Source organism: Manis pentadactyla, chromosome X, assembly GCF_030020395.1.
Source record: "Manis pentadactyla isolate mManPen7 chromosome X, mManPen7.hap1, whole genome shotgun sequence".
NCBI classification, from domain to species: Eukaryota; Metazoa; Chordata; class Mammalia; order Pholidota; family Manidae; genus Manis; species Manis pentadactyla.
The window spans coordinates 100,390,270-101,543,702 of NC_080038.1; the positions used below are offsets into that span (position 1 = coordinate 100,390,270).

The 1,153,433-nt window shown below is 37.6% G+C and overlaps 2 protein-coding genes across 3 annotated transcripts; both read right to left on the bottom strand.

The window, feature by feature from the left end:
- Positions 1-535: 535 nt before the first annotated feature.
- NRK (Nik related kinase) lies at positions 536-124,817 on the bottom strand. The gene is made up of 29 exons (XM_057495600.1): positions 124,349-124,817; positions 117,338-117,403; positions 65,574-65,630; positions 64,181-64,252; positions 57,001-57,126; positions 53,963-54,073; positions 52,399-52,489; positions 49,679-49,809; positions 47,953-48,007; positions 43,755-43,833; positions 42,469-42,644; positions 40,854-40,914; positions 39,307-40,456; positions 37,104-37,211; positions 34,449-34,516; positions 32,563-32,657; positions 30,017-30,111; positions 28,679-29,037; positions 26,778-27,114; positions 23,976-24,162; positions 23,366-23,521; positions 21,446-21,589; positions 18,747-18,905; positions 15,101-15,205; positions 13,344-13,486; positions 12,907-13,056; positions 9,954-10,089; positions 5,989-6,128; positions 536-4,317 (listed from the first exon to the last, which is right to left on the bottom strand). Exons 1-29 carry the CDS (start codon positions 124,403-124,405, stop codon positions 4,222-4,224), a joined length of 4,710 nt encoding a protein of 1,569 aa, XP_057351583.1. The 5' UTR covers positions 124,406-124,817; the 3' UTR covers positions 536-4,221.
- Positions 124,818-175,391: 50,574 nt separating this feature from the next.
- On the bottom strand, positions 175,392-741,385 carry IL1RAPL2 (interleukin 1 receptor accessory protein like 2). 2 transcript variants are annotated; one of them, XM_036924997.2, is made up of 9 exons: positions 741,120-741,385; positions 661,522-661,708; positions 643,146-643,299; positions 454,380-454,454; positions 229,277-229,406; positions 213,784-213,929; positions 201,428-201,571; positions 189,760-189,930; positions 175,392-177,592 (listed from the first exon to the last, which is right to left on the bottom strand). In XM_036924997.2, exons 1-9 carry the CDS (start codon positions 741,350-741,352, stop codon positions 176,895-176,897), a joined length of 1,938 nt encoding a protein of 645 aa, XP_036780892.2. In that variant the 5' UTR covers positions 741,353-741,385; the 3' UTR covers positions 175,392-176,894. The 2 variants fall into 2 exon arrangements, with proteins under 2 accessions (XP_036780892.2, XP_057351421.1); XM_057495438.1 differs by lacking the exon at positions 175,392-177,592 and adding an exon at positions 178,520-179,296.
- Positions 741,386-1,153,433: the final 412,048 nt, after the last annotated feature.

Consider the following 1,153,433-nt stretch of genomic DNA (forward strand, 5'->3'; position numbering starts at 1 on the left):
GTCTAATGCTTCTGTGACCTGCTGAGAGAAGTGCTATTCCTTTTCTTCAATTCCTCCCAAATGAAGGCCTCACCTTCCTTCACAACCTGCTCTGTTTATTCCATTTTCCACCATCAACCGGCACTAACCCCTTTCTTGAATGTTAAGAAATGATACATCTTTAGTCCTCCTTTGGATAAGCCTCCTCCTCTTTCTTCACTGGACTTGAAGATACTGGGGTGGGATCAGAAGGAAGTCAGCATTTAAACTTTCTTGGCTTATACCCATACCGTGTGAGTCTGTGTGTCTGTGTAAAGTCCCACAAATTTAGGGGAAAATTAATCAGTTTCAAACTCCAGCATTGTACCCAGAAATATTCTAATCAGATCGATATACCCCTCCTTAGCTGGAATTCCTAATGGAACAACAAATAGGCAGAACTCCTAACACCTTTCAATCAGGGCATCAACTACATACCTTAAAGAAATGGGTATTTCCTGAATGAGTCCTAATTCTAACATCAGACAAGTAGATCTCAAATAATGACATCAGCCAATAATTTTAAAATATTTATTTTTAGAGGTTGAACAATAGTTCATTGCAGACTTTCTGATGAAATAATCAGGAGTCTCAAAGATTACTTCAGTAATTTTTAAAGTTAGAGCACAGATTGAGTACAAATTGATTTAAACAGGCACATTTTTTTTGAGAGGGCATCTCTCATATTTATTGATCAAATGGTTGTTAACAACAATAAAATTCTATGTAGGGGACTCAATGCACAATCATTAATCAACCCCAAGCCTAATTCTCAACAGTCTCCAATCTTCTGAAGCACAACGAACAAGTTCTTACATGGTGAACAAATTCTTACACAGTGAATAAGTTCTTACATGGTGAACAAATTCTTACATAGTGAATAAGTTCTTACATGGTGAACAGTGCTAGGGCAGTCATCACAGAAACTTTCAGTTTTGATCATGCATTATGAACTAAAAACAATCAGGTCAAATATGATTATTCATTTGATTTTTATACTTGATTTATATGTGAATCCCACATTTCTCCCTTATTACTATTATTATTATTATTATTATTATTACTTTTAATAAAATGCTGAAGTGGTAGGTAGATGCAAGATAAAGCTAGAAAACATAGTTTAGTGCTGTAAGAGGGCAAATGTAGATGATCAGGTGTGTGCCTGTAGACTAAGTATTAATCCAAGCTAGACAAGGGCAACAAAACATCCACGGATGCAGAAGCTTTCTCTCAAAACGGGGGGGGGGTGAGGTTCTAAGCCTCACCTCTGTTGATCCCCAGTTTCTCACCTGATGGCCCCCTTGCGACTGTGCCTAAACAGGCACATTTTTTAAAAGAATTGAAGAGTACTTAAAAGACCCCATTGAATACATGTGGCATTATTCCCAGTTTTATGTATACTGTATCAATTAAATGAGTCCTGGCAGAAAACAGTTGGTGATTAATTTATCTAGAAACTGGTAGAACTGAAAATGTTAAAATTCATGCATTCTAATGGTGTGTGTTCATGTGCGATTTCTGCTTTGCTTATTTTACCATCTTAATGCTGATTCTTTCTTACTGTTTCCACTGAGGATCTTCAACAGACCTACTCACTCAGAGCTTTTCTTGTCAGCCTTTTTCATACCTTGTTTTCTAGTTTTCAAATATTTCCAACAATGTGTTTTATTTTGGAAAAGGGCTTTGGTGAAAAAACTAAAGTACACTGACGTCAAACTGTACTCTATCCCAAAGCTACTCACAACCTGCCAGAACTTCATGCTTCAAATCACCAGGCTAGGGAAATTGGCTAGTCAGGAGTCCTCCTCTACACTTCAGTGACAGGCCAGGTGCTGCTGCTACAAGGTGATGTGTAGAGAAAATATCTTTTGTCTATTACTGTGCACTAACTGAAATTTAATTGGCTGTTCACTTTTTTCTTTCAGCTAGAAAAGTGTGTAAAAATTCCATATGGAATGACATCTAAATCCAAAATATTCATTACCTCCAAACCACTTTAAATATTTTTAGTTCTTTCAGTCCTTTAGCTACCCAACACTTCAATCTCCCTTCTTAATATGGGCCCAGCTTCCCTTCTTCAATAACACCTTACCCTTTCAAGCTCAGTTACACATTGGCAATGTCTCTTGCTTGTTTACTTTGGAACATCCCTATAGATTCAGTTCACTACTATCTATATTTACTAGAACAACAGCCACAGGGCACAATGGGAGTTGGCTTCCTAAAATAGTTTACTGTCTTACTGCCTTAAAAATATGATTTTAAGATAAAACTTATTTTGAACCTTAACTCTGAGTAAATATTATGAAGAAAAAAATGAATTATTAAAAGACTTGCTTCTACTACACTATTAAGTGAGAAATTTTTCTGAAATTGAAACATAGCAAACTCCATTTGCTCAGCAATGAGGTACTTGCACAGAGTTCCCCATGGTCTTTTTGGTGTACAACTTTATAATAATGAAGACTACTTCTAAGGAAATAATTTGACATAAAAAGTTTGTTTTCTCTTTAAACTACTACATTTAAAAAGTCATTTGAGTTGTAAACTCTCAGGATAAGCCAGCTTTAGGATCACATTATTTTGTCACAGTAAAAGAAATGTGAATCACATTTACTTCTTCAGTTCATGGATTCAGGTTCTCCTAAGTTCTCATTACTGAGCTACTACGCTCTTGATATAAATTGTTAGGAAAATTCAAATCGCCATTCCTGGCACCAGGGTGCTAAGAAATACTGTGCTATCATGAAATCACACATAATCAGCTGCTTTTTTATTCTGGTTAACCAGGTAGTTTGAAAACTATTATCCCACCAGCACTGTCTTCAGATTTTTAGAAGCAGAGCTAGAGGATTATACTGAGGTATACCTTGTGGTAGTTCTGTTGCTTCTCTGTTGCCCCAGAACTAACCATGGTATTGAGGATGGATTTGCAGAAATTAGGCTTTTCACCAGGTAACAGTTACCACTGGTGACCAAACACCACCTATCCATGGCGTCTATAATACACTGGGGCGGTGGACTAGCATGATGTTCACTACTCTAAATTTGTAGACTTGGGTGTTTGATGAAAGTTGCATTTTTTTCAAAATCTTTTCCTTTTTTTTTTTTTTTACCTATACAGTTAAGTCTCTATAAGTGGACTTATCACTTTTACATTCTGATTTTACAGAAATAGAAATATGAAAATCACAAGTATTAACAGCTGAAGGATTTTTGTTGTTACATTTTGTTGTTTTTGCTTAATAACTAGAGGAAAAAATTTTATATAGTTTAATCTGGGATTGAGAAAATATTTAATGCCATCTGATGGTCACATTGCTGGCCAGATAAGAATTTTGATAAGTCAACTAATCTGTCCTTAAGAGTAGACTTTGACACCTATTTTAAAGTATTTAAAAAAACAAAAAATGAAAAAACTCATTCTACAGTACATGTGTATAGGAGTTCAGTCTTGTATTTAGGCTTGCAGGTATATTATTTGGTGGTTTTTAAAAACAGCTATTGCACATCTTTGGGGGTTCTGAGGAAAATCAAGCATCTGAGGCTTTTTTATTTCTTCTTCTCAGGAGAAAACCAGCTTAACATGGGATGAAAATAACAAAACTGGTCTCTGACTGTGAGCTTAACTGTCATGGAGCAGTGAGGAAATGGGTGGCCTTTTCCCCTTTATCACTGTAGTTTTTTCCAAGCATGCAGGTTGTTCAGCCTTAGTCTAGCTTATAGCATAGATTATTATTTTCATTCCATAATCTAACCTTTGGTTCTTTATATGAGTGCGAATTCACATGTGATTTGTTGTTATTTTTATTTTTTCTGAAAAGCTTCATTCAGGGCAAATTCTTTTGAAAGCTTCTTGGAATCTAACTCATTGCGGGTTTCTTTACTCCATGTTGTAAAATCTGAATATAGATACTGTCCAAACTGTCCAAAGAGTAACATTTCAATTCACAGTGACAAAAGTTACGAAGTTTGTGCAAAAGACGTTGTACACCATTGGAGTACATAGAGCTTGCTATAGTTAATTTTATATATAAAGGTGCATTTATCATTAAAACTATTGTGTGCTACATTAAAAGTAAAGAATATGATTTAATTTTTCCCTAACAATAAAACTGAATGCTCATTTAATCTCAGAAAGTTTAAGATGCAAATTGTGTGCTTATGAAGTTTGTAAATGTTGTAATAAATCATTGGAACCTTTTAAACACCATAATTGCTCTGGAGCTCTTCAAGTTTTCCAAGGGTCATAAAATAAACCCGGCTGTGGCGATTGCGCAGGGTAGAGGTAAAGAACAGCTTTAAAAAGACAGAAAGAGAAACCATCAGTAAGCATTCAATAAACTGTAGCCTGATATTTGATAGATATAATTTCAATGAATACTCATCAATCAATTAAAAATCTGGACACACTGTTTTTCAGAACAGGGTTTTCTCAAATGAAAGAATAAGAGTTTTAATTAATATGGAGTCTAAATTATGTAATAAAAAAATAAACTTTTACCATGTTCTATATAGTTGTTCTTCATATAGTTTAAGTAAAATTAGGCTTTTGTTGGTGGCATTCATTTGCTGAACTTCTTCACTGGCTTTGGTTAACAAATCCTCTTTGCTTTTTAAAAATATTTAATCTACTTCTACTCAAGTTGGTTTTCCCTTTTCTTTTAGTATAAAGAAGTGATTGGATTATTTGGCATCGTTCATCATTGTTGCTAGTGTTTAAGTGATCACTGAAATTTTCTACTTGGTGCAGTTTTCTATTTCAGTATAATGGACTGACATCAGTAGATTGATATGAGTTAAACCAACTGGCTTAAAGAGGAACATGTCGTGTAAGTAGTGTCTGTACCATAAAGAAATTTAGAACAGAACATGAACATAAATTGGGAACAGAGGCCTCTTGTTAGGACTAATGCTTTTAGCATCCACAGTAGATACTTAGGAGGCTTTGTGACATAATGATGATGATGATGATAACACTAGCTATCCTCAACTTAACACATGTATGTGCCAGGCCATCTGTGTCATTATTAATTTTCAGAATTGTTCCTGGAGCCATTATTAATATTCTCATTTTGGAGATGAAGGAACTAAGGCTCAGAAAAATTAATCAAACTTCCAGGTTCTTACACCTAGTTAGGTGTTAGAGACAGAACTGCATCTTACGTCTTCCTGACCTCAAACACAGGTTCTTGCCAATTTATCCCTTTATATTACAAACATGTACCTTTCCTTGAAGAACAGTGCTTTACTCTGGGTGTTCTGATATTAATTTGGATCCTCTGCAGTCCCTTCTAAATGTGAATGTTTCCTACTCCTATTAAGATTATTACTTCATGTTATTATTTCTCCCAATATGTAGGGGCTTTAGTGATTTTATGCAATGCATTTTTTCATCTAAACTATCTGAATTAGTTGTTAAAATTGATCACATTATGCATATAATCACCAAATCTTGATTTTATTTTTCTCTCCTGTAAAATGGACATAATAATAGCCACTTCTAAGGATAAAATATGATAGCTTTTGAAGTATTTAGCACAAACTCTACCACATAATTAGGTGTGCAGAAGATATAAATACTTTTTCCTTCTATTATTGGATTATGTTGAAACTATAAAAGGTAGATGTACTCAATAGTGTTGTTTCAAAATACCATATTAATATGAACATGAAAAGAAATATGCATCAAATAATGGATTTTGTAGCAGACAAAATAGTGGCTAAATTTTGCTTAGGATATAATTAGAATTTTTACTTTTCTGAAAACGGCTTATTTTTAAAATCAAACTTCATTTGCCAAATCAATATTTCTACTGCAAAATGCAAAATTGTTTTTAGCAATAGTATGCCAATTTGGGAAATACAGCATAAGTACATTTATTGCCCAAAGGAAAAGGATATACATTTCCTTAATTTTCATTGCTTGCTTAGTTTTTTTTTGCTCTAACTGGGGGATGTAAGCTATACCTTGTCACCTCGGGCACACAGGAATCTCAGCTTCTTAATTGACCTGCGCTTCAGTTCACTTTCCAGAACCCTTGATTGCAAAGAGCGGACTTCAATGGCCTTTTGGCCCCATCCTGTGGTTCGCTGTGTACACTCATAAGCTACAATAAAAATTAAAACTCAGAAAAATACAAAATCTATAAGTGATAAAACATTTATAACCACAATCAGTATTTGATTATTAAAAGGTTCATTATTCCAGCTCAGGTAAGCACAGTGGGTTTTCTTCCTTCTACAGTCAGTCATTTTGCTACTGCGTTGCTTAGTAGTGGTGTTCAAACCAGCTATCTATTGTCACCACTGTGACCAATACTGAATAATCAGATATCAATTAATTTTTATATTCATATTCTTTAATACCACAGGAAAAGCTAAGGGTTAATTTGCCCCTATTGTAGGAAGTCAGATCTACCCACAGTCAGTCTTTATTTTACAGTCTCGTTGAGGTATGGCATTCCATAAGGGTTTATATGTGTGCTCAAGTGACATACATGGAAACCTGACTAACTCTTGAAAATTAAAACTGTTAAAAAAAGACTTGCTCAAATAATGACTTTAGCAATTCTAATGCAATTCCATGATGTTACAAGCTCTTCTGATACAGTTAAAAGTCCCTCGTGCTCAGGGAATTTTTGCGAAGATTTTAACTTTTGGACCCTGTGTTACAACTTGGTGACAGTAAAGATTATGACAATTGCCTTATAGCAGAAAACCTAATTATGTAAATATCCATATAGTCAGCTAGTGCTGTAAGGTATTTTCTGATGCAGGGAGCAGTATTATTATTTTTAATTATTTTTTGCATTAAAATATTGTTGATATACAACATTGTATTGGTTTCAAGTATACAACACAGTGATTCAACAGTTAACACATGTTATTAAATCCTTACCCCAACTAGTGCAGTTATTATCTATTGGCATAGAAAGATGTTGCAGAACCATTGACTATATTCTCCATGCTGTACTTCCATCCCCATGACCAGCTTATATTATGGCTGAGAATTTTTGTGCCCCTTCATTCCCCTCACCTTCCCCATCCACCCCCTCCCCCTCCCCCACAGTAACCACTAGTCACTTCTCAGTGTCTGTGAGGCTAGCATCACTCAAACAACAAACCAAAGACATCACAAAAGAGAAAATTATAGACCAATATCCCTCATGAACATAGATGCAAAAATCCTCAACAAAATATTAGCAAACTGAAATTAAAAATAAATCAAAAGGATCGTCCATTACTACCAAGTGGGATTTATTCCACGGATGCAAGAATGGTATAATATTTGTAAATTAATCAATGTGAGCAACATTATTTTTAAATGTTTAACTTTAAAATTGATATTCTTTATGTACTTTATAGGGAAGCAAATTTCCATAAGTAAATGCAATCCTGAGTTTCAAAGAATATCAAGATTTTGAATCAAGCTAAAATAGTCTGGAAAACACTAAAACAAGGTAATTTTGTTTCCATATTAACATGACTAAAATCAGAACCCCATTCATTAGACTTTCCATCTTCTTATAAAGACAATAAACTGAGCTGATACAATTACAATATAGTTTTTTAAACAGTCTTTATCTTTATCAAAAGTTCTAGGATGCCTTTGTTTAAACCAAAATTTACCTGGCTTACATATGTATATATTAAATATACATAAAAGGACCCATGAAGGAATTATTGAATTTTTATAAAAGTAGCTTTTCATAGGCATAGTGTGAGCCATTTTAAATCCCTTAACTAGAACTTGCCAAGCATACATTATCATTTGCTTCCTTTTGCATTACAATTCAAAATGTGTATGAAATTGATATCAAAATTGTAATTAAATTACAATCATATTGTAATTCAGAAAAATGGCTGTCCTGGAAGAAAACTTTATAAGTCCAATTTCAGACTAAAATTAAAATCACTCCAGATATAAAGGAAGTGAAAGGAATTCATGGCCTGAGTGATGGGAATAAGTAATAGATTTAGTCTATCCAATTCTGAATTTTTTCACATATGTGAATACTCTATTTAAAATGGTATTTTTGTCAGCAACCACACAGAGCAAAACTTTCTAAACTCGGTGCACAGGCTACCTGCTAATTCCGAGTACACAGTTCATATGGCATTACATAATTTCCACCTTAATTAACCTGTCAATTAATCTAGCTACTGAGCTAGCTTGCTTATGAGATGGAATCCAAAGATTTGGAGTTGGACTGCTTCATGGTAACTTTCTGTAATTGTTAAGCCTCTATATATTTGTTTGAAAATCCACAGCAAAAATCTTATCATTGAAACCATTTATTATATCTCAAGGAACTGTGAAATTTAGACTGTAAAATCCAATTCTGTACAATCTATGTCTGGCTTAGTTTTAAATAATAAGGCAGTTGGTTTTAGAAAAAGAGAGTCACTAATTTCCTTATTGTCAGTGTTATACTGTAGTTTTTAGTATAATCTCAAAATACCATTAATACACAAACCAAAATATCATGTTCTTATAGTGCTGTAATTATTTTGTATAGAGAGAGATGGTTTTCAAATTCTAGTAACTTAAAATAGCTTTAAGTTTTAGGTCAGTAGTTGTCCTCCTAAGGACAAGAGCTGTACCAGATGACTTTCTAAGAACCCTTTGATTCCTATGATTATCTAGTGGCATAAATATAGGAGTTTGTTTTCTTTACCATTTGAGATGAATTTCCTTACTCTAGTTTCTGATTAACATACTGATCACAAAAGCACTGTAACAGTTAGAACAAGATTCATTATTTTTCAGTTTCTTTTGCCCCAGATCTGTCAATTATATTGTAAGCATTTACCTTCTGTGGCTTAAAGTGGTTTAAAATCCTCTGTGAATTCTTACTTATATGAGGAAATTGGAGGAGGTTTTCAGGAAAATCCTTAACATTATGTACGCACAAGAAAGGATATTGCAGATGCAATGCGAAGTGCCATCAACCCATAATGAAAACCATGTCCGTTAATAAGCAGTTCTTTCAAATGGTCCTTAAAGCCACATGAGGATCGCATTTAGCCATCCTATACATGTTTCAGAAGCTTCTGGCCTCTTTATTAACAAACTACCTTTTTCTTTCTTTGTCTCCCCTTTCCCTCTCTTTTTCTCTCTCCCTTTCTTTTCTCCTTTATTTGCTTCATTAAACTCCTCCTCCTTTCAGGAACATTTACCCTCCATAAAATCATTCTACTCTCTCTAGTATTTTTATTGTTCATACATTCTTTTCTCTATCTAGAATCACCTCTGTAGTCACGAAGCCTCAGAGACATACACAAGAGTCTCAAATTATTCAGTTTCCCAGATCAGCAGTCCTGCATTGCTCAGGAAGAAAAAAGTGTCCTGGTTTGATTAAGTTGAAAAGGCACTTTTCTTTGTTGTCATCTAGGTGGTACCTAATAGGCATTCCAGTCTATCATATTTATCTCTTTTGTAAATGAAAGCTTAGTGAAAACCAGTATGTCACATATTCAGTTTGCATTTGATTCTTCACAGAAATATCACTTACTAAACAGAATACTATTTACTGTATGAAAAAGAAACATTTTGTTCCTTTTATGATTATTTGGCAGTCTCCTAAGATAAAAGTAAATCCCCAAAATCAATGTGATGGAATGAAGCATTTTCGACATCTATAAAACTTGCAATCACAGGGAGTTAAAATAAAATTATACATTATTGTGGAAAGGGGTTCTTTTCCTATTTTAGTTATATGATCATTGCAAATGGAGACAGAGGCAGCGAAAATCAGTCTTTTTGTGGCAGACTTGCAAATTTATTAAGCATAAGACAAACACACACATCACCTTACGAAGGAAATAAGTATGCAGTATGCCAAATTAACCCTATATGCCTTGAGAAAATATGATACTTCAGGAAACAGAAGCTTCTCTGGGGTCATCTGAAAGAAGAATTTTGTACATACCCATTGAAGATGGTATGTCTTTCCACACTGCAAGGATCTTCTTGAAGAGTTGTTCATTTGCTTCCACAGAAAGGGCTTCAGCATTGAAAGTGAGCATCACGCCAATTCCCAAGGAATCAGGAAAAATGATGATATTCTGTGGTATAATGATTTTCAGGGGCTTGAATTATGTTTCATAAAGATTTATATGTCCAACATTTTATCACTACTACTTTAATTGAAGCAGCTTGGCTGAATAATAAAGACCAAAAAGGGGTTGAAAGTGCAGGTAGGAAGAGAAACTTCAATTTCAATATTGAAGAGCATGCTAACACTTAAAAAGAGCCTTCCCTTTGTCATAAAGACATCACTATTCAATATTCTCCTTTATATTTAGGAGAAAACTTTAAAAGAGCAGAGATATATTGCCAACACAGAGAAATTCATTGAGAATTAGCAGAGTATTATGTATAATGATTGAAGAAACATGACTTGTTTCAGAGTTAGATTTAAGATTCATTTCAGGATGTCAGTGAATAAAGTGACAAATGTGTGAACCAAGTAACAAGTACACAATCACTGGTTATCAGCCAATTCATTCAAATCAGAAATAGAATATGAACTGAAACATAGCTTGAGCTCAAAATGTTTGCAAGGGAAAGCTTTATAATACTCTTTGCTCCTTGAACTATAAGTCATCCTCCCTTCACAAAAAGTTGCAGGTTTTCTTATTCAATTCGTATCATCTCAAAATACCTTCAATGAACAAATTCAGAGATGTAGTACATGGCATACTATGAAACACTAAGAAGTAGCTAAGAATTTTTAAATGTCATGATGTATAAAACAAAATGACAAATTTCCTTAAACTACAGATACTGTCACACTATTCGAATTTCCCTGAGAAATGAACAATGGCATTTCTCTATCATTTCTCCACATTAGCAAGTTACAGGAAAAAAGGTCAGAAACTATACTTGCCAAACCCAGTGTACTCAGACCCAGTGCTTGAGGCCATGTCTCAGCAACAACAATCCTTATAACTAAAATGGGGATCCAGAGGCAAAAAGCAATTTTAATGCGTTCCCTGGGTACTTGCATGAGCAATTGAATCAGAAGAGATGAAGGAAGAGAGAAAAATAAATTACAGGAAATAAGCTTGTCTAAAAATTTTGTTGTTTACAAAAAAGCTAGAATGCTGTAAACCCAAAAAGCCTCAGAGGTAATTTTCTTGCTTCTCCAACGATTCCTGAAGTAACCAGATATTCTTTAGCACACACGGCTCCCTTTTGCATTAGTTTTTGTAACCTAGCATTCTTAGAAAAATACTATTTTTAGTACATTTTGTTTTGGAAGACATGTTCCCCTCCCTTATATTAGAGTCCTTTCTCTTTTAATGGGTCAAGACACTAGGGCACTTAACTAAAAATACTCTTTTTGAATATACTTGTGGTATCTTAATTAGGTCAGAAAATGTTTTTTTAAAAACTCATCTCTCATTCTTGCTTCCACTCTAATTAACTGACTCCTTCAAAAGGAAATAATTCTCCTTGCTTAGGAGTCAAGTGGAAAACAGGCTTTAATCTTCTTGACTAACTTTACAAATAAGTGTAACCTTAGACCAGTACCTCAATGTTCAATACTGCAGTAGCTTCAAAATAAATGCTATCTAACATGACATGAAAAATAAAATTCAGGAGGCTATGGAAGACACTCTAACTGAAGAGTACAATAATATTTATATCAAAATTAACCTGAACTCATAACTAAGTGGCTTTGGCAGAGCTTGGTTAAGTATTTTCTACACTATAAGCCATGTGATTTCTATATAATCATAGGTGACAACTGGGTGATTAACTAATTAGATTGTTAATATGGCCAAAATGCTTTTTTTAATGTCCCCACTAACGATTTGACAATTGCTCTATGTAATTTGTTAGAGATGTAAGACAATTCTGAAAGCTATGCAAGATATCGCATTACTACAGTGATTTAAAAGTACATAAAAGTATACTCCTGGACTTCCATATAATGTCAAATTGCTAAAATTTTAGTTGTCAACAAACTGGGGAATTAAAAAGGAGTGAAGCACAGATTTATAGGTCAAACTGCTCCTTTTAAGTAAAATTTTCAATAGGACAAACATCATTGCCACCGTCAAATTTGAGACACAGTAGAATTATATTTTGTATGGTGTGTTGTGGGAAGGGTATTCTATTATGTTCAAGTTCTTTATATAAATGATGTGTATGGTATTTTTACAACTATCCATATTTTAGATGTGTGCCATACTTTCATTATTTATAATTATTCAAGAGTTGAGTTGAAGTGTAGAAACATTAGTTTTTAAAATGCTGAATCCTTTCATCAGGAATTCTAAATATAATCAATACTGTAAGAAAATACTTCATAATAATTTGCTATAGTCTGGATAAAGAAGATGGTACATGTGGTAATGTTGCAATAAAGGTCTGTATTTTTAAAGAATCTGTTAACTCATTAGGGGGCACAGAAGGAGTAAAGCAAGGACTGCAAACTCATATACCTACTAGGACCAGTTACCAGGAATACATGGCGGTGGATGGCTAGAAGAATGTATCACATGTATTCCATTTACAAGGGGGTAGGCATGAATGGTTCCAGTTGAGACAGTAATGTGGGCCGGCTGTTGTCAGGTATTTTGGTTTATCAACAGAAGTCCAGGTTTTAAAGTGTAAACCCTATTTATTTAAAAACAAACAGGAAACACTGTTCCAGACAAACTATCTGCAGAAAAAGACTACCTGTAAAAAAGCTATCTAGACTGAGAAACCATCAGTGATGTTTGTTTATCTATTACTACCTTCTGGCACTCTATACTTACCTTAGGTCTCAGTTTCAGTACAGATATTGATAATCATATTTTATGTCTTTAAGAGTTTTGACATTTGGAAAAACTCAAATTCTGCTATACAATAATTTCTAAGGATCTTACATTATTTGGCAGGGTCACATCAGACATAACCTCAGTTTCTGCATCAATGATGTGATATCCATCTGCTGAGCTGAAGAAAATCTTTAGTCTTTTTTCAGAACCAATAGCCAGGTCAACTGTCACTGGCTTATGACCAAGTGTTGGAAATACCTGTAGATATAAATCAAATGTGACCAAAAGGCCAAAAATGATACTCTAAGGCAAAAATTTCCTTGCCCTTTTGCTTAACAGGTTTATAAAACCCAGACTGATGTTTTAAAATTACATAATGTACTTAGAGACCTAGGTATTATAACTCTGTTAGGTCTGTTACCATTACAAGAACATGATTACATCCAAGTTCTAAATACTGAGCTTCCCTTTGAAGGTCAAATCTCCAATGGTCATAAGAGCCTTGTATGGCTCTGCACTCTGTTTGCTGCCTTTAAATTCCTTGCCTTGAGCTTCAGAAAATGAAGGAGCTCATCTGGTCTCTTAAACCGATTCGCTGGATCAGCTGCCTGTATTTTTGCCAGTATTCGTATATAGGCTTCATAGGACATGTAGTCTCCTTCAGAGTCTGCTGATTGATCAGTGCATACTTGGTAGGGAATGAAAAAGGCCAGACATGTTAACCTGCCACAGATTGGATGTACTATAGGCTCCTATGGTTCCTAGTCCAAGGAAACAAAAAGCCAAACAGGATTCATTGCCAAGTTCAGGTCACAGTAGAGGACTGGGCATCACAGGATTCACCATACTGTAGTCATGAGGTAAGATTCAAGAACTGGAGTGAGGGCTTGGGCCAGGAACTGTGCATCAGGCTAGACAGACTGTTGCTTCTTATCTTCTTTGCTTTCCAGTTCCATACCAGGCAGCTGTGACGAATCAGCAGACACCCAAGAACAAACCCATATCTAAATACAGCTGACAGCTGACCCAAGGCCCAATTTAGGGAGATCAGATCAGAGATGTGATTTGTGTTAGGGCAGACCCAGTCTGTCTATATAGTAGTCTATGCTGTGTATAAAAGGACATATTTACTATACAAATAGACATCGAGGGGCAATTGTAAAAATTAACCCATCCTTCTTATACACATGTGATGTTTTGTCCTACAAAATATACCATGTAAGCAGATACCAAAAATACAAAAGCATTTCATGAATGCCTTGCTGGAGTCTATCATGATATGTCCCCAATCAGTGCTTTGTAAAAAACTTGTCCATGGACCAATGAATGCAAAATCATCTGGAACATTTACTAAAAATATAGATTCCCAGGCCCCTCTCCAGATGTACTAATTTGGCCTGGTGTTGGGTCTGAGACATAAACTTTTAACAAATGCTCCAGATGACTCTGATGTACATTCCAGATTAGAAGCTACTGGACTTTACATAATGCTGCCAGTTCCCTAATTAGCCCTATTAATATGTAACAAATACAAAATAATCCTATTTACATGGTATTCTGGAGGATTATAAAAAGAAAGTAAAAATATAAAGAGCCCCCAGTTAATGAGGTGTAATTTTAAAAATCAGCATCAGCTTAATTGCTTGGGACTTAAATTATTACCTTAAGAGGTTGATGTATGGAAGTTCAGTTAAAACATAATAAAGATGGAAATAGTACTGGTAATCCAAATAAACCTAACCACCATTCCTTGCAATGGGTCTCCAGAAAAATGTGTTTAGAGTTCCAGCTTGGAAGGAATATAGACCTGCCCTTTCCTCCCCACTCCCATCTACTGTAGTCCTGGTAATTAGAGCAAAGGCTTTTTCCATTCCCTCATTCCTCTTCCACTGGGGTTCCCCCTCTACCACTGGCACATCTTCCCTTACCTTTCCTCTGCTCTCTACCCCCCACTAAGAGAGAACAGGGACTTTCTCAGCTTTAAGTCATTGGGGTGGCACCCAAAACCTGTGTTTGGGGCTTTAGAAGAGAAGGTCTTCATGTTGACTACAGGAATCGGGAGTGAGGAGCTGGTAGGGAGGTCCTCTAGGGGGAAGGGTCAGGGATTTCCCTCACACTCTCCCTTGCTGTGGTGCCCATGACTTGTCTAAAAAAGGGTTAAATGATAATTATTGACATGGTATATTCAAATTACATTAACTGTAGAAGAATGGTATATATTTCTGCTACTATGTTCCAAATATTATTCTGTTTGCAATTTTTCAAAAGAAAAATCATATGATCCACAAGAAAAAGAGACCACTCACTTTAATAGCAGTGCTCTCATCGAAGGACTTTGGTGCCCATGCATAAAGGTGAATTGACGATTTCAAAGCAATTGCAATATATGTTGTTTCTTCATGTTGGACTACAATGATAAAAATATAAAGAAGTAACAATGCTACAGAATTAACAAGAACACGCAAGTATTTGTATTTGTCATTGAAAATGTCATAACTAAATGTAAGAACACAGACAACATATTTTTAGAAAAGCTATTTGGTTACAATTTGATGCCCCCAAAAAGTAACAAAATTACTACCTAGTTTTATGGCGTGTTCCCATTAGCATTCAAGAGCACTCTAAACTGTAGACTGAAAACTACAGAGCATTGCTGAAAGAAATTAAAGAAGACCTAAATTTACTTAAATGGACAGATTGCCTTTGTTTATGGCTGGGTAGACTTAATATTGTTAAGAGGGCAATACCATCCAAAGTGATCTAGAGATTCAGTGCAATCTTTATTAAAATCCCAATGGCTGCTTGTGCAGAAATGAAAACTGTTCTGAAAAGTCACATGGAGCTGGAAGAGGCCCCCAAATAGCCATAATGATCTTGAAAAAGAAAAACAAAGTTGCAAAAGTCACACTTACCAGTTTCAAAACAGTACAATCTACAGTAATCAAAACAGTATAGTACTGACATAAGGATAGGCATATAGACCAACGGGGTAGAATTGGGAGTCCACAGATTAACCCAAACATCTATGGTCAATGATGCCAAGGCCATTCAATAGGGAAAGAGTGGTGTCTTCAACAAATGGTACTGGGACAACTGAATATCCACATACAAAAGAATGCAGTTAGACTCTTTACCTCACAACATACATAAAAATTAACTCAAAATGGATCAAAGACTTAAATGTAAGAGCTGAAACTATAAAACTCTTAGAAGTAGATATAGGAATTCATGGCAATGGATTTTTATATGTGACACCAAAAGCATAGGCAACAAAGGAAAAAATATAGCTCAATTGGGCTTCACCAAAATTAAAACTACTGTGCATCAAAGGACACTATCAAGAAAGTGAAAAGACAATCTATGGAATGGAAGAAAATATTTTCAACTCATATATCTGATTAGGGTCTAGTATCCAAAATATGTAAAGAATGCTCACAACTCAACAACAAAAAGATAAATAATCCAAGGATGGCCAGTAAACACTTGAAAAGGTGTTCAACAACACTAGTCATCAGAAAAATGCAAATCAATATGACAGACAGTGAGGTGCCACTTTACACCCACTTGGATAGCTCGAATCAAAAGACAGATATCTACAAGTGTTGGACAGGATGAAGAGAAAGTGGAGCCTTCATACTTATGGCAATATAAAATGGTGCAGCCACTTTGAAAAGCAGCCTGGCAGTACTATCGAAAAGGAAAGAAAACATGCATTGCTACGTACAAAGACATTTATGAGAATGTTCACTGCAGCATTATTCCTAATAACCAAACAGTGGAAAGAGTAAAAATAAATAAGCAATGTATGTATAAAATATTGGATAAACAAAAAACTGATACATCTACACAACTGCGATACTATTCAGCAATTTAAAAAAAGTCATGTTGTACAGGCTATGCATGGATGTACTTGAAAACATTATACTAAGTGACAAAAGCCTGTCACAAAAGACCATATAATGTAGGATTCCATTTAAATAATTTGTTCAGAACAGACAAACCTATAGCAAAATAAAATAGATCAGTGGTTACCTAGGACTGTGAGGGAAATAAGGTGAATGTAAGTGTGGTGGAATATGGAGTGATTACTAATAGTTATGGGGTTTCTTTTTGGGATGATGAAAGTTAGATCATGGTGATGGTTATGCAACTCTATAAACATACTAAAAAGTATTAAATCGTGCACTTTAAATGGGGACATCGTATGGTATGTTGTTTCAAGAGTTTTTTTTAAAAAAGAGAAAAAATGTATAAATGAATATGTTTGCTCTCAGCTATACCTTGTGGCTCTTATGGAATATGTTGTCCTACCTGCTAGATTTATACTTTGTGCTAAAGCCCCTCTTCCTTGGCAGGGACACTGTTGCTGTTCTTTTTAGCCAGAATTCATTTTAAACCAATATATACAACTTCTCTCTCTCTCTCTCTCTCTCTCTCTCTCTCTCTCTCTCTCTCTCTCTCTCTCTCTCTCTGTCTCTCTGTCTAGATTACCCTCTTTTTCTTTTGTACTATTCCCAAGTAGGTCAAAGAAGCATGATTAATATACCCCCAATAAGCAAAACAATCTCTGATAAGTTGACACTTCCTATGATTTTTTTATATGGCATTAATTGGTGTCCGTTATTTTATGGATCTTGAAAATACCATGCAAGTGTAAGTATACTGCTGTCCTCCTGTGTGAAGATGCTACTGTTTCACTTGTCAGTAGGACAAATGTTTTTGATTGTGGGAGCTGATGTGGGTTGGACTGGGGTCATCCGAGAAAATTAGACTTAACTAGTCTATTCACTTACCAAGAGTACAGATTTGTAAGATAACTATCTCTGTGAACTCTCCCTTGTTGAACTAAAAAATTTACTAGTAGGGGGCAGTTCTGCTATATAAACTCCTAGGTTAATATCTGGGGCTATCATTCACCTTTGCCTACCAAAATACTATATATGATTTGTAGGAAAGTACTGATATATAAAACTAGAAGAAAGTAGTGTATTTATTTAATTCCTAATTTGTCTGGGTACTTACTTCTCCTTTTAATGGTGGATGTGTACATACATACACACATATGGAAACCTATCCTGGGAAAGCCTCTTTATATGTAGAACACAAATGGTCAGTCAGGATAGAAATATCCTACTGAAACTTATGTGATTCCAAGTCTTTCTTACATATGCCACTACTTCTGCCTGAAGGGACAATTATTGAAGAAGAAAGATGAAAATGAACTCTGAGAGTAGAGGGGATTTATGTCAGAAGTAGAATAGAATGAGACAGCATTACTTCCTAGTTGTTGATAGATGAGAGTAGGATTCTGAGACCCTGGAGTTGTTACTCCATTTCACAGTGGATGCTTGTGAAGAGACAGGGGGTATGAACACACTCCAATTAGACGGAAACTATTTAGCAATTATACTCATGAACATTGACTATGGGAGTGAGAACCAGCAGACCATAAGAATTTCTTTTTGACTCATTGTAGTTTCATTGTTAGTATTAAGAAAGATTTTTTAATTTTTTAAAATTATCATGTGGTTCTATTTTATTGCTTCTGCAAGGAACAATATCATATGTATCTCCAGGTTATTGAAGATACATCAAGAACATTTGTGTAGTCAAATATATACAGAGGAAGGAAAAAAATATTGATTCATCTGGACTAAAGAGTGACTGAGAAGGGAAGAGAGGTGAAAAAGTAAACAAAACTTAACTTCAATAGCTAATTCAGTCAATACATATTTTCTCAATAACAGCCATTTGTGGCATAAAAGACCTAGAAGTTGTCTGATTGAAATTCACTCACTTTTGTAATATGAAGTTGCAAGTTCTCTCCTTTTTCTACAATGTAATATGAAGTTGCAATTTCTCTCCTTTTTCACAACAATGCACTTCATCAAATGAAGGAAGCAAAATAGTATAGCAAATACATATAGTAAATATGAAATGTGACTTACGGACACTGAAGTGTTCACAGCCTGTCAACTTATCAATAGCTTTGCAGGCTTCTTCTGTCTTTAGCATTTCCTCTTGTCTTCTTTTACTTTCTGGATCATCTTTCAAAATCTTGTTCCTCAGCCAGGTCAAATGATACACCCGAAGTCTGTTCTTACGGCCTGATAGATAAAGACACAGTGTTTCAATTCAGTCTATTTTTACATATATATTAGAAGAACAGAAAAGTATAGGTATTTTGCCTTTTTGACCAAATGTTTTCATTGAAGTAAAAAAACACGTTTAAAAAACTATACTACACCTGGGTCTTTTCTCCAGAATTTGGAAATGTGATAGCAGAGTCTCTCTTATTCTCTCACTTCCAAGGGATAGTCAAACTATCTACCAGCTACCGACGTGCCTGTCTGAAGTGAACGCGGAATACTTCTTGGGGAAAGGTTAAGACTGCTACTGTGCAGGCAACAGAATTACTATCCATTCACTTGTCCTTTGGCTTTTATCTAAGTCATGACCCTTCCTGATATATGAGACGGATGTCTGATACATTGTCTGTTAGGCATTCAGGGCCAGTAGGGTGGGTTTCTTTTTGCTCTTTCATTCCAATATATTTTCAAAATAACTGAACAGTTTTATTATTTTTCTCTCAACCCAATATATATTTAATATTAATTTTCTAATTATAAATCCCATCAAATTTTTACAATTCTTTTAGGAAAAACAGGCCATTAAAATTACACATTTCACTTGTAGAAATTTACCTGAAGAAAACAAAATCTCTGATTCAAAAAGATATGTGAACCCCCATGTTTATTGCTGCATTATTTCCAGTAGCCAAGATATGGAAGCAACCAAAGTATCTGCCAATGGATGAATGGATAAAGAAGAGCTGGTACATATGTACAATGGAATATTATTCAGTCATTAAAAAAAGAAAGAAATCCTGCCATTTATAACAACATGGATAGACTTAGAGGGCATTATGTTTAGTGAAATGATCAGATGGAGAAAGACAAATACCACATAATTTCATTTATATGTGGAATCTAAAAACAAAAAGAACAAAACAGCAATAGACTCAGACACTGAGAAGTGACCGGTGGTTACCATGGGGGAGAGGCTAGAGTGGGTGGGTGAAAGAGGTGAAAAGGATAGCAAGGCACAAATCTTAATCATAATATGAATTAGTCACAGTGATGAAAGTACAGCATAGAGAATATAGTCAACAGTTCTGCAACATCTTTCTATGTTGACAGATAGTAACTACACTAGTTGAGGTGAGGGTTAATAATGTATATAGCTATCAAATCACTATGGTGTATACTTGAAACTGATATAAACTTGTATATCAACTATACTTCAATAAAAATAATCACATTTCTTTTCAAAATAGAGACTTTGTATTCATTTTTAAACTTTATTACAAGATTTCTAGGCCCAACAATAGGATTTTTGTTTACGTGATTAATCTTAAATACAGTTTTACATGACATTTTTGAAGCAGTTAGAATTCAGACATCTATGTCTATTGCCTTTCTATTCTTAATTGGTAAAATAAATTTGTGCTCTAAAATATTAGGTATATTCTACACTAATGTTCTCAGTAATATTCAGTGGAAAAAAATCCACATTTTGAGAGAAACTTGAGTACGAAAAAAGGCACATTTGAGTTAGGGAAGCCTGTAAAAAAGGTAAAGAATCTGTTACCCAGATGTGCAGTCTTTAAGCCACCCGGATGTTTTCAAAAACTATATGTTGCTTCTGTGTAATTATAAATGAATTATAAATAAATGACCATGAAATGTTAAGAGCAATTAAAAATAAAAAAACATAAACATGATTCAAAAATCATGAAGTTCTCGCATATTTGTAGAAGATTTTTTCCTCTAACCAAAACTTAAAGTACCATATTTGAGAATATACATAATCATTAATTAATGTGATGTATGGCTGTTAGGTATAGACAGGAAGTATATAAACACATAAATAACTATGATTAACATCATTTTATTCAACAGTCAAACCATTTTTATTTTTCTTATCCTTTTGTCAGTCATCTTTTGCCTGTAGTCAGCTCTGATGATAGTGCTTTTCTGATACTAAGTACTCTTTGGTAATCACAAATTATTAACATCCACTTACTTGCTCTTTTACACTCAAAGGTTTGAGCTCTGAATGACTAACACTAAGAAGTTCAACTACTATGTGGGAAGAATGTAGAGTTAGGGGATGCATTCTTGTTACTAACTCTATCTCTAGGCCCTTCTGGTAAGTTTGTGCCAGAGAAAATAGTCTCATTTATATCCAGTTTTGTCCACTGTGTTCTTTGTTGCTTCTAATACATCACAAGAAAGGTATCTGATGGAAATTAGTGTGGTCGTGTGTGCATGGGTAAGTGAAATTGTGAGCTATAAAATTGTAGGTGGTTACTCAGAAAAGACATGAAAGGATGTAAATAGCATGGATTTTCTTATCATTGACCTAGGTTTGGTGCATTATAATCAAATATCCATATACCAGAGGAGAGTCACAAGTTAAATTGTAAATACATAAGAAAATACAGGTAGGAAAGTTTGGTGTCCCAAATAAAGGTTATATTTTAAATGCTTTCCTATGAACACTTTCACCTGAGAAAGTCTTTAGCCTAGTTTGCAACCTAATTAATCTGCATAATTACTCAGCTAATTTTAGTTCTTAAACAAACCGGAAATGGTAATCAGCAAATTGAGAGGCTCTACAACTTGAATCTGATGGAATGGTCTTCGCTTTATAAGCTTAGTAATGTCTGCCTTTCCGCTTCTGTCCATCAGATACAGATTGGATCGGGTTCCCAACAGCAAATTCACTCCTGTTCATATATAAAAAGAAAAATGCTATATTAGCTCTGATCATGTTTTTGTAATTGAATTTATATTAGTATTTTTGCTACTCCAGCGTGCTGATCTATGTGATGGTGACTTTTATCATTTTAGGCTAATGTTAAGCTCATTCTGTTTAACAATGCACTCTACCAACAGAAAAAATTTCATTGGAATACATTAAAATATACACGATAACACCCCCTGACAATATTCTACTGGCTAGTGTCTGGAGTACCATCTCACAAATAGAACTTTATGTATCTCAGCGCCCTTCAGTAATGTCCCAAACTTTATAAAAATCAATCATCCTTTTCAAAGTTACCACTAAACATTAAGGATGTCTAGTGCATACAAAGACATCAATTCAGTTGATTTTTCATTCCTAACTATAACTAAGGGTTATAATGCTTTTTAAACATTTACATGTAAATTGTTTTTAAGTTGAGTGATTCTGTGGTCATGCATATAGTAATAAAATTTGCATTGCTAAATGCCTATGAAATTACTTTGTACTTTCATGACTCTAAATTTTTACACTCAGTTATTTATCTGCTGGCTCTATTCATTGAACTATATGTACTGTTTAAAGACCAAATGAGACGACTAAACTAAAAGATTGAACTCAAGTTAGAATACACTTCAAACCACTGTGGGAGTTTTTCCCATTACCTGAGACACAGGAGAAATAAGCAAAGTAATGTAAGGGACAACACCTTCAGTGTCTTCCTTCTACATGTAGAATATTTGTGCTCTGAGGGTATAAGGAGAAAAGACAAGTGTCTCTCTGCCTTCATTTTCCCACTCTGTCCTTTACCAGTTCTCTAACTAATGGCCTCTGGCAGGTTTAGGAACTGCATTTCCTCCCGCAGGGGAATCAGAAGAGAGAAAGTACAGTCAATTTTGACTGTAATCTTATTTTTCAAAATGTAAAACCACAAGTTATAAAAATAAATTACTAGACATTAACTACATCTTTGAGTAGTTGCTTGACTGAAGTGATAATGAAGTAAACTTTGCTTTCTTGTTATCTGACACTTTACTATTAGCAAAACTTCGAGGATGACATTTTTTTCTCCAAAGGTGTTCAATCCATGTAACTATAATGTTTGCTACACTGCTGTATTTTTTATTTAAAATTCTGTCCCTGTTCAATCATAAAAAGCAAAACCTATGAAATTTCAAGTCAGTGGTTGGCATTTACTTTGGGTATCTGCCCTCCTTGCATTCATTTATTCTATTTCATTTATGGTACAGACTAGTTTGAGGCAAAACATTGTCTGAGCACTACTGATGTGGTTATAATTCTTCAGTAACAAAGGATTGAAAAAGTCTGGCAAAGTTAAGATGATATAGAAGGAACTTTATGTATCCTAAAGATTATTTAAACAAGAAACAGCAGGAATCTTTCCTATAATATCTCATTAGGTGTGATATGCTGCACATTACTCTAAATTAAAAACACTGAACTCAAATTTCCAAATAATCATAACCTAGTCCAATTTTATTTTTTAGCCAAGCTAATTCAGGTTAAAAACAATAAAAAGGGGAGAGAGCACCAATTCAAACAGCACACTATACTGAGTGAAAGTAAATGAGAAAATAAATAAGCAAATAAACTGCTTAAATATGTATATATTTTATTTGCTTGGAAATGGCTTGGCAATCGCAAGCAAATGTTTCACATCTATGATTTTTCACAAGTTTGCTACATAGGTGTAAATATGTTCTTTAAAAATAACTCAGTTTTAAGAAACCAAACTCACCCCACAAAGAACCACAGCAGATCTCAGAAGTGAATTCCTTTTCATACATGTGGATTAGTGGTTTTTTACATTCAGCAGAGACATATAGTGGGTTAACATTGACTTCAGGGGTTCGCTTAGGTGATTTTTTAAGTACTTTCACTAACCCAGCATATACTGTGAAGAAGTAAGGGGGAGATATTGAGAAATAACTAGTGTATACACCATATCTGCTTGAGTGTTTCTACAAGTAAGACACAGCCTAGTAAAGCTCATTTTCCTTTATTGTAATTTATTTTTTACTGGAAGTATCATTTTCCTAAATCATCAGATAACACAAATTATGATGGCTAGAATACATTTCTGGATACGAATGTATTTTAAGTTACTGTGATTTGATTAAAGAAAAAAAAAAACCCGGATGAGGGGATTCAGTTTCTCAACTGTAGTTCAAACATAGGTGTCATAAACTCAGTGAAGAATGTATTTTTAAAGCAAATATCCATCTGAATTTATGTCAACAGAATATCAGAATGATTTGGTTCTTTTTAGATCACAAACCAGTGGTCAAACACTTTATTTAACATATGAACAGATTGCTGCAATTGGAGATTATATTAAACACACTCACAGATGGCACTGGCAAAGTCAACAGTTGCAGTCCTCCCACAACCATAGGAAGGAGATGAGTGGCTGGCAGAAAAATCTGATTCTGTTGATGCTTCTGATATGTCCATACTGTCACCCTCATCATCATGTACTGCGGGTACACTACCTGAGACAATGGCATTTGAGGCCTCACTTCTACCATCTTGCTCCTAAAAGAAGATTGAAAATGGATTTTGCCTTTATTAGGAGGTTAACAGTGAGAGAAATATAATATGCTTTGGGGTAATTTGACAAACAGAATGCAAAATTTGTAACATCTACAATTCTGTACTCTTATAAAATACGCATTTACCAGAAGAACTTAACAATGTTATGAGGAAATAGCACTAATGTGTATTGAAACAGTTGATATCAGAGGAGAAATTCAAGGAGGTTGAAGTCCCTAGCTGTCAATTTGGGGAACTAATATATATGGAACTTTTACTGTGTACAAGGTACCCTGTTAGGCATCTTATTTACATCTTTATGAATCGTTACAACAGCCCAGAAAGTAAGCATAATTATCTCCATTTTATTTATAAGGAAACTAAGCTTAGTGAAGTTAAATAATTTATTCAAAGTCATAGAGCTAAGTAGGGGGACTATAGTTTAAAGCTGAGGTCTGTTTGATTGCAAAGCTTACATTCACCTATGCTCTGCCAAAATGCCACTTGAAAAAATTTTAAAAGAGCACCAGGGTGGGGATATTACTTTTACTTTGTCAAATGACAAAGCTAATGATGGAAAATCAACCAACACAAATTCAAGTGTGAATGTTTTCACTGAAAGTGTAGCCAGTTTCCATTAACTTACAAGGAAAAAACTCAAGGATAAAAAAACACAAAATGTGACAGAATTTACGTGGGATGCCATATGCTGTGGAAAACATACAAACTTTTTGGTAAGCCTATCTGTTGATAAGCATTTCTTTGTGTCTAAACAGTGATTGTTGGCACTGAGAGTTGCTCTGCCCTGTCAACGGCTTGTTTTTATGACATTTCCAACCACAAAAGTGTATGTATGGCAACATGTCCTTTTTCATTAAAATGAAAGGAAGATCCATTCACTCTATAAACATCAAAAACATTTCTTGGGATTACTGGAGCTATCCAGCAGTGCTATGAAAACTATGTTGGTGTATCCTATTTTAATGTCTTTAATTAGACAGGTAGGTAGATGGACAGATAAAACAGACAGACTTATTTTTCCACTGATACTGCTTTCCCATTAGAAACCATTTGGGGACTTTCCTTCCTCCATTTTTTTCTTTGTTTCTCTCCTTCATTGATTTCTTCCATAATTATTGTGTGCCTATCATAGACAAGCCCTAGGATGGACTCTGGGATTGGGTAAGTGGGTAGAGAAAAGTAATCAAGGATGGATTAAACATAGTTCCTGCCTTTTAGGAGTTCACAATCTAGTGTGACATAAAAGCAAATAAATAACTAAATTATATCATAAGTACTAAAATGAAACTATGAGCAAAAATGCTTGCAAGCATAGAGGAAGGGGTATATGATTCTGCCTTGGAAAGTCAAAGATCATATGAGTAGGACCATGAAGCATCCTATGACTAGTTCATCAGACAGAGAAGAAGTGAGGGGGCAACCTAATGGACAGAGGAACAGCTTACACAAAGGCACTAATTCATGAGAGAGCATGGCATCTTCTAAGCCAGTTTGTGTGATAGGCAAATAGTCTGGGGAAGTAAATTGGCATGATATTTCCTCTGTCTGGAATCTCACCTGTGTTTTCAGATATCCAAATACTCCCCATTTGTCAATAATTAATTCAAATACCATGTGTGCCAGGAAATCTTTCCTGTGATAATTCCTATTGGTCTAGCATCTTTAAAGCTACTTGAATATTTTTAAACCTATTCACAAAGTCAATAAATGTTTTGCAAATGACAAAATCATTGTCTAAAGCCAGTGGATTACTTCTGTTTAAATTGTATGTGCTAACAGTTTCTCAAAAAGTTAAAATAGAATCTAGCAATTCCACTGCAGCAGTTCTATTCCTAAGTATGTAGCCCAAATAATTGAAAACTACTTCAACAACAGATACTTGTATACCAATGTTCACAAGCAGAATTATTCATGATAATCAAAAGGTGAAAACAATCCAAGTGTTCATCAATAGATGAATGGATAAGCAAAATGTGATATAATAATGCTATGCAATACCATTCATTCAGCCTTAAAAAGGAAGAAAATTCTGGAACATGGGTGAACCTTGAAAATATTACACTAAGTGAAATAAGTCAGACACCAGAGGACAAATATTGTATGATTCTACTGTATGGTACCTAGGCAGAAGGTAAAATGGAGGTTAGCAAGGACTGGTAGGAGAGAGAGTGGGGAGTTAATTGTTTAATTGTTTGGGATGTTGATAAAGTTCTAGAAATTAATAGTAGTAATGGTTGTACAACAATATGAATGTACTTAATGCCACTGAATTTTAGACTTAAAATGATTAAAATGGAAAATTTTATGTTATGTGTATTTTACCACAATGAAACTTCCCAGAAAAAATTTTTGTATGTGTTCAGACACTACCACAAACATGTTCTTCATAACAGGTAAACAAAGAAGCTGCTTTTGTTCCTATAAGTAAAGAGGAGCCACCCAAATTAGTAAAGATCTATCTACAGTTGTGATTAAAGATGTTTAAAGGCTGTGGGGGAGAAATTGAAAATATATTAATGGCTAGAAATGTGACCTATCACGTGAGGAAACACATTCACAGGAGAGGAATTTCTTCTCCTTTTTAATTGGTACATTACCTTCTGTTGATGTTCAAAGTCCTGGGATGTTGGTCTCTCCAATCCTGGACCATCTGTCTCTGAGCAAGTTTCTCCTCCATTGAATTCAAGGGCTCCACTCTCTTCAGTGGTTCCATTGACTCCCTTACCTTCGTTACCCTCCTTGCCACTGTTTCCAGTGCATATATTGGCTCTGTGCTCTTCATGGTCTCCAATGGTTGCATGACTCCCACTGGCTGCACTTCTTCCATTGCTACTACTGGCTCTCTGGCGTCCATAGCTGCTGCAGGTTCCTTCTTCTCTATCAGTTCCATCTCTACCATCTTGTTTGCAGCTCCTACTTCTGTCATAACTTGGCCTGATAACAAGGTCCAATTAATGATAGAAAACAACCCAACAAAAAGACATTTGAAAGTCAGCAAATGAAACAATATTAGGATGTGTCTTATACATATATACCATAAGACCAGGCACATTTTTGCTCTATGTGAATCATATTGGTATGACACAGACAAGAAAAATGTCCCTACATTCTATCAATCTTAAATATTGAATTAATACAACAGCCACTGCCAATTGCCTGGCTGCATTTGGGTGGCAGATGGAAGACAACTTGCATCTGGAAGAGAAATTACATCCTTTATTAAGAACATGTGTTAGGTTAGTAGCAAGAATATGTTTTTTTCATATATAATAGACTACTTCATGCATTTGCAACTTCACAGCCACATGAATGATCAAGCCCATGTTTTTTTCTCAACCACAACATATTTCAGTAATTCTTCTTGCAATATATCTAATTTATGTTAATTTTAACATGTGCCTTGCTTTTCTAACATGTGTATTGACTGCTTGGCTACAGAATTCCATTGATTGTTCTACTACTGCCACCAGGAAGTTCAGTAATACAGATAGCATTAAGCTAAGATAGTTATTTTATTAGTTACAAAGGACATCACATGTAAGAAAACATCCCAATGATCCTTTGCATAAATGAGAACATAAACATGTATCTATGATAATTCTATAAGCAAATTTATTTGAAAATGGAATTCCTGGTATATGTTTTTGGTTGGCAAAAGAGAAAAAAGGTTGAATGCTGTCTTTTCTATCATGTATATTCATCCTCTCAAAAACATTTGAAATAACCAAAACAATATATGAATTTCAATATTATAAGGCAAACAATTCTCACACTGTTATTTTTCAAAAAATGTAAACATACTATATTAAATGTCTTTGATAGCAGTTTAAATACAAACCAGGAGTATATGCAAATAAGATCACACTGTGACTGTTTAGAGTGGGTGCAAAGAACTATATATATAGCAAACAACTGGTGGTATGCCAAAAACACTACTTCACTAAATATTATCACTTTGAGCAGCTATTTCATAAGAGGATCAAATTGAATGAGTACTGAATTTAGTTACAGAAGTTTTCAGAATTTCAAGCATGATGCTATGTTAGTAAGTTTCAGCATAACAATATCAAGTGAGAATCAAGTTTGCAATCCATTTTTCTCAGCATATTTAGAGATTTTGTCCACAAATATCAGGGCTTTATTTTGTAGATATTAAGTAGCACATGACTTCATTTTTCACCCCATTTCTCACAGTCATTGTGGTTTTAGGGTAGGGTGATCCAGTGGCATTAATTTTAACAGTAACACCCCAACAATTCCAGTTTTGAAGAACCTAATAAATACTTGAATGCTAATAAACTATAATATAAAAAAATGCAAAATTGTTTTTCATTCAAGTGTAAATCTGTTTCTTTAAAATCTGTTGTTGAAAACCAGTCATTTGCCAATGTGCAATTGCGATTCATTCCCCCTCTTTGTAATAATTTTTGAAAATTAAAGATGCAAATAGTTCTGAAATTACAAAACATGGATAGTGCAAGTAATTCCAGAAACCAACCTTGGCCAACTAGGATCATCATCACAATTATTGCCTTTGCCATCAACAGCCTCATCCTTGCCATCATCATCATGGTCTTCACCGACATCAACAGCCTGATCGACCTGGTTATCCAAGACATTGCTGTTGTTATGGTCACTGGTATCTTCATAAACATCATTAGAATCATCACCACCATCAATACCAGCACCAGATTCATAAAGTTCAACATAATCACCACCCTCTTCAGGTGGCTGAATGACAGGTGCAGGAGTTAACCAATCATTCCGGAAGATTTCAGAGAGTGCATTATAGCCCACCCATTCATTTGTCAAGTAAAGGGGGGGTGATATTTTTCCTACTTTAAATCCATCTGGAACCTGTGTGCACAAGAAAGGTTAATGTAGTCTCTAGTAGCCTTTCTTTTTCTTCCAGATTGAAAAGTTTCCAAGATGACAATATTTTAAAAATATTTTCCATTGAAGTGAAGATGTTCACACACTAGACAGAGCCAACATTTCTGTGAGGATGAGATGCCAAAACCCAAACCTTTGGCTATGATCATTAATAGCCTTTCTGGATTACATAGGGCAACATTTAATTAGTTTTTTTATTGCCCCTGCTTGTCTGCTGAGGAATAGACATTGTTTGTGGTACTGGAGAGTAGAGCAAATGATTTGATGCTCTATGGAAGATATAGTCACTTTTTCCTTTTATTTTATCCTCTGATATTGGGATAACACATAACTCTTAAAATTGATATGTTAATTTGCCAGGTTTAGATTTTATATAACATATGTTGTCTTAAAATAACTCAAACAATTATAAGAAACAAATTAATATAAATCCACCTTTAAGTATGGTATGTGGAATATAAGCAGCCTTTGGGCAGTCTGAAAGGGATATATATGGTAATGTAGGGATAATTACAGAAATAAAACAATGATCTGTAAGCACACTGTGAAAAGAACTGGAAGACTTTTTAGTTATGCGGAGAGCATTTTATTTTTTGCTAAATGTTTTATTTTTATGTATTGCCTCATCATCCAAGAAATGATAATAGACAATAATTGAACATTCTCAATTTTCTATTCCTTAATTTGAAATTAGCTTCTACAAATAGCCTTTTATCACTCCTTTTTTGAAGTGTGTTCCAACATAAGAATGCAAAAATAAAATATTTTATGATCAATTAAATGTTTTTCCATTTCAAATTCAATTTCATATTCTGCATACTCACTAACAATGGAAATCTATATTTAAAGAGTAATTTAAAAGCTAAACACCCTTTAACCTTTCCCTTAAGTGAAGATGAAAATATATAAGTCAAAATAAATGGAAAATTAAAAGGAAACCTACATGGACATCAACCAGTAACTTCTGATCAATAGTAGAATAAGGCGGTGATGACTGGGACCTCCTCCAGGTCATGGGACTCTCTTCCTCAGAAGATTCTGTGGAATGCCAAAAAGGCATTAATAACAGTAGTGATCACAGCCATTCTCTTCATCTTTATAATGTACCAGTTCAGTCCTTTGGTGTTTTTCTTATAGCCTCTTTCCATTCAAAAAATATCACCTGATAAATTCTCATGGGGTCAGGATCCTAGGTTCTGTTTTCAGGAATAGTGATAGGCTCAACGTTTGTTCTGTCTATAGATCTACTTGGCTTATCTCTTGGTAATATTAAGTGTGCACTTGCTAAATATCCCTCTCAGTGTACAAAGGTACACAGTAATACTGGTAGATAAAAAGTTCCATTTTTAAAAGTAGTATATCAAGAATAGAAAGGGCTGTGTGACACCACTGGCCTCCCATACTAATCACCAGAAAAGAGCCTAACAGTGTATTAAAGATGATAGATTAGACAAAACTCTCAAGAGAGTCGACCTGCAATCTCAATCCCCCAGTATCTTCTCAATGATATACCCTCAAATATTTAATACACTTAGAAGTGAACAATTGAAAAGAGACAAAACCTTAACCTATTTATAAAGCTGGGAACATATCTATAGTGATGCTGTGCAACAGAACTTTCTGCAGTAATAAGAAATGTTCTATATCTGCACTGTCCAATATATTAGCCACTAGCCACACATAGCTATTGAACATTTCAAATATGACCAGTGTGTTTGAGGGGTTGAGTTTTTAATTTTATTTCATTTTCAACTTAGTTTTAATTTTAATAGCCACATTTGGCTAGTTGCTATCAATGCAGAGCTCAGTTCTATAGTGTAAATGCTTTCACCACTTAGGATGTAAATTTATCTGGATTGGAAGTCTGGATTTTTGAATTAGGGTTTGTAGTATAATAATAACACTTATTGTTAAAATCCAGTAAGAATATTTAGGCTCAAAAATCAGTAGAAGTCAGTGAATGTACTTAGAAAAAGATTCACTAGGGGGGCACTAAGGTCCCTGTTTATTGCTTTTGTGTGTTTGAATTTTAAATATAAACAGTACTGTCCTTTTTTATTTGCAGCCCTGCTAAATATAGCCAAAGTATAGACACTAGAACTCCAAAAAACATGTATCTACAAACACTGCTATCTTTTCTGAATATTATACTGAACATGTCCTACAATTTATGTCTGCATCTTATAGCACTGTTATACTTCTGCAGTTCATTGTTCTGTAGAAAACCATTTCTATTGTTAGACTAAATTGAAAGTTTGAGTGTTTGAGATTTGAGGCAAACCTGGAGTAAGGTGCTCTGATTGAAGTGTGCAATCTCATGGGAACTTCAATGGGCTATGTAGCACATATGACAAAATAATAGAATTTTATTTAGAGTTGAAAAGAACTTCAGCAATTATCTACACAGATGTTATCCACAGCAGTGTTCATGACTGCTTTGGAATGTAATGCAGAATTTCCTTATTTCAAAAAATGCAGTATGAATGAACCTTAAATGTTTAGTTGTTTGCCTGATACTGGCAAAATTAGTCCTAGCCAAACCAGAAGGATACTGTGGGAAAAATTCCTAAAGTTATCCTTCATGCAGGCTTATCTTATTTCTCACAAGATAGTATTTCTACACTAGGCGACACTACTATTTAAAATAATTCTGCCATTACCTGAATTTCCTAAGAAGAGTGGGGCTTTTAAGCTCAGGTCTTCAAAGATACGATTTTTATACAGGATACTTATATATCTTTTTTATTAACAGTTCAATAAAATTGTATGTTACATTTTTACAGATGGCTTGGGACTTGACCAGGTATTTTTCCCATGCTTAGTTTACTTGGATTGCTTAAAAGTAGCTAATGCCAGATTTTAAGATCTAAGGCACAATTTTGGCTTTGTTTATCCTAGTATTTTACAAATCTATAATTCATTTAAACTCTCAAAAGCACATCATAAAATAAAACACTTTTTTGAAATTTGTATCACAATTTGTGAAGTTATTTTCTATGATTTTATTAATTTTTTCATGTATTTTGAGTAAAAACACCAATTTGTAACATTCAGTTTTGAGATACTGTAGACATCTTACTTCGGGGAGGTGAACCAACAAACTGATAAATAAAACACATGAACAGCTATTCTTTCTAATAGTTCAATATTCTAAAGATTGACCATAAATTTTAGTGTGTTAAAAGGCTTCTCCCAAGTTCCTGTCTCATATTTTTCACACATGGCATAGAAAGTACAGTTGACATCCCCCACCTCCCTAGGCACATACCTAACTGCGACCCAACTGAATGAAGAAACTTCAGAAAATCACTTTCCTTTTCTCAAAGGTCACTACTCAACAACACAATTGTCAAATCTGATGGCTTCCTGATCTTAATCCTACTTGGCCTCCCTCAGATTTTTGATTCATTCCTTCTTGACTTCTGCAATATAAACTGTTAAAACATTGGATCCATGTTTTGGCTATTTAAACTTTGTGCTTTTAATCACCTGATGTTGCTGGGCAATTCTGAGGATTTTGCAAACTCCTTTGTCTGATGTCAACTGGCTTCTGAGCTTGTTCCAAAAGAGATCGCCGAGGAACACTAATTGAAGACAGAAAAGCATGTGCCAAGTCCTAACATTCATCAAGGGGATATACAACTCAATATGAAGACTAAAGTTTTAAGCATATGGCTATATATCAAACAGAAAATAAATAGATCTTAAGTAATATTTTCTAATTTTCATTTCCCCCCAAAACTGCTAATTTATCTAGGACAGGGAAACAATTTCTGAAGTATGAAAAGGTATTTCCATATAGTATATGGTTCCTTCACATATTTTTTAATAAAAATTCTTATAAACTTTCTTTGAGCTAATATTGACATTATTATTACCCTGGTAACACAGCAATAAACATAATAGTTTATGTGAGGATTTTAACATGACAAAAAAGCTAAGTTATAGTTATATCAAATAGTCCACTATTATCATCCTAATTTGAAATGTTTGGCATTTGTATTTTTTAATGCCCTGTTCCTGATTTACATAGATGGATGGACACATAAACAAGAGACTTTAGTTTCTACTATTCAAATTCAGGAACTATTTAGAACATTTCTTTGGACCAGTACTGCAAAATTCTGTACTTTCTTTGGAATGTTTATATAAGAAGGAATTTGGTTAGTGATTTAGGCCTGGAATGGACAAGAGTCTTTTCTATGACCCCCAAATGTTGGAAGAGTCAACTTTCATTTAATTCTATAAATTTAACCATATTTAAATGTAACATATACACTATTCATAAATTCAAAAATCCTTTTGCACATGAACAACCAACTCCAGTGTAAACAATAGCAATATTGAGTTTTATATATTGAATTTTATTGAAGTCATACCTCATGATACCAAAAACGTATACACAAAACTAAACTGATTTAGTCCTTATAATCAGAAGGACCAGGAAAAATCATTCACTGAATGCAAAGAAAGAGAAAGATATCCCAATCTTGCTGTTCAGTTTTCTAAGATTTCTGCATACCAGTTAAATATAAGAGCATAAATATATGGGGTTTCAATAAATCATGAAATAGGAGTATACATACTACATACTACCTACTCTATGCCATGTGACCATACTGTTCAATATTTTGAATATAGTAAGTGCTCAATAAATATTAACAAAATGCCCAAGTGAATGAATATAGGCTAAGTTCTGCCCACTATGAGTTGGAGTTGGAAGGGATATGATTCTCAAGGAAAATCTACATTAAAATTTTGCTTTCATATATCACACATTGCACACATCTACAACATTAAATACGATGTTTGAAAATTACTGAAGATCATTGATATTACAGAGTTAAAAAAATAGAGTGACTAGTGTAAAATATCGTTGATATCATATTGAGATTTAGATTTCTATTTTCCTCTGAACCATTTCAGGCTTGCCCATTCTGTGGCATTAGCTTCTGAGATTAGGGATTGTTTGTACATTTTATCATGTAGTACATGATATCTATGGTGTACTATATGACAAAATGTGTAATTTAAGTAAATGATACACATGAAATTTCATGATTTTTTATGGTAAATTACTAATTGAAAGCTGTCAAAATATGCACTGTTGATAATTGTATTAAATTGTGGATTTTACAAGCTAATTATTAAACTAAATGGCACTGAGATTGCAGTATGTCCAAATATGAAAGAGCTAGTTAGTGGATCTTTGCAGATAAGGTTTTAAATATGGGTCAATAATAGCATTGATGATGATGTTGACATTAATATTTCAGCTTTGACTTCACACAGAACTTAGTGTTAAATAAGTAAGCTTTAATTTTACATGATAGTAAATTGTGAGTAATTTGAATATAGAAATCAGAGACACATACCTTGAAGAGAACTTGACATGGTGTGCATAATCCTGATTGTAAGGCATTGAAGCAGATCTCTCTTGGACCTTAAGGCCACAATGAAACACATCAGAATTCTCAATCATAAATTCCTTTGAGCTATTAGTTTATGGGAAATGCCTTTCTTCATATAAAGATATTTTTCTAAAAATCCAACTTATAAAATCTGATTTTCATAAATAATCATGTTTTCATAATTTCTTATAACATTAGATCTGCTTAATCATAATTTCTGATGGTATCCTTGAATTTTAGTATAATAACACATTCTGGAAATCATATATTCAAACACACCCTCATTTTATTATTGGGGAATCTATAACCCAGGGAGGGAAAATCACTTTTCTAAAAATTTTTCATCAAGTCAAAAAGCATCTATAATCAGAATATATATCTCCCAATTGCTAATTTAATGTTCTTTCTGTTTTCATATTACTTCTTATATGAAGTCCAAACTTCTCACTTAGAATTTAAGTTCAAACTCATTCACTCATCCTTTTAAATTAACCCTAAATTTTCAAAAGATTTTGTAACACATGTACTGATACATCATTAAACTTTCTCAAATCAAAAGTGTCTCATCTTTTAAAAAGTATGTTTTTCATTTTATAATTTGACTGTAATATCATAGTGTTCCAAATACTTTTTCAATTCTAAATGAATTAATTTTGATTCTATTGTTCATATATCTAATACAGCAAAGCACTCAAGAAAGAGTACATATAATAAGCCAGTTGCCATTAGTGGGGCAGATTTACTTTCTGTCAACATTAGTAGATGGCGCCATGGAGGAGATAGGATAGGGCCTTGCCTCATTTAATTTTATATGTCTAGTTTTCTACTCAAAATAGTTTTTAGCTACCCAATAAATAGGTCATTCTGACATAGAGCAAAGCAGTCACACTGATTCTTTAGAGAGGAAAATTTGTGGTACATTTTTAAATAATGCTGATAAAATCATGCTATAATTTCTAGAAACTATGCTAACTTTACTACACTATTTTTTTCTATGTAATGACTTCCCAAGGTTGTCTTTACACTCCAAAAGACAGATAGGTAAGAAATGAAAAATGTTATTAATCATTCATCTGTTTTGCTAGTGAGTTTTCTAAGTGTAACTAGCTTTTTGGCAGTATGCAGGACAAGCATCTGACCGACTTTTTCCACTTAAGATTCAGATAGCTGGCGTCACATTGACCCAGTCTAGGCCTCTTGGTTCATGAAGCTGATCTCAAAAAGTTTATTGACACTAGTAAACCAGAGGCTAAAATTACTCATAAGAGATAAAAGCTAAAAAATAAGAAAGGTAAATGCCTAATATGAATTGGCTGTATTTGGTCTGAAAAATGGGGAGAAGAAAAGGATTAGAAGTAATAGCGTATACTAAGGCAAATGATGTATTCCAAGCCAGTCAGATGCAGTTCCTTATGTATACCCTGATTAAGGTGTCATGCTTAAGGTAATAATTATTGTCTGAGAGTAAGAGTAAAACCATCATTTAATAAGGAGAAAGGGAGACATATTGCCTCTTGTAATTAAATAACACAAATCCAGCTTAAGTTCCTTCTGCCAGTGGTTAGTATTTATAAAGCAATACTCTGTTATTCATGCCAGAGGATTGTTAGTATCAGAAAAGAACTTATTTCAAAAGAACAATTGTTCATGAAAGACATAGTAAACTACTGTGAAGCACCTTGAAGGATTAAATATCATGATGTGGAGCCCTTCTGCTGACTAAGAACAATGAGACAACATTTTTACTTAAAAGAAACTGACAAGACAAATTATGATTATTCAACTTAGGTATTTGGCAGGCATTTTATTTAAAATCAGTGTAGTAAGCCTGTCAAATCAAGGGGTAAACAACTAATGCTATTTGTTAGCCATGAAAAATTTGAGCTTTCAAGTGAAAATAAAAATTTTAAACTCTTATCTGTCACCTTGCACTTCAGAGCTTACTGATACTCAATAACTTTTTTGATGGAATTGATGGTGGTATTAACAAATATTGTTTTTTTGATGCTGTATAATGCAATGTGTGAACACTTGGAAAGATCTACATACATATAGTGAACCAAAATTTTCTGACCAATTCATGATGATACAAAACCAGGTATGAGCAAAACATCTATTCATTGCACACTATAGACCAGTGGATTTTAATATTACTGAATATACAAAATTTCACTGATATGGTTTTAGATTCAACTTCTCTAGTTTTGGTGCATTGAAATTATCTGAAAAAGCTATGAAAACTCTCCCTTTCCAACTACCTATATGTGAGAAACCAGCTTTCACTCATATACTTCAACCTAAACAACATATGGCAACATTGAATGCAGGAGCAGATATGAGAGTCCAGCTGTTTTCCATTAGGCAAGATGGAAAAAGGTTCTGTTCTTAAATTTTATATGTTAACATGTAATACCTTCATTACTTTTTAAATGAATTAATAGTTTAATTCTTTTGTTTTAATTTCTAATACATTAAATATTGAATTACACAATCCACATAAACAAGTTTTTGGGGGTCTTTAATGTTTAAGAGTATGAAGAGATTCTGAAACAAAAACGTTTAAGAACCACTGTTCTAGGCACATATTAATGTCACAGCAACTCATATTGAGAAACCTACTTCATTTCCTTTAGGATTAGGAACGTATGGTTGCAATGGTTCTATTTGTACTTCAGCCTGAATTGAATGAAATACTTCATCATTGTCTGATGATTCATCTTTTTTGTCCTTTGAAACAAAAAGAAAAATTAATATTTTAACTGTTGTTAAAATGCAAGTGATAGGAGCAACATCATTATCTTAATGTACAATTTAAAAGAATAATTTTCAAATATTATAATTGATGTAAACCAGTATATTCTAATAGTATTTGATTCTGGACCCCTTTCAGAATCTGAGGAATGCTATAGATTCTCTGTAGAAAACTACATATAGACACATATGTCCTCATTTCTTTTCAGGGGAATCACTGACCACCTACAGTTCATCTATTAAGCCCAAGTTAAGAATCTCCAGTCTAAAACTTAACTTATAAGCCCAAACTGTCATATTTAGTAAGTGGCTGTAACTACAAAGTTTGGTCTTCCTGTGAAGTGGAAAATCTATAATACAGCAGTGCAAATATTTGCCCCTAATTGAGCCATAGGAATTTAGGAGCATTTTCTGTTTTCCCATTTAAGACAATCAATAGTATTTCTTCAGTTCAAGAGTAATGAAAATGTGTTTTCCTTCCTTCTGGTGAGTTGAAGCACTCACGTATGGCTCTAAACTCTAATAAATTTTCAGGTATTTCAAAAGACCTATGACTTTGACAATAGTACTATTAATTTTCTTCTATGTTTTCTTTAAGAGTCACACTTAAAGTTATGAATGTCTGTGCAAGATCTTAGGGTCATAGGATTAGTAACTATTATTTTTTGACTTTTTCTTCCATTTTAGAATAGCTTCTCACATATATATTTAAAACACTGAATGACAATAAGTATGTGCCATGCTACTAATACTATGAGTCTTTCAGGGATACTTAAACGTCTTTTTCACAAATGCAAAATTTGCTAGATCTAACTGTTATTAGGGCTCATTAAGAATAGTCATTAGCATTTTAGATGCCTTAATTTCAGGCAAATACCACCATTCTAGACTCATACCTCCCCCTCTCTATCTGGTTTCTTTCTCTTCCTTTCTCCCACGTTTTTGGAGACTAGACATCCATTTCCCCTTTTGGGGCCTTTCTTCTCTTGTTGCTTTTACATTTCTCATGTTAAACATGTCAGGGCAATAGCATTTGTTCAATTGGCTCAATGGATACAACCCAAAAGACTGTTATTCAGACATTTAGAAAACGTTTATTTTTAATTAGTATATTAATTATATTAGATAAATGGATATTGGTACCAAGGTTTAATTTAGTATCCTTACAATGATTCCTCTTATGTAAATGGATGCTGTGCAGTATTAGAAAGCAATTGTTGTCCTAAACATGTTGACCTCGTTAATTTGCTTATGAAGCTCACAAACCCTTGACTGTTAGGTTAGATATGTCAGATTAAATTAATCAGTTCCAGCCAAATTATATCCACGCACATTAGGGAATTTTGAAAGAATGATATTTTATTGACTAATCCAGAATAAGGTAAAGAAATAAACATACTGCATCTGACATTTCAAGAGCGCAGGGACGAATTTGTAACTTGTGTCATGTTCCATGAAGCCACTTCATTCATTAATTATGTAAAACAGGTGGAATATTAGTGAGACAAGTCATACATCTGGTAACTATACACAAACTGTTTTGGAATACTTTTCCTTCTCAGTTTAACCTTGTTTTAAACATATTGAAATGTAAAAATTAGTGCAATTCATTTAAATAGCACAATTCAGTGTTCTATGGAAAGAGTAAATTAACTTAGAGATTAGAGGACCAAAATTAAATTCATTTTTGTGTTTAGTTTTAATGACTTATGTTTGAAATTTTGTACTATGAAGGTAATTTTAAAAATCCAAAATAGTAATTTTGGAAGTGCATATGGTGTTCCTTTACTGGTTAAGAGAATATAGGTAGAAAACTAATAATTAAAGCTCTATCTCTATGGAGATACTAAGCAATTACCTGGATCAGTCAAGCAAGTTTTTCTTTCTCAAATTTAGTAACAATTATCTGGAAATTTCAGGATAATTTATTTGAAGAACAAATTATTAAGTTAATATTCTCTGAGACACAAGAGATATTTATTTCATTTGGTTTCACAGAAGGAAAACATAAGTATGAAGTAGCATATTTTCTCTGCATATATGACTCAGTAAAAATATCAGAAACTCTTACATGTGCAACTTGTCTCAGTTCTTCCTCATGCCTCATGCTGCGTTGGCGCCTTTGCCTGTGGGCTTCTAAATCTGAGAGCTCAGATTCTTCAGGTCTTCGTGATAACTTTATCCGGAATTTCTTCGGTGAGAGTATTTTGGCCAATGCCTGCCTTAGACTAGAAACCATTGATTTTTTCTTCCGTGCCTGTTCTGGTTGACGGTAAAACATGTTTGATGACAGGTTTTCCATTAAGGTTTGCAGTGGACCAAGTGGCTTTGAATTATGCGAGTTTGGTGCTCGAAGTAAGTCTCTTGATAGTCCCTCTACCAGTGCTTGAACTGAGCCAGCTGCCTGCAGGGGCTCAAGGGCCCGGGCCTGTGCCTGAGGTGAGCCTTCAGTTTGCCCCTCTACTGGAATGAGCACCTGAGTATCCAAATGTAGTGGCAACAGCACATGGTGGTTCTGTGACAGTAGGGGCAGCAACACTTGGGCATGTACTTGTAATGACTCAGGCTCCTCTGCCTCAGTCTCTGCCTGTGTGGGATCAGCAGCCTGCTCCTGGACCTCAGGCTGTTCAGGTGACTGGTTCTGCTCCGGTTGCTGTTCAGGTACCTGGTTCTGTCTTTGCTGCTGTTCCGGGACCTGGCCCTGCCTTTGTTGTTCAGGTACCTGATCTTGTCCCTGAAATTCCTCTGGTACCTGGTCCAGATCTTGCAGTTCTTCTGATGCCTGATGTTGGGCATCAGCCTGCTGCTCTTTGGGTACCTGGGACTGTACTTGTAGAGGCCTAGGTGCCTTAACCTGAGGCTGTAGTGGCATGAGCATCCAGGCTGCCCTCCGTAGTCGTGGAGGTGCCTTAATTTGCATCTGTAGAGGCCTAGATGCCTTAACCTTACCCTGAGCCTGTAGTGGCATGAACACCCGAGCTGCCCCTTGTAGTCGCTGAGGTGCCTGAGCTTGCCCCTGTAGAGGCCTAGGTGCATTGTCCTGAGCCTGTAGTGGCATGAACACCCTGGCTGCTCCCTGTAGATGCTGAAGTGCCTGGACCTGTGGCTCTTCTCGATCAGGTAACCACCTCGGCTGAGAGGGTTCTCCGTGTAGGACTCCAAGTGGTCTGCATCTACTGCTGGTTGGCAGTCTCAGAAGCTCATGAGTACAAGAAGGTCCTCTAAAAATAAACATACAAATGATTGCCATACAATTAGGATTGTCAGCGGAGTGAAGCCATTCAGAGAAAATGTTTTTATTTTAAAAGATGGGCATTTTCTACAATAAAGATATTTTCAGTAAATCTTCCTTGAATCATTCTTATGATGTTGAAATATTATTTGTCTTACTAATATACTCACTATTAATTGTCTGATCATTCTGTTGCCAGAAATTAAGGAATCTTAGTAGTAATAAAATAGTCTTCAACATTTCCACTCAAATATCTCTTGAAAACAGAAATCTATTACTTGTTGTATCAGAAAGGATTATGTTTTCCTGAGTTAAATGCAACAGTATGCAATCAGCTGTCTTACACAAATTGCTAACATAAAACATACGTAATTTGTCTAATGTACCTGAATCTTCTCATGGTGTACTGCTCCTTAATAGCTTCTCTTTCAAAGATCAGAGGTACTCCTTTGGATGAAATAAAAAAATTAACGCATAACAATCAGCAGAGATTAATGTAATCTACCTTAGTCAATTTGTACCCATTATGCTCAGGATGTCAAGTGAATTTACAAGGACAAGAAGGTAACCCTTCAAATCACACCTGGTTGGTGATACAGATATGTTCGTGCTCCTAGGCACACTTCTGTAACACAGTGCAGCTATTCTATACAGACTAATTAGTCTTGGCATAAGAAAGAGAATTTAGCAATTTGGTACAATTGTGAAGAGAAGAATTGAAAAAGGCAAAGGGAGAAGGGACAAGAGAAACTCTAGGTGGTTGGTGAGCATCGCTTATACTTGTGTAATGTAGATGTAAGGACCTTATGGCTTGGGCCCACACCTAGTTTTGGCCTTTCATTGAAGATCTTTGAAAATGAGGATCAGGATCTTTGGTCCTTCAGTGAGAAGGTAAAGATCTAAATTCTGGGTTTTACACTTAACGTATTAAAAATGTTTGGCTTCTTTCCTGTCAGCTGTGCTGTACTGCAATATAGAAGCTTACAAACAGAGTTTTCTTTTGAATTTCCTATATTGAAGTGTTTAGGACAACTATATTGACATCTTCCATGTAATCTCTGTATAAATGCCACTTTTCCTGTACATAATATTCTGGAAATCATGCAGTTCTGGAAATTAGTAAATTCTCAAGTAGATGTGGGGTCTTTCTGGACCCATCTGAAACTGGCTGGCTTCTGTGATGCTGGTCCAATGAATTCTCCACCATGGTTCGGTATATTAACTCCTGCTGCTTCTCACCCCAAAATAGAATACCTATAGTTATGCAGATGGAAGAAGCTCTACTGCAATCAACTCTGTAGCTCATCTGAGAAAGCCTGATATCTTTTTCAGGTTCTCCCTTTTCCATTCCATTACCACTCTTGACACTACAGATCTCCAAATTAAATGTGGAATATGCCACACAACCTATAAAGTTAGAACTTCCTAAGTAGTTTTCTCTGGATTTGATGAAAATCCACCCTGCTGTTTCGGTATTAATATGTAAAAGCTTATTTTTACTTGCATAAATTAGTTCCTTTAATCATATCTTTAAGTAGGAGTTTATTATATAAAATAAACTTTGTACGGTGCACAGATGCTACTTCAAAATTAACAGTTAATAAATGGTTAATTACAAATCTGCTTATCTCATTGGGATGAATTAAAATATAAGTCCAAATAGAACACTAAGATATAGATTTTGCTATGTTTTTACTTATTTTATTTCTTTAGTTAGGGATTTTCTTAAAACTTGTACATCACAAAATTCTTCTTGAGGCTTTCAAAGTCCTTGTGAATATGAACACTTGCCAGTTGTAACTGGCAACAATTTATAATCTTATACAGCTAGCTGATCAAGCAAGAGATAATGAATTAAGTGCATATGGTATATTAGTGGAAAAACTAAATATTGAAGGGCTCAGAATTTTTATTTTCAATCTAATTGTTAAATAAATATGATTTTTCCTGAAAAAAATAAATTCTGCTCTCATCCAGTAAATAAAAGCTCACATATTTTACCTTTTTTCTGTCTCTTTTTAATGATTCCAGTAAGATGTTTCTTTAATGACTCAACAACATGTCCTTCATTTTTTATATTCTGAACAAATGGGTGATGAAGCATGTTTGCAGAAGTAGGACGAAACAGGAAATTTTTTATCATGCACTTTTCCATGAAATTGTGGAACTTGCGGGACCTAAAAGAAATGAGTCAAAGAGACAGAACAGCATTCTCAGGCCTGTTACAACTCCTCCTACCCCCACCCACATGTCACCCTGAAGGTCATATTTTTGGAGAGAGTTGCCTCTAGCCATAATTGTCTATTCAATTGCCAGATATCCTGCAGCTTGGCAATATACATTATACAGCAACGCTATTCAAACCTCAGAAAAGGCCAGAGTCAATGGCATTTCTGACCCAAATAATAGTAGAAACTTCAATGAGTTCAGAAGTATGTACATGGTAAAAAGTCAAGTTGTAGAATAGCAATTAAGTGGTTCCTGTGATATATGTAGACCATGAAACTAGATTGGCTAGCCCGCAGCCCACATTGACTTTCAACAGCTGTCATACTTTGAAGCCTGAATGTTTCACTTGACTATATGCATTTCGAGCTAGAGAGGTGTAGACGTAATGATCCAAAAAAGGGTGTTAATAGCACCAGGACTAACTAATCTCATAAGCTGGGCCATGAAAACAGATATAGCCGGAAAACCTGAATCTGTGAGAAAGGTTAAATTGAATCACAAGGAAGAATGTCAACGATCAAATCATGATCACCACTTCTACCAGGGCAAGCAATAAATACTAAGAATAAACAAGAGCTTCAGGTACTAGGTCAAAAGCTTCAATGAGAAGGATCCCTAAATTTAGTTGGCCTGTAGCACCCTGTGAGAACAAGTCTTCTTCTCTAGGTCTGTGGATGTGTAGTTTAATGGGCAAAACGACTGTGCTATATATATCATAATCACTGGATAGGTACATTGACCAACTTCACAAATGGTTTCCATTGGTCCATCCCCTTACTGGAGAAACAACTGAAAGTGCCACTAATGCCAGGACAGTAATGTCATCATAATATACTGTGGAGGGTATTACTTCTTTCTAATTTCCTAGCTAGTTTAATGAAAACCTAGTCATTTAGATCCTCCACTTAAGGTATTGGGGTTTAGGAAATACTGTCCAACAAGGACAGAAATTCAACAAGGATGTAGAAGCAGGACAGACCAAATGAATTAAAACTTCCCTGCTACATAAAAATGTCAAGCTAATGAGTTTAGGAGATTAATTCATCATTCATCTTTACCATCCGCTGGATTTGACTTTAGGAGCAGATTCCCGCAAAATAACAAAGAGAGCTTCCAAGGGCTGAAGGTTACACAGGGCTGCAAAGGAAAATAGGTAAGTTTAGAATTAATGAGAGAGGTAACTACAAAGCATACTCTTCATTCAAGAGGGGATTCTCAGTGTTCTTTCACACATTATGTTGGATAGACACTAAGGAATAAATAAATTTTAAAAAGTGTAGTTAGAGGAAAAAGCTCATTTTAACACAAATGGCCCATTAAATAAGATCCTAAAGCTTTGCTTTCTCTAGGTGTGACAAGTCAATAATAAATTATACTTTTTAAATAGATAAGGCTTTTTAAATGTGTGATTAGTGATTTATATCTGTAGAAGTAAACTAAAAGTAGAGATAGGCACTCTTCTGTGCTTTTGTATCACAGGTATCTACGGTTAAAAATGAGAATATGTAATCTTAGGCTACAGGAGTCAACCAGACTAGTAGCTAAGCACAGTAATATATAAAGAATGATTCAGTAGTCTAAAAAAGTTGGATGAATCTGTTTTGGAAGCTGAAAATCCTAGGAAAAGAGGTAGACATATTGTAATCAGCTGTTAAGAGCACACCCTCTAGAGTAAGACCACCTGGGTTCAAAGCCTAGTTCTGTCTTTGTGGTCTCAGGACAATTATTTCACCTACCTGTGCCTTAGTTTCCTTACCTGAAAAATAGGAAATATAGCAAGAAGTCCTGCAAAGAAGGACTGTGAAGATTAAAGGGTGACCTATGTGTAAAAGTGTCTGACAGAGGAGGCACTTAATACATATTAGCTTCTGATATCATTAAAAAGATTTTAACTATCTGGCACCTCAAGTCTGTGCTGAATTACTGGATTTTCATTCTGTTTCAGACACATAGCCATACAAAGAAAAACCTTGCCAATATGTGCTATATAAATTCATTACCTTATTGGTTGGGAAATTCTGGGATTTTTCTCTTAAGTGTTAAATATGTGTCTCAATTCACTTATTGCCTCTTGTGTTTTGATTAAAGAAAACTGGTAGCACAAAAATGTCCCCAATGGACAGCCATAGTGTAAATTTCATCTAATGCTACAACTGTGTCATTCATGTGAGGACAGTTTGATATGAATGACTCTTTAGAGTCATCATCCTTCCTTCCCCAAAATACATCTCCAGAAAAATAAGGCCAAACTGTCCTCTTACAGTAGTAGGAAAAAACTCCCCAGGGTAATTTCATTAGAGTGATATAAAGATAATTGTTCCAAGGTCAAGTTTTTGTTTCAATTACATGGGTATAAATTGATAAAGGCCCAGGTTTGTACTTGAGGGCAGGATTAGCCCCAAGCTCAAAAGATCAAGATCATATTTGACTTTTTTCATTCCTCTATTGTGTCCAATCAGTCACCAGACTCTGTCCTTTAAACATATTGTGAGTTTGTACAATACCAAGCAGTTGTCATTTATTAACATCTGAGCATCATTCAGTCAAATAACAACATCTTCAGGGGTCTAAAATTAGGGCATATACTAGGTAAGTTTTTGTAAAGGGAAAGAAATCCACAAAGGAATAGTGTATAGGGTGGAGACAAGAACTACGTCAACCAACAATTATGGAGGTTTCCTATATAGTCTAATTTTAGGAATGCCAGTAAATGCCCCCTTCACCTCATATCTCCTAATATTGCCTGAATTTTCACCATTATAGGCTCATTCCTTTGAAATAACAAACCTCCTTTAAAAATACATCTCTTGATGGGTTGGAAACATCATTAAACTAGGGGTAGTTTGGATTAGTTTAAATAATGTGGTTTACTGCTACAGTATGTTGAGCTCTGAAAGGAATCTTCTGAATACTGAAGGAATGGGTCTTCTCATGGGACAGGGGTAAACCTGAGTTGCAAGACACTCAGGTAAAGATTGATCTGGGGTGTAAGAGAGAGACACTACAAGGAATAGAAGCAGGACTATAAATAAACATGGCCAACAATACTAAAAATAATCTGTACAACACCAAGGAAAATGCTAAAATCAGGAAAGATATGGTTCAGATTAAGGCAAATTGGCTGGTATAGATCTTTGACAAGGAAGGAGAGTTGGAGTGAACTGTCAGCCCTAACCTGCTTCATCAGGCAATGATTCACTTCCTATAAAGAGTAGAGAAAATAAAAACTGCACCTATTCTTTATTAATTGGCCTATGATATCTGATGTTTGAATAACTACTAGCAATGTTCTGGCCTTGGTTTAAAGGTCTCCATATTAAGTTTGAATTCCTGCTCAGAACCCAAGATGTTAAGAAGGTCCTGGAATACAATGAGTCAGATCTTCTCTCCTCTGAGAGCCCCTACAGTACCCTTTCAGTGAGAAGTTATTCTCCCTCTCATTTTACTTTTCTGGGAGAGACTAACCAAAGAAAGAAAGGAATTTTGTTTTCTGGACCTCAGAGGTAATTATCACATAGCTGTTGCTTTGGAAGGCCATCCCCTCTTAGATGATAATTATCATAACCTGGAGGATTTCTGCAGTTAAATGCATGACAATCATTTCCATCCAAAGTTAATACTCCAGGCCGTAAAGAAGGCTGGTGAAAGACAGATTTGTAGCAGTGTGGCTTTTTCAAGTTGTTCATGACCAAAGTTATGCCATTCCAATTACTTTTCCAGGCATGCTGGCCCTATTTTCTCTTGCCATGAGTTAAAAATCTCCTGTTTCTCACTGGTCTTTTGCAAGCAGTTTGCCATTTGCGTCCTCTGTGCAAAACTCCTTCTCTGTACTCTTTCTGTGACTTTGCTCATTACTCCTCTTTTCTCCCATGATTTAATATTTTAGAATGAAAAGGTGAAAAATAACAACAAAAAAGTGAACCAAGAAGGACAAATCTATAAAGTGTAGAAAGCTAGGTTTTTGAAAAGATACAGTAAGGAATACTCAAAAACAATAGAAAACATATACTATTTGATACAATCATGCATCCTGACCAAACAACACATCAATATTCATATGAATACTGCATCATATTTTAAAAAGAGCGAGAGAGAGAGAGTAAAAGAGCAAGAAAGAGAAGGAAAAGAAAAGGAAGCAGTAGCTGCTGCTCAATCTAACATAATCTAAGCATGTTTCACAAAGAGAAATAATCAAGAGATGATGAGGAAAAATATGCATCTTCCCAGTCTCACTATAATTTTGTGTATGTGGCATACATAATTTTTCCATCATTTACTTTTTACTCACCCAACATAGGTACTTTGTAGTTTTTTGGGCCAGAGAGGAGCAGTAACCTGATCACATCTCTTCCAGCTTTCTCCAAGCCCCTTCTTGATATTCCAAGGGACACCAGGAATTTTTAATAATTATGTTGCCACTATACCTTGAAATTGCTCCCAAGGGCCTTGAAACACAGTGCTAAAATTTTCCAGGCTTATGAAGCTTGGTGGGTGGACATTGTGCAGATGGAGCATGTAAGGACATGGGAACCTATTGGATCTGCTTGAAGAGGGGGAATCAAAGCAATGCCCCCTTCACACATATACTCCAGGCATTTCTCTCACTTCTTATCCAAAAAAAGACCAGGGAAGTGTTTATCATTTATGTCTTTGGATTTATGTATGAGAAATGGCACATGTGCTCTGCTTATGGGGTCATACATTAGATGGTTATGAACCATTTATATCCAAGTTCACATCCCATTTTCCTGTTCCTATCAGAAAGCAGTGTCCTGAGAGAACAGGATGCCAACAGGATATTTAAATGATGAGAAGGATATGTATACAAGAAGGAATGGAGTCTTCTGTCTAAACAATTAAGGAAGCACTGGAAGATTTTCTCAACTCTCACAATCTGAAGTAGTAGCAGTGTGTGACTGTAAATGTTCTGGAACCTAAATATTCCACCAGTCAATATGCACTGGAATGCTTGTAGATTCTGTTTGGTCAGAGCCGTCAGGACCAAATACTATTGAAGCTAAACTGAAACAGCAGTCAGCCTAAAATAAGATATCATAAGAGAGAAAAGCATATACTCCTTCTATAGATGTATTTGGCCATTCTGACTAGAGAATTTGGTAGTCCCTGAAAAGGCCCCCATTTAGTTTGGAACATCATGTGGCACCTATGCAACCAGTACAAGTTGAGTGGTACGAGTGGCAGACTTGTACAACATATCACCCTAACTTTGGACAAATACAAAACACTTTTACTCACGAGGAGACCCTTCAGCCATTTCAATAGCAGTGATTCCCACAGACCATACATCACTCTGCAAAGGAAAAGATGACAAGAAGAATGTCACTTAAAAATGGGAAACTGATTGTATTTAGAATCTTAAAATGATGTTTGGCTGCCTGAAGGGGGTATCAGTACTAAAGCTATTTTATGGGGATTTTTAATAATGAAGTTTCAGTATAGACTGATGTTATAGGAAGACAGTATCTGAGCTTGTGACCAGCCAGTACTGCACTACACAACAGGCTGGTATGGAGTTCAATGTAAGGAAATTCATCTTGGGTGTATTGCTACTGTTGCCTTACCTGAAATACAAAAGGAACTTGCTATAAGGAAGTCCTATCACATAGACCTACTTGCTGTGTGAACTTAGGTAAATGATATAACTCCCTGTACTTCAATTTCACCCTATGTAAAATGGACACAATTCTAGTATCCACCTCATAGACTGGTGGGAGTACTAAGTGAAATAATATATATGTAAAAGCACTTTCAGAAGTCCCTTGAATATAGTAAATTGAGGATAGAATTATAATTCTAGGAAATTATATTACAGAATGCTCTAGGAAATCATCCTTACTATACTAATTGTACTTTGCTTTATAGAATGTGATAAGGGCACAGGGCTAGAGAGACTGTTTGTCTGGATGACTCCTAAGTAAGTTAACTGAACTCTTAGGACCCCAGTCTATAGATCTCTTAGCATGAAAGGGTTGTTGTGATGGTCTAAGTTTAAGTTTTCTTTCAGTTACATGGGGCTAAAAGTTAAAAAATAAATAATTAATATAGGTGAAAATCCTTAGAAGACTGCAAAGTGTTATACAGCTTTACACAATGTTGCAAAGCATTATTTTTATAGCAAGCCACTTAATGAGTATTAGGATTCCATAGTCCCCATAGCTCCTAATAGCACTGGTTTATAATAAGCTCTCAATAGATCTGCTTGCAGATCAAGCAGAGGGTATTTAAAGGAAAGGGAAAAGGGATGTAACTTGAATTAATCAACTTCAAGTATTGAGTCCTAGGCTCCACACAACAAAACCACAATGAATTGTTTGCATGACTTATGATGTGGAGAGTGACTGTGGTTTTTCCATCCTATAGCAGATGGGAGAGTTTTCTTTCCACATCAGCTTTTTGGAATGTGTGCATAGATGTATATTGTCCAAATTTCAGCTTCAGTGGAAATTTTAATAAATAGCATGAACTGTTACTTAATTTGTCTATTCCACTAATTTTTTGTGGTTTGGAGGTTGAACCATGCCAAGGATTTTCTCCATTACTCTGAGTAATCAAATTATTATTTATTTCTTTTTTGAGGTAAATTACTGTGGGGATTAATAATTGGCTTTACATTTATTCATTTTAAGTTTACAAAGCCCTGTGCCCCTGGAAGTTAAATTTTCATATAAAGCCACACAATATAATATTTTCACCAAGTAATTGCAGGCAACATGAACTAGATATTCTTTCTCAAATATGGATAACTATCAATGGTCTACTTTGCCTACATTCTTGGAAAATATTATTTTTATGAATATAATCAAACCACATGTAGGAATAGTGACTAGTATTTCCTATTAGACTTTAATGTGAAAGGAAGAACTGCCTGCTTTTTATTATTTTATTTTATCACTTAACAAGAACCATTAGTCAAAAATCCTTTCCAAATTTTGACCTCCACTATCTGAACCCTTACACTTACTCTGTAATCATAGGAGCATCTTGGGTCCTCGTCACAGTCAATCACCTCAGGTGCCATCCAGTATGGTGTCCCAATGAAGCTATTTCTCCTCCCATTAGTTCTACTCACCTGGGCACTCACTCCAAAATCCACTGCAAAATTCAGCATATGTCAAAACAATTAAACAGTAATGAAAAGCTCAATAACTTAGAGCTTTAACTGAGAAAGTCAAGACAAAAACCACAATGGATAACACATTTTCATTCTAGCCCAGCAAACTTTACCATGAGGTCTACTCCAGGAACACTAGGAAGTAGGCATTTGCTGCTATTTATGTTGGAAAGAGACTGAGCAGTATTATTATAAATCTACAGTAGGTTTGGCTGAAAGTCTACAATGAATATTAAAAGTAAAGCTCTATCAGTACACCCTGAACCTCTGAAACGATAACATATGTAGTGTTTGGACTTGCCACCAAGCTGAAGGGAGACTGGCACTAATAAGCAGCATCTAAGAAATCTAAAGCCTATTAGTGGTCTATTAGGAAACCTCACTCTTAACATTAGAAAGTCCTATTATATTGATAAATAAAAATGAGCTTTCTGTTAGAATTTAGTTTAAGTTCGCCAGATCTTCTGAATCAGATGCAAATATTTACTGTGGTATCTATATCTTAGCTTGGACTATAAAAGTTCAGTCTTTTATTCATCTGTGGGATATATTATATGAAAATATTTAGCATGGTATCATCAGAAACAGACAGAAAAAAGCTAAAATAGACTGGGGTTATTTAGTCCAGAAAAAATAAGATGAAAAATGAAAATAGATAAAATTTTCCAGAGATGAAAAATGAAGTAGACTTTCTAATTTAAAATGGCTTCCAGGAATCTAGAGGATGGAGAACAACACTGACTGAGAAGTATTTTGAAGAATTTAGGAGAAGAAAATAAAAATTAAAAGGGAAGAGTTTAAGGCAGCCTTTATGGAAAGATCTAACAAGAACAAAATAATATCCCTAAAATATGAAAATCATCATTGGGCATTGCGCAATCATATTATCTAGATTTTTTTTTGGAGAATAGGTTAAATCAGAGCTCAGCATTTTCACTATCCCTGAGGGACGACTCTAAAGGCCAAGAAATACCTATGAAGGTCGTAAGAGTGACTCAAGGAAGAAAAAAGACTAGAAGAAAGCATGATGAACACAGAAGAAAATGAAAAAAAGAAAAGCTGAAATTAGGATAAAAATAGAGATGAGACCTCAGAAATGCCATAATTTAACCTTTTCTTTAATGATCTAGGGACCAAAATATGAGGATGATTGATCAATTGCTATTGAAATACAATCATTTTCCTGTTTCTTTCTTCTTCTCTGTCATTCTCTTTGGCAGTCATTGGGTTTGCCTTCTGCAACTTTCCCCTTATAATACATAGCTTAAAAAATATGTTGGGATCTGAGAAACTTAAAACCAAACATATAAGGGTTATATGTAAAATACGCCTGATTAAATTCTAATCCAATGCTAAAAGTTCTCTCTTATAAATTATATAAGCTTTAGTGCATGGGCTTTGCGACAGACTTTTCAGTGGCTATTCACTTAATTGCAATTTTTCTTCCGTGTTGCAAATAGTAGGGTTGGCCAGCAACTGGACCCAAATGAGAATGAGGCCACATGTGAATATAGTGTGTAGCACTGTGACAAACTATCTACCTTGCTCATTTGAATGTGAGCTCAAATTCCCATCAAGTATTTTAACACAGTGTTTTAAACTTGTGTTTCTAGCTTTGTAGCTTTTAAACACAAAAGACATAATACATTTTCTTGAAATTACTTTTCATTTATTTCAAGAACAATTATTACCTCTTGTTTCTTCCACAAAGCATTCTCAATGAATGAACAAAATATTTACTCTGTATTTGTTTAGCAGGAAAATGAAAACTATCTTAAGGTCATTCTAGAGACATGGTAGGCAGAAATTGACATAATTAAAAAATGATACAGGATTTGATACCAGTGATTTATGTTCTGTATCAATGATGTTATCTGCCATTAAATAGCACTGGGGATTATTCATATGATTTTATTTAAAAATCAACCAACAACATTTATTTTAAACATTAAAGGATGCAATATATTGTTCCCTGTGCGTCTGAAATAATATGTGTGGTTATTTTTAAATAAATTTTGCCATTCTAAACCCTGGAATAGAAAACCAGGCACTTTCTGGTCATTTGATTTCTAATTCTGAATGTGATTTAGATAATACTGGAATGTCAGTTCTTTAGATATTTAAGGGAAATTTTCGAAGAAGCAACTTGTGCTTAAGTAACTTAAAAATTCTTTGATATTCTTTAGAAAATGTGGTTCTGTGATATGGAAGAATTGTCTTTTTGTTTAATCCCTGTCAATGGCACAGAAACTTGAACATGGTAAACACTCGATTCAACTGTTGAAATAAATGATAGCTATATCTAAGAGAGGGTAAAGCAATGAACAAAATGACCATAAAATTTAGTTGTTTTTATCTACATGCTTTCAGAGTAGTTAGGTACACCTTTCTCTTGTCCTACCTCCCTTTCCAAATAAAATCAAATTTTGACTCGTACAGGCAGGGAAGACACAGCTTAAATAAGTAGAAGATATTGTTGGTGATATGATAGAAAACACAGTCATCTTAAAGGATTTTTCTCCATTAAGAAATTTTGGACCTCACTTCAAGTATTGCAAGAACAAACTTACCTAGTTTTACTTCAGCATTGTGAGTCAGTAGCACATTCTGACCTTTGATGTCCCGATGAATTACACGGTGTGAATGAAGATGAGCTAAGCCCTGCATATATATACACATATGGATTTATTTTTTAAAAAAGCCACATCAGTATGTAGTTTTTCTCTTTTTCAGGTACTGTTATTAGTATTTGGGGGAAAGCTTTGGTAAGAAAAATGGCCCAGATTTGCATTTTTCAGACAAAGTTCTTTCTTTAGGCTGGAATTACTACAACCAGCTCCCAGAAATACTACTCTTGGCTATAAGGAAAAGAAAATAAACCAGGACACCCATGAAAGAAAAAGAACATCAAAAAGTAATGTTTGTGTACATTGATCCATTTACCTTCCTTTCTTGCCTCCATATTTCCAACTAATCATAAGAGTGAAGACCTGGAAATCTTAAATACCATAGTTCAGCCATTGTTTTGCTCTGTTCCTCATCCAACCATTCTTTAGTCCAAAATATTTTCTAGTCAACTTTATAGGCTGAGAATTTGGGGGAATATAGACATCCATTTTGAAGCATTTGCAATTTGTACTGGCTTGTTGTGCTGGCTCCAGCCCATTCACCACTAAAACTAACCTGTTTGACCTGGCTAATGTGTGACCTGGCATCAGTGAGACTGTTCCAGATACTGATGTGGAATTAATAATAGAAGTTACAATAAAAACAGCTAATATTTATTGAGTCCTTATTCTTTGCCAAGCACTACAATTGCTTTACATGAAGTACAGTATTAAATCCTTAGAGCAACCCTTTGAGGAAGGTGTTACTATCACCCCATATTACAGATGAGGAAAGTGAGATTTGGAGAGAGTAAGTAACTGACTCAAGGACACACAGCTAATACATGATGAACCAGAATTCAGACTCAGTCTAGAGTTTGCACTGTAGCTATTTGTATTTTTACCACAAGTTCACCTAATTAAGATGGGAAGAAAGACATTCTAACATTGTTAGTGATCATTGTTCAGTTCTGTGAATAACCTCCTTGGGTGATGCTAAAAACTTAAGCCACAAATTAAAAATTAAGATTGGTAGATCAAGAAGGTTGTCTCTCTCATCCAATTTGGTGTTCAAAATAAAGTTTTAAAATTAGGATATTATTCAAGGAGGATATCTGTCTGCAAAATGATTTGGAGCCATTCTGTAAAACACTGAGTGCTGTCTCACTTTCACCTTAATCTCCAATGACAGTACTATGCTTTAAAAAAAATCTAAATATCAAAAAAACATAATACTCCAAGTGGTTATTCCTATGAAATACTGAGCACAATAGTTTGCCTTTGACAGAGCCATTGAAGATGATGATTTAGAAGGACCCGATTACCCATCTTGTGGTCTACCTTAAAGTTTAAGGATATCATCTAAAAATTTGCTTTCTCTAAAGCCTTTTGGTCTTTTTCAGTATCCCAATCCTGAGATTATGGTTAGAGTTCTTAAATTATCCTATATGGCCAGGTACAAGGAACACTGTATGTATTACTCCAGGTTTTTTCAAGGCCAGAGGAGAATGACTTTATGAAAACTCACCTGAAGGATTTCTCGGCAGATGTAAGCAATCCAATCTTCTTTCAGACTCTGATTTCTGGTCATTCTCACTGTATCAGTGACTGAGCCTGCTGCACATAGCTCCATCACCATCTGCAGGGAAGCCAGCAAAGTATCAAGAATTAGAAAGTAATTCTTTGAAAATCTCTGGAGAGTTTTATTACTTACGGCTTTTATTTATATGTAGTGTTTAGACTGGCTCAATTGTCTGGTGGAAGACTCCAAAGGCTAGTGGAATTAAAATGAGTTGGGAAAAATCCAAAGAGCTGTGGAGGGAGGGAAGGCAGGCACTACACCGGGGATATTTAACCAGGAGGTGGGATTTGAGCTAAGGCTTGAATGATAGGTAGTGTTTGGACATGCCAAGAAGGAAGAACATTCCGTTTGTTGAAAACAGAATGAGTACACGCCTTTAGAAAGAAGTTTGTACAGGGGACAAGCCTGAGCGATGGATGGAAACAGTTGAGGGAACAGCAGGTTGAACACTGTAGGTAGAGAAGCAGGATATGGAGGATCTCAAAAGAAGTTACACTTTAACATTTAGACTAGATTTTTTTTTATTGTTGTTTTGTTTTTATTTTCAAATTCTAGATTATTTTTCCCCAAGATACTGGCAAACTACAACTCCAAGGGGGAAACTGTCAATTGCACTCCTGTAGGGAATCTTCTTTTTCCAAGTGGTTTTATTGCTAAGGAAAGCCCATTTTAAGGCTACATCTTTGACAGTGTCTCATTCAGATTTTATTTTATTAATAAACTCAATTTCTCAGAGAATTTATTTTTGCCATAAAGGAATCATGTACTCAGCTACTAAATTTTCTTCCATATATTAGCTAACTAGAGGACTGGTGAATGTGAAGGAGAATGTATCTATTACAATCAACCTAGCAACCTTTTCTTTAAATACAACAGGCTTATGCATTAAGTGCCCATGTCCAAGTTGCCTTATAAATAGAACAAAACATGTCTTTTAAAAAAACTGTAGGCAAGTTAATTATTGCTAAAGATGAAGGGAAGCAGAAGGATAAACTCAAAACCATGAATATTCAAAAAGTCTACTTTATTTCCTTTTGGAACACTAAGATTTTATTTTCAGAAAATTACTCCCTTAATTTATATTTGTTCACAACTGATATTATTGCATATCTTTCACCTGAGTTCATTCTTATGTAAAAGAACAGAAGGAACAGCCTGATAAAACCAATAATATAGATAGACCATAAAAGGTTAATTTTCATGATAACTATATTGAATGGGCACCACTTGTAGACTGTGGTAATGGAAGAAAGGGGGTTCATGTTGAACTATGACAAACTTGAATTACAGCCTTCATTAAGATGCACCCTGGAAAATCTTTATTACCTAAGTCAGAACAGTTCTACTGTGAAAAGAATGTAAGGCATTCTCAATCATTTTTCCAGCTTTGTAAGCCCAGTGCCTGGCACATATACTTTCTAAATGGTAATTATTTAGTCATTTACTTCTTCCTATGTTGATTTAAATGGGCAAGAAAGTGTGAAGGGTCTCATGAAAACTCTTACCTCCACAAATAATTTATGCATGCAGTGCCTATTCATCCTTCAAATCTCAGTTCAGGGAAAACTTTCTCAAGGAAGTTTCTCACTCCCCAACTTAATTTAGATTCCTTTGTTATTTGCCCACATAGAAGCGTACTTCCCTTCTGACCAATTATATATTTATTTGTGTGATTATTTTACTTGATTGATATTAGTCATTTCAAATATACCATAAGCTCTAATGTGTTAGGGAACATACCTACTTAGCTTATCATTGTATCCCCAGCATCTAGCAGAAGGCCTGGCAAATAGATGGTTTTGAATGAATATATGCTGAATGGCTGAATGAATTGAGTATTACTAAATACATCTAATAAGGAGAATGCCATACTGTTAAGAGGAAAAAAATTACAAGTAAAAATATATTAAAACACAAATGTTGTATGCCAAAAAATAAACTAACAAAAAAGGAGCCATTAAAGCTATGCAGGAATATTTAATAAAATCTCAACTAGAATTATCAGAGAACAGAGAATTATAGTTAACCAGACATTGGGAGAAAATAGGGTTAAACAGAAGAGATTCTAACACATGCTAAAGTTTGAGAACCACAGTTTTATTCAATCCCTTGTTGAAAATCTTTCTATAATGTCCACTGTCCTACTTCCTAAGTCCATTACATAATATGTAACAGAATCTTTCCTTGATGCTTGAAGATTCTGAGAATTTTCAATCATCATTTTGGAAAAAAAATACTATTCTTGACTTGGACTGGAAATGGAAATGTAGCAAGTGCAAATTTGCCCCAGTTTATCTTCTAAATATTCCTTTTTAAATAAAGATATCCTTGACTAAAATTCATTTTCTTGTTATTTGACTGTTTCTCTTAGAGCAGAAGGCAGCAACAATTCTGGTAACTGTAGTGTGGGTTTCAGTTAGTCTCTAAAATTTATATATCATTGACCTGTAATTTGTGATACTATAGGCATGAAGAATAAGAAAAGGATAAGTCAACTACCACTTAGAGAAGAGTTTCTAGGAGTTATGTTTAAACATAAGTGAATATACTTAGCAAACACTTAAAGTGCACCAATATTGCTTAGGGCAAATGCAAATTAGAATTGATACTTATCCAGTCATCATCTGGAAGTCCATCCAGTAGTCTCTTTAGCCATACCTCTAATTTACCAGCAAATGTAGTAATTACATAACATGAAAAGTAGCAAAACTGTATTTGGAAGGAAAAATGTTAGCTATCACCAGTGTTCATTTGAGTCCTCCCACATTCTACCGCCAGGCCCCTTACCAGGCACTTAAGTTATTTTTCCATGTTTTATCACTACCATCTCCAGGAATTAGAACACATTTTGTCATATGTCTTTGAGCACCTGAGTGCTTAAGTTTCCCTGTAGGGCACAAAATGATATCTCAGCTTATGAAAGTGTTATGTCCTCAGATGAGACTTAGCCTTATGGAGTAAGATCAGGGTAATTAAATACATACCCAAAGTTGGTGCCTCTGGCCAGGGGGGCTCAGTTTGAAAAATGCACCATAGAAGGACACAATGTTTTTGTGGAAAGAATACTTCCTCAAAAGGTTGAGTTCAGTCCTGATATCTTCTTCCTCATCCTGCAGAATAAGAATAGACCATAAAGCTCCTAAGCAATGCCTATTCAATGACTACCGGACCCTAAACTACAGTAGATCAAAGGAGAACCCTATGACAATACACTATACCTCACAGCAATTTATAATCAAATCCCAACTAGACTGTCAGAGAATGGAAATGTCTGGTTAACTGGGAATTTGGGCAAAAATAAAGATTAATTGAAGATCTTTAAATCCAATGGTTCTTTAAGTGTGATCCCTGGACCAGCAACAATGACCACTGTATAAATTTTCACTAAATAGAATCATTACATTTTTGGTTTGTTGGCTTTGTAATAGTTTTGAGATATAATTTATATACCATAAAATTCACCCATTTAAAATGTGAAATTCAATGGTTTTCAGTATATTTACAGAATTATGCAACTATCACCAAATCAATTTTAGAACATTTTTATCACCCTGAAAAGAAACCTCATGCCTTTCGCTATCACCTCCAAATTCTGCCACACTCACATCCCACCTTTAGGTAACCACTAATATATTTTTTCTATATATAGATTTATCTATCCTGGACATTTTATATAAATGAAAATCATGTAGTATGTTGACTTCTGTGACTAGCTCTTTCTCAAGATTTATCCATGTTGTAGCACATACCAGTATTTTATTCCTTTTCATTTACCATTCATCAATTGGTAGACATTTGGGTTATTTCCACCCTTTGGCTGTTATGAGTAATGCTGCTATGAGCATTCATATATGTGAATAAGTGTTTTCATTTCTCTTTGGTATCTACCAAGGAGTGATATTGTTAAGTCAAATGATAACTCTATGTTTAACATTTTAATGAAATGACAAACTGCTCTCCACAGTGGCTGCCACATTTTACATTCCCAACAGCAATGCTGGTTCCAATTTCTCCAGACCCTGATCAACACATTATTTTCTGTTTTACTGTTATAAACCATCCAAAGTGCTATTTCACTGTGGTTTTGATTTGCAATTCCCTGATGACTAATGATGTTAAGGATATTTTCATGTGCTAATTGGCCACTTGTATTTGATCTTCAGAAGAGTGTCTAATAAAAAATCTTTACCCCTGTTTTTTAATTGGGTTGTCTTTTTAATACTGAATTGTAAGACTTATTTATATATTCTAGATACAAGTACTTTATAAAGTCTATGATTTTCAAATATTTTCTCCCATATTGTAGGTTGTCTTTTCACTACCTTGATAATGTCCTCTGAGGAACACAATTTTTAATTCTGATGAAGTCCAATTATTGATTTCTTGTTTTGCTGTCTGTACTTTTGGTGTCATATCTAAGGATCCATTGCCAAATCCAACATCACAAAGATTTACTCCAATGTTTTTTTTTAACCATTTTATAGTTTCAGCTCTTACATTTAGGTCTTTGGTCCATTTTGAGTTAATTTTCATTTAAAGAAGAGGTCCAATTTCATTCTTCTATATGTGGATACCCAGTTGTCTCAGCATTATTTGTTGAAAAGACAATTCTTTCTCCATGAATTGACTTTGCATCCTTGTCAAAAATTAGCTGGCCATATTTATATGGAAATAGTTCTATTCCATGGATCTATATGTCAACCTTATGCCTTTACGACACCGCTCTGATTAGTCTGTGATTAATTGCATTTTAAAGGTACTGATTTCATCTGTGCTGATCTTTTTAAAAGATATGCATAAAGTAGTTTATTTTCCTAAACACTACAGTGGTACATATGTATAAAATGCATATATAAAAGTAAAATAGGTAAGTGGTCTACTCTCATTGAACATTTCCTCCTAGCAATGGTAACAGCTGAGTATATATTCCTCTCTCCTCTTTCCTCTCTCTCTCTCTCTCTCTCTCTCTCTCTCATAACATTTATTTTTTTAATCTAAACAAGCTCATTTTCTCACTCTTCTGCAACTTGCCTGTCTCATTCAATCATAAAAAACATATTTCTATATTAATAAATATAAATGCATTTCCTTTTTATGGATTCATAGAATTGCATAGAATGGAAATACAGGTCTGCCACTCAGAGGACAAGTCAGGAATAGAAGTATTGGTTTTGACGGTTATCTATATAGTGAAAACTGAAGCCATCATTTTGGATAGGATCACCAAGATGGAGTACACTATTTCAAGAGCTATTTCCAGGAGAAGACAGGATGATGTCATCAGAAAAGAGCATCTACACTGGTTATTAGGACACTTTGTTTCTGGCACTGATGGCCAGGGTTAAAAATTCACTTAATCTTCCCAAGGTTCAATTTATCCTCAGAAATTTAATAGAAGATAGCAGCTATTACCAGTCTCAATGGAACATTACTGGAACCAAATAGGATATTATACTTAAAGTTATTTGAAATCCTTGGAAGAAGAATGCTATAAATGCAAAGTATTAGCATACAGTATTGAGACAGGGACGGTGGGTGTAGTCAGAGTAGGGCGGGGGCCTCAGGGAAAAGCAGGGCAGAATATTTACAGTCAGAGCAATGTAACAATGGGCAAAGAAGTCCCCATTGAAACTCTGTTATGCATTATCCAAAGTCAAGGTCACACTAATTCTCTAGGGAAAGATACCTAAGAATATAGACATCTTCAGTGAGATCGGTTAAAGGTCAAAAGGCCAGGAGCAACTTGGCCTGGAATGTTTGAGTGTTCAGCAAGGGTATCAGCATAACCCGAGACTCCACTGTCAGCCCTGGCAATCAGACTACGACCCAGCCCACCTTGAGGACAGGGCAGGTGATGCAAGTCCAGACCCCTAAGTTTTTTTCATGTTCTTGAAAAATCCTCAACTGCCTATAAAATCCCCTAGACAACACACCACTATGGGCTCTCTTGTCCCCTCCTGGCATGAACCAGGAACTCTTCCCTCTCACTTTATTTCTAAATAAAAGCCTGTACCTTGCTCTCCTACCCTGACTGTTTGTGAAGCTCATTCTTTGGCTTCGTGAACAAGAACCCCGGCATCAGTATCTTTATTACTTGACCTTCTCATTTGAATTACAGTGTTATCAAAATTATACACCTCTCTCTACTTTTTACCCTAATCTGTAAACATCAGCAATATTCATTTCCAGCACATTTGTTATAGTGGAGTGAAATGAGGAGTCATTGTTTCTCCCTAAGATTCAGCTATGTCTGCTTGTGCCATGACAACCAAGTAGTTTCCATAATCCTTCTGTAACTCTTCTTAGTCAATCTAAAGAAAACTCTTCACTTCTTTTTTTTTAATTAAAGCATCATTGATATACAATCTTATGAAGGTTTCACATGAACAACATTGTGGTTTCAACATTCACCTATATTATCAAGTTCCTCTCCCCATAAAAGCTCTTCACTTCTTAATAATTTGAAAATCATCACACTGTGTATACAGGTGCAAAATACACTGGAGAAAAATACCTTAAAATATTAACCTACAAAAAGGTGACTTATATTGTCTGGGATTTCCAATGACCATATCATTGGTTTGGCATTTAGGAGTCATAACTTAAAGAGACCTACATGCAGGGAAATAAGATTCACATATATGAATGTATAACCATTGATGAACACAAGGTAGTGCCTAATGAAGTTGAGGGTGATGTGAAATGACGCAGGAAGTGATCTGGTGCTTGACAAATGGATTCACTACCAAGGTCCTCTGAATTCCCACTAGGTTTAAATTCAAATGTAAATTTGAAAAGCTCTCATATTGCATCTATAAAAGTTCGATTTATACAACCTTTTCAGGAAGACTCTTACTGTACAAAGTGAATATATATTTGTAGTATGTAAAGGAAATAAGGCTTTTTATTAAAGATACAGTTAAGTTTCTGTTCTGAAATTCTGTGAAAAATGTTATCTTTGACTTTTGGGGGGGCAATGAATTAGAAAAGGGCCAATTGACATGAAAAGCAACAAAGGGGTTAGCACCTATCTTTAGTTCCTCCCAGCATTTCCTTTAATTATCTTGATTTGATGAATTGGTGTAGAGGAAAATGCGTCATTTAGCTGAAATGAATAGGTAACTGAATGTATTTAGTCAGTTACCATTTTCCTTCTTAGTTTATTCTCTAAGACTCAACTTACTCTCTAAGAAAGATGGGAAATTACTTTTTATATTTAGCTATATTGCTGCTGGGCTTTAAGAATAGTTATGACATACATATAAGGCAATATACTAGTTCCTGTAGTATCCCCAGGTATTCATAATATATCTTGTAAAGTAAGTTTCAAATCTTGGAGATGTGGTTGGCCACTGCAGAACATTCTTTAACATTTCCCTGGGATTTTCCTATGGATTTACCCATAAACATTCAACTACTAGAAAATAAATCTAGACACCTATTTGTCTTTGGGAGAAAGGGAAGGAGTCTGATTTCTCCAGTTGGAAACCCAATAAAGAGTTCTCTTTTTGTATTTTTTTGCACCATAAAGGCATGAACAAATAAAACAGTCAACTTGTAGCATGTGGATTATATGGAAGTTCAGGTTCTAGTCTCATTCCAGCCTCCCAAGGAAGCTCAATTAATAAGTTCCCTTTGAGTTCCTTTATCCCGTTTTCTACAAAGCTAAAAATTAATCCTTGTGGCTTTCATTCTTGCCATGTAGGACTGTTATACTCTCTGCTTCCTCTGTGATATGGCTCTGCTTCGATGATGACAGTATTTGCCATCATATAGAAATAAACCTCAGTAACTAGCAATTCTGTATCTAAGTGGGTATTCTCAGTTTCTAGTAAGACACCAAAGTTGTCCTGAGATGAACTTGTGAAGAGTGCAATAAATACAAATGAGATAATGGTGTGAGGATAAGAACACAAAAAACAAGTTAAAGAGAAGCAGGGGCCAGACTGAGGCCTTTAACTTATTTGGTAGTTTGATATCAAGGAGCTTCCTTTTCTTTCTGGGTTACAAAGCTAATGTCCCCAAGCAAGAATAGAACAACTTGACTCTCAGAGTTACATAGTTGCATTTGGCCATACTTTTAACCCTGTTTATAGGAAGGCCAAATATTCTGGTGCCATTTTATCTATGAGGAACCTGAAGCCTAGAGCAGTAAGACCACTTTTCCAAGTACTTCTTGGCTATTTAGTGATAGAAGTGGGATTATGTTTCTGGACTTGTACATTATCACTATTTCCATTAACCCCTGACTCAAACAGATGTGTTTGCAAATCACAAACTTCTTATCCAAAAAGATTAAAGATGATTTAGAGATGCTAACTGGTTGATCAGCTAGCAGTTATTTTTCTTACTAAAACATATCATGAGGGAATTTAAAGTTCCCAACTAGAAAAACTTTTAAGAGTGTTTCCCACATAAATGTAAACTCCCCCAAAGCCAATAAACCAAGATCAGATATGTTTGGAAAGCATTAGTGTGTTTGCCATTCTCAATTAACAGGAAGTTGAGCTTGTGAGAAACACATAAGGACATTACATCCACTAGGCCAAGTGGGTAATTTAAAACTCTCACACATATCCCCCATAATATGATGCTATAGCATTTCCTGGCTGAGGGCCAGCTTATCCCAGAGTGGCCTGAATATCCTAATCTTTGTCAAGAAGGGAGCAGGGGGAATGGATGAAATAAGTGAAGGGGATAAAGGGGTACAAATTTCAAATTATAAAATAATTTAGTCACGGGGGTGGAAGTACAGCATAAGGAATATAGCACATAATATCAAAATATCTTTGGTGAAACATGGTAACTACACTTATGGTGAGCATTTAGGAATGTATATAACTGATGAATTGCTAAGTAGTTCAGCTGACCAACATAATATTGCATATAAGCTATGTTTCAATTAAAAAAAATAATCTAAAAAAGAAGAGGCAGCTCAAGGATGCCAAAACTTCCTTTGTAATTTCACCCAATTTTAGAATAAAAATCTTTGTCCTTATTGAAAGAACACCAGAGAGGATTTGGGGAAGATCTTTAAAGGGGTTTTATTAAACCAAATGTTTGATGAAACCAGATTTGGTCAAAGAATTATATATTTCATACCTTACCTTTTGCAGCTTCTTAATCTAGCAAAGCATGTTATTAATCAGTACGACCTGTTTCATTTGGATATGCTTTGTCTCCTGAGGTACATTGTAATAAAATAGGAGGCTGGTACTTACTAGATGAATCATGAAGCTGTTTCCCAATACCTTTATAATATAACTAGAAAGTTTTGCTGAATGTGACTGCGTTAATGGAAAGTGGTTATTTTTAATGTGTCTGAGAGCATATTTATTAATACACAAAAGTTTGAAAATATTTGAATACTGGATAGTTGACTGCAGAGCAGAGAAGTTAGGAAAAAAGATACCAGTGAATTACATCGATAAGAGCAGGAATTCTGCTTTCAGGCCCACAGCATACTCTGATAGATAAGCAACACTGAGATCACCATCTACTGAAAAAGAATTTTCTTTACCTGATCTTATTCTAGAGCCAGTAAATTATTGGAGTCATAGAGACTGCTTTGCAAGGAATTGAAAAGCTTTAAGTAGAAAGTATCTTCACACTCCTTTCATGTATTAGAGTACTGTGCCAGATGTCTGAAGACTTGTAGGCTGGGTAGCCTATTGGTTTTCTGTCTGCTATGGTTCTTACAATAAAAAAATGTAGTCCTCATTTGACTCATATACAATGGCAATGTTTCTTAGAATCGTAATGACAGAAAAGCCAGTCAGTTTGGAATACCATGTAACAGGTAAGAAAAGGACCTTGCCAAGGCCAGTTTTAGGCAAAATTTACTCCTGATCCCATCGTTTCTTTTGTTGCTACTCATCTAGAGGGCTGATGCTCTGTTGATTTACTCAGTCTATCAACTGCAGTCACCACTTACCTGTTCAAGGCACCATTTCTTCCAGGCCCTGTTTTCTGACAAATGCTAGTGTTCAAATATGATGATTGAATCTATGTAAATATGTTTAAAATATATAAATATGTTATCACTCACAGGCAAGAAAATTTCAGTGGAAGCTTTCTAAAAATGATACTACACAAAAGGATTAGTTTAGAGTTGAAATTAAAGGAAAGATGACTTGGAGGCTAATGAGGCCTTTTCATACTCACGCTGTATCTCCACCCGACAGACTTTTGATATTTATTCACTCTCACTCGTCTTCCTATTTCAGGTAAAGGGGTCTACAAAACCAAGAACAAAATATTATTAGACCCACTGGTATACTTTGAAAATTATTTATTCTTAAGGACTTTGTGCTGTTTTAGCACTAAATGGAGGAGTAACATAATATTCCTCTTTCAATTTTCACTAAAATTTTAATATAAAAATCAAATTCTTATATCGAGACACTTGGCACAAAATTCACAGTAACAAATTGAACTGCCATATTAATGGGAAAGTTACAGTTTGACGTTAGTAAAGTGCTATTTCCCCTTACAAAACAAGGTAATTGGCACTATCTACGGCCTGAATATGATTTTCAAATATTTCAAAAGTTGCAGTTTTTAAAATGCCGATTAAATATGGATCAAGGTCTCTCAAGTTAAAACAAGGAAATAAGTATTTTAGAGAGTCTCACTCAAAAAAGTACTAGGCTGATTATTTGGAAGCTATGATTGTAAGGCAAAATAAATCCACAAAACCTCAAAATCCCTTGAAACTCACACTGGTTTGCAACATTTGACATTTACTGGCAAAACAAAAAGCATGCAACTCTCAATAGTTTCAGCAATTTACTCCCTACACAAATTAGAAAAGAACAGTTCATGGTATTGACAACAGTTCAGTGAATATGTATAGCTTCTCAAACACAGTATTTGAAGATTTTACTTTAGGGTATAGTGAAGTGAACATGTTTAACCTTTGCCATGTTCATGCTAATATTGTCGTGAGAAAGTGAGGCATTCATGCTAAAGAAAGAAGACAAATCAGTGCTTAGCAAATTCTATGACAATATATTATGAACTGTGGCACAACTTTACGAATGTGAGCAGGAACAGTGCCAATTAAACTGTCTCTCTTGCTCATCTGTCAGAAATACATGAAAAATGTGCGTCTCTGACAAGTTCTTTCCTTCTACCTGTCATTGAGGATATAATGCTCTCGATTTTCAGGAGAACTGGGTGGAGAGGGAAAAGAATATGATGGAACATAGAGGATTAATATAATATTAAAGGAAATCTCTTTGCTATCCCTGGAGCAGATAATCATCTAGAATTAGAGAGGAATACAGATATTTTCTTCATTCTTATAGAATGCCAAAATATGTGGAACTTTAGCTGTGAGTGAGGCATTTTTATCTGTAAATATAATAAATCAATAATAAAAGATAAAAATAATAATGGATAGAAATATTAAATGATAAATATAATAAATTCAGGTTAACATAATTGATATTATATATGATAGCAATTTAAAAAACAAATACAATATTTTATGAGCTGCTTATCCCAAGACCATAGTCCATTAAGGGAACAGAATACAGGCAAGGTGTATTATTACCTTACGGGCATTCATCACCTTTACAGCTGTAAATGCACCAGTCTTTTCATGAAGTCCCTGAAACACAGTATAGAACAAACATCAAATGCTGACTATATAATTCAGCTATCAAGAAGTAAGCAAAGTCAACGCAATTTAAATTAAATGAGGTCAAATATTGTAGCCTATTATAAAATATAAAATATATATATATGAAATATAAAGTATTACATAGAGAACAGAAATATTAAATTATGACTATTTTAAAGAACCTGCAACCATTTCACCTGAAAAATCAAGCAAGTTTATGGAGTAGTTTTGTTTTTAATGTTTATATTAAATAGTGGACATAATTGGCCATTTGAAAGCACTGCTTTCTTAGTATCTTATTCTAGGTTTACATGGCATCAAAGTATCCGAATTAAAAGTAGAAATTTCAGATTGGAAATGGGGAAAAAAGAGATGCTTTACAGACCATTTTCAACTGATTTATGCTTTGCTATGTAGATGTATCTTTTCACTGGACTCCTCTGTATACACTAAACAAGTTTTTCTAAAAGATAACAGGGAAGAATGATACATAATTAATTCAATGGCTTCTAACCTATTTAGTATGCCTTTAATCATATGAACCAATGTTTATGAAAGGAAGAAGTTCTGAAAGATTCTTAGTTACTGAAAACACACACATATGAGTCCTAAGAATAAGTTCTAAATGCGAGCACAAGTTACAGATTTATAATTTTCCAAAGCAAACATACAGTCTTGGAATCAGAGTTATTTTAAGATATTTCAAGCTATAGTCATAGAAAAAAATTCAATTTAGTATTGATACGAGTAAGGCTTCAACTTAAAACACAATGTCTTATCTGATAATTCTCTAGCAGATTTGGTTCTTGGGATGTACTGGATTAGACAATATCTCCCCGAAAATTATGTTCATCCAAAACCTCAGAATGTTTCTTACTTTGAAAATAGGATCTTTGTAGATGTAATCAATTTAAGTGAGGTCATACTGGATTATAGTAGCCAATTACTGGTGTCTTTCTAAGAGAAAGGGGAGGAAGATTTGGACACAGAGACACAGACATGCACATAAGGGAAGATGGCCAAGTGAAGACAGGAAGAAATTAGTGATGCACCTACAAGCCAAGGAATGCCAAGGATTCAAGGATTGCTGGCAACCACTACAAGCTAGGAAGAGGGAAGGAATGATTCTTCCCTACAGCCTTCAAAGGGTGTTCAAACCAAAGTACTGTTAGTCTCAGTTTTTATGTGAAAAACAGCAATTTTTTTTTACTTGCAGAATGATCAAATGAAGGGTGCTATGTCTGGATAATATTGTTAATCTCTTGGTTAACCTGTCAAGTGAGTAAAGGTGCAAAAGACCAAGATTCCTTGATTTCAGGAATGTGACCCTTAAATGTATTGTCTGTTGTTACATTTCCCTTATAAAGCAAATACTTTGAAGTATATGAGTACTATTTTTAGATAATTCCTACAAGTTTTCTTATCAAAATAAAGTCAACTGATCAAAGAATCTTAAGAGGAAAAGAATCCCACTCTACCATTTCCACTAATGTTATGTGCTGTATATGAGTGCCCACACTTCTGCATTTTTCGCCACTGATAAGACTGATAGGTTTTAATGTCATACAATTAAGATTAGTTCAATCCTATTGCACAAGCTTCTGTGTAAATGGGGCCATGTGTCAGAAATGGATCAAAAGAGTTTCCAGGAAATACAGATGCTTTTTGTGTTGATTTGTGTCCTTCAAAAAGATATGTTGAAGTTCTCACCACTGGTACCTGTGCAGATGACCTTTTATGGAAAAAGGGTCTTTAGAGATGTAATCAAGTTAGGATGAGGTCATATGAGTAGAGCACACCCCAAAATCAATGACTAGTGTCCTTAAATGAAGAGGGAAATTGGGACACAGATACACAGGGAGAATGCCATGTGATGACAGAGGCAGACAATGGACTGATGTGTCTACAAATCAAGGAACACAAGGATTGCCAGCAATCACTCAAAGTTAAAAGAGGTAAGAAAGGCTTCCTTCCTAGAACTTGCAGAGGGAGAAAAATCCCTGCAGACACTTTGATTTTGGAATTCTAGCCTCCAGAACTGTGAAGAAATAATTTCTTTTCTCTTAAGCCATCTAGGTCGTGGTAATTTGTTACAGCAGCTCTAGGAAACTAGTACCTAAGGATAGAAAGTAAGCAAGGGAATGGGCTGGACTTGGAACAGGGTTCAAAAACTACTGATCAAGGTACAAGGAAATGTCTAGAACAAGGTGAACAATTTTGGATGGAGCATGACAGCTGCCAAAGACTAGAATTTATAAAGAAAGAAAAAAGTTGTAGCTATTGACTGATCAGAGAAAAGTAGTTAATACTTTGGATATTGATCTCTTATTAGATAGATGACATGCAAATATTTTCTCCCATTCCATAGGTTGCCTTTTCATTTTGTTAATGGTTTCTTTTGCTGTGCAGAAGCTTTGTAGTATGATGTAGTCCCACTTATTATTTTTTGCTTTTTTTTGTTTTGTTTTGTTGTCACATCCAAAAAGTCATTGACAAGACCTAGGTTTTTCCCCTATGTTCTCTTCAAGTAATTTTACAATTTTAGGTTTTCTAATTCTTTAAATCATTTTGAGTTAAATTTTGTAAGTGAGGTAAGAGAGGGGTCCAATTTCGTTCTTCTGCATGTGGATATGTGAATATGTTGGAGACTCCCACATTCATTTACATCTCTGGAAGTTAATATGTATTAATATTTTTATTTAGCCCTTATCATGACTTAGAAATTGTTGTTTCCTTATTACTCACATAAACACTTTCTAACCAAAATTTTATCACTTCTGTATGCACAAATACAGCATGTTGGAAACTGGTTTTCATCCACCCTTTACCGGGAGTTAAAATGTTTGTTTCCTTGATTTTAAGAGGTTATGGATGGGCCAAACCGCTATTCTGTGCAAATAAATATTTGGCATAGTAGCAAAGATATTAGCCATATGTTATCTTATTTGACCAATGATTAGTAAGCCATAAAAGTTTCAGAGTCTGGAATACACAGACATTATACTCACAACACATACTAGTAAGAAAATGGAATGTCTTTAAAAGGTGCCACCAATGGCCATAGAACAGAAAAGAATCATTGTTTCTAACCTCATTATCTGTGATTTATTTTCTCATTTGAAAATTGCAAAAGACGATTTTGTCAGACAAGATATCGTAATGTTGGGTTTGGAAAACATGCTCACTGTGTCTCTAGAGGAATTAAACCCCAAATCTTGGAACCATATACTGGGTTAATATGACTAACCATTATGCAGGCTTTTGGTATAGAAGTCTGCTATATCCAGATAATAGATAAATGGAAAATTGCTGCCATGTAACCTAGTATTTCAGAGAGTTCCCTTTGTATCTTGACTTCTTAAAATTTTATTTTGAAATAATTTTAGACTTAGAGAATAGTTTCAAAGGCAGTACACAATGCTCCTGTGTATCTTTCATCCAGCTTCTTCTGATGTTAGCATCCTACATGACCATGTTACAATTGTCAAAACGAAGAAATTAATATTGGTACAATGTTTTTAACCGCATTATAGTCTTTATGTGGATTTCCCCAGTTTTTCCACTAATATTACTTTTGTGGGACCCAAATTGGGGCTCCATATTTCATTTAGCTGTCACGTCTCTCTAGGCTCTCCTAATCTCTAACAGTTCCTCAGCCCTTTTCCCTGGTTTTCATGACCTTAGCACTTCTCAAGAGTACTGGTCAAGTATTTTGCAGAATGTCCTTCACTTTGGGTTTGTCCCACAGTTTCTCATGATTAGACTGAGGTTATGGATTTGTAGAAGAACACCACAGAGATGAAGTGCCCTTGTCATCACATGATGGCAGGGGCACATAGTATGACCATTACTGATCACTTGTGATGTTAACCTTGATCACTTGTGATGTTAACCTTGATCACTTGGTTGAAGTGATATCTGCCAGGTTTCTTCACTGTAAAGCTACTATTTTTCCCTTTCATACTCTATTCAATAGAAGTTATTGATTCTGGTTTTGAAGAGGGTAACACTACTTTTGAGCATTGATCTAAGAGCCTAGAAGTCATCTTAAGATAAACTAATTGTTCAGTGGTGCCATCTTGTGTTCACTGACTATATAGAAGCTGGTTTTGTTTTTTTTTTCATCACAGCTGAAGGCCATGTTGTCATAAACAGATTTTCTCCCTAAATGCTAAGAAAAGAGTTTGATTTTGGATTCTATATTGTGTTAAATAACCTCACAGTTTGCACTAGTTTTAGTGAATATTATATAGGAAAGTTACAAGGAAAGCCTTAAACTATAAATGTGGGTTTTTTGTGGTTTTCCTACCATCAGTAATACCACTAGTATTATACAGGAGCCACTAGCTGCACTGAATTAATAATGCTCCCTGACATAGAGTTTACATGATAAGAATGACCTTTTAATTCTCACACACCACAGAGCAAGACAAAGAATATTCTCCTAGCTCTCATTCCTATCGTAAGAAAAGAAACTGCTACTTGAATCTTCTGTATAATTTCATAGGTCTTCTCATCTTTCTGTAACAGAAGATGATATGTGGTAACAATACTACATGACTCTAGGCTCAAGCCTATTGACATTTGGGATCAAGTAATCTGTGTCTTCACCTCAGGCAACTCTTTGTCTTGTCATCCAGCTCATTTAACTTATTCAACTTTAGTAACTAATAGATTCAGCTCATATGATTTTAAGGGCAAAAAGATCAACTACTCAGAAAATATCCCCATCCACTCCAAAGCTTACTACAAAGTATCAGAATCATTCATTATGTCCTCACTTTTGTTAAAGTAATGAAATTCCTTCATTATTCAAATGTTAGCTGAGAGGAAGACACATTAGGTCTTATTTGTCATTAACAATAAGCATGAGTTAAATGATCAGAATAGGTAACTACAAGAATGAAATGAAAAGTTAAGTGTTGATGGAAGCAGAAGGTGGAAGAAGGAAAGGGCTAGACTCCGAGGAGTTCCAGGAAAAGGTTATTCCTTGGCTGCAATAAATGTAGCAGGTGCCTGGAATGGGGAGCAAAGTAAAGGTGAGTGAGAAGGAATTCTCAAAGTATGAAGGGAGTTTTTTTAAAAAAGGGTGGCGGGTGAAGAAGAGAAAAGCCAAAATGTGCCAAGTCATAATTTTATTGGAGGAATTTACAGTTTTTTAGATGTATACACATGAAACAATTAGAGAATAGAACCAAATGCAAAGACTACTTAACATGAATTCTTGGGTTGCAAATATCATCCAAACACAGTTTCAAGGGTTCAAGAGAATGAGTATATGATACCATGTGAAGGTCTTTAAAAAAGCCCTAAAAAACTCCCCTAGTTTATGTGCTCACAACTGTTTTCTAGCATACTCTAAAATATGGTAATTAGGATGAATGTTTATTCTTTTTCCAGCACCACTTGGAATTACCAGGGAGAGAACATAAATCCCTCAGGGCATTAATTTCAATTTATCAAAGATTTCTGTTCTTAATTAATTTATTTATATAATCAAATTAGCAGCATCATTTAGTCTTCTTTCCCCAGGAAAAATAGAGTTTATTACTGTGCTGTAGCTCTTCAATGGCTCCAAGCTGAATATTAACATTCTGAATCAATCCTATGAATAGAAAATGTGGCATGTCTCTGAATTTAGGATACTGGTCACATAAAAGAAAAACATTGTTGAAAGGTATATGTGCCTTCATTAAGCAAAATTCAATGTGGGATAATCTTGATATACAAAATAAAAAAATGAAGGGATGTTCATAAGAGAGCTCTCTAGTTTACAAGTGAACTTGTAATATTTTTTCATTAAACACCAAAACCTTCAACTTTATTTTTGGAAAGTCGAATGACCACATTTCGGATTATTTCCAATTTGGGGGACTCTCTTAAAAGTAATAAAACAAGGTGAACTTGTACATTAGAGATCTACAATCAAACTATAGTTTACCCAATTTGCAGAAGAAAATTACAAATTGTCAGTATCCTGGCCACTTGAGACTCAGCCTTGTTGACTTCTGACTGACCAACCAATCCACCGTACTTCTTTTAAACACACAGCATCTCAAGATTTCCACCTTTGTTTTATAGGTCTGTCCTCTGCCTTTGGGACTGTTCAGTGGAGATCAATGGATATTCCAGTGATTCATTATGATTTTTATTAGCAAATCTAGGAGATAGATGCAGATGTGGAATACAAAGTTGGGGCAGGGGTAGTGGTAAAGCAGGGAGAAGGTTATGGCACTAAGTGGGGCCCAGTCTTATCAAACCCTTTATAAATACAGAACCTACATTGCCAATGACAAGCAAGGTACATGGGTAAATTAACTAAATACAGACAACTAAAATGAAAATACATTAAAGGCAATAAAGTCTAATTATCAAGTGCATTGTTATATCAAGGATTTAGTCACTCCATCAATACAATCGGGTGAAACATAAAAGTTCTTGAAGTCTGGGAATATATTTTTTTCATTTTGCTATCTCTAGTGTATAGCACAAAGGCTGACACATAAGACCACTTTAATGAATACTAATTGAGTGAATGAAAAGAGTAACTGGGAAGGCTTCTTGGAAGAGGGAGATTACCAGTTGGATCATAAAGAGCATAGCACTTGAACAGATTCTGAAGGGCAGGGTGGACCCACTGAGTGACATACCCTGAACAAGGGCTATGAGATGATGCCAAGTATGAAGTCACAGCCACTGAAGAATGAAAGGAAAACTGAGAGTGGCCATAAAGAGAAGAGAGATGAAAAGGAGAGAGTATGAAGCTGTGCCTGTTTTCATCATACCAGAAATTTTAGCGTACACATTTTAAAAATCTTTTCTAAAAAAGACAGAAGTGATCATTAAGAAATTAGCCATTAGTAGTTCAATACTTTATGACTGGCTTTTGTTAGTTAATGGTCTGATGCAAAGCTCATGATGATTAAGGAACTGAAAAACCAGCACTGAATTGCAGTAATGATCAATTTCTTGGGGATTACATATTTTAAACCATAACAAATGATTTAAAATAGCAGTTGTGACAGCTGTGTTGGAAAAATCCATCATTCTGAAGTGGTTAATTACCATGTTTTCCCCCAGAAAGAGTACAAGACAGTCCTTGATGGCCTTGTAATTTTGATTAGGCTAAAACTTTATTTTTAGTCATACAGTTAAGGAAACTGTTGTGGAAACACTGACGAATACTCAGCAGTTCCTACATAGTCCTTCTAGTTATTTGCTTTGCCTTCTGTTGGCAAATCTAAACCTCCTAATCCCCAGGCATTCCTTTTTTCTTTTCAATTGGTTTTGTGGTGGTGGAAGGCCACAAGGCACTCCCTACTCATGTCCATTAACTTTGTTTTTCATTCACACAGTTTGTCCTTCTAATCATTTGTCTAGGTGCCAGTTTTCTTCTAACAAACAAAGTGATGCTTCAAGGCCACCACGAGTACAGCTGTAAAACACAGCATCCAGGAGCACTTTGTACTGTGATTGGGGGGGGGATGAGATAAAGTATTTGACAGGATAGTCTTTGTCAGCATCATGTCTATGCAGAAAAACAAAGACAAGCTGCTAAAGAGAACTTTCAAGGTTAGCAAGTCCATTTCCTTGCCTCCAAGCAGGGCGTTTCCTTAACCAATGTTGAGATGGGAAGTCATGGTTGTTTGGTTCTTACTTGGAAGTCTTCTCATTTTGTTTCCCTTTTTGGTCTTCACAACTGACAAGCTCAACAGCCCCAAAGGGACAGATGGATTCAGAACAGTCTGAATGTTTTGTAGGTATGGCCAAGATTGGAGAGGATCTAGCACAGACTGGTAGTAGTGGTGGGTAGGTAGGGTTGGGGACATATAAGGGAATATGTCACTCATGCTCCATCTCACACTTTATCCATCAAGATTTACTTATTCCTAAAGATTGCCAAAAGAAGAGGTGCAGCCTGTTTGGGGAACTCCTTAAGGGCATTCTATAGACTTTAACTTTAGATTTGTTTTAAAAGTTTTAAGGAACTTACAGATGTGTAGATTTTTGATAAGTGCTATTTGATAGTTGTCAAGATTATTAAGACTCCATTATTTTATAACTCCTACAAAGCCTAGTATAATGTTAGATCACAAAAACTGTGCTCATTACATTTGATTGAGGAGCAATAGTCATTTAGCTGCGTAAGAGCACTAAAGAGAGTCTCTGATTTGATTTTCGCATGAGCACCCTATCATTAAAGTTTTTCATACAGTCAAGTATATCAAAGTTAGAAAATTCTTTTTGGGTGTGACTTTCTCCTTCTGGAGATAATGCAGAACAAGCAGGAGCAGCTATTCCTGGCTCTGAGCAGATATAGACTAGAGTTGAATAAATACTATTATAACTCTGACACCTTAGGATTGAAGGCATCTATAATGAAGCTGCTACAACTTTCAGTGCAAACATTGCAATTTGTGGGGGAACAGGAGAAATTCTTCCTTAAGAATAGTAACAAAGAGGTTGTTGCTGGACTTTAAATATTGTTTGTGACACAGGTGTCACATTTAGGTCACTATGAAGAAGTGTCATATCTTTGTAAATATATAATGAGAATAAATTTGCATTCAAGTTATACTAGCAACATAAGTGAAACCTCATAAGTTGGTGTTCTATATTCCTGAGATCTCGTAAGTTCCTCTTACCATATTAGCTTATTTACCTATCTATCACTGCTATTAGACTGGAAGCTCTCTGAGGACAAATTTCCTGTCTATATATTTTTAGAGTCCAGTATAATGGCTGGCTTATCACTAGCACTCAGCAAATATGTGTTGAACTAAACCGAGTCAATTTCCACATGGAGCTCTAAATAGGGAGGGAGCTGCATGGGCAAAGGTGTATATGCATATGTGTGTGTGATGGTGGGGAGCATAAAGATCATTTTTATGCCAAGTTATATTTGGAGAAGAGTTAGAGGGGGCCCAAAGTCCAATATGGCCCATGATACAGTGGGGTCACATGACAAAGACTGAGAAACGCCGCACTGCAGCAGAGTACTCCAGGAACTCCAAGGCCGTTATTTGTCCATTTGTTCAATTTCATTTCTTTTGACCCTATAATCACCTTTGGGCTTCCACTGTGAATTCTCTCAAGGTTCCTTCAACTCTTCAGTCAGAGAACCTCAAGGGAAATGATCTGAGCTAGTCAAGGTCAGAGAGTATGAACCTACAAAAGTAATAGAAGTGCCAAGGATCTTGCAAAATTGGTGCCAACTTGGTTTACCAGGTGACACTACCTAATTCTTGTCCATGCTTCCCCTATTCCATGGCTACTATTCCCAAAGCTTCTTCACCAAAGATGTGCTGTTTATATCCTTTGTGGTTGTATCAACTATGAGTACATGAAATGGCGAGAGCTCCAAGTTCCTCACCTTTTTTTTTTCCTAGCAAACCTCCAAATTACCCAAATCCTGGCTAAATGGAGCCAAAGAATATGTACTGAAACAGAAATTTTGTAGCTAAAAAGCTAGTGAACCACCAGCATAATCCAACAGGATAATGTTTTTCCTCATCCAGAAATTTGGGACAGTCATGGTCATGCTTATTAGAACTGTGAAACGAGTCAGAAGAAGGCCTTCATGGTTTCAGTGGCTTTGTAGCTTAGAAGCTGCCCTGTAATTTGAGGTAGTTATGTGTGCTTATACAGCAGCTTCAACTGAGTTTTATTACCCTTCTTATTACTCCTGCAGGGAAAAGTAGGTCAAAATATGTAGTAACATCATTTGCAAATGGAGCTGCTCTCTATTGCGCTACGGTGTTCAAACAGCAAATTGCACAAAATGGACAATAACGTTCAATATTCTTGGCTGCTGGACACATATAACATTTACTGGAAATAAATGAATAGCTACTACTACGCAAATAAGGGGGACCTCAGTGCACTGCTAGGTGACAAGCACATCACCAGCTACAGGGGACAAAAGTACAAAGCCATTGAGGGCTGGTGATACAAGTGGGTGACATCACAAAACCTTCAATTCTGTTCACAAATGCACGTTTAAAGTCATAGTCTGTAAGTGTGCTCATGCCGAGGAAACTGTATAGTAACTGTGAGACTAGAGCCCACACTACACCAAATGCTCTGAAAATACTTCCAAGCAGCTTTATCTAAAAGGTACAGTGAAATCGTGATGAAGTGAAAATCGATGATTTAGTTCTTTATGCATGAGGTTTCCCTGCAATGTTCTTTTTTTTCCTTCTAAAGGATCTATACACTACAAAAATAAAAGTAAACTCAGCTACCAGAAGTCACTTTTGTATCCAGATTTTTTCACTCTCAGTTCCCATTTTCTCCCATTTTCACAGATAGTATACTTCTTTCTTTAATGTTTGTCTGGGCTTGACCATAGGGTAGTGGGTGAGGGCATGGGCAAGAGCAGAGAATCAAACCCTTTATAAAGCAAACAGGTTTCAGCACACAACAGATAATGCTTCATTGCAATGTCACAATGTTTCAACACAGGCTGCTTTCTTCATGCGATGCATGAATCAGTTAGCACTCATGCAAAATGCATTCCATCTGCTCAGACAGATGTAAGCTGCTATATTTCCAATTCTATCAAACAACACAACTAGTTGAAAGAAAAGCACTGAGACAGATGGTGATGGGTAAAGAGATGGACTCAACCAAAAGCAGCAGCTTTGCCTCAAAATCTACCCTGCCAGGACAGGATTCTCAACTCTCCCAGGTCTGCCCTTTGAGGTGCAAACCCTATAGCCTTTAGCATAAAACTGAAGTGGAGAGAATATTGATGCCTTAAAGCAAAAAGTCCTTATAAACTGAATTGTCTCTACAATCTGTAGCAGGGATTAGCAGTTCTCAAAGGCACCTAAGGAAGACCTGAATTTGACTGGGATGGATACTAAGATTTCAGGAAATTCCAGGTAGGAGGGAAAACGGAAAAAGAAAGAGTAGTGAAGAAAGTGAGAGAATAAGAAGGGAGAGACTGAGAAAAAGACTGAGAAAGGAGATGAGAAGGAAAAAAATGGCTTGCATTGAAGATAGACCACGCAACAACAGCCTTCAAGGTCTAGTCAATGTTCTAAAGCCAAGATGTAAAGAAAGTAAAGGACATCTTCTATCAATATCAACTTGGTAGTTTACTACTAATTCCCAGGCCCTGCCAGCCTCAAAAACTTTGGGAGAGCCCATTCTAGGCCCCAAACTGACATAAAGCTACTTCTCCCTAAATTGATCTTAAATTGACCTTTGTGGGTAATTCTTCTTGTCCCAGATGTTTTCTCCTTTAACATTCCACTCTGCTGTCCCATTCCTTCAGGACCCAGCTCTGGCCTTTTCAAAATCAAAGCTTTAGCTAACCTTCCATTGCTGAAGTATTGGGAAGGTCTTATCTAATGACTTCCCTTCTCACCAAGGAACTATATGTACCTTTTAACTGGAGTTGTCTGCTTTTTAGGGGGCCTTTTTAACTGTAAGGAATTATCTAGGTAGTGGGAATTTCTGCACATTTTGGCTGTTGTAGTGCTGGATTTTCCAATAACAGGCTGTTCACATCAAGCCTACAGAAATGAAATCTGAAGAGGGTGAAATCAACTAAAAAGCTCAAAGTTAAACCCCTCAGTGTATCCCTCACAGTGGTGTGGCAGACAGAGGTGGGGTAGGGGGAAAGGATAGTGGGATACAGCCACCCAGAGAATGCTGAGCTGAAAACTGTAGCATGATAAGAGGATAATGATGCTAGTGCCCAGGAAAATAAAATCCAAGGACAGGAAGATCTTAGTTAAAGCTACCCAAAAGAGTAAAGTCACTGAGGAAAGTCAAATCTAGCAAGGCAATATGGAAGACTAAGAAACTGAGATAATAATAAAGCTGAAAAGACACATTTACATACATTATCTGACTATTTTAATAAAATTTGTGTGTGTGCACACATATGGGGGATGAATGTTAATGGTGAGCAGCATGTGTGTGTAGGAATGACAGTTCCCAGATTTGAAGGAAAGGAACAAAAGAGATCGAAAGGATCATGGGAGTACGTAGAAACCAACTTTGCCTTCACACAAAGTTGACTTTTTTTTTTCTCCTTCAAATAGCTTTGTTATTTTCTTTCCTGCTGTGTTCTCCATTACTAGTTCCCCAAATTAGTAACACAGCCAAAATTAAGCCCAAGACTCTCTTCCCACTCTTTTACACAATTCCTATTTAGGAAGTATTTATTAAATCCTACCTATATGCTGTATATCAGGCAAGACATTATAAAAATTAGAGTTTCTAATTTTAAGGAATTTTTAATATAGCAATAAAGATACACAAACTGCCATGATACAGGAGACAATGTAGTGATTTTCATAATAAGGATGCAAATGCAAAGTTACAAGGTCCTTGAAAGTATAAGAATTATACTTAAGACTTTCCTGTTGAAAATATTTCAGACCAGGATTCCCTTGAATCAGTGAGATTCTATATATTTGACTATTTTCAAATTCCCAGAACATAACAGTTACATTTTGTTAGGTCATAGTTTCCATATGGTCTCATATTGATGGCAGTGCCACATATTACTATTATAATCATAAGCCTCAGGATGGATCTGAGACAGGGACCGTGGATGTAGTCAGAGTAGGGTGAGGGCCTCCGGAAAAGGAAGATAGGACATTTGCAGTCAGAGCAATGTAACTACATGCAAGGAAACCCCCTACTAAAACTCTGTGTTAAACATTCAGCTCTAGAGTCATTCTTCAGTGAGATCAGTTGGTGTACGCCAGTGAAGAGTAGCACATGTTTATTTTATGCTAATCATTTATAATCATGTGTAAGGTTCACTTTAACATTCTAAAAGGCCCAGGCCTATGTGCTGTCTTTCCTCCTTCAGATCTGATGAAGTGATTTTGCAAACTGGGCAAACTAATTTAGCATGCAAGCCCAGCCATAACACAGTAAAAGGCAAGAAGGATTCCACCTTAAAGATAAGATTGCACTTAACTTACTCTTCAGCAAACAATGCCTCAGCCCACCTTGTGGTCAGGCTGAGCAGGTGGCCTTGTTTCATATGCCCCCAGACCAAGATGCTGGTATCTCCGGGAGAAATCAACAGAGAAGGAGGTTACTTGCATCAAGTTAATTGTAAATATCCTGGGATCACTTAATAAGTCCACACCCCTAAGCTTTTTTTTCATGTTCTCTAAAAATCCTCATCTGCCTATAAAACCCCCTAGACAACGCACCATTACGGACTGTTTGTTTCCTCCTGGCGTGAGCCGGGAGCTCTGTCTGTCTTCTCACTGTATCTCACAATAAAAGTCTCCCTGGCTCTACCTTGACTGTTTGCTAAGTTCATTCTTTAACTCTGCAAACAAGAACCCTGGCATCAGATCCATGATTAAATCCAATGAAGCAAACTGCTAATATTTAGAGGACAGAAGGAAAACAACGTGTACAAGAGGTTGATTGAATTTTTTGTTTTATTTTCTATTTATAATGGAAGGGAGAATTTCATCTATAAAGATCTCTGTGAATTCAAATGCAGGCACAAATGCAGTTTAAATATTACCTTAACCAGTAAAGTATTTCTCTGATAATGCTGGGACTTACTAAGTAATAGAAATACATTTAATGAGATATATTTTCAGGATTGACTTGTATAAGCCAGGGACTGGAGCCTAGTTAGGGGACTGGAATTAAGCCACTATGATTAAGTAAATTATCTATAACCTTAGCAAGCTTAGCCTGGTTTATCACCAGACCTTTCAAAAACAATATAACCATACTAGCTTAGGATGAGAGTAAGGAGTCCAAAGAAGACATTTGACCCATACCTGACTTGGGCAAGAAAGCGTATGCAAGATGTAGCCTTGAGTGTCATTTTGGTTTTTTGAAAAGATTAAATTACATTATGTTTCATTAATTTGCCAGAATTTTCAGGAAGGCCATTCTGAATTATTTCAAAATCAAATTTGAAGTAACTTCAATACATTGATTCCAGTTGCCTAATAGACAACAATAGGGAATCTACTTTAATGATTGGGTAAGAATGATCTTTAACTCCTGAACACTGTACCAAGGCAGTTTTTCACATTTTTCTACTATATACAGTCCAACAAAAATTGAATACCTGTTTGCAAAACACTGTGCTAGAAAGAGTGTGATAGAAACTCTAGTGCTGCCAAAGGACTTGAAAAAAATTGCTATCCTAAAGAGATTTAGTAATCTTCTTAAGATTTTTTTTATATCAATTTATTTTATAACACTTTTTCTCCAACAAGCATTTATTTCAACCAACAAGTATTTATGAATTATTAAGCTATGGCTCTGGGTTTACTACTATTATTATTTGATATACATGGGAGGTTCAAAATACTCTTTTGCAATTTAATCAAAAGTATTATTGGATTAGATAAATTGTGATTGAATAGTTTTGAGTTTTATATTAAAACATTCATTTCTCTATGAATTATTTAATACATGTGCATTCACTTTCTAAATACATGAAGGTTTTTGTTAACATTTTGCTGATTTCTAAATTGTATTGAATTTTGGTCAGAGGGTATGTTCTATAGGGTATAGGTTCTTTAATATTTAAGATTTTCTTTATAACCAATCATATAATCAATTTTTCAAAATGTCTCTTAATTTCTGGGAAAGAATACTTATTCTTCAAAAGTTTATTGTAGAATTTTACATGTTTCTAAGAAATCAAACTTACTAATTATATTTTTATTAATTTTTTTGTCAAATTGACCTGTTAAATTCTAAGACAGGTGTCATAGTCTTCCATTATGATTGTGGATGCAAGATTATTTCCTTGTAATTCTATCAGCTTAGTTTCTCTTACTTTTAGGATATATTTTTAGGTGCATATACACAGAAGTGCTGATATTTTAATTTTTTACATTAATCATCATGCAGTAAATGTATTTTATCACTAATAAAAATATATTTAAGCAGAGAAAAAATATTCATTTGGGACTTCATAACACAAATTAAAACCTATCATGAAAAAATTCACTGACTTGTTAATTATTTTTTGTTTTATTTTAAGCACCTGACTTACATTTTTTGAGAGCTATGCCACCTAGAGTACTCCCCAGGCTAAGCAGTGTTCCTTGGGCCAAACTCTGACAACAAAATAACTGACTGAACTGTTTTTTCCCTGAACTGACCGCCAATTTTATTAATGCAAAAAATCCAATTCCTTGCCACCCCAAATTACAGTATTTACATAAATAATAGCTCAGCAGCCTTAACTACTTGTGTGGGTTTAAATGTTTGTTGCTCTCCTTAAAGGCTGGTGAAACATATTATGGAGCTTCCACTTCAGCATGACAATTATAAAAAAATAAGATCCCACTACCTCTTTAAGCCCCCACACCTGGGATTTCACAAAACCAAAGTACTCTGGTTCCAAGAGTTTTAGCTGATGTTATGGTCCTGAGCCACTGTCAGTAGGAAATTTAGAAGTTGCTCTTATTTATCATACACTATACCTTTATTCTGCTGTGAACTATGAGAAGGCATAAAATTCCTATAGCTTGATGGGGCAGTACCTGAATGAGTGTGAGCCCAGGGGCCTCCTTAGGGAGCATATACTGTACCTGCGAAAATTAAGCCTCCCCTCCAAGGAATACACTGCTACCCTCCACTACCGCTCCTCCCACTCTCCGCAGTTTACCACTCCAGGTGTGGGCTTAGAGAGATAGTAAGATTGTTTTATAATTATCTTAATGAAATAGAACCCCTGCAGTATGTTTCATCAGCTGTTAAGGAATGCAATAACCATTTAAATACAGAGATTCAAGATTAAAAATAAACATCAAAGGCAAACTTGGAGGGAAAAAAGGTTTCCCAAGAGGAGCCTGAAGGGGAACTGTGTAGAAGAACGGAAGGGTAGAACCACCCACTTTGGGTGACAGTGGGGGGGAGTGCTGATGCCATGGTTAACAGAAGGTTGTCTTCCCCCCAAAACTGAGGGAGAGAGGGAGAAGAAGGAAGAGCAGGAGGAAGGGGAGGAAGAAGAGGAGAAGGAAAAGAGGAGGGGAGGGAAGGGGAGGGGAGGAGAAAGACTGGCTCTCCATGGAGAGTGGGCAAAGTATGTAACCAAAGCAATTCATCTTACTTGTCCTTTTAATCTGGCATCTGTGAAGTTTACTAGTATCTCAGCAAAATTCAGACACCCCAAATGACCTAGTTTTATTCTCCTGAATTAATTCTGGCCTGGCCCTCGTGCCTTACAGAAAGTCAAATGGAAACAAGTTTTTCTACCCCAAGAAGTTCAGCTACCAAATTGCATTAGTAACATTATTCCAGTATAGAGAACCATATATGTGTGTGCATGTGCATGTGTGTCTTTCACTTAATAGGTATATATTCATTAAACTTTGGGTGGCCTTTTTTTGGTCTTTCCACTGCCTAAAATAAGTGGTGATTTTCTATAAAGATCTGATTTCTTACTCTACTTGGTATATTTGATGGTTTCAGAAATTTCCCACTAATAAATATTTTATTCCTTTTAATTTTAAAGGACTTAGAAATGTCCAGCCTAACTAAGAGGAGATTTTTCTAATAAACAGGGTGAATAAACTTGCAGAATTAGGCAGTTCTAACTGGGTAGTGGCCCACAGATGTTTTAAGATCTCCCCTATGTTTGAGGTAACTAAATGTATTACACAGCATTACAGACTAAATATCTATTTTATCTGTGTCCCATTTATATTTTTTCAATTAAGCAGTATTGAGAACTGTGGGATCCTTTCTATAGGGATTTGTGAGTCTATGCTCTGCCTCTTCAGATATATATATATATATCTCAGCATATTGCTGCAGTATACATTTTAAATAAAGGTATAGCGATAGAGAAAATACCTTGTCAATCCAATTTTTAAGGTCATCCTCTTGCAAAACGTGACTCACTTTTGGTTAAACAAATTGTTCTCCTGGGTTAATGACAAAATTGCATCCACTGGCAAAACCCTTTGAGAAATGCTTTGGCATGAGCTTTGTTTATATAGTTTTCAGATATGACCAATTATGGTAAGAAAAACAGTCTGAAAAATGTCAAGGTGAAAAATGGAGTCTTCTAGATGGAATCCTGAGATTGTTAGGCTCCCTCTTTCATATGAAAAAGTACAAAAAGCACAGACTCTCCTGAAGAGACTCCACTTAAGCCAATTTGAGCATCATTATCTTTTAAAGAAAAGAATACTCTTTTACAAAGAATAACGGAAATGACTGAAGTGATGGCAAGTGAATCTTTTCAGGTAAGTTTAAAGTTATTACGGTTGTTAAGCTGAAAGAAGAGAAGGTTCAATGGTAAACTGGAAGGTTGTCTTGAAATACCTTCAAAGAAGGTCATGATATTGCTGTGACTACAAAAAAATGAAAAAAATGGAAATAGACTTTATTAAAGGCAGAGAGATTTTGACTAAACATCAGAAATAGCTATTTGACAATTAGAATGCTAACACGTAAAAATGGGTGATTTTCTTTTCACGGAGACTTTTAAAAACTTTATGTTTCTGTGTGTGTGTATGTATGAGTGTGTGACTATCTAACCTGGAAGTCTGAAGTTTGGCCAGTCTAAATAGACAGTGTTGGAACAAAACTCTCTATTCCCTGATATTAATAGTATTCAATAATACAACTGCCTTCTTACCTTTTGCAACTTAAGCAGTCTTAGAATCATTCCTAGTGTTTTCATAGTGACTTTCCTTCTTGCCTTTCAAGAAATGTAATCAACATGGTATGAAAGCCTGGACTAAGGTTTCATAAAAATAATATATCATAACATCCCACAGCTTAACTACTATTCCTTGACCACTATTTATACAATATTGGTTGTTTTTCCCAGGCCTATCTTGCAGAATGAACAGAATATAATCTCTCCTGCTACTTTCTGGTTTTTTAATGACTAAAATCCTAATTCTCAAACCAGCCACTCCCCATTTGGAAGAATTAAGGGCAGTTAAAGCGTGAATTTGTTAAGTACTACTGCACAGGGCCTCTCTGACACAAACGTATTGTCCACTGGAAAGAGATTTAATCAGCTTCCTGAGATGCATTAAGAGCACAAAAAGCACAAGCCCCTTCACCCTGGTATTAACATCTGCCACTAATTGTATCCATTGTAAATGTTGACTTAGGAAAGTTAAAGTTACAAACACACCCATTTTAAAACCAACTTTTTGTCAGTGTAGTTTGTTTGTACATCAAATGATCCGTATCTTAGTACCAAAATGTATTCTTTGAAATACATCTCTGAATATTCTTAGCCAAAGGAAAATAATGCAGTTTTAAGAAAGCACTTCAGCGACTAGAAAATGTGTATCTTCTTCATTTTGGAGATGAGTGACAACTTTCCTTTTATTCTTATTTGTTTTTAAATTTTCTTATGATTATATTTAACTTGTATAGGATAATTATCTGACTGGTTTTTCTTTTCCCTTTTATAATTTTAGTGGTTAACCAGTAAGAAACGGTTTTTACATTTAATAGAAGGCAGTTAATGATGACATTTATATATATTACCTTATTCAAAACTAGCTCCTGGTTAATCCAATTCACAGTTAAGGTTAAACTATAGTAGAAAATCATTTACTATAACAAAGACACAAGTGTACTTACTTTCAAAGTTAGAAACCACTCACTTTTGCTTCTTTGATGACAAAATTCTTTCAATAATTATCTTACAGCCAGTAAGCACAGTTTGTATCTTATCACTGTCTCATTTTGTGTGAAGCTCAAATAACTAAATCAAATTCATGGTAGGAATCATGAAAAATCTTTGATAATTAGATGAAAATAAGTTAAATAAACCTTTACATTTGTATTTATGGTCAAATAATTGTGGACAATACTGTCAAGGAAATTATGGAGAACAAATAAATCTTTTTAGCAAACAGTGTGGGACAACCTGCAAAAGAATGAAGTTGTAACCCTCCCTCATACCAAAGATAAAAATTAACTCAAAATTGATCAGCTACTTAAACATAAGAGCAAAAACTATAAAACTCTTAGAAAACATAGGAGTAAATCTTTGTGACATTGAATTAGGTAATGTTTTCTCAGAACAACTAAAGAAAATAAACGTACAATGGACTTCATAAAAATTAAATGAAAGGAAAACCCACAGAGTAAGAGAGACTATTTGCAAATCATGAATCCGATCAGTAACTCACATTAGGAAAGGATTTGAATAGATATTTATCCAATAAAGAACACAAGTTGTGGTCAATAAGCACATGAGAATATACTTAGCACCATTAGTCGTTAGGGAAATGCAAATCAAAACCACAAGGAGATACCACTCCATATCCATAATGATGGCTATAATAATTTTTTAATGGAAAAGAGTGTTGATGACAATGGAAAGAAATCAGAACTTTTATACACTGTTAATGACAATGTAAAAGGTTGCAGCCACTATGGAAAATGGTATTGTAGTTCCTCAAAAAGTCACATATATTTACTATATGACCCAGCAATTCCATCCCTAGGTATATCCCTAGGTATATGATTGAAGACATATCCTTGCAAAAACATGTACATGAATTATCATAGCAACATTATTCATTATAGCCAAAAGAGTTGAAAGAACTCAAATATTCATCAAAACTGAAGAATGGATGAACAACACATGGTATATCCAGACAATGGGATGTTATTTGTCCATAAAAACATTGACATACTGATTCATACTACAACACGATGAACCTTGAAAATAGAATGCCAAGTGAAAGTAGCTAGTCACAAAAGGTCACATATTGTATGATTCCATTTATGTGAAATTTTCCAAAATATGAAAATATTCTGAGACAGTGCATTAGGGGTTTCCAATGGCTGGGGAAAAGGGGAATGGGGAATGATTGCTAATGGGTAGAGGGTTTCTTTTGTAGGCAATGAAAATGTTCTGGAATTAGAGAGTGGTCATGGTTGCAACAATTTATGAATATACTAAAAACCCCTGAAGTATACACTTTTAAAGTATGAATGTTGTGTGAATTTTACCTCAATAAGGCTGTTATTTTAATAATGAAAATAAGTTAAATAACTGTGGAAACATTATGAATTTAGTCTTACCATAACAATTTAGTAAAAGAAACAGCTTAATATAAGAATTGCTAATATATTAAAGAGACACATTAACATAAGGCTAATCCCTTCAGACAGTGAAGAAAGCTCCAATATGGTTGAAAGAGTATGTTGGTCTTTGAATTTCAGCTGTTTACCATTACCTATATGACCAACTATGGAGAAAGTGCCTATGGCCAGGATTCTTACCTGGCCTTGGTTGGCTGGCTCACTACACACGTGTGGGCAATATATTGTTATTGACTTATATAAAAAGCTCCACCCAATGCTCAGGGCTGCAAGTTTGCAGGAGAGCAGAGACTGGAGTGGTGGCAGCGCCGAGGACAGAGACTGAGACAGCTGCGGGGACAGACAGGCCCAGAGGCAAACACCGGCTTGCTGCATGCAGACTTACTCTGAGTGGACAGGATTTTAATGATTGACCTGCCACTGTGGAAATATAGTTGGGTATAAACCCTTTCACCCCAAGAATGTTCTATTGTCATTATTATTATTATTTTTGGTCTCATTGAATCCATAGTGAACTTGGCCAGGACTGAAACCCATGGGCAAGACATCAACTATTAAGCAAGTGACTTGACCTCTTTGGGTCTCAGTTTCTCCATCTGTAAAATAGGAATGATGATACCTTCCTCACAGAAACGTTTTAAAGATTAAATGAAATAATGTACATGAAGGAAGTAGTAGTACAGTGCCTGACACACAGTAAACAATACAAATAAATAAATAAAACCAGAACTAATTAATTCAATGCAAAGGTACTGGAATTGAGCTTCAAAAACAAATTAAGTCAAGGACTTCACCTTCAAGTGGTTCAAGTAGGCTATTCAAAATTACCATCAACTAGTTTTATTATTCTTTCCAAGCTTTCTGTGCGGCAAGGGATCCCTAACTACACATTTGTCTCTTCAGAAGCTTTCTGTAGCCTCCCGTTGCTCACTGTTACACATATGATTATGGAAACATCAAATAGGTAGCACAAAGAATTCTACTTATGCATATTGCTGTTAAAGTGAACACTATAAAGCAGCTGTCTCTCACTGGGGAAATCTGTAATATATTTTTCAAAAGTATTTTACAATAGAAGCCTGGCTTCCATACACTCTCGAGGAACACCTTCCAGTGTGCTTCTGAGACATATGCAGACTTCTCAGTTGCTGCCATTCTCTAGGTTCAAGCCACATTTCTCTTAACCACTTATTTATTTTAACCACCTTATTAGGTTATGCATCACTAAAATCATGCTGATAGCATCCATATATAATTATTTGACAAGTTATTGACATAAAAGCACTCCAATTTATCACTGGAGAGTCTTACCTGGTAGGTTTCATTTATAGACGCTCTCTATAGGTTTAAGAAAACCAAGTTCAACCAGAGAATATGGTTTGTCTTGGCTCCTACTATGTCTCTGAAAATCATCATGTTATCAAATTTACTCTTTTATGTAGGTCTGTTTGTACTTGAAAATGGAAATCCAGGTCTCCCAGACATAATCAGGTTACTATATAGTACATATCAATATTGCTCAATGAATTACTCTCATTCTATACTGATGTAACCAGTGACCCAGGTTTTTCTCATTTTTTCCAAATGAAAGTGATCGATTTGAGCAAGCAATTACAGGAAAGCAAGACAGGAAAATATTCATGAAATCACACTTACTCAGCTTAAAGGCAATCTTTGCTCTTCTAAAGATGAGCATAATCCTCTTAAACTGAGAAAAACTGTTCATTAGCTCATTTTCCCTCATCTCCCACTAGCTCCTAAAAAACATCTCCCAGAAATTAAAGAAAGTGAAAATAATCCTAAAAACTATAAAACTGATAATAGTTCCTTTTTTTACACTGGCCACAATTTCTTGGGTCAACTAGAGTCTGATTTCGGCAACCTGATACATCACTTCAACCCAGGTGGCTCCATCTTGACCCAGACACTGCTATAGGCGAACAGATGTTTCTCAAATTTCACATGACATTATCCATTCCACCTGTTTTGTGACAGATGATTTACTTTCTGACACTTAAATCTCCCTAACTGCTCCTCCTACCCTTCCCCCAAATCAGGTCACTTCAACAGAGAACTGCCTGAGTTTAATGAGATTCTAGTCCAACTGCGTAAGTTTATAGAGACAGAAACTTCCTGAAAGAGAAAGTAAACTTACTGGTGTCACTTCGAGGAGGGGTGTAGCCAGTGGTGTGGATGAAATTATGCCTCTGGGGTTCTAGTCTCAGTGCTTTTATATAACTACACAATTATATCTCTATAGCATTTTGGATATCTATCCATTCATCCATCCACATATCTTTCAAATCCTTTCCTTTCTAATACCAAGAAGAAAAAAGTGAAGATGACACATGCTGGTGGTGATAGTGGGGGAAGGGAGTGTCAGGTTTATTGAAGTATAATTTATATTAGTAAAATTTACCTGATTTAGAGTATATATTTCTATGAGTTTTGACAAGCACATGCATTCGTGTTAATCACCACCACAATCAAGATACAGAATAGTTTCAGTATCCCAGAAAACGTCACAAAGGTGGCACTTTATTCTTACTATATTGACAGTGCTGGTAAAGAACTTAGCAGTTAATGGAAAGTTCCATTTGACTAAATGTTCAGCTTAACTATTAGGTAACCAAAAAATACTTTTTGTCCCATTTTTGCTGAAAAGCTTTCTAAAATACCACAGTCCATTTGATGTCTTATTAAACAAAGAGAAAGGCAAGAGATATAGGACAATTTACTTGATCAGGTAGGGTTCCTCAGGTGACAAGCATAGGAGGGATTTTACCAAATCGAAGGAAGGAGCAGCAATAGAGGGAGGGGAGATGGTTAAGAAAATTTTGCTTATTCATATACTTTGAAGAGTGTCAATCTTGATATACACAGATTTGTGAAACCCTGCTGAATGGGTGCCCACCTGCCAGCAAATTCCTGGAAATACATTTTTAGCTTGTGGTTTTCCTCATTGTCCTAAAACTTATTTATGTAACAAAACCCTGAAGTAAATTAAGGCTACTTTTGGTTAGATTTAACCAATCAGTATATGACTGCAAAAAAAATGTACTTTACTTTCTTTTAAAAAATATAGTTCTCTACTGATTGACATAAACGCCATCACAGTTTTTAGAGTATTTTTTCTTTTGGCCTTGGATGCCAGGAAATTGAGATCTTTATTATTTAACTCTTTTTTTCCCCAGATAGTGATTTCATTTTCTTTTAATATATACCAAGAAGTGGAATTGTTGGATCACATGTGTGGATAAAATGAGAGTTCCTGTGGCCAGGATTCTTACCTGGCTGTGGTTGACTAGCTCTTTGCACACCTGTGGGCACTGCATGGCTGTTGACTCTATAAAAAGAGCTCCACCCAGTGCTCTGTGCATGCCATGGTGGCAGGGCTGCAAGGCTGCAGAAGAGCAGAGCAGAGGCTGGAGTGGTGGCAGCGTGGAGGACAGAGGCCTGGAGGATGGCTGTGCAGGGCGGCTGTGAGGACAGAGGGGCCCAGAGGCAGAGGCCAGCTTGCTGCATGCAGACTCGCTCTGAGTGAACAGGATTTTAGTAACTGACCTGCCTGCCACCTGGAAATAAAGTTGGGTATAACCCTTTCACCCCAAGAACATTTTGCTGTCATTTTCTTTGGTCACACTGAATCCATAGCAAACTTGCCCGGGGCTGAAACCCATTGGCAAGACAATATGGTAGTTCTATTTTATAAGTGTATTTTTAAAATGAAGTACAGTTGATACACAATGTTATATTGATTTCAAGTATACAACACAGTGATTCAACAGTTGCACACATTATTAAATACTCACCCCAACTACTGCAGTTCCTATGTGTCAACATAGAAAGATGTTACAGACACATTGGCTATATTCTCCATGCTGCACTTCCATCCCCGTGACCAACTTATATTATGATTGAGAATTTTTGTGCCCCTTTATTCCCCTCACCCTCTCCACCTCAACCCCTCCCCTATGGTAATCACCAGTCACTTCTCAGGGTCTCTGAGTCTACTGCTGTTTTGTTCATTTAACTTTGTTTTGTTTTTTGATTCCACATGTAAGTGAAATCATTTTCTTAGATTATTAGCATAATTATCTTTATTCTTCTCCTAATTGGTTTCTGACCTCTCATCTTGATCTTAGCAATGCATACTAACATTTTAAATTAACACAAATCCTCTGACAAAAGGAGAGGTTTAATTTATAAACTATTTACATGTGATTGTTTGGTAGCTGGCTAAAAAGAGTAATGCAAACCATAGATTTGTACCAACCTTTTGCTTCTTAACTGGTAGCCTGTATTTTAAGAGCAGTGTGATTCTAATCAAAGATTATAGAGTAGTACTATTTTCTTAATAGCAGATTATAGGAATAAAAAATAACGACTGCTTTAAAAAAGGAAGTGAATTGATCCCAATAACCTGGTTATTATTTCACTTTTACTCCAGAACAAAGAGCCATTAGTGTCAAATAACTAATAACAATGATAAAAATATATAATTTTAGATGGTTTTCTATGTGCCAGACTGTTCTAAGAATTGTTACATGTATAAACTCAGTTAATCCTCACTACTACCCTACGTGGTGAGTAGTAGTAGTATTATACCCACGGTACAGATGAGAAAATTGAGAGTTAATGTGCCCAAGATCACAGATACATAACTGGCAGAGCCAGGATAGAAATCCAGAATAATATCCAGATCTCATGTTTTTAATGATTATACCATATTGTCTTTCATTATTTGTAGAGTCAAATAATTTTCTTATTTGAACCCCAAGAACAAACTGACTGATCAAACCTGCTTGACTTAGCATCTATTTGGAACAGCCTCATATACATGGATAGTTTAAATACTGTTGTACCTAAGAAAATCAGGCCCTTTTATCTCTCTAAGTGGTCCTGAAGTCCCTATTCTCATTCCTTAATTGTTAGTGGTTATGTGGCACTGGTGTCCCTAGCCTGGTATGTTATTTTTTTTTCCATTTTACTGAAATTAGAATGGCCTACAAGCATAATAAATACTGATGTTTTCTACTGCTGTTGTACTGTAGGGAGAATGGAGGTTCTCACCTGACCCTTGTCTGCTTGCTCACAGTACACATGCAATGCTTGCAGGCATGTGCTTTCACATGTGTTGGCAATGAACTTTATTAACTCTATATGAAGTGCTGTGTCCGGTACTCTGGGGCTGCAGCAGTGGAAAGGCCCAGAGGCAGAGATAGACTAACTGCATGCAGACTGCTCTGGACACAGATGGGATTCTAGCACTCAACCTGCCATCACAAGAATAAAGCTTGGTATAAGACCTTTTACCCCCAAAGTTCTATTGTTGTTATTTGGTCTCACCAAATCCAGAGCCAACTTGCCTGGGACTGAAACCCTCAGGTAAGACATCTGGCACATTCAAGAGGATTTGCTACAGACCAAAAAATGGAAAAGGCTGCCCTCATGGGTGGGGTACTTCAGTGGGCTGCCCCTCTGGATGGGGAGACACCTGGGTATCCCTCAATAGGCATATGAGCTGAGGTGGCTTGCCTCCTAGAGGAGTGGTTCCCTCCTCAGGACTGGAGGGAGGTGGAGGTGACACCTGAGGCAGTAGAGGAGACCCTCTGTAAAATAGGGAATTCCTTAAAGAAATAGAGTGCCCACAAGATGGAGGGAACCATAGGGTGGCTATTTCTCATAGTGTTAAGAAAGGCCATGAAAGAGAAAGACATAATCCTGCAAGAAGCACAAGAAGCAGCAGCAGGAGAACACAGGCTGCGAGGTGCTGTGGGAGCGGTAAAGGATGCAGCAGAGGAGGCACTTGGGCGAGCATTGAGGAAGTTGCTGTCACCTCCAGAAGTGGAAGAGGGTACATCAGAGAAGGACGAGGGGTTGGGGGTGGTGCCATAGGCACCCCCTTCTCTCTCTGAAAACTCATCCTGCCCTGCAGCAGCATTTACAAAATGCATAGCAGACTCCAGGGGACCACTCACTCAATTGGCTGATGGCTGTACTTCATACTGTATGGCCCAATCAGGGTGATTTACCATCTTTCCCTGCTAGATGGCAGATATATGCCAAGCTCCAACAGGTGTTATGGGAGCTGGGCATGGAATATGCCATTTATAACACAGGAAATCATGGCCCAGACAAGGAGCTGTTTACCTTCAGGAATGAGGGGTATGGTACTTCAAATGGCTCCCCCATATCTCTTTGGGGCCCTGGTGGCAATTCTTGCCCCTCATACAGGGCATTCTCAGAAATGAGATTACCTGTACTTTGGCAGATTTGGGAGAGGCTGAAACAATCTTAGCATGGAAGGGAGTGTGGTCTGCTACTCAGGGAAAGAGTTTAAAGGGCCCCGTGAAGGTCATAAGGACCCAGATATGGGTTGATTTGATAAATGCAGGAGTAGACAGAGAGAAATTGGATAGAAAGTGAAATAAAATCTTACTGGAGCTGTGGCAACCATCAAAACTGGAGCAGCCATTTTTGGCCACTGAGGACAATGAAATGGGAGCTAGAGACAAAGCCACAAGTCTGTACCATGTTGCCTGCAGGACTTTATGCTGTAGAGTAAGTTGACCCCACCTGGATACTCACAGGAAGATGTTTGGGTGATACAGTTCAAATGAGGGGAGGGTCAGAGCACCTGCCTTGGAGAACTGGGTGGGGACTGGAGGTCACATGTTGAAATATCAATTCATTGGTCCCCAGTGAATGTGCAATATGTCCTGGCTTTGCTGGACACAGGAGCTGAATGCTCACTGATTTTTGGCAACCCTGAGTGGTTTCCTAGGAACCCTGCTGTTGTAGATGGATATGGGGGTAAGGTTATCAGAGTGAAACAAGCCTGAATCCCGTTGGGAATAGGATATCTAATACTGTGATGTTATGCTTATTTCTGATTCATTTACAGAGAAATGTAGCATTACTGCAAGAGGTTTGGGGTCTTTTAGGCTACTGGAGGATATTTATCCCACACCTGGCACAAATTATGCTGTTGGGTACAAAAGGGTGTCAGGTGGGACTGGGATGAAACATGTGCAGTTGCCTCTGTCACTGCAAGAAGGCAATCAAGGCTGTTCAGGTCTTGAGTGTGATAGACCCATCAAGGCCCTGCGAATTGGATGTCCATGTGACTGAAGACAGTTATGGCTAGGGCCTCTGGCAGCAGCTTGAATAAACTTGCCAACTTATTGGATTCTGGTCACAACTCTGGAAAGGAGCACAGGCTATTTGCCACTGGCATATCCAGGAAATAATAAAGAAGAAAAACTGGCCTAGGTATGTTGGCTAGAAGGAAAGCCTGCCTCAGATATGGACCAATGGTTGCATCAACATTTGTTACATGTGGGGCAGAAAACAATGTGAGCTATAGCCTGTCAGTGGGGCCTGCCTTTGACCTTTGAAGAAGTTAGCAGTGCCCAGCAAAAGTGAATTGTATACTCTAAAAGGGACTTAGACTGAGTCCCTCAGCAAACTGGGATGATAGCTAAGGGCCGATACCCTTCATTAGGTGGCAGATAGACTATATTGGGCCTCTGCCTATGTCAGAAGGGTATTGATATGCCATGACTGGTATGGACACAGCTACTGGACTTCTGGTTACTTTTTCTGAGCACTGCACAGATCAGCAAATGACCAAGAGAGACCTAGAGCATCTCTTTGCAGCCTATGGCTGACTGCAGGTAACTGAGGGGGATCAAGGCTCACATTTTACTAGACATGCACTACAAGAATGGGTGCAACAATTAGGGGTAAAGTGGAAGTTTCATGTCCCATAAAATCCTACTGTGGCAAACATGATAGAGAGATACAAGAGTTTGTTAAAATCTGGCCTGAAGTCAGACACTAATTGTCTACAGGGACGGTAGTCCACATATGGCCAATGCTACAGCATTTGAGTGAAAAGCCCTAGAAAGGGGCATTGAGCCCTGTAGACATGGTATCACACATTGCTGCCTCCCCTATATAACTATCAGTAAAAGCCAATGAGAAATTGTTAAAGCTGAGGTTTGGCCACCAGAATAACATCTGCTGCCAGCACCAACTGCAATAAATCTTGGAGACTCCATTCAGTGGATATGGCCTTGGACATTTCAGTGGACCAGCAATGGCTGGCCCTCCTGGCACCTTGGAGACAACGCCTGGAGGCTGGCCTCCTGCGTATTCCTGGAGTAACAGCAGAGTGGCTCCTGAAGATCACAGTAGTGTACCCTAAACAGTCAGAAGGTAAGAGCTTCTTACCAGGGAGTTTTGTTTAATCTTTATGGCCAGTGCATGCACCTCCAGTAGCACTATACATAGAGGCCTCACTAACCCCCACAGAGAGAGGGGTAAAGGTATGGTATACTAGACCTAGACGGGACCCCCTTACTACCACAGTCCTATCACAGGACTCTCTTGCATGCATCCTGCCTGATGTACAAGATCTGCCTATGTTCATGTCATTACAATACGCGTCTTATTGCCTTTAAGGTTAATCTCCCCTAATGTCTTTGTGGATTGGGTGCACACCCTAGCAAAAGCTGCTGCTTACTGAGTGTTCATGAAGCTTCCTAGCAGTTCCACTATCGGCTTCCTATGAAAAGTATGAGTCATGAACTCATCTGAGTAGAATTGGTTTGAATACAGCTGAAATGACCATTTGGTGGCACTCGATCTCCTCAGACTTGAGGATGACTAATATTATCATAATTTTTGTTGTTATCAGTCCTCAGGCTTGCAAACGACTATAATCATAATTTCTGTTGTTGTGTGCATATTGTTGTAGCCTCTGTTGTTCTTCCCCAAGAATTTGGTTACAATGTTCCAACTTTCTCACACAGGGATCATCATGGAAGATTGAGGGCACATAGATTGTGAGGTGAAAATCCTGGAAGGGTGGAGTGTAGGGAGAATGGAAGTTACCTTGGCCCTGATCTGTTTGCCCACTGTGTACACGCAATACTTGCAGGCACCTGATTGCACATGGTTTGGCAATGAGCTATTATTGATTCTACATAAAGAGCTCTGCCTGGTGCTCAGGGACTGTAGTGGTGGAAAGGCCCAGAAGCAGAGTCGCAGATGGGTTGTGAACATACCCCAGAGACAGATGTTATTCCAGCACTCCATCTGTCACCATGAGAATAAAGCTTTGTATAAGCCCTTTTACCCCTAACATTCCATTGCTGTTATTCGGTCTTACTGAATCCAGAGTGAACTTTCCTGGGGGCAATCCCCCTCAGAAATACATGTATCCATGAAGATTCTTAAATAATGGAGCATGCATATTGGCAATATAATGTGATGCTGTAACATTCGAATGTTTTCAAATATCCAGATGTTTAGCATCCTGTGTACATGAGCAATAACCCTATGACATAATGGACTAAAATGAGATTTTTTTCATGGCATTCCAGGAAAATTGGTGTTACTTTATTACAGAATGTTTACATACCATTAAAGATCAAGTGGCAAAAGTGAAGAATAAACACAGTCCCAGAATTTGGACCTCCTTTAAGTATAAGAATTCTAGTGAGCGTTGTTAAGTACCTAGACACTTTGTCAGCAGAGGTTTCTTATAAATTTCTTGGCTTTCAAATTTGTTGCAAGCAATTATTAATGTATCTAAATAACACACTTAGATGTATTTTCATAAGGTACCAGTTCAAGGCTTTGACAAACTATCCACAAAGGTTTTTTTTAAATTAAAATAGGAATGATTACAGCAAATAGAACAATTTACTATCACAAATTTTCCTTTTGAGTGTGGTCAATAAACATAAAACTTGAAAAAATGGTACAAATTAGGTAAAAATTATTTTCATGGGTCAAATGGCTCACAGGAAATCTGTAGATTGACTAATAGCTATAGAACGACTATTCATCTTAATGAGCCTTAGTTCATTAAATTTTTTGTTCCCTCAAAGTTAGGTATACTAGAATGGTGTTATAAAGTGAGGCATAAAAAAGTGGGACATGAGTTAATACCTTAATTACGTATTTTATATTCCACCAAAATGTAGTATCTACATTGGCAACTTCATGTTACCTTCTTTCTGTCAGGGTACAATTGAGAGACATATTGTCTGAAGAAAAAGTGAGGTATGAATATCTATAGGTCCCTACTGCCAATAATTTTCCTTCATTGTTTTTGTTTTATAAGTTAGTTAAAGATCTTCAGGGGCCAGTCACCTGAGGAGATAATCAAGTATATATGCTGCAAATGCAAACTTGTCTCCCAGCTAGAGGAGGTAAGAGGGTGTAAGGAGAAAGTCTCCAGAAACTTCCCAACCCCCAATCTTCTAAATCAAAATAATTTCAATATGTCTCTCCCCCCTCGTCTACCATAAACCTTCACTGTTATTTGTATTCTCTTTATTAGTATTCATTACAATGTGCACTGTAATATGATTATTTTTGAATTCTCCCATAGTTCAATTATGAAGATATGCTTCCTCTCCTCTTCCCAACTCTAGGTTTTACTTTCCTTTACAATTCTGTACTTCCGTTTTACCATTTGGTATTATTTCCTTCATTGAATCAAAACTCTGTTTCATCCTTGTTATTAAATCAGAGTACAGAGATGCCAACCTCAGACCCTTTCCCCTTCTCTTCCCTCTGTTCACAGCTTATATATTACCATATGCACAATTCATGAAATATTCTTCCAGGAAGACAAACAGTATACTCCCCCCAGTTCACTTGGACAACTAACTGTTTATGCCTCTTAATTGTTAAGATTAGTTTCTCAAGAGCTGATTCCTTTGTCCTGAAAGGAGGTAACTAACATTTACTGAGCACTTAAGTATCCTGGCACTGTATCCTGTGAGGTAAGTATTATCATCCTTAATTTTACAGTCGAGGAAACCTAAGGCTCAAATGGGTTAAATATTTGCCTAAGGTCACACAGAAAGTGGAAACATTACGGTTTAAAACCCAGGTCTGAGTATTTCCAAAAGTGATGCTTTTTGCAATATTCTATGCAGCTCCTCAAGGCAAGCCAGGATTCATTTATTTAAAATAAGAATAAAGAGAGCTAGTAAAACTGAGGATTCCCTGTTAATACTGAAACTCAGCCCCAGAGAGAGTAGAACATTTATCAACTGACATGTGTATTTATAACGTTATGTACCAGGCCAAGTGAACCTGGGTTTAGTCAACTTCAGTGCCGGTTAAAAGAAAATAGGTGAAATGTACTAGGCTGTAAAAGGTTTGGTGCTTTCTATGACTCCAGTAATTAAGTTTCATCTGAAGTCCATAAACCAAATATAAAATTATATTCATATGGCTTACAGATGTTAATGTTTCCTCAGTTTCTTACTAGGAATATATCAAATTTAGACTATGAATCTTGAATGAAATAACCAGCCATATAGTTAATTAAGAGTTAATTCAGTCAAATAACTGGTTTGACAAAATTTATTTTTTTATTATTAATTTGATTGACTGAAATAGACCAATCTTTTAGGCAGTAAGACAATGAAAGTCTTCAAATCATTTGTAAAGCATCTCACTCTGTAAATCCTGCAAAGAGAGGGGATCAAACAGCTTTCTCCATTACTATCCTAAACTTCTGCCCTTTCTGAGATATCTTGCCCAGGTTTCCAGATCTGAATGTTCTGCAGAAATGTTTAGTGAATTCTAGGCCATCATCGTGGGGAAATTTACAGCAGAAGCTGTTATAAAACTCCAAACCATGGCACTAATCTGCCACCACTAAGTTGCCAAGAAAGAATTTTGTGAAGACAGCCCCCAAAATGCTATTCAATTGTGTATTAAGATGTAAGGAACAAATTGCTTAAGTTTCCAATTCACTAACAGCATACATATGCAAAGCAAGGAAAAGTAACTAATTCTATAATCAAAACCAGGGCTACATGTATTTCTAAAATTTTAGGGATTTGTGGCATGGGAGTAGGGGAGTTAGGAGATTTGCTTTTATCAATGCTCAAGGACATGCCTTCATACATAGTTTATAGTTTATTTTTATTGTGAAAGAGAGTCTTAAAAACCTTCCTCAAGTCTATATCCTCTAAGAACTTAATCTGGAGGATGATGTATATAAATGCTTATGCCTGACATGGGACCATGTAGTATGTGCAATGAAAGGACAAAAGAGCACCTTCAGGGGTGGGATATAATTAAGGAATGTACTAAGGCAGTGACTCTCCAACTTGGTGCATGCATCAGAATCACCTAATCTGTTAAAACACATATCGTCTTCCCCACAATGGATACCCCTTTTCCAGAGTTTGATATTTCTCACTTAGTAGTTCTGGGATGACAACCAAAAATTTGCACCTCTGACAAGTTCCTGAGTGATACTGATGCTCCTGGTCCAGAGGCAAACTTTGAGAACCACTGTACTAAGGATATTAACATGTGAAAGTAGATTCTGTGAATCGACGACTCCAAAAGGTCATAAAATAAAGATTAAAGAGTTGTTCCAAGGACGACTGAGACACAGCACAGAACTTTACAGGAAGAAACTGGTAAGCCAGAGAAGGAAAAGCAAAAATGAATTTCATTTTGGTTGATAAATTTGACATTGACAAAAGTGTAATAGGGCATTCAAAAACAACTTCTTGAAATCACTATATGCTACTTTACTTTGCCACCAAGACTGTTAAGGCAGGCAGTGGGGGAGCGCAGTTGGGGAAGTTTGAGCATATTTCCAGTAAATCCATATTGACTAGGTTTTAATCCCTCTTTATTATCTGCCAGGACTTCCATCCAGGCTCCTGGGCTTCCCTTAAGAAAGTGGTCCCCACTCATGCCACCTCAGCTGGCTTCCTTAAATGAAAACACTGAGGTTACTTTAGGGAATAGATGCTAACTTGGGTGGGGTACACTAAGAAAGAGAGTTCATGCACTGGACTTGGTTTAAATTCTGCTGCTTAAATTTAATATGTGCTTTAATCTCCCTTTTACATGACCAAATATAAAAAAGAAAAAAAAGTTATAAAAAGTCCAAGACTCAAGTCATCTTCCCAAAGAGCAATGGATGATCCAAGAGCAGATGAATCAAAACTACATTTTTAAGGGAACATAGTCTCTTAACTATATCCTGCTCAGGACATCTATCTGGACAATGGGCTTTATCAATAACTGGAAAGAAACATAAAAGTCACAATAGAATTCATGATTACCAAGGTCCCAAAACTTTTTTACAACCAAGACCAAAATTTTCACCATTTCACTATTTTTCAATTAACGGTAAACAGTCAAATCTACATGACCATTTCCCTCATCACCTTTATCAGCCTTTAGCCTAGTTCCCTGGGCTTGTATTTTTAGACTTATTAGGACTTGCAATTCTGCCTGAGGGTCAGGTGAGCAAACAGAAAATGGCATTTGCAAAAAAATTGAGGAAGTTGTTTCTCCATTGGTCTAACACAGTTTAACTGTTTTCCCTGAATTGACAGAAAAACTGTTGCTTTGAATATATGTGTATGTGTTTTCTCTTCACTGAATAGGCTAAATCAGTCAGGTCTTTAATACTGTGTGATCTAAATGGCAGGATTAAGTCCCTCTAGCCCTTCTCCTCTTGTTGCTTTGCATTTAAATGAACAAGGGTCAGTGGAGGGTCATTCCACGCAAGAGAGACTTGAGTCTGTAAGAGCAAGAGAAGCAGGCTCCCTCCATCAAGGGCAATTGGATAACCTTCCCTAAAGTATATTTTGCCTTCATTCCCTTCCCTCCTTTCACTGGCCCCTCCCATGTTGCCCTCAAGGCTCTTTCCTCTTACAGAGGCGCTACATCTGGCTTTGCTTTTCATGGGAACAACTGTGTTACCATATTCTCTCTCCCCTCCTCAAGGCCATGAAGAATCATTTAACTGCCTTGTGCCTCATTTCCCATGGGATTAAAGTGAGACCGAATCTCATCTGTGCTAAAGTGTTAATTAGCGGTTTAATGCATTACTTAATTTATAATATGTATGTAACAGGTGATTTTTGGTAAGAAACCAAAAGGAATGACTCTCTCATTGTGGGAATTTCAAGGAATGCGGCAGGTTTGTCTGTGGGACATATTTTTGGTCTGGGTTATCTTTCCTGAAAATCACAACCATATTGAGTCAAATCTCTCCACTCTCAGCACTTTTTTTCCCACTTCCGAAAAAGGTAATAAACCCTCTCTAAGATTTCTGGTTTATACCTAGTATGTCAAGTTCACCTAGGCAGTGGTTCCCAATCAGAATCCCTTAGAGTGGATCTTGAGCATTTGCCTTTTCAAATAATTCCTCCAGAGGATTTTGATATGCACTCCTGCTTGAGAAGCACAGAAATACAAAAATAAGGGCATTCTGATCCATCAGAAGGCAACAAGTCCAGGCCTGATACTGCCTCTGCTCAGAATGCTGCTTAAACACTTTTAATTCATGTCAAATAATGCTTTGCTCTGGAGAGAATGCAACACTGAGATCCACAGGTATATATTCTTTCATTCATTCTCTCTTCCTACTGCCTCTTGCCCCCTGCATATCTATTATCAACGATTATTTGACCTGTTGATGCCAGGGTTCTTGTTTGCAGAGTTGAAGAATGAACTTAGCAAACACCAAAGGTAGGAGAGCCAGGGCAGAGGCTTTTATTTAGGAATAAAATGAGAAGAAAGAGTTCCTGGCTCACACCAGGAAGAGACAAGACAGCTTGGGGTGGTGTGTTGTCTAGGGGATTTATAGGCAGTTAAGGACTTTTGGGAACTGAGGGCTTAGGGTGTGGACTTGTACCACCTGCCCTGCCCTCAAGGTGGGCTGGGTTGTTGTCTGTTTGCTAGGGCTGTTTACAAAAGTCATGGGTTATGCTGAGATACCCTTGCAGAACACTCAAACATTCCAGGCCAAGTTGCTCCTGGCCTTTTGACCTTTAACTGATCTCAATGAAGATGTCTATATTCCTAGTCTGATATCTTTACCCTAGAGAATTAGTGTGACCTTGACTTTGCATAATGCTGAACACAGAGTTTTGATAGGGACTTTACATTGTTACATTGCCTTGACTGTAAATATCTTGTCTTGCTTTTTCTGGAGGCCCCCACCCTACTCTGTCTAAGCCCATGGTCCCTGTCTCACAGTTACAGGGCCATATAAGGAACAATACAGAGAGACATATTAAGGTGCATCAGGCCAGACCTTCACCTGATTTCAGTGCTTTCAAAGGCTCATTCTCATTTAATGTACCTGGAACAAATTACTCAAAATTTTACATAATAATACAAAGCATATGAATATAAGGCAGAAAGTGACTCAAAAGTCAACTAAGTATCTTATACATGTCTCCAGATTCTGTACAAAAAATTAAAGAGACATATCTGTTATGGTTGCTTACCACACTTGGAATCATTAGTATCTAAAGGAAAAAAAAATAAGGAGAGGGGATATAAAACAAAAATAAATAAACTTGCCAAGGGAAAGAGATATGAAGTGGGGTTGATGTGAGTTAAAGACAGAGGATGCATTTTTCAGAGGATGGAGTCAATAAAGCCTGATGTGTGAAATATTTTTCTCCTTTCATTTTGATGAACACCAATAAGCCTCCTTAATATAATGTCCTTTACTCATAGCTGTCACTTATAAGAGCCTAGAGGTACCTTTACGTTGTCATTTTTTATTTCAAAAACATAATTTCAGTGGTATAATAAGATAATAGTTATTACTATAAACTTGAATTATTACCATTTTAACTATTCACAGTATGGTAAGAGAGGGAAAATGAGACATTTCATCTTCAGCTCCCCAGAAGGAAGTAGGATACTTAGGGGATGACTACTTGGAAACAAGAGTATTAGTTAATATCTGGGAAGCCTTTAATGATTAAGTATGAGTTAGCAAGTGATAGGAATATGGTACTTCTATAACAAAGTAAGGCTTTCCACCTTTATTTATTTGACCTTAAGTAAGTCACTTTCCCTCTCAGGGCTTGAATTTTATTGTCTGTAAAGAATATGACTTGAAGCTTCCAGCTCTGTCTTTCAGTAGAGTTTCTTCTTCCTCATTTGCCTCAGTCAGCAAATATTAGAATAAAATTTGTTAAAGAAAGGCCATTCCCCCACCTTCAGTGGTAATAACATTTTGATAACATTTTCAGTATTGATGATAGGCTTTTGCATGTTCTCTCATGGGGATCATAATAGCTATACTACACAGTGGATTTTATTGTCCCTATTATTTTCATGACACTGAAGTTTAGAGATGGAAAGTGACCCACCTCCCGGTCATTCACCTCATGGAGTTAAATGCAGATCTGTGTTGCACCAAAACCCTTGCTCCCGCTGTGGCAGGGCAGGGCATTCGGCAGACTCGATGACACAAGGATGGAAGCTGCGGACTTCAAACTCCTGTCAAAGTAGTCCCTAAATGAATTTTCAGCTTACTACTTAGAATCTATTCCATGAAACTAAATTGATGCCTTCCTGGCCAGGGCTCAAGTCAAAGAGATTACTTTTGTAACTAGTATGTGTCTACTGTCTAGTTTTTTGAGAGAAGAGCTTTCCCTCTTGAAATCGTATAGCACAGTATCAATAGCATGTCTAATTTATTTCTGCCCTGGTTGGTTCTAAAACATATACTGTGTACCAGACACTTTGCTGTTGAAAAGTTTTTACATAAAATTTATTCTTAAAAATAAAAGCTAGCTCTCAGTGGGAAAATTTTATTGAATCCTTCTTAAATATTTACTATTCAGAACAGGAACTTCATGAATGGGTAATTATTTCTCATATAGTTTCTAATGTTCCCCCATAAAACGTACCATGTAATTTGGCTTTGTCAATTGACTGAAAAGATATTTCTCTAATTCTCCCTGTCTTCATCAGAAAGGCTGTCTGAAGACTGACTAGAGGAAAACAATAATGCTACTGAAACCAGGAGCGTTGTATACACTGGAGCCTCATCATAAACACTCCTTGGGGGCTTGGTAGAACCACCTTCTAGGTTCTCAGTGATCCAACTATATCATGTATAAAGCAGTCTTCTTGTAGTTTTATATAGCCTAGTTAAAAGTGAGAGCTTTGCAGGCCAGAGAAATCTGGTTTCCAACCTGGCTTAGCCACTTACTGCATGACTTTGGGCAAGTTAATCAACTTCTCTGCGAGGCATCTTCATACACAAAATGAGAATAACTTTTCTAAAAGCTATCTCATGGGATTTCTATGAGGATCAAATGAGTTAATGCCTATAAAGTATATAGAATACTGTCTAGTATATAGGAAGCCCTTACTGGTAACTTGAATTGTTATTGGCTAGAATTCAAGATTTATTTATTTTGTATATATACATTACAATGCATAGCCTTACCCACTTCTTATTTAGAAACTAGTTTTTCCTGAAGCACTAGAAAGAGTTGATGATGGTAGAAGGCCCAGCAAACGAAGTCCCTGAAAGAGTTTGGAGATGGTGACACAGTTTCAGGCTCTATTTTTCTCTCTACTGGAACTCTTGGAAAATCCAGAGAGGGCATAACTAATAGTGCAACATCAACTGGAGACCTCCAGTACACTGCTAGAGGAATCTTCTTAAAATCTACAGAAGCGCTCTTCCTTTGCAGATTATCAGTTGTCCTTGAGGAAACATTTATTTACCAAAGGAAAAGAATATTTACCAAAGGAAAAGGGCCATCCTAAGGGAATTAGGAGCAGCAGCATGATATGATGACTGGATTTAAATAGTTCTGCTGGCAGTCTGCCTCTATTTTGCACTGTAGATCACTCATGCCCTTTGTATCTTTCCTTAAGGTAAACCTTCCAGTACCGCATGCAAAATGAATGATTTAATTCACAACTCACAAAGGAAATGAACCACACGCAACAGGACTCTAGACAACACAAACGGTCTTTCCATGAGCAATCTGTAGATTGAAGCCAGTGACAGCCTGGCCTGTGAAACCTAAAAACATAAGGTCTTTTACTAAAATAAACAAACATCATGCTGATTACAATCCCGTCAGGTGCTTGGAGCCATATAAGGCACAATAAAAACTGAAGAGTAAATTAATCAAGTCAGCAGCCCAGAGCCCTTCTACTTTTCGAGTAAGAAAAAAAGATGTGATCTTAATTATTTTCTTCAGCCAGGGGACTGAGCAGGCAAAATTCTCTTCTACTCAGCTCCTCAGTGCAGAGAGAATTACTCACTTGGAATCAGTGTCCCCTGCAACTACCAGCAAAGCTTTGCTATGGAGATCTGAAAGCAGCACGAAATAACCTTTGGCAGAATAAGCCTGTAGTACTAGCAGTTCTAGAACCAGAAGACCGCGTCCTCCCTCCCCTTTGGCAGCTTCTGCGATAGGCTGAACTGGCCATGTCTGCCATACCACAGCAGGTGGAGAGACAGTCTCCCTCTTACTTCTTAAAACAGGATTGGCAGGTGGCAAATCTGTGACCTAGGTAAATTTGGTTCTAGATAAGGTTGGCAGATAAAGTCGAGGACAAGCCCAGTAAAATCTGAACTGCAAATAAATAACTTTTTTAGTATTAAGTATATACTATTGGGGCACACTGACAATAGAAAAAGTTGTTCTTTATCAAAAGTCAAATTTAACTAGGCATCCTATATTTTTATTTGTCAAATCTGGTAGCCATAGTTCTGACGTCTCTCTCACCTTTCTATTTCTCTCCTTTTGTTCTCTTTATTTCCCTCACTCCCATACTTGGAATATGTTTTGAATAAAGAAACCACAAAATATATAATTAACCAACAAAATTTGATTCAACATAGTGCTTCTACAGGGGATATTGAAGAAGCAATGTATATTATCTAGTTCTTGTCCTTACAGCATTTTTAGAATGAAAAGCATGACTGCGGCCAAGTGAAGTTGTTTGAGTCCACATCTCATTCTGCAGGTTTTAATGCAAATAGATGACAAACTGTATCCTTAAAGACTCAAGTGGCTTTCGCTTCTATATAAACCTGAGACGCATCCTCAGGCACTAAATCTCTGTTACTGTAACTCATTCAAACTGTATTGTAATTCTTTACCAAGTACATAATGATATATAAAATGTGAGCAAATGGCAAGATAATTTACAGCATCAATAGAATTCAAAAGAAATAAGCATTTTAAAGGAGTTGAGACCACATTACTTTATTTACCAGTTGCTGTAGAGAGGGAGATCCTTTGCCTATTTTTAAAAAATACTAATCCTCCTGATTTGTAGAGAGTGAGGATGGTTTACAGCTCAGCCTCAAAGGAATCACACAAAGAGTTACTTTGCTATTTGTTTCTTTAAATGAATTATCTTGTATAAATTAACTGGCCACATTATAAGTGATTTCTGTAAACCCTCTCCCAATGCAACCCACCTATCACTCATGCCACTGCCATAAATAAAAAAGGTGGAAGGAAGGGGGGAAGGTTAGTCTGGAAAGGTTTGGACTCATACCAGAACATCCCATCTGAAGGGCCTCAGCAAAGTAGGTTGACAGTGAGTCATACTTTTTTAATCTCCCTCCCTTGAAGTCCAAGCATTAAGATTTTCCTGAGAAGTCTCTTTTAAAAAGTCTTTTGGATGCAATATAAAACATCCATTTTCCATTTTAGTAAGGCTATGGGTACTAGTTGTCAACAAATATCTTGGTAATTTCCATCAAATAACCAGTTAATTAATTCTGTCTGTGTATTTTTGGAGGGGGTAGTAGTGGTGGTGGTGAATGAATCAGTCAAGCCACTTTTCACATTGTACTGGCTGGGATAAACACACACTGCTCCCTACAAATATCACCAGTCTGTTTTCTACTTCTATTAAACTAGCTTGCACCTTTCAACTCACATGTGTTAGTTCTGCTCTCAGTGCAGTTGAGGGGAGAATACAACTATCTCTTACTCAGTACAGCACGTTACTCAAGTTCGAAAAGACATAAATCAAACATAAATATATGATGTCGCAGACCAATGAAAGTTTCCCAGGACATGGAACTAGAAAAGTACCCCCAAAACCAAGGCAAGTTGGTCAACATGTATTTGACAGTGAAGGACCTGCAAAATCCACATTACTAAAACTTTTTAGAGCTTAACATTTTTGGGCACTTAATTTTTTTTGAAACTCACTAATATTTAAGATAGTTTAAAAACCCATTACAGCAACTGGCAAGCACTGGTAGAAGGCTAAGAGAAGCAAAGACATTTGTAGGCTCTTATTTATGTGTTTTTCTTTCTAACAGCCGCCAATATTACAAGTCAGAAAATATTTGCACATGTTCTAGACATCTTCCTGAAGGTATGAGGCTCTCTTGAAACCATCCTTACACTTGGTCATGCCGACAGCACTACAGCAAACTACAGCAACCTGAGAAAAAATAGACTCTTTCAAGCTTCCTGAATGACTCATTCAGCAGAAAGTAATAAAAAAAAAAGTAAGACTAATATTTCCATATTTATATCTACACAGTGACACCTTTTTTTTAATAGTCAGAATAGAAAGTTACTTAGGTGGTATAATTTTGAAAGGACAACGTGTCTCTAACATTGGCTTAACAGGGTCAATCTTTCCCATCAAGGCACATCTGCAGAGAGCCCCTGTTGACATGTGTCATTTGGGAGGGAGTCACTTTTGCATACATGTTTTTAGTCCCATAAGAAATTGTGCCAAGCACCTATTATATAAGGTATTCTGCTACTCCCAAAGAAATTACAAAGGTGATTAGATAGATTTTCTGGACACACCTAATTTTTTCATAATACCAATTTATAGAAGACTTTATAAAGGATAATTTATATGTCATTTACATTATTATCAGTATAATAAAAGGATAATTATTACACTGATAATAAAAGAAGAAAAAGAGCAATAAAAACCATACTAAGATATCTACATTGAAGTTTTTGCTTGTCATAGGTCCCTGATGCCCTTGTGCCTACTGTGTGCAAGGCACTTCACTAGCGGACGTATAGCCAAAATGAGAAAGTATTAATACTTGCCCCTGAAGAAATTTGCAAACTAATGAATTCTTAATCCATTCCAAGCCTTGTAGCTAGCTTTCTACTGTCACTGCAACACTTTATTTTCTGACATGGTGGGAGGAACTTGACTACTTGCAAAATTCTTGCGGAGGTTAACCACCAGGAAACCCTCAAGCTATAAGTTCTGTTGAAACATGCATCCCTATCTGATGGGACAGTCTAATGAGAATTTTACTTAAGCAGCACACCTGGTATAAACCTCCTCATCTCAATGCCAAACCTGCCTCCATCCACCTGTTCAATTCTCTTCCTCTGCCAGCCTATAGCTTTCTAATTTAATGACCCCTACATGTAACTTATCTCTGCATGTAATTTTTTCCTCCATGGACTGTGGGAGAATTCCTATTCTTAGGTAGGGAACAAACAATGGTACCTAAATTGAATGTGCACACACATACAATTTTTGCCCATATTCCTAGTAATGCATCTATTAGAAAATACACAGTTTTTTTTTAAAGAACATTGTTAATTTTCAAATTCCCCACCAATCAGAAAACAGTCATCCACAAAGGAGATGAAGAGGTTCTGTTTCATCTTTGAGAGGCACCAACTTTCAAGATCCTTTGCTGCTTTCCTCTTCCCTAGGGATCCCAGAAGGAGCAGCAACTGAGGCAAAATGTCTTGGGCCCTGGAGACAGGCCCCTGCTTACTAGAAGAGAGTAAAGGAATGACAGCAAGCACTTCTCTGCCTACCTAGGGCTTCCAGGAGTCTGAGTAGAAATTTACTCATGAGCTTCAAGTGTCCTATTAAAACCCATCTGCTTATCTGAAATTGTACTAAGTCCCAGAAAAAGTACCTTAAACTGTGTGTGTCTTAGTGCCCATCATGAAGTAAACAAATATGCTGGAGGGACACTTCATAAATGATCTTCATCACTGATCTCACCTCATCAGTTTCCTGTAAACTTTTGTACTTGGGCAGGTATTTTTTTCCCCACTGGCTGATCTGGTTGGATGCTTTTTGATCTAGTAAAGAGCACAGACTGAGGGACCAGGCAAATTTTGGTTTGACTCCTGACTTTATAACTTAGTAGCTTTACAAACTTGTTCAGTAAGTCAAGTTTTTGGATCCTCAGTTTCATCATTCATGAGATGATGAGATACCCACCTCATAACTCCCTTATACACTATAAATGCCATTAGGCAAATTAAGCACTAGACACATTGTAAGCCTTTGGTAGATGTTACTCATTTTTAGGACACTGAGTTCATGATCTCTAGAGTAACTAGTATTTCATTCTCCGTCTTTTTTGTCTCTCACCCAATTTGTATACCAAATCATTTTATTTAATTTCAATTTTTTCTCAGAGTCAAGGAAAGTGGTCCTTCTCTAAGGACCCTTAGACTTATCCTTTTTGATTGTGGTGATGTTTTTGTTTTGTTTTGCTTCTTTTTAGAGTTAATGATTTATATAAAATGTTACTGGAAGTGCTTAGAATATAATGAATCTTCTTTTCCCTCAGGGGACCCTGAATAATCCAACCTTTTTATCCTAGTCATAAAGGGACTTGCCTACAAATGACAAACCTAAAAGGAGCTTTCTTATTTTTCCAACACAAATTAAACACAAACCACCTCCCTATTATTATTGCTCCAATTAAAATGACACACAATTTACACCTCACTGCTCCTCTCTTTCTCCATGTTCTGGTAGAGGAAAAATTTGTTATAACTTAGGTGTAGCCAAGCAGGGAAAAACCAGACTGCACATTCCAAACAGCTTATATATTCTGATATTGTTTGATATTCTAGCATATCTTTACTCGTAGACTCTTTGTAAGAGCCTGCCTTTGGGGTAGCCCCAGCAATATAAAGAAGTAAGAGCTTTCACTTGTCCTTTGACACCTCCATAGAGTTACAGCAGCACATTAATTTTTATATGCAATTTTGGCATCACCCACAAAATTACCTTCAAAACAGATACACAAATATGGTAGAATGTAGGAAAGTCCTGAAATCAAATTAGGACTCATTCTTATTGCAAGAGTTAGAACTGCCTAAATACTGTTTTCCAAAGTGGTTCATGAAGTGTGGTGAGGACCTAGGTAACTGGTTATTAGTGGTTAACTACTAGTGGATTAAGAAAACCATGAACTCTTGATATTTCAACCACCTTCACTGAATTTACTGAGAATCTGATCATGAGCCCGTGTGTGTGTGTGTGTATACATATAAATTTATATTCTATATAATTATATATTATATATCCATATATGTGTATTATATATATATATGTATATGCATATATAGTATATATAAATAAATATGTATGCAAAATAAAACAAAACTTGATTTTCAATATATTAGACAAAGAGTATATTAGTGTTTTTAGCACTACCCATACGCACTCCCACCACTCTTTAAAATGGATTATAAAAGCTTGTCCACATAAATTTTCCTAGAACTGATATGTTATTAAAAACAGCTTTAAGGGTTTAAGCTAAGCATCAATTATGCAATTTTGAATATCTGTCTTTAAGTATCTGTGTTATTCTTCCACACAGAGATTTATACATTATTTAAAACATTTTATATAAGGATGCTTTTTTCTGATTGACCAAAGCTACCATACTGTAGTTTATAGTCTTGACTTTTGTTTAGAAATTTATATTTGTCTTCATACATTTAAATTTGTCTATTGTACCCTTAGAACAACTTCAGACAGTCAATTTATTAAGTATCTGAAAATATGAGACCATGGTGTTTGTTTTACCCCAACAAACCAAATATAGAATTTGAAGTTCTCTCCATGTATATCTGTAAACTTATTAAAAAGACTAGAGTAGTAATGAAAAAAATTTAATTGTGGCCTCTTGAGAGCACAAATACCACATTTGATTTTGACTTTCACCTTTCACTCCTATCATGCTATTGCTTCTTCCTCCCTCAACATTTGTCACAAGTAAATTGTGGTATGACACAAAAAGAAAAAGACAAGCCTACAACTCAGAGCCTGGATTATATTCCACAGTTGGAGAGATGTCATGGCCAAGATAGAAATATTCCATTTTCTTCAAGGCTTTTAAGCTTCAGCACTTTCCACTAATTTGGTCCCCTGAGACTCAATTTATTTAACCTATTTTGGTTCTTTTCAACCCCACTGCAAATACTCAACCTCAGTTCTCTTATTGAGGAAAAACTTGTTCCTAGAGTCTCAGCTAGAAGTTTAATTAGATTTTTGATATCCAGGGGGGAAAAAAGACACCCTTATTTCCTCCCTCTTTTTGCCCCATCTCATCCTAGCTCTCCTTTTCCTTCCTGTTACCCATCACTCCCTCCCCAAATGTAGAGGTCATAATCATGAGGCAAATAACCTCCTTCCTTATGGCTACTAAAACTAAATCAATAAAAATGACCACCCCCAAAAAATTGTTTTCTGATCATTCTAACTAACACCTATTGCCTAACACAATGTTTGCAACTTAATGTTCATTTCATAAATATTTTTTAAAAAAATTATTATGGAAAGTTTTAAACATTCAAAGTAGTGTTTTTATTTAATGGATAAATTTAATGTTTCCTATGCTAATGGAGCCTGAGGGTCTACTTAAGAAAGACCAACCCCTACATTTGAGGTATATTATCACAAGGGGGCCATGTCACAGAAAAAAGGTGGAGCCAAGAGAAGGCTCTGGACTTAATGGTACTGCACTAGGAAGGCACAACCGCCCAGGAAGCCTGTGGCCTCAACTCAGCTTCAGCATTAACTCCTGCTTCTGAGGTTTGCAATGTATAATGAAATGCACAGTGTTATGCACTTTATGGGCACTCAAGCAATATTTGTTGGCTGACTTAATTGAGCTATATTTGCAAAATGGCAAGGATGTGAGGAAACTTTCCTACCTAAAAAGAAAGCATTCACAGTGCTAGACATTTGGTAGGCAAATAAACACTATAATTTCAGCCTAAAAGGAAAAATACTCAAACCCCTATCCAATAGGCCTAGTGGCTAGGCAACCCAAATGTCAGCACCATGTTTCTGAAGCTTAATTTACAATATCATAAATTGTATGTCATCAACTTTGAGGACGTTTCTTTTCTGCTTTTCTGTTCCCATTCCCTGCCCAACTTCAAACTCAGAAAGTGTAACTAATAAACCTAAATCTCTCCAAGTAAAGGATATGTGTCAAGCAGTGATTTTAAAAATCATATTTAAGAATAATACATTGGATAGTTACAAAAATAAATTTCCATATTTAGTGGTGCACTTCCAGAATGCAAACAATTCAGGAATTTGCTCTTGACTGAAATGCTGTAATGCCACACCTTCATATAGCTGACTTAATCTGCTGACTACCAAGGGGCAGATGACTGCTCCAATACCTCACAAGGATAGTTGCTTACTTATGCCCAGAGTATGTTTTTAAGTTTTAGAATAATAAGATATCTGTGACAGTCCCTTCCTTCCACCAGTATTGAGTTCCAACTAGATATCAGGCACATGTGACAATTAAGCTCTAAATCCAATTGTAGAGGTTTACCCTATTTCAGGTGAATTTTTCCTTTGCTTTAATTAGTTCCTTGAACCTTTCCCTACTCATTTTTCTGCCCTCACCACATGCAACTGGCAATGTGGGAATAGCTGATTGAGGTTAGAAATGCAGGAAAGACTTTATGAAAGTCAAGGTAAACTGGATCATTCTGGAGATTCATTTCATTGTCTTACCTCACTATTATTCTGCTAACAAAATGGTGTTAGATACCGGTAACATATAATCTAGCATCCTGCCTTCCCAATATATGTGCTATCCAGGTTTACTTTTGCACTGGGTAACATTGTAGTTTCTGGGCAAAATATCAGGTGGAAAATAGAGGAAAGGGTAGAAACACATGATGAAATAATTTGGTGAAATGAGGAATTACTCAAATAACAGCCAATAATCAACTTCTATTTTGCAAGGTGGTAAGGGACTGTACAACAGTTGTTATTATGTTGATGACAGTAAAAATAAGAACAGCTTAAATTTCTTTGAGTTCCATGAACTGTGCTACATTATTGTCAAAAAGCTAGACAAAACCCTGGAGATTATGTATTTGTTTTACAGTTGAGGAAATGGGCTCAGAAAAGTCAGTTATATGTGTAGTGTCAGACAGTGGGAGAGGCAGGTTGCCACCCACTATGCCACACTAAAGGGTCTTGCTCTCTTTCTTAATATTTTGTAAAATAACTGAGGTGTCACTGTGTACACTGCTCTTTGGGAAATTGTTTATTTTTAAATAGTACCATTAAAAACAAGTTCCAACCTAATTTCTTTTTGTTAATATGGTCTCACATGGGCAAATTCTAAATACTCCTCCAATTCAAATGACAACTCTTAAGTGATGAGACTAATGGCTAAAAGTAAAGAGGAAACTATGTTTTATAGCTCTACTAGGTGAGGGGGAAGGAGGAGGAACCCTTTGTTCTAAAAAGAGAGAGAAAAATAAAACCCACAATATAAAGTGAGGTTTGTACTGGCAGGAGGTGGGAAAAGGTAGAAAGATAGGTACCTAATTAGAAGAAAAAGCAGAAAAGGAAAAGGATTACAATGTGGAGTGTGCAACTCGGCCTTCATTTCAACATGCACAGACCTCAGCAGACAGCTGGAAACCTGCCAGTGAAAGAGGCCTTAGAACAAGCTGGAAGACATTGGAGAGACCTTAACCAAAACAAACACCAGCAGGGGATGTGGTTGGCATCACTGAAAAAGCAAAGGACTCTATGAGTCACTCTGACATTAAATTTGAACGGTATCAGGCTTCCATTTTGCTGTACAGGGTATTTATATAGCATCTGGTACTGTCTCATACATGCACATATATGTGTGTGTATATATATATTTTTATATATGTGTGTGTATATATATATTTATATATATGTGCATTTATCTTCTACCTAAATAATGTATTACAAACATTAGAAACTGAATAGAAATAATATAGAATAGAACATTATATCAAATATCTCACTATTCTAACCATTTAATTTACCATTTTCATGTACATGTGGTAACATAGGTGTAGAGTGTATATACAATATGGAATACTTTATTTAACATCATAAACATAGTTCTATTATGCTAAATATCTTCATAAACATTGCTTTTCAGAGCAATGGTATATTAAGTGAATATAAAGTAATTTATCTCATCTTATTTTTTATATTTAGGATTCTGCTGAATTTGTCTTTATGAATAATAGTAACAGTAATAATGATATTAATAGCTACCTTTAAAAGATCTCTACCATGTGCCAAGTATTTAATATGCATTGTTTCTAAATTTTATCAATTCTTGCAAGGTAGGTATTACTAGCTCCATTTTATAAATGAGGAAATTTTAATACCCAGAGGTTAAATGGCTTGCTCAAGGTCATAGCTAATTCATGGTTAAATGAGCACTGAATCAGGTCAGCCTAATTCTAAAACAGGCCCTCTTTTCACCATAATATGCTTCCTTTCTGCTAAAATGAATATCTTTATGATTTTTCTATACTTTCATATTTATAGATTTTCAAAAGTGGGATTATTGTTATAAGGAGTATGAACATTTTAAAAGCATTTTCTGTATATTCAATATTGTTTTCCATGAAGGTATTGACATACGTGCCACCATCCCAAAACTTTTTACAGAAGGAAATTAATTTCAAGTAGAAAAAAGGAGGTCACATGAAAGTGGCAAAGGAAAATCTGTGTAATATAAATAAAGCACCTGTACTCATATAACTTCTATAACACAGAGGTTTCTACCTTGGAGATCTCATGGTAGAAAGTGTTTTTTATTTCTTGATCTGAGTAGGTATATATAAAATTCATAGGAATTATAAATTTATACAGGACCTATGGTAGATGCTTCATGAAAACTCAGTTAAAAGGAATTGGCATGGACTTTTGGCTCCTGATGAGGATGTGGAAAGCTGGAAATAATGCCCTACCTTCAACCTAACAAGAAAAAGCTTAATAATAATCATAACTTTTCTTGAACCCAGAGAGGTCTCAAGGCAACCCACCAGCAGCAAGTCATAAGAAAGACAAACACCTGCAAGGAGAGGTGGGGTGTGAGCACTGGCTCGCCTGTGCCTACAAGGGAAGACAGGGTCATCATAGAAGCTGGTATAAAGAACTCAGATAAATTTATAATGAACTGCTATAGACCAAGTATAGACTAGCATGAGAGTACTCTTGGGAGCCACAGATATGAGAGGAATTATTCACAGGTTTTTCTTCATGGATTTATGCTACTGAGTTGGTGGAGAGGAGAAGCCACTGCAGTAGGAAGAGCATGAAACCATGTCTAATTCCTTTCCCCCTAAGGAATAAAAGCCTGAAACTCTAGGGGAAGGGCAGAAAAGCCTCTTCCCTCCAGGGTACAATGAAGACCTACTGCAGCTGGAGGAAATGTAAAAATTAACTCCTCTACTTCTGGGGAGGGGCAGGAATTAATCCTGGGCCCAGACCATTTAGAAGTGACCCACCATCAGCAGAGGGGAAGAACAACTAAGAATGTCCTACTCCCATGACCCAGAGGCACAGGATCTTCCAAAGACTGAGGTTGAATCAGGAAAACAGAGAACTCCTCCCTGCCCTACACTACCAGAGTAGCAAGCGCTTAGTAAGGGGCAATAACAGTATACCACTGTATACTGTGACAGGCACGAGATCATGGACAGAGAATCTCTCTGAGGCACAGATGCACAGGGAAGGTCTAAAGCTGAGGGTAGGATGGGAATATTGAGAAAAAACCTTTAGCAAACCAACCCCCATGGAAAAGGTAAAAAAGGAATTTGGAGCTAGTAGTGAACTGAGGGTAACCATAGCAACAACATAACTCAAACATAGCTCATCTTATTAGATTGACTCAACCTCCCATATTGACAACCTAGCAGAACAAGTATGCCCACTTCAAGATATAAATTGTATTTCCGTTAACCTGTACTGTTCTATATACTATGTCTGACATTCAAACAAAAATATTGAGAAACAGAAAAACAAGAAAAAAAAAACTTACTCTTGAGAGACAAAGCGCTTTAAGCAGCCCCAGAGATGACTTGGATATTCAAATAGTGAGAGAGAAAATTTAACATAACTACAATGAATACGTGAAAGGCTTTAGTGAAACATGGAAAACATACATGAGCAAATGGAGATTTCAGCAAAGACGTCAACTATAAAAAAAGTCAAGCGGAACTGCTAGAAATAAAAACAATAAAGAGCTAAAGTATGCCTTTGACAGTCTCATCAGTAGACTCAGAAGAGATGAGAAAGGAATCAGTAAAACTGAATATAGCCAAAAACTCAAACCAAACCAAAACACAAAGAGAAAAGAGGATAAAAACAAATAAACATGCACACACCTACACAAAACAAAACAGAGCATCCAAGAGCTGTGGGTTAACATCAAGTGGTCTAACACTTATGAAACTGGATTTCCACAAGGAAAAGAGAAAAAGGAAGAAGAAATATTTGAGGGGATAAAGACCAATAATCTCTCCCAAATAATATAATGTCAAATCACATATCCAAGAATCTCAAAGAACCCCAAGGATGATAAATATCCTACAAAACACACACACACCAGAAATCCTAGACATTTCATATTTAAACTGCTGAAAAACAAACATAAACAGAAAAATCTAAATGTCTCTATCATACTCAGAGAGAAACTTGAATTTACCCAAAGTAGTGAAGTTTCCAGAAATGACTCAAATTAATATATAAAAATAAAAATACTTTCTTCTTTTTAATTGCTCTGAAAGATAATTAGCTAAATAAAAAGTAGTAGTATTAAATATAGGGAACGAAGTATTGTGGGTTTATATCCTGATTCTGGTGGTAGTTACATGACTAAATGTGTTTGCGTAACCTTATAAAATTGTACACTTAAAAGGGTAAATTTTACTGAGTATAAACTATACCTCAATAAACCTTAGTTTAAAAAGTGAATTATCATGTGCAACTCACCTTTTTACCCTCTTGACTTTTCTTCTTTTTGTGACGTCACAGTTCTGATGCTTGATGATGAAAAACCTTTTTGTGTTATCTAACCTTAGCTTTGCTTTTTGAACTTATATGGCTGAAGTTTTTATTCCTATGATCTGGTCATAGAGAAAACTCTATAACATCAAATCAAAACAAGTATACACAAACACACACACACACACACACCCCTTAAACACACACCCTTCAGGACTTAAAATGTGTATAGAGCCACGGAGATTGTAAATGTACCACAAAGAAGAGGAACTTTTATATATAAGGTGGCAAAATTCACCTGGATCACACAAATGTTAACTAATCAGTGGGATGCAACTGAAGTAACATAATATATTTGTGTATCACATCACTGTCTATAGCTTATTGGTTCTATTAATAGGTATGGTCAAGACAGTTTTAAAAGTTTTGTCATGAATAAGGGCATTCTCTCTACTCTCTGTACTCACCAAAGTTCTTTCTGATTTTAAGACCCTTCCACAATGCCGTTCCTACTGCTCACCTTCTATGTTATAGGCACTTTTGTACAAAATTTTAAGATCTCCCCGACCTCAATCTAAGTAGATGAATTCTAAAAGAAGCCCCTTTTGGGCAGATGTAGCCCTAAAATTACAAAGTTTGGCAAGCAGAGGGCTTAGTAGAGGGCTTGTCTATAGTAAGGATCAGCCTAGGGACAGTGTGGTAGTTTTTGAGAGACAGGCTGGGGGAAGAGGAACACTGCATTTGTACAGAAACTTATACAAGATTGATAAAATGTATATTCCCAAATAATGGTGGAGGAAGGGCTTCTGATCAAAGTGATAAGGCCACTAAAGCACCCCCATAGCCAAGCCAGCCCTTAACACTGCCCATGTTTCTACCTAGAATGCATCAACATCATCCTGCACAACCATAACTGTGCTTGGTTTTCAGTTTGCTGATTACCTCCTGTTATCAGTTTACTAGTCACTTCCCCAGGGAGGCCAATGCTGGATCATTAAATCTAAATTAAGCCCCCTGTTCTATCCTTTTATATCACTAGGAATTTTCTTACAAAGAATATATTACAGTTACAATTATACAGTTATTTGTGTGCTTACTTATATATGTGCCTCGCTCAATGCCTCCCCCACCTCCACATACACACATTTAATCAATTACACATTTCTAAAACATAAGCCCCAGAGGAGCCAGGGAGGTCTGGGGCTTATGTTTTAGAAAAGCTTTATTCATCACTTTATCTCCAGACACTATGACTATGCCTGGCATATACTTTGTGCTTAATAAATAATCACTAAATAAATACAGAGTTTTCTTGTTAGATTCTTTGGCAAACTCTGTCACACACATGTGCACACTCACATACACAGTATGATAAAGAATACTATGGAAACTTTCCTTCGTGTAATATTTAGTTTAAAAGTTGAATGTGAGTAATTAGAGTGGTATGGATATATATTATAAAACAATTAATATTTTTATTTTGGTACATCTTATTTGTATTTTTTCTTTTCCATTGGTGATCTTATCAATTTTCTGCTAATAATTCTTAGATCTTCAGTGTGGTTGGTTTACTATGGGTATCTAATCAATTCTTTTGGTAATAATTCTCATAGATGTTACTGAGTTGTCTTACTTTGTATCATCCCTCAAAGTGAAATGTTGTATTTTGGCATTATTTGATTTGCAGTGAAGGGTTTTGACTTGCAGTCATTGCTCTTATTAGGGAATGAAAAATGAATACATAATCTATCTCCACTTACCAGATAGATTCTGCCATAAGTACCAAGGCCAATGGTTTTATCCAGTGAGAATATTCCAGTTGGATCCTGGAAAAATGTAGGAGAAAAACTGTCAGTCTTCTTGGAAAAATAGGCAAACATTCAACTACCTAGAATGATATTTCAATCTGCCTTACTCCCTTAGAATGTCCACGGGAAAAACATAAGTGTCATTAACCAAAAGAATACTCATGTCACAATCTCCCTAGATTGAGCACAGTTATTTATAAAAAAGAAATGATTGTATTGACATTAAATAATGGTATAATTATCATAACACTGTAAAATGCATATTATCATGTCTAGTTGAGGTATATTCATAATATAAATGGAAAGATTATTAAAATAGAAACAAATTCATGTACTTGCAATTGAAATACTTTTAATATCCATCTTTTGAGTGCTAACCAGACAGGCAGAAAGTTTAGCATACAGCCATGAGTATATTTTGAATACAAAATCTAGATAGCTTATTCATATAATAGTAATTATTTCTTTATTTTTTACATATATTTTTTAAATATACTCAAGTATACAACACAGTGATTCATCAGTTATATACATTATTTAATCTTCATCCCAACTAGTGTAGTTACTATCTGTCAACACAGAAAGATGTTAAATAGTGATTCTTAAGAATATCACCTCCGAACATGAGTAACAAAGCAAGATTGTGGCATTAAAAGAGCATCATTTTTAAAAAACAGACTGGACAGATTTGTTTTTACTTGTAAGTGAATCTTTGCATTAGATGAATACCTTTTCATGGTACAAATTCACAGATGGTATTTTCTGTATCTTATGCCTAAATGCGGCACCTTAGGAGACAAATATAATATGCTTATGGACAGATTCTTAAGGCTTCCATATTCATCCTTAAACATTGTTTCCTTACCTTAAAATATAGATATTTACTTCTTGTTCATTACAAAACATGGTTTCTTGAATTTTATCATGACTTAAACTTTTATTCTAGCTGCATATTTTGCTATTTTAGCAAAGCTATGAGTAGATGCCAATTTACACAAAGTAGTAGGAACACTGGCAAATTCACGTGCCTTATAGAAAGCACATTTTATATACACAAACTTTCTTTAATCTTGTTTGAAAACACTGTTATCTTTGTGATAAATATAAGCTAAATAGAAAAACTATTGAGTGTATGCAATGTATACGATTGAAATTATGGACTCCTTAAAATTGACTTGATACTTGTATAATTTAGCAAAACAGTCACACAGCTTTGAAATTACTTCAGCCAATAAGTATTCAACTGGACAGAGTCAGGAGACTGGAGTTTTAGCCCCAGTTCTGCCATTAATTAACTATATGACCCTCAGTAAGTTATTTACTTTTTCTGGGACTCAGTTTTCATATACATAAAATGAAGGTTCGGTGTTAGGTGATTTCCTAGCTCTAAAATTTTATAGAAAAAATCATATTTCAACATTCTAAAATCCAGATGTTTCCACTGAATTGAGACAACCATTGTTAGAGACAACAGCAGTCTATTTTCTTAAAATCATCATCAAAATCAATGTCACAATATGCACAGTATCATTAAAAGCAAATAGTTCAGGGAACATACTCCCAATGAAAATACAAAAGTTATTTAAAATGATAATTTTAAGGATTCAAGAGGTAAAACAGACTGTTACAGTGGCCTTAATATTACTCATTGAAAAATTTATGGGAAAAATTTAGCCAACAAAGAAGTTGGTACGGTTTGACCTGAAGACTTTACCACTTTAGCATATTTGTTTCAAGGACTATTAAACAGATACCATATACTAGACAATAACGGTATTATCTGAACAACTTTATTTCTGAATCTTTGAGCATGCAGTCTTAAATTTCTTTAATCCTTTTTCTAGCACTCAATAGCCATACTCATATTTGAACTCAGGTCTCTCATGACTCAAAAAAGACACCAAGGAAAAGGACAGGGACAATAAAATACCCGTGGAATTCTTGGTGGCCTTATTGTGTCTGTATTCATGTTGTTCAGAAATTTTTTCCTGCTTATCGATGACCAAAAAATCTTAATTCTCCTCATGCTCACATTTCATAAAAGGTTTTAAAAACTTTTCCTTTGTTCTTCAAGGCAACTCAACTTAGTATTCACCTATTCTAAGAGTATATTTTCATTAGTTTTGTGCAATATTTTTCATTCCCTGTTTCTGCACTAGTATCTTTCAAGACTAAATGACTGTCAAACTGAGGAAAAAGAGGAGCGGAACTATGCTAATTACTAGGGTAATATTATTCAATTTCTTACATCAGGTTTTCCACTGAATTATAGTCAGAAAAGGTTTATTTTTGGGTTCCCAAAAAAAGGAACATTGAAAAGGAACATCTACTTTTTTTGGTCATTGTGAATTAAAGGATCTGTGTTAGACGGGTCTCCATAGTTTTTGGTCCTTTCCTCCGCCCAACCTTTCCTCCGCCCGGTCACAAAGACAGAGGAGAATCCTTATGTCTTTGACTGCTGTACCAATTTGAAGATTTTTTTGGTGGTTCAGTATGCTTTGCTGTTCCGTTTGGTTAAAACAAAAGGGTCGGTAAACAAGGGACACTAACTTGTAAAAGTTTATCTTGAAAGAAATTATTAAAATTCTAAGTCTTAAAATGTTTTCTGAACCATAAAATAATGAGCAAGTACTTTATATTATGTTATATTTTTCTATGTACTTAAATTATCTCCTGCGATTTAAAAGTGCTAGTCTAGTTGCCCTCTGAAACCCAGAAATTTGGGGAGTTGTTTCTGTCTTTTGAATTCAAGAAGAGGGGGAAAAAATGAGCACTCTGATGGATAATTTTATTAAGGGCAGGGGGTGGGGGTAACAGGAAGAAAAAGAACCACTAGAAGGCAGTATTTACTGGTCATGGAAAAGACTCAAAAGCAGAAGCTGATCAACAGAAACAAATACAGCAGAAATTAAAAGAACAAAAGGAAATCAATAAATGGCCAAAATGGGTAGCAATAAATTTTAGATTTAGGGAAGTAAAGAAGGAGAATTAGGGAACACATTCCAGCTAAAGGAAGGAAAGAGATTCTATAGTACCTAGAAGGAATAGCAGAGGCTTTTCTTCTTCTGTTTTAAATATTAGAAATAGCAATTTTAGGAAAAGAGTTTATGGAGAGAGAATCTGAAAGCGATGGATGTAACGTGATGAGTGCCAGAGTGAGTTTCAGAAATAGTTCAATGATGGGCTTCACAATTCAAGTGGAAACTTAGAAAGGAAAATCTCATCCTGTAGACCAGTGTTTCTCAAACTATGGACTGCATAGATTCTCCCTACATGAGAATCATCTGGGAAATCTTGGTTAAAAACAAGGGACAGATTCCTTGTCCCCTACCTTAGAATTATGAAATCAGAATTTCTGGGGATGGGTTCTAAGATCCCCCAAATGATTGTCATGCACTATTTTGTGCACTAAAATAACACCCACTGCTCTAGAAACTAGAAAATAAGAAGACTGAGAATATAGATCAAAACACAGTGTCATGCTGAGGTGATGCTCTAGAATATGTAAAGGAGGATATGCCGAATGTTTCAATCATTGTGGAGTAGAAGGTAAAACTTCAAAACAGAAGGCTAAGTAAGGGTCTTGGTAAGGTGGGACGGTTTTCATGACTGAGTATAGAAGCCAGCTTGGTCTGAGTGGTAGAAGACTGAGAGAGCTGGCAGTTATATTTAAATATAAACCTAATGTAATTCAAATATAGTTTTCGGATCATGTGCTATTTCAGATCACCTCTGCCACTACTGTCCTGCAAGCCTGTCTAATCCTGACCCCAATATAGATTAGGACTACACATGGCAGTGTCAAATACCAAGGCCACAGCCATGAGGAATGTCATTACCATACTGGGCACAGAAGGCAAAGGGGACTATCATAGTGAAAGACAAGCCAGATTTGGAGATGAAGAAATAGTTTCCAGTCCCAAGGATTCAGTGACATAGGCATACTACGAGGAGGGGGGAATATATACATATATAGACAGCCCCCAGGTATTGCTCACAGGCAAGGTAAAAAAATATATAGATAGACACACACATATACGGATATATATAGACATAAAGCTTTGTAGTTGTCTTTTCAAAAAGGAAGCACAAACCACAAATCTCTGTATTTTCTTTTATGTTCTGTCACCTATAAAAATATGTACTCAATATAAATCAGTAAACATTATAGAAGCTCATTAATTAGCAAACAAAATGTACTTGACCCATCATTCTCTGATTATTATATTGGATGCTTTATGTCTCTAACTTTAGGGCTTCCCCAGCTTCCAATCTTGCTTATTTTAGGTTTAAAAAAATTTCTAATAGCAAATACACCAAATAACATTACACCACTTTCTTTAAATCCCAGTTTGCACAGCAAGCCAGACCTCTCTCAAGGGTCTTTGTGTTGTGGTCTTTTCGCCGGCCAGCCCTACAAATGACATAATACAGCAATGTATACTAGACCCATATTTAGTTATTCTACATGCAGCAAGATTTTTTTTTTTTGCTTCATATGAAACTCCAAAGCCTGAACCTCCCCTCATTGTCTGGCTGTTGCCCAATTAGTATACTTGGTGTTAACAGATGCCAACTTTTTGTATGTATTCTATTGGGGACAATTATCATGCGGTCTCCCACCATAAGCAGGTTTTTTTTTTCACTTGCATCATCATCTTTGCTTTGCATCAAAATGCAAACTTCCAAACAGCTCACTTAGATGTCTTTTGACCTTTTCATTTACTTTTACTTCTTCAGAGAATCAGGAACTAAGTCACAGGCAAAGAAACACCAAATTACTGCAATACACCTCAGTGACCAAAGGAACAATGAACTTTTTTGCATCTCTAAAAATTCGACATAAAGGACACTCTAAACAGGGTGCTACTGTTCTGCTGGATTTCTTAAAGTTTAGACCAGGATGTTTGGGAAAGGGGAGAATTATGCATAATGTGCCCAGATGGTGAAGCCCTCCCAGATGAGATAAAATGGCTCTTATATAATAGAAATTTAGAAATTGTCAGAAGCTGAAGACTTTGAAACTTTCATGAAATCTGTAAAATGAGGCCAAGCATCAATGCACTGAGGTTGTGTGTCTTCTCCTACTTCTACATTAAAAACCAACCTCATCTTCTTCCCCTCTACTTCCCCACCAACTCCCAGAAAACTAATATTCTACTGAACTGCAATGTAAAGATTGCAGCCCTTTCCCCTTATCCCCTTGGCTCTTACCAAGTTCTTATGTCCCAGGAGCATGACCGGGTCAGTTAGTCTGGACCATTTCCCCCCATTTTTTTAAGGCAATGAAACCTTTTCTTCCTTTTTTCCTTGGGTTTGGAGCTCCCTCTTCTATAATTTCTATAAGGTCTTTCCCATTCCTCACTTTAGTCAATTTTAGAAAAGAGTTTATTTCATTTGCCCATGTGTGGTTTCACATATTTGCCCTAGTTTGCTTTCTTTCCCCCTCTACACTCAGAGAGTGTAAGAGGACGGTAACATTTCATTTGTTTGCTTTACACTTTTACTGGGGGAGCAAATCTAGTCAGACTATGAAAGTTCTGTTCAAAAAGGAAACCTCCAGTTGAGGCTTCCATAATCCAGAAATCTCATACCTGCATCAGATGTATGAGGAGTACAAAACAGATTTAACTTTTCAAAATTCTGTGACTTTATTTTATGAAGCTGCATCAATAATTACAGTGCTAATATTTATAATTCCGTGTATTTATATTGAGGTTCTTTTTTTTAAGCCGAAAACAATTTGCTGAAATGTTACCCACCCACCCATGTGCATCACCCTCTCCTCCATACCATTATAGTGTAAATTCACATAGGTGATGCTTGGGAAATGCCCCCTTTTTTTAGGGAGACTGGCTTCTGCCATCATCAAGAAGACACTCTTTAAATGCCATATATGTATAGAATTAAGGCACTGTGACTTTGAATAGTCCTATAACTTCAAGGTTAATATTTAGCTTTTCCTAAAACAAGCAGGCCACTGCCCTGAACTACAGTTGCCTGGTGATCATTCTAGCATAGTGCATGCTTATTCCCTTTCAGAGAGTCCAGGGGACCTTTGCACACAAGAAAGAGTGCGAGTGAAATGCCAATCTAAAAAGGGAACTTGAAAAATGGATTTGGGTGAGATCCAATATCTGCCAGAAACCAGATGCCAATGAAATAAACGGTGCTGCTAAAATAATAAGTCTACTAATAAGAACGGCGATAATAGCTCACCATCAATTACAACTCTGGAGGAAAGCTGGGCATTAGGAAAAAGGGGAATCCCACAAACGAAAACCACTATTGAAAGCTAAATCTGGTTAGCTAGTGATTGCAATTTTTTAAATTGGGGTGTGCAGAATTCACTTCTTCCCCAAGCAGCGTCAAGTTCTTTTGCTCCCGCAATACTAAATTGGGAGCGGTGCCGTGGCAGAATAAAGTTTTCGAGAGTGCTATTAGAAAGTGGGAGAAGTGAGACTCCAAAGCTTTAATTTTCTAGCCCCTTGTCACTTAGAAGTAAAGGTCACTCCACGACTGGGCATCTCCCCTGGCAAAAGAAACAAACGACGGGGCGGTGGGGTGATCAGGAGAAGTGCTCTCCGGAAACCACGCGTCGCCGCGCTCTTCGACCTCTCCTCCAGCCCCACTAGAACAGGTACCTGAACTTCGCAGACAAAACGGGCCACATTTAGAAAACATCCCCCTGTTTAGGGCGCGCACCACCGCACTGCCACTTTTTATCCCTTCTCCCGCAACCCCTCAACCCCCCAGCCCGGGCCCTTTGCTTTTTCGTGAATTTGGCCAGGCCCGGGTGCCCAGGGGGCGCATTTCCCGCAAGGCTGTTCTCAGTGGCCCCTACAGCTCCCGCGGTCCCGTTGATGCCCTGGCCTAACTAGGCTTGCGGACGTCCATCCTTCCCATAGTGCTCAGAACCTGCGGAAGAGAGCACATCGGGGGCGATGGGCCTCCTCTACTCACCGGCAAGTGGCCCAGATCCGTGACCTCCTTGTCCCTCCAACCGCCAGGTCCCGCCATGGCTTTGAGCCTAATGGGAGCAGGCGACTGAGGCACGCTCGGGGAGTCTGAGGTGGAATCGAACAAGTCGAAGGAAAGGAGAAGGAGGAGGGAAGGAATGGGGGACCTGGGTTTGTGGCGTGGGTGATAGAGAAGGGGAAAGTGGAGGGAAAAGAGTTAGGAGTGGAGGGAAGCCGGAGTTGGAGAGGCGGGAAAGCAAGTTTGGCTACGGCGAGAGCAGAGCCTGAGCGTCCGTCCTGGAGACCAAGAAGCTAGAGGGGTGGGTGCTCCGAGGGCGAGAGCGCAGTGTCTGCCCGAGCAGGGTGCGCCTCTTTCAGGGTCGGGAGGAGGGCGGTGCAAGCAGCGGGGGCCTAGGAGCAGCTCGAAGGGGATTGGTGCAGCGTCACGTCGCCAGGTGGGCAGCCGGGCGGCGGGGAGGGGGGTTAGGGGGCCACTGGCCGAGGGAGGTGCTGAAGGACTATAACGGTTTGCGAGCCTGCCCCTCGCGGCCTCGCCCCGCACTCCCGCCCCCTCCCACGTCTACCGCTGCGTCTGCCGCCCCCGCCCCTGGTGGCGAGTGTTCCACAGGAAACTTTTTTGAGGCAGCTGCCAGCCCCGGAAAACCGGTCCCGCTCCGCGCCGCTCCCAGTCTGGGCCTCACAGCTCTGCCACAGTCCGAACAGCCCGCACCCTCATCTCTCCACAAAACACTTGTGACTTTTCTAGTTGTATATTTTCTCTTTCTGCTTCTCTGATTTAATTGCTTCATTTACTACAAAGACCCATCAAGTTAGGTAAGGAAATGACTTGCCACCGGGTTAGGGATCAGACCTAGGCGAGCCCCTGTGCGGACGGGGAGAGAGCGCCCAGTGCGCCACAGGCTACAAGGCTCGGTCATCGAAGCCACTAGCTGAGGGAGGTGCAGCGTGGACAGGTCTGCTGCTGAGGAGTTCCCTCGAGGGGAGCTGCATCTCTTCTGGCCCAGGGTTAGTTGGTTCCAGGCCTGGGCCGCTCAGTCGGAGCCGCACCTGTTCGCAGGTGCTGGGAGTTAGGAGAGGCTGCCTAAGTCTCTGAAGTCTGGCTACACCCGGTTCTAAGTTTTCAGCTCTCCGCGTTGGCGATGCACAAAGTTCCTGCGCCTTTCCCAGTCTCCAGCTCCTGGGCCAGGTGTCATTCATTCGCTCATTCGTTGCAAAATGTTTCCGGGCGCGCAGTCAGTTTGCCTACTTTTCCCCACACACGCCTTCAAAGAATCTGACAAACGCGATGTAGCCTCGAGAAGAAGGCGCTTCCTGAACAGTTTACGGGAAAGAAAGTCGGTGTGTAAAACTAACCGTATTCTAAGCTCTTGCACTGCAAAGAGCTCTTTAGAACATGTCCCGAAGCTGCTTACTTTCCCTGGAACTCACAGACTGCGTTCTCGCACCCGTACTTCGGGGTCGCAACGCGATGTGTGTGTGTGGGGGGGAGGAGGGAGTTGTTTCCTGTTTCTTTCTTTTTTAATTAAGAAATTTCTACCTTCTCTGGGAAGCTTTACACGAATAATTCTTCCCACCGACCAGGATCTCACCATTTCTGACTCACGATTCTAGCTTCTGTAATTATTCTCTTTGTTTATGGGTGGATTTTGTTTATATCGTGTGTTTCAATTTCCGAGTTTGACCTCTTTACATTCATAACCTCCGAGCCTCAGTGAAGCTCCGTAACCGCAACAGCCTGTCTGAGGAACGTGGTCTCGCTAAAGAAAATTCTCTGTTAAACGGGTGCGGAGAAAATCAACCACCACCTTCCCCAGAAAAGAAACTCGGGTGTTCTGAATCGAATTTTCTTGTAAATTCAAATATAATGTAAACCATACAGAAATGACATTTTCCAAGAATTCAAATCTTGACAACTCCACCGCACAAAATCTTGCCATTTTAAAACACAGTTTAAGAATTTCTGGATGATCAGTAAAACTCTTCTGGGTCTTGCTAAATACAAATCTGAAAATAACATTTAATAACTAAAGATGGACAGGTGAGTTAACTAATAGAAAGTTACACTTTTATATACATATCTAGTTACTAGAAATCAAGACACGAAGTGAAGAAATACAACATTTAAAAAAACTCTGAAGAGAATCTTTGCTGAAGGGAAGAAGTGTTCATAAGTTACGATTTTTTTTTTCTGACAATGTGGTTTGTTGAAGGTAGGGTGTGGGGAAATGCCCCATGGCCCCCGACGGCAGAGACTGTTTTAGCCAGTCGAAGGGGACAAGTCCAGACCAGGCAAAAGAATCCAGGCTAGATCATTGGGCTCTCTAGTTGCAAGGCTCTGTGGGAGGCTAACGGCTTCATGGCTCCATAGGGATTAGCCACTTCACTGGGTGGGACCCCCCGTGACAGGCAGGAGGCGAGGGGAAGCTAGATGTTTGACCAGAACTTGACAGAGAAACTAGACGTCTTTAAAGTTACTATTTTCAAGGAAAAAGGAGGCATGGAAGAGCATGGAAACTTTGCCTTGTAAACTGGCATTATGGGGATTTTTGTGGCTGGCTTGGGGAAGGTCAGCAGGGCTAGCAGACCAGAAGGCAAATAGATTGCCCCCAAACATGAGGCTCAACCCTGAGAGAAACCTTGAAATAGGGCACTTCTTTTCCAACTTCAGGATTTCTTTCCCTCTCACCCTACAACCATCACTTCCCTCTCACCCCTTCCGAAGTGTTTTTTCTCTTTCTTTCCTGACCTCAAACTGCGTAAAAATAAGACTAGTCCATACAGGGTCTAGGAACTTGTCACACTGTGTTTTACCCAGAAAAACTTTCCCTGCCAACACTGTGTCTCATGTTTATTCTATCCCTTTCTCCTCCAATCCATTCTGTTATTATAAAGCTCTGGACAATTTGTAACTTTTGATTGTTGCTATTTTTTAATAGCTAAATTTTTAGTGCTAACTATATGTTCTGGACTAAGGGTATTATTGTATATATTATCTCATTTAATTTGTCAAAATCTCTTCCAGGGTTTTAATTATCCCCATTTCATAAGCAAGGAAATTGAGGCACAGAGAGATGAAGTAAATTTCCTAAAGCCTCACAGCTAGTAATTAGAGAGCCTACTTCCAATTCAGGCAGTCTGACTCCAGAACCTGCTTGTCAATGACTGTTGACGGGTTGGTGCATATTTTGAGACTGTGTGAAGAGGAGCCAAATTCAAAAAAGCTTCAGTGTAAGTGAGATCAGATTACATTAGCTAGACCCATGAGCTATCCAGTTCCCCTTTCCCCCTTTCAGCTTTCAAGCCCTCCTAACAGAAATAACAAGGGCTTTATAAAAAGAAATGGAACCCAGTTATAGCCCCAGAGTAGCCAGTGACCTGCCTGACAAGAGATTACCAAGTGGATCACCTCACAGGGAGAACTCATGGATTTCAAGCTTAAGAAACTTGCAGAGAAAAAATACTCAGCAATTTTCAATGCTTAAAAAACAGTAAAATCCATTACTATTTCTTCCAGAGAGGTTTTGGCAGGGAAAAATCCTTATTCAGTGAAGATAACTTGAAGGAGGCTGTGTTTGTGAACGATTGTGCTTAGCAGACCTGAGATGCTAAATGGCAAGGTTACTGTCAAATCAGCTGGTAGGAGTACTGTGGACATGGTACCAAGGGCATAGGTTTGATCTCCCAGAGGTCAGTGTGCATCTATCCATTCTTTGGCCCTTGCAGCACCTCTTCTTTAGCTGGCCAGTGATGCTTTTTTGGAAAAACAACTCCCAAATCAGTAATTCATCCTTGTATACAAAAAATGCATATTCATTTTCTCATAAATTGCCAACCATCATAATCTGGAGAAATTACACTGCTAGAGCATGTGTGTGTTATGAAAAGTATAGATTCAAAAGATGCTAGGCTGCTTTTCCTTCTTCTTTATTTACACATTTATGATTGGCAATATATATCTTGATAGACACTTGTAAAAATGAATCTTATAAAATGCTTTATTAAGCATTTAAACCCACAAAAAGTTCTGCCTTTCATTGTTTTTCCTCTACTCAAACACCTCATATATAAAAATGAGTATCTTGCAAAGTTCTGTTAGGAGAAATGTGCTGTCTACAATTAGTGGTCCTGAGTGGGAATAGTGAAATAAGATTATATAACAGTCGTGTTGCAAAGATATTTTCACGCTTTTGTAATTGCAGACACTCCAGATCCAGTATCTCCTCACATAACTGTGAGGGGTTGGAGCATCGTATTGAGTCTCAGGAAGTCCCTGTTGAAGGAGGAACCTCTTTGGAAACTATTGGGCTAAAGGACCTTCCTAAGGTTCTTTCTTCTTTATGGAGATACTTTTGCAAATGTAGGGTTTCTGCCATGGTCTTGAACACTCTCGTCACTGCTCCTTTTGTTTTTTCCTATGTGCTACTCCTCTGGGACAAAACAACAAGCCACCTGATGTTTCTCAGGCTAAAGGTCATGAAATGTGCCTTCTGACCATAGTTTGCAAAGCTTCTGTCACTTGTCATGGAATGCTCTTAAGCTCGGCATGATTTGAGCTATGCTTGTTTCTAAAATGAGGCCCTGGAAATCTGATCCTAGCTGAATATGGGTCTCATCACTATTGAAAACCGGAATGCTACTATAAAAAACACAATTGTTTTTAAAGAGAACTAAAACAAGGAAATTAAACCTAAAAGTCAGATACATTTTTTAAGTTGTTTATGGGGCTTCCCTTTTTTCTCAGCCTTTTCCCTGTTTGAAGGCCATACCGTCCTAGTCCTGGAATTCCCAACCTAGCAACTTTAATGCTAGCCATCCTCCTTCACCCACCACAAATGCACACAGGAACACCTTTACCTGAATGCTAATGAAGCTTATGTTTTAAAACACCTCATTTGCACTTCCAAGGGCTTAGGAGTGGCCCTAGTAATGTTACATCGACAATTTTATATCCCATTTTTGAAGGGGGCTCCCCAAATTATAAAAGCTTAAGACCCAACAACACTTGGATTGGCCCCAAATACACAATGTATAGAGAACACAGTAAAGTTAAAATACATGTATGAGTGTGTGTGCATAATCTCCATAATATCACTGAGGCTTGCTCGACAAAATAAGAATTGCAACTAGCAATACACAACTAGAGAGTGTGTATTTTGGAAACAGAGACAACTTAAAGAATGAAAAGAGGAATAGCACTGAACTTTAAGAAATTATCTATGTAGAAAGGAACATATCCCATAAACAGAATGGATATCCTTTTGATTGAGGGTAGAAAGGAAAGAAAAGAGTGGTATCATTATGGGAGTATGCAACAGAGCAGTGGCAGTAACTATATGAACAATACTTCCCTAAATCTAGTTCACAACACTGCCACTGGAGGAGGAAGTAATAATGATAGCATATTTTTAATGTCTTATTATATCAGAAAAATTTACAAAATTAGTATGTACTCATTATAATAAGCTAAAAAATCCAAAGGTGAGTGTGGTAAAAAGTAACAGTCTCTAACTTGTCCATCCAATCACAAACCACCGCCACCATTTCCTCCCCCAAGGTATTAACAGTTTAGTGTATAGGTTTTACATAATTCTCCATGACAACAAACTGTATGGAAATACACACATATGCACACACAGTTCTCTCTCCTTATTCTTTCATTCTCATTCATTTTTTTAAACAAAAATGGAACCATTCTTTACATACTTCCTTGGTATATATAGTTATTATATACTGAAAACATGTATTAGTGATATCTTTCCAGGTGATATATATAAATTTAACTCAGTGAAAAATTATTCCCTTAGATTTTTCTTAAAGGAAAAACAAAATCTGATAAATTGATGAACTTCCATGCTGATGATTTTATTTATTAGAAGCTAAAAGAAACATTAAGAAAAGCTGCTCCTCTTGATTTAATTCTGAACAATGAGGAAAAGTTGGTGATCTGGAAATTATGGGAAATACATATTTGTAGATATATCATATTGTATATGTAAATACATATTTATCTCCAAAGAAGTATGATTCTTGTTCATGGTCCTGTTTTGTAGAAAAAAATGCATATTCACACACATACAGAATCAAGAATGTTCTGAGAGAATCTCAGTTCATCAAAAAATTATTGTGATACACTACACAAAGTTTGGAGAGGAGAGGTAATTGGTAGAGTACACACCTGTTGCACTTAGGGACCAATCTCCAGGCTCAGAAATATGACAGACTTAGAATTAAAAAAGAAAAACTGCAGATGTGATTGTGGTGATCTTCAGAACATAGAAGTGCCACAAAAAATGAAAACAGGCAAAATTTCAATTTTCAAAATAGAACAAAAAGATAGATTCCAGAAACTATGGAACAGTAAACTTGATGCTGGTTCTAGACAATTCTCACAGAATATTATACAGATGGCTCCTAGGAGATGCTTCCAAGGAGTAAACAGGGGTACACTAATAATGGGCCATAATGAATCAGCTCATTTTCTGTCTTGAATGGTGTGATATCAAGCCCTCAGGGTACTTTGTACCCAATGAACTAGGCATCTTGTTATTCATGACATGATTTTGTGTGATCTCCTCCCACAGTCAGGGCTAACCCTGTATGGCCAATAAAATATAGAGGAAGTGATAATGTATGACTTAAGCTAGGTCATCAAAGACATTGAAGCTTCTAGCTACGTCTCTCAGATTGCTTGGTCTGGGGAAGCCATTTGCCAAGCTTTGAAAACATTGTAGAGAACTTGTAATATTGATATAAAGTTATGCTGAGCATAAAAGTGTTATATAGCTCACTGTCCACTATGACAGCCACTAGCAACATGTGGCTGAGTACTTGAAACATGGTTATTACAACTCAGGAACTAAGTTTTTAATTTTATTTAAATTTATATTTACACATATGGCTAGTGGCCACTGTATTGACAGTGCAATTCTGTATGATTTAATAAATCATGCTTGTGAAAATTTAGAGGAAAATACATGAAATATCAAGGACAGAAACTCCAATGGAATGTGGTACAGATTTTTTGTCCTTGGCCTGGTGTTCAACTTACCAGTTTTTAGGTAAGAACAGGAAAGACATGTATATAACTTTTGTTGATGAACCCAAACTGGGAAGAACTAAAATATATATAGGTTGACAGCATTTTTTCCTGGGTATGGCACTCAAGGTCAGAGCAAGAAGGGAGTAGAGCTAGGGAAGTAATTGGGCTGAGACGTAAGGTAGTCTTTAGGGTTAGTTCAAAGGAAAGAGTCCCAAGGCCAGAACAGGGTAGAGGAGACAAGTAATAAATTGGATGTAGGTTTGGGAGGCAGTGAAGCAGACAAGCTGAGAAGATAAAACTAGAGATGAGATTGGAGCTGACAGGAAGCTAGAATGATGAATGAGCAGGGGGTTAGGAAAGAGAGGCAGGGGGCAAACTGAAATGGAGCAAAGAAAAAGCACAAATGAAGGCCAAGTCTTGCTGGCTTTTGGCTGCCTTCTTCCTCCCATTGTTTTTGCTTATGGCATTTTACATTTCCTCTGGGCATAGCCTGGAACATTAAAATAGCAGGGCCATTTTGTAGAGAATCCTACTGTGCAAGAGCCTGGAGTTATTGGCCTAAACAAACCAAATGATATTTGGCAGATTTAGTTGTGTGAAAATTTGCACCTAAGTTTAAAAAGCAATCCATTCAGTAAGTACAAGAAATGAGAAACTTGAAAAGGTAATGTTAATCTAGTATCTCAGTCATACCAGACAAACCAGTAAAAATTCCAAATTAAGGACAATTTTCTTAATTGTGCCCTACATCAGATAAGGACATCTGACTAGGTAGGATTTTTTCAGAGTATTACATTTTAAACAAATTAAATTAAATAGTCTCCAAACTAGGGAAAGTAGAATGGTAATTTAGACATCATGACATTTGGAAAGGTTGAAGGACTGGTGATGTAGATAGCCTTTTGAGGAGAAGGTTTAGAAGACTGAGTAGCTGTCTTCACATATTTTTAACAGGAAGTCATAAGTAAGAAAGATCAGTGGATAGAGGTTCTGGAAAGGCAAGACTCATACTATTTTAATGAAGAACATTCTAATAATTATCACTGTAAATAATTAGCTGCTTTATAGGAGAGAGCTTTCTCTAACTGGAAATATTTCAAACAGGGACTAGATGATCATCTGCCCTGGATTTATACAAAGAACTCGTGGATTAGAAGACAGAGTCAACTAAAGCAACTCTAAATCCTTTCCAATTCTGAGAAACTGTGCAACTACTATTCTTTTCCTCTATTGTGGTCCCTGGCTATTTACCCAGAAGACATTGCTATTTTGTTTCCAATTTAAGGCCATGAACTGTCCCTAAGTCACACCCATGAAACTACATTTTATGTAGTCACAGAACAAATGCTACAGTTGGTTAGAATGCAAAAACATAACTAGCTATTTTTACATGTGGAGCAAGTGCCAAGCAATGCAAACATTGCCACCAATCCTTCCCTTTCCCTTAACCCTTTTCTGATCCTAGACATTACCATGCAAAGTGCACTCCCATCAAAAACTGCATATACCTACTTATATCTCTTCTGTGTTTCTTTTTGTGGTGTTGAATAATAAAGAGGGACTTTAAGATCAGGTAGTATGTGTGTGCTGCAGGGGTAGTGTGTCACCTCTAGGAATGTGTCTGAGTGACTGATACACAACCTTAAGTTATGAAACAAACCCGATCAAATATTCCTCTTACAGTGCTTCCAAGGGGAATCTGTGAAAGAGAGTGGTTCTTGCCCTACATGACATACATTTTCCTCAAAGGATGATGTTGAAAGCACAGTGAAGATATTCTTTAAGATTTTTTCCCTTTATTGGATGTTTAACAATTAAAATAATCAGACATATTTGCTGTAAGAAATTAAATCATATAGGGATATGTAAAAAGAGTTAGTAATTGCCTTTTCCCCTCCTTACACCATTGAGATAATCAATGTTAACAGTCTATGTTTTATCCTTCCATACCTTTATCTTTGCTCATACAAGTGTATACAAATATACACAAACATATTTTCCTCTATTTAAAAGAATAAAAACATAGGATCCTACTGTACATATTACTCAACTTGCTTTATTTCACTTAATATGTTGTAGGCATCAAAATATATAGGTCTAACTTACTGTTTTAAGAACTGAAGGGAAAGACTGATAGGTTTGATCACATAAAAACTAAAAAAAAAAAATTCAATGGACCTAGAAAAATAGTTGCAACACATATGCCCAACGAATGATTAATATCACTAAAAGAAAGGAGCTCCTACAAAGTGACAGAAAAAAAGAAATTCTCAATGGAAAATGGGCAAAAGCTTTGAGTAGGCAATTACAGAAGATCTACAAGTAGGCAATAAATATATGAAATCTTGCTCAAATTTAGGAAATGCAAATCCAAAGAAAGAGTATATTTAAAATTAAAATCATGAAAATAATAAAACCTCATTCTAAAAGCAAGGTAACAGTAAAACTCTATGGAAGTGTATAAAGAGAAATATAATTGTCCTACATTCACCTTTGCAGTCTTTACTCCTATGAGTTAACCTTAGTTACTATTTACCACACAATTCTTCATTCTCTTACAAACATAAACAAGCTCATAGCAAAGCCTATCTTAAATAAAACTGAGGTACCCTAAATACATTACTTTGTAACCTGCTTTTTTTATTTAATAATTTTCATGGCCATCTTCCTGGTTAATGTGCAAGGATCCATCTGACTGTTTTAAATAGCTACATGATATTCCACAAGATCAGTCAGAATTTATTCAAGTAGTTTCCATAGTTAAGAAAATCCTCTGTGCTCCACCTATTCCTCCCTTCCTCCCAACCTCTGGCAACCACTGGTCTTTTTACTGTATACAAAAGTTTACTTTTTCCAGTATGTCATATAGTTGGAATAATACAGTATGTAGCCTTTCCAGATTGGCTTTTTTTCACATAGTAATAAGCATTTAAGGTTCTTCTTTGTCTTTTCATAACTTGATAGCTCATTTACTTTTAGTGCTGAATAATATTCCTTGTCTGCATAAACCACAGTTTATGTATCTATTCACATATTGTAGGCAATCTTGGTTGCTTCCAAGTTTTATCAATTATTAATCAAATTACTATAAACATCTGTGTTCAGGTTTTTGTGTGGACATAAGATTTCAATTCCTTTGGGTAAATTCCAAGGCACAGGATTGCTCTATCATTTGGTAAGAGTATATTTAGCTTTGTAGGAATCTACCAAACTCTTCTAAAATGCCTGTCCATTTTGCATTCCCATCAGCAACGAATGACAGTTCCTATTATTGACATTTGTGTTGTCAGTGTTCTGGATTTTGGTCATTCTAGTAGGTGTGTGGTGCTATCTCACTGCTGTTTTACTTTACATTTCCCTAATGACATATGATATACAGAATCTTTCATAAGCTTATTTGCCATCAGTGTATCTTCTTTGGTGAGATGTGCACTAAGTCTTTGGTCCATTTCCTGATTGGGTGTTTACTTTCTTATTGTTGCATTTTAAGAGTTATTTGTATGTTTTGGATAACAGTCCATTATCAGATGTGTCTTTTGTAAATATTTTTTCCCATGCAGTGACTTGTCTTCTTATTCTCTTGATATTATCTCTCACAGAGCAGAAGTTTTAACTTTAATGGAAGTCCAGTTTATCAATTATTTCTTTCATAGATTGTGCCTTTGTTGTTGTATCTAAAAAGTCATCACCATACCCAATGTTATCTGTGTTATCATCTAGGGATTCTCCTATGTTATCATCCAGTAGTTTTATAGTTTTGGATTTAACATTTAGGTCTGACCTATTTTTTTTTCTTTTTGTTCTTTTTTATTTTTTATTTTTTATTTTATTTTATTTTTTTTTGATAATTATTTTTATTGAAGGGTAGTTGACACACAGTATTACATTACATTAGTTTCAAGTGTACAACACAGTGATAAAACATTTATATACATAATTCTAGGTTCCAGCTATCACCCTACCAAGCTGTTACAATATCTTGACTATATTCCTTATGCTATACATTACATCCTGGTTACTTATTTATTTTATCATTGGAAGTCTGTCCTTTTTTTTTTTTTTTTTGTGAGGGCATCTCTCATGTTTATTGATCAAATGGTTGTTAATGACAATAAAATTCTGTATAGGGGAGTCAATGCTCAATGCACAATCATTAATCCACCCCAAGCCTAATTTTCGTCAGTCTCCAATCTTCTGAGGCATAACAAACAAGTTCTTACATGGAGAACAAATTCTTACATAATGAATAAGTTACATAGTGAACAGTACAAGGGCAGTCATCAGAGAAACTTTCGGTTTTGCTCATGCATTATAAACTATAAACAATCAGTTCAAATATGAATACTCATTTGGTTTTTATACTTGATTTATATGTGGATACCACATTTCTCTCTTTATTATTATTATTTTTAATAAAATGCTGAAGTGGTAGGTAGATACAAGATAAAGGTAGAAAACATAGTTTAGTGTTGTAAGAGAGCAAATGTAGATGATCAGGTGTGTGCCTGTAGACTATGTGTTAATCCAAGCTAGACAAGGGCAATAAAACATCCACGTATGCAGAAGATTTCTCTCAGAACGGGGGGGTGAGGTTCTAAGCCTCACCTCTGTTGATCCCCAATTTCTCACCTGATGACCCCCCTGCAACTGTGCCTGTCTTAGGTTGTTCCTCCCTTGAGGAATCTTACCCGTCTCTGGCTAACCAGCCATCTTCCGGGGCCATACAGGGAAATGTAAAGTTGGTAAGTGAGAGAGAAGCCTTTTGTTTGAAATGGTTAGCTTTTTATTTCTTTGCATATTTATGCCCTGTAGCTTCTATGCCCAGCATTTGTCTTGAGGTATCTTTACCACTTGGAAGAATTATGATACTCGGTAAATTTGATATGAGGCACGAATTCTATTTAAGGTTTGTAATTAGGAAGGAAGAAGAAAAGCTATAGAAGTAGCAGGCGGAAGAAAACATGGGAAGATTGATTATTCCTTTGACATATCTTCTTGTAGAGTAACTTCAGCATGTATAGGTTTTAAGCTACTACTTAAATTGCGCACACACATTAACATAATAGGAGTATAGTTACATAACCAAAGCATACCTGTAATTACCAGCCATCTCCAGTGAAACCAAGAAAACCAGTTAGGCACCTTAGGCATTTGTGAAAACTTATCTATGATATGGTGGATATTGTCCAACTGAACTTGAACAGTCTGAGAGAAATCAGACAAATTAAAACAACCCATTCCTGGGGAATGTTCACATCCCTTATGTTCTTTTAACAGTAAATAGCCTGTAGTTGTAAGATTTTGGAGCGCTACAGTTTGCACTTCTCCTAATTCTTGGTTGAGTTCCAACAGTATAGATCCAGTCAAATTTGTTGTTTTACTGTATGCACAGGCCAGCTTAGATATCTCCTTCATTCCCATGGCAAGTCCAGGAGCTGGTGGGATGAGTGCATCTACAGCTGTAGCAGTGCGTGGATCTTTGTTGGGGTTTTTTGATGATCATCTTCTGGCATGAGTCCTCCAGAGAGTGCTGATGTTGGAAGTTCTCTTTCATATCGTATCTTAGTTCATTTTCTGGGTAGCCCAATTAGGCTTTGATCTTCTGTATAAACACAAAAAGACCCTTTGCCTACACTTTTATATGCCCTTTATGCCCTTGTGTAGAACTCATTGGAGGTTACCACACAGGAACTGCCCTTTTTTGTTTTGTTTTGTTTTGTTTTTGGTATCACTAATCTACACTTACATGACGAATACTATGTTTACTAGGCTCTCCCCTATGCCAGGTCTCCCCTATAAACCCCTTTACAGTCACTGTCCATCAGCAGAGCAAAATGTTGTAGAATCACTACTTGCCTTCTCTGTGTTGTACAGCCCTCCCTTTTCTCCTACCCCCCCATGCATGCTAATCTTAATACCCCCCTACTTCTCCCCCCCCTTATCCCTCCCTACCCACCCATCCTCCCCAGTCCCTTTCCCTTTGGTACCTGTTAGTCCATTCTTGAGTTCTGTGATTCTGGTGCTGTTTTGTTCCTTCAGTTTTTCCTTTGTTCTTATATGCCACAGATAAGTGAAATCGTTTGGTATTTCTCTTTCTCCGCTTGGCTTGTTTCACTGAGCATAATACCCTCCAGCTCCATCCATGTTGCTGCAAATGGTTGGATTTGCCCTTTTCTTATGGCTGAGTAGTATTCCATTGTGTATATGTACCACTTCTTCTTTATCCATTCATCTATCGATGGACATTTAGGTTGCTTCCAATTCTTGGCTATTGTAAATAGTGCTGCGATAAACATAGGGGTGCACTGATCTTTCTCATACTTGATTGCTGCATTCTTAGGGTAAATTCCTAGGAGTGCAATTCCTGGGTCAAATGGTAAGTCTGTTTTGAGCATTTTGATGTACCTCCATACTGCTTTCCACAATGGTTGAACTAACTTACATTCCCACCAGCAGTGTAGGAGGGTTCCCCTTTCTCCACAGCCTCGCCAACATTTGTTGTTGTTTGTCTTTTGGATGGCAGCCATCCTTACTGGTGTGAGGTGATACCTCATTGTAGTTTTAATTTGCATTTCTCTGATAATTAGCGATGTGGAGCATCTTTTCATGTGTCTGTTGGCCATCTGTATTTCTTTTTTGGAGAACTGTCTGTTCAGTTCCTCTGCCCATTTTTTAATTGGGTCATTTGTTGTTTGTTTGTTGAGGCGTGTGAGCTCTTTATATATTCTGGACGTCAAGCCTTTATCGGATGTGTCATTCTCAAATATATTCTCCCATACTGTAGGGATCCTTTTTGTTCTATTGATGGTGTCTTTTGCTGTACAGAAGCTTTTCAGCTTAATATAGTCCCACTTACTCATTTTTGCTGTTGTTTTCCTTGCCCGGGGAGATATGTTCAAGAAGAGGTCACTCATGTTTATGTCTAAGAGGTTTTTGCCTATGTTTTCTTCCAAGAGTTTAATGGTTTCATGAATTACATTCAGGTCTTTGATCCATTTTGAGTTTACTTTTGTATATGGGGTTAGACAATGGTCCAGTTTCATTCTCCTACATGTAGCTGTCCAGTTTTGCCAGCACCATCTGTTGAAGAGACTGTCATTTCGCCATTGTATGTCCATGGCTCCTTTATCAAATATTAATTGACCATATATGTCTGGGTTAATGTCTGGATTCTCTAGTCTGTTCCATTGGTCTGTGGCTCTGCTCTTGTGCCAGTACCAAATTGTCTTGATTACTATGGCTTTATAGTAGAGCTTGAAGTTGGGGAGTGAGATCCCCCCTACTTTATTCTTCTTTCTCAGGATTGCTTTGGCTATTCGGGGTCTTTGGTGTTTCCATATGAATTTTTGAATTATTTGTTCCAGTTCATTGAAGAATGTTGCTGGTAGTTTCATAGGGATTGCATCAAATCTGTATATTGCTTTGGGCAGGATGGCCATTTTGACGATATTAATTCTTCCTAGCCACGAGCATGGGATGAGTTTCCATCTGTTAGTGTCCCCTTTAATTTCTCTTAAGAGTGACTTGTAGTTTTCAGAGTATAAGTCTTTCACTTCTTTGGTTAGGTTTATTCCTAGGTATTTTATTTTTTTTGATGCAATTGTGAATGGAGTTGTTTTCCTGATTTCTCTTTCTGTTGGTTCATTGTTAGTATATAGGAAAGCCACAGATTTCTGTGTGTTGATTTTGCATCCTGCAACTTTGCTGTATTCCGATATCAGTTCTAGTAGTTTTGGGGTGGAGTCTTTAGGGTTTTTTATGTACAGTATCATGTCATCTGCAAATAGTGACAGTTTAACTTCTTCTTTACCAATCTGGATTCCTTGTATTTCTTTATTTTGTCTGATTGCCGTGGCTAGGACCTCCAGTACTATGTTAAATAACAGTGGAGAGAGTGGGCATCCCTGTCTAGTTCCCGATCTCAGAGGAAATGCTTTCAGCTTCTCGCTGTTCAATATAATGTTGGCTGTGGGTTTATCATAGATGGCCTTTATTACATTGAGGTACTTGCCCTCTATTCCCATTTTGCTGAGAGTTTTTAACATGAATGGATGTTGAACTTTGTCAAATGCTTTTTCAGCATCTATGGAGATGATCATGTGGTTTTTGTCTTTCTTTTTGTTGATGTGGTGGATGATGTTGATGGACTTTCGAATGTTGTACCATCCTTGCATCCCTGGGATGAATCCCACTTGGTCATGGTGTATGATCCTTTTGATGTATTTTTGAATTCGGTTTGCTAATATTTTGTTGAGTATTTTTGCATCTACATTCATCAGGGATATTGGTCTGTAGTTTTCTTTTTTGGTGGGGTCTTTGCCTGGTTTTGGTATTAGGGTGATGTTAGCTTCATATAATGAGTTTGGGAGTATCCCCTCCTCCTCTATTTTCTGGAAAACTTTAATGAGAATGGGTATTATGTCTTCCCTGTATGTCTGATAAAATTCCGAGGTAAATCCATCTGGCCCGGGGGTTTTGTTCTTTGGTAGTTTTTTGATTACCGCTTCAATTTCGTTGCTGGTAATTGGTCTGTTTAGATTTTCTGTTTCTTTCTGGGTCAATCTTGGAAGGTTGTATTTTTCTAGGAAGTTGTCCATTTCTCCTAGGTTTTCCAGCTTGTTAGCATATAGGTTTTCATAGTATTCTCTAATAATTCTTTGTATTTCTGTGGGGTCCGTCGTGATTTTGCCTTTCTCGTTTCTGATACTGTTGATTTGTGTTGACTCTCTTTTCTTCTTAATAAGTCTGGCTAGAGGCTTATCTGTTTTGTTTATTTTTTTGAAGAACCAGCTCTTGGTTTCATTGATTTTTGCTATTGTTTTATACTTTTCAATTTTATTTATTTCTTCTCTGATCTTTATTATGTCCCTCCTTCTGCTGTCCTTAGGCCTCATCTGTTCTTCTTTTTCCAATTTCGATAATTGTGACATTAGACCATTCATTTGGGATTGCTCTTCCTTTTTTAAATATGCTTGGATTGCTATATACTTTCCTCTTAAGACTGCTTTTGCTGTGTCCCACAGAAGTTGGGGCTTAGTGTTGTTGTTGTCATTTGTTTCCATATATTGCTGGATCTCCATTTTGATTTGGTCATTGATCCATTGATTATTTATTAGCGTGTTGTTAAGCCTCCATGTGTTTGTGAGCCTCTTTGCTTTCTTTGTACAGTTTATTTCTAGTTTTATGCCTTTGTGGTCTGAAAAGTTGGTTGGTAGGATTTCAATCTTTTGGAATTTTCTGAGGCTCTTTTTGTGGCCTAGTATGTGGTCTATTCTGGAGAATGTTCCATGTGCACTTGAGAAGAATGTATATCCCGCTGCTTTTGGATGTAGAGTTCTATAGATGTCTATTAGGTCCATCTGCTCTACTGTGTTGTTCAGTGCTTCCGTGTCCTTACTTATTTTCTGCCCAGTGGATCTATCCTTTGGGGTGAGTGGTGTGTTGAAGTCTCCTAGAATGAATGCATTGCATGTATATCCCCCTTTATTTCTGTTAGTATTTGTTTCACATATGCTGGTGCTCCTGTGTTGGGTGCATATATATTTAGAAGGGTTATATCCTCTTGTTTGTCCTTCTTTATCTCTTGTTACTTTCTTTGTTTTGAAGTCTATTTTGTCTGATATTAGTACTGCAACCCCTGCTTTCTTCTCGCTGTTGTTTGCTTGAAATATGTTTTTCCATCCCTTGACTTTTAGTCTGTACATGTCTTTGGGTTTGAGGTGAGTTTTTGTAAGCAGCATATAGATGGGTCTTGCTTTTTTATCCATTCTGTTTCTCTGTGTCTTTCGATTGGTGCATTCAACCCATTAACATTTAGGGTGACTATTGAAAGATATGTACTTATTGCCATTGCAGGCTTTACATTCGTGGTTACCAAAGGTTCAAGGTTAGCCTCTTTAGTATCTTACTGCCTAACTTAGCTCGCTTATTGAGCTGTTATATACACTGTCTGGAGATTCTTTTCTTCTCTCCCTTCTTGTTCCTCCTCCTCGATTCTTCATATGTTGGGTGTTTTGTGCTGTGCTCTTTCTAGGAGTGCTCCCATCTAGAGCAGTCCCTGTAAGATGTTCTGTAGAGGTGGTTTGTGGAAAGCAAATTCCCTCAGCTTTTGTTTGTCTGGGAATTGTTTAATCCCACCGTCATATTTGAATGATAGTCGTGCTGGATACAGTATCCTTGGTTCAAGGCCCTTCTGTTTCATTGTATTAAATATATAATTTCATTCTCTTCTGGCTTGTAGGGTTTCTGTTGAGAAATCTGATGTTAGCCTGATGGGTTTCCCTTTATAGGTGACCTTTTTCTCTCTAGCTGCCTTTAAAACTCTTTCCTTGTCCTTGATCTTTGCCTTTTTAATTATTATGTGTCTTGTTGTTGTCCTCCTTGGATCCTTTCTGTTGGGGGTTCTGTGTATTTCCGAGGTCTGTTCGATTATTTCCTCCCCCAGTTTGGGGAAGTTTTCAGCAATTATTTCTTCTAAGATACTTTCCATCTCTTTTCCTCTCTCTTCTTCTTCTGGGACCCCTATAATACGGATATTGTTCCTTTTGGATTGGTCACACAGTTCTCTTAATATTGTTTCATTCCTGGAGATCCTTTTGTCTCTCTCTATGTCAGCTTCTATGCGTTCCTGTTCTCTGATTTCAATTCCATCAATGGCCTCTTGCATTCTATCCATTCTGCTTATAAACCCCTCCAGAGTTTGTTTCATTTCTGCGATCTCCTTTCTGGCATCTGTGATCTCCCTCCGGACTTCATCCCATTTCTCTTGCGTATTTCTCTGCATCTCTGTCAGCATGTTTATGATTCTTATTTTGAATTCTTTGTCAGGAAGACTGGTTAGGTCTGTCTCCTTCTCTGGTGTTGTCTCTGTGATCTTTGTCGGCCTGTAGCTTTGCCTTTTCATGGTGATAGGAATAGTTTGCAGAGCTGGGACGAGTGACGGCTGGAAGAACTTCCTTTCTTGTTGGTTTGTGGCCCTCCTCTCCTGGGAGAACAGCGACCTCTAGTGGCTTGTGCTGGGCAGCTGCGGGCAGACAGGGTTTCTGCTTCCTGTCCGGCTGTTCTGGAGTTTATCTCCGCTGTTGCTGTGGGCGTGGCCTGGCTCGGGCAGCTGCTCCAAAGTGGTGGAGTCGCGTTGGAGCAGGAGCGGCTGGGAGGCTATTTATCTCCGTAAGGGGCTTCCCTGCTCCCTGCAGCCCAGGGGTTAGGGTACCCAGAGATCCCTGGATTCTCTACCTCTGGATTAAGTGTCCCGCCCTGCCCCTTTAAAACTTCCAAAAAGCACCCGCCAAAACAAAACAACGACCACCAAAAAAAAGAAAAAAGTTTTTAAATTAAAAAAAAAAAAAATTTTTTTTAATTAAAAAAAAAGGTGGTCACTCGTTTTTCTTTATTCTCCGGTGCCAGCCTCAGGCCTCTGCTCACCAGTCTTGCTGCCCTGTTTCCCTAGTATTGGGGTCTCTATCCCTTTAAGACTACCAAAAAGTGCTTGCCAAAACAAAACAGCAAAAAAAAAAAAAAAAACTAAAAAAAATGGGTGCTTGCTTTTCTGGTGTCCTCCTGCGCCAGGCCACCGGTGCCCGCTCACTGTTCTTGCTGCCCTGTTTCCCTAGCATCCAGGGCCCCCTGGGCATGTACTGTGTCTGCACTCTGGCCCGGATGGCTGGGGCTGGGTGTTCGGCAGTCCTGGGCTCCGTCTCCCTCCCGCTCTGCCTGCTCTTCTCCCGCCGGGAGCTGGGGGGAGGGGCGCTCGGCTCCCGCGGGGCCGGGGCTTGTATCTTACCCCCTTCGCGAGGCGCTGGGTTCTCTCAGGTGCGGATGTGGTCTGGATATTGTCCTGTGTCCTCTGGTCTTTATTCTAGGAAGGGTTGTCTTTGTTTTATTTTCATAGATATATGTTGTTTTGGGAGGAGATTTCCGCTGCTCTACTCACGCCGCCATCTTCTGCCCCCCAGGTCTGACCTATTTTGAGTTAATTTTTGTACTGGGTATAAAAAAGTTTATATCTAGAACTGTTTTGGGGGGTTTTTTGCATATGGAAGTCCAGTTATTCCAGTGACATTTGTTGAAATGACTATATTGCCTTTGCTTCTTTGTCAAAGATTATTTAACTATATTTATGTGGGCCTGTTTTTCAGCTTTGTATTCTGTTCCTTTGGTTTATTTGTCTGTTCTTTCACTACTATCACACTGTCTTTTTATTAAGTCTTGTAGTCTGATACTGTCAGTCCTCCAACTTTGCTTTTCTCTTTCAATATTGTGTTGGTTATTCTGGGTCTTTTGCCTCTCCATATAAACTTTAGAATTACTTTGAACATGTCACAAAAAAACTTGCTGGGATTTTTATTGGTATTGCATTCAATTTATAGATCAAATTGAGAAGAACTGACTGACATCTTGACAATATTGAGTCTTCCTACCCATGAACATGGGATCTCTCTCCATTTATTTAGCCCTTAAGTTTTATTTATTAGATTTATGAAGTTTTCCTCATATAAATAATGTCCATATTTTGTTAGATTTATGCCTAAGTATTTCATTTTGGGGGGATCCTAATGAAAATAATATTGTGTTTTAAATTTCAGATTCTACTTGTTCATTGCTGGTATATAGGAAAGCAATTGACTTTTGTATATTTACCTTTTATCCTGCATCCTGGGTATAATCATGTACTAGTTATAGGAGTTTTTCTGTTGTTTCTTCTGAATTTTCAACTGAGACAATCATGTCATATGCAAACAAATTTTTTTTCCCTTTCAATCTTCATACATTTTATTTCTTTTTCTTGTCTCTTTGCGTTACCTAGGACTTCTAGTATGATGTTTAAAAATGAGTGCTAAGAGAGGACATCCTTGCCATGTTCTTGATCTTAGTGGGAAACCTCCTAGTTTCTCACCATTAAATATGATGTTAGCTGCAGGTTTTTTGGTAGTTATTCTTTATCAGACTGAGGGAGTTCCCATCAATTTCTACTTTACTGAGAGTTTTTATCATGAACAGGTGTTATATTTTGTTAATTGTTTTTTCAACTATAGAGATAATTTTAGATATAATGCTTTATCTGCATCTAGTGATATTTTCATTTTTTTCCTTTTTCTCTATTTTTTCTCCTTCCTTAGTTGGGACAGGATGGTTAGAGTGGGCTGAAGTTGAATATTTCATTTTCCTCATGTCACTCAAGCTCTGATTATATCCTGGCAGGCTAGGCTCTGGCTAACTAGTTTCCCACAAGAGTAGGCCTTGTTAAGAAGAATAAAGTATTCTGATGTATTTCCAAATAGCTCCTTTACCCTTCCGTCTGCTGGAGACACAAGGGGATTTTTCTCCCATACATGCTGTGAGAACTTGTTCAAGCTCCTGGAAGTAAATTTCATAAAATCATTGGGTCCCTCTATGACTGAGTCCCCCTTCAGTTTTTAATACTCAGACTTGTCCTCATGGACCCTCCAGCAATTTCTCATTGCAGTTCAGGTTTTCCTATCTTTGCACTGATTCCCCTGTCAGTTTCTGCTCATGAGTCTTTGTTCCAATAAGCTGCAACTCTTTGTATTCACCTGTCTCTTCAACCTTAGCAGCAACATTTTGCTCTGTGTCATCCCCTCCCTTATGGATACAAAAGAGTTGTTGATATTTAGGTCTGTTCAGCTTTTCACTTATTGTTAGGATAGAGTGATGACTTCCAAGCTCGTTACATATGGAACTCGGTCTTGAATCTATTGATTTTTATATTTTTCTGTGGTTTTGTGGAAGGGGGTAATAATGGTGGGGAAAATGTTTAAATGTTGCAAAGTATTATTATACTGAGGTGTAACACTCATTTCATCTAACTGTAGAATTCTCGGTTTCAGCTCTTTCCTTGGTGTCTGACAACCTTATACCACCTGATAGACCAATGAGAAGACTGTCAACTAACACTATCAATGTGCCAACTGAAATTTAGAGTCAATATTTTTACACATCATCTGGCCAGACTAGCATGATGATTATCATTTCACTGAGGAATCAAGTTATCATTCTAGTAGTATGCTTTTATGGAGATCATTGGGAGGTTAGCAATCTTCTAAAAACAAGGTCCTTGTGTGTAATTTGGGGTAAGAGAAAGAATAGCAAATACTGAATGGTTTTCCTGATTTTAGCTTAGAGTTTCTTAGTCAGATATCTTAGTAAAAACATCAGAACTACCACCTAGGCTTCTTTCATGGCTCATAGAGCCCAACACTGTCTCAGAGCCAGTAAAGATTGCTTGTAATAGCTTTGATTTATTGAGTGCTTAAAATATGACAAGCAAGGTGTTAGTGTCTTAGATTTATTTTCTTTTATGAATTCTGTGAGGTTACTATTCATATCCCCACTTTTTGCATAAGAAAATTGAGGCTCATAGAGGTCAAATAATTTGCTCAAGGTAGAGTGAGGACTTGAACCCAATTTTATGAAACTTTAAAGCAATTATGGTCTATGGCAAGGGTTGGCAAACTTTTCCTATAAACAGTTATATAGTAACTATTTTTGGCTTTGTAGATCATATGGTCTCTGTTGCAACTACTTCATGCCACCATTGTAGCATGATAGGAGCCGCAGGTGATATATAAACAAATGAGCATGACTGTGTTCCACTGAAACTTCATTTGCAGGCACTGAAATTTGAATGCCACATGATTTTCATTTATCATGAAATATTGTTTTCCTTTTGATTTTTTCCCAACCATTAAAAAATGTAAAAAACATTCTTAGCTCATAGGTCATACAAAAACTGGTGGTGGGCCAAACTTGGCTTGTGGAGCCATAGTTTGCTGACCTTGAATCTATGGCATCTCAAAGGTTGAAGAGCCTATCACCCCCATAATTTAAGGACTTCATCAACTACCTTCCCTTCCCTTAATAGTTCAATATAGGATATAGGTCAGTCATGCATGCACACATCTAAGCCTGTTTTGGAGATATTCATCTATTTAGTACCATGTATGTACTGATTTTTTGTGGTACAAAGTAATCCTTTTCTAAGGATCTATTCAAATACTCTAGCATTCACTGAACAAGCCTTTATTTATTGGATTCTTTTATTTTTTTTTAACCCTAACTCTTCTTTATTTCACATACCATGCCAGAGGTTTGCCCACAGTGCCAACATTTGTTCTATAACATATTTGTCCTCCAACAGCTTGGGGGCATCTTCTACACAATTAATGACTCTCGTAAAATAACAAATATGTAACTTTTTAGGTATTAAGAATGATTGAAGTATTATACTATTGTCAATGATTTCAACAATAGACAACCTTACTAAAAAGCTCTTAAACAATTGCTGTACATTCCAAAAAATGTCCTTTTATATTTCCGGATCACTTTAAACCTTACTCTTTTACACTGTATTCCTCAATACAGCAAATGTCTTGCTCATCAGCGTCTATCACATAGTAGGTATTTACTTATTAAATGATGAATCATTGTTTCCCATGTTAGCTGGAAGGTGTGCATACTTATCAGATCATGGACCCTGATGATTTTCGTGAGTCACAGCATAAGGTAGTTACTGTCTTTAGATTAAAAAATAAATTTAAAAAAGTATTTGCAAGCCCCTAAAACACTATAATATCAGAGCTTTTCTGATGCTTTGGGAGGGAGGAAAATAAGAGATGTTGTCAAGGCTTTTTCTTTGTCACAGGAATCTCTGGTAGGCCAGAAAAAAACTACTTAAGTGTGGAATCATCTCATCTTCTACAACTTCCAGTCACTGATGGGGTATGGGATCCCCCAAGCTATTCTGTACCTTGAAGATCAGCATTTGGGCCAGAGTTGCTATCTGGAAAGAGGAATTGAACGTTATTTTGTAGTGCCTGTGGGCTTGGCTTTATGCTTTGTATTTTCTGTTACATGAATAACTGTGGGGCAAAAAGATTAATAAGATCAGAATTGTGGGTGTAATTTCCATATGGGCTTTTTAACTTTTGCTGTATTCCAGAACTGCAGACCCCAGCACTAACCCTTGTCAACATTATGGTGAAACTATGCCTTTGATCATATGATGGGCAGAGAGACAGTGTATGTAAATAGCTCAATACAACCCTCTCTTCACTACCTTAAAATATATTCAAAGCCTATGTCTTACTAGTGCTGGTGGGTCAGAAATGACTATTACCCTGGAAAAGATTTCTAAAGGGAAATAAAATAAGTGGGCAGCGACAGAAGATTATTATTTCAGTGGGCAAAATAAGGAAGCTATCTTCCATATCTCTAGGCACTCATGAACCAAGCAAGGCAAATAAGAAAAGGTTATGGAATGATACTTGACTTTCTTGGGAAGGAGTGGGATTCATTCATTTAAAGAATATCTATGGAGTTCCTTTTATATGGTGAATAAACAAACAAAATAACTATGTCTTTTCACAAGTGCTAGGTAAATAATAAATACGATAGAAGAAAAAGAATGATAAGGCAGCTGTTCTTATATAAGATAGTCAGATAAAACCTCAATGATGAAAAGACATTTAGCTGAGAATGGTACCTCCTCATTATGCTTTTTTTGCCCCAAGTCCAATTGTTTTACTGGGATGGGGAAAAATCTTCCTAAATGAGATTTTTTTCCCAACAAAGGTACAACCTTCTCTAGAAATTTAAAGAACAATTTTTTAAGGTCTGTGCAGAAAGGAAGGAAACTGACATTTATTGAGCACTTGCCTTAAACTAGATACTTTACATATATTATTTCAGTTTACATATTTCCCGTAATTGCTCTAGGTGGTCCGTTATTATTTCCATTTTGTGGATGAATAGACCAAGACTTAAGAAGGTTAAATAAATTTCCCAAGGTAACATAAGAGTCTGGGATTCAGAATTAAGATGTTTTGCATCTGAAATCCATTTTCCTGTGATTATACTATGAGGCTACCCAGCAGTGTGAATTAATTCACCAAGAATATTAATTGCTACCATCTTTGAGGAAGCACTGTATTAACAGCTTTAAGAATATTTCACTTATTCTGTATTTAATTCCTGTAGGAACTACTAACTCATTCTATATATGAAGAAATCAAGGCCTAGGAGGCTTGAGCAACTTGCTCAAGTTATAAGGCTAGTCAATTATGAATACCTACATTCAACACATAATAATTTTCAGAAGTTGATCTGCTTTTCAAGCTTTAGACTAATGACTGGACTGGTTTCATGTTCCCAAAGTGGCTATGCCTTAAAGTCAGGTTGACGGAAATGCTAATCATTCAGTTGGGGCCTCACATTTCTTCAGTCTAGGTCCAGTGTCTCTGGGACCAAAGTGAGGCAGTAAAACAAGTTCACTCCTCAAATGCCATACAAACGGAATAAGACAGGGTACTGCTTAGACTTCCCTTGGCAAAAGACAATGCCATTTTCCCTAGGAAATACAGCAAGCCAGAAGTCACATGGGAATCTTAGCAGGAGTGTGAATTCCACCTACTGCCAGAAGTGAAATGCTCATCTATGAGCTTCCCTTCCTTTTAAATTAAGCTTTCAATACATTACGTCTCTTTCCAGTTGTGTGTTTGAATACTTTTGTCATGAGGACAGATGTTTTGCAGTCCCACACAAAAAACCTGTTCTTACAAACCTGAATTGCCCAAGCCTCTGGAGGATACCCGAAATACAAGGGGGAAGGACTGACCCTGGAAAACTTGTGAGGCTGAGGGGGTTTCTTAGGCTCTGACTTGCTATTCATCATTCCTTCCCCTTACCTAGAGTGGTGGTGCTCTCCCCATCACACACAGCCTCCTCCATAACCTGGTGTCCTCTCTGCATTTTTACCTCTTCACGACCTGCTCTGAGGAAGGGAGCTCCTAAATTCATCAGAAAATAATGAATAAAGCAAAATATGATGTTTTCTCTCTCTAGAGGGGTTGAATTTTAATAATATTAATAGCTAACGTGTATTGCAAACACTGTATTCTTGGCACTGTGCTAAATATGTTACTTATTTAACCTGTGTGATAATCCAATAAGGTAAATATTATTATTATTAGCATCACCTTCATTTTATAAATTTGGGAAAATAGGCTCAAACAGATTGAATAATTTTTCTAAGGTCACCCAGCTAGTAAGTGGTACAGATGTGACTGGAATATATGTCTGACTGAATCTCAAGCCTGTGTTCTTGACCATACCTTAAACCAAAAGGTTAAAGTAATAACTGAAATTTAGATATCAGCAAGGTAGCTGAGGGAGGTATTTGTAGGGTAATAAGGAAGAGGGAGACAGAGTGTCTTCATGATATCCACATACTCACACCATGAATTAAGTTATCTATTGAACTCACTACTCATAATGATGAACAGCTCTTCCAAGCACAGTGTATCTTGGTTTATATCATTACAGAATGGGTGAAAGTATGATTTTTTTAATCCTATTTGTGAACAGTTCAAGCTATATTCAAATGAACATTTCAGGTTCTATTGCTAAGTCATGCTTTTTTGGAGAAAGAGAAGAAAAATTACTTTTTCTCTACAGAATTGCTAGCATAAATATGCCCTAATGTGTTCAAATCCATTCACTACTTGATACTAATCTTTGATTTGTTAGCACCCTTTGAAAGTGATAAACATTGTTCAGTGGTGCAACAGAATTGTGTACTAAAGTTTGTTTAAAAGTACCAAAGTGTAATAAAAAGTGTACTAAAGTCACTTTTCTTGATTTGTGGGTTCTACTTACTTTAACCATTGTGTCATCATCATTTTGTATGTGAATGAAATAGTTCCAATTCCCAGAAGAATATATTAAATTCTAAATTATGTGGTACAGCCATGAATTTTGGGATTTTAAATCATATTTGTCTTGCATCAGTAGGGGGAAAAGACATTAGCTTTTTCTCCTCCTGGATCTACTGACAGAAATAATGTTGCTAATTAATATACTTGCCATTTAATACCCTTACTTTAGCAAATAGTTTCAACAACTCTTATTTCTTTCCAACTTCTGAGTTTATTTCACTGGATTCCTCCAAAAGGAAATTTCACAACGAGATCTCTGTTACTCCTTTTCTCCAGATATTCCCTATCAGATGAGGTAAAATGCAAGATAAGAACCTTAATATGTTAATCGTATTATACCCTTTGTTGTCTGAATTCCCTTAGACAAACTTAAGCTCCAAGTCTCACTCATGCCATTTGTTAGTCACTCAGAAGAGACTCCTTGATACTTTATTAAAAAATATCACCCCCTTTTAATTTGTGCAATGTAGCATTTCTCAGCAGTGTTTCCAGTTTCTCAGGATGGCCATATATATTTTTTTTCCTCAGTAGATTAGCCTGTCTATCCCACAGGTTAATCTGTCCCACAACAACATGACATTAAGACAGAGACCAGGGGCTTAGAGTAGACTGAGGGCCTCCAGAAAAAAGAAAGCAAGATAATCCATTGTGGGATTTGCGTTGGCCTGCTGGGGGGCCCAGCTTGTTTTTCTCACTTTACCCAGGTGCTGCTTTTCTTCCTCCAGCCCTAAACAAATGATTTGCAACCTGGGCAATGTAGCAAGCAAGCCCAAAACAGCATAGAAAGAACAGGAAGGATTTCATCTTGAAAATAAGATTGCATTTTGAAACCCAATTAGTTAAAAAGTAAGTTTCTTAACACACTCTTTAACAGACAACTCAGTCCACCTTGGGAGCAAAGTAGGCAGTCTTGAGTGATATGCTCCCAGACCAGGAAGCTGCTATCCTGGGAGGAAATCAGAGTAATAAATTTCTTGTAAATAAATAGGAAGACTAGTAAGAAGCTTACAAGATAAACATTTTGGGACCACTTAGCAGGTGTACATCCCTAGTCCTTTGTCTCTCAACCGCCTATAAAAACCCCAAGACAATGCACCACTCCGGGACTCTCTTGTCCCCTCCTGGCCTGAGCCAGGAGCTCTGTCCTCTCACTTTCTCTCTAAATAAAAGCCTCTGCCCTGGCTCTCCTACCTTGAGTGTTTGCTAAGTTCATTCTTCGACTCTGCAAACAAGAACCCTGGCATCAACATTATTTCTCAAGTAACACTGGTCGTTAGAGGTTTTCTATTTACTTTTACACATATTCATGTGGTGGATTTTCCTTCAGGAAAGTTTTCAAATATTTTCACAGGCCTTTCTGGCTACCAAGTTCCTTTTTTCACTTTTTTGCTTCTCGGCTAGGATTTGGCTTCCTTTGGTCTATGCCCTTAACTTAGATGCAATTTCACCTATGCAAATGAGGACTCTAGCTCATGAGGGCTTTTTGTTTTGGGTGAATAATCTTAAAATATTAAGTATTTTAAATTTATAAATTAAACCAAAATTTTAAGTAATATTTAAAATTTTTTTAATGTCTTTTAAAACAAACTATTTTGCCATAAGAAGAAATCCTCAAGATCATCAACACAAATACTATATTTTGTTGATTTCTAAGGGACAAAAAAGTATTTTCAGATTCATTTAAAGCAGGTTCACTCTGACATGTAACTTTGTTTTCTATCATCCATGTTATGAACTTTCATTGTTTATTGAAGAGCCAAATATATTATTATAATGTATGTATTGTTATAGGATCAGGATACACTAAATTACAGCGATAGGAAAATGTTCCTAATTACATGTCTTTTTTTCTAAACATATATTTGGAATATATCACCCTGGTGTCTAAATGTTTTCTACAGAAATTATGATGGGAAAAAAAATGCCATTCTACTTTGTATTTTCAACTTGAATTGAGAGTCCTTTAACATTGTTTCCATTTCATTTCTCTGCTTTTGTTTTGCTGCCATTGTCACTTTTCTATATGAACTGTTTGGCCACTTGGCTGTTAGCAGTGTAATGGCAGCAAATTTATGAGAAAATGAGGGTCTTACTAACCCCTATCTGGGTACCTATGTGCAGTTAGCCAGCTGGCCTTGAAGGTGAAATGAAAGTCTTATCTCTAGAGTAAATGTCACTGAAGATACCCATTTAAGGATGAGTTGCTTTATGTAAATGGATATTAAGGGTTTGCTACATTCTGGTTAACATTGCTCCTCATAGGCAAAGGAGTTGCCTTAATTCTCATGGCTCCCTGATTGATTCAGCATTGATTCAATTTCTTGCCCCTTTCTGAAAAAAACATAATTAGTATTTATGTATTTTTTTAAACTAGAAACTCGTGTCATATTTTTTCAGTTAGCTAGGTCCAGTGATAGGGAGTTCATCTACTTGACCAAAGTAGAGTGGGAAGAACACTGCTTTTGTGTTTGGTGACATTAGGTCTGGTCTCTGACTTAGAAGCTGCTCACTCATGGTTCCTTCTTCCCAGACACTCCTTTTGTTCTCTCTCTGCAAGTGACACAAAGTATTGCTTGTATGTGGTGTTGGGGACAAGAGGTGGGAAATATGTATTATTGGGAGGTATATTCATTTCGTCTCTCTCTCACTCTTTCTCAAGCCCTGATTAGTATTAAACTTGTATGTTCTTGCCTATTGCAATGCTTTTAACCTTATTATATTAATGTATTTGTTTTATACCGTAGTTTACCCAATTTTAAATGGTTCTGTTTCTCTGCAATTTTTACATTCACTGTATGTAAGCCACCTCCATGGTATGAGTTGAAAGATGCTGAAATCCTTCCCTGTTCCCCAATGGCTCTCTAGTCTGTCTGTTCCAGTGCCTGAAATTCCCACCATAAAGTATCCTGGATTAAGTCTTTGCTGGAGTCTGCTGCTTAAATGTGTATACTTGGTGGCTTATAAATCATCCTGAACCTTTAATTCCTTTTCTTAAGTGAATTTATCAGATTATATCTATTAGAAAACAGGCTAGTAAAGGAATAAGACACAGGATAAGGAAGTTTACATTGGAAGAAATGTGGGAGGAAATATCCTGAATATTTCTGGAGATTGGGTAGCAAATTGGTAAGCCATATGGATAAACCCAACAGTTTTGCCTGTTGATCTCAACTAAAAGCACACCCAAGTGGCCTATGGCCTAACCCTACTTGCATGGCAACGTATTGCATTAAATATTACCTATTTCAATGGTTTCCACATTGTTGTTGCTGTTATTTGTTCTTATTTTACCTTGTTTTCTTTTCCTTTTTCCCAATTTGCAAACCATGTTGGAGGTCTTTCTTTGTTTTTTAGTCTTTTCTTTTTTAAAGACTCATTTGGATTCTCTTTTGGAGTGGAGTCTTTAGGGTTTTTTTTATGTACAATATCATGTCATCTGCAAACAGGGACAGTTAAACTTCTTCCTTGCCAGTCTGCATGCCTTTAATTTCTTTGTGTTGTCTGATTGCCGTGGCTAGGGCCTCCAGTACTATGTTGAATAGAAGTGGGGAGAGTGGGCATGGATTCTGTTTTGAAAGCCATTAAAATCTGTTAAATTCCTCTCCTTCCCAATCGTTGCTAACTTTGAATAGACAGAGAAGGATGGAATATATTTGCTGAGATAAAAACCAATAAAATTACTTCTGTTTTAAAAAGCTACCTTTTGTAATTTTTAAGGCATTCCAGATCTTACAGTGAATTTTCTTAATTTTCTCTTTTCCTCCAAATGAAGAAAATTCTGTGCACTCTCCTTTTAATTCATTGAAGTGAAAAGCTACAGGAGGTTACCTTATTTCTGGTCAAAGGTCAACATCTTTCCTTCAATCAGTAGAATTTAAAATAATCAGGCTTACATTGTAGTTTCCAATTTCTCACCTTTCAGTTCATGATGGTCTCCATCTCAAGCTTCTAGGGTGGTACTTTTCATGATAGCTAAGGAATGAGAGTAAGTGGTCAAAAAGGGAAAAGAAGAAGCAAGTTTAAACAATGAGTGTTAACTGGGAGATGTACATTTCACAAGGCATAGAAGGCAGTATAACAGGAACAGGCATGGGTATGGGCATTACAGAAATATCTTTTCGAGGATTTTACATTTAGATTTTAGTTTATTGTTGGTGAATACTAACTGCTGCCTCATGGGATTATTGTGAGATTTAGAAAAAGTAGTGTATGTTAAAGCATTTTATAATAGAATCACACAAATGTTGTTCTGAAAGTCAATCTGCCACACCAGACTCCACATCCTCCTCTACCCCAAAAGGAGCCAGAAAAAAACCTTTATAGGTCTTTATTCTTTGGCTGATAATTTCTTAGAGTGAGCATTGGTCCTTGGAGTCAGGCTACCTTGGGTTTGATTCTATATTTTGTTACTTTTTAGCTGTGTATTATCATTGGATCAGTCACTTAACTTCTATGGGTCTTGATTTCTTCTTCCAAAAGATAAAGATAATAATATATACCTAACACAAGTATTGAGAAGATTAAATAAGATGATATATGGAAAGTATATGCACAGTGTTTGTAACAGTAGATACTTATTAAATTGTAGGTCCTTCCCCACTGGTCCCATAATAGGTGACCATTAAAAGCATGAAGAAAAATGTCCAAGTAGAACCTCTATTTTGTCTTATCTTACTTATTGAATCCCACTTTTTCAAAATGGCAAGATCTCCTAAGTACCTTCTTCTGGATTTGGTAGTTTGGTTACGATGATTAAAAGGGCATACACATTTACACTGGAATCTGGAATGATCAGTCTGCAGTATTGCTCAGTCTTCCTCATTGCTCTGTCATGAACTCACACTTGCTGGAAGAAACTGATCTTCATAGAGGCCCAAATTCTTTGTTTAAGGCTTCCAAGAACAGCTGTGTTCTCCTGTGGAAAGCCTTCAGATAAATACATTTGCACTTCTGATAACCTTTCCTCAATGTATTGACATTTCTGTTGGTTTTGAGTAACATTTCATAGTTTCATACGTCTAGAGAAAGTTGACAGGCCATTTCTTAGCAAAGCAAGACTTAACTGCAACAGAGCCTGGTGGTTTCCATATGCTGACCTTAATATATTAATTATCTTCCAAGGTTTGCTTTCAAAATGCTTGACAGGCACATAAATTTACTGTTATCAATGTCATCTGTCATTATAACTCACAAATGAGGTTTTCATGTCTCAGTGATATGTTTGCCTTTCAAACTAGGCATTATCTTCCAAGTTTCCCATATGTTCTAGATTTCTTTTGTCATTTAGGACACTCATGGAAGCTCAGCCAGAATTGAGAGGCCATCAAAGTTATATTACAAGAATGATTTTATTACTGATGTCGTGCAAAGGGCAAAAAACATACCATGTAAGTCATGGCCAAAGCTGAGCCTTCCGACATTGTAGCCCCAGTTATAAACATTTTCTGTCATACTTATAAACATTAGTGACTTACATGTCCACCCAGGTTTTAAACATAAATTTGAGAGGGCAAAGCAAATAGGTGGAGGTGGTGAACTTAACCTGCAGAAGTATATAGACAGATTGATTATAGGAGTTTTTGAATGTTTCCCCTTTAAAATATCCCAAGGAATTTACAGAGACCTTTATTCCCTAAAAAGGATCCTGCCAAGTTAAACCAGATTCAAGGAATAATCTGGGCTTCAGCTTATGCTAAGTAGGCACAAGAATGGGCATACTTCAGGTTGATACTGAATTTTATACAGGTGTAAAAGAAACATGAATAATTTTGTCCATTTTCCTTTCATTCTATCACACAGACGTGATCTGTTTCCTACTCTCGTAAGAAGGTCACACAGAGGAAAAAGGAGTGGGAAAGAGATAAAGCAAGGGAAGGGTGGGGAAAAAAGAAGGTAGATAATAGAGAAAATATCAAGATAAAAGTATGCAGAGTGTCACAGTGGGATCTGGGCAGAAAAATGAAATGAAAGTTGGAACCAGAAACTTCAAGAGACCAGAATGGTCTTCACAGAGTCTAGGTGGCAAGGCGTTAGTTAGCTTAGGTAAGGTTCTAAGGGAATGGAGCTCACTAGAGAACTAGAATTTTACCTTCTTTGTGCAAACCAGTATTAAGTCATAGTTTTGGGTCTTTGGTTATGAAATTATGTACGTCTATACAGAACAGGAATCATCTTTTAAAATGATTTTATTTTCTCATTCCAGGTATCTACTCAGCTGAGTTTATTGAAGCAGCCATGGGATAATCAAGGTCACAGTTATTTCACTTAGACATTTATTTCCTTCTGTATTGCATTTATCTGTGCAAATTATCAGTGTGTCAATTGAAATATGTTGATCACCTTACAGGGGAGAAACCCCATCCAAGCCCAAGAAAAGTGGGTTGGTTGCTATCACTGTACCTTTGGAAATAAAAAACAGAGTCATGTATGCTACACTCAAGGTATTTACAATCCAGCTGGTTTTCTCACAGTATTTTAGCACGTTGTAGACTCTCCTTGGTTTCTCAGTTCTTATTGGCTAGGTTATACCACAATAACATGCCCAAATCACCATGCTTAAAAATGGCTGACATTTGATCAAGATCACACACTCATCTGCATGGAAACTTGATTCCTATTGACTAAGAGGGCATGGAAAAGATAAAAAACTGGAGGTGCTTGCCTTATACAGATTGGAATATTGACACTATTTGAGAAAGATTGTTCTATCCATAATCTCCTTTCTTTTCTCTATCAACCTAATTGGTTTTGTAACTCTGGAAAAGTTACTTTTACAGAGACTGAGACTTAAAGTGGTCATGCATATAATGGGGGTAATATTATTTGCCCTACAGGGTAATTATGAGAATCAATGGGATAAAATATATAAAAATGTTTGTGGTAGAACCCATGAGTTGTTCCTTAATAGCAGAATGATTAATTTTATTTTGTCACATGGCCACCTAGAATAAGGACTTCCTCTCTCAGGTTATTTTGGATCTGGGTATGACCATGTGATTAGTTTCTGATAAAAGGGATCAAGTTGGAAAAGAATGAACTGGTAAAGAACAGGGGTCAACCTCCAGCTAACTACCAGCAAAGAAATGAATCCTGTCAACTGTGAGTAAGCTTGGAAGCAGATCTGTCCCTAGTCAAGCCTTCACATGAAACACAGCCTTGACTGCAGACTTGTGAGAAATTGTGAGACAGAGGATACAGCTAAGCCATGATCAGATTCCTAACCCACAGAACTGAGTTGTTTTAAGCTGCTGTATGTTGGAATAATTTGTTATGCAGTAATAGCTAATTCATACAGGAACAAGTGTGGGAGTGGAACATGTGAATTCCAGAAAGTATCCTTAAAGAGAGAGAATGTACCCTTCTCCTGCTTCTCCTCTTGATAGCTGGAATAAAGATATAATGGCTGGAATTCCAGCAGCTATTTTGAACCTTGAAGTGACAATACAACAGAGCAGCAAGTAAAAATGAATATGGAGTCTTGAGATTATTATGTGTAATTTTACTCTGGATCACCTACACCTACCTATGCAACAGAAGGAGCAGGACCAACTTCTTTATTTTTTTCTTGTTGTTGTTTACTTTGTGTTTATTTTGATTTTTCTTTTACTTAAAGGCAAGTCTAGTCTGAACTAATAAAGTCTGTCACCACTGTGACCACCTGACAAATATTTAAGTATTTGTTTTTTTTCTGTGTATGAAAAAGAATAAAGTAACTTGAAATACATTTAACCAAGAAGTGAGATACTTGTACACTGAATACAATAAAATAATAATGAAGTAAATTCAAAAAGACACAATAAATAGCTTCTAGAATTAATATTGTTAAAATGACCATACTACTCAAAGCAATCTACAGATTCAATACAATCTTTATAAAAATTCCAAAGATGTTTTTCACAGAAATAGAACAAATCATAAAATTTCTATGGGACCTCAAAAGACCCCGAATTACCAAAGCAACCTTGAGAAAGAAGAACAAAGCTGGAGGGATCACACTCTCTGACTTCAATCTATACTACAAAGTTACAGTAATCAAAGCACTATGGTACTGGCATAAAAACAGACACATATATCAATAGTCCAGAATAGAGAGCCCAGAAATAAACCCCCACATATGTTGTCAATTAATTTATCACAAGGAGCCAAGAATACTAAGTGGGGAAAGGACAGTCTCTTCAGTCAATGGTGTTGGGAAAACTGGACAGCCACATGCAAAAGAATAAAACTAGACCACTATCTTACACCATACACAAAATATAACTCAAAATGGATAAAAGACTTGAATGTGTCTTTATACCACAAATCTCCTAGAAGAAAACATAGGAAGTAAGCTCTTTGATAAGCTCCTTGGTGATATTTTTTGTACCTTATTCTAGCAGCAAAGGCAACAAAAAGAAAAATAAACAAGTGAACCATCAACAAAATGAAAAGCAACCTATTAAATGGGGGAAAATATTTGCAAATCATATGTCTTATTAGTGATTAATATCCAAAATATATAAGAAACTCATATAGCTCAGAAGCAAAAAAAATATGATTTATAAAGTGGGCAGATCTGAATAGACATTTTACTAAAGAAGACTTTCAGATGGCAAACAGGTACATGTAAAGATGCTAACATCACTAATCATCAGGGAAATGCAGATCAAACCACAAGAAGATGTCACCTCTCACTTGTTTGAAAGGTTATTATCAAAAAGAAATGTGTTGGCAAGGATGTGGAGTAAAGGGAACCACTGTGTACTGATAGTGGGGATGTAAAACGGTGCAACCACTATGGAAAACAGTATGGATGTTCCTCAAAAAACTACAATAGAACTTCCATATAATTCAGTAATTCCACCTCTGGATATTTATTTGAAGAAAACGAAACCATGAAGGCAAAAAGATATTACTATTGTGACTGTAGCATTATTTACAATATGCAAGACATAGAAGCAACCTAAGTGTCCATTGATAGATGACTGGATAAAGAAGTGTAATAGATATACATAATGTGTGTGTGTGTGTGTGTGTGTGTGTGTGTGTGTTATTTAGCCATAAAAATGAAATCTTGCCATTTGCAACAATATGTATGGAACTTGAGGGTATTATGCTAATGAAATAAGTCAGAGAAAGAAAAAAGAAGGAAAAAATGTATGATCTCACTTACATGTGGAATCTAAGGAAAAAAACTCACAGATTGAATGTATTGGTAGTTGTCAGAGTAGAGGTTAGGGAGTGGGAAAAATAAGGGGGTGAAAAGGTACACACTTCCAGTTATAAAGTAAATAAATCGTAGGGATGTGCAGCATGGTGATAAAGTTAATAATACTGTATTGCCTATTTAAAAGTTGCTAAGAGAGTAGATCCTAGAAGTTCTCATTATAAGAAAAATTGTTTTATAACTATGTATGATGATAGATGTTAACTAGACTTATTGCAGTGATGTGAGTTAATGATGTATCATTTAGCAATATATAAAAATATTGATCATTATGTTGTACACCTGTGCTATATGTTAATTATACCTCAATAGAAAAGTTTCTCTTTCTACCCCGTGTCATGGAAGAATGAATACGAAATATCTTGTGGCAAAGGTTTTGTGCTTCAGGAATATATAGTCTATTTTCAAAATGGTTTTAATGGTTTAGCTAAATTTTTCTCACTAAAGTCCATCCCCAGCAGCCTCTCCCTCTCAACATTTAAATATACCAGATTCTCTAAAGATTGCTGAATCCTTTTTTGGAAAAATTTATTTTGTAATGGCAATGTTCATCCCAACTTCTACCCACTGGTTGAATAATATGGAGCTTTATACATTCTTTCTTCTTAAATAACAATCTTTACATACATAATGGCAATTTGTATGAACTTGCCCAAATCTCTTACAGCTAGAGCCTCAGCCTCCTCATTGGCAAGTCAAGAATGATAATATTACCTACCTCATAATGTGTATTAAATGAAAAAATACACCTAAAACATTTAGCACAGTACTCCACAAAAGTAAACCCTATATAAATTCAAGTCCATGCTGTTAGGCATGTTGTTATTAATACATTTCTCTAGAGTGATAATTCTGTGTTCATTCTGGCCTTCTTCGCTAATATGTTGGCTCTCAAGTCTGCTAGAGATAATGCCTAAATCTCAAAGAATGAGTCTAATGTTGAAATTCTCTGGTACTAAAGCAGACTAATAGGGTAGATTTTGTCATTGTTGTTGTTCAGGGGGTGAACTCATCCAAAGCATCTGTCAGATTTCTCTCCATGGAGGAAAGCACCACCTATTCTTACGCCTATGGCAGACCCCAAAACAGCAAATGATTACCTCTTGAAGAACTTTGCAGGTGAAATCTTTCTCCACCATACCTTACTTTTCTTCAGTCTCCCGTTTTGGTTTCTCATCTATCTAAACTCATGGAAAGACCTAGATACCTAGAAGTTTATTCACTAGCTGACCATTGGTATAATTTACAGTTTATTCAATGAATATATTTAAGGACAAAATGGTGCTCAAATTTTGGTCTCTCCTGTGGGCTTTATGCTGCTTTTCACTATGGGGCTGATCTGTGGGATAATTAATTTTGGCAGATGTTTGCTGGCCTAATTTTCTGGAAGTAAGAGATTGTCATATAATCTGGTCTCAGGGTCACATGAATTTCTCTATACTGTTCATCCAGCTGCTTTAGCTTGCCAGAGACCGCTCAATACTAGAATTTTCATACAAAGCTCCTCGCTCTCCACCCCACCCAAGCAGCTTAGTTCTCTCAAGGGTGTGATCAGAATTGAAATCACTGGAAAATTATTGTAGCTCTAATTGATGATAAAGAAATCCTGAGCTGGCCCAGAGCTTAGCAGGCTCAGATATTTTATAAAAATGACTTTTGACAAAGCAAACACTATCTATGGGCTTTAATGTTAATAAATATATTTTTCATAGAGGATAAAGATGTCCTTATTTGTCATCATGAGATCTGAGTGTGCTTTTCTTTCTTTTGGTAGTTGTGCGGCTAGATTTAGTTATGTACTTTACTCCCCTTTTGAATATTTGGGATATATACTTCTATCCCATATATATGGATATAAGGATATGTACTTCTATTTATCTATTTATCTATCATCTATATCTATCTATCATCTATATTTATCATCCAACTATGTATCATCTGTCATCTAATATATCTATTTATCTATCATCTATCTATCATCTATCTATATCTATCTATCTATATCTATCTATCTATCATCTATCTATATCATCTATCTATATCTATCTATTATCTATATCTATCATCTATTTATCTATATCTATCTATCATCTATCATCTATCTATCTATCATCTATCTATTATCATCTATCATCATCTATATTTATATATCCAGAATAAAGTTGACAGACTTTATGAAAGGGCATATTTTTTACTATAGGTCATCATGGTTTTAATCAAAGTTGCTGTCTGTAGGTTTTAATGTTCTAGGCAGAGACCATCCAATTTCCACTGACTGATGTGATAACCCACCAAAGAGGACTTCAAGTAGATTTTTCTTTTCTTGTGGTAAATTCTTATTAATACTCCCAAGAATGACCATAATTTTAAAAATCAGAACATAAGAAATGTTTGTGAGGATGTGGAGAAATTGAAACCCTCATACATTGCTGGTAACAATGTAAAATGGTGCAGCTACTGTGAAAAAGTTTAACAGCACCTCAAAAAGTTAAAATCAAAGAATTGCCAACTAACCCAGCAATTCCACTCTCCGGTATATGCCCCCAATTAATTGAAAACAGGTGTTCAAAGAAAAAGCCTGTACATGAATGTGCATAGCAGCATTATTCACAGTAACCAAAAGGTAGAAACAACCCCAAAATCCATCAGCTGATGAGTGGATAAACAAAATGTGGTACTCCATATAATGACATATTATTCAGCCATAAAAAGAAGTGAATTATTGATACGTGCTACAGCATTGATGAACTTAGAAAATATGATGCTAAGTGAAATATTCCAGACACAAAGTTCCCATAACTGAGTGATTCCATTTACATGAAATATCCAGAATAGGCAAATAGAGAAAGGAAGCAGATTCGTGGTTGGTCACACAATGTTCAAAATGTATTAAATTCCACTAGATTGTACATTTTAAGAGATTAATTTCATGCTACATGAATTTTACCTTAAAAATGTTTTAAAATGTTCTATCTTACTGGTTTAGCAAGGAGCTTTACTACCTTCTTTAGAAAAGCAGTAGGCAGTCACCATTCACGTTGCTTTTGTGGAAATGTGCTTTTCACATTTTGCATTCTGAAATGAATTGTGTTTAGGGAACAAAAGATACAGAAAAAAAGACCTCCTTGACATAGAGATACTCACTTTTAAAAAGCAGCATTAGCCATTTGACAGCCCTTAAAGTTAAAGGTTAAAAGCCTTTTTATGGTCCTCTGGAACAACCTAATCCCTAATTATAACTCTCTTCGATGTCATAGGTCATGGCCATTGAAAATCAATGAGTCCAACTGAAATACTATCTTTCTTCTGTTTAACTTGTCACATCCTATGCTCAGTAACAATATCCTGTTTGTACTTCCCCAGCAATACATATTATTTCATTCCTTGATCTCTTGGTATTTTCTGTCCTTTTTGCTTGAAATGCCCTTCTTTCCTGTGATCGCTTGGCAAACTTCTACTGTTATTTCAAGACTGAAGTCAAAGTGTCACCTCCTCAAGAAGACAGTTTCTCCTTCCTAATATCTTGTACATATTTCTATTAATGCACTTAGGACACTTAATTCTAACCACATGCGTGTGTTCCTATTTTCTCCACTAAACTCTGAGTTCCTTAAGAATAGGAGCCTTATCCATTATGCTCTCTACTGTGTTCTTTCTGCACAGAAAAGTGCAGGGCCTATAAGGGGACTCATAAAAAATATGTCGAAACAATTATACAAGAGACAATATGATGTTTTTGGAGGTAGGAAAATAATGAAAAGACCCTTAGAAATCTGGTGCTATCTGAGGGTGATTTCAGCTTCCATCGAATTCTTTTTTGAGAATTTTAGCACCAAAGAATACTGTTTCAAAGCTTCAATCACCTATCTCCTCCCAAGATAGAATATCTCTGCCGTTCTGTTCCCAGCTTTTCCAATTGAGAAAAGTTCCTGATTATTTGTGCTGGCAAGAGTATTTCCTGTAGATGCTCTTAATGTAAAATACAGCATTTTGAGATCATGGGATCTACAATGAAGAACTTTTTTCTACTTGTGTCTGCTGCCATGGCTCAATTGTTCTGGAGACTTGGACACTTTTTTGTGACCTGATTTTTCTCTAAAAAAGACAACTCTCCCATTCCTAGAGCCCTTAAAGGTCTCTAGAAACTTTAGCTAGGCAGATGAGTCTGCCAACCTCAGCATTCTGCCCGTTTCCAACTTGTACGTGTTTTTAACCCTCAGGCTGGAGTGAATGCCTGGAGGTATTCTTTCATAACATTTGTTGGCAAGAAAAATAAAAAGAAATGATAGCAGCCAAGGGTCACAGTTTCTACATTCCCCAAGAATATCTTTAAGCATACTCTGCTTTTATTTTTGCAAAGGAAAAAGCTCATAGATTTATGACAACTCTTCTCATTATCTTTTTGTTTTGTTTTGTTTTGCTTTGATCCTGGGATAGAGCTAGCACAGCTATAATTTTAGATCACTTACGTTCTTTTTATTTTTGTCTTACTTGAAAGTGTTAAGTTATATTTATTATCTTTTCTCTTCCTATACATCCTTCTTCCTGCATTCAGTTTTCAACTTTAAGAGGAGGCACTCTTAATTTGGGGACCCCTGTCCATTAATGGCATTCATAGGTGGGCTTCTGGAAATATATGAACATTCAGAGATTGTGAACTGAGCAAAATTATGTATATTTGCATTTGTGTGCATTTTTTTCCCTGAAGAATAGGATCCATACATTTCACCAGATTCTCAGCATGGTCTATGAGCCATACATTTGTTCAGAACCATCATTGTATATAAACCTAGACAAATCAGCTTTGCAAGACCTCTTCAGAGAATAAAGTTAGGGTCTCTGGCCCCCATAGTAGCTTCTTGTTAAGAGGATCTTTTCCTTTGGGGAGTTTTCATGAAATGAGATTAGAACTTTTTGGATTGTAAAAACTGGTTTTGAGATTGCACTCTCACACCTTGAGATTAAGTCTCTTTATTCAAGCTGCTGGAATTTACAGACTACTAGCTGAGCTGTTAGAAGTCACATAAAAATCATCAGTTGTAGCTTCTAAAGTAGAAACAGCAAAGGAACTGTTGCTGGACTTATAAATCTTTTTCAAATATTTGAGGTCCAGTTGTTATTTGTAGGTTGCTGGAGAAAATGTTCCAGCATATTAATATCAGTGAATTTATATGTGTAAACCTGTGTACATTTCTTTATCAATCTGCATTTATTCAGCACTCTAAGATGATTTACACCCTCCCAGTCCCTGAAAACCCTGAGGACAGAGCGTTACACATACTCCCAATTATTTATGCATAAAAATATGAGGTTTGGCCATTGGACCCACTGACATAGCTAAACATTTTTGGCCTCCTCACAAGGTAAAGAGTGGAGATGTGGTGGTTTGTGGACTTACATTCCATAGTCTGCATTGGTCTGTGGGGGAAGTGAAGAGTGGGGAGAAAAAGAACTCCTTCAACTTCTTAGGCTAGTCTCTCAGAAACAGGGTTTCATCCATTGAGGCCCAATATCAGAATTGGAACATAGTCAGGTTTTGTCAACTTGGAGCTTTTGTTTCTGTCCTTAAGTCTTCCCCTTCTTCAATACTCTTCCTAAAACATATGCTTGGTTTTGGTGAGATGAGGGGGGTTACATATGAAGGGTTTATATTTCACACTTGGTATAGTTTATTCCTTGTCTAGCATCATGAAAGCAGGGACAGTGACTTATAGTTTATATATACAATGCTCAGTGTATAATAGAGGCTCAATATCTACTGATTTATTTCAATTTCATATTGAACAGCAATTTATGACCTTTGGTGACTTAAAATAATATCTCTAACTCCTAGAGATGGGGTGTTTGGATTTTCATTTAAAGATATAAAGCCAAAGAACAAAGCTCATTGGACAAATGTGGCTTTTGCCAGCCAAACTCAGTCATTCTGTTCTTAGTGGTGGTCAACTTGGCCTGGATCTGGTTGGACTGAGCATAACTAGTTAGAATGGACAACACTGGAAGCCTCTAGGACTTACATTCATTCACACAGACTTGGCAGATAACCCTTCTAATAGGTACATTAAAACACAAGAAATGAATCCAGTTTCCAAAATTGTTCCACATAGTAATATCAGTGTTGTTTAGTTCAAATCAGTTTGGTTGTGTTCAAGGAAGTTTTATCAACAAATCAGATAAAGTACTCTTTCAAGAACTCCTTCTTTTCTAGTTTATTGATCAACTTTGTGGGGGATTTCAGGCAGAAATACAGGACATAAAAAGGCCTGGAGTAAAATATGAGTTTGACATACCTAGGATGTCTTCAATAGTGGAGAATATATTTTGGAGAGAGGGAGAAATCGAGTCACCAAGAGGGAGGAGTTCAGGTAGTAGGAGGTATAAAGTATCAGAAAGAGAACTAAACCCAATTTAGGAGATAAGAAGAAGTCATATATAGTGTGTATTTGTGTGTATGTATATATAGTGCTTAGAACACTGTCTGACGAAGAGTGAACTCCATATATGTCTCAGCAATTGTGTGTGGTGGGGGGGAAGAAGAGAAGAAAAGGGAGGGGAAGGGAAAGAAAAGTGTGTATGAGAGAAAGAGAAGTGGCAAATACAAATTGAAAGATTAATAAAAGTAAATTAAAGAAAGATTAATCTGACAGTAGTGTAGTAGTGTTTGGGGTGGATTAGAAGACCAATCAGCTAGATGGGTATTTCAGCTATCTGAGCATATAGTCATAGGGCTACAATCATAGATCAGAGTTGGAAATATTCTTAGATATCAACTATTTTACCTCAAACTTAAAGTTGAAAACCTTTCGGCATCCTCCCAGTCTCTGAAAATTTCCTGTGACAGTTTACAATGTTTTGCAAGGCAGCCCATTCCATTTATGGGTATTTTGTATCCTTAGAAAATCTTTCTGATCCTGAGCCTAAATTTGCCTCCTCATGAGTTCTATTCATTATCCTGGTTCCCCCTTTGGGGCTGCACTGAATTTGTCTAACTTTGCTTCCATGTCACATTTTGGCTAACTTTCCTCTTTTTCAGGAAAAACACTTCCAGTTTCTTCAATCATCCTTCAATGCAAGATTTCAGAAACTTGGCCATCTGGACTATTGTGTTCTGAAATCTCTCTGGAGTGGCGAAGTTCCTATTAGAATGTGGGTGCCCAGAAACGAACACAGCCTACCAGATGTGGTCTGACTAGTGCTGAGTTCCTCCCTTGAGCTGGGCATTCTGTTTGTACTGCTCTGCTCTAACACTGCATTTGATTTCTAAGCAGCTACATCACACTATTGACTCATTTCAGCTTGTAATTGCCTGAAAGCCACAACTAACGCAATGGTTTGTTGACCTGGTGAACTTCCTCTTTATTATTTTGGCCTTTCAAACTTGTGATCTTTGTGAGAGAATAATCCTGGGGGCTTGGCAGTTTGAAAGACTACTTCTTTCTAAAAAATGTCTATGGTTTTTCTTATCTTGGGGGAGTGGGGAGTGGTGAGATACAGTCACAACTCACTAATTCAAGAGTAACTGGAGGGCCTATTTACTGAATTAGTGAAAAGTCTTAACCAGCTCTAATGAATATAGACATACTGGTAATTAACAGTACCCTTCCTTACATACATTCCATGGTTAATATCCTTTAAAATAGTCTCCGCAATGCTCAACATAAATTAATGGCTCATTAATTTGCTGAGCCAACTTTTTTCTCTATACAGCAGGGAGGAAAAGAGAAGTAAGGGCTAACATTTTATAGCACCTACTATATGCAAGGCACTCTTTAAATGCTCATTTAAATTTCTCAACAATCCTATAAAAGTGGACACTGTTATTACCATCACCTCCTCTTCTCTATTTAATAGCTGAGGAAACTGAGATGCTGAAATTTAAGTAACTTGCCCAAAGTGAAATAGCCGAATTCAAATAGGAATTTGAATCCAATGGTCTGGTTCCAGAGTCGTTGCTCATAGTGTTTCTCATATCCAAACACTCATCTCAATTAGAATAGTAGAATCCAAATAATTTCTTACAGTATTTAGAAAATGTCCTGAACTTGCTTGGGCTAAGAAGACCAAATTTAAGGGTAAGTTAAGCTTCTATAGTTCAGACTAATATATCTTTTCTCCTACAAGTAGTGGTAGGGATGTGGAGGAGGAAGTCACACAATTGATTCTTGTCTGTGTATATAGTATACCTGATTAATGTTTTAGGATCTCACAGATGAATCCATGTGACATAAAGACGTTTGGAAAGATTTAAAGTTATATAAATTGGCTAGATGTTGACTTCCCTTCACCTGAAAAGGTAGACGGATGGATAAATATCTTACGAATCTACTCTACGAGTTGCTGCGAGCATGACTGAAATAGTGGAAAGAGAGTTAAGTCAGGAATCTTGGATTCTAGTTTTGGCTCTGTCATTAATTAGTTTTGTGGCTTTGGATAAGTCACTTAATCTCTCTGAGTCTTACTTCCCCAACTTTAAAATAAGATCAGATGATCTCTCAGGATCCACTCAATCGTAACTTTCCAAGTTTTAGGAGATTAAAGGAAATCAACAGTAGAGAAGTAGAGAAAAAGTTTAAAGAACTTCCGTGAATGAAGGCATAAAGTCTAGCCTTGGCTTCACCATTTTAAATCATCCCGGGTTGTAACTGGATTTGAAGAGTAAAGAGGGAGATTGGTAATCCTTATCCTCGAAAATGTGGCTCAGAACTGGATTTGCTCACATTAAAGGAAAGGGAAGGGAAAGAAAGGGAAAAAATTTTTTCAATAAAGCTAATTTCATATGAATTGTCATCAGTGCAAAACAGATGAGTACTTTACAGTATATTTCCCATAGTAATCTGGCTTGTCTTGAAACATTGAGCTTTTTAAACAAAGTTTACTGCCTAGTCTATGGCTTTGTGGTTCCATCGTGCTCAAGGAAAAATGCTGACAACTTGTTTTCTGTTTCTACTGGCAGCATTACTGGTTTTAAATTGAAATGATAAATGGTCTGGTACAGTGCAATGTTTGAACTCTGAATTCTATACTGATATTCTGTATTTCTCTTTAAAGCTCATATTTTTTATTCCCAGATAGATTTCCACTTTGTTGGACAAAATGTCCATCGTGTGATAACTGTAATAAGTAAACAATTATAAGGGATTTTGTTTCTAATACTCAAAAAAATTATGTCCTGATTTCTGCTTTCCTTCATTATATGGGAGTACTTTTGAGAACATCAGGAAACTCTGAGGAGAAAATTCCTCTATTTTTTCTACTTGGGGAAACCCAGGTGTGCAGGATATTTTCCTAATTATTTTTATCCATGCCTTTCAAAGAATTTGAGAATAGTTGATTTGAAATTTCTTCATACATATTGCCAAAGACAGTGCTAGAAACCTGGAAAGACTCACTTTGATCTGACAGTAGTTTGTTGGCCATGTGCTTATGCAATTGAGAACTACCCAATAGTCAACCAACTCCCCAAACCTGAGCTTAGTCCTGCGATGCCTTCTTCAAGTTTTTGAGGGAAAACTTAAACCTTTATAACTTCATTTGTCAAATGAGCTGATGCAAGTCTCAAACAACATTATTTTCAATGTTTTTTAGCCACTATGGATAATGAAGCAATAATAAAAGGCTGGTATTTATGTTAAGTAGTGTTGTGTATATAAACAAAATTCTTCATAGGTGAAGCTTTCTCATGTTGGGTCCTCTACTTGGTGTTCACCTAACGCCCATTCCTATCCAGCATATTCTCAGCCTTCTCTGTGGACCCAGTGCCTTCATGAACTTCAGAATTCTTCCTACTTTCTGTCTCTTGCACCTTTATCAAAATTTACCCATCGATTGCCTCATAATTGTAGATGTCTGTATTCCAGTCACTTGAGCGAGTCACTTGGTTTCTGGGCCTCAGTTTTCCCATAAGTAAAATATAGGAATTGAAATCAGTGACCTTGATCCAGTTCTAAAATTATATGAGTCAATACTTGCATTAATGTGGTATGTAGTAAATGTGTTTTATTTCATGATAGACGGGCTTGGGGGAATCATAAAGGCCAGATTGTGGGAATACTATGGGAATATCATGATCGAACCTAGTTAAAATTATTTTAGAACATTAATGATAGGCATTTCAGGGACTTCCTCATGAATTTGATTTCCTTAAAATCACACTCGATAAACACTACCTATTTTGTTCATGTTTATAGTACCTGTTGATTTCCAGGTAGTGACTGTCCACAGTCATTTCATAAGCAGAAGAGATTTATATGTACTCTTTTGGTCTTAACTTACTCATTTAGTTGAGTTCAGATCATCTCAGGAAATAATATTTCTGAGGCATTTCATCAGCAAATTCTCCTTTACTATTGGTATTATCCCAGCCATAATTTTCCAGATAGTTTATTATGATCAGCCCTTCCAAAATATTGTCTCATTCTAAAAGCAATTGCTTTTCACAAATGCTATTCATGGATCAACTGTCTTCTTTAAGTAAAAAAAAAAAAATCTCCTCTTCAAACAGCTCATCTAGTGATATTATCAACAAGCTGTCTAGTCAGCTTTTGGGCATTTTAAATTTCTATGACAAGAAATCAGCTTGATTTTACCCAGGTTAAGGAAAAAGACAAACCAGGGTGGATTTTTTTTTCTTTTGGCTTCTTTTTCTTTTAAAACAAAGAACAAAATGACAAATCCAAATCTGAGACATCTGGATGTTTCCCATCATGTGGCTTAAACATCTGCATTTTTTCACTTCTCATCCAGATGTTTTGGTCTTATGTAAACGTAGCAAAAAGTGAAGGAGAATATCAAGCAATCATCTGGGGACTTTGATTAACATGGACAGCAAATCTGAATAATTCATGTTCTGAGAGTCCTGTTTCTTGTCTAGCTCAGAACACATTACTAATGAGGTCAAAGTTACTGTAGGTTTGTTCCTTATATGAGCCAGTCAGCTCTAATCTGTTCCATGAGCACAGGATGCACCTCTAGCCTCAGCCAGCTGTCTAGTAAATGAGTGTCCTTGGTCCTACAGCCAACTGAAGAGCCAAGAAACTCCCCCACTTGGAAAGTAAAATAAAAATACCTTTCCCATGGATGGGTCAGAAGTGCCATTTTTTAAATGAAAATAACAATAGTAAGTCTTTCATGGTGCTTATTTTGTGTCAAACACTGTTATAAGCACTTCAGATACATTAAATCACAATGTTCACAACAACCCTATGTGTATTATTATTATTATACCAATTTTATAGGTGAGGAAATAGAGGCACAGGAGAGCAAGTAATTTACCCAAGATGAAAATAGATGGCATTGTCATATTTTTTGTTCACTTGCCATTTTTTTGTTTCATTCCTCCTGTCACAAATTTTGGGGGAACTCCTGATGTACTGGCTGTCTAGAAGCTATGTCAAAGGAGGACAGAAACTAGGATAGTTCTGCATACTGAATTCATTGATGGAACTGTTACTGTGGCATGCCCCGTGCACAGTATGGGAGGTTAATCTAATCCCTATTCTTCCACCCAATACGATAATTATAGGCATAAAAGTACCCTTTCAAAAAAAAGAAAGGCAATATTTTTGTTGGCAATAAGTCAGTATATAAAGTATATATTTATGAAAAAGAACTATGTGGTTAGAAGCAATGAACCACATTGGGTGGCCTCATATAACTAAATTTCTGAATGTTCTGAGGAAGAAAGACTTGTTTGGCTTTCAAAATGCCTAAGAAACTTTGATCTCCAACCACAAATTGACTTAGAATCCTAAAATCCTAGACCTAGACAGGACGTAAAGAGATAATCTAACCCATTTTTAATTTCTTCTTTAAAAATGGAAACAATAAAAATACTTTGCTTGCTGAAAGGAGCAGATGAAAAAAATCCCTTATATTTTTAAGGACTCCAGGAATTGAAACTTCACAGATGCTCCTAAATTCATTTCTCCATTTAATCAAGAAATGTGACGTGAGTGCCTACTCTGTGACCAGCGCTGTTGTGGGTGGTTGGACTATAGCAAGGAATAAAACATGGCCACTGATCGTAAGAAATTTTTCATCTGTTCTGATGTTTTCTGCTTCAGAAGTAAAGGTTTTCTTTCCTATAATTTTCCTGCCTATTTTTTGTTTCATCTGGCATTATGCAAAAGAATTGCTCAACATCTTACTAATGACGGCTATGTTCATTTATTCATTAAACTCCACTTCCTTTCCTTTGTGAGCAGCGAGACTATATTTCCTATCCTCTCCCCCCATTCACTTGGAATGTGAGTGTTTTTTATGAGCCATTCTGTGCCAAAATCTTTATGCATCTACTGTATGAATTAAGAGGACTCTTTGGACCCAGAAGAGATTGGAGAAACAAAATAGAAAAAGCCTATTTCTGAATATTGGTGAAGAGTCTCTCCCCTTAACTTCATCCAATCTTTATAAAACTGTGGTGTGAGCAAACAATGCCTTTTTATTGTATTAAGCTGCAGGATTTGGGTTGTCCTTAACAACAGTTATCTACTCTTACTAACACAATGTTAAATTTTCCTTCATAATTTTTTAAATGGCAATTACTCTGACTTCAATTAAGGTGAAGTTGGTTCTCTGGGTTCAAGCCTTTCGTGGTTATCAATTCTTGACGGTGCTTCACAGGATCACTCTCTGCTTCTCCCACAACTCCAACACACTTCAGCATACCCCTTTTTGCTCTTTGTTTTCCAGTTTCTCTATTTTAAAACTGGTGACATCATCCTCAATCTCTACCTCCTGGAGTGCCCTCTGATATATTTTGTTAATTGAAGTATAGTTGATACATAATATTCCGTTGGTTTCATGTATACAACACAGTGATTCCCTCTGATTGAATAACTTCAATGCCTTTAACATAACTCCTTACTAAGGGAGGTGAGGTTTTTAAATAAAATCAGTGGATGAGACCTAAAAGGACCAAACTCCATCAGTTCCCTTTTGAGAATTTGAGATTATACTCAGTGGAGTGAACATCGTTATTTGTTTCTAAAGCAGATTTGCAGAAGCACTTTGCCTTTTCTGACCATTATTCTCTTGCAAACACTTCAGGGGGTCCTCCAGTAGCAATTATACTTATAATTGTTTTGCCTCTATTCTTGTCTTACAATGTCAGGATGCTTGCTTTGGAAGCTAAGTTACTCTAAAATATTTCCTTTGATACAACTAACTATCTTGATTCTTGGAATATTTATTGACTGCTTTTCTTTCATTTTCACATCACCACATCCTGCCTTTTCCTCTCCCTCTTCAGATTTGCCTTTTTCTGAGAGTATCCACGTCACCATCCTCCATCTTTTATCAACTCACACGTTGACTATGACAACAGCTTCCTGACTGGTCTCCCTATAAACGTTCTCTCCCTCTATTTAATTCTCCCTGCATCTGCTACCAGATGAATATTCCAGACCTCTCCCAGCTTTATTTATTATCCCCTCACACAGATTTCTGCTTTTGCTAGACAAATATGCTTGTTATAAGCTAAATAGGGCATATTTTACCCTCAATCTTCACTTGTGTTATTCTCTGCACTTGGAAAATTGCCTTTCTCCACCACTGTTTCTTCTATTCCAAACTTTCTGTTACCCAGTTTGGGACTGAATCACTTCATTTCACGTACCTACTCTACATATACAATATTATCTTTTTTTCCTAAACTGGAATGTGTTTTTTAAATACCCCTTCCTTTGTGCATTTGATTTGTAAACTACTGCATTTAAAAATTATTTCTATTATACTTTATGTAGTGGACAGTATACAGCAGGCACTCAATAAATATTCATGATTAACTTTAGTACTATCTGGAGAAAATGTGGTTGGTCAAACAACATTAAGCATTTGGGAAGACAAGTTTAGATAGGTGTATGTGACTTTACAAATTTTGATTTCACAGTAACTAAATAGAGTGTTGAATAACCTTGAATTGCCTATGGCTAATTTCAGTTCTAAAATAAGCAAGTTTGATATGAAGGAGTTTGAAGCAAATGATTACTGTTTATCAGACAGTCCCATACATTTATCAGATAGCCTTAATGTTCAACACTGTGATGTCCTATCAAACATTTTATAACAAAAATGCATGAGTAATAGAGAAATTTGAGCCAGATAATTTTCAACATTAAATTCTCTCTCAGAAAAGAGCAACAATTGCAAATGTCCAAACTTAACTGGTCACTTTGGAACTATTTTCTGTCTTTACTTCACTCTGGTTTTATCACCTTGTTCACTACCTTACCTTGGGAAATGAATACGAGGAGTATAAAGATTTATATGTGCAATTTTCAGGGTATTTCCCTTGGTTGCTACTTAGTTTTCTAGAAAACACTTGGTGAAAACCAGTCTATTTAAAAATAAAATGACAAATGGCCGTATAAATGCTTAAAACCAGTGGTTCCTTACTTTTTTGTAAGCCCTTTAATCACTAAGTGGGTCAGGTCTTCTTCCCTTCCTTGCCAGAATTTCCTTCTTTCTCACCCCTGCCATTTTCCAACGTGTCAGTGAAGTAATCCATTTCCATGTCCTACTACTCATTTCCATGTCCTCTTGAAACTCTATAAACTTCTCTTTCTTGACTGAACTGCTTCTCCTCTCCTTACAGCCTGTTTCCCACTTTAAAGTCCTTCAGCATTAGCCACCAATCCTCAAACAAAATATCAATTTTTCACATGATACTACCTTGGGTTCAAGCCTTACCAGAAGTTCTCAAGTGTGTTTGTACCCATTTTTTTAAAATGAGAGTGCTTGAAAGCAGAACAGATTTGGATCTAATTCAATTAACATTTACAATGGGTGCAATGGGTGCAGGGGGTGAGGAGAGATACCCTCTTACTCCTTTTCAGGAACCATCCAGCTACCTTTCAGCGTTTCCATCATTACATCAGAGCCCACAGATTACCAAACCTTCCAGGTATCATATCATATTTTACCAAATTAAAACCATGTACATATTGTCCATCTCCCTGAGATGGACATTATTTCTTCTTAATGCAGTTTTCATTTCCTATGCACCAATTGCTTTTGTGCATTTCTCATGTCTCATAACTCCTGCTATGTTCAGGATTTTTCACCTTAAAATAGCCTCAATTTTCAAAGTCCAATGTGTTTGTGGATAAGCTAATAAATTTCTTATGAATGTATGGGAACTAGTTGCACCAGTAATTCTCTAAATTTGTAAAATCCACGTCAGTGAAACATTGAGAAGAATATTTTTCCCACTGTGGAAGCTACCGTAAGAACACATCATGTTCTAGACTAAATACTTATATCCTTATGGGCTATATATTTTAAAAATCTCAGATGAAATCAAATTTTGAACTGCCATCTAGAAATAAATTTTTATAGATAGTGTACACATTGGTTCCTGAAAATGGTAGAAAAGGTTTCTTGTCAGGTTCCCCAGCACAAGTGTGAATGCTCTGTTTTTGAGTACCTACTAGTAGTGAAAGGACACATTGTGGCCAGCCAACTCAAATTGCTACCCACATTTAATCATTGTAAATAAAGGAAGCAGAGAGACCCATGTTATATTTTCAGAACTGGCATGCTCAATACAGAACTATTAGTTTAAAAATACCACTGAACATTCTATTTGAATTAATCTAGACTTCTGTGAAAAATGAAATCATAAAAAGTACAATTGGTCACTCAAACATATACTACTCATTTCATGCACGTTATTAACTTAGTAATTACACATATCATTAAAGAATAATGAAAGTAAATACAACTTTATAACACTTGGGAAACAGTTCAGAATTGATCAATTTCCATTTTGAAATACCTATAGTTTTTACACAAGCAAAATCAGCTTTGTCAGTGGAAAAAATACATCTATGAAACACTTTTAAGTGTGTTGAACAGGACTTTTCAAAGCAACTAATTGTCTCACTGTGAAATGAACATGTATCACTGCTAAGATTCCACATACTGTTGGTGCATAATGCATTTTCTGAGCTGCTGGATATAGAAAAGCAACAGAGAAACAAGTAATTTGAACAAAACCCATGGATCAAAGGAAATTAATAGTGTAAAGAAGTTGAAAGAAATAATCAAAACATATTATCTAATGTTTTTTTATATACTGAGTTTCACACTTACAAGGGTGGGGCAAATTCTTAATTTTTATACACTGTGTACATTTGTCCTTGTTTATATTTGTTAAGAAACATGATTTAAGAACCATTTGTAAAATGCCAGACTCAATCTTGACTCACATTTGACCCCCACAGGCATCTTGATAGAGGACACACCAAAATTGATTAATTGGAAAGAACGTAAAGTAGTAATCCACAATAAATATTAGAATAGGGGTACATACATTACTTACACCAAATTCATAATATTTTAGATTATTCACAGGGATTTTCTGGTATGGCACAGTCACAGTCACAATGTGAGGGTGGAGAAGGTTAGTCTGTAAAATATACTCTTTGAAGCACCAGGAATAGAGATACTTCTGCAGGTGTCTTGCACACACAGCCAAGCAGATATTGTGTATGTACAGAATAGTCTGTTTCACAACTACATTTCAGAAGAGGATCACTGTAACTGCTGCTATACCACTAGTAAATCTGAATCACTTAGCACTTCATCTGTGAATATTGTTGTTTTACTTCTTTTCTACTGCTGACACTTGCAGTCAATATTTAAATCGAAACTCCAACGATGCTGACAAAAAGGAAGAAGACGCTCACATCTTTGCCTAAAGCAGGTCAAGGGATCATTTGGAAGAAAATCCAAATGTGATTGTGTTAATAAACAGTAAAATGCATACCTTAAAATGTGTTTTCAAATGTGTAAAACGTTTGAAATAGACTAGAAAGCTATAAAGATTTTTTCAAAACCATCCTAAAAGAAGTAATAGTCTGTCTATTCATTTGCTTAAGAAATGCACATTGTTTACCTACTTACTAGTTTGCCTACAGAAGTTGTTCTTGCCTCATAAAACTAAAAGCTGTCATTATGAGCTTTTGATTTAATCTACAGAAGTTGTCCATTACGTTGAAGACGTTCTAAATGTTTCAACCACATTCTTTTCTTAACTGATCTTCCTCTACAAACAATCTTCCAATTGGGGTGCCTCAACACTTCTTGTTTGATAATTCCCATTTTTCAGTTACTCTATAGAAGTTCTCTTTTCCCATTAAACTTAGTTTGGAAATTTCAAATTCAATGAAAGTCTTTAAGTTTTCCTTATTTCAAAAACCATGTAAATACTGAAATATTCATAAATATGGATGATAACTAACCGACTAAGCTTGCAGTCCAAGTGTTATCATAAAATCTACTCTAAAACAATAGGATTTAAAATTTTTTCTTTTCAGGTAGAAATCAAAACTGTACATTGGAACAAGGTGCTGTACTACAAAAGCAGGTACTCGCCCCCCACCCCCACTATTTTGGAAATGTAAAACAAAAAAATTAAAGTATAAAAGTGATTCCTGTGCCTTTTTCTTCGAACACATTTTCAGCACCTTGGTGTTACTAGGTGTCCTTTATGCTTGATACGGCAGAAATTTTGTATGCTAAAATAGAGGTTCAGGGGACTTCAGATTTTTCATTACCAAATATCACTGGTGAAGCTAAGCTCTTTGGATGATAAAGGTAGAAGAGAACTGTTCCTATGAAATTCTTGGGTATCTTTCAGGGCATTATTAAGGGGTAGCTGTCCATTGAGTAGTGTCAGAGGCAGGTTACAGTAAGTATGATGGTTGCCTAAGGAAGGTACTGGCAAGGTGGTGGTTGTCATCTCGTGTTTATACCCTCTGCAACAGTGCCTCATTTGCATTGAATCAGAATGGTGGAAATCAGGGAGATCAGCTTGAGATGATACGAGAGAGGCCGAGGTACTGGTCATGGCAATTGAGGGTATAGGCTGGAGTTCTCTAAAAAGTCCTTGCTCTGCAGAGTCCAGAGCATGGCACCGAGAAAGCACTTCTTTTTTCTTGATAGGCATTTCATATACTAAGCGCTTCCAAAACTTAGAATTTAATTTGCTGCTTTTGGGTCCCTTCCACTTGATCATGGACAGAAGTTTGATGCTGCGCTTTAGTGATTCCACTTCCTGGCAATTCACCTTCCCTTTTAATTCTGTACACTCAATCAAAATCACTTTGATTTCTCCACTGACTAGCATGTTATGGAGTCTGCTTTCCAATTCGAAAATACTCCATCCTCGTCTGAGAATATAGTCTGGAGTTAGCACGATAATAAGTCTTCTGCTTTGCTCAACACATCTTGTGAGATCTTCAATGTATGCTACAAATCACAGAAAGAGAGAAAGAGTAAAACAAAGCCATTTCCAGTCTTTAAAGCATTAGGTTTGCATTCTGGTATAGGAAAGATCCAGTCTTTCACTAAGGTACATCACACTTTATTTTCTTGTATTTTTCATTCAGAAAGCCCATTTCCTTAAAAATGAAAAGGAAAAACAACCTTCCTATAATACATTTTGTTTCTCCCCATCATTACCTACAGTATCTTGTTGGCAAATATAAAGTTTGATTTCTTCAGAGCTTAGGTGTATTTCAGTTATTTGTATTTGTTTAATCATTTAATTCAAGGCAGGCTTTTTAGGCTCGTACTCTGAACAAGCAATCAACAGATTAATGAGAAGAGAAATGGAGCTATTAAAATGTTGAAGGGTCACTGTATTTATGGGTTTGGTTTGGTTTTTCCCTTAGTTTATGACTACTAAACAAGTAGGGAGTATATGTATATGAACTACTTCAGATTGGTGGAAAACTTCTTCTAGAAGTACAGCTTGTTTCTCGGAATCCCCTCCATTATTTACAGCCTTAGGTTCTCCATTTTGCCCTTCAAACCTAGAGATAAGGAAGTGAAGTATGTTGTGCCCATTAAGTTTAATTTGAACCAGCTGCTCTTTGTTCAGAGGCAGTGTGAGGGGGGGAGTTGGAGGTGGGGAACGGTGTGGAACAAATGGTGAAGGAGGGGGAGTCTATCAACTGAGAATTGTCTTTGTGGAGCAATTCTGAAAGTGAGGTGAATATGTTACAGCTTTTTCATGGCAGAAAAATACTCAAAAATAACCAAGTTTATTTATACTATGGGATAATCCTTTTGCAATCATGCTTCCCAAAGTCTTATCCACCCAAAAGGGAAGCAAGCACACACGTGTTAACAAATGGAGACTTGGACACAGGTGCTGCAATGAGAATTGTCTTTACTAAGCAGAGCACAGGCCTTATCTAATGTACAGTGCTCTCTAGCAGAAGCAGTGCTTACAGGAGCATAGCAACATTTGTCATTGCAAATCTGCCCAAGGTTACAGACTGCTTTCAAGGAGTCACGTCCAGTACATAGTGTGGGGCCACCAAGCAGCCCCATACAAGCCATTCGAAAAGAGAAACTGATTTTACAGATGCATATTGTATAGACGATCTCTCTTTTCCAGGGTTTTATTTCAACCACGTGGCAGCAAGAACACTTTCACAAGTGAAAATGATCAAACTTTCTACATTCTCTACTAATAAACAAAACTTTTTAAGAGATACACAGAGAATTGCCCATTTAACAATTTTTTGTTAGTGCTGTTTTGGCTTTTACTTAATACATTTCAGGACTTTCTCATGCAGTAGTTACAATGACGGTATCTGAAGGCATAAGGAAATGCCTAAGCGGGGAGGGAAACTCTTAAGAATCTTAAGCATTTTATTGTAGAGATTATGTATTCAGGGGAAAAATCCGCATTAAAATCTGCAAAAAAAAAAGACAAAATAAAACAATACAGAAACACCACAGAAGGAGCAATGGGGAAGTCATCACTGTAATTATCATTTAGAGAACTGGTGAAACAGAATGGAAGGAAAGGTAGAAAGTTTCAATAGAGCAGAAAAATATTATCCCAATGTATCAACAGCTCTGACTCTTCATTTTCTTCCTTTCTTTCTGCTCCCAAAAAGAAAGAAGTTATGTGGGAAGCTTCATCATTAGAAGTTGGATCTGTAAGATACAGTAAAATAAACTATCATGCATCTTTCCCATTATTCTTTTCACCTTTCCTCCAAACAAAACAAAACAAAACAAAACAAAACGAAACGAAACCCAAACCCCGAATCATGGTTTAAGTGCAGGAATCCATGAAAATACAGTTTGACCAGGTAAGCTGTGAGTTAATAGTTAATTGTATGGAGGAATTCTGTGCAAAATAATTGACCGAGGGGTTAGTCCGAGTATTATTCTTCCCTCATTAATTGCAGCGCTTCACATAATTTTCAAAAACTGATCTGTACAAACCTTGTCAGGAGCACATCTGTCCCATAAACAATACCTCTATGAGCAATACCATTTTGGTATGTTGTGATATAGTCTAATTTAATTTTTAATGATACTTTCAAGAGCAAAAGGTATATCTACACGTATCTCTATCAACTCAAAGAGAAAATGACAAACCAGGTGTCCACAGTTGTAAGAGAAACGATACACGTATCTACTAATTAATTTGATTGGGCTCTCATGGGCTTTGGCTTTGCTATGCTTTCTTGAATGGAGCAGGGAACAGGGTACATTTTTTCCCCCGTTTCTATGGTTCTCCCTCTTTGTCTGTTATATTTTGCCATTTGACTGCAACATTTAGGAGTTTGGGGGTTTCTTAGAGATTCATTAGACAGAACTTGAATTTGCCCCCCAAAAGGCATGCCTGTGAGGACAGATGCCGCTGTGCTCAGCGGCACAGGGTGTGGGTGTTGAAGGGCAACTTGAAGAGAGGGAGTGGTCCCTGTCTCCTGCATACTACACTGGCTGTGCTTCTCCTGGCAAAGCCTAGTGGAGAGTTGAGGCAAATCCAGATAATTTCGGCTAAAAATCTGCTGTGGAAGAAAAAAGGTCTGAATTATCCTGGTTTGCCCTATATATACATTAATCATATGTACTGGAGGCAGTCAGTCAGTACATCAAAATTTTCCCTGTGTAGACACAGCCCAAGTGTCCCAAAGAAAACATGAGCCATTTGCTTGGGCTGTGAGTTCCGTGTTCATTTTCACTTGGTGAAAAACGAAGTGGAAGTTTTCAGATTTTAATTCTTGGGATGGTGATCAGTGGCTGGGCAGCAGCCTCAGTGTTTGATAGCAGCAGGGGAGGTGCCTCTAAGAGCTGCCTGGCTCTAAGGAAAAGGAGAGACTGGGCCCTTGCTTCCATATTCTGGCTCACTCTCTGTTTTTCTGTTTTTTCATTTTTTCTTCCCCTCCCCCCAACACTTTGCTCCTCTCTACCTCTCTGATTCTCCCTTTCTTTTTCCTGTCCTGCCTTCCTTTTGTCCTTCTATCTCTTTATTACTCATTCCTTCTGCCTTTCCTTCTCTTTTTCTCCCTTCCTTTCTCCCTTCACTCCCTTTCTTTCTCCCTGCCTAAGTCTTTCTCTTTATTCCTGGGAAAAAAACAAGGACCTAGCCATTATAGAAAACATAAGTAAATTATCAAGAGACTAAACAGGTTGAGTTAATATTTTTTACTTGCTAATCTTTAGCCAAGGAGTTGTTGCTGACTTCTATGCAGCAAGTGCCCCAAATAATTTCCCCCTCACCCCAGGGTTGCATGTTTGCATCCATTAAGAACCATGTGCTGTTTTTATATGGCCTGTGAGCCAAGAAAGAGTTTTTAAAGAAAATTTTTAAAGGGTTGTAAGAAAAAATGAAAGAGAAGAGTATGATGAAAGAGAGACTATATATGGCCCACAAAACCTAAAATATTTACTATCTGGACCTTTGCAGAGAAAGTTTGCCACTGCTGAATTAGAGATTGATCAGGGTGTTGACGTTTGGAAAAGTTCCAAATAAACTAAAGCAGAAACAGGTATCAAGTTAAGACCTTACTGGTTCATAGCTAGTATCATCTCAGATGGTCAGTGGTGTTTGCCATGGTAGGGCTGTGGTTTTGTGGGAGATATTTTAGAAACGTTCAGAAACTTCTTTGAAAAGCTGGTTACCACGAAGAGATAATAATGAAACGTTTTCCAAAAAAAAAAAAAAAAATTCCTAAATCCACAGCATATATGAGTAGTCACTAAATCTTGCCCCGACTTGTTCAGGCAAATTTAGCAACTGAGTAGCAGGCATCCCTTAAATGACTTTTTTCCACATAAAAATATAAAATATCCTTTAAATGAAAGGTCATTAAGTTATTTCTTTGCCAGTTTTGGTTTGAAGGAACTTACGATGACAGAAAAGACTAAAGGGGCTGTGTGTGATAGCCTTCTGCTTCTCTAGACAAGGCTGTGAAGCCACAGCAGATTATCAGACATCAAAAAGAGATAATTACCTTTAACCTATTTATGACCTTCACAATTTGTCAAAGAAAAATATGTTGAATGTAGTTTTGATAGGGGTGCTTAAGTTGGTAAAAATTCATTTTTTATGTTATAAGTGCAACTGCAAAGAACCTTCTCCTTTTGCCTATACTGGGAGTTGACAGGGTTAGGAAAACATTCTAGAAGAAAATGCATTTTTACTAGGCCCTCCTTGAAATGCGTACCTATTAGAAAAGTGAAGAAAGGTCATGCCAGTAGTACCAGTATTTGTAGGAAACTAGGAAAGTGACTACCTAAAATCATATTGAAAGCAAAGCAAATTAAATTTCAAAATCTCTTTTGGGCTCAGTTTTATAAATGAAAATTCCAATACATTTAAAAAAGCAGGATTAGATGTACAAAAGTGACTTGAAAATAGGACACTTATTAACAAAGCATAAAAGTAAACTGAATGGAGAAGCCAAATCTAGAAGCAAGAAGAATGGCAGCCCCTAAAAACTGCTTCTAATGGGATGCATACACTTTTCCAAAAGAACTCAATACTTTCCTAAATCTTAGGCTCTGAATCTGCTGCAGATGTAGGCAGAAGGACAAAGGAGAAAAAACTCAGTGTTCATGAATTTCCATGTGGTTTTGCTACTGCCTATTAACTATCTGATTTATCAAACTAATCAATTAGCTACTGTAAATTATTTTTGTATTGACTCTTCCATTTATGTCAGAATCATTACTAGGGCCAGTTAGCATATTAAAAAACTTAAAGAACAAATACTTACCTGTAGACAAAGGTATGACGTATTACTTTGCCAGGTTCAAATAATAGTCGTTTGATATGCTTATACCCACAGCTATGTACATCCACTACCAGTTAAACAATCATTAGGATGAGACAGGATGCCTCAAAACAGATGACACTCCATTAAGTTTTGGTCAACATTAGCTAACTGATAACCTGGATCAACAATGCATTTATAAAACCTATGGGTTAATATATCAAGACTTATAATTAAGACTTAATTTATGGCAGTGATTGACATGGATCCCCTCCTATGACTGGTGTGGAGAACCAGCAAAAATATAGGTTTCCAGGTACCAAAGAAAAAGGTATTATTCATCACTGTATATTTGGGAAAAGTTATTAGACCTCTGATATAATTAGACGCTTTTAGTGAGGTACTTTATAATGTAGTCTCACTGAAATTACTACATGTATTTGAAATAATGATGTTTAATACTAACCTATCAAAAGAGTTATACAGGTTGACAACCTGACTTTCTAGCTTGGCTAATGTTGCTGAAGCTTTTGGGTAGTGATTCTGCCTCTGGCAGGTGTAAGATTCTGTCTGTGTTGTCTGCCATAGAGATTGAAGCTACAAAGTTTTTATTTTGTGTGAGGGGAGGAGGGGGCTTTCTAAAAAGTGTGTGGTATCACTCACCCCACAAAAACCTTCCCTGCTCCACGTCCTTGGCTTGATAATTCACAAATAGTTTGTTGGGCTAAAAGGTTTTGGCAGGAGGTTTTCTCTCTATTGACTTGTGTTAGGGTCCTAATTAATTCTGATTTATAGGCCAACCAACAGTTAACCTGGATTTGCTGAGACCTTATGAGTGTAGGGAACTACATGATTTACAGTTTTGACTTTGGAGGCTATATTTCTGATAGTAAATCCTTTCCTTTTGCTATTGCAATTTACCCGTGGGTGAGCAGGGAAGGATAACAGTGGGCAGAATCTACTCTGGAATGTTGTCCACATCTCTAAATTCTTCCTCTTCTCTCTTCACCTTATCAGCAAGAATAGAGGTAGGTAGTGGAACACATTTGGAGATTATTGGAAAAAAAATAATGTGGACAGTAGCAAACAAAGAGAGTCTGCAAAAATATCCATTCCTCTTTTTTTTCCCCTTAATCTCATGCCCTGGAAATTTATAGATATAACTAATTCCAATCAGTGAAATCTTAGAAAATATGGAAAAAGACTACTTGCTCCTTATATAGTCTTTTCTATAATTACTTCAGTACTCAAGACAATTTTATCCTGGTGTTCTACTATTTTTTTTTAAGGTAACTGTTCTTTGTGCCAAGCAAATATCAGATTTCCTGATTGAAATTCTACACAATGGATTCTTCCTTTACTTTACACTTTGATGAGAGTCCTCAGTCCACTGACCTCAGTCCATTTCTGGGCTTATTGGAATATAGTTCCTTTTCTTGACTCTAACATGAAGGGGATGGTGGGCATTTCTAATTTTATTCCATGTGAGTAAACTGCACACAATGTGTTAAATCTCCATGGTTGTGCATGTCACTTCTGCCTCACACTTTTTAGGTCACACACGTCAGATTGCCTGGAAAAGCATTTTATTACTCCCTATGGACAATTTACTTGAATAGTGTCCAGAATGTCCAGCTATTAGAGTAAGTATTGGCAATGAGTACTTACAGATCCATGTACCAAAATGTTTTCTGCATGCCTCACTACAGAAGTGACTAGGGATCATCTGACACCAGATGTATTCTCCAGTCATTTGTCATTTCATTGTCAGCACAATCGCGTGGCTAGTGCTAAGCATTCAAAACTAAAGATTAGAATAGTGAGGAAATCCAAGAATGTAATGAGACATTATAATTTTTTCCCTCAAATTACTGAAGGAGTCCTAGGATTCTTGAGAGAGAGAAACTCATGGAAAATTGGGCATGAAAACAAACGGAAAGACAATTTGATACTTGAAGCCACATTAATAAATATAATTTCAACAGACATGGCTGGTCAACCACATGTATGGTAAAATATTTTTAGTTCATGAGTGTCTTTCCCTGGTGCAATAATGTATGAATAACTCACATAGAGATACCCATCTTGTTCCTCTGAATAGAAGGAGAAATTGAGGTAAAAGCCTTTGAGAGATTTTTTTTTCTCTTCAAAGTACACTTAGATATCTATAGATTTTTTCCAAAGCTTTAGCCAGACCTGATTCAATTTATAATTGTTAATAATATTGCACATGCACTTTTAAGCATCTTGCTTGCTTATTTTCTCTTAAAGGCAAACAAAAACTATAGGATTGGGTTGTTTCTACTTTTAGTCTTAGAAAGAATGCTATTTTCTGTGTATGATCAGTGGCCCTCAGCCCATTTTTATATTTTTATGTTTTTTTTAATCTCTTAAAAAACACAGATAAGATGGGCTCAAGAGCCTAAATGGTACTCATCCAAAAATGTCCCCAATCTCAGGATCTCAACTGCACAAAACAAAAACTATAGGATTGGGTTGTTTCTACTTTTAGTCTTAGAAAGAATGCTATTTCTGTGTATGATCAGTGGCCCTCAGCCCATTTTTATATTTTATGTTTTTTTTAATCTCTTAAAAAACACTGAGATAAGATGGGCTCAAGAGCCTAAATGGTACTCATCCAAAAATGTCCCCAATCTCAGGATCTCAACTGCACAGCTGGGTTCTGTTGGTCACATGTCAGCTTCAGAGCACATCTGTTCATTCCTCCAGGATCCACTAGGCCCCATGAACACAATGTGCTCTGTGTACAGCACTTTACACCACAAAACCCAGCAGCTGCAGGGGTGAGAAAATCTCTACTTCTCAAGTTTGTGTCTCTAGGCAGTTTGAGGAGGGTGTTTTCGATCTGGCTTTCTTTTGGTTGCCTGTCACTTCTGACATTCAGATGCCTGTTGGCAACAAAGTTTGCTTTTGCTATTCCCAGGACAGATGTTTTTAGCCTGGGAAGAGACAGACCAAAATTTTACTGGAAAGTAGGAATTCTTGCCACATTCAGACACCAAACCTGAGCAAACATAAGGAAGACCCTGGTCACAGGCTAAAGAATGGAAAGGTAGGTCACTGGCAGGAAAATAATGTCCAGATCTGAAGACTTTTAGCTTTAGCATTTAGGAAAAGTATTTATGTCAAATATCCCCACCTCTGCTGGTTCATGATGGCCAAAGTACACTGCCCTAGTAGGGCATATGGGAAGAGTATGGACACTTCCACCTCATCTTGGAAAGTGACATTTTGTACTGAAGCTTTTTGAGAACTCTTGGTCATATGAGAAAAATATTGAGAGAGAAGTTGGGGGAGATCCATTCATGTACTTTTAAAACTATGCATTCAAAAGCTTTGTGCGTTAATGGGGTAGAGTTAGAATACCATGAGAGTGGTACCAAAGAAACTAAAGATACACCAAAAGTGAAGACATTAAACATGAATGAGTTTATATCATAGGCTTCATTAATTTGATACTTGGAAAATTGTTATTATAGGTCAAGAATGATATTATGAAGTCTGCTTTGACAACCCTCTAAGGTCTCATTGCTAGTTTTTGAAGGAAGGAGTAGTCTTGGGTCAGCATGTTTTAAATGAGATGTGAGGGACTAACATAGCTTATAATATTGTAAGTAGTTTCCCCCTGCTCAAGAATGTGTCTATATTTATATAGCATAACCTGTTAAATCTGTACCAATGGCTGCAAATACAAACCACAGAAGCTTCCTTAATAACACACATATACCAAGTCTAAAATGTTCTACTCTGTCATTCATGTGTAAATCAAGTATATTATTCATATACTTCATCGACTTCCTGAATGCATGCTAAAAATGCCAAGGAAAAACTCGTTAATCGTGACATGGTGACTGCTCAGCCAGCTCTGAAATGTTGATGGAAAAAGAAAATTGTCAAAGGACCTTTTTAAGAACTTCTGCAGGTTACACTCGCAAATCAGAATTCAGAGAACATTTCCTCGTTCAGGAAGGCTTAAAAGCAAACACCCTCCAGTGGTTGCATTTAAAAACTGCATAGTTGTCCCAAATTGGCTTACTTCTAACAGGAGTCTTCCTGTGCACCATTGAGTATCCAGGACCCAATCCCTGCTCAGTCTGATGGCTGTATAATCTCAAAAAAATTAAAATGATATTCTATGGACTATAAAATCTCTGCCCATTCTGATGACACCTTGGATGTTAACTCCTTTAAAGGTAAATGCCAGGGTATATACTAGGTGACAACTTCTTATCATCCATCTCTTATGCAGTGCATTACAGTTCTCAGTTAAAATCTTGTAGTTTTGAGCTAGAAAATATGGCTTGTGTAAGCCTCATACCCCATGGTCAAGGAGGATGTTCAGACCTGTCTATGATACATCAGAACAATTAATCAGTTTCAATCAATTTAGCCAAACAACTAGCTGACTCAGTCAGGTATAAATATTCTACTACCTTTTTGGCTAAAATGATACAGCAGGTTGATTAAATTGACCTGTCAAGTAATCAAAATAGACGATTTGGGAACATTAGGAGGACACAATTTGGGGGTACATCTCTTTCATCCTCATGCTATCTGGATCTCACTCTCACCATGAATCCATCCACTTAGGTAAACTGGATCTCCTGTGTTCCATGTTGCCCTCAATTCCCTTTCTGCTGTGCACAAGGATGAAGCACAGTGTTCCAGTTCAGAAGAAAGATAATCAATGTTGAAATGTCCGAACATAAAGACATTTTTCAGTCTCTTGGTGGGGTTAATAAAGCCTGCCTGCTGTGGTGTTAATAATTTTGGAACACTCTAAGAAGGTAGAAAGTCTGGAACAACATTGAGTCCTACTGAAGATGACTTGATATAGAATATAAATTTGACTTTGGTAATAATGTTAATATAATTTAGGGTATTATCACTCTAAAAATTCATTTTGCAGAATGTCTACATTTAACAAGATGCTCTTGGCAAAAGTATAAAAAATAATAATCTAATTGATTCAGCCATAAAATATCAAAGAAGAATTTAAAATTTTTCATCAATTATCGATCAACCCACTGTAGGTATTCTTTCTAATATCTGAAAAAATGAATATACTTATTAGCCTGTTTTAAGGACTGAGACTATTTCTATGAATTACAAGTTTTTCTTTCAGTAGAAAGCTCCTGTTTAGCTTTCACATTCACCTTGTTAAAGAAAAATGCCTTTCAGATACTGTTATGCAAAAATTTAAAACCTTACTTTTTTATTCTCAGTATTTCCTTTTGTCCTAAACCAGTACTCTTCAGAGAAAAATCAATAAGCATCTGTGAAGCATCCAATGAGCTCAAATATTCTGCCACATGATGACAGGGATATATAAGGACAAATGGGACATAGTCCCTATCCTCTGGAGCTTACAATCGCGCTGGCTAGATAAGATATAAGTAGATGGAAAACTATATAAAATTAAAAAAAAATACAAAATATCACAGGAGTAAAAAATTTATGGTCCAACAAGTGATTATGCACCATAATCATAGGTCTGGAGAAATTATTATGGACTTTTCATTGAGGCAGTGATATGGAGAAGGATAACTAAGATTTGTAAAGGTATAAAAGACTTAACATGAACAAAAGCGTTACAGGGACATACAATGCAGATCAAGGTACAGCTTGGCTAGAGTGGCAAGTACGAGTAGGGAAATGGTAAGAAGTTTAGAAGGTCAATCTGGGCTGGTATCAGAGTGTAGATGTGTTTAGATAAGGGTTATGGAGTTTATCCTATAGGAAATGGTGATGGTTTAAAAACTGTTAAATAAGGGAGTGGTACAATCAAGAAGATACACATATTGGTGGGACAGGATGGATGAGAGGAAAAATAGGGAAGGCATAAAAGTAGTCAAAATTGCATGAATGAGGTGATTAGGGCCTAATTAGAGTGGTAGGAGTAAGAATGGAAGAGATGCAGTGGACACTGTATTTGAGGGAGAGATACAGAAGAATCAAAAATGACTCTGCAGTATCGGACTCTGAAGTACTCCACGGCATCTCCTTAGGACTTGATCAGTATATAGAAGTGGTATTTCCAGTCATGAAAATGAAGGAAACTATAGAAAGGAAAGAGTAGAGGACCATGGGAAAAAGTTGGGAATCCTTACATTTGTGCAGGAAAGTAATGGACCAGTACATACTGTTTCCTTTGTTTCTTTCTATGTATGTGTAAGTGTGTATGCTCAAGTGTATGCAAAAGCATACACAGACACATATGTATGCTGAAAAAGAGAAGAACAACCAAATTCAATTGTTTCAATTTGTCTCCTGTCAGTTTAGTAACCAGTGGACTGCTGATAATCTGAATAAATGTTACTGAGGAACAGCATGATCTAACAGAGAACCAGAGTCAAATAGATTGAGATTTTAATCCCGGCTTTACCATATGCCAGTTGTCTGATCTTGGAATTCTTTGAGGCTTTATTTCCTCATCAGTAAGATGAAGATAATAGTACCTGCTCTCTCTCCAAATAGGGTTATTGTAAAGATGAAATGAAATAATGTATATGAAACTATTTTATCTACTGTGAAATACTGAAAATATAGCTTTAATTTTGTTACTACATGTGTATAAATTACCATATTCTGATTTGTGTTCACAGTTTAATCTCCCCCCTCAAGGATATTAGCATATACAAACTAATTTTAGCATTTTTCCCTCATGGCATTTTAAGCTCTTTGAGGACAGGGACCAGATCTTAGGCTTTTTTGTATTCCCTTTACACTTTATCCTGTATGGTACTCTGAACATTAACAGGAACAAAGTGTATATATTATAACTTGAACCTGAATTTATTCTGAAAGCACAAATTTAGCTTTCACTATGTAGTATAGTTAAAAGGTAGCATTCAAGACCACATAGTCCGGAATTTCTTAAAAATAATTTGAATTTACAGTGAAAATACCACACCCAATGTGCTCACATACCTTTTTATGTGTATTTTTTCTATGAATCTGGAAATTAGTAATGGTGCATAAATTCAGAGTTATTAGTGACAGTGATTGTAGGTATAAGTAGAAGCACAATGACAGAAGACCAGCTTTGGAACTGAAATGCATTGAAAAGACTTTAACTGACTTGTACAGATTTTTAAGGATCATCATTTTCTCAGACTACTAAGGCAATATAATAAAAATACCATTAAGGTACAGTCTCAAAACCCTAAGGCAAAACATAAGCAAGAGTGCCTTTTAAAAAATTCAGATGCTGGAAAGTCAGAATATAGGCATTAGGGAGAAATTTGAGTTTAATAAAATCACCTGTGAGAAACAGCTATCTAAGTACTTGGCTCTGATGTTTGAAGACTCCATGAAACTTCCTAAAAGAAACGAAACTTTTGAAATTCAAAACTTGAAAGTACTTACTTCCACTTGGAATGAGGTCCCTTTCTGGGATGAAGAGTTTATATCCATAGTGTTTTTCCAGGACATCTGGCAGTATTTCAAGAGCAAACTGCTCTTCTTCAGGATTGTCACAGTCTAAAGTATCTTGGTCCACTTTTGTGTAAGAAAGGTAGGCATCATATTCTTTGTTGTCTTAAATATAAAGAACAACAAAGGGGTTGTACTTATTAGTAGATTCTCTTTAAGTACTAAAAGTCTTTATAGGCTGGAATAAGCACTATAATTAGTAACCATCATTAATAATTGGAAAAAAGAAGTCACATATTGAATTGTAAGAGATCCAGTATATTTCAACATAACCTAGTCATATGATATGAACTAAAACTGTTATGCAATGGGCAACTTATAGTCAGGATAGAATGAAAGAGAGAATTATTTGTGATTTTTGGTGACTATATATATTTGTGATGTTCAGTGATGTGTGAATGATTAGGTCAGTGTGTTTGAAGGCAGGACTAAATAGACCAAAGTCATGGATTTGAACTCTTTCGGTGCCAGTTGGCTTGGATCTGTTACTTGGTCACAGACTATACCTTGTTTGCACAAATATGTGCAAAAGATCCAAGAGGGGGTCGGCCCTAGAGGGTGGAAGATCGAAATAATCCAGCCTCACTCCTGGAGACACTATTCACAACACATGCCATACTTCCAGTTGGTTAGTGTTGTCATCTTCATATACAAAAAGCAGTTCATTACCAAATATTAGACACAGCAGCTGGGTTTCATACAAGTGCACTGCCTGTTATTCTTGTTCAATCCATGGCCAACTAATTGGACACAAGTTCCAAAAGAAGCCTTTGTTTCAAAATATACATCTTTCCAGTGTTGCCAAATTAGGTTTTCCCTTCACACATTTAGTCAGAGAGTTAACTGTGCTTTGAGAAAGTATTTTTTTCCTCTTTTGCTGTATTGGCTCAGAGCCAGCCTCTCCAAAGAGAAAATGTGCATACATATATACATGCATTTTATCCTGAAAAATATTAATGAATATAGCTACTCAAGGTATTAGTTCCCATTGATTTTAGAAGGGCCACGTTGGAAAAGTTATGGCAGTATTTGAAATTCCCTTATTTATACAAAATGATTCTTAAAGTTAATGTAGCACAGACTCATACAGAACTATTACTATTTATTAAGCATAGTTACTTGCAAATAAGAATTTTATTATGTTATATATGATATATACAGTCATATTTATTATTCTGTTATAATAATAAAATTTCGATAACCATTTTAAGATACTTCAAACATTTAGGATTTGTTTCTGAAACACATCAATATTTTCCATTAAAACAGACCTGATTAAAACAGTTTAAACCTGACCAAAAGATAATTTTCATAATGAAGCAGCCACTTACTCATAATTATTTCGTTCTGCCTGCTGAAGGAGGAATAAATGATAAGTATATAAACAAATATAAATACCTAATGGTAGAAGTAGGTCGGATCCCCTGACTATCTAGAGAATGGATTGTGTTGTTCCAATTCAGGTAAGATTCCGCCACTCCCTCATGAAAGGAACTCTGGTTATTTATGTTATGATGCCTGAAGCCAGGAGGCTTCTCTTTAGCAAGTCCTCTAGCTGGAAAAGGCTTCTGTAAACCTTGCTTGGGTTACTTGATTGTCTAGAAGCAGATGCACATGAAGGACTGCCCTGGACAGTTGAGATCACTTGGCTTACAATGGAACACATTCAGTATTATGCAAAAAAAGCCACTTGGAAGTGAGAATGTTCATAAGCAATGTTAATGTAAGAACCTCCTGGTAATCCTAGCACCTCTGCCCCTGTTCCAGTCAAGCTCAGGATGCACCTGCAAGCTCTTGACTGTCTCCAGCTATAATTGCTCACCTGGGACTTAGAGCGGCTGGTGATACACAACTGGAAGGATAAAGTAGGCCAAAAGACATACAGCTCTGTTCCTTTGAACAGAATTTATTTGACTGTTCTTGGTGGATGGTGTTGCTGCCTCAACTCCATAATGTCACACTAGACCTTTGTTTCCTCTGACTTTGATAACTTTCCTATGTCACAAGCTTTCCTAAATTCAACTACTTATTAATTCATTCAACAATGATTTGTTGAGCATCTACTATGAGCTAGCCATCTTCAATGACTATATGATTTTTTCATCCATCTGACCAGGCCTCTAGACTCTTGCCCCATTACTTGTCCTATGACAATTTTCCTCCCATCCTTGACTAAACTCACATATTCCTAGTTCTATCTTTACTTGCTTCACCTATATCCTAATACAGGTGATGCCACAAAGACTTTCCTCTAGAAAAATATTGCTATGTTTGCATATCTCCATTCAAGTTAAGACAAGGAACATGGATGTTTTTGATATGTGTTAACACCCAACAAGTCTAGATAATACATTTAATCTAGCATTCTAGAAGCACACCATTCCTTGGAAAATGGTTGCTTCTGATTTCTAGCATTTCTTTTTAAAATGAACATAAAGGTATGGTGGCTGGCAGGAAGAGAGCTTCAGAGCAGGAAGAGAGCTCTGAAAGCCACATGTCAGATGTCCCAGAAACTCTAGGATGCCAGCTAGTATGCAAACAGTGACGCAGATGCCACAGTTTTAAAAAATTCACTTCAGCCTTATGTAGATAGCCAAGAAAAGCTCACGAATATCCACAGCTGTTGCTTACAAAGAGCAAAATCAACATGATGCAAATAGGGTTAACAGCAAGGCCTGAAAATCATTTTAAAACCAAATGGCATTTCAGTGACACCACTTAACTAGGCAAGGCTAATGAGCCTTCCTCTGTGTAAAATCATATTGACTAAGCTCCACTGAGGAACAGAAAATAGAATGCAATTCATACAGAGCATTATAAAGGAAGAAGGCCTGCCCATGGTCACCATAGGTATGCGGTTCCCAATGAAGAGAGAAGTTATAAGGAAAGGAAGCACACTGAGGAAGAGGTTTCCTGTTGTCACACCTGTCCTTCCCATTTTAAAATCTCATTTAAATCCTGTTCAAAAACCAGAAAGCCATTCCTCTTTACAACCCAGTTCTTCTGGGGCTATGCTAAGCATAGTGCTAAATCCTTAGCTTCTAAAGTGCCACTTTGTTAATTAACAGATCCCTAATACTTACTATAGTTACTGTGTGTGTGTGTGTGTGTGTTGATGCAGATGAAGAATATAAATTGTATATCATGCATAGGGCCTGCCACATAGTAGACACTTAATAAATATTTAATGGCTGAATAATTCAAAGGTCAAATAAATTAAGCAATCATTGATGCATTGAAATGAAATGAATTATATCAAAAGATGGCTAAGAAGTCAAAGTTTGTTGGGTAGATTTTATTTTACAAAAAGATGTCATTTTTATGAGGACTTTCAGGAAATGTTACTATATACATGAGTCAAAGAAAATACATGAGCCAAAAGTATATGGGTAATACTAAATTGTGTCTATGAGATGCCAAAATATTTAAATAAAGAAATAAAAAATTTGGTAGGTTATCTAGCTGACATTTGGCATCATGAAACTGGATATTTATAAAACAGATTTAATACTCATTTATTAATCCTCACTGCATACTACTGAAGTTTTAGTATTCCATTCAGCTAGTATATAGATTGTGTATTTAAGGTCTACGGTTCCAGGTGGGAATACAAAATGTTTTTAAACTCCCTTCCTAATGAAAACCCTTGACGTCTCCCCCAACTCTCCACATTGCATTTTTCCTCTAAAACAATTAGTTGGAATCAGTACACACAATTGTCTAGTCAAAATGCTTTAGATTGCTTGTCATCTTTGACCACACAGACCATATTGGAGATGGAAAATGGAATATTTGATTTCTGAAATGTCCCATTTTACAAATACATACTACAATTGATCAATTAGTCTGGATTATTGGGTATGGGTGATGAAAATAATTATTGCAGATTATTGTAATAAATTGTATCATTTCTTACAAAGTATTGACAAATTGCTTATAATAATGATTCAAAACAAATGACTCACAGGAGCCTTCCTTTCTTGTTCTTTCATATAGACCATGCATGTTTTATATTCCCAACTAGATACTTTAGCAACTTGTTGGAACCTGGGAACAATTACATTTGCCTCAATAGCATACTTCATCTAGTTATTTTACATATACACGGGAGAAGCCAGATTTTTCAGTATTATTATATATAGAACTTGAGGGTAATTGACCACATTTTCATATACATTGTTGGATCATATAATTATGTTTGGAATATGTCCTAGTTAGTAATATTAAAATTTTTTTTATTAGGGTATTATTGATATACACTCTTATGAAGGTTTCACATGAAAAAACAATGTGGTTACTACATTTACCCATACTATCAAGTCTCCACCCATACCCCAATGCAGTCACTGTCCATCAGGGAAGCAAGATGCCAGAGATCCACTATGTGCCTTCTCTGTGATACACTGTTCTCCCCATGATCCCCTACACCATGTGTACTAAACATAATATCCCTCAATCCCCTTCTCCCTCCCTCCCCACCTGCCCTCCCACACCCCTCCCCTTTGGTATCCACTAGTCCTGTCTGGAGTTTGTGAGTCTGCTGCTGTTTTGTTCCTTCAGTTTTGCTTCATTGTTATACTCCACAAATGAGGGAAATCATTTGGTATTTGTCTTTCTCCGCCTGGCTTATTTCACTGAGCATAATGTCCTCCAGCTCCACGTTGTTGCAAATGGTAGGATTTGTTTCTTTCTTATCGCTGAATAGTATTCCATTGTGTATATGTACCATATCTTTATCCATTCATCTACTGATGGACACTTAGGTTGCTTCCATCCTAGTTTCTAATTTTGAAGCTATATAAGGGTCCATAATACTTTTAAATAGTCTGCTCTAATTGTTGGGTAAATACTACTTTGTTAAGGAGCATTCATATACACTTACTAAACAGTATCTCTCTAAGTTACTGTGAAAACATAAATGTCAGTTAAAACCCACTCCTATTATTATTTCCATAATAGTAACAGTAAGACCAAACTAAAGGATGCCTAAAAAGTTTTGATGTTACAGTCACCACTCTGACCATCTTCCTATCACTATAAAATAAAACAAAGTCCTGAACCCCTCTCCACCAAGGTAAGAAAATGACCTCAAAAACAACAAAGAAAATCTCTAACCTTCATAATTTCAACAATGTGAACTAAGATTTAAATCTGCCTTTTTAAAGCAATGATTTACAATTGGACTTTAAATTTTGGTTTACCTGAGGCATTCCACACACATTTCTAAGGCTTACTTACATAGTTTGTGGGTGAGGACTTTATGCATAAGGGGTGACATTTCATGATTTCTTATTGGCATTGACTGGAAATATGGTAATTTGTTCTCTTAAAAAGTAAATCATTTTTTAATGTTCAAAGAAACAGGCTCAATACAGTGCTTTATTGATATTTCATTCATAAGATTTCCAAGGGCCATAAATAGCAAACATAAGAAAATTATAAGCTACATTATGAATTTCTATCCATTGAGACCTTTGAGAATGGTACTACAATCATCCAAAATATGCGGGTGCGATCTGGGAGGAGCCAAGATGGCGGCGTGAGTAGTGCAGCAGAAATCTCCTCCCCAAACCATATATATTTTTGAAAATACAACAAATACAACTATTCCTAAAAGAGAGACCAGAAGATACAGTACAACAGTCAGGCTACATCTACATCTGCGAGAACTCAGCACCTCATGAAGGGGGTAAGATACAAGCCGCGACCTGGTGGGACCCGAGCACTCCCCCCACCCCAGCCCACTGGTGGGAGGAAAGGAGTCAGAGGGGGGAGGGAGAGGAAGCACAGGACTGCTCAATACCCAGCCCTAGTCATCCGCACCGGGAGCAGAGACACACAGTGCATGGTGTGCTGCATATTAGGGAAACGGAACAGTAAACCTGTGAGTGGGTCCCCACAGCCGGCGCACCTGGGACAAAAGAAAAGTGAGTGCTTTTTGAAAGTCTTAAAGGGTCAGGGGCCTCACAGCTGGATGGAAGCGTCCCAGGACACTCAGCACAGCAGCTGGGAATCCCGGGGTACTGTGGGCGCCCTAACCCCCTGGGCGGCAGCGTGGCTCTGAAGCTCCTCACAGTAATAAACAGTCTGCCAGTTGTTCCCCCAACCAGCACAGCCCCCAGTACAGCGACCCAGTAGCCTGAGAGCAGCCGCACCCACAGGAACCACCCGGAGCCTCCTCCGCAGCCACCCGGGCCAGAGGCAGAGGCCCCGCTGGCATGCACAGAGGAAGCTGGAACAGGGCCTCAAGGGTTGCCGTTCTCACAGGAGAGCACACCTATTGCGCCTGCCCCTCCCTGCAGGGCTCTGGGCTGCCCTGACAGCTGCCCTGCCTGCGGGGGCTCAGGAAATAAAACTGGAAGCTGCTCCGAGGAGGGCAAGGTGAGCAGCAAGCATAAAGGAACTTTGTTCTCCTAGCTAATACATGCGCCAACTGCCCACAACTACCTCTTTAGTCACGAAAAGGCAAAAGAATCTGATCCTGTCCAGAATCACCCAGACAACCCCTGAGAGGGAGCCTGGGAAGACAGATTTAACCAATCTTCCTGAAAAGGAATTCAAAATAAAGGTCATAACCATGCTGATGGACCTGCAGAGAAATATGCAAGAGCTAAAGGATCAAGTTAGGAGGGAGAATACAGAAATAAAACAATCTCTGGGAGGACTTAAGAGCAGACTGGATGAGTTACAAGAGGCCGTTAATGGAATATAAATCAGAGAACAGGAACAGAGAATCTGAGGCAGAGAGAGATAAAAGGATCTCCAGGAATGAAAGAATACTAAGAGAACTGTGTGACCAATCCAAATGGAACAATATTCGCATTATAGGGGTACCAGAAGAAGAAGAGAGAGAGAAAGGGATAGAAAGTGTATTTGAAGAAATAATTGCTGAAAACTTCCCCACACTGGGGGAGGATATAATCTCTTAGTCCATGGAAGCCCACAGAACTCCCAACACAATGGACCCAAGAAGGACAACACCAAGACACATAATAATTAAAATGGCAAAGATCAAGGACGAGGACAGAGTATTAAAGGCAGCCAGAGACAGAAAAAAGGTCTCCTACAAAGGAAAACCCATCAGGCTATCATCAGACTTCTCAACAGAAACCTTACAGGCCAGAAGAGAATGGCATGATATATTTAATGCAATGAAACAGAAGGGCCTTGAACCAAGAATACTGTATCCAGCACGACTATCATTTAAATATGAAGGAGGGATTAAACAATTCCCACACAAGCAAAAGTTGAGGGAATTTGCCTCCCAGAAACCACCTCTACAGGACATTTTAAAGGGACTGCTCTAGATGGAAGCACTCCTAAGGCTAAACAGATGTCACCAGAGAAAATAAAATCACACCAAAGAAAGGAGACCAACCAAATACTAACTAAAGGCAAAAAATAAAGTCAACTACTCACAAAAGCAGTCAAAGGAAACACAAAAGAGCACAGAATGAAACACCTAACATATAAAGAATGGAAGAGGAAGAATAAGAAGGGAGAGAAATAAAGGATCAACAGACTGTGTTTATAATAGCTTAATAAGCAAGTTAAGTTAGATGGTTAGATAGTAAAGAAGCTACCCTTGAACCTTTGGTAACCACGAATCTAAAGCCTGCAATGGCAATAAGTACATATCTTTCAATAATCACCCTAATTGTAAATGGACTGAACACACCAATCAAAAGACACAGAGTAATAGAATGGACAAAAAAGTAATACCCATCTATATGCTGCTTACAGGAGACTCACCTCAAACCCAAAGACATACGCAGACTAAATGTCAAGGGATGGAGAAAGATATTTCACACAAACAATAGGGAGAAAAAGCAGGTGTTGCAGTACTAGTATCAGACAAAATAGACTTCAAAACAAAGAAAGTAACAAGAGATAAAGAAGGACATTACATAATGATAAAGGGCTCAGTCCAACAAGAGGATATAACCATTATAAATATATATGCACCCAATACAGGAGCACCAACATATGTGAAACAAATACTAACAGAATTATAGGAGGAAATAGAATGCAATGCATTCATTTTAGGAGACTTCAACACACCACTCACTCTGAAGGACAGATCCATCAGATGGAAAATAAGTAAGGACACAGAGGCACTGAGCAACACACTAGAACAGATGGACCTAACAGACATCTACAGAATGCTACACCGAAAAGCAGCAGGATACACACTCTTTTCAAGTGCACATGGAACATTTTCCAGAATAGACCACATACTAGGTCACAAAAAGACCCTCAGTAAATTCAAAAAGATTGAAATTCTACCAACCAGCTTCTCAGACCACAAAGGTATATAACTAGAAATAAATTGTACAAAGAAAGCAAAAAGGCTCGCAAACACATGGCAGCTTAACAACATCCTCCTAAATAATCAATGGATCAATCACCAAATTAAAATAGAGATCAAGCAATATATGGAGACAAATGTCAACAACAGTACAAAGCCCCAACTTCTGTGGGATGCAGCAAAAGTAGTCCTAAGAGGAAAGTATATAGCAATCCAGGCCCATTTAAAGAAGGAAGAACAATCCCAAATGAATAGTCTAATGTCACAATTTTTGAAATTGGAAACAGAAGAACAAATGAGGCACAAAGTCAGCAGAAGGAGGGACATAATAAATATCAGAGAAGAAATAAATAAAATTGAGAAGAATAAAAAAATAGAAAAAAATCAATGAAACAAAGAGCTGGTCCTTTGAGAAAATTAACAAAATAGATAAACCCCCAGCCAGACTTATTAAGAGAAAAAGAGAATCTACACACATAAACAGAATTAGAAATGAGAAAGGAAAAATCATGATGGACCCCACAGAAATAAAAAGAATCATTGGAGAATACTATGAGAATCTATATGCTAACAAGCTGGAAAACCTAGAAGAAATGGACAAGAAATGGACAACTAGTACTGGAGGTCCTAGCCACGGCAATCAGACAACACAAAGGAATCCAAGGCATCCAGATTGGTAAGGAAGAAGTCAAACTGTCACTGTTTGCAGATGACATGATATTGTACATAAAAAACTGTAAAGACTCCACTCCAAAACTACTAGAACTAATATCTAAATTCAGCTAAGTTGCAGGATACAAAATTAATACACAGAAATCTGTTGCTCTCCTATACAATAACGATGAACTATCAGAAAGAGAAATCAGGAAAACAATTCCATTCACAATTGCATCAAAAAGAATAAAATACCTAGGAATAAACCTAACCAAGTAAGTGAAAGACCTATACCCTGAAAACTGCAAGACAGTCTTAAGAGAAATTAAAGAGGACACTAACAAATGGAAACTCATCCCATGCTCTTGGCTAGGAAGAATTAATATCATCAAAATGGCCATCCTTCCCAAAGCAATCTATAGATTCAATGCAATCCCTATCGAAATACCAGCAGCATTCTTCAAGGAACTGGAACAAATAGTTCTAAAATTCATATGGAACCACAAAAGACCCCAAATAGCCAAAGCAATCCTGAGAAGGAAGAATAAAGTGTGGGGGATCTCGCTCGCCAACTTCAAGCTCTACTACAAAGCCACAGTAATCAAGACAATTTGGTACTGGCACAAGAACAGAGACACAGACCAGTGGAACAGAATAGAGACTCCAGACATTAACCCAAATGTATACGGTCAATTAATATATGATAAAGGAGCCATGGACATACAATGGGGAAATGACAGTCTCTTCGGCAGCTGGTGTTGGCAAAACTGGGCAGCTACATGTAAGAGAATGAAACTGGATCACTGTCTAACCCCGTACACAAAAGTAAATTCAAAATGGATCAAAGACCTGAATGTAAGTCATGAAACCATAAAACTCTTAGAAAAAAACATAGGCAAAAATCTCTTGGACATAAACATGAGCAACTGCTTCATGAATGTATCTCCCCAGGCAAGGGAAACAAAAGCAAGTATGAACAAGCAGGACTATATCAAGCTGAAAAGCTTCTGTACAGCTAAGGACACAACCAATAGAACAAAAAGGCATCCTGCAGTATGGGAGAATATATTCATAAATGACAGATCCGATAAAGGGTTGACATCCAAAATATATAAAGAGTTCATGCACCTCAACAAACAAAAAGCAAATAATCCAATTAAAAAATGGGCAGAGGATCTGAACAGACACTTCTCCAAAGAAGAAATTCAGATGGCCAACAGGCACATGAAAAGATGCTCCACATCGCTAATCATCAGAGAAATGCAAATTAAAATGACAATGAGATCAGGATCACCACCACCAAAAGACAAACAATAATAAATGTTGGTGAGGTTGTGGAGAAAGGGGAACCCTCCTACACTGCTGGTGGGAATGCAAATTAGTTCAACCATTGTGGAAAGTAGTGTGGAGGTTCCTCAAAATCTCAAAATAGAAATACCATTTGACCCAGGAATTCCACTTCTAGGAATTTACCCTAGGAATGCAGCAGCCCAGTTGAAAAAGACAGATGCACCCCTATGTTTATCACAGCACTATTTACAATAGCCAAGAAATGGAAGCAACCTAAGTGTCCATCAGTAGATGAATGGATAAAGAAGATATGGTACATATACACAATGGAATATTACTCAGCCATAAGAAAAAAACAGATCCTACAATTTGCAACAACATGGATGGAGCTAGAGGGTATTATGCTCAGTGAAATAAGTCAGGCAGAGAAAGACAAGTATCAAATGATTTCACTCATCTGTGGAATATAAGAACAAAGCAAAAACTGAAGGAACAAAACAGCAGCAGAAACACAGAACCCAAGAATGGACTAACAGGTACCGAAGGGAAAGGGACTAGGGAGAATGGGTGGGAAGGGAGGGATAAGGGAGGGTGGGAAGGGAGGGATAAGGGAGGGTGGGAAAGAAAGGGGGTATTATGATTATCATGTATAATATGGGAATGTGAGGGGGCATAGGGAGGGCTGTGCAACACAAAGAAGACAAGTAGTGATTCTACAGCATCTTACTATGCTGATGGAGAGACTGTAATGGGGTTTGTGGGGGGGACTTGGTGATGTGGGGAGTCTAGTAAACATAATGTTCCTCATGTAATTGTAGATTAATGATACCAAAAAAAAGCTGTTAAAAAAATATGTGGGTTCAGATGTGCTGTGAGCTTTAAAAAGAGTATCTCGATAGATTTTAATCTGTTCCTTGAATTATTAGTTTGTTTTTCAATGGTAGGAATGGGGAAAAATAGTCTGTACATAAATAGAATATTCAAGAGGAAAAAAATGGAATTGATTCTTAATTTGTTTCTTAGTAAGGGGAAGGGATTTGATAGCAATTGTTTTATATCCTGAGCAGCTAAAGTCTTCTTGTTAAACTGTTTATTGTGAAATGATTTCAAACATACAGGAACATTACAAAAATAAAATTACCTCAAAGAACACTAACATATCCTTTACCCAGATTCACCTATTTTTAATATTTTCTCCTTTGCTCTCTTGATAATATTTCTCTGAATCATCTGAGGGTAAATTGCATTAACTCTATAAATATTTCATCACTTATCTCCTAAAAATAAGGGAATTTTCTTACATATCACAAATGCCTTTTAACTGAATTTGAACAATAGGAGACAGCTTACCATCAGTAGTTTCATCACCTCCAAAATGCTGTCGGTAGAGGAGCATTAATTCAATGTTGTAGCACTTGTAGATGACCAGGAACAGTACAAGGAGGAGGAAGATTGCCCCCAGGCCTCCTGCAAGCTCAATTTTGTAGATTAAATCTGGAAGAAATGGAATAAACAGGAAAAGGTAATTAAATCAGCAAGATCTGAGATCTTCCCATATTTCTAGTCTGCAAAATGTACAATCCATTCTGCTTTTCATTCCAGGAGATTCTTACTTGAAGCAGTTAAGTAGCTTTGATCTTGATACATTTGTGTAAATAAAGTTTTTGTATAATAACTCTCTTCTGAAGATTTGAGTAATTTTATTATTGAAAATTATGTCTATCTGAAAAGTAATAGTCACCTTCAATTTGTTTTGAACACATCTAGATCTAACATATATACTTTTGCTTTACGCATTTTTCAAGGAACTAAGGTCGCTACCATTTTTTGGGTCCAGGGACAATATTTTGTTGTTTCTATCTAATTACCTTCTTGGCTTAGCAAGATTGCCATCTAGTATTTAATATTTGGCTTAGCAAAATTACCATGTAGTACTTCTCAAGTGACAGGCTCTATTCTTCTACAGAACATCATAAAATAATTCTCAGAATCAAATAAAATCTAATGAGCTTGCAGGATTTAACTGTGTCATTTAACCTTAGTATAACATAATTTAATAGAAGATAACCTGGGGACATTAGCTTATCATTTCCCCTACTTATTTGAATAAATGACTATAATATGTATGTGATATAATATTCCCAGTGGGGCTGAAAGAGAATAAGAGAATGAGAAACCCAGGCTAATAACTTGGCCTATTCAGCCAACATCTACCTGACAGCAGCCTTAGGCTGCTCCAGTGGGACACCCCTAGAACTCTGAGAGTTGGAACAATTAAATCAACACAACATGGAAGAAGGCATAATGTATCCTAGGCAAGGGAATAGTGACCTACCTGTAGCTCAGTTAGTGATATTAACAAATCTAGGGTATATTCAGAAGAGGGGATAGTATCATTACATTTCATTATCATTACATAGAAATAAGAAGTCAGAAGAGAGTTTAGAGTATAAATTCAGCAATGTCCAAAGGAGAAATGCTGAATTTGAATTACATCAGACCAGATACATATTTTCCATTGTGGGACAGAAAATTCAAGGTTCTTAACATAACATAGATAAAATTTTCCTAAAACTTTAGCTAACCTCCCTTAATCTAATTCCATATTTACTAGGTGATTTTTTTATTTACTAATTCAGTTCACCATGTGACTAGAATCTGACAAAGGAAGTTGCATTCTAGTTTGTACATCAATTGCTTATGAGTTTGGTTGGCATCAATCAGCCTACCTGGATGGATCAATTCTGGGGCACTGTCAAAATCAAGTGTCTGTCAGACTACCACTCCTGAAGGTCTCTTGACAACCAGATTGTCAGCTTTTCCCTGGGAATGTACCTTGTCTCTTTATAGGCTTATTGCTTAAGAGAAATTAGTTAGGTTCAATGTAACAATTAAGGTTAAATGTAATCTTAATTAAATGCAATTAAATGTTACAATGTAACAATGTAAGATTAAAGTTAATAAAAAAATAAACATATGTAATATATACTACAAGTAATATATATTATAGATAAAAATTTCAACCAGTCTACTGTCTATTCTCTAAGTAGTCTTTTAGGGAAAAAAATTGTTGGTCCAAATTTATAAACAAAGAATCTGAGACTCAGTAGTTTAATTCACCTACCAAGATCATACATCTAAGAAGTGGCCAAGATGGGACTTGAGCCCAGACATCCTAACTTCAAATTCAAGGCTCTTTTTATTACACCACAGATTTATAAGCTCTAGCCTGGAAAATGACAATGAAAAGCCTTTACCCTGTTCTTCATAGAACTGTTATTTCTCAAGAACATGTGACTTACAGTGAATTTTGCTCTTTCTGCCCTTTCAATTCCAAGGAAAGAAGCTAAACTACAATTCATCAGGCAGAATGAAATGACAGACCACATCTCAAGGACTTCCATGGAGGGTACTACAGAATCCTATAGCTGTATAGGGAGGAAGGAGGGACTCCTGAGAGTCCAGCATATGAAGAAAAGCTTTATGTTTCCTGGGAAGAGAGGGAATTTGGTTTGAGAAAGGAGGTGGAGTAAGAGAAGAGATGATGGTAGTAGCCAGAGGCAGCAAGGCCAATCAGGAGAGTCACTGAGTGGAAATGCAAGAAACACAAATAAAGACCAATCTTTTTGAGTAAGGAGAGAGCAGGGATGACGGATAAAGAACAGGAGTGGAGCTGGCTGTGAGATACAAAATATGTTAATAAGAAACATTATGAGGGAACATATAATGAGTAGGGATAGGAAATTGGAATCTATCTGTGTCCTGCCTACAGCAAGAGGTAGTCATTTTGAAAATACAGCCACAAAATTTCAGATAAAAAAAATCCTACCACACATTAGCTCTACTTCCTGACCTCTATAGAGAAAGTGGCTCCCCAGGAATCACTGCCTGCCTCTATGTGGGTGATAAGACAGGTTTACTTAGAGACCTCTGTGGGGCTGCATTATCACAATCTATACTTATTTTCTCACACTTTACCTCAGCTATGCACTCTTAACAGCTAGTGTTAAATTGACAGAGCAATATGATTTTTTTTGTTACTTTGCAAACTGACTTCTCTTTGATCTTACGGTATTGATTGACTTGATTCAACATGTGTTTTTCTGCTGTAAAATGTTCATTTCATCTTGTAAATTTCTTGGACTCTCTGTCTCTGTGTCTCTTTCTTTGGTCAGAACAGGTTTCAACTGTTTTCAAAGTCACTTAATGGTAACTTTTTCAGTAATTTCCATGTAATTTACAGAGTAGAGTTGCTATTAGGTGAACGGAAAACATCAGCAGCAGGAACAATTTGTGCTCCCAAGTAGAAGACCCAATTTTTCCGCAGTAAATTTTTTTATTAACGTATCGATATACACTCTTGTAATAGTTTCACAAGAAAAACAATGTGATTATTACATTCACCCTTATTATCAAGTTCCCCCATGCCCCATTGCAGTCACTGTCCATCAGTGTAGTAAGGTGCCACAGAGTCACTACTTGTCTTTTCTGTGCTACCCTGTCTTCCCCGAGATATCCCACACACCATGTGTACTAATCATGATACCCCACAATCCCCTTATCCCTCCCTCCCGCACCCCTCCCCTTTGGTAACTCCAAGAAGGGACTAGTGGTCTGGAGTAAATTTAAGGAAGAAAACTGTGGTGTGAAAAGTACCTTTGTGGTTTTTATAAAAATTTTATAAAAATACCTTTCAAAGATATTACCTAAAGATGGCTGTTTATGCTGAAAACTGTGGGCCTAGTCCCTGAGACTCAACCAGTATTTTTTGATTCAGCCCTGGCAGTCACATTAAAAGGGAAACATGTATCCTATAATCAGAGGGCAGAATTGCCATCACCCATATGACACCTGGCTTTTCTTTTGTCTTCTGTTTTCAACTGTCATATTCCATCTCAGCAGGATCTATACTTCTAGGGACATTTCCCAACTGAGAAGATGAAAATCATTTTATTTGGACTGTGTCTTGTATACACTTTCCAAGGACAGTTATAGCCAGAACAGCAAATATTTATGGGATTGTAACTTTTCCTAGGCACTCAAAGTACAAGTATAATTCTTCTTAACCTTCTTAGGTTGAATCCAACGATTTATTCACTTTGAACACAAAGATCAGACATCACAAAATGTGACAAATAGCAGCTGGAGCCAAAGGAGTGGAGAGAAGAAAGGCTGGAAATGTTCTGAGCTTGTTAGTAAGTTGGAATGCCAATTAGTAGATCACACCTGAAGTTTTCCTATACAAGTTGGAGGTTCAGAGTGGGATAGTAGCACCAGGAATGATGACAGAGACAGAGAAGGAGAGAGAGAGAGAGGGAGAAATTGATTGATTGATACGCTTTTGTTTGTGGAAAAGGGAGTATGCATAGAGAAGAAACAATTATGAGAGTTTCTTTAGCGTCAGTTCAGAGTCTTGGTTCACCAAAAGAAAATAAAATTGGAATGTACTTCTTACTGAAATGTTAGTTGTACTTACTGGCAATAGTCCATCAGAGAGTGAGGAAGTGGTAGATGCAGGTAGAAGATACATAGGTAAGGATGTCTTGCTTTGAGAAAGCCTGACCCTGTTAATTGTGTATATTAGACAGATGTTTTCATCTTACGAAAGGCCTTGTCAGTTTATGAAAGAATTAATCAAATGTTTTATGCCATAATGACCATTTAGGGTATTTTCAATGTTTGACTTACAGCTCATGAGGAAGTTACTGTTTTCTAAAACAGACTGTACTAATATTCCAGGTGGAAACACTGCAGTTACTGAGGTCAGGCTATGATGTGATGAGGCCTGGAAGGTTCAGCTCCAAAGGAAATATCTGAAGTTCTGCAAGACAAGCCAGAGCTCAGTGCGATTAAGAAAGTTGGAGCAAGACCACAGGGCTTCTTGCTCTTTTCTGGAGCTCCACCATATTGTCAGAGCTCCTAAAGAAAATGGAGTAAGAGAAGATGAACTGCAAAGCACAGTGAACAAATTTGACTGCTACGCAAGACAGAGTACACACTGGTATACTGTGGGCCAAAAAAAAAAAAAGGTTTTCTTGGTTTGTATAGTGTTTAAAATAAGTGAAACTAAAATTTAAAAAACCATATCTAGTCTTCCAACTACACTTGAAAACTCTGAAGTTCTCACATCCCTGGGTTCACATTCCAGCAAGTATGGCAATAATCTAGAAAAGAGTAGTGACTGCCCCTTTAAAGCAAGGCATGTTTTATCTAGCCTGTGTTTTATTTTATTTTTTTCAAATATCTAGTCCTCCTTTTTAAAAATTTCAATATATGCCTGGTCCCTGAGGTTTTGAGTTTTCAACCCCCAATTTGGAAAGTGAATGTTTTTGAAAAGAGAAATGCACTTAGATAACCCATGGCAGACATAGTCAAGACAAGATTACAGAGAATCCTCTCTTTACCAATCCCTCATAACCATCCCCACCCTATTGCACTGGAACCTCTAGAAGGAGCATTTTCCCCAACAAAAATTTTGAGCACTTACTATGTTCTATGGACTAGGAATACAGCAGTAAATAAGACAGAAAAGTCCATTGTTCACATGGGGTTTGCATTCTAGTTGTGGTGAAAAGACAAGAAGCAAATATGTAAACAGAGCAAGTGAGAGGAAAAATAGGCGATGGGTAGTCTATTAGTGGATGATGAATGGATCAGGAAAAATATGGCATACGTAGTTGACCTTTGAACATTGTTGGGGTTAGGAGTACTAACCTCTCACACAGTTGAAGATCTACCATATAACTTTGATTCCCCCAAAATTTAACTACTAATGGCCTACTGCTGACTGGAAGTCTTAGTGATAACATAAATAGTTGGTTAGCATATATTTTGCATGTTAAATGTATAATATACAGTATTCTTATAATAAAGTAAGCTAGAGAAAAGAAAATGTTATTAGGAAAATCATAAGGAAGAGATAATACATTTATAGTACTGTACTATATTTATTGATATACTAAACTTACATTGTCTGTTTGCTGGGTGAATCATCTGTCAGTACCAACATAAACAGTGTCTTATATGATACAAAACACTGTCATGGTATATGTATTGCTAACACTAGAGATAAAAAATGAAAGGTTAATGTGACCAAGAAATTCATATTTATTTAGAAGTATAATGACTGATGCACTGATAATAAAGACACGGCAATATGATTGCTCCATGGTAGCCTAGTGTAACCGATACCATTGTTTCATGGTAGCCTAGCTTCTACACCGATGAATGAATCACAAAATTTTTATAGCATACAGTACTGCAGTATGAGAAACATTGTTACATGTCTTAAAAATCACATGTGCTGATAGGCTGATACTCAGTTTCCCTAATAACGAGAGAGGCATTCTGAACAGTAATGTAATTCTATGAAAGTAGAGTTATAAAATAGTAAGACAACTAACACATTATGAATTTTATATTAAATATCACTCACCTTATGCCTATGTAAGGATAGACTATCCACTGCCATACAAGTCTTGCACAAGGTGAATACTTAGCTGATGATGATGATGACACAAAAACCTCTCATACGGTCCTTGCCATACAGTGATTCGATTTTCACATGAAGATGCTCACACACATACACCACAAATAAGTTTACTGACTGTATGGCATGATGATCATTTCCTATTCATAAAGTGGAAGTGGATCATCCTACAGGTCTCCAGCCTTGTCATCTTCGCACTGAGTAGACTGAGGAGGAGGAGGAAGAGGAGAGGTCGGTTTTGCTGGGTCTGAGGTGGCAAAGGCGGAAGAGGCTGAGAAGATGCAAGGGGAGGCAGGAGAAGCTTGCACACTCAGGGTAACTTTACAGGGATACATTGTCATTTCTGTCTGACTTTTTTGCTTTATAGAAACTAAAAATGTTTCTATATGACACCAGTCCTTCTTTCACTATTTGCTTTAGTTTCACTGACCAAAGCATAGAAAGGTCCGTATCGTAAAAGAAGTCAAAAGCAGTCTTAAATTATCTGAACCTTTCTGGCAGATAGTCTAAATACAGTTTGTTCTCTGGCACTGCTTCCTCTACATCTTCTTCCTCAACATTTGACACTGGTTCAGAAACACTCGTCTCCATCAAGTTGTCTTCTGTGAATTCCTCTAGGGTACTGTCCGTTAGTTCTTGAATTTTTCCAAGATTCATATCTTGAGACCCTTAAACCCACATAAACCCCCACCTTTTTTTTTGCCATATCCACAGTCTCTTTCATGATTTCCTTGGCTGGCTCTGTCCTAAATCCTGTGAAGTCATGTACAACATCTGGACACAGTTTTCTCCAGCAGAAATTTATTGTTTTGGGCTTGATGGCTTTTTCTATAACAATGATGGCATCTTCAAGGGTGCCATCATTGCAGACTTTAATATTCTCTCTATCAGGGTTCTCTTGCAAAGCACTGACAATTTTTTTTCCTGGAGTATCATGTGTAATGAGGTTTAGAGGCCCTTTTGCCTCCCTGAGTTAGAGGCTGAATTAGAGACATTCTGTTTGGGGACAAGTAGACCACTTCAATGGCTTTAGTTTTGAACTCACGGGGTTTCAGGTGGTCAGGGGCATGGTCCAAGTACCAGAAGAACTTTAAAAGACAGGCCCTTACTGTAAAGGTACTTCCTGACATCAGGGACAAAGCATTAATTGAATCTACTCAGAGAAAGAGTTCTCAGTGTCCAGGCCTTATTTTTGAACAACCAAAAGACTGGCAGTTGGTGTTTGTCTTTGACCTTTGAGGGCTGGGGTCAGCACCTTTATATTTAAGGGCAGTCCTGGTCAGAAACCCGACTGTATTTGCACAAAACAGTGGAGTTAGCGTTTCCTTTCCTACCATGAATCCTGGTGCTTGCTTCTCTTCCTTACTAATATATGTCCTTTGTGCTCTTTAAAAAATTTTTTTTTACAAAACAGGGCACCTTCATCTACATTAAAAACCCATTCAGGCAGATATCCTTTCTGTTCAATAATTTTCTTAACGGGAACTCGTCTGCTGCCTCTTGGTTGGCAGAAGCTGCTTCTCCTGTTATCTTGATATTTTTTAAGCCGAACCTCTTGCTAAAATTATCAAACTATCCTTTGCTGGCATTAAATTCTCCAGCTTTAGATCCTTCACCTTCCTTTTGCTTTAAGCTGTCATATAATAACTTTGCTTTTTCTCAAATTGTATTAATAGTCTCTAGGTATGTTGTTGTTACAGCAATCCCACACCCTCATAGAAGCTGCATTTTCAAAAGGTGATTTTTTAAAAAGCTGCATTTCTGGGAAAAGTGCAAGATTTTCCCACTTGCTGGCAGAGGTGCAGTGACGGCTTCATCAATTTCTTTTTCCTTTTTTTTTAACAATGGTCTTTCAGATGGATTCATTTATCTTGAAATGGCAAACAACCACAGCTGCAGACCTCAGTCTATAGTACATGTCTTGTAATTCAACTTTTTCTTGTAATGTCATGACTTCTCTCTGCTTCTTGTGAGTACATCCAGCATCACTAGAGGCACTTTGTATGGGTCCCATGGTGTTAATCAAGGCTTATGGTATTGCACTAAGCATGATGAAAAATATTCAAGAACTGCAAGAGATCACTTTTTACTGCAATACACAATTTACTGGAAAGAAAACTGCTCACGCAACAATAAGTGTCACATCACATTTTAAATGGATCCTCACAATGCTTGAGCTCACCACAAAAGCAACAGGAAGTGGCTATGAAATTATTACAGTAGTATGCACTACAGTTAATTTTATGTAGTTATGATTTCTTACCACATAAGCTTGTTTGCATGAGTTCTAATATATTTTAACTTTTTGTAATAGATTTGTATATATTTTATGGTAGTAAATGATGAAATAGACTAGCATCTACATATATTTTATGCATTCATGACATATCTGACTTTTTCTTATGTTATAAATATTTCTAGGCTATGTGGTTTGTCTGCAAGTTATTTCAAATTGTCACAAAGCTCCAAAAATTTTCCAATATATTTACTGAAAAAAGTCCATGTATACGTTGACTCACACAGTTCAAACCCATGTTATTTAAGGGTCTACTGTATATATAATGGAATTAAGAAAGAAGGAAATCTTACCATTTGTTACCAAATGGATGAAACTGGAGGGCATTATGCTAAATGAAAGAAGCCACACAGAAAAAGGTCAATAATATATACTTCATGGTATCACTTATATGTGGAAGCTAAAAAAATTATTATTGAAGTCATAGAAACAGAGAATAGAGAAATGGTTGTCAGGGTCTGGAGGGTAAGGAAGGAAATAGGGTGCAATCGGTAAAAGGGTAAAAACTTTCAGTTATAAGATGAATAAGGTCTGAGGAGCTGATGTATAACATGGTGATTATAGTTGATAACACTGTATTGTATGATTTAAATTTTCTAAAAGGATAGAATTTAAATGCACACCTCTTAGATGCACAGGAATAAAAGGTAAATACGTGAGGTGATGGATGTGTTAATTCAAAGGGGGAAATTCTTTCACAGTGTTATATGTATATCAAACCATGTACACTATCAATATCTTAAAATTTTGTCAATTTGACCTCAATAAGCTAAAAAAATTTAAAAAAGAAAGTGATGGGTAGTACTATTTTACATAGGGTGGCCAGGTAAGGCCTGTTATTGAGTAGGTAATATTTAAGCAGAGACCTGTATTAAAAAGAGGAAATGAATTTTCAGGACAGCTGGGGGAAGGGTGTTGCAGGCAGAGGAAATAGTGCAAAGACCATGAGCCAGGACTGTCTTTGGTAAGCTTGAAAAATAGAAAGGAGGCTACTACGTGCAATGTTTGAGGCAGATTGTTTTAGAAAATAAGATCAGAAATGAGAACAGACTGTGTCATGCTTTGTGGGCCATGGCAAGGATTTGGGATTTCATCCTAAATGTAATAGAGTTCTGTAATTGGAGGGGTTCTGATTAGAGGAATAATATGATCTGACTTACACATTGAAAAGATCATCTGGCTGCTGTGCAAATAGACTATAGGGCAACAAGGGAGAAGCAGAAGGCTATTGCAATAAGCCAGGCAATTGATGCTAGTGGCTCAGACTAGGGTGGTAGCAGTGAATGTGGGGAAAATGATCAGAATCTGGATATGTTTTTAAAGTAGAGCCATGGGATTTGCTGGTGGACTAGGTATAGCATGTAATATAAGTAGAGAAATGAAAAAGTCAAGAATGACTCCAAGGATTTTGGCCTGAGCAACTGGAGGGATGGTGATGGAGATGAAGAAGGCAACTGGGAGGATCAGGTTTATAAGGAGGAAAAATCAGGAATCATGTTTGGAACAAGTAAAGCTTGATACACCTACAAGATATGTCCAGTAGTGGAGTTTTTAAAAATATTGTTGAATAGGCAGTTAGGTATACAACTCTGGAGTTCAGGCAAGAAGTCCAGGCTAGAGATATAAATTTGGGAGTGTCAGCATGTAAATGGCAAGCAAACAAGATGGAGATGGAATGAAATCATCTAGGAAGTGAGTGAAAAGAGGGGACCATGGGGAACTCTAGTATTCAGAGATCAGGAAGGTGAGAATTAACATGCCCAGTTATTCATGATTTAAACATGTTTCCTTACAGAAACCATGGGAGATGGCAGTTTTACAGTGTGCCCTCATTTCTAGTGTCATTTTGTTATTAAGAATTTTAAGGGTTGCTAGTGGTTGCTTTACTTATTAAAGAGAAATGGATTTATTTTCAAACTCAAATAAGGCTATTTCTATCCCCACTGACTGAATGATATGATCTCCTCTTATTTTCTCTCATAGCAGTAACACTATATATCTTTTGTGCAATCTTAGGTTCAACGTTTAATGTTCATCTTTCTTTATACCCTCCCTACTCTGAAGCCTATAAGCCCCACAAAGACTTGGGGATGTCTATCTTATTCATCACTTTTTCCCCCAGTGCCTAGCACAATGCTTGCTATACATGATCCTCAATAATAAAAGAGAACTTTATTCCTTCATGAATCGTAATGCCTATTAGTGGTCAAACACTCCCCAAGTTGCTGAGGATAAAGAGGTACAGCAGATTCTGGCTTGGAAGATCTCTGAGACTAAAATAAGACTGAGAGGGACAGGAATAAAGTGATCATTGCCTCAAGGTATCTGGACCTCATCAATATCTGCTCTTCATGTCATTCGACTAAGTGGTTGCCTAATGCACAGAAGTTATTCATGTTCCATACAATAACACTGTTTGAGTGTGGTATATTTCACACCATATCATTATCGTTTGAACTTCAAAGTGACTCTACAAGGTAGATATTATCACCCCTCTTTTACAGATGAGGGAACTACTGAGGTTCAGGATGTTTAATCAGACACATTAATCCTACTAAATCACATAGCTGAATCAGTGGCTGGAACAGAATCTCCTGAACCAGTGTCTCTTGATTATACTTTTCATATTAGACTCCTTTATACTTAAATTAGTTTAAGACAGAATCAGTTCCAACAGAATAAGAAATAGTACTAAAGAGATAAAAGCATTATTCTCAGAATAATTATATTTCCCTGCTTTCCCAGGGCTTTTAGTCAAGGTCAAGTATTAGGGCTGGCTGGAAAATCGAAATTCCATCCTGGCTGGGAGGTACAACGGTGACCTTGCTGATTCAGTGTGTTCTATTGCTCTATAGCCTAGATAACAAGAACTCTGATTGAGAACATTTGTTCTGTTATATTTGCAAAACCTTTGCCAGACGTACACACACAGAAAATATTTAGCCTTTTGTAGTAATCAGGAGTTGTGACAGGGTAAGAGCCAATCTCAGAAGCTGCTCCAGCTGCTGGGATCATTGTTTCTATGTCTGCTTTTGTCTCCTTTATCTGTAAACTTAGAGGTTTTTTTTTCTTTGCCCTTTATATACAGTTTCCAACCCATCTGAAACTAACTCTAAAGGGGGATCTCCATAAATATCAAATAATTCGAAAGTATATGCACCTGCTGAAGACCTCTTAACACTAGGTCACATTATGAAATATTGTTTATAGCCTTTATTATAACAATTATAAGGATATTATATACTATTATTTTTATTTATATTTTAGTCATGGAATAAAATAGTGACTTTGTTTCTCATCTACTCAAATCCCTGGTATTTCACTTAAGCAATATAAGATGAGTTTGAGATATAGAGAAAAATTTAAATGTCTATACCTATCAAATTTTTTAAGTTGAAATGTAGTTGACAGACAATAATGCATTAGTTTCACGTATACAACATAGTAATTCAACAGTTATATATGTTAGGAAGTGATCACCACTATAAATCTAGCTACCATCTGTCACCTAATTGCTTATATATTATTAACTGTATCCCCTATGCTGTACATTGTTTCCTCATGTGTTATTCATTTTGTAACTGGGAGTTTGTACCTTTTACTTCCCTTCCTCTGTTTTGTCCACTCCCCCACTTCCTCCCAACACCTATCAAACTTTATGTAACACTTACAACCAAGGTAGATTTTGTCTCACTGGATTTAATACATAACAATATTTTATTTTATATATCTACTTCCTGATGGTATGGAAGATTATTGGCACTTTATGCTACTATCTACATCAGGAGAGTTATTTCTCCTTAAAAAGAATGTTTCATAAAAGTTTATGCTAAATGACAAAATAAGGCCAGGAAACATATCTAACTTCAATATTTATTTGGTAGCTAAACAAACCATAGTAATAGTTTTAAAAATAAATACCCTTTTTACGCAGCAGAACACTGGCATGTTTCCGTCCATTTCGGTTTTCCACATGGCAGGTATAATTTGCCAGGTCAGCCTCCACCACTGAATCAAAGATGAGTGCCAACTCAACTTCTTTTTCTCCAAGATGCTCTTTGAGGAGCCTGAAATAAAGATAGTACCCTTGGCTGAATTGGTTTGATTTGGGGGTAGAGCAGCAATGCAAATTCTGCAGATGTTAACATAGCTGACACAGGTCTCCAGAGGACATGGAGAGTCCTTACTAGATATACGTTCAGAACCTTCAATAAGAACACAAAAAATGGCTCTTGATGTGAAGATCAGATGGGAAAAGAAAGAACTGAAAAATACACTCAGCAAAAAGAAATATTTACATGTCACTAGGCTTTAATAAATGAAGCCAATATGATTTGTGAGACAAAAAAGGAGGAAACTTTGGGCTCCATAGTCTAAGCTGAGTTTATGAAAGCAAATCAGATTTCTGCACCATGGCATGAAGGAAAAAATTATGTACGAGTATCAGGTTTGTATTAGAGGTTAGAGTTTTGACAACAGGGGATGGGAGGGTAAAGAAAGGGTTCTTGAAAATGGTTGCCTCACAAGAAGTAAACTGAGAGTGCTTAATGGTCTTCTATTCCCAAATATCAGTGGGAAGCCCATTCTCTACTTTTGTCTTACTTGTGGCTAATGTTGGCATGTGCCGCCTGTCCTAATCCCCAGTGATATTAGCCCCTTGCCATGGTCCTGCTTTTTCCAGATACTGTGCCCCACTTTCTTTCCCCTTTGTCCCCTTACAGGAAAAAAAACAGCCCTATGTGATGTTTCGTCATAGTCCTGCTTTTTTGCTTTCTCAAGTTGCAAAGTGCCTTGAATGGTTAAGAACAGGTGTTCTCCACAGAGGAGCTAAATTTCCAGGAACCTTTCCTGAAGAGTGTGTTTTCTGTTTCTTTGGAGAGTTAAATGTTCACTATTGGCCAGGTGCCTCTAGGGTGAGGTGAAAGTGGGTACCCTGCTGACTTTCCCATCTCCTCCTCCATTTTGCCAAAGAAAGAGTGGACCAAGAGTCTATATGGCAGCAATCCTGCCATTAAGTTCTGCAGTGAGGTTCTTAAATACATGTGTTTGTAAGATGGAAAATTGGGGTATTGGAAGTAATTCGAATCTCCTTTTGGGATGCCTGGTTAATAATGCACAGAAGAACCCTCTGATATACTGGCATTTAGCATAAAGTTGGAAAAAGACAACTGTGCTCAGTGAAAATTGGGCTCTAAGTATAGGCCTCCACTTAAAAGATCAAGCTGGAAACTTACAAATCATTAACTCAATGATGTCTTAGTTTAATTCATCTTTCAATTGAGAAAAATAACTACCATGCTTACCTTAGCCTTGTTGTGGGGGTAAAATAATTTAAATTGATTTAAAAAGTAAATAACACTATGAACACTCAAAGGAATGTTATTTCACATCAACATTTCATTATCCAAAGTTATATTGTTTACATTTTGGCTCCTCTAAAAATATTTGTATTTACATTTATTGATATTTAAAATTCTCTTGGCTTAATCCCATTTGGCTGCCGTTTGAGGAAAGGAAGGGCTTAAGGTTGGGTTGGTGGAAGAGAGTTCCAAGACTCTGAGAGTCTTCTATGAAATCTCAAGCCAAGATTATATTCCAAATAGACGTCCTTTCAAAATTAAACCTGTTTCTGTTCCTTTCCAGTAATATACACATCTGAGAGTTAATAAAACTGGCATTTATAACTTGCATAATTCTCCTGTTTTTGCCCTTTACATTTATGTACCAGCATTGAACCCAGACACATATAAGAATTTTCTTAACCACATTTTACTGGTAGTCTTTTTATTAACTTTCTCTTCCTGGCTAAAACTGTAATTATTCTCTCTTTTTTCCTCTTGCAACATATGCCTAAGAATGAAATGGGAATTTACTGTCTTCACGGTTTACGTTGTATTTTTACTCTCTCCATTTTCTCCCTGCTGTGGATAAATCCCACTACTACACTCAGTTCTTTTAGTTCTGTGTAACCTGCTATGGAAAAACCCCCTTTAGTGTCAGAAGCTGCTTAAGCACCACAAATCAAGTTTGATTTAAAGTTTCACATATAGGGCAGCCACATCCTCTGCCAGGCATGAGACAGAAAGCTGATCCTATCCCTCCAGACCAAGCCTTCCCCTCTTTATTTCTAATGCAGTTCCCAAAAACAGTTCACAGGCTGAAGAAAGAATCTAGAAAGAAGGTTTGAAAAATGGCTCTTCATCCATCTATTAATATATATAAGGTATATTAATTATCAGCTCTTGAAAATCAAGAAGTAACTTTCTTTTTTAGAACTAAGGAGCAAGTTTGTATGTATCACTAAAAATCACTCTGCAGAGTAGTCACAATTTCCTAGCAAATATCGATATGTAACACTCAATGATTCTTTGCCAAAGTGTCCATCAGTTAATGAATGGATAAAGAAGATATGGTACATATATACAATGGACTATTATTCAGCCATAAAAAAGAAAGAAATCCTGCCACTTTCAACAACATGGATGGACTTAGAAGGTATTATGCTAAGTGCAATAAGCTAGGTGGTGAAGAGATTGGTTTTAGAATGGAGGATACAAATGAGGCAATCCTGGGATATACTTCAAATAACTTCAGAAGTATTTCATTCCAAGGGTTAACATTGAAGGGCAAGTTATATGCAGCGGTGAACACTGGCAAAATAGAAAAAAAATTCAGGTGACAGAAATCACTACCTTCAGAAGTTTTATTCAGTTAACACCTATTATTAAAAGTAGTACTAGAAAAGTTTGAAAGTTGTCACTTGCACCCTTTCAACAAGAAAAAAGCTGAGCAAAATTAAAATCAACAATTCTTCTTAGGTCCAATAGAGTACTGAGGTCACAGTTGAAACTCTTGCCCCGAAAATTTGAGATAGAGTCAAATACTGAGAATCACTGAACTGGGAGCAGAATCCCAGAAGCAGGAGCCAGCAGCAGTAGAAACACACTGTAACTGATGAACCACTGTAGGCCCAGTATGGACTAGCTTGAGAGTTAAAAAAATCCAATGGACCTAACAGTAGGAGTGCCCTACACTTACATGACTTTTGCTTCCAGAAGCCCTACCAGGATCTCAGGGTGAAGATCAGAGAAAGGTTCCACTGTGCTTCTGACAGGGGAAGGGGAAAAGCAACTATCTCGAAATGAGCCCACAGCATTCTGTTCTTAACAAAGGCCTGCCCTTAAGGGAAACTCTTTTACCAGAACTAAACTACTTGAGCTTTACTAAACTTTGCTTACCAAAGGGAAGGGAAATACTCAACTCTAGCATGATCATGCTTTCCTGTCTCACCTAATAAGGGGAGGAAAGCTGAGAAACACTTGTGGAGATCACAGCCCAGACACAGACGCTCACTAAAAGACTGAGATTTTATCATAGGATTAAAGAATGCTTACCACTACATCAGTCAGGCTCCTGTATGATAACAAGGGCTTTCAGCTGAAAGAACTGCAAAGCTGACACCCTCTTAAGAAGCAGTCTCTAGGAAAACCCAAATGAAACAACGGAAACAAACAAGAACATTATAGAAATTTTAGCCTCTTACACCCACAACTATAGAAAATGGTAAACACAGCCTAACTCCTAGATGCATAAACATGATATTGCACACTAAAGGCCTATTTACCTCAGTTCCTTTCACTTGACATTTCAAATATGGCTTTCAACAACAACAAAAAATTATAAGACATGTTATAAAGCAAAAAACATTAAACAAAACAAAACACAGTCTAAAGGAACAAAGAAAGTATCTGAACCATACAGATATGGCGGAAATATTGGAAATATCAGACTGGGAATATAAAGTAACTATGATTAATATGTTAAGGGCTTTAAGGAAAAAAGGGAACAACATTCATGAACACATGGGTAATGTAACCAGAGAGATGAAAACTCTAAGAACAAATCAAAAGGAAATGCTACAAATCAAAACAATGTAACAGAAATAAAGAATGTCTTTCATGGGCTCATAGACTAGACATAGCTATAGACTGGACATAGCAGTAGACTGGACATAGCCAAAGAAAGAATCAGTGATTTTGAAGATATGTCAATGGAAAACACCTAAACTGAAATGCAAAGAGAAAAAAGCATGAAAAAAAATGGAAGAAAATGTCAAACACTTGAGGGATAATTACAAAAGGACTAACATACATGTAATGGGAGTACTAAAAGGAGAAGAAAGAGAGAAATGAAAAGTAGAAATAATTGAAATATTAATAGCTGAGAATTTTCCAAAGTTAATGACAGACTCCAAACCACAGATGCAGGAAACTCAGAGAAAACTAAGTACAATTAATTCTAAAAATATCTACACCTTGGTATATGATATTCTAACTTCAGGAAATCAAAAACAAAGAGAAAATCTTGAAAGTCTGGAGAGAAAAACTTAGTTATAGAGGAACAAAAATAAGAAATACATCAGACTTCTCTTTAGGAACCATGCAAGCAAGAAGAGAGTGGAGTGAAATATTTGGTGTTGAAAAAATCCACCACCAATCTAGAATACTATATCCACTAAATTATTCTTCGAAAGTGAAGGAGAAATAAAGACTTTCTCAGACAAATGAAAACTGAGGGAATTCACTGCCAGTAGACCTGCCCTGCAAGAAATGTTAAAAGTTCTTCAGAGAAAATCAAAATGATACAGGTCAGAAATTTGGCTTTACATAATGAAAGTAAGGTTAGAGAAGGAATACATGAAGATAAGATATTTTATTTTTCCTGTTTGTAATTGATGTAATGGGTAACAGTTTGATCAAAATATTAATAGCAATAATAGCAGTTATAAGAAAAATAAGTTTGAGGACCTAATGTACAGCATGGTGACTGTAGTTAATAATATGGTATTATATACTTCAATATTGCTGAGAGTAGGTATTAAGCATTCTCACCACATTAAAAAATTGTTAATTATGTTAATCATGTGAGGTGATGGGTGTATTAATTATCTTGATCTTGGTAATCACTCTAATGTATATGTATATCAAATATCATGTTGTATACCTTAAATATATTTGTCAATATATTGTATTTGTCAATTATTCTTCAATAAAGAATGTGAAAAAATAATAGCATTGATGTATTTGGTGATTATAGCTTCTGGATAAGCAACATTCATAAGAGCAGTGTTCTGAGGAGCAGAATGGAGAAATTGAGAATACTCTGTTACAAGGTACCTGCACTGCCTGTGAAATAGTATAGTATTTGAAAATGGACTTAGATTAGTTGTAAATGTATATTGCAAACTCTAGGGCTATTACTAAAATTCCTAAAGTACGGTTCACTTGCTAAGACAGAAGAGAAAATGAAAGAATTTAAAATGCTCAGTTAAAACCAGAAAAGGTATGAAAAGGAAATTAAGAAAATAATCTCATTCACAATAACAAAAATAATTAAATACTAAGGAATCAACTTAGCCAAAAGAGGTGAAAGACATGTACAGTGAAATTATAAAACACTGATGAAAGAAACTAAAGAAGACACAGATGAATGGAAAGATTTGGTATTCATGGATTAGAAGAATTATTGTTAAAATGATCAAAGTGATCTACAGATCTAACATCCAATATCCTAATGGCACTCTTTACAGAAAACAATCTTAAAATTCATGTGGAACCACAAAAGACCACAAATAGAAAAAACAATCCTGAGAAAGAAGAACAAAGCTGGAATATCATACAAAGCAACAATAATTAAAATAGTATGGTTCTAGTATAAAAAAAGACATAAACCAATGAAGAAGAATAGAAAGCTCAGAAATAAATCCACATACCTGTGGTCAATTGATCTTCACAAAACATGCCAAGAATACACAATTGTAAAGGGACAGTCTCTTCAATAGTGATATTGGGAAACCTAAATGCAGGCGAGAAATTGGACGCTTTTCTCATGCCATATACAAAAGTCAACCCAAAGAGGATTAAAGATTTTAACATAAGGTCTGAAGCCATAAAACTACTAGAAGAAAGCACAGAGAAAACTTCTTGACATTGTCTCACACCATATACTAAACTCAACCCAAATAGGATTAGACTTAAGCATAAGGCCCAAAACCATTAAATTCCTAGAAGAAAATATAGGGAAAACTTCTTGACATTAGTCTGGACAATGATTTTTGTACATGATACCAAAAGCACAGGCAACAAAAGCAAAAAAAAAAAAAAAGGTAAGTAGAATTGCATCAAAGTAAAAAGTTTCCAAAGCCAGAAAGAGAAAGACAAATACTGTATGATCTCATGTATACATGGAATCTTGAAAAAAATACAACTGGTGGTTGCCAGAGGTAGAGGTGGGGGTATTTGCAAAATAGATGAAGGGAGTCAAAGGTACAAACTTCCAGTTATAAGATAATTAAGTAATAGGGATGTAATGTACAATATGGTAGCTATAGTTAATAGTATTATATGAATATTTGAAAGCTTCTAAGAGAGTAAATCTTAAGGTACTCATCACAAGAAAAAACTTCTGTAATTATGCATGGCTACAGATGTTAACTAGACTTACAGTGATCATTTGGCAACATTTCCAAGTATAGAATCATTATGTTGTGCACCTGAAACTAATATAATGTATGTCAATTATACCTCAATTTAAAAAAGAGAGTGAAAATGTAATGTACAGGATAGAGAAAGTATTTGCAAGCTATATATCTGATAAGGGGTTAATATCCAAAATATACAAGGAACTCTTACAACTCAATATAAAAATAAAATTAAACAACCTGATCAAAAAATGGGCAAAAGACTTGAATAGACATTTTCCCAAAGAAGACATACAAATACCCACAGATATATGAAAAGGTGTTCAACTTCACTTCACTACCATTAGGGAAATGCAAATCAAAACCACAATGAGATATCATCTCACACCTGCTAGAATGGTTATTACCAGAAAGACAAAAGATAAGGATTGTTGGCCACGATGTGGAGAAAAGGGAACCCTGCACATTATTAGTGGGAACATAAATTTGTGCAACCATTATAAAAAACAGTGTGGAGATTACTCAAAAAATTAAAATAGAACTATCATATAATATAGCAATCCCACTTCTGGCTATATATACAAAGGAAATGAAATCAGATTTTTACATGGATATTTGCACTCTGATATTAATTTCTGCATTATTCATAATAGTCAAGATAAGAAAAAAACCTAAGTTCATTAATGGATGAATAGATAATGAAAATGTGGCTTACATATACAGTGGAATATCACTCGCCTTCAAAAAGAAGGAAATCTGGTCATTTGTGACAATATAGAGGAAACTGAAGAATACTACACTAAGTGAAATGTCACACAGAGAATGAAAAATACTGTATGATATTGCTTTTATGTGGAACCTAAGAAAGCCAAACTAATAGTAACAGAAAGTAGAATGATGGTTACCAGGAGTTGGACTGGGGAAGAAAGAAGATGATGCTGGTCAAAGGGTATACAAACTTTCAGTTATTAAGATGATTAAATTCGGGAGATCTAATATACAGCATGATGACTACAATTAGTAATATTGTACTGTATACTTGAAATTTGCTAGGAGAGTATATCTCAGGTGTTCTTACCATACACATACACAAAAATGGTAACTGTGTGTGGAGATGAATATGTTAATTAGCTTGATTGTGGTAATTATTTCACAGTGTATACATATACCACAATATCACATTGTATTCCTTAAATATACAGTATTCATTTGTCAATCATACTCAATTTAACTGGATAACTGTTTTTAATCCCACTCATATGAAATAGAGGAAAGAGATTCTATTTTTCCAAAAATAAAATAAAACTTCCATTCTTCATAAATGGTCTTTTAAAGCAAATCGAGTCATCTTTTGATGTCTAGGTATCTTGCACAGTCTCTGGGTCATTATTCTATTATTCTGAGTATGAGTGATTGTCCAGGAATGATGATTGAGAGTATCAAGAGTAGGAGTTATGTTTTTTTTAAAAAAACTCTCAATTAAACAAAATCCTTTCTTTAGTGCCATTTTCTTTCTTTCTTTCCTTTTTTAATGCCTGTTAAAGTCTCATTAGTCAAAGACCAAAACTAAGCCTGTAGTCTGAGGAAATCAGATTTATTGACTGAATCTATTGAGGATGTGGGCAGCTCCTTGATTAAAGGGAGGAAGAAAGCATCTTTTGTAAAGTTTGGGTTTCCACTGAAAGATTCTGAGGAGAGTCTAGGGAAGCCCTGATAAATTCTGGATCAGTTGGAATTATTCAGGCAGGATCTGGAGAAGCGGGGATTGACTACGGGCTGGGTACTGTCATGAGGTGAGGGTGGTTTAGTAATTGGGTGTCCCCAGTAATATATGGCAAGAGTAAAGCAGGTCTGGGGCACCGCTGGTAAGAAAGCAGCAGTCTCTCAGGAGGTGGGGGTTGTCATAGCATTTTACAACTGCTGCGTGACCTTGGGAAAACAGTGCTTTTCGCTAACTCTGCAGCCGGCCCTATCTGCCTGCTCTCCAAGTCTGATTAATGGTGGGGCTGCTGCTTATTCTCAGTCTAAACTGATTTTGCTTTCTTTCAGTCCTAGGCAAGTTTTGACTTTATATCTTAAACGTGGAGGACAACAGAACATTCTAGGCAACTGAGGATTGTTGCCAGTTGTGTTTTGATGAATTTAATCTAGCTCTGCTGTAACTGTGAAGTAACTACCCAAGGACAGCTAGCTCTTCCTCAGTCTCTAAACCTCAGTTGTTTTTAATCTGTAAAATAAACTGACACTATTTATCTCAGATGGTTATTATGAAAATCTCAATTTAATTTAGAATACCAAAATGATTTTTGAAGAGAAATTATTATTATTACTATTATTAACTAATTATAGGTTTTCTTGTCTAGAGCAGCTTACAGTTCAAGATACCATATTTGATTGAGGCTGGGAAGCTACAATATGCTCAGTAAATGAAGAGAGATAACAAATATGTCTTAGGAAGGCCTTAAAAATTTTAGGCAAAGGTCAAGGCTAAGACCCACGATGGAAGTGGGAAGGTGAACAGCAGAGTCACCACTCCTCCAAAAATGATCCTTTAGATAAGTGGTAATTAAGGCTCCCCCTAAATAAATTGTGCTGCTTTATGAAGTTTACTTTTCCATTGAAGCCTCCTCATTCTTACAAAATCTACATTTACATATAGGTATGATGAAATTTGAAACATTTAAATCAAAGGCAAGGTGATTGATCAGTTCCTTCTTCCAGGGGGATGAGGTAAGAGTGGGGAAAAAGAAAAGATGATATGTGTGTATGTAGTTTTTTTTCTTTTAGCCCAATTTTGGGAAAGCCAGAAAAGGTACGGGGCTTCAAGACACTGAAAAAGTATGGAGGGATGCTGCCAAAACAGAGCCCATTATTTTGCCTCTGGCTGCCTGGGACTTCAACAGTTTCCTCTATGCTTTGGGGACAAATCACATATTCACAGCTCCATATTTGTTTTAATTGGTGAGTTATTTAAAAGTTATTTTCGGTATTTAAGATTCACCTTATTTCAAGAATAAAATATTTTCACACTTGTATCACATTCCCTCCTTTGTTAAGAGCGGTTCTGTCATTCAAGGAGATAATGTTAAGGCAAAGGGATAGAAACAGAAGGTCAGAAAGCGGTGAAGGAGGAATGAAGAAATCAAAACTAAAATATACAAAGCTCATATTCATCTTGCAACCTTTCAGGAATTAAAATAAATGATATTATTTGCATTTTAAGAAGCTTGTCTTCAAAAATCTTAAGATAAATTTAGTAAGTTTTTCAGTTCAAGAATTATAAAAGGTTTTTTAAACTGTTTTATGGTATTGCCTGAGGGAAAAAACATTAGATATTGAAAGGAGATTTGTAAAGTGAGATTTATAATAAAAAATTACTCTCCACTGGGGCAAAGCTACTGCATTGAAATTCATGTATTTTCCTTTGACAATGAGAGGCAATTCACAACCCTGTAGGCAAAGCATAAAGACTATTATTTCTTGTTTAATAGGAATGACCCAATTTCTCTGGCATTTTTTATTAGCACTGTGGAATACATACTTCACTAGTGAATTCCCTGTTTTTATGATTCTCAAGCCTCCAGTAAGACTAATTAAAAGGAAGTTCTATAAAGGTATGGAACTGGACCTTCCTAGAATGCTCACAGCCCAAAGGTGACTCCTTTTCATGAACTCTCTTATCCTACAATGTAAGTCATTCACATTTTAATAGAGGGACAGAAATTAGGAAGTCCTGTGCAACTGATGGTTTCCATTAGGTCTCCTCCAAATAATTGATTTCTCTGAATAGACATGGTAGAGCTTGTAGAGAGCAGCTTGTTGCAATGACTTTAAGATGGTAGATAAGAATCACCATGCTTGCATAATTGCAGCTTATGCTACTGCACACACCAAATTCCCTTAACATCCCTACAAATGACATCTTTTAGGGTCCGTGGAAAAGCTACGATGTAGTTGTACAGGATAGGCTGGCAGTTGTGAATAGATACTACATTTGGATTCAGATTTCTTAAGGGCTCAGTCTCTTAGCAACATCAGAGACTTGGGAGGGCTATGCCAATTTCTGCCTAAAGGGATATAAAGAGTAATCTGTATGCACAGAGTGAAGTCTGAGTGCTTTGGCAATAGGTTGCAAGTTAAGGGATGTAAAGAACCATGGTGGTCAAAGTAACCCAGAGATCAAACAAATGAAAACTCCCAAATCCATGTCAGGATTTGATCAAATATGCTCATTAAGCTGCATGGGAACTGCTGAATACAGAGTTTGTACTTACTGTAGTCTGACTGACATTGATTCATCAAGCCTTTGGGAAATATCCAAGATTTTTCCCTAGGTAGGTTTTTTTTCTAAGTCCTCTATTCCTCTGGGGGCAATACTAAGAGAGAAAAAGTGGCAACACATACTTCTAGGATCAAGCTGCTGCCCAGGAAATGGAGAACCTAGTCAGGGAGGCGGGTCCTCCTGCCAGATTCAGTGCCTCTGTGGCAGCTTCTCCACAAGTCAACTGCTTGAGACCAATTTACACACATCCCCATTTTTTAGATCTACTTGGAAGTGCACTTTGGACATTCATGCACAACACAAGAGCCAGGATTCAAATAAAATATGAAGCAAATACAGCACTAGGAGGCGGAGCTATGCCTCCAGAAGGAAATTTTGTTTCTGGAAATGCCTTTGAGAGGAATTCTCTATTTAATATCTTCAGTGTTCTGTGGTCAGAACTGTTCCCTTTGGAGAAAATGTGTGGGCTGTGAAAAACTGCAGATCTTCTCTTGGTTGAACTAATGGTATGATTAGCAATTTTTTCAATGAAACTACCAGATTTGTTTGAATAGGCCACGCTGTGTAAAACTCTTGTATGCTTTGTTTCAAGGACATTGGCTTTGGAGGCTAGAGGACAGAATCTAGTAATTAACTCCTGTGTTAGCATAAATAACCTAGCCTAAAGGAATTCCTGCACCAACACAAGCTCCCAAAGAGATCACGGATCACACAATTAATATTACAAAATGGTCGACTGTTTGTTTATCTTGGCCAGGAATTCCTGCCTCTTTGTTTGCACTGTGAAGGTGTCTCTAGTTAGCTAGTAGGGGCTTTGTGAAATTTTCAAAACAACTTCCATGTTACTTTCCTCCACTGTAAATATTAGATACGTGCCCTTTTTACTAAAGGAGAATGTTAACAAAATCAAATAAACAAAGGCGTATTGCAAGTCCTGCAAGGTTGACTTGCTATAGCCCTTACTGTCTGGTTGGCTCATTTGGACTGAGTGGTTTGGACTAATATAGTGGTTTGGACTGGATTGAACAGTTTCACATATGTATGCTTTGTCTCCCACCACTGTAATCATTTGCTGCTAAAGAACAGCAGCAATGCCTAACTGTGCTTCTATAAAATGGTATAACCACTTCACAATATTGTTTGGCAGATTCTTTAAAAGTTAAACAATCCTGGAGGAAAAAAAAACAGTAGGTAAAAACTAAGGAACTTTGAAAAAAGTATGGGCTTTAGGTAATAACAATGTATTGATTTTAGTTCATTAATGGTGAACAAGTGTACCATAGTAACTTAAGATGTTAATAACAGGGAAAAGTGGGTATAGGGTACACAGGAAATCTCTATACTATCTACTACGCACTGATGTTTGTCCTCCCCGCACACACACAAAATTCATACTGGGGTTAGGTTAAAATCTTAACCCCTAATGTGATGGTATTAGGGGTGGGGCTTTAGGGAGGTAATCACACCATGAGAGAGAAGGCCTGTTGAATGGGATTAGTGCCCTTATGAAAGAGACTCCAGAGTCTTGCCTCTTCCACAATATGAGCACTGGTTAGGGTACTATAAGAAGATGGCCATCTATGATGAAGTGGGCCCTCACCAGCACTGAAATCTTCTAGCACCTTGATCTTGGACTTGCCTATCCCTGGAACTGTAGAAACAAAATCTTTGTTGTTTAAGCCATCCAGTCGATGGACTTTCTGTTATACTAGCCTGAGCAGACTAAGAGCATCTTCACAATTTTTCAGTAAATCTAAAATTATTCCAAAAAAAATAAAATTTGGTTTAAGAAGAGTTAAAAAAGAATTTAAAAAGTTAAATGTACACCTTCTATATAATTCAGTCACTCCATGTCTACGCATTTACCCAAGAAAAGAGGAAAGTGTGTGTATGCAAAGATGCATACATGAATGTTCATGGCAGCTTTATTTATAATAGCCCCCAAACAGGAAATAACCCAAATATCAATGGTGACTGGATATCCCAGTGTTTTTATTCATATAATGGAAAACTACTTTGAAAAAAAATGAACTATTGATACATATAACAAGATGGGATGAATCTTAAAATAATTATAAGTGGAATAATCCAAAGAGTACATATTGCATGATACTATTTATATAAAATAAAAATGCAAACTGACTTATAGTAACAGAAACATCAGTGTTATTTTGAAAGAAGAGCAGGAGGGAGGAATTACAAAGGGGTACCAAGAAATTTGTGCATGACTGATATACTTATTACCTTGATTATGGTGATGGTTTCATAGGTGTATACATACATCAATCAGCCCCTACAAATTGTATTCTTTGGATTGCCTGCTGTTTATTGTATGTCAGCTATACCCCAATATATCTGTTTATTTAAAAATATCCAGAAATATCCAGTCATGTCAAGGAAAAGGGAGACAATTATCTTAGGCTCATATAACTACCATCCTGGATCATAACACATAGCTCTGAGCCTTTTGGTAGTGGAAATTTTGCTGTTATATATCATTGTACCTACTACCTGTCTTCTGGGGACCAGTTTATTTCTCTGAAAAATAAATAGTGAGCCTTAAAGTCTTTTACAGGCAGATATATTGAGAATAATTCTAAACATGTATCTTCTGAAATAATTCAAATGAAATTCAATTGCATTAATTTATAAACCTTAACTTAAAATTGGCTAACAAAACATTAAAAGTTCAAATGGGAATTAATAGTTAAGAATTATTTGTAAGTAGTATATATCATACAATTCATCCATTTAAAATGTACAGTTCACTGTATTTTTAGTATATTCACAGGTACGTACAACTATTACCACAGTCAATGATAACATTTTCATCACCTCAAACAAGCGCCTCAGATTGTTTAATGGTTATAGGGTCTCCTCCTGGGCAATGAAAATTTTCTGTAACTAAATGGTAGTGATTGCATAACTTGTGAATGTACTAAATATCACTGAATTGTACACTTCAAAATAATGAATTTTATGTTAAATTGTATCCATCACAGCAAAAAAAAATACACCCACACACTTTAGTTTTACCTATATCCCTCCATCCCTCTAGCCCTAAGCAACCACTAAGGTACTACCTGTATCTATAGATATGCCTACTCTGGACATTTCATATAAATGAAATCATAAAATATGTGATCTTCTGTCACTGGCTTCTTTTATTGAGAATGTTTTCAAGGTTCATCCATGTTGTAGTGTGTATCAGTAGTTCATTCCTTTTCATCTATTTCTTTTTGTGGCTGAATAATAGTCTATTGTAGGACTATACCATATTTTATTTATCCATTCATCAGCGATGGGCATTTAGGATGTTCCCATGTTTTGTCTGTTATAAATAATGCTGCTATGAACATTTGCATACAAGTTTATGTGTAGGTGTATGTTTTGATTTTTCCTGGTTATATACCTATGAGGAGAATTGCTGATAATTCTGTTTAACCATTTGAGGAACTGCCACACTATTATTCAAGCTGGCTGCACCATTTTACACTCCTACCAGCAGTGTATCCAATTTCTCCACATCCTCACCAATACTTGTTATAATCTGACTTTTTGATTATAGACACCCTAGGGAGTATGAAGTGTTATCATGGGTTTTTAATTTGCATTTCTCTGATGACTATTGCTGTCAGGGACTATTTCATGTAGATTTTTCCTAGAAATATGCTTATATAGTCAGTATAGTGCATAGGCTCTCAGGGGGTTCATAGGCCCTCAAAGTTATGAACCCTTAGAGTGGGTTGGACACATGAAGTGAAACTGTCATGGTAGTTACTACAAATTATATTTAATCATAGTAAATTATATCAAATGTAATTTTTTCTTTTACACTGCTATATATTGAATAAGAAAAGTAAAATAATACATTTTAAGATTAGTTGCATTGCAATATTGGATTGGTTTCCACTACATAACTATTAACAAGGGTGGAGGGAGAAGGGTCCTAATTTCTATCAGAATGAGAAATGTACATTATATATCACCATCTGTGAAACCATCAATCCCATGGACTCTGGTAGGAGGAATGACTTATCCTTTATTTGTGCAAAAGTGATCACGCTGAACAGGATTAGAAAACCAACAGAGTAGAAAACCGTACCAGAGAGGTATCTGTCTAACAGGAGAGGAAAAAGGGGTGTAGGGAGGTACTAGCTGAAAAGTCACTTTCTGGGCGACTTGGAAATATGAACACTATTCAGCAAGTTACCTTGCTGAGTACTATTCTCGGTACTACTGCTATTGCAGTTTTACACCTATGAAATGAAAGTTATCCATTCCCAGGAAATAAATGAGCATTTGCCCAGTGGGCTGAGGAGTCACCTACAAAGTTTGAATCTTCATTGTGACTAGGTGGAGTTACAGTGACCTAAGTTTTGGAAACTCAAAGGAATTTGCTTAGGCAGCTTTGAAGGGGTCATTACACTGCATGGTATATTCTTAGAACTTGAGAAAAACCTCCTTAATATTGGAAGCTTACACATTTGCATTTCTTAAGGTAGCCAGCCTCATTCTTTTCACCAGATCAGCTTTTAGAAAATGGAATGATTTGGAGTTAAAATGAACATCCCAAGCAGAAGCTTTTCTAGTATGTTCCATTGCCTAACTACAAAGACACCAAAGAAAAAAAAACAATTCAATTTCTGTACCTTATTTCACCTTCTCTAATGTGACCTGCCAGTTCTTCAATAAACTTCTCCCCTTTCATCCAGTAGATCATTGGTCCAGACTCTCCACTGAATCCAAAGAATGCTTTGCAAGGGATGTTCAGAGGTTTACCTGAGAATGACAGAGGAAAAGAAATGAGCAAATGACTCCTGGTTATCACTGGGAGACAGAAAAGGATCATTTAACACCCCAAGGGAGATGCAGAAGTAACCAATTTTCAACACTTCTACTAATTATCTTATCACTGTACATGAGAAAAACTTAGTTACAAGGGTTTCTGGGAAATATTAAAATACAAGATATTATCAAAAATTTGAAAGTAAAGAAAGTTACTCACTTGTTACAACTGCTTGTTTTTACTGTCTTGCTCCTAAGAACTAATATGAATGAATCAAATGGAATGAATCCTTTTTATTTTTCTTTACTGAGACAATTAATTACTGCTTACTTGGACTTGCCTTTGACATTAACATTAATCAAAAGTATAAGTTAATTTTTGATTGGTGAGAAGAACATAGCCTATCTACTCTTATTAAGATTGCATGGACAAGGTACATGAAAAGATGTTCTACATTGTTAATCATCAAGGAAATGCAAATCAAAACCACAATGAAATATCACCTCACACCAGTTAGAATGGCCATTATCCAAAAGACAAGAAATAACAAATGTTGGCAAGGATACAGATAAATGGGAACCCTCCTACCCTGTTGGTGGGAATGTATATTGGTGCAACCACTGTAGAAAGCAGCATGGAGGTTCCTCAAAAAACTAAAAATAGAAATACCATTCAGTCCAGTAATTCCATTTCTAGAAATTTATCCAAAGAGAACAAAATCCCTGTTCAAAAAGACATATGCACCCCTGTGTTTATTGCCATACTATTTACAGTAGTGAAGGTATGGAAGCAACCTGAATGTCCATCAACAGATGAATGGATAAAGAAGATGTGGTACATGGTACACAATGGAATACTACTAAGTCATAAAAAGTAAAGAAACCCTCCCATTTGTAACAAAATGATTGGATCTATAGGGTATTATGCTAAGTGAAATAAGCTAGGCAGAGAAAGACAAGTACCATGATTACTCTTGTTTGTGGAATATAAAAACAAAACAAAACAGAAGGAACAAAACAGCAATAGACTCACAGACACTGAGAAGTGACTAGTGGTTATCGAGGGGGAGGGGTTGGATTGGGTAGGGAGGAGGGTCATGGGGACAGTACTACAACATCAAGAATACAGTTAATGATTCTGCAACATCTTTCTCTGTTGATAGTAACCGCACTAGAGGGAGTGAGGATTTAATAATATGGGTACCTGTTGAACCATTGTGTTGTACATTTAAAAAGTACATGTAGGGAAAACAGTCTGACCATATCTTCTATGTTCTTTGAGTTACTCACAGCACTTAAATAATGCTAGGCAACACCGCAGCACTTTTATTTATGCATCTTTGTGGTTATAGCTAAAAACTTTGTCCTAATTGTAAATTTATTATCAAACATATAAGCAATTATTTTTTGCCAGCATTGATTTTATTTTATAATTGCAAAATAGATCATTAAGGGAAAAATAGTATAAAGAGCACAATCTTGACATTCCTGACAAAGGAATCCCCAATTCATAAATTGTAATATAGCATATAATTTTCCATAACATGTAATTTTTGCCCTGGTTGGAGCACTAGATAAAGCTATTTCAAAAGTACTTTTTTTCCTCATAGAGTACATGGTAGACTTGTTCCCATGATTATTCTGAGATGTGAGTAAATTCTCAGTTCTGTTCTTAAAGTGATTCAAAACTTCCATGTTCTAAAAGTCCTTATTTCTGGGACCCTTTCTATTTACTCACCATAACTATCAGATGGCTTTCTTTCAGGACCATTTTCTCAAAGAAACAATTTTAATGGGAGTTAGGATCTACATTAAGACAGTGAAAATTAAGATAACCTCATAGATATGTGGATGCCAGTTGATATGTTGGGCTGAACTATAATAAGTGACTTGTATATTGGTCTTTTTATAGGACAAATTTATATCTCATCAGAATGACATGTCATGGACTTTGGAGTCATTCAATTATTGTCAAAATCTTTGATATCAGTAGTCTGTTATACATATCTAATGCAAATCTGAAACAAGGTAATATATTCATTGTTGCTTTGAACATGTGCTCTGTGATACAAGCTTGTGTAAAAACGAAAGATAGCCTTATATAGTGGAAAGTGTACTGGATAAGAGTTAGGAGATTTGGATTCTAGCTTTGGATCTCTCATGAAAAATCAGACTGTCTGGCCTGGGCAGACTACCTAACCTTTTATAAACTGATTTCTCATATATGTAACGAGGATGGTCCTAATATTTGGGAAACTCAGATAAGATAATGTCTACAAAAGTGCTGGGTAAATCTGAAAGTCCCATTTAAATTTAGCATGGCGCTGTTTTTCTTCTGAGGACTTGTCTTTCAAGAAGTTATATTTGAGGCATAATCTGATGTGGATAATTAGTAGATGAGTCTTCATTTTGACCTGGCCAATCTCATGTCCTTTTATTTAAGAGCTCCTATGGGGTGATATTCTTCTCTTATCAATGATCTATGAATATTTCCTGGATCCTACAGCAGATATGATTCAGCCAAGTGGGCCCTATGTTCTCTAAACCTGAACACAGCGTCTTTTTATTATTTTTACTATTCTTCATTCCCATGAAACTGAAGGTATTAAGGAATGTCAAACTTGATGGCAGAAAATCCAGAGACTGTGATAAACATCATTATAAGGAATCCCAGTTGTTAAAACTACCAGTATATACATTTATACATATAAATTCTGGTTGTCATTCCTTTGGGCTATGTCAAAAGAATATATGTAATATAATACCTCTTAGTGTTTCCTCGCATGTGGGTGCTCAGGCCTGGCTTGATTTTCAATGGAAAAAGACAATTATAGCAATGTATAAAAAGGTGCCTCCTTGAGGTGATCTATCAAAAATGACAGCATTTGCCCTTTCCTAGGCACTACACAGTGTGTACTGACTACTGCAGCAATTTCTCCTGGGAGTGGTTTTACTTTCCCATCAGACAGTTTCTTGTTAAATAAATACAAGAGACAGGTATTTCAGTGGTCTGGTTTCTACAGATACTGAATAGATATCCTGAAGCCTTCTGTCAATGGCCACAACAGGAAAATCATCCAACCGTCATATGGAATACTCTGAGGATAGTCCCAAAATGATTGGCTCTTATGCCAGATAGCGAGACTCAGTGTGTGCCAGGGTATCTTCTCTTCCAAAAGGTATAGGAAGGATCTCTGAATTGATTGGGCAAGTAACTTGAAACAGACATTTCTCTCCAAGCATTTCTAAAATCCAGCTTACATGCATGTGCACACTCCTACCAGTTGCAACTATTTGCTTCCATATTGTTTTGCCTCCTGACGTTATCAAAGTCATTCCTATGATATTGTGTACCCTACTAGTAGAGATGACCAATCACATTTGTATCTTACAGGAAACAGTAGAGTAGGTTGAGAACAATAAAACTAAAAAGAACTTTGAGTATCTCAGTGTTTTGTAGTACTCACAAGGTAATGGCTTTAGACATGACTCAAGTCCCTTTTAGGTTCAATCTCTATTACTAACAATTTGTCTATCACTTTCTTAAGTCTCGACAGTGAACAAAACATATGTCCATAAAAACACTTGCACACGGTGTTCATAGAAGCTTTTTCTGTAATAGCCCAAAACTTGAAACACTCCAGATGCCCATGAACAGGTGAAGTGATAAACTCTGGTACATTCACATTACAAAATATTAATCAGGTGTGAAAAAGGAATGAAGTACTGATAAACACAACATAGAAATTTTTGAGATTTCAAAGCAATTTTACTAAGTTAAAGAAGCCAGACAAAATATGACATGCTTTATTATTCTATTTATACAAAATTCTAGAAAGTTCAAATTAATCTATAGTTTCTTAAAAATTTACACATACATCTGCCATGCAATCCAGCCATTCCATGACAGCCTATGTACTTACAAAGACTTTTACATACATATCCAAATCAGTTTTATTTGTTCTTCTTAACTGAGGTATAATTGACATATAATACTGGTTTCAGGTGTACATGATTCCATATTTGTATATATTGCAAAATGATCACTACAGTAAGTCTAGTTAACATCTGTCACCATACATAGTTATACATTTTTTTCTTGTGATGAGGACTTTTAAGATCTACTCTCTTAGCAACTTTCAAAATTCAATACAGTATTAACTATAGTCACCATGCTGTACATTAAATTTCTATGAATTTTTTTTTATAACTGTAAATTCATACCTTTTGACCTCCTTCATCCAGTTCAACCACTCCTGAATTTCCACCTCTGGCAATCAACAATCTATGAGCTTTTATTTTTTGCTGGATACCACAGAGAGGTAAGATCATACAGTATTTGTCTTTCACTCAGCATTATGCCCTCAAAGTCCATCCATGTTGTCACAAATTTCATTCATTGTTATGGCTGGATAATATTTCATTGCATATATACACTACATTTTCTTTATCCATTGATGGATACTTGGCTGTTTCCATGTCTTCGCTATTACAAATAATTTCGTAATGAAAATGGGGTACAGATATCTTTTTGAGTTAATGTTTTCCTTTTATTCAGATAAATATCATGAAGTGGAAATGCAGGGTCATATGGTAGTTCAATTTTTAATTTTGGGGGAACCTCTGCTACTGTTTTCCATAGTGATTGTACCATATCCTTGCCAACACTTATTTCTTGTCTTTTTAATAGCCATTCTAACAGGTGTGAGGTGACATCTCCTTGTGGTTTTGATTTGCATTTCCCTAATGATTAGTGATGTTGAGCATCTTTACATGTACCTGTTGGCCATCCAAAAGTCTTCTTCAGTAAAATGTCTATTCAGATGTGCCCATTTTTTAATCAGAACTTTTGCTTTTGAGTTGCATGAGTTCTTCCTATATTTTGGATATTAATTCCTTATCAGATATATAATTTGCAAATATTTTCTCCCATTCAATAGGTTGCCCTTTTATTTTGTTGGTGGTTTCCTTAGCTGCGCAGAAGGTTTTTAATTTGATGTAGTCCCACTTGTTTACTTTTGCTTTTGGAGTCAGATTCAAAAGGTCATTGACAGGACCAATATCAAGGAGCTTGCTGCCTATATTTTCTAGGAGATTTATGGTCTCAGATCTTACATTCTTTAATCCATTTTGAGCTAATTTTTGTGGATGGTATAAGACAGTGGTCTGCTTTCATTCATTTGCATGTGGCTGTCCAGTTTTCCCAATACCATTGATTGAAGAGATTGTCCTTTTCCCACTGAGTATTCTTGGCTCTTTTGTCATAAATTAATTGGCCATATATGTGTGGGTTTGTTTCTAGGTTCTCTATTCTGTTCCATTGATATATGTGTATTTTTTATACCAGTACCATAGTATTTTGATTATTATAACTTTGTAGTATAGATTCAGGTCAGAGTGTGATGCCTCCAGCTTTGTTCTTCTTTTTCAAGTCTGCTTTGGCTATTCAGGAGGATCTTTTGTGGTTCCATAGAAATTTTAGGATATTTTTGTTCTATTTCTGTGAAAAACTTATTTGGAGTTTTGATAGGGATCACACTGAATCTGTAGATTGCTTTTGGTTATATGGACATTAACAAGAACAATAAAATCCATGAGCACAGGATACCTTTCCATTTATGTATGTCATCTCCCATTTCTTTCATCACTCCTGTAAATGTTCAGTGTACAGGTCTTTCAACTCCCCAGTTAAATTTATTCCTAGTTATTTTATTCTTTTTTATGTAATTGTAAATGGGATTGCATTCTTATTTTCTCTTTCTTATAGTTTATTATCAACATGGAGAAACAACAGATATTTGTATATTGATTTTGTATTCTGCAAATTCACTGAATTTATAATTTCTCACAGGTTCTTGGTGGAGTCTTTAGGATTTTATATATACAATATTATCACATTACCTGCAAATAGTGAGTTTTATTTCTTCCATTCCAAACTGGATGCCTTTTATTTCTTTTTCATGCCTAATTGTTTTGGCTAGGACTTCCAATACTATGTTGGATAAAAGTAGTGAGAGTGGGCATCCATGTCTTGTTCCTGATCTCAGGAGAAAAATCTGTCAGCTTTTCACTGCTGAACATGTTAGCTGTGAGCTTATCATATATGGCCTTTATTAGGTTGTGGTATGTTCCCTCTATACCTGCCTTGTTTGAAGTCTTTATTATAAATAGAAGTTGAATTTTGTTGAATTCTTTTTCTTCAGCTATTAAGATGACCATACGATGTTTTCCTTCATCTTGTTAATGTGGTGTATCATCTTAATTGATTTGTGGTTGTTGAAACATCCTCTCACTCTTAGAATAAATCCCACTTGATCATAGTGTATGGTCCTTATAATGTTGACTTCAGGTCACTAATATTTTGTTGAGGATTTTTGAATCTATGTTCATGAGGGCATTGGCCTATAATTTTCTTGTGTCCTTGTGTGGTTTTAGCATTAGGGTAGTGCTGGTCTCATGAGTTTGGAAGCACTCCCTCTTCTATATTTTGGAAGAGGTTGAGAAGAACTGGAATTAATTATTCTTTGAATATTTGGAAGTTACCAATGAAGTCATCTGGTTATGGACTTTTATTTGTTGGGAGGTTTTTAATAACTGATTCAATCTCCTTACTAGTAATCAGTCTATTCATATTTTCTATTTCTTCATGATTCAGTCTTAGAAAATTGTATGTGTCTAGGAATTTATCCATTTCTTCTAGGTTGGCCAATGTGATGGCATATCGTTGTTCATAGGAGTCTCATGATCCTTTGTATTTCTATGCTATCAGTTGTACTTTCTCCTCTTCCATTTCTGATTTTATTTCAGACCTCTCTCTTTTTTTCTCAGTGAGTCTAGCTAAAGGTTTTTCAATTTTGCTTATCTTTTCAAAGAACTAACTCTTAATTTCATTGATCTTTTCTACTGTCTTTTTGGTCTCTATTTCATTGATTTCCACTCTTACTTATTTCCTGCCTTCTACTAACTTTCAGTTTTGTTTTCTTCTTTTTTTTGGTTCCTTGAGGTACAAAGTTAGGTTGCTTAGTTGATAATTTTTTTGTTTCTTGAGGTAGACATTTATTGTTACAAACTTCCCTCTTAGAACTGCTTTTGGTGTATCCTCTAAATTTTGCCATATTGAATTTCCATTTTCCCTTTTTTAAGGTATTTTTTGGTTTTTCTTTTGATTTCTTCCTTGACCCATTGGTTATTCAGCAGCAGCAAGTTGTTTAATCTCAACGTATTTGGGTATTTTCCAGTTTTCTTCTTTTTATTGATTTCTAGTTTCATACCATTGTGATCAGATACTTGATCAGATATGAAAAGATACTTGATATGATTTCAATCCTCTTAAATGTATTGACTTGTTTTGTAGCCTAACATATGATCTATTCTAGAGAATATCCCATATGCACTTGAGAAGAATGTGTATCCTGCTTTTGGATGGATGTTCTATATATATGTGAAGTCCTTTTGGTCTAATGTATCACTTAGAGTCAATGTTCATTATTCAGTTTCTGTTTGGATCATCTATCCATTGATGTAAATGGGGTATTAAAGATCCCTACTACTACTGTAATGTTGCCCCTTTCTCTTTTTAGTTTTGTTAATATTTGCTTTAATATTTAGGTGCTCCTAAATATTATGAGTTAGGTGTTCCTAAATATTAATATTAAATATTAAAATATTTAGGTGCCACTAAATATTAATACCCCAATGATGTATATGGGATATTAAAGTTCCCTACTGCTACTGTATTGTTGTCTATTTCTCTCTTTTGTTTTGTTAATATTTGCTTTAACATTTAGGTGCTCTTCAATAGCTGGGTGCACAAATATTTACGCATTATATCCTCTTGTTGGATTGACCACTTTATCATTATGTAATACCTTTGTCTCTTATTAGTCTTTTTTTAATGTCTGTTTTGTCTGATATTCCTACAGCTACCCCAGCTTTCTTTTAGTATGCATTTTCATGCAATATCTTTTTCTATCCCTTCAGGTTGTCTGTGTGTGTCTTTAAGTCTGAAGTGAGTCTTTTGCAGGAAGCATAAAGATAGGTCTTGTTTTTTACTCATTCAGTCACCCCATGTCTTGATTAGAGAATTTAGTTCATCTACATTTAATTATTGATAGGTATTACTTACTGCCATTTTGTTAATTGTTTTCTAACTGTTTTCTAGTTTCTTCTGTTCATTTCTTCTCTTATTCTCTTCCTTTGTGGTTTGATAACTTTATTGGTACACTTAGGTTTCTTTGTCTTTTTTTTTTTTGTAACTACTATAGGTTTTTGCTTTGTGGTTACAATGAAGATTATATATAACAACATATATTTATAACATTCTATTTTAAGTTGATAGCCATTTAAATTTGAATACATTTTAAAGCTCTACGTTTTTACTCCTCACTCTATACTTTAATTTTGATGTCACATTTTATATCTTTTTATCTTATGTATCCTTTAATTATTATAGTTATTTTTTTACTACTTTTGCTTTTTAACCTTCATATCAGCTTTATAAATGATTAATCCACTATCTTTACTATATATTTACCTTTACCAGTGTGATTTATATGTTCATATGTTTTCTTGATACTGAATTAGTGCCCTCTCTTTTCACCTTAAAGAAGTACATTTAACATTTCTTGTCAGGCCAGTTTAGTGGTGATGAACTCTTAGTTTTGCTTGTCTGGAAAACTCTTTCTCTCTTTTTCAATTCTGAATGAAAGTCTAGCTCAGTAGAGTATTCTTGGTTGGATTTTTTTTTCTTTCAGTACCTTAAATATGTCATGCCTCTTCCTTCTGGCCTACAAATTTTCTGCTGAAAAATCTGCTGACAGTCTTATGGAGGTTCTTGTATGTAATAAGTTGTTTTTCTCCTATTGCTTTTAAGATACTCTCCTTGTCTTTAACATTTGACATCTTGATTATATGTTTTAGTATGGGTCTCTTTGGGTTCCTCTTATTGAAAATCTCTGAGTTTCCTGTATCTTGATGTCTATTTTATTCCTCAGATTAAGAAAGTTCTCAGCAATTATTTCTTCAAATAATTTTCTGGGCTTTTATCTCTCTTCTGGGATTTCCATAATGTGAATATTAGTACACTTGATGTTACCCTATAAATCCTTAAGCTGTCTTCACATTTATTCACTCTTTATTCCTTTTGCTGCATTGATTGGATGAGTTCTACTGACTTGTTTTCCCATTCACTGATCCTTCTGCTTTACCTAGTCTGCTATTAAATCCTTCTAGTATATTTTTCAGTTCTGTTATTATATAATTCAGCTCTGTGACTTATATTTGGTACTTATATTTTCTCTCTCATTGTTGATGTTTTCACTGTGTTTGTCCACTCTTCTCCTGAGTTTGGAGAATGTCTTTATGACTATGACTTTAAACTCTTTATCAGGTAAATCACTTCTCCATGTCTTTAAGGATTTTTCTGTGGTTTTATCTAGTTCTTTTGTTTGGAACATATCCCTCCCCTCTGTTTCTTCATTTTGCTTGACCCTCTGTGTTGGTTTCTATGCATTAGATGAAATAACCATCTCTCCCAGTCTTGAAGTGGTGGCCTTGTATAGGAGATGAAACTTGTCATTCAACTCTGCCCTAGCACTTGGTTGTCTCTCAAACCTCTGTGATTGTCTAAGCAGGCTATTATATTTGTAGTTTGTTCCCAGTAGTTGATGGCATCCCAAGACCTGTCAGTGTCCCAAAGGGGAGGATCTCAGTGAGCACCTACATTCAGGGGGATAAGAAGCCAGACCCTCAGGCAGAAACTTTTACAGTATACAAATATATAAAATCTTCTGGGACTGCAAGCACAAACTCTGATGCCCACCAGACAGGTGAATTGGAAGTATTCCTCGGTAATAGTCATAAAAGCTGTGGCTCCAGACAAGTGTATAAACTCCTTTGTAGGTGCGATGTAACAATGTAGAAAGAGAGCAAAAAATGGCATCCCTCAGCCCATGTTACCGAAAGCACCTCTGTAGGCCCCTAGATGTGTGTCAAACCTGTAGGCTGCCCTTCAGGACAAAACTCCAGGACAAGCAAATAGGCCTGTTTCACAGAAAGACTGGGTGTGCTTCAGTGTGCTGTCTGTGCAGTGCCCTGAGGGTGGTAGTTTTCCAAGAATCATCTCTGATTGCTACAGTCCTCTGGGACTTGTAAATATAAGCTTCCCTGGCTACCAGAGACAGGCATTCAAGGAGCATCTCCTGGGTAGCAGTCACAAAAATTTAAGCATCAGAAATAAACACTGAGGTACCAGATACACGTAATATTTCACCTCCAAGATATACTGGTGCTCTGGAGCATGGCAGAGGGAGAACATAAAGATAGCACCTACCGTCCAAGGTCTTTGGAAAGTTTTTCCATCAGACCTTAGATGTGTGTTTAATAAGAAGCCTGCTCCTCAGGCTGCAGCTATGAATCTAAGCTTAGGCTTCTTTTACAGGAAGACTGAGCTCCTGAGTTTGTTGTCTCTTGCTGTGCCCTGAGGGTGGTAGCTGGTTAGGAACTCCTCCTCTGTTGGCAACAGTCCTCTGGGACTCACGAGTATAAGCTCTGCTGGCCACTAGAGTGAGGTGCTGTAGTGGGGTCTCCTGGCAACAGCTGCAAATTTGGGACACAAGACAAGAGCATATGCTCTTCTTTGGAAGATATTGGTGAGCTGGAGTGAGGCACAGTGAGAACACAAACACGGGGTCCCCCAGCCTACATTCCCTGAGAGCACCTTTGCAGGTCCTTAGAAGTATGTCAGATCAGAAGTCTGCCCTTTGGGCTAAAACTCCTGGGGAAGCAAATAGGCCTCTTTCACAGAAAAACTGGGGATGTGTATCCTCAGGGGATGTGTGCAGTATGCTGGGTGTGGTAGTCTGTCAAGAACTCTCTCTGACTGTTACAGTCCCATGGGACTCAGGACACAAGCACCCGTACCCCAGTTTCTAGAGCCCAGTGACCAAGGGGCATCTCCTTGGCATCAGCCAAAACAATCCAGGGCATTAGATTTAAAAGTCAGTGTACCAGATATGTATGAACCTCCTCTCTGATACTCAGCTCTGGAGCAAGGCAGAGGGAGAGTGCAAAGATGGCACCCTGAGCATCCATCCCTGGAAAGCATCCCAATAGCCCCTGACCCGCTGGCCAGTACCTCAGTGTTGTCAAATTAATCTCTTTCACATAAAATATGGGCACTTTTCAAACAGCTGCTTCTGTGCTGGGCAAGTGAGTCCATGCATAACCCCTGTAAGAGCTATTTCTCTGTTTGGTACAGCTCTATGGGTCTCAGGGATGTGACATTCATTTTTCAAAGCAAGATGTTTTTGGGGCTCATCTCTCAGTTGCAAGTTATAAAAGTTGGGGTGCCCAATGTGGGGTATCAACACTTTGCTCTTTAGGGAGAAGCTCCAAGTTTGTGACTTCCCTCCCAGTTGTGGGTTGCTGCACCAGGGGTGAATTTATGATAAGATAGTGTCTCAGCCTTCTTTATTCACTTCACTGTGGCCCTTTTCTCCTTTTCTCATTTGCCCAATGTGAAGGAGTTTCTCAGCTTGTGTTCAGGTCTTTCTCAGAGGAAATTGTTCCATAAGTAGCCATACATTTGGTGTGTTTGTTGGAGGAGGTGAGTTCATGATCTTCCTATACCACCATCTTGAACCACCTCCTCATACTAGCTTTGTTTATAATAGCCCCAAACAACTCAAATTTTCATCCATATGTGGTTATTGATACATGCTATAACATGAATAAGCCTCAAAACCATCATGCTGAGTGAAAGAAGCCAGACACAAAAGACTACATAATGTATGATTCCATTTATATGAAATTTCTAGAAGACGCATAACTATAGAAACAGAAAGTAGATCAGTAGTTACTTATGGCTGGGGTTAGGGATTGGCTGAAAACCTGGAGGAGGAACTCTTGGGAAATGATGGAAATGTTTTAAAGCTGCATTGTGCTTATGGCTGCAGAAATGTATATATTTACTAAAAGCCTTTGAATGGAACACTTACATAGGTAAATTGTATGGTGTAAATTACAGCTCAATAAAGCTGTTAAAAGTAAAAAAAAAATCCATGTCATTATGAATTTTTCATCTTGGAAGGGACAGATGAAAAGGTAAAGGAAATACACAAAATGAATTAAATATAATGTACATTGCATACAGTTTCTAAGAGATCTCAATCTTTGTGTTTTCAAAACTAAAGACATCACCCTAATCACTGAATGGTCTATGCATAAGTCTCCAAGCTAACCTAAAGAGATTCTGTTTTACATTTCAAACCCATACAATTGCTCTATGACAACTTTAAGAACCAGAGACTAAATTATCTAAAGTGAGAGAGTTATAGCGAAGTGTAGAATGATAAAATCTATTTAATTTTGGCCACACACCTTAATCTCTCCCTCTACTGGGACTTTCTAAGAATTTCTCAAGGGCAAAAATTTGATTTTCAATTTCTTTACATAGCTCTATCTTCCCATCCCATCTCTTGATAAACTGTGATTTTCAAAGGCCACCAATAACTGCAAGTGCCCTATTCTTGCCACACAGTTGTCCTTTATTCTTTGTTTTCCTCTGAACAATTTTCAACAAACCTCTTTTAATGTCTCTTTTATTAAATTGTCCTATCATCTCTGTTTCTTGGAATGAAGTTTTCTCTACTTATCAGTTGAAGGACACTCATGGTGGTTAATTGTTTTGTGAGGTTTGTGATTTTATTAATGTGTTTTTATCCACAGCAGGGATTGTTTTTAGTGGGAGTCCTGGGTGCCAACGGCTGTGAAGGCATTCCCTCAGAGTGGTTCCAAGTTTGCCTCTGCCAAGACCTTACAAGTTTCACTGGTTTGAAAACAGTTTTTCTGTTATTTTCATAACGGGTGTTTGTACCACATGTGGGCTGTGTGAATTTAGAATCCACATTCATGCTTGGTACAAGTTTACAGTGCTGATTTCTCTTGAGTGTCTCTTTTCATTCATGACCATGGCCCTGGACAGAATGTGAATTTCCTGGCTGCTTTCCTGCATCAATGAGCAAAATTTTCTAGTCCCTATTTCATTGAGTTTCAGGCTACACAGACAATTCAGGCTTCTAGATTTTTGCTGGGATCTCAGTTCTAGCTCCATACTTTACATAGACCTGTGTTTCTATGCTCTGTCACTGAACTCAACCCCTAATAACCCTAATGTCCATATCTGATTCTAATATCCCTAGGAGGTATTTAGTTTCAGTTCATACTGACTTATCTGGGTTTGAGTTCCTTTTTTATTCCTAAAGTCTGGTAATTTCCCTTACTTGTTTTCAAGGTGGGCTAAGCATGTACAATATTTATTTTATTTTCACTAGCATTTTTCTGTATTCAGAACAAAAGATGAGTCTTTACCATATCAATTCAATCTATAATATTAAATAAGTGTTTGAAGTTCCACCACAGAAATCTGTAAATTGCATATCTTAGGCCTGAATGATCAAGTTAATTTTATTTTCATCCAAGGAGTTAAATGTAGAATTTATATTCCTGTTATTGCTAAAATAAATGGAGGGTCTCCTTTCCTCCCTGAGCTCACAATAAGATTTGACCTTTACAAGATGAGATGAAAATAGAAGTGGATAGTTGTGATGCCAATGTAAAAGCCACTCACCTTCTTACTGTGCTTTATGTACTTAAGTTTGTAGCTGTAACTTCCAAGAGGTTTATTCCTCCAGAAGAGAATCCATAATTAGGACTTAAGGCCAAGGGGTATACAAGCAAGTGCCTGCACAGTAGGCTAACTAGTACATCACTGAACATACACAGTGGGTGAGTATATTAGGATCAGGTGAGGATCCTGGCCACAGAACTTCCATTTCCCTTACAGTTTGCTAAAATATTTACAGAAGAGCTAAAGTTATCATTATATTAATGCCACTTACTCATATGCATTTTAGTATACTTTTTCTTGAGTGTCTGCCCAGTGTGTTAAAAGGGAAAAAGTTGAGGACCATAATTCCAGGGATGTGGTTTGCCTGAGCTGAAGAGAAACATAGCCTTTCATTTTGGAAAAAAAAAACATACACGCAAAACAAAATAGCTCAGATGTGGATTAATAACATGACAGCTCTTCATTGCTCACATTGGCCTTTCCTATCAGTCATCCAATATGTTAAGTAACCATTTGCAGCCAAACCTATACTAGTAAAACACCAGGGTCCTTGATTTCTCTGAGATTAAGTCTCAAATTGAATGTATCATTGAGACTTAGAAATAGGCTCAGACAGAAATCAACTCACTTTCCTGAGATAAAATAATGATCCAGCTTCAACGCTGAAAAAACAAATTCACGTCTTCTAATATATTAGCACACTGTTCAATCTACTAGGGACAATGTTACCATCCAATTTCTATATATCTGGAAGAGAGAGCAGCCTTGATATTCCAGAATGATTTTGTGTAGCTTTCACCCCTTATTTCTAAAGAAGACCCTCTCCTCATCATTTTCTAAATTAAATGATACAGCCACTGAAGTGAATTATAAGTTTTAGTTGAGAGGAGGCTATTACTAAGCTAAAAGCAGAAAGAAAGAATGTATTTCTTCCAGTAAGATCTGAAGGGAGATGAAAAGCTGATGAGGCAGATACATAGGCTAGTTGTCCAAGATGGTGGGGAATCCAGCAAAGTAGGGTTTTCTACCAAAAAAAAAAAAAGACTCTGTGAGAGAATAAAGTGGGTAACAAAGCTAATTATTTGAGAAAGGAACAAGACTAGGAGAAAATCCTCCAGTATTCTTAGACTATTTATTTGGAAATTGTTTGAGTGTGTATGTGTTTGAGAGAGAGAGAGGAGAGAGAGAGAGAGAGAGGGAGGAAGAGAAAGAGAAACTCAAACTTTTCACTGTTTCTTGTTTTACAAAGCATTTAAAGACAGGAAATGTTTTAGGGATGGTGGGGGGAACATGTCCATAATTATTGTCTATATTAGAGACAACTAGCATAGCAGCAAGCCTCAAAGACAAGACAGAACACTGTTTTCATGGTTAGAAGTATAAGGAATGGGGTTGCTTGGTCTATAATTTGCTCATAGGGATAAGTGTGCAAAGTCTATTAGAGGATGACTTGTTTAGGTTTACAGAACTTACCAAGCTATCTCATCAAGTAGCCTCAATCTCAATAGAAGTTTCTCTTACTGATTTTTACCAAGGATGAATAAGCGAAACTTCCACTATGACTACATGTCAAGCCCATAAACCTCACTTTCTCCTCTTTTATCTGTTTAGAACAGGGATTGGTTGGATGAGTGCCCAAAGGTATGAGTTTTTTCCATCATATTTCCCATTTCAAGGGTACCAGGTACAGGCAAAGCAGAAACATGTCATGGAAAGAGTACTGGGGTCAGAAGACCAAAATTATAGCCCAAGCCCTTCCACTAAGTTGCTGTGATATTTTTTTGACAAGTCTGTCCTTCCAAATAACTTCATTTTCTCCTTTTAAAACTGATAGAGTCAGCTAAGATAATTTCTAAGGACCCTTTCAGGTCTGACATTCTCATATTTCAAGTAGCTGTCTTGGGGTAGTGAGTGTTAGAATTTTCCAGGAGGGAAGAATTGCTTCACTTTGAATCCTAGTCCTGGAGTACCAGTCACTGGTCCTCTTTGTAAAAGGAAGAGGACGTGAATCTCTCTGCGTTGCGTGGGTTTTGGCTTTATCTCCAAGGTCCCTTGGCCCTGGTGTTTTGTGTCTGAGTCTGTCTGCCTGCTGTGCCTGGAGTCGTAGTTCCTGTGTATCCCCTAACCTCTGACTGTTTACAGTAGAGTGAGTTTCCTGCCTATGAACCCTACCTTGCCTTGAACCCTAGTTCCTCTCTGCCCCACTAGCCCTTGGCTGTTTATGTTGGCTCTGCTAATCTTGGCTTATGGCCCTTATGCTTTCTGTGATCCAGTGCTTTCCATATCTTGGCTTGACAAAGGGATTTTAAAAACTCCCTATGGGAAAAGACAAAGACCTCAGATATTAACTCACTACACTAGCAAGTCCAACTCATACTCAGCAAATTGAGTTGTCATGAGAGTTGAAGTAAGCAAATATACTGTGTGTGTATGCAAGTATATATATACTTGCAAAATAATTCATTTGGATTGATTTAATAGTTCAAAATTAAATGTACATGATTCTTGTGGTCTGTTAAGAAGAAAAAACAGACTGCAAATGCTTTAAGATTAAATGAGTTCACTTTTTAAAAAAGTCCTTATTGATCTAGAAATCTAGGTGTGTGGGGTAGCCAACCTGTGTGATCATATCAATTGAAAAATGTTTTAAATCCATATGAGATTTGTACTTAGCTGTTATTTTTGTTTGTTTTGAGTTGTTTACTTGCTTTCAAACTATACAGAAACAAGTGTTAAAGTTTATAAAGTTAGGTCTATTTTAGTAGCCAGGCAAGAGTAATAAAAAAAGAAAACAGGATAACCATTACTTCCTCTAAACCTTTGTCATTTGAGAGGATCCGACTGGAAACAGAAATTCTTCTTACTTTCTCCCATTCTGCAAAATCAAAAGTATTTGTGAATCCCTTACTGATAAGATCACAGCTTCTAGTACCAGGAATAACTTGCTAGTCAAATCCTGCTAAAGTAGTTCAGAGGAGAAATGTACCAATACAACTATGGCAATTCTTACTGTGTGTCTGAAGACTGATCCAGGTATTATATGGTGACTAAGGAAAATACTGATGTGTTTCTCTGGGCATAATAGTGTGATTTAAAATGTGGCTGTGGTTTTGACATATGTGCCATTCACTTTGATAAGCCTTGTTGGCTCTTTGCAGGCTGTGACTCCAGAAATGATGTCTAAAATAATCCCACAAAGATCCTTTACTCCTTCAGAAAATGGAAATACCAAGGTTTAATAACTAGTTGGGGAAATTAAACCCAAAACTAGCCACAGATTACTGATCAGATTCATGTCACACTATTGATTTTCTGAAGTCCCATAAGGGTTCTTTTGGACTATTAATTTCCTTTGACTAAAAATCTCCCTGGTCTTACTATTTATTATACTCTTCTTTTGCTTATACTTGATTGGGATGCTTTTACCTTCCTCCTTTGCCCACTTAAAGCCTTACCCTTCAAAGTCCAGTGCCAGTGTCACCTTCACCACAAAGCCATCCCTGACTATCCTATGTGCACACTGACTACTCTCTATTCTTTGAATCCCATTTGCATATGTTTACTGGGAGTTAAACATTTAGTTGTGTTCTACTTCATATAATTATTACAATAAAAATAAGCTAAGCGCTTAATATGTTCTAAGTCAATTTTCACAGAAACCCATGAGTAAGGTATCATTATTCTTACTTTATAAATGAAGAGACAGAGCAGAAACAAGTTAAACATCTTGTCCAAAGCCACAAATATTGTAAGTGGCAGAGATGTAAAGCCAGACAGTTTGACTCCACAGCCAAAGATCCTAACCACTCTTCCATACTGTCTTTCCACAGGTATTTGTCTCATCTTCCCCATTAAATGTTAGTCTTTAAAGTTGGAAAGCATATCTCTATGTTTCACTTTCTTTTACTTAGAGAGACTAGCATAGTGCAGCATACAGTTGTGTTCAAATAGTACCTGCTTGATTTTCAAAAGCTTAGCTCCAATTTCCTAATTTTTCTTATTTTTAATCAGCTTTCTCTTATGACATTAAATGTACCTTTGTAAGTTATCACAAATCCATTCTGGAATAAAAAGGATACAAATAACAGGTGAATGCCCTGTAATTCAAGATATTTCTTTCTTTCCCCAGTCCTCTTAAAGAAGGAGGAGGGAGTAAAGGAAAGGGGAGAGGAATAGATATGATCTGTACTGCCTTTGAAAAGTTCCATGAAGGCAAAGCCAACAAAATGAGAGGAATTGACTTCAATGGTATATGTTCGTGCAAACCATCCAGAGTGCTGTGTTCAGACAATACCAATCAGAGAGGGTCACCATCACTTTTTTCCTTGAGTTTTAGATTCTTTTTTTTTTTTGGTATCATTAATCTACAATTACATGAGCAACATTATGGTTACTAGACTTCCCCCATCAAGTCCCCACGACATACTTCATTACAGTCACTGTCCATCAGCGTAGTAAGATGCTATAGAATTACTACTTGTCTTCTCTGTGTTGTACAGCCCTCCCCATACCCCCCACCCCCTATGTTATGTCTGCTAATCATAATGCCCCTTTTTGCACCTTGTCTCTCCCTTCCCACCCACCCTCCCCAGTCCCTTTCCCTTTGGTAACTGTCAGTCCATTCTTGGGTTCTGTGAGTCTGCTGCTGTTTTGTTCCTTCAATTTTTGCTTTGTTCTTATACTCCACAGATGAGTGAAATCATTTGGTACTTGTCTCTCTCCGCCTGGCTTATTTCACTGAGCATAATACCTTCTAGCTCCATCCATGTTGTTGCAAATGGTAGGATTTGATTTCTTCTTATGGCTGAATAATATTCCATTGTGTATATGTACCACCTCTTCTTTATCCATTCATCTACAGATGGACACTTAGGTTGCTTCCATTTCTTGGCTATTGTAAATAGTGCTGCAATAAACATAGGGGTAATATGTCTTTTTCAAACTGGGCTCCTGCATTCTTAGGGTAAATTCCTAGGAGTGGGATTCCTGGGTCAAATGGTGTTTCTATTTTTAGTTTTTGAGGAACCACCATGAGTTTCAGATTTTATCTTGAATTGTTCTGTGTATGGAATTTGTCTCTCCCCAAGTCCATAAGTTCCAGGTGAGGAAAGAGTGTGAGTTCAATGAATTCAGAAAGGGATAGTGGAGCAATTACATTCCAATCATTTAATAAGTTCAAATAAATTTTCTATTCTTTAAAGACAGAAAGATATATGAATAACAAAAAAATACAGGATTTTGAAGCTAATTATTACAATTGGCAATATAATAATACACACAAAGTGACTTCCTCTTTATGCCTTTACTGAAAGGCATAATGATTAAAAGAATCAAAGATTCATCATGAAAGTCAGAAGCCAAGTTCTCAGCCTTATGCCAGGAACAGCCTAAAATCAAATTCTGAAAGTTAGTAAAGTGTTATTTTGGGGACCTCTTGTATTCTGCAATGCTTTATTCCCATTCCTTGAGCCATATAAGTCACCGTTCTGGGTCCTCACTTTGCTCTCCCTGCAACACTGAGCTGACCATCCTTCTGGGGATGGATTCTTCACCCCATCATCACTCTCTGCTTCCCTGTTGGTATCCTGCCATGTTCTTAGCCACTCAGCCCTGCTAGCTTAAACATCTCTTCCCCACTATAACTTTCCACTGCTAACTCTTTGTACCTTTCATGGTGAAACAATTGATTAATTTTATAAAATAATTCCTGATCATTTCCTAATAAAGCTAAAAAAGGGTGCTCTCCATATTCTATCATGTAATGTGCATTTTTTTCTTTGAAAATTAATGTACATTGTTAGCAAAGCTTTTCAAGGGGCAAGACAATATAATAATTGCTTAACACAGCATAGCTTTCTAAAATTCCTCTCTACTTATCTACTGACTCAAAGTCCTCAGAGCAGCTGCTCATATTCTTTTCTATCTCTCCTCTAAAATATGTTCTCAAATCCACAGGGAAATCTCCTGTCTCCTTCATCATCCTCACTCTTCCTGTCCTTTGGATCTAGTCCTATTGCCCTTTCCTTTATAGAGGATTTAGGAAGCTGTGAATTTTCAGTATAAATATAATAAATGCTTATAAAATTCAATAATACACAAAATTCAAAAAAATCAAAATCCCTTATTCTTCCAATACTATCACATTCTGCTCCTTCCCAATTATACTGTTAATTGATTTATAAGTGTCTTGTAAGTAGACTTCTGGAAACAATGATCTCCCTACAGTTTGAACTTCCAAAACTTTTATGGTCTCTTCCACAAGTATGCCACTTTGTTTCAACAGACATATAACATGTGCCTACTGTAGGTAAGGTCTTTTCCTAGGTGTTGAGTGATATTAAGTAAAATAATACATGGTCAGTCTCTGTCTTCAAAGATTTCACAGTGTCACTAAGAACTCTTTCAGCAAAGATAGTTTCACGGCATATCTTAGATTGGTAGTTTTCTTTTCACCTGTTTCTGTTTAGTCCTCTGAACCATTCATAAGCTTCCTGGGCCAAGGCCATGCCTTATGCTGTCCCGTATTTCCCACAGTGTGAATGTTGTGCAAGCAGTAGGTCAGGAGTGACCTAGTTGGAAAAAAATCTCAAAGGCAATTACCTTTGTCACAGCCTCCCCTCTATTTAACTGTAGCCAACAAGGACCTCTCAACATCCACCCTGGCCCATTCACTTACTCCCTGCAGTTAAGGCCTGGCTGAAAATAACTTCCTTCCCTTGTAGTTTTCATATTAAGTAGACACTCAGTGATGATTTTCCTTAACCATCCAACTCAGAAAATGAAGGAAATCATCTTTCCTGATGCATTTGGGCAGGAAACCGGCCAATATGAGTTATATCTTATGCACATGGACTGGCTCTCTGCCATTATCAATATTCATGATCATCTGACGGAAGAGGCAGCCTATCTATTTGCAAGAAGGCATATCGGTTTTGACTGGGAAAAGGTGTCAAATTTGCTAGCTAGAAGTGGGCTAGGAAGACAACCTGTAAACAGACGAAACGGGGATACATCTTTTGGGAGAAATACTCAAGCTGACAAAGTCAAATAGCCTCTGAAAGTAGCAGTACAGGTGATGATATAAAAGATCTGAACTCTTGTTATCTCTTTCTTATGTTTATCATCAGAACTATACAACTAAGACCTCAGTTTTCTACATACGGTTTTCTCAAGAGGATCAGACTTGAGATTCCTGAGGATAAAGAATGGGGCCTTTTTTTCCTGTCATCTTTATTGGCTAGCACCGTGTTAGGTATACAGAAGGTTTGAATTGATTTTCTGACTAGCATAACCCTAGCTTAACAGTGGATGGGAGAGCATACAGAGAAGGAGCATAAGCTTGTTTTAATTAAATCCCCTGTTTCACTTCTGCTTTTTCTCTTTAAGGAGACTGTTCTGGACCAGTTTCATTTTTACTATTACCACTTTTTCAATATCCAAACTAACCACAACTTCTAGACCAACCTTTAGTAGTCTATTCTCATTTGCACTTCCTTATATTTCCTTATTCTCAATATTAACCCTAAATCTTTCCTTTCTTCCTACAAATGACTAGTCTTAGCTCTCCCAAGTTCTGTGAATAATTTCCTTCCTGTGTTTATATTGTTATCGTGAATGTGTTTATAGACAGGAGGTAGGTCCCTACTAGAATAGCATCTTGTACTTAGCAGCTTATTTCTTTCCATGAGGCTTTCCTTAGAACATTCTTGGGTTTTTTTTCTACTTCATGTTTCAGATTATCTTCTGTTTATCTCCATCTCTGCCTTTCTTATGTGTTTATTATATATATATTTTTTCACACATCATTCCAGATATTGTCTTTTCAGGGTCAAAATTACCTAAACATAATTACACATGGTTGTCTACCAAGAGGGGAAAACAGAGTTTATTGAAATCCATAAATAGTATGAAACCACATTTTGTGTTTTATTTTTAATTTCTCTTCATAGTTTTCTTTTTCCCCCCAAAATAGCTAAAGGAGCCAAACTGACTTGGCTATTAATTCCATTTTCTGCCTGTTCACTAAATAAGGAAGGAAAGCAGCGCAGCAACTTAGCAGGTAAAAGGAAGGCAAAAAGGCATCCAAATGGTTTAACTAATTCCCGAATAGTTGCCAGTTGTATTTTTTTCTTTGTCCTAGACATACGTATATAGACACTTATCCACTTGTGTAGATATTGTTATTTACTATCATCTGTCGTCATCTATGACATGACATTTTCTTCTTGAATTAATTACATCTGTCTCTGCCACATTCCACTTATCCTGTGTATATATGCACATGTGTGTGTATGTACCTCAAAAATTATCTCAAGTAGGATCTATCAACCAAAATAATGCATCTGCTGTGTACATAGCTCTGGATAGCCTAAAGAGAGGGCAAGGAAGAAAATAATAGAAAACAGTTCAATGGGAAAAGTATTCTTACAAAACTTTCACTTAGTTGTATAGCATTTAATAAAATCTTAACATTAAAACACTGCTAATTTAGAAAAGATTGATAAAGCAGGAAACAAAATGGTATACATAACTTTTTAACAAGGATATTTAATGTATCAAAAGCTTTAAACAGGAGAATGAGTTAAGTTATTTAAAGCAATCATTTACATATAAATTATTTGCTAGTTGCCAACCGTTCTTGTCTACTTGTTAAGGCTCCACTGGAAAATGAGGTCAGCCTATATATATGGAGCAATTATAATTAAGTTATATATTACTCAGATGTCTTAATTTGAGTTGATGGATAATTGTTTACCCTGTATTTTTTCATATTCAAATACTTACAGCTACTCAACAAAAAGGTGTATGTATTTTTAAAAGTAGACTTGATTATTTTTTAAACCTGGAATTAATCTGTGTTCTATCTTATTACACAATTTGAAAATCAGCCTGTTAATGTGTATGAGATTTGCACATTCATTTTGTCTGGAGTGTACTACATTCTGCTCTGTACTACAGTTGTGTATATTTCTGAGTCCCCATACTATACTGTAAGCTTCTTGGCAGGCCCCATGACTAACCCATCTTTGTGATCCCTGCAAACTTAGCAGAGTGTCTTACACTTAGTATGCTTTCATTAAATGCTGAATTAACTAGACTCCAAAGTACCTCACCTAGGCAATATTTCAACATCTATGTTCTAAGTACTTCATGTACATGAAGGTGACATGTCTACATGTCTTTAACATGCAGCTCATAATTCAGACTTTTCATTATTTCTGACTTGCCTTTTCACCCAACTTAATCTGAGAAGTGAGATCATCCTGTTTATCTTTACACAGCGAAGTCAGACACACATCTGATACCCACGAAGATTCTTTTGAAAACCTACATAGAGGAGTGGATGCAGTTAAATTTATCTGTTCTTAACAGATTCGCATGGAGCCAGAAGGGAATTTGGGGATCATCATGTCTCACTCTCTCACTCTAGATGAGAATTCGAGGGCACAAAGTTTTTAATAACTTGTCCAAGAACACATAGCAACTGTTGAAAGAGCTTACAATGCAATCCAAATGCCCTACCTGTAAGTTTCATGCTCTTTCCCATATAGCAGCTACCTCTGGCCCCTTACACTGAAATTATTGCCTCGTCCTCCAAAATGGCCTTTTTTGCCCTCAATCTGTTCCCCATTCCAATTTGTCTTGTAGACGTTTGCTATGTTCATCTTCCTGAAGCATAGATTCATTGATGACAATTCTCTACTTCAAAATCTAAAGTGGCTTTCATAATCTATTAATTTAAGTGGTGCTCAGTAGGGATCAGTTTTACCCTAGAAGGGGACATTTGACAATATCTGGACACATTTTTAGTTGTCACAACTGGGGAATATTATTGGCATCTCGTGGGTAGAGGCTAGGGGTGCTGCTAGACTTCCTGCACTGTTTTGCATAAGACAGTCCCCTACAACCCAGAATTATGTGGCTACAAATGTCAATGGTGGTGAGGTTGAAAAATCCTGTTCTAGAATTAGAGGACTTTAATGTCCTGGTATCAACTTTCTCTGCCAACCTTATTTTTCACCATCTTCTGACACTTAGAAAATTTAGACTTCTCTGTATTGTTACATACGTTACATACTCTATAATTGCCTTGATTTTGCTTAATTTGGAATGGTTTTCTTCATTCTTCCACATCCTTCCTATTTGCTAAAGACTAAACTATATGTGACTTCCTCCATAACAGTTTCCACTGATCCTTACAACTACATTATCTTTTCCTCTTCCCTAGCTTCATAGGAATTTGTATGTGGGTGATTTAAAAATATATACATTAGTTTGGGAAAGTCTATTAGACTATAAAACAGCTATGAGAAAAAGTACACCAAGTTTAGAGTCCAAAGATCCCACTATTTATTAAGGGTGTTTGATGTTAGACACACCATTTAATCTCACTGTGCCTCGTATTTTTCATTACTGAAATGGGACAAATGATGTCTACTTCCTAAAGATAACGGAAGAAGAAAGTAAAATGACATGAAAGCAAGTTTTTTTGTAAGTCTTAAATCATTATGCTAATGTGAGGAACTGTTATTTTTATTGCATGGGGAGCTAGCCCTTGAAAGGCAGGTAAAGCTTCCATGTAACCTTGTACAGGGGATAAGAAATGCCACTGACCATATTGCAAATTTTCTGGCTGACCTTGTGTAAGGGCAGGACATATGCTTAAGTAGACTTTAATGTTGCCCATGAAGAGTACAGTGTGTTCTTTATGCCCTGTATCTACCCAGTGTGGTGGTAAGGAAAACACTTCCTTTCTCTGGAGAAGAAAGTGAACAGGTGAGTGCACCAGCCAATTATTCACAACAGGATTGCCAGAGGCAACAGGAGACCTGCAAAACAATTTTTCTACAGCAAAATACACCAAGCTCATAAAGAATGTCATAATTTACTTGCAGTTCCTTGCAAGGGCATTTTAGAAGTGTTCTTGCCATCTCATAGTCACCAGAATGCAAGTGTCCTTTGGTAGACAAAGTTTAAGAATAAAATATATGACAGAAGAAGGAACCTGACTTAGGATTTTTATTCTTGGACAATAATTTGTTGTATTTGTAGAGGTCTGGCTAGTTCTATTTTATATTATATCAATACCTACTGAAATTAGGGCTGGATAAGAGGCCATAGAGTTTGAGATTATAACTATACAAATGTTTCACACTAGAGGTCACTCTTGCAATCTTAAGAACAAAATTCTGAAAATAAGAAAACACAGCAAAACAAAACAAAAAGCAAACACCCATCAACACCACCACCACAATACACACATGCCATCAATGCAAACATTATGGATATCGATTTTCATTTGTAATCTATGAAGATGCTCTTAAAATGATCAAGTGAATTGGGTTGGGCAGTCATTATTGAGTGCAGGAAAGAACTGAAAAATAACAATTGCTCTACCTGGCAGGCTTCCTCTACCTGTCATCTACGACTTGGGGCATCTACGACTTATGACAGCTGCACTGAAGTGATTAACTTGATACAGATCTAACTCGACTGGAATGACATGCATTTTTAAACTAACTGAGTTGTTGGTAATTGCAGGAATTCAATGCAGCAATATAGTGAAGAATAAATATCTTCTGTGTCTGGCTGTTTAAAGAACAGTAGTTTTTATTATGAAAATTAATTTATTAACCAAATGTTAGCTGTCTAAATGAGTGAATTAGGATCATCCTATAAGTTATCTCAAGGGCTAGGCACCTATTTGCACATAATAGACCACTATGAGTTTTATGATATAAAGATTCAAACTCTTCTCTTGCTTATCCGTATTCTTCATCCCTTCTGCAAATGTAATTGGCCTACACAGTGCCTGAAATTCCATCCATCATTCTTTCCTCCAGTTAATTTATTTTACTTTCAACTGTCACTTATTAAAATCCAAAAATTCCTGGGATACAAAGAGAGGTAACAGATAAAGTCATCTTATCATTCAAACCTCAGATCTTTTATAAGGTAGATTCTCAATGGGGCCCCTGATAGTAAAGCTCAAAGGGAGACAGGACATGTGGCCTAGGAGGAAATATTTATGTGGTTAAGAGGAGGGGGAAGAAAGGTATGGGTGGTAATAATGGAGAACCCCTGAGGAGTGCTTGAGGACAGAGGGGAGCATTGAAAATGACAATGGGAGAATGACGATTTCAAATTATATCAAGCTAGTAGTATGAGAGAGATTTAGAATTCTGGTCTTTTATCAGTTAATTTAATCGACATGATCATGAAGAGAACTTCTAAATGTTTATGTAAGAAAAGAGATAAAATAATGAATAACATTATTAAATAGGCTCTAATAAACAAGTTCTAGATCAGCAAAAATCAAAGGAATACTGAAGCGGTAAGTTTGATCTCAGATATATCCTCTTTCCTAATGGCATATTTCAAAGAGAAAACAAAACCATAGATATAAGCTTTAGTTTCAAAACTTAGAATGTTTTATTACCAATGCACTTAGCAAAATGTCACCATAAAGCTCCACAGAGATTTAGGCACTTTTCAAGAACTTCAACATCAAGTGCCTGAGAGAATGATAGACAGCTATGCTGGAAGGAGGGCAATGAAAATATTAGGATTTTAATTCAGAAGAGTAGGTGAGTCATTTAGGGAAATTCTTTTTTACAATGTATACTACTGAAGAAAATCAGATGATGTATAAGATTCTGTCTAAACATGGAGAATAAAGTGGTTACATGACTCAATTACCTCAGTAATGCAAGGCCAAAATAGCCCACTCTTGCCTCACTCTCAGATTTAGCTCTCCCTGCCAAACTTGTCCAGGAAATTGACTTCAGAACTCACTTTTCTCTGAATGCATTAATGGAGCCAAAACAATGCAGAAAAAGTGATTCTTACTGAACTATTTAGCCTACTCTGTTCTACACTGCTGCTTTCACTGTACTCCATAGCCTTGGGAAAATTTACTTTTTCTTATTAATACCATTCCCACAATGAATGAAAATCAGGAGGAACTGACAGAGGGAAAACTATTTAGGTAAACAAGAGCAAAAAAAACCCCAACAACCCAGAAATATGTATATATTACTACTATTGAGGGATTACATACATATAATACCTCTGAGGGAAATTTAGTGGCTGCTGAAGGCATTGGAAAGGAGTAACGTCTTGTTTCTTTTACTGAGAAAGTAAAAATTGATGACTTATAATCTGTTCTCTGCAACATGAGCTGTCTGTAACTTGGAAACTAAAAAAAAATCAAAGGAAATAAAAATCCAAGTGACCTAGAGAAAAGGACAAAACGGCCCAGCAAGTTTATATTCAGAGTGTGCCATCCAAAAGAGATAAAATAAAGCCATGTTAAAATTAAGTAACCCTCTGTAAGAAATGCATCTCGCTTTGTACTAGGACCCTTGAGAAGGTCATGGAGAAAGTAGAGATTTGTCCAAGACTAGAAGAAGATTGATTCCAAGCCCCATTCCACAGGAGGAATGTGGAAGATTAAGCAAGGGCCATGGTAAATTAAGCTAATCAAAGAAAGAAAAATGTACTGGAGGGAGAACTTGTGTTCAGGGCAAGATTATTTACTCATTTTTAAATCTATGACACAGTATAAGTAACAATTGATCTATACAACTTGTTTTAACTTCACTAGAAGTTATGATCTATGAGGGCAGGGATTTTTGTCTGTGATGGTCATTGCTGTATTTCCAGATTCTACAAGAATAATTGCCTCATAGCAGGTCCTGAGTAAGTACTTGCTGGAAGACTGAGTGAGATGCAGCTCTCTGTTCTATAAACTGTATATATCTATGGATGTTGCAAAGGTTATTTAACAGAATGCATATTCAGGGATCAATCCAGGTTTTCTGTGCCTGAAGTTTACATAGTTTGAAGGAGTAGCTTTAAGAAAAAGAATAGAGAACTATTAATACTGAATTGGATATGAAGTGAATGTATTTTTAGAATGAGAAAATAAACCACTTTATATTGCACATTTTAAGAAGCTGATAAGTGCCATAAACATCATAAAATCAGGAAAAATAATCATAATAGTTTCATGAATTAACTGCTTGACACACTTCTGAAATACTTCTATTTCTTTCATTTTTAAACTACACACACTTTGGTTTCTTCTGCATAGGACAACAATTTTATAATATTTTCTATAGACAGAATAGAAAGATAATACAATTTTTTCTCTAGCATGGTTGACTGAAATTTTTTATTATTGATAAGCTTATAAGTTTCCGTAAGTCTTAGAACTTCTTGTTATCATTAGTGTCATGTAAAGTTTGAGAATTGCTGTCAAATTCAGAGAAAGCACCTACCAATTTTTAAAATCAATTTTCTGTCTATATTCTTTTAGATATAGAATAATTTTCCACTAAATGGTTCTAGCTATATATATTTCAAAGCTTATTTTTCTTACATTCACTTGAATTTCTATTGCCATACACTTTAGGGCATGTTATTTTTGTAATATGACTTTTGGTGCTGCAGCTTCAGGTCACTGGGTGAGTCAGCACAGGGGGTCATAGGACAGTTTCTTGGAAGCCATACAATACTGGGGTGTCCAGCATCATTGAACTATATGAAGAAGTAATCATGAACCCCATGTTCTATTAAACCCAAATTAAAAGCTTTGCCAGCTCAACCGAGTCTTCTCAGCTAGATTCCTAAAATACCCATGGTTACTCCAATGCCATCAGACAAGAAGAAAAGTGTTTTAACTGAATTCAATTAAAATATAGTCTGCAAATGTGACAAAAAACATGTGATCAGATAAAAGCTTTGCTAAGTCTACTCACAGAGGTTCAGAGGAAGCCTGTAAGGTTTATGCTTCATTAGCTTCACAGCAAACCAACCTCTGTAGATATGAGTGTACTTGGAAAGTGCAGAGTGTAATAAAAATATTGATGATGAGGATGATGATAATTGTCTTACAAAAACTGTAGCCTCGTAACATTTATAGGAAGTAACAAATTATGAGAGAAGTCATACTCAGTTCTTTAAGAATCAGTTCATGCTGTGTGTACTCTCATCATTGGTAGGAGCCACATCCTAATGGTCTGACCTGAATCTCAGGATGGAGGAGGGAAATCTGATACCTTGTATAACTATGTCAATCACTCAGTGATTCTGTAAAGCAGGGCTTCCAGAACTTAGCCACAACAATGTCAAAATTTTCCTGGATGACCACTTTTATTTTTGGTATGCATTTTTAGAAAAATAAATGACAGAAAATATCTACTAATTCACTAATACTTTGAAAGAAACTGGCATTTTATTCATCACAACAGTATTTGCACACACCTCAAACGTCAGTGGCATATGTATGAACAAGACATAATATTGACTCAGGCTTCAGGTGCCATGTGTATATATATATGGCTGTGGAAGCCATTGCAGTTTCTAAGCCAATTCGGACCTGGGAGGAGAGTACATTAGGACTATCCATCAATCCCATTCATGGGCAGGGGTCTGGAATTCATCTTTCTGTCTTGATATTCCTTAAGTCACTATGTCCGCTCTCCCAGCCATGCAGCTGGCACCATATAAACACAAGGCTCAGTCTCTCACCATACACAGCTGCAGCCCTAAACAGCTTTCCTCTACCTCTTCTGAGCACTGCCTCCTAAGTGACTGCTGACTCCTCTGCCACCAAACCTTCAGGCTGGGCATTTGACATGGCAGTATTACTCAGGTGTTTGCCTTCTCTCCTTGACTGAAACTATGGCTCTCTTTTTCAGCTATGTTGCCTTAGGCCACCCAAAATAAGTACCCTGTTTGGGTTTTGTCTGGCTCCTGGGGTCCCTAAGTTTTCTCTGGTCCTGTAAGTGGAAATTGGATACTAGGGCTAGTATATGATGTCCTTAAGGGGAGCCCTAGGCATTCACATGTGTCACAATGTTCTCGATATACCTGTCATGTCTACCCAATTCTTACAACTTCCCTGGTGAGATTAGTGATTGGCCTGAAGCTCCAGTTCATTTGGCCAAAACCATGATCCTCTAACTAATTCTCGCTGGTCCCTCAATTTTTACTTGATGGGGGTTGCATGTGGTGTTCCATGTTCACTCATCATCAAGAGCCACCTTGTTAGCACTCTATCTGCTTTGAAGTACTACTAGTCCTACACACCAGAATGGGGCTCCTTGGTTTTTTATTAACCATAGTCCAGATGGACCACATCCATTTAGGTAGTAGGTCTCTTTAGATATGACACAATGGGATGACAGCTAATCACCTAGAATCAAGCCCTCCAGCTGTATCAGTTCCCTTAACCTTAGTCGTAAACTGGCCTATCCCTCCTTCTTCACTGATTTACGTAGCTGAAGCCCCACATGCCTTAGATAAAACATGACCAGTTTAGATACTTGCTTTTATTCAATCAACCATTACTCCCCAGTTGTTTTGTTACCCTTATCTCTAACTAGATTATAAACTCCTTGAGGAAAGGAACTATACCTTATGCTTATGCTTGTATCTTTTCATGGTTCTGGATACAAAATAAATATTAACAGATTATATTTGAATTTTTCAAGGCAGAGTAAACATACATGAATTGGTGAAGTAAGAGGATTGGGAGGGAAGTGGTAGTTAATGCTGATCCTCCATCTCAGTCCTCTAGTTTTCCTCCTGGACTTAGGACACATTAGCAAGGACTGTGTACAGACAGTGCTTGCACATGCAAAAGAGCAATTGATTACGTACATGGGTTTGGAGTCAGGCAGAAAAGAATTTGAATCATAGATTCAATTCTCAGCTTTGTCGCTTTCTAGTTGTGGGTATTTGTCACCTACTCTTTCCACTGCAACTCGTTCATTTATAAAATTGTGAAGATAATATTATTTACTGTAGAATACTTTTATGATGATTAAATGAGATGGTACGTTAAAATGCCTAGCATAGTACCTGACAGATAGTAATGCTCAATAAACATTAACTTTTATATTGTTACTACAGGTACTTACTTTGTAACCTTAGGCCTAAATAAGGCCATGACTTTATACACAGATGGTACATATCAAGAGGGCAGCTGCATTTCTTTTTTTAGATAGTTTCTATGAACTTCTAATATAATAACAGTTATAATAGCATCTAGCACTTTTTCAACACTTATCTTGACTTCTGGATCAAGCTATGGAAAACGAGACAAACATTTAATCCCATGGTTATATTGCCTACCATAGGTAAAAGTCCTTAGGTTAATACCATTTAGCTGTAAGTCTCTATGGAAGTAATATGGATGTTCTAGAGTACATGACACTCTGCATGTGGTGGTATAAGCACTTTCAATGTGAAAGTTTATTTTGTATCTGACATGTTTTCCCCTGAAAATAAGATAAAATTTCTGTTTCTTTACTATGTAACTTATCATTCATTCATAAAATAATGTTAGAGTAATTATCTCCTGGGGTTGACACCAAAAGCTAAAATGTAACTTTTTTTTTTTTTTTTTTTTTTTTAGATAATTATTTTTTATTGAAGGGTAGTTGACACACAGTATTACATTACATTAGTTTCAGGTGTACAACACAGTGATTCAACATTTATATACATGATAATTCTAGGTACCAGCTATCACCATACCAAGTTGTTACAATATTTTGACTATATTCCTTATGCTATACATTACATCCCGGTTACTTATTTATTTTACAATTGGAAGTGTGTACTTTTTTTTGGTTGTTGTTGTTAGGGCATCTCTCATATTTATTGATCAAATGGTTGTTAACAACAATAAAATTCTGTATAGGGGAGTCAATGCTCAATGCACAATCATTAATCCACCCCAAGCCTAATTTTCGTCAGTCTCCAATCTTCTGAAGCATAACGAACAAGTTCTTACATGGAGAACAAATTCTTACATAGTGAACAAGTTACATGGTGAACAGTACAAGGGCAGTCATCACAGAAACTTTTGGTTTTGCTCATGCATCATGAACCATAAACAGTCAGTTCAAATATGAATACACATTTGATTTTTATACTTGATTTATATGTGGATACCACATTTCTCTCTTTATTATTTTTAATAAAATGCTGAAGTGGTAGGTAGATACAACATAAAGGTAGAAAACATAGTTTAGTGTTGTAAGAGAGCAAATGTAGATGATCAGGTGTGTGCCTGTAGACTATGTGTTAATCCAAGCTAGACAAGGGCAATAAAACATCCACATATGCAGAAGATTTCTCTCAGAACAGGGAGGGTGAGGTTCTAAGCCTCACCTCTGTTGATCCCCAATTTCTCACCTGATGACCCCCCTGCGACTGTGCCTGTCTTAGGTTGTTCCTCCCTTGAGGAATCTTACCCGTCTCTGGCTAACCAGTCATCTTCCGGGGCCATACAGGGAAATGTTAAGTTGGTAAGTGAGAGAGAAGCCTTATTGTTTGAAATGGTTAGCTTTTTATTTCTTTGCATATTTATGCCCTGTGGCTTCTATGCCCAGCATTTGTCTTGAGGTATCTTTACCACTTGGAGGAGTTATGATACTCGGTAAATTTGATATGAGGCACGAATTCTATTTAAGAATTCGTTGTAATTAGGAAGGAAGAAGAAAAGCTATAGAAGTAGCAGGCGGGAGAAAACATGGGAAGATTGATTATTTCTTTGACATAACTTCTTGTAGAGTAACTTCAGCATGTATATATTTTAAGCTACTACTTAAATTGCGCACACACATTAACATAATAGGAGTATAGTTACATAACCAAAGCATACCTGTAATTACCAGCCATCTCCAGTGAAACCAAGAAAACCAGTTAGGCACCCTAGGCATTTGTGAAAACTTATCAATGATATGATGGTTATTATCTAACTGAATTTGAATAGTTTGAGAAAAATCAGACAAATTAAAACAACCCATTCCTGGGCACTGTTCACATCCCATATGTTCTTTTAACAGTAAATAGTCTGTAGTTGTAAGAGTTTGGAGCGCTACAATTTGCACTTCTCCAAATTCTTGGTTGAGTTCCAACAGTATAGATCCAGTCAAATTTGTTGTTTTACTGTATGCACAGGCCAGCTTAGATATCTCCTTCCTCATTCCCATGGCAAGTCCAGGAACTGGTGGGATGAGTGCATCTACAGCTGTAGCAGTGCGTGGATCTTTGTTGGGGTTTTTTGATGATCATCTTCTGGCATGAGTCTTCCAGAGAGTGCAGATGTTGGAAGTTCTCTTTCATATCGTATCATAGTTCATTTTCGGGGTAGCCCAATTAGGCTTTGATCCTCTGTATAAACACAAACAGACCCTTTGCCTACACTTTTATATGCCCTTTATACCCTTGTGTAGAAGTCGTTGGAGGTTACCACACAGGAACTGCCCTTTTTTTTGTGCTTTGTTTTTGGTATCACTAATCTACACTTACATGACGAATATTATGTTTACTAGGCTCTCCCCTATACCAGGTCCCCCCTATAAACCCCTTCACAGTCACTGTCCATCAGCATAGCAAAATGTTGTAGGATCACTACTTGCCTTCTCTGTGTTGTACAGCCCTCCCTTTTCTCCCACCCCCCCATGTATGTTAATCTTAATACCCCCCTACTTCTCCCCCCCTTATCCCTCCCTACCCACCCATCCTCCCCAGTCCCTTTCCCTTTGGTACCTGTTAGTCCATTCTTGAGTTCTGTGATTCTGCTGCTGTTTTGTTCCTTCAGTTTTTCCTTTTTTCTTGTATTCCACAGATAAGTGAAATCATTTGGTATTTCTCTTTCTCCGCTTGGCTTGTTTCACTGAGCATAACACCCTCCAGCTCCATCCATGTTGCTGCAAATGGTTGGATTTGCCCTTTTCTTATGGCTGAGTAGTATTCCATTGTGTATATGTACCACTTCTTCTTTATCCATTCATCTATCGATGGACATTTAGGTTGCTTCCAATTCTTGGCTATTGTAAATAGTGCTGCGATAAACATAGGGGTGCACTGATCTTTCTCATACTTGATTGCTGCATTCTTAGGGTAAATTCCTAGGAGTGCAATTCCTGGGTCAAATGGTAAGTCTGTTTTGAGCATTTTGATGTACCTCCATACTGCTTTCCACAATGGTTGAACAAGTTTACATTCCCACCAGCAGTGTAGGAGGGTTCCCCTTTCTCCACAGCCTCGCCAACATTTGTTGTTGTTTGTCTTTTGGATGGCAGCCATCCTTACTGGTGTGAGGTGATACCTCATTGTAGTTTTAATTTGCATTTCTCTGATAATTAGCGATGTGGAGCATCTTTTCATGTGTCTGTTGGCCATCTGTATTTCTTTTTTGGAGAACCGTCTGTTCAGTTCCTTTGCCCATTTTTTAATTGGGTTATGTGTTTTTTGTTTGTTGAGGCGTGTGAGCTCTTTATATATTCTGGACGTCAAGCCTTTATCGGATGTGTCATTTTCAAAGATATTCTCCCATACTGTAGGGTTCCTTTTTGTTCTATTGATGGTGTCTTTTGCTGTACAGAAGCTTTTCAGCTTAATATAGTCCCACTTGTTCATTTTTGCTGTTGTTTTCCTTGCCCGGGGAGATATGTTCAAGAAGAGGTCACTCATGTTTATGTCTAAGAGGTTTGTGCCTATGTTTTCTTCCAAGAGTTTAATGGTTTCATGACTTACATTCAGGTCTTTGATCCATTTTGAGTTTACTTTTGTATATGGGGTTAGACGATGGTCCAGTTTCATTCTCCTACATGTAGCTGTCCAGTTTTGCCAGCACCATCTGTTGAAGAGACTGTCATTTCGCCATTGTATGTCCATGGCTCCTTTATCAAATATTAATTGACCATATATGTCTGAGTTAATGTCTGGAATCTCTAGTCTGTTCCATTGGTCTGTGGCTCTGTTCTTGTGCCAGTACCAAATTGTCTTGATTACTATGGCTTTATAATAGAGCTTGAAGTTGGGGAGTGAGATCCCCCCTACTTTATTCTTCTTTCTCAGGATTGCTTTGGCTATTCGGGGTCTTTGGTGGTTCCATATGAATTTTTGAATTATTTGATCCAGTTCATTGAAGAATGTTGCTGGTAGTTTCATAGGGATTGCATCAAATCTGTATATTGCTTTGGGCAGGATGGCCATTTTGACGATATTAATTCTTCCTAGCCATGAGCATGGGATGTGTTTCCATCTGTTAGTGTCCCCTTTAATTTCTTTTAAGAGTGACTTGTAGTTTTCAGAATATAAGTCTTTCACTTCTTTGGTTAGGTTTATTCCTAGGTATTTTATTTTTTTTGATGCAATTGTGAATGGAGTTGTTTTCCTGATTTCTCTTTCTGTTGGTTCATTGTTGGTATATAGGAAAGCCACAGATTTCTGTGTGTTGATTTTGTATCCTGCAACTTTGCTGTATTCCGATATCAGTTCTAGTAGTTCTGGGGTGGAGTCTTTAGGGTTTTTTATGTACAGTATCATGTCATCTGCAAATAGTGACAGTTTGACTTCTTCTTTGCCAATCTGGATTCCTTGTATTTTTTTGTTTTGTCTGATTGCCGTGGCTAGGACCTCTAGTACAATGTTAAATAACAGTGGGGAGAGTGGGCATCCCTGTCTAGTTCCCGATCTCAGCGGAAATGCTTTCAGCTTCTCGCTATTCAATATAATGTTGGCTGTGGGTTTTTCATAGATGGCCTTTATTATGTTGAGGTACTTGCCCTCTATTCCCATTTTGCTGAGAGTTTTTATCATGAATGGATGTTGAACTTTGTCAAATGCTTTTTCAGCATCTATGGAGATGATCATGTGGTTTTTGTCTTTCTTTTTGTTGATGTGGTGGATGATATTGATGGACTTTCGAATGTTGTGCCATCCTTGCATCCCTGGGATGAATCCCACTTGGTCATGGTGTACAATGGTTTTGATGTATTTTTGAATTCGGTTTGCTAAAATTTTGTTGAGTATTTTTGCGTCTACGTTCATCAGGGATATTGGTCTGTAGTTTTCTTTTTTGGTTGTGTCTTTGCCTGGTTTTGGTATTAGGGTGATGTTAGCTTCATAGAATGAGTTTGGGAGTACCCCCTCCTCTTCTATTTCTTGGAAAACTTTAAGGAGAATGGGTATTATGTCTTCCCTGTATGTCTGATAAAATTCCGAGGTAAATCCATCTGGCCCGGGGGTTTTGTTCTTTGGTAGTTTTTTGATTACCGCTTCAATTTCGTTGCTGGTAATTGGTCTGTTTAGATTTTCTGTTTCTTTTTGGGTCAGTCTTGGAAGGTTGTATTTTTCTAGGAAGTTGTCCATTTCTCCTAGGTTTCCCAGCTTGTTAGCATATAGGTTTTCATAGTAGTCTCTAATAATTCTTTGTATTTCTGCGGGATCTGTTGTGATTTTTCCTTTCTCATTTCTGATACTGTTGATTTGTGTTGACTCTCTTTTCCTCTTAATAAGTCTGGCTAGAGGCTTATCTATTTTGTTTATTTTCTCGAAGAACCAGCTCTTGGTTTCATTGATTTTTGCTATTGTTTTATTCTTCTCAATTTTATTTATTTCTTCTCTGATCTTTATTATGTCCCTCCTTCTGCTGACCTTAGGCCTCATTTGTTCTTCTTTTTCCAGTTTTGATAGTTGTGACATTAGACCGTTCATTTGGGATTGCTCTTCCTTTTGTAAATATGCTTGGAGTGCTATATACTTTCCTCTTAAGACTGCTTTTGCTGCGTCCCACAGAAGTTGGGGCTTAGTGTTGTCGTTGTAATTTGTTTCCATATATTGCTGGATCTCCATTTTGATTTGGTCATTGATCCATTGATTATTTAGGAGCGTGTTGTTTAGCCTCCATGTGTTTGTGAGCCTTTTTGCTTTCTTTGAACAGTTTATTTCTAGTTTAATGCCTTTGTGGTCTGAAAAGTTGGTTGGTAGGATTTCAATCTTTTGGAATTTACTGAGGCTCTTTTTGTGTCCTAGTATGTGGTCTATTCTGGAGAATGTTCCATGTGCACTTGAGAAGAACGTGTATCCTGTTGCTTTTGGATGTAGAGTTCTGTAGATGTCTATTAGGTCCATCTGTTCTAGTGTGTTGTTCAGTGCCTCTGTGTCCTTACTTATTTTCTGTCTGGTGGATCTGTCCTTTGGAGTGAGTGGTGTGTTGAAGTCTCCTAGAATGAATGCATTGCATTCTATTTCCTCCTTTAGTTCTGTTAATATTTGTTTCAGGTATGTTGGTGCTCCTGTATTGGGTGCATATATATTTATAATGGTTATATCCTCTTGATGGACTGAGCCCTTTATCATTATGTAATGTCCTTCTTTGTCTTTTGTCACTTTCTTTATTTTGAAGTCTGTTTTGTCTGATACCAGAATTGCAACACCTGCTTTCTTCTCTCTGTTGTTTGCTTGAAATATCTTTTTCCATCCCTTGACTTTAAGTCTGTGCGCGTCTTTGGGTTTGAGGTGAGTCTCTTGTAAGCAGCATATGGATGGATCTTGCTTTTTTATCCATTCTATTACTCTGTGTCTTTTGATTGGTGCATTCAGTCCATTTACATTTAGGGTGATTATTGAAAGGTATGAATTTATTGCCATTGCAGGCTTTAAGTTTGTGGTTACCAAAGGTTTAGGGTTAGCTTCTTTACTGTCTTACTGTCTAACTTAACTCGCTTGTTGAGCTATTATAAACACAATCTGATGATTCTTTATTTCTCTCCCTTCTTATTCCTCCTCCTCCCTTCTTCATATGTTGGGTGTTTTGTTGTGTGCTCTTTTTAGGAGTGCTCCCATCTAGAGCAGTCCCTGTAGGATGCCCTGTAGAGGTGGTTTGTGGGAGGCAAATTCCCTCAACTTTTGCTTGTCTGGGAATTGTTTAATCCCTCCTTCATATTTAAATGATATTCGTGCTGGATACAGTAGTCTTGGTTCGAGGCCCTTCTGTTTCATTGCATTAAGTATATCATGCCATTCTCTTCTGGCCTGTAGGGTTTCTGTTGAGAAGTCTGATGATAGCCTGATGGGTTTTCCTTTGTAGGTAACCTTTTTTTTCTCTCTGGCTGCTTGTAATACTTTGTCCTTGTCTTTGATCTTTTCCATTTTAATTATTATGTGTCTTGGTGTTGCCCTCCTTGGATCCCTTGTCATGGGAGTTCTGTGTACCTCTGTGGTCTGAGAGGCCATTTCTTCCCCTAGTTTGGGGAAATTTTCAGCAATTATTTCTTCAAAGACATTTTCTATCCCCTTTTCTCTCTCTACTTCTTCTGGAATGCCTATGATTCTTATATTATTCCTTTTATATTGATCACTCAGCTCTCTTAAAATTCTTTCATTCCTGGAGATCCTTTTATCTCTCTCTGCATCAGCTTCTCTGCGTTCCTGTTCTCTGTTTTCTAGTCCATTAATGGTCTCTTGCATCTCGTCCATTCTGTTTTGAAGTCCTTCCAGAGCTTGTTTTATTTCTGAATTCTCCTTCCTTAGTTCTTGCATATTTCTCTGCAAGTCCATCAGCATGGTTATGACTTTTGTTTTGAATTCTTTTTCAGGTAGACTGGCTAAATCTATCTCCCCAGATTCCTTCTCAGGGGAAGATGTAGCAGATGCTGAAGCTGTCTGGGTTAGTCTTGTCTGGATCATATTTTTTTGCCTTTTCATGTTGACAGGTGCTATTGACTGTCAGCTGGGAGGGCCAAAATTTTCACTTGCTACTGGCCTTTCTTTACTGGGGCAACTGCGACCCCTAGTGGCTTGTGTTGGGTAATTGCGTGTAGACTGGGTCTTTGTGTCTTGCCCGGCCGGAAGGGAGAAATTTCCCTTTCTGTGGGCGGAATTTGTCTCAGGCTGCTTCTCTGCTTTCGCAGCGCCCGGTGGGGTGATGGATGGGGGGGCTGCTTGACTGTTTGCCTCCGTGAGGGGTCTCAGAGCTGTTGCCCAGGGGGTTAGTGCACCCGGTTTTCCCTGTAATTTCCAGCTGCTGTACTGTGACCTGGGTTGTTTCCGTCAAGCTGTTAAGTCCCTGTCCCTTTAAGACTTTCAAAAAGCCCCCGCTTTTCTTTGTCACAGGGGCATCAGCTTCAGCACCCGCTCAGAGGTCTTACTCCCTGTTCCCCCAGTATCCAGGGCCCCCTGGGCATGTACTGTGTCTGCGCTCTGGCCCAGATGGCTGGGGCTGGGTGTTCGGCAGTCCTGGGCTCCGTCTCCCTCCCGCTCTGCCTATTGTTCTCCCGCCGGGAGCTGGGGGGAGGGGCGCTCGGGTCCCGCCGGGCTGGGGCTTGTATCTTACCCCTTTCACCAGTCGCTGGGTTCTCGCTGGTGTAGCTGCAGTCTGGCCACTGTCCTGCGTCTTCTGGTCTCTCTTTTAGGGCTAGTTGTGTTTGTTGTATTTTCAAAAGTATATATGTTTTTGGGAGGAGATTCCCACTGTCCTACTCACGCCACCATGTTGGCTCCGCCTCCTAAAATGTAACTTTTTACATGGAAATTCAAAGTAAGAGCATTTAGGAACAATTTTTGGATGACTTTAAGAACACCACTAACCATATTTGTCTTTGCAATTATCGAGATATATGTGGGGTGATATGCACACAGTTGCTAGGGAAACTAGCTACATGATATAATAGCTCTTAAGAAATGAAGCTAGCCTTCCTCAACTTTGGGTGTTTGTTCCTTCCTTGGTTCACCTGTGAGTCCCAAGGAGAAAGAGAAAGAGAAGAAAAAAATGTAATTTCCAGGGAAAGAATCTATAAAGGACCTTTCTTCCTTTACAAACCACAACTCCCAAATTAAATCTTAGTTAACTCAGCATTTTAAACCTACTCTCCTATTGGTATGATTATTAAAATATGGCTTTTTTGAATCTGGATTTTCATTATTAACTTCTCTATTGTTTTTTCCATTGTCTGGCTTGGAATGTGTTGATGTTGCTATACCAGTTTTATAAAATCCCAAGAATGAAAGTAGACATGGGCACACATTTCAGATGAAAGAGTAGGTAGGGGCATATTTCTGTTAATCTTGGATATCAGGAAAGGATGAGGTAAAGGTAGGGATATGGGGATATGTAAGCAACATAGTCCAGCCAGGAGAAAAGATCAGGGGAACAGGAGCCATGTGCTACAGATCAAGCTTTGGGACATCAGACAAACATTTAATCCCTCAGGACTAAAGGGAGGTGATAATGTTTCTTCCTGTCCTAAAGATACGTGATGATGTTTACCTAATTTCATGTGATAATCAAATATGTTTCATTGCCCTCACCCTCCATATTCAATCAGCATCACATTTCGATGGTTTTACTGCTAAACATCTTTTGGACCTCTCCTTTCCTTTCCTATCACTCCTATAGCAATTTAAAGTCCTTTCCTTTTCTTACTTGGATTACTCTAACTGCCTCCTAACGAGTCGTGGTGAATTTAAAAAAGCAACAAATTCTTTATAGCTCTTCCCCAGGCTGCATCTGGACTGGCTTTGTGACTTGCTTTGACCAACAGAATGAGGCAAAAGTGAAGTGCAATTTCGAGGTGGGCCTCAGGAAGAGTTGTAGCTTTGGCTTCTACTCAATCTCTTGCTGCTCTTGGACTGCCATGCATATTAATTTCCTAGAGCTGCTGTAACAAGTTACCACAAATTTGGTGGCTTAGAATAACACAGATTTGTCATTTAGTTCTGAAGATCAGAAGTCCAAAATCAGTCTCACTGAATTAAAATCAGGTTGTCAGCAGGTCTGGTTCCTTCCTGGAGGTGCTGGGGAGAACCTGTGTCACTGTTTCTGAGCTTCTAACAACCACCTTCATTCCTTGGCTCATGGCCTCTTTCTCCAGCTTCGAAGCCAGCAGTGTATCATCTTGAAATTTCTCTTTAACTCTCTCACCTCTGTTTCTGTCATTCTCTCTCTCTGACTCTGATCATCCTGCCTCCCTCTTATAAGAACTCTTGTGAATAGATTGGGCCCACCTGGGTAATCCAGGAAAACCTTCCCAGCACAAGATCTTTAACTTAATCATATTTGCAATGTCTCTTTTGCCACGTAAGGTATATTCAGAGGTTCTGGGTTTATAGCATGAATGCCTTGGATGGGGGCATTTTTCTGTCTAATATACCATTTAAAGAAGCACGGACTATCCTCCTTGAAGATGAAAACCACAGGGATAGTGAGGCCCAGGAAATTCTAGGACAAATGATCAGATGTGCAAATGAAGCTGCAGGAGAGACATGCAGAAGAACAGCCCAACTGAGCACAGGCCAAATTGCTGAAACACAGAATCTTGAGCAAATAAATAGTCCACTAAATTTTGAGGTTCTTTTTTTCAGACAACTGATTCATCAGTCTCTCTGGATCCATGCTTATTGCCTGTTTAATTCCTTTTCCATACTGTGGCTGGAGTGATCTCTCTAAAATGCAATTCTTGTTGAAAACCCTGCAATTATTCCTCTTGGTCCTCAGGATAAAGTCAAAGTTACAAAGTTATTCAAGGTCCTCCCCAACTTCACCCCTACCCATATCTTCAACTTTTTATTTCATTCAGCATCTATTTCTTTGAAATGTGTCTTCCTGCATCAGCAAACTGCTAGCTGTCTTTACTCTGTATTGCTTTATCATAGTCTGAATTCATATCCATCTCCCTCCCTAGACTGGGAACTTGGAGCCATGAATGTTGTTTCACTTATCTATTATAGAGGAGGAAAAAATTTTCCTTGACCCTCTTTGGGTCCTTAGCTGGGTCTGAAAATTAAACTGTAAAGACAGATTAACAGGAGAAAAGCATACACATTTCTTTAATTTAAGTTTTATGTGGCACAAGAGACTTCATAAGGAAATGAAGACCTGAAGAAACAGAATTAAGTATTTTGTGCTAGGCCTGATGAAGAGTATGCAGTCGTGTAGAAATGTAATAGGTTAAGGAGTATGAGGATGTGTAATGAACTGGGGGGAACCTAGCTAGGCCTGTTTGTTCAGATCCTCTTAGGCATCCTTTGTCTTCAGAGATAAGGATGCTCCTTTCTTTCAGGTATAGGGAGGGCATCTCTCACATGAGGATTTTATGACCTGTTTTAGGGAAGAAGGGGAAGGGTAAGGGAGGAGGTCAGAAAGGTTTTCTGTGTGTGTGCTCCTGCCATTTTTTCAAACTCCTTCAATTTAACAGTTTCAATATGCCAAGGTGCTATATTTTTGGGTTAGCATGTCCTGAGCCCTATCATTATGTACTTCCAGCATTTAGCATAACACCTGGGATATAGCAGCAGTCAATAATTATTCGATGAGCTGAAATAGGAATGAAGGATCATCTGGTTTTCAGGAATGTTCATATTTTTTGCATTTTTTAGGTGATATGAAACACATTAGAATGCAGGTGAGATTATCCAAATAACTAGGTCATATCTTAGTGACTAGCTACTGGCACTTGCTAGTTGTGTAATCATAGACATTATTTCAATTTTCTGTGTCTTACTTATTTCACCTGTAAAATGGAGATAATATTAGTGCCTACTTTATAGAATTGCTGTGGGGAATTAATGTGTGTGAAGTGCTTAGAAGCATGCTTGGCACAGAATTAGTATAAGTACTAAGAGTCATTATGATGATTGTGGTGGTGATAGTGGTTGCTACCCCCACAGCCTATGAGAGTGTGTGAACTCAGTCAAAGATTAGCTGGAGTGAAACTATGGTAGGAATGTAATCTGTGATATTCCCAACAAAATGAATTACAGAATGCATTATAAAACAGTACAGTTCTCAATTATTTCTATATGTACAAAAAAATACTGTGTTCCAGTGCAAATCTATATTTCAGTGGAAAACTTGTGGCCTGCTTTATTCTAGTCCCATTCATTTTCTGTGAACTATTTTGCAACTGTTTGTAAATTGTAAATTCTGTCCTCCTAGTACAGGTTTGTTTTCCCTCCCTTCGCCATCATGGACAAACCAATTTTGTGTCCATTTGCAGTTCTTATCAGTAGTATTTTATTCCATGTCTATTTGTGCCCTTTTTTGTCTTTTCCGTTAAACAGGCTATCACATCTGCTTGGCTGCTTCATATCGTAAGAGTAAAATCTTTAGCACATAATTATTTTATGTCTATATGAGAGTCATGATTTTTACCTTTTTCTGAAAAATTTTTTTAATAGTTTTAGCCCAGGCATATCTTCTCTTGGTTCCTAGAGGTGAATCCAAAGTGACAGTAGAACTGTGTGGACTCTGTTCTTAGAATTGAAGATATAAATGCTGTCTGTATAAGGATGTACCATGGACTGAATTTTATACCCCCAAATTTCACATGTCAATGTTCTAACCCTCAGTGTGACTGTATCTGGAGATAGGTCTTCAGGAGGTAATTAAGGTTAAATGAGGTCATAGCAGTGAGGTCCTAATTTGATAGGACTGTGCTCTTATACAAAGAGGAAGAGAAAGATCTCTCTTTCTAAGGACATTGCCTTCATAAAATCAAATCCTAGATAAAATAAAATAAAATAATAAAACTTCTGAGTTATCCTTCACACTTCAAACTATCTTTTTGGGCTCCCTGGAAAGGCACACAGATTCATTTTTTAATAAAAAGAGAGGTTATAGAAGTAATTACATTTATTTGATATGTTACTATTGATGAGTTGCATGGGGAGCATTTTTAAAGCAGAAGAGATGCTCAGCCTTCTCTAAGTTAAATTGGTGTGGGCAAAATGTTATTAGTATAAATATTTCAGAAATTGCATACAGTGTGGGAAGTTCCAAGAGATTTATCAAAGCCTTTGCTGTCCATGTTTCTATTTATCAGAGTCCAGGCAATGCTTTGCCTGATATTAGATGATAGCAGTACAATATTATCAGCCACAATTTCAGTTATTTAAGAAATGTTAAATTTGTCACAACTCTGATTCTTTCATTTGACTCTAGCATCTCTGTGCCAGCGGTTTTCAAATGGGGATTCACATCACTTACCTATGGAGTTTTATTAATAAACAGATGTTTAGGATATACTCCACACTTGACTTGACATTGATATATCCTTGGCATATTTTTAGTACATGCTTAGAATATTCATTGCATATTATGTCAGGATTATTATATGTAATATGTCAAGATTCCTTTTTCAGTATAAATTATGTTTATCCATTTTTAAAAATTAAATATAATGTTTACTGTCCTTTCCTGAAAATAGGGTTAACCACTATGTTTATAATTATTTTGTCAAAAACATTTTTGAACAGTTTATTGTCTTGCTTTCCCTGCCAAAGAAAACCAAATTTCCTTGTCAGTTGCACTATTCTTGTAATAAATTCAAATCAAAATCTTTCATTTTTGAAAGTTATCTATAATAAATTAACCACAGTCATTTTAAGTCTTTTGTCATATGTAGGTGTTTTTTTTTGTATGTTTTACTCTGATGCTTCCCTGAAAACGTTGGCAATCAGCTATATGCCCGGATGCTTCATCTTCATCAAGCAGAGACTGCCTCAGAACCCCAAGGAAAAGGATCACGCCAAGTACTTTCAGATACAGGATTCTGCTAAAACAAGATCCTGAGGAACAAGAATTAATTATATAAAACTGAGTGAAATGATGTGATTTTAGAAGAATATTCTTGATGCTTTAATTTTCTATTGTCTGTATGTGTAAGGAAGTCCTTTCCCTTTCCTCTTAAGCTATCTTTAATTCTTAACAATTTAGTAGATTCTGCTTTTGCAAACTGAAATGAAACATTCGTGAATTATATTTTGTTCTTATCTGACCCCTTCAGAATTCAGAAGCTCTTATTAAATATTATTTTCATATCAATAGTTATTTGCATATGTTCAATAAAAATCTGCTCTTCTTTTAGTAGGACATAATTGGAAACAGTGGTTATACAACTAGGACTTGCCAGAGATGTATTTGGGAATTTGCTCATTTAATCAGATGTGACCAGATACTTTTAAAGACATAATGTTGACTTTATGAAGCCAAAGCTTAAACAGCCATCTTGAGAAAACTAGTCCAGAACCTGGCTTCCAGGGATTTTAGTCTTACAGGTGAGTAAGGAAGGTCATTTTCAGGCATGCCAGGAGCCTAGGATATTTTGAAGAATTTGAGAAGAGAGGAATTCACCCAAATGTATACATACTACAGGTGAAATATGGTTTACTTCCTAGCATCAGGGCGGCCAATAGTAAAGGCTTATGAAAGTCCAATCTGAGATTCCTCATGAAAATTTCCATCAAAGCAAACTTTAGAAGGCCACATGGCCAACTAACACACTTGCTGCACCTATGTAAATAATCAGGTCATATCTAATGAGGCAAGTCATATTTTGTGATCAATATAAACTTTCTTTGAGATTGCTTTTGATCAAAGGAGGGGAAATTGTAATTTGTAAAAATTGTGTTTCAGTGGAAACTATGCATCATCTATACAGCACACCCTGCAGGCCTGCCTGGTAGGGAATTACCTGACTCCCTCACCTCACTCTGGGAAAACCAGTTTTGTCTCCATTTCCTATTTATTTCAACATTCCTTTGTTCCATAAAAATATTTGCTCTTTTGATTTTCCTTTGAACCAATTGTAGTATTTGCTTGGCTCCCTCCTATCACAGGCATAAACTAAAAATTTAACCCTCATTCATTTTTATATCTGTATGAAAGTCATGATTTTTCCTTGTTCTGAGAATTATCTTTCAACAGTGTATCTAATTTGTGGTTACCTTTCTGAGTTTAGATCATAGAGTTGACTCTCTTTTCTCCATCAAAGAAACTTTATCATTTCACTAACAGGATTCATAAAAAGAAGGGCTTGACCTGTCATGATATATAACCTGGGTGACAACTTAAGTAGAGCCCAAGAGTCATTTTAGTTTCATAATCTGTTCTTTATTCATTTTTACTATGATTCCATATAGCAAACAAGTCTATGGGATCAGAAGCTGAGGAGAATAATTAAAGAATGACTATCACATGCTAGTAAAAGAAGACAGACTTTTTTTCTGGAAGGCATTTTTGACATATTTGGAGGATTAAGTCATCTCCTAACCATATCATATCTTGCAGTCTTCATTTATGCACCATTTACTCTTTTCTGATTGTGTATGCATTTTTAAAAACTAATGTTTCTGTGTATTTAGAAAAAACAATTTTCTACTTTTTTATTCGTATGCAATATAAATTATCTTTCATTACCTTCTAATTTGCTAAAGGAAAACTTAAAAGAGAGTTGTTACTCTTTGCTAAGACTTGGGTATCACCTTAGGGCCCTCCATAGGGATTGGAGATGTGAATACTAGTGAAGTGTCAGAGACTTGAGCTTACTTTTGTCACTGTGGCTTTTGCCCTGCTGACTACTAGTATTAGGTATTCTGAAGACAAGGAAATCAGTGGTGGTCAATTCCATAAACTGAGGAGCAGTTACCAACTCGAGGTCTTCCTATAAAATGTGGGGTTACTACTTCCTACTTCCATTAAGTCTATTGCCCATCTATTATCCATGCATCAGGACCGTACTGGATCTTACATATTAAGGTGTTCATGAAGTATTTGTATTTATCCTATTTCCTTCTATTGTTCCACTTCTATTCCCTGTATATTTATTGACATCTCTTGGTTTTCATCACAATCAGATATTCATGGATCCATGATTTTGATATTAGGTAAGGAATCTGAGCTTACAGTGGTGACAGACACTCCCAATTTTCACTCCACTAATAAGAAGTCGGAGGGGGGATACAGTTCTCCTCTCAGGAAATTTTCCTCCTGGAATAACTTTGCTTCCATAATAGGCTGTGACATATAGTAGGATTTAACTGTATGGTAATCTCCATGAGAGCATTATTTTTTAAACTTCAGTTTAAACTTCTCACAGAGTATATGTTGTACCACAGTACCAGTGGTGATTTTATCCCCCAGCAGATATTTGGTAATGTTTGGAGCCACTGTGAGTTGACACAGCTGATGGGGAGTGCTACTGGCATTTAGTTAGTGAAGACTAGGGTGTGCTACTAAACTGCACAGGACAGGCCCCTCCTCTGCCATCAAAGAATTTTCTGATCCTAAATGTCAATACTCCTGAGATTGGGAATCCTTGGCTTAGTGTCCTGACAATGTTATCTGACTGATATTGAACCATTTGTATTTCAAATAAGGACAGCCCTTAAAAAACACTTTTCTGGCTTTCTTAGAATCAGGCTAAAAATGCTGTCTCCTATTTAACCTAAGCATTTCTATTTTCTTGTTTTAGAGCTTGGGGATAAGGAGTGGGGGAAATTACATAACCTTAAATACTGTAGAATGGGGGAAGTAGTGTAAGTATGGGAATGTGCATTACATGTAGCTGCTTAGTAAATAAAATCATTCTATAAAGTCAGGCAGGTTTTACTTATCCTGTGAGATCTGTCATTTATATTAATACAAATGGACAATTTATCAGGAAGTATTAGAATTGACATTTTCTTTGACCTGGCAGTGTTCAGTGACAATTTGCCCTTGTAATCTAAATTATTGACTAAAAATTTTCAATGCACAGAACTGGAAACTGGAAGATACAAACTACACTAAATCATTTATATTATGCAATTACAGAGTAAAGTGCCTCTTTTTGCAACAAACATGTTAATAAAAAGTTGTAATAACAAAAACAATAACAACCCCAAGAGACATTTGAAACTTAAAAAAAAGAGAGGTTTACTTTACATAGCAAACAGCAGAAAATAATAAAATTACTGTGTTTCTTGTAAAAAATTATTTAAGAATAGAATTTTATGTCCTACCTGGTTATTTAGTAAATAAATATGCAGACACTGAAGCATTATGACTTAGTATGTTGCTGTTTTTCTGATATAATAGCACTAGTTGAGGGAAATGAAAGATACCATGTAATTACTATCCAGTTTAAACGAGGTGCTGTATAGTTACACATTCAGTTGTTGCTATGTAATTACCGAGGAGGCCATTCATTTAGCACTTCCTGTGCCTTGGGCGGCAGCCCCTGCAATACCGTATAATGGTAAAACAAATCTCCCAAGATCTGTAGCAGTAATCTTTGGCAGATCCCTTCAGTGATGTAGATGACCAAGTGACAGAAATTCCTCTTGGTCAAAGGCAGACTCTTTGGGTACAAGGGAAAACCTTTGTCCTACGTTGCTTTAGCTGGTGCTATCTTGCTAGCCTCTGAGCAGTTCCTAAGTGGATTCTACTAAGCCTAATGCCATCAAGGGAAACACAAGATTTTTTGTGGTCTCTTTGTGATCACCTCTGACCATCTATGGAGATTCTGAACAGCTCCTCTGCCTTCCAGCTGACCAGTAAAAGAGCAATTGTGTCTGAGAGAATATTCATCACCACCAACAACCTATATCAAACTAACAGGAAATGACAGAAATTACTTTGAATGATCTCTAGTCTGGTCTGTGATGTTTCAGTGATTTTGAAAGAGCTCATTACTTTTTACCAATGGAGGAGGTACCCAGGTGGACACAATTTTTATTTTCAAAAGTTGCTTTAGCAGGCTTATGCTTCTGGGAAAATGGAGTAGGTATACTTTCCTCCTATTTCTTCTGCTAAGTACAACTAAGCTCTGGATATTATGTATAAAACAAACATAAGAAGATTCTTAAAGCAGAGAGAAGACATACAGGCTAGGGAATCAGAACCCAAGGAATGACAGGGTGGTAAGTTCTCTGGGCTTTGTTTATATCTTATATATTCCTTATTTGTTGATGAACAAGCCAGCAATGTAGAAATGTCAACAGACACAGACGAAAGTCCAATAAAGATCTGCTCTCTATAACTAAATGATCAGGAAAGGGGAAGCCTAGCAAGATAGAAAACATTTGGACAATAACTGCCCTACACTAGCCAAACATCACAGAATAAAAAAAAGAAAACTATGGCCCTATTCCCACCCATGCCAGCAAAGGCTGACTGGGGAGCCTAGACATCTACTCTCAGAATGCTGGAACAAGCTTCCCTACCACTCCCACTGGGGTGGTATCAGAGACAGTCACATAAAAAGTCAAGCCTTCCTCCCACCAACTGTTAACAATGACCACCCTCTTCCCCTCCCTCTGTGGTATCAGTGGAGAGTATATAGGGAGTCTGGATTTCTACCCCTGCCCAGCTGTAATGAGGCATCCCTCTACCTTTCCATTAGGTTGCTGTCAGAGGAGGCCTTTCACTATTGCCAAGTGGTAATGAGAACACTCACACTATGGTGTCAGTTGAAACCTCTGGAGAGCCTGGAACTCTCACCCATACAGAAGTAATGAGGAGATCAGTGGAAACTGAGTAGTGAACCTATACTTCTACCTTCACTAGGCAGTAATTAAATGATACCCCCTCTCAGTTTTCCTCTGATAGAAAACTGTCAGAGAAATCTAGCTAAAATAGAGAGTTTAAATAAAAAAAATAAAGAAAAATGTCCAGATTTAAATTGGAAACCACTCGTTATAGAAAAAAACTAGGAAAATCCCAACTAAGTGAAAAAAAATAATCAATAGACATCAATACTAAGATGACAGAGATGTTACAATTATAGGATTATGACTTAAACAGCCATGACAAATGCTTCAACAACTATGAACACACTTGAATCAAATGAAAAAAACAGGCAGCTTTAACAAAGAATAGTGTCAGCAAACAATTAGAAGATATAAAGAAGCACCAAATATATACTTCAGACTGGAAAAATATAATAAAGTAAAAAGCCCTGTTGTTGGCCTCAACAGCAGAATGGAGGAGAACAGAGGAAAGAATCAGTGTAATGGAAATAGAAAAATAGAAATAACCAATTCTGATCAACATAGAGAAAATAGGCCAGAATAAAAATGAACATAGCCTCTGGGACATGTGGGATTATAACAAAAGATTTAACATTCATGTCATTGGAGTTCCAGGAGGAGTAGAAAATAAGGGTGGATCTGAAAAAGTACTCAAAGAAATAATGGCTAAAATTGTCCCACATATGGCATATGACATAAACCTACAGATTCAAGAAGTTGAATGACCTCTAAACAGGGTCACCAAGACACACTGTATTTAAACTTCTGAAAATGAAACACAAAGATAAATTTTGAAATCAGATAGAATAAAACAACACCTTACCTATAAGTAAAAAATACTACTTTAATTCAACAGATTGCTAGAAATTCTAGCCAATGCAATAAGGGTAGAATAAGAAATAAACAGCATGCAGAATAAAGAGAAAGAAAGAAAAATTGTCTCTATTTGCAGATGACATCATGTCTATGTAAAAAATCACAAAGTATCCACAAAAATAAAAATATTTAAAATGTATGAGTTCAGCAAGATTTCAAGATATAATAAGTATTCAAGAATCAGTTGCATTTCTATAAACCATCATGAACCATTAAATTTGGACATAAAAATTAAAAATACAAAAACAAAAACGAAAGGACAAATAACCAAATAAAAATACAATATCACTTACAATCATTAAAAAAATGCTCATGTATAAATTTAACAAATCATGTAAAAGATTTATGTAGTAAAAATTACAGAAGAGACAAATTTAGATAGAGGATCAAAATAAATGGGAAACACACCATGTTCATGGATTGGAAGATTCAACATAAAGATGTCAGTTCAGACTGATACAAAGGTTTAATTTATTCTTATGAAAATTCCATCATGATTGTTTATATGCACAAACAAAATTACTCTAGATTTATATGGAAAGGCAAAAGATCCAGAATAGCTGAAACAATATTGACAAAGAAGAATAAAATAGGAGGAATTTGTCTGTATGATATCAATATTTATTATATAGCTATAATCATTAAGACTCTCTGTGGTACTGGTGGAGATAGACACATAGATCAGCAGAACAAATGCCCAGAAATAGACCCGCACAAATATGCCCAACTGTTTTTTTACTAAAAAGTAAAAGCAAGTCAATGGAGGAAGGATACCTTCTTCAACAAAGTGCTGGAATAATGGGACATCCTTAAGCAAAAATGATGAACCTTAAAATAAGTCTCACAACTTGTATAATAAAATTAACTCAAAGTGGGTCAAGGACTTTAATGTAAAATGTAAAACTATAAACCTTTTGAAAAAAAAATCAGGGAAAAATATTTAGAATCTAGTGGTAGGCAAAGCATTTAGACAACACCAAAAGCACAAACCATACAAGGAAAAATGGATAAATTGGACTTCATCAAAATCCAATTCTTTGTTCTGTGAAACATCTTATTAAAAAGATATAATGTCAATCTACAGAGTGGGAGAAAATATGTGCAAACCGTATATCTGATAAAGAAATAGTATCAAATCAGTTCAAATAAAAATAATAGTATCTAGAATGACTGCCTAGTAATTGAAATAGTATCTCAAAACTGTGCAAGAAAACCAGGTAATAAATTAGAAAATGGGCAAAAGACAAAAAGAGACATTTTACTGAAGAGGATGTACACATGGCCAATAGGCAAATGAAAACATGTTTAACATTACTGGACATTAGGGAAATGCAAATTAAAAACACAATGAGATATCATTACAGGCCTAAAAAAAATGAAAAGGTGACAACACCAAACACTGGGGAGGATGTGGAGAAGCTTGACCATTCATACATCGCAGGTGGGAATGTAAGCTGGCACACCCATAATGGAACAGTTAAGAGTTTCTTTTAAAATTAAACATATAAATACCATATGAATGAGCAATTGTATCCCTGGGGATTTATCTTAGATAAATGGAGACTTACATTCTTATACATTCACAAAAACTTGTACATGAATGTTTATATCAGCTTTATTCACAATAGGCAAAACCTGGACACAATGTAGATGTCCTTCAATGGAATGGTTAAACGAACTGATAAATCCATACCATGTATGACTACTCAATAAAAAAGAATAAAACTATTGATTAATATACAACCTGGATGAATCTCCAGGGGATTATGCTGAATGAAAAAAGCAAATCACAAAAGGTTTTATACTATATGATTCAATTTATGTAACATTCTCAAAATGACACAATTACAGAAATGGAGAGGAGTTTAGTGGTTGCCAGTAGTTAAGGAGGAGATGGGGATGGGTGGAAAGTGGATGTTGCTATAAAATGGCAACATGAAGGATCTTTGTGGTGATAGAATTGTTCTGTGTCATGACTGTATCAATATCAATATCCTGGTCATGATATTGCACTATAGTTCTGCAAGTGATAACCATTGGAGGAAACTGGGTAAAGAGTACATGAGATTTCTTGCTATACTATTTCTTATGCCTGCATGGGAATGTACAATTATTTCAAATTAAAAAGCTTAATTAGAAAAATTGTTTTGGTGGGGAAAAAAAGAAAAGAAAGTGGCAGAACAGTGACAAGGTGGTGCTTGGCTTTATCTTTCAAGAAATGTAATCCAAAGTATTTGGCTATGCAAACTGAGGTTGGTTATTGGGTAGGATCAAATAAACCGGGCTTTTCTATACATAACTGACATAAAATGTTTATCCCTTTCCCATCCTTCAGGGACAATGAGTTCATGTCCAGAAGACAGAAAACCTGAACAATGGAACTCAGAAGGAGCATTAAATGAGAGATTACCAACACAGGAAATCCTTTTTGTCTCTTTGTTCAAGATTAAAGACCCCCATTTTTTTATTGTAAGATATTTTTGGAATCTATACAATTTCCAAAAATAAATAATTTCATTTTTATTTAGACATTAATGTTGAAAATACTCTAAAAACCATAAATGAGCAAATTGTGAGATATGGCTTGTTATTAAAATAATGTTAGAATATTAAAGCTATTTGAAATGGATCACAAACTAAGCGGTTTTATTTTAGCTTCTAAGTTGGAGCAAGTTAGTAAGCAATTCTATATTTTGCATTCCATCTTTGCTCAAAGAAGCAAAAAACCACTGTGAGAAAACCATAAAAAGGAAAGAAAAAAATTAATTCAATAAACATATGCTCAGCTAGTGCACCATTTTTGTCAGTAACTCAGTAAACTATTTACATTGAAATTAATCTCTTTTTATCTGTCAAAATGAAAGAAAACATTGTGTTATTTGTACCTTTCATAAAAATAAGTAATGTCAAATAGTACTATGGCATATGTAATTTTTAAAAAGATCAAGTATTTTAGAAGTCCACCCATAAAAATGGAACAGGTTTGCTCTTACAGTTTGGCTTCACTCTTCCAAATGATAGGGAGAAAAAAAGTAGTACATCATACTGCTTTGTTAAGGTGGCTAAACTCTTTTACATACACAGACATATACACAGATACAAAATAAGGACTCATTCAATTTCCTTTTACCTATAAGCATGGCAGTTCTGTAAGTATCATTGGGAGAGCTTTTGATACACATGTGGAGAAAGACAGTCTCATTGTCCACAGGCTACTGTATTGCTTTTTAGATTTTGATGTACATATGCTTCATCTGGGAATTTTGTTAAAATACAGATTCAGACTCAGTAGATTTGAGATGGGCCTGATATTCTGCATTTCTTTTTGTTTCTCCAGCTTTACTGAGGAAAAGTGACAAATATAAGTGTATCTATTTAGTGTACAAGATGATAATTTGATAAACACACACATTGCAAAATAATTACCAAGATCAAGATGATTAAAACATCTATCACCTCCGAGTTAGCTCTTGTTTCTTGACATGAGAACACTCAAGATCTACTCTCAGCAAATTTCAAGTATATAATATCATATTATTAACTATAGCCATCATGCTATACCTGAGAGCCTCCAAACTTATCCCAGAACTGAAAGTTTATACTTTTTGACCTATGTCTCTCCATTTCCTCCTCTCCCCAGCCCCTGGCAACCACCATTGTATACTCTGTTTCTATGAAATTGCTATTTTTTAAAATTTTCTAAATAAAAGTGATACCATACAATATTTGTATTTCTCTGGTTTATTTCACTTAGCATAACACCATCCAGGTTCATCTGTGTTGTTATAAATGGCACAATTACTTCTTTTATGGCTGAATAACATTTCATTGTTTGTATGTGTGTGTGTGTGCGCATAGCCTCTGGCTCTTCCAATCACATATATATACAATTAATATATATACATACATATCTGTGTGTATGTGTGTATGTGTATCTCACATTTTCTTTATCTGGAATGGATTATTTTCTGACTTGTTAGTCCATGTAGCTTTCTGGGAGAAGAGTAGGTCTTAAGTATTATTAACTCATTTTAATAGTTCACATAGGCTAATAGTAATATAGTCTAAGGTGTTCTTTGCCAAACACATTATAATATTCTAATTGGATTGTTTTGTTTTAGTAGATTCTAGAAAGTCCATTTTCTAACTTGATAATCCCAGACATGATAGATGCCCACTGTACAAGGTCATTAGAATGATGATGATGATGTTCATAGAAGTCTTTTAATAGACCACTACACACTGAACTCTACTGGAAGCTGGAAGTAAAGTAAGACATACCTCTCAAGTCCAAGACAGTATAGCTCTGATTAAGCTATACTAGATAGAGGAAGATGAGAAAACATAAAATCGGTCACCTAATGATCCAAGACAACTCAAAAGAGAGGAACTGCTTTACAGATATTTTAGGAAAATTAAACAGAACACTTGCACTTTTTACAGTGGATAGTAGACACATAGAATGTGTTACATCAAGAGGTAGAACTGGCTCAAAAATATAATTAAGCTCATGGGGAGTTGACAATAAGTTCCTAAATGATAAACTCATAATAAATTAAGGACAAATAGGCATACATAGTGATGTCCCTAACTTTTTGAGGTTGACATGATGGATGCATCATCCTACCACAACCATATCTCTCAGTGTTCTTATCAGGAATAGCACACAGGAACAGTGTGTTGTGTGTGTGTTTATGTGTCTGTGTGCACACACAGTAGCAGTAGCAATATTAGGAGTGATGGTAAATTTTGTAGGGCCTATACATGGGATGAGGGAATGGAATCTATTAGCAAAAGTAAAAAAATTCAAAATTGTCCTTCATGGTTAATGATATTAATGGAAAGTTATGTGTAACCTATGTGTGATCCCTGAGTCTAGGGAAAGTTAGAAGTAAAACAAACAACATTCTGAACAGTGAGTTGTTGCTTTCTTTAGAGCAAAGAATGTGCTTCTTGCACAGTTAAATACAGGACTTCCAGTTTGAGAGACAGAGGAATCTGTGATAACCTTTGCAAAACTTGTCAACTGTACATGCTGTGAAAAGAGAGGAGAAAATTGGAAGACCTCATGAGCAAAAGATATTGTCATAAAAGCCAGCAAAAACCAAGGTACCACTTATTAATAGGGACCCAAATAATTGATGGGTCAGGTCTTATGGTCTCCACCTTGCAAGAAAATAAAACAAAGATGTGGAATGTACTCGAGGAGAAAAATATGAGATAACCATTGGACAATATATTCTTTAGAAATATATATCCATGTTGAAGTCATTTTGAGTCTCTCAGAGCACATGATGAAGTGCTTTGCACAAAAAAGGTTTTGTCTTTTCTGTTGAATAATAGTAAAAAGAATAGCTGTCATATGAAGACTTGCTATTAAAATATGGTGCTTCTGCGGGGGGGGGCGGCGATCAAGATGGCGGTGTGAGTAGGGCGGCAGAAATCTCCTCCAAAAGCCATATATATATTAAAAAAAAAACAGCAAATAAAACTATTCCTAAAAGAGAGACCAGAAGATACAGTACAACAGCCAGGCTACATCTACATCTGCAAGAACTCAGCATCTCACAAAAAGGGTAAGAAACAATGCTGTGACCTGGCGGGACCAGAGCACTCCCCCAACCCCAGATCACCTGCAGGAGGAAAAGAATCAGAGTGGGGAGGGAGTGGAAGCACAGGACTGCTAAATAACCAGCCCTAGTAATCTGCACTGGGAGCACAGACACACTGCATGGTGTACTGGGTATTAAAGAAATGGAAAAGTAAAATCCAAGACTGAGACTGCGAGCAGGTCCCCACAGATATTAACCCAAAAATATACGGTCATTTAATATATGATAAAGGAGCCACAGATAGGCCACATACTAGGCCACAAAAAGAGCATCAGTAAATTTAAAAAGATTGAAATTCTACCAACCAACTTCTCAGATCACAAAGGTATAAAACTAGAAATAAACTGTACAAAGAAAACAAAAAGGCTCACAAACACATGGAGGCTTAACAACATGCTCCTAAATAATCAGTGGATCAATGACCAAATTAAACAGATCAAGCAATATATGGAGACAAATGACAACAACAGCACAAAGCCACAACTTCTGTGAGACACAGTAAAGGCAGTTCTAGGAGGAAAGTATATAGGAATCCAGGCCAATTTAAAGAAGGAAGAACAATCCCAAATGAATAGTCTAAAGTCACAATTATTGAAACTGGAAAAAGAAGAACAAATGAGGCCCAAAGTCAGCAGAAGGAAGGACATAATAAAGATCAGAGAAGAAATAAATAAAATTGAGAAGAATAAAATAGAAAAAATCAATGAAACCAAGAGCTGGTTCTTTGAGAAAATAAGCAAAATAGGTAAACCCCTAGCCAGACTTATTAAGAGAAAGAGAGAATCTACACACATAAACAGAATCAGAAATGAGAAAGGAAAAATCACGACAGACACCACAGAAGTACAAAGAATTATGAGAGAATACTATTAAAATCTATATGCTAACAAGCTGGATAACCTAGAAGAAATGGACAACTTTCTAGAAAAATACAACCTTCCAAGACTGACCAAGGAAGAAACAGAAAATCTAAACAGACAATTACCAGCAAGGAAATTGAATTGGTAATCAAAAAACTACCCAAGAACAAAAGCCCTGGGCCAGATGGATTCACTGCTGAATTTTATTAGACATTTAGAGAAGACATAATACACACACTCCTTAAAGTTTCCCAAAAATTAGAAGAGGAGAAAATACTTCCAAATGCATTCTATTAAGCCAGCATGACTCTAATAACAAAACCAGGCAGACAACACAAAAAGAGAAAATTACAGACCAATATCCCTGATGCACATAGATGCAAAAATACTCAACAAAATAATAGCAAAACGAATTCAAAAATATATCAAGAGGATCAAACACCATGATCAAGTGGGATACATCTCAGGGATGCAAGGATGGTACAACATTAGAAAATCATCAGCATCATCCACCACATCAACAAAAAGAAGGACAAAAACCACATAATCATCTCCATAGATGCTGAAAAAGCATTCGACAAAATTCAACATCCATTCATGATAAAAACTCTCAACAAAATGGGTATAGAGGGCAAGTACCTCAGCATAATAAAGGCCATATATGACAAACCCACAGGCAACATCATACTTAACAGCAAAAAGCTGAAAGCTTTTCACCTAAGATCGGGAACATGACAGGGATGCCTACTCTCCCCACTGTGATTCAACATAGTACTGGAGTTCCTAGCCACGGCAATCAGACAAAACAAAGGAATCCAAGGCATCCAGATTGGTAAGGAAGAGGTCAAACTGTCACTGTTTGCAGATGACATGACATTGTATATAAAAAACTGTAAAGACTCCACTCCAAAACTACTAGAACTAATATCTAAATTCAGCAAAGTTGCCGGATACAAAATTAATACACAGAAATCTGTTGCTTTCCTATACACTAATGATGAACTAGCAGAAAGAGAAATCAAGAAAACAATTCCATTCACAATTGCATCAAAAAGAATAAAATACCTAGGAATAAACCTAACCAAGGAAGTGAAAGACCTATTCCCTGAAAACTATAAGACACTCTTAAGAGAAATTAAAGAGGACACTAACAAATGGAAACTCATCCCATGTTCTTGGCTAGGAAGAATTAATATTGTCAAAATGGCCATCCTGCCTAAAGCAATCTACAGAGTCAATGCAATCCCTATCAAAATACCAACAGCATTCTTCAAGGAACTGGAACAAATAGTGCTAAAATTCATATGGAACCACGAAAGACCCCAAATAGTCAAAGCAATCCTGAGAAGGAAGACTAAAGCAAGGGGGATCTTGCTTCCCAACTTCAAGCTCTACTACAAAGCCACAGTAGTCACGACAATTTGGTACTGGCACAAGAACAGAGCCACACACCAGTAGAACAGAATAGAGAGTCCAAATATTAACCCAAACATATATGGTCAATTAATACATGATAAAGGACCCATGGATATACAATGGGGAAATGACAGCCTCTTCAACAGCTGGTGTTGGCAAAACTGGACAGCTACATGTAAGAGAATGAAACTGGATCATTGTCTAACCCCATACATAAAAGTAAACTCGAAATGGATCAAAGACCTGAATGTAAGTCAGGAAACCATAAAACTCTTAGAAAAAAACACAGGCAAAAATTTCTTGGGCATAAACATGAGCAACTTCTTCATGAACATATCTCCCCGGGCAAGGGAAACAAAAGCAAAAATGAACAAGTGGGACTATATCAGGCTAAAAGCTTCTGTACAGCAAAGGACACCAACAGTAGAACAAAAAGACATCCTACAATATGGGAGAATATATTCATAAATGACAGATCTGATAAAGGGTTGACATCCAAAATATATAAAGAGCTCACACACCTCAACAAACAAAAAACAAAAAGCAAATAATACAATTCAAAAATGGGCAGAGGATCTGAACAGACACTTCTTCAAAGAAGAAATTCAGATGGCCAACAGGCACATGAAAAGATGCTCCACATCACTAGTCATCAGAGAAATGCAAATTAAAACCACAATGAGATATCACCTCACACCAGTAAGGATGGGCACCATCGAAAAGACAAACAACAACAAATGTTGGCGAGGATGTGGAGAAAGGGGAACACTCCTTCACTGCTGGTGGGAATGTAAATTAGTTCAACCATTGTGGAAAGCAGTATGGAGGTTCCTCAAAAAACTAAAAATAGAAATACCATTTGACCCAGGAATTCCACTCCTAGGAATTTACCCTAAGAATGCAGGAGTCCAGTTTGAAAAAGACATATGCACCCCTATGTTTATCGCAGCACTATTTACAATAGCCAAGAAATGGAAGCAACCTAAGTGTCCATCAGTAGATGACTGGATAAAGAAGACGTGGTACATATACACAATGGAATATTATTCAGCCATAAGAAGAAAACAAATCCTACCATTTGCAACAACATGGATAGAGCTAGAGGGTATTATGCTCAGTGAAATAAGCCAGGCGGAGAAAGACAAGTATCAAATGATTTCACTCATATGTGGAGTATAAGAACAAAGAAAAAACTGAAGGAATAAAACAGCAACAGACTCACAGAACCCAAGAATGGACTAACAGTTACCAAGGGAAAAAGAGACTGGGGAGGATGTGTGGGAAGGGAGGGATAAGGGGGGAAAGGGGGCATTACGATAAGCACACATAATGTAGGGGGTGGGGCACGGGAAAGGCAGTATAGCACAGAGAAGTAGTGATTCTATAGCATCTTACTGCACTGATGGACAGTGACTGTAATGGGGTATGTGGGGGGGATTAATAATGGGGGGAGTCTAGTAACCATAATGTTGCTCATGTAATTGTACATTAATGATACCAAAATAAAAAAAATATGGTGCTTCTTTTTGTCTCATCTGTCTACCTTCCACCCCAACAGAAACAAATATGGAAACAGGTATATGTACAGCTCACTGGCTTCTTTCTTCTTTCCCTACCTGCTTCCCCTCTAACAAGAAGAAAATTAAAAAATGAAGAAAAAAGTATAAAGACATAGATCACTGTCCTAGTATTCCAACACAGACAAGACCCTGTTTATTGCAATGATGATAAAAAGCTTCTGTCAGATGTTTTATGTTGATATCAATTATCTAATTCTTTAATCAACAAAATATCATTGCTATAAGAATTAAAACCAGAAAAGAAGAATGATGTCATTGTTACACATCCTACTGTCTGTTTCATGCTTTTTCAAAGACCTAAAGACCCAGGTTTGTACCTAAAATGGTAATTGGATTCTCTCCACCAAAAATGTGTTCTATTTTTGTACCCTGACATTGAAGTAATGCAGATAGTTGCAAAAAGGATGCGTCTATTCATAAAATTTTTGCAGCCAAACATGTCCATTGGAACATAAGAAGAACAATGCCTGGACAATATTATAAAGCCCAACAAGCCAAAAGTTATGAAGAAATTGGCAATAAAGAAGACAATTTCAGAATTAGAGGAGAAATGCTTATTTTGTAATTAAAGAAATTATATATGGATACAAAATAGGATGGTTTGGAATGAGATGACATGGAATGGAGTATGTTAGGAGAGATGGGATGTCCCATGAGTTTGTATGGTGACAGACCAAAGATTGGTGCTTGATGCCTGGGTCCTGGCTTAGAGCCCAGGATACATGCTTGTCTTCAGTATGAAAAAATGATACTTGGATACTTGTTAGGAACAGAATTGCTGGGTCAATAGATCATGGCTGTGACATAATGTTACTTTCCTTATGTTGGGCTTGCAGCAGTAGAAAACATGCCAATAAAATTCTAATGAAAAGGAGTCAGCACTTATGGTCTTACTGAAGCTTCACTTCAGAACCACATGAGGGTTTTCCATCATTTCAATCATTTCTAAAATTGCTTGAAAGTTCCACATTTTTCTGGAGCTTCTGTGTACCATCTTCTCTCAGGATTGTCTGTTAATGGGCTAGGCAGGAAGGACAGGAAGGAATAATTAATCTGAAGAGAGACATGTACCTAGTTCTCATGCACTGTCCAAATTCATTTTCTTTCAGCCCAAATTCTGATACCAGGAAAAGAATTTGATGTGTTTCTGAGAGCCACAGTGGCATGTTCTAAGAAGCAAAGAGGGGAAACTATTCTAAAGTGGGAAGTCTTTAAATGGTAGAAACATAGCCTTGGGTGTGTTATTAAGATGGAGCTTACTTACTGGCAGAAAGAAAAACAGGGCAAGAAGTCTTTAGTCTGTTTGAGAATAGATGTCAGTACACAAGCAATGAAGGAGGACAAGAAAGGAGGGTTGAACCCTTTTAATTATTTAATAAGGAAATATTCTGACTCAAAATGGTTGAAAAGGACCATATCTGATACAGTTTCCAAGGCAAGCCATTTATTAACTCCTTGAATAAATACAGACATCCTCCATATTCATATTGGATATTGAATATGACTTTATTCAAAGTATTAAAGAAAAACTCTTAATTCCAGGTTCAAACCTTCATGTCTCACAGACAAAGAGATTAAAGGAGGTAAAACAAAAGTGGAATCTGAGCCTGTGAATTTGACCTGAAGAATAAATGGCCTAAAAGAAAAATTAACTCTTGCTTTGAGGGGAGAAAGACCTAATTTCTGTCTTCCACCAGCTTCCTAAATATTGGCAAGAGTTCATAATACTTCACAAAGTTCTTCTGGAGTGAAGAGTTCAAAAGATTTGTGCAGTCAGTTTCTGCTATCGCTTCAAAGGTCAAATGATGACTAATTCACAACCAAACCACTAAAATCCCCAGGGCTTGCTTTTAACATTTCCATGGTTTCTTTTTCATCCTTGGATCAAATTGGGCACATTTTAGGGATGTTACTTGTAGCACTCCAATTCTCTTACATAAGGAGTATGTTTGTGTGTGTATGTGTGTGTATGTACACAAATATTGTATACACACATTGTGGGAGTTATAAAATAAGGCCTCAAAATAAATTTATAAAGGAGATTAATATTCATCTTCCTGATTCATCCCCTCAAAAACATACACAGGCAAGCACACATATACACTCAGGGTACTGGATGGTCCTGTTCTCTTAAACTAAATGTTTTAATCTCAGAGAGAAAGCAATATTTATATTGAAAAATTCTGAAGACATGACTTTAAGATAAACTTCATATGGATAATACTTGTTTGAAGGTGAGGAAGTGAACACATTTTTCTCTTTCTTTCTAGGTTTTGTAATAGCTCTGCTTCTAGGGGAAAAATAAAGCATGACAGTCTGCTTCGGTAAAAAAAAATTATTATCAAAAAGGAAGAAGGAGAAAAGGAAGGAAGGATGGAAGGAAGGGTAAGAGGGAGGGAGGGAGGGCAGGTGGGGGGAGGGAGGGAGGGGGGGAGGGAGGGAAGAATAGAAAAGAAAATGACACATAGCTGGAGATGCCTAAAAAATCATTGTCATATCAGATATGGTGTGAATCCCTTTGCCTGGATTCATAAACTCACTACATTTTAAAAATGTTCCATTTTATACTACATCTGTGATATGTCATTACTCTGCCCAAAATGGGTAAAGGCCACATGTTTGAGCATCATAAATTATTTCTGTTATTCTGTTGTCACTTTCTCATACATTTCTTAAATGACAGCCCTAAGAAACAAGGGGAAATTCAAGTTGCCAAAGAAAACGGAAAACTGAAAGGAAGGCATTTCGTAGCAACCCCAAAGGTATTCTTTCTCCATTTCAATACTACAGAGTGCTTCTCAGTTTAGCACCATGTTGGTTTGTTTGGCTCTTGTTTTGTTTACTGACATTTATTACATTGTCCTTCACAAGTGTGCATTTGTTCTTGTCTTTCCATCTAGACTGTGAACAGAGGTAATATTTTCCCCTTCTCTTTTATCCCTCATAGATCACAGCATGTATGGTATAAGTAGATGCCTAATAAAATTCAAGGTGATAAAATAACATTGGCACCACAGGATGCAACTTCACCAGATCCTGATTACCCCTCCTGTGTTCCCCCGCTTCCTCTTTTCTTTCCTTACTTCTTTCCTTCTTTCCTTAGAGTACTGTATTTATTGTGGGTCTACTAGGCATTTTGTATTATACAGATAAAAATTAGTATAAGCCACAGTTTTTCCCTTCAATAAGCCTACAATTTAATCAGAGAAATAATCTTTACATGGGAAACTGTTAGATTTATTGCCTTAATAAATGGTAAGCCAATAGGTGTTATGAATTCAGAGAAGGGGACATAATTGAAGCTTAACTGGATGAAAGAAGTGTCTTAGAAGAGAAGCTATTGTAAATGATCTCTGAACAATAATATCTATTTCATAGTATTCTTGCAAAGACTAAATAATTTAATGAATTTCCAGGCTTAATACAGTGCCTTAAACATAGTAAACAACAAATATTCTCTATAAGGACATAATGATGATGGCAGAAAGATGAGAAGAAAGAGGATTGGACAGATGGAGAACCTGGTAATTTTCAGAAGGTATAAACATCTAAGCAAACAGTAGATTCTAGGAATAAGATGGCATGATGGGAACAGTTAAGTTAATATAGAGGACTCATTCTGAGGAATCAAATAACAGAGAGGAAGGTCTATGCCAAGACTGAGGAGGACTTTGAGTGGCACGCTGATGCATTAAGACTTACTTTTCTTTAAGCAGTGAGGAGCCATTGGCATTCTAATGGGTTTTAAGGTCCTTTAAGGCATACCATGTATCTGCATTTCCCCAATACAACCCAGTGCAAAGAAAGAGTCAGGCAATTAAATGACAATTTTTATCTAAAATTTGTCTATTAGATGGATTGATAGTTTCTCTTTCTAACTCTGGGCTCTCACCCCTGCCTTAGAATGAATGAACCAAATGGTTATTTCGATGTAGACACCACACACATGGTTCCAAAGACATATACTCACTAAAGGCTATATGAAAAGATTATGGAGTATGCTGAGTTATCATTATATGGGATCACATTCTTTCATATTGCATCACAGCCTGAAATTATAAAACAATAATTAGCTATTAAATTGGCCCTAAATATTCAATGTGTTACATGTGCTAAATACAAAGCCTGAACATGCTCTCAGGAGGTCTTTGCAGTGAGTGAACATATAACTGAAAAGTGGGAGAATTAACAAAAGGAGAAATAAATAGTAGGAAAAGAGGAAGAACAATGAGGCAGAGTCACAATTTTCAATAATCCAAGAGGGTAGAAAAATCACACAATAAGTTTCTATAACTGGGAATGACTGAGAAACTGAAACTTCATTAAGTAGAAATAGAATGCAAAAAGCACAATGTAAAACCAGCACCTTAAGGGACATGCTGCAAATAAAGATAAAGACTTCATATAATCCTAGAACTTAAGAAAATATTGAGATACCATTTTATCTGTTCCCCTGATCTTCAGTCAAAACCTTACCTCAATCATCTCAGACAAGAGAGAATCTATACTGTTTGAAACCAAAATGTAAAACTGCCAAGAGGTAATTTCATAACCTCCTTTGTAATATATTCTGATGTTTGACAACCTTCACTGCCAGTACATTTTTTTAAAACTTTCTCATGCTATAGTGTCATATCCTGTGGCTCTGCCCTCACTGCAGATGGGGAGCATCTGGTCCTAATGATTGCCCTGTAGGTCCTAGAAGATCATTACTAAATCACCTCTTAGCCAGCTTTTCTATTGGCTGAACGATCTCAATTCCCTTTGGTTTTCTCTTCTTCACTTAATTTTCCTGCTGTTTATCATCTCTGCTCTGGGGATAGCTTTATAATAAGAAAAACAATTTTTCTCTCTTTCATGCCAAATAATCATATAATTAAAGCTCTAACTTAAAAATAAAAAGATCATATATCTGCTTAGACTCCAAAGGCCAAGAGTATTTTAAAAATTTGTCTCTTTTCCCTTTCTTGATGACAAAATGCCAGTGGAAAATCTTACTTAACCTAAAAAACAGTATTTCTCTAAGGAGTTGAGCTGTGCAGAAAAGTTATTTCTGCTGTGGACACAGATCAACCTTCTTTTTTCTGTCTTCATGGGTAAATTGTGTAGTTACATAAAAGGGAATATTACTCAAAGTGCCACTGACATAAGAAGTTTTCCAACTTACATAGCCTCAGGCAAAGGTTTTGTTCCTGAACCCTGAGCCCACCTTTCTTGGTTGTCAGTAACCCAAATAGTCCTAACGATAGAGGAAAATCTCCAGGCCTTCAAATGACAAAGTAACACTTTCCCAAAACCTAAGGGAAAACTACTGTCAGAGAGTTGAGAAAGTCATAACCAATTTTAGAAATATTTGACACATAAAATATAGTAGGTCATCGCTGAAGTGCTACCTCACCCCTGCAATTCGGATGAAAGCTTTATGTATTGTTTTTAAGGCAATAGAATTTACCATCATAATTGTGCATTATGCCATTTACAGCGTCTTTATGGTTTGTCTCTTCACTTGGAAGCTAGGCCCCTGGGCCCCTGCTAGTAGGCATAAGGCCCATACTAAAGTAGTTAAGATTGTTGTTTGATGCCCATGTGAGCTCTTTTAGCTTCATTCTGTTATGTAAGCACTGGGAATCAAGTGAATAGTAATATAGATGAGGTGGTGTCAAATGTGTTACTGTTTAAAGAAGAGGTTGGCAAGGAATCTCATTTAGGGTAAAATGTTATTTTTTTTTTTAAAGGCAGTACAGCATTATTATTTCTATAAAGAGAAGAGTTGGGGGAAATGCCACATTTCTCAATAAATAACAGGCATATCCCATGTCCTATCAGTTCAATTTAGTAAAAAAATAAGGACTGTGAGTCTCATAACACTGGTATAAACAAACGAAAACATGAGGAACTTTGGTATTAGCCCCTAATAGAATAACAGCTGGAACTCAACCACCCAATGTGCCATTGCCCTCTATCACCACGAGGTGCTCCTCAAATGTCCCGGTAAACCAGTGGCTCTCAACTAGGGGCGATTTTGCCTCTGCCCCAACATTTGGCAATGTCTGGAGTAATTTTCGGTTGTCACAACTGCGGGTGGTAGGGCTCCTGGCATACAAGGATTATCCAGCCCAAACCATCAAGAGCGCTGAGGTTAAGAAATGCTGGCTTAGCCTAAAGAATGCCCTCTGGCTGACACCACTATCTAGGGGAAGACAGCTCTTATTGCATTCTGGGCCCTACATCATGGTCTGCCTTTCTCAGGATGTTGTTTTTCTACTACTGTACAGCATGCTCAGCCCTGCTACCTCTCTCCTCCTCCTTACTTTCTGAAGGATGGGAAGACCTGAGAATACTCAAGATACCTTTCCTCACCTCCCTGGGAAGACAGTGCCGACTTCTACCCCTAATGGCTGTGTGCTTTCTGTTGCCTCTTCTCCATTCTCTAGTCTTATGGGAAATTCCAGAGGGAGTATATACCCTTTCCCTTATGAGATGACAGGAATTTTCCTCCCAAGTTCAGAGAGGGCCAAGCTGCTCTGCACCACTCCTTGAACACTTTTATTTCTATCCTCAGGCAGATTTCCTCTACACCCCCAGGTTTTTGGCCTCTGCCTCATTCTATCTTCTGCTGTACTTGTATGCATTCAACTCAAGTATTTCTTGGGAAGTTATCTTCAGTTAAAGCCTGGTTAATATGTTTTCAAATTTGCAATGACTATAACTTAGTCCTGGAAGCAATACAAATCATTCTGGTTAATCAAACACACTGGTTACCTGAGAGTCATTAGCGGTATCATGCCAGAATCACTGACTGTTTTATCAAGGGGTTGGAAAGAAACCAAATACAAAAAAACACTGAAAATATAGCTAACATCATTTAATCTTCACTTGACAATTTAAATGGCTCATTAGGATCTTTTATTACTTTAGGGCCATTATTAGAATCCACTCTCTTTGTCTCATTTTGCTTCACTGATGCTGGGTAGAGGAATCAGTTCAACTAAGGATTTCTGGGAAACAGAATTGGGCTCTCAGTAAATAGAATTGGCTGACTAAAGCAAGGGGATAGTGGCTAGCCCATTGTGGAATATACTGTCTAAAGCTTGACTAACTTTTTTTTTCTAGAAACATTAGGAAACCTGGAAAGCAGAGCTAAAAATGGTATATTATCCTTAGCAGCACATTGGATCTCTCAGCTATAATTTATTATCATCTACCAATAACTCAGAAATGGTATTTTGCAATCTAGAAGGCTTCAACCCTAGCTTTAAATAATCTATTGAGTTTGCTCACACACTAATTGTCACTAGGTATAATGTAGTCTGCTCTGCCTTCAGCCTAAGGGTCTGAGCCCACACTGGCACTTGGGGGATGACTGCACTACAAGCCTTGCCCTGCTATGCTTTCCTGGCCCTTTAAGTGCCTTCACAGGAATTCTCCATGCTCAGGCAAGTACATGAACTTGGTGACCAGCTTTCCTGTGCCTTTTGCCAAAGGGAAGATTACCATTTTGTTGCCTTGGAAAACAGAATACACTACAATGGCTCTGTGCCAAGTACATTAAACGCCTAGCAGCTTCTTCCTCAGTAGGGCAAATGCTACAATGTCGTAGAGTTGCAGCCCTGAGGGGATCAGCATTCGCTCCCCTCCTTTCTTCTCCACGCAGAGCACATCACTCCTCCACAGATACCCCATGGTATCACAGACCTGTTGAAGTTGTTAAGGATAGTTCAATATTAACCATATCTGCAAATCTGATTATTAATTTGTGTCTTAGGACTTGAAATTCATTTTCCTGCTCTTCATTTCTTTTTTTACCTTTTGTTATTTTCCTGTCCGCTGTCAGCCTGAGATAACCTGCACATAGCAAACTAGACAAGTTCCCAGCATTTTAGGCCACAGGCTGAGTTTCCAGGACCCCCATATAGAGCATTTTCTACATAGAGAACTGTTTCTACAGAACATTTCCTAATATCATTTCTACTAAAGCAAAACCCAAAAGTACAATTCTGAGCAGAAAAGTTCCTGCTTCCCTTCTGCAGATTATCTTTTTCTTTACTGCTTCCCCTCTGCAAATTTTTACTTTTTCTAGAAAGTGCTGTCATTCATTTACAAAATTACTATCTAGGATCTGCCATTAGTAAGAAAGTTATTTTATCATTCATATGAATAAATGTATCAAGTGCTTACCATGTTATAGGGATTCACGTGTATACCTTATGATTCTTCCCAACAAAAGTGCAAGTAGTACTATGAGTCCCCCTTTAAAGATACAGCAACAGGGTCAGAGAACTTAAGTGAAAACTTTATATTCTTTTTCTTCCATTATGCTACAACTGCTGAAGCACTGGACTATTCATCAGGTCTAGCTTGTGACCAAGCCTCTTGCCCAATGAGCTGACAGAGTTGTGGAATGTGTTGTCTCAGGTCCCCCGAGAAGCAGATGCCACAGCAGCGTTTGTCACACTGGGGAGAGCGGGTGACCTGTGAGAAAAATGGGGAGGAAGCCAAAGAAGGGAGGGAGACAAAGGAGGCCAAGGCAGCCAACAGACTCTGATGTAGTTGTGACCCTCGTGGAGGAGAGAGGAAAGGAAAGAGGGTTAGTTAATAAGAGTTTTAAAATGCAAAGCAGTTCTAAGAAAGTTTCAGCAAAGCCAATGGGGAATCCTTGAGCTAAAGTCATCCTTCAAAGAAGTCCTGTATCTCCCAGGAATGGGCCTGTCCTAGCGTCCTTGCTACACACAATTATTGACTGGGAGCTGCCTGTGAGAAGTGTGGCTCCTAACACAGTAGTAGATCCAGAGCACAGCAGCTGAGGCTATCTGTCAATGATACTACCCCCAGAGCAGGATAACTGAGAGGCAGGTTTTCATTGCTACAAAGATAGAGGCTGGGCTAGATTCAGGGGTCTACTTGGGGCCTTTGACCTACTTACAAAAGTTTGTTTACCCACATTTTACTAATCAAACTCTTTTGAAGGTAGGGGTTTTGTCTTACTCGTTTTTGCATCTTTCACAGCACCTGATTGGGCACACAATAGGTTCTCAGTGGTTGGTATGGACAGAACATGACTTGGCCAGCAGCAGTCTGCCCTCTTGCAAGGTAGTAAAAATGATTCGATGATACTTTGCAAAAAGGGAATGATAATTTCCTAAAATAACTAGCCCTACAAAAGCAAAGTTGATAAATACTGCTAACTGTGACTATAATCATTAAGAATAAGACCAGTAACTATAACCCATTGCCCTTCCTAACCTAGCTCCTCTTCACAGAATAAAAAGTCTTGGGATTTGGACTGTTGGACAAAGCCTCACAAAATCACTGATAATCAATGCACACACATGCAGACAGACACACACATAAACACACACACTCACCCTTTCACACATAGCTGTGATCTAATTTCACCTTCATGTGATACAGTCATGCCTTCAGTCTGAAGTGCCAAGCAGCTCTGAACACACAGGAAAACCTTCCTGCATTAAAGCAAGAGAAAAAGTGCTTAGGGACGTTCCTGGGTACCCAGGGTGGAATCAAGCCACGTTATAGGCTGGACAGGAAAAGAAACCTGGAATGAGAAAGAAGGAAGGTGTCTGGGAGAGTTGAAGTAAAGAAGAGCAAGCCAGAGAACAAAAGAGAAAAAAGAAAAGATAATAAAGCTAATCCTGTGTTGGAGATAGTAGCACATCTGTAATAATGAGCTTGGAGTTGACAGGGCAGGCCAGGGTTGTGGATTATGCCTTCCAGTGACTGCAGACACAAGAACTTAGTTGTTTAGGCAATTAATCTAAATAGACACCAACCATAATATTAGCTACCATGTCTTGAACACTCATGTGCCATGCTCTGTGCTAAGCACTTTACCTGAATTATCTCAATTATTTTAGTACAACTCTGTAAAGTAGATACTAATATACTCCCATTTTCAGATGAAGCAACTAAGCTTTCAGAGAGCTCAAGTACCTTATGGAAGGTCACACAGCAGAGCTCAAATGGGAACCCAGTTCTGTCGCCCTACACTACTTTGGTTCCTCACCTATCAAGACCATCTAGACTATTCATATTACATTCTATTGGAGACTCTAGGTCTGTATCTAAGATGAGACATGGTCCCTGCTTTTGAAGACCATAGATTCTACCATCTGATTAGACAAAGTACACTCAACCCCTCAAAACAAACACACGGAAACAACCCAGGAATCACCAAAATGACAAAAGTGCACAGGGAGAAGGGAATCATTATGGCTGGGTGGAATGGAGACTGGGCTGGAGCCACTAGGTAAAGATTCCTGATGATGTGGCAACGTTGAGCTACACAATCAAAGAGATAAGAAAATACATCATGATTAGTTGTTTAGGACAGAAATTCTGTCACTTTATGAAAATCAACAATGCAGGACTTGCTGCAGGGCCTCCTGGAGGAGTAGTGCTGAAAACACAGACATCGGGCCAGAGAACTTGTTTCTGAAATAAGACATATGATGGCAAAGCTTGGTGGAATGTATTTTTGTGCCATAAGACAACATTGACAATATGAGCCAGATGGGTCATTGTCACAGTGGTACCACTGGGTGGGATCGAATCACCAGCACAAATGGCACCCTCCTGAGCAGTTTTCAGCTGAGATGCCAAAGGCTGACTGGGCGTGAAAGATGGCAGACGGACAGAGCTGAAAAGGAGCTTGCCCAGCTGCTGACACTGTAAAACTTTGTCCAGCTGTGAAACTTTTTCTGAGCCAGAGAAGGTAAAATTCTGGGACCATCAACTTCAGTCCAATTTTCTTGCAAAGAAGCAAGAGCCAGAAACATGACCCAAGAAGAGTGCACATTTGAACTTTTACTATCAGCCTGTGGTGGTGCTTCTGTCCTTGCCGCTGGTCCTGTACAGGGATTTGGCCCATCTCTGTAACATACTAAAGAGAACACACAGAAGACCAAATGTAGGCAAGAGCACTCTGCCTCAGGTCTTCATTCTCTTACTCCCCTATGTGCCTATTTCAGCCACATCTCCTTTCTCCTCTCAGACCGTGATGACTCTACACTCTGGCTGCTAACGCTTGCCTTTAGTCCTCCTTGGTCTGACAATCTAGTTAGACTTACTTCTCTGGCTTATTTGCCTCAGCTCTCTGCCTACAATTTTCAACTTTCAACTTTGTACATACCGTCAGCATCACAAACACCTGCAGCTATAGGCACCCACCCTAGCCCTTGGGGCCCACAAGTTATGCCAGCTTGTTTGGAAACCTTGCCAAAAGAGGAGATGGGACACCTGGCATAGAAGACTATTTCTCTACTGAAAGGTCAGTTTAAAAAATCCAGAAGTTGTATTTGGCTGCATACTCAGGCTTTTAAAGGTCCAAAGGGAAATTATGGGGGATGGAGTCTTGTCAGTCAAGCCAGTTCATTCTAAGGTGTGATAGGGGATTGTGTTTTGAGCAGAGCAGGAGATGGTAGCATGCCCACAGAGGCAGTTGTGATGTACTGGGAAGAAAACTGGCCTAGGTGTCTCAGGAGAGCTGGGTTATAGCCAAAATCAGCTGCAAATAGTTGTGTGAGCTTAGTCCTGTCCACTCTCTAGGCCTTGGTTTTCTTTTTTTCTTTCTTTCTTTTTTTTTTAATTTACAGGGCTTCTTTATTTAAAGGCTTACTTGTAAATATTATGACCATAACTTTCCTCTGATTCATCTTTTTCTCCCTCTGCTCATCCTTGAATATCTTGTAAACGCCTTGAACTTTTTGAAAAATGTGACTAGTTTTCCATCAGAACTTTCCTGAGTTTGGCTTAAAATCATATTATAATCATACATTGATGCCAGGGTGCATTTAAACAATTAGAATACTGTAATTAAAGTCTGCTGTGTATATAATCATATAATGCCTAAGGGTAAGTACAGAAGTGAAGAACTTGGTTCTAAGTGTTTGTTTAATAATGGTTATTCATCTGTTCCCCAAATGTCTCCCCTCCTATTTATCAGATGTGGGTGCCTTGGAACCTCCATGCTTATTAGCAGAGCCTGACCTAATTTAGGCTTTGTGCCTTTCTTGCATCATTGAACATTTTGGCTGTAGATCACCACACCTTTAATTTTCAGGGCAGTCACATAAACATTCACTCCCTTGCTTTGAAACTATGTTGGTGCAAGAGTTTACAATGGGCCTTGGTTTTCTTATCGAATAAAAGAAGGACCTGATTAAATGACCTAGGATCAGTTGCACATCTCATCATCTGGGACTAACTGATTACTTAACAGGCAAGTGGAGAGTGCAAAAATGACTCTGCAGATGCTCTGCAGCCTGATCGCCAAGGAGGCAGCTTTACTGTTGGGATAGAAAAGCAACGCATCGCAAACCTGAATAAGAGAGATAAGGATTTGGACATTGGTTGTGCATTGTGGGTCTAGGGCAGGAGAGTACAGTAGGTGACGACTAATTCATTTGGAGCAGAGGTTTCTGGTGGACTAAAAGTACAAATAGAGGGTTTTTAATGAAACTAGAATATATGTGAGAAAGGATGTTTAAGTGATGGTGTTTAAGAAACACTGAAGGAACCCAACTGAAGTCCAATGCCTTCTCTGCTATTCTACTATTTTAATTCCCACATTCTTCGTGTCTGTAAAAAAAAGCAAGTATATTATTAGGTTAGTGTGGTACAAAAGGCCAGAATCAATCATTTACACCTGGGCATAAACTATTTTTTTCAGATTAGCCAACCACCCAGCAGGGTTCTGAAGGCATGGGACACAAGATAGGTAAATGTCGGTGGGAACAGGGGCAGGAAGGAATGAGGGAAGGAGTCAGGGTATGAAGGGGAAAAGCGGCCCAGGACATGGGAGGCTATTTAGGAGTAGATATCAGGTAACATGTTTTGCCCTTCCCTAGGCAGTCAATGAACATTGTGAGGATAGAAGGAACTTGAAGAAATCTTGTGGTGTTAGTGATGGAGCAATACTTAGAAAGGGTCAGGTAGTGAAAGCAGAGGCACAAGTTTTGTAAATATGAGTTACAGGCACACAAACAAACATAAAGGTTCAAGCCTTTCTCCTGAGCTCCAAACCCATGTATTCAATTACATACTGGACATCCACATCTGAGTGTCCCACTGAACACATCAAAAGCAAAACATAACCTTAGTAGGTTATCACCGGCTTTCATAAACACTCTGCTTTCTCCATCTTGGTTGATGGGGCTACATTCTAATTACCTTGTCATTCAAGTCAGAAACACAGAACTCTTTCCATAATCTTTCCTTTTCCTCATCACTCCATCTTCCTTTTAACCATCACCAAGTCCTTAGATCCAAGGTTTTTTTCTTTTAAACTATTCAAATATTTGTTACCTCCCCTCCATTCTCTCTGTCATTACCTTAATTCAAATCCACTTAGCTTACTATCTGGATTACTGCAACAGCCTCCTCACTGATCTGCCTGTATCCAGCCTTCTACCATGATATTTGCTGTCAGGTCCTCTGTAATGCTCTCGGAGTAATTTAAGATGTTGTTCTAATCATGTCACACATTTACACATCATCACGGGCTTCTGGTTGCCTATAAACCCCAAACTCCATTACATGGCATATAAGCCATGGTTTGACATCTGTCTATCTCTCTACTCTTGTCATCACTTTCCTGCATGTTTCCTTTCCTCTAACCGACAACAAATTACTTATCTTTTCCCAAACTTGCGATGTTAATTAATGTCCACATGCCTTTGAATATGCAAACTTCTCCAGCACCCATTTGGGCTAGCTAACTTCTCACCTTTTAGATCTTAACTCAGGTATCACCTTCTCAAGGAGGCCCATATTTCTGCCCCCGTCTCCTCAAATAGTGAGGTCTGATTCCATTATATTCTCACAGAATCATGCTTAGCTTCATTATAGTCCTCGCCATGGTACCAATATTTTCTAGTTATTCTTCCGGTCTCTTTACTAGATTATGAGCTCCTCAGACAAAGACTAAATCTTATTCATCTTCATACCTCCTACCTAGTAGAGTGCCTGGCACAGAGTAGGTGTTCAGTAAATACTTGCTGAGTGAATGAATGAATGAACAAAGAAACTCCAAGACTTTATTTAAAAATAAACTTTTGGATCTAATATTCTAACCAGCAAAAAAAGCATTCGAGTACAAATTAAGGATTTTTGTGGGTAGACATATCAACTCAAGAAAATTTATTTCTCAATAGTCTCACATCCTTATAGGCTGAATAAATTGCAGAACCTGAGATGCTAGCCTAGAGTTCTCCAATCTTAACTATTTAAAGCCTAAGTATAGCTACATTGTGCTTAATTTTCATGAGTTTACCATCTATTTTCAATACTCTATTTACTGAGCCATCAATTCCCTTTATAAAGAACCACCCAATTAGGACTCCCACAGCACTTACACTGGCATTGCTGCATCTGTCAATCACTTCCAGCCATTAACAGATTAACTTAGTTGGGAAGCAAAAGGGTTTAAGGAAGGGGAAAAATACAAATGGTCAAACCTGTTTGTCTGTCTTAATATTTTTTACTGAAAAGGCTTTGTGTACTTTAATGACCAATCCTTACATTATTTTTTAAAAACTTTTTAAATGGTTTGGGGCTTTTAGGCAAATAGCTTGTTAGTCCTCCCCAGACATCTGTGCACAATGAAGGCAAACATTATCAGTACTTTAATCTGCAAACACAAAAGTCTGGCTTATATGATCCTCTTGGAATGGGGCTTCAATGGATATATGGGTATTTTGAACTATTGCAGCATTACTTGTAGTTACTGCACAAGAGAAAACAGACTGAAAAAGCAAGAGGATTCGTGTCAGGCTGATACAGAGACGGGGGAGGTGTCTTGCAGTAAGTTTATGACTGGTCCGTGCTGGAGCTAGGCATTGCTGAGCAACTAGGCCACTGAAAGCTTTCTGCAAATTCACTTTTTTCAAGTGAGCTCTTGGCCCTAATCCAAATCGCCAACATAAACCTGAATAAATTTAGGTATGAGTTATATCAATGGTAACTACTAAAAGCTCCTCCTATGTATTTCACAAAACAGAAGTAAATCCCAAAGTCTTCAGCCAGATACAGAACATGATAGATATGGATAGATAGCTATAGTTGTGGCTTTTCACAGATTCTCTTTGGAGCATTAGTGGATATAATTGATGGGAAAGGGCAGCCTCCAAGTTTGACATGACTTGACTGGCTGTAATGAGAAAGCAATGACTCCACAGAGGACTATGAAAAATAGTATGCAATATGGTACTTGTCACTTCTGCCAAGAGACTTTGTATCTTGGGTGTTTTAAACTCATGGCTTTTTCATGAGAGTTTGTAGGGTTTTTCCCCTTTTCTATCTTTCATTTTCTTTTGGGGAGCAGAGGGAGAGGTGAGGAGAGAAGATGACAAGGAGATTTTCGTTAGAAAAAAAATGGAGCTTGGATCAGATGGTTATTCTACAATATGGTATGAAGTCAAAGAAAACTGCAAAATTAAAAACCTTGTATGGGGAGAAAAAATTAATTCTAGTTTTCTATGAGAGTTCATCCTTTTTCTTAGGCTTTCCATTTCTATAAGTGATTATCTTTAATTCCAAGCACAGAGCTCCTCTGCTTTCAGATGTACTCTAGATTTTCCATTACTCACCTTTTTAGAATTTCTATTTTCAGGATCTTCTTAACAGTGACATTGTGAATGCTGCACAGATGTTCACATCTTCCTTGTACCATATTTCATAAGAGCAAGAATTTAACTTAGCTGGGTATAGAAAACGCCCAATGGAGAGTTATGGTAGGTTGTGTCCCATGCAGTACAGTTCCTGATGGCTCTTACGTGAGGATTAAAAAGGTTATAACCATGATATAAAATCAATTTAAGAATTAAGTGTTTTCAAATTGTAAATTGATATAGCACGGAGATATCCAGGGTGATTTTAAATTTGAAAAAATTACTGACTTTTCTCCTAAGCACAAAACTGACAAAATCCATACTGGATACTAGTATGTAATACTAAACTGGATATAACTTAATACGAACTTGGCAAAGTTACAAAAAGAAAAGGAAAAATAAACCTCCCTGAACAGAACTTATGTTCCTACCTGTAAGTAGAATGGCTAAGTAGCTAAATCATTAAACATTGTATGTGCTAATTCAGGTTTATAAATGAAATACTGATTTGACCATGAATGTAATTTCTACTCCAATATTTTTCCATGAGGCATAACTCCTGGATGATTCTGGACAAAGAATAAGAGAAAAATATAAGCCAGGTCAACATAAAAGCTTGAGACAGATCAGGGAAATCCCAGCATATGAATAAAAAAGCTCTGTTCTTTTCAGAAGTCTACTTGGCACCATACATGGTGCCCACAGTGTACAAAATCCCTGCTGCCAACTGCAACCTTTTATTTTTAATAAGATTTAACTCAATTGCAATTCAATTTCTTCCAACAGTTTTAATTATTTAGAATTATAGTGCTTTTCCGTTGAGGAGCCGTATTTGAAGCAGTGGTTCATTTCAAATGCTTTTGTATTGATTAGAAGTATGTTTCTTCCACCTCATTAAAGGGGCTTCTAGAGCAAGAAACCTTCCCAGGTACAAGAGAAAACTGTCAGTGTTGCAGGGCTAACGAATCTGTAGTTCACCTGAGGATCATAGAGTAGAATCTTAGAAATTTTCAGGGTGAAAGACCTTTTTCCCCCTTCAGACTGGCAAATCATCCAGGATCTACCGCTCTTTTCCCCTTCAAATAGTCGTTAGTAAGTATGTTGTCTTTTATTAAAAACTCCTTCACTTGAACAACAAAAATAACAACATCAAATGATCAGTTAACAAAACAAAAACAATAAACTTGCAAAAATCATCCAGAGTACAAAGTCCATTATGTTTTCTCATACTACCAAACCCAGTATTTTTTTCCCTGATGTTCCTCCTTATGTCTAGCCATAGTCTTTCCTGCTCCAATTTGTCCTTATTCCCTCTTGTTAAGAAAAGGAAAATGAGAGGCAAATTTGAAAGGCCAACTACTGAAGCTGAGTCTTTTCAATAGGATCTCTGAGTCTGCAAATGAATGGATACAGGGGACAATGCCAAATAATTTAATACAAATAATAGACAATTGCCATTCAGAGTTTTTACAGAGGCTCAGCATCATGCCAGGACAGAGAGATGCAATGGAGTGTGTCTGATCAGATTGAAGGAGTCATTTCAGAATTTCCTCGTTATAAAATTTAAATTTAGTTTTCAGTTTCCTAGAATGACTATTCCAGATGGGCCAAGTGGTTCAGAAAAAAATAGAAACTGACCTACAATCACCCTCTAGTTTCCAGGGAAGGATAAATAGAGCTTGATTTAGGTTGTTTTTCATTTCTAAATATTTCTGTCCTGAGGGGAGATATATGCATCCCTTTTCATGTGGAAAAAGGTATAAGAATAAAGACTGAAACAAGACAAGAGGTAATATACACAGAGACAAGACTTTCTCCCAGTAGGCAGAAAGATCTAATTGCAAGGTAGCTGTTCCTTCCTTCCTTCTTCTAGCCCTTCCCCACTTGCCCTTTCCGCTTTCTCACCATCCCAGCCCTGGAAAAAGGAAAGCTACTCTTTTCTAGATTGTAATTTGGAACATATAGCTCTTATCTTCTTCTACTACCCAAGAGCCCAGAGGTTATGTTTAGAGTCATTTTATATACCATCCCCCTTACACTTCAGTTCAGTGACCTTGATGTCAGACATGGAGGATGAAGCCAGGGTAGTAAGTTGCAGCTGTTGCCTGTAACGTGATCCCTTAGGGGAATGCCTGGCCTCTTGTGCAGGTCCCTATAAAAGCAATAGTACAAGGTCAAAACTCATCTCAAATATCACCTCCTTTGGGAAGGGAAGCCTTTCCTGCCCCCTGTCACCTGCCTCCTTATCTAGTGCTCCAGTGTTTCATGGTTTTAACCTCTATCACAGCATTTATCATGCTACACTATACTGTGTTGATTTCTCTGCCTCCTCCACTGTGCTGTGAGATCTTTAGGGATATAAACCATGTCTTTTAGCTCTGTAATGCCAGTACCAAGCATAGAGTCTGAAATATAACAGACTTTCAATAAATGTTTGCTGATTGAATGCCAGGGTCACTCTAACATGGTCTGTATCTGAGAGTCACACTGGGTGTGTGTGTGTAAATTTTTTCTCTATTTCCAACATTTTTATGAAAATTAAATTGTCACAGAGGTAACATAATATGTTATCTCATACCCTGACACCTCTAATGTAGTCATTACTTATAATTCATAATGAATTATATTTAGTGTTTCATATTAATTTCACATTTCAATTATTATATTCATATGAATAAAGTCTCATGTAATATATATCAATTATAATTAAGTAATTATACTCATTCAAGTAAAGTGTTAGGTGCATCAGACATAAGGAAGTCACATTTTGATAGGATCCAAGAGAAGAGAAAAAGGTAAGAGAATGGGATTCCTAATTAATGTCTCTCTTCTTTTGAAGTTGAAACTTTCCCCTCTTAATCTTACTCCTCCTTTCCCTGCCACACTCCTGTTTCTATAAAGTATGCCTTCTCTCTTCTCTCTTGGCTACTCTTCAGCCAACAATAGGCCCAATCCTCCCATATCCTAAAAGAAATTTCCTTTGACTCTTCTATCCTCTCAAGCTACCCGCCCCCCCCCTGTGTTTACCTTCCTTTGCCAACCCTTCTCATCTGTGGACAGAACAAGCTGATACCTATAACCTCCACTGTCTTACCACCCACTCATTCCACTATCATTCTCACATCTGTCTTCTCCTTTCCTATCAGTCTTTGCTACTTGACTCCTATCCTTATTGCTCTTCTGAAACCTAACTCCCAAAGGTGGCCATAAATTCGGTGGTAGTAGATCTTAGAGATTAACAACAAGGGCTTCAGTGTTAAGTGGATTTAGGTTTAAGTTCAGGCTGTGCCTCTTAGTATCTATTAGGCCTGGATCAAATTTCTTAACCTCTCTAAACTTCAGTTTCCTCATCTTTAAATTTGGGGAAAATAATTGTCCCTACCTTACAAGTGGTTCTGAGGATTAAATGGGACAATATCTTTAAAGTTCTTAGCACAGCATCTGGAACATAAGTAATCAATAAGTGTTAGCAATTTAGCCTACTGTAAATCCCGATTTCCTTCAATTTTGATAGCATTTGACACGATGGCCTAAACACTTTTTTTTGTGGCACTTTGACTTCCCATGACATCTACCACATTAGAAACCTCTGGTTTTCCTTCCAGCAGTCTAACTGCTTTGTTTCCATTCGCACTGCTGATGGCTTGTCCTTCTCCTACCCCATCAGTGTGATCGTGTCCTAAGATTCTGTTTTTGACCTGTTCTTTTTTCTTTCTCAATCTCTCCCTCAATTAAGAGAGATATACGGGTCTTGAATTCAGCAGTGAGGTTATTGCAAGTCCACAGCCATACTCATCATCTTTCCTTCCAAACTGGCTTTTCTCCTGACTTGGCTCTTTCTGTCACTAGCACCACAGATTTGGCTTTGCTGCAGCTAAGCCTTACCATTCACAACCCCTAAACATGTCAGACACGTTTACAGCCTCCTCAGTTTTGCTTATATTAGCTTATTTGTTAAAATCCAACACACACCTCAAGGACCATCTTAAATATTATCTCTAATGTGAAATGTGTCCTACCAACATGCGTTCTGGAGTGATATTTTAGTTCTACTACTTTCGAGCTGTGTGACCACACAGGAAAGTTACTAATCTCTCACTTTCGACTTCTGTATTCAGAACATGAGGATAATCATGGCCCCTAACTGATCAAGTTGGTAGGAAGATTAAACTAAATGAGAAAAAATTCTTATAAAAATGCTTTACGAATTAAAAATAAAAATGCCATACAACCCAGTAATCCCCTTTGTGGGTATTTATGCAAAGAAAACAAAAACACTAATTCAAAAAGATATATGCACTACTATGTTTATTGCAGCATTATTTCTCAAACCCAAGGTATGGAAGCAACTTAAGGGTCCATCAATAGATGAATGGATAAAGAAGATGTGATACATATATATAATGGGATATTACTCAATCATAAAAAAAATTAAATCTTGCTGTTTGTGACAACATGGATGGACCTAGAGGACATTATGCTAAGGGAAATAAGACAGAGAAAAATACCATGCATATGATTTCACTTATATGTGGAATCTAAAAAAAGTAAAACATACACAAACAAAAGAGAAATAGACTGATAAATACAGAGAACAAACTGGTTGCCATAGGGGAGAAGGGAGGGTGATGGGAAAATAAGTGAAGAGGATAAAGAGGTACAAACTTGCAAGTACAAATTAAATAAGTCACAAGGATGAAAAGTACAGTATAGGGAATATAGTCAATAATATCATAATGGTGTCAGATGGGAACTACAGTTATCATGGCAAACATTTCATAATGTATATAATTGTTGAATCACAATCTTGCACACCTGAAAGTAATATATTTTACATAAACTGTACTTCAACAAAAAGTGCTCTGCAGGGCATCTCACATATAATAACCTCAATAGATGCTTGTAGTTACTACTACTACTACTACTACTACTACTACTAACTATTGTTATCCTATCTTCATTTGGAACTCCAGAGCAATTGAGTCGTGCTTCTTTTATTGAACTTTTCTAATTCTAACTTTTGTTAGGACTATTTATCTACATGGTTGACCCCATCCAACCATTACAATAGGAATACAAAAACCATGTCTTCCTTATCTTTGTGGTGGGTCAATACGTTTTTTGTTGAGTTTAAGTAAATTGCATCCTATAATCTGCTGGTCTCTTTTGGCGTTTTTCTTTGTTCTGTCCTCTTTTGTTCAGTTTCAAAGGAAGCCGTAGTGGTCAGTGTAAGAATGTAAGACATTTCATCGTAATATTTTCCTTCTATCTTTGAATAGATTCTGGCTTTCTTTTGCTTGGTCTCTCATGGCAAATTGTTTACTTAAGGATTTTGTTGACTGAGGGTAAGTTGGTGCAGGGCTTAGCCTTGGAGTTAATGGGAGAAATTTAGTTCTGATTATAAGGAGAGGAAGACTCAACTTTCCTTTTTCTACTCCTTTCAGATATTATCATGTATGCTCTTTTTTTGAACTAAGAAAGCCAGTCAATACTGTTCATTAATTTATTTTGGTGTGCACACCCTTAGACGCTAAAAACATACTAAAGAAGCCACACTCTCCATTGTGAAAAGAGCTCAATTTAGCTCTATAAGACTGTTGCCTGAGTTGTCACACAGAGCCCTAAAAGAGGAAAGGAAAGTAAAAACTACCCCCACTGGGAACATTATTATAGACAAATCTGGGCAAAATCATGAAACAAAGGCTTTTGTCACCTGTCCACGTATTTGACCCGTGGTCCCTCTCTGTAACCCTTCTGTGGCCCTCTTCACCTGCTGGGCAACAAATGTCTTCCCTCTAAACTAAAATTCAAAACCAAGCATCCGTCTCTGATTCACACTGAGGTATAAATCACTGAGAACAGCTTAGGGGTTTTAGTGGGTGTGTATATGTATGTGTACATTACCTTTTTAAAAAGAAACGAAAACTTGAAGTCTAAAAGATGTCACTTTATGGTGAGATTTTCAACATTACTCAATAGGTCGAAGTAGCGGCAGGAATTCTGAGGGGATAGGGAAGCTTTCCTATGGCTTTTGAGTTTATATCACATAGGTCACCTGCTCTGCCTACAGCTGATGTCCCACCCTAACAAACTTGTTTGCAAATTAGCATAAGGCTCAATAGCAAAATTATTAGTTTTTTCTTTTTCTTTTGACATTTCAAAGCTCAAGCTAAGCAGTTATTCCTGGGTTCACATTCTCTAGAGATCAATAAACAAAGGGGAAATGTGCACGCAATCAGATAAGCTCAACTAAGATGGCAAGTAGGGGGTCACTTTGGGTTTATCCTATCTCCCTGGAGGAAAAATAAAGCAAATGTTCATTATCAATAAACATCTTAAGTTGGGACCTAAGAATTTATGAATATGTTCATTCTCTCCTAGGTCTATAACATGCTGCATGAAGACTAGCTGGCTTAGTTCTTGATTGCCCCCTTTATCTACAAGGTCTCTTGGTCTGAATGCCTATATGGCTATAAAAAAATGCTTAGCCAGGCTCAATCCACATGGTCTATGTCAATGTTTGGCCTATAGCCAAACATCTCTCTTTTCTCTCTGAGAGGTCAGGGAAGTTTCTCTGATTGGGTATAGAATGAAATGAATGACTGTGTGATGGCGTACCTTCACACTAGAGCACTAAGAGACACTTATTTGCCAAATTCCTTTCCTCAATGCAGCAACGAAGAGAAACTTGGTTTTGTGTAAAACTTGCACAGTCGGGTGTGGCTGAAACTACTCTCAGTGAGAACTGGCATATGTGATTATATCTGTCTGGGACTGTGGTTTCCCCAAGTGAGAAAGTTAACCATTTTGACGTGTTATATTTGGAATCATTTCCTGAATAATGAAAAGTTCCACACAAGTTAGATTATTTGGCCTCAGAGAAGGCACATTATAACGCAAGAGTGGAAGAGAGTATAGCCTATTAGAATTTGAGATTAAAGCTTCTGTTTTATTCAGCAGAAATAACACTGAGCTAACATTTAAGTTACAGTTTGGAGTCATTTCCTGAAAGTGAGGTATCTGTTTGGGGGCAAAATAGAAGAATGATTGTTGCCAAGAATTGTTGGAAAGAAGTTATTCTAACTCCTTCCTCCACTACCTTCAATAAAAAATGAAAACTGCGACTTTCCTCTTGAAGATGTTAACAAGTCTCATTCAGTACTGATAAAATAGGATTATTAAAAATCTATGGTCTTTCAAACAGGCCAAGTTTTGAGTTTTTATGTCAATGTCAAATTCTGTCATCTGTCAAAAGCCAGAATGTCTTATTCCCAGAAACATTTAGAAGCCTAGAGGAATTATTCACTCATTACATTTAACTAAAAAGGATTTATTGACAATTTGCTCAGCATCCAGCTCTAGACAAGGTGGAGGATGGAAAAGCATATGGCAAGGCCTTTAATCTCAGGAAGTTTATGAAGATCACACCTAAACATCCTGAAGGTAAGGGGCCAGTGACTTCTTTAGTTTTGTGTGTCTGTCAGCAGAGTTAAGCCATAGTGAGTTCACACAGGTTTAAGGCACAGGCAGAAAAGCAAAAAAAGGGAGAGAAATAATAGAGGACCTGGGAGAGTATGAGAAGACAAAGGAAAGATTCTGTGAAACTGAAAAAAGATAAGGTACAAAAGATGGGGGAAGGGGAAGGGAACATTAGTGATGGAGAGGAAAGACCACCTTAGGGAACCTAAACTTCAGGCTTCTTCCCTTCTTTAATTAAGATCCACACCACTTTAAAGTGCTGGATTCCTCAAATCAAAAGCCAGGATCTACAGGTAGATTAGCTGTGGTTTTTTGCTGAAGGTGGTTGGAGGGAAAAGAGCAAGGGCTTTTGACATGCTTGAATCCCTTCATCTGCCTATCACAATGTAAAGGCCTTGAAAGTTCCTACACTGAGTGAATCTTGCCTTCTCATTGCATAAGACACCGAGGCTTGAAGACTGTTGGACCATCTTGCCTTTTACAGGGAGGCTAAATTTCTAGTCAATAAGGGACTGGGCTACTATATGGCCTCTTAGAGAAGCAGGTCGGAGTTTCTTTGTTTATATATTGCTGAAATTGGATTCCGGATGCTGAAGGAAGGAGAATTGTTTTCTGAGGAAATCAGAGACTGTGTCAAGGCAGCATGCCCTCACCATCCCTCGCCATTTGCTGTGAAGAAGGACCAGATAGGATGATGGATAGTTGGGGCATTCATGGCTGTTGAATATGCCTAATCTGAATTCTCGGCAATTAGGTCTATTTAGCTTTAACCTTTTGGCTAGACCATACATTTCACCAGATGCACTGATGAAATATGTCTTTACCCTCTCTGGTACCTCCTATTTGCCTGAACAACTTCCATCAGATACAAATGTGTTCTATTTAAAAAGATGCTATGGACACATTTCAAAGTATACTATGGAATGTACCACTTTTTTCCCCCTTATCCCAGTTAGGCTTTTGTACAAAAGGGGCTATGCAAGTTATTTGGGCTGCTTTTCTGGAGATAAACATTTCCCTTAAAGAATCCTTCCAGTGTAACTGGACCAGATCCTTGCACGAAATCATCCTCAGTTTCCACTCTTCAATCCCAGATGATGTAGGCAACAGAGTCTTATGATATCATATAATTAGAGCATCTCAGCCAGAGAACTAGAGACCATTCAGTTATCCTCATCACTTAAGAAGTGAGGAGATCAAGACCCCGAGAGGAAACAGGACTTTTCCACATTCACACAGCAAATTATGGTAGAGTTGGGACCTTTGACTTGGACGGGAGTGAATAAATAGGAGCGTAAGATATTTCTTTCATATGTAATATCTGTTTTCCTTTCTTAGGTGATTTATTCCTCTAAAATTTCACTTTTCAATTTACTGACACTTAATTCAATGAATGCTAACTTTATAGCCAGTTTTCTTTCTTTCTTTCTTTTTCCCCCCATGAAACCCAAATGAATAATCAACTTTACACTTTGGTCCCAACCTTTAAGGGCAGCTGTTGAATCTTGTGCAATGTTTAGTTCTGCATCGTGCTTTTCACAGTTCTTGCACATAACTTGTTTGATAAATATATGGGGGAGCAGCATAGTTTAGTAATAAGAGCTCTGAATTGGAAGGCAGACAGACTTCGTTTTCATCACACACTGACGCCTACCAGCTTTGGGGCCTGAGTAAGTTGTTGGTTATATTGGAGCCCCATTTCTGCATCTATAAAATGCAACTAATAATGGCATGTATCTACAACATGCAGTTGTGATAACTGAGGTACTTAATAGAGTGATTGATAGAGTGCCTGCAGAAGTAAGGACTCAATAAATGGTGGCTATTCATACTTAGTGAAGGGATGAGTGAATACTTGAAAGTGAGAGAGGTCTACTCACAACAGGATGGTCACAGAAAATAGTTAAACAGAGGGTCAGGAGGGGAAATTCAGTGGCTTCCCAGCATCCTTTGAGGTAGAGTTTGGATTACTTTTTTGTCTTTACTGTTGGCTTGATGACAACCCCTGGAATATCATGAAATTGTCAGAGCTGAAATGGGTTTAGCAATCCAGAGTTGGGAAGTGAGGCTGAAAGATAAACTGAATTTACCTTGGTTACAAAGTTTGCGGAGGTAGAACCATACTTTGAGTTTCTAAGAGTTTCTTTCCTTTCTCTATGATGTCTGCCTCAATAAGGCACATCTGACTTCAAACCTCAGAACAAAATAATTCTCCAAAGCCACATGATTTAGGTATTACCTAGCATTTTGGATTAGCTTAGGGGGATAAACATAGCTTGGGGGATAAACTTGAAGATTTAATTTCTGGTGCCTGTATACACGATACATATGTGATGTGTGTGTGTGTATGTGTGTGTGTGTGTGTGTGTGAGAGAGAGAGAGAGAGAGAGAGAGAGAGAGAGAGAGAGAGAGAGAGAGAGAGAGAGAGAGAGAGAGTATATATCAGGTCTCCCTGATACTCTTACTAAATGAAATATACAGAAAGAAAAGGTGAAAAATCTGCCAAATAGAAGACTGAAAGTAAGTTTACCAAAAGCAAACTGTTGCGGCAAGCTGGGCTTCACAGTGTGGGAGAGAGTAACACCCTTGGATTATTCTCTTTCTTTGGGAAAAGGGAATCTGGAGTGGAATAGGAAGGGGAAAAGGTGGCTTTATAGCACCTTTTTCTGTGAAGTGGCTAATCTCTTCTTCTGTTTCCTTGTCATGCCACTGCAACTCTCACACAAACAAACAGTGCCATTTCAAAGCAACAGAGTTAAAAAGAAGAATCCAGGAGCAGGCTGAAATCATCCTAAAACAAAGCTCAAGAAATGTTTTTGTAACTTGGCCAGTTCAGGATCACGGAGACCTGGCAGTGGGGAGCCTTTGGCTTATAGCCCACTGGTTAGTCTTGCCAAGGTCTGAGCCATTTCCCCTTACACAGTGCAGGGGGAAAAAAATTATCTTTGAATGGAAAACTATGCATTGTTTAGATCACACCCTTCCACTATCTCTAATTGAAGTTTTTCACTGTCTTTGAGCAATTTTACAACTCTGTGAACTGTAGAAAACTGACAGTAATGCAAAATAATTCTTGTCCATGGACATATAAATTCTATCCACTGGATGTCCAAAGCCTCACCCACCCTGCCACAACTCACACTTTGAACGATGCTGGTTTGCCTTCACTTACAGATCCATTTCAATATTCATGTTCTATAAATATGTTCTTTTTTCTTGAATTCTCCCTTGGATTGATTGTATAACACCTTATCAGTTTCTCTCCTCATTAGTGAATTAAATAAAGAATTTAGTGTTTGTTCATTTTTTATATCTGCACAAGAGTCATGATTTTATACATTTTTGTAAAATAGTCTTTTAACAATAGCTATGCAATGGATATAAAAATCTCCTGTCCCTCGTGTTATCTAGATTTTAAAAGTTAGGAATGCTTTGGCTAACAATTCAGATTCTTCAGATGTAGTTATTGGCAAATCATGATTTCCTCTTGTCTGGTGGACTAATCTATTTATTGAACTAGAGTAAGCAAGCTGGGTCTTTTCATTTTTTAAATGCGCAGCCAGACCAATGCACCATGGCTTCAAAGCAGCTCCCCCAGGACAGCTTGCCAACTTATTTGCAAAAGGAGCAAAAGCAGAGTCAGCACCAGGAAAATGCTCCTCCCATCCCCACCCCACCCTCTTTATCCCCAGACATGCAAACTCCAGAAAAATAAAGGGATTTTGCTGACATAGTCTTGCCTGAACAGAGAAAGTAAACTTTCACAGAGACACCATAGTCAAGGATTTCAGCAACTTAGGTGCCATTCCTGAACCTGCCATATGTGGAATGGCTAAGGAGAGCTGACTTTGGGAAGGCAACTAAGCTTCCTTAATTGTGGAATGGGATTGTGGGACCCATGCTCAGCACACACCTTTGAGCCCATTCTCACCCAAGCCACAAAGTGAAGTGGTAAAACTGTTTACATCAGGGCTCAGGGATAGATCTGATTTCAAATGGTGACCAGCCTGACTTCATGCCACTGAGGACAACTTCCTGACTTTCCCAAGGGTTTCAAGTAACAAGGAAAGGAAAGAAAACTTTGGGTTTAGGGTAGATGAGATGTGGTAGGGGTAAGTGGTAATGGAGTAAAGGTTGGCTGGGTGGGGCAAGAAAACATTTAGTATCTATGTCTCAAATGTCAATTCCTAGACTTTCAACCATATTTTCTAGCTTAAGCAGGATTGCCTGACAGAATACTGCCTTGGGATTCAAAAAATACAGATTGTCTCCTCTCTGCCCATGTTACTATGTGATATTAGGCTAGTCACTTAGCTTCTCTGCAGTTTTGATTTTGATTTGAGAACTAGAGTTATAAGTGCAAAATGGATAATGTTTGTTCTGAATTGAAACAATTCATAATCTTCAAACGAGGGTGTTCATTAGAAGATGACATTTAAATATAGGTCTTTATGGACAATATGGCAATTTTTTTTCTTTTCTAAACAAAGCAGTAAGGGTCAATCACCCAAAGTACAGTCTTAATTTAGAGAATTAAAATTCCCAAAAGATCATGTCAGCTCCTACTAAAGAAAGAAAGCCTTTTAAAGTACAGGCATGGCTGGTATTATTCTGCTTCACTTTATTGCACTTTACTGTGTTTTTTACAAATTGACAGTTTGTGGCAAGCCTGCACCAAGCAAGTCTATTAGCACCATTTTTCCAACAGCATTTGCTCACTTTGTGTCTTCATATTTCAGTGGTTCTCGGGATATTTCAAACCTTTCCATTAATATGCTATTTGTTATGGTGATCTGTGATTAGTACTTACTACTGGTTGAGAACTCAGATGACGGTTAGTGTATTTTTTCCAACAAAATATTTCTTAATTAAGGTATGTGCAGTGTGTCTTAGAAATAATGCTATTGCACACTTAGTAGACTACACTGGAGTATAAATATAACTTTTATATGCATTGGGAAACCAAACAATTCATTTGACTCGCTTTATTGCAATATTTATTCATTTTATTTCAGTGGTTTGAAACCAAACCTACAATGTCTCGGAGGTCTGCCTTTACAGACAGGCATGCTCTTCAATTCCACTAAAAACAACAATAGATAAATAGAAACACAGTTTCTAAGATGAACTGAAAAGCTGTTTTCCTTCTATTATCACTTCATGTTCTCTTGTCACTAATTCTGCAGATTTCTGGGCCAAACCTCAGACTTACTGGATGAGAGTCTTTGGTGAAGGGTAGCAGGAGTCTACATTTTATACAATTTCTCAAAGTGTTTCTGATTCATACTGAAGACTGAGAACTGTAAGGCTTAGAAGACAGAAGTGACTTTTAAAGACAGGTAGAGAACACTATTTCAGTGGATTTAAAATGACAAGTGTGGAGAACTTCGTGGTTTTTTGTGTTTTCAAAACCTAATAAAATGTTCACCACTTAAGCACAGTTGCCATTGACCAGGTTTATATTTCAAACCTTCCCCCAACTGAGGAGACTAAAATTTCCATTCATCATATTTAGAAGTAAGGGACAGCCTGAAAACCACCATCACATTTACTTTCCTCTTTTCCATTGCTCTGGGCTGGAAAGGGAGTTCTGGGTATGTCAGCACATGTTCCACCTGGGACCATGCTGAACTCAGGTAATAGACTGAATGAGCTCAAAATGGATTGCTGACCTTCTTCCAACTCATTAATGCCTTTTGGCAGCTCTTCTCATTTCTCACTCCCCATCAGCTTCCTTCCAAACACACCTTCTTGTGGCATTTCACTGACAAAAGGATGTGAGTATACCTCAAAAATTCAAAACACCCTTTTCAAAGGCTCATCTGATGAAAAGCAAGGTTTAAAACAATTTCATTGCACATCTGCTTTTTTCTCATGTCAGGTTGCTCCTATTCTATAATGTACACAGCTCTGAGAGCCCATAAGTCTGTCAATTATCTTCTCTAATACATGCTTAACCTACCTGTCTTTGGACCAACTAAGAATATTCCAGTTAGGGTTTGTAACAGAATTTAAATAAAGCACTCCTAAAGCAATGTGCTATCAGTTCAGATTAAGCTTTGGGAGAGATTCTGATACACTGAATTTTTCTCTTTTGAGTTATTCTGCAGTGGAGAATATTTCAGTGGCTCTCTAAACATCTGTGGGTGGTTTCTAGAAGCCTGAACTGTTGTTTAAATATGCAAGAACAATGATTTCTGCTTTTTTTTCTAACTATTCCAATTCACCCTAAGTTCTCTTCTCTGAGCATACTCAGAGGCAGCTCAATCGTGAATAGTTTATTATTCTCTAATCGCCATCTTAGGGCACTCTCAACTGTCCAGCCTATAGGTACTCGAGGGCAGGGACCAAATAATCTGCTTTTCCTCTATCCCCCAATGCTCCTCACACAGAGAGGACCACTAGGGAAGATTTGTTGATTGATCTGAGGAAATTAGGCTCCAAATCATAAGGTGTTCAGAAGTTACAAGATGAAATGCAATTTTCAAGTTGTGAAACAAATGAATCTGGAGTTGTCAGCATGCCTACTGAAGTCATATACACATAAGAGGTGTAGTTACTGTAACCACATCCACAGGCAAAATTCGTTGCTCTTTCATCTGTGCTCCTACAGAACACATTTAACACTTGTTTGATCCTGCCTTGTAATATAGTCAGTTCCACACAGATCTGTCATGCCCACTTAACTATGAACTTTTTGAGGGCATGGATTATGCTTATTAGCCTTTAATATCTCCAGGACCTAGCACAGAGACTGACACAAAGGGAAAAATCAATTAGTGTTTTGTGATATGTATATATGTGTGTGTTGTCTTCATCATACATATAATGTGTCTCTTCATCACTATTTTCCCTAAAAGGGAAGGATTTCCTAAGACTCTGTCCAGATGCTAGTACTATAATGCCATAATGATACTATGGAAATTGAGGTGAGCAAACCCCAAATTAGACATCCATGTGCAAATATAATAAAACATAAATAAGATTTTATGATTTGGATGGGAAGGATCCCCCTATGGTGACTTTGTAGAAGAGACTGAGTCTCTTTCATTTCATAAAGAGATAGTTATCATTTACTGAGTATCTACTACATGTCAGGCATTGTGGCAGGTGCCTACACACACACTAAATATCTTATTTAATTCTCACAACCATCCTGCTAGATAAGTATCATTGATCTTATGTTTCAAATGAGGACACTGAGGCTCAGAGAAGTTAACATATTTGTTCAAGGTCACACAGAAGATTGGTAACAGAGCTAACTCATAGTTATGAATTCATACTATGCCAGTGTGACTCCAGAGCCTAGCTTTGCGACTTGATGTTATTGCTATTAGAAAAATGAGGTGGCACATAGTTAGCCTCAACCCTCTCAATATATTGGTCCCAGCTGCATATCTAGGGTTACAACTACACCTCTTACATTTAAGTGATCTCCGATTACAAAAAATATCTGGGTACAACTAGAGGGCAAAAACTAGGCACAGAAGTGCAACTTTAAGTGGGAGTGGTAGATGCAGGTGATGGGTTAGTGGAGGTGTTAATGAGAAGGAATTACCAGTATTTATGGACTGATTTCATGTTTGTATATAAGCCGCAGTTGAGCTATAAGAACCACTTGTGGGGTTTTCTTACTGTATACCTTTGAGCTGCCTCCTTGTAAGGTACCTCTCCAGTGACTGTAACTCTGCAACACTGTCCCACTTAGTCCCAGATGCAGCATTAGTTCAGGAAAATCACCTGGCATGATGCAGCCTGTCAACCTTTCCAACCTCATTTGGAGCCATTCTGGTTCCTCTTCCCTCTTCCCCAACCACAATGGCTTTCTTTTAGGGCTTTGACCAGGCCAAACTTTTTCCTTCTTCAGGGTCTTCAATCTGTTTTTAAGTCCTTCCTAGAATGCTCTTTCCCCATTTTTTCTTTGGCTAACACCAACTCACCCTCTGAGTCTCAGTTTAAATTTCCTTCCATGGGAAGCCCTTTCCTTAGGTGCCTGCTGGCCCAATTTAGAACAGGTTCCCCTTACCATTCTTTCCTATTGCACCCTAATCTTTCCATTCGTAATCTTTTACTATTTGACATCATATTCTTATTTTGTGTTTATTTGTTTAATGTCTGTCTCTAAAACTGGCTCCATATAGGCAGGGGCTACATCTGCTTGTTCATCATCTATTGTATCCTCAACAGATGATATTGTGCCTAATTAGTGACAGGAATGCATAAGTGTTTGTTGAAAAAAATGAACAAATGACCATAACTTAAGGAAGGCTCTTCATGTAGACATTAGAAACAGGAATATTTACTTGGATTCATCTCATGTATAGAGTGTGCAAATGAAACCTGGTCCTAAGACTGGAAGAAATTGCCCCTGTGTTTTAGTTTATTGGATTCCATATGGAGTATGAGGTCCACATTTATGACATTGAAAAACTGAAGAGTACTCAGAAGAAGGGTAGCAGAATAGTAAGAGGGAAAGAAAATGACCATTTATCAAACTATTACTATATCAGACACTACATTAAGTACTTTACACACACACACACACACACACATACACACACACACACATATATATATATAAGACCTCATTTAATAAAGGTAGTAAATCATGGTAGTTGAAGGTGAAGACTCTAGGACCAGACTGCCTGGGTTCAAACCCTTACTCAGTCACAAGTAGATATGCGATATGTGGCCTTGGACAAGGGTTTATTCTTTCAACGTCTATATATATAACATGGAGAAATGATAATAGTAATTATATCATAAGTTTGTTATTAAAATTAAATGAGCTAACATGTACACATGTTAACTACACAGGCAGAATAATGCTTAACCAGTAATATTAAATAAGGATTATTCGGTCATAAAAAGAAAGAAATCCTGTCATTTGAGACAACATGGATAGATTTAGAGGGTATTATGCTCAGTGAAATAAACCAGGCAGAGAAAGACAAATACTGTATAATTTCACTTATATGTGGAGTATGAGAACAAAACAAAGTGAACAAAACCACCGTAGACTCACAGACACTGAGAAGTGCCTTGTGGTTACCGAGGGGGAGGGGTTGGGGTGGGGGAGTGAAATACGTGAAGTGGATAAAGAGGCACAAAATCTCATTCATAATACAAATTAGCCATGGAGATGAAAGTACAGCAGAGAGAATATAGTCAATAGTTCTGTAACATCTTCCTATGTTGACAGACAGTAACTGCACTAGTTGGGGTGAGGATTTAATAATGTGTGTAACTGTTGAATCACTGTGTTGTATAGTCGAAACCAACATAATATTGTATATCAACTATACTTCAGTAAAAAATATTAATATGACAATATGATCATCATAATCAAAATCAATCTATTAATTTACAAAATGCAAAAATAAAATGATTGCCTGTCATTTCAGTTCTCAAATAATCTTTTGTGGTAGTAATCATTTTGCCCATTTTACAGTTCACATAGTAGGGGGTCAGTATTTGAATCCACATCTATATAGTTCCAAAGGAAAGGGGGCAGGTTTTAAGAGGAACTCACATGAAGAACGGGTGTGGAAACTATGGGGTTTCAAACTTGTGGAGGGTTTACTGGGAGTGAGGACTGTCACAGGCGGTTGGGCAATAGTAACTGTATTAAAAAGTGTAAACAATCATCGTGTAGAAAAGGAGAAGGCTTATTCAATTGTTTAAGGGACAAAAAGTAGTAGTGAGGATTAGAGTTATAATGAACACAGAAAGTGATTTTTCTAAAAGTCTGTACTCTTCAACAATGGAAAAGTCTGTTTTTTAAGGATGTAAGTTCCTTTTTGAATTACACATTCAAAAGAGTCTAAACGGCGTAAGTGTTATAGAAAAGATAATTTAATTGGGAGAGAAACTGGAAGAGATTGCTTCAATCCTATTATGTACTCTCAGATTCTATAATTGAAAGAAAGTAAAAGAAATAAAGCAACACATCTCATTTACAAGACCCAGAACAAAAATGTTGGAAGACAAAAATTCCTACTGAGAAACACGTTCCTGCTGTTCTAGCTGGTGTCTGACAGCGGCTATGCATTTAGCAGTGCATTTGTTCATAGGACATGATGTTTAGGTGAACTGGTATTTTGAAAATCCCAAACAGTCTCTATGCTTCTATTATTATTATTATTATTATTACTTTTAATTCAGCTCATGAAAATGGACATTTATTTACTGTGCCACAACTGAATACATATGTAAAGTGTATATGAGCTCCTAAATGAATATTTTTAAGCATTTGATTGTTAGGCCATTATCAAATTTGGTATAACTGTGATGGGATTAAAAAGGCAGAGGACTGGAAATAAGTTAAGTGGAATTTTCCAATCTGGAGCACTGGCAAAGAATACTTACTAAGAGCATTTAAATTCTCTTGGTGGTGCTGACAGAGGAGTTGAGTGCCACTGAACTGAACCATCATTACTCCTCCATCTCCCCACATGCACACATACTTAGGCCAGAGGGCATAACTGGATGTTTCTTTGGTGCACTAGCCTGAGTGAATGTGGTAAACTACACAGATGGGTCAACTTAAATGTTCCCATCAGTGGTGCCTGAGGACATGTCTGTGGTAGCAGCTTCAGAGAACCAGAGTAAGACTTTCTCGTCTCTGGGATCATAATTGTTGACCAATATTCACATTTCACTCACCGTTATTTTAAGTCAAACACCGACAATCAGTGATTGCCATGAAAGACTGTCAGTAGGTAAAAAAAAAAAAATGTACATACAGATTCTACATATGTCCCTTCCCTGTTAACTGGTATATTTCTGTCTTGTGGAAAGCTTTAGACTTTACTTTCACCAATTCAACATTCAGCAAATCCTTTACTGAGCCCTTTAGAACTTTGTTTTCAAATGGATCAGAGGCAAAAGGCATCCATTTTACCTTGGGCTTGAGCCTTATTCCAGAGGAAGGTCTCACTACTTATATGAGAGATACTTGGTTAAAAACCAGTGGGCTTGCCATGATGCTCTAAATTCATGCTATTGAACATTACTTTGGCCTGAGGTTTTGAAGGTTCTTTTATTAATTCAACAAATACTTGGTCTAGTAAGGTACCTCCAGAGATAAATTTGTTTATCACTAAATCTGCAGACAAGCCTCATCCAAAACACTCAAAAACAATTTGGTGTCCCCAGAGCAGTTATTAATGGGCTGTGGACTGTATGTAGTCATTAAATACCTGTTGAAATTAGTTATATTTATAACATGTTTAGAAACAATTTCCTTGGGAGATAAAAGACAGTGACAGGAGGAGGGAAACTCCAGATATACCTTTATGTTGATGTCATGTTGAGGGATTTGGGACCCAATAAGTGTCCTTGCCTTCAGGGCATCTCCTGTTCTTTAAAAAATGGTTAATAGGAGAACCTTCAAGTCTACTGAATATTTGATAATACTGTCCTCATAAGCCAAGATCATGGGCTAAATCCCATGTTGGTTAGTGACACTCATTCTCTTTCATGGCCACAAACAATTTAGATTCAGAAGCAAAATCAGATTCATACTTTTGGCATTGTTTATTTAAAGGTAATAATAGCTTTAGAAAATGCTTGAACAGTTGCTTTCCAGATATCCTGTTGATTTTTAATAATTACCTTCATCTTATTTCTAATAAAATTTATTTTTTGAGATACCCATCATTTTGAATGCTATACTGTCAATTGGCTTAGCATTTGGGAGTAGTTATATTCCCTTCCAGAAGAAATTTTTCCCTTCTACTTATCTAAGGTCATAGAAGATAAAACGCAGTATAACATAATGGTTTAGAGTATGAGCTCTGGAATCAGACAAAGTGTACTTGAAACCTCACTCTGCCATTTACTAACAGTAAGATTTTGTCCAAGTTACTTAGCATCTCTAAGCCTAGGTTTCATCATCTGTAAAATTAATAGGGTTTTCATGAGAATGAGATGACATAAGACACATGAGAGCTGTAGCATCAGACCTGAACATACTAGGTACTCCATTCATGGCTTCTATTACTGTTGCTATTATAATGCACTGCATGTAGAGGCTAAAGGGCCATGAAACCTCCTCCATCATTTACTAACTGTGTAATCTGGTCCAAATTGCTTCACTTCTCTGAGCCTCGATTTCCTCATCTAAAACATCAGGATGATAGGAGTGCTTACATAGATTTATTGTGAGGATTAAATAAGATGATGAATATTAATCACTTAGCACATAGTAGGAGCTCTACAATTATTAGCTTAAAAGAAAACAGCAAAACCAAAAACCTCTTCATTTTAATGAAGCCTCTTTCTAAATGGTGTGGTTACTGAATTTAAGTCATATAGTTGATTGAGTACTATATTTCTACAACAGTATAACTGTGAGATCAACAATCACTTTTTTCCATATCTGAATGATACAGAGATCTAGGTTCCCATATCCTAGGGAAGTAATCTTATTTAGTCCCATGCCGTCATGTAGATTACCCCTAAATCTGTAATTCCTGCCCTGATATCTCCTCTGAGTTCTTACTCATATATTTGCCCATCTCCTTTACATCTCCAGCTGGATGTCTATTAAGCATCTCAAAATTAATAATGGCTTAAAAATAAACCTTCATTACATACCTAGCCAAAAATCTATGGTGTATCCTTTACTTCATTTTTCCTCTCACTCTGAGTATTGTTGGATCTATGTCCAAAGCATATTTTCAATATACCTATTTCTCTGTATTTCAACACCAAGCCTTCATCATCTGCCACCTGGACAACTATGAAAGCATCTTCATTGGTCTTCCTGCTTGTATGCAGGGTCTTCATATCTTTGTCTTAATCAGTTATAAATACTGGCTTCCTGGGAAGACCCTGAGTCAGCTCTGTGCAGGTGAGGCAGCAGCTGAATGGGATACAAGCTGAAGGCTAGTGTCTTGTCAGTGGGTTTCAGCCCCAGCTAAGTTGACTCTGGATTCTGTGTGACCAAAGAAATGACAGTAGAATGTACTTGGGGTGAAAGGGTTATACCCAACTATATTCCCATGGTGGCAGGTCAATCACTAGAATCCCATTCACTCAGAGCAAGTCTGCATGCAGCAAACTGGTCTCTGCTTCTGGGCCTCTCTACCTGCACAGCCATCCTCTAGGCCTCTCTACCTGCACAGCCATCCTCTAGGCCTCTCTACCTGCACAGCCATCCTCTAGGCCTCTCTACCTGCACAGCCATCCGCTAGGCCTCTCTACCTGCACAGCCATCCTATAGGCCTCTCTACCCACATAGCCATCCTCTGGGCCTCTCTACCTGCACAGTCATTCCAGTCTCTGTCCTCGGCACTGCCACCACTCCAGCCTCTGCTCTGCTGTCCTACAGCCCTGCAGCAGTGCCACCATGTGGCCCAGAGAACGATAATGATGCATTGCCCACACATGTGTAGTGAGCTAGCCAACCAGAGCCAGGTGAGAATCCTGGCCACAGGAACCTGCACTTTATCCACAGCTGTCTTCTGACACACTTCTAGTAGTCAGGGCAACAAGTCCCTTGTTGAAAGGGAATCTGGTCAGCACAATTCCATGTTCATCACAATGGATATTCTAATTGAAACCTCTTTCCTGGATGATTCCAGGATATAATTGAATAACTGCCTCATATTCCCTTACTGTTGTAGAACATTAGATTTTACAAAGTTTTTATGCCTTAATTTAAATTTTCTTAGTGGCTCTGTAATGTAGGCATTTCTATCCCAGTTTTTCATATATGGAGAGTATGGATCACAGAGGTTGCAAATCAAGGTCACACATGTAATAACTGGTAAAAAGGGGACTTAAATCCTCACATTGACTCTAAACTCCAGCATTCTTTTTACTATGTTTCATTACCTAACTAGAGAGTTTAATTGAGCAGAAAACTCTATTTTCCACCATACTTCTCAGCTGAGGTCCCTTGTCTTCTTTTATCTCTATTTGTTCCTTCTGTGTAGGTGTGTGTATGTGTGTGTGGTTATTTTTGTTACTAGAATCGTGGGTAGAACTGACACATATATTAAGAAAAGGCAATCTCCAAAGTAATCAGGTTGAGGCCTTCTTGGAAAACTTGTCTGGTTAATAGTACTTCTGAATGGCATCTTAAAAAAAATCAGTTCTTCTTTCTGACAATTATTTAATGTTAATGCTCTAAGTAGGTGCTTATACTTGGGGAAATAGTTGAGACTACATCTAATCCCTATGAGATAATCCATTAAACAGAGCTTTAAAATGGATTGTGTGCTAAACCCACAGTGAAGATAAACTTCCATATACAGCAACTCTGTATTTATTATTCACATACAATAGAAGTTTGATAAGTATGCTTCAAATAATGTTTTCATTGTCAAAGCTGAAAGCCTTGCCAGATGATTTGAGAGGGTGGTCAAACCTTGTTAATCAGTCACTGTCAGCCTGTCAGAAGAATCATGAGTAGTTGTAGGTAATGGCTCATTAGCAAGAAATAGCTATTGTTAATTATGACAAGGTCAAGAAAGTAATACCTTTCCAAATTTGAGAGGATATTTAAAAATAAGGAAAAGAGGCGGAGCCAACATGGCGACGTGAGTAGGACAGTGGGAATCCCCTCCCAAAAACATATATACTTTTGAAAATACAACAAACACAACTAGCCCTAAAAGAGAGACCAGAAGACGCAGGACAGTGGCCAGACTGCAGCTACACCAGCGAGAACCCAGCGACTGGTGAAAGGGGTAAGATACAAGCCCCGGCCCTGCGGGACCCGAGCGCCCATCCCCCCAGTTCCCGGCGGGAGAAGAATAGGCAGAGCGGGAGGGAGACGGAGCCCAGGACTGCCGAACACCCAGCCCCAGCCATCCGGGCCAGAGCGCAGACACAGTACATGCCCAGGGGGCCCTGGATACTGGGGGAACAGGGAGTAAGACCTCTGAGCGGGTGCTGAAGCGGATGCCCCTGTGACAAAGAAAAGCGGGGGCTTTTTGAAAGTCTTAAAGGGACAGGGACTTAACAGCTTGACGGAAACAACCCAGGTCACAGTACAGCAGCTGGAAATTACAGGGAAAACCGGGTGCACTAACCCCCTGGGCAACAGCTCTGAGACCCCTCACGGAGGCAAACAGTCAAGCAGCCCCCCCATCCATTACCCCACCGGGCGCCGCGAAAGCAGAGAAGCAGCCTGAGACAAATTCCGCCCACAGAAAGGGAAATTTCTCCCTTCCGGCCAGGCAAGACACAAAGACCCAGTCTACACGCAATTACCCAACACAAGCCACTAGGGGTCGTAGTTGCCCCAGTAAAGAAAGGCCAGTAGCAAGTGAAAATTTTGGCCCTCCCAGCTGACAGTCAATAGCACCTGTCAACATGAAAAGGCAAAAAAATATGATCCAGACAAGACTAACCCAGACAGCTTCAGCATCTGGTACATCTTCCCCTGAGAAGGAACCTGGGGAGATAGATTTAGCCAGTCTACCTGAAAAAGAATTCAAAACAAAAGTCATAACCATGCTGATGGACTTGCAGAGAAATATGCAAGAACTAAGGAAGGAGAATTCAGAAATAAAACAAGCTCTGGAAGGACTTCAAAACAGAATGGACGAGATGCAAGAGACCATTAATGGACTAGAAAACAGAGAACAGGAACGCAGAGAAGCTGATGCAGAGAGAGATAAAAGGATCTCCAGGAATGAAAGAATTTTAAGAGAGCTGAGTGATCAATCTAAAAGAAATAATATAAGAATCATAGGCATTCCAGAAGAAGTAGAGAGAGAAAAGGGGATAGAAAATGTCTTTGAAGAAATAATTGCTGAAAATTTCCCCAAACTAGGGGAAGAAATGGCCTCTCAGACCACAGAGGTACACAGAACTCCCATGACAAGGGATCCAAGGAGGGCAACACCAAGACACATAATAATTAAAATGGCAAAGATCAAAGACAAGGACAAAGTATTACAAGCAGCCAGAGAGAAAAAAAAGGTTACCTACAAAGGAAAACCCATCAGGCTATCATCAGACTTCTCAACAGAAACCCTACAGGCCAGAAGAGAATGGCATGATATACTTAATGCAATGAAACAGAAAGGCCTCGAACCAAGACTACTGTATCCAGCACGAATATCATTTAAATATGAAGGAGGGATTAAACAATTCCCAGACAAGCAAAAGTTGAGGGAATTTGCCTCCCACAAACCACCTCTACAGGGCATCCTACAGGGACTGCTCTAGATGGGAGCACTCCTAAAAAGAGCACACAACAAAACACCCAACATATGAAGAAGGGAGGAGGAGGAATAAGAAGGGAGAGAAATAAAGAATCATCAGATTGTGTTTATAGTAGCTCAACAAGCGAGTTAAGTTAGACAGTAAGACAGTAAAGAAGCTAACCCTAAACCTTTGGTAACCACAAACTTAAAGCCTGCAATGGCAATAAATTCATACCTTTCAATAATCACACTAAATGTAAATGGACTGAATGCACCAATCAAAAGACACAGAGTAATAGATTGGATAAAAAAGCAAGATCCATCCATATGCTGCTTACAAGAGACTCACCTCAAACCCAAAGACGCGCACAGACTTAAGGGGATGGAAAAAGATATTTCAAGCAAACAACAGAGAGAAGAAAGCAGGTGTTGCAATTCTGGTATCAGACAAAACGGACTTCAAAATAAAGAAAGTAACAAAAGACAAAGAAGGACATTACATAATGATAAAGGGCTCAGTCCATCAAGAGGATATAACCATTATAAATATATATGCACCCAATACAGGAGCACCAACATACCTGAACAAATATTAACAGAACTAAAGGAGGAAATAGAATGCAATGCATTCATTCTAGGAGACTTCAACACACCACTCACTCCAAAGGACAGATCCACCAGACAGAAAATAAGTAAGGACACAGAGGCACTGAACAACACACTAGAACAGATGGACCTAATAGACATCTACAGAACCCTACATCCAAAAGCAACAGGATACACATTCTTCTCAAGTGCACATGGCACATTCTCCAGAATAGACCACATACTAGGACACAAAAAGAGCCTCAGTAAATTCCAAAAGATTGAAATCCTACCAACCAACTTTTCAGACCACAAAGGCATTAAACTAGAAATAAACTGTTCAAAGAAAGCAAAAAGGCTCACTAACACATGGAGGCTAAACAACACGCTCCTAAATAATCAATGGATCAATGACCAAATCAAAATGGAGATCCAGCAATATATGGAAACAAATTACAACGACAACACTAAGCCCCAACTTCTGTGGGACGCAGCAAAAGCAGTCTTAAGAGGAAAGTATATAGCACTCCAAGCATATTTAAAAAAGGAAGAGCAATCCCAAATGAACGGTCTAATGTCACAACTATCAAAATTGGAAAAAGAAGAACAAATGAGGCCTAAGGTCAGCAGAAGGAGGGACATAATAAAGATCAGAGAAGAAATAAATAAAATTGAGAAGAATAAAACAATAGCAAAAATCAATGAAACCAAGAGCTGGTTCTTCGAGAAAATAAACAAAATAGATAAGCCTCTAGCCAGACTTATTAAGAGGAAAAGAGAGTCAACACAAATCAACAGTATCAGAAATGAGAAAGGAAAAATCACAACAGATCCCGCAGAAATACAAAGAATTATTAGAGACTACTATGAAAACCTATATGCTAACAAGCTGGGAAACCTAGGAGAAATGGACAACTTCCTAGAAAAATACAACCTTCCAAGACTGACCCAAAAAGAAACAGAAAATCTAAACAGACCAATTACCAGCAACGAAATTGAAGCGGTAATCAAAAAACTACCAAAGAACAAAACCCCCGGGCCAGATGGATTTACCTCGGAATTTTATCAGACATACAGGGAAGACATAATACCCATTCTCCTTAAAGTTTTCCAAGAAATAGAAGAGGAGGGGATACTCCCAAACTCATTCTATGAAGCTAACATCACCCTAATACCAAAACCAGGCAAAGACACCACCAAAAAAGAAAACTACAGACCAATATCCCTGATGAACGTAGACGCAAAAATACTCAACAAAATTTTAGCAAACCGAATTCAAAAATACACCAAAACCATCGTACACCATGACCAAGTGGGATTCATCCCAGGGATGCAAGGATGGCACAACATTTGAAAGTCCATCAATATCATCCACCACATCAACAAAAAGAAAGACAAAAACCACATGATCATCTCCATAGATGCTGAAAAAGCATTTGACAAAGTTCAACATCCATTCATGATAAAAACTCTCAGCAAAATGGGAATAGAGGGCAAGTACCTCAACATAATAAAGGCCATCTATGAAAAACCCACAGCCAACATTATATTGAATAGCGAGAAGCTGAAAGCATTTCCGCTGAGATCGGGAAAAAGACAGGGATGCCCACTCTCCCCACTGTTATTTAACATAGTACTGGAGGTCCTAGCCATGGCAATCAGACAAAACAAAGAAATACAAAGAATCCAGATTGGTAAAGAAGAAGTTAAACTGTCACTATTTGCAGATGACATGATACTGTACATAAAAAACCCTAAAGACTCCACCCCAGAACTACTAGAACTGATATCGGAATACAGCAAAGTTGCAGGATACAAAATCAACACACAGAAATCTGTGGCTTTCCTATATACCAACAATGAACCAACAGAAAGAGAAATCAGGAAAACAACTCCATTCACAATTGCATCAAAAAAAATAAAATACCTAGGAATAAACCTAACCAAAGAAGTGAAAGACTTATATTCTGAAAACTACAAGTCACTCTTAAAAGAAATTAAAGGGGACACTAACAGATGGAAACGCATCCCATGCTCATGGCTAGGAAGAATTAATATCGTCAAAATGGCCATCCTGCCCAAAGATTTGATGCAATCCCTATGAAACTACCAGCAACATTCTTCAATGAACTGGAACAAATAATTCAAAAATTCATATGGAACCACCAAAGACCCCGAATAGCCAAAGCAATCCTGAGAAAGAAGAATAAAGTAGGGGGGATCTCACTCCCCAACTTCAAGCTCTATTATAAAGCCATAGTTATCAAGACAATTTGGTACTGGCACAAGAACAGAGCCACAGACCAATGGAACAGACTAGACAATCCAGACATTAACTCAGACATATATGGTCAATTAATATTTGATAAAGGAGCCATGGACATACAATGGCGAAATGACAGTCTCTTCAACAGATGGTGCTGGCAAAACTGGACAGCTACATGTAGGAGAATGAAACTGGACCATCGTCTAACCCCATATACAAAAGTAAACTCAAAATGGATCAAAGACCTGAATGTAAGTCATGAAACCATTAAACTCTTGGAAGAAAACATAGGCACAAACCTCTTAGACATAAACATGAGTGACCTCTTCTTGAACATATCTCCCCGGGCAAGGAAAACAACAGCAAAAATGAACAAGTGGGACTATATTAAGCTGAAAAGCTTCTGTACAGCAAAAGACACCATCAATAGAACAAAAAGGAACCCTACAGTATGGGAGAATATCTTTGAAAATGACACATCCGATAAAGGCTTGACGTCCAGAATATATAAAGAGCTCACACGCCTCAACAAACAAAAAACACATAACCCAATTAAAAAATGGGCAAAGGAACTGAACAGACGGTTCTCCAAAAAAGAAATACAGATGGCCAACAGACACATGAAAAGATGCTCCACATCGCTAATTATCAGAGAAATGCAAATTAAAACTACAATGAGGTATCACCTCACACCAGTAAGGATGGCTGCCATCCAAAAGACAAACAACAACAAATGTTGGCGAGGCTGTGGAGAAAGGGGAACCCTCCTACACTGCTGGTGGGAATGTAAACTTGTTCAACCATTGTGGAAAGCAGTATGGAGGTACATCAAAATGCTCAAAACAGACTTACCATTTGACCCAGGAATTGCACTCCTAGGAATTTACCCTAAGAATGCAGCAATCAAGTATGAGAAAGATCAGTGCACCCCTATGTTTATCGCAGCACTATTTACAATAGCCAAGAATTGGAAGCAACCTAAATGTCCATCGATAGATGAATGGATAAAGAAGATGTGGTACATATACACAATGGAATACTACTCAGCCATAAGAAAAGGGCAAATCCAACCATTTGCAGCAACATGGATGGAGCTGGAGGGTATTTTGCTCAGTGAAACAAGCCAAGCAGAGAAAGAGAAATACCAAATGATTTCACTCATCTGTGGAATATAAGAACAAAGGAAAAACTGAAGGAACAAAACAGCAGCAGAATCACAGAACTCAAGAATGGACTAACAGGTACCAAAGGGAAAGGGACTGGGGAGGATGGGTGGGTAGGGAGGGATAAGGGGTGGGAAGAAGGGGGTATTATGATTAGCATGCATAATGTGGGGGGTGGGAGAAAGGGGAGGGCTGTGCAACACAGAGAAGACAAGTAGTGATTCTACAACATTTTCCTATGCTGATGGACAGTGACTGTAATGGGGTTTGTGGAGGAGACTTGGTATAGGGGAGAGCCTAGTAAACAAAGTATTCATCATGTAAGTGTAGATTAATGATTAAAAAAAAAATGCAGTTCCTATGTGGTGACCTCTAATGAGTTCTACACAATGATATAAAGGACATATAAAAGTGTAGGCAAAGGGTCTGTTTGTGTTTATACAGAGGATCAAAGCCTAATTTGGCTACCCCGAAAATGAACTAAGATACGATATGAAAAAGAACTTCCAACATCAGCACTCTCGGGAAGACTCATGACAGAAGATGATCAGAAAAAAAAAAAAAAAAAAACTTCAACAAAGATCCACACACTGTCACAGGTGTAGATGCACTCATCCCACCAGTTCCTGGACTTGCCATGGGAAAGATGAAGGAGATATCTAAGCTGGCCTGTCCATGCAGTAAAACAAAAATTGGACTGGATCTATACTGTTGGAACTCAAACAAGAATTAGGAGAAGTGCAAATTGTAGCACTCCAAAATCTTACAACCACAGACTATTTATCGTTAAAAGAACATATGGGATATGAACAGTCCCCAGGAATGGGGTGTTCTAGTTTATCCGAATTCTCTCAGACTGTTTAAGTTCAGTCGGACAATATCCACCATATCATAGATAAGTTTTCACAAATGCCTAAGGTGCCTAACTGGTTTTCTTGGTTTCACTGGAGATGGCTGGTAATTACAGGTATGCTTTGGTTAGGTAACTATATTCCTATTATGTTAATGTGTGTGCACAATTTAATTAGTCGTTTAAAACCTATCCACGCTGAAGTTACTCTACAAGAAGATATGTCAAAGAAATAATCAATCTTCCCAGGTTTTCTTCTGCCTGCTACTTCTGTAGCTTTTCTTCTTCCTACCTAATCACAACCTTTAAATAGAACTCGTGCCACATGTCGAATTTACCGAGTATCATAATTCTTCCAAGTGGTAAAGACACCTCAAGACAAATGCTGGGCATAGAAGCCACAGGGCATAAATATGCAAAGAAGTAAAAAGCTAACCTTTTCAAACGATAAGGCTTCTCTCTCACTTACCAACTTCACATTTCCCTGTATGGCCCCGGAAGATGACTGGTTAGCCAGAGACGGGTAAGATTCCTCAAGGGAGGAACAACCTAAGACAGGCACAGTCGCAGGGGGCCATCTGGTGAGAAAATGGGGAGCAGCAGAGGTGAGGCTTAGAACCTCCCCCCTCATGTTCTGAGAGAAATCTTCTGCATACATGGATGTTTATTGCCCTCGTCTAGCTCGGATTAACACATAGTCTACAGGCACACACCTGATCATCTACATTTGCTCTCTTACAACACTAAACTCTGTTCTCTACCTTTATCTCGTATCTACCTACCACTTCAGCATTTTATTAAAAATAATAATAATAGAGAAATGTGGTATCCACATATAAATCAGGTTTAAAAATCAAATGAATATTCATATTTGAACTGACTGTGTATAGTTCATAATGCATTAACAAAACCGAAAGCTTCTGTGATGACTGCCCTTGCACTGTTCACCATGTAACTTATTCACTATGTAAGAATTTGTACTCCATGTAAGAATTTGTTCGTTATGCATCAGAAGATTGGAGACTGACGAAAATTGGGCTTGGGGTGGATTAATGATTGTGCATTGAGTATTGACCCCCCTATACAGAGATTTGTTGTGGTTAACAACTATTTGATCAATAAATATGAGAGATGCCCTCACAATATATATATATATATATATATATATATATATATATATAAACACACTTCCAATTGTAAAATAAATAAGTAACCGGGATGTAATGTATAGCATAAGGAATATAGTCAAGATATTGTAACAACTTGGTATGGTGATACCTGGTACCTAGAAATATCATGTATATAAATGTTGAGTCGCTGTGTTGTACACCTGAAACTAATGTAATGCAATGCTGTTGTCAACTACCCTTCAATAAAAAAAAAAAAAAAAAAAAAATAAGGAAAATGTCTTAGAGTGAAATGAGACCTAAAATCAAATAATAGGAAACTATGTTTGAAAAAGGGAGCTTGTTGGTCTCCCATGAGTTAGTTATATGATGCTCTGGGCCCAAAGAAGCAAATTCTCAGAACTGAGTAGCTGCTTCTTGAGTTGGTCAATGGACACTTAGGGCGCTGCTCACTGGCCACTATGATCCTCATGTTTTTAGGGGGTATCATCTTTACTACCTCATGAAGAGCCAAAGTGTGGTAGAGCCCTCTTTAGATATAATCCTTTTGTAGAGTTGGCCATTCAATGTATATAGAGAAATTTTCTTAGCTGCCTGCCTAAGATGGGGGAGGAAAAGAGAGAGGGGTCTTAAAAAGATGATGACAAAGTTCCAAAGACACACATGTGCAAATAATAACAATTACCCTTTCATAAGTGCTTGCTATTCCAGGAACTGCATCAAGTATTTTACATATATAATCTATTTTAGTGTTCACAACAGTCTTGGAAAGTACATAATAGAATTATCCACATTTTACATATGAAGAAACTGAGAAATAGAGATGTTAGGTCACTTGCCCAGGGTCACATAATAAGTGGCATTGCGACTGGGACCCAAGTCTAAGCAATTCCCAAGCCCATGCCCTTAATGATTCTTAACATAATAATAACAGTAATGATTAAATAACAATTATTATTATTAAATATTATTATCAATAGTATTTATTAAAATAACTATTGGATAGGACCAAAATATGAATCATAAATAGAAAATTGATAAGTTGGACTTTATCAAAAGCAAATGTTTCTACTCTTCAAAAGACACTATTAAAAAAATCAAAAGGTAGCACAATAACTCACAATCACAATATAAATTGATCACGGGCACTGTTGAACCACTGTAATGTACATTTGAAACCAACATAAGATTGTATATTAATGATACTTTAATAAAAAAAAAGGCAAGCCATAGGCCAGGATAAAATATTTGCATCACCTTTAACTGACAAAGTACTGTTACTCAGTATATATAAAGAACTCCTCCAAATAATATGCAGACAAACCACCCAATAATATTTGCAAAAGACTTGTACAAGTATCTCACCAAAGAAAATATAAGAATGACCAATAAGTACATGAAATGAAGTTCAATATCATTAATCATCAAGGAAATGCAAATTAAAACCACAATGAGATACCACTTCACACCTATTATAATGGCTACAATTTAAGAAACTGATAATACCAAGTGATCGACGGGAAGTAGAGTAATTGCATTTCCCATTCACTGTTGGTGGAATTGTAAAATGGTACAATTATCTTTTAAAACAATTTTATTGTTTCTTATAAAGGTAAATATACATTTATCACATGGCCCAGCAAATTTACCCAAGAGAAATAAAAATGTATGTCCACTGAAGGATTTGTATGTGAACGTTAATAGAAGTATAGTTCATAATAGCCAAAAACTAGAAAGGACTTAAATGCCCATAAGCTGTTGAACTGATAAAATCTGTTATGTTCATGCAATAATAACAATAGTAATAATAAAGAAAAACTGTTGATACACACAAAGATATGGGTAGAGTCATAGACCTTATGCTAACCAAAAGAAGCCAAACACCCAAGAAGTATATTCTAAATGATTCCATTTTCAGGAAGTTCTGGAATATATAAAATGAATCTAGTTTAAAAAAAAAAAAGATCAGTGGTTGCCTGGGGCAAGAATGGGAGAGGGAGAGGTATTGAAGACTGACTACAAAGGGCACAATGGAACTTTTGATGGAAATATTTTCTACCTTAATTTGAATGATAGTTACATGGGTGTTTATATTTGTCAATCATCAATCTGTACCATATGAATTAAACCACGTCTTAATTAATTTAATTAATTACCATAAATTAAACTATATGAATTTTCTTAGATATAAATGATACTTCAATAAAAATAAAAAATTTGTTATAAAGGAAAATGCCTTTAAAAGATGCTCTGATTAAAAGAAATTTGGCTCAATAAAATAAGTCACTTTAAGATGGTTTTCAAGAATCAATCTTCTATCCTCATAACCAAATCCAACCCAACAGCCAGGGAAGTACTTGTTACATAAAGGTGGTTAGGCAATAGCTTCTATTCTTGTCTATATTTCCATGGATTGTGGCTTCACCTTTCCCACTGGGAGCTGTTACCAAAAGCAGCCACAGACAGGCAGCCTCATCAATTTCCGCTACTGACAGCTCTCATAGGATTACAATGTCTCCCCCTCTTATTTCTTGAAGAGCTCACAGATTACCCAGAAAGTTGGAGAGATCTGTGTTTCTCTAAGCACAGATCCCAAGGCAGTCCATAAGTGGGTCCTTCCTGGCCCTATGAAGGCAACTAGTCCTACAGAGATCAAAGAACACATAGAAAGGGACTTAGTCTTGTATTAGGTCAACAACCTTGATTATTCACATGGAGTATATTATTTTACTTTGTACCCAGTGGAATTCTGACACTTTTGGTTCAAAATGAACCCAGACTCTTTGAAAGGGTGCTTTTAAAAGTTTAAGTATGGATCTCATTAATTTCTCCTGGAAATATCAATGTAGGCCCCAAAGTACTTTCTTTCTTCCATTAGTATTAAGGCACAGTCACAGATTGCCTACACTTTCAAAATCTGGGATACAAATCAAACTTCAATAATGGTCCAATTTCAAGTTCATAGTTCTTAAAGAATAAAAGAAACCCTGGATAAAAGGCATAATTAGAGTTTGGTGGGGTTAATCAATAGAAAGGCATTGCTCTTTCTTCTTATGGCTTGCAAAGGTGACTAGAATAGAAACTCCACTGCATGGAGTATGATGTGTAAGATCTAGCAAGTACGAGATGTCTGAAAAGTAAAGAAACATAGGAGAGATATTTAATTTCTGTACTTTTTCACATTAATCATTGTTCCTATGACTTCTATTTAGTGGCACTTTTCCAGCAAAATGTTTGGAAGTTGAATGAAAACTAACACATGTTTAAATATGAAGATCCCTTATGTTTCCAGAATTTCCAAACATTCTGTGTATTAGTCATGCCCTTGATAATTGGATTATTTTAGCTTAGTTGAATAAACCTGTAGCTCAGGTAGTTGCCATCACATGGTGTTATAGATATGATTATCCAACTAATTCTTGCTCTTCATTTCCCTGTAGGCTTAAATCAATATGATAAGCCATAATAACCATATCTTATAATTCTTTTCCATCCATATATATTGTCTATTAAAAGTAACTCTATGAATGTGATAGCTGGATGGCATGAATCAATCAGAAGTAAACCATAAGGGAAAATACCTGAAGTAAAAAGAACACCTATCACAATAGTGTTATCAATCCTAATTAGCTTAATCAGACCCTACTATTCCCCTAATCCAATTAGAACTCATTTTGAATCACTCCAGCTTTGAAAAGTTGCCCTAGGTCTTGGCCTGAGCACAAATGCTATTTGCCTCCTGCCTGATCTGTTGGCTCTGATTGAGGCTATGGGGCATCAAGGCTTGGCATGAAGCTGGTCACTTTGGGCACTGAAAGCTCTTAATCACTTGCTAACTATAATTACTCTCTGCTAAGACCTTATCTATTCCTGACTCACAGGCTGTTCTCACTTCAGTTTAAACTTCTGGTATTCTTCCTGGACAGAGGATAGAGAGATAACATCTTCACTCTACTCAGGTTCTATGTGATTAAAAAAAGGAAAAGCTAAAACTTTACAAAGACAGTAATATATAGAGTGATTGCTCCATTACCAGGAAAAAGCTCCTTTTGGGGAACTCTTTATGATTACTCCTAACTCACTCTTTCTCTCTTTCTCTCTCTGTCCTTCTGACATTAAAAAAATTAATTGTGGTAAAATATACATAACATTAAATTTACCACTTAACCATTTAAGTGTACAATTCATGGTATTAATTACATTTACAATGTTATGCAACTATTGCAACATTTATTTCCATTTTTAGAACTTTATCATTACAAACTGTCTTTTCATGAATCATATCAATATTAATCTCCTTAGTTAAAAACCTCTCATTTCTGCCCAAGTTATCTGCTGTGCACAATTAACTAGCTTATAAAGACAGTTGTCAATCAAGCCCTTTTTTTCTTTCTCAAACTTTTAAAACATTTGAACATACAGAACCAAACCATTTTTAAGCAGTTGCTCAGAATAGCAATTTACTCATAGAGAGATTATGGCACAAGGGGTGCAATATTTTCTCATGATTCAGAAGATGAAGTTTCAGAACAGAGACTAGAAAGGAGTTGAGTTTCTCCCTACTGCACTCTGCCTTCATTTCAGGAAACTGCCACTGCAATTTATGGTGAGTCATGAGGCTAGAATAGCAGGCATGGCAGCTTAGATTTTCTTAGACATAGAATAAGGGGAAACTAATATAGCTCATTCTATATGCTAATCTTTATCTTCAGAATTATTTTTAATATGATTAATTAGTTATAATCACTAAATAATTAAATTAGCAATGAAATTCCACATAGAACAACTGGGAAAAAATATAGAAGTCTGAAAGTATTTTAACTTTTGTTATTTTTATTATACTCCTATCAACAGGTTAGTCCAGTAATTTTTAAAGAACTCTGGCCTTATCTATACCAGATAATTGTTTTAAAACAATTACATTTCAAGGTTTAAATATCCCATTTACATTTTCTTGCTCTGTACCAGTAGTCAGAAATGTTTAAATCAGAAGATATGATTCTCTAGCCTTTTTGTTTCCTGCCTGCTAAAATAACTTATTTCTGCTTAGTCTTCAACTTGAAGTTCTGCTTTATTTGTCCACTTGCTCTTTCCTTCATTTTCAGTTTCCAAGCTGCCTTTTAAATTGGAGGCATGTTTATTCTTAGTTGTTTCAAAACTTCTCAGGATTTCTTCCTTTGGTGAATGAAAAATCTTTGTTATTTTAAAGCTTGATTACTTAAAGGGCTATACTGTTGAACCGTTTTGTAATAAAGACAACCTAAGTTAAATTATGTAGGACAATATCAATACCCAATGTTTTGGATTTAGTTATTTTATAATGTACCTTATCCTAAAAAGTTTATAGGATGAAAATGATACGAATATAAATTAAATGTAAAAGAGTTTCTCCTCTTGAACCTATGGATTGAAGTGCTCTACTTAAATTAACCACATATCATTCCTTCACAGCTTAACAGTTCCCTTATAAAGCTTTATCTGACTAATCCAATTTGCCAAGGTCTCTTCTTTCCCTGAATTCCTACAGCAGTTATATGGCTCTTTCCCCTTGAAACCATTTTCATGCTTCTGCCAAAGACAGCTGATCATATTATTTAAAAGCCTCTAATAGGCCTACACTGCCTTGAGGATAATTCCAAAATCTTTAACAAAGCAATTAAAACCTCTTATAACCTGGTCTAGATCTTCTTTTCTGGCCTCAAAACCCACCCTGGACTGTAAGTACTATCCTCTAACAATACCACACAACTTGAGAGGCCTTAAATATGCCAAACAGCTTCATACCTTTGTGAACTGGCATATGTTTATTCTAACTGGAGTGGCCTATTTATTTTTTACTGCCTGTTGAATGCCTTTGCATCTTTTAACATTTGGTCAATAACTTCCTTTATGGAAATTTCTCTGACTCTCATGGGCCAAACCAGCATATTATAAAGTTTTCACAATTAACAGACTACAGTGCTGGTATAGGAATAGACAAATATATAAATGAAACATAGAGCTCCGAAACAAACACATATATATCTGAGAATTTAGTATATGGTAAAGGAAGCATTTCAAACAAATAATGCTGGAACAACTGGCTATTTGTTTTGAAAGAAAAAAGAAAAAATATCCATAACCACATACCATTAAAAAAGCCAAATTGGGATTTTTCAAAATCTTATTCATAATATAAATTAGTTGGAAGGATGAAAATAAAGCAGAGAGAATATAGTCAATAGCTCTGTAACATCTTTCTATGTGGACAGACAGTAACTACACTAGTTGGGATGAGCATTTAATAACGTCTATAACTGTCGAATCACTATGTTGTATACTTGAAACCAACATAATATTGTATATCAACTATACTTCAATTAAAAAATCAAAAAAGCAAAATTGCTTAAAAATGAAACATAAAAAATATTATATAAAATAGAACTCAATATAGGAGATTAAATGTATGTTTCTTTTTAATGGGAAGTAATCTTTTTTAAAAAAACAAAGCAAAATAACTCAATAAAATGATTGCTTAATTTAATGTCATCAAACTTAAAACTTCTCTATGACAAGATATTCTAAGCAAATTTAAACAAAATGCAGTAGTCTAGGTATAATTATTTGAATTATTTACAATATACAAGACAATGTATTAGTATCCAAAATATATAAAGAACTCCTGAAATTCAATTAGAAAAGAAGAAACTCCCCAAGAGAAACATGGGCAAAAAATATGAAAATGTCAGAGTAGGAAATACAATGTCCAATAAACATACGAAAGGATGTTCATTCTCAACAAGTAAATATGGAAATGCATAAGAATCAATAATTTGTAAATGTTTTAGGGGCTAAAAATGTCCATTTGAATGTAAATGGACTAAATGCTCCAATCAAAAGAAATAGGGGGACAAAAAAGATAAAAACAAAAAAAAAGGGCTATTTATATGCTGCCTACAAGAGATTCCCTTCAGCTCTAAAGATACACACAGACTGATCAAAACCGAAAGTTTCTGTGATGACTGCCCTTGCACTGTTCACCATGTAAGAACTTATTCACTATGTAAGAACTTGTTCACCATGTAAAAACTTGTTCGTTATGCTTCAGAAGATTGGAGACTGTTGAGAATTAGGCTTGGGGTTGATTAATGATTGTGCATTGAGTCCCCTATACAGAATTTTATTGTTGTTAACAACCATATGATCAATAAATATGAGAGATGCCCTCTCAAAAAAAAAAAAAAAGATACACACAGACTGAAAGTCAAGGGATGGAAAGAGACATTGGAAATGAAAAGAAAGCTGGAGTAGCAATACTCATATCAGACAAAATACACTTTAAAACACTGTAACAAAAGACAAAGAAGGGCATTAGGTAATGACAAAGGGGTAAATTCAAGAAGAGGATATAACATTTGTAAGATGTATGCAACAAACAGAGGAGCACCTAAACATATAAAGAAAATATTAACAGACATAAAGGGAGAAATGAACAATAATACAATAATAGTAGAGGAATTTAATACCCCATTTACATCATGGATAGATCATCCAGATAGAAAATCAATAAGGAAACAACAGCCTTAAATGATACATTAGACCAAATGAATTTAACAGATACATACAGAACATTCCATCTAAAAGCAGCAGCATACACCTTCTTTTCAACTGCACATGAAATATTCTCTAGGATATATCATGTTTTAGGTCACAAGACAAGTCTCAATTACAGGATGAAAACTGGAAAAAAGTACAAATATGTGAAGACTAACAACATGTTACTAAACAATCAATGAAAGAGGAAGCCAAAAAATACCTCAAGACAATGAAAATGGAAATATGACTTTCCTAAACCTATGGGATGCGACAAAAGCAGTTGTTAAGAGGAAAGTTCATAGCAATACAGGACTACCTCAAGAAGCAAGACAAATCCCAAATAAACATCTAACTTTACATGTAAAGGAATTAGAAAAGAAGAACAAAGCCTGAAGTTAGTAGAAGGAAAGAAATAAAGATAAGAACAGAAATAAATGAAATAGAGATTTAGAAAATAGAAAAGATCAATGAAACTAAAAGCTGATATTTTGAAAAAATAAAAAAAGATAAGCCTCTAGCCAGAATCATCAAAAAAAAGAAGGAGGGCTCAAATAAATAAAATTAGAAATGAAAGAGAAGTTATAACTGATACCACAGAAATACAAAGCATCACAAGAGACCACTATGAACAATTAAATGCCAACAAATTGGAAAACCTAGAAGAAATGGATACATTCCTAGAAACCCACAATCTTCCAAGATGGAATCATGAAGAAATAGAAAATATGAATAGACTAATTACAGGTAATGAAATTGAATCAGTAATTTAAAAAATTCAACCCCTGTCACCAAAAAACTCCAAAACTCCAGTATCAGATGTATTCACATGCAAATTCTACCAAACATTTAAAGAAGAGTTAGTACCACTCCTTTTCAAATTATTCTAAAAAATTGAAGAGAAAAGAAAGTTTCTGAACTAATTTCATGAGGCATTATCCTGATACCAAAATGAGACAGTCACCACAAAAAAATAAAATCACAGACCAATATCCCTGATGAACACAAGATGTAAAAATTCCTCAACAAAATATTAGCAAACTGAGATACTATTTTTAAAACATCAGATTGATAAAGAAGTATTTTGATGAAAGCACAAAATCCAGAAATTTTACTTGTCAGTATCTAAACTAGAAAAACACTTATGTATGTGTATAAGAATGTTTACTACAGTGCTGTTTGTAATAGTGATAGATTGGAAACCTTAAATGAATATCAATATGGAGTCTAAATGAACAAATCCCAATATATTTATACTGTGGAACACTATGGAGGAATTTACAAGGATAAGGTAGTGATAAGGCACAGTGCTGAATGAAGTAAAAGCAAATTTGCAGATATTTTTTATAGGAGAATACCTACTTAAGAAAAAAAATAATACTATATTTTTTGCATTACATATGTATGCATGTAAGTGCTTAGAAAAACTTCTGGTTTAAGGGTATGCTTATGTGTTACTTATATAATTAAAAATTTTTTAAAGAGTAAGAAACATGTTAGGTTTCTTTGCATTTAAACATTATTAACTATGAAGTTTTTTTTGCAAGATTAAAAGGGCATTTCTTCAGTCTTACAGTTTATAACACTACTCAAGGCAGGGACTATACCAAAAATATGACTCTACACTCATTATCTTATTTAGCTTCCCTAACAATCAGTGCCAGTATTAGGAAGACGTGTGTAAGGCCAAATCATCCAAGTACAGGACTGGATCTTGCCTTTATTTAAAAAAAATTAGTATTTCATTCATTAGGGATTTTTGCATTACTTTTGATGTTTTAAATGCCTGCACTAAATATTATTTATCTTGATTACTGACTTTTTTGGTGCCCCTTTAATTTTTCATTCAACGTGAGTTCCTCATTCACCTTTTTATAGTGCAAAACCTGTGTAACAACAGGGTATTATTGTTACCCTGGTATTATTACTTTCATTTTACAGATGAGGAAGTTGATTTAAGACCACACACAGCTAGTAAGCTAGCAAATAACAGAGCAAGGATTCAAACTCAGGCCCATTAGACTCAACACCCGTGTGTACTAACTCAAAGTTTTTGTAAGTTTTTATTTTGCCTGTTCATCAGTTCAATGAACCTATGCTAACTCCCAATGATAATGTGCTTTACATATCTTCTGTGTAGCTGTGCTTCACATTCTATTTGTAAATTTAGTTTTAATCTTGGCACACAATTCAGGGGGGCACTCTGTACTCTGCATTGTTCACCATCTGACAGAGAGATATGGAAAAAAGTTATGTCAGAAATGGAATATGAATTATAGAGTACTGGAGTGGTTTGAAGTTTCAAGTGTACAGACTTGAAGGCAGATTAATTGGTTCTACCTTACTTTGATAAAGGAGTACCTGAAAGATAAATCATTGTTTGCTCATTGAGAACTTTCATACCTATTTTGAGAAACAATGAACATGTATTTATCAAACTCACTTAGCTCCCATCTCTGTGATTCTCAACCAAGAATAGTACAGCCCCATGAGGAAATTTGGAAATGTGTAAGGATGTATTTTGTTGTCCAAATGCAAGCTGAAAAACATTTTGACATAATCTCAAAAAAGAAAAGATTAATTTCTAGTGATGGTGGCGGGGAAGGGATTTGGGGAGACATGGAGGAGGTTTTATTGCAGGTAAGTCTTTGGAATATTTGGATATGGGAAGAAAGGAATTCCAGGCAGATGGAAGAACTTGAACAATTAACAAAAACAACTCGCATGTATGAACTACTCTCTATGTGCCAGTCATTTTTCTAAGTATTTTATAATTTTAATTCACTTATTCTTTATAGCAGTTCTAGAAGATTAGGTTAAGAGCATAGAGAGCTCTGATTGTCAAGCTAAAAAAGTTTGGGAAATGCCTCTAACTATATTTCTATACTGATTAGTCTCAATAATATGCTCTTCAGCATATTAAAGATTCAGAGTAATTCCAGTGGTAAAATTCCTGTTTAATATTGTTTAACCCAGACTCTCACAAATTTATTTGGTTGAAAAATATTTTTATTAATGTCTATGTCAATGTATATCATTGTTCCAACTCAACACATTCTGGGAAAATTTTAAATAATAGGTAATTAAGCTAGCTGCAAGGCAAATGAAGAGGAAGCTATAAATCTGAAACATAATTAACATTTTTTTCACCAATGAATGTTTTTCCTTTTACAAGACCATAAAATGCTCTATGCTATTGTTATGGTGATATAATGACAAAGAAGTAACATGATGCAACCAAGATCTTTTCACTTAATTGTATTGAATTAATTAATTTTTCTCAGCATGATTTTTTATACTTGACAGTCATTCTATATTTCATCTATAGGGATAAACCAAAATGAATAGTTCATACCATATTTAAGAAGAAGAATAGAGAACTTGCCCTACTAGATTTTAAAAAGAACTATAAAGGTACAATACACAAAACAGTGTGATATTAGTATGAAGAGTATCGGTGGGTCAGAATAAATAATGCAAAGACCTACCAAGCATATTTAAGCATTGGTTTATGTTAAAGGTAGCATGGTAAATAAATAAGATATGATCACAAAAGTTAGGGACACATGGAAAACAAGAAAAAAATATAAGTGAGTATTTATCAAATTATGGTAAAAGGTATAATTTTTATGAGTATAAAACCAATTTGTGAGAACAAAAAAGGAAAGAATAATGTACTTTCTGCTCTCATTAAAATTATCAACTGTAAAAAAATTCCATTCTGTAATTAGAGAACCCAAATTGTTCTCAAGCACACATATTACAAATATATTGATCATGTGCCAGGCTATAAAGCAAGCCTTAACAAATTTTGAAGACCAGGTATCATACAAACAATATTCTCTGTCCATAGTGCAATTAAGTTAGATGTTAGTAATAAAAAATAAAATAAATTTTAAAAATATAAATTAAAATACATTCTCACAAATGTGCAACTTAAAAGAAATACACTCTCAACGTCAAAGGAGAAATCATAATTGAACTTAAAAAGCACTTAAAAGTTGGTGATAATGACAACACAGCACATCAAAATACATAGGATGCAGTGAAAACCATGTTCCAAGAGAAATTCGTAGTCTTAAATGCTTATACTACAAGAAGAATAGAAACAAAAAATCAATAAGGGAAATATCCCACAAAGAAGATAGAAAAGGAATGACAGAATAAACTCAAAGAAAGTAAAATGAAGGATAATAGTTATAATAGTATAGAGAAGTAATAATAACAGTAACAAGTCAAGATAACAGCAAAATCAAGTAAATAGAAATCATACAACAAAAGCAAAAGTTGGTTTATTAAACAGTATAACAAACTATACAGAGTTTTGGAAAGATTTGTCAAGAAAATAAGAAAAGGTGCAAATAAATACTTTAAAAAAATAAGATGTAGCTACAGATAAAGTAAACATTAGAAGATAAAATTTTATCAACAAGCTTAAGTCAATAAATTTGAAAACAGATAAAATGGAAAAATGTATAGAAAAATACTTTTACAAAATTGATTCAAGAAGAAATACAGGACTATCATTATTATCCATGATAGACTAACAGGGCCAGATTTAACTTCTTGCCTTAAATAAGGAGATGACGGGACAAAATACATGAATTGATAGTTTTCAGATATTGGACAAGAGAAAGAATAGGGCAATGATCTCTGGGAGAAGGAGCAAAATGAGGTGAGCTTTATAACTGTCCCAGCTTCCTGCTTGAGGAGAATTTCCAGGCTGCAACACAGGGAAAGGGAAGCCCAACAAAGGCCAATAATATCTTTGCATTAAGGAGACAGAATTTGGAGCTTGAGGAGGTCAAGGCATTTACAATTTGTAATTTAAATACTAGAAAGTTTGGAACTACACACAGAGAGAGAATTCCAGAGATATTCAGAGGGGTACCCTGAAGTCTTTGGCTGAGTACTGACCTGTTACAGATATGGGAGGAAACTTCTGAAGCCAGGAAAATAACCAATCACCAGAATGGATTAGGCAGAAAAATTCTTGTAACATACATCAGCCTGGGTACAGTTTGTGTTTCTATCAGATGGAGTGGAAAGCTATCCCCAAATATCAGATACAGCTTGCAGAAGGCCTTAGTCATGGAAACAAATTAGTTCTAGACTAAAGGCTTTTCTGTAACTCAACTAAAATTTCAAGAACAATCCTCAAAAGGATAAAACTGATTCCAAGTAACAACTGCATCCTGAAACAAAATCTAGAAATATTTAAAGGAATACAAAAATTTCAGTACCTAGAAAAATAAGATTCACAATTGACAGTATTGGAAATAGTAAAATATGACCATAGCCACAAGAAAAATCAAACATTAGAAACATATCAAAAAACAAAGTAAACTCTTGAATTAACAAACAAGAACAGTAAAACTGTCTTATAAATATAGTTAATATGTTTAAGGTCATAAACATGAACGTCATAAAGAAAAACACAAAAAATATGTAAAAAGATAAGAGTAAAATTTCTAGAAATTAAAAATACAAATATCTGAAATGAAAAATACACTGGATGAAATTAGCAGCACATTAAACACTACAAAAGAAAAGTTAGTGATTCCAGGAAAAAGCCTGGAAAAAGTGAACAGATTTGTGGGATGATATAAAATATGCTACATATATTTAATTGGAGTGCCAAAAGAGGATGGAATGAGGGGTCAAAATGTTGAAAAATTGATGACTGAACATTTTCCATATTATACAAGTCAGAATATGAGAGTATAATATTTAAAATACTGATAAAAAGACTATAAAACTAGAATTTGATAGTCAACAAAACAGTAAATATTTGGGTAAATGTATATGATTTTCTTTTTTCCTTTTAAGTGTTTTTAAAGATAATTTTATAAAGCAGGAAAAAAAACAAAAATTGTGGTGTTTATAACATACATAGAAATAAAAAGTATGACAACACAAAGGTCAGTAGGAGGAAATGGCACTTAATTGTTATAAGGTTCTTATGATAAATGTGAAGTGGTATTATTTTAAGACTCCAATAAGTTAAATACTACTATTGGAAACCCTAAAGCAACCACTGAAAACAAAAAGATATATAATGAAAAACACAATGGTAACAATGAAGTGGAATGTGAAAAGTACTCAAATCAAAAGAAGGCAGGGAAAGAGCATCCTAGGAACAAAAAAAATTGGTCAAGGAAAAAACAAACTGTAAAATCTCAGACTTAAATACAGCCATAATCACATTAATGTAAATGAACTAAACATGTCAACTGAAAGCCACAGATGATAAAACTAGATTTTTAAAAACCTACATTAAAAAAAGGCACAACTATGTGTTGTCCTCAAGAAACATCCTTTAAATGAAAAAAAAATAGCTTAAATGGATAGAAGATATATCATAAAACACTAATTAAAAGAATGATGCAATGGCTATATCAATAACATACAAAGTAAATTTCAGAGAAAGGAATATTTATCAGAAGGCATTTCAAGATAAAATCAATTCATTAAGAGAACATAACAATACTAAGCCTATATTCACCAAATAATAGAGCTACAAAACACACAAAGCAAAAACTAACAGAACTAAAAAGAGAAATAGACAAAGCCACAATAATAGGTGAAGATTTCACACTCTTCTCTCAAAAAATTGATAGAAGTAGTAGATGGAAAATGAGAAATTGTATAGAATACTTTGAACATCATAGTCAACTAACTTGACCTAATTGCTGTTTGTAGAAACTTCAATACAAAAGCATCAGTTCCTTTTCATATGCATATAGGACATTCAACAAAATGAACTATATTTGGAGATTTAACAATACACTTATTATTATAGACTGAATGGTGTGTCCCCTTAAAATTCATATGTTGAAGTCTTAACCCCCTATGTGATGATATTGGGTTGGTACCTTTGAGAGGTAATTAGGTTTAGATGAGGTCATGAAGGTGGGACCCCCCCATGGTGGGATTAGTGTCTTTATAAGACACTAAGAGGAAAAGAGATCTGAGTGCTCTCACTTGCTATTGTTGTCCTGCTTTCTCTCGCTCTCTCTCTCCCCTCCCCATGTGAGAACACAGGGAGAAGGCAGCTAAGAAGAGAGCTCTCACGAGGAACCAAATCAGCTGGAACCTTGATCTTGGATTTCTCAGCCTTCAGAACTGTGAAAGAGAAGTATCTTTTGTTTAAGACATTCGGTCTGTGGTATTTTGTTATAGCAGACAATGCTGACTGAGACACTTCTAAATAATCCATAAGCCAAAGAATAAATCACCTGACATGAATGAGAATGAAAAACAATGTATTAAAATTGTGTGATGCAGTAAAAGCAGTAGAGGCAAATTTATACATTAAATGTTTATATTAGAAAAGCAGAAAGTTTTCAAATTAGTGATTTACATGTCTATCTTGAGAAAATTGTAAAAGAAGAAGAAATTAAACCTTCAACCCAAAGCAAGCACAGGAAATTAAATAATAAAGAGGAGAAATAAAATAAAATAAATAGAAACAGAGAGAATAAATGAAAAAAAAGTTATTTTATGGGAAAGATCAATATAATTCATAAAACTCTACACAGGCCGATCAGGAAAAAAAAGAAAGAAGACACAAATTCCTTAAATAAGGTATGAAAGAGGAAACATTACTATTATCCAACAGGCATTAAACAGATATGAGAATATTTTAAGCAACTTTATGTTAATGAAGGTAACAACTTAGATGAAATAGCAAAATCCCTTGAAAGATGAAAACCAAAAAAGCTCACTTTGGAAAAATAAATAACCTTAGAATCTCTATATCAATTAAAAATTTGTAATTCTTAGTTAAAATCTTCCTACAAAGAAAACTTGAGATGCAGATGGCCTCACTGCTTAACACTTGCTAATACTTAAGGAACAAATAACACCAATGATGGATGCATAAATTATTCCAGAAAATAGAAGAGAAGGGAGAACTTCCCAACTCACTTTACAAAGGCTGTATCACTGAATTCCAAAACCAGAAAAAGACATTACAAGAAACGAAAAATACACATCCAAATGGCATATGATTATAGACATAGATTTTTGACAAAAATTAATAAATTGAATCAAGAAATTTATTAAAATAACTATACTCATGGCCAAGTAGGATTTATTCCATGTAGTATTACTGTAACACTGTGAAAATAAACAAATAATTTACTATATGAGCAGATCAAAATAGTAAAAAATATTGTCATGTGACTAGATGCACAAAGGCATTTGACAAAATGTGATACCCTCTGATAAAAATATCTCAGCATACTAGGGAACTTCCTTACCTTGATTAACTGGCAGCTATAAAAAACCTACAGTTAGTATCATACTTAACAGTAAGACTGAAGGCTTTCTCCCTAAGAAATGATAGTTACAATAGCATAAAAATATGAAGTAATTAGGGATACATTTAACAAAACATATTCTAGTTTGTATACCGAACAATGCAAACCATTGTTGAGAGAAACTGAAGAATGTTCAAATAAATGGAGACATATGCCAATTTCTTGGAATGAAAGACTTAATACAGTTCGCATGTCAATTTTCCATAAATTTATTTATAGATCAAATGCAATTCCAATCAGTTTTCTCGAAGGCTTTTTAAATTGTAGAAATTGAAAAGCTCTTTCAAGAATTTGTATGAAATGTAAAAGACTTAGAAAAGCAAAAACAAATTGTTGAAACTACAAGTCTGGAGACTTAACCTACCAGGTTTTAAGATATATTATAAAGTTACAGCAATCAAGACAGCATGGTATTTCATGTGAAGAAGATAGAATAGCATTTAAAAAAGTTTGGTTGTTTCTTTCAGGCTTGCACTTATCATATAACCCAGAAATTCTATTCAAGGTAAGTGAAAATATATGCACTCAGGAAGAATGTTTATAGCAGATTTATTCTAATAGCCCTAAACTGGAAAAAAAAAACCCAAATGTTCAGGAACTGGTGACTGGATAAACAACTTGTGGTGTATCCATGCATTAAAAAAAGAATGATTAGAACTACCAACACATCTAATAGCATGGATGATCTCAAAAGAATTATGCTAAGGGAAAGATGCCAGACACAAAATACCATATACTGCATACTCCCAATTTCATGAAATTCTAGGAAAGGCAAAACTGTAATGTTATAAAGCAGATTGTAGGCTGTCTGGGGCTAGATAGGAAGGGGGACTGAATATAAATGGGAACAAGGGACTTTTGGGGGATGATGAAAAGATCCTATACCTTGATTGTTAGGATGGTTACACAACTGACCATTACCAAAATTCATTAAACTTTATACTAAAAATGGGTGAATTTTAACTTATAAATTATTTCTCAAAGATGCTGGGATAAAATCTGCAGCAAATATGGTAGATGAAGAGTTTATATCCTTGATATATACATAAATTGTATAAATCAGTAAAAGATTAACATCCAAGTGAAAAAGTACATGAATGGATAACTCAAGAAAAAATACACATTGGCTATAAACCTAAATCCTAACTCAAATAAAAATAATACAAACATTAATGATTGAAATGTTACTTTCCTACCTAAAATATGCATGTGTATGTGTGTTCTAGACCTTGGAGGGTATGGCAAGGTGGAGACTTACATATATTACCAGTATGGTTGTAAATTCATACAATCTTTCTGGAAAGCGGTCTAACCATCTGGAACCTTAAAAACAGGTATTCTTGTAAAACATAATCCGATTTGCTTGTAAAGAACATTTAACCACACAGGGAATGCTTCTAATAAAATATTAAATAAATGGATTAAAATTAAATATGCAAGTAGATATCAAGTTCATAATCTTTATATAATTATATAAAAACTGACCATGAATATACTGAAATATTAATAGCCATTATAATCAAACAGTGAGACTATAGGTCATTATTTCTCCTTTATTATTCCTACACTTTTCAAATTTCTATAATGAAAGTGTGTAACTTTTATAATCAGCAAATAAGCAGCTGTTAACATTATTTTTAATGTATAGAAATCAAATTTTAAGTGTCATTTTTTTGGCTGTGGAAAGAGAAATTGCATGAGCATAACAGTACTGTCAACCCCGTTTTAACTGCAATTAATTCTTTTTGTAGTTCATCTGCAGCAGATGGTAAGCCCAGATTCTAGGTTAAGCCCTTGCTTCTAAGTTCCCTGTCCTATGACAGTTGGTGTGTATCCAAGGACTTTCAACTACTTTAGATATTAGTCTGAACAAAAACTAACATGAGACCACACAAGGAAAAAATAACCCAGAGTGCATTTCCAAGCCAACTACTAATGATTCAGTATTTTAATTTTCAACTGAAATTTTAAATTATGTTACACTTTTCTCTCCTGCTTAGCAGCATGGAAATTTAAGATATTTTCTATCTTACTTTTTAAAATTTCCATAAAATGCTTTAAGTTGCACAAAATTGGCCTCATGAGGCATAGCAGAATGAATTATGAGACAATTGAAAGGGCTTCCCAAATCTTTCCCTTTAAAGGTTAGCGTACAGATATGTTTTTGCCTTACTCTCTGAGTAGCTTTTCTTGGAGGAGCCTCAAGGGCTTGGTTTGATAATTCTTGGCCTGCTAAGTTAGTTTTGCTTTCCCTATTCTACAACCTTTAGGTACTTAGGTTGTGAATCTGTGCTGCTGGCTCTTTTGGAATTCATTCTATTCTGCTATGGTTGTCAAAGGCTCTACATTAGCAGAAACCCCAGCTGTCCCTAGGGTAGGTGAGTCAAAGTGATTGCCCTGGGCCACTTGTTAGGGGAAATGAGGGATGCATACTGTTGTCAGCTGTACAGTCATTCAGCTGGTGGACACAAGGGAAGTGTCCTTTGCCAGAGTATGCCAAAAAAATACTTGAGGCTCACTTAACATTAATTCTTAGCCTTCCTTCTCCTGCCAGCACCAAGGCATAAATATTGCCTAGGAATATCCTTCTCCAAGTCTATTTATTTCTATATAACTGAGGCTGTCTACTTAAAACCTCTTTTCCATTTCATCTTACTTTAGTCTGATTCCACTGGATATAAATATAGGACTTGGGGCAGGAAAGTACGTAAGATGATTTCTCATCAATGCTCCATTGAATAGCCTTAGTGATATCATAATTTATCTACCAACACATATCTATTAAGTGTAGAGGGCAAAGATGGTTTTACCTGAACAATTTACTTGCAGAAAATAAGTTGTAAAAACTGTGCTACAGTATTTCAAAGAGAGAGAGCGAGAGCAATGTGAGTTCTGTTCAGTGGTGTGCATGGTAAGGCAAAAGAATAATATGGACTTCAAGGACTATCCTGGTCTCTTACATATCAATGTAATGGTCGGTCTGGACACTACAACGATTCTAAATCATTTTTCTTGGGTTTAAGAAGGGTGTCCAATATTTTGACTTGGAGCATTTTTACCAACCTATTGATGTTTGGAAACAATATGGACTATGAATAATAACACACTGATGTTAGGTAGAATCAGAATTGAGTATTGGTTTTCACATCCTCATACTTATGTGATCTTGAGCAAATTATGGTCCTCATTGAGCCTTAGTTCCTAATCTGTTATTAGGACTATTAATACCTATGGGACAGATTTATTGTGATGAATAAGTGTGATAATTAATTTAAAAAGGATTAGTTTAGTATTTGGCTCATAGTAGTGTCTCAATGTTCATTAGTAATATTAGCAGTATAATTAGTAGATATAGTACTATTAGAGCTATTGTTATTATTTATTCTCAGCCTGCTATTTCAGTGATTACTAAATATAGATTACTGGATGCCATAGTAGAGGCCAGTTTGTTAATGTTGCCCTGGAGAAATAAAAAAAAGGAAATGTGTTTGGTTATCCTTTTTTAAAATTTAAGATATGTTTTAAAGTTTTAGCCATGGTTGCATTTAAACTTTTGTTTTCCTCATGTAAATTTATTTTAGGGGTTGAAAAGTCACCATAGGGTTAGCATTTTTTTTTCTAAATATGAAATGAAAGTCGTTAGTGTGACAAGACAAACATGAAAATTTAGTTGGAGGGAAAATAATTACTCTACTGTAGCACTAATATTCTCAAATGCCAAGTATAATTGTAACTAGCTAGGAGAACTTTCTTTCCCCAGTGGAAAGCTCATCCACAAGACCTGGGAGTCAAGCAAATGTCAGGCAGTTGGCAAATCCCTGGAGTCTACCTGTAACATTATTCCTGAGGAGAGAGGGCTGTATACTATAGTAGTAGCAGGAATTTCTATCCAGTGTGATTCAATTCCTGAAGAAGCAGAGAGCCCTCAATATAAAATGGATCTCAGTTACAAGGCAGCCCCACAACATAGACCTTGAGGGCAACACAGATTCATTATTTTACTCATTTATTCAACAAACATTTATTGATCCCACAGCTCTAGAAAGGCATTAAAGCAAAGGCCCCTTACGTAGACTGGAAATCACTGACAGATTTTCAGTGTCTCCTGTTAACTGTAGTGATAAGAACAGTACAAATTTGTCTGACGATACTGGGACTAGAGTTTGGCTTCTGTTCCCTTTGTAATTATTAGTGGTTTACTTTCAAGGAGTCCACAGTTTTGGAAGTTTCTCACTTCGCACTGAGCTCCAACAACATGTGCATCAGGGTTGTCTTGGCCTCTCCATTTCCTTACCTTTGGTATTTGGAATTTTAGAAGATTCAACTAAAAAGGAAATATTCCAATTCCAGTGAGGCAGACTGTTTTACTTCAGAAAAGGTTTATGTCACTGCGATTTAAGGTGATTTAAAGCATAATTAAAGATACTTGTAGGAAAAATGTTAAATGTAAATATTAAACTATCAAACCAAGCTCAGAAGGCATGGTCTATCTTATACAACCCCTATGTTTGACATACCACTTAACCTTGAACATGGTAGGTGACTCCTCCTTCAAAAAATATAGTTTGCTTCAGGGCCTATTACCAATGAGAGATAATCATATGTATTCCCTGATCTATAAGCATGTTCATGGAAACTAGTCAAAAGCACTTACAGCTCTTCTGATGTTACAGATGATTATAAAGTAAGTCTTATAGAAAGGAAGTGAAAATTTTCCTACAACTGGAAACATCTTGAACTCTTCAAGGCTCACATAACTTCAGACCAATGGAAATCACATTTTTGACTGCATTCTAGGTTCTACCACAGAATGGAAAAAAGAGAGGGGGTTTGGTGGGGAGAGTGGAGGAATGTGGTCAGTAGAGGGGAAACTATTATATTCTCATTCTTTAAACTTCTTCAATATAGAGTTATGGGTAGTGGTGATGGAAGGGTGGGTACATGTTTTCTCATGGATCAATGTAATCTAAAAAATGTGCCCTCGATTTTGACTGAGGAGAGTTATATCAAACATTTTAAAAAATCAGTCAAATCAATCACAATACTATGTACCTAGTGCCTACCAGGTGGGAAGAAAAGGAAAACAGAAGAAATAGACTGGCATTGGTATAGTACAAACCAGCTGAGGTGAGACACGTACATGGATTGTAGTAAATCACGTTTCACTATGTTAGCGTCATCAGTATTTGGCATGAGCACAAACATATGGATTGAGAGTTGTTGGAAAGAAATTCTCCAGCTCAACCTTCTACTAATTGCTCCATTAAGCAATATTCAACAAGAATATCAAAGTAAGTTTAGGAATCCTTTATTTTTGAAATTATTTCTAGAAGTAACTTTCCAGTAATGTCACCCAAGACCATCTAAAAAAGGGGTGATTTTTCAGTCCTCAGGCCTATTATCAATGAAATGTCCTTGCATTAGTAGGCACTTATGAAATTTTGTTGAATAAATTTTTTGTAGTTGCCTTGTATAAAAGAATTAACCATATTACTGGTTTACATTACCACCCCAATACTCCTGTAGCATATCTACAGTTCTTCCCATGAAGTCCCTCTAACATTGACAAGGTAGTAGGTTCATGTAGGCATTGTACATAAGTGTTCTATCATATAAACTATGTCTCAGCACCCTAACAGAACACAAGTTCCTAAAAGGAAGGGACTGACCTTTGAATACTAAACTTTCTGAGTACACATTCAAGTATTATCAGAGACAACAAAGGGACCATTCAATTCTCCACAAACCCTCTTGCTATCTAGACTCCCTCTGGATCTTCCAGTGATTCCTTTCTGATTGAAAAAGAAATTAAAACATGTTCCTCAAAACAGCAGCAGAATCACAGAACCCAAGAATGGACTAACAGTTACCAAAGGGAAAGAGACTGGGGAGAATGGGAGGGTAGGGAGGGATAAGGGTGGGGAGGAAGAAAGCGGGTATTATGATTAGCATGTATAATGTGGGGGGTGGGGGAAAGGGGAGGGCTGTGCAACACAGAGAAGACAAGTAGTGATTCTACATCTTACTATGCTGATGGATAGTGACTGTAATGGGGTTTGTGGGGGGACTTGGGGTAGGGGAGAGCCTAGTAAATATAATGTTCTTCATGTAATTGTAGATTAATGATAATAAAATTTAAAAAACATATTCCTCTTAGTTGAAAGACAGCTCTTAGAAAACAACTGTCAGTGAGCTACCGTATTCTCAGACATGTGATTATCATTCGAAGTTTAAATATCAGCTCTTTTTGGATTAGCCTGGCTCACAGTGACCTGAGAGACTAGAAGATGGTTCTAGTGCATACAGATTTTGCTTGGCTTGGTAGCCTTCAACTCCAGTGGGCCTTTCCTGTAACTCCCTCTCTGCAGGCTCTTTCCTCTTAGCAGAGCAAGCACAAGTCTTTCCCTTCCTCAAGAAATGCTCTCTTGGTTTAAGACTCCCTCTAGCTTTTGCCTTTTCCAGTCTTTCACGGAAAAATACTTGAAATATATAACTTATATTCACTGTTTTCTTTCCTTCCCTTCCTGGTCACTGCTTTCACTAAGGTCACCAGTGACTTCCATGTTCACAAACCCAATGAATAATTATCTGCCATGATACTACTTTATTACTTGTTCTCTTTTAGGTATTTGATATTCCTTCATAAAATTTCATTTTCTCCTGGCTTCTGTGATACCTCCCTCTTTTTCTTCTCTTACTCTTTTTCAGTGTCCTTTGTGGTCTTCCCATTCTTCTTCATGGACTTCCTCTGTAATTGTTTAAATACTGGTGTTACCCTTGGTGCTCATCCTTGGCCTTTTTCACTCTATTAAGTTCTTTTGAATAATTTATTCCAAACCATCACCTCAATTTCTAGTTATATTTGATGACTTCCAAGTCTATATCTCAGAGCTCTTACTTGTGTTCCAGACTCATGTTTCAATTTGCTTAAATTATATTTCTACCTGGATGTCTCATAAGCATATCACATTCAACATACACAAAACTGACTTCCCTGAAATTTCCATGCCAGTCATACGGTACCACCATGCATGTGGTTTTCTAAGTCAGAAGTCTGTAAGCCATCCCATATGTCTCCCCTTCCCCTCTTTCTTACTACTAACATCATTCACCCATTCACAAAATAATGTTGCTTCTGTCTTGTTAGTAACACTAGTACCTATTTCCTTCAACTTCATTCGTACTTCACTCTTAAACACCTAAATTCAGGTATTCACCATTTCCTTCTTGGCTAACAATACTTCTCCCAATTGATTTCCTTCCAATTCATCTGTTACACTGACCTCAGAGTGGATTATGTCTGTTCACTGAATTAAAAAACCTTCCACGGTTTCCCTCTACATTCAGGATAAAGATTAAACTCTAGCTAAATACACAAAGCTCCTCATGACCTCTATCCACTCCACTAGCTTCATCTCTATCACTTCTGTACATGTGCACTTTTATCCAGCCATATCAAAGTATTTTAAATCCCCCCAAATAAATCACATTAATGCAATTTGAATAACATTTTAATACACTAAAGTATGGGTTAGCAAACTTTTTCTGTAAAGGGCCAGATAATAAATAATTCATGCTTCGCCAGTCATAGTTTCTGTTGCAAGAACTTTACTAATGTAGTATGAAAACAGCCATAAGTAATCCATAAACTAAATGAATGGGAATGACTATTGTTCTAATAAACCTTTATTTACAAAAATAGGGGCTGATCAGATTTGTTCCTCAGGTCATAGCTTCATGGGATTTGACATATTCACTTATACTTGTGGTATATTTTCTTTTTTCCTGATGCCAAAGTTTCTTGTAAATTGTTCTCTGTTTCTTTCTAGGTATTTATGCTTCCAGAATAGGAGAAATCCAGAGCCTGATAAATAGTGGGCATGTTAGGGACAGACTGAAGGCACCAAATGTTCTTATGATCTATTACATCATCAGGCATGCAGACTGTCTTTACTCTGACGGAAAAGTGAAAATGTAGCTGCTTCGGTAATCTTCATTTCCAGGGATGGAGGTAAATTTTTTAAAACCTGAGGTTAAAATCTGATCTAAGGACTAATCATTAAAGAAGGCTCTGATAATTTCCTCTTTAGAAGAAGAGAGAATTAGGGCAAAATTGGAACAAATAAAGGCTTTAATCCGATATACAAATACAGTGGGTGGTTATCTGTGGGCTAGTTCTTGTGAGTCTCCCACAAGTCTCCCTTACCATACTGTCAAATTGCCAAGCATTAGTAGGCATATCTTATCATCTCATCCCTTAGCGCTCTCCTTGCCAGAGACAAATCTGATAAGCTTAGTGTGTTAATTATTCTAGGCAACATTCCATTTCAATTAAGGCAATGCTCTTCAAAATAAGTCAAGTAAAAATAAATGTTTATCAGGAAGGAATAACACATGAAGCAATTATTACCCATTATAACCATAGTATGAGATTATCATCTTTGATCCTGTGGACGAGGGCAACACGGGATAGTGCAATCAAAAGTGAGGAGGATCCCACATCCTTCACAACATGGAACTACCATATCAGCCCTGGACTACTTACAAATAGATGAACATGTGAGGGAAAAAAAAAAACCACTTCAATTTTGTTTAAGACAATGCATATTTAGGTTTTTTTTGTTACAGCAGGCCAACCTCCTATATCATAACTAATCTGAATGATTTACCACCACCATCATTATCATCATCATCATTTATCAATATGCAGAACCTGGTTTATATTTCAGGCTACCAAAATGACTTACAGAGAAATTAGGAACTTGGCTATGAGATACTTCTAAGATTTTATTAAACAGATATGAACCTTGATAGTCATAAGTATATATCTAGGAAACACAAGTAATTGTGTATGAATTGAAACAAGTCGCTTCTTTCTGGTTCTCAGTTTCTTTATTTGTAAGAAAGGGAGTTGAGCCACATGATTTTTAAGGCTCCTTTTTCCATTTATAAATGTCATGATTCTACAATTCTATAGGCTTTACTGCATTTTTGCTTGTAAGTGATTTGGCAAGATCCATCAAGGAAAGAGAATGGGATTTTGAACATGATAAGGGGAAAGCCACATTTAAGCTTGAATTATGATGTAAGAAGTTGATTATTAAGGTCTTTTAATACTGTGGTAATAACACTTGCACTTCGAAAAATGATCCATAATATTCAGAGAAATCCACTTCTATCTTGACAGAAGAGAATTTTTGGTTAAAAAGTAGTGCTAAAGATAACTAATCCATCTCCCTAATTCCTACACATTCTTTTCTCTTTTCCTCTTTCATTGGTGATATTGAAGTGCACATAAGCTCAGTAGGGCAAGGTGGTCTCCAAATGCATGACATTGTGATCACTGCCATGTTCTTTTTCTCTGCTTCTATTCATAGCCTTCCCCTTTCATGTCAAATATTTTCCTTTCTGCGGCAAAGCATACAAAATGACGGAAGAGAAAGGGTTTACCTGCCTAAAAGTGAGAGGTAGGATTGCTAGACTCATGAAATTCCTTAAGCTCTCAATCTGTGATTAATCTATCAACACTACACTTAAAGAGAATAGCATACCAACTCTCATTTCAACACATCTACCGAGTCTAACATGCTTTAATCTGAGAGTGGTCATAAAATGTTGCTAATTTAGCTGTGCTGAAAAAAAATAGTGTTGGCCCCAGAGGAGCAAGTTTCAACAGATATAAAGCAGTGAAGAAGACAAACTTAAATGAAAACATACTGGTCATTCCTATGGAAAGAGTGTATCTATACATCAGGATAGGCTAGGTTATGTCACAACAACAATCATTCAAATCTCATTATCTTAAAACAACAAAGGTTTGATTCTTATTTAGGTTTCATGTGCAATGTAAGATTGGCAGGGTGAAGGCTCTGTCCATGGTAAGTAAACACTCAAGGGACACAAGCTGAAGGAGGACCCATCCTGAAATGTGCTTCCACAATCACCAACAATAACTTAAAGGCTGAAGTTGAGCACTGGCAATTAAATGTTTCCACCAAGAAATGTCACTTCTGCTCACATTTCAATGGCTAAAGCAAGTCCTGTGGCCATAGCTAATTTCAACTGAGCGAGAAAGTACAATCCTACCATGTGGCCACAAGGAGAACTAAAGTATCTGTGACAGCCTTACTGACTAGCACAGAGTATAAGACTGCAGATCATGAAACCAGAGTTCCATATTTAGTTATACTGCTAGACATGTGACCTATAGCATTTAAACTCAATGGGCTTCACAATATTCCACACTGGTTTGTTATAAGAATCAAAGAAGTAATAGAAAATGAAAAGCATAAACCATTAATCAAATGTAAAGCAAATTTTAATTACCCATACTTTTGTGTAAAAATTCCATTTGTGGGGATTTGGAATGACAATGAAATAACAGCAATCATTCAACAATAAATGATTTATAAAAATTATATACACATTTATTTCCTTGAAATGGTGTGATGTTTGACTCTTCATAAAATATGAAATGATGCCAGTGTAGCTCTGGAGTGAGTGGCATATTCTAGAGATTAGGATTGGTGTTGAGAGAAGGCCAAATTCAATGCCAGTTATTTCATGCATTGGACAAAGGTTGCAACCACTCTCACATTTAGATAACTTCTTTTTTAAAGACAGAATTCCATGTAATATAGTAATAGAAAGTAGTAATTTAATGAAATGTGGCAATTAAATTTGGCTTTAATTGAACTTTACCCAGCTGATAATTCCTGGACTGGCACATGTAGTGAAAAAAGGTAAAGAGTTTAACAAGGCAGTAACCAAAAATTCCCTCTTTACTCCTCTGAACAAGCCAACTAACCATCAGTATTTTAAATACGGTAAACAAAAGGGATGCCTAAAATGTTACAAATATGTATCAGTCATACACTATGACAGGACAACCTAACCTAGGTTAGATGACACTCCACATTTTCCATCAACTGCATCAGCGGTGCTTGAAGTCACCTCAAAAGGTGTGATAAGATTCTAATAAGAATGCTAAAGTAAAGGGATTCTGTCTTCTGATTTTCTTTTTTAAAATAACTGTTTCAAGATATAACTCATATGAATTTCTGTTCTTTCTGAGTCAGTAGCAATAATATAAAATGATATGGTGACTGCTCTGTTTATGGTTGTTGCTTTTGTTTATGGCTCTGTTTCCCTGTGTCTCTGTCTTGGACTCTTTCCCTGTCTCTCCCTCCCTCCCTCCCTCCCTCCTTACCTCTCTCCTCTCTCTCGCTCTCTCTCACACACACACACACAGAGTTTTGGCAGGTTTATTATCTTCTCCTATTTAAATTTTGCTAATATGTCTCAAAGCCTGGTAGCAGAGGGTATGCTTTGTAAAATTTCATAAACGCGTGAAAGTACTAAAAAGAGAACAGACTTCATGAAGACAACTCTGGATTTTTTTTTCTTTTTTAAGGCTCTATCTTCCTTTGAAGAAAACTCTCAACAAATCCCTGGATAAATGCTCTACTCCTTCCTTTACTTCATGCTACACATAACAATAGTTACCAAGCCTGCCATTTTTCTACTCCTAACTATCTCTGAAAAACTAAGCCTTTCAGTCATCTTCCACTATCTCTTGCTAACTGCCACTCCACCCCAAATGAATCCTATGTACTATTCAAGACCTACCCTTCAGCAGTTGGATGAGAGTCACTGCAACAACTTCTTAACCAGTTTCCTAATTTTCAATATTGCCATCCAATTAATCTTTCAGACAATATCAGAAAATGAGATTCCTAAAATGTTAATCTGAATATGATTACTTCTGCTTAAAACTGTTAGAAGGTCTTGTTTTTGTTAGAAAATTACTAATTCAGAAAGATATATGCACCTCTGTATTTACTGTAGCATTATGTAAAACAGCAAAGATATTGAAGCAACCTAAGTATCCACTGAATAGATGGAGAAAAAAGATGCACATATGCACAATGAAATATTACTCAGCTATTAAAAAGAAATCTTGCCATTTACCACAACATGGATGGACCTACATGGTATTAGGCTAAGTGAAATGAGTCAGACATAGAAAAGCAAATACCATATGATTTCACTTACATATAGAATATAAAAAATAAAACTGGAGAAACAAAACAGAAATAGACTTATAAATACAGAGAACAAACTGGTGGTTGCCATAGTGGATAAGGATGGGGAGACAGGTAAAATAGGTGAAGGGGATTAAGAGGTACAAACTTACCATTATAAAATAAATAAGTCATGGGGATGAAAGAATATCACAGGGAATATAATGTATATAACTGTCGAATCACTATGTTGTACACTTGAAACCAATATAATACTGTATATCAACTGTACTTTAATAAAAATGTGATCAGAGAGTAAAGTCTAATTTTGTTTTTAATCTAATCATAGGAGGCTCTACATGAGTCTACTCCAGCCTATTTGATTGGCTTCAATAACTAGCATTCTCCATTCTTACCATATGTTCCCCCACTGCACTGGGATACTAGTGGTTCCTTAAACATACCACACACTTTTGTGCCTTTGTGCCTTTTCACTTGTTGTTCCCCTCTGTCTAGAATATTTTTCCATCGTATCGCTGCCTTTAACCTGCTTAAACATTATCATCTCTGTGGAACAGTCTCCAATCTCCCAGGCATAGTTTATTACATGCCTCCTTTAACCCTTAACTCATAACATTTCAATAATTTTTTATACCTATATGTCCACTACTAGATTAAGAGAACCTATATCTTATTCACTTTGTAATTTCATTCCCTAGTACAGTATCTACCATAGACTCAGTGTTCTCTGCAGACCTTGTAGGACTGGCTAATGGATAAAAATATTTTGAGGATCAAGTTAGAGAGTTATGATAGGTGGCCAAACTGCAGCATGTCCCACAGTTAGTATCTGTAGCTTGTTTGGAAGGCTGGCTTACGTCAGTTTGGGACATAGGGAACTCAAGTTATTGATGTTCTTTTTTTTTTGGTATCATTAATACACAATCACATGAGCGACATTGTGGTGACTAGATTCCCCCCATTATCAGGTCCCCACCATATACCCCATTACAGTCACTGTCCATCAGTGTAGTAAGATGCTATAGAGTCATTACTTGTCTTCTCTGTGCTATACTGCCTTCCCCGTGCCCCCCCCTACATTATGTGTGCTAATCGTAATGCCTCTTACTCCCCTTCTCCCTCCCTTCCCACCCACCCTCCCCAGTCCCTTTCCCTTTGGCAACTATTAGTCCATTCTTGGTTCTGTGAGTCTGCTGCTGTTTTGTTCCTTCAGTTTTTGCTTTGTTCTTATGCTCCACAGATGAATGAAATCATTTGGTACCTGTCTTTCTCTGCCTGGCTTATTTCACTGAGCATAATACCCTCTAGCTCCATCCATGTTGTTGCAAATGGTAGGATTTGTTTTCTTTTTATGGCTGAATAATATTTCATGTGTATATGTACCACATCTTCTTTATCCATTCATCTACTGATGGACATTTAGGTTGCTTCCATTTCTTGGTTATTGTAAATAGTGCTGTGATAAACATAGGAGCGCATACATCTTTTTGAATCTAGGATCCTGCATTCTTCGGGTAAATTCCTAGGAGTGGAGCTCCTGGGGCAAATGGCATTTCTATTTTCAGTTTTTTGAGGAATCTCCATACTGCTTTCCACAATGGTTGAACTAATTTACATTCCCACCAGCAGTGTAGGTGGGTTCCACTTTCTCCACATCCTTGCCAACATTTGTTGTTGTTTGTCTTTTGGATGGTGGCCATCCTAACTGGTGTGAGGTGATATCTCATTGTGATTTTAATTTGCATTTTCCTGATAATTAGCAGTGTGGAGCATCTTTTCATGTGCTTGTTGGCCATTAAGTTCTTGACATTCTTAACATGATCAAAATGCATGCATATTCCTGCAGTTTATCAAGAAACAGGCACCATGGTCCAGTTTTCCAATTCTGGCTGGTTCTTAGTAGTAAAGAATGTGGAAGCCAGGATCCCCTGGCTGAGTAGCTAGGTAGATAAAGGGAGAAACTTTAAGCTACTTAAAAACTGTGGCCAGGAATCACAATGAAAAAATGGCTAAATGCACTTACCCATTTCTGGGGCTCTTCTGCTCGTCCCAACACTTCCAAGTGACATGCCTCTGAAGCTTCATATTAGACTTAGGTGCTAAGCTTTTCCTGGATTATCAAACTTAAGATTATACTTGTTCCCACTGTGCAGTTGGCAATGGTTTTATTTCTCTGAGGAAACTTCTATAAACAAAGTGCTTTGTTTTGTTTCCTTCTTATCTGGCCTCTATCCATACTGGCTCCCCTGTCCCTCTATTCCTGTGTGGATCACTACAAGCCAAATTAAGATGGCAGCTCTCAAATTCTGAAGCTGACATGACACTCTGAAGATCTTCACCAGCCAAATTACTCTCCATAGATTGCCTAAGTCGTGGAACATGTTCCATAATCACATTTTTCTCTTGACTACCCTACAGCATTTCCTTCTTATTTCTTTGCCCCATTTCCTTTCCCTTGCTGACAGCAGGTGGTCAGTGCTGTCTTGAAAAGAGAACTTGGCACCAGTTCAACACAAAACAACAAAACTGTGCTTCAATTAACTATTATTTGCGAAGTATAGACTTCGATGTGAGACTAGACTTTTCCACTACGATTGCATAGATGGCCAGGGCTGAGGGTGGAGGTGTAATGTGGGAAATGGTACAAAGACAACAATATCCAGATTTGCAGCCCTACATGTCAACGCACTAAAAGTCAACTCGATTTTTCTGTACTTTGTTTGCACACTGAGATTAAAATCTCTGGAAGATATTGGCTTGGAAGATTTATGGTTAAAATGTCATTGCACCCATTTTACAGATGGGCTACTGGTGAGAGGAGATGTCACAGAAGTGGTCTGCCTTGGTCCTTATAGTAAAATTGGAAAATACATACAAGAATAGAATTTCTTGGTTTCTGGGTCCTCAAAGCAATATACTTGCCAAAATCTCAAAATCAGTTTCATTCATAATTTATTTATATTCACCATCCGGCTTTAACTTTGTTTTCAACAGGCAGTGGGTTATAATCCCACTTCCTGGCTCTTCAGAACCAAAGGTAAATTTCAAAAGTTTGTTTGGCCCCCTACATATATTGTATAAAGGACTACATTTTCCTTCTAAAACACCAATTTTCCCAACACCTAATGAGTTTATAAATACCTAGTTGTTCAGGATGTGTAATGACTCCTAGAAAGTTTTGAGGAAGCATTAGACAATGAAGAGTATTTTAATCTGAAAACAAAAATGGAGGCTTAAGAGTTGCCTGAGGAATACAAATGATGGAGCTATCTACTCTCCCACACACTGGGCCTCCCTCAGCTTCCCTTTGTGGGGAGCCACCTAGGGCTCTGTTAAAGATAGAACAGCCAAGACTCTTTACTACCTTATTTATTTGTGTAACAGTAAAAATCAAAGCCTTTGAGTGTGTGTGGGAAGAGAAGGGGAGGGAAGAGAAAGGCAAGGGGTGAGAGACAGACTTGCTGCTTGTCCAGAAAAAGGAATGGTGGGTTGGCCCCATCCCACAGGTGATCTGACCATTTTATGGCCTCTCCACACCATACAAAGGCTATGATGACACAAAGCAGGCAGTGCTTTCCATTTGGCTTTCTTTGTCAGCACTGTCCTTCAGCCTAGGATCCTGACTTACCCACAATGTTACTACCATACTATTAGAAAATGAAAGGTTGGCAGGCAAGGCATTTCTAAAGTTATTTTACTAAAGCTGACAGCTTTACAAGGTACTTTTGAAGAAGAAAAGAAGCTAGTTATCAAATAACTACATACTAGTCCTCAAACACACAATGGGTCTTAAATTTTCCTTTATGCTCCTACTTACCTTGTTTTCTTGGAGCAACTGATTCAATGAGAGTAGCGGTTATAAAACATGATGAAGTACTTAGGGGCTATTTTACAGATAAACACAACATCTTGATGAGAAACTAGACATGCCAGTTCTTGAAATCCCCAAATCATAGAAACTCTCAAAGAACCCACCTAATTTGGTGTGGGAGAAGAGTTTGAGGATGAAGATGCCATTAACGTTACTTAAGCCACCGTCAGTCCTCTGGCCTTCCAAACCTATTAAGCTGTCATTTTACTGTCTGTCCTTGTTTCTCACTTTGTCTCTATGTATTCTGCTCTGGATTTCCTTGCCTTTCTTTTTCTTCTCTCTGGAGACAGCATGGTATATTAGAAAGAACATGGACTTAGTTGACAGACTCACCTAAATTCATAATCTTGTGAAACCTGAGGCTGTGAAACCTTGAGCAATTTGCTTAGCCACTCTGTGTCTCAATTTTCCCAGTTGCAAAATGGGTATGCTTATGACTATCTCATAGTTTTGTTGGGAGGATTAAATGAGACCATAAATGTAAAATAACTTATACATAGAAAATATTCAAACATTAGTCATGTTATTCCCCCTTCTCTTTCTGTGCTCTCTCAGGTACCTCCCTTACTCTCCTCCTTATTGCATAGTCCCAATTGGTGTCCTGCAGCCTTGATGAGACAGTGTGCACATCCCTCTGCCTTTACACAGAGTCCAAAATGCCAAGTATCGCAGTAATTCTAAGCATGAGATTTGGTCCCAGACTGCTTGAGTTTAAACCCCAGCTATGTCTCTAACTAGCTGTCTTTCCTTAGGCAAGTTATTTAACTTCTGTCAGGCCCAATTTCCACATGTGAAAATTGAATAATAATGGCCTTACCTCATAGGATTTTGGTGAAGATGAAATGAGTTAATTCATGTGGCTGGCACATAATATATCTGACAAAATATATTTTTATCTGTTTATGTACTTGCTTATATTTGTCTTTCTCCCTCTACCACTAGAACATTACCTCCATGAAAGCAAGCTCTTTATTTTCTTAAATCCCCAACATTTAAAATAGAACCTGGAACATAGCAGGTACTAAATAAATATCCATTCCAAAGAAGAAATTCAGATGGCCAACAGGCACATGAAAAGATGCCTGACTTCGCTAATCATCAGGGAAATGCAAATTAAAACCACAATGAGATATCACCTCACACCAGTTAGGATGGCCACCATCCAAAAGACAAACAACAACAAATGCTGGGGAGGATGCAGAGAAACACTGCTAGTGGGAATGTAAATTGGTCCAGCCACTACAGGAAGCAATATGGAGGTTCCTCAAAAACTAAAAATAGAAATACCATTTGACCCAGAAATTCCACTCCTAGGAATTTACCCTAATAATGCAGCAGCCCAGTTTGAAAAAGACATATGCACCCCTATGTTTATTACAGCACTATTTACAATAGCCAAGAAATGGAAGCAACCTAAGTGTCCATCAGTAGATGAATGGATAAAGGAGACGTGGTACATATACACAATGGAGTATTACTCAACCATAAGAAGAAAACAAATCCTATCATTTGCAACAACATGGATGGTGCTAGAGGGTATTATGCTCAGTAAAATAAGCCAGGTGGAGAAAGACAAGTACCAAATGATTCCACTCATTTGTGGAGTAGAACAACAAAGCAAAAACTGAAGGAACAAAACTGCAACAGATTCACAGAACCTAAGACCGGACTAGCGGTTACCAAAGGGGAGGGGGTGGGGAGGGAGGGATAAGGGGATTAAGGGGCATTATGATTAGCACACATAACATAGGAGGGTCATGGGGAAGGCAGTATAGCACAGAGAAGACAAATAGTGACTCTATAGCATCTTACTATGCTGATGGACAGTGAGAGGGGAATCTCAGCTCTTTCTGAATGACGGAAACCATAACCTGAGTGTGGGAGCCTTCCTATTTTCTACTGAACCTTTCCTAAATAAAGCATTGTAAAAGCCAAACTAAGCCCTCTGGGTGACTGGAACACCTGACTACTTCTCTTTAATGCAGGCATAAACTCCTGCTTACCTAGCAGCCTGCCTACAAGGCCTGTAACTAAGTTCCCTAAGATATCCTATATTATATGGCTTTTAACAATTCTGCTTTCACTAAATTTTCTTCCCAGGTCACAAAAAATATTTTAAGTGGTTTATCATCTTAATAGAGTAACCCTGGATCTCAAATCCTGCCTTTTCCTTTTAGTTTAACAGGACCCAAAGCAGATACGACAGGTCAGCGAGGTCAGAGCAAGTCCATATGCAATGGGAGTGGGGAGCAAGAGGGTTTCAAGCCAAGTGCCTCCAGCCATATCCATTGCCCATGTCTACTTGTAAATCAGAGGAATATATTGAGGTGTTACTCCTCACAGTCAGCTTGTTTTCTACTCTACCCCTGAGGTGTTCTGTTGACTTTGTACCTGGTTGGGTATTGTCCATGTGGTATTTGTGGATCTTCTCCCTCTTCTGATGCAAAACCTTGCACTTCCCAAAGCTTCCCTTCTACTTATTTCTGCATAGCACGATCATTTTTAAGAAACATAAATTGTAGCAAAGGTCAAGAGAAAAGAGGATTAGGCATTACCACAGGGAGAAACCAGACTATTGTGCAGAGGAAAAAGCAGAGGCACACATCTACCAAATTGTGAGAGGAAATAGCTCTGAGCTTTAGCATTACTTATATATACTTCATATGCATGACCTTCAAATGGCAGTAATGAATATCACTTTTCCTGTTGATAAATATTTTTTTCTTTGTGCTAGTGGGAATCTCAAGTCTATTTGAATTTGATAACTACCAGCTGTGACTTATCAAGAGACTGAATGTCCCTCAGTATGTATAGCTGCTTGGGTAACTCCTGTTTTTACCCACCTACCAATTCTAGGCCACAACTTTCAAGGCAAATAGGGATCTAAGATTTCTGCCAGCCTTCTTTACTTTAGACCTGACTTTCCAGATGAAGCTGAATCATAATGGCTCTGAATGTGAGCTGTGAGTCATAACATTTACTTGGCTACATCCTTATTAATGGTTAGCAACCATATCTCAGTGAGCATAAAGTACAAGTGAGTCCCATCCTTCTGAGTATTCTAATATTCCAGCACTATTGTAAGGCTCCATGCTGCAGGTCATTTTATAGGCTGGACATTCTACTACTGACATTTTTCTGGAGAATAACATCCTTTGTAGGATTGAAGACTGACCTGGTTCGAGGTTGATGGATTCTCTGGCTCCAAGTGAATTATGATGAGCTAACATCCATGGTGACATAGATCAACCATAAAAATAAAAAGCAGCCTAATTATGTCAAGCCTGAAAGGAAATAAAGTTGTGGGGCCCTATGGAGTATCTGTTAATGAAAACTAGGCAGCTGTACCTCTGGACTCTATTTCTCCTTACTATTTCCACTTCTCTTGTTTGATTTCATAGAAGATAGATTTACGGTGATGTCTTTGCATTTGTTTCTTTCATTGTTGTTGTTGGCTTTGTGATTGTAATAGAAGACGAGAAGAGAAGGGAGAAGAATGAAGGGGTAAAATGTCCATAAACAAGAGGGAAGAAGTGTTGTCCACTTTTTTACAGGGCATCAAAATCACATTTGGAAAAGAAAAACTATTTCCCTCAACAGAGCAGGATGGAGAATTCAGTGTCAGAGATTTGATTAACAGACAGTGTACATCATCAAAGGCATGGTCCTCATGATGCACGGAAAGTCAATAAGGTATATCTTCCTAGTCACAGCTTGATTGTCTTCCACCTTTCTTCCCTCTTTCTGGAGTCCGTACTCCATATTCCTTCTCTGTGCTTGACTCACTCCTGCTCTTTTCCTATCAAAATCTGCCCAGCAACTCCATTTCCACTCAGCTGTAAATGACTGCTAAGAGTATGGAATGTTCCCTGTATGGCCCCGGAAGATGACTGGTTAGCCAGAGAGGGGTAAGATTCCTCAAGGGAGGAACAACCTAAGACAGGCACAGTCGCAGGGGGGCCATCAGGTGAGAAATTGGGGATCAACAGAGGTGAGGCTCAGAACCTCACCCCCCCTGTTTTGAGACAAATCTTCTGCATCCGTGGATGTTTTGTTGCCCTTGTCTAGCTTGGATTAACACATAGTCTACAGGCACACACCTGATCATCTACATTTGCTCTCTTACAGCACCAAATTATGTTTTGTACCTTTATCTTGCATCTACCTACCACTTCATCATTTTATTAAAAATAATAATAATAATAAGGGAGAAATGTGGGATTCACATATAAATCAAGTATAAAAATCAAACGAATAATCATATCTGACCTGATTGTTTATAGTTCATGATGCGTGATCAAAACCGAAAGTTTCTGTGATGACGGCCCTTGCAGTGTTCACCATGTAAGAACTTATTCACTATGTAAGAACTTGTTCACCATGTAAGAACTTGTTCGTTATGCTTCAGAAGATTGGAGACTGTTGAGAATTAGGCTTGGGGTTGATTAATGATTGTGCGTTGAGTCCCCTATACAGAATTTTATTGTTGTTAACAACCATTTGATCAATAAATATGAGATGCCCTCTCAAAAAAAAAAAACTGGTCTCCTAAAACAATAAAATAGAAAAAATTAAAAAAAAAAAGAGTATGGAATGTTCCCTCTTCCAGAAAGTCATCTTTGTAAAGATCAAAAGATTTAAGTGAGAGGACACATCTCTGGGATTGAAGTCTAGGAATTCAGCCCACAGTTGAAAGAAGACTGTGAAGCATGTGTGGACCATAAGCGGACACGGGTATCTTCCCTACTCCCTTGAAATCCTACTATAGAGTATATCTTACAGCAACCTGGCATGGCTCAGAACAACAGAATCTTCATACAGATTCTTGAGGAGGTTTTCATCTTTAAATAAGAGGTAGAGATCTCAGCTTGAGCCTTGTTATGTCTGTTGCTAGAGTTCAAGCAAGTCAGGATGACTATGGTAAATTAGTAGAGTTAATTTGCATCAGAGCTGAAGGAAGAGGGAGGGTTTTGTCCATGTTTTGTACAGGTTCCTGAAGAAAAAATGGGAAATGGAGAGGCCAAGATGGTGTCTGGTGTCCTACCTAGTCTTAAAGATTGGGATCTGAGCCCTGTAGTCAGAAAGACTTGGACAGAAGCTAAAAGAGCTACTTTTTACATTAGTAATAGGGAAAAACAGTGACATAAGGAATACTGCTTCAGTGCCCGGGTAAAAATGTGCTATAAGTTGGGAACAGAGTAACACTTTTCCCATTTTTACCCAGTGGCACTGAAACAATGAGATCTGAAAAGACCTGGAGTATTATATTGGCTCCTCACAAAGTTTGCTACTTTGGAGAGCACATGAAGAGATTAACCCAAGCAGGAAATCTTGGCCCTACAAAAGGGCGCAGCAGCAGTGACAACAGTAAAGTAACATTTTCAAGTGTCTTGTTGGGGAACAGATATCAGCAAAAGGCCTGAAGTGGATGAATACGAAAATACCCTGTGTGAGAACAGGTAAGACACCTCCAGGGATTCTCCTACAAAACTGGGTGACATTTTGGAAGAGAGAATCAAGGGATCCTGAAATGTGCAAGTGGACATAATAAGAGTAATATTGGCATTATTACAGTTCATGTGGTCTCATTTGTAACCACAGGCTGGAGAGTTCTAAGGAAGGTATTCACATTACATACACAAAGATGGTTCTACTCATTTAGAACTTACCAGGCGTGCATCAGAATTTTTCTATTTCTTTTTTTTTTCAGTAATGGACACAGTGTTCTGCTTAAGAATCTACAACCTCTCAACAAATCTTTCTCTCAGCACACATTTGTGTCAGAGCTATCCTGGTGAAAAGCATAAAGTCAACTGGTCCTTATAAGACTCAAACTCATAACCTCAGCCTTGTTAGTATGTTCTAACCATCTGAATTAACTGGCCATGATTCTGGGAAATATAATATTTTCTTTCTGAACTCTAGAAGCTTAACAGTCTCAGTAACATGGTAAAGATAAATTGGGTTATAAGTAAAAATGGGAAGACTCTTTGAGTCAATGGCCTTAGGCTTATAAGAGGCTATGTAAAATAAAGATAAACATCTGCTCTGGGCAAGGATTAACAACTGTACCACCAGATAGAGTAGAAACTACACCCAGAGAATGAAAAAAAATGTAATGAAACTTGAGGTAAACAGACTTAATTAAAACATAGACCTCTTAAATTCATTTTCATGATTATTCAGTATTATTCTTAGGTGCTGATTAAGCAGTAGCAGATGTCACTAATACACAAATCTCATTACACATGTAAAATGTGTTCAGTACATAGAAGACCATGATTAGAACATTTCTGTAAGATACTGCTAACTACTTCCTATTTGATTTGAAAGGAAAATTCTACTTTAGGTTTATGAAAGTACACAAAATTCAACTCAAATCTTGAGTTGCTTTCTGGGAAATTATGAATCCAAATCAAGATAGTCCTTTTTATTCAGAAGAATATTCACTAGGTATCAGTATGTACACAGTGCTCAGGATATGAAAATAATTATTTAACCAAGCTGGCCTTTCCCTTAAAGAATAAAGACGGCAAAAAAGCGAGAGTGGAGTAGAGGGAATCATTCCATCCTGGGCAATCTGGAAGTTGTTTCATCTAGACAAGAGTCTAAAACGAAGGTAGTAGGGAAGGAAGATTGTGAGATACGTGGTTTTTGCTGTGGGACGTTTCCTACTTAAAGCTAACACCTGAGTAGTGTTTATCATGGGCCAGGCCTAGTAAGTACTTTGCATATGTTTACTTGCTACTACAACTCTGTGAGATATACACTGCTATATCCCCATATTACAATAAAAGAAATAGGACAAAAAAAGATAACAAGACTTTCCCAAGGTCACAGGTCCAGCAAGTGGTAGAACTGAAATTTGATTCCAGGCAGTTTGATTCCAGAGTCCACACTCAACTACTACACCACACTGCTTCTCAGTGTAGGTGATGGAAGTACTCAGACTATAAATCCTTAAGTATTTGGAATTACTTTACCAGTTTGAATAAATAAATACCTTTAATAAATACAAATATTAATAAAAGACAAAACATGCCAAAGACAGTGTCATGAGTGCTTCCTTAACTTCTGAGACAAATATATAAATACCAGCACTGCAGATTATTAGCAAGCCAACAGAGTGCACAGAAATTTCCTATGAAAGCATAATACATATTTTTCCAGTGTCACAAACTATTCAAAACTATGTGAACTGCCAACTAGAATCTTTCTTGATGCAGGGCTAGGGGGATGCTACTCTTTCTAAGTTTTATTCAGCATTGAGATACATCTTAAAGAAGCTTCAGTGACATGAAAATGGGCAATTATGCTAATGTTTGGAGTTCTGCTCCAGGATGGAATTAGGAACTGAGCCCTTTCTATTTGCTCCCTTCTATTTCAGGGACAGGAAGTAGCATATAAACTGCAGACAGAATAACTTGTTGCCCAAATTAAATGGTACTCATAAGACAAACTTTTTAAATTAATAAAGATATAAGCATCAAATGGTTTCTATTCCATGTAAAGCTGCTAACAGTTGCATTTACTCCAAAATATGTAGACTTCTGGTATTTCTTTCAGCATCTGGCAGAATATAGTATTTGTGTCAGAAAATATTAATTCTTTTAGGCTCTCCAGGAAAAAAAGAGGAGTTGCTGGCTGGGATTACACTGTTATTAGTCTAGTGTCTTTCTGTTTCATTTAATTGGGTTTGAGGCAATAGTCTTTCATCTCTTTGGGAACATGACAGCTCACCTCTAACAGCTATGCTGGGGAAGGGGAGTACTGTGAACAGATGGATTCAAAGTTAGGACATCTGCACGATGGCTCTCCAAATCTTCTCTAAGCCACAGTACACAGTATGAAATTATTCATTTTTCCAAAATGCTATAAAAGGACTTTCAACTTCAAACAACCAGACAATAAACAAACATTTTTCTCTATGAGAGACATCAAAGGAAATTTTATAAAGCCCTGTGTTTTGTAGCAATATGGCAGAAAGGCCATATGAAGCAGACCACTATCATATACATTTATTTCTCTGATTATCTAAAGAAGAGTGACTTAGTAGTAAAGAGAGATTTTTGCCATCTCGTATCTCATTATTACCTAACTTATTTTCTGTATTGGGTTCCATAATATTTGGCTAGCAAATTACTTATTTCAAATATGATCTTGATGTTTATAAAATATCTGAGCAAATCTTCCATTAAATATTCCTAACATGTGGCAAGTGAAATAAAAAGAAAAGACTGAACCCTTTTCTAGGAAATGCTGTTTCCAGGCCAGTCACATATATGTCTTCAAATTTAAACATTTGAGATATTATTATTACTTAAAGTTCTGTGTGTAAGGCATAGTGGTTATCAATAAGGATTAGTATGCAAACAAGGGAAGATGGGTTTAAGAGGATGGAGTACATCACAATCAACTTGTATGGTATGATGGTATTGGGGGTGGTCTGATGATGTTGGGGCTGGTATGATGGTGCTGGGGCTGGAATGATGGTGTTGGGGGTGGTATGATGGTGTTGGGTGTGGTATGATGGTGTTGGGGGTGGTATGATAATGTTGGAGGCAGGTTGCGTTATCCTCATCAAGAACCTCAGAAGAAAAGAGCTACTTGGCTTAACGGCTCAAGAGATGTAGTTTTGTGTTTTAATTCCATTTCTTGATAGGACCTTGAATAAATGTCTTATCTTTTGGTTCTCAGCTTTCCTATGAGGAAAAAAAGCACTAAATAGAAGTTCTAAGTAGTTGTAGATAAGGCATTATTTTAAATTTCTTAAAAAAAAAAAGGTTTCACAAGCATACACCAGAAATCTAAAATGACAATTTCAGACAGGCCAAGGGAAGCAGCAGGTGGACAAAGCTTCTGGTGATACCCTCCTCTGACATGGCAAAATTTGACAATATGAACACAATAGTCCCTAATTTCATTAACTCTTTTGTGTAAGACACAACCCTGAATTGGGGTGGGGGGTGTGTGGTGGATAATACCTCTGGTTTAAAGAAGGAAAAACTAACGGACTAACAAAATCTATAATGCAAATGAGAGATGGATAAAATCAGATCTTCATTTCAAGTTCACAAATGTCTGAGTCTTGCTCTTTAAAAAAAGAGAAAAAATGTCTTATTCTCCATATGGAAGTCCCAATAATCTTTCAGACGAAAGAGCAACTCACAAATGTTTAGTCATCCAATGAGGACAACCAAATATATCTCTCATTTGAAACTTTAATCGCAAAAGCTTTTCTCCAAAGCCAAAGCTTTAATGTAAACTCATAGTATGGTGCTGGTTGAAGTAGGAAGGGGAAGAAGTGTGTAAAACAAGATACTACAGGACACTTAGAATTCGTCTGTACATCATCTAATAATGAACTATTACTGTCTGAAATACCCTTTGATTAAGCTGAGACTGTCAAGAGACTAGATTTTATGCTAAGCAACAGAAGGAAGCCATCTGTGAAGTACTGAGAGCTTTCTGAAGGGCTCCTTAGGACTTCTGCTTCTAGCCATGAAGGAGTAACCTGTATTGGACTTACTTTCTCACCATGAACAACCAAGGAAGTGGACAAAAGATACAGAATAACTGTCTTCAAATATTGAACAATAGGCAACAATGAGGAAAATAACTAACTTTAAAAAAAGCCCTAAGTATTGATTGGCTCAGCTCACTCTAAGTCATTTGTACCTGTGGAGTTAAAATTCTTCCGAGTTACTTTCTCTTTTTGCCACTGTTAGTTGTTCAGGTGAGAGTTCCCTCTTCATTTTCTTGCCAAGAAAGTAGTTTCTGTGGTCTGATATAGATGGTTCTCTGCTTCAAGGTCCCTGCCAACTATACACAAAATAGCTACAAAAATATGCAGTCACTCAAAATCCTCCAGGTCATGTTCTTCTATGATTATCTTTTTCCTGTCCTTGCAACCACCCCAGTATTGTTTATTTCTTCTCCAAGGAAGCATCGATTGAGTGACAGATCTTTTTCCACACAGTAGCTACAGATCATCTATTCACTAAGCTTTGCCACAGACAGTCTAGGAATGTCTACTTGGAAATTCTGGTTAAAATTCCTTCTTAAGGAGTGAAGTCTGTTTTTTCTTACTACAAATTTTTCAGAAAATAAGTTGCCAGGTATCAAAGCATTACGTAACTGTGACATTTGAAAATAAAACTACAATACAAAGAATACTTCACCCAATTTAAAATTAATGGAACAAATTTTGTGTTTTTAATTTTTATTCAATTTATTTAAAGTAAAAAGAACAAATTTTAAATTGGATAGCATTCCAACAAAGGTATGAACCCTAACTGAAAAATATTCAGACATTGAACAATTACAATAACATATTGATATTAAGTATTACAGACATGTATCAGTTAGAGTCACATTAGCTATAGCAGCAGTTAAACCAAGAAATCTCAAGATCTTAACGCAATAGGAATTTATTTCTCACTTATTCAGAGACCTAGGCCCTGCCATCTTTACCACATGCATTGAAGTTACTTTGGAATTCAACATAGGGCCAACAAATGAGGGAATTAAGAGAGAGAACATAATTGCATGGGAAGTTGTAATACACTAGACCTGGAAGTAACTTACATTATTTCCATTCATGGGTTAACTGTCCAGAAATTCAGTCAAAAGGCAACATCTAAGGTAAGGAAGGCTGTGGAGTGTATTCTATTCATGCGTCAAGTAAGAAAGGCAACAAGTTTGATGAGCAATTAGACTATCTCCACCACAAGGCATAATCTTGGTTTACCAACAAGTGCTTGTCACTGGTTTAAGAAGACTGCTTAAGCAAATATTTACTGAGTTGCTACTATGAGTTTGGCACTTTGTTACACATCAGAATTAAAGAAAAACCAGAATCTACTTACTACGCCTCATCTGTTCATGGTATGGTGAGAGAAAAAGCACATAAACTGATTTTTGCCATTCACAGTGATAAATGTTGTGAGAGAGGTAAATACAAGGAATCAAGACTCTTGTCTCTAAAAGGAATTCTTCTCATCTACCATTTGCCCACCCTTTTGCTCAGGAAAGACGACATTTTTCACTGCGTATTAAGGGAGTGTGAGCTGGGTAATTAGGGAAAAGAGAATTCATAGCTTTTATCACTTCTTTGCTGCATTGCGAACATTTTTATTTGCAGCCCGGAAGTTACATACACTTTACGGAGCTAAATTCTTGCTTATTTAACACTCACTAAATATTCTACTTTATGCGCTTTACAGTTTTTAAGTGAATGAAAGGATAATTTTTTTAGCTACTGAGTAGATTTTTTTTTTGGCCAGGTCTGCTGTTTTGAAGGACAAGAAGTGAGTTGGGATTGGGGAGTTATTCCACAGAAATGTCTTCATAAGTACATAAAAAATGCTCTTATCAAGAATGGAATATCTGAGGTTCTAAAAGTCAAAGGCCTCTTTTACCTTCATCATAAAGGAATAAGGCATCTATGAAGAGTGAGCACCATTTTTTCAAAATGCATCAAATTCTGACTGATTTTTTTGGAGAGTGCATTGATTCTCTTTCATTTCATCTGCATAAATGATGTTGTTAGAATACTCCTAATGATAAACATGTTCAGAGACATAATGGATCCTCAAATTTTGAGGAAAATTCTCTTTAGGGCAACTTCTCTATTTCTCCTTTTTTAAAAAATTGAAATACAGTTGATATACAATGTTATATTAAAACAGGTATATAACATGGTAACTTGACAATTCTATACATTATGAAATGTTCACCATAATAAAGTATAGCTACCATCTGTCACAATACAAAATTATTACAGTATTATTGACTATACTTCCTATCTTGTACTTTCATCTTCGTGACTTATTTTATATTACTGAAAGTTCCTCTTTATCCCCTCACCTTTTTCACCCATTCCTCCACGCTGGGCCCACCCCTATGACATCCACCAGTTTGCTCTTTGCATTTATGAGTCTATATCTGTTTTGTTTGTTCATTTGTGTCAGTTTTTTACATTCCATAAATAAGGGAAATCATGTGGTATCTGTCTTTTTCTGACTTATTTCAGTTAGCATAAAACCCTCTTAGGTCCATCCATGTTGTCACAGATGGCAAGATTTCATTCTTTTTGTGGCTGAGCAATGTATGTATATGTGTGTGTGCATGTATGTGTGTGTGTATACACATATACATTATACATATGTATGTATATAATATATATAATATTTTCTTTATCACTGGATCATCTGGTATATCTATTTTTAATGTTTTCATGAACCTTCATACTCTTTTCCATAGTTGGTGTACTATTTTACTTTAAAAACCAGCATGGGGTTGTAGAAAGAACATTAGGCTGTGTGTCAGGAGAAGAAAATTATAGTTCTGCTATACCTCTACTCACAATAAAAACCCAGATAGCATATCACTTAATTTCACCTGGCTTCACTTCAATTTCTGTATGTACAAGGTAGAGTAAATAATGCCAGTTATTTATTTGCATGTGTGTGTGTGTGAAAGTGAGCATGAGGGTTTTCTAGAATGCAGATGCTACTTTGTTCTTTTAGCATAAAATTAATTACAAAGATATGTTTAATAAATAGAACACAGCTAAGCCAAATACAAATTATTTATAATCCCACTATGCAGAGATAACCATTCTTTATGATATAATCTCCCAGACTTTTTGTCCTTTGGTAAACACTACTTCTTGGAATCTTTGACACTCCTAGAATACAGTGAGACCACACCCTGAATGTAAAAAAAAAATCTCTGCTCTGCATATCTGAAGTATGTCTCATTTTGAGAAACAGTCTACAAGCAATCAGGGAGCATTTTTTCCATTACTGGTGTTAGAGGCATCAGCTATTTTCAGTTTGAAAGATCCTGTGGGCTTGCAAGAAAAAGATAGGGAACATGCTGATGACCTTAGGGTAAGGAACAGAGATTGTATGGATTGAGCTGTAAATAACGGTAAAGCTAGCAAAATTACCTGGATGGGACAGAAAGATTTATTTCATAGTTTATCTGAATACTCTTGAGAGGTAGACAATGGAATACAGCTTTAGTGTTCAATTCCATCCATTTTTATTGAGTCAGGGGATGTTTAAAGAAATTTATAGAGCTCTTTGAAAGTCAGCATTTTTAATAAGTGGCACTGAGAAACGATTATACCGAGGGAAGTTCAGATGACAATAAAAAACATGAGACATGAGGGAATTTATAATGGCTGAGCTAACTGAGGTGGAGAACTCTTAGGGAGGTAGACCCCAGTGAATTATCTGCTCATCTTCCTGAGTACTGCCTATGCCCCTGTCTCTCCCTCTTTATCAATGACAATTTCAGTTCTCAGATCCTATCTTCTGAAACTAATTTGCAATGTAAAAGCTGTTGGTTTGTATAGCAGTGCCATTCTCAGATCTAGAAATCATTCCTGATGTAGAAATATATGTCAGTATGAAGCCAGGCAAGTCTCATAGACTTTAGAACTTAGGAGAGCCCATATTTCTTCTGGGGATGTAGAAAAGCAATAAAAAATAATTAAAGAAATGGAAAATGGAACCTATGAGGAAATATTTAATAAAGAAGATGGCCAGAGTTTAGAGCTTAAGACTTGGAATTAAGAGACTGGATTCTAGGTCAAGGTCCATGAGTAGCTGTGAGCTATAGGACTTAAGAGATGTTACAGGCTGGGTTCTGTGAAGGTAGATACTGAGATGGAGTTTATTAGGACACGCTGGGTGTTTATTATGGGTCAATACCTACTGAATGGAGGGGGAGAAAGCAGGATTATTCAGGTCAAGAATTTGGTGCAGCCACTATGGAAAGCAGTATGCAGGTTTCTCAAAAAATTAAAAATAGAAATACCATATGATTCAGCAATTCCACTTCTGGGAATTTACCCAAAGAAAATAAAATCACTTATTTAAAAAGATATATGCACTCCCATGTCTACTGCAGCATTACTTACAATAGCCAAAATATGGACGCAACCTAAATGTCCATTGACAGATGAATGAAAAAAAAAAAGAAAATGTGGTACATACATAGAGTGGAATATTACTCAGCCATACAAAGAATGAAATTTTGCAATTTGTGTCAATATGGATGGACCTAGAGGGTATTATGCTAAGTGAAAGAAGTCAAAGACAAATATCATATGATTTCACTTACATGTGGAATCTAAAAAACAAAACAAATAAGCAAGTAAATAAAACAGAAATAGACTCATAGACACAGATAACAGACTGATGTCTGCTATAGGGAGTGAGATGAGGGGATGGGTGAAATAGCTGAAGAGGAGAAACAAGTGAGAATGTTTGATATCTTTATCTAGGCGATTGTTACATGACTATATATACATGCCAAAATTAATCAAGCTGTACCCTAAGATTTGTGCATTTAATTGTATGTACCTCAATAAAAAAATTAAATAGGAAAAAGAAAACTAATCCAGGCCAACCCTACAGGTAGAGTTTATATGGCTCATTAGCATGTCTCATACTAGGCTTGGATGGTTGGGCTTATGTACTCCCACTGGAATTACTCATTAGATAAGAAGAGTATGCCCGTGAGAAAATCTGCTCTCTGTTGCTGAGAGAAACCCTGAAGCAGGTGTCAGTGGGAGGCTGTTTACTCACAGCACTCCCACAGATGAACCAACAAGTCTTTCCTTTCAGGGCAATCTGGGCAGCGTATCTGTCTGTCCACCACAAGAACGGAGTGAGATGGGAAAGAGATTAGATGAAAGTTCAAGTTTCTGTTAGCATTAAAAACCTACTGTCTTAAAAATAATAACGTATATCACAAAAGATTGAGGTCATTAAAAATAATCAATCCCTGTTGTTGAGAGAGAAGTATAATCGCCATATTACAGAGAAAGAGATTGCAGTCATTGCTATTAACTTGGGGACTATAATTGGGGATAAACACATGCATGCACAAACACACTCACACACACATAACACACATGAATATATATGTATGCCTCTCAGTAAATATATAATAAAGTACTTCATAGCAGGTGTCTGTAAGAGTGTACTAACTGCGTGTTCTTCTTACCCAGAAAGAACCAAATCCAAGGCACGTAGTTTATGTTATATCACAGAATGAATAACTCAGGTTAGATTTTGAATGATGTTCTTATCCAAAAATCTTTGAGAACAGTCAAAAGAGGAAGCAAGATAAAATCCATATACTTAGGGCATATTTGGAGGATAACGACCCAATGTGGTAAATATACAACACAAAGAGTAATAATAAGGACAACTGCTACCACCACCACCACCACTACCACCACCATTTATTCACCATTTACTATGTCTCAGAGATTGTGTTAAACCTTTCACATAAATTATTCCACTTAATTCACATAATAATTCATAAGGTAGCCATTAGAATATCCATTTTACAGATAAAGAAACAGGTCCAAGGTCATACAGTAAATGATAGAGCGTGGATTCTTATCTAGACAGTCTGATTCCAGAGCCCATACTCTAAACTGCCATGCTAAACTGCTATCAGTAAAAGAGGTATATGATGGTTCTCTATGACTCTAATGAAATGACAAAACCTCCCAAGGCCCTACACATCCTGTGTGCTGCCTACTTCTCCAAAAGTACTTTGTAACTCTTTACATTTTGCTCCAACTGGCTTGGAACAAGTTAAGTTCTCTCCACATCAGGGCCTTTGCATATACTGTTTACTCTGCTTGAATGTTCTTTTCCCTCAGTCTTCACCTACCTCAGCCCTGTGTCACTTCTTCAAGTAAGCTTTCCTTGACTCCTTCTCTCTCAGATTAGAGATTCCTGTTAAATGCTCTCACAGTTTTCTTGACTATAAGACATATATAAATTTTCAAAATACATTTATTGTTTATTGTCTACCTCCCCACAGTAAATATGATTTTCATGACAACAAAGATCACATCAGTCCTATTCACTGTATTTTTTTTATGTTGTTTAGTACATAGCATATTAGGTGCTTGCTGGCTGGCAGGCTAGCTATATATATGGATGAAAAAACTACCACCAATGAATGGAAGCAGGGAGTCAGAACTAAACTACAGTGAAAGAGGTTATTTTGGAAGGTACTAAACTTCTTTTCATTGGAAGTGATCAGGCAAAAGATGTATGTCCATGATAAAATAATTTGATAGATTATGATATAGCCACATATTTGCTGTATCCTTGCTTGAAGCACTATGACTTTCTCACTCCTCCCATCAAGAGATAGAATCTAATTCGCCACCCCTTGAAGCTAGGTATGGTCATGTGATTTGCTTTTGCAATAGGACATTAGCAAACATGATAGAAATAGAAACTTGCAATGTATGTGCACATTGAAACTTGTCTTTTCTTAAAACATGGTCCCCACCATTTGGAGTTTGAACTAACCTTGAGAATAAGAGACCAGATAGAGAGATTAAGCCTACAGCTAGTAGTAACCACTAGACACATGAGTAAGGACATATTAGACCACTGCTAGATGGTAAAGCACCAGAGGACTGCAGTCACATGAGTAAACCCAGCTGAAACCAAAACTGCATAGCTAAGTTGATGACCTACAGAATCATGAGTAAAGAAATATGCTGGTAGTCTTGAGTCACTAGATTTTGGGAGGGTTGGTTGGGCAGGAATAGATAACTGATGCACCATAGAGGCTATTCATCCATTTGTTTGGATTTACTGTACATGCCATAATTAAAGAAGCATTTCAGCATTTGATTTGTATGTGTAACTCACATAATTTTAAATACACTCTCTAAATCCTTCCTAGCAAGAAAAATAACATTTATGCTGAAATCTGTCTCATGGCCTGTTCTATGTCTCCATGCACAGACTGCAGAAGGTGTAATTCATCCATAAAAGACAGCTGAAATATGCACTGCTTTGAATTGTTTCAATATTGTGCACAAGAGACAGGGGGAGAAAATTAACTGCCGTATGCTGCCTCATTCAAAGTATCAGATGGATAATAATAAAACAGAAAACATATAAAACCATTTAGAGCCATTTTAGGACCATATGCTCAACTTCACTGACAATAATCAACTATAATATATTCCAGAAAATTGAAGTGGAGAGAATATAATTCTACTCATTATATCTGGCATTAGACTCCAAATCATTTGAGAATTTCATGGATCTTCAGAAATGTAGTTTGTATCTGGAGATAACTAGGCTTCTGATAAAGATGAATTCAGTTCTCATGGGACATGCTCTTCCTCCTTTTGCCATAACTTAGGTTTCTCCTCCTTCAAATGTCAGGCTCCAGAACTTATAGTTTTCAGGACATACTCCGGATACAATCTCTGCCTTCGCTGTGCAGGGTAGGGGATTCCTCCTTCCTATTGTACCCACCCAATTCTGTACTGTACTTGTTCTGTACGTATATTAGTAGATAGTATTATTAGCTTTACAAAAATTTACCTTCGTGTAGCAGGAACCCCTTGTATTATCTTTCTTATTTCCCATCCTCCCTCTTTCTATTTCAATGATCTTACTGTGTTGTTTTTGTTTATTTGCACGTTTCTTTTCCAAACTAAATATTAAATTCCTTGAGTATATGTGAATAATGTGACTTGGAATATTAGACTTAAAAAATGACACATATTAGGCTCTCCAAAAATTTCTTGTTGAATGAATGGATGACTTTAAAATATTATGCTAATTAGAGCACTCAAATTACATTCAACAACTATTCTGTGAGAAGCAATGTGCTGTACGTGCATTTACTTATTGAGACTCATGGGATACTTTATTTCTTTAGTTGATTCCATGTTTTTGATATCTGATCTCCTATGTATGAATTTAGCTAACTGAAAAACACAGAGGCAATGTAGGAGATTCAAGTTCTGGCTAGAGCTGAGAAAGGTGACTAGTAAATCCTCTCCCCAAAAAGTAATATAATGATGGATAAATTGACAAAAATAACCATTTAAGCAATCTTAATCATAGAATAGTCTGAGAATCATACATTTGTGAAAAACTCACAAACTTGGGGCTGGCAGGCCATGAGAACTGGCAACCTCTCTGCTACTGTCAGTGGGGGTTCACTTGACTTGGAAAGGTGAGCAGAGCACTGGCAAAATTCATACCCAGCACTGCTGTCAGTGGAAGTGATAATCTTGGAGGCAGCTGAGTGAGGAGGAAGAACAGCTCTATTAACTCGAGCTGCAGTCATGGTTGGGAAAAACATACCTCTGACTGAGGGCCCAAGCTAGGTGTACACTTCTTGCTAATTCTGAGGCTACTCACATATACATTCTTATCAGAGACTTTGATAAGATGTGAAAGGGCTCAGAGAAAAGTAAAATCTGTACAGCCTGTACTTTGAATGTGCTTCCCAATACACACATAGATCCATCAACGAAGGCTTATTGGTTTGAGGGGCTTAATTGCAACTTATGACTAATTATTGGCTAACAACTAAACTATGGTGTCCTGGGAACAACCTCTCTGAAGCCAGGTTGAAAATATGAACAAAGGAGAAAAATTAGCGATTTCATAAGCCACAAACTGGACAAAACAGACTTCATGGAATTACTATAGGCAACTTACTAAACAAAGAAAAAAAACCCAGAAAACAGCAACTAGAATAAGCCATAGTGGTGGTGGCAGGGAGATCAAAACCCAGAGTTGCTACAATATATGATCTAAAATGCTCAGTTTTAGATAATAAAACTACAAAGAAAAGCTAAAAAAAAACACAACAAAAAATTACAAAGCATGCAAAGAAACATGAGAGTATGGCCTAAGCACAGGGAAAAAAAATTAGTCAATAAAACTGTCCCCTACATGAAAAGGTGCTCAACATCACTAATCATCAGGGAAATGCAAATCAAAAACACAATTAGGTATCAACTCACACTTGTTAGAATGGCTATTATCAAGAAGAAAACAAATAACAAGTATTGGCAACTATGTGCAGAAAAGGGAACTCCTGTGCTGTTGGGGGGAAGGTACATTGGTGCAGCCACTGTGGAAAACAGTATGAAGATTCTTCAACAAATTATAAACTGAACTATCATATGACCAGCAATTCCATTTCTGGATATTTATCCAAAGGAAACAAAAACACTAACTCAAAAAGATAGCTATACTCCCATGTTCACTGCAGCATTTTTTATAACAGCCAAGACATGGAAACAACATAAGAGTTCACTGACAGATGAATAGACGAAGAAGATCACACACACACACAGGAATACTATTCAGCCATAAAAAAGAAAAATCCTTCCATTTGCAACAACATGGATGGACCTTCAGGGCATTATACTAAGTGAAAAGTAGAATAAGTCGGAGAAAGTCAAATACCATATGATCTTATTTATATATGGAATCTAAAAATAAAAATGAAGAGAACTCATAGATACAGAGAACAGTTTGGTGATTGCCAGAGGCAGGAGTGGAGAGTGGGCAAAATGGGTGAAGGGGGTCAAAAGTTAGACTTTGCCTTATGAAATAAATAAGTCCTGGTATGTAATGTTGAGTATAGTTAATATATAATCTACATATTAGAAAAGGTCAAAAAGTGCCAAGTAGGAAAAACTCAAGGGAATCCACATCTAGGTATATCATAAGCAAACCAGTAAAGGTCAAAAACAAAGACAAAATCTTGAGAGCAGCAAGAGAAAAAAATTAATCACATGTAGTGCGGCATTAATATGATTACTGCTGACTTCATAACAATGAAGGTTAGAATGACTTATTAAAAGTTCTGAAATTATATATACATATATATAACTTATATATGTGTGTGTGTGTATATATATATTATAACAAAGAAGTCTACATCCATTGAAATTGTCCTTTAAAAATGGAGGCTAAATAAGGATGTTCCCAGATCAATAAAGACTGTGTTACTAGTGGGCCTGTCTTATAATATATACTAAAGAAATACCTTCAAAACTTAAAGGAAGTGACACAAGACCCATAGCCACAAGAGGGAATGCAGAGCATGAGTAAAGGTTATATGCAGGTTAACATAAAACAATCTATATCTCTTTAAAATACAAGATTCTGTGAAGCAATAATAATACAGTATTATTATGTTGATCCTATATTGATATATATGACAGTAGTAACACAAGGAAGGGGGAAATGGAACTTTATTTTTGCTAAGTTTCTATATCTTTCTAGAATAATGTTAGTATTAATCTGAAGGAGAGTCTCATAAATTAAGGTGCACATTGTAATTCCTAGATAAACCAACCCATAAGAAATGAACTTTTAAAATTTGGTAAAAATCCACACGGGAATTAAGATGGTACACATACACACAAAATTATTTAACCTAAAAGAAAGCAATCAAGGGAAACAGATGAACAAAAGAAGATAGGAGACATATAGAAAACAAATAGATAAATGACAAATGTCAGTCCAGCCAAATTGACAATTATCTTAAATGTGAATTGCCTAAACACTTAAATTGAAGGGCAGAGATATTCAGCATGGATAAAAAAAAAAGTGAAATAGAATTATCTGCTATTAATAAGAGACAAACCTTAGATTCAAAGACATAAATAAATTAAATGTAAAAAGGTATGAAAATATATAGTATGTAAACAAACACCATAAAAGAGTTGGGGTGGCTACATTTATAACAGAAAAAGAGAATAAGAACATTTTATGAGACTATAAACAGGAAATATAATAAGCATATATGCAATCTAACAACAGATTCACAAAACACATGAAGTAAAACCAGGAAGAACTGAAAAGGAAATCACTATTCAATAAAAAGAATTGAAGTTTTCAATGCCTTGCTTTCAATAGATAAAATAACTTGACAGAACATCAGAAGGAAACAGAAGATATAAACAACACTATCAAGTAATTCAACCTAACTGACATATATAGAACTGACCACTTAATGACTACAAAATGCATATTCCTTTTAAGCATACAGGAAACATACTCCAGGACAGATTATATGCCAGGCCGTAACACAAATTAATACATGTAAAAAGATTACAATCATACAAAATATATTCCTGAGCCCAGCTGAATTAAAGAAAACCCAAGACCCAGCTGGCTTCCTTGGTGAATTCTATGAAAGAAGTAATATCTACCCTCACAGACTGCTTTGAAAAAACGGAAGAGACTACTTCCCAATTCATCGTATGAGGCCATTATTAGCTTGATACTAAAGCCAAAGATACCCCAAGAAAAGAAACTAGATACATTCATATATCTCTTAAGGATATATACACAAAAATCTTCAACAAAACAATATCAAGTCAAATAAAGCAACATATGCAAAATGTATTATACCTCATATATAAGTAGGATTATTACCCTGAATGTATGCTGCAGCTCAACATCTGAAAATCAATTCATGTAATATACAATAATAATAGAATAAAAACAAAAAATGCATGACCATCTCAATAGATGCAGAAAATCATTTGACAAGATCCAACATTTCCTTGTGATAAAACTCAACAAACTAGGAATATAAAGGCACTTCCTCAAACTGCTAATGTACTTCTACAAATGACACATGATAAACATGATACAAATTGTGGAGGACGGAATGTTTTACCCTGATCAGAAGCAAGGCAAATTGTCTACTTTTGCCACATTTATTTGACATTTACAAGAGGTTATAGCCAGGACAGTAAGGAGAAACAAAAAATAAATGAGAGAGAGAAAGAGAAAAGAGAAAACAAAAATAATTTAAGGTATATGGGTTGAAAAAGAAGAAACAGAACTTTTATCTGCAAATAGATATATGCACTCCTATATTTATTGCCACATTATTTACCATAGTCAAGATATGGAAGAAACCAAAGTGTCCATCAATAGATGAATGTATAAAGAAGTGATATATATATATGTATATATATACACACACACACAATGGAGTATTATTCAGCCATAAAAAAGAAATAAAACCTGCCATTTTCAACAACAGATGGACTTAGAGATTATTATGTTAAGTGAAATAAGACAAGTGGAGAAAGAAAAATACTATATGATTTCACTTATATGTGGAATCTAAAACAAAACAAAACAAAATGAACAAAACAGCAGGAGACTCGTACACACTGATAAATGACTGGTGGTTACCATGGGGGAGGGGTTGAGGCAGGTGGGTAGGAAGGGTGAGGGGGATAGAGGCATAAATTTCAATCATAATACAAATTAGTCACAGGGATAAAAATACAACAGAGAGAATATAGTCAATAGTCTGTAACATCTTTCGGTATTGACAGTAACTACACTAGTTGCGGAGAGCATTTAATAATGTGTGTAACTGCTGAAACTATATGTTGTACACTTGAAACCAATATAGTATTGTGTATTACCTATACTTCAATAAAACAAATTTTTAAATCTATAAAAGGCTTGGGATCTATTAAAAAATCTAAAACAAATAAATGAATTTAGTAAAATTGCAAAATGCAAGATAATATACAGAAAAAACTGTTTCTAAATAATACCAATGAATAATCCAAAAATTAAGACAATAATTCCATTCATAATAACATCAAAAATAATAAAATAATTCAGGTATAAATTTATCAAAATTAGTGCAAGGCTTAAAGACTGAAAACTACAAAACATTGTTTAGAGAAACAAAGAAAATATAAATAAATTGAAAAATTCCACATGTATGTGTTAAAAGTCTAAATATTTCAAAATTGGCAATTCTCCCTAAACTGACCTACAAATTCAATGCAAAGCCTATCAGAATTCCAGCAAGCTTTTTTCTCTTTTTTCCCCCAGACTTATTGAGATATAACTGACAAATAAAATTGTACTATTTAAAGTGTACATCATGATGATTTGATAAATGTTTACACCATATTTACCACAATCAATTAACACATCTGTCACCTCACATAGTTACCTTTCTTCCTTATTGAGAATGCTTAAGGTCTATACTCAGCAAATTTCAAGTTTATAATATGGTATTAACTACAGTCTTCATCTAGCAAGCTTTTTTATGGAAATAGATATAGTGATCCTAAATTTTATATGGCTATGTAAGAGACCCAGAATAGTCAAAACAGCCTTGAGAAAGAGTAATTATGGAGGACTCACATTCCTTTATTTCAAAACTTACTATAAACTACCAGTGTGGTATTAACACAATAATGGATATACAGATATAATTTAACTGAAATGAGAGTCCAGAAGCGAACCCTTACATTTACAGTCAAGTCAGTTAGTTTTTGACTAAGGTGCCACAATAAGCACCAAAATTCATTCAAAATGGATCATAAGGGTAAGTATAGTTGTTAATCTATACATATTCTAGGAGAAAATATTGTAACCCTGACTTGGGCAAAGCAATTTTCAAAATAAAACGTTTTTAGAAAAGAAAGCATAATCAATGAAAGAAAAACTGAACTTCATCAGAAATTTTAAATTGCACTCCAAAAGACACCACTAATAAAATGAAAAGATACAACACAGACTGGAAGAACATAGTTTTAAATCATGTATCTGTTAAATAACCTGCATCCATATTATAAAAAGAACATTTGTAACTCAAAAACAAATAAATAACCTATTAAAGAAATGGGCAAAGGACTTAGACATTTCTTCAAAGAAAATATAGACATGCCCCATAAGCACATGAAAACAAATCTTGAAAACTTTTAAGGGAAATGCAAATCAAACCTACAGTGAGATACTACTATATGCCCACTAGGATGAGTACAATAGAAATGTCAGATATTGTACTGGTAAGGATGCAAACATTGCTAATGGGATTTAAAAATTCCAAAAATTCCTCAAAGTTATACATAGCATTATCTTATGACCCTCCCAGCAATTTCATGTCTATAGATGTAACCAAGAGAAGCAAAAACATGTCCACACAAAAACTTATACATGAATATTTATGGAAGTATCATTTCTTATATTCAAAAAGTGAAAACCACACAAATTTCCATCAACTGATGAATGGATAAACAAAATGTGTTATAAAGTGCACAAGGGAATATAGTTCAGCTATGAAAAGGAGCAAAGTACTGATGCATGCTACAACACGGGTAAATCTCAAAAACAGCACACTAAGTGAAGAAAGCTAATCATAAAGGACCACATGTATGACTGTATGATTCCATAGTAAGTAAACTGTGGTTAATTCATAGTACGTGTTCAGTCACTGCTGTGGTTTTTCTTGTCTTCAGATATCTCATGTTAATTCTCCAGAAATGTTCACAGCCTCAGCAGCTCTCCAGTTTATGTGAGCATCAGTGGTGTCCAAAAAAGACCTTAGAAATAAACTCATCATACCTTACATTCAATAAGATAAGAATTATTTGGTCATTGATTGATATGCTAATTAACTTATCCAACAAATATTTACATATGTAATATATGTTAGGCACTTTGCTGAGACCTGCAGATATAACAGGGAAGAAGACAAATATAGTGTTTAACCTTAAGAAATATACATTCTACTGGATGAGGCAGGCAAAAACAAGTAAATAAATTGACTGAGAGTTGTAGTCAGTGATACGAAGGACATGCACAAGGGGCTGATATTGTGAATTTAATGAGAGTGAAAGCCACAGGACTAGGTGTGATTACTTAGGTAGAGAGAGAAGAGAAGAGGACCAAGCACTCAGTCCTAAAGAATTTCAATATTTAGAAGTTAGGAGGGGAGAAGTCTACAAAGGATATTTATTTAAAGCACCTATTAAAGTAGAAAAAAGAACAGGAGGAACAGGAGAGAGTGATGTCACTGGAAGCAAAGAATATTTCAAGACAAATAGGTAAATTGGGCTACATGCTACTCAGGTCAAGTAAGATAATGACAGAAGACAGGTCCATTGAATTTTGCATCATGGAAGTTGTTGACTGTTTCAAGAGTATTTTCAGTTGAGGAGAAAGAAACCAGAATAAAGAGGTTGAAGGGTAAAAGAAAGCTCATAAATTGAAGAAAGTAAATGTGGATAAATCTTTCAATGAGTTTGCCTAGGATGAATAGCAGAGAAATGGAGTGACAGTTGGAGTAAGGCCAAGAAAGATTTCTTTTTGTAAAATGGGAGACTGGGAAATAGCAAAGCATGTTAATGTTGATGAGAATGATCCAGTATAAAAGGGAAAATTAATGATGTAGAAAAGGGAGAAGACAACTGAAATAGCAAAATTCTTAAAGAGGAGAAAGAGAGTGGGAACTAAAGAGCAGATGAAAGGATTTGCCTTTTATAGAAGGAGGTATATATCCTCCTTTGGAAACTCTAGGAAAAGGGGAAGAATATGATTGCAGACAAAGGTAGGATTATAGATGATGATGATAACAAACACAGAGACTCACTATTTGTCAGGAATTGCGCACACACACACACACACACATTTATTCAAACCTATCAGGCAAGTATTATTATCTCCATTTTGCAGATGAAGAAATTGAAAAACAGAAAGGTTAAGAAATTTGCTGAACGTCATGCAGCTAATGTTCACATACAGCTGCAACTGACACCTAGTCAATATAGATTCTAACTTCATGGCTTCTAACATACTCAGTGAGGTAAGAGGTAAAGTAATCAGATATAAGCAAAGGTTGAAAAGTTTGGATGAGGGAGGAAAATATTCGAAATAGTCATCTTAGTAAGTGGGAAAGTAAGCCTAAAGAAGTATATAGTAGAATTACTGTGTAGTATTACATGCCTACTTTAGGTCTGAGATTTAATTTAAACAGAAACCAGTTAGCTATGATTAACAGCAGGTTCTGAAAACTCACGTGTAGGTCTGTGCTTCCCATGAAATTACGGATTCCTTGAAATAATGGATATGCTTTTTTTGTCTGTGCATTCACTACAGCATCCTGCAAATAATAGGCACCTAATATCTACTTAATTGAGTTTGTTTGATCTATTGTTCCCAATTAAAATCATACGAGAGAGGATGGTAATTCTTCTAACGTGATTCAAACTCCAGATGAAATAAAATATTGATGAATTTGATTATATAAAAATTTCTGCATGGAAAAAATAAGCAAGGCAAAACTTCAAATAACAAACTAGTAAAAAATGTTATTTGCTATATGTATCACAAAAACAGACTATTATCACTAATATATAGATAGACTTCAAAATAGAGGAAAGTAAAAGATAAAAGCATGTAAGAAGTATGGTGAAAAGGCAGGAACAGTTCACAGAAATGTATACAATTTTCCCATAATCATATAAAAAAGATGTTCAACTTTAGGTGTAATAAGAAAAATGTAAATCAGAACTTCACTACAAACAATTTCTCATCCATCAGATTGAAAAACTTGAAAAGTGAGACTGTGGGGAAACAGGCACTCTCAAATATTGCTGGTGGAATGCAGAGTGATATGGCTCTTTAGAGGAGAATTTCAAAATATATAATGGTGTGCTGGTAAATGTTTGATAGCTGGTTCTCCAGGAAAAACAAAAAACAAAAAACAAAAAAGCTCTGATGTGTAGCATTTGCTGATTTCCTTGGTAAAAATAGTCCTGCAATGGTGAATTTCAAGCTACTAAGCTGAAGTCACTGAACACAAACTGGAAAGAAATGTGCATTAGCACACAGTTACATAGTTAAAAAGAATTAGGAAGCGATTAGTTTAAATATGTATTCTTTAATTTTAAATATTATTTTTCAATAGTAAGTTCATATGATTTAATTTTTACTAATGGCTGTGTTTTATAACTAGCGCACAAAATTCCTGAAAATATGACAATTGATTCTTTTTTTTCTTTTTTATTGAAGTATCATGGCTATACAATCTTATAGTGGTTTCAAACATATAACACAGTTGTTCAGCAGTTACCCATCTAATGCACCCCCTCTAATACATCTGTCAATATAGAAAGATGTTACAGAATCATGGACTATATTCCCCTTGCTGTTCCACAATCCCCATGACCAACTTACAATACGATTAAGAATGTTTGTGTCCTTTTATCCCTTTCACCATTCCCTCCCACCCACTCCAACAGTTCCTCCATGGTGACCACTACCCACTTCTCAGTGTCTGAGTCTACTGCTATTTTGTGCATTGTTTCCCTTTGTTTTTATATTCCACAAATAAGTGAAATCATATGCTATTTGCTTTCTCCACCTGGCCTATTTCACTTAACATAATACACTCTAGGTCCATCCATGTTGTTGCAAATGATAGGATTTCTTTTTTTAATGGCTGAATAATATCTCACCTTGTATATGTACCACATCTTATTTATCCATTCATTTACTGATGGATGCTTTAGGTTGCTTACATATCTTGGTTATTATAAATAATGCAGTGATAAACATAGGGGTGCATGTATCTCTTCAAACCAGGGAGTTTGTTTCCTTTGGATAAATTCCTAGAAGTGGAATTACTGGGTCAAATGGTATTTTTATTTTTAGCTTTTTTGAGGACCTTCCATATTGGTTTCCATAGAGGCTGCGCCAATTGACATTCCTACCAACAGTGTAGGAAGGTTCCAGTTTATCCACATCCTTGCCAACACTTGTTATTTCTTGTCTTTTGGATAGTGGGCATTCTGACTGGTGTGAGGTGATACCTCATTGTGCTTTTGATTTTCATTTCCCTGATGATTAGTGATGGGGATCATGTTTCCATGTGCCTGTTGTCCACTAGCATTTATTTTTTGGAGATATGTCTGTTCAGGTCCTCTGTCCATTTTTTAATTGTGTTATTTGATGTTTTTGGTGTTGAGGTGTATAAGTTCTTCATATATTTTGAATGTTAACCCCTTATCAGATATATTGTTTATGAATATATTCTTCCATACTGTAGGTTGGCTTTTTGTTCTGCTGATGGTGTCTTTTGCTTACAGAAGCTTTTCAGTTTGATGTAGTCCCACTTGTTCATTTTTTATTTTGTTTCCTTAGCCTGAGGAGATGTATCCAGGAAAAAATTGCTCATATTTAAGTTTAAGAGATTTTACCTATGTTTTCTTTTAAGGGTTTTATGGTTTTATGTCTTACATTCAGGTCATTGATCCATTTCAAGTTTACTTTTGTGTAAGGAGCTCGACAGCAGTCCAGTTTCATTTTCTTGCATGTAGCTGTCCAGCTTTCCCAACATCAGTAATTGAAGAGACTGTCTTTTTCCCATTGTATGTTCATGGCTTCTTTATCATATATTAATTGACCATGTATGCATGGACTTATAACTGAGCTCTCTATTGTGTTCCATTGATCTATGGGTCTGTTCTTGTGCTGGCACCATACTGTTTTAATTACTATAGCTTTGTAGTATAGCTTGAAGTCAGGGAGCATAATACTCCCAGCTTTGTTCTTCTTTATCGGGATTGCTATGGCTATTTGGGGTCTTTTGTGGTTCCATATGAATTTTAGGAATATTTGTTTTAGTTCATTGAAGAATGCTGTTGGAATTTTGATAGGTATTGCACTGAATCTGTAAATTGCTTGGGGCAGGATGGCCATTTTGACAATACTACTTCTTCCTATCTATGACCATGGGATAGATTTCCATTTATTGGTGTTTTCTTTAATTAATCTCATGATTGTTTTGTTGTTTTCAGAGTACAGTTCTTTCACCTACTTGATTAGGTTTATTCCTAGGTATTTTATTCTTTTTGATGCAGTTATAAATGGATTTCTTTTCCTGATTTCTCCTTAATTTGTTGTTAGTATATAGAAATGCAACACATTTCTGTCTATTAATTTTGTATCCTGAAACTTTGTGGAATTCAGTTATTATTTCTAATAGTTTTTGGGTGGAGTCTTTGGGTTCTCTAAGTATAATATCATGTCATCTGCAAACAGAGACAGTTTAACTTCTTCCTTACCAGTCTGGATGCCTTTTATCTCTTTATCTTGTCTGACTGCTGTGGCTAGGAGCTCCAGTACTATGTTGAATAAAAGTGGTAAGAGTGGACATCCTTGTCTTGTTCCTGATGTCAAAGGAAAAGCTTTCAGATTTTCACCATTAAGCATGATGTTAACTATGGGTTTGTAGAATATGGCCTTTATTATGTTGAGGTACATACCCTCTATACCCATTTTGTTGAGAGCATTTATCAAAAATGGCTATTGAATTTTGTCAAATGCTTCTTCAGTATCTATTGAGATGATCATGTGGCTTTTATCCTTCTTTTTGTTTATTGGTGTATTGATGATTTACAAATACTGTATCATCCTTGCTTCCCTGGAACAAATCCCACTTGGTTGTGATGGATGAACTTTTTGATGTATTCTTGAATTCAGTTTCCTAATGTTCTGTTGAGGATTTTTGCGTCTATGTGCATCAGGGATATTGGTCTACAGTTTTCTTTTGTTGTAGTGCCTTTGTCTGGTTTTGGTGTTAGAGTGATGCTGGCCTCAAAGAATTAGTTTGGAAGTATTCCCTCCTCTTTTGCTTTTTGGAATGCTTTAAGAAGGATGGCTATTAGCTCTTTGTTAAATGTTTGGTAGAATTCAGCTGTGAAGCCATCTGGTAATGGTATTTCATTTGCTGGGAGTTTCTTGATTGCCAATTTTATTTCATTACTGGTAAGTGATGTGTTCAGATTTTCTGTTTCTTCCTGGGTCAGTCTGGGAACATTCTATTTTTCTAGGAAGTTATCCATTTCTTCTAGGTTGTCAAAGTTATTGGGATGTAACTTTTCATTGTATTCTCTAATAATTGTTTGTATTTCTGTGGTATCAATTGTCACTATTCATTTTTTTTTTTATAGCTCCTCTCTATTCTTTCTTCCGGTCTTATACTCTTTTGTTTTTTTGATGTTTCTTTTAGTATTATGATTGGATTTCTTAAAAAAAAATTTTTGTGTATGTATTATATGCTTTAGGTTTGTGGTTACCCTAAGATTCAAGGATAGCTTCCTGACTATATGTCAGTCTATATTAAGTTGATGATTGCTCTATTTCAAACACAATCTAAGTGTATTCCTTTTTTCTTCTTCTTTCTCCTCCACACTTCATGTATTAGATGTCAAAATCTGCATTTTTACTGTCTCCCTTGACTGATTTTGTGTATAGTTGGTCTTACTACTTTTGTTTTAATTTCATACTTGCTTGGTCATTAATTGGTCTACAGGTTACTTTGGTTTTATTTTCACTGGTGAAAACTATGTAGCCTTAGGAACATTTCCTTCTACAGCAGTCCCTTTAATATACCCTATAAGGCTGGTTTAGTGTTATACATTCCTTGAGCCTTTGTTTATCTGGGAGTTTTTAAATCTCTACTTTAAATTTGAATGATAATCTTGCTGGGTAGAAGATTCTTGGTTGAAGGTCCTTTTGTTTTGGTACACGAAATATTTCGTGTCACTCCCTTCTGGCCTGTAAAGTTTCTGCTGAGAAGTCTGTTGATAGCCTGATGGATTTCCCTTATACGTAATCTTTTTTTTTCTCTCTGGCTCCTTTCAATGCTCTCTCCTTATCCTTAATCTTTGTCATTTTAATTATTATATGACTTGGTGTTGTCTTCCTGGGGTTCCTTTTATTAGGGGCTCTCTGAACTTCCATGGCCTGTCCTTCCTCAGATTGGGGAGGTTTTCAATAATTATTCCCTCAAAGAGACTTTCTACCCCTTTGTCTCTCTTTTGTCCTTCTGGTACCCCTATTATGTGAATATTATTTCATTTGGAGTTGTCACACAGCTCTCTTATCATTCTTTTATTCCTAGAAAATATTTTTTCTCTCTGTTACTCAGCACTGCTGTGTTTCTTTTCTCTTATTTCCATCTCATTGATTGTCTCCTTTACTTGCAGCAATCTATTATTCAGTCCCTCTGTTGTATATTACCTTTCAGTTACTGTATTATTCAGCTCTGAGTGGCTCTTTTTCAGCTCTTGTATCTTCTTATTGAAGTCCTCCCTGAGATCTTCAATAGTTTTCTGCATATCAGTAAGCATATTTATGACTTTTACTTTGAAATCTTTACCAAGAAGACTGGTAATCTGTTTCATTTAGCCCTCTTTTTTTGGTGTCTTATTGTGCAGTTTTGTTTGGAACATATTTCTCTGCCTCTAAATTTTACCAGTGTTTCTTCCTTTGTATTAGATAGATCTGCTATGCTTCCTGATCAGAGAGTAATGACTTTAAAAAGAAGGCATTCTGTAGTGCCCAGAAGTTCAAGACTCTTTTTTGTACAGTGCCTGTCTTTCCTTTGTGGTAGAGCCCCAGTTGCTGTTGGTGGGTAATAGGCATGCTGCCCTTTGGTCTAGGGCTGTGGCCTAGTCTTCTCTGGCTGGCAGATTGCCTCAGCTGGCCCTTTGTGATCAGAGAAGTGGCTTCTGCTGGGATTGTTGTGGGTGGGGCCACTCTCTGCCTGCCCTGCAGTGATGGTAGGGATGCAGAGTTAACAGTGTTAGCAGGCTAGTTGCAAGACTTGGAGCAGGGTGAGGAATGGGTGCCCCCTGGTAGCAAAGAGGTGGACAGCACAGGGTATGGCTGTATGCAGGGAGCAAAGAGCTCTGGGAGCTGGCTCCTGCAGGTACCTCCCCAGTTGGGATTAGACAGGGCTGAAAAAGCTGGGAGAGCCTCCTTCTGCCTGACAGGCAGCAAAGTTCAGTGCTGCTGGGCCAAGTGGGCTGGCATGCCAGAGCTTTGCAGGGAAGCTCCTCAAGGTTGAACCTCAAGTTAATAAGGGGGATTGAGCATTTGGGGCCCTGAGAATATGTTGGGCTAGGAGAGGGCTAGGAGGTATGTCCACCTCCCTTTCTCTTGTGGAGAGAACTCCATCCAACCCTCACCCATCTGAAAACCCCTCCTCTCCACCCCTCCAACACCCCTGCTGCTAGCAAATCTTTCAAACTGCCACCTCTGCTTTGGGTCTCAGTGGAAGCAGTGAAATGTGCCTGTCTTCCACAAGCAGCTGGAGTCGCAGCCTCCCAGAGTGTTCCAATTGTCCCTGATTTTCAGCCCCACTCCTCACTAGAACCCACTGCAATGTGGACTTGTGCTCCCAGGGCAGATCTCCAGGGCCAGATGTGCAGAGCTCCTGAGTGCCTATCCCGTCCCTGCTCCATTCCTGTTCCTCCTACATGTGGGCTGGGGTGGGGGAAGGGCTTGGGTCCCACTTGACTGTGGCTCTGCCACTTTATCCCCTTTTCTATGTGGTCTTATCTTCTACCCCAGATGTAGGTGGTCTGTTCAGAAGTTTTCAGGTCATTCTCAGGTTTAGTTGTATTTGCTGTAGTTGCTTCTTTGGTGTGTTTGTGGGAGTTTTCTGCCTTGCCTTCCTCATCTGCCAACTTTTCTCCCCCTATCTCCTCATAGCAATTGATTCTTGAAAGCCATTATGAACCATCTCTATTTGCTTCCACATTTTCTATGTGCATTCATCCACGGATACATACTAGCTGTTTTCATGTGTTAGCTATTGTGAATAATAATGCAACATGTGGTACAGATATCTCTTTGAGATAGTGATTTCATTTCCTTTGGATATATACCCAAAGGTAGGATTGCTGAAACAAATGGTAGTTCTATTTTTAATTTCTGAGGACCCTCCATACTATTTTCCGAGTGGCTGCACAAATTTACATTTCCATCAAGAGTGCACAAGGGTATGCTTTTCTCCACATCCTCAAGGGAGTCTTATGCTGACATTATGTTGAATAGGTTGATTGTGGTGGCAAATATAGAAGTCTATACATGTGATAACACTTCCAAAAACTGAACGCACATGAACACAAATAAGTGTATAACAGGTAAAATCTGAATAAGCTCTGTGGCTTGTGCCAATGTCATACTTCCAGGATTGATAAAGAACTTCTGTACAAGATGTTAAACTTGGGGAAGGCTGGGAAGGATACACAGGACTTTCCTATACATTTTTTTGCAACATCCTGTGTCTATAATTATTTCAAAATTAAATTTTACAAAGAATGAGGATCTCTATGAATTGATATGAGCTGACATAGACTGATTTTCCAGGATATACTGCCAAGTGAAAAAATGAATATGTAATAAACTACCTTTCATAAAATAAAGAAGATTATAAAAAAGAAAACATAGGAAAAAAATGTATAGTGTATTTTTGTAAAATGTAATGAAGGAATAATAGGGCAAAAATAAATGAAATTGTTTACATAAAAGGAGTAGGTAGGCATCAGGTGAAAGTGATAGAATTTCTCTGACCTTTTTATAGTGTTCATTTTTTAACTATGTTGATGTTTTACATATTCAAATATATAAATGAAAAATGATGAGGGAAAACCTTACAATTAGATACAATCAGAAAAAAATGTAGCTAGCTGTATGTCAAAAAGATAACCCTACAGTGGAAAAACAATGTCAATTTTGTACATGGTATTCTGACTACGTACACTCAGTATATATACTTTAAGGGCAAAATAACTACATGGAAATTTTCAATTTTAATTAAATGACTGTCAATATTAGTATGGGTTTAGAAATTCCAAAACTATTGTGATTGTATTATAGGAGTGAACAAATAAATGAGTACATTAATGCTTTAGGGAATTGGGGTTCACACTTTAGGTAGAGGGTACAAATATGAAATAGAGGAAAGAGAGAATGAAACCTGTGGTTTTGGTTAGAATTAGGTATCAGTATGAACTCATTTACCCACTTAAAAAGTCTATAATCATTAAAAAAGAAACACTAAAGAATCCACTCCAAAACTACTAGAGCTAATATCTGAATTCAGCAAAGTTGCAGGATACAAAATTAATACACAGCAATCTATTGAATTCCTATACATTAATGAAGAACTAGCAGGAAGAGAGATCAGGAAAACATTTCCATTCACAATTGCATCAAAAAGAGTAAAATACCTAGGAATAAACCTAACCAAGGAAGTGAAAGACCTATACTTTGAAAACTACAAGACACTCATGAGAGAAATTAAAGAAGATACCAATAAATGGAAACATATCCCGTGCTCATGGATAGGAGGAATTAATATTGTCAAAATGGTCATCCTGCCTAAAGCAATCTAAAATTCAATGCAATCCCTATCAAAATACCAACAGCATTCATCAATGAACTAGAGCAAATTGTTCTAAAATTCATATGAAACTACAAAAGACCCCAAATAGCCAAAGCAATCCTGAGAAGGAAGAATAAAGCAGAGGGGATTATGCGCCCTGACTTCAAGCTCTACTACAAAGCTACAGTAATCAAGACAATTTGGTACTGGCACAAGGACAGACCCATAGACCAATGGAACAGACTAGAGAACCCAGATATAAACCCAAGCATATATGGTCAATTAATATATGAAAAAGATGCCATGGATATACAATGGGGAAATGACTGTCTTCAACAACTGGTGTTGGCAAAACTGGACAGTTACACGCAAGAGAATGAAACTGGATTAATGTCTAACCCCATACCCAAAAGTAAACTCAAAATGGACCAAAGACAAGAATGTAAGTCATGTAACCATAAACCTCTTAGAAGAGAACATAGGCAAAAATCTCTTAAATATAAACATGAGCAACTTTTTCCTCAATGCATCTCCTCAGGCAAGGGAAACAAAATAAAAAACGAGCAAATGGGACTACATCATGCTAAAAAGCTTCTGTACAGCAAAGGACACCATCAGCAGAACAAAAAGACATCCTTAAGTATGGGAGAATATATTTGTAAACAATGTATCTGACAAGGGGTTAACATCCAAAATATATAAAGAACTCACATGCCTCAACACCCAAAAAGCGAATAACCCTATTAAAAAATGGGCAGAAGATATGAACAGACACTTCTGCAAAGAAGAAATTCAGATGACCAACAGGCACAAGAAAATTTTGCTCCACATTGCTAATCATCAGGGAAATGCAAATTAAAACCACAATGAGATATCACCTCACACCAGTTAGGAAGGCCAACATAGAAAACACTAAGTACAACAAATGCTGGTGAGGATGCAGAGAAAGGGGAACCCACACTCCTAACCTGCTGGTGGCAATGTAAACTAGTTCAACCATTGTGGAAAGCAGTATGGAGGTTCCTCAAAAACCTAAAAATAGAAATACCATTTGATCCAGGAATTCCACTCCTAGGAATTTACCCAAAGAAAACAACTTATTAGATTCAAAAAGATATATACACCCCTATGTTTATCGCAGCACTACTTACAATAGCCAAGAAATGGAAGCAACCTAAGTGTACATCAGTAGATGAATGGATAAAGAAGATGTGGTACATATATACAATGGAGTATTATTCAGCCATAAGAAGAAACAAACAAATCCTACCATTTTCAACAACATGGATAGAGCTAGAAGGTATTATGCTTGGTGAAATAAGCCAGGCAGAGAAAGACAAGTACCAAATGATTTCACTCATCTGTGGAGTATAAGAACAAAGCAAAAACTGAAGGAACAAAACTTCAGCAGACTCACAGAATCCAAGAATGAACTAACAGTTACCAAAGAGAAAGGGACTGGGGAGGGTGGGTGGGAAGGGAGGGAGAAGGGGAATAAGGGGCATTACGATTAGCACACATAACCTAGGAGGGTGGCATGGGGAAGGCAGTACAGCACAGAGAAGACAAGTAGTGACTCTATAGCATCTTACTATGCTGATGGACAGTGACTGTAATGGCGTATGTGGTGGGGACTTGATAATGGAGGAAATTTAGTAACTACAATGTTGTTCATGTGACTGTAAATTGATGATACCAAAAAAAGTCTATAATCAATGATACCTCAATAACAATGAGCTCAGACACCTTGGTTTCAACAGCCATCTTCTGGTAAATGAAACCAGCACTCTCTCTGGGGCTGATAAAGGGAAACTGCACAGTGAGACTGGAACACTGTGTGTCAGAAAGTAAGGAAATATTCAAAAACTGATAGAAATATCCAAAAAGAACACAGAAGCCACCTTGAAGAGGCTCTAACTGGCCTAAATTTTGGGGAAGGGCACTGAAAAAGAATTATATAGATTTTATCAAATGCAAAACTTTTGTTCACCAAAATATATGACTAAGAAAGTGAAAAGACAAGCCACAAATTGGCGGAAAATACTCAGTCTCTCTATATTTCTCTCTCTCATGCAGAAAATACAGAGAACCACTATAATTCAGTGAGGGAAACATAAACAATCTTTAAAAAGTGCTCAACAGTCTTGAAGAGGTAGCCTCCAAAGAAGATAATCTGAATGGTCAATAAGCACATGAAAAGGGGCTCAGTACCATTTATAATCAGGAAAATGCAAATTGAAACCACCTTGAAATGCCACCACACACACCAGCAATGGTAAAATGACAAAGGATCACATAACAAAATCAGGCAAACATTTTGATAAAAGATTTGGCAGTTCCTTTTACAGTTGTACAAAGAATTACCATATGACCTAGTTATTCCACACTAGATACATATCCAAGATAAATGTGTCCATATATTTACCAAAGGCCTTATTAAGAACGTTATTAACTTTATTTACAGAAGCCAAAAGCTGGAAATAACCCAAATGACCATTAAGAAGAGAATGGATAAACTAAGTTTGCCATATTCATGAAAAGGAATCTCTTTAGCAATAAAATGAATGAATTGCTGATCCAGGGATAATACAAACGCATCTCAAAAACATATCGAGGACAACATACCCATGCTTGTCTACCATTGGACTGAAAGCCATCCAGCTACACTCCAGTAAAACTGACACCCCTACAGCTCTCCAAACATGCCCAGAAACCTCATGTGCTTGCACACTCTCTTCCTTTTACCTGAAAAATCCTCCCAATCTTTTCATTTCTCACCTCCTAGTAGAAACGTTCCAGGACCACAAAAGCCATGTGATTTACCCAAGCTGTCCATCCAGTTCAATTTGAATCTAGCCTATATTACCACTTCTTCAAGTGCTGGTAACTTCTTTCTCTTATTAAATCTTAAGCTCCTTGAAGCCAGGAACTCTGTGCCATATTTCTATATAGCTACCAAATATATAATATATTAACACAATATAGGCACCTAGTAAGTCCCTGTTCCTTAAAAAAAATTGAGCAATAAGGTGCATACTATCTGAATCTATTATATAACATTCAAATACATGCCAATCAAATCTATGTTAACAGAATCCACAGAAGTGCTTGGGTAATACTGACTGGAAAGGGGCATGAAATAATTTTCTGGGATGAAGGAAATATTCTATATTTTGATGCATTGATTACATGGGTATAGTTATATGTAAAACATCACTGAACCAGATAAAAATCAATGTAAAAAAATGATTTGTTTCTATACACTAACAACAAATAATACAAAAGGGAAATTAAGGAAATAATTCCTGTACAATAGCATCAAAAATAAGAAAATACTTAGGAATAAACTTAACCAAGGAGGTAAAAGACTTATACACTGAAAAGTACAAATGATACTGAAAGAATTAAAGACAAATAGACATCCTGTACTTATGGCTGAGAAGACTTAATATGGTTAATATGTCAATAGTACTCAAAGAAATCTACAGGTTCAATGAAATCCTTATCAAAATCCCAATGATCTTTTTTGCATAAATAGGAAAATCCAGGCTAAAATCCACAAGGAATTTCAAGGGATGCTAAAACAATCTTGAAAAATAATAAAGTTAGAGGCTTTACACTTCCTGATTTTAAAAGTTACTATAATTACAATAATCAGAACAGTGTGGTACTAGTGTAAAGAGAGACATTGAAACCAATGGAATAAGAGGCCAGAAATAAACCTGCATATATGATCATATGATTTTTTGAAAGAGTACCAAGACTATCCAATGGGGAAAAGACAATCTTCTGAACAAATGATATTGGGAAAACTGGATATTCACATACAAAATAATGAAGTTGAACCTTCGCCTTATACCATATACAAAAATTAACTCAAAATGGATAAAAAATATCTAGATATAAGGAAAAAAAACTATAAAACTCATAGAAAAAAAGTGTAGGGGAAAAGTTTCGTGATGTTGAATATGGCCATGATTTCTTGGCTGTAACACCAAAAGCACTAGCAACAAAAGAAAAATAGATAAATTGAACTTCATAAAAATTTAAATTTTATGCATCAAATTATCCTATCAACAGAGTGAAAAGATTCCCCACAGAATGGAAGAAAATATTTGCAAATCATCTATCTGATAAGCGATTAACATTCAGAATATAAAAAGAACTACGACTCCACAACAAATAAGAAACAAACAACTTGATCTAAAAATGGGCAAAGACTTGAGTAAAAATTTCTCCAAAGATGTATAAATGGCCAATAAGCACATGAAAAGATGTTCAACATCACTAATCATTAGAGAAATATAAATCAAAACCATAATGAGATACTTTTCCACATTCATTAGGATCACTATTATAAAAAAACAAAAAGCAACAGAAAAAAGTATTGGCAAGGATGTGGAGAAACTGGAACCCTTGCATATTGCTGGCGGGAATGTGAGATGGTACAGCCACATTGAGAAATGGTATGGAAGTTCCTCAAAAAAATAAATATATAAATACTCTGTGATCCAGCAATTCCACTTCTGGGTATATGCCCAAAAGGACTGAAAGCAGGGACATGAACAGGTATTTGTACACCAGTATTCACAGAAGCATTACTTATAATAGCCAAACAGTGGAAGCAACTCAAGAGTCCATCTAAGTAGGAGTGGGTAAACAAAATGAGGTATATCCACACAGTGGATATTATTCAGCCTTAATAAAAGGGAATTCTGACACATGCTACAACATGGAACAATCTTGAAGATACTATGCTAAGTGAAATAAACTAGTCACAAAAGAATATATATTTTATGATTCAACTTATACAAGATAACTAGAAGATTCAAAATTCATAGACAGAAAGTGGAATGGCAGTTGCCAGAGGCTTGGGGCAGGGGGAAAAGGCGAGTTATTATTTAAAGGGTATGTAGTTTCAATTTAGGAAAATGAAAAAGTTCTGGAGATGGATGGTGGTGATGGTTGAATACAAATTTGAATGTTCTAAACGACCTGAACACTTAAACATGGTTAAAATTGTAATAAAAACAGTTCATTGAAATGCACATTTAAGATTTGCACATTTCAAAATGGACAGTATTAGATGGAAAAGAAAGAGTCTATGAGTTCATAGTAACACTAACAAAAGAGGGGAGAACTCCTGTTTATGTAAGAATACCAGCTAGTTCATGCAGGAGTTAGAAGTCGCCAGTTGGCAACCACCATTGTAATAACTGATTCAGAAAAGAATCATCAACAAAATGTTCTGTGGAACAGCGTATTCAGATTCTCTCAAGGTATCACCCAACAGATTATTTGCTAATTATAAAAGATAAAAAATACCTTTAAAGTGTATTAATCTGTCAGATACTTCCTCAAGCAAATGATCAAACTCAGAATAACCAATACTGGAACAAAGATAAACCATGTGCCTCTTTAAGTCAGGCACAGAGAAGAAAACAAGGATCACCCAAGTAGTATTCTAGTAAAAAGTTCATGAGATGAATCTAATCATGAGGGAACAATCATACAAGTTCAAATCAAAGGTAGTTTTGTATAGTAATTGACCTAGTTGTTTCAAAGCTGTCAATGCTACCAATGTAATGGTCAATTTAAATGTTGATCAATTTAAAATAAATTTAAAATTTAAAGGCTAGGTAACTGTTCTAGGTTAAAGGAGAAAGACATGATAAATAAATTCAATCCACAATCTTCAGTTGGATTCTGAATCAGAAAAGTACTATAAAGGACATTACTGTGACAGTTGGGGAAATTTGAATATAGCATATGTATTAGATATTGTATCAATGTTAAATTTCCTTAATATGATGATTGTATTTACTAGATATGTAGGAGAAGATCCTTCTTTTAGTGAGACACGTGCTAAATTATTTAGGGGTGAAGTATCATATCTGTAGCTAACTGTCAAATGGTTCTGAAAAAAACACACACAGACATACTTAAGCCTGTATGTACACATGGAGATTGTAGAAGTGTGGAACAATGTTAAGAACTGGTGAATCTAGATAAAGGGACATATGGAGGTTGATTGTAATTTTCTTTCAATTTTTCTGTAGGTTTGAAATTCCTCCAAATAAACAAAGTTGTGAAAAATACACCTCTTTTTAAAAAGACACTTTCTCTCCTTAAAGATATCTAATATTCTAGGGCTGAAGCTGCTATATTTGAAGGAAAAAAGGAATGGCTGGATGGCTGGATAGAGTCAGATGCCCTAAATTCTAGTCCAGGTTCTGTCATTAACTTGTCATTTCACTTGGTTTCCTTATGGGTCAAACAGGAGGTGATAATACCTCCTTGTCATGCCTACTTTATAGGGCTGTTGTGAGGATTTAATGAGATAACAGATGGGAAAGTACACTGACAAGGGGAAAACTGCTATTCAAATTCAAAAGACTCATAGTTATTGTCATAACTTTTTTTTTTACATTGTCCACTATTTTTACATTGTCCACTAACCAAATTAACCTCAAGGAAGTGACAGCTACTGATTTGCACATTTTGAATGGTACACATTTACCCCTTTGCTTTTGATATCCCTGTATCCTCAGCATGGGTATCCCCTGAAATGATTGATAGGCTTTGCAGGCTATCATTAGCACTGAATGAAACTACTGGAGTCCAAGAGGATTCTGCCACATGCCTGCTTTCTGGGCAGCAGTTCCACATATTTTCCATTTGAGTCAGTGGTAGGAGTTCTGGTTAAATCAAGTGTGACCAGAGAAGATGGCGGGGAAGAAGGGAGGTTGGTGGTACAAAAGAGGAAGGAAAGGTGGTAGGATCATGAGGAGACTTCTTGGTACATTTTAAGGGAGAGGACCAAAGTCCTGAAACTGTTATATGCCTGTATTTAACTCCCTGGGGTGTTCTGATTTTTCACTAGAACAACTATCTAGCACTGCTTACCAAATGGCCATGTGGTTAGCACTGAGAAGACTGTCCAAAAGTCAATGTCTCATTTATACTATTTGTAAATACCCAAGTTAGTTCTTTTTCAATAATCATTATATGAGGCAGGACTCATTTTCATTTTTCACCTAATTATTGATTCAGTATCCTCTGCAAAAATATTGTACCATGGCTAATATAAGGGAAATTTTTGATCAGAAAATATTAATATTCCCCTATTTCATAAAGGAAAAACACATATATTTCTCTTATAGGCATTGGAAAGAAAACTATATTTATAATTTATGACCCATCATTGGCCATTATTAACTTGGTGGAGACCTTGATCAACATGGAGACATAAATAGAAGAGACCTAGAAGTACAGGTCCTTTCCATTGTATCAGTTTAGGAATAAAGGCTATCGATAAATCTCTAAATTATATCTAATGACATTCATTTCTTCAATTCTATTTTTATTATTTTGTTATCATTAATATACAAGCACATGAGCAACATTGTGGTTACTAGAGGCCCCCCATTATCAAGTCCCCACCATATACCCCATTACAGTCACTGTCCATCACATAGTAAGATGCTATAAAGTCACTACTTGTCTTCTCTGTGCTATACTGCCTTCCCCATGCCCTCCCCCCAGATTACGTATGCTAATTGTAATGCCCCTTATTGCCCTTCTCCCTCCCTTCCCACCCACCCTCCCCAGTCCCTTTCCCTTTGGTAACTGTTAGTCCATTCTTGGATTCTGTGAGTCTGCTGAAGTTTTGTTCCTTCAGTTTTTGCTGTGTTCTTATACTCCACAGATGAGTGAAATCATTTGGTACTTGTCTGTCTCTGCCTGGCTCTGAGCATAATACCCTCCAGCTCCATCCATATTGTTGCAAACGGTAGGATTTGTTTTCTTCTTATGGCTGAATAATATTCCATTGTGTATATGTACCACATCTTTTTTATCCATTTATCTTCAGATGGACACTTAGGTTGCTTCCATTTCTTGGCTATTGTAAATAGTGCTGTGATAAACATAGGGGTGCATATGTCTTTTTGAATCTGAGAGGTTGTTTTCTTTGGGTACATTCCTAGGAGTGGAATTCCTGGGTCAAATGGTATTTCTACTTTCAGTTTTTTGAGGAACCTCCATAATGCTTTCCACAATGGTTGAACTAGTTTACATTGCCACCAGCAGGTTAGGAGGGTTCCCCTTTCTCCACATCACTGCCAGCATTTGTTGTTCTTAGTGTTTTCTATGTTGGCCATCCTAACTGGTGTGAGGTGATATCCCATTGTGGTTTAATTTGAATTTCCCTGATGATTAGTGATGTGGAGCATCTTTTCATGTGCCTGTTGGTCATCTGAATTTCTTCTTTGGAGAAGTGTCTGTTCATATCCTCTGCCCATTTTTTAATAGGGTTATCTTGCTTTTTGGGTGTTGAGGCATGTGAGTTCTTTATATATTTTGGATGTTAACCCCTTGTCAGATACATTGTTTACAAATATATTCTCCCATACTTAAGGATGTCTTTTTGTTCTGCTGATGGTGTCCTTTGCTGTACAGAAGCTTTTTAGCATGATGTAGTCCCATTTGCTCGTTTTTTATTTTGTTTCCCTTGCCTGAGGAGATGCATTGAGGAAAAAGTTGCTCATGTTTATATTTAAGAGATTTTTGCCTATGTTCTCTTCTAAGAGGTTTATGGTTACATGACTTACATTCTTGTCTTTGGTCCATTTTGAGTTTACTTTTGGGTATGGGGTTAGACATTAATCCAGTTTCATTCTCTTGCGTGTAACTGTCCAGTTTTGCCAACACCAGTTGTTGAAGACAGTCATTTCCCCATTGTATATCCATGGCATCTTTTTCATATATTAATTGACCATATATGCTTGGGTTTATATCTGGGTTCTCTAGTCTGTTCCATTGGTCTATGGGTCTGTCCTTGTGCCAGTACCAAATTGTCTTGATTACTGTAGCTTTGTAGTAGAGCTTGAAGTCAGGGAGCATAATCCCTGCCCCCTGCTTTATTCTTCCTTCTCAGGATTGCTTTGGCTCTTTGGGATCTTTTGTGGTTTCATATGAATTTTAGAACTATGTCCTCTAGTTTGTTGAAGAATGCTGTTGGTATTTTGATAGGGATTGCACTGAATTTGTAGACTGCTTTAGGCAGCATGGCCATTTTGACAATATTATTCTTCCATTTCTTCAATTCTTGTAACTGACTCTAGAACTTGGTTTCCTGGCTGTTGGTTAGATGATGTTTATCATATTCTCATTAATAGGATAAACAAGTTAGATTAGGAGGCAGCACATTTCAGTTGACCAGAGTTCAAGAGAGGTGGGCTCTCTTCCTGGCCTTTGTGATGTTAGGAAATTTAAATTAAAATGTTCTTAGCTTGCTCATCTATAAAATAGACCTATTAGTTCTTGCACAATCTTAGAATTATGATAATCAAGTTCAGAAATGCATTTAAAGTGACCCATACCATCAAATGTTAACATTATTACTTTGCACCAAACTTTAACATATGTGAAATACATGTCTCCTACCCAGAAAGCACTAAGTCAGAAAAAGAACCAACAACAGAGACAACTTAGTGTACTTTTCAACTAAGACAACAGCTGAGATGTTAAATAGCACTCCTAAAATCTCCATTTAGCCAAGTTGTAAAGCTTAAAAGAAAGTTTAGAGCCTGGCAAAGAGCAACTGCCAAAATGCCAGAATCCCTTTTTCCTGGCAGCATTAATGGAGCCCATAATAGCAAAGAGTGACAATAGTCTTGTCAGTAACCGCCAGCATGGGAATAAGAGTTGTACAGTGCTTGTCTAGGCATGATGGAACCCATACTATTTCTAAATGTGATGCTTTGTGCAAGATCAAATATTTGACCCAATATTTAATCTATAATATTTGAGAGAACACATCAAGGAAGAATGAATTAAGGGAAATGCTAATGAATGATGTTGTTAAATAAGTAAGTGTTTTCCATGTGGTGAAGCATTTTGAGGGGTCTGGTCTTCCCATAGCATTATTTTGGTCTGAGTTCCCCCAGGGAATGATATGATTAAATCATGTACTTCTTAAATACAACAGGCAAAGTCTCAAATTGACAACACACTCAATATATCTTACAAAATACAAAGAGGTTTCACATGTCTAGTATGCAGAGAATTACAAAATATTTTCCAAAATGATAAAAGAATTTTTTAAAGCCAGAAAGAAAGAGATAAATATATATGTGAAAAGATGGGAGAACATTGGGACTAGTAGTTATTATGGCTTGTTTTAGAACCACTGCTGCTAAAGTTGACATAGTATTTTAATTATTACTAACAATTCATTTCAACTGTGGGATTAAGATATCTCCAGATATATATTGAAACTTCCACCTATGAATCTAAAAGTATCTAACAAAGATTAGCTACAATAGTTCATGAGAAGTCAGTGATTTTTGCCAGTGGGGAAAGAGAGTTATTAACTTGCCCACAGATACAGGGTGCCATGCCGATCAACCTGTATGAATTTACAGAGGGAGAGTAATTTTATTTCTTTCCATTTTTTCCTCTCTTGATGACTTGGGAAAGGGTAGAAAAGATGGAACAAAACAGCAAGTAAGGGTTTTCTACCTTTTGTGCTCCAGAGGGAAAAACTGAGCAAATAAAATAGAACTGCATGAAGCAATTCTATGACTAGGAAATTCAGAAGGATGCAGTGAGGGTATATACCCATATTTGCATCAGTCATTGATACAGAGTAGTTGAAACCACTATCCCTGCCCATTAAGGAGTCTATCATATCTAAAAATGCACTGATTCATACTGTTAATTTTGTCAGGTGTTTTAATAACACTGGGCTTACAAAGGAAAATGTCATTTTTCAGGCATGCATGCTAATGTTTTTAGGGGTGAAATATGTATTTGTAAATACCTTAAAGTAAATTCTGGAAAAATAGAGAGGTAGCCAATGTTAACAATTCTGAAATCTAGGTATTCGATACATGGATGTTCTTTATACTATTCTCTTTGCTTTTCTTCATGTCTTCAAACTTTTATAAGAAAGGGTTAAATTTTTTTTACCAATGCAGATTAATGGAGAAAAATCAATTTAAATAAGGAAAAGTCTGAATGACAACATTTGAAGCAGACATTCCTTTGATTCTTCATAGTAGCTGAAGCTAAGCTAGCTCTGCCTCATTCTTTATTGATTATTTCACTGACTGATATATACCTTGTTTTAGAAAGGGTTTACAGAGGTTCAAATGGTTTAACAAAGTCACATAACTTTAAAATAGTAGTAGGAATGTAAGAACGAATCACAACATGCAAGTCTTTACTCTTGTGCAAGGTGGGCCACACATCTTAAGCTGTTTTGTGGCAACACAAAGAGGGAACTACTCATACAATGTTTATATTGTATAGCATGAATATTCTTATAGTTAATACTGGGCACTTACCATGTGTGTTAGGCATAGTTCTAAGCACTTTTTTGTGTATAAATTCTTTGATTCCTCATCATGGTGGCCAATTTATTCTCACTTTATAGGTGAGAAAACTGAAGCTCATTCAGGTTAGGTGACTTGCCAAAGTTCACACAGCCAAGAAGTGAGTTAGGATTTAACTGCAGCTAGTCCTAACTAGAAAGCATATATTTTAATCTCTAATTAATACTGTCTCTATTCCAGGTAAGTGCAATTTTTTCTAATAATGAGACAAGAGAGAAACATATATTCTATAGGTTTTTGTAGAGCAAATAATGAAAAATTAGCCTCAAAAAAATCTTTACTGTAAACACAATGACAATTTTTGTAGGGCTTGTCATGATGATTTCTAATTATCTTAGTATTTGTAGCAACTGAGTGCTTAGATTGTTGAAAATGATGTGTTTTAAGTGGGTTGCACATACCTCCTATCTGCTAACACTGCTAATCTGCGAAAAATAATTGCACCCCCCCTTTTCTCAGAGATTTCCTCACAAATTCTGAACGATTGGAGCCCGAATCTCTGACATGTCAAAAGTGGAGATGCTCATGTAGACTTAATTTATACTTAATCTGGATAGGATCATGTATAACAGTGTTTAAATGTTGTGACAGATTAAATAATGAAGTCAAACAGTAGGAACTGATTGCTGAGTAGGTTGACTGAATTTTAATTCAGTTATACTAGCATATTATGAAATTGGTCTTGAACAAATCAACCAAGTACCCCACCACTTGCCTACCTCTATCTCATTTCCTCTACTTATTTCCTATTCATCCTCTACAGCGGGACTTTAAGCCTGGAGCTTCTATCTAGGGGATATCTCAATGATTACTGTACAATAAAAGTGATAAGACATGGATATTTTCTTAAAATCTAGAAATATATGTATTATGTAAGGTGCAAAATTGAGATGAACTGTCATTAAATTATATTACAGCACTTCAAAGTCTGGGTTCATTCATTTCAGAAAACACTAGTCATTCATATATTGAATTAGGAAGAAGGCAGGGGAAACAGGTGGCCTATTACTAGATCCACTAAACAAGAGATTTATGCATTACATATTCATCTTGAGGCAATTAGTTTGATCTTTTTTTTTTTCTTTTATGGCTTCATTGAAAACTCCAGGCAATAAAGCAATTATAAAGTAAATACCCTAGCATTTATCTATGATATCACAGGCAATGGACTTCCCACGCATTAGACGTAAAGTCGACCCCTATCCAATTTTCCTCTGAGAATTTCAGTACTTGCAAGGCAAATTTATGTTCTGAAAGATGTGTACATACCAGAGGTCTGGTGTATGAATGGCAAATAAGATGGGTGAGAATTTGTTCTGATTGCCAAATCATTGTTGATTTTAAACAAACTCTAATTATTAACTACCAAATTTTTATCATTCAAAAACAGAGTTGCTAACATGGACTTGAATACTTTCTATACACTAGGCTCTTTATAAAATACACTATAAGTGTTAATTTCACCTAATGCTTATAATCCCCCAAATCGTAAACATTATCTCTACTGTATAGGCGCCAATGGCCAGATCAAGGACATGATTGAGTTTTAAGTGGAATTTAGTAGATATCCAAGTAGGGAGGTGATTGATAGGATAAAAATAAGTTTCAGGGACCTAGTCATTGGGAACCATTGGAGTACTGAGGTATTAAACAGTAAATTGATTACTGGGAAAATGTTGAGATATCAAGGGCAGCATAGGACCGGCAAGTGAATGAACTAGATCAGTGGTTCTTAACCTTGGATTTACATTAGATCTAACTACCAAACTTTTAAAAAAATCCTGATATCCAGACCATACTCCAGACAAACTACATCATAATCTATACCAGTGGGATCAAGACATAAATACTTTTTAAAGTCCCCTATTGACTATAATATCCAAACAACATTTAGGACCACTGAACTAGGTACCAAGTCATGGAGTGACTAGAACTCTTTAGAACTATTTTTGTTCCTCCAGGTAGAAAAATAAAGTATCCCAGAAGCTGGAGTGGAATTAAATCTATAGTACACGTAAGTAATTATTGGTCTCAACACTGAATGTTAGAATAGTGTACACAGGTAAGCATGTCATGTTATTTGTTTCTAAATAATGCCAAATGTCCAGATGGCTCCAGATTTGATTGATGCATGGTTCTGAATATGCAGATACTTGACATCATGTATCACATTCATCTCTGTGAGTAAATAAAATCTAACTTTTTACCTTATGTGTTGATACATAAAAGAACTAACTCATATAGTCATGAGACTTATCATTATGACTCAGATATACTATATGTCAAATCACCTCTTTCAACCAAATAATTCCATATAGCAAAAGCTTGATAACACTGCCTACAAGCCTGCTATAGTCACAAAATAAAGTTCCAACTCTTGAAAACCAAGGTTTTAAAACTAATTGATGGCTCACTATGCACTGAATTGCCTCATTTAATATATATTAGAGGTGTATGATATTAGGGATGTATCATAATAGCCAAATCAAGAGTTATCAAGAGGAAAACCTGAGAAAATAAATGTGAAAGTGATAGTCAACAGTGAATATTAGACAATGTTAAAAATTGGTGTTGGCAAAACTGGACAGCTATATGCAAGAGAATGAAACTGGATTATTGTCTAACCCATACACAAAAGTAAACTCAAAATGGATCAAAGACCTGAATGTAAGTCATGAAACAATAAAATTCTTAGAAGAAAACATAGGCAAAAATCTCTTGAATATAAACATGAGTACGTGTGGGAATAGCACACTTTTTAGTTTTGCATTAGAAAATGAATGAATGCGGTAGTGAGAATTAATGTTTGCTGAGATTTTGAGGGGTCTTAAGTAAAAGCCATGAGGACTTTGACTGTATTTGAACTAGAGGTACTAGCAGGACCACCAGGCTGAAACATCTAGTAGGGAGCTGCATAGATGAAATTGGAATTAGAGAGAAAATTCACCACTTCATTTATAGTATTAGACCTGGTTGTTATTTAGTTTCTTGAAAGAATGTTCTATGAACATTTCATCTTGATTATCTACCCCATCCTCAGCACTTAGGGCAGTACCTTTGAGTCAATAAAGGAATAAATGCCTACTCAATTACTGTCAATATTGCCTTTCAAAACATTCCTGATCTTTGATTTCTATGCGCTTAAACAATATAGTTTCTGTGTTTAGTGGATATAATGCTATTCTGAAAATGTGGAGTCCAAGTGCAAGTGTTCTACTAACACCATCATAACTAGTCCTGCTTTACCGACTCTATGCTGGGATTCCTGTTCAACCCCCTAATCTGGGTCAGTTGCTCCTCTTCTGAAATATTTGAGGATTCTATGCACATCTGTATCATACCATTACTCACTATGCACTCTACTTATCTACTTGTCTGTGTCTTCTATTCAGCTGTGAGATTCTTCCTGAAAAGTACTATGCATCTTATTTCTGTATTCCAAAGCATGTGCCTTGGACACAAGTACAAATTAAAATTATCATCCAGTAAATTTCAGAATGATTGTTCTGTTTTAAATATCACTACTCACTTTAACATTTACTGCATTTATTATTTTAAATATCACTACTGTTTTAAATGTTTTATTTATTTTTATTGGAATATAGTTTATATATATTACATTGATTTCAGATGTACAACATAGTGACTTGGTGATTATACATATTACTAAATGCTCACCGCAGTGTAATTACACCCTGTTACCATACTAAGCATATCATGTAACCATAATAGTGTTCGTTAAATTCTCTATGCTATACTTCATTTCTGTGACTAATTTATTTTCTAATATGAAGGTTGTACCTCTTATCCTCCTCACCTATTTCAGTCATTCCAGCACCCCCTTCCTATGGTAAGCAACAGTCTGTTTTCAGTATTTATGGGTCTATATCATTTTTTCTTCTCTTTTCTTTTATTAAGATTCTACATGTAAGTGAAATCATATGGTATTTGTGTTTCTCTGTCTGACTTATTTTGCTTAGCATGATACCCCCAGGTCCATTCACATTGTCACAAATGGCAAGATTTCCTTCCTTTTTTATGGCTGAGTGATATTTCATTGTATATATGTACGACATCATCTTTATCCATTCACTACACAGGTGTGGGCAATGCGTCATTATTGACTCTATATAAAGAGCTTTGCCCAGTGCTCTGGGTGACACAGTGGCACGGCTGCAAGGCTGCAGGAGAGCAGGAGCAAGAGCAGAGGCTGGAGTGGTGGAGAGGCACAGCCACTCTCTGGGCCTCTGTGGGGAAGTTGGGGTTCCTATGGCCAGGATCCTCACTGAGCTTAAACCACCTGATGATGTAATTGGCCTGTTGCTAGGCTACCGCTTCCACACCTTTAGGCAATAAGCCATTATTGTGCTATATAGAGAGCTCGGCCCAGTGCTCTGAGCAGAGGCAGAGATGCTAGTGGTCAACCTACTGCCGGAGAACAAGCAGGGTAATAAACCCTTTCACCCCAAAGAATGGTCTGCTGTCAATTTCTTTGGTCACATTGAATCCATAGCGAACTTGCCCAGGGCTGAAACCCATTGGCAAGACATCCTCTTTGCTCACACAGCTGTCCTCTGGGTCTCTCTAGCCTTTCTACATGCACAGTGGTCCTCAGGGCTGCCACCACTCCAGCCTCTGCTCTGCTCTCCTGCAGCCTTGCAGCCATGCCACAGTGTTGCCCAGAGCACTGGGCAGAGCTCGTTAGAGTCAATAACAACGTACTGCCCACACATGTTGTCTTGCCCAGGTGAGAATCCTGGCCACAGGAATTCTCATTTTATCCACACATGTGTAGTGAGCTAGTCAAACAGGGCCAGGTGAAAATGCTGGCCACAGGAACCTTCACTTTATCCACATTAACAAACAAATGAAAAAGGTCAACTAAACAATTTTCAAACAGATGCTTTCCCTGCCCTCTAAAAGTCTTTCATTACATCTAGGTGTTTTGACATCCTGGATACCCAACACCTGGATGATTCCTGACTTCTACAGATGTCAAGCCATCTTGTAATTATGGGCTAATCTTCCCTGTGTTCTAGGGCTGTGGTCAGAGTCAACTAAATAACTTACTGTGACTTTGGAAAACTCCAGAAACTTCAGAATAATGGATTAAATGAAAAATCCCTGCATAGAACAAGAGGAGTAAAGTTCCTATTTGTTAAATCACCACAGGGTTACTTGCTGTCTAAATAAACAATGTGCACTTCCTGAGAACATGGTCTAGCTGGGAAAAATCATCTCAACTAGCTATCCCCAGACCCTGAATCGCATATTCAAAAGAAAATGTCTGAGCTTCTATACTATTTATTCATATCTATCCCACTCCTTCCCCAGAATGTGGGCTTTGAACTTCTCTTAGAAACATATTCTTACACCTCACAAACTTCTAAACCCTACCAACAACCTCTCAGCTTCTCTAGGAATAGATTTTTTGTGAATTAAAGCACAGCTCAGAATCTCTTGTCACATGTACTAAAGCAAGTCACAAGGATAAAGGTGTATTCTTACAGGTTTATATGATATTTTCCTATTTACTTTTTTCAGGTAAGCTGGATCAGTCTCCCTGATGGTGAGGCTGAACACAGATGTCAAGGGATTCAGGTCATAGCTATTCCAGCCTCTACTCCTCCTAGTCACAGGTTTCTAGTTTGCTTTTTCACTACCTATGAAGACTCTCTGACTGGTCAAGATAGTCTTATGTAATAATCCCAGAAAAATTTTTCTTTCCTTTCTCCTGCTCTAAATGCTCCAAGGACAGCTCAGATCCTTGGGATTATTAAATAGTCCCTTGATCACCCAAAAGTCCAGTGAGTTCCCAAAACACTTATCATTTGTTGCATCCCAGTCACACTCCATCTTACTAATCTCTGAAATGACAATTAAATTTTTTAAGGCTTAAATGTCCAAGTCAGAAAAGAGTCTAATATCCTCGCTGATCTTCCTCTTCAGTGGTAGAGTGGGCAAAACAGCATACAAGAAGATTCTAGAGTAGTCCAATGATACGCAGAGATTTATAACCTGAGGTCTAAGACACAATGAATATCCTGAAATTTACATGCACGGTTTTCAGCTTATAGACATCATTTTCTCAACAGAGTTTGTGTAGTTTTCATTATATTCTCAAAACTCTCTGTGATCACCAAATAGTTAAGAACCGCAGGGGTTTATGTCTCTTGGCCTTATTGGGAATGTCTTGTTCTGCGGTTCTGTCTTCAGCTGAAAGGACAGTATGATCAATGAGCATACTTCATCTCTGACTTCCTAGGGACTGTGAAGGAGAAAATGGCTGCAAATCCACAGACGTCCCTAAAGAAAAGAACTCAGTGTTCAGAGCCTAGAGTACAATTATTATTAGTAGTATTTATTATTTTCTTGAGATGTTCATAGTGCTAGACAATTTACAAAGCTCTTTTTGTGCACTACCTCCATTCCTATCCTAAATCTGTCCTTTCTTGCACCTTTCCTGCTTCTCAACCTTGATTTGATTGATTTGCTCTAGCAGGATCTGTCCTGGAGGCTGACAAAGGTTAATATTTTAAACAAAGAACTTTTGTTTACAGTGGATTACTGGTGCAACTGGTCCTTAAGGAACTTAGTTAGGTAGAGATATAAAGCAAACTTCTATTAACCCTTTCCTTCCTTTGTGTTGCTACCCTCATCTCACTGCACAACAGTAATTTCTCCTCAAAAGACTCACTTTATAGCTGACCTTTGATACATGGACTACTTTGCGTACTTCCGGGAAATTTCTGCTTATATTGCTTAGCTACACTTAGTATTGTGGATTACAATGTAATGTCTATTTTTAACAACATTTTATGTTTTGGGACTTTTGTAGTACCTTTTTGCAAAGTCTTTTACCACATATAGGATTTTTTTTTTACTGTGCTCTGGCAGGCATCTTTCTTCTTAATTGGAAAATGAATAAACTAAGGTACAGAAGGGTCTGGCAACCGGCTGAAGATTCAACTTGCTGAACACATTCTCTTATTGTCCCACCTGTCTCCAGATTACACTGGATCAGACTGCTTCTCCTGCACTGGAGAAATCAAGCACTAGGGCTCCAGTGGTTATTGTGTGTAAATGCCAAACTGGGATTGGCAGCTTTTCAAGGTGTTATCTAGTAATAGAATCTGGCTAGTTGGCCAAAGCCTTAACATAGAAAATTAGTCAAATACCCAATCCATCCTTGGAAATACCCACTGATAGTAAATCGGTGTTTGTTACCATCAGGTTATTTTTGACTCATCGCTTTTCTGACAACCCACAGACTTGCAGTTAGTGAACACTAGCTTCACCCATTCAATTGTCATGGTATATGATTTGACAGAGAAACTAAATTGGATCTGATGGAGACTTTAAACATTGCTGGTTTAAATCTAGGTTGCAGCTAGAAAATTTTAAATGTTATACACATGCCTGACAGTTGCTCTGCTGCCCCCTATTTAATTCCATAGCCACCTGTTATTGTCAACAGAAACGTCAGATATCTTTGTTCCCTTTCTTCTTAAATTTTCATGAATTCTTGAAAGACTACCCAATACATGGCATAAACAATGACTTAGAGTTATTATGAAGGCTAATACTTCAATGACATTGAGGGAAAGGATGAGAAAAGTGCTAGAGTGGTGCTTCTGGTAGGAAGTAGACGTAGAAGTGATAATTTTATCCTGTATATCAAGTAACCCAAATCCTAAAGGTAAACGGAGTTGTCAGGTCCTGAATTAATTGATGTGAATAACTTAGAGAGGATTCATAGAAGAGTTTAAGGAAAATGAAGTGCTATAATTTTGAAGGAGAGCACTTCTCAGTTAAGAATAATATTCAGCTTTGGGTAGGTTGTCCTCTAAGGACATTTGCCCAAGAAAATCCCCCCCTTTTTTGCAATAGAATTCAGTAGATTTTTAAAAAACAGTTAAACAAAATAATTGTATGAAATTATGTAAGCACTACATTATTTAGTACTCTAGAGTTTTTATGCCCACATGATTTGAGAGACCCCTATAAACAAATATAGGGATGGTTGAAAAGATTTTAAAAAATACATTCATTTGGTTCTTTCAACTATATGTTGATAGAAAAAAAGGGTCTAGCACTGCTGGACATTTTTTTTTTGTCTGATATGTTCGTGGATACTTTCTGACCCTGGTTTGCAGGATAATGCATTATTTGAATTTTCTGAAACTGTTCTTGTTTCATGAATTTCTTACTTTTACTAAATATAGTATGTTAAATATATAATCAAAGTGATATTAATTTTACACCTTTGTAAGACTTTCTACATAAATAAATACACAAATCAGAAAAAATGGTTCGATAATACATTTTAATTTTTGGTTCTGAAGATAGTTCTTAATACTTCATTGGGTTTGATGACAGTAAAAAAAGAAAGGCCATAGTTGAAGTACAACTTTGGCCTCCGTGTTTCCAAAAAATACTTATATAGACTTCTTATCTATAGGAAAACACCAGGAAAATATCACCTCATGGAATTAGAGAGAAAGAGCTCTGATGGAATGTAATGTAGCAAAATAGTGTAAAGCTGCTTCTTGCAACTGACTTGAACTCAATAAAAAACACAGAAAAATTCAACAAAGATGGCAAAGAAAAGTCCCAGACAAGATGGCTTCACTGGTGAATTCTACCAAACATTTAAGAAAGAAATAATACCAACCCTTTCCAAACTCTTTAAAAAAAATAGAAAATTAGGGAATACTTCCAAACTCATTTTATGAAACCAGCATTACTCTAATACCAAAGCCAGAGAAGGGCACTACAAGTAAACAAAATTACAGGTCAATATGCCTGATGAATATAGATGCAAAAATCCTTAACAAATATTAGCAAACCAAATTCAACAAAACATTAAAAGGATCATACACCATGATCAAGTAGGATACATTCCAGGGGTGAAAGGGTGTTTCAACATCCACAAATCAATCAATCTGGTACACCATATTAACAAAATAAAGGACACAAATCAAATGATCACCTCAATAGATACATAAAAAGCATTTGACAAAATTCAACATCCTTTCATGATAAAAACTCAACAAACTTGGTACAGGTAAAATGTAACTCAACATAATAAAAGTTATATATGACAAGCCCGCAGACAACATCTTACTCAATGGTGAAGAGCTAAAACCTTTTCCTCAAAGGTCAGAACAAAACAAAGATGCCCACTCTTGACACTTCTATTCAATATAATGTTAGAACTCCTAACCAAATAAACTAAAGAAAGAAATAAATAAAATACATTCAAATCAGAAAGGAGGAAGCAAAACTGTCTATTTTCAGGTGACATATTACATATACAGAAAACCATAAAGACTCCACCAAAATACTATTAGAATTAACAAACTTAGTAAAGTGTCAGGATACAAAATCAATATACAAAAATCAGTTGTGTTTCTACACACCAACAATGAATGACCAGAAAGAGAAATTAAGAAAACAATCCCATTTATAATATCATCAAAAGGAATAAAGTACTTAGGAATAAATTTAACAAAGTAGATGAAAGAACTGTATACTGAAAACTTTAAGATATTAATGTAAGAAACTGATGAAACAAATAAATGGAAAGATAATCCTTGTTCATGGATTAGAAGAATTAAGATTGTTAAAATGTGCATATTACCCAATGAGATCTCCAGATTCAATGCAATCCCTATCAAAATCCAATGGCATTTTTCACAGATACAGTACAATCCTGAAATTTGTATGGAACCACAAAAGGCCCTGAATAGCTAAAGTGATCTTGAGAAATGACAAAGCTGGAGGCATCACACTTTTGTACTTTCAAGCTATATTACAAAGCTATAATAATCAAAACAGTATGCTATTGTCAGGTACTGGCATTAAACAGACCCATAGATCAGTGGAACAGAATTCATTGACGTTATTTCAGAGATCCCAGTAATAAACCCATTCATATATGGACAATTAATTTATAACAAAGGAGCCAAGAATATACAATGAGGAAAGAATAGTCTCTTCAATAAATGATGTGTTGAGAAAACTGTAGAGCCACATGCAAAAGAATGAAACTGGACCCCTATCTTACACCACACACAAAACTCACTCAAAATGGATTAAAAACTTGAACATAAGATTTGAAACCATAAAAGTCCTAGAAGAGAACATAGGGGGTAAGCTCTTTGACATTGGTCTTGGCAATTTTTTTTTTTACTCCAAAAGCAAAGGCAGCAAAAGCAAAGGAGATTTTCTTGGAGGTTCCCCAAAAACTAAAACTAGAACCACCATATGATTAAATAATACCACTTCTGGGTATATATCTGAAGGGAATGAAATCATTATCTGGAAGAGATATTTATGCTCTTATATTCATAGCAGCATTACATTAGCCAACATGTAGAAACAACATAAATGTCAATGGACAGATGAATGATGGACAAGCAAATGTGGTATGTGTATACATATATATATATACACACACACACACTATGGAATATTATTCAGTTTTTAAAAAGAAGGAAACCCTGTCATTTGTGCCAACATAGATGAACCTGGAAGGCATTATGCTAAGTGAAATAAGCCAGAGAAAGAAAGATAAACACTGCATGTTACCATTTATATGTGGAATCTAAACAAAAAAATAGTCAAACTCATAGAAAAAGAAAGTAGAAAAGTGGTTGTGGGGGTGAGGGAATAGGGTTTTGTAAAAGAGTACAAACTTTCAGTTAGAAGATGTATAAGATCTGAGGATCTAATGTACAGTTGATAACACTATACTGTATAATTGAAATTTGTAAGAAAGTAGAGCTTAACTGTTTTCATCAAAAAACAAAAAAGGTATATACGTGAGGTGATGGGTGTGTTAATTAATTTGGGGTAAACTCATAATGTATATGTATATCAAATCATTACACTGTATACTTTAAATTTCTTATAATTTTTTCAATTGTACTTTAATACTGTTTTAAATCACATACACAAAAAGAAAAGAAACCACAGAGAACAGGTGAAAGGCCCATGTCCAATTGTATTTATTTTGAGAGCTCTTTCATTGGAGCAAATTTAATAATCCATGAAAACAAAAGCTGCCTGTAACAATTTTTAACCTAGAAATGCCACATGGTTGCACTAAGATTAGGGAGAAAAGACTTTAAAAGCTTGGAATTAGAATCTTTAAGTATTTGCATTACATATAATATTTTAGACTTGATTTTACTTAAATTTTTAGTTCCTCTGTTATTGAAGGAGCCAACCATCTGAAAAAGGACTTGTATACATGTGGCATAGAGTATGTAAATATACAGGAATTCAATTTAAAAACACAAAACATTTTTGTAACATATTCAATTAAGCATGGGATATTAAGAGTCGCATTCATTTGGATATTTATTTCAAGATGTTTGGTATAAAGAAGAGAGAGCCTTTTGCTCAATACTGTGCTAAACAGAAGATGCCAAAATAATGATTCTCAAAGCTGAAGAATTTTTTTCTGTCAGTTCATCTGGCTACTAATGAGACCAAATTCATGGGTTCAGTTGTTAGAAAAGCCAATCAGTTTCTCACTGGTCCATTCCCACAATCATTGTCTCAGTGTGTGATTTTGACCTTGGCCAATGAAATGCTGGCTATTTGTTATGGAGGATGTATAGGTAGGTGGGTGGTTCAGACAAAATTCCTCTTTATGAATAGAAAAACAGCTCAAAGTATGTGCCCTACTGAGGTTAGGTACACAGAGCTTTTTATATGTAGATAGCACAAAACAGTCTACTGTAAAACGTTTTTCAAGAAAATTCCTTCCAGCTTTCAAGAAGCTGGACCCAAGAATACCTTGTGCAGAAATGAAATGAGTACAAATAGATATCATTCATACTCATGATGTCCTTGTGAACCTGGACCTACAAAGTTGATGCAATAGAAAACAGTTATCCCAACACAATGATCTTCCCTAAAATCTTAACAGCTGGTTAAACAAAGCCAGTTAACAATATAAAAATGCTAAGTGAAATGATCTCTATGATTTGCATGCCTTATAAAGTTCAATTAGATCTTGATTAGCATTCACTTTCTATGTAAGTGTTAAGTGGGAGTGGTCAACTTCAGCCAAGTGGTCTCACTTGGGCTAAAATCAAGGTGTTGGTAGGGGTGCATTCCTTTCTTGACATTCTATGGAACAATCTGTTACCTTGCCCTTCCCAACTTCTGGCAGCTGTCATGTTCCTTGGCCAGGGACCCTTTTCCTCCATCTTCAAAGACATCAACAGTGAGTTGAGTTCATCTCACATTACATCACATCACTCTGACCAATCTGCCACTTTCTTCCATTTTTAAGGACTCTTGTAATTACATTGGGCCCAACCAGATAACACAGGATAATTTCTGCTACAATATGAATTCCCCTTTGTCATATAAGATAGCATACTGACAAGTTTAATGGATTAGGATATGCACATCTTTGTAGGGAACACTATTCTATCTACCCCATGGGTAAAGTTCAGTCCTACAAAGACAGTATCTATTTGGTTTTCATGCAAGTTACCAAAACTCAGACCATGTTTTGTAAGCTGCACTCAGTGAGATGTTGGTGGGTATAACATGCACACATACACAAATGCAGGCATCACACACACTAATATACACAAGCACACATACACATTCCCATATAAATTATTCCATGGTGAAATATGTTTAGGGACTGATGGATTAATCAAAACTCAATAGGTGTCTTTATCAAGTGATACTGCAGAGACTTTGATGGACCAATATTTACTCTAAAAGTCCACAATGGGGAGATGGCAGGAGACCGTTATCAAATTTATCTGATTATAAAACTCTTGTTTATAAGTGTATGTTGCTCAAATGTAGGAAACATGATCCTAAGGGTTTTGATATCTAGTTCCAATTGGGTTTAGAGATCGGTACTAATGAAGTCAACTGGATAACAGTCCAAATGATATATTCTGTGGCTACAAACTACATCTAATCATTGGTCTTCCCCTTTGAAACATTTTTCACTGGTTACTAGCTCACTGCTCACTGTCAGTAGAACTCAGAGGCATAGCACACACACATACATATGCTTATGTCTTACTTAATAAAATTAAACACAATTTGTGTATTTTCAAACATGTTAACTCATGAGAAAATTGTTACTTTTCTCTTAGCCAGAGGTTACTAATGAGCCCCAATTATAAAGGCCATTCATCTTATCTCTAGTTTATGCTCACAGTCATTGTCCTAGTCTACAATCCTCATATTGGCCAATGAAAGGCTGGCTTCTTGTCATAAGTTCCTTGAGCTTTTTCTATGGTTGGCTCATTCCTTCCCTTCAGCTCTCAGTCTAAATGTCACCTCTTCAGTGAAGTCTTCTTTGGTTACTCCATTTGAAGTCATACCCCCAGAGAGTTTATATCATATTCTTTTGTCTTTTTCCTTCATAGAATTTATGAGAATCTGTGAAAATCTCATGTATTTGTTTGCTTACCTTATGTTTGTCTGTTTCTCTAACTGAAATGTCAGCTCCATGAGGGCAGGGACTTTGTTGGTCTTATTTACTGTCCTGTCTCCCAGTGCCTAGAATTGTATCTGACAAACAGAGAGTGCTCAATAAATATATAATGATGAGTGAATGAATTCCCATTTCATGGATTAGAAAGAAAAATCTGGGTTATGGAGGCAAAATTACTTGCCTAGTATCACCAAGCCTTTTTGTGACACAACTAGGACCATATCCCTTATCTTCACATGCTTAGAGAAGTGTTGTTTGCTTTATAGAATGTAATTTGCTAATTACTGGTCTGTGGATCTACTTTAATTTCACATCACTTAGCTTTAATCATCAAGCCCTTTCTCTCCCATGAAAATTAAAGCAAACCTGTGTTTGAATTTCACAAATTAAATTCCTCACAACTCTTCTTTCCAATTTCTCAAACCCAAGAGCATCTACTGAGGAATGTTTTTCAGAGCTGGCAAACATTAGCTGCTTGAAGTAAATCTTATGTTATGCAAGTAGCAGTATTGAGGCAATGTGAAATTCAAACACAGGTTTGCTTTAATTTTGATGGGAGAGAAAGGATTTGATGATTAATGCCAAGTGATGGGAATAATGTAACAGTACGTCTGTGGCTTATGTCTGCCATTAGCTTTCATGGTTGTTTCAGAAGTTACTTATGCTAATCTTGGCACTATGATCTCCAAAATGGATGCTAATGTTGAAGATAGTCCAGATATTAAATAGAATCTAACCATGGGCCTAGTACTGTCAAGGTTGCTATATGGGGGTCTATATGAAATTTTTAAAAATTGCTCTCCTTCATTCAGGGAGCTTCTGGGTCTCATCCTTCTTTGGGGCAACATAATGAAAATTAACATTATGGAGGGTCAGTGGCTATTTACAGCGGCACTACATTGCAATGGAACAGCAATTTTCCAAGTCTAAACTGCAAAAGCCCTAGGGAATCTATGGCAGTGGCTGGACCCTAGTGAGACTGGGACCTCATTAGGGATCTCCTCCTTCACTAAAACTACTTCCCTTCAACATGTTTTCATACTGGGGTTCATCTTAAATCGCATTTGTAAAAATAGTTCCACTACGAAAAGGGAATGCCAATGAAACAAGTAATGATTATTATCATTTGTAGTATCCCAATACTACCATTTCTACTTGATACCCTGTGCTTCTCGTAAGTATGTGCTAGATGTTTTTAAATATTAACACTGAAGTGAATTAAAATTACATTTGTAATTAAAATTTTAGAAAATTGAGGTAATTATCAGTTCCTAAGAAATTTTCAAGACTAGTAGTCAATAATGCTACACTATCAAACCCATTTGTGAATCTAGAGACTGCCTATACACTGTAAAATTCCCTTTCAAAATGAACTCAAACATTCGTTCAACTTTAATTATATTGTTCATGTCTGCCGTCCACACCATCATGTGCACAGTGTTTTAAATCAGATGTTTCCCTTATTTCAGTGTGGTAGGGGAGAGAGGGAAGGGAGGGAATAATAAAACAGACTTATCCTGATTTTAATCTTTGCCTTGAAAAATAGTCTGGTGATATATTATCTTGACCTTCTCAATATTGTATATTTTGATTTGATGGCCATTTCACCTCTTTTCCATAGTTCACTGAGGCTGTAAACAAGAGAAGATGTACAATGGCATACCCTGAAAATTATACATTGTTGAAAAGGTCAAAATAGTAGAGCTGAGTGTTGCTATTTGTAATTTACAGAATATATGAGGCATTAAAATTCAAATAACTCTCTTGACAGACAGAGTAAGAACAAAATAAAATGACACAACATGAATCCATTTGGGAAACAGGCAAAAGAAATAAAACACAGCCGAGTCCAATTTCTTTCTTGGTTTCCTAAGATGATGTTCTGTTTACTTATTCTTCTACAGACACTAGAAACCCATGAGGTTCCCTGGAAAACAAGTTACATTTCCTTCAAGTGTTAGCTTGAAAAAACGTTGAAAGAAAGAAATGTAAGAATAGATCACATTGTGTTAAACAAAGAGATAGCAGGAATGTTGCGTAAAAAGCACTGGCTGACTTGGGGTAATTGTACCTCAGATAGGATGTACTAATTAGCTGTATGACCTTAAAATGTCACCTTTCTTCTCTAAGCTTGAGTTTCCTCAAGTGAAAAACAATGTGATTGGATCAGAAGCCCTGTTAGGATCTCCTTAGCTCTAATATTCTGACCTCAAATTTGATATTCTGATTTATAGTCTAAATATTCCATATTTTTCCACAGTGGCAGATTTTTCCAGAATACCAGCAACAATTAAGTGCACGTAGTTTCTCCTTTTGAGAGTAGGAATCAATTTCCCTCCCCCTTGAATTTGGGATGGGCTTGTGACATGTTTTGACTAACAAAATATGGTGAAAGTGATGTTTATTTCAGGCCTAGTTTTTAAGATAGCTGGTATCTCCTGCCAATCTTAGAAGAGAGTTGCTAATAAAGAAGTTCAGATTAGAAGAGTGAAAAATAAAATAGCACATGGAAAGAGAGAAGCCACTTGGAGAAATGAGGTGTTTTTGACAAAGGTCAGCACCAAGGCTCCAGAAGTATGAGTGAGGACATGCTGGGTGTCCCAGCTTTAGCCAAGCTCTCCGCTGAATGCAACTTCATGAATGACCACAGTTGAAATCACGGACAGCAACAGAAATACTCAGCTACCCACAGCATCATAATAAAGAATAAATAATTGATTTTGAGCCACTAAACATTGGTTGTTGTTGTTATCAAGTAATAGATAATTAAAATGCCCACTTTAATAAGTGACATCTGCATTCATTCAATTGTTTAAGGCAGAAACCTGGGAGATTTTCATTACACTACCCTCTTTCTCACTGCCAAATATCCAATCCATTACCAAGTCCACTAGACTGCAAGCTTCTTGGAGACAGGAGCCATCTTTCTTGTTCACTACTACATCTCCAGTGCTTAACACAGTGTGGGAGAAATAGTAGGTTAATTTAAGGGAAAGGCTATTATCTTACCTCCAACATCTTAGTCTGAGTAACCTTCATCTTTTGCCTAAAATAGTACAGTATCTTTTTAAGTAGTGTCCTCATTAAAAGAAACTGGGTGAAGGGTATATAGGAACTCTGTGTTATTTTTGTAACATTTCTGTAAATCTAAAATTATTTCAAAAAAGAAAGTTAAATATATATATATATATATATATATATATATATATATATATATATATTGCATCATGAGATGTCTTTTATTAGAACTCTCCTATGATGTTCTGCATGATGTCACAACTCCTTACCTCTCTGATGTCACTTCATGACATCCTTACTTCTTACAATGTTCTAACTATACCTGATTTAGGTCACTCAAATATTTTTAACTTTTTCCCTTCTGCAGGAACTTAACATATGGAATTCCCTTTTCATGAAACATATTCTCTTCAATTTTCACATGGTGCCTCCTTCTCATCCTTTAAGTCTCAGCTTTTAAACTCTCTGAAGCCATGCATCTCTAACCCGTCTATAGTCTGATTGGTATTCTCTCATAGAACCCTCTTCTTCCCATTAATAACAATCACAATTTGTAATTTTACATTTATGTAGTAGGTTAATTTACTTAACTTCTGCTCCCCTGTTAGACAATAATTATCATAAGAAAAGAATCCATATCTATCTTATATCCATAGAGTTTAGAACAGTGCCTATACAATCATTAGCAACTGATAACTCTTTGTTGAACGACTCAAATCTAATGGACCTTCACTTAAATTACCTTCTTGTATTAAGTACTAATTAAAATCTATGCAAATGAGAATACATTGGCAAAGGCCATGTTTATTGACATGAAAGAGCATTCTCAGTTAAGGCAGGGAGGGTGGCAGGTTATTTTATAGTTCTAGACAGAACAAAAGTTAAACCATCCCATATGACCATACCAGCACTAAAAGGACCTAGGGATCACAACACATGTGGATGCCACACCTGTATTTAGTGGACCATAGTAATACTACATTTATTTATTCAGCACTTATTGATCATCTACTGTCTGAATTGCCTATTATCTACACTGACTACATGGGGCATCAACACTGCCCTGTATCAGGTGCTAGAAGGAAGATCTACATTGCATCATATGTTTAGACTGAAAGAATTCCCAGTGATACAGGCAATATACAAATCTCACTCTTACACAGCAATAAACTAGAAACTCAGTTCATAATTATCTGTAATCTACTTACAGGAAAACAATATATGTGTGATCTATTTTGCTCCACATACCAAGTTACCACTTTTTTCCACCATTTTGGGGGCTAATATTAGAAAAGAATATAACCCTGTAATTGTACTTGCTTATTACACCATTTCTATCATACATACATATATACCTTGAAGATTAAATTGGCCAGATTTTGCTCGCCTCAATGCTAAGTTATAATGAAATATTCTTATTCATTTTTATCCTCATCTATAAACTGATATTGCCCCATAAATACAAACTCTATAAACACATCAGGGAATCAGAATTTTCCTAGTGATGAGGAAATATTTCTGTCAAGGGAGACAGCTAAAATAAGTAATCCCTTATGGCGCTAAGGCAGGGAGGAAAAAACAATACTTCACGGCCCAATTTTAAAAGGGGCTTCATATATAAGCAAGCATTTTCTTTTCTGGACTTGGTAAACTAGACTTGAAGATTCAGCACTGAGGCCACAGCCTATTTTTTCATAAGGCTTCCCTTTTAAGGTCTGCATGAGACTTGCCTATATGCTTGTCTAAGAGTGTAACTTTCCAGAAGCAACAAATGATATAAAAACTCAAATGTCCAGGCTTCCAAATGTTTAGGTGCAATAAACTTCTCACTTTGAGATGGAAGATTTTACTTCTCATCTAGATTTTCACTGTCATATGGATATCAATGTAAGTAGGTGTGATATTATGGATTAAATTATGTCCAATAAAAGTTATGTACCTAACCCCTGATACATGTGAATGTCACCTTTCCTGGAAATAGGATCTTTGCAGAGATTAGATGAGGTTCTCAGGAATAAGGTGAGGCCTATAATCCAATTAGTGGTGCTCTTACAACAAGAGGGAAATTTAGAGACAGAAAAAGGCTCAGATAGGGAGAGAATGGAATGTGATGACAGAGACAGAAATTGAATTGATATATCTACAAGCCAAGGGACATCAAGCATTATTGGCACCCACCAGAAGCTAGGGCAGAGGCATGAAACAGATTCTCCTCAAAACTTCCAGAACAAACCAACACTGCTGACACCTTGATATCAGACTTCTGGTCTCAGGAGATGTGAGATTATAAATTTCTGTTGTTTAAGCCACCCAGTTTGTGGCATTTTGTTATAGCAGACCAAGGAAATTAGTACATGTAGTAGGACTAAGGGTTTCTTAGCCAAAAAAAAAAAGGTATGTCATAGTAAAATGCAAACAGTCCACCTATAGGATGCACCACTAAATTTCTGTGGTAAACAGTAATCAAGACAATTTGCTACAGGCACAAGAACAGACCCACAGACCAGTGGAGTGGAACAGAAAGAGACTCCAGACAGTAACCCAAACATATATGGTCAGTTAATATATGATAAAGGAGCCATGGGCATACAATGGGGAAATGACAGCCTCTTCAACAGCTGGTGTTGGCAAAACTGGACAGTTACATGTAAGAGAATGAAATTGGATCATTGTCTAACCCCATACACAAAAGTAAATTCGAAATGGATCAAAGACCTGAATGAAAGTTGTGAAACCATAAAACTTGTAGAAAAAAACATAGGCAAAAATCTCTTGGGCATAAACATGAGCAACTTCTTCATGAACATATCTCCCCGGGCAAGGGAAACAAAAGCAAAAATGAACAAGTGGGACTATATCAAGCTGAAAAGCTTCTGTACAGCAAAGGAAACCATCAATAGAACAAAAAGGCATCCTACAATATGGGAGAATATAATCATGAATGACAGATCTGATAAAGGGTTGACATCCAAAATATATAAAGAGCTCACACACCTCAACAAACAAAAAGCAAATAATCCAATTAAAAAATGGGCACAGGATCTGAACAGACACTTCTCCAAAGAAGAAATTCAGATGGCCAACAGGCACATGAAAAGATGCTCCACATCGCTAATCATCAGAGAAATGCAAATTAAAACCACAATGAGATATCACCTCACACCAGTAAGGATGGCCACCATCGAAAAGACAAACAACAACAAATGTTGGCGAGGTTGTGGAGAAAGGGGAACACTTCTTCACTGCTGGTGGGAATGTAAATTAGTTCAACCATTGTGGAAAGGAGTATGGAGGTTCCTCAAAACACTAAAAATAGAAATACCGTTAGACCCAGGAATTTCACTCCTAGGAATTTACCCTAAGAATGCAGGAGCCCAGTTTGAAAAAGACATATGCACCCCTGTGTTTATCACAGCACTATTTACAATAGCCAAGAAATGGAAGCAACCTAAGTGTCCATCAGTAGATGAATGGATAAAGATGTGGTTCATATACACAATGGAATATTATTCAGCCATAAGAAAACAAATCCTACCATTTGCAGCAACATGGATGGAGCTAGAGGGTATTATGCTCAGTGAAATAAGCCAGGCAGAGAAAGACAAGTACCAAATGATTTCACTCATCTGTGGAGTATAAGAACAAAGAAAAAAACTGAAGGAACAAAATAGCAGCAGACTCACAGAACCCAATAATGGACTAACAGTTACCCAAGGGAAAGGGACCGGGGTGGATGGGTGGGAAGGGAAAAACAAGGGGGGAAAAAAAGGGGCATTACTATTAGCAGACATAATATAGAGGGAGGGCACAGGGAGGGCTGTAAAACACAGAGAAGACAAGTAGTGATTCTACAGCATCTTACTATGCTGATGGACAGTGACTGTAATGGGGTATGTTGAGGGGACTTGATGATGGGGGAGTTTAGTAACCATAATGTTCCTCATGTAATTGTAGATTAATGATACTAAAAAAAAATTGTGGTAAATACTCAGATACTGTGAGGATTTTAGGCTCAATTAAAACTGCTATGTACTTTTCACTATCCAATATGGAGGTTGATTTCTTTCTTTTTTCTCTTACTTAGAAAACTGGAAATTCTTGTATAGCAAGACTGAAGAGAGTAAATATACTTTAAACATCACATAATATACTTGCCTATTACTGATTGAAGTAGTCCTATTAATTCATTGGGACATATTTAAAAAACTGAATATTTGAAAACACCATCACATTACCTATGGGGAAGTGCAAATAGACTAAGCAATTAAAATGACTGTATTTTAAAAAATTCTGATCCTTTCATTATGGACTGCTAATCCTGAATTTCAGAGATGGCTCTGATTTATGGACTTGAGAAGTAAATGAACCTGAATATTCCTAGAGAAGGAGAGCATCGTGGTGGAAAAGGTATGTTTTTCCATATTTCTGCTGTAACTATACTAATCATGAGATCTCAAGACTGCTATTATTTATGGTTCTGTGCTTCTGTATAATTTAAATTGCTTGTACTGTTGGCAAATTACAAGCAAATGTGTAGTTATTGACCACAGACAGCAATTAATGAAAACAAAACCATTAACTACTAAAGAGGAGATCAAATGTTTAAGGCTGTTCCCATACCAATGCCACAAGTAGATAAAAGAAGCCTTAAATCAGGTATTTGTTGTCATGTAGAGAAAAATTTTAAAAGATGCTTATTAGCTAATTGAATTCATACTTTGTTGGAAAAAACCAACAACACTGATTTTGGTCAAAGTGGTTTGTGTGGGTTGATAGGACCTAAAACTTGTCAAGAATTTTAAATAGGTAGTTAGCTCTGGAAATCTAGACATTATTAAGCCTATTTCCTCAAAGGCAAAAAATGAATGGCATATTTATCACTGACCCTGGAACAAATGATTATGGGGCCCTTTCATGTAGCAATTCCTGTAAAAAAGATTTGGGGTTTAGCTGACCACAAGTTTAAAATACCGGCCAACAGTGTGATGTGGCTGCTGAATAAGCTCTACAATCTCAAGCTACATTTAGAATAATAATGATACCTTCCATGTGCATGCTGCTTTGCAGTGTGAAAAGTACTTTCATATAGATGATCTCATTTTACAGTGTCCAGATTCTAGGAAGTCAGGATCCTGTTCTCCACAAGAGTTAGGCCACATTTGGTATATGGTCTCATATTTTAAGAGGTAAACTGACATCCTTCACAAGGGTATATCCAGAAGAGGGTAGCCAAAATAGTGTAAAGTTCCTATAAGAAATTATAAAAAACTGGAGATATTTATCCTAAACAGGACAAGATGCTGGGGAAATCTGCTGCTGCATTCAAATATTTGAAGGGCCTAATGGAAGAAAAACAGATCTACTCTGTTTTACTGTAAGAGGGAGACTGTGGCTCAGAATAAAGAAGAACTTTCTAGTGACTAGAATCATGTAATAATTGAATGGACTGCCTTGTGGAGACAGTAAGTTTTCCACTGTCATAGAACTCCTTTCAGACAATCTTCTCTTAGGGATGCTCCCAGAGGTATTCCTGCATTGCATAGGACTAGATGACTGTTGTGGTGACTGTCCATGCTTAGCCATATCCATGTGTTACTCTACATTCTGTAGTGTCCCTTGAAATTAGGTTGATTATGTAGTTGAACTCTGGACAATAAAATGCAGTTTGAAGTAATGTATACTACATTCTGTTCTGGCACCTAAAAACACTTGTGATCCCTCTCTCCTTCCCTCCCTCTCCCTCTTGCTCTTACCCTCTGCCCTCTCCCTTCTATTCCCTAGATAAATGCAGGCGATCCAGCAGAAAGTTCTGAAAAGTTAGTAGGGGATGGTGAAACCGCAAACATAGAAAGTCACCTGAACATAAAAATAGACTTGGTGCTGGCAAAAAGCAAACTTTTCTTATGTTAAGCCACTGTGATTTTGTGGTTATTATATTTGCTGTACTTACCAACCCATAATTATAAAACCTCTAAGGTTCCTTCCAATTTTAAGATTCTGTGACTCTTCATAGTATGAAATACAACCACAAGGTTATCTTCTAAAGTAAAATTGAACTTCAAAAATATACAAAAATCAATGGAAGCCTGCAGTGAGGGATGTTGCCAGCTATCTGGAGTTTGGTTATTTCAGAAATTCATTCACTTGTTTACTCATTCATTCATATATGCATATATACATACAACAAACACTCATAACCATCAGTCACTGTGCTAATTTGGGGGGAAGAAATGTTGAACAAAATATCTAAGAACCAGGTTCACAGTCTGGTAAGAGAGACAGACATATCAACAGATAAAGGTGTAATTAAAAGCTGTACATGGGACAGAAAAAATCATAAGATAGAGTAGGGATTTTTTAAAAAGCAGACATACCTTTTTCTTGGAATTATGGATAAGGGATCAGGAAAGGTATCATTAGCAGGTGGTGTTAACCATGAGTTGCTGCACAAGTAAAAGGGAAATTGTTTGGTGTAGTTGGAATAATGGGTGCAATAAAAGGATAGTACTGGAGAAGTAGGTGGTAGCCAGAAATCAAGGTAAAAAATAATTGTTTTCTTTCCTAGGTAGGTAATGGAGAGGTATTAAAGTTCTCTAATCAGGGCAGATAGATAAGATATACATTTTTACATTTACATTTAACTTGTTATAGTGATGAGAATTGATTGAAGGTGAGCAAGACTGGTGGTAAAGAGACCAGCTTGAACTGATTATAGTAATTGTCCCGTGAGAAATATGGGAATTTTATCTGAAGCTGTTTGAGCAGTAATGCACAAGATTCTAAGTAGTGAGAATCCTAAGCATTGTTGGTATGACATACAAGGTGAGGTAGAGGGAGGAGTGAATTTTAAGCCTGAAGTTTCTGGCTGGGAAGATCTCTGTTAGAACACTGCTCACAAACTGTCTTGTAACTTTTTGTTATGGTAACAAACAGGTAACACCCAACCTATCTACTTAACTAATCCTTCAGCGTGCAGTATAGTATTAACTATATGGCAACTGCTGTACAGCGGATCTCTAAAACTTTTACACCTTGCATGACTCAAACTCTATACCCACTGTACAGCAACTCCCCATTTTCTTCTTCCCCAACCCTGACAACCGCTATCTACTTTCGGCTTCTAAGAGGTAGACTGCTTTAGGTTCCTCATATAAATGTCATCATGCAGTATTTGTCTTTCTGTGACTGGCTTATTTCGCTTAGCATACAGTCCCCAAGCTTCATCCATACTGTGGCATATGACAGGATTCATATCCTTCTTTTTATAAGGCTGAATGATATTCCACTGTATGTATATGCCCCATTTTTTAATCCATTCATCCATCAGTGGATTTTTAAGGTCACCTCCATCACTTGGCTATTGTGAATAACGCTGCAATGAACATGGCAGTACAAATATTTCTTCAATATACTAATTCACTTCTTTTGGATTAATACTCAGAAGTGGGATTGCTGGATCAAATGGTAGTTCTAATTTTTTGAGGAACAGTCACACTGTTTCTCATGGCAGCTACATCATTTTACACTGCTACCAACTGTGTATAAGAGTTTCAAGTTCTTCACATTCTCAACAGCACTTGATACTTTCTGGGTTTTTGTTTTTGTAGTTGTTGTTTTTCAATAATGCACATCCTAACAGGTATGAAATGATAGCCCACTGGGGTTTTAATTTGCATTTTCCTGATGATTAGTGATGTTGAACATCTTTTCATATTCCTGTTGACTATTTGTGTGTCTTCTTTGGAGAAATGTCTATTCAATTCTATTGCCAATCTTTAAAACTGGGTAATTTGTTTTTGTTGTTATTATATAGGAGCTCTGTTTATAGTTTGGATTTTAACCGCCCATCAGAAATATGGTTTGCAAATATTTCTCCCAATCTATAGGTCGCCTCTTCACTTTATTGTTTCCTTTGCTGTGCAGAAACTTTTTAGTTTGTTGTGTACCACATGTCTACTTTTGTTGCCTGTCCTTTGGTGTCATATCTAAGAAATTGTTGCCATGACTGATGTTATCAAGTTTTTCCCCCATGTTTTCTTCTAGGGATTTATTAGTCTTAGGCCTTATGGGTAAATCTTTAATCCACTTTGATTTGATTTTTGTGTAGGGAAAGAGTCTAATTTCAGTCTTTTACATGTGGCTATCCAGTTTTCCCAACACATTTGTTGAAGAGACTATCTTTTCCCCATTAAGAGGTCTGGACACCTTTTTGGAAGATCATTTGACCATATATGTTTGGGCTTTTTTCTGGATTCTCTATTCTGTTCCACTGATCTATATGTATATTCTTATGATAATACAATGCTGTTTTGACTGATTACTGTATCTTTGTAATATGTTTTGAAGTCAGAAAGTGTGAGGCCTCAGCCTCTTGTATCTCAAGATTGTTTTGGCTGTCTGGGGTCCTTTATAATTCCATATGAATTTTATTTTTATTTGTATCTATTTATGTGAAAAATGGTATTGGAATTTTGATAGGGATTTCATTGAATCTATAGATCACCTTGGGTAATGAGGACATTTTAGCAATATTAAGTCTTCCTATCCATGAACATGGATGTCTTTCCATTTATTTATATCTTCTTTAATTTCTTTCAGCAATATTTTGTAGTTTTCAGTGTACAAGTCTTTCACCTCTTTAGTTAAGTTTATTCCTAAGTATTTTATTCTTTTTAATGCTACTTTAAGTGGGACTGTTTTCTTTATTTCCTTTTTGGAGTGCTCCTTGTTAGTATATAAAAATGCAGCTGAGTCTATTTCTGTTTTGTTTATATTCCACATGTAAGTGAAATCATAAGGCATTTGTCTTTTTCTGCCTGACTTATTACTATGCTGTATACTTGAAACCAATGTAATATTGTATATCAACTATACTTCAAAAAAAATTCAACTGATTTCATATGTTGATTTACATCCTACAACTTTACTGGAACAGTTTATCAGTTAATTCTTTCTTTGTGTGTGGAATCTTTAGGGTTTTCTACATATAATGTAATGTCATCTATGAACAGAGATATTTTTATTTCTTCCTTTCTGATTTGTATGCCTTTAATTTCTTTTTCTTGCCTAATTTCTCTAACTAGGACTTCCATTCTTATATTGAATAGAAATAAGTATGGGCATCCTTGCTTTGTTCCTGATTTTAGAGGAAAAGCTTTCAGTTTTTCACTATTGAGTGTAATGTTAGCCATGGGCTTTACATGCACAGCCATTATTATGTTGAGGTAATTTCCTTCTATTCCTATTTTTTCAATGTTTTTATTGTGAAACAGTGTTGGATTTTACCAAATATATTTTCTTCATCTAATGACATGATCACGTGATGTTTATCCTTTGTCCTGTTAATATGGTGTATCACACTGATTGATTCCTATATGTTGAACCATCATTTCATCCCAGGGATAAATCTCACTAGGTCATTTTAATGTGCTCTTGAATTCAGTTTGCTAGTATTTTTTTGAGGATTCTTACATCTATATTCATCAGGCATACTGGCCTGCAGTTTTGTTTTCTTGTAGTGTCATTGTCAAGCTTTGGTGTCCTGTTATGGTAGCTTCATAAAATGAGTTTGGAAGTGTCCCTTCCCGTTCAAATTTTGGAAGAGCTTGAAATTATTGGCATTAGTTTTTCTTTAAATTTTTGATAGAATTCTCCAGCAAGCCACTTACTCCTGGGCTTTTCTTTGTTGGGAGGTTTTGGTTAATGCTTTAATGTTCTTATTAGTTATACATCTGTTCAGGTTTTCTATTTCTTTATGATTCAGTCTTGGTAGGTTGTATGTTTCTAGGAATTCATCCAGTTTTTCTAGGTTATCCAATATATTAGTGTACAATTGTCCATAGTAGCCTCTTATACTCACTTTAATTTCTGTGGAATCAGCTGTAATATCTTCTCTATAGTTTCTGATTTTACTTGAGTATCTCTTTTTTTCTTAATCTAGATAAAGTTTGTCAATTTTGTTGCTTTTTAAAAAAAAACAGTTTTGTTTAATTTTTTCTATTTCTTTATTTCATTAATTTCCCCTCTAATCTTTGTGTCCTGCTAACTTTGGGCTTAGTTTGTTCTTTTTCTAGTTCTTTGAGGTGTAAAGTTAGGTTTTTTAATTTAAAATCTTTCTTCTTTTTAATGTAGGTGTTGTTCACCATAAACTTCCCTCAGTACTGCTTTAGCTGTGTTCTTTAAGTTTTGTTATGTTGTGTTTTAATTTTTACCTCAAGATACTTTCAAACTATCCTTTTGATTTCTTCTTTGATCCATTGGTTGTTCAGGAGTGTGTTATTTAATTTCCAAATATTCATGAATTTTCCAGTTTTCCTTCTGCTGTTTGTTTCTAATTTCACTCCATTATGGCTGGAAAAGATATTTGGTATGATTTCAATCTTCCTAAATTTCTTAAGAAATTTTTTTTTTGTGACCAAGCATGTGATATATCCTGGTAAATGTTCCATGTATGCTTCAGAAGAATGTATATTCTGCCAATGTTGGGTGGAATATTCTGTAAGTATCTGTTAGGTGCTTTACTCTACAGCACTGTTCAAATACTCTGTTTCTTTATTGGTATTCTGTCTGGACATTCTATCCATTATTGAAAGTGGGGTATTGAAGTCCCCTACTATTATGTGTTGCTGTCCACTTCTCCCTTTAGTTCTGTCAAGGGTTGCTTTATATATTTGGGTACTCTGATGTTGGGTACATATATATTTACAATTTTTATATCCTCCTGGTGAATTGAACCTTTTATCACTATATTATGTCTTTGACAGTCTATTTTGTCTGATATACATATAGACATCCATGCTCTTTTTTGGTTAGCATTCACATGAAATATGCTTTTTCATCCTTCTACTTTTTGGCTATGAGTGTCCTTAAATCTAAAATGAGTCTTCTGTAGACAGCATATAGGTGTCTTTTTTTCTTTTTTAAAAAGAATTTATTCAGTCATTCTATCTTTTGACTGGAGAACTTAATCCATTTTGATTTAAAGTAATTATGATAGGGCAGTACCTATGATTGACATTTAGTTAATTGTTGCCTCTCTGTCTTGCAGCTTTTTCACCATCTTTGCTTTTGCTTTTGCCTTCCTTTATTTTCTAAAAAATTTTTGTAGTGACATGTTTCGATTTCATTCTCATCTTTTGTGTATTTACTACAGGTATTGGACATAAAACATCTTGTAGTTATAACAATCCATTTTAGTTGATAATAACTTGAATTTCACACAAAAACTACTGTTATACTCCCCCCCCACAAGCTTTGTGCTATTGATGTCACAAATTACATCTTTTTATATTGTGTTCCATTAGCACATCTTAGTCATATTTATTTTATACTTTTGTCTTTTAAGTTCTATACCATAATTAAAAGTGATTTCTGCACCACTATAGTAGTATTACAGTATCCTGTATTGGTCTAATAGTTACCTTTACCAAAAAACTTTATACTTCCATATATTTTCATGTAGCTGCATAGTGTCCTTTCATTTCAACTTGGAGGACTCCCTTTAGCAATTTTTGTAAAGCAGGTCTAATGGTAATGAACTCTTTCACCTTTTGTTTGTCTGTGGAAGTCTATTTCTCCTTCATTTTTTAAGAGATCAAGTTTTGCCAGCTCTAGTATCGTTGGTTGGTAGGTTATTTTTCCTTCAGCACTTTGAATATAGCATTCCATTTTGCCCTGCAAAGTTTCTGCCGAGAAACTCACTTATTGTCTCATGGGGGTTTCCCTGTATGTGATGAGCTACTTTTCTCTTGCTGATTTCAAAACTCTTTGTCTTTGACTTTTGACAATTTGCTTATAGTGTGCTTTGTTGTGGACTTATTTGGGTTCATCCTGGTTGGAATCTTTTGGGTTTTTTGAATTTGGATGTCCACTACCTTCCCCAGATTTGGGGAGTTTTCTCCCATTATTTTTTCAAGTAAGCTTTCTAACACCCTTTTTTTCTCCTTCTTCCCTTTCTGAGACTCCCATAATTCCTACATTGGTCCACTTGTTAGTGTCCCATTAGTCTCAAGCTTTCTTCACTCTTTTTCATTCTTTTTTGTTTTGCTCCTTTGACTGGATAATTTCAAATGACCTGTCATGAGTTTACTGATTCTTTCTTCGTCTTGATCAAGTCTTCTATGGATCTTCTCTAATGAATTTTTCAGTTCAATTACTGTGTTCTTCAGCTCCAAAATTTCAGGTTTTTATAAAAATTTTCTATCTCTTTGCACGTATTTTCACTTAGTTCACACACTGTTTACCTGAGTTCATTAAACAGCTTCATAGTGGTTATTTTTAAATTATTTAACAGGTAATTCATATTCTGCCATTTCTTTAGGATCTGTTTTTGGAGATTTATTTTGTTCTTTAGGTTGGGTCATGTTTTCCTACATTTTGTGTACCCTGAAATTTTGTGTTGTTATCCATGCAATTTAAAACAGCCACATCTTCCATTTTTTACAGAAAAATTTCATACAGGGAAATATCTTCAGTAATCAGCCTGGATATACATTTTGGAGGCCTTTCAGAACTGTTCTGGGGATGCATCTTCTCTAGGCTATGTAATTTTCCAATTACAGATGCTTGCTGATTTCTTTTTCAGGAGCTTGTAGTACTTTTTCCATCTGGTTTCTGTCTGTAATATGTAGATTCTCTTGTACCACCTTAATTTGCTGAGATCACTTTTGTTTTCTGTGGTCCCCAAGGTATCTCAGGTATGCTGGTTCCCCATCAGCACTCCAATATAGGAGAGACAGAAAGTAGTCCATTTCACAGTCCTACAAAAAGTTGAAATGGTGGATGTGTATTCCACTCTTCTCCTTCCCTCCCAAGGGAGAAGCTGCAAGTTGGGCTTTTCCTTAATTTCAAGCTGTGCCAACTTTGGGGAAGAATTGACATGGTTGAAATACATTTTAAAAAATCCTTTCAATGCAAGTGTTCTTGGCTTTGAGCTTACCTTGGGTACTGTGACTTCCCATCTATTCCTGGAGTTCTTATAAAGGATTTTTGACTACTCTTGTTTAGTGGGTGTTTCTTTAAGGGACAAGGTCTGGAGATTCCTACTTTACCACCTAACTTATGTCACCTCTTATCTTGTATTATTTGTTTATCTCATTTACCTCAGCTGAATTCTAGTCAGTGTAAGAGCCATATCTGCATCTTAGCCATCTGTTTGCCTCTATAGGCCCTTACACACAGTAGATGTTCAATACATATCTTAGAGACTGGATGAAATCTATCACCAATCCTAGTTGAGAATGAGAGTCCCTTCTTTTTTTAAAGCTTTCATTAATTAAGAATAGACACTCCTCCTTACCAAATAAACCAAAGCAGGCACTTCTATCTTCTTTAATCAAGGCCTGCATTAAGACTTGTACTCATTCTCTTTCCCACTAAAAACAATTAAAGAAGCAGTTGTAGAAAGATCAGGAAGAGAGCTTGAGAAAAAAGAAAGAAGACAATTAGGTTGAGAACTAGGAAAGCAAACAAGAAATGCTGAAGAAAGAGGTGGTGTCCATCACACACTGAATATTTATTGTGTGCCAGACAAGGTACGAGCAAAGAATTTGTTCAGTGGTGCCTAGGTGTAAAATGATCCTGAGAAAGAAGAGGCAATAGAGAATTAGGTAATTATAAGATGACAGTTAGTTAGCCAACTGAGAGATGTGCTTCCACAGAATGGTGGGGTTGAAGTCAGGTTTCAGTAAGGTAAGAAGTGAATGAGACATATTAAAACAAATGGTCTCTGTATACTTTTTCAAGCCATTGATTTTGAGTATATTTATTATGGGACAGAGTTGAAAATTCAGTTGAAAGAAGGGGTATTGATGGTTATCAAAACATACGGGAGCAAGTGGAATCAAGAACAGAGGTAGATTAATTTAAATTTGGAAAGAGATAATGTCACCTCTTCTTCCTAGACCAGAGGAAAGAGGAAGAGAAAGAATACATGGAAGGGACATTCTGAAATAGAGGGGAAGGAAATTGAGGCATTTTACATTGGATTATCTTGGTCTGTTTCTTCAGTGACTTTGGGTGTGACATTGGTATTCAGATCTGTAGAATGAAATAAGTTCCACTAAGTTTCCTTCTGAGAATAAAGACCAGTAGGATAGACTTGGAATGTTGATAAGAGTAGATTAAATACAATAAAACAATCCATTTGAAGACACCTGGAAGATGATTAATAGGACTTTTCATTGACATATGCAGACATACTAGACGTCAAAAAGAAGGCTTAAAAGAAACACGAGCCTAGTGAACTAACTGAACCATGGACTTGCCTTTGATAATTGAGAAACTCCATTGTTACTGACCTATTTCTATATATTACACAAAGGCAGGGTTTCCCTCTCATTTTCCCCCAATTTTAATCTGTGTCCACTGCTATTGCCAGCATTTTTTCTTTTTTATATGTCTTTTAAAAAAATTCTTTGCACATCAGAATTTCTGCTGGCTCTTAAACCTTTTTTGGTGATGCATTTTCTCTAGGCTATGTGATTTTCCAATTGGAGAGGTTTGCCGATTTCTTTTTCAGGAGCTTGTAGTACTTTCTCCCTCTGGCTTGTCTGCAATACCGCAGGTTCTCTTTCGCACTGCCTCAAGCTGTTGAGATCTGTTTTGTTTTCTGTGGCTCCCCAAAAGAATGTAAAAACAACTAAAATTCCAGTAATCAGCACATAGAACCAAAGAATAAATGCAAGCACAGAATAACAATCTGCGAAGTTCCAGGGCTACTAGTTTGATATACTAAGTGGTCACTCATGATAGCATCCATTATTAGGTTAATAAGCTAATTACTGCTGAGATAGGAAGCAGCAAAATAGAAGTGAGTAGATAGATCAGCCCTGCTCTACACTACTACATATAAAATAGAAGAGTCAACAGTTATCCTGAGCTGTCTAATAATGGTCAGGCTAAAAATCATTTATTCAGTACTGATACAGCTGATTCCTCACTAGTATATTCAGTTAAAACTGCTTTTGGATGTCACAAAGAACTATAATGCCCGCACATGTCAATGGTTAATAATGGCTCATCCTATTTTACAGAAATATCAAAGACGTTAATTAAATGGTGCCTGGAGAAAAGCTCTGAGTTCTTTGGGGAAGTATATCACATAAATATGAGATATCATTAAAATTAACTGTTCCCCTTCAGAAATTCTCTTATCTAGAATTAGCATGATTCTCTTCCTTTCTAAAGCACTTTCATTTTCCCATAATTGAGGTAAGAGGGTTTTTAAACTTGGCTTTGACCTCTAATGCAGGGTCTCACTCCACACGTTCACATTCTTTTTGTTCTTTGGCTGACTCCTCATCACAATCAGCCTTGAGACACATCATGTTTATCATCTCACCAAGTTAAAATCGTATCAAATAGCTTAGCTATAAATGGAAAATCATCATTACAGCAATGGGTGGGCTCTAAATACATTTGCAGTTAAAGAAATTAAGCTGATATAGATTCTCAGTGGACCAGAGCTCCTGTTCTTGGAAAACATCTAAAGCATATGCAAAATTTCAATATACAGAAGGTCTTGGGTTGATACTGTATTTGTAAACAAAACCAAAGTGTATTTTTGGACATAATAAATTACCTATTGATTCAATTTTCAAAATTCAGATATTGGCAAACACTAGACTGTTTCTATCAGTAGTGGTCTCAGGCCACGTTTGACCTCTACTCTTTTTGATGGAGCTCCCTTTCTTACCCAGGGGGTCTTAAACTGCTCCTAATTGCCATGTGTGTCCTCCTCTGCTTTACCCTAAGCCCCGGTTCTTTCCAACTTTCCTTTTCAGGGACTATGCCCACAGACAATACTTTTCTCTTGTGAGAAAATCAAGCGCCAACACTTACATGTCTAATGCCATACCTTTGATCTTTCAGTATCCATTTGTTGCCTGATTTCTGATGGCTTTGCAGCCTTTGACTTCCCAACCTTGCTAAAACCAAAGACTGATGTGTTCTCTGACCTGAACTATTTGCTCACCACTTTGCTGGAGCCTCTGCAAGATCTAAGCTTCCAGAGTTCAGGTTGCTACCCTGATTCTAGACTATCAGCTTCGCCTTCACAAACCTCTGAGTTCTTCCTCCAAATCTCTTGCTTGGCCCTTATTTTGTGTTGACTTCTGATCTATGATTTCCTACTGGAACAGTACAGGAAATACTCAGGGTAGAGGTTAGAAGGAAAGGGGGAAGATTTCTGGTGTTCTCGAAATCACAGCAACACACGTGTCTATTAACAGGACCAGATATTTATGAGCCACTCCTCATATTGCTAATCAATCTCTAGAAAATTATTTCTAAAGGAGCAAGAGCTCTTCCAAAGTTTAAGCCATATCTATACTGTAAAATATAGAGAATAATTAAGGGAATTATATAAATGATGCAAGGCCACCCATCCACATCAATCATTAGGACATTTAAAAGTAGTTTATGAATCAGCCACATGATATTTCCCTTAATTTTCTACAAGTTTGCCTATAATATAAAATCTAGTTTTATTTATATAAAATAAAATATTTGAGTTTGAAAGGGTGCCTAATTTATTCTGGTTTTTGCCAATTCATGTTGGGTGTTTAGACACAGTCAAAATACGAAGCTTTATTTTTCACTTTTCAGATATTTAAAAAGCATCCACTACTAACTGATAAAAAAAGGATAGAAATATGGAAGTACATTTTTCTGATAATATTCCTTTCTCTTAAAAAAAAAAAGCAGTTCCTGTGTGGTGATCCCCAATAAGTTCTTCACAATGGTATAAAGGGCATATCAAAGTGTGGGCAAAGGGTTTGTTTGTGTTTATACAGAGGATCAAAGCCTAATTTGGCTACCCAGAAAATGAATTAAGATACAATATGAAGAAGAACTTCCAACATCAACATTCTCAGGAAGAGTCATACCAGAAGATGATCAGCAAAAAACTTCAACAAAGATCCTGGCGCTGTTGCAGTTGTAGCTGCATTCATCCCACCGGTTCCTAGACTTGCCATTGGAATGAAGAAGGAGATATCTAAGCTGGCCTGTGCATACAGTAAAACAACAAATTTGACTGGATCTATACTGTCGGAACTCAACCAAGAATTAGGAGAAGTGCAAGTTGCAGCGCTCCAAAATCTTGCGACTATAGACTATCTACTGTTAAAAGAACATATGGGATGTGAACAGTTCCCAGGAATGTGTTGTTTTAATTTGTCTGATTTTTCTCAAAATATTCAAATTCAGTTAGACAATATCCATCATATCATTGATAAGTTTTCACAAATGCCTAGGGTGCCTAACTGGTTTTCTTGGTTTCACTGGATATGGCTGGTAATTGTAGGTCTGCTTTGGTTATGTAGCTGTATTCCTATTATGTTAATGTGTGCATGCAATTTAATTAGTAATTTGAAACCTATACATGCTTATGTTACTCTACAAGAAGATATGTCAAAGAAATAATCAATCTTCCCATGTTTTCTTCCATCTGCTACTTCTATAGCTTCTCTTCTTCCTTCCTAATTACAACCCCTAAGTAGAATTCGTGCCTCATATAGAAATTACTGAGTATCATAATTCTTCCAAGTGGTAAAGATACCTCAAGACAAATGCTGGGCATAGAAGCCACAGGGCATAAATCTGCAAAAAAGTAAAAAGTTAACTTTTTCAAACAATATTGCTTCTCTCTCACTTACCAACTTTACATTTCCCTGTATGGCCCTGGAAGATGACTGTTTAGCCAGAGACAGGTAAGATTCCTCAAGGGAGGAACAACCTAAGACAGGCACAGTCGCAGGGGGGCCATCAGGTGAGAAATTGGGGATCAACAGAGGTGAGGCTTAGAACCTCACCCCCCCCCCCGTTTTGAGAGAAATCTTCTGCATTCGTGGATGTTTTGTTGCCCTTGTCTAGCTTGGATTAATACTTAGTCTATAGGCACACACCTGATCATATACACATTTGCCCTCTTACAGCACTAAACTATGTTTTCTACCTTTATCTTGCATCTACCTACCACTTCAGCATTTTATTAAAAATAATAATAATAATAAGGGAGAAATGTGGGATTCACATATAAATCAAGTATAAAAATCAAACGAATAATCATAATTGACCAGATTGTTTATAGTTCATGATGCATGATCAAAACTGAAAGTTTCTGTGATGACGGCCCTTGCACTGTTCACCATGTAAGAACTTGTTCACCATGTAAAAACTTGTTCGATATGCTTCAGAAGATTGGAGACTGTTGAGAATTAGGCTTGGGGTTGATTAATGATTGTGCATTGAGTCCCCTGTACAGAATTTTATTGTTGTTAACAACCATATGATCAATAAATATGAGAGATGCCCTCTCAAAAAAAAAAAAGGATAGAAGATAGAACCACTGAAAAGTACTATAAAGCTAGTATTGATATCAACAATGACAAAACATGCTGTTGGGGAATAGTATCCTCAGTTGACACATATTTCTAATAAATTCCAAATGCAGAGATTTTCCTAATTTATTTTTTAGTTTCTGATTTATCTTTCCTATCCTTGAATGACAAAGATGAATTTTTGATAACTGCTCAGATACTGGAATATATGCGGCTCTCTGGCCATTTAAGTGTACATCACTCCAGAAAACTTTTCTATACTGCTCTGTGCTACATAGACTGTTTTCAGGTACATCTGCAGCTTCCACATTAGTCTGTTATTTGAAAAAGTATTTTGGCCTGAGTTACAAAGGTCAAAATGTCAAAATAATGCTCTTTTATTCACTTTTCTTTACTCACTGAATCAAATCACACTGAATTTGATTAACTTATTCATATAGGATCAAGCACCTTCTGTCCAAACATTAATTTCAAAACAAGGAACAGTAAGCCGACAGTGTAACAAGACTGAATAAACAACCGTACTAACTTTAATTGGCATTATGGTCCATAACACAAGAATGTCAACTTACGCCTCACTACTTATAAACTGCTGACTAGTTTAGGTAAGTTATATGAGATCTCTGAGCCAAATTTCCTCATTTAAAAAAAAGGGGCCATACACATTTCTTCCAAGAAGACATACAAATGACAAATAAGCAGACAATATGTTCAACATCATTAGCCATCAGAGAATGCAAATTAAAACCACTACATACCCATAAGGATAATGATTACCAAAAAAATGGAAAATACCAAGTGTTAGTGAGGATGTGAGGAGATTGGAATGCTTGTACATTTCTGCTGAGAATGCAAAATGGTGTAGCTGCTTTCGAAAAAAATCTGGAGGTTCCTCAAAAGGTCAAATACAGAGTGACCAAATGACCCAACAAATCTACCCTGAGGTACATACACAAAAGAAGTGACAATATATGCCCACACAAAAATTTGTACACTGATGTCTATAACAGCATTATTTACAATAGTCAAATAGTGAAAACAACCAAAATGTCCTTCAACTGATAATTGGATAAAATGGTATATCCATATAATGGAATATTATTTAGCAATAAAAAGGGATGAGGTACTGATACAAGCTACAATGTGTTTGAGCCTTGAGAACAATATGCTAAGTGTATGAAGCCAATCACAAAAGACTGCATGTTGTATGCTTTCATTTATATTAAATGTCCAGAATAGGCAAATCTATAGATAAAGAAATTTTATTAGTGGTTGCCTGGGGCTAGAGGTGGGAGTAAAGAAGAGGGACTGAGAAGTGACTTTAATGGAAATGGAGTTTATTTAGAATGTTGAAATGTTCTGAAATTGATTATAGTGATGGTTGCACAACACTGTGAAACCACTGAAATATATAAGTGGGTCAATTGTAATGGAATATCAATAATATCATTATTTTTATATATGTTATTATATCATAATATCAATACCATTATTAAAATGGTCTTAAAAGTAGGACATATAGTTGGATCTATCTCAAAGTTATTGGGAGGATTAAATGAAGTAATCCATATAAAGTACTCAACATAGCATCTAGTACCTGGTAAGCATCAATAAATGATAGCTCTACCACCAATATAAATAATACTACTGACAATTATTATTATTATTGATAATGGTAGAGTTATTAAATAATATAAGTAATTATTATAATAATAATAACTATTCTTGTTAGTAGTAGAGCTATTATTAAATAATACTAAATATAATAATAATCACTGGCAGAGCTACTATTAAATTATACTGAATATTGTTATAACAATAACTATTAGTAGTAGTAATGCTATTGTTGAATAACTATATTTTACATATAATTATAAACATATCACATAGTTATTATTATGATTTAAATGTTCCTATTAGACTGATTGTTTTTTGGGGCATATAATTTGGGCCTAGGTAATTTACCATAGTCAGTATGTTATAATAAAAATAACACAAACTTTGGACTCAGGCAAGTCTGATCAAAATCCCATTTTAGCCAGTAACTAAATATGTAGTCTAAGGAAAGTTATTTAATCTGTTTCAGGTTGAGTTTCTTCATCTGCAAAATGGTTCAACAATACCAACTACAATACTAAGACTGTATGTACAAATGCCCATTGCACTGCCTAGTATACGGTAAGTTTTCAAGTAATTTTATTTCCACATGTGTAAAATCATGGTATTGGCATTAAGGAACATGTGATAAAACACCTTAAAGCTTATATTACTATTCCAACGAGAAATAAACTTCAGCAATGCCCCAAAACAGCAATATATGCACAGAGGTCTGGTCAACAATCATGTTATCCCTAAGATATTCATAAACAACTTGTTACATTACAGATATTTAGTAAACTGTTAACTCCTTTCTTTTCAGTCTTAAAAGTCTCAAAACAAGTACCACTAAGTTATAGAAACTTAGACAAAGTAAATCAGTGTAAGTCTCAAGGATTAATATGTTAGTTAACTTTTAAGGAAAAGGCTTGGCCCAGATTTTCTAAAGTTGTAAATAATGGACATGTTGTACTGTCTGGGCAATAGAACAGTTTGTAGATTGGGGTAGTCCATGCTCACCTCATGCGTGTTATTCTTCATGAAAAAGATCTTTTGGAAACCACTTAGTAACCCTAGAATGTCTCTACAAGGGAGAGTGAATGCTGCCATAAACCAGCTCCAATTATGTGTGCCAAGAAAGCTGAGTGAACTCATAATACCCTTCTCCCTCTCCAAAGTCTTCATGTATTCAAGATTAAATGAAGGTCTTCAAGGAGTTAAAGTTAAAAGGGTAGGAGTATACAAAAACAAAGAATTTTTTTAAATCCCTTGTTTGCACAATCATACACACAATACATATACAGTCATATCTTGAACTAATGAAATGATCACGTATTGTTATTTGTATTGATGGTAATTCCAACTTGATATTTTAGCTCAATTGGTGGGCAACTTGCTTTAGACAGCTTGTTTTCTGACAATTTTAGAAAGAGCTGACTAGTTTAACTAAGCCAAAGAGACTCAAGGGTATCATTAAGTTTCCACTTGTAATATTTGCTATATTGAAGCAAATGGTAAACAATTTATTATTTCAAAAGTTTACCTCTTTGGCAATTTTTAACTATTTTCAAATTAATCATGTACTCGGGTTAAGATTACAGAGATATGTTATTATATTGAGTAAAAGAGAGTACAGAACTGTTAATTTATAAGGTCTTGTCACAGAAAAGTCACTCTCCCTTTTCCTATCTGCTTTGGCAGTTGTTATATTGCATTGTACTTCTGCTTCTATAGCTGTCTTCCCCACTAGACTGAGAACAGAATACCGGAAGACCAAAGACCTAATTTTATTCACCTCTACATCCCCAGGATCTAACACAGTGTTTGGCATCTGCTAAGAACGCAAAATATGTTTTTAGGTAAATAAACTTAATTTGGTTGAACAGCTAATTTCCTAATTTGGGGTTCTGTTAATTATTTGTTTTTGCCTTATAGTCCTATCTCTGATATGCTGGTAAAATTGATTTCTGACAAAGATTAATACTCCTTATACACATGGAATAAGTTTGACCAAGCAAAGCAGCATGTCACATAGTCATGAAAAATGAATTTAAATAGTCTGTAAAATTAAAATAAATTCTGAGTGAGAAGAGAAGAGAAATAAGGAAAATCTTTCATACTGGATTAAGATTCATCTAGAAGATAAACTACCTGGCTTTTTGAAACAGCTGAGGTATTCAGTTAGCTTGGACTGTTCCACCAAGTCTCAGCTTTTCTGATATGCTTTAGGCCCCCAGCCTTTCTTTTTGACTTTTTGACACTAAAAGAGAAAGTAAGTGGTATTTAAATTTATTTTCTGCATAACACTGACTGGTTTACTTTATATCTTAGGAAACTTCTAAGGAAATATTTATCATCAATGAGAAGAATAGAGCACATTTCCAAATTCATCCTTGGTTGAAATTAGATGTAGGATCTCAAATCTTTTCATCCATATCTGCTCATGGTTTTTTCAAAGCTTCTAGGAATGTTACAGTTTATAGAACATGTGTTTGGGTTCTATAAAAAAAGCAATGCCCAAAGAAGGGTCTACCTAGAATCAATACACTTTAAGTGGGGCACATGTCACTATGATGTTTCAATACTTTGGTATTAAAGTACAATGTAAATTAATATACTATAATGCAGTGTTTTATTTCTTAGAAAAATTAATGAAAAAATATTTTTCAACTGCCAAAAAAGATAATTTTCCCTGGTATGGTAAAATTTTATTTATCAAATTTAAAGCTAAATTTATCTTCAAAAAGAGAAAATAAATGGAAGATAACAGGACTAAATTGGATTTGTACATTGTTTTTCTTTATATTTCATACATTACCACAGGCAGCTTTAGCTGAATAAGCTTGCTTTGTGAAAGCAATAGTTTTCATGTTATTTTGTTAAGAATGTGTTTATCTGCAAATTAAAACCACAATGAGATATCACCTCACACCAATAAGGATGGCCAGCATCAAAAAGACTAAGAACAACAAATGCTGGTGAGGATGCAGAGAAAGGGGAACCCTCCTACACTGCTGGTGGGAATGTAAGCTAGTTCAACCATTGTGGAAAGCAGTATGGAGGTCCCTCAAAAAACTAAAAATAGAAATACCATTTGACCCCGGAATCCCACTCCTTGGAATATACCCAAAGAATACAACTTCTCAGATTCAAAAAGACATGTGCACCCCTATGTTTATTGTAGCACTTTTACCACAGCCAAGATATGGAAGCAACCTAAGTGTCCATCTGTAGGTGAATGGATAAAGAAGATGTGGTACATATATACAATGGAATACTATTCAGCCATAAGAAAGAAACAAATCGTACCATTATAGTCAGGACTATAGGGCATACCATGAACAACATGGATGGAGCTGGAGGACATTATGCTCAGTGAAATAAGCCAGGCAGAGAAAGACAAGTGCCAAATGATTTCCCTCATTTGTGGAGTATAACAATGAAGCAAAACTGAAGGAACAAAATGGCAACAGACTCACAGACCCCAAGAATGAACTAGTGGTTACCAAAGGGGAGGGGTGTGCGAGGGTGGGTAGGGAGGGAGGGAGAAGGGGCCTGAGGGGTATTATGTTTAGTGCACATGGTGTGGGGGATCACGGGGAGAACAGTGTATCACAGAGAAGGAACATAGTGGATCTCTGGCAACTTGCTGCACTGATGGACAGTGACTGCATTGGGGTATGGGTGGGGACTTGATAATATGGGTAAATGTAGTAACCAGATCATTTTTTCATGTGAAATCGTCATAAGAGTGTATATCAATCATACCGTATTAAAAAATAAACAAATAAATAATGCATTTATCATCTCAAAATATATGGTGAGTTGGTTAAGATTAATATTCTTTCAGCATTAACAATGTGAATACAACAACAACCAAACTGACATTACTATGTCAGTGAAAAGTATGTTAATTTCTAGAACCTTGTGGATGACTAATGGATTACACTATAGGAGAGAGAAAGTCAAGATGTTTGTTTTTCTCTAGAGACACAACAAAATATCTGTACTGATGCCAACTCCATGCACTAAAAAGAATTCACTTGCACTGAAAATTTTCATTTACTGGATTGCCTTTGTAAATATATAGAACTGAAAACTGAGTATAACTATCAACAAACACATAAATTATTATTCTAGGCCATATTTTCTAAAACTACCTTAAAGCAGATACTCCAGTTTAGTTTCCACAGTATTTCTCATTCTGCACAAAATGCCTACATGGAATTCTTATCCATGCGAAAAATAGAATTCACAATGCTCTAGATAAAATTAATGTTTGTTCTAGGTACCTACTGTTGTTTAATAAACTACACCTTACAGTGGCTAATGACAACCATTTGATTTTGTTCATGACTTTTTGCATCAGAATTTAAGAATAGTTCAGCTCAATGGTTTTTCTCCAAACTATATGGCATAAGCCACAGCAGCTGGGGCTGAAGGATCCATTCCAGCATGACGTCTTCATTTACACATCTATTAGCTTGGTGCTCACTGGACTCTCTTTCTTCAAATGGTATCTCTTTCTCTAAGTGGCTTGAGCTTCTCACAGCATGGTAGTTTCAGAGCAGACCAAGAGACCTGAAGAAATGTTGCAAGGTTTCTTTTGACCTAGTCTCCAAAATCTCAGAATATCACTTCTGCTATACTGTATTGGTCAAGCATGTCTATAATGCCAACCCAGATTCAAGGAGAGAGGAATGAGACACTATGTTTAAATGTAGGAGTAGCAAAAAATCTGTGGCCAACTTTTGTCTGCTACAATGTTGTCTCAAGTAATTTTAAGTATTGGGATTTGGGAAACCTGAACTTGGTAATGCACTTAGCAATATGGATTGTTGTATCTTTTGGTAGTTCTAGTTTTAGTTCTAATTTGAAGACATCTAAAAACTGAATGGGCTTGATATACTTTAAAAAATTTTTAAGGAAAATCATTTCCTGAAGTTTTCATCATCTTACTGAATTCTGAAAGTTTTCCAGATATACACAGGGATGTCCAATCGCCCTAAGTATCATTATCCCTTTTACACCTGGGGTTTCCAAACCTTCATCATTCCAACTGCAGAACTCCCCAACACTAAGGAGCTCTTTGGCATTTATAGTGCTCTTAATAGTATCACCTTACTATTGAGGCATAAAAGTAAGTTACAAAGTGATTTCCAGTTATGAATACATGGTGCTAAATAAATCTGTGGAAAAGTTCAGATCACTTAAAAGTAACAAGTCATGTGCTTTTTGAAATGCCAAGGATCTGGTTTATTTGATTTTGTTTTCCTTTCTCTGAATTACATGGTTGCTTTAGCATCTCAGAGAAACAGTCTTTTGGGGATGAAAATGAGAAAGACTCCATCTTTCTATCAATAAAGTTGTTTACAAATTGTGTTGCAAACTAAAATCTGTAAAATCCACCCTTGCCTCTAATGTAAGTTGGAAGCAAATTACTTTAGTAATTTTACAAGGTTGTGTTAATGGTAGGTTATTTTGGCATATATCCCTATGTTGGAAATCATATTTTTACAAATCACATATCTTAGAGATACCCTGAAAGGCACATACAACTGCTAAACCCAGTGAATCTGAATGAAATGTATTCCCTACAAGGGTCTCTCTCCTTGCTTTAAAGCAGTACTTCTCAAACTTTTCTGTTAAAGCTTGCCTAGTGACAGAGAAGAATAAAGAAGTATCCACCCAGGGGCTGTGAACCAAAAGAGATGCATGTTTATTTGAAATAGTTGTGTGAATTTTGCTTTTTAGTCAATATATAAGTTTTCATATAAAGACAATTTACCACTTAAATGCCCCTAAGAACTAATAACACAAGATCAACTTCTGGCTTCATGTAACCCCTGGCAAATCATGGAATAATCTTGAGGTACCTTTATCCCAGTATAGATGGAAATATGTAAGGAAAAATTACTGAGCGAGTGTGTCAGCCCGTGTACATTTGGCTTTAACAAACTATTATGACTACAAAATAATTCAAGTGGTGGCAAGAGAGCCATAGTCTAATACTTCAGCATTATCTACAAACTATTCACCATTTCTATAGCCCATTCTTAATGACATGTTTATTATTTCTCTTCTTATTTTAAAATACTTAACTTTGATACGCACAGTGCTAAGTTGCACTAACTACAATGTGTTATATTTCATTTCAGAAAATGAATAAGCTCTTAGGAATGTAATTTTCTCTCACCTATTTTCAAGATAGAAATAAGCCTCTAACAATCCAAGTTGGAATGGAAAGATCAGAAGTTGAGTCAAAAACTTCCAAAGTGAGTGAAGTATTAGGGCCAATTCATCTTCCCTGACTATATAATTGGTAGGTTCTGTTGTGGCCACATATTTCAATAAATAATATACCCAACATAAGCCTATAATACATTTACAGTATATTTACTCAGTTCTCTTGCTTAGAATTGAAGAACATTTTCTTAGAATTTAAGAATAGAAAGAAACCCACGATACATGAAAGCTCACAGATGTTAAAGGTTTTGGTTTGAAAGAGATACTAGCAGACCTCTGAGTTTCAAGTTTACAGTTCTTGAAACACAAGGATTAGCAGTAAGGGACTCAAAAAGGAGACTCAACACCTTCAGTCCTAATTTGAGTCTGCAGAAAAGAACAGCAGCACCCATAAATCAACTTGTTACTTTTCCCAACACCGTATAATTTATAAATATTCAGAATCTCAACCTAAAAACAACTTTTAAAAAGCCCTGGATTGTGCCATTGGAAATAATACCAAATCATTTTAAAGGCTGTACTGAGGGGCTCTTTTATTTTTAAAAGTGTTTGCTCTCTAGGAGTTAATGCTCTCTAAACAAAAATTTTTGGCTGACAATCATGAGGTTTCTGTGCCAATCACCAATGCATGATACCCATGAATCTATCAATCACGGAGTTAAAAAGCTGTGTTCTACAGCATACTTAATACCCAGTGTAACCAATTAGTATTACCCACTCCTTGATGCAATACAAACTCATTTCCTTAAACTGCTATTGCACTGAACTCCAGGGTTATAAATGAGCAGACACAAATTGATTTGCATGTAATAACAGTGGCAATAAACCTTTCCCGGCTCATGCAGTTTTCCCCATCTGTTAACAGAGAGCAACTTCAGGATCTATTATTCCCAGAAGGCGACTTACCCAGCTGGACATCTATAACACTTGGCTGATTCTCCATGGGGAACAATGGCTTGGGAGGCTTGTCTGTGAGTAAAGCTAGAAGAGAAAATGAAAGAAGGTAATAGGAAAATTGAGATAAATTACAGGATAAGAAAGATTCTATCATGCATGATATTTAATGTTTGTAGACTTGATGGTGTGTAAACATTTATTAGACAGTATTCCTACTTGAGTTGTTACTCTAGCCGTACAATATCCATTTCCCAGCACATTTAGAGCACCACTGATTTGCTGTAAACAGGCCATTTTGACAGCTACACTTTCCAACAAGATCAAACAAATAGACTCTTCTGAGTGATTATTATAAGCTTGTGAGTGTAAAGAAATATAGATTTTTTAAGTATAATAAGGTAAGCATTAAATATCCATGCCTACTTTCTGGCATGAAATATTCTTAATGAAATATAACCCTAATGGACATTTCTCATCAGTTGAATCTTCCATGCCTCTGAGTCATTCCTCATTCCCCACCTCAAACTCCAGAACAGTACAGTAAAGCACTGATACCGTTGTTAGGATAATTCATCAAAAATACTGATTGGGCACCTTTTGTCTACCAACTGCTGTGTAAGTACTAAGGAAAAAAGAACTAAAGCCTTTATCTCCACCCTCAATTTACAACAAACACAGAATTGGCACACCAAAATAAATAAATAATAGAACAAAGAAGACAATCCAGTGAAAAATTGTAGCATTTCATCTACAAGGCTATATGTAAAGGAATGGAGAAAGGAGAGGTCAGTATTGGCTGGCAGTGTTGGGGAATATTTTTATGAAGAAAATGGCTCTCCACATAGACCTTATGGCATGGGGAAGATTTGGAAAGGCAGAGAGTAAGGAAAAAGAAATACAGGAAAGATTAACAACACAAAATTAAGAAAAGAGGTAGAATTTAGCAAGAATAATGTGACTAGAGGAAAATGATCTGGTGAGAAGTTGGGTGTGGTGGGGTAAAGAGAAAACTGTTCATGATCTGGAGTAATTGGAAACAAAACTAGATAGATAGGATGGAGCTCAGTTCTGGAGAATCCTGTGAAATATGCAGAGAATTTGGACATGATGCATTAGACTAGAAGGGCCATTTTAGATTATTGAAAGAACAATAAAAAAGTCTCAAAAGAATTGCTATCTAAAAATGATTGGCCTGATATATAGGATTAGCTGGAGAAGAACAAAACCAGCTAAAAGGATGCAGTAACCAATGCTTTGAGAGGTACCTGAAATGAAGAAATGAGAGAACTTGGCACATAGGCAAAATGCTTTATGACAAACCTTATATCAAGCTAATATTTATATCCCGAGTTCTTTTAATTGTTCCTGTATTTATGTCTTGCTTCAACTATCCCAATGGATTCTTAACTACGAAAGTAAAATGTTTTATACTTCTTTGTAATTCACAGGAAACAGGATAAAGCTGGGTATATAAAAGACAACTGTTAAAACATCATTAATTGACTGGCTTAGGATTCCCTGCTGAAATAAGAGACTTTTATCTCATATTTGCAAGGCTGTTTAGAAAAAGAAACAAAAGTTGATCACGTGACAGATAAGGTTAGAGAAATATACAAATATGGTAAGATTTCCAAAATAGTTGTTGATGACAAATACACCCAGAAATTCACTTTAGAAGGAACTGTAGATAAGATGAGCTTCATCGTCCTGGTATCCAGACTGCCTAAAATTGGAAAATTTCAGTGAATTGTTCTTATTTTTCCAACAAACTTTTGCTGATGGCCAATAACACACCTTGTCCTTATGGAATTGAATAATATATGTTTCTAAGCTGATTTGGCATAATGTAGAGAAACATACAAATATAATATCTATAGTCTGTTTTCTAAATTTTTCAGTTACTCTTAATAATATGATACTTAAATATTACATGGAGAATCCCAGGCTCCAAGCATATGCATTTTCTCTTTCCACAACTTTGCTGTGTGGCCCCAGGTACTATGTAATTTCCAAGATTTGGAGGAATTTCCACATACACACTGAGGAAGCAACTACATCAAATACAGCTAACCCTAAATATGACCTGAGGACTCCAGAAGAGACCATCTACACCTTATGGAAAAGAGAGGACCACATTTAGAAGGGTAAACGGGGAGAGCTATGACACATGGGGACCCAAGCCCATTCCCCTCCCAGACCACAAGCAAGAGGGAGAGGAACAGAGTTGGGGAGCAGGGGTAATAAATGCTTAGGAATCCAGCACACCTGTCCCTAGAGATCTGCTCTGGGAACATGAGTCCACATTGTATTTGACTTTGGTGATTTACATTGCTGAACACCAAGGAAAAATGGAACATTCTGGGGGGCTGAGACTTCTGTTGCTTGTGGAGGACAGGCAAGCTCTGTTGGTCCCACTGAGACCCAACACATAAGTGGCAGTATGAAAAATTTACCAGCAGTGGGAAGTGTGTCAGAGGGAAGGGGTTCAGAGGGAACTCTCTCCAGAGGAGAAAGGGCAAGTAGATGATACTTTCCCATCCCTCCCTCAGTCCAATTAGTCAGAAGCTTGCAGGAGCCAGCTCTGAAACCCTTCATCTCCTTCTCTGGCAGTTTAGATACTCAGCGGCACTCGCCTGCATACCCGCCCTGCCCAGCACACTCAGCCCAGCAGTGGTTCGATTTGGCTGATTGCAGGCAGAGGGTGGTGGACTACACTTTCCCAGCTCTCCCAGGCTATCCTCAGCTCAAGTGGCCAAACACTTGTGGGAGTCAGCTCTAAACTCTACATCTGTACCACTGGCTTAACCCCCACACCCCACAGCATGCCTGTTCCAACCAGCACACTCAGCCCAGTGGCAGTGCCCCATTGCTGATGGTAGGCAGAGGACAGTCCCACCCACAATAAATCCCAGCAGAAGCACCTCAGACACACAAAGGGCATGTAGAGACTAATCACTGTTGACAGATAAGTAGAAAGGGGGCCTCATGAACAGCCCACCAGCCGCAAGTATGGCTCAGCCACAAAAGAAAGCCAGGTACTTGTGAGCAGAAAGTATTGAGCTTCTTTCAACATAAAAATAAACCTACAGTAAAGGCAACAGACCAACTACTTACAAAGCCACTATGAAGTTAATAAAAGAAAAGTAGTAATACCAGCTGTACACAAAATAAGTCAAGGGATACACAGAAGATACAGATTATGACATCTTGTACATGAAAAGTGGGGAAAGAAGAAGAAGAAAAAAGTAGTACTTTTAGAATGAGTTTGAAATCAAGCTACCATCAACTTAATATAGACTGTTACATATTTAGGAAACTATGAATCTTATGACAACTACAAACCTAAAGCTTATAATAGATAAATTAAAAATTAAAATAAAGGAATCCAAGCATAACACTAAAGAAAACCAAGAAATAACAAGATTATGAGAGGAAAAAAGGAACAGAGAGGAGCTACAAAAATAACAAGAAAACAATAAAATGGCAACAAGTTCATACCTATCAATAATTACCTTAAATATAAATGGACTGAGTACACCAATCAAAAGACACAGGGTGGCAGACTAGATAAAAAACCAAGACCCACCTACATGCTGCTTATAAGAGACACACCTCAGACCTAAAGACATGCATAGACTGAAAGTGCAGGCATGGAAAAAGATATTTCATGCAAATAAAAGGGAGAAAAAAAGCAGGAGTAGAAGTACTTATGTCAAACAAAATAGACTTCAAAACAAAGAAAGTAACAAGAGGAAAAGAAGGACATTACATAATGATAAATGGATGAGTCCAACATGATATAACAATTGTAAATATCTATGCACCCAACATAGGAACACCAAAATATAAAAAAAAAATACTAACATACCTAAAGGGAGAAACAGACAGCAACACAATCATTTCAGAGAATTTTAACACCACACTTACATCAATGGACAGATCATCCAGACAGAAAATAAGGAAACAGAGATATCAAACAACACATTAGATCACATGGACTTAACAGATATACAAAGAACATCCCACCCAAAAGCAGCAGGATACACACTTTTTTCAAGTGTGCCTGGAACATTCTCCAGAAGAGATCACATAGTAAGCTACAAGAAGAGCCTCAATAATTTAAGAAAGATTGAAATTGTATTAAGCAACTTCTCTATCACAATGGTATATAAATAGAAATAAATTACACAAAGAAACAAAAGTATGCACAAATACAGGGAGGCTAAACAACATGCCTCTAAATAATCAATGGATCAATGAACAGATCAAAGAAAATCAACAATACATGGACACAAATGAAAACAGAAAGACAACGGTTCAAAATACATGGGATACAGCAAAAGGAGTTCTAAGAGAGAAGTACATAGAAATACAGGCCTACCTCAAGAAACAACAACAATCCCAAATAGTCTAAACTCACAACTAAAGAAATTAGAAAAAGAACAAAACCTAAGTTAGTAGAAGGGATATAATAAAGATCAGAACAGAAATAAATGAAACAGAAAATGAGAAGACAATGGAAAAAAAATCAATGAAGCCAAGAGATAGTTCTTTGAGAAAATAAACAAACCTCTAGCCAATTTATCATGAAAACAAGAGAGGACACAAATAAACAAAATCAAAAACAGAAAAGGAGAAGTTACAATTGACACCACAGAAATTCACAGAATTATAAAATAATTGTCTTGCCAATGGGTTTCAGCCCTGGGCAAGTTCCTATGGATGAAATGTGACCAAAGAAAATGACAGCAAAACGTTCTTTGGGGTGAAAGGGTTTATTACCCGGCTTGTTCTCCCAGCAGTAGGTCCAGCACTAGCGTCTCTGCCTCCACCCAGAGCACTGGGCCAAGCTCTCTATATAGTGCAATAATAGCTTATTGCCTAAAGGTGTGGAAGTGGTAGCCTAGTAACAGGCCGGTTACATCATCAGGTGGTTTAAGTTCAGCGAGGATCCTGGCCATAGGAACCCCAACTTCCCCACACTCCACCCCTCCAGGATTCTTGCCTTACAATCTACAAGCTTTCAATCTTCTGCAGTGGTCCCTGTGCGAGAAAGCTAGAGCACTGTAACCAGATTACACAACACAACAGAGGATAACAACAACTTAGAGATAATAACAAAAATTAAGATACAAGATTTTGATACAGTTAAAAAAATTATAATAACCCTCAAGCTAGAGGAGTTTCCTAATAACAAAAATTATAATAATCCTCAAGCCAGAGGAAGTTCCCAATCCACAAAGACTTTAGGGGCGATAAGACACATGTTTTAATGACACCAACATAGGCAAATCTTGTCCATCAGGCAGGATGCATGCAAGAGAGTGGTCCTGTGTTGAAAGGTCCAAGGCCACGTCCACTCAATGGAGTCTCCGGAGTTCAGTGCAGTTGGTGCTGGCAGCGAGATATTATTCCGGTGGCTGAACCTCGGCTTCAGTGATTCTTCCTTGGTTTGTACTTGCAGTTGTATAGGGGAGGCAGCTATATATGTTAACATGTTTATGGGGTTCAGGGGTCCCTTTCGGGGTCTCTCGTTTAAACGCCATAGCACAGTCCATAAGCAGACTGACCATCCCCACAGACTATTGGTATCTGACTTTAGTCCGGATTTTAACAAGTCATTGTGCCTCTCTATCATGCCTGCTGTGGTAGGACTGTATGGCACATGTCACTTCATTTTGATTCCCTGGCGTTGCACCCATTCTTGCAGTGCATGTCCAGTAAAATGGGTGCCCTGATCACTCTCAATTACCTGTGGTCAGCCATAGGCAGCAAAGAGATGTTCTAGGCCTCTTTTGGTCATCTGCTGGTCTGCACAACGGGTAGGAAACGCAACCAGAAGTCCAGTAGCTGTGTCCACACAAGTCATGGCATACCGATATCCTTCTGACACAGGCAGAGGCCCAATATACTCTATCTACCACCTGACAAGGGGTATAGGCCCCTTAGCTATTGTCCCATGTTGCTGTGGAACTTGGGTTAAGTCCCTTTTGGAGCACATGACACACTCCTCCTGGACTCTACTAACTTCTTCAAAGGTCAAAGGCAAGCCCCACCTATGGGCTACAGCCTACATTGTCTTCTGCCCCGCATACAACAAACGCTGATGTAACCATTGGGCTACATCAGAGGCAGGCTTTCCTTCTAACCAATGTATCTGGGCCAATTTATCTGCTTCATAATTTCCTGGGGATGCCAGTGGCAAATGACCTGTCACATGGCATACTGTAATTATTTTGGTCTGACCACAGGCCCATGAGTCTTGCCACAATTCTTGACCTCAAAGGGGTCGGTGACCAACCAGCCAGTTGGCATGGTACCAGGTCGGTAGCCACAGTGTCAAGCCCTGATAGACAGCCCAGCTGTCAGTGCAGACAACTATAGGGGAGGGCTCCTGGCTGATCACAAGTCACACAGCCCACAACTCTGCCCACTGGCTGCTCTTCCCCTCACCATCTTCCATCCATATTGTCTCAGTCCTACGATGGAAAGCTATGGCCCTCCATTTGGGGGGCTGCCCACAGCTGGAGCCATTTGTGTACCATGCATCTTTGGGTATAGGGGCTCTTCCCTCCCAATAGGACTCTCAGCTACTAATAGTTCAAAAGCAAGGTGTTCCTGCTTTTCACTAGTCACTGGCCCCAATAAGCGGTGGAATTCTTCACTCAAGAGGTTACTAGAGAGGGCACTACACTGCTGTAGGTAAGCACCCCACTTGGCCAGTGTGGGCATTTGTGCCACACCACTCCTTCACTTTTGGGTCCAGTCTTGTACCCACACCAAGATGGGATAGGTGGTTATTACCTTTTCGGGCCATTCCATGGTGGGGTTCTATAGCCAGCATGGCGAGAGACATGGCAGCCAGTTGTTTTTCTATCAAAGTGTATCGTACCTCTGCCCCATTCCAGAGTTGTGACCAGAATCCGGTAGAATGGTGAGTTCATTCAAGCTACTGCCAGAGATCCCAGGCACAACTGTCTTCAGTCACATGAACATCCAGCTCACAGGGCCTTGATGAGTCTGTCACACTCAAAGCCTGCACAGCCTTGACTGCCCATTTTGCTGTAGTAAAGGCAGATGCACATGTCTCATCCCAGTCCCACATGACGCCCTTTCGTACCAACCGGTATAAGGCTTCAGAATTTGTGTCAAGTGTGGGATAAACACTCTCCAGTAGCCTAGAAGACCCAGAAACTCCTGTAGCAATGCTACAATTGTAGGGGTAGGAAAGGCCTGGATTTATAACTGCTTCTCGTATAACTTTGGTCTTACCCGACCAGACGACCCCCAAGAATTTGACAGACAAACCAGGTCCCTGAACCTTGGTCCTGTTCACAGCCCATCCTTTCTCCTGTAAAGGCTGCAGCAGTCTAGGTGCTGCACCTTCTAGATCTGAAAGAAAATCGGACGTGAGCATGACATCATCAATATAATGGTACAGCCGCACCGTTGGTGGTTTCTCCCATGTAGCCACGTCCTGGGCTACAAGTCCATGACAGATGGTGGGGCTGTGGAGGTATCCCTGTGGGAGGATGGTGAAAGTCCACTGCCGTCCTTCCCACGTGAAGGCAAACTGTTCCTGACTTTCCTGCTCAATGTCAATGGAAAAGAAGGCATTAGCAAGATCTACCACATAATGGTATGTTCCTAGTTCATGGCTGAGGGTATCCATCAGGCCTGCAATAGAGGGGACAGCAGCATGCATAGGGGGTATAACTTTATTCAGTTCTCTGCAATCCAGACATACACCAGGAGCCATCTGGCTTTTTTACTGGCCACACTGGGGAATTGAAAGGACTATGGGTGGGCTTTATAATACCCACCTTTTCCAGCTCCTGGAGAGTTTCTCCAACCTTTTTATGTCCTCCAGTTTGTATTGTTTGGTATTAGTAAGCCACCGAGGCTCAGGCAAAGCCATGGGCGGGTGCCTAGCATGTCCCCTCAGAACTGCCTTTACCACATGTACTCTCAGTCTGAACTCACCCGCAGTGGTCTTCAGCCATAGACCCTGCAGGATATCAATCCCCAAAATATACTCAGGGATGGGAGATATATACACGGTATACTCTTTTGGGGGTAGACACCCTATTCCCAAAGGGATTTGGGCTTGTTTTACTCTGATCGCCTTCCCCCCATATCCATCTATGATAGTGGGCATCTTGGGGAACCCCTCAGGGTTACCATGAATCAGTGAACATTCAGCCCCTGTGTCCACCAGAGCCAGGACACGTTGTATGTTCACTGGGGACTAATGGATAGCTATTTCAACATGTGGCCTCCGGTTCCCCCATGGTCCCTCAGGGCAGAAACCTTGACCTTTCCCTCAGGCAAACCGTGTTCCCCAATCACCTTCCTGTGTGGGCTCAAGTGAGGTTGGCTCATTCTCCAGCAGGAAGTCTTGCAAACACACAGGCCAGACTTGTGGCTCTGTCTCTGATCTCTGCCTCTTTGGTCTTAATGGCTGGAACTGCTGCTCTGGTTTCAGTTATTGCCATAGCTCTAGTAAGGTCCTATTTGACTTTCCATCTGCTCCTGCCCTTTTAAATCAACCCACATCTGGGTCCTCGTAACCTTCATGGGGCCCTTTAAATTCTTCTTGTGAGTAGCAGATCTTATTTCTTCCTGGGTTCTCATTGCTTCAGCCTCCCCTAAGTCTGCTACTGTACCTGTCCCCTCACTTATGGGATGCCCTAAATGAGGGGAAAGAATGACCACTAGAGACCCAAAGAGGGATGTGGGAGCCATTTAAAGCACAATATTTCTCATCCCAGTAGTGAAAATTTCTTCATCTGGGCCATAAATCTCTGGTCTATAGATGGCATTTCTTATGCCTAGCTCTCATAACACCTGTTGGAGTTCAGCATACGTTTGCCATCAAACAGAAGATGGGAGGCCATCCAAATTGGGCCACACAGCACGAAGTGCAGCCATAAGCCAATTGAGGAGGGAGTGACTCCCTGGGGTCTGATGTGCATTTTGTAAATGCTGCCTCAAGGTAGGCTGCACTGTCAGGGAAGACAGCTTTCCCATCTCTGATCCCAACAGAACAATTCCATCCACCCCTAAGTCCCACAGACTTAGGAGACAAGCTGATGTTGACTCTGAGGGCTTCTGCCTAAACCGGGAGCCCAAATCCACCAGCTCAGCCTGAGTATAGGGGCAGAGCACAGAGTGCTCTATGACCTGGGCAGGGGGCTTCTCCTCTCCTTGGTGAACTTTCAGCTGCTGGGTCTTTATTTTCTTTACAACCACTGGGTGTGCTTTCAATACAGGAGGGGTCAGTGCCTCCGGCAACACCCCTTCATCCTTCCCCAACTCCTCCATTTCTGGGGCTGAGGGCACCTTTCTCTCCCCTCCCCCGAGTGCCTCCTCTGCTACAACCTTTACCTTTTCTACTGTGCCTCGCAGCAATGTTAGCTCAGTCTTCAGCAGGTCTTACCTTCACCTCAATGCTTTGCAGCTGGTGTTCTCGTGCCACCTCCACCTGTGCTTCCCTCAGGAGTTCGTATCTTTCTGTGATGGCCATTTCCTCCTTCAGAACACCTGGCAGCACTGCCGTCCCATTCTGTAAGGAATCTTTTACCTCTTCAATGGCACCTCGCTAACAGCGTTCTTGTGCTGCCTCCTCTTGCATCAATGCTATTTCCTTCTTCGGGGATTCCATTGAAGTTTGCACCTCGTGTTCTCATGCCACTATTTCGTGGGTCTTTTTTTAGGAGCATGTCCTTCTCTTCTGTAGACTTTTTTAATACTGTGAGAAGCAGCCAACCCACAGTCCCCGCTGCCTCACAGGCACTCTGTCTCTCAAAAGACCTCCTTACTATACCAAGGGCCACCCCTACTGCCTCAGGTATCACGTCCACTTGCCTCCAGTCCTAGGGTGGGGCCCACTCTTCTAGGAGGCAGGCCACCTCAGACCACATACCCATTGGGGGACAAGCCACTGTCTCCCCTTCACAGGGGCAGCCTGCTGCAGCACCCCTCCCGTAAGGGCAGCCTGTCTCTTTCTTTGGTCAACAATGAATCCTCTTGACTACACCAATTGTCTTGCCAATGGGTTTGAGCCCCAGGCAGGTTCACTATGGATTCAGTGTGACCAAAGAAAATGACAGCAAAACGTTCTTTGAGGTGAAAGGGTTTATTACCTGGCTTGTTCTCCCAGCAGTAGGTCCAGCACTAGCGTCTCTACCTCCGTCCAGAGCACTGGGCCGAGCTCTCTATATAGCGCAATAATAGCTTATTGCCTAAAGGTGTGGAAGTGGTAGCCTAGTAACAGGCCAGTTACATCATCAGGTGGTTTAAGTTCAGTGAGGATCCTGGCCGTAAGTACCCCAACTTCCCCACAATAATTATATGAAAAATTGTATGCCAATACATTAGACAACCTAGAAGAAATTGACAAATTTCTAGAAAAGTACAACTTACCAAGGCTGACCTAGGAATAAACAGAAAATCTGAACAGAGCAATTACCAGTAATGAAATCAAATTGGTAATCAAGAATCAACCAATAAACAAAATAACAGAACAGATAGCTTCTCAGCTGAATTCTACTACACATTTAGCAAAGAGCTAATACCCATCCTTCTTAAAGTATTCCAAAATGTAGAAGAAGAGGGAATGCTTTCAAACTCATTTTGAGACCAGCATCACTCTAAGACCAAAACCAGACAAAGACACTACAACAAAAGAAAACTCTAGACAAATATCCTTGATGAACATAGATGCAAAAATCCTTAACAAAATATTAGGAAACTGAATTCAAAAATACATCAAAAGATCATCCATCATGACCCAGTAGGATTTGTTCCAAGGAGGCAATGAGGGTGTAATATTTGTAAATCAATGTGATACACCATATAAACAAAAGAAGGATAAAAGTCATTATCTCAACACCGAAAAAGCATTTGACAAAATTCAACATCCACTCATGATGAAAACTCTCAACAAAATGCCTATAGAAGGTATGTACCTCAACATAATAATGGCCATGTATGACAAACCCACAGCTAACATACGCAATGGCAAAAAGCTGAAAGCTTTTCCTCTAAGAACAGGAACAAGATAAGGATGCCCATTTTCACCACTTTTATTCAACATACATAGGACTGGAAGTTCTAGCCATGGCAATCAGACAAGATAAAGAGAAAAAAGGCATCCAAAGTTTCTATTCAGGTCCTCAGCCCATTTTTAATTAGGCTATATTTTTTTTGGTGTTGAATCATATGGGTTCCTTATATTTTTTGAATATTAACCCCTTATTGGACATACCATTTACACCTCCCATACTGTCAGTTGCCTTTTTGTTATGCTGATGGTGACCTTTGCTGTACAGAAGCTTTTTAATTTCAGGTAGTCCCACTTATTTATTTTTGCTTTTGTTTCCCTTTCCTGGGGAGATGTGTCTTGAAAAATATTACTCATCTTTATGTTCAGGAGATGGGCCTGGAGGATATTATGCTAAGTGAAATAAGAAAGGTGGTAAAAGACAAATACCATATGTTTTCACTTGTATGTGGAATCTAAAAACAAAACAAAAACAAAATAAACAAAGCAGCAATAGACTCATAGATACTGAGAAATGACTGGCGGTTACCACAGGGGAGGGGTTGGGGTGGGTGGGTGAAATAAGTGAAGGGGATAAAGAGGCACAAAATCTTAATCATAATATAAATAAGTCATGGGGATGAAAGTACAGCATGGAATATATAGTTAATAGTTTCATAACATCTTCTATATTGACAGATAGTAACTAAACTAGCTGGGATAAGCATTTAATAATGTATGTTACTGTTGAATCCCTATGTTGTATATTTGAAACCAATATAATATTGTATAGCAACTATAACTCAATAATGGAAATATGGAAAATAAATATATATTATATGAAACATAAAGGATATACTTTAGACATTTAAACATTTGGATTAAAAATCCAGTCATAATAGATGTTTGATTTTGTTGTTGTTTTCTACTGTTTATAATAGCAAAATATCAGATACAACCAAAATCTTCATTAGTAGGAGACTGGTTAAATAGTATGATACTTTCAAATAATGATATGCTATCATGCAGGAATTTAAAAGAATTAGGAAAATCTGTACATCTATTATGAAAATATCTCCAAGATAAACTGTTCAATGAAAAAGCAAGGTTCCAAACAATATGTACCCTCCTTTGTGTGAAAAAAATGTGTGTGTATGCATATACAAATTTGTTTTTGCATGTATGGAATATTTCTAAATGGATACTTATAAAATGGGTAACAGTGGTTTCCTCAGAGAAGATGAACTGGGTGGCTGAAGAGTGATGCGGATTGGGGAAAGGGCAGTATTAGCAGACAGATGGAGATGTAATCACTACATATCCTTTGTACATTTTGAACAACATGCATATACTATGTATTCAAAATATGAGTATAATTAAAATTAAATTAAACCCAGTTACCTATGTTTTACTTATAAAAGCTTATTTTGGTTTCTCTGTAGAATTATTGTTGCTTATACATCCAGATTATAGACTCCTAACTTCCTGGAAATTGTTCTTAGTCTTATTTCCAAATATGTCTTGCCTCTGAATGAAATAATTGGAAAGGGTTAGGTGAAAAGCAATTTTAAGTCACGTATTTTATGCTCAAAGGTGAGTATCTTGTCCTACTTTCATTGGGGTATGATTTTGAAGTCATTATTCCTCATCCTTACCTCCTACCCTGGACTATTTCCCCTGATTTTATTATTGGTAGGTCAATTACTGAAGCAACATTTATTAATATTAATGATAATTTAAGCACCTTATATTTAGAGATGGTTCATAATTTTCAGAGTGCTTTCAGATACATTATCTCATGTGATCTACACAATGACTTTGTCAAGTAATGTAGTTACAATTATGGCCAACTTAGGGATGAAGCTAAATGAAGTTTGCCTTGTCTTGTTTGGTGCCCCCTTGTGACCAAAGACCCCATTTGCAAAATGGATAGGAAGATAGAAATAAGCTGTGGACAGCAAAGAGGTAAAAATAGTACTGAATCACTGGTTTTAGCCTCTTTGACTACGCTAATTAAGGTAAGTTTCCTAGGCCAACCGGAGTGACTTTGTGGCAAAAAGCCAGCTGAAACATGATTCCTGTAGGGTATTCCACACACATACATGATTTTCCCTGAGCCCATGAATGAAATGGGATGAGCTTGCCCTTACCCTAACACATCCCAGTGGGATGCATGGGTGTGGAGCCTCATTAAATTCCAATATCATGTCTAGGCCTGGGAATTGCCAAGAAGGGCAGAACATTTGTGATGATAAAGCAGCAACTGCAGCAGTTCATCTGGGACCTGACCACCAGCCCAGAGACAAACCTATCAGTACCCAGCACAATTATAGCATATGCAGATTAGCTAGAGCACATGCTGCCATGGGCAGCAATCTCTTCTTCTTCTTTCTTTTTGAAATCTCATCTAAAATCCAGTTACTATTTGGGAAATGAAGAGGAGAACTGTCAATACCAAGCTCCCTGAACAATAGAATGGAGATTTACAATTTTATTAGAAAACTTATCCTGGACCTCTACAGGGACTAACTGGGGTTGGAGCTAGTCTTTGAATTTGTTGCCCAAGCTTCATGTTTTGACTGAAAGAATGGGAGCAAGTGATGCAGTTTGGTACTAATGTTTCAGTCCATAATTCCTCCCTTACATTCCCCTCTGTTGCTTATGTTTAATTATCCTTAAATATAATTGCTTTACTGTATGTAACATGACACTAATCTTAATGCGCTAGTGAAGCTACTCCTGTTACTGCCTGCTTCTTCCTAAAGCTAAGCGTTATGTTTGACACTTTCCTGAGGAGAACATCCAAATTAGCTCTTTCATTTCCATCATAGGAAAGGTTGTGTCTACCAGTACAACCAGATCACTAGTTTGCCTGAAATGATTGGTCAATTTCCATGAATTTAGTATTCAGAAATCAGTATAATTTGTTGTTTGATTGAATAAATTAGTTTATTTGACTATACTGCCTAAGTATTACATACTGTCATTACAAGTTTCATTGTCCTTTTTGGTTGTTGACTTGCCTGTTTAATTAGAGTTGCCAGAGAGCCAAGAGGGAGGGAGTAGAAGGACAGCTTGATGCGAAAGACACTAAGCATTTGTACCCACTGGGATTAAATGCTAACTCATTCATTTCTATAAATGAAGCCACTATGGGATGTGTGTGTTAGGGTCAATGAAATGGATCCCTCCAAATGCATTCAACATACCAGCACTGAAATCATATTGTAAAGTCATTATTTTTATTACAACATTTAGTCATTGAAAATCTACCAATGTCTCCTACATTTACAAGAGAATAAAATCTGAACCTGTTAGCTGGGAACATAGAAGCAGCCACAACGTAGCCTTAAAAAGTACCTTCCTACCTTTTTACCAACTCTTCTTCTACTCTATCAATGCTATAGCCAAGTTACTTTCCTAATTTTTCCCATTACCATATTGCATTAATTTCTAACTCTGTATCTTGGCTTAAACACATTCCCTAAGCTTGGAAACAAATAAAAATAGTTACCATACTTATCATTTATTTAGTATCTGCTGTGTGCTAAGTACTGTCCCAAGGCATTTTACATTATGTTTTACAAATAACTTCCCTAAAGTCATTTAGCTTTTGACTAATAAAGCAAAAATCTGAACTGAGTTCTGATTTTGCCATGCCCACAATGTCCAGGACTTTCCCCCTTCCTTTAGTCATCCCAAGTCCTACATATATTCTCCAAAAGCCAATTTAGGTTGTACATCCTTCAGAAAGCTTCTCCTAATAAAAGCCCAAGCTAATTTTTCTTCTCTTTGAAATCCTAAAGCATTTACTATTTCTTTGATCCACTCATTTGGTTCATAACATACACTGCTTTCAGCATAAATTAAACCTCACTTAGATGGATATGTCCAGTTTCTCTAAATTTGTAAGCTCCTAAAGAAAAGGACAATGTCTCATTTAACCCAGCAATTAAGATAGTGTCTGACACCATGTTAACAAATACAATCTCCCAATTCATTTTCCCATGGTATCCTTTCTCTAAAAATGGGTGCTTCCCATAGGATTCTTAGGTTACCATGGACAGAAGCAAACTCTTACTAATTTAAGCAAAAAGGTAATCTATCAGAAGGCTATCTCAAGGATAGACAGGATGTCTGGGGGAATAAATTTAGATATAGGGATGAAACCAGGCCAGCTCTAGATGTACAGGCAAAAGGGACAATACAACAATTTCACCTCGATCCCATCACTGGATTGAATTTACTCCAATGGGTTTTGCAGTCTTTTAAAATTTGTTTTGTTGCATTGTGTCTTGTTTTCTGTCCATGTATCATTTTGATCAATATTCAAAATCCCAGGCAAGAGACTGAATGGACAAGTTTTGAGCTCCTGCCCTGGCCAAGACTGCAATGTACACCTTGAGGAAAAGAAGAATCCCCAGTAGCAGGATTCCTCAACCTCAGCACTATTACTTTTCAGTGCCAGATATTTCTTTGTTGCCGACAACTGTCTTGTGTGCTTTAGAATGTTTAGCAGCATCTGTGGTCCCTACCCACTAAATGCCAGTAACACCCTCCCCCAGTTGTGACAAGCACAAATGTCCCCAAATGTTGGCCAATGCCCCCTGGGGAGCAAAATAACCCTTGTTTGAGAACCATGGTCTTGCAGGAAATTTAGGTCTCCTGATGTTCTGAGGGAATTGAGGATCTCTGGAAAGAAGGCTTGAAAGTAGTCTTCATGTAGAAAGACAACATGGAGGTTCTTACTAAGCAAATTAAATTCAGGGAGAGCCAGGGATCTTGTTAATACCCTAAAAGTTTTCCTGCAGCTATGAAGGGAGATTAGCCAAGCCTAGCCAAAAGAGTTGACTAGTTTCAAGATTTCATAAATTGAATGCAGAACGAATCCAGAAATTGCTGAGCTCTGGAAACATGATAAACACCCTCATTCTTCGGAAATGAATATTTCTTTCTGAATTAATCACATAGGTTTCCTAATTCCAAATTATGATGAACACATTTTACTGGCCACTTGGTGAACCTCAAGTCTCTATACTATAAACATTTCATTTCTAGGATTACTAGTCCGAGAGTCCCCTACTTAGATTATCATCCAGGAAAAATATACAATAAATGTGATTACTTAATAGCATCATTAATTCTCCAAGCTTATAAACCCAAACAGGACCAATCTTGTATATAATGTATCTCCTTTGCCCTAAGGTTCTTTGTTGGGGTACCCTACATTGAAGATGTTTCTTCTCCAGCCTGCTTTTAGGCACCTAGGATCATATCTAATAAAAATTTGTTGCAAAGAAATCTCTGTGATTTAAACCTTACCATGAACTTAAAGACATCTGTACCTCCTCTCCTAATGAAAGTTGCTTTAGAAATATTGTCTCTAAATGTGGAATGACAGGCCTTACTACTTAGTAGAAGGTTAAACAGAGGGTATATATTGGGCCCCAGGACCCTTCCCTGAATTCCTGCCTTCATATTGGCATTGGCCAACAAACAAGTGGCCTTCAGTAGAAGTTGATGAAGATAGATAAAGTTATTTTCCTCGGGATTCTACCCAGCATTATTATAAGTGATTCCTATACTCCTTAACAAAATCTTAGTAAAGAGAGCCCATGCATATTCTAAACTAAAAAAAATACACCAATATCCATAAAAAGTCAAGTCTTGTTTTTACTTCAGCATGTTACCTCCATTAACTAAGTAATATAGCAATTAATTTTTATAAATATTTCTACCACCAAAACTCTAATATTCTCTGCTTTCTCAAAAACAGGACAGGGCAGACTGACAGGTATTGTTTATTTACTGACTCCATCCAGAGACAATATGGAGTCTCTAGGTGTTCCACTTACAATGGAAAGGCTGCAATGGATTCAGGAAAAAAATAAAGCCAGTGATTCCCAGAGTCATTTGGAGATTTGTTTTCAAACCATTGGTGGCTCAACCTTCAGATATTTTGATATGCATCTCCCGTATTTCCCTACCCCCACTGAGAATAATTTCCTTTGGTAAGTTACTCTTACTGATGACAAGGGTTCATGTTTCTCATGTGTGTATTTGGAAGATAAAGTTACTGAGAACCACAGAGAGTCAAATAGATAGGAGGTCATATTCATAGGACTAAATTGCTTTATAAAAAGCCACATTCTAGTTGCATTAAAAATAGTCCTGCCAGCATTTAAAGCCATTGTAAGTAGTTGCCTTTGTTTAGCAAAGAGAGTAAAGTCAAATATTTTCTTTTTATGAATAGTGATTGTTTAACCGGAAGATGCTAAGTTGGCAGGGAAGTGCTGGGCAACCTACCTGCCCATTGCTCCTGTGCAGCTCAGGGCTCCCCTAGCAACTGCTCTGGGCATCTGGCTCAGAGCTTGTGTCATGCCTGGCAATTCAGTGGATATGACTTGAGGGTGGTGAATGGTCAGGGTTGCTGTGAAGTTGCCCTAAAATGCTCTTTCCTCTAGATTCCATATTTATTTCCACTAATATTTGAGTTTTGAGCAATGCATGAGCTTAGGGAAAGCTTGAGCATAAAAGCAGGGCAATTTCTTCTCAGTGCCATTTGACACAGGCTCCTTCTCTAGAAAGAAGAATGTTTATTCAGCACAAACTTGCCCAGACATAAAACAACTTCTTCAAACTTGAAAGAAACAACCTTGAGGGAAATGAAAACTTAGAGGTTGTGATGGAGGTTTTTCCTTCTTCACAGAGCATGCTTTTTCTTTACTCTTGCCTCTTCCCATTCAAGTAAGATTTTGCTTTCTCTCTAAAGCAGTATTCCTTGGACCCTTATATTGTTGATGTCCACAACACATTCCAAATGTGTTTACTATTAAAGAAATAACACAAGATAGTGTACTTCTGGGTTCCACACCAAATTTGGGAAGTAGTTAGCAGTGAAATAATATGCGAGGTTAAACATATAAGATAGATACATTTAAAATTTTTTTCTAGCTTTATTGAGATATAATTGACATACAATATTGTGTAAGTTTATTGTACACAGCATGTTAATTTGATAATTTATTTATATATTGTAATGTGATTACCACCATAGTGGCAGTTAACACCTCCATCACACCACATAATTACCATTTCTTTTTGTGATGAGAACATTTAAGGTCTACTATAGCAACTTTCGAGCATATACTACAGTACTGTTAATCATAATCACAATGCTGTGCATTAGATCTGCATAACTTAATCTTCTCCTAACTAAATATGTACTCTTTGATCAGTATTTCCCCATTTCCCCCAACTCCAGCCTGTGGTAACGACCATTCTGTTCTCTGTTTCTGTGAGTTGGCTTTGTAAGATTCTACATATAAGCAAAATTTTATAGACTTTGTCTTTTCCTATCTGACATTTCACTTAGCATAGTGCCCTCAAGTCTCCATCCATGTTCTCACAAATGGGAGGATTTCCTTCTTTCTCATGCCTTAATAATATTCCGTTGTGTGTGTGTGTGTGTGTACCACACCACCTTTATGAGGTGGATCAATCTTCAACTTGCTTCAAGACCTTCATTTGGTTCTATGGTTATCGATCTTTCAGATTCTAGAAATTTGGCACAGATAGTGATGCCTAAGAATATAGTATGATACTCAAGGATGGATAGATAACTTTAGAGCTAGACAAGCTCTTACTTGCGTAACTCATGTGGCTATGCTGACAGGTGAAGAAACTGAAAGTCAGGAAAGGAAGGGATTTGCTGAACATCATATTGCAAATGACTAATAAAAAAACGTCCAAAACCCACATTTCCTGAATTAAAGTTCAATATTTTTGCCACTGTACCACAGCTAACATTTAACATGCATTCCATGCCATACTCTTTTGCATTCATTCTCTCACTATATCTTCACAACAATGTAGGAAGTAGGTCCTAATATTATCAACATTTGACAGATTAGAAAATTGAGGCTGAGATTAAGTGACTTGCCTGAAGTCATAATCCTGATAAATACATTATGGGTCCGGGATTCAACCTAAGTCTGTATGACTCTTAAGTCTGAGCTCATAGCGACTGAACTATATTATCACCCCTCTTCCTTGTTTGTTAAGACTCTGTTCCTTTGTTATTCTTTTTTATACCCTGATTCCCTGTTGGAATCATCAAAATACATTCATTTTATTGAATTGATGGAGACTGGGATGAATTGACTGAATACCTTTATCTGTGTCCACACAATTCTACAGGTAAAGGGTGGGATGAAAATTCAATCTTGGATTATTTAATGTCATTCATTCTTCCTATCAGTTAACAAATGTTTATAGTTCTCATTGTGGAAAGTCACTCTACTAAACACACTACTAAAGTACTGGGGCTGGGGACATAAGGTACAATTTGAAGAATACACAGTCATACCAAAAGGGTTAATCTAATATGAGAGACAGTTATGTACAAATGGCTGTAGTAAACAGCACAAAGTTTTAACTGCCTGTTTTAGTTTTTACTTTTGCTGTAACAAGTTACCACAGATTAGTGGTTTAAAACAACAGATTTACTACTGTCTTATAGTTTGGAAGGTCAGAAATCTGCAGCTGGTCTTACTGGACTAAAACTAAGGTGTTGACAGGATTGTGTCCTTTTCTGAGATCCTAGAAGAAAATGTAGCTTTTTGTTTTCCAGCTTCTAGGGGCTGTCCAGATTCCCTGGTGCTTGGCCTTCTTCCAGCTTCAAAACCAACAATGGCAGTTGAGTGCTTCTTACATTACATCACTCCAACCTTCTTTTCTACCTCCTTTCTCTACTTTTAATGACCCTTGTGATCATATTGGGCTTACCTGGATAATTCAGAAAAACTGCCCTATTTTAAAGTCAGGTGATTAGCAGCCATAATTCAATTTACAACCTTAATTTGCCTTTGATGTACAACCCAACACACTTCTAACAGATTAAGATACGGATATCTTTGGGGGTGGGGCTATTATTCTGCCTGCTAAAATGACATAAGAGATAATAAAATAAAATACAAATTTAATTTAAAGAGGAATATGATATCCTGGCTGTCACAGGGAACAATGACATACATTGCATGTATTTTTTTATGAAATGAACTTTTCTTTACTGGTCTCATGTCCACCAAATCAATTTTTGAATATAGTCACAGTCAGGATTTCAAACAGGTCCATCAAGGCAATGAGTTGATTGGGTTGGTATTGATACTTCTATTTTCAGCTTAATGATTTACTTACTTATAGCAAGTAAACTCATTAGACATTCATAGCCTTTCAACATATTATTTTGTAATACAAAAGAATGAGGCAAAGTATCACTTAAGCAATTTTAACCATTTGGATGTGCTAATAAACCGTAATGAGGACTACAATTACAGATATTAAATTAGCAATTGCTTTAGAATAAAAAACTTCATGACAAGAAAAATATTCTACTTCACAAAATTACTTTCAGCATCATAGATTCATCAACTTATATTTGATTAATTAAATTAGTGCTCATCAGTGTTACAAAGACAGGGAACAAGTTAGGAGACCTCCCAGAGGGTTGCCATCAGGTGGGAAATTAATATTTCTAAAGGTCAGGTTCTGACTTCAGTAATGAAAATGGAAAGAAAAATGACAAGGAAAAGATTCTATTTCATAACCTTTTGGTGGACATTAAACATGCTGTGATACTTAGAACTCAGGAGGAAATTGTCCTATTAAGTGGAGAGCCATTCTAACATAGAGACTTAATCAGCTTGTGGTCCGAAGTAGAAAATAGAGTTAGTATCAGTCACAGGCATTATCCCTTTACCGTCCTTCATGTCAGCTTCGCATTCCAAGATAATTTTTCATGATCATGAGTAACCCCATGTGTTTGCATGAGAGCAAATCAAGTGCATGGTCTTCAAAAATCTATAAATGGCAGTGTGTTATTTTCACTTTGCAGATACAGAAATAGATTCAAGGAAGTTACATTACTCACCTAAGGATACACAACTACTAAAGGCCAGCATCAGCATTTAAATATCAATTCCTGACTTCTATTCTGTAGTCTCCTACATTTCATACTCACAACATTCCTATGAGGTGAATACTACTATTATTCCTGTTTCATTGTTGAGGAAATTAAGGTTCAGAAAGGTAGGGTAATTTGACTAAGGTCACCCAGCTAGCAAAAAAGTGGCAGAACTGTTACCCAAATCTATGCCTGTCTGACTTTTAAAGCTGGGATCTTTCCGCCTGAATCTAAGATAAATATGTAATAGTATTTCAAATTTACTCAATCCTACTAGAACAATATCTGAAAATAAAATCATTTTTCTTTCCATTTTCATTACTGAAGTCAGAACCTGACCCTTAGAAATACTAATTTCCCACATGATGGCAGCCCTCTGGGGGGTCTCCTAACTTGTTCCCTGTCTCTGTAACACTGATGAGCACCAATTTAATTAATCAAATATAAGTAGATGAATCTATGATGCTGAAATTGATTTTCAAATGAAGCCAATTATGACTGTTCACAGTTGCAAGGAGAAAATATAAGCTAGATGATTTCAAGATGTGATTACCCAATGCAGAAGAACCGAAGAAAAGAGAAAAAAATCAATTGAATTTACAAAGCATTTTCTCCTTTCAATTATTATCTTATTAAGTCTAACTGGGAGGCTAGTAGGGTAAGGACTGTTGTCTCCAGAAACTTATATGAAAATCTCAGAATGTTTTCAAAGTAGGATTCAAGTCTCCTGAATACAGTGTCTTGCATTTTTTAATCAAACTTTCCCTCTAACTGGAATTTTAAGATGGCCCATATTTTCTGATAGGAAAAGCATTTCCTCAGCAGTTATCATTCATCTCCTGATATGATTTTGTCAACAGATTAGACCCAATGCTCAGAAGGAGAATCTGCATCTCTGAATAAGCAGTCTTTGAATACTAGAAGGCAGGCTAATGCTTTGAGTAGTCACTCTCCGTCACTCCCCACTACAGTTTTCTGTATACTGGTTTAAATGAAGCAGCCTCCAAGTGTGGTCTAATTCACCTGAGGGTCTGCACATCCCCCTCCTGACCCCATCATCCCCTGATCTGGGCTAATGCTTCTCTGTAGAACATTCCAGTTCAGATGGAAACCCAGGTGCTCCAGGCTGCTCTGGCCTGATGCCACATTGATCTGGTGCCGCTGGAAGTTTCTACAGCAAACATGCACCTCTCTCTAAGAGTGTCCTTGGTCAAGAGGTGGTCAGGTCATTTGTGAGAGAACAAAAGGCTTTTCAGGAAATTGTCTTCTGTGGGAGTGGTTACCTGGGGTACAAACCAATAAAAACACTGCAGATCTATCTTACTGCATTAGGTGACTCAGTGTCTACAACTCTGCTTTTAGCCTGACTGGCTACTTACATGTCTGACTGAAACTCAGGCCTTTGGGATCTTTGTCTATAGACTGAAGCCCCATCACTGCTTTATCGTAAGCCTGACAGCTGGAGATTGTGAGCATACAGCCACTTGGTTTGAAAGCCCAAAAGAAAAAAAAGGCATGCCTAGTTACTGAGGACGGAATTTTAGTTCCTGGGATGGCAAAATCTTCTTATCCTTGCCTGTGTTATGTATATTCAGACCTTGGAAATGTCTGTGATGTTCATCAGCACTGGGCTGATCTCACCCTAATTCAGAACAGATGGCTGCTTATATGTTATGATTTTATAAGGAAAGCCTCTTCCAACTTGAAGAAACATCTGCCACCCACTATCTAGGTCACAAACCCTGTATTAGGTTGAAAAACGTAGGCTCTGGGTTAAGAATACCTGAGTTTGACTCTGGCTTTGCCACTTACTCAGTGACCTAGATCAAGCTTCTTAACCTCTCTGGGATTCCACTTCCTCAACACCTAACTATGGGTGATAGTAGTACCCACTCTAGGATTCTTATGAGGGTTAGCTGAGATCATGCTTCTAAAGTGTGAAGTAGAGAAGTGGCTCATATTTAGTTCTCAATAAATGGTAGCAATTATTGTTAATTTGCCAATTAAAGAGAACATTCTTTATTCAAAACTCTATTTATTCCTGGAGCGGGAATCCATTGTAATGATAACTGAAAATATGTATGATAAGGAGAAGAAGGTTAAAAAGACAAGAGTGTGGGTACTGAAGGGAAGTGAGAGTAATGTAGAGACAGAGCACCAGGATCACCAACTCAAGTCTCACTTCAGAAATTCAATTTTCCAAAACCTTGAGTCATCACAGTCTTTGTGTAGCGATATCCAGATCTGAAGCTTTCATAACCAGCTTCTGCTCTGGTAAAAGGATTGCATTTTTCTCCACAAGCTTAAAAATATGTATAATAATGCATAAGGAAATGGATGGGCTGGCAGGTGTGTTTCAATAGTATCTATGTGGATAATACACTGAGTTTAAGTCAATAATTTTATTGACTTCCCTGAACAGCTGCAAAATCAAAAGGAAATTAAGCTAGTTGGCTGAAGTTTCAGGCTGATGTCATTTTCCTGCAAAGCAGGTAGACAAATTATTGGCAGAATAGTAGGAGCCACTATATCAGCTTAATGAAATACCTTCCATAGAATGGACAGACTAAAAGCAGCTCTCTCTCTCCACACAGTATATTCTCTGAGCCCTGGGCTGAAATTTCAGAGACCTGAGTTCTGATCTTGACTCCATTAAAAATTTGCATTGTGACTTTGGACAATTTAGTTAACTTTTCTATTGCCTGGTTTCCTAATCTTCAAAATGGGGATTATAGTTGCCCTGTATAGTTCATGTGGTAAATATGAGGATTACATGAAATAAGAAATATAAAAGCTCTGTGAGGTTATAAAACTCTAAAAATATAGGCTATAAAGTGGGAAATGTCCTCCTAAAGTTACAACTTCCAGCAATGCATCCCAGAGGTAGAGCTGTCTTATGCCATTCTTAGAGGCCCCTGAGGAGAAAATCCACAGGACCATTTCAGTTGCCTGTTCAGTGTTTTAAAAGGCTTTGCCACCATGGCATTCTACTTTTGTCTAGTGTAAATTTATCTAACTACAGTGAAAGGCTACATTTACAGAAGAAAATGGAGAACAATCATTATCAACTATGTTTCTAGAAAATGATAATATATAACACATGGCTCTTACTATAAGCCAGGTACTATTCTGAGGACTTAACAGATATTAATTCATTTAATGCTTACAAGTCTATGGATGAGGTATATATTATTATTATCTCCATTTTACAGACAAAAAACTGAGGCATCAAGAAATTAGGGGACCTGCCTGAGGTCACATGCTAGTAAGAAACAGAGCTGAGGTTTGAATTTAGGCAGTCTGGCTCTAGAGTCTTTATGAAGTATAAGCTGAACAGAATCCATCAATTTGTGTTATTTCAACAAGCACTTACTCCTACAGAATTATAATTCGACTCTATTCCTAACACATGAACTCCCTCTACAGAGTCCCTGGCATTCAGCCTTGGCTTGATGACTTTTCTGCAATCGGCTCACTACTTCACAAGGTTGATCATTTCAATTTTTGGTAACTATTAAAAATTTCTTCCTTCTATTCAGCTAAAATTTGTCTCTTTGTATGTTTTATCTGTTGGTCCTATTTCTGCTCTTTGGAATAACACACAATAAAACTCTGTGAGGTTTTATATATCAATGCCTAAAATATTTATAGGCAGATTTCTTGATCTCTTTCACCCCCTGCTATTCTGAAAACCCTCCCTTTTCCAGGCTAAACACTCTCGGTTCCTTCAATTGTCCATTGTCTTTTAGGTGATATGTATTCCAAAACGTCTTACCATCCTAGACATCCTTTTTTGGGCACAATCTAGTCTGTCAATAGACCTCTTAAATATGGCACAATAAACTGAACACACAATTTTAGATGTCATCTAAAGTGCAGTGGAACCAATACTTCTATTGTTCTGGACATACCTTCCTGTGATGCAGACAAAAACTGAATTAGCATTTTTGGCAACCTAGTCACTCCGCTTGTGCTCTTAGCCAAATAAAATCCCAAGACTGTACTTTCACAGTTAGATTTTTGGACCTGAATGAAAAACTTTACATTTTTTTCCTGATTAAATGTCATCTGGTTAGTTTCAACCCATCGTTCCAAACTACTAAGATCTTTTTGAATAAGAATTATGTCTTCCAAAGAATTAACTGTCCCTCCCAACTTCCTCTCATCTGCAAATGTGATAAGTATAATTTATATGTCATTTAAGTCACTGATAAAAAATGCAGAACAGGACAGCACCCCAAGAAGGGGCTCTCTGGTGGTCAATAACACTGGTTCATTAATCAACACCTCTGAAGTACAGTGCCTGCTTATTTCCCAAAGGTCCGCACTGTGCGATACTTCTCTGGCTCGGCCACCTACTCTGGGCTATTCTTTTCCAAATTGCACCAACTAAATGATTTGTAAAGTCCAGTGTAAAATGAAAATATAGGGCCCCTTGTTCAAAAGTTATTGAGAATTTCAAAATAGTAACAACAGATCATTAAACCAAGTGTGGGACCATTCTGAGCATGGAACTCTGTGTGACTACACAGGTCACATACCCATGAAGCCAAGCTTGACCCCAAACTATCCTGTGACAGAGACTGGTACAGGTTCTGCAAAATCTGTTTACTTTGCTTTCTGGGCACATACCTGCACATGTGCCAGCCTCCATTGCAGTTATATGTGACCATGAATCTGAGTTCTAGCTAATGCAATGTGAATGGAAGTGACACATACCACTTCTAGGTCTGGCCCATCAAAATCCTCCATACAAATTTTTTTCAAGCTGTTTTCTCTTCCATCAGCTTGATACAGATGTTCATAGCAACCTCTGAAGCCACATGCTAAAGATGGTAAAATGTCAAGAATGAAGAAGCCTAGGTCCTTGAATGAAGAACACTTTCTGAGGACTTTGTATTATGGTTGCCACTGTGCATCTTTTGGCTTGCTTGTTAAAAATGCTAGTGTCACCCTAGATAATACATTGCCTAATCATCAGAATTAGCTAGAGGGTTAATTGAAATTCAGATTCCTGGGCACCACTATTAGAGAATACAATTCAGTGGGTCTAGGTGGAGAGCGTGAATCTTCATTTTTAACACCCCTCCCCTGCCACATCACTGATTCTTATAAGAGAAGTATGGAGACCAATTGCTCTAGGATTTTCCTTCCATTTTTCTATCATAATGCCCTTTTTCTATGTTTGATTTTCTCCTGGTTCTTGTTTTCCAGGTTAACTTTACCTCATGTCTTTAACTAATCTGCTCCACAGAATACAGTTTTGATGTCTAATGCTCTGGCAGCCATTCTGTAATTTTGGGATAGAAATTATATGCACAAAATGAAGAAGCAGAAGTAGAGGAGAAATCCATATCCCTGATGACTTCTTAAAGCTACAAACCAACCCTGGACTGCCTAGCTCCTGATCTGGTTTTTGTTTTTGTTTTTGTTTTTTTGCTTAAAAGAACGAATGCTTATGTTTGAAAAACTTTTAAGTAGGGTTTTCTGTTATATGTAGTGGAATCTAATCCTAACCCACCATGAAATATGTGAGAATGTGGTGCTCATTCAGGATCCATATGTATTTCCTTATGCTGATGGTGGCTCCCTGCTTTCATATAAAGACAGGACTTCCCTGAAGAATTTGTCCAGGCAATTAAGTAGCATGGTGGGAGTAATGGAAAGTGATACTTCATTTCACTAGGACTGTAAATCAGATTATATTTATCTCATACAATGTTAAAGATATCACTATTAAAGTTTCTAAATCTCAGAGATAGTATCCTATGTGTCATATTTTTCAACATATACACATTCACCTTATACCAGCTTGCAATGGTCTAATTAAATGTTTGTGTCCCCTCAAAATTCATATATTGAAACCTAATGCTCAATGTGATGGTATTAGGTGGTGGGACTTTTTGGAGGTGCTTAGGTCATAAGGGTGGAGTCCTCATGAATGGGATTAGCCTCCTTAAAAAAGAGATCCCAGAGATATCCCTTGTCCCTTCTGCCATGTGAGGTTACAGTAAGAAGATGGCCATCAGTGAGGAGGCAGGCTCTCGTCAGACACCAAATCTGCCAGTGCCTTGATCTTGGACTCCCCAGCCTCCAGAACTGTAATAAATAAATTTCTGTTGTTTGTAAGCCATCCAGTCTATGGTATTATTGTTATAACAGCCCAAATGGACTAAGACACAGATCACGCTCTTCCTAATCTGATGAAAAGAAAATAACTGTGCTTTGAGAAGCAAGATGATTGAGGCATCTCATTTGGTTCAAGGTGAGTTTGCAAAGCATGTATGAGAATTGTTCTTTTATTCTCCTTTTTTTCCCCCATTTATTACAAGGTAAAGAAAGAGTGACAGATGAAGCAGCATCTATCTGATCATCTATCTTGAAGGGACAGTTGGAGCTTTGCATACAAATGAAAGCTATCATTCTTGTCAACCTTAAGCTATGGCTCTAAACACTATGTCTGCAGCCAATTAATATGCCATGACCAATGAGAGCACTCATGCAGATTGTTTTCCCATCCTGAAACATAATCCCAGTGCCAAAAATTATTAGCTACAGAGACAGAGCAATTTTAACTTGTGATTTCTAAACAACCTGACTCACTATATTATTCATTTATGCTGAAAGCATGCTTTTTCCAAAAATATTTTGACTGAGTATGTCTTGACAATGAAAAGCAGTTGATAAAAGGCCAAATTGTTTGAGATTAGGCATTTGGTAAAGTAATGTCACCATGGAGTATAGCTGCACAAAGGTCAGCTTCTTAAGGACCATGTTCATGCCTGGGACTTGGAGAGTTCTGATTTCTGATTCAGGAAGACAAAATCATCACTTGGCTGGGTGACTTGGACCATCAATTCTGGCTTTCAGTGGTGCTACCTCTATCCCTTGCAAATCCTTGGAATATGTGCCAATTTGGATGGTCTAATAAGATATATGTGCAACATCAATAATGTCAGGGATAAAGTATGCCCATTCAGCATGTTCAAGGGATCTTGGGCCCTTAAAAGATAGAAAAGCTAGAGAACAAAGATAACAGGCTTACTGACAGCAAATAAGCAGCCACAAGCAGCTTTAAAACCAGACCAAGTCAGAGAAGTATTTGCTTAAAAAAAGCCCATTGTCCTTGAACAAAGAGAGAAAGCCCCTTGCACAGAAAGGCAGGTCAATTTTCCCACTCAGAAATGTTGACAACACTTTCTCTGCTAGACTAGCAATCTACTAAGTAGGAGAACAGTTGATTTCCTTACTCCTTAAATTTGCAAACATATTGATGGCTGGAACCTTCTGATTCTCCACAGTCAGGTTAAAATTCAGGGATAGGTAAAGCAGTCCTCATCAGGATGGACTGATTAGTTGTCTACAAATAGAGGGTCCATCTGCATAAAAAGTTGAATTTTGAGAATATTAACATTCTTGTATATTTAGTTTAACACCTTTAATGTAAAAGCAAGTCTGTCTTTAAGTAATAACAGAGGAAAATACATCAACAATAGTATACAACTAATAATCTACTTTTGAAATAATGAGCTCTCAGGTTACACTACTATTAATTTCTATGACTTGTTAGTATAAAATGAGAATGTTTCTTCCCCTTCAAAGAGATTCTTGATACCAATCTAACTTTACTTCTCAGGAAAAAGCCTTTTGTAGAGTGAGTTTTAAAGAGGGAAAACATGGATGTCTCTGAGGATTGAAGCTTGAAAAATAAATGAATGCTGTGTTATTTTCTTTCTAAATGGGAGGAGAAATGAAGACTATAGAGTCAGGTAAGTGCTAGTTAATGGTATCTGGTAAAGGGTTTTTCTTGAACGGCAAGAAGTCAGTAAAACATGGTTAAAGGCTTAACAACCAGACATGGATTCAATCACAGCTCCACTATTTATTAGCTATATAACCTCATAAAAACAATGTAACCACTCTGTGCCTCAGTTTCCCTACAAACAAGTTCTTATAAGGATTAAATGAGATAGAGGAAATGCCTGGGACATAGTAAGCACTGATAAATTGGAGCTGATGTGACTTTGATTACCACAGTCATATTTTGTTGGTCCAATTTATAATATTTACAAAATTCAAATAGGAATGCCCAAACATTGGTGCCATATCTCCATGTCACTTCCCAAGGATATCTGTATCAGAAGGTATTTACTGAGTATCTGTATGTGCCTGACATTGTGCTAAATACTGTAAAGAAAGAAAAAGATTTTACTGCCCCTGCCTTCAAAGGATGTACAGTCAAATTTAGAGCATGTAAACTAGTTTTGGCAGAATGCTATAAATGGTCTCTGGCGGAAGCTAGAAATGCTTAATCTATAATGAGTAGGATATACCTAGGACTAAACTATTAAAACTATCCTAGATTGCTTTCTGCATGTAGAACTAAAATGAGAGGACAGATACTAAGATTGTGTTGAAGAGTAGTTTATTCACAGATTTTAGATAAAACTGAAACTTTAGTTAAGGCAAAATTTTTCAGCACAGCCATTACTCTGTATACTTAAGAGAAAAAGTAAAATTTAAGATTTATATTCTAGAAGGAGCTTTCTTTGATTCATTATTCTCTTTCCTGATTGCTTAATTTGCATGTATTCTATGTGGGCTCATATGTGTGCGTGTGTATGATAAAGAGATTAAACATCTAGTTTAATTCCCTATTTTATATAAAGAGAAACCCAAAGAGGTAAAATTATTTTGCTTCATGTTAAATACTTATTTTTAGCAAAGCCAGAATTAGAACCTTGAGCTGGAATTGTCTAGTGCCTTTCTAGGCTCTGGGAGAATTATCAAATCAGTAACCAAGTACCTTCAAAGGAAGCCAAGAGCTTATTTTTGTCTTTATGAGTAGGAACCCCATCTTCAATATACTTTGCTTCCACACACTCTCCACCCTTTACTATCCATTGAATGGATGGCATATAAGTGTTCAATAGATGTTAATCTAGTAAAGGGAAAACATTGTGGCTTGATCCAACATTGGAAAAAAAAAACAACTATGGATTTGCCTATTCCTTAGAGGGTAAACATATAGTTGCTTAAGAAAAAGCTAGTGATCCTTCCTGCTATCCCAAACATATCAAGTGAACAAGATTCTTACCTGTTGTTATAACCAATAATCACATTTCACAGAGTAAACCATTCAGCTAAGCAGAGTAACCTGTGATTTCGAGGTAGGGGTTTCAAGAGACAGAAAACTCAATCTTTCTAACACCTACCAGAGGGAAGAGAAAATGAGGGTAAGGCTACATATGGTAGATCAGGAGAGTGTTCTTGGGATTTAAACTGAAGGTGAGTAGCATGAACTGCCCAAGTTGGGCAAAAAGTCATGTGTGCTGGGACAGGAGAATTTAACCTCTTAATTTTGATGCAGGACTGAATAATTATATTGGAAAAGAGGGGTGGGAAGAAAGTGAGGGAAAGCATTGGTGCTAAAACTACTGGGCTGCCCCTCTCAGAGGCCCTGGTCTGATAAATTGTCAGGTAGAAAGATAATTCATAGATTTGTCTCTGAGAACAATCATTCAGACCATAACTTTTTCAACAGTATTTTAACAAACTATTCTTTAAAAGTCCTAAACTGATAACAAATAGCTAAATGCAAGGAGGAGAGTGTTTTTTTCTCTCTTCACACAATGACAAAGTATAATTAAAACCAGCCACTATTTCAAGAGCCCATTTTAATAAATAAGGGCAAAATATAATACTGGTTATGTATAAATTCCAAACATTCCTCATTTTAACTAAAATGGCATGGGGAATGCAAACCCATAGCTGCAGCAAAATTTCTTTTTCTAAAAGTGATTCATCACCATCAGATTACTTTGCAATTTCATAAAATGGGCTTCAGTGGCATTTTGAAAAATTAGGAAGGGGGACTGCAACTGGAATGGAATAAAGAAAATATTACATAACCCCAAGTGAGATATTAATCTACATTCAGATGGCCATTGCACTTTCATTATCAGGAAACAAGGTCTCACACAGCTCCTTAATAATTCAACTTTTGATATACTTAAGCAACCCAGTAATGAGATAATTTGGGCATTAACCCCAGACAAGAGAAATTAGTGATACCATATGTAAAATCTGCACTGGGGGAGGGTGGCAGGGAGGGAGGGTTATGCAAACAAAGTATAGCTGAAAGTGGATGTTTTCCAGTGTCCTGTTTGTTTTGGAACCAAAAGAGCAACATCTCTAACAAGACAGTTATTTCCTAAGGAGCTTCACTTTATAAATTACATACATACACATTAATACACACATTCACAAACACTTCTATACACACATACAACACACATATACCTAGATATTGCCTCCTTCTTCTGGATCTTGCATTAAGCATTCATCTACCTCTTGCCTATAGCTCATCTCAGTAGACTTTCTTGTTATTAAACTATACTCTGCTATTATTATTCATGTCATTTCTATTACAGTAGATTTCTGATAGGATAGGATTGTTCTCCACAATGAAAGAAACTACTAATGAATGTTCAGTGATTTTCTTAAACTTAGATTGCTTAAGAAAATATAGAAGCTTACTCTTTAGACAGCCTGAGCCTTCAGGAGGAAAGAAAAGCAGTCTGAGATTAATTCACACAAATGTGTAGAGATTTATGTTGAGATTATTTTCAGGGCCTAACATACTCCAATGAAAGTGGCATTAATCCTTTCAAACTACTAGGGTACTATTTAGTAAAATATAAATTCTAATTCAAATAGATTTTGATGATTAAAAGATTTAAAGGAACATAAGGGAAAAAGTCATTAGTACTATCTATTCTTGTCGCAGCCCCTAATAATATCCCTTTATAGAGTTAAGCTAAAGGGGACTATGCTAGAAGGCACTAAAGACAACTGACACTACAGAAAAAAATCTATTAAGTATTGAGTGGCTTCATTTGGTAATCCACAGGATTACTCTTTTTCAACATCAGCAGAAGCCAACAATAATCACTGAGTATTTACTATATACCAGGCACAGTGTTAGAAAATTTGTACATATTTTCTCATTTAATTCTCTTCACCATAAACATGTCAACTCTCAATATGACATAGAAAATTTGCACATATTTTCTCATTTAATCCCCTTAACCATAAACATCTCAACTCTTAATATGACATGGGAAATTCATATTTTACATATAAGGAAACTAGCCTAGCAAATACATAACAGAACAGAGATGTAAGCTTATGTTTATCTGACTCAACTGCCTGTATTTCTTCAGTGTTCTTTGTCCCACAACAAAATGAAATGACCCATTTTTAACCTACACTGTAATTGTACACACACAGACATGGTGTTATTTTGGGTAAATGAGTGAATTGCTGCCTGCTATTTGATCTGGGTTAACAGGTGACTGGATTTTATCACACATCTGTGTAAAAGTTCTTTATCTCCTGAATACAGATGGTTTTCTAAGAGGAAGTTTTTTAAAAAAATGAAGATGAAAGAAACTAAGAAAACTCTTCTTGCCCATCAGTAACTAAACAATAGTTTTGGTCTGTTTAGTAATATTCTAGTCACAGATCCTGTGATTTCATTTCAGGATGACGGAAGAGGAGGAATTACAGAAAGATCATTGTTAGCCTCCATTGCTTAGAAAAATCCCAAATGAACAGTGTGTTATTATTTATACTCTTATGTGATTAATACTCTATATTTGAGAGGCACAATGTAAAAATAAGTGTTTCACTTGTGCCTGGAAGAAAAGAAAGAAGAGGGAGGGGAGATGGGGAAGAAAAAGGAAGGGAGGTAGGGGAGGAGAAAAAAAGGAAAGGGGGGATGGAGGGAAAAGGAAGGGGAGGGAGGAAAAGAGACATTAGAGTACTAGCAGCCTTTACAAGGAAATACTTCAGGTTGAGGTGATTCTTCAGGTTAGGAAGGTATTCCCTTTTGCAAGTTTTTGTCTCCTTTCTTAAATGAAAATGCCTGTTCTTAAAAAATGTGTGGTCACTTGGAGAGCCCTATAGAAGGATTACCTGTTTGTCCATGTACTGTGACAGAAGAAATACAAGGAACAAAATCTGGGAATTCTGTGGATGCTAAAGACAGAATTTTGCCTGCTTCATGTTTTTGTCAAAATAGGTGCTGAGAAAACATGATTAGCTGTTCGTCAGTATGTAGCAACGAATTCTTTAATATTTCAATGGGGGATAGCGGCATTTCAACTGTGAATGGACAAAACAACAAAAGTACAGCATTATATTGGTAAATTAGATACATTCACACTCAGGCTACCCTCAGTTTTTGCCAACTAAACTTTCTTTGTGAGGATTTAATGAATGTCTATTTCTTTTTGGTTATATTTGTGAATTTGGATGCTTGGTTTTGATCATGATCCTGGCTGGCATAACCAAGTAAATAGAAAAAAAAAAACCTCAGAGGACATTTATAATAAAGTTTTATTTTTTAGAGCATCCACTCATACATATCCAAAATACTCAAGTTATTTATGCTGGATTTTCTTTAGTTTCTACATGAAGGATTGTCAAATATATTTAAATAGATTTTCTATTATCACAGCAATCTTCTTGCTCTTTTGAAGACATATTGTGTTTTTATCCTTTATGTACTACTCATGTGCCCAAGCCCAAAAGATAAAGTCTTGAATATTGCACTGCTGCTAAAAGCCAAACACAGAGCTATGGATGAAGATGTAAGGGAAAGGAGGCTGACCCTTAAAGCAGAACCAGGAAGGTTTGCAAAAACAACATATCTGTAAATAAACATTCTAGAATGAACACAAAGACAAAGTATACATAAGTAGATAAATAGAAAAATTACATATATATGTATGAGAGATTAATATACACATAGACAGATGGACACATTCACACACACACACACATACATACATATTCTATGTTGAATTGAATATTTTAAAACCATTCATCCAAGAGGAGCACTTCTGGAATGGTGGAATAAGGACTTCAGAAATCCCTTCCTTCATATTTTATGACAACAGTGGGAAAAACTGTTAGTCAACCTTTTCAGAACACCAGAAATTAAAGGTTTGCAACAATCCAAGGAGTTTTTATTAAGGAATAATGATTGAACCTCTGTAAAATCTGAGAACTTAGTGGCATTTTTATCTTTCCCTAATCCCAAGCTTTATGGTATCCTCAAAAACCAAAAGCCTCACAATTACGGTAGCTTGAAAATTAGCTGGCTAGCAACCATTGGAATGGAGAAGGCAGAAAGTTTTGAAGCAATCCAAAAGACTTCTCCTTAGACAACTCTCACTATTTGACATGTCTGGAAGCTTGATGAAAACTTCCATCCTTAGGGCTTGATTTATTTCACTTGACACAGAGCTCACTCTGTACAAACAGTATTATCCATAGGGACTTTATCAAAAATGATCAGTGGTGACTACTTAACATGACCGCCTGGGGTAGTATTACTAGGTAGAACTAACAAGAGGCTGACCAAGAAATAAATGTAAAAAGATTAAATTAGGGAAAGAGATGTTCGTAGAGTGCTTTGAAAACCTCTGAGATATTCATAGGGATGTGAAGATAGCACACATGAGCAAGAGTGTACACAATCTTAGGAAAGACTTAGGAAAGTCTGCTAATGGGCATGAGTTTCTTTATGGCTTGATGAAAGTATCCTAAAATTGACTGTGGCGATGACTGCACAAATCTTTTTACATAATAGCATATTGTTTTAAGGTTTATCCATGCATTAGTGCTTTATTCCTTTTTATTGCTTGAATAATACTCCATTTTATGGTTATACTATGTTTTCTTTATCTATTCATCTTTTGATAGACATTTAGGCTGTTTCTACCTTTTAGCTATTGTAGGCATTCCTCTATGTTTTTGTGTAGACACATGCTTTCACTTCAGCAGTACCAGATAAACCAGTCAGACTGAAAGTGCTCCATAAAGGTTTTAAAAATTAGTTATTGGAACCATAGCCTGCAAAAGTAGGCCAGAACTTAGGTGCTATACCTAAACAGGTGACCGCCTATTGAAAGAAAAGATTTAAATAGACCTTAGACCTTAGATTCTCCTAATATAACAGACACAATATCCAGCAAGTAATAAAAAAATCACCCATCATACCAAGAACCAGAGAAATCACACTTTGAATGAGAAAGTGCAATGAACTGAGATGAACTGGATGTTGGAATTATCTGAAAAGGATTTTAAAGCAGGCATCATAAAAATATTTGAACTATCAATTAAAATTCTCCTGAAACAAATGAAAAGACAATAAAATTCCAGAAGTAGAAGTTATTTAAAAATTAACATTACAGAACTTAAAAATATAATAAAAGAAATTATAAAAGCTCTGGATAGATTCAATAGTAGAGTGGAGGTAACAACTGATAGAATTAGCAAACTTGAGGACACAGTAATATAATTCATACAATGTAACAACAGAGAGCAAATAAACTGAATAATAATGAACAGCACATCAATGACATGTGGGGTAACACCAAAATATCTGACATTTGTATCAGAGGAGAGAAAGGGCAGGGCTGAGAGAGTATTCAAAGAAATGATAGCTGAATTTTTCCCCAAATAGGAAAACTTTCAATTCTATTCAGCAAAAGTATTCTTTAACAAGGAAGGGTAAATGCAGACATTCTCAGATGAAAGAAAATGAAAAGAACTGGTTGCTAGCAGACCTACCCTTAACCTTAAAGCTGGGTTAAAGAATGTTCTTTAAACAATGAAATTGGTAAATGAAAGAATCTTGTAGCATAAGGAAGAAGGAACAACAGAAAGAGAAGAAATATGAGTACATACAATAGACCAGACTATCCTATTATTCAATGAGTTTTATAAATCATGTTTGATGATGGAAAAAATTACAATGTTTTTTGATACTAAAAACAATGATACTTAAAAGTGGGGAAGGTAAAGTTACCTAAATGGAGGTGAGGTTCCTATACTTCACTCAAAGTGGTAAAATGTTGATACCAGTAGACTGTCATAAGTCACATATGTATATTGTAATATACAAAGCAACAAGTACCAAAGTTATACAAAGAGATACAATGAAAAACACTACAAAAAATCAAGAGGTCATCTTAAAAAATGTTCAGGTAACCCACAGGAAGGCAAGAAAAGAGAAAGAGGAAACAAGAACTAGAGGAAACAAACTGAAATTTTTTTAAAAATAACAAATAATAAAATCAAGAACAGACATATAGACTAATTTAATAGAATACAAAGACCATAAATTAATCATCACATATATGGTCAGTTGATTTTTCAATAAGCGTGCCAAGAACATTCAATAAGGAAAGGACAATCTTTTCAACAAATTATGCTGGTTATCCATTGGCAAAAGAATGAAGGTAGAACCTTACCTTACACCACATACAAAAAAGTAATTCAAAATGGATCAGTCAGAAATTTAAGAGCTAAAATGATAAAACCCTTAAAAGAAAACTTTGAGGAAAATCTCCATGGCATTGGATTTGACAATGATTTATTTGATAATGGCACCAAAAGCAGAGGCAACAAAATAAAAATATATATAAATTGGACTTCAGTAAAATTAAGAAATTTTGTACATCAAACATTAATAAGAAAAAGAAAAGACAAGACAGCTACAGACTGGGAGAAAATATTTGCAGATCTTATAAGGGATTAATATTCAAAATATATTAAAAAACTATAATTCAACAACAAAAACAATTAAAAATGGGTGAAGGATTTTAAAAGACATTTATCCAAAGAAGATAATGGCCAATAAGCACATAAAAAGATGCTTAACATCATCAGTCAATAGGGAAATCCAAATCAAAACCACAGTGAGATAACACTTCATACCCATTAGGATGATTATTATGTAAAAAAGAAAAACGGAAAAAAACATAAAACAAGCATTGGTGAGGATGTAGAGAAATTGGAAATCTGTGTATTAGTGGAAGGAATGGAAATTGTGCAGTTACTGTTGAAAACTGGCAGTTTCTCAAAAATTTAAACACAGTAATACCACATGATGCAGCAACTCCACCCCTAAGTATATGCTTAAAAGAATTAAAAGCAGGGATGCCGGTATGTCTTTACACCAATGTTTACAGTAGCCAAAAGATAGAAACAACCAAGTACTCAACCACAGATTATTGGAAAAAACAAAATGTTGTATATATGTACAATGGAATATTATTCAACCAGAAAAAAGAATGAAATTATGATATATGCTGTAACTTGTATGGACCTTGAAAACATCACGCTATGTAAGCCAGAGACATAAAGACAAATATTGCATGATTCCACTTATATGAAGTAGAAAGAGAACCTAGAAGAGACAAATTCATAAAGACAGAAAGTATGAATAAAGGTCAGCAGAGGATCTGGGATGGGAAATGGGTGAGTTATTGTTTAATGGGTAGAGTTTATATTCAGGAAGATAGAAAATTGGGGGTATAGGTAGCACTGATGAATACACAACATTGTGAATATATTTAATGCCACTGAATTTACATTTATAAATCATTTAAATAATAAATATTATGGTATGTATATTTTATGATAAAAATAATAACTATATAAATAATAAAATCAATGATTATCTTAAATATAAATGGTGTAAATGCACCAAACAACTGAGATTTGGCAGAGTGGATTAAAGGGCAGCATATATATATATACTGTTTACAAGAACTCACTTGAATTTCAACAGCATAGGTATGTTTTATGTAAAAGGATGGAAAAAGATACACTATGCAATGGTTAGGCCAAAGAGAGAAGGAGTGCTTATATTAATATCAGAGAAAGTAGACCAGAGGAAAGAAGAGACAAAGAGGTACATTACAAAATGGTAAAATAATCAATCCATCAGGAAACCACAATGACCCTAAAATATGTATGCACCAAACAATAGAACCTCAAAATATATAAAAACAAAACCTGAGGAAGCTGACATGAACAATATACAAATCAAAAATAATAGTTGGAAAGTTCAACACCCCATTTCAGCAACTGATAGAACTACCAGACATAAAATCAACAATTATGTAGAAGAGAAAACACAACCAATAAGATCTCATTGAAATCAATAGGATATCCCATAGAATATCAGCCTATACATTTTTTAAGTGTCCAAAGAATATTCATCAAAATAGACTGTATCTTGTACCATAATACAAACATAAAATTTTAAATAACTGAAATCAGACAAACTATGGTATCTGATTATAGTAAAATCAAACTAGAAATAAATTGACAGAATGACAACAGGAAAAGTCTGAAAATACTTGGAAATTAAATGACACAATTCTAAATAATTCATGGGTCAAAGAGGAAGTGCTAAGGGAAATTTAAATTGCAAACCAAATATCTGACAAAGGAATAGCATATAGAATATATAAAAATACTCAAAAACAACAGTAAAAAGCCAAACAATTCAATTAGAAAATAAGCAGCTTTAAGAGATATTCCACCAAAGATGTACACTGATGTCAAATAAGCACATGAAAAGATATTAAACACTCTTAATCATCAGGGGAATGCAAATTAAAGCCAGGATTAAATGTCACTACACAGTTATCAGAATGGCTACAATAAAACAATATTGGCACTATCAAATGCTGACAAGGATGTGTAGAAACTGAATCACACATACACTGCTGTTAGGAATTTTAAATGGTACAGCCATTATAGAACACAATTTGTTAGTTTCTTATAAAACGAAATATTCTACTACCATATAACCTGCAATTTCAGTTTGGGGCATTTGTCTCAGAATAATGAAAATTCATCTCACACAAACGTTTAAAGCACCTTTATTCACAATAGCCAAAAACTAGAAAGAGCCTAGATGCCCTTCAACAGGTGAATGGTTAAACAAACAGTGCCACACCTATAACATGGAATACCATTCAGCAGTAAAAAGGAATGAAAAGGATGAAACTCCAGGGAATTATTCTGAGAGAAAAAAGCCATCCCAAAGGGTTACATACTATATGATTTAATTTATATAACGTTTTGAAATGACAAAATGACAAAATTTTAGAAACAGAGAACAGCTTAGTGATTGCCAGGATTCAGTACTGATAAAAGTGAGGCAGGGATCAAGAGGAGGTTAATGTACTTACAAAAGGGCGATGTGAGGGATACTTGTGATTGGATTGTTCAGTATTTTGACTGGGGTGGTAGCTGCACCATCCCACACACAAAATAAAATTGCATAGAACTAAATATACACATATATACAAACAAGTACAAGTAAAACTGGGATAGATGTCTGAGTAAAAATGGCGGATCTTATCAATGTCAATATCCAGTTTGTGATATTATACTATAGTTTTGTAAGAGCTTACCAGTGGAGAAAACTGGATAAAAAGTAAATGGTACCTCTCTGAATTATTTCTTATAGCTACATGTGAATCTGTAATTATTTCAAAATACATACAATAGGTAATTTTTTAAACCTTCTGTAAGAGGCTAAGATGGTTGCAATATAACTGGAAAAAAATGGGAGCACAGCTTGCCTGTTCCATTCCACATGCTAAAAACATAATGAATATACGGTATTTTTGATATTTTCTATCATGGTGTCCTAAACAACTTGCACTTTCTAGGCATTTGTTTCTTCTCTGCTGACCTGGCACTATAATCTCACTTCAGAGCAATTAGTGGAGGAGTGGCACATATATATTAGTAGAGAGAGAGAACGAGAGAGAGAGAAAGATTGTGAAGGAGAACAATAGCACAAAAGCAAGTGACAGAATGTCCTCTCTCCTTTTTGGCTAGGTCATGTGATTTAATGATTAACTATAACTGAACAAGTGGCTTGGATTGGATGCAGTGTCAATGGTCAGAAAGAATGAATGGAACTCAGATGGACTGATTTGACTGGGAGTGCACACAGCCTAAATTATTTTGGAACCATGAACTTAGAACTTCTGATGAAGCCAGCCTTGCATGTGAGGGAAAGTGGCTAAAATAAAGTCAAAGGGACCTTCATACTCACTATTAACCAATATTTATCAAGTGTTTACCTTGTGTCCAAGCTGTGTAAGATTCTGTATGTGCTCATGTCAGTGGGAAGACATAAGATACTTGATTAATGGGAGTTCACAAAACAGGTATAGAAAGTGGGATGGAAGGGTCCTAAGAACATATTTAGGCTATCTCCTTATTTTACGTATCAGTGGATGTGCGGTACATTGAATATCCCAGTGTTCTTCCTCAAAAGCAGGTATCGACAATTTAAAGACTTTATACAATGTTCAACTTGTATTTCTGCAAAGAATGTGCACCATGTATCATGTTACAATCCTTGTGAAGTCACTTCAAATCCCTGTTTTACAAGTTTTTAAAAATATTTTCAAAATGCCAATAAAAATGCCCAATTGCAGAGCTAAGATTATTAAAGTCTAAAATCCAACACCAAATTTGTCAGGATTCTCATTTTTCATTCTTTAGTGGGATGAACAATCAGGACATACAGGCTACACATGACATGTAGCATTGAGTCTGGAAAAATTGGAGAATTTTGGTCTCTTGAGAGCTTAAGATCATTATTTATAATATTGAGAATCTTTAAGATAGTCAACACTTCTTTTAATATCTATTGGATGTAAAGGAGAAAAGAAACACAGTTCGTGCTCTCCCAGGAGCAATAAGGAGAGAGCTCCCCAAAATTGATTTCAGATATATCAATGAAGCCAGGTCTCCCCTACAAGGATCCTTTTATGATTGCTCTGGTGTACAAATGGTCAAAGAAAGATTTCTTATTGGAATGCTGATTGGTAGAAAGTTCTCTGCATAGGAATTTTACTGAGGCTTCCTTAAGCAATGTTCCTAAATCATCAGTTAGTTGTGCAACTTTATTCACAATCACCTCTGAAACTTTCTTGAAACTGAAGTCTATGATTTCTGCTAACTGTATTCAGGTTTTCACCTATCATTAGAAAAAGTATGTTTTTTAAAAGATCAATAACAGCCTCAAAAATAGGAGAAAGTTTCAATTTGGTTCTAAAATTGGCCAAAATTGCAGGGGTTTTTTCTTTTGTGTGTGAACTGGTTTTTCCACTCCTTATTTTAATGTACACATCAAGTTCAGATCATCACAAGATGACGCAGAATGGTGTTATTTATCAAAATAGTAAAGTTTCAACACTGGAGATTTTGCCAGGGATGAAACATACTTTTATATCAAAAGGTACAATTGAAAATGTAACCTCAGGAAGCATCTTAAAGTGTTATAAAGGGTTTTTTTTAAGGCCACATGATTATATTTGGATTAGTAATTATATACTGGAGGACTTTTCACAGGGCAATCAGGAGACAGTGTCTATAAGTTCATGAATATCAGTGGGGAAAAACTCTACCCATCTCTCTATTGAATGTGGTTAGTGGGTAATTCAGCACATATCTTTGTATCTTTCACTCAGCACACACACAAAGGCAGCATTAAATTGGACTGGATGACATGAGTACCTGTAGACAATATGTATGCAGAAGTGGTTTTAACCTCTCTTTATAGAGATTATGCTTACACACATACCTCATCTTTTCACAGACGTTATTATGGATAGACTAATCTGGGAAACAAGAATGTTTATGTAATCAAAGCACAGATGTTCACAGAGGGAATGGTGGAAATGAAGGCACGACTAAAGCCAAAGGAAATCACTAAGAAGGCTAAAAATGACTTAAAACTTTACTGTCTTTCCTTCCTCTCACTCCTTTTAATACTTTAATGCCTGCATTATACACTAGTACCTACCATGTGCCAGAAACAGTAACAGGCACTTTTGCATTCATTCTCGTTCAACCCTCGCAGTCCTATAAAATAGTAGTTATTATCACCATCTGACAGGCAAAAGGACTAATAAAAAGATACATCTGACACTTTTCCTATAAAGGGATAATTCTGGGCACAGGATCGTCAGAAAAGCCCATGGGAGGGGAAAGGTCAAGGGATGTAGATGTTTAAAGGCCACTGGTACAAAGAGAGCAGTTCCTGATTCATTCCCATAGTGCAATTTGGACAAAATATAAGACAGTAAAAATTAAATGCTAGGTTTTACAGTATAAACTAGAAGTTCCGTTTAAGTTCTGATAAGAGAGGGATTCATGAATAATGAAAGAAGGTTTCACAGAGTAGGTGAGATTTGAACAAGGCCTATAGGAGAAAAGGAAGGAGACATTCTAGGCAAGCTAGGCAAGAGAACACACTGGGAAAGGACTCAGAGATACAAATGAGCAATGTCATTAATTAATCCATCTCACTAAGAAAAAAAACAAAAACAAAACACTACCATAATTCTAACAGAGAAGTACAAAAAATCAGAGAATGAGGATTGAATCATTGATGTCTATGTATCCTTGACAAAGTTTGTTAAATTTCCTTATCTGTAAAATGGGAATCACAATGCCTGTCCTACTTTCCCCGTAAGGTTGTTATTGACATCAAGTACACAGATATGTGTGAATGTGTTCTGGAAAGGTTTACTCAAACAGAAGAGATTAGTATTCCATATTATCTGAAGTTGATTTTCCTCACATCATTCTTGGAAAATTTCCAGAAACACACCAAAACTTCAATGCAAATCGTTTTTTTGCTTCTTGCTCTCAGAGGTCTTCATTATTTATAAAGTACTCCATTATGAGGTACTCCATGAGGATAGTTGAGGATAAGCTAGCCTTCAGACAAGCAAAGTCTAACTTTACCACTGATTTATAGATGTAACTGGTTATTGATTGGCTGTTAGACTGAATTAGAAACCATTCAAATAGGTTTAAATTGCCAATCCAATGAAGATACTATATATGAAGTGCTCATAGGTTCTGATCTGCCCTTTGAAATGAAGACTCTTGGTCCTCCCTTAAAGGAGAAGGGGCCCAGCATATGAGCTTATGCCTAAACAGCCTGTCTCAAGCTTCTGCTGCACATTATTAGGAGGCTCAGATGGGGAAATATGACAAAGGTAGGTGTGTTAATAATGGAAATGCAGGCAGAGCTTTATGTATGCTTCTGTTAGAACTGAAAACTATAATCATACAGTAGATGGGAAGCTGGTATCATTCAGGGCCATTAGAAGCCAGAGACAGCTTTTTAAAAAACATTTATTTATTTGAGTATAGCTGATATACAACATTATATTGGTTTCAAGTATATAACACAGTGATTCAACAGTTACACACATTATTAAGTCCTCAGAGACATCTTTTAAATATGCTGCCAAGTTTGGGGCTATTAGGAAGTTAACATTTTTGGATAGTAGTAGAGGGTAATACTGAATGATTAAACAAAGTTTGTGCCACATGAATTTGTTTGCCTGGGCCTATGACCAGAATACTGCACATTCTTGCACCCAGGGCATATGAGAACCTAATTCATAATAATGAGCCCATTTTTGTAGTTGTTACTTATGAATGCTAAAAGTCAAATACTTTGTGTGGAAAACAATTATAGCATTAAGAATGTACTTCAAGCCTAAGTCGGCATGGATCAACCAAGGTGCTATTATATACATCACTTAGAAAGGAACTCTGTCTCTCACTTCTGAGTGCCCTATTATTTCCCTGTACTTGATTAGGTACCCCACAAACCCTCTACAGAAATAAATATTAAAAAATCTGAATATGTTCACACACCTGTGTATATATATACACCAACTACATACACTCACATTCAAAAATACACCCCAGATCTAAAATAGAATGGAGGCTATTACCTGTAAATAAGATCTAGCTCCCAGTGCATTCATTAGACTATTTACATATCTTTGGAAACCTGTTGTATCTTAGTTTGACTTAAATAAACTAAGTATACGCATTTCAATGTTATCTGTCATTATGAGAAAATGGCTTGAATCTTGCAAGCATAATACATATGAACCTCCATGTCTAGGTTCATTTTCAATAATAGAAATATTGAGAGTTCTCTTCAAGGCCTAGAGGTTTAAGTAAATACTTCATTATCTGGCACTACAGAGAGATAACCCCATCTCTTTATCTTGATAAACTTCTTGACAAATTAAATTCTCTTTCTTCTCCATTTACAGAACTTAGCTGTTGGCATTCAAAGAGCACAATATTGCAATGGGGTAGTTATACTGAAGGAGTCAATATGTGCAAACCCCTGCATTTTCTCCCTCATAGTGATATTTACTAAGAGTATAAACTATTATTTTTCACTGAGGAATAGACCAAGTAGAAAATAATATTCAATTGATATAATTTCTTCTAAAGTTTTAGGGTACTCACCCTAATTCTAATATATACCAGACTTCAAATAATATTGCCTAAGGTAAAAAAGCCACCCAACAGTCTACTGTAATTACTAACATTTTACATTGTATAAATTGTATTAATAAACCTTTAAATTGCTTGAATATTCCATAACCAGTTTTTAGAGAAGTTGGCATTTTTGAACAAAACTATTCCTTTAGCTCTATTATTTATTTTAAATTTAAAACGGTTGGTGATATTTTTTTCCCTCAGGAGCACATTTGGCTCCAGCTGTACAAACTACTTAAGATACTGTTAGTGGTATGTACAGATTTTGTCAGACATTCAAAAGTACAAACTTAGTGCATATCAAAGCAATGTAGCCTTCAGATTTTGAGCATTCACATTTTACAGAATGATGAGCAACATTACTTTAAATAATGTCTTTTGTCAAGAGTTGCTTGGGCTAAAAACAGAACGAATCTATTTGTATAAACTATGGCTTCACTATTGAAGGATTATAAAAATACATAGTGCTACACTTAAACCTGAAACTATTAATATAGTTAAAATATGCCATCTTTTCACCAGAAAAACTAGCAAGCATTTAAAATGCTATCATCAATCACAGCTAATCCACTAAATATACAATTGAGGCAGCAATAGAAGGAAGCAAACACTCTTGGGCAGATCATTTATCACTAAGTCAAACATCTTCATTTTTCACTAGATGAAGACTAAAGACTTTCAAGGTCTATAGTATAGGTAACTCAGAACTGAATGTCTTTTCTAAGGGGATAACCTTTCATATGCTGTCATTATGGGGGATGTTTCCTGGTTTGGTATATGAGTTTATTTTGAAAGGTAAATGTCTATGACTTTCTCTACATAAATCCATATGTTTCAATTTAGCTGTAAGGGCATTCACCCTGACACTCCTCAACTTATTTTTGTAGTCACAAATAGTTGTCAAAAGGAAAATATACCTGAGGACTCTTGTTCCTAAAGCCCCAAGCCACCTTTTAAGTCAGGTTTAATTTAGTGGTCAGCTAAGGTCACCAGATTTTTTTTATCATGCATGTTAATATTGGATTTCAATTTCCTATCCTATTCCCATTGATATTTTCTGTCCTCCTTGGGCCTGGCTCCTTTCCAGACCTGCATAACACTATTCTGGGCCAGAGCAATTACCCAGCCTGTGCAGTATGTTTTTCTCTGACCAATAAACATTTTATAAGAAAAAATGGTGCTTGTTCCCTGTGAAATAAAATACAAAATATTAAGTAGGATCTCTGAGCTGCCGTAATGTCTCCTTAATATCATTTCACTTCTATCCTTCTCCTTACCCCCATTTTTCTTGTTCAGCAAAGTTACACTGCTAGGAGAGGATCTTGGACACTTTTGGCTGAGCCACTACCATAGGATTCATAGGAATCATAGCACAGTCCAAGTAAAAATCCCCAAACATTCATACAAGGGGCAATTAGGACTTGTGGTTGGGCTTTTAGCCTCAGAAATATAAAATCTAATCAGGATCTGAAGTAAAACAGATGCAGCAAAAAGGGAGCAAGGTCATAAACATACAAAACTGAGTCAATAGCCAAGGTAAGATCACAGAAGAGGTAGGGTTCAAGCTCATAAATGGCAACAAGGTAAGAGTAGAAAGGTGGGTCACTGACAAGACAGAGGACACTAGTGGATTCTCATTTTCGACCTGAACCTGAGTATATAACTTCCTTATTCCCAGTTTTGTGTCTTTTGTGTCTTGAGGACTAATGGGAGAAGAAGGATGCCACAGCAATACCATGCAATCTTGCCTCTCTGATCTGTTGAAGGACTCAATTTTAGGTAAAGCCAACTTTGTTGGAGTTCACTACAAACCAGCCCATTTGAAAGGAGCAGAAGCTGCAATAATGTCGATTTAGTCCAAGGTATGGGCACCACAAAGGATTCTACACCTTCATGACTCATTTTTCCAAACACATCACTTCTCTCTGATGCACACAGACACCCCATCCCTATCCCACCTCCTACATTCACCCTCAGAGTTTTCAACAGTTGTTACCTTGGATTACCAAGTTTTGTCTTTTACCTCTTTTCCCGAATTCTCTCCTGATTTAATATTCCTGACCTTATCTGGAACTGGCAGCTTAAGGATCTTAGGTCTTAGACCATCTCAGTCTTTCCTTTGTTTCTAGCCAAAGCCTCTCCTTAATCCCTGGCATATACTTCTTATCTGGTCCCAACTAGTTCAGTATTTCTCAAGTAATTAGTTCTCTGGCATTGCTCAAATCTTCATTTAATCTCAGACATTTCCCTAGTTGGAGGGGCTGGAAGAAGGGTGGAAGAAGCTTAAAGTTGGGGGGTAGGGCCTAGAATACCCAGAAGAACAACGAGCCAATATTTAAACAGTAAATCACAGCCATTTTATTTTGATGAAATGCAAATATTTAAGCTAGCTGTGGCCTTTAGTTCTGATAAGTTCTTCTCTTTCTCAGGTTGAAATAATTTCTTCAGTGACTTTACTGAGCTCTCTGATACCAAACTCTCCAACTCATACTTGAAAACTCTAATAGAAAACTCTGATCAAACCGTTAATTTACTCGTGTCATGCTGAAAGCAAAACATTCTTTCTCAATCCAATTTATTCATATTGAAGGTTAATGGATGTGAGTAAATATTCAGCCATTCCACTGTTTTCTTTAACCACTGTAATGTTTTCTGTTTTACTGCTTTTATCCTCAAGAAATATACTGGGTTGCAGTGCTTTTAAATGGCATTGGCAGTGATACTAAGGTTCAATAGATACAATCCAAGATTGGGAATTGCTAGAACCTGCCTCTAGATGGGTAAGGCAAACACCCTATCATATTTTTAGTGATTCTTGTGTTTCCAGCTCCTCTGATTTGGATAGTAACAAAAAGTATAATTGGGATCAAATGTACCCACAAAGTATACCTGAAATATTTTTCAAACTTGACATGAAAAGGAAAATCAATATAGGTAAAATATTCCAATTTCAGACACAGAATGTTGCTGAGGTCATTTCATTACTTTTACTGAGGTCTAACAAACATGAATCTATATGATGGATATACAGATACTCACTGTATGTTTGCATGGCTTGTAAAATAGTTTACCTACATTTGATGTCAATAAGAATGAAAAGGGAAGTAAGTAATAAATTCTGAAGCATTAAAAACTTCCCAATTCTTACACAGGTACACCTCACCTCAGGGAAACCTGACATATGAATGTAGCTTCAAAAAATAAATAAATAAATTACAGGTGACTTTACTTTAAACATTCTGTAGTTTAGGACTCTAAAAAGGGTCCTATTACATAACTTTTTAAGAGCAATTTACATGCAACTGTAAATACTTGGTTGTGACAATAAAAATGTTTGTGTGTATATATATACATGTGTTTATAATGAATTTACATAGCTTCAGAACTTTGATGTAAGAAAATCATCAATTACATGATTTCTTTTATTAAGAAGTTAATATTTCAAAACATTTATTTTCATTTCAACTATGATTTCCTTTCCTGGTCTAAGTGTATTCAGTATTTGGGAAGGAGGGCTATATGCATACATACATACACACACACACACACACACACACACACACACACACACACACATACACTCATCTACAGTACCACATAGACTATGCCATATTCTTACACAACCTCCAAAATAAAATATGAGCAGCTGAGCAAATATCCTTCAGTTTCAGAAATGCATAGAAAGCTGCCCTGGATAACCTTCCTACAATGGCTCCTTTTCTTACTGGAATCCCACTCAATGAAATGCATTACTTTAATACTAGGGTGACCTGCTCAAATGAAAATGACCCCATTTGAAGAAACATGTGAAACTGTTAGTAGTTATTTGAATGTTTGTGTGAACTGATTCATCAGATCATATCCTGAAAGCTGAGAGAAGGAACTAGAGACAAGTTTCCTAGAGGAGTTGCTGGTAAGATTACAGAAGTGTGTAGTGCTGAATTCAAACTTTACTAAAATTTGGAGCAGGGTGAATTTAACTCTGAGGATTAATATGTAATAGTTACTAACATTTTTGCATTTACAATTCTATGAGTGTTAACACATGCATAGACTACTGTAACCACCATATATGGGATACAAAACAGTTCAAACACCCCAAAGATTTATCTGGTGTTTCCCCTTTGAAGTCAGTCTCTTTCCTCATCCTTAACCCCTTGGTGACCACTTATCTCTTTTCTCTCCACATAGTTTTGCCTTTTCAAGAATGCTGTCTAAATGGGATTATACAGTGTATAATTTTCTGCATCTGGTTTCTTTCACCATACGTAATGCATTTGAGATTCATTCATACTGTTGCATGTATTCGTGGTTCATTCCTTTTCATTGTGTCATACCATTTCATTGTATGGATACACTACAGTTGCTTTATCCATTCACTTATTGAAAGGCATTTGGGCTGTTTTCAGTTTTTGGCACTTATGAATAGCCATAAATATTTGTGTATAAATACTGCTATAAATACTTCTGTACAGATTTTTAGTGCAAACATAAATTTTCACTTTAAGATTGTTGGGTCATATGGTAAGTGTATGTTTAACTTTATAAGAAACTGCCAGGCCATCTTCCAGAGTAACTGTACAATCATCCACTCCCCCGAGGAGTGCATGAAAGTTCCAGCTGTTCCACGTCCCTGTTATCACTTGGTATTGTCATGTTTTTAATGATAGCTATTTTAATAGGTACGTAATGGTGGCTCAGTGTGGTTTAATTTGCATTTCCATGTGGCTATTAACCATCTGTAAATCGTCTTTGGTTAAGTGTCTGTTCAACTACTTTTAACTGTTTTTTTTTTCATTATTGAGTTTTGAGAGTTTTTTATATTCTGGATTCAAATAATTTATTATATATTGTGATTTGCAAGTATTTGCTCCCCCTCAGTGACTTGTCTTTTCATTCTTTTAGCAGTGTCTTTCACAAAGCAGTTTTAAGTTTTGATCAAGTCCAATTTATCAATATTTTCTTTTATGGATGATATTTTTGGTGCAATACACATATCATTAATTTTTGCATTTCATGTTGGCCCATTTACTTGTACACAAGAGACAGAATGGAAGTATCAAGAGATTAAGTAAAAATAAACTGCAGGATTTTCTCAAGATTGCGGCATAAGTAGGATGGCAGAAATCTCTTCCCAAAACCACATGTGTTTTGAAAATACAGCAAATACAACTAAACCTAAAAGAGAGACCAGAAGATACAGCACAACAGCCAGGCCAACTCTACATCTCCAAGAACTCAGCATCTCACGAAAAGGGTAAGATACAAAGCCATGGCCAGGCGGAACCCGAGCACTCCTGCACCCCAGCTCATTGGTGGGAGGAAAAGAAACAGAGTGGGAAGGGAGTGGAAGCACAGGACAGCCAAATAACCAACCCTAGTAATCTGTACCAGGAGCACAGACAAATATTGCATGGTGTACTGGATATTAAGAAATGGGAGGGGGAGCCAAGATGGCGGCATGAGTAGAGCAGCGGAAATCTCCTCCCCAAACCACATATATTTTTGAAAATACAACAAATACAACTCTTCCTAAAAGAGAAACCAGAAGACACAGGACAAGAGCCAGACTACATCCACACCTGCGAGAACCCAGTGCCTCACAAAATGGGTAAGATACAAGCCTCAGCCTGGAGGGACCTGAGTGCCCCTCACCCCAGCTCCAGGCAGGAGGAGAGGAGTCAGAGCGGGGAGGGAGAGGGAGCCCAGGACTGCTAAACACCCAGCCCTGGCCATCCGCACCAGAGCGCAGACACAGTGCATGCACGGGGTGCTGGATACTAGGGAAAAAGGACAGTAAGACCTGTGAGTGGATCCCCGCAGCCGGCGCCCCTGGGAGAAAGAAAAGCAAGTGCTTTTTGAAAGTCTTAAAGGGACAGGGACCCCACAGCTGGACGGAAGTGTCTCAGGACACTTAGCCCAGCAGCTGGGAATCCCGGGGAACTCTGGGCACCCTAAAGCCCTGGACAGCAGGGCAGCTCGGAGGCCCCTCAAGGAGATAAACAGCCTCCCGGCCGTTTCCCCTCCTACGCGGCTCCGCAATATCAGAGCAGCAGGCCCGAGGGAGGCCACACCCACAGCAACTACGGAGCTAAACTCCATAGTGGCTGGGCAAGAATCAGAAGCCTTGTCTGTGGGCAGCTGCCCAGCACAAGCCGCTAGAGGTCGCTGTTCTCCCAGGAGAGGAAGGCCACAAACCAACAAGAAGGGACGTTTTCCCAGCCATCACTTGCGCCAGCTCTGCAAATTATCTCTATCGCCATGAAAAGGCAGAAAAATTTGATAATAAGACCAAAATCACAACCCCTGAGGAGATAGACCTAACCAGTCTTCCTGAAAAGGAATTCAAAATAAAAATGATAAACATGCTGACGGAGCTGCAGAGAAATATACAAGAGCTAAGGGACAACGTCCGGAGGGAGATTACAGAACTGAAACAACATCTGGAAGGATTTATCAGCAGAATGGATAAGATGCAAGAGGCCATTGATGGAATAGAAACCAGAGAACAGGAATGCATAGAAGCTGATGCAGAGAGAGATAAAAGGATCTCCAGGAATGAAACAATGTTAAGAGAACTGTGTGACCAATCCAAAAGGAACAATATCCACATTATAGGGGTACCAGAAGAAGAAGAGAGAGAAAAAGGGATAGAAAGTGTCTGAAGAAATAATTGCTGAAAACTTCCCCAAACTGGGGGAGGAAATAGTTGCTCAGACTACAGAAGCGCACAGAACTCCCGAGAGACAGGACTCAAAGAGGACAACACAAAGACACATAATAATTAAAATGGCAAAGATCAAGGACAAGGACAGAGTATTAAAGGCAGCCAGAGAGAGAAAAAAGGTCACCTACAAAGTAAAACCCATCAGGCTATCATCAGACTTCTCAACAGAAACCTTACAGGCCAGAAGAGAATGGCATGATATATTTAATGCAATGAAACAGAAGGGGCTTGAACCAAGGATACTGTATCCAGCATGATTATCATTTAAATATGAAGGAGGGATTAAACAATTCCCAGAGAAGCAAAAGTTGAGGGAATTTGCCTCCCACAAACCACCTCTACAGGGTATTTTAGAGGGACTGCTCTAGATGGGAGCACTCCTAAAAAGAGCACAGAACAAAACACCCAACATATGAAGAATGGAGAAGGAGGAATAAGAAGGGAGAGAAATAATCATCAGACTGTGTTTATAATAGCTCAATAAGTGAGTTAAGTTAGACAGTAAGGTAGTAAACAAGCTAACCTTGAACCTTTGGTAACCACGAATCTAAAGTCTGCAATGGCAATAACGACATATCTTTCAATAATCCTCCTAAATGTAAATGGACTGAATGCACCAATTAAAAGACACAGAGTAATAGAATGGATAAAAAAGCAAGACCCATCTATATGCTGCTTATAAGAAACTCACCTCAAACCCAAAGACATGCACAGACTAAAAGTCAAGGGATGGAAAAAGATATTTCATGCAAACAACAGGGAGAAGAAAGCAGGTGTTGCAACACTAGTATCAGACAAAATAGACTTCAAAACAAAGAAAGTAACAAGAGATAAAGAAGGACATTACATAATGATAAAGGGCTCAGTACAACAAGAGGATATAAACATTATAAATACATATACACCCAACACAGGAGCACCAACATATGTGAAACAAATACTAACAGAACTTAAGGAGGAAAGAGAATGCAATGCATTCATTTTAGGAGACTTCAACACGCCACTCACTCCAAAGGATAGATCCACCAGACAGAAAATAAGTAAGGACACAGAGGCATTGAACAACACACTAGAACAGATGGACCTAATAGACATCTATAGAACTCTACATCCAAAAGCAACAGGATACATATTCTTCTCAAGTGCACATGGAACATTCTCCAGAATAGACCACATACTAGGCCACAAAAAGAGCCTCAGTAAATTCCAAAAGACTGAAATCCTACCAACCAACTTTTCAGACCACAGAGGTATAAAACTAGAAACAAATTGTACAAAGAAAGCAAAAAGGCTCACAAACACATGGAGGCTTAACAACATGCTCCTAAGTAATCAATTGATCAATGACCAAATTAAAATGGAGATCCAGCAATATATGAAAATAAATGACAACAACAACACAAAGCCCCAACTTCTGTGGAACGCAGCAAAAGCAGTCTTAAGAGGAAAGTATACAGCAATCCAGGCATATTTAAAGAAGGAAGAACAATCCCAAATGACTAGTCTAATGTCACAATTATCGAAATTGGAAAAAGAAGAACAAATGAGGCCTAAGGTCAGCAGATGGAGGGACATAATAACGATCAGAGAAGAAATAAATAAAACTGAGAAGAATAAAACAATAGAAAAAAAATCAATGAAACCAAGAGCTGGTTCTTTGAGAAAATAAACAAAATAGATAAGCCTCTAGCTAGACTTATTAAGAGAAAAAGAGTCAACACACATCAACAGAATCAGAAACGAGAAGGGAAAAATCATGATGGACCCCACAGAAATACAAACTATGAAAACCTATATGCTAAGAAGCTGTAAAACCTAGGAGAAATGGACAACTTCCTAGAAAAATACAACCTTTCATGGCTGACCAAGGAAGAAACACAAAATCTAAACAGATCAATTACCAGTAACGAAATTGAGTTGAAATCAAAAAACTATCCAAGAACAAAACTGCCGTGCCAGATGGATTCACCGCTGAATTTTATCAGACATATAGAGAAGACATAATACCCATTGTCCTTAAAGTTTTCCAAAAAATAGAAGAGGCGGGAATACTTCCAAACTCATTCTATGAAGCCAGCATCACTCTAATACCAAAACCAGACATAGATACCACAAAAAAAGAAAACTACACACCAATATCCCTGATGAACGTAGATGCAAAAATACTCAACAAAATATTAGCAAACCGAATTCAAAAATACATCAAGAGGATCACAGACCATGATCAAGTGGGATTCATCCCAGGGATACAAGGATGGTACAACATTCAAAAATCCATCAATATCATCCACCACATCAACAAAAAGAAGGACAAAAACCACATGATCATCTAGACACTGAAAAAGCATTCGACAAAATTCAACATCCATTCATGATAAATCCTGTCAACAAAATGGGTTTAGAGGGCAAGTACCTCAACATAATAAAGGCCATATATGAGAAACCCATAGTGAACATCATACTTAACAGTGAGAAGCGGAAAGCTTTTCCTCTGACTTGGGAACAAGACAGGGATGCCCACTCTCCCCACTGTTATTTAACATAGTACTGGAGGTCCTAGCCACAGCAATCAGACAAAACAAAGAAATACAAGGAATCCAGATTGGTAAAGAAGAAGTCAAACTGTCACTATTTGCAGATGACATGATATTGTACATAAAAAAACCCTAAAGACTCCACTCCAAAACTCCTAGAACTAATATCTGAATTTAGCAAAGTTGCAGGATCCAAAATTAATACAGAGAAATGTGCTGCTTTGCTATACACTAACGATGAACTAGCAGAAAGAGAAATCAAGAAAACAATTCAATTCACAATTGCATCAAAAAGAATAAAATACCTAGGAATAAACCTAACCAAGGAAGTGAAAGACCTATACCCTGAAAACTACAAGATACTCTTTATGGAAATTCACCCCATGCTCTTGGCTAGGAAGAATTAATATTGTCAAAATGGCCATCCCGCCCAAAGCAATCTACAAATTCAATGCAATCCCTAAGAAAATACCAATAGCATTCTTCAACAAACTGGAACAAATAGTTCAAAAATTCATGTGGAACCACAAAAGACCCTGAACAGCCAAAGCAATCCTGAGAAGGAAGAATCAAGCACGGGGGATCTTGCTTCCCAACGTCAAGCTCTGCTACAAAGCCACAGTAATCAACACAATTTGGTACTGGCACTAGAACAGACCCACAGACCAGTGGAACAGAATACAGTCCAGATATTAGCCCAAACATATATGGTCAATTTTAATATATGATAAAGGAGCCATGGATATACAATGGGGAAATGACAGCCTCTTCAACAGCTGGTGTTGGCAAAACTGGACAGCTACATGTAAGAGAATGAAACTGGATCATTGTCTAACCCCATACACAAAAGTAAATTCAAAATGGATCAAAGACCTGAATGTAAGTCATGAAACCATAAAACTCTTAGAAAAAAACACAGGCAAAAATTTCTTGGACATAAACAAGAGCAACTTCTTCATGAACATATCTCCCTGGGCAAGGGAAACAAAAGCAAAAATGAACAAGTGGGACTATATCAAGCTGAAAAGCTTCTGTACAGAAAAGGACACTGTCAATAGAACAAAAGGCATCCCACAGTATGGGAGAATGTATTCATAAATGACAGATCTGATAAAGGGTTGACATCCAAAATACATAAAGAGCTCACACACCTCAACAAAGAAAAAGCAAATAATCCAATTAAAAAATGGGCAGAGGATCTGAACAGACACTTCTCCAAACAAGAAATTTAGATGGCCAGCAGGCACATGAAAAGATGCTCCACATCGCTAATCATCAGGGAAATGCAAATTGAAACCACAATGAGATATCACCTCACACCAGTAAGGATCGCCACCATCCAAAAGATAAACAACAACAAATGTTGTCAAGGATGTGGAGAAAGGTGTACCCTCCTACACTGCTGGAGGGAATGTAAACTAGTTCAACCATTGTGGAAAGGAGTATGGAGGTTCCTCAATAAACTCAAAATAGAAATACCATTTGACCCAGGAATTCCACTCCTAGGAATTTACCCTATGAATGCAGGAGCCCAGTTTAAAAAAGACATATGCACCCCTGTGTTTATCGCTGCACTATTTATAGTAGCCTAACTGCCCATTAATAGATGACTGGATAAAGATGTGGTATATATACACAATGGAATATTATTCAACCATAAGAAGGAAACAAATCCTACCATTTGCAACAACATGGATGGAGCTAGAGGGTATTATGCTCAGTGAAATAAGCCAGGTGGAGAAGACAAGTATAAAATGATTTCAGTCATCTGTGGAGTATAAGAACAGAGAAAAAACTGAAGGAACAAAACAGCAGCAGACTCACAGAACCCAAGAATGGAATAATAGTTACGAAAGGGAAAGGGACTGGGGAGGATGGGTGGGAAGGAATGGATAAGGGGGAAAAAGGGGCATTATGATAAGCACACATAATGTAGGGGGGGAGGCATGGTGAAGGCAGTATAGCACAGAGAAGACAAGTAGTGATTCTATAGCATGTTACTACGCTGATGGACAGTGACTGTATTGTGGTATGTGGTGGTGACTTGATAGTGGGGGGAGTCTACTAACCATAATGTTGCTCATGCAATTGTACATTAATGATACCAAAATAAAAAGAGCTCTTCCCAATGCTCTGGGTGACACGGTGGCATGGCTCCACAGCTGCAGAGGAGCAGAGACTAGAGTGGTGGCAGCCCCAAGGACAGAGACTAAGACCTCTATGGGGTAGAGAGGCCCAGAGGACAGCTGTAGAGGCTGAGAGGCCCAGAAGCAGAAACTGGCTTGCTGCATACAGACTTGCTCTGAGTGGATGGGCTTCTAGTGATTGACCTGCCACCATGGGAATAAAGTTGGGCATAAACCCTTTCACCCCCCCCAAAAAAAAAAATAATAAAAGATAAAAAATAAAAATAAACTGCAATTTTGTCCCAGTTCTACAACTTTGTTAAACCACTAAATTTCTTTAAGTTTCTGATTCTCCCTCTCTTAAATAGGGATACTAATCTGGACTGTCTACTTCAGCTTTATATTCTCAGAACCTAGTAACACTGAAGACACTTGGGAGGAACTCAGTAAATATATAAATAATAGGGTAATTCCAAGGATCAATTAAGCTCATGTAAGTAAATTAGAAAGTCCTATCAGATGTAAGGTGTTATTGTTATGGAACCAAATCTAAGCAGAGTCATAGATGTTTAGGGCTTGAAGGAATATTAGAGGACATATTTATGGTATCTTATATTCATCCTACCCAATTTCCTAACTTTTTAGATGCAGTAACTAATAGAAGCATTTAATTATGTTGCCTTATTTTGCCCCGGGAAAGTTAACTAGGGGTTCCTACCACATGGCTGGCAAGTAGTTTTAATAAGCTAAGAGAAATAGGACCAACCAAGTTGAAGATTTTCAGTTCTCACTAGGTTCAAATATAGTCACTTTGGGGAAAAGAAACACATTGATAGTTACTATATTGTGCTCAGCAATAGGCATGTGTGTCAATTTCATAAATAAGTATGGTTGGACTAGAATATTAGACTGTGAAATATGAGGAAAGTAATAAAAAAGCTAATCAAAGTATATCTTTTCTACCAATTAGTAGACGATTTTTTAAAAACAAGAATAGCTTTGTATGTTAAAATTCAAGTTTATCTAAAGATTCATGCTCAGACATAGTCTATAACATTGTAAGTATTAGTTTCCCATCTGTTACCAAGACAAAAAAAAAATCAATCATTACACCCACTGCCAGATAATTGTTTGGATAGATAAAATGACTTGATGAGAAATTGGTTTGGGTTAAAAACAACAAATTGGTCTTTTGATTTAGCAATGAGCCCCCTGGGTGTGATAAGTGGCTTCTCTAAGGCCTGGCTGACACTTTATAATTGGTGTCTTATCCTAGGGTTTGCTCTGAACTCTCTGAATGCTCCCCCATCCCACTCCCCGAATAACCTTGTATAAAAAATAAAATACACATTGTTTTTCTGGAAAATTTTGGGCTAAGCCTTTCAGGACTCTCTAGCATTCTTATCATAGTTTGATTTTAAGAAAACTAAATTCAAAGTGAATCAAACAAAAGCAAAGAAAAAAAAGAGTTTAGTAGCAGCGCTGAGTCAAACACTGGGAGAACTAGCTTCTCCCAACTTTCCTGCCTGTATTCCCAAGGCCAACTATAGGGCAGACTTTATAAGTGGCCAGATGCATACATGAACTGTGATTTCAAGGACAGTAAGAAGGCTGACTACAACACCAATAACTCTCCCATGTAACTGAGGGATATCCAAAATTGCTCAAATAGGTCATTTCTTGGACCCAAGATACATTGCCCTGGGAAAGGAAATGCATTGAACCTTCTCAGCCATCATTAACACTTTGGAGTGAGTGAACTCCCCAAATCTCTCCCAGATGTTGTGATTTTTCAGAAGGAGGGGTTGAAGACCTTGGGAGGATACTGGAAACCAGATATGACAGTTATGGTAGGAACATAAGTACATAAAATGCAGGCTGAGGACACTGAATCTACTACCAAAATTTGCTGGGGGCTGGTTTGGCTTACTTAAACCTTGGAACATGAGGGTTCTTGGTTTGGTAAACTGAACCCAGTTTATTAAACCTTGGAACATGAGGGTTCTTGGTTTGGTAAACTGAACCCAGTTTACAAGCCTGGTCAAAGTTTTGGCCAGAGCATGTAAAAAAAAGATCTGGATCTGATTTCCTGCAATATATTCAAATCTCTCATCACAGATTTCTTAACTCCACTTTCTTTTACAAGTTCCCCTTTGCACCAACATTCTTTTTCCACTGTCTATTCTCTCCCTGTAATTTCCACTTGAATTCCCTATCTTTCATTCTCCTGCATTCACTCATGAACTCTCCTACTTCCTGTATGTTCTTGATAAGTGTCAAGACGAGAGAATACCTGGAGCAGACAGGTTCTTATCTGTCTCAAAGACAGACATCACAACTATAGAGGTAGGGAACATGTTATTTCTGGAGATGGCTCTCCGTAGAGCCTCTTAAAAAATGCCCTCCCTTTGCATAACTCTGTTGAGTTTTGTTGCAAGTAGCAAGAAGAGATTTTTCATATTTTAAGAAAAACAAGCTAGTTAAAAATAGACACAATCAGATCCTGCTATGGAGATTTGGAAGTATCAGAGGTAAGATGTTCCCTCAAGTCTAGCATGGGCCTACAGGTAAGCCTGAAGACTGTGGTTTGCCTGTAAATGAGTTTCTGGTGCTGAAACACCCACTACTAGATATAAAGGGATGCCACTATCCATCTGTTTCATTTTGGTGTTTGAAACTTCATCAAAATTTCTAGGTAAAAAGCTCTGATAGAGATTACCTCTCAGGCCACATACCACTGGAAAAGTTCCATTTATCAGTTGTCCTATCCTAAGAACTGAAGGGCAAGCTACCTAGTAGGACTGTATTAGTCCTCTGTACTTAGTTTTTCATCCTATTCAATGTGAGTGTCTGGCCAAGGCTTCTTTACAACCAATCCTACCAACAGTAAAACACTTACTACCGTGTCAGTATATATTTAGATACAGTCACATTACATGAGCTATATTACCAGGATGAAATTGAAAATGTTTTGAAAACTGCCTGCTTTGTTAAATGGTAATTTTTCTTCAAGTTTCACTAAATATGGTTTACTGAAACATCTAGCATATGACATAATGACTTTGCAGTCAGTACTATGCTATGCAACTGAGTCTATTTAATGCTATAAATTGTACTGTACTTAGTAAGTGAACATTTTGTTTATGTAGCTAAACAATTCTTTAATAGTAAATATTAACCCAAATTGATCTAAAATGTTATCTAAGATTATGCTGTAGTTCACAGATATCTGACGAAAAATCAGACAAGTCTTCAATCTCCAAATTGCTAATAACATCAGCATTTATGGTTTCAAATGTCCTTGAATTAACTATTAGCAGGAGTTTTCAGAACACTAATGATATCATAGGCATGACCATTGACATTCCAATGAGAAAAGTTGCTGTATAAACCCGGCAACAAGTGTTTCTGGAATGATCTCAGGGTCTAACATGATGAACTAGGCATACAGTCCATGAATTTAAAATACTTACGCTCTAACAGGAAAACAATGACAACCAGTCAAAATATGGACTACGGAACTCCCTCAAGTAAGGCTCACAATTAAAATATAGTAGAAGTAATATTATGGGCCCCCAAATAGAGTAACCACAGATAACAAAAATAGCACATAACAAGGCCAGTTTATTAAGGGATAACACATAAATTTCATCTCACATGTCAATTTTGGTCGGTTGGTAATAGATGGATTTTTTGAGAAAGGTTTGTGGCCATATGTGTACTCAGAAGAAAAGAGTACTATAAAAGGTTGGCAAAATATGCCATGGGTATAAGAGATGGAAATGCAAGCATGAATGCCAAGTATATTCCATCCTTTATCTATTAAAATTATCTTATTCAATACTGTTGCCCCATTCTACTGTCATAGAAGGGTGCAGAACTATCAGTGTGTATCATGGAGAAAACATAAGCAAGAGAATGTGTTGGCTAACTGGATATTGGGTTTCATTAAGCCAGGAAGATTTTCTGGAAAAATGGGTCAGGAGAATTTTTTATTTTGTGTACCCAACTCAAGGAATTTGTTTTCCCCTTTATTCATATTTACAACAGTAAATGGAACAGGGCTTCAATATCACTGTTGACCAATAGATTCTCCTCTCTAACATAAACTGTATACCAGCTCCAAAAGAATCATGAGGTTAGAAGTTTTAGATTTGTAAAAAGAGTGAATTACTGAGGCTAGGGGTCAGGGTCTGAAAATAATGCTTACTATGTATGGCCCGTGGGTCAAATCCAGCTTTAGATCTGCTTTTGAAAAAATAGTTTTATTGGAACACAGTCACTCCCATTTGTTTAGGTATTGGATCTATACCTACTTACATGCTACAATGGCAGAGTTCAGTAGCTACCAAAGGTAGTCTGTGGTCAACTTCCTTTCTTCATTAAAATGTAGATTCTTACACCAACACCAGCTCCACTGAATGAGACTCTCTTTGGTAAGGGGCCAAAATTTTGCATTTTATCGAGTATGACAATTTATTCTGAAGCATAATAAATTTTGAAAACCGCTGTTTTCTGTCACCAAATTTTAGAAGTATAGTCTCTGAATCATATCTCTTGACAACGAGAGATGCCTGCAGTATCTTTCATCTGCCAGACTGATTAAATACTTTCATGTTGTCCCTGGAGCTAAATAATAGAAATTCCATTTGTTTCTCTCCTGAACATTCAGCATTCTGCCCATGTTGAGGTCCAGCTACAACTCATTTATAACTTGAAGCTCATTTTCATTTTCACAATTTTCGATCAGTATACTAATTTACGTATACTAATCAGGATACTAATATATGTATCCCCTTTTTATTTAGAATTTGCATAGCACTAGACCAAGTGCCAAGTGGTGAAAATTGCTGTGATGAAAAGTGAGATTTAGGGTAAGACTCCAGGATTCTTATCCTAATCTTATGTTTTATATTCCAAAGCTGCCCTTAGGGAAGCTAGCATGGCTTTCATTTTAGATGAAGATATTTCTGGGTATGTCCTTGAGTTTCTGTCTTTGGGGGCACAGTGTGTCTCTATTTAGTCCATCAGACTGCCTCAAGGGATAGCAAAATACATTTGGGAGGTTAGTGGGGTAGGGGAGGAAGCCAAGTACAGTTCACCTAATTTCCAAGTCTCCAACCAGATCTGAATTCTCAAGGCAACTGACCTTTTTGCACTCATTTTACATAAATCATAGTGATCTTGGGAGTAAGAAAATTAATGAGGGCTAGGCATGAATGGCTAATTTTATATATGAGGAACCCCTAAAGTACCTACATCAGGAGATTATACCAAAAGTATTGACTAAATCTTGGAACTCTGCTTTAAATCCTTTCTGCTTTTTCTTTCATGTATGTATGTTGGAAATTGTAAATGCTATTGGTTGGTATCATTTGCTAAATGCAAATATAAGGTGACTAAAGCTCCTTTTCATTGCAGAGGTGAATGGAAGGAGCAGAACATGCAAGGCGGAGGTGGAATCAAATGCCCCCTGGAAATAGGAAGGGTCTCAGACCGAGCTGGCTGCTGCTGTCAGGAACTCTGCAAGAGGAATGGCTTCTGAGATTATCAAAGCAGACGGCACTTAGGCAAAGTAAATCTGGGTTAGCAACGTGATGACCCAGGAATGAAAATAAAGCTAAGAATTAATGAAATTCAGTCTCAGCAGAGAAATGGAAGGCTACCATATTTATTTGTATCTCTGGAATCTAGAACTGGGGAGGTTTTATAACTCAAACAAATTTTAGAGCACTAGTGCCTATATTTAAGAAACTTTAGGCCTTTGGAAATCCTTGATAGTTCAATTTATTTAGGGCATAAAATATTTTATCTTTTCTTCCCTTTTAAATATTATTGCTTCCTTCATTTTGATACTACTTTTTGAAAATAGAGAAACCTAGATGTTGCTGTATAATTCAGTTTTTGCTTTCTGTTGTAACATTAACTAAAATGTTCTATTTGGTTCTTATTTTCAATTTTCTCATATACTTTTTAAAATCTGTATATACTGAAAGCATATTTTTCAATATTTTAAACCAGAATCCTAATTGAAATATTCCAAACCTCCAACATCTAGTTGTGATGACTCTTTATACATATTACTTTAGATGCTTTCTACAGTGACTGATTCAGAAACTCAATCACACATTTGCTAAATGACCCTTCCTGTTATTGATAGAGGAAAGGGCAGCAATTAGGAAGTAGTCTCAAATCATAATCTACCCATCACCTAGGTATGTTGCCTACACAGATGTAGTTCTTAAAATATCAAAGGGATGAAGATGTTTCCTTACGAGGAAGACAGTCCTTTTGGTTTCTACCTCCTGTAATGACACCAATAAGCTTTCAGATTTGATTCATTTCAATTAAACAATACTTACTGAATGTCTGGTAAAGACAATGAGCGGTGCCAGGAGCTGCAAATCAGCAAAGTCTATATGTAGTACACACATCTGCTGCATTTATAAACATGACTCCAGAAAGTTTAGAGTCATGACACTTACTAGGAAGGATAGGAAGGCAGCAAAGATATATGCTAAAGTAAATAAAATATTTGAGGTATTTCTTCTTGGGAAAAATCCCTCCCAGGGCCTAGTTATATAAACCCCATGTTGGACACATGCCTGATTCAGAGGCAGAGACAACAGCTGCTCAAAGTCATGGAGTGTTAGAGACTCCCAGAACAGGTGGGAGGATAAAGAATCAAGAGCGGGAGGAGACAGCTAGTGCTGGCATAGGAGGCCTGAACAGAAGCGTATACAAGCCCTGCCCCTCAGCCCAGCATGAGGAAGAATTGAGCCCAGCTCAGGATAACAACTAATCCAAGGTGACCCAATTAAAATGCCTTACTAGGCCCAGTCAAAATCCCAAAGGACTCTGTGGTACCGAAGTGGGAACTCGCTGCTTGTGACAAAAATAACATGGTATACTGTGTTGCTGTAAGTATAGTGTATTTATAAAGTCCAATTTGAACCCAAACTACTTTGCACATAAGAAATGGAAACAAATGTGTATCCCTTCCTTATATTTCTTCCTTTCAAAATAAATTATTTTTGTAATCTTCATTTCAAATTGTTGAATAGTAACTGGGGTTATCAAGACTTTCCTAACCCAAGGTTTCCTCTTGTGTGAGCTGAGAGCACATAGCCATGCCTAGAATATCATAAAAACACCAGACCTCAGGATGGCATGTCTACACATTAAAGGATGGGGGAAGGAATAATAGTAATTAATTTATTCATTTCCTTACTCAAGTCTACCAAAAATTGTGTAGGGTGCTAGAGATACAGAATTGAGCAAAAAAGACACAGTCCCAGTCCTCATGGATATCATGATGTGTGTGTGTGGAGATAATAAAGAAGTAAATATATATGAAATTACAAATTATCCAAAAACAAAGTGCCTTGAAGGAAATGAACAGGGTACAGTAAGGAATAACAAGTTAGGGTTGAAGTGGGAGACTGTTTGGAGGGGTTGGTCAAGGAGGTCTCACGTAGGTACCTTTTAGAATGGGAATTGAAGGATGAGAGGTTGCTAAGACAAGGAAAAGCATCCTAAGTAAATGAACTGCACATATGACACCTTGAGGTAGGAAGAGCACAATGTGTAAGAAGAGTTGAAAGGCCAGGGAGAGAGCAGGTTATGAGGCTGGGGAGATAGGTGGGGATTAGAGGACACAGGATCTCTCACACTAGTGCATTGAGTGCCTCCTAAGGGTTTGCTCTGCCTGCTCAGTGAGCACCACCATTCATTCATTCACTCATCCATACATTCAAGTAAGTGTTTAATGAATGCCTGCTATGTCCAGACACAGGAATATATACAGTGGGGAACACAACAGCCGATAATCCCTGCATTTGTGGATCTGACATTCTACTGGAAGGGAGACAGGTAGTAAATAAGAAAGCAGGAAAAATAAACAAGATGCTTACAGATTTTGATGTGTGCTATGGCAGAAATAGATAAGTGCTATTATAGAGAATAACAGGGAGAGGGGGCCCATTTAATCAATTTCATCTCCTGGCATGGGGCTTTGCACTTAGTTGGGTTTATGTTATTGTTTTTGTTGCTATTGGGATGTTTAGCATTTTTTATTTAAATAAGCAAAATTAAATATGGAAAGTTATTGGCATTGTCTGAGAAATCAGAACTTGACTCCTTTGCTGTCTTTTTCTCCAACTTAAAAAACACACCTTTTAAAAAATACGTTGTGCACACTATGTATACACAATTTTTGTCAATCATGCTTCCGTAAAGATGGGGGAAGAAAAAAAAACTAGAAATTCAAAACTTCACTCCAGTCCTATTCTACAAAGACCTTATAAGAATAATAATTACGTTTGGGAGGAAGCAACATCAACACCCTCTCAGTTCCCCTTCCTCCAGTTATACACCTGGTGCACGCAACCAGCAAAGCAAAGGAAAAGGAGATCAGGGATTGACAGTTACACTGAGTCAAAAAATTTGTTACTGCCAGTTAATTTCAAACTTGCTGAATTTCAAACTAGCCATAAAAATTGGCCTCAGGGAAAAAAAAACAGCTAAAAGAGAGGCAGCACTACTTTAATTCCTGGGGGGAATGCTCCCACCACCTTTACTTATATCCCTTTCCTTTTCCTGTCTCTTCAATTTCTTTTCCTGACTCTTCCCTACTCTCATCTTCTTTATTCCTTCTCCTCCCCCACTTTTTTCTCTCTTTCCTTGCCTATCTTTGCCTTAGGTCAGTCAAGTGCTTACTTGGAGGGTGACATCTGCCTTCCTGGTTGCATTCAGTGCAATGAGAGTTGTTGAGCTCTAATCCAGGTACTCTCTATTTGGCCCTCACCCCTCCATGGTTCAGTGAGAGGGCTAAGCTGTGACAGCCAGTCCTCTTCAGGGTGAGATTTCACCTTCCTTCTTCCAGGTTGGCTGCACTCTCAAACTGACAATGCTAGTTCATCTGTCAGAGCAGACTTGTAGCTGCTGATTCTGAGAAAAAGTTCTTACATGTTAAACCAAAGTCCTAGAAACTTCTCCCCAATTGTGTTTCCAGCAACCTCACAATGATTTCTTTTCAGTCTGACCATGCCCTGGTAGCTCAGTTGGATGAAGATGCAGAGTAAACAACCTGCCCCTCCAACCCCAGTTGGCCACCTGAATAGGATACCCAGGGGGTATCTTCTACAGGATCATGAGGCATGACAGAGTCGTGAACTGAGCTATGCAAGAGAGCAGCTTACTGGGAAGGAAGACTTGGTGGAAAGAGAAGTCTTGTCCATTACACACTCAGTCCCTTTGTTCACTGTTTAGCTTCCCTATGGCCCCCTTCTCACCCAGTATCAATGTAAATCCTCTTTATCATTCCACTTCCTAGCCCAATTGTGTACTATTCTTATTCACAGTGGTATGTTTACCTTGGCACTGGTTTCCTAAGCTTGTCTTTCTTTCTTAAGTTCAGAAGATGTAGATGAGGCTCTTTGTGTCCAGGAGATGCCCTGAGGCTAGAGTTAAATTCAGTTGTAACCCTGATACCTCTGAGTAGGTTAGTGGGACTTTTCAGTCAAACTTCTCAAACTTCCCAATACTCAGTGAGTTGGCGCTGTCAGTAAAGTGACAAATCTTAGCCTTAAATACTCAAACAAGATTTAAGTTGTTACTGGAAGCCATTGCTGAGAGAACATTCAAATAAAGCTTACCCGTTAGTTAAGGGGCATAAACCTATGAATATTTTTTTTTATCAGTATAAACGTACCTTGCACTACAATTAAGTTTCTTGATACACACACACTTCTTAGTCCCTGAGAAAGAATTATCTAAGCAAAACATGGAGCGGTCCCAATGGGCGAACTACATGTCTCACTGTGGAAAGTTCATTGCGAGGTTGCTGGAAACACATATAACTGGAGAGAAGTTTCTAGGACTTTGGTTTAACATGTAAGAACTTTTTCTCAGAATCATCCAACAGTGGAATGGGCTGCCTTGAGTCAGAGAATGACCACCCGCTAAGAGCATTCCACATTGGGTAAGGAGTTGGGCTAGATCAAAATAGAACCGTATCTGGACCAGTATATTGGAAGTTCCCAGTAGGCTTGCTTATAATGCAGGTTCTTATGTCCCATTTCAGATCTCCTGAATTGAAATCTCAGAGTGGAGCCCAAGACTATTTTTAAAACGTTCTTCTGATGGTTTATAATATGAAGGTAGGTTGGGGAGTCAGTGAACCAGATGACTTCAAAATCCCTTCCAGATTCAATTTGCATTTTATCTGTTGTACTTAAACACCTGGGTTTCATTTTCTCAAATCAAACCTATTATTTTTTATGTAAAGGAGACTCTGAAGCACTGGATCATACTGCTATTTATCGGTATCAAACATGCATCAATAATGATTTCCTTTCTCAAATAGCCTTGCTTTACAACAAGGGAAAAAAGAAAAGAAAGCCCTACACATAGTATTTCATATTAATTCCAACGTATAGTCCATAAAAAAAGTGACAAGATGAAGAAGTGTCTGATGAAAGGAGATGTAACTGGTTTTGAAACTCCTACTTGATTTCATTTACTGAATCAAGTATTATCCATCAGTTTGGAGTTACGTCTGGGTTAGACTTGCTGATGCTGCACTCCGGCAGTTTTGGAGACCAAGCTGTCAGCAAAAGAATATATATAATTTTTGGCACAGATTTTCTGTGATACTTGCATTGCTCTCTGGGTTTGAAATAAATATAGCACTTTTTTTCTTTACATCTGTTGCCTTCTCATGCGGATGTGTTTGTGATCATCTGCCCAAAATATAGTAGCATGCAGGACTATTTCTGGAAAACAACAAACATCCCCACTCTCAATTTAGTAGAATTCTGGCTTTGAAGAAGGCTTATGAAGTAGTCAGACGTGGAATCCATGGTAATGCAATGAAAGCAAATATGCAAAGTAACATGTGATGACTATAAAATCCTTATTATACTGAATATTTCTATCATAAGCCCACCCAATTCTTAAAAAATCAGGAAAACCTAATAAGAACCAATAATAACAAAAGGTTATTACTGTCATACTTCGAAAGTAATAGTGGGTTGATAACACAGTCCAAACTCCATGAAAACAAGTATTAAAACAGTGGGACTTTATAATAAATAGATCTTAAAGATATGGCAACTAGCCCACTTGTTTCAGGATTAAATTTTAACAAAACAATATCTCTGATAACTGTAATAACTGTAATCCCTGATACATTTAATAACTATAAATGTTCAGTTGACAATTGTTATAATGGAATTTGCCATGTGTTATTCTGAATTTTTGAAGTACTCACCTATAGAATCAATCTATTTTGGGCGTGGTAACTAGGCAATATACTTCTGGGAATTCTGCTTTTTCACTCTAAATCTAATGACTAGAGAGCTTAAGGAATCAGCTAATATCTGCAAAACAGAAGAGTGGTGCTACTGATGATGGTAAGACATTTGATCTGTTATGTGCTTTTTGTCAGTTGTAGGCCAGCCACTTTCAATATGCCTCATTTATCAGATCTCCAAACAGCTGGAAAGCAAAAGAGATGAGGATATTTTATGCTTTTGACTTTTATAATAAAAAGGTGAATGATAAGTAAGCAAGTTGCCTTATTTTTTTTTTAGGGAACAAATCCCCACGTGTATTTTGGGATTACTATAGATTCAAACCAATCTTTTCTACCTGGCATGACCACAGAATGCCTAAACAAATACCAGATCAAAATCCAACTGTGCTTAGTATAATTGTAATGTTGAGTATATATTATTGCATTGCAATTCCATGAAAATTAATCAATGATATTCTCTGCAAAAGTATTAATCAAAATATGCAAATAATCAGAATATCCCTTGATTAGTTTTACATGTTAACATTATGCTTCAGGTGGTATAATTTCACCTATGATTAGTTTTGTTTTGTTTGTTTCTCTACACACATCTGTGCTGGCTGCTCACACAGTCTACCATAGTAACAGGCAACAGTGAAGGCAAAGTCAAGGACAGCAGGAGGTACAGGAATAGGCAAAAGTAAAAGAGGAGTGGGACTGAGGTGGGGAGAAATTTAACCAATAATAAGGAAAACTGAACTTGGCACTTGGAACCATACTATACAATATAACAATTATTCCCATCTTTTTTAAAACACCATTCAAATTTATTTCTACTTTTGATCATATCAGAGGCCCAATAATCACCGTCTCATTCTCTCTATAATATTTATGAGGCAAGTTTGAATAAAGTCAAGTTCTGCACTTACAATACTAAAAAGTTGTAGGTAAAATATTTTTTCTTCTTGGTTATTTATTTTCTCATTAGATTTTTTTAAATTAATAGACTTTACTTTTTTACAACAGTTTGATATTTGCAGAAAAATTGAGTGGAAAGTAGGGTGCCCATATATCCCCTCAGCTTTCCTCTCATACAAAACTTCCCCTATTATTAATGTCTTATATTAATGTGGTACATTTGTTACAATTGATGATCCAATAATGACAGATTATTATTAACCAAAGTTCTTATGTTACCTCTTTTAAGGTATCTGTGGTCATTATTGAATCATTCATCCCTTCATTCATTTTTTTCCACTCAACCATCTATTGAGCAGTAACTATATGCCAGATACTGTCATCAGCCCTAGAATTACACAAATCAATTAGATAAAATCCCAACCCTTTCGGAGTTCACATTAAAGCTGAAGAGATGATAAATAGGTAATTACGGTTCAATATACTAAGTGCAAAGAGAGCTATATGAAAATGGCTAGAAGTGAGCAGAGGAGAGAGGTATTCATTCTGCTTGGGGAGGAGACCAAGAAAAGACTGCACTGAGAAGATACCTTTAGACTTGTATATTGACAAATGAATAATAATTCACAAAACAGAAAATAAGGGGAAGAACATTCTAGGCAGGAGATACTGTGGAAGAGAAATATAAGCCTGCAGGTCATATTCTCTGTGCACGGGAGGATAGAGAAAAGTGGATAGAAAGGTAGACTGGGATGAGATTACTGCTATTCATGTATACAGGTGGTTCTTTCTACTAGACTATAAGCTTCTTGAGGTTAAGATCCAGGTCTCATCCTTTCATCCTTCCATCCGATCATTCAATAAACATCTTCTGAATGTCCCTTACAAGACAAAGACTAGAGCAGATAGATAGCAGTACTGAGACACTGAGCTTGCCCTGAAGAAATTAACATTATGGTGATAGAGAAAAACAAAAACTCATCATCGCAGTACGTGTGATAAATGCTCACCAAATGAATATACTTTCTTGCAAGATTTTCTAATAATTTCATCAAACATCATACAAATCTAACTTACTGTTTGGTAAAAAAGAGGGAGTGCCTCAAGATCTTGTGTTTCATAAACACCCTCCTGCCCCCTCTCGATTTCCCAACACAGGGCCAGGTGCTCACTAAATACTTGTTGATTCCGATTGATATGAACTAACTACAGAAGGAAGGAGATAGTGCTGCAATTTATGAAACTGAGCTACATCGGCAAGACATGGAATAGGGAACAAAGTATGAAGAAATACTATGGCCTAGGTGTCAGGAAGGTGAGGGAAATGGAGTTAATAAAACACCAGCTTTCATGTTCTGTACAGTTTTTAATATGTTGCTTTTCAGGTTGGGATTACATTAACCAAAGATATGCTTCTTTAACCTTGTCAGTCTCTTTCTCTTGACAAGGAGAAGCAAATGAGACTGAGGCAAAGGTGGGGTGAGAAAAGGGCCTGTATCTATTCTCCTTAATACAGAAAAGCTGTGGGGAGGAAGATTTAAAAAGTTACTTTAATAAATGTAGGTTATTTAGTAGTAGAAAAATAGTAGTAATAGCATAATTTAAGCATAAAAAATAGCACTAATAGCAAATTTAAAGGAATAAAAAGAATAGCTTATATTTATTGTGAGCATTATGTCAAAATATATGTACTACTTTTCTTCCTCATAACAATTCTGTGAAGAAGTATCTTTATCATTATCTCCACTTTACAGACACAGATAAAGTACAGAGAGATTAGGTGACTTGCCAAGGCTACAGGCTAGTCAGTGGTAGAAAAAGATCTGAACTCAGGCAGTCTGATTGGAAACACCATGATTGGAGAAGGTACAGAGGCCAAGATGTGAGCACTGGAGGTGTTGTGATAGAGATTAAATAGGTATGTGTGTATGGGTGGAGTAGAAGGTGGTGGAAAAGAGAGACAGAGAAAGAGAGATTTATCTAAGGCAAACAATGTCATGTATCCAGGAATCATGTAATAGGATTTCTTTGGTTGTGGCATATTAAGGAGAATCTTGTAAAATGACACATTCCCACTCTTCGAAACTTTCTTAAGTCTGATTATCTGTATCTATCTAATTTCTATATGTATGTATCTATGTCTCTATCTACCTCCCTCCCTATCTCTAAGAAACAGAAGCTAAGAGGTTTTAGATTGCCTTTGGTTTTCCAGATCTAGAATGAGCAGACCAATCTTGATTTTGAAAGCATCAATTCATGGGTATTATTTTTCAAATATCAAACTGGGATATTCTTATCACAGGTGGAAGACTGGCTTTCATAACTGTTTCTCAAGAATTAGTTAAATGGCTTCAAAAAGTGGCCTTAATCTTTAAGGTGTAGAGAGGTTATGCCATAAGGAAAACACAAAAACAAAACCCAGAAAAACAACTTTTCTAACATAAATAATTTTTATGTTGTTCTTTTACAACATTCCCATTTAAATGCAGATTATTATGTGCTACTAAGTACAAGGCAGACTTTTTTTGGCTATTAAAATGCTAATGAGAAGGTTAACTTAAAGTCAGAACTTGTTGAAAGGTACAAAGGTACAAAATTCACTTAAAGGTCATTTAAGAAAGGCAAGGCTTAAGCTCTGACTTTGTCAGTGAAAAAATAAATTTCTTATTAGAAAAAAATATAAAGAAAGCATAGTGCAATTAATTGCTTATAGCAATACTGTTGAGATTACACGAAGGGACACATAATTTCATTTTGGTGTTGCAAAAACTACCAGTTTCAGTAGATGCACATTTCTGGACAGCTTCAGCTAGAGTGGGAATAGTGACTTGACAGACTAAGCAAATAGTTGTTACCACTACACTCACTCTCCTAAATATGATGAATTGCAAAAGGCCCTAATGCAATAGTTGCAGAATGGCTTCAGATATGTTTGGGGCTTCCTGAACCTCCCCAAAGCTCTATCTTCCCCAGTAATTAATTTCCTATTATAGGCCAAAAAATAGTGACTCATGCCCTACTGCCCATCAGATGGCTGGTATAGGCTTTCCCACATCCTGTGTATATGTACCCATGGCTACCAGATCAACCACTCCGACTGAATTCAATCAAAAATATCTTGGGAATGGCATTGCCAGTGATATACTGAGGTGCTAAAATGATCAATGGGTGATAGGATAAGAGGTGCATGAGAGACTGGAGAATTAGGAAACCAAAGGTACCAATGTCTTTTTCATTGTTCCATTTGTGTTCTAATTTCCTATTATATGACAACTATTTTGAAAATATCCCCAATGTTGTTTTTATTTTTCTTTCTCCATCCCTTCCACTCATTGCCATGGTGTCCTCCACTGTGGAAGTAGAGATATATGCCTTACAGAAGGCAAATGAGAATCTGAGTCACTGGTAAGTAGTTTGTGAACTTCTTATAAGAAGGAATTATTTAAGAAGAAATTTAAGAAGAACTTACAGGATGAATATGTCTAACAATGCAAGTGTTTTTAAAAGACAGTATAATATAGCTGCCTATTGTGCTACTTATTCCCAATGGTTTGAAGATATAACCCCAAATACCAAGAAAACTTATTTAACAAATGATCTGAGGCAAAGACTTCACAACTACCCCAATTTCTTTTCTTCTTTCTCTTTCTTCCCATCTTCCTCCACCTCCTCCTATTACTATTACTACTATAAGGCTATTATATATGGCACATTGCAGTTGACAAAGTTCTTAAACACTCATTACTTCATTTGATCATTCTATATTCATTTAATAAATATTTACTGAGCATTTATAGTTTGCCAGGCCTTAAGTATACAGTGGTTAAAAAAATAACATCGAGCTTATCATTCTCAGAGAATTTTTAAAATAAGAAAATAAATATATCATTATAACTTGTGAAAAGTACCATTAAAAAAAAAGGCACAGGAGAGGCGGAGCCAACATGGCGGCGTGAGTAGGACAGTGGGAATCTCCTCCCAAAAACATATATACTTTTGAAAATACAACAAACACAACTAGCCCTAAAAGAGAGACCAGAAGACGCAGGACAGTGGCCAGACTGCAGCTACACCAGCGAGAACCCAGCGACTGGTGAAAGGGGTAAGATACAAGCCCCGGCCCTGCGGGACCCGAGCGCCCCTCCCCCCAGCTCCCGGCGGGAGAAGAATAGGCAGAGCGGGAGGGAGACGGAGCCCAGGACTGCCGAACACCCAGCCCCAGCCGTCCGGGCCAGAGCGCAGACACAGTACGTGCCCAGGGGGCCCTGGATACTGGGGGAACAGGGAGTAAGACCTCTGAGCGGGTGCCGAAGCTGATGCCCCTGTGACAAAGAAAAGCGGGGGCTTTTTGAAAGTCTTAAAGGGACAGGGACTTAACAGCTTGACGGAAACAACCCAGGTCACGGTACAGCAGCTGGAAATTACAGGGAAAACCGGGTGCACTAACCCCCTGGGCAACAGCTCTGAGACCCCTCATGGAGGCAAACAGTCAAGCAGCCCCCCCATCCATTACCCCACCGGGTGCTGCGAAAGCAGAGAAGCAGCCTGAGACAAATTCCGCCCACAGAAAGGGAAATTTCTCCCTTCCGGCCAGGCAAGACACAAAGACCCACTCTACACGCAATTACCCAACACAAGCCACTAGGGGTCGTAGTTTCCCCAGTAAAGAAAGGCCAGTAGCAAGTGAAAATTTTGGCCCTCCCAGCTGACAGTCAATAGCACCTGTCAACATGAAAAGGCAAAAAAATATGATCCAGACAAGACTAACCCAGACAGCTTCAGCATCTGCTACATCTTCCCCTGAGAAGGAATCTGGGGAGATAGATTTAGCCAGTCTACCTGAAAAAGAATTCAAAACAAAAGTCATAACCATGCTGATGGACTTGCAGAGAAATATGCAAGAACTAAGGAAGGAGAATTCAGAAATAAAACAAGCTCTGGAAGGACTTCAAAACAGAATGGACGAGATGCAAGAGACCATTAATGGACTAGAAAACAGAGAACAGGAACGCAGAGAAGCTGATGCAGAGAGAGATAAAAGGATCTCCAGGAATGAAAGAATTTTAAGAGAGCTGAGTGATCAATATAAAAGGAATAATATAAGAATCATAGGCATTCCAGAAGAAGTAGAGAGAGAAAAGGGGATAGAAAATGTCTTTGAAGAAATAATTGCTGAAAATTTCCCCAAACTAGGGGAAGAAATGGCCTCTCAGACCACAGAGGTACACAGAACTCCCATGACAAGGGATCCAAGGAGGGCAACACCAAGACACATAATAATTAAAATGGCAAAGATCAAAGACAAGGACAAAGTATTACAAGCAGCCAGAGAAAAAAAAAAGGTTACCTACAAAGGAAAACCCATCAGGCTATCATCAGACTTCTCAACAGAAACCCTACAGGCCAGAAGAGAATGGCATGATATACTTAATGCAATGAAACAGAAGGGCCTCGAACCAAGACTACTGTATCCAGCACGAATATCATTTAAATATGAAGGAGGGATTAAACAATTCCCAGACAAGCAAAAGTTGAGGGAATTTGCCTCCCACAAACCACCTCTACAGGGCATCCTACAGGGACTGCTCTAGATGGGAGCACTCCTAAAAAGAGCACACAACAAAACACCCAACATATGAAGAAGGGAGGAGGAGGAATAAGAAGGGAGAGAAATAAAGAATCATCAGATTGTGTTTATAATAGCTCAACAAGCGAGTTAAGTTAGACAGTAAGACAGTAAAGAAGCTAACCCTAAACCTTTGGTAACCACAAACTTAAAGCCTGCAATGGCAATAAATTCATACCTTTCAATAATCACCCTAAATGTAAATGGACTGAATGCACCAATCAAAAGACACAGAGTAATAGAATGGATAAAAAAGCAAGATCCATCCATATGCTGCTTACAAGAGACTCACCTCAAACCCAAAGACGCGCACAGACTTAAAGTCAAGGGATGGAAAAAGATATTTCAAGCAAACAACAGAGAGAAGAAAGCAGGTGTTACAATTCTGGTATCAGACAAAACAGACTTCAAAATAAAGAAAGTGACAAAAGACAAAGAAGGACATTACATAATGATAAAGGGCTCAGTCCATCAAGAGGATATAACCATTATAAATATATATGCACCCAATACAGGAGCACCAACATACCTGAAACAAATATTAACAGAACTAAAGGAGGAAATAGAATGCAATGCATTCATTCTAGGAGACTTCAACACACCACTCACTCCAAAGGACAGATCCACCAGACAGAAAATAAGTAAGGACACAGAGGCACTGAACAACACACTAGAACAGATGGACCTAATAGACATCTACAGAACTCTACATCCAAAAGCAACAGGATACACGTTCTTCTCAAGTGCACATGGAACATTCTCCAGAATAGACCACATACTAGGACACAAAAAGAGCCTTAGTAAATTCCAAAAGATTGAAATCCTACCAACCAACTTTTCAGACCACAAAGGCATTAAACTAGAAATAAACTGTTCAAAGAAAGCAAAAAGGCTCACAAACACATGGAGGCTAAACAACACGCTCCTAAATAATCAATGGATCAATGACCAAATCAAAATGGAGATCCAGCAATATATGGAAACAAATGACAACAACAACACTAAGCCCCAACTTCTGTGGGACGCAGCAAAAGCAGTCTTAAGAGGAAAGTATATAGCACTCCAAGCATATTTAAAAAAGGAAGAGCAATCCCAAATGAACGGTCTAATGTCACAACTATCAAAATTGGAAAAAGAAGAACAAATGAGGCCTAAGGTCAGCAGAAGGAGGGACATAATAAAGATCAGAGAAGAAATAAATAAAATTGAGAAGAATACAACAATAGCAAAAATCAATGAAACCAAGAGCTGGTTCTTCGAGAAAATAAACAAAATAGATAAGCCTCTAGCCAGACTTATTAAGAGGAAAAGAGAGTCAACACAAATCAACAGTATCAGAAATGAGAAAGGAAAAATCACAACAGATCCCGCAGAAATACAAAGAATTATTAGAGACTACTATGAAAACCTATATGCTAACAAGCTGGGAAACCTAGGAGAAATGGACAACTTCCTAGAAAAATACAACCTTCCAAGACTGACCCAAAAAGAAACAGAAAATCTAAACAGACCAATTACCAGCAACGAAATTGAAGCGGTAATCAAAAAACTACCAAAGAACAAAACCCCCGGGCCAGATGGATTTACCTCGGAATTTTATCAGACATACAGGGAAGACATAATACCCATTCTCCTTAAAGTTTTCCAAGAAATAGAAGAGGAGTGGATACTCCCAAACTCATTCTATGAAGCTAACATCACCCTAATACCAAAACCAGGCAAAGACACCACCAAAAAAGAAAACTACAGACCAATATCCCTGATGAACGTAGACGCAAAAATACTCAACAAAATTTTAGCAAACCGAATTCAAAAATACATCAAAACCATCGTACACCATGACCAAGTGGGATTCATCCCAGGGATGCAAGGATGGCACAACATTCGAAAGTCCATCAATATCATCCACCACATCAACAAAAAGAAAGACAAAAACCACATGATCATCTCCATAGATGCTGAAAAAGCATTTGACAAAGTTCAACATCCATTCATGATAAAAACTCTCAGCAAAATGGGAATAGAGGGCAAGTACCTCAACATAATAAAGGCCATCTATGAAAAACCCACAGCCAACATTATATTGAATAGCGAGAAGCTGAAAGCATTTCCGCTGAGATCGGGAACTAGACAGGGATGCCCACACTCCCCACTGTTATTTAACATTGTACTAGAGGTCCTAGCCACGGCAATCAGACAAAACAAAAAAATACAAGGAATCCAGATTGGCAAAGAAGAAGTCAAACTGTCACTATTTGTAGATTACATGATACTGTACATAAAAACCCCTAAAGACTCCACCCCAGAACTACTAGAACTGATATCGGAATACAGCAAAGTTGCAGGATACAAAATCAACACACAGAAATCTGTGGCTTTCCTATATACCAACAATGAACCAACAGAAAGAGAAATCAGGAAAACAACTCCATTCACAATTGCATCAAAAAAAATAAAATACCTAGGAATAAACCTAACCAAAGAAGTGAAAGACTTATACTCTGAAAACTACAAGTCACTCTTAAGAGAAATTAAAGGGGACACTAACAGATGGAAACGCATCCCATGCTCATGGCTAGGAAGAATTAATATCGTCAAAATGGCCATCCTGCCCAAAGCAATATACAGATTTGATGCAATCCCTATGAAACTACCAGCAACATTCTTCAATGAACTGGAACAAATAATTCAAAAATTCATATGGAACCACCAAAGACCCCGAATAGCCAAAGCAATCCTGAGAAAGAAGAACAAAGTAGGGGGGATCTCACTCCCCAACTTCAAGCTCTATTATAAAGCCATAGTAATCAAGACAATTTGGTACTGGCACAAGAACAGAGCCACAGACCAATGGAACAGACTAGACAATCCAGACATTAACTCAGACATATATGGTCAATTAATATTTGATAAAGGAGCCATGGACATACAATGGTGAAATGACAGTCTCTTCAACAGATGGTGCTGGCAAAACTGGACAGCTACATGTAGGAGAATGAAACTGGACCATCGTCTAACCCCATATACAAAAGTAAACTCAAAATGGATCAAAGACCTGAATGTAAGTCATGAAACCATTAAACTCTTGGAAGAAAACATAGGCACAAACCTCTTAGACATAAACATGAGTGACCTCTTCTTGAACATATCTCCCCGGGCAAGGAAAACAACAGCAAAAATGAACAAGTGGGACTATATTAAGCTGAAAAGCTTCTGTACAGCAAAAGACACCATCAATAGAACAAAAAGGAACCCTACAGTATGGGAGAATATCTTTGAAAATGACACATCCGATAAAGGCTTGACGTCCAGAATATATAAAGAGCTCACACGCCTCAACAAACAAAAAACACATAACCCAATTAAAAAATGGGCAAAGGAACTGAACAGACGGTTCTCCAAAAAAGAAATACAGATGGCCAACAGACACATGAAAAGATGCTCCACATCGCTAATTATCAGAGAAATGCAAATTAAAACTACAATGAGGTATCACCTCACACCAGTAAGGATGGCTGCCATCCAAAAGACAAACAACAACAAATGTTGGCGAGGCTGTGGAGAAAGGGGAACCCTCCTACACTGCTGGTGGGAATGTAAACTTGTTCAACCATTGTGGAAAGCAGTATGGAGGTACATCAAAATGCTCAAAACAGACTTACCATTTGACCCAGGAATTGCACTCCTAGGAATTTACCCTAAGAATGCAGCAATCAAGTATGAGAAAGATCAGTGCACCCCTATGTTTATCGCAGCACTATTTACAATAGCCAAGAATTGGAAGCAACCTAAATGTCCATCGATAGATGAATGGATAAAGAAGATGTGGTACATATACACAATGGAATACTACTCAGCCATAAGAAAAGGGCAAATCCAACCATTTGCAGCAACATGGATGGAGCTGGAGGGTATTTTGCTCAGTGAAACAAGCCAAGCAGAGAAAGAGAAATACCAAATGATTTCACTCATCTGTGGAATATAAGAACAAAGGAAAAACTGAAGGAACAAAAAGCAAAAACAGCAGAATCACAGAACTCAAGAATGGACTAACAGGTACCAAAGGGAAAGGGACTGGGGAGGATGGGTGGGTAGGGAGGGATAAGGGGGGGAGAAGTAGGGGGGTATTAAGATTAGCATCCATAGCGGGGTGGGAGAAAGGGGAGGGCTGTACAACACAGAGAAGACAAGTAGTGATTCTACAACAGGTTGCTACGCTGATGGACAGTGACTGTAAAGGAGTATATAGGGGGGACCTGGTATAGGGGAGAGCCTAGTAAACAAAGTATTCGTCATGTAAGTGTAGATTAATGATTAAAAAAAAAAATGCAGTTCCTATGTGGTGACCTCTAATGAGTTCTACACAATGATATAAAGGACATATAAAAGTGTAGGCAAAGGGTCTGTTTGTGTTTATACAGAGGATCAAAGCCTAATTTGGCTACCCCGAAAATGAAGTAAGAAACGATATGAAAAAGAACTTCCAACATCAGCACTCTCGGGAAGACTCATGACAGAAGATGATCAGAAAAAAAAAAAAAAAACTTCAACAAAGATCCACACACTGTCACAGGTGTAGATGCACTCATCCCACCAGTTCCTGGACTTGCCATGGGAAAGATGAAGGAGATATCCAAGCTGGCCTGTGCATACAGTAAAACAAAAATTGTACTGGATCTATACTGTTGGAACTCAACCAAGAATTAGGAGAAGTGCAAATTGTAGCACTCCAAAATCTTACAACCACAGACTATTTATCGTTAAAAGAACATATGGGATATGAACAGTCCCCAGGAATGGGGTGTTCTAGTTTATCTGAATTCTCTCAGACTGTTTAAGTTCAGTCGGACAATATCCACCATATCATAGATAAGTTTTCACAAATGCCTAAGGTGCCTAACTGGTTTTCTTGGTTTCACTGGAGATGGCTGGTAATTACAGGTATGCTTTGGTTAGGTAACTATATTCCTATTATGTTAATGTGTGTGCACAATTTGATTAGTCGTTTAAAACCTATCCATGCTGAAGTTACTCTACAAGAAGATATGTCAAAGAAATAATCAATCTTCCCAGGTTTTCTTCTGCCTGCTACTTCTGTAGCTTTTCTTCTTCCTACCTAATCACAACCTTTAAATAGAACTCGTGCCACATGTTGAATTTACCGAGTATCATAATTCTTCCACGTGGTAAAGACACCTCAAGACAAATGCTGGGCATAGAAGCCACAGGGCATAAATATGCAAAGAAGTAAAAAGCTAACCTTTTCAAACGATAAGGCTTCTCTCTCACTTACCAACTTCACATTTCCCTGTATGGCCCCGGAAGATGACTGGTTAGCCAGAGACGGGTAAGATTCCTCAAGGGAGGAACAACCTAAGACAGGCACAGTCGCAGGGGGCCATCTGGTGAGAAAATGGGGAGCAGCAGAGGTGAGACTTAGAACCTCCCCCCTCATGTTCTGAGAGAAATCTTCTGCATACATGGATGTTTATTGCCCTCGTCTAGCGCGGATTAACACATAGTCTACAGGCACACACCTGATCATCTACATTTGCTCTCTTACAACACTAAACTCTGTTTCCTACCTTTATCTCGTATCTACCTACCACTTCAGCATCTTATTAAAAATAATAATAATAGAGAAATGTGGTATCCATATATAAATCAGGTTTAAAAATCAAATGAGTATTCATATTTGAACTGACTGTTTATAGTTCATAATGCATTAACAAAACCGAAAGCTTCTGTGATGACTGCCCTTGTACTGTTCACCATGTAACTTATTCACTATGTAAGAATTTGTACTCCATGTAAGAATTTGTTCGTTATGCATCAGAAGATTGGAGACTGACGAAAATTGGGCTTGGGGTGGATTAATGATTGTGCATTGAGTATTGACCCCCCTATACAGAGATTTGTTGTGGTTAACAACTATCTGATCAATAAATATGAGAGATGCCCTCACAATATATATATATATATATATAAACACACTTCCAATTGTAAAATAAATAAGTAACCGGGATGTAATGTATAGCATAAGGAATATAGTCAAAATATTGTAACAACTTGGTATGGTGATACCTGGTACCTAGAAATATCATGTATTTAAATGTTGAGTCGCTGTGTTGTACACCTGAAACTAATGTAATGCAATGCTGTTGTCAACTACCCTTCAATAAAAAAAAAAAAAAAAAAAAAAAAAAAAGGCACAGGATGCCAATGAAGGGGAAGCACAATAGACCTAGTTTACACTGGGAGGCTGGAGGTCTTTCTGAGTGGATTTGAGCTTACATGGAAGGATGAGAAATTTTCAGTCAGATGAACAGTGGGATGAAGAATTTTCTAGGCCCAGTGAACAATGTATGCAAAAGCCCTGAGACAGAAACAGGCTTGGCCCATTAGAATGGCGGGGGATGGGGGGCAGCGAGAGGCAAAAGATGAAGCTAGAAAGCTACCAGAAGCCAGATGATGCAGGGCCTCATACATTCTAGTTAAGAGTTTGAAGTACATTCCAAATACAGTAGGAAGCTAGTATAGGGTTTTAAATAGAGATATTACAATATTCTATTAAGTTTTTATCAGTACTGTCTAATAGAAATATAATGCGACATAGGTAAGCACTTTTAAACTTTCTGATATCCATGTTAGAAAAGTAAAATGAAACAGATGGAATTAATTTTAATATTGTATTTTGTTTAAAACTCAGTATTTCCAATATTATTTCAATATGAAATCAACTTAAATCATTAATGAGATATTTTACATTTTTATACTGCCTTCAAAAATCAGTGTGTATTTCATATATAGAGCATACCTCATTTCAGACCAGCCACATTTCAGGTGTTCACTTGTCACATGTGGCTAGTGACTACTGTACTGGACAATGAAGGACTATAAAGTTCACTCTGGTTGTGGTATAGAGAATAAACTGGAGAGGAATGGGTGAAAGCAAGTATGCTAGTTTTCTATGGCTGCTGTTACAAATTTGCCACAATTGTAGTGGCTTAAAGCAATGCAAATTTAATATACTATAGTTCTACAGGTCAGAATTCCAACATGGTCTCAATGGGTTAAAATCAATGCGTCAACAATGTTGCATTCCTTCTGGGCTCTAGCGAAGAATCTTTTCCTGGAAGTCACCTGCATGCACTGGCTCATGGTCCCACTCCTCCATCTTCAAAGCCAACAAAATTGGGTTGCATCCCTTGCATGCTGCCATCTCTCTGGTTCTCTCTTCTGCCTCTTCTTCCTCTTATAAGGACCCCTGTGATTACAGTGGTTCCATCTGGATAATCCAATATAATCTCCCTATCTCAAGGTCAACTGATTAGCAATCTTAACTCCACGGGCAGCCTTAATTCCCCCCCCCCCCCCCCCCCCCGTCACTATGTAACCAAACACATTCACATGCTCTAGGGATTAGAACATGGACATCTTTCAGAGTAGGAGAAGTACCGTTCTGTTTACCACAGTACAAAAACATGTTATCCATACTGAAACAATAATCCGTTCATTCTTGTATAGAAACTCCATAACAAAAATTCATGAAATATGGAAAAGCACAAGGAAGGAATTAAACAACAAACACTACTACACAAAATGGTACCCCTCACAAATATTTTATTAATATTTATTAAACATCATTCCAGCCATCTATATACAGATATAAATGGAGAGAAAAATAATTTTACAAAAGTGGAATCACATTATATACTCTATTTTGAATAAAAAGTATTACACTAAATAGTTTTACTTAAATTTAACAGAAGAAAATTAACTGACATGAATTAGAAGAAATTACTGAATTTCATATATATTTTTCTTCACCAGAATATAAATTCTCAAATTATCTCTCTAAGGTCTTTAGAAGTTTATAAAAAATAATTGAGCTTTGAATCATTACACAGTAAATTCCATGTTTTCAGCTTTAAATAATTTCCTTTGATATTCACATTTTAGAGACAAAAGAACCAAAAGCTTAAAGAGCTCAGGTAACTTCCCCTAAATCACAGAGTACATTATTCTTCTATTTCCCTTAGTAGGTTCTCTTTTCCATGGTCCATAATTACTATTTCAATCCTTCTATTTTTCTCCTCTGATCTTTTACATCTGTTCATCGGCAATCCTGGATCCTTAGTTGATGACCTCGCCATATTTTACTGAGAAAATGGGAGTAATCAGACAGGAATTTTCAAATATGAATGCTCAGACTCTTCCTTCATTCCTATGGCTTTGGATTAAAAGCATCTCCTATTTTAAAGGCCAGCATCTTTGTGCAATGGAGAGCGCTGCTTTCACCTCTTCATGAACTTTGCTCCTACAATTATCCCCTTTTCTTCTTTTGGCAAAATTTTTTCTCTCTGTACCTATCTATTTCCATCAACAAACATGAAGTTCTAGAATCTCCAATCCTGAAACAAATAAAACTAAAACTCTCCCTTGATTGAATATTGTCCCTTTAGCTACAGCTTCATCGCTCTCATCTCCTTCACAGCAAAACTTCCTGAGAGAATTGTGTGGAATAGTTGACTTCACTTTACCACTCTGCATTCTCTCCTCAATCAAAATTAATTAGGCTTCTTTTACCACCATTCAATGGTCTCCATACTACCACATCCAAAAGCCATTTCTCAATTCCCCTCCTAATTATCTCCTCAGTAACATTTCACATAGTTTACTACTCCCTTCCACTGAAACGTTTTTTTCCTCTTGGCTTCCCTCATACCACAATCTCTCCTCATTTTCTTCCTATCTCACTGACAAATATTTCTCTTTACTAACTCTACCTCTGTTTAATTTGTAAATATTGGAGTGTCTAATCTCCTTTCAGTTCCTCAGATATGCTGGGCTTATTTTTGCTTTGGGCCTTTAGATACCATCAGCTTGGAATATTTTCTCCATTTATCTTCATGTTGCTGGCTCCTTTGCGCAGGCAGATCTTGACTTTACATTACAATGTAGTGCATCCCATCCCCTGATTCTACATCACAGATGTTGTTTCTCTAGATGGCACCTACCACTAGTTGATCTTTTTTCTTGTTTGTTTTCCTATTCATTTTATGTCACTTCCCCAACGAATATAATCTCTGTAAGAGCAGAGACTTTGTCATTTTTATATCACTTGCTTCCAAAGCAATGCCTAAAAGATAGTACAGTCTCAAAAAACAATTGTTAAATGTATAGAATTTTAAAAGACTATCTAATCTATAGCATTTTTCATGGGCCTATGGTAATTCATATTAAATTGTACATAGGCTGTCAACAACTTCATGATACACAGGTTTAGAAGAATAGGCACTCAAAATTAAACTTACGAAAAAATTAATAAAGGTGAAGATGAATGTCTTGCTTGACATATTAAGCTACATGCTTGTGGACGTACCTAAACATTTCAAAAGAGTAGGATTTGGGAAATGAACCTAGTATCAGCCATATGAACAATTTTGGTATTAAGCTGTGACTTAGAATGATCTGTTGTAACACTGCATTTTACAGAGAGTGGCATAAAGGCCCAGAGAAGAGAAATAATTTGTCCAAGATCTTACAGCATTTAAGTGGTAGTATACCTAAAACCTAAGCTAAATTTATCCTAACTTTCAGACCAGGTTCCAAATAAATGCTACACTATGTTATAAAGGGGTCCTGTAATATATTATGAAGTCTCTTAAGTTCTCATACTATTACAGGATATCAATGTAGAATTTTTCCTTAGTGGTCTCAATTATTTCTTTCTCAAGAGCAACACAAACTTGTATCACCATTAATCTTACAAAATTAATCTTACTAAATCAAATCTAAGTGAAACCTAGGGGTAAATAAAGGAAACACATTTGAGTGTTTATGTTCATTGCAAGTTCTGTAGATATATGGAAATGCAGGTACATTTTATTAATCATCATACTTTTTATTATTCTTAACCAAAACAATTTTCAGAACTGTGAAATTCCAAAAATCAAACTAAACACATCTACCAAAACTAACCTAAATGTGACACATTGTAATGACACCTGACCCACCCATCATGTATCAAAAACAAATATATCTGTACCTATATCTATATATCACTATGTGTGAGAATAAAGTATAAACACTGTTGGCTTAGAATGTTTTCAAAATACAAATAAAATAACTGCTTGTATGGAAATGTTTGTGCATGGAATTTTAACTGGTTAGGGTAACATATCACCTAGATGTCTACTTAGAAGCAAATGATATTTTCAGAAATTACAGTAAAAATATATGAATATATACTGATTTCATTCTGTAAGCAAAAAGAATCTTTTATTTTTCAGCAGTACAGGTTGAATGTATCATGAGAGCCTTGCTTTAACTTCTTAAGCTATGAAGGAAAGATACCCTATTCAGAAGACACATCTTCAGTGCTGAGAACTGTAAGATCCTGGCCTATATAATTGCTGAACCACTTGAATATAAATAGGTAAACTATACAAGTGTAAGATTAGGAGATCCTGCCATCCTTACAACCACAGTATCTGCTCTCTTTTCCTGTACCTGAAGAGAAGAGGAAATTAAAAAACAGAGAGAGTAGAAAATTTCAGGGAACAAGAAAGCCCAGTCTTGCAGGGATTTTAAATTACATACTAGAAATCAGCAGCAGCAAAAGTTACAAATACTAAGATTCTAGTCCATGGTGAAATGTGGTAACCTAGGGACTGGGAAAAGGGGGAGGACATCTCATGATATTATTTTACTCTAGTTGATCTGTAAGGCTGGACATGAGAAATTCAAACATAGGTAACATCAGCAAGGAAAGTCATCTAAACCAGTCTTAGGTTCCTAACAGATAAGGATGAAGTTGATAGTCTAATCTTTTTTCTGGTGCTTCGTCACTACGTGGCTCATATTTCTGTGGTTAGAGGAACCATGAAGCAGGATGAAAAACTCCTGCTCTATTTATCTTCTAAATATAATGTCTAAGACTAGCTGAGTGACAGAAAACAAGATCAATCAATTAGTAAGTCTTCACTGAGCATTGCTTTTTAAACTACCACTGCGTGAGGCGCCTTGGGAGAGAGAAGCATGTAACAATGAATCTAAGAAGTGTACTGTCTAAAACACTACATGCAAGTATCAGAGTAGGCAGCAGTATATTTTTGTTTCCTAAAAATTAACTAGTTAGCAAATTATTCCATTAACAAAAGAGGGAACAAAGAGCTTGACAGCAGTAGGATTGCAAAATTTTATAGTCTTTTGGCAGTTTAGAGAAATTGGTTTAGGGCCAGAATGTAGGGAGAGTCTTCAGTCATGCAGTGTGAGGTGGGGAGTAGCCCAAACCTTATCACATGAGACCCTCCTAGGAGCCTGCCCCTGAACCACTCCGCAGACATTTGAAGGTCACAGTGCCTGAGTCCTAAATACTCCTCAAGACATTAACATTAAACCAACATGACAAAAACATGATGAATGTGACATGTAATCCATGTGGGTTACCTAATGCCTTTGTTTTTGTTTCATTCTTTATACAGATTCTATTTCCATGAGCTTCTCTATAAATCAGAAGCAACTGCAACCAAATTGCACCAGTAAATCTCATAAAAAAAAACTTTCCTGAGACTAAATTCAAGATGTTAACCTAACAAGAAGAGTTTCTTCATTTTATATAGTGGCTGTGTAGTTTTTTGATTCTTTAGAAAAAAAAATTCAGAATGTCATTTACTTGTTGGAAAAGCTCCAGGAAAATGGCACTGCTGAATCTCTTTAATAAACTCTGCATTTGTCCTCATTCTTAGAAGGCATTTAGAAAGAAAAATGTTACATTAACCTTCAACTGTTTCACTAAATCCCTCACTGTAAAAAAAAAATGTCTTTCTCTTCACCCAGTTGAACAAGTACTCTGAAATACAGAGTCCAACTGAAAAACATAGAACCTTGTAATCATTCCATGACTAAGTGAAGTTAACTGGTATAACAAACCAGGAAAGAAAAATAAACTCATATAAATTGTGCAGTTTTCCATGAACCACAATGGTTATATTCTTCTATGTTGCAGTGCATTTTCACTGATGAAGGCTCTCCTTTAACATGTACAGTATCTTCAAGATTTGCAAAGCTTTGAGTGGAGCAGGTAATAAGAGAAAGGTAAATAAAATAAGCTAGAAATATGAACAGCTTGAGCCTCTGTTATGAGTTCATAAATGTCTTAAACTAGGAGGAATTACAGTGGGATTTAGAGCTTTGGGGATATATTTGCATCTTGAGCTGGTCTTTTTATCACTAAGTAGAACAGTTTACTGACTTATTCCTTTGTAGGAAACAAAGGCATATTGCTGCCTCCTGTAATCTGTTAGCATAAAATATTTTGAATGCACCATAATGTGTGCACATAGAGTTTTAGACATATGTTCAGAACTGGAATCTGTACAAGATTTTAATTTTAATCAAAGCCAAAGCAGCCCATGACTTGGGTCACTGCCTGTCCTCCAGCAACAAAGACAATGTAGAGATTCTCAGTGGTTTTGTTGCATTCTGTATTCATTGCAGAAGAATGCAGTTGCTATGATGAACACGTTAAAGATATGAACAAAAAGAGACCTAAAATAAATTCATTAAGTAAATAATACTTCTTACAACCCACCCGCCCCTGCCTTTTTTAACATTTATGCATGCTTTGAAAACAGGCTAGGAAAAGAAGTTTTTTGTTACCCTTACTTGCTGAAAGTCTTGCCAGTATTCAAAGTTGAGATGTATGTTTACAGAAGCTCTGGTGGATAATCAGTAGTATTTTGAAGTAACTGTATCATTCATAGCAGGGTAGCATACCTTTTTTGAAAAAAAAATCTTATCATTTCACAATCATGCCTTGAGAGTGTTTTGTTTTGGATGAAATAACTGAAGATGTCAAAGAAGATTCTCAATGGATATTAGGTTGTTTGAAAATTTTATTTTCATTTCTGTAAGTTTTATTGACTGCTTCTCTATGAGATCTTTGAGCATTAGCCCCTGACGGGAAATGTCCCATTGATTAAGTAGTTAATTAACTAATAATTGAACAATCAAAATTGATTCATTTTTAGGAACACATTTCATAAGCGGCAGAACGCAGAAATTTTCTTTCAAGTACCTTAACTCTGCCAGTTACCTTCAGGATGTTCTAAAATATATGCTGATTAATAGAATAACTGGCTTCCTGTGTCCCCTCCAACTGGACAAGGGTTTTGGGGTCAACTTCAGGAATTTGAGTGAATAATTAGAATTTTATATTCTTGGCCCAAACCTTTCTTTAAAAAAAAAACAGCTAATAATCAGAGGATGATTGCTGATCACTATCTATGCACTTCTCCATAAATTGTTAGTGGCATCACAAAGGGAATCACAGACCTCAGGGACAGCTCATGGTGGCTCTGGAGTGCCTCACAATTGGTAGCAAATTTACTTGGCCTTACTGAAAAATGTGGATGAGTTATCCTTACAAAACTCTGCTTTTCATATTACCTATACAATGCCTAGAGGCTCAATATCTAGAACTACAGTAGTCACAGAGGAAATTTTGTTGTGTTGCATGACTTTAATGCTGAATGCATCTCATAAAGTACAGACCTTGTAGTCCTAATCTTATGGTAAGGCTGCATTTCCTATGAAAATGAAATATATCATTTGTAAACTGCTTAAGGACTATGACTGTCAACTGATCCATACTACTTATTTTGGGAATTGAAATGTGCTTATTGTTAATAGCTATAGGTACCATTTTTTTTGAGCTTTGTGATGCTCAAGACCATGTTATAGTCATCTTTTAATCCCCAATACCTACATGCACATTGTCTGTACCATAACATGCATTTAACATATTCTTTGTTGAATAAATGCTGACTGATAAATGTAGTGAAAGTCAAGTCAACTCAGTGAAATAATTACCATGATGTAACCAATAAAACCAGCTGATATGATTTTTTTCAGTTTTCAAATGGCTGCTCTTGTATCATAAGGAATAGCATTCGTATCAAACTATTTCCCTTCATCTGTTCCAAGCATTGGTTTGTATCTGGTTTCATGGCTCAATATGTGTTAGAAATGCAGTATGAATAAAGTACTGGGTTATGAATATTTAAGAGGAATTCAGAAGAAAACTACAACATAGTCTATTGATCCAAAAGCCATGTATGAAACCATTATACAAATGCAAGGTAGGATGATATATGGACCATTATAATGAGTATATGAATAGTATAAATAAGTACTATTAAAATTGAAAGGTTACTCCATCTAGACTGAAGTAATCAAGAAGTAATCTTGAAGGACATAAGACTTGAACTTCACCTGAAAGACTAACAAGATTTGAATTAATGGAAAGGAGTGGTGATTAGAATACATGTGGAGAATAGCATAGTTAGCAGTATAAAGACTAAGATTTGTAGTTTTGGGAAAGAGCAGTATGATCAGAAAATATTGTATGATTCATTTCCCATTGTTTTTAGGATAAAAACAAAAGCTCCTTAACATGGCTTATAAGGCACTACATTAATTTAGTACTTGCCTGCTTTTCCAGCCTCATCTCTCCTTTTCGGCTGCCTCTGATGAAGCCTTGCAGGACACTGTTCTCATTTCCTGGAACATTTTCTTTTGCTTTTTACCTTGGTAATACCAAGTGATCTTTCAGTTCTCAGCTCAAGTATCATTTTCTCCTAGATTTCTCCCATCCGGCCCTGTTATTAGTTCTTATAGCACTATGTATCTCTCCTTAATGACACTTATCACAGTTGTAATTTTACATTTATTTGTGTGATTATGTGACTGCCTCCTCTACTGCACTATTAATTCTGTAAAAGTACGGATCATCTTTATTTTCATCTATCATTATATCCACCGTGCCTAACAGTGCCTGACACATAACAGGCACTCATAAATAAATGAACGGAGCTGGATAATTAAAATAGGGTCAGATTAATGAAGGCCTTTACAGTGGGCTAGCAAATTTGGCTATATTGGAGCATCATACGTTCAGTCATCTGACAAAAATACATTGAATACTTATTTTACACTAGACTTTGTACCACGTACAGAAGATACAAAAATAGAAAATACTTCCTGCCTGTAGTCTATTTAATATGGGCAAGACAGATAAAATTAAGAGACAGTTATAATGTAGGGTGATCAGTGCTGTGATAGACGAAGTACAGTGTTTTTGGATCATTAAGGAAGAGGCCTTTAAAAAGGAGAGGGATGGTAATGGGAGATTACCTGGTAGGTACATATAATATTTAAATTAATTTTGACCCTTATTCTTCTTAAGAATAAGTACAATTACAAAAAGTAACCACTAAGGTTTTTTAAAACAGTGTAATAAAAAATGGCTCAAAGAACTGGAACCCAGAGCACTGGTGTTGCCAGTGAGAGAGAAGAGATAAGTTGGGAGGATGAGTTTCCCAGCATCCTATGCTTGCGGTCCTTTTGAGGGGATTTCTGAACATTATACAAATTACCTCATCACTTTTCTGCATTTTTGTTCAGTATGCATGTGAACTATAATGAGCAACTGTTCCACAGATATAACCTTGTCTCCAGACTTAGACAAGAACCCATTTTCTTAATATAGCATTGACAGGGATATTCTTAAGGAGGAGGCAGAGGACAAGATGTTGTATATGTAAACTTTCAAGTCAGCAATTACAGATTGAGTTTCTACCGTTTCCCCTACACTGTGTTAGTCACTATGGAGAAGAGAAGAGAAGACCAGTCTTGTTCTAGAGGAAGATTAGTGTGCTCTTTATAAAAGCTGGCATGCTAATTCACCTAGTTGCTTCAGAAAGATACTGAAAAGGAAATAGCCTTTTCTTATATTAATAATGTACTTCATTCACAGGCAACTATTAAAAAATTGTAGAGCAAATATAGGAGGGTTAAAAACTAAACGTCTGAATCTTCCAGAAACATACTGGTTCAGTTCCAAGGCATTTACTAAAATTAGCCAAAGATCCTTACTTTGAAATAAATATAGCAAATTACTACTTTGGAAATTGGGCTCTTGGGCATCTCTGACTCTATTTCAAATGGTCATTCCTAATTACATATACAAAAAAATCAAATATATCTTTAGATCAGATTTTTCATCTAGGACAAAAATAATTATCCTGCTTCAACTTATATATAATATTCCCTCTTTCACTGTGGAGTTACTTATCTCTTTCAGCAAATGACAAGTCAACAAAGTCAAAACAAAGTCTCTTTGGAACAGGCAAGTTACTTTGATGCATTTTAGAGTCACCACCAAAAAGCTTCCCTGAAGCTCTTCCCAGATCACAAAGGTATGCAACAAGTGTACTTTCTAGTGGCAGAACTGAGCAGGGGTGAAAATGGAGAGTTCCTAAGGTTGGAGGGTTTGTGAAGGGGCCTGGTAAGAATACTAAGAAGTAATATGGTATACATCAAGTATCTGCTGCATATTGGAACATGACCCTCAAAGCCAATCCGTCTACTTACCATAGCTCAAGAGGAAGGCAAACAGGAAGCCAAGGTGAGTATAATTATTCACTGTTTCTCTGAATGTGAAAAATTTAGTCATAAGTCAGCCTCTCCTGTCTCATAAAGAGAAACTTTGGACATGGATGAGATGAGATCTCCTTGAGAGACTGACTATAGTGGCAAAAGAAGAGAGGTGAGGATGGAAAAAGCCAACAAAGAGTAAGTGGGAGAGGAAGTATCAAAAGAAATAGTCTTCACTCATTTGATTAACATTTACTGAGCCTTTTATACCAGGGACTGAGAAAGATTATCCATGCACTTGAGGAGTTCTCCATTTAGTTGGGAGAGGAAGATGTATTAATAGATAATTATAGCACAATATCCAAAGCTAATACCTCTTCCCATGTCCTGGATCTTATCTCCTCACTTATCCTGTGAGATCTTATTCCATTAGTTTCCCATCTCCCTATTCTATCTTCAAACTTTCCTTCTTAATGCACTCTTTTTCTTCAGATTGTAAACATGTACAATTCTTTCAGTTAAAAGAAAAAAATTCTACTGATATTGTTTCTCAATCCAGCTGTTACTCCTATTTTCTTTCCTTACCTTCATATACAAGTTATTTTCAAAGTTTCAACTTAATCTACTCCAAATCACTCCTCAATTTACTGCTGTCTTCTGCTCTCAAAACTTTCCTGGAACTGTGATTACTAAGGACATCAGGGACTCCCTAAACGACAAATATAATTAATTAGCTTGACCCATCTGTGGTATTTGGTACCGTTGATCTCACTGAAATTCTATCCCCTTGCCTCCACGGTATCAATATTCTGGCTCTCTCCCTTATTCTCTAGCCATTCTTCAGTCTTCTCTGAAAGCCTCCCCTAAATACTAGTGTTCTCCAGAACTTCGTCTTTGGTCCTCTTCTCACCCTGAATGCTCTTTCGGTTTATTTAACCCATTCAGACAATGTCTATTACCACTTAGTACACGAGAGGAGAGGGGAGGGGAGGGGAGGGGAGGAGAGGAGAGGAGGAAGAAAGGAAGGGAGAGAGCATTAATTATTTCCTCTAAATTGTGACCACCATATTTACTTAGTACACAAGAGCAGGCACCTAACTACTCGTTCTTCTTTACCTTGTGCACCCAAATGTTAACATAAATCAATCAATTCTAACTCAAATATTTCAAAAATCTATCTTCTCCTCTAGCTCGTTTTGGATTTTGTGTGTGTTTGTTCTACTAACTGGTCCTGTTACCTTCAGTTTTACCCCCTTCCATTCTGTCTTCTACATAAATATGATAATGACCTTTCTAAAATACATATCCTACCAGGTCACCTACCTGCTTTAAACCTCTCAGATATCCCTACTGCCTGCAGCAGTGGCTCTCAAACATTCCTGTATGTAAGAATAAATACCCTGGAGTATTTGTTAAAACACAGACTTGGGCCCCAGACCCAGGGTTTCTGATTCAGCAGCTCTGGTGTTGAGTCCCAGAATTTGCATTTCTCAAAGTTTTCCAGGCTAATCTGGAAGTCCAGTCAGGAGAATTTAGCACTTGACTGTGCAAGGTAAGAAAAAGGAGTCTAGAATGAGGGCTGAATTTCTGTTATCAGGACCTTAAGAAATTGGGTAGGTGGTGGTGCAATTATTGAGAAGGAAGATATAAGGAGTTAGTTGGGAAGAAGACAGCAAATGTTGATGAGCTCAATTTTGGAAACATTAAGGTGTGTTTTTTCAAACTGCACTCTCTATTTCCATACCCTTAACTTGCCTTGAACCAACCAACCTGGGTTCCAGCCATCTTGCACAACTTACAAGTCACTAAATGCACTAAAAATACATCATGTCTCTCTTCCACAGATCTATATGTCTGGAATTCCTTTGCATCTCACCTTTCTTTTTATGAATACCATACTTGTCTGCCAAGACCCAACTTAAGCATCTCTTCTTCATTTTAATCGTCCCTTCTCAGTCTCTACTTTCTCATATATAATATAAGCTGAAATAGAGTATCTCTTTAAGTTTATGATGGTTACATAGAATGTATATGAGCACACTTTCGGCCTCAGAGGAGGAAAAGGGATAGGAGAAATGGTTTCAAGTCTTTCCTAGTGCCAAGATTTCAGTGTTTGAAGGAAGATCATATATTTGTCAATGACAAAAAAATTCACATTTTCATATTCACTATTCCTAATTCCATGTAGTCAAATCAGGTAATGTTAAATTCACAGAGTCTCTATCCTGCCTAGCTCATGCACAAAGAAGAAAATTTATTGAATTATTGGGTACTTACTATGTAGTACTTTGTCAGATCTCTAAAGAATTACAGTCTGGTTATAGAGACAAAACCAACACATATCAAATAATTAGAGAGGAATTAAGTACTAAAATGTATGCTATAATTATAAGAGGATAATCAGAGAAAGTAGAACTGAGCAAACTAACAAGAGAAGACTTCATGGAGGATTCAGAGCTTGAGCTGAATGGTGGCAGTTAGGGAGAATTTGGATAGATGGAGAGAAGGAGAAAGAACATTGTGTGTCAGGACAATAACAAGAACAAAACCTTGGGAGGCAGGAATAGCATAGCTCGTATAGAAGATAATGAGGACATCATGTTAACCAAAATAGAATGTGAGGGACAGAGTGAAACTAGAGACAAGATTTGTGGTCAAGGGTCAGCAACTGAAAACAGTTCAGAGGTGTTTGGTCTTGATATGGTAAGCATTAGGTATTCTTTACAAGTTCCTGAATTAAAGATGTAGAGTTTTGGGAAGGAAAATCTATAAATAACAATTAAATAGATTAGAAGAAGAGAGAGATTGGAGAAGGGAGACTGGTTATGAGAGATGACAAGGGCTTGAACTAAAATAATGTCATTGGACTAGCAAAGAAGGGTGATATTCTGAGAATTTTAAAAGGAAGCAAAAGACAGTTATTTGTAGATTTTGGAAATGGTGAGTGATTGGATGAATAAAAGAATTCCCAAATTCCAAGAATTCAACAAGGAACTAGATGAAGACATTGAGAGGTCTTCAATTCTGAAAAGATCACATCCTCAAATATAGGTAATTCAAAGTAAACATAACTCAAAAATATAATTTTGCATCAGCAAATCATTAATGATCTTTTTTCCTCATGGCTACTTCTATGCTTTAAAATATTTATCAAGATTTACAGATATCTCTGTATTGTTAATGCCATAAGGACATGTTTGTCTGTTCATTAAGCAATCCAGCAATACCAGCAAAATAAGCTAAAAACATCGAACTTCTGAAGGTGGTTCATACTACATAAAAGCCATGTTACAAAAATCATCTCATTTGATCAAGCCATAGTGTAAATTTGCTTATACTCATTTTATTGAAAGTATAAAATTATTAAATGAATTATCGAACACCTTTTGCTCAGTGACAGGTCATTTTAATTCTCTGACCGTCAGTTTCCTCATCTATGAAACATGGACATTAATGATACTCTCAGAGGATAAAAATTAAATGAGATGTCATATGTCTAAGTGTCTAACATTAGTGTCTCATGTTGAATGAAAATATATGTATTCAAGTATATACTCTTCTCTAGCATAGTCTCTCTTTATTCATACTCAACAGTATTTACTGAATTGACTCAATAGACACTCACATGTATTTATTGAAATGACATCTTCATGATATCAGCAGATTCTTAGAAAATGCCTCTTAACCATGCTGTATTTCTAATTATTTTACAGAAAGTATCTGATTTTAAAGTGGATACCAAAAAGAAACAGGGACTTAGAAAGTATACCAATAGAAATGCAGTAATTTGTTAACTTGACAAAGGGGTCTAACTCAATATTTTGAATGTTTTTGTCAAAGTCTGGAGGAAACACACACACACATACATGGGTGCACATGGACACGGATACACACACACACACACACACACGCACACTCATTCACTTAGGAACCCTTCAGCACAATTGATGGGAATACAAAGGTATACATATATCTCCATACATGAATTTGGGAACATTGCACATTGCCAAGGCTGATGATTTATGAGGCTCTTTCACTAAGAGGAATAGATGTATTTTTAGGACTACTGCAAATAAAGCTCATAACTCAAAAATATGCCATTTGTACATTTAAAAATATATCACTGTCAAAGTTTTTTATCTTTTCCTAGGGTCTGTGACATGCTACGCAATGTCTTAAATATGAAAAATACTTGATATACATTTTGGTGACAGTTCAGTAATTCAAACACCGGTGAAGTGCCAGGCAATCTTACCTAACGCAGAGCTCTACTTATTTTTGATCAACTGAGGTCAAGACCAAAGGATATCATTTATTGGTTTATTTATCTATGAATTTGTTTGTTATTTATTTGCTTACTTATTTTGTTTTCTGAGAGGGGAGAGTAACACACTTTTTTTCTGCATAACCTCTGCTTCCTAAGAATATTTCAAACTAGCTCTGTGAGCTGTTGCTGATGAGAGATTCTAAATGGACAAGTGAATAAAACCTCAGTGACTTCCAATTATGCCTCTTAGGTATTCAGAGTAAGTAGCCAGCAGAACCTGGTGAATCTTTACCATTCTAATCTTCAGGCACAGTCAGTCTTCTTTAAGCCCAGTGGCCTTGTTTTGCAGAAGAGCATATTTAAGTAAACCAAAATTATGCTAAGGACTGAGACTCCTTAGATATCAGTAATTTATTGGTACACCCTATAACATGATTATTATTCACTCTGGAGTCTCATAAATGTTTGGAGCCTAACTACATTGGTTGAAATAAATGAACAAAGTATCACAAACTAGTTTCCTTATGTGTAAAAAATTGATAATAATAACCACCTTACCTTATCTACCTCACAGAGTCCCCACTTGAGAAATCTGAGGATTAAATGAGGAAAATGTCTGTGAAAATGTTTTGTTAGCTGTAACGTAAAGCATTATTGTGAGACCAGTGATAGTGATTCCAGTAAAGAAAAATATATTTTATTTATTGACTTTAAAAATTCAGTTTTTTGTCTTTGGGTCTCATACTCATCAAACTTATCTGAAGAAAGCCATCTGGAATGCATATTTATAAAGTTAGCTTTTCACCCTGAATATACCAGAGGCAAAAATTCATACCATGGATAGTGTAACTCTCTGTAAAGGTATTTCCCTTATACAGAATTGCAAAGAATGAAATGTGGTTAATTAAGGCCTTGGGAATTGGCTTCTGATTACTATTATATTAACTTCCCTTAAGCATGTTAAAGGTGCATAAATAAGGTAGGAAGGAATATTATTTGATGAAGCAACATCTCTGTACTTCTATTTAAAAAAACATAGGAAGCTCTTAACTAAGCAGATCAAGAGGATGATGGTTGCTATATACTAATTCCTAGTACAAATAGGTTGCTTTAAATAAAAGTTCTCCTAGGGCATTTAATTCTTCATTCATTTATTTATCAACAAACATTTATTAAACACCAGTTATACATCAGACACTTTACTAGGTGATGGGACAATTTTTGATGTATAGGCACACTTCTTACTCCTAGATTCAACAGTAGTGGAGTGATGGGATTAGAATTACATTTTAAAAAGGACATAGCATCATCTTCCTTTTTCTTTGACAGTCTGACTGTTAAAGGGGCACAACAGCAGAGGAGGGGGACATCAAAACATATGGTGAAAACGTTTTTTTTGATTGAGGACAGATGAGTAGGAAATGTTTATTTTAAAGTGACCCCTAAAAGGAACACAAATCAATATGATTGAAGATACTCAGAGCTTTGTGTGTCTCATAGAACATCTTCATAGGCTGGAGGAAGGGGAAGATACGGGGATAAGGAAAGGTGGGGATGGGGTTGCGGCAAGTCTCCATTTTGTCCCAAGTTGAGTAGATCAGAATGGTGTAGTTGCCTGAGGCAGTCCCAATTTCTGCAGTTGTCCCAGCATAATTACTAGCAATAACCTAAGAAATTCTCAAAAGTTTTCCAATTCAGATGATAAATTATATAGGTACCCCACTTAAAGATGGGCTGTTTTAACAAAATAGTCATCCTTACTGTGAATCTCATTTAAAAAAGAACAATCTTGGAACAATCTGGTTTAGATAGAGCAAAATGAAATATCTCCAATATTTGCTACACCCTAGAAGAACAGAAATTCCCGAAAAAGAAAAATATGAGATAATAATGGGATGTTCACCAACCCTACAGCTGACTAGCCTTCAGTTCCTACCCTGAAACACTGAGTACAATTATCCTTAGGAAACTTCTCTAAGACATGAAAAGCTCCTGAATGGTGCTTGCCTAACTGTACCTAATTAAGTTCAAGTCATCACAACAGAAGCATTTGTTAATTAAGACGGCAATTCAAACAGACTATCTTTTAGGGAAAATAGCAATGTAATGGCTATTCCCAGCTCCTGGACGTAGAAGAACGTGAGGAGCCAAGAAATGGCAGCATCTTTTTAAAGATTTTTTTTAAAGGGTTATCCACAGACTGAGACAGTAAGTGCCAGCTGGTGGTTGGTACTGAAATTATACTTTGATCCAAAGATAAACAAAATGCAACTAAATCTGGTGATCCACTTTATGTCAAAGAAGCATTTTAAATTATGAGCAAAATATTCTATAAACTGCCCGAGGTAACAAAATAGCACTATCAAGCAAGTGATATATCTTGGAATCCACACTAGGAATAGAGCAGGGAGGCACAAAATAATCTTCTACCAAAACTAAGTAAGAGGAATTTGCTTCTGTGAGCATGTTTTAAAGCACATTAAAATTAAAACATACTTTATGCTGATAATATATCATGCTAGGAAATCCTTTTTGCAGTCAATTATAATCAGAAATACAGCTTGCAACTCAAGTTGCAAATTTCAATTGACTCTAATAAGGAACTAATTCCCAAAGATTAGTACCCTTTTTATGTAATAAGATACAAAGCAAATGAAGACAAAAATCATAGCAAGATGTAATCAGAATATACTAAAGCTAAATTGTGGATAAGAGATACTCTATGAAAAATTTCTTATAAAACCTATATAGAAGAAAATACAGACTTTGTCCAAATGAAAGAGTGATTTCAAGAACAAAATAGCCATTGGCTGTGACATTGAGAAATGCAAGCTTTCCACTATTTTCAACAGTAAATTAGACCATTACAAAATTGGCCTCTGCATAGACTGTGGTTATTGCTTTTTCTCTCTCCTTTTTCTTCTCCAATGGACAAACTGGCTTGATCTTGTAACACAGTGAAGTTAAGCTAGAAATTATAAGGACCTCTCAGCTAATAGGCATGAAGTTGCCAATGTTTTTTACAATGCTTGAAGAAAATCTATTGTCACAATTCACTTTACCTTGCTAATGGTATTAAATTTGAGTCATTATTAGTGAAAAGAACCTTTGCATTTTGATGAAGCATTTATTTTGATCCAAAACTTCTTTTGGTATTTCTCAGTATGAGTATGTATATTCTAAATGTTTTGTTTAGGCAGGCAAAATTGTGGCAGCTAGCATGGTCAGAGTTACTAATTCAAACTTTTATAAAATAGATTTTCTTCAATTACCCATTTACTAGAGACTCAAAGTATAATGAAAGCCAGTCACTTTCTGTTTTTTAAATTAACCTGAATTCTTTAAAAGCTGTAGAGGTCAGTTTTTTAAAGTACGTTGCAAATGCCAAGTCTTTTATTCACTAATTTACAAAGATATCTTTATTAAATTAAATGATATGACAAAATAATTACATATTGTAACTCCATGTTTCACTTACAGTGCAATTCTGTATGTTTTGCAGTAAGGAAACTGTCACTAACAATTATTAAGTAGACACATTTTTACAGAAAATGCAAACAGTGAAAGTTGTGGTGAAAGATATGCAGGTGACAAGAATACACAATTTCTGATTGGTCCAAAACAGCAACATAAAGAATATTATTTATAATGAACTTGGAGTCATGATCATCTCATAACTGAGTACTGCCACAAGGTTTTGAGTGCCAACTTTTACATAATTGTTTATGATTATATTGGCACCAACTAGTACTATATATAAATAAATATATATAAATGTATATAAATGATGCATTCATGTCAAATGAGAACCAAAGGACATCAGGGTGTATTTTAGTCCAAATAATAAAAAGTAGTGAGGAAACTGAAGCACCTCACAGTGCACGATAATCCAGCAATTTGCAACCCAAAAGAGCCTTCACTTACCTGTCTATATGTAGTTATACTGCAAGCTGTGATTTTATATCAGTAAAGCCTAATTGATTAACATGATTTTAATTTATCAGCTTTGTAGTTTTATTTATGTTTCATTTCTAGTTCTGTTTTTGAATAAAAGTGCTATATCTAAGGATTTAGAACTAATTCAGTGTGTGTCTGGAACTTTATAAAAGGTATAGCAAATGTCATTTAAAACCACAATGGGGGTCCACAGGAAGTTTTCTTCCTTTCAAGGCCTAATTTGTGAGCTGGTTCCTCTCCTGAATGGGACTACATCCTATTGTAGTTTCATATTGGTGGAGAGGGGTCTGAGAAAGCAGAGTAATGTCCCAGTTTGGAACAGGTTAAATCTGAGGTTGAATCAATACTAACATCATGCAGAAAGAGAAAAGAGGAAATGTCTGCATGTTGCAATAAGTCTTTGCTCTTTCTAAGTTCTCAGCAATTCTTCTGGCTTTCACTGTCATCTCTCCTCATACCTATCTTCTGCCTCCAGAGCCTGATTCTGTCTTCACATTTGAACTTCAATTTCATATTCCATGTTCACATGAAATATGGACATCCTTCTACTTGGACATCTTGCCATCAACAGTCTCAGAATGTCAAAAAACCAAATTAAGTATTTTCCTCCCAAATCTTTGACATTTTCTCTTTAGATTAAAAAAATAATCTGCATCAACCATACAATCATTCTCCCTGTCACTCAAATCTGAGACCTGGCAAATCTAGTTGCTTCTTTCTCTAAAATGTCTGTTGCTTTTAAACCTTTCTTTTTGTTCTCATTGTTACTACCCTAGTTTGTATCTTTATCTCCTTGCATCTGGATTATTTTAAACAGCCATTTAATTATGGTACTATGTATTGTGTTATAAGTACTAATTTGGTGATTATGAGCATGTTCTGGAAACTGGCTGCCAAGCCTTAAATCTCTCTTAAATGAGTTCTGCTATTTATTACCTGGTTGTTCCTGGCAAGTTATTTAACCTTAGTTTGCCCATCTAGATAACAGGGATGATGATCATAAAAATACCTATCTAATAGGGTTGCTTTAAGAATTAAACATATTAAAATGTATAAAAAGTGTACCGGCTGATACATAAGAAGTAGTCAATAAATGTTGTCTATTAACATAAAATATTTCTTATTTTTTCTCCATAAATCAAATAGTTTTTGCATATTGCCCTCTCCGTTGAGTGTGCAAGCAAGCTTGTGCACAACTTGCTTCACTGATATGAATATATTTTGGTGTTCTGACCTTCATGTTTTTTTATGACCCAAGGAATGATGGATACAAGAGGAAATGGGAGTTGAGAGTAATGGCAGAAAGAACTTCTCTGGTGAGGTAGCACAGTTAGGAATGTAACTAAGAAAGGAAAACAGAAAAAGGTCAGACAGATCTTAGTTCAATTTCTAAACCCTCAGTAAGCCACTTACCAACTAACTCTATCTTTTTTTCATTTGCAAATTAAGGATAATAACTACCAATCTTATAAGATTGTTGTGAGGTAATCTACAACAAACACCTGGAAAATAAAATGTGAGCTCCACAAGGAGAGACTTTTGTCTATCCTTTTGCTGTACCTCTTCCTTGAAGAGCATCTGACTCTTCAATGCTAGGCACTCAATAAATAGAGACGTACAAGTAAAGTTCCTGGCACATGATGGGTGCTTAAAAAATTATAGCTATATTTTTATTACTCATATCCTTTCCCTCTGTGCCTGTTGTATTTGTATTAAATCTGAAGAACAAAGTGGAAGCAGAATTATCAGTACAGCTTCAGAACAGGAGATGGTGATCAATAAAGTCTGTCAAGTCAAAAAAGAAGCCAATCAATACAGAGGAGGCATTAGCATGTTAGCTGTTTGTAAGTCTTTAATTGCATTTTCATTCATCTTCTAACAACTATTTTCTCTCTTTGACTAGAATAGGTCAATATTAAAATAGGGCTCAGGGAAATTCCACTGTGAACATTGTGATGAACTCAAGACAGGATGACTATATTTCTTTGCCTTGGAGTGGAGAGAGCATTGGAACAGGGAGTCATGAAACTGGGTTGAAATACTGGCTCTGCCACAAACTGCTTCTGTCAACTTGGACCATTCTTTACCCCAGTTCGGGTCTCAGTTTCCACACTCTCTTCTCACAAAGGAAACCACAAGTCATGTCCTCACTTCAAGCACACTTATTATGTGAAAAAACATTACCTTTATGCTCTCAAACTGAAATTCTCTTTGATCACAGCTTCCTATCTTTCTACCCTCCTCATTTCCAACTTAGTGAGCAATGAGGAAGCGTGGCATAGTGCATAGTCTCAGCAAGAAGGGAATGTTTCATTTTTGTTCCATGTTCTCCCAAGGAGATCCCAAAATCTCCTAGATCAACTGCATTTATGATATAAAACTCACTTTCCCCATTTCTATTCATCGAAGACATATATAGCTGCCAATCAATTTCCCATCAGCATGAGATAGCCAGTATTACCAAAATGAGCTGATATAATTTCAGGCCAAAGCAAAGAAACTTGACATTTTAGTCAAGTTGTGTAATTTATCACAAGTAAATGAATGTTCTCTGTTAGGCTCCTTTCAAATATTGAAAATGACTCATAGATTCTCATTATTACCTTCACAGTTTCCCCCTGGGGAGGGGGTGTGGGCAGAAAACTCAGGCTAGGAATCACTGATTCTTTCTGGATGTAATACAAAAAATACTGGTCTCTAATAAATGACACAGAATCAGAGCCTCAGTTTTGATTTTCTATTAAAAGAGAACAATATCTGACATACTACTTCATAGCAACTATTTTTTAGTATATTCTATGTCAGCCACATTACTAAGTTCTTTATATACACAATCTTATTTAAACCTTACAGCCATCTCATCATGTGGTTGATATCCCCATTTTACAAATGAGGAAAGTGAGGCATAAGAGGCCACCTGTCCAAGATTATACTGCTTGTGAGTGGCAGGAGTGGGATATAAACCCAGTTTTGTTTGAGCCCAAATCCATGGTCTTAAAGCTCTGTGTACTCCCACCTCCTAGAGATAAGTGATATCAAAGCACTTTTTAGATTAAACATGTACAAATACAAAGAAAAATATGTATAAGCAGGAATTTTGTCTTATACACTTTTTACATAAAACAGGACCTAACAAACATAGTACTTGATAGAGAGGAAGTCTCCATAAACACCTACAAAATTGAATTGATGGATCTTTTTCTCAACTGGCGTAATTGTCAAATATCAAGAAAAATGTCACTTTAATAAATGGTCAATCCAGTCTGTTTGGTGAATTCATGCATTGAGAAACTGAATGTTTGAGATGATCTAAGCATTCTCTCCCTCTCTCTCTCTTTCTCTGCCTCTCTCTCACCTTTGCTCTTACCCACTCGCCCTCTCCCTTTCTCTCTCTTTCTATCACATATACATTCACACACATCTCAGTGTCCTAGATGGGGGTGGAGGCTTATTAAAATATATTATGGAATATCTATAAATATAATAAAATTATATGTAGTAGTTTAAAAGGATTATTTGGTTAATATATGCTGAAATGAAATGCTCTCCAAGTCATATTGCAAAGGGGCCCAGGGCAGGGGGAATATACGGTATAGAACTTCATATTAAGTTTACCCCCATTTGTGTAAAGGAGAAGAAAAAGATTATATAGACAATTTAGACACACCCTCTAAGCTTGTATAATTATAGAAATCGGGGGGAGTTTGGATAAAAATCTGTTAAGAATGATTGCCTCTCAGAAGCAAGAGTGATGAGGTGGGGTAGGAGATAGCCTTACCTTTGTTGCATGCAATGTCATACTACTTGAACATTTTATTCACTATATGTATGCATTAATTTCTCAATTAATAAAACTAATACATTTTAAACTGTGTCATATTAACATGTATAAAATGACTAATGGCATAGCTGATTTGGTCTTTTTGTTCACCATTTGACAATCATTGTACAGATTGTTCAACAAGACAAAATTACTGAAAATTTCACTTTAAAGAATTCTCAATAGGCTGATGTTCTAAGACAGGATATTTAGAACTAAAAGATCTCTTTAATCAACAACTAGTTTCCCCTGTATACACCTATTTCTGTTATTCTGATATGACTTAGAGAAGAATGGTTGAAATACTTACATTTTTAAGATCCAGGCTAGAAACACCTCAGTGGCTCTTTTAGAGTAGTGAAAATGTCTGAAAAAAAGAGTCTTAGGGTTTATTTTCCACCATGAAGAACAACAAAGTCTCAGGTAATTTGAGAAATGCTGAGTAGCAGACTTAGAAGCACCAGAGTAAGCAGCTGCCATTTTTCAGCTGATCAAAGTGAGAGCAGCAGAAAAAAAGGATTTTCTTCAGTAAAGACTGAAAAATAGGTCAATATCAAATCTTCATGACTGGAGACAGATTTCTTATAGAAGGGATAGGGAAGAATACTTGCCAGGAGGAAGAGTAAATCTCTCAAAGTAAACATGTAAACCATGACTTGGGGGAGCACTTGGCCTAATTTGAGAATACTCTTTATTAATGGTCCACAAAAAGCATGTTAAGGCTACATTTAGAGCCTTGAACTTACTAGGACGAGCTAGCCTCAATAAGTACACTATCTGTATGAGCTGGTATACCTGACATCTGAGTAGCAGCAGAGGAACTTTTAGTTTCTTATCTCTAGCATTGAGGCCTAGCTTTTTCTAACTCACCTGAAGTTTCCTGCCCTGTCTCTATGTGACTAACATCTTTCTAGAAAGCTGTGTGGGGTTAATGGAATAAACGGGAATGTTAGAATGGAGCCAAGCTACACAGCCCACATGCAGATCTTGTTTATTAGTTAAGAAGTAATGATTAAGTGCTTACTGTACTAAATGTTTCGAGGTCAAGAAAAAAATCATAGAAGAAGACATGAGCTTTAGTTTCAAAAAGCTTATAAAACAGTTGGCAAGACAAAACTTGTACACATGAACTAGAGAACAATAAAAGTTGTTTTGCAACCAAGATGCTAGGTTATAAAGAACGAATTATGAATGTTACGGTTCAGATCATTGGTGATAAACTTCAACAAACTGAGCTAGCTTCTAACATCTCATAAATGAGGTTAGACAGCAGTTATCTCAAAAGCAAAAAATATGGCAACAGTTAACATATTTCCTTTGAACTATTTGACTAGTTTCCAGAATGCAAGTTTAGTTCTGAGTAATTAAAGGGGATCAAGATATGCCACCCCAAAATATGCTTCTTTGGCATACTGATTATTTTGAGCTGAAGGCAACTGAGAAACATCAGACACAGAATAAGCTCTCTGCCTTCCCCTTTCTTGCCTAAAAGCAGGGTATAAATTTCCCTTTGTAAGGGTCTCCCTGTGTAATCCCCTCATACCAGGAATAGGGGAATGATTCTTATCCCCAGAGCAACTTGAGTCTGCCTAATAAATCTTACTAAACAACCCTTATCTATGATATATTTCCTAGTCACCTTCCCTCTCCCTTTACTACCCTAGGGTCCCAAATCTTCTTTTCTCCTTGTCTAGTCACTTTTCTACAATTTATCATCCTTTGTTAAATTCATATATAAGCCCCTAGGTCTAATTGCCTCTTTGGGTTTTTGCTTCTTTTCTGTGAACCCCAATGTACATTAAAAAAATCAATAAAATTTGTATGCCTTTTCTCCTGTTACTCTGTCTTTTTTTTTCACTTTTAATTTGTACACTCCAGTGACTAAATTTAGGAGGGCAGAAGAAAAGTATTTCCTCCCCTGAATAATGAATGATGACTTTTGCCTTTCTTTGTAATACTCTGAGAAATACAGCAAGTGCAGGTTGTTCTTTAGGCCATTTGGCACAAACCTTACCATACTTTGAGACTCTGACCCTGTCAGGATGGAGGAGTTTTTCAGGCAGTATGCCCCGAATAACTTACTAGGCCTCCTCTTGGTAGATATTCTGACACTGACTGATATAGTGAGAAGCATTGTTAGAAATCTCATCTCTTAATCTATAGAGGTAAATAACTAAATTGACACTACATTAATGAGATCTTTGGAATTTGGGAAAATGTTTAAAGGTGAAGATTGCACCAAAACTGTGTCTGCAATAGGTAGAATGAAAAATAATCAGGGTTTCCAAGTTCATATGCTATAGGAGTCAGACTGGCAATGTAAATGAATAAATTGGCCAAGGGTATAAGATAATAGGGAAGAGTAATGACTGATATAACATAGAGAATATATCCTCTTTTGAAAGGAGGAGGCTGCTACTCAGCTCTAGCTATGATTGACATAAGGAATTGAAAAAAATCAGAAAATATAAATTTTTATGTGATTTTTTAGATGTTTAAATGTTGACAGCTAATACAAATTTTGAAAACAGTGGAGGTCAAACAAAACAGGTATATGGGCCAATACCTCATCAATTTACCACTTTTCAAATGAATAGACATTACAAATCTAAAAACAAAATTATCAATTCTGTAGCCAGTCTCACAGAGAACACCCAAAGACCCTGAATAAGTAACTTAAATTTACATTGGGAAAGTACAGTGATGTCAAGTGCTCAATAAACACAAACACTATGAATAATTAAGAATAAGTTACTGAGGATGTCATGAGATTGGCATGTTTGACAGGGAGGAAACAACAGCAAGTTTGTCAGTAGTTTGGTTTCACAGAAAGATTTAACATACCTTAGGAAAGTAGAAGGGGTAAGGGAGAAATCAAGTAGGTGGGAATCCAAGAATAAGGAGAGCAATTCAAGCTCCAGGTATGTACTCATTGGATAAAGAAGGGTTGATTGCATTATAGATAAGAGGGGAAGCAAAAAGTGAGGAATAATGAATGGGTACCATCCAGCTTTTGGAAAATATTTCTGGTAAAGAAAATTATCATTTCAATTGCAGAATCATATATTGGAGACTTACTCATATTTATATTCAGATTCTTCAAATCATCTCTATAAAATAATTATGCTTGCCAGTTGAACTCTATTACTCTTTACTATATAATCTCCTCTAGTCTTAAAGGGGTGAGGTTTAAAATGGGAGAACAAAGTCATCTGCTAATAAAATCTCACTCCATACACATTAATCTATTGTAACTCCCCCAAAGAAATGTATAGGTGTTTCTTTTCATTGAAAAGTCAAAGTAATAGTCATGGTCCAAATATTGTCACTTTCTAACAGCCAGATAATAGACTCTGAGAAAAAGCCTTGATTCATTTTCTGTATAGGGTTAACACTGTTCGTAGCAGAGGTCAGTCTTGGTTCCCTCGACTGCTGAGTTTCCCCATGGAGATTATATGGTGCAGTGACACTAGAGTCAGGCAAATCTGAGTTTTAATCCTAATTGGTGCTAGTGATTTACTGTGGGCAATTCAATTAACCCCTTTGTCTCTTAGTTTTCTTATCTATAAATGAGGAGGAGAATAATAATAGTGTGTACTTCCTAAATTTGCTGCAGAGATCAAGAGTGAAGAATTTAGAATACCACCTTGCAGTATACATATAATGATAATGGTATTTTTTTTTCTTATCCCCAGCCCCATTAAAATTGACTGACTCAATTTTCATTTCCCTGAGGGCACTGCTCTCCACTAGGAATGGGTTAATGGCATGCCAATGTGTGTGCATGCATATTCAAAAAGCCTTTAAAAGTTAATGATGGAATTGTATGCCAGGCCTGTGGAAAGACATTTCACCTCAAGGAGGTCTTGTGGTGTCCCTCAAGGCATTTTTAACCAGGTATGCCTAGTTGATCTAAAACCTGGGTTGGTCTATGGAAATAATTAACAATCATGCTGAAACAATTATGATGATAATTATACTAATAAATTACTACAACTAATTATGTTATTATTGGTAATAATAATAGTGGATAATTGACACTGAGCCCTTATTAAGGATAAGACACTGTACTAAAGACTTTATATGAATTGTCTCATTTACTGCTCATAATAAACCTATGAGGTTGATACAGCTAAGAACTCCAAATAAGGAAAAGGAACTTCAGCAAGGTTAAGCAACATGTCCAAAACCAGATATCTAGTACCACAGACCTGGATTATATATGAGATTATTATATCTTCAAAGCTTATGATCTTCTTACTAACCTCATTTATAGATAAGAAAACTTAATGGAAAACACAATAGACTAGGAGCCAGGAAAACTGGCCTTTTTGTCCTAATTCTGCCTTACCAACTACTCATGTGACCTTGGGCAAATTATTCAACTTCTTTGAGCCTCATTTTTCCTAACTATAAAAAAGGAAATAATAACAGTGAAGGTTTATTGTGGGAACTAAACTCAGTGAATGCCAACTATTTTGTCATCATTATTATATTGATCATCTTCTTTTCATTGGATCACAGGATCAGGAGCAGAGAAATCACCCACTACTCACTGGGAAGGACTAAAGACAAAGATAGGAAAATGTATTTCAATATTACATGTATGGGTCCTAAGCCATGTCAGAAGTTGTTCTCTTAAAGTACGGCTGAAATCAGTTTGATTTCTAATGATGTAGTGATGAATAAGTTCTGGTTAATTGAGATTCACAATATGTTGGATATTGATTAATCAAGATTTGCTAATGAAGAGGATCAGAATATGCTACCCCAAAACATGCCACTTTAGCATAAGGATTATTTTGAGTTGAAGGTAATTAAGGAATAGCAGAAATAGGAAGAACTCTCTGCTCTCCTCCTTTCTGCCTAAAAGCAGAGTATAAACTTTGTGGTGTCCACCCGCCCCTTTCCCATACCAGGAGGAAGAGAACAATACTTATCACAGGAGATGAAGGTCAGTACTAAGACAAGTCTGTATAAACAAGCCTTATTAAATAACCCTTATTTTCCATTAGCTTCCTTATATATTTACTTTCTCATAACTTACTGCCCGTAGAAGCCCAAGCCCCTTTTCTTTTGTCTTGTCACTTCTCTACAATGTATCACCCTTTGTTAAAATGGTGTATAAGTTCTTAACCTAACACTCTGGGTTTTCATTTTCTTTCTGTGAAATTCCATGTACATGCACAACAAACCCTTTCTCCTATTAATCTGTCTCTTGTAAGTTTAATTCACAGGCCTTAGTTACTGAACCTAAGAGGGTAGAGGAAAAGCTTTTCCTTCCCTACACTAATTTGGTGGCATTTGAATGAAATAGCCTGGTGAGCAATACAACTCTACAAATCCCCATGTTGATTTAGTCCTGACTTTCAAGGCTGTAACTCATCCTGAACAAAATAAATGACCAGTTTAGAGTCATAAATCACACTATTACCTAAATAAAATGTTTCTGTTTTGTTTCATTTTTGTTTTTGTTTATTACTGATAACCTGCCTGTTTTCACATTTGCGGGAGAGTTGGGACTGGAAAGCACAAGCACAACCTTAATGGAGTAACAGGCCTGTTTATTCGGAATATTTTCTTTCACTGATGATACCATAGGGTCATTTATTGTTGGGGATAAAACCTGTTGTCTCTTGAGAGGTGGAATTTGCAAAATTCCCACCCCCTTAGACTGTGAAGGAAAATAAGCTAGACTCCCATGTGGTCTATAAAATTGAAAAGTTGTAAAATACGTCTTTAAAGTTCATTATCTACTTTAATTGAGAGAATTCTATAACTCCATCAGTCTCTTGCCTGATAAAACATATTAATTTGGAATAGAAGCAGTCCCTTTTAAATTAAATGGGACTCTTGAACAGGAGCTGTGGGTTTTATCATACTGAATTATAAAGCAAAAAGCACCCATCCACTTTTGCATTTTCAAGGATTACAGTGAAGACTAGAGAATGATGAAAATGCTACAGCAGGGAAACAATTCTCCACATTTGGTAAAGCAACAAGGGAAATGTATGTGTTAATTATCAGTTGAAAACTTTAAAGACATTATGAAGATCAATAAGAATCTTGCATAATTTTTTTGAGCAGATGATTACGTGTCTGGTGATAAAGAAATTCAGCAAATGACATTATTGTTTAGTAGTCAGGAGAGTAATTACATACTCAGTAAAAGCCTGAAAAAGTGGATGGATACCATATAAAAGAGAGTTCCACATGGAGGGTGACAGAACCCTATTCCAGAATATTTAGATCTCTAAATTCAAGTGTCTCAGAAGCCAAGGCAGGGTTCTATGTATGAGGAAAGATCTTCCAGGGACCTAAAACAGTCACATAGACTATTTATCCAGCTAATACTCAGGACTGCAGTTAAGCCGTTTGTGAGAAGTGAAGAGTTCCATGGAAATTAGTTGCCCAATTTCCCTTGGAGGCCTGTCAAAGAGAGAGACTTGAGTGGTGTTTTAAGGCAGAGCTTAGTGGCTTAAAACAATACAAGTTGATCACATCACTTTCCATGAATAAAGAATCCAGGCACAGCTTAGCTACATTCACCACTCCTTGGTCTCATCAGGCTGCAATCCAGGTGTCAGGTAGTGCTACAGTCTCATCAGAGCTGTTAGCCTAGGAAAATTTCTCCTTCCAAGGTCATTCTTGTTGTTGGAAGAATTTATCCCCATATGGTTGTAGGACTGAGGTCCCATTTTCTTGATAGCTGTCAGTCAGGGATCACCCTCTACTTCTAGAGGAGGCAAGCTGTTCTTTGCCATGTGGCCCCTTTCCATAGGCCCTCTCACAACACAGCTGTTTACTTCTTCAAAGACAGCAATGGAGCCGGTCCCCTACTCAAGTCGGCTAAGATAGAATCTTATAGAAGAATGTGATACTAGCTTGTCAGTCCATCACTTTGCTGTATCCTATTGGTTAGAAGTCAGTCACAGATGTTCCCGTATTTCCATACTCATAGGGAGGGGATTACACAAAGCCATGAGCGTTTGGATGTGGGAAATCTTTGTGGGCCACCTCAGGATCTGTTTACCACAGAATAGACATTCCTCTTCTGCCTCTCCTGAACATCTACTTAGTTTTTATCTTATGCGACTACATATCAAAGAACTGATCATTTCTTGGGCTCTTCAATTGTTTCCAGAAATCTCAGAGCTAAATGTGTGTGGCCTCCCTCTAGCTAACTATGCAGGTCTTATGGCATATGGTTTAGGCAGTTTTACCCTTATTTTATCATATTGTATTTCTCCCACTGTTATTATTTCCTCCTAATTTCCTCTCTTACTTTTTATCTTGTGTTTTATATCCACAGGTCTGTACCCTGTTTCAACTTCTTTTTGAAGCAGACAAGACATAAATACGTACATAAATAATTGGATGAATGCACCATGCAATCCTCTCTAGGAAGCCACTTTCAGGCTTACTCACCTTAACATCAAGTTCATGCTTGTCTCTAGGATGCTGTTATTCATGAAAACGACTCAGAACACATCAGTAAAGCTGGGTTGTGAGTTATTTTCCCCTTATATGAAAATACTTTGTTTAGCTTGAAATAAAATGGAGATTAATTCCCTCCTGAAATTGCTCAATTCAACCTCTTTTCTTTATTTTTCTAAATTTTTCACCTGTTGCCTGAATACAACCACCCTCCTGCCTCCTGCTACCTCCAAACAATTCTCATGTCACCAGAGGCCACATTCTCTCTTGACTTATTTCCTAATTTGTACCTACCTTCTAATGGGAAGAACCTAGTCTTCAGAAGGCTATTCTTTTGCTTCTTATAAAAACCCTGCATGGAACTGCTAAAAATAGTTATCAAATAGCCCATCTCATTTATTTCTTCTTGATGAGTTGGCTACAAACACATTAATCTTTTCCCCTTGGTCCTGTTCTCTAACACTTTCATCTTATGCCAAATCTGCTTTAATAGGAAATACATAGCCAACTTTGGAAAACAGCTTTTATATCACTGGTGAGTCATTTGGCAAAATATTGTAATAACATCTCATTCTATTTTGGTGCTCCTCTAACATGCCAGGAAAGCTCCTGCCTTCTAGGCCTTCACATTTGCTTTTCCCTCCACCTATAACATTCTTCCTCAGCATTTCTGCATGACGCACTTCTCTTCCTTCAGCTCTCTGATCATATATCATCTCATCAAAAAAACCCTCCTGGCTACCCTATCTAAAATATCAGCCTCCTCTCCAAACTTACCCTACTCTCAATCTTCCTTACTAGGCTTTAATTTTTCTCCAGAGCACCGATCACCATGTTGAGATATTATATATTTAACTACTTACTTGCAATTAGTAAATAGTCACAAGTCTCCCTGCTCTAGAATATAAACTCTGTGAGGACAGGGACTCTGCCTTAATTTTTGCCATCTAGAAGAGTACCTGGCACACACTAAGACTTAACATATATTTGTTATAATAAAGGATGGATGAATGGTGGGCATAAAATAATGAATAAAGTGAACCCAACTGCCAAATGCTATAGAGCCTGAAGTCTGGAAGAAATCAAGTAAAGACTCACTCCTTGGGGCTTACCAGTTAGCTTTCTGGTCTTGCATACTATTCCTGATAGTCACCTTTATAAAAATTGTGGACACTGAAGTAGTGAGGCAAAGACATTTATCACAGGTTGCTAAAGTGATTAAGTAATCACTATGCATTATCCATGTGCCTAGTGATGTACAAAGGACTATACAGGATATACAAAAGAAGGTTTAAAGTGTAGTAATGCTTAAAGTCATGGACCTTTGGAGTCAAAAAGACCTGGATTCTAACCTCATCTCTGTCACATTCTACCTCTGTAACCTTGGACAGGATTATTATATTGTCTGAGTTCCAGTTACTTCATCCATAAAATAAGGACAATACTACCTTTCTGTGATTTGTTGTGAGGAATAAATGCTTTAATTCATAGTGACTGAAAAAGTTTAACACAGTCTTGGCAAACATTAAAACATTAACCAGTACTTAAAATATTACTAGTAATAATGAATTATTGTTAACATTATCATTAAATTATACTCCTGAGACAACTAGAAATTAATATGGTAAAGTAAGAGATCAAGAACCAAAATGTCTCCTATAGACTTTCCGCAGCCTACTGCCTGTTGGGTTTGCTGTTCGATCATAAATGGGAGAGAGGGGAGCAATGACTTACACCAGGAGGTCAGAGAAGACTTGAGGATGGGCACTGAAGCCTACCTATCACAATTCCCACTCCGGAGCCTAACATGTCTTTTGGCACTCTCCTCTGACATGTAGAATGGATTACCGTTCAGATGGGTTTTTCAGAGGTTAAACAGTATTCTCTTCATTCATTTTCAGTTTGGTCTGGACTCAACAAATCCAAATGGTCTGAGCAGGGAGAACCCTAGTATGTAAGAGGAGTGAGATGAGGCTTGAGGCACAACCTATTAAAAAAATATCACCCATGGTGATGTTTTGTTCATCTTTTACAAAGAAAATTATCCATTTAGATTAAGTTTGTTGAAAACAAAATACAGAAGAGAAGTTTCCAGCTTTATGGGTTACTTTGTTGAACAATTTGGATATTAAGATTCATAGAGAGGCTGATACTACAGCCCATTATGTACAATATAAAGTATCTGTGACTAATGACATCACCAGATGTTCTGGATGTTGAAAAGAGAATCAATAAACAGGAAGTTCAAAATATCTTTTCAATAGATAAAATCCCACACAAAAAACTGGGCCAACTTTTGTATGTTTAAGGTAAATTATTTGCTTTCAGTGTGAAACTATCACCCTAACCATAGTTCTTGTAAAGTCCACCCTGAGCTCAGTCCCCAAGAAAGAAATACACACACACACACATACACATACACACCTAGGTACCCTAGGTCACTTTAAGATTTTTACAATTGTTATTATTTAAAATGCAGCAGAAACCGCATTTGAACAGTCTTATTTTACCTTTAGTAAGCTATTGGGTATTTCCCAATTTAAACCAGGTAAGGTAGGGCTATTTTATCAGGGAGGCAGTACCTGAAATGCAAGGGTATTGACAGTGCTAGTATCAGCCTAAAATCCTTGGATTTTATAGGGTTGTGCTGCATCCTAGGTTTCTTATAAATATGTACTGTAATTCTTATCTTTGGCTGTACCTCATTCTCTGGTGCCTTAAGAAAAAAACAGCTTAATCACATATGTTACCATAAAAGAGTATTATATCCCAAAAGACTTAACTGACTTTCAGGAAATTATAATCAAATAAAGGAAATAAAATGGGTATGCAAGTCTCCATAGTGTAAGAGGAACTGTAATAAGAGACTCTCATTCATACGGTACCCATTTATGGAGTGCTTACTATAGGGGAGAGCTAAGAGCTAGAATACAATGGTAAGAATAGTAGATCTGATCCCTGACCTCATGGTTCATACAGTCTAGCCAGAAAGGAAATCAATTAAACAAGGAATTATAATACAATGTGGTGAGTGCTCTCATTAGAGAAAGGTGCTGTGTCATGGGGCATCCAATAAAAATTAGAGACTCAAAGAGGATTTCCTGAGGGACGTGTTCCAGGCAGTGTAAACAACATATGTGAAGGTCCAGAGAGGTAAGAGGCAATTAGACTCAGCAAGTAAGAGTGTACAGGAGTGAGAAGAATGCATTCAAGGAATTGAAAGTTCAGTAAGGTTGAAGGAAAGCAAGCAAACAAAAGAGTAGCAAAAGATGAGGCTGGAGAAGTAGACAAGGATACTACATATCTTGTAAAACATGTTGAGCATTCAAAACTTTATCCTGACTACTATGGAAAAACCACTGAAGGAATTTACAAGGAGAGGTACCAGATTTAAGATTGGTGACGAAGAATGGATTGTAGGATGGAGCAAGGAAACAGTGCTATGTGCAGTAGTCCAGTTAAAAGATTAAAATAGGCATATGTTAGATGAACTTTGGAGGTAAAGATGACAGGGATTCATGATTAATTAGGTATTGAGGTAGGCAGTAATAAGAGATGACTTCAAGTTTTCCAGCTTAAGCAGTTGGGTAAATGGTGATGCCATTTACTGAGATGTAAAATATAAGCGAGGGATATAGACTATAGATAATGAGAACATGGGGAAGATATAATATATTGGAAAGTGGTATGAATTTATGCAAGCATACAAAAGAGAAGGATCGCTTCTGACTGAATTATTGTAAAAGAGGCAGCAATTGAACTGGGTGGGATTTTAGGAGAATAGCCAGGGTAGTGAAAGAAGGTAAGGCACATTTAAGGAATGGCAAATGATTATAACTGTTTACAACATAAGGTTTCTTTTAGGGCACTGTTAAGTCCAGGGAGAGGAAATCCTGGGGCAAAATACCTCCAAAAACTAAAATCAGTCAAAGGGAGAAATAAAGTTTGAAACCCGTTTATTGCTTACAAACTGCAGTCCAGCGCCATCTCTCTCCCCTGCTCTGGAAAGAAGCAAGCCAGCCAGCCAGCCCCTCCCCTTAACCTCTCAGGTTCAGACACACCCTCAGTTGCCCAGGTAATTACCCATTGACATGGAGATAAACTTCTCTCCACCCCTGGGGATACCCAAATGCACCAAAGCCAGGTGAGATATTCTGGAAATGTTACAATTTTACCCACAGGCACCATGGTGATAAAGATGCAAAGGTATATGGGGATTTAAATACAGAGAGCTTTGAATATCATGGTAAAGAGCTGAGGCTAACATCAGGTTTTGAATTTCAGGACTGCCACTATCAGTATGGCATTAGGCAACTTATTTGATCCTTCTTTCCTCAATTTTCTAATCTAAGAAATGGGTGGCTCCCAGAATTTTGGATCAGTAAAATTTTTAAGAGGGTGGACATGAAGCAACAAATGGTTGCGATCATCATTTTGCCTAGTATGGACATTAAAAACAGCAAACAAATTAAAAGTTACCATCTATTTGTACCATGATATCATAAAAGAAAGGATATTTCAAGACAAAAACTCATGATAATTTCAAAGAATTTTTAAACAGATAAATTTAGTTTTTCGGGATGCTTACTTCATTGTCTCTACTTTTTCTTTCCACTGAGTATTGGTGAAAACTTCTGATACTAGTCTAGAGACCAGAGTTTGGCAACCACTGAATTATATACTCCAGGATTCCTTCCAATGCTGACATTCTGGGATTTCAATGATTCTTAGGACTTTATTCATTAAGCAGTAGTGAGCCATTGAAGGACTGCGGGGAGTGAAATGATACTATCAAAGCTATGTTTAGGGAAATTAACATGGGAGGTCTTGGAAGTGGAAAAGTAAGCAGTCTACTCATGTGGCTAACACAAAAGTCAAAGGCAGAAACTAGGGCACTGACAATGGCCATGGGAAATTAGAAGAAATCGTGCAGTGCCACACATTCTGGAAGAGCTGACAGCATGCTAAGTCAGACCTTGATTGGAAGGGTTGGCTTCTTCAGCCAAAGCCCTACTTTACCTCTAAAGGTCCATTTGCATCTTCCTTTTGTCTAGGAGAATTTTCAGAAAGTTGACTAAAAAACATTGTTTTTCTGGCTGAACATATTTAAGCCACAATTTAGAATGTCTCTGAGAGGAAGTTAGTATATTATTCATATTGTGCTGAACAGACCAAGGAATCAATGGCTTGAATGGGGTGAATCATGCAGAGGAAGCAGATGTTAATGAGGAGCTTAAAATCAGTGCTTTGGAGAGGTCACAAATGAAAATCAAAACCACAGGACTCAAGTAGAAAATCAGAGAAATAGCCCTTTTTATATCCTGAGCTATTTTTGCCCCAACCCTTTCCAAAGAAAATTACAAAATAAAAAGAGTGGGTTCTCATGTGAAATTGGACTGAAGAGCTCCTGTTCTCTAACACTGAGTTTAATTCTCATACCTCTACACTTGTGGAGTTTGTTAGATTCTGAGGTTTTAGAGGAAAAAAGTGTATATATGTTTAAAGCTTCATAATATTAAACAGAAGTTGCTTTGTTTTATTTTATCTTAAATTTTTCAAAGAGGAAAACCATAGAATATCTATAGACCTTGCAAGGCCTGTGGACCTAGAAGGTGCTGGGGTCTAAGTGTCAAAACTGGAAATCAGAGTTTCTAACTGGGTCAGCACTTGGAACATTCATACTTTAATTTTGATGAGCCTGACACAAAGCTTTCAAATCAGAGTACAATGGACACCTGCACATCACAAATGGGTTATATATCTGCTCAGCCATCGAGTGGTGAAAGCCTCCTCCCTTTACTCCTGTGTACTGGACAAATATTTATCATTTTCAATATCATCATGGCATGAAAAATTTGGCAGCCTTTTTGGAACACTGAGACATGACCTGGAGGTTAGCGAGTTAAAGCTTGCATTATTCTAATAGTTCTCACGTGGGAGAGCGTAGTAATAATTATAATCGTTTTTACTACTTGGTGTTTTCCATTGTGCCAGGTAGTGTTCTAAGTATGTTTTAACCCACTTAACCCCACCACAACACCGTGAAGTACTGACTATTCATATCCTTATTTTACAAGTGGAGGAAAATGGAAAATTTAAGGTTAAGCTAAGTGAACGACTGGAAGAGCTGGGATTCCAACCCAAGATGTCTGGCCCCAGCATCCTTATTTCAATTGTCTTTTATACAAAAATGTAAAGGAAAGGCTCTGGTAAGAGGCCACTGGTCTAGCACTAGGGATTAGCAGATAAAGGCTGGAAGGGCAAAGCCAGAAACAATAAATGATTAGTCCAGAAATATATTGAGGGTCACAAGTGGCTGTCACAGAGTTACAGGTTTGTAATACAACCAGAAGAGAATAGGACTTATGTTCCAAAGTGAAGGTTAAGACAAGGGTGTGTCGAGAAACAAAAGGGAGAGTGTGTCGAGAAACAAAAATGAAGACCAAAGTTGACAGATGAAAGGAGAGGTAAGGTAATGAAGAGCAACAGGTATAATAATGGTAGAATGGCAGATAGTTTTCACGGAAATTTTTAAACCATAGAATGCCTAGAACAATGGTTCTCAACTGGGGGCCATGTTGCCCTCCAGAGGACATTTGGCAACATCTGAAAACACTTTTGGTTGTTCAGCGTAGAGATGGGGTGGGGAGGTACTGGCAGCTAGTGGGTAGAAGCCAGGGATGCTGCTACATACTGCACAGTGGAGAGAACAACTTCTTCCCAGCCCAACTGAGAATTATTCAGCCCAAAATGTCAAGTGCCATTACTAGGAAACTCTGGCCTAGAGACATCTTCTTGATCCTGTGACCAGTTCTGCCCACAGCCCCTCTCTGCAATGTTGTCTGATGATGATGATGGTGATGATGAAATGTGAATTAAAACACAACAACTGAAAATAAAAGCAAAATCTGCCATTTCTAAGTGTTTTCTAGAGATGGTGCAAAGCACTTTGTTACATTATCATGCTCAATCCTTAATGCAAATCTGTGACATAGGTGATATTATTAGTCCAGCTTTACAAATGTGGGAAATGAGGCTCAGAGAAGTACTTTGCCCACAAGTCACACAACTAGCAAGTGACCAAAAAAGATTCAGATCCAAGTCTGTCTGACCCCAGACACCACTGTAGTCCACAGTTTACACCATGTGTAGGACTGGCTAAGGGTTAACACTTGGTCCAAGAATAAGGAGCCAGAATTGATACAAGATAAACCCCTTCCAGGTACTGGATGTGGTGAGAGGGCACTATAAGGAAGAGTTTGAGAAATAATACACTAATATAAATCAATGAATTTTCAAAAAGATTCTGTACCACCTGACAAGCAGATGTGTATGCCATTTTATGAAGGAGACCTTTGGGAATCAGTTTATTTCAAACTCAATTCCACATTCACATTCCTTCTGGACTTGGCATCCAGCCTTCTTCCTCATGGAGAACAACCTGTGTATTTTTTCTGCTAAAAGTGGAGACGGCCGTTTAAATATGCCTCTTTCAACAATTCTACCTGGAGAAAAATAGCTACATTTCCTATCATTTTCGATGTGGAATTATTACACAATGAGGTCCTTTAAAAAGAAACTGGTCTTAAACTAGAGTACCTCCTCCCTCAAACCCTTACACTTGAGTTGCTTATGACATCCAGAGACCAGGTTGCATCTTGGAAATAGAACAGCCCCATTCAGGGAAAGTCAGTTGAACCCAAGCTAGGTTGTGACACTGATGTTTGTTTGTCCTGTCTCCCAAAACCACCATGACAAAGGCCTGACATTCTTCTTCATGGAGAAGTCAGATCCTACTTTCGTGCTGTCACAGATGGAAGCCTTGGTCACTATGCCACCTACTTCCTCATTTGGCAGAAGGCTCTCTGGTGAGGATGAAAATGAAGGTACTGTTTTCTTCTGATAGACTCTATAGGTTATTCAGAGGCAGAGCTTTTGTTTCCTTATGGGTTATGCTAGTTCAGAGAAGTGAGTATCTGAGCACTCCAGGAGTTTTCCTTTCTCTTATTTTTATAACAACAACAACAAAAAATCACTGCTCATAGAAATCAAAAATGAAATACCTGGAGTTCATACACCACATTGAGTGTTCAAAGCTATCAATATTACCTAACTCTTTTCCTTTCATTGTCCTGGGGCATGGAATCATTGACTCCTGGTTTATGAGAGTCACTAAACTGCATTTCCTAATCCAGTCAGATTTTATTAGGCCTAAGTGAGAGGCAGCTTGTTCAAAAGGCTGGTAGGCCTTATATTCATTGGTTTCTGCTTAAGATAAAGCACGTGAGTGAGTGTGTGTGTGTGTGTGTGTGTGTGTGTGTGTGTGTGTGTGTGTGTGCGCTAACTTTGTAGTACTGCCTGCTTATATGAGGGAGAGTTAAAGAAAAGTGAAGAGTAGGTTTGAATGATGTCACTGTTATTGGGTAAACTTGCTGCCCTCTTGGCCCAGATAATAACTTCCTGTCTGCAGCCTGCCACAAAGGAGACAGCAGTTATGCTCTGAGCTTTGATTGCCTTATTATACTGTTGGTGTAATTTTTATATTACTCCCTAGAAAAGAATACAGACAAACAGTTTAAGCTTTTTCCTGTGCTTATACCATGACTAACATATATACATAGTTAATGTCTTTTGATTTGAGGGTCAGAAGTAGGCAAATGAAATACCCAACCACCCCCTGAGTATACATTCTGTGGTACATCCTAGGGCATGAAAAGAAGCTGGTAACATCTGGAGAAACAAGGAACTGTACAATGTTTGGTGACTGACCCAAAATGCCACTATTTTGCTCAGAGCAATTAGATTCTAATTGGGAAATATTGATTTGGAGTCCATTTCACATGTGCTGTATAAAGCTTTTTGATGAAAAGAACTTCTAGATAACTAGATGGATATTTACTTTTCTTTCTTCAAAGTATTAAAGTATCAAAAGACTGAAAAAGACTACTGTGGGTCTCAGAAAGGCCTCATTTTATAAAGACCTCATCCACGTGATATAGTAAAAGTACATTATATGTGTTCCACATATGAAAATCCTGTGCTTAACTGACAGATAAAATAATTATTCATTCTATGAACTAATCTCTCTGGTGACCTGTCACACAGTGAGCTTCTCTAGGATATTTACTTGTTTATATATTGTTTTGGGGAAAACAAAAGGGTAGAAAGTAGATAATTGAGTGGGCATCTGGTAAATGATTTTTTTATTTACATTTTTATTGGAATGTAGACAATTTTATATTGGCTTCAGATGTACAGAACAGTTCTCAACAATTACATATATCACTAAATGCTTGCCACAGTTAAGTATAATTACTCTATTACCATACCAAGATATTACAATATTACTGGTTATAATCTCTATATTGTACTTCCATTCCAGAGTCAATCGTGATAAAAAGGCATTAACTTCTTATATCCATTTGAGAATTTATAAATTATTCCCCAATATTAAATGTGAGTCTCTGGGTAGATTACTCATCTTGACAGTACAAAATAAATAAAACCCAGTTCTCATTTTTATATTTACTGATCAGTTGTATCTTGTAAATCATTGGTATATTGGACAAGAACTCAGTTTTGCAATGTTTGATGAAGGAAGACAATCAATTTTGCTTCTAGGAGAGAGCCACCTTTGAGAATTATAGGGATTTGTACCAAGACATATCCACTTCTATAAATTTTCAGATTTATATTTCACTGCATTCTAAGTTCAGTGTCAATCAGAGATAATATTGTAATGTATGTGAAGATTGTCTTTGGAAGCTTGCTTCACATTTCTCCCTTGTCCAAGCACCTAAGGTGCTCAGAAAATCCTGCCTTTCCCTTCAATAAAACTATTCTAGAGAACAGAGAGGACAGTGTATACAAATGGAGTGGTAGAAGAATCTGCGTATCAATCAGCTACTGCCTCTCCTAATCACTGCAGCTCTTTAGTAAAGTCAAGTATATTTGTTTCTATGAATGGATTGGTTTGCTGACCTTAAGTTTCAGAGGAAATGATCGGTGTGAGGAATGGAAGTTTTGAGTTGCTGTTCCAGTACTAAATAATAATGACAGGTCACATTTATGGGGTATTACATGCTAAACATTGTTCTTAACATTTTACATAGATTAATTTATTAATCCTCAAAATACAAATGAGAGGTCAACAGCTTTATGAGCTAGGCACCATTATTATCTCAATTTACAGACAACAAAACTGAGACACAGGTTGTTACTTGCCTAAAATCACAGAACTAATAAGTAGCTCTGCAGAAAATCGTACCTAGGCAGTCTGCCTCCAGAGCCTGTGCTCTAAGTCATTACACTTCACTCTGCTTTTGTTTTATTATTATTTCCAAATTTAAAAGTAATGCATATTCATTGCAGAAAATTTTGACAATAACTGAATTAAAAAATAAAGAAAAACAGTTATTTATCTGCAAACCCACCAGAAATAATCACTGTTAAATTTTAAGCCTATATGTTTCTTTCCAGACATACACAAACACACCCACCTACCTTTTGCAAAGACAAAATGAAACTGTAATGTCATTTTATTAAAGAACTATATCCTTTGACCTAATGGCTTGATTTGTAACTAACTACACTAGAAAAAATGCCAATTATGGATGTGGATATATAGATACATAGAAATGATGATGTGGATACATGCCCATCAAGTAGTTATTTGCAATGGTCCAAATTGGAAAGAATTCAAATGTCCATCATGCTACATTTATTCAATTAACCATTATACAGTCATTAAATCATAATAATGAGAATTTTGCAACAGTTGGGAAATGCTTATGATATAATATTGCATATTAACTCTTAAAAAGCAGCATACAAAATTGTAAAGGATAGTGTGATTACAACTATGTAACTTCCATAAATAGGAAAAGAGACTGAAAATGAAACACACCAAAATATTAATAGAAGTCATATAAGAATAGTGATATTGCAGTAAATCTTTTAAAATTCATTCTATATTTTATAAATATTTGCAATGCAGTTTTTCAAATTATGTTCCATTTTAAAAACATAAAATAAAAAGCAGTACTCCAAAGAACAGATTATATACATGTAAGGCTAGCCTTGCCTTGCTTGATGGAATGTCAGCAATTCACTAGCTATGAGATTAGAATAGGCCTTCCAAGGACTATGACTTTTCAACTTAGCTACCTGACCAACCTTTCTGTTTTAGAAGATTCCTCATTATTTTTCAATAGAGCAGTTATGTCACATTGATGCCTAGGTTTCAGGATGCAGCCAATTGCTGCACTTTCCTATTTTTCTTTTCAGATAAAACATTATAAGTCTTTAGAAAGACAGAAATGAGGTCTTCCTTATTGTAAAGTAGGAATTTTCAAAATTTATCCCCCAAAGTATAGTGTCAAACCAAATTGCCAGGACTTCCTGACTTAAAACTCACTTTAATTGCAAGTTGTTTATTTTCAAATAAATCAATATATGGTCTGCTGTTGAGATTAAATAAATAAGAAACAGGTTTAACCTTATTACAGAATTGATATTTTCAACATTTTGTCCCCAAAAGTTATATCCTTTACGTTTTGACCAATGGCTCAGTTTTATAAATATAGGAGCTTGTCTGGCTCATTGTTAGTTAAAACAGAATGGACTAAAACTCCTCTAAGGTTATATTTCTAATCCCATTCTATCTTTCCCTATGAAGCTAGTCAGTGGTCTTTCCCTCTTCTCAACAAAAGCCTTTGGGAACAATCTTACTAGATGTGGCTAAAAGCATCGGCAGGATTTCCCTGTGAAAAGTTGTGAAGAAAACTTTGAGAGAAAGTCATGGGTAATCATGGAATAAAAAAAGATCATATAACTAAAAACACCTGTAGTGAAATATTTCAATATAGGCCTAAGTAATCACTGAATTATGTTCTTTGCCTGATAGATGGAAATGACAATTCTTAACATCTGTCACATAGTTGATGGGCGATCTTACAAACTTACGTGATAAAGACTGTTGTTTTATACATAAATCAAAGCAGTAAAGCAAAATCTTGTTTACAGGTTAGCTGGAGACTAAAGGTCAGTTTTAAATGCCAGTTAACTAAGAGTTAATTCAGGTAGCTTTCTAGGTGGTGATTACTTTTAAAACAATCTTCAGTGAATGAAAATACAAACCACACAAAGAGTGAATGAATGTGCCAATGTGTACAAGTGAATAAGAGTAACTGACATTTGTTGAAGCAAGGGGATTCTTCTTATGATATACCTCTTCATCTAGGTCGGGAGAAAGCAAGAGATTGCAAGTGTGTATGAACAAGCATTTACAATTTCTGCTAATAATGAGGTTATGATCCAAACAAGATAATATACAAATATCCACACACTCTTCAAAGTGCAAACAAGTGTATACTGAAGTGCCTGATTCTGATGTGTAGGCCCGCCACATACCTGGATTTCTCTGTCTCCAGTCACTTTCTTTCATGAGCAGTGAGATAGATGTAGTTAAATAAAAGTCACTTGTACATTTAACAATAATTTATTGAACACATACTCTATGTCACAGAGGAACTATTCCAGGCATTGGGAATATGTGAGTGAACCAAAGAAACAAAAATTCATGGTTACATTCTAGTGAGGGGAGACAGATAATAAACAATAAGTAAAACAAGTAAGTAAATTTCATAGAATGTTAGGAAGTAATAAATGACATGGGAAAAAGAAAATCCCAGATCAAGGTAAAGTGGATAGATGATAGCATGAGAAAGCGGCAGTGGAGTGGGAGTAAGCTGCATATTAAACAAGCAGGTCAGGTTAGGCGTCATTGAGGTGATACTGGGTCAAAGACATGAGGGCCATGAGGAAGTGAAACATGCAGATATCAGGGTGGAAGAGAATCCCAGGCAGAAGAAACATCCCATCAGGCCAGGGAATAGCAAAGCAGCCAGTGTGGCTGACAGAGGGAGTGAAATAGGAGATGAAATGACAGAAGTGTCAGGATACCAGATGCATATGGTATAATGGGCCCTTTATAGGGACCTCAGTTTTTATTCTTATGAAACCAGGGAGATGCATCAGGAGGCTTTTACAGTATATCAAGGAAGAAATAATGGTGCCTTAGACCAGCAGTGAGAGTGGTGAGTACTCCTTAGATACTGGAAACTTCCGGAACTTAGAGCCAAGATGATTTTTTATGCATTTGTTGTGCTGTGTTAGAGAAGGAGAATGAGTCAAGGATGACTCCAAGATTTTTGGTCTGACTAACTGAAAGGATGAAGTTCCCATCAATTGACATGGGGGAGACTGTAAGTTTTAGAGAACACCACAAATTCAACTTTGGAAATGTTACACGTGACATGTTTATCAGACTTCCATGTAGAGATGTGGACTTGGTGGTTGGATAAAAAAGAGATATTAATTTCAGAGTCATCAGCATTTAGAAATTTACTTAAGGAGTAAATACAGACAGAAAGAGAAAGGTAAATCTTTCTTTTTGATTTAAGAAAGGATTAGGCCTAGACTGCTACAATGTAAGGTACATAAGGTGCAGTGGTCTTTCTTTCTCTTTCTCCTTCCCTGTGTTGTGTGTGTGTCTGTGTGTGTGTGTGTGTGAGAGAGAGAGAGAGAGAGAGAGAGAATATTGAGGGTGCAGTTAGCGGGTAGCAGAGTGTCAGGAAACTGTCTACTCTGGCAGTGGAGGAGTGTTTTATTGCTTAGAATTGCTGACACATGATGATAGTAAAATACGGACTCACAGTCAGATTTATAATTGTTTATATGTCATAACAGACAATGCACTCCTTTATTGCCTGTCCTCAGAGTGGACTGCTTCCACAGTCCCACCCTTAGGAAATCATTCAGTAAGTTTTTGCACACTCTAGTGTCCAACATGAAATAAGCAACCACGTTCTTTTTGTATGTGTATTCTCCACCAGTTTTGCATCTGACTGATATCTGCCTTTGTTTCTCTTAGTTCTAATTAGAAGTCTCACTAACCAGGATTCCTTCGAACTTTCAAGCAGGCAGGTGTTTTCTGAGAGAACATACCTGCCCTAGGCCCAGTCTACCATAAGCATAAGGATAACATTGGGTTATGATTTTTAAAATCAGGAGTTTTGATTTTTTAAATGATCTTTCATTTTGATGGTTTTTGTTTAAAATGTATCTCCCCTTATCCTCATACACATACTTACCAAATATCTCTCCAATGTCCCAACCATCTTCCCACCTTTATTTCCTTTCCCAATGCTCAATATACTATTATTAGATTCTGAAAATATATCTGGTGGCAGAGTTCCAACAGCTAAAATCTGAGACCACTTGTTAATTTGGAGCTTTATTAATAAATTATTCTCTATATGTTTCTAGGACTCCTGGACTTCTCAATAAGGAATCTATATGGTAAATGACAAAGTAGAACATCCAAGAGAAACCATCAAAAGCAATGCATCAAATGGCTGGGATCTGTCCTGGCAGTGGTCAGCTATATACTAGTACAACCTCCCAGTGGGGGCATCTGTCAAACGGTTTGCTGTGCTGCTATTTCAAATAAATAAATAGTTAAACTGCTTCAGATAATCAGTTGTAGGGAAAGTGAGGGCAGCAAAAGATGTTGAGGGTGAAAAAACCCCCACAAGAACAGAAAAGGTCATCCTTCTGTAGCCTAGCTCATGTCAAACACAGTATTGCTGAGCCCAGCTGGAGTAGGGCAGTTACAATTCAGCTGCCCTTGACTTCACCATAGCACCAGCCTGTCTATAAGCACCTCCAAAAGTGACAGAGCACCACAGGCTCTGAGGAAAAGGGAATGCTGGGAGAGTGAAGGCAAAAAGCAGTATGATCTGTGGGCTCAAAATATAATAACTCAACTGTTTTTCTCTACTAATCAGTAATGTGCCTTGAGGAATGTGATGTGTTCCTTAAAGGAATGTTGTACCTTAACCAAGGCCAGTTTCTGCAACATTGTTATCTCTCCTATTGTGCTGTGCTGGGAAGCGTTGCGGAGGGAGTTGTGCACTGAGAACACAAGCCAACAGTTGTATGCATGAGATCACCAACTGTCCTTGGATGTATTTGTGTGACTAATAAATACAAGAGGTGCCCTCTCAGCACCACTCTTGAGCTGGTATGCCTTGAGTTCCCTGGCTGGCCTACTCAGGTCTTCGATATCTCATCGTGTCACCTCCTCTATCTGTGGGTCGGAGACGGGGAGGAGGCCGACATGACCTGTATCTGAGCCAAGACAAAGGTCCAGGTGCCAATGAACAACACTAAATTCTTAGATTCTGCCAGAGGAAATCCATCCACAAGAGTTTAGGAACAGCCTCTATGTTCACTGCACTATTCTAGACACTGTGACTGATAAAGAAGCAAGGCATGGTCTTTCTTTCCAAGCTGTTTACAGGCTGACCTCTTCATCAGCAAAGAGAATCTGAGGACCTCTGGCTACAATCTGGCACTAACATGAACTAAGGCAAGTGCCGCACCTTATCATATCTAATAGTAATAGAGAATGAAGATAATGAGAATGTGAAAACTGTGCTTCTGGGCCCACAGCATGCACCATGCAGTTCAATATGCTGGCTTTTAATAGGAACACAGAAGAATGTGATGGGAGGGCATGATTTATTTCCCAGCACCTTTTCCAAAATAGTTTGGTTTCTCTCACAGTCCATGTTTTGTCATTTACAAATTTATTGAATGGGTTTATCCAAAGTTCTGAATTTATTTAAAGCTGTTGAAATTTTCAGAAATGTACTTCCCACTATTTAAAGTAACATTTCCATTTGTCAGTTTTATACTTACTCTTGCAATCATCAAGGGACTCTCTTTCATATATTCCAGTGTTAGGATTTTGAGTATCCATTCTCCCTCTTCAACCTCTCTATACCCAGAGTATTTGCAATGTAGTCCTTATTTTCGATGTAAATATCAAAACAAAGTGACTCTACTTCATATTTTATATACTCCTTCTATCCTTGAATTCAAGAAGACTTAGATCAAATCCTAAATTCATCTTATACCTAGTTGCTCATTCATTCCTCTTAAATAAGACATCTCGATGGATTCATTACTAATCAGCCCATGGCTAACATAACTGTGCTGTCATGCCTTTGGTACCTTTTAATTTTCGGGGTGCGAGGCTCAACTGCAATTCTCCTCTGTGAATCCTTCTGAGTACTCCCAACCAAAGTGATCTCTTCTTTCTTCTACTGCATGGAAAACTATGACTTAATTATGTTAGTTAGTATTGCCTGCTTTTCTGTGATATTCTTATTTTCTGCTAGGAGTTGTTACTAAACAATTTCACATACATGTATTTCTTGTTCTCTAGTCTTGTTACAAGCTTTTTGAGGACAAGGCACTCAATTCAAGATATTGCTTGATTATGTATTAGTTGCAAGGTACTGGCTCAATTCTATGGGGGACAGAGCAGAATTATAGTGAACTAGAGAGTATTACATTCATCTTAGACACAGTTACATTAAAAAATAGTTTTCTGTTGGGGAACAAACACATCTAGCCTACAAGCTGCCAGTTTGTAATTACTGGTCTAAACTAAGATGTCAGAGGTAGGAATGGAAAGAAGAGAATATACTGGAAAGGTAGAATTAACAAGTTGTGAAAGCCCATTTGATATGGACTGAAAGGAAAAAATGGTGTCAAAGATAGGGATTAGGTAGAAGATAATAGGTGTCGTTCAGATAACAAAGAAGGTTTCAATAGAGTAACCATGATGACTTTGCCAGTATGGCAGCTGAAAGTTTGTATCTAGAGTTCAGGAGAGAAGCTAGGGCTAAAGATGTGGATTTTTAGGAGTCATGCTGAATATAGGATGTTACCAAGAGAGAGTGTAGAATAAGAAAAGAACTAAGGAAAAAGGCCTGGGAAACACCCGCATGCTAGAGGTAAACAGAGAAAGAGAAGGCTGCATCTATGAGTAGGGAGCAGAACTAGGAGAATGTAGTGTCTCAGAGCTCAAAGAAGGAGAAAGTTGAAAGAAATAGTCTTGAAAGACTGTCAAAGTGTTTGGCATAGAGTAAGAATGCAATAAAGATGTCTTGAATGAATGAATGATGCCTTGAGAGGATCCATAACAGAGAAGGCAAGAAAATCAGGCCCCATTAAAGCCTTTTCAGGACAAGAGCATCACAGCTGCCACGAGCAATGAGCATCTCAGGTCTAACTCTGTAGTGTCCTGAGTGAGTGATGCTATCATTTTATCATTTTAAAACTTTATCAGATTTGTTCCATAAGGCTCAACAAACCTCCTGCTTGGATGACAATCATTTTCTTTTGAGCTGAATGGCTCTCTGACCACTTGTATTTTCAAAGTGGGAAATGTGAGGCTATTCACCAGTATTATAACTCAGTTGGTTACTATCAGTTTGAGCCAGTTTCAAGGTTTGTGAAGGGCTACAGAAATTTTTGTTGTAACAGCCATGAAAGCTCTCAATTAGAAACATTTAATCTCAACCAATAACTATATTTATTCATTTGGGTGTGCATTTTTATTGGCGAACATTCTTCTAGTTAGAGTAAAAAGATGTTTACAGAGAAAAACTAAGGACATTAACTACTCCACCCATGGTTTCTGCTGTTGTACAGTGAAATCAGAATTTTCAATGTAAAATGTTTGCTAGAGCCATGCGACATTAAAGCTTAGTTTGTGCTTTCCAGGGAATCCTCTATTTTCAGCTATTTCACTACATTCTATTTCTTCTGGTTCTAACTCAAAGGTTGTTTCCCTAAAACAGCACAACATTTATTAAAAATGGATTCAACTATTTGAGGTAGTCAACTGGAAAGATTTTCATCTAAGTTTTTATATCTGGTATAAATAGGTTTTATATGTATGTGTCTGTGCTCTCTCAGGCTTGGATACCTCAGACTTTCATTTAAAATCTCTTTTATGGGTCTGAACTATGTCCTGGTTCAATACCATGGCTTTTATCTAAGTTTGGAATAATTAGGCCAGGAGCTAGGAGCTAAAGCAATACTGTGGCTGCTAGAAGAAAGGCATCGGGAGTAAGCACTCACCTTTCTGTTTCTGAGAGACCCATTGAGAAGAGCTCTTTGTGTGATACAGCTCTGCGTTATACTGCGGTACCTGTTATCTCTGAATTAGCTTAATCATCCACTGGCAAATGTACCTTGTTACATATACACAAATACGTCTTAAGGGAAGGGATCTGGTCCTGCCCACTGAATGGCTTTGGTATAGCTAGTCTGGGTTAGAGTAAGAATCCAGGATCAGAGAAAAAGACATCAAGGGCAAAATTCTTGGCAGAGACCTCCATGTAAGACCTCCATGAGAGAAGCAACATAGAATCCCTTGGTATACAGGAGGCAGAGGACTAGAGGGTCTGAGCAGAAGGTAGGGCTGGGCAGACACACATCTAGAAGATTGTGCCTTTAGGTTTTACTCTACCAAGCTGCACCAAATCGTATCTTTGTTTCAAGGATTCAGTTACCCTACTGAATTATGCCAACTCTTCAGTATAAGAAAATCTCTCTATTAAAATGTATTCACTTTTTCTTCTAATAAACAAAATTTTAAGTTTGTTGCATGTTTCTGCCCTATAAGAGATGGTATGTTTGTATGCACAATTGCATATGCAGGATTTGAGTGATGAATAAATAAGACACTGAGATTCATCCTAGGAGAGAGAAAACTAAGATGCCAATTCACATACCAAATGCTCAAGTCAATATGCACAAGATTTCATTAGTGGAACACACTAAGTGTTTAGTAGGAAAGAGAGAGATTTCCCAACAACAGAACCCAAAGAAAACATCTTTATGTAGAGAACATTTGAAAACAAATAAATAGTGAAAAATGAAAAAAGAGTCAATGGCAAGAAAGAGATTGGATCAAAGGCAGAGGAACCAGCACAAGCAAAGATAGGCAGAAAGGAGCAATGTATGTTCAAAGAATCACCACAGCAATCCAATAAATTATAGCAGAAGGTTCCTGTTGGGGACCAGCAGCAAATATGGATGAACCAAACTGAAGCCTTAGCTCAGTTGTTCTCAGAAATTTATGTACACATGCATTACTTGGAGGGAAGCTTATTAAAAATGATTCCTGGACTTGCTCCCAGAGATTCTACTTCACAGGTCTGAGGTACCTATGTATCATGAGGAATTTGGAAGTTTTAATAGGCAACTGCAAGAGATGCTAACACAGGTTGTCAGAGTTCACATGTAAGGAAACATTAAGTTAGGAGGTGATATCCTAGTAGGAGTCTCTATCAGTTTGCCTTAAATTCCAAATTTGCTTAATAACATTATGATAGTATTTTATTTGATATACTTCCATTGAACTGTATCTCTTCTAGAATAGATACATTTTGCAAAGCAAGGTATTTCTTTAATTCTAATTTTAATTATTTCAAATGAAACAAGAGAAAAACACCAAGCAATAGTGCTTTAAAATTTTATATATAAACAGGCTGATATCAAAATCTTTTTTTTCAGTCAGTGTCTGTTGGAAGGTCACAAATGACTCTTTTTCCTCTGAGTTTGGATAAATTAGGATACCACCTGCTGTTCTGTTTATAAATTAGCTGTTCAATTCGCAGTCTGGGAGAGCTTTGGTTACTTTGGTTTGAACGTTCATGGGAATGAAATCTGAAATGTTGCCCTACATTCCATTTGGACAACATCGTACATTTATCAAATGGATACATAAGCTTCCAGCATTAATCCACAAGCATGGGATACTGGTAAATTTTTGACATTTTTTAAAAAAGAAGACTTGAAGGCTAGGAACCAACTCAAGCCAGAAAAAAATGTGAAATAGGATTTTTCCAGGCACAAAAATAAAATAAGTGTATTCCAGGTAGAGCAAACAGTACGAGGGAACATACATAAAACATAAAATGCTTTGTGTGTTCCAAGAAATGGATAGAACACCGGTTTTGCCAGAGGTAGGCTGAGGTCATATGGTGTAAACAGTCTTGAATAATAATTATAATACCTACATAGTGCTTCCTCTGTGCCAGGTACTGTTCTAAACATTTTATATACGTTAACTTACATAATTATCACAACAAATGTTTGACATAGGTACTGTCATGTCCTATTTCACAAGAAGATTAAGCTACTGGGAGGTCAGGAAAAGGTTTCAGTCATGATCAGATGTGTATGCAAGAAAGGTATTAATAGCTCCAACATGGAAGTTGGCTAGAAGGGAGACAGACTAGAGGGAGAAGATTAGGCAAGATGCTGGTATAATAATTCAGGCAAGATTTAATGAAAACTAAATTAGAACAATGGAAATGGAAAGTAAGAACTTATTCAAGAGAGAGATCTGAGGTACATTGATTGTACTAAGTAGCCAATTAGAATTTAGGTTTAGGGGGAACAGTGAGAAAAGGATTATTAATCATGATTTCCAGGTCTCACTTGGGTATATAAGTAGATCATGGTGATATTCATCAGGACAGGAAATGCAAAAGGAAGCATATTTTATAGGTAATGTAGTAAATGTCATTTTGGACACCTTGTATTGAGATTCCAATAGTATTGCAGTGGTAGATGTAAAACAGACAGTTGGCTGTGCACATGTAGAACAAGGAGAGAGATCTGAGCAAAAGCTAGATTTGGGTATCAACAGCATTTGCACTTTTCATCCTCGGCTTTCTGTTTCTGCCTTCATCACTGCCATCTGATTTATTAGTAAGAATCATGTTGGTATTAAAGGAGGGTAGGACTCTTTGGGAGCAGAGGGCCTTGGCACATAAAGGTAGCTTAAAAAATATATCAAAGCTATAGCCAGCACGTCTTGGGTTGACCTAACCATAATTGCCGCATGTCAGGGCAGGGATTCAACAAGTTCTACATGGAGAAGTAGGAGATATCTGAAAAGGGAATGCATGTGCTAGACCAATGTTTATCAAGTGGTAATATGCATAGAAATCACCTTAGGAATCTTGTTAAAATGTAGACTCAGATTCAGTAGGTTTGGTGTGATACGTAAAACTCTACATTTATATCAAGCTCTCAGAAAATGTCAACACTGCTAATCCATGGACCATACTTTGAGTAGCAACACTAGATAAGTACTGTCCAATAGAAACATAATGTAAGCCAATACGTAATGTAAAATTTTGTAGTAGCCACATTAAAAAGTGAAAAGAAAATTGTGAGATTAATTTTAATAATAAATCTAATTAACTCAATATATCCAAATATTATAATTTCAATATGTACATATTATTTAAAAATTAATGAGGTATTTATATCTTTTTTATACTAATATTTTGAGATCCAGTGTGTAATTTACATTTACAATTCAGCTATCTTAAGTTGGACTAGCCATATTTCAAGTGCTTAAAAGTCACATACAAGATTACACAGGCCCAGGTAGTCAGTTCCAAATCAGGTGTCATGAATCAGCGATCAACAACCTGAAATCATCCCCACGAATATACACCTCAATTTTCTACAATGCATTTGAAAAATTTCATCCCACTCTGTTCAGAACTATCTTCTCTCTTAGTTTTCAATGTGAAGTTAAACAGTTGCTTATCTCAGACAATGTTCACTTTTGACTTCCATGTTGCTACGAAATATCTGATGAACTCACTTCAGACCCAGGCCACTTAAGAAACTGAACAGGTAGTAGAATAAGCACCAAAGCAGGTGTCTGGAGCTATAAATACAGGCCCAAGAGAGTTTGGCCCCCTTTCACTTGCTTATGACTTGGGCCACATAGTTTCCTCCTGGTAAAATGTGTGTGGAGGAGACTTGAAACAGATGATCTCTAAATTCTCATTTTCTATTAATCTGTGTCTAATGACATGCATCATTAGCATATTCCAATTACAAGCCAACACTTGAAGCAACAAATGGGCACAAGCCAATATTTCTAGGCCCTGAGTCATTTCAACAGTATATCAATTCTGTTGATTAATGAGCTTTGAATGAGAATACATTGCCAAATATTTTGTAATGACTGAACCAATAGGCAATCAAGAAAGAAAAATAGCCTTTGCTATGGCAGCAGTGACCTGCCAGGAATAGAGCACCCAATAAACACCACCCAATAATTCAATCATAATTAACTGTCTAAACACCTCAGCTGAATTCTGTAGGGTTTTGCTGCTGCTTGTGACAGGTCATTCCAAGGACAAAATGGAGCAAGCAGATACAAACCAAGAAAGAACAGATGAAATTAGTATACTTATTACAACCACTCTCATGGCAAAACCACAGGTTAAAATATCTTCTTTGTTTCAAGTTAGTAAAATTTTACTTAATACAATCTACTTCTTCATATAAGTATATTAGGATGGGTTAGAGCCATGAGAATTAAGCCACTAAAGTAAAATGGAATCCAAACAGTTGAAATCATATCAAGTAAAGCAAAATTTTACTTTTAAATAGTGAAGTTGCCCCATGGCTTTCAAAAAGGTTGATCATATTTTTGAAGTGTTAATAACTTATTTTGAAAGTATGGGGAAATCTGGGGAATATTACAACTTCCTCCTAGGTTCAGAAAATAATTTGACAAAGGAACCAGATACACTATTTAGTATTTAGATTAAACTAAATTCTTTGCCCCAGACAGTACTCCTACTTCTTTCATAGTTATAGTATTGATATGTTTTTTTTTAACTGTCTAAATTTAAGAAGAACTTTCTACTACACAACTCATCTCTTGCTTTCACTGGAGGCTGAAAATATTGAGTTTTAGAGATATGAAGAGAGGAAAATATAGCTGAGGAAGTATACTTTTGCAAAGTTTGCTGATTCAAATGTATAATTCCCATATATACAAAGAAGGCAAGATGCCACTGATGTGCTCACTACTAGGAATACATCTTTTCAGTAGCCTCCCTACTCTACCTACATACTGTTGCCAAGACCATTCTTCTCATCTACTTCCTTAAACTAACTCTTCCTATGACATTCATTTCAATAGGTACAAAGTCTACACCTTTGAAGTGAAGCACTCTCATCAGCCACTATGGACTTCTTATTCAGTCTACTCTGAATGAAAGCAAGTGGTACACAGGATTAAAGAGGGAAACATATCTGGACAGTTCCTTAGCAAGACTTACTGCTAGATCTTAAATAATCAACACTGTTGAGGTACAGTCACAGTCCCCTTGCTACTTCTCCAGGAACCACTGTGACTCAGTCAAATACATGAATGCAGTGATAGCATGAATGTAGGAAAATCTGTATTGCATAATATAAGGGATGCAATAAGACTGAACATCAAGTAAAACTGATTCTGGGCCAGTGATCAGACCTTTTGAAGCTCTCCTGCTTGGTCATGTATTGTGATGGCCATGAGAATGCACCCCACAGTCCTCCAACTATAGGGAATGTAATTGACTGAGGGCTTTAGCTGCTATGTGCTGAAATCCATCATCACACTGGTGATGAGACCATGTGTCCCATAGGCTTCTCCCAACCACCTACTGAGTTATGGCAGGGTTACTAAGGCAGGTCCATTCCTAGGAAACAGGAAATACATTGTTAGCTTATTTTGGCTTGAGGACTCACTGGTGGCCTTGCCAAACCTTTCTTAGAAGGGTGGACAGCCAGGAACTTTTATATCCAACCTTCTTTCCATCTCTCTTTTAATCATTCATTCATTCATTCATTCATTCATTAATGCAATAAAACAATAAACTTTGATTAAGTTCTCAAAAATGCTAGACAATTTGTATTAGCATACCATCCAGCATTGTCTTTTTTTATACACACAGGATTTGATAGAACAAAACTGGAAACCTCAGTATTTTACAGAAAGAACCATTTCATTTATGTACTCATTTAAGAAATGTGCATTATTAAAGAAGACCTAAATAAATGGAGAGATATTCGATGTTCATGAAGTAAAGATTCAATATTATTAAGACCACAAGTATCCTCCAACTGATCTATAAATTCAACACAATCTCTATCAAAGTCCTAGTAGGACTTTTTCTTTTTTGACCAAAACTGTCAAGTTAATCCTAAAATTTGTATGGAAAGACAAAGGGTCTAGAACAACCAGAACTATTTTAGAAAAGAAGAACAAAGTCAGAGGACTTAACCATTCTTAAAGTTAGATATATAGATCAATGGAACAAAAATAAACCATTACATTATGTGCAATAGATTTTTGACAAAGGTGAAAAGGCATTTAAGGGAGGAAAGTATAGTTTCTTCAAAAAATGTTACTGGGACAATGCAAAAAGTTTAATTTAGACCTCTATCTCATACCATACACACACACTTACTCAAAATGGATACTAGATCTAAAGGTAAGAGCTAAAACTATGAAACTTTAAGAAGAAAACAATAGAGTAGGTCTCAGTGACCTTAGATTAGACAAAGGTTTCTTAGATATGGGACAAAACAGAAAACAGTATGGCAAAATAGAAAGTAGGTCAGTTGGACTTCATCAAAAATTAAAAATAAAAATTATGCTTCAAATGTGACATTAAGAAAATGAAGTCACACAATGGGAGAAAATAATAATCATATATTTGATAAAGAACATTTATCCATAATACAAAAATAACTCTTAAACCTCAAAGAATAAAAAGACAATCCAATTAAAAATTGGCAAAGATCTGAACAGATCTCCAAAGAAAATATATAAATGGTCAATAAACACATAAAAAGTGCTCCACATCATTTAGTCATTGAATATACTGTACACATCATTTAGTCATGGGTAAATTTGATGGTACTTCAATCGTATCTTGATAAAGTTGTTGAAACCATGTACTAAAGATCTGTGTTAAAAGGAATGTAGGGATATGAAAAATGAATAAGATTCACTCTTTCCCATAATATGCTTAAGAGGAAGATGATTTATAAAGGTGATCTGTCAAATGAGTTAAATGATATTTTCACTGGACATCTGAAGTACAGTGGTCAGGACTAGCAACATTTTAAATGTCAATAAAAATAATTTTTGTCACTTTCATAGCTATTTTTATGTACATATGAACACAAAGAATGATCTGGTGAAGACAAAAAAAAAACACACACAGTGGGTGTGAATTCTGAAAACCTGGACTCATATCCTGGCTCTATTACTTGATAATAGTAAAGCTTGGGGCTCTCTGAGCCTGTTTTCTCATCAGCAACCATGAGAACAGAACAATCTATGTGAAACTGTTTTTTAAACAGAAATTGCAAAATAAATTAAAGGGTTTTTTTATTAGTTGTGGTAGAGAAGATAAAATGTACATACACTGTGGAGGGCCAGATCTGATGTCACCCCAGAAGTGACATCACCAGATCCGGGTACCAGGGAGTGACATCACCAGAAATGAGATCACCAGAAACAGAAGTGACTACACTGGATATGAGATTGCTGAATATGAGATCAGTCTGACAGTGACATCATTATGAGCTTGTGTATATAAGTAGTGTTCAGAAAATAAACTGTGTCACTTGTCCACCATCTGTAGGCAGTGAACCTCCTGATCCCAGCTTTGGTTTCTGTGTCTTTCTTGTATTTTTCTCTGTGTTTTCTTAAAGCTCCTCATCCAGTCTACTCAGGTTCAGCTGATTTGTGGAGCTGGTCTCCACAATACACATAAACAATACTACTGGGAGAGATATAGATAACATACTGTGGGATTTCAGGGGAGGGGGAGATTCTTTCTGGCCTGAGTAAACAGAAAATTTTCTTGGAGATGCTGAATGAATGAAGTTTCATGATGGACATTTCCATTTGAATAAGCAGAGAAGAAGATAAAGGAATCCGGTTAGAAAAGCAGGGGAAGTTTGGGCCACACATAGGCAAGTAAAATATATTCATTTACCTGAAGTATGGCTTCCATGCTTTCTTATCCCCTCTTACACCTGAAAGGCTTCTTCTGTCTGTATTCTATTTCTATTCACACACTGCAAATTTCATCTCTTCTGCTTTGCTATTCTCTCACTCAGTATCTTTCCCATTTCCCTTCCCCACCCCCATCAGATGTGGTGTGTGATCTAAGCTGGTACTTTGTTCATGTCTCTCATTTGACACTGTTCTAACCTTGCATCACATTACAATACTTGGGTTGTGATTATTTTATACTCCCTAGATTGTGAACTTGAGATACAGAATTTTGCCATATTCTTTGTCACAGTTCCTACAAACAGTACCTTCTGAAAATTATTTGCTAAATTGAATTCACTAAATATTTATTAAGGGATTATTTTTTGTCCAATACCAGGCTAGACAGAACATCTATAGCTATAGAATATGGACATGATACCAGCCTTCAAGTTGCTTATAGCCTAGCCAGAAAGTCTCAAGCCTCATATGAAATAATTTAAAGAATACTAGTAAATGTAATGCCTTCAGCACTGATGATTGTCTGCCCCAACTAATATCTAACAGGAAGAGCAAAATATATCTGACTTAACACCTTGGCATTGGTCAAACTGTTACAGCCAGCCAGATGGAGGAGAGTGGAGACACAGGCAAATGTGCTAGAGTAGCAAATGCTTCCTTAATGGTAAGTTTAAAACAAACATAGTAACAAAATCTGCATGAAATGCCCATTACTCATTGTTTTAAAACAAAATTGCACAATAAAAGATATGTTTTAAAAGAAAATTGAACAGAGGATTTAAGATGGTGGCGTGAGAGGCGAGACAGAGAACTCCCAAAACCACACATAGTATGAAAACATAGTTAATACAGTTACTACTAAAACAGCAACAGGGAAGAAGGCTGCACTAGGCTGTATACACCTGGAGAACAGAGCAGACCACATAAACAGGGTAACGTACCAAAGCCTTGATCTGGCAGGACTCAAGCCCTTCCTCCACCCTAGCTCACCAGCGGGAGGAAGACAAATGGGGCGGAGAGAGGGTGGAAGCCTAAGACTGCTGAACACCCATCTCTGGAGATATGCTTAGGAGCACAAACCTACATTGTGTGAAGCTCTGGAGGTTGGTGGGGTTGGGGAGCTGGGACAGGTGGAATGCTTGAGATACAGATTCTGGCCATTTGTGGAGGATGGGGATCCAGATCCAGCCACTCTGGGACAAAGGAAAGGTGGGTGGTCTGAGAGGCTTCCTAGGAGAGAGAGGGCTGCTGAAGGGGCAGGGACTTCACAGAGCTTGCTACATGGGAGAAGAGATAGGTGGACAAGGTTGTCTGGGCGTGCTCTGCTCAGCAGGTGGGAAACTTTGAGGAGCTTCAGGTGCTCCATTCCCCTGGCTAGCTACTCAGCTCCAAGGCCCCCCACTGTGATAGCACTCTGCTGTGCCTCCCTCCTGGCCTTCTGGCACCAGCTCACAAACCAGCAGTCACTGCACTGGCGTCAGGCCAGCCAGAGGGAAGCCTCACCTACAACAGCTAGAGATGCAAAGCACAGACACTTACACCTGTGTGCTTGGTCAACTGGCTCAGACACAAGAGAAAGGCACTGTAGCCAGGAAGCAGGAAACAGCTCTTTCCTCCCACCAGGCACCAGTGTCACTCCCCTGAGATTCCCAACCTCACTCCAGGGGCTGAGAAGCTCCAGAGACTAGAGCTTCTGGACACTAGAGGGCAACACATAGAAATATGAAATGTCAAAGGAACCTGGTTCAGACCAAAATCTCACAAACCCCAGAAAAAGGGCCAAATGAAACTGAATTCACCAATCCCCTTGAAAGAAAGTTCAAAATAAAAATCATAAACATGCTCATGGAGGTACAGAAAAATATTCAAAAACTCAGGAATGAATTTAAGATGGAGACTCAATCATTAAGAAATTCCATATTTGAAATGAAACATACAATGGAGGGATTTAAAAGATTAGATGTAATAGAAGAGACAGTAAATGGAATAGAAATTAGAGAAGAGGAATACAAAGAAGCTGAGGCACAGAGAGAAAAAAGGATCTCTAAGAATTAAAGAATATTGAGAGAAATGTGTGACTAATCCAAATGGAACAATACTCCTATAATAGGGGTAACAGAAGAAGAAGAGAGAGAAAAAGGGATACAAAGTGCCTTTGAGGAGGTAATTGCTGAAAACTTCCCAATCTGGGGGAGGACATAGTCTCTCAGGCCATGGAGATCCACAGAAACCCCCTACACAAGGGACCCAAGGAAGACAACATCAAGACATATAATAATTAAAATGGCAAAGATCAAGGATAAAGCAGACTTTTAAAAGCAACTAGAGAGAGAAAAAAGATCACATACAAAGGAAAACCCATCAAGCTATCATTATATTTCTCAACAGAAACTTTACAGGCTGGAAAGGAGTGGCATGATATATTTAATGAAATGAAAAAGAAGAGCTTCAAGCCAAGAATACTCTACCCGACAGGTAATCATTTAAATTTGAAGGAGGGATTAAAAAATATTCAGATAAGCAAAAGCTGAGAGAATTTACCCCCAACAAACCACCTCTACAGTACATTTTGGTGGGACTGCAATAGATGGAAGTATTCCTAAGGCTAAATAGCTGTCACAAGGGGAAATAAAACCACAACAAAGTACAACAATTAATTACTAAGCAGACAAAAAATCAAATCAACTACCCCAAAGTCAATCAACAGATAGACAAAGAGTACAGAATATGATACCTAATATATAAAGAATGGAGGAGGAAGAAAAAGGAGGAAAAACAAAAAGAACCTTTAGGTTGTGTTTATAATAGCACACTAAGTGAGTTAAATTTTACTGTTAGATACTAAGGGAATTACCCTTGAACCTTTGATACCCATGAATCTAAAGCCTGCAATGGCAATAAGTACATACCTATCGATAATCATCCTTTATGTAAATGGTCTGAATGCACCAATCAAAAGACAAAGAGTCACTGAATGGATAAAAAAACAAGACCCGTCTATATGGTGCCTACAAGAGACTCACTTCAAACCCAAAGACATACACACACTGAAAGTAAATGGATGGAAAAAGACATTTCAGGCAACTAATAGGGAGAAAAAAGCAAGAGTTGCAGTACTTGTATCAGACAAGATAGACTTCAAAACATAGAAAGGAACAAGAGACAAGGACATTATATAATGATAAAGGGCTCAGTCCAACAAGGGGATATAACTATTATAAATATCTATGCAACCAACACAGGATCACTTACATATGTGAAATAAATGCTAACAGAATTAAAGGGGGAAATAGAATGCAATGAATTCATTTTAGGAGACTTCAACACACCACTCACTCTAAAGGACAGACCAAGCAGACAAAAAATAAGACACAGAGGCACTGAACAATGTATTAGAACAGATGGACCTAATGTACATCTAAAGAACACTCCATCCAAAAGCAACAGGATACACATTCTTCTCAAGTGCACATGGAATATTTTCCAGAAGAGACCACATTCTAGGCCACAAAAAGAGCCTCAGTAAATTCAAAAAGACTGAAATTCTACCAACCAACTTCACAGACCACAAAGGCATAAAACTAGAAATAAATTGTACAAAGAAAACAAAAAGGCTCACAAAAACATGGAGGCTTAACAACATGCTCCTAAATAATCAATGGATCAATGACAAAATTAAAACAGAGTTCAAGCAATATATGGAGACAAATGACAACAACAACACAAAGCCCCAACCTCTGTGGGACACAGCGAAGGCAGTTCTAAGAGGAAAGTAGATAGCAATCCAGGCCTATTTAAAGAAGGAAGAACAATCCCAAATGAATAGTCTAAAGTCACAATTATTGAAACTGGACAAAGAAGAACAAATGAGGCCCAAAGTCAGCAGAAGGAGGGACATAATAAAGATCAGAAAAGAAATAAATAAAATCAAGAAGAATAGAACAATAGAAAAAAATCAGTGAAACCAACAGCTGGTTCTTTGAAAAAAATAAACAAAATAGATAAGCCCCTAGCCAGACTTATTAAGAGAAAAAGAGAATCTACACACATCAACAGAATCAGAAATGAGAAAGGAAAAATCACGACGGACCCCACAGAAATACAAAGAATTATTAGAGAATACAATGAAAATCTATATGCTAACAAGCTGGAAAACCCAGAAGAAATGGACAATTTCCTAGAAAAACACAACCTTCCAAGACTGACCAAGGAAGAAACAGAAAATATAAACAGACCAATTACCAGCAAAGAAATTGAATTGGCAATAAAAAAACTACACAAGATAAAAACGCCTGTGCCAGATGGATTCACCACTGAATTTTATCAGACATATAGAGAAGAAATAATACCAATTCTCCTTAAAGTTTTCCAAAAAATAGAAGAGGAGGGAATACTTCCAAACTCATTCTATGAAGCCAGCATCACTCTTAATACCAAAACCAGGAAAAGACCCCACCAAAAAAGAAAATTACAGGCCAATATCCCTGATGAACATAGATGCAAAAATACTCAACAAAATATCAGCAAACTGATTCAAAAATACATCAAGAGGATCATACACCATGATCAAGTGGGATTCATCTCAGGGATGCAAGGATGGTACAACATTAGAAAATCCATCAACGTCATCCACCACATCAATAAAAAGAAGGACAAAAACCACATGATCATTTCCATAGATGCTGAAAAAGCATTCGACAAAATTCAACATCCATTCTTGATAAAAACTCTCAACAAAATGGGTATACAGGGAAAGTACCTCAACATAATAAAGGCCATATACGACAAACCCACAACCAACATCATACTTAACAACGAGAAGCTGAAAGCTTTTCCTCTAAGATCGGGAACAAGACATGGATGCCCACTGTCCCCACTGTTATTCAACATAGTACTGGAGGTCCAAGCCATGGCAATCAGACAAAACAGAGAAATGGAAGGTATCCAGATTGGTAAAGAAGAAGTCAAACTGTCACTATTTGCAGATGACATGATATTGTACATAAAAAAAACCCTAAAGACTCTATTCCAAAACTACTAGAACTAATTCCTGATTTCAGCAATGTTGCAGGATACAAAATTAATACAGAGAAATCTGTTGCATTCCTATACACTAACAATGAACTAGCAGAAAGAGAAATCAGCAAAACAATTCCATTCACAGTTGCATCAAAAAGAATAAAATACCTAGGAATAAACCTAACCAAGGAAGTGAAAGACCTATACTCTGAAAAGTACAAGACACTCATGAGTGAAATTAAAGAACATACTATTAAGTGGATATACATCCCATGCTCATGGATTGGAAGAATTAACGTTGTCAAACGGCTATCCTGCCTAAAGTAATCTACAGATTCAATGCAATCCCTATCAAAACACTAATAGCATTCTTTAACGAACTAGAGCAAATCGTTCGGAAATTCATATGGAACCACAAAAGACTCAAAATAGTCAAAGCAATCCTGAGAAGGAAGAATAAAGCAGGGGGCAGAGATTATGCTCCCCTACTTCAAGTTCTACTACAAAGCCACTGTAATCAAAACAATTTGGTACTGGAACAAGAACAGACCCAAAGACCAACGGAACAGAACAGAGACTCCAGATACTAACCTAAACATATATGGTCAATTAATATATGATAAAGGAGCCAGGGACCTACAGTGGGGAAATGACAGCCTCTTCAACAGCTGGTGTTGGCAAAACTGGACAGCTACATGTAGGAGAATGAAACTGGATCATTGTCTAATCCCACACACAAAAGTAAATTTGAAATGGATCAAAGACCTGAATGTAAGTCATGAAACCATAAAACTATTAGAAAAAAACATAGGCAAAAATCTCTTGGGCATAAACATGAGCAACTTCTTCATGAATATATCTCCCCGGGCAAGGGAAACAAAAGCAAAAATGAACAAGTGGGACTATATCAAGCTGAAAAGCTTCTGTACAGCAAAGGACACCATCAATAGAACAAAAATGCATCCTACAGTATGGGAGAATATATTCATAAATGACAGATCCAATAAAGGGTTGACATTCAAAATATATGAAGAGCTCATGCACCTCAACAAACAAAAAGCAAATAATCCAATTAAAAAATGGGCACAGGATCTGAACAATTATCCAAAGAAGAAATTCAGATGGCCAACAGATACATGAAAAGATGCTCCACATCACTAATTACCAGGGAAATGCGAATTTAAATCCCAATGAAATATCACATCACACCAATTAGGATGGCCAACATAGAAAAGACAAACAACAAATGCTGCTGAGGATGCGGAGAAAGGGGAAATCTCCTACACTGCTGGTGGGAATGTAAACTAGTTCAACCATTGTGGAAAGCAGTATGGAGGTTCCTTAAAAAACTAAAAATAGAAATACCATTTGACCCATGAATTCCACTTCTAGTAATTTACCCTAAGAATGCAGGAGTCCAGTTTGAAGAACACATATGCACCCCTATGTTTATTGCAGCACTATATACAATAGCCAAGAAATGAAAGCAACCTAAGTATCCATCAGTAGATGAATGGATAAAGAAGATGTGATACATATACACAATGGAATATTATTCAGCCATAAGAAGAAAACAAATCCTACCATTTGCAGCAACATGGATGGAGCTAGAGGGTATTATGCTCAGTGAAATAAGCCAGGCAGAGAAAGACAAATATCAAATGATTTCACTTATCTGTGGAGTGTAAGAACAAAGCAAAAACTGAAGGAACAAAACAGTAGCAGACTCACAGAACCCAATAATGGACTAACAGTTACCAAAGGGAAAGGGACTGGGGAGGATGGGTGGGAAGGGAGGGATAAAGGGAAAAAGGGGCATTACTATTAGCAGACATAATGTAGGGGTGGCGGGAACGGTGAGGGCTGTACAACACAGAGAAGACAAGTAGTGATTCTGTAGCATCTTACTACGCTGATGGACAGTGAATGTAATGGGGTCTGTGGGGGAGACTTGGTGATGGGGGGAGTCTAGTAAACATAATGTTCCTCAAAAAAAAAAAACACACAGCCTACACAGCAACTTTATTTCAGCCCTGTGACACCCTCATCAGAGAAACCTGCTGCACTGTGTCTGGACTTCTAACTTATAGAAACCGTGGGATAAAAAATAGGTGTCTTAAAAGCCATTAAGCTTGTGGTAAATTGTTATGTGGCAATAGAAAATGAATACAAACATAAATTAAGAACTTGTGGCCTAAATGGATAATATGGATAACCCAGACAGTATTCCACAGCAGTTATGACTTTGAGAGGTCAGACGGCAGCAACCTCAATTCATGTGTAAAGCTCATGTAGCTATCCCAACACAACCATTGATAACCCCATGTCTCATGTTTAGATTTATTTTCCTTCTCTCCTACGCTTCATCAAAACACACTTGTCTAGTGCCCCACTCCCATAGAATCCTCGTGGATGAGAGGTATTCACCTGATCTATTCATTCATTCAACAAGTATTTATAGAATGACATATATGCAAGATACATTCAACATTCTTTGTGGGACACAGACAGCTTCATGGGTCTGTGATCTGTACAGTTGCACAGGGCTCTGTATGTAGAAGGGGCCCTGTGCTTAGTTTAATGCTCTTTTGCTGTCTTGAAATTTTTAATAGTTTTTTAACAAGGGGCCCTACATTTTTGTTTTATACTAGGCCCTACAAATTATGTAGCCAGTCCTCCTGTGGGAATATAACAGAAATGGGTATATAACTGGACTGAGGATAGTAAGATAATCTGCATGCTAGTCTTGGTTCTGTTACCAAATGATTGTATGATCTTGGGCACGTTAATTTCCCCTCTCTGAGCCTCAGTTGTCTCTTTTGTAAACTGAAGGGACAAGACTTGGGTCAGTGTTTCCCAAACTTGCCTGGTAATGAGAATTGCCAGGGATGGTTTTTATGAGTACAAAACACAAATTCTCAGTGCAAACCTCTAATCTTTTCTATCAGCTTGCTCCCATCTCAGTGTGCACAAAACTCCTCTGTACCCCAGCACTGATGCCCCACTCCTATCCCATAGCCACAGGAGAAGTCATATGTCTTGGGGGTGGAGGATGTGAAATCAGGGGAGGCTTCATGGAGGAGGCTGCTCCTGAACTGGACCTTGAGGTATGGGACAGGATTTCCCAAGCAGAAACAGAGGGAAAGATTTTCCAGAGAAAGACAACATTTCTGTGTAAAGCTAGGATGGTGCACAATGTAGAATATAGTGTCACAAGTCAGGGGAATGAAGTTCAAATCAAGATCTGACACTAAATGCTCCTATCTATGGCCTCAAGCCCTCTTCTGTGCCAGTGTGAACCTCACACATATTCACACTCACAAATACACATTATGTATGTATGTATGTATGTATGTATCCCTACATTTGGGCCCTGCTATTTTTCGACTTTTGAGAACATAAGCCATTCAGGTATTTTGTCAGTGGAAATGCAAGCTCTGCAATTTTTGCCTGCATTCTTTTCTAGGACAGCCTATTCAAACTGTCAGCTAAGGTTCTCTGAGTCTCTTAGGATCAGACTTCCATGTGCTTATGTGTATGTGTAAGTGTACACAGTGTTATTCCTACTATATGCGCATCTTATTTGTGATATCCTGACATTGACATGCTTTAAACCATCTGTATATGTTGTACATGCAGCAGTAAAATTACAAAAGAGCAAATGGCTCCAATTATATTTGATTTGACTGACATACAGACTACTAAAAAGTAAAATAGGAAACAAAAAACTAGTATCAATAAAGCAAGCATAGCAGCACCTTTTCTTAATCCCCCAATAGTTTATAATTGCATGGCATTTTTCAGAATGATCTTGCTTCTTTCATGAACACATTCCCATTGCAATGGGTGAAAATAGCCATGTCAATGCCATTAATTCCAAAGTTATGATGTTCCCGCCCTTGAGCTCAGTTTCCTAGAACCACTGCCTAATGCTTCATACCAGGCACAATTTGGATGCCTGACTTTGCAAATGTGGGCACCGACATTTAATACATTGGGAGTTTTACACTAGCTTGGATCATTTCATGTGATTCGACAAGCTACCAGCTTTGTGAGTGCCCTTGCAATGGCATCAGAGGAACCAAGCTTACTGATTCTGACCCTCTCACTGACAGCGGAATAAGTTTCAGGTCAACCTGGGATCTTTATCAGGTCGAAACCTAAACATTAACCAACACAAAAAGAAGAGCTCATCTCAAAAACTCCTTTTCTGGGCTGTGGGAAAGTTGGGGCAGTGTCGCAATATATAAGCTCTGCAAAGGCCTTACTAAGTGTGACAGCAACAGCTGAAGCTGCTGGAACTAGCAGAGCAGTGAAAGAAATACCCGTTAGAGAAAGGAGAAAAAAAGAAACAATTTGAAATGTGAACTAATATTTCTCTGGTCTGCTGGTGGGCATGAAAATCCCAGAAGTTTGAGTCAAGTTTTGTCTTGCATTGAAGGCTATAGCCAACTCTTTTTGGACACCTCAACTCACCATGTCACATTTCCCCTTACAAATATAATATATAATCACACTGTAGAGAGCCAATGCATCTCATGTTCTTCTTAAGAGCTAACAATAGTGAGAGTGCTTGGAACAAGCAGAAATTTGCTTACTCGATAAGTATGGCAGAGAGAAACTCCTGAGCTTGGCACTCAAGGCCTATGTGCTTAGCTTTCCTTGCCGTACAAGACCTTACTCCACTGCTCTCTACCATGAACAGGTCACGAATCCTTCAGCAAGTGATATTCATTCCTCTCTCTGTGTTTGTACCCTATTCTTGACTCTGAAATAACCCTCTTTCCTACCTCCAACTTCAAACAATCTACTTGGTACATTTTCTTTTGAGAGCCACCTCAGGTCCCATTTCCTCCAAAAAGCCTTCCCTGACTTAACAAATACCAGGGATGTCTCCTTTCTATTTACTTATGTAATGCTTACTAGCTGCACCACATATTCTGGCCCGTACATCTATGCACTCTTGTGTAGTTCTCTAATATAAAGGTCCTGATGGTCAGGAATTTATTTTTTATTTATTTACTTTTTCTGACAGAATACCAAACTATATTTACTGTTTGCAGTAGTAAAGGACAACAAATAACATAGACATTGGTGAATAAACACAACAGAGCCAGGAGACATCCCACCCACGCCCGAACAGTAAAACACAAAGGAAATTGAAATGTCTTCAGCAAGATTTGAGGCAAGAGATGATGGTTGTAGTCACATTGTCCAAGTGACTAGAACAATACAGAGGAGGACCATCAGTGGGTCCATATAGATGGACAGTAGAACTGTCAAAGTTTAATTGGTACAGATCCTAAAATGCTTCACAGAACTAAAATCACATACTAATGCATAAATTCCATACCTGTTTGGAAAGCAGCATAGCACGAGCCCATGAGAAGAACAGGAAGTCATCTTTCCATTGGCTTCATTTGTAACCACACTTTGAAATAGCTCTTTTGCACAAAAACTGCAAGTTCAGCAATACTTAATCTTACCTTTTTATATTATAGACCATAATTATACATCAGAAGCAAAATACTGGAAGAAATCTGAGGCCACGGTACTAACACCACATGGGAAATGTGGGAGCTGCTTTCTTCCACATTAAGGTGAAAAGCCAATTTCAGCCACAGTGGGCTTGCCCATGCAGTGTCACCGGGCAGTGGATGGTCATGGGACCTGAGCTGCCAATGCTGTCCCAGGGGACATGCAAGAAGCAGAGTACACAGAGCCATGCTCCTGAAGGACTTGTTATTTTCCTTTTTACCCTTTAAAAAGCATTCCAGTATTTTCCCTTCAACTTTACCATATTCTGACAAAACAAATTCACAACATTAGCATTTTAAAAACCCGTGCGTACAAGAAATAGTAAGTGGAAGTTTGTCTCCCTTTCCCACCATGTCCCTAAAACTCAGTCCAACAGAAGTACCCGTTACTGTGGTGATGTGAATTCTTTACATGATTGGAATGAGCAGTGGTGGTGGGGAATCAATACCTGGGAGAAGATCCCCATCTAGACTAAAATGGACATTCAGGCCACAAGTTTTGGGGAAATGTTATAGAAGGAGGGGGAAAAAGAGAACGGAAAACCAACCCCAGAAACCTTGCAACTCGTTTTACCTAAACGAAGATAACAATTGGGACTGGCCCAACTTAAGCTGTGGATTCACCCCTGCAGCCAGAGTTCTGAGTTGCACTTGCAGTACAAAAAGGGAAGAAAGTAATTTTGGTGAATGTCCTCAGCTTCCAACTCTTTGGCGATTGGGATAGTCATGTGCTCACTATTCAATAGAAGATTCAAGGATGGCGGCACCCCAAGCGACGGCTGGTCTACTGAGAGCCTCCCCGTCTGCTGCTGGAACACGTCAATGATGTCTTCGTCCTCCATCTCCAGCTCTGCTGGGACATCTGTCTCACTAATTGGTTGCCCATCAAAACTGAATCTAATCTGTGTCATTGACCAGCCCTGCCTCCTGCAGTATGCCTTCAACAGCTTACTCAGTGGGTGTGTCTCTTGTACTTGAAATGGCCCATGGAGCTGTCCTGCCAGCCACTTTCAGGTTGATGTGGTCGTTGTCTGTCTGACTCTCTCCCTGAGCTTTTCCTTGGACATGGCCATGTGGTGGGGGTGGTGGGAAGCAGCCAGTGCTGGAGCAGGTAAGTCACACTCTCAGTCCCCTACAACTGCTCGCAGGGCCACGCTTGGTGATGGTGGTCAGGAATTTACATTCCCCATTTGTGCTTACAAGTGTTCATCACATAGTAATTTGCAAAACACTTACAGTTTAGTGGTAAAATATGTGATCTTTGAATCCCAACTCTAACACTATCTGTGTGACTGCAGGCTTTTTTTTTAACTTCACTAAGCTTCAGTTTCTTCACCTGTGAAACAGAAATATATAGTAGCTACCTCACAGAATTAGCTCTGTCCTGTTTTCAAATTTCATTTCTGTAACTGAAGTTATATGAATGCTCTTTCTTCTAAGTGGGGTAAAAAAAAGGAAAAACTACTACTGCTTCAGAGAACCTTTGGTCTACCACCCTCAGTGAAGAAGACTGTTGAAGACAGACCCAAATCACTAGGTTGAATGGCCACCAAACATGATTTTTTACCTTAAAATAGGGGACTGGAAATAGGAAACTTTTCATCCTCTTTTCCCTTTCTTCCCAAATCTTCAGTGCCTATGGGGATGAAGGGACCATTGATGTTCATATTCGAAAGATGGGCTCTTGAAAGGTGTTGAAAATAAGAAACATAACCTTAGACAGTATTTGTGAAAATGGCCTAAAACTAATAGTAATAACAACAGCAACAGTAAGTTCTGATAGCCCCTGAGTACCTATTAAATGTCAGGTGCTGTTCTAAATAATTTGTGTAGATTAACTCATATCTTCCCTCATCAGAACCCTGTGAGGTAGGTATTATGGTTATTCTTATTTCATAGATAAGGAACAGAGACACAGAAAGATTACGCGACTTTTCTAAGGTCATACAGTAGGTAAGGACAAGAGCCAGGATTTAATCTTAGGTCTATTTAACTCCACCACCTGTGTTCCTAGTCATCATACCATACTCAGTCTCTAAAAACACTTAGAAAATATACAAAAATAAAACTAAAGTTGGCCAAATAAATGTGGTTACAAGGTAGATTGGCTATTGGTTGACTGATTGGGTTTTTAATTTAAACGAATGGCACCAGAAACCTGGATGTCATCCTTACCTAATTTTTCTTCCTGACCTCACACATCCACCCACTCACCAAGTCCTATTGAGTCTACCTCTCAAATAGCTCTCAAATCCACTGATTCTCTTTTTGCCGTCAGTTACCACCTGAGTACCGGCATCATCATCATCTCTATGTCTTTCCTGGTCTCCTCACTCTTGTCTTTCCCACCTCTAGTCCAGAGGGCAGATAAAGTGATTTTTCTAAAGTACAAACCTGATCATATAATATCCTCCATAAAACCCTTAAGTGGCTCCCTGGTGCCTTAATAAAAATCTAAACTTCTTAGCCTGGCTAATATCATAAAAGACACATCATCATTTGGGCTATGTTTACCTATCCAGGCTAATCTCTTATAAGGACATCCTTTCCCCAATGTGGATTGCCATAATAAAAATAATTAATTACAGTTCTTCAAAAATGCCTTGGTCCCTCTGGAATAATACAGAGAAAATACTATATAGCTTGGGAAATAGGGATACAAGAAGCTGCTGAGGGCTTTAAGAGAAACTAAGTCAGAAGCTCAGGGCAGAAAGACTGGAAATTGTACAAATGGATAAACACAATTAGCAACTTTTTTAAATATTTGCAACCTTCATCAAAAAGTCAGTTTGAACTATTTGTAGCTGTACTTTATATAAACAGGAATTGAATGCTAGCAATTAAATCCTTAGGAAATATTTAAGTTCCATAGGAAGATTTTTTTTATTTTCATAGGCCAAACAAACAGGTATTTATAAATATTCAAATTATAAATTGCTTAGTTGCATTTCAAAGAGTTTTTCCACATACAGGCTATTTTTACTTTGAAAATTCATTGAAATAGGCAGGGTAAGATGAGAAAGGGTAAACTACCAGCCTAAGTTCACCAAGCTAATTACTAGTGAAGTCAAAATTAGAGCCTCTAGTGATTCTTAATCAAGCTATCTCAAGTTTGGCTTTATAGAAAATATACATTTTACCTCAAAAAAAAAATACTGCAGACCTTCACCCTTGAGTCATGGATTAAAATTGAATCTTCAATCAACATTTTTCCCTCTAATGTTTCAAGTGCATCTAATTCCAGGAGACTCAAGAGTCTTTGACCAGGAGAAGATGAATTATGAATTGTGCTATTGGGCAGAGAATGCAATATTGGGTTTAATCTGGCATTAAATGGCTCCTCCGGATTATAACCATTATCATACCCATGCCTCTGTCTCCCAACAGCAAACATTTGAATATGGATTAAGCTGAATTTCCCCCTTAGGAGCAAGCTTCTTCCTTTTGTGTTTCTTTGACTTTGCCTTTATCAAACACTCATTGTACAAGAGAAAATAGTGTCTGTATCATATCATGCAGTAACCAACCCTTTCCTCCTTATGGTAGAAAGCCTACACATTTAAATATTTAAATTTCCTGGTTATCTTTTTTTCCTGCCTGGTTTCATCAATAACTGTTTTTGCAATGACTTTATATAGCCAAACTGTCTACAAATCTTTGCTTTACTCTTCTGGTTAAAGCCAGATAACTAAAGAGTACACAGTCCTGGCCATCACTCATTTCATGCCTTTTTCCACTGATTAACAAGTTGATTTTTCTATAATGGCCCATAATCACCTATATTTATTGTTTAACATCCTTGTTATTGTACCAGGCTAATTTTCCCAGCATTAATTCCATCTGTTTTTCACCAGCCTCATCAAATAGCACCCAGTCAAAAATGCATGTACAACGGAAAGCAAATTAGTGGTTGCCAGTGACTACGGGGAGATGGGAGATGGGGAGTGGCTGCTTAATGGGTATGGGATTTCCTTTTGAGGTGATGAAAATGTTTTGGAAATAAATAGAGATAATGGTTGCAGAAAAAAATTGTTAATGTACTAATACCCACTGAATGGTACACTAAAATGGCTAACTTTATGCTACATGACTTTCACCTCAAATTTTTTAAAAAGTATTAAAAATTCCATGCCCAGATGGCACTCATATTCTAGTGGAAAAAAGGTAGAGAGTAAACAAAATAAGAAAGTAAATTACATTCTATATTATAAGACGTTAAGTTCCAAACAGAAAAATTAAGCAAGGTTGTCCTCAAGAAAGGGGATGTGGTTTTAAATAGGGTAGTCAAAGAAGACCTTGAAAAGATGACAGTAAAGTAAAGACTTGAGGATGTTAAGGGAGTTACTCACATGGTTATAAGGTATAAGAGCACTCCAGGCTGAGGGACTAGCAAGGGCAAAGGCCCTGAGGACTATCTATTCAAAGTTGTTCTTGCACTCTGCAAGGGCTAAGAAAACATCGTCATGTTCTGGTAGGGTGGAAGGGCTCAGTATCTGAGATCAAGTCATTTTCTATTTGATGGTCCAGGCTGGTTTGCCTGGTCAGCTACACAGAATAAGGATAACCCTCAGAATCAGGGAGTATTAGTATTATCATTCAGGTCTTCTATTTCTACAAGTGAATGCTAGCACATATACTCTTGGTTGAAATTCCAAATGTCGTTTTGGTCATTGGCCATTTTCAATAAGTCTACAACTTCCCAAGAAAAGAATTGAATAACTGTAAGGGGATACAGTAAGATACAAAGGGAGGGGAGAAAACTTCATTGTGATTGTCAAGTTTATGCGAAATTCTTTTTGCTCCAATAAACAGACTCACTTGACATTTGCTTAAAAAATGAATGCAGAGAAGAAAGGAGAGAAAGGATTAAAGATGGTGGTGTGAGAAGTGAGACAGATGCTTCCTCCTAAAACTGCATATAATATGAAAATAGAATTAATACAACTAACCCTGAGAGAGCAACAGGAAAGAAGTATGCATCAGACATACCTGGAGAAAAGAGCAGACCTCAAGGAACAGGGTAATGCACCAAAGCTGTGGCCCAGCGGGACCCAAGCCCTGCCCCCACTGAGCTCACTGGCGGGAGGAAGAGAAACTGAATGGGGAAAGAGTGGAAGCCTGGGACTACTGAATACCTAGATCTTCTCTGGCAGCACAAACCTACATTTCATGGTGCTTTCATGATACTCTCATAATTAGGAGACTGTAAAGCTAAGACAGGCAGAATTCCTGGAGAGACTGAGATTCCAGCCACTTGTGGAAAGCAGGGATCCAGATACGGCTACTCTGCAACAAAAGCTTATACTTGGGTGCTTGGACCACTGGTTCAAGCAGTGGAGACAGGCATAGCAGCCGGGAAGCAGGAAACAGCTATTTCCTCCAACACCACTCCCCTGCAACCTCCAACATTGCTTCAGGGACTCAGCAGCTCCAGAGAGTAGAGCTTCTGGACACTAGAGGGTTCCATATACAAATATGAAATGCAAAAAGGACCTGGTTCAAAGTAAAATTATTCATACAACTCTTGAGAAAGATTTAAATGACATCGACATCATGAATCTTCCTGAAAGGGATTTCAAAATAAAAATCATTAACATGCTAATGGAGGTATGGAAACATATTCAAGAACTCAGGAATGAATTCCAGTCAGAGATCCAATCATTGAAGAGCACAATGAAGGGTATTAAAAGCAGATTGGATATGGTGGAGGAGATGATAAATGAAATAGAACTAGAGAAGAGGAATACAAAGAAGCTGAGGCACACAGGAAGAAAAAAGGACCTCTAAGAATGAAAGAATATTGAGAGAACTGTGTGACCAATCCAAACAGAACAATATTCAGATTATAGGGATACCAGAAGAAGAAGAGAGAGAAAGGGATAGAAAGTGTCTTTGGGGAGGTAATTGCTGAAAACTTCCCCAATCTGGGGAAGGAGATAGTCTCTCAGGCCATGGAGATACACAGATCTCCCAACACAAGGGACCCAAGGAAGACAACACCAAGACATATAGTAAAACAATTGGCAAAGATCAAGGATAAGGACAGACTATTAAAAGCAGCCAGAGAGAGAAACAAGATCACATACCAAGGGAAGTCCATCAGGCTAACATCAGACTTCTCAGCAGAAACCTTACAGGCCAGAAGGGAGTGGCATGATGTATTTAATGCCATGAACCAGAAGGGCCTAGAACCAAGATTACTTTATCTGGCAAGATTATCATTTAAATTTGAAGGAGGGATTAAACAATTTCCAGATAAGCAAAACTGAGAGAATTTACCTCCCACAAACCATCTCTGCAGTCTATTTTGGAGGGACTGCTATAGATGGAAGTGTTCCTAAGGTTTAATAGCTGTCACCAGAGGTAATAAAACCACAGTAAAGAAAGTAGAACAGCTAATTACTAAGCAAATGCAAAATTAAATTAACTATCCCCAAAGTCAATCAAGGGATAGACAAACAGTACAGAATATGGTAGCTAATATATAAACAATGGAGGAGGAAGAAAAAGGAGGAGAAAAAGAAAAGAACCTTTAGATTGTGTTTGAATATCAAGTGAGTTAGTCTCTTCGATAGTAAGGAAGTTAACCTTGAACCACTGGTAACCATGAATCTAAAGTCTGCGATGGCAATAAGTACATACCTATCGCTAATCACCCTAACTGTAAATGGACTGAATGCACCAATCAAAAAACATAGAGTCACTGAATGGATAAAAAAACAAGACCCATCTATGTGCTGGCTATAAGAGACTCACTTTAAACCCAAAGACATACACAGACTAAAAGTGAAGTGATGGAAAAAGATATTTCATGCAACTAATAGGGAGAAAAAAGCAGGAGTTACAGTACTTATATCAGACAAAATGGACTTCAAAACAAAGAAAGTCACAAGAGACAAAGAAGGACATTCCATAATGATAAAGGGGTCAATCCAACAAGAAGATATAACCATTTTAAATATCTGTGTTCCCAATACAGGAGCACCTACATATGTGAAACTGAATTAAAGGGGGAAATAGGATGCAATGCATTCATTCTAGGAGACTTCAACATTCCACTCACTCTGAAGGACAGATCAACCAGACAGAAAATAAGTAAGGACACAGAGGCACTGAACAACATATTAGAACAGATGGACCTAAAAGACATCTACAGAACTCTACAACCAAAAGCAACAGAATACACATTCTTCTAAACTGCACATGGAACATTTTCAAGAATAGATCATATACTAGGCCATAAAAAGAGCCTCAGTAAATTCAGAAAGATTGAAATTGTACCAAGCAGTTTCTCAGACCACAAGTGTATGAAACTAGAAATAAATTATGCAAAGAAAATGAAAAATCCCACAAACACATGGAGCCTTCACAACATGCTCCTAAATAACCAATGGATCAATGACCAGATAAAAACAGAGATCAAGCAATATATGGAGAAAAATGACAACAATAATTCACCACCACAAAAATCTGTGGGACGCAGCCAAGGCCGTGCTAAGAGGAAAGTATATTGCAATACAGGGCCTACCTCAGGAAAGAACAATCCCATATGAACACTCTAAACTCACAATTAACAAAACTAGCAAAAGAAGAACAAATGAGGCCCAAAGTCATTAGAAGGAGGGCCATAATAAAGATTAGAAGAGAAATAAATTAAGTCAGGAAGAATAAAACAATAGAAAGAATCAATGAAAGCAAGAGCTGGTTCTTTGGGAAAATAAACAAAATAGACAAACCCCTAGCTAGACTTATCAAAAAAAAGGGAGAGTCTATACACATAAACAGAATCAGAAATGAGAAAGGAAAAATCACTACGGACACCATAGAAATACAAAGAATTATTAGAGAATACTATGAAAAATTAAATTCTAACAAACTGGATAACCTAGAAGAAATGGACAACTTTCCAGAAAAATAAAACCTTCCAAGGCTGACCAAGGAAGAAACAGAAAATCTGAACAGACCAATTACCAGCAACGAAATTGAACTGGTAATCAAAAAACTACCTAAGAACAAAACCCCTGGACCAAATCAGATGGCTTCACTGCTGACTTTTATCAAACGTTTAGTTAAGACCTAATACCCATCCTCCTTAAAGTTTTCCAAAGAGTAGAAAAAGAGGGAATACTTACAAACTCATTCTATGAGGCCAGCATCACTCTAATAACAAAACCAGGCAAAGAAAACACAACACAAGAAAATTACAGACCAATATCCCTGATGAACATAGATGTAAAAATACTCAACAAAATATTAGCAGACCAAATTCAAAAATACATAAAAAAGATCATCCATCATGATTAAGTAGGATTTATTCCAGGGATGCAAGGATGGTACAACATTTGAAAAAATCCATCAACATCATCGTCCACATCAACAAAAAAAAGGACAAAAACCACATGATCATCTCCATAGATGCCAAAAAAGCATTTGACAAAATTCAACATCCATTCATGATTAAAACTGTCAACAAAATGGGTATACAGGGCAAGTACCTCAACCTAATAAAGGCCATATATGACAAACCCACAGCCAACATCATACTTAACAGCAAGAAGCTGATAGCTTTTCCTTTAAGATTGGGAACAAGACAAGGATGCCCACTCTCCCCACTTCTATTCAACATAGTACTGGAGGTCCTAACCACAGCAATCAGAAAACACAAAGAAATAAAAGGCATCCAGATTGGCAAGGAAGAAGTTAAACTGTTCCTATTTGCAGATGACATGATACTGTACATAAAAAAACTCTAAGAATCCACTCCAAAACTACTAGATCTAATATCTGAATTCAGCAAAGTTGCAGGATACAAAATTAATACACAGAAATATGTGGCATTCCTATACACTAATAATGAACTAGGAGAGAGAGAAATCAGGAAAATAATTCCATTCAAAGTTGCACCAAAAAGAATAAAATACCTAGGAATAAACCTAACCAAGGAATTGAAAGACCTATACCCTGAAAACTATAAGACACTCTTAAGAGAAATTAAAGAACATATCAATAAATGGAAACTCGTCTCATGCTCACTGATAGGAAGAATTAATATTGTCAAAATGGCCATCCTGCCTAAAGCAATCTATAGATTCAATGCAATTCCTATCAAAATACCAACAGCATTCTTCAGTGAACTAGATCAAATCATTCTAAAATTCATATGGAACCAAAAAAGACCTCGAACAGCCAAAGCAATTCTGAGAAGGAAGAATAAAGCTGGGGGCATTACACTCCCCAACTTCAAGGTCTACTACAAAGCCACAGTAATCAAGACAGTTTGGTACTGGCACAGGAACAGACCCATCGACCAATGGAACAGACTAGAGAGCCCTGATATACACCCAACTATATATGGTCAATTAATACATGATAAAGGAGCCATGGATATACAATGGGGGAAATGACAGCCTCTTCAACAGCTGGTGTTGGCAAAAATGGACAGCTACATGTAAGAGAATTAAACTGGATTAATGTTTAACCCCATACACAAAAGTAAACTTGAAGTGGATCAAAGACTTGAATGTAAGTCATGAAACCATAAAACTCTTAGAAGACAACATAGGCAAACATCTCGTGAATATAAGCATGAGCAACTTCTTCCTGAACGCATCTCCTCGAGCAAGGGAAAGAAAAGCAAAAATGAACTCCTGGGACTACATCAAACTAAAAAGTTTCTTTACAACAAAGGACACCATCAACAGAACAAAAAAGCATCCTACAGCATGGGAGAATATATTTCTAAATGACATATCTGACAAGGGGTTAACATCCAAAATATATAAAGAACTTACATACCTCAACACCCAAAAAGCAAATAACCTGATTAACAAATGGGCAGAGGATATAAAGAGACAGTTCTTCAAAGAAGAAATTCAGATGGCCAACAGACACATGAAAAGATGCTCCACATCACTAATCATCAGGAAAATGCAAATTAAAACCACAATGAAATACCACCTCACACCAGTTAGGATGGCCAGCATCGAAAAGACTAAGAACAACAAATGCTGGCAAGGATGCGGAGAAAGGGGAACACTCCTACACTGCTGGTGGGAATGTAAGCTAGTTCAACCATTGTGGAAAGCAAGATGGAGGTTCCTCAAAAACTAAAAATAGAAATACCATTTTGCCCAGGAAGCCCATTCCTTGGAATTTACCCAAAGAATACAACTTCTCAGATTCAAAAAGACATATGCACCCCTATGTTTATCGCAGCACTTTTTACAATAGCCAAGAAATGGAAGCAACCTAAGTGTCCATCAGTAGATGAATGGATAAAGAACATGTACATGTACACAATGGAATACTATTCAGCCATAAGAAAGAAAGAAATCCTACAATTTGCAACAACATGGATGGAGCTGGAGGACATTATGCTCAGTGAAATAATCCAGGCGGAGAAAGACAAATGCCAAATGAATTCCCTCATTTGTGGAGTTTGACAATGAAGCAAAGCTGAAGGAACAAAATGGCAGCAGACTCAGAGACTCCAAGAATGAACTAGTGGTTACCAAATGGGAGGGGTGTGGGAGGGCGGGTGGGGAGGGAGGGAGAAAGGGAGTGAAGGGTATTATGTTTAGTACACATGGTGTGGGGGATCACAGGGAGAACAGTGTAGCACAGAGAAGGCACACAGTGGATCTGTGGCATCTTGCTGCACTAATGGACAGTGACTGCACTGGGGTATGGGTGGGGACTTGATAATAAGGGTGAATGTAGTAACCACATTGTTTTTTTCATGTGAAACCTTCATAAGAGTGTATATCAGTCATACATTAATAAAATATTTTTTTAAAATGAAGACACATGCTTCTTCCCATCATTTTCCTTTCTTTTCCAGAGAGACTGATACTTTTCCCTATTGAAGTAGACTAAGATGGCCCCTGAAATGTTGCAAACATTAGATATTTTTGTGTGCCCCCATCTCGCTCTATCCTGACCCCAGTTCCTGCAGGCTATATTAAAAGAGGTTCTTCTGTACCTGCAGCTGAATTATACAGCAACATGGCTTGCATTAGCTTACCGACCTTATCTTGGCTTCATCTTAGCTTTCTCAGTCCTAATTTCTTTTTCCTCCATTTCCACATATTTTATTTTCATAAAGTGGCTCCAGCCTTTTTGGGAATGAGGTGGGATATAAAAATAACAGAAGGGATTGTGAATGACTTAATAAATCAAAAGACAACACCAGATTGACAAAAATGCATCTACCTGCAACTTGCAGTGTGATCTGAAACAGTCTGGCTGAGCCTTTTTGGTTTTCTCTATTCTCCTCAGCAACATAGACAAACACTCATATGGATACATACAAAGAGAATCCTTTTCAAAGCCCATAGTGTGTCAAGCTAATCATCATCCATGGAAATAATTAAGGTCCACTAGAGGATAAGTTCATTCTTAAATATCACCAATACTGGTGACTTTTTTTCAAGTAAATAAGAGCAAGTTATGTAGGTCTTGATCCTAGAAGAGCCACGAAAGGAGATACCAACTTCAGAGGTAACAGTCCACTTTGCCACAGTTAAATACATGTGTTGCACCATTTACTTCATTCTTTACCTAAGACGTAACTGGGATTCTGAAGGTTTTCAAAAAGATGTGATTCATAAAAGATTACAATTCAGTATATTCAGAATTAACACGACATTTTAAATAAAAGAAGGCACAATGCCTCCTACAGGATTTGATTCGAATTTAGTTGGACCCGAAGCCCCATGTGTAAATGAATTGCCACATACCTAATCCTTGCTGATGCTGTAAGAACAAAGTTGCATTGCCAAAGGTTTTCTAAAGCAACTTTTCTTCAGTGAAAAGCATAGCATTGACAATGTGAATGTTTGGTGGGTTCTGGTTCTCCCCACCCCTCCACTCCTCCACTCCCTCACACCATGAATGCATTTACTGAGATCCTGATGAATAATAAAGCATTTACATTATTAAACTGCCTACTAAAACTGCCTACTAAATCAGCCACCTTCACAAGGCCTGAACAAACTCTACAAAAATGACTGCAAAAGAAAGGATTATTGAGGATTTTGAGGGAGATCATTCCTAGAAGTTATTAAGTGCCTTTTTTTTTAAAGAACAGTTGAGTCCAATGTAACATGACTGGTAAGTACCTCTAGTTCTCTCTGGTATGACATGGGAGAACAAACAAATTATGAAAAAAAAGTGTAGCAGTGAGATACACCTCTCCAGGAGCTTAGCTACCTGACTACAAATATTCCCCCCCAGATTAATCGATAGACCTTAACTCTAAACTTCTCTCTGCTTTTTACCAGGAGAAGAAATGTATCTAAAAGATGAAAAGGACAAAGTCCTGAAACTTCTGTTGAAATTATTCTGAGGAAAATCATCACTTCCAATCTCTTGAGTTTCAAGTTTATTGGTAGGGAATGCCTACGATAACCTGTTTAATTATTTTAGCTGTTAAAATCCCACATCATTTGTTACTCTAACTTACAGAGTTCCAAGCAAGATTTCTGAAACCTTCCCGGGAAGATTTGACTTAAGGCATTTTACCATAGGCTAGTCTGAAAAATGGCAAAAGGAAAAGAAAAAAGCTATTTTCTATCCAGAACTGATTTGGCACTGGGTCAGAGTAAGGAATTGTACAACTTTATACTAAACTATTAGAATGTCTGTAGCATGAATCAGACTATATTAAAGTATTTGTATGAACACATATTCCACAGTCAAGTGATCTGGTCTACATGGGGGTCTCTCACAAGTTTAATTTTCCATTATTTTATACCTCTTATTCATTGAATTGAGACTTAACTGTGGTTTGAATCTAGGAAAAATATCTTGGGCATATGTGAAAAAAACAAAGGTTTAAAGTTGCCTTTTATGGTATCTATTTACCATGAATATGTAAAGTTGTGAGAGAGCTGTATAATTCTTAAAGTCCTGAATATGCTTCTTAAAAATTCAAATATTTCATATCAATTTCTGAGCCTTTTTCATATGTAATGCTATACAACTTCAGGAAATGTCAAGTCAACTATTTTGTATCCAAACAGATTTCCCAACAAAGAACAAAGAGTAGCTTGTCTCAAGGAATAATGGTAGGACATAAGTTATTTGGTTATATCACTTAAGGTTGGAAATTAAAGGTCTTTTTCCATTACAGAACCATTTGAGCCATTGACATTACTACTATAATACATAATAATTCAAAGTCCTCTTTAACTGGCTTCATAAAGTCCCTATGTATTGAATTAGATGATATACACTTCTAATAAAAGATAATTGGATGCATCTCATTGCTTCAGATGAATTGTGGATTTCATTTCATTTTTTCTTAGAGGGAGTATCATATTCCTGTCCATTCTTTGCAACTAAGATCAAGTTGTCTGGTCCTAACTTGAAATAATGCTTTTGTTTCACACTCTGGCCAGGTATTAAGGGAATAACTAAGGTTCAGACGGTCATTTTGCAAAAAGTGTGTTTAAATGAAACGTAAAAGAGGTCACTTACCACAGACCACCACCACCAGTAGAACAGACACTTGAATTGGCAACACCTTTGTACAATTGCCTTGCGAACGTCACACAAATATATTTGCACACACATATTGTCTCTATGTAAATGTGCATACACTCACATACATTGGTGGTAACTGCTGAGTTACCCTGAATTATCAAGGAATACATATATTCACCTAAGCAAAGTTCCCAAATAAAGCTTTGGAATTGAAAGCTTTCTAAATATTATTATAAACTTAGCTGCCTTTGGAAACTATATTTGCTGATTAATACTTAATCATATTTAACACTTTGTTATGTGCAATGTCACTAAGAACAGTAATTGTGCTATGTTGCACCATCTTAGAGTTTTGCCCAATACTACATGGTGTCAATAGACTATCAATTTTCAGTTCTCATGTCTGTTTTTCACAGCTTTTCTGTCTCTTCTCTAGCTCTCAGTTTATTAACTGTCACTTTTTGCTGCTGCCTGTATACTTACTTGGAGTTGACTCCTAGCTGTAATCTTTTAAAGTTTAAAAATTATAACATATAAATGAAATATATACAATCATCCACAAGGATGAGAGTAGATAAATGACAATATACTGTTGCAAAGTTCCCATATTTTATAAAAAGTCAAAAATTAACTTTAAGTAGGCTGGGATAAAATAAAGATACATATTGTAATACTTAAAGAAACACCTATAATAATGTAAAGAAATACATCTGAATTGCCATAAAGAAATCAAAATATAACACTAAAAAATATTTGATAAGGTAAAGATATATACGTGGACTCAAAATGTTTCCCCACAAATTGCTGTTTAAAAAGGGAAAACATATTAACTCCATAGTGGAGAAACCTGGAGAACACTACCTTAACCAAGTCATCAAACTTAACCTCACTAATATTGCAACAAATGCAGTTTATATGCCTCTTAATAACATGAACTGAAAGGGACACAACCTCTATTTAGCAGTATTCCCAGCAAAAATGCATAATTTGAATCTAATCAGGAGGAAACATCAGGCAATTTCAAACTGAAGGGAATTCTATAAAATAACTGGACTAAACTTTTCAAAAATCTCAAAATCCTGGGACACGAAGTCTTAAACTGTTGCTGATTAAAGAGGATTAAAGAGATATTACAACTAAAAGCAAGATGCGATTCTGAATTTCATCCTGTATTGGATAAAAAACTATAAAAGTCATGATTAAAGCAATTACGCAAATTTGAATTTGAATATGGACTGCAGATTAGACAAATGTAATATATCAGTCTGAAATCTCCTGATTTTGAAAACTGTACATTGGTGTACGTAAGAGAATACACTTATTCTTAACAAATACACACTGAAGTATACATGGTTAAAGTGGCAGGATATCACCAACTTATTATCAGACTGTTCAGAAAAAAAACATATATCTAAGGTTATAATTACATAACATATAATGGATAAGTTAGTTATCTATAGATCTAGAACTAGATAGATAGACAAAGATATTAGAGATATCAGGAATGAAAAGTAAATAGGGCAAGAAAAAGTGCATCTAAGTAAAAAAAACTGTGATTCTGTTAAATGGTATATGGAGTTCCTTGTACCATGCTTGAAACTTCTCAGCTCCCCACCAAGTTACAGTGAAGGGTTAAGAACTGAACCTGTGTAATCATAAGGAATATTATCTAATTACTCAAACAAGAAAAAAAAATATTTGAGATAAAAACAAAAGAACCCTGGGTTTAAAAAACTTATTTCCCTGTCAGTCTTGGTACAAACAATGATGGTGGGGGGAAAATGGTAAAAGAACAGTCCTCTGCCCTATGCAGATGTCCTTTGCAGGTCTCCCATTTACTTTTGTATCCTTGGCCTTTATAAATTATCTCTAAATGTCATAATTAAATATGGAATATCAGCCATAATAATAAAGTGTCACTCTTACTATCCAGCAACAGTATCTTGGGTTTTCCCTTGAATCTGGTACCTTCTAAACAGATTTGAGAGGAATTTCTATTTAGGAGGGAATGCAAAGCATTTGAAAAACAGTAAAGACTTTCCAAGTGGGAATTTTGGCTTTTATTTTTTCCAATCCAGAGAAAGAAAAAGAAGGGAAGAGACAGAGAAAGGAAAGGGAGAGGGAGAAGGTAGAAAAAGGAAAATAAAAATTAAGGAGGAGATATTTTTAAAAATCAAATTTAAAAAAAAGTAAAGTTGTCATGGTGGTACATAAAGCATAAAGCATATTTTTAGAAGTTGATCTGACATGTACATGAGAATGGTGGGCCTGCACCTAGTTCTCATATAAGGACATTGTAACTTATCTTCCTTCAAAGAAAAACAAAAAAGCCTTTTTGATGCTCCATATCTTCCTTCAGCTACTCTAGTTATCATTTATAGCAAAATTTCTTGAGTAGTTTACACTTACTGTCTCCCCTTCCTCATTTCCCTGTCCCTCTTCTATCCCTTCCTGTTAGACTTTTGTCCCTACCATCAATTACATCAAATATACCTTTGTTAAGGAGCCCAGTGGCCTACGTATTGTCATTTGTAATGATTTATTCCTAGTCCTCAACTTATTCAAAATCTCAGCAGCATTTGCCAGAGTTGATCACTCCCTTCAACTCCAAACAGTATCTTCTCTTGGTTTCTGCAACACCCGTACTCATTGACCACTATTTCTCACTTTTTTGCTGACTCTCTCCTACTCAATCCATACATGTTGGAGTTCTTTCTCAGGCTCATGTATGTGTATTTAATCTTCCCTAGCTGATTTCCCAGGCACCATTTATATAGTGAAAGCCCTTGAAATTACATCTTCAATACTGACTTCTCTCTAAACACCAGCCTTATATATCCAAGTAAATCTTTTACTTCTGCATTTGAGTATCTAAAAGATACTTTAAATGTGTCATATCATAAACTGAACCCTTGATTCAACTTCTAGCCTCAACCCTCCAACATATTCTTTCTCCCAGTTTTCCCCATTTTAGTAAGTGGTATCACCATCTCACTCAGTTGATTAAGCAAAAAACCAAAGAGCCATCCCTTAATTTTTATAACCCATATCCAATCCATTAACAAGTCCTGTCTATTCTCCCTCCAAATTGTATCCCAAATATATCCATTTCTCTCCATGTCCACGGTCAGCATTCATAGATGATAATCTAATCAATTATCATCTCTTGAAGGGACTATTAGTCTCCCTGCCTCCACTCTTGCCATCCATTCTCTACAGTGAACATTTTAAAAATGGAAGGCAGATCATGTCACTAACCCACTTAAAATCTTCCAATGGCTTCCTATTATACTTAGAATGACATCCCAACTCCTTAGTATATTGAAAAGGCTCCATATGACCTAGTCCCTGACTACTTCTTTGTGCTAGTCCTTCTGGGATGCTCTAATGAAGTGCCATAGACCGATGACTTATAAATAACAGAAATTGATTTCTCACCATTCTGGAGGCTAAGAATCCAAGATCAAGGCACTGGCAGAGTCAGTGTCTCTAGTGAGGTCCCACTTCCTGGTTCACTGATGGCAGTCTTTTCACTGTGTCCTCACATGGCAGAAGGGACTAGGGAGCTCTCTGGCCCTTCTTAAAAGGGAATAATACCATTCATGAGGGCTCTACCCTCATGACCTAATAATTTTCCAAGGGCCCCTTCTCTAAATACCATCACAGTGGGCATAAGTTCCAACATACAGATTTTGGGAGGGACACAAACATTCAGTCCATAGTACTCTCTGACCTCACTTCCTACTTCTCAACCTCTTGTTTTCTCTATGGCCCAGCCATACTAGCTTTCATTTTGTTCCTCCTAAGAGCAAAGCACATTTTGACCTCAGGGCTTTTGCACAGCAGTTCCCTCTATCTTGTATGCACTTCCCTGCAGATGCCTCATTTTAATACAGGCCTCTGTTCAACTGTTACCTCCCCAGAGAAACCTTTCCTGTCATTCCACCTCCCTTTGCCCTAGTTTATTTTTACTTTAGCATTTGTCACTACCTTACTGTATTACATTATATTTATTGTTTGTCTCACTACCATAATGTCAGGTCCATGAAAGTACATAGTAAGTTTTTTTCAATGATGTGTCCTTAGGAAAGATGCAATAAATATTTACTGAGTGAATGAAATTTGCACAGTAAATAATCTAGGATTAAATGTTAGAAAAGGCTGTAAGTTAACTAGACCAGTCCTGTATTTTTATAGGAGCAGTTTAAGCCAAAATAATCAGAGAGATCAAATGGCCTATTAAAGGTGACAGAATTCTCTGGTGACAGAGGCAAGACTAGTGTTCAGGTCTTCTGATTTCTAGCCCAGTGCTCTTTCCTTTGGTCTCATGCTATTAGTAACACTGAGAAAAATACTGGGAAAATACTTTCCTGACTATATGACATCATTCTGCTTAAATGAAAAAAAGATACTGAACTATGGTGTGAATTCAGTATTTTTATTCATTCAGCAGCTATTTATTGACTATCTACCATGTGCAAGGTACTACTTCAGTTGCAGAGATAAACAAGAAGTGACTCTTACTTTCAAGAATTTTAAATCTAGAAAAGGTAATAAACCCAATTAATATAAGACACAATGTGATGAGTCTCATGTGGCAAAAAGTATTGTGTGGGTCCAGAGGAGGAACTAATTATGCACAGCTGATTCAGGATTATAAAAGGCTTGACAGAAGAGGTAGTATGTGACATAGGCCGTAAAGGATGAAAAGGGCGAGTAAACTGGGAACGGCATGAACAAAGTATGGGGGAATGAAAACATGTATTCTGGAAAGAGCAAGCAATACAGATAAGAAGCTGATCCTTGGGGTCTCTGGTGCTATAGTAATCAATGAAGTTGGAAATATAGTTTGGGGAAGAAATAAAAAGGTTTTGCCTATCTGACTAAACCAAGTGTTTGGGCTTCATTTTCTATGTGCTCAACCATCATTTACTGAATGAATATTAAATAAGTGAATGGAAGACCATTCTTTCTTTTATAAAAGGGGATGACAATGCAAGCGGTGCTTAAGAAAGATTGATCTGGCATCTGGGTATATGATGGATTGGTAAGGGGAGACTGAAGGCATATAGGTCAGTTTGGGTGGTTAAAAGTGGACCAAGCAGGAGGTAAAGAAATTCTGAACAAGCAGAGAGTGATGATGGGCCTTTTCAATTAATGTTCAAATCAGTCATACAGACTGACAACTTAAATGGGAGGAAAAAAGATTATCTAATTCATTGATGTACTCTAAATCAGAGACTTTCAAACACTTTCTTACCACAAGCCATAGCAATAAATATATTTTGTCATGACTTAATGCACACACATGCCCACATGTACACACACAATTGAAATAAAATTTTACACACTTTCTCTTATCATTGGCAATGCTATTATATTTTTTATTTCAGCTAAAAAAATCCCAATTGCAACTTTGACGATGAATTATAACATATTAATGCGTCATATTCCATAGTCTGAAAAACACTTCCCTAAATTTAGTCCTACTGGTTTGGATATCACTACCTCACATATATCTTCAGGTCACACGATTCACTTTACATCTGTCTAACTATCAACCAAGAGTAAATCAATCTGACCTAAAGCAAATAATGAAATGCCTGAAGAAATTATGCCCTTAGAAGCTTATCTCCTTTGCTTCTGTTTGAAAAGATGCTCACCTACCTCACATTAGATGACTTCAATAACCTTAAGTCTAGTCACTCTGCCACCAAACTCACCACTGCCAAAGTAATCTGCCTAGACCTTCCATGGTTCTCTACTGCCTTGTCCAAAAAGCCTAGCTACATGCTTTAGCTTTCAAGGTCCTCCATAATTTATCGCCACTCTTCCTCTCCAACTTCATTTTCTACAACTCCTCATGTCCAAATTAGATTAATTAATCTAATCAATCTAATCTAATATTGCTTGTTCCTTCCTCTATAGTGTGTCCATATTCTTGCTTGTGCCTGGAATACCTTCCCCTTATTTCTCCACCAACCACAAAACTTCCTAATCCAACCCATCTCCTTCATGACTCTCTTCTGCTAATTACTCTGCCCTATCAAAGAATCACATCCACATCCACACATACACATGGTGTTTGCCTTTACCATAGTATACTCTCTAATTATTTCAATTGATTTTTCTCCATAACCTGAGGTAACATGATTAGCGGAAAGAGCACAAACTTTGTAGCCAGACAAAACTAAGTTCAAATCCTCAGTGTTCCATTTACTAGTCTGCTTCCTTTGGCAAATTGCTTCTCTAAGCCTTAAACCATATATCCATTAAGTAGGAATAATAAACCTACTTCACAAGGTAATTTTGAGCACTACATTAGATAACATGTTTAAAGGATATAGTATAGTGCCTGATATGTGCTCAATGACTATCTTCTGAATGCTGCTTTTCCTCCTGAAAACAGGTGTCATATGTTATACATCATCTGACACAGGATTGAGTACCTAGTGGCACTTACTAGAATCTGGTTATTTAATCTTCTCCATTACTGTTTTATCTAAGTAAATAAAATTCCCCAGTCATTATAGCCAACTAAACAGTGAAGCAAGAAATAAAGATAAACTATCTACTTGTACATTTGGCTTATGTTTTTGAGAATTAGCAATGGGAGGTTCCCAAAGATATTCTTAGAAATAAGTCTACGAGACAGACATAGAAAAAGCAATGCCTTCCCCTGATCACTTTCTGTGTTGCTGTGACTCTTGCTCTACTCTCTCAGTTTCCTTTGTCGGCTTCTCCTCTACAGACTGAATAGCACCAGGGGACTCAAAACAGACATGTCAATTATGTGGCTGTGATCTTTGTTAGAAAATCTTCACATCTGTGTTGAATGAGAAACCCCATCATATTAAAAAAGGTAATGACTAATACACTCCTGTTCTCTCATGGAATAGGTTAATTTCTGAAATTATTCCAGTTATTAGTAAGTGCAATATTTTTTATATAAGCCTACAGAAATTTCCCTTGGCTTGGCTCCAAGAAAGCAGGTAAATGGAAACTGCAAGATCTTGAGGAACTTGTCCACTGAACTGTGGGAATTGATGACAGATCCAGGAATAATGTGGCCCATTGTTTTCCACAAACGATAGGTAAGGGAAACAGCACACCATTTACACGCAGGAAAAAAACATTTTTCATCACATTACAATCTACTGTTGCAAATTGCTTTTGCTCAACTCTCCAGTTTCAGTTACATCATATTACAAACAGTTCAATCACTGTGATGTAAATATGCTAGGTTAACTTCTTACATAGTTCAATTGTATCTGTTACCATTTTGAGGCTGAATGACAGAGCTGAAAATGTCCTTAGACTGTGAGCTAATTCCTGAAAGGAAAATCTGAGTGCTTGCATTGCTATGTCTAAAATTATATTTAGAAATGTAAAGATTACATGAACCAAGGTGCCAAGGTTCTCTTTAAAGAAGTGAAAATATATGGTTCACAGAAAACTAAAATGTAATAGTTTTAAATATATTAAAACAGGTTTAGCACCAATCATAATAGGATAAATCAAACAAACCTATAATGAGATGCAATATTTCCCCTATTTGCTTGAGAAAAGTGCAAAACGTTTAAGGAAAAACTGTGTTGGTAAGGATTTGGGATTCAGGTATTCTCAGACACTGTTGTTATCATTAGTCACATATATAATTCCTCAAGTAGAATTGCAGAGTATTAGTTAATATCACTGTCAATCTTATCAGTATCATTATGAAAGTAGTTTTGAGCTTGTATAATCACAGGAAAGGGTCTCAAGGCCCTTAGGAGTCCTTAGGACATACTTTGAGAAACACTGCTACATGCAATAGAATACTTATAGAAAGATAAAAATGATTGCATTTGGGTAAGAGGTTGGAAGTACAATGGAGATTTTTTCAGTGTACACACATTTGTGGTTTGGATTTTTTTAATGTGTGCAAATATTGCATATTCAAAAATAAAGACTGACAGAGGTATTCTCTTTGTTTCCTTAATAAAGCTAAGTGACTTCACTAGCAACTCTTAGCAAAACAAAAGGCCTATTTTGATAATTGTAGTTTATACTCCTGATGACTTTGTGATTATTTCATAAATGCCACAAACCCATCATGACAGCTTGAAAAGCATTATGATTCAGTTGGATATAGGCTTTCATGCTAAAGTTTCACTCTTGCTTCCCCTCACTTTCTATCAAATAGTTAATGAAGAGTTAACAAATATCTAAAGGCAGTTGGTGGGCCTTTTGTCATCAAAAAATATCTCTCTAATGTATCTGTTCTGCAAGAGTCTCATTTCTTTTTTTTTTTTAAGTACAAAATGTTGTACAAAGGTCCCAGTGAACTCAATTCTCAAACATCCTGTTCTATGTAAGAGGCTTCGACAAGTAGCCATTCAGCACAAAATATGATAATTCATTATACTTCAAAATTATTTTGATTTTGATCAAGCATAGAGGAGGCTTTAAATAAGCAGAAATTGTCTTTATGATGGGTTAAGAGCCCAGCTGTGGATCTCATCTGATAGCCCTTCAGAGCCATGTGTCGCAGCACTTGACCCACTTTTGTCTTAGCAAAAGAAAAATGTTCCTGTTAGTTAAAGTTCTATGATCTTGGATGGTTTCCCTTAGAGGAAAATCCAATTCCATCAAGTATTAGTGAAGCATCTGATTATTTAGTATTTGCCTCTCTAGTGTAAGGATACTCAACCTTCATCAAATTTAAGCAAGAGATTTGTACTTTCTGACATACTCCGCACTGAACTTCAGTGATCCAGGACTTTGGCATAACCATCAAATCAATCACCTAAGCAGAAAGTAAGGAATTTATTCACTTGACTCCTTTTCTCTTCCGCCTTCCCAACTTATCATCACCAAGTCCTATAATATAGGAATCTTCCCCCAATTAAAAATCTTCTATGGCAACCAATTACCTACAAGATAAAATCTGAGTTCTCAGATTTAGCATGGTACCCAGGACCGTAATCATCTGGCCCTTGCCTATCTGTTCAGCCTTTTCAATGTGTCTTCTTGATAAATTACCATCCCCATCTTTTAAAACAATGCTGTTTCAGCTCTGTGAAGTGTTTTTGGGTAAGTTTTGCCTTTGTTTACTGGGCCTTTGCACATCACTGAACTCTCTTTATCAAAAGCCACCTCCTTTGCAAAGCTTCTCACACCACCCCCACCTCCACCCAAGATGAATTCTGAGTCCAATAATACTTTGTACATTTTTCTACTGCAGTACTAAATATGTTGTATTATCATTATTAATGTATCATTTTTCTACTAGGCCGTGGATTGCCTAAAGGCAGAAACCAATGCTTATTTATCTTTGGGTTTTTGCACCTAGGACAATGCCTGGCATACAACAGGCTCTTAAGTAAATGCTATGTAAAAGAATGAAGAAATACTCTCAAGGACAAGCACCTGGAAAGGCAGTGTGGTATAGTAAAAGGAACACAGATTTGAGAATTAAGAGCTTTGTGAGCTAGCAATTAAGAGAATTGGGAGCTAGCAACAGCCATGTTTCTAAAACAAAGGTCAATTCTGATTCCTATTTTATATGACCAGTCAACAGCATTCAACACAATCCCTGACTCTCCTCTTCTTGATTCACTGTCTTCATTTACTCCCTCTTAGTTTTCTTCCTATTTCATTGGATGCTCCCCTCAATCTCCTTTGATAAGTTTCCCTCTTATCTCCCCAGCCTCTAATGCTGGCATGTATTCATGGGTTAGAAGTTGGACCTCTTCTTTTTTCTATCTACATTCCTCAATGATCTCATGGATTTGCTTACCATTTATATGCTATTCACTCTCAAATTTATTTCTCCATAATGGGCTTTTCCCTTAAATGAACATACTCAACTGACCATCCAACATGCCCCCTTAGATTTCTAAGAGACATCTCGAAAGTAACATGTACAAAACCAAACTTCTGCTTCCTACTCTTCCCCATCTCAATAATCACTCTACCCTGTCAGTTACATACACCAGGAAATCGGAATTATCTGTGACATCTCTTTCTCTCATCATTCATATTCAATATACCCCAAAACCTCTTGGCTCTACTTTCAAAACATACTAAGAATTCAATTACTTTCAATTTCCTTTTTTGCTAACACCCTAGGTCAAGTCACCATCATATTCCATCTGGACTATAGCAATAGTCTCTTAATTTGGCTTCCTTGCTCTAGTTTCTTGCCCCTTAAATCTGTGCTCCACCTGAAACTCTGAATGCTCCTTGTACAATATGCCATACCATGTCAAGCCTCTGTTCAGAAACCTCCAATAGCTTTTCATCAAAGAGTGAAAACCCAAATCCTGATAATAGCCAACACAGCCCTATATGATCTGACCCTACCACCATCACTTTTCTGACCTCATCTCCTAATTTTCTCTCCAATTCTCACTCTGCTCCACCCACTCTGGTCTCCTTGTTGTTCCTTGAAGTTTGAAGGTTCCCACAGAGGGCCTTCGCACTTGACATTCCTCTGCCTAGAATAATCCTCCCTGAGATATCAGCATGGCTAAATCCTTCACTTATGTCAGGTCTCTGTCTAAATACCACCTTATCATTTTATCACTGAGGCTTTCCCTGACTATTCTGTATATTATAATCAAAACTCCCTACCATCTTGCTTAGTCGTTCCTCCCTGCTGCACTTCTGAATCTCCCTCCTTCCCTCTCTCTCACACATACACACACTCATGCCCATACAATGCCCATTTGTTTATTGTCAAACTTCCTGACTTCCTTCACTAAAATGTACACTCCATGAAGTTAGCTGTTTTTCTTAACCACTGCTAATCTTCATACCCTAAAATAATACCCAGAGTATAGTAGATGTTCATTAAATATTTGTTGACCAAATGGGTGAATGAACACACTGGCTATTGACTGCAAGCAAGTCACTTTAGTCCTCTATAGATGATTTTATCTCCAGTAAAATAAGAGCTTTAGACTAAAGCCTCATCTAGTTTCATTAATTCCATAAACTCATAATTTACTCTTCTTCTGAATCCTCTCAGGGCCTCATAAGCACACTATCATGAACAGAATATATACAGTAAATATTTGTTGTTGGTCTATGATTGGGAATTAGAAGGACCTGCATTTGTCAATGGCTTTTCTGTACTAGGCAGAATTTATGTATAATATCTCTTTTCATCCTCACAATAATCCCAGAAGGAATACGCTATTAATTCCACTTAACAGACTGGGAAAACTGAGGCTCAGAGAGACTAAGTGCCTGTCCAGGATCAGATAGCTGGCAAGAGGGTGGGACAAAGATTTAAACCCTGGTCTGTATGGCAAGTCCTGAGCCCATTCTGAAAATCTACCTTTGACATATGAAAGTTAAGAATGGTAGCTTTAACAAACAGAAAAAGAGAGTACCAATACATAATAGTAACTTAATTTGTATGGGGATAACTAACTGTGTGTGAATAAAGACCCATTATTTTGTAGTCCTCATAGATTATCTTTCTTGGAATTCCTTCTTTGAACACACTACCACAACCATGACCCCAGGAAACATACTAAAATAAACATGATGTGATCTGCATTTTTCCCTAGTCTATGTAATTACTAATATATAGACTAAAGGTTTAGTTACTAATATATAGACTTTAATAATTTTAATTTAAAGTAAAAAAAAAGGGTGTGGGAGTGGCATTCACTGGTATATCCTCACAGCAATATTCACTATAGGCCATTAAATGTGAGCCCTGACAAAACTAATCTAGTGAAAAAATAGACAGACAGTTGCCTGCAACCAGGGGTTAAGGGGACTAACTGCAACATTTCAGGGTTACAAGGATACATGTGTTTGTCAAAACTCATTAATTGGCACGTTTTATTGAATGCAAATTATATCACAATCAAGTTGATTTAAAAATAAATGTATGTTATACACAATGGGATATTATTCAGCCATAAGAAGAAAACAAATCCTACCATTTGCAACAACATGGATGGACCTAGAGGGTATTATGCTCAGTGAAATAAGCCAGGTGGAGAAAGACAAATATCAAATGATTTCACTCATCTGTAGAGTATAAGAACAAAGAAAAAACTGAAGGAACAAAACAGCAGCAGAATCACAGAACCCAAGAATGGACTAACAGTTACCAAAGGGAAAGGGACTGGGGAGGATGGGTGGGAAGAGAGGGATAAGGGGGGAGGGCAAGAAAGGGGGCATTAGGATTAGCATGCATAATGTGGTGGGAGGGCACAAGGAGGGCTTTGCAACACAGAGAAGACAAGTAATGACTCTACAGCATCCTACTACACTGATGGACAGTGACTGTAATGGGGTTTGTGGGGGGGACTTGGTGAAGGGGGGAGCCTAGTAAACATAATGTTCCTCATGTAATTGTAAATTAATGATACCAAATTTAAAAATAAATAAATAAATAATAAATGTATGTAAGAAAAATCTATTTGGAAGTTATTTATTTATTTATTACCTTTTTTTATTAAGGTATCATCGATATACAATCTTATGAAGTTTTCACATGAACAACATTGTAGTTACTACATTCACCCATATTATCAAGTCCTGCACACACATCCCACTGCAGCCACTGTCCATCAGCATAGTAAGATGCTATAGAGTCACTATTTGTCTTCTCCATGCTATACTGCCTTCCCTGTGACCTACCAATATTGTGAGTACTAATTATAATGCCCCTTAATCCCCTTCTCCTTCCCTCCCTTCCCCCCCTCCCTATCCCCTTTCCCTTTAGTAATCATTAGCCCCTTCTTGGAGTCTGTGAGTCTGCTGCTGTTTTGTTCCTTCAGTTTTTGCTTTGTTATTATACTCCACAGATGAGTGAAATCATTTGGTACTTGTCTTTCTCTGCCTGGCTTATTTATTTAGAAGTTATTTAAATAAAACTTAAGTAAATAAAATATAGATGCCGCCTTAAGCGAAGTTGAGGAATTAAATGTGAATATATGGAAAAAGATTAGAAAATGATGCTTTAATTTACAGAAATAAATAGCAAACTACTCAGTTTATTTAAAGCAAGATTTAATTTACCCCAATTTTATTGTACACCACTTTTCAGGAGCCTACTGTATTTCTTGTAAAGGGAGAAGAATACTGAATAGTTTTCCAGGGATTGAGAAATCAGACAGTGACACTAGGAGTTGCCTCTTTATTAAGAGGCATGGAGTACACAGTCAGGCTATTGGTTGTCTTAAGCACCTAAGCAGAGAACGGAGATGAAGGAATGGGGGAAAAGGGTTTTGTTTCTGGTTTTCCCTCTTCAAAGCTTAATGAGTGCATATCAAACACAAAATAACCCAATGCCACAGTGACTACTCTCTTCCCTTGGCTTCCCCTTCCCACCCACAGTTCCCCAACCCTGCCCAGTCTCATGGCAATTCCCCTCCTCTGGGCTTCCATTGCATCTCGGGCCAACTTCTATCAAGATATTCAGCCCACTGTTGAGTTCACTAACCACCTGTTGATTTTCTGTACCCCCTGCCCGACTAGACTGTGAGCTTCCTGAAGATAAGGACCATAATTCGTTTATCTCTGAATCAGCAACATCTAACATGGTACCTGGCACGAAGTAGCACACAGAAAAATTTGTGACTGACCAACCTTGTCATACCTGGACCTTCCTCCAAAGGCACCACAACTCATCCAGTTGAACAAACAAGAAAACGAAGCATTACTTAAGAGCTATTCATTTAATCCATCACCAACTTTTGTTGATTTGATCTTTTGGGCAGCACTCAAGTCCATCTACTCTCTCCATAGCCACAACTGCTACCCTAGTCCAAGTTATTATTACCTCTAGCCTGGACTAGCACAATCACATCTATTCTCTACAATCCATTCTCTACATGGAAAGTATCTGATATCACCCCCACACCCTTCTTTAAAATCACATTAATGGCTTCTCATTGTTTTTAGGCTGAAGAGAAAATCTTAAGTGTGACATAATGGCCATGAATTGTCTGTCCCTTAACCATGCCTCCAGCTTCAGCTTGTTCTTATCTCCTCCTCTCTCACTTCACTCCAGGCAGCTACAGTTTGCTTTATTTATTAGCTCCTGGTATTTATCATGATCTTTCCATGGAGCATGCTGCCACATGCTGCTGCTTTTTCTGGATAAACCCTTCCTTTCCTTTCTTAGTTAATGCCCACTTACTCTTTGTATCTCTGCTTAAGCTTTACTTCTGACCTCTCTGATTAGGTCAAATTCACCCCAGTACATGTTCTTTTAGCAGGTATACCCCTTTCCTTCATAGTATTTTCAAAATTAAAATTTCATATTTATTTGTGTGATTGCTTAAGGTCTGTTTCTCCCACGGGATTTTAAACTCTTCAAGGTAACAGCTGTTTCTGAGTTTGCTCACCCCATCACTTTTGGGGCTGTGCACAGTCATACAGTAGGTAACAAATATATTTTAAAATATATAAATTAATAAAACTATACAGAAAAGGAGCAACTAAATAATATATATTTTTATCTTTAGGAGTTTTTACCACTCATTCAACAAATATTCTTTAATCTCTCACACTGTGTCAAGCATTGTGCTAAAGCAATAGGCATACAAAGGGGCAAGAGAGATTTCATTCTTGTTCTAACTGGAACTTACAGGCTAGTTTAAAGAAAGGGTGATTTTTATAACAATTTCATTTATAAAGTTATATTTTCTACAAGTCAAGAAAGGTACTGTTTTTCTTCAGTAACCTGTTTGAACTTTCTGAATTATAATGTGCTATTAGAAACTGTTTTGTTCTATCATAGTTTGTCTTACCCTGTCTCCAGTCCTCTCTGCTCTTGAGCTGATACCATCTCTCAATATATACATGGGGCACTTTCCTCCTTTGCAGCCTCCTAAATAGATTAGTAATAGTAATAGTAATAGCAGTACTTATATTAGTACTAGTAATACTAGTCATAGGAGCAGTAAATAATAATCATAATGACAACAGCAGTGACAGAAATAGGTATCATTTACTCTGTTATCTCAAATTCTCCCAACAACTGCAAGATACAGATATAGAAACAGGGGCTCAGAGAAATTCAATCACTTGCCTAGGGTCTCTCAGCAAGTTGGTGGTAAAGAAAGATTCTGGAACCAGACTTTCTGACTTTAAATCCTTTGCTCTTTCCACTCTGTCATACTTCCTCTAGAGCAAGGGAGGCTGCTGGAGTGATTTTCTCAGTATCATCGAGTATCTTCTTGGTATCTCCCTGCTAACAGACTTCAATGTGCATGAAATAGTTCATGAGGTGATCTTGTGGTGCACATAATCACAAAGGAAGGGTGCATGTTTTAAGGATCAAAAAATTTTTAGATTAGAAAACTGACTTACAAACCCACCAAAAAGGGATAAATATGAAGTCTGCCAAGTTTAGTTTGAAAGTTGTAGTCTTTTATTGTAAATTCTGAGAGTTATTGAAGAATATAAGCTAACAGCTTCTGGGAAATGTCAAAAATCCCATATACTTCCACAGTTTTGCTTGAATGACTTTTATAAACCAGATCAGCAGAACTCTCTAAAGGCTTTACAGTAATTTGACTTACATATTTCAATTGGAATGAAGACATCGATTAAATGTGGCATATAAAGAGGCCTCTGAGGCAAGACTTAGGACTAAGTTAAAAAGGCACTGTGGAGTGGTAAAGGGTGGTAGAAAGCAGTACTGAACTGGAAAAAGTCTCAGTTTAGCCACTCCCAAACTATGTCTTTGGGGCACATAAATTAACCTCTCTGGATTCTGCTACCTTAACTACAGGATGAGGTTCTCAGATTATATGCTCTTCAAAGCCCCTTCTAGCTCTTATCCACTCTTGAAGCTACTCCTAGTTTGCACCTATTACAGGGGAAATCAAAAGTCTCTTTAGCTAGAATTCTGAGTAGAAATTACTTAACAACTAATTAATTAGTTTAAAAAGAAGCCTCTGAGAATTGGAGAATATTTGCTTGACAGGGTAGGACAATGTATGCTGTTTTTTTGCAGAAGCTCAGAAAATGATATTGGCTATCCCTCCAGCATCTCCCTCTCTAGTCCTCATCAACCTGCAGTTGGTGCAATGAGTCCAGTTGGTACAATGAACTGCATGTACCTGCATGCTCCCAGCTACTAACGCAGCAGCAAGTAGCATAAAGTCTTTGCAGAGGAGAGAGATTTACAAAACTCTTCCTTGAACTGAGTTAAAATGAAGGACTGCAAGAAGGAAAGATGTGCAAACCTGATAGCGCAAGGGAAGGTAATTGTACCGTTGTGAGGGACTTCAGTTGGGAAACAGGTACCCAATGTCCAAAAGCTAGAACTTACCTATCAGTGAGGAAATAATCATAACTCTTCTGTGGTGAATATACTCAAATTTTCCAAGAATATGAGTTATTCTCCCTGCCATGCAAGGTCCTCTGGTAATCAAGTATACTTTACCTAACCTTACCTCCCACCATTCTCTAATGCAGTATCCTGGCTTCACTTGGTCATTAAGCTTGAGGATGCATGAATGACAAGGTTAGGAATCAGAGAGACTGGCCTTCAAATTCCAGTTTAGTCCCTTATTAGCTGTGTGACCACATTACTTAACTTCTCTGAACCTTGATTTCCTCACCAGTAAAATAATAACACCTAATCCACAGGGTTTTTTTAAAGTGATCATCCAATGAAATGATGAAAATTACAATAGCTTTAATTTATTATGAATCAGCTATATACCAGGCTTTATGCTTCTTTCTTTGTACCACAGTAAGGGAGCTGTCCTCCTGTTGGGAGTAGACCTCAAACCAAGAATTCAGAGGGGTTTGAAGTTTGCTCCTAGTTAAGGCAGGCAGTCAGCTTCAGAATGACCAGCAAGCCTATATATCAATTTTATCTCATAAACCTATATAAAAATTTTATCAATAAACCTGGTGGGGGGTGTGGGATGGTGAGAATGACCAGCAGCAATGGGTATCTCAGCAGCAGGCTGTGCTTGTGCACCAGAAGTCTAAGGACAGGCCCCACGCAACAATCCAACTTAGCAGGATTTTACTCAAAATTGAGAACAATCTAGCAGCAAGTTTACATGTCACCATCTTTTCTCCCTTTTCCTTGGGGTGTAAAAGACTTAGGAAATTGTTAGAATCTGAAAGAAAATTTAGAGTTACTTTTCCTGAAATATGGAATTGGAATGGGGAAAAGACTACTGCATGATTGCTGTGTGGCCTTGGACAACTCCTGTAACTTATTGAGTCTGAGTTTCTGTATGTATAAATTAAGATCTGTACTTTAAAGAGCTGTGGTAATGATCAGAAATAAATGTATGTAAAGTAATTAATATGGTGCTGGGCATATACAACAGTGACTATATTTAGTATGTCATTAGTTATATTCCTCTAGCTCTGAGGGATTCAAATGTCAGCTAAATGCAGGATGCTATCTCCACATATCAGCAAAAGTACAGGTACAAACATCTTGCTTGATATCTAACAATTTGATGAGGTTTGGAAAAATCATGACAAGTAGCTTTCTTACACTGTCATGATTCTGGAGAAAATATGTAACATAAGGCTTAAGAGCTGCAGTTTGCATTGATCGCCTATAGTAATCATCAGCTGCCCCACACAATTTACTACTTCATTGTATCCTACCCTACAACCATGCTGACAGCTCCAAAATTTATAAATCTATCTCAGACTTTTCCCTGAATGCCAGACTCATATATCCAACTGCCTAGTCAACATCTACTCCAGGATGTCTAGTGGGTATCTCAAATAAAATATGGCCAAAACAGAACTCCTGAATCTTGCCGCAGAATTTTGCCACCCTCGGTCTTCCTCATTTCAGTAAACAGAACTACTATCCACTCTATTACTAAAACCAAAAACCTAGGAATCATCATGAGAATGTCCAGTCATTTCTATCTCTACAATAATTCTTGAAACTGTCCCTATTTTTCTATCTCTATTATCACCGCTCTGGTCCAAGCCATCATCATATTTCTTTGAGGTGCTAGTAAGAGCTTCCTAACTTGTCTCCCTGCCTCCTTCCATCTATTCTTCATGGAGAAACTGGAAAATTTTTTTTACATATAAGTCAGAAGGAATGTGACTTTTTATACTTAAAATCATCCAATGGTGTCCTCTCTCTCTTGGGATAAAGACCAAATCCTTATAAAGCACTGTGTTATCGGGCTCTTGCCTACCTTTCCAGTCTCATTTTGCCTCACTCTCCCCACTGTTCCTTATGATGCAGACAGACTGTTCTCTTTCTGTTCCCTAAGCATGCAAGCATCTTTAGTACCTCAAAGTCAACAAGTGCTATTCCCTCTGAAATATTTTTCACCCACTCTTCAACTAGATGGTTTTCTCTTAACCTTCATGGTCCAGTCTAAATGTTGTTTAGCTCCAAGTAGACCTTCCACAATGATTGCATATAAAGTGAGGGCCTACCTACTTCTCAGTTAGTCTCAGTTATTTCCCTTTTTATCACTTAGTGCAATTATCAATTATACATTTATCCATGTGTTGGTTTAATCTCTTTTACCTCCCACCAGTATACTACAGGCTCAATTAGGGCAGAACAATGTGACTTTTAGTTCACATCTACTCACCCAGCACAATGAGTATCTGATGACTGTTAAAAAGAATAGCAAGTATAATAATTGTAGATCCAGGGTTGCTGGCCACAGAACTAGATAAAAATACTTGCTCACTTGTCCCAAAATGTCTTTTTCACCTCTCACCTTCTAAGCTAGATAGGAGATAAATTAATTAGCATCACGAAGATAATTTCACTGGCACAAAATATAAGGATACAGATACTAATAGATGTTTGATTTTAAGAGCAAGGGAGTTAGGTAATTAAATTGGGAATTAAAATACCTTTTATCAGAAAAAGATTAAAGCATAATGTAAGTCTTATGCCAGAGTTTATAGTAAAGCTATGATGCTCTAACCATCAAAATAGAGCACACAACTCAAGGTATTGACCCAATATCTTCTGGATGTTATTGTGACTGCCTTTTCATCTCATTTTCCCAGAATACAGCTAGATTTATCAGACACTATAGGTGGGCTCTGATGCAAAAGATTCAAAACACATGAAACATCTAAATTCACTCATTCAATGAATATATTTAGTGACTGCTATCTGCCAGACACACAAGCGGGTGTTTTTCCTAACCAGTCAGAGGGGATCAAGGCAACATGCCCCAGAAAGGAATCAACCTTCTCTGCCAGAAGCCGCATGCCTATGCAGTCTTCTGTACCTGCTGCTTCCCAGTTGCTCCTCAGGAGCCCCACTGGAGCATAGCGCCAAGTCACGGAGAGACTGCTAGCTGAATAAAGGACTCCTGGTACCAATAAGGGATTTATGGACTTGAACTGATGAATTATTTCCCTATTTGACAGCCAAAGGAGGCCACTTAACTGCATTTATAAACCACCAGTTATGAATCAGAATGACATAAGGAATTGCTGGATAGGAAAAGGCCACTCTCTTTAACATGCTTGTCCTCAGGACTCATTTCTACCTCAGCTTTGTCTCAGCAGCCTTTGGTCTTGGCTCACATATCATTAAAATGTCTTGCTGGCTGCAAAAGCTTATTTATATAGACGTTTGCTCTGACCACCTTAATTGACAATTATTGCACATGATTGCATCTCCCTGAATGAAATAGCTTTGCCTGAAATACCTATGTATAAAGCTCGTTGCCCGAGTTTGTCATAGCCCCTGGTTAACTTCCTAATTTTCAAAACTCGTCCCCTGTAAAAGAAGCATCCTATTAAAAGTAGCAACTTGTCTTAGACCATTTGTCAGACTGCTTTCTTGTGGTAAAATGCTGGGAGGTCATCTTTGCAAGCTTTCCAGTAATAACAATGATGATAATGATACTAATCATAATATTTAATATCATTTATAGATTACCTACTGTTTCCCAGACACCATTATAAGTGTTTTTCACATATTTTCTTCACTCAACACAGCAACACCGGGTCCCCATTTTGCATGGGGGAAAAAACTGAAGTTCAGAAGGGTAAATTATTTTTCTCAAAATCACACAGCCACTGTCGGACTGAGGAATTGAATCATGTTTTTCTTTTCGGAAGCAGGGTGCAAGGGAGCAAATCAAGTTTTCAGAGTTTTCCATGGGTCTTCTCTTAGCATTAAATTCCTTCTTTTAGCAAAAAAATCCCTTCCTATAAAATTCTTTTAAGTATATTATAGGAATTTACATATATATATCTTTACATAAATGTATATATACATATGTGTATCTTAGAAGCAGCTCCCTCTAGATATTTTTCTCAGCAAACGGTCTTATCCTTCTACATATAAGAAAATTTGTTTTAGTCGAATCAGATCATAGTACTAAGAGTAATGTGTAGTTCTGTGAGCATTTACTGGTGGAAGGAGCTTAGGCTTCGAGAAAACAAAACCAATCTGAATCTTCATTCAACTGCTTTCTTCAGTTGCTGTAAAACATTGAGAAAAGTTACTTAATTTCTCTGAATCTCAATCTCAACCTCTGTGAAGTGGGGCTAAAGTGACAAAACCTCAGGATTCTGAGACACTGAAATGAGATCATATATCTGAAAGCACAGAGCCCAGCTCCTAGCTCCATGATTGTCTGTTTGATCTAAATGTTGAGGTAAAGCTTTGTATGGGGGACAACGGATCTTGGAGGACATTAATCTAATTGGCGAGACAAAACCCACACAAAGAAGATCACTAAGAAAATAATTATAGTATCAGACAGCAGGGTGAAAACTTTTGCAAAATTGCCAAGGGAATTTGGAAGAAATAGGTGATTGTAAAATGAGGTTAATCTGTGAAGGCTTCAAGGAGGAAGTACAGAACTACAAATGTGCTTTGGCAAAGAGGAGTAAAACGGCACGAAGCAGGCAAGCATGCAGGAAAGAAAGTAACTAGTGGCATTTATTGAGCACTATTGTGTGCAGGAGACATGCAGGTAGATTGTAGCAGGTTGCTTTAAAAGCAAGGTTTTGGGAACAAATGTAGGTTCAAATCCTAGCTCCACCACTTACTAGCTGTGTGATTATAGACAGGTAACTTATCCTCTCTGAGTCTCCATTTCTTTCCTTATAAAACAGAGGTAGTATCATCAACCTTCCAAGGTTACTGTGAACTTTGACTGATTATAAAATTCAATGCCTGATCTAATAAATGGTCATCCTTTCAGCATCTGCTCCATTCTGTCGGATCTAGTTCATGGCTGATCTCACACCATACCAAGCTTCCAATTTTCATTCCTTTAGAAGAGTGGCTTGACAAAATATTCTCGGCTTGCTCAAGCCACTGCATTCAGGTTGGGGGTGAGCAAGGTAGCTGAGACTTTCACAAATGAACATAACAGACCTAAGAAAATATGTGCACATGGATCTCATGGGCCTATACTCCTTGGGGTTACAATGCAATCTGTTCCCAAGAACCCCCTCCCCCACCCTTAAGTTAGAGGAGTCAGCCAAGGAGTCAATGATCACCTCGGGTGCTGGAAGAGAGCCATTGGAGTGGAACTGGCCTGGATTGGGCACGTTTGCCAGATCCTGCTGCCATGTGCTCTAACTTGCTCACCGTCAGCCCTCCAAGCTGGTGTCCTGCACAGCTATTTGCGAAATAAACCCACAGGAAAGAATGTTCTCACAGTCTCTGACTTTCCAGGGAAACAAGACTGTCTTTCTGCTGATGGGACAGTTATTAGTATTTGTTCATCTCCCTGTAGGGCACAGAAACATGACACAAACATTTTCCTTAGCCAGAGACTGGAAATCTCTTTGACTCTGGCTGTCACCAACAGGGCTAATAGATAGCTCTGTGTCACAGGCTGAGGCAGAGGGAAACAAGGGAGAATAAAGAGACAAAATAAGAGTGGCAGAAGAGTAAGGGGAAAAAATCCCTCTTTAGACTGATACTCAAGGCCCACTAATTCTAAGCAGGTATATTTTTTTGTCTTCTAGTCCCCCAAGGTCATGAGTAGAGTTGACCTTGTTTCTAGAAGGAGCAAGCAGCCACCTGCAGGGTATGAATTGTGACACTCTTGGAAAGGCCCCCACAGGCACTATAAAGCTGCCAGAAATTCCCACCATTAGTCATGCCTGTGAGTTAGAGTTGAAATATCTATTAAATTGCAAATACATTAGCTGAGAAAGGAAACAATTCTGGTCATTATCAGTCATGAATTCTTTATTTCATTGAGGTATTAGATTAGCCCCAGCAGAAGGCAAGTATCTGAAGAAATGAGCTACAGAGAAGACAGGACATTAGGACATTTAAGAGTTAGAGAAGGGGCAAAGATGTTATTCAGGGTGGGCTGGATAGGCTAGGAAAGGACAGGGTCACCTGAGAAAGGAGAGAGAAGCCTAGGAGGAAAGGCAAAGGAGCTGCTGCAAGCCGGTTTTGGTCATGAGATTTCTGCACCTGCAACTGTGCAAAAAAACAGTCACTTATGCAATGCACAGTCAGTCATGTGAAAGTTCCCTTAATGCAGTTAAGAATTATTGACTGCTGAGGTGTTTCCTCATTGTTACCCAAAAGGTATCAAGGAGATACATTCTCATGTGATAATCAGGACACAGGCATTCAGATCATGTTAACTGGATGCTCAGAGAGCACATGACGGAGAGAAAAAATAAGCCAATGATTTGATTGCCCCAGGGCCTCCCACTGCCCTGCTTCGGGGAGGCTTCAAGGCAGGTGCTTTATCCCCAGGGCTCTTCATTTATCTGTAACATTTAAGACCAACTTGCTTCATTATCTGAATCACTCTTCTCTGTGAGGTGATCAATTTGTCAATACCCCTCCTGTAGGATTACATCATAAATTGTGCCCTTCACTCTCTGCTTGGATCGACCAATCTATTGGATGGTGTGATGAGGATGGCTTCTGAATACTGTTGTTCTCAGTTTGTCTATTAATTGCTCTCTGAGCCACTTAAGGCTGTTGCTTTTTTTGTTTTGTTTTCTATTCATTGCTGGAGATTGGAATAGCAGAGCAGAATCTGAGCCATCTGCCCAGTTGCTTGTTTAAAAGTGCTACTGAACCAAATCCTTCAAGGCAAAGGCCACAAATAGGCAGCCCCCAAACTGAATTAAGCCTACAGGCATGTTTCATTTGGTCTACACAGTGATCAACAAGCCAGAGATTTCCATGTAAAAATCCAGACTTCTAGCATCTCTTCAAAAAGTAGAGGGCCTAACAGTACTGGATTCTTAACCTGACGTGACAGCAATCAGCAAGGGCTAAGTCAGTGGGGCTAGTACTCTCCAACTTGCCCCTGCTTGTTGCCTTGAACATCCACTCAGATGTATGACCTGCCTGTTTTCTGGAAGCACTTGCTCATTGACTAGGGTATTACCCCTTTGTTGGTTTGGATTCAGCCATTGAGCAAATGCTTTTCCTCTTATAGAAGGAACAGAATCAGGGCTGTTTCTTCTTCAAGTCAGGACAGTAAATTGGCAAAGGAACATTTTAAATAACAGGTTATTTCAGGATCCTTAGACCTGAGTTCTGGAGTCATCAACTTTGGATTCCTCCTGGGGTTGTATCACCTCTTCTTCTGGCCCAGAACCCAGGATTAAAAGACAGTGGGCAGAGTAAAGTAGGAGAGGAAAGCATTACATTTAGGGTAGAACATGGGGGTTCTAGTCCCAGTCATGTCATTTACCAGCTGCAACCCTGGGGCAAATGGCTTAAGTTTCATGAGCCATAGTTTACTCTTCTGAAAAATACAAATAGTAGTAGTGGTAGTGGTAGTAGTACTATCTTTGCTGCCAACTCCATAAAGTTCCGTGAGAAACAGAATGATATCTCAGAAGTGAAAGTGCTTTGAAATGATAAGGTGCCCTACAAAGAGAAAGCTCTCTTATTTGTACCTAACAAGAGCACTCACCAATGAAATAAGTACCTGAACAACTGAAGCTATGCATAAGGTTTGAATACCTACTATATGTTCAGCGGGGAAAAAAAAGGTCAACAAATCCTTATCCTTAAGGAGCTTAACAGGCTATTTTAGAAAATAAGATAAACAATAAAAGACTATAATGGTAAAACAAAGTTAATGCCAGCTAAGATTCTTATTGAAACTATTGAAGATACAGTCATTGGTAGGATGCCAGTAGAGCTAGGTATTTATATGGCTACTTACTTTGCTTTCTTACAGTTTTTTCTGTGAAAAGTTAGCATCCTCAAATGCTTTTGGGGGAAAAAATGTGTTCTGTGATCATGCAAGCTTAGGAAATGTCCTAAGCTATATACCATCCTCCTTTTAGAAAATCGTGATACATATTAGAATATTATATGCATTAAGATGCCCTGAAATGCCTTGCAAAAAAGAAAACTGTTTAACTTTGATCTAGCAGATAAATACATTGCCACAGACCTCTCTACATTCCCATCCCCTCCTCTTCTCTCTCCCACAAATAACTATTAACATCTCTTGAAATTAGAGCTCCACGGAATGCATTCTAGAAAACCTATTTGAAACACTATTTGTTCTAATAAACACATTTAAAATTTTCATAGGTTCCAAAGGGAATATAATTCTGTCTCTACCTGTTTTCAGAACCACATTAGAAACTTGGATGCTGGGCTCCTTGTTACACAGAATAGGCACTAATTTATATCTTGATTGGTGTTTACCAAATGAACCAAATTGTTTAGCCTGTTCTCCACTGTTTTACTTCCACTAGCTTAAAATCACTGTCACAACTACAGTGAACCTCAGTGGAATCTACTTTTTCTCAATAAGGATTTTAATATTAATAGAGCCATATGGCATCAAAACATGAAGGTTGGCAAATCCCATCTTCTGTATACTCTTGCTTTTCTTGGCTCCACGATTGTCTTTGTTTCCCTCTAGGCACCATCCTAAACTCAGATTTGATTCTGTGTGTCATTCCTACTGATCTGATCTAAGGTACTCACTGAGAGAGCTAAGGACTAGGCTGCGAAATGTCGACTATACCCTTTTCAGGGTCATCTAAGTTTCAACAGGCAATTATTGAAGACCAAATATTTGATATCCAAAAAGGACATTATAGTCAAATGATGGACACTGACATCAACAGTTTGACATCTTTTTTCAAAGTATGTAATATATATTTGGTGAATGAAATTGTATGGTTTGTGCTTAGTGGTGATTAAAAAGTTGTATCTGAGAGTCTGAAAGATGTAGTGCATATCTGTGCTCTGCCAGTTACAAAGTATGTGACCTTAGGCACATTACTTCACCTCTCTAAGTTTTACTTTCTTCCTCTATTAAATGGGGACACTAAAGGTTTCCACCCTCGTATGGTTGTTGTGAAGATTAATGAGAAAATAAATGAAAAACACTACTCAAGATGTCCACTACATGGTGAGCTCTCAAAAGGCATTAGCTCTCTGGAGGCCCCTTTTCTGATTATTACATAGTTTTTGGCTTACATATCACTTTTCCTGTTGTATTATCATTACCCAGTCAGAATCACCACTTCTATTTATTTGTTCCCCTAACTCTCTACTATAAATTTCTATGTTCCACTGTTTTTCCTAAACCCACTCTCACCCTTAATGTCTCAGCATTAACAGTAGAGGCATGAAGGAAGAAGGAGCCAGGGCCACAGAAAGCCTGGTTTCAAACCAGATGTTAAATTGCTTCCTCTGTCTGTAAATAGGTGCCATTCTCCACACCGGAGAAAGGGTATTTGTTAGAATAACTAAGCAATCTAAATGTCACCTGCAGCAGTGCACTACAGTTAGTTTGCACTTGGCAAGGTCAAATTAAAAGCACACACTAAAGCCATGTATTTGAATATCTTCACCAAATACTGATTCCAATTTCGACTTAGCAGTTTTACCAAGCTTTGTGTGTCCAGACTGTTTTGCTACTATTCCTTAATAGTAACCCAGCAGCAAATTTTTGAAACAGTCGCAGAATAAGCCTCTTTCTAGCCATTGCATTCAGACACCAATGGGTTAAGAGATTATCCCTAATGCAGTAAGGGTCCCAAATCAGGAACTCTGTAATAATCAAGGAGAAGGGTATTATTTGCATATTTCCCAGAGAACAGGTTAGTGTTTTCCTAAATAGCCAATGTACATTTCTAAAAAGCTGCATAAAATCATGCATTTATGAATGATTTGCCAGGTGAATGGTGAATTATCTTCCAAATACAGTTAATTAGTGCTGGCTTCCTGCTTGCTTCACTTGTTTGCTTTTGGGAGTCCTTGTAATTTATGTCTGCCTTTGACCTTCTCAAGGCAGACATTCTCCTCTACTCCCAGGAGAACCTATTCCACTATCTTGCCCATCCTCTCCCACTCCTCTTCTCCTCCTTCCATTATCACCAGTCAAATTATCACCTACCTTCTCACCATCCTAAGTATAATCAACTCTCCATTCTCTCCTTACCACTTCAACTAGCCCTTGGCACCATATCCAATGTGAGTATAAAGGAAAAAATATCTTTGAAACAGCTACCTAAAATATGCTGTGGGAGGTAAAACAATTAGCAAACAACTTTGGCAAATGTCCTCAACACATTATTGTCCATGTCTATTTGTTGTTAAACCTTCCCTACTCATCTGCAGCCTCTGCAGGGACCAAAAGATATGTCCACAATAACATCATACAATCCCGCTATGGTTTACATGTTAAAAGTGTTCCAGAAAAAGTTGCATTTAAATCAAATCTATTTTAATGCAGTAGGAAAGCTGGCTGTTTAAAGAAATCCAATGACAAATTTTTTTTATGTAGAAAAATAATTTCACAAAGCCAATGGTTACCTTCTAATTCATCAGTTTTGAATATCTGGTTCTTTTCATAGCTGATCTATTTAAAGCAAGTAGCACCTATACACTCTTAAGAGAACATTTGTTTGACTGAAGAAATATTTCTCAGATTTATAAATTTAAAAAGAACAGGCAGAAAATAAACTGTTGAAATTTTGATAATCTTTTTAAACTTATATACTTATAATACACAATTTTAAAGAACCTCTATCTATGTAATTTTGTAATTAACCAACCTAATTTCATATTGAAATTCCTACCTCATGCCTGCAAATCGCTAAACTCAAAACAAGTATAAGTGGGCTACTCTAATTCCAGCCTTATATTTTTAATTATGAGGACAATCTGTTTAATTGTTTTTTAATACTGAGCATACAAAGTACAAAATAATTTATCTAATATTGCAAATAAAAATAAACCTTCACAGGAAAACCTCTTGACCTTCCATACCAAGAAGCCATTTTGTTGCTATGTCAAGCATAAAATTTGTAGTGTGTGAATAAATACATAAATTTGATGTCTTCTTATATGAATGATGACCACTGGCCTAAGGATAATTTTGAATTATGTTTTCCAGTATATAATACATACTCAGTACATTTTTATTTAAAAGTTAAATGAAGAAATTACTGGTTTAGTGGCTGAGGTTGCTTTATCCCCACACTCTTGACCAAGAGCCTGTATTTTCATGACAGTCTTTAGGAGCTTAGGCAAAACAATTTAGGGCTTATGAAAATTAGTTACATGCATGTTTGTGTGTGTGTTCAAACCTATGGCTGACTTCTTTAACACCACGCTCTCACGATCCTCCAAAAGCATGCAATAGAATCATCCAGACAAAAAGGCAAGTTTGCATTCTTACTAATGGACTGAATTAGAATCTGGGGGAAAGAGATGGGAATCCATATTTAAGAAGCCTCATCTTTATCTTACCTTGATTCTTCCCCATGATTCTGATGCACATTAAAATAGAAAACCTCTGGGTGGTAGACATTTTAAAGCCATAGTCCAATTACACTAAAAGCTTAGGGCAAGTGAATTAACACTTAAAAAAAATACCCAAAATAAGTAACTATAGCTCTGCTTTCCAAAATGTAAAAGGGAAATAAAGAAGCAAATGTGTTGTCACCATAATCCATTAGATGGGAGCATAAAAGAGGTTTGGTGTTTATTTTGGTCCAACTTAAAACCCAGCCAAATCCTATAAGGTTACAAACTTCCGTAAATGATTCCCAAATGAAAGTGCTCTACAAGCACCTGATAAGAATTGTGTATCTCATTTTTTTAATGGTCAAAAGTGATGATGCCACAAGGATTTGTGCATGGTCGGGTCACTTATTAATGATGTCTAATTGCCTATGACTGACTCCTCTGCTTGAGTGAGTTAGGAAGTCTAGTCTGCATTTAGGAAATCAGAAAGCAATCAAAAGCAAGTCTTTGCTATTTGTGATTGGCCCAATAAGTAGTTATTTTGCAAGTTCACAGGGGAAAAAAACATGCTAGTTTAATTTTAAAAAATGATTTAAACCATCATAAAAGGTACTCTACAAATTCAGACTAAGAAGTAAAACTGTCATGTATCAGGATAGAGAATCAGGATACAGAACTGAAGTGAGTGTGTGTGTGTGTGTGTGTGTGTGTGTGTGTGTGTGTTAGTTTGTAATGAAAGTACATTTTTTATTCTTTGTGCTAACATTCACAAATTTGAAAAAAGACAAAAAAACAGGTGACCCTCAGGGATCAAAAACTTAAATATATGACTTATAGCAATGAGCTTACTTAGCAAGCGTCATTATTGGCAAACTGATTTTAACACTATCCACTACTCCGAGAAGGTAAGCTAGGCATAAACAAAAATGATATAGAAAGAAAACTGTATTCCTAACATTAGTAAGAGTGTTATAATTAACCAACTAGTTGACGTCAGCTGATTAGATGGTTAAATAGGTAATGTCCAAGGGCTTTAGTCATACGTTAATTAATGCAATTAATTTACAATTATCTGCATAATGTCAAATTTTACTATGTCTTATGTTTTATCCACAGTACAACTGTAAGCATACACACACACATATCTAAACCATTTATAAAAAGAAAATTAGGATTTTAAGCAGGCACAATAGGAGGTAGGCTTTTTGTCACATAGTTTGTTCAGGTCCATCACATCCACCGTCAGGAATCATTTTTATAGTATTATGGCATTAGATTATGTCCTATGTCTCTGAAATTACTTTCTAACATTCTCAACCAGATAAGAATATTTATTGTGAATTTCTCTTTTCCACTATGAGTAGAATTACTAGTTTACTGTTCACTTGTACTCAAATTTAAAACACATACTTACACACTGTTTGGAGCTGTTCCATTTAAGAATCACCATTTAAGAAGATCACAACAACATCACTCATTTATGAGCAACTTTGTATAAATGATATTTTGGGTGCAGTACAAGATTTCATTCTAAAAGCCCAGTAGCACCTCATTCTGAGGCAGCCTTTACCTGCAAGGAGATTGTACATACGGGTTGACTCATCATTCTAAAGAAGCTCCAGCGTATCTTCCCTGAGATGCTTAGAAACAATCAGTAATATCTTGGAGAGTTAAGAACATTTCACAAATGTTGATGACAGATATGCAGCGATTGGAATAATGTTCCCAAAATTAGATATCCATATTCTACTTATACCTTATCAGTACCACTTATTAATAGTGAGAATCCCAACTATTTGACTTGCAGTCGATTCTAAATTCACAGCACATTCATTCTTTGTTTTGGAAACTTTTTCTTCCCAAACCAAATTACACTTAAAATCTTATTTACCACAGTTTGATAGAATGAATTTTTACCTGTAACTTTCAATTCAGTTGTTCGTCTTACAAGTTTTCCTTCATACTTAAGTTCACAAGTGTAATTTCCTCCATCTTCTTCTTGAACTTCCTGGATTAGAAGAGCATTTCCTTTCTGTATTATTATGCTTCTCCACATTTTTGGCTTGCATTCCTGCAGAGAAAATATTAGCAAGTAAGCAAAAAATAAAAATTCACATTGCTAAGTCTTAAATTAATACTGGCAAGTTAGTACTTTCAGTTTTTGTACTGTTCTCTTTAGTAAGTCAATGATCTGAAAATATCACAAATGTGTCCTATCATGTCCAATATCTAATATGAAGAGCCACTTTAAAGGCCTGATCCCAAGAGCAGAAAGTCTTTAGAGCCATTCTACGAGAAAAACATACAAGCTCCCCAAATGCAAAAGAGGTATAACAGAACCTTAAAAGTTGCTAAATGTCATTTATAATGCCCTAGTACTTTCTATTTGACAGACATATTTCCTTAAAGTCCTAAAAGGATAGTGTTAACAACATAGTATTATTATTAAAAATTCATAACAGACTTCTACATCGGCATTGTAGACTACAATGGTTTCATTAATTATTTCTTATAGTAAAAACTAATACTAATATTCCAGAGTCTCTTTCCTCATAATCAAGAGATCCATTTGAGTGGGGTGGGACCAAGAAAATTAGGCTTAAGCAGTTATCCAGAAACATAGCTAGGTACGGTGAGGACACACTTTGTTCTAGCAGTGGAATGGAGAAACTACTCACTTACTTTCTGAGTTCAGTGATATATGACCAGAGAATAAGATTAGGGTTTTGAAGTCAATGTTTCTACTCTCCTGATGGGATGGTGAGGGAGTCTTAATACTGGGGTTGGACTTTGCTAGAAAGGAATGCTTAACACTTTCCCAAGAGTGACAAAGATATGACGATAACCGTGTATGTAAGAACATTCAGCCAAGTGGTTTGTCTTTTGGGAATTTTCTCAAACTACTTTTTAGATATTGTTCCAGTCTGTCTACCCCTCATCTCAAATGTTCGATGAAAGTGGTAGCCAAAAGGTGAACACACATCCAGAGGAAGTATAGGAGATAGCTTTAAAGGGGTGCTGAGTAATCAAGGTGTGGGTAAAACTGTCACACTTCCAGAGTATCTCTCCTGGCTTTAATGCATTTGCATATTCTCTGGAGTGGAGAGAAGTTCATCCCCATGTCAATGAGTAATTAACTGGGCAACCCAGGGCGAGTCTGAACCTGAAAGTTTAAGGGGAGGGGCTAGCTTGCTTGCTGGCTTGCTTCCTTCTGGAGCAGGGGAGAGAGACGGTGCTGGACTGCAGTTTGTAAGCAATAAACAGGTTTTAAACTTTACTTCTCCCTTTAACTAATTTCAGTTTTTAGAGGTATTTTGCCCTGGGATTTCCTCTCCCCAGACTTACATCTGGTGGCAGTTGACAGGATGCCTCTTGAACCTGAAATCTGTCATATTGGGTGCGACCTTTGGGAGGGCTGCTCCTGTGGATGGTAGGGAGGCCGCAGTGAATGCAGAGGCAGAGCATGCCACTTCACCTGTTATTACCCCCCCCAGCTGTGGGGCTTCCAAATTGGGAACCCCTAGTGGGGAACTGGTCTGGGATAAAGTACCTCTTAGAGGGGTGGGGCCTTCCCCAGAACTGGGGAAGGGTGGAAACACTGGAAGCTGCAGAATTAGCCCTCTGTGAGTTGGAAGACTGCTTGGAGACCTTAGGGGGCTGTGTAGCAACTGGCACTGTAGGATCTCTTCTCATCCACATAGTGGAAAATGTTATACAGGAGAAAGAGGATTATTGAGAGGGTTAGTGAGGAGAGAGAGGGACTTAGGCAGGAGAGAGACAAACTTCAGCATTGCTTGGAGGAGCTGCGCGATAACCTATGGGATGCTATTAAAGAAGAGAGACGGTTACTGAAAAGACAGGTCACACTCCTAGAAGAGTCCTGAGCAGCAAGCGGGGAGGCAGCAGGAAAAGCCATATAGCAGGAGGCCATGGGGGACAGGGAGGAAAGAGTAGTGCCTTCAGCCCTGGACATGGTGGAGGAGGAGCCATTGGTGGAGAAGCCCGAGGGAGAAGAGAAGGAGGTGGGGGCCACTGGCAGATCTGCTACCCAGGCCACTGCTGGAGGTACCATCTTCTCCTGTTTTAAAGGCCTGCCCAGCTATAATTAAGAAAATAAAAACGAAACAACCGTGGACTCCTCAAGGGGAGGATCAGCCCCCTCCCCAGGTTGTGGAGAACTCCATGCTCCGCCCCTATACCCAGGATGAGCTGGTGGACATGAGTGTCCGGTATAGGCAGAGGCCATCATAATCTCTGCCTACATGGCTTTTATGTCTCTGGGATATGGGGGTGGAAAACATTGTTGTGTCAGGTACTGAGATGAGTAAAATGGCTTCCCTGACAACTCACTCTACCCTCTGGCAGCAGTTGCAAAATGCCTGTCATGCCTCAGGGAATCAAACACTTCTGGAATGGCTGACAGGGGCCATCAGGATAGTTTGGCCTAATCAGGATGATGTATCATATTTTCCCAGTAGTTGGAAAACGTATGCAGAGCTCCAACAGATACTGCGGGAATTGGGTATGAAAAATATCTATAATATGGACCCCAGGGCCCTGACAAGGAGGTGTTCACTATAGGAATGAGAAATCTGGTGTTGCCTACAGCTCCCACATCTCTCTTTGGGTCCCTAGTGAATACTCTTGCCCCCCGACTGAGGGAAACCCATAAGTGGACAGAGGGAAGTACAGGCCATGACTGAAAGGAGAAGTGCAAAAGTCCCCGTGAGGCTCTCGAGGACCCAGATGTGGGTTGATTTGATAAAGGCAGGGGTAGTGAAAGAAAACTTGATGGACAGCCCAATAGAATCTTTTTAGAACTGTGGCACCAATTAAAGCCAGAGCAGCAGTTCCAGCCACTGAGGTCCAGGACACGGAAACCAGAGTCAAGGCCTCATGCCCAGCCTGTGTCTCTGTAAAACTTCATGGGAGACAGTACTCAGGATTTGCCTGAGCCCTCACCCCCACAGTAAGACAATTGGGCATCATGGTTTGACTGAGGGAGAGTCAAAGTCCCCACCTTGGGGGACATGGTGGGGACCAGAGGCCACACGTAGAATTAGCAATTCATGAGTCCCCCGTGAATGTACAATGTGTCCTGGAGCTGGTGGGCACAGGAGCTGAGTGTTCTTTGATTCATGGCAACCCTGAACATTTTCCTGGGACCCCTGCTGATAGATGGCTATGGGGGTAAGGCAATTAGAGTGAAGTAAGCCCAAATCTCATTGGGGATAGGGCATTTCCCCCCCAAGGAGTATACTGTGTACATGTCTCCCATCCCTGAATATATTTTGGGGGTAGACTTCCTGCAGGGCCTGTGGTTACAGACCACTGCAGGTGAGTTCAGACTGAGGGTACATGTGGTAAAGGCAGTTCTGAGGTGACATGCTAAGCACCCACCTGTAGCTCTGCCTATTCCTTGGCAGGTGACAAATATTAAGCAGTATAAATTGCCTGAGGGGGCACAAGGAAATTGGAGAAACTCTACAGGAGTTGGAGAGGGTGGGCATCATAAAGCCCACTCAGTCTTTTTAATTCCCCAGTGTGGCCAGTGAGAAAGCCAGATGGCTCCTGGCATATGACTGTAGACTACAAGGAATTGAATAAAGTCACATCCCCTTTGCATGCTGCTGTCCCTTCTATAGCAGACTTTCTGGACACCCTCAGCCATGAACTGGGAACATATCATTATGTAGTAGAGACCTTGCTAATACTTTCTTCTCTATTGACATAGCACAGGAAAGCCAGGACCAGTTTGCCTTCACGTGGGAAGGCCGGCAGTAGACATTCACTGTCCTTCCACAGAGATATCTCCACAGTCCCACCATCTGTCATGGACTTGTAGCCCAGGACTTGGCCACATGGAAGAAACTGCAAACAGTGCAGTTATATCACTACACTGATGATATTATGCTCATACTTGAATCTCTTGCAGATTTAGAAGGGGCAGTTCCTAGACTGCTGCAACATCTACAGGAAAAAGGATGGTCTGTGAACAGCACCAAGGTTCAGGGACCTGGTTTGTCTGTGAAATTCTTGGGGGTTGTCTGGTCAGATAAAACTAAAGTTGTTCCTGAAGCAGTTATAGACAAGGTCCAGGCTTTCCCCACCCGTACCACCGTGGCAGTATTACAAGAGTTTTGGGGTCTTTTGGGCTACTGGAGAGTGTTTATCCCTCACTTAGCACAAATTCTGAAGCCCTCATACCAGTTGGTATGAAAGGGCATCAGGTGGCACTGGGATGAGACATGTGCGGCTACTTTTACTGCTGCCAAGCAGGCAGACAAGGCCATACAGGCCTTGAATGTAATGGACTCATCAAGGCCCTGTGAACTAGATGTTCATGTAACCAAAGACGGGGTCTTTGGCAGCAGCTTGAACGGTCATGCCAACCTATTGAATTCTGGTCACAACTATGGAAAGGAGCAGACGTCCAGGTCACCTTGATAGAGAAGCAACTGGCTGCTGTGTACCACACCTTGCTGGCTGTGGAGTCCATTGCCAGAACAGCTCCGACCAAGGTAGTAACCACCTATCCTATCTTTGGGTGGGTACAAGACTGGTCCCAAAAGCCATGGAATGGCGTGGCACAGACACACTGGCCAAATGGGGTGCATATTTACAGCAGCGCAGTGCCCTCTCTACTAGCCCCTGAAGTAGAGAATTCCAGTGCTTATTGGGGCCAGTGACCTATACAAGTGGAAAGCAGGAAGAACTTGCTTTTCTGCCCTTGGTAGCCGAGACTCCTTATCAGGAGGGAAAAGATCCTATACCTAAAGCTCTTGGTACACAGACGGCTCCAGTTGTGGGCAGCCCCTGAAGTGGAGGGCTGTGGCTTTCCATCCTAAGACTGAGACAATATGGATGGAGGATGGAGAGGGGAAGAGCAGTCAATGGGCTGAGTTGTGGGCAGTATGGCTCATGATCACCCTAGGAGCCTTCTCCCATAGTTGTCTGCACTGACAGCTGGGCTGTCTATTGGGGCTTGACCCTGTGACTACTGACAGGGTACCATGCTAACTGGATGGTTGGTCACCAGCCCCTTTGGGGGCAAGAGTTGTTGCAAGACCTATGGGCCTCTGGTCAGACTAAGACTGTTACTGTATATCATGTGACTGGCCATTTGCCTTTGGCATCCCCAGGGAATGATGAAGCAGACACATTGGCCCAGGTGCACTGGCTAGAAGGAAAGCCTGCCTCTGATGTGACCCAATGGCTACACCAGTGTTTGTTGCACGTGGAGCAAAAGACATTGTGGGCTGTAGCCCAGAGTTGGGGCTTGCCATTGACCTTTGAAGAAATCAGCAAAGCCTGGAAGGAGTACCTTGTGTGCTCTAAGAGGGACTTACACCGAGTCCCACAGCAACATGGGATGATAGTAAGGGGGCTAATATGCCTTGTCAGGTGGCAAATAGACTACTTTGGGCCTCTGCCCATATCAGAAGGATATCAGTATGCCATGACTTGTGTGGACACAGCTACCGGACTATTGGTTGCTCTTCCTGCACGTCATGCAGAGATCAGCAAACCACCAAGAGGGGCCTGGAGCGTCTCTTTGCAGCCTATGGCCGGCCGCAGGTGATTGAGAGTGATCAAGGCACCCTCTTTACTGGACATGCATTACAAGAATGGGTACAGCAATTAGAAATAAAGTGGAAATTTCATGTACCATATAATCCTACTGGGGCAGGCATGATAGAGAGGTACAATGGTTTGTTGAAATCTGACGTGAAGTCGGACACCAATAGTCTATGGAGTTGGTCAGTTCACCTATGGACAGTGCTGTGGTGTTTGAATGAGAAGCCATGTAAATGAGCTTTGAGCCTTGTGGATATGCTCACATACCTTGCTGCCTCTCCTATGCAACTGTACATCCAAACCAAAGAAGAGTTACTGAAGCCAGGATATGGCCAGCAGAGCAACACCCTGCAGCCAGCCCCAACTGCATTAAGCCCTGGAGACACTGTTGAATGGACCTGGCCCTGGACATTTTGACACATGGACCAGCAATGGCTGGCCCTCTGGCACCTTGGAGGAAAGGCCTGGAAGCTAGCCTCCTGTGTATTCCTGGAATAACAGCTGAATGGCCCCCAAAGGTCATGGTAGTGTACCCAAAATGTCCAGGAGGTAAGAGCATCTTGCAGAGTTTTGTTTTATCTTTACAGCCAGTGCATATACCTCCTATAGCCCTATATATTGACCCATCTGTAACTCCCACAGGGAGAGGGGTGAAAGTCTGGCACACTAGACCAGGAAGAGATCCCGTTCCTGCCACTGTTTTATCACAGGACCACTCTCTTGCATGTATCCTACCTGATGGACAAGATTTGCCTATGCTGGTGTCATTAAAACACGTATCTTTCTGTCCTTAAGGTTATTTTCTCCTACAGTCCTTGTGGCCTGAATGTGTCCCCTGGCTGCAGCTGCCGCATGATGATTGCTCTGAACCCTCAGCTACTGCCTGCCTATGGAATGAATAAACTATGGACTTAATCTGCATGGGACTTTGAACCTAACTGAATCCTCCGGCTTGAGAATTATCATGATTGTGTTACTGTTGTCAAGAAAAAAATGCTTAAAGAGAGTATTGACTTCATCTAATGTTTGGTAACATGGTTTTAGGAATGAGTAAACAAATGTAGAAATATATTTTGTGCTGCAAAGGCTGAATCCTCTGGCTTGAGGATTAGCATGATTTTATTGCTGTTGCTATTGTTATATCATTAGTCTGGTCACAATGCTCCAGTTTTGTCGCCCAGGGACCACTGCGGAAGAAGGGGAGTGAGTAGATTGTAAGGCAAGATTTCAAGAGGGGTGGCCTGTGGGTAAAATTGTAACATTTCCAGAGTATCTCACCTGGCTTTAGTGCATTTCCATACCCTCAGGGGTGGAAAGAAGTTCATCTCCATGTCAATGGGTAATTACCCGGGCAACCCAGGGCGTGTCTGAACCTGAAAGTTTAAGGGGAGGGGCTGGCTGGCTTGCTGGTTTGCATCCTTCTGGAGCAGGGGAGAGAGATGACACTGGATTGCAGTTTGTAAGCAATAAACAGATTTTAAACTTTATTTCTCCCTTTAACTAATTTCAGTTTTTAGAGGTATTTTGCCCCGGGATTTCCTCCCCATATTTACACAAGGGAAAGGTATTTTATCATCTAAATTCTGAGTCTGTCATTTAAGGCAATAAATAAATTGACTGTGGAGAAGGAGGTGTAAATTACAGTTGAGACCACCTTCCACTTTCCCCCCTATAGTATCTACAACACCTCTTCTACCTCTCCTTCTTGCCACTCCCCCTGCCACCCTCCATACACACATCCTAAATATTCACATAAAGGTAGAACTGGTGCTAACTCTCAATTCCCAGCTCTGCATGCTTGTGTATATGTTGTGTGTGTGTGTAAAATGATTTGGGAGTACAGGTACCCACTGTAACAATTTTTCTTCTTTTATGATAGCAGGAGTTTTGACAACAAAACTCAAAAACAGGCACTTAACTTCACAGGTATAATATTTAGGAGATATTCTTTCTTTATGTCCAATACAACTACCCACACACATTGTCAGAGAGTAAATAAAAGTAATACTAGCTAGGGCATCTAGATACAAGGCTGCTTCACTCCCTAGGGTCTTCCCAAAGAACAGTTAAGGGTTTGTCTGAAATTATATTACATACCATGTCTGGCAAGGTTTATCACCTATATGAGATTTGCTTCTCAGTTAAACCTTGGGATATAAGGTTTCTGGGAAAATGATGAAGAAACTCTGAACAGAAAAAAAAGTAGTCCTGCTGCTACTATTGTCATACAATAATAATCCACAATTATTTTCACATTGCTTCCAACTCTGATAGTCTCAAATTTCTGAAGAATTAGTCTGAAGGTCATTAAACAAAAATATGGTCCCTTTGGGCATTTTGAGAGGAAAAGAAAATGAAAACTGAGCTGCTTCACTTTCACATACTAGAGGTCGGGGAGCAAATGAGCCCACACACTCATTTTATTCAAAACCAAATGGCACTGTTTTCTGATGTCATTTTGGGTGAAAAGTCCATTACAATTAGCTCAAATCATTTTCATTTTCCATGCACACTGCTTTGTCTTCTTCCTAGAGAGTAAAATCTAAAGAGTATATAGGAACTAGAAAATAACTCCTGATGAAGAACAGCCTGGAATTTTTACACATTCTCTGGGATAGATCTAGATAGTCCCAAGTGCTTTCAAAATTGCCATCTAGCCTTATAAAGGATTCTTTATACCTAATGGAGTTTTTTTTAAAACTGTGGCATAGAAAATCTTAATTCAAGTCACTTTCACCCTTCTGGAGACAATGTGGTGCAGATGAAAAGGCAAGCTGCCTTTAGAGGAAGAAGCCTGGATTATGTCTCCTCCAAACCTCTGGCTCTGGTTGGTGAAAACTGGTGCTAATGGACTAGTAAGATAAAAACCAATCTTCACAAACTGGTTAACCATCCCCCACCAACATAATACCTTAACCTACTGAAAATGTAGAGCTCCTAGGAGGCCTCGCCAACACTCATCCTAGCAGGTGGGTAAAGGAACTCTATTTTGTTCAGAAGAGCTTTATAGATGACCATCACCAACTCACCCTTCATAAAGTCACCTCATTGGCTATTCTCCCCACATTTGGCTGCCTATATTGAATCTCAGAAATCTTCCATGCTCTTTACTCTATTATTTGTAGCATCTCCTCCTTAAGCTGCTGGCTGCTATGCTTACTACTTACTATCAGTGCTTTTCTCCCATCCCCAATTTTCCTGCCACCTTTTCTACTGGATAGGCAATATCCCCACACATCATTTCCCCCAGACCTGTTTAGTTTAATTCTGACAGACTGTTAGGAAAAGAAGTCTGAAGCACATAGGTGAAGTCTCAAGGGGGCTGTTTATCCGAGGTAATGGCAGATCACCAAAGTCTCAAATGTGAGCAGACCCCTAATATTATCCTTAGTCTTTAAGTCCCCTATTATTTAATGCCCCAAAGACCATTAAACTAGACTTCATCAGCTTGAGGTTTTGCTGAAGGCCTGTCTTGCTGGAAGTGCCTAAGTTCAACAAATAGCTCTAGTTCATGGCCTGGATGTCCTCTCATAGAACAGTTTACTGTAGGACATCCTCACTCAGTCAAAATAATGCCATCCCTTAAAACCTAGCTTCCTTACCTCTTTCCCAGACTTTCAAATGGAAGATAGCACTTTCCAGCTGTTGCCAGACTGGGAGCACAGGATGTTCAATGGAAACATCTGTTGACCAAGCCCCTTGAAGTAACCTGTTGCTAGGCCCATTTGGATCTTGGAGTTTCTATCCTAAACTATTCACCACTGTAGTCACAGTCCACATCTGAAATAGCACCATCATACCCACACGTGTTTTTGAATCAGTCTGATTTGTTACCGAAGATTTATTTAAATATTTATTCTAATTCTGAGGTACAGACACAAAGCAGCTGTGCTGTGCAACCGTAAGCCAACTTCTGGTCCTCAAAGCACCATTGTTCAAATACCTAAAACTCATCTTCTCAGACCCAACTTCTCTCCTTTTCCTAGAAGACTGGACTATTCCACAGAGTATCTAGGTATCTACCTAAGAATCTGTAGGGAACACGAACTTTCCTCAAATACAAATGGAAGGGATAGAAGCACAGTTGTGAATTAGGTATCAACCTTGTCCTTTTCAGACCTATCTCTACCCCAAATGCCTAGGATAACCCACCCCAGAGAGTCCTTGCTCTCTCCAACTCTACTTCTCCAACTTTCTATCTTCACCTAATGTTAAGTTAGTATACCACAGTGGCTAAGAGTATGAGTTCTAGACTCAAATATTTGGGTTGGAATCCCAAGTTGTATGTTCTTGAGCATGTAACTTAATTGATATAAACTTCAGTTGCTTCACTTGCTTAGAAAAGGGATGGTGGTAATTATAATTACCAATAGAGGTGAAAATGAGGACTAAATGAGGTAATGCATGTAAATGCTCTGTAATATAGAGCACCACATGCTAAAAACACTCAATAAACATTACTATTATTTATTAGTATTATTACCCTCAGTAGTCTGCTTTCACATCATGTACATATGTATTATGATATGTTAATGACTGTCAGGAGTTAACATGACTTACACTTCTACAGGAGTCTGGAGACCACCCAAAAACCACCCGAATTTTTAATTCTAAGGCTGGGGTCGACTTCCACTTTCTGATTCTACATGTGAAGGGCTTGGAAGATGTCACCAACATCCTCACAAGACAAAAACTGAAAATCAACAACTCTTTTTATATCCATCAGATAATTGAAGTCACAGTGAAAACTGCTGGCCCAGAAAGTGGAGAGACAGGGAGAGACAGAGAATCACAGCTTCCTGGGAGCAGAAGCATCCACAGGAGCTAGCAACTGGGACCCCACGGGTTTTTATATCTCAAGCTAGTTCACACTGAGGTCTCCAGAAATTAATCAGTTGTCCTTTAAGTGTTCCTACCAGTCTTGGGGAGTGAGTCACACTTTTGTGAGTTTTACCTCTAGGAGCCCCATCAAATTCTCAGGATAAAGATCAGAGAAAAATCCACTCATTCTTCTGGCAGAGGAAGAAGAAAGTAACCATTTAAAAATATACCCAAATAGCTCTGTTCTCCTTACTAATAGCCTGCCTGCAAAGGACCTGGGGAAGGGAAATGTCCAACTCTAGCCCCCCGTAAACTTTGAAGCAGGGTAAGAAAAATAGCCAGCTCCAGCCCCCTCTGTTTTTCCTGTCTCACTTAATGGTGGGTGGGATGGAATCTGAGAAGGACTTGTGATGGACACAGCCCAGGGACAAGGCTCACTAAAAGACTGAAATCTAACCATAGGATTATAGGATGTTTCCCCCTTACCCTATACCTTATCAACCCATTCATAGGGCTCCTGTATGATAACAATTATTACAGCTGAAAGAACTGCACAGTTCAGACCTTATTTAAGCAGAGGTCTCTAGGGAAACCCAAAGATAACAGGGGAGTGAAAAACAAGGACACCAGAGGGAATTTTCTCCACTAGCACCTAAAGCTATGGCAAGCAATAAACACAGCCTAACTCTTTAGCCAGGTATACGTAACATCCTTACACTAAAGGCCTATTTACCTCAGTTTCTTTTATCCAGTACATCACATTTGGCTTTCAACAAAACTTTACAAGGCATGCTAAGAGATAAAAAAAACACCATTTAAGGAGAGATAACAAGCTTCAGAACAAGGCTAAGATATGGCAGAAAATTTGGAATTGTCAAATTTAAAATAACTATGATTAATATGTTAATATACCTGACAGAAATAATGGACAACATGAAAGAACAGAAAGGAGATGGAAACTCTTAGAAAGAATAAAAAGGGAAATGCTAGAAATCAAAACACTGTAATAGAAATAAAGAATGCCTTTGATAGGTGCATTAATAGACTAGACATGGCTGAGGAATGAATCAGTGAGTTTGAAGGTTTGTCAACATGAGAGTGGCACTAAGCTGAGACCAGATACTAAAAGCCTTATATTCCATTCTAAGATAGTTGTATATTATGAGGGTTCAAATCCCAGCTCTGTCACTATATAACCTATCTCTTAAGCCTGTATTAACAATTGAATTAGGTAATGAATGAACATGCTTGTCACAGAGTCAGGCCCTGTAAATACTCGGTAAAAAGGAGCTATTAACTAAATGGTTTTATGGAATTATTGGGGTGCTTTAAATAGTCGCATCCTATGATCAGATCTATATTTCTGAAAGATCATTCATATATAAAAGGTAGTCAGACTGTATAAATAAACATTGTTTTAGAGGCTTTAATTTGCTTTAAATTGTTTTTACCCCTTGAATGTCAGTAAGAATATATAGGAAGTCCCTTCTAAGCCTGGATTATTATAACAATATAAGGAAGATCAAGAGCAAACTCCTGCTAAATTTGAGAAAAGCATACACATTGAAATAAGATTATTAAAGCTGACAAAACATATCATTTTGATAAATTAAGAAACTGTACAATCAAAACTCAACCTTCTAAGACCTTCATTCCTAATTACCAAAAACCAGCAGCAACCCAAAGGGCCATCAACAGGTGAATGGATAAACAGTAATACATATTTGCAGTAGAATATAGGCCAGTAATAAAAGGAATGGACTATTGATATACACCACAACATAGACAAATCTCAAATGCATCCTGCTAAGCAAAAGAAGACAAGCACAGAAGGCTACATATCATACTAACCCACTTATATGACATTCTGGAAAATGCAAAGTAACAGGAACAGAAAACAGATGAGTTTTACCAAGGACTGGGGCTAGGAAGAGGGAAGTGACTACAAAGGAACATGAAGGTACCTGGAGTGATGGAAATGTTCTATGCCTTGATTGTGGTGTATACACTTGCCAAAACACATCGAATTGTACAAGTAAAAAAGGAGAATTTTATGTCTGTAGATTATACAGAATAACAAGACTTTTTAAAAGAACTCAAATTTAAATTTCCAATTAGAGTCTGAGATGTCTTAGGTAGCTTTATTTCTAGCTTCCCATGTAACTTCCCTTTCCATAGTAGCAGCAAATATTAAGTAAGGACTTTAGTCAGATTTTTATAACATGTCTGGGATATATGACAGATATTATTACATCTATTTCATATGCAGGGAAACAGATGCCCAGTGACATCCAAGTCTAACTCAAGTACTTATCCACATTAATTGTAGAATGGTGACCAGAATCCAGGTCCCCAGACTCAAAGACCAGTGCTCCTTACATATATCAAATAGCCACTCATCCCATATTAACCCACCTTCTTTATAATTTACAAATAGCAAAGAACCCCTCTTCACTCCTAATGGTGTAGTATCTAGGAATAAAAACAAGGATAAATGCATGTTAAACCTTGTGTCACTATCTGTAGTTTTAGGGCACACTAACTGAAGTCTTCATGGGTTTTACAGCTCATTCCTTCTGAATAAAACTGTCTTTGAAAACTCTAGCTATGAGAGTAAAAATTTAAGTATGGAATGCAATTTTATGGTTACAAAAGAAGGCATATGCTAATATCATTAAATTTCCAAAAGGGATTTAAAATCCCAAAGCATTTTGTCAAACCATTTCTTTTTGGCAAGAAAGGTTTGGTCATTTCGGCTGTGGTATTTATGAAGTGCCCAATGACCTTTTTTTCCCCTTTAAGAAACTTTTCAGAATGTATAGCAAGATAAATTAATGCAAAGCTCTTAACTTTGGAAGCTTAACTCATTGTCATGAGTGATGGCATTTAGAAATGGGCATTCCTAAATTATTATTTTAGTGGTGAAATCAATTACTTATAATCTATCTGTACTTTTTCTTAAACATGGTATGAGTCAGAGATCTAATTCTTTTCCAAGTGAATAATCAATTATGTGCACATCATTTTTTAATAAGCCACCATTGTTACCCTTCCACACCCATTAAAATTAAGTGTTATCACATACTAAGTTCTCATACATACATATTTTTAAATCTGTTTTTGGATTCTCTGTTCTATTCAACTGATCTACTTATCTTTTCCTAAACTTATTATTTTAATTATTGCGGTTCAGTAATTTTAGTATCACGTAGGCTAAGTCCCCTCTCTGGAATGTTTTTCTCAGTATTTCCTTGTCAATTCTAGTACATTCATTCATCCATATAAACTTTATAATGTTTATCATGTTATCTAATTCCAAAAAAATTATATTCTAGAAAATTGGGTTATTTATATGAAATTGGAAAGAACTTATCTTTTATTCTATGAGATCTTCCCATGCAGAAATACATTCTGTCTCTCCATTAATTTAGACCTTATTTGATGTCCTTCAATGAAATTATATTTTTATATAGGACCCTCCCATTTTTCTTAAATGTATCCCAAAGTGTTTTATGTTTTGTCATTGTTGTAAATGGGATCGTTTCATTTTTCCCTTTATATGTCTAACTGATAATTGCTAGCAAAATCAAAAGTTATTGAATATTTTGTATGTTTTTATTAATCTAACTTATCAAATTGTCTCATTACTTCTAATTTTTGTTAAGTCTGTTGGGTCTTCTTAATGTACAATTACATAATCTGAAAAATAAGCTTATTTTGTCTCTTCTAATATTTATACAGCATATTTCATTTAATTTTCCTACTGCATCAGCTAGAACTTCCAAAATGATGTTAAATAATAGTAGTGACAGAGACATTCCTATCTTGTATGTCATGGATGTAAGGATATATGCATGTTTACAAGGATGTTCATTGCAACACTGTGATTATTTTTTAAAAACTAGACAAAACTTGAATATCCATCAGAAGAACTGCTAAATAAAGCAAGGTTATTTCTATCCTATGAACTATGATACAGCTATTACAAATGAGTTAAATCTATTATCAACACGGAATGATGTCCAAGATACATTAGTATGTTACACAGAGAGTTGAAAAGTGATATATACAGTATGTTCCCATTTTTATAGAAATGAGGAATGGGGAAATATATGTATGTATGTATACAAATAATTAACATATATAAAGACAGTGTGTTAGCATAGAGGAAAGTGTGGGATGATATAACCAACAGGTAACATTTAGTTACCATAGATGGCTGAAATGGAGTGGAAGATTTGGGTACAATTGACTTAATACATATCATTGTTTGATTTGCCAAAATGATCACAGTTTTTAAATATATATACATAGATACATACAATCACTTATTTTGGCTGGTCTCTAAACTTTTTGTAAAACTCAGTAAATTTGAAAACAGAAAAGAGAAATGGGTTTCGATAGACTTAAGCAAATCACATAAACCTCTTGGGTTTTGATTTTCTGACATATAAGAGAAATAAGTTGTGCTGGATAGACTCTAAGGTCCCTCTGATTTTATAATTCCTTCAGCTTAGTTCACTTTGATCTTGAAAAAAATCTCTTTCTGGTTAGAGTCCCTTTGGACACTTAGAATCATTAAGGAGTGCCTCAGAAGGATTTCAGGAACTTTTCCCAAAGTACCAATTTTGAAAGAGCATTCTATGTACATCAGTGATGAGTAGTAAATGCATAAGATATGCACTTAGCAGAGCAATCAGAATGGCATTATAAGAAGAATATGTATTAGAAGTCAGAAGTTCAGGATATGAACCACTAATTGGCCATGTATTAGCTAAGAGATTTTCTGTAAGTTATTTAAGTTTCCTCATGTGTAAAAAGATGATGATAAGAGCCACCAGTAAGTAACATCACCTTCTTTTGCTAAAAGATGGAGTTCAGGTCAAAGGGATATAGCCTTCTTCCACATACCTCCTGCAATCCAAGTACAACCAGGATTGACTTACTCATCTTTAGGTAAAAAACTATGTGTTACACTTACGGCAAAGTAGAGCAGAGTCTCCAAACCAGTGGTCCACAGTACCCTGGGTGTGCTAGAGGAGAATTACTAGTGTATAAACACAATGATCTGCACCACAGCCCTGAAATCAGTCATGTAGGGCCTAGAACAGCCCAAGCCCTCAGGGCAGTTTTCTAATCACCTCCTTGTGCCATGTTATCATTTTCTATGTGTACTATATTAAATAAAAATATTTGTGAAAGATTACTGTCAACTATTATGTACTGTGAAAATACTGAGTGACCTTACTTAAGTTTTGAAATTTTCCTGTTTTCAAGTCTATCTACGGTTAAACACAGAGGTAAGTCTACACCCTTTACTTGATACAAATGCTGTTGAGTTCAGGAGCTGTTCTTTAGATGTTTTAATTGATGTAGCTCCATCCTGTAGTGTTGAGGAGAAGTTGTTTACTTATCTAACTCCCTCCATGAGAACAGGGAAATGTGTTTATTTTGGTGACTTCACTATCCCCAGTCCCTGGCATGGTGCCTAGCAAATCATAGGCACCAAAAAAAGTAAGTGTTGAATGAATGAACAGTTGTACAAATGAATTAATTAATTTGCACTAAACCATCCATAATGTCCCAGCCCATCCCATTTATAAGCAGTAGCAAACATCTGAAACTAAGATAGCTGTGGCAAGAAAAAGGGAGATTCAAACTGGTAGTCTTGACCTCATTAACATCAGTGGAAGTAACTAATCCCATAGAAGAGTGTTTTACCCCAAGTTGTGTATTTGTATTTTCATTGCTGATGTCCCATTAAAGTTAGGGGATTCTTTTGTTTAGCAATGGGATAAAGGGACACAACAGTGTTCTCAGTGAATAATGAGGTCATTCTAGTGTTCTTATTTGTTCAGTAAAGAAGAGAATCTTCATCTCTCATTTAAGTTTCTAAAAACACTAATATTATTGTATATCTGTATTAATGTCTAAGCCCCATTCATATAGTGTCAGGAGGAAGTGTTAAAAAGTGTAGCCCCTTCCCTCCCTTCCTTTTGCTAACGGACAGAGTTCAGATAGAGGAAATGCAGCCCTCTTACACACAGCTTTTACATTACAAGCATGAAAATAGGCTTACTCAGTCATCTTTACAAATATGCCCCAGTGCCACCTCATCTGCCTCTATTTTTCTATCCAGCTGTGATTACATGCAGGCACAGGAATAGTCCTCAAAGGCCAACCATAGACTATTTTGGACTGGACAGGCTAGGAAACTAAAACAGAATGTGAGAGTGAGGCAAGATAATTAGAGAGTAAGTAAAAAGCAGAAATTGATGGAAAAGAAACCAGTTTAAAGATTACATGTATTTGAAAAGATGACTGGGAAAAGGATTGTGCAACACACATACTTTACACTGTTAAAACACTGGAGATAATACAGTTGTACATTTCTAACTTTGGATGCCCACTGCACAGAATTGCACTGAGATTTAAATGAGATAATATAGAGACCAAGTTTAGCACAGTAAATGGCACATGGTAAGTGCTTACTAAATAACAGCAAGGCTGATGATAGCCAATGATGGCATATCTAAGTTATAGATATTCTATATTCATGCATAATGAACATCATGTTCCTTTTTTCTGTCAGAATATTATCTTCATTAAATAAAAAAGGGAGGACAATTCACATAGAGACTTGAGGTCCTAGAAGAGGACATGCTCTTGGTTTCTCTTGGTTAGTTTCCCCAGGTGTGAGGATAGAGAGGCTTCCAAATTTAAAAACGTATGACGGGATTTAGGCTTCCCTGGGAACTGAGGGTCTGTCAGATCCTATAGAAACAACCTGGGTCATCTTTATATGTGTTTGCTCCTAACAATGCACACAGCACCTGTGCAGAAAACCTCCTTGGTCACCTCTGGCCATCACATAAGCCTGTACTATGTGTCAAACACTGTGGCTTAGAGCTGGCAAGGGATTCTCAGTCCTTTTATAGGACCACAGAGACCCAGGCTAGCAGCCAGACTCTCATAGCTAGAAGGGTGTGTGGTTATGTCTCTTTTTCCTCCCCTGGATCCATTCTCTGCCCTTGTCTGACTTCCTCCATGCCCACGGAAGCTAAAGACTATTGATTCTTTCTCCTGGTTTTGCCCTCTGACTTCTATTTGAATGTGCATGGTAGGCGCTGAGGCACTCGTAGGAAACCAGAAGGCAAGTTAAGGATTATGGTATTTATCCGGCCCATTCCCTCTGTCTGCAGTTTCTATGTTCCTCTAAGGCCACAGCTCTCTCTGCTCTGCTCTTGCCAGGTTCCAGTGGCACTGCTCCTTCCCCTTGCCACTGTGGGCCTAGGAGAGGTAATTGACAGTTTCATCATTTGTTGGGTCCCTTAACCCTAACCACACCTCTGTAAATAGTTCCTTCATTCACCGCTTTTCTGTGCAGCCTTTGAGTGAGGTTTATTGCCAGCTAAACACTTTATCTCCAGTGTTCACATATTCTGCATTGGGCCCATTTCTTTCCTCTGCCTTGACTGCAGTGGTTCTCATAATATAGACCATGATAACAGTTGATATTGTTTATAAGTACAATTACTTGTAATGATGGGATTTTGTTCCTAACAGTAATATTTCTATATACCACAAATACTCTCTTTTGCATCTTACTTAAATTTTCACTTTTCTTCCCATTTGCTCTCATGAGCTGGGTGGAGGAAGATTTTACTTATTTCTAGCAGTTGCGAAAAGTGGGATTGCTTTTGATACCTGCTGATGGAAGGGCATGAAAACCAGTGGCATATAGGAGCTACAGCTCTGAATTATTTTGCTGAGCATCTGTTGATTCTTCCCAGTGAAATATCTAATACCAAAAACTAGAAATAAAATCTCTTCCTTTTCCTATCCCAAGCCAGCTATTAAGGTAAAAACTGCCTTTGACACCATGCTGCATTACCTTGTACCACACAACATCAGGCTCCTGATTGGACTTTTTGAAGTCATCCATATCTGGGCAGGAGATCTCCTTTCTTTTAGTGACTTCGGATTTTTCTAAATAGCGGATCCTGCTATTGTAGCACAGGCCTGATTCATTCTCAGCAACAGTCAAGGACATTGACACCTTCATGCAATATGTCGAGTTTCTGTAGGAACAGAGAAGTAGCAAAATGGCTTTATTGGATGTTTACAACTTTGTACTCTATATATTTGAAGAGTATTGACTATTCCATTTAGGGTCTTGCCTAGAAATCAAAAACAACATCAAAACAACACAGTTTTCTACTTCAACTGACAGAAAGATTTCAAATAAAATGCTAATGTGCACATCTCTGCCCATGATACAGCTACATAGGTACACAGAACAGCTGTACCCATCTTCAGAACTATGAGATAGCCAGACTTCTTTCCCAGTGGTAAATATTGCTATGTTGAAAATATGATATTGAAAACTTGTGAAAAAGTCTATACTAGAGCTACAGACATTTTGATCTGCTTCTATAGTAGTCCCTTAACAGGTGTTTCAAGGGTTGTTTAATTTTACCATTGGTTTTGAAGTCAACATTTTCTTTTATAAGATACATACCAAAAGCCAGATCAACATACAGAAGATACCTGTTAACTTACATAGCTTTTTAAGGTGTATACTGAGATATGTCAGCCATCAGATTCTAGGTTCCCACAAAAAAACAAATCCCAGTAGAATGCGATTGGTCCGGATTAATTATATTCACCAACACTATCAATATAAAAGAATTTCAGACTGAATTTTGCCATAAGTCCTCTTTAGAAATCGGGCCTTAATTGTCTAACTCATTATATGAGGGTATTTATGGAATTCAATCTGCCTTCATTTCCCTGTGGATATACCCTATGACTTTTCCCTACCTGGACTCCAGAAGATATCAACCACACAAAAGAAAACTGAAATCTGTGAGAATGAGATCAGAAGCAGCTTAGTAAGACTTAAAAGAAAGTCAACTATGAATCTCTTGGTGGGACATTTCATATCTGTTCTAAATATCAAAGGATAGCTGCTGTTAAAAATACAAAGTGCCAAATCTCCTCAGGCAAGGGAGAGCAAAAATGAAAATTGGGAGTATGTCAAACTAAGAAGTTTCTGTACAGCAAAGGAAACCATCAACAAAACAAAAAGGTAACTGACAGTATAGGAGAATATATTCATAAGTGATACATCTGATAAAGGGTTAACATCCAAAATACAGAAAGAATTCATACAACTCAACACCAAAAAACCAAATAACCAAATTAAAAAATGGGCAAAGGACCTGAATAAACATTTTTCCAAAGAAGACATACAGATGGTCAATAGGCATATAAAAAGATGCTCTGCATCGCTCATCCTCAAGGAAATGAAAATCAAAACTACAATAAGATAACACCTCACACCAGTCAGAATGGCTACTATCCAAAACACAAGAAATAGCAAGTGTTGGCAAGGATGTGGAGAAAAGGGAACTCTCCTTCATTGTTAGTGGGAATATAAATGGCACAGCCACTGTGGAAAGCATTATGGAGGTTCCTCAAAAAACCAAAATTAGATATAACATACAACCCAGTAATTCCACTCCTAGGAATTTACCCAAAGAAAAAATCTCTGATTTGAAAAGATACAAGCACCCCTATGTTTATTGCCACATTATTTTCAATAGCCAAGATATGGAAGCAACCAAAGTGTCCTTAAATAAATAGATGAATGGAAAAAGAATATGTGGTACAAAACGGAGTATTATTCAACATAACAAAGAAAGAAATCCTGCCATTTGCAACAACATTGTTGGACCTAGAGACTATTATGCTAAGTGATATAAGCTAGACAGAGAAAGACAAATACCATATGATTTCACTTATTTGTGGAGTCTAAAAACAAAACAAAACAAAACAAAACAAAATAGCAGTAGACTCACAGACACTGAGAAGTGACTGTTACCATGGGGGAGGGGTTGGGGTAGGAGGGTGAAATAGGTGAAGGGGATAAAGAGGCACAAAATCTCAATCACAATATAAATTAGTCACAGGCATGAAAGTACAGCATAGACAATATAATCAATAGTTACGTAACATCTTTGTATGTTGACAGATAGTAACTACATTTGTTGGAGTGAGCATTTAGTAATGTAGATAACTGTTGAATCACTATGTTGTATACTTGAAACCAATATAATATTGTATGTCCACTATGCTTTAATAAAAAAATTTAAGATACAAAGTGCCAAAGGCACTTCAAAACTACGCGTTTTTACAAACAAGTGATAATAATTCAGAAAAGTGGGACTGGCATACCAATCAATAATTTTAAGATGGCCTTAAATGACTGCTACTATTTATATTATTTATTACTTATTGAAATTTCACAATATGCTAGACATCGTACAAAACACAGGAGTGCAGATGGCTGCTACCCATTGGGTTTACATACAAAGTTAATCAAAATGACTGCTACTTAGATTTCTAGTGAATTTAATTACTGACAAGTACTCCTGATTATACCCATGCCTGTCATTTGAGAAGACTGCTATCAAAGCACTCCATTCTGATGTTCAAATGCAACCACATTATACAATGCAGATCGTGAGCTATTGCTTTTCACTTTCACTTAACATAGGTTCCTAGAATCCAAAAGGTATAAGGTATGCTCACTGGAGATCAAATTGTAAGAACATTTAATTCTTTTGTTAGATGTTTGATAGCCTCTTTAAAAGCCATGAAGCTAAAGCCACCAGAAAAAAAAGTCCCAGGCTAAAGGGTAAAGTTTATTTCAGTCAATTTGGTTCTTCTTGATCCCATTTTCAACACTTCAGTGCTAAACATTTTCATGTCTCTATACTTCCTTTAAAGCCCTACATGATCTGACCTGTCTTAACACACTGTCCTTCACTCATTGGGATACAGTCATATGGCATTTCCTCTATTCCCTGAATACACAAGCCTGTTCAAGTCATGGACATTTACACTTGCTCTTCTCTCTGATCTTCTATCATTTGTATTTTTATGAAATGTAAGCAAGGGATTTGTTGCTCTTATTCATCACTCTATTCCTGGGGTCTACATCAATAGAGAGTAGGTGCTCAGATGTTAGCTGATTAAATGAGTGGGCATCAAAAGCCATGTATTCAACAGACATGCCCTTTCTGATCTACTTTTGCATAAGCCCCATATGATACTAACTCCCTCCCCATTCTACAGATACAGGTATGTGGTTGGTCAAATATCACATTCTCTAAATACAGCCCAGCATAATTTTGCAGGTATTCTTTTTTTCTTTTTTCTTTGTAGATAATTATTTTTTATTGAAGGGTAGTAGACACACAGTATTACATTAGTTCCAGGTGTACAACACAGTGATTCAACATTTATATACATGATAATTCTAGGTACCAGCTATCACCATACCAAGTTGTTACAAAATTTTGACTATATTCCTTATGCTATACATTACATCCCGGTTAATTATTTATTTTACAGTTGGAAGTGCATACTTTTTTTTGTGTGTGTGAGGGCATCTCTCATATTTATTGATCAAATGGTTGATAACAGCAATAAAATTCTGTATAGGGGAGTCAACGCTCAATGCACAATCATTAATCCACCCCAAGCCTAATTTTCGTCAGTCTCTAATCTTCTAAAGCATAACGAAAAAGTTCTTACATGGAGAACAAATTCTTGCATAGTGAATAAGTTCTTACATGGTGAACAGTACAAGGGCAGTCATCACAGAAACTTTCGGTTTTGCTCATGCATTATGAACTATAAACAATCAGTTCAAATATGAATATTCATTTGATTTTTATACTTAATTTATATGTGGATACCACATTTCTCTCTTTATTATTATTATTTTTAATAAAATGCTGAAGTGGTAGGTAGATACAAGATAAAGGTAGAAAACATAGTTTAGTGTTGTAAGAGAGCAAATGTAGATGATCTGGTGTGTGCCTGCAGACTATGTGTTAATCCAAGCTAGACAAGGGCAATAAAACATCCACGTATGCAGATTTCTCTCAGAACAGGGGGGGTGAGGTTCTAAGATTCACCTCTGTTGATGCCCAATTTCTCACCTGATGGCCCCCCTGCGACTGTGCCTGTCTTAGGTTGTTCCTCCCTTGAGGAATCTTACCTGTCTCTGGCTAACCAGTCATCTTCCGGGGCCATACAGGGAAATGTAAAGTTGGTAAGTGAGAGAGAAGCCTTATTGTTTGAAAAGGTTAGTTTTTTACTTCTTTGCATATTTATGTCCTGTGGCTTCTATGCCCAGCATTTCTCTTGAGGTATCTTTACCACTTGGAAGAATTAGGATACTCGGTAAATTCGATATGAGGCACGAATTCTATTTAAGGGTTGTAATTAGGAAGGAAGAAGAAAAGCTATAGAAGTAGCAGGTAGAAGAAAACATGGGAAGACTGATTATTTCTTTGATATATCTTCTTGTAGAGTAACTTCAGCATGTATAGGTATTAAACTACTAATTAAATTGCGCTCACACATTAACATAATAGGAGTACAGTTACGTAACCAAAGCATACCTGTAATTACCAGCCATCTCCAGTGAAACCAAGAAAACCAGTTAGGCACCTTAGGCTTTTGTGAAAACTTATCTTTGATATAGTGGATATTGTCCAAATGAACTTGAACAGTCTGAGAGAAACCAGACAAATTAAAACAACCCATTCCTGGGGACTGTTCACATCCCATATGTTTTTTTAACAGTAAATAGTCTGTAGTTGTAAGATTTTGGAGCACTACAATTTGCACTTCTCCTAATTCTTGGTTGAGTTCCAACAGTATAGATCCAGTCAAATTTGTTGTTTTACTGTATGCACAGGCCAGCTTAGATATCTCCTTCTTCATTCCCATGGCAAGTCCAGGAACTGGTGGGATGAGTGTGTCTACACCTGTAGTAGAGCGTGGATTTTTGTTCGGGATTTTGGTGATCCTCTTCTGGCATGAGTCTTCCAGAGAGTGCTGATGTTGGAAGTTCTTTTTCATATCGTATCTTAGTTCAATTTCGGGGTAGCCAAATTAGGCTATGATCCTCTGTATAAACACAAACAGACCCTTTACCTACACTTCTATATGCCCTTTATACCATTGTGTAGAACCCATTGGAGGTCACCACTCAGGAACTGCTATTTTTTTTCTTTTTGTTATAATTAATCTATACTTACATGATGAATAGTATGTTTACTAGGCTCTCCCCTATACCAGGTCCCCCCTATAAACCCCTTTACATTCACTGTCCATCAGCACAGCAAAATGCTGTAGAATTATTACTTGTCTTCTCTGTGTTATACAGCCCTCCCCTTTCTCACATCCCCCCATGCATGCTAATCTTAATACCCACCTTCTTCTTCCCCCCCATCCCTCCCTACCCACCCATCCTCCCCAGTCCCTTTCCCTTTGGTACCTGTTAGTCCATTCTTGAGTTCTGTGATTCTGCTGCTGCTTTGTTCCTTCAGTTTTTCCTTTGTTCTTATACTCCACAGATGAGTGAAATCATTTGGTATTTCTCTTTCTCCGCTTGGCTTGTTTCACTGAGCATAATACCCTCCAGCTCCATCCATGTTGCTGCAAATGGTTGGATTTGCCCTTTTCTTATGGCTGAGTAGTATTCCATTGTGTATATGTACCACATCTTCTTTATCCATTCATCTATCGATGGACATTTAGGTTGCTTCCAATTCTTGGCTATTGTAAATAGTGCTGCGATAAACATAGGGGTGCACTGGTCTTTCTCAAACTTGATTGCTGCATTCTTAGGGTAAATTCCTAGGAGTGCAATTCCTGGGTCAAATGGTAAGTCTGTTTTGAGCATTTTGATGTACCTCCATACTGCTTTCCACAATGGCTGAACTAATTTACATTCCCACCAGCAGTGTAGGAGGGTTCCCCTTTCTCCACAGCCTCGCCAACATTTGTTGTTCTCTGTCTTTTGGATGGCAGCCATCCTTACTGGTGTGAAGTGATACCTCATTGTAGTTTTAATTTGCATTTCTCTGATAATTAGCGATGTGGAGCATCTTTTCATGTGTCTGTTGGCGATCTGTATTTCTTTTTTGGAGAAGTGTCTGTTCAGTTCCTTTGCCCATTTTTTAATTGGGTTATTTGTTTTTTGTTTGTTGAGGCGTGTGAGCTCTTTGTATATTCTGGACGTCAAGCCTTTATCGGATCTGTCATTTTCAAATATATTCTCCCATACTGTAGGGATCCTTTTTGTTCTATTGATGGTGTCTTTTGCTGTACAGAAGCTTTTCAGCTTAATCTAGTCCCACTTGTTCATTTTTTCTGTTGTTTTCCTTGCCTGGGGAGATATGTTCAAGAAGAGGTCACTCATGTTTATGTCTAAGAGGTTTGTGCCTATGTTTTCTTCCAAGAGTTTAATGGTTTCATGACTTACATTCAGGTCTTTGATCCATTTTGAGTTTACTTTTGTATATGGGGTTAGACGATGGTCCAGTTTCATTCTCCTACATGTAGCTGTCCAGTTTTGCCAGCACCATCTGTTGAAGAGACTGTCATTTCGCCATTGTATGTCCATGGCTCCTTTATCAAATATTAATTGACCATATATGTCTGGGTTAATGTCTGGATTCTCTAGTCTATTCCATTGGTCTGTGGCTCTGTTCTTGTGCCAGTACCAAACTGTCTTGATTACTATGGCTTTATAGTAGAGCTTGAAGTTGGGGAGTGAGATCCCCCCTCCTTTATTCTTCTTTCTCAGGATTGCTTTGGCTATTTGGGGTCTTTGGTGTTTCCATATGAATTTTTGAATTATTTGTTCCAGTTCATTGAAGAATGTTGCTGGTAGTTTCATAGGGATTGCATCAAATCTGTATATTGCTTTAGGCAGGATGGCCATTTTGACGATATTAATTCTTCCTAGCCAAGAGCATGGGATGAGTTTCCATCTGTTAGTGTCCCCTTTAATTTCTCTTAAGAGTGACTTGTAGTTTTCAGAGTATAAGTCTTTTACTTCTTTGGTTAGGTTTATTCCTAGGTATTTTATTTTTTTTGATGCAATTGTGAATGGAGTTGTTTTCCTGATTTCTCTTTCTATTGGTTCATTGTTAGTATATAGGAAAGCCACAGATTTCTGTGTGTTGATTTTGTATCCTGTAACTTTGCTGTATTACGATATCAGTTCTATTAGTTTTGGGGTGGAGTTTTTAGGGTTTTTAATGTACAGTATCATGTCATCTGCAAATAGTGCCAGTTTAACTTCTTCTTTACCAATCTGGATTACTTGTATTTCTTTGTTTTGTCTGATTACCATGGCTAGGACCTCCAGTACTATGTTAAATAGCAGTGGGGAGAGTGGGCATCCCTGTCTAGTTCCCGATCTCAGAGGAAAAGCTTTCAGCTTCTCGCTGTTCAATATAATGTTGGCTGTGGGTTTATCATAGATGGCCTTTATTACGTTGAGGTACTTGCCCTCTATTCCCATTTTGCTGAGAGTTTTTATCATGAATGGATGTTGAACTTTGTCAAACGCTTTTTCAGCATCTATGGAGATGATCATGTGGTTTTTGTCCTTCTTTTTGTTGATGTGGTGGATGATATTGATGGATTTTTGAATGTTGTACCATCCTTGCATCCCTGGGATGCATCCCACTTGGTCATGGTGTACGATCCTTATGATGTATTTTTGAATTCGGTTTGCTAATATTTTGTTGAGTATTTTTGCATCTACGTTCATCAGGGATATTGGTCTGTAGTTTTCTTCTTTGGTGGGGTCTTTGCCTGGTTTTGGTATTAGGGTGATGTTAGCTTCATAGAATGAGTTTGGGAGTATCCCCTCCTCCTCTATTTTTTGGAAGACTTTAAGGAGAATAGGTATTATGTCTTCCCTGTATGTCTGATAACATTCCAAGGTAAATCCATCTGGCCCGGGGGTTTTGTTCTTTGGTAGTTTTTTGATTACCACTTCTATTTCGTTGCTGGTAATTGGTCTATTTAGATTTTCTGTTTCTTTCTGGGTCAGTCTTGGAAGGTTCTATTTTTCTAGGAAGTTGTCCATTTCTCCCAGGTTTCCCAGCTTGTTAGCATATAGGTTTTCATAGTATTCTCTAATAATTCTTTGTATTTCTGTGGGGTCCGTCATGATTTTTCCTTTCTCATTTCTGATACTGTTGATTTGTGTTGACTCTCTTTTCCTCTTAATAAGTCTGGCTAGAGGCTTATCTATTTTGTTTATTTTCTCAAAGAACCAGCTCTTGGTTTCATTGATTTTTGCTATTGTTTTATTCTTCTCAATTTTATTTATTTCTTCTCTGATCTTTATTGTGTCCCTCCTTCTGCTGACCTTAGGCCTCATTTGTTCTTCTTTTTCCAATTTTGATAATTGTGACATTAGATCATTCATTTGGGATTGCTCTTCCTTTTTTAAATATGCTTGGATTGCTATATACTTTCCTCTTAAGACTGCTTTTGCTGTGTCCCACAGAAGTTGGGGCTTAGTGTTGTTGTCGTCGTTTGTTTCCATATATTGCTGGATCTCCATTTTGATTTGGTCATTGATCCACTGATTATTTAGGAGCGTGTTGTTAAGCCTCCATGTGTTTGTGAGCCATTTTGCTTTGTACAGTTTATTTCTAGTTTTATGCCTTTGTGGTCTGAAAAGTCGGTTGGTAGGATTTCAATCTTTTGGAATTTCCTGAGGCTCTTTTTGTGGCCTAGTATGTGGTCTATTCTGGAGAATGTTCCATGTGCACTTGAGAAGAACGTGTATCCTGTTGCTTTTGGATGTAGAGTTCTGTAGATGTCTATTAGGTCCATCTGTTCTAGTGTGTTGTTCAGTGCCTCTGTGTCCTTGCTTATTTTCTGTCTGGTGGATCTGTCCTTTGGAGTGAGTGGTGTGTTGAAGTCTCCTAGAATGAATGCATTGCATTCTATTTCCTCCTTTAGTTCTGTTAGTATTTGTTTCAGGTATGTTGGTGCTCCTGTATTGGGTGCATATATATTTATAATGGTTATATCCTCTTGTTGGACTGAGCCCTTTATCATTATGTAATGTCCTTCTTTGTCTTTTGTTACTTCTTTATTTTGAAGTTTGTTTTGTCTGATACCAGAATTGCAACACCTGCTTTCTTCTCTCTGTTGTTTGTATGAAATATCTTTTTCCATCCCTTGACTTTAAGTCTGTGCATGTCTTTGGGTTTGAGGTGAGTCTCTTGTAAGCAGCATATGGATGGATCTTGCTTTTTAATCCATTCTATTACTCTGTGTCTTTTGATTGGTGCATTCAGTCCATTTACATTTAGGGTGATTATTGAAAGGTATGAACTTATTGCCATTGCCGGCTTTAAGTTTGTGGTTACCAAAGGTTCAGGGTTAGCTTCTTTACTATCTTACTGTCTAACTTAACTCACTTGTTGAGCTATTATAAACGCGGTCTGATGATTCTTTATTTCTCTCCCTTCTTATTCCTCCTCCTCCCCTCTTCATATGTTGGGTGTTTTGTTGTGTGCTCTTTTTAGGAGTGCTCCCATCTAGAGCAGTCCCTGTAGGATGCCCTGTAGAGGTGGTTTGTGGGAGGCAAATTCCCTCAACTTTTGCTTGTCTGGGAACTGTTTAATCCCTCCTTCATATTTAAATGATATTTGTGCTGGATACAGTAGTCTTGGTTCGAGGTCCTTCTGTTTCATTGCATTAAGTATATCATGCCATTCTCTTCTGGCCTGTAGGGTTTCTGTTGAGAAGTCTGATGATAGCCTGATGGGTTTTCCTTTGTAGGTAACCTTTTTTTCTCTCTGGTTGCCTTTAATACTTGTCTTTGTCTTTGATCTTTGCCATTTTAATTATTATGTGTCTTGGTGTTGCCCTCCTTGGATCCCTTGTCATGGGAGTTCTGTGTACCTCTGTGGTCTGAGAGGCCATTTCTTCCCCTAGTTTGGGGAAGTTTTCAGCAATTATTTCTTCAAAGACACTTTCTATCCCTTTTTCTCTCTTCTTCTTCTTCTGGTACCCCTATAATGCGGATATTGTTCCATTTCAATTGGTCACTCAGCTCTCTTAAAAGTCTTTCATTCCTGGAGATCCTTTTATCTCTCTCTGCATCAGCTTCTCTGCATTCCTGTTCTCTGTTTTCTAGTCCATTAATGGTCTCTTGCATCTCGTCCATTCTGTTTTGAAGTCCTTCCAGAGCTTGTTTTATTTCTGTATTCTTCTTCCTTAGTTCTTGCATATTTCTCTGCAAATCCATCAGCATGGTTATGACTTTTGTTTTGAATTCTTTTTCAGGAAGACTGGCTAAATCTATCTCCCCAGGTTCCTTCTCAGGGGAAGATGTAGCAGATGCTGAAGCTGTCTGGGTTAGTCTTCTCCGGATCATATTTTTTTGCCTTTTCATGTTGACAGGTGCTATTGACTGTCAGCTGCGAGGGCCAAACTTTTCACTCGCTGCTGGCCTTTCTTTACTGGGACTACTGCAACCCCTAGTGGCTTTTGTTGGGTAATTGCGTGTAGGCTGGGTCTTTGTGTCTTGCCCGGCCGATATGGAGGCATGGTTTGCCTTAGGCTGTTTCTCTGCTTTCGCAGCGCCCGGAGGGGTAATGGACCGGGGGGAGGGCTGTTTGGCTGTTTACCTCCGTGAGGAGTCTCAGAGCTGTTGCCCAGGGGGTTAGTGCGCCCGGTTTTCCCTGTAATTTCCAGCCACTGGGCTGTGACCTGTGTTGTTTCCGTCTAGCTGTTAAGTCCCTGTCCCTTTAAGACTTTCAAAAAGCACTCGCTTTTCTTTGTCACAGGGGCATCAGCTTCGGCACCCGCTCAGAGGCCTTGCTGCCCTATTTCCCTAGTTTCCAGCCCTTCACGCATGCACTGTGTCTGCGCTCTGGTGTGGGTGGCTGGCGCTGGGTATTTAGCAGTCCTGGGCTCCCTCTCCCTCCCGCCAGGAGCTGGGGGGAGGTGTGCTCGGGTCCCGCTGGGCCGGGGGTTGTATCTTTCCCCTTTCACCAGGCGCTGGGCTCTCGCACGTGTGGATGTAGTCTGGCTGTTGTCCTGTGTCTTCTGGTCTCTCTTTTAGGATAAGTTGTATTTGTTTTATTTTCAAAAATATATGTGTTTTTGGGAGGAGATTCTCACTGTCCTACTCACGCCACCATGTTGGCTCCCAATTTTGCAGGTATTCTTATACCACTAAGGTAAGGATTAGCCAAGTCTTCTGCCTCAGCATGTCAGCAAAGAAAGGAATATATTGACTACATCTGGGAGAAAAGAAGGACTAGGGTAGGTATGGAGGATGGAGAGAAAATAAATGGTCAATTTTTAAAAGGTATTGAACACAATAGGACAAGGATTGCCTCTGGTGTATATAAGTTATTCTGAATGGTTCTTAATATTACAGAATTTGATCATATCTGGTCCATGGTGTTATCCACACAGGTGAAAGAGACTTACTTATTAAATATCTTCCAGTTATTATGTTATACCCCCAGTGAAAGAGAGCTGTTGAGCTACAGTCTCAACACTAGAAGTAGATAGAATGTCCAATGCCCTGAATGAAGCTTACTATCCCAAATGTATTTAGCCCTGGGGAGAAAACAGGGTAGTCTAAATAAGTAGCTAAAATAATACCGTAGTCTCTTAGCAAAACACCAGCTTTAAATCCACTGGGTTCAGCTAGCTCTGTGTCTTTGGGCAGGTTATGTCACATCTCTCACTTTGTTTCCTCAGCTGAAAAATGAGGATAAGTCCTTTATGGGTGGATGAAGGGGTTTCTTTCTTTCTACAACCATGAACAAAAGTATGTTTGCCATTTCAGTTGGAATGATTATAACACCTGACCTCCCCAGGCTGCTTTGTAACTATTAAACAAAATAACGTACATAAAACACATAAGCAGCATCTGGCACACAGTAGATTGTTAATACATTATAGTTAGAATTTTATTACTGCTAGGGTTAGTTGGTATGTATATTAACAAATAATAATTATAATATATATGTGATTGTGAGTTAAATTACAATATTTCCAGAATCTCTCACCTGGCCTTAGTTCATCTCCATATCAATAGGTGTTTCCAAGGGAGAAGAGAAGTAGTCATCTCCATATCAATAGGTGATTGCAAGGGTTGGGGGAGCGAGGGTATATCTGCACCAGAGAGGTCTGGTGGTGCCCCTTTTTACAGCTGGGTCTCAAGAGACAGATAAGGAGAAGTGGACAACTGCTTGTAGGCAATATATGGGTTTCTCCCACTTTGCTTCTCTCTTTGATTTTGGCTTCAAAGGTAGTTTGCCCCAGGCTGGGAACTTATTTTCCCCCTGAGTTTACAATATGCTACTGGGTTAGGGGTGCTACTTGATAGGAAAGAGTCTGGTTAAGAATTCATTTGGGTAACAGGTCTAGTACCAGATGGCCATGAAGGTCTGAAAGGATCCAAAAGATACACTAACCCAGGCACAAAAATAAATGAATCAAGAGACAGTAGCTAAGGCAGGAAGGAACTTCCAGGTACTATGAGTGCTAGCTACTAGGCAAAGGCCAGAAAGTTGAAGGTCAAAACGTTAGTAAGAGTTTCATTAAGAATTTTGGGGATTTTCTTAGACAAACACCTTCTCTAGTAAAGCCGAGATTTCTAGGCAAGGTTTCCAGGGACAAAAGACAAAAGATATTCCTATGTTTCTCTCCATAACACCTCCAAAGTATAAACTATGTAAGCCATGAAAGCAACACCTTCAGTGGTGATGGGAATGAGGATAGTGAACTCACCCTGGGAATAGCTGATAGGTTGAAGGAGGAAATGTTTCAGTCTTGAACCCTTACCCACAAACAACTTTACACCAGGGCTCTGCACTTTTGTCTGGTCTCTAGCATATGAAAGGCTGCTGACAAATTGCTTGTTGACCTATAAACAAACCTTATGAAGTGTGAATTCCTTGACACTGACCAAGGCCTCTACTCAAAGACTCGAAGACAATGCAAGGTGTGGTCCTGCTGTCTCCATCACTGACATGCCGGAGGTGTGATCAAGGCTGCTTGACAGTCTGAGACTCAGTTTGATTTTTATTAGTTGTATAATCCAGGTCTGGCACAGTTACCACTAACAATCTTGCATTATTTAGATTTTATTTTGAAAAATGTCCCAGGACAGTTCTATTTTAAATGTTTCCTGGAACTAGTACCTAAAAATGCTATGTTTCTTTCATTAGGTACAATTAGAGCTGTGTAAATTTGAGGAAGCAGATTGATGAATGTGCAAAAATGAGGATTATACTTTTTTTTCTGTCCTCCCTTCATATCTTCAGAAAGACAAGGAACACATTCAGGCTCAATATGAGCAAACATCATTTGCAGTGATATTTCAAGTCTTCATAATTGCATAGATTCAAAATCTTCAAGTGCTTCCGTATCTCTTAATTCTACCAATAATCCAGGAAAATGTTCAGGGTAAATATCATCTACATTTTGCAGAGTAGTAAAATGTAGACACAGAGAGGACAAATAACAGTCAACCTCATATAGCTGGTCAGTGGATTAGAACCAAGGTTTTGGCTGTTAGCCCCTGGCTACTCTCAGAACTTGATGCTAACATGGGTTAACAGCCAAATTAACTCATGGTTATCCATACCAACTTGCAGAAGCTTACAGAAAGAAAAGCAGATGTGTGAAGATAACATTTAAGGAATAATGTTAATATGTGCAGCATAGAAGAATTTACAAATTTATGAATAAATCTCACTTTCTATTCCAAAGATTTAATGTTAGGTGCATTAGGTCATAATTTATACTTTTTCCCCAGAAGTATTTCTAGAGGAAAATGGTGACCTATCTTGGGTTCCCTGAGGGGAAAAGTAAAAAGACCCAGGATTTAAAACATACATGAAACATCCAGATGCCTTTTTCTAACTTCCATTTATAAAACATGCTTATACTATAAAATGCAAAGTTTTATTTCAGAATTTGAGTTTATGTAAATTTGTTGTATCACCAGGGCTCACCTATTGAAAAAAGTAAGTAAATTAGGGAACTTTTTCATGTCTAAAAGCAGAAGCCCAGATAAATTGTCTCAGGATTTAGCTGTGAAAGGGCAAGCTCCCAGATCCTATTTCAGCCAATCAGAGCTTAGTCTCTCTCCAGTCAGCAAGAAGTACACCCACCACCCCTAGACCCTGCCAACTGACCAAAGCCACGACTGATCACCCCCCCAACTACCCCCAGGCCCAGCCAATCAGCCAGAGCCACGGCCATCACCCCCCCAAACCGCCCTGGAAACCCATGAAACCTTTGTTCTGGGGAAAACGTGCTCTCTTTCTCTGGCATCTTGCCACTGCGTTGGTGTAAATGAGAGATTGAGCTCAAGCTAGCTCGAATAAAGGCTCTTTGCTTTTGCATCGGTGTTGGCCCCTTGGTGGTCTTCTGGGATTCACGACTTTGGGCACAACATTTGGGGGCTCATCCGGGATCCCAGAGACCCCCAGGGCCCCCGACCCAGAGAGCCCTGTGCCGATTGGTGAGTGCACTCAGTTATCTGTCTGTCTTTGTCTGTCTGTGTCTCACTGTTTTTGTTCGCGAACAAGCCTGAAGCCTGTATAAGCCTGTAGGAGCTCCAATCTGTATCAGGGTCGGCATTGACTTAGGCGGACGCGCTGGCAGGTCGTCGACCAGGGGTCTTGGGAGACGTCCCTTGCCCCCGTCTGGAGGATGAAGTCCTCATCTGTGAGGAAAGTCGGCTGCCACTGCAGTCTGACAGGCCCTCAACTTACTTTCAGTTTTGCCTCTGTGGCCACGGCATATTCTTCTCTGTAGGCGCCTGTTTGTTGTTTGTCGTGTTTGTCTTAGTCTTGTTGACAGGAGAAATGGGACAGACTCAGACGACCCCGTTCTCTCCCATGACAGACCATTTTTCTCAGACATTAGGGAGAGAGCTCACAATTTGAACACGGATGTCAGGGAAAATTTCGTGTTTTCTGCACCTCCGAGTGGCCGTCCTTTGACTTTGGCTGGCTGCCGGAGGGAACATTTAATCCAACCACTCTTTTACAACCTCAGTGTGGAAGTCCAGAAGGGTCGGTGGCAGACTTTTTGTTCTAGTGAGTAGCCAGTTTTCAATGTCGGATGGCTGCCAGAGGGAACCTTATCATTAATACTCAGTCTGTATGTTTGTGTGTCTAAGTGTGTAAATGAAAATATCTTTCTACCTCCGGATGGTATTAATGAAATTGATTTAAAGACAAGCACTTGTGAAAATTGGGCATTCTAAAACTTCCAGAAAATCTGATAAAAAATGTTAAGCATTAATGCTAATTTGGGTTTGGCTGAGGCATGCATGTCCTTATAGTTATCAGCTGCCAAAGTTTACTTAAAGTCATTTAAGTTGATGTTACCTGTTAATGATTTCAAGAAGATGCTTAAAGAAAAGTTTGACTTTGTCTAATGTTTAGTAAAAGTTTTCTAAGTAATCTAGCATGGTTGCTAAAAATAAGTAAACAAGTGTAGCAAATAAGCATCTTAATAATAATACTGTATTAATGTATAACAGTGTGTATATATGCAAACAGCCTGAGAATTTTTGTGGTAAGCAAAATTTTTAAAGTTTGCTAAGTTATATAGACATATTTTGTGCCTAATGAGAAATTGTGTTGTAAAGCACATTTCCAAAAATGATAATATATGTTCATAGATGTATCAATCTGAAGAATGCTAGTGTAACAGTTTACGGTGGCCTATTTTTCAGTGTTCATTGAAAGTTAAAGTATCAAATGATTTTAAGTTCTAATGAAAACTACTTAAATAAGGAAAATGTTTCTCTATGCTAAAAGCTGTATGTTTTAATAAGAGAAGGTATAAAGAATGAAAACTCATCTGCATGCTAAAAGAATGTGTTTTTTGATAAAAGAAAGTAACTTTGTTCTAAAGTACAGCTGTTTATTTAAAGGGGGACAAAGAGAGAGCAGTGTGGTGCAGCAGCGTGGTGCCTTTTGTTGTGGCAGATTCGCTCAGCCTGTTGCTTTGGGGGAGGGTCAGGATGTTTAGAGAGAAGGTGGGATAAACCCAGTCAAGCCCCAGGCAAGCCCAGGCATAATTCTCACCGGCTTATGTGCTTGGGACCATGGGGCAAATGAAGAATAAATTACTATATTCTATTTCTTGAGAACCATGATAAAAATAAGAAAATTTTATTGAAAAATACCTTTTACAAAGTTGTTGAAAAGGAGACTTTATATTAATGCAGAAATACATACATATAACTGCAAACATGCAATGTTAATGCTTGAGAATACCAAGAGTTAAAAAAAAAGAGAGAACACAAATTACTAATATCAGAAATGGAAGAGGAGATCACTACAGGTACCATGGATGTTAAAAGGTTAATTAATGAATACAATGAACAACTCTATGCCCACAAATTTGATACCTTTGATGAAATGGAGCAATTCCTTGAAAAGCACAATCTGCCAAAACTTACACATAAAAAAACCCAGACAATACGAATAGGCCTATAGCTCTTAAAGAAATTGAATCAATAACCTTCCAAAACAGAAAACATCAGGCCTATATGTATTCATCAATGAATTCTGTCAAATATTTAAGGAAGAAATAATACTAATTATCTACAATCTCTTTCAGAACATAGAAGTAGAAGGAAGACCTCCTAACTCATTCTATGAGTCTAGTATTAACCTAATTCCAAAACCAAAGACATTATAAGAAAACTACAGACCAATATCTCTCATGAACAAAGATGCCAAATTCTCAACAAAATATTAGCAAATCAAATCCAGTAATGTATTAAAAGATTTATACACCACTACCAAGTGGTAGTATAAATCCAGGTATGGAAAGCTGGTTCAACATTCAAAAATAAATTAATGTAATCCATCTCATCAACAGACTAAGGAAGAAAAATCACATGATCATATTAGTTTACTCCCAAAGGAGCTGAAAACTTATGTTCACACAAAAGCCTACACATAGATGTTTACATCAGCTTTATTCATAATTGCCAAAACTTGGAAGCAATGAAGATATACCTTAGTAGGTGAATGTATAAATAAACTGTGGTACATCCAGGCAAGGTAATATTATTAAGTGATAAAAAGAAATGAGGTATCAAGCCATGAAAAGACATGGAAAAATGTTAAATTCATATTACTAAGCGAAAGAAGCCAATCTGGAGTCGACATACTGTAGGTTTCCAAGTATATGACATTATGGAAAAGGCAAAACTATCGAGACAGTAAAAAGATCAGTGGTTGCCAAAGGTTGGAGGCAAGTATGAATAGTTGGAGCACAAGATTTTTAGAGCAGTGAAAATATTCTGTAGGACACTGTAATAATGGATACATGCCATTATACATCAGCCCAAACCCATGGAATGTACAATACTGAGGGTGAACCAAAAAAAAACTATGGACTTTGGGTAATAATGATTTGCCAATGTCAGTTAATCAATTGTCATAAACGTTCCACTTTGGTGGGTGATGTTGATAAAAGTGTAGGCTAAAGACATAATGGGAGATCTCTGGACCTTCCTCTCAATTTTGCTGTGTATACCTAAAACTTATGTAAAAAAAAAATAGTCCTTTTTAAAAAAAGACCAGGATGGCCAAAGTTCTAAATTTCTTAATATTATCATTTCATGAAGAACCACAACCTTTTAGATGCATTCAAATGACATTTATTGAGCACCTGCTATGTGCCAGGCTGCTTATATATACTGAAAAGCAGATGTAAACTTAATACAATCATTAAAAAATCTGCGCTATAATAAGAATTTTGGCAAATGGGATCTTTTGAAAAAACTCCCTTTTGTCCTTTTTAGTCTATAAGCAAATAGTCTTAGAGTCGAAGAGTTCTGGGTTTTTTGGGTTTTTTTTGTTTGCTTTAACAAAGAATGTCATCTTTCATGGATGATAGCTCTAGTCTATAAGATCATCAGTATAATAGGTTTGAATTTATGTACATTTTTTCCATTAGGCAGAAACCCAGTTAGTAAACAAACAAGGATTTATTGGAGATATAAACAGAAAATACTTTAAACTGTTCTTCTCTCCTGCTGATATGAAAACTTAGCCTTTGGCATGACACTAATAATCTGCAACCCAGAATTATTCAAACATAATTTTCTTATGGTTCATGAAGCAGTCAGAAAAAAGGTCAACCCAAAGGATTTATATTGAACTGGACTGGTGTAGCTCACTGCTTGAGAATGTGGCCTCTGGTGTCAGAGAGGTTTAGGTTCAAATACCACGCCTCTCATGTCCTAACTATGAATCTTTGATCTGGTCGCTGAGCTTCATTTTTCCATATGTAAGGTGAGAATAATAAGTTGTCCTTATAAGATTGTTGTATTATACGAAACTTAAGAACAATAAAGGTTCTGGGATTTTACTGTACTTGCAAACTAACAAGTTAGCCCGATAGTGTCATAGGTGTTAGTAGAATACGAGAGACTCTTGGGTCAGAAACAACAGACAATTATTCACAGAAGTGGCAGTAGCCCCAGTATCAGCATTTATATTGCTTCCCCAAACCAAATTCCCACAGGACAGTACAAAGAGGGCCAGATGACACCTGCACAGTGGGTTGTGTTAGAGGAAAGAATCCCAAGCTAAGTAAACACAAATCTTTGTTTTTTACTATAGGGTAAGCATGCCTGCCCTTTGCTCCAGAGGGTGACACAAACTCTATTTTCCAAGGCTGTAAGCAAAAGTGCCCTTTGTTTTGGTGGGAGACTCTATTTCTAGCTTCTAGGACTGTTCTGTCTATATATATCCTTGAAAAAATAATCTGGGAAAACAGACAGACAGTAATTGCTTTTGCTTATAAGACATAAAGATATGCAAGAGACTTACATAAAATCTGTCTCCCAACAATGAGAGAGTTTACGTAAAGCACTTAGAACACTACCTAGCATATGGTAAGTGCTCAATAAAAATTAACCTCCTTTAACATCATTACCACCATTAATACATTATCTACTGACTCCCATGCCAAACTACGAAGTAAACCAAATGTTTCATTTTGTTGTTTAAAAAAAGAACAGCCAATGGACTGGATTACAGACTATATGTGTGTGTGTGTGTGTGTGTGTGTGTGTGTGTGTGTGTGTGTGTGTGTGTGTATGTATATATATGTATATATATATTCTAAAAACTTCTTGCTCAAGAAAAAACTTTATCATTAAAATATTCTTCACCCTGAATTCAAGACAAACTATAATTTATTGGGGGTTGAGCATTTAAGTCAGATACATGCTCAAGGGAAAAAGTGTATATATCTGATAATCCATTCATTGATAACTGAAAATTATGGATCTTTCCAGTGGTAAGTTCCAATCACCAGTCTCAGGGAAAGCAATTGCAATCTGCCACCCAAGGGTATAGGTGGCTAATTCCAAATCTTCCTGCTGATGACTAACTGAGATGTAGATAAAGGTAAGAGAAATATCAAGGTAAATTAAAAAGATCCTCCCCCCACCATCATCCCCACCATGATATGACTGATCACTGCTTTACTGTTTTGTTGAAGACAATTTTAAGGTCAATCTGGGACACATACCATAACCAAACAGTTCTTCAGAAAGCTATGGAGAACTGATGTTTCTGTTAAAAACGACGATGAAACCTCCAGAAAGCCTTCCCCAACCAATTTCACTGACTCCAATAAATATTTCTTACTTCCTCACTGCTTCTTATTTAAATACACTGATAAGATTGTATCTGCCAAAACATTTCCTAATTATTCTCATATCAATCACAAAGGTTACATTGTAAACTCTGCAAATCACCAAGTTTTTTTATATGTAGTTATCCTTCTTCCCATACAATAGATGCCAGAGTATTCTACCTGTTTTTATGTTGAAATTATGTAAGTTAATTGTCTTAGGAACTAAACTCTCATACACTATGCCTCCATGATCTATTCTCCGACCCTTGCCTATGCCCCATAGCTGGCACTATCAGAGATTTTTAAAGACTTGTCAACATTCCAAATTTCTGTGTGCTGCTCTAACTTCATTCTATCCACTATCATCTGGCATCTGCCCATCATTTTGTTAAATTTTTCTTACTAGACTTACTAAGGATATCTTATTAGCCAAATCTAACGACCTCTTGCTTACAGTTATCCTACCTGACCTCTGTGTATTATTTGAAGCTTGTAACTTTCCTTCAACTTTCTAAATCTCTCCTTATTCTAAGATATCTCTTACTCTAAGATTATCTACTTCTCTGAACACTACTTACAAAGCTATTACTGGCTTTTCTTTCTGGGTCTATCTCCAAAATGTTAGCCATTTTTCTCCAGGCCTCAGAATTCTTTCTTCTATTTTGTTTATTTGTCATTTTCTTCTCTCCCTCCAAACTTCATCTGCAGCAATTTTGCTTAAGCACTAGGTTCCAACCGCAAACTAAGTACTGAATACATCCAAGTCTGTAACACTTTTCTCCAATTCTGTCCTAAGCTCCAGCCCCATACAGCCACCGAACTATGATCTCTTATGACTGTTGTACGGCTCTCATCAGTCCCAAACTGAATTTCTCTCTCCCCTGTAATCTGTTTTTCCTCGATTGTAACTATCATGATTATAGGCATTACTAGTTTCCCAAGTTAGATGCTTCAAAATCAATCACTCTGACTCCCCTTATTAATCCCCTACATACAATTGGTTAACAAGTCATGCTAATTATGTTTCAAAATTATCTCCTTATATCTCATCTAGCTCCTGCTGCAGCTAAAGCCCTAATTGTGTTTGCCCGTACTATTGAAGAAGCAACTTAACAGGCTTCCCAGTCTTTGTGTTCTCCCTCTTCCAAACTTTGTCTGAAAGAAATGATTTCATTTTCTGAAAGTATTTATAAGCAGAAGTGGAAGAATGATAGCATACAAACACAAGTGATCACAACCTGATGTTCGTGTTTAAACTATTACAGAAAGAAGAAAGAAAATAAGGTAAAAAGATGTTCTGAGGCGGGAAGAGAAGGAAGAAAAGTTAGGTCAATCATAAAATCATGATTGAAAGTGCATAATGGCACTATTTAGAGTAAAGATGGCAGCATGAGAGGTGACACAGAGGTGTCCTCCTAAAACCACATATTATACGAAAATATAATTAATACAACTAACCTTGAGAGAGCAACAGGAAAGAGGACTGCGCCAGACTGCATACACCTGGAGAAAAGAGCAGACCTCACGGAACAGGGCAACGTACCAGAGCTGTGGCATGGCAGGAGCCCTTCCCCCACCCCAGTTCAGGGGCGGGAGGAAGAGAAATGGTACAGGGAGGGAGTGGAAGCCTGGGACTGCTGAATACCTAGCTCTGGAGATCTGCTCTGGGAGCACAAAACTACATTTCATGGTGCTTTCATCATACTCTCTTGATTACGGGGTTGGAAAGCTGGGACAGGCAGAGTTCCTGGGAAGACTGGGATTCTGGCTGCTTGTGGAAAGCAGGGATCCATAACTGGCTGCTCTGGGACAAAAGCTTATACTTGTGTGCTCAGACCACTGGTTCACACAGTGGAAGCAGGCATAGCAGACGGGAAGCAGGAAACAGCTCTTTCCTCCACGGGGCACCAATACCACTCCCCTGCGACCCCCGACATTGCTTCAGGGGCTGAGCAGCCCCAGAGAGTGGAGCTTCTGGACACTAGAGGGCACCATATACAAATATGAAATGCCAAAGGAACCTGGTCCAGAGTAAAATTATAAATACAACTCCCAAGAAAGATTTAAATGACATGGAGCTCAGGACTCTTCCTGAAAGGCAGTTCAAAATAAAAATCATTACCATGCTAATGGAGGTATGGAAAGATATCCAAGAACTCAGGAATGAATTCAGCTCAGAGATCCAATCGTTGAAGAAGACATTGGAGGGTAATAAAAGCAGGTTGGATATGGTGGAGGAGATGATAAAAGAAATAGAAACCAGAGAAGAGGAATACAAAGAAGCTGAGGCACAGAGAGAAAAAAGGATCTCTAAGATTGAAAGAATATTGAGAGAACTGTGTGATCTATCCAAACGGAACAATATTCGCATTATAGGGATACCAGAAGAAGAAGAAGAGAGAGAAAGGGATAGAAAGTGTCTTTGAGGAGGTAATTGCTGAAAACTACCCCAGTCTGGGGAAGGAGATAGTCTCTCAGGCCATGGAGGTGTGCAGACCTCCCAACTCAAGGAACCCAAGGAAGACAACACCAATACATATAGTATTTAAAATGGCAAAGATCAAGGATAAAGACAGACTATCAAAAGCAGCCAGAGAGAGAAATAAGATTACATACAAAGGAAAGCCCATCAGGCTAACATCAGACTTCTCAGCAAAAACCTTACAGGCCAGCGGGGAATGGCATGATGTATTTAATGCAATGAACCAGAAGGGCCTGGAACCAAGATTACTTTATCTAGCAAGATTATCATTTAAATTTGAAGGAGGGATTAAACAATTTCCAGATAAGCAAAAGCTGAGAGAATTTACCTCCCACAAACCATTTCTACAGTCTATTTTGGAGGAACTGCTATAGATGGAAGTGTTCCTGAGGTTTAATATCTGTCACCAGAGGAAATAAAACCACAGTAAAGAAAATAGAACAGCTAATTACAAAGAAATGCAAACTTAAATTAACTACCCCCAAAGTCAATCAAGGGATAGACAAACACTACAGAATACGGTACCTGATATATAAATAATAGAGGTGGAAGAAAAAGGAGGAGAAAAAGAAAAGAACCTTTAGATTGTGCTTGTAATAGCATCATAAGTGAGTTAAGTTAGACTATTAGATAGTAAGAAAATTAACTTTAAAGCTTTGGTAACAATGAATCAAAAGTCTGTGATGGAAATAAGTACATACCTATCGATAATCACCCTAAATGTAAATGGACTAAATGCACCAATCAAAAAATAAAGTCACTGAATAGACAAAAAAACAAGACCAATCTATATTCTGCCTACAAGACATTCACTTTAAATCCAAAGACATACACAGACTAAAAGTGAAAGGATGGAAAAAGATATTTCATGCAACTAATAGAAATAGGCAGGAGTTGCAGTACTTGTATCAGACAAAATAGACTTCAAAACAAAGGAAGTCACAAGAGACAAAGAAGAACATTACATAATGATAAAGGGGTCAATCCAACAAGAAGATATAACCATTATAAATATCTATGCTCCCAACACAGGAGCACCTACATATGTGAAACAAATACTAACTGAATTAAAAGGGGAAATAGAATGCAATGCATTCATTCTAGGAGACTTCAAGACTCCACTCACTCTGAAGGACAGATCAGCCAAACAGAAAATAAGTAAGAACACAGAGGCACTGAACAACACAATAGAACAGATGGACCTTAAAGACATCTACAGAACTCTACAACCAAATGCAGCAGAATACACATTCTTCTCAATTGCACATGGAACATTTTCAAGAATAGATCATATACTAGGCCACAAGAAGAGCCTCGGTAAATTCAAAAAGATTGAAATTGTACCAACCAGTATCTCAGACCACAAAGGTATGAAACTAGAAATAAATTACACAAAGAAAATGAAAAATCAAACAAACACATGGAGGCTTCACAACATATCCCTAAATAAACAATGGATCAATGACAAGATAAAAACAGAGAACAAACGATATATGGAGACAAATGACAACAATAATTCAACACCACAAAATCTGTGGGACGCAGCCAAGGACGTGCTAAGAGGAAATTATATTGCAATACAGGCCTACCTCAGGAAAGAAAAACAATCCCCTCTACGCAGTCTAAACTCATAATTATTGAAACTAGAAAAAGAAGAACAAAGGAGGCCCAATGTCAGTAGAGGATGGACATAATAAAGATTAGAACAGAAATAAATAAAATCAAGAAGAATAAAACAACAGAAAGAATCAATGAAAGCAAGAGCTGGTTCTTTGAGAAAATAAACAAAATAAATAAACCCCTAGCCAGATTTACCAAGAAAAAAAGAGAGTCTACACACATAAACAGAATCAGAAATGAGACAGGAAAAATCACTATGGATACCATAGAAATACAAAGAATTATTAGAGAATACTATGAAAAATTATATGCTAACAAACTGGATAACCTCGAAGAAATGGACAACTTTCTAGAAAAATACAACCTTCCAAGGCTGACTGTGGGCTCAAAATATCATAACTCAACTGTTTTTCTCTACTAATCAGTGATATGTGCGTTGAGGAATGTGATGTGTTCTTTAAATGAATGTTGTGTCTTAACCAAGGCCAGTTCCTGCAACATTGTTATCTCCCCTATTGTGCTGTGCTGGGAAGCGTTGCGGAAGGAGTTGTGCACTGAGAACACAATGAACCAAGGTTGTATGCATGAGATCACCAACTGTCCTTGGAAGTATTTATGTGACTACAAAATACAAGAGGTGCCCTCTCAGCAGCACTTTTGAGCTGATTTGTCTTGAGTCCCCTGGCTGGCCTACTAAGGTCTTCAATATTTCATCGCATCGCCTCCTCTATCTCTGGGTCGGAGACAGGGAGGAGGCCGACAGCTGACCAAGGAAGAAACAGAAAATCTGAACAGACCAATTACCAGCAATGAAATCGAACTGGTAATCAAAAACTACCTAAGAGCAAAATCCCTGGACCAGAGGGCTTCACTGCTGAATTTTATCAAACATTTAGTGAAGACCTAATACCCATCCTCCTTAAAGTTTTCCAAAGAGTAGAAGAAGAGGGAATACTTACAAACTCATTCTATGAGGCCAGCATCACTCTAATACCAAAACCAGGCAAAGACAACACAAAATAAGAAAATTACAGACCAATATCCCTGATGAACATAGATGCAAAATACTCAACAAAATATTAGCAAACCAAATTCAAAAACACATCAAAAAGATCATCCATCATGATCAAGTAGGATTTATTCCAGGGATGCAAGGATGGCACAACATTCGAAAAAAATTCATCAACATCATTGACCACATCAACAAAAAGGACAAAAACCACATGCTCATCTCCATAGATGCTGAAAAAGCATTCGAAAAAACTCAACATCAATTCATGATAAACACTCTCAAGAAAATGGGTATAGAAGGCAAGTACCTCAACATAATAAAGGCCATATATGACAAACCCACAGCCAACGTCATACTTAACAGTGAGAAGCTATAAGCTTTTCCTTTATGATTGGGAACAAGACAAGGATGCCCACTATCCCCACTTCTATTCAACATAGTACTGGAGATCCTAGCCACAGCAATCAGACAACACAAAGAAATACAAGGCATCCAGATTGGCAAGGAAGAAGTCAAACTGTCCGTTTGCAGATGACATGATATTGAAATTAAAAACCCTAAAGAATCTACTCCAAAACTACTAGATCTAATATCTGAATTCAGCAAAGTTTCAGGATACAAAATTAATACACAGAAATATGTGGCATTCCTATACACTGACAATGAACTAGCAGAGAGAGAAATCAGGAAAAAAAATCCATTCACAATTGCATCAAAAAGAATAAAACACTTCGGAATAAATCTAACCAAGGAAGTGAAAAACCTATACCTTGAAAACTACAAGACACTCTTAAGAGAAATTAAAGAAGATTCCAATAAAAGGAAACACATCCCGTGCTCATGGATAGGAAGAATTAATATTGTCAAAATGGCCATCCTGCCTAAAGAAATCTATAGATTCAATGCAATTCCTATCAAAATACCAACAGCATTCTTCAAAGAACTACAGAAAATCATTCTAAAATTCATATGGAACCAAAAAAGACCTCGAGTAGCCAAAGCAATTCTGAGAAGGAAGAATAAAGCTGGGGGCATTATGCTCCCCAACTTCAAGATCTACTACAAAGCCACAGTAATCAAGACAATTTGGTACTGGGACAAGAACAGACCCATAGACCAATGGAACAGACTAAAGAGACCTGATATAAACCCAACCATATATGGTCAATGAATATACGATAAAGGAGCCATGGATATACAATGGGGAAATGACAGCCTCTTCAACAGCTGGTATTGGCAAAACTGGACACCTACATGCAAGAGAATGAAACTGGATTATCGTTTAACCCCATACACAAAAGTAAACTCGAAATGGATGTAAGTCATGAAATCATAAAACTCTTAGAAGACAACATAGGCAAGTATCTCCTGAATATAACCATGTGCAACTTCTTCCTGAACACATCTCCTCGAGCAAGGGAAACAAAAGCAAAAATGAACTCCTGGGACTACATCAAACTAAAAAAGTTTCTGTACAGCAAAGGACACCATCAACAGAACAAAAAGGCATCCTACAGAATGGGAGAATATATTTGTAAATGACATATCCGACAAGGGGTTAACATACAGAATATAAAAAGGACTTACATGCCTCAACACCCAAAAAGCAAATAACCCAATTAAAAGATGGGCAGAGGATATGAAGAGACACTTCTTCAAAGAAGAAATTCAGATGTCCAGAAGACGCATGAAAAGATGCTCATCATCACTAATCATCAGGGAAATGCAAATTAAAACCACAGTGAGATATCACCTCACACCAGTAAGGATGGCCAGCATCGAAAAGACTAAGAACAACAAATGTTGGCGAGGATGCAGAGAAAGGGGAACCCTCCTACACTGCTGGTGGGAATGTAAATTAGTTCAACCATAGTGGAAAGCAATATGGAGGTTCCTCAAAATGCTCAAAATAGACTTACCATTTGACCCAGGAATTCCACTCCTAGGAATTTACCCTAAGAATGCAGCACTCAACTTTGAAAAAGACAGATGCACCCCTATGTTTATCGCAGCACTATTTACAATAGGCAAGAATTTGAAGCAACCTAAGTGTCCATCAGCAGATGAATGGATAAAAAAGATGTGGTACATATACACAATGGAATATTACTCAGCCATAAGAAGAAAACAAATCCTACCATTTGCAGCAACATGGATGGAGCTAGAGGGTATTATGCTCAGTGAAATAAGCCAAGTGGAGAAAGAGAAATACCAAATGATTTCACTCATCTGTGGAGTATAAGAACAAAGGAAAACTGAAGTAACAAAACAGCAGCAGAATCACAGAACCCAAGAATGGACTAACAGGTACCAAAGGGAAAGGGACTGGGGAGGATGGGTGGGTTGGAAGGGATAAGGGGGAGAAGAAGAAAGGGGGTATTATGAGTAGCATGCACAATGGGGGGGTGGGAGAAAGGGGAGGGCTGTACAACACAGAGAAGACAAGTAGTGATTCTACAACATTTTGGTTCGCTGATGGACAGTGACTGTAAAGGGGTTTGTGGGGGGGAACCTGGTATAGGGGAGAGCCTAGTAAACATAATATTCTACATGTAATTGTAGACAGATGATAACAAAAAAAAAGAAAGAAAGGGGGGATTACTCCCTGATAGGATAAAGCTAACTGCAAATCACCGATTAATGCATGCTTTAAATATCCTTAATTTTGATCATTTAAAGGATGTCAGATGATCAGCTCTGGAAGTACATTTTTCTGATAATATTCCTTTATCTTAAAAAAGAAAAGCAGGTCCTGTGTGGTGATCTCCAATAAGTTCTTCACAATGGTATAAAAGGCATATCAAAGTGTGGGCAAAGGGTCTGTTTGTGTTTATACAGAGGATCAACGCCTAATTTGGCTACACAACGAATTAAGATACAATATGAAGAAGAACATCCAACATCAACATTCTCTGGAAGAGTCATTCCAGAAGATGATCATCAAAAAACCCCAACAAAGATCCACGCACTGCTACAGCTGTAGATGCACTCATCCCACCAGTTCCTGGACTTGCCATGGGAATGAGGAAGGAGATATCTAAGCTGGCCTGTGCATACAGTAAAACAACAAATTTGACTGGATCTATACTGTCGGAACTCAACCAAGAATTAGGAGAAGTGCAAGTTACAGCGCTCCAAAATCTTGCGACTATAGACTATCTACTGTTAAAAGAACATATGGGATGTGAACAGTTCCCAGGAATGTGTTGTTTTAATTTGTCTGATTTTTCTCAAACTATTCAAATTCAGTTAGACAATATCCATCATATCATTGATAAGTTTTCACAAATGCCTAGGGTGCCTAACTGGTTTTCTTGGTTTCACTGGATATGGCTGGTAATTGTAGGTCTGCTTTGGTTATGTAGCTGTATTCCTATTATGTTAATATGTGCACGCAATTTAATTAGTAATTTGAAACCTATACATGCTTATGTTACTCTACAAGAAGATATATCAAAGAAATAATCAATCTTCCCATGTTTTCTTCCATCTGCTACTTCTATAGCTTTTCTTCTTCCTTCATAATTACAACCCCTAAGTAGAATTTGTGCCTCATATCGAAATTACCGAGTGTCATAATTCTTCCAAGTGGTAAAGATACCTCAAGACAGATGCTGGGCATAGAAGCTACAGGGCATAAATATGCAAAGAAATAAAAAGCTAACCATTTCAAACAATAAGGCTTCTCTCTCACTTACCAACTTTACATTTCCCTGTATGGCCCCGGAAGATGACTGGTTAGCCAGAGACGGGTAAGATTCCTCAAGGGAGGAACAACCTAAGACAGGCACAGTCGCAGGGGGGCCATCAGGTGAGAAATTGGGGACCAACAGAGGTGAGGCTTAGAACCTCACCCCCCGTTTTGAGAGAAATCTTCTGAATCCATGGATGTTTTGTTCCCTTGTCTAGCTTGGATTAATACTTAGTCTATAGGCACACACCTGATCATCTACATTTGCCCTCTTATAGCACTAAACTATGTTTTCTACCTTTATCTTACATCTACCTACCACTTCAGCATTTTATTAAAAATAAAAAAATAATAATAATAATGGAGAAATGTGGGATTCACATATAAATCAAGTATAAAAATCAAATGAATATTCATATTTGACCTGATTGTTTATAGTTCATAATGCATGAGCAAAACCGAAAGTTTCTGTGATGACTGCCCTTGCACTGTTCACCATGTAAGAACTTATTCACTATGTAAGAATTTGTTCACCATGTAAGAACTTGTTCATTATGCTTCAGAAGATTGGAGACTGTTGAGAATTAGGCTTGGGGTTGATTAATGATTGTGCATTGAGTCCCCTATACAGAATTTTATTGCTGTTAACAACCATTTGATCAATAAATATGAGAGATGCCCTCTCAAAATAGGAAAAAAATAAAATAAAATAAAAAACTTCAAACACAAGGAGAGAACCAAGATGGTGGCATGAGTAGAGCAGCAGAAATCTCCTCCAAAAACCATTTATATTGTTGAAAATACAACAAATACAACTAATCCTAAAAGAGTGACCAGAAGACACAGGACAACAGCCAGACCACATCCACACCTGCAAGAACCCAGCTCCTCGCGAAGGGGGTAAGATATAAGCCGCGGCCCAGCGGGACCCAAGCGCCCCTCACCCCAGCTCCCAGCGGGAGGAGAGGGGTCGGAGCGGGGAGGGAGAGGGAGCCCAGGACTGGTAATCACCCAGCCCTAGCCATCCGCACCAGAGCACAGACACAGTGCGTGCGTGGGGTGCTGGAAACTAGGGAAACAGGACAGTAAGACCTGTGAGCGGGTCCCCGCAGCCAGCGCACCCGGGACAAAGAAAAGCAAGTGCTTTTTATAAGTCTTAAAGGGACAGGGACCCCACAGCTGGACGGAAGCGCCCTGGGACAATTAGCCCAGCAGCTGCGAATCCTGGGGAACTCTGGGTGCACGAACCCCCGCAGCGAAGTGTGGAGGCCCCTCACCATGATAAACAGCCTCCCGCCTGTTCCCCCTCCAACGCAGCTCCACCGTATTGGAGCAGCAGCCTGAGGCAGGCCACGCCCACAGCAACTGCCAAACTAAATAAACTCCATAGTGGCCGGGCAAGATCAGAAGCCCTGTCTGCACGCAGCTGCCCAGCACAAGCCGCTAGAAGCCGCTGTTCTCCCAGGAGAGGAGGGCCATAAAATGGCAATAAGGGACTTTCTCTTACCCAACACATGCGCCAGCTCCCCACAAATATATCTATCGCCATGAAAAGGCAGAAGAAATTGATACAGACCAAGATCACAGAGGCAAACCCTGAGAAGGAGATAGACCTAACCAGTCTTCCTGAAAAAGAATTAAAAATAAAGCTCATAACCATGCTGACGGAGCTGCAGAGAAATATGCAAGAGCTAAGGGACGAAGTCCGGAGGGAGATTAGATGTCCGGAGCGAGATTACAGAAATGAAACAATCTCTGGAAGGATTTATAAACAGAACGGATAAGATGCACGAGGCCACTGAAGGAATAGAAACCAGAGAACAGGAATGCATAGAAGCTGACGCAGAGAGAGAAAAAAGGATCTCCAGGAATGAAACAATATTAAGAGAACTGTGTGACAAATCCAAAAGGAACAATATCCGCACTATAGGGGTACCAGAAGAAGAGAGAGAAAAAGGAATAGAAAGAGTATTTGAAGAAATAATTGCTGAAAACTCCCCCGAACTGGGGGAGGAAATAATCGATCAGACCATGGAAGTGTACAGAACTCCCAACAGAAAGGACCCAAGGAGGACAACACCAAGACACATAATAATTAAAATGGCAAAGATCAAGGACAAGGACAGAGTTTTGAAGGCAGCTAGAGAGAGGAAAAATGTCACCTACAAAGGAAAACCCATCAGGCTATCATCAGACTTCTCACCAGAAACCTTACAGGCCAGAAGAGAATGGCATGATATATTTAATGCAATGAAAGAGAAGGGCCTTGAACCAAGAATACTGCATCCAGCATGACTATCATTTAAATATGTAAGAAGGATTAAACAACTCCCAGACAAGCAAAAGTTGAGGGAATTTGCCTCCCACAAACTACCTCTACAGGGTATTTTAGAGGGACTGCTCTAGATGGGAGCACTTCTAAGACTAAATAGATGTCACCAGAGAAAATAAAATCACAGCAAAGAAAGCAGACCAATCAAATACTAACTAAAGGCAAAAAATAAAATCAACTACCCACAAAAGCAGTTAAAGGAAGCACAAAAGAGCACAGAATAAAACAACCAACGTATAAAGAATGGAGGAGGAGGAATAAGAAGGGAGAAAAATAAAGAATGACCAGACAGTGTTCAAAATAGCTCAGTAAGTGAGTTAAGTTAGACAGTAAGATACTAAAGAAGCTAACCTTGAACCTTTGGCAACCATGAATCTAAAGCCTGCAATGGCAATAAGTACATATCTTTCAATAATCACCCTAAATGTAAATGGACTGAATGCACCAATCAAAAGACACAGAATAATAGAATGGATAAAAAAGCGAGACCCATCTCTATGCTGCTTACAAGAGACTCACCTCAAACCCAAAGACTATAGGAACAAAGAAAGACTGAAGGAACAAAACAGCAGCAGAATCATAGAACCTAAGAATGGACTAATAGTTACCAAAGGGAAAGGGACTGGGAAGAAAGGGAGGGAAGGGAGGGGAAAAAGAAAGGGTACATTACGATTAGCATGTATAATGTGGGGGGGGCACGGGGAGGGCTGCGCAACACAGAGAAGACAAGTAGTGATTCTACAGCATCTTACTACGCTGATGGACAGTGACTGTAATGGGGTTTCTGGGGGGGATTTGGTGAAGGGGGGACCCTAGTAAACATAATATTCTTCATGTAATTGTAGATTAATGACAACAAAATTAATTAATTAATTAATTTTAAAAAAACTTCAAAAAAAAAGAAAATCAAACGAATAATCATAATTGACCTGATTGTTTATAGTTCATGATGTGTGACCAAAACCGAAAGTTTCTGTGATGACTGCCCTTGTACTGTTCACCATGTAAGAACTTATTCACTATGTAAGAACTTGTTCACCATGTAAAAACTTGTTCGATATGCTTCAGAAGATTGGAGACTGTTGAGAATTAGGCTTGGGGTTGATTAATGATTGTGCATTGAGTCCCCTATACAGAATTTTATTGTTGTTAACAACTATATGATCAATAAATATGAGAGAGTCCCTCTCAAAAAAAAGAAAAAACCAAAAACAGAATTGCCATTGGACCCAGGAATCCCACTCCTTCGAATTTACCCAAAGAATACAACTTTTCAGATTCAAAAAGATACATGCACCCCTATGTTTATCACAGCACTTTTTACAATAGCCAGAATATGAAAACAACCTAAGTGTCCGTCAGTAGATGAATGGATAAAGAAGATGTGGTACATATACACAATGGAATACTATTCGGCCACAAGAAAGAAAGAAATTCTATCATTTGCAACAACATGGATGGAGCTGGAGGACAATTATGCTCAGTGAAATAAGCCAGGTGGAGAAAGACAAATGCCAAATGATTTCCCTCATTTGTGGAGTATAACAATGAAGCAAAACTGAAGGAACAAAATAGCAGCAGACTCCGGACTCCAAGAATGAACTAGTGGTTACCAAAGGGGAGGGGTGTGGGAGGGCAGGTGGGGAGGGAGGGAGAAGGGGATTGAGGGGTATTGTTTAATACACATGGTGTGGGGGATTACGGGGAGAACTGTGTAGCACAGAGAAGGCACATAGTGTATCTGTGGCATCTTACTACACTGATGGACAGTGACTGCATTGGGGTATGGGGTGGGGACTTGATAATATAGGTAAATGTAGTAACCGCATTGTTTTTTCATGTGAAACCTTCATAAGAGTGTATATCAATCATACCTTAATTTAAAAATATAGAAAAAAGAAAGTAGATAGAGGTAGGAAGGAAGAAATTGATAGAGGCAGGCCTGGGATCTGTCCTCAGCACTCTGCTTTTGTTGCCCGATATCCTCTGCCTGGGTTATTTCAACTACTGCTTTGAATCCAACTTCCACTTCTCAATCCTACATTTCTAGCTGATGTCTTTTCCACATTGCAGACTCATGTATGTATTAGCCTATGTGGTCTATTAGGATACCCCGTAGGCATCTCAATCTCAATATATCTAAAGACAATCTCACCCCAAAGAGCTTCTCCTTCATTCTCCATCTAAGTCTATAGCACCACTATCCACCTAGTTCCCTATAACAGCAACCTCAGAATTATCCTACTCATTCTCTCATCCCCATCCTTGACATTCCATGAATTTTATCTACCAAATGGGTCACTACAATATTCTCTCCATCCCAACTTCCACTGCCTCAGTTTACATCTTGAATTATGGTGGCATCCCCCTAAGTCTCCCTGAGTCCAGTATCTCCCGTTTCCTTGCCATTCCAATTCCTACAGTATCTCCTGAAAGCTCTTTCTGCAGAAGTCACTCTAGAACAAGCCAAAACATGAATCCTCCCCACTGAGGGCTGATAAGTAAAATACAAAAATTGAAATGGAAAGAAACCACAAGCTAACAGTTTAAAAGAGAGCAGAAACAGTGGGATTTATACTTCAGGTATTTAACCACCTTTTTAGGTAATATTTAAATGCTTGATGTACTATTTTTTTGTCTTACTACCAGACCTGAAACTCTTAGAAAAGAAATATTGCCTTTTTTATTGTAGATCATAGAATGGAATATAATGCCCATATAATAAACAATAAATACCTGATTCTTCAGATGGAAAGCTAAATTAAAACACAAAATGAGCATAACTCTGCACGGCTAGTCCCTTGGGAACATAAATGATGGGAAAGAAGAGACTGGTGAGTTATATTATGAAGCTCAACTGCAGCACGATTCTAACATCAGGCTGCAGAGTGTATCATAGGCAGCCATCAAATATTTTTAAGCTTGAAAGTAGCATAATCATAAGATTAGGAAGAGATTAGGAATTAGAAAGAGACTGCAGTCAGAGATTATTTAGGAAGCAACATGAACATTTCCTAAACAGGAGTAGATGTCAAAGAAATTTCTCAAGTAGTAGCAGCAAGAGTTGGTGACTGATATGATATGTTATTATAGGGAGGTGGTGTTCATGATTTTGAGATTTCTATACTGAACAACATAGGAATATAGGAGAATCATCTCTTAGGGGGAAGGGTGAATTATGAGCATTTGGATAACTGCAAGCCAAATTCTGCCAGCTGCCTGTGTGTGTGTGTGTGTGTGTGTGTGTAAATAATGTTTTATTGTCACATAACCATGCTTATTTCTTCAAATATTCTCTATGACTGCTTTTGTGCTATAAGTAACTGGGACAGAGGTTCTTTGCCTACAAAGTTACTATACTCTTTGCCCCTTTACAGAAAAAGTTTGTATCAGAATTCAGGAGTATCTAGAACTGGAGGTATGGAATCCTCCTGTTGGGAAGGAGGCAGGACAGGCTACTGCGAGGGTGGGGGCTGTTTCCTGTTCTATAAAAACTTTTCATCTCCAGGAGCGGAGGGTTTCCGGCTGCGGGACAAACTATTATGATGGAGCGTGAGGGGGCGGTACTTTTTTACCTTGATTATAAGCGCTCTGCATTCTTGATTCTAAGTTTTTTTCCTGATCCCCTCCTGTTTCTTACTGCTTCCAAGGACTTTTAACAGTGTATCGAGTTTGCTTCTTTCCTGAGAGGGAGAGACTTTTGTTGTGCATTCTCTCCCACCCCTGCTATCTCTGGAAGTTGGAACAGTCCTAGGATAAATGATCGAGTGTCCCGCCCCAAGCCTGCCTTTCCTCAAAGTCATAGAAGGGAGAGAGGGGGTCGCTCTCTCTGGGCTTGATAGGTGAGTGTGGTTGGCCTATACCTCCTCTGGCCCCAGCTGGACAGGTTAGGCCTGGTGGGAGGTGTACCAGGGCGGTTGGTGGTGAGAGGTGTACTAGGGTGGGGCAAAGCATCGGAGGAACTTTATGAGGGTTTGAGGGGGAGGGAGAGGATCACGGGATGTGAGGAGACCAAGGGGGGGGGGTGCTAAGCAGGAAAGGAGATGGACAACTGGTTAATTCCTTCCTGCAGGGCTAGCGAAGCCTGTAAGGCCCTCAGCCATCATGGCCATGAACCAGGAGGGCCCCGGTAGAGGGTTCCAGCACAGCACAGTGGTGGCCTTCATCAACGAGAAGATAGCAGGGCACGCCATAGGCCCCGAGTTCTTCCTCGCAAATGCAGCCCTGTCCTGGGACCAGGTGGAGGTTAAGCTCAAGGCCATCCTGGAGGACAGCACGGTGCCCAACGAGGCCAAAGAGGCCTGCGCCTGGAGTAGCCTGGCCCTGGGCATGCGCTTTGCCTACAAGCAGGGCCAGTTACACAGGTACAGGGTACAGCGTCTTCATGACATCATCAGACTCCACAAGTCAGCCACGGTGGCTTTGGCCGGACAGGTGAAGGAGCTCACAGAGCAGGGGAAAGCGGAGCACAAGCACATGGCCTTCCAACTGTGGCAGGCCAAGACCCAGCTGGCACAGGTGCAGAGAGAACGCAATCTCCTGCGGTGGAAGATCTTCCAGATGGTAAGATTACCGCAACCGGACCCCACCACCACCACCCCGCCCTGTCCCCAGAGCGGGTCTCAACCCTGCCCACTTCCCCAGAACCTGCAGGCTGCCCAGACGCAGGTCGCAGAGGAGCCAGGCCTTGCCAGCACCAGTGGGGCCGGGACAGAAGGAGCAGGTGAGAAGGAAGACCAGGCGGGGACAGCTGCTGCTACTGTTATCACTGCTGGCGCCGAAGGAGGAGGAAAACTGAAGGATGCTGAGAGGGCAGAGACCACAAAGGAGCCTGCTGGGGACCCCACCCAGCTTCCAGGAGCTGTAGAGCAGAACATTCACGCCTCTGGCAGGCAGAGGGAGGGAAATCTCAGGTCAGTGGAGACAGCGAGGTTTTATTCCTCTGGGACGATAATGCAGGGGTCCACAGCCTCAGCAGCACCCACTTCTGTCCAGTTCCCTGCCTCGTTCACATGCTCATACTCCCGCCCCTTATCCTTCTTCCCACCAGCACCCACACAATCTACATCAGCAGCCATGTTCACAGCAGGAGCTCCATCTCAGGCAGCTCCCTGCTGGGGGCCTTCTGAAGTTAACTTGTGGGCTTATATGGGGGCCCAGGGATATGAAGCTCAAGAACCCCAAAGAGACAGGAGAGCCTTCGCTCCCTATCAGCAGAGAAGACCTCCAATATTTCATAGGCTAGGAGACTGGGACTGCCCTTGGTACACTGTAAAGCCATACATTTTTCATGGAGGGAAATCTGGCTGCAAAGCCCCCAGTGAGTTCAGAAATATTAAATAGAACAGAAACATACCTCAGTGGAAAGTCAATATTCAGAGGGAGTGGGAGAGATAGGGAAAGGTTTGGGAAGAATGGGGGGAAAGGGTGGGTAGGTAAGTGAATGAGGCAAGGGGGTTGTGAGAGATGGAGAAGGAGACTGGGAGGTTTGGTATGGGTTGGTGGCAGGGGAGGGTGTAGATTGGGGATTAGGGGCACAGACAGAGAAATAGACAGTTTGATGACCCCTTTTTTTCCCAAAGTATTAGCATTTGACACCCCAGAACTACAGCCCGTGTGTGTGTGTCTCTCTCCCCGACCCAGGCAGCCATGTATATGAGAACCCACCCCCTTCCCCCACCTGGGCCATAGAAGATTGGAGCAGGAGTAGACATTTGAGCCATCCTGAGCCAAACATATTCTCACACTAGAGAATCTGAACAGAGAGGCAGATTCCATAGTCAGGATTGTGTTGGGCCAGGAAGCAGTGGGTCATTTGGAGTTGAGGCCAAGGTCAGGGCCATGGACATGGAGGCCACAGCTGAGGCCTGGCCCTAGCTGTGTGGGAGCAGAACTGGGTGCTTTACAGAAGCCAAGTTTCTTTTCAAGGATGGCAGTATGAGGTTTTTAGGTCACAGAAGAGAGTTACTCCTGCAATCCCAGAGATGGAGAGAGTTGCAGCCTGTCCACTTTTCCATTTCCTGAAATTGTGCTGTGTGAAAATCCACTTTACACAGATCCACTTTTCTTTAAGCTAACTTGCCTGGGCTCTTGCTCTGGGCAACCAGATTATTTCCAAGTCAGAAGTTGGCACCAGAAGAGCAGGTGCAAACCAGAGACCAAACAAAATGTTGAAACTGGCTGGGGGAGGTGATCAGGGAGTGGTGTGTAGTGGGGGTTCCTGCATCCCAAGGGTCTCCAGGATTGAACGGACAGGAAGCTCACTCAAATTCTGAGCGAGTTATGGCACAAGAAACAACAGATTTGGGATTACCCTGGGCTTACAACATGGCAGAGATATGCCCCCCGCAAGGGAATCACCCAGGACTGTGTACAGAGGACACCAGCACCAGCTGCAGGTGACGAGTGCTATAGCTATTCAGACCCATGACAGGAGAGCCCTCCCCAGTCCCCAGTAGACAGAACTGAGGACAGTCAGATCTGAACAGGAAATTCATGCCACTGCCAAGCAGGTGAGTCAGCAACTGACAGTGCCTGGCAGGTTGGCTGGTCTAGACCACCCACCATGGCATGATGCCATCCTGAGGGATTCTCTCCCCCAACCCATCACTGGGATAATGGTGGGAAGGAAATCTGGTTACAAAGTGCTCACTGAATCAGAAATGGGGAACAAAACATACCCCAGTGGGAAATCAATTTCCAGAGGGTGAGGAAGGGATGGTCTGCATCTCCTTCCTCATGACTAAGCTTATAATATGTATGATTTAACCCACAGGGGGAGGATGGGGAGCCATTACATCTGGACCAGATGGCGACAACTGAAGAAGTAGCCCTGGACATCACCTGGGGACCATGGACCTAGAGACTAAAGCCATCATGGCTCCAGCCCATCTCTGCAGCAGATGGATGTGACTCTGGGCTGTCTCCTATTGGGCAATCTCCTGATGGTTGCCCATACCTCCTGATGGGCAGGTATGGGCAACAATCAGGACTAGGGGCAGGACCCCTAGATCCCTAGCTTGCATTTGTCAGAAACGTCCTTGGGCTTGTTTGTATCCTTCTGGGGCAGCATTTCCCAACCTCACATTCTTGACATTTGAAGTTGGATAATTCTCTGTTGCAGGGGGTTGTCTAGTACACTGTAGGATGTTCAGCATAATCCCTGACCACTACTCTCTGGGTAAGCAGCAACTCCCCCTCCGGCAGTTGTGACAATCAGAAATATCTCCAGATAGTGCCACATGTGCCTTGCTTTGGAACCATGGAGGCAACAAGGTACTTAAGAGTAGTCAGAACAGGGGAGACAGTTGCAAGGGGGGCATACTCAGCAGTATCCCAGGCTGCAAGGGGTCCCTAAGATGTGTAAAACAAAATCCCCCCACAAAATTCTGTAAGTGTGTACATGTCTGATATGTACATATATAGGTTTAATTATGTTTGCCTTATATTACGGACATATGTTTGAGTAAGCATAGAAAAGGTATGTTAGAATAGAGCGCTTGTACTTTGGCTACTTCTTTGTTGTAAAAGTAAAATAAATAATTGTTCACAAGTATACAAAAAAATAAAAGGAAGTGAATTTATTGGCTCAGGTAGGTTTGGAAAAGCCACCTCTTCCTTTGAGACAGGAAGAGAGAAGGAAAGCAGACACTGATCTGTGTGTCAAAGGGATGGGAAACCAAGAGTGTTCCTGCCTGTTTGTTCCATAGACAAGGCACCTGAAACTAATGACAGAAGGTTTGGGTGGGTGTGGGGACTTGAAGGGCAATTACACATTTAGAAAAACTTCTTTGGGGATGGGGAGTTGGGGTGGGGGGTAGGAAAGGGTCATCAAACTGTACAGAGGACCCAGTTAGCATAGAGCTCAACTGAAAGAAAACCAAAGGGGAAGGCAGTGGGAGCCTAGGAGGGGAAACTAGAAAGGAAGACGAACAGTTCTAGGAGGCACACCACACTCAAACCCCTGATGTCACAATTTGTTTTCATAATATATTTTTTTCAAGAAAAGATTCTGTTTCTTTCGATTTGGGTTTTATATGTGGTAGGATTAAGGAATGATAATGACATTTTCATGACTTTATGTTATACCCATTTTAAAGTTTTCTCTAAGTCCAGAGGAAAGGATTTCATAAACTAAAATTAGTTCCACTTCTATCACCAAATATCCTCAACAAACCCAACAGAGGTGATCTGACTTGGTCTTTGAGTCCTTGGGCTAGCATGCTTATTGAGATGGGCAGTTAAACAGTAAGAGGGCTTTGAAAACATTGCTGGAAGAAAGACCCAGCTCTAATAGGCAAAGGAAGGGGATGTAAATTTCGTAGGGGCCAATTTCTTGGTCAAAATCAGTGAGTTTTACCTCTGGAAAAATGTTAACGATCCTCTCTAGGCTTGCATTTGAGGTAATGGCAGGCAAAGCTATGAAAGGGAATGACCAGGGAAAGTGCCTCTGTTGACCTCCCTCTTTCTAATGACCTACTCACAGACTGGGAAGTCAATCTTGGCTACACCTTTCTGTAAAATAATGGAAAGTAAAAATAACTTAAGCCATATTTTATTTAGGAACAACAATGCTTTTTAATCTTCGCTTTATGTCATGTGGGATCAAAGTCAAAAGTTTGCCAGACTGTTTGTACAAAGACATTACCAAATAGGAAACTTCCCTAAATGCCTTAAAAATCAGAATTTTCTGTGACTTTGCACCCTGCTGTAAAATACTGATGTTCCCAGCATCATTCTTTGCACTGTCATCTCATAATAATTTTCTTCCCACTATCCAGTTCTGTTTCTATTGGCAAAAGTTAACACATTAGAGGGGGAAAAAAAGGTTCATGTGACTGAATTAAAAAGCACCAGACCCCAGTGATCTGAGGGTTACAGCCAATAAATCAGCAACTAACATGTACAGAAATCCTGCTGTGTGTGTGGAAAGGGCAGGAAGGCATCATCCATGGGTAAACTTTAGACCCAGTTAAAATGGAGGAGACAGAGAGAAAAACTGCTCACCTGAGAATAAGAGATGAATGTAAATATGAAATATGGCCAAACCACTCTCCTTTATAGGGAGTCAGAGGAAGAACGCATTGGGCGGGGGGCAGCATAATGGGGCTGAAAAATAAATGCATAAGGCATCTTTCTACCCAGATAAGTGTATGTTGCCTAAGTGTTGAAGAACATGATGTGGTCTGGAAATGAGCACGTGGTAGTGTTAACCTGGGTCTTGTTTTAATGAGATCAAGGCCCTGCGGTGGAACTACATATCACTCTCCTACTTAGCTTTTCTATTTCATAACCATAGATACAGACTATACCCACCAAACTTTAACCAGATGTTTTACCAAGGTGGATCACTCTTTACAGTGGTGACAGTGGAGATGGTTCCATGTGAATTCACCTCCATTCCTGAGAAAACAAGTTGGAGTATATGTTCTAATCGACAATGCTGAGGTCAGTAGCCATCTCCTTAATCAGGGTAGAGTCATACTGAGGAGGGAATTTATCCCCTTTAAACATGTAGTTTCTCCATGGAAACAGCATCTGCTGAAAACACACATTGCTATTTGACTACAAGTTAAGATGTTCGCTAGTTGCATCTTTGAGCTTCTTTTCTAAGAATTGGTCTACGACTTACAGTCTCATGTTCCAAAAATATATCTGAAACCTCCACGAAGCTGAAGGTTAGTTATTGTTAGGTTCACATTCATAAAAAAGGCACTGCTAAATCCTTATTCTAGCCAAACTGACTTCCATTTTTTCCTGTGTGAAATAGGCCAGGTTTCACTGCCTCCTTGTCTTGAACACTGTTCCATCTGCCTCAGAAGGCCTCTACTATCGCCACCTGTTTAGATCCTCAAGCACCATCTCAAACACTCCTGATTCTGTAGGTCAAAGCTGTTTTTTCCTTACTCTTTACGGTATCTCTATCTTCTTAGAGCACTTTTCACTTTCTCTGATGAAATAAAAAGATACTAAGTTAGTGTTGCCAGCTTTCCCCTTCTCCCTGCCCTCTGTAAAGATAACTTTCTTTTTGTCTGCATAGGATTCTCCAAATCCAGCAATTTCTTTGGAGATTCTTGGTATTTCAGATTGGTTCCTGGGCTTTTCCTGCACAGAACTGTGCAGAATAGGTATAATGAGCAGAAAGACCAAAAAAATTGCAAAGAACATTGCTAGTTTAACTAAATTACATTGGAAAGGGGAGCAAGAGCTGCTTGCAAGGAAAAAAACAAGTGATACAGGATAAAAAAGGACAGAGAGTAAAGACTTGCAGGGCATACATTCCAGGGTAAGTTTTTTAGTTGGGAATGAGAATGAGGAGTGATGAGAAAGGTTTCTGGGCAGCTGCAGCATGTAAGAGATATTGAGCATGAAAGTGTTATGAAAAGATGATTTTAAATATTGCTGCAGGTTTACAAATTTGCTCCCCCTCAATGTTTTTCAAAGGGCTTTAGTAAATACTTAAATATTCGTACTTTAAAAATTATGTCTCGTTGCTGGACTATTTCCTAGGATATAATTCTATGCTGAACCACATGGGATCCTGCCTTTTTGGTCTGAGCTATACTTATTTGACGGTAACTTGTTTATGTGTCCTAATTCAATCCCTTTTAATCTGTCAGAAGGTAGGAGTCATTTACTTTTGCCTTTTTTGATACATTTCACAAAGTAGTTGCTCAATAAATATTTGTTTAATGACTAATAGATATCTGAGACCTGAAATGATATTGGCTGAAAAATATCCTTTTATTAAAAAGAAAATCTGTAGTTCAGAAAGAATATGCTCTCATTTTCTACCACCATGAAATATTTCACCTTTAGAGTGAGTGGAGGGAAGCAGTTTCATGCAATGTGTTCTTGAGAAACATAATCTTGTCCTTATGGCACTGTATTATATTTATTCTAGCACTTTGTCATATACTGATGTATTTGTTTCTCTAATTGATTGATCATGAACTATCTGTCTTGGGAGGTTTGGGAGTCAGAGTAAACAGACAAAAAGAGTCAATTAAGGATATACCTCCATCTCTTTTCTTTGGTAGGAAACACCTCATAAGCATGGTTGTATAATGTTTAGAAATGGATAAATGATCACAAAGTGGTTTAAACTGTATAAGCCAAGTAGTGTGGTTTTATCTCTAGAAATTCCTGCTTTAAGTTGATCCTCATTTATCATGAACTTAGAATATCTACTCCAAAGCCTTTGGTTGTTACTCTTTAATCAATAGAATTCCATCCTCATCACAGACAATACGGTATACTATGGAAACTGAAAACAGATGGAATCATAGAACTTGATACAGGCAGGAATTAACCATACCTCATTTGCTGTGAGGTACAGATACCTATGAAAAACAGTAAAAATAGGTAATAGGACAAAAGACTGTGGAGAAGACTGATAATGTGCATGAGCTAAACAGACATGGGTCCAAGTCTCAAATCCACCATTTAACAGCCAAGCATCACTGGGCAAGTTCATTAACCCCTATGAATACTGGTTTCATCATCTTCAATATCATGGTAGTAAGAGTAGAAATAAGAGAGAATGTGTTGAGTGCTTACACTGTGTCAGCAGTGGTGCTAAGTGCTTGTCAACATTCCCTGAAGTAGACACTATAATCCTTACACCTCTCCAAGTGTTCTTTCTCTCAGTTAACAGCACCATAATTCACTTGGTTGCTTAGATTGAAGCCATAGGAGTCATCCTTTATTCAACTATTTCTCTTATCGAGTGCATCACTATTTCCTGTCAGCTCATCTTTCAATACATACGTAGGATCCAATCACTTCTCCCCATCTCCATAGCTACTACCCCAATCCAAGCTTACCGTCACATACCTCCTCAACTAATACAGTTGCTTCCCAGCTTGGTCTCCTTGCTTGCATCCCTACAATTCATTCTCACTGTGGCAGCCAGATTGAACTTTTTAAAATTCAAATCTGATTGTGCTACTCCCCACCTTAAAACAGATAAATTACAGCAGTTTCCATTTGCCTCTGATTACTAATAAAAATCAACTTCTTATGTTGGCCCACAATATGCAACAGGATCTGGCCTCTGCCTGCCCCTCCAGACTGGTCTCATCCAGTGCCATTTTCTCTCAGCTCACATACTACATTCAGGCTGGCTTTCTTTAGATTTCTGAATATAATAAGCCTGCTCCTATTTCATGATCTTTACACTTGCTGTTCACGCTGACTGGAACACTGCTCTGAAAGCTGGTCCCTTCCAGTCATGCAGGTCTCAAGTTATAAGTCCCTTTCTTTAGAGACCTCTATTGACCACTCAACCAAAAATGGCCTCTCAGGAACTCCTGTAACTCCTTTTTTATTTTCACCAAAAGCATTATCTAGTGTAGTCTGATGCATGTATTTTTTATTTATATGTTTATCTCACTCTAGAAGGCAAGTTCCAGGAGAGTAGGAACTTTATCTAGTACAGTGCTGAATACCAAACACCTAAAACAAGTGCTCAAAATATCTTAAGTTGAATAAACAAATGAATCTCTGCTTTACAGGTGAGGAAAGCAAGGTACATACCACACAGCTATAATATAGCATCACACCCTAGGTTAATGTTGGAGTCAGCTAGTAGTTCAGAGTTTTCAAAATGTAAGTCCACTGGTTGAATCTGAGTATGGACTTTTTCGGGAAGGGGGGCCCAGAAAATTCAAAAATTTGGAAAATTTCACATAAATATTCAGACTTCAGGGCTTTCTTCAAGAAATCAGAAGATCTGGCAATATTGCACCTATATTCTCTATGGTAACAATAATTTGGGTATGTCAGGTGGCTGCCTGATTTTAATTGGGACATAGCTCATTCATTCATTTATTGAGCATCTACTATGTGCCATGCACTGTTCTAGGCCCTTGAGCTACATGAGTGAACAGAAAAGACAAAGATTCCCCATCCTTAAGAGGCTTAGATTCCAGCATGGGGAGATAGAAAATAATAAATATGATAAGTAAATTATATGTATCATAAAAGATGATCATTGCCTATGGAAAAAGAAAAAATAGAACAAATTAAGAAGTCTGAAGAATACAGTGGATAGGGACTGAGTGGAAGAAAATCTTAAGATTCTAAATAAGATAGTCAAGGCAGACCCATTGATAAGGTTAGAATAGAGGAAATTGTACAGTTGAAGGAAATGAGGGCATTAATCATGTGGATATAGGAGAGTAAAGCATTCCAAACAGAGGGAGCGGCTAGTGCAAAGACCCTAAGGTTGGAGTATACCTGACATGTTTGAGAAATAGCAAGGAGGTCAGAGGGTCTTCTGAGCCCTAGTAAGGACTTAACTCTTACTCCAAATAAAATGGGAAGCCATCAGAAGGTCTTGAGCAAAAGAGAGACATACATGACTTACATTTTAAAAAGGTCACTCCACCTACTATATTAAAAATAGATTGCTGGGAGACGTGGGGCAACAGAGAAATAAATTAGGAGTTTATTGGAATAATAGAGATAGAAGATGGTTGCTTAGACCAGAGCCATAGCAGTGCTACAGAAAGCACAAGTGTGTGCAATTCCCAATATTTGTGGGAGTTAAGGTCCTGTGGGATAATCCCTTGACCAATGGGAGATGGGAGCTGAGAGAGAAATTCTCTATTTCTCTTTCTGGGTCAACTATCTTGAAATACTCTCCCTCCTCCCCTGCCTCACTCCCTGCTTTTCCTTAACTCCTCTTTTCCTGGGATTACACCCTCTAATACACACTAGCATTTGCCTCAGTATCTGTTTAATAGGAACTCATGGTAAGACAGGAGGAAGATCAGGAGTTCAGTTTTGGACATACTGGTTTTACACTAAGTGGGGAAGCTGAAAAGTCTGTTGGATGAATGTGTCTGCATTTCAAGATAAAGATTTGGGCTGGAAGGCATACATGTTGAAGTCATTAGTGCACAGATGTTATATAAAACTATAAGACTATATAAACAGATCATGCAGTCAATAAGTGTATATAGAGATGAAAAAAAAACACCCAAAAAACTAAGGACCAAGCCCTAGGGCCCTCTAACACTCTAAGAGGCCAGGGGGAATATGAGGAGCCAGCAAAGGAACTTAAGAAAGGGTAACCGGGAAAGTGTGACTCTCTGGAAGTCATGTAAAGAACATATATTTAAAAAAAGGGCGTGATCAACTGTGACAAATACACAGATCAAATAAAAATATGAGTAAAAATTGACCTGACCATTGGATTTAGCATTGTTGAGGTCATCGGAGACTTTGAAAAGAACAATTTTGGTGGAGTACTGGAGGTAAAATTCTGATTGGAATGAGTTTAATAGATAATGTGGAGAGAAGCTCAAGACTCTTGAGTGCAGACAGCAGAATCTTTGAGGTAGCTTTGCTGCAAAGGGGAGCAAGGAAATAGTAGCAGAAGCTGGCAGAGGAAGTGGAGTTGAGAGGACTTTCTTAGATGGCATAAATTAAATACTGACCTATGCGTATGAGAATGGAAATGATCCACGTGGAAGTACAAAATTCCATGACATAGGAGGGAGACGGGAGAATTGCTTAGGTAATATCCTTGAGTAGGCAGATAGGGATAGGATCTAGTATACAAGTGAAGTGATTGGTCTTACACAGGAACAAAACCAGTCCATCAATGGTAACAGACTTAAAGGCAGAGTATGCAGGTATGGATGTCAGTAGGTGGGTGGATATGGTGGAAGTTCTCTCCTAATACCTTCAGTTTTTTCAGGGAAATAGGAAGCAAGGGGAGGAGATGTTTGGGGATTTGGGTAGAGCAGGCAATGTATTAGACATCTAGGAGGATGGGAGACTGAATAGACTATATAGTGTGACTACATGGCAGTATTAAGGATCTGCTTGAGGTTCATGATGACTAAGTTTGAACTGTGTAGCTCCTGGAGAAAGGGGACCTCCACCCTGGGCAAGTTTCTTATGATTTTGGTGAGGCCAAATGACAAGTGTGAGAGTTTGGGGAAAGGGTTTTATTGCTCATGTCTAAGTCTCTCACTGGTGCTTTCTGCCCCCTCTCGCTCGGCTCTGCTAGCAAGCTGGGCTCCGTCCATCCCTGCTGCCTCCACATGCACCCTCTTCCCCCACCTGTCCCTTCTGGGAGGCACTCCACAGGCATGTCCTTAGTGACTGGTGGGCGCATCACCAATTGGGCACCAGTAATGGAGGGGAGGAGAGAATGGCCATTTTCTCTGCACCCCACCCCTTAACCATGGACCAGAGGCTCTCTGCCGTGGTAAACTTCCACTGATATGCCAATAGGCCCTTATTTGCACACCACTATGTGTAAAAACTTCCATTTACTCCACAGAGTGACACCAGTCAACATTATATATTTTCCTTCAGTCAAGTTTAGCTGCAAGGATGCAGATACAAGCACAGATGGAGAGTTGACCTTAAAAAGTGTTGTAGTTTTCACAAATAAGATGAAGGGATAAAGTGTAAAGGGAACTAAAAGGGTATATATAGGAGTGATAATAATGATTGATCATGCAATTTAAACTATGCTAGGTGGGAAGAACACAAAAGACAGTGAAAAAATTGTGGAATCAGTAAACTGCAGCTCTGGGTGGGGTCAGTAGATTACTGGAATTCGAGTATTAAAAGAGTGAGCTACAGGTAGTAGCAAGAGTAGAAACATGAAAATGAGATTACTAAGGAGACTGCTACAGCCTCTAATAGTACAAAATGTTTCAGATAGTCTGCCACAGTCATTACATTACCTTCTTGGCCCCCGAAAAGATTGCCAATTTGCAACTACTGCAATAGGTTAAAACCTTGAAATGAACAAAAAAATCACAAAGCAGAAAGTCACTGAAGTTTGTGCACTGATTCAAGGGATGAAACTAAATACATATGTTTATATGAATACCAGTATTAACTAGCTCATCAATGATTACTTGAAATTAATTATTTCATTATTATTAAATATAACCCATTGATTCTTACAAAGCAGGCGATCTGCTAGCTTAAACTGTAAACATCTGCTTCCCTCCAATAAACACACTGAATGGAGTTCAAATTACCTAGATTCTGTACATTAGAATGATGTTATTGTAAAGTAGAATGATTATATATTTTATTCTATATTGTACAATAGAATATTTCTTAGTATTACATAGCTCATATCCAATAGTATGGTTATGTTACTAAACATTGTAACATATCTTTTAATGAAATGAAAGTAAATTACAATTGCCATTACTTTGCTATTTAACATACCTATAATTTTATTAACAGATTATCAAATTTGGGAGGTTGATAAAATAATATTCATGTTATATATGACTTCCTTTGTGCATAAGTTAATCAGGGACTCCCACTTATAAACAAAAATAAGTTCAAAGAATAATGAATTGCATTACACTGTTGCCTATGCAGGCTAGAGAAGGCATTGCAGTTGTTTCATGACACTGCTGTACAATCCTGTTCTTTCTGAGGTCAATTAATTCTGAAAGATCCAGGTAATCATTTTTCCTACAAAAAACTATCTGCTCTCAAAATGAACACATAGGACTACATCAAAATAAAAGCCTCTGTTCAGCAAAGGACACCATCAACAGAACAAAAAGGCATCCTACAGTATGGGAGAATATATTTGTAAATGACATATCCGACAAGGGGTTAACATCCCAAATATATAAAGAACTCACACACCTCAACACCCAAAAAGCAAATAACCCAATTAAAAAATGGGCGGAGGATATGAACAGACAATTATCCAAAGAAGAAATTCAGATGGCCAACAGACACATGAAAAGATGCCCCACATCACTAACCATCAGGGAAATGCAAATTAAAACCACAGTGAGATATCACCTCACACCAGTTAGGATGGCCAGCATCGAAAAGACTAAGAACAACAAATGCTGGCGAGGATGCAGATAAAGGGGAACCCTGCTACTCAGTTGGTGGGAATGTATGATAGTTCAACCATTGCGGAAAGCAGTATGGAGGTTCCTCAAAAAACTAAAAATAGAAATACCATTTGACCCAGTCATTCCACTCCTAGGAATTTATCTAAAGAATACAAGTTCTCAGATTCAAAAAGACATATGCACCCCTATGTTTATTGCAGCACTATTTATAATAGCCAAGATACGGAAGCAACCTAAATGTCCATCAGTAGATGAGTGGATAAAGAAGAGGTGGTACATATACATAATGGAATAGTATTCAGCCATAAGAAAGAAACAAATCCTACCATTTGCAACAACATGGATGGAGCTGGAGTATATTATGCTCAGTGAAATAAGCCAGGCAGAGAAAGACAAGTACCAAATGATTTCCCTCATTTGTAAAGTGTAAAAACGAAGCAAAACTGAAGGAACAAAACAGCAGCAGCCTTACAGACTCCAAGAAGGGACTAGCAGTTACCAAAGGGGAGGAGTGGGGGAAGGTGGGTCGGGAGGGAGGGAGAAGGGGATTGAGTGGTATTATGATTGGTATGCATGTTATGTGGGGTCACGGGGAATACAGTGTAGCTGAGAAGACAAATAGGGATTCTGTGGCATCTTACTATAGTGATGGACAGTGACTGCATTGGGGTAAGGGTGGGGACTTGATAATATGGGTAAATGTAGTAACCACATTGTTTTTCATGTGAAACCCTCATAAGAGTGTATATCAATAATACCTTAATAAAAAAAAACAATCTGCTCTCCTGGAAAGTGCTACCTGAGCAGCTGACCTGTAGACACTTAACTTTTCAAGGATCAATAGTTGGAATTGAATTATGAGAAATGCTCATTGTCCTTGATAATCTCTTGGTAACTATGGTATGGAGTATGGTAGGAAGTTAAAAGGTAATGAAAGATATTTCTTAGTGTCTTAGGTAGATTAGAACAATTATTTTTCTTAATTTTTTATTGAAGTATAGTTGATATATAATCATATTGGTTTCAAGTATACAGTACAGTGGGTCAACAGTTACCCATATTAAATCCTCACCCCAACTAGTGCAGTTACTATCTGTCAACATAGGAAGATGTTAGAGAATAACTGACTATATTGTCCATGCTGAACTACCATCCCTGTCATCAATTTATATTATGATTGACAATTTTATGCTTCTTTATTCCCCTCACTCGGTCCACCCGCTCACCCACCTGAAAACCCCTCCCTCATGGTAACCACCAGTCACTTCTCACTGTCTGTGAGTCTACTGCTATTTTGTTTACTTTGTTTTGTTTTTGGATTCCACAAATAAGTGAAATCATATTGTATTTGTCTTTCTCTGCCTGGATTATTTCACTTAGCATAATACCCTCTAGGCACAACAGTATTGCAAATAACAGGATTTCTTTCCTTTTTATGGCTGAATGATATTCCATTGTGCATATGTGCCACACCTTCTTTAAATGTTCATGTCCTAATGGACGCTTAGGCTGCTTCTATAACTTGGCTATGCTAAGTAATACAGCAGTAGACATAGGGGTTCATATATCTTTTCAAATCAGGGACTTCGCTTTCTTTGGGTAAATTCCTAGAAGTGGAAATACTGGGTCATGTGGTATTTCTATTTTCAGTTTTCTGAGGAACCTCCATACTGCTTTCCACAGTGATTATACCAACTGACATTCCCATCAACAGTGTAGGAAGGTTCCCTTTTCTCCAGATCCTTGCCAACACATGTTATTTCTTGTCTTTTGGGTAGTGGCCATCCTAACTGGTGGGAGGTAATATCTCATTGTGGTTTTGATTTGCATTTCCCTAATGATTAGTGATATGGAGCATCTTTTCCTGTGCCTATTGGTAATCTGTATTTCTTCTTTGGAGAAATGTCTGTTCAGGTATTCCACCCATTTTGATTTGGTTATTTGGTTTTTTTGGTGTCAAGGCATGAGTTCTTTATATATTTTGGATGTTAACCTGTTATCAAATAAATCATTTACAAACATATTTTCCCATACTGTAGGTTGCCTTTTTATTCTACTGATGGGGTCCTTTGCTGTACAGAAGCTTTTTAGTTTTGAGGTAGTCCCACTATTCATTTTTTGTTTCCGCTGCCCAAAATTTGTCCAGGAAAAAATGGCTCACGCTTATGTTCAAGACATTTTTGCCTATATTTTCTTCTAACAGTTTATGGTTTCATGTCTTACATTTAGGTCTTTAATTCATTTCTAGTTTACTTTTGTGTACTGAGTTTGACAGTAATCCAGTTTTATTCTCTTGCATGTAGTGGTCAGTTTTCCCAATATTAGTTATTGAAGAGATTGTTTTTCCACACTGTATATTTATGGCTCCTTTATCATATATGAATTGACCATATATGGATGGGTTTTTACCTGGGCTTTCTATTCTTTTCCATTGATCTATGGGTGTGTTCTTATGCCAATACCATACTGTTTTGATTACTATACCTTTGTAGAAAAGTTTGAAGTCTGGAAACATAATACCCACGGCTTTGTTCTTTCTCAGGATTGATTTGGTTATTCAGGGTCTTTTGTAGTTCCATATGAATTGTAGGACCATTTGTTCTAGTTCACTGAAAAATGTTGTTGGTATTTTGATAGGGACGGCATTGAATTTGTAAACTGCTTTTGGGCAAGGTGGCCATTTTGATGATATAGATTTTTCCTATCCATGAGCATGGGATAGATTTCCATTTATGTGTGTCTTCTATAATTTCTCTCATCAGTGTCATAGTTTTCAGAGTACAGAGCTCTCACTCCCTTGGTTAGCTTTATTCTAGACATTTTATTCATTTTGATGCAATTATAAATGGAATTGTTTTCCTGATTTCTCTTTCTGCTAGTTCATTGTTATTATGTAGGAATGCAACAGATTACTGTGTGTTAATTTTGTACCCTGCAACTTTGCTGAATCTAGTTATTAGTTCTAGTAATTTTTTGGTGGAGTCTTTAGGGTTGTCTATATACAGTATCATGTTATCTAAAAACAGCAACCGTTTTATTTCTTCCTTATCAATTTAGATGTCTTTTATCTCTTTATCTCATCTAACTGCCATGGCTAGAACTTCGAGTACTATGTTGAATGAAAGTGGTGAGAGTGGACAGCCTTGTCTTATTCCTGATTTTAAAGGGAAAGCTTTCAGCTTTTTGCCACTGCATGTGATGTTAGCGGTAGGTTTGTCATATATGGCCTTTATTATGTTGAGGTATGTTTCCTCTATACTCATTTTTTTTAGCATTTTTTTTATCATGAATGGATAGTGAATTTTCTCAAATGCTTTTTCAGCATCTATTGAGATGATCATGGTTTTCATCCATTTATTTGTTTATGTGGTGTATCACATTGATTGATTGATGAACATTATACCATTCTTGCATCCCTGGAATAAATTCTATTTCATTGAGATGGATGGTCCTTTTGATATATTTTTGAAAGGTTTCAAAGTATGCTAATATTTTTTTGAGGATGTTTGCACCTATGTTCATCAGGGATATTGTCTATCTTTTTTTTTTTGCTGTGTCTTTGTCTAGTTTTGGTATTAGAATAATGCAGGCCTCATAGAATGAGTTTGGAAATATTCACTCCTATGTTTTGGAATACTTTGAGAAGGATAGGTATTAGCGCTTCTTTAAATGTTTGGTACAATTCAGCTGTGAAGCCACTGGGACCTGAAACTTTGTTTTTTTGTGGGTTTATTTATTACGAATTCAATTTTGTTACTGATAATTGGATTGTTTAGGTTTTCTGTTTTCTTCCTGGGACAGTCTTGGAAGGTTGTGCTTTTCTAGGAATTTGTCTATTTTTGCTAGGTTGTCCAATTTACTGGCATATAATTTTCATAGAATTCTCTAATAATTCTTTGTATTTCTGTGGTATCCATTGTGATTATTCCTTTTTGTTTCTGATTTTGTTTGTTAGGGATTTGTCTATTTTGTTTATGATCTCAAAGTTTCAGCTCTTGTGTTCAATGATTTTTTCTACTGTTTTATTCTCTATTTTATTTATTTCTGCTCTGATCATTATTATATCCCTCCTTCAACTAACTTTCAGCTCCATTTGTTCTTCTTTTTCTAGTTCCCTTAATTGTGATTTTAGACTGTTTGTTTGGGATTGTTCTTGTTTCTTGAGGTAAGCCTGTATTGCTATGTACTTTCCTCTTAGAACTACCTTTGCTGCATCCCACAGGTTCTGAGCTCATGCACTTTTGTTTTCATTTGTCTACATGTATTGCTTGATTTCTGTTATAATTTGTTCATTGATCCATTGATTATTTAGACACATGTTGTTTAGCCTCTGTGTGTTTGTAGGTCTGTTTTATTTGTATAATTTTTGGTTTTATTCCATTGTGATTTGAGAAGTTGCTTGATACAATTTCAATCTTTTTTAATTTATTGAGGCTCTTTTTGTGGCCTAAGTATGTGATCTCTTCTGGAAAACATTCCACAGATGAAGAAAAATGCACTGTGCTTTCGGTTTGAATGTTCTGTAGATATCTGTTAAGGCTATCTGATCTAATGTATTGTTCAGTGCCTCTGTTTCCTTATTTACTTTCTGACTTACTGATCTTTAATTGATATGAGTGATGTGTTAAAGTCTCCTGAAATGAACGTGTTACAATCTATTCCCCCCTTTAGTTATGTTAGTATATTTTTTACATATTTAGGTGTCTTATGTTGGGTGCATAGATACTTATAATGGTTATATACTCTTATTGGACTGTTCTCTTCATCATTATATAATATCCTTCTTTGTATCTTCTTTTCATTTTGATATCTCTAAGTACATCTACTCCTGCTTTTTCCTACCTATTATTTGAATGAAATTTATCTTTTTCCATCCCTTCACTTTCCAGTCTGTGTATGTATTTGAATTGAAATTAGTCTCTTGTAGGAAGCATATAGATGGGTCTTGTTTCCTTATCCATCCTGCCATCCTGTATCTTTTGATTGGTGCATTCAGTCCATTTACATTTAAGGTAATTATTGATAGGTATATACTTATTATCATTTTATTAATTGTTTTCTGGTTGTATTGGTAGTTTGTCTCTGTTCTCTTTTTCCTCTCTTATACTCTTCTCAAGTTATTTGACAATTTTCTTAGTGCTGTGATTGGATTTGTATTTTTTTTGTGTGTGTTACCCATTATAGGCTTTAGGTTTGTGGCTACCATAAGGTTAATGGATAGTTTCCTAAATATGTAACAGTCAACATAGATGGCCACTCTATTTCAAACCCAATCTAAGAGTACTTCCATTTTTCTTCTTCCTCCTCCAAACTTTATTATATGTCATAATCTGCATTTATGCATATCCCTTCACTGATACTGTGTGTAGATCATTTTACTACTTTGGTTTTGTTTTTAAATTCATGTTTGCTTGTTAAGTAATTGGTCTACTACCTTTACTGTGTGTTTATTTTCACTGATGAAAAATATTTAGGATTAAAAATATTTCCATTTATAGAAGGCCCTTTAACATATCTTGTAAGGCTGGTTTGATGGTTATAAATTCCTTTAGACTTCAGACATTTACATGGGAAAATTTAAATCTCTCCAATACTGAATTAAAACCTCACTGGGTAGAGGATTTTTGTCTGGAGGTCCTTTTGTTTCTTACATTAAATATTTCCTGCCACTCCCTTCTGACCTGTAAACTTTCTGCTAAGAAGTTTGCTGATAGACTGATGGGGTTTCCCTTATAAGAAATTTTTTTGCCTCTCTTGAGCTGCTTTCAATACCCTCTTTTTATCCTTAATCTTCATCAATTTAATTATAAGTCTTGGTGTTGTCTTCCTGGGTTTCCTTTTGGTAGGGGCTCTCTGTGCTTCCAGAAACTGGGTGTCTAGTTCCTTCCCCAGATTGGAGAAGTCTTCAGTAATTCTTTCTTTTATTTTTATGAATGATTAAAACAATATCCCTTGTTTTCTTTCATTTTTTATGTCATATATTTTTATAAGGTATTATTGATATATACTCTTATGAGGGTTTCACATGAAAAACAATGGGGATACTAAATTCACACATATTATCAAGTCCCCACCCATACCCCATTGCAGTCACTGTCCATCACTGTAGTAAGATGCCACAGAATCCCTATTTGTCTTCTCAGCTACACTGTATTCCCCGTGACCCCACATAACATGCATACCAATCATAATACCACTCAATCCCCTTCTCCCTCCCTCCCGACCCACCTTCCCCCACTCCTCCCCTTTGGTAACTGCTAGTCCCTTCTTGGAGTCTGTAAGGCTGCTGCTGTTTTGTTCCTTCAGTTTTGCTTCGTTTTTACACTTTACAAATGAGGGAAATCATTTGGTACTTGTCTTTCTCTGCCTGGCTTATTTCACTGAGCATAATATACTCCAGCTCCATCCATGTTGTTGCAAATGGTAGGATTTGTTTCTTTCTTATGGCTGAATACTATTCCATTATGTATATGTACCACCTCTTCTTTATCCACTCATCTACTGATGGACATTTAGGTTGCTTCCGTATCTTGGCTATTATAAATAGTGCTGCAATAAACATAGGGGTGCATATGTCTTTTTGAATCTGAGAACTTGTATTCTTTAGATAAATTCCTAGGAGTGGAATGACTGGGTCAAATGGTATTTCTATTTTTAGTTTTTTGAGGAACCTCCATACTGCTTTCCGCAATGGTTGAACTATCATACATTCCCACCAACTGAGTAGCAGGGTTCCCCTTTATCTGCATCCTCGCCAGCATTTGTTGTTCTTAGTCTTTTCGATGCTGGTCATCCTAACTGGTGTGAGGTGATATCTCACTCTGGTTTTAATTTGCATTTCCCTGATGGTTAGTGATGTGGGGCATCTTTTCATGTGTCTGTTGGCCATCTGAATTTCTTCTTTGGATAATTGTCTGTTCATATCCTCTGCCCATTTTGTAATTGGGTTACTTGCTTTTTGGTTATTGAGGTGTGTGTTCTTTATATATTTTGGATGTTAACCTCTTGCCGGATATGTCATTTACAAATATATTCTCCCATATTGTAGGATGCCTTTTTGTTCTGATGATGGTGTCCTTTGCTGTAAAGAAACTTTTTAGTTTGAAGTAGTCCCACGTGTTCATTTTTGCTTTTGTTTCCCTTGCTTGAGGAGGTGTGTTCAGGAAAAAGTTGCTCATATTTATATTCAGTAGATTTTTGCCTATGTTGTCTTCTAAGAGTTTTATGGTTTCATGACTTACATTCAGGTCTTTGATCCATTTCAAGTTTACTTTTGTGTACTGGGTTAGACACTAATCCAGTTTCATTCTCTTGCATGTAGCTGTCCAATTTTGCCAACACCAGTTGTTGAACAGCCTGTCATTTCCCCATTGTATGTACATGGCTCCTTTATCATATATCAATTGACCATATATTCTTAGGTTTATATCTGGGCTCTCTGGTCCATTCCATTGTTCTATGGTTCTGTTTTTGTGCCAGTATCAAATAGTCTTGATTACTGTGGCTTTGTAGTAGAGCGTGAAGTCAGGGACCATAATCCCCCCAGCTTTATTCATCCTTCTCAGGATTGCTTTGGCTATTCGGGATCTTTTGTGGTTCCATATGAATTTTAGAACTGTTTGCACTAGTTCATTGAAGAATGCTGTTGATACTTTGATAGGGATTGCATTGAATCTATAGATCGTTTGAGGCAGGATGGCCATTTTGCCAATATTATTCTTCCTATCCATGAGCACAGGATGTGTTTCTATTTAATGGTATCTTCTTTAACTTCTATCATGATTGTCTGGAGTATAGGTTTTTCAGAGTATAGATTTTAGCATACAGGTCTTTCACTTCCTTGGTTAGGTTTATTCCTAGGTATTTTATTCTTTATGATGCAGTTCTGAATGGATTTGTTTTTGTAATTTCTCTTTCTGCTAGTTCATGATTAGTGTTTAGGAATGCAAAAGATTTCTGTGTATTAATTTTGTACCCTGCAACTTTGCACAATTCAGATATTAGATCTAGTAATTTGGGAGTGGATTCTTTAGGAGTTTTTATGTACAATACCATGTCATCTGCAAACAGTGACAGTTTAACTACTTCTTTACCAGTCTGGATGCCTTTTATTTCTTTATGTTGTCTGAATCCCATGGCGTGGACCTCCAGAACTATACTGAATAAAAGTGGAGAGAGTGGGCATCCTTGTCTTCCTTCCAATATTAAAGGAAAGGCTTTCAGCTTCTCGCTGTTAAGTATGATGTTGGCTGTGGATTTGTCATATATGTCCTTTATTATGTTGAGGTACTTGCCCTCTAGACCCATTTTGTTGAGAGATTTTATCATAAATCGATGTTGAATTTTGTCGAATGCTTTTTTGGCATCTATGGAGATGGTCATGTGGTTTTTGTCCTTTTTGTTGATGTGGTGGATGATATTCATGGATTTTCTAATATTGTACCATCCTTGCATCACTGGAATAAATCCTACTTGATCATGATGGACGATCTTTTTCATGTATTTTTGAAATCAGTTTGCTAATATTTTTTTGAGTATTTGTGCATCTTTTTTCATCAGGGATATTGGTCTGTAATTTTCTTTTTTTGTGGTGTCTTTGCCTGCTTTTTGGTATTTGAGTGATGGTGGCCTCATAAAATGAATTCTACTTTTGTAAAACCTTTAAGGAGGATGGGTATCAAGTCTTCAGTAAATGTTTGATTAAATTCAGCAGAGAAGCCACCTGGTCCAGGACTTTTGTTCTTAGGTAGTTTTTTGATTACCAATTCAATTTCGTTGCTGGTAATTGGTCTGTTCAGATTTTGTTTCTTCCTTGGTCAGCCTTGGAAGGTTGTATTTTTCCAGAAAATTGTCCATTTCTTCTAGGTTATCCACTTTGTTAGCATATAATTTTTCATAGTATCTCTAATAATTCTTTGTATTTCTGTGGTGCCTGTAGTGATTTTTCCTTTCTCATTTCTGATTCTGTTTATGTGTAGACTCTCTTTTTTTCTTGATAAGTCTGGCTAGGGATTTATCTAATTTGTTTATTTTCTCAAAGAATCAGCCCTTGCTTTCATTGACTCTTTCTATTGTTTTATTCTTCTCGATTTTATTTATTTATGCTCCAATCTTTTTTATGTTCCTCCTTCTACTGACTTTGGGCCTCATTTTATCTTCTTTTTCTGGTTTCGTTAATTGTGTGTTAGACTGTTCATATGGGATTGTTCTTCTGTCCTGACATAGGCCTGTATTGCAATATACTTTCCCTCTTAGCACAGCCTTTGCTGCGTCCCACAGATTTTGCCATGTTGAGTTTTTATTGTCATGTGTCTCCATATATTGCTTGATCTCTGTTTTTATCTGGTCATTGATCCATTGTTTATTTAGGAGCCTGTTGTGAAGCCTCCATGTGGTTTCTGGGATTTTTCATTTTCTTTGCATAATTTATTTCTAGTTTCATACCTTTGTGGTCTGAGAAGCTGGTTGGTACAATTCCAATCTTTTGGAATTTACTGAGGCTCTTTTTGTGGCCTAGTATATGACCTATTCTGGAAAATGTTCCATGTGCACTTGAGAAGAATGTGTATCCTGCTGCTATTGGGTGAAGAGTTCTGTAGATGTCTTTTAGGTCCATCTGTTCTAATGTATTGTTCAATGCCTCTGTCTCCTCACTTATTTTCTGTCTTGATCTGTCCTTTGGAGTGAGTGAAGTGTTGAAGTCTCCTAGAATGAATGCATTGCATTCTATTTCCCCTTTTAGTTCTGTTAGTATTTGTTTCACATATGTCGGTGCTCCTGTGTTGGGTGCATAGATATTTATAATGGTTATATCCTCTTGTTGGATTGACCCCTTTATCATTATGTAATGTTCTTCTTTGTCTCTTGTTACTTTCTTTGTTTTGAAGTCTATTTTGTCTGATACAAGTACTGCAACTCCTGCATTTTTCCCCTATTAGTTGCATGAAATATCTTTTTCCATCCCTTCACTTTTAGTCTGTTTATGTCTCTGGGTTTGAAGTGAGTCTCTTATAGGCAGCATATAGATGGGTCTTGTATTTTTACCCATTTAGTGACTCCAGGTCTTTAGATTGGTGTATTCAGACCATTTACATTTAGGGTGATTATCAATACGTATGTATTAATTGCCATTGCAGGCTTTAGATTCGTAGTTCCCAAAGGTTCAAGAGTAACTTCTTACTATCTAAGAGTCTAACTTAACTGTTATTATGCTATTACAAACCCATCTAAAGGTTCTTTTTTTTCTTTCTCCTTTGTCTTCCTCCTCCATTCTTTATATATTAGGTATCATATTCTGTACTCTTTGTCTATCCCTTGACTGACTTTGGGGGTATTTGATTTAATTTTGCATTTGCCCAGTAATTAATTATTATTCTTTCTTTCTGTTTTTTTTATTACTTCTGGTGACAGCTATTTAGCCTTAGGTACACTTCCATCTATAACACTCCCTCCAAAATACACTGTAGAGACAGTTTGTGGGTGGTAAATTCTCTCAGCTTTTGCTTATCTAGAAATTATTTAATTATTCCTTCAAATTTAAATGATAATCTTTCCAGGTCCCGTATTCTTGACTCAAGGCCCTTTTGCTTCACTGCATTAAATATATCATGCCACTCCCTTCTGGCCTGGGTTGACAAGTCTGATGATAGCCTGATGTGTTTTACTTTGTATGTGATCTTTTTTCTCTCTCTGGCTACTTTGAATAGTCTGTCCTTATCCTTGATCTTTGCCATTTTAATTATTATATGTCTTGGTGTTGTCCTCCTTGGGTCTCTTGTGTTGGGAGATCTGTGTAGACTTCCATGGTCTGAGAGACTATCTCCATCCCCAGATTTGGGAAGTTTTCAGCAATTACCTCCTCAAAGACACTTTCAATCCCTTTACCCCCTCTTCTTCCTGTACTCTTATAATACAAATATTGTTCCATTTGGATTGGCCACACAGTTCTCCTAACATTCTTTCATTCCTAGAGATCCTTTTTTCTCTCTGTGTCTCAGCTTCTTTGTATTCATCTGCTCTAATTTCTATTTCATTTATCATCTCCTCCAACATATCTAATCTGTTTTTAAATATCATCATTTTATTCCATAATGACTGGATCTCAATCCTGAATTCATTACTGAGTTCTTGAATATTTTTCTCTACCTCCTTGAGCATGTTTATGATTACTATTTTGAAATCTCTTTCAGGAAGATTGATGAGTTCAGTTTCACTTGACCTTTCTCTTGTGTTTGTGGGATTTTTAACCAGGTAACTTTGACGTTTCATATTTGTATGTGGCACCCTCTAGTGCCCAGAAGCTCTAATCTCTGGAACTGCTCAGCCCCTGGAGCAATGTCAGGGATTGTAGGGGAGTGGTGTTGGTCCTTTGGGAGAGGAAAGCGTTGTTTCCTGCTTCCCAGCTGCAGTGCCTGTCTCTGCTGCCAGAACTTGTGGGCCAAACACACAGGTGTAAAAGCCTCTATTCTTTGCGTTTGTAACTGCTGTAAGTGGGCCTTCCCTCTAGCTGGCCTGACACCAGGACAGGGCTGCCAGTTTGTGAGCCAGGTGTGGCCTGGCTGGGAGAAAGGTGAAGCTGACTGCATATCATGGTAGGGGGCCTTGGAGCTGTGTAGTCAGCCAGGGGGATGGAGCACTTGAAGCTCCTAAAATTTCCCAACCTGTTGAGCAGAGTGCACCTGGACAATTTTGTCTACCTGTCCTTTCTCCTGAGCAGTAAGCTCTGTGCAATCCTTGCCCCTTTAGCAGCCCTCTCACTGTTAGGAAGTCTCTCAGACTGCCCGCCTTTTTTTTGTCCCAGAGCAGCCGGATATGGATCCCTGTTTTCCACAGGTGGGTAGTATCTCAGTCTCTCCAGGTATTCCACCTGTTTTAGCTTTCCAACCCCACTAATCACCAGCACACCATGCAATGTAGGTTCGTGCTCCCAGAGTAGATCTCCAGAACTAGGTGTTCAGCAGTCCCAGGCCTCCACTCCCTCCCAGCTCTGTTTCTCTTCCTCCTACTGGTGAGCTGGGGTAGGGGAAGGGCTTGGGTCCCACCAGATCACGACTTTGGTACATTATCCTGTTCTGTGAGGTCTGCTCTTTTATCTACTTATATGCAGTCTGGCCCAGCCTTTTTTCCTGTTGCTCTTTCAGCGTTAGTTGTATTAATTATATTTTCATATTATATGTGGTTTTGGGAGGAGGCCTCTGTCTCACCTCTCACACTGACATCTTTAATCTTAGCAATTATTTCTTCAAAGAGACTTTCTACACCTTTGCCTCCCTCTTCTCCTTCTGGTACCCCAATATGCAAATATTGTTTCATTTGGAGTTGTCACACAGGTCTCTTAGCATCCTCTCATTTCTAGAGATTTTCTAGTGTAACAGAAATCCTGTTACTTCATTCTGTTTACTTCATTCTTTTTTCTCTCTGTTCCTCACCTTCATTGATTTTTTGTTCTCTATTTTCCATCTACTTGCAGCAATCTATTATTCATTCCCTCCATTGTATGTTTCCTTCCAGCTACTGTATTCTGCAGTCCCGAGTGGCTCTTTTTCAAGTCTTCTATCTCTTCACTCAAGTCCTCCTTGAGATCATAAATACATTCTTGCAGATCACTGAGCATATTTATGACAGTTACTTTGAAATCTTTATCAAGAATTTTGGTGATCTCCATTTCATTTAGTCCTCTTTGTGGTGTTTTATCCTATCTTTTTGTTTGAAACATTCCTCTGCTTTCTCGTTCTGTCATGTTTCTGTTTCTTCCACTGTATTGGATAGGTCTGCTATTTGCCTACTGGTCTAGAGAGTAATGGCTTTATGAAGAAGGCATCTGGTGGTGCCCAGAATCTCAAGACTTTTTACTCTCGTGTGCCTGATTCTCCTTTTTAGTAGACCCCAGTCACTCTTGGTGGTCTATGGGCATGGCTGCCTTTCTGCATGTTTGCAAGCAGTGGCTGATCATTGTTGACAGAGTCCCTTTGTGAACAGAGCAGCTATGCTTCTGCTGGGGTCATTGTGGGTGAGTCTTCCCTGCTGTGGTGGTGGCACTGCTGGGCTGACAGGATGGATGGGATGGATTCTCAGGGGAGTGAGGCATGGGCCTAAGCTGCCAGCAAGAAGGACAGAGTGCTCAGCACTGGCTCCATCAGGTGCCTCTCCAGCTGGGTTGAGAAAGCTGGGAATGCCTCCTTTTGCTTGCCAGGAAGCACTCTGATGTTGGGTTGAGCAGAGCCAGGCAGACAGTCAGGTGTACACGCAATCACCTCTGGGCTTAGCAAGCAGCAAGAGGTATGGAGCACTTGGGGCTCCCATGAGTGCCCAAACAGCTGTGTTGAGGAAAGGCTGGAGAAGTGTCCACCTGCCCTTTCTGCTTCATAGAGAGCTCTGTCCAACCCTCACCCGTCTGGCACCCTTCCCATTGCTGATAAATCTTTCAGACTGCCACCTCTGTGTCGGGTCTCAGTGGGATTGATGGTGCATGCCTGCTTTCCACAAGTGCTCAGCCTCTGACAGACTCGGCCTCCTAGACTGCTCCAACCGTCTCTGGTATCCAGCCCTGTTAATCACCAAAGCCTAATACAATGTGAACTCAAATTCCCAGAGCAGATCAGCAGAGTCAGGTTTGCAGACTTCCTGAGCACTTTTCCCCTCCCCATTCCATTCCTCTCCCTCCCACTGTGGGCTGGGATGGGGAGAGAGCTTAGGTCCTGATCAGTCACAGCTCTGCCACTTTATACTTCTCTGTGTGATCTTCTATACTTTACCAGGTGTAGGTGGTCTGTTCTATAGTCTTCTGGACATTTTAATGGTTAGTTGTATTTGCTCCAGTTGCTTTGTTGGTGTGTGTATGCAAGAGGTTTCCACTTTGCCTTCCTACTTTGCCATCATTTTCCCCTCTCCTCTACTATTCTTTGTAAAGGCACAGGTTAACTTGCAATATAGCAAAAATGAATCCCACATTACATGCTCAATGAACATTTACTGAGTGAAATATAAAAATTGTTTAATATATACTACATAAGCACTATAGCTTAGGATCATTTAAGGACTATTAAAATCAGGCCAAATTACTATACACCTTTCTTTTTCTTTTTTGGTATGGAACATACTAAAAAATAAAAACAGTATAATGAACCTTCATGTACTCATTGTACAAATTCAATAATTAGCAACATGCTACATTTCTTATTTAAAATATCTCTACCCCCTCAATTATTTTTGTTGATGTTTTACTGGAGTAATCACTAAAATGTGATGAATGGCAAGGTAAATTCACACCTCAGGGATGGATAAATGCACTGAGGAATCCTTTAGAAATAGGCATTCAGATTTTGAGAACCTCATCCATTCCAGTGATTATCAAAGACCAAAAATAGTTGGACCATGTTCCCATTAAGAAGGGCATTCTTATTTTGTTTACTTCACTGAAGAGGTAAATGGTTATAATGGTATTTGAACCTATTATTGGTTCTCTGCATTTTGCCACCATAATCAGCAAACATACAGGTTCCTAAAGATGTTAAATAATAGTCATTTTTAAAAATATCCGTGAATTCAATTCAAGATTATATGAATACCTCTATTTTCATTCACAGCTTAAGTCACCCCTTGGTCCAAGTTGCTGGGAAAGTGATATGTGGAATTTTGTCAAATAAGATTTTTCTCATTTTTATCCTACTAAGTGCCTCCACTGAAAGAAATCACGTGGGAAGTAATGGAGACAGTATTTCTTGGACTGGCACTGCCTCTCAAAATATGACTCACTTCTCCACCATTTTTCTATTACTAATTCCCTAACATGCTGAGAAATTCAACTTAATCACTCCTGAGACTAGACAAAGAAAAACACAAAATGAGTAACTGCCTACTGAAAAAAAATCAAATAGTAACCTTTACTTACTATGATTCAAATGGGTTAAGACTATTACTGAATAGTTCAAATATGTATTTTTAAACACACTGAAATCTATAGAGTAATTTTTAAAGAGGTTAATGAAGCATAGAAAAATCATCTGTAACTAACTTAAAGTGATATTGAATTGAGGGTTTTAGGTGAATATAAACTGCCAAATTCAGAGCCTTTTTCACTATAAATGTCACTCTTTTGGCAATGGCATAAGATCACTTATATGAACTGAATTTTTGGAGTCAGTGCCCAGTACCAGATCTAAAAACATTTATTATACATAGCCAAATGCTAACTACTTCACTTATGCCATTTATGAAGATCTGATTTCTGTATCTCTTAATTGACAAAAGATTGTTGCTTCCTTTAGAACAATAGTTCCCAAACTTTTTCTTTTTTCCTACCAAGGCATACAAAAGAAATAATATTCAAAGATTTCACCCATGCCAATCAGTGCCAATCACTCCCTAAGCCCTGCTACATGAATAAAAGAGGTCACTAGTAGTGCTGTAATCTAAGCCACTGCTCAGTGGAATATTATCTTTTTCTGCTGATCTACCTGTGATTGTGAAACACTGACTTAGATGTTTTGTAAATTTAAAACAGTTCTAAAATTAAAAGTTTATTTAAAAGTAAATGGTAGGGGCTTTTATTACAGCACTTCTTTTAGAAACAAAAAACTGGAAATAAAGTATATACACATCAATAGGGATAATGAGGGGGTGGAGCCAAGATAGCGGCGTGAGTAGAGCAGCGGAAATCTCCTTCTAAAACCACATATATCTATGAAAATATAACAAAGACAACTCTTCCTAGAATAAAGACCAGAGGACACAGGACAACATCCAGGCCACATCCACACCTGCAAGAACCCAGCGACTCGAAAAGGGGGTAAGATAAGAGCCCTGCCCGGTGGGACCCGAGCGCCCCTCCCCCCAGCTCCTGGCGGGAGAAGAGCAGGCAGAGCAGGAGGGACAGGGAACACAGGACTGCTGAACACCCAGCCCCAGACATCCAGACCACAGCGCAGACACAGTGCATGCACGGGGCCCTGGATTCTAGGGAAACAGAGCAGCAAGAACGGTGAGCGGGTACCAGAGGCCTGGCACCAGAGGACATAAGAAAAGCGAGCGGACATTTTTTGTTGTTGTTGTTGTTTTGTTGAGGTGAGTGCTTTCTGGAAGTCTTAAAGGGACAGGGACCACAATACTAGGGAAACAGGGCAGCAAGACCGGCAAGCGGGTATCGGAGGCCGTCGCAGGAGAACAAAAGAAAAGTGAGTGGCCATCTTTTTTCTTTTTCTTTTTTTTTTTGTTGTTGTTGTTTTGTTATGGCGAGCGCTTTTTGGAAGTCTTAAAGGGATAGGGACCCCAATACTAGGGAAACAGGGCAGCAAAACCGGTGAGCAGGTGCCTGAGGCTGGCTCCAGAGAATAAAGAAAAATGAGCGGCGATTTTTCATTTATTTATTCATTTTTATTAAAAAAAATTTTTTTTTTGGGGGGGGTCGTTGTTTTGTTTTGGCAGGTGCTTTTTGGAAGTCTTAAAGGGGCAGGGCGGGACACTTAATCCAGAAGTAGGCAATCGGGGGATCTCTGGGCACGCTAATCGCCTGGGAAGCAGGGAGCATGGAGGCCACTTACAGAGATAAATAGCCTCCCTGCCGCTCCCCCTCCAACGGGACTCCACCACTTTGGAGCAGCTGCCCGAGCCAGGCCACGCCAACAGCAACAGCGGAGATAAACTCCATAGCAGCCGTGCAGGAAGCAGAAGCCCTGTCTGTGCGCAGCTACCCAGCACAAGCCACTAGAGGTCGCTGTTCTCCCAGGAGAGGAGGGCCACAAACCAACAAGAAGGGAAGTTCTTCCAGCCGTCACTCATCCCAGTTCTGCAAACTATTCCTACCACCATGAAAAGACAAAATTACAGGAAAATAAAGATCATAGAGACACCAGAGAAGGAGACAGACCTAACCAGTCTTCCTGACAAAGAATTCAAAATAAAAATCATAAACATGCCGACAGAGATGCAGAGAAATATGCAAGAGAAATGGGATGAAGTCCGGAGCGAGATCACAGATGCCAGAAAGGAGATTACAGAAATGAAACAAACTCTGGAAGGATTTATGAGCAGAATGGGTAAGATGCAAGAGGCCATTGATGGAATTGAAACCAGAGAACAGGAACACATAGAAGCTGACATAGAGAGAGATGAAAGGATCTCCAGGAATGAAACAATATTAAGAGAACTGTGTGACCAATCCAAAAGGAACAATATCTGTATTATAGGGGTACCAGAAGAAGAAGAGAGAGGAAAAGGGATGGAAAGTATCTTGGAAGAAATAATTGCTGAAAACTTCCCCAAACTGGGGGAGGAAATAATTGAACAGACCACGGAAATACACAGAACTCCCAACAGAAAGGATCCAAGAAGGACAACACCGAGACAAATAATAACTAAATTGGCAAAGATCAAGGACAAGGAAAGAGTTTTAAAGGCAGCTAGAGAGAAAAAGGTCACCTACAAAGGAAAACCCATCAGGCTAACATCAGACATCACAACAGAAACCCTACAGGCCAGAAGAGAATGGCATGATATATTTAATGCAATGAAACAGAAGGGCCTTGAACCAAGGATACTGTATCCAGCATGACTATCATTTAATATGATGGTGGGATTAAACAATCCCCAGACAAACAAAAGCTAAGGGAATTTGCTTCCCACAAACCACTTCTACAGGACATCTTACAGGGACTGCTCTAGATGGGAGCACTCCTAGAAAGAGCACAGAACAAATCACCCAACATATGAAGAATGGAGGAGGAGGAATAAGAAGGGAGAGAAGAAAAGAATCTCCAGACAGTGTATATAACAGCTCAATAAACGAGCTAAGTTAGGCAGTAAGATACTAAAGAGGGTAACTTTGAACCTTTGGTAACCACGAATTTCAAGCCTGCAATGGCAATAAGTACATATCTTGCAATAATCACCCTAAATGTAAATGGACTGAATGCACCAATCAAAAGACACAGAGTAATAGAATGGATTTTAACGCAAGACCCATCTATATGCTGCTTACAAGAAACTCACCTCAAACCCAAAGACATGTACAGACTAAAAGTCAAGGGATGGAAAAACATATCAGGCAAACAACAGCGAGAAGAAAGCAGGGGTTGCAGTACTAATATCAGACAAAATAGACTTCAAAACAAAGAAAGTAACAAGAGATAAAGAAGAATACTACATAATGATAAAGGGCTTAGTCCAACAAGAGGATATAACCATTCTAAATATATATGCATTCAACACAGGAGCCCCAGCATATGTGAAACAAATACAAACAGAACTAAAGGGGGAAACAGACTGCAATGCATTCATTCTATGAGACTTCAACACACCACACACCCCAAAGGATAGATCCACTGGGCAGAAAGTAAGGACACGGAAGCACTGAACAACACAGTAGAGCAGATGGACCTAATAGATATCTATAGAACTCTACATCCAAAAGCAACAGGATATACATTCTTCTCAAGTGCACATGGAACATTCTCCAGAATAGACCACATACTAGCCCACAAAAAGAGCTTCAACAAATTCCAAAATATTGAAATTCTACCAACCAACTTTTCAGACCACAAAGGTATAAAACTAGAAATAAATTCTACAAAGAAAAGAAAAAGGCTCACAAACACATGGAGGCTTAACAACATGCTCCTAAATAATCAATGGATCAACGAACAAATTAAAATAGAGATCAAGGAATATATAGAAACAAATGACAACAACAACACAAAGCCCCAACTTCTGTGGGATGCAGTGAAAGCAGTCTTAAGAGGAAAGTATATAGCGATCCAGGCACACTTGAAGAAGCAAGAACAATACCAAATGAATAGTCTAATATCACAATTATCGAAATTTGAAAAAGAAGAACAAATGAGGCCTAAAGTCAGCAGAAGGAGGGACATAATAAAGATCAGAGAAGAAATAAAATTGAGAATAATAAAACAATAGCAAAAATCAATGAAACCAAGAGTTGGTTCTTTGAGAAAATAAACAAAATAGATAACCCTCTATCCAAACTTATTAAGAGAAAAAGAGAATCAACACAAATCAACAGAATCACAAATGAGAACAGAAAAATCACGACAGACTCCACAGAAATACAAAGAATTATTAAAGACTACTATGAAAACCTATATGCTAACAAGCTGGAAAACCTAGAAGAAATGGACAACTTCCTAGAAAAATACAACCTTCCAAGACTGACCAAGGAAGAAACACAAAAGTTCAACAAACCAATTACGAGCAAAGAAATTGAAACGGTAATCAAAAAACTACCCAAGAACAAAACACCCGGGCCGGACGGATTTACCTCGGAATTTTATCAGACACACAGAGAAGATATAATACCCATTCTCCTTAAAGTTTTCCAAAAAATAGAAGACGAGGGAATACTCCCAAACTCATTCTATGAAGCCAACATCACCCTAATACCAAAACCAGGCAAAGTCCCCGCCAAAAAAGAAAATTACAGACCAATATCCCTGATGAATGTAGATGCAAAAATACTTAATAAAATATAAGCAAACCAAATACAAAAGTATATCAAAAGGATCAAACACCATGACCCAGGGATGCAAGGATGGTACAACATTCAAAAATCCATCAACATCATGCACCACATCAACAAAAAGAAAGACAAAAACCACATGATCATCTCCATAGATGCTGAAAAAGCATTAGACAAAATTCAACATCTATTCATGATAAAAACTCTCAGCAAAATGGGCATAGAGGGCAAGTACCTCAACATAATAAAGGCCATATATCATAAACCCACAGCCAACATTATACTGAACAGCGAGAAGCTGAAAGCTTTTCCTCTGAGATCGGGAACTAGACAGGGATGCCCACTCTCCCCACTGCTATTTAACATAGTACTGGAGGTCCTAGCCATGGCAATCAGAGAAAACAAAGAAATACAAGGAATCCAGATTGGTAAACAAGAAGTTAAACTGTCACTATTTGTAGAAGACATGATATAGTACATAAAAATCCCTAAAGACTCCACCCTAAAACTACTAGAACTGATATTGGAATACAGCAAAGTTGCAGGATACAAAATTAACACACAGAAATCTGTGGCTTTCCTATACACTAACAATGAATCAATAGAAATAGAAATCAGGAAAACAATTCCATTCACAATTGCATCAAAAAGAATAAAATACCTAGGAATAAAACTAACCAAAGAAGTGAATGACCTATACTCTGAAAACTACAAGTCACTCTTCAGGGAAATTAAAGGGGACACTAACAAATGGAAACTCATCCCATGCTCATGGCTAGGAAGAATTAATATCGTCAAAATGGCCATCCTGCCTAAAGCAATATACAGATTTGATGCAATCCCTACCAAATTACCAGCAACATTCTTCAAGGAACTGGAACAAATAATTCAAAAATTCATATGGAAACACCAAAGACCCCGAATAGCCAAAGCAATCCTGAGAAAGAAGAATAAAGTAGGGGGATCAAACTCCCAAATTTCAAGCTCTACTATAAAGCCATAGTAATCAAGACAATTTGGTACTGGCACAAGAACAGAGCCACAGACCAGTGGAACAGCCTAGAGACTCCAGACATTAACCCAAACATATAAGGTCAATTAATATTTGATAAAGGAGCCATGGACATACAATGGTGAAATGACAGTCTCTTCAAAAGATGGTGCTGGCAAAACTGGACAGCTACATGTAGGAGAATGAAACTGGACCATTGTCTATCCCCATATACAAAAGTAAATCCAAAATGGATCAAAGACCTGAATGTAAGCCATGAAACCATTAAACTCGTGGAAAAAAACATAGGCAAAAACCTCTTAGACATAAACATGAGCGACCTCTTCTTGAACATATCTCCCCAGGCAAGGAAAACAACAGCAAAAATGAACAAGTTGGACTATATTAAGCTGAAAAGCTTCTGTACAGCAAAAGACACCATCAATAGAACAAAAAGGAACCCTACAGTAGGGGAGAATATATTTGTAAATGACAGATCCAATAAAGGCTTGACGTCCAAAATATACAAAGAGCTCACACGCCTCAACAAACAAAAATCAAATAATCCAATTAAAAAATGGGCAGAGGAACTGAACAGACACTTCTCCAAAAAAGAAATACAGATGGCCAACAAGATGCTCCACGTCACTAATTATCAGAGAAATGCAAATTAAAACTACAATTAGGTATCACCTCACACCAGTAAGGATGGCTGCCATCCAAAAGACAAACAACAACAAATGTTGGCAAGGCTGTGGAGAAAAGGGAACCCTCCTACACTGCTGTTGGGAATGTAAACTAGTTCAGCCATTGTGGAAAGCAGTATGGAGATTCATCAACATGCTCAAAACAGACTTACCATTTGACCCAGGAATTGCACTCCTAGGAATTTACCCTAAGAACGCAGCAATCAAGTTTGAGAAAGACCAATGCACCTCTATGTTTATCGCAGTACTATTTACAATAGCCAAGAATTGGAAACAACCTAAATGTCCATCGGTAGATGAATGGATAAAGAAGATGTGGTACGTATACAGAATGGAATACTACTCAGCCATAAGAAGAGGGCAAATCCTACCATTTGCAGCAATATGGATGGAGCTGGAGGGTATTATGCTCAGTGAAATAAGCCAAGCGGAGAAAGAGAAATACCAAATGATTTCACTCATCTGTGGAGTATAAGAACAAAGGAAAAACTGAAGGAACGTAACAGCAGAGGAATCACAGAACCCAAGAATGGACTAACAGGTACCAAAGGGAAAGGGACTGGGGAGGATGGGTGGGTAGGGAGGGATAAGTGGGGGGGAGGAAGAAGGGTGGTATTAAGATCAGCATGCATGGGGGGGTGGGAGAAAGGGGAGGGCTGTACAACACAGAGAAGACAAGTAGTGATTCTACAACATTTAGCTATGCTGATGGATAGTGACGGTAAAGGGGTTTATAGCGGGGACCTGGTATAGGGGAGAGCCTAGTAAACATAATATTCTTCATGTAAGTGTAGATTAAAGATAACAAAAAAGAAAGAAAGAAAGAAAAGGGGGATTACTCCCTGATAGGATAAAACTAACTGTAAATCAATGATTAATGCATGCTTTAAATATCCTTAATTTTGATCACTTAAAGGGTGTCACATGATCGGTTTGGAGGTACACTTTTCTGATAATATTCCTTTCTCTTAAAAAAAAAAAAAAGCAGTTCCTATGTGGTGACCTCCAATGAGTTCTACACAATGGTATAAAGGGCAGATCAAAGTGTGAACAAAGGGTCTGTTTGTGTTTATACAGAGGATCAATGCCTAATTTGGCTACCCAGAAAATGAACTAAGATACGATATGAAGAAGAACTTCCAACATCAGCACTCTCTGGAAGAGTCATACTAGAAGATGATCATCAAGAAACCTCAACAAAGATCCAAGCGATGCTGCCGTTGTAGCTGCATTCATCCCACCGTTCCTGGACTTGCCATTGGAATGAAGAAGGAGATATCTAAGCTGGCCTGTGCATACAGTAAAACAACAAATTTGACTCGATTTACACTGTTGGAACTCAACCAAGAATTAGGAGAAGTGCAACTTGTAGCGCTCCAAAATCTTACAACTACAGACTATCTACTGTTAAAAGAACATATGGGATGTGAACAGATCCCAGGAATGGGCTGTTTTAATTTGTCTGATTTCTCTCAGACTGTTCAAGTACAGTTGGACAATATCCATCATATTATAGACAAATTTTCACAAATGCCTAGAGTGCCTAACTGGTTTTCTTGGCCTCACTGGAGATGGCTGGTAATTATAGATCTGCTTTGGTTAGCTAACTATTCCTATTATGTTAATGTGTGTGCGCAATTAAATTAGTAGTTTAAAACCTATACATGCTTAAATTACTCTACAAGAAGATATGTCAAAGAAATAATCAATATTCCCATGTTTTCTTCCATCTGCTACCTCTATCGCTTTTCTTCTTCCTTACTAATTACAACCCTTAAATAGAATTCATGCCTCATATCGAATTTACTGAGTATCATAATTCCTCCAAGAGCTAAAGATACCTCAAGACAAATGCTGGGCATAGAAGCCACAGGGCATAAATCTCCAAAGAATAAAAAGCTAACCTTTTCAAACAATATGGCTTCTCTCCCACTTACCAACTTTACATCTCCCTGTATGGCCCCGAAAGATGACTGGTTAGCCAGAGACGGGTAAGATTCCTCAAGGGAGGAACAACCTAAGACAGGCACAGTCACAGGGGGGCCATCAGGTGAGAAATTGGGGATCAACAGAGGTGAGGCTTAGAACCTCTCCCCCCCTGTTTTGAGAGAAATCTTCTGCATCCATGGATGTTTTGTTGCCCTTGTCTAGCTTGGATTAACACATAGTCTACAGGCACACACCTGATCATCTACATTTGCTCTCTTACAACACTAAACTAAGTTTTCGACCTTTATCTTACATCTACCTACCACTTAAGCATTTTATTTAAAATAATAATAATAATAATAATAATAATAATAATAATAATAAAGGGAGAAATGTGGGATCCACATATAAATCAAGTATAAAAATCAAACGAATATTCAGATTTAACCTGATTATCATGCATGATAATGCATGATCAAAACCGAAAGTTTCTGTGATGACTGCCCTTGCATTGTTCACCATGTAAGAACTTATTCACTGTGTAAGAATTTGTTCACCATGTAAGAACTTGTTCGTTATACTTCAGAAGATTGGAGACTGTTGAGAATTAGGCTTGGGGTTGATTAATGATTGTGCATTGAGTCCCCTATACAGAATTTTATTGTTGTTAACAACCATTTGATCAATAAATATAAGATATGCCCTCTCAAAAAAAAAATAGGGATAATGACTAATTAAATTGTGGTATCATAGATTATTAAGCGAAACAGAATACTATATTCATAAAAGGATGTGTGAACTGTCAGTTGATTTGTAATGATATCCACTATGTATTTCTACTAAGAAAAGAACAATGCAAAGAAATATATAACTCTCCTTTTATTTTGCAATGAGAAAATCCCCATGTATATATGTTTGTATAATTAAAAGAGTAAGCAGAAGGTATATAAGGATACACACTGGATTGTTTCATTGTTCAGAGTGGGAAATGGGGTAATAGGAAAGACAGCAAGACTGGGGACATAAGCAGGGTAGAGTACATAAGCAACAATTAATGCAACAATTCATTGTAAGTGTCGAACATCTATATAGTAGTTTGATGCTTTGCAATAAATTTTAAAATTTGTGAGAACAACAAACAGGAAACAAACAGAGCAGGGGAAGATCTATTTTAGACTGGCAGAATTTCATAAGGGTGGGGAGTGGAAATGGATAATCAGGGAAAGAGTAGCAACACTCTAATGATTAGTTCCAGTCAATCACTGAAGCTGAATTACATCTACTTACCAGTTTTGCCAAGAAAATTAACAAAATGGCTCCCCAAGTAGGCAAAAATATTGATTTTCAATAAGAGTGTGATCAGAATGATTGCTATTTCTGCCAATATCCTAGGTTTTTGCCTACCACAGAGACTAAACTCACTGTTTGCTTCCCCAACACTCACCCCCAACACACACGTGTGATTGTTATAGCTTCAAGAATGTCCTCTATTTACATACCACCTGTTCTCCTGGCATTTGGAACAATGAGGCCTCACCAGGGGCTTCCAAGTGCTTTTGATGAAGAGGTGACATAGCCTGGGTATCAAAGTCCACAGGAGACAATACTAGAAAGGGTATGCATTTCCAAGAAGTCAAAATCAAATAATAAAGTGTAGATTCCTGGTGAGAAAGATCAGAGACTCCCAAAATGGCAGAATTGAAAAGTGGTTTAAAGGTCATTTCAGCTACCTACTTCAATACTTAATGCAGTCTCTATCAGCGATTCTAGATGCCAGATTCTAGTACTGGGGTAGAGGGGGAAGCAAGGACATATTGTGGAATCCCTAAAGATCAAACATATTGCTTTTCACTGTAAATTTCTTGGAGGCAGGAGTTGTATCTGTGATATCTTCCCTGTATAGTACCTACGAACTCAGGATGACCATGTGCTTACAGGACTGAATATTTAAATAAAATGGACTCAAGCTCACATTACAAATTCTATGGAATGCAATAGTAACTCATTTGCTAAAAGCCCTCCCAGCAGCATTGAAGCTATATTCCATCAATAGGAAAGGAGAGACTTTGGCACGAATGATATCTTAGGACATTTTCATGGCCACATATTAAGATCATTGAGCCAACTAGCTCTATGCAAAAACAATTGCTAATTTAAGACCTTGGAGTAAGGGTGGAGTTGGGGCAGAAAGGAATCACGAACTTTTCTAAATTAAATAACTACACACAGTAAATGAGAATCCCATTTTATCAACATTATGATAAGAATTTGCTATGTGGAATCTCAGAAAAAGATGGCAGTGTAAGAAGGCAAGGGAGAAACCTCCCCCCAAAATCACATAGAACACAAAAATACAGCAAATACAACTAGGCCTAAATGTGACCTGGAGACTGCAGAATTGACTACCTACATCTGGGGAAGAACGGAAGACCTCACCGAAGAGGGTGAAGTGGCAAAGCTGTGCTCCGTTGAGACTCAAGCCCTCCCCAACCTCAGTCCACAGGTAGGAGGAAGAGCAATGAAGCAGGGAGGGAGTAGGAGCACAGGACCAGTGAACACGAGCCCACATTACATGGTGCTCTGATGATTAGTGGGGCTAGACAACAAAGACCGTTAGAATATTAGGTGAGGCAGAGATTCCAGCCACTTGTGGAGAACAGATATGATCCACCAGCTCCCATGAGACAAAAGCAAAGCAGGCAGTTTGAAAGACTTCCCAACAGTGAGGAGGGTGCCAGAGGGCAAGGGTTACACAGTACTCTATGCTCAGGAGCAGATGGGGAACTGCCTGCAGAAGCCAACCCTGGGAGCTCCTTCCTCCCAGCAAGCACTGGTTCCACTCACCTGCAGCCCCTGCCATTGCTGCAGGCTGGGAGAAGGGCAGCTCTGCCCACAGCAGCTCCAGCAGCACAGCACCAAGGCTCTTCCCTGCACACATGGCACACTTGACTCAACAGTGGAGGCAGGTGTTACAGCCAGGAACATAAAGGGAGACCCTTCCAGCTTTCTTGGCCAGATATCAGCCCAGCTGGGGAAGTACTACAGGAACCAGCCCTGGGAGCTCCTTCCTCCCATCAGGTCCCAGTCCTGCACGCCTGTGGCCCCTTCCATTACTGCAGGCTGGGTGGAGGGTAGCTCTGCCAAGAGCAACTCCAGAAGAAGAGCCTGAAGTATTCCCCCTGCATGCATGATCAGCTGACAACCCACACAGCCCACCTGAAATTAGATCACTACAAGCCAGACATAAAGCTCTGCACACTGCACACCAACAGCTGGGGCTCCCACGTAGGAAACTGAGCTTCTGGGTACTAGAAGGTGCCTCTTCCATAAAGCTATCATTCCATAGGAAACACTAAAAAGAATGAAGAGGGAAAATAATTTAGTCAAATAAAACTACAAGACAAAATATGAGAAAGAGTGCTTAATGAAACTGAAATCATCAATGTTCCCGGTAAAGACTTCAAAGTAAAAGTTACAAACATTCTTAAGGATCTACAGAAAAATTATTCAAGATCTCAGGGAGGACATCAATGAAAATATAGATGACCTCCAAAAGAGTCGCTCAGAGATGAAGAACACAGTATCTGAGATGAAAAATACAATGGAAGGATTTAATAGCAGGCGTTCACAGGCTGAAGAAGTTGTAAATGAACTGGAAATTAGGGAGCAAGAAAACAATGAAGCCAAAAAACAGAAAGAAAACAAGGATCTTTAAGAATGAAAGAATAATAAGAGAGCTGTGTAACCAATCCAAACAAAACAATATTCACATAATAGGGGTACTAGAAGAACAAAGGGAAAGAAAGTCTCTTTGAGGAAATCATTGTTGAAAACTTCCCTAAAATGGGGAAGGAAATAGACATTCAGGTCATGGAAACTCAGAAAGAACCTAACAAAATGAACCCTAGGGAGACAATACCAAGACATATAATAACTACAATGGCATAGATAACGGACAAGGAGAGAGTATTGAAAGTAGCCAGAGAGAGAAAAAAAGATCACTTATAAAGGAGACCCCATCAGGCTATCAGCAGACTTCTTAGCAAAAACCTTACAGACCAGAAGGGAATGGAATGATATATTTAATGTAATGAAACAGAAGGGCCACCAACCAAGAATACTTGACCCAACAAGAGTATTATTTAAATTTGAAGCAGGGATTAAACAATTCCCAGACAAAAGTTGAAGGAATTCACCACCACTAAGCCAGCCCTACAGGGTATACTAAAGTAACTGCTCTAGATGGAAATGTTCCAAATGCTAAATAGCTGTCATCAGAGAAAATAAACCCACAATAAAGGAAGTAGACCAATTAATTACCAACCAAGTACGAAATTAAACCAACTACTCAAAAATCAGTCAAGGGATACACAAAAAGTGAATAATATGACACCTAATATATAAAGTCTGGAGGAGGAAGAAGAAGGGTGAAAAACATACCTTTAGATTACATTTGAAATAGAGCAATCAGTGATTTAACATAGACTGTTAGACAGTAAGAAAGCCATCCTTGAATCTTTGGTAACCACAAATCTAAAGCCTGCAATGGCAACAAATACATATCTATCAATAATCACCTTAAATGTAAATGGACTGAATGCACCAATCAAAAGACATAAAGTAGCAGAATGGATAAAAAAACAAGACCCATATATATGCTGCCTACAAGAGACTCATCTCAGACCCAGGGACAGACTCAGACAAAAAGTGGAGGAATGGAAAAAGATATTTTATGCAAATAATAGGGAGAGAAAATCAGGAGTAGCAGTACTTATATCAAACAAAATAGATTTCAAAACAAAGAAAGTAATGAGAGACAAAGAAGGACATTACAGAATGATAAAGAGTTCAATCCAACAAGAGGATATAACCACTATAAATATCTATGCACCCAATATAGGATCACCCAAATATGTAAAACAAAGACTAACAGAACTAAAGAGGGAAATAGACTGCAACACATTCATTTTAGGAGACTTCAACACACCACACACACCAACAGACAACCAAATAGAAAATAAGTAAGGAGACAGAGGCACTGAACAATGCATTAGAACAGATGGACCTAACAGATATCTACAGAACATTCTAACCAAAAGCAGCAGGATACACATTCTTCTCAAGTGTACATCGAACATTTTCCAAAATTGATCACACACTAGGCCACAAAAAGAGCCTCAATAAATTCAAAAAAATTGAAATTGTATCAAGCAACTTCTCAGATCACAATGGTATTAAACTAGAAATAAATTACACAAATAAAACAGACCTACAAACACACAGAGGCTAACCAACATGTGTCTAAATAATCAATGGATCAATGAACAAATTAAAACAGAAATCAAGCAATACGTGTAGACAAATGAAAACAAAAGCACACGAGCCCAAAAACCTGTGGGATGCAGCAAAGGTAGTTCTAAGAGGAAAGTACATAGCAATACAAGCCTACCTCAAGAAACAAGAACAATCCCAAACAACCAGTCTAAAATCACAATTAAGGAAACTAGAAAGAGAAGAACAAATGGAGCTGAAAGTTAGTAGAAGGAGGGACATAATAAAGATCAGAACAGAAATAAATAAAATAGAGGAGAATAAAATAATAGAATCAATGAAACCAAGAGCTGGTTCTTTGAGAAAATAAACAAAATATATAAATGCCCAGCCAGACCCATCAAGAAAAAAAAGAGCATGTACACACATAATAACAGTCAAAAATAATAAAAGAATAGTCACAATGGACACCACAGAAATACAAAGAATTATTAGAGAATACTATGAAAAATTATATGCCAATAAATTGGACAACCTAGAAAAAATGGACAACTTTCTAGAAAAATACAATCTTCCATAACCCAGGAAGAAATAGAAAATCTGAACAGACCCATTATCAGCAATGAAATTGAATTGGTAATCAAAAAACCATGTAAGAATAAAATGCCTGAACCAGATGGCTTCACTGCTGAATTTTATCAAACATTTAGTGAAGAGCGAATACCCATGCTTCTTAAAGTGTTCCAAAAATTAGAAGGAGAATACATCCAAACTCATTCTATGAGACCAGCATCACTCTAATACCAAAACCAGACCAAGACACCACAAAAAAAGAAAAGTACAGGCCAATATCCCTGATGAACACAGATGCAAAAACCCTCAACAAAATATTAGCACACCAAAGTTAAAAATACGTCAAAAAGATCATCCATTGTGACCAAGTGGGATTTATTCCAGGGACACAAGGATGGTACAATATTCACAAAGCAATCAATATCATATATTGCATCAACAAAAAGGACAAAAACTATGTGATCACCTCAACAGATGCTGAAAAGCATTTGACAGAATTCAACATCCATTCATGACAAAAACTCTCAACACAATGGGTATAGAGGGAATGTATAACTCAACATCATAAAGGCCATATACAACAAACCCACAGCCAACATAATACTTAATATGGAAAAGCTGAAAGCTTTTCCTCTAAAATCAGGAACAAAACAAGGACACCCATTCTCCCCACTCTTATTCAACATAGTACTGGAGGTCCTAGCCACAGCAATGAGACAACATAAAGAGAGAAAAAGCATCCAAATTAGTAAGGAAGAAGTAAACTGTCACTATTTGTAGACGACATGATATTATACATAGAAAATTCTAAAGACTACACCAAAAAACTAGAATTAATAACTGAATTCAGCAAAGTTGCAGCATACAAAATCAACACACAGAAATATGTTTCATTCCTCTATACTATCAATGAATTAGCAGAAAGAGAAATCAGGAAAACAATTCCATTTGCAATTGCATCAAAAAGAATGAAATACCTGGAATAAACCTAACCAAGGAGGCGAAAGACCTATACCCTGAAAACTACAAGACACTCATGAGAGAAATTAAAGAAGATACCAATAAATGGAAACACATTCCGTGCTCATGGATAGGAAGAATTAGTATTGTCAAAATGGCCATCCTGCCTAAAGCAATCTATAGATTCAATGCAATCCTTAGCAAAAGACTAACAGCATTCTTCAACAATCTAGAACAAATAGTTCTAAAATTCATATAGAGTCACAAAAGACCCCAAATAGCCAAAGCAATCCTGAGAAGGAAGAACAAAGCTGGGGGGATTATGCTCCCTGACCTCAAGCTCTGCTACAAAGCTACAGTAGTCAATTTGGTACTGGCACAAGAAGAGACCCATAGATCAAGGAAACAGAATACAGAGCACAGAAAAAACCCCACACATATATGACCAATTAATATATGACTAAGAAGCCATGGATATACAGTAGGGAAAAGACAGCCTCTTCAATAACTGGTATTGAAAAAACTGCACAACTACTTGTGAGGGAATGGAACCAGATTATTGTCTAACTCCATACACAAAAGTAAACTTGAAATGGGTCAAAGACCTGAATGTAAGTCATGAAACCAAAAACTCTTAGAAGAAAACATAGGCAAAAATCTCTTGAATAAAAACATGAGTAACTTTTTCCTGAACACATCTCCCTGAGCAAGGGAAACAAAAGCAAAAATGAACAAGTGGGACTACATCAAATTAAAAACTTTCTGTACAGCAAAGGACACCATTGGCAGAACAAAAAGGCATCCTTCAGTATGGGAGAATATATTCATAAACAATTTATCTGACAAGGGGTTAACATCCAAAACATATGAAGAATTCACACACCTCAACACCCTAAAACAAATGACCTGATCAAAAAATGGGTGAAGGATCTGAACAGACATTTCTCCAAAGAAGAAATATAGATGGCCAACAGGAACATGAAAAGATGCTCCACATCGCTAATTATCAGGGAAATGCAAATTAAAACCACACTGAGACATCATCTCATACCAGTTAGGATGGCCACCATCCAAAAGAGAAGAAACAACAAATGATGGCAAGGATACAGAGAAAGGGGAACACTGCTGATGGGAATGTAAACTAGTTCAACCATTGTAGGAAGCAATATGGAGTTTCCTCAAAAAATTCAAAAGAGAAATACCATTTGACCCAGGAATCCCACTCCTAGGAATTTACCCAAAGAATACAAGTTCTCAGATTAAAAAAGACCTATGCACCCCTATGTTTATCACAGCATTATTTACAATAGCCAAGATATGGAAGCAACCTAAGTGTCCATCAGTTGATGATTGGATAAAGAAGAGGTGTATTATTCAGTCATAAAAGGAAAATAAATCCTGCCATTTGCAACAACATGGATGAATCTAGAGGGTATTATGCTCTGTGAAATAAGCCAGGCAGAGAGACAGAAATACCAAATGATTTCACTCATTTGTGGAGTATAACAACAAAGCAAATAGAACGAACAGACTAGCAGTGGACTCATAGTGGACTCATAGACACTAAGAGGGTCTACTGGTTACCAAAAGGGAGGGGTCGCAAAGGGTGGGTGGGTGGGGAGGGAGAAGGGGATTAAAGGGCAGTATAATTCACAATTACAATATAGGTAGGTCACGGAGATGGGAGTACCACAGGGAATACAGTTTGTGACTCTATAACATCTTACTACATGATAGACAGTGACCAGACTGGAGCGGTAAGGACTTGATAATATGGGTGAAAGTTGAATCACTGTGTTGTGTATTTGAAACCATCATATTTTGTGTATCAATGATACATTAATAAATTTTTAAAAAAGAATTTGCTATGTAGTTCTATAAGTAACTACAATTGAATTTACTGAAGTTCCAAATGCACTGGATGGTTCAAGAATTTATCCACTATATACCATGAGGTGTAACTGCACACATTCCAGCCTTCATCAAAAGACTACCAGTTACAGTATTGAGCAACATTTTCATGCAGCACTCACCTTAAAACACAAGTGTAGAATCCACTGTCTTGTGCCTCAGCTGAGTGAAACCATATTGAATCTTCCTCTTTACTCATCCTGACCTCTGAAAAGATGATGGGCTCTTCCAAATCACCTTTGTTTTTGTACCACATAAGCCTGAGCCCAGTGCTCTGGGCCATACTATAGTTGGTGCGAATATAACTGTAGAAAAGGGCACATTTCACTCGTACTGGTTCACCTGCCAAAGCCATGTATGTCTTGAGATCCACTGACCAGTCAATGCAGCCATCCACTGAAAGAAAACCAGATTGGAAATGAAACGCAGTGAGCATTGTTGATGATAATTGTAAGAGCGACAATCATTGCCAACATATACAGAAGACTTACTATGAGCCAGGCACTATGTCAGAGGCTTTACATTTGCATTTACATTACTCCACTCAATCTTCCCAGACCAATATCCTCCATAGAGCCAAGCAAGGAGGATCCTTGCTTTAGCCCTGTGCCTTAGGGGCGTTTCTAATCCTCTATAGTAACCTTCTGCTTAGGGTTGACTGGATGCTCCAAGGAGCTCTAACACTGGTGCCAGTGGGGTTGACCTGGGGCCCCATGGCTAGGTCCCAATTCCAGCAGAGTGACCTGACAAATAGATCACTCTTGCTAGCCACACAGTATTTGCTTTATAGGACTGGTGACGTTGGGCTGCTAGAATGACACTGGCATGCTGATTTTAGGTGACTCAACTTATCTGTATAGAGAGAAGCCTCACAAATCAAATACTTCCAGAGAATCCAGGTACAGCCTAGGAGCATCCCTGAGAATGACTCTTTTATTATTCTTATTTTGCAGATGAGAAAACTGAGACTCAGAAGTTCAGTGACTTTGCCCAAGGTCACACAACTAATTAGTGGTGGAAATCCAGTCTCTGATTCTAGAGATTGTGTTCTTAACTCCTTTCCCTACACTGCCTTTACCTATAATTGTAACAGGAACTATTGTGTTGTTTACTTGCCTGTGAGAAAATAAATTCCTGTGATGGAAGCAGTGGGCCCCTAAAGTGATTATTTGCTATTATCTATATGCCAGTTTTCCATGGTATGGCCTATTAATAGCAAATAATTTAATCACAGTTCAATTTCTTTTTATACCCTTAGGTCTCTGTTGCTGCTCAGCTGCTGTTTGCTCATGGGAATATATTATATTAATGTCAGGCTTAATCAAATAATATTAGGTGGGTAAATACCGTTAAAGAAAAACATATAAACTCCCTCTTTACAAGAAAGATTGTAAAGAAGACACTGTGGCTAATGTAATATGATAGTCAATACAATTAGCATAGATATTCTGTCTCCAATTACTTACTTTCAAATAATTTCATCAAATCATGCGACATCCCTTTATATTACTTGATTACCCTTTTATAAAATAATCCTTTTATAAACTGTGTAAACACTGCCATTTAAAAAGTATATGTTTCACTTATAATTTTGTGAACTGATCTGCTTCCTTTTTTTAAATGTTGAGAACTCTGTAACCCAGGGTGTTTATCTTTTAACCTCTGTTGACAGGAAGGTCAGAGATGCAATGCTCAAGTGTAATAACTATATTACCCCAGGATTTTGTTTTCTCTGTGTGAAGGTGCTTGACCAGGGGTTCAAGGATACCCAGGGAAGGGTGCCTGGAAAGACTTCACGGTTGTTGGTAAAACACTGTGCCTATTTGCACAGTTTTCTGGGGGATGTTTCATACCTCTTTATCAAATCTTACAAAGAGTCTGTAGTCCAGGAAAGTTTCTTAAGTCTGGTTTCTGATCTCTCTTTCTGACTTCATTTTTCACTTCCCCACTGCATGTGGGCTTTTCTTATAAACTATCCAAAATTCCCTTATAATATGTGAAGTATTCACTAGAATAAATCAACAATCAACAAACAACTCATTCTAAATTTATACTGAAGTGTATTTGAGGTTTCCTTGAGGATTCAGAGGCACCAGATTCAACACCATGGATGTGGATGACCACAGTGCACTGCTGAAACCTAGAAGGTGTAACTGGATCGGACTAAATATGTACTGATCCTTGGCTATCTCTTGGGAGACTTTTTTATTCACTCCGAGATATTGGTGGTTTACCTGTCATTTGTCATTCTCTTCACTGTCAAGAACAGGGGGGGAAATCTGCATTAATTGAACTTTCTAAGTCATAGTAAATTACCAGTGATACATCTCTGCAGTAAATGCAATTTTAATATTTATTCTGTCATTTTTAAGTGAACTTTATGTTCTTCTTTTTTATGGATTATCTGTGACACTGTTCCCATGCATTAACACAACAAAGAAAACGTGGGAATTAATATTCCAATTGTTTCCCTTAATCCTAAAGTGTACAGCAGGTATTTCTGGATGAATAAATTTGGCTTAGCAGAGTAGCTTCCATCTTTATAATTACCTACTTGACAGAAAAAAACTTTTGGGATGTTTTTTCCATTTGCTCCCTAAATCCCTTTAGTTACCTCCTATAAATGATCTGTTGCATAATCTAGACCTTTACAAAGTTAACAGGCTGGTTTTGCCCATTAGTGACAGGACATGGTTGGTATTGAAGATAATCAAAATATCTGCACCTGAGACACAACAATCATGCTCAAAGGCAGTTGAAGACACTTAACTGCCATTACAATTAGCTTTATCATACAAACCTTGAGAGTACAATGAGAATTCATTTCAAGTTCTACCTGAGTAAAATGTATTTGATTTAATAGACTCAGGGTTTCTTTTCTTCTGTTCCCTTGCTGTAGATAGCAGAGAGGGAGTATTTAGTTATAAGGTAGTCAATAGGCAGAGAACAGACAGGTAATAATGGATAGGCAGAGAACAGATAGGTAATAATGGGGAGAACAGTCTCCAAATGCTATCCCCCTTATTCTTTTCCTCTAATATTCATAATACAAGGCAACAATAAAATATCTCAAGAGACCTGAAGGAATTTTCCCAAAAAGTAGACAAAGGTTATGATAATAAGGACCCATGGAGGTCCCACCTACCACAAATATTTTCCCACACTGAACTTTCATCTGTGGGAATCCATTCCCATGAGTTAAGCCACTGTAGTCTTGTATCAGTAGAGTAATGGACCACTACGAGATTCCAACAAGGTGATACTTGTTTTTATCAGATTGCTGTTCCTAGGAAGACAAACCAAGAGTGGGACAAGAAGAGAAGAAACAGGATCTAGAACATTTAATTTTTTACATCTGGGACTAACGAAACAACTAAAAAGGATGTACTGAGATAAGAGGCCTGGGAAGTCAGGTGGCAAGGCAGCATGAAGGGACTGAAACCTTAAGAGACAAGCACTGAAAAGTATGAGAAAGTCCCAAAAAAGTCAAGAAGAGGGGAAAGGGCACATAAAACTCAATTAGCCAAGGCTCATTCTAGGAATCAAAGATGGTGCCATTTGAAGTCACCAGTATGAGTCATGTTTCTGTGATGAGGAGTTTGCAATAATACACCACACTTTCAGAGCCCCTTGCATGTTGACACTGTACATACTGGGCAAATGGCTAAATGAATAGATCTGTGGTGCAGGTGACAAAGAGTGCAGCCTGTGGCCAGGCTGGAGGCACAGTGGAAGACAGAGGAAGCCAACCTACAAGACTGACCTACAAGTTTGACCCCATCAACACCAGCCTATAATCCACAGACTATCCAACCCTATTCTTTTCACAACTCCAGTTGCACCTGTTTTAAGTTGGCCTCCAAAGGGCTCCTGAGAAAAGGGATTGCTGGCCAGATACGCCTCTCCCACGGGTGATTTGATTAACTGGGTTTCACTGACCAGCCACAAGTGAAAATAGAGGCATGGCAGAAAGGAAACATCTTTTCCCCAAAAAACAGCCAAATTGTGCAGTTGTATTGAAGCTTGCTATAGAGCAAACCCATCAAAAGTATAAGCAAGTGTATGCCTGTCCAGTACTTCAGAGTAACTCAATGTGGTTATACATACTTCTGTCATTCCATTAGAAAATATCTGTTTCTAAATTACCCGTTCTCTGTTCAGTTTTGAGTCTTACGAAGACCAATTGAAGTATTTAAAAGAAAAACTATGTTTCTTTAGATTCTCATCTCTACTCCCTTGATTTAGATTTCTCTCAGGCTTGCAAAGTTATTACTCTTGACTTAGTCTTGTCGGCAGAAATGCTTTAATATCTAAGCTATCCAGAACACTTATAATGGAGCACAGAAAGTCACTTCTTTAAAACCCAGGTCTCTATTTTAATCATTTTCATTCCAATCTGCAAAACAAGTGTGCGCTTAGGGAGTCTGACATGAAGATTCAAACATAAGGAGTGTATGAAGCATATAAAGGGACATGCCAGTGTCCATGCAATTTCTTTTGCCAAGAGGAGATTCCTGGAGTCAAAATGAATGCAGTCCCCCAGGAAGTGCCCCAGGGTAACAAAACAAAATTTAGCCTCTTTATAGATAAACCTCATTGGCTTCTTCAGTGAAACCTGGGAGAGCAAATCCTGCCACACCTACCTGCTGTGAAAATAAAGCAGCCTTGAGAAAAGTTTGTAAATGCCCCAGAGTAACAAGCTATTATCAACAGCAGTGATTACATTATTTTAGAAAACAAAGGATACTGCAGTATTTTACTACTGTAAAATTACAGACTCTAATGCCTATGTTTATTACAATGTTTGTTGAGGGAGAGGATATATAACTATGTGTAGAATCGCCAGTTTTGGATTTTTGCCCCAAATGGGAAATGCCTTTAGGTAAAATGGCTAATTAGCATATGAAGAAACATGCAGGCACTAGATAACTTGATGACATTCATTACAACTTAAGTCCTTTGCCTGGGATGTGAATCCGATAGTAGTTTATTATGTATTTGTGATTAATACATTAATTTGTTAAACCAGGTATTTTCCTGCAACCAAGTCAACTGTATCACATTTACTTTTATGGCCAGTGCTCCCGTTTGTTAATTAACAGGGCAATTGTTGGGCAATTCAAAAAATCACCACTAGAGGGCAGGCTATCCAAGTTTTTGTGTAGCAGGTTTTCCCCACTGGCTGCTGAGGAGGAATTACAGCACACCTCTGGGAATGCACCATTGTGAGTGACAGAGGGAGCCAAACGTTAAGAATGCAGCTGAGATCTTGCTCCAACTGGGTAACCAGGTTACACGTACACCAGGTGGATGACCCAGCACAAAACGTACAACCAGCAGCAGCTTCTAGCATTCACTGAGCCCTTGGTGCAAAACAGTTAGGCATTTTGATAGGTATTTTGCATGTATTTTTATCATTTCATTATCACACCAACTCTGGGAGACAGGGACTTTTATTATCCCCATTTTGCTGAAGAGGAAAGAACAGCTCAGAGTTTGTGATATGCTCAAGGTTACTCAGACTGCAGTGGCAGAGTTTGGACCCCAATGCAGGTGAGCTGGACTCCACAACCTATGCTCTTAATCACCGTGTGTTCTATTTACTGCCTCCTATACTCTTCATTCCAGCTCAGGAGCCATTAAAATACTAAAATTTGCTTGGTGTTATCCAAGTTGGCATATGTATTCCAACAAGCATATGCCTGTCCAGTAGAGTACACCTTTGCAGCTGAGTGGTATCTATCTGCAAATAACAACCACGGTGGGCAAGAGAGCAATCAAATAATGTATGCCACTCATCTATTTATGAATTACACACAATATTTTCACAGTAATGAATTATTAATAATTTGTGTACTTGACGTAACCTCTGAAGATCAGATCTAAAACTCAGATAAATTTTATCTGACCTGTGTTGATTTATTTAAAATTACGTATCTAGGGATGATCACCCAATTCCTAACATTATAGCTCGGAACAGAGGTGTGCTTATCTTAACAGTTATACTTATTATGTACTATACTTAATGAATACAATCTTATTCTTCTTAATATTTTAATGTGGGAGTCGAATGTCTTCTTTCTCTCAGTTCCCTCCCCCACCCCCGCCAAACACAAAGCTTAAGAAAAGTTTATTTTTATTTATACCCATTACAGTGGATCAGAAGTGAGTGGCCTGTGCTCCCTGCTGCTGGACCTGTGCCCCCTTGCTCCAAGCCTAGAAATATGGACAGGGCTGTTTTGTTATTTTTAAAAATAAAGCTATGCCAGGGAAAAATTTTTTGATTTTTAAAATTTCATCAGTACATCAGTATCCATCAACAGAGAGCATATCCTCCACTCTAACTCTATAAATACAACGAAATGATTATTGCTTCGGATCCTAGAATTTCTGCATTTTTTATGAATTGGATTATATGCTTTCCTTTCACACTTTTACCCCCTACTATTCATCAATGGGAAAGTTCTGCCTAAATGAAGTCCTTCATCTCATTTCAACCTAGTTATTATGCTTAATAATGGGCTGGCAACCATCTTCATTTCCCTTTCATTACAGGATCTATGCTATGCTTTGTCAAGATCATTCCTTTGATCCTTATCTGACAAATGAGCCTCAATTACACTCTGGAGGTGAAGCCACATGAGGCATTACAACCAACACCTCAACTCCTGATTACCTGAGGCCTGATGAGCCTGCTTGGAAATCAGCCACTGGCCAGCAGCTCTTCTCAGATGCACTGATACTAACTGAATGCTGCAGCAGCAATGCGCATGTGGGAGCCAGGATATCAGCACTGCCCACCAGCTCCTCCAGCGGCTTTCTGCTGCTCCCTCAAATCCAAGACACTTGGCAGTGAGCTTATCTACCACATCAAACCTGTTCTGTCTCCCCCGTTCGCAGTCATCCCAGCCGAAATCTGAAAGCTGTCCCTGAATCTTGCCTTTCCCTTCCCACTGACCTCCTGTTGCTCTTCCCAGAAGAAATTAAAGCTTGTCATTTCTGAAAAGGCACTCAGCTTCCTCCTCGCCTCCAGCCTCATAGATTTAAAAGTCCCGGGCCCTTCTCGTATCTTGTTTGGACTATGGTAATGCCCTTCTAAGTGATTTTCCAAACTTTCCCATTCCCATCTGTTCTTTAACTGCTACCAAAGTAATCTTTCTGAAATATATGACCATGTCCCTTTATAGCTCAAAACCTGCAGTGGCTCTTAGTAGGCAAATCCTAAAAGCCTCGCTCCCCTGGCTCACCCGGGACTCCCTGTTTTTTCACTTCTGTCAAAAGTCACCATTCCCTGAGCAAGCCACTCACTTCCCTGCCCACTCTTCTGGTTCCTTCCACTAGAATACCCTATGCTCTGTGCCTGTCCATGGAGATCTTCCTCATCCTCCAATACCCAGCTTCAATTGTCATTTATTTTCTGAAACCGCACTTCATTGCCCCATGCGAATTCTTTCCCGTAGTGCTCTCACCTACACATCTCCTTCCCAGTTAGATGGACAGCTCATTGCCTGTGTATCCCTGTGAAAAAGCCCTGTGAATTGCACATAGTAGGCACTCATTAACCCGTTATGGGATGAAATCACGTGGGTATTTTTTCCCTAACAAAGTTCACTAATAATCAAAAGTTGTTTGCATTTATCAAAGACCTTAACATTCTTCCTGCTGCTACCACCAGAGCAGTGTTGGGTTCAAACCTTGATAAGAATATCAGGAGATAGGCCCCAATGCATAAAATGTGTTCACAACAACAAATGACTGCCACCATTGTATTAGCTAGTGTCCCTAGAAGCAGGAATAACAGAATTAACTTTCTGCCACATCCCTGCTCCAGAACTCATGCTTCCCTGGTAACTCAGTCAAAATCACAAAGTCAATCACCCAGGCCCTTCCAAACCAGGCCCTCCCCTATCCAAGCACCAGCCTACTGCTTTCCAAGGGAAATGCCCTGCTCCTGACAGGCTGACCTCTTCCCTCCCAGTCCTACCTTAGCCCTCCTCATCAGGGAGCAGTTATGCTGTGGGCCCTTGCCCACTCTGTTCCTTCCTGTCTCCCCGCTCATACCATCTCACCCACTTTCCACACCTCTCCCAACCAAACCTTAGTATGCCCTGAGCTCAATTTACCAGCATGTCAAGTTATAAGTGGTAGCCTGGTTTTCCTGCCCTATTGATTGGAACATTAGTCAAGGTCAGAGACACCTTGAGTTTTTCTTTTCCTTTCTCTCTCTCCTCAAGCATGTCCCAGACCAGACACTTAGTAGGTCTTATTGAATATAGGTTTATATACTCTCATCCCATGAGACTTCACACAATTAGGTGCTAGTGAAGGGCAGTGCTTTGGTTAATTAAATTTCACATTAGTTGGAGGTTAACCTTTGGATTGTTGGAAATCTTCTCTAAAAGGTCCAAATTCACTTTTCTGCCTTAGTGAGTAGAGAATCGTGATGAGAATGAAATCTTTCTGGGTTGACCGAGGACTGGTCAGGCCCTCAGGGCCATCACCCTAGACTCCAGTGCCAAGGCAGTATAAGATGAGGGCATGGCAGTGTGAAAAGTGCACAGAGCTAGCTGGAGATCAGAAATGCTGGGTTCTCATTGCACCTCTGCCTCCTTACAGAGATACATGATTTCAGGAAAGTCAGTTTATACTCCCAAAAGAAATGGAAGCATTAAATTAGGCAAGTTCTAATCCAGCACTGATAAAATAGATTATCCAATGGTTGGTAAGGTATTTGGTCAAGAAGACAAGCTGCATATGTGCTAAATTGGAAAATATTCCCCTGGCAACTTTCTTTTTGATTTTTCTCTTAATTTCAAAGCTACAGAGAACTCAAAAAGAATATTAAGAATGCCCACAATTACACCATCCAAATTTAATAATGTTACCTTTTTTTCCAATTTGCTTTTGGTAGCTTTGTTTTATTAAGGAAATAAAGCAGTGCAAATACAGTTAATGTCTCCTTCAACCACCAGACACAGTCCCATGCTTACCTCAGACCTCTGCCTGGGTGGAACCATCTATTCCTTCCAACTTTCAGACTCTTAGATACATAGGTACCCTGAAGAAAAATTTCTATTGTGATGAAGTTTGTCATACAATGGGAAGTATAGGTGGGAATGAAAACCAGTAACTAAGGGCTCTTGTGACGTGGGCTACCATAAGCTGAGGTCGAAAGGAGGGTACTTAAGAGGCACGCACACACCCTATACATGCACACCCTTGCCTTTCACATGCAGGGCCCTACTGGGGGCAAACCTTGGTCTACAGGGGTTTTCTGCTGGAAGTCAGTTGTTTCCATATGATGTGCTGCTACAGAGATTCAGGATGAGACCCCTGGTACTGTCAAAGCTCTGTTCTGTTATGGGGAGAACACTGATTCGTGGCAGAGAGGTAATTGCTACTCATCAAATAGCAAGACTCTAAAGTTACAAGCACAGGGCAGGGCTCAAATTTACTCTACACTTGGCTGCCCCTATTTCAAATCAAATGCTGGGTTCACTAGGCTATATAGACTCCAAAGCAAGTGCACATTAGGGCTTAGTCTTCTTTGGATAACTTATTTCCCTCTCTATTTGCAAGTGTAACCACCATTCAGCTACCATAAACCCCTCCTCTTGCTGAGTTCAGCAGATAATGGAAGCCCTCTGCTGGCTCTGTCAGCAATGGGACTGTGAGGATTAAATACATCAGTGCACTTTGAGTGTTTAGTACGGTGCTCAGTAAGTCTTTCCTATTACTACTATGGCTACTATTACTGGTTCTGTTAATTGTATATCTGTTTTGTTAATTATTCTACTGTACTTGTCAAGCCTTTATATATGACAATACACATTATTTCAGTAACAGTTGCCTTTTTATCTTTATATTAAAGTTCAGTAATTAAATTACTTCAAGTTTGAGGCATTGGTAAGGCATATTACCTATAAATTTCAATTCAGGACAGTGAATGACCATTAAAAATATTTTAACGTGATATATGTTTCCATATTATTTATATATAATAATGTAGAGTAATATATGTATATGTATATTTGGTATATACTATAATAACTAATATCACAATATTAAAGATTGCATATCATATTTACATCTTATAAATTACATATAAACTTACTATTACAGATGCATATCATACTTATAGCTTATAAATTTGCTATTTATATAACATATTTTATATTTAGTTATACAACGCATATTTTTTAATTTTTTAATAAGTTGTCATAACTATATTTCTAAGTTGACTTAGTTTTAATCATATAAACTTACTATTTTTATAAGTCAAAAAGGTTTATTGACAATTTCATAACTCATGCCAATATATACTTTATATAAAATATCATAAATTTAAATAAACATTTAGTACATAAAGTCGTAACCATCCTAAAATGCAAGAGTAGGCTAAATAGGGTTGACAACTGCTGTGTTAGTTGGTAAATATTTTTACTATTTGTCAACTCAAATTGGTCCATTTGTGGGGCCTTCAAATAGTTCATAAAATCAGCAGAGCTTCTCCTAGCCTCCAGGCCTTTGCAATGGTTGTGCCCTATGCTTAGTATACTGTTCCTTTACATATCCACATGGCTCACTTACTGACAACCTCCTTCACGTATCTGTTCAAATAAGTTGGGGTTGGGGGCAATTTACTGGTTCCAGGATCAATCAGAAAAAAGGGCAGGGTGGCTTGATAACCTGGGCTGACTCACAGCATCACCAGATGCAGCCCCCAGACTGTGAGCACTTCCCATCCCCCAAGTGCATTCCAACCCAACCACTCGCTGGTGTATGCGGCTCCCATTGGGAACCCAGCCTCATTCAGGGAGGTGTCCAGGAAGAACGGTAATGATGAAAAGAGGAAGTTTTCCCTCGCCGACGCCTAGCGGGGGCTCCGTCCACCCCCCTCGCCGCGTCTGCGTCTCCACCGACCCCAGTGGCTGTGGGCTGCTCTGGCTTTGGGGCAACAGCTGGCGCGCGTCAGCCAGCCTGACCTTGAGGAGGATTTAACCTCACCACTGGCGCCTTAAGGCGTCGTTCCTCAGCGACCGACCGCCAGAAGGTAGCGCGTTCCGGGGAGAGTGGGCCGAGCGTACGCACGCCGAGCTCCTAGTCTCGAGAGTGACTGAAAGGCGCAGACCCGTTAGGTACCTGAAGCACCGGCGTGGCCGACACAGTGCTCAAGGGGGCGCCACCCACTGCGGAGCTGGTCCCGGCTGTCGCCGCCAGGGAAACGGCCAAGTTCAGAGAGCTTTCTGGGCATAGCCTGCGTTAGTGTAGTGTTAGCGCCCTAATCAGTTTCACAGCACAGGATGCTGGCCTCACCTTAGCCCCTCTTCGAAATAGGTATGGTTATAGGACGTTCCATTACGCTACTATATGCATTTAGGTTAACATTAGAAGATTAATATATGTCCTTGTGCTCATTGTCCCCATGGTACAAGGGACGTAATTATATCCTCAGGAATATTTGTAGTTATATTAACATTATAATGTTATAATAGTAGTTAACCAGGAAGCACCACCAGGAAGGCTTGCCTTAGGCTTTACCTTCTGTTAATTAAGTATAATTATTGTGCATTCATTTTTGCTATTTGTTTAATTATTATTTATATTATTTATTTCACCTTTAGCATTTATTATTGTAATTGGATGATTATATCACTAATCATTATAATGAATACAACTGTATTAGTACCTTTATTATGTAAGCCATAATCATATTATTTATTATAAGGATTATAGTACAGTTTTAATAAATATAATTTAATAATAAATTATTCTATAGTGCTAAGAAACCTTGGTGTTAACCTTTTCATCTAGTCGGGATCAGGATAACTGAGGTGAAGCATTAATGCTGTTACTTGCACTACTGTGATACTTTCAAAAAACTGTAGTAACTACCATTCCTGGTAATGCTGGTGTGGTATTTTCCCCTCTGAGAAATGGCATAATTACATCACATGGTTAATGTTGTTGCTGTTATTCTTATTATTATTACTAAGGTTATTTTAGCATCTATCATAATGATAGGTACCAATAACAGTGTTATCTGTTATTACCTGTGAAATGGAGATGATTTCAGAATATAGGTAATTTACATTACACAGGTTCCACCTACTATCAGAAAGTAAAGCATTCATGAAACCTTTCCTAGCCAAAATAGCATGACGCAAAGAAGCAATTACCATTAATTTATATGGACAAAATTTTCAGCATTCCCAGAATCAGAAAATAACTTCTCAGGCTTTTCTGATAACTTGAAACACATCTTGCTAGTGGTGAATGAAATAAATGGAAATAAAGCACAGATGCTCACAGACACGGTTCAAAGCTATACTGGCTGGATGCTGAGATGCAAGCGTAAGTCCCAGGGAAGGAGCTTGCGGGGCCGCTCGCGCTGCTGCTCAGGGCGAGCAAGGCCTCTCTGCTGCAGGACAGACACTGAACACTCTTTCCACCTTTCACCTTTTTCTTAAAAGCAAAAATCCTCTTTGAATTTCTTTTGTGAAAGAAAACATTTACTAATATAGGCCCTTTGTAAAAGCCAGTGGCATAACACTGACATTCAAAAAGTGGGAGATAACTATATTGATATCACAATTGTAATACCACTCCTGAAAATTTTGGCATGTATCTGTGAAATGGATATGATTATGAGGCATCAGGGATATTGTTATTATTTGCATTTATGTTAGTACTATAGTTGCTATTGATGCTACTCTTAGGAACGGCTGTCTCTTGAAAACTAGGCAGAAATTCACACCTCATGGTTTTTTTTCAGATTTAAATGAGTCAAAACCTGGTACATAGTAGTAATACTAATAATAGGAGAGCTTCTTAACTCCTTACCATAGAGCAGGCACTGCTTTTAGTATTTTACATGCATTGACTCATTTAACCTTCACAACTTTGTAGGTAAGACAGGTATCAGAGATATCCCCAGTTTACATCTGAGTAAACTGAAATTCAGAGAGGTTAAATGTCTTGTCTGACGTTCCCCAGCCAGTTTGAGCCCAAGTTCTATTGTCTTAGGCATTACTACTCTCTTGGGTGTTAGTGGGAATAATTATCACATGTAAATAATACTTTTATCCAAGTTATTATCTTCTTCTTATGATGTATCATAGAAGACTGAGCACTTCTTTGTTTTTCATCATAAAATGGTCACAGATGCAGACAGCAGCTGGTGGTAAGGTGCTGATGTTGGGGATCCAGGCAGGGGCACAGTGACCAGTGTAAGGGTGGGGAGGAGGATGAATCTCTCCTTCCTGATGTTGTCTGCACTCATTTGAAGTTGTTTAGACCAAAAGCACCTGGTAGAGTGTTGGTGTACATGAACACTTCTCAAAATTCATTTTTCAGAATGGTACTTAGCTTCCTAGGAGCCCAGGTAAAAAGAACAAGCAAATTTTAACAAGGAAAACTGCAAAGCAAGATACTAATAACCAAAAAATAACCTCTCAGGCTTTTCTGATACCTTTAAACACATCTTTCTAGCAGTGCTGTTTTCTCCCTCCATCTGTGACGCCACCCTCTCCCACTTTCTTCACCTGCCCTGCCCTCTCTGCTCAAAGGAAGATACATCATGTCAGCAACCTGTTGTTTACAGCTGTTTATGCAGCTAGTATTTGACATCACACGAGGTGCAAGGCTTTTGGCCTACATGTGTCCACTATATACTTGGATAAGGTCCAGCTCAATTGATGAGGCCTGGAATACTGTGGAGGGAATGGAGTGAGTCTCTATTCCTTGGGAGGATGAAGGGTGAATGATAATGCTATCTGGGTGAGAAAAGGAAAAGGGAGATTTGTTAAAGGGAGAGAAATTTGTCAGCCCCTCACAGAAAGGTATTGGAGGCAAGAGTTCCCTCTATAGCAGTGTTGGGAGGCTGAAGGTGAGACTTAAACAGAGGATTGTGTTTGGAAGTCTAAGAAGCAGTTAGAACCCCAGGTACACCAACCCACCACCAGTTTCACACACTTGTACAAGGCTGGATGAAAGATCTCTAGTGGGTAAAACAGACAGAGTATGGTTTCTCTAGTCATACCTTCCTGGGCCAGGCCACAGTTTCCTATCAATGATTATCTACCACTGAGCTTGGGCATTTTGTAGAACCTTTGAGAGTAACACAGCTCAGAGTTAGGGCCACTTGGACAAGGAGCCCCAAGGTTAGAGACCCTTCCTTCCACCAGACCATGGAGCCCTCACCACCCACTTCCCCTCCTACAAGGCCCCTGGAAAACCAGAGTTAAATGCCAGAGACCCCATTTTCCTACCAGCCTCTGCTCTGCTTCTGGCTCTGTCCCAGACCACTCCTGAACAAGCCTGCGACTGTTACCCACCGTATCTCAGGTCATTCAGTGTGACTCACATATGGGTGAGCCTGACCACCAGGTATGTCCCTACCACAAAGACCTCACCATGCAATTTCAGATGAGTGAGTAATCCTATTAGGTGGCTGCACAGGGAGAAGGGTTTTCCACACTCTTTTTAGAAGACTTAGGGATGGGGGATCTGAAGTCCTAGAACTCTAAGGGCCCTCCTCAGCCATTTCTCCTCCCTTCTGTCCTCACCCACAGTCACTGAAGCTTAATTTCTGGGGCCCATCAACATCACTAGATCATAAATTGTTCAGAAGCCACCACTGCCATGGTAAGCTTATCATCTTCTCCCCACACCCATCTTCCTACCCCAAACAGGAGCTCCTGGACCCTGCTTTGGCTGAGTGTGTGCGGTAGGTCTTTGGAGCCTGATGTTTCTAGTGAAATGCTAAATTCCTGGCCCTCAACCCCATGAACACTCTTGAAGTCGACAGAAATCCTACAGTGATCCCCCAAAAGAGGCCCCATCCTCATCCCAAGAAACTGTGAATATGACTGACTATCACTTCTGTGAAAATACTGCATTGTATGGCACAGTTGACCATGAAACAGTGAGATGTGATCTGAACACATGAGTGCTGAAAAGCAGAGAGCTTTCTCTGGCTGCAGAACAAAGGGAAGTCAGGGAAAGCTGAAGTGTGAGAAGCACGTGATGCAGGACTGCTGGCTTTGAAGATAGAGGTGGCCACTTGGGAAGGAACGTGGGCAGCCTGGAGACACAGAGAGCAACTCTGGCTGACAACCAGCAAGGCAGCCAGAACTAGATTCCACCAACACCTGAATGAGCATGGAAGGGGATTCTTCCCTAGAGCCTCCATCCAAGAGCCCAACCCAGCTGCCACTTGACTTTGGCCTTGTAAGACCCTAAGCAGAAAATTCAGGTGAGCCCACCTAGACTTCTGACCTACCAAACAGTGAGCTAATAAATGGGTGTTGTTTTAAGCTGTTAAATTTGTGGTCATCTGTGGTGGCAATGATAGAAAACTAATACAACTTCTTAATCCCAAACCCTTTCCTTTTCCCTTCACACATTATCAGGGCCCTAAGGAAGCCTCACAAAGCAGTTCCTCTCCTCATCCATCTAGGAGGATGACTGGCTTTGTCCATGAGGTAATGGCCTCAGCCTCTTGCCCTTACTGCCTTTGCCCTTAGGCCTTCTGCACATGATGCCTTCTGCCCACCAAGTTTCCCTAAACTGTTTTCCCAGGACTGCCAGGACAGCTGATTCTCTCCTCACCCCAGGGCATGCTGGCCTTCTGGTATTGATGGCTGGCAGACCAGAGGGTGTCCTCATTCAGAGGCACACTGTGCTGACCCTCTCAGCACAGGCTCTGCCCCTCTCCAGGGTCTCTGAGGGTCGGGAATATGCAGTTCTCAAAAATGCAATATGGTATATTCTATCCCAGCTCAGCTGAGACAGAACGTCCTGGAAAGGGTGTGACAGTCCTGTGAATGTGCCTGCCCCATGTGTTCCTGCAGCCTCATGGGCCATATCTGGCCCGGTGCCGCCCTGCAGGCCTTGCCCAGCCTCCTGCTCCAAAGCTCATGATGCGTGCCAACTGTGTGTGTGGGGGGGGGTATGGTTGTTCACGTGAACCACCCTGTCAGCTACATGATGCCACATGCTGCAGCTGCCTACCCACGAGGCCTGGGAAATGTGACAAGACCATCATAGATCCCAGCTGTCAGCTTCACACCTGACTGCAGACTCCCTGTGATTTGTTCCCTTTCTGAAGATGATCATCTCCAAGATCCCCAACTTTCTCAAGCCCATCAACTCCGGCCTTTTCTGAAGCACTGGTGAGATTCTGTTTATTCATTTGGTTGCTTAATCACAGGTGTTTCACTTTAGAAAATTCTTTAAGCTGTACATTTAAAATATGTACACTTTTCTTACATGTAATTGACACGTCTGCGATTTTGTTCTACCCTACTTACAAGCTAGCCTGTTAGTGTTTCATGAATGCTGGTAGAAGAATAAGACTTCTGGGTCAGAAATAAGGGCTATTATTACTTGCAGGACAGCAAGCAGGGTAAGTATCAGCATATTTCATAGGTTCCCCTTGTCCCTCATGTCCCACAGGAATGACACAAAGCAGTCCAAGTGGCTGTTTCCCACCAGAGTGGAGGAACACTGGGCTTGGGGAATGCACCAATTTGTAGCAAGCAGTAACCAAGCCCACTTCCAGTCCTGAGAGAGACATAACCTTGTCCTTCAAGGTTGTGTGCTGAAAATGCAACCATGAGAAATGGCCCAGGTAAAGAATGGTCAGGGTTTTGCATTCTTGGCATATCCAGCAAGATGTGGAGGAACATAAGGGTCTTCCCCAAAGTTGTACTTCAATAAAATATACCAAAAATAATAATAAATACCGTGTCCAGCAACACACCCACCACTGGCAAATCTTCCTCCTCCTTCTCTCAATTCTTAACTTCTTCCTTCTCTCTTTTGTCCCCTACCCACACTCTTGGTGCTATTCCTTTTCTAATCTGCTCTATCCTTACCCCATCCAGAGCATGAACTCTAAACCAGAGAAGGGGCTGGACTCAAAGAGATCTAGGATTTGATTCTGTCACACTGTGAATCCTGTGCACAGATTTCCTGAACTAAGAATCACCTGCAGTGATGGTGACCAGGGAGGGCCATTCCTGTTCCCCCAGCATTAGCTTCCCCGCTTCGGGGTCTGTATGTTCCAGTCAGACATAGGCGGGTAGGCAGGCCAGGTGAGTTGGGACAGAGATTGGAGGGAGTGTGTGCAACAGAGTCCGCCCAGGCCACAGTCCCACATACATGCACACACAGGTTTTGACTATTTTAGCTAACACTGAGCTTTTAGCAGACGTGCTACCTAAATAGGAACAAGTGGAGATATCAGGACCAGTGTCCCCAGATATGCTCCCTAACATATGATGGAAGCTAGATCCCCCAAACACAGGGCAGTGGGAAAAAAACTACCCTTCAAAATACAAACCTAGCTTTATCCTCTATACTGCCGGGGGATAGGGAGTGAGGGGACAAAGGAAGGATGGGGGCATGCTGGCCTAGGGGGAGCCCTGTTGTCTCTGCCAACTACTACTAGCCTCCCCTTCTTCCTGACTCCCACGATCCTGTTCCCTCTGGCCCTGTATATGACCATCTTCAGTGACATGTGTCTTCTGCATGCACATCTACAGACTTCATACAGCACAGCAGATGTGGGAGTCCAGAGGACCTCCCCAAGGCAAGCTCCTTGCACCATAGACGCCCTGTGTCACAGGCTCTGTAGGGACAGTCTGGGTAGACCTGCTGGGAGCATGGTCCGCCTCCACACATACCACAGCTCCCATGGTCAGACAGGACCATTCTCTGTTTGAATTCCAAGGTCAAAAGGGTAAATTTCCCAAAAGATTTGAACATCCTTTCTTAAGTAGGAGCAGGACCTGAGAGAGGGTCTCAGGCCTTCTGGAATTTGAACTTTCTTCTTTAAATCCTATTTTATCTCAGTCCTGCTGGCTCAACAACTCTCAAAGAATAGGAGCTTAACCACCCCCTGCTCCCTATCACCTTACTAAATGAACTCTGGACCCAGGCCCCTGTGCCTTGCTTAATGCTGTGTGACTTCTGGCCACTGCCTGGACTTCTCTGAACCACACTTTCAAAAAAAATAATTAAAGGAGCAGAGCTTCATCCAAACTGTCACAAAGACCAGGTCTTCTTGGTCCCTTTACACTACTCTTTGCCTAATTCCAACAGATTCTCAAATGGAATGCAATACTAGAAAAGTCTAGAAAAAAATTTCTAGACAAGCAATATAGCATGGGGTTAAGAATTTGAGCCCTGGGTGTAGATCCAGTTACCACTACTGCAGTGCCTTAGCAGTGGGCAAGTCATTTTGACATCTCCATGCTTATTTCCATATCATCAAAAGAGTATCTGTGCCTAATTCATAGGGGCATTGTGAGGATTTGATGATGAATATATGTCAGGGACTTAAAACGCACAGTATCTAACACCTAGCAATTACTCAATAAGTGTTAGTTATCGCTAATACTAGTGACTATAAATACAATTTGATTTGTAACTTCAGAGTAATAATTCTTACCAAAAATATAATTTATGATAGTAGAAATGTTTAATATTAGGAATGATCATTTATATGATCAGAAATAATGTATAATACCAGTAGTAATAATTCAGTTCACACTGGCAACCATAATTTAACTCATTACCCTGATAATCTCCCCTTAAGATGTTATAAATACTTTAATGCACTTTTTTGTAATTTTTTTCCTATTATCTTATTTGCACACTGCTTTCCAGAAGACAAATACAAAAATTTCAAAAGACTCCCTCCCTTTCTTATATTTCTTTTTGGATGGGGTTATTGTTAGCAAGCTCCAGGGGAACTTTCTGTACCAATGCAGAAGCTGTTGTTCCAGCTTTGTTGTCTTCTGTGACATTGACTTTGTTATTATGAGGTAGCTGTGAGAGGGAACCTGATGTGGGAACTTCATTGGTGTCTGCTGACTTTCAAAGCTGCACCTGCTGCACTTCCTGACTGTGCCTGGGGACCAGCTCAGTTTATAGGAGGAACAAGCAGATCCCCCAGCCCCCAACCCCTACTGCCATCTACCAGGTCTTACTCAGTTTAAAAGGCACTGAAAGGCTTTCCAACCAAAGAGATTTCCCTGGGTTTACCTCCTTTGTGTCACTTTTTAGAGTCTTTAGGAATCATGCAGTTTTACTGAATTAGAATGTCTTGCTCCCTGGGAGGAGTAACAAACCTCCTAGCAGAGATACTATGATTATATGTGAGCACGGACTCCCTTACCTAATTAACCCATTACTCCCTATTATTACCATGAGCCTATTAAGAAAATGGGACCCTAGATAAATATCTTTGATTAAGCAAAGATGGGAGAAGGAAAAAGGGTATTTGGCCCTGAAATGTTCCCTGGCCCTTAGGTGTTCCCTGACCCTTAGTAAGTCATATCAGTTATCAAAGTGTGCATGAAGGTTAGATGGCATAGTCTAAAGAACACAACACTTAAGGATATCTGGGTTTAATCAGATTTTACTATCTGTACAATGGAGATACTAGTTGTACTTATTGTATAGAGTTGTAAAGATCAAGGAAGGGGACCTGAAAGGGAGGGATCTTTCATTGAGTACTTATCACATGTCAGACATCATGCTAGTAACTGGGATGGTTAATTTTTTGTGTCAACTTGACTGGGCCATGCAGTGCCAGACATGTGGTCAAACATTATTCTGAGTGTGTCTGTGAAGGTATTTTGGGATAAGATTAACATTTGGATCAGTGGATTGTGTCAAGCAAATCGCCCTTCCTCATGTGCGTGGATCTCATCCAATCAGTTGAGGGCCTGACTAGAATGGAAAGGCTGACCTTCCCCTGAGTAAGAAAGAATTTCCTTTTGCCTGACTGCATTAAGCTGGGACACTGTTTTTTTCCTGACTTTGGACTCAAACTGAAACATCAGCTCTTCCAGGGTCAAGCCTGCTGGCAATCAGACTGGAACTTACACCATCGGTTCTCTTGCTGACTGATGATCTTGGAACTTGTCAACCCTCATAATAACATGAGCCAATTCCGTATAATAATCTCTTTATATACATAGGGAAATCTGGTGATAGATATTCTCTGGAGAACCCTAATATAGTGACTTCTGTACATTATCTCCTTTAATCCTCAGCAAAACCCTAGCATGATTATTCCCACATTACAGATGAAGACATTGAAGTGCACAAAAGTTAAACTTCATTACCCCAAATTTTTCATGTCATTGTACACACAGAACATGATAAAATGTGTTTGTTCACTGGCATAAAATGACAAGGTTTCTAGCAGTTCAAAGTGACCAGGCATCCCAGGCTTTATTGGCCATCCAACAGTAGAGGGATCAATGCATTGGCTCCCCCCTGTAGGCCACAGGCACCCATATAGGCACCTACTTGTGGAACACTGGTTGGGAAACTTGGGGCTAAATTATTTGGCCATGTCACATGCTTGTTAGACAAGAAGAGGGAAAATACTATGAATTTAGGAATTGGAATTAGACATACCCATTTTTGAATTCAGGATCTGCTATCGTTGTGGCTATAAGACTTTGGGCAATTAAAATAACCTCTCGGCACCTCAGTTTCTCCATCTATAAAATGGGGATAATAGTACCTTTCTTCTGGTTCAGTGGACAATAAAATGTAAATTACTTAAAAGCATCCAACATAGATCACAGTGCCCAGTGAACAGTCCATACATGCTACTACTACTAACAATAAAGGGGTGAAACAGTGTATTGACTCCAAAGCGCATGTTCTTCCACTGTGTTTCCTGAATACACCCTTTCCCAGCTTTACAGTTTTGCAATGAAACTTCCCCCACTTCTATTGTAGGCAAGGCTGTTTTGGAAGCTGCTATTTAGGGGGGTAGTGAGGAGATAGGGTTAGGTGGTGCCGTTCTCTCTCATTCTGTTGGCAACCCTCCCAAAGTTGTTTTCACAGAACTGTGTTTGTTCATCACCTCTTGTTGAAGTGACTGATCAGTGAAACGACTGAATCAACCAAATCAACCAGGTGCTTTGCCCTCAGGAGAGTGTGGTATTGCAGCTGGAACAAGTCCGTGAGAAGTGAGTCTGAGGAAGGAAAAATAAAATTGTCTGAACAAAAGTGGTATTTATCTCCTGAAAATTTTGTTTCTGCCCATTTAGTCAGTCACAAAGTTAGGGAATCATTCCTTGGGAAGAGGCCCTTGGTAGGTCGCCAGCAAATCACCAGTCATAAAATGATAAATACTCCTACCTCTTCATCGCAGAGTGCTGAACCAACCCTTCCCTCACCACATTATCTCTAAATATCAATGTTCAAACAGCTATCTTATTGTTCTAGTCAGTGCTCTGGGACTCCTTTATTATAGGTTCAGATAAGAGGTGAGAAAAGATGGAGTACTAAACCTAGCTTGCCTAGGTATCAAAGAAAGGCAAGATCAAATCCCACAGAGTAGTCATTGATGACAAAGAGAAATGGATGGAAGTAAGGTCATAATTTTTAATAAGGCTCTTCACATTTGATGACATTTTATAAAAGGTCTTACACTGAGTTTGGACTAAGTCTTAATTATAGAGGAGTTGCCAATCCAATAGAAAGTTCCTCTCCACTCCCCATTAAAAGTGTCATCAAGAAGGCTTCTCTTGGGTAACTGAACAGTCTCAAATCTAGGTCAGTGTGTCTCCATCATATGAAGCAGAGCTGTTCTTACTGTGTTGTCAGTCATCCCAGTTCATGTGCTTTCTGGTTAATCTGGAATCTGGCAAATTCTCGAAATCATCTTTCCAAGTGTCAAGATAAGCAGAATGGAGCACAGCTAGCTCCATGATTAAGAAGCCTTTCCATTTTTTTTTTCTTTTGCAATTTGCTAGGATTTCACTTTTGGAATATAGGATGGCATCATTCCTTTATTATTTTCCCAAGGCTTATAGTAATAGTAAAGGCAAAAACTCCCAATATTTGAAAGCAGATCTCAGCCTGCATACCTACCCCAAATAACAGAGTAGCCACTGCATATGCAAAGTGAAAGGCAGGCCAGCTGTAGCCATTAGCCTCTGCCTCTTCCAGGTATAAAAGGTTTGATGGGTTAGGATAATTGCTTTTGGTAGGGTAAGGCACTTCAGTTCTCCATTTCTTGATTTCCTTTATTTATTTATTTATTTGTTTGTTTATTCATTCATTCATCATTCCTTTTTAAACAAGTGTTTATTGAGCACCTATATATCAGGCACCAGAGAAGGCTCTAGGGCTACACTGCCCAGTATTACATAGCCCTTACTCTCAGGAAGCTTACAGCCTAGTGTGGTTATTAAATAAACAGTTATAGTAAAAATGATATTAATGAGTAACAAAGTGCTTACCTTGTGCCAGGCACTATTCTAAGCATTTTACATGCATTAACTCATTTAATCCTCACAACAACCCCTTTAGGTAGGTTTTGTTGTTATTATTTCCCCAATTTATAGACAAGGACACTGGGGGTTAAGTAACTTTACCCAAACTACATTGCTGGTAAGTGTGAGAGCCAATATTCAAATACAGGGACTGTGTTCCTCAGGCCATGCTTTTAACCATTAAGCATACTGCCTCTTCAATGTGAGATGACAGAGGAAGGAGGTGTCATGGGAGCTTCTAAGCCAGACTGGGAGGTCAAGGAGGGCTTTGCAGAAGAGGTGACCCTTGGACTAAGTTTTGAAGAATGAGGAGCCAATAACTAGATGAATACAGAGGAGAGGATATTCTAAGCAGAGGAAGCCATACATGTGAGGTCATGGAGGTCCGAGACAATGCGACATGTTCAGGAAACTACAAGTAGTTCCATATGGCTAGAACATATGGGCAAATGTCAGGAGCAGACTCCAGTGAGGTAAATAAGAGGGAGATCATAAAAGGGCTTTGTACAGTAAGCCAAGAGGTTTGAAAATTATCCTGAAAATTATATAGAGCCACTGAAGGATCTTTAGAATAGATTTGTCATTCTAGTAATAGTACTGAGTGAAGACTGGGAGGGGTCAAGACTAAAAATATAGAGATAATTTATGAAACTATTACCATAGTTCAGGTAAAAACAATTGTGAAGATGAACCAAGGTGGTAGAAAAGGAACAGTAGAGGAGATGGATATAAACAATAGTAAGAAGATAGAAAAATTGGCCTTGGAGCATGAGAGGAAGGGAGGAGTTAGTGGCTCCTAGGTTTCTGCTTGGTTGACAGTACTACCAGCCTCCCAAATTTTACCACACAGTGGGTGGCACCCAGTAAATGTTTTATAATAAATGAAGAATATATAAATCAAAGAATGAATGAATGGTCAATGTAAGATATTTAGGAAGTACAAAGTAACATCACCTGGATGTAGAGGATAAAGGAAAAGAAGGAGTCAAGAATGATCTGGCTCAGGTAATCGTCTTTTATCACTGAAATAGGCAACACAGGAGAAGGAGCAGTTGGGGACATGGATGAGTTCAAGTTTAAATACATTAATTTGGAGGTGCTGTGAGCCACCCCCATGATGGTGATATGTAGAATAAAGCAAGATATAGATGATATCGTAACAGAAGCTAAAACTACGTGCATACTAAGTTCCAGACACTATTCTACGTGCTTTGTAAGGACCTGCTTAATATTTCCCTAAATCCCATTAGGTAGCTATTACTATTAGTATCCTTATTTACAGATAGTGAGATTAAGACACAGAGAGGTTAAATAACCCACTTAAAGCCACACAGCTTATTAGTGGTAGAGCCAGGATTTAACTGCACACTGCCTGATGCCCAACACTGAGATTTTAAGCACTATGCTGTACTGCCAATTCATGCAGAGAGAGCACAAACATTGAAAGTAGTTAGGGGAGGATGTAGCAGGGAGCACCTATAGTATGCTCTCCATTGCAATAACCCAGAACTTAGCAGCATCTCTCACCCAAAAAAGGATATGAGAACTCGGTCAATCACTGCTTCTGAGACACAGCCTGATTCTGGGCAATCTGCTGTCAGCTCAGGATTAGTGAATTCCAAATTAATATAAAATTTCTGTTTTGTTTTTCAAAAGTGCTTGAAATCCTTTCAGGTTATTCTTCCCCACCTCCTGCTGTTGACAGGAACATGTGCATGTCCTTAACTCATTACAACAAATATCTAATTCACCAGCTTCCCCAGGGACCTTGTATAGCGACTGATACCTTTGGAAGAGATCTCTTAACTCTCCTGTTTAGAACGCAGGTGGGGTTTGGGGAGTCTCAATCAAATGGAAGGCCTTTAAATAGAGCTCAGGAACCTGATCAACAAGTGCAAGTAGGAAGGGATCTTGGACCGGGCCAGACTGTGGGCAGTTCCTCTCCTTAGACTGAAATGGCCCCTTTCTTAGGAATGGAGTATGATTTGGGCAGATACCCACAAGACCTGGGGATCCAGAAATGATAAGGGCTCCCAGAGCCCAGGGTAGAAAAAAACAGAGGATATTTGTGTATCACACTTGCAGGTTCTGCTAATTCAATGTGAAATATGCATGATATATTAGCAGAGGTGCATTAAAGGTTTCAGAAAACACATTACCTCCCTATGATACTTGTATGAAAGACAAAATCTTCCAAACTTGCTGGGGAACTCCAGTTAGTGAAGATTACCTACTATTCTTATTGGCTATATAGGGAAAATTGGAATGACAGTTGGAAGGAAGTAAAATCAAGGGCCTTACCAGCTGATCCTTGTAGCTTCTCTCATTCATCAAAATGAAGTCCCAGAAAGCTGGTACACATCAGGGGAAAAGAGTGCATTGCATGCGAAAAGAGGGAGGGACTTTTTGAATAGTTTTTCTACAAGTATGGAACAGAAGTCAGCAAACTTCTTATGTAAGGGGCCCAATAATAAATCTTTTCAGCTTTATGGACCATACTGTCTGTTGGAAATCCTCAACTCTGCTATCTTAATGAGAAAGCAACCATGGACAGTATAGAAACAGCCACAGCTGTGTCCAATAGAATTTTATAAAAACAGGCAGTGGGCCAGGTTTGCCGTAGTTTGCCTACACCTGATCCAGAAGTCAAAAGAACTCCAAGACAATTGCCTAACTTTACCACCATACACAGCACTCTGCATAGTGTCCACATTTTCATGTATCAGTTTGAGATGTATTTCATGTATCAGTGTATGAGATGATTCATTAAGTTTCCCCCATTAAATATATTTAAAAACATAATAATTCAGCTTCATGAAATAATGGATGAAACATATTTGTCCTAATAGACTTTGAAACACAGAAATAATTGTTTAAGGGCATATGTGTTTATTTTCTCTTCAGGCAGTTGTGGCCACTATATATATATGACATGCCCTGGAAGACTTCTGTGCCTGATATGAGCACTTCCTAAATTCCAAGGTTGTCCCTGGCCACACACACTCGGAATAATACAGTGAAGCAATTGATCTTCATTTTAGCAGTCGGAGAGATAGCCTCCTTTCTACATTTATGAAGCATTTTCCCATGAATTTGCCTTTATTCCTCACAAGAGTCATGGTGGTACATAGAGCGCATGGTTATTCCAGGTTATGTAGCCAGTGCGGTGTTCTTGGCACTGAAGCATAAAACGAATAGTTTATGTTATTATATAACTCCTGACTAATAGTATCACCTATCAATGGTGAATGGGCATAGACTGCATTGAATAACTGGACATGTATTCCTGAGCTAAGGCAATTTATTCCAATCAGAACACTCAGTTCAAGAAGCTATGCAGAGTTAAGCCCACTGAAGCCTCCTGTAACACAGTTGTTACGATCAGAGCCAGGGCAGCCACATTATAAGGGAAAGTACCTTATGCCATCCAGTAACTAAATCCTCTTGGAGAGGGTCCAATGCATACCCACCTCATAATGTCTGCTAATTTATGGCAAACAATATTTTAGTGAGATTCCAGTGTCAGAATTTTCTGTTGTGGTGTTTGAAAGCAATGTGGTCTTAAAAGCTGTCATGAAATAAAGATTTTGACAGATAGGTGATAACAAATGAAAAAGTTGCACACAAACTGCCAGGTTCCAATGTTAGTAAATCATTTTATAAGGCAGATAACATTTTTCAATTCCTAATGATTTGCCTTTTTCGGATTTAAAATAAAATCATGTGGTATAGACAAACTGGGTGAATTTTAGCATGAACCATAATAATTCATGAGCAATTAAGGAAGCACATGTACACAGTCTGAGTAATTTGTTTTTCTGCTTGCTGTCAAATAAATAATTTTTGCATCTTGAATCTGCCTGTAATAATTTTGCTATAGCACCATCACCTGGAGCAATTACACTGTACAGTAGTTATACCCATTTGTCTCATATCTTGTTACCCAAAATCCAATTTTAAATTCAAGCAAATGAGAAAAAACACTGTAATGTGTTGATGTACTTTCTAAAACAGGCTAGTGACTTAAGTAGCAAGTTATTTAAACCATGCACAATTCAAAGGGAGCTCTGTCTACCTATCAGCTAACATCTAGAAGTTACAATCTAAATGGATAATTTCAAATAGTTTCATGTCTTGGGCCAGGAGCACAAATTTTCAATCAGATATTCTGTTGAGTTTTCTTTCTTGAATCTGGAAGAATTAAGTGGGTAGACTCCTCCAGTTGAAAGCAAAGGGAATAGGAAAGCTAGATGCCTTTTTGGTGACCTCAGATAAATCAACATCAATCAATCAATCAATCAATCAATCAATCTCAACCAACAGCCCTTTACCCTCTGTCCCTCCCTCCTTCTTCTTTCTTAGATTTATGGCTTGTTTTAAATTCCAGATAACTAGTTTTGGGGAGGAAGAACTGAAGTGCATATATATATATATTTATTTTTCAGAGAAACTTTTCAGAGCACATGCACAATTGAAATAGGGAAATCCCCTAAAGGTATAAGCAGTAATTCAAATATATAGCACTCTAAGTCCACTCTCACATTCTTGTCTTGAGTGGTAGTTCTGCCCCTACATTATGCAGACACCCCTGAATGTGGTATAAACATACTTATAAAATTTCATCATATTGTATAACAAAAATAATGCAGTAGAATGTAGCTAGGATGCCAGGACAATTTCTACATATGCTTGTAGTGGAATAATTGCAGGGACCAATGAGAAATTAAAACAACAAGCTCACTCAGAATCATCCAGGAGAAATCTAGAACTGAATCACACATTTGCAAATGGACTCCAAAGAAACAAAGTTTAACAGTTCTATGGACCCTCACTGCCAGCTTCTGTGAGAAAGGGGGAATATGGGTGACAGAAGTTGGTAAAGGCTTTCTTTGGACTCTAGATAATAGCAAATGTTCAAAGCAGCACAGGCCTCAGGTTGGATCACTAGGTCAGGCCCCAACAGATTATCTTCTGTGAACGTAAACATTTTCATTACAAACAACAACAAGTATGTTGGCTCTTTAAACCAGTTGTACGTAATCATTAACTGACTAACTTTAAGGACGTCACTTAACCCATGTTGTCTGTCTCCTGTCATGAAAAATGAGGGGCTTGAACTACATGAACTTTAAGGTCTCTTGTAATTCCAAGTCTTTGATTTTATGATGAGGGCAAAATAATTACGTGTCCTCAGGTATCAGGTTTAAGCCAAAGACAGCATGGCCAGGTTTGCAGAAAGCAGAGTAAATGGCTACCTATGTGGAGTGAAGAATAGCAATGTGCCCAAAGAACTTCATATGTCTGTCCCCAAATGGCTCTTCCACTGCCCAGCTTTTGGCACCTAAAACTGCCCTTCTACTATAGGAATGTCTTTGTATGAAAGCAAGTGTTTCCAGAATGCCCATTTGAAAATTTATGAGACGCAGAACCTTGTAACCCATTGCCACCAAGTTAGTGCAAATTAGCTTACTGCAAAGAAAAAGAAGGTCCCAGAAAGGACCTGGTACAGAGCAAGTCTAGCTATTACCCTCTCCTCATTCTCTGCCCCTTCCTTTTTTCTTCTTTTTTTATTTATTTTAGTAGAGGAGTCGGAGAAAGATCTCCAGTAGGAATTTTTAGGAGATTTCTAGCTTGCTTGGCTTCTCAATCCAAAAGGGAATAATGTCAGCACCTGACATTTTCCCCACTTCTGGACCATTAGAGTCAAAACTTCCCACCAACCTTTAGGCTCCAGAGAAATGGAAAGATAGATATTCCCTCTTACAGACAGCATGGAAAAGTCTTATTAGCTTACTGTTATTAGCTTTGTAACATGGGTAAGTGGTTTAATGTCTCTGGAGCTTAGTTTCTTCATCTCCACAATGGAAATAAAATAATACCCACTTCATATTGTTGTGGAAAGGTTTTAACAAGATAATGTATGTAAAGTGCCAGGTATAATTCCTGGTACACAGTGTCATACACAATAGAACTCCCTCCCCCACCGCCACAAGCCTGGAGCTTGGGGTGCTATGAAGGGAGAGTCCCTCCTGATAGCCAGTGGATAGCACCCCAGAAGCTTCAAAAGCAAAATAAGGGAAGTACCGTGGGGAAACACAATGCTGACAGGGAAAGAGATCCTAAACCCCTTCTTGACACAGAGAAGTGAAGTGACTTGCCCCAGTTTGCACAGCTAGTTAATTGAAGAGAGTTAGTCTCTCCCAACCACTGGTTAATTCCTGAAATGCTACCCATTAGAGTACTATCTCTTTTATTGTTCAGTAAGAAATAATACTTCTGATTCATAGAATTTCAGTTATGAAAGATATATTAGATACAGTTCAAGGTACCTGTCTACCTGTCCACCCACTTTTCTGGATATATTTTCTGCTGTCATTAACTCCCATTTTGGCACCCTCAAAGGCCACAACTAATTGGACCACTGTGGACACTTGACAACCTATGACTTATGAGGTCTGACTTGAAAAGATGAACTAGTCCAATTGTTTTCTCTTGAATTTTGTAATTGGAAATTGAGTGGATGAGCCTGATAATTGTGGAGGCTGAGTTAGAAGGTCATGGAAGACTTAGGGCTAGAACTTTAGTGGGCCACATGTACACCAAAGCTAAGAGGAAGCCAGTGGTGGAAAGCAAGCATACTTCAGAAATGTGAAGAGAAATAAGGAGAAGAGGGAGGATGGGAAGCAAGAAGCCAGGGAGGGGAGAGAGAAAAATGAACTAGCTTTGTAATTAGCCAGATCCTCAGAGAAAGTAGCCTCCAATCCTGGTGTTTTTCCTGTCCCCATTCTAATTTCCATGAGGTCCAGGTATGCTGGGGCAGAACCTGTTCTTAGAGTTCTACAGTTCCCTGAAATTTCCATGCTGTGTACTTTTAAAAAGGCCTGGTTTTTCCTTGAGCTAATCTGAAGCCAAAATTAATGCTAGGATAGAAGGTGAGCTGGTTTACCACTCTGGTTTTATAGATGGGGAAAAAGAAACCCAGGCAAGCCAGGTGCCTTGCCTAAGTTCTCACAAGACTCTCATACAACAAGCAGCAGACTTGGCTTTAGAATACGGGACTCTAGAATTTTAACCATAATGGAGAAATTCCTATAACAATTTAGTCTAATGGGAATTACTGTCAAATACACTAAACCTTATCAGTGTAAATTATATCAATCTTACCAACTTAAGGTAAAATTTGTATGCATGTTTGTAGAAACTGGCATTAGTATATGAGAGAAAGTTACTTGGGGAAAAGTCTCAAGGTGAAATAAATATTTTTTTATAGAGATAATCGATTCCTTGGTTGCTTTTTAATATTGGGATATAAAGCACATTGTATTTTTCAATAGCAAATATTTTCAGAGATGAGTATCCATATAGTTCACTTGAACAAAAAATATTTTGAAAATGAGAAGAAATGAACCAAATTTTAAACAGTTTACAAAATTAAACCAATAAAATCTGTCATTTGTGCAAATACATTCACTTTCTGGAGTGTTACTAAAATATGCAATAGAGTTAAAGCTGCATTAGCTATGAAGCACAGCCCATACCACAGCCAGGAATGTTAGAATAAAATCAACCAACATTTACCAAGCACCTACTGAAACATAAAATACATGATCTAATTCAGTAAACACTACTGGAATAAGAAAAGAGACTATGGAAGAGGAGATACTAAAAGTCTCTGTGAGTACCTGAGGTTCAGATGTGGTAATACAGGTAGACTGTAAGCCTCATCAGCATAATGCACAAGGAAATATCCTGTAAGATGACTGATTCAAGCCCCTGAGACAATGAGAGGAAACAGTCAAGGAAAATATTTTTTAAAACTACTAGGGGTCTACAACTGGACTAGGTAGGATGGGCATCTAGGGAACAAGACATAGTTTCTGTCCTCCAGAAGCTCCTGCTCTCTCTTACCATAGAGGTAAAGCATCCTCAAATTCAAAACCATTTTAGTACAAGGCATGCAGTTTATGTTAAGTGTTACTAAAAGTACAGTCATTAAGTCTCTAAGACTTCAGAGCCTGCAAAGTCACTGCCAGCTGGAGTGGGCTTTCACTTAATCCTATTTGAGCATCTATTATAGACAAAGTGCCTTGCTTCCCATGCTCTTTCAGGACAAGTCCTCTTACAGGAGGAAGCACTGGAGATTGAAGGATGGGAACATTTTGATAGATACTCTACTGGTCATCTGGACTTGAACCCTTCCACTACCCCTCCCACCACCAGCCCTGAGGTCAAATTCAGCCCTTCCCAAAACTTTATCAAATTTCCTTCCATGATGCTTCTCACATCTGCACCCATCTCATTAGTTCTGGTCCCACTGTCATTCTGTTGAAAGCCTTCATTAATTCACATCTGGACTCTATTACAACCTCCAAACCAGGCCTCCTCTCTCCAGTCCCTCCTCCCACTAATCTACTCTGCACACAGCTGCCAAATTCATCTTCCCAAAAGTGCTAATTGCATCATGTCTTTGTCCATTTTCAATGTAGAAGATACATTTTAAATTTGTTTGCCTGGTATTCAAGGCTACCTACAATCAGAGCCCAGGCTATATTCCCAACCTCATTTTTCCTACAATAACATTTTGGTTCAGTCAAGCCTACTAACTGTCCCCAAACTTTTCTTACATTTCCATCTCAAACTTCTATTCACACATCTTTCCCAATCTTAAATGCCTCCCTCAGTCTTCTTTATTGATTTAAATTCTAAATTTCATCTCCTCCATAAAGTTTTCTCTGATTACCCCAGCCAACAATGACAACTTGCTCCCCTGACTTCAAACTATTCTACTGGCACTTATTTTAACTCTAGTTTATTATGGGTATAGGCATCCTCCCAAACAGCAAACAGGTGATAGGGATATGAAATCAGAAAAGCATTGGTGGATAATCACCATGGAAGCCAGGAGACCAGTTAGAAGGTTATTATACTCTTGCAAGGAAGAGATAATGATGCCTGGAAAATATTCAGACCCCAGGAATACAGAGGAATTAATGGTGAGATACATTACAAAAGAAGGATCAACAGGACTTGATGATTGAGGAGATAAGGGAATCAGAAGGATGAATAACAGATGAATTTTGAGGCTGAATCACCCGTTAAAATGAAAAAGGGGGAGTCAAACTTGGTTTGGTAAAGAAGGTAATGAGTTTGTTCTTAGGTTAATTGAGCTCCTAGAAGGGTGTAAAACATGGCTAGAGAGAAAAGAGCTTGTAAAATGATTAGAGCTGATGATACAGGTTAGAGAGAAAGCTAACATAGAGGCAGTGTCTTGCCAATGTGTTTCAACCCCAGGGAAGTTCACTATGGCTTCAGTGAGACCAAGGAATGACAATGGAACATTCTTGGGGTGAAAGGGTTTATTACCTGGCTTGTTCTCCCAGCAATAGGTCGAGCACTAGAATTACGTCTGCATCCAACAGCCTGCAGGTCTGTAATCCTCCTTCATCTCTGCCTCCACCAAGAGCACTGGGCAGAGCTCTGTATATAGTGACTCAGTCAATAATAGTTAATTGCCTAGGGTGAGGGAGCAGTAGCCTAGCAACAGTCCAGTTGCATCATCAAGTAGTTTAGGTTCAGATGAGGTTCCTGGTCATGGAACCTTCACTTTATCCACAGGTAGTAACTGGAGTTATGATAATAAATACATTTATAAACAGAAAGAATGAAGAATGAGAAAAGAAGGGGAGCAAGAGAAGAGGATCCAGTGGAGGAGACACAGGAACAACAGAAGGTGTCTTGCCTGAGGGTCAGCCCTAGGCAAGTTCACTATGGATTCAGTGAGACTGAGGAATGACAATGGAACATTCTTAGGGTAAAAGGGTTTATACCTGGCTTTATTCTCCCTGCGAAAGGTCAAGCACTAGAATTATGTCTGCATCCAAGAGTCTGCAGGTCTGCAATCCTTCATCTCTGCCTCCACCCAGAGCACTGGGAAGTTCTCATTCTATAGTGACTCAGTCAATAATAACTTATTGCCTATGGGTGTGAGAGCAGTAGCCTAGCAGCAGGCCAGTTACATCATCAAGTAGTTTAGGATCAGGTGAGGATCCTGGCCATAGGAACTTCCATTTTCCCCACAGAAGGAAATAGAGTTATATAAACAAAGAGCTTGAATACAACAAGGGAGAAAACAAAACAAAACACAACACAACAACACTGATTCTGATCATTGGGAGATGAATAGTAACCTCTAAGATGCTACATTTGGAGAATAAAGCCATCAACATAGGATGTAGGGTGCACTGAGCTGTAAGGAAATGGAGGTAATAGGTGTTTGGCACTGAGATTAAGAAAGGAAAAAAATGGGACAGAAACTAAAGGGCACAGAAAAGAAACCAATAATTTTGGTGTAATGGGTTCTATGGTATCATATGCAGACATCACTAAGTTGTTTCGTTTAGTGAATAAGATTATAGATACTAACGCTAGGCTGGCTGAGTTCATATCCCCCAGGTCTGCCACTTTGAACCTGTACCAAATTGGACAATTTATTTAACCCCCACCCCATGATTCACTTTCCTCATATATAAATTGGGGATAAGGAAAATAATATCTACCAGATTGGGTTGTTGTCAGAATTAAGTTAATATAGTTCATGTGATTGGAATATAAAACATGGTCAATAAATGTTAGCTATATTATGATGGTATTTATTATTAGTACATGATCCAGTTCATATTTTGGCCCTTTACAGACACCCACACATTTGTCCAGATGGACTCTGTGTATAAAGTGAAGGTTCCTGTGGCTAGGATTCTCACCTGTCCCTGGTTGACTAGCTCACTGCACATCTGTGGGCAATAAAGAGCTCTGCCCAGTGCTCTGGCAGACATGGTGGCACAGCTGCAAGGCTGCAGGAGAGCAGAGCAGAGGCTGGAGTGGTGGCAGTGCTGAGGACAGAGACTGAGATGGCTGTGGTGGCAGAGAGACCCAGAGGCAGAGACTGGCTTGCTGCATGCAGACTCGCTCTGAGTGGATGGGATTCTAGTGATTAACCTGCCACTGGGAGAATAAAGTTGGGTATAAACCCTTTCACTCCAAGAATGTTCCAGTCATTTCTTTGGTCTCATTGAATCCATAGTGAACTTGTTCAGGGTTGAAACCCACTGGCAAGACAGACTCCAAGTGGGAAGAATTATTCCAAATCAACCCTGGTGTTAACACATGTTGAAAGAGGACTAAAACAGATAGACATCAAGTTGTTCCAGAGTTTAGCTAAGCTAAAGAAACAAAACAATTAACTGATTAAATTATATTTCTGATGTTCAGATATTGAGACATTTTCTCTCCAGACTTTCGAATGCCATGTAAGCTACCTATGAACACTCAGGATTTTGCACATAATCTCCAACAAGCATGATGGTTTAAATGAGTTACAGGGCACATAAAATGCCTCATTTAATTTGATTAGAGAATTTAGTAAACAGCAAATGAAGTAGCTATTGCTATGCAGTGGCTCCTTAGAATAATGCTGTATCAAATAATAAAAATGTTCCTTGTTATTTTTATGGGACATAGAGCACATTCAGTGAACTATGAATAAGATGATAGTCAACCAGCTGAAAATTCTCTTTTACAAGATGAACTGTATGCCCTCATAGTCAGTAGTATATACCTAAAAAACTAATTTTTCTAGGAGTCAAAATTAGTCATGTAAGTACATATAGCCTGTAGCGAACCGCTATGGTGGAATGGGAATGAACAAAAAACACAGACAACAAAGATAGTCAGAAAATGGCTGCAGCCCCAATGTGGTGTAGCTCCTTTATTTTTATACTGCCTTTCTCGGACCTCAGCCAAATGCTATATTTATCTTTCCCTACTCAGGGGGAACAGGCCAGAACATCTTGTTGATTTCTTAAAATCTGCCCAGTAAGCAGGGGTGGTGTGTGCACACGTCCCCAAGGCCTTCCTGTCTGCAGCGTAAGGCATCTTGGCTCATTTACGAGAACAAGATATGCTCTTGTGGGCAGATAACTTCCAAGGACTGCACCAGTTGTTTCCAAGCAGGTACTTACCCATGCTGCATCCAGACATGGGGGAAGACAAAGGCCGTCCCCTTCATAGCCCATTTTCTAATATGTTGAAATAACATAGGCTCCAGATATTATCCCAATTTTATTATTTATGTTTATCATCTTACCTCCACCCCCAATAATCAGTAAAACAGAAGAAGTAGAGTTTTCCTTCTAGTTGAATTCTTTCCTATCTACTATGATATATTTGCCAACCATAAAAAAACTTTCTACATCATAAATGTGCCCATAGGATGGACACCATTTTGGTTATCATGATCTCAATCTCTCCCTCCTCATTACCACCCACACCTGTTTTACTAAGTAGAATAAAATCTTGATTAGTCATATCACAATGATCACGATTAAGAGAACTCTCAACTCATGATTTGAGTACTCAGAAAAAGAAGTGTCAATCCACATGGAGACAAGCATCATAGCAGTTTCATTAAAAGTAACTCCAGGGAATGAATGAAGAACTCAGTGCAATTCAGCTCAATCCTTTAAAATCATCTACATCTCCACCTATGACTATAGACATTGTTCACTGATGGTCAAAGCAGTGGTCCAGAGACACTGGGTGCCAGTTACACAATAAAGTTGCTCAAGGACACTAAAAGAGTTCCCAACAGTATAGAAAGGTTTATTTCAACTTGACCAACTTTTTATTAAGACAGGAAACTAGACACAATTTAGAAAGAGCTCCTAACAATTTGAAATCTAAAGCGAACTGAAACAGGGACACATAACTGAAATGATCTCTTTAGAAATATAGTTGCTTTATATGTTTTCCCCTTAAAAAAACAGTGATTTACCCTGTTTCTCCACAAATGCAGGACATTCATACCACTTAATTCTTTGCCATTTCCTCTCTCCCAAGACAGTTCAAGGAAATAGTGGGATGAATGGTTTAAGCTCTTTTTGCCACCTGTGGTGATTTATTTCAACATTTAGGTGCTATATTAATAATACAAATGTTGTTTCTAAGTTCATAACCAAAAAAGTAATTTATTAAGATCCATGATGGATTGCATGTCAAAGCCTGAGCAGTTACACACGAACCAACCAACAAGAGGATCACCAATTAAACTCCCTGAAAGACAGATCATTTAGTTCTTTCCCTTAAGGCTGAGGCAGCCTGAGACCTGTCAGCCCAGTCCAGTCTGAGACAGACCACAGATCTCCTTTCTACTGAGGCAGCTGTTCATTTACTCAATGGAATGAAGATGTTTAAAAAGATCAGAAAGTAAAGAAATGTCAAGAAGAATTCACTGCATAGAGAAAGAAAGACACCTGGGGGCCCTTTAAACAAGCAGTTTCTAGCTCCAGTGAAATATTTGAACAGATGGATTTGTAACCCCCAGTGGGCCTGGTGGAAATATATCCAGATGGGACATGGCTTGTACCTCAGGACCCTGGAGGTAGAGGTTGCTCTGCCGTACTGTCACTCCACCACACTGGAAGACAACAGTTAAATGTTGAATTCTGACCCAATTACCAAAAAGAGTGACTAAAATCAAGTCCTAACAGCACAGTGTGTATTTTGATTATAGCATTTAGATGTTTTAGTGCTCAGGTAATTAACTAGTGTTTGGTTTAATTTTGTTTTGACATGATTTCACTGCTTGGCTGGTGATGCTATGTTGATGTCAAGCTAATCTGATACCTGAGTGTCTTCATTTCATATATTTTACTGTGAAGAACTAAAGGGAAATAGCACAAAAGCCTGGATTTTGACAGGAACATGCTAACTGATGAAAATTTAAATTCACAAAAATCTAGACCCACCCCCCCCACTCCACCGCCCTTCACCAAATCAAGATACCATAGGATCCTGCATCTATGAAGAAAAATGTGCTGTTATAATTATCAGTTAAAATTTAAACTGATTTTTAATTAATCATTTAAAATGTGTATTTGTATTGTGATTTACCATATGCATGGTGCTTTCATATAGATGTCTTCATTTGATCTCCACAACATTGAGGTAGGTATTATTATTATTTATTCCCATTTTACAGATGAGGGAACTACAGCACAGAATAGTTAAACAGTGTACTTACGGTCATTCATGTACCTAGTATAAAGTGGCAGAGGTAGGACTTGAACCAGATGCTAAGCTCACTGCTCTTTCTCCCTCATTGCTGCCACTTTTTATAGATTTTATTGATCTTTTACTTACAGGCTTTCATTAGGTTCCTTTTTCCTGTTCCTCAAAGTGAAATTTCAGTGTCTATGAGGGTCATGCATATAGACATATCCTAAATACATGTTTGGTATTTAAAAAGAAAATTCCACAGATTCTCCCCATAAAAAAAATCAAAGATTAGGGCTTCACACTAAAAGAGCAGCGTGGTTTGCTATCTCTAAAAGGCTCAGTCTCAGCCTGAATTCGGCTTCTGCTGCTGTTATCTTTTCATCCTTCATGAATGTACTGTTTTGTTTTTCTGCCTCACCGACTGAGCCAAAGAACATGTACATCCGGTGACCTAAGAGAATTTCTTTGCTAATTAAGGAAACTTAAAGAATGTCTTAGATCAGGGAGAAACAAACCCATTAGTAGATGTAAAGTGACAACTCAGAACTCTCTTTAAGGGGAAATTATGATTCACTATCTTCCTCACCCTCACACCTGCCTCCAAGAGATTGCACCTCTACTTCCTTTGCACCAAAACACGTTTCCTAGATTCCAATAAAATGCTCAGTAAATCTAAGAAGAAAAGATAGGTTTCACAAAATCTGTCAGATGACATATTTGTAGCATACTATTTATAAAATCCAAATAATACATTTTCAAATAAATTCCTTTGTATATTGCCAACCTACTGATGCTGTTCAGGTATAAAACTAAAAGGATATTACATTTGCCATCAGAATTATAATTTGTACAAATTCCTTAGAATACAGAGTATGTATTACAGCCTGTAGGTCTGTTTGCTAATTAGCTTTGCCCTTACGTGGAGAAGAACTAGTTTCCTGGGAGAGGGATGTTTTACCACTTTGAAATAGGGTGGTTAGTAATGCAAATGTCAATTTATCATTGACTTTTGACAAGCAGAAAAATAAAACAATGACCTCATTATATGGGGCTTATTAAACACAGAATATCCTGTTTTGATTACTTGGAAGGCAGGGAAAAGGTAGCATCCTTCAATAACCAGGTTTGTTTACTGATTTAGAGGGTAGGAGTGGCAATGTCTTCCTCTTCCCACTGTTATAAGAGAACATAGTAGATATTTGTGTCTCTATACAAGTCTGGAGGTTTAATATTAAAAGTAAATTAGCAATTCCACCCCTAGGTATATACTGTTAATAAAAACAAGCAATAGGTGCAAAATGGAGTCACTTGTCTTAAGCCCCATCAGCAAACCAAAACTTAATACCTAACCTAACTGCCTTTCTCAGGAATGTAACCTGCCAGTCAAAATCTGGAATTACCTGGTCAGCGTGAGTGAGGTGATCTGCCTAGTAGACACTTGCCTGCCCCCAAAGATGACCTTGCCTGAAACAATCCACTCTTTGCTAGAATAATTTATTTGCCCTGCCTCTTCTGCCTGTGAAAGTCTTTCATTTTGTACAGCTTCTCAGAGCTCCTTTCTATTTGCTCGTTGGGATGCTGCCCAACTCATGAATTGTTTAGTAAAGCCAATTAGATCTTCAAATTTACTCAGTTAGAATTTTGTTTTTTGACAATACCCAAAAGAAATGAAAACATATGTGCACACAAAAACTTGTACATGAATGTTCATAGCAGCATTGTTCTTCATAGTCCAAAAGAGGAAGCAAACCAAATGTCCATAAATAGGCAAACGGACAAACAAAAAGTGATATATCCATACAATGGAGTATTATCAACCACAAAAAGGAATCAAGTTCTGAGACATGGTACAAGAATGACTTTTGAAAACATTATATTAAATGAAAGAAGGCACAAAGTCTACATATACAATTCTATTTATATGAAATGTCCAGAATATGCACAGAGACAGAAAGTAGATCAGTGGTTGCCAGGGGCTGGTTGGGGAGTGGGAGAGGGAGTGACTATTAATAGGTCTGGAAATTTTTTGGGGGGTGGCAAAAATGTTCTAAAATGGCTGCACAACTCTGTGAATACACTAAAGACCACGGAAATGTGCACTTTAAATGGCTGAATCATATAGTATGTGAATTGTATCTCAATAAAGCTTTATTATATATATGTATATTATTTTATATAATTCACTTATTTTATGTGATATGTAAAACAAGTGAATTAGAAGACAGGAAGGGTAGCTTCTGAAATACAAAATACAAATGTAAGATTTATCCTAGCTAGTTAACAGAATTTGGAAAACTCTAGGCTCCTCAGGCATGAGGAATGGGAGGAGCTAAGAATCATCTTCCACACTCCCATAGATCAGGACTGTAGAATATTTTCTCTGACATTCTAAGACTTCCCTAGCAGAGTAGGAAAAGAAAAGAGAGGCCCTATCAAGGCCTAGAGTGCAAAATGAGAACCAAAAGATATGGCATAAGATAAAAATGAGAGGGAACAGAACCCCTTGGGCCATCCCAGATTAAAGGCAGAGCCGGATATACCTAGTTTGCAGCAAGGGGCAGAACAGGGTTAATATCCCACACAGCCCAGAATGGATTTCTTAGGATGGAGAGATACTATAGTCTTAGTAGCAAAGGACACCACTCTGATATCAGTGCAGGCTGGATTACTGCAGTAGACATGGGCCACCAAGAGAAATGACCAGACTTCCACAGGGACAAAGAGGGGGACATTCTATACCTCTCAAAGACAGATTAGAAGAAAGCGACCATGCTGGGGGGGCCTGGTGAATCTGTTTAGTATTATTTTGGATTTTTTTAAGTATAGCTGATATACAATATTATATTAGTTTCAGGCACACAACATTGTGACTCAACAATTATATACATTACAAAATGCTCACCATGGTGTGGGTAGTTACCATCTGTCCCCCTACCAACTTATTACAATATTCTTGACTGTAATTCCTATGCTGTACTTTTCATCACTGTGACTTTTTATTTTATAATTAGAGGGTTGTACCTCTTTATGCCCTTCACCTATTTTACCCATCTCCCCACACCCCTCCCCTATGGCACCCACCAGTTCTCATTTACCTATCATAGGTACCTGGAAAGAAGAACACAGAAAAGTGAAAAATAACCTCCCCCAAATAAAATGTTGCTCATGAGGCACTTGTGTCAGTAAGTGATTGCCTCCACCAATGGGCGAGGCAAGGAAGCCATGGGCCCAGGAAAGCTTGGCAGGAGCAAATCGGGGAGGCAAAGAAACAGAGGGCAGTTAGTAGACTCCCACACCTTCCACATCCATCTGTAGAAAGGAGTTTTTGGCTGTAATCTTTTGAGTCTAGGAAGTATACCCAGATAACTTATTATTTAATGTTCTGAATAAAAGGATCTCTGTGTGAGACAATTGAGAAGTCTCACATACTGGAAATGTCTTTTGAAAGTCACCAATTTAAACAACCATCACTGAAGCTTCAGAGGCACTGTTTCCTCCCCATCTCCTCCCCACATGTGCCTAATGATGGGAAAAACACAGCACCCAGGAAGGGCCTGTTCATCAAGGAATGGAAGATGAAATTAGACCAGGTGAATGGAGTGGAGGTTGCCAGAAAAATGAATGGGACAAAACATTATTCCTGTTGAAGTGATGAGGAAAAAAATGAGACACATGGGAAATAAAACAATAAGTGCAATAAGATCAAATAGTAGGTAAGAATAAAGGTAGTTATATGGTACTTTACTGAAAAGTCCTCTTCAAAGATGCCATTTGTCTTAGCAAAAGTGTTGTGTGCATAATGGGACTACTGGGATACAGATAAAGACTAAGAAGAAAATCTGAATGTCAAAATTCTTCAGTGATCAACTAAACTCCTTTATTTTTCTCGAGGTTGGGGGGAAGAACGCATCTGAGACAAAAAGAAAGCAACTTCAGGAAAAAGAGAATTTGTTCTTCCTCTTATGAACTCAATAATGAAAGCAGTCATTTCTCTTATTTTGTGTGATGGGCTGGGTTGTAAAACAAAGAACCGGTATTTGAGCTTGCATTTGACAGTGTAATAAATGCAATTATAATCATTTGCATATTAAAGGCATTATTATTACTTCGTGGCAAATACTTCCAACAAGATGGAACTGAAAAGAATCCCTCCTCCCTAGCAGGCTACACATGCTTTTGTAAGATTTGACATAATCTGAAACCATGCTGTGTCAAACCATCAATTGCAGGAATTCTCCAAAGCTACCACAAATCTTGTTCTAATCTCTTTTAAGACTCATTTGACGCCACATAATTGAAAATAACCATTGGTTGTGATGTGTTAATTTTATGCAAGGAAAATAATAGGGTAGTGATGTTATACTTTCAGCCAACTATTTTTGGGGGAAAACTGTACAAAATTTTTAGTCTCTATGACAGCTCGCCTTAGGCTACATAACCCTTTATAATGTCATTTTGGGGCCCTATTTAAAACCAAATACCCTGAACTACGGTATACAAAATGATGAGATCTGAGGCTCCCTTTCTCTGGGACATAGTAGCTTGTCTTAGGTACAAGACATTAAAAAATGTAACCTAATTTATCTTGAGTTACAAACTTAAGATGAGAAAAGGATCTCTTTCTCTCTCCAACTCTTCCTCTTTCTCTCTCTCTCTCTCCCCCCTATGATAGCAACACTTATTTCTACTTGACATCACTTAGGTGACCTACAAAGATAAAGCTCATTCAAAGCCTTGCAACACTCAGTCTTCTAAACTAATGTACACCTATGGCTTTCATACCACTTCCTGTCTAGGGTCTTTCAAAAGAACTACATATAGTCTGTAGCTTAAAATTTAAGTGAAAGATGTAGCTTAGATTGAAGCCTGAAAAACAAAGTGAAAAGTTAATGAGATATAAATTAGTAAAAGCTAATGCTTTCCCTTAAAGAAAACATTATTGATTTTAGAGAACTTACTAATGAAAAAGAATGGCACTCATTTAGGCTTGGCCTGAGACACATCATAGATTTATTTACAAGACTAAATGAAGATGTGGATCCCAGGAAAGAGGCTTTGCTTTCTGGCTGGGTCACTCCTCTGCAACCTCTTTTGGGGCCAGTTACCAGTTAGGTTGGAGGATTCTTTAGTTAACTCTTTGGGCCCCATGATTTCTGATGCCTCTCCATACCACTTGCACCTCTTCTCTTCCACACCCTCAAATCCACTTTTCACACCTTTGATATTTATTTATTCCACCATTGGCTTTCTTTGAATGCTTCTCTTTCATGAGTGTAATTCCACGTTAGAACCCCCAAATTAGCATTTGCTACTGAACAGATGAAACTGGTCTTTTAATCCTTCAAAGCTTCTACCTAAACTTAAAAGCTCTTGTATAAAGCCTTTTCACGGTGTTAGCATGTATATATCCATTTGGACGTTGGGATAAGCTACTCTATGAGTATGCTATCAATTGGGTTTGCATTAGGTTTTGAGTAGTAACAGAAAATCCAAGCTTAGTGGCTGAAACAAATGCGTGTTGTTTTTTTTCTCCTCTCATGTACTGAAAAGGCCAGAGGTAAGCAGCCCAGGGCTGGTACAGCTCCTTCACAACATCATGAACATTCCAGGCTCACAATATCCTTACACTTTATCTTTGACATTTGATTTTCATCCTTGTGCTTTTCACTTCATAGTCCCAGGATGGCTCCTCCACCTGCAGCCTAATAATGCCTGCATTCTAGTCAAGAATGGAAGGCAGGCAAGAAGAGGTAGTTCATAATCTCAGCATATGTGCCATTCGGCAGAATTTTATCACACAAAACACCATAATTGCAAGTGAATCTGAGAATACAGGTTGGTGCAAACAACAAGATTGGGGTTCTGGTAGAAAGGTAAAAGGAGGATGACTATTGAGATTTCAGTAGCATTTTCTCCTATAGTGATCTTCAGTTATGTTAAATGGGACCACATCTATTTCCTAATTAAACTATGAAGTCTCTGAAGTCAGAGGTCATTAATTAATTCTATTTTTTGTATCTCCCTCCTCCCCTTAGCATACTTGAGCCATTCTGTGTCTGATGGCAATTGAATGAAAGAAAAGGCAGCTCTACCACACATCCTGTTCTACCACTCAGCTAGATGACATTTATGTGAATATGAGTTTAGTCCATAAGAAGAGACAGTAAGCGATATGTGTGATTTTTAAACAGCTAGAGCCACATTCCATGATGGTTTGGCTCCTTTTTTTCTACCAAATAAACTCCAACCACTTACTTGACATTTGAGACCTTCTCCAGCATACTCTCTCTCTTCCAACCTCTCCAGCTTTATGCCCCACTGCTCCCTTTCACATTTCCTCAAACTGAACTGCTCATTGTTCTGAATTCAATCTATATATGACTTATTTTGTATAATATGCTCAACTGAACAACAAAGAAACAAACAATGACAACAACAAAACCCTGGCATTTGAATCTGTCACTTTGCTCACATATTTGATATCCAAATTCTTTACTGTCTTCTATAAAATATTTTCTGATTAGATGAGATAATGTGAGTATTGGGAGAGGGGGGAGAATGAAGTGTTATGTCCCTCTAGTTCCTTTCCAACCTCATCCATTATATACGGTAAGGGTTACTTTTGAGCACTGTAGGCAAGTTAAACACAATAAATGATCAGCATTAGCAAGAAAGAGGTTTATTTATCTTTATACTACTCCAACATCAAGAATCCAAAAGCATTTAACCTTATCTCTGGAAATCTGAAAGAACCCGCATTGATCCAGGAAAGACAGCCTCACAGGCTTCCACCACAGGGGCCCCTAGCATAATGGAGACCGAGCTCTGAGGAGAGGGCAGAGCAGTGGAAAAGGGAGGAGGAACTCCCAAGTACTAATTTAAAGCTAACTTTCTATGGATTACAGAGTCAAGAAATGCCATATACTATCATGCAGACTCTAAAGGTAATCATATTGACCTACTACTGTAAATGTATTATTTCTAGAACAAAATCTGCCTTTTAGACATGGTGGTGCAGAACAGTAGGGTTACATAGGTTAAAAATCTGTCTCATACAGCAGATAATAAAAGGCACCACTCTTCCACTTTCCCAGCCTCAAATTTGTTCTTGCTTTTATTAACATCTTGATCATATCTTTCTTTTGGTTATTTTCATTTTCCTCTTTTTTTTTGTAGTTATCTTTTATTGGATTATAAATGCCTCAGTGGAAGGAAGTACATGATTTAACCTCAAAAATTCCATAAAGCCTGATAATAATGCCTCAAAGATGGTAGCTGCTCCATTGTTGAAAGAGTAAAACAATTAAATCATGCCTTAATTCATCCAAAATAACATTTGAACCATCTAAATGGACTTTTTGGGCTGTCAGTGGAGGCATTCAGAAAGGATACAAAGGAAGACTTAAATACTAGTGGCTATCATCTGCATGGGCAGGCAATCACCCTTTAATTCCACAAGAACTTACTGGCAACAGCTGCAGGGTATCCTCACCCATGAGGAGACTGTCTTTTGAGGGAAGTATAACCACAAGTTTCATATGGAAAATTCACAGAAAATAATGCAATTAAACATCTTTTCAGTATCAAAATGGGTGTATTCCTTTAAGTGTTATGAGTAGTGTAACTATAGAACTTTACACGTGGTTAGTACTTAATGCCTATAAAAAAAAAATCCTCATCCCCTATGTCTCTGAACCCTGTAACATTCAGCACAGTAGAAAGAACAAAAATAATGATCCTTTCAAAGATTGTAGCATCCCTTATACCTCTCCATTTCCATTTGTATACTGGAAATGTAGTCAACAATAGTTTGGTAATAATGCCTTGACATCAAGTAATGAACCCACACATATAAGGGATTGGGCTTAAATATAATAGGTAAGATTTTATCCAGTAAGTCCAACAGATGCCTTTAAAAATACCAGAACAATCAACCCAAACCAAAACAAAAAGAACAAACCTACCATCACCTTGATTGAAACATATGGCCATGGTTTATTCTTCCAATAAAAACCATCACAAAGGGACATTTTAACTTTCCAAGAGCATGAAATATATATACCTATTTGTGCTTTTGTTTCTTGCTTTGTCATTTACTATCAGTAGTGTTCTCATTTGCTCACAAAAAAGAGTTTTGTTGTCATTCTGGTACTCAGAGCTCTCTAGGGACCTCTTGTCACCTAATGTGTCAAATAGTTATTCCTGCTCATTGCTTTAGAATAGCACTGCCTGATAGAACTTTCTAGGGGTGGTGGGAGTGTTCTATATCTGTGCTGGCCAATATAGTAGTGGTTAGCCACATGTGGCTACTGAGCACTTGAAATGTAGCTAGTATGACTAAAGAACTGAAGTTTTAATTGATTTGAGTTTTCATTCACTTACATTTAAATAGACACATGAAGTTAGTGGCTATTGCCTTGCATAGCATAACTCTGGATTGTGTGGGAAGATGGGCCCCTTGTCACAGTGCTGTCTACTCTCTCTACCTGCCTCAGGCCTTCTGGTATTTTTCCCCTCTCCATTCATCAAGGTTCTCTTATTGTAGGTCTTCATTCTCCCACTAGAAAGCACATAATGACTCAGATACCACATTCCTAGCTTGGCTTATGTGACAAGGCACAGGATGGCTCACATTGAGGGGATGACTCTAACCAATATGGGTCTACAGAGCTTTATCTCTGCCCAAGATCTCTCTAAGCCAGGGCATGAGAAAACCTAGCAGGACATTCTTATTTGGCCCTACTGCCTTCTCACACATACCTCGCTCATCTTAAAGCCAACTCACAAGTTGACTTCTCCAGAAAATTTTCCCAGATTAGTCCAGTTCATTCTCTATTTCTTACTCCATTACTCTCTTGCTACTCCAATTTATTATGCAATGCACAAAGTCAGTGATGCAAGGAGGGGATAGAAGACATTGGGAGTTTGCTGTTATAACTTACTGTCAACTAAAATATTGAAGTAATACTGTAATTTTCTGATGATGGCTTCAATTCTCCCAAAGACCCTGAATACATACACCAGGAGCAAATTATGATAACACTCTTTAGAGTCAATTAGTGAATGTAAGTAAACACTATACTTAAGCACAGCCTTCTTAACAGTATGACTCACTAGTCATTCAAGTGCTCATTATTCCATAGCATTTGTGCACTGCATGCAGCAGAGGGTGACAGAAAATATGAATTATATTTGGACATGTGGAAGATATTTTACTGTACCCATTTGCAACTGCCCAGAAAGGAGGGTTTAGGAGAAACAGGCAGTAAAGGTCAAAGTAAGCAAAACAAGTCCTAAGGAAAAGCTAATATAAGCCTGGGCCTTATAACAGCTGTTGGCTGTAAAAAATTCTATACCATCTTCTGAAGTCAGCTGGATCAATGTGAATAAACACTATCCTAATGAAATCTCCTTTCAATAAGAAAATATTAGCCTAGACACATATTCAGGTGCAATGAATAATCATCTTGCTACCACCTGAATACATTAGATAATGTGTGAAGTCACAAAACACTATATCCTCCCTGATGCTCATGGTTAGTCTTAATTCCATGCCTTATTTGACATACATGGAGCTGATTCCATTAAATCTGGTGATACTGTCTTCTAAGCCCTCTGTGGAACTCTTTTCTCTCCCAGGTCTCACTGCAGTGGCAATCCCAAGAAAGTGCTAAACTGTGGAATTAGTTTTAAATCCACAGCTTGAGATTTTAGAACCTCTGCTTAAGGTTTCAAGAGAGCAGTATAACAAACAGCAATTAAAAACCCTAAGCCCCTTCTAACTAACATAGGACGCAAAGTCAGTAGTAGTCTTTAGGAAGATGTGGATAAAGTGAAGGTTCCTGTGGCCAGGATTCTCACCTGGCCCTGGCTGGCTAGCTTACTACACGTGTGGGCAATACGTTGTTACTGATTCTACATAAAGAGCTCCGCCCAGTGCTCTGGGCTACACATGGGAACAGCTGCAGGGCTGCAGGAGAGCAGAGACTGGAGTGGTGGCAGCACCGAGGACAGAAACTGAGACAGCTGTACAGGAAGAGAGGCCCAGAGGCAGAGACCGGCTTGCTGGATGCAGACTCGCTCTGAGCAGGATTTTAGTGATTGACCTGCCACCATGGGAATAAAGTTGGAGTCTTGCCAGTGGGTTTCAGCCCCAGGCAAGTTCAGTATGAATTCAATGTGACCAAAGCAATGACAGTAAAACATTCTTGGGGTGAAAGTGTTAGACCCAACTTTATTTCCACAGTGGCAGGTCAATCACTAGAATCTGTCGACTCAGATCAAGTCTGCACGCAGCAAGCCGGTCTCTGCGTGCACTGTCTCCCCACACAGCTGTCCTCTGGGCCTCTGTCCTTGGTGCTGCCACCACTCCGGCCTCTGCTCTGCTCTCCTGCAGCCTTACAGCTGTGTCACCGTATTACCCAGAGCACTGGGTGGAGTTATGTAGAGTCAATAGCAACGTATTGCCCACACATGTACAGTGAGCTAGCCAACCAGGGCCAGGTGAGAATCCTGGCCACAGGAACTCTCATTTTATCCACAGTTGGGTATAACCCTTTCACCCCAAGAACATTCTACTGTCATTTCTTTGGTCACACTGAATCCATAGTGAAGTTTTCTGGGCCTGAAACCCATTGGGAAGACAGAAGAGCTGGCTATCTGCATAAAATCCCTCTTTGAGGAAAACTGTGAAAGGTAAACATTTCCCAACCTTCTTCTGAAATCCCTAAGCTAGAGCAGTAACAAATTATCAACTTAATAATTTTGTTATTCTAAAATCATCAGTTAATTTTTAAGCATTGATGTACCTATCACCATGCATTTACTAAGGATTAAAATGCAGTTTAAGATACAGGTCATATCCCCAAGAACCTTACAGTCTAATTCTCCTCTCTAGTTCTACTATCATGTATTAGTGATGTCAAAAAAATTTATTTAGCAATTATCTGTACTATTGCAAAATGAGGCTTTCCATACCATGCATTCTGCAAATGGATAATTAAATGCTTGGATGGCATAAAGATCTGCTTTTGAAAGTCTCCTTTTATTTTAATCTGGATAAACAAGCAACTAATTTGGTGTTTTTGTCCACCTTTGAAAAAATGAAACTCAGTAACAGTAAGACCCTATAAACACACAATCATTTCATGGCTGCTGTGACTACTGAACCACCAGTCACCAACTGTAGCAGTTAAATTCCTGAGAAAAACTGAAATAAAAGCACCAACAGGAGTTCCCTCATGCTAGTGTATCCCACAGAGTGTGGCAAGGCATACTTATTAAATATATGAAATAGTAACTGCCATTACCTGGAGAAGTTTAATTGTGGTACCCAGAAGATGGCATGGACAAAAAAACACCAATAATACCAAGAGGAATTCTGTCTTTGAGCTCTGAATCCAAGGAAGATAAGACTTTTCCAAAGGTAGCATCCCTCTTTTTTTCTGCCCCACCTTAGCCCCATCCAGCAGAACCGCTCTGTTAGAGAGACTGAAGAGATAACAGCCTCTAGTTGGGGATGTAGGAATATGGCAATTTCACAGTAACTTCTGGAGTTACGGACCAAATATTAAGTCTAAAAATAAAGGGTCTTGCAAGAAAAAAAAAAAGGCAGAGATCAGACTCAGTGGGATAAGCACAAATAAAGGGCACACACAAGAAAATCCATACTCGACCGAGATTAGCACTAGATCCCTTTTGAAGAATAAATGTAGGCTGGTATTAGAATTCACTGTATGGCCTTGTAAAATGTATATTGATCTCATTAAAGATTGTGGGGTCCCCTAATTATCAACTCTTTCTTTTACTGTTCTTATGAACAATACTGCCCCACAGATTAACAGCCCCTAGGGATAGTATTAAGTACCTGATCTAGTGAACCTACTTGGCTATTAGAATCACAGTGTTGATACCAGAGTGGTAAAAACTAAAAAGCTGCCCTTGAATAATTCTGTCTGTAAGCATAGTAAAGAGAGGGACAGTTTTACTCCTCACCGTATCTCTAGAACACAGTACAGTGTCCACCACAAAGCAATCAATAAATATTAATTGAATAAATGAGTGTGCAACACATTACACTAGTTCAGTGAGATGGAGTAGGGGGTGGGTGGGAACCCATAGTATAGCTGTGCCTACATGAAACCACTTTTTCCACAATTTTGATTTAACTGACAAGAAATTTTATCCAAACCCTTGGGCACTTTCATCAGAAAAGAAGTTGAATTGAATTTGCTCACTGGATTGATCAGGTAATTAATATGACTGAATCAACTTTGGATTATTCTGGCATCACAGGTAAATGTACACAGTTAAAGAAAGCAGACTGAGGCATCAGGAAGCAGCAAAGCTAAAAACGTCCATCAGAAAATGGAAATAAAATGCAGTCTGATATTAGCAAGACAATTTTACAGACACTGAACTATAATATATCTCACAGAAATCGAAAAATGCTGGAATGCCTTATGTTCTGATAAGGATACATCTACAGATCTTTCTGTGATTATGTAGTATAAATAAGTAATATATATAATTTGGAATTACTTGATTGCTGATCCTGAGAGAAAATTTATATGAAAGACACTTAGGGTGTATACATATACACAAACACTCATATATACACAAAGAATCCATTATTTAAAATCCTAAAATTAAGTGCAGATAAATTCAGATGAGAACTATTTGTATAAACATTGTTTTCACCACAGAAAATATTAAAGTTGAATTGCCTTAAGTTGCAAGTACATTTATATCTTTGTTTATAACTTGCTTTTTGACAAAAATTAGGAGTAAGAGAGAAAGAAAGAATGCTAAAGGGTTAGCAACCAAAGTATACTAAAGACCAATAAAGATAACATTAAATGTCTCTTCAAAATCTTGAAAATCAGTGGAGAAATAGAATTTGATTCAGAGATTCTATGTAAACATTGTATTTTCAGTAATGTGTTTACTGGGCAAAATGAAGTCAACCTCCACTTCAGTATTTTGGTAGATTTTTAGATCATTACAGGTATCTTCACATTTATGAACATGTAGATGTATAAAAGAAAATAAACAAAGGAGTGATTCTAAAGACTCAACTCTTGCCACTGAAATAAGGAGAGCAATGTGACTTCATAGAAACATTTTTTTATTGAACAAACTTCAGCTCCACAAGGAACTCTACACAGATCACACTTTTAGCTGATTCAAACTTCCTAGGCTCAGAGCAGCACTTCTTGCTCTTTGCTTTTTCCCATATTTATTTCAATCAAGTTTCACCTCAGAACCCAAGAAACTTCAGATTGTGCTCTTCTCCCCCTAGAGAGTTTGCCCAAAATGTCTTCTCTCTGCTAATCATAATGTGGGAAATATAAGAAACAGAATGACCTATTCTTAGTAAATATTCTGAGTTTAATTATTTCTTTCACATCTATCCCTAGAAAGAATTTTTTCCTAGGCTTCCTTATGGGATAACTTTTTATCAGGGAAGTCATTGGTTTGGGAAAGGAGGTAGGGTGGGAAACCAGCTAGGAGCACTTTCCTGTTTTCTTGGCCATCTTCCTATTGCAGCTGCTTATCTGGAGCCTGGGTGATCTCTGAAAAATAGCATGCTAGAGTGACTAAATTCATGCTTGTGTTTTCTCCCTGGAAAACTTTTTTTTTTTTAAGAACCCTGAATTTTACAGTGATGATGATGAAGCATCAAAAGGCTAATGACATTTGACAGCATTCTGGTTGGATTTCCAAATGTGATTTTCCTCTGATTAAAATAAATAAGTGGTGAAGCACCCACTTTGTCACCTGAGCATTGTCACAGCTGACATGTGCAAAACAACTATGCTAATATGACATTTTCTTTTTCTTGGTACTTTGGTGTGATGTGACAATGAACCAAAAGGACTTTCCTTGAAACCTTTGGTATTTGACCAAGTGCCACCTATACATCAGTTGCTTTCAAACTATTGTCATTCTCCTGCCTTCTTGCCATAAATTAAGGGAATAGGCAGCAATAAAACCTCCCCATCCCTTAACTGGATTTAAAACAAATACAATAGTCTTTTAGTAAAAACAGACTGCTATGGCTATGGTGAAGCAAACCACTTTTCAGTATTCCTACCTACTTGGACTTTCCTTTTTGTCCCTCTGTAGACTAGAAAAAAATCAGCAAAGCAGAGATGTTTACTCGTAAGCTTTGATGTTCCTTTTTCTATTAACTCTCCTTTGTAAATAAAACTCATGTAACACCTCTAACCCTACAAGTGAACTTTGGAAGGCTAACTCGTTTTTCATGTGATGTTCAAGAAATAAATACCTGCTTAACTTGAGGAAAGATTATATTAGCATTTGATTAGAACTGAACTAATTTAAAGGAGAGGTCAGCAAATTATGGCCCTTGGGTCAAATCTGGCCTACTGCCTGTTTTTGTAATGGCCTGTGAGCTAAGAATGGTTTTAACAGTTTAATTTAAAATAGTTTAAAAAGTAAAAACAATAATACTTCATAACATGTCAAAATTCAAGATTCTGTGTACATAGCCACAGTCATTTAGATATAGGTAAGATATAGATAGATATATGGTTGTTATATGTATATGTTATACATAGGTAGCTGTTACATGCATTTTATATTTTATACATGGCTATTTCCATGCTACAACAGCAGTTAAGCAGTTGAGACAGAGACCATATGACCCACAAAGACTGAAATATTTACTACCTGGCCCTTTACAGAATAAAAGTTTCCTGAACCTAGTCTAGAGTCATATTTAATTAGGAGAAAATGGCTAAAGTGTTCATTCTTTTCCCCTTACACAAAGCAGTTAAGATACAGCTCTCAAACACTTAGGCCAAGATGGAATCGAAGACGCTTTTTGAAAATGAAAACAATCAACCAATAAGGACAAATAAAAACTCCAACCAGGATAGGGTTTGAGTTCCAGCTCTGTCACTAATAGCCTATGTGAATTTAGTCACACTAGCTTCCCTTTTTTGCCTTTCCTGTCCAATATTTAAAACTAAAAGTTTGAATGAAATTATTTCTCTAGTCCTTTTCATATCTAGGAATCTAAGATTTTCTTCTCGTTTAGATATTATTTACATAACAAAAAGATAATTCACTTTACTAAAGGACTCACCACAGGCTTTAGTAGCTCTTTCCTTCTAGGGTACTTGAGTATTTGTGCTAGAGGTCATTCCTTACCAAATACTTGACTGATAAAAAAGTTGAAGTAGTAGGCTATTAGAGATCTATATCATAAATAAATAATGGCATTAATTCTGAAATGATCATGAAAGTCAGTGTGAAAATACAATTCAAGTGACAGAAGGATTTGCACATGAGTGTTTGGGGATATATCTATGGTATAACATACTATTCAACTAAAATTAACCCGTCTTTGTCCTAAACTCACATTCCATCTTGAGCATGAAGTTGAGTTGGGTTTTGAAGAAAATTAAATGCCTGGCAGAAATAACAGTACAAAGAAAATTAAAAGGCTTAACTCCCTAGAGGGCAATGAAAGACAGACTAGAAACAAGTGCTAGAAGAGGTGTGTTTGGGCAATAGCAGTAAGAGAAGTGTGCCCTGGAAAATATATGGAATCTGAAGGAAAAAACAAAAAAGCAACACAGAGGGTCAGCAACATTATCAAACATATGGAGTTAGAAAAGACTATAGGAATGGTTGAATAAATTATGATATGCTTATACCCTACAACACTACAAAGTAATTTTAAAAATAATGACTTAGATGTATCACACCAGCTTACTTTAAGGGATTTTTAAGATGTAGCATAACATTCAATAAGAATGCAGAGAAGCATATGTTGCATAATCTCACTTCTGTAAAACAAACAAAATCTCCCGTGGTGTGTGCTTATATATAAGGAAATTTATGTAAGGATATACACCAGACTGTTAATATTGTTTTGAGGCTAGGGATAGGCAGGTGGTTCTGATAGAGGAGGGTAGTAAAGGGTAATGGGAAGGGGAAAGGGAAAGGGTAAGAAAAAAGACATAACATAATCCAATGTTTGAGCAAGTGCTTAAAATAAAAGCAAAAAATTAAGGGTGAGCAAAAACTAGCATTGTAGCAAAGAGGAGATATTTCACCAAAACCTGGCTGGAAGAAATCTAGAGACACAAAAAAGGAGAATGAAGAATTCTATCAGATCTTTCTCTTAACCACTGTTTAATGGTTAGTATAAGTTCCTTAAACAAGGAATTGGAGATGATAGTAGACTCCTTTGAATATTATTTTGATTTAGTTGTGTACAAGTATACATACCAAATCATAATGCATTCTCATAAAATGTCTGTCTTTGTACTATATATTATAAAATTTCCCATATCTCTAAACGGAAGAAGTCTAGGAGATTACAATGAATATGTATATAAGCACACTCTGGAAGTTGGCTGTTTCCTGTTTGTTGTTTACTTGTTTTAAAATCTTCACTAACAATTCATTTTCATTTGTCCAAAGTGAAGTATTTTAGTTTGTCTCAGCTTCCCTTATGGTATCCCCATGACCTAAAAGTTAACACACCTATTAAGGTACCAGAGAATGTCCTTCATACATGAAGTCTTACACTTAATACAACTAATTTGGCAAAGCTCAAATTTGCTATAAAAACCCGAAGGGATTATTTTGGTGGCTCTTCCCAAATTTTTGTATAAGGGGTTCTACATAGGTCACATAAAGAGGTCTGTTACTTACATTTCCCATGAACCAGCTGTGTGACTTTGGGCAAGTTACTGTACTCCTCTGTTTTTTTTCTAGTCTAATATAGCTGAAGCTCAAAAGATCTTAGTTTCTTCCAATGCTAAAAAAAACTCTTGTCCTATGAAATCACCACATGCAACTTATACTCATGCTTAAACTAGGCACTGATGGTCCTCATGAGACAGGGACCATGGGCTTAGACAGAGTAGGGTGAGGGTCTCTGGAAAAAGCAAGGCAAGATATTTACAGTCAATGCAATGTAACAATGTAAAGTCCCTATCGAAACTCTGTGTTCAGCATTATGCAAAGTAAAGGTCACACTAATTCTCTAGGGTAAAGATACCAGACTAGGAATATAGACATCTTCAGTGAGATCAGTTAAAGGTCAAAAGGCCAGGAGCAACTTGGCCTGGAATGTTTGAGTGTTCTGCAAGGGTATCACAGCATAACCTGTGACTTCTGTAAACAGCCCTAGCAAACAGACAATAACCCAGCCCACCTTGAGGGCAGGGCAGGTGGTACAAGTCCACACCCTAAGCCCTCAGTTCCCAAAAGTCCTCAACTGCCTATAAATCCCCTAGACAACACACCACCCAGGGCTCTCTTGTCCCCTCCTGGCTTGAGTCAGGAGCTCTGTCTGTCTCCTCACTGTATCTCTCCGTAAAAGTCTCCCTGGCTCTTCTACCTTGACTGTTTGCTAAGTTCATTCTTTGACTCCGCAAACAAGAACCCCGGCATCACTCAGACACTTAATTTATTCAGGATATAATGTGGATACCTACATATAAAATAATAAGCCACAATAAATTTATTGAACAAATATTTGGTTGATAGTCTTTGGGGAAGTAATCAGCAATACAATTCTTTTGGCTGGATGAAAATATCTGTCTGCAAGTCTGTCAGTTTTTCAAATATTGGAAAACAATTGGTTCGGGGAAAAAGTTATTGGTTTCTTACTGCTTTATAACTTCATTGATTATCCTGTCCTTATCTGAGGTCTATTCAAATGCATCTCACAATTAAATTCTTTTCCTTGTTTGCTCTTCTAGAGTCTCTATAGCACACATAAAAACTGGAAGAAAATAACCAGACACAAATTTCCAGAAAGAAAAAAGAGGTAAAAATGAAACTTTAGTTAATGCTCATAGCTTTTTGCTATACTAATTTGTTATACTTTTTGCTATACTAATACGGAATTAATTTCCAACTCGAACAACATTTCCAGGCAAAATATCAAAGGTCATAGAAGGGAGGGCTCTCCTCATTATTATATGTGATGATGCCTGTGGGTAAAATTGCAGTATTTCCAGAATCTCTTGCATGGCCTTAGCGTATCTCCATATCAATAGGTGTTTCCAAGGGGAGGAGAGTAGTAGTCCATCTCCAAATCAATAGGTGATTACAAGGGTGGGGAAAGTGAGAGTATGTCTGGACCTCTGGACCTGAGATGTTTGGTGGGGTCACTTTTTGCAGCTAGGTCGAGAGAGAGACAGGTGAGCAGAAGTAGACTTCTTGTAAGCAATAAACAGGTTTCTCTGACTTTCTCTCTTTGACTGATTTTGGCTTCAAAGGTAATTTGCCCAGGGCTGGGAACTTATTTTCCCTCCCAAGTTACAATGTCCTTCTGGCAGAACCTTGAAGCAATATCTGATCAACTTAGGAAGAATACCAAGCTTCTGGTATCTTGCCTTGTTGTGTTTGTTACTAAGGGAATGTTCTGCTGGCATTCAGAGAAAATTAATACAGTTGACACCTACACCATGACATAAACCTTTCCTGCCTAGCCATACTCACCTGTAATAAGAACTGAGATGAAGAGAATGGTTTCCACAATGAAGATTCCTGGCTCATTTCAAAGCCATTGCAGAGACATATTAATTCACTTTGATGCAGCTGTTATACTCAACTCCAGTCACTAAGAAAAATAATTTCACCTTTTTGGCAAAATGGCTAAACGGTGAACTTATTTAATCCTTAGCAAAAAAAAATTAAAATTAAACTACATAGATATCACAAGCTTGGATCTTGTAACAATTCAGAAAGGAATCTTGATAAAGTTTGCTTTTCAATATATGTGGGGAGAAAAAGAGAAAAGTACTAAACAAATGAATGGTACTCATAAGCCTACATCCAGTGTCAACTATGCAGGCATGTTTGCCATCATGATACCATACCCACATTCTCATGATCATGAATTTTGAGAGGTGATTCAGAGAGGGGACAAATCACGAAATTATGGATGTAGTGTCCATTCTCCAAACGGCTTCTTCCAATGGCTTCCTTGCTTGAAATCTTCCAGACACCTTACTGATAAGTAAGTTAGTACTTACCAGTGTAGAGTTACATGCTAGGTCAATAGGTGAGTCTGTCAGCAACTCTTTATGTCATCAAATACATGAAACATTTTCATATGGAAGATAAAGTAAACTTATTCTGTATGGCTACAGAGGTTTAACTAGACCCAAATACAGAACAATTCAAGGGAGGCAGGATTTCAGTCAATATTAAGGAAGAACTTTTCAACAATGAAATTGACTGCCTACAAAAATAGCATGCTCTCCATCATTGCAGAGGTATACTATCAAAGGATTTCCTATACTGGGTGGGAATTTGGACCACACAGTTTCTAAGTTCCCTTAGGATTTTGAAATTGTCTTTTGTAGGACTATGTTTAACCTACTTGAGAGAACTAATTTTAAGTACAGTGTAAATATCTACCAAGAAAAATATAATAATAAATTATTGCCTATTTCTTAAATGCAATCAAAGTACATCTACTTGGAAACAGTATTTGTTAGTTTAGTTGAAACTTCTGTGCTTGAGTGAAATAAAGTTGCATTCCTTCAAAAATATTTTATTTTGACTGGCCTTTGTCCCAGGAGATACCTGTCACTATAATCACCATTCAGCCAGAAATAGTAAAGAGTTAGCAAATGACAGAAAAATGGATGAGCACTGAAGAAGCTTACAGGATTAGGATGATTAAATGACTTTTTAAAACATTAAGCTTTTCTAAATTAGCAAGCTTTAGTGCCTCATTATATATTCCACACACATTTATTGAGTACCTTATGTCTGCCAGGCACTGTGCTAAGCTCTGGGAATAGATACAAAGGAAAATAAGACCGACACAACCTCTTCTCTCTTGGGATTTATAACATTAGCCATTGTCACGTCAGTGAAGAAATGTATTTGTATTTAACAAACAGTGTCACTCTTCTAAATGCCTGGAAATCAATGACAAGCAGCTGGAAGAGAAAATAACACAAACTGTATGTCATTGGAACAAGAATGTTCACTGTCCTTAGATGAATATATGGTTGTGTAAGGCATGGGGTGCATGAAAAAAAAATTCTTCTTTCAGTAAAAATAAACAAATAAGTAAAGTAAGATAATGCATTTAGGAATCTTGAAAACATACTATGAATATTTCGTTCAAATTTTATACACTTGTCACTGTGATTAATTTAATGAACAATCAAGTCTTTTGAAGCAAGTGAAAAAATACAAAAAGAAATTCAAAAGGGGAAAATAAGAAATGGACATACCTTCTAATAAAATACTTTTTGATATATGATAATATAAATTGAGCCTATAAGTGGGCACAGGTAGTGTTTACTTCAAATAAATATGACTGTGAATCATATAATCTTGACACTGTGACCTTGTAAGGTGAGGTCTATGGATGGGCTTCACAAGTCTATAAATTTCCTGAAAATATATGTAAAATCAGTGTATATGTGTACTTTTTTTCCCTGTAAAGAGATTTACAGTTTTCCCCAGATTCTCAAAAATGGCCTGGGACCCAGTCTACCTCCCCCACCCACAGGAAAGTTTTTTTAAAAAATCACTGTTTTAAAGGTTACAAAGTGAGGGACACCAGAAAGGCAAGATGGAGTATTGGCACATAAAGGCTTTGTCATACAGGGAGGAATACTGACAAGTTAAGCACTTTAGCATAGTGCCAGGGCTGTTGTGGGCCAATTTACAAAGGATGGGAAGTCAAGGTTGTGCCTTTACAAAACTTGAAATTGTCCTACTGATGCTACATTAGATTAATAGGAATGAAGTTCATGAGAATGCACTACCTCCAAAAGGAAACATAAATGATTATAGCACTGAACCAAGCCAGGTTTGAGGCTACTTGGGAGAGGCCCAGAACAGATATGTTGATCAGTTGTGGAGGATCTTTGTTTAAAAGCCTGGGGTTTTGAAGGAGGACTCTAGAGGGGGAATAAAATAAGAGCTTCCCTAAGTGTAGCGCTATCTCAAGGTCACTAAAAGAAAAATACTAGTTCACTTACATACCAGCATGTATAGCTTTGAATGTTTAAATATGCATTTAAATACACCTCTTCCACATTACCACAGCCGGCACCACCCACAAGGAAATCCCATTCAATATCCTCTTTGTTCTAAAAGTTCTGGCAGAATTCATGGTTCTAGTTCACCAACTAAATCTCAGACCATCTATCTACCCATTATTCCCATGCATTACTGATCATACAGAAAGATAGTATGTTTGATCCTTTCTTTTTTTTGCCAGGAGTGGGGAATATGTGCACCTGCTTGTGATTTGTGGCATGCATCTGATGACTGATCAGAGAGTATATAGGATGGATCTTAGCCAATTTGTTCAAAGACTGAATCTTTAACTGTAATGCCATGCTAACATGTGGTTCCTACTAACTAAACTAAGCTATTGGATACTGGTCCAATAGGAAAATAAATCCTTAAACATTACCACAAGAATAAAATTTTCCTGACAGCCTTCCCCCATCTTTCTTTCTCTGGCTCAGCCTTTTATTTTTATCCTTATATCTTTCTAAAATAAATCACTGCTCTTCTCCACTAGGACATGAATACTTTAGGTAAAGGTGTCTTGGCAGAATCTAATCCTCTATTCCCACTGCACTACAATCAAGTTATTATGTGGGTTGGGGCAAAACAAGGAAAATGTTCAAAATAAATGGTAACATGAATATGATTTCACTGAAATGAGTATATATGTTTCATTTCATTTTTGTTCATCAGGATGCTCTTAGGTTTAAAGTTTGGACTCAGGACAGCATCATAAACATTTATCTTTGAACCAACATTCAAATGCCAGACCAACTAATGGCTCCTGGCACTGTATAAAACAGATAACAGGTTTATTATCTGCCTTCCCCACACTGGAATGTTAGCTTTATGAGAACACAGACCTCGTTTTCTTCACTAACACATTCCCTTAACCTAAAACAATACTGGGAACCTATCAGATACTCTGCAAATGTTTCCTGACTACATAAATGAATGAATATGATCCCTGCTCTTAGAGACATACTCAAATAAATTTTGCTAGAAAATTCCACTTGGATTTTTATTTATAAATAAGATCTCACATATAATGTGATGATTCTCACATTCGCAAATCAGGTTCTCTGATTTGATTCCAAAACCACTATGGCCAAGGTCACACTTCCCCAGAGAGCAATGGGCATTTACCTGATTATCATTGTTTTATAATTCCCCAGCCTCTTATGTGAGTGAGTCTGACTTGCTCTACGGATACTGTCTGTCCCAGGTTGTGGCTCAAATTTTATTCAAGAAGCTTTTAAATTGTTGTGTATTTTAAATCTTGGTTTTACACGTATTCTTTGTTATATCACATGACTAAAATTTCTTTCTTCCTTTTTTCCTTCAAACTCAAAGAGGAGATATTTTTTAAAAACCCTGCGAGATGTTGAGAGTTTAACTGCAGCAAACCTTGTTAGAACTCCTATTATTTGTTTAAAAGAAAACAAAAACATAATCTTCTAAAGGTCACCCTGGTTCCAAGGGTTACTAATTTTCCCCTTGTGCAGTTCTAATTTAAAAAATGCATGTACTGCTGAAATAGAGACACTCCAGGGACCAGAAATTAAATAGACTATCACAAGGTAACCTGGATACAAACAGATGGACAAATGCTGGATCTTCAGCTGTACCATTCGGTGGGGTTTCCTTTAGCCAATTTGAATGTCTCTGAGGATGAGAGCCTTTACACCTGACACATCTGTGTTCCAGATCCCCCACCTTTAAAATGACTTCTGAGTGTTATTGGAAACAACAACATTAAGATAATGGCAGGAATGACAGTGAAGCTTGCACAAAGGAAGCAAAATTAATGAAATCAATTGGTATCATAAATATTGGTTCCTCATTCACATGTCTTTCATGTCAATTACATATACACAACATCTTAAGGCTCCAAATATTAACCATCTTGCTTTGATCAGGTAACAAAAATTAGAAAGAAAAAGAGATGGGGCCTCTATTCTGTTATTCTTAATCTCTATCTCTTTCTAATGCCACTTGAATTTATAGAACAAAAAATTTTTAAAACCTCCAACACAATCTGTTTCTTGTATAAACAGCAAAGATAATTTATTGAGAAAATGAAGTGGCACCTTAAATAAACCCATTTAATAGAAAAACAGATGCTCCATTTTACCTGATTTAATGGAAAACCACTCATAGCCCAGTATAAATGAAGACAAAATGTGCATAACCAACAACCTTATTAAAATGGGCAGTAGCAGAATGTATCATTTTGAGGTCAGCTGTCATTCTATTTGAATGGGTCCCTTAACAGATCACAGAGCAGATGGAAGAGGCCACTATGACATGACTCTCTGACTTAATAATAGTATTACCAAGACAGCATATGGACTTTGTATGTACTGGATAATTTTCATTCAGTGAATTTATTTGCACATAAATTCTGTGATGTGCCTCATTTGGTTTTACGTTACCTTCAATATTTATATTTCACTTTAATTGAATGATTTTTATCTATGGATTAATAGGTCAGGCAGTTCTACCAATTACAGCTGACGCTTGTTGAAGCACATATAAAAGAGGTGTGGAATTTGGATTTATGTCTTATTTAAGATTCCTCAATTTAGAACACTATTATAGCTGTGCACACAGCCATCATTCCTGCAATTGGGGGGAACGGTCTTAATGCGCCAGGTATTTGACACCTCCTAAGATCCAGGGGAGAGCACCCATCTTCTGCTTTCAAGAAGCTGATTGGTCTGCCAGATGGTAAAATACACAGCAGTGAAAAAAAAAAAAAAACCCTGAAGAGAACTCGATCAGTTTTGTGGGAAACACATCACCTTACAACCCATCCCAAAGTCAAATCCGTGAGAGCTACTGATCTAATTTATTAAAAAAGAAGTTGGAGAGCTCTGAGATTTTACTGCAAATCTGTCACACACAACTCTGCATGGACACGGTATGCATCACTGGAAAATAATTTAAAACTTCTGCAGGCATAGGGGAGTATAGTCTAAGTGCTAAATTTAGGTGACAGCACAGATAAAACAGGAGGTGAAATACTGCCCAAAGAAACCAGCCCTTGACTTGGTCAAAGCCAGAATTTAGATCCACAGACCACAATATATCAACAGCTGTAATTTAACTGGATTCCCAGAAGAGCAATAAAATGGTAGCTCGGGAAGAGAGGAGTAATGGCCCATACACAGGCTTCAGCTTCCACGCCAAAATGCCAGAGCTCAGCCCTTTGGTCTTTGCTAAAAGGCAGGCTTAATTTGAATGCAAATAAATATTAAGGCAAGGAGACAAATGGGTGATGCTCTGATCAGAAATATTTAAAGATTATTTCATTTATCTGAAAGCACTAGAACAACACAAATGAGAGAGTATTTCTTTTCCTTCACCTACACAGAAACAAGTATTTCCTGCTCCTAATCCCCTTTTCCCTGCGCAAGGACTTTGGAATTGTATGTGTATCTATATCCAGTACATATTATAAGGGCTTCGCTGGTTAAAAATGAACCTTATTTTTTTATTCACAAAGAAGCTGGTTTGAGGCCACAGTTTACATATTCATCATGTCAGTGTCATAATCAGCCGTTAAGTAGTTAAGGGCCCAGGCTCTGGTGTCAGACTATCTGGCTTTCATTCTCACTCAACCACTTACTAGCCATGTGACCTTGGACAGGTCACTTAACTTTTTGTGCCCAGATTTTTCTGTCAGTAAAAACTGGAACTTGATAGGGATTTTATAGTAAAAAATCGACTTTATAGGGCTGTTATGAAGATTAAATAACAGGGTATGTAATATGCTTGGCAATTGCTCCATAAATGTAGCTGTTATAATTACTATTTTAATTACTATAGTCACTGTTACCATTATTATTACAATAATGACTGTATCTGATACATTACTCAGTATGTCTGCAGTAGCCAACGAACTCCTTTAGCTTACACTGCACACTGCTCACAGCTGCACCTCCTTTGTCAACACCTTTTACCCCCAACACTGCCTAGGTAAATACACACGCTGGGAGATGAGTCAATCCATTTGTTGGGGGGCTGTTTATTTCCCTTGGTTCTTTTCCCTCCTACAACAAAGAATTGAAGGGCAGAGACACAGTATGAGGCAGAATGAAAATTTTTTTGAATACACTCCAAAGGACGAGTGGCTAGAGTGAGGGTACACAAAGGCAGGTTTACTTGAATAAAGCAGAGAGCAAGGGGAAGTTCATCCATGGGATCTTGCAAGCTCAAATCAGAGCTCTCAGTAGCCTCTCCCTACTTAACTGAAGAGTGAAGACTTGTACTTAAAGTCTGGAAAATAGGATTAAAAAGAAGCAAACTGACAAAGACACCATTGCAAGAGCACAGAGACAGAACATAAGTTGACCACTAAGAAGTCTTTTAAAAATACACACTCAGAGAAAGGGGAGTGTGGGAAACCTCAGAGAGGAGGTGCACTTAAGGGTGTAGGATTCTGTTTCTTAAGGCTTTCAGGAATGGGGCAAACGGCAGAGGAGGGGGTTGTTGGGCATAGGCTTGACTTCTGGTCTCATGACGTCTATCTCCAGTGAGAGAGACTATGTCATTAACTACCTTTACAGAATGGGATAAGCATAAAGGGTTGGAGGGTTGTATGCTTGTCATGATGTCTGTCTCACCTGCTTTAGCTAGAGTGAGTCTCAAGATCAGCGCAGATTCAAGGCATGTGGGATGAACTCACATTGCAAAGGGCATTAACTCTCTGAGTTCTTTCTGGCTCTCTGGCTTTATCTGATTAACTCCCTGACTTCTTCGTGGGCCCCATCCTCTTTTCATCCCTCTCATATCTGTCTTTCAGCCTAACACACTGACTGGCAAAAGCCAATTCTATTAAGAATTTGAACAAAGAGAAACAAAGACTAAATAAGTCAGAAGTTACCAGGCACTGGAAGTATAAGGTCAAAAACATTTGAGGGCAACAGATTAAACCCCAGGTGAGCTGCGTATGAGGAAGAAGAAATTAAGAACCAGATGGAGGAAGCCAGACTGCAGAAGGTAGGATGGCCGAAAAAAGCAGAGGTGACAGATTGTGTGGCTACAGAGAATAAGAGATGGATAGATGAGCTGCCTGACAATTTCCAATTCTCTGTGAGATGAGGTTCCTTAAAATTCCCTTTACCCTTTTTTTTTCATTTTTATTTTTGGTATCATTAATCTACAATTACATGAGGAACATTATTTTTACTAGACTCCCCCCATCACCAAGTCGCCCCCACATACCCCATTACAGTCTCCGTCCATCACCGAAGTAAGATGCTATAGAGTCACTACTTGTCTTCTCTGTGTTGGACATCCCTCTCTCTGCCCTCCACCCACATTAAACATGCTAATCATAATGCTCCCTTTCTTTTCTCCCCTCCCCTTATCCCTCCCTTCCCACCCATCCTCTCCAGTCCCTTTCCCTTTGCTAACTGTTACTCCAATCTTGGGTTCGGTGACTCTGCTGTTGTTTTGTTCCTTCAGTTTTTTCTCTGTTCTTATACTCTACAGATGAGTGAAATCATTTGATACTTGTCTTTCTCCACCTGGCTTATTTCACTGAGCATAATACCCTCTAGCACCATCCATGTTGTTGCAAATGGTAGGATTTTTTTTCTTCTTATGGCTGAAAAATATTCCATTGTGTATATGTACCACATCTTCTTTATCCATTCATCTACTGATGGACACTTAGGTTGCTTCCAATTCATGGCTATTGTAAATAGTGCTGCGATAAACATAGGGGCACAAATGTCTTTTTCAAAATGGGCTGCTGCATTCTTGGGGTAAACTCCTAGGAGTGGAATTACTGGGTCAAATGGTACCTATATTTTGAGCTATTTGAGGAACCTCCATATTCCTTTCCACAATGGTTGAACTAATTTGCATTCCCACCAGCAGTGTAGGAGGGTTCTCCTTTCTCCACAACCTCGCCAACATTTGTTGTTGTTTGTCTTTTGGATGGTGGCCATACTTACTGGTGTGAGGTGATATCTCATTGTGGTTTTAATTTGCATTTCTCTGATGACTAGTGATGTGGAGCATCTTTTCATGTGTCTATTGGCCATCTGAATTTCTTCTTTGGAGAACTATCTGTTCAGCTCCTCTGCCTATTTTTTAATTGCATTATTTACTTTTTGTTTGTTGAAGTACGAGAGCTCTTTATATATTTTGGATGTCAACCCTCTATCAGGTCTGTCATTTATGAATATATTCTCACATAATGTAGGGTACCTTTTTGTTTTATTGATGGTGTCCTTTGCTGTACAGAAGCTTTTCAGCTTGATATAGCCACACTTGTTCATTATTGCTTTTGTTTCCCTTGGCCTGGGAGATATGTTCAAGAAGAAGTCGCTCATGTTTATGTCTAAGAGATTTTTGCCTATGTTTCTTTCTAAGACTTACATGGTTTCATGACTTACATTCAGGTCTTTGATCCATTTCGAATTTACATTTGTATATGGGGTTAGACAGTGATTCAATTTCATTCTCTTTCATGTAGAAGTCCAGTTTTCCAGCACCATCTGTTGAAGAGACTGTCATTTCCCCATTGTTTGTCCATGGCTCCTTTATCATATATTAATTGACCATATATGTTTGGATTAATGTCTGGGGTCTCTATGCTGTTGCACTGGTCTTTGGCTCTGTTCTTGTGCCAGTACCAAATTGTCTTGATTACTGTGGCTTTGTAGTAGAGCTTGAAGTTGGGCAGCGAGATCCCCCCCACTTTATTCTTCCTTCTCAGGATTGCTTTGGCTATTCAGGGTCTTTGGTGTTTCCATATGAATTTTTGAACTATTTCTTCTGGTTCGTTGAAGAATGTTGTTGGTAATTTGATAGGGATTGCATCAAATCTGTATATTGCTTTGAGCAGGATGGCCATTTTGACTATATTAATTCTTCCTAGCCAAGAGCATGGGGTGAGTTTCCATTTGTTAGTGTCCTCTTTACTTTCTCGTAAGAGTGTCCTATAGTTTTCAGGGTATAGGTCTTTCACTTCCTTGGTTAGGTTTATTCCTAGGAATTTTATTCTTTTTGATGCTATTGTGAATGGAATTGTTTTCCTGATTTCTCTTTCTATTAGTTCATTGTTGGTGTATAGGAAAGCCACAGATTTCTATGTGTTAATTTTGTATCCAGCAACTTTCCTGAATTCCGATATCAGTTCTAGTAGTTTTGGAGTGGAGTCTTTACAGTTTTTTATGTACAATATCATGTCATCTGCAAATAATGACAGTTTAACTTCTTCTTTAAGAATTTGGATTCCTTGTATTTCTTTGTTTTGTCTAATTGCAGTGGCTAGGACCACCAATACTATGTTAAATAACAGTGGGGAGAGTGGGCATCCCTGTCTTGTTCCCGATCGCAGAGGAAAAGCTTTCAGCTTTTCACTGTTCAGTATGATGTTGGCTGTGGGTTTATCATATATGGCCTTTATTATGTTGAGGTACCTGCCCTCTATACCCATTTTGTTGTGAGTTTTTATCATGAATGGATGTTGAATTTTGTCGAATGCTTTTTCAGGATCTATGGAGATGATCATGTGGTTTTTGTCCTTCTTTTTGTTGATGTGGTGGATGATGTTGATGGATTTTCAAATGTTGTACCATCCTTGCATCCATGGGATGAATCCCACTTGGTCATGGTGTATGATCCTCTTGATGTATTTCTGAATTCGGTTTGCTAATATTTTGTTGATTATTTTTGCATGTATGTTCATCGGGGATATTGATCTGTAGTTTTCTTTTTTGATGGGGTCTTTGCCTGGTTTTGATATTAGGGTGACGTTGGCTTCACAGAATGAGTTTGGGAGTATTCCCTCCTCTTCTATTTTTTGGAAAACTTTAAGGAGAATGGGTATTATGTCTTCTCTGTATGTCTGATAAAATTCTGAGGTAAATCCATCTGGCCTGGGGGTTTTGTTCTTTGGTAGTTTTTTGTTTACTGATTCAATTTCATTGCTGGTGATTGGTCTGTTTAGATTTTCTGTTTCTTTCTGGGTCAGTCTTGGAAGGTTGTATTTTTCTAAGAAGTTGTCCATTTCTCCTAGGTTTTCCAGCTTGTTAGCATATAGGTTTTCATAGTATTCTCTAATAACTCTTTGTATTTCTGTGGGGTCCGTCGTGACTTTTCCGTTCTCGTTTCTGATTCTGTTGATGTGTGTTGATTCTCTTTTTCTCTTAATAAGTCTGGCTAGAGGCTTATCTATTTTGTTTATTTTATCAAAGAACCAGCTTTTGGTTTCATTGATTTTTTTCTATTGTTTTAATCTTCTAAATATTATTTATTTCTTCTCTGATCTTTATTATGTCCCTCCTTCTGCTGACTTTTGGCCTCATTTGTTCTTCTTTTTCCAATTTTGATAATTGTGATGTTAGACTATTCATTTGGGATTGTTCTTCCATCTTTAAATATGCCTGGATTGATATATAGTTTCCTCTTAAGACTGCTTTCACTGCATCCCACAGAATTTGGGGCTTTGTGTTGTTGTTGTCATTTATTTCCATATATTGCTGGATCTCCATTTTAATTTGGTTGTTGATCCATTGACTATTTAGGAGCATGTTGTTAAGTCTCCATGTGTTTGTGAGCCTTTTTGCTTTCTTTGTGCAATTTATTTCTACTTTATAACTTTGTGGCCTGAAAAGTTGGTTGGTAGGTTTTCAATCTTTTTTAATTTACTGAGGCTCTTTTTGTGGACTAGTATATGGTCTATTCTGGAATATGTTCCATGGGCACTTGAGAACAATGTGTATCATGTTGCTTTTGGATGTAGAGTTCTATGGATGTCTATTAGGTCCATTGGTTCTAGTGTGTTGTTCAGGGCCTCTGTGTCCTTACTTATTTTCTGTCTGGTGGATCTGTCCTTTGGGGTGAATGGTGTGTTGAAGTCTCCTAAAATGAATGCATTGCATTCTATTTCCTCCTTTAGTTCTGTTAGTATTTGTTTCACATATGCTAGTGATCCTGTGTTGGGTGCATATATGTTTATAATGGTTATATCCTCTTGTTGGACTGAGCCTTTTATCATTATGTAATGTCGTTCTTTACCTCTTGTTACTTTCTTTTTTTTGAAGTCTATTTTGTCTGATACTAGTACTGCAACACCTGCTTTTTTCTCACTATAGTTTGCATGAAATATCTTTTTCTATCTCTTGACTTTTAGACTGTGCATGTCTGTGGGTTTGAGGTGAGTCTCTTGTAAGCAGCATATAGATGGGTCTTCTTTGTTTATCCATTCAGTGACTCTATGTCTTTTGATTGGTGCATTCACCACATTTACATTTAGGGTGATTATCGATAGGTATGTACTTATTGTCATTTCAGGCTTTAGATTCATGGTTACGAAAGATTCCAGGTTACTTTCCTTACTATCTAAGTCTAACTTAACTCACTTAGTATGCTGTTACAAACACAATCTAAAGGTTCTTTTCTATTTCGCCTCCTTTTTCTTCTTTTTATTCTTTATATATTAGATATCATATTCTGTACTTTTTGTCTATCCCTTGATTGACTTTGGGGATAATTCATTGAATTTTGCATTTGCTTTGTTATTAGGTGTTCTACTTTCTTTACTGTGGTTTTATTACCTCTGGTGACAGCTATTCAACCTTAGGAACACTTCCATCTATAGCAGTCCCTGCAAAATAGAATGTAGAGATGGTTTGTGGGAGGTAAATTCTCTCAGCTTTTGCTTATCTGGAAATTGTTTAATCCCTCCTTCAAATTTAAATGATAATCTAGCCAGATAAAGTAATCTTGGTTTCAGGCCCTTCTGCTTCATGGCATTAAATGTATCATGCCACTCCCTTCTGGCCTGTAAGATTTCTGCTGATAAGTCTGATGTTAGCCTGATGGGCTCTCCTTTGTATGTGATCTTATTTCTCTCTCTGGCTACTTTTAACAGTCTGTCCTTATACTTGATCTTTCCTATTTTAATTACTATGTGTCTTGGTGTTGTCTTCCTTGGGTCCCTTGTGTTGGGAGATCTGTGGATCTCTATGGCCTGAGAGGCTATCTTCTTCCCCAGATTGGGGAAGTTTTCAGCAACTACCTTCTCAAAGACACTTTCTATCCCCTTCCCTCTCTCTTCTTCTTCTGGTATCCCTATAATGCGAATATTGTTCCACTTGGATTGGTCACACAGTTCTCTCAATATTCTTTCATTCTTAGAGATCTTTTTTTCTCTCTGTGTCTCAGCTTCTTTGTATTCCTCTTCTCTAGTTTCTATTTCATTTACTGTCTCCTCCACCGTATCCAACCTGCTTTTCATACCCTCCATCAACGTGTTCAGCGATTGGATTTCCGACCTGAATTCATTCCTGAGTTCTTGGATGTCTTTCTCTACCTCCATTAGAATGTTGATGATATTTATTTTGAAATCCCTTTCCGGAAGAGTCACGAGGTCCATATCATTTAAATCTTTCTCGGGAGTTGTAATAATAATTTTACTCTGGACAAGGTTCCTTTGGCGTTTCATGTTTGTATATGGTGCCCTCTAGTGTCCAGAAGCTGTAGTCTCTGGCGCTTCTCAGCTCCTGAAGCAATATCGGGGTCGCAGGGGAGCGGTACAGGTGCCTTGGGGGAGGAAAGAGCTGTTCCCTGCCTCCCGGCTGCTGTGCCTGTCTCCACTGCCTGAGCCACTGGGCCAGTCACACAGGTATAAGTTTTTGTCCCAGAGCAGCCGGATATGGATCCCTGCTTCCCATTCTCCCCAGAAACTCTGCCTGTATTAACTTTCCAACCCGGTAGTCATGCGAGTCTCATGACAGCACCATGAAATGTAGGTTTGTGATCCCAGAGCAGATTTCGGGAGCTAGGTATTCAATAGTCCCAGGCTTCCGCTCCCTCCCTGCTCCGTTTCTCTTCCTCCTGCCGGTGAGCTGGGGTGGGGGAAGGGCTTGAGTCCCGCAGAGCCACAGCTCTGGTATGTTACCCCCATTCGGTGAGTTCTGCTCTTTTCTCCAGGTGTATGTAGTATGATGCCATCCTCTTTCCTGTTGCTCTCTCAGGATTAGTTGCGTCAACTATATTTTCTAATTGTATCCAGTTTTAGGAGAAAGCCTCTGTCTCTCCTGTCACGCCACCATCTTTAATCCAATCCTGTCTTTAGGGTTTTTTATGTACAATATCATGTCATCTGCAAATAGTGACAGTTTGACTTCTTCTTTACCCATCTGGATTCCTTGTATTTCTTTGTTTTGTCTGATTGCCATGACTAGGACCTCCAGTACTATGTCGAATAAAAGTGGGGAGAGTGGGCATCCCTGTCTTGTTCCCAATCTTAGGTGAAAAGCTTTCAGCTTCTTGCTGTTAAGTATAATGTTGGGTGTTGGTTTGTCATATATGACCTTTATTATGTTGAAGTACTTGCCCTGTGTACACATTCCGTTGAAAGTTTTTATCATGAATAGATGCTGAATTTTGTCAAATGCTTTTTCAGCGTCTGTGAGAATCCTGTGGTTTTTGTCCTTCTTTTTGTTGATGGGGTGGAAGATGTTGACGGATTTTCCAATGTTGTACCATCCTTGCATCCCTGGGATGAATCCCACTTGGTCATGGTGTACAATCCTCTTGATGTATTTTTGAATTCAGTTTGCTAATATTTTGTTCAGTATTTTTGCATCTATGTTCATCAGGGATATTGGTCTGTAATTTTCTTTTTTGGTGGGGTCTTTGCTTGGTTTTGGTATTAAGTGATGCTGGCTTCATAGAATGAGTTTGCAAGTATTGCCTCCTCTTCTATTTTTTGGAAAACTTCAAGGAGAATGGGTATTATGTCTTCTTAATATGTCTGATAAAATTCAGGGGTAAATCCATCTGGCCTGGGGCTTTTGTTCTTGAGTATTTTTTTGATTACCATTTCAATTTCGTTGCTGGTAGTTGGTTTGTTTAGATTTTGTCTTTCTTCCTTGGTCAGTCTTGGAAGGTTGTATTTTTCTAGGAAGTTGTCTGTTTCTTCTAGGTTTTCTAGTTTGTTAGCATATAGACTCTCATAGTACTCTCTAATAATTCTTTGTATTTCTGTGGGGTCTGTCGTGATTTTTCCTTTCTCATTTCTGATTCTGTTAATGTGTGTAGATTCTCTTTTTCTCTTAATAAGTCTGGATAGGGGCTTATCTATTTTGATTATTTCCTCAAAGAACCAGCTCTTGGCTTCATTGATTTTTTTCTATTGTTTTATTCTTCTCAATTTTATTTACTTCTTCTCTGATCTTTATTTTGTCCTTCCTTCTGCTGACTTTGGGCCTCATTTGTTCTTCTTTTTCCAATCTCCATAATTGTGACTTTAGACTGGATTGCTCTATACTTTTCTCTTAGAACTGCTTTTGCTGCATCCCACAGAACTTGGGGCTTTGTGCTGTTGTTGTCATTTGTCTCCATACATTGCTTGATCTCTATTTTAATTTGGTCATTGATTCATTGATTATTTAGGAGCATGTTGTTAAGCCTCCATGTGTTTGTTAGCCTTTTTGTTTTCTTTGTACAATTTATGTCTAGTTTTATACCTTTGTGGTCTGAGAAGTTGGCTGGTAGAATTTCAGTCATTTTCAGTTTACTGAGGCTCTTTTTGTGGCCTAGTATGAGGTCTATTCTGGAAAATGTTCCATGTGCACTTGAGAAGAATGTGTATCCTGCTGCTTTTGGGTGTATAGTTCTATAGATGTCTGTTACGTCCATCTGTTCTAGTGTGTTGTTCAGTGCCTCTGTGTCCTTACTTATTTTCTGTCTGGTGGATCTGTCCTTTGGAGTGAGTGGTGTGTTGAAGTCTCCTAAAATGAATGCATTGCATTCTATTTCCTCCTTGAATTCTGTTAGTATTTGTTTCACATATGTTGGTGCTCCTGTATTGGGTGCATATGTATTTATAATGGTTATATCCTCTTGTTGGGCTGCCCCCTTTATCATTATGCAATGTCCTTCTTTATCTCTTGTTACTCTCTTTTTTTTTTAGTCTATTTTGTCTGATACAAGTACTGCAAGACCTGCTTTTTTCTCCCTATTGTTTGCATGAAATATCTTTTTCCATCCCTTCACTTTTAGTCGGTGTGTGTTTTTGGGTTTGAGGTGAGTCTCTTGTAAGCAGCATATAGATGGCTCTTGCTTTTTTTCCATTCTATTACTCTGTGTCTTTTGATTGGTGCATTCAGTCCATTTACATTTAGGGTGATTATTGAAAGATATGTACTTATTGTCATTTCAGGCTTTAGATTCATGTTTACCAAAGGTTCAAGGGTAGCTGCTTTACTATCTAATCAACTAACTTATCTTGCTTATTAAGCTATTATAAACACAGTCTGATGATTCTTTATTTCTCTCCCTTCTTATTCTTCCTCCTCTATTCTTTATATGTTAGGTATTTTACTCTGTACTCTTTTGTGTTTCCTTTGACTCCTTTTGTGCATAGTTGATTTTATTTTTTGCCTTTAGTTAGTATTTGGTTGGTCTGCTTTCTTTGCAGTGATTTTATTTTCTCTGGTGACATCTATTTAGCTTTATGAGTGCTTCCATCTAGAGCAGTCCCTTTAAAATATCCTGTATAGGTGTTTTGTGGGAAACAAACTCCCTCAACTTTTGCTTGTCTGGGAATTGTTTAATCTCTCCTTCATATTTAAATGATAATCATGCTGGATACAGTATTCTTGATTCAAGGCCCTTCTATTTCATTACATTATATACATTATGTCATTCTCTTCTGGCCTGTAAGATTTATGTTGAGAAGTCTGATGATAGCCTGACAGGTTTTCCTTTGTAGGTGACCTTTTTTCTCTCTCTGGCTGCCTTTAATACTCTGTCTTTGTCTTTGTTCTTTGCCTTTTTAATTGTTGTATGTCTTGGTGTTGTCCTCATTGTGTCCTTTGTGTTGGGAGATCTCTGGGCTTCCATGGTCTGAGAGACTACTTCCTTCCCCAGGTTGGGGAAGTTTTCAGCAGTTATATCTTCAAAGACACTTTCCATCCCTTCCTCTCTCTCTTCTTCTTCTGGTACCCCTATAATGTGAATATTGTTGTGTTTGGATTGGTCACACAGTTCTCTTAATATTCTTTCATTCCTGGAGATCCTTTTATCTCTCTCTGCCTCACCTTCTCTATATTCCTGTTCTCTGATTTATATTCCATTAATGGCCTTTTGCACCTCATCCAGTCTTCTCTTTCCTCCTTCCAGAGATTGTTTTACTTCTGTATTCTCCCTCCCAACTTGATTCGTTAGCTCTTGCATGTTTCTCTGCAGGTCCATCTGGATGGTTATGACTTTTATTTTGAATTCTTTTTCAGGAAGATTGGTTAAATCTATATCTGCAGGCTCTCTGTTAGGGGTTGTCTGGGTGATTCTGGACTGGACCAAATTCTTCTGCCTTTTCATCGCGATAGAGGTAGTCATAGGCAGATAGCACTTGTGTTAACTGGAAGAATAAAGTCCTTTCTTGCTTGCTGGTCACCTTGCCCTTCTCAGCTGCCTGTGCCAGTTACTCCAGGAGCAAGCTCCGGGTTAATTTCCTGAGCCACAGCGGGCCAGGTAGCCCAGAGCCCCGCGGTGAATGGACAGTGCACTGAGTGTGCTCTCCTGTGAGAATGGTGCCCCTTTGCACCCTGCCCCAGCTTTCTCTGCCTGCGCAGGGCAGGTGCTCGCTGGCGGCTTTTATATCTGGCCCAGGTGGCTGAGCACTGGGAGGAGGCTCTGGGCGGCTGCTGTGAGTGCAGCCACTCTCAGGCTGCTCTGCCGGGGCTGCACGGGCAGGGGAATGAACGGTAGGCTGTTTATCGCCGTGAGTGGCTTCAGTGCTGCATTGCCTCCCAGGGGGTTAGGGCGCCTGAAGTTCCCTGGGATTCCCAGCTGCTCAGCTGAGTGTGCCAGGACAATTCTGTCCAACTTTGAAGCCCCTGTCCCTTTAAGACTTTCAAAAAGCACTAGTTTTTCTTTTGTCCCAGGGGAGCCAGCTGTGGGGACCCACTGGCAGATTTTACTTTTCTATTTCCCTAATATCCAGCACACCATGCAGTGTGTGTCTGTGCTCCTGGTGTGGATTACTAGGACTGCTTACTTAGCAGTCCTGGGCTTCCACTCCCTCCCCGCTCTGACTCCTCTCCTCCTGCCAGTGAGCTGGGGTGGGGAAAGTGCTCACATCCCGCTGGGTCGCAGCTTGTATCTTACCCCCTTCGTGAGATGCCTAGTTCTCGCAGATGTAGATGTAGCCTGGGTGTTGTACTGTATCCTCTGGTCTCTGTTAGGCATAGTTTTATTTGTTGTAGTTTCAAAAATATGTATGGTTTTGGGAGGAGATTTCCACTGCCCTACTCATGCTGCCACCTTCCTCACAAATTCTCCCTTTACTCTTAAATGCATTTTCCTTTATTTGGCTAAGCTGGGAGGGTTTCTGTCCTTTGCTATCAAATAACCTCTAAGACACATAATGGTATTTCAATTTTTATTCAAATCGTTCCTGCTTGTTTTCTCATCTCTTTTTTTTATTAAGGTATCATTGATATGTGCACTCTCTAATGGCATCTTTAATCTCCCTCAGGTATTTCCCCTCATCTCTTTTAGACCTGGCCTAAGGTCCTGACAATCTGAGACACAGATGTTCAAGTTGATTTACTCAGCTGTGTAAAAACCAATGGAACCTGTTGTGACACAGCTTGTAGCTAAAAACTCGGCTACATCACAGGTCAAAGTGGGTCCTATAACATATAACAACTGCACTGAGCATGGTTTCTCTGTAAGGCTGACATCCATAAGGCCTGTCCCCGAGATGCTGGCTTGGCAAACCAGTGTATTAGTAACTCACCTACAAAAGCAGCATTTTAAGTTTGCATAGGTGTAGATAACAAAATAAAAACAGAAACGCTCATCTATTTCTGCTTTTGAATCGCATTGATATTCAGGTTCTCTACCAAATGTTTTTTGAACCTTTGTGTACGATGGACATTTCACAATATGTTCACACATCTCTGCTTACAGGGAACTAGCCATCTGTGTACAAGCTTCCCCCAACAGGAATAGTCAGCTGTCATTTAAATGCCAAATCTGGAGAAATGAAAAGCAATATAGTTCAGAAGAACAACAGAAATTGTGTATAAGCCCATGGAGATTTTTGGCTTTTGTAATACGTTTTTCTTTATCTTCTTTTCTTAATATGCTTAGCTTGGTATTCCTAAAGTAATTCACAGAGCTACAGAAGCTAAAAGGCTGGTCTGCTCAGACCATTCAAGTGAGCTACCTCTTCAGAGTAAATTTAGTCCAAACACAAATTGGCTTCTATTTACTTGCACATTTGTGAATGGAGTAAGGGTGTTGTTATTCAGTCGGGGATACCAAGCTGCCTCTCAGACAAGAAAATTGGGTGGTGGATGCCTGATGCTGTCATCTCACCAGCCCCAGTGTCAGAAGCACTTTGCACTTGTGTCTTCTTTCAGCTATAGGGGCTGATGGCCCTGACTTTTGGTGATAACACAGATTAACTCATTTGGTGGCTTTTTTTTCTGGATCACTGAAGGCCCCATTTAAATTGTTCGATTATGTCACCTCAAATATTTTATTGAATCAGTCACAGTACATACAGACTATTTTATTTTCTAGAGTGGGGTGAGAACTGAGTTTCTTTCAGTAACTATTTTGAAACTTCCATTTGAATATTTGCTGAGGTTTATGGATCTGATATTGACTTTAAGGCTGCTGGGCAACTAACGGTTTAAAAGTGTAGTTTATTTCTGTCTTTACTCTGCACAGTTCTGCAAGATAGAAAGTAGGTCACTTACTTCATGTGCCTAAATTATGTTAATAATCTCAACAAAGAACTTTAAACTTTGGTTTGTTTATCCATTAGTGTGGCTGGGTTACTGTGGATCAGCTCTTCTTATGAGAATAAGTTGGGTGGAATAAATAGTACAGTCTCAAGGGCAGAGCCGATTCAGTCATGTGTTGAGGGCCTGTGTCTGTGAAGGCAACTTGCTCTTGTTGAACCCAAAGGGTTGTTACTATTGCATTACAATCAAGATGTTTCTAGAGACTCCCCTGCAAAAAAAAAAAAAGCCAAACCCCCAAACAAAATATTGCACTTTCTCTTCTATCCCAGTCTCCCCGCCCTAACCCTGATCAAACCCACTGGTTCCCACAAAGAACTGGACAATCCAGTCGTGCCTCTCAGATACTGAATCTTCACATGTGTGCTTGATTTATGAGAAAAAAATGCCATATTCTTTGCCTTACAAAAATAATCTCTTACTTTCAAGTCACAAAATGTTTGGAATAGTGGTTTTGATGTGCAAGGTATACCAGAGATACACAGAAATTGAACTATGACAGCAATAAGTTCATCAAACTGGAAGGCCTAAAATAGTTGCAAATGATTATTTCAAGAAGATGCCATCTAGGGAAAAACTTAATGTTTTAAAAAGAGTTTTCTGAAATATCTCAGCAATTATTCTCTGGACCTAGGTGAAACTTAAGTTGTCCTACAGGCACATTTGTCAGCAATGTTAAGTCAGCCAAGAAGAACCAGGGCCTTGGATACGGGATGTTTCATGATTGTGAGAATGAGTGAAAAGGGTTAAATTAAAGCCTTCAGAACTCTACATTCCAACCAAAAGAATTAATTCTATGTTGGAAAACATGTTTTTGGCAAAAAAAACTTTTTTTTAATATTTGGAAGTATATTTAAATTTAAAAAGGACACTTTATAATTTGGTTACCTGTCAAGTATTTGCACACAGATTTGCTGCTCTGTGGATGAGACACAGAAATTCTTGCATTCCCAGCATGCCTTGTTTAGTTCCTGGACTTAACTTCCCAGCTACTTTCACACCAATTCAGCCCTTGAATAGTTTCATCAGTAAGTATGAGCACTGTGGATGTCAAGCCATATAAGCCAATGCCAACTATATCCAGACACACTAACCTGCTGTGGAAAAAACTGGGGGGCACATTCTAGAAATAAATGTATATAACCACATAGTGATAATGATAACAGTTGCTATTTACTAGATGCTCACTATGTGCCAGACTCCGTATATAGTTTCTCTAATTTTCACAAATACACAAACTAGTTTTTAAAAGCAAAATTTCAGAAAGTTTTGATGACTTGCCCAAAATCACGTGGTGAGTGAACAGAGCTAGACTTTGAACCTGGTTTTGTCTGCCTAAACTCCTATTATGTTCTAGCCACTGTGCAAGATACTTGACATGCAGTATCTCATTGAGTCCTCACAAAAATCCTAGGTCTTGAGAAGGGATGTTAACTCTCATGTCTCACTGCTGAAATTTGTGTAGAGAAGAATTATACTTCCTAGGGAGAGAAGCAGAGGAGGAACAATTCCAGCCTTTCTCAAGTCCTCATCACTCCTGCCTAAGGGAAGAGGGGTATATCTGCTTGGCAAGAACAAAAGGAGGGACTGGGCAAGTATGAATCATTCATTTCTGGGTTTTCAGTATTTCCTCATTCCTAGGTCTACCACTGGGAAAGGTTTGGGGAACAGTTTGCCTGGAGGGGAAGGACTGTGACTGTCAGTTCTACTTGTGACTGCCTGATTGGGTGAGTTGAACGCAGATGGAGGTATACAAAAGTATGAGGAATAGTCTCAGATTTAAATCAATTTTATTAATAATGAGATTGATATATTGATCTCCATTGGTCTGACTCAAAGAGTGCCTCATAACTCAGAATATGGAAAGAGGAATAATTTTCAACCCTGAAATCTCAATAGTAGGTACCCTTATTAAACCCATTTTCCTGAGGAATTGAGGGTCAGAGCAGTTAAGTAAAGTGCCCCAAATAAGGTAATTAATAAATGATAGGTATAGGACATGAACCAAGGTCTCTTTTGCTGTAAAGCCCTTACTCTTTCATACTGTAGTTTGAATTAATTACATCCAAGCATTCCACGATTATCATGAATAATCAAGAGCTGTAAGCATTCCTCAAATCTGATATCAGAATATGGAGAAGGAAAAGGGACAACAAGCAACAATACAAATGAAAAACATTGGTTTCTTTTCATTTTCACATCTAATCTACAATAATATGAGTGTCAAGAAAAGATTCAGAGAAGGTAGATGGAGGATGGAGAAGTGGCAGGAATATTAAAGTATAGCTAGAATTCAAAGCAAGGTGCCAATCAAAGGGTGCCCAAGGCTCCACTGTGAGGCAGCCTGCTCTGAGGCAGAGCAAATGGGAACTTATTTCTAGAAAATCTGGCAACACAGAGAGTGTCATTTTTATACACATGAGCTCTTAGAGCATATTTAGGCATAATAAGGTAATTAAGATTATTTGACTAGAACCTCCCACCTCCAGATCTCTCCCCTTTTTTCATGGAATATACACACACAGATACACACACACAGGAACACTTGGTCATATAGCTGTGGAAGGATACCCAAGGCCTCATAATACAGTTATTTACAGCAGAGGTAGTGAGGAGAGAGGCCAGGGGAAGAATGTAATTGCCTCTTAGCATTAGCTACACAGAGGAGAGGCCAGGAGCAGCACTCCCAGCAGTCCTGCCCCCACTAATGGAAGTGCCCAGGGGAGTAGCCGTACTCCTTCAAAGTCAAAAGGCTTATTTCCTGTTTGCTGGTAGTCAGACCCTAGAGAACACACTGCTCATAGAGTTCTGGGTCCTAAGTAGAGATTTGGTGTCATCCACATGTCACTGCAGCAATTTGCCGTTGCACCAGTTGCAACAGATGCAAGGTTTGCATCTAAGGTGCTTGCCTTTGGTTACCAGACTACAGATCTGTGCAGCCTGCCTTTTTCCTTTATTACCTGTTAGGTAGGTGCAGCAATGTTTTAAAAGCCACATCTAACGTAGGCCTGAGACCAACAGAGCCCTTTACTGATAATAGGATCCCTTTAGAGGAGCATACCTAATTCCCTCAAGGCATTCTTGCTCCCCTTCAGACCATCTAGCAAGCTGCAAGCAGACTGAATCTATTTTAGCAGTTTCCTTTGTAGCAGCTTGGGAGGCCAAGGCTTCCAGCACCTGCGCCAGTGCGGAGTGATGATGTGGGACTCCACCCCCACCGACCTGGGTTGGCTTGGGGGTTTCCCAGTCACAAAAGTGCAGGCTGACACCTGAATCCAAACATGTCAGTTAATATATATTCAGTGAAGTTGTGCTTCTGACGGATAATGTAAACACCTTACACTTACATTTCCCAAAACACTTTATTCCAATACCTTCCTGCTCACTCTTCAATATAATGCCTTCAATGTGAGACATTTTAATTAGTGCAGGGAAAGGCCTAAGTCCAGTTCCAGAGTCATGTTTCTTTTTCAACCTATAAAAGCCCTACTTTAATAGCCCAAAAAACCATGACAAGTTCCATCAAAATTTAGCTAGAAACCTGGACATATTTGCATGACTTATCCATGTGATCTTTTTGGGGCGTGGGGAGAGGAGAAAAAAACAAGGCATGGATTCAGTCCACATTATTCTCTTTAAGCAAGGCTCTGTGGTAACAACAACTGGAAAGTCCCCAATGACAACAATATAGTCACTTTAAACAAAATTAATGGTTTTCCTAGAGGCAAGTACTCCTGTAGTTAAATTGTCTACAGACTAATTTAACTTGTCCCAGGCTTCTGGGTAATAGAATTCCTTATGTTTCAGAAAAGGGTGCCCTCTCAGTGCAGTGGATACAGACGGTAAGGATTGGGGCCAGAATCACTAAAATATAAATGGCTCTATTTGGCAAAGCCTGAGTTGGTTCCTTGGCCCAGGACGTGGCTCAGTAAAGTACATAGATGCCAGAGCTGAAAAGCTCTAGATAATTTTGATCAAACATGAATTCCTCCTCTGATAGTTAAATAGCATCACTGTCTTAATTTCTTTCTTTTCAAGCATGGGAGCATGAAAAATGAGACCAGCCATTAATTTATGTCATCTAGAGAGAGATTCAGAGAGAATGTATTAACTACCTACCATATAATTTCCTTCCTTCATTCTCAGTTTCAAAACAACCACCACCAAAAAAAAAAAAAATGCCCAAGGAAACTTTTATAAGTTAATTAGAATTCAGAAATATTTTCCTGGAGACTGTCATTGCTGCATGGGTACTCATTAAAATGCCTCCGAATCCATGCTATCTAATATCATTAGTAGATCAAGAAACTTGAAGCATTCTTCAAGCCAGATAATTAACTGATCTAGAGAAACTGTTGTCATTGCATGCTCTTCCCTGCAAATGGACAATATTACATGACTCAGGGTTGATATGAAAGTAACTCAAGGAAGTAAAAGAGATTCTGTAGACCTGGTTTCTTAATCAGAATATAGTGTATAGGCAAAAACTAGCCACTCTTTCCTTTTTCTCCTCTAGACTTCACGCTTCCAGGTATTTTCAGAGCCATTAACATCAGTTTCATTAGAAGAAATTTGCTGCAAACGACAAGAGAAAAGGGGCCACTATGCCATCTGCAACCTAGACCTCCTCAATACAATTTTACTTTAGAGAGATTGTTTTCAACAGAGAAAACAAATAGAAAAAATGTGGAAAAGGTTGTCAATCTCTTCTTATTAAAACCACTATGGTCAAAAGTAAAGCAGATGATTTAAATTCCTGCATTTTTTTTGTTGCATTCTAAAATAATTTTAAATAGAAATATTATCCTATCCATTCTTGTCAACCTTTTCCCTTAAACTATTTTACTTACATATAGCAAAGAACATGTAAGAAAACGTTTTGGGCTTTTACTTTTTATAAAAGAGAAGTCACCCAAGATTTTCACCTTTTAGGTTGCAATTTGCATTCAAAAAGGGTCTTTCACCTTCTGTTTCTTTATTCCACGGTAATGAGTGTTGCCTTGATTTGTTTCTAAAGTTTCATTCATCTGAGCCAGTGATGCTTCGCAGCCTGTCCCTGCCAAATGCAATTTACTCAGGAACTGCTGAGTCTGTGGACTGAGGCTAGAGACGTTTATCATGAAAGGGGTTCAATGACTGACTATTGTATTCACACACTACTGGACATGTTGATGCTGACTTCAGAAGTAACCTCAGAGAACCCTGGATTCTTCTGCATCTAAATACTGGCCTATCCAAAATTGTAAGCAAAAGAATATGTGGCAGAAACTGCAAGTTGCCTCCCCAAAGTCCACTCCCCCTTTCTTCCCTACTAACAGAAACTACATTTCTCAGTCTCCCTTGGAGATAGGAGGGAACAATTATTTGTAAGCAGAAGTTGTGAAAGGCTTCTGGCTCTTAAGGAAGCCTACTTTACTGAGTATAATGGAAAGAACCCTGAAATGAGTCCCAGGAGACAAGAGTATTAGAATAGATTTGGTTACTGATTTGCTGTGTGAACTTAGCAATTCCATTCCCTCTGTACCTCCATTTTCTCATATGTAGAATAAGACAGTTGAATTATACAGTTTCTGAGATCTTTCCAAATTTGGGACTCTATGCTTTTTCTCCCAGTTGCCAAGTCCCAAGGAGATAAAAACAGAGTCGTGAAATGGGTGCGTATGATTTGTAAGATGAAGCTTTACTAATTCCTGTTACTTTATCCTCTAGCAAATTAAAAATCACTTAGTATTAGTTTATAGTGTTTACATAGTTTTACACTGATACATAGTTAACAGTACATACATTCACTTTTAACAATTTTAGTGAGATAATTCACATACCATATATCTACTCATATAAAGTATACAATTCAGTGCTTAGTATATTCACAGTTATGCATCCATAACATATCTAATTTTAGAACATTTTCATCACCCCAAAAAGTAACCCCATACCTGTTGACAGTCATTTACCATTCTCCCCTCTTCCTAGCCTCTGGCAACCACTAATCTACTTTCTAGCTCTATGGATTTGCCTAATTTGGACATTTCTCATTAAATGGAATTATAAAATGTGTGGTCTTTTGTGACTGGCTTCTTTCACTTTTCATGTTTTCAAGTTTTACTTGTGCTGTAGCATGAATCAATAATTTATTCTTTTTTATGGCTAAGTACTATTCCATGTTATTTGCTTATCCATCCATCAGACATGTGGGTGGTTTCTACTTTTTCACTATTATGAATGATGCTGTTATGATCATTTGTATAAGATTTATTTTAATAGGTATCTGCTTATATGCCTGGTATTTTGCTTGGTGAATAAGACAGCCACAGTCCTGCAGTCTTGGAATTTACAGTCGAATGTAGAAGAAAAACATTGAACAAGTAATGAAATGGGTGCTAAGTGGGAGAAAGGTAAAAGGTAAAGTGCATGGTTCTATGCAACACAAAATAGGTGGAATAACCTTGCCTTGGGGTAAGGATTAGACAGGAAAGGCTTCCTAGTGGAAGCCTTTATATTTCAACTGAAACCTAGAATGTAAGGAAGGGAGAGAGAGAGAGACAGGAAGCCCACTGTGTTTACAGAGTAAGGAGGGGAGAGCGAATGTGAGAAAGATACAAGACAAAGCTGGAGAAATGGACACGGGTCAGGTCACACAGGGCCTTACAGAGTACTGCAGTGATTTGGGGCCTTTATTCTAAGGGCAATGTGGACTACTATGGCATTTTAAACAAGGATATGAAATTATCCAACTTATATTTGCAAATGGTCATTCAGGGAAATGGGTTTGGAGTAGGGGGAAGAGTGCAGGTGCCAGAAGAGAATGTTTCAGTGGTCTGGCACAGACATGACTGAGGCTTAGACTAGGTTGGTGGCAGAGAAGATTAAGAGACTTTAACATAGACAAGATATATTTTGGTGTAAAAAATAACAAAATTTGCTGATGGATTAATTTGGAGAGTGGTGAAGAAGAGTATGGTCAAGGGTGATGCTTAGGTTTTTGGCTTGAACAAATGGGTTGGTCTTACCCCCTTACTGAAATGGGAAAGATTGGAAGAGAAGCAGAATGGATTGCACAGGTGAAGTAAATTGATGAGTTAATCTTGTGACATAATTAATTTCAGATGGTTGTGGAAGGAGGACTGTGGACATCTAAATGCAGATGTTGACAAAGCTGTTGACTATGTAGTTCTGCAGCCCAGGAGAACTGGGCTAAAGATGCATAGATCTGAGTGCCATTTAGGTACAGATAGTACCTGAAGTCTAGGAAAGACAGACTGGTAAGAAGAAAAGAGGATACAGGACTGAGTCTTGAAGACTTGTAATTTTTAGATAATAGAGGATAAGGACAAAAAAGAGACTGAGAAAGAGCAGCTGTAGAGGAAACCAGGAGAGTGTGTCACAGAAGCTCCATGAAGACATTGTATTAAGGAAAGACTGATCAGCTATGGAGAATACTGCTAAAAACTTAGATAAAATGAGGATCCAGAAGTGACCACTGGATTTATTGATGATAAAGTCAATGGTAAACTTAAAAAAGCCAATTTTCGTGACATGGTAGGGTGGAAGAATGGGAAACCAGTTATGGCCTTTTAGGTCTTTCTAAATATTCTTAAGGAGAATGAGTTCATTTAAAAGCAGAGATGCTGGTGTCTTTTGCAGAATGAAGAAAGACTGAATAACTGGTTAATTTGTGAAGCCAGCTGCTTTCTCATTTTCTAGTTCACTTAATATTCCCAGCAACACAGTTGAGTGATTCATCCAAGGTCACTCAACTGGTCAATGGCAAAGCTCTGATTCAAACCCAAATTTTCTGACTTCAAGTCTGGTGCTTTTCCCAAAGCCCCATAGCTGCATTCCTTTTTATATCCTTCTCAAGGTACCCACTAAGAGTAAGTACTCTATAAATGCTTTGTGAACAGTTTTCTCATTAAGATACTGTGCTAAATGTAAGATAAGGAATGAACTTTTACAACTAGTCCTAAAATAGGCAGCTTAACACCATCTGGTCTTTAACATTCTGTATGCTGAAGAGCTCAGTGATAAAGAGAAGGAGATAAATGGTGGCAAATAATTCCTGTGGTTGGAAATGTTTACTGAGAAAAGAAATGCTGTTACAGTTAGCCTGTATCCTCAAACTGGGCACTCCTTGAGAGCAGGGGATGCGACACATGTGTGCCTAGCACAGTGCTTGGCCCAGAGAGAGGGCATGATAAATGTTTACTAAGTCACATAGTAGAGTATGAGGAATCAAGTTTTAATTTTTGTATATTTCTTCCCAAATAATAACTATTATTACCATTTACTATTATGCCAGACACTGTTCTAAGCCATTTATTTACATAATCTCACTTGGTATTTACAAAAACCCTATGTTGTAAGCACTATTATTAGCCCTGTTTATAAAATGAGCCTCAGAAAGATAAAGTGAGTCCTCCATGGCTGCAAAACTAACAGATGCAAGAGCCAGGCTTCGAATGCAGGTAGAATGATTCCAGAGGCCAAGCTCTTACACCATGAATACTTTTACTCAGCTGAACTTAGCTCTTCTATGTCACTTCCTTATACTTTTCTAGGTGACAGCTGCACTGACAAATGAACTGGTGACAAACAGATGGTGCCATTATCTTTTTATATTTCCTTATTCCAGATATTCTTATATTTCCAAATTTAATAAAAGCTATATACAAATATTTTTAAAGAGTAAATGATGGGGCTTTCATGCTTTGAGGTCCCAGAAATCCACATCAAATAGGAGGCTGTATACTGACTCTATCTACACTGGTCAAACTTCAGTGAGCTCATTCTACCTAGCTATCTTTACACTATGTGTTTTTATTTTGGGTCTTTTGGGCCACTTCTCTTCCACAAATGTGCTACGAATTCATTTTGACAACTATGAAGCTGAGGATAGGTTTTCAGACTGAGGAGACCTTTGATTCTACTTTGCTCAAGCTATTTCCTGCCTCCTGAATAGGAAGTATGAAGTTGGAGGATACTTGGTTGCATACAATCATCATATATATTCCTTTAGGTTCCAGGTGCTAAAAGTACAAGGAACTTTTAGTATCTGTAGCCCCACTCAGAAAGCAAAGCTTTCTAAATGGGATTAAAATTGAAAGCCACCGAGATGAGGGAGGAGATGACATGGTTGCATCAAAAACAAAAAACTGTTTTGGAAATCAGGAGCCCTAGTTTTGGCCTTAGCTCTATCATGAGAGACTGTATAATCTTGAGAAACTAATTTTCTCTTTCTGGTTTTAGTTTCTTTCTCTGTACTCAAACTAAATCAGTGAGCCCAAATGACAGTCAAATAAGTCAGAAGTACACTATGTGGCATTCTCCTTACAGCACAGATGAAGCCTAAGCTGCCCTCAGAGCCTAAGACAAGCACCCTGGTGTAGGCGAGCCCAGGGTTACAAAACACACATAGGCATTAACTTTAGAATCTGTCACCAACTGGCTGTATAACCTTGAATGAGTCACTTTATCTCTCCAACCCACAGACTCCTCACATATGAAAAGAAAATAATAGTACCTACCTCTCAGTACTGTTGTGAGGATTCAACAACATAATCTACATAGAGAATCTAGGACACTGCCTTATACATAGTAAGCACTCAATAAAGCATTGTTTTAATTATTGTTAGTGGTAATGTCTGTATTTGATTCTGATTCCCAAGTCTATATCCATTCCATAGCCTCATATCCTTATCTATAGGATGGGTATAATAATTTCTGCATTTCCCACCTAACAGAGCTAACATGAGGATAATTATTGAACACTGTGCAAGACCCTGGAGAGAAAGCTGTGAACAAGAAGACAGGCAAAGTCCTTGTTCTCATGGAGTTTTGAGAATAGTTGGAGGAAATAGAAAATACATATAAAATTGAAGAATTAAGATAATTTCAAGTAGTGAGCCATGCTGGAGAGTGACAGGATCTACCCCTGCCTTGAGTCAGAAGATTAAATCACCTGTACAGTGCCTGTTGCACGGTCAACATTCAATAGCATTTATTACAACTTTTTATTGTATTTATTTCCTTGCATATTTGTCTCTGTCTCAACAACTGACATGTGAATTCCAGAAGAATGGATCCTATCTGTTTGAATTATCAGTGTAAACTAAGGTCCTAATAGAGCCCAGAGTGACTGGTCAATAAATGTTTGTTGAGCACACACACGTGTACCTGTGCACATATGCACACACACTTATATTTGTAGTCACACAAATGCATATACGTGGGTGTGTGCTCATAGTAGAAATGACATAGTGAAATTTTAGAACATGAAGAATAAGGCAAGATCCAAAAGGCTTCCAAGAAGCAAAAATTACTTATAAAGGTGTAAGGATTATATAGGTATCAAACTCATTAGCAACACTGGAGTAATATATTAAAGCCTTAGGAAATATGTTATAAAGTAAATTCCAAGTCATATACAATAGGAATCTCAGATCAGGTAAATGTTATTCATAGACCTTTCAATAGTTTCACTATATGAAATAAATATTGAGTACTGTAGTTTAAAAAGTTTACAAATAAGACAGTCTGTAACTGGATGTAGCAATGCTTTAATTTCTATAAGGAAAAATTATTTTCAGTCCAGAGATATAGTCAATCAAGCCGAAGACCAAATAATATTTCAGTCATGTAAATTAAAAAAAAGCACTTGGAAAAATATTTGTGGGTCAAATAAATGAATGAATAGTGAATGAATGAGTAAGTCCTTCCTTTCTGGTACTCTACCACCATTGCTCACTGCCCAGGGACCTGCGAGATCTTGCTGTCCCCTGACTGCTCCAGAGTCCAAGAAAGGGCTCTAGTTCATTTTTGGTCATGACAGGCTATTCACATATATATCTACTATCCATCCAGCTATACTCACCAGATTTCAAAATAAATTTGCTCCTTCCTTCCTAATTCTTATCTAATTTGATTTTTAGATTGTACACCCCTCTTCTCTACAGATACAAACACACACACACACAATAACAAAACAACTCTCCCTCCAATAACTGCTATAAAGCTCCCTCACTGGATTTATTTTTTTTTATTTTACTCCAAACCATTGTGCCATATTCAGTAGGAGATGATGACCCTTGATTATTTCTCTCTGTAGAGATACACTAGTTATATCCAATGAGTCATCTTTCATGACAAGACCCTTGTCTGGGCCTCTATTTGGTGCTACCATGCAGGTCTTAGAAGGAACTTACAGTTCTTCCTAGCCTGCAACTCCCAGTTGCATTAAACCCACCAATGAAGAGAGAGGCCTAAAGCTCAGGCTCTTCTCTCACAGAATATAGTTTGCCAACTTCTCCCTACAGTCACCCCCATTACTGGAGCTGTTGGCTAACTGCTAGTGATTAAGGCCATCCCTTCAGGAAAAGAAGCAAACACAGCAGGCTTTTACATAGGCATTTGAAAACTGCCATACATAAGAAAATCAATAATTTATCTGTTATTAAGGAATCAGTGACTTTTTACATTTTCCACCTCATTTTCCGGATGACAGAAATAAGCTTTGTGATTATTTATGGGGTTGTAACACCACCTGTGCTGGTGCTGGATTGTATCTCTGTTGTATGAGCTCAGGAGACACTCATTCTTATGTAGGGCCTTTCTTAGCCCCAGTACCCCTGTTCTGCTTTGTCCACCATCAAGGTGTAAAAATGGGTGTACTATAGGCCCGTTTGTACATATTTATGTACCCATATCCCATAAGTTCACACATGTACACACATACACTTTTATTAACATCAGTAAATTCTGGAATTTTCTGGCTTTGCTATAAAGTCTGCATTGGGGAGGTATTTCTACAATGATAGGGGAAACTTGGGAATATCACCTTATTACATGAACACTTGTATAGTGAGTTCATTAGTCTAGTCAGTGTAATTAGTCTTAGCTGTGACTAATGAAAGAAGATGGCGTGGGTTTACAATATACTATTGATGTAAGAAGATTAATAACAGGCTTCCTACCTGTTTTTTCTTCCCACAGATGGGAAACAAGAGCAAACAGTGCTTTCACAATAACCCCAGAAAACAGTGTACGAGACTTAGAGACATCTTAGAAAGAGTTCAGAGGACATTATCAATTTTTTTAAGGCTCACTTGATACCAAATGAGAGACTCTAGCATGGAAAGACAATAGACCAACTTGGTAAAATGATGTGCTTGTGGCTGAGAGGAGGTAGAGGGAACTTAAAAGAACATTCATTCATTCAGTTGAAAGTGTTGATTGAGTGCTGATTCCCTGCTTGGCACTGTTCTAGGCACAAAAGACATCTAATTTGTATCAAAATGATGTCTAAAAGTTATAGAACAAAGCATATTTAAAACTCATGATTCCTCTACCCCCAGAAACCTCTCACAGTCTTCCTCACTATAGTAAACAAAAACTTCATCCTTTCATTTTCTGAGGCAAAAAAAAACAAAAAGCAAAAAACTAGCTCTCATCTTTGTTCTCTTTCTCTCACAACCCTCATTCTAATCCATCAACAAATACTGTTGCCTGTACTTTTAAAATATATATAAACTCTACTCTGACCATGTCTCACCATCTCCACTGTTACCACCAGGTCCATATCTCCATCATCTGCTATTTTCTGCTATTGCACTAGCCTATTAATTAGTCTTTCTCCTACTTTTGCCCTCCCATTGTCTATTCTCCATCTAGTCCAGAAGCCAGACTGATGCTTCTGAAACATGTAAGTCATGTCACTGCTCTATTCAAATTGAGCCACTTGACCTTCATGTAACTCAAAAGAAAAGCTATAGGCTTTACCATGACTACTATGCCCTACATGATCTGGCTACCCCTCTCTGCATTACTCCTTCTGACCTCACTTCCTGTCCCAGCCAACCTCACTCATGCCACTCCACTCCAGCCACACTGGGTTTCCTTGTTGTTCTTTGAAGACACTATGCTTGCCCCACATCTGGGCATGTGTATGTGATCTTCCCCCCAAAACACAGATGGTTCCAATACTCACCCTCATATCTTTACTCAAATGTCCCCTTGCCATTGAGGATTTTCTTAATATTCTTATTTAAAATTGCCCCCCCCACACACCACCACCACCACTACAATATAGGATATTCATTAGCCTCCCTGCTTTTCACCACCTGGTATAAAATACAGTTTTTAATTTTTTTTTATCTATCCAAACCCAGTGGAAAATAAACTTTAAGAGGGCAATGACTTTTACCTGTGTTATGCAATGCAATATCTCCAGGGTCCTGAGAATGTCTGGCACATGGTATGCCCTCAATAAATATTTACTGAATGAATATGAAGTGGGGAACAAAAACCCTGCTCTCATGAATATTACCTTTTCTTGAAGGGAATCAAGCCATAAACAAACTAGGGCCTCTAAGAGTGGTAACTGCTATGCAAACAATTTAAACAGGCTGATGAGTTAAGTGGTGCCTAGGTGGTCTTTCAGAATTGGTGGTGCAGAAGGCCTCTCTGATGAGGCAAAATGATGAGGAGCCAAGCCATATGAGGATCAAAAAGAAGACTGTTCCAAACAGAGGAAATACCTTATGCAAAGGTTGTAAGACAGGGGACATTCGTGTGATTGCATTAACAGCCGGCAGACAAGCCCTGCTGGGGGCCCAATGAGAATGAAGGGGAGTGGTAGGAGAGGAGATCTAACCGGGAGGATGGGTCAGATCATATAAAGCTTTTTAAAACAGGGAAAGAAGTGTGGGTTTTATTTTAAGGGTGAAGGGAAGCAACTGGAAGCTTTTAAATAAGAAGATACCTCGATAGGATTTATGTTTTAAGATTACACTTGCTACACTGCTGAGAGTGAATATGGGCAAAAGGGAAAGTGAAAGTGACATGGATTACAGCAGTGGCAAAGAAAGTAAACAGTGGAGAGGAAAGGATTTGGGCTTGCTTTGGGGGATAATAACAAGAATTAACATTCATTGAATGATCCCTATGTTTCAGGTACCGCTAAGCACTTTACATGAATTAATTTATCTAATCCTCACAACTATCCTATGAGATTGGTACCATCATTACCTCCGTTTTATAGATTAGGATACAAAGAGATTTTTGTAACCAGCACTTCCATGACTTAACCCCAGGCCATGTGACTCCAGAGCCTGTGTTCAGAACAACCGCAGTACACTAGCTCACAAAGTAGAAGAGAACATGATTAGATCCTTTGATCATCCACCTGCCCTTCCCTAAATATTTTTTAAATTTTTAAGTTTTTTAATTGAAGTATAGTTGATACACAATATTATATTGGTTTCAAGTATACAACACAGTGGTTCAACCGTTACACACATTATTAAATGCTCACCCCAACTAGTGCAGTTACTATTTGGTAACACAGAAAGATCCCTGTGGGTAAAATTGCAATATTTCCAGAATTTCTCCCCTGGCCTTAGTGCATCTCCATATCAATAAGTGTTTCCAAGGGATGGAGAGACGTAGCCATCTCCATATCAATAGGTAATTACATGGGGGAAACAGGGCATATTTGGACCTGAGAGGTTGGGCGGGGCCTGTTCTTCTGCAGCCGGGTGGCGAGAGACACAGGAGAACAGAAGTGGACGACTGCTTGTAAGCAATAAACAGGTTTCTTCCCCTTAATTTCTCCCTTTGACTGATTTCAGTTCAAAGGTATTTTGCCCCGGGCTGGGAAAATATATTCCCCACCCCCAGAGTTACAGTCCCTAAACATACCATTTAAACAGTAATGCCTAACTATTTTCAGGCAAGTTAGATAGAACGTCATAACTGCTAAGGCTCTTGGAATGACACAGCCATTGTCAGAGCTGGAGGAAAAGACAACTATTGCCATACACATTCATGCTCAGAGAACCACAAATGCATTTACATACGCATTATACTGATCATACAAATACCTGAATAAGCCTAAGATTATAGATGTTTGATATCAACCAGACCAAGTAGGTTCTGGTGATGGCTTAATATGTAAATGGAATCAGAATGATCTCCCCCAACCCCAAATTTTGTCCCCAAAGGATACCAGAAAAATTCTATATGCCACTTATTCTAAAACAGGGCTAAACAAGAGAACGCAGCATCCTCAGGTATAAAGAACATTTGGAATAGGTCTGGCATAGGTGCTAGAGAAACTCTATGCTTACTTGAGACTTTCGTGCCCTTGCTGAAAAAGGCCTTGGTTTTTAAACTTCCTTATCCAAGTTTAATGAGGTAGGGCGAGTAAACTTTACCTAGATTTAAAACCTAACCTTTGGGGAGCCTGCTGCAGCTCAGGTCTGTGTTGAAGGCATTTTTACTACAAAGTCAATTAATCACATGCCCATAGGGGAGAGAAAGGGGCAGTTACTCAATCCCTAAGCTGAGCGTAATTACAGTAAATTGAGTTATGAAAACTGTGAGCACATTTAGGCTTAGACCCTTGCATCAAATATAAGTAATGTCCCTGTCTATGTGACATATACATGGAAAGGCCCACAGAGCTAAGAATAAATCGCTACCAGCAAGTGCTCTTTAAATGTACATTTAAGGAAAGTTGAGTTGGAATCCAGCTACTCTTCCAGGAGTGCTAGTGCTTCAGCAAGTCAAACTTTATAGAATCCGATACCTGAGATCTGCTCCAGCCTTCCAGCTGATGATACCTATAGCACCCAGAATAGGAACATATTTACTTGCTGAATTCAATCTCCCTGATATTTTTAACATCAGGCAATTCAGAAGCCCTTTCTATTAAGAATACCTCTCTGCTGGAGAACTGGGTTGCCAATCACCCGCCCACCGAATCAGCATTCACCAACCACCCAAACAACCCATTCTTGATCATTATTACCAGCCAGTCTTCAGGTCATGTTCAGTGAAGACTAGTTCTCACCAAATAAAACAACCATCCAAGAAGCTGAGACTGGAAATGGATAACGAGCTGCATTATACTGTTGAGAGCTTTCGTTGGTTCGGGTATGTTGTCTGATACTGTAGACACCAAACTGGAGTCACCCAGAGCCCTAAGTGCATCCCTGAGAAGTAATTCCTTTGCCCATTATGTAACTTGTGTCTTTAGCCTTCATGCTGTATAGATGGCCATAGAGCACTTTCAGGATGTTTCCTCACTTTAGTTTGAAGAGTAATTGTAGGGTTGTGGAAACATCCGTCTAGACAAGTTATACTCTTGTAGCACTTAAAAACTGTAATCAATCAATTATGTGTGTGACTCTGTTTAATGTTGGCCTCTCTTTTCAAACTATAAGTTCTCTCAGGGGCCACAACATTCTTGCACATGGCTGCACCCCTGGTGCACTGTACAATGCCTGACATACAGTATTTGCTCACTAAATGTTTGCTAAATGAATACACAGAAGCAGAGCCATGCATGGAGAACAAAGTTGACATCATCATAGTCTTGCCTACAGATGAGAAGAGAGAACTATCCCACCCCACCCCACCTTGCCTTGATATTACTACTGTGTTGGAAATAACTTTTTCCAAATAACACCTTTGCCGTGTTAGATTTACCCCCATAGTTCTCTGCCATAACAGATTTTTTTGCCAGTCATTCATTCCAGTCATATCAAAAGCACACAGAACATGCTATAATTGAAAATGGACAACTTCCCAAAGCAAATGCAACTCTGACCTAAATCAGGAGAGGAAGAAACAGTAATTCATTTTGGCACCTTAATTAATTATCATGCAGATTGCTTATTGATTTTCTTGTATTCAGCCTGATGCTTTATGAAGCACACTCCTTTCAGTCAAAGTGTGGGCAACATAAGGAAGGCCTGCAGATCAAAATATATCTAAATATTTAGAAACACAAAATTACAGATTTCCCTAGGAGTCATTTCAAATTGTGCCCAGGCAGACACCCTGTTAAGTACTTGAAAATATATTTCCTTACTTAGGTGACCACACTTCTGTGACTCTGAGGCAACACAAAAAATGTTTCAAAGTGAAAGATGCCCTGAGAAGACTTTTCCTGGTAGGTTATGACCAAGTAGTAGCGTTAAGTGGGGAATCCAGCCAAGAATTATGTGTACAACTGGAGAGGAAATGGGTGAGGCCAGAAAACAGGAGACTGATCAAGAAAAGTAGACAGACCTCATTAGGAAAATCCTGCATAGAAAGTAAAAATGAAAGAATTATAATCTGTGCTTCATTAAGGAAACAGAACAGAAAACAGAGAGAGAAACTGAAAATTAGTACTGAGGGCAAGAGACAGAAGGAAGAAACTGAAGGGGCCAGTTAAGGATGAAAATGCTGTAAGACATATGGGAGCATCATAAAATGAGGAGGGAGATAACATTAAGATTCAGAATTACCGAGACTTAAAAAGGACATTTTGCCTCACAGGGGCCCTTGTGAAGGTACAGACACGCCTAGCACATGCTATCTCAGAAGTGTTTTTCACACATATTTCTGGAATGAGTTTTGTGTTCTATTCTTAGAGAAAGTGAGAAGGACAAAATGAAGATACTAGAATGCTTTTTCCTTATATGATGGGTACATTTCCCAGCTCTCTTCCCCACAGTTCCAGGCATAAAGTCAAATATTTCTCAAAGATTGCTTAGACTAAGGGATTCTGTAGAAACTTTACCAATATGAAAAGTTTGTGTGGGAGAGCCTACTTAATTTGCTTATAGTTATACCAAGGCAGTTTGTGTGTGGGGCAGAGAAAGGATTAAGCTATGGGAAAGTAGTCAGAGTCAGGGGAGAGGAAGGTGGGAGCGGAAAAGATCACTGAGAATTCAGAGAACCATAAAATGAGATATTTTCCAATTACAGTTAATTATTAGTACACAACAAACAGCATATGCATGTGAAAGTTTCAAATTCTAATGATGTGGGCAACTGAATAAGTTTTTGTGTCATTGTGGGGAAATTTTATAAAGTGGAGGTGAAAAGATTCAATTCCAGCTGAAACAGAATTTTGTATAACTCTGAGGCTGAGGTTTCATTTCAGTTGAACTTGGAGGCATACAACCACTGTCTTCTGCTCCCTACTGCCCCTCCTGGAAATGAGACACCCTTGTTCATTTCTGTTGCAAAGCAAGAAAGAAAGGCCTGCACAGTTTGTATTAAGTCTGGACCTGGACCAGTATCCTGAGGGCATCCTGGCACTTTTAAGCTGCAATACCTTGTAAATGACTGGCTGGGCAGCTTGAAGTATCACAGAGGCACCTGACAAAGAGTTATGGCAGGTGAGAGTTTTTTATATTGTTTGTATATACAATTTTTCCTGACTCAGATAAAATAGTTATTAGGATTAAAAGCTAACTTTTCATTGATATATAATTCAAAAACTATGAAATTCATTATTCTAAAATGAAAAATTCAATTTTAGTATATTCACAAGGTTGTACAACCATCACCATTATTTAGTTCCAAAATATTTCCATTACCCCATAAAGAAACCCCATACCCATTAAGCAATCACTCCCTATTCTCCTCTCCCCACAACCCTGGGCAACCACTAATCTACTTTCTATCTCTATGGATTTGACCGTTCTGGATATTTAATATAAAAGGAATTACATAATATGTGGCCTTCTGTGTCTGGCTTTTTTCACTTAGCATAATGTTTTCCAGGTTCATCCATGTTGTAGCATGTATCAGGACTTCATTTCCTTTTTTATGGCTGACTAATACTCTATTGTGCAGCTATAGCTCACTCTTTTCCCATTCACTGGTTGATAGACATTTGGGTTGTTTCCACATTTTGACTGCCATGAATAATGCTGCTATGAACACTCATGTACTCATATCTGCACGGACATATGTTTTCACTTCTCTTGGGTATACATGTAAGAGTGTAATTACTGAGTCTTTATGGTAACTCTAGGTTTAATTGTTTAAGGAACTGCCAAACTATTTTTCCATAATAGCTGTGCCATTTTACATTCCTTTCAGCAACGCATTAGGTTTCCAGTTTCTCCATACCCCTACATTCATTTTATTTCTTTTTTTAAAAAAATAAAGCCATTTGAAGTGATGTGAAGTGGTATCTAACAGTGGTTTTGATTTGCATTTCCTTAATGACTGATAATATTGAGCGTCTTTTCATGTGTGAATTGACCATTTGTATATCTTCGGAGAAATGTCTATTTGAATCCTTTACCCTTTAAAAATTGTGTTGTTTACCTGTTTATTATTGATTTGTAAGACTCCTTGATATATACTAAATATATGATTTGCAAATTTCTTCTCCCATTGTCTTTTCATTTTTTTGATAGTGTCTTTTAATGCATGAAAGTTGTTAATTTTGATGAAGTCTAATTTATCTAGTTTTTTTTGGCTGCTTGCACTTCAGGTGTCGTTATCTAAGAAACCGTTGCTTAATTCAAGGTCACAAAGATTCACTCCTATGTTTTCTTCTGTTTTAAGTGTTAGCTAACACACACACAGACACACAGACACACACACACATATATATATATACATACATACATGCACATTTTGAGTTACATTTTTTAATATGGTGTGAATTAGGGATCCAAATTTACTCTTTCACACATAGATATCCAGTTGTTCCAGCAACATTTGTTGAAAAGACTGTTCATTCCTCATTGAACAGTTTTGGAACCCTTGTCAAAAATCAACAAACCATAAATATATGGGCTTCCTTCTGGCTTTTCAATGATATTTTACTGATCATTCGGTCTACCCTTATGGCAGTACCACATAGTCTAGTTTACTGTAGTTTGTAATATTAATAGAATAAAGAGGAGGAAAAACACATGATCATCTCAGTAGACACAGAAAAGGCATTTGACAAAACCCAATATCCTTTCATGATAAAAACACCCAATAAACTAAGAATACAAGGAACTTCCTCAACCTGATAATTTATGAAAAACCCTGAGTTAGAATCATACTTAGTGGTAAAAGACTGAAAAAATTTCTCTGAATATCAGGAACAAGTTAAGAATGCGTACTCTTTCTACTTCTATTCAGCATTGTACTGGGGGTACGGGGTAAGAGGCAGGGCAATTAGGCAAGAAAATGAAATAAAAATAATCCAGATTGGAAAAGAAACAAAAATATCTATCTCCAGATGATATGATCTATATAGAAAATCCTCAGGAACCCACTAAAAATCCATTGGAAAAAAGAAATGAATCCAACAAGGTTGCAAGATATAAAATCAAAATACAATTTTGAAATGAATATAATCTGAAAATGAAATTAAGAAAACAATGCCATTAATAATAGCATGAAAAATAATAAAATACTTAGGAATAAATTTAACCAAGGAAACAAGACTTATTCATGGAATATTATAAAACATCATTTAAAGAAATTAGAGAAAACCTAAATACATGGAAAGATAGACTGTATTCATGGATTAGAAGACTTAATATTAAGATGGCAATACTCCCCAGGGTGATCTACAGATGCAAAGTAATCCCTATCAAAATTCCAACCCCTCTCTTTTTTTCCAGAAACGGACAGGCTCATTTAAAAATTCAGATGGAATTACAAGGGACTCTGAACAACCAAAATAATATTGAAAATGAAGAACAAAGTTGGAAGAATCACACTTCCTGATTTCAAAATTTACTACAAAGTTACGGTAATTAAAACATTGTAATTCTGGCAGACACATAGATCAATGGAATAGAATTGAGAGTCCAGCGGGGGGAAACATATATCTAAGATCAATTGATTTCAACTAGGGTACCAAGATCATTCAATGGGAGAAAAAGTTATTTTCAATGGATGTATACATATATATATATATATACACACACACACAATGTATATACACATACACATACATATACATATTGTATTGTGTGACAAGTGGTTTGTATAAAAATATTTTATTGGATCTGTTTATCAAGATACTCATTCTTTAGTCTCTGGAAACTGAGGAGCAAACGAAAGTAGTACCTTGTGATAGGTCATATACATTACTTGCAACATATGTGCTATTCCTCCTATTTTACAGATAAGGATACTGAGTCTCAGAAAGGTTAAGCATTTTCCTACAGGAAAATGTGTAGGTCACATAACTTGAAAGTAGCATACACTGGATTCACACCTGGATGTGTGATGCGATATGCCAGGTGTTTTCATGTACCAAGCAGGATAATAAAACTTCACTAATGTTTTCATCACATCCGAGGGAATGGCTCAGCACATACTCCAGTCATCAGCCTTTCGTGCACTGTCACCCTTGCCAAATAAAGATTAGAGGCAATACTGATTTCAAAGGCCTGATTATACACTTTTGGGAAAACATTTTCATATTCAATATGGCAAAAGATGCTCATATAACCCTGTGACAATGAGCAGTGTAATATCCATTTTATAGATGAAAACAATACATATCATCATTATTATGACTCACATTTTTTGAATGTTTATCTTGTGCCAGACACTGTGCTAAATGCTTTATATAAATTGTCTTATTTAATCACTGTAAATACTCTGTGAGATTTGTTCTATTATTGTGCACTAGTTGTACAGGTAAGGAAACTGAGGGTCAGAGAAAGTAGTAACTTCCCTGTGGTCACATAGCTAATAATGGAGTTGGGATTTAAACTTCAGGGTGCCTGACCCCAAGGCCAGTGCTGTTTCTACTGCTAGACTCTGTAATAGATTAGCTGTAATTCTGCATTCTTTATGCCCCTTCATCAGAGAGAGAAAAAATTGAGCTGTATCAAACTCTTTAGTTTCCTTTTGTTAAATCTTCCCTAAGGTTTCTCTGTTTTTCTTTTTTTTAAAGAACATTTTTTGGATGCTCTTCTGTGTGATATGGCCCTTTGTGTTCTTCTGTTTTCCCACTTCTGAACAGGTGCAGATTACTTCAGAGCTTCAGTGTCCCTCTTGCCTCCCTTCCCTGTTCCCCTCTCCTCTTAATACTTGTTATATTTTCAGCCCCTACTACCATGCATAAGAAGGAGATGGCTGTCTATAGAGTGATTTGAGGAGGCCTAGGAAGATAATAAAGCTTCATAAACCCTTGTTTGACATCTCATCAGATGATATTATTCCTTTTCTCTTAATGATTGTTTTCTACTCAAGAGGCTCGTATCTAAAAGCAAATGGCCACAGGAAGAACTGTCAACTTTTGTTTAACACTTAAAATGGAATTTCTTGAATAGAGCATGGAGAATAGAGCCCATTGTGAGTAAAGGTGTGTGTGTGTGTGCATGTACATGTGCATGTATTTATAAGCCCTAGTGCACAAGAGAGGAGGTTAGTGGAATAGGACCATACCCTAGACAAACTATCTACCTTTATCCACTTTATATTTTTCCAAGTGTGGGCCTCACTTAGGATTCAAGACATAAAGAAGAGTTCATATTTGAGAACTACAGAAGGGTAAAGGTAGATGGGGAAAGAGTACAATTTCTACCCCCCCTTTTCTTTTACCTCCAGTCAATTCCTTCTTTATGTATGAGAGCACACATCATTTTATAGCACATTAAAACAGCATCATTTATCAGACACACAGGGCAAACAATGGAAAATAAAAGCATGGACAATGGAGGGGGGTTAACTAGAGTTTACCTGTGTTAGCAGTGTACTTTGACAAGTTGATTGACCCCCCTGCACCTCTATGTAATAAGGAATTTATACTTAGTGCAGAAAAGAGGTCTGGCCTTTCCCCTCAGCTCCTAGAAGATAATCCTGGTTTGCCTGGGGGCTATGGGCTAGCCGGATAGTAACAGTATGATTTAGAGTAGGATCTTTGAGTCACCTGGTATCAGCAGACATGGAAACTAAAATCAACCATGCAGGCAATCAGTAAGGTGTGTCTCTATAACAGAGTCTCAACAAAAACACTAAACACTGAGGCTTGGGGGAGCTTCCCTGGTTGTTGATACTCCATGCCTGTTGTCACACATCAGTGTCAGGAAAATAATGTGTCCTGACTCCACAGGGAGACGATAAGAGAGGCTCCACATTTGATAGCTCTCCTGGATTCTACCCTAAGTGCTTCTTCCCTTGGCTGATTTTAACTTGTCTCCATTCCCTGTAATAAACAGTAACTGAATATAACAGCTTTCAGTAAGTTTTGTTAGTCCTTCTAGTGAATTATCTTACATTAGAGTGGTTTGGGGAACTACCCAGATCTGCAGTTCGTGTCAGAAGTGAAGGTAGTCTTCAGTACTGTACTTTTTAACTTTGTAGCTGGCCCCAACCCTTTGCAACCTCAGTTTGAAGCCTAATTATAAGGGTTAAATTTTATTTCATGAAATGAAATAAAATATTGAAAGGGCCTGGAACTCAGGAGGTTTCTCAATAAAAGGTATGTATTATTATCAAATACACATTACAATCACCATCATCAATAATCTTTTTTGTATGGATTATGAAATATATTTGTTGTCTCTCACACATAAATGGTCTCAGTTCTTGGAAATGAGTAATATCTCCATTATGGATGATAAAATAGAGAACTAGCACAATTGAGTAACTCATTAATTCATTCAGTAGAGAAGTGTTGAATGCTTTCTGCATGTGAGGCATTGTGCTAAGTGTTAGAGATGAGGTGGGGAACAAAGAAGATAGGACACTAGCATTCATGGGGTTTACTCTCCAATGAGAGACAAACATTAAACAAATAAATGTCAAACATAAAATTAAAATTTTGATAAAGATTATGAAAAAACAGAAGATATAGTTAAAAATAATAAGAAGAAACACTGGTAGGACTTGAGCCCAGACTTTTGAGACTAGTGTTCTGTCTAATGAACTATATGACCTAAAATAGGTCATGTAGGGTGACCAACCATCCTGGTTTTCTTTGAACTGAGGGGTTTCCCTTGACATAGGATTTTCAGTGCTAAACCTGGAACAATCCTAGGCAAACCAGGATGGCTGGTCACCCTAGCAACTAGTACACAATGACTTGGTTCTTCCTATTCTAAGGTCAATTCCTGGATGTGTGGACTTGTTCAGGGATCATGTCTAGTAAGTTAGTAACAGTAGAAAGTCAACAGGTAGATGATCCAGAAGTTGTTAACATCAAAGACCACTCATGAGAAAATCACTGCTAGGGGCAACTTTAAGACCAGGCTTTCTTTGCAATGAATGAGCTCTAGGGCCCCTCTGGTGAAGAGCTGCTCCAGTTGAAGAAGAAAGCTAGAGTGTGGTCAGGAATCTGATGCAAGAGTATACACTTCAGGTTAGTTTTAGAAGGTATGGCTCTCACTTATGCTTAAGTTTTCATCTTAAAATTACCTGCAGCTCCAAAAGTAGTTAGTTTATATAAGTAACACCCAAACACAGTTGGGGAGCAAAACAAGAGCTTTCAACCAGCAAAGGCAATTGCCACTAAAGCAGAGCTGAACAATTCCCTTAAGTATCTAGGGCCAGCAAGATCATGAGCTCTTACAGTTTATATTAAAGAAAACAAAAGAATTTTTATATTCAGGGAGCCAGAATCATGCACACCTAATTAGGTATGGGAGATGAAACCAGTAAGACCCCAGGGTGTTCCTGGGAGAGAGTAGTGGTTTTAAAAGTGGGGAAGAAACAAAGGTGTAGCAGCAAATATTGCAGGGCACAGTCTTGCTGTTAGAAGAACTCTCATACCTGAGACATGGCAACTTCCTCTCATCTGGAGACTGTTCCAATTTTTTATATTGTCCACCACTGATTTAGCCCTAAGCGAATCACACAGATTTGTACTTGATAGGCTCTAGGAGAAGTTGAGGTAACCTCAGGGGCTTACCGTGCCTCTATTTATAGAACTTTAAGAGAAAGTATCCTGAAGGCGTTCTTCCTCATGTAAATTCCAACAGCTTGTATTGAGTGAATCCAACCCTACTACTCTGTCACAAATGATCAGACCAGGAATTTGTACATATGTATGGGGAAGGGTGATGGGGGAATATTTCTGCCATTTTCACTGCATCCCCTCAGCTCTGGGTGGCCTGCACCTCCTCAAGGAGAATGAGAAGCCCACAGTTCATCCATTTGGGTGCTCAACTAAGGCAAACTGTCCACTCCAGGCTGAGAGTTTATTGCTCTTCTTCCTTCTCCGCTTCTTTTCCTCACCTCACCTTACCCTCTCCCCTCCCTCTACATATTTCATTAAGACAGAACACAGCAAAATCTAATAATGAAGTATATATAGATAGAAGGTAACAACCATTAATGACTTTTTTTCAAAACACTTGCTGGAATCTTAACTTTTATTGATTTTCCTTAAACTAAGAAGGCAGTATAGAGCAGTAGCAATTAAGAGATTGGACATTCAGAATTAAATGAACATGAGTGAGTCCTCTTTCTCATTGTGGTACCTTAGACAAATCATTTAATCTTCCTAAACTACAATTTCATCATCTGTAAAAGTGTAGATTAAATGAAGTACTGGATGTAAAATGCTTGAAGAGTACCTGGAGCACAATAAGATAGTCAGTATTCTCAACACCAGCTATTGTCTCCATTGTTACATTACAATTCCTTCTCTGCCATTACTACTACAAATAACACTCTTCACAGACAGCAGGGGTCCGACCAAATGGACACAGAAAGACTAAGCTTTATGGAGTCAGAGCTGGGGGTAAAAAAAGGAGGTGGGGAAGAGTATGCAGGCATGTCTGGGGGCATTGCACTAGGAGATACTGGTCTAGGGAGGTGACCACTGGGCGTATTAAGATTGGGCAGATCTGCAGAAAGAGAACCATGCAGAGAGTAAGAACATTTGGGACCCGCTCCACTTACCTCACAATTCGGTTTATCTTTACACTTGTTGGAAATTTTTGCACATTTATTTCTATAGATTTCCTCTTTTCTTGTAGGGTAAGAGAGGTTTCAGAGTTGAGGGGAATAACAAGGGACATTTAAGCATCCCCAAATGGGGTAGTGTCTAATAGTGCATGTAGAAAGAGTATCATGCCTGAAAATCAGTTGGAGGAGTACAGAACACTCCTTCCATTTAAGGAAGAAAACACTGGTAATCTACTTAAATGAAAATCAATTTTAGTGGCTCCTTTATTACACTTTTATGGTCTGAAAAGTTCCATCCTTTTTATGCTGTAGAGTAAATAGTAGGTAGTTCTATACCAATGATAGATTTTCCTTTAGAAGAGAAGGTTTTAACTTTTTAATAAGAATTATTTCCCTAGACTCTTTATCCAGTATACAAACTGTTTAATTTGTAAGGCCATATCTCTAATTCACAAAACTTTAAGTGACACTAATCAGGCTCAACTATTTTCATTATTAATGTACAAGGATGCTAATCTAGTGTGACTTGACTCTGTAGTCATAATATTAAGGTTTTCTTTACCCTAAAGTAGTATCTAAGATTAGCAATAAAATTTAACATTTTTGCATTATCTACTTACTTTACCGATATTACACTCACTGAAGATTAACTGGTGCTAATAAGTGGGCCCCTATTTAAAAATAAACATTTAGGTGTTTTCAGGGAACTGTACTAATCCCAACATCACATGTAAAGTGGCACTAAAGGTGAAATTTATAAGGAAAACAAACAGTACAATTAAATAAAAACAGTATAACATATATAGCCTTCACTAGGTTTTGATCTTTCTAGACTTACTATTATGCTAAGTCCTCATTACTGTGGGTCTCATAAACTCAAGTTTTGTGATCATTTGTATGCAGGCAGGGCTTCTGTTGACCTTGCATTATCTATGAAGAAAGGCTTTGCTAAGCAAATTAATGGTATAAACAGAAATGGTTGAAGAATATTCAAACTACTTAATAGATCAAACTGTGCTTTTAAATACTTTAATTCCATCCCATTATTACAGTGATTACAATTACAAATGAACCTTATCTTTCGTTAAAGCAGGCCCAGCATGACTTACTCATCACCAACTACCCAGAACTCCTTTTCACATATTCTACTTGAGATTCATCACCACTTCAGACTGGTCTCTCCCACAATTAGCCTGAATTAATAGCGGCTAATTACTAAGCATTTGGATTGATGCTATGATTTACACAGTAGCCTGTTCTGGAAGGGCTTCATAAACATTGTTACCATTTAACAACTCTGTTTAAACAGGCTGACATTTCCAGTAGATCTTACAGAAAGAATCATGCAATGGATGATGGCATAAGCATGTATTTCAAATGTGTTATAAAAATGCATTACTCCAATTGAACCATGACAAGGTTCATAAACCATATAGTCAGAAGTACCTATGTTTCTTTCAGTGCTAAGGAAATGAAGGGGGAATCAAGAATACAAAAGCAACCCCAGCACTGAATCTCAAGGAAATAGATTTTAAATATTTTCTTTCCTCAAATGCTACATGACCCCGTGTAATTGGGGATGAGGTTAACTGGAAGAGAGGGCCCAGTGCAGAAATGAGACAGCTCAGGAAATCTAGACTAAAGTCAGAAAACTCCCAGTAACATCAAAGAAACCATCTCCTTTGCAGGTGCTGTCTCTAAAAAAATCACTTTCAAGTGGTTGGATCTATATATCCTAGGTCTGCAAAGGATTTGGTAGGTGATTCTAATTATTACAGCAATCCTATAGGAAGAGTTGTCATTATCCGTTGGGACACAGTAAACACTTGAAGCACAAAGGGCTTGGGGAACTGCTCTCTGTCTCTCAGGGTGTTGCAGAGTTGAAAGCGGCACTGGGGTCACTAGCAACTGCATTCGCTGACTGGTGGCAGTGATGAGTGAGCTCCTGCAGTTCCTGCTCTTAACAGAAGGAAAAACGGCCATAGCAGCATACCTTATGTTACGCCCTCAGTACCTAACATGCATTCTTCACTGAATCCTCACAATACAATGAGGTATGTATGATTATTGCTCCCATTTTATAGATGAGGACACTGATATAAACAGAGGGGCAGGTGACCTTCCTAAGGTCACACAAGTAGTTAGAACTGGGATTTGACCCATAGTCTGACTAAAAATTCTAGGTATTAACAAATTCATCTCCAGCAAAGCAAACTGTTCCCTGCCTTTATTTAGCCATATACTTAGTGCAGTAGTTCAGGAGACTCCCTTGAGGGTAAAATTATTTCAGTTGGCTAGAATTCTGTACTAGTAAGGTCTGGCCCACAAACACCAACATGTATGCTTAGCTTTAATCTGTTTTAAAGTCACTTTATTTTAATCTGTTTCATGGCCATAACAATATCCCAACTGTAGGTGGTCATCACCAAAAGGCAAACATCACTGATAAGCAGAGAAGAGGGGAAAGCACATACACTGTCTTAAAGTGTGTGTCCCATTGATGGTGGGAAGGAAGTATTATCACCTCCATTTCATAGATTTAATAACCAAGAATCAGAGATTAAGTGACTTGCCTAATGTCACATAGTCAAGGAGTCCTGTTAAGTGGCAAGTTCAAGATTCAAACCTAGCTTTCTCTATAGCAAAGCTCGTGCCATTTCCAGTAAACTGCATGGTTCCCCTATGCTTATGCTCATGTAAGTACTTTTCTGGATGTCTATTTTCTGGGTTTGAATCCACCCTCTCTAATACTTCCTTAGACAAAGTACTTAATCTCTCTTTGCCTCAGTTCTTTTATCTGCTAATAACAGTACCTATCTCATAGGGTTGTAGAGATTAAGTGAAATGATGCATCTCCAGGAAAACACTGGTACCCATAGGTATACCTCACACACTGTTGCCATTTTCTTGTCTGAGTTCCTAGATCTTGCTACTTGGATTTGCCTTGCCCAATATAACAACCAATGGCCGGCCACATGCAGCTACTAAATTTTAAAGTTAAACTAATTAAATTTACTTAAAATTACAAACTCAGTTCTTCAGTCACATTAGTCACATTTCAAGTAGTCATCAGTCACATGTAGCTAATAGCTACCATATGGGGTAGCACAGATTTAGAACATTTTTCCACATTGCAGGAAGTTTCATTGGAGACACACACAAAAGCACATCGGTTTACAAATAAATGAATATGTAAATGCATAGAAAGGAAACTGGAAAGATGCAAATGAGACCATTGAGGATGGGACCCGGATTTAAGGAAGAACTTCATGTTTTGTTCTGTATGCTTTCATATTAATTAAAAGGTGAATATATTAATTATTACTTTGGAAAGGTAAGATAACACAGTAACTCTTTGAAAGTAAGCAATTTTAGAAAAAAAGATTGCTTTCAGATTTTAAGAAAAGCAAGATCTAGTTTTCTAAGCAAACTAGAAAACCTGAAGGGGTGAGGACAGGTGCCCTTCCTGATGGAGGATATTCACTTAAAGACTCCACTTGGCTCTTTCCTAGTGTCTGACATACAGCAAACATTTGCTGCCAAATAAACTATTAATTAGAAAAAGAGTTCCATGGTAGTCAGGGTTAGAGGGGTGGGTATATTCATTTTGCCCAGATAACAAGGAGCCTTTGTGAGATACTATTCTCTGAGGGGAAAAACAGCCCTGTCAGCCCGGCCTTGCCCATCCCAAGAGATTCCCAAGCCAAACCTACAGCAACACTTGAAATACCAGGCAACAAGCACATGAAGAAAATCACAAACAATTCTATACCCAGCACATGAAGCTACAGGTCTTCCTCACTCAGGCAAGGGGCCAAGGAACCAGGGGCTAGCCATACTGACTTGTTTGACACCTTAGGGAGAATGTTCTGAACAATTCCATAGCTCTTCACCAAAAAGGTTTATGAAGTAAATCAAGAAAGAGAAAATTAATCCCAATGAAAACAATAGCTTTTAACTTTTAGATTAAAGGAGGAAAGTTGATAAAGAAAAGGCTCTGATAATTCAACTCCTGTTGGAAGTAAAAATGATTACCCAGAGCCCTCAAGTCTCCCCTACTTCCTATCTACCACCCCCAACTTGCTATTTCTTGGGCCATTTTCCCAAGGAGGAAGTCCTCCTCACCTCCTGCTATCCTGGCAGACAGACCAAGGATCAACTTGGATAAAAGCACAAAGGTTCAGTAGTGATTGACACATTGAGATTTTTTCCAGAAACCTTTTCTTCCAATCTTGACAAATTTAAAAGATGGTAAAATGAGATGCAGCATCAAAAATCTCAAAATGAAAGCACTAAAATGCACTGGGAAAAATTTATTGTATCCTATTAACCATTTTACATGTTTTGTAGCATCCCCAATTCTCAGGAATTTAAGGAACAGTAAAATGTGCTGCCCCTTTAGAACTGTGGTATAACTGAACATAAGCCTAACACTACTTCTGGCATAATTCATCACTGAGCATGATGTTAACCTCAGAACACTTCATGAAAGCTGACAGATGCATTCCTGTTAAGTAAAAGAAGTCAGCTGTCCACCACGGAGCACTACATTCTTTCTAACTGATGCTTAATTATACATTCCAGGAGATAGGCAGGAACAAATAATTACTTTGAAAGAACAGAAGTCATGGACACAGTGGTTCTCAGAATGTTAATACTGGTAGGGACCTTGGAAAGATCACCTGGGGCAAACCCATCCATTTTACAGATGAAGACAATGAGGCTTTGAGAGGGGAGAGAAGATAAAGCCCATTGATTTCAGAGCTGAGACTAGAACCCAGGTCCCTTTATATCTAGATTACTCAGTGATCTAACTTACTAATAAAGGACCATTTTGAAAGGTCAGCACAGCACTGTGGATTAACAAACACAGAAGACTGAATTTATGGACTACTTTCTGAAGTTCCAGTTGCTTGATTTGGTGGTAATAGGTCATAATATTGCTGGTACTGGAGTACATTTTAAGGCTATCAAAGAAGATTTTTTTAAATACTTGTGAAATGCAAGAAGGCCACAATCAAGTTTTAAGTAAACATTCACATACTAAAATACAGTTGACTTCTGTCTTGTTTTTTCCTTTCCTTCCCTTGGAATAAAGTTTCACTAGAGAGCCTTTTATTCAGTTACTCATCTTGTTTTAGGATGTTTAGAAAGTAAAATTGATTCACAAGCTCCTTAATATTCATAAACCAGATCCTGGTGTCTTCTGTCAACCTGGTTAATATTGTAAGTTATCATCATAGTTACTTCACAATTTTCACAGAATTTTGTTCATAATTAACTTAAGAATAATCAATACATTTCTATGGGATATAATTTTTGTATCTCTTGACTTATGAAAGAAGATGATTGGTATGATTTTGAATAAGCTAAGTACCTCTCTTTGCCATGATTTGCAAAATGAGGACGGTAATAATAGTACCTGCCTCATAGGGCTGATATAAGGATATTAAATGAATTACTATTTTAAAGCACTTGAAACAGTGCTTGGCAAATTCTAAATAAAACTGTTATACAATAAACCACCTATATGGGATCAAACTCCATACCAATTTAAACAACTGAGGCAGGGGTTTTTCAAGGTCAGCTTTACATCAGAATGCCCTATGGAGAATTTAAAAATGCAGATGCTCAGGTCCTACTTCAGATTTACTAAATCTGAATCTCCAGTGAAGAGAAAATTTGACTGGAGTGTCTGTATGTTTGTGTGTGTGACGGGTGTGTGTGTTTGTGTATGGATTTGTCTACATTTTGAAGTTTTATAGATACTCCTGTTTAACAACCACCAGTTTAGACACTGGTGACTATGTGAGGCAATTTCTAACGTTTTATGGAAAATTATAACATGAACTTACCGAACTGGTACTCCTTTTAATTCATCAGCACCAACCAATCCTTCCAACTTTCCTGAACTGCGAAATTCCTAAAGCACGCTCCTGACACAACTAATGGTCTAGGATATGGTTTAAATAAATGGTCCTTACTAAAAGAGATGAAACATTATCTCAGAGAGCATTTCAAAGAGGATTGTGGGAAGGAAGAGTTTGGGCATATCATTTAGAATTCTACTGCCTCCTATTTCCTTAGCTTTAAAGCAAACTTCACTGTAATATTCCCAGTGTGATATTTTATACCTTTCCCTGATTTGCCTTTTTTGCATTGCAATATTTAATAAAAGCCAATTAAAAATGTGTGCACAGGGGGAAAAGGACAGCCACAGAACTCAAGGAAAAGTTACCCACCATCAAAACACTGATCATTTGAGTATACAGACTTGAGCGTTCCCAGGCTCCTCCCATAAGCCACACTGGTATTTATTACATCCATGTTGGTCCTTGTTGAGTGTCACAACCTAAAGACACCAATCAAAAATACATTTCCATGAGGCTGGTTAGTCCAGGCATTGATGTAACTGACAAAATCTACTTACTTTGTCCCTTAAAAACCATTGCATTTGTCAGTCAAAAAGTCAGCAGCAGCTCCTAAGGACACATTTGAGTTTAGTTCATATCACAATTGGTACTAATAGGTTTTCCTGCAAGGAGCTGTTACTAAGGAAATCAAGTATAATTTGGGGTATAAAGTGGTAAAAAATTAATAGGCACTGAGGGTTGGATGTGGTAAGTAGGCAAGATTGCTAGGGAAACTGATGAAGACATGTTCTGGGACCAGACAAAAGACAACAGTTTCATAGAAGTACTGGTAGAAGCAAAGAAGAGATGGAATTCCCAGAGTGGGGAAAGAAAGGGAAATTTTGGCATCAGTGTTTCCAACCAGTAGAAAGCCTTTCAGGTTTCTGTGTCAAGGCATTTCAGCCTGCCTTTGCATTTAAAGTCTTCACACCTCTCTTTAGCTTTATGCCCTATCTCTCCCATTGCCAGTAACTTGCAGTGTTCGGCTCCTTCCAACCTGTTTCACACCCTGTGTAAAACCAATACTACTTTGAAAACCACCTCAGGAAAATTTGTTCCAGACTTGGGTAGCAAGAAATGGGGTGAGGACAAGGAGACACAAACATACAGATAAACCTAAAAACAGTCGCACCTCCCAACAAACAGGTATCCTCTCATGGTTACCAAATTGAATACAACTGCTGCCTAAGGTAACATCTTCTATGTAGTAGGTTTTAATCACTGCAACTTGGAAATCAACAAATAAGTTGAAACAAAGTACAGTGTAAAAAAATTCTTTGAACCACAATGGTGACACAATCCCACTGCCAACATTTTATGTAAAAAGGGATAACTTTATGTATTAGAACTCTGAAAATATTTCCTACTTATTGCAGTGTGTTTCATACTCGTCAGTTCTAGCTCTTCTCCATTACTGACAGTAGGTTGCTCTCTTGAGACCATATCCCCAGTCCTTGATTTTTCTCAAAAAAGTTTTAGTCCAAACTACATGCTCCTCCATACTTTGTCCACTTCTTATTCTGGCACAGAGCAGAAAGGGATGCCTAAGCTGAGGGCAAAACAAGGGCTTTTTAGGACAAGTTACCAATAAGAGATATTTATATGAGTCTGACAGAAACAAATTAACATAAATAATCATGTAAGCATGACATCAGGTCTCGAAACACCCAGGAGACATTTTTATAACCACCAGTTTTTATCATACTTCATTTGTGAAGTTCTATTATATAACAAAATAGAAACCAACAAGTATTGTCTCCATGTATGTCATTTGAACCCTCAAACCCTTACCTTTTTAGTTGACCTTTTAATTGTTTAAATTGGATTTGATGCAATTAACTCAGGAGTCAGACTGATAATTCTATTATCAGCAAGTTTGGGTTTCATTTGTTTTTTCAAACAAATGCAATTAGTATATTGAAATGCCCATTTCATCTACATGCTTTGTTCCAAAAAAATTATATACCATAAAACATGCACTCCTTGGGCTGACCTCCAGCTGAAGATGGCGGCATGAGCAGGGTGGCAGAAATCTCCTCCCAAAACCATACATATTTTTGAAAATACAACAAATACAACTATTCCTAAAAGAGAGACCAGGGGATACAGTACAACAGCCAGACTACATCTACATCTGTGAGAACTCAGCACCTAATGAAGGGGGTAAGATACAAGCTGTGGCCCGGCGGTACCCGAGTGCTCTTGCCACACCAGCTCACCAGTGGGAGGAAAGGAGGTGGAGTGGGGAGGGAGTGGAAGCACAGGACTGCTAAATAACCAGCCCTAGTAATCTGCACCAGAACCACAGACACACATTGCATGGTGTGCTGGATATTAGAGAAGCAGAAGGTTAGGGTCCGAGACAGAGACGGAGAGTGGTTCCTCACAGCCAGCTCCCCTGGGACAAAAGAAAAGCAGGCGCTTTCTAAAAGTCTTAAAGAGACAAGGGCTCAACAGCTAGACAAAATCGTCCCAGCAAACTTAACCCAACAGGCTGGGAATATTGAGGAACGTCAGGCCCCCTAACCCCCTCAGGGGTAAAGCAGCCCCAAAGCCCCTCAGTGATAAGCAGCCTGCCGTTCGTTCCCCCAGGCCAGTGCTACAAGCAAACAGGCTGACCCGCCACAGCTGCAGTGCAACCAGAAAGCACCCCGGCCCACAGCAACCACACAGAGTCTCCTCCCAGCATGCAGCTAACTGGGTCAGGCAGTTGAAGCTGGAGCAAGGTACTGAACACATGAAGGGGCACCGTTCCCACAGGAGAACACACCTGGCATGGCTGCGACTCCCCGCAGTGCTTTAGGCTAGCCCGAGGGAAGCCCCACACACGGCAGCTCAGGATATTGTCCCAGAGTCTAATCCTGGTGTGCGGGTAACCGGCACAGGCAAGAGAAGCTGGAGCAAGGTGTGGAAGGCACTAAGGAGTACCGTTCTGGCAGGAGAACACATGCGGCGCGGCTGCGACTCCCCACAGTGCTCTAGGCTAGCCTGAGGGTGGCCACTCACATGGCAGCTCAGGAGATTGTCCCAGAGTCTCCTCCCTTCATGTGGGTAACCGGCACAGTCAGAGGAGAAGAGCAAGGTGACCAACAAGCAGGAAGGGACTTTGTTCTCTGAGGTGACATATGTGCCACCTACCTGCAACCACTTCTCTCACCATGAAAAGGCAGAAGAATCTGGTCCAGTCAAAAATCACTCAGACAAACCCAAAGAGAGGGCCTGGTGAGACAGATACAACAAATCTTCCTGAAAAAGAATTCAAAATAAAAGTCATAACCATGCTGATGGAACTGCAGAGAACTACGCAAGAGTTAAGGGAAGAAGTCCGGAGGGAGATAACAGATATGAAACAAACGATAGGGCTTAAGAGCAGACTGGATGAGGTATAAGACACTGTTAATAGAATAGAAATCAGAGAACAGGAACACAGAGAAGCTGAGGCAGAGAGAGATAAAAGGATCTGTAGGAATGAAAGAATATTAAGAGAACTGTGTGACCAATCCAAGCAGAACAATATTTGCATTATAGGGATACCAGAAGAAGAAGATAGAGAAAATGGGATAGAAAGTGTCTTTGAAGAAATAATTGCTGAAAACTATCCCAAGCAGGGAAAGGAAATAGTCTCGCAGACCATGGAAGCCCACAGATCTCCCAACACAAGTGACCCAAGGAGGTCAACACCAAGACAAATAATAATTAACATGGCAAATATCAAAGACAAGGACAGAGTATAAAAAGCAGCCAGAGAGAGAAAAAAGATTCCCCACAAAGGAAAAACCATCAGGCTATCATCAGACTTCTCAACAGAAACCTACAGGCCAGAGGAGAATGGCATGATATATTTAATGCAATGAACAGAAGGGCCTTGAACCGAGAATACTGTATCCAGCACGATTATCATTTAAATTTGATGGAAGGATTAAACAATTTCCAGACAAGCAAAAGTTGAGGGAATTTGCCTCCCACAAAGCACCTCTACAGGGTATTTTAAATGGACTGCTCTAGATGGAAGCACTCCAAAGGCTAAATAGATGTCACCAGAGAAAATAAAATCACAGCAAAGAAAGCAGACCAACCAAATACTAACTAAAGACAAAAAATAAAATTAACTATGCACAAAAGCAGTCAAAGGAAACACACAAGAGTACAGGAAAAAAACACCTAACATACAAAGAATGGAGGAGAAAGAAGGGAGAGAAATAAAGAATCATCAGACTCTGTTTATAATAGCTTAATAAGAGAGTTAATTTAGATGGTTAGATAGTAAAGAAGCTACCCTTGAAGCTTTGGTAACTACGAATCCAAAGCCTGCAATGGCAAGAAGTACATATCTATCAATAATCACCCTAAATGTAAATGGACTGAATGCGCCAATCAAAAGACACAGAGTAATAGAATGGATAAAAAAGTAATATCCAGAGAGCGTGGAGCCAAGATGGTGGCGTAAGAAGAGCAGCGGAAATGTCCTCCCAAAACCATATATATTTTTGAAAATACAGCAAATAGAACTATCCCTAAAAGAGAGAACAGAAGATACAGGACAACACCCAGTCTACATTCATACCAGCGAGAACCCAGGGCCTCATGAAGCGGGTAAGATACAAGCTGCGGCCTGGCAGGACCTGAGTGCCCCTCACCCCAGCTCCCAGAGGGAGGAGAGGAGTCGGAGCAGGGAGGGAGAGGGAGCCCAGGACTACTAAACACCCAGCCCAAGCCATCCACACCGGAGCACAGACACACAGTGTGTGCGTGGCATGCTGGACACTAGGGAAACAGGACAGTAAGACCTGTGAGCGGGTCTCAGCAGCCAGTGCCCCTGGGACAAAGAAAAGCAAGTGCTTTTTGAAAGTCTTAAAGGGACAGAGACCCCACAGTTGGATGGGAACGTCCTGGAACACATAGCCCAGCAGCTGGGAATCCCAGGAAACTCCAGGTGCCCTAACTCCCTAGGCGGCAGCACAGCTTGGAGGCCCCTCACAGAGATAAACAGCCTCCCTCCTGTTTCCCCTACGACGTGGCTCGGCCATAGTAGAGAGGCAGCCTGAAGCAGTAAGGTAGAGCTTCTTTCACAGTGGCCGAGCAAGAATTAGAAACTCCATCTGCTAGCAGCTACCCAGCACAAACCACTAGGGGTCACTGTTCTCCCAGGAGAGGAAGGCCACAAACCAGAAAGAAGGGAAGTTCTCCCAGCCAACACACGTGCCAGCTCCCCACAAATACCTCTATCATCGCGAAAAGGCAAAGAATTTGATACAGACCAGACTAACCCAGACATCCTCCCCTGACAAGGAATCTGGGGAGATATACCTAACTAATCTCCCTGAAAAAGAATTCAAAATAGAGATCATAACCATGCTGATGGAGCTGCAGAGAAATATGCAAGAGCTAAGGGATGACATCCGGAAGGAGATTACAGAAATGAAACAATCTCTGAAAGGATTTATAAGCAGAATGAGTAAGATGCAAGAGGCCATTGATGGAATAGAAACCAGAGAACAGGAACGCATAGAAGCTGACACAGAGAGAGATAAAAGGATCTCCAGGAATGAAATAATATTAAGAGAATTGTGTGACCAATCTAAACAGAACAACATTCGCATTATAGGGGTACCAGAAGAAGAAGAAGAGAGAAAAAGGGGTAGAAACTGTATTTGAAGAAATAATTGCTGAAAACTTCCCCAAACTGGGGGAAGGAAATAATCGTTCAGACCACAGAAGTATACAGAACTCCCAACAGAAGGGACACAAGGAGGACAACACCAAGACACATAATAATTAAAATCGCAAAGATCAAGGACAAGGACAGAGTTTTAAAGGCAGCGAGAGAGGAAAAAGGTCACCTACAAAGGAAAACCCATCAGGCTATCATCAGACTTCTCAAGAGAAACCTTACAGGCCAGAAGAGAATGGCATATATTTAACACAATGAAACAGAAGGGCCTTGAACCAAGAACACTGTATCCAGCAAAATTATCATTTCAATATGAAGGAAGGATTAAACAATTCCAAGAATAGCAAAAGTTGAGGGAATTTGCCTCCCACAAACCACCTCTACAGGGTTTTTAGAGGGACTACTCTAGATGGGAGCACTCCTAAGGCTAAACAGATGTCAACAGAGAAAATAAAATCACAGCAAAGAAAGCAGACCAACCAAATACTAACTAAAGGCAAAAAAAAAAAATCAACTACCCACAAAAACACTTAAAGGAAACACAGAAGAGCACAGAATAAAACACCCAACATATAAGGAATGGAGTAGGAGGAATAAGAAGGGCGAGAAATAAAGAATCACCAGACAGTGTTCATAATAGCTCAGTAAGCAAGTTAAGTTAGCCAATAAGATACTAAAGAAGCTAACCTTGAACCTTTGGTAACCACGAATCTAAAGCCTACAATGGCAATAGGTATATATATCTTTCAATAATCACCCTAAATGTAAATGGACTTAATGTACCAATCAAAAGACACATAGTAATGGAATGGATAAAAAAGCAAGACTCATCTATGCGCTGCCTACAAGAGACTCACCTCGAACCCAAAGACATGCACAGACTAAAACTCAAGGGATGGAAAAAGATATTTCATGCGAACAACAGGGAGAAAAAAGCAGGTGTCGCAGTACTAGTATCAGACAAAATAGACTTCAAAACAAAGAAAGTAACAAGAGATAAAGAAGGACATTACATAATGATAAAGGGCTCAGTCCAACAAGAGGATATAACCATTACAAATATATATGCACCCAACACAGGAGCACCAGCATATGTGAAACAAATACTAACAGAACTAAAGGATGAAATAGAATGCAATGCATTCATTTTAGGAGACTTCAACACACCACTCACTCCAAAGGACAGATCCACCAGACAGAAAATAAGTAAGGACACAGAGGCACTGAACAACACACTAGAACAGATGGACCTAATAGACATCTACAGAACTCTACATCCAAAAGCAACAGGATACACATTCTTCTCAAGTGCACATGGAACATTCTCCAGAATAGACCACATACTAGGCCACAAAAAGAGCCTCAGTAAATTCAAAAAAACTGAAATCCTACCAACCAACTTGTCAGACCACAAAGGTATAAAACTAGAAATAAAATGTACAAAGAAAGCAAAGAGGCTCACAAACACATGGAGGCTTAACAACACGCTCCTAAATAATCAATGGATCAATGACCAAATTAAAATGTAGATCCAGCAATATATGGAAACAAATGACAACAACAACACAAAGCCCCAGCTTCTGTGGGACACAGCAAAAGCAGTCTTAAGAGGAAACTATATAGCAATCGAGGCATATTTAAAGAAGGAAGAACAATCCCAAATGAATAGTCTCATGTCACAATTATTGAAATTGGAAAAAGAAAAACAAATGAGGCCTAAAGTCAGAAGGAGGGACATAATAAAGATCAGAGAAGAAATAAATAAAATTGAGAAGAATAAAACAATAGAAAAAATCAATGAAACCAAGAGCTGGTTCTTTGAGAAAATAAACAAAATAGATAAGCCTCTAGCCAGACTTATTAAGAGAAAAAGAGAATCAACACACATCAACAGAATCAGAAATGAGAAAGGAAAAATCACGATGGACCCCATAGAAATACAAAGAATTATTAGAGAAAACTGTGAAAACCTATATGCTAACAAGCTGGGAAACCTAGAAGAAATGGACAACTTCTTAGAAAAATACAACCTTCCAAGACTGACCAAGAAAGAAACACAAAATCTAAACAAACCAATTACCAGCAAAGAAATTGAAGCGGTAATCAAAAAAATACCCAGGAAAACTCCCAGGCCAAACGGATTTACCTCAGAATTTGATCAGCATCTATAGAGAAGACATAATACCCACTCTCCTAAAAGTTTTCCAAAAAAAAGAAGAGGAAGGAATACTCCTAAACTCATACTATGAAGCCAACATTACCCTAATACCAAAACCAGGCAAAGACCCCACAAAAAAAGAAAATTACAGACCAATATCCCTGATGAATGTAGATGCAAAAATACTCAACAAAATACTGGCAAACCGAATTTAAAAATACATCAAAAGGATCATACACCACGACCAAGTGGGATATATCCCAGGGATGCAAGGATAGTACAACATTCGAAAATCCATCAACATCAACCACCACATCAACAAAAAGGACAAAAACCACATGATCATCTACATAGATGCTGAAAAAGCATTCAACAAAATTCAATATCCATTCATGATAAAAACTCTCAGCAAAATGGGTATACAGGGAAAGTACCTCAACATAATAAAGGCCATATATGATAAACCCACAGCCAACATCATACTGAACAGCAAGAAGCTGAAAACTTTTCCTCTGAGATCGGGAACAAGACAGGGATGCCCACTCTTCCCACTGTTATTTAACATAGTATTGGAGGTCCTAGCTATGGCAATTAGACAAAACAGAGAAATACAACCAATCCAAATTGGTAAAGAAGAAGTTAAGCTGTCACTATTAACAGATGACATGATATTGTACATAAAAAACCCTAAAGACTCCACCCCAAAACTACTAGAACTGATATCGGAATACAGCAAAGTTGCCAGATACAAAATTAACACACAGAAATCTGTGGCTTTCCTATACACCAACAATGAACTAATAGAAAGAAAAATCAGGAAAACAATTCCATTCACAACTGCATCAAAAAAAATAAAATTCCTAGGAATAAACCTAACCAAGGAAGTGAAAGACCTGTACCCTGAAAACTATAAGACACCCTTAAGAGAAATTAAAGAGGACACTAGCAAATGGAAACTCATCCCATGCTCTTGGCTAGGAAGAATTAATATCGTCAAAATGGCCATTCTGCCCAAAGAAATATACACATTTGAAGCAATCCCTATCAAATTACCAACAACATTCTTCAACAAACTGGAACAAATAGTTCAAAAATTCATATGGAAACACCAAAGACCCCGAATAGCCAAAGCAATCCTGAGAAGGAAGAATAAAGTGGGGGGATCTCATTCCCCAACTTCAAGCTCTACTACAAAGCCACAGTAATCAAGACAGTTTGGTAATGGCACAAGAACAGAGCCAAAGACCAGTGGAACAGAACAGAGACTCCAGACATTAAACCAAAGATATATGGTCAATTAATATACGGTAAAGGAGCCATGGACATACAATGGGAAAATGACAGTCTCTTCAACAGATGGTGGTGGCAAAACTGGACAGCTACATATAAGAGAATGAAACTGGATCACTGTCTAACCCCATACACAAAAGTAAATTCGAAATGGATCAAAGACCTGAATGTAAGTCATGAATCCATAAAACTCCTAGAAAAAAACAGGCAAAAATCTCTTAGACATAAACATGAGTGACTTCTTCATGAACATATCTCCCTGGGCAAGGGAAACAAAAGCAAAAATGATCAAGTGGGACTATATCAAGCTGAAAAGCTTCTGTACAGCAAAGGACACCATCAGTAGAACAAAAAGGCATCCTACAGAATAGGAGAATATATTTATGAATGACAGATACGATAAAGGGTTGACATCCAAAATATATAAAGAGATCACGCACCTCTACAAACAAAAAGCAAATAATCCAATTAAAAAATGGGCAGAGGAGCTGAACAGACAGTTCTCCAAAGAAGAAATTCAGATGGCCAACAGACACATGAAAAGATGCTCCACATCTCGCTAATCTTCACAGAAATGCAAATTAAAACCACAATGAGATATCACCTCACACCAGTAAGGATCACCACCATCCAAAAGGCAAACAAGAACAATTGTTGGCGAGGTTGTGGAGAAAGAGAATCCCTCCTACACTGCTGGTGGGAATGTAAATTAGTTAACTATGTGGAAAGCAGTATGGAGGTTCCTCAAAAAACTCGAAATAGAAATACCATTTGACCCAGGAAGTCTACTCCTAGGAATTTACCCTAAGAATGCAGCACTCTAGTTTGAAAAATACATATGCACCCCTATGTTTATTGCAGCACTATTTACAATAGCCAAGAAATGGAAGCAACCTGAGTGTCTACCTGTAGATGAATGGATGAAAAAGGTGTGGTACATATACACAATGGAATATTATTCAGCCATAAGAAGAAAACAAATCCTACTATTTGCAACTATATGGATGGAGATAGAAGGTATTATGCTCAGTGAAATAAGCCAGGCAGAGAAAGACAAGTATTAAATGATTTCACTCATATGTGGCATATAAGAACAAAGGAAAAAAAACTGGTGCAACAAAACAACAGCAGACTCATAGAACACATGAATGGACTAACAGTTACCAAAGGGAAAGAGACAGGGCAGGGTGCATGGGAAGGGAGGGACAAGTGGGAAAAAGGGGCATTACGATTAGCAGACATAATGTAGGGGGTGGCAGGCACGGGGAGGGCTGTACAATACAGAGAAGGCAAGTAGTGATTCTTTTTTTTTTGTAAGAAATAAACGGGTTTTAAACTTTATTTCTCCCCTTGACTGATTTCGATTTTAGAAGTATTTTGCCCTGGGATTTCTTCTCCCTGGAGTTACATGTGGGTAAAATTGCAATATTTCCAGAATCTCGGCAAGTAGTGATTCTATAGCATCTTACTATGCTGATGGACAGTGACTGTAATGTGTTATGTGGTGGGGATTTGATGTTGGGGGGAGTCTAGTAACCATAATGTTGCTCATGTTAATTGTAGATTAATGATACCAAAAAAAAAAATAGCATCCCCCCCCCAAGAAAAATAAACATGCAATCCTCAAAATCATTTCAAAATGCTTTCTTACCTAACAGTTTCAGTCCATAAGGCCAGTAAGTTTTAGAAATTCAACAAGTTTACTTTCCCTTTGACTCGAAGTAACTGACTGACAGTTGATGGATGAAGAAAATTCACACTTACTTTGGAGCTACTCAGACCAGTTTGCTCCAAACATTTGTCAGAAGGGCTAAAGCAGAACATTGTTCTACAGCTTCCATGCAATAAATTGAAAGTCTGTCAGCATTTACTTGAAATGGTCTTAGTAAGTATACAATGAAGATAAACATAGCCAACTCCTTGATTAGATAGGTGCTTTGGCACAGAGACCAGAAATGGAAACGCAAAGTTCCCCAAAGACCAGCCTTGAATTTTGCTGGCAAAATTCAGTTTGTATGCTGCTGATGGAGGTAAACGCTGATTATCATTGTTTACCATGGGGTTAACTGTCAACACTGCAGCTGATGGTAAACTAGATTCCTCTCCTTTGCTCAGGGGTGAAGCAGAAACCAAGCTTTTCCAACATGAAGAGCACTTTCAGCCCCTCAGTGTTAGGTCAATCAAAGGACTGTCATGAAGCATGGCCCTAGCACGCCCATTTGCAGTTACTGCTGAAGCAGACAACTATTGATAATTATCTGCCAGCATTTTACAAACATTTCGCTCTTGGTTGTCAGAATTCTACTTGGGGGTAAAATGGACTTTATCCTACTCTTGCATTTTTAAGCTTTGAGGTAATTAGGCAGAAACTGCCTGTGTGATTACCCTCATTACAATATTTGGCTTTCCTCATGGAAACTGACATGGCAGCTCCCTCACTTGGTGCTGAGTTAGGTTCACACTTAAGAGAAAACCATTTGCTTAGTATGTGAACTCTTCCCTTCTGTGGGCACACCTTCTCTACTTTATAAATGTCATCATCTAATTTGAGTCAACTGTAAGTTATACATTTGTTTTGCTTTTTTTTTTCCTGGAGCAAAGTTTCTGTATGTTGGTTTGTATGTTTGTTTTGTATGTTGCCTTTGTTTCCCACATATTCAGTCAACAAATTTAATTAAATCTCTATTATGTGTATCTAACAATGAAAGACATTTTTTATCAAGGATTTGGTCAATCTTCTCTTATTGACAGCAGAGGGAGAGAAAGGGAGAAGTAAGTTTCCAAATACATTCACATAACATGCTTTCTCATCTTCACTAAGATTGGTTTCAGGGATCTAATTTAAGATAATTACAAAACTGTCCCTGAAAGGGCAATGTATTAGTCAAAAATAATCCCTGCTTCCTATTCCATTGTTTAGTTCATTAGTCATTTATGAAACATCTACTGTGTTTTGTGCTAGAGGGGCAATGATGAAAAGCCCCAGTTTCTTCTCCTTGATAGAGAGATCCCGCCATTCACTGCAAGGGAAAGCTGCTAGCTGGAGAGAGCTAGGTTATGACTTCGCATAGGAAATATGGCTAGAGAAGAGACCTGACTAACAATTGTTCCTAGAAGTACAAAATGGGCCTCAGTATCATTTACTGACTTGGCTGAGAAACTGTAATTCTGGTACTAGCAATTTCAACTACTTCTGCTAAAGCCTGAGAATGCTCATCATATATAAAATGTCTTTGCCTTAGCCAAACCTATATATGCCACTGTTCATGCAATTTTCTCTTTACTAATCAGAACAATAAAATACAAGCAATCATATCAGTGTAGATATCTAGCCAGGCCGAACAATTCACTTGCTCCAATTAATTAATTTATAAGCTAGTTTAAAGAATGCACAGTAAACCTTGATTAACTGGTATGCTTGGGGAATAGGATATTGTAGGTAATTCCATCGTCTAACCAAAATTTAAGCAGAAAGCATTTTTGTTGCTTTCAGCCCTTGCTGAAAATTATGTTTAAATGGTCAAAGAAAACTTCCTGCCTAAGTGAGTAAAATCTAGTATGCAATGTTGCATTTTTCCTAGGTGAAGGGCCCCCACCCATAAGATGGCGAAATTCCTGATTCTCTTCCGGGTCCTCGGTTCCCGCCAGCGCCACCTGAACCCCAATCACCCCTCGCCCCCCTAATCCCAGCACCTAGCCAATAGCCACCAGCCCCGTAGAAGTGACACCACAATCACCCCATGCCCCTTCCTATATAACCCAGCACCTTTCCCTAATAAAGCGGAATTCTCCGGTGAATTGCTGCTGTGTGTCGCTCCCTTCCTTTCACTAGGCAATGATGATCAGTCAGGGCTTGATGGTCATCACTGTGCACACCACCACTCACTCTTCAGAGCAGGAGATAGAAAATTAGAATGTCTAGGACTGTGGTTTGACCTAAAAACATTCCCTGAAACCATTTTAAAAATGAATTACTGATACTAGCTTGCTTGGGCTTTAGCCCCTTTCTCCTCTAAATTAAATTTAAATAATAATAATGCATTCTGGTTAATGTGTTTTAAAGTCTGCTAAAATACTAACTAGCTGCTTACTCTTTGGCAAAAAAGAAATCATACATAGACCCTACAATCTGAAAGCTTAACATTGCTTTACAGAGGAGGAAACAGTGGTCCAGGGTGGAAGTGAAAATGACATAGTCAAAGTCCCACAGTTAATCTTATAGCTGAGCCCTACATCCAGATTTCTTCTTTCAGAATTTAGTGTTTGAGCTATAAACCCACTGCCAACAATAAGTTCTCTGGGGCAATGTTCTTCTATTCTCTCAAATAAAAGGATTAGCATTGATGATGTTAACTATCTAGCCCAACACTAAATCTCTTGATTTCTTCAAATCAAGACTGTAATTAGTATACCCGCTTTAGAATGCTTGTTCTTTTTAACCAGTTCAGAAGCACGGGCATCATAATGACAAAGCACTTTGCGGTTTTACATGGTACCTCAAGTGAGACAATGCAGTGCAGGTGCTGAAAATTGTCAGAAGCCCCCTTTTATCTCAGAGGTGCATTGAAATGGAACTTTGAAAGATCATCAGTCTGGTATGTTCCATGTCTGATGTTCTTTGATTGAAATGCAAATCTATTTTTTTTCCAGAATTGCTATTAGTGCTAAAAAGATTTCCAGTATATGAAGAGGTGAGAATATATGCTTCTTTAATATGGCATTTTATAATTTGCAGTTAGAGCTCTTTAATTCAGAATACAGGTAAGAAAAGTACTGATGTGTTTGAGATGCTCAGTAGATGGAACCTGTCATTTTTCTTTCAAAATTAAATAACCAAGATGTTTGCTAATTTATCTCCTGAATATGTTTTCTTATGCACACAAAGGACATATTCCAATTACAAGACAAGCTTGCCTTTTAAAGTTAAAAAGTTTCTTCTTTCCCGTTTGAAAAAAGAAAAGTGGGCCTAATTTAATGCAACAGTGTATTAAGTCATTTTGGTTGCTCTTTTCCTGGCCAACTACGAGAGCACTCTTTTAATATAGCATTTTCAAATAGGCAAACCTAGTGGGCTTTTTCAGTAAAAGCTGGCATGATTTAGTGAGACCAAGTACTTTTACCACAAAGGTTTTGAAGTCTGAACTATTGGCATTTCTAAAGGATAGGAATTTGCATCTGACTGCATATCATATCCACACATGACTCCAGTTTCTTTTCCAAGTACCCATCTTTTAATCTTTAATATAAGTTTATAAAATAGCAAAATAGAAAATATAAGCGATTGTATTTAGTTCCTCACACAGATATGTACCTTTGTGTTTCTCAATTTATTTTTACCACTGTCAAAACACTCACTGCATAATGCTGAAAATAAGAAGCAAGTCATTCCAATTATAACGTTGAAAGGACTCACAGATGACAGGTATGCTATGTAGATCGAGCTATTATATTAGACATTGACTATGCACAATTGATATTATATATCAGACATGATTTCACCAGTAGAATATTCACATTTATCGAGTAATAAGTAGGGTTGTAGTGAGGATAAGATAATGGACTGGTAATGATTTCAGAGATAGTATTCAAAGAATAGTCACATTTTTCACTCAAATGTCTGTTTATAAATGTGGACTTTGTGAGGCAAAATGATAAATTGTCAGTGTCTTCTTTAAGATGTTGTACATGTTTCTCTTTGGCCATTATCTACACAGACAGATAATTCAGGCTATAAAGAAATCCAAGTTAGGACGTGAGTTATCTCAATCAATACTCTCCACGCGACTCTGCAATGATGGCCACGTCCCATATCTGCACTGTTCCGTAAGGTGGCCATAAAGTCACCTGTGTCTAACGAGCACATGATACAAGGCCACCATGACTGAAGAACTGAGATCTTAATTTTGTTTAAATAAATTAACTCAAATTTAAATGTAAATAGCTCTGTGTGGCTAGTGGCTGCCATAATGGGCAGCACAGATCTACATTTTTTTCACCTAGAATAATGTCAACCAGTCAGGGCATATTGTGGTTAAGCCTGGGGCAGACGGATGGTGGGAACCTGCATTCAGTTTTCCTAGGTATGAATCCAGGACTCCATCATTCACTAGCTGTGGGGATTTGGACAAGTTACATAACTTCAATGAGCTTCAGTTTCCCTATTTAGAAACTAAGGGAAATAATAATAGTTTGACAGAGGGTTGTTCTGAAGGTTTAATAAGATAATAGAAGTGAAACCCATAGCAAAATGCCTGACATAGAGTAAGCACTCAAAACACAGGGGCTGCTATTATTATTTCTTGATCAACTTCAAAGCTTCAATTAATTTTGGTTTATACGAATAGTTTTCATGTCAGCAGAGGCACTTCAATGTGCAGCAACTAAAAAAAGGTCAGAAAGGAAAATAATACAAAGTTTAGACATATCAGGAAAGAATTCAACTTTTCTTCTGCCTGTGACATATGCCAGGGTGGAAAATTACAAAGTGACTTCTTACCATGGCAGTATAGGAAGTTTCAATGAGAAGTGTTACAGTGCAAGGGATTTTAAGAGAGGAGGAGGAGTTTTCCTAAGCTGGGGTGAGAGGGGCTCTGAAAATAAAGCATAGCCAGGAAAAAAAGGCATTTTAAGCAATTCTTTTGGGAAGCTCTACTAGAAATGTAGTCACTTTCTTTATTTTTCTAGCAGCAGCTGCCAGGCTCATGAAAGCCTTTTGCTGACCAGTTCTGTGCCAGAGAACAGCATGGCACAGATACCCAGTTTTCTCCTAATATCCCTTTTGTTCTACAGTAACAGAATTCCAGATTGTTGGCTGAGCTTATGGTCACCCGGCATAAAGACTACCTCCCAGTCATCCTTGCAAATAGTCTGGGCAATGAGTGGCCAGGAGACTAAGTGCTGGTCATGGGACATAAGCGGATGTAGAGTATGCAACTTCTGGGCAATGTCCTTAAAGAGGAGAGTCTGTCCTTCTCTTCCCTTTCCTCCTCGCTGGCTAAAATGCAGACATGATGGCTGGAGGAAGTCCTCTCTGACCACAAGGTTTCCTTCAGTAAGGAGGCCAGACATGGAAGAGCTTGAGTGCATGAGAGGAACAACTTATCTTGTTTAGGTCATTCTTATTTAAGGTTTTCTGTCACAACCAAACCTAATTCTAACGAATCACAGATGTTTTAGTATAGACTACGTGAACATCTCTTCAGTGAACAAGAAATCCAAGAGTTCCAAGGCAGACTCGTGCTAGGTTTACCTATTTTAAAGTGAGGGACACATTAACAGAGGGTATTCAAATAAGAATTTAGTATACTTTGAAACTCATCCTATACAGGATTCAGAGAAGCAGTCAAAAATCAAATAAGCTGCTAAAGGACACTTAAAGAAGGAATATCAATGAAATGTAGAACAATGAATGCCATGGAAAATACAGCACCATCCCACAGCATCTCTCTGTTGAATAATAATAGAAATGAAAAATGGAAAGTTATATTTTTTCAGTATGCCTAAATCCTGCTCCAAAAAAGCTCCCTTTACCCTTAGATGAGATATTTCAAGTAATCATGACATACCTATGGACAGAAACATAGTATTTTCTGCCACTTGATACTACTCAACCTTCGATGAAGACCTCTCTGCTTTAGAAAATGTATTATTGGGCAAAAAAAAAAGTTGGTAGTAAATCAGGAAAGCTAAGCAACCAAAGACCTAATAATTTTATCCTAATAGAATGGAAAAAGAATCCTCAGAGCTGTTCTTTGAAGGATCAATCAGGATTGCATTTTAGGGAAAAAAGATCATTAATCAGAGTCATTATTAGGACAATGAGTTGTCCTAATAATTTAACCATTAGTAGGTTTTAGAATTCAGCAACTATTTAGTTTATTATCTTTTAAGAACTAAGAACCTTTACAGGTTGGGGTAAAGTACTCCCACAGGCCTATGAAAAGAAATCAATAGTTTTCCCCAAATTAATTCTCGATTCATTATTCAGAGTGCAGGGAGCACTTAATTTTCAAGAGCCATGTGTGAGTATTGACATTTCAACTATATAGACGTAACTTTATTTACTATAGTGAAAGCATATCAATGTTGATTTATTTAAACACTTCAGTGAAGTGGCAGTTCAGTTTAATCAAACACCAACCTAATTGGGTTATGTTTGATTTAAAAGTTTCAAAACACTACTGTAAGACTGGTTAAGGGCTGAATTTAGAAAAGTTAGAATCATTAAAAATTTACATTATGTGCTGAGGCTATACTGAGTTTGGTGGCAAATTTCCAAGCAGCAGACCTTTTAAAAGACTAATTGTCTATGACTATGTAATTCCCTGGGCACCAAGCAGGCCTTGCCATTGACTTGCAAATATCAAGTTAGAACACTGTCCAAAGCTTAGACAAGAGAAAAAAAAGCCTAAAATGTAGGAGAAGGGGAAAAAAGAGTATTGCTGTATATTTACATCTTTCTTTCTTTTTTTATTTCCAAACTGCACATCCTACAATTATCACAGTGCCAGCTAAAATTATGTTTTAGAAAGCATGCCAGCATATTCAGAAATTTACTGCTTACAACTCTTCCAGATGTAGCATATATTCTAAACACAAGATACCACACATCACTATAAAACTTGAAAAAGATGCAACAATATATAGAGAGGCGGGATCTCCACATAATTGCATTTTTCAGAATTCTTAGACAAGTTTGCATTCCGTAGGCAAGGCCATGGTAAGGTTTTATTGAGGGGAAGTGTCAGGAAGAAGTTTACAGGGTGAAAGGATTTTGGAATGAAATGAAAAATGAGAAATGCTTTATTTCATCAGGGGTAACACAAATCACTGATGATTTAGACATGATTCTCTAATTTTCAGATTACATGATAAAAGCATTAAATCTCTAAACTTGCGGTGCCTAATGAGGTAGCCACTAGTCTAAAAAAAAAACACATGGTTATTGAAAACTTGAAATCAGCCTAATTGTAACCAAGGTAGTACCTTCTTAGTCTTAATTAACTTTAATTAATTTAAATGTAAATTGCCACATGTTGTTAGTGGTTACTGTATTGGACAGTGCAGATTTTAGCAGCTTGATCAAATTCTATTTTGTTTTGTCATCAACACTACTTCATAGGTAGTGATGCAAAGATGAATTCTTATAAACCTGTACTGTTCAATATGGCAGCCATGATCCACATGTCACTACTGAACACATGAAATGGGCCTAGCCCTAATTAAGATACACTGAAAGCACAAAATATGCACTGGGTTTCTACATATGGTATGAAAAAAAGAATGTACTCTATATAATCTTTTCTACTGATTACTTAGGGAAATAATGATTTTTTAAATATATTGCATCAAATAAATTATTATGTTTAATTATATCTGTTTCATTTCCTTGTTTCTTAATTTGGTCACTCAAAAATTTCAAATTACATATATAACTCACATTAAATTTCCATTGGACACTTCTGCTCTAAACAAATCAGGCCAATAATTTAGTTCACTAAGCATGAAAATACATCATCAGTGAAAATGCACTGAGGAAAAAGCATTGCAAAATGTTTGCAATTCTTTAACTGATAATTTCATTGTTAAATGAACTCTTTTCTTATCATGTGCTTCATGAAAACCTCATTAATATCTAATGGGGAACTAACCCGTCCTCCACAGCTCTGGTTCCTCTCCCTCCTCTACTGAGACTACTGTCACAATGGACAGTCTTCCTGATGTGCTTTCTCCATTCCTTCTTTTCCCACCGCCCTGTCTCCTTTCTATGTTAGCATTGGTCTCAGTGATAGTCTGTGAGGTTGTTTCTAAAACAAATCCATCAGAATATTCAATCACCATGCTTTCATTGGGTTTGCAGTATACTTGCTATTTCTTTTTCTCTCTTTTCTTTTCCTTCAATCTACTAACTCCTGGAAAGAGAGTTTTTTCCTCAGATTAGCCATGTTTTAGGCAGGAATTGACACTACAGATTTCCTATGATGTCAACCAATCTTTCTTGGTGGGAGAAACTGACAGTTATTTTCCATTTAGCCTCCCCATTTTCCATTATATTGTCTCTTTGTCCAAAGCAAGATGACCGAATCAGAGGAGACTACATGGCTTGCTCACAAATCTTAAAGTGCTCAGTCTGAAAAGAATTAGGCTGGAGCTAGCACTTTTAAATAAGAAAAGCTCTTATTAGAATAGAAGACAAGCAGATGAGGAGGCACTCACACTTAGTTCTAAAAATCTTCTCTCCAGAGCATAGGAATCCTTCATCATTAGCAGCTAGACTGAAAACCATAACATCCGAGTTAATATCAAGAATTATCCATCAGAAGAAAATATTTCAGGGAAGTGAATTCCCCTTCTTATAAAAAATAAATGAATAGATCAATTATGTAAAATAAAATAAAAGACATCTTCTCTTTTTATTGGCTAAAACAGCATGCAAATCTTAACACAGACTAAAATGGCATACACAGAGGGTTCAAAATTATTGGAGGTCTAAAAGAAAAAGGGAGCCAGAAGAAATGTAAGTGACCAAAGCTGTAACGATGTTTTGATATAAATAATAAGTGATATCTATTAAATATGTCATCTTCCAAGCCAAAATCAAAACATTCATATTAAATTCTGCCTTCAGAAAAGGAACTCTGTACATAAGGGGACTATCCAACTCATTGCATGTAGTGAGAATCAAAAGGCACCAGAAATACCTCCCATTCCCCTTCCTCTCCTGCCATCTATTATTCACTCACCATCCTGTCATACACATGAGCATGCACATACACACACACAAGCACACATCTGTAACTTCTTTGGATAATGTAGAATGAAGAAGATCATTAAGGTACAGCTATTAACTGGAAGGTGAATTACATCAAAGAAATCTCAATCGCTATCACTTGCATTAGGTTTTCAGTTCCAGTTCCCTAGCAGAGAACACAGCCTAGATGCTGGATGGAAATATAGACAGTTACTTTTTCTTCCTGAGGTATAATTGACACACAACATTATATTAGTTTCACTAGTACAATGTAATGGTTCAACACTTGTATACACTGAAAAATTATTACCACAATAAGTCGTCGTATCTGCCACTGTAAAAACTTATAAAAACATTCTTTTATGATGAGAACTCTCAAGATCTACTCTCCAGGCAACCATCAAATATATATACAATACCAATGACTATAGTCAACATGCTGCAAACCACAGCCCAATGCCCTATTCATTTCACATCTGGCCATCTGTACCTCATAATCCCCTTTACCCATTTCGTCTTCCCCCTCTACCACCCTCCCCCCTGCAACCACCTCTCTATTCTCCATATCCATGAATTTGGTTTGGTTTGTTCATTTTCTTTTTTATTCTTCATACAAGTGACACTATATGGTATGTCTCTGTTTGACTTACTTAGCATAATACCCTCAAGGTCCATTCATTTTGAAGCAAATGGCAAGATTTCATTCTCTTCTATGTTTGAGTAGTATTCCATTGTGTGTGTGTGTGTGTGTGTGTGTGTGTGTGTGTGTTTGTATGTGTACATATACCCACATCTTCTTCACTGTAACATTCATCCACTGATGGACATTTAGGTTGTGTCCATATCTTGCCTATTGTAAATAATGCTGCAACGAACATGAGGGTGCAGATATCTTTCCCAGTTAGTGTTTTCATTTTCTTCGGATTAATACCTAGAAGTGGAATTGCTGGATCATTAGTAATTCCAGTTTAAAATTTCTGAGGAACCTCCATATTGTTTTGCATAGTGGATGCACCAAATACATTCCCTCAAACGGTGTATGAGAATTCCCTTCTCTCCACATCCTTGCCAACACTTGTTATTTCTTGTCACTTTGATAACAGCCATTCCAAAACAGGTGAGGAGACATTTCATTGTAGTTTTGATCTGCACTTCTCTAATGAGTAGTGGTATTGAGCAGCTTTCATATACCTTTTAGCCATCTGTATACCTTCATTGGAAAATTCTCTATTCAGATCCCCTGCCCATTTTTTTATCGCATTGTTTGTTTTACTGCTATTGAGTTGTATGAGTTCTTTATATATTTGGGATATTAACCCCTTATTGGATATATCAGTAGGTTGCTTTTTTATTGTCTTGATGGTATCCTTTTCTGTGAAGAAGCTTTTAATTTTGATGTAATCCCACTTGTTTATTTTTGCTTTTGTTGCCTTTGCTTTTGGAGTAAGATCCACACCCACCCCCACAAAAAAAGAACATACTGCCAACACAAATGTCAAGGAGCTTGCCATCCATGTTTTTCCCCTAGGAGTTTTGTGGTTTCCAGCCTTACATTTTAAGTTTTTAATCCACTTGAGATAATTATTGTGTATGGTGTAAGAGAGTAGTCTAATTTCATTCTTTTCCATGTTGATGCCCAATTTTTCCAACACAATTTATTGAAGAGACTGTCCTTTCCCCATTGTATATTCTTGCCTATATTGTTGTGAATTAATTGATTATATATGCGTGGTTTTATTTCTCAGCTCTCTATTCTGTTTCATTGATGTGTCTGTTTTTATGCCAATACCATATTGTTTTCATAACTATAGCTTTGTAATATAGTTTGAAATCAGGGACTGCGATGCCTCTAGCTTTGTTCTTTCTCAAGATTGCTCTGGGTATTCAGGGTTATTTGTGGTTCCATACACATTATTTGTTTGTTCTAGTTCTGTGAAAAATGCTATAGGGATATGATAGGGTTTGCACTGAATCTGTAGATGGCTTTGTGTATTATGGACATTTTAACAATATTAAGTCTTTGAATACATGGACAGAGAATATCTTTTCATTGATTTGGGTCTTCTTTAGTTCTTTTATCAGTGTCTTCGAGTTTTCAGTGTACAAGTCTTTCAACTCCTTGATTAATTTTTCCTGGCTATATTATTCTTTTTTATGCAATTGTAAATAGGGTTATTTCCTTAATTTCTCTCTCTTATAATTCATTGTTAGTATATGGAACACAACAGATTTTTGTGTGTTGATTTTGTAACCTACAACCCTACAACAAACAAAAAGTTTTTTGGTGGAGTCTTTAAGAAACTTCTCTGTATAAAATCATGTCCAAAAATACTTTATACTTCTTACTTTCCAATTTGGCTGCCTTTTATTTCTTCATCTTGACTAATTGCTCTGATTAGGACTTCCAATACTGTGTTGAATAAAAGTGGTAAGAATGGGCATCCTTGTCTTGTCCCATATCTTAGAAAAAAGGCTTCCACATTTCACTGTTGAATATGTTAGCTGTGGGCTTGTCATATATGGCCTTTATGATGCTGACTTATTTTGAATTTTGTCAAATGAATTTTATATACTGAGATGATTATATGATTTCTGTCCTCCATTTTATTTTTAACCCCCATTTTACTAATGTAGTGTATCATATTAATTGATTTGCAGATGTTGAGATATCCTGGCAAACTTAGAATAAATCCCACTTGATCATGATGTGTGATATTTATTATGTATTGTTGAATTCAGTTTGCTAATATTTTGTTGAGGATTTTTGGATCTATGTTCATCAGGAATATTGGCCTGTAGTTTTTTTGTGGCATCTTTATCTGTATTTGAAATCAGGGTAATGGTGGCATTGTAAAATAAGTGTGGTATTCTCTCCTCTCCAATTTTTTTCTTAGAGTTTGAGAACAACTGGTATTAAGTCTTTGAAAGTTTGGTGAATTCACCAGTGAAGCTATCTGGTATTAGACTTTTGTTTATTGGGACGTTTTTGATTACTGATTCAGTCCCCTTACTAGTAATTGGTCTATTCAGATTTTCTATTTCTTCATGACTGAGTCTTGGAAGATTGTCTGTTTCTAGGAATTTATCCATTTCTTCTGGGTTGTCCAATTTGTTGGCATATAACTGTTCATAGTAGTATCTTCTGATCCTTTGTATTTCTGTGGTATCATCTCTTTCATTTCTGATTTTATTTCAACCACCTCTATTTTATTCTTGGTAAGTATCGATAAGCATTTATCAACTGTGTTTATCTTTTCCAGGAAACAGCTCTTAATTTCATTTATCTTTTCTACTGTCTTTATGTTTCCATTTCATTTATCTCTGCTCAGATTATTGTTATTCCTTCCTTTTATTAAACTTGGGCTTCATTAGTCATTCCTTTTGTACTTTCTTTAGGTGTAAAATTAGATTATTTGAGATAATTCTTGTTTCTTGACATAGGCCTATATTGCTATTAACTTCCCTCTTATAAGTGCTTCTTCTGAATCCCATAGATTTTGGACTGCTAGTTCTTCATTTTCATTTGTCTGTAGGTATTTAATTTCTCCTTTGATTTCTTCATTGATACATTGATTGTTCAGTAACATGTAGTTAAATCTCTGTGTATCTGTGATATTTCCAGCTTTCTTTCTGTAATTGAATTCTAGTGTTCCACCACTGTGGTCAGAAAAGATGCTAGACATGATTTCAATCTGCTGAAGTTTACTGAGACTTGTTTAGTGGTCTAACATATAATCTATCCTGGAGGATGTTCCATGTGCACTTGAAAAGAATATGTATTCTGCTGCTTTTGAGTGGAATGATCTGTATATATCTACTAAGTAACTCTGGTCTAATGCGCCATTTAAAGCTGATATATTTCAGTCAACTCTTCCCTTTAGTAAATATTTGATTTATATATTAAGGTGCTCCTATGCTGGATACATAAATATTTACAAATGTATATCCTCTTGTTGAACTGACCCATTTATCAACTGCAATGCTCTTCTTTGTATTTTATTAGTCTTTATTTTAAAAACTATTTTGTCTGATATAAGTATAACTACCGCAGCTTTCTTTGGTTTCCATTCACAAGTAACATATTTCTCCATCTCTCCACTTTCACTCTGTGTGTGCATCCTTACTTCTGAAATGATTCTCTTGAAGGGAGTATATAGATGAGTCTTTCTTTTTTTCTATCTAGTCAGCCACTCTATGTCTTTTGAATGGAGAAATTAGTCAATTTACATTTAAAGTAATTATTGATAGGTATATATTACTGCCATTTTGTTCATTGTTTTCTGGCTGTTTTTATAACTCTTTTTGCTCCTTTTTCCTCTCGCTCTTTTCCCTTGTAGCTTCATGATTTTCTTAGTGCTATGCTTAGATTCCTTTCTTATTATCTTTTGTGTATTTAATATAGGTTTTGTTTTATGGTTATCATGAGGTTAACATAACAGCCAAATTTATAGCACTATTTTAAATGGATAGTGACTTAATTTGCATTCCAAAACTGAATTTTTACTCATCCCAACACATTTATGTTTCTGATGCCACATTTTACTCTATCTTTTGTGCATCCCTTAACTCATTATTGTAGTTAGTTTTATTATTTTTCTTCATACTAGCTTATAAGAAATTAATCCACTATCTCATCTATGTATTTATCTTTACAGTAAGATTTATACTTTCATATGTTTTGTTGTTACTAATTAATGTCTATTCTTTTCAGCTTAAAAAAGTTCCTTTAACATTTCTTGTAAGGATGGTTTAGTGCTTATGAACTCCTTTAGCTATTCCTTATCTGGAAAACTCTTCATCTATCCTTCAATTCTGAAAGATAACCTTGCCAGGTACAGTATCCTTGGTTGGAAGATTTTCCTCCCAGCACTTTGAACATATTCTGACACTCCCTTCTAGCCTTCAAAGCTTTTGCTGAAAAATCTGCTCATAGTCTTATGGGAGGTCCCTTGCAAGTAACAAGTGGTTTTACTCTTCATGAAAGATTCTATCTTTAATTTTTGACATTTTAATTAAAATATGTCTTGGTGTGTATTTTTTTGGGTTCATCTTATTTGGAACTTTGTGGGCCTCCTAGATTTGGGTATCTCTTTCCTTCCCCAGGTTAGAGAAGTTTTCAGCCATTATTTCTTCAAATAAATTTTTGCTCCTTTCTCTCTTCTCCTTCTAGGATTCCTAGTGTGAATATTATCTCATTTAATGTATTCCCATAAGTCCCTTAAGCAATGCTCACTTTTTAAAATTATTTTTTTTTTGCTACTCTGGGTAAGTTCCACTGCCCTGTCTTCTAGGTCACTGATTCTTTCTTCTGCCTCAACTAGTCTGCTACTGAAACTCTCCAGTGTATTTTTCAGTTTACTAGTTATATTTTTTAGCTCTGTGACTTCTGTTTGGTTCTTCCTTATATTTTCTATCCCTTTGTGGAAGTTCTCACTGTGTTGATTCATTCTTATCTCAAATTCAGTAAGAATATTTAGACCACTACTTTGAATTGTTAATCACATAAAATACTTATCTCCATTTCATTATTTTTTTCAGACTTATTCTTTCATTTAGAATATATTCCTTTTTTCTCATTTTGCTTGACTCTCTGTTTCCACTTCTCCCAGTTCTGAAGAAGTGATTTTGTATAAGATATGGATCTTTTTAATTTAATTATTTATTAAGGTATTATTGATATACACTCTTATGAAGGTTTCACATGAAAAAACAATATGGTTACTACATTTACCCATATTATCAAGTCCCCACCCATACCCCATTGCAGTCACTGTCCATCAGTGTAGTAAGATGCCACAGATTCATTATTTGCTTTCTCTGTGCTACACTGTTTTCTGCGTGACCCCTCACAACATGTGTACTAAACATAATACCTCTCAATCCCTATCTCTATCCCTCCAAACCCACCCTCCTACACCTCTACACTTTGGTAACTGCTAGACCCTTTTGGAGTCTGTGCCTCTGCTGCTGTTTTGTTCTTTCAGTTTTGCTTTGTTGTGATACTCCACTAATGAGGGAAATCATTTGGCATTTGTCTTTCTCCACCTGGCTTATTTCACTGAGCATAATATCCTCCAGCTCCATCCATGTTGTTGCAAATGGTAGGATTTGTTTCTTTCTTATGGCTGAATAGTATTCCATTGTATATATGTACCACCTCATCTTTATCCATTCATCTACTGATGGACACTTAGGTTGCTTCCATATCTTGGCTAAAGTAAATAGTGCTGCAATAAACATAGGGGTGCATATGTCTTTTTGAATCTGAGAAATTGTATTCTTTGCGTAAATTCAAAGAAGTGAGATTCCCAGGTCAAATGGTATTTCTATTTTTAGTTTTTTGAGGAACCTCCATATTGCTTTCCACAATGGTTGAATTAGCTTACATTCCCACCAGCACTGTAGGAGGGTTCCCCTTTCTCCACATCCTCATCAGCATTTGTTGTTCTTAGTATTTTCGATGCTGGCCATCCTTATTGATGTGAGGTGATATCTCATTGTGGTTTTAATTTGCATTTCCCTGATGAATAGTGATGAGGAGCATCTTTTCATGTGTCTGTTGGCCATCTGAATTTCTTCTTAGGAGAGTTGTCTGTTCATATCCTCCACCCCATTTTTAATGGGGTTATTTGCTTTTTGGGTGTTGAGACATTTGAGTTCTTTACATATTTTGGATGTTAACCCCTTGTAGGATATGTTGTTTACAAATATACTCTCCCATACTGTAGGATGCCTTTTTGTTCTGCTGATGGTGTCCTTTGCTGTACAGAAGCTTTTTAGTTTGATGTACTCCCATGTGTTCATTTTTGCTTCTATTTCTTTTGATCGAGGAGATGCATTGAGGAAGAAGTTGCCCATGTTTATATTCAGATTTTTGCCTATGTTGTCTTCTAAGACTTTTATGGCTTAATGACATACGTTCAGGTCTTTGATCCATTTCAAGTTTACTTCTGCATATGGGGATAGACAATAATCCAGTTTAATTTTCTTGCATGTAGCTGTCCAGTTTTGCCAACACCAGCTGTTGAGGAGGCTGTCATTTCCCCATTGTATGTCCATGGCTCCTTTATCAAATATTAATTGACAATATATAGCTGGGTTTATATCTCGGCTCTTTAGTATGTTCCTTTGGTCTATGATTCTGTTCTCGTTCCAACATCAAATTGTCTTGATTCCTGAGACTTTGAGTAGAGCATGAAGTTGGGGAGCATAATACCCCCAGCTTTATTCTTACTTCTCAGGATTGCTTCGGCTATTCATGGTCTTTTATGGTTCCATATGAATTTTAGAATGATTTGCTCTAATTCATTGAAGAATGCTGTTGGTATTTTGATAGGAATTGCACTGAATCTGTACATTGCTTCAGGCAGGATGGCCATTTTTGACAATATCAATTCTTCCTATCCAAGAGCATGGGATGTGTTTCTATTTATTGATAACTTCTTTAATTTCTCTCATGAGCATCTTGTAGTTTTCAGAGTATAGGTTGTTCACTTCCTTGTTTAAGTTTATTCCTAGGTATTTCATTCTTTTTGACGCAATTGTGAATGGAATTGTTTTCGTGATTTCTCTTTCTGTTAGTTCATCCTTAGTGTATAGGAATGCAACAGATTTCTTTCCATTAATTGTGCATTCTGCAACTTTGATGAATTCAGATATTAGATCTAGTAGTTTTGGAGTGCATTCTTTAGGATTTTTTATGTATAATATCATGTCATCTACAAACAGGGACAGTTTAACTTCTTCCTTGCCCATCTGGATGCCTTTTATTTCTTTCTGTTGTCCGATTGCTGTCACTTGGACCTCCAAACTATGTTGAATAAAAGTGGGGAGAGTGGGCATCCTTGTCTTGTTTCTGATATTAAAAGAAAAGCTTTTAGATTCTCACTGTTAAGTATAATGTTGGCTGTGGGTTTCTCATATATGGCCTTTATTATGTTGAGGTACTTTCCCTCTATACCCACTTTCTTGAGAGTTTTTATAATGAATGTATGTTGAATTTTGTCAAATGCTTTTCCAGCATCTATGGAGATGATCATATGATTTTTGTCCTTATTTTTGTTGATATGGTGGATGATGTTGATGGATTTTCTAATGTTGTACCATCCTTGCATCCCTGAGATGAATCCCACTTGATCATGGTGTATGATCCTCTTGATGTATTTTTGAATTTGGTTTGCTAATATTTTGTTGAATATATTTGCATCTATGTTCATCAGGCATACTGGTCTGTAATTTTCTTTTGTGATGCCTTTGCCTGGTTTGGATATTAGATTGATGGTGGCCTCATAGAATGAGTTTGGGAATATTCCGTCTTCTTCTACTTTTTGGAAAACTTTAAGGAGGATGTATATTAGGTCTTCAGTAAATGATAAAATTCAGCAGTGAGGCCATCTCGCACAGGCATTTTGTTCTTAGGTAGTTTTTTTATTACAGATTTAATATCATTGCTGGTAATTGGTCTGTTCTATTTTTCTTTCTGGGTCAGGCTTGGATGGTTGTATTTTTCTAGAAAATTGTCCATTTCTTCTAGGTTATTCAGTTTGCTGGCATTTAATTTTTCATAGTATTCTCTAATAATTCTTTATATTCTGTGGTGTCTGTAGTGATTTTTCCTTTCTTGTTTCTGATTCTGTTTATGTGTGTAGACGCTCTCTTTTTCTTGATAAGTCTGGCTAGGGGGTTATCTGTTTTGCTTATTTTCTCCAAGATGCAGCTCCTGCTGTCATTGATTCTTTCTATTCATTTATTCTTCTCGATTATATTCATTTCTGCTCTCATCTTTATTATGTCCCTCCTTCTACTGACTTTGGGTCTCCTTTGTTCTTATTTTTCTAGTTTTGTTAATTGTAAGTTTAGACTGTTCATATGGGATTGTTCTTCTTTCCTGAGGTAGGCCTTTATTGCAGTATACTTTCCTCTTAGCACGGCCTTCACTGCATCCCAAAGATTTTGCGATGTTGAAATGTCATTGTCATTTGTGTCTGTATATTGCTTGATCTCTGTTTTTATTTGGTCACTGATCTATTGGTTATTTAGAAGCATGTTGTGAAGGCTCCATGTGTTTCTGGGATTTTTCATTTTCTTTGCATAATTTATTTCTAGTTTCATACCTTTGTGTTCTGAGAAACTGATTGGCAAAATTTCAATCTTTTAGAGTTTACCAAGGCTCTTTTTGTGCCCTAGTATATGATCTATTCTTGAAAATGTTCCATGTGCACTTGAGAAGAATGTATATTCTGCTGCTTGTATGTGTAGAGTTCTGTAGATGTTTGTTTGGTCCATCTGTTCTAATGTGTTGTTCAGTTCCTCTGTCCCCTTACTTATTTTCTGTCTGGTTGATCTGCCCTTTGGAGTGAGTGGAGTATTGAAGTCTCCTAGAATGAATGCATTGCATTTTGTTTCCCCTTTAATTCTGTTCATATTTGTTTCACATATGCAGGTGCTCCTGTGTTGGGTGCATAGATATTTATAATGGTTATATCTTCTTGTTGGATTGACCCCTTTATCATTATGTAATGTCCTTCTTTGTCTCTTGTGACTTTCTTTGGTTTGAAGTGTATTTTGTCTGATACAAGTAAGTACTGCAACTACTGCTTTTTTCTCCGTATTAGTTGCATGAAATATATGTCTTTTTCCATCACTTCACTTTTAGTCTCTGTATGTGTTTGGGTTTAAAGTAAGTCTCTTGTAGGCAGCATATAGATGGGTCTTGTTTTTTTATCCATTCAGTGACTATGATTGGTGCATTCAGACCAATTACTTTTAGGGTGATTATCAATAGGTATGTAATTATTGCCATTGCAGGCTTTAGATTCGTGGTTACCAAAGGTTCAAGGTTAACTTCCTTACTATCTAAGAGTCTAACTTAAGTCAGTTAATATGCTATTACAAACACAATCCAAAGTTTCTTTTCCTCCTCCTTTTTCTTCCTCCCCCATTCTTTATATATTAGGTATAATATTCTGTGCTGTTTGTCTATCCCTTGATTGACTTTGGGGGTAGTTGATTAAATTTTGCATTTGCTTAGTAATTAACTGTTCTATTTTCTTTACTGTGGTTTTTTCACCTCTGGTGACAGCTATTAAAACTTAGGATCACTTCCATTTATAGCAGTCCCTCCAAAATACACTGTAGGGATGGTTTGTGGCAGGTAAATTCTCTCAGCTTTTGCTCATCTAGAAATTGTTTAATCCCTCCTTCAAATTTAAATGATAATCTTGCTGGATAAAGTAATCTTGGCTTGAGGCCCTTCTGCTTCATTGCATTAAATACATCATGCCACTCCCTTCTGGCCTGTAAGGTTTCTGCTGAGAAGTCTGATGTTAGCCTGATGGGCTTTCCTTTTTATGTGATCTTTTTTCTCTATCTGGCTGCTTTTAATAGTCTTTCCTTATCCTTGATCGTTGCCATTTTAATTACTATATGTCTTGTTTTGTCTTCCTTGGGTACCTTGTGTTGGGAGATCTGTGCACCTCCACGGACTGAGAGACTATCTCCTTCCCCAGATTAGGGAGGTTTTCAGCAATTACCTCCTCAAAGACAGGTTCTATCCCTTTTTCTCTCTTCTTCTTCTTCTGGTACCCCTACCATTTGGATTGGTCACACAGTTCTGTCAATATTCTTTCACTCTTAGAGATCCTTTTTTATCTCTGTACCTCAGCTTCTTTGTGCTCCTCTTCTCTAATTTCTATTTCCTTTTTCGTCTCCTCCACCATATCTAATCTGCTTTTAAAACTTTCCATTGTATGTTTCATTTCTGATACTGTGTTCTGTAATGATTTGATCTCCAACCAGAATTCATTCCTGAGTTCTTGAATATTTTTCTGTACCTGCATGAGCATGTTAATGATTTTTATTTTGAAATCTCTTTAAGGAAGATGCATGAGGTCGATTTCATTTGCATCTTTCTCTGCTGTATTTATAATTTTACTTTGAGCCAGGTTCCTTTGACGTTTCATATATGTATGTGGTGCCCTATAGTGCCCAGAAGCTCTACTCTCTCGAGCTGCTCAGCCCCTGGAGCAATGTTCGGGGTCGCAGGGGAGCAGTGTTGGTGCCTGAGGGGAGGAAAGAGCTGTGTCCTGCTTCCCGGCTGCTATGCCTGTCTCCACTGCCAGAACCTGTGGGACAAGCATGCAGGTATAAGCCTCTATGCTTTACATTTTTAGATGCTGTAAGCAGGGCTTCCCTCTGGCTGGTCTAACTCCAAGGTAGGATTTGCCGGTTTGTGAGCCAGGTGTGGCTGGCTGGGAGGAAGGTGTAGCAGGCTGCATATCATGGAGGGGGCCCTTGGAGCTGCATAGCCAGCCAGGGGGCTGGAGGACCTGAAGATTGTGAAATTTCCCAACCTGCTGGGCAACCCAGACAATTTTTTCTACCTGTCCTTTCTCCTGAGCAGTAAGCTCTGTGCAATCCTTGCCCCTTTGGCAGCCCTTTCACTGTTAGTAAGTCTCTCAGACTGCCCACCCTTTCTTTGTCCCAGAGCAGCCGGATATGGATCCCTGCTTTCCACAGACAGGTGAAATCTCAGTCTCTCCAGGTATTCCACCTGTCTTATCTTTCTAACCCCCCTAATCACAAGAGCACCATGAAATGTAGGCTTGTGCTCCCAGATCAGATCTCTAGAGCTAGGTGTTCAGCCGTCCCAGGCCTCCACTTCCTCCTTGCTCCATTTCTCTTCCTCCCACCAGTTAGGTGGGGTTGGGGAAGGGCTGGGGTTCTGCCGGGCAATGGCTTTGATACGTTACCCTGTTTTATGAGTTTTATTCTTTTCTCCAGGTTTATGCAGTCTGATGCAGCCCTCTTTCCTGTTGCCCTTTCAGGATTAGTTGTATTAATTATATTTTCACATTATATTCAGTTTTAGAAAGAAGCCTCTGTCTCACCTCTCACGCCGCCATCTTTAATCTTGTGTTCAAGATATGGATCTTATCTTTCAACCTTGTCCTAGCTATTGGTTGTCTCTTGAACCTTTGTGATTATCTAAACAGCCTGATTTATTCTTGGTAGTTCCCAGTTGTTTAGGGTGTGCCAAGACCTGTCAGTATTCCAACGGAAGTGATCTCAGTCACTACCTTGTCTCAGGTTGACTGAAAGCCATACCCTCTGTAAGCAGTTTTTGAAGTATACAAGCATTCACAGTCCTGTTAGATCACAAGTGCAAACTCTAGTTGGTCTCCAAATCAGGTGTTTTGGAGACACCCCTGGGCAACAGTCACAAAAATTGGAATTCACAGACAATGTATAAGTTCCTTTCTGGGAGTGACCAGCAAGAGGTAGTGAGGCTTGGAGAGAGCACAAAGATGAAATCCACCAGCTTGCTTTCCCTGGAGTACCTCTGTAGCCCCTAGATATTTGGCAAACATAAGTCTGCCCCTCAGGCTGAAGGTCCACGGCAAATAAATAGGTTTTTTTCACAGAAAGACTGGGGGTATGTTTTAGTCTGTTCACCGTGTAGTTCCATGCGGCTGGTAACCTCCCAAGAACTATCTCCCTGTTACAGTATGGGATCCAGGAATGTAAGCACCCCTAACCACCAGAGCCAGATGATCATGGAGTGTAGCCTTTGTGGACTGCATGCCCCTGCTGGGTTTCGCAAGGCCTCAGGAGAGTGAAGGGCCCAGGTGCATCCACTGGCTTTCGCAGAGCCCTGGAAAAACACAAAGCCATGGCACAACTGCCAGCACTATCAAGGTCGAGGGAAATTTCAAAGCACCTACATCCCCAGAGAGAATACTAATAGGGCCCTGTCCCTCAGGACAATGCTTAAAGATGACCAAATGAATCTCCTTCAGATATAGTCTGTGTCCTTTCCAAACTGCTGCTTTTGCACTGGTGCCTAGGATGAGTGGGACTGCAAATGAGCACTCTAATAGAAGTATCTCAGTGTCCTATAGCCCCTTTGATTTCCTGAACATGAGTTCTGTTTGTTTTCAGTCAGATGATTTGGGGGATCAACACTCTGTTTCAGGTCCCCAGGGCCGAGGTGCCTGATGTGGGGCATGAACTTCTCTCTCCTAAAGGGAAAAGTTCTAGATTTTGTAGTTCCATCCTTATTATAGGCCTCCATGCCAGGCTGGGTTTTTGGTGACATTGCATCTCTGTCTCTCCTATTCATCTTACTGTGGCCCTTTTACCATTTGTTGCAAAGAAGCTGTTCAGCTAGTTTTCAGGTCTTTTTCATAGGGAATTGCTTCATATGTAGCTATATTTGATGCGTCTATGGGAGGAGGTAAGTACCAGGTCTTCCTACATGTTGGACTAACCCCCTAGACAGTTTTGTTAGGTTTGGGAGGGCAATATAGGTCTGGATACAGGATGCTTCCTCACATGTGGAAGGAACCATAGAAGGAATTTCTAGACATTCAGGAGTGAAGAGAGATAGCAGGATGAATATTATAAACATGTTAAGGATTTGATCTGACAAATGGGAGAGAGAAGAGTAAGGGAGATGAAGAAATGCCCCAGAGACAAATTGTTGTGTTGGTCCTTTTAGGAGGTCTGGCACTAAAAAAATGTCCTAATGCTCATGAGGGTAAATGCACCAGTATGCTTGAATTTACCAGTAGAGAAGATTTACGCACCATTTTGTTGGTCACCAACCTATTATATTTAAAATTATAACTGAGGTTCCTAGTGAGTCAACTATAATGTATTTATTGTGGGACTGTACTGGATACAGTGCAGGGTCTAGGCAAAGACAGTAATCATAGACAGAAGAATCAATACTTGGATTCACCAAGAGGCAAGAGATGAATTCAGTCTGGAATTTCAGGGTCATTGCTAGTGATGCTTGTAAGAAGTGGTAATTGGAGATTTTGAGTAAACTCCAAGAATGAAGAGAAGGACATAAAAGTTGTAATTCAGGGAGAAATTAAGATCAGGAAGCAAAGAGTGCCAAAACACTTCCCATCCTACCCTGGGAGATGGGAATAATTGTCAGTTGTGATACACAGAAATTTCTCCTTGGTCACAATAATACTATTCATGGTAATTCAATTTACTGGTTCCTTCAAAGTTTCCTCCAACTATTTTTTCACAAGAAACACATTTGTAAAGGTCACAAAATATCCAAAGTAAAACAGCCATTCATCTGAGGCATGAGTACATTCACCAAACCAAATTTTAATGACAGTGTGAAGTACCCACATAAGTAACTTGAACACTTCATACACTAGGGAGTCTAGGAAGGCCTGGAACTCTTAATGTACCTTCTTCCTATGTAGTATTTAATTTAATGAAGGAGAGTGAGGTTCTAGCTCTTAGAAGAACATATTAAAGATTTCATAGTCTTCAAAATTTTTCAAAGTAGAAGACATCAAAGGTCATTTAGTTGAACTTAATACTTTAAAAAATTAATTTTTAAATTTTAAGTAATAAATTATTATAATTTAAAACATTAACCAGCACTACTAGGCTTATAAGGAAAAGAACAGTCTCCTGTCTCATCCTCCCGAAAGCCAACTACATCCTCCTCAAAGCCTTTGTTCTATTTCTTCTAGTATTTACCTCCATACATCTTAATTATATACTTATACTGTTATTCTAACATTTTTTCACTGTTAAGTGTTATCTACTGTCTTCCTATTACAAGATGAGAATTCAATGCATATACCATATTTGGTTAAATCATTACAGTGTTTACATTATTGTGATTATATAACATTACTTATAGCTGAGCTACTCAGTTTATTATAATTACATTCCTTGTGTGACTTTTTTACTTTATGGAGCTCATTAATTGGCTTGTTTTTTCATTTCTTTAGTTTTCTACATACTAATAACTAATTCATTCCCAAATTCTCTAAAAAATCAAAAATTTCCTCTGAATACACATTCAAAAATACCACTATGCTGTCAGTCTCATGTGTTATGTGCCCTCTTGCTCTAATGTATACTAGGGTAGAATTCTGGTTGCCAGTTTCTTAGAGCTGAGTATGGACTGGAGCTTTTAAAAGATTTTAAAGGGGACTGAAGCTTTTACTGTTCAAAAATGTGTAGACTTCTCTTATTTCCCCTGTTTTCAGTATAAGTCATCACTGTCCTCAGTTGGGACTGATATCCATGAATGCAGAGCCAGACTGGTTAAGCCTCTCCAAAGAGTAAACCTTCAGACTCCAACCAGAATGGGAATGGGTTGTCTGGGAGAAGCAGTTGTCTGGGAGGACAGACTGGGGAAGATATCTTGAATGGAGATACCTTAAAGACATTTCATCAGGCTGCATGTTTTCAGTCTCAGCCTATAGCCCTACCTGAAAAATTATTTGATAAATAAAGCATTTGACTGTTTCTATCTGCTTTCCCAGTTCCAAAATTTTGTTGCCATCTCTTGTCTGCTGTCATCTCCTAGCCAACTGGGGTTGTTTTTCTTCAATATATACCTTTTTTATTTCTTTAGTATCATTTTGGTAGGGTTGGAAGATGGAATGGAGATACATGCTTGTGTTCAATTCACCATGTATATGCTCATTCATTTTAAAATATGAGTCTATTAAGACCTGGGGGATCAATTAGGTCCAAGTCCATTATATTTGCAAATGACAGAACCAGGTCGAGAGAGAACCCAGAACTTCTAAGTCGTGGTTCTATGCACTTTGCATTTACCCAATAACTATCTCAGATAAAAAGACTGCTATCTTCTCAATTGTTGTGACATTTTCCAATAAATGCTTAAAGCTTTCTACCAAGTATTATGAGTATAAATAAGGTTTTGTACATTTAAAGGCTTGTGTACTACAGGTTAGTTTATTACACTAAGAGTGTTTATTTTGCCAATTTTTAAAAAGTACTCAGCCCCAGGTATGTTGAGGAACATATAATTAAAATACTGTAGTTGATATTCATAAAATCAAACTCAATAACTACAGAATCTTAGTTTGTTATTACTGTTTAGACTTGGCAACTTCAAAGAGTTTATAACTCGTTGCTGGTGGTTGGTAAACTGTGGCTATTTTCAGAAGGAAAAGAACAACCTGAATACAAAGTGGGAAAACTTCCATTGGGAAGATTAAGAAGTTCATGGCAATTGCTTTCCTTTCACCTGAATTTATAAAAAGTACTGGTAAACTCAGATGTCTCCTAGAGAACTAAAAAAAATGTCCAACTGCCTCCTGAGAATATAGACTATGGCTACTTCTACACTGTAAGGATATTGGGAGAAATTGTTTGGGCTACGATATCAAAGCAATAATTGGGTAGAGAAAAGGATGGGGGAGGGGAAAAGGAGGAGGCCTTGTTTCACTGCAGACATGAGAAGGTAGTGAAAGAGGAGGGATGGAAGAAGGGATTGGGAGTTGGAGACTGGTTGTCTTCCTTGATGAAACAAAAGATTTTAGGACAGTGTTCTCCAAACAGTGTTTTGAAGAACACTGGTTTGTCAAAAATGGATTCCAGGTTAGTCAACATATGGATCCTCTCAGTCTTTGAGGTGGTTGAACAGAGTCTAAAGCAACCTGAGTCCCTGATTATTCTTCTGTGATACCCAATGAGTCATAAACATACTTTCTTTTTCTATATGTGCTCTTATGTGAAAAAATGTTGGTAATCATTGTCTTTAAAAGATCAAGGTATGACTATAGGCATAAGTTGACCCAGAACCCAGTGACTTCACAAGCCATATATTGTGAAGCACAGGAACTGTTATCCCCATTAAGGCCACACAAGATGGAGAACTAGTGTTCTTTGCTACTGTGCAGACTTGGAGTTGAGGTTACTGATCTTGCGTAATGGCCACTTGTTTCACTGCAGAGAGTTGGTTCTCTTTTATTAGTAAATGGGGGAGGGGAAAAGGAGGAGGCCTTGTTTCACTGCAGACATGAGAAGGTAGTGAAAGAGGTGGGATGGAAGAAGGGATTGGGAGTTGGAGACTGGTTGTCTTCCTTGATGAAACAAAAGATTTTAGGACAGTGTTCCCTAAACAGTGTTTTGAAGAACACTGGTTTGTCAAAACCTTTAAAGAAAGTCCCTTTAAAGAACTTTCCATGGCCTACTCCATATGGTTAATTTAGTATTTCCATTGCATCCTCTATGGTTTCTTTAAGTGTAACTTCATTATTCTTAGTTATAGATCCTTGTACCTTTTATTAAACTAAATCAATATTTTTCTTTTGCTAATGTTTGCACAATTGGAGATATTTGCAAATCTTTAGACCTTTCCCTAAGCCAAATTATATGTATTTTGTTCTTTTAATCATCTTTATAAATTATCCCATCTCAGCTAAACCAAGGAAAGCCCCTTGCCTTATACTATTGAAATATGGCATCTTTTCTTTGATATGACATCATAGCTTATAGGAATTGATCCAACCTTATATTCCCTTTCTGTCTCCTTTAATCTGCTACTTTAGTTAAGTAAGAGGTGAACTATGAAGGATAAATTTCAAGGATACATTCCTGTAGGGGCACAAAATACAGATAGAAGTCTAAGGTGCAAAGTAGGAACCAGAAGTTAATGCAAGAGGTACAGAGTCTTCCCAGACCAGGGGACAGGCTACTGGAGGTTCAGTCACTAATCACGTACCTAGAAAGAGATTCTATACCACCAAGGTGGTGTGATGAGATACCAAACCCTGTGCATGCTTCGTCTGCCCAGTGCCCTATTGTCTAAGATTGAAGGGTCAGGGAGAGAAATAATAACAAGTAAATGAGAATGAGAATGACTGGGCAGTAAACTAGGAGAAAAACCAGAAGAATATAATGTCAAGAAATCCAGGAGAAATAGTTGTTCAAGAAGATCTGATTGACAGGATCAGATGCTACTGAGACATTGAGTAATATGAAGACAGGAAAGTTACCATTGGATTTTGCAACATGGTTGTTCTTGGGGACTTTAACAAGAGCTACTTCAGTTGATTGAAATGGACTGAAGCGAGATTGCAGTGGAACAAATAGCAAAAGTGGGCCATGAGAGCGTGGGTGTGTCCAGGACAGAAAGGCAGTGTTTGGAGAACTGGTAGGTGATCAAGTACATTTTAAAATGATGGAAAACCACTGATTATTTTCTCTATCTTATGCTCATGCTTTCCCAGAGCTTACACTAATAGTTTTTCACTATATTCTTAATAGCCATTGTGATAGCATAATATTTGGAGAGAATTGGCCTCATGGGGAAGGAGTGTTCCCCTTGTTCCATCCCTGGCTATGTTCAAAAGTCAATTAGAGACATTGCAATGGAGTCAATGAGCATGGAAAAACTCTTAAGAAGTTCTTCCATGAAAGGAAGTAGAGAAGTAGGGCAGTAGCTAAGGGAGAAGTGTAGTTTGAGGAGTTTCATTTGCTTGTTTAAGACAGGAGAGAGTCAAGCATGTTTGAATGCTACTGGAAATGTCCCAGTTAAAAGAGAGAAATTGAGGCAATGGAATACAAACACAAATAGCAGGGCTAGCCTTTGATAGGGGCTTGAACTCTTCAGGCATTGTAATATGAGGGAGAGCAGAGCATGGGTATGGATTCAGGGATAAATATCCCTTAGAGGGATGCTAGAAGATTTCAGTGAAATAATGTGAAACCCCTGGCCTATAACTGGCACATGGAAGGTGCTTGATGAATATTGCTTCCCCTGCCAGTTATTCACCCTGCCATCTCACACTCTTGGACCCAGTCTACACTCCCCAATCTGGCATTGCTGGCCCACGTAACTACCCAACCTTTCATCTCTCTCTTTATTGACAAGATTCCTTCACTCTGTTTAGGCCCATTCCCCATGTCAGCCCCACCCACCTTGCTCCCTCCTACCTCACAATGTGACAGTAAGAGTGTCCCTGTATCACATTATACCTCAGTTTCCCTGTAGTCTTCCTCAACGAACATCACCATCTTCCCCACCATTTCTCTCTTTTCCCTTCCAATACTACTACCAATTTTGTCACGTAGGTAATGAGCATCAACCCACAAAGTTCCCACTCAGCCTTCTTAAGTTACTCTCTACTTATACATTTCCTTTTCTTCTTGCTAATTGTCCCAACTCCTTTTGTCTTCCAGGAAATTCTCAAGCAACATACATCAGCAAAGTTGTGCACATTAATAACCACAAAAGAATGACTGCATCTTCTAGATTTCTGTATTTCCCAGAAGCATATGCAAAGTTAACTTGAAAGTTAAGAAGGAATTTCTCCATTATCTCTGACATTTCTGTATGGTGAAAATAAAATGTAGCAATTCTATGTTTTTTTTAATCAGTTTTATTGAGATATATGTGTACTTTAAACTTATATAATGCTATAATGTGATGATTTGATACACAGACATATTGTGAAATGCTTACCACATAAGGTTAGTTAATACATCCTTCACCTCATGTTACCATTTTGTTGTTGCTGCTATGGTGAGAACATTAAAGCACTATTCTCATAGCAACTTTCAATTGTGCAATACAGTATCATTAACTCTGGTCCCCATGCTGCACTTCAGGCCCCCAAAACTTATTCATCTGTTAACTGAAACTTTGTACCCAACATCTCCCCATTTCCCTGATCCCCAGCCCCTGGCAATCATCATTCTATTTGCTATTTCTGTGAGTTTGATGTTTTTAGGTTCCACAAATAAGTGATATCATATAGCATTTTCTTTCTCTGCCTGACTTATTTCACTTAGCATAATGCCCTCAAGGTCCACTCATGTTGTCACAAATGGCAGGATTTCCTTTTGTGAATCCTGAATAATATTCCTGTGTGTGTGTGTATGTGTGTGTATTAATTTCCTTTATTCATTTATCCTCTTATGGACACTTAGGTCATTTCCATATCTTGGCTATTGTGAATAGTGCTGCGGTGAACATGGGAGTGCAGATATTTCTTTGAGATAGTGATTTCATTTTCTTTAGCCAAAAATACCCAGAATTGGGATTGCTGGGTCATATGGTATTTCTATTTCTAAATTTTTGTGGAACCTCCGTACTGTTTTCTACAGTGGCTGTAACAATTCACATTTCTACCAACAGTGTACAGAGTTCCCTTTTATCCACATCCTTGCCAACACCGGCTATCTACTGTCTTTTTGATAATAGCCATTCTAACAGGGGTGAAGTGATATTTCATTGTGGTTTTGATTTGCCTTTTCCTGATGACTAGTGATGCTGATCACCTTTTCATGTCCTTATTGGTCATTTAAAAATGCAGTAGTTTTGAAAAAAATTTCTCATTTAGACATCCATAGGCCTTCATTTTTCTCCCTTCATACTATGTATTATTATCATGCCCAGCTGCAATAGGTTCAGAAGCACTATCATGACTAATATTTGTTGCTAAGTGTTGATAGTTCAAATTTTTACAATAAAAGTATTACTGTCTCATTAAATATATTACAGGAATCCCTCAGCATGTGGGTTCTTGACACCAACTAACTCTTGCTGGGCTATGACATCAAGGCATGTGCTGAACATGACAGGTGAATCTTCCCAATAAATTCTATATAGAAACAAATTCTATATAGAAACAAAACCTCTGTTTTCCAAAGGAAAACATTTCTGGCATTTTTTCTTTCATTTAGGAAATGGCCTAGTGCAATATCTCACTGATGCCTTTTTCCAAACATGGTATTTCTTTGGTTTGAATATATGTGTGTATATATGTTGTGGGCAGTCATTCATTTTGGAAACTCCAAAATACCTAGCATTGTTCCATAAGAAAGAAAAGCTAGGACTGGGTTGAATAACTTACATTAATATTATTCTACCTTGCTACTAATAAGCTGTGTGATTTCGGCTAAGTAGCTTAAACTTTCTGTGCTCCCATTTCTTAGAATCTTAATGTGCTTATATCCATGGCTGTCTATACTCCAGGGTGTTTCAAGGACCCATATTGTGGGCTTCTGGGAGTGGAAGAGGGCATTGAACCAACCAGAGGTTTAGAATTAGGAAGCCCTAAATTAAGGTAAAATGTCTTTCTCATTTCTCACAGATGTTGTCAAATTCTTGTTAGCTATTTTTGCTTTTGCCTCATTACCAAAAGAATGATAACAATGCTTCCTAATCTTCCATGAAGGCCATGGGTGATGCAGGGAACTAGACTATATAAGATGCTGGATTCAGAAAACAGGGACTCATATACAAAAAAGGAAACTACACTACTATATTAAACCATCATTGCAATATTTCATAATATCTATTCAGTGGAACACAGTAGAGAGTTCACACTGTATTGAAAAGAACAAAGAATGAAATGCACAGTAAATATAAGTAAAGTATAAGATGGAAGAAGTCAGACTGAATTTAATCTTCTCATGGAATACAATGTGCAAACCGTTTTTAGTATAATCTCTTTATACATTAAGATGCATTTATATATAAATTGAGTTACATGATTTTTTCCCTCTAACCAGCGAATCCTTTCTTAGATAATAAATGAGATGATATAAAAACACTTTGGATACTTTTGTTTTAACAAACATTAGATCCATGGGACATAAATAGGTATTAGGTAAAAAGTGAGTTCAGTAGTTAAATCAAGATGTTTTAAACCACATTAAATAGATGTTTGCCTCTGTGGTACTTTTCAGAGCTATTACTTTACTGATGTGAATTGAAAACCTGCTCTTGGTAGTTCCGGTTTAGTGTTTCCCAAATTTGTTTGAACATGATTCCCTTCCTGAAGATTAGGTGTGTCACAAAACATGCTAGGGAATGCAGTTTTTAATAAGGAACTTATCATAAAATCATGGTAGTGTTATCATCATTAACTTGAGAATTCAAATAAAAGACAACCATATCAAAATATGTCTAAGGCTTCAGCAAAGACATAGAATGACAAATGAACTTCATAAATACAAAATACTAACTGAAACACTTAAACAAAATATAAAGGTATCACGAACAGATCATGAACAACTTTACTTAAAGACAGCAAATCTGCCTAAAAATGATAATGAAAAATATGTAAAATCAGGTATTTATATATTCATAAATTTATCATGCACCTAGAGGTATATGTTTATGCTCATGTTCCCTCACGTATTTGAATTGAATATCATCTAGTTCTCTATCCTTCTGGGCTAACTCCTTTAAATGTCCAATGAAAACAACTCAGATCCCTGTTCTTATATAATTGCCAGAAGGAAGCCCAGCACTCTCTCAATATCCCCTTGTATTTCTTGGTCATTGTTATTACCTTTAATTCTGAATTCCAGCTTCTAGCTCAATTCTTGATCTACTTTGGTCACTTGGCATCATTATTTACTGATAAGTGTTCTCTTTAGAACACTCACTCCATATGTAGATTTAACTCACTTTGCATGACTCCTCATGGTACCACTAATACAATGCTGTAACATATAGAAGACTTTTACTAACGTTGGCCTAATGGAAGAGGATTACTGCACAGAGCAGGTAACAATTTGTAAAAACTGACAATCAGACATCAGTACCTGCCACAGTTATGCTGCATTTCTGGCTAGCTGCCATGATTCTGGAGCTCATTCTCCCATCAACTCTTTTCTATAGCTTTCTGGCCCCTACTTTTGTCTCTCTGACTACCTGGTGGAAAATTAAAAATGCTGTTCTCTCATTGAGAAGAATAATTTAACTCCTATTTGTTTCAACCTCTACCCTCAACTCAGGGCCTTTCCTTCATAACCGAAAGGCTCATTATTGCATTTTCCCAAATAAACGAGTTGTCTTTGTTTTTCTTCCCACCTTGATTACAGAAACAGCTGCAGTTATAAAATGCCTTTTGCAAAAAATGGAAGACTGGTGTGACAATTCATGGATTACTGAAATGGGAGGAATTACAGGAAATACTGATAATCATTTATGAATGACTGTACCTTGTAAATAACTTATAAACACCTTTAACCAATGTTGTTTTTATTATTTTCTTTTGAAGTAACATAATCAAGTTCATGCTGTGATCAAGGTGACTCTTTTATGCTTTATGAAATCAAGTCAAGTTTATAGACCCTAGACCCTAGACCCAAAAAGAGGAAAATAGAAAAAAAAAGTGGCATAATTTTCAACATTAATCCTATGGGCTTTTAAGATTAATTTGGCATTTATGGGCAGGCCAAACAATATGCTGAAGTCAAAGATAAAGTCTGGTCAGCTTACTGCTTAAGGAAAATAGAGTAGGCTAGCTATGCAGAAGGCTGAGAAAATTTCCAATTCAAATGTTTTCAAAAAAAAGTCCTGACAACATAGTTAAGCAATAATTAGAGTTATAAGTTTTCAAATAAAATCATATGAAAGGATTCACTTCTCTTAAGGAAGTATTAAGTTTGGCTTTCTGCTCTGATAATAAAGAGTCAGGAAGAACTAGAAAAGTATGTTTTGAGACTCCTCTCTTTTCTTCCTCAATCCTACTTAAAGACAAGAAAACTAAAGAGTGTGTGAAACTGATAATAGTTCTAAGCAAGAACAAAACAAGGTATCTCAAAAGAGTCTCTGTCTATAATCCCCCTACAATACAGACTAGAAAACACTGCAAGTTCACTTTCAAATCTCACCACAGAGAAAATGGTTGGGAAAGAAAAAGCCTGACTTGCGATCAGTAGGCATGGAGAATGCATTTTCATCCAAAAAAAAAAGATATAATCATTGCTACTAAAGAAAAGCAAAGGAAAAGTGTGAAAAACAACATAGCAACTCCACTAACAAATCTCAAGTTGGAAAGAAGTTAACAGAAAGACAACTAATGAGAATCCCCTGCCAAATTTATAACTGCTCCTTCTCTGTCAACATCCATATGCTGTCTTCTTTTACCAACCACCACCCAACACACCTCCCAGATGCTATATATTATAGGGAAATTGGACAGAGTTGTAAAATCTTAGTTAATGGTAACAATTCCTCTTTTTTTCTTCTGTTTGTAGACTTACACCCCTGCTACTCAGCCAGTGAATCTTTCAGAAACCACCACTTGTCCCAAACAGCAAAAATAACAATGTCTAGTTTTCAGTCTTTGTTATCGCCACTCACCTATTTCCAAACCTCCAAGAAAAGAACCCCTAAGCTACAATTTGAGTCTCACAACATCATTTTTTCTCTATTTAATCATGTCCTATTCCACATACAGAATTTTGTCCTACTATTTCTGTTCACATTGTGGTCAGTATTTCTGTTTGCATCATGGTAATATACTATTATCTTCTCTTGTGCTACTTTAAGCATTGTAAAAGCCTGTTTCTATCTGTCTGCACTTGAGAGTGTTCACAACTATTCTGAAAAAGGAAGCGTCACATACTGATCATCTGAAGATAAACCTGGAAGATAAAAGGACTATTTGTAGTTCCAGATTAAAAGCAGAGTTTGATTCTACATCTCCCTATATTGTCCATTGCCAGAATGCTTCAAGGAAAAATTGTATGATAGGTAGAAAGCTATCTGCTTTGGGAAAAGGGCGAAATGGGAATCTGAATTTGACACAAGGAACTGTTCTCGTTAAGTGAGCCGTTAGATGCAGGGCATTCAATGAAACAAGGCAATACTCTCCTTTTGGTTGTAAAATGTTCTTTCTGTCCTTTGAATCTAATTTTAAAGAAGTTTAATTGCCGAATACATGAAGAAGTTCACTGCACAGAGTTTCAGTAAATCACAAGCTGCATACAGCTCTTTAAGTATGTTCTCTATCCTCAGCATGAAGTCACTGTCCTTGAAAATATTTCAGAAAATAAAGATAATTGAAATGGGAAAAAATCACTTTTAGACACTGAGGGTTGCAACTAGTAAATTAATTCAAATAATACCACCCTTCTGAAATAAACAAGTACTTACAAAAACCACCTGCTCCTGATAAGAGGAAAACAGGCTGATGTTGCCAAGAGGATTTCTTATTCAATGCCTGCTCTAGTTTTTTATTTTTCTATCCATTTTTTTTTATTATTTGTAGCAGTCATATCTAGAATTAAAAGACATTTTTCTCTCCCTAAGAGTCTGTGTTTATTATCATCTTCCAAACTAATATTCTTTGGAATCCAAATTCAACAAAAATAAATGGAGTAAAACTATATGGGTAGCCATTCTTAGAGCTGTTGTACATTCTCCAACAAATATTTACTGAGACACTGTTTTGTGCTTGACAGTGTTCTAAACACTGGAGGTCCAGCAGTGAACATGCAAATCAGGTCCCTGACATTATGAAGGTTAGATTCTAGCAAAATAGACAATAAATAAGAATTGCATGATATAATTTCAGACAGTAATAATTGCTGCAGAACAAAATAAGGCAAGCTAAGGGGCTGAAACATAAAGTTGCAATTGTAGATGGCATGGTCAGGAAAGACATCTGTTAAGACAGTTGACCAAAATAAACAATGTGAGGAAAGATTTAAAAGTTTCAGAAACCTGAAACTATATTCGACTTTTTTTTTCACCCAACATTTACTGAGCATGTATCAGGCCAGATTTTGGGGAAAATGATACAAAAAGTCTAAAATCCAGGCTCCTTCCTTCAAAAGTGCTTGTTGTCAAATGGAGCAGATGGATACATAAGTTGAGGACTTATACTGTGATCAGCATTATAAAGAAAGGCAGTGTCAGCCTAACAAATTATAACATAGGTCAGAGTTGTGTTAGGTCATTCACATTTTATCTTCTTTCTATGTCTATTTCCCTCTCATTTAGTGTCCTGTGGTTTTCATTTTCATGTGTATATCCCTCAACTTGCAGCTGGTACCAACAGGTACCAAGATTCAGTGACTTTAGCATCCACTGATCTTAAACTGTAGAAATCCATCTGAAGGCATTTCAGATTTTGGACCTTTTCTGAGTCCTTCTCCACAGGGGAAAATCCACTGGCCCACTAACCATATGTTTCATGGGATGGAACTGTGTGGTGACACCCTCTCAAAGCAGATATTTAACATTCAAATGTAAACTTCCCTAGGCGCCAAAGGAGTCACTGATATAGGAGAGGAGGTTTCTTCTCTACCTCAGAGGTGGCTGAACTTCCAATGTCTCTCACATCCTATTTAACAAGCACTCTCTTAAGCTAGTACCCATTAATAATAACATAGCTGAGAGCCAAGAGCCTGGGCTATCCATAAAAGAGCCTTCTTATTTCCCTAGTACTGTAGAGTATGGAGGGGGATATCACTTAAGTTTTAAATTTCTTCTTCTTAAGTACTTTATGAAGATAGAGAGGGGAAGTATCTGTGAGTCATCTGGCATGTGTTACTGTGAACTCTTGAGAAAAGAAGCACTTAAATACAAAATAGTAGTATCTTCAGAAATTAAAGATTACAATCTACCTCTTCTTGATTTCTCTTATATGAGAATAAGCAAGCTGTTTGGAAGCAGTCATATTTCTTAAATCCCCTCATTCCCCTACATGCTGGGTTCCTATCTTTACAAGAGTTTCAGTAACTTTGGGCTATAAATATTTTGAATCTGTATTTTGTGTATGTGTGTGTATATACCCACATACATATAAATATATATACATACGCATACATATATATATATAAAGAGAATGATATTGTATATCTAAATATTTATTTTATTTAGATTTTTAAAAACCTAAATAAAAGTACCCCGTGAGAAAAGAGAACTGACAGAAATCTTGTGAAGGATTAGAATAACATAGAGGGCTCAGAAATGTGCATTAAGCAGCACCCCTATTCACTTGTCACTTTCTACAATTGCATGGGTGATATTAATGCTCAATATCCTAACTGTGCTAACTGAGGGCAAGAGCCATGCATGTTCTGACTGCCCTTAGGTATCTCTGCTGGAAACTCTGCCTCTCTGTCATATGATAGATATGCTTAAGTATTATTTACTACTTGACTAATTGGGAATAAAGGAAGGAAGGAGTCGAGGGAAGGAGGTGGTCAGGTTGGCTTATCATAGGCAAATGCCCATTTACTGTCTTGTTCAATCTAGTCCTAATCATGATAAAAACCATCCAAAGAACAAGTAAACTTAACAGAATGGGGGCAGTCATGGCAAATGAAAATAGATGAATGCTATCTCAAATATCTTAGCCTCTGGAAACTGTCTTCTGAGAATCCCCTGTTCACTAAATAAGTACTGCTGACAGAGAAGCTCTGGACCCTGGCTGGTGATTTGGGAAGCCCTATACTGCTGAGGGACTGAGCAGTGACCCAGTGAGACAGACCAGGGAGAGGCACTCAGTTCCCTAGCTATCTCATTTATGTGCAAACCCCACAGCCACCACAAACTCCCAGCATCCTACCCAAGAATCAGGTTTCCCTCCATTCTCACAGATGGCTTTTTGTTCTTCTTTTAATCTGATGTTATGTGGATAAAAATGTGAAGGGCCTTCCTCAGTGTGGTTTTACCAGGCCCATACAGTCCCTTAAATGGCGCTGGAGCCACAGAACCCCAGAATTAACATCCACAGTCCTGCGGAGGAAATAAGCATGGAAGGCTTGAAATGACAGCTGTTGGAGGCCCTGACCTCGCATTACAATTGAATGCAAACTGGCACTTTGACTTGAGTATATCTCAAGAGATTTATGGAATGTTCACGTGGGTTATCTGAAAATTATTCAAGTCTACCTGCTCAAGTTAGATCTGACAATCATGTTAAAACTGAAAAGAAACAGGACATCAACTTATTTTTGCAGCGTGACTTTGTCTTAGAAACCTGCCACTGTTCCAATAACCGTGATAAATGATGTGAAAAAAATAGATATGCTAAGGCAGGGATAGAACATCTTTAAATTAATGTCTAGTCACTGTAATTTATCTTCAAGTCCTCATTCCCCCATACCTAATCTACATTGTACAAGAGGTATCATTTCTTTTGTCTCTCTACTGTCTGCCTCATTGAGTCACTGCTCGAGTTCACCTGCAGTATAGGTTTTCCCCAAACACTAGCCAATGCTGGGGCATCTCTGGTCTCTGATAATTTATCTGGTGAACAGGGGCATGCTCAGGAGTAACAACTCATATCAAGAGCCTAGGCACTGGATACTGTGCTAAATGAGAACAATAATAGCTAACTAACATCATTGAGTGCTTACTACAAGCCAGGCACTGTGCTGTTTCACCTGCATCGACTTGCATTCTCCTAGCCCTGTGCAGTGAGTACTAACATAGTAATCCCTGTTTAATGGATCCTAGATCAATCTGCCTCTGTCAGGTAAAGACATCAGACTGTCACTCAAGTAACTCCCTGGTCCATCCTGCCCAGGATTCTGGCTGTCACAGGGATAAGAACAACAACAAAACAACAAAAACAGCAGGATCAGCAGCACTGGGTGACATGCTGATCACATTATTTCCTTTAAATCCCACAGTAACACTTTGAGCTGGGAAATATTATTATTTCCATTTCATAGAGAAGGAAACTGAGGTTTAGTGAAGGTAAGAGTCTCTGCAGGGCCCCAGGTTAAGTGGGAAATGTAGACCTTTAACGCTCAGGTTTCTCTTGGCTCCAAATCTGGGCCTTTTCCCTGCTCTCCAGGATCTCCTGTGACAACTGGTGGTCTGCTACATTCAGAAGGTAAACCAAATATCCTTCATGTGATTTCCATAAATGACTTAAAGAGATCTGAAATTCAAAGTCTGTTTGAATCATAACCAGAAATCACTTTCCTGAACAATTAACAGTTGAGATCTGCAATTACTTTTGAGGGAGTCCCTGAACACTGGAATAAGGTCAGAGAAAAACTCTTGCCAGTTCTTATTTCTAGCTCAATTTTTAAAAAATCAGTACTTTTACTATTATTATATAGCCCTTTTGGGGGAATTCCCAGGATTATTTTTAGCAAGCAGTAAGACATTCCTTTGTTATTCTTTAACTATTTATTATGTTTCAAGAGGAGAGCATCTATTACCTACTGATTTTGAGGGTTGGATATTTCTCTCATAACAGATGGTCTTTTGTTCACGTCTCGATTCCCCTGACTTTCTAATTGCTAATATATGTGTTACTACTAATTATACCTTAGCAGTAACCTCACTCCAGGAAGAAGGCACTTATGGCTGTTTTTATAGAGCTGGGGTTTCAACTTTTATAGCTTTCCCCATGAACTAGCCTCCAGACGTGGCATAGGACTTCACACAATAGCTGAAGGTATAGTTAGTTCTCTTCATATTGCTTTGAACAAAAGAAAAATGTCTAGAGGGATATTAAGTGAAGGAAAGAAAAGAAAAAAAAATCTACAAGAAAGCAAAAGATGCTACTGAAGAATAATCAAATACTCCCAGGCTACCCAATTCCATACTTGAAAACCCTCATTGCATGCTAGCTTGATGACCAACCAGCCTTGGCTTATACACGACTGAAAACCGAGAACTATAAATAAAATACTTGGCCTAGTGCCTGGGCATATTATAACTACGTCCTCAAGAAATGGTAATAATTGTGATTAAGATGATTGGCTATTTCTCGTTTAGCAACACCTGGCATTTCTTGACTACCTCGCTCTGAGAAGCCCCAATAGCCATTTAGTTTACTCCCTCTGTATAAATTCAATGTTTGCATAGGGAATATGGACGACCAATATTTTAATGTTTGTTATAAATAGGAAAAACAGGGGACATGAGTAACTTTCTGGTAATACAAAGTGAATGAGTGCAGAACAAAATAGCACTCAATATTCTTGACTCCTAGTACTGTTTCTGGTGTGGTTTTCCATAGATGGAGGCTTAAAAACATCTGAACTAAGGACTTCCACATGCATACATCATTTTAGAATCTCTCATAATACCATTAGATATTATTATTGTTGCTGTTTTTGTTATCCCTGGTTTTCAAATGAAAAAAGTGAAGTTCAGAGAGGTTATATAACTTATCCAAGGTCATACAGTTAGGAAATGTCAAAACAGGAATTGCAATTCAAGTTTCTCTGCCTCTAGTGCCCCAGAATTTATATACAGTATTGCCTCTATCATGTGATACACGTGATTATGGAATAAAGATTAGTTGGTTTGGGAGTATGAAACTATGGTGTAGAGAGGAATATAGATATTGAAACCACTAATTATAACAGATCGACAATATTGCTCAATGTAAGACATATGCAAATTGCAGTGGAAATACAATGGAAATGCAGGTGAAAGCAACACAAGGGAAGGGTTCACAGGGAAAATATTTTTGAGTTGAGGTTGTGAGGAAGGTAGGAGGGCATTCTCCACAGAGGTACTGGCCCATATGAAGGCACAGAAGCAAGAAAGGACATGATGTGTTCATTTGTGGGTGAAATGTAACAAGCAAGGGGGAAGGTAGGGATTAGGAAGAGATGAGGTTGGATAGGTCACACTGACCCTTCCAGTCAATTTAAATTGCCTTTTATGACACCTGGAAACGCAAAGGCTTAACCCAAAGAATGAGTTTAATGGTAGAGATTTCAAGCTTGTCAATGGAGAGGGTGCTACTTTTAGCCAAGAGGCTTCTCCATAACCCTTTGTGTTGTTATCAGTAGCTTGTTTAAAAGCAGATGAAGGTAAGCTTTCTTACTTTCATTTCTGAGTAACATTTTTTTGCTGGAACATATGAAATAAATGCTCAGGTCTCAGCTATGTTTTCTTAGTCACTTTCTTCCAAGGTTCCTACTGTTTTCCTTTTACCTTTGTGTTCTACTTCATCTATGTTTTTCTTCTTTTTATTTTCATTGCTAGACATGCCTTTGCTCCCTTCCCTGGTCTCTCCCGAGTCAGTTCTATTTTACTGACACTCGGCTCTCATTACCTCTATACTCTCTACTATGCTACTAGTATCACCTCTTTGGTTTCTTCTGTCTTTTTTAGTAATACTTTAATTGCATGCTGAAATCTTTTTTCTGTGTTATTTGGTTCTTCAGAGTTAGAGTCTTTGATGTTTTTAAAACCTATTCACTTTCAAAGAAAAACTCAGAAACTTAAAATTGTGATCCAAGTGCTCAATTGTTTTCCTTTGGTTTTGAGGGACCATTTACCTCTTCTCCCTTATAAACAAAATCTAACTTGCAAAACTTCTTTTTTCTTGTTCTTTGTTCAAATTGATTAAAACTACAGTTGCTTTTCACTTAATAAAAGTAAATTTCTTCTGATATGAGTTTCTCATTTCTTTACCAGAATTCTTCCTACATCCCTTATAGAACCCTAGCTTTGAAGATAAACAGTTACAAGAGTGGAATTATAAGTAGTTGTATGGAAGAAAAAATTTCCTACTCCTCTCCTAGGTTTTCTGGCTGGGCCTAAATTGATATGAGAGAGGTTAATACGGGAATCTTTAAAAGGAAAATGATGACCCAAAGAAGCCATTAGGCCCAAAAGCTTATATACCTCTTGAAGCAAAGAATGACAAATGGTGGGGATATGAGAAGACAAAGGGACTTGGGCTGGGTGCAGTATATTATGGGACAGTGAGTACAAAATATATAGGGTAACCTAATGGAAAGTAAGGCTTATATCAGTCGGTTTATTTGTACAGATCCACTTTGGCACTGCTTCACTGTCTCCATAGCTGAGAGCATTCTCTCCCTAGTATACAGGGAGCATCTTTCTTATGGGAAATTTTATGACTTGCTTTTAGGTAGCAAGGGGGAGGTCAGAGAGTTCTTCCTGAATGTGCTCTTTCTCAAGTGCCTTCAGCTCAAAATAATTAATAGGCCAAAGCAGCATATTTGGGGCTGGTATTGTTCAAAACCCCTTGTAAAGCAACATCCCAGGCACTTCAGTTCAGATGTCTGAATACCTACTATATGCCTAGAGCATATTATGCTAGATTTGTTGAGTCATCCCCTAGGAGTCAAGGCAGCTCTGTTCTGTCTACCAGTAGCTTACAATCGAATTGAGGAGATAAAATAAATACATGCAACTGTTTTTAAATAAGGCAGTATCCACTGAGACATTGCTGTGCTATAAGACATAATAGAAGAAAGAGATCAATGTGGTAGAAAGGTTATCCTGGAAAAATTGGTGGAGGAGATAGAGCTTGGACTTGGCTTTGAATAACGGAAAGGATTTTCAGTAGGCAGAAGGACAAGAAAGTAGGTATTCTAAAAAAAGAAAGACAAATACAGTGATTTCCTTATCACTGAGGGAGAGTCCTCAGGGCAGAGAGTTGGATCACCACTTCCCAGAAGCTTCTATTTAGTTTCCTCACCCATACCAGCAAACGAGGACTCAGGTTCAACCTCCATGTGGGGAAGTTGGGGTTCCTATGGCCAGGATCCTCACTGAACTTAAACCACCTGATGATGTAACTGGCCTGTTGCTAGGCTACCGCTTCCACACCTTTAGTCAATAAGCCATTATTGCACTGTATAGAGAGCTTGGCCCAGTGCTCTGTGCAGAGGCAGAGATGCTAGTGCTCGACCTACTGCCAGGAGAACAAGCCGGGTAATAAACCCTTTCAGCGCAAAGAACATTTGCTGTCATTTTCTTTGGTCACGTTGAATCCATAGCGAACTTGCCCGGGGCTGAAACCCATTGGCAAGACACTTCACAATCTAAGATGTAACTACTCTAGAATCCAATTGACATGATACCTCTGTCTCTGGTACACAGGAAGTATGGAGGCCTTCCTCTGTAGAAGGAGACTGTTTCTACCTTTCAAAGACCTCTTTCAATGTGGGTCCTCTACAGCCTTTCCCAAGTACTTATGGAGCTATATCAGGAACACTGCTCCCCCACAATCAGCCCTGAGGCTGCAACTCTTTGATGCTGTTGTTCTGCTGGCAGAGCCAGGAGCACAAAAGGAGTTAAGACTAAAGCGAGGGTTCTCACTTGAGGTCTCTAACAATGGTGGTTCTGAATCCTTCCTGGGATGCTGGAGTTGTCTGAGACTCTGAAGGAAGCCATAGGAGGCTTCACACATATACTATGTCCTTTTGTTCAGTTATAGTTATCATATAATATCCCATTGAATTCTTTCCCATCAAGTTACGTTTTGGTCACTGATACAGGTAAAGCAAAGATTAGTATCTAGACTTCCACTTCAGTGTTTTCAAACCAGTGTGTATTGCAATCACCTGCAGAGTGCAATCAAAATGAATATTTCTTGGCCCTACTTCCATGCATTTTTAGCATGTGCTCTAGGTCATTTGGATGAAGGAAGTTCCCTGGACAACACTTTGAAGAACACTGCTCCACAGTCATCTAACCTGACTGAATCCTTTTGACTTGGCACATTGCTCATGGGTTTTACTAGCAGAGTTCAAACCAGAATAACTCGTTTCCAGGTGTAAGTAGGGCAAAGACAAGGAACCAAAAAAACTACAATGAAAGAAAATGTAGAAATATGATTTATTTGACTATTTAACCTGAGTACTCCAGTCTACCTTATCTTTGTTGAAATCCTATGGTACCATATAAATTAGACCTTAATAATATTGCATCTTTTCATTCTCTGTTGGAGAGTGGTGTGTGTGTGTGTGTGTGTGTGTGTGTGTGTGTGCGCGCGTGTGCACACGCATGCACTCAAAAGCTAACCTTGCCTCCCTGTCTAAAAGACTAATTCTACAAGTTGGGCACACAGTTGGTACTAGTAGACCCATACTAAAAGCATCAGCTACTTTTCAGGAAGTCACTTACTGCTTTAAGTGAGGGACACCTAAATATGACTCCATAGCTGGGAACCTAGAAAGCCCTGGATACCTTCAATATGGTCAAATCACTGTGTAGCCTTCCTGGCTATAGCACGCATTTCATTCTTCTTATTTTTGTGAAATCATTCCTCTTCTCCCCCACTTCTGTTAAGGGCTGATTTATGCATCCCAGGAAAAAGGCATGGATATCACAAGATATATCTTTATTGCTTTGATGCCTAGATTCAGACACTACTACTTATACCCAGTATTAGTCACTGGGAAATCTACACCATCCTGAGATATGGTAAGTCCTATTGACATTCAGATGGTTATCTTACAAAAGTGTAGACAAGACAAAACCTGAGTTGTTAAAAAAGCAAAAAAACATTGTCTTTAGAATTCTCCCAAAGGTGATGTGAATAAAATGTCTTGAAATGGTCCATCCTGTGATTAAACTTGGTTTCCTATAGGAATCTTTCAATTTTTTTGAAATTTATTTTAGGGCTATTTCTTTTTGTTTTGTTTTAAAAATGTTTCTTTAAGGGGCACCTGAAGTGACTTTGTTCTGCCATAGGAATCAATGTACCTGTCAAGTGAATTATGATACAGTAGTAAATGCTACTGCTAATATGAATAGTAATGACACCACATTTCACTTTCTAGGAATTTACCCAAGATAAAAGAAAATATATGTCCACACAAAGGCTTGCAAACAAATGGTCATAGCATTATTATAAACAACAGCCAAAAAGTGGAAATAAACCCATATGCCCATCAACTGGTGAGGCATAAAAATGTAGTATAGGCACACAATGGAATATTATGCAGCCATGAAAAGGAGTGAAGTACTGATTCATGCAACAACACAGATGTTTCAAAATGAACCTTGAAAACATCATGATAAGTGAAAGAAGCCAGTCACAAATAACCACATTTTGTATGATTCTCTTTATATTAAATGTCCAGAATGGTCAAATACACAGAGACAGAAAGCAAATTAGTAGTTGCCTGGGGATGGTTTTGACAAAAATGTTCTAAACTGGAATATGTTGATGGTTGCAAAACTTGTTAATTTTACTAAAATTCACTTAAGTTACAATTAAATAGGTGGTTTTTATGGTATGTAAGTTATACCTCAGTATATTTTCTTTTTAAATAGCAATTTTAAAAAACAAGGGAAAAAGCAGAAACAGTGTTTTTCAGACACTTCAATAAAAGAAGAAACCTGGGGAACTCATAATAAACATTGAGAACTAACTAAAATATTAATGTCATTTTCCATTTATTGAATACATATTATGTGCCAGGCACTTCACTAACTGCTTTACCTATATCATCTCCTTTGAATCTCACAGCAACACTATGAAGTTGATTTTCACTACCTTCACCTATGGAGAGGCAGGCTCATAGAATTTAAGTAAATTATCCAAAGTTACACTAGTTAAGGGATGATCTAGGATTTGGAGACAAAGCTCAAGTCCTTAACTACATGCTTTAATTTACAAGTAAATTTCTTACTCATAATTCCCACTCCTCAGGTTCCCAAGTCTGACATCTCTCCACCCCTTCTCCTGCAAATGTCTCACTCACCCCAGCAGGACAGTGACTTACCCTCAAAGTCTCCCTACTTCCTGCAGCCTCTACTATAGAGTTGTAAATAAGCTAAGAGATTTAAAAAAATATTTTAAATGCATGTTGAAAAACTGCTTCAGAGCTGGAACTTACTTAACATCATAAAACCTTGTTAATTCTGAATTCTCTAGTGTTGCAGGTTCTCTAATTGTTTCTGTTAATTTCTTTTTAGTTCATCCTTCCTCTGTGCCAGACCCTGCAGCAAATGCCCCAACAGCAGGCCCCGGGTCTTTGGTGAGCCCATTTGACAAAAGCCCTCAAAGCATTCATGGAAATGTAGGAATGGACAAATCAAAGACGAAGCGGCACGAATGCCTTTTGCTGAACATTGTTATCTAAAGAGACTTTGCCCTGGAATGCTATTAAGGCAGGGGAAATGGCCAATTACCACAGTGACATTCTCTCTCTTCCATTAAACATTCTAATATAAACATTAAAAGACAGCAGATAGTTCCCTTGTGGATCTAACTAGCAAACTTAGAAGTCTAGTAAAAGAGAAACAAATGATGATAAAAAGCAAAACTGAATCTTAAAAAAAATTATAGTCTGTTACCACCATAACAGCATGTAAATGAAACACTTGAAGTCCATCCCAGAATGAGAGTAAAACTCTTGCACCACAGTAGGTAATAAAACGGGCTGAAATGCGCACACTGCCAAGGTGCCAAGTGCTATTTTGGGAAAAACCTCTATTTGCACCACATCAGACTGGCATTTCTGGGTTAATAGAATGTACCCTAACTTTCAGGGAAGCCATTCAAATATGCAGTTCATTATTTACTCTTGAGACCCACCAGCACTTAAAATAGTTTGACTAAAAAACAAAAACCCAAACGAAAAACACCTCTACAGAAAAGATGACAAGAATCACTTTGTAAGACAATACAAGCCCTTGCAGACAAAAGACAAACGATTAAAATATTATGCACACTGATTTTTAAAAATATAAATTTAAAAATTATAAACAGGTTATTTCCAAAGAGTGTTCAGATCTCAAGGCTAAGCTTACTTAAGGTAGCAGGCAGAGGTTTCTGCAAGAGGACGGAAAGGATCTGCACATACTCAGATGGAAACCCTCCACTAAAAGGTAGGTGTTGAAAAGTTCCATATAGCAAAACAGTATTACCAAGAGATAAACACACTATTTTCATCACATTAGTTTTCTAACTGAAAACCTGTTCAAGCTAAACAATAATGAGTGTCTGGAATGAGGCAGATCTCTGCCACTCCCTTTTGTAATCTTGGACAAATTGCTTTCTCTCTTTCAGTCTTGGCTGCATCTACTGAAGTTTCTTCTAGCCTTGAAAGCCTATATGGCAATGCCTTCTGTTTCTTCTGTGCCCCCCACAGCATCTAGCGTCTGGCCCCAGTCTTTACTTCCTCAACCCAATGAATGGGATCAGTGTTAACCATTCACTTGCCTGACAGACGTTATTTGCCTCGAGCACCTAAAACAAGTGTGGAGTAGGCCATTTACCTGTCCCTATCTCACGTCCATGCTGTGGACCCTTTTCCTGCACTGGATGCCTAGGACCCTCACAGTTCCTCCTCTTTCCTTTACACTCATTCACACTAAGCTGCCAACTGATGAGTGGCCTAGGAGGACCTTGAAGTCTAGGATTGGGACTAAGGTCTTAAACTAACAGAATAATGTTTAGACAAAATTTTATGCTAGTTGAGAGAGGAATGAGTGAGGAAGGAGAAGAAATGCCTGAGCCTTCCTGATACCTAAAATTGTGCCGTAGGAGTCACTTATTTCACATATTCTGGATGAGGATGGTGTTCCTTGAGCCAAGGCCAAACTTCCAAGCTCAATTTAGTCTACTTAATATTCCTTTATTTTATGACTATAGACTGCACCCTTCTACCCACAACCAACCTACACACACTCGTTTTTTGGTGAAAAAAAGTCCCAAAGGAGAAAATAAGCCTGGCTCAGTGCAGTCTAGCTCCAAACCTAGAGAGAATGCTCTGAGAAGGCATGGTAGTTCAGTATGCAAGGTATAAGACTATAATTTGTATACATCGAAAAACAACACCCTAAAGTCAGTGTGCGGAAACAGGAAATATGTTTCACTTTTATTAGAAAGTGCAGTTGTCACTTTGAAGGAGTAGTATTGCCTTTATTAATCAGTTCATCATTATGAGTCACCAACTCCAGTTCAAGGTATAATGTCTATGGTACTAAAAAGCTTCTGACTTTCTACCTTACCTTTGTAGTTTCTTTCCACAGACTTTTCTCACTTGTTCCAGGTGTCTGAAACATTTCTGACCTCACCCCTAGATCTCTGTAGCATATCTACATTATCAGCTCACGTTCCCACTGTGACGCAAACACAATGACCCTTATTGAAAAATACATTTCAAGGGAAATCATGATTATGTAATAACTGAATGTTCCACCTTCTTTAAAAGGGAGGAACAGAACTCTAGTGTGCATGGTAATGGGATTTGTATGAATCACTTTTACCTTTGGCACTGGTGGATTTTGTGGCTAGAAATCTTAGCAGTGGAAGGGACTTTACAGATTGTCAGGCCCTACTGCCACCCAATTTAAATCCTCAGTCCTCTTTTATGTTACTAGGATTTAAAGTAGGACAGAATTTCCTTCCTCAGCACAAACAGGAGGTATACTCCTAGACTGAGCTAAATAATGGTAGATATAGTTGGCCTATGGAATACTAATCAGATCTAATGTTGGAAAAACAATACTGGCCTGTGTTAGATGGCCTAGGTTTAGTTTAGTTATGGAAAGTCACACTATCTGGGCCACAGTTTCTAAATCTATAAAATGAAGTAAGAGGACTAGGTATCAGCCATCGAAAGCTGCTCCTGATGAGGGGCTGTTCTTTTCAATTTCCCCCAAAGTTTAAAGAACTGCTCAATTCCACAAATAACTCTTATTATTAAGCACCTCTTATTACCCAGTTCTTCCATTATCTTTTGCAATTTAAGACAAGTCACTTCACTTCTTCCAGTTTCAGTATCACTCTCATCCGTAGTTGTACCTGTGTCAACACCTAGTCAAGCCTTTCACTGATAGGACAGCTGCAGACACAAGTTGCTGGCAGGAACGAAAGGCCAATTATGAGAGTGAAGTACAGATATGGAATAAGAAAGTCAGCTGACATCTAATATTTTCTCATGGCAGAGAGCACCCTTTGGGGGAGGATTATAATTGTAATAATTCTGTTTTTACAATTGACCAGGTAAGGGATTTAGAACTACTGGTAGATTGAAATTTAGTAATTGTGGGTCCTGGCACCAACCTATTCACACCAAACTTTACAAATCCATCCTCTTCCTCTGAGAAAGGAACTAACAAGGGCTTCAGTTATCCTGCCTATTCTGGATGAGGTTGGTGTTCCCTAAGCCAAGTGATAGAGATAATGGTGGTAGAAGATGGCACAACTAGGACCCAACAGTGACACAATCTCAAAATGTGTTTTTGGTACATTCTTGGATATGGCAGCTCTCATGGTTCCAGGTAAGTTTAACTGCTTAATGATTAGTTGGTTTAGAATTTTGTGGGTATAAACATTTATTGTTTACATGCATAGAGGAATTGCCTAAGACTTACTATTTGACTTATTTGATAGATTTCTGAACTTTAGGGCTAGCCATCTATATTTACCTTGAACTGCATGCCCTATAGGTGTCCTGAGAAAGTCACATACAAGGAGCTGATGTGGCTTTAATCTAATCAAACTTGTGCTTTAACTCAGCAGGACATACCCACTATTATTGTTTTTTAATACAAATTTAATATATATCGGCATATGAGGATTTAAGTTGTTTTCTCTGCAGTTGATGTGAATTTCTGTGAGATGGTTCCTCCCAGGGCCTCATAAAGGCCACATAAAGTCAATCATAAAAAGCCTTATTCTAAACACCCCATTTGCTTGCCCTTCCTTTCTGCCTTAGTTCTGGTTGAAGTTCATAAAGTAAGAGTGACACAAATACCTGCCAAGAAGGGAAAAATAACACCTAGTGCTGCTTCTCGCAGGAGCAGGATTAATCACAGCTGATAATTACATTTGCAAATGATGATAATACATCATATAATCTCATTAAATTTTGAAGCACCACGGCTTTTAGACAAAACAGCAAAAATCTACATTAGGTAGAGATAAAAATCCCTTATATGTTTGGAATATCAGCATAAATTTCTTTTAGTTCCTTGCCCCTAAATGATACAAAACGCAAGTAAGATTCCATAGTTATGAGAATCAGAAATCATTCCCTTTGAGGAAACTGTCTCCCTACCAAAACGCTGCTCATTACTTAAAGGGAATAATATTGTAACCCATGATTTTTTAGAGAAATGACAGGTAACTTTGGCCTAGCAGATAAACGCTGAACATTATTCCCTCTGTTATCTAAATTCATATAATGTTAACAAAGCTAGCGGAGCACACAGATGATGTGATGTTATTTTTCATGAAGAGCTCAAAGCATTATAGTGAGGACTAACCCTTACCAAACTTAGAATTGTATGGTGAGTTAGAAAGGTGGAGTTAGTAGGCCTATAATGTAAGCAGAAGAGGAAGAAAGAGTGAAAATATTGGCTAGGACACAAAAGAAGATACATAAGATAAAGAAAAAAGAAAAGGTGTTCACTGTAGGACTAGTAAGATACAGCCCTGAATGCAATGGAACAGTGCTTCGCAGACATTAAAATGTATACAAATCACATGGAGATCTGGTTTCAGTGCACATTGCAATTGAGTAAATTTGAGGTGGTATCTGAGATTCTACATTTCTCATGAGCTCCCAAATGATGCTCTTGCTATGGGTTCCTGGACCACAGACACCAACATAGATAGAGTCATGTTCATAGACAACCAAGCTGTTGGGAAGTCTGGGTGTGACTGCTTAAGTATATTGGCTATTTCAGATCTTCATAATTAAACCTTAATTAGGCATCTCCCCTATGTGAGGTAAGATAGGAGATTATATGAAAGTACACCTTTGTCCCGCTTCTTATTAATCTTACAATCTAGTTAGACAGGCAATACTTAAAAGGAATAGTTTTTCCCAAGGTCAAAGAAATGATCCTTTATGCTCAGGGGTTTTGATTTACACTTTTTGCAACATGGTATTTAAATACTGTCTTGGGAGAACACAAAAAGAGCATAGATTGGGGTAGAGGGAGGAAGGCTGAGAGAGTAAGCATAGAACATACATGGGGGATTTAATTTCAAAGTCTGAAGCTATTTCACAGGTGAAATTTTTCCATTAACATTGAACAAAGTGTTTTCCCTACCACCAATTCACTGAGGGGCAGGGACATTTTAAACTTGAACCAAATGTGTGAATTGAATTTAGGTAATATCTCACATTCTGTAGATGAAACCTCACAACATATAAAGGAGGGGCATGGTGAATACCATTTTAAAGCAAATTGTGGTCATACCTTGGGTATCAAGGTACCACAAGATCCTTGTTGAAACTGGGTAGAAATAGGATTCAGGATCTCAATATTTTCATCCTTCAATGAACTTTTAATATTACAAGTAAGCATAATTTGATGAAAATCTAATTATATTTCCAAATCTAGAAAGGTATATGCTCAACATTTTCATCCTTCGCATAATTTTCAGTCTTAAAGACAAATAGAATTCTAATAAAATGAAATTATATTGCTGAACTGATAGCAACACACTAATTTTTATCACAGATTCAATTTGTTCTCATATCACTAACTTCATGTGTTCGATACCTCAACAAGTACTTAATATTGGTTGGACATTTTTAAAAAGCATACATCCCTTCAACAACTGGTGTTGGGAAAACTGGACAGCTACATGTAAGAGAATGAAAGTGGATTATTATCTAACCCCATACAAAAAAACAAATTTGAAATGGATCAAAGACCTGAATGTAAGTCATGAAACCATAAAAGTCTTAGAAGAAGGGGCGGAGCCAACATGGCGGCGTGAGTAGGACAGTGGGAATCTCCTCCCAAAAACATATATACTTTTGAAAATACAACAAACACAACTAGCCCTAAAAGAGAGACCAGAAGACGCAGGACAGTGGCCAGACTGCAGCTACACCAGCGAGAACCCAGCGACTGGTGAAAGGGGTAAGATACAAGCCCCGGCCCTGCGGGACCCGAGCGCCCCTCCCCCCAGCTCCCGGCGGGAGAACAATAGGCAGAGCGGGAGGGAGACGGAGCCCAGGACTGCCGAACACCCAGCCCCAGCCATCCGGGCCAGAGCGCAGACACAGTATATGCCCAGGGGGCCCTGGATACTGGGAGAACAGGGAGTAAGACCTCTGAGCGGGTGCCGAAGCTGATGCCCCTGTGACAAAGAAAAGCGGGGGCTTTTTGAAAGTCTTAAAGGGACAGGGACTTAACAGCTTGACGGAAACAACCCAGGTCACAGTACAGCAGCTGGAAATTACAGGGAAAACCGGGTGCACTAACCCCCTGGGCAACAGCTCTGAGACCCCTCACGGAGGCAAACAGTCAAGCAGCCCCCCCATCCATCACCCCACCGGGCGCTGCGAAAGCAGAGAAGCAGCCTGAGACAAATTCCGCCCACAGAAAGGGAAATTTCTCCCTCCCGGCCAGGCAAGACACAAAGACCCACTCTACACGCAATTACCCAACACAAGCCACTAGGGGTCGCAGTTGCCCCAGTAAAGAAAGGCCAGTAGTAAGTGAAAATTTTGGCCCTCCCAGCTGACAGTCAATAGCACCTGTCAACATGAAAAGGCAAAAAAATATGATCCAGACAAGACTAACCCAGACAGCTTCGGCATCTGCTACATCTTCCCCTGAGAAGGAATCTGGGGAGATAGATTTAGCCAGTCTACCTGAAAAAGAATTCAAAACAAAAGTCATAACCATGCTGATGGACTTGCAGAGAAATATGCAAGAACTAAGGAAGGAGAATTCAGTAATAAAACAAGCTCTGGAAGGACTTCAAAACAGAATGGACGAGATGCAAGAGACCATTAATGGACTAGAAAACAGAGAACAGGAACGCAGAGAAGCTGATGCAGAGAGAGATAAAAGGATCTCCAGGAATGAAAGAATTTTAAGAGAGCTGAGTGATCAATATAAAAGAAATAATATAAGAATCATAGGCATTCCAGAAGAAGTAGAGAGAGAAAAGGGGATAGAAAATGTCTTTGAAGAAATAATTGCTGAAAATTTCCCCAAACTAGGGGAAGAAATGGCCTCTCAGACCACAGAGGTACACAGAACTCCCATGACAAGGGATCCAAGGAGGGCAACACCAAGACACATAATAATTAAAATGGCAAAGATCAAAGACAAGGACAAAGTATTACAAGCAGCCAGAGAGAAAAAAAAGGTTACCTACAAAGGAAAACCCATCAGGCTATCATCAGACTTCTCAACAGAAACCCTACAGGCCAGAAGAGAATGGCATGATATACTTAATGCAATGAAACAGAAGGGCCTCGAACCAAGACTACTGTATCCAGCACGAATATCATTTAAATATGAAGGAGGGATTAAACAATTCCCAGACAAGCAAAAGTTGAGGGAATTTGCCTCCCACAAACCACCTCTACAGGGCATCCTACAGGGACTGCTCTAGATGGGAGCACTCCTAAAAAGAGCACACAACAAAACACCCAACATATGAAGAAGGGAGGAGGAGGAATAAGAAGGGAGAGAAATAAAGAATCATCAGATTGTGTTTATAATAGCTCAACAAGTGAGTTAAGTTAGACAGTAAGACAGTAAAGAAGCTAACCCTAAACCTTTGGTAACCACAAACTTAAAGCCTGCAATGGCAATAAATTCATACCTTTCAATAATCACCCTAAATGTAAATGGACTGAATGCACCAATCAAAAGACACAGAGTAATAGAATGGATAAAAAAGCAAGATCCATCCATATGCTGCTTACAAGAGACTCACCTCACACCCAAAGACGCGCACAGACTTAAAGTCAAGGGATGGAAAAAGATATTTCAAGCAAACAACAGAGAGAAGAAAGCAGGTGTTGCAATTCTGGTATCAGACAAAACAGACTTCAAAATAAAGAAAGTAACAAAAGACAAAGAAGGACATTACATAATGATAAAGGGCTCAGTCCATCAAGAGGATATAACCATTATAAATATATATGCACCCAATACAGGAGCACCAACATACCTGAAACAAATATTAACAGAACTAAAGGAGGAAATAGAATGCAATGCATTCATTCTAGGAGACTTCAACACACCACTCACTCCAAAGGACAGATCCACCAGACAGAAAATAAGTAAGGACACAGAGGCACTGAACAACACACTAGAACAGATGGACCTAATAGACATCTACAGAACTCTACATCCAAAAGCAACAGGATACACGTTCTTCTCAAGTGCACATGGAACATTCTCCAGAATAGACCAAATACTAGGACACAAAAAGAGCCTCAGTAAATTCCAAAAGATTGAAATCCTACCAACCAACTTTTCAGACCACAAAGGCATTAAACTAGAAATAAACTGTTCAAAGAAAGCAAAAAGGCTCACAAACACATGGAGGCTAAACAACACGCTCCTAAATAATCAATGGATCAATGACCAAATCAAAATGGAGATCCAGCAATATATGGAAACAAATGACAACAACAACACTAAGCCCCAACTTCTGTGGGACACAGCAAAAGCAGTCTTAAGAGGAAAGTATATAGCACTCCAAGCATATTTAAAAAAGGAAGAGCAATCCCAAATGAACGGTCTAATGTCACAACTATCAAAATTGGAAAAAGAAGAACAAATGAGGCCTAAGGTCAGCAGAAGGAGGGACATAATAAAGATCAGAGAAGAAATAAATAAAATTGAGAGGAATAAAACAATAGCAAAAATCAATGAAACCAAGAGCTGGTTCTTCGAGAAAATAAACAAAATAGATAAGCCTCTAGCCAGACTTATTAAGAGGAAAAGAGAGTCAACACAAATCAACAGTATCAGAAATGAGAAAGGAAAAATCACAACAGATCCCGCAGAAATACAAAGAATTATTAGAGACTACTATGAAAACCTATATGCTAACAAGCTGGGAAACCTAGGAGAAATGGACAACTTCCTAGAAAAATACAACCTTCCAAGACTGACCCAAAAAGAAAAAGAAAATCTAAACAGACCAATTACCAGCAACGAAATTGAAGCGGTAATCAAAAAACTACCAAAGAACAAAACCCCCGGGCCAGATGGATTTACCTCGGAATTTTATCAGACATACAGGGAAGACATAATACCCATTCTCCTTAAAGTTTTCCAAGAAATAGAAGAGGAGGGGATACTCCCAAACTCATTCTATGAAGCTAACATCACCCTAATACCAAAACCAGGCAAAGACACCACCAAAAAAGAAAACTATAGACCAATATCCCTGATGAACGTAGACGCAAAAATACTCAACAAAATTTTAGCAAACCGAATTCAAAAATACATCAAAACCATCGTACACCATGACCAAGTGGGATTCATCCCAGGGATGCAAGGATGGCACAACATTCGAAAGTCCATCAATATCATCCACCACATCAACAAAAAGAAAGACAAAAACCACATGATCATCTCCATAGATGCTGAAAAAGCATTTGACAAAGTTCAACATCCATTCATGATAAAAACTCTCAGCAAAATGGGAATAGAGGGCAACTACCTCAACATAATAAAGGCCATCTATGAAAAACCCACAGCCAACATTATATTGAATAGCGAGAAGCTGAAAGCATTTCCGCTGAGATCGGGAACTAGACAGGGATGCCCACTCTCCCCACTGTTATTTAACATTGTACTAGAGGTCCTAGCCATGGCAATCAGACAAAACAAAAAAATACAAGGAATCCAGATTGGCAAAGAAGAAGTCAAACTGTCACTATTTGCAGATGACATGATACTGTACATAAAAAACCCTAAAGACTCCACCCCAGAATTACTAGAACTGATATCGGAATACAGCAAAGTTGCAGGATACAAAATCAACACACAGAAATCTGTGGCTTTCCTATATACCAACAATGAACCAACAGAAAGAGAAATCAGGAAAACAACTCCATTCACAATTGCATCAAAAAAAATAAAATACCTAGGAATAAACCTAACCAAAGAAGTGAAAGACTTATATTCTGAAAACTACAAGTCACTCTTAAAAGAAATTAAAGGGGACACTAACAGATGGAAACGCATCCCATGCTCATGGCTAGGAAGAAGTAATATCGTCAAAATGGCCATCCTGCCCAAAGCAATATACAGATTTGATGCAATCCCTATGAAACTACCAGCAACATTCTTCAATGAACTGGATCAAATAATTCAAAAATTCATATGGAACCACCAAAGACCCCGAATAGCCAAAGCAATCCTGAGAAAGAAGAATAAAGTAGGGGGGATCTCACTCCCCAACTTCAAGCTCTATTATAAAGCCATAGTAATCAAGACAATTTGGTACTGGCACAAGAACAGAGCCACAGACCAATGGAACAGACTAGACAATCCAGACATTAACTCAGACATATATGGTCAATTAATATTTGATAAAGGAGCCATGGACATACAATGGCGAAATGACAGTCTCTTCAACAGATGGTGCTGGCAAAACTGGACAGCTACATGTAGGAGAATGAAACTGGACCATCGTCTAACCCCATATACAAAAGTAAACTCAAAATGGATCAAAGACCTGAATGTAAGTCATGAAACCATTAAACTCTTGGAAGAAAACATAGGCACAAACCTCTTAGACATAAACATGAGTGACCTCTTCTTGAACATATCTCCCCGGGCAAGGAAAACAACAGCAAAAATGAACAAGTGGGACTATATTAAGCTGAAAAGCTTCTGTACAGCAAAAGACACCATCAATAGAACAAAAAGAAACCCTACAGTATGGGAGAATATCTTTGAAAATGACACATCCGATAAAGGCTTGACGTCCAGAATATATAAAGAGCTCACACGCCTCAACAAACAAAAAACAAATAACCCAATTAAAAAATGGGCAGAGGAACTGAACAGACAGTTCTCCAAAAAAGAAATACAGATGGCCAACAGACACATGAAAAGATGCTCCACATCGCTAATTATCAGAGAAATGCAAATTAAAACTACAATGAGGTATCACCTCACACCAGTAAGGATGGCTGCCATCCAAAAGACAAACAACAACAAATGTTGGCGAGGCTGTGGAGAAAGGGGAACCCTCCTACACTGCTGGTGGGAATGTAAACTTGTTCAACCATTGTGGAAAGCAGTACGGAGGTACATCAAAATGCTCAAAACAGACTTACCATTTGACCCAGGAATTGCACTCCTAGGAATTTACCCTAAGAATGCAGCAATCAAGTATGAGAAAGATCAGTGCACCCCTATGTTTATCGCAGCACTATTTACAATAGCCAAGAATTGGAAGCAACCTAAATGTCCATCGATAGATGAATGGATAAAGAAGATGTGGTACATATACACAATGGAATACTACTCAGCCATAAGAAAAGGGCAAATCCAACCATTTGCAGCAACATGGATGGAGCTGGAGTGTATTTTGCTCAGTGAAACAAGCCAAGCAGAGAAAGAGAAATACCAAATGATTTCACTCATCTGTGCAGTATAAGAACAAAGGAAAAACTGAAGGAACAAAACAGCAGCAGAATCACAGAACTCAAGAATGGACTAACAGGTACCAAAGGGAAAGGGACTGGGGAGGATGGGTGGGTAGGGAGGGATAGGGGGGGAGAAGTAGGGGGGTATTAAGATTAGCATCCATAGCGGGGTGGAAGAAAGGGGAGGGCTGTACAACACAGAGAAGACAAGTAGTGATTCTACAACAGGTTGCTACGCTGATGGACAGTGACTGTAAAGGAGTATATAGGGGGGACCTGGTATAGGGGAGAGCCTAGTAAACAAAGTATTCGTCATGTAAGTGTAGATTAATGATTTAAAAAAAAAATGCAGTTCCTATGTGGTGACCTCTAATGAGTTCTACACAATGATATAAAGGACATATAAAAGTGTAGGCAAAGGGTCTGTTTGTGTTTATACAGAGGATCAAAGCCTAATTTGGCTACCCCGAAAATGAACTAAGAAACGATATGAAAGAGAACTTCCAACATCAGCACTCTCGGGAAGACTCATGCCAGAAGATGATCATCAAAAAACCCTAACAAAGATCCACGCACTGCTACAGCTGTAGATGCACTCATCCCACCAGCTCCTGGACTTGCCATGGGAATGAAGGAGATATCTAAGCTGGCCTGTGCATACAGTAAAACAACAAATTTGACTGGATCTATACTGTTGGAACTCAACCAAGAATTAGGAGAAGTGCAAATTGTAGCGCTCCAAAATCTTACAACTACAGACTATTTACTGTTAAAAGAACATATGGGATGTGAACAGTGCCCAGGAATGGGTTGTTTTAATTTGTCTGATTTTTCTCAAACTATTCAAATTCAGTTAGATAATAACCATCATATCATTGATAAGTTTTCACAAATGCCTAGGGTGCCTAACTGGTTTTCTTGGTTTCAATGTAGATGGCTGGTAATTACAGGTATTCTTTGGTTATGTAACTATACTCCTATTATGTTAATGTGTGTGCGCAATTTAAGTAGTAGCTTAAAACCTATACATGCTGAAGTTACTCTACAAGAAGATATGTCAAAGAAATAATCAATCTTCCCATGTTTTCTTCCGCCTGCTACTTCTATAGTTTTTCTTCTTCCTTCCTAATTACAACGAATTCTTAAATAGAATTCGTGCCTCATATCAAATTTACCGAGTATCATAACTCCTCCAAGTGGTAAAGATACCTCAAGACAAATGCTGGGCATAGAAGCCACAGGGCATAAATATGCAAAGAAATAAAAAGCTAACCATTTCAAACAATAAGGCTTCTCTCTCACTTACCAACTTCACATTTCCCTGTATGGCCCCGGAAGATGACTGATTAGCCAGAGACGGGTAAGATTCCTCAAGGGAGGAACAACCTAAGACAGGCACAGTCGCAGGGGGGTCATCAGGTGAGAAATTGGGGATCAACAGAGGTGAGGCTTAGAACCTCACCCCCCCTGTTCTGAGAGAAATCTTCTGCATATGTGGATGTTTTATTGCCCTTGTCTAGCTTGGATTAACACATAGTCTACAGGCACACACCTGATCATCTACATTTGCTCTCTTACAACACTAAACTATGTTTTCTACCTTTATGTTGTATCTACCTACCACTTCAGCATCTTATTAAAAATAATAAAGAGAGAAATGTGGTATCCACATATAAATCAAGTATAAAAATCAAATGTGTATTCATATTTGAACTGACTGTTTATAGTTCATAATGCATGAGCAAAACCAAAAGTTTCTGTGATGACTGCCCTTGTACTGTTCACCATGTAACTTATTCACTATGTAAGAATTTGTTCTCCATGTAAGAACTTGTTCGTTATGCTTCAGAAGATTGGAGACTGACGAAAATTAGGCTTGGGGTGGATTAATGATTGTGCATTGAGCATTGACTCCCCTATACAGAATTTTATTGTTGTTAACAACCATTTGATCAATAAATATGAGAGATGCCCTAACAACAACAACCAAGAAAAAGTACACACTTCCAATTGTAAAATAAATAAGCAACCGGGATGTAATGTATAGCATAAGGAATATAGTCAAAATATTGTAACAACTTGGTATGGTGATAGCTGGTACTTAGAATTATCATGTATATAAATGTTGAATCACTGTGTTGTACACCTGAAACTAATGTAATGTAATACTGTGTGTCAACTACCCTTCAATAAAAAATAATTATCTAAAAAAAAAAAAAAAGTCTTAGAAGAAAACAAAGGTAAAAATATCTTGAATATAAGCATGAGCAATTTTTTCTGGACACATCTCAGGCAAGGGAAACAAAATAAAAAATGAACAAGAGGAACTACATCAAACTAAGAAGCTTCTGTACAGCAAAGGACACTATCAGCAGAACAAAACGGCATCCTACAGTATGGGAGAATTTATTCATAAACAACTCATTTGATAAGGGGTTAACATCCAAAACATATAAAGAACTCATCATATGCCTCAACACTAAAAAAAAAAAAAATAACCAAATTAAAAAATGGGTGGAGGACCTGAACAGACACTTCTCCAAAGAAATACAATGACCAATTGCATTTGCACATGAAATGCTCCACATTGCTAATCACCAGGGACATGCTAATCATTAGGGAAATGCAAATTAAAACCACAATGAGATATCACCTCACACCAGCTAGAATAGCCACTATCCAAAAGACAAGAAATAACAAATGCTGGCAAGGATGTGGAGAAAGGGGAACCCTCCTACACTGTTGGTGGGACGGCAAATTGGTACAACTGCTGTGGAAAGCAGTATGGAGATTCCTCAAAAAATTAAAAAGAGAAAGACCATTTGATCCAGTAATTCCACTTCTAGGAATTTATCTCAAGAAAACAAAATCGCTGATTTGAAAAGATACATACACCCCTACATTTATAGGTGCACTATTTGCAATAGCCAAGATATGGAAGCAGCCAAAGTGTCCATGTCTAAATGAATGGATAAAGAAAATGTGGTACATCAGAAGAACAAAAAGGCATCCTACAGCATGGGAGAATAGATTTGTAAATGACATATCTGACAAGGGGTTAACATCCAAAATATATAAAGAACTCACATGCCTCAACACCGAGAAAGCAAATAACCCTATTAAAAAGTGGATGGAGGATATGAACAGACACTTTTCCAAAGAAGAAATTCAGATGGCCAACACGCACATGAAAAGATGCTCCACATCACTAATTATCAGGGAAATGCAAATTAAAACCACAATGAGATACCATTTCACACCAGTTAGGATGGCCAACACAGAAAAGACTAGGAACAACAAATGCTGGAGAGAAGATGCAGAGAAAGGGGAACCCTCCTACACTGCTGGTGGGAATGTAAGCTAGTTCAACCATTGTGGAAAACAATATGGAGGTTCCTCAAAAAACTAAAAATAGAAATACCATTTGACCCTAGAATTCCACTCCTATGAATTTACCCAAAGAAAACAACTTCTCAGATTCAAAAAGGCATAATCACCCCTATGTTTATCGCAGCACTATTTACAATAGCCAAGTGTCCATCGGAAGATGAATGGATAAAGAAGAGGTGGTACATATACATAATGAAATATATTTAGCCATAAGAAATAAACAAATCCTACCATTTGAGACAACATGGATGGAGTTCTACAGAGGGTATTATGCTCAGTGAAATAAGTCAGGCGGAGAAAGACAAATACCAAATGATTTCCCTCATTGGTGGAGTGCAACAACGAAGCAAAACTGAAGGAAAAAAACAGCAGCAGACTCACAGACTATAAGAAGGGACTAGCGGTTACCAAAGGGGATGGGTGGGGCAGGGTTGGGTGGGGAAGGAGGGAAAAGGGGATTGAGGGGTATTATGATTAGTATATATGGTGTAGGGGAGGTCACAGGGAACACAGAGTAGCATAGAGAAGACAAGTAGTGACTCTGTGGCATCTTGCTACACTGATAGACAATTGACTGCAATGGGGTATTGGGGGGACTCGATGTATGGGTGAATGTAGTAGTCTCACTGTTTTTCTTGTGAAACCTCCATAAGAGTGTATATCAATGATATCTTAATAAAAAAATAAGTTTAAAAAAAAAGAAGAAAATGTGGTATATAAACCCAATGGAATATTATTCAGCCACAAAAAGAAAAGAAATCCTGCCATTTGCAACAACATGGATGGATCTAGAGGGTATTATGCTCAGTGAAATAAGCTAGGTGGAAAAAGACAAATACCATATGATTTCACTAATTTGTGGAGTATAAAAACAAAGCAAAACAGAAGGAAGAAAACAGCAGTAGACTCATAGACATGGAGAAAGGACTAGTGGTTCCCAAGGGGGGAGGGGTTGAGGTAATTGGGAAGAGGGGTAATAAAGGGACACAATAATTCACAATCACAATATAAATTGGTCACAGGGATGGTAGTACAGCATGGAGAATATAGTCAATGATTCCGTAACATATTTCTATGTTGATAGTAACCGCACTAGAGGGTGTGAGAATTTAATAATATGGGTAACTATTGAACCACTGTGTTGTATATTTGAAACCAACATAAGCCTGTTTATCAATGATACTTCAGTAAAAAAAAGCATACACCCAACACTGTAAAAATCTTTAAAAAAAAGAAATTTCTACATTAGTGACATCTGCCTCTTTTATTATGACTTCAAGATGCAGCTGCCAGATTGAAATTTTCCCTGTCCAAGGTCTTTATTTTCACCCACTATTTATAATGTTTATGCTGGTCATTCATCATTTTAAATCCAAGTCAATCTTCTTTTCTGATGACTTACAGCATTAAAACCACCTCACCATGAGAAATATGTATAATGAAAACAGATATCAAGATATCCAACTGCAATAGTGAATGGGCAGGCTTTCCCAGTGGTAAGGAGATCTGAAACTCTCGGAGTCTATTCCTTTTTATTTTTATTGAGGTAAAATTGGTATATAACATAAGTTTCAGGAGTACAACATTAGAATTTAATGTCTGTATACAACATACAGTGATCACCATTAAAAGTCTAGTTGACATCATTCACCATACAACTGACCCCCTTTCACCATTTAGCCCACCTTCCAAACCCCCTTCTCCTCTGAGAAACATCTATCTGTTCTCTGTATCTATGAGTTTATGTATTGTTCTGTTTTTTAGATTCCATATATGAGTGAAATTGTATGATATTTGTCTTTCTCCATATGACTTACTTCCATTAGCTTAATACCCTCAAGGTCTATCCATGTTGGCCCAAATGGCAAGACTTTATTCTTTTTCTATGTCTGAGTAGTTCCACTGTATACATATACGACATCCTCTTTATCCATCAATCTATCATTGGGCATTAAGTTGTTCACATATATTGGTTATTGTAAACAATGCTGCAATGAACATAGGGTACATATATCTTTTTGAATTACTGCTTTTGTACTCTTTGGATAAATACCCAAAAGTGGAATAGCGGAAACATATGGCAGATCTATTCTTAATTTTTTGACGAACCTCCATATTGTTTTCCATGGTGGTTATGCCAATTTACATTCCCACCAACAGTGTCTGAAAGTTCCTTTTCTCCACAGCCTTACCAAAACTTGTTATTTCTTGTCTTCTGGATAATAGCTATTCTAACAGCTATGAGTTGATACCTCACTGTGGTTTTGATTTGCATTTGTCTTAACAATTAGTGATTTGAAAATTTTTCCATGTGCCTATTGGCCATCTGTATGTCTTCTGTGGGAAAATGTCTACTGAGATCTTCTGCCTATTTTTTAATTGGATTTTTTATTATTGAGTTGTCTGATTTCCTTATATATTTTGGATATTACCCCTTATCAGATATATAATTTGAAATATCTTCTCACATTCAGTTGCTTACCTTTTCATTTTGATGATGGTTTCCTTTAGAGTGCGAAAGCTAGTTTATTATAGTCCCACTTATTTATTTTTGCTTTATTTCCTTTTTTGCCTTTGATGTCATATCCACAAACACATCATTAAGACTGGTGTTAAGGAGATTGCCACCTGTGTTTTCTTCCAGGAATTTTATGGTATAAGGACATACATCCAAGTCTTTAATCCATTTTGAGTTTTTTTTTTAATTTTGAGCCCAGAAATAAACCTACACATATATGGACAGTTAATTTACCACAAACAAGCCAAAAACCATACAATGGAGAAAAGTCTTTTTAACAAATGGTCCTGGGAAAACTGTTCAGTAGCATGCTGTTTAATCTCCACATTCTTGTGCTTTTTCCAGTGTTCTTATAATTGATTCTAATTTCATACCATAGTGATCAGAAAAGATGCTTGATATGATTTCAATTTTCTTGAATTTATTGAAACTTGTTTTGTGGCCTAACATGTGATTTGTCCTAGATAATGCTCCATATGCTCTTGAGAAGAATGTGTATTCTTATATTTTTGGCTGGAATAGTTTGTATCTATGAAGTCCATGCAGTCTTATGTGTTGTTGAAGGATGTATCCATACTGATTTTCTGTACAGATGAACTTTTCAGTGATGTAAGCATTTTGTTAAAGTTCCCTACATGATTATATTGATATTGATTTCTCCCTTTACTCCATTAATGTTTGCTTTATATATTTTGGTGCTTCTATGTTGAGATCAGATATATTTGTAAATGTTCTATCTTCTTGCTGGATTGACCCCTTTATCATTATGTAACGCCCTTCTTTGGCTTTCATTTCAGTCTTTGTTTTAAAGCATATTTTATCTGATATGAGTAGGGCTCCACCAGCTTTTGTTTGTTTGTTTCTATTTGCATGGAGCATCTTTTTCTATCTCTTCATTTTCAGTCTGTGTGTGTCCTTACTTCTGATGTGAGTCTCTTGTAGGAGCATATAGATGGGTTTTTTTTAATCCATTCAGCCATTCTATGTCTCTTGATTGGAGAATTTAGTCTATTTACACTTAAATAAGTTTTGATAGGTATGCAATTACTGTCATTTTGTTAATTGTTTTCTGGCTACTTTTGTAGCTCTTCCCTGTTCCTTTCTTTTTCTCTTTCTTTCTTCCCTGTGGTTTGATGGTTCATTTTCTTTGGTGTTATTTTTAGATTCCTTTCTCTTTTCTGTGTGTATTTACTATAAGTTTTTGCTTTGTGATTACTGTGAAGCTTGCATATAACATCCTATATATATATATAAATGGTCAGTTCACTTTATATTTTTCATGTCACATTTTATATCTTTTTATTTTATATATCCTTCAACTAATTATTGCAGTTTTAGTGAATTATACTACTTTTGTCTTTTAACTTTCATACTTGGTTTATGAGTGATCCACCACCTGTACTACATTTACCTTTCCAGTGAAGATTTTTATTTTTCTATGTGTTCTTGTTACTAATTAGCACTTTTTTTTCAGCTTGAAGCCCTTTAACATTTCTTGTAGGGCTGGTTTAGTACTGATAAACTCCTTTAGTTTTTGCTTATCTGCTTCCCTTCAATTCTGAATGATAACCTTGCTGGGTACAGAATTCTTGATTAAAAGTTTTCCTTTCAGCACTTTGAATATGTCATTCCACTCCCTTCTGACCTGCAAAGTCTTCTGCTGAGAAATCTATTGATAGACTTCTGGGGTTTCCCTTGTATGTAACAAACTGTTTTTCTCTTGCTGCTTTTAAGATTCTCTCTTTAACTTTTATCATTTTAATTATAATGGCCTTTGATGTGGATCATTTGGGTTTCATTTTATTTGGAACTCTCTGGGCTTCCTGGACCTGGACACCTGCTTCCATAGGGAAGTTTTAAGCCACTATTCTTCAAGTAAGTTTTCTGTTCCATTCACTCTTTCCTCTCCTTCTGGACCCCTATAATGTGAATGTTATTTCACTTGATGTTGTCCAAAGGCACTTTAAGGTAGCTGCACCTTTAAAAATTCTTCTCTTTTTGATGCTGTCTGGTTGAGTGCCATTGTTTTGTCTTCGAACCCACTGGTCCACTCTTCTGCTTCATCCAGTCTACTGTTGAATCCCTTTACTGTATTTTTCAGTTCAGTTTTTATATTCTTCAGCTCTGTAACTTCTGCTTGACACTTTCTTATATTTCTCTTCGCTAAAATTCTCACTGTGTTCATCTATTCTTTCGATTTTTATGAGCATATTTATGACCATTACTTTGAACTCTTTATGAGGTAGAGTGCTTATCTATGTTGCAGTAAGGTCTTTTTCCTGAAGCTTTTTCTTGTTCTTTCATTCAGAACATATTCCTGTATCTCCTCAATATGCCTGACTTTCTATGTTTGTTTTTACATATTAGGTAAATTTGCTACCTCTTTCAGTCCTGAAAGAGTGGCCTTGTGTAGGAGATGTCCCATGGGGCTCAGAAGCATTATCCCCCCTTAGCCACCAGAACCAAGTGCTCAAGTGGCGTCCCCTGTGTGAGTGAGCTGATGTGGTGGGCACAGAGCTGGGGCACAGGGTGGTTGGGGCTCTTGCCTAGCCTGGCTGTGATGCACTATGGTGCAGGGAGGGGTGGTTCCTCAGCTCGGTGCACCCTCCAGGGCTAACATGTTAGAGAGAGAGTTCGGAAATGGCACCCACCAGCACAGGTGTTAGCAAGTGGGAATGAGATCACAAAAATGGTGCCCACCATTGTTTCCATCCCTGGGGAGAGTGCCAACAAATTCCTCCCTTTCCAGCAGATGCTTTAAGACTAGTATGTCCCTTTTACATATGGTCAAGGTGCTTTTAAAACTGGTGTTTTTACACTGGATCCTGGGGTGAATGAGGAGTTTGTGTATGAGGACTTTAAGAGTGGGTTCTCAGTTCACTACAGTACTATGGTTTTCCTGGACATAATCCCCACTAGTTTTTAAGTCAAGTGTTTTGGGTTTTGTCTCTCCTGTAGAGGATCTAGTGGTTGAGGTGCTTAATACACAGCACAGAATCTCACTTCTCCAGGAAAAGTTCTATATTTTTGAGATTCCTCCTGATTGTGGATTGCCATACCTGGGGTGAATTTTTTACTTTTGGCAAGAGTGTGTCTCTACCATTTCAACCCATTTTGATGTTGTCCTTTTATTCTTTTGGGGGGAGGCTCTGTTCATCCAATTTTTAGGTCTTTTTCAAAGGAAATTATTCCATACGTAGTTGTAAATTTATTTTGTCTATGGGAAGAGGTGAGTTCAGATCTTCCAATGCCACCACCTTGAATCACTGTTCAAGTCTCTTCTAAGGACTCTTCAACATCCAGAGAACAGAATCTCAGGAGTGAGAAGTCCGATTTTTCCCTTTTTGTTACCTTACATTTCTAAAATTTTCTTGAAATTTTGGAATAAAATTGGAGAAAAGCTAGTATTCATTGTAGGGAATCTTTCAGACAGCTCAACATCTTAGGTTTCTTCACCTTAACACGATATAATGTAGTGATAAAGAGCATGGCCTCTGGAGCCAGACCATTTGGAATTGAAATTCTGTCTTGTCTACTGTGCAAACTTAAGAAATTTATATGGTCTATGTCTCAATTAACTCATTTATTAAGAGAGTATGATATTGATAATGAAATACAAAAATAATACCTATCTCATAGTGTTATCATGGGGATTCAATGAATTAATATCTATAGAGCTCTGAGAATAGTGGTGGCACATAGTAAGTAATCAGTAAGCAGCTATTTTAATGTCAGTTATTACTTCTCATCTTGGAAGTGTGGAAGAATGACATCTGTAAGTATGGATATGAGTGTATGGGGATAGAGGGAAGAGAACTGGGGAGCCAGAGATATAAGGGAAAATTATATTCCAATGCCACCACCTTGAATCACTGTTCAAGTCTCCTCTAATGACTCTTCAACATCCAGAAGAATATCTATTCAATATTATGCATATGAACAGATGACTAATGCAAGGAACTGCAGAATCAGCCACGGAAGATGTGATAGAGAAGAATGTCTCCTTCACTCACCCTTACAAAATGAGCCTGTTACAAACTGTGGTAATAAAAACCTGCTCCAGAAAAGGTGAAATGTAGGAAGAAAATTATGGGAAGATACACAAGGGATAAAAAGTAACTATCTTCCTTTCACTCTCTGGTGTGTGTATGTGTGTGTGTGTGTGTATATAAAAGAGAAAAAGACAGACAAAAAGAGAGAGAATATAACCTAAATAGGATGTGAGAAATTTCTACACATTAAAAGTTAGGGCTTTGCTATGTTCGCATGAGAAACCAAACCTGTAAGTGGCAAATCCTAAACATTTGCTATTATAAAAAGTATGTGGAGGAAGGATTAAATTCAGCATCTACATTTTGGATTCTAATTAAGTACTCTAAACTTCTATCAAAACTATTGTCAACTCTTTGATACCTTATTTATTTTAGAGGCTGTATCAGATTTCATTCTAATTTTCACTAGATGCTTATAATGTAAAATAATAAAAATTAAATATTATGCTGAATGGTGATTTAAAAACAGCTGTGCATTATATATTTTGGAAAGATGGGAGGGGCAGGGCTATAATTTAAGCATATCCTGGGTGATTTCCCCTCTAACACTGATATAAAAGCAAACCTATCCTGCATAAATACTACCACAATAGTGAAAAAAAGAGAACATTTCAAAATGCCACTGATCACATCCTCCCATCCAGAGTAATACCATTATCTTAACCCATTTCTTTACAAATCCAAGAAATTATATACGATATGAAAAACCTTAGATCTCTCATGTACCATCTCAATAAAACATTATGAATGAAATAACATTGATGGTATTTATAGAGCTATATCATCTGAAATTGCGAGTCTTCTGCAATATCATAGAACACATTTTTCTTCAACCCACTCTTCCTCCTTAAGAATACTCTATTCTAAAAGGCTTTAATTCACAGAATCTCTTCAGAAAAAATGTCCTTTTCCTATAGTAAGGATACATAATGACTTAGGTGTGTGTAGGTGTGTTACATGGGTTGGGGTAATGGCTACTGACATTCTTCACTATACGAAGGAGAGGATTATATGTAAGTAATAAAAACGCCACCATTATCAATATAAAGTTTAAGGTTTTCTTTCCCAGTGAGTTCACAGACCATCATTTGTAAGATTTTAAATATTTAGTTCCAGTGACTTCAAAGAGGACTGCAAGACTTCATTCCCCAAATCAAGGTGAAATTTCAAAATACGTAAGGCACAACTTCCAGATCTCAAAAGGTGTTATTTCAATAGAGTTTGTGTCTGCCTGTCATTCAGAAAACCAAAATTGTGAAATGGATGGGCTTCCAAAGATTCTTGCGCATCCAAAGCTCTTCTTTTCATTCTCTGCCTTTGTCAGGCTTATCTTTATTTTACACTCAAACTTCTTCTGTGATATTTTTCTCCCTGTAAACCTGATGCTTTATTCCTTGAATAGACATCTCTTGGTCCTACCATGCTTTTTGCATACAGCAGTTCAGACACAGAAGGCTTCTTTAGCTCCTATTATTGTTATTGGTGGACGACAAGCAGAACTCTCAGGACCCTATTGAGGGACTTTTAATGCTCTGCATTTCTATTCTGTGCTGTTTCCTGCTCGCCCTCATTCAATTTCACACAGTGCTTGCTGCAATCTTTCCAAATTCGTTCTGCAGAAACTCATCACTTTTATTTTTACCCCCTTTGCTTTCACTTTGGTTCCAATTACCAAACTAACTAGATTCTGATTTCCGTTCACTTCAGGAGTACCCCCACTTTTCACATCATATTTTTTCACATTATTTTTCACTCTTTCGCCATGCAAACCTGAGCCTATGAATTTCTTGTGCTTTCTCTCTCCTGGATTTACCTACTGTGCAATAAGAAAGCCCTTTACCATGTCCTTGTCACATTGCTCAGTGTATCCATCTATTCAGATTCCATGCTTAGAACTTAACATTTCTAAACTTCATTTAAAAGATGCCCAGTTTTCCCATGAAGTTCATTCTACAAAAACTAAACACTCTCCAAATGCCTTTGTTTTGTTTATCCCTCTTCATAAACAGTTACGTAACTGTTCTTGAGACTGACTGATTTTGGCTTTAACCAAATTCCATCTTCAGAGTTTGGGTTGAACTGTCTGTCTAGAAAGCCACAAATAGTGATGAGACAAGACAATTATACCTTAATGATGAAACAGGTTGAACCTCCTGAGGGCCAGTTTTTTCATTAGGATCTGTTTATTGCTTAGGAAATGAAGTGAAAGCACTCAGTTTCTTGGCAAATGATTACATTGAGTAACTACTGCAAAGGGCCTAAAGAAAATGACTGTCTGCGACAGGATGGGTGGAAGATGGAGGCATGAGTAGAGCAGCGGAAATCTCCTTGCAAAACCACATGAATATATGAAAATATAACAAAGACAACCCTTCCCAGAATAAAGACCAGAGTACACAGGACAGTATCCAGACCACATCCGCACCTGAGAGAACCCAGCGCCTCGCGAAGGGGGTAAGATACAAGCCCAGGCCGCGCGGGAGACGAGCGCCCCTCCCCCCAGCTCCCGGCGGGAGAAGAGCAGGCAGAGCGGGAGGGAGACGGAGCCCAGGGCTGCCGAACACCCAGCCCCAGCCTTCCGGGCCAGAGTGCAGGGCCCTGGATACTAGGAAAACAGGGCAGCAAGAACAGTGAGCAGGCACCGGAGGCCGGGCGCCGGAGGACATAAGAAAAGCGAGTGACCAATTTTTTTTTCTTTTTTTTTTTGCTGTTTTGTTTTGGCGAGCGCTTTTTGGAAGTCTTAAAGGGATAGGGCCCCCAATACTAGGGAAACAGGGCAACAAAAACAGTGAGCAGATGCCTGAGGCTGGTGCCGGAGAATAAAGAAAAACGAGCAGCCACCTTTTTTTTTAATTAAAAAACAATTTTTTTAAATTTATTATTATTATTTTTTTAATTTAAAATTTTTTTTTTTTTGGTCGTTGTTTTGTTTTGGCGGGTGCTTTTTGGAAGTATTAAAGGGGCAGGGCGGGACACTTAATCCAGAGGTAGGGAATCCGGGATATCTGGGCACCCTAACCCTTGGGCTGCAGGGAGCAGGGAGGCCCCTTACGGAGATAAATAGCCTCCCAGCCGCTCCCCATCCAACGCGACTCCACCACTTTGGAGCAGCTGCCCGAACCAGGCCACGCCCACAGCAACAGCGGAGATAAACTCCATAGCAGCCGGACAGGAAGCAGAAACCCTGTCTGCGCACAGCTGCCCAGCACAAGCCACTAGAGGTCGCTGTTCTCCCAGGAGAGGAGGGCCATAAACCAACAAGAAGGGAAGTTATTCCAGCCATCACTCGTCCCAGCTCTGCAAACTATTCCTATCACCATGAAAAGGCAAAGCTACAGGCAGACAAAGATCACAGAGACAACACCAGAGAAGGAGACAGACCTAACCAGTCTTCCTGACAAAGAATTCAAAATAAGAATCATAAACATGCTAACGGAGATGCAGAGAAATACGGAAGAGAAATGGGATGAAGTGTGGAGGGAGATCACAGATGCCAGAAAGGAGATTGCAGAAATGAAACAAACTCTGGAAGAGTTTATAAGCAGAATGGATAGGATGCAGGAGGCCATTGATGGAATTGAAACCAGACAACAGGAACGCATAGAAGCTGACAGAGAGAGAGACAAAAGGATCTCCAGGAATGAAACAATCTTAAGAGAACTGTGTGACCAATCCAAAAGGAACAATATCCATATTATAGGGGTTCCAGAAGAAGAAGAGAGAGGAAAAGAGATGGAAAGTATCTTAGAAGAAATAATTGCTGAAAACTTCCCCAAACTGGGGGAGGAAATAATCGAACAGACCACGGAAATACACAAAACCCCCAACATAAAGGATCCAAGGAGGACAAAACCAAGACACATAATAATTAAAATGTAAAAGATCAAGGACAAGGAAAGAGTGTTAAAGGCAGCTAGAGAGAAAAAGGTCACCTATAAAGGGAAACCCATCAGGCTAACGTCAGATTTCTAGCCAGAAACCCTACAGGCCAGAAGAGAATGGCATGATATATTTAATACAATGAAACAGAAGGGCCTTGAACCAAGGATACTATATCCAGCATGACTATCATTCAAATATGACGGTGGGATTAAACAATTCCCAGACAAACAGAAGCTGAGGGAATATGCTTTCCAAAACCACCTCTACAGAACATCTTACAGGGACTGCTCTAGATGGGAGCACTCCTAGAAAGAGCACAGCAAAAAACACCCAACATTTGAAGAATCGAGGAGGAGGAACAAGAAGGGAGAGAAGAAAAGAATCTCCAGACAGTGTATATAACAGCTCAATAAGCGAGCTAAGTTAGGCAGTAACATACTAAAGAGGCTAACTTTGAACCTTTGGTAACCACAAATTTAAAGCCTGCAATGGCAATAAGCACATATCTTTCAATAGTCACCCTAAATGTTCATGGGCTGAATGCACCAATCAAAAGACATAGAGTAATAGAATGGATAAAAAAGCAAGACCCATCTATATGCTGCTTACAAGAAACTCACCTCAAACCGAAAGACATGTACAGACTAAAAGTCAAGGGATGGAAAAACATATTTCAAGCAAACAACAGTGAGAAGAAAGCAGGGGTTGCAGTACTAATATCAGACAAAATAGACTTCAAAACAAAGAAAGTAACAAGAGATAAAGAAGGACACTACATAATGATAAAGGGCTCAGTCCAACAAGAGGATATAACCATTCTAAATATATGTGCACCCAACACAGGAGCAACAGCATATGTGAAACAAATACTAACAGAACTAAAGGGGGATATAGACTGCAATGCATTCATTCTACGAGACTTCAAAACACCACTCACCCCAAAAGGATACATCCACTGGGCAGAAAATAAGTAAGGACACAGAAGCACTGAACAACACAGTAGAGCAGATGGACCTAATAGACATCTATAGAACTCTACATCCAAAAGCAACAGGATATACATTCTTCTCAAGTGCACATGGAACATTCTCCAGAATAGACCACATACTAGGCCACAAAAAAAGCCTCAGAAAATTCCAAAAGATTGAAATCCCACCAACCAACTTTTCAGACCACAAAGGCATAAAACTAGAAATAAACTGTACAAAGAAAGCAAAAAGGCTCACAAACACATGGAGGCTTAACAACACGCTCCTAAATAATCAATGGATCAATGACCAAATCAAAATAGAGACCCAGCAATATATGGAAACAAATGACAACAACAACACTAAGCCCCAACTTCTGTGGGACACAGCAAAAGCAGTCTTAAGAGGAAAGTATATAGCAATCCAAGCATATTTAAAAAAGGAAGAACAATCCCAAATGAATGGTCTAATGTCACAATTAATAAACTTGGAAAAAGAAGAACACATGAGGCCTAAGGTCAGCAGAAAGAGGGACATAATAAAGATAAGAGAAGAAATAAATAAAATTGAGAAGAATAAAACCATAGCAAAAATCAATGAAATCAAGAGCTGCTTCTTCAAGAAAATAAACAAAATAGATAAGCCTCTAGCCAGACTTATTAAGAAGAAAAGAGAGTCAACACAAATCAACAGTATCAGAAACGGGAAAGGAAAAATCATGACAGACCCCACAGAAATACAAAGAATTATTAGAGAATACTATGAAAACCTATATGCAAACAAGCTGGGAAACCTAGGAGAAATGGACAACTTCCTAGAAAAATACAACCTTCCAAGATTAACCCAGAAAGAAACAGAAAATCTGAACAGACCAATTACCAGCAACGAAACTGAAGCGGTAATCAAAAAACTACCAAAGAACAAAACCCCCGGGCCAGATGGATTTACCTCGGAATTTTATCAGACATACAGGGAAGACATAATACCCATTCTCCTTAAAGTTTTCCAAAAAATAGAGGAGGAGGGGATACTCCCAAACTCATTCTATGAAGCTAACATCACCCTAATACCAAAACCAGGCAAAGACCCCACCAAAAAAGAAAACTACAGACCAATATCCCTGATGAATGTAGATGCAAAAATACTCAACAAAATATTAGCACACCGAATTCAAAAATACATCAAAATGATCATACATCATGACCAAGTGGGATGCATCTCAGGGATGCAAGGATGGTACAACATTCGAAAGTCCATCAACATCATCCACCACATCAAAAAAAAGAAAGACAAAAACCACATGATCATCTCCATAGATGCTGAAAAAGCATTTGACAAAGTTCAACATCCATTCATGATAAAAACTCACAGCAAAATGGGAATAGAGGGCAAGTACCTCAACATAATAAAGGCCATCTATGATAAACCCACAGCCAACATTATATTGAACAGCGAGAAGCTGAAAGCATTTCCTCTGAGATCGGGAACCAGACAGGGAAGCCCACTCTCTCCACTGTTATTTAACATAGTACTGGAAGTCCTAGCCACAGCAATCAGACAAAACAAAGAAATACAAGGAATCCAGATTGGTAAAGAAGAAGTTAAATTGTCACTATTTGCAGATGACATGATACTGTACATAAAAAACCCTAAAGACTCCACCCCAAAACTACTAGAACTGATATCGGAATACAGCACATTTGCAGGATACAAAATCAACACACAGAAATCTGTGGCTTTCCTATATACTAACAATGAACCAACAGAAAGAGAAATCAGGAAAACAACTCCATTCACAATTGCATCAAAAAAAATAAAATACCTAGGAACAAACCTAACCAAAGAAGTGAAAGACTTATACTCTGAAAACTACAAATCACTCTTAAGAGAAATTAAAGGGGACACTAACAGATGGAAACTCATCCCATGCTTGTGGCTAGGAAGAACTAATATCGTCAAAATGGCCATCCTGCCCAAAGCAATATACAGATTTGACGCAATCCCTATGAAACTACCAGCAACATTCTTCAATGAACTGGAACAAATAATTCAAAAATTCATATGGAAACACCAAAGACCCCGAATAGCCAAAGCAATCCTGAAAAAGAAGAATAAAGTAGGGGGGATCTCACACCCCAACTTCAAGCTCTACTATAAAGCCACAGTAATCAAGACAATTTGGTACTGGCACAAGAGTAGAGCCACAGACCAATGGAACAGACTAGACAATCCAGACATTAACCCAGACATATATGGTCAATTAATATTTGATAAAGGAGCCATGGACATACAATGGTGAAATGACAGTCTCTTCAACAGATGGTGCTGGCAAAACTGGACAGCTACATGTAGGAGAATGAAACTGGACCATTGTCTAACCCCATATACAAAAGTAAACTCAAAATGGATCAAAGACCTGAAAGTAAGTCATGAAACCATTAAACTCTTGGAAGAAAACATAGGCAAAAACCTCTTAGACATAAACATGAGTGATCTCTTCTTGAACATATCTCCCCGGGCAAGGAAAACAACAGCAAAAATGAATAAGTGGGACTATATTAAGCTGAAAAGCTTCTGTACAGCAAAAGACACCATCAATAGAACAAAAAGGAACCCTACAGTATGGGAGAATATATTTGAAAATGACACATCCGATAAAGGCTTGACGTCCAGAATATATAAAGAGCTCACACGCCTCAACAAACAAAAAACAAATGACCCAATTAAAAAATGGGCAGAGGAACTGAACAGACAGTTCTCCAAAAAAGAAATACAGATGGCCAACAGACACATGAAAAGATGCTCCACATCGCTAATTATCAGAGAAATGCAAATTAAAACTACAATGAGGTATCACCGCACACCAGTAAGGATGGCTGCCATCCAAAAGACAAACAACAACAAATGTTGGCGAGGCTGTGGAGAAAGGGGAACCCTCCTACACTGCTGGTGGGAATGTAAGTGAGTTTAACCATTGTGGAAAGTAGTATGGAGGTACATCCAAATGCTCAAAACAGACCTACCATTTGACCCAGGAATTGCACTCCTAGGAATTTACCCTAAGAATGCAGCAGTCAAGTTTGAGAAAGACCAGTGCACCCCTATGTTTATCGCAGCACTATTTACAATAGCCAAGAATTGGAAGCAACCTAAATGTCCATCGGTAGATGAATGGATAAAGAAGATGTGGTATATATACACAATGGAATACTACTCAGCCATAAGAAAAGGGCAAATCCTACCATTGGCAGCAACATGGATGGAGCTGGAGGGTATTATGCTCAGTGAAACAAGCCAAGCGGAGAAAGAGAAATACCAAATGATTTCACTCATCTGTGGAGTATAAGAACAAAGGAAAAACTGAAGGAACAAAACAGCAGCAGAATCACAGAACTCAAGAATGGACTAACAGGTACCAAAGGGAAAGGGACTGGGGAGGATGGGTGGGTAGTGAGGGATAAGGTGGGGGGGAGAAGTAGGGGGGTATTAATATTAGCATGCATGGGGGGGTAGGAGAAAATGAGGGCTGTAGTACACAGAGAAGGCAAGTAGTGATTCTACAACATTTTCCTATGCTGATGGACAGTGACTGTAAAGGGGTTTATAGGGGGGACCTGGTATAGGGGAGAGCCTAGTAAACATAATATTCGTCATGTAAGTGTAGATTAGTGATACCAAAAACAAAAAAAAAAAGGGCAGTTCCTGTGTGGTAACCTCCAATGAGTCCTACACAAGGGTATAAAGGGCATATAACAGTGTAGGCAAAGGGTCTGTTTGTGTTTATACAGAGGATCAAAGCCTAATTGGGCTACCCCGAAAATGAACTAAGATACGATATGAAAAAGAACTTCCAACATCAGCACTCTCTGGAAGACTCATGCCAGAAGATGAGCATCAAAAAACCCCAACAAAGATCCACTCACTGCTACAGCTGTAGATTCACTCATCCCACCAGTTCCTGGACTTGCCATGGGAATGAGGAAGGAGATATCTAAGCTGGCCTGTGCATACAGTAAAACAACAAATTTGACTGGATCTATACTGTTGGAACTCAATCAAGAATTAGGAGAAGTGCAAATTGTAGCGCTCCAAAATCTTACAACTACAGACTATTTACTGTTGAGAGAATATAAGGGATGTCAACATTCCCCAGGAATGGGTTGTTTTAATTTGTCTGATTTCTCTCAGACTGTTCAAGTTCAGTTGGACAATACCCACCATATCATAGATAAGTTTTCACAAATGCCTAAGGTGCCTAACTGGTTTTCTTGGTTTCACTGGAGATGGCTGGTAATTACAGGTATGCTTTGGTTATGTAACTGTACTCCTATTATGTTAATGTGTGTGTGCAAATTAAGTAGTAGCTTAAAACCTATACATGCTGAAGTTACTCTACAAGAAGGTATGTCAAAGAAATAATCAATCTTCCCATGTTTTCTTCCGCCTGCTACTTCTATAGCTTTTCTTCTTCCTTCCTAATTACAACCCTTAAATAGAATTCGTGCCTCATATCGAATTTACCGAGTTTCATAATTCTTCCAAGTGGTAAAGATACCTCAAGAAAAATGCTGGGCATAGAAGCTACAGGGCATAAATATGCAAAGAAATAAAAAGCTAACCATTTCAAACAATAAGGCTTCTCTCTCACTTACCAACTCTACATTTCCCTGTATGGCCCCGGAAGATGACTGGTTAGCCAGAGACGGGTAAGATTCCTCAAGGGAGGAACAACCTAAGACAGGCACAGTCGCAGGGGGGTCATCAGGTGAGAAATTGGGGATCAACAGAGGTGAGGCTTAGAACCTCACCCCCCCTGTTCTGAGAGAAATCTTCTGCATACGTGGATGTTTTATTGCCCTTGTCTAGCTTGGATTAACACATAGTCTACAGGCACATACCTGATCATCTACATTTGCTCTCTTACAACACTAAACTATGTTTTCTACCTTTATCTTGTATCTACCTACCACTTCAGCATTTTATTAAAAATAATAATAATAAAGAGAGAAATGCGGTATCCACATATAAATCAAGTATAAAAATCAAATGAGTATTCATATTTGAACTGACTGTTTATAGTTCATAATGCATGAGCAAAACCGAAGGTTTCTGTGATGGCTGCCCTTGTACTGTTCACCATGTAAGAACTTATTCACTATGTAAGAATTAGTTCTCCATGTAAGAACTTGTTCGTTATGCTTCAGAAGATTGGAGACTGACGAAAATTAGGCTTGGGGTGGATTAATGATTGTGCATTGAGCATTGACTCCCCTATACAGAATTTTATTGTTGTTAACAACCATTTGATCAATAAATATGAGAGATGCCCTCACAAAAAGAAAAAAAAAAGTACACACTTCCAATGGTAAAATAATAAGTAACCGGGATGTAATGAATATAGTCAAGATATTGTAACAGCTTGGTATGGTGATAGCTGGTACCTAGAATTGTAATGTATATAAATGTTGAATCACTATGTTGTACACCTGAAACTAATGTAATGTAATACTGTGTGTCAACTACCCTTCAATAAAAAATAATTATCTACAAAAAAATAAAAAAAATAAAGAAAAAGAAAATGACTGTCTGTAGAGTGGACCAGAGAGGGGATGTCCAGAATCCTGGAGACTAGATATACTCACCTGAGTAATACAGGGACTGGATCTGTGCAGATCCAATATTAGGCAGTACTATGAAAAGTCTAATCCAATAGACAATTGATCGAGAAGACCCAATGTTAGGTAACATATGACATTGCAACAGGTGGGTAGGGCCAATTTTTTAGGGTAATTTGGGAGCAACAAGTTAGTTGGCAGTGCCAGAGAGGGCAAGATACAGGGTAGGGAGAGCAAGTGGTGAAGGACAAAAGATTCCGGGAATCTAGTTACTTAAACTTGGGTACCAGGTAAGGATTTGATCACAAGGAACAAGCCAGAATAGATGAAGGCTGACATGCTGCTGAGCTAAGAGCACCAATGGATCTTCATATTATTTCTTCTGATTCGGGGGCAGATTGGTCTTTGGGTGCTAGAGCAATATTGGGGGTTGAAAGGTGCCAGCCATGGAGACTGAAAGCAGGGAGGCAGTGAACCAGGTTTACCATTATAGCTGGAGTTCAGTAGTGACAGATTTTTGTGGTTAACATCTGTAATTTAATTATAATCAACCTGTAGTTCCTTGGACTTTGTATAGCACACTGGGCTTAATGTAGTTGTCAGCAACAGGCACCATGTTAACACACCCTTTAATATTTAAAATATTTAAAAATGCCAGAGATATGACTTTCTTGATAGCATTTCAAAAGCTTTCTTAATTCAAAGTTGATTCTATTTTGTACTTTCGTAGAAGTAGTTATTGATTAGGTGAGAGTGTTTCTTTTGAAAAGAGCCAGGGTTAATGAGCCATAATGCCATCCTGATCGTTAAAAAAAATAAGAACATTTATACCAACAATAAGACTGGAGACTGGTGATGGTGTGTTTTGAGATTCTCAGAAAAGTCTCAGGTAAGGACCCTGACACTTACTATCTTAGCAGAAAGCAAACATCCCAAACTCCCAGTGCCACTCATGAAAGACCTCTAGCTTGTACCTACATTTATGTTGTCCCAAGTCTCCAACAATAACTACCTTCACTTTAGTTACCAATATTAATTGATCAAGAAAATCTACAGCTGTAAATGAAAAGTGGACTTTTAATTGTAATTCCATAGTAATGACAGGTGTTCTTTTCCTGAAGCTTAGGCTAGGTCAAGAAAATAATCATCAGGTAGTAACCTTTAAAAAATATTAATAAGTACTTTGTTGAGAGAATATATTATATATGAAAGGGATAGCACAATAAAATATACTAATATGTATGATGTGGTAGGGCATGAATCTACAAGTAAGAGAATTTAAGAAGGACATGAAAGAGGAAGAAGAGAGAGGATGGAAGAGCCATAAAAGAATGGAGATACTTAAAGGAATGAGAGACAACAGAGAAACATGACCAAGGTAGTCAGTGGAAAGGAAAAAGAAATGGTATGAGTGGGAGGAGAAATGTTGAAATGGAAAATTAAATGGCAGAAAACTAAATAGGAAATTAGAAACACCAGACATGAAATTAAATGTTTACCTTGTACATAGGGAAAAATGTCCTTTGACATTATCACAATCATTGGCCAGAATGTATGCTAAAACCAAAGGCAAACTTGGGGAAAATTTTTTCAGGTAAGACTACGTAAACATCAGACAACATAAAAAAAATGTAAGCAACAAGTAGCTTTCTATGACCTTAGCTATAGAATTTGCTAGAACGTTTTCTTTTAGTTTCTTCTTTCAGTTCCAGAATGTTGTTGGTGAAATCTATATAATTGTGCAGATTGGCCACACTTTAACTACATGACCACAGATCTCAAATGCACATGATATTGCACTTCCCTAGTATGTTTACTTTCGCACTTTGAAAAAAAAATACTTCACCTCTTTCCACTCTCTTCACATTGGCTGCAATAGCTCATTTCCCTGGTCCTTACCCCTCTACCCTCTCCCACCGTACATATACAGTCTCAGCCAATGATCTTGTCACACTCTCAGCCTTCTCTCACTACAGTGGGTGACGCATCCCTGTTCTATTAAAAAGTCCCATCTAGACTTCACGAGACATCATCCTGCAATTGTCCATTTTCTTTCCTGTATTATCAATCCTCCTCTTTCTATGGGAGCATTCCCATCAGCATTTCAATTATTCTAGTATCTCCTATTTTAATAAGCACACTAGAAAATTTCCCATTATTACCATATCTTTCTCCAGCTACCGTACCATATCTCTGCTCCCCGTTAGGGCAATTCCTAAAGGAGTTTTCATCTTCACTGTCTCCACTTGCTCACCCACCTCCTCCCCTCATCCCATTCCGATTGGGCGCCTACCAACACCACTTTACCAAGGCTACATAAGTCAAGGTCACCAATGACCTCTGCTACCAAATAAAGTAATTACTTCTGTCCTCACTTTACTTCATTTCTCAACAGCATATAACACAGTTAACCACTCCTTACTTCCACTATAGAAAACTTTCTACAGGTGTCTTCAGTGTTACCACTCCTTGTTTCTTTGAACCCCCCAGATGTTCCTTTTTTATCTCTTTTGTTGGATTCTCCTTTTTTGTTCAACCTCTTTATGACATCATACACTAGGACTCTGTCGTTGGCTCTTTTTTCTATAGTCTATCATTGAATAATGTCATCTATTCCCACAGACGGTACTTATATCTCTGTGATTAAGAACCCTAATTTCTCTCTGTTTCTCTGACCTCTACCCACAGTAGACTTATGTTCAATTGTCTACTTAACTCATCAAATTGGATATATAAAAACTATCACAAAGTTAATATCTGCAAAAAAGAACACCTGATTTCTACCCCCAGCCAAAAACTGTCCCTCCTTTCCACCTTCATTTCATTAAATGGTGCCACCATATATGTAATTGTGCAAGCTAAAAACCCACAGCTTCCTTTTGTGGAATCCTTTTTCCACCTCATCCTCCTAATCCAATCTATGAGAAGATAAAGTCAACTCTATCTACCAAAAATGTCGTAAATCTTGCCTCTCCTGCTGCCTCCACTGCTCTCACCCTGGTGCATGACACCATTATCTTTTTCAAATTTTTGCGAGTTTAATTAATTATCCTGCTTCCACTATTGCCTTCTTCTAATTCTTTCTCCATACAAAAGCCACTGTGATCTTAAAAAAAAAAACAGAAATAGTATCTTGTCACTCCTTTGCTTGAAACCTTCTAAGGTAATGTTGTCCAACAGAAATATAATGTGAACCATACATATAACTTCAAATTTTCCTTGATCCATTGATTATCCAGAAGCATGTTCTTTAGTTTCCATGTGTTTGTTTTTTCCAATTTTTTCTGTAATTGATTTCTAGTTTCACATCACTGTGGTCTGAAAAGATGCTTGATACAATTTCAATCTTCTTAAATTTGTTGAGATTTGTTTTGTGTCCTAATACGTGATCTATTCTGGAGAACATTCCATGTGCACTTGAACAGAATGTGTATTCTGTTGCTTTTGTGTAGAATGTTCTGTTTATATCTGTGAAGTCCATCTGATCTAATGTGTCATTTGACACCTCTGTCTCCTTATCTATTTTGTCTGGATGACCTATCCATTGATGTAAGTGGGGTGTTAAAGTCCCATACTACTATTGCATTGCTATCAATTTCTCCCTTTAGGTCTGTAAATATTTGTTTTATATATTTAGGTGCTCCTGTGTTGAGTTAATAGATATTTATGATTGTTATATGCTCTTGTTGGACTAATCCCTTTATCATTATGTAATGTCCTTGTCTCTTGTTACTTTCTTTGTTCTGAAGTCTATTTTGTGTGATACAATTATTGTTCTGTCATTTGGAGCATATTCCTCATCTCCACATTGTATATGACTTTCTGTGCATGAATTAGTTGAAAGGGCTTGCTCTCCCACTCTTGAAGGACTGCCTTGTGTAGGATGGTCCCCTGGGTAGACTGTGTGTCTCATGGTTTTGCCACCCGGGAGACTGAGCAAGCATGGGACAGGCTTTTGCTGGTTCTGGGGCTCTGAGGGTATTGTCCCAGCGGTGTGGTCTGGCGGGCCATTGGAGGGGCTCCTAGGTGGATACCTGTGGGTTCTGCACTGGCAGGGGGAGGATGATGGGCCAAAGGCAGGTCAGGGGCACATTCTAGGTAACTGCCGGATTGGTGCCAGCTGGTCCCCAGTGCCTCACCTGCAGGCCTGTGTACACTCTGGGCCACTCCAGGGAATGGCACTGGCTGGGTCCCACTGGTGGGCACAGCGGTGGGCAGGGTGGTATTGTGGGCCCTGTGTGCGCTCAGCCCCAGGCTGGTGTATGCTCTGTGTTGCTCTAGGGAATCCGAGCACCAGCACCACTGGGTCCCACTGGCAGGGCAGCACCAGGCCGTGTGTGTGCTCACCTGCAGGCCCATGTGCCCTCTGTGCCACTCCAAGGATTTCTGGTGTCAGTGCTGGCTGGGTCCCATTATGGGGGTATGTGGACCCTGTGTGTACTTGCCCCCAGCTCAGTGGGTACTCTAGGCCACTGTAGGAAATCCTGGCATCAGTGCCAGCCTGCATTTTTGTGCACACTCCCTGTCGGGCCAGGGACCTTTCCAGTCCCGCTACCGGGGACTGGGCCAGTGGATGGAAGCAGGGAGCAAAGTGGGACTACAGGATCTCCTGTAGGCACATCTGGGTATGGGTAGGGGGCCAGGAGGCTGCTCAGACCAAATCTGAGTATGTGCACTTAGTTCTGAAACAGGTTCTTTCACTTACGATCTAGCTGCACTTTAACACGCAAGGCCTTTTCCTGTGCCTCTGGGCATGGGGTCTGCATCTGGCTCTCTCACCAATGTTCCTCCTGCTCCCCTCCACTGGTCGCTGTGCGAAGGGTGGATTTCCTGCCATTAAAGTATCTGTTTCTCCTTCCATTTTTCATGTGACCTTTGTATCCCCTGTTGTATAGAAGGCATTCACTTCAGTCTCCATTCTTCAGGATGAAATGCTCTGTGTATAGGTGTAGAGTCAGGTAAGTGGGAGAAGGTGGATTTATGTTCTCTTTACTCTGCCATCTTCCCAGAATCCATATAATATTATTAATGAGATATTCTACATTCTGTTTTTCATACTAAGTCTTAGAAATCCATTGTGTGATTTATACTCAGCACACCTCAATCTGAAGTAGCTACATGTGAGCAGTGCTTACCATACTGGATGGGGAAGTTCTAGGGGATTTCCCTCAATTAGAGTAAAATCCAGAATCCTTCTTTAAGTTCACAAAACCACACATGAACCAACTTCTGTCTACCTCATCTCTACCATTCTTTCCCTTTACCCACTACAATCCAGCCACGGTGGCCTCTGTCCCTCTAGCTTGCCAAGCTTTTCCTGCCCTAGGTCTTTTACCCTTAATATTACATCTTCCTGGGATATTCCTCCCCCAGTCCTCACTTGACTGGCTCCTTCTTATACTTCATGTCTCATCTTAAATGTCACCTGCTATCTAATGAAAAGGAACCCTCCCAGTCCATTTAAATTTGATATTTATCAGTACCTGACATTTCCTCACTTACAATTTTGTTGTCCTCTTCCTCCCACTGATATAAGCTCCTTGATCAGAAAAATATAGTCTGCCTTATTAGCTATTGCATTCCTAGGGCCTAGAACAGTGTTTGTCACATAGTAGACACTCAGTAAACGTTTGTTGAATGATCTGGATTAATTCATTCAAGGCATGACATTCTTGCTATATCCAACTCTTTGTTATCTACTTAAGAAACAAGCCAATGGGCTTTGGCTTGACCACATGCTAGCATGTATGCCAGAATCAAAGATGTGGTCACTTAATGTAAAAAATAGTCACCATTTTTGGTCTGTCCATGGCTAATTTCCACTTATCTTGCAAGTTTCAGTTTAAATATTAACTTCTCAGGGAAGCCTTTCCTGATCGCATAGACTGTTTTCCCTACACTGGTTGTACCCATGTACCTAGCATATCCTCCTTTGTATTACTCATCATACCTTTAATTAATTGTTACATACCTATGGACTATATCCTTCAGGGCAGAGGTTGTATGGGTCTTTTTACATCTTTAGTAGAGTGTCTAGAACAGAGCAAGAGTTCATTAAATGTTTGCTATTTAAATTAAACTGAATGGGCTCACACTGCCATTGAGGCTAGTAAGTCTGAACCTCAGTATATACTTGCTGAGTGAATCTAAGTTGATTGTGAAAGAAAATTGAACCCTCATGTTTATGGAATACTCTATGACAGGAGAAAATAATTAAAGCATAAAATGATGTACTGCTCTGGTAGTATAACTTCCTTGTCTTTCACTAATGTAATTAAGAATCTTACATTCAGACATTTTGTTTCAGAATATCTGAGATGGTTCAAGCCACTAAAATAGCTGTATATGTGAGTGGATGGGTAGATATGTTGTGTCTTGTTTGGAACTCAGCAGGTTGCTAAAGAAATGGTAAAATGGTATCACCCTTTCAGGAAGGGAGATAAGAGGGATAAAAGCCAACTTATGGGTGGCAAAGAGGATAATCCTCTATCACATGAAGGATTGATCTCTTTGAGTACAAAGAAAACTAGCTCTGTCAGATGTCAACACACAGAAAAGTAGCACTTTCTGCTTCTCTCATAACTGATGAATTGCAGCAAGTGCTTTAGCTTTTGAGACTACTTGACCTCTGTGGCCCAGGTGGCAGAAACTATAACTAGAAGGCAACTTAATGCAGCCCCATTGCCAGGCCTTTACCTACCTTTTCTTGATCACTGACTGATTAATAATTACAGTAAGCACTTCTTATGAAACAGACCGAAGTTTCTGAGTAAAATATACTAACTCTAGGCAGAGGTTAGTCATACTCTTACAACACAGAAGAGACAAGCCTTGGCCCCACTGGAATAAACCTGCAGTATTGTCTTTCATTCAGCTAGTCTTTGTTCACCAGATACTTTTCTTGGCACTGCAAACACAGAAGTGAACAAAACAGATAAAGCCCCAGCTCTCATGGGGTTTATATTCTAGTGGACAGAGACAAAGAATAACTAGATAACCCAATAGTTATGAAGCATAATATATGGGCTATAAAGCACAGTAAAGCAGTAAAGAGGACAGAGAGCAATGGGAGGATAGGGGGTGATTATTATAGATAAAGAGCTCAAGGAAGGCCTGCCTGAGGAAGTGTCATTTGAGCAGAGACCTGAATACAATGAAGAAGCAAGCCAAGGGAATAGCTAGGGCAGGGGGTTTTAGACAGGAAACAGGAACTTTTCTATTGACACTTTCCCCAAGGCTAATGCCCTGAATGTTTTAGGACAATTTTCTATACCATTTTGGGAGCCTTCCAGCCTGCCTCTGTCGCTCTCTTCTGCTTGGTAAGTTTGAAATACCCAGGCTTTTGCTGTCTCCCTCTAGAGCAGGTACCCAGAAGAAAGTCATGTGGCAGCCCAGCTACGTGACTGGATACAGCTCAGTTTATCCTTGACCTACGGTATTAAGCACTGGCATTACAGAGATGAAAATCCATGGGTCTACCATCAAGGAGATGACAGTCATTTCCTTGGAGACAGGCTTGGGCTCGGATACCCTTTCGCACATCTTTTTGGCCCAAACTCTTAGAACCACCTGGCTAGGCACAGCCCATCAATTCTACTGTGCACCTTCAAAGCCCTGTCATCGTCTCCTCAGAGTAGATGCCCTTGAATCTGGATTCTTGGCCTGATATTGAGTTGGCTATGCTCCTCTACCCATTTGGACAATATAAAAGTTATTTTGATGGTTAAATTTTGTTCTTGTTGTTTGCTTGTTTTACATTTTTATTGGGATGTAATTTCTAAGGAGTGAACAGAATACAGCTTAATGAGTTTTTTTAAATGCATAAACCAGTGTGTCCCACGCCCACTCAAATTAAATAATATTTCCATCACTCCAGAAAGTGCCTTTGGACACTTTCTAGTCCATCCCTCTCCAAAGGCAACCACTGTTCTGATTTTTTTCACCACAGCTTAGTTTTGCCTATTCTTGAACTGTATATAAATGGAATCATACATTATGTACTCTCCTACGCCTGACTTCTTTCACCATCACTGTATCTGTGAAACTCATACATGTTGTATATATTAGCAATTCATCTCTTTTAATTGTCAAGTGGTATTCTATTCTATGAATATACCACAATCCATTCACCTATTGATAGAAATTTGGATGGCTTCCAATTTTGGGCTATTATGAAATAAAGAAGCTATGAACATTTCTGGAACTTTTCCTGTGGACATATATTTTCATTTTTCTGGGAGTAATTAATTATCTAGGAATGAAAGTTGAGTAATAGGGTATGAGGGGATTAAGAATTTTAATATTATGCCAAATTTCAACTCTGAAGCTAGACTACGTATTGGTAATGCTAAGAACTCTTCTGAGTACTGACAGTCTTGACTCTGGCTAAAGGAAAACATTGTATGAAGACAGTATAGAATAGTATCTATAAGTAAGGTTTCTGGACTTGGACTGCCTAAGTTCACATCTTGGTTCTACTACTTAAAAGTTGTGAGACCTTGGATATGTGATTTATGACCCTGGACTTTGGGTTCCTTATATATAAAACACACTTGCCTCATAGTGTTGTATAATGAGGACTCAATGAGATATTCTCTATAAAAGAGTTAGTATGGTGCCTGGGCATTTCATAGTTTCTGTAAATGTTGACTTGGGGACTGGAAGAACTTAAGCCCTATCTGTACTTCCCTGAATGCTTCAGTGAATATAACATCAAAATGAAAGACAGCCATAAAGAAAAGGTATGCAATTCAATCACAGTGAAAAAGCAAACTGAACTTAATAGGAAACAAAATTTAAATTAAATGATGCTTCTTAAATACTAGTGCACAATCAAATATTGACTAGCCACCTTTACTCTTCAAGCATTCTCTTTAGCAACATTTTATTTCCTTGTTAAAGAATACTATCTTAAATATGTAAGTCTAATATGTTCTGACATCCTTGTGAGTAAATTGTTGACATTCACAGGAGGTGCCAAAAATAACAGCTGAAATTGCAAAATATTAAAGTAGGATCAATTCAGCAACATCATTCAAGATGATTCATGTTAGACTCCTACACAGATGCCTTAACGACATGAAACATTTTCTGACTTGGCAATTACTATTTTACATGTATTTTACTTATCAATTTCAATAAAGTCTCTTTTGTGACTTTCTGCTGAATATAGTTTTGGACAGCTAGCATTAGGCAATGAGAAAACAAATGTGCAAATATCAAGGGAACTTTTCAAGTGATTCTGCTCAGTTTATAATGCCATGGTACCCAGCTGTTTGATTTCTTAACTGCTGCAAATGCCAAGGCCACAATTCAAGACAGGTGACAATGACCTTGCACTTCAGTTCCTGAATCACTGACACAGCTGTGGGTTCTAACCCAAGGCAAACTGAACATCTAAAATCTAAAATTAAGGGTTTCCTATTCTTCCTCAAGCTAACTTACTGAATTATATTGCTTGAGCTAGGGGCGGCCCTGCTGTCTATGTAACCTTGAGTTCATTTTAAAGGGAAAGTCGAAAGGTCGTTTGGGTTTTGTGGCCTTTTCCAATCTATGAATGGAAAGTAGCAAATCTCAATCACTCTACTGAATAGAGAAGGCCCAAAGAGAATCATTAAATTCCTGATTTTCCCTGATGATATTGCTGGCGATATGAGAAGTCCGGACGCTGCCTCTAACAAAGCCATCAGGACCATGTTGGAAGCTGATGTCTTACATTATGCCATCCTCAAAATGTAGGTTAGTTGCCCCCTGCATTGTGGCCATCTAACTATCTAACTACATTATGCAGCTGTAATATATGGATGTCTTGGAAATCCCTATGTCCTCTAAGCATCACATCCTGGCAATTGTCCTGCACTCCTGTAAACTAAAAACCACTCAAAATTCTGGAGGAAAAGAGCTCAAATCAAATAACTCTGCATTTCAAAAATGCTTGTACCAATTTTATAGGCTCATTTAACTTGCCAGTTATTAAATGAGGTGCACCCTTCTGTGTATCTCCCCGTACTCCTTTAACTCCCCTGCTTACCTCTATTACAGTACTGATCACACAGATGCCAGTTTGATTTTTTTTAATTCAAATCTGATTATCCTACTCCCTGCTTGGTATCCTTCAGTGATTTCCTACTGATTCCAAGGTAACACCTGGATGCTACTTTGGCCTACAAAGGCCCTCCATGATCTGGCCCTTGTTTATTTTTCTAGCATTATCTCCTGCTATCTCTTCCCTGCCATCCCCAGTTTTAGCCAAACTGGCCTACCTACAGCTCTTCTCATAAACCACACTTGCTTCCTTCAATGTCTTACCATGGTTTTTTTCCTGCTAATCTGAATGCCTCTCCCTACCATCCACCAATTCTCTGCATTTTTAAAGTTTCAACTGAAGTGACGTTTTCTTCTAAGGTCATTTTTGGTTTTGCTCACATGCGACCAACAACTCAAACCTACATAAAATGCAGGTGTCTCCCATGTAAGAACTTGTTCGTTATGCTTCAGAAGATTGGAGACTGTTGAGAATTAGGCTTGGGGTTGATTAATGATTGTGCATTTAGTCCCCCATACAGAATTTTATTGTTGTTAAAAACCATATGATCAATAAATATGAGAGATGCCCTCTCAAAAAAAAATGCAGGTGTCTCTATTGCTCTGCCTTAGCTCCTACTGAATAATATCAGCATAGCTCTTAATGCTTTCAGAATCATGAATTTTCTCAGTAGTCCTCCCACTGTGCTGTGAGTTTCTGGTAGTGGGACACTGGTTTATAAATTTCTGTATTTCTTAGAACCTATATCAGTGCCTATTTCAAGTGGGTATTCAATAAATGTTGGCTTAAACGATGTGACAAATGGAAGAAAACAACCCACGGAATTCCAATGGATGCATTCATTTTTTGAGTTCTTAATAGAGCCTTGACCAGTAAGCCTCTGATGTGAACACGGTGTGAATACTGGGCCCTATCTGTTATCATCTGTGACCCTCTGGATAGCCCTGGTAGTCTCCTGCCTGATGGAAGGCAGTACTCTGGAATTCTGTCAGTTCTCTGAAAGGCTCTCTGGCCTCCTGCCCATGCTCTGGTTACCATTTCAGTTTCCTGTTGGGACCTGATTCCAAGACTCATGTTTTTCCTCTGGTCACTGGTGAGTCTCTCCTCTGAATCTCCCTTGACGAACACAAGTAACTAGTTTGGTTTCTTGATCACTGAACGTCATGCATGTATACCATGAATTCTTTCTTTGCCCAGGTTGCTTACCAGCTTAAATGTACTAATATATTGATATTTTGTTTAAAAAAATAACAAAACAGTGAGACACTGAATAGAGCTAAAATGAATACACTTGGAGTCATAAAATGACCAAGGTCTTAGGTATGAAAGCATATGAGTAGCATGCATTCTCACTACTCATTGCTCCAGTCACAATATTTCCTTAAATCTATAGGGGAAGTTTTGTCCCCTACTGGTAAACTCAATTTTAGGCCAATTCTCATACTTTCATTCATACTATGGTTCTCCACCAGGCTTCACTGGGGTTAATAAACCCAAATATTCCTGCTAAAGTATTTCTTCTCTAATAGGCCCTACATATCCTATAGGGATAGGCCAGCATCCATACAGTAATCACAATTCCAAAAAAAGAGATGTGTTTAAACAGCTTTGAGAGTAGGGTGCATCTGGAATAAAACAGCTGTTGACCTTTAAATATAATTTTGTAACACAGGGCTTTCAGCAGCCGCTGACCCCAAAGGCATCCAGTAATATATCCGCCTTGGTGAATAATAATTTGCAGTATCTTTAAAGGTCTTCTCTCTTGGGCCCTTGAATATTTTCGTGCTTTTTGAAGAATATTTAGTACCTGTTATACTTTTATAATCCTCAAGTCATCTTATATTATTATGTAAGATCCACTGTATCTCATGATTTGCTGTGGAGATTAGCACATTATTGATACTTTTCCATTTGTTGCTTTCTGAAGAAAAAGAAGCATGCATGCAAGACCATTTCAGTGTCATTCAAAGTCCCTCATTATGTATTGTAACAATGCTATCATTTAAAAAACATATCCCTCCAACTCTATCCCATAGAATACAGAGGTAGGTAAATAATTCGTAAAATATTATAGACTTTTAGTTGTAAAAGTGTTACAAAGTTTTATTTGCATGATACAAATGAAGAAGAAACTTCTAAATCTGTTGTCAGCCAAGCAAAATAGAAATACTTTCCTACGACTTTTAAACCATTTAAGAGAAAACATGACTTCTATAGTGTTTGCTAATGAGTCTTCATACATGGAGAAATTATCAAAACTTCCCATTATGAGTGAAGAAATATGCATTGGTCTTAGTCCATCAACCAACAACACAGATTTTGGTGACGTAGGAGGTAGAATTCAATGGAATTCACCCTTGACTTGGGAACATCTGACTGTCTAGTACAGAAAACAATTGTGACTGAGGTATAGCCTGTGTGATGGTCAAGCCAAACTATTTCTAACTTCTGTACAAAAAACAAGGAGTGATGAGTTAACTATCTGAAACATGAACCAGAAAGGGGGACTTAAGCAATGCGCATAGCTCCTTTAAAGGCAAAAGGACACAAGAACATAGAAAATTATGGCAGTGGATTCTAAAAGCACGCATAATGAAATGAAAGAGATGAAGAAAAAATGAAAGATGAGCAAAATGGTGCCATGACATAATGAGTTAAAATAACTTCTCTGATATGATTCAGGAAATAGTTACGGACTTAGTTAAAACTAATTTTAGGGTTTATATCTGCAATCCAGACTAGAGACAGGATATTTAAACAGTTTCCCTCGAGCAGAAAGAGAGCTTGCTGATGCAGGAGACAATTCTGCAATGAAATAATATGTTCATATGTCCATTTCACCCCCAAAAGTTAAACTATCTCAAATATTGGAGAATAAGAGGCATTGTATAGGAGCAAATTACTGGTACCATACTTGTCCCATGAGAAGATATAGTCCAAGGGAACAGACGGTACCAGTGAGGCACATAAGGGAGACTCAGAAACCTGAGAAAAATGTTTCATGAGAATTATCCTTGCAAATAATACGATTCTTTACTCTCTTTCACATACTGCTTATTCCCAGCAGCAAGTACAAACTATGCATTCTGAGTGGTCTCCCAGTTATGATGGTAGGTCGGGCTGTCTGCACTCACTCAGGCAGTCCTCTTTGTGACTAGAAGTGTGGATTTAAAAGAAAGATGGTTCATTTTAGTGGACATTATGATGCTGTTAGAGAATTTAATACCTGAAGTATAACAAGAAAGGCCAAGCCCTATGGATTATTTGCCACTAAGGCTCGAGATGTGCCCCCTAGCATGCCTGCAGTGAAAGTAACCACACGGGAATGAGTAGAAAAGTGAATACACTTCTTATACACCACATTTCCAGGAGGTCACCAGGATTTAGGGAGGAACATTATATGCAATTTGTCCACCAACTGCTCACTGTGTCTCTGTGGCTTAGGCGAGGTATGCATAGTTGACACTTGCCTCTCCAGCCAGATGGGGAAAGAAGAAGAATAAGGTAGTATAATGGAAGAAATAGAATTCACTTCATGAAAACTCACTTCACGGTCAGCTCTGGATAAGCCTCTTTACTACCTTAAGTGTAGCGCAAATCGTGACAGCAGTTCCCTTATCACCACATAGTTTGTATGTTTGTGTATCAGGAAAGGACATGTCCATCCTACACCATGAAAAAAATCACATGCCTACCAAGGACAAAGGAGAGCTTTCCTTAATCAGTGAATTTGTTGGACATACAGTTTTCAAAACACAACTTCTCAGAAGCACTTTAATATGTGTAGAGCACATGCTTTTAAATTGAAAAAAGATTAGGCTTCAATAAAAGCACAATAAGAACTAAAACAAAAATATTTCAAGCAGTAATATTGTCACAATACCATCTCAGACACTCAAGGCTTAAATAGAATGAGATTAGATATGTGCTAACTAAGGGTGGCAAAGCCTATATATTGGTGCCTTTCTTTCAATAAAGCTATAGTAAAAAGAGCTGTAGTGTGCCTGTGAATTCAGTCTTCAATACATATAGAAACAAAATAGATCATATGAGTTCTGTGCAAACAGCTATTATTAGGATGCACAGGAACTATAATGTCTCATAATTCATGTATAAAATTATACATAACTAGGCATTAGATCCTAACTATAAATCACCCCTGATTTCTTACTGCTCTGTGAGCAAGTAGAAAATTTAACCTTGGTCAATTAAGCTAACCTCAAAATTGCTACCTAAGCATGCTGGTGACAACTGTCAATTTAGAAGCCATTTATAAGAACTGAAAGATGACAAGAAAATGCTGAGTTGATATGACAGTGCTGACAAAAGTTTGCTAAGGCATCTATCCCTGTAGGAAACGTCTGATCTATTATGGCAAACCATAATAGATCGCCAGTGATCGGGGCGGGGGGACCATTAAAGCCAGAACTGTGGAAACTTTAACTCTTCACTCTGGGAGACTAAAACTTAAAACAATACAAAACACTTTCTGAAATCTTTCATAGTGCTTTGTCTTAGAGCCTCATGGATGATGGCAAAGGTGTTTGTAGTAGGCCTTTGGCTGGCAAGATAAACTAGATAAACTATTTAAAAAGATAAACACTGAAATTTCCCATTAACAGTCTACAAAATTTCTCAGGCATGCTTTCTGGAGGGGGCTGTGCTATCATGCCCATTGTCTAGGGAGAGACCCATCATGCAGGTAATGAATGATTCACTGAGAAGCACACAGGCCAGTCAGACCCATTTGTACTCGCTGTCACAGAGCAGCTGAGTAATTCCACGGGAGCAGCCTCAGTCCCCAGGCACTCAGTTCCTGGTGAAGCTACAAGGTGGACCACCGTTGAAGGCAACATTTCTGAGCCATAGGAAAGGGCGGGGAGGGCAACCATCTGAGACCACCAGTGATCTAGTCAACAATAAAGAGTGCCAGAAAAATTCACTTAGAGCCGAATTTGATGCAGGGCACAGAGCAAGAAACAAACCCTAACTGATTAAAATAGGGAAGGAACAGCACATTTCCATAGTTGGTAGTGGCATTACTGTACTCATTAATGCAGTCTCTGTTCCCTTTTAATCCCTAATTGTTCCATTTTTTGGCATTATGCTCAACTTATAAACTACTTCAAAGCCATCTGAAAGAAATCATGGTATAAATTCTAAATAATAAGTTACTGCCTCTACCCTATGTACTTGCCAGAAGCATATATCATATTGAACCACATTCTCAACAAGCCTGAGTTATCCCTTGGCCTTTTCAGAAGCTGCACTGGCTCAATCCCTGAAGCACTATTTTCTGTGCTGAAAGGGTCATTCACTGCGTAGCCCTGACTGCTGAGTAAGATATTTGCACACAGGCTGGGACAACTGCGAGCTTATTGTCTGGATAGTCAGTGAAGTCCATTTCAAAATGGAATGTATTACTTACCACCAAAATGGGAAGAGAGAGGAATGCAGAGCAGACCACTAATGTGGGAGAATATGGGTAACAAAGTTCCTATTCACACACTGCCTCTTTTCCAAGTAAAATGCAGCATATTAACATAATGCCTGTGCAGCAGACAGATGCTACACATGCATTTCATGCCATTTCTTAATGCTTTGTTGCAACCAGAAAATTCTCCACAGAGGAATAATAAGGAAAATAAATATTGGTCCATATGCTGGGTACTAAAAAGAAATCAGGGCAGGACAAAAAGTGATTGAAGCTGTTCCTACACACAAATCATAGACAATTTAATCAAGTTCGAAAATCAACTGATGAAGTCAGAGAATTTTTTAAATGCCTGTCAAATGGTTGTTTTACGGAGTTAAGTGGCAAGTCTATTCAAATGCCTCATAGGCATGACTTTATCCTTCACTTTCTTTTTCTTAGCAATGATTTTTGTGCAATTTACACATGCACATTCTGATGCCAAGACACCTAAACAGCCAATTATTTCACCCAGGTAATTCAGCTAAAATAGTTAGTAGTGCTATGTAGAAGAAGTAACTAGTGGTGGTGTCTTCAATTTTGAACTAGTTGTTTTACTTCTGTAGACATGGCCCGAGGTTCTTTCTAGCAGACAAATAACTGTATTCTCATAGAATATAGACTTGAAAGGAAGCTTTGTCAAGCCACCAATTACTAAGCATTTATAGAGCACATAACAATGATAGCTAGAGTTTATTGGACACTTACTGTACGCCAGACTTTGTGCTATACAGTTAACATGGTTTATCGCATTTAATCCTCTAAATAAGTATTTAAGATGGCTGTATTGTCACTCTCATTGCAAAGATAAACAGGATCGGAGAAGTGCCAAGTCCCGGAAGAGCAGCACTATGGTGAAGCACATCAGTGGAAGAATCTAGAGACCATGTAAGATCACGTGTAACTGAGTTCTCAGTGTTACAGAGAAGAGTAAGAAGAATATGAAGATAAACAGGAAAGGCTTGGGATTTGAGCAGAACCCAAAAGGACAAATAGCAAGAAGGGAGGAAAATATTGTAAGCAAAGCTGCCAAAGGAAAAGTGGGTGACTAATATAAAACCAATGCATTGGTCTGAATTTATAAACTGGCATAGAGGGTCTGCTGCCACCTTTTCATTTCCTTTTGTATATCATGAGTTTCTAAGATAAAATGCTAACATTAAAATACAGGTGCACACAGTGGGGTAGTTTATAAATGTGATGTAGCTGGATCTTAAGAAAAGACAAATATTTGATAGCTCCAAAGACATTTATTAAATGCTTCATTTATTGTGAGAAGTGTTTAAGGAAAAACAACACATTATACATTACCTCTCTTTTTATCACCAAGTGAAAAGCTCCTTCACTTTCTCAATTCTGACACTCTTTGCTAAATCCTGGGAAATCCATGTGGGTAGGATCACTCTGACAAGAGGCAGTAATTACAAGCTCATATCTGTGAGGACAGTTACAGGTTGCTGTAGAACACCTACCCATCCACAGCATGTATAGTCTCTCTCTCTTACCAATCATGAGCTCATTCAACTCAGCTGTGAAACATCAATGGGGTCTTTTTAATGTTCGTTTTTGTAATTAAAAATTTTTGATAGGAGGGACTCTACTATTTGATCACTACTATCTAAAACACTCAAATCTATTCTAGAATGAGATAAGCACTGATTAATAAATTTACAGATTTTGACACTGAAAGGTCATTTAATTCAGAATTCTATTAACATGAAAGAAACACTAGGCAAATTTGATTTTTAACATGCTTTAATTAATACAAATTTCATTAATTTTCTCTTAAATACCACTTGTAATACTTTTTCATTATTTTTATTCTGATTACTTACAGTTTTTGTCATTTTCTATTTAGTCATTAACCACAAGTTAAAAATAGTAAAACATCACATTCCTCTCTCTCCCTCTGCTGCTTTCCAATAACAAAACAATAAACACACTTTCAAATGTATCTGTATTAAAGCACTAATTTAAAACACATTTTTTGTAGTCTAAGAACCCTTTGACTTTAAGATAAGACAGAATCTCTACCCATTATTAGCATTAGTCTACGCTAATATTTTTGAAACAGTAATGCAGTATTCCATTCTTCAAGGCCCACTTATACCATATGAGTTGCTCCAATTACCCATCCATTTGAAACTGCAAGCTCCTGTCATACTTGCCTGTATCACCGAAGCAATGCTTGTTTCCCTATCAATTCCTTTCTCCAGCCTTCGCTTGAAGGTAAAGCACAGTGGCCCCCTCATATTACATCTAGTAAGGTCACAGATGAGAACAAATAAATAAAATAGCACCCAGCAGTGAAGTTTGAGAGTGGGGATAATGTGATCATTGTGAGCTATGTTTTCTTAAAAGTGATTTTCACATATTTTCCTTAATTAAATGTTTTGACTATCCCACATGTTTGATTACCTTGGTGCTCATAAATTATTCTGGAAGAGACTAAAAGTTCTTAGTCTGGACACTGTAATTAGCCATGGCAGAGTTTCGATATTGACTTTACATTTTTAAAATATAAACTAATTATCTGCCCCCTGCTTCCTTAAATTTATCCAAGGTTGAAATCAAATGAACATTAAAACTGTTTAAAATAATAAAGGTAATAACAGCAACACCTGATTTCTTATATTTTTTCTTCTATTTGAAGAGCTGTAAGTTAGTTCTAGATGTTTGTGCACCTTTTTTAATGTGCCCCCCAAAATGTAACTTACTCAATTGGCTAACTCAGGCCATTACCAAACAAAATGCCTATAGAAAGGCTAGAAATTCCTACAATTCCAAATCTACCCTTGCTAAGTGATTTGACTTTCAATTTGAAAACAAGCTTAATTGCTGTATAGCTAGAATACTGTCAGCAGAAAGGGAGCCCACTAACTCTGTACTCTTCAGCATGAGTTTATACTGAGAAATGAGGTTACATTTAAACAATGGCATCTAAATTGAAGTTCAGTAACCATTTCTAAGTGGGTGGTCAAATGGCTGAATGCTGCTTCACAGGGGGCAAAAACCATGGCCCATTTGTATTAGAAATTAGAAATGTGTAATAGAGAATGCTATATATATATAGGATATTAGATACCACATTAGATACCACAGAATTCTTTTACCCTCTAGTAAAGATATCAGATCCATAGTGATAAATATATCAGATTCTGACTAGGAAACACTTATGAAATATACTAGTGTATGGAGTCTATTAAGCTACCCCAAAAGACGAGGGTAGAGCAAAACTCAATACTATCACACCTCCAGCCAAGCCCAGATCTGATAAAAAAAAAAAAGTATTGGGGGAATGTATAATGGTTCAAAAGATCAAGAACTCCTTATTTCATAATAAAATTCCCACCATAATTTGACCTTATCCTGGGATGTATAAAATAGATGAAGCATGCCTCAAGAAACAACTTAATGAGTTTCTCTACTATACATCATGTTGTTCCTAAAGAAATGGGGGACATGATGATGATAGGCATGTTTCAGCCTCATGAGTATCTGAAGTGCCGATTTTCAGCAGAATCACCTAACACTCAGGAAACAGAGGCTAGATATGATAAAAGAAGTGTCTCATTCACTTGTACAATTGATGCATCACATTAAAATAAAAACAAATAGTACTTTCTCCAGTGGGACATTGAAAAATGACTGACACTTAAAAGTAGCAATTAGAATTTCAGTGGAACTGCTATTAGAATTGAAAAGATTTCATTAAAGGAATAGAATACAAAAACATTACCTAGGTATATTACAGTATACAGCATTGGTGTATGTTCAGAAAATGCAATATATACTTAACTGTTAAGGTTAAAATCTACTAAACAACACCATAGTTTAAGCGGCCAACAAACTAAAGAAACTTGTTATTTTTTTTCTATTTGCTTTTGGGTTTTTTTTTGCCTATTTGTATTTTCCTATTTACTATAAACCCTCATTCAATTCAATTCAACCTAACAAATACTAATTGACCAATGATTATACCTCAGGCACTATGTTGCACATTGTAAGAAGTCTAAAGATGAACAGGATAAGGTTTTGCCCTTGAAAAGCTCACAATCTGATGTAGGTTCTTGCAGGGGGGCAAGAAGAAAATTAGGAAATTTCATCTCACTACAACACAGGGTATGGGTACCTTAAACTAAAATTTCTAGTGACACAAGAGGGAGCACAATAAAAAGTGACTTTCCCATCCTAGATCCATTACTCCAGAGTGACAAACATTTTCAATCATTCCTTGTGCATCCTTGCAGATTTTCACATGTATATGCATATATATATATACACATACACACATACATAATATATATGCACACCAAATATACATATGTATGTATATATATTCATGTATGCTCTTTTCTATTTCACAAATGGGGACATATTGTATACACTGCTCTGTATCTTGATTTTTTCTTCACTTAGCATACCTTGTAAATATGTTCCTACCAACGTATCTACCTTAACTCTTCTTATAGACTGTATAATAGCTCTTTATGGATATGTCAATATATTATTTGGTCAGACTTCTATTCATGGACATTTAGGTTGCCTCCAGTCTTTTGTTTTTACAAACAATACTGCAAAAAACACCCTTGAACATATATCTGTGCACACATGTGTATATATATATATATATATATATATATATATATATATATATATATATAAAAAATAGGATTTGTCAACCTCAACATAATTCACACTTTTGGTCAGATAATTCTTTGTTCCAGCGTGTTCAATATATTGCAGGATGTTTAGCAATGTTCCTGGCCTCTATCCACTAGATTCCAGTAGCACCCCCCACCCCTACTGTGACAATCATAAATGTCTCCAGACATAGCCAAATGTCCCCCTTGGGGTCAAACCACTGCAGGTTGAGAATGATTAATCAGTAGGACAAATTTCTAGTAAGGATTTGTTTCTATGTTATCTGTTCACTAGCCAGCACTGAATTATTATCAAAATCTAATGTTTACCACTCACTTTAATCTGCATTTACTCATGAATGAAACTAAAGATTGTTTCCTATGCTTATAAGCTGTTTGTATTTTTCTTCAATTGAATTGCTTATCTCCTTTATTTTGTACTGAATGGTAATCTTGTATTGATTCATAAGAATGCAAATTATTAGCCTTTTATCTGTCATATGTGTTGCAACATATTTTCCAGCTTTTGCCTTTGATTATATTCTATGCAAAATGTTAAAATTTATATGATGCCTTATTGATCTTTGCCACTAGAATTTCTATATTTTTTGTCATAGGCCTTTTATACTTCAAGACCCTTTCCTACATCCATGTCCAGTATATATTTTTAATACTTTCATAATTTCACCTATTTTATTTTCAAATATATGATCCTCCTGGAATTAATTTTGGTATAAAAAATGAGATAGGGAGTTACTTTTATTTACTTATTTTTTGGTAAAATGATAGTCAGTCTGAACATACTTTTCTATTTTATTATAACTATTTCTGGGATAAAAAAAATCTATTTATTTGACACGTGTTCCTATTCCTGCACCTTACTTTATTTATAATATATATTATAAAGCTAATCCTCATTTATTACTCCTAATTTTCATGATTTTCCTAGTTATCCTCACGTTTTTCATATTTTATATGTATTTTGGAATCATTATGCCTAGTCCAAAGTTCTTTTAATATTTTAATTGGGATCACATTAAATTTTAACATTTATTCAATATTGCCTTCCTATCTAAGAACAAGGTATTTCCATCTATTCATGTCCATCAATAGAGTTTTAAAATTTTTCTTCATATTGGTTCTATAAATTTCTTAATGATCAGAACATATTCATTCTAGGTTTTAGCTGCTTTCATAGAGGGAATCCAGTATATATTTTCTATACTCCTGTAGCTATGTAGTTATATATGATATAATTCTAATACTTTTTACCTAATACTTTTGGATTTTCCCAATATAACAATTATATCATTGGCAAAGGATGATCATTATGCCTCTTTTTTTCTGGTTTTTAAATATTTCACTTCTTTCTCTCATCTCCTTGCATTAGCTGATAAATCCAGAGCTAAGCCAAATAATAGTGGTGATATTGCTTAGTTCCCAGCTTTAATGAGAATATTCTTACAGATTCATTATTCACTGTGATGCTGGCTTTTGTAATGATACTCTGATAACACAGTTTATCATATCAGGAATAAGTCTGCTCTTGAACCAACTTCAACTGGAGGTCTAAAAATGGGCTGTAGTGGACTAATGATGAAGCAGTGAAGAAAATGGACTACAGCTAAAAGGGTCTAGATCGTTGGTTCTCAAACTATGGTTTCCATGCCAGCAGCATCAAGATCACCTAGAAACTTGTTAGAAATATAAACTCTTGTTCCCCTCCCTCATCTACTGGATCAGAAACTTTTGGGGAAGAGCCCAACAATCTGTGTTCTAAGAAGCCCCCAGAGTGGTCTGATGCATGCCAGAATTGGGGAACCACTGACCTAGTGCAGGGGTCAGCAATTACAGGCCTTGGAGGATATCTAGTTCTGCTTCTTATTTTTATAAATAAAGTTTCATTCAAACACAGGCACACTCATTCATTTATATATAGTAGATAGTTGCTTTCAAGCCACAATAGAAAATTGAGTAGTTGCAACAGACGCGGACTGGTCTGCAAAACCTAAAATATTTACTATGTGGACCTTTACAGAAAATGCCAACCCAGACACAGAGCAATGGTCCTCTGCCTTGGCTGAACATTAGGTTTATATGGGGTGCTTTAAAAAATACTCATGCCAGAGTCCCAAAACCTATCATTTAAGTAGAATCTGTAGGTTGAAATCCACGCATGAGATTTTTTTCTTTAAATCACCCCACTTGATTCCAGTGAAATCTAGTATGCCATATTGTCCAAACTAACTAATATTCATGAATCATATCTGCATGTCTTTGATGTTAATTTAGGTAAAGAGTTATTTCTTCTTTTTCTTGTATACATAAGAAATTAATCCTGGGCACAATGCAATACTATGATAAAATCAGGTAATACAGTAAAAAGTGACAAGTCAAACATTGTGCATATTTCTCAGGCAAAGCCAAAGGAAATGTTTTTCTCTGAAACTTTTGTTGAGAAATTGGTTGAAGTGAATTAATATAAATGATATTAGCTGTGTAAAGCAGTTATTGGGCAATTTTCAAACCCAACCTGAATTGATAAATGAATTTTGAGTAACATGCATTCCCCAGCAGATTTCATAGATTGAACATACCTGTCAATCTGTCACAGATCCATAGAGTATCTAATTGCATAATTATACACATATACACAAGCAGATGCACACATACATCCTATCACTAAGTTATGATATATGTGGAAAATGAATCCTATATACCTCAAAGATACTTATTTTTATATTTTGTTATTTGCAGATATCCTGTTTATTTTTTAACCTTACAGAAAGAACCTTTAGCAAGACTGAGAGAAAGTGGTGTCAAAAATATTAGAATGGAAGTGGAGGAAACATGGCAGAGTTATTGAAGAAGGCATTTTGTTTCTCTTCTGACCCATTTAAATTCCAAACTTAAAATTGTCATCTATTTCAGGACTTATAAAGACTGGCCCAAAGAAGGTAACGGACACTGCTGATATGTTATTTGGGTCCAGGGGCATGGAATCTATTTACTATCCCTAAGGGCACAACAAGAACCAGGATTGATTTCTAATTTGGGATGGCAGGTAAGGGCACTGACCCCATTAATGTCCATGAGAAATACCTAGATGTCAGAATATTTTCCATAAAACCAAACTGATGTGTGTAGGACATGCTCGGTATTCCCGAAGAAAATAATTTCATGTTATGCAAACATTACTGTGTAAGATGTGTGAAATTACATGCAAATAATCAGATTTATAATGAAATCTCCTGGTAGGAAGAACAAATGTAAGTTATACAACTGCCTTAAGACTATCAAAGTGAGAAAAGTTCAAGATGGCAGGAAAGAAGTATCCTGAACTCACCTCCTCCCACAAACACAAAACTACACTGACATGGAACAATTCCCTCTGAAAAGGACCTGAAAGCTTGGTGAACTATGCCTTTAAAAATAAAGGCTAAAGGGGCCACACTGAGATGCATAGGCAAGGGAAAGACACAGTCTACCAAGAAACCGAACCCCAGGCACAGTGACCCACAGTTGGGAGGTATCTCATATATGGGACTTGTTCCTGAGGAGGGATTTGTGTTCCACATCAGGCACCCCAACTCTGGGACCTGCACTGAAGAGATGAACACCCAAAGCAACTGGCCTTCAAAGTCATTGGGACTTATTTCCAGGAGAATCACGGCTATAAAGAATGAAAAATTTGCTCTTAAAAGGTCTGTCACACACACACATTCACCCCAGGACCCAATGAGGAAGCAACAGTTTTGAAAAGTGCCTACAACATATGCATAGGAGACTCATTTGTTAATCTTAAAGCACCTGCAGGGAGGCAGGAACATGTTGGGACTCTTTCCAAAGATGGAGGTGCTAGCAGGTGCCATTTTTGTTCTCCTTCCACCTTGTTGGTACCAGTACTAGTGGGCATCATTTTTGAACCCTTCTTCTAGCCTGTTAGCTCTTGTAAGAATGGCCTGCCCCTGCTGCCAAGCCAGCTGAACAATCCACACCTGCATGCCACAGCCCAGTGGCCAAGCACCCCACCCCCATGTACCACAGGCCAGCACACCACACCTTAACCAGGCCAGCCAAGCCCCTCTCCAGTGCCTGCATGCCACAGCCAAGCAGGCCATGTACCCTGTCTCAATGCTTCACAGCCAAGAGCCACTCTGCCACAGCTGGGCTGGCTGGGCACCCTATCCCCATGCAGTACATCTATGGCCCACCTAACTATAGCACGTGGGCACATGCAGCTCACAAAGGCGACACTCCTTGAGTGCCTGGCTAAAAAGGGAGGATTGTGTTCTTAGCCCTATGGGTCTGAAACAACTGGAGAGGGAGTGCGTGGCAGGTTACCACCACCAGGGTGCTCACAAAAAGCCAACTAAAACACACTTTCAGTCTTTATGTGAAAAAGGGCTATATTTTTGTCCTACACCTTCAGCCTGAAGGACAAGTGTTTAGGTTTGCCACAAATCCAGAGGCTACACAGGTGCTCCCAGGGAATGTGGGCCCTCCCTTGGCCTCACCACAATCTGCTGATATCTCCCAGAAAGGAGCTTATACATAATGCTACAGTCACAATGTTAACAACTGCTATCCAGCATACACCTTCAAATCTCCTGGTCTAGAAATCAGGAGGGTTTATGATTGTGGACCCATGAAGACTATATATGCTTACATACCTTAAAAGCTGCTGCCTGAGGATCTGGCTTACAATTTGCATGAAACTTAGCACGGTCTGAGATCCCTCCCTTTAGAACACTGAGAGGTCTTGGCATACACTCAACAACTGAGACTTATCAAGAACAAATAAGGCTATATACACCCTCAAAAAGGTCAGAAACAACCAAAAGATAGGACAAGGTTGAATGATAATTTCACCTCCTACACAAGGCCAATCCTTCAGACTGGGAGAGAGAACTATTTCACCTCATACACAGAAACAAACACAAAAAGAATCACACAAAGTGAGGAGACAGAGGAATATGTTTCAAATGAAAGAACAAGACAAAAGCTAAAGACCTAAATGAAACAAACAAGAAATCTACTGGACAAAGAGTTCAAAATAATGGTCATAAAGATGCTCACAGAACTTGGGAGAGGAATGGAATACCATGGTGAGAACTTCAGGAGGGAGATAGAAAACATAAAAAAGAAATAAGCAGAAGTTACAGAGCTGAAGAATACAAGAGCTAAACTGAAAATAGACCAGAAGGGCTCAACAATAAACTAGATGAAAAAGAAGAACAGATCAGCAACCTGGAAGGCAGGGCAATGGAAATCACTCAATAAGGAGAAAAAGAAAACAAGAATTTAAAAAATGAGGATAACTTAAGAGATCTATATGACAACATCAAGCAGAATAACATTTGCAATATAGGGGTTCCAGAAGGAGAAGAAAAAGAAAGGGGCAGAAAACTTATTTGAAGAAGTAACAGCAGAAAACTTTCCTAACATAGGGAAGGAAACAGACATCCAGGTCCAGGAAGCCCAGAGAATTCCAAATAAGATGAACCCAAAGAGAATCACACTAAGACATATTATGAAAGGCCAAAAGTCAAAAATAAAGAGAAAATCTTAAATGAAGCAAGAGAAAAACATGTTATATATAAGGAAAACTCCATAATGCTATCGGCAGTTTCTTCAGCAAAATCTTTGTATGCCAGAAGGGAGTGGCGTGACATATAAAAAGTGCTGAAAAGAAAAAAGCTTTCAGCTAAGAATACTCTACCTGAAAAAGTTATTATTCAGAGTTTAAGGAGAGATAGAGTTTTTGACACAAGGAAAAAGTAAAGGAGTTCATCAGCACTAAACTAGCCTTATAGGAGATGTTCAAGGGACTTCTTTAAGCTGAAAAGAAAAGGCACTAATTAGTAACAAGAAAACAGGAAAATAAAAATGTCAATAGTAAATGAAACTATAAAGTAAAAGTAATGGATTAACCACTAATACACCTAATATGAAGATTAAGAGACAAAAGTCATAAAACTAACTCTAACTATGGTAATTAGTTAAGGGAAACAAAACAAGATATAAAATAGGACATGTAAAACAGAACAGAGGGGTGGTGGTAAAGTAACACTAAATAAATTACCAAAGCACAAGGGAAGACAGAAAGAAAAGAAAGGAACAGAGAGTAGCTACAAAAACAGCCAGAAAACAATCAACAAAATGGCAGTAAGTATACACCTATCAAAATTACTTTAAACGCAAATGAACTAAATTCTCCAAAGACATAGATATAGATATCTATCTATCTTTCTCTCTATATATGTATGCATAACATTCCATCCCAAAGTAGCAGAATACACAGTAGTCTCTATTAAAAATGGAACATTCTCCAGTATAGGTCATAAACTAGGCCACAAAACAAGCCTCAGTAATTTTAAGAAGATTGAAATCATATCAAACATTTTTTCTAACCATAATGGTATGTAACTAGAAATCAATTAAGGAAAAAAACTGGAAAAAAATCACAAAAATGTGGAAATTCGAATTTCCTGAAAATCAATGGATCAGTGAGCAAATCAAAGGAGAAATAAAAAATAGCTGGAAAAAAATGAAAATGGAAATACAACAGTCCAAGTCTATGGGGATGTAACCAAAGGATATTTAAAAGGGAAGTTTACAGCAATGCAGGCCTACCTGAAGAAACAAGACAAATCTCAAATAAGCAGACTCTATGCCTAAAGGAACTGGAAAAAAAAACCCAAAGCCCAGTTAGTTGACAGAAGGAAATAATAAAGAATGATGCTGCAATAAATGAAATAGGGACTGAGAGGACAATAGAAAATATAATGAGATGAACAACTAGTTCTCTGAAAAGGTAAAACAAAACTGACAAATCTTTAGCCAGACTCACCAAGAAAAAAAGAGGGCTCAAATAAATAAAACCACAGATGAAAGAGAAGTTACAACTGATACTACAAAAATACAAAGGATCAAAAGAAACTACCAAGAACAATTATATGCCAACAAATTGGACAACCTAGAAAAAAATGGATAAATTCTTAGAAACACACAATCTTCAATCTTCCAAGAATGAATCATGAAGAAAATCTGAATAGACCAGTTACGAGTAAGGAGACTGAATCATTAATCAAAAACTTCCCAACAAACAGAAGTCCAGGACTAGATAGTTTCACTGGTGAATTCTACCAAATGTTCAAAGACTAAATATTTATCTTCTTAAATGCTTCTAAAAAACTAAAGAAGAGGGCATGCTTCCAAACTCACTTTATGAGGTAAGCATTACCCTGATAAAAAACATAGATAAGGACACAAAAAAGAAGAAAATTATATGCCAATATCCCCAATGAATACAGAAGCTAAAATTCTCAGCAGAATAATAGTAAACTGAATTAAACAATAGAATAAAAGGGTCTAACACCATTTTAAAATGGGATTTACTCCAGGGATACAAGGATGAGTTAATATCCACAAATAAATCAACATAGTAAACCATACTAACAAAAGGAAGGATAAAATATGATCATCTCAACAGATGCAGAAAAAGCATTTGCAAAATTCAATATCCAGCTTTCATAAAAATTCTTAACATAATGGGTATAGAGGGAACATACCTAAACGTAACAAAGGCCATATGTGACAAACCCATCGCTCACATAATCCAAGTGAGAAAGGTCAAAGCATTTTCTCTAAGATCAAGGAATAGAGATCCACTATCCTAACTTTTATTCAATATAGTATCATAGTCAACACATGTATTTATTCAACATATGTCCTAGCCACAGCAATAAGACATGAAAAATAAAGGCATCCAAATCAGAAAGGAAGCAGTAAAATTGTCACTATTTGCATATGACAAGGAACTATATGCAGAAAATCTTTAAAAATCTACAAAAAAAGTAGAAATAATGAATGAAATCAGTAAAGCTGCAGGATGAAAATTCAATATACAGAAATCTGTAACATTTCTATGCACTAATAACTATCATAGAAATTAAGAAAATCCCATTTACAATTATACCAAAAAGAATAAAATATCTGGGTATAAATTTACAAAGCTGGGGAAAGATGTATTCACTGAAAACTATAAGACATTAGTGAAAGGAACTGAAGAAGACACAAAATAATGGAAAGATATTTCATGCTCATGGATTGCAAAAATTAACTTTGTTAAAATATCCATATTACCCAAAGCAATTTACAGCTTCATTGCAATCTCTATCAAAATCAAATGGCATTTTTCATATAAGTAGAATAAATAATTCTAAAATTTGTATGGAAGTACAAAATACCAGAGGTAGCTAAAGCAATCTTGAGAAAAAAGAACAAAGTTGGTGGTATCACACTTCTTGATTTCAAACTATACTCCAAAGTTATAATAACCATAACAGTGTTAATAGCATAAAACACATAGATTAATGGAACAGAATAGAGAGCCCAGAAAAAAATTAAAGGAGCTAAGAATATACAATGCAGAAGGACACTTTCTTCAATAAACGGTATTGGGAAATCTGGACAGCCACAAGCAAAATAATAAAATGAACCTATTTGTGTATTTTATACCATACACAAAAATTAACTCAAAATGGATTAAAGACTTGACTATAAGACCAGAGACCACTAAATTCCTACAAGAAAACATAGGCAGTTAGCCCCTTGACACCAGTCCAAGTGATTTTTTTTGGGGGGGAGTGGATCTGACTCCAGAGTCAAGGGAAACAAAAGCAAAAATTAACAAATGGGACTACATAAAAGAAAAAATCTTCTGCACAGTGAAGGAAACCATCAACAAAGCAAAAAGGCAACCTGTTGAATGGGGAAAGATTTTTTTGCAAATCATGTATTTGATAAAGGGTTAATATTAAAATATATAGAGATCTCATACAACTTAACAAAAATATAAACAACCTAATTAAAAAATGGGAGATAATCTGCTAGACATTTTCCCAAAGCAGACATAGATGGCCCTGATAGGCATAGTAAAGGATGTCCACCATCACTATATATCATGGAAATGCAAACTTTAACCACAATATCACTTCATACCTGCTAACTGGCTATTATGAAAAAAAACAAGAAATAACAAGTGTTGGAGAGGTTGTGGAGAAAAGGGAACCCTAGAACACTGTTGGTGAGAGTGTAAACTGGTGCACCCACTATGGAAAACAGTATGGAGTCTCCTCAAAAATTTAAAGATAGAAATACCATACAATCCAGGTGTTCCATTTCTGGGTAGTTATCTGAAGAATACAAAAAAAATAATTGAAAAAGACATATGTACCCCTCTGTTCATTGCAGCATTATTTACAATAGCCAAAATATGTTAACAACCTAAGTGTCTACTGACTGATGAACAAATAAGACATTATGTACATATATATATATACACATATATACATATATATATAACATACACACATACATAGATATGGTACTACTATTCAGTCATAAAAAAGAATGAAATCTTGCCATTTGCAACAACATGGATGTATCTTGAGGGTATTATACTGACTGAAATAAGTCAGAGGGAGAAAGACAAATATCATATGATTTCACCCATGTGAACCTAAAAAAGTAAAACACACAAAAATATGTAGAAACTATAAACAAAACAAACACACAAAAACAAAAATGAACCCATAGAGACAGAGAATAATAGATTGGTGGTTCCCAGAGGGAAGGAATTTGGGGGTGGGTGAAATAGCTGAAGGGGCTCAATTGTATGATGGTGGACAGTAACTAGACTTATGGTGGCAAACACTTTGTAGTATAGACAAATATCAAATTATGTTGCCTACCTGAAACATACATGATGTTATATACTAATTTTACCTCAATAAAAAAGGCTTTCCAAAATTTTTTTCTTTATCAAAATTATGTGACGACATTTCTATTAATTTTTCAAAAGAAAGCCCAGCATACACATACTAAAACCTAAAAAACTCTATGATAGCTTAGTGAAATCCACATCCCATTTCTCAAATACCATGGTACCACCTACAAAATACTACCAGATTCAGCAAACTATTCAATATAGGATCACAGGGACCCCAAGAACTGTGGGTACTATGATTCTGGTATGCACCCACATATAATGAGAAGTGGTTACTACTAGAACCTCTCCAGGATGAAGCAACCCAGACAATTAATTATGACCATTAACAATGACCAAAATAATGCCCAAGATTTACATGAACTTTTTACCAAACAGAGAAAATACAATGACAGCCATCCAGCACTCCTGTCCGGTAGATAGAGTTCGTAGTGTCAGCCACATTGTCCAAACAGAGGAAACAGAGGCCCAGAGAAGGTGAGTGTATAATGAAGCTGAGAGACAGACATTGTAGAGTTACCCCAGGGTTGTGGAGAGAAGCAATTTTCAAAAAGCACAATTAAGGTCTTTAAAACGGCACCTTCCAGAATCCGTAAACCAGGATGTAGATGTCTTATTCTAGTAAAAGAAATGGCCTACTGACATAGAGCAAAAATGAAGTTCCCTCAGCCTCAGTCCCAACACGTCCTTCTCTCCCTTAGAATAAATGTATATAAAGCATTCAGCATGACGCTGTGCCTTGTGTAGAATAAACTACGCACTAAATGGCCTTGGTGGTGATTCTTAATGGCAGTGGCTGCTGACTGAAAATTTTCTACCCTCTGCACTTGGGGCAAATTATTTCTCTTTTTGCCAGTGTATCCTTTTAAGCCTATCCATTTCTTCTTAAAGAAATGAAGTTGCTAAACCTAAAGAAAATTACTAAAATACCTTAGTGACTATGAGGAGGTCTACTTAGCCCCACTGTATCAATGGTTTTTACCTTTAGATGCACATGGCAAAAGTCTTGGTAAAACATCAGCTTCCCAAGTACATTTATTTACCTTCAAAATCATTTTGGCCCCACGTTAGGGAACAGACTTAACCATGCAGCATTTTTAGAACTCAGTGGTCCAACTGTGAATTAGGAAGAAGCTAGATGCCTGGAAACATTCCTGAAACAAGCTGAGCCAAACCCTGCAGCTTTAAAGAAGGACTTGGGAATACCCTGGCCCACGAAGCTTGAAACAGTTCCTGGGCTGCTGCTGTAATGAAAGCCAGGGTGATGGGAAGCGACAAGAAACACAGCACACAACAACCTTTAAAAGTTTGGTATTTCTTTTGGTAAACTTTTCAGGATGCCAGCAGTGTCTATTCCCTAAAGCACGTAGACAGGTGTACATACTAGATGTTCAATAAGCACTTGATAGATTCATTCATCCATCCATCCAGCCAGCCAGCAGATATTTATGACCCCCCACTCTGGGCACTGTGCTAGAAACATTAGCAAAAGTGCTGAATAAGGCAAACAGGGCCTTTGCTGTTAAGCAACTTACATTTCAGTGGGGAGGATCAGAGAGCAAATGAGTAAATATATTAGGTAATTGAGTTAATATTATGTTCTATGGAAAAATAATACAAAATAATGGGAATGAATGTTCCTGAAGAGATGGGGTAGGGGGAGCTAATTTATATTAAGTAGATCAGGGAAGAATTCTCAGATGAGGTGACAAATGAGCTGAGACTAGAAGACTTGAAAAAACAGTACCCAAGGTATGCAGAGCCAAGTCCTGGAAATAGGACCACCCTGCAGCATCAGGATGTGGGTGGCAGCAAAACAGACATAATTTCACAGGATGAATGGGGACCAGATTCAGCAACACAGGAAAAGCTGAAGGGAAAATTCACATATTTGGTCCAACATGACATTAAAAATTGGGGAAGGGCTTAGGATCCCGAAGGTCAGTTCGCATCCACAAAGGAGATCTAACTCCAAGGCAGCAATATTTGACCTCTGGCTACTCCTCTCTTTTTTATTTTCCTTTCTTTCCTTTCCTTTGCCTTCTCTTTTTAATAGCAACCACCATTTATTAAGTGAAGAGTCCTAACTAAAGAGTCTTGACATAAGCTACTCCATTTTATAAGTGACTTCATTTTGTAAAAGACAGGTCACATCAAGAGAAAGTTACAAGAGTTACAAAAATTTAACCAACACAGTTGCCAAAACTGGCCAGATGCTCCCAGCCAATAGAAAGAAGACAACTCGCCCACCAGGCAGTCAAGTGTCAGTAAAGGTCAGGTCATATCTAGGCCCACTCTGCGCATGGCCCCCTCTGTGCACAGCCCGTTCTACGCACGGCCCGCTCTGCACACGACCCCATTCCTGTGTATAAAAGAAGAATGAACTTGTACTTTGGGGGTCTCCACCTGCGAGTGTGAGACCCTAGCATGCTGGCTACCCAATAAATGCTCTTACTTTTGCATCCACGCGTCCCCTGGTTATTTGGAGGTTGATTGCACGGACCCAACATTAAGCACTTACTAAGTACCAAACATTAGGCTGTATCTTTATACACTGTCTCATTTAATCCTCAAGACTATCTGATGACATAAGCACACTTATTATTCCCATTGTACAGATGTGGTGACTGTAATCCAAGGTCACACAGTTACAAGGCGGTGGAGATACTGACAAAGGCAGTCTGAGTCTACAGCCCAATCTCTCAACCACTGTGCTTCTCTATTTCTACCCCCAAATACTGTTACTTAGAGAAGCAACCCTATACACAGTAATCAGAGTCAAGGACTTTGATTTTAGCTCTGGCTCATCAGTTAGCCGCTAGAGCCTGGGGCACCTTGTTTAATCTCTTCCTGATGTACTTTCAATGGTTCTCAATGGCCGTGAGGATAAAATCAAAGTTCCTTAGGCTGGTGTTCAATGTCCCTGTTCAGTTTGGTTTGTCCACTGTTTGTTTTTCCTACTCAGGCAGCTTTTGATTTTTTATGTTTGAAACATAAAATTTCTTTTTCTTCTTCTGAGCACAGGTGACACTGAGCTTACCGGGAACCACGTGGAGAGCCACTGTTGGTAGAAGGATGTGTCAGAGGCCCCCAGATTACTCTGATAATTACTATAATAGATCAGAGAGACTAGACTTCTCAGGATGGTTTTATAAACTTTTTTTTTTTACAGCTTCTCCTGTCTCTTATCCCAGAATCATCATTTTCTGTTACTGTAGAGCAACATTCTTCTATGTATTTTTCACCTGCAAAGCAAACACAATATGAAGTAGTATCATTCTAATTTGTGTCTCCTTTTAAGGACAAACTCAGTAAAACAGGCAACTTGTCGAGGAAGAGCAGTCATAAATGCACATGATCCAGGAGTGTAGTTGCTGAGCTTTCAATTGTTTTTTTCCTCTCTCCCATTCTATTTGGTGTTGCCATGGGAATGTTACACAAAGGGACACTCAGAGCTTGATTCAGTAAAATCGATGTAAATCCCAGGTGTGAATATAGCAGTATGTAGCCTGTAATCTTTCTTGCAAAACTGTAATTAGATACTTTGGAGGAGGAGCTGGACTGGTGGAATGTGAGGAGGAGTGAAATAGGGAGGAAGGTAGTTGCTGTTAGAAGAATAAGGAGGGAGATGGGGAAAGATTAGCGTTACAGCTTTGATTCACATATTGCAACTAGCCAGCACTCAAATTTTTAAGAAATGATTGGAAAACTATTCTTCCTGGCCACCTCCCCCTCCCCTTTCCTATACACACATACTCTCCTGAGTACTGTGTTCTAAGAAAAATACAGAGAAAGTGAAGGACCCCCACACACTCAATGTTGCCAGGACATCATGTTTCACAGTGGGGAAGAGATAACATTCAGTCAGAGATTTGGGGTTCACGTTTTAGTCCTGTCACTTATTAGATATGTAATCCTGGGCAGGCCAGTTAACGTCTCTATGCCTCAGTTTCCACATCTTAAACAGGGATGATCTTTTTGGGTTTTTTTGATGGTGATTATCCTAAGCAAAGCCTTAGGTACTTTTCCTTTCTTCTAATTCTTCAATAGGCTTTATATAGTCTCTAGCCTTATATCCTATGTTAACCCAACAAGCGGGTTTGTGTGAAGGTATAAATGGCTGCTCCTTTCAGATAATATTTATTTTCTTTATTCATTTCTTTATGAGGCCATCAAGGATTTAACCTTTCCACTGACTTAATAACCAATCATGTATTTTTTAAGTGGTTCAGGTGCTCTACAGGATAAAAAAAATATTAAATAAGTATATACCCTGGTGGAGCTACATGGCTAAAGAGACCTAAAACCATAACAAGAAAAGGAAACTTAAGTACAGGATAGCTAAGTAGAAAATATATGGTACAGAGCTTAAGTACCATCTCAGTTTCAAGGACAGGATGATGGGTTTCGGATGGAGTATTTAGAGAAGGCTTCATGGAGATGGTGGCGCATGAGAGAGTCATGAGAATGGATTTGGGCCGGGAGAAAGAACAAAGGTAGGCATTCTGGTCAAGAACAATAGAGGCTAGCCACCATCCAAAAGACAAGAAATAACAAGTGTTGGCAAGGATGTGGAGAAAAGGGAACTCTCCTATGCTGTTGGTTGGAATGTAAATTGTTGTAGCCACTGTGGAAAGCAGTATGGAGCTTCCTCCAAAAACTAAAAATAGAAATACTGCACAACCCTGCAATTCCACTTCTAGGAATTTACTCAAAGAAAACAAAATCTCTGATTCAAAAAGACATATGCACCCTTATGTTTATTGTCACATTATTTACAATAGTCGAGATATGGAAGCAACTAAAGTGTCCACCAATAGATGAATGGATAAAGAAGATGTGGCACATATACACAATGCAATATTATTCAGTCATAAAAAAGAAAGAAATCCTTCCATTTGTGACAAAATGGATGGACCTAGAGGGTATTATGCTGAGTAAAATAAGCCAGATGGAGAAAGACAAATACAATATGGTTTCACTTATATGTGGAATCTAAAAACCAAACCAACCAAATGAGCAAAACAGTAGCAGCCTCATAGACACTGAAAAGTGACTAGTGGTTACCATAGGGGAAGGGTTGGGGTGGGTGGGTGAAATAGATGAAGGGGATAAAGAGCCATAAAATCTAAAAAAAAAAAAAGAATACAGGCAAAGGAATACATAATATGGGGTTTCCCAACATTCTAGCAGGACAGAGAATATGAAATCTCAAGGCAGAGGAGTTGGGCCCTTTCATGTGGATATTTACTGGCTATACTCATACATGTAGTGAGGTAGGCTTGGGGGTATAATCCCCAACTGGTACCCTCAAATACCAGAGAAGAATGCAAGAATGGGGCATAAGTCAAACAAGCCTATGTCATATTAGCAAAGGGCCAATCTTCCTAGAGACCCTTAAAAATGTCTATTAAAAATGTGCTCCAATTTTCATTTCTTTCAGTGCAAATCAATAATTCTAAATGACTATAGGAGGGAGAAACTGCAAACTGGGTGGCCCCATTTCAGAGCAAGACTAATTTCAGAAACTTCAAGGGACCACTCTAAGTCCCTGGGCACCACATACAACTCTGCTTGTATTAAATATAAGTACTAGCTTAGAAATGAGAAGACACACGATAACCCAGTTCAACACATGGCAATTTAAGCTGCAAATAACAATGGCTAATACAAACAAGCTTACTTAGTGTGACAAACAAGCTCTTTCCCTACGATGAAAAAAACTGGAGTAAATATGCCTTCTTTGGAATTCTTTTTAATGGACCAAGAAAAGGGAGATGATTCTTCATGTGGTTAGAAGCGTCACCAGCAAAGCCCTGATTATTAACTATCAAATTTATTTGTCTTAAAATTACCTATAGCCACAGACTGCCTCCATAATCTAGCATATTTTTGTTGCTAATTTCCAAGGAGACTCTGTGAGAAGAAAGGAGACCCAATGCTTCTCATGGAAAACACCTTGGAGGAGGCATCCTAGAGATGGTGGGTCAATAACTAACAATCCTGTTGGTGTCATTATATCCAGGTAAAACCAACTTTTAATGTATCATGCTTGAGAGCTTGGAGCATACCTCCAGGGTGCTCAGCCTAAGATACAGTACTTCTCTCTGATGCCCACAGCTCTGCAATGTTAACCATCATATTAGACCTCATCCCAAGGGCTTCATGAGAAAGCTAAAAAAAAGTAACAATAAATAATCTCAGCAACTCAACACCTCTCCTATGGCAGAGCACAAGGCATGTGTCAGTATTCACTTATTAATCTGTACTGTATATAGCATTTCAGAATAGTAGGAAGTTGTTAGAAGGGACTTCTTTTCTTACCTGGTAGCAGCAATAAATCCTCCTAATAGAACACTCTATGTGCCCTGCATCTGCGCCTTAAAAATAATTTACATGTGACAAATATGAACTACCCAAGCAGCAATAAAGAAATCAATATATCTATCTAGCCCTCTGGGAACTTCACTTAGCCTCCGAGTCTCAAGAAGCAGAGCCTTCTCAATTTCCAGTTCAACATGGTGATCAGGCTTGATGATATACTCTGGACGTCTGGAGGCTAAAACAAATCACATTACTCCTTTTGTGTCTACTTTCCTCCAAACTGCCACCCATGGACCACATATACTAGAAAAATTAGGATAAAATCGATACCAAACACAAGGATTGCTAGTTTGTGGAATGTGGTACACAATGAATATGCAGGAACCCTGTTCCAAAGTTATAAAGAATTTCAAGAAAGCCAATATATTATACTGTATTTGGCTACATTCCCTATGCTGTACTCCCATCTCTGTGACTTGATAAAGTGACAGATGGTAACTACACTTATTGTGATAAGCATTTAGTAATGTATATAATTGTCCAATAACTATGTTGTACATATGAACCCAATATAGTATTGTATATCGTCTATATTCCAATTAGAAAATTTATAGAAAGAACTTCTAGAAAGCACTAGCAGAGGAGTAAACAAAGTAACTGCATGGGCCCCACATCCACACCAGACCTGCCTAGGATGTTCCTAAAGAAATACACTTGCTTCAGAACATAATTAAGATGCGACATTTTCCAAAGCAACTTTAGCAAAATGAAGAGGAAACTAAATGAAATGATTAGAATAAAAATAGTACAAAGTCAAATTTCCAAAGTCCAAGTTTATGATTGTAAAAATCCCAAATAAGAGCAACTGGGAAATTTCCTTGGATCTTGAAGCCCCACCCCCACCCCCAGAGTCCCTGAAGATGATTGTCTTAGTCAGTTGAGGCTGCTAAAACAAAGTGCTATAGACTGGGGGGCTTATAAACAACAGAAGCTTATTTCTCACAGTTCTGGAGGTTGTAAGTCCAAGATCAGGGTGCCAGAATGGTTGGGTTCTGATAAGAGTTCTCTTCCAGGGTATAGACTGCCTCTTCTTTCTGAATACTCACTTGTGGAAAGAGGGTGAGAGATCCCTTTTATAAGGTCACTAATCCCATTTGAAGGTTTCACCCTCATGATCTAATTCATTCCTAAAGTCGTACCTGTTAAAACCATCACATTGGGGCTTAGGATCAACATATGAATTTGGGGGAAACACAGACATTTAGTTCATAGCAATGATCACATTCTGATTGGGTAGGATGGGTTCATAGAAGCAGTGTTTGTTTCCCTCCCTCCATATCCCAGTTCACTTCTCAGTCCTATGGCCCCCAGGTGTCATTGCGCCTAGATTACTCTTAAGAACTTGTCTCCCTGCCCGCTTGGTCCTATCCATAGACAAAGGGCAATCCTTCTACAAACTCAAATCTTTCCAACTCTTGTTCCTCCCTTACTCCTAAGAACTTTGCACTCAGGAGCAGTTCCTGACCTGAGGCTCCTTCTAGCTCACTGCACAAGGATAGGACACTAGTAATTGAGGCTTCTGGAGCCTCTATTCTTTAACCTACACCTTTCTGTGCTCGGACTGTTAGCTCCACCCACCTTATTCAAGGGAAACCCCTCTGGCTACAACCAGAGGAAGAGTCCACCCTTCACTATTGCTATATCTGAGTTACAGCTTAACTCAGCAGCAGCAAATACACATGGAAGAGGAAATGACTTCCCTTTAGAGATTAAGGGATTTTTAAGCATCTTCTGGCTAACCACAGCCTCCTATATAAAGTGGCTTTCTGAATTATCCAGCAGCATGAGGGCCCATTAAAGCAGGATACCTGAAGCAATTAAAAGAATTATGGCTCCTAATAATTACCTGATACAATGGTTTAAATGTTTTTTTAAAGACATAGACCTCTTTAGTTAAATGAAAGCAGGTTAAGAGCTGAGCTTCTCTTGTTGAAAACAGGGGCTAAAGTTGTGTAAGAGGCAAACCATCGGCCATGAGAATTTCTCCTGATGGCATCACTGTGAAATGCTTATGGCTGTGAAGAAAGCCACAGAATGATAGTTGAACTTTCTCGTTTTTACAGATGGTGAAACTGAGTCCCAGAGATGGCAACTGCCCAGAATTAGTGCGAGTCATTAGCACTGCCAAGACTATTAGAACCCAGCTTTCACTCCACAATTCACCATATTCCAGGGGCCCATTTTTACCTGCCAAGGCAGTCAGAGCTGCGTGCAAACTTCTCTACAGCCTTTACTTGGGCCACAACAGGGAAGACCTTCAGAAAGACAATTTACCATGCTTTCTGCAAAATACATGTGGAACAAAGAACAAAGTACTGATCCCCAACTCTTTTGTACACCCTTCTTTCACCCAAGAAAGCACTTCTGAATCACTTTAAGTTCCAGAACAAATACTATTGGATTTCAGTCTCCCCCCTCTGCCTTCCCAATCCCCCTGCTTTTTAAAAATCACTTTCTCACTCTATGGTAGTTTTCCATTAATAGGGAAGACTAATTCCTACTGACAATGCACTTCTTGAACAGGTGACTTCCAATGAATGAACTATAAAAGCGGCTGAAACCAAATTTAACTCCTTACTTTTCCTGCGGGGCAACAAGATTCTGAAGCCAAATGAAAGGATAAGAGCATTGTGCTGGGACTGAGAATGCGATAGAATTCTTGGAGAACATACGTAGAAGAGTTCCCAAGTAACGAGTAAGGGTTTACTCTTCTAGAGGGGTTACATAGAATGGAGAGTTAGCACTAAGCTGAAATGACTCCATTATCTTAGAGGGAATGTAAATTGTAGCAAGCACTCCAGCATAGACAGAAAAAACCTGCATATGTAAGTATGTGGGACAGGAAGAGACTGCCTCACACTCAAGTTCCCCGGAGAAAGTGTCTCAGTGACTCTCAGGCATATTTCAGCAATAGTGAAAATTACAGACAAATAACAGAGGCTGAATATTCTCTCCTTTGCCCCTCCCATCTCCAACCTACAGTGTAGGTGAGATTCTGACCATATCTATCTTCTATAAGGCTAAATGAGGCCCTCTGTTATATTCCCATAACCTCGTCAACTTTTCTTTCATAACAGTCATAATGCCTGTAACCAGTTATGCAATATTTGATCTGCCTGCCAGACTGGAAACTCCATGAGGACAGAAACTCCATTTTCTTGTGTATCACTGTATATCCAGCACATCACACCCAGCAGGCCTTCAAGAAGTAAGTATTGAATTGAACTGATTCTACCCTTTGAATCATCCATGGTTTTGAAGGTGAGTCATGATGGCAAGAACGGCCACCTCTAGGCTGCTTATTTATGATTTAAAGACTTATTACTATTAACAATTGAAAATCATTGTGATTTTCCTCTTCTCTAGAGTCAATGTCTGCTATGTGAAACAAAGGTTTTTCTCTGCAGTGCTTTAGAAGTAACACTTTTCTTTTGAATCCATTTCATACACACAGCATTTTAAAAATAGCTTGCCAGCTGGATTAATTCAGTGGGACCTATTGGCCCAGAGGAGGGAGGAAGAATACCCCTCAACTCTGTCTTCAGTGTAACTGCCCTTGGCTGGACAACAGCATAATTTTGCCTGTTTAGAACATGACCTAGCTCCCATCCTCCTCACTGCTGTTCAAGTCACTGTCCAACAAGAAAAGTCATTTTCACAGAAAGTGCAGAGAAGTCAAGAGAGGGAAAAGAAAATGAGATCATGAGTTATTAGATGTGCTCGTGTCCAGTTTGCCATGCTTGGCTGTTGATTGGGGTCACTGAATCCATGACTCATATCACCAGGAAAATCAGAAACACATTAGAACACATACAATGGCTGCAGTTTATGAGAAAAAAATAAACATTTATACTCATAATGATGAATGCCTCTGCTCCATTTACAAACTTAATCCTATTTTCTCGATTCATTGTTAATCTTATACTTTGCCAGTTAGCCTGGCTTCTTGGTGTCAAAACAAAGAGGCAAAGTTCCTCAACCTTCTTCCTGAGCCTGGGGACATGAATTCCTTGGAATAGAGAAGACAAAACACTCTTTCATCTGGAATGTTTCATTTTGTCACTAAAGAGGATGCCAAAATATGATGTATAAACATTTTATAGAAAGTAACATGTATATCTCAGAACTTAGCTATCCAAATGTATGTTTTCATATCAATTTACAAGGGCTTCTCTAACTTGGTTATCTGCTGTGGCTCTGAGCTCTTATAATACCTGTGAAGAGCACTTAGCACACTGTATTATAAATACCTGATGACTCATTAAACTCCTCACCTTGACAATCACATATCTGAGGACAGGGCCAGGGCTTCCTCATCTCTGTAACCTCTCAGGCATGCACAGAATCAATAATAAAAGTGACCTTTCAAAGTGGTAGCTTTGGAAAATAAGCACACATATTCCTACAATATTGGAGTTATTGAAGACATTTTTTAACTCTTCTTTTCCAATTGCCTTCAGAATCCATTTGCAAGCCACCCAAGAGGAACAGTTGCATTACTTATAATCACAACTACTATGCTATCCAGAAATTATGAATTACTAAAGGATACACCAAAACATAGTCTATATGTAAATATAACACTGGACATAAATGAATCTCTTCTAACTCAGAAGAACCTTGATGAGCCTTGGGAGTCACCACTGTGAGCTTTAATTAAAATTTGGCAAGTATAGATTTCTAGTTGACAGAGAGCTCTTTCTGAATAAAATGTGAAATTGGAAAACTGAACTTTGTAAATTGGCTTAAGAAGGATTTGGCATCACTCTAATGATATTCTTATAGCTCTATAACCTGATGGATGCAGCAGGGGAGTAGGTGATATGGAAAACATCTTTTACTCATCTACCACATAATCTACTATACAGGTCCCTTTATCTCATGAATGATCAGGGCCTATGGCATAGCCCCAAATGTCTTCCATTCTGAAAAATTAATAAATAATTCTCAGTGAGATCATTACAACATTATTTTGTGTGTCAATGTTTCCTCTGTTAAATGTATATATTGCATGAAGATAAATCATGTTATGTCCTTGTGATTTATTATATATTTGACTGCATTCTGGAGGGCTCCCTCTTTCAACCAGAAAGCTTTCTGCAGAGACTGACCAATAAACCTGCAGATGGTTGAGGCATGCTCTTTTGGCTTCATAGAAGTTTACATGTGAAGCTTCTGAGTAACAAAAACATACCTATTTTCCAAATGTCAATTTCATTTTAAAACGAGTCATGTTAGAGCAAAGTAAACTTGCCTCTTCTTAAATGTGGATCTTACTCTAAAGAGATTAAAGATAAATTGAATTTTCCAAAAATGTATTTCATAAATAGCATATTTTGTACTATAAAACCATAGCCAATTTATGCCCAACCAGGAATTTTATATCAGAATTTGAAAACTCATATATTCTTTGACTTCAGACACAGAAATCATTTGTTATTGCTTGTATTGTGTATTTTTTCCTATAATATTTGCAATATGGACAACTAAGTAATGTGGCTGACTGGTTGGTATGTGTTATTTGTTAAGCCAACTGCATTATAACTGCATGTCTCAATATATATATTCTGTTTGGAATTTAGTCTAGGCTCAACACCAGATAATATCGTATTTACCTTTATATATTCAACATACAGACAGAGTTTGGTACATAGTTTGTATTAGCAGTTACCATTTCAGTGCTTACTATGGTCAGGCACACACACATACTCTATTGCTGAATCCTCACTACATCTTTGCAAATGAGATATGAGAGCCCCCAACAGTAGCTGAAGAAACTAAGACAATCAGCAGTTGAGTAATTCACTCAGACAGTAAATTGTAATGCAGGAAACCAAACCCAGGTCATTTGATTACAAAGCCCATGCTCTTAAACAGCATGGTAGATTGCTCAGAGTAAATGTCTGTTGAACTGAACTGGTAAGGTGAACATCAAAAATTTAAAGTCACATTCATCAATTAGGTTTGATTTAGAATTTTCCATTAGGAACCAAAAATGTGTTACTTTTATTCTTTTTTGTTAACTTCAACCAACAACGGTTGAACATAAATGATTATATTCACCTTAAGTGGGTTGTGCATTTCTGTTTTAAGAATAAAAACAGAATCTCAAAACTTTAGTTCTCAGATTCCCTATTTGGTTTGGAGATTTTCTCACCTATTTATTTCACTTTTGGTGATGAGGTTTTTCATGTTATTTTATGCTCACAAATAGGTATCTTCTGACTTCCAGATCTGGAATTGTAGCAATGCTAAGTAATTATACATCATATTTTTTAATTTAGTTAAGAATAATAAAATTGGCATGCATCTTACAATTAAGTCATATTTATACATCTTTTAAAAACCACAGAGGAATAAGACTACTCTCATGAACCCAAAAAAGAAAAAAGTATTTACCCAGTTGATTCTCAAGTTGAAAAAAAGAGAAAGTAAATTATATGAAGATCAAAAATGCCTATATAGATTGGAGCACATGACCGCTTACATATAACTATTAGTAAATTAAATCAATGCAAGATGTGTTACAAACCAATACTCATTGCAATAGGACCATAGTCAATGAACTGGCTAATAGCCTTTCCTCAAGACATTAGCAAACGTTTATCTTTAGTATTCACATACACTATACATTTCACCTTGGGAGAATATAAAAGAAGGCATACATGAAGTTGTTAAAATTAACAGGTCCCCTTTATAAAAACCCACATTCCCCTAAGATTATTGTTTCTAAGGAGGTCAGTGAGCCTTGTATATTGTACACCTGATTCCAATTAGCAGCAGATAATGCTCTGATTGTTAAACATGTTGGGCAAAGTGATGGACTTGATAATTTAAACATTTTTCTCAGTTATGAGTCAGTGTTATTACATATCTTATGAAATCTTTGCAAAAATGTAGGGCTCAGTTACATCAGGGGCTGGTCTATGCAGCAGAGACTACATTTTGGATGTTAGGCATCTGGGAAGGTGTGCACTCTCAAACAAGTGGAATAGTGTTATTTTAAATAGGAATAATTACACTTACTAAGTTTTCATGTTTCCCTTTAAAATTTTATCTCATTTTCCTTCTCACACTATTATAATACCCACCCTTCCTTATTTAATAAGCCTAATTACTTTATACTACATCGAAGAGAACTAACATATGTTAAGCACCCAGTATATGACAGTGACTTATATAAAATTTAATGCTCACAATCTCACTTTACAGCCAGGACAGAGGCAGACGGAGGAGCAAGAAGAGGAAGACAACTGACATTTGTGCTGGTCACTATGCTAGGCACTTTTCAAATTATTTGCCTACTCCTTACAACCTTATGAAGTAGGTTTTATCACCATTTTGGAGATGACAGAAATAAGGCTCAGTGACACTGACTTCTCTACATCCACAAAGCTAGTTAATGGCTGAGGTAGGATTTGAACACAGGTCTTTATGACTCTAAAACCTATGCTCTGTCCAGCACACATTAATGTCTCCTTCTCTAAGACATATACAGCAGAATAATATTTCTCTGAAGTTTTATATTAAAACCCTGAGGCACAGACAGATTAAATAATTAGTCTGTGATCACATAATAAGTTAATGGAATAGCTGGAACTAAGACCTAGGAAAAGGAATCATGCATCAGTGTTTCCCACTAGACATCATATAACTTATCGACTATATGTGCTACTTCTAAGGGAGCAGCACAGTCCTCATGAATCAAATGTAAAATTTAGACTAACGAGACTCTGAGGTTGACAACTTAAATATAAATATCATTTAATACCCAAAATCTGAAATTAAAGTTCTCAAGCAAGATTAATTTGTGTTAATTGCACACATACATTATTTTGCTTTCTTTGCTAGGCTGTAAACTACCTGCTTTCAGAGACAAGTTAATGTTGATAAGAGAACAAAGCCTTAAGAACTTTCAAAAAACACACTCAGTGTGAAGTATCAGTGATAATTGGATGTTATCATAAAACAAACTTTCATACAAAATGTCCTTGGTTTTACTTTTGAAGCTGTATATGGGAGATGTTTGGAAAAGAAAAGAGAAAATCCAGAAATCAAGGTGCTTGCTGACTTTCTAGCAGAGAAAGTATAAACATTGGACATATTTTCAGTAACTGATAAAGATGACTTTTGACAATTTGAGTTGGAGGGTGGCTGCGGGTGAAAAGGGCATGTGGTTAAAAAAGAGCTGCTTGGTGATCATTAAGAATTGTACATGTTGATCCAGTCAGAAAACATACATCATATGTCCTATGAAAGGAAGTGTTTGATTTGTTTTGGAAAATCCACCTGAGTCACTTCTAAACATGAAGAACCATTTTTTGGGTCATTAAAAGCAATAGAGACTACATGGTGACATCGTACTATTCGTTCATTGAATAAATATGTACTGAGTGCTACCCCTCTGCTGGTCACTGCTTCTGGAACTGTGGATACATAAGGCGAACAAAATAGACAAAAATATCTACCCTCCTGGAGTTCACATTCTAGTGGGGAGAGACAGTTATACATCAACCAGATAAGAAAATTTTACAGTATGTTGGATAGAGGAAAGAATTACGGAAAAAATTGAGTAAGGAGGGGACAAGAAATGCTGAGTGTTTGCCATTTTAAGTGTTGCGGTTGGTGTGATATTCACTGAAGAAATAAGGTGACACATGAACAAAGAATTGAAGGAAGCAGGGGACCCAAGCATATGGAAATCAGGGGAAGAACATTCCAGGCAGAGAGAACAGTCAGTGCAAAGGCCCTAAGGGGGGCGGGGGGGACCATGACTGTACTTTGAGAAAAAGAGATCAATGAAGGTGACTCAAAGGTTTTACTTCAAAAAAAGGGGAAGATGGATCAGCCATTAACTGAGGAGTACTGGATGAAGTAGGGTTTAGAAAAAGATGAGTGTAGTTGTGAACATGTTAAATGTGAGATATCAATTAGACATCCAAACAGAGAGGATGAGTAGGCAAGTTGGCTATACAAGTCTGGAATTCAGGGGTGAAGTCTAGCCCGGAAACATTACGGAGTTATCAACATAAAGATATTTAAAGCTATGAAACCATGAGATCACCAAGAGAACTGGTACAGATAAAAGAATGGGTCCAAGGAATGAACCCTGGGGTACTCCACTGGTAAAAAAAAAAAAATCTAAGAACAGAAGAGGAACCAGCAAAAAAAACTGAGATTAGAGCCAGTGATATCAGAACCAGAATAAACAAATGCTAAAGTACTAAATTGATCTACCTTGTTTTTCACATTCACAATAAAATCTTGAGGACTGAATTGTCCCAAATGTCTTTTATTGGGTTGTTCATTTCTTTAAATTGCCTCAAATCAGAAATAATGTATAATTCATACTACTTCACATTTCTACTAGACCTTTTTGAAAGTAGGCTGATAATTTTAAATACCTTCACATATTACTCTAAACTAGGCTATTTGAGAATATGTATATATCTACATGTGAACAAATATCCATATATAGCCTATATTGTTAAACCAGTTTTGAGGTGTAAAATATTGCTACTGATTTAAATAAAAAATCATAGGATGGTGAGAGTTTTCAAGATAACCTCACACTCTTTTTATTAAAAAAGTTTTGTTGAATTATAGTTGGCATATTATATTAGTTTCAGGTGTAAAACAGTAATTTGAAATGTATATGCATTACAAAATGCTCACAATAAGTGCAGTTACCATCTGTCACCAAAGTTATTATGATATTATTGACTATATTCCCCATGTTGTACTTCTCATCCTGACACTTACTTATAACTGGAGGTTTGTACCTCTTTATCCCTTTCACCTATTTTATCTTTCCCCTCAACCCCTGCCCCTCTAGCAACCATGAGATTATTCTCTGTATTTATGCATCCATTTCTATGTTTTTGTTTGTTCATTTTGTTTTGTTTTATTCCACATAAGTGAAATCATATGTATATGTCTTTCTTTGTCTGATTTATTTCACTTAGCATAATAACTCTAGATCTATCCATGTTTTCACAAATCGCGAGATTTGTTTCTTTTTTATAGCTAAGTAATATTCCACTATGTATATATACCACTTCTTCTTTAACTATGCATCTATTGATGGATACTTAGGTTGCTTCCATATCTTGGCTATTGTCAATACTGCTACAATAAACATAGGCGTACATGTATCTTTTTGAATTAGTGTTTATATTTTCTTTGGGTAAATACACAGAAGTAGAATTACTGGATTGTATGGAATTTCTATTTTTAATTTTTTGACAAAACTCCATATTCCATAGTGGTTATATCAAGATTATATCATTGTTTGAAACATGTCCTTTATACTTTAGAAGATGAGCATATGAACATTAATTTAAAATATGATTACCATTTTTTAGCAGCTTTAGTGAGATATAATTCACATAGTATATATAAAATTAACTTAAAGTGTGAAATTCAATGGTTTTTAATATATTCACAGATATGTGCAAACATCACCATGGTCAATTGTACAATATTTTCATCACCACAAAGAGATACCCTGTATCTTTTAGCTCAACCCCATCTCCACAGGCCTAACTAATTTCTGTCTCTATAGATTTGCCTATTATGGATATTTCATATAAAAGAAGTTATGTAATATGTAGTTTTATGTGACTGGCTTCTTTCACTTAGCATGTTTTCAAAATTAATCAATATTGTAGCATGCATTAGTATTTCATCTTCTTTTATATACAAATAGTATTCCATTATATGGATATGCCTCATTTCTTTATTGATCCATCTACTGATGGGCATTTGAACTGTTTCTACCTTTTTAGCTATTGTGAAGAGTGCTCCTAAGAATATTTGTGTACAAGTTTTTGTAAGAATATCTGTTTTCAATTCTTCTGGGTATATAACTTACCTTGGGTCTTGGAAACAAAAATATGTCTCCTGTTTAAAAACTACAATTATTTTTTACCTCTTTCTTATAAGAAAGACAGGGTTAGGCAGAAATTCAGGGATTAGGATTAATACTTACTAAAGAAAAACACTAGCTTAAGATAAATTGAGATCTCTACGTTTAGAAAAAGAGTCATATAATAGGCTTCCTAACCAAAGGACATCTCAAAACCCTTAAAATGTTAACATACTTTGTGATTATCTGAGAGACAGAATTCAGTGTTTCTCTCATTTATTTGCTTCTAAAGCCCTCTTTGTGGACTGTTTCATAGGACTAATATTTCAATGGAATACATATTGTAAAACATTGATGTAATGACTAAGTTCATAATGGTTATTTATCAACTGCTTTTGAAATGAGAAAATGCTATTTTTCCCATGGAACCATTTTTCTCTTTTCCTTGGTCATTTGTTAGAAAAGAATGGACATTCACTAATGTCACAACTATCGAAATTGGAAAAAGAAGAACAAATGAGGCCTAAGGTCAGCAGAAGGAGGGACATAATAAAGATCAGAGAAGAAATAAATAAAATTGAGAAGAATAAAACAATAGCAAAAATCAATGAAACCAAGAGCTGGTTCTTCGAGAAAATAAACAAAATAGATAAGCCTCTAGCCAGACTTATTAAGAGGAAAAGAGAGTCAACACAAATCAACAGTATCAGAAATGAGAAAGGAAAAATCACAACAGATCCCGCAGAAATACAAAGAATTATTAGAGACTACTATGAAAACCTATATGCTAACAAGCTGGGAAACCTAGGAGAAATGGACAACTTCCTAGAAAAATACAACCTTCCAAGACTGACCCAAAAAGAAACAGAAAATCTAAACAGACCAATTACCAGCAACGAAATTGAAGCGGTAATCAAAAAACTACCAAAGAACAAAACCCCCGGGCCAGATGGATTTACCTCGGAATTTTATCAGACATACAGGGAAGACATAATACCCATTCTCCTTAAAGTTTTCCAAGAAATAGAAGAGGAGGGGATACTCCCAAACTCATTCTATGAAGCTAACATCACCCTAATACCAAAACCAGGCAAAGACACCACCAAAAAAGAAAACTATAGACCAATATCCCTGATGAACGTAGACGCAAAAATACTCAACAAAATTTTAGCAAACCGAATTCAAAAATACATCAAAACCATCGTACACCATGACCAAGTGGGATTCATCCCAGGGATGCAAGGATGGCACAACATTCGAAAGTCCATCAATATCATCCACCACATCAACAAAAAGAAAGACAAAAACCACATGATCATCTCCATAGATGCTGAAAAAGCATTTGACAAAGTTCAACATCCATTCATGATAAAAACTCTCAGCAAAATGGGAATAGAGGGCAAGTACCTCAACATAATAAAGGCCATCTATGAAAAACCCACAGCCAACATTATATTGAATAGCGAGAAGCTGAAAGCATTTCCGCTGAGATCGGGAACTAGACAGGGATGCCCACTCTCCCCACTGTTATTTAACATTGTACTAGAGGTCCTAGCCACGGCAATCAGACAAAACAAAAAAATACAAGGAATCCAGATTGGCAAAGAAGAAGTCAAACTGTCACTATTTGCAGATGACATGATACTGTACATAAAAAACCCTAAAGACTCCACCCCAGAACTACTAGAACTGATATCAGAATACAGCAAAGTTGCAGGATACAAAATCAACACACAGAAATCTGTGGCTTTCCTATATACCAACAATGAACCAACAGAAAGAGAAATCAGGAAAACAACTCCATTCACAATTGCATCAAAAAAAATAAAATACCTAGGAATAAACCTAACCAAAGAAGTGAAAGACTTATATTCTGAAAACTACAAGTCACTCTTAAAAGAAATTAAAGGGGACACTAACAGATGGAAACGCATCCCATGCTCATGGCTAGGAAGAATTAATATCGTCAAAATGGCCATCCTGCCCAAAGCAATATACAGATTTGATGCAATCCCTATGAAACTACCAGCAACATTCTTCAATGAACTGGATCAAATAATTCAAAAATTCATATGGAACCACCAAAGACCCCGAATAGCCAAAGCAATCCTGAGAAAGAAGAATAAAGTAGGGGGGATCTCACTCCCCAACTTCAAGCTCTATTATAAAGCCATAGTAATCAAGACAATTTGGTACTGGCACAAGAACAGAGCCACAGACCAATGGAACAGACTAGAGAATCCAGACATTAACTCAGACATATATGGTCAATTAATATTTGATAAAGGAGCCATGGACATACAATGGCGAAATGACAGTCTCTTCAACAGATGGTGCTGGCAAAACTGGACAGCTACATGTAGGAGAATGAAACTGGACCATCGTCTAACCCCATATACAAAAGTAAACTCAAAATGGATCAAAGACCTGAATGTAAGTCATGAAACCATTAAACTCTTGGAAGAAAACATAGGCAAAAACCTCTTAGACATAAACATGAGTGACCTCTTCTTGAACATATCTCCCCGGGCAAGGAAAACAACAGCAAAAATGAACAAGTGGGACTATATTAAGCTGAAAAGCTTCTGTACAGCAAAAGACACCATCAATAGAACAAAAAGAAACCCTACAGTATGGGAGAATATCTTTGAAAATGACACATCCGATAAAGGCTTGACGTCCAGAATATATAAAGAGCTCACACGCCTCAACAAACAAAAAACAAATAACCCAATTAAAAAATGGGCAAAGGAACTGAACAGACGGTTCTCCAAAAAAGAAATACAGATGGCCAACAGACACATGAAAAGATGCTCCACATCGCTAATTATCAGAGAAATGCAAATTAAAACTACAATGAGGTATCACCTCACACCAGTAAGGATGGCTGCCATCCAAAAGACAAACAACAACAAATGTTGGCGAGGCTGTGGAGAAAGGGGAACCCTCCTACACTGCTGGTGGGAATGTAAACTTGTTCAACCATTGTGGAAAGCAGTATGGAGGTACATCAAAATGCTCAAAACAGACTTACCATTTGACCCAGGAATTGCACTCCTAGGAATTTACCCTAAGAATGCAGCAATCAAGTATGAGAAAGATCAGTGCACCCCTATGTTTATCGCAGCACTATTTACAATAGCCAAGAATTGGAAGCAACCTAAATGTCCATCGATAGATGAATGGATAAAGAAGATGTGGTACATATACACAATGGAATACTACTCAGCCATAAGAAAAGGGCAAATCCAACCATTTGCAGCAACATGGATGGAGCTGGAGGGTATTTTGCTCAGTGAAACAAGCCAAGCAGAGAAAGAGAAATACCAAATGATTTCACTCATCTGTGGAATATAAGAACAAAGGAAAAACTGAAGGAACAAAACAGCAGCAGAATCACAGAACTCAAGAATGGACTAACAGGTACCAAAGGGAAAGGGACTGGGGAGGATGGGTGGGTAGGGAGGGATAAGGGGGGGAGAAGTAGGGGGGTATTAAGATTAGCATCCATAGCGGGGTGGGAGAAAGGGGAGGGCTGTACAACACAGAGAAGACAAGTAGTGATTCTACAACAGGTTGCTACGCTGATGGACAGTGACTGTAAAGGAGTATATAGGGGGGACCTGGTATAGGGGAGAGCCTAGTAAACAAAGTATTCGTAAGTATTCGTCATGTAAGTGTAGATTAATGATTAAAAAAAAAAATGCAGTTCCTATGTGGTGACCTCTAATGAGTTCTACACAATAATATAAAGGACATATAAAAGTGTAGGCAAAGGGTCTGTTTGTGTTTATACAGAGGATCAAAGCCTAATTTGGCTACCCCGAAAATGAACTAAGAAACGATATGAAAGAGAACTTCCAACATCAGCACTCTCGGGAAGACTCATGCCAGAAGATGATCATCAAAAAACCCCAACAAAGATCCACGCACTGCTACAGCTGTAGATGCACTCATCCCACCAGCTCCTGGACTTGCCATGGGAATGAAGGAGATATCTAAGCTGGCCTGTGCATACAGTAAAACAACAAATTTGACTGGATCTATACTGTTGGAACTCAACCAAGAATTAGGAGAAGTGCAAATTGTAGCGCTCCAAAATCTTACAACTACAGACTATTTACTGTTAAAAGAACATATGGGATGTGAACAGTGCCCAGGAATGGGTTGTTTTAATTTGTCTGATTTTTCTCAAACTATTCAAATTCAGTTAGATAATAACCATCATATCATTGATAAGTTTTCACAAATGCCTAGGGTGCCTAACTGGTTTTCTTGGTTTCACTGGAGATGGCTGGTAATTACAGGTATGCTTTGGTTATGTAACTATACTCCTATTATGTTAATGTGTGTGCGCAATTTAAGTAGTAGCTTAAAATATATACATGCTGAAGTTACTCTACAAGAAGATATGTCAAAGAAATAATCAATCTTCCCATGTTTTCTCCCGCCTGCTACTTCTATAGCTTTTCTTCTTCCTTCCTAATTACAACGAATTCTTAAATAGAATTCGTGCCTCATATCAAATTTACCGAGTATCATAACTCCTCCAAGTGGTAAAGATACCTCAAGACAAATGCTGGGCATAGAAGCCACAGGGCATAAATATGCAGAGAGATAAAAGGCTAACCATTTCAAACAATGGGGCTTCTCTCTCACTTACCAACTTAGCATTTCCCTGTGTGGCCCCGGAAGATGACTGGTTGGCCAGAGACGGGTGGGATTCCTCGGGGGAGGAACAACCTAGGACGGGCACAGTCGCTGGGGGGTCATCGGGTGAGAAATTGGGGATCAACAGAGGTGAGGCTTGGAACCTCACCCCCCCTGTTCTGAGAGAAATCTTCTGCATGTGTGGATGTTTTATTGCCCTTGTCTAGCTTGGATTGGCACATGGTCTACAGGCGCACACCTGATCATCTACATTTGCTCTCTTGCAACGCTGAACTATGTTTTCTGCCTTTATGTTGTATCTACCTGCCACCTCAGCATCTTATTAAAAATAATAAAGAGAGAAATGTGGTATCCGCGTGTAAATCAAGTATAAAAATCAAATGTGTATTCATGTTTGAACTGACTGTTTATAGTTCGTGATGCGTGAGCAAAACCGAAAGTTTCTGTGATGACTGCCCTTGTGCTGTTCACCATGTGGCTTATTCACTGTGTAAGAATTTGTTCTCCATGTGGGAGCTTGTTTGTTATGCTTCGGAGGATTGGAGACTGACGAAGGTTGGGCTTGGGGTGGATTAGTGATTGTGCATTGAGCATTGACTCCCCTATACAGAATTTTATTGTTGTTAACAACCATTTGATCAATAAAAATGAGAGATGCCCTAAAAAAAAAAAAAAAAAGAATGGACATTCAGATGGCCAGATTACACAAAGAAACCTACAGCTTTCATGCTTCCAATTAAATATCATGACCAGCCTTCTCCTTTGCCATTTAATCAACAGTGTGGACACTATTTCTTTTTTGTATACTCCAGCAAATTTAATATTAACACTTAATTAACCTGCTCGCCAAACTGGAGTAGGAAATAAAAAGGAAAGAGAGTAATTCATTATATAAATTTAGTGTTGAAAACATTTCAGTGAGAGCAGTTTTTTTATCAGTAGTAATTCAACAAACCCATTGCATTCACTACATTGAAGGTATTTGCACTTTGTATTTAAGACACAGGTAACACAATTTTCCATAGTTACACCATTGACAGGTATATTTGAAGAAAACTCTAGTTGCATTAAAAGATCCCAAGTTTCAGTATTTAGTTCTCATTATCAGAGAAGAAAAAATAAAGCGGCAATCAAATAATAATGGCAGACATATACTGGGCAAAAATTCTAACAAAAATTCTAATAAAGCAATAATGTACTTGCCAATAGTTATTATCCACAATTATGAACTATTTTGATATTCAGAAGCCTAAATAAAAATCATATCTTAAGATCAATTTCTAAACAATGCTTTCTGCCCAAAATAAATGTTTACATCCAATTTATTCAGATGATTGTTTATCTAAACCAGCATGCAAGGTTTTCAGTATGACTGGCTTAGCATTTAAACCTTTTCAGGCTTTCTGTTTAATCAAAACTTAAAGCCATTCTACTGCATCCAAATATCACAAATCACAGAATGCAAAGTGCTCTGTCTGGTCACCCAACCGGAGATCGGCAGCTGAATAAATGAAGTAGCTGTCTACAATTTAGGATTTACTATCTTGTACACTTCATGCTTGCTAACTACATTCATTTAAACTAAAGTAATATGCAAGCTGTATGAGAAGATGCCAAATTTACTACCTTAGTAAAATAGAAATGAAACAGCCTTTATTTACCCAAAATGTGTAAGTCCCAACGATCAACACAAACCTGTCACACTGCAAAAGAGCAGTGTGTTCCAAAGACCTGTGATAGCAATTTCCAGAAATACCTTGGTGAGTACTATTACTTACTGTGACTGATAGAGCTAGATGTCTTCCCAGAATGTATGCCACATTCATTGTACAGTGACATTGCTGGGAAACAGCTGCCTAGTCAGGGACTGCATTTCTCAGCCCCTCCTTGGATCTATATGTGGCCATGTAACCAGTTCTTGCCAATGGAATGGGAACAGAAGTGATGGGTATTACTTGCAGGTGGGAGTTTTTAGTGAGTGAGTGTATCTTTTGTATTCTTTCTTTCCCCATCTTTGGGCTGGATGCTGAAGACTCTGAAAGCCCAATGAGAGAATCATGGCATGGGAGAAATATGAATCCCTGAATCACCATTTGGAGGAGAGCTACCTACTGACTTGCCCACATCTGCTATGTGGATTACATGAATAAGAAGAAATCTATTGTGCTAAGTCACTAAAATTTTGAGTTTTACTTATTATAGAAGCTTTTACTATCTTAACTAATAAATACATTTTTTACAACAACATTTTTTTTTTCAGTGAGTTTAAGGTCTGCACAGACTTGAGTCAAGACATGAGAAAATTCAGCAAGCTAATAATTTGGTGCCTCTCCATATTAAATTTCTTTAAATATTTGTTCAACATCTTTTGAAATGGCTGGCTGAGCTCGGTGTAGAGATGGGGGACTCAGTCTGCCTGCTGCCCTAAGCAATACAATCCTATCTACAAACGCTTCTGCTTTATTCACATTTACTATTTTCCTGTAGAAGTGTCCTGGTAAATGCAATTTTCTCCATCTTCTTACAATAGTATTTATGAAATGTTTTTGCATGTATGGATTGGTACCAAGTTCAGCTGCCCAGATGACAGACCACTAAATCTAGCTCTGATTCTGTCTTTTATCTTGGAGTGTCCTTTATAGCAATGATTCTCAAACATTCTTTACCTTGACTAGAGTACAAAATACATTTTACTGTGGACACAGTACCCACCTAAGATTGTTGCATGAAAAATCACCTCACTATACATGACCCAATCTGACATTTTCTATTTTTCTTTTCATTTGTAAAATGGTGGTTTCAACCCACTAAACTGATGTCACATACACTACTGGGGCATAACACACAATTTGAAAAACATTCTTGGATGGACTCTTTTGACAGGTATTTGGCTTTATTTTTTGGAATGAGAGGAGGGAAATAAATGCAAATAGGGAATGAAATGGAGGACAAAAGGTATGGTAAAATGGTTAAAGGTGGGGGAAGGAGAGCAAGAAATAATGGTAGTTGCCAAAAAGGAAGGAAAGAAAATACTGTACTGAGGAATGTAAGACACAACATCAGCTATATTCTGTGTAGCATATATTCTCAATGAGCAAGTTCAGGCTCTGTTTCTAGTAGAAGCCATAGAGTTTAAGGAAGTCCAGCTGTAGAAGAACAGAAAGCTTCTGCCAGGTAAGAGTAATATCAGAGGTTTTCGTTCAGATGAGAGAGAGATGTTGAAAACACTTGCGGAAAGAGAGACAGGGACTTCCTAATTGAGAATTTAATGCTCTTACTATATTCTTGCCCTGTCACAATAGTTACATACACATTCACAAAATTTCCAAGAACTGAGATGCTGTAAGATCATATTTAATTTCAGCCTTGGAAAGTGTCCAGTCCATTCTGGGCCAACCAAGACCGGAGAACAGAACAAATAAAAAAAAACATTTTGGCTCTGCATGTACGGCACACTTTTCAAGTGGAAATGATGGCTGAAAAGTGTATTTATGGATTAAAACAGATGACATGTTAATTTTCACATGCTTAGAAGGAAAGCCTTGGCTAGAAGTCATAAATTCTCTCCAGAGGAACATTTATATGTCATTCTATGAAGGTTTCTTTCCATATTCTTTTTGCCATAAAAATTATTTTCTCTAGTTACACTGGTCAAAAATATTGCAAATTTTACACTTCATTACCAAGCTCTCTTTGTTCTTATTAAGTTTACTTTTAGAGAAGTTTTAGGTCCACAGCAAAATTGAGGGGAAGGTACAAAGATTTCCCATATACCCCCTAGTCCCACAACATGCATAGCCTCCCCCATTGTCAACATCATCCACCAAAGTGGTACATTTGTTATAATTAATAAACCTGCATTGACACACCATAATCACTCAAAATCCACATGTGGTTTACATTAGGGTTCACTCTTGGTTTTGGACATTCTATAGGTTTGGACAAATAATGACATGTATCCATCACTATAGTATTATACAGAGTATTTTCAGGGCCCTAAAAATCTCTGGGCTCTGCCCTTTCATCCCTCTTCTTTCCCTCCAACCCCTAGCAATGACTGATCTTTTTATTGTCTGTATAATTTTGCCTTTTCTAGAATGTTATATAGTTGAAATCATATAGTATGCAGCCTTCTCAGATTGGCTTCCTTTACTAACAGTATGCATTTAAGTTTCCTCCATGTCTTTTCATGGCGTGATAGTTCATTTCTTTTCAGCACTGAATAATATTTTCATTGTCTTAATGTACCAATTTATTTATCCACTCACCTTACGAAGGACATCTTGGTTGTTTCCAAGTTTTGGAAATTATGCACAAACCTGCTATAAACATCTGTGTGCAGGTTTTTACCTAAGACATAAGTTTTCCACTTCTTTGGGTAAATACTAAAGAGTAGAATTGCTGTATCATACGGTGAGAGTGTGTTTCGTTTTATAAGAAACCACCAAATAGTCTTCAAAAATGGCTGTAATATTTTACATTCCTACAAGAAATGAATGAGAGATCCTGTTGCCCCTCATCCTTGTTAGCATTTGGTATTGTCAGTGTTCTGGATTTTGACCATTCTAATAAATGTGCAGTGATAACTCATTGTTTTAATTTGCATTTCCCTGGTAACATATGATGTGAAGCATCTTTTCATAGGATTATTGCCATGTGTATGTCTTCCTTGGTGAGGTGTCTATTAAGTTCTTTGGCCCATTTTTAAACTAGGTTTGTTTTCTTGAGTTTTAAGACTTTTTTGTTTATTTAGGATAACAGTCCTTTATCACATGTGTCTTCTGCAAATATTTTCTCCCAGTCTGTGGCTTGTCTTTTCATTCTTTTGATGCTCTTTCACAGAAGTTTATAATTCCAAGGATGTCCAGCTTATCAATTAATTTTTTTCATGGATCATGGTTTTGGTATTGTATCTAAGGTATCATCAGTATATACAAGATAATCTACATTTTCTCATGCTACCTTCTAGGAGTTTTATAGTTTTGCATTTTATATTTAGGTCTATAATCCATTTTGAGTTACTTTTTGTGAAGGGGATAAGGTCTGTGTCTACAGGCTTTTTGTTTTGTTTTGTTTTTTGCATGTGGATATCTAGTTGTTCCAGCACCATTTGTCAAAAAATTATCTTTGCTCCATTGGAAATTGCCTTTGCTCCCTTGTCAAAGTTCAGTTGACTATATGTGAGTCTATTTTTGGAATTTCTATTCTGTTCCATTAATATGTCTATTCTTACACCAATACTATAATGTATTGATTATTGTAGCTTCATACTAAGTCTTGGAGTCAAATAGTATCACTCTTACACCTTTGTCCTTCTCCTTAAAGATTCTGGGTCTTTTGCCTCTCCATATAAATTTTAGAATCAGTTTGTCAATATCCATAAAATAACTTGCTCAAAGTTTTACTGGAACTGCATCGAATCTATAGGTCAAGTTGGGAAGAACTGACATTTTGACAATATTGAGTCTTTCTATTCATGAACATAAAATATCTCTTCATTTATTTAATCATTCTTCGAGTTTTTTCATCAGAGTTTTAGTTTTCTTCATATAGATCTGGTACATATTTTGTTAGATTTACACCTAAGTATTTCATTTTGGGGGTACTAATGTAAATGGTATTGTGTTTCAAATTTCAAGTTCCATTTGTTCATGCTGGCATACATAATAATGACTGACATTTGTATATTAACCTGTATCCTGCAAACTTGCTGTGATTGCTTATTCCGTTTTGTTGTTGTTTTGAATTTTTTACATAGATGATCATGTCATCTGCAAACACAGTTTTATTTCTTCCTTCCCAATCTTTGTATCTTTTATTTACTTGTCTTACTGTCTTGTCTAGAACTTCTAGTACAATGGTAAAAAGGAGTGTTGAGAGGAGACATCTTTACCTTATACCTGTTCTTTGTGGGAAATCTGAGTTCCTTACCATTAGTTTGGTGTTAGCTGTAGGTTTTTTGTAAATATTTTTCATCAAGGTGAGGGAGTTTCCCTCTATCAGTTTACTGAGAACTTTGATCATGAATTTCTTTTTGTTTTTTATGTGCAAATATCTTCAGAATATATAGGGTTAATATAAGTCACAAAGAAATAACTAAGACTATAAAACAAAAAAATAGTGTTCACATATGAGCAATTCATAGAGGAGGAACTACAGCTAGCCAATAAACATGAAAATAAATGTTCAAGTTAATATACAAGCAAAGCAACCAGAGTTGAAACAACTAAAACTAATATTTTACTGATGAAATCAATACAGATTTAAAATATGAAACAATGTTACTGAGGGAATGATGAGACTAGAGAGTTAAGAGAGTGGTTGGAAGAGGAGTATAAATTATTACAATCTTTCTGAAAAGCATCAAGACTCATTAAGAGTTATAAAAATATGTACCCCTTCTGTTCTAGTTTCTCTGCTTCTAGGATTCAATTTTAAGGAAATGATCAAAAATTTAGAATAAGAGTCATATGCATGTATGTTTGTTAGAGCATCACATAACAAAAACTCATGAACAATCTAGATACACCACATTCACAGAACAGCTGAATCATCTGAACTATTACAAATTGTATTAATGGATATTTCAATTGCCTAAATTCTCCCAATAAAATATAAAAAGGATATGGCACTCTAGGTTTGGTACGATTTTAAGAGTGCATAAACACAGATTGAAATAAACACACAAAACATACACATATACACACCAAAAAAACCATCAGTGGTCATTTTTTGGTAGATGGGACACTGAATAGTTTCTTGTATTTTCTGGAGGGTCCTAACCTTTTATAGTGAGCACATGTACCTTATAATTCTTTAATAAGTTTATAAAATAAAAAGGGTTTTATTATAAAGTTAATACATGCTTGTCACCAAAAAGTTAGGAAAATTAGTTGAAAAGGTTTACATTTCTATATTTTCTGTGACCCTGTCATGCTTCTATATTGGCCTTGCACTCTATATGTCAATTTGTATAGTTACTTTTTAAATAACATATTTTTATGATTACAAAAGTAATACATGCTCACTGTAGAAAATCTGAAAAATGTAGAAAATAATAAAGAAACTAAAAATCATCCAGAATCCTACCATCCATTATAACAATAGCAGCAATATTACTAGTTACAGACAGGCAGTGACTCCTAAGAGCCAAACCTTTCATCATGCATTTTGTATAAATTACCTCATTTAATTTTCACAATAGTCCTGTGAGATTAACTGAATAGTCCTGTTTCAGAGATATGAAAACAGATTCAGAAGAATTACTTACTTATCCAAATCCACACAACCGCTAAATGGCAGAACTGGCCTGGCTCCACAGCACAAGGTCTTAAACACCATACTTTTCCTGTATTTCTTATTATTTACAGTCCCTCTTGGCCATCTACATCTGTATGCCAAACAGTATATGATTTTAAGAATATATCCTTTAGAAAGTGTAGCTCTCTTCTCTCTTTTCCCTAATTCTGCCTAGACCATGATGGGCTTCCTCAAGCATTTTTTCAACTCAGAAAAGTTTTATTTTTCTTTATATATGTCTCATTATTGTTTTAGTTGGTTTTTTTCTTTCTTAGGAATACTTAAAATTATTAAACTGGATAGCCATTCTTTGAGGCTTATCATCTCTTCCCTCATGGGTCTCAACTGTGTCATTTTCACTGCTTTCTGAGAATGTTTTTCAAGTGTGTATGACATTCTCACTGATTTGATTTCACCATTGTCAACTCTGCTCTCTACAAGCCTTCATGGACAATGTAAATCTATGGCTGTTTTAATTACTTATAATTTTTCTGTATCTTATCTCCCATTTATAATAGGATCATTCCATTATTATCATCACCTGCTCTTTAAGGCAAGGGTTCTTAAATTGAGGTTCATAAACAGACTTCAGAGGATATATGAAACCCCAGAAACTGAGTGCAAAGTAAGTGTGACTATATGTATTAATTGGTCTTATATGGAGAGGATCTATCATTTTCATGAAATTTTCAAAGTAGTCCATGACCTTACAAAAGGTTCTGAATACCTGCCATTTTACATTTTGCTTCTTCATAGAAGCTATGTTATCTTGCATTTCAGTTAAAATATTTTCTAATATTTTTTTCTGACTCCTTTAAAAACTCATTTTCAGAAATGTGCTCTTTGAGTATGCAGAGTAATTTTGCCTTTAGCTTGTTTGCAATTTTTTCCATATGTTTCATATCATTTTTTTATTGCTTATTGTCAAAGGAGTTGCAATCTATCTTGACCCTAGTTTGCTAATAGTTAGAAGACAATACTTCTCCTTAGGCTGTGCTCAAACTGGGTGTTAGATAAATCTCTTTTTCAGATACACAGCTGGGTGATAGGTTGGTGTATGTAGCTCCGATTCTTAACTATCTGTTCTCCCCATCTAACTTGATTTCATCTAATGTATCTCCTTTCAATGAAAAATGGATCATCTCCTGACCCAACTGCCTGCCTTTTTAATCTAAACTGATGGAATACATGAAGAACTACAATTGCTGGGATACACTCCCATTAAGACTCTTCTTTTCTCTGCTTCCGCTTACAGCAATTTGTATGTGGGGACTGATAGAGGATGTGATTCACCCCTGCTTCAAACTCAAACCCCAAAGCCACCACCATCATTTGCATTCTCTAATTGTTTTCTGGTAGTTTCAGTTTCCAAGTATATATATAGGAAGGATTTCAGTATTTTAGGGGGTGGTAGCTAGCCTGCTAGCCCTCGAAAATAAAAACTTACATGCAATAATATTACTCCATTTACTGGGTATAGAATTTGTATTTTGGAACCAGTATTTAGACTGTAAGGGAACAAAGCGAAGTTTTTTCTACTTAGTGTCAATTCTTTGGCTGACCATATTTCCAGCAGCACAGTATGAGTGGTCCACTAATTGCACTTTTCAATTCATTTCTTTCTGATTCTTAGCTAGTGGAAATTTTTCCCTAGTTCTGGCAATTATTGGACTGCCCAACCAAAATTATCGCCACTGTTGTAAGTCCTGATCATTTTCTATGTCTTCATATGTACGTTAGTGGAAATTCAAGAGTGGCTGTGTTAGGGGCTACCAGCCAGATGCCATTTTTCAAAGTTAGCATTTCTAGGGCTATGCCAGGGGGAAAAAAAGATTCCAAGAGAAGCCTGGCAGCAAATTCTAAATCCCTGCTAACTTCAGTATGTTAGGAAACAGAAATTTCCCAGCCCAAAGTCTGGAATTAAATAGAAAGTCTTCATTTCTTTCAGATAATTTTAAGATTTTTCAGAAGTAGAAATAAATAATACTTAAAATTAAGGTTAGCCATGATCCAGGTCTTAAAATGGAAAAAAAACAGTATCTGAGTATTTTCCTATCTTCTCAGTGGGATTTTCACAATTAATGCCACACTTTCTCCTACTGTCCAGGGCTTTCATCCCTCTCACTGTCAAAACCCACCCTGGCCTGCATTCCTTGGACAGCAGCTCATATTTCTAAATCATGTTTCCTACCTGCTCCTGTAAAATATCCATTTCTTCAATGTGCCAATCTCTCCTGCCAAATAAACAGTTACATGTAGATCCTAGAAGCTCACTGGCAGGTTTTTTTTGGGGGGGTGCAGGAGTTGGGGGGTATCATAAGAGTACAATCCCTTGATTCATGCTTTCTTTTGCTATGTTGCTGTTTCCACTGCAATACACACACACACTTTTCACTTTTCCTAGAGGTACATGCCATATTCTACTCTACCTCACCTTAGTGCTACTCCTGGCAAGATGGTACTGGAATTCTTTGATAAGCCAAATCTCTTAATGAATAAAGGTATTGATTCCATGTTCTTTGGAAAATCTCATCATTTTTAGTATCAGGAATAACTCACACGAATTACTGATATTGATTATATATCCCGACCTTTTAATAGACCCTGCAAGCAGCAGGATTAAAGATATGATTTTTGCTTCTTGCTGTAGAAACCTAGTGATCAGCTTTTCTGTTTGTTGGGTTTTAATCCTTTATTGGTGCAGCACAGCACAGTATTGCAGATATGAGTTCAATCCTGAGTGCTACTTAACCAGCTATATCACTTTGGAGACACTACCTGTTTTCTCTAGGCCTCAGTGTCTCCATCTATAAAAGAAATATAGTGATGCCACCTGTCTTGAAAGGCTGATGAAATGATTAATTAATGAATATGTGGTGGCTAATTATACTGTGTGCCTGGGTCATCATAAGTACATAATAAACATTAGGTTTCATTAGAAGGCTGTACAATGTGAAAGTTAAGAGAAATACGGATTCTGGAGTTATATTACCTAAGTTCAAATACCTGATTTACCATGTATTGGTTGTATGTCCTTAAATCATTTACCCTCCTAAGTCTCTGTTTCTTCAAAGGTAAAACAGAGATAATAACAGAGCCTACTTTGAAGGGCTACTATGAATACTGAATGAGCTACTTCACATAAAGCTCTTAGAGAGGGCCTAGCACATAGTGAACAGTCAATAAATGTTAACAATTGTGTAACAATGGTAACAACTATGTAAACAAGGAAAACCAACAGCTTTCAAGTCACATTTACAGACCTAGGCCACTACCTACTTACCTATCAATGTGGCTCTCTAGGAGTTCCCTGCTTATCTCCAAGTGAGCGACTCAGTATCTGACCATAAATCTAAAATTAATTCCCCCACATTAGCAACCCTTTCTTCCTCAGTGCAGGTTTTCTGAGAACTGAACATCACTGATGTTTTAAGAACTTAGCAAATGGTCACAGAATCGAAGAAAGTCCAGAGTAGAAGAATTTCTCAGATAGCCTCAAACTCAGAAAGGGAGCAGTCTCTTGTGGCAGAAGCTCAGCTGAACATCATTAATTGAAAGGGCAATAAAAAGGTGGTGAGACGGTTATAGTTAATGTCAGAAAAGAATATAGGAGTACAGAATGTAGGCAGTAACAAGGAAAGAAGTTTATAAGCCCTCAAGAAAACATTTCAGGAAATAAGTGCAAAAGCTTACAAGCTGACTTAGAATTTGTGAGAGGTCATTGACAAGCTATGTTTGGAGACATCCTTGAAAAGGCATCATTTCTATAAGGCATATGGTTCTACTGCAGAACATGTGAAACATTTGAAAAAAGTGACATTTACATGAAATATACTTTGCGGCAAAGAGCTGGATGCAGAAGGAATACAGAGACCCTGAGCAGATCTGGAATCTGAGAAATTGGTGCTGGGCACTAATGAAGATGTCAGGTGTGGGTGTCAAAATGGATGAATGAATTATGGCCCTAAACACACATGCTGGTTAATAACCTGCCAGAGATTGAGCAAAAACTACCTGGAATGGAGTCAGAGAAATAAAAAATGATGAAGCAGTAACAGAAATAAGCACTGCAATAAGAAAGCCCGGGCTGCACAAATGACACGTGAGGTACGATGCTAGAATACCGTAATGGAGAATGCATGCTGACATTGGCAAGCCTAGGTCTTGGGGCCAGTGTTGCTAGAGAAGGCCCAACTGGGCCAGTGAACACTGATGTTATGGAACATAGATGTGAGCAGGTGTCCTAGAAAGTGTCCCCTCAGTGTGGTTGCAGAGCATCCTTTTGAGCATACAACTTAATATAAAGTTGATTATCTTGGGTCAAGGGAAGTTGGCTTATGAACAAAGGAAATGTTAAATGGGTTTTCTGATGGGGCTTAAATTGTTTTAAGTACAAAGAAAAATTGCCATGAATTCCATAAATTGTGCCAATGTCACATTTGCTAAATCCATTTATAACAGTCTGAAACCCCTTATCATGCCTAAGCGGCCACAGGACAAGATGTGTTAATTTTGATAACGTTGATTTTGCATATAAGCAAACTTAGGTGCATGGCACACCTTTATTTCTAGTAAAATGGTAAGAACAAATCATCTCTTTCTTTCCTAACACCCCAATGAGAAACGTTACTGCTGCCTTAAGCAAATAAAATGCAAACAAATCTAAGACCAGTTTATTTTTTCAAAAATCCTTTACCAGAAAATATATTCAGTCTGTATTATCAGCCATCAATCCTGCCTACATACAGAAACCCATACCCCTCATCACCATTATGACCTTACAAAGCCACACAAAGAAACCCAATCTTTTCCTATTATCCCTTAAAACACCACGCAACACAAGCCTTCCCAACTCTACAGAGTAACATCACATAGCACATATTTAGTTCCCTTTCCTCAATTATTTAAGTTCCCAATCCCCATCCAATCCAAGTACATTTTTGGCCAGTGCTTATTTCCATGGCTACTTGAGTTCTGGGAGTTGAAAAGCTTCAAAATTTCTTCAAGCAACATCAACTTTGTTTATTCCCTGGAGTCTCATTCTGGCATAGAAAAAGAGGTAGAAAACCATTTTGTTGGAATAACTAATTTCTCTAAGTGTGGCATAGCCCCAACCTGATAGAGAAACAACATGGCTCCTTCAGCATGACTAAATCTAAAAGGTTTCTTCAAGTCTCCTGGGACAGATGAACTTTGAGTTGCTAAGTACTATATTCCAACATACTCTTATGCAGGCTAAGAAAGGTAATAAAGGATTGACAAGACACCTGTTGACAAATCCTCAATGAATTGGGACAAGCTGAGCTAATATCTATAAAGAATCTAACCAAATGCTGACCTGAATATTGAGTTTGACTTTGCTCCTGTCCATACCTGTAAACTGGAGATAAACCTTATGGTTGGGATGCTACTACCTGTTTTCATCAAATACTAGAGAACTGGCTCTGTTGTTTGCAAGTGATTGAACACTCACTTGAGTGGTGATGTCAGTAGTCATTTCTTAAGAAAGTAACAGAAAATAATGTGCCAGTCACACAGGGGCTAATTAAATGATGTTGTATTCTATAGAATATAGAAGGAAAAACCATGTTCCCATGGAAAGGCACTCGAGTTAAAAAGGAAGCATTCTTGACTTTATAGAGAGGAAAAATTTGAGGACTAGAATGGAATGAGTTCAACTTAAGTAAACTCCAAATTCTGTATTTCCTTAAGTATCTTCAAAATTATGTATTTTTGTTGGGAAAGAAAGGTGGAGAAAATATAGTCACACTTTAAATTGTGTATTTATGACAAAAGTCTCAGAAGGTATTTTAAAATCCATTCATCCATTCAACAAATCTAGAACCTAGTTGGCATACAAAATATTGGGCAATGTACTCCGGAGAATATCAATGTTCATAACTCATCAACGCTGTCCTCAAAACCACTAAAATTAAACAACAATGCAATGTGATAGAGAAGACTTAGAGTGTAGTAATAATAATAAATACTACAGTTGTAAAAAAATATATATCACTGGGACTTTCTGGCAGGGTCAACTGCCTTAAGACAAAGATATCAAGATAATTTAATGGAGAAAGAATAGACTTTTGAACAAATACAACTAGGACAACTCAATATTCATAAGTAAGACAATGAGTTTGGACCATACCTCACAGCATATACAAAAATGTTAGCTTAAAATTTTAAAAAAATGGAGCTTAAACTATAAAACTTTAAAAGGAAAACGTAGGGGTAAATCTTCATGATCATGGATTAGGCAATGGTTTCTTAGATATACCAAAACAGCATAAGCAATCAAAGAAAAATTAATTAGACATCATCAAAAGTAAACTGCTATGTATTTCAAAGGATACTACCAGGGAAGTGAAAAAGAAAACCCAAAGAATGGAAAAAAATGTTTACAAATCATTTATCTTATAATACGTGACATACACCAAGAATATATAAAGAACTCTTACAACTCAGCTACAGACAAAAAAAATTGTAAATGGGCCAAGGACATTTCTCCAATGAGCACATGAAAAATACTTGCCATTAGTTATCAGGGAAATGCAAATAAAAAATCACGGTGAGATACCACTTCAAACCCACTAGGTTGGCTATATTCAAGACTATTACAGTGTTAGTGAGGATGTGAAAAATTAGGACACTCTTACATCACTGATGGGATGGTACAGCCATTTTGGAAAACAGCTTGGCATTTCCTCATATGGTTGAACATAGAGTTACCATATGACTCAGCAAGAAAGTATTCTACTCCTAGGTATATGCTCAAGGGAAGTGAAAACATAAGTCCATGCAAAAACCTATACAAGAATGTTCACAACAGCATTATTCATAATAGCCAAAAACTGGAAACAATCCAAATGTCCACTACCTCATAAATGGGTATACAAAATGTGATAAATCCATACAAAATATTATTCAGCCTTAAATAATGTACCTATACACATTGCAACATGGATGAACTTTGGAATTATTATGCTAAGGGAATGAAGACAGAAAAGCCCACATCTGAGTCCATTTATTTGAAATTATATGTATATATTTACATTACATATATATGGAAGTAAGAGGTAACGTGTCTACCACTCAGATTTTACAAATATGTATAGTTTTGCTACATTTGCTTCAGATTTTTCTTTCTATTTATACAGACAGAACATTACCAATACCACTCTCCTCTTCACCAGAGGTACCCACTACTCTGACAGGGTTGTGTAGATGCACCAAGTGTATTTTTATAATTTTATTACTGATAAGTGTAAATATTTCATTTTTTAAATGTATGTAAATGGTCTCTTAGTCTGCTATCTCTAGAAAGTACAGTCTGAGGAAAAATCGAATGTGCCACTACTACTGTTTGGTAGTGCAATCCCAGGGTAGTAGAAGTAAGTGAAAAGAAGAGTGAAGCAGAGAAAAAAGAGAGCTAGGAGAGTGTGATGCTGAGCTGGCCACTGTTTGGTATTAAGCACAACTGATTGCTTGATTTCTAGGGACGATTTACTGAGTGCCTGTATCACCTACTGTGACTCAGAAGAGTAGATCTGTGTGAGGGGAAGGAGAAGAAATTATTCACCAGCAATATCTCCATTGGTCAGAGTCTCCCCATGGAACATGAGTTCCCTCACACTTTTGGGCTGTGTAGACAAGGGTGCTGAGCAAGTCCCATGGCATCTCATATGTCAGTGGCAATAGGGAGGCCTCAAGGTGGGAGATGTGAGTCACACAGCACAAATGAGAAGCAAGCTTGTACCCTTGTAAAGTTGTTGTGAGCCCAAAGAGAATTAATCCCTACAAGATTGGCTGGGGCAGAAAATGGGCCAAAGAGCCCCCAGCGACTTGGAAGACAGAGAGGATCCAAAGTGTGGCATGAGAGTTGTCTAATTTAGTATCCTACAGTGTTTGTCCTTTTATAACTTACTTTTTAAACTAAATATTGTGCTTGAAATTTATTAATGTTTGATATATGCAGATCTGGTTAATTCATTTTAAGTGCTTAAAAGATTTTTCCTTCTATGAAACTATCACCGTCTATCCATTTTTCTACTGATGGCCATCTAACTTCTTTCCAGTAGTCTGCTCCTTTCCATATCATGATTATAGAATCCTTAAAAGTTTTGTGGAGGTGGCTTAGGGGACATAGAGGACCTCCACAGGCTACTTTGCTTGAAAGGCATCATGGCTTATGATCCCTAGTGATCATACACAAGTTCTCTTTCACATATTTTGAATGGTAATATCTGAGTTATCCCTTGCCAACAGAAGTGATGACTATAGGTTGTGGAAGTCAAATGCTAAGGCAGGAGACCCAAGCAAACCTCCTTTGCCCTGCAACTCTCCAAATTTTAAACGAATGCACTAAATATCACATATTAGCATAATCCTATTGGTCCATCATAAACAGAATATAGTTTTTCATCCTTTCCCATTTTTCTTTTATATTTTTCAGGCAACATGATTATGGTATGTGCTTAATCATTATTTGCAATATGAATGAAGTTATAGACAGCAGACGCATACTTTTTTCAGTTCCCCTTGTGAACTTCATATGTGGCTGGGATATGATCTGTGGCCATATAAAAGGGCCAAGGATACTATCATAGGAAACCAAACCTAGAATGCTGGCCTGATTAAGAATATGCTTTCTTCTGCAAAGTGGTCTGCCAAAAATAAAAGACATAATGTTGACAAAGATTTGTATATGTTATATAATCTTAGATTTTCAGTTGAGAGACATAGTCAGCATTTGACTATGGAAAATTCTGTAGCTAATGTCTAACATGCTAATTTCCTAATTACTGGACTTCAGACAACTGTTACACAGAATGCCTTTTGGAGTCCTCAAATGATCTTCTCTGCTATCACTACCTAGGGCAATAACTAGCATACCTAGTAAAATGAAACCAGAACTCACTGCTACTGGAAACCAACATAGAGCATGGAAAGAGAAGAGAAAAGACTCTCCAACAACAGGTCTTTCTTCTGCTGCTGCTTTGAAAAGAAGCTTCATCTTGTGTAGAATTCAGTCAGAAACTCTTCATATCCAGGTTTCCATTAATTATTTCCAAGCAACATTTTAAGCCAGTTTTCCTTTCAAGCAATTTTTAGCAGCTGGCTCTGCTCAACTGGGCACACTCATTTGCAAATCCTGGTGTTTAAATTCTTGCCTTGCAAATACAGTTAGATTTCTCTACAGGGTACTTAGGCATTTCCTTTGGAGGCAATGATATAACCTATTCTAGGTCTGAGAACTGTGGGGGAGGGTGCATTTGCCTGGTCCACCTGGTGAAGTTACTTCACTCCTGCCTGTTAGCTACTGAGCTCAGCAAAGTCTTTACTCTAAACCCATGGCCAATTTGAGGGCTTCCCTAAGATTAAAAAAGGAAAAAAATTCTTCTTTTGCAATGAGTTAGTTTGTACCTCTTAAATATCATATCGTAAATCTAATGAGAAATACTTTTTCCTGACACCTGAAGAATGTGAGAGACCTTAAGCTTTTCATATTCCTTATCTTCTCTTTCTCCTTCCTTCTGTAGACTAGGAAATGGCCACTTATTTTTATTAGGGACAGTTTCCTGTTTTGCTTTATCAGATTTCCTGGTTCTCCCCTATGAAATGATATTAACCAAGAACATTTTAGACCCCAAAGGTTTAAAAAAGTGTCAATCTCATTCTCTTTTACTGCCATTTCAATATTCTAGGTTAAATAACACAGTTAACATATTTTCATTTTCTATGACTTATTTCAAATGCACTACATACTTCGGCACTCTTACTGACAGGTCCAGAGCATTCAACATAAATAGTGAAGAAACCTTTACATGTAATTTAGAGAGGATTTACATCACTCTCAGGGTTAAGGATGTCAGATGGCAGAATCTTGTTTACCAATACAAAACTGAAAGATTACCGGGAAAAGAGAAAGCTTAAAAAGGAGAAACAAGGTGACACAGGCCCAGATGGGGGAAAATTATTCATATCACCATCTTAAAACCCAGAATTTCTTTAAAAAGCAGCAAAGATGGTAAGCATACATTGAAGGTTACAAATAACACAGAAGGACATTGGTTTCTCACATTATGGAAATGAAGTGTTTGCAATAATATCATTCTCAAATGTGAACCCAGATTTTGTTCATAGATAAAGTCACCAAATTACCTCATAGTCACCAAATTCCCAGTTAGTACACAGGCAGTTTTCTTTCTCTGTCTGTAACACTCTGCAGGCTTCCATTCTTCACTTGAAAGAAATTTATCCTAGCAATGTAATTACACATATCCAAACATTTGCATTTCTTTTTCCATTACTCCATTGCATTGTCAACACTTCTCTTCATTGTTTGAGTCTTGGTAGGGTCTTTTGGTAAACATTTTGTTGAAGTAGAACATACATTCAGAAAGTGCCCAAATCTTAAGTGTACACAGATAGACAGACACAGACATTGATGAATGTAACTACCACCTGAAGGAAGACAGAATATTACGACCATTCCAGAGGGCTCCATTGTACCCCCTTCCAGTCAGTACCCCTACAAAGTAAACAATATATTGACTTCTATTACCAAGATTAATTTTGTTTTGAACTTTATAAAATCATCCAAGATGCACTCTTTTGTGTCTTGTTTTTGTTCTATATATTTTTTTAATTGAAGTATAGTTGATATACAGTTTTATATTGGTTTCAAGTATATAACACAGTGATTCAACAGTTACCCATATTATTAAATTCTCACCCCCCACTAGTGAACTTTCTGTCAACATAGTAAGATGTTACAGAATCATTGGGTATGTTAGGCAAAAAATAGGTATTAGAGGGCGGAGGGAAAATAAGGCCAGTAAAGCCCACTAAAAGGGACTTAAAGAGTTAACCAGATAAAACTAGAGAGCCAGAAAGGACTTGCAGAGTTAGGGAGTTAATTGGTTGAAGCTCCAAAGGCAAGGAGCAACTTGAAGTGTCCAGGATAGTCCCCAGAGAAAGAAAAGTGTCCGAGGGCAGCCTATGTCTTCATTGTAAGATTTACATTAGCCTGCTGAAAGGCCCAATTTATTCTTAACCTATATGCTGTTTTTTCCTCTTCCTCCAGCCTCTCATCAAGTAACTTTGTAACCAGTGCAGGAGACAGACCTTGGAAGTGTAAATAAACCTATGTGGACAAAGAATGCTGAAGGCCCAAACCAACATAGTCACCTAAATAACCTTATTCTTAAGACAAAACTCCTGAGGAATTATGAATCACCTGTATACATCATGCCTTATGCTGACCCTTACTCAAAAAAGCCCTATAAAACCCCAAACCCTTAAATGCACCTCCTGAGGTTTCCCACACTCGCCTTTCTTTGAGTGTGTCACTCTCTCTGTCCTACTCCAGAGGAAGTAGGGAGGCGCTGCTGAGAGCTCTGATCTGAGGCTTCCAAGTTCCTGTCACCTGAGTGACACGGACAGGACTGCAGCTTTAAGATCATGCTTTTTAGTAGCCTGCCTGAAAATCTCATACCTTTGCCTCTGGGAAGTTTCCAGAACATAATCTCACTTCATCCAGTGTTGTGTGGCTCCCACAAATCCTGGGGTGGTAGGGACTTAATTCCTACACCGTGCAGATCCAAGTGGACCCGGGATGCCAGGTGACACTGGCTTCAGGAGTTGGCAAGGGATTATGCGCTTAGACCAAGCAGCACTTCAATGAGCAGTTTCTCTCCCTATTTTCCTTCTTCTCTGCTTTATTCAAGTAAACCTGCCTTTATCTACCTTGAATCAGGCCTGCTCCTCTCTTGCAGTGCACTCAAATAAAACTTTCACTCTGCTTCACTACTGTGTCTCTGCCTTTCACTTCTTTGTTTTGGCAGGGATAAGAACCCAGGAAAATAAACTCATCCCCCTCCGCCAGCCAACAGCTATATTTTCCATGCTGTACTACCATCCCTGTGAAGAACTTACATCATGATTGAGAATTTTTTATGTGCCTTTAACTTCCCTCCTGCTCCTCACCCACCCATCCCAATGCCTCCCCCATGGTAATCATTAGTCACTTCTCTGTGTCTATGAGTCTACTGCTGTTTTCTTCATTTTTTTGTTTTATTTTTATGTTCCACAAATAAGTGAAATCATGTGGTATTTGTCTTTCTCCACCTGGCTTATTTCACTTACCATAATATCCTCTAGGTCCAACCATGTTGTCAGAAATGGCAGGATTTTATTCATTTTTATGACAAAAATATTCCACTGTGTTTATGTAACACACCTTCTTTAACTGTTCATTGATATAAGGATACTGGTTGCTTCCATATCTTGGCTACCATAAATAATGTAGCAATAGAGGTGCATGTATCTTTTCAAATCAGGGATTTTATTTTCTTCGGGTGAATTCCTATAATGAAATTACTGGATTTTTGAATTTTTTTGCTTATGTCCTCTTTTTTATTTATAAGTCTGGCTATGGTTTGTCTATTTTGTTTATCTTCTCAAAGAATCAGCAGTTGGTTTCACTGATTTTTTTCTATTGCTTTATTTTCCTCTATTTTATTTCTGCTCTGATATTTATTATATCCCTCATTCTACTTACTTTGGGTTTAATTTGTTCTTCTTTTTCTAGTTTCTTTAGTTGTGAGTTTAGACTATTTGGGATTTTTCTTGTTTTTGAGCTAAGCCTGTATTGCTATGTACTTTCCTATTAGAACCACTTCTGCAGCATCCCGCAAATTTTGTATAGTTGTATATTTCTTTTCATTTGTCTCCATGTATTGCTTGATTTCTTCTTTGATTTGTTCATTGATCTATTGATTGTTTAGAACCATGTTATTTAGCCTCCATGTTTGTGGGCTTGTTTTCTTCATGTAATTTCCTTCTACTTTTATACCATGTGGTCTGAGAACTTTCTTGATAGAATTTCAATCTTTTTAAATATATTGAGATGCTTTTTGTGGCCTAATATGTAATCTATTCTAGAGAATGTCCCATGTACACTTGGGAAAAATGTGTATCCTGCTGCTTTTGGGGTGGAATGTTCTGTAGATACCACCTTAAGTCCATCTGATCTAATGTGTTGTTCAGCACCTGTTTCCTTATTTATGGTCTAGTTGATCTGTCCACTGATGTAAGTGGTGTGTTAAAATCCCCTACACTGAATGAGCTGCAGTCTAGTTTCCTCTTTAGTACTGCTAGTGTTCTCTTTACATGTTTAGGTGTTCCTATGCTCAGTTCATAGATGTTAGATGTTTACAATTGTTATATCCTCTTGTTGGACTGTTCCCTTATCATTATTTAATGTCCGTCTTTGTCTCTCGTTACTTTTTTGTTTTGAAGTCTATTTCATCTGATATAAGTACTGCTATTCCTCATTTTTTCTCCCTATTTTATTTGCATGAAATATCTTTTTCCATGGCTTCACTTTCAGTCTTTGTATGTCTTTAGGTCTGAAATGAGTCTCTTGTAGGCAGTGTATAGATGGGTTTTGTTTCTTTATCCATTCTGCCACCCTGTGTCCTTTGATTGGTACATTTAGGCCATTTACATTTAAGGTACTTATTGATAGGTATGTACTTATTATCATTTTATCAACTATTTTCTGGTTGTTTTTGTAGGCACCCTCTGTTCCTTTCTTCCTCTCTTATACTCTTCTCTTGTCATTTGATTGTTTTCTTTAGTGTTGTGATTGGATTTCTTTTTTTTTAACTTTTTGTGTATGTGGTTACCATAAGGTTCATGGATAGCTTTCTAACTGTATAACAGTCAATATTAAGTTGATTGTTCTATTTCAAACACAATCTAAAAGTACTTCCTTTTTATTCTTCCTCCTCCACACTTTATATATTAGATGTCATAATCTGCATTTTCTTTCTGTATCCCTTGACTGATTTTGTGTATAGTTGATTTTACTACTTTTGCTTTGTTTTGATTTCATACCTGCTTGGTAAGTAATTGGCCTACTACCTTTACTGTGGGTTTATTCTTACTTGTGAAAACTACTTAGGCTAAGGGACATTTCCATCTACAGAAATTTATTTAACATATCCTGTAATGCTGGTTTAGTGGTTATAAATTCCACCAGCTTTGGTTTATCTGGGAAATTTTTAATCTCTTCTTCAAATTTGAATGATAATCTTGCTGTGTAGAGGATTCTTGGTTGAAGGTCCTTCTGTTTCAATACATTAAAAATTTCATGCCATTCCCTTCTGGCCTGTAAAGTATTTGCTGAGAAATATGCTGAAAGCTTTATGGGGTCCCTTATAAGTAATTTTTTTCTCTGTAGCTGCTTTCACTACCCTCTCCTTATACTTACCCTTTCTCATTTTCATTATTTTATGTCTTAGTGTTGTTTTCCTGGGTTTCCTTTTGTAGGGGCTCTCTGTGCTTCTAGGAAATGGGTGTCTGTTTCCTTTCCCAGATTGAGGAAGTTTTCTGCGATTTCTGCAAATAGACTTTCTATCCCTTTGTCTCTCTCTTCTTCTTCTAGTACCCATTATGTGAATATTGTTCTGTTTGGAGTTGTCACACAGCTCTCTTAGCATGCTCTTGTTTCTACAGATTCTTTTTCCTCTCTGTTCCACAGCTTCATTGTTTCCCTGTTCGTCAAATTCCATCTCATTGGTGGTGCAGCAATTTATTATTCATTTACTTCATCATATATTTCATTTCAGCTACTGTATTCTTCAGCTCTAAGTGGCTGTTCTTCAACTCTTCTTTCTGTTTGAAGTCCTCCCTGAGATTGTTAATACTTTTCTGCAGATCAGTGAGCATATTTATGACTGTTACTTTGAAATCTTTATCAAGAATATTGGTAATCTCCATTTCATTTAGCCCTCTTTTCTGGTGTCTTATCCTATAGCTTTATTTGGAACATATTCCTCTGCCTCCTCATTTTGTCAGGGTTTCTGTGTTTCTTCCTTTCTGTTAGATATACCCAGTATGCTTCCCGGTTTAGAGAGTAATGGCTTACAAAGAAGGCATCCTGTGGTGCCCAGAAGCTTAAGAGTCTCTACTCTCTGGTGCCTTGTTCTTCTTTGCAGTGGAGTCCCAGTTATTGTTGGTGGGCTGGGGGTGTGGCCACCTTTCTATCTGAGCAGGTGGCAGCTTGCCTCAGCAGGCCCTTTGTGAGCCAAGCAGCACAGCTTCTGCTAGGATTGTTGTGGGTGGGCTGCCCTCCATCTGCCCTGTAGCAATGGTGACACTGCTGAGCTAATGGGTTGAGTGAGGTGAGAGCACAGCTCTGGGGTGGGGTGTTCAGCATGAGGGTATGAAGCACATGCATATGTGGCACTGGGCTGAGCCTCCTATGAGGATGAAGGAGTGCTAGAAGATGGCTCACACAGGCTCCCCCCAAGTTGAGCTAGGATAGGCCTGAGAAAAATGGGAAATCTTCCCCCCACCTACCAGCAGCAAAGTCTCCCTCCACCTGCCAGGCAGCAAAGGCCAACCTGCTGGGGAAATCAGGGAAGAGCAAGCAGGTGGATATGCAGGGAAGCACCTCTGTGCTGAGCCAACAGGGAGGTGGATGGAACATTTGGGGCTTCTTAGAGTGCCCAAACAGTTGGGCTGAGGGAGAGCCTGGGCAGTATCCACCTGCCCATTATCCTGTAGAGAGGGCTCCATCCAACCCTCACCTCTCTGGCACATTTCCTGCTGCTATGTAAATCTTTCAAACTTCTGCCTCTGTATTGGGTGTCAGCAGAACTGGTGGAGTGTGCCTGTCCTCCACAAATAGGAGTCTTAGCCTCCTCAAGTGCTCCAATTTTCCCTTGTGTCTAGCCCCATTAATCACCAAGCCCTGATGCAATGTGGACTTGTATTCCCAGAGCAGATCTCCAAGGCCAGGTGTGCAGAGTTCTTGAGCACTTATTCCCTCCCTACTCCATTCTTCTTCCCGCCGCCTGTGGGCTGGGATGTGGGGAGGGCTGGGGTCATGACTGAAAGTGGCTCTGCCACTTTACCCTTCTCAATTTAGTTTTCTCTTCTTCATCAGGTGTACGTGGTCTCTTCTGCAGTCTTCAAATCCTTTTCAGGGTTAGTTGTATTTGCTGTAGATGCTTCCTTCCTCTGTTATGTGTACATGGCAGGAGGTTTCTGCCTTGCCTCCCTGTTCCTTCTTTTTCCCCTCTTCCTTGCTCTATATTTCATGCCTGTGATATTCATCTGTGTTGTAGGCAGTTTGTTCTTTTCCTGTTGTTGTGTAGTATTCTACTGGGCTATTATGCCGCAATTAAATCAGCATTTGTTGAACCCAGTTTTGGTTGTTATGAATAAATATGCTATAAGCATTTATGTTCTTGGCTTTTGATGCAGGTATTGGCTTATTTCTCTTTGATAAGAGGAATACTGCTCGGTCATGGGATATATGTGTGACTGGCATTCAAAACTTTTGCCAAACATTTTATCAAGTAGTTATGCCAATTTACACTTCCACGAGCAATATATGAGTTCAAGCTGTTCAACATTTTTGCCAGTGCTTGATGTTATCAGTCTTATGTGTATAAGTGGCTTACCGTGGTTTTAATATGCATTTTCCCAATAACTATTATCATTGAACATTTTTTCATCTACTGTTGGCTATTTGAAGTTATCTTTTGTAAAGTGCTCAAATTTTTTAATCTAGTTTTTTAAAAAGTTAAGTTCTTTTTCTTATTGGTATGAGAGTGTTCTTTACATATTCTTTACGTATAATGCTTATTCCTTTGTTAGATACATGTATTGCAAATATCTTCTCCCTCTCAGTTGGAGGTAAGGATCAAGACATTTGTTTTCAACATGGATATTAATTGACCCAGATCCATATATTGAAAAGACCATCCCTTCCCTCTCTGCATTTCAGTGAAATTTTTGTCATAAATCAGATAGCCTTGTATGTGTGTTTCTGAACTCTCTATTCTGTTGAATTGGTCTCCTTGTCTATCCTTGCACCAATACCGCACTGTTTTAATAACCATATCTTTATAAAAAATGATCCCATTTTGTAAAGTTTCCCAACTTTTCCTTCGTCAACATTTTCTTGTTTATTCTTGTCCCTTTTCATGTATGCATCCATTTAATAAGTTAGCGTTTGTCACAAAATCCTTCTGGGATTTTGGTTCTGATTTTTTTGTCTACAGATCAATTTTCAAAGAATATATATAATTTCAGTATCAAGACTTACAAATTGTGAACATGGTATGTCCCTCTATTTATTTAGATCTGTATCTACTCTGAATAATGCTTTACAGCTTGCTATACAGAAGTCTTTTGAGTATTTTTTGTAAGCATATGATGGTTGTTGATGCTACCATAAATATTCTTAATAATTCATTTTCTAATTATTTGTTACTAGTATATTAAGATACAATTGCATTGTGTAGATTTTCCTGGTAAATCAGTGACCATGCTAAACTGACATAATTCTAATAATTTTATCTATAGACCTAAAAGATATTCTATGCATATAATCATGTTGCCTGCAAATAATAGCAATACTATTTATTCGTTCTCAACTTTTATATTTTTTTATTTTTCTTGATCAAGACCTGCAGGATAATGTTAAATAAAATTTAACAGAAACTTTAGCTGCACAATAGGGAAAGAAAAGTGGACATCATTATCTCATTTCCAATCACAGAAGAAATATTCCCTATTTCACTGTTAACAATATTTACTACAGTTTATTTTAACTGTCCTTTACTAGATCAAGGAGAATCTCTTCAATTCTTAGTTTTCTAAGACTTATTGTGAATCAGTATTGAATTTTTTCTTCATCTATTGAAATCATTTAAGCTTTTTGCCCTCTTTATTTCATTATGGTAGTGAGTAACATTTATTGGTTTTTTAATATTAAGCTAACCTTACATCTATGGAATAATCCTGAATTGGTGTGATGTACTATACTTTATTAATATATTGCTAGAATTAATTTGCTGTTATTTTGTTTATGTTTACTATAAAAATGGCTTTTATTATTCTAATGTCAGGTTTCCATGTCAAGATTATACCAACAGCATTAAAGAAATTTACAAATGTTTCTTTTTCAGTTTCCTGAGTTTGTATAAGAGTGATATTATTTCTTCCTTAAATGCTTAGAAGAATTACCACCTGAGTCTTTTTTACTTTTAAGTAAACTTTTAAATTATGGTTTATTGTTTTAAAATAAGTATATGGAAATTCATTTTTCAATTTCTTGTGAGTTTTGTTAGATTGTGCTTCTCAAGGAATTTGTACATTTTATCTAAATTTTCAAAATTTGGGGCATAAAGTTCTCTGTAATACTTTAACAATGCTTTTAATTATCTACAAGGCACATCATTCTTGGGTAATATATTTCCTTTCTTGATCAGCTTTGATAGAGGTTTATAAATTTTATTAATCTGTTTAGGTAAGCAACCTTTATTGGTTTTATTTTATACTTATTTTCTAGTTCATTTACTCCACCACTTATCATTTATAAATTTCCTTATTTCTACTCTTCTTTGAGTATCTTGAGATGGATAACTAGGGCACTGATTTTATTCTTTCTTCTTTGCTAATAGGTGTGCTTTTAAGGCTGTAAATTGCCTTCTAGGTACTGCTTTAGCCTTATTTTGAAGTTCTAAAATTTCATATTAAAAAAATCTGTTTCATTTAAAAATATTTCACTTTATTTCCAAATATTTGGGGATTTTCTAGTTTAATTCCACTGTGTTAAAGAACATGCTCATGATTTCAGTCCTTAGAAATTCACTAAGCCTTCCCTTATGCCCCAGCATAAGATCTTGGTAAACACTAATGTGCATTTGATAAAAAGGGGATGCACTCTGTAGTTGTCAGGTGTGGTTTACTGTATATGTCAATTAAAAATGGTGGCTCAAACTACCACCTTTTTCACTCAGATGTTCTGTGGACTACCTGATTTTTTTCTCTCTTTTATCAGTAACTGAGAGAGGTATGTCAAAGTTTTAAACTATGATGTGGTTTTATTTCTGTCAATTTTTGCTTTATACCTGTTGAGGATAACAGGTTAATTAAAATTTAAGAGTTTCTTTGTTTGTTCTGTTGAGTTGACCTCCTTTTTATCATTATGAAATATCCCTTTATCTTTAGTAGTAATGTACTTGCCTTACAGTTGACTTGGCCTGGTATTAGTATACCTATACCAGCTTTATTTTAACTAGTATTTACATGGTATATTTTTTCTGGACCTTCACTTTCAATCTTTCTATCATCTTCAAGTTGTACTTCTTGTAAACAATTTGTAGGTTTTTAAAAACAGTTTGACAATGTTTATTATTTAATTGGAGTGGTTAGTTCACTTACATTTAATGCAATTATGATATATTTTGGTTTAAATAATCAATTCATCCTGTTTTTTTATCCCTATCTTCCCTCCTTTCTTTTGGAGTAAATGAGTGTTTTTAAAATTGTCATTATTTATTATTCCATTTCTTCCAACTTTTAACTGGTGGTTGTTTCTTCTTTTAACTTCATAGCTAGTATTTTTTAGTGATTACCCTAGAAATTACAGCATGCACTCTTGACCTATTATAGTCCACTATAAATTAAAACTTTTACCACTTCCCAAATATTGCCAAGACCTTAAAATACTTCAATCCTTATTTGCCTGTCATTTACGTTATTGTTGTTATGCTTTTTATTCTACCTATATTTTAAAGTCACAAGATATTATTATTATTTTACACAACCAATATTCTTTTAAAATATCCCTTTATATTTCCCCACATATTTATCCTTTCTTGTGCTCTTCATTCCTTCTGCCTTCCCATTCTTCCATCTGGGATTATTTTCCTACTGCCTGAAGAACTGCCTTTCATACTTCTTTCAGTATGTCTGCAGGTGCCAAATTCCTAAATATTTTGTTTGTCTGAAAACATGTTGATTTCACCTCCTTTCAAAAATAAATTTCTACTGAAATGTTATTTGCCTCCACTTTTGGAGAAGGTTTTCACTAAGTAAAGAATTCTAGGTTAACTTCTATTTTCTTTCTGTACTGCAGATGTCACTTAATGAACTTTCAATAATTAGTTCTCAAATAATTTTTATCTTCCATAAAAATTTTATTTATTTAGTTAACTTAGCTGAGAAAAAACTAACACTCTGAGATTTAAAGAGTTCTTTTCTCATAAACTGAACATATTGCTTTTTTTTCAATGACTATTAGAAAGTTTGTCATTTTATTTAGCTGAAATCTTTCTTCTTCTGCCTTGTGGATCATCCTATTTCTACTCTTTGTGACCTACTATAATGAGTTGAATCCCTCTTCAACATGACAGCTCTTCAAGTATTTAAAGAATGAAATCATGTTCCTACCTTCCCTTCAGTCTTTCCCCAGACTAAATAGATCCAGTCTATTTTTGTGTTCTTCATATATTGGGCCAAGTTCACTTATTATTTCAGTACTTTGCTCTGAATGTGCTTCAGTTAGTTGCCCTCAGCAAGTGGGTGATAACTAGTCAACTGATACCAGGCAATTTGTAACAATGTTCTGTATAAGACCAATTCCCAAATAGTATTCAACTGACTCTGAATTTGGCAATAAATTTTGGGTCAGTCATCATATTCTCTGTACTAGCCTTTGAACTTAGTATAGAAAGAGGAAGAAGGGAGGGAGGGAAATTAGTAAATAACTTTTAGTCATGTTCAATTTATTTTCCATTTATGGGCAAAGTGTTACATAGTTCTGTTCAGTTAATCTAACTAAATAAATAATGTTTTAGTCAGGAAGCAAATATTTGAGGGAAAAACATTTACGTTTATTAAGGGAGCATCTTAAATTGTAGCAGATATAAAGAATAGGTATAAACCAACAAGGTGAACCAGCAAAATGTGATTTGGAGCATCTTTTCAGGTATATACTGAAAGTCTTGATAGAAGGAATGATTAACTTTGTTTCTTTCAAACCTACATTCTGAATAAAGCTTTATAAAGTGAACTGGTGGTATTCAGTCTTTGAAAAATCATTTTTAAATAAATTTTCATGAATATGAGCACAAAGAAAATATCATTATTACATCATTGCTTGGCAGAGTATTCAAGGTTAAAACCCAAGAAGAATCTTTCAGGACTAACCATGCCTTGAAATATAATTATACAATGTGACAAACAAAAAGATATTACAAGGTTTGTGATGAAAGGTATGTGAAAAGTCTCACTGCAAATTATTTTTGAAAGCTCTCAATGAGACCCAAGAGCGGGTCAACAATCACACAGAAAGCTATTTATATTGCTGCCTTTGTGCCTTCCAAGAATCTGTCAAAATTCTTAATATCTGGAGTTTGGTTTGTTTCTTCTTAGTAACCCGTTAGATCTCTATTATAAAGAGAATGCCACTGGATCACTATCAGAAGGCTCTGGCCACGCCATTAGTTGGGAGTGGATCTATTCGGAACTACCCACTGCTAATGAAAACCTTGCCACCCTCATTTTAGCAGAACCCCAATATTCTATGACGTTGTGGTTTTTGGTCAGTCATTGTAAGAGCTTATATATGATTCTCTCCTATAGACAAGTCAGAACACTGTTAAATAATTTTGTGTTTTCTGCCATTAAAATCATGTTCCCTCTACTAGGAAGTATATAATAATGGCCTGCTAGGGTTTTCAAAGCTAAGGGGCCAATCAATATTCCTCCCTGAAAACAAGGATGGGTCTGTGAAAGCAAAAAAGGATACCATCCTGGGAATGTAACTCAAGGTAAGAGACCAAGCTAAGACATTGGTTTAACACAACTGGTTCACCAACTTAGCAGACTTTAAAAATTCCAAGACTGTTTTCTGCTTCTGGTTATGTTGGAGTACCCCACGTTAGACTGAGAACTATAAAAGCTGTACAAAAATTCTAAATATATGATAAGAAGGCATCAGATGTCAATCAAGGGAACCATAACTCAAAGGGCCAAAATTCTGGGTAGAACAAAATTACACTGAGGGGAGCTCCACATTCATCTCTGCTTTTATCCTGGATATTCACCTATTAACAATGTAGAGAAGAGAACCAGAGGGGAAACCTCAGTCCGTGGCTTGCAGCAGTCTCACTGTAGCAGGGAGGGAGAAATTGGAGTTTGGGGCTCCCAAGGTGGACTCAAGGGTCATGATCCAAGAAAGAGTTAAGATAGAAATTCCATAGGCAATTTCGCCTTGAGGTGTTTGCCAACTCATAAGTTACCTGTACGCAGGGACGGTATTATTTCCTTGGTTCAAATACTCTATCAGTAGCTTCCTCTACTAGTTAAATATTAAAATTCAAACTCTTTAACATGATATATATATCCTCTAATGTCTAGTCTTCACACTTGTGACAGACACATCCTGCAGTGACTTCCCATGAATCATGCACTGGCAAAATCTCCTTGTAATCCCTTTCCCTTGACTGTGGGTAGAAGCTGTAATCTGCTTCTCACAAATAAAATACAGGGAAAGTGAGAGATACCACTCCAATTACTATGTTACATCATATGGCAAAGGTGAAGGAATTTTGCATATATAATTTTGGTCCCTAATCAGCTGTCCTTGAATTAATCAATAGTGTTTTGGATGGAGCTGACCTAATCAGGTGAGTCTTTTAAAGGAGGATGTAGTCCTCCCTAAAGTGATAAACTGAGACTCATTGTTGATGGCTCTGAAGAATCAAATTATCATGAATTCTACAGCCACAATGGGATTAATTTTGTTAACAATCTGAGCTTGGAAAACGTCCCTGAGGTTCAGATAAGAATGCATCTGGTCAACAACTTGATAACAGCTTTGTGAGACCCTGAGCAGAGAACCCAGTTAGGCTGTATCCAGACTTCTGCCCTATAGAAACTGTGATATAATAACTTGGTGCTGTTTTAAGCTGTTAACTTTCTGTTATTTTGTTACTCAGCAATAGAAAACTCACATACTACTTGGTCCCTTAAATGTAGCAGCCCATGAGAACTACTAGTAGTAGTACTCTTTGATGTTATTTTCCATGTTCATGTGTTTATAAATACTGTTCATTTCCCATTAATTGTCCTTCCTTATATTCTCTTCCTGCAAAAATTCCACTCACACATTATTATCCAGCTGAAGCTTCTATTCTGCTCTTAAGATATCATGACCCATTTGACATCCTTTGCACCACCCCTGTAGCTATTTTTTAAACCCTACCCAAACATGTATCACACTGCATTGTGCTCAGCTGTTTACATGCCTCACCTGTTTATCCATTCCATGAGGTCAAAGAATATAATTGATTTTTGTATTGCCAACCTGGCCTAACTTAATGCATAGCTAGAGTAGAGACTCGATAAAAATGTGTTAAATGCATGGATTTAATTTGGTTATAACATTGATTCTTGTTGATGACTTATAGCCAGATCTTTCCTAAATATAGTACCATATTTAACTTGCCATTTGTTGTAATTGTATTCTATTGAGATTTGAGAGTATATATTTGGGACAGGGAATGGGATCAACAGACTTGGAGAAAGAACCTACATTCTTCTATACTGTACCGCCTTCATGATTTTATGTATTAATGATACCGAGTCTCTACCTTTCGGTTTTCCTTCCTAAAAAGATCTTATTGTTCACATTTCCTATGTGTTGTGATTCTATTCTTGGGATTCAAAAATTATGTAATTCCTAATAATAAAAGTTTACAGACCAAACTTTCTTCTTCTCCTAGCTCTTCCTTTTCATGTTTTTTAAGTTCTTGATAAGACTTTACTGACAAGGTGATACCTTCGCTTGCAGTCCTCTTAAATTGAGAGGGCATTCAAGTTAAGTGGCTTCAAAGCAGTTGACTTAAAAGCAACTTTTTAGATATCAAGCATTCACAAAATGACCTTAGGCAAATCTCCACACTTACGTATTTCCCTCCCCCAACCCTATTTCAGTAATTGAGCTAGGAAAAAGTCAAAGGATCAGAGAGGTCCAGCTCCCAAAGTGCCACTTGCTTTCTTTAGGATTCAACTGAGAACCCTAGACCAGAGGTTCTAAGTGCTCAGTCACACTGGTACAATCTATACTCTTCTGTCTACTGTTGAACCTCTTAGGAATTTGTCTGTTTCTTAAAGACGGCATAAACATCTTGATTCACTTTTGGGGGAATTTATCATAGGATATAGGAAAGGAAACTGAAGAGCATAAAAATCGTGGAATAACAAATAAATAATTCTTTGGATTGATTAGCCATTCCCAAACCTTTATATAACTTGTTCTAAACTCAAAATTTGCACAAACTTGCCAATTCCAAGTACAAGATGACAGTCTTAGACCAGAGTGCACATGTGACAAATAGAAAAACAGTGAACACATTCACAGATTACCTCTATACGCACACAACATAAGGTAATTTAAGACACGATTTATGTTTTGGCCATTAGTATATGAAAGTATTGATAAACTTGGCCACTGATATGAAACTGAAATGTAGTTATTAGATGCAAATTGCAACTTCCCATTAAACATGAGAGATTGAACACGTACCTTTTTTCTTCATCTCTTCTGTAAAACCCCACTAAATTGACATTAAGCAAACAAACATGCAGAAACAAAACAAGAAAGAAGATAATAGTAAACAGGAAATGTCAACAAAATTTTTGGATGTTGGAAAACAAGTGAGTAGTAACTATGTTAGCATACTGAAGAAAGTGAAAACTTAAACCATGTTCTGAAACCAAAAAGGAACAAGTCTACTCTTCCCAGGCAATTCCTGAAGCACACAGATATAGAAAACAATCAAGAACCTGTAAAGAAAGGGCTTGGGGTGGGGCTGAAAAGACTGGTGGAAAGCCTAGTAAGAAATTGTTCTAGACACCCCTGTCCTCTCCCTTAATCATTAGTCAGGTATTCCAGATAGGGAGAACTGTGTGAAATTTAATAAGACTTCATATCTGAAAACCAACCAAAGGGTGTCACTGACTACACTGTAGAGGGGTCAGTGCTGGTGAGACCAGGTGGTCCACCACACACAGATACTTGGACAAAACAGGAAGAAACAATAAATTTGAGAAATAACTTAAAGCCCATGTGTGAAAAACGCATTTAATGACCAAGAGGATATGGGTCAATTCCAAAGCAGTCTGACAAGAAATCAATGGGCTGTACAGGGGTTCAGCAAAACAAAAGAAACTAACAACTGGGAATGTAAGTGATCTTCACTGCAATACACACTAACAAAATGGGTATTCTGCCTGGTTCAACAAAGGTTCCTTAGAAAAAAGTGCTCCAACAGTATCAAATATATGTAGTGGGGAGGAAAGGACTAAGAAGAGATCCACACAGGAACATGGAAAAAGTACTAACCAGCTTTAGTCTCAAAGAACATAGATCTAAGAAAAAGCAGGAGGAGGGGTGGAAGATGGCGGCGTGAGTAGAGCAGCGGAAATCTCCTCCCAAAACAACATATATCTATGAAAATATAACAAAGACAACCCTTCCTAGAATAAAGACCAGAGGACACAGGACAATATCCAGACCACATCCGCACCTGAGAGAACCCAGCGCCTCACGAAGGGGGTAAGATACAAGCCCCGGCCGGCGTGAGCCGAGCGCCCGTCCCCCCAGCTCCCGGCGGGAGAAGAGCAGGCAGAGCGGGAGGGAGACGGAGCCCAGGGCTGCCGAACACCCAGCCCCAGCCATCCGGGCCAGAGTGCAGGGCCCTCGATACTGGGAAAACAGGGCAGCAAGAACAGTGAGCAGGCACTGGAGGCTGGGCGACAGAGGACATAAGAAAAGCGCGCGACCATTTTTTTTTTTTGCTTTTTTGCTGCTTTGTTTTGGCGAGCGCTTTTTGGAAGGCTTAAAGGGACAGGGACCCCAATACTAGGGAAACAGGGCAGAAAGACCGGTGAGCAGAGGCCTGAGGCTGTCACCGGAGAATAAAGAAAAACGAACAACAACTTTTTTTTTTTTTTTTAATTAAAAAAAATTTTTTTTTCTTTTTTTTCTGGTGGGCGTTGTTTTGTTTTGGCGGGTGCTTTTTGGAAGTCTTAAAGGGGCAGGGCGGGTCACTTAATCCAGAGGTAGGGAATCCGGGATCTCTGGGCACCCTAACCCCTGGGCTACAGGGAGCAGGGAGGCCCCTTACGGAGATAAATAGCCTCCCAGCAGCTCCTGCTCCAACGCGACTCCACCATTTTGGAGTAGCTGCCCGAGCCAGGCCACGCCCACAGCAACAGCGGAGATTAACTCCATAGCAGCCGGGCAGGAAGCAGAAACCCTGTCTGCGCACAGCTGCGCAGCACAAGCCACTAGAGGTCGCTGTTCTCCCAGGAGAGGAGGGCCACAAACCAACAAGAAAGGAAGTCCTTCCAGCCGTCACTCGTGCCAGTTCTGCAGACTATTCCTATCACCATGAAAAGGCAAAGCTACAGGCAGACAAAGATCACAGAGACAACACCAGAGAAGGAGACAGACCTAACCAGTCTCCCTGAAAAAGAATTCAAAATAAGAATCATAAACATGCTGACAGAGATGCAGAGAAATACGCAAGAGAAATGGGATGAAGTCCGGAGGGAGATCACAGATGCCAGAAAAGAGATCACAGAAATGAAACAAACTCTGGAAGGGTTTATAAGCAGAATGGATAGAATGCAAGAGGCCATTGATGGAATTGAAATCAGAGAACAGGAACGCATAGAAGCTGACATAGAGAGAGACAAAAGGATCTCCAGGAATGAAACAATATTAAGAGAACTGTGTGACCAATCCAAAAGGAACAATATCCGTATTATAGGGGTCCCAGAAGAAGAAGAGAGAGGAAAAGAGATGGAAAGTATCTTAGAAGAAATAATTGCTGAAAACTTCCCCAAACTGGGGGAGGAAATAATCGAACAGACCTCGGAAATACACAGAACCCCCAACAGAAAGGATCCAAGAAGGGCAACACCAAGACACATAATAATAAAAATGGCAAAGATCAAGGACAAGGAAAGAGTGTTAAAGGCAGCTAGAGAGAAAAAGGTCACCTATAAAGGGAAACCCATCAGGCTAACGTCAGATTTCTCAACAGAAACCCTACAGGCCAGAAGAGAATGGCATGATATATTTAATACAATGAAACAGAAGGGCCTTGAACCAAGGATACTGTATCCAGCACGACTATCATTCAAATATGATGGTGGGATTAAACAATTCCCAGACAAACAAAAGCTGAGGGAATTTGCTTTCCACAAACCACCTCTACAGAACATCTTACAGGGACTGCTCTAGATGGGAGCACTCCTAGAAAGAGCACAGCACAAAACACCCAACATATGAAGAATCGAGGAGGAGGAACAAGAAGGGAGAGAAGAAAAGAATATCCAGATAGTGTATATAACAGCTCAATAAGCGAGCTAAGTTAGGCAGTAAGATACTAAAGAGGCTAACCCTGAACCTTTGGTAACCACGAATTTAAAGCCTGCAATGGCAATAAGTACATATCTTTCAATAGTCACCCTAAATGTTAATGGGTTGAATGCACCAATCAAAAGACACAGAGTAACAGAATGGATAAAAAAGCAAGACCCATCTATATGCTGCTTACAAGAAACTCACCTCAAACCCAAAGACATGTACAGACTAAAAGTCAAGGGATGGAAAAACATATTTCAAGCAAACAACAGTGAGAAGAAAGCAGGGGTTGCAGTACTAATATCAGACAAAATAGACTTCAAAACAAAGAAAGTAACAAGAGATAAAGAAGGACACTACATAATGATAAAGGGCTCAGTCAAACAAGAGGATATAACCATTCTAAATATATATGCACCCAACACAGGAGCACCAGCATATGTGAAACAAATACTAACAGAACTAAAGGGGGATATAGACTGCAATGCATTCATTCTAGGAGACTTCAACACACCACTCACCCCAAAGGATAGATCCACTGGGCAGAAAATAAGTAAGGACACGGAAGCACTGAACAACACAGTAGAGCAGATGGACCTAATAGACATCTATAGAACTCTACATCCAAAAGCAGCGGGATATACATTCTACTCAAGTGCACATGGAACATTCTCCAGAATAGACCACATACTAGGCCACAAAAAGAGCCTCAGAAAATTCCAAAAGATTGAAATCCTACCAACCAACTTTTCAGACCACAAAGGCATAAAACTAGAAATAAACTGTACAAAGAAAGCAAAGAGGCTCACAAACACATGGAGGCTTAACAACACGCTCCTAAATAATCAATGGATCAATGACCAAATCAAAATGGAGATCCAGCAATATATGGAAACAAATGACAACAACAACACTAAGCCTCAACTTCTGTGGGACACAGCAAAAGCAGTCTTAAGAGGAAAGTATATAGCAATCCAAGCATATTTAAAAAAGGAAGAGCAATCCCAAATGAATGGTCTAATGTCACAATTATCGAAATTGGAAAAAGAAGAACAGATGAGGCCTAAGGTCAGCAGAAGGAGGGACATAATAAAGATCAGAGAAGAAATAAATAAAATTGAGAAGAATAAAACAATAGCAAAAATCAATGAAACCAAGAGCTGGTTCTTCGAGAAAATAAATAAAATAGATAAGCCTCTAGCCAGACTTATTAAGAAGAAAAGAGAGTCAACACAAATCAACAGTATCAGAAACGAGAAAGGAAAAATCACGACGGACCCCACGGAAATGCAAAGAATTATTGGAGAATACTATGAAAACCTATATGCTAACAAGCTGGGAAACCTAGGAGAAATGGACAACTTCCTAGAAAAATATAACCTTCCAAGATTGACCCAGGAAGAAACAGAAAATCTAAACAGACCAATTACCAGCAACGAAATTGAAGCGGTAATCAAAAAACTACCAAAGAACAAAACCCCCGGGCCAGATGGATTTACCTCGGAATTTTATCAGACATACAGGGAAGACATAATACCCATTCTCCTTAAAGTTTTCCAAAAAATAGAGGAGGAGGGGATACTCCCAAACTCATTCTATGAAGCTAACATCACCCTAATACCAAAACCAGGCAAAGACCCCACCAAAAAAGAAAACAACAGACCAATATGTCTGATGAACGTAGATGCAAAAATACTCAAGAAAATATTAGCAAACCGAATTCAAAAATACATCAAAAGGATCATACACCATGACCAAGTGGGATTCATCCCAGGGATGCAAGGATGGTACAACATTCGAAAGGCCAACAACATCATCCACCACATCAACAAAAAGAAAGACAAAAACCACATGATCATCTCCATAGATGCTGAAAAAGCATTTGACAAAGTTCAACATCCATTCATGTTAAAAACTCTCAGCAAAATGGGAATAGAGGGCAAGTACCTCAACATAATAAAGGCCATTTATGAAAAACCCACAGCCAACATTATATTGAACAGCGAGAAGCTGAAAGCATTTCCGCTGAGATGGGGAACTAGACAGGGATGCCCACTCTCTCCACTGTTATTTAACATAGTACTGGAGGTCCTAGCCATGGCAATCAGACAAAATAAAGAAATACAAGGAATCCAGATTGGTAAAGAAGAAGTTAATCTGTCACTATTAATAGATGACATGATACTGTACATAAAAAACCCTAAAGAATCCACCCCAAAACTACTAGAACTGATATCGGAATACAGCAAAGTTGCAGGATACAAAATCAACACACAGAAATCTGTGGCTTTCCTATATACTAACAATGAACCAACAGAAAGAGAAATCAGGAAAACAACTCCATTCACAATTGCATCAAAAAAAATAAAATACCTAGGAATAAACCTAACCAAAGAAGTGAAAGACTTATACTCTGAAAACTACAAGTCACTCTTAAGAGAAATTAAAGGGGACACTAACAGATGGAAACTCATCCCATGCTCGCGGCTAGAAAGAATTAATATCGTTAAAATGGCCATCCTGCCCAAAGCAATATACAGATTTGATGCAATCCCTATGAAACTACCAGCAACATTCTTCAATGAACTGGAACAAATAATTCAAAAATTCATATGGAAACACCAATGACCCCGAATAGCCAAAGCAATCCTGAGAAAGAAGAATAAAGTAGGGGGGATCTCACTCCCCAACTTCAAGCTCTACTATAAAGCCATAGTAATCAAGACAATTTGGTACTGGCACAAGAGCATAGCCACAGACCAATGGAACAGACTAGAGAATCCAGACATTAACCCAGACATATATGGTCAATTAATATTTGATAAAGGAGCCATGGACATACAATGGCGAAATGACAGTCTCTTCAACAGGTGGTGCTGGCAAAACTGGACAGCTACATGTAGGAGAATGAAACTGGACCATTGTCTAACCCCATATACAAAAGTAAACTCAAAATGGATCAAAGACCTGAATGTAAGTCATGAAACCATTAAACTCTTGGAAGAAAACATAGGCGAAAACCTCTTAGACATAAACATGAGTGACCTCTTCTTGAACATATCTCCCCGGGCAAGGAAAACAACAGCAAAAATGAGAAAGTGGGACTATATTAAGCTGAAAAGCTTCTGTACAGCAAAAGACACCATCAAAAGAACAAGAAGGATCCCTACAGTATGGGAGAATATATTTGAAAATGACACATCCGATAAAGGCTTGACGTCCAGAATATATAAGGAGCTCACACGCCTCAACAAACAAAAAACAAATAACCCAATTAAAAAATGGGCAGAGGAACTGAACAGACAGTTCTCCAAAAAAGAAATACAGATGGCCAACAGACACATGAAAAGATGCTCCACATCACTAATTATCAGAGAAATGCAAATTAAAACTACAATGAGGTATCACCTCACACCAGTAAGGATGGCTGCCATCCAAAAGACAAACAACAACAAATGTTGGCGAGGCTGTGGAGAAAGGGGAACCCTCCTACACTGCTGGTGGGAATGTAAACTTGTTCAACCATTGTGGAAAGCAGTATGGAGGTATATCAAAATGCTCAAAACAGACTTACCATTTGACCCAGGAATTCCACTCCTAGGAATTTACCCTAAGAATGGAGCAATCAAGTATGAGAAAGATCAGTGCACCCCTATGTTTATCACAGCACTATTTACAATAGCCAAGAATTGGAAGCAACCTAAATGTCCATCGATAGATGAATGGATAAAGAAGATGTGGTACATATACACAATGGAATACTACTCAGCCATAAGAAAAGGGCAAATCCAATCATTTGCAGCAACATGGATGGAGCTGGAGGGTATTATGCTCAGTGAAACAAGCCAAGCGGAGAAAGAGAAATACCAAATGATTTCACTTATCTGTGGAATATAAGAACAAAGGAAAAACTGAAGGAACAAAACAGCAGCAGAATCACAGAACTCAACAATGGACTAACAGGTACCAAAGGGAAAGGGACTGGGGAGGATGGGTGGGTAGGGAGGGATAAGGGGGGGAGAAGTAGGGGTGTATTAAGATTAACATGCATGGGGGGGTAGGAGAAAAGGGAGGGCTGTACAACACAGAGAAGGCAAGTAGTGATTCTACAACATTTTGCTATGCTGATGGACAGTGACTGTAAAGGGGTTTATAGGGGAGACCTGGTATAGGGGAGAGCCTAGTAAACATAATATTCGTCATGTAAGTGTAGATTAGTGATACCAAAAACAAAGCAAAAAAAAAAAAAAGGGCAGTTCCTGTGTGGTAACCTCCAACGAGTTCTACACAAGGGTATAAAGGGCGTATTAAAGTGTAGGCAAAGGGTCTGTTTGTGTTTATACAGAGGATCAAAGCCTAATTGGGCTACCCCGAAAATGAACTAAGATACGATATGAAAAAGAACTTCCAACATCTGCACTCTCTGGAAGACTCATGCCAGAAGATGATCATCAAAAAACCCCAACAAAGATCCACGCACTGCTACAGCTGTAGATGCACTCATCCCACCAGTTCCTGGACTTGCCATGGGAATGAGGAAGGAGATATCTAAGCTGGCCTGTGCATACAGTAAAACAACAAATTTGACTGGATCTATACTGTTGGAACTCAACCAAGAATTTGGAGAAGTGCAAATTGTAGCGCTCCAAACTCTTACAACTACAGACTATTTACTGTTAAAAGAACATATGGCATGTGAACAGTCCCCAGGAATGGGTTGTTTTAATTTGTCTGATTTCTCTCAGACTGTTCAAGTTCAGTTGGACAATATCCACCATATCATAGATAAGTTTTCACAAATGCCTAAGGTGCCTTAATGGTTTTCTTGGTTTCACTGGAGATGGCTGGTAATTACAGATATGCTTTGGTTATGTAACTATACTCCTATTATGTTAATGTGTGTGCGCAATTTAAGTAGTAGCTTAAAACCTATATATGCTGAAGTTACTCTACAAGAAGATATGTCAAAGAAATAATCAATCTTCCCATGTTTTCTTCCGCCTGCTACTTCTATAGCTTTTCTTCTTCCTTCCTAATTACAACCCTTAAATAGAATTCATGCCTCATATCAAATTTACCGAGTATCATAACTCCTCCAAGTGGTAAAGATACCTCAAGACAAATGCTGGGCATAGAAGCCACAGGGCATAAATATGCAAAGAAGTAAAAAGCTAACCTTTTCAAACAATAAGGCTTCCCTCTCACTTACCAACTTCACATTTCCCTGTATGGCCCCGGAAGATGACTGGTTAGCCAGAGACGGATAAGATTACTCAAGGGAGGAACAACCTAAGACAGGCACAGTCGCAGGGGGGCCATCAGGTGAGAAATTGGGGATCAACAGAGGTGAGGCTTAGAACCTCACCCCCCCTGTTCTGAGAGAAATCTTCTGCATACGTGGATGTTTTATTGCCCTGGTCTAGCTTGGATTAACACATAGTCTACAGGCACACACCTGATCATCTACATTTGCTCTCTTACAACACTAAACTATGTTTTCTACCTTTATTTTGTATCTACCTACCACTTCAGCATTTTATTAAAAATAATAATAATAAAGAGAGAAATGTGGTATCCACATATAAATCAAGTATAAAAACCAAATGAGTATTCATATTTGAACTGACTGTTTAGAGTTCATAATGCATGAGCAAAACCGAAAGTTTCTGTGATGCCTGCCCTTGTACTGTTCACTATGTAACTTATTCATTATGTAAGAATTTGTTCTCCATGTAAGAACTTGTTTGTTATGCCTCAGAAGATCGGAGACTGACGAAAATTAGGCTTGGGGTGGATTAATGATTGTGCATTGAGCATTGACTCCCCTATACAGAATTTTATTGTCGTTAACAACCATTTGATCAATAAATATGAGAGATGCCCTCACAAAAAAAAAAAAAAAGGACAGACTTCCAATGGTAAAATAAATAAGTAACCGGGATGTAATGTATAGCATAAGGAATATAGTCAAGATATTGTAACAGCTTGGTAGGGTGATAGCTGGAACCTAGAATTATGTATATAAATGTTCTACCACTGTGTTGTACACTTGAAACTAATGTAATGTAATACTGTGTGTCAACTACCCTTCAATAAAAAATAATTATTTAAAAAAAAAAAAAAAAAGAAAAAAAAGAAAAAGCAGGGCAATTAGTGGGACCTACTGACTCCTGCCTGATTTACTTTTTTGGTCAAGTCTTCTGTAAACTTTGACAACTTCTCCCTGAAAAATTTAGTTCCATTTTTACAACACTATACTTTCAGTTCAGTGTTTAAACTAAAAGTATTTTAGGTAAAGTTTAAATAATATATTTTGTTTAATACAATACATGCAAAAAATTATTTCAATAAGTAAGCAATATAAATATTATTGCAAAATTTTACATTCCTTTTTCCTAGTAAGTCTTTAAAAGACAGTGTGTATTTTATACTGCCAGCACTTGAGAAATCAAACTAGCCATGTATCAAGTGCTCAATAGCTTCCATGCTGCTAGTAACTACCATTTTGGACACTGAACCTCTAGAGGCTAGATCTCCACCTCTCACTTTTAAAAACCTGTTTAAAACTTAATATTTTAATTTATTTTGGTGTGCAATAAGAATATTTAAAGTAGGTATATGCAATGTTGGAAAGTGATACTTGTCAATGAAGGTAAGGTGGGCTAAAGCAAAAATAGCATTTTCCTCTATTCCACTAAAAATAGCATTCAGTGACCAAACTTCAATTTATGCACAACTTTTTCCATAGATTTATATTTTGTAAAGTTATGTTATTATGTAACAAATAACCACTTTTTATTTGAATAACAGTAATGCCTGAGGCACTAAATAGTATGGATCCAAAGAGGTTCCTTCAATTAAGATGTTAAGAATTATACCATGCCCTAAGAAGTGAATACTTTCTTCTTGTTATAACAAATTTGGTATTACTTTTGTAGTAAATGTTCATTATTAAAAATTGAGAAAACACAATAAGCACAAAGACTATAGAAAGTACCTATAATCTTATGCCATTAATTCCTTTTATATATCCCTCCAGATAGTTTTCCTTGCCTAGTATTTCCAAATGCAATTGCAATGCACATAATGTTTTGTGACTTGTTTTTCTCAATGAACAATATGGAATGAATGTTACATTTATGTATCATTCGATAAAACCATTTTCATTTTAGACAGTTAAACATTGTTGCATGGATATCCCACAATGTATATAGTCCACATTTATTAAACACTTAGCATTTTCATCCTTATAAACATTGGGATGCAAAATGAGGTAAAAAGCCATCAGAAATTTGACTACCACTCCCTATGCACACTACCCTTCTGCTGATCCCTTCTAGAAAAATCTCACTCCTAAGTAATTACTCTCCAACTTCCAGTGTTTCCAAACTTTAGAATGTATCAGAGACACCTGGTCAGTTTTGTAGGTTTGTTTGTTTTTAACAAAGATCTGATCTGTGGGCCCCAACTTCAGAGAATCTGACTCAGCAGGACTGGTGTGGGGCCCAGGAATCGGCATTAGCAGCAAACTCTCCAGGTGATTCTATTGCAGGCAGCCCTTGTTTTGAGAAAAACTTCTCTGGTCCTTATGTCATATTTAAAATAAAGTCAATAACATTTTTCATTTACCTGCACACACTGCTCAAGGAAATTCTCTGAGATTAATACATGCAGAAAATGTACCACTCTGAACTAAATTTCTACTCCAAAATCTATTTTTAAAGTCCCTATAGTTATTATAGCAAACCTAATATTCTAGTGCAGAATTCCTTCCCTAACACCTTTTTAAAGAAGTGTGGTTAGTGTTTTGCATGTGTCAAATGGAAGGCTCTACTTTGCAGCTGTTATAAAGACCTAATTTCCCACAGATATAGAAGGCATTTGAAATATTCTGTATAACCTCTCTAGGTTATACATGACGGGCTGCTCACTTAGCTGAACTGCCCTCATCAGACAGTGTCCATCACCTTTAATGGGCATTACTCAGAGGTGGGGTTTGTAGGATTATACCTGAGAGGGCTAAGCAGTTTCAACGACAATCCCTTAATGTTGCTTAAAATTCAAACCACAAATCAAATGCAGTTCATCGGTCTCTCTCTAGTGGCAGTTGACAGGAAAGAGACAATCCGGAGATATAAGCTGTTTAGAGCAAACAAAACAGAACATATCCCTTCTAGTTTGTTCAGAGGCCTAAAGTGATAAGCCACGAAGAAACTGATATTCTGAAACTTTGATGAAACCTTGTGAAACATTCCACAGTGGCAGGGTAACATCCCTACTCCCACTTCTGAAGGGAGACAAAGGGTACTCAAATACTGTGCTTCTGCCTAGAAGATCAAACGTGACTAGCAGACCTTATTATCTTTCCAGAATTATTTTAAAACCTTAGAAAACTGTCTCCTGGGGTTGATGGCTTTCAGTTGGAATGCAAATAAAATTAACTATGCTTAATGATATATCAATACACTGTGAGCCTTGCCACAAAAAGCAGGAAGAAAGACCACAGGATCTTAGATAATACAGTCTCTGTGTTGTTTTTAAAGATGAACTCTACCTCACAGTGCTTTTTCTCTTATTCTGAATCTCACAGGCCCTGCTTCATACAGTCTTACTATCCCTCATTGCTTATGTAATGGTTCTGAATCATTTTCTGGTTCTTTCAAGAGTATATATTTTAAGATTTCTGATTATAAGGATTGCACCTGCCACTTCTCTTGTATTTCCATGGGCAGAGTCATAGGCAAATGGCACTCGCATAATTAACTAATCAAACTGTACCCCACACGCGTGTGTGTGTCTACACCCTTGCTCTGTGACATCTTCTGTCTTTTTTTTAACCTGTGAAATTACTTTGCATGTTGGTGAATAACAGGACTTTAACCTGACCCGGTGGACTCATGACTTACTTGTGATACATGTTATCAGCCCAGTATGCTTGGCCCTAACATGCTTTACTGTGTTTGTTAACAGACACACACACTGAAATGAAATATTTTCCCTACTTCTGAAAGGAAGGCACTTCTGAAATGAAACACAGCCACTATTGGAAAGCCACAAAGTAATCCAATACCATTTCTTAGTATTATTACCAAACTGCTTTGCCCGCAGCATATTTCATAACCATTTTCACAAATTAATACTTAGCCCACTCGGGAGAGGATAGGACTGTTTTTTAAAACTAAAATTATGGGGTTAGAGGCAGACAGAGGTATGTACTGTAGTAGAAAGTGCATGGGACTGATTCGAGATAAAGGGTTCCATTCCCAGATGGACAAGTGACCTTGAAAAAGTCATATTTCCTCCCTGAGCTGCAGTTTTCTCATCTATAAAATGAAGAATGGGAGCGGTGCACCCAAGATGGTGGCGTGAGTAGGACAGTGGGAATCTCCTCCCAAAAACATATATATTTTTGAAAATACAACAAATACAACTATCCCTAAAAGAGACACCAGAAGATACAGGACAACAGCCAGACCACATCCACACCCGCGAGAACCCAGCGCCTCGCGAAGGGGGTAAGATACAAGCCCCGGCCCGGCAGAACCCGAGTGCCCATCACCCCAGCTCCTGGCGGGAGGAGAGGATTTGGAGCAGGGAGGGAGAGGGAGCCCAGGACTGTTAAATAGCCAGCCCTAGCCATCCACACCAGAACGCAGACACAGTGCGTGCGTGGGGTGCTGGATACTAGGGAAACAGGACAGTAAGACCTGTGAGTGGGTCCGCGCAGTCGGTGCCCCTGGAACAAAGAAAAGCAAGTGCTTTTTGAAAGTCTTCTAGGGACAGGGACCCCACAGCTGGACAGAAGTGTCCCGGGACACTTAGCCCAGCAGATGGAAATCCTGGGGAACTCCGGGCACCCTAACCCCCTGGGCAGCAGCTCTGAGACCCCTCATGGTGATAAACAGCACCCCCGGCTGTTCCCACTCTGGCGTCAAGCCATAGAAGAGCAGCAGCCTGAGGCTAGCCACGCCTACAGCAAGGGAGCTTCCTCCATAGCGGTAGGGCAAGAAACAGACCCAGTCTATGCGCAATTGCCCAAAACAAGCCGCTAGGGGTCGCGGTTGTCCCAGTAAAGAAAGGCCAGTAGCAAGTGGAAAAGGTCTTGGGCCTCCCAGCTGACAGACGAGTCAACAGCATACCACTGCATCTATCAACATGAAAAGGCAAAAAATTTGACCCAGACCAGGCTAACCCAGACACCTTCGACATCCTCTCCTGAGAAGGAATCTGGGGAGGTAGATTTAACCAATATTCCTGAAAAAGAATTCAAAAAAAAGTCATAACCATGCTGATGGACTTGCACAGAAATATGCAAGACCTAAGGAGGGAGAATACAGATATAAAACAATCTCTGGAAGAACTTCAAAGCAGAATGGACGAGATGCAAGAGACCATTAATGGAATAGAAAACAGAGAACAGGAATGCAGAGAAGCTGACGCAGAGAGAGGTAAAAGGATCTCCAGGAATGAAAGAATATTAAGAGAACTGTGTGACCAATCCAAAATGAACAATATTCACATCACAGGAGTACCAGAAGAAGAAGAGAGAGAAAAAGGGAAAGTGTCATTGAAGAAATAATTGCTGAAAACTTCCCCAAACTAGGGGAGGAAACGGCCTCTCAGACCACAGAAACACACAGAACTCCCATGATAAGGGATCCAAGGAGGGCAACACCAAGACACATAATAATTAAAATGGTAAAGATCAAAGACAAGGACAGAGTATTAAAGGCAGCCAGAGAGAAAAAAAGGTCACCTACAAAGGAAAACCCATCAGGCTGTCATCAGACTTCTCAACAGAAACCTTACAGGCCAGAAGAGAATGGCATGATATACTTAATGCAATGAAACAGAAGGGCCTTGAACCAAGAATACTGTATCCAGCACGATTATCATTTAAATATGAAGGACGGATTAAACAATTCCCAGACAAGCAAAAGTTGACGGAATTTGCCTCCCACAAACCACCTCTACAGGGTATCTTAGAGGGACTGTTTTAGATAGGAACACTCCTAAAAAGAGCACAGAACAAAACACCCAACATATGAAGAAGGGAGGAGGAGGAATAAGAAGGGAGAGAAATAAAGAATCATCAGACAGTATTTATAATAGCTCAATAAGTGAGTTAAATTAGACAGTAAGTTAGTAAAAAAGCTAATCTTGAACCTTTGGTAACCACAAACTTAAAGCCTGCAATGTCAATAAGTACATATCTTTCAATAAACACCCTAAATGTAAATGAACTGAATGTACCAATCAAAAGACACAGAGTAATAGAATGGATAAAAAAGCAAGACCCATCTATATGCTGCTTACAAGAGACTCACCTCAAACCCAAACACATGCACAGATTAAAAGTCAAGGGATGGAAAAAGATATTTCATGCAAACAACAGCGAGAAAAAAGCAGGTGTTGCAATACTAGTATCCGACAAAATAGACTTCAAAACAAAGAAAGTAACAAGAGACAAAGAAGGACATTACATAATGATAAAGGGCTCAGTCCAACAAGAGGGTACAACCATTATATACATATATGCACCCAATACAGGAGCACCAATATATGTGAAACAAATACTAACAGAATTAAAGGAGGAAATAGAATGCAATGCATTCATTTTGGGGAGACTTCAACACACCACTCACTCCAAAGGACAGATCCACCAGACAGAAAATAAGTAAGGACACAGAGGCCCTGAACAACACACTAGAACAGATGGACCTAAAAGACATCTATAGAACTCTACATCCAAAAGAAACAGGATACACATTCTTCTCAACTGCACATAGAACATTTTCCAGAATAGACCACATACTAGGCCACAAAAAGAGCCTCAGTAAATTCTAAAAGACTGAAATCCTACCAACCAACTTTTCAGACCACAAAGGTATAAAACTAGAAATAAATTGTACAAAGAAAGCAAAAAGGCTCACAAACACATGGAGGCTTAACAACATGCTCCTAAATAATCAATGGATCTACGACCAAATTAAAATGGAGATCCAGCAATATATGGAAACAAATGACAACAACAACACAAAGTCCCAACTACTGTGGGATAGAGCAAAAGCAGTCTTAAGAGGAAAGTATATAGCAATCCAGGCATATTTAAAGAAGGAAGAACAATCCCAAATGAATAGTCTAATGTCACAATTATCGAAACTGGAAAAAGAAGAACAGATGAGGCCTAAGGTCAGGAGGAGGGACATAATAAAGATCAGAGAAGAAATAAATAAAATTGAGAAGAATAAAACAATAGAAAAAAATCAATGAAACCAAGAGCTGGTTCTTCGAGAGAATAAACAAAATAGATAAGCCTCTAGCCAGACTTATTAAGAGAAAAAGAGAATCAACACACATCAACAGAATCAGAAACAAGAAAGGAAAAATCACGACGGACCCCACAGAAATACAAAGAATTATTAGAGAATACTATGAAAACCTATATGCTAACAAGCTGGAAAACCTAGGAGAAATGGACAACTTCCTAGAAAAATACAACCTTCCAAGACTCACCCAGAAAGAAACAGAAAATCTAAGCAGACCAATTACCAGCAATGAAATTGAAGTGGTAATCAAAAAACTACCAAAGAACAAAACCCCCGGTAGATGGATTTACCTCAGAATTTTATCAGACATACAGAGAAGACATAATACCCATTCTCCTTAAAGTTTTCCAAAAAATACCAGAGGAGGGACTACTCCCAAACTCATTCTACGAAGCCAACATCACCCTAGTACCAAAACCAGGCAAAGACCACACCAAAAAAGAAAACTACAGACCAATATCCCTCATGAACATAGATGCAAAAATACTCAACAAAATATCAGCAAACCGAATTAAAAAATACATCGAAAGGATCATACACCATGACCAAGTGGGATTCATCCCAGGGATGCAAGGATGGTACAACATTCGAAAATCCATCAACACCATCTACCACATCAACAAAAAGAAAGACAAAAACCACATGATCATCTCCATAGATGCTGAAAAAGCATTCGACAAAATTCAACATCCATTCTTGATAAAAACTCTCAACAAAATGGGCATAGAGGGCAAGTACCTCAACATAATAAAGGCCATATATGATAAACCTACAGCCAACATTATACTGAACAGCGAGAAGCTGAAAGCTTTTCCTCTAAGATCGGGAACAGGACCGGGAAATCCACTCTCCCCACTGTTATTCAACATAGTACTGGAGGTCCTAGCCACGGCAATTAGACAAAACAAAGAAATACAAGGAATCCAGGCTGGTAAAAGAAGAAGTTAAACTGTCACTATTTGCAGATGACATGATATCGTACATAAAAAACCCTAAAGACTCCACTCCAAAATTACTAGAAGTAATATCAGAATTCAGCAAAGTTGCAGGATACAAAATTAACACACAGAAATCTGTGGCTTTCCTATACACTAACAATGAACTAATAGAAAGAGAAATCAGGAAAACAATTCCATTCACAATAGCATCAAAAAGAATAAAATACCTAGGAATAAACCTAACCAAGGAAGTGAAAGACCTATACCCTGAAAACTATAACACATTCTTAGGAGAAATTAAAGAGGTCACTAACAAATGGAAACTCATCCCATGCTCCTGGCTAGGAAGAATTAATATTGTCAAAATGGCCATCCTGCCCAAAACAATATACAAATTCGATGCAATCCCTATCAAATTACCAACAACATTCTTCAACAAACTGGAACAGATAGTTCAAAAATTCATATGGAAACACCAAAGACCCCGAATAGCCAAAGCAATCCTGAGAAGGATAAAGTGGGGGGGATCTCGCTCCCCAACTTCAAGCTCTACTACAAAGCCACAGTAATCAAGACAATTTGGTACTGGCACAAGAACAGAGCCACAGACCAATGGAACAGAATAGAGACTCCGAACATTAACCCAAACATATATGGTCAACTAATATTCGATAAAGGAGCCATGGACATACAATGGGGAAATGACAGTCTCTTCAACAGATGGTGCTGGCAAAACTGGACAGCTACATGTAAGAGAATCAAACTGGATCACTGTCTAATCCCATATACAAAAGTAAATTTGAAATGGATCAAAGACTTGAACGTAAGTCATGAAACCATAAAACCCTTAGAAAAAAACATAGGCAAAAATCTCTTAGACATAAACATGAGTGACCTCTTCTTGAAAATATCTCCCCAGGCAAGGGAAACAAAAGCAAAAATGAACAAGTGGGACTATATCAAGCTGAAAAGCTTCTGTACAGCAAAGGACACCATCAATAGAACAAAAAGGTATCCTACTGTATGGGAGAATATATTCATAAATGACAGATCTGATAAAGGGTTGACATCCAAAATATATAAAGAGCTCCCACACCTCAACAAACAAAAAGCAAATAATCCAATTAAAAAATGGGCAGAGCAGCTGAATAGACAGTTCTGTAAAGAAGAAATTCAGATGGCCAACAGACACATGAAAAGATGCTCCACATCGCTTGTCATCAGAGAAATGCAAATTAAAAGTACAATGAGATATCACCTCACACCAGTAAGGATGACTACCATTCAAAAGACAAACAACAATAAATGTTAGTGAGGTTGTGGATAAAGGGGAACCTTCCTACACTGCTGGTGGGAATGTAAATTAGTTCAACCATTGTGGAAAGCAGTATGGAGGTTCCTCAAAATGCTCAAAATAGACTTACCATTTCACCCAGGAATTCTACTTCTAGGAATTTACCCTAAGAATGCAGCACTCCAGGTTGAAAAAGACAGATGCACCCCTATGTTTATTGCTGCACTATTTACAATAGCCAAGAAATGGAAGCAACCTAAGTGTCCATCAGTAGATGAATGGATAAAGAAGATGTGGTACATATACACAATGGAATATTACTCAGCTATAAGAAAAAAACAGATCCTACCATTTGCAACAACATGGATGGAGCTAGAGGGTATTATGCTCAGTGAAATAAGCCAGGCGGAGAAAGACAAGTACCACATGATTTCACTCATATGTGGAGTTTAAGAACAAAGGAAAACTGAAGGAACAAAACAGCAGCAGAATCACAGAACCCAAGAATGGACTAACGGTTACCAAAGGGAAAGGGACTGGGGAGGACGGGTGGGAAGGAAGGGATAAGGGCGGGGAAAAGAAAGGGGGTATTATGATTAGCATGTATAGTGTGGGGGAGCACAGGGAGGGCTGTGCAACACAGAGAAGACAAGTAGTGATTTTACAGCATCTTACTACGTTGATGGACAGTGACTGTAAAGGGGTATGTGGGGGGGACTTGGTGAAGGGGGGAGCCTAGTACACATAATGTCTTTCATGTAATTGTAGATTAATGATACCAAAATTTTAAAAAAAAGAATATAAAGGAAGCAAGTGAAAAATAAAACAGTAATGGCAGAAAAAAAAAAAGAGATGGTAAGAGACATGAAGAGGCGACTCACAGAGAAAAGCAAATGGCTGGTAAAACACAGAGGCCACACGTCTTTACATGCCCCACAACAAGGAGTGAAGGCTTCATTGCCCACCAAGCCTCCAGCCTAACATCGCCACCTTCTGCCCAAAATGGGAAATGCAGCGTTCCTACACCCAGCCCAGGGCTGCTCCCTGAAAGACTTGAGCGTCCTCCTCTGCCTATACCCAGACTCCCAGAAACATCGTATGGAAGAAAGGACAATGGAAAAACCACTTTCCTGGAGAAGCAATCAGAGCTAGGATGTACCAGGTGCTTTATGCACAGGATTCTGCAATCAGATCAAGTTTCCATTTTGCTGGCTCCGCCACCTACCTCTTTGACAAGTGACTTCACTTCTTAAGCCTGTTTCCTTACCTGCAAAATGAGTATAATACCAACCTTGCAACACTGATGGGCAACATTCAGTAAGAGAATGAGCTGCCGCTAAAGAGATGGTAGGAGACATGAAGAGGCGACTCACAGAGAGGAAAAGCAAATGGCTGGTGAAACTCAAAAAGATGTTCATCACAGTGGTCGGGGAAATGCCCATAAAGCCAGATGTTCTTTTCTGCTTATTAGGTTGGTAAGGATTTTGTGGGGAAATGCAAATTAAAACAAATTATCTGCCTCTGCCCATCAGATGGGCAAATGGAGAGACTGATAATATCTGGTAGGATTGTTACCTTGGGGTAGGCATATAAATGGCTCATGGTTTTGGACATGATGCAGCAGTAGCTAATAAAAATTTTAATGTGTAAAAAAAATGAAGAATGTTGAACTTGATTTATTCATTCAATATATATTTAATTCCTATGAGGTCCTCTTCTAGGTGTTGGGAATACATCAGAGAACAAGAAAACTCCCTGCCTACCTGGAGCTTACATTCTAGTGAGGAAGAAAAACAATGAACTTCCAAAAGATTTGAAAATGACAATCTTAGATACTGGTAAGTGATATGAAGAAAAACGAAGAACGTTAAGGGAATACACGGAAGGGAGGATGAAGAAATGGCAAGATAGATCGGGGAAGACCTCTCTGAGGAGGTGATATTTGAACAGAGACCTGAATGGAGGAGACTGCTGCACAAATAGCTGGAGGAACAGGATATGTCAGGTAGGCGGAACAGAAAATTTAAAACCTCTGAGCTGGAAACAAGCTTGGTCTTTTTGAATAACAGGAAGAAGGTCAGTAATTCTAGAGTGGGGTGAGCCAGGAGGAGAGTAGTCAGAGATGGGGCTGAAGAGTAAGGCAAAGGCCAGATCATCAGGGACTTGTAGATCATGGTGAGAGGCTTGGATATTATTCTATGCACCATGGATAATCTTTAGAAAGTTTTGATCTGGGAATGGCATGATCTGATTTACATTTTAAAGGACAATGTACTGTCGTAAGGATAAGTGGAAAGATAAGTAAGGAGGCCACTGCACTGAAAGGGAGCTTAGGGAGATTGTGGAGACAAGAACCGAAAACAGCTTTGGGATATCTTTAACAGTCAGAGTCAACAGAACTTGCCAACTGATTCATTAGATGTGATATATGAGGAAGAAAAGAGGAATTAAAGAACACCCTTGGGGTTCGGACCTGAGCTGTATTTGTTTGAGTGGTTCTTGTTTCAGACATTTCACCTTTGTTCATAACTAAGCTTGGACCATATGTTTCTGATTCTGTCCCTTCCTGGTCTTATGTCATAGCCATGCTAGTCTTATAAAGTAAACTGAGTAGATTCTTTTTTCCATTTCCTGAAATTGTTAATGTAATCTGAACTGGTTTAGCCTCGGAAGAGTAATTTTGTCAATAAATTATCTAATAACCTGGCCTGGAGTCTTTTTTTTGGAGGCAGGTCAATTTTTATTTACCAACGACTCAGCTGTTTAAGCATATTGGTTTACAAAGGTTTTCTAATTTTTCTTGAGACAATGTTAATAAATGACACATTCTATTAATATGTCCATTTCATTTGTTTTTAATTTAATTGGCATAAAGTTCCTCCATAATATTCTCTCCTGTTTTTCAAATCTTTATCTGTCATTATATTCCTGTATTTCATTCCTAATATACTTGCATGTGCCTTTCTCTCCTTCCCCCACCCCGTGCCAGGACAATAAGCCTTATGATTCATTCTTAGAAGGCCTCAAGGAAAATGGTCTAGAGAAGATATGGAAATATATCAGTTTAACAGCACACCCCACCGTCATTACCATTCTTTCCTTTTGTGCAGAGGGCGCGCGCATGAATTAGATGTGTGGGTAGTTTGCAGGATGAGATGCTATGAGAGTGGGGAGAGTTATAAAATTTTTTTAAAAATTAAGAACAAGAAGAGAATAAAAAACTCCAAGACATCACTTTATCATTTTCTAAAAATGCAAGTTTGCTATGCTGACCACATACAAAGAGAAAATTCAAGTATTTAGAATACAGAGAAGTAACTTCTCAACTTAGAGCAAAACTGTCAAGAGAGGAACAATTTACCCAGTGACTGCCAGCAATGGCCATCAATTGGTATGAGGATAGTATACAAATACAAAGAAAAGAACATTTGCAAATAGAAGGCAAGATGCCCAGGCAGTTTTGAGTGATTTTCTGACCTAACACTCTTCTTCTCCTTGGATTTAAACTCTTAAGTAAAAAGTTAGTGCAAGAATGCTCTGAGGGTTAATTTTGGCTTTGACACTCACTAGTTGTATGACTTAGAACACCACTTATCCCTTCTGTGTTTCATTATCATGATCTTTAAAATAGGGATAATATAACTTTAAAAAGTCCAGGGATCCTGGAAGACACCCATTATTTTCTCCTTGTTAAAAGCCAGCTCACTCATCTCCTGAGAGAATTGGTTCTTTAGATTTCAGTGTAGTGTTTACATTTCTAAATGTTCCCTGAGTTCATTCCCATTTAGAGCCTAATGGATATTTACCTTAGAAAGTTTTTTATTTTATTTTAAAGAACTACTCATCTTGGGAAGAGCTAGAATTGTTGGAGAGAGGAATCACATTCAACCAACTTACATGGAGGTGACAACTTAGTGTATTGCTCACTGAGATGACTACATTTAATGAGAACATTTTTCCCACCCAAGTGGGCTAGTCTTGTCTAGCTAAAAGCCCCTGACTGACCTGTAGTCAGACATGTTACTTAAGAGGATATAATGACAAGTAAAATAAGCCAGGCAAGAAAGACAAATACCATATGATGTCACTTTTAAGTGGAAACTCAAAACGCAACAAAACGATCAAACAGCCGTAGACTCACACTCAGAAGTGACTGGTGGTTACCATGGGGGAGGGGTTGGGATAAAATAGGTGAAGGGGATCAAGAGGCACAAAATCTCAATCATAATGTAAATTAGTCAAGGGGATGAAAATATAACAGAGTATACAATCAATCATAGTTCTGTAACATCTTTCTGGGTTGACATTAATAACTGTACTAGTTGGAGTGAGCATTAATAATGTAGGTAACTGTTCATATCACTATGTTGTATACTTGAAACCAATAAATATTGGCTATCAACTATACTTCAATGAAAAGATGGTAGCATGCTACACAAATAAATAAACAAGAGCCCTTAAAATAGCTCACTTTGTCCCTTTTTTAGAGTCCCAAATTAATAGCAAATCCATAATGCAATAAAAATATTTGAGGTATTGTATTAAATACCATCAACCTTTCATGTCTCCTCCGTAGCCAAAGAAGCTACAGCTCTAATAGGACAATGAACTTGCTGAACAGTGTTTAATTTCCCACTGCCTAGCATCTAACTAAATTGTCTCACATCAACTTTAAAAAGCACTGAAGATGCTCTTTTAAACAGTAGCCTTTTCATTCCCTCTGGAGCAGTGTATAAATTTGATCATCAGCTTGTCTTCTCCATTGACCACAGTTTATAATCTGCTTTCTTCCTTTATTTTTATTTTTTTATTGCTCATTAGACTTGAATGGATGAAATATAAAAGCATTTCAGATATAAAATATTTAATATTTTAAACCTGACCTTAATTTTACTTACACTGGCCAAGCTGGGAGCTGATTGTTATCGAGAACGTCAGTAATATTTCCAGAATATTTACCTATATATACACAGAAATATAAAACATATCCTAAAAGTTATAATCTATTAATTATGCAGCTGCCATTCTGGAAATGCAATGCCACCCAGTGCTAAATATAAAACCTGTTAGACTTTAAGCTGAAGGAACTTTTAGAAGAGAATTAAATACTTAGATATTGGAGTATTTCTTTTTAGGTCCAGATAGAATTGTCAAGGTTAACAGTTTTTGTGGCTGGAAAAAGATTCATAACAGCCCAATTCCTACTAACCTAGAGAAGTGCTTGTTTCTCACTCCCTATGAAGGCTCACCCAATCTGTGTCAGAATTCAAATAACAAAAATGTTGTCTCAGTTGATGTAATTTTGAGGTTATCAGTGAATTGTGAAAAATATCTCAGAAGTTTTTCCATTATTGCTTAATCTACTATGTCAAAGAGTACTTTACTTGCCAAGAATTACTTTTCATCTCCCTAGTCTCTGTTAAGTCAAAGGCCAGAGGTGGCTAGGAAAGACAAAGGTCTATTTCCTTTTGGCCTTGGCAGTGCCTTCCCAGACAAGAAGCTACTTTGTTTCTGTAACATTCATGCCGGGAGAGGAGGCTCAAGAGAATTTGTGTAAATGTAGCTTGATTGTAGGTCCAGAATCTGATGATAGAAGGAAACAGCTAATTGCTGTTCTCAAGAATCAAATAATAAGGAGGAATAGGATTCAGAAATTTTTTCAATATTATCTGACAGGAGAGGGAGATATTATTTATATTATAGAGCAAAGATAAAAGCATCAGTGTGACATAGGTGGTCTTGGGAATGAGAGGGATTAGCATTTATTGAGTGCCTAACATGGGACAAGTACCATACATACATTGTCACATTTAATCCTCACAATGACCCTGTAGCATGGGAACTATTATTCTCATTTTACAGATAAGGAAACTAAGGTGCATAGAAGTTTATTTCCTTGCCTGAGATCACACAGGTAGTGAATGGAAGGGCTAAAATTTGAAACTAGATCTTTCTTGTTTCAAAGCCCCTACTCCAGCTGCATTGCTTACATAAAGAATTCACTAACATATCACTATGGGAAAAAGTGTCAACTAAGTTTCAGGCATTGGAGAATTAACAGGTGTTGAATAGACCCCTGCCAAATCAAGTGGGCTCTCAAAATCCATAGCCTGATGGAAAGAAAGCAAATCCCCAATCCCCTGAAAATGAGAAAATAGTCACTTAAATAAACTTTGCATCAAGAACTGGGGTACATTAATATAGTTGATGAACAAACAAATAAATGACAAATGGCCCCAGAGTAAATGGTTCTCAAATGGAAATGGGTGGAATCCCATGTCCCCCTTGAGAATCTGATGAGCAGTGAGAACTTGCAGCCAAAAAAATAATCTTACACAATACATTTTAGTAAACAATTTCAGGGTTTCTCTGGTCTCCCTGAAGCCCACTGTGGTTGACTGCATCATTGCTCCTACTACTTCTCCTTTGCCATAGGACTTTGTGGCTCCTCCCACCAGAGGCAGAGAATATTTCTTTGCCCCATTGATGTTGGCCTTGGCCACGTAATTTGCTTTGAACAATGTGAGTGACATGCCAGTTCCAACTTAACTCTTTAAGAGCCATCACATATTTCTGCTATTGCCATGAGAAGAAAATGTGCAGGTAGCCTTTTCTTACAAGAAAGATGAGAGACATGTAGAGTAGACCTGGGCTCAACCTGCAGTTTGGAGCTCAGCCCAGCTGAGCCCTGCCTAGATCAACCAAACTCTAGCTAACTTAAGAATGTATAGATGAGAATAAATAACTGTTGTTTTTAAGCCAGTGAGTTTTGTGGTGGTTTTCAAATGCAGCATTATTGCAGCAAGGTGACTGTTGGACTCATTCACAGAACCTCTCCCCCTCAAGAATCTATGTATGCTACGAACCTCTGCTCTAGAATGGTTCTTGTATAAGTCCAGTGTGCTTCTCTGTGCTGTATACATCTTTTGCAAATTAGTGTCTGAATTCAATTTCACAAGATTTCACAAATCAAACACTATGCTTCCCATCAAGTTACATTATAATGTTTAGCTATTTTATCTGCATTTCAGTGATCATTTGGCAGCAATTCCTAACACTTCAGCTATTTGTCTCTCTGCTCCTTAGTTTTTTCTGATGAGTAGTCAATGATCAACAAACATATACATAAAAATGAGAAGGGAGAATCTCTTTCAAGTAACCCTGCAGTGAATCCATTTGTAAGTTTAAGAAATCTTGTAATAGGAACAATCTTCTCCTTATTTATTTCTTTGGTAAGCTTGAATTTTTGACCCCTTGATCTATGAAAACAGGTTACCTGTATTACTAAGCCTGCCTGCCTCTAGGCAAAGTGAAGTATTTACCTCGATGTAAAATAAATAATACTACTTGCTACACTTTGGTTGTTGAAAATTTAGTATGATACTTCGATCTCATCCATGTGAACAGTGTTTGCATAAATATCCTTGTAACAGAAGTCAAAGTATATGCCTGAGACGTCCCCATTCTGATTTACATTTCTTTCTAGGAAGGAAGAATACCAAGCAGACAAGGGTTTGGCAGAGTTCATTGCACTTAGATGCCCAATTAGTATTTATGGAATTAATTGGCAGAAAACTGTACCTACTAATTGTATGACTGCAAATCACTTAGCCTCTTTAGGCTTCAGTTTTTCGTCTGAAAGTGGGGGAATGGAGCTCCTTTAGGGAAGAAGCCATGTTTTATTTTTGTATTTCTAGTCACCCAATAAATACAGAAGAAGGTTCAGGATGGAAGAACACAGAGAGAAAAGAGAGAAATTTAGACAGACACAGACACAAACTGGTCTGTTCTGATTTTGTCCAGTTCTGGGCTGGCCTGCAGCTACTGTCAGGGGAGGAATCGAAAGAGAAAGAACCAGTTTAACCATTGCATCTACAGTTAGATCTAATGATGGTAACTTTAGAAGACTGTGCTACCTTAGAACTGTGTCTGACAATGGACTACTTCTTTGCTGCTCTTCATAAAATCTTTTTGAGTACAGTCACTAAAAAGCACAGATGTAGTCTAACATACCCCAATTTCCTTATTTTCCACACCATATACCTTTTAAATTTTGTTTTTGTTTTCAGAGAAAACAGCAATCTCCAATATTTGACAGTAGAGGTAATTCAGAGGGTCATGAGACGTTAACAGAGCAGCCAGGGAATTCTGAGTAATTCAGTGTGGGCTATAAGGAGACATAAGCACAACTTCTGCCCTACAGAGATGCCTGTGGCTTATTTTAGCTATTCCTGACATGCTATTGAGTTCTGGAACTATAAATAAATGTATTGGCTAGCTAACATTCCTTATTTGGGGTAAGTTTCTATAAATTTGAAACCATACAACATATGAAGTAGGATATTTAATTAAACAAAGCACAAAATCTCAATCAGAATCAATATGTGGACTGCAAGCTGTTATGTCTAAACACGCTGTCACAACCAAGCATATTAAATACTGTAAAGAAAACTAAGTTAAAAAAAATGAGACAAGGCCTGGGAGGCTAAATATACAGAGTCATAGATAACAAAAAACAAACACTTGCACTTCACCTCTATTATCTTATTTGCTTCAAATAATGATGACAAATAGGAATTACTTTCCCCATTTTATAGGTAAAGTAAGACTCTAAAACTTAAAGTAACCTGTTCAAGATTATGAAGCTAGTGATTGGCAGAGGAAGGGTTCGATCTCAGGTCTCACTGGTATCACTGCACTGTGCTCCAGAAGCATGACCATGAAAAGAAGTTTCCAGAGCTTAAAAACTGTTGAAAAATGCATTACTTTATTTCATGCCACATGCTAAGCATGTATGTTGATACAGCTGAAACCATATGCCTAAACTAATGATAAGAACAATTCTTCCAATAAATTTACAATACAAATCCTAGGTGCTAGCAAACCCCTGTGACACAATTTCATGGGCAGCATCTTCTCTTTCTTCAGGGGCCATCTTACAATCAATGAGATCTTAGATGTGATGAAATATCTGTTACTTCCACCTAACAGTTCAGAAAAATGAGGTTTGGCTGATTGTGTCTTTTCACTTGAGAACTTAGAAACTAGATACGCAAGTTCACTAAGAATTAGAATTTATGTGTTAAGATTCTTAGTAAAAATTTTGCCTAAAATGCACTGGCTATGTGGCCTGCACTGTGCCCACCATTTCAGGGGGTGCTTTGCCATACTTCTGATCTCTAGAGAAGCAAGATGCCATTACATATGGTTAGACCAACACAGACATCTAGAAAATAAGTGCTATGACCACTTGATAAGAGATCAATTTGGGCTGCAGTAGGTATATAAATACCTACAGATGCAATAAAACATAAGCTGAACCATCTAGTCAAGCAGTGGTATGAGGGGATTTAGATAAAAAAGGTCTATACCAGGGACAAAATAGTCTGCTACCAGAGAAATAAAGGACATAAAAGAAGGAACGAGCATGAGGTATTCAGTGAGCAGGGAGGAGACCAGTCAAACCAGAGAAAGACTGTAAGGGTAAGAAAGCAAGCTCCAAGAAGACATAACTATGTACGGCATAAAATGTTGGACTGATCACCTACAGATTCAGTCAGTAGCTGAAACACTGGGTCAGTTTTACTCAGAATATGGAAAGAACCAGATAGAATCAAAGAGAGACTGGATTTTGTATTTCCATTTGTACACTTAATTTAAAACTCAGAGGTAGTTTCATTTTTCTATGAATCATGCCCTAAGGGAAGATAACTCTTTGAAGTTGAGAACAAGCAAAATATAATTTATAATGATATTCAAAATAAAAATGTTATTGAAATTATAGCATGCATGTCACTCAGTGGACAGACAGGAAAATATATTCAGGAGCAATAAAATTCATGTTAAATAAATAGCATTAAAGCCTATACCAAAATTACAGACAAGTAATCCAAGCTCTCTCAAGGGCCTAACATACATCAAGGAAAACAACTTCCAATTATCATAAAAAGCACTCTCCAATTTTCACAGTTCATGTATAATAGGCTGAATGCAAATGTGAAATGTATGGCTCAGGTAGTGCTGTATAGCCAGTCATACCTCCTGTGTAATACAAGCAACTGAAAAGCAATACTGCTACTTAAGTTATTTAATTCAGATTGCTTGGCATTTATGTTGATGCTCCCACTGGAGGGAGAAAACACAAAATATTTATAATAAGCAAGTATATTCTTACTATTAATCTTTTATCACACAAAACTCACCAAAAAAGAAATCAACAGCAGAGAAAGACACAGAAAGATCTTTGACTATAGTGCTAACAAAAGAGTACCATTTTCTTAAATGTATTTCCTACGACTATCATCGATGAAGTGCCTGCAGGAAAAATTAAAAAGAGCAGAAGAAAATGTTCAGCTCAGAGATTAAAACAGAATCCAAAAGAGCTTTGTGGCTTTCTGACCATTAAGAGACTACATGGGGGAAAAGACAGTCTATTTTTAAATGTCCTTATGCAAAATTGGCAGGGAATAGCAGTTCCGGCTACATGTCTAGCCTGCTAAGAGTTAAAGTACTGATGTTTCTGCCTAGAAAAGGAGGTGGCAGTACAGGCTGATGTTGGACAGGACAGGCATTTTTGGAGCTATCTTGAAATTTTTCAGAGATGGCCATTTCCACAAGGGGACCAGTGGACTCCTCATCAACTTGTGATTTACTCTTTTGGGACCATTCTCTTTTGTTATTTCATTCAGTAACGTACCCATTTAGCTATGGATTCCCTACTATAGGCCAGTTTCTTCTTTCAAGAGGCTTACCTTCTACTGGGGTAGACAGCTATACAAGCAATGGAAAGAGGGATCACATCTACCTAGGAGATGGAGGTGAGGGGAGTTATGAGGAAGTAAATAATTTCTTCAAAGATGAAGTGACCCTTGAGTGAAATCTGGAAATATGAGTAGGGGTTCTCCAGGTAGACAAGAAGACATTCAAAGCAGAGGAAATAACATTTAAAAACATCCCAGAAGTATGACCACCAGTCATGGTGTTTGGGAAGTACTGCAGATAAACCTAATTAGTAGGTCTTGGGTTTAGCCCAGGAATCTCATTTACCTTGAAAACTTCAATATAACCCAAACACCCTAGTGTCTAGCAGTTCTCAGTAAACAAGCTGTACTATATCCAAGTCATATCTATATAATATTGCATCACAGATAAATAAATTGATTTGCTAAAGAACAAAAGAAACAGAAGGGCAAAATACCTCTAACCAACTTCAAATACAACCTGATCCTATGACTTCAAAGAGCAGAGCGCTACTGGGAACCTTCCAATTAAAGGCTGAGGTTTTGACTCCTGTCTGTATGAGTGGCAGCTCAAAGGTGATGGTGGAGAGATTTCTCTCAGGACTTCTATTGGCTTACAAATAAGACCTTCTCATAGAGTCTGAAGAATGCTTCCAGAATATGCTTTCAATAATACCTGTTTCTTATGTGCATATGTTCAAAGCCTCATGGGTCATTGTTCCCTGAAGTTCCCTCTCCCTCTCTGGTTAGAGAAGTAGAGCCATCAATTCTTCCTTCTCCCTGTAGATTCAGAGCCAGGGGCAGGTAAATAGTGTATAGAACTTCAGAACAGAACCCTCTTAGCCCAATACTGTTTTCTAAATCACACAATTCACTGGTAGTCTAGGGGTTTTGGGGGCCTAAAGAATACACAGCTACTTCAAGATTCACTCTTTGGTCAATGTAATAAGGTATCAGACTAGCTAAAGATCTTTTTTTTTTTAATTATGTTCAAAGCACTACCGTGTTGCTAATGTAGTTCTTGGGGATAAAGTTTATCATTCCTCACTGTCTTTTTCGATCACACACTGATTCACTATGAGAAAGTGCTAAAAACCAATTTGGAAAATGGTTGCTGATTATATCCTTCACAAAGCCAAGCTCAGTCCTGATTTCTGGACAGTTTCAAGTGGTACAGTGGGTTCACAAAGACAGTCTAGTGGAGAGCAAACTAACTTTCCTTTTTGCTCATGGAAGGCAACTAATAGTATAACAGAGCAAAAAAAAATGGAAATAGCCCTTTTCAGATGGCTCGTTCTAGATAAACTAAGAAAAGATTTGAACTTATCTTCACTACATCATTCCTATATGGAATTCCTACAGTCCTCAACTAGAGCTCTCCTTCTGCCCCTGGCCTGAAAACAAATGTGCTCCTGCAGACTATGACAGACACACTCTGGTCTCTGAGTTACTGTTTCTAATGCACGTGATTTCTTATATGTGTATTCTCAGTAACACTGTGTGTCTCCTAGACATGAAGTTTCCGGAGGGCAGAGGTTCTTCTCTGCTGTTTCTTAGTATAATTAATGTATCATGAGGCAGCATGAACAGCTAGGTGTTTAATCAATGCCTTAAGGCTTTGGGATTAGCGTATAAATAGGGTGACCATGTAATTGATCATTCCAACTGGGACACTTGAGAGAGTGAATGGGGACACTATTAATAATTATGCTGGGCAAGAGGCATAAAACAGGGCTGTTCTGTGCAAACAGTGATGTTATTGTCACCCTTTTAATCCAAAAGAAGGATTTTCCTTTAGAGATAGCCAGATTGATTTCATATGGTCATTGGTAAGACAGTATTTAGTGTTAAACATTACCTTCAAATGGAGAGAAAGTGTATTCTTCTAGAATGACTCCAAAATAATAAAATTGGGTGTTTCCACTCATTTACACTGATTGTTTTTGTAGATATGATAGGCTAGTAGGTCACCTCTCTTACACTTAATTTTTTATTTGGGTTATACCTGTTAGTATAATGCCTCATTCCAACTCTAATAGAAGTGGGTATATCTAGCAGTGAGTAAAAAGGGGAAAAAATGGAAAGTTCTTACAATGGGCATCTACTCAGCTTTCTTTTTTGAAAGGCTGCCACTTAGAGTCATTAGTTCATCAAGCATATTTGCATTTTCAGGAATGTAATTATTATTTTTTTCCCACAAATTTGCTGTTTTAAGCCAAACAGCCAAACCTATCATTTGCATTGACCAAAGGTGAAGTCATGAATTAGCTTTTAAGAGAGCAGCAACCAGTTAAGTAACAAACAAACATGGATTTGCAATCTAGTCTTCAAATTCCTTGACATAGCTATTTTATCTGATTCTCCATCAAGTACTCGTTAGCAGTTACATGCTTTAAACTCTCTAGAAAAATCTCCCAAATCAAATATTTTGCTGAAAACCAACTTACAAAAGATATATTTGTTTGTCTGACATTAAGTTGAGAATGCCCACTTAGTGTGAAGATGTGTCTCAGACTCTAATCCCCTTTATTTTGTTTGTTCCTTTCCCTTTCCCTACCGTTGCTATAGTACCAAGACAACAGATCACAAGGCTTTAACAAAAATAATGGAGAGAAAATCCAGAGGATGATTAAAATCATTTGGTTTTGGTACTGGCTCTATAGACAAAAGGTGATGTCGGGGGCAATTTTTCTATTATATTTCGACATTTTGTTAAAGGTCATTTTAGTGGCTTTATATAATACATTAAGACCCCCACCCCCACCATTCATACTCCTTTCAATCATGCATGCATGAACATCTAAATGATCCTTTTTTTCCCCTTTGAAAAGTTTTCAAAGAGCTGAGGGAGGAGTGGAGAAGCACAATATTTTTTTAAATCAAATTTTCAGATTAATTCGGGACAAAAGCCCAAACTTTCTGCCAAGATACATGAAAGGCAAGACAGTTAAAAGTCAACCCAAGAATTTTGTTTTCCTGATTCTTGAAATAAGGATTAGAAAACTTACACCTTTATGTCATTTTAAAATTCAGTTTAGCTTGGTTTCACTTGCAATTGTGAATGCTGACACACCTATACTTGTCTGTCACTGAACATGATATATGAGTTGCACTTGGAGCATAAAATCAACACCAGTGACCCCAAGGAATTCTTTTTGTTCAAACAGACATGTACTGATCTTTCCAATTTTTATTAACACCATCCCTCTATCATTGTATCGTCTCCTAAAGATCTGAGCATGGAGGCACACAAGCACACACAGTGAGATTCACCATCCAAACCAGTTTCCATGGAAACCAAATACAACATTTATTGCAAATTAGAGCCTCCTGTCTCCTGCAGGATATTTCCTTTGCCAACCTCTTCCCCAGTCACAACCAATCACTTTTAGATCCTGAGACCAAGAACAAGATGCTTATACTAAAGGCTTAACACTAGCCCAGTTAAGTCTCAAGAGGAACTCAAAAATCCTTTCAGAAAACACTAATGGAACAAGAAAGGAACAATAAAGTAACATTTATCATTATGCCTCCATGTTCAATGTCTTTAAATTTTTCTTCACTTTACAAAAGATTCTTCTTTAAACACCCAGCAACAGTACTGCATATGCATAGGATATGACTTACAAAAGTGATGTCCATGGTACTTTTCAGGGGCGAGGTGATTCTCATGTCAAGGTGACAGGCACTGTGATGCTTCAAATTGCTTTTGAGGCATTAACTGTTGACTTTGCCTATGCTGAAGTAGATCTACTGGATTCTTTACAGGTTTTGGTTTCTTTTCCCTACTATTTCAACAAAGAAAACATAAGAAGCACCCTAATGAGCTATCATGCATATTTTTTTGTAGTAGATTAATGATGACCACAAATTCTTTGACACTTCTCCCATGGAGAGGTAGGGTCCATGTCCTCTCTCTCGAATTTTGGCACACACTGTATTTTGACCAATAGAATATGAGGAAGTGACTGTGCCAGGAACCTAAAGATTGGCTACTTTTATTTCCTATCTCTTGAGTCACTTGCTCTGAGGTAAACAACTAGTGCATAAGAAGTCCACTTACCCTGAGACCACTACCATGCTGTGAAGCCCATGCCACCTCTGGAGAGGCCACACAGACAGAGAAATGCCCAGCCTGCCCTCAAGTTTCCCACTATCCCAATGTAGGCCCTAGATACATGTGTGAAAAAGCCATCTTGACATCTAGTCTTCAGATGATTCCAGCCCCAGCCATCCGATAGTAACTGCATGGGATCCCAAGTGACAACTGATCAGCTGAGACTAGTCCATATATAAAACCATAAGAGGTAATAAACTGTTGTTAAAGCCATAAGTTTTAAGGGTGCTGTATTATTCAGCAATAACTGAACAGCTTCCAACAAAAGTAAACTATTTTGCTTGATTGGTAATTGAAAATAGGTACTTATCTAGGAGAAAAAAAATCACTTTGCAGATTTGTTTTTCTCATACTCCTTACACCAACTGAGGTCGCTTCCACTCTTCAAATTTTTCTTTAAAACTTTAAAAAAATATATATGCATAAAATGCTTTAAATATATATATATATATGTAATACCAGGCCTCACCTTTTAAGTATACTTCTGTACTTCTTCAGCATTTATGTATTATATTTATACATTTCTGTAAGCATATGAATATAAAATAGGACTTCACATATGGTAGTATTTTTCTCTCAGTATTAAGCTTGGATTTTTTAATAAAACTTGAAATTTTAAAAAAATAAACTTTTATTGTATTTCCCCCCCCTTTTAAGGCCATTTATTTCTCAGTTTCTCTAAGCTTAAGTTTAACAGGAGTCTTAGGGGAAGTCCTCAAAGAAATCTCAGCTCCTTCCCTTGTCTATATTACAAGATTTCCTGAGCTATACACCTGCCATCCACCTTCTCATTCCAATGTCCTTGCATGGGGAAATAGAGAGGAAGGACACCCCCTCTTGTTATATTGTATCTCTACTTCTGAAATAGGATGGTTACTTAACTCCATGGGTTTAGCCTCTTACAGTTTATATTCAGGAAAACATTCACTTTGCAGTAGATAAGCATTTTCTCTACTGTCTTCCTAGAGTCTAATTAAGTCTTAAAATAAATTACCAGCTTGGTACTGCATACACCTATATTACAGAGGAGGGTATGCAAAACAAGATCAGATTGCTGAAAAGCAGAGCTTTATCTATGGAATTTATTTCTTTTTGCTCTACGTATTACAGCATTAATTCAATAACATTTCTAAAATGGAACTGTGCTTATATAAGCAGATAAATAATTAGAAAGCATATAAATCATTACATCCTAATGTGACTACAAGATTCAATGCAATTTACAGATAAATATGAGAAATGACTACTTTGTTTTACTGAATTAAATCCAGCAACATTTCTAAGAAGAGAAATGAAGTCCCATACTCACTGGCAAAGAACATATTTGTAAAGACAGATAAATCTCATTTCTCACCCTTTAAAATATTCTCTGGGTTGGGGAAAATAGCTGCAACATTAACATTTTTTCTCTTAATTAATAAAATATCATCTTAAAATGAGAAGATAACCCTCCACTTCCACTAAAATCTCATTTTATGTAGAATAAAGTTCAAGAGACAAGAATGACTTTGTATACAGTTTGAGTTTCAAACTGCTTTTAAAAGGATATAGTGCAGTTAAACCATACTATACATTAATAACCACTAGATGAAATGGGATCATTATTGCAACATGTAAGGCTCAACGTCAGTATATGTCACAAAATACTGTGAAATATAAATCATGAATAACCTGCCAAAATTCCAACATGGGACCCCAGAATTTGAAGGCACTTTGAAAAATCACTTATTTTATTAGGGCTTCGATTTGGGAAAACAGAAAACTAAGTCTTGTGACAGAATTTTTTAATTGTTAGATACCATACTTCCATAAAAATGTATTACGTCTAATGGTTTGCATAGTAAGAATCACATAGATCTATCCAAAGCACAGCAAATTTTGAATTTTGTGATGCACTAATTAGTTTTTTATTTGTAAACTGTATCATGAAGTTCTGTCTCCTTGCTCAGGAAAGGGCTCTTAGTGGTGAACTTGCATAATGGAAATGAACAAGTAGAAATCTGGGGCAAAGGCCATCTTGTTGGGAAATAAAGGATATGGAGGAAAAATGTAGGAAAGAGTCTTACTTGTCCAGGGCTTCTACAAGAAAATGCATTATAAATCAGTATAAAAAGTAAGTGGAAAAACGAATGTTAACTGATTCCTGGAAGGTCTATGATACAGCCAAGCTCTCCAGGGGCTGTATGCTAAATGGGACTGTACTTTTTCTCTGAGAAACCCTAATCCCAACTAACATCTTGGGGAATTAGGAAGGGTGCAAATCTCTGGCAGGGCCATCCCATAAAGGCTTCCTTCACTCAGTAGCTTGCCGTGAGAGAATCTGGCCAGCTTATAGGGCTAAGGCCATATGTCCCCAATTCTAAGGTTTCCCTCCATAATTTGTTCCAGGTATTCTTTGAAGAGAAACCCAATCCTAATTGTCAGAGAAGATAATGGCATATTTGTGGCTGACCACAATTATTTAAAGAAGAAAAGTAGCAGAGGGACAGAAAATATTGCCAAAGAGATTTTGTGGACTCAGCAGCGAAAAATGAAAGGTACTATAGTTCGATTACCAAGCCATCAACTTACTTACACACTACTTCACTTTTCACATTATCCTAACTGATTGCCAGCTTCACCATCCTTCTCTGCTACCTGGAACCATTCCTTAGGTCATTCAGTCCACACTTAGTCTGTCTTGAATAAGCTCCTTTGTAATTTTCAGTATTTCTCACTGTCTCTACTTTCCTTTCATTTCACCAAAAAGATCCACACAAATCATATGACTGAGACCCAGAAAATTTTAGATGCTGTCAAAAACGACTCATGATAGCTAAATTCATACCTGCTTAAAGCATGAAGCCAAATGGGTGCATTTACAAAATACAATGTATCGTTCCAACAAGAATTAGTGCTATACTTGCATCAGATTTGGGGAGCTCAAACTATCTGAAAGAAACTGGTTTCAGGCAAGAATTTAATGTACATCCCATTGCAAAGGAAATACAAAATTCACTCAACCGAGTCCCAAATAATTCAATAAAGAATCAACATACAATTGAAATGGAAACTGCTGTTGAAGTTGCCAATTGACACAAATGTGATATTTGACTTTCTCATGAACATTGCAAGAAAATGCACATGTGAAAGAGTCATCAATTGCATGGGGCAAGGCTTTATTTTGTTCATCAATGTATTTTTTCCACTAGTTCTGCTTGGTCTCTTTTATAGATCAATGCGTGTGTTTGTTTTCAGTTTTGCAATCAAAAACAGAAAGAAAGAAGACAGGACTCAGAATTTCTAATAGTTTGGACCTAAATACACTTAGAACAATGCCCTACCCTAAATTCCAACTAGCAATGTATTGGCACACAATCATTTACATTGAATATCCACAACGTTAACAAAAATAGGGAATTTAAAATCAAGCAAAAACATGAATTTCAAAGAACCCCATTCTTTTTGATGAAATAGCATTCTAAATAGTATGTGAAAAACTCCTAATATACACATCATTAAAAACAGGTATTAACTATGGCTCAATTGGAAATCAGATACAGTTGATCTTTTGGTTCCCCTAACAACTTTCTCTGCCGTATTTCCCTTGGCACTGCCTTTTCTTATCAACATCACACTCCCTCAACTTACTCCTACCAAAATTTGCTCACTTAAAAAGAGAGCTGATAAAATACAATTATGTTAATGCCCAGTAATATTTGTTATAATTAGATTTCCAGAAATATCTTTCCTTTAAATAGAGAACAAGAAGCTTCATGCCAAAATTAAGTATTTCTAAATTTTAAGATTTTAACCACCAGCAATCTAGCAAGAAAGATATTTGGGGGAGCAAAAAGAGAGCCCTGAAATTACCTGGTATACTCATAAAATTAACTACGATTATCTGTCTAGATGTACATAAAAGTGTGTCTAGAACCAAAGCTCTGAAGAGAATTCCACACCCTGTGGCACTTACCTCTGGGGAAATCACAGTGAACTTGACAACATGGTAGACAAGAGCACAAGTGAGGTTAAGCAAGTTATTTAACCTCATTGTGCCTCAGTTTATCTTTGAAATGTGTGTAATAGCAATACCTACCTCATCAAATTGTTGTAAAGAATAAAACAGATACTAATAAATGAAGCACAGAGCACAATGCCTGCAGGATACAAAGTGTTTAACAGATCAGGGTTATTATCACATTACCCACATTTAAGAAATTCAGAAAACCACTGAACTGTCAGATCACAAGATAGCGAAGTATTAGTGGAAAGCCAGATCAAAGGTAAGGTTATTACAACCTAGCATGGTCCAGAGGCAAGATACCATAATGCAATTCTCTGCAGCCTGACCATGTGCATAAAAACGTGCAGAAAAAGCAGTCAAGGCAGTATAAAGCCACTTGGGAGAGAGATACCTGTGGAATAAAAGCTGAAAGAGTCTTAGAGTGTTTTCTGTGATTCCTGTACGCCACTCCCAATGATATGGTACAATGTGGAGGCACAGATTTTCAATATTTACAAATTTCTTTGGAGTCTTACTTAATTTTTTTTTCCAGGTCTTATACAAATTCCTTACTTCTCTGAGTTTGTTTGCCATCTCTCCCAGTAAACAACGTTGTTTGTGCACAGACTGTACCTAATTTGCTGCCTTTTCCCTTGGGTATATCTCAAGAAAAAATGTCCTATATGTACAGACAATTGAACTGATTAAAGTTGTTGATGGCTCTGTTGCACACATTTGATGTCTGCACTGCAAATTTGACTCAGACATTATTCCCAAGTTGGTTCTGAGTTTTCTTGAATAGCTACATGTGTAAACTCATCAATAATGTCAACTTTAAATCTTTTCCAAAAAGAGACTCAAAATCTTAACAAGAAACTTTACCTGAAGTTAGATGCCAGAAAGGAAAAAGGTGAATATATAGCAGTGATTTGGTTGTGTGTGTCTGTAATCCAGTGGTTTTTATTTCCACTTGGAAAAAATAATCAAGAAGCTTCAAACAGAAACTGCTGCCATTTTCCCACCTTTGCCCGGAGTTTGACATGGGACAAGACAAATTTTTCTCCAGCTTTATTAGGACAGAATTGACGTATAACATTGTTCAAGTTTAAGGTGTACAATGCATTGATTTGATTCGTTTTTAAATGGCAAAATGACAGTAACAGCTACCACCTCCACCCTGTCACATAATTACCATTTCGGTTTCACAGTGAGGATATTTAAAACCTACTCTCTTAGCAGTATTCAAGTATATGATACAGTATTATTAGCTATAGTCACCAATCTGTGCATTAGATGCCCAAATTTGTTAACTTTATAACTGGAAATCTGTCCCCTTTGAGTACTATCTCCACATTTCCCCCACCCTCCCCCTCAGGCCTTGGTAACCATCACTGTACTCTGTTTCTCTGAGCTTGTCCTTTTTAGAGTGCACATGTAAGTGGTATCATACAGTACCACATGTTTTAACAACAGATTATAATAACTGACATGAAGAATAAGAAACATATTTTAAGTGGAGCAAGAATAAAGAACATTTCTGACTCCTTAAATATGAAACCTTCCTAGTTTGTGGAACATCCAAAATAAAAACAAATGTATAAGATGAAATTATCATGGTCATGAACATATTACACCTATTAAACAAAATTATTAAAAGAGAGTTCTCATGAGCTTTGTCAATGATTCTCAAAGCATGGCCCATGTGCTGAATGCCTTCAGAGGGTCAGGGCCAGCTTAGAGAAGGCAGCCAGGTCTGATTTCATTGCTGCAGTAATGGGAGCTGTGACATGTGGCTAGAAGAGTGCCAACTCCTCAAAATCAAAGAATGGCATAACAGGCCCTTCAATATCGAGCCAGTTCAAAGGTAGTGACAGTATTGGTGTAGTATGATTCAATAGATAAAGCAGTCAGCCAATTAAAAAATAACTAGTATTTCAAGTACTGACTAGTGAGTGCTATTACCACCTATCCATGGATTCGACAAATATATTTTGAGTTACAAGATGTGCCCTGCACTATTATTGGCTTCTCCAGATATAAAACAGATATGATCTCTGTCCTCATAGAACTTATATTCTAGCAGGCAAGAGAGACAATAAACAAGACTAAGTAAATGATGCAGTATATCAGATGGTGATACATGTTAAGTGCGAAAATGAAGCAAGGAAAGATTTGTACTTCCAGAATATGACTGTATATGTGTGTGGAGAGGGAAGGGTGATGCAGTTCTGAATAACATGGTCAGCTCAAGTTATCTCTGAGAACTTGATCTTTGAGCAAAGGCTTGAAGGAACAGAGAGCGCAAAGAATGCAGATATCTGGAGGAAAAGATTCTGACCTCTTTTTCTCTGAGTTTGGCTTTTTGTTTTTTTTTTTAGATTCCACATGTGAGTGACACCACGTAGCTGGATATTTCCAATTTGCATTTGCCTAATGATTTATTAGTGATGTTGAGCATCCTTTCACGTACCTGTTGGCCTTTCATATGTCTTCTATGAAGAAATGTTTATTCAGACCTTTGCTCATTTTTTAATTATGTTATTTGTAGTGGGGATTTTTTTTCCAATTGAGTTGTCTGAGTTCTTTATGTATTTTGGATATTAACCCTTTATTCCCATAAGAATTCCCCACTAGAATCCAGATTTCCTAAATCCCTTTAGCACTAGAGTTATTTGGTTAATCACTCCTTCCAGGAGCCTGTATCTCCCTTATATTAAAACCTAATGACAAACTTTAATCAAAGCATTAATTCTAAAATTTAAACTGACACAATCTTTACTCAGTGATTCTGAGAGGCAGACATTCCTCAGTGCACTAAAACAAAGGGAAGAGTGTTGTCAAGTGCCTTTCTAGTATTGTCATCATTTTATTTGGTTATTATCTGGTCAGGGTGCAGATTTATATTCTGGCCCCTTCTAGGCTTGAATATAAAAATTCTTCCTGCCAATTTTGCCAATTTCTATTTACCAGTCATTGATTTTTCTAGTGTGTTTCTAAATGGAGCTTGAAATTAACATGACTTTTCCTTTTACTCACTTTCCTCTGTCCTGGCAGCATCAATAACTGGCCCAAGAAGTGGACCTGATTTGTGGGTAGAGGACAAGTGTTGCCACTGGAACTATCCTGCTCTGGCATTCATGGCAAGGTTAGTGAATATCAGGTTACCCTATATTTCTGTAAATAAGTGTCTATATGCACAGAGACATTTTTAAATGTATTTTAAGTTCCACTTATATTGCTCAGATGCGAATCCACCTATCTAATTGTTCTATGGTATATCTTTCCTACTGTTGAAGTTTCTCATGTTTAATAATTTTTTCAGTTTTATTGAGAAATAATTTGCATTCATCATTATAAGTTTAAGGTTTGATTTACCTGGCTTGATTTACATATGGTTTGATTTACATACATTGTGAAATGATTACCACAATAGTTTCAGCTAACATCCACCATCTCATATAAAGAAAAGAAAAAAAGGGGGAAAATTTTTCCTTGTGATAAGAACCCTTAGTATTTATTCTTTTAACAATTTTTTTATATATCACGTAGCAGTGATGGCTATAGTCATCATGTTGTACATTACATCCCTAGTACTTATTATCTTATAAATGGAAGTTTATATATTTAGACCACCTTCCCACAAACCCCCTCCCACCAATCTCCACCCCTGGTAACAGGTATGATCTTTTCTTCTCTATGATTTTGGTGTTTCGGTGTTTGTTTTTTTAGATTCTGTATGTAAGTGAGATTATACAGTATTTGTCTTTCTCTGTATGACTTATTTCACTTCATGTAACGCCTTTAAGGTCCATCCATGTTGTTGCAAATGGTAGGATTTCCTCATTTTTTATGGTGGAATATATTCCATTGTGTGTGTAATTGGGTTCTTCTTCCAGATATTACAGGTTTGCTTTGGCAGATACAGGTCCTTACCAGTCAGCTCAGTTCAGGTTCCTGGATGTGTCTGCTATATCCTTGGGCAGGTGGGGCCTGCTGCTATGGTCTATTTTTGGGTGAGGCAACTGTTTAATCTCTGAGTGTGGAGATGGGGTTGTGCCACTGGGTGAGAACAGTTGAACTGGACTGCTGGCTTGGTTCTCTACCCAACTGAAGCTATAGAATGCTTTCTGAGGTTGCCTGGATTCTGGTCAGCCTTACTAGTCAGGATGGAGTACTATTATTTAGAAGCAGATCAGGCTATGAATTAGCTTCCCTGCCCTGGCAGAGCATCAGGATGAGAACCAGGGCTTGTATAGTTGATTTTTGGAGGACTCAAATCACCAACATGTGCACTGAATTCCCTGGTCAGGTGAGGCCACTGGTTTTGTTCTGCAGGCATGGGAAGCCACTAGCTGTGCTATTCAAGTGCCTTTATATGTAGGGCTGTTGAATGGACTATGTAGCTTCCCATGTGCTCTGATTAGATTTCCTTGTCAGGTAGGTTGAAAGGTGTATGCAGCAATGAGCTGGGCTATGAACTAGAGTCCCTGCCCAAGCACAGCAGAGCAAGCAGCTGTAAAGTCAGTAAAGCTCTTCGTTTTTTGTCCTAACTCAAGCAAACCACATTCCACATTCCCTGAGTGAACAGAGCCACTGGTACTGCTCTGAAAACTCTCAGCTCTGCACATCAGCCTCAAGTGCTGCTGGGCTGCACAGCTGCCAGTTGTTGTCTCCAGCCCTTCTGGTTAGATGGGGCCTAAAGACAATCTCAGCACTGTGTGGGGCTATGTCCCAGCTTCTTTGGCTCAGCAGGAGGGGGAGGGTCCTCTCCAGGCTACTATCAACTTCCCAAACAGGCTTTCTAGTTGGAAGGGGCTGGGAGCTATTTTCAGCCTTGGTTATGAATTAATCCCCCCGCCTATGTATAGCACAGGAACACTCCATGCCCAGTACTGGCTTTGCTCTGGGTGTGATCAGCTATGCCCTCCTTCATCTTGGTTCAATTGTTGCTAGGCCAAACTGCTTCCAGGAGTTGCTGCCAGCCCTTGGATCAGATGGGGCTGGAAGACACCCTCCACCATGGGTAGAGCTCTGATTAAGCTCTTTGCCTGGCTGTAGACAAGCCAGGCTTTAGGGTCAGCAAAGTCCTCTTCAAGGATCCAAATTAGGCACATTTGTACCCCAGTGAGTTCCCTAATCAGAGTGCTCCCCTGAATTGGTTCTGCAGATAAACAAAGTCACTGGATGGGATAACTACATGGGCACTACAGGTATGAATTTGGTCTGCCAAGAACCATGTGCTGATTGTTACAAGCCCCTCCCTGCTTCTCTGTCAGTCAGCTTCCCAGTGGTTGAGCCCTCCAGATTCCTCAGCAATCCCCATGATGTGATATCAGAGCAGGAGCTCCCACAAAGCAACCCACAGTGCTGGTCTGGGGGGCTGGCATCCTCCCAGGTTCTATGTTCCCACTGAAGTAACTGGAGGCTCAGGGAAGACCTCTCCATATGGTGCTGCACTAACCTGTGGGAGGTGCAATGTGGTCAACTCACAGCCAGTTCTCTTACACTTACATTAAAGTTTGTCTTGGTCTCTGTGCTTGCAAGGGTATGCTTCAGCCTCATCCCCATGTTCTGGTATTCTCTCAGTGGTGTCTTGCTCTTGAATAGCTATTAATTGTCCCTCTTAATGGGGGTGGGGGGGGTAGAATGAAGTAAAGAACAACCTATCTCTCCATTTTGATGACATCACTCTATAATTTGTATTTTTAAGGTCAACCTTCATGGAGATATGAGGATATTTTTCTGCAGAAGACATCAAGAAACCATGGGTGTGATGGCCTCCTCTGTCATGGTTTCATAGATGCTTTTGCCTGAATACTAAAATATCCACCATTTCCAAACAAATTTTTACATCCATTTATTAGCCATTTTTTACTTTTTACAACTCAAAGACAAGAGTCTAGTCTCTCTCATGTGACTGAAAGTTTAGGGTAATTACTAAGACCCCAGGTCATCCAGCAGAGATTTTCTGGTAGTCTTTCATAAGTGACACACTGCTTCTCTGGATCTGGGAAACATGTAGGAAACCCAATTCCCATTCCTTGCCCTTGTAAGAGCTTGTGATCTTAGTAATCGGCCAGAAGCAGACTTAACCACACAGCTAATGAAACTTAGGTTTCAGGGCCTCACTGGCATGGGCTCCTTCCATGGTCTAAGGAATGGCCCTAAAATGTGTCCACATGGTCATGTATTTTGGTGAAACTGAAAACTAAGATAATTTTTAAGGACAGCTTTCTAAATTGTGTCGTTTCAGGTTCCAGAAAACTTGAAATTCCTCGTGCTCCCAACCTGTGAAACAGCTGGTTTCCTTGCCCTAAGGCAAGAAGTATTGAGAGTCCAGGTACTTCGCATTCTGTGCAGCTTCAAATATCACTCACCACTTTAGCTGTGGTTTTTTTTCTTTCTTTCCAACATCTAGAGATACCCTTTTTGTGCTTCAGGGTTTGGCTATATCATTTTAAAAATAAAATTTACCCAGCAATTGTTTGTTTGTAGTGGTTGAGTATTCCCTTTCTGCTTGGTCCACCATCTTGGCCAGAATTTATACACAACATGAAATTACACAGGGCTCTCAACAACAGATACAAGTTAGAAATGGTCTAGGCTACCATGAGTCCTTTTTGATGCTAGACACTATGGAGAAACAAAATAAGACAAAGCTATGATCTCTGCCCTTAAGGAACTCTTAATAGTTAAAAATAATTTAATTAAAGTGTACAAAAGTGCTCCTTCAAGATGGTTATTGCCATAGAGTTAGGAAGTTCTGATGTATAATGAGGACTCACTAGAAGAAAAGGAATCATCCATAGCAATATTTTGTTACCATCTCAGGTGTCTCACTTTGCATTCTAATCACTCTTGTCTGTCTGAACTAGAATCCTTCCAAGGCCTTCCTATCCCAATTACATAGGGGAATTTATAATTAGGCACATTACACTAGTAAAAGGTACAAAAATTTTTCAGAAAAAAAAACTCCAGAAGGACTATAATTGCATCTTATGTCAAAATAATGGAAAATGTTATTTTGAGCCAAATCATCCATGGTAAGGATAAAAAATGATATCAGAGTTGGAAAGGATCTTAAAGGTCAATAAGACAGTCCCTTTACTGCATAGATGAAAATATTAAGGACAAAAGAGGCTAAACTGAAGTACCTGGTTCTATATTTCTACTTTTGTGTCCCAGACTTATAATGTGACAGCAGAAATATATGTCATTTGGACAAATGGGAGAGGCAATCTGCAGGTTTCTTTCTATATTTTAAAACAGTTCTAAAGGCAACTCCATTAAAAAAGAAAAAAAATTTGGGAGACAGCTTTTAGACAAATTGAATTTTTGATTAGCTAACCTGATTTAGTGAGGTTTATATGAATAGGGATACCATTTTAGGGGATTTTTATGTATTCTGAAATTTTTTCGAATATTATTTGTTTCCACATTGAGCATTTAAGAACTTATATGGGGAATAATTCAGTTTGATTTTTTTCTCTATATGTTTGTCTTTTGGGAAGATCTGATAGTATTGTCCAGAGTCTCAGGGTAAATTTCACAAAGGGGCTGGTTATACAAATGGGATAATTCCACAGCCACCACACAGAGAACTCAGGACCTCCATAAGGCGTACTGATGGCTGCCATACTCACAACTGAGAATTTAGAAATGACAAAAAAAAAACAAAATAAAAAGACTTAAGTTTTCCTGAAGACAATTTTCTCTCTTAGGAGGACACAATAGAACAGTCCCAGTAGAGTCAATAAAATAAGGCATCCTAAGAAAGGTCACAAAGAAAGAAAATATAATGCCACCTTGATGATTTTCCCCAATAGTATAAGAGAAATTTACAATGAATGCAGGGTATGGTGGGGAGTTGTGTAGGACAGCAAGTAAAGGGAGGTAGGAGTTAAGTGCACAGACTTCAGAGTCAGTCAAATCAAGGATTGAATCCCAGTTGCCCTATTTATGATGTAGCCTTGAGCCACTTACTTCACCTCTCTGATTCTCAGTTCCTTCATCTGGAACTTTCTACTATCTCTTTGCAATAGTCTAAATGAGACATTTAATGTAGCACTGAAACATAATAAGCACTCAATACATGCTAGTCATTATTGCCATTCATAGTTAAACATAAACATAAGAATATATTATAAAGCCACATAGTGATCCCACCACCATGTCTCTTCACAATCATGAGTATTCACAATTACATTTTAAATAAAGGAAGCTTTCTTAGTACTTCACACAGGGAGCTGTCATGAGGATAAAATGAGATAATGCATATAAAGTGCTTAGCACAGCACTTGGCACATTGTAAGCACTCAATAAACAGCCACTGTTCTTATTCATAGAACTGACTGCTGGCTCCACACTCATTTGATCTGTAGTCTTATTAGGGAAGCAATCATAAAATGGCTGCAAGATCAATATCTTATTGCAGTAATAGTGGAAAACACACAATATCCCAGGGGTATGTGTTACCATGGGGCTCCATGTGATGCATATGTAAGAGACACTCTAAGCAAGAGGGGGAAAGGATGGCATAGTAGGAAGTCAAGGTGGAAACCTCCTCCCTCACAAACAGCAAAGAAGCCACTACAGCAAATACAACTAAACCTGAAAACAACGTTAAGACTTTGGGACAGACCACCTATACCTGGTGAAGAAGAGAAGAAGACACAGAGAAGGGTAAAGTGGCAGAAACACAATCGAGTGGAACCAAAGCCCTTCCCCATCCCAGCCCACAGGTGGGAGGAAGAATGGAGTGGGAAGGGGATAGATGCTCAGAAACTCTGTATACCTGGTCCTGGAGATCTACTCTGGGAACATAAGTCCACATTGCATTGGGTTCACATTAGCAGGGCTGGACACCAGGGAGAGTTAGAGTACTCTGGTTAGAGTACTCTGGGAGGCCGAGACTCCAGCCCTTTGTGGAGGGCAGGCACGTTCTGCCAGTTCCACTGAAACCCAAATGAGAGGCAGCAGATTGAAAGATTGGCCAGCAGTGGGTGCCAAAGAGGCAACGGTTGGACAGAGCTCTCTCTGCAGGAGAAGGGGCAGATACATGACACTTCCCCAGCTCTCCCTCAGCCAAATAGGTCCAGCATTCTCAGGAGCCCCAGATGCTCCATCCCTCACTGGCTTCTTAGCCCCAAGGCACTTCCCTGCACACCCTCAGCATGCCAGCCCAACCAGCCCAGCAGTGTCACACTTTGCTGCCTAGCAGGCAGAAATAGGCTTTCCCAGCTTTCTCAACACTGTCTCAGATCAATTAAGAACCTGCCAGAGCCAGCACTGAGTGCTCCCTTTTCCTCCTCAGTAGCCCAGCCCACTGCCATTCAACTAACTGTCAGTGCCACTGCACAACTCGCCACCACTACCACCACCACATGACTACTTCACTCATCTCATTAACCCAGCAACCCTGCCATCAATGCAGGGCAGGCAGAGGGCCCACATGATCCCACAGCTCTGATCACAAAGGGGTGGCTGAGGCAAGCTGCCAGTAACAGCAGACTGAGATAGACCACCAGCAGCAAATAGACAGAAAGGTGGCCATTCTTGTTACCGACGAACAGCAACTGGGCCTCCAACACAAAGGAAAACCAGGCACTGGAAAGTAAAGAGTCTTGAACTTCTGGGCACCACAGGGCACCTTCTTCATAAAGCCATTACTCTCTAGACTAAGAAGCATAGCAGGTCTATCCAATACAAAGGTAGAAACACAAAAACCCTGACAAAATGAGGCATTTGGAGCAAAAACATGTTCCAAATGAACCTAAAGGATGACACAAGAAAGAGGGCTAAATGAAGCAGAGATCACCGATCTTCTTGATAAAAATTTCAAAGTAACAGCTATAAATATGCTCACTGATCTGCAGAAAAATATTGATGATCTCATGGAGAACTTCATGAAAGAGAAGAGCTCAAAAAGAGCCACAGGGCTGAAGAATACAGTAACTGAAATGAAATATAAAATGGAGGAAATGAGTAACAGATTGCTGCAGGTAGAGGAGACAATCAAAGAGATGGAAATTAGGGAACAGGAACATAACAAAGTTGAGGAAAAGAGAGAAAAAATAATCTCTATGAATGAAAGAATGAGAAGAGAGCCATGTGATAACTACAAATGAAACAATATTCACATAATAAGGATACCAGAAATAGAAGAGAGAGACAAAAGGATAGAAAGTGACTTTGAAGAAATAATTGTTGAAAATTTTCCCAATCTGGAGAAGGAAATAGACACTCAGGTCATGGAAGCACAGAGATCCCATTAGAAAAGGAACACCAAGAAGATAATACCCAGACATATAATAATTAAAATGAAAACGATTAAGGATAAAGAGAGGTATTGAAAGCAGCTAGAGAGAGAAAACTGATTAGTTATAAGGGAAACACCATCAGGCTATCAGCAGAAACTTTACAGGCCAAAAGAGAATGGCATGAAATATTTAATGTATTGAAACAGAAGGACCATCAACGAATAATCCTTCATCCAGCAAGATTATCATTCAGTTTTGAAGGAGAGATTAAAAATTTTCCAGATAAACCAAGGCTGATGGAATTTATAACCACTAAACCAGCATTACAGGATATGTTAAAGGGACTTCTGTAGATGGACATATTCCTAACCCTAAATACTTTTGCCAGTAAAAATAAACCCATGGTAAAGGCAATAGACCTATTAATTATCAAGCATGTATGAAATTAAAACAAAAGTAGTAAAACCAACTACACACAAAATTAGTCAACAGATATAAAAAAAGTACAGATTATGATATCTAATACATAAAATGTTGAGGAAAAAGAAAAAAGAAAAAAGTTTATTTAGATTGTGCTTGAAATAGAGCACTCATCAACATACTATAGACTGTTCTGTAGTTAGAAAGCAATCCTTTAACCTTATGGTAACCACAAACCTAAAGCCTAGAATACATAAACAAAAATTTTAAATAAAAGAAATCTAATCATGACTATAAAGAAAACCATCAAATAACAAGAGAGGAAGAAAGGAACAAAAAGGAAATATAAAAACCACCAGAAAACAATTAATAAAATGGTAATAACTACATACCTATCAATAATCACCTCAAATGTAAATGGACTGAATGCATCAATCTAAAAACACAGAATGGCAGAATGGATAAAGAAACAAAACCCATCAATATGCTCCCTACAAGAGACTCATTTCAGACCTAAAATCATACATAGAGAGAAAGCAAAGGGATAGAAAAAGGTTAGGGAGAATATTGCAGACATATTCTTTGCAAGAGCCAAAGAAGGACACTACATAATGGTAAAGGGGTCAGTTCAATACAAAGATATAACCATTATAAATATCTATGCACTGAACATAGGAGCACCTAAATATGTAAAACAAATACTAACAGAATTAAAGGGGAAAATAAATTGCAACTCATTCATATAAATCAGGAAACAGAGGCACTGCATACTATATTAGAAGAGATAAACTTAACAAATATCTACAGAACATTCCACCCAAAAGCAACAGGATAGACATATTTCTCAAGTGTACAGGGAACATTCTCCAGAATAGATCATACACCATGCCACAAAAAGAGCCTCATAAGTTCAAAAAGACTGAAATTCTATCAAGCAACTTCTTAGATCATAATGGTATGAAACTACTAATAAATTACACAAAGAAAACAAAAAAGCCCACACACACAGAGGGTAAACAACATGTTTCTAAATAATCAATGTATCATTGAACAAATCAAAACACAAATCAATCAATTCATGGAGAAACATGTAAACAAAAATACAACAGGCCAAAATTTGTGGGATGCCACAAAAGGGGTTCTAAGATGGTAGTACAGCACCATACAGGCCTACCTAAAGAAACAAGAACAATCCCAAATGAACAGTCTAAACTCACAAATAAAGAAACCAGAAAAAGAACAACTGAAACCCAAAGTTAATAGAAGGAGGGACATATAAAGATTAGAGCAGAAATAAATAAAATAGAGAAGAATAAAACAGTAGAAAAAAATCAATGAAAACATGAGCTGGTTCTTTGAGCAAATAAACAAAATAGACAAACCCCTAGCCAGCCAGACTTGTTAAGAAAAAAAGGGAGAGGGCACAAATAAAATCAGACATGAAAAAAAAATAGTCACAATGGATACCACAGAAATACAAACAATTACTAGATAATTCTATGAAAAATTATATAGCAATAAATTGGAAAACCTGGAAGAAATGGACAAATTCCTAGAAAAGTACAACCCAAAACTGACCCAGGAAGAAGAAAATCTGAACAGACCAATTACCAGTAACAAAATTGAATTAGTAATCAAAAACCTCCCAACAAAGTCCAGGACCATATGGCTTCACAGATGAATTCTACCAAACATTTAAAGAAGAGCTAACACCCATCTTTCTTAAAGTATTCCAAAGAGTAGAAGAGGAGGGAATACTTTCAAACACATTCTGTGAGGCCAACATCACTCTAATACCAAACCTAGACAATGACATTATAAAACAGAAAACTATAGACCAATATCCCTGATGAATATAGATGCAAAAATCCTCAACAAAATATTAGCAAACAAAATTTAAAAATACATCAAAAGGATCATCTGTCATGATCAAGTGGGATTTATTCCATGGATGCAAGGTTGGTATAATATTCACAAATCACTGTCATACACCATTTTAAAAAAAGGATATCCATTTAAAAAAAAGGATAAAAGCCATATGATCATCTCAATAGATAATGAAAAAAGTATTTGACAAAATTCAACATCTATTCACGATAAAGGCTCTCACCAAAATGAGCATAGAGAGTATGCACCTCAACATAATAAAGGCCATATACAACAAACTCACAGCTAACATCATCCTCAATGACGAAAAGCTCAAAACTTCTCTTCTAAAATCAGGAACAAAACAACGATGTCCACTCTTACCACTTTATTCAACATAGTACAGGAGGCCCTACCATGGCAATCAGATAAGATAAACAGATAAAGAAGACACCAATAAATAGAAATCTATCCCATGCTCATGGACAGGAATAATCAATATTGTGAAAATGGACATCTGCCTAAAGCAATTTAGACATTTAATGCAATCCCTATCAAAATACCAATGGCATTTTTCAATGAACTAGAAAGAATAATCCTAAAATTCATATGGAACAACAAAAAAAAACCCTAATCTCCAAGGCAACCTTGAGAAAGAAGAACAAAGCTGGGGGGATTAAACTCCCTGACTTCAAGCTATACTACTAAGCCACACTAATCAAAACAGTATGGTACTGGCATAAGAGCAGACCCATAGATCAATGGAGCAGAATAGAGAGTCAAGATATCAACCCACACACATATGGCCAATTAATATTCAATAAAGGAGCCATGAATATGCAGTGAGGAAAAGACAGCCTCTTGAAGAACCTGTGTTGGGGAAACTGGACAGCTATATACAAGAGAATGAAAGTGGATAACTGTTGAACTCCATACACAAAAGTAAACCCAAATGGATCAAAGACCTAAAAGTCAGACATGAAACCATAAAACTCCTAGAAGAAAGCATAGGCATTTCAAACAATAAGGCTTCTCTCTCACTTACCAACTTTACATTTCCCTGTATGGCCCCGGAAGATGACTGGTTAGCCAGAGACGGGTAAGATTCCTCAAGGGAGGAACAACCTAAGACAGGCACAGTCGCAGGGGCGTCATCAGGTGAGAAATTGGGGATCAACAGAGGTGAGGCTTAGAGCCTCACCCCCCTGTTCTGAGAGAAATCTTCTGCATACGTGGATGTTTTATTGCCCTTGTCTAGCTTGGATTAACACATAGTCTACAGGCACACACCTGATCATCTACATTTGCTCTCTTACAACACTAAACTATGTTTTCTACCTTTATCTTGTATCTACCTACCACTTCAGCATTTTATTAAAAATAATAATAATAAAGAGAGAAATGTGGTATCCACATATAAATCAAGTATAAAAATCAAATGAGTATTCATATTTGAACTGACTGTTTATAGTTCATAATGCATGAGCAAAACTGAAAGTTTCTGTGATGACTGCCCTTGTACTGTTCACCATGTAACTTATTCACTATGTAAGAATTTGTTCTCCATGTAAGAACTTGTTTGTTATGCCTCAGAAGATTGGAGACTGACGAAAATTAGGCTTGGGGTGGATTAATGATTGTGCACTGAGCATTGACTCCCCTATACAGAGTTTTATTGTTGTTAACAACCATTTGATCAATAAATACGAGAGATGCCCTCACAAAAAAAAAAAAAGTACACACTTACAATTGTAAAATAAATAAGTAACCAGGATGTAATGTATAGCATAAGGAATATAGTCAAAATATTGTAACAACTTGGTATGGTGATAGCTGGTACCTAGAATTATCATGTATATAAATGTTGAATCACTATGTTGTACACCTGAAACTAATGTAATGTAATACTGTGTGTCAACTACCCTTCAATAAAAAATAATTATCTACAAAAAAAAAAAGAAAGCATAGGCAAAAATCTCTTGAATATAAGCATGAGCAAATTTTTCCTGGACACATCTCCTAAGGCAAGGGAAATAAAAAATGAATAAGTAGGCCTACATCAAACTAAAAATCTTCTATTCAGCAAAGGATACCATCAGCAAAATAAAAAGGCAACCTGCAGTATGGGAAAATATATTCATACATGATTTACCTGATAAGGGATTAACATCCAAAATATATAAAAACTCATATGCCTCAACACCAAAAATAACAAATAAGCAGATTAAAAAGTGGATAGAGGACCTGAACAGATATATCTCCAAAGAAGAAATACAGATGGCCCACAGGTCACTTACCATCAGGGAAATGCAAATCAAAACCACAATGAGATAGCACCTCACACCAGTTATAATGGTCACTATCTAAATGACAAGAAATAACAAGTGTTGGTAAGAGTGTGGAAAATGGGAACCCTGCTACACTGTTGGTGGGAATGTAAATTGGTGCAGCCACTGTGGAAAGCATTATGGAGGTTCCTCAAAAAAATAAAAATAGAAATACCATTTGACCTAGTAATGCCACCTCTAGGAATTTACCTGAAGAAACAGATATATGTTTTCTGATTCAAAAAGATATATGCACCCCTATGTTTATCATCGCATTATAAACAATAGCCAAGATATGGAAGCAACCCAAGTGCCCATAGGTAGATGAATGGATAAAGAAGATGGGGAACATATACACAATGGAGTATTATTCAGCCGTAAAAAAGAAATCCTGCCATTTGTAGCAACATGGATGGACCTAGAGGGTATTATGCTCAGTGAAATAAGCCCATCAAAGACAAATACCATATGATTTCACTTATTTGTGGAATATAAAAACAAAGCAAATCAACAGGAACAAAACAGCAGTAGACTCGTAGACACTGAGAAGTGACTAATGATTACCATGGGGGAGGCACTGGGATGGGTGGGTGAGGAGCGGGAGGGAAGTTAAAGGCACATAAAAAATTCTCAATCATAATGTAGGTTGGTGACAGGAATAGTAGTACAACATGGAGAATACAATCAATGATTCTGTAACATCTTTCTACATTATTAGACAGTAACCGCATTAGAGGGGGTGAAGATTTAATAATATGGGTAACTGTTGAACCACTTTGTTGTATATTTGAAACCAATATAACATTGTATATCCACGATATTTCAATTAAAAAAGAGACACTCTAATATTCCCACCTAAACAGGGATAAATAAAAAACAACAGTCACATGACATCCAGCAAAATAGATGTTTTCCAACAATTACTACAGATGTGCCACAGGGTCATTGTAATGAATAAGATCTTAAAGAGGAAATGATATTGGTAGGGTGGGAGCTAAATCTCACAAATGCTACCTGCTTCCTCTTTTCTGTCTTTAAATGTCTGCATATAACATTCCTGTATCTTCATTGATAGGTTGGCTCTAGCTCCTTCTTGGTGAAACTGATCACTAATTCAATTGTTTTAAAGTCTCCCAAGAGTGAGGAAGACCAAAAAAGTAAACATAAAAGAACGTTATAGGGAGCCATGGAGTGGCATGTGAATGTGGGGGAAAAAAATGTTTTAAAAGGAAGAGACTTTTATTAAAATATATTTATAGTACTTTCTCAGAACCTTGAGTGAATGACATTAAAAAGACACAAGATACTCCCCCTCCCACCCCACAAACAACTTGCATTAGAAGAACTTTAATAACTGAGCAGAAAATTATACTGGGGTTGAAGAAAAGTTGATATTTTTCTTGAGGCCAACAGTGTTACACAAGGTGGGATACTTGATATTAAAAGAAATAAATGAATATTTGAAGTTAAACATATGTCATAAGGACAGAAAAGATTATTCAAGGTGCCTTCAAACATTAAAGATAACACAGAAGGGTAAAGAAATATGTCTTTAACCCAGTGAGTTTGCTTTCCTGTGTGAGAAAGAATAGAATGATCATTTAATTGGAGACTTTTTAAGACAATGGATATATGTAGTATTCAGAGCTATGCAAGGCTGACTTCTGTATTTGGCCAAAAATAAATTGACTCGTGTAAAAATTAATTAGGATGATTTACAGATAAGTGTAAGTCCTTCCCTTAGCAAAGATTAATTGGAAGGGTGTAGCTTCACAGATCTTGGGCTATACAAATTTCTACTGCCACAGAAGCAGCGCTTATGTCTCTTTAGAGATTAAATAAATAACAATTATACATGTGAGATGATGTCACAATGTTAGAAGCCCCACTGAGGACAAGTCATCAAGTTGTTTCCTGTAGTCAATTGCTGTTGTTGCAAGCATCTCTGGTGCTAAATCTCAAACGAAATGAAAAAGAAGGAATGAATCCGTTGATTTCCCCCACCTCTCGAGCGCAGATACAGGTATCTCTTTAAAACACGAAAGGGGGAAAGTATCCCCAAAGGATAACCTACCCCAAGAGAAGAGTTAGTATTTCTCAAAATACTTGTACACATACAGAATTTCAGAGTTTTGCATGAGAGAGCATTCCAATGTCCCACTATTGGTATGTCTAGAATACTTTTTCCTCAATCTCACAATGTAGATACATTACATATTGTTACAACTGGATTATTCCACTTGAGTTCAGGAGGAGATAGGAGGAACATAATGTGATTATGTATGTAGTCTCACTCAAGAACACTTTCTTTCCTCATCTACTGGAAATAGCCAACTAATGGGTCCCCTTACCTCTGTGCATATCTATTTTCAATCTGTTTTTTATACTGCAGCAGCATGAGTTTCCATCAGTGGCCTCCTAGTATGTTTAAGGATAATGTTTGAATTTTAAAATGTAGAATAAATGGCCCTTCATTAGAGGTCTCAGCTTAACTTCCAGATTAATCTCGACATTCCTCTCCACAAATTTTGTGGTTCTGCCTGCCTCCTAAATATGTTTCAAATCTGTACCCATGACTTGGTCCACATGCTCACTGAACTGTGAGCCTTTATTACTTTCTAAACTAGATTGCTAAAATAACCTCCTAACTGATCTCCCTTTCTTCCAGTCTCTACCTCCTCCAGTCTACGGGTTATACTGCAGAGTGCATCTAACACACAAATCTGATTATCTGCCTCCCTTAGTAAAAAAGCTTCCCACAGCTCCCATTTCCTACATAATAAAGGCTGAGCTTTTTTTTTTTTTTTGCTTTTTTCACAGGGCTCTCTTATGCAACAAGTGGGCATTATCAACCCCTCCAGTCTCATCCTCTTGCCATCACATCCACATACATCATGCTCTGGCCATGCTGTTACAGTTGCCAGCATCCATCACAGTTTTTACATAAATGGCACAAAATTTATACAAATGCAAAGGAGTGTAAGAAGCAATAACTTTCTGCTGGTTAGCAATTTAAACAGTCAAGATTTGAGGACAAAGAAGAAGCAATTAGATGCTACTTGCTCTGCTATATTCCCTGCACATAGCTAGCCTCATGTCTACATCCCTGTGTTAGTTCTCCAACTCTACATGGCATTTTTATTTGGTTTTGGTTGCATAACTTTATAGTTTTGAAGACATATATAAAGGTTATAAGTTGGTCATATCATAGGTTTCTAAAATCTTGAGCAGGGTTTGCAGTTTCTCCAGGATGAGGAACCCTTACTATACATAACCTTACTATAGTATAACCTTTATACTATATGCCAGTATCCAAGAATATAACCATGTTCAGTAAACACACACTCATTTTTTACTCAAATTTTTAAATTATCTGTCAGTCATTAGCTCAACTCAAATATATTTACAGGCATTCAAACCCTAGTAACATTTGCTCCTAAGTCCAAAGAAAAATGATAAACTAGGTATAGATTGATTCGCTTTTATTTTTTTCTAAACCACAATAAGCAGGTTCTCTATGCCTTAAGGTCTCAAGTATCTTCTAATACAGGGATCAGCAAACTTTTTCTGTAAAAAGCCAAAGAGCAAATATTTAGGTTTTGTGAGTCATAAGGTCTCTGTGACGATTACCTATCTCAGCCACTGTAGTGTAAAAGTAACTTAGGGAATCTGTAAATGAATGAGCAGACCAATGTTCCAATAAAACTTTATTTACAGAGAGGCTGCTATAGACTGAATGTCTCTTTCCCTCCAAAATTCATATGTTGAAATGGATTTGCCCATTGTGGTGATATTTGGAGGTGGGGCCTTTGGGAGGTGATTAGGTCCTGGAGGGTAGAGTTCTCATGAATGGGATTTGTGCCCTTATAAAAGAATCCCTTCCACTTTCTGCCATGTGAGGACACAGGAAAAAAGACTTCCATCTGTGAACCAGGAAAGGAACTCTCCCCAGACACTGAAATTGCCAGTACCTTGATCTTGGACTGCCTAACCTCCAGAACTGTGGGGAATAAATTTCTGCTGCTTATAAGCCACCTAGTCTGAGATATTCAATTATAGCAGCCTCAGTGGTCTAAGACAGAGGTGTATGAAACAACAGTAGACTCACAGACACTGAGAAGTGACTAGTGGTTACGATGGGGGAAGGGTTGGAATGGGTGGATAGGGAGGGTGAGAGGGATAAAGGAGCACAAAAATTCCCAGTCATAATATAAGTTGGTCACGGGGATAGTAGCACAGCATGGAGAATACAGTCAATGATTTTGTAACATCTTTCTATATTGATAGATAGTAAGTGCACTAGTGGGGGTGAGGATTTAATAGTATGGGTAACTGTTAAATCACTGTGTTGTATATTTGAAACCAATATAAGATTGTATATCAACAATACTTCAATAAAAAGAAAGACAGAGGCATATTCCAAATTTAGCTCATGGGCCATTGTTTGACCTCAAACTACTTTGACTGTGATTCACATTAATACAGTTCACTTATGATCCACAAATGATTCATATATTTATACACATATAGCAGAAACAACACTTCAACATAGAAAAAGTGGTCCTTACTATGTGCAATGTACCCCAATATTTTCTATTTCCTTCCATTTTATGTCTTAAAATGCTGGTTGTAAAATTGATTCTACAACCTACTAATGAGTTGTGACCTGCAACTTGCAAAACACAGTTCTGTGCATTTCACTGTTTTTTTCATTGTCCAAATCACAGGTTACAAGGAATGTTACATTTATGTAACTAGCTTTCAAATACTCGGTCCTTCATTAATTCATTCCCTCAACACACATTAAACAGCCACTTTGTGTCACATGGAAAATCACCATTGTAACTAAAAGACTGATTGTGTGGTCAATATAGAAGGAAGATTACCTGTCTGTACAGGTTCTGAATGCAGCTGAGGGAACATTCCAAAGGTACTCTGAATGAGTGCTCAAACATGCCACTTGGAATGTTCTGGCTTTGCACTTTTTCCCAACTTCAATTTCTCTGCTACTTTCCTCCTGCATTGCTGTCTTAGGATATGTTCCAAAAACATGGTGAATCCCCTTGCAGTTTTCAGAGTTCAGGAGTTAAGAATATGAGACCTAATCATTGTTTCTGAATGAGGACTATCTTTAGCCCAAGGGACTCTCCTTCTGCTTGGCCTCTGGACTGATCAATCTATAAACTGAAAGGAAAGCAAGACAATGTGGGAATCCAAAGGCTCTTTATAACACAGCCTAGAAGCTAAGTGAATGCCACTTAGCAGTGCAACATCCAGAATTCAAGGAAGGTAACTGGTTGCTTGGTTTACATCCCCTTTGCATTCTGACAAGAGGACTTAATGACAGCTCCACATCAAGCTTCTCCCAAGTGTGGGAACCTTTAGGGGTCCAAAAGCGAAAGAAAAGTCATGTACTATTCAAGAAGTATGGGTTCCATATTAAGACAAGTTTTGCCACCCAGGGTGAAAAATGGCTGAAAAAATAATCAGTTTCAAGTTTCAGATTTAGAATTGAAGTGGTCAATGTTACTCAACTCAAAATATGAACTGGACTCTTCCTCAACTGAGGCACTTAATTACTGAGGGACCAAAGATGCCCCTGAAATTATATTTAAGCTGAATCCATTTTAATCATAAATGTGGTGATAGAAGCTACATCTTAGTTCTGAAAATTAGTTCCTGGTTACCTAGCTGGGCTAGGTAGCAAAGGAAAAGTATTCTTTACAGCTTAGATGAAATACTTTGGAATTAACAACTGTTCCATGAGCTTCTGACCATAGTTGAGATGTTTGGGACACTCAAACAGCTGCACAGAGCATGGGACCACTGTGGTCTGAGAAGAGTCACTGCATTTACCCTGGCTCATAGTTTATTTCCAAGATTTAGCTCTATAATCCGTCACTGGAAGCTTTGCAAGTAGAGAGAAATGTAAAGGACTCTGGGAGTTGCAAATTCCTAGTTTAGCATCTCACTTGAAAAGTCCTATCTTACGTAGCAGAAATAACAGAACAGAACTTGTTACCCCTCAGGATACTGTAATAATACCTAAATAACTATCTCCCTTTCCACACTGTCCCAAAAGAAAAAAAGTTTCCACACAAATTCATGGGTGATTAAACGGTCCACAATTCTCAACTGGGTGGAAGTAGGAGATTTGGTCTCTGTTTCCTTCCTTTCTACCTAGACCAGTAGGTGGCAGTGAGCTCAGCAAGTCTACTCGGTTTCACAGATTCAAATACCCCTTGACTGGGCTGCTCCAAGTTCCAGCCTGGGGCACAGAGAATTAATAAACCTATGTGATTCTCAAGCTCAGCTACATCCTCCTTCTCACACTAACTTTCAAACTTATCAAACTACTTTCAAATTGTACCTTGCTGTTCCATTGCAGCAGAGAATCTATGTAAGCTGTTCTATGCCTGGAATGCCCTCCCTGCCTTCATCTATCTGTCCAACGAACTCCTATTTATCCTTTAGGCCCAGCTCAAACTTCATTTCTTCTCTGACCACCCTTTTCCTTGTGCATGTGTTTGATGGAACTTACCATACTATATTGTATTTTTTAGTATGTCTGTCGCTTCTACTTTATAGAGGACTCTTTGAGGGCACTGATTGTATTGATAATTTATGTCCTCAAGTGCTTTCCTGGCACAAAGTGGTTTCTCAATAAACATTTGTCACTATGCAGATAAATAGCTGGGTTATTAAAGAAAAAGTAGACTTGTTTAGGGGTCACTTTTAGCCTATGAGGCTATAGCCTGAGAGACTATAAAGGAAACCAAAGTGATTTTCCATAAAGCATTTTTAGACCCTTTGTCAGTTAGAATGCTGAACAAAACAAGCCAGTGATTTGACTTGCATTATTAGCATTTTGTCAAGGAAGGGAATTTTAGCATGCCTTGCTAAACCATTCCAGGTGTTTTAGGAATCCAGATAAAACAGTTAAAAGTAAGGCTCTGAAACTCAAGGTAGAAAATACTAGGCAGAAGTCAGGGTCAGATTTTGCCAGTCTAAGTTTGTATGTACCATGGCCAAAGTCCAAGGAGCAGGAAAGGAAAGGAGGGTGTAAGACAGCTAGTGTCCAAGGAGCAGAGCATCTAGGAAGACCAGCAGGGAGTCTTAAGTGCCTGACTGCAGTTGGTAGTAATCTCACATCATTCTATCCTAGATACCAATTTAGCTGACTTCCTCCCACTGGGCTAATCTGGTACCCCACTAAGATATTTTTTTATTTTCCAGTCATATATCATTTTTCTAGATGCTGCATGAAGGGAAGGATGATGTTTTTATACATCTTTTGTGTGTCATATGCTCCAGAGAATTCCAGTTCAGATGACCAGGGGAATAGTTGTTGATTATGATAAAAATTCAGAAGGAAATCATATGGCGTGCAAAGGACAAAAGGAGATATGAAGAAATGGAGGGAAAAATAGAAGAAACAAATGAACAAATGAAAATAACAGTGGTGGGGTTTTTTCCACCATATCTGCTTTACCTTGAGATACAGCCAGGGGGCAGATAGAGTTTTCTTACCATGAGCTATGTCTTAATATTCATTACAGAATTACAGGACAAAGACTGCCTTTCTCCAGCCTCCATCTCTGATAAATGGGTCAGCTCCATCGACTATCGTTAGTGACAGTCCTGGTCTTGACAGCCTATCTTAATTAATCTGTTTAATTTATTGATCAAGCAGACAAATGAAGGAACATTCTCCATTAAATGGGTTTTTTATCATCTGGAGTTATAGAGCTAAATGTCTTTTTAAAATCTGAAATTTAGTTAGCACATGACATGCTGTCTGTCTTAGAAACTACTTGTAAAGAGGAAAATGCTAAGATTAAAAATGGCTCTGTGGCTTTAAATAATGACCAAGAGGTCAGACTGTAAAACTGAACTCTCTTCTGCCTGTCCACTTCACTGAAACTGCAAAGCAAAGCAATTTATGACCTCCAAGTAGTTTTAGGCTGATACCTCGAGTTAGTCTTCAAATGACATTACATATGTTGTGTCGAGCAGGCAAGTGATAGGCTATGAGTTTTCTGAGGTCCATTTTGTTCATTATAGAGAAGGCGGCTACCTTTACACCAGTTAGAATAAATTCCCTTCCTATCCAGATTCAATAACTTATTTTTTCCCCCAAATTAGTTCCATGGTCAACTCCCTAATATCTGTCTGTGATAATAACAGCACCTTCCATTAATTGGGAGCTAGGGACTATGTTGGGCACTTTTATATGCTTCTCATTTGATCTGCACATCAATCCTCAGCAAAGTCTCATTACATAAGCACATTCTGCAGCTGAGGAGACGGGGGCTCACAGACATTATGTGGTAGTACTGGAATTTGAACCCAGGTCTGTGCTCTTTCCACTATACCTTGAGGCCCCACTCTGACCTTGCTTTAGCACATAATTTGGCACTTGATTAGAGGTGTCTTCATGTCCCTTTCAGGTTGTTTCATGTCTCCTTCAGCAAACTAAAAATGTTTACTATATCCTCTCCCTTTACTCCTGAACTCATGCACCCAGAAGATTCATAGGTAAGTAAATGCCCACAAGTAGAGGCACCCATGGATATTTCAGTGAAGAGCTAGAAACAAAGAACTCTTTAAGGTTGACACAGCATTCAACGTGGAGGAGAAAACATTACCAATATAGCATCCACCCTAGCAGCCTCATTAGAAATAAATTTAAAAGCCATTTGAACAAAACCTCAATGGGAGAAGGGCTGAATAGGGTAGGTCAGTCAAGCCATTATCTATATAAATTTAGTATCATATTACTGTTTCAGAATCTCACTAATGGAGGAAAGAGATTAATCTCTGGTCTTCCTTGCAATCCCGTTTTTGTTTGTTTCCAGCCAGCTGTCTCGATAAAGAATGACTCCTCTTATTCAAAGGCTAAATAAAAGGTCATTGACTCTTGAGGATATTTTCAGATCTTTTGGGGGAAAACTTGGCTTTTGCTCTTGTCTCTATATGTAATACCACTTCATTCATATTATTCTGATTTCAGTATTATTTAATAAATTGCCTTTTGAATGCAATAGAATTTTACTTTAGGCCAGACACATGCTTCATACTAAACCAAGAGCAAACAGATCAGTGAAGGTGACATGCATAGTGTTGTTTTTTTTTCAAGTTTATGTTTCTGTTGCTCTATGAATTCTTTGGAAGAGGGAAGGGCTTCTCAAAGCTTTAGATAAATGCTTTCAGTTTTATTCTCTTTTACTTACTACTTTTAATGAAATACAGAAGATGGGTGTGTTTTAAAATGGGTTTGTTCACAAGTTTGTTTGTGTTTAACTCTGCCTTGATTTGTGGTTCACTAAGAATATTAAAAATTGGGTCTGAATTAGATCTCTGTGAAGTTCATACCAATAGGAGGCCTACAGTTAAGGTCAAGTCCCTCTATGATTTCTGGAAAACTTATAAAATCCTGTGCTAAAGGTACCAAAAAATGCTTAATTAGTATGAGCTGCAATCATCTAAAAATTTCTCTGGGCATCTACCATGTTCAAAACTGTCTGCTAGACATTAAGGATACCAAGTTAGTACAGTTTTTGCCCTCAAGGAAAAAAGGAATCCCAAACCCCAGACACTGTAGTATTTAGGTGAATAACTTTGTTCAGTGGGGTAAAATCAAGGAGCATTTTTTTTTATTGAAGTATAACCGACATACAATATCCTATTAGTTTCAGGTGTACATCATAGTGATTCAATACTTTAAAGCAGTACAAAATGATCCCCACAATAAGTCTAGTTACCATACAAAGTTATTTTATTGACTATATATTCCCCATGGTGTACATTACATCCCCATATGTATATTATTTATAACTGGAAGTTTGTACCTCTTAATCCTGTTTATTTCATCACCACTCCCAACTTCTCCCTCTTCTGGTTGCTTACCAGAGTCTGTTTTTCTGAGTTGGTTGTGTTTCTGTTTTGATTTTTTTGTTCATTTCTTTTCCTTTTCAGATTCCACATATAAATGAAGTCATATGATATTTATGATATTTTTCTTTCTGTGTCTGACTTGTTGCATTTAACATAATATTCTCTAGGTCCATGTTATTGCAAATGGCAAGATTTCATTTTTATGGCTGAATAGTATTCCAATATATATATATAGATACCACATCTTGTTTATCTATTGATGGATACTTAGGTTGCTTCTGTATCTTGACTACTGTAACTAATGTTGTAGTGCTGTAGTGAATATATGGGTACATATATCACTGAATTGGTCTTTTCATTTTCTTCAGATAACTACCCAGAAATGGAAATACTAATCATATGGTATTTGTGTTTTTACTTTTTTGACTATTTTACTATTTTTTACTCCATTCTGTTTTCCATAATGGCTGCACCAATTTATATTCCCACCAACTGTGTAGAAAGGTTCCCTTTTCTGTACATCCTCACCAACACTTGTTATTTTTTGCATTTTTGATAATAGCCAAATCTGACTGGTGTGAGGTAATATCTTGGTGCTGCTTTGATTTGCATTTCCCTGATGATTCGTGATATTGAGCATCTTTTCCTGTACCTGTTGGCCATCTGTATGTCTTCTGTGGAAAAATGTCTGTTCAAGTCTTCTGTCCATTTTTTCATCAGGTCGTCTCTTTTATATATTAAGTTGTGTAAGTTCTTTATATATTTTGGATATTAACCTCTTACCAGATGTATGATTTTCAAGTATTTTCTCTCATTCATTAGGTTGCCTTTTTGTTTTCTTGATGGTTTCCTTCACTGTGCAGAAGCTTTTAGTTTGATGTAATCCCATTTTCTTATTTTAGCTTTTCTTGCCCTTGCAACAATTTTGATTTATATTTTCATCATGGTACCAACACATGCTTTTGTTATCATTATTCATAACTATACTAAAGTCTAGATTCTTCCTGCAGCCTTAGGACCTGATTGAGGGAAGACTATGGGTACTGGGTGACTGAAAAATCTGTGGAAATATTGAGTCCTGCATTATAAAGTTGAGAGTACTCTAAATATAGTGCCCTGATTTTCCCCTAAAACTGTAGGATCCTAAAAATAATCTAAAACAATGAAGACTTGTTAGGTATGTATGACTGTATGACTGCTACTTGTAGAAGTTACCATAGGGACAAAAACATGGATTCAAGGGGAAGAGAGCAATGACATTCTGTATGGCTGCACTGATTAATCTAAATACTGGAAGGACTTAAAGATGCTACACAGACAATAGCTATCCAATACCCTACAACCCATCCAATTTCCACTTGTTCTCAGTTCTCAAATTGTGGCTTAATGATTGGTAGTAGAGTACAAGAGTTCTCCCTAAACAATCCGTGCTGGCCTCTAATTTTAATTTTTATAAGAGGGCCACACAATACTGGTTTCCAGCAAGAAAATGTGATAGCAATATTTAATAAAGAAACACATCTCACTTTGCTGGAATGTCATAAAAGTGGTTCTAGTCTTTCCATTAATTCTGGGGTAGAAATTTTCTTTGTGGAGGGCCAGATTTGGGATAATGAGTACACTATGGGAGATGATTTGTTGCAGCTGTAGGCTGAAAAATGTTTGAGAATTACTAACCTGCTGTGATCCAGTACATCTTTAAAATGCTTCACCTTCCAGCCCTTGGAGCATCAAGAAAGGACAAAGAAATTTACACAGAGAAATGATAATGTCATTTCTGCACACCCTGCCACCTGCAGGTCTAAAATCTTAAATCCTAAACCTAAATGCCCCAACCTGTCTGACCTTCCATTATACTAGGGAAATCCATGACCTTTTCAACAACTCTGTAAAGAACTGACTTGTCAAGTATTTAGGGGTTCACATAAAAGTTCTAAAAAGTAATATTGTATTACAGGAATTTTCTCAGCCTCTCTTATAAACAGTACATGACAGCCAACTTCACTCAAATAGAGAAAGCAAAGTTTGAGGGCAAACTGACAGAATTGTTTTCAACCCAGTGTAATAGTCAAAAGCAGATTTATACTGAAATCTTACTTTCTGATTAGAAGAAATTAAACCACATAGTATGTCTTTATATAGTTTTGCAGAAATCATTTCCTCTATAAATTTTATCTGTGAATCAAAGCTATTAAAATCTTTTATTCTTGATAAAATACGAAATCTATATATTAACTTAGCTTTTGAAGGTAAGTTTTACAAAGGCCAAAAGCAGCTAGCAGCAATTTCTATGAGCTGAATCAATCTGTGTATGGGAGCCCACTACCACTGTGTCTAAGATATTGGCGCTAAGCATTGCAGGGGTGGAGGTGAAGAAGTAAAAGAAATGATTCCAAAATAAAGTGTGCATACTATCTAAACAAGCATGAATTCACAACAATTAATGTAAAGTTTTAAAGGCATTTTAATCATTCATGACCTTTCAAGGTCATGTGGAAAATAATTCCATATCAAGCCATCCCCTTTTGGCCAGAGACTAATTTCTGTCATCCATTTTTCATGTGAGCTTCTGCAGGGTTTATCCTGATTTCTTTCCCTGTTCTGAATGTGAATGTCGTCTTGTTGACATATCCAATAGACGGCTGAGTTTCAGCACTTAGAAGGCTCCGGGCTCTGAGAGAATAAATATTTGAATAGCAAGTAACTGAATTCTTCTCTCTCTCAAATATTTTATGATCTTTAGCCTAGAGAACATTCCCACAAGAAAAAAACCACATCCCAAATCATTTGGTCCAATGTTCTTGAAATACCCCATACTGCTGTTTTCCTGCTCCCGATTTTGTCAATGACCCTGTGGTGGCGAAGGGGAAGCAGCAGCGATGGCAAGAGTAATTCCGGCTGCTTTATATGGAGTGGCCACTATATCCCAGTCACTGGGTCAGGTATTTAACAAAGGCTGTCCCATTTAACTCATACCACAAATCTAGGTGGTAAAACACTACAGCTGTCTTTATTTTCAACAACCAAGATTTAGCACAGTTGAGAATCCTGCGGCTGGTAATTGGCAGAGTTGAGAACTGTACTCAAGCTATGTGACTCAAGTCTGTGCTATTAACTGTGTGCTCAAGGACACGGGCTCTTTAAATCTGCAAGATACCCTGCTAGGGAAATCTGGGCTATTGCCCCCAGCTTTGGCTTAACCTCTGCTATACTGACCTTCTATGAATCAGTATTTCCCCATTTTGAATCACAATTTTCTCACCACATATCAGCCTTGGTTTCTAGCCCACTCTGGTCCAGACTGCCATTCCTTTACCCAACGCCTTCCCTTTGGATTATATATTCTTGCTTCCTAATCCATTTGCAAAAGTAGTTACCAACTCCAGCTAAGACCAGTCTGTCTGCAGTCCCAAGCTCCACCACCCAATCCATCACCCTGGAATCACAGCTCCTGTCTTGTTTTCTGGACCCACGTCTGGAACTCAGTCTAAGAACCTCCATAAGTGAGTTAAGATGGAGATTTGCGTACAGTCCAGGGCAGACGTCAATCCCTTAGTTAGCCCAGAGTGAATAGACAGGCTGGCATGAGGAACAGAGGCTAATTTTGTGATTCTAGATTCATTTATAAAAGGCTCCCATATAACACTCCTCATTCACAAAAAATGTTGGCCCTTTTAGAAAGATATGATGATTTACCATTGAGGAACCGCATTAATCGAATGGTATTTTCAAATTGATGATATATTCTTCTGGAACTGAAGGCACTCGCTAGGAAGGAAAACAGTGCTCCATTCTGTTGTCGACCCACACAGATGTGAGGAAAAAATGGCCCCAGTCAGAAAATTATAGCCCTGGGGACTCCCTCAAGCCTCAACCCTGTTTTGTGCTTTCTAGCTCTTTGGCATTGGCTCTTGCTTCATATCTTATTTATCCTCTTTTAGATATTGCTTTACAAACATTCTCATACATTTTTCAAACATTCTATTGCCTGCTTTACTCCACAGCATCCCCAAAGGCAAAAACATTTTCTTTTGGTTGTAACCAGCCCCCACTCCGGTTTTTCTGCATATAGTGGGGGCTCAACACATGCTGTTTACTGAATGCACTCCTACTAGACAGTGTCCTTGGGCTGTTAAGATTCCATATTTATATACAGAAAGTCAACAGAAAAAGGCAGAAAATTTCTGAGTGCTTTCCCAAATAGCCTGTGTGGAACTACGTTGTGGTTTTTTTTATGCATGTGTGGGTAAAATCTAGATGGTGACTCACGAAACAATGTCACATTTCGTACTTAGGAGCAATGATGAATAATTATCCCTGGGTTTTGTTTTGAAAGGCAAAATGAAAGTTTTGAATGAGTCTTTTCTTTCTCATTACTTAATGACAACTTTGGAAGGGAAATCAGGGCTGCCCAATGGCCTACACAGCTGTTTCTGAAAACCTGAATGTAATCGAGTGGAAGCTCTAAGTTAGGTAACTGCACTCCAAATACAACTCACTAACATAAAAGATTTAAACAAACTAGTTTCTGATGTATCAAAATCTGTGTATCCATTTTAAAAACTGTGGATAGATTAAAGACAGCTCCAATAACTGCATGTTGCCCAGATGACCCTTCCTAAAACACAATTAAATTAGATCATTCTCATGCTCAAGGACTTTCAGTAGCTCACTGTTGCCTAAGAAATGAATTCAGATTCCTCTTCCTGGTTCTTTCTTTCTTTCACAGTCCCATGCCACCTATCTTGCTGTGTTCTTTCCATTACCTTGAACACAAATCCTCTGGTCGTGCTAAGCTGTTCTCTTCAGTGCTCCCTCTCAACACACAGTGTACACTGCCCCATAGAGTTTACACAGGTTTCTTCACCCTGCAAAACCCTCCTTTATTGTCTGACCACCTGTCTTGCCAATGGGTTTCAACCCCAGACAAGTTCACTATAATCCAACAAGTTTGGATTCAATGAGACCGAACAAATGACAATGGAAAGTTCTTGGGCTGAAAGGGTTATACCCAACTTTATTTCCAAGGTGGCAGGTCAATCACTAGAGCAAGGGACTCAGAGCGAGTCTGCATGCAGCAAGCCAGTCTCTGCCTCTGGGCCTCTCTGCCCCCGCAGCCATCTCAGTTTCTGTCCTCCACGCTGCCACCACTCCAGCCTCTGCTCTGCTCTCCTGCAGCCATGCAGCCGTGCCACTGTGTTGCCCAGAGCACTGGGCGGAGCTCTTTATATAGAGTCAACAATAATGTATTGCCCACACGTGTGCAGTGAGCTAGCCAACCAGGCCCAGGTGAGAATCCTGGCCATAGGAACCTTCACTTTATCCACACCACTACATTCTTTTTCACCAATACTATGGGCTCAGCTCAAGTCTTACTTCCTTCCACGATGCTTTTCTCACCTGCCCACTGTAATGACCCATTGTCCCTAGTAATACTAAGGGGTGCCCCAGCAGGATGAATCTTTACTCAAAGTCACTGTACTCTGATCATGCAAAGATGCTGCCTCTGATACCAGTTAGTACTATTCATGTAATACATGAGCATAACCTTACTTTTGATATTTTACATTATTATGTACATAGTATTCATCACATCAACAAAACTGTTTCAAGAGCAAGAATAATGACCAAGTCTTCTTAATATTCTCCCCACTACCTTGCGTTGTGCAGTTAGACTGATCAGAGGCACTCAATAAACACCTGAGGTGAATTGAACACCTGTCTTTTCTTTGGAATGTGTCTGTGAATTGCCTGCATTTGGATGTGAAAACAAAGGGATTTTTAATTACTCCCAAGTTGTAGCAGATGCTGTTAGTGCCCTGAACAAACTCTCTTGACTGGGCTAGTGGACCCAGCACCCAGCTTCTGTAAGGGTTGGATGATAATGGCTTAGAGCTGCACCCTTCACAAGAGCAGATAGAAGCCGCCCCACCTGCATATGCCAAGGAGGTTATGCCCTTCACCCCAGAGGCAACCCACAGCCAATGAGTGACAGAGGCAGGATACAAAAGTCCACTCTCCTTACCATACTATAGTATGTAAACCATACTATAGTATAGTAAACCATACTATAACTCAATGCCTCAATATTGAAAACAACAGATTTATTAGGAGGTGATTTTTAGTCTCTTAGAAAAGTGCATTTATAGAGTGAGGCAGTTAAATTTGGCTAATATGGTCTCTGATCAATGTAACAAAATGCTTTTTTTAATTTTTAAAGAACACATAAACATTGACAGGGATTGATTTTCTACCTAATTTCCCATTTCCAGGAGCAAACAGTCTGGAGATAGAAGACAGTCTCATCGTTTATGTTATAAAATGGTAAGAAAAGAACCAGAGGGTACACACTTTAAAAGGAGGGAAGGGAAACACCAAAAGAAGAGGCTTGCTTGGGAGGTGAGGGTGGTAGCAAAACTACCTTTAACCACTTCTGGCTTGATTTTAAGCTTGGCTAAGCCCACAAATATAGTCATGGTGAGCAAGAAGAGTCCAGGATGCATTACCCTATATGTTGTAGATCCAAGAGGAAAACTCTTACTAATCACCATGAAATTCTGCCAAATCTTTGTGTTCTTTGTATTTTTATTCATCAACAAGTCTCTGTTAAGTGTGCATTTATATCAGAGGCTATGAAAGAGAAAAACAACTCTTGGGAACTACAAGTGAGTCATTTGTTGTGTGTAAAATATTTATAACTGATTTCTTCTTATCTCCTCCATACAGCTTTGGGGCCATTTTTCTGTGATGTTCAGTGGTGGGTGTTCAGAGAATACAAATTGAGTTTAATATTGTTATGTATTATAATACATCCTCTAAAAGCTAACAAAGGCTATTTTTCAATTATGTGTTATTATAGATGATTCATCAATATGAATAGTTAAAAGAGAACCAAACGAAACCACAGGCCCTACTAACATCTAAAAACTTCAGAAAGCCAATAACAATGCAGACAAAGAGCCAAAGGACAAACTAGATAACAGAATATTAAAACCATCCCAGAGATAAATGACCAGTGGAGGCAAGGATGCTGATTAGAATAGGGAAGGGACTGAGTAACCATGAGAGTTGCACTGTTTCATTTGATCAAATCAGGATGATTTTATAGAAGTTTTCAGCAATATACTGAATGACAAGGTGGGTGGCATGACAAATAAGCAGAAGAAAATAGATGGAAGTTTCTTGCAATAGGATAGGACCCACCCACTTGTAAGTGATCATATCTGTAAGTACTTAAGAGCTGGGCCTGGTATTAGGGAGCACTTAGGATGTACCCTAAATGAGCTATTCAGTTCCAGAGATAGCACCTTTACTTTCGTTGCTGTCACCAAAAGATTTGTCATTCTTATGTTTGGGGCAGCAAAGCAGACTCAGAAATTTAAATTAAAAGGCTTGCAGATTACGAATAAAGAAAACCAAATAGATCACCCAAATCAACCAACCAACCAACAAAATATTAATATATTCGTGTAATATTAAAGAGAGCAAAGAACAAAGAAGAAAAAACATTTTCAAGGAAAGCAGGCAGTGTTGCTTGTTAACTTCATAGATTTCTTCTCACTTGTACGTTGATTTAGCTCTTGGCAATATTACCTTGTCCTCATTAGCTAAGCCAAGCCCCAGTGTTTAAAACCTCAACTGACAATCATTTTTACCAACAGAAATCTCTATGCTCCAACTAATTTCCCTGAATTGTCCTCAGCTAATTCTTGATATACTCTTGGCACAACTAGCTTCTGCTCAAGTCTCTCCTAGGGCAAACCTCCCCTTTGGGCCCCTTTCTCCTATAATAGAAGCTTCTGGTGGCACCATATGCACTGCAGCTGTTTCAAATTAACCCTGCCAGTCTGGCTCTGAGAAGATGACTCAAAGGCTGACTGTTTTTTAAAGAATCTGGTGATTTTACACCAGGCAAATTCAGATTTCATAAACTTAAACCATTTCATAAAATGAATGTAATTTAAACATGCAAAGATTTCTCATGGTCCCCCTGAAAATTACATTTGCCATTCAAAAATGAACAGCACTTAACATTGTATAGTAAAATGCACGTGAGTGGAAGTCAGATGACAATGAACAATGGACTGAAATGATAGAAAAAAATGTTCAGGAGTCATCTTGAACTCACAGAGAATATGTATGTTTTCTATAAAAATTACCATTCCCATGATTCTCATTTCTATGTAAAATTTCTATGAGATTCAGAAAAATACAAATGAAGCAAGATGAAACTGTCCAGGGAGACAAAATCAACTTTTTCAAGTGATGTTGAACCCATGTATATGAAGAGATGCACCCTTAAAGCAGTGAAATCCAAGACAGAGCCAAATTAGCAAAATGGGTATCAGACTGGGGTGAAAATGAATTGTTTCTATGTTTTAAGAGAAAAATAGTACTTTATTTAAAGTGAACCACATGAAGAATTCTTCCATAAGAATTCATTTCAAACTTAAATGTTCCAATCTGAAGTTGCACCGTAGTCAGAACACCTAAGGAACAGGAGCACTAACCTACTCCATGAAAGAAGCAATCTGCTTCATAAAAATCTCCACAAAGAAAGCTGTCCATCCTCCACATCAAATTCTTAAAAGAGACTGTTAGCACCTCAGAAAATGCTTCCATATTTTTTTCAATTTTCCTGTTCAGAAAGATATACCAAAAAGAAGAGAACTCCAAGATTAAGAGAAAAGACAATGTGAAAGTAGACAAAAGGAAACATCCCACAATGAACAACTGGGGTTTGAAATATCAGATATCAGCTACCTTTCTATAATATTTTTGAAAACATCACAATGATTAATAGAAGGCAAATGGAGTTGCATGGATATGTTTAATGTTTTAGTTTCTAGAAACCAAGAGATTCACTCAAATGCTATGGGAAAAACACATTTATCCTCCAAACCCCTTTTGTCTGGAAAGAATACGTATCTGTTGGTTTTTAAATTAGTACAACAAGTGCATTTCTAAAGCAGCATGTAGCCAAGGCTATAAAAGATGAGGTCTACTTGTTAATGCATTATATAGAAATTGCAAATCACACTGAACACAGCATATGGACTCCTATACAGGCAGACAGGGAAGAGAGATACTCTTGAAGAAAAAATGAAGAATTTCCCTTTTGACTGCATATCTAATTGCATGCTAACATCATGTTTACATGAGACTAATAGACTTGTGTGGGCTTCAGTTACATAATGAAAATCTTAGGAAAAGATCAGAAAATTTGGATAAAGTAAAACCTTTTATAAAAAATATAGGACAAAAAAATATATATATAGGAGCAGTCAGAGAGGGATATTTAATTAGATAGCCCAGGAAGTAAAGTACCTGCAATGGATTTTGATGCAAAGTTGGTTATATATTTTGATTCCTAGCTAAGAGACATATAATGAATTACAAAAGAAAAATCCTGTTCAAAGACTGTGAATGAAATCAAGGATCAGGATAAATGCATACTTAAGAATCAGTATAAGGAGAGCTAGGTTAATTTCATTTAAAAATCCTAGCACCAAGATATAGGAAGACGCAGTATAATTTAAAAACTAAGAGCAGATTATGTAGTTAGGTTACCTAGGTGTGAATCCTTGCCTCACAATAAGGTAGTTGTATGACTTTAGGCAAGTTACTTAACCTCTCTGTGCCTTGGTTTCTCTATCTGTAACATGGGGTTCATAATGGTGTTCTACCTCAGAGTTATTGTGAGGATTAAATAAATGAATATGCACAAAGGACTAAGAATAGGACTCATAATTAGCATTCAGTAATTGTTACACCAGCTCATTTTAAAATATTGTGTTTATTAAGAACCTTTAAATTTAACTATTTAAATAGGAATTTCTTGAAAAAAATCTTCAATAAACTACTCTTGCAGAGAAAGGCTATTAGTCAACCACAGCACACACTCCCACCTACAGCTTTCATAATTGCAGACAGAATACCTAAGAAACACAGCTTAAAATTTTTAATAATTATCTTCAAAATCAGTTCAAAGTGGTATATGTCTTTCCAGGGTAGTCACTGCAAGTAATTATGCAAATAAATAAATGAGACGGCCAAAAGAAGTTGAAATACTCCATTGTGGCATCAGCTTTGGTAGGTTATGGAATGGAATGAGGGACAGAGACAAGGTGATCTGAATATTGTTATGAGTAGCCATCATGTACTAAATACCCACGAGAGGCCCTAGAGATATAAAAGTTATTAGACGCTCTCCTTGTCTCAAGAGAAAAGCAGTGTAGGTGTGGAGACAAAACACATACCTACACACATAATAATAGCTGCCATGAGCAGTGCAGAGCCAACAGAACTTGCTACTACAAGGGTGTTGTCATTATCAGCAATGGAACTTGCTTCCATTCATTGCCATATGACATTTTAACAAGATATAAAAGAACATGTGCATATAATTTTCCTAATTTCCTCTTTATTATACACCTATAATGTAGTCTTGGACCTATTTGCTAGAAGGGATTGGGATTCAGAGAGATTAAGTAAATTGACCATGGGCACCTAAATAATAAATGTAAGAGCCAAAGTATGAACTCCATCAGACTCTACCTGATAGGATCATGGATATTGTGTATGTTAGCAGCAAGGATGAAACTGATGGCTACACTTTCCTGGGGAAAGATATCTGTGTGATGCATGATAAATGAATTAAAAACCTATACAACTCTCTTAGGGGCATAAGACTATTAGCATCACTGATTTATTTCTGAGTAAAAAGAATAGCACACTCATACACCTTGAGTAAAAACACTTCTGCTGTCCCCTAGTAAGACAGTGACAGGGATGACATGATACTAAAATGATTAACAGATACCATTCTATATACAATAGTAATATATTTCCTCAAAACTCACCTTCCCATTTTCTCTTATCCTCTTTTTTAAGAATGGCAGGTGGTAACAGTTGAGTTCTACCTACTGGCAGGTTTAATGTGCAGTGTTCATGAATTAGCTAAACACAACATACTGCTGAATAGGACCTACTCCTTTGCTCATCCTGTGACCCCTCTTACCCTGTCCTTTCACACTTAGTCATGTCCATTCACTGCCAGGAGTTGGATTAACTGTTGAAGCCTCTAAGTAGAGAGGGTCTCCTGTATTACTCTGGTACCAGGAAGCAGGACTGGTTTACCTCAGGTAGTGAAAAGAGCACAGCCAACTGGAGTAAGGAACACCACACCAGCTCCACTCTAAACTAGATGCATGACCATAGATAGGTTATGTAACACCTCTGAGCTTCAGTTTTTACATCTATAAATCAGAAATAATGATATTTGTCTCACAGGGTTGTCCCGAGCATTGCACATAATACTGTATGTAAAATATCTGTCCATGTACACATTACTCTAAGAGCTGATTCACTTTCCTATTTTCTTTATGGTTAGACTGTGCGACAGCAAGTCATTTTAATAATCATACAGGGTTGTACTGCAAGAACGTGACTTCACCCACATCTTATTAAAAAATCTATACATTAAAATGCCTTGTTACAATGCTGTTCTAATGAATGGCACATTGAATGGAAGAGGCAAATCAAATCTTATATATGTACAAAATGCCAAATCAAATTATTTCTTGGACAGCAAAAAGCTTCACCACCAAATACACATTCATTCTTATAATCACCATCATACTTTTGCTCAGTGTTAGACATTCAGGTTCTCTGCAAGAAATTTACAAGTTGTCATATTAATTGTTTTCAGAAGAGACATAATGCAATTGGTGATCAGAATACACAAGAATTGAAGACAAATTAATTGGGAAACTTGGGACCTTGTTAAAATGAGTTTGTGCAGTAATTTCTTTCTGACTTGTGACCAGGAAACTTTCATCACTGATACTTTTTACTGATGGACTGTTGTTTGCTCTGAAAATAAATTAAATACTTGCCTGTAAAAAGAAACTAATTAATGAAACAGAGAAATGTCTATAAGAATATCAGATTTAATATACATGTGCCAGGTATCATGTTAAGTACTGTTATATATGATATTTCACTTAATCCTGCCAAAATGAGTGAAGTAAAAATTCTTATTTTCCAAAGAAGAAACTAACATTTTGAGAAACTGAAAATATTTTCTCATACACATTTAGTGAGTTTCTGGTAGTGCTAGAATTTAAACCCAGAGATTCAAATGGCAAGCATAGTATCCCTTCTATTCCACCACAACTGTTACGAAAATCAGAAATGCTACTGGGTCAGACCTGGGATTTACCCAGCTCTCAATGTTGGTGCTCAGTCACAGTATAACCTGGGGGCAAGGGTAAAAAACTGGTGTTCTAGGACAATGATCAGCCTAGGATTAGAGTCAGAGGACATAACCTGATTCAGCATTTAAGACAAGTTAGTGAATTAAATCAGGCAAGTACACACAAGTCTGCAAACACATAGGAAGATGCTCGACAGGCCAGACCAAGCAAAGATATGGGAACCAAAAAGGCCTAAATCCTAGAGACAAAGGCAAATTGTTGGGAAAATCTGGAAATTCACAGAAACCAAAGGACCAGGTTCAGTAATCAGGAGAACAGACATACATTACCAATAACGAGGCATGTTCAAAACCAATGTAGTCCATGTCCTGGCCAGGTAGATTCTTACAAGTTTTAGATTAGGGACAGTTGTGGAAAGAGCCTAGGAAGTATCTCATCTCTAATACTGATCTCAAATGAGTGAAAGTTTTAAACATTCCATCCTTCATATCTAATACCAGTCAAACTTTTTTTTACCTAAAGAACACGGGTAAAATACTGATCAAATATTTAGACTTCTATTTGTTATATAAAGACCACTTAGGGAAAGAATTTTAAAGCCACATGTTTTATAGTAAACATTGAAGCATTTCTGAAAAATCACAAAGCTCGCATTTATACTTGGAGATGAATATGCAAAGAGCAGAGATGGGAAAAAAAGCATTTCAGGATGCTGGGGAAAAAATCAGCCCTTAACAAAAGGGACTTGTTTCTAAAAGGAATAATAGCTAAAAGCCTTCAACACATTGTATTGAGAGCACAATGACATCATACAAACAGCGTAACTCACAAAGCACTTACTGTGTAATGTCATACAGAAGCACATTTTGCTGAGGTAAATATAGTGAATGGACAATGTTTCATTCTCTCTTCAAGCAAATATGTTACAGAGAGAACATGCACTGGGAGAGTGTTGGCTACCTATCCATGGATATGCTTGATCAATGAATCTCAAAGGAATTTAATATGCCCATTTCACAGAACCACTTCTTTGAAATGCATTTGATAAAATAAAAGTACCTTGTCTTTTCATCCATGTCATAATCCAAGATGCCCCTCACCCTCCCCTGATATAAAGAAAAGGTTGGCTAGGTTAGATAGGCCAACATAACCAAATACTTTTATATCTAGGAACCATGGTTTGTTTTTGTTTTGTGGGTTTCTTTGCCTTTGTTTAGAATAGCACACTGTAAATGCCAACTCCTTATGAAGGCCTTTATTCCACTCAGGCCTTGTGCTCTGAGCATGCTCAAATTATGTTTCCCATGTTCAAAGTCAGGATGGCTCTTGAATTAATAACAACAATAATCATAACAGCTATTACATATTATGCATTTACTATATGTCAGGCATTTCGTTATGCACTTTATCTCACAGAAATAAAGGCAGTGTCTCTGCTTCTGTCCAAGGCCAGCACCTCCATTTGTACTCTGCATTCCACCCCCTCCAATTTTCTCTTCCTTGACTTCTCCTTCTCTAATGGATCATCTCTACTGGCATAGAAACATGCACTAGAATTTCCCAAATTTTAAAGAAGAGATCCTTCCTTGATGATACATACCAGCTATTGTCCCATTTATCTATCCTTCTTCATAATCAAAGTTCTCAATGGATATTTCTCCGTTCTCATTTTACACAGTTAACCATGCCCTTTTTCTTTAAATATTTTTTATTGAAATATAGCTTATACACAATATTATACTGGTTTCAGGTGAACAATTTAGTGATTCATCACACTCCCTCCTTCTTGAAACACTCTTCTGTCTCAAGCACCATGAAAGGTAGGTTTTCTTCCTTTCTTTTTTGCCATACCTCTTAGTCTCCTTTGCTGGTTCCTCATCATCTATGTCCCTGCGATTGATCCTGGGCCCACTTTCCTTCTCTTTCTAAATTTCTCTCTTGGGTACCTTATCCAGTATTATAATCTTAAAAATCAGGGTGCTGACAACTCCCAAATGTGTATCCCTGGTGCACAATTCTGTGAACCCCCAACTCATGGAAAAACTATCCAACTGGTAGCTTTTATATTGATATTCCACAGGCATTTGACATTTAACACATCAAAAACCAAACTTTTCCATATCCTTGACTTAAAATAGATTTGCTATTCCTCCCCAAGTTTTCTCCATGTCAATAAATGGTACCACCACAGAACCAGTTCCTTAAGCTAGAAACCTAGGAGTCACCCTTAATCCCTCCCTTTATCTCAATGTCTACTTCTATAACGTTCCTCTGTTTATTGGTGGTAGTATTACCAACATTAGTATAGATAAGAAGAAGAGATATCCTTTCTTAAACACCTAGCATATGGTAGGCACTATGCTGAGTGTTTTAGCTGTATTAACTCATTTAATCCTCAAAGCAAGACTATGAGGTAGGTACTATTATTATTCCTGTTTAAAAAATGAAAAAAAAGACCTGAGGCGAGAAAGTGAGAAAACTTACCTGAAGCCACACACATATTAGATGGTAAAGCTTGGATATGAATTCAATACAACAGGGTCCAGGACCCATCCCCTTAGCCACTGCACTAGGCTAGCTTACTTTAGCTTGACTTACAGTGTGCCCCTGTACTCTAATTTTTTTGGATCGATAGCTACATACTTGCTTAGGGAAAATACCCTTCAAAGAAAATCTCCCTGTGAACCTTCTAAAATGTGCAGTATGACATATGGGAAATGTGAAGCTCAGAAAGGTTAAGTAACTTAGGATCATAAAGCTAATAAATGTTGGAGTTAGAAGCTAACCCAACTCTTCATGATTCCGGAGATCAAACATTAAACTACCATCCCATACTGCCACCATGTTGAGTTTGCTATACTGACTGATTTAAACTGACTGTCAGACCTTTCCCCATCACCATATCTCAGGCAATCAAATCACAACCAAGCTCTTACTGTGCAAAGACGACAGCCTTGGCATCATAAGGTCATTAGCAGTTATTCTCAGTTTTAAAGCCATTTTCTTTGTAAACCAAGCTGAGAGAGATGAAGCCATTCTGCGAGAGGAGGACCAGCTGAGGACTAAGATGAATAATGAAAACATTCTTTGTGTGCAAGGCTGGCTATGTGTTTTCCCTCATGTACAAAGATGAGAGTATTGACCCACTATTAGTATGGCAGAAAGGCAGGAATTCTATCTCCAATAAGAGAAATGGAAAGATGGTACACACTTGGTCACTTTCATTTTGGGGGGAGGGTCATCTGAAGTACTTCTGCAAAATAACTTCCAGTATAAAGAGCACAGACAGTAGCTGAGAACTAGAATTACACTACAGTCCAATGAAAATTAAACCCACAACTCTGGCCAAAGTAAGTTAGAGGAAAGTCAGACAAGTTATACAGAATCCCCAAAAGAGCCTATTTTTTTCTAAGCTGGCCACATGTCAAAGCACTGATGTGATGTCAGTAGAAGGACAAAGGGAAAAGGTGAGGAACTAAAAAGAATGAGAAAAAAATGGGAAAGGAGGGAGAGAGGGACAGGGCCAGGAATGAAGCAGAAGGATATGGAGAGGATGAAAGAGACCTTTAACAACTGGCTTCCTAATTAGAGGATTAAATATAAGAACAGTCACAGAATTGCTTACATGGTCTTCATCTTATACACCTTAAGTTACAGAACTTGGCACTACTTTTATTCTAAAACAAACACATGTGCAAAACAAAATGTATTCATACACATTAGAAATCATAACAAAATTATTGTTGAATAGCATGACCACACTCTGAAGCTATCTGTCTCTGGTAATGTTTTTTACATCCACTGGCTCCCATTCAGTGTTTCCTGGCCCATGTCTCCTATGTCATCTATATACTTGTCACCCAAGTGTGTCCACATATGGTTAGTTGTTTCTTGAAGATGGAAGGGGACTACAAGCCACTGAATGCAGTAGCATCTAGAAGCTGGAAAAGACAAAGAAATGGATTCTCCCGTAGTGCCTCTGGAAAGGATGCAGCCCTGTCCACACCTTGCTTTATCCCAGTGAAACTCACTTTAGACTTCTGGCTTCCCAAACTGTAAGATATGTGTATTGTTCAGGTCACCAAGTTTATTGTAATTTGTTAGGTATAACAGCAATAAAAAACTAATATATCCCCTTTCCCATTTCTTTGGTTTCTAAGGTCTTTCTCTTTTTCCACAACTGACCTCATGTAATTTTTTGACTGAGAACATCAGCAACTCAATCTCTCATCTTGGTTTCCCAAGCATAGGCTGCCCAGACCAGGGGATGTCTTCATCTTCACACACTGTTGCTCCCTCAGCTCTTGCCATTTAGTCTAAACAATCCAAAGATCTGATAGAATTAATTTGTAGCCTCAAGGGAGCTCTGTCCCTTTAATTCACATCATATTACTGTCTTCCCATATTACTGTCCTCTCTTCCTCCTGGGCTGCTTCAGAGGAGATAAGAACAAAAAAGGGATACAGCCACTCATTCAGAACCTGACGTGACTCGCTCTTTCCGTGAGGTAGAGACAAGGCAAAGGCATCCTCGTATCATGGAGACTGCCATGCAAAGGTACAAGGGAGGACTTGACATGAAGAAGTGGATGTTGCATCTAAATCCATGCCTCCTACTGGTTTACAAACAGAAAGACAACAGAGGGGGGGGTAACGATGAAAGAATTATCAAAAATTCTACTATCCTCTAGTAAGCAAAGAAAGGCAGGTAGGAGCCCAAAGATCTTCCTTTATGTTAAGTCTGCACAATAAGGCGGCAGGTCTCAATTTGATCGAGTATCCATTGAATGAGTACACTGTGTGCCTAACATTTTGCAGCACTCTAAGGGTGAAAGAAAATAAAGTTGGGTCATAGTCTCTTGCCTGAGAGAGTCTGTAATCCTGTTAGGGAAAGAAAATCAAACATATATACCAGAATTAGAAACTAATGCAACACAAGCTCTGATCAAGAGCTAAATCCTCTGATTCTTATTCAATGTACTACAGGGGTCATAGAAAGGCAAGATTAATGAAAACCAGAGTAGGTGGAGAAAGCTTCTTAAATAGGTGTTCAGATGAGAAAGACACTTTTTTGCCACTGACTTCATCCCTTCAAGCCTAAGTACCCTTTGAGATTGGGACTGAAGAAGATGCCTACAAAGGTTCATTCCCAGGTCAGGGTTAGCCCGAGTACAGGTCTGCTTTCCCTGCTAGGAGAGCAGAGTCCTAACCCCAGTAGCCATCTCACAAAGACAGCTATGATAGTTGAATAAAAGAGATGGGGAAAAATAGAGAGACATAATGAGGGGATCTGGATAAAATGAAGGTTCCTGTGGCCAGGATTCTCACCTGGTCCTGGCTGGCTAGCTCACTGCACACATGTGGACAACATGTTGCTGTGGACTCTATATAAAGAGCTCCGCCCAGTGCTCTGCACAACATGGTAGCACAGCTGCAAGGCTGCAGGAGAGCAGAGGAGAGGCTGGAGTGGTGGCAGTGCCAAGGACAGAGGCCCAGAGGCAGAGGCCGGCTTGCTGCATGCAGACTCACTCTGAGTGAATGGGATTCTAGTGACTGACCTCCCACTGTGGGAATAAAGTTGGATATAAACCTTTCACCCCTAGAACGTTCTACTGTCATTTCTTTGGTGATGCTGCATCCATAGTGAACTTGCCCAGGGCTGAACCCATTGGCAGGACAGGGGAAAAGAAAACTGGGTCTAAATAAAACAAGACTAGGAAGAGAGGGGAAGAAGAAAATGGCATCTACCAACCTTCAAAGTGACAACTATGGGCTCCTCATCAAAGCTCACAGAGCTGAGAAGACAGCTGTGAGGACTCAGCCTAACATTTCCCTAAATGCTGCTTTGTTGCCATGAAGACACAGCTGCAGTTTCCTTTCCCTCTCTTGCTCTTGCCACCAGAAGCTTAAGGACACCCTTGGAAGATGTTTTCCAGATTACTGGCAGCAGATGTCACTGATATTGGGCCTTGTTCTCCAAACTAGTAACATTACACGTAAGAAGATGATAATGACAAAGAGAATCTGACTCTATTATAGTGCCAGAACTGACAAAGTGACCGCATTGTGGGTGACAGCCTGTAATTTACAAACATCTGAGAGGTATAGAACTCAGTGGTCCAAAATACATGGCATAGAATAGACATGGACTGTATGTACATTAAAGTCTCAGATGAATGACTGTGGAGTACAATATAAGCCTGAATCTATAAACTTTCTAGTCAATTATCTCCAACAACAGTATCATTAACTTGCTTTCAATGGACATTCAATAGGCCACTAAGTCCCACAGAGGATATTCTTGGGTTTCTGGTCCTCACCTATGGCTTTGGTCTCATCTGATACCACTCTCCCACTTGCTCACTCTGCTCCTTTGACCATCTTTCAAAGCCTGGGGCATTCCCTGCTTCTTACCGACTCACAGCAGTTGCATATGCTATTTCTTCTGTCTAGAATACAATCTCTTTTCCTCACCCCACCACCACGGACTAGCTCCTACTCATCCTTGAGGCCCCTGTGTAAAATTCCTCAGAAAGAATTTTCCAGTATCTTGTCTGAGGCCACTTGTAAACAGTGTGAACCAGTACATCATTTATAGCATTCATATAATTAAGAGAAACAGTTGATGTCAGGAGACGTAACATAGTTGTACAGGAGCACATCCTTACTTATGATCATTAGAGCTGGAAGAATAAGCTGAACAGAGCATGAGTCTTGCCCATTGCACTAATTCTTAATTTTTTTGCCTAGTGTAGTCTCATGACAAAAGGAGAAACAAAACTATAAAGGTAAGTTAAACAGAGCTGAAATATAGTCATTTCCTGGTTTTGACTTTACAGTCAAAGAATCAGTCCCTTCCCTCCCTACACACTCCCCCCTTAAGCAGAACATGCCCCACCACCACTCTACCAATACCCTATGTCCTGGCCCCATTCACCACTCAGAGAGACGAACCTACTGAAGGAATGGAAAAACAACTAAGATCTCATAAGATTTGGACAATTATAATTTTGTTTCTATCCTCTAGACTCTTGCAAAGGTAAATGAGCCTATAGACCACTTACTATCAGATTTCATCCCAAGTACCCTCTCCACCTGCATGCCTTCACCAAATAGAGTTTATCAGGTATGGCGGCATAAATGTAGCTGCCTGCGTTAAGGCAGTTTTAAAAAAACACCATCTTATTTGCCTTCATTCCCCACTAAGGTCCCATTAGAAATTCCTTACCAATACTCTGACTGTGGTTGTAGCGAGAATGGCGGGGTCGTCTCCATGGAGATCATGATGCACAGTGGCTCTCTTTTTGCTGTGTGACACGGAAGATCTATAGGCCACTTGCTATTTTTTTCTCCAAACCCAAACATGATAAAGAGATGATGTTAATATAGCACAAGTAAATCCCTATTTTATGTCATTGACAAAAACACAGATACTGTCATATTGTAAACTGTAATAGTCTATAAAGACCCAGTATGCAGTCTGCGGACCAACAAGAAGGTCTCCAGGGTATCTAGGACCACAGATTGAAAACTACTAAATTTAGCATATTTTGTCATTCTGGATTCCTTCTTCAGAGGGCACTGTTTGATGCACAGTACATTTGTCTCTTGAAGTTCAAAGCCCTTATGTGCATTTCAAGTTTCTCAGTGTCCATTTGCATTGCCCTTCCTGCCATCATAGTAAACTCTGCATTTTTCATTCCCAAACTCATTAACCTATGGGAGATAAGAGGCATTTCTTATTAGAGCAACTGCAGACCTGACAGAAAAGGTGGGGGCCAGAAAGGCACTAAGATTGTATCTGGGCACATGGCTTGGGTTCCTGCCACAAATGGCATTCAGCCTCTCAGTTATCAGACCCTTGACTGCCTGTCCGCTCCTCATTCATGTAACCAGAGAGAAAAGACCTTCTATGAAATCCTATACAAGGTCACTGCTGTCTTCTGAAGCTCTACTGATGATTTATTATGGCCCCATATTTCACATCAGCAGATTTACATTAAAGTCTGTTACCCCTTATTTCCAAAACCAACTGCTTCACCTGTGCCCTCCATCCGTGCCTCCAAGCTGCCTCCAGACTTGACTCCCTCCATCACCTGCCTCCTCTTTACTGGCTGTCTTGCCAGTGCTTTGCAAACATGTGTTACCCCTTACTCACCCTCCCACTCCCCCAAGAAAAAGAAGGAAAAAACACCTCAGGTTTGATTCCACTGCCATTTTAGAGACCAATTATTTTTTTCCTTCCACTCAATACTAAGCTTGTGAAAAAATTTATTCAACACCTCTATTTTCTCAGCAGCCCTTTGCTCCTTAATCCCTTATCTTCTGGCTTTCACTATCACCAAAATACTGCAATTATTGTCTCAAAAGTCTCCTATGACCTGCTTTGTTCACTGTCTTTATTTTTGAACTCTGTAGTTTTCCCCAAAGTTGACCATCCCTCCTTCTTGACTCTTCTCATCCTTGTTTTTTGTTTATTTTGGTATCTATCCAATTCTGGTTTTCTTCTTACTTCTCTAACCAGTTATTATCTGTGTCCCCACTGATCGCTTTTCTCATCCTTGCAGGTGGGTGTCATCTAAAGTTCTGTCTTCAGGCCCCTGTTCTTTTTGCCACTGCCATTTTCTCCCTGAGGAGTGGTATACTTTAATATAAAGCCAGGGTGGCAAATTTACATGTTTACAAGGGCCAGACAGGTAATATAAATAAGTGAGAAAAAACATGGGTGGGTGTAACATACAATTATGGATTACGGGATGCTGGGGGTAGTAAACGACAGAGTTAGCTCATGTTTTTCTAAGGGGGTAGCGGCTATTTAGACTCAGCCAATGAATACTGTGTATATACATATGCCAAATTTTCCAGCTTTTCCATTTTGCAATCAGAAACCTAAAGTCTGGATTTTTCTGTTAACTCTCCAAATTTGTAAATGTTAGCCACTGACTGAATCTTTTAAAATGATGTAGGCTGCACCATTTAGAACAGGATAGGTTATGCTGAATGTACACATGACCCCAGAGTCTTAGCTTACAACGAAAGTCTGTTCCTTACCCACATTACAGTTCCATCACAGGTCAGCTGTGCCTCTGCTCCACATCATGTTCAGTCTAGGACTCAGGCTGACAAAGCTACTTGTGTCTATAATATTGACTTCATGGCAAAAGAAAAAAACTGGTGAATCGTGCACTTAAATCATGCCTTAAGGTCCCTCTCAGAAACGTTTCACATCACCTCTGTTCACATTTCATTGGCCAAAGCAAGTCACGTGGCCAACTTGGCTTCAATAGGAAGAGGGAGTATAATCTTCTCCCCAGAGAGAGGTAGCAGGTATTTGTGAACAATAATACAAACTACTATACTTAGCAAACACAACGGTCAGTGGTCCATCACCAGTTTGCAACCTCTAATGTTCAGGAAAGAGCAGGAAGCTGAGACTCGGGAAATCTGACTTGTCATCTCCACTCAGGGCTATGGGTCCCTGGGCAAGTTACTTCCCGTATTGGTCTCATATGTAAAATGAGGGACTAAGAGTAGATGATTTTTTTAAACTTCCCTTTATAGACCTACTACCCCTACAACTCGAATTTTATAGAGTGTGTGAACAGCTCTATGAAAATTGAAAACTATTGAGATTGAACCACCAGAACTGCTCTCACCCAAGTCCCAGTCCTACATTTTCTCAAAGTTGCATATTTTTACTTAAACACCTAAACACTAGCATGCAACCAGTCCTAATCCAACTGCTCTGTAGTCCAGCATTGATTTTCTTATCTATAAGAGGTTCCACCATCAAACAATCTGGCCAGTATGTCTGGAATCATTCTTATTTTCTTTCTCTAGTCCCCCATCTATGGCCAGTCACCAATCTTTAGCAAAACCGTGTTCCTTATCTTTCTTTCATCCATCCCCTCCTCCCCAGTCTGATGGCTATCAAGATTATCCATACTCTTCATCTGTTCATACTTGAATGGCTGACCTGGCTTACTATCTTGGCTGTGCCGCTCCTATTCTTGAAGCTTTTCAGTTAGCATGTTACCATCTACTCATCCTCATTTACCTAATTCCCATGGCTTCTTCCCTACTCAAAAGCCTTCACTAACTACTCACTGCCTTTAGGGGAAAGTTGAAACTCTTTCACCCGCCATTCAGATTGCCTTCAGCAACCTACCATACAAATTAAAGCTTTTTTCATTTTCCTGGGCCTATGTGTCCCTATTTCTGAAATGGGCATAATAATAATAGCTTAGCCTACCTACTTCAAAGGGTTATGAACATTCTGTGAAAAAATGGTGTTATAAAATATGAAGGAGACAATATAAACTATTGCTTACACAACACAGAACTTCTACCACTGCAAATGCAAATATATAGAGTTTTATGCCATCAAAATTCAGTTTCAGGAATGATTATTCCTAAACAGGAGCCATCTAATGATCTGTCTGTAAAGTCAGAGGTTGGAATAAATAACCTGTTTCAAAGGTCCCTCCAACTCTGAGATTTTATTGGTACCCCATAACTACAGCCTACATAGAAACCTAGGGTAAAAGTAATTGGGTTACAAAATAAAGGCAATTCCTAGCAGTTAATACCATGGGCTCTGGAGTCAGCCAACATGGGTCCAGATCTTGACTCTCCTGCTTAACAACTGTGTGAACTTAACTTGTAAGTGCCATTATCATCTATTTTTTTTTTCATAAAGAGAACAAATGGAAGAAACCCAAGAGTCTGTATTATGCAGTTGCTAAAAAAGAATAAAGAGTTTGATTTATTGGCATAGAAAGAACTCTAAAACATGCTCTTGAATCCTATTTGGGGACAACCTGTATGTCTATGTATATACAGATGGGGAAATCTAGAAGGATACACAACAAAGAATTAACAGTGGTTATCTGAGGGGTTCCGATTGGCAGGGTAAGCATGTGGATGAAGGAACAGGGATTGTTACTTTTCTACTTATATACTGCTATACTCATTGAATTATTTACAAGTTTGTGTTATTTTATGTTTATGTTGAGCACTTTCTAAGGCAAAAGCTATACAATCCAGAGATGTTTTGTTCTAACTTGAAGCCAAGGTCTTACTACTTCAGGATAAAAATATGCCTGATCCAGCGCATCACCATAGCCCTGCAGGAGTAGATGTCAAACAGGCCTGAACCCTGTCCTGTTAACTGATGTTTTCAGAAAAGTGTCCTTCCCCTCACCTAGTCTCTCCATAAATACTTAGGAATGTGAAGAAGCTATGATCATTTATACAGTCCTGGTAGGCATGTGGATATTTACAGCCAGAGTCTGCAGGACACTTGGGTGGCACCAGGAAAGAAAGCACAAAGAAAGAATGGCAAAAGGATCTTTTAGAGCCTGACAAAATCTTTAGTCCATATAGAAGGTGTTGCTCCCAGCTACACATCCTCAGGGGTAACTGTGGGAACATGGTGCCCCATCTACTGCTATATGTAACCATCCCTCTATGTTTCTGGATCCTTTGCAATGAAAGTAATAACTTAACCTGTGTTTGTTAGCATCTTCCTGCCAGTCTCGTCACTATCTTGTTCTGATAAATATACAGAAATAAGGGCAGCCAACATTTACAGAGCACTACCATAGACCAGGCACTGTGCTAAGCCCTTCATATGGATTATCTCAGTTAATCCTCTTGTGGGATCCCTGCCTCCATTTTGTGTCTTCCATCTTGAATAACTGCCCACCTCCATTTTGTGTCCCCCATCTTGAATAACTGCCAGCCTCCATTTTGTGTCTTCCATCTTGAATAATTTAACTTGACCCCCTGCCTCCATTTTGTGGCCTCCATCTTGAATAACTTAGCTTGACCCCCTGCCTCCATTTTGTCTTCCATCTTGAATAACTGTGACCCCTACATGACCCCCTGCCTCCATTTTGTTCTGTGTCCTCCATCTTGAGTAAGAAGATTCCCGCTCAAGCCACGCCCACTCCCACCGAAACCGTGACAAGCAACCTGTGCAACAAGACCCTGACCCTCCTCAGCCAATCAGCTACTGTCACAATAAACCACCCCCCCCTTGGAAAGCCCCTAACTGTTCCAAACGTATAAAAGCAAAAAGGGAACTTTGTTCAGGGTCTCAGATTGTGTCCTGTGTTCTGACGGGCTGCTGGGACCCTAGTTCGAACTAGCAATAAAGACCTGTTTTGGTCTTGCATCTCGTGACTGAGCTTGGTGACTGAGGCTCCACATGGGGGACTCAAGGAAACGGGGCACAACACTCTCAACACCCACATGAAGAGGGTAATATTTTCACTTTACAATTGAAGAAATAAGCCTCACAGAGGTCACCTCGTTGGCACATAGTTGAGTCCATTGCCATGTAATGGGGAGCATCACCCAAAGGGGTTGAATCAAAAGTAGGTAAGGTTTGAAGGTAGAAAGAAGGTCTGGATCATGGGACTCACTCCCCAGGAGAGGCAGGACGCTGCACTGAGAGGTGATGGGCAGCCATGGAGTGTGAGGTGGCACTGAGTATCTAGGATGAAGGTAGCAAAAACATGTGGTAGTGATGGAAGTGATAAGAAATCAGTCTAATAATAATAGACAGCATCTATTGAGTGTTTGCTACCTGCTGAAAACATCTTATGCATCATGTCATTAAATTCTCCCCATGTAGTCAGGTGAGGAAATGGCTCAGAAAGCTAATGTGGATCATCCAGATCAGCAAATGGTAGAACCAGGATTCACACTTCAGACATGCTTGATTCCAGAACCCCTAATTACTGTGGATATTTTGCCTCCCATAATTATCATCAAGCCCTGATATCCAGTATCTTAGCACCATTCAGAACATCTCATCTTTCACTGCACAGGACAGATTTTACCATTAGCTGATAAGAGTGTAAATATTCTGCTTCTCGGAACCATACCATTTTCCTCAGAGCCTGCCCTCTTTTTCAGCCAAGTAACTAGTTATCAGTGCTATGGGGTCAGAGAAACTGGGGACAACTGTTTCAGAGTAGATTCTATCTAGCAAAATGCAAAGGGTTACTAAATGCAAACACCATTTGTCACAGTCTATTTTGATGTAAGCAAGCAGTCAAAACTGAAAGAGACTGAGTTACGATCAATGGGTCTGGGTTTGACCCAAGGTGATCTCCCCTGTATAGTACCATAACCTCTGTCACTAAGACATTTAGAGGCAACCTCACCAGGATGCTGCTCATCACCTTACTGAGACCCACCATTGTCCTCTGCAGCCCATTTCCAGGAACCACAAAATCGCCCTTCCCAGCTGGCTAATTGTATTTTTAAGCCAGCAATTAATCTAGCCAAAAGATTAAGGCGCCTACAAGAAGTGTACTGCCAGCAGAGTTTAAGTGGCATGCTTATAAAAGGCAAACAATTTGAGCACTTGAAATGTTCCTAACCAAGTTCCCCCTTTCCTGATAGTTCTACTGCAGTGAGTCTTTTGGAACACTAAGGAGTTGTTCAGCAGCTGGTTTACTACCAATTTCTTTCCAGTTCTTTATCCCCTCAGGGATGCTGTCCTTAGGAAGCCACCCCCAACATCAGCAGCAGCTGCCAAAACCCCAAATAAGATGCTTGCTTTAGTGTACTGGCCAGAGAGGAATGGTTTCAAGAGTGCTGTAAAGCCAGCACCGTGATAAGTATCAGACCATAAAGTAAGGGGAGGCCACTCCATGTCTTTCAAACTTTTCATTCTATCTTTCTCAACCAGATAATCTGATTCACAAATCCCAAATTAAAACTGTTGCTTGGAAATCGACAGGTTCACAGTCCAATGTACAGGCAAAGAGAACCGACTGTCCCTATACAAAAAAATAGTTTGTCCCATTGACTTGGCAGAAAAGTGGTGGCAGGAGACCCAGTACAAGGCAGTGCAGAAGCCATCTTTTTCTGAAACTGGGAAATTGTGTTGAAACTATTTCCAAATGCACTTGAAGAAAAGATGGAGTCTGGTCTATGCACTCAGTTCTAAGGAGCTTTGGTACAACAGAGGACTCGCTTTAGAGAAATAAGACACATTCATATATTTGTGTATGACCTTAATGCTTTATAAAATTTTACCCAGAATGTCTTCCTTTCTCTTGCCCATCTAAACCCCATCGTTTCACAAGTCTGAAAGGCTGAATAATGTAATGCAGTGGCTCTCAAACCTGGTGGCACAACAGAATCACTTGGGGGAGCTTTTAAAACCTGCCAGTGTTCAGTCCCCTCCCCAGGCCAATTAAACCAGAATCCCAGGAGAGGTGAGCCCGGTCATCACTATTAAAAAACAGCAACCCTAGTGATTCTAGTGGGTACTGAGTTTTGAGAATGACTAGTGTGGCTGTTAAGAACATAGGCCTCTAGGTTCACAAAGATTTGAACTAGAGTCTCATTTCAACACTTTCTGGCTATGGGACTGAGCAGATTACTCACCTCTTGGAGGCTCAGTTAATAACCATCAGGCATTATTGTTCTGCACAGTTCCTAGTGCTACAAAGAACTTTAGAGGTCATTCCATTTAGTTCATAAAGGTGACATGACACACATTTCAGAAAAACATTTATTAAGCCAGGCACTGTTTTAATCGAGACTCCAAATCCAGTGCTCTTTCCACTACATTTTATTTCATTTCAACAAACACATTGAACACTACATATCCAACCCTAAGACAGGTTTGGAAAGATAAATTCATAGCAAACTGTCCCTTTCCTTGAAAGTTTCCATCTAGTGGAGCAGTCCAATGTGTAAACAAATAACTAGAACAATATATATTTTTATACACTCTGTGTTTAAGTTTCTATGCACCTACAGAAGCTAATGTGAGTAACTCTGTTTGAGTGGGTTGACGAGGACTGCACCAAGGAAGCTATGACTGAACAGTATCTCAAAAGATAAATAGGACTTTTAGAGGTAGAGAGAGAGATATGGAATGTGCATTTTAGGCAGAGAGAATAGCAGAAAGAAAGGCACTATATCAGCATGCCTCTCACCTCGATCTTCTCGCAATTCCTACAACACTTGTCTGTACCACTCATTTGTCAAATAATAACATTTTGTCTCATGACACCTCTTTTATTATTGCCATGAACTATTTATCTCCTGTTACCTAATTTTTCATGTTTTGTCACGCCAACTAGAATTTTTAGCTTGAAGGAAGAAGAACCAGTTTAATAGAGCACCTTATCTCCCACAGTGCTTTGCACGTGGTCTGAAAAAGAGTGGCTGCTTAATGAATACTTTTTGTCTTGTTGATGTAAAGGGAGAAAGGCAGGGTGACAGTGAACATATCCTAAATTCACTATTCATTACCACAATCTCCTATAAAGTTTGTTCATTCTCTCCTCCTGATTGTTCGTGGCGTGACCATCAAAAAGAGGATGTGATCTCCTCTTGTGTGCCCACTAATGAAGAATAGTGTGGTATACTAATGTCATCAGATGACCACATAGCAACTCTCTGCATACTTAAACACGCTGTTCTGTTTGTACTGACCAAATTCACAAGGATCTCCAAGTTTGGCCTAGGTACACATTGCTGAAAACTGCTGATCACACAAGGCTGGTGCAATCAGTCTGGGTCCCAAACACTTTTCAAAAAAGTATAAAGTATTCTGATGAAATTGTAAAGAATAGACAAATAACGATGCCATTCTTCAGCAGCACTCTAAAGCAGTATTTAGGCTGGTTGGCCAGGGGAAAGAGACCAAGCTGTTGCTCAAGCAGGATAGAAAATGACATTTCTTACAAACACGGGCAGAGTTTGAACTGAATGAAAAATCAGGATGAGCAGAAGGAATTCCTCCCTCTTACAAACACTTCAAATGTTGACTTCAAGAGAGGGAATATGTTCTTACCCAGAGTCAAATTACCTCTCTTGTACACAATTGAGAGCCCAAAGCAGTCAGAAGCTGGTGCCTATTCAAATAGGGCCTGGGAGAGAAGATCTTAATCAAAGGTGTTCCTCATCTCACTGAATTTTCTGTTGTTTACAAGATGATTCATTGCCAGCCTGAGCACCAGCAAGTGTGGGTATAAAGCTGGCCTTATCCAGGAAACACTTGGAAATTACCAACCATGTTGTGCCCAGGTTGGAGCTTTATAGTTCAGGCAGAGGAACTAATGCAGACCAAATGTCAGATTAGAGTGGGAGAAGGAAAGGAAGATATCCTAACGCACTTACTTACCCTCGTGCAAGTACAGATTGTTCTATGTTAAAATAATTATATATCCTCCACTATACTTTCTTCTTCCCCACCAGTAGGCCACCATCCCTACTCACCCATCCTCCTCCTTTATCCCATGTTTATAAATAATCAGAGACCTTCTTATAGGCATATTGAGAGGATTAAAAGAGATAATGTGAAACATCAAACAGAGAGCTTGCTGCACTGTAGGTGTCCCCTTGCAGCATTATACTCTATGCAAAATATCTTTCACTGGGTGACCATCCTTTACCTGGCAGAATCCAGACCAACCCAAGCAGAAATGGGAGAGATGGGATAGTTGAGCAGAAACGTCTAGGGATTCATATCCTAGAGGACCTTGATTGTAAAGTCAAACTTTCCTTAGCCACTCTAATACAAAATGAGTAAATAATACACCAAAAAATCATAACACACAGATAAGAGGAATGGCTAAGTGCAGTATGCTAGATCACCAAGATGGAATATCAAGCAGCTATTAGAAATCAGAATCATGAGTACTACGGGCACATATGGAAAAATAGTGATGTTAATTAAAAAGGAGAACATAAAACTACAAACAAATGCTAAAATGACTTAAAATTGTGTTTACATGCAGAAAAATGAAAACAATTATGTTAGGTGAGTAGATTACAGTCATATAAAATTTACTATTTAACATTAGAAACATTACCTACAAAGCCCACACAAAGAACAAATTAGTTCTAGCCAGATTTATAATACATGACATGTTAACTTTTCTTTGGAAGTCAATTTATTTTTCTGATGCTGTTTCTTTAGGCTGATGTCAAGCCTAAGTTTACATTCTCTGATCCCTCATTAAGGACTGGTAGGAGGGGAAAGCAGGAGTGCAAAGTAATTCAAGTGTGTTTTAGGTTGCAGGGGGAATCTATCTGAGAGTAAATATTTGTTATAAAATCTATTAAAGGGAAATTTGAAAACACATTTTTTTGTGGTTATAAGAGATACATTTTTAAATGGCCTATATATATGAGTAGGTGGAAATGAAAATGAAAATGAAAATGTGGAAGAAGAAACTATAAAGAAAGTGCTGAATAGCTATGTTTTGAGTACCAATTACCTGAAATAGGATTCAGCTATTCCTAGAAATAAAAACATAAAACAGAATTGTTCCTTTCCCCTCTGAATCAACCCCAAACTGCTACCAAATCACACACTATGTACATGACCAAACTGTGTCAAATAATGAAGGTAAACTTATGCTTGCACTGCTAGGCTAGGAAAATACATACAGCTCTATCCTAATTTACAAACATTTATGGCATCTATGAAATTCCAACAAGATGCTACAAGCACCACCTACCTTTTCCTCTTACATAAAAAAAAAAAAAAACCCAACTGAATACTCAAGTCAATGACGAAGCAGACTATTAAGAGGGCAAGGAACATTGATCTGAATAATAAACATTATTTAATGATACCAACCACAGTCCTCTTAATGACAACTTGAATTTGCTCAGTACCTTATTCAGCAATATTTTCACACAGTCTAAGTAGCGATCAGAGTCCAAATTCCTGAAGATAATTATTTTATCAAAGCAACTCTAAATTTCACTCTTGCCACAAATTCCTTCTTATCTCAGAGGCTGTTTGCTGGTTATTCTGGAGGGATTTGACTGGATGATGTAATCAGAGTTCAAGTCCCATAGGGAGATGCCACTACTCCAATGAATTTCCATGTTCTTCTGGAAGGGTGGAATAACACTGGTGTGGATGGTTGTTCCCTTAAGATACACAGTTACCTTAGAACAGATTAGCTGGTCACTGGAATATCTGAGAATTTTGGCAAAAGCTGTTTTTTGCCCCTCTTCCTCCATGACTGGTATCCTCACATTAGCTCTTAATTTCTCAGATTGCACCACTACTGGCAGCCCTCCACATCATGCCCTCCTTAAGCAATAGCCTATGCTCTGTAACTTCATTTGTCTCCTCTGTTATCAAACTGACCTGAGCTCCCCTCTTTCAGAAGTCTGCTCTTTTCTAAGGAATAGTGGATTAATAGATTATTCAGATAAACCACTGCTTCGAGACTTTTCAAACTGTGAGGATCCTTCTTTACTGTCAAAAAAAATTCGATCTTTTAATATCTGTGGATGAAAATGTAAATACTACACAATGACATAAAGTTATTCCAAATTCAGTGATATCTATAAGTCAATTTTTATTTTACTAATTAAACCAGCATCTACATAGGTTGGAAGATAATTGTACAGGTATGTGCTATTTCTCACTGATTTCATCTGCAGACACTAGGGGGCACACAGTGTCATGGCTCCCTTGCAACAACTTTTGGGCACATCACAGGTCTGAAGATTAGAGGTAGGGAGCCACTAAAATAAACTAGGCACTATCTACCTAGTTTGCCTTATGGTAGAGTGTGCTACCTATACATAATCTTACTTACAGCAACAGGAAGTTGATAATTTCATCATCCCCTACTGGACAGGTAAGGAATAGAGTTCAGAGAACTTGCACCACTTGAGCAGTCACACAACTAATTAAGTGGCAAACTTGAGATTCAAACCCAGTTCTGTCTAATTACAAAGTCCATGAATTTAAATGTCCAAGCCATATTGCCTCTCATTAAGCATTCTTAGGGTAAATATACTTCCACTTATCATTTCTTTAATCAAGTTAAATGTCAAAGTATTTAAGGGATGATGGTGGGCTACAAGTCACTGGTGGAATTACTTGGAGGTAAATCCCTAAAATCACACCTGTGTGCCAAAACACTTCTGCTCAAGAATATGATCAAGATGTAGTACGGTGAAACTGCTTTGAAAAAAAGTAACTTGAAGATATGCCTGTTTTCATGGTGTTTTAAATGGATCAAAATAAAAATATTTGGTTTTGTTTTAATAAATAACAAAAAGCAGTCTTGCTGAAGAGAAAACCAGCTCATAAAAACAGACTGCTCAAAGTAGTGATTATAGTACATAAGTAGTTCTAAGTGTGGTCTTCGGACCAGCACCTAGGACTCTGTCAGGAACCCAAGTTCTCAGCTTTCCACCTCCACCTCCCCTGCCCAACTTCCTAAACCAGAAATTCTGGGGATGGGGTCTAGAAATCCAGGTTCTCACAAGAGCTTCCAAGTGACTGGTGCACACTGAAATAAGCTGGAGAACTGCTGAACTAGCTAGTTATTGACCAAAGTGGCATAGCTAGGAGGAAGGTATGAATATATTCACAACAAAGATGAGATTCTGACTGGGGAAAGCTAATCCAGGTGTAGCAAGACTAGTATAATACAGTGACCAATACTACATGCTCCAGAGTCATAGAGATCTGAGTTTGAGACGTAGCTTAACAGATGTGTAATCATCTCAGCTAACTTAACATCTCTGAACCTCAGTTCTCTCATCATAAAATGAGAACAATACCTCCTTTACAGGGCTGCCATGAACATTAAGTGAGTTAATCCATATAAAACACTTAGAACCTGCCTTACATATAATAAATGTGTAATTTATTACATGAATAAGGTAATTAAGTAGATGTCATCTTTTTTGAGTTGAAGACAGCTTTGTATAGAGACATGGGGGTGTTTCCATTATGTCCATGAAAGGAGGCTTTAAGCTGCCTTCCTAGATGGATGACAAAGGCATGGATAGGGTTCTACTGATATTGAGGAGGGACACAATTAAAGGCACTCATTTGAGAGACGTATTTATAAGCAGCCAAGCAAGTAAATTAAAGATGTGACCTCTAGCAATGGCAGTGGAAAAAGCTAGAAATGGGCTTACAACTTAATAAATGGGCAAAAGGAAGTTTGCAGATCTGAAGATCCCTATGCTTGTGATCTTCAGGGCATTGTAAACTGACCAGCTGTTCTCTAGGCCAGTGATACCTAAAATAATACTCACACTGACTCTGGTGGTACAGGTGGAGGCCCTCTTAACCGAAACACATACTCCTGAATGCCAAAATTGGCTGATACATTATTCAGATACAGAATTTTGAAATTTTTGCAATGCCATTTTGTTCTTAGGAGTCAGGGTCTGACTTCTAATGTTTTAAATCCAAATCATGAACTCTGGAGTTAACCAGACCTGAATTCATATCCCAGATTTGCCTCTTACTAGGTGTGTAAACTTGGGCGATTTACTTAACTCCTATCCCTCAATTCTCTGGGCTCGAAATTGGGGAATTATTCAACCCGTCTCTCAGGGGTGTCGTTAGGCTTAGAAATAGAGAAAGCACTCAGCACAGAGGCTGGCTCATAGTAAGCCACCACTAAGTGTTGGCTGCCTTCACTGTTTGGCAATCTCACAGTGGAGAGGTTGTCAAATTATCCTAGTATTTTAATCGTTTATTTGGACAGAAAACATCACTGGCCTGATTGTATCTTTGTCTTAGTGCAATGATTTTAATTTTGGAGAAGGCTAACCAGCAATACTGAAATCTATAAACTGGGGCTTTGCTATCTCGGGTAGCAACTGGTATTATGGTTGTATGAGAGAATGAATCTGTGTCTTATAGACCTTATATTGATCAAGAGAAGTGTTAATTGGTATTATATGAAAAGAGAACTAAGAGGAGATGAGTTTATGAAATGCTGGGTTAAGCAACGTTAAACAGATTCCTTTACCATTAGATTTCTCGAAGTTTTCACTATCCCAACATGAGTGTGGTGAATTTCCTAGAGGGAACCATTATATGGGCATTTCTAAATCAATTTTAACAGTAACCCCTTTTCTGAAAAATAAATAAATAAACCTACAGAGATTAGTATTGCACAGAACACACTTTGGGAAACATACTGCCCTTGTCATCCAACCCTTCTTTCAGTTGCACAGTGAGAAATAAAAGGAAGCCAATCTTTCAGAAGTCTGCTATCCCCCTTTAACACATAGGTTAAACTGCCTTGTACCAAATCACAGTAAACTGAAAACTCCTCTAGATATACTGTAATTCTGTTGTAACAAATACTACTTTGGGAATCGAAGCGATAATTATAATTTAGGTAGCAGGATTTGGTCTTTAGGGAGCAATAAAAGATATTAGGTATCTGTAGGGGAGAGAAGAAATGGGAAGAACAACCCTCCCCCCAGGCTTCTGCATTCCTGCCTTTACCCTAAACACTGGCCACCTTTGTGAAGAGTTCTTTCCTTTCCAATACTGTACAATATGCAGATCAGGGCCCCAGGAGCCTTCTTTACTCTTTAGACTAGCCCATGAATGTCCCTGCTTCCTTCAGCTGCTCAGCCCTTCTGGAAAGGTCCCAAGTCTCTCTAGGCCCTCCCCTGTTTGTACTATTACCTACTTATTATTCCCCATAACGTCTATGGCAGTGCCTCACATCAACTGTCTCTTTTCTCAGGGCAAAGGCCCCAAAAACCTTGATCCTAAAGAGCTATAAACCCTAACCTTGTCACATTCTTATGTCACCATCACCCCTGTGAAACATCCAGGGCAGGTATTGTTATCCTCATGTCACAGACAGGCAAGATAAAACACACAAAAGTGAACAAGTTCCTCAAGGTTATTCAGCCAGTGAATGTCAGAGATGGAATTAGAAGCCAGGCTGTTCTCCCTGAAAATGCCACAAGGACCAGTCTTGTTCTAGTGGAAGCGAGATCCCTGGCTAAAGTCAGCAGCACACAGAAAAGTAAGAATTCAATCAAATGCCTTCCCTGGCATGGTTATCATACAGTGCAGACTTTTTCCTTAGTCTTTTGTTGGGACTATCTGCCTGATCTTTGAAACCACTGTAGGAACTCCAGATTATCATCTTGCCCATTTAAGTCAGTGAGGACCCTGAAGATGCTATCCTCTTTTTGTTAGAAAGGATAAAGCTCTAGAAGGTTCCATACAGATGGAGTAATTGATTCACACCAATTATTCATACAGACTGCTAAGTCCACTCAGCAAGAGCAGAAGTGTGTCTGAGTTCCCAGGGTAACCAGACTAATTTTACAGCAGACAAACGTATACATACCCCATCACCTAATGGTTCACAAAGAAAGAATTCAAATAAGAAAGATTCAAGTAAGAGATTGGGTTCTCAAGGTGGTGCTTTAAAAAGCCACAGTCGCTCCCTTTTCTAATAACCCCATGCTTCATTTCTTATTGCTAAGATTTGTACATCGTAAAAGAGAAAAAAGACAAATGCAATAATAGGTTTGGATTTTGAAGAATTAAGGTTTACTGGAGAGGAAAATGCAGCTGTGAGTAAAAATGGGGGAGAAAGAGGTCTTGCTTCAAAGACTGTTTTTGTCTTCCACGCAGCAAATGGTTTCTTCTCAGCTTTGTTCAGCAACAAGGCTGCTGAAACTGGCTGTTTCCTCAGAATCGACTTGCTCCTAAATCTAGTTTTTGGGTCAGAACAAACCTATTTTTACCCAATTACATCATCTCAGAATATGTGCTATACAGCCCTATGTCAGGAGCATATTTTCCCCTCTACCCACCACACTCTAGGCCAGAATGCTGACACATTTGACTCCAAAGAAGGGACCATCGCTCCCAAAAGCCCTTCCACAAATCATTTTACACTTGCAAAAGAAAGAGGGAGGCTCGTTTGGAAGGAAAGACTAGTGGGAAAATAAAGACCATGTTTCCATCAAGGCCCTGAACTATTCCACATCCAACAACATCTGGAGGTCCATAAAGCAATGGCCCTACAGCAGAGTCAGAAAGTCCTCCTGTAGGAGATATTAAGTAACTGAAAGAATGAAAAGCAGGAAGGGACTACAATTACAGAGAAACTACTCTTTAAGTAAAAGCACCTTGTTTCAAGTATCCTTTGCCTGTTTTGAGCAATGAGGGAAAACGGACATTAACTCTTATCACTGGGGAAATCTTTAGCACTATCAACACTTTCATCCACCTATTCCTTCATGGAAATACTACTCAAAAATAGACACATATTTACAAAAACATAAAATTTTGCTATCAAAGACACCATAAATCCCTCTATACACATCAAAACATACCTTGCTCTTTTTAAAAAACTGTTCTCAAAGTAAACTTGCCTATTTCCAAAATATGTACAAAAAACTCTATCCCCAGATGCAGGCATCCAAATATTTATCATATTATGAACTCCATCACCCGTCTTCCTCCCAGAGGAATCACTGGGAAGAAAATCAAAATGAATTAATGGGAGAGGTAGGAGCCCTACTTACCTAATGTACCACTGCCTCCAAACCTGTTGAAAAGGGGTGTGAATGGGAAAGGGTGAGTTGCAGCAGAAAGAGAAGGCTGAGGTCTGCCCTCCAAAGCCGCTCTCCTGTTATCACAAAAAGTTTACTTAATGATCCCTCCCTCCTCTGAACTCCAACACCACTTAAACCCTGTTCCACACTCCCAACATTTCTGTACTATTCTGTGTTGGCCACACTCCCAACATTTTTTATTGTGTGTTGGTCTCTGAAGGTATCAGGCACTTTCCTGTTATCTGCAGTATAAAATTGCAAAGTGCTGAAAAGTGCAGAATGTTTCTCTACATTTTCCAATACCCTCTATGCTGCCTGTTACATGAGAAGTGGTGAGTAAACACCTAGTAATATCATATTTCTCCTCTACTACTTTCTAGCTTATAAATGAAATTGATGCATTTGTACTTGGCAGGACTTTCTCAAACACAGTTGGCCCTGGTATATATGTAAGTTAGTCAATGGCTGATGGCCCATCACAATTTTTACAGAGTCCCTGAGATATTTTCCAGTGCTGAAATCAAGTCGCAGCTCTGAGGCAACTCCTCCCATTGTTGATTAGTGGTAACAGTGAGGGGTGGTGACAAGAACGCTGGAGTGGGAAATGGCAAATTTACCTGAGAGTTGCTGCTGTATTATTAACCTCGTCAGGTGCTTGTGGTAAGTCACTGACAGTGGCTTTCTTTGTCTGTAGAATGGTGGTGGTAAAGGAGGGTGATTAATGCCTGCTGTTGCGAAAATTCAAATGTGGGATATATCACTTTCCCTGTATTCCAATTCCAATAGACATTCTAATATGTGTTATCACTAAGAGATTCTGGTTAGAAAAACTATCATTTCTGCCATCCAACTGTGACTCCTACCCAAACAATGGTCACAGAACCTAAAGAGCAGCTAATTAACTTCTCTAGACCACATTTTACAAATTAAACCCAATTACCATGACAAATATCTTCAGTGAACATTGTCTACTCTGAGTAGACTACAAAGAGGTATACAATTTCTGACTATATCCCACTTACCTTTCACTATAGAACATTTACTAATTCAACAATTATTTACTGAGCACATATTGTATTCCAGCCCGTGTGCTATATTACATGCTGAGGATATAATGGTGAAGAGGACTGACATGGATCCTGGCCCCCAACTTCTGTTAGAGCATAGAGGCAGAAAAGCCGATTCTCGGCCTCTAAATGAGTCTTATGAGGAAACATACCATTTAGTTCACTCCCAACCTGAATTATGACTAAAAAGCAAATCTATATGTGAAAACAATGGCAGTCTGCAGCCTGAGACACTCAAAGAGCTGACATGTGGCCTTAATAGCTGGAACAACAGACCTCCTTAGCGGCCACTCCCATTGTGGCCTCAGTTCCCCAGGTAGAAAATGTGAAATGTAAAATATGACTTCCAATCACCCTGAAAAAGGGATCAAGGTCTTAACAACCCCAACATTTAATGGGGTAATGAGCTTTCAAAATTTTAATGAGTTTGAACCAGGAGAAATAATATGAGACTGGTTTAGTGACAGTTACTTTACTATCTTGCTTCTCTTGGGCATTTATTAAAGCAAATTGTCTTCATTAATGGATGGAAACCAATTTAAGAGATCCCTGGTACTTAAGAAAGTCCCTTAAGAATTTTCTTTTCTTTTCTCTTTGCAGGAGTTTGCAGGTATCCTTTAACTAAATTAAAAGAAAATGAAGATTAAGCAAGCTGATTACCATGACCAGGCCCCAAATCACCAATTTTATTCTAATAACTCCAGGACTCTTCTCTTAACCTCCACAACTATCAACCACACTTTTCTTTATTTATACTGCTACATTTCCCCGCTCCAGCCCCATGATCCACTGTTTACACATCTTTGATCTGTCTCTCCTACCATATCACTAAAAACTGGCTACAAAAGTGCTCTGAAAGCCGTAACATGCTATAACAGTGTTGGTAGTGTGGTCCTTTATTCAACAAAAGTGTGCTTAGTGCCTACTCTATGGTGGAGACACTAGGAATCAGGTCTCCACGTCACCTTGCACAAATGGCTGACCTTCCCTCTTAGGAACCCAGCTGCTCCTCTGAACCCCTTGCATCTTCTTATCACCTACTATACACTCAAGAAGGAAGAGGGATAATACGCATGGCCCTTAAATCCCTCAGTGAACAAGTCTAAGACTTCTTTTAGTCAATTGCTCAAAAATGCCTAGGAAATAAATACCACTGAATTAGGAATCAGGTGCCCTAGTTCCTAGTTCTAGCTGCCATATACCTGGAGCCAGACTCCCTCCTTCCTGGGCCCAGACTCCTCCTCTGCCAAGTGAGCTAAACTGTAATATGCTTTCCAGCTCTGCTAGTCAAGAGCTCTGTGACATTTTATTTAACCCCATTTCACTGTATATCCTGGAAATAATTGTACAGCAGTATTTCCTAGCATATATTGTTGTGGTCTGAATGTTTGTGTCCCTCCAAGATTCATATATTGAAATCCTCATGCCCAATGTGATGGTTTTAGAAGGCACAGCCTTTGGGAGGTGAGCAGGTCATGAGGGTGGAGCACATAGCAAGAGGTTTCCAGCTATGAACAGGAAGAGAGCCCTCACCAAATGCTACCATGCTGGTACCTTGATCTTGGACTTTCTAGCATCCAGAAAGGGTAGTAATAAATTTCTGTTGTTTATAAACTACCCAGTCTGTGGCATCTTGTTAGAGCAAACAGACTTCTTCCTGAGCAGACTAAGACATATGCTCTTAAAGAACACTGGCCCCACAGGATGTTAATAGGCATTGCATGCAAAAAACTTTCCATGGTAACATGAGCATGCTGATTGAAAAGCCCAGGCTCTGGAACCAAATGGCTTTGGTTAAAATCCCAGCTATGTCCACACCAGCTGCATGACCCTGAGCAAATTGCTTTAAGTGCCTTGGTTTTCCCCTCAAAGAAAAAAAATGGGGATGATGAAAACTTTCATAGCGTTTCCATGAGGACTGAGCATGCAGTGTCTATGAGGATTTAGAACAGTGCCTGGTATACAGAGGGATGATTCAATAAATGGAAACTGTTATTATTACTATCACCTCACCATCATTACTCAATGTATTTGAGAAATTTGGAAAAAACAAAGCTTATAAGAATTCTATACTGCAATTTAACCTCAGAACCCTCCTTCTCATGTTCTCAGCCCCCATTCAGAATATAGTGAGAGACTTGTGTCCAGGGGAATAGACTTTGGGAAACCTCACGCTGGACAAAGGTTTAAGACATCTGGATTCTATCCTGACCCTGCTACTAATTAGATGTATAACTGGGAAAAAATTCACTTTGTATCTCTGTGCCCCAATCATTCTTCTAAAAATGAGTGACTTCAAAAATCTTATTGAAGGTCCTTTGTGATGTTGAAAATTCAAAAATGCTATGATAAACTCTATTCTAGGACCACAGGGGTCTAAATGTTCCTGTTGAAAGACTACAGGGTGCCTCATCTCTTTATCATCCAAAGTCTTCCAGAAAACAATTTGTAGCAACACTGGGCAATTGAAAGGTTAAGCAGCCCTGAGAGGCCACGAACAATTAAAAACAAGGGAGATCTAGGAGAAAAACTCCAAGTCAGAGTAGCTAGGAACTGCTTAAAAGTAGAAATACAGGCTCTTAGAGTTCAAAAGCCCTTGGGTTTAGTTCAGTCCCATAGCCTCTATTGGAGAAAAAGAAAATGATGCCCAGGAAAGTTTGACTAGCTGAAGGTCACATGAAAAGTTATTCACATGTTCTGCTACTTCATAAAAAGTGCTGGCAGAATATAGACAGACCTTCAATTGTCTACTCAGCACTGCATTTATGAACAATTTAATGCTGGAAGATCATGACACAGTGCCTCACATACTGAAGATCCATATTCCTCCTGGTATTCTGGTCTGGGGGGAAAAAAGAGAAAGTGAGATTCAGAACCAAAGAAAGGGTTACTCATTTCCAGGCGTGTGTGAGTGCATGTTTCTCCACACATGCAGAAGTATGTTTGTATCTATCTCTATTTTTTTCTCATTGGTTCAATTTCAGCTCATGAAGCTCAGCATTGGAGAGAATGAACAAACTGAAAAGAACATCTTTGCCTAGAATTCCTAAATGTGAAGATTCTCTGCTGTTTGGGACTCCTCTGACTCTTTGCTTATCCATGAGTCGAGAGGGAGGGAGGGAGAGAGAATGAAGCCATTCCTTTCTCCTATACTAAGGCCTGATGGCATTCTGGTTCAACCTCATGACTAGCCTTGTAACCTTTCTAAACCTCAGTTTCCCCAACTGTAAAATAGAGATGCTAATAACACCCATCTAATAAGGTTATTGTGAGAATTAGATGAGGACATGCATATAAAAGGCTTAGAGCAGTGCCTGGCACATGGCTGTTATCAATAAATGGAGACCACTGTCTTCCTTCCACACGTTCACACACCAATGCTGCAGTGGAAGTTAGGCCTGTCTTATGATGAAGGGCCATTTTTCAACAGAAATCACAAGTTCTTAAAAATATGAATTACACTCTAGGAATTTACCCTAATGAAAACAAACAAACTGTTTAAAGGTTATAGAGACAGAAGGCGCTATATCATAATGTTAAGAGATGTTATTTCTGATGTGTGGAGGAAGGGATTTTCACAGTTTTATAGTCTTCTGTATACCTTTGTGTATTGTTTGAAGTTTTTAGAATGAGCACATGCTACTTTTATAACAGTAAACAATAAAGCAGTTTTCCTTGTGAAAAAAAAGTTCAAAGAATCCTTCCATTCCCCAACTGATCTCTGTCCTTGTGATTTCTTTTAAACCACTCACCAGTCTGGGAGCAAACAGCAGAACCCATTCCCTAAGGCTGGCTCCTATTTATTGCAACAAAATTCATGTAATGATGCTGGTCCCCCTTTATGCATTTGGGAATCTCTTTTAAAAGGAGGGTGAAGGCATGGAGAATAAAGACACCAAGTTGAAAAATCACTGCACTGAGCCACATGGCACAGACCAAAGCATTCCAAACAAATAGCCATGCTGATGACTATTCCATCATGATTACAGACTTCTCCGGCATCCACCCTTTCCTTCCCCTCACACAACCTGCTCCCTGGGTAAGTTAATACTGCAATGTCAGCATTAACTCTCCTAGCTTTGATCAGGTTGTATCACAACCCTAGAAATTACTCAAACATAGAGTTTTTTGCATTTATTATTGAATGACAGCCTGATGAGGGAGACCACCACATGCAGGCAGCACCATAAAAATTCTGTGGAGTGCCAGCTTTCCCAGCCTGTTGTGTCCTTCAGACAGCAGTGACAAATGGAGCAGTCTGTAGAGAGCTCCTCCCGGTGACATGAGTTACCTCGCCAACTAGGGCTCATTACAAAACATGGACCATTGCATTGGGCTAGAACAGAAGGCAATTTTCCATTCATTTATAACCCATGTCACTCACTTGCTTAACCTCAGCTCTTAAGGGATAGCTTTGCAAACGTAAGCCCCCTTGGCCATATAAATTAGTGACTGTTAAAGATAAACTTACAGCCAAGCATTTTAGATATCTTCAAACTATTTATTTGTGTGCTTTTCATTGCAATTAGAAATGGTACCTTTCTGACTTAAAATTTACATGCAGATCTTGAAAATCATATTACCAGAGGCATATGCTAAAATTACACTGCAAATCACAAGGCATATTTCTCCTTTGTATTCACCGGTTAGGTATTTAGCACACAACAGGAAAATTTAGCTTGAGTGGTTATTTTTTTCTAATGGTACATTTCCAGAAATCAACAGTCTAGGTATCATGGGTAGTCCCCCTTTCAAATACTTTCTACCACAAATAAGAAACAAATGCATATATAAACTAAAGACTAAAATTGTACAATTGACAAGGGATAATTAATAAACATATTAATTAGTCTTACTCAATTACAAAAAAGAATTTTCACTTGCTACAGTGAGATTGTGATGAGTATCTAAAACAGAGCTGGGAAAGAAGTCAACCTTTGTTGAGCCACTGCCTATGTGTCACATGCATTTACATGTATTATCTCATTTAATCTCCACAATAGTATAGAGAAACAATTATCCTTACTTTAGAGAGGAGGAGACTGAAACCCAGATTAGTCACCCACCTTAAATAATGGGGTATAACACTATGTATCAAAAGCCAGAAATCAAATGCAAGCTTATCTAACATTAAAACCCCATGCTCTTTCCAAGATTACAGATGATGATGATGATGATATTAATAAAAATCACTGACCCATATACATGTCTCTTTTATTATTCAAGTAGGGCTTATGAGTTTGGGGTGGTCTCACTTGCCTAGAGAAAAATCCCAAAGTGAGTGAAAATTTCTGGTTAACTTTTAACCTCAAAACCACAATGAATTATTGTACCACAAAACCTTAAATATCCAGAGAGCACTGTCAAATAACTGCTATTTTCCCCACTATCCGCTTTCAGGAGAAAGTAAATTTTCTTTCTCAGGAGGTAGAATAGGAACACTTTGCATATAACTGATGCTGAATCAATTGCTCTTATTTGTTGCTGTGTACAATACTAGGTCCAAAACCTCTCAGAGAAATGTTCTAGGCTTCATCTACTTATTTTTTTCCCCCAAAGCAGGTCCACCTTATAGGTGCTGTCCAAGATGCTTGCCCAAGGTCTCTCTGAAATGCTAAGATGGAGCTTAGGTCTCCTAAGCACAATGCTGGTTGTACATCTAAGTGAAGCAGACTACACCTAGCTGTCACGATTTCAGATCTACCATGTAAGTTACGATGCCCAGGCTTTCCTTCTGTGCAAAGCACAACCAACTGCATGCTGATGCTTAAAATTCTGCATAGCGTCTAATTGGTAGAAGATTTTTATCACTCTACGAACCTTTCCTTATCCAAGCTCATCCCTTCTGGTTCACCACACTCCCCCCTCCTTGTCACAGCCATCTATTTTTTTCTGGTCACCTCCAAGATTCATTGAGAACCATTCCACCTGGTTTGGGGACCTCTTCACAACTTAATTCTGGCATAATCTTGCATGGCTTCAAAACCCATATAATTCAAATTCCTAACATCCTAGTCCAGTGGTCCTCAACTTTGGCTCTTCTCTTTGCATCTGAATGTCCTGTGGAACTTATTTAAAATCACAATTTTTCTGGAGCCCACTCAGACCTCCTGAATCAAAATTTCCCCCATAAGAGCTATGATTCACTTTTTAAAGCTCTCTAGTTGATTGTAATGTGCAGTTAACTTTGAGAATTGTCCTAGCCTAACAATTTGAACTACTCAATTCAGTGGACTTCCCCTTGACTTCACCGAGTGACTCCCACCCAAAAAGCCTCCGTGAAATCACTAGGGATTGTCCAATCACTTAAATCTTAAATGTAAATATCCTATTCTCTGACCGGAATCTCCCAGCTCTTATGCTCCCTTACTCCTTTAACTTGCCCATCAACTGATTCTCATACTTGAGATCTCCAGACTCACTGATTCATCATTTCTACCATGCTTTGGCCAACACTCCAATTTTCTGGGTTCTCTTGTCTGGGGATACAAAGAAAAGTAAGGCATGGCCCACCACCTCCAGGAATGTGGAGTATCAAGCACTAGGTAAGTGGATAATCACGGTACTGCATGAGAAGTGTCACCCTCTCATAGCGCTCTTCCCTTTAACATGCTTCTTCACTCTCCAGCTCCTCATTCTGCTTTATTTTTCCTCCTATCACTTTCCACCACCTGACATTTTATTCTATATCCATGTATAGATTGATTTCTTGTCTGTCTGCACACTATAAGGTAAAATCCAAGGGGGCAGGGCTTTGTTCTGTTCATTACTTTGTTCCCAATGCCTAAAACAGGGCCTTACACAGTGCGGGTACTCATATAAACTGCTAAGTGAATGGATAAAATGAGTAAGCACTATGACAGAAATATGCAAAGAAAGTACAAAGGGAGAAAGAAGACTAATCTAGGGTGTGTGTGTGTGTGTGTATACGTGTGTAGGGGAAAATGAGTATTTTATTCTGTGAGAAAACAGAGGCTAAATAACCTTCTCTAGGCTGGGTTAAGTGTCCACCTCTGGGCTTCCATAGCACCATCTGTATGCTTGCAATCTTAACTCTTATTTTTATGACATTCTGTTCACCTGTTTGTCTCTCCCCCCACACATTTGATATCTACAAGAGTAGGCACTGTGTTTTCATCTACACCCTATGTGCCTAGCATAACGGCAGTCACAAATAATGCTCGATAAATGTTTGTTGCCTGAAAATAATTAACACATGATTGGTTTTTAAAAAAATAGTGGTAGTCCAGGAAGGGTTAAAATTTTAAGCTGTTATCAGGCCTAGACTCTACATTGCCCAGCCATGTGACCCTAGGCAAGCTGCTTAGCCTCTAAGAACCTGTTTTTCACCTTCCCCACAGTGGTTCTATACGGATTAGGTGAAATAATATAATATATGCACAATATCTGGCTTATCACCTGGCACATAATAGGTTTTAACTACACAATAGCGTCTATATTAACAGTCATTGTCATAAGTGGGAGTGAAGAACTCTGGGACAGATATTGATAGGAGGAGGAGCTGAGGACATGAAATCACTGGGAAGATTAGTGAGGCATGTCTGAGAGTGGACAGAGTCCTGGGAGACCAATAGAGTTGGGCCGACCAGAGTCTTTGACCACAGTTACTGATACCTGAGCAGAGAAGCTTTGTGGATTAGAAATAGGCAAGGGCATATGGTGACTGTAAAAGGGGAAAAGAAAAAAGGAAAAACAGAGCATTGGCACTGACCTTGAACCAGACCATGTCATTGTGGATAAAAGAACTAAGAGAAAAATATTTCATTAAGATCCTGACATGTCAAGCACAGTATTAATGGGCTGCTTCCAAAGAGCAGATGTCAAAGCAAATGCTCTGCTCCTGAATGGTTTGAAGTGGACAAATTGTAGTGCATTCTAGTAAGATGCCAAGCCAGTCAGGGCCTCATAAAATGCCTGAGGATCCCAAGTGACAAATCATACTAAGCAACATGGAGCCATACACGACATTTGCTTCTGCAACCTAAGCAAAGCTCTCTCAGAGATAACATCAGGCCAGCTTCAGGGTAGTTTGCTTTGCTAGAGTTGCTGCTTAGGTTCACCTTTTCTTTTACAAGAGATAAGAGGTGAGTGCTGTAGTAGCTGCAACAAGGTAGAACTGCTGAGCTACAGGAACGGGTACCTTATAAAGTCAATGGCATTCAAAACACTCACAGCCGGGTCCTGCTAGGGGAAGAAAAAGGAGTAAGGACTGTGAAACTAAAGGCAGATGCAAGGTCAGGCACTGAGGGCAGAAGGAAGAAGAGTCTGAATAAGGAGGTTTCCAGAAAGACTGTGCCCATATACAAAGCACAATTGTATGGTAATTAAAATAACTCAGCCATCTTCCCACCCCACAGAAAACACCAACATGGGCGAAATTAGTGCAGTGATGTCATACCTGGCAGTTATAATTATAATGGAACTAGTCTGTCTTAGGATTTATTTTTATATTATCCAGTAACTGTTATCTAATTTTTTCAAGCCTAAAATACCACCTCAAGAAAAAGAGATAATCCTTGAAGTTCAGAGCCACTCTCCACTTATAGCTCTTTTATAACATAAGAGAGATGCTCAGTAAATAGGTTGTCTTGTCAATATTAATGTTGATTTTCCATTTTTGGTCTTTTTCTTCTTTCTCACAATTTTCTCCTGCCTCTGCTCTGATTACTGCTTAGTCCTTCTGGGGGTCCTTCGGGGAGAGATTTCTGGGCACAATTTGAAATTTTTAGAGATGTCCACTAGATAAAGATGTCAAAGAAGACATGAAAAGAAGTACTAAATGACTCCAGAGTAAAGACTTAAAGCCCCAGCACATGTACTAAAAAGGAGAAGACGGTATTTAGAGGACAGGGGACAGGAGTGGGGTAGGAGGGGCGGTGATGAAAAATCAGAAAATACCTGAAGAGTAATGTGTGGCTAATCCATAGGTAGCTAAAATCTACTTTCTCCGCAGAGGCTTCTGCGACCATGTAACCATATATTGGACATGTTTTACAATCTTTATATTCATTTCATCATCACCAGGACTCTGCAAGGCAGGTATTATTATTTTCCCCTTTGTACAAATGAGGAAACTAGCCACAGTCTCTGTCCCCATATCTTGTGACTTCACATTCATACTGCCTTATGAGAGAAGAAGCAAGAACAACGAACTGGCCTTAATAGCAGACATTACCTACTGCAGAATGCAAGCTATAGAGGAAACACTGCCCTCTTCCCTCTTTATTTCAAATGTCTCTCTACAGATAAAATCATTCAATACATTCTGAACCACTCCATTATAATACAGCCCACTGCCACATGACTCTGAGAGCACCACAAGTGCAAACGTATCCTTTGAAATGCAATCAATAGAAGATTATGCAGTAAAGTTGTCCCAGGATGTACATTTGTATTTTGCCACCCAATTTCAGAATAAAATTCCATTATAAATAAAAGCCACTTTCCAGTAACTAAAATGGGGATTACATTAGGCAGGATTCTTAGGAGTAAATGGCAGATGGGGGAGGGGGCAAATCAGTAAAAGAATAAAGTCAGAACTTGGGTTTTATGGTAATGAAGTATCAACCAAAGTTTGGCTTTTACAGGATTAACCTTTCAATGACTTTTCAAAACTGGCCAGATCTAGTTGGAATGCTTCTCAATACAATTGTCCCCCTTGCCAAAAAATCTTCCCATTAAATGCAAGGGATAAAATTTGCTGGTTGTAGCATGTTTTCCTCTGAGCAGATGAAGAGCTGTTCAATAGAAGTATAATAGAATGTGTAAATCTAGTATGACTTGGGAGCAGTGAATCTGACATTGAAGATACAGAGCTGTCATAGTGGAGATAACCTGTACATTGAGCAGGAGAAATGCCAGTAGAGAGAATGCATCTTATGACAATAAAAACAGATTTAAGCTAAAATAAAATACCAAACACCTCATAAAAAACAGCCACCAGCAGCCACTTTTTCAGCATAAGTTAAAAATTCAATAGGGATCATTTCCAATTAAGCAGTCAGCCTTGATATTTAAGCTGTATTGTGATAAATAAAAATGAATCCTGATATTGCTCTTGTAATAGAGAAGCATGTAAGCTTCCCTTCTGGTCTCAGTGGGCTTAGAAAATAATCAGTTGACTTTTGTTTATAGAGACAAACCTGGACAAGTGGCTTGGCTTGTCCATCTAATGACTGATCACTTTCAGCAATCTGTTTCCACAGAAAACACTTCTGACAGTGAAGAAGATATAGAAAAGTTCTGGAAAATGAGAGGGATACCTGTCAAGTCTAGCAACTCCATGTTTCTCTGCATATAAAATGATTTAACTCATCTACCTGCCCATCCACTTACATTAACAACCAAATGAGAACTCACACAGAGAAACATTTTCTTCTACTTCTGTGCTAATTTTCTGTTTTCCTACACAATCCAGTTTCTTGGATGCCTTTTTAAAATTCTCTTGAAGAAACATTTGCACTTGCACCAAGCTGTGAAGGAAATTTCATTCCCAGATCCCAGAAGGAAATTTTCCAAAGCCTGGAAAAGGAACTACTTATTATATCTAACAACCTCTTTATTACATATTTTTCTGTGAAATGAAGAACTGTCTTCTGTGAATCCACAGCCTCAGTGGCTGCCATGGCCAAGGAGGAACATCTTTGTGCCATTCATAGTTGGGACTCAGATAAGTCTGCCACAAACCATGGAACCTATTCCTGACCCTTTACCTTGGCAACTGCTAGCCTGTATGCTTACACATACTGAGACACAGAAATGAGGAAAGCTGACAGTGATCATATCCAAAACACTACAAACATTCCAGGGGCCAAGTTCTTTCCAACTGAGTAAGATGTTCAGGGGAAAAAAAAAGTGGAACTAATGTATATTTACAAGAATAAAAGTCTAAAGAAAGATGAACTTGCTGGTTCAGGTTGTTGATTATAATAGATAAACAACTGAAAGATGATTAAAAACAGAACAAAATTCGACTACTACATAAATACTAAAATAATCAATGTCCCCTAAATGGCACTTCTTAAGAAGGTCTATAAAAATCAGTAAATATTACCATGAATATGTAAGTCAACACAGTTGCTATATAAAGCGGGCATTCTCTGAACCTACACTACCCAGGGTATCTGACTTCAGGCTGATCTCTCCTCTACTGAAGATAATCTGTTGATGCTGTTTACTGACTTGGCATATACTGGAAGGGGATGATGACAAGTAACACCAGGTATTATAGTGGCACAGCAGACTGCTAAGTGTCCCTTGAAATTTTTTCTTTCCTTCTTCATTTTAGTAACAGAGCTCTTCCCCAGTTCTGGCCAGACACATGCCTGCCCAGTGAGAGACTATATTTCTCAGCTTCCCTTACAACTAGGTGTGGTTATGTGAGTAGCCAAAAGGATGTAAGCAAAGGTGATATGTGCATCTTCTGTTTCACATCCTTAGAAGTGAAAGTACTTGACCTACACAACCTCTCTTTCCTCTGTCCCAAGGGCTGGAATGCAGATGCAACAGTGATCCGTTTTGAAGTATGCAGATGAGGAGCAGTCCTAGGTCAGGATAGAGTCATAAGATAGACAGAATCTGGGACCCTGAGGTATCCCATGGAACAGAATTTCCCCACTCAGAAAAATCAAAGAGAAAGAAACTCCTATATTATTTAAACCACTGTATTTTGGTTTAAAGTACCTTAGCTTATATCCTAAGTAATATCAGTAAATTGCTTAAAAACATCTGCTCTAGAATCAGACAGATGGGTTTTGAATCTTGGTGTCCGTATTACTAGCTGCAGGCCTTTGGCAGAGCCTCTTAAACACTCTAAGCCTTGATTCCCTTATCCGTAAAATGGCACTAATAATGTACTGGAAGTATTGTAAAGATAGTGCATGTAAAGCACTTAACAATATCTGTCTCACTTTGTTTAATAAATGTTACCCACAGCAATTTAAAGAGTGACTCAATGAGATGGAAAAAATGAAAGAAATTCTGTCAATTAAATTAATAAATGGAAGTCTCTCTGGCTAACAAGAAAAAATAATCTAAGAACAGTAGAGAGAGCTTTGCTTTAACATTCCCTACTATATTTGTGGCTTTATTGGGGAACTTCTCAAGGGACCACATTTCATTGTGACACACTGCAAATGATGTGGAAGTCCTATTCTACAGAAATCCTAGGAAAAGACTCTTCAAATGCATGGGTGATTCTGTTCATACAAAATAGGATGCCATAAAATATGCAGATGACATTAAGTCAGCAAAGAAGTGACCTGTTTATATGGCAAATCATTAGCACAAGTAAATAGCTTCCAAAACACCTGGGAGATAAAAACGTATCACATGAGCAATCCAAGAGAAGTCTGCTTCTCTAAAGGTCAAGCCCTTGTCAGAATACAAAATTCATGACAAATGGAAAAATAAATAGGAACATGTTGTCTAGCTAGGATGCGTTATTTTTCCTTTTTGCCAATTCATAATGCCAGAGAGTGCTCCATAGAAACAGACAGAAGGTAAGGATAGCAAGTCTTAGAAATGAAATGGTATTAAGAGAAACACTGCATTCAAGACAAGGAAACATTGCCCAGGGAGTCTTATTGGAACATAACAGCCCACAAAGCTTAAACAATACTATAACACCATACCTGAACCAGGTGCCCTCTTCCGAGTCATTCTGGCAAGTGCCTTTCTCAGTCTGCACATAGGGCCTTGTTTCCATCACAAATAGCACAGTGACAAACTCTGGCTTGAGCTGTGTCCTGTGATTACACAGGCACCAGCATTATCCCTGGATTTGTCAAAGTGGCAGTGACTTGTCAGAATTAGAGGCTGTCATTGGCAATTGTCCAAACAGTTGGAGAAACAGAAAATGGTTTAGGTATCCCCAGAAATAACATAAGGTAAGCAATCCTGAGATAGGCTAGGAAAGCACGAGCAGATATTTTCTTGAGAGTTGTTTGATGTTCATATGTCTTTGATATCCACCTAGAAGACCCTTCCTGACTTTGTTTCCTGGCCTGTAGACTACTCTTTATACCTACATATCTTATGCTCTTTAGAGAGAAGACACTTTTATTCTTATTTTGAGATGCAAAATCATTTTCATCATTTTCATTTAGTCTTCATCTATGCTGAAGGAGATAAGGGAGTCTCTAAGACAGCAGGTACCAAATATTTTTCTTCCAAGTGTCCCTTTAATGTCCATCTAACTCTTCTCCCTCTCTACCAACTTGATTTCTTTCTGGTACCATACTCTCCCACATCTACCTCTTTTCTCCCATGTTGCAGAACACATCCTTTTCACTTCATCATCACCCATATTTTTTATGCTTTACCCACTATTAGGCAAAAAAAGAAAATCAAGAAAAAAACAGCTGCATTAGTTGCAAGAGTCATGGAGTCAGACAAACCTGGCCTGATCACTAAGTTTTCATATATAATCTTGGGCAACTCATGTAACCTCACTATGCCTACTTCCTTCCTTTATAAAATGAGGGTGATAATAGTGGTATTCATGTCATTGAGTTGTTGGGAGAATTAAATGAGATATTATATGTACAGCCTGAGTCATTGTGTTTGGCTTCATTATTCTAGATATTCGGCTCTTCCTAAATATTCTGAGCAAGCAGGTGGTCTGGACACTATGTGAACCCCAATCGCATCACTAGTGTAACTGTTCCACTTTGCATCTTATGTGCCTCACCTATCCACTCCTTTTCGTTCCTTTGTCTTAGCCCTGCTAGTCTCAATCATATCTGATAGTGCCCCACAGTAGTGAAGAAGCTGTGTCCTGAAGACGTAAACACCAGCCTTCTCAGCGTGGAGATGCTGCACTCCATGCATCCAAGCACATGCACTCAGCCTAACAAATAGGTCCCAGGAGGGAAGCTGAAAGCTCCTCAATAATTTGCTTCCTAAACTTCAAAATCTGTCAAAAAAACCCCCACATTTCTATCCACTGCTTTCAAAAGAGACCTAGTAACTAATTATAATTATGACCTATAGATATAAGCCCAGTTTTGCCAACTAGTACTTTAGCTATGTCAGTTGATTGGTTTTGTCCTTTAAAAAGGGAGAAGAAATCAGTTAGAACTAGGAGATTTAAGCAGTTGAAGAAAAGGTACAGAAGAAGAATGGAAGTAGGATGGGTTGGACAGCAAAGCATTATAATGATCATCTCTAGGAACAATTAGTGAGATCCATCTGCTACCTGGGCTGCTTGTCCCTGGGACAAATTCTTCTTTTGGAAGAAGACATTCCAGCGATTTGAAACTTGGTCTGAAGGCATTTGGTTCCTTCTGTTCATGGAGCAGGGGGGTGGGGTGGGGGACGGATTTTTAGGGATGGTAACAACAGGCTATCTGGCTAGTAAAAGTATTATACTTTACTAAGAAAAAAATGAAAAATCCAAGAAACATCTTAGGGATACTTTCTATGGGTCAGAGGTCTATTGGACAGAAGCCACTATTTCACTCATTCATTCACTGATTTTTCATTTTTTCTCTCATTTCCCATTGCTTAACAATCATTTTCTAAATCAAAGATCTCCAAGTCATTCCAAGTTGACTGTAGTGGTGACAAGAGGGAGACATTAACAATAAGGTGATAGTCTTAATAATCAGGTTGAAAAAACTAAAATGTCTAATTAGTTGGGTATTTTTATCAAAATAGTTTTCAGTTCTCTTTAAAAGTAGCATTCTCAACAACCCACCGAAATGGGAGAAAATTTTTGCAAATCATATATGTGATAAGAGGTTAATAAAGATTAAATAAAACTACAAGTCAACAACAATAACAAGAACCAACCTGATTATAAAATGGGCAAAGGCTTGAAGAGACATTTCTCCAAAGAAGATTTACAATTGGCCAAGAAGCATATGAAAATATGCTTAGCATTACTAATTAGAGAAATACTAATCAAATATTACCTCACACCTATTAGGATGGTTACTATAAAAAAAAACAGAAAATAACAATTGCTAGCAAGGATGTGGAAAAAAGGAAATTCTTGTGCACTGCTGGTAGGAATGTAAGAGTGCAGCCTGTGTGGAAAACAGTATGGGGTTCCTCAAAAAATTAAAAATAGAAATACCACATGACCCAGCAATTCCACTTCTTCGTATGTACCCAAAAGAATTGAAAACAGGGACTCAAAAAGACATTTGCACACCTACATTCATAGCATCATTATTCACAATAGCCAAGGGGTAGTAACAACTCAAGTGTGCATTTATAGGTGAATGGATAAGCAAAATGTGGTATATTAAAACGGGAGGAAATTCTGACACATTCTACAACATGGGTGAACCTTGAGGACATATGTTAAGTGAAATAAGCCAAGTCACAAAAAGATAAATATTGTATGATTCCACTTATATAAGGCTTACCTAGAGTAGTCAAATTCATAAAGACAGAAAGTAGAATGGAAGTTACCAGGGGCTAGGGGAGGAGGAATGGGGCTAAAGTGTTCAATGAGGATGGATGGAGTTTCAGTTTTGTAAGATGAAGAGTTCTGGAGATGGATGATAGTGATGGTTGCACAACACTGAAAATGTACATAATGCCATTCAACTGTACACTTAAAAATGGTTAAGATGGTAAGTTTTATGTTATGTTTATTCTACCACAATTTTTTAAATGTCAGGGTCATCAAAAATAAGGAAAGTTCCAGAAGCCAGTACAGCAAGAGGAGCCTAAATAGTCTTGACAACTAACTGCAATGTGATATTCGGGACCTGATATCTTGGAACAGAAAAAGGACATGAGGTAAAAACTAAGGAAATCTGAATAAGATACTGAAACTTACTTAATGATAATGCATACATAAATGTTGACTCATCAATATACCCTACAAATACATATACTACTCTAAGATGTTAAGAATAATAGAAATTGGGTGTGAGATGTATGAGAACTCTCTGTACTCTTAATTGTTCTGAAAATCTAAAACTATTGTAAAATATGGTTTATTTTTCAAAAACACCATTTGCTCAGGATTTCACAAAGTGACCCATTTAAAACGAACCCCAATTACGGCATTACAGCTGACATTTGAGTTGTTATTCGTCCTGCTCACTTAGTACCCACCTGTGAGGAGCTTTAATGTGCTTCACTGATCACTTCTTTAATCTAATTAATCCTGAGTTCATCCATGTGAGGCTAGGGCAATCAGCATTACAGAATTATCCTTTTTTTTAGACAAGGAGACTGAGGCACAAAAAGCGTAAGGGTTGGCCCAAGGTCAATCAACTAACTTGATATCAAAGCCAAGAGAGTAACCCAATTGTCCCCGTTTCCCAGATTAGCATCCAAAGGCATTGTTCCCTGATGAGCCTTTTAGGATGTACAGTTGGAAGACTCCAAGAATGTGGCCAAAGCTCAGCTCTCTCTCTCTAAATAGCACAGATCCACTCACTCCAGATTCAGTACTGCAAAGACTCCTCGAACTTTGTGCCCTGATGTTTCACTTGCCCCCAATATTTTCCTTTCTTCCCCAATTATTATAGGCCTTGGCACTATCATTGCCCAGCAAATATATGTTCAGTGAATGAAAAAAGGAATACACATAGGAATTAATGAATGAATGAGTTGTCAAGGGCAAAGGATATCAGTGGACTCTATATAGAATAACTCATGCTTCAAGTCCACCCACTAGCCAAATAACGACACATCTTTCTCAGCATCCCAACACCCCCCCCACATACCCATTACTGTAATCAACCAAATTATTTTCTAAGACCTTTCTCTCTCTTGCTCTCTCTTTCTCACTTGCTCTTGCCTGCTTGCCCAGATGCTCGCTCACTCACTGGCTTGCTCACTTGCTGGTGCTTGCTCTCTCTCTCTCTCTCTCTCTCTCTCTCTCTCTCTTCTCCCTCTTTCTCCTTCCCTCCTCTCTCTCTTCATATACTCTTATACTTAAACTACATTTTTAAGTAATTATGTGAGGTGATCATGTTAGCACATTATGGTTTTTGCTATTACATATACCAGGATTCCCTTCTGTGGCCTTCAAAACATTACTGCTTCCTCATATGCAGATACTTTCCTAATTGTAAATAAAATCATTTCCCCCATTTATACATTATAATTGCAGGGATGGTCCGTCTTCATTTTTTGATTGATATTAGTTTTAAATACTTGGCCTTTGTTCCTTGCTATCCATCTCGCAGGAGAGCTCATAATCTATTAAAGCCAACACTTAGAAGCAGCAGATGCATTATATATATATTTTAAATATTCCTTAAATAAATCCTTCAGTAATGCAACCAATCACCCCATTTGTTTTATTAAATTTGGATTTTTTAAATGGGAGATTTTCCAAAATGTAAGCACTCCTATAGTCTGTGAGCCATACAAGCTCTATTTCCCTACTATTTGTATGTTCACTTTGATTTAAACATTTTAAAATTCCAAAACACAGCTCCCCTGTGTGTTTAAACTGCCACATATCATTTGATCATCTACAGCTATAAGCTGCTTTTCTATTTTAAAGCACAATCGATCCTGATTGTAAGCAGTTTGTACCGAAGTAAATGAGAATCTGGGTAGTATTAATATTCAGCTTTTGGAAAGTAGCTCTAAGATGGTATCTTGAAAATATAATTTGCAAATCTTCACAATTGAGCACTAACCTTTATGCTTAATTTAGAATGAATGTTCAGGCAAAACTCTTTTTCCTCCAGGGCACCTAGAAGACTGCTGACACTCAGTGCACATTAAAAGCCATTTAACTAGCAATACACTGATGGAGTAGGAAGACCAATAGTTAGGGGTAGGCAGTGTGTAAGATTTCTAGCATGGCTGGTAAAAATACTGGTATGCCACCATGAGGAAGAAATATAGCATTCTTTAGTTCTTTAAAAATATAATACAGTATGATAAGAGAGAGGGTTGGGGTATCATATTTTATCAAAGAGAAAGGTACTGTATCACACACCTGAAGAATTTACAGATACTTGTCCATCCCCTGTTCAAATTACATGCTTCTGTTTGTTCCCCATTCTGCACAACACACTAAACTATGACTTGAAAATGAGGTAAATATACTGTCACATATCAATGAAATAAGTAAATTTTGCTCAGTACAATTTATAAATTTTGCCACCTCAATCTCACTCTTCCACCTCCTATCAAAGTGGCCATTTCAGATTTTACCCTCCATTATGGCAGAGATCAGATCTATGATGATGTAGATTTGTGAATTATGAATCACCTGTATATATCACATCTATTTGTGCTGCACTGACACCCTGCTGGAGCCAAATACACATTCAGGTAATGTAGTTTGGATTCTAGGGAGAAGCTAAATTCCCACTCTATCATTCTGACCCAGCTCTGTGTGCTGGCATCATTTCTAAATAGGAGGATCAGCTCTTTAATTACTGTCTCAGGGACCCAAGAACCACTAGTTAGTCATGCACAAAACTTTCCTCCACTATAAATACCTATCACCATTGCCAGTAACTACCTGAGGCACTCAAAGCTCAGGAACTCCTACAAGGGAGTGTTATTTCCTTTGTTACAATGGCCTTCACAACTTAGCTGCTTAATTGTCCCCCTACAGAGGAGAGTTCAAATTTCTTACCTTAGTTAGATGCCTCTTGAACATCCTCCTCTTACCTAGCATGTATTTTGTGTTAGAATTGTTAGGCAGAAAAATAGACGTGAGCAGGTGGAGGGAGAATAGGCCAGTAAAGCTCACTAAAAGGTACTCAAAGAGTTAACCAAATAAAAGTAGAGAGCCAGAAAGGACTCACAGCGTTAATGAGTTAATCAGCTGAAGCTCCAAAGGCCAGGAGCAACTTGGAATGTCCGGATAGTCCCCTGATAAAGAAAAGTATCCGAGCGCAGCCAGTGTCTTCATTGTATCAATTAGATCATGCCATTTTAAGATTTACTTTAGCCTGCTGAAAAGCCCAGCTTAATCTTTAACTTAACCTATATATGCTGTTTTTTTCCTCTTTCTCCAGCCTTTAATCAAGTAACTTTGTAACCAGTGCAGGAGACAGACCTCGGAAGTGTTAATAAACCTGTGTGGACAAAGAATGCCGGGATCCAAACCAACACAGCCACCTAAATAACCTTATTCTTAAAACAAAACTTCAAAGGATTGTGAATCCCCTGTATACATCATGCCTTACGCTGACCCTTACCCAAAAAAGCCCTAAAAAACCCAAACCCTGTACCTTAAGCATGCCTCCTCCTCTCTGAGGTTTCCTACACTCCCTTTTCTTTGAATGTGTCACTCTCTCTGCCCTACTTCAGATAACTAGGTAGGGGCTGCTGAGGGCTCTGATTTGGGCTTGCAAGTTCCCATCGCCTGGATGACCCAGATGGAGTTGTGGCTATATGATCATGCTCTTTCGTAGCCTGCCTGAAAATCTCTTTTCTTTGCCTTTGAGAAGTTCTCAGAACATAATCTCACTCCATCCAGTGCTCTGTGGCTCCCCCAAATTCTGGGGTGGCAGGGACTTAGTTCCCACGCCATGCAGATCCAAGCAGATACTGAATGTTAAATGACACTGGCTTTAGGAGTTGGCAGGGGATTATGGCCTATGCTGAGCGGCAGTTCAATAAGGTTCCCTTTCTTCCCTCTATTTTTCCTTCCTCTCTGCTTTATTCAAGTAAACCTGCCTTTATCTATCTTGACTCTGGCCCACTCCTCCCTTGGAGTGCATTCAAATAAAACTTTTACTCTGCTTCACCACTGTGTCTCTGCCTTTCAATTCTTTGTTGGGGCAGGGACAAGAACCCAGGAAAATAAACTCACACCCAACCCCCTGCAACAGAATCGCTGCCTTTCTGTAAACACCAGAGTTATCCTTCAACACTGAATGTTCAGTGCCTAGCACAGTGTCTTGCATAGTGAATCATTATATAAATGTTAAATAAATCACCATGTAAAGAGAAAAGATATGCCTCATTTTAACCTATTCAGCTAATCCAGACCAGAAGTGCTTAAGTATGTTCATTATCATTCTTTCTCTTCCTTTCCATCTCCCCCTTCTCTCTCTCCCTTCTTCCCTCCCTCTCTCTTTCTCCCTTTTTATCCCTCTCCTCTCTCTCTCCTTCCATGTTGAAAGACTTGACACTGTTGTTAGCTATAGAAAACCCTATCTCAATGCAGAGATGGTCAACTAGATTCTTTAAGGGGCAAGTGACAGAAAATAGAACACTTAAGTGGCTTAAATAAAAAGGGAATTTACTGGATTATATAATGAAAAATTCCAGGTAAACAATTCTGTATTGATAGCTCAGGCAAGTATCCAAGATCCTATGCCTCATTCCTTGACTTTAATCTCTGCTTCCAAACCATTTCAGATCTGTCTGTCATGGTCTGGAGATGGCTATAGCAACTCCAGAACTCATATTCATACAATTCTAAGTCAGTTGACAAGAGCATGAACCTTTTTCCCAGAAGTGTTCATGAAAGTCTCATTGCATCTCTTTTGCTCTAGTTGGGTCATATGCCCATCCTTGAACTAATAATTGATGCTTAAGGGAATGTAAGGCTCCAGTTGGCTTAGGCCTAGATCATGTGCCTAGCATAAGAACATGGGCAGAGAGTGAGAAGAGGTGATGTACAAAGAATAAAGGTGAATAAATTCTGGGTGGGAAAATAATCAATGTCCAATATACACAAATGAAAATTATCTAGAAATTCAATCAAGGAAACATGCAAGAGTAAATTAAAATACCCGAATGGAAATACACTACAGTACCATTATTACATGGATGTAAGAAGGGGGATGTGCACACATAAACTTACTTTCTTGATTCTATAAGCCCATATGACGTTCACTCCCAAAAGACTGGAAACTCATACCTCCCATGGTACACTGAAGTGTTTTTACTATGCTTTCATAATGGAAATGTGAAGGGTAGAGATTGGTCTCACTATCTCAAAAGACTACAAAAAAAACCCTATTAATTTACTCACTAGCATAAATAGAATTAACTTGAATATTGAGACAGGTACAAGATTGCCCATTTGTCTATAAGACAGAGGGTACAGTTTTCATGACTTCAGAAAAAAAATTTAACATGCACACTGGATTTCATATTTTATAGACCAAGTAAGAATTGTATTTCTCTGTGCTTTAAACATGTGGGAATCATAGCAAAACTGGATCTTATAAATGGGTCTGCTAGAGCCCAAATTACCTTTAACAAGGCAGTTAACCACTTAAAAAATAATTGATAGCTTTATTTTTTGAATTTTGGTACTGTCTTTCATATAAGGGGTTTAGGTCAGAACAAAACTAATTTTCATTGTTATAAATCACTGTATCAATGAATATCTCTAATTGGTCTAACAAAGAACAGAGAAGAAATTGAATGGAAAGAAAGCACATGGGAGAAACAAATTGTGATACTACCTTAACTTAGTAAATTGTACTTGTCCATATTAAAATAACCAGGCACATAAACATGATGTACAAATATTATTGGAGGACTTCTAATTGGAACAATATGGACCTCATTCCTCAGTAATAATCTGGCTCAAAGTGTCACCAAAGCAGCGGCTTAAACCTCATCCTGAAGAAATGACTAGACTTCATGGGAATACCCTAGTAAAAAGGTATTCAAATAATAAGCATAAAACTGGAAAGTGTACTTTAATTAGTCCATCTCTCTCTATTTACATATGGAAAAGAGGTCCAGATCATCTAAGAGATTTGTCTAGGGTCACACAAAGTATACTCCAAAGTCAATGGTTTTCAAAGTGGGGTGCATGTACTGTTGTGCAGTTATAAAAGATCCACAGGGTAAAGGAATAAATTAAATGTCTATACTATTTTTTTTATTATATATACAATGTTTTCAGAGGCATGCACACTCAGAAAATTTTTTTCTGATCATTATGCCCAGTCAAAATCATTTGTAGCCCACTCGCTCAAAAATTATAACCAGACCTGGACTGGACTTTTCCCTCTTCACCCCTCTGACCCCTCCCCCTGAATCCAGCCAGATGTGCTACTGAGCATGTGCAATTCTGCCAATCAGCTGAATGCTTACTCTTTCGCAGTTGGGGACTGGGAATCAAAATTATTTCAGCCAGGATTTTAAAATTCTTACTTCCTTATCTGCCTGCTTCAAAATATCATCATTCTTTCTGGAAGCATGCAGATTAAAAAGAAGAAAGAAACCCAACCTTCAGGTAACACTGCTTCTTCTACTGAGAATAGTCAAAGGAAATAACTTTTAATAAAATATAAACAACAACAAAAACACTTCTCACACCTTATCTAATACAAAATACAAAATCACCTTTGAGGATTTTTTTGAAAGAGGTATGTAGTCAGTATCTGACATGTTAATTGAGTTATCAGTCCTCAAAGGCTGATGAAAAGTGAATCAATTATCACATATACTTCATTCTGCAGCCTATACACTGATAAATAACACTGGGGACACCCCCTACTGGGCTGCTGCCCAACATCCCTGGCACAGACACTCTACTGGAGAGAAGATATGGTTGGAAAAATAGAAGGTGCGTGGGAGTAAAGCTACACTGATTACAACGTAAGTTTAAAAGTTAAATTTAGGCGATCCCACAGCTCGGGGTTCCTTTAGGATGCAGCAATTTAAAGAAGAAAAAAAGCCTCAAGACATGGTAGAAAGAAGCAAGGATCACAAAGACATTGTGCTTTTCCCCCGGGGTTGTGAAAAGAAGCTCAAAAGTACATGAGCTTCTATAGAACAATTTCCTTGGAATATACAGTGCAAGACAATGTTTGAGTGAGTTATTTGGGCATTTCAGAAGTCTATATTCTCTTGGATGGTAATCAAAATAGGTGAGTCTTCTCAATGCACTCCTCTCTACAGCAGAATGCAACACAGCATAATAGTTAGGGCACAGGTTTTTAGTGAGATTCTCTGGCTGTGAATCATGGCTCTGCCACTTACTAGTGTGACCATAAGCAAGTTGCTTAAGTTCTCTAAACCAGAGTTTCCCCATCCATGAAAGGGAGATCACAATAGAACTATTAGGGTTGCTGTGATAGTTAAATGATATTATGCATAGTACCTGATAAAGAGTAACTGCTTAATAAATTGTAGTTGCTTTGATCCATTTTGAATTTACTTTTGTGTATGGGGCTAGACAGTGATTCAGTTTCATTCTCTTACATGTAACTGTCCAGTTTTGCCAGCACCATCTGTTGAAGAGACGGTATTTCCCCATTGTATGTCCATGGCTCCTTTATCGAATATTAATTGACCATATATGTTTGGGTTAATGTCTGGAGTCTCTAATCTGTTCCACTGGTCTGTGGCTCTATTCTTGTGCCAGTACCAAACTGTCTTGATTACTGTGGCTTTGTAGTAGAGCTTGAAGTTGGGGAGCGAGATCTCCCCCACTTTATTCTTCCTTCTCAGGATTGCTTTGGCTATTTGGGGTCTTTGGTGTTTCCATCTGAATTTTTGAACTATTTGTTCCAGTTCGTTGAAGAATGCTGTTGGTAATTTGACAGGGATTACATCAAATCTGTATATTGCTTTGGGCAGGATGGCCATTTGATTATATTAATTCTTCCTAGCCAAGAGCATGGGATGAGTTTCCATTTGTTAGTGTCCTCTTTAATTTCTCTTAAGAGTGTCTTATAGTTTTCAGGGTACAGGTCTTTCACTTCCTTGGTTAGGTTTATTCCTAGGTATTTTATTCTTTTTGATGCTATTGTGAATGGAATTATTTTCCTGATTTCTCTTTCTATTAGTTCATTGTTAGTGTATAGGAAAGCCACAGATTTCTGTGTGTTAATTTTGTATCCTGCAACTTTGCTGTATTCCAATATCAGTTCTAGTAGTTTTGGAGTGGAGTATTATGCTCAGTGAAATAAGCCGGGCGGAGAAAGACAAGTACCAAATGATTTCACTCATATGTGGAGTATAAGAACAAAGAAAAACTGAAGGAACAAAACAGCAGCAGAATCACAGAACCCAAGAATGGACTAACAGTTACCAAAGGGAAAGGGACTGGGGAGGATGGGTGGGAAGGGAGGGATAAGGGCAGGGAGAAGGAAAGGGGGCCTTACGATTAGCATGTATAATGTGGGGGGGGGGGCATAGGGAGGGATGCGCAACACAGAGAAGACAAGTAGTGATTCTACAGCACCTTACTGTGCTGATGGCCAGTGCAATGGGGTTTGTGGAGGAGACTTGGTGAAGGGGGGAGTCTAGTAAACATAATGTTCTTCATGTAATTGTAGATGAATGATAACAAAATGAATTTAAAAAAAGAATGGGTGCATCAATTAGGAATAAAGTGGAAGTTTCACATACAAAAAAAAATTGTAGTTGCTGTGGTGAAGGTGATGGTGGAGGTTGAAAATGATGAGTGTTAGTTACATCAAGCTTCCTGAGGATTTAAGTTGCCATCTAAAACATAGGATGACCAAGGTCTTTCATTCTTTTTGAGTTATTCCCACTTCGCATTTCCTTATCCCTCACTAAGTATAACATGTGGGACCTGTATATAGAATCTTATCAAACTGCTTGTGGATAAAATGAGAGTTCCTGTGGCCAGGATTCTCACCTGGCCATGGTTGATTAGCTCACTGCACATCTGTGGGCAATACATGGCTGTTGACTCTATATAAAGAGCTCCGCCCAGTGCCCTGTGCACAACACAGTGGCAGGGCTGCAAGGCTGCAGGAGAGCAGAGCAGAGGCTGGAGTGTTGGCAGTGCCGAGGACAGAGGCCCAGAGGATGGCTGTGCGGGACAACTGTGCAGAGAGGCCCAGAGGACGGCTGTGTGGACAGAGGGGCCCAGAGGCAGTGACTGGCTTGCTGCATGCAGACTCATGCTGAGTGAACAGGATTTTAGTGATTGACCTGCCACCGTGAGAATAAAGTTGGGTATAACCCTTTCACCGCAAGAACGTTTTGCTGTCAATTTCTTTGGTCACATTGAATCCATAGCAGACTTGCCCGGGGCTGAAACCCATTGGCAAGACAGATTTCCAAGAAATAACCACCCTTTGGTTTCTTTACTGCACACTTATGATTGGGAAATGTGGCACTCTCATTTCATATCTTCCACAGTAAAGGCCTAACTTCAAATAGCTGATGGTGTGTGGCACAATCTGCCATCCAAAAGGAGTGAGACAATCTTTTCCAACTCCCAATTTACCACTGACATGTATAGAATTGGTAAGGATGATTGTGTTCTATGGGATAAAATATGATAATTCTGCTGAGTCCAAGGATAAGGAATATCATGACAACTCTTCCAGTTAGAACAGGATTCCAGCAGCAATGGGGCCTCCTACGATTTTTGGCTCTACTAAAAACTTTTGTGTCTTGCCCTTGACACTAGAATCAGCATTTTGAATTTCAGATGTCTTCTCATCATACAGATCCCAACTTCGGCACCTTTTATCTTGAAACAGGATGCACCTGTCGTCTTGAAATTGGGACGGTAACAAGGTTAACAGAAAGATGCCCAACACAAATAGGGAAAGGGTATGAGTTCCCATAATGTAGGTAATGACCACAGCTTATTATCCACAGATGGTCCTTACATAAAACAAGAGTCCCCTAAAAGTACCCTGTGCTGTCAATGATACCAACTGATTGGGATAAGGAACCCATGTGGTCCTTTATGCAAGGCATCCATTGCCATATTTGATACTATCTCGGCCCTTTCTAACAATTTGAGAGACTTTGGCTATTTACCTGCCTGCCCACCCATAAAGTTGCAAATAACTGAAAACAACGCAGTGTGTACCTGTTGCTACCTGCAAGAATTAATAAATAAGAGATCTATTTCCAAGAATTCATTTTTCACAACCCCCCCCCCCCCCAACTACCACCTCCCAGCAGACCTTAGTTTGAAACCTCCCATAAGTCCATACCTGCTAACAGGTTTTAATTTTTTTGCAAACGAATTATTTCTTCAATCAATAACTCAAACTAAAATACAACATATAAAAGAGATAAAAGTTCGTTATGCTTCAGAAGATTGGAGACTGTTGAGAGTTAGGCTTGGGGTTGATTAATGATTGTGCATTGAGTCCCCTATACAGAATTTTATTGTTGTTAACAACCATTTGATCAATAAATACGAGAGATGCCCTCTCAAAAAAAAAAAGAGATAAAAGTGGAGGTGCTGTGGCTGAAACAGATAGAGAGGCCCAGAAGCTTGCCTGTTGATCACAACAGCATAGACTCTGAGGGCAGACTGCCTAGATTTGAACCCTGACTTTAGAATTTCCTGTTTAAAACATGGGCCACAATGTGGGGAAAGGGCTAAGATTGTTTTGGGAGCAGGCAGACATGGAAAAACAGGAGCCCCATGAATTCAAAAAGTTGCTAATTTAAACCTGGGATAGGAAGAAGAGGTGCTGAAAACCTAACTCACCTTTTTGCCTTAAGGTAGATGATTGGCCTTGGGCTAAAAATAATCTTAGCTGTCATGACAATTAGGTAATATAGTTATATGACTTATTAAAGAAAAAAGTCGGGCAGCAATGACTCACCATGTATACAAATAATTCAATGAAAGTGGCAACACTAGAGAAACACTAGTTAATAACATGATTGGCTTCACCAAGTTAACAGCTGAGGCAGTTCTGAGATTCAAAGAGAAGCCAAGCCATGATGCTCAAGTTTACTGACAATCCATTAGAAAAGTTTAAGAAAAACCCTGCATCTGGGAAAAATAATACAAACTTGATACTTTGCATTATGCCCATACATCATAGTGCAGACTCACAGCTGTGAAAGCACATCTGGATAGATGTGATTCCGGCCAATCTCTAAGGAAACTATTATATCAAGGCAGGTGCCAACTGAACACGTTTGAAGCCTACAAAACTTCTCATTTTAAGACAAGTAGCCTGTTTCAGACCACAAGATTATAAACCTATGTGATAAATCTTTTATAACTATTGCTACTTTGTCAGAGTAGACTCTTCCACATACTGCAAAAACAAAATCTATCACATTCTTTTGCATTCATTAAATGCGTGTGTGATCTTTTCTATATAGGTTTAACAATGGTAATAATTAACCAACAAAATAATTACCAGACACTACTTTTCCTTGTCTTATTCAATGACGTTAGAAACCTGGTCCTTGCCCTTTCCTCGGCCTATGCATACATGTTTCCTAAATTACAACAAATTACACAGTCAATGGCCAGTACCATCTTCAACAAAAAGCAGGGAGTATAAAGTCCTCTGGACTGGTCAGGTCAACAACAAGGTGCTATGTTGAGGGATCCATTGATGTCCCAGACTGTCATTAACATGCGATATGTGGTAAGGCACCCATAGAAAGTTAGCCGTGGAAGAAACCTTAAGGAATGTCTAGTTCAATCCCATTTTCTTCACCTTCCTTGTTTTACAGATGAATAAAGCCCCAAGAAGATAAATCATTTGCCTCACATCATGCACTTGGTTAATGACAGTGCCGGGGAAAAAATCTGGGTCCCTTGACTATCTATCATATTAGTATTGTTTCTATTACATCACAACATGCTGCTCAGCAACTCTTGGAGAAAGGAGATAGAAGTTTTTGTCAGTGGAGACCTGGAAGGGCTGCAATGGAAAAGCTATACTCTGATGATTGCTCACAATATGACAGGCAAAACTTAGTAGAAGGACAATACACCAGCAGAAGTATTGGTGTATTACTAGGAAATCATGAGTCATTTCTAGAGACCTGAAAACAGCTCAGTTCAGCTAGAAACTTGCAGTTTCTTGACAAGGCTGCTATAGCATTTTCAGTGGGTCACTTCTGAAATGGTGGGAGCTTCTTTCACTCAATACAAGATGCTTGGCATCCCTTGTTCCAGATCACTAAATACACCAATCATCTTCATTCATTGTGACAACCTAAAGCACACCAACAGATTTCCAAATGTCACCAGTCCCAGTTTAGAACCACTGAGGATAGATATGAGATGTCTAGGGAAAGGAATAGTATTTGAGAAGGCTGAATGGGTACAGATAATGGAAAGCCTTAAAGAGTTCAAACCTTTCTCAACAGAGTATAAGAAAACACTGAATATAGTAGGGGAGAGGCATTATTTGATATGTTCTTCTGGGAAGAGTCCAGTAGCAATCCGGAAAATAAAATGGGTAAAAGATGAAGGCAGGGAGAACTAGTTCGGTGTTGCTCATGAGAGCACATGGTTTTCTTTCTCTCCCTTTGGCACTCCTGCCACTGTGCCTATCTGGGCCTTGACTTCTGCTTTGGATTCTAACTCCTGGCCTATATTTTAAACGTTGGAATATTTTGCCTCTTAGATTTAATCATAGTGTACTTCTATGCCACTTATGCCACTTATTCTAAATAACCGGCCATAGTTCCCAGGCCCATTGCTGGCTCTCAGAACTGAGGGCGCGCTCTGTACCATTCAGAGCTATCTTACCACCACATTGTTTTGAATGGTGTTTGTACTTTGAGCTCTGGTTGCAATATGCTCACGAAATGGTTTTCAAATAAAAATGCCTTGTCACAAAGTTTTTGCCTGTGTTAGGTGAAGTTTCACTTGTTTACCAGGTACATTCATCTTAGCTGAAAGGAAAACCAAAAGGTGTTAAGTATGCTCATTGAAAACAGATGTTTGATATTATACAGGACACAGAAATACTACTTTACTAAATAGCAGGCTCTCCAAAACCCTCGTGCTAATGAGATTGTGTCAGCATTTTCATTAGAAACCCCTATTTTCCCAGGCACATGTATTTTCAGTTTTGGAGATAATTTGGAAAACATCAGATTGGTTGTTTCTAACTTAAAGCAGAGACATTAGAAAAATATCCCTTTTAGTCAAAGGCATTATACCAAGATTCCATATAAGTAATCACAGTTGAGAACATGAATCAACTTCCAAGGACACTCCAACCACAAAAAGTTTTGGAGTCTTCTCGTGCTTTGAAATGGCAAAGCCAAGAGCCTGCCAGTTGGTGACAAATTAGCATCTGATGTTACACCTGATGAGTGGCCCCCAGAAACTCACTGGTTCTACTTTTCTGTAGTACTCATTTTCAGAAAAAATGTGTCTCATACTACAGAAACTTCCAGATGAGTCCTGAAGAAAAATAAACAGGAGGGTAGATCAAGCAAGGAAATATTCTCCAGCCAATAATCAGCAGCCAAGGTCACTGATTTGATGTCCACCTATGTCAGTTCTAAGGCAACAGACCACACTGCAGGCACTGGCTTGCCGCCTTGTGACCTGGGTTAACTAAATGCCATCTGAGGGGCAGTTGATTGTTCAGTGCAAAATTGATGTCACCACTAAAAAACAAAACAAAAATGAATACTGATCTTTGCCTGATAATAACGGTTGATTTGTATCATCTTTTTATATATATATATATATATCTCGAGGTTGATATCACAGTGTTAACTTAGTGGACTCTAGAGCCAGTCTCCCTAGGTTTGAATCTTGTTTACACTACCAGTGGGGAGGTCTTGGGCACATTGTATTTCAGCTCCTCAGTGAGAAAAATACTATCTACCTCATAGGATTGTGAGAATTAGCCAATAGATGCAAAGCACTTAGAACAGTGCCTAGTACACAATAAGTGTCCAGTAATGTTAATCATGATGATGATGATGATGTCATACTATGGGAAAGGTATCTATAAATCAATGAAAATAGAATCTGGAAGGAAAAGTTCTACATGTGATGTAAATTAGAAGGGAGGGAGGAACGAGAGGAAGGAGGAAAGAACACCACAAATTATTCCAAGGGGGACATCACAGGGTTTCTACCCTTTCCCTTAAATCCTTTAAGCTTTGAAATGGGGGCTTAGAACTCTTAATATCTAGGAAGGGATCCTCTATGGCAGGCTTTCCCCATCTCAGTAGGGCAAATTGAGCTGATTGTTTTCCCTCCCCCATTTCATCTTAATGAAATGTTGATTTATTTGCAGGGGCTTCTACAGATAATTCATAAAGTGCTGCATTGGTTTGATTTCCAGTTAACTGATCATTAAATGCTGAGCGAAGATCCCTCTGTCCATGCCAGTGTAGAGAGTCAATTCTTACTGTATACCCTCTCCAACTAATATCAAGGAAACAAGGCCTGGATGATAATCAGGACCTGAATGGCCTCTGTAGGTCACTAGATATTTGGAAAACAAGTTTGATAGGGCTTTGAAATAATTCACCAAGATGATATGCCATATGGATGGGCAGCACTTCTCAGGGGGTACCCTGCCTGTCATTCAGAAAGAGAGGACAAATATTTTCAGGGAATCATGAAGAAATGGAGGTCTCCAAGATCAAAACACTGATGCAAATAATTTCAATTTTCAGTTCAAGATTTGGCAGACACTTTATTTTGACTGAAGCTGCAACAATCCACAAAACAAAGTACATTTTCTTATTCCCAACTATGGCAAGGAAGAGGTCTTTCCCAAAATATTTTTCATGGGAGAGTCATGTGCTTATCCCACATAAACCAGAGAAAAATCTAAAATACAAGTCATAAAAATATATGTAGCGTCTTATGTGTTCACAGTGGCCCTATCAGGGGATGTGGAAGGTAGTGGCCTTTATTTACATGTGTTTACCACTATAAATTGAAATCTGTACCAAGTAAAGCAGAAAGCAGAAACATTTTAGAAATATTACCATAATAATAGTTCCTCAAGCAAAACCTCAACATGTTTTTTCTTTAAAAAATCCACATCAATTCAGAAGACTCAAAGGTCTTTCAACGGTTTTGTTTTTCCCAGTGTGCTCAAAACCTTATGTATTATGCTATGGATATTTGTAATGAGAAAAGGGAATGGGAATCCAGTTTCTCTCTCTCTCTCTCTCTCTCTCTCTCACACACACACACACACAGACCCCAAATGGCAATCCACCAAATATATAAACTCTCTATGAATTTATGAATTAGTAATTGACATTAGAGGTGAGATATTTGCTAAGCTGATAGGAGGGGGGCACATGAGGAATCAACTTCTATATCCTTTGACATTAGGTAGAGCTTACAGATCAACTCTTTTCAAAATATCTTAAACCAATTTTATTTGATAAATGTTGACATAGGACTTATTGTGTGATAGACACTGTTCAAAGCATTTTACCATAGTTCTGAGTAAAATTGCAACATTTCCAGAATCTCTCACCTGACCTTAGTTCATCTCCCTATCAATAGGTGTTTCCAAGGGGTGAAGATAAGTAGTCCATCTCCATATCAATCGGTAATTACACAGGAGTGAGGGCATATCTGGACCGAAGAGGTTGGGTGGGTTCCCTTTTGCAGCCAGGTCACAAGAGACACGGGTGGGATAGCATAAGTGGACAACTACTAGTAAGAAATAAACAGGTTTCTCCCACTTTATTTCTCCCTTTGATTGATTTCGGTTTCAAAGGTATTTTGTCCCAGGCTGGGAAGGTGTATTCCCCCCAGAGTTACAATAGTTACCTCATTTTCCATCACGAATCTGTATGGCAGACAGTATTATTATCATCCCCATTTTACAAACAAATAAGAGAGACTAAGTGGATTTCCTACGGTTACGTAGCTAGTAGACAGCAAAGTTAATACTGTGAAGCCAGGCCATCTGGTTCCAAATTCCAGGCTATTAACCATTATGATATCTATCCTGGCCATCGTAAATAAAATGAAGACAATCAATATATTAGTGTAGGATCTCAGGCTCCTTGTAGAAACAAAACACAGTTACCATTATTTTTGTGCTATACAGTGTCTTGCCTTTTGACCCAAGACAAATTTAAGCTGTGGCTTCACTCCCATTCTGTCAGTGGAAAAATATAACTTCTTTGTCTCTTACTTCTCACACAAGTTTCCAAAGGTCTTTTAATTGCTCTACAAAAGACAGAGATTCTTCTAGCTTCCTCTGAGACTCTTCTTCCAGTTCATTCATTTAACAACTGTCATTTAACTAATAGCTTGACTTATAAATATGACCCTTTTTCCCCTGCTATAGGCCCGGCTTGACTTAGTGAAAGCCTCCTGGTTGTCACAGGTAGGAGAATGCTCGTACTATGAAGAAGCAAGGCAACAACAACAAAAATAGTAATAACAGATAAAATTTGGGGCTATTCCGTAATTCCCAAACTCTGTTCCTAAACATATTGTAAGCATTTTCTTATTTAATCCTCAGAGAATGCCTGAAAAGGCAAGTATTATTCTAGTATCACAGGCAAGGGAAAACCTAAAACAGTAAGTGGCTGAATTCCAGTTGTCCAAGTATTAGACTTGAATCAAGACTTATCTGACTTCAACATACATCATACTGGTTACCATTAGAACAAACATTATATTGCTTTACATTTAAATAAATGCTTAAGTGGTTTGTCAATGGTTGCTCAGCCACTAGGTGGTAGGTTCAGGATTTACACTCTGGACTTCAAACCCCAAGACCTGCGCTCATTCTATCAGATCTCAAGTCTGGTTGTAGGCAGAAAATTTATGACTTGATGTCTTTGATTACATTAAATTCAACAATGCGTACATCCTGTTGAAACTCAATCTCTATAATTAATAATAGAAGGTAAAGACATAAGAGCGCATGAGTGTGCATGTTGAATGTGTGAGTACATGTGTATGTATGTCAGGGCAGTAGTGATAGGATCTAGACCTGAGTACCGCCTTTTGAATAAGCCCACCCACCATCTCAGAGAGACCTAGGTTTCATCTTACCTAGGCTACAATCATTCTCCAGAGGACACATCAGCAAGTCACAAGCCCACCTTTCCCCTGACCCCTCCCCTCGAAAAGCCCACCAAAAACCCTGGCCATAAAAAGCCTCTAGGCCTGTTAGAGACCCCTTTTCCTTTGTTCTACTTACCAGAACAGAGAGGTCCCTCTCAGGTTTAGCAATAAACCTGCTTGGACTGTGGAGTTCGTGTCCTTTCTCCCCTTTCAAGAAGACTGAGGGTAAATGCAAATTAAATTCTCTGTTATTCTCACTTTGCTGAAAATTATCAAAACGAATAGAATATTGGACAGGTCATCATCTGGCTTTTGGAATCTAAAAGAGGGAGCAACATCTCTCATTTGTTCAATTAAACTTTTTGAGTTGGTCAGGTCACTCATAGGAAGAGGGAGAAGTAGATCATCAGATCATCAGGGAGAGGATTACACTAAATTTCTATACCAATTTTCCAACTTTCTGCTAAAAAATCTTAGCGTGCATGTACACACTTATAACAAAATGCTAACACTCCCAGTAGCAAATGCTAGCTCAAAATGCAAATATCTTTTCCATTCCAATTCTGTTTCCAGTTACTCACAAAGGCATCAACTGTCCTGCATCTTAGCTACAATATTCTCTGTTTGACCTCAGGCCAAACACAAACTTTTTTTTAACCTTTTCCCAAACAGTGTGAGAAAAGCCCCCTCTAGCTATGTCTGAGTCACAACCAGGAAAGGTGGGGTAACCTTATTATAATCAAGTAAGGAGAGGAAAAAAGTGCAAAAGAGAGCTGTTAAAGTTTTCTGTGTCCAAAATAAAAAAATAGGAAGTATCAGAACTTTAAAACTCAGGATTGACATACTTTCCTATATGTGCAAAACTGGCCAAGAATAAGTCATTAACATTTGAGAGTAGCTTGCTGAACTAGTGCATTACCCTGTTTCCGGAATGGGAACTGCTAGAGGAAAAAGACAAAAGGCCTGCAGGGAAAAGAATGTCACAAGAGAGTGGAACAAGGGTTCAATTAATTCTCTTTTCCCAAAGGAGGTGATTTTGACTCAGCCCCAAGGGTCCCAATCTTTTCTGGCTGGATGTAGTCCTGCTGGGTTTTAGCTGTTCCCAGGTCTTCATATTCTTAACTGTCCAGGAACATTTTCATCAAGCTACATTAATTGAATTCTGTGTAAGGATAGAAGCATCTCATGGCAAGCCCCAGTCATATCATATATACTTTAATTCATATAACCTTTTTTTCAGCATGTTTTCTCTGTGGATGTGTGTGTAGGTGAGTAAGGGCATTAACACAAAGTGTTTTACTTTAGACATTGGAGAATTCTAAATAAAGTCTTCTTAATGGTATTTATTTTTCTGTTCTTCTCTCTAGTTATAAAAATAACTCATTAGTAATCCTTCCCAAAGTAATCCTTCACCACATAGGTGAAGGCGGCAAAATATTAGTGACAATGTTTGCTATCTTGATCTAAGCAATGGTTACATGCACATATACACATGCCAAAATTCATCAAGCTGTACAGTAAGAGTTATACATTTTATTGTATGTACCGCAACAAAAAATATTACGTAATTGATTTTCATTGAAGAAAATGGAAAATAATGGAAAACCATAAAAGAATATTATGGAATTAATATTAATAAAACCAATATTTCTACCATCCAAAGATGACTTTTGTATACAGCCTTCCATTCTTCTTTCTACAAATGCTTTATTTCCCAAGATGCTATTCTATGCATATTATTTTGTACTGTTTTCTTATGTCACCAGACCTATTCCTTTTTTCTACATATACTAATTCCTTAGGTAAACTCACACAATCTCATGGTTTTAAATACCATTTGCTGATGACTCCCAATTTTATATATCCAGCCACGTCTCCCTCAAAGCCAAATTCTAACAACCTGAGCCTTTAAAACATTTCCTTCACTGTTTAATAGGCATCTGAGCCATTCATACTCAAAACCCAGCTCCGATGTTTGCAACCCACCCAGCCTCCTAAAGCTTACCCCTTCTAACACATAAACATCATCCTTCCAGTTATTTAGCCCCCAAAACCTGATTCCTTTTATTCTCTCATAGCTCACACTAACCATTAGAAAATTTTAAGTACCCTACCCTGACTATTACCACCTGGAGCCTCCAGGATTATTGCAATAACCTCCTAACTGGTCTCTGTTTCTGCTCTTGCCCTCTACAGTATGTTGCAATCATTGCAATCAGAATGTTTCTGTTAAGACCTAACTTAGATCCTCACACCCTTTCTTCCTTTCTCTCTCTTGGATAGAAGTCTTTAATCAGGACCTACAATCCCCTCTCGAATCTGGATCTGTTACCTCTCTGACCATTTCTTCTCCTCCACATATTTACATTCATTCCCCTCTGAATCCTCTTACCTCATTGCTATTCACCAAGCACCCCAGGCAAACTCCCTCCTCAGGGCCTTTGCTATTCCCCTGGCTTAGAATATTCTTCCCCCAGTTACTCTGGTGGCTTGCTCCCTCACTTCCTTCAGAAGAGGCGTTCACAGTGAGGCTTTCCCTGGACTCAATCTAAAATTTCACCCCTGCACTTCATATCCCACTTTGTTGAATTTATCTCTTTATCCTTAACATTCTGTATTGTATATTGTATTCATTTATCTTGATAATGGTCTGTTTCCCCAACTGAAATGTGGGCTACATGAGGACAGAGATTTTTTTCCATTAAAAAAAATATATCATATACCCTACACCTAGAACAGTATCTGGCAGTTGATAGGTGCTCAGTCAATATTTGTAGAATAAATAAATAAAGATTTACTCTACCTGCCAAGAAAAATTGTCAACTGGGCATTTTGTGGGACTAGGCCTAACTCACTAGGGCTATTAAAGTGGATCCGTATCCTTCAAGATCAGTCTAAAAGCCAACCACATCAAGAGAGGGTCTTTCCATTGCACTGCAGGATATTTATGTGTTCTTTGGAGGCAATTTAAATAAAGTTGTCCTGAATAAGAAACAAGTTGAGTGAAAAGCCCTAGAGAGCATCTCTTTTGGTTATCTGGCACCTCATATTGCATTACTTCTAAGCAATACATTTCCCTGTACACTCCAATACAAACATACACAAGTAAGTTTGTTCGATGTTGTTTCAACATAAAATTCCTCAATCATTTCTCATCAAATAGATGCCAAAAGTGTCAGCGGGTGAATATCAGGGAAGAGTGCTACATCCCTGCAGTTACGCAGAAAATCACACACACAGGAGTTAAGATTTAATTTGAATAATCTCAGTTTGTCATTTTTTTGCACGAGTGTTGGATATTATAGATGAAATTTGCTTTACATAACAGGTGTGTTCCCCTCAAAGTATCTAGAGATAGATAATCTGCTTTTGTAATTTGACTTAAAACATACAAATTGAATTCCCTATTTAAGGAAATTCTTTGGTATATTATCTAGATTGTACATTTGGGTTTTGTTATATTACATTTACTTAAATCAAGGCCTACCTGCTCAGGGCTTAATACAAAGTAATCCCAGTAAAATATAGTCTAGTAATTTTCTTTGTAATATTTCAACTAGCTGGGGAAATTAAGGGTGACAGACATCATCTTTCAAACTATACGTTTTTCAGACACAGGAAAACTGAAATCTAAAAGACTCTAAATTGAGGTAGTAACATAAATGTGACTTGAGAATTTTAACTACAGTTCTGTGATCCATGTTATTAATGCATCATAAAAAGAAAATTGAAGTTGGGGGCAGCATATCCAGAGTCCCATTTTGATTTTGTCATTTACTGACAACCTCTTGCAGTCTCAGTATCCTAACATACACAATGGGGGCAATAATTCTTGCCTGCATCCAGGGCTATCATAAGATCAATGAAAAAGCAAGCTCTGGTCTGGAGGGGAAAAACATGGCAGCATGAGAAGTGAGGCAGAAACCTCCTCCCCAAATCATATATAACATGAAAATACACCAAATAAAACTAATTCTGAAAGAGGGACCCAAAAACTGCAACAGAATGCCTACATCTGGGGGAAAAGAGAAGACCTCATAGGAAAGGGTAAAGAAGCAAAGCCATGATCTGGTGGGACCCAAGCTCTCCCCCCACCCTACCTCACCAGCAGGAGGAAGAGAAACAGAGCGGGGAGGGAGAAGAAGCCTAGGACTATTAAACACCCACCCCTGGAGATCTCCTCCAGGAGCATGAAACCACATTACATGGAGCTCTGGAGATTAGAGGGGTTGGAAAGCAAAGACAGGCAGAATACTCGGAGAGACGGAGTTCCAGTCACTTGTGGAGAACAGCTACACACAACAGGGCACTCTGCGAAAAAAGACAGGTGGGCACTTTGAAAGACTTCCCAACAGCAAGAGGGCTGCTAAAGGGGCAAGGATTAGACAGAGCTTGCTGCTCAGGAGAAGGGACAGGTAGACAAAATCAACATGGCACACTCAGCCCAGCAGGTTGGGAACATTCAGGAGCTTCAGATGCTCCATTCCACAGGCTGGCAATGCAGCATCGAGGCCCCTCATTGAAATACATGCCCCTTTATCCCAGAAGGCACCGGTGTGGACACCTGCTGCCCTGGCCATCACACCAGGACAGCCAGAGAGCAACTCTACCTACAGCAACTAGGGGCATAACACAGAGGCTCCTCCCTGCATTCTGGGCCCACTGGACCTAGCAGTGGAGGCAGGTACTGCATCCAGAAACAGGAAAAGAACTTTTTTCTCCTAGCAGGTGGCAGTACCACATGCCTACGACCCCACCATGCTCCAGGTGCTGGGCAGCTCCAGAGAGTAGAGCTTCTGGGCATTAGAAGGTGCTGCCTACATTAAATTATTATTCCATATAAATCATTAGAAATATAAAATGGAAAAAAATGTTTTTCTACAAACCATAATCCCACAAACACCAGAAAGAGGGCTAAGTGAAACTGAAATCACCAATCTTCTTGATAAAGATGTCAAAATAAAAATCATAAATATGCTCATGGAAGTACAGAAAAATATTGAAAATCTCAGGGAGGGTGTCGAGAAAGAGAAAGAAACTTTGAAAATATAGGATCTCAAAGGAAATAAACAATGGAGGGATTTTTAAACAGATTAGATGAGGTAGAGATGGTAAACAAAATAGAAATTGGAGAACAGAAAAACAAAGAAGCTGAGGCAGAGAGAGAAAAAAGGATCTCTAGGAATGAAAGAATAATAAGAGAACTACGCAACCATCCAAACGGAAAAATATTCGCATTATAGGGATACCAGAGAAAGAAAAGAGAGAAAAGGGATAGAAAGACTCTTTGGGGAAATAATTGCTGAAAACTTCCCCAATCTGGGAAAGGAAATAGTCTCTCAGATCATGGAAGTGCAAAGATCTCCCAACACAAGGAACCCTAGAAAGACAACATCAAGGCATATAATAATTAAAATGGCAAAGATCAAGGCCAAGGAGAGAGTATTAAAAACAGCCAGAGAGAGAAAAAAGATAATCTACAAAGGAAAGCCCATCCCAGGCTATCATCAGACTTCTCAACAGAAACCACACAGGCCAGAAGAGAGGGGAATGATACATTTAATGCAATGAAACAGAGGGTCTCCAACCAAGACTACTCTACAGGAAAGGTTATCATTTAAATTTGAAGCAGGGATTAAACAATTTTCAGATAAGGAAAACTTGAGGGAATTTACCTCCCACAAAACATCTCTACAGTGTGTTTTAAAGAGACTGCTATAGATGAAAGTGCTCCTAAGGTTTAATAGCTGTCACGAGAGGTAATAAAACCATGATAAAGGAAGTAGACCAATTAATTACTAAGCAAATGCAAAATTTAATGAACTACTCACAGAGTCAGTCAAGGGATACA

Coding starts and splice junctions, on each gene's coding strand:
- IL1RAPL2 (XM_036924997.2), bottom strand. CDS start 741,352: ATGGCTTTGGCAGGTGAACCAGTACGAGTGAAATGTGCCCTTTTCTAC. Junction 643,300..661,521: donor CTGATGTTGTGTGGTACAAG/GTAATGCAGCAT, acceptor TTTTCTCTGCAG/GAATGCAAGCCAAAAATGTG. Junction 229,407..454,379: donor TGTTATAGATGTCCAGCTGG/GTAAGTCGCCTT, acceptor TGTCATTCTCAG/GTAAACCTCTGAACATCCCT.
- NRK (XM_057495600.1), bottom strand. CDS start 124,405: ATGGCGGGACCTGGCGGTTGGAGGGACAAGGAGGTCACGGATCTGGGC. Junction 65,631..117,337: donor CTTATGGCAGAATCTATCTG/GTAAGTGGAGAT, acceptor ACTGTGTTTCAG/GGACTTCATGAAAAGACTGG. Junction 54,074..57,000: donor GCCAGAGGCACCAACTTTGG/GTATGTATTTAA, acceptor GCTTCCCTGCAG/ATGGTGATGGAGCTATGTGC.